Source organism: Lagenorhynchus albirostris, chromosome 7 (assembly GCF_949774975.1).
Source record: "Lagenorhynchus albirostris chromosome 7, mLagAlb1.1, whole genome shotgun sequence".
NCBI lineage: Eukaryota > Metazoa > Chordata > Mammalia > Artiodactyla > Delphinidae > Lagenorhynchus > Lagenorhynchus albirostris.
Window position 1 is genome coordinate 27,154,102 of NC_083101.1, and position 1,153,433 is coordinate 28,307,534.

The window sequence follows — 1,153,433 nt, forward strand, 5'->3', positions numbered from 1 at the left end:
GTAACAGGATAAATTGAGAACCAACAGGACAATATTCAAGAGAGGTTGACTCTAGAGTGACCAAGATGGCAAGCGTGCTTAAAACTGAATTTAAAAACTTAAAATAATAACAAGGATAATAATGACTGACATAAAGAGAGGAGGTGGGGTTATTAATCAATGAGGAGCTGGACCTGAATCGGCAGAGTAATGTGTCCACCACGAGAGTTGACGTGACCCTCAGCTGCACAGACACACGTGCACCCAGAAGAAGGGAAAAACAGCCCTGTCCCTCTCTGCACTCGTCAGGCCACACCTTGAGTGTGAGTGGTGGCTGCTCTCAGCTCTGGACCCTACACCGTAAGAAGAGAATAGAAAACTCAGATGTGTTCAGTTGAAAGCATCCATAAGATAAGAAGACTCGAACTCATGGCACGAGAGGACCTGTCAAAGAAACCAACTGGCTTGGAGGTGACTGGAAGTGATCAGTATCAAAAGGCCTGTTAGACTAGAAACTGAGGCTCAAGGATGTTCAGTTCCTGGATCCAAATCACAATGACTTGGTGGTAGAGCTGAGAATCAAACTCTAGTCTTACCGTTCTAAATCCGAAAGTCATTATGCTTGAAATGGACAGGACTTGATGTCTTAGAAAAAGCCCTTTGGGTCTCAAGTCCCCAACAATATGAGGATGAAGCTACCTCACTTCAGCCAGTGGTGCCTGGCAGCTTTCGGCGTTGTACGTACATTAAGCAGAGGAAGGGAAATCGGAATGCCCTTAGCAACTTGGGTACACTTTCTCCCAGTGCCAGCGAGCTGACACCTACTTACAGTGACATATATGTATTTTAGCCATCCTAGTCTGAAATATGCAATAATGGAGATTGGATCATAGTGACAGTTCTCAAAGTCTGATCAGGGTGATGGCTGGAACCTCTGTATTCATTCAACAAATATTTTTGAGCACCTCCTCAAACCAAGCACCATGTGCAGTGCCGAGTACACAGTGGCTAACAAAATAGTAATGTAGTGGAAGAGACAAGCAGTAATCAATAAACCACAAATAAATTGTATATAATGAACAACCGTGATAAATATAATGAAGGCAAGTAACTGGATTTTATAAGAGAAAATAACAGGAGGGTGGGGGTTATTAAACAGTGTAAGCTCTACGTTACCCCCCCACACACACCCCACACCCCCGTGTTGTTCTCTCTGGGAAAAGCTGTGTTTTAGAACCAGGCTTGCCCTAAGGCCAAAATTGAGGACTTGCAAGTTCAGGCATACCTCCAGAGAACACTCTGGAGCTTCAACGAAAAAGTCCATCGTAGGTCAAACAGAGAGGGCGATGAGCATTGCCATAAAGGAGAGACACTCCCTGAGAATGTGTTACCACCTGGGAATAAGAAATACAAGAGGAACCCTCTTAGCTCTGCTAAGTTAGTTGAAAGGTAAAAGGAAGCAGGAAGTAGGCAGGAAGAGATATAGCACATGAGCAGTAGGTAATCTTCAACACATGACACCACCCACTAGTCACGGTAGTAGCAGAAATGACATGTGTCCACACAAACACTTGTACGTGGATGTTCACAGAAGCTTCATTCATAATGTCCCAGCACTGAAAACAACCATAATGTTCGTCAACAGGTGAATGGATAAAGAAATTGTGGTATATTTGTGAAATGGAATAGTAGTCAACAGTAAGAAGGAATGCACTACTGATATCTACAAGGATACTGATGAATCTCACAGACATTATGTAAAGTGAAAGAAACGAGACACAAAAGAAGAACCCACATTATATAATTCCATTCATATGAAACACTAGCCAGACAACTAATCAGCAGTGATATAAGTCAAGTCAGCATCTACCTGGGGTGGGGGACAGGGAGGGGAGACAGGAGGCAGAGATTAACTGAAAAGAGAGAGACATTAAGAGAACCGTCGGAGGAGATGGAAATGTTCTGTGTCTTCACTGGGGTGGGAGTTTCATGGGTCAGCAGCCTGTACACTAGAATGAATAAATTTTATTGGATGCAAATTACGCCTCAGTGAAGTGGATTTTTTTTTTAATTTCCTCATTCTTTCAGTCCAGTGCAATATTCTTTCAGAAAATGAAACAAGTTCCTTAGAGGGAAGGAGGCCGACAAAATTATAGTGCTATATCTTAAATCACTCTACCGTCCTGGCATTTAATTAATGGGGGGTGAATGCCAACCCTCACCAGTGTCCAGTCCGCTGCCTGAGACACTGAGGACATCCTCTTCTCCCCTGACAGGTAGCAGCCAGCCTCAGCACCTACGGTGACCGTTTCTTTCAGGAGGCCTGCCAACCTGTTATTCATGTAGAAAAGGCAAAGCTATGAGCACAGTAAAAATATTGCCACATTGCCAGGCCAGAACGCCCCAGGTGATCACTGAGACTAGAGGACCCCTTTGGGGAAACTGCATTATAAGGCCAAGGCCTCTGCCTGTGAAACCCTTTGCTTTAATTCCATAGCAAATGTCGTGGAGGACATTGTTCACTACTTCATCCTGTCCCCAGTACAGAGAGACATGAGAGAAATTCTTCTCTGGTCTCAGTCCCAGGATTAACTGTGCTAAGTTGTTTGTCACTTACGAATACTAATGCGTACTAATACGATTCCTCTTTTGGAATCATCTGCTCAGAAGTTAAATATGTGCCCCACATCTAGAAAGCGTGCAAAAATTTAAGGCACACATTTTAGCCATTAACCTCACCCAGGTTTCACATTTATTTCCCTGTCATTATTTTCCTTTTGCTTTAATTTCCTCAATTACACTTTTTAATAAACTTTATTTTCTAGAGCAGTTTTAGGTTCACAGCAAAACTAAGCAGAAAGCAGAGGATGCCTATATACTCCCTTCCCCGGCTCATGCACAATCTCCCCCATTAGAAGCATCACTCGCCAGACTGCTACTGTTATCCTCTATGAACCGACATTGACACCAGTTGACCTCAGCATCACCCAAAATCCAGTTTCACCTTGGGGTTCACTCTTAGTGTCGATATTGGACGAGTGTGGATAAATGTGTAATGCCACGTATCCACCATTATAGTAGCATACAGAATAGTTTCAGTGACCTGTGCTCCACTTGTGTTCCATCTTTTAGTCCCTTCCCCCAGTCCCAGCCCTTAGTAACCACTGATATTTTTACTGTGCTCATAGTTTTGCCTTTTCCAGAATGTCGTATGGTTGGAGTCATATAGTATGTAGCCTTTCTGATTGGCTTCTTTCACTTAGTGATAGGCATTTAAGGCCCTTTCATGGCCTGATAGCGCATTTCTTTTTAGCACTGAATAATATTTCATTGCCTGGGTGTACCATAGTTTATCCGTTCACCTACTGAAGGATATCTTGGTTGCTTCCAAGTTTTGGAAATTATGAATAAAGCTGCTATCTGTGTGCAGGTTTTTTGTGGACGTGAGGTTTCAACTCCTTTTGGTAAATACCAAGGAGTGCAATTGCTGGACTATATGGTAAGAGACTATTCACTTTTGTAAGAAATCTCCAAACTGTCTTCTAAAAGGACTGCACCATTTTGCATTCCCACCAGCAATAAACGAGAGTTCCTGTTGCTCTACGTCTTATCCAGCTTTTGATGTTGTCAGTCGTTTGGGTTTTAGCCATTCTAATGGGTGTGTAGTGGTATCACATCGTTGTTTTAATTTGCATTTCCCTAATGACATGTGATGCTCAGCATCTTTTCATACAGTGTTTGCCGTCTGTGTAGCTTCTCTGGTGAGGTGTCTGTTCAGATCGCTTGCCCATTTTTTAATTGGGTTGTTTTAGTTTTAAGAGTTCTTTGTATATTTTTGGCTAACAGTCTTTTAATGATATGTCTTTTGCATATATTTTCTCCCAATCTGTGGCTTGTCTTCTCATTCTCAATTACTTTATAGAAATCTTTTTGTAGAGTATATTTTTAAAAGTCACCCTGATCCTTTTGGGGACAAATTAGTACATTGATAGTTTTTACACAGATTTTAAATATGAACAGAATAGTGAAGGTTGTACCGGGGCGATTTTTTCTTTCTCTTGTTGTCTATCTTTTGCTGCTTTGTTTTGGCTCACTTACTGACCGCAAAGGCTTCAACAAATCCCTTCCTCTTTCAGGGCCTCAGTTTCTTCTTCTGCAGGATGCAAGAGCTGAATTAGACGATGCCTGGGGTTCCTTAACTATCTCACACTATACACCCTGCCGGCACAGCCAGTGGAGGGCAGAACTCCAACTCATACCATAGCAACAGAGAGGCCCCTACCCTAAGCAATCTGAAAAATGGATTTAACATGCTGACATAAGGTGAGATGCCTAGTGACTGTCTCCAATCTTCACTAACATCTCTTTGAAGAGATACACCAAAATTGGGTATTATTTGATATACTACTTGGAGAAGGATCTGGGATAGAAATCTCTCCAGTGCTGAACCGTTGACTGATAAAGTGGAAGAAACACCAATACTCTGGGTTAAAAATGAATGTAGGGGAGATTGGAAAAATGGAAGTGAAAATGCTTTATAAATCTAAACCTGGAAATGCTTTGGGAAAAAAGCAAATGAATAAGAAGAGGCATTTCAAGCCCATGGAATCCTAGCACCTCTGGGTGCTCTCGTAGCCATTAGCACCACTTCAACGATGGTAAAGAGTCCTTAGAACCTCAAACTTTTTCCTATGATTCCCATCCCTTACCATTATTAAACTAATAGTTTTGGGTTTCTTTTTTTTTCTTTTCTTTTTTTTAACAGATGAAGAAACTGAGGTTTAGAGAGATTAAATGATCCACCTAAGACTACACCAGAAGTGACAGAAAGGAGCTGAGGTTCCAAGTCTTCCACCTTCAGGTCCAGGATTCTTTCCACCCCACATTCCGACCCCGCTGCGATTGGCTCAATTTCATCACTTTCCTGGGCAAATCTCTCCCTTCCTATGTCCATTGCCATTCTTCCTCTTCAGTCCCAGCTGCTGACCAATTTTATAGGGCTTTATGGACACATTTCAGATGATTCTAAGCCAGGAGAGATGATTAATATCACAGATGTTGGGTGAAGAACTGAAAACAATCCTAACAGGTTGGAATGCAGAGCAGAAACCAATATGATGAAATTTTACGGGTTTAATATAAAAACTTGAACAAGGTATGCCTCGACGCAGCTGGGCGCTGCTTTGTGTCTCCACATTTCATGCTGGTTCCCTGCCTAGAATGCCTTCCACCCTAGCCTACCTACCCAGAATCTGCTCTTCATCCTGCAAATCCCACCCGAATTATCTTCTCCTCTTGGAAGCCTTACCTGGGACATCCAGGCAGAATTGTCAAATCTTTCTTTGGTGTCACAACTATACCTAGAACACTTCTATTGATGCATTGACCTCAGAGTACTGTGTAATTGTGTGTATATGTCTGTTTCCTCTCTGGAAGCCAAAAGTCAATCGAATCATCGCAAGAATCCTGTGCACATCGTCATTATTTGTTTACATGTCTGCAAACTCCTGGAGAGCAGGATCTGGGTCTCATTCATGCCGTATCCCCAGCCAGCACCAGACCAAAGCATATAAACTTTGATGCCAGCCGGTATGCTAGTGAACAAGACAGACAAAGGTCCTATCCCTGCAGTCTTATATTGTGGTAGAGGGAAGTCGATAACACACAACAAGTCAAAGCAAAAGAACAGCAACATTTCAGATAGTGGCAAGTGCTATGAAAAAATAAACAGGATTATTAGAAAGGAACCAACTGAGGGCTATCTTAGTCAGGTCAAGACAGGGCTTTGAAATTTGAGCTAAGGTTTGAATGATGCATAGGAACGAGCCGTGGGAAGATCTGGGGAAAGACCATTGCGGTCAGAAGAGCAGCGGGGTCAAATAAATCCCTGAGCCATGAAGAAGCAGAGCACATTCGAGGGGCAGAATCAAGCTATGTATGAAGTTTAGAATCATACTTCAATCTTCCATGGGGGCAGGAGTAAAGGACTAGCATTAGAAGGGCATGACTAATATGTCTTGAACGCCTTCCAGATCCCTGGAACTCTACATACGTGATCTCATATCATCCACACAACCAGAGAGTAGACTATCCCCATTCTACAGGCAAGGAAACTGAGGCCCAGAGCTAGGAGGTGTGGCAGAAGGCAGATATGGCTGACCCCTGCCCTGGCTTTTCCCATCACACCACCCTGTCACCCTGCACCAGCTGCCTCCTGATATGGTAGAAAAAATGAAAGAAGAGACAACTCAGGTTTATGCCGGGTAAAAAGCAGTCAGTACCACAGAGGTGTGCAGACCAAAAGCTGTCTGCTTTTGGTATTTCAGGACATGAATGAGCAGAACCCATCTCTCCTGTCCCTGCCCCTCTGTCATTGCCGCGGCATACCACCGGCACCCAGACAAGTCCTTCAAATACATTTTCTGAGTGTTGTGGTAAAGCTTCAGTTTGAAAAGAAACCTGGCTGTGAGAGCTGAGCTGCAGATAATTCCCTGAGCTCTCTCCCCCTAATTATGGTGCACGCAGACAGCCAGAGAAACAAAGACTTGGGCCTTCTGTTGATTCAATGTCGTCTCATCTGATGTCTAGGTATTTATTTTAATTCAGGACTTGGTTCCTTTAAAGGAAAAATCAAAGAGTCCCTGAAGAGATTCTCCTGCTAAGATTTCAATCTCCATTTCCTCCAAAAGGGATGTCAAAGGCAGAAACCCCGGGGTCCTTGTGACAGTCCACTTTGGGTTTCTAATTTTGACAAGGAAACCATAATCTGGTGGTCTAAGCCCTGACAAAGAATGCAAGGAGAAAAAAATGAAAATCAAATTGAGGAATCGATCAAAAAACAAAAATGGGGCCTGAGCACAATGACATTCAGAGAAATAAAATCTCCTGAGGTTCTCAGCTAATAAGAGCAGCTGGTGAAGACCACCAAAGACAAGAGAGTGAGAAAGGGCTTCCAGTGAGAGAAAGCAGAGTGGCTTCCGAGGGACAATGGGGCAGAAATTAGCATTCCAATGAGCCAGCACAAAGGGACCCTGGCCAAGCCTGGGAAGGAGGCCCCTCTCGTCCTGGACCCTTCTTAAGGTCCATTTGTATCTCTCTGCAGCCTCCCCGCAAAATAGGCTGGCTTCCTACATGTTATCTTCTTGTGTATTTTTTAATAGAAGTGTGTTTGGGGGTTTCATTTAGCTAAAAATAAATCGCTCCTCTGCTTGGTATTTGGGCAGAACATGGCCCAGACATCCAAACACACACTTGTTGTCAGAACTTTGCTGTCTCCATTTCCCATTCTTTTAATAAAAGTTTCGATTCCACTGAGCGTTCTTCCACTCGTAAGCTCCAAACATTTCAAACAGCACAAAAGATAGGACAAGATGAAAGGAAAAGTATCCACAAATAGACAGCTAGACAACTAGTTAGCAGCTGTCTGCTTTTCTTCGGGGGTTTTTAAAATTTTTTTTTCTGCAGGGGGGAAAAGTGTATTTTTCATTCTTGAAGGAGGCTGACGACAGTCTCTCTCTCTCTCTCTCTCTCTCTCTCTCTCTCTCACTGGCCCTTTTCCAAGCCTGTTTAGTGTTAGAAGGAGAAAAACACTTACCATGCCATATGTAACCCTGACCTTTAGAACGCATTGTCCTTCTGGGGCAACGTGTGGAGAGCTGCAGCGTTTAAGTGGAATTGCTCATTCTCCATCTTTTATAGTCCAGTGTTTGCAATTTAATGAGGTTTTGGTGTTCCATCAAGTAAGGGCATTTCTTTAACAAAAGGAACCCCGAAGGCTGGGTTTTGATTTAAAGACCTGCCCTGGCTTCGTGGAGCTGCTTTCAATCTATTTCGGACCCAGATCAAGTGAGGTTTAATTTGAACTTACTCCTCTTCCCCGCTGACAGTCCTGGCAAGGGCCTGATTCTTTAATTCCTGATTTTAATTGCAGCTGCACTGCAAGCGTCTGCCCTCTTTTGTCTCCCCTCGTTGCCTGAGCACACCTTAACTCGTGAGATGAGGGTTCGGCGGCATGAGGACACACATTTGGAGCGTAGCTGAGAACACCTCCTCCCTCGGGGCTGGTCCAGACCCATTCTCAGCGCTGCAGGTGATGCTGCAGGAGGGGAAGACAGTCAACGAGAGCTTCTCTGCCAGAGTTCCTTCAGGGCTTGAAAGGCGCACCTTTGCTCACACCTCGCTCTGCAACACTGCACTGGCATCCCCTCCTGCCTGGCAAACACTGCCACGGGGCCCTGTCACTCACCTGGCCGGACCAGCTTCATCCCCTACCCCTCATTCTCGTGAGCAGCAATGTCATCCTTGTCTAGGAAGGGTTGTCGGCCCAGAGGGTCTGTCGACTACCTCTCAGATGTATCCACACCCTCTTTCCCAGCCTCTGATGGTGCCTGGGTGTAGGCCTTCTTCATTCCTAACTGATGTTACAGCCTGAAGTCTCATTTCCCTCTAATTCATCCTCCATGCTGCAGCACGAAAGTGTGTTGGGTTTTGTTATTATTATTACTATTCTGATCACCTTCATCACCATCCCCCAGTGATTCTCACCTGCCTCAGCATACAGTCCCGAGCTGGCCTGGGCTCTAGGGCCCCTCACCATCTCATCTCTGCCCACCTCCACAGCCTCTTCTCCCATCACTCACCCCCAAGCTCAACACCAGTCATATCACCTACCAACTCTCAGGTGTCCATGACTTTCTTCAAGCTGACCTCTCGCCCAGTGTCCTTGCCCCACCCCAACCTGGCCAGCATCTCTGCCCACTACGTGAAAGCTTTCCCTGCCCCTGGTTTTGGTTAAGGGTCACCTCTCTCCTGCCCCACAGCACTGCCGTCGGCCACTCGGTGGCACTAAGACTCGTTCCCCCTTCCTCAACCTTCTGCATCCTAGCCAGACAGGAAACAACTCACTTACCTCTCTCCCCTCAGCCTAGCCCAGGACGAGCCATCAGTAAATAAAAACTGATGGGTGGATTAACTAATTCATTAAACATCTAAGAAACAAGTCAGAGGATTCGGCAGTCCTGGCAGCCATGGTAGGAAAAGAGGCCAAGAGGTCTTTCGTGAAATCTCCCCTAGGTCAGCTTGTCTGTCTAAGGCTGACTTTCCATAGGATGGAGGGATGGCATGTAAGATGCTGGGTGGGAAAACATCTTGTCCCGGCCCTGTAGGCACCTCCTGGGCAGAGATACCTCAGTGCCACGGTTAGCCCTTCATATCCTGGAGCGGCAGCCTGAGGGTGCAGAACAAGACATGGACTGAAGTCCAAAGGTGTGCATCCTCTGCCACTTACTTGCTTTGGACGCTGTGGAAGTCACATGACCTACCTACGCCTTCATCTGTTAATCCTGCCTGTTTCATAATCTGGGCATGAGGATAACATCACATGTAAGAGCACTCTGCCAACCAAGGGTGACAAGCATCGTCCTTATTTGACTTTTTCAAGGGTCTACCGTCTGGTCAGCTCAGCAATTGCGCCTAAATTCTTTAAAAGTCGAATCCCTAGAAATGTTCTCCCATTAAAATCTTGAACATGTATTTACAAGCACGTAGGATATAAGGCACACCTATGTGGTACAAAATAATATTTTGGAGGAGCAATCAGTGTGTTCTTCCTTCATGACTGATTTTCTTCACTGCTCCTCCAAGGACGTCTGCGTCCTCATATGTGAGTCACCTAATGCTTGGAGGTAAGGGGGACACCAAGGAACCAGAAAACCAAGAGGGCATATTCTTAGATATTGAGTTCAACATCACTGGTCCAGGTGTCAGATGGAAAGACCTAGAGCATACTCTCAGAGTGGGTTCTTCTTGCCACTAGACTGGACTAAAGACTCGGGTTGAGAGAGGAAAAGGTGGGGGGACCCCATGGACAGAAACAGAGTGAGATGGAATGACCCCTGGCATCTGCCTGAGCAGGTGCCATCCGTCACCACGGTCAACCCGGGAGCTGAGTTGAAGCCTGGCTCCCTCACTGTCATCTGCTGATGACAACCAATCAATAGCAACCCTCACTTCACCCAGGAGAGGAGGTGTTCATCTCATCGCTGTCGCAAGAGTTTGCCCAGTTCCTCATCCAACCCACTCCATGTCAAAAATGGTCCAGGGCACTTGAAGGGCCCCCTCTACCTACACCTACACCTACACCTACACCTACACCTACACACACACACACACACACCAAGTAGAAAATAGTGCCCTGCAGACACAGGTGTTGGGATTGGGGGTGGGGGGTATCCCCATACTTGTCCAAGGTGAGACTAGATGGAACCAGCATAAGGTCTCCCACCAAGCTAGCACTGGGACACACACGCACACGCACACACACACAACTCCATCTGCTCCCCTTACATGTGTTTAAAGTACCCCTCAGAAACTAAACAGATAAGTCAAAGGTAAACTTTCAGGGAGAAAAAAACTCAGCCTCTTAAGAAATACAATAGAATATTTACTCTGAAGAGCTGACTTAGAATAACATCAAGGTCTTACCTAAAGTAGTTACTATAATCAAATTTCTCTCTGTGTGCGTCATCCTTCCTCATCAAGTGTCTGGCGCATTTTGCTCATATCAAGGAGCGCTCCTGGAGCCAGACGATGCCGGGTACAGAAGGGTTAAACACTGACACCCACTGAGTTGGTAGGGGAGGGAGGGATGTTGGATGGTGTTACACAGTCTCTGAGCATCCGTGTTTCTGCCCAAGAAGGGATCTGTTTTTTATTTATTCATACTCCGATCTTTCTGGCAAGAAGCAAGCAGGATTAAACCCCTCTGCCATCTCTGTAGCAAGGGCTGAGCACAGTAACGGCTGACCGAAGCCCGAAGCATAAAGATGAGGAAAAGGCAGAGGGGGCAGAATCCTGCAAATAAATGAACAGCCCAAGCCCTAAGGGAGCAGCGAAAAAGTGGGCTCACAGCTAACGCATGCTGGAGGATACAAACGTCACTCGTTCATTTGACCATACATTTTTAGGTACCCTTATGCTCCGGGTATACTGCACAGTGGGAACGGCAGTCACACCATCAACAGAGCTGCTGCCCTCATGGAGGTTACTATCGACTACAAGAGAAACAATCACCGAGGCAATAACAATACTGTGGAAGGGAAAAGCTATGGTAGGGAAAGCAGGCTTCCCTGGAGGGTCCCTGTCATGGAAATACCCTGGAGAGGGACAGGAAAGGTACTGTCAGAAGTAACTTTTAAGCTGAGACCTAAAGGATGAGTAAGAGTTTTCCAGGTAAAGAGGAGGTGATGAGTGAATCAAGCAGTTGGAACGATCAGAGTTCTGACGCTACAGGACCAAGAGAAAAAGCAAACCCACGGATATATTTTGTGCGGCCCACACAGTTTTGCGGATTTGACCTTGTTGCTGTTATTGCTGTTGCTGTTCATTACTGGCCAACAATGAAGCTTTCACATGAACATTCAGATTTCTGATTCCTCTTGAAATTCCCTCATAGTGAAGATCGGCTGGAATTGAGTAGTGATTGGCCCCTTTAAACAGGGCCCGATTTGCCCCAGTGCCCACCACTCCTTCTTGTGCCCCTAGCAGTGAGGCTTAGGTCAGTTGCCATTCATCATGGAGCTTGTGATGGTGTCTTCCTAATAGGAGAGTTCAAGAAAAAGCAAAATGTTTCTTACATCCGTGTTTCTACCAAAATGGACAAGATAGGCTAGAGCAAGGAAACCGTGCATCACCCGGCTCTCTGCCCTCAGTAGTATGGTTGGCCCAGCCCGGTTCACATTTGAATATTGAGACCCTGGTCTAGGTCTACATGAGGGTAGGAACCATGTCTTCTTCACCTCTGTGGATTCGGTGCCACGCACAGTGCCTGGCACTTAGTAGAGGAGAAATAAATGTTTTTTGAATGAATTACAAATGTGTACAATGGCTACAATGCAAGAAAGAGCATAATATTTTTTCAGGGAGTTGGGGGGAAAAATCAGGATGAATGTAAAGGAGGAGCCTGACAGAGGGTGGAGAGGTGGGCAGAGGCCGTCACAGGAAGGTCTGACCAGAACTTTCTAGAGTTTAGTCTTTATCCTAAGGGCAATGGGAACTTTGTAAAGAATTTTAAGCAGAGGAGTGAACTTGACTAGCTTGGTGGTAGGAAAGCTCTCTCAGCAGCATCGCAAAAGATGGGTCAGAAGAGAACACATTAGAGTCTGGTCTAAGGAGACATCACAATGGTCAAGGTGATCAACGATGAAGGCCTGAACGAACAGTGATGGGGGGATGGTGGTAAAGAGTTTTTAGGTGACAGAATCACCGGGACTGGGTAACAGTTTGAGGGTAGAGAGAGGAGGGAAAGGGTCTGACTTAGGTCTTGGGGGTGGAACCATCCAGTACTGGAAACAAACAGGGCTCCCACGAATCCACTGAATCAGAATTAATCCATATTCCCTGGTCTCTTCTTTTATTTTTCAATCTCTTGCCTTTCTAGAGGTTCAGCTACTGTTTCAGTGAGGCCTTGCCGGATAAAATACAGAACGCCCAGTTAAACTTGAATTTCAGAAAAACAATAATTTCTTTTTTTTAATCTAAGTATGTCCCATGAAACATCTGGGCATCCTGTATTTTTATTTGCTAAATCTGATGACCCTAGTTTCCGCCCACATCTTCACCCAGGGATCCCCGCTGTGACCCTCCCCATGGCCCAGAGTGGGAATTTGAGGAAGCGTTATTTCCCTGCAGAGCAGGAGTCTGCAAACGCTGTTCTAGATTGCTCCTCTCTTGGCAAATAAATGGGGTCGTTTTTCTGTAATGTATTCCTGTGGCTCATCAAGTTTTGGCATAAAGAAACTACCGCCATCCTCCACCAGAGTCGTATCTGAAAGAACCCAGGGATTAGCCATAAAGCAGAGCTAATGAAACAAGATCACAGACACAAAGAGGGGCAGGAGAAGAGAAAGGGCAAATACGAGAAGAGGAAGAGGGGCAGGACAAAGGAAACCACCTCTATCATGGTTCAGACCCGAGACTCCAAGTCCTCGGGGAGTCTTACCATGTACACACATGGGCGATGGAATTACTATTTTATTCCTCAATATTCATAGTTTTCCCAATTTTCAAAAGTGGTACATCGACTGTGTGCTACTTTTGAATCAGATTTTTAAAACTCAGTGAACGTCATTTTTAAATGGAAAAGTGGACAGGCTATTTGAAATTTTTGCCATGAAAGTTTTAGGATTTATCCTCAGACCTTTGATAGCAGTTAGCGCCCTTTGAGTTCATGGGGCGGATGCATTTGTAGCAAAATCGGTGGAAGAGACAAGGCTGTCTGATGACTCTGCATAAACGGTCATAAGCCAGAAACACCTGAATTTAGGAGTGCCACTTACTGATGAAGAAGCTACTGGTCCAAAAATGTCTAAAATGTTAGAAGAACCCTATCCACATGCCACATCTTTTTAGCAGAACCTTTACAATCTGATGCCATCGTGCACCCAAAGTGTCGACCCAGAAAGGAAAAAGATAAAATATGTTTTCTTTGGTACAATGCCAATTTGCATATTTTTTTAACCCACACGTGAATTCCACTTGGTGCAAACTCTTCTCTCTAGGCGGGAGGGGGAAAGAGGTAATCATGACAAATTATCCTTTTTCCAAGTTATCATCATCTTGCTCTGTCTCTGTCAAATTGTTCCTCCAACACAGCAGCCTGCAAGCCCGGCTCGCCCTCCCCCCTCGCATGCTATTTATACCTTTTGGATCAAACCAGCACTTTTGCATATCTCAGCCATTTCAGGGGCTGAGATGAACTGCACTGCTTTCAGTCTTTTCCATCAGAGTTGCTCGTGGTCACGTCCCTGAATATCTTTAAGGACAATGCATTCCACAATCACTTCAATCTAAATCTGTCCATAATTATGATAGAAGGGGATAGACTAAGTTTCACCCAGGAAGGAAGGATTCATTTTTCAAGCCCACGTGTTGCTTCCACAGTATCTATCTGTAAGCAGTAACACAACCTTGACCTGCAATCCTACAAAGAGGTGGGTGTGAGCTTCTTTTTTTTTTCAATTCTCCCAAGGAAACGAATCCCTGTTTCTCCTAAGAAAAGACGGTCCTTTTTCTTCTTAAGCCATTTTCTTTCACAGCTGTTTGTTAGGTCTTGGTTTCTTTTGTTCCAGTGGGGACCCATGGAAAAGAAACACAGTATCCAAGGTGGTGGAGGACTAAGGAGAGGGGTAAAGGACTGGAAGAAAAGCAAAGGGAAGAGTGTTGCAAAGAAGAGAGAGAGGAGATGGATGGGAAGTAGGAAGTTAAAGAGATGATGATGCTTTGTCTTGGAACAATCAGCTCAGCAGGACATTGCAGCTGGTTCTTTCCAACTATTTTTTTCTGGATGCAAAGTAAGCGGGGCGCCTGCAGAATTTTTAAGCCTCCCCATGACGGTTGACAAGCTTCCCTTAGCACAGTCTCCTTTCTTACGCTGAGACTCCCCCCTTTCTTTAGTCAGCATCCCAGGAGTTTATGTCCAAAGTATTTAAAATTATGAGATGTGGTTATATTCAAAACAAATTATTGATGCTCCAAAATCAGGAGGCTTAAACATGAAAACAATACTTTTGTAAAACTTAGAGTAAAGGATGAGAAATTGAAGGAGAGGAGAAAAAATGTTTAAGAACTCTAAGTCCACTTTTTCCAACCCACTAGGAGTCCACACATTTGGAAAATTCAAGGAAGCTTATGGTGTTTACTGGAAGCTTGTTGGACACTAGACAGTAAATTAGGCTGTGTTTCACCCATCTTCCCACTCAGGTTTAGGAAAATCTATAGGAAGGAGCTTCACGCTGGCCAGAGTTTCCCTTAACCCTCAAACAAGGAATGCAGTGAGTAGACAGCCTGAACCTCCATGACCTCAAAGGAAAAATTAGCTTTTCCACTTAATTTCTACCTGATGTGGGAGAGCGAAAAGAATACAAGATGTGGAATCAGGGGACCTGGATCAAGTCCTGGCCATTTAGGGATATGGATTAAGTCTCAGTTTTCTTGCCCTTAAAATCAGAATAATAACTAAAAATCTATCAGCATCATTAAGTGGATGGATTTACATATGGATGTAAAACACACCAGGTAAATGGGAAAGCTCTCGGTGTGTTGGTTATGGCCACCTTGTGTCCTGGCTCAAGGGGAGGGTCAGCCCCCATATCATCCTCATTGTTTGACTGTGGCATTTGCTTCCAAAAACATCAGCCTCAGGATTTCAGGGTTCTCCTTGCATGGCCCTGTAATCAACCTTTCTCTGCTCCAAAAAAAAAAAGAAAGAAAAGAAACACTGCCTCAGAGATTTCTGTTTACCCTCTGAGTGTATTCAAGCTCTTTAAAAGGGCAAAGTGAAAGTTAAAGAGATGACTCTTCCCTCCATGATTAAAATATGTCTCTAGACCAAAACGCTCACAACTAAAACGAAATTTGAAGTGTTTCCTGCAGGTTTCTTACAATGGGAACATGCTGGTTTAAGAAGCAGAAAGGAAAACAGGACAGAAACAAATTAACGTGCCCTAATAATAATAAGAGAAAACTTATAAACCCTTTTCCATGTTAGGAAGTAACTCACTTAACCCTCACTCTAGCCCTATGAGGTATGTACCATTAAAACCCCACTGTACAGATGACGAAATTGAGGCCCAAGGCATGTGAATGACATACGCCCAGAGTCTCATAGCTAGTAAATGACAGTGTGGCGGAATTCTGGTTAATTTGAGCATGCAGTCTAGAATCAGTGGGGGTAAAGTGTTGGCAATGCAGGTGACAGACAACGTCGTTCAGTGTTTCTACTTTGCCTTCAGAATAAAGTTCAAGCCTTTTAGCAATACCCATGAGGCCGTCCATGGGCTGGCCTTGGACGACCCCGCCACCTTCATATCCATCCTGCCATGTCCTCACATACTCCAGCCATACTCACCTCTCTGCAGCTCCTTTAGGTGTCATGCCTTGCTCTTCACTCTTTCCTTTTTTGTTTTCACTGGAGTGTAGTTGCTTTACAATATTGTGTTAGTTTCTTGCTGTACAGCAAAGTGAATCAGTTACACGTATACATATATCCCCTCTTTTTTAGACCTCCTTCTCATTGTCACCACAGAGCGTTGAATAGAGTTCCCTGGGCTATACAGTAGGCTCTCATTAGTTATCTATTTTATACATAGTAGTGTATGTATGTCAATCCCTATCTCCCAATTCACTCCCTTCCCCCCCTTGGTGTCCATAAGTTTTTCCTCTACATCGTGTCTCTATTTCTGCTTTGCAAATAAGTTCATCCGTACCATTTTTCTAGATTCCACATATAAGCGATATTTTACAATATTCGTTTTTCTCTTTCTTACTTCACTCTGTATGACAGTCTCTAGGTCCATCCATGTCTCTGCAGATGGCACTATTTCATTCCTTTTTATGGCTGCGTAATATTCCATTGTATATATGTACCACATCTTCTTTATCCATTCCTCTGTTGACAGACATTTAGGTTGCCTCCATCCTGGCTATTATAACTTTTCACTCTTTCTTAATCCACATATATACTTTCCATAACCACTCCTTGTCTACACACTGCAGCTTACGCATCTGGGAAACCTCAACTCAACCAAACCCAGTTAGTTCCATCTACTCCTCCTTCCCATCCTTCTTGCCCCTCACAGTATGCCTAATGCACATCCACTGTATCCACTGGTAAATAAAACACAGGACCAAGTTCCTTGACTGATTCCACAACTAGACCCTGACGTCCTTGAAGAGAGACAGCATCTTCTAACGGAATATGTCTACAAGGTATTAGTTGCCAATTAATATTGTGGACTGAATGAACGACCAGGAACACAAAAGAGCAGAAAAAAATAATCAATAATAATGCTTATACGCCACAGAAGTGGGTATCTTCAGCATTTTAAAAACATGTTCACAAATTTTCTTGTTTCACCCTCAGAGGGTTTTATAAAGTCAAATGTTTTGCCATAAAAATACAGATTTTCAAATTATTTTCCCACCCCCAAACGAAAAAAGATCTACATAATTTCTGCGTCAATTTGTACAAATTCCCTACTTTAAAATCTCCATGTTTTCCTTACCTCTCCTTTCTTCCTCTCGTCCATAATAAGCTTCATTTGGGCCACATTTTTACACATTTATAGGTTTGTCTGATGTCCTAGAGAGTTCATATCTTCCACTTAGGGGCCTTTGTTCTTCTTCCCCTTTCTTTCTAATAAAATTCCACAAGCTCTCTTTGTGACACTAACTAGCCACTCTTTTTTCTTTCTGCCTCATAATTAGTCCTCTGGCTCTAAAGCCCTTTGCTATGGGGCATGAAGAAGCCAGGAACTTTCTGTCTTTCACCAGCAGTCTGAAATGCATAATATTCTGATAACTATCTCTTTTGTTCCTATTCTGTTCTTTTCTGCACCCTCTCACAGTTTAGCCTCCTTAGCTTCTATTCACTGATTTTTCAGACGGTTCTCTGAGGATCAGTGGGAACGCCTGAGAAGCCCAGCAGGGGGCACAGAGGGGGCAGCAGGCAGGACGCCCCTCCCCCAACCTCCAAGCAAAACCACTGCATCTGGCACTTACTGGGCTTTGGCTAAACCACCACGTGAAGAAAGCATTCTGAGTCTGAAGCTTCAGGCAGTATGAAAGTCACTGCTCCACCCGCTGGACTGTGTTGGAGACTTCCTCTGCTCTTAATTTTTATAATACAACACTTGCCTCTGTTTTCTTTTTGGGCTCTAGTCTTCTTTTCCTCAGCATTCCCAACGTACATGCAGTCCCTAACCTTTGGAGTTGGCCTGGACTCCACCCTTTTTCTCATCCTAAATCACCCAGAATTCCTGGTTCTACCTCAGAAAAGATCCTTACATCTGGCTCCTCTTCAATATTCCCCCTGCCTTGTTTTGGCTTGGAGTTCATCATCTCTCAAGAAAGCTCTTATACCTTACACTCTTCCACTGGGTCTCTCTCCTTCTCTCTCCCTCAAGAATAACCTTCCTGGACTTCCCTGGTGGCACAGTGGTTAAGAATCTGCCTGCCAAGGCAGGGGACATGGATTCGAGCCCTGGTCCGGGAAGATCCCACATTGCCGCCGAGCGACTAAGCCTGTGCGCCACAACTACTGAGCCCGTGGGCCACAACTACTAAAGCCCATGCACCTAAAGCCCGTGCTCCACAACAAGAGAAGCCACCGCAATAAGAAGCCTGTGCACCGCTAAAAAGAGCAGTCCTCACTCGCCGCAACTAGAGAAAGCCCGTGCACAGCAACAAAGACCCAACACAGCCAAAAATTAAAAAATAAATTTATACCCAAAAAAAACAAAAAAATAAGCTTCCTAACACACAAGTGTCCCCAAGGTACTCTGTCCCCTGCATCTCCAGTTCTTCACTCCCATGCATGCTATCTCTATCAACTCAAATCAACCCAAATGCAGAGCTGAACCCTCTTCGAGGTCCTTCCAATGACAACCAATGAGCAAGGTCACCTTGACTGAAGTTTTTTGGAGAAGATGGAGGAGGAGACTGCCAATTTCCTCCCCATGCAAAGCATGTGAGAATTCAGATTAAATTCTTGTCTCCTCCATGTCTCTTCTGGACCAGGCCACCCCTAGGGCTTTCTCTCCCTGAACTTTCCCCTAAGCAGTGCCTAACGTCTCTGGCTTCTCCCCCCTGTAACCACAGATACACCTCTAAACTTCTCATTCCTCCTACAGGTGTAGAGCTTAGGCGTGAGACTCCATGGGACCAGGCAGATCCAACTAGACTCCCAATTCTTCCCCTTGCTCTGTGACCTTAGATAAGTTACTTTATCTCTCAGAGCCTCGGTTTTTTTTTTACATCTGTGAAATGGGATGATAATATTCCTCTCCACAAGGTTTATATAAGGATTAGGGATAATCCATGTAAATCATAGAACACAAAATACCCACCTAATAAATGGAACTAAAAATAATTTGGTGTTATTGCTCCTCCTGCTACCGCATCTCCATCACCTTTGCTCTAAGGAAACAAGTTCCTCATCCATGAATCTTGTTCTATGACCGTGGAGGTTACTCTGCTATAGGTTGTCATTGTTGCCTGACTGAGCCCTAAGAAAAGGTCTTCCCTCTCTGGATGTAACATCAAGATATAGAAATGGCTGTAGCTATTCTCCTGAAAGGTGTGTGGTAGAAGGTGTCCCCTCTGTGACAGGGAAGAGAAGCTAGGAAGGGAGGGAGCCCTCTGGGAGCCTCAAGGTAGTAATATGGAACTGAAAGTTCTAGATTCACAACATCCTACCTTTACTTTCGACCGCACAAGGTCAGCACAACTAACACCTGCATTATTCAAGGGTCAACTTGCTGTTTCAGCCTAGGTATCCTTGGACGTCATCGAAGATGGAGTTCAGGAAGGTGGCACTGCTCTTCAGATTGGTGCCTGGAGAGCTTCAGGCTCTCTGGTAACAGCTGAGCCCTCAGCTGTGCTTTAACTAGCATTGCTTTTAGTTGTCTGGGACCAGTTCCCTCTCTATGCCCTTCAGTGACTGCTCCGAACCTCACCACTCACTTCAGGTCTCCCATGTCTTCCCTGTATCCCTCTCCCTTAGATGATCTCACAGAAAATTATTTCACAGACAAAACAGGTGACCCAGCCTGGATTCCCTTATCCCCTGCCCTCTATACCAACAACCATCCTATACCATGTTATCCTGACCTTCTGCCTCCAATATCCAAGGAAGAAATGTTCCTCCTTCTGCTCTAAGCACAGTCCTCTCTATTGTTCTTGTCTTATCCTTTCCCATCAATTGTCCTTTAAATTTGGATGATCCAAATCCTCCCTCTCTACTGAATCCTTCCCCCACCCCTGAGAAACGTGAACAAGTGTCTCCTAACCTTAATGTCCTCTCCCATTTCTATACCCTTATCTAGCAGCTACTCCCCTCATTTCCCTCTTTTTAAAGCCAAGTATCTAGAAAGTTGTCCACTTTCAGTGTATTTGGACTCCATCATTCACTTCTCAATTCAACCCCCAAATGCTCTCACCAAGAATACCTGTGAGCTCCACATCACACAACCCAGTGAACACTCTTTCATCTTCACCCCGTGACCCCTCACCTCTTGCCTCAGCACTATCACTAGCTCAATTATCTATTTATTTTACTTCTATAGTAAATTATTAATAATAGTAGGCAACTACCGAGCAGGAATTATAGTTGAAATTTCTCTAGATCTTAAACATATAAAGAAACAAGTAATCTATTCTACTCAGACAAGAGTAGGTTTTCTTGTATTCACCTGTCAAAGATACCAGATCTGAAATCTGTAAGAGCCATCGAGACTCACCATAACCACTGTCAGAAGGATCGTTTTACAAAGGTTACACTGACATGTGAAATATATCCAAATTGTGTTAGTAATTAAAAAAATAACAATAATAGTATTCATGATGCACTTTAGAGTTTATAAAACACTTGTGTTTTACTCGTGATGATACTGAGTCTCAGAGAGGTTAAGTAATTTGCCTAATGCTCCACAGTCCAATAAGCCAGGGATGCTGAGGTCAGATTTGGGTAACTAGATCTCCTAGTTTCCCATGGAATTAGTAAGAAAATTTCTGAAACACATATATAAATGCATAGACAAACCAATGCATGTGATAAATAAAACTGAAACCCTCCATGCTACATAGCTCATGAAAATGATTAGTGTCTGTAAGTAAAATCTTCATTGCTTTAGAAGGAAAAACCAGAGAAATGTGGCCCGAGGCAAACAGCAGTATCTGAAAACTCACTGAGTCCAACTCTGCAGTCAGGAAGTTTACTCCCAGGCAGATGACAAACAAGGTTTCACTCTCCAAAGTCACAGCGGCCAAGTGGACACCGGGAGAACAGGATACACACACACACACAGACACCCAGGGAAGCCACCCACCAAACCTTCAGGCCCTAATTGTACAAGCACACCAATCAAAGGAAGTACCTTCTGGAGGTATTTCCTGCCTTTTATTTCACCAATACACCACTGTGTAAAATTACAGCATTCATGATATTCCTAACCCTATGCGTCCAAAAGCTCACGAGAGGGTGGGAACCTCTCAGCTGCCGCCTTTCATAAACTGATGAGGTCTACGGTGACAAGGGGGTGTACTGGAAGCTGCAGCTACGAGGAGCATTCAAAGGAAGACACTTGCTGACTTCCCCTTGATCCGTGGGTAGATGTGAGGAGATCTGCACTGGGAATATAGCATCTACTCTGTCACTTTAATCAAGAATCTCACTTTTTGATTTCCTAAACCATTATAGTCACATCCTAACTGGAATCTGAGCCCCTAATCTCAGTTCTCTCCAATCCATCTCTTAAATGATAACCAGAGTGATCTTAGTAAAATGCCAATCTGACTATGTCACACCTCTTCATGTATATTTAAACAAACAAACAAACAAACACCTCCGATACATCACAGCTGCCTTCAGGATAGAGGCTGAATCCCAAGTTCCTCATCCTTTGGCCCCATTCTGTGTCTTACCCTCAGTCCCACGTTTTGCCACGCCAGGTTAATTTCAGGCCATATTCCCATGGGTACGATATTATCTCATGCCCCATGCTTATATTGAAGCCAGACTTTTTGCTTGAAATGCCCTTTCCCTTTGTCCATTAGGCAAACTCTTACAATGCTCCAAAGCTTCAGCTCAAATGCCACCGGGTCTAGACCACTCCACCTCCAACCCCAAGAAAATTAACTGCTGTCTGCAACGTGCTCCTACAGCCCCCAGGCTGACCTTCATTCTGCATTATCCTCCCTATGTTACAACTGCCTCTTTTTTAACCTGTTACCCCAACTAAACTGTGGTGACAGGGATGGTGTCTTACACACCTGTACCTTCCCGGTTTTGTGAGGAATACAGAATGGATGTTCAGTGCAGGTCTGCTGAAAAAAGCCCACGGAGCATTTATGGAACTTCCTAAGTACACTGTAAAATGTATTGGAAAATGCATGTGTAATGTATAGGGATCTCTTTCCAACTATGTTAATACCAGGAGAACAAATCACTGGAGTGGTAAAGTGATCTCACTTGTCTGCTTCCAAACATTGGCCTAGAGACCACATCCAATCTCGGAGAAAGTTTTTACTAGGTCACAATAAAATAAGAATAAAGTAACATAGTGAGATTTTCTACAATTATTCCTTTCCTCCTAATGTTTTTGGTGTTAAGAGACCTTTATTTTAGTGAGATAAGTGAAGCAGTAGTAAACAGCAGTTTTGTTCAGATTTCGCTTGTTCATGCCTTTACTTGGCAATCTAAAAAGAAGCAAGTCAATATTGGTCTTTGTAACAGTCAGGGTCTCAGCAGGAAACAGAATTCACACCAGACGGTTCAAATAAGGAGACTTTAATGAAGGGACCACTCACAGAGCTGGGAGAGTTGGGAGAATAAACAGTGGGGGTGAGAGGCCCAGAAGGGTCAAGGGGAGGAGACAGTGTCACGGGAGCCTGGTGGGAGCTAGAGCCCTGGAAAAAAGGCCACCCAGCAGAAGCCATAGCTTTGAGTGGACATCACTACTCCTGACATGCAGAACTGAAGCAACGTTTCTCTCCGGTCACCCCTCAGTCTTCTGCCAGGGACTCCCATTGGCCACACCCAACTGGAAGCCAGCCAGCAAAGGTGGTCAAAGGGCAGAGCCCATTAGGGTCAGCCTCCTGGGCACAGAGAAGGTCAGAGTTGGGCACAGAATGGATTGGGGGAAGGAGAGAAATTAGTAATAACCTGCATTGTTCCCCTCCATTTTTAAAAAAATTTTATTGAAGTATAGTTGATTAACAATGTTGTGTTAAGTTCTGCTGTACAGCAAAGTGATTCGGTTATACATATATATTCTTTTTCATATTCCTTTCCATTATGGTTCATCACAGGGTATTGAATACAGTTCCCTGTGCTATACGGTAGGACCTTGTTGTTTATTCATTCTATATATAATAGTTTGCATCTGCTAATCCCAAACTCCCAATCCATCCCTCCCCACCCCCCTCCCCCTTGACAACCACAAGTCTATTCTCTATGTCTGTGAGTCTGTTTCTGTTTTGTAGATAAGTTCATTTGTGTCGTAGTTTAGATTCCACATTTAAGTGATATCATATGGCATTTGTCTTTCTCTTTCTGACCTACTTTGCTTTGTATGATAATCTCTAGGTCCATCCATGTTGCTGCCAACGGCATTATTTCATTCTTTTTTGTGGCTAACATTCCATTGTATATATGTATCACATCTTCTGCATCCATTCATCTGTCGATGAACATTTAGGTTGCTTCCACATCTTGGCTATTGTGAATAGTGCTGCTATGAACATAGGGGTTCATGTATCCATTCCCTTCAATTTTTTAACTAGTCCATGAAAACTAAATCTTGGCCATCCCTGATCTAGTGGCCTGAGCACCCAAAAGAAAAACAGATTCCTGGATTCTAGATTAATCCCTTCTAGTTATTAGCTGGATGACCTAAGCAAATTCGTTAACCTGTCTGGATGACATTTTCTTCATCTGTAAAGTGGGAGTAATAATCCCTGTCCTACCAAGCTCCAAGGTTGCTGCAAGAGAGATCGTTGTCAAAAGAGGCAACGCATATGAAAGGGCTTAAAAGCTGCAAAGTCCTGTACGGTTGAATTTAACCAGCTCTTACTTAGGCCCTACTGTGGGCCAGACTCTGTTCTAAGGCCTTAACAAATAACATTCCCAGCCATCCTTCCTGCAGGTTTTCTCCGTATATGGTGGGGCGTATCTTTTCCTCACAGGAGCAGAAAATGTTAAAGGATGAACGTTGGCCTCATCTTTACCATCAGTGTTATAACAGGAATCAACTTCATTTACTCTGAAACAAGAATGCTAAGCTAACCTTATACACCATGTTAAGAGCTTTCGAGGTAACTTGATACTTTTATTAAAAATAAGATTGACTGATGAGTGAATAAAGAAAACATGGTATATATACATCACACACACACACACACACACACACACACACACACACACACTCAATAGAACATTATTCAGCCTTTAAAAAAGAAGGAAACCTGCCATTTGTGACCACATGGATGGGCCCGGAGGACATTATGCTAAGTGAAACAAGCCAAACACAGGAAGACAAATATTGCATGATCTCACTTATATGTGGAATATTTTTTTAAACAGCCAAACTGCAGTTGCCAGGGGCTGGGAGGAGTGTCCACGGGAGTTATTATTTGAGGGGTTCAGAGTTTCAGTTTTACAAGATGAAAAGAGTTCTGGAGATGGATGGTCATGATGGCTGCATAACGAAACGATGACGCTTAACATGACTGAACTTTGCACTTAGAAATGGCCACAGTAAGTTGTATGTTATATGTATTTTACCACAACATAAAAATAAATTATAAAAATAAACAAAATAAGACTTCATTTACCTTGTTTTCATGTATTTCACTACTTGAGGAAAATAAGAACTAGTGGCAGACTGTGGACATTTAGTACTGCCATTATTGTTATTACTGTTGTATTAGTCAACCGAAACTGAGACTCTGTGATGGCCTAGGGCTAAACACAGAACATTCTCCTGGGAACATAACCCATTTTTATGGCATTCCTTCAGTTTGTTTTTCCAAACACTCCAAAATGAATAATAACAATAATCATGGATACCATAATTGTTTCCATCAACAACCAGTAACCCACGTGTTCCATAACCCATTCTCTGCTTTGCCAGTTGGCTGACCATGACCACCTACATTTTGCCCTATGAGACATGCTACAAGAGTGGGTTGCTCCAAGCCTGCTCTGAACACCCTTCCTTGTGCCTGAAGCCCCCATAAAACATGACCACAAATCATCACAGACAGAATTTCCAGGGAGGTTTTGGAGGCCATGACTGAAGGTCAAAGCCTTTTGAATTTAGTGACATATTGTCATTAGAGACTTTCTTTCATCCTAGAGATGCACAGGTCTCAAGCAGCAGTAGGGGAGCAGAAGAAGACAGGCACTGAAGTCAGAGAGACTGGAAATCAAATCCCCACTCCCCCACTCACTAGGTGTGAGGCTTTGGGGAAGTCACTTAATGTGTCTGGGCCTCAATAAAGTAGCAAAATAATTTCTGCCTCAAGGGATTGTTGTAGAAATCAGTGAGATGGTGTGAATAAAGATGGTCTGGTGCCTTGCACGTAGCAGGTGCTCACTAAATGAGTATGATGAGTAGAGATCAGACTTGGGGTTGCCAAGGGGGAGGGAGGGAGGGAGGGTGTGGGGGAGAGGGATGGACTGGGAGTTTCGGGTTGGTAGATGCAAACTATTACATTTAGAATGGATAAGTAACAAGGTCCTACTGTATAGCACAGGGAACTATATTCAATCTCCTGGGATAAACCGTAATGGAAAAGAATATTGAAAAAAGAATGTCTCTACGTGTATAACCAAGTCACTTTGCTGCACAGCAGAGATTGACACAACTTTGTAAATCAACTATACTTCAATTAAAAAATAAGTATGAAGAGGAGGAGGAGGAAGAAAGCCTATGATGTCCCTAAACCGAAGGGGTGGCTGAGGATGAAAACATCTCAAGTGGATGAGTCTAAGACTTGGCTTTCTCATCAGACAGGAATCAATGTTGATCAGTGCTCCTTAGCTGTAGCAGAGCTACTCCTTGTCTGCCAGGCACACCTCTTTCTTTCTGAGAACAGCACTCCCCTTTCTAATAAGTATGGTGCCTCTCCTTTCTCCAGCCAACTACTCAAGGGAGTTGGCCAGTCATACTTCCCATCACACTACAGGCCACACAAGGGAACACATGACCCAGCCTGGCTAATCAAAGTCCTTCCCCAGGATTTCCCAAATTGCAACTAAGATGAGAGAGTCTTTTCTACCCTGGAGTCCAAGCTAAAAAAATATGGCCTAGGACTTGCCCATGCCCTGGAATACATAAAGATAATTTAGACCTGCCTTCAAAGCAATATGACCTCTACAGAAAGTATCTGAAAGTGTTTGGTACCCTAGTTGCCCTGAAAACTTCAGCTGTTTGCTTACCCGTTTCTCTTCCAGTAGCCCAGGAGCTCCTCAAAATTGTGGATCTCATTTTATCTACATTTACCACATGCTAAGGGCTCAATGAATGTTTGCTGAAATAAAATTAAATAAACATCTGGAATGGATAAAGAAGATGTGGCATACATATACAATGGAATATTACTCAGCCATAAAAAGAAACGAAATTGAGTTATTTGTAGTGAGGTGGATGGACCTAGAGTCTGTCATACAGAGTGAAGACAGAAAGAGAAAAACAAATACCATATCCTAACACATATATATAGAATCTAAACAAAACAATGGTTCTGAAGAACCTAGGGGCAAGATGGGAATAAAGACACAGACCTACTAGAGAATGGACTTGAGGACACGGGGAGGGGGAAGGGTAAGCTGGGACAAAGTGAGAGAGTGGCATGGACATATACACACTACCAAATGTAAAACAGATAGCTAGTGGAAAGCAACCGCATAGCACAGGGAGATCAGCTCGGTGCTTTGTGTCCACCTAGAGGGGTGGGATAGGGAGTGTGGGAGGGAGATGCAAGAGGGAGGAGATATGGGGATATATGTATATGTATAGCTGATTCACTTTGTTATAAACTAACACACCATTGTAAAGTAATTATACTCCAATAAAGATGTTTAAAAAAATTAAATAAACATCTGGAACAAAAGAAAACTATGAAACATGTAATATAAAACTCACACACTCTTCACAGACACAGGATGGTTTGATTTAGCGTTACCCCCCCCCCACTTAACTGAGTCTAAAACATGTGGAAATCACACTATTTACCCACAGAATAGTTACACTACGCCCCTCCCCCAAAGGGCTCAATGAGTGTATAAACCAATAAAAGGGCATTTTTATTTTTTCCTCTTCTCCTTTGTAAGAGTGTCTCCTGGCTTGGAAGGGAGAAGGAAGATAAACAGCAGTCTCTGAGTGCTTTTGAAGCTGGGCTATCAACAAAGGATCTTCTAAATCAATTCACCACCAGAAACGGAATGCAGGCGCTTCTCGGAAATGTCTCACAAAGAAGCACAGAGAAAGGCTCTCTGAAGGCGGAAGCAGGACATGTTTCCATCCTGGAGATGGAAATTGAGGACGGCGGGAAAGCCTGTGCCCCCAAACCTTTCCCAGGGTCCGCAGTGCCTTGTAGCTCCATGGCCAGTTCAACGCAAACCATGCAAAAAGGGTCAGAGAGCTTTCTCCAGGCCGCACGGGTGAGTTGCCATTTCAAGCATGAAAGTCAGATTTCCCAGGTCCCCTCCCCTGGACTCCCTACCCGTTCTGCCAGCACCAGGCCCACCGCGCAGTTAACGCCAGCAGAGGAACAAGAAGCATTGAGAGGCACCAAGTTGAGCATCTGCCAGCACCATCTGCAGATTCCACAGACCGAGGGGACAGAGGCAGCCTCAAACCCCACTGAATCTAAAGAGTGGGGCTGTCAGAGGGAGACTGACAACGTCAGCTGGCTCTCCCCAGGGCCAGTGCCTAAGGGGGCTGGCTCAGTGTATCCACTAAGCTTTTCAGATCCAAAAATATGATTCTGCCCATTCTACCTTGAGCAGATCAAGCTCTTAAGAACTCATGTTCTGGGACTTCCCTGATGGCGCAGTGGTTAAGAATCCACCTGCCAATGCAGGGGACACAGGTTTGAGCCCTGATCCGGGAAGATCCCGCACGTCGCGGAGCAGCTAAGCTCATGTGCCACAACTACTGAGCCTGCGCTCTAGAGCCCACGAGCCACAACTCCTGAGCCGGGTGCTGCAACTACTGAAGCCCGCGCGCCTAGAGCCTCTGCTCTGCAACAAGAGAAGCCACCACAGTGAGAAGTCCGCCCACCACGATGAAGAGTAGCCCCCGCTCGCCGCAACCAGAGAAAGCCCGCACACAGCAACGAAGACCCAACGCAGCCAAAACTTTAATTAATTAATTAATTTTAAAAAAAACCCTCATATTCCACCTAATCTCATGAGACTGATGTACAAAGCAAAATGGCTTTTTTTTTTCCACTGGCCTATTTTTAGGGCAGTTTTAGGTTCACAGCAAAATTGAGTGGAAAAAGATGGCTATTTTTAAATTTATAACTGGGATCGATAAACATGCTTTGAGTTTCTACTATGAGTCATGTGCTATTTGGAAATGTAGCAAATACGATTGCACTGCCCTGACACCAAGTTGCTCACAGTGGGTGAAAGGGAAGATAAACAGATGATTACAAGACAGGGTAATAAGCATTAAGAAAAAGGTGAGCAGACAATGTTACAGTAACACAGAAGACAGGCTCCTAGAGCACGCTGAGGGATCAGGGAAGTTATCGGGGAGACGAAATACCTGTGTTGGGTTCTGAAGAATGCATAGGAGTTTTCCAGGTGAGTGAGCAGCCCATGGGACACTCATTGATGCCTGGTGTCGTTATGAACACCACTTGCCCAAGCTCAAGGCCAAAGGAACTTTAACAAAAAGTCCCTGCGTTTACTTCTCTGAATCCAGGAAGTCCTCCACGTCCTTCTTTAAAGTTCTGCCCCTTAGGCGCTTGGGATGAACATACACACACTACTATATATAAAATAGATAACCAACAAGGACCTACTGTACAGCACAGGGAACTCTACTCAATATTCTGTAAGAAGCTATATGGGAAAATAATCTGAAAAAGAATGACTATATGTTATTCATATGAATCACTGTGTAGTACACTTGAAACTAACACAACACTGTAAACCAACTAAACTCCAATAAAATTTTAAATATATATATAAAATAAAGTTCTGCCGTAATTTTTTACTTTCTTCCTTTTTCTCCTGTTTCCGTTGTAAATTCAACCTCTTTTCAGCCCTCTCAGATCGATGACCCATTGGATGGTTTCCAAACTTTGATTCAGTTTCTGCCTCATATGCTGCCTCTCTTGTCACCCCTTTCTGTCCTACCCACTGGAACATTTGGATGTGCTGTGCTACATCTCAGGGCAATATGCCTGAGTTCCAGGCTTCACGACCTTCGCTAGCCTAGCAACAGGGAGACTGGACCATTGCAGGCAGTGGGAGCAATGCGTAATGTCAAAATAGCCTCTATCAAGAGTCCTCTGCTCACCCAGACTCCCCAGTCAGGTATAATCAGATGCCTAGAGGACACCAGCTCCAAGCCCACAGAATTTAAGATCCTAAGAGTGAGTTCTCCAGCTCGTAGCCAAAGCCCCACGAAGTATAACATCATCCCAAACAGGAAGGTCACAGGAGAGAGCATTCTCAACACACTTAAGGATGCACGCTGATCTTAATTCAATTTGAACATCTCTGATGATCATTAAGTGAACAGATCTCAGGACCGTCCCTCAAGCTCTTTTCTTATGAAGACAGCCAAGCTCAGCCATTCTGCACCTAGTTGCGTATAACTGTTCCCCTCAGAAGGGGACCGTTTTACAAATTTTGAGGACCTCCTACCATCATGTCCTATACCCCCTTCAACACAATTAAAATGAGGCATTTTACCAACAATCTCTGGAGCTTCCTCCCATTCCTTCTCATTTTCCCAGAGTGAGGTCCTTTCTCAAAGCCAGCCTTTGCCTCAGCCCACCCTTATGCCCATCTGTAAACACAAACTGACTTGTTCCATGAGTTAGAGGCTTCTTTCTCCTTATGGACCGCGAGCTCCAAAGGGGCAGGAACCACATCTTCAGACTTCTTGTGTGTGCTGTGCAATGTGGGGAGAGTCACTTAGCCTCTCTGTAAAACTGGGGGAAATAATAGAACCAACCTCAGAAGGTCCCAGAGAACATTACATGAAATGATGTACAGAAAAGCCTCAGCATGGCATATAATAAGTATTCAAAACATGTTTGCTATTATTATTAATATTATAATTAATTATCTCTGGATGTTAGATCCTTCATCAATTAAATAGTAAAAAAGCAGGTACCCCACTGGGTTATAGTAAATAAATGAGATGATGCGTGTAAGGACCTAGTATGGTGCCTGGCACACACTAGGCTTTTTATCAATGGAGGCAATTAATACCAATGCCCTGAGTAATTGCTTCTTGGCTTGAACTCTGAAAGAAGTGAGTCTATACTTTGAAGTGGAAGATCTGAAACAAAGCATCAATCTTTTATTTCATGAAAATTCACTCCGCAGAATACTCGGGGGCAGAGGGGGAGATAGAAAGCGACGCCCTGTAAGTTGAATCAGTCTCTTTCTTTGACTCAATAGACGTTAATGAGCACTTACTAAGCGTCAAGGTGTAACATGGTGATGTGATATATTTCTTTGTGGCAACAGCGTGAAATATCAAACTCCTTTTCTCTCCAGCTTATTTCTCACCCACATTATCAAAGGCTAGATCCAGTGAGGACTTTACAGGGTGGTACAGACGTGGGTAAAAGTACCAGAAGAAGTGGCATCCTAAGATAAAAACCAAGTTGGGAGGAGAAACTAGAAGGGGGCATGTCAGTTTCCTAGTGCTGCCATAACAAATTACCACAAACTGGGTGACTTAAAACAACAGAACGCATTCCCTCCTAGTTCTCAAGGATAGAAGTCCAAAATCAAGGTATGAGGAGGGCCATGTTCCCTCTGAAGGCATTAGGGGAGAATCTTTCCTTGGTTCTCCAAGCTTCTGGGAGCTGCACTGGATTTAGGTCCCACCCTAATCCAATATACCCTCATCTTAACTAATTACATATGCAAAGACCCTGTTTCCAAATAAAGTCACATTCACAGGTACCAGGGTAACGTTAGGACTTTGAACATATCTTTGGGCGGCACAATTCAACTCATGACAGAGGGTGTCTTCAAAGTTAAGCAGAAAAATAAAATGAGATACAAATTTTAAAAATAAAATAAACAAAGCTAAATCAGAGTGTGGTGATTTGGGCGATCAGACTTTGGCACCTGGTCCTACCCCTCCCTTCCTGTCCCCCTCTCCACGCACAGAGAGGAGGCTTGATCTGGGTCCTCTGAATTTGGGTGCTGCCAAGAGGCGTGAGGCGGGGCTTTGGTCCATGAGGTGAGGACACCCTTTTCTCTAGAATTTCTGGGGGCTCTCAGAGGATGTTTGCCATAGCCCACCCCCCGGGGTTCTGAGGATTTTGAAGTCAGGGCAAAGGGAACACTGCTGGAGAGCCTACTGGAAAGTCAGGTATTCATCTGTCTATCTTTCCCTCCGTTCATCCAGCCACCTATTCATCTACAGCACAGAGGCTCTGGGAGACAGGCTTCCTGCGTGGAACCCTGACTCCATGACTTACTGTTGTGTGACTTAAACAAAGCACTTAATTCCTTAAGTCTCAATTTCCCCCTTCTGTAAAATAGAAATAATAATAGTGATGACCTCATAGGCTTGCTTTGTGGGAAAAAACGATCCCTGCGTATCGTGCCTGGCACAGAATGAGCATCACCACATGTTAGCTGCTACCACGAGGAAGGTGACAATAGCGATGATAGACTGTAGGAAACCTGCACAAAGGTGGGGGATAGAGATGTATAAAGCAAACTGCACATGGAGCGCACCAGGCGATACAGTCAGAGCCAGCCCTGAATGATCTGGGCAAGGGCTGTTGCTTCTGCCATGGGGCTATGCGAAGGTCTGTCGGGTTCGCAAAGGGAAGAAGTTATGCTGCCACATCCCTTCCAGCTCCCAGTTTACGTGGGTCACCGGCACACCTGCAATTACATCTTGAAGGGACCTGGGGAGCCCTCATTTCAGCAGCCTTTTTTTTTTTTACCATCCTTCCCCAGGTTTGTTCCCTCAGTCACTTGTCAATGTGTCACTTCCCTTCAACCTTCCCTCTAATGCATTTGCTAAAAAACAATTTCTAAACTCTCCTTGTTACCAAAAGAGATGCTGAGACAGAAAGGAGAGAAAGCTAGAAAAGCTATAGACTCTCTTGCATTTCCCTCTCTTGATGCTCTGCCTTTGACTGACATCAGGGCCTGTTTATAAATCTTTAACGTGAGCCAGTGATCGTTTTCCAAAACCTCCACCTGCAGACCAGAATCAACCTCCGAATTGATTACAGTGGGTTTGTTTTGGTTGCACCTTCTCGGGAGTTTTAATGAGCAACCTTTCAAGGGTTGCCCCTGGGAGGAGGCATGTCAGGAGAGGGAGGGTGAGAGGGAATAATGGCTTCCCAGACCCCCGCACCCACGCCCACTTTCCTGTTTGGATTATTTCCTTCTTCCTGCTACTTTTTGAAGCTACCAATTCACTCTCATCTCCATCCTCTGCCCAGGCCAAGTACTGTTTCTCCTCATGCCAAGTGACAGCATTAAGGAAGAGCAGTGGGAAGAAAGACAGACTGAAAATCCTTAAGTGAGTTTTGACAATTACGTTTTCTCAAATTACCAGAACGTCAAGACACTATGCACATGGAAAAAAATACAGAAAAGCAAATTATTTCTATAGAAGATCAATGCACGTTGATGTATACACGTCTGATGACCCCTCGTGTCTCATCGGAAACCACTGATGACATCAGATGCTAAATTATTTAAGTAACAGAAACTCAAGGTGGCCACAGCCCTTGCCAATGACTGAGGACAAACACCTGCATCTCTAATAAGATACATCCTCAGGCATCAGGCCTTCAACCTGCTGAGCTCTCAGCAGCCTATCCTGCTCAGCGAGGCCTCTGCAGCTTGAAGGTGACAGAGTCTACAACTGCAAGGGCAGGGTCACCTCCAGCGGTCACCCTGGTCCCTCCAATTGGCTGAGCTCACACGTGGCCTCTTTCCGTGGAGACAAGAAACTACATGGATCTTTCCACTTGGTCACACCCCGGGGATGGAGCCTGCAACACAAACGTGCTCGGAGCCATGCCAGCCAGACAAATTAACTAACAGGCAGGGAGAGCAAAGGCCATGGCCACCTGTGCGGGCAACCTGCCATTAGGCAGGCTCCTGACACATCAGAGCAGAGGGACCATGTCACGAGGGGCAGGCCCGTGTGCCCAGTCAGGCCCGAATCTACCCTGTCAGCCCACAGCCTGGGCATGGCCTCTGCTCCCACCAGCTTAAGCACAGCTTGAGGAATTACAGGCACCTTCGTCACTGCCGGGAGTAACTGAGCAATAGCCTCTCAGCAGGCTGAATCGCGATGTGCTCCTGCGGAAATTATATACTTTTAACCTCTAAAACAATACAATTTGAAGGTGAATGTATTTTTCCTTAATAGTTACAGGGCCTCTTATTTCCTCCAAAGATGTGGGGTGGGAGGTTATTTTGCTGCCCCTCCATTCTATATTTAAAGAGATGCCTACAATGAATTCACCTCCAAATGTAAGCTTTGGCAGAGGAGTATTTAGAATGCCTCTCAAAGTCATGTTTCTGTAAAGGATTTCATTTCTAATTAATCCAGTTTTGCAGCCAAAGTATATCTGCCCACCATGATCCCCCTACACTAATTTTTTTTTTAATAACAACAGATTCCTCTCAGACACCAAGACTGGAAAAGTTATACTTGTCTTTGACTCACTACTCTCCTTCATGCCTCATATCATCTCATTCAATCAATCCATCACTGAGCTAGTCAAGGATCCTGTATTAGGGCTCTCCACAGAAACAAAATCAATAGGATACATCATATATATATATAATTATCATATGTGTGTATATATAGAGAGAGAGAGACAGAGAGACAGACAGAGAGAGACAGAGGCAGAGAGACAGAGACAGAGGCAGAGACAGACAGAGGCAGAGACAGACAGAGAAACAGAGAGACTTATTATGAGGAATTAGCTCATGTGATTATGGATGCGAGAAATTCTGAAATTTGCCATCTGCAAGCTAGAGACCCACCCAAGAAAGCCCATGGTGTAGGTTCCAGTCCAAGTCTGAAGGCCTGAGATCCAGGAGGGCCGGTGGTCCAAAGGCAGAAGACTGACGTTCCAGCTCAATTGGTCAAGCAGAGAGAGAATTCCCCCCTTCTCTGCCGTTTTGGTTCTATTCAGGCCCTCAGTGGACTGGATGATGCCCACCCACCTTGGGGAGGGCAATCTGAACTGGGTCCACAGATTCAAATGCTCATCTTCTATAAACACCCTCATAGACACATCCAGAAATAATGTTTAACTAGATATTTAGGCATCTGATGGCCCAATTAAGTTGACACTTAAAATTAACCATCACACATTCAATCTGACTTATTTCCCATTGAAATGGCTCTAATGTCCATTCCTATCCAGTTCCAATAACCCTACAGTAAGCAAGACTCTTCCATCCTCATCCTGGGATGACTGTGTCAATTCCAATTAAACCTCCCGGATTCCAGCAGCTCTTCCATATTATGCATTCCTGAACACAGGATCATCCTCTTTCCATGCTGCTATTGCCAGATCACTCCTCTGCTCAAAACTCTCCAATGCCTTTTATCCTACCACAACACTCAGAGCCGACATTCTCTCCATCACCTTCAAGACTGTCCTACAAGCAAGCCCCACCCTGCCTGTCCCACTGCAATCTTGCTAATCCCCAGCATGTACTCACCCACTGCAGCCAAACCAATGCTTTCTGGGCCCACAAACACACCAAATTCGTTCATAGCTTAGACCTCATACCTTTGCTCAAACTATTCCCATCATTTGGAATTCTCTTTCATCTTCTCCCATTGTGACTCAAGTCTAACCATCCTCCAAAGTCCAACTCCTTAATGAAGACTTTCTTGATTACTTCATGCCCTTCTGCTCTCCCATAAGTACATACGCTCTATGGCAAACAAGGTGCCTCATTATGGACTGTTTGTAACCAGGTCACTGTCACATGTTCTTTTATAAAGTGTCCCAATTTTTCAAAATTGCAAGAATTTGGATGTCACCAGTCATCTGTATCATTTGGGGACAAATTTTAGAACAAATTAGCAAAATAGGCAGCTTTTGCAGACTTGGAAAGAAATTGAAAGATGTCATGATGCCAACCTGAGCTCAGCAAGAACAAGTCACATCAGACGACTTATTTCCTGCTGTTTGGAAATCTTACAAAGGTAAAATGGAATAAATGCAATGCTTCTGCATTGCATTAAGTATTTAACAAAGTCTCTCCATACCATAAATTCAAGAGCAATAATAAGCTTGATGAACTTTCTAGATAATCCAATGACCACACCTAACAGATGCCAATCATTGCATAGTTGTCACCTCACAAAGAGAGCTCCACTAGTGTGCTCACAGGTCCATCCTTAGGACATTTTTGTTAATGGCAGGATCATAATAAGTATAGTACTCTGATAAAAATATATAACTCAGATAAAAAAATAATATTAAATGACAAAATAAAGTTATAACATTTTCTGAACTAGTTATAACATTTTCTGAACGAGTGTTGGAAAAAGAGCCAACACTGGCAATAAGGCACAAGATAGAGACAAATTTAAGGTGCTTTACCCGGGTTCATTCATCCAACATGACAGGTAGGGAATCTCTGTCACTGAAGGTTTTCTAATAGAAGCTGTTTTTTTCATTCTTAAAATATTATACAGAATATTCAGTATCCAGGAGAGGGTTGAACTATACGATGTCAAAAAACCCTTCTAACTTCAAGATTGTAATATTTTATGATTCTATATATCCCTATCTTGCACTGCAAGTAAATTATGAATCTGTTGGCATGTACATCATGGCGTAATGAAAAGAATATGGAATTTGGAGTCAATTAGACACGGGTTCAGTTCTTCCACTGACTAGGCGGATAACTTCGAGGTCTGTTCCTTTATCTACAAACAAGAAATTGTGTAAGATGTAAGAGTTGACTCAGATAATGCTCCACGCAAATGGCCTTGTCCAGTGCCTGGCATAGAGCGGGTGCTAAATAAATGTTAATTATAAATCTTTTTCTATAGCCTACACAGCTAACAGAATGTTAGGAACATAGTAGGATCTCAGTAAGAAATCATTTAGTTCTTTGATTTTTTGTTTGTTTGTTTGTTTTTTGCGGTACGCGGGCCTCTCATTGTTGTGGCCTCTCCCGTTGCGGAGCCCAGGCTCTGGACGCGCAGGCTCAGCGGCCACGGCTCACGGGCACAGCCGCTCCGCGGCATGTGGGATCTTCCCAGACTGGGGCACGAACCTGTGTCCCCTGCATTGGCAGGCAGACTCTTAACCACTGCGCCACCAGGGAAGCCCTAGTTCTTTGATTTTGAGGGATAGCATGGAGAGGTTACTTGCTCATCGGAAAAGCTTTAAAGACAGAAAAGAACAAAAGCGTGCCAGGTAGGAGGAAAGGCATGGAGGTGACAATGAGCAGAACGTGGCTTGCTGAGGATGGTGAGGTCTCTGACCCACTGGGATTGGAGGCTGGCGACAAGGCTGGATGAGTAGAATGAACCAGATAGTATGAAACTTGAGGTACCCCTCAGCCAAATGATAAGGAATGGATGGCTTGTGATGCTAACACAATAACCCAGGCCTCACACCCTCTCTTTGGCCTATGTTAAGAACATTAAACAATGATTGGAATCCAGAATTTTTCTCATTGTCTGAGAGCAATGGCATGCCAAATAGAGTTCACAAAAGGTGCCTCTTCGAGCATCAACCGAACAATTTCATTCTCATTTTTCTGGTTTTCTTTCAATAGTCAAGGTTTACTACCTTGAACCAGGGTGCCCTACTGTACCCATGCAGCCTCTCTAGCTGGCAGAGGGTTTGAAGGCCTATTTTACCAGTTCTATTTTAACAGGAATAGGAGTGGGTGTAAAACATAACATTTCCAGTTGACGTTCACTAACAAGCCTCTAGTAGAGTCATTTTAGAGATTAAAGAAAGGATCATTTGGACACCTGAATTTGAAGATAATTTATAGATTACTTACAGAGACTTTACAGTTATTTATCTCTCAGACAGCTGTGAGAATAGACAGAAGTCATGCAGGAAGTAGGCAGCCCGTAGAATGGGGAAAAACATTAAATCTGAAAGTGCCTGATACAGCAATTAATATTTCAACCTTCCTTGCACAAGAAAGAAAAATATAAGATTACAGAGATGTTGGACTCCATGAATATGTGAAATCAGATTTGTGAGGGAATGGGGGAAAGGGGAAAGGGGAAATGGGAAAGGAGAGGGACCCCCTAAATATGTATTATAAACCTAACCCCTCGGGCATTAATGGGCTATTTTTAAGTGTTAAAAATATCATTGAAACTAAAAAACTTTGTTTTTATCAAGGTTTCAGTAGCACAGTTCTAGCACGATCAGAATATAAGAAAAAATGCCTGGAAATTAATTAATTATGATTACCAAAATATTTTAAAAAGCAATGTATGGAATAAATAATTACAATGGATAAGGTTAAAGGCTGGATAGATGAAGAAAATTTCCCATTAAAAAGAGCAAATATTAAAAGAGATAGAAAATACGAGATTACAGAAGACAGAGCCAGGAAGTCAGTGTATATCTAATATGACCCCTAGAAGCAAAAATTGAGACAACAGAGAGAAGAAAATAATCAAAGAAATAATGCGGATAAGGGGGAGAGAGGAAGTCCCAGAGGTAAATAAAAAGATAACTCTTTATAATGAAAAGACCTACCAAGATAAAAGCAAAGTGAATAGAAACAGAAAACATCTAAACAAATTTTGGTGAAATCTCAGAACTCCAAAGGCAAAGACAAAAATCCTAAAAATCATGCTAGGGAAGGGAGGTTACCTACAAAGTAACAAGATCAGAATGACAGCATACGTCTCAATAGCAATTCCTTCAAAGTTCTCAGGGAAATGTCTGAAATTAGAAATCTATACCCAGCCAAACTATCCATCAAAAGTGAAATCAAAATAAAGACATTCTCAGACATACAAAGATATTTAAATGCTACCCTTTAAACTCCATATGAAAAAAAAAGTTCGGGTGAAGTGCTCCAGTAAAACAAAAATGCAATACAAGAAGAAAACAAAATAAGAGAAATACGTGAATAAAAATTATAGCTAAGCATGACCCAGGAGGAAAGAGAATGCCAAAGAAATCAAGAGAGAAATCCCTGGGCCCTGTGACCCAACATCTCTTGTGAGTAACTTATGATTACTTTCCTTCTCTTTGGATCCAGTCCCCTCACTTGGCTGAGTTCTATCATTCTTTGCTTAATATTTAGAATAAACCTGTGAAAAAGCACTACTAAATACAATTAGAGTGACAGAGAGTAAATGCTGTAAAATTTGACAACATAAAAATAAATATAACAGGGGCTTCCCTGGTGGCACAATGGTTGAGAATCTGCCTGCCAATGCAGGGGACACGGGGTCAAGCCCTGGTCTGGGAAGATCCCACATGCCGCGGAGCAACTAGGCCCGTGAGCCACAACTACTGAGCCTGCGCGTCTGGAGCTTGTGCTCCGCAACAAGAGAGGCCCACGCACCGCGATGAAGAGTGGCCCCCGCTTGCCACAACTAGAGAAAGCCCTCTAACAGAAATGAAGACCAAAAATATAAATAAATAAATAAATTTAAAATAAATAAATATAACAAAAATCAGGAGCAGAGGAGACTTGTAGACATAAATGTAAGTGGAGTGTATAGTGGGAATATTCCATAGATAATGACTAAATATAAATCAACAAACAGAGAAGGGAGAATTTGTAAAGGCATAAAGCTGACCCTTAGAATTACTGTGTCTCAGGAGGTAGAGAAGGAAAGGAAGATGGACAATGCTGAAAATGACCAATATTTCAACTTCCATGACAGGGTGTCAAAATACACCCTCAAATTCTGATATACCAAAAACATACAGTTCTTTTATTTAGAATTTCAATTGTAGCCACTGAAAAAACTAAAAGCAGAAACTTTAATTTCAGAGGAATGAAATGGGGATACGGGAGGACATTGACAAGACAGATACTTTTCATTTTAGATCATGTGTAGTTTGAATGATTTGTTTTCTATTTGCCGTATGTAGGTTTTACTTTTCATTTTAAAATGCATCTTTAAAAATTTTAAGAAAAAATAAGTTATATTCTCCCACTTTATCAAACAATGAGTGGTACCCCCAAGGTGAGCTGGGTCATTTTTAGTATTAGGAATTTGTTATGGCAGCTAAGGCTAAGAAAAAGGACTTGGGATCCAGGATTTGAAGTTTAAAAATTCTTGACATGAGATACACAACAGGGCCAGACTAAAAAGGCACGTATGTTTTTAATTAACACAGAAAAATCATTAATTTATTCATGCATTTATTCACTCCCTCATGCCCCATTTATTCCCTTTGACTCATTTCCTCACTTATAAATCATTCATTCTCTCATTTATTCATTCATTCAGTGAATACTCAGAAAATATAAGGCAGGCTGTCTGGCTTCAAGGAGTTTAAAAATATACTTGGAGGTAAAGCAATAACCTAACACATTATCCCCTAAAAGCACAGCTCATGCTGAGGAGAGAGATCTCATGAGTAAAGGCTCACGAATGGGGTAACAAATGTACTGGGTCTTGAAGAATGAATAAGCTCCAACTCAGACGAAGGAATTTCTGCTCGCTTCATTTTAAACATTTGCGAACTTTTGTTTTAAAGTTTCACACCACCCCTTGAGACACTGAGGGGAGAGACGGTGAGTAAGCCTTCTCCAAACCAGCGGATCAGTCCACTGATCCAAAATAGAGCAGGCAGTTAGTCCACATAAAACAAACAAACAAACAAACAAACAAAAACAAGATTTCCTTCAACCATGGAGAAAGTTCCATTACCCACTGGAATCATTGTTTAAGCTGGGCTCTGAGTAGGATGACCAACCATCCCAGTTTTTCCAGTTTTAGCACTGAAAGTCCTGTGCCCCAAGCAATCCTCCACTCTTAGGTGAACTGGGACAGCTGGTCACCCTTGAGATAGCACTAAGTTTCCAACATGCTCACAGGCTTACTTCATCTGATTCATACAATAAACTACTGAGATTCAAGAAGTTGGTATCCCCACTTTCCAGAAGGTAAAACTGAGGCACCAAGAGGTCCAATGACTGCTAAAGCTCACATACATAAAGAAAGTGGCAGGGCCAGGATTCAATCCCAGAACTGTCTGCTTTGATCTAGAGCCACCTCCAATGACCCCACTACATGCCCTGTACTTCTAGGCATAGATGGGCACAAAAACAAAGGTAGTGGAGCAGGCATCCTGGGAATTCAGGCTGTCTCTGTACAGTGACTGAAAAGAAAACAGCCAACCTTGAGTTTATTGATGCCCTGCTCCAACCCAATGAGCCAGGCAGCCCAATTATGAGGAGAAAGATGAAGTAACATCTACATGGTGTATTCAAGGTCTCATGGAACGGTTTGCAGGTTATGATGAAATTTCCATTTAATTACATAGGAGATTATAGATATAGATGTAGATACAGATACACATATAGGTACACAGTCACTATAGACTTTTAACAAAACCTTTGCAATTCCTTACCGAGGATACTAAAGATTATTTACATATCGAGTACAAAGTAGAAACTTCTGAGGCCCCTTCCAACCCTGGAAGATGACACTTTTCAGACTCTGAAGAAATGACCCCTATTCCTAGAAAAATCTTTGAATACATGTGCCCTTCTAGGGTTTCGTTTGGTTTGGTTTTTTGTTTTTTTATGCACAGAGTCTATAAAAGAGAGAGAAAAACATGCCGAGACACATAGTAATCAAATTGGCAAAAATTAAAGACAGAGAGATTATTGAAAGCAGCAAGGGAAAAACGACAAATAACATACAAGGGAACTCCCATAAGGTTAACAGCTGATTTCTCAGCAGAGACTCTAGAAGCCAGAAGGGAGTGGCATGATATACTTAAAGTGATGAAAGGAAAGAACCTACAGCCAAGATTACTCTACCCAGCAAGGATCTCATTCAGATTCGATGGAGAGATCAAAAGCTTTACAGACAAGCAAAAGATAAGAGAATTCAGCACCACCAAACCAGCTCTACAACAAATGCTAAAGGAACTTCTCTAAGTGGGAAGCACAAGAGAAAAAAAGGAACTATAAAAACTAACCCAAAACAATTAAGAAAATGGTCATAGGAACATACATATCGATAATTACCTTAAACGTGAATGGATCATATGCTCCAGCCAAAAGACACAGGCTTGCTGAATGGATACAAAAACAAGACCTATATATATATATGCTGTCTACAAGAGACCCACTTCAGACCTAGGGACACATACAGACTGAAAGTAAGGGGATGGAAAAAGATATTCCATGAAAATGGAAATCAAAAGAAAGCTGGAGTAACAATACTCATATCACATAAAACAGACTTTAAAATAAAGAATGTTGCAAGAGACAGGAAGGGCGCTACATAATGATCAAGCAATCAATCCAAGAAGAAGATAGAACAATTATAAATATATATGCACCAAACATAGGAGCACCTCAATACATAAGGCAACTGCTAACAGCTCTAAAAGAGGAAATCGACAGTAACACAATAATAGTGGGGGACTTTAACACCTCACTTACACCAATGGACAGATCATCTAAACAGAAAATTAATAAGGAAACATAAGCTTTAAATGACACAATAGACCAGATAGATTTAACTGATATTTATAGGGCATTCCATCCAAAAACAGCAGATTACACTTTCTTCTCAAGTGTGCATGGAACATTCTCCAGGATAGATCACATCTTGGGTCACAAATCAAGCCTCAGTAAATTTAAGAAAATTGAAATCATATCAAGCATCTTTTCTAACCACAATACTATGAGATTAGAAATCAATTACAGGGAAAAGAAACGTAAAAACACAAACACATGGAGGCTAAATAATACATTACTAAATAACCAAGCGATCACTGAAGAAATCAAAGAGGAAATCAACAAACACCTATAGACAAATGACAATGAAAACACAACAATCCAAAACCTATGGGATGTGGCAAAAACAGTTCTAAGAAGAAAGATTATAGCTACACAAGCCTACCTCAAGAAATAAGAAAAATCTCAAATAAGCAATCTAACCTTACACCTAAAGGAACTAGAGAAAGAAGAACAAACAAAACCCAGAGTTAACAGAAGGAAAGAAATCATAAAGATCAGAGCAAAAATAAATGAAATAGAAACAAAGAAAACAATAGCAAAGATCAATAAAACTAAAAGCTGGTTCTTTCAGAAGATAAAAAAAAATTGATAAACCATTAGCCAGACTCATCAAGAAAAAGAGGGAGAGGACTCAAATCAATAAATTTAGAAATGAAAAAGGAGAAGTTACAACAGACACCGCAGAAATACAAAGCATCCTAAGAGACTACTACAAGCAACCTTATGCCAATAAAATGGACAACCTGGAAGAAATGGACAAATTCTTAGAAAGGAATAACCTTCCAAGACTGAACCAGGAAGAAATAGAAAATATGAACAGACCAATCACAAGGAATGAAATTGAAACTGTGATTAAAAATCTTCCAACAAACAAAAGACCAGGAACAGATGGCTTCACAGGTGAATTCTATCAAACATTTAGAGGAGAGCTACACCCATCCTTCTCAAACTCTTCCCAAAAAATGCAGAGGAAGGAACACTCCCAAACTCATTCTATGAGGCCACCATCACCTTGATACCAAAACCAGACAAAGATACTACAGAAACAGAAAATTACAGACCAATATCACTGATGAATATAGATGCAAAACTCCTCAACAAAATACTACCAAACAGAACCCAACAACACATTAAAAGGATCATACACCATGATCTAGTGGGATTGATCCCAGGGATGCAAGGATTCTTCAATATATGCAAATCAACCAATGTGAGACACCATATTAACAAATCGAAGAATAAAAACCATATGATCATCTCAATAGATGCAGGAAAAGCTCTTGACAAAACTCAACACCCATTTATGATAAAAACTCTCTAGAAAGTGGGCATAGAGGGAACCTACCTCAACATAATAAAGGCCATATATGACAAACCCACAGCAAACATCATTCTCAATGGTGAAAAAGAGAAAGCATTTCCTCTAAGATCAGGAACAAGACAAGGATGTCCACTCTCACTACTATTATTCAACATAGTTTTGGAAGTCTTAGCCATGGCAATCAGAGAAGAAAAAAGAATAAAAGTAATATAAATTGGAAAAGAAGAAGTAAAACTGTCACTGCTTGCAGATGACATGATACTATACATAGAGAGTGCTAAAGATGCCACCAGAAAACTACTGGAGCTAATCAATGAATTTGGTAAAGTAGCAGGATACAAAATTAATGCACAGAAATCTCTTGCATTCTTATATACACTGATGATGAAAAATCTGAAAGAGAAGTTAAGGAAACACTCCATTTACCATTGCAACAAAAAGAATAAAATACCTAGGAATAAACCTACCTAGGGAGACAAAAGACCTGTATGCAGAAAACTCTAAGACACTGATGAAAGAAATTAAAGATGATACCAACAGATGGAGAGATATACAATTTCTTGGATTGGAAGAATCAATATTGTGAAAATGACTATACTAGCCAAAGCAGTCTACAGATTCAATGCAATCCCTAACAAATTACCAATGGCATTTTTTATGGAACTAGAACAAAACGTCTTAAAATTTGTATGGAGACACAAAAGACCCCGAAAAGCCACAGCAGTCTTGAGGGAAAAAAACGGACCTGGAGGAATCAGACTCCCTGACTTCAGAGTATACTACAAAGCTACAGTAATAAAGACAATATGCTACTGACACAAAAACAGAAACATAAATCAATGGAACAAGATAGAAAGTCCAGAGATCAACCCACGCACCTATGGTCAACTATCTATGACAAAGGAGGGAAGGATATACAATGGAGAAAAGACAGTCTCTTCGATAAGTGGTGCTGGGAAAACTGGACAGCTACATGTAAAAGAATAAAGTTAGATCATTCCCTAACACCATACACAAAAATAAATTCAAAATGGATTAGAGACCTAAATGTAAGAGCAGACACTGTAAAACTCTTAGAGGAAAACATAGGAAGAACACTCTTTGACATAAATCACAGTAAGATCCTTTTTGACTCACCTCCTAGAGAAATGGAAATAAAAACAAAAATAAACAAATGGGACCTAATGAAACTTCAAAGCTTTTGCACAGCAAAGGAAACCATAAACAAGATGAAAAGACAACCCTCAGAATGGGAGAAAATATTTGCAAATGAATTAACAGACAAAGGATTAATCTTCAAAATATATAAACAGCTCATGCAGCTCAATATTAAAGAAAGAGACAACCCAATCCAAAAATGGGCAGAAGACCTAAATAGACATTTCTCCAAAGAAGACAAACAGATGGCCAAGAAGCACATGAAAAGCTGCTCAACATCACTAATTATTAGAGAAATGCAAATCAAAACTACAATGAGGTATCAACTCACACCAGTTAGAATGGGCATCGTCAGAAAATCTACAAACAACAAATGCTGGAGCGGCTGTGGATAAAAGGGAACCCTCTTGCACTGTTAGTGGGAATGCAAATTGATACAGCCACTATGGAGAACAGTATGGAGGTTCCTTAAAAAACTAAAAATAGAATTACCATATGACTCAGCAATCCCACTACTGGGCATATACCCAGAGAAAACCATAATTCAAAAAGACACATGCACCTAATGTTCATTGCAGCACTATTTACAATAGCCAGGACATGGAAGCAACCTAAATGCCCATCGACAGACGAATGGATAAAGAAGATGTGGTACATATATACAATGGAATATTATTCAGCCATAAAAAGGAATGAAATTGGGTCATTCATTGAGACGTGGATTCATCTAGAGACTGTCATACAGAGTGAAGTAAGTCAGAAAGAGAAAAACAAATATCATATATTAACGCATATATGTGGAACCTAGAAAAATGGTACAGATGAACCAGTTTGCAGGGCAGAAATTGAGACTCAGATGTAGAGAACAAACGTATGGACACCATGGGGGGAAAGTGGCGGGGCGGGGGGGGGTGGCGGTGGTGGGATGAATTGGGAGATTGGGACTGATATATATATACACTAATATGTATAAAATACATAACTAATAAGAACCTGCTGTATAAAAAAATAAATAAAATTCAAAACTTCAATTAAAAAAGAGAGAGAAAAAGAGCTGGGAGAGAATGAAGCAAGAGGGAAATATGGGAGTGACAGACATAATGAAAGGGGGAAAGAAAGGAAGGAAAGAATAAAAAAGGAGAGCTAGACCTGCCTGTTGAGAAACAAGAACAGATAAATGAAGAACGACAGCACGGAAAGTCCTGGAGAGTCAATTAATTAGTTATTGCCCATTTCCTTGAGAGACCGCTAACAAATCTGTCCTTGTCAGTGACAGGAAATCCTTCTGAATTCTTTGTAGAAAGATATTAATGGCAGCGGTGCTTCAGCACCCCTACACGGTGACACGGGGAAGTGGTAGGGGTTTCTGGAGGTCATCCCAGCGGCCAGCCTGGGTACACAAGCCACCCCTCTGCCTTGCACACAAAGAGTACTTCCCCAGCCACAGATTGCCCACCCTCTCTCCTTGACTGGTACATCAGGAAGCTGACATTTAATACCCTAAGGATATAGATGTTTGAAAGCTGGTTATTGTAACAAAGGAAGCCATCCAAACTCTGCAAGACCAAATGGATCAGATAAAGCTGACACAGAGATAAATCTGTTTTACATCCATTCTTGCTCGAGTTTTGCTAATCTATGTAGTTATAGCTTTCCCACTGAAGAGAAAGAAATAACCCACCACATGTCGGCAAGTCCACATTACATTCCTATTTTTAATCTCCGAGGTATAACATTTTAGGCAAAGACCATTTTTATGCTGACTTTTGCGTGAACTCCATTAACATAGGATGACACAGGAAGAAAATGAGAAAGGAGGATAAGAGAGGGAGGGAGGGGAAAAAAAGAGAGAAGGAGAGAGGATTTCTTCCTGAATGGCTGTAGAAATGCGGAATATGTTTTTTAAATGAATGAATTCTGCCCCATCATTGACACAGGATCCCTTCTCTCCAGTCAGTCAGACACCTACTCTTCATTAGCCAGTATTTATGCGCCAGATTGGACTTTCATATGGGAGCCTGGAGACGAATGGTACAGATGGCAGGAAAGCTCTCATGAGATTGATAACGATGAAGAAAGATGCCACATTAAGTCAGAAGGTGCCACTGTTAACATCCCAGCTCAAAGGAGAATATTTCTAGCGAGCACTCCCCTCCAAGGACTGCTTTTCTTCTGGTTTCAAGTAAAATTCATTCCCCTCCCCAGAAGCTCTCCGCCCCACCGAATTGTTGGCAAGTGAGTGATACATTCGCTTTAGTCTCTTTTGTGTGTCAACTGATTTTGCCTCAGACACTTAACCTTTGCTTTCCAAAGGTGGTGGAGATCTTAGCAGTGAAAGGGGGCTGGGGGGAGAAGGGAGGGAGGGGGAAGGCATTTTAGTCCGCGTTTCCTTCAACAAAGGCACCACTATAAGAAGTTCTGTAAGGGAAATCTGAATGGTATTTATTGTTTCCATTCGGGCCCTCATTGCATCTGTTGTCTTTCAGAGACAGACACAGTGTTCATAAAACCAGGGCCCTCAAAAACCTTGGAGAAAGGGTAATCTCCAGGGTGTAGGATTGAGGTTTAATGGGAAAGTCAACACCACTGGAAGATCACAGTGCCAGGCATTTGTTGCTGGGATGGAAGAGAGCCTTCTAACAACCCATTGTCAAAGGAGGCACCATGATTCATTTGGACCTTCAGCTGCTAGCTAAGCCAGTTGGCTCCTCACTCAAAGAAAACACAGGTCCTCATCCATGAAGTTTGAGCCTTTCCACTGCAAAGGTTTAAAAAATCCACTTTTCAGAAAAAAAACAACAACGACATCTTGTCCCAGTTTTTCATCTCCAAGGTCCTAGTCACCGATTTTATTTTGCCAGAAATGTATCTTTGGCATCAAAGCTGGGAATGAGTTTTCTGGTTCCTCCAGACATCCCATCCTCCCTGGATGGCAAGCCAACACCAGACCAGGAAAGGAGAGTGGGGAGGAGTTCTCTAGCCTGCAGCGCAATCAGATCGGGGAAGCTTCTCCCTTGTTCAGAGTCACCCAGCAACCCAACCAACAGAGAGAATGGGATGTAATGGGACTTGCAAACTTAGCAAGTTCAGGAAATTGGGCAGCTCTTGCCCAACCTGAGTGATATATTACCAGAGTCCGTTCTAGAAAATGCAGGCTGGGAAACAAAGGGAGGCCACACCAAGGGCCCCAGTGCAGCAATCACAAATTCGCGTTGGTGTGTAAGCATTTAATTAGTTTCCCGGATTTACAGGAACTCCAGTCAATTTAAGACACTCTAGGCAGCTCCTTCCAGACTCCACCAACCCTCCTGGAAGCTTGGACCTAGAATGCCTACCTCCCGGGAAGGGCATTTGGAGAGTCTTAATTGAAGGGAATTCCTATTTTTATTTCCATTTGATGTACCACCAGCATTTCCTCCTGTACAAAAATACACAGAGGGGCAACTAGTCCAAATAGCTGGTTTAAATCTGTAAAGTACAGCACTGCTTCAAGGAACTTTTAAGGTCATTTTGTGTCTACAGAAAAGTTAGATGGCATCATAAAATTTTTAGAGCTAATGGAATCTTCATACAGTGGTCGCAACTGAACTGATGAGATGGGTTTGAGGCACTACCCTTCTCCCCCTTTCTTTTGACCGTCCTGGAGTCCTAAGACAGAATTACCGCTCTGGAAGCCTTCATGCCATGACTACACAAAACACCTCCCTCCACCCAGGTCTCAGAACCTAGGTCTTCATTTCACTCCCCTCCACCAAGAGAAGAGGGGTTGCTAAATATGGTTAATTTTCTGAGTTGGTTGCACTTCTGCCCTGGAGTCTAATCCTCTTTTACATCTCCTGTGTGTATTTCTTCTTGGTCTTCGGTGACCTTCTCATACCATTTCATTAAATGCCCTCCGCCTCGGTAAATTACAGTACTTTGAAGCCTTGGAGTTTAGCATATAAAAAAGCAAGAGCCTCTGTATACTGCCCTGGGATAAGGTGTGATGAAAACCCCATACAAGCTGAACTGTACTTCCTAATCAAATGGGTGTAACAGATGGCTGCTGGAGCGAACCATCACAATGGAAATATCTGCAGTTCTCATGGTAACAGAATCTGCCAGGTCTGAGGGATTTGCTGTTTTTCAGGACATCTGAGCTGCAATCTCTTTCCAGCTGTCTAGCAGTCTCCGTCTCGCTCTCTCTCACTCTCTCAGCATGATGGAGATAGAGTTGAAAGGTGGAGCCCGATTTTGCATTCCAGCTGTGATTAAAGACACAGGCACACATCCTGGGAGATAATGCGCTGCATATTCATCACGCTATCTAGAACCTCTATAGGTACTGGGACATGACTGTCATGCAATTACAATATGCCTGCTTCAGGAGCAAGGGGGGGCGGGGTTGGGATGAAGAAGATCAGAGAACAACAGAGAGGGAGAATATGAGGAATTAAGATGCATGGGATATACCTTGCAATAAAGATATGGAGTGATATTAAGACTAGCAGTTGTTTCCACTTTGTGGCAGCATGTCATGATGACTTAACGTACCAGGATAAAACATCTGGCCCGGGGGAAAAAAATACATGATGTCGAACTTCCAAATCACAGACTTTGTGGAAGAAAAACAACAGATAAGCAACCGTGTACCTTACCAATAAGTGAAAGCATGTGGAAGATTTCCTTACGCTCTGCAATCAGAAAGGAGATCCACCTCATAAGGTGGAGGTTAGTGTATAGACACTGAGCTTTCATTATAAATCGAAGGTTTGGGTTTAAAACCACAGGACTACATTAGAAATGGGTTTTTTATTATTTTTTCCCTCATGCTATTCATAACCTTCTGATTTTACAGCAGTGCTCGGAAAGGGGGGAAATAATCAGTCACAATTCTATTTTATTAAAGTCTTTTCCTCCAAATCCCTATCGATTTAAAGAAATAAGGAAAAGTATACTGTCTTCTTTGCTATAGTACCTGCTAGCTCACACACACACACACACACACACACACACACACACAGGGTTGATTCACAGCTGCCTGGTCCCTTGGGTATTTGAGCTTGAAGATCAGACAACATATAAGAATTCAGCCATGACTCAAAATGGAAACAAAGAAGACCATTCTTAGCAAAGCCTGCAATGTGAAATGAAAAACTACAGGCTGGAGGCTGGAGCCCCCTAGCACACTTCCCCACCCCATTGTCCTTGAGGGCACTACTGTTAAATACATATGACAGCCAAAGAGATGAGGAGAATAGTTTCCAGAAAGCAATGATTGGATCTCCCTTTTCATGAGGTAGAATAGGCAGGACTATGTAAGCCTCTAAGCAGCACTTGAGAACAGGTCCTGTAAGGCAGCATTGTCTCCCCCTCATATGGCGCCTGAAGAACATATTATATTATATAACCTTCCTCCAAGCCCGCCCTGCTCTGCCTGAAACCCTCTTCCTTTAGAAGCCTGCTAATAACAACTTGTGGATGACAATCTCCATCTTAACAAGCCGGATTAGTTAGTTTAAAGCAATGGACTGAGGCCATTTTGCAGATGCTAATCAAAAAAGAAAAAGGAAAAAAATTAGAAAAGACCCATGTGTCTCCATCTCTTGTAAGTACAATATAGATAAAGAGGAGGGTGTCCCAGGGCCGCATCTGTGAGCTGACCCCTAAGGCACACAAAGGTCTTCAGGGCTGTGGGGTTAGAAAAGGAGGGAAGAGGGTTTGTATCAGGCCAGTAGCAGACAACAGAGGCTCTGAAAGGGCAGTGATCGGGGAACCATCTGAAGCTTTTTTTCTTGGAAACTGTTCTTTCGTTGTCTTCTATGGGGGCTTTGCTTTTTGACAAACACTTCCCAGCTCCTAGCTCAGGGCCTGGCACTGAGTAGGGGTACACATTAAATGTTTGCTGGATGGAGGGATGGGGGATGGAGGAATAGATGTATAAGAAAAGACTCCCAAATGTCAAAATGTCAAAGACAAACAAATCGCATCAGTATATATTTGTCCTCTCTTTCCTCTCCACACCAAGAACATAAAATTGTATGAAACGCCATAGTCAGCACATTTGGAAAGATACTCTGTGTCTTCAGAGATCAATGGCCGGACTATTAACATTCAACCACAACGAGCACTTTTAAAACATACACACAAAAAGGAATGCTACTCAGCTGATGCTTCAGACTTAGAATATCACAGAACGTTTAAGCCCATTAACAAAAAAATAATCTGTCATCTCATCAGCTTCTCTGCCAGGTTGCCTTTTTCTACACCACAACTAGGAGACTGACTCATGAAGGAAGGAATGTTTAGCTTCCTTTAAAATAGTCTGAGAGGGCTTCCCTGGTGGCGCAGTGGTTGAGAATCTGCCTGCCAATGCAGGGGACACGGGTTCGAGTCCTGGTCTGGGAGGATCCCACATGCCGCGGAGCAACGAGGCCCGTGAGCCACAACTACTGAGCCTGCGCATCTGGAGCCTGTGCTCTTCAACAAGAGAGGCCGCGACAGTGAGAGGCCCGCGCACCGTGATGAAGAGTGGCCCCCGCTCGCCGCAATTGGAGAAAGCCCTCGCACAGAAACGAAGACCCAACACAGCCAAAAATAAATAAATAAATTTATAAAAAAAAAAATAGTCTGAGAATAACATAATATACACTCTGTTACATATGGGATCTGAGTGTGTAATCAGGGTGAGAGGAAAAAAAAAAATTGTGAGGGAGAACACTAGCTCTCACATTCCAGAGAGTGCAACACGTGCGCACGCGCTCTCTCTCACACTCACTCACACACACACACACACACACACACACACACACAGCTTCCACTAACTTCTTGAATTTTAACTGCCGTTCAGAGTACATGTTTCTGTTTTAGGAATTCTCTAAGCCAAACATTTGCTGGAATGCTAACGTCCTCAGAAGCCCAGGACGTCCTGCCAAGACCATTCAGTTAGAAGACACCCAACTGCCCTACAAGTTAGAAGAGGGTAACTTTGAGAACTGGAATTATTCTTTAAGAGTAAAACATAAAAGATGCCTCTCTGGGCAAGACTCATCTCTAACACTCATCACAAAGAATATTTTTGTACAAGAAGGTTGTAGTCAACCTCAAAAAGATCCCACTATAACTCCAAAATGTTCCTTCTACAATTTATAGATATTTCTAATCCAAAAAATTAAGCCCTTTATATATATTCAGCTCATATCACCTCTCAGTCACAGAGATTTTTTTGTTTTACTGCCAAAGGATTGTCTCACTGTCTCATTTTCTCACGTCTCTGTCACAAAGAGTGGAGGAAGGGAATTTTGTGGTATTGCTACTTCCAATAAGTTTTAGGATCAAGTTTGTTTCAGGCCTCGCCTACTTCCCTGGAGTGTTCAAAGCCCTGGTAGGACAGCTCTGTTCTTTCAGAGGACCATCTTTGTTACCAGCCTTCTCTGCAGTAGATCCTCCAGAACTGAACTGGAATATTTTGTTGCAATTGAGTTCAATGAGCCTAAGTAGGAAACTACTACACACAACACCCTGCAAAGCACTCGGGGCGGGGGGGGGGGGCGGGGGGGGGTAGACTACAAAAATGAATCAGCACCTTCTTGTTCAAGGAGTTCACAATCGAGCTGGGACAGTTAAGACCAGATTACTAATGGTTACGACATCCAGCCAGACAGCATAACGCCACAAAAAGAAGCATAATCCAAGTACCCAAGCAGAGTCAAAGGAGGGTTTATAAAAGGCTCTTTGCAAAAATGGAAAGTTTGATGAGGCTTGAAGAGTCATATGTAAGATTTCAACAGACTGGGGCATGGACGAGGATATTCCAAATGCAGGAAAAGACACGAGCACTGATACAGAAAAATGCTGTGACTAGTTTGGGCACACTGAAGGGACTTGCTTGTCTGAGAAGGCAAAAGTACAGGGAAATTTAGGGCTTCCCTGGTGGCGCAGTGGTTGAGAGTCCACCTGCCAATGCAGGGGACACGGGTTCGTGCCCCGGTCCGGGAAGATCCCACATGCCGCGGAGCGGCTGGGCCCGTGAGCCATGGCCGCCGAGCCTGTGCGTCCGGAGCCTGTGCTCCGCAATGGGAGAGGCTGCAACAGTGAGAGGCCCGCATACCGCAAGAAACAAAAAACAAAAACAACAACAACCAAAAAAAAGTACAGGGAAATTTAGATGGAAGTCATATTAGAGGAGGTGGTATGTGATCCCAGGAGCATTTGGGAGCCAATGACCTTCACTAGGCTCACAAAACACCTTGCTTTGTGAGAAGGCCAAGAATGCTCCGAGCAAGGAACACTCCCAAGGGTCTGTTATGAACGGGAAATCCGGGCGGGGGGCACTCAGTTTGCATAAAGCACCCCAATTTTCATGAAGCATACTCTCTGAAAGTATGAACCTTTAAGAGTCAAAAACAGCAAGTTGTAAAACCTGTCCCTTCTGGATGTCTTTGGAAATAACTAAACCTTTCTATTTCAGTATTTGGCATCATGACAACACCTAAGAGGAACTAGAGAGATAATTAATAAGGGCATGAGGGGAAAGTGCAATTAAAAATGGCAAAGACTACTCCATAAATAAGTGCTTCATACTGAGAAAGATTATTACTGCGATCTCCAGCTTCAAACCTGAAATCAAGTCACTATGAATGGATAATTTGAGCATTATTAGCGGGGAAAAAAGGCATTATGGTTCCTAGCCTCTACATTACAGCAGAAAGAAGATTTTATTCTGACCTCACCTTTCTGTCAGTTTAAATCAACAAAATAATCACAGCTTAGTCCCAGTTGGCATTACTCTCCATTACCTCAAGTTTTAATGTTGTACACCTTCAGGTTCGTAACCAGAAGAGGAAGTTAGATTGAGAATGCCTCTAGAAGAGGCTTTTCCAGGGAACTTAAAAAAAAAAAAAGTTTCCTAGGAAACGAGGAAGGCAAACTCCCTTTATCTGAATAAGTGTCTTTGTCAGAAATAAATACTAGCTGGAGCAAATCTGAAAGCTCAAGCCCCACCAGGCCTGGAGACGTCTGAACCTCTGGCCCAGTTTACAGAGGCTGCTTGAAGACATTTCCCATCTAAAAAAGCAGTCCACGTGTCTGTCACTCCTAGGAGAACTTTTGGCTTCTGCCTTGTTGAATGGAATGGTTCAAAACTGAATCATTTCCTGCAATTTAATTTCAGAGCTGAATGCAAAGTATAAGAAGATAAGGTCACAAGGACATAGATCTTTCTCCAGAAAGCGATCACGCTACCTGGGCTGCTGAAAGTGGCGATTTAATTGGACACAGTAGGTTTTGTTGTTGCAACGTGGAAATACATTATGTTAAAAACGGCCAATGACAAGTATGGCCATCAGCGGCACAGCGGTCAGAAAAAAATTTGACTTCCAATTATTGTTTGAGATGGAAACAACTGCTTATGCCAATTTCAGATGGTTGTGAGTAGCTTCATGATTTCATAACTGTCATCATCCTTGTCATCCTGCCTTATATTTGTCTAGTAATCTTAAAAAAGGACAACGTCTAGAGAGGAAAACTATCGGCCACGCTCTTTTGACCTTGGGTTAAGGCAGCCCACTGAAATGAAAACAGGATGAACAACTCTTGACTATCACTTCTACTCAAAATATTGGAGTCACCTTCCTTGTAGTCAGGGGTTGGCAAATTACACCCACAGTCCAAATCTAGATCACTGCCTGTATTTGTAAAAAAGCTTTATTGGAACCCAGCCACACTCATTCACTGATGTATCAATGTCACCTATGGCTGCATTGGCACTATAATGACAAAGTTCAGTACTTAATGACAGAACCCTGCGGCCTACAAAGCTTAAAGTATTTACTAGCTGGCCCCTCACCTTGCCAACCCCTGCTATAAAGCATCATCATCCCTTCCATCTGCAGAGAGCAGGGCTGTTGGAGGGTTCTAGAGCACTTCATTTGATAACACCTTTCCTATACATAAAGATGGAGACAAGCGCAGTGACCAGAGACATCTCAGACCAGTTTCACCTCTCCGTGGGAGATTCAGACTTGGCACCGCCCTCATCATGGGACACTTGGGGTAAGAATGCCACTTTATGTGTGAGAGTGAGGGCCAGTACTCCTGGTTTTCATCAGGAATGAGAGAGGCACTGGGCCTGACCCATAGACTGGGGCGGTTCATCGTGAAATGACAGCGAGGTTTGTTAAACTTGGAAATTGGTTATTAAACCACCATGTATTAATACGTTTATAACTGTACATATTCTCATCCATCTAAAGTGGAAATATGTAAATGGACAAACATAAAAGTTGAGAACATAGGGCTTCCCTGGTGGTGCAGTGGTTAAGAATCCACCTGCCAATGCAGTGGACACAGGTTCAAGCCCTGGTCCAGGAAGATCCCACATGCCACGGAGCAACTAAGCCCGTGTGCCACAACTACTGAAGCTCACGCGCCTAGAGCCCATGCTCCACAACAAGAGAAGCCACCGCAATGAGAAGCCCGCACACTGCAACAAAGAGTAGCCCTCGCTCAGGGCAAGTAGAGAAAGCCGCGTGCAGCAACAAAGACCCAACGCAGTCAAAAAAAATAAAAAATAAAGAAGTTGAGAACATAAACCTGATTGGACTGTTGGAAATTGCAGCAGCAGGATGATATACTAGAAATAATTTAGAGTTTAAGCTACAGAGTTTAAACTCAAACCTGAGTTCAAATCCAGACCCCCATTAGCTGTCTATCTTTGAGCTCACCCTCTCTGAGCTTCAATTTCTTCATCTTCAAAATAGAAGTGTTAATAGATAACACTTCTCAGCATTGTTGTAAGAATAGAACGCGATAATTCCTGAATAATGTCTAGCACAGCACAGTAAATGCTCAAGAAATGGCAAAGGTAATGACTATTACAGTATTTGGCTTCAATTAAGGCGGCAGGAAAGTTCCTAAGAAAGGCTTATTTAAATGTTCTTAGTAAATAGGACTAATACTCCCCAAATGACATAGTTCTGTACTCAACTTGCTCTGAATATTATGCTTCAAAATGTTACAGCTTGTATTTTCACATTGCTTCTACTCTCAAAGCTTCTTCAAATGAACTCAACATCGCTGTGTGTGAAGTATGGCATAAGGTTCATTATCTGCCCATTTAACAGATGAAGAAATTAACGTTATACCTATAGTCCTATAGTTAATGAGTTAAGCTGAGACCCTGTCTCTTCTCCTCATGGCCCAGAGCACTTAGTACTACCCTGGACTTTACGTAATGGTCTTTTAAAAGTCAACTCTAACATCCTGGGGAAGGAAGAGTCCCAATTAGAAAGCTACAGTGGAAGGAATGAGAGCAAGGGCAAAAGATGCTGGGGAAGAAAACAGGAATCTAACAGAAGGATGACGTTTCAGAGTGCATACAAATGCGGTGTGCCTTTAAAAAGGACCATGTCTATACCTCTATATTGCTTACTACCTGAAGCTAAGCCAGAGGGATGTACATAGTGAGATTTTTGTCTCATTTCAGGAAGGATACAGGATAAAGATTCTGTGCCAGTAATCTTCCTTGGATTAATGGTTTCTCTTTTATCTGCTGTATTTCTGCTCAGATGTCTCTTCTCTGAATGAGTCAGAGGAATGCAAATGCTGGGCGCAGTCCGCCTGAAATATTTAAATCCAGTTTTGCAATGTTTTGCAGGTTTGGAGGGAAAAATTATACACACACACACACACACACACACACACACACACACACGATGGAGAGATGGCAGATGAGAATTACAGATATATCAGCCAGCAATACAAAACTGTGGTATTGCAATTTGACAACAAACTCATTTTTCTTTTTCCATTTCTTTGTTTCTCCTGATCAATGTTTAGATGCTTGATGTGAGTGGAAGGAATCTGCAACATTCTTTTGTGAGACTCAAAATCCCATCAAGAATGTATCTGACTACATGGAAAACTGATTTTATTTTGGCTCCCAAATGACAAGACTTCATTATGCAATGAGTACCTCCCCGGTGAAAGCGTTCTCTACACACTGATAGAGAGAAGGGTGGACAGGGTGGACAGTTGGACATGACTTGTGTGCATCTTCTTGATCCCTCCTTTTATTGATACACTCTGAACTCTTTATTCTCACGTTCCGTCATAGACTTGCAGGCAATGTCTCACTATTGTGACTAAGAGGGCTTCTTCTAAAAGGAAACTCGAAGGGCATTAATATTCAAATCCTCTGGCTGGGTCTGCAGTGGCCTGACGGAGCTTGCACAGAGCTTCTGTGCTGCCAGGGAACAAATCTTGGAAAATACAGCTGAGTAAATTGGGATTTAGCATCGACCCCATGTGCAATACTTAACATGAAACACTCATAATGAAAGGTCTCCTCCAAAGGCTTTTATTGCTGCCAGAAAGAGTTTCTACCATGTGAACCCAAGGACAGAGGGAGGCTTTCTTATTTTCCTTTCCACCTCATGTGAAAGAATAATCTCATGCCTTCAGGACAAAGCCTTCTTTAAACAACAAAGTGAAATGCTTTCAACATCCATGAACATCTCCCAACATCAATGAGATTGCTATTCACAGATGAAAAGTGGGGGGGGGGGGAAACATTGGGCATGAACAATTGGTCAATACAGCATTACCCTCGAAAACCAGAAAGCCAGAATTTGAAATGTGAAACACCTCCCACTCCTAGTAAATTAGGATTGATGAGTTCCCAGGGACGTTCAACTTCCTTTGACTTTACTTGAGTGATTTATAATCCTTCTCCATGCCATGGTTTCTGCACTTTCTCCAAGCATGTACCTGAACTAAGGCTGGGAAAGGCTTGGCACAAGGGCACGAAATCATACTTCTTTTTCTCAAAACGGTTTCATAAATCGGTCAGCGGAATTCATTTCAACATTCACCAAGCACCTAGAATGTGCAGGTGTTACACTAGGTCCTGGGCCACAGAGATCAGCACAACCGGGCCCTTGCCCTCAGAGAGAAAAAAAAACAAATTGTTTTAAGTCACTCGAGTGGAGGCTTAAAGATATTGTATGAACCGTTGGAGACAAGGACAAAAGCAAAAGAGGCCTGGTGAGGCCCCAGTCTCTAGACAAGCAAATAAATACACCTATACCTCCAGGAAGACAAAAATATGTTGACTTTGCCAAATTAGATTTGTTGGGCTTCTACTACCCATGCTCCCTATTGATCAAGAATTGATTTATGTCACCCAAGGGTCTACTTTAGAAGTTGACACGTTGTGAGAATGGTCAGACTTCAGTCTCTCCAAGCGATATGTTTGTGGCCCTGGCCTCTGCCCAGCAGTCAACTCTTCAGTTCATTCCCTCCTCAGAAAATCACTGAAAGAATCCAATTCTCTGAGGTCTCTGGCAGCTGCAGACATGATACGGGTCCTCTGTGGACCTCACTGAGCCCATCAGTAGACTATCAATTGTAGGGTCTAAATGAGAAGAGAGAAGCAGGGCAAGGACCCTTTCTCAAAGAGGTTCAGCAAAGTCTTCTCCTCGCGGGGAGCTACATGTTGCCTGGTACAAAAGTGCAAACCACACTGTGAAACAACTAGCAATTTATATTCCCTTGGAAGGACGCCAAGTGTTTCTGTCATCCTATGTGTGTTCTCCGGAACTGAATGATGATCAAGGTACATATTAGATACCTCTAATAAATAAATAAATAGATAAATAAATAAATACACACACACACACGTATGTATGTATATATATAATGAATATATTATATATTAGAATATATGGATATAGTTACTATGTATTAGAATAGAATATATGAATATATTTGAATATTTTTATACATATATATATATATATATATACACACACTAAAATCCCAATTTCACTCATTCCAAATTACCCGCGGTGTCCTCTTAGAGACCCAAAAGTAGTTCACCAAAATGCCTTTGCTCTCTTGACAGCAGAATTCAAACCATCATCTGTGCTACAGAGAGAGAGATTTTATATCCAAAGACACATCTCAGCCCACCAAATTAACCTTCTCTGGCTAAGGGAGCATGTTGCTGAGAAGGGTTTTTACAGGGCTCCTTTAAACGAGATGGAAGCTAATTTACTCTCTTAAATGATACGGAGGCCCTGGGTGGCACAATGTGAAAAATGACTTAAGTCCACTCATGCATCAGACAGGATAATTCTGGCAAAGTTGGTGCTGACAGCATTAAAAAACAATGATGGAAGAGTCTGGCCTTGTTGTTGTCATTTTAATTGTCACTGGGAGTGACGAAAAATGCATTTCCCGCTCCTGCATCCTTACCACTCAGCTTTGTAATGCCTTAACTGGGCCCGTGTCACTTGAAAGTGTGATTATAAAAAAAAAAAAAAAAGGAAAAGAAGTATGTGTGTGAACACATGAGAGATAGTGGAAGTGGGAAGAGAGAGAGAGAGAGACAGAGACAGAAAAAGAGAGAGAAAGGGACAAGAGAGCACTTGGATCAGAGAAAGATAATGAGACAAAGAGAAAAAAAATGATAACCAAACAAGGATTATTTCAGATGACTCTTCCTGAATATCAAACACCGAGTGCTGTTAGTAATCTCATGGAAAAGGCAAGTTTTTGCAAATCAAGGAACCTGCAGTGTTTCCAAGATCCACTCTGAGTTTTCGGGCAAGACAGCCCAGCATTTCTTGTTAAAAGCTTAAGGGCTCAATTTATGCTAAGCATTCAAGGAAATGTCTCATCCAAACAGGATATCGTTTTTCATACTAAAGAAGCAAACCGATCTCAGAGCATAAATGTTATTATTCACAGTGGCAAAGCAACATGACATTTACTTTCTCTTTCTTCATAGGGAGGGAAGGAGGAGTCTCTCCCTTCTTTGGGGCCAGAAGAGGGCTCAGAAATTCTGTTTCTACTCCTGAAAGAAATACATTTATTTCTCCCAACCCCAGTAGGTGAGTCCACAAACTTCCTCCACAGCACCGATTGCTTTGATGGGTCAGTGTACAGTATGTGCATGTTGCTTTTCAACATATGTTCAGGGGAAAGAATCAAAGCTAATTTCAGTGTGTGAAAAGCTAGCAGATTCCATTAGTGATTGTGACTTCCCTTCAAAGCGATAAGGCTGACTGGATGCAGGTTCTCAGAACTGAATGTCCAAATGGGAACCTATGATGTAGAACTTCAGTTTTATCAACCATAGGCTTCAACACACATACAAAGGGAGAAAGACATATTTTTCTCCCTAGCAGAAATGTTAAAGTTACCCCAGAGAACCACTTGTGCATGTTTTCCTCATCCCTCACCTCCCCCGCCCACCCAGCCCACATCATTTCTTCCTCTTCAAACAGGTGAGGGTGGAGAAGGGGGTCACTGCGATCATCGTATCTGGTTTTCACATTGATGGATCTGAAGGAATGCACATTGCATGAACTCACAATGCCTCTTGTATAGACGACCACAGCAAATCCCGGAAGCAATTCAGATGGGACTAGACCACAGCCTGAACCTCTGAATTGTCCTTATAACATCTATATCGGGTAGTATTCTTAATTATCTTGGTCCCAAAGCCCACGAAGTCATTTCTCATCTTTATGGAGAGCAAGCCCAACTAGAGCTTTGAAAAAGATTTGGTCAGTGATACTTCATGGTTGTCATTACATTCAAGATGCACCTGATTCATAAATGTACATAAATAGACGACTCATGTGGCCAAAGGAAAAGAAAAATGGCATGCGCTGCTACATTCTATCAGGATGGAGCACAGTTTATAAGAAAGTTTGCTATAAAACAGCATGTGGTGTTTCCACCTATAAAACTGGGTGGTCTCCATTTAATGATATGTGATTGTATTTTCAAGACAAGATTTACATTACTCCAAATATGAAGAGTTCATAGCTGGGCCCACCAGTTTCACATATTAAAAAAAAAAAAAAAAAAACAAGCTGGGATTCATGCCAGTTTAACATGATCTCAGGCAGAGTAATAATACCCTTCCCTGTTCCAGGTCCAGGAGGAGAAAAACAGAGTCCCTGAGAGTGATACTGGAGCCCCTCCTTGTTTGATTTGGCCACAAATTCCTCTGCAGCTATAGTTTGCTGTGTGTTCAGGCACGAGATGCTATGGGCAGTGGAAGACATGAAGACACAGAGTGAAGCAAAAGATAACCAATGTTTACTGAGTGCTTACTATGTGCCAGGCACAACTGATTATCTCTTTCAGTCCTCGGAGTTACCCTATGAGGTAAATATCCCAATACCCACTTTACAAATGATATAATGGAAGCACTAAGTCTTACTCACAATCTTAGAGCTGGGAGATTGTGGAGCTGAGAATAAACTCAGACCCCATCCCATGTGATTCCAAAGTCTATGTTCCAGAAGACTCTAGAGCAATGGTTTTCAAACTGTGACCCGGTATTTTAGGTGTTCCTCGAATGTCTGAGTTGAATTTTTAAATATCTTTTGAAATATCTTAAAACTATGATTAAAAGATAAAACAAGCGGTACATTCAAGTATTATATACTCAATGATAACCTTTTGGAGACTACCAGGATATTAACTCGTTTAATCGCTAGCTGACGTTACGATAGAACATGTTTATATAATTTAACATTTAAAGTACACATATACTACTAAAATGATACTTTCATCAATTTCATATATTGAATTTGCATAGAATTTGTATAGGCTAAAAAAAAACAGTTTTCAAAATTCCAGCTCTAGGGTATACGTTCTCAAGGAGGGGATGGCAATATAACACCCAAAGGGATAAAACTTGGTTCTTGAGGGCCCAAAATCTTAGCTACTGCAATCGTTTTCCCCGCCTTCCCAAGGGTCACAGCACATAAACAAGCATCCAATATTTTTGCGGTATTAAAATTTCATGGTGGGAAGGGGACTAGGAAAAAAGTCTCAAAAGTGCTTTATGGGGCTTCCCTGGTGGCGCACGTGGTTGTGAGTCCGCCTGCCGATGCAGGGGACACGGGTTCGTGCCCCGGTCCGCGAGGATCCCACATGCCGCGGAGCGGCTGGGCCCGTGAGCCATGGCCGCTGAGCCTGCGCGTCCGGAGCCTGTGCTCCGCAGCGGGAGGGGCCACAACAGTGAGAGGCCCGTGTACCGCCAAAAAAAAAAAAAAAAAAAAGTGGAGGAGATAATGAAAAAAAGGTTGAGAAATATTGCTCTATGGTATTAAGAATTTCAGAGAATCTGCAACAGAAAAGAGGAAGCGCTTAGTCCTCATTCAGCTTGAGCAGCCTACTTATCTCACCACCTAAATTTGCCCGGTGGCTGGAGACCTCAAGGAGAAATGTCCCACCTCTCAGCCCCAGCTGAAGTGGAACAGTGTCAGGAGCCAATGCAAGTGAGTTCTTCCTCTAGCTGACCCAACCACACATCTTTCCTTGGTTTGTTTGTTTTCTTTTTTTAAAGCTCTTACAGTGCTCCTAGGGTAGAGCCATCTGCTGAAGCGGGATGAACAGGTAGCTTTAAAATGGTGATAGCTCTGGGAAATGATAATCACTAGGTCATAGAAAGTGGCACTGCAGTGTATAAATAAGATAAGTAAAAGTGCTGAGGACGGCATGTTTGCTTTAATAAAATGTGGTTTCCCTCTGTGTGGAGAATGCCTTTCTCGAATGCCTGGGGAGAGAGGCTGAACTACAGACCAGAAACACGCAGACGGTTCCAGAATCTGGCAATGGGGGTGGGATCAGAGGGGAGAGGGATGAAATATGACTTATTGAGACACAAAAGGAAAGGAGTTGGACCAGAGCCTTTGTGTTGAATTGCTGAAGCAATGGAATGAGATCAGAACTTCCAGGTCTGATTCCAATGCTCCCTTTGGTAGAGGCAATAACGCTGCAGTAAAAAGAGCAAGGGCTTGGGTTACAGCACAGCTCTCCCCTAACTCTGTGACCTTGGGAAACTCAATCTCTCTGAATCTTGATTTTCTCTTATATGAGAAGGGGATCATTTCTCACAGGGTTATCGTAAGGTTTAAGTTAGAGATTTTATGCAAAGCACCAACCATAATACCGATATACCTTTGGCATTTAATAAATAAATAGTAGTAATGATGATGAGGATGTAGATGTCTGAGGTGATGCTAGTGGTGATGATGATGATAATGATCATGATGAACCACAGGCCTTTTCTAGAAAGTAGCTGTACATACGCACTGAGTCCCGAAGGTCACAAGGAGCTTAGAAGTTACCATGCCCTGTGAGATACGCCATTGGAAAATATAACTCACAGAGCAAGAATTCCCTTTGCGAAGCATTTCAATGAGCAAGAATTAAGTCTTGAAAACATGAGCAGCTCCTGAATTTTTGCAAATATATCATCTTACTTGGGCTTTCTGCAAATGCAAAGCGTTTTCACTGATATTCTCTCATTTTATCCCCATACCAGCAATGTGAGGTTGCCGGGGCAAGTACAAGATACCCATTTAACAGATGAGAAAACCCGAGACCTCAGGAGGTTTTAGTCATTTAGTTACTAGCTCAGTGTTGCACAGAGAGGTGGCACTTAGACCAAAAGCCTGGTTGTCTGCTTCCTGTCCCCATGGTACACTGAGCCAACTACTTAAACATTTCCACCTGGCAACAAGCATGGAACTCACACAGGTCAGGTGCAGTTGAGCCCTTTCTGCTCTCCGCATCCTAATGTGTAGTCATCTATCCTCCACCTGACTCTTTCCATCTGAGTCAGCACGGCACTCTCCTTAGTCATCTACTTACTTCTGTGTCCTCCACTCCTGACCCAAAGTAGAAAATCCAGGAGAGACTCATGAAAGAATCTTTCCCTTTGGAAACCAATGAAGTGAGATGTCTATCAATCCTGGCACATAAATGGCATCATCTGACCATGTGTGATGGCTAGAGAAGCAAGCCTGAGAAAGCTCTGGAAGGCTTTGCTATACCCCAGTGGACAGAAGAGAGCTGACTTCGGTCTGCAAGGTATCATCCCTTGCTGGGCTACTCTCTTTCCCTCAACTGCAACTCTGATCTTATAAATGATGTATCCTCCTCAAAGCAATCCTGTGATGAAGATGAGGCAGTGTCCTTTCTTCAATCGGGAAAACTGAAGAATCACAAATAGGGCATCATATGCAGAAACACACAAACTTCTTACTTGGAAAACTATGTGTTAAACACAGTTTGCCTCACTCCAGCCCCATGTTCTTTGAACTATACCAAAGTATATTATCACCTGCATCAATTGGAAATCTTTTGATGGCAAGAGCAGAAAATCCAATCCAAATCTTCTTAGACAAAAAGGTGAATTTCTTCTTCTCTCTCTCTCTCCCTCTTTTTTGTCTTTTTGTTTGTTTGTTTCAATAACTAAATAGTTCAGGGCTAAGTCTGGTTTCAGATCTCAGGTTAAAGTCTGAGTTAGCCCCTTCCACATAGTGTGGTGCCCTAACAGCTACAAGTTCTCTTCCCATCGAAGAGGCAGTTCCATTCCTCAAATCCCCACGGCACCATCCTCCCTGGGAATTGTCTCTGCAGTTCCATAGGCTGGTCACCTCCACTCGGATTGGACTAGCTTAAGTCGTGTCCGTCCCTGAACCAACCGTAATAGGCAGAAGGAAGGGATACTTTGGTTAGTTTAGGCTAATCAGAGCCCACCACTCGAGTCAGGGGTGAGGTCAATCCCACTGAGTCCACATGAATGACTGGTGGAAAGGTACTTTCTTAAAGGAAATTCAAGGTGCTCTTATCACGAAAGAGACTTAACAAAATCTGGGCAGAAACCCCACAATGACATCCAATCCTTTATTCTACAAATACCCTTTGAATTCCTATTGTGTGCCAATTTCAGGGAAGAGGTAAATTTTAATAAAGGAAAAACCAATGGCTAAGCAGAATTCAGTCTAGCGTATCTGGACCCAATCTTCAGCCGCTTCTCCATTTTAGCCTCTAACTCACCCAAAATGCTCTTCCATCCAGAGCCTGAGCCAGGCTGTTGAAAGGCACAGCAGAGAGGTGAGTTCAAATTGTTTTCTATTTGCAAGGCAACTAGAATCCTAGAATCATGTCGTATACAACAGGAAGGGCAGTTACAGTGTACCAGTTAAGAGCACAAATTCTAGAGTCTGATTGCTTGTGTTTGAACCTTGAGTCAGCCACTCCCTAACTGTATGACCTTGCAAGTTGTTTGACCTATCTGGACTTCAGGTTCTTCATCTGTAAAATGGGGATAATTATCGTCACCTAAGGATATTTGGAGATCCCAAATGAATACAGAGGTCAGCTAACTTTTTCTACAAAGGGCCAGATAGTAAACATTGTAGGCATTGTGGCCCATGTAGTCCTGTGTCAACCACTCTACTCTGCTGTTACCGTGTGAAAACAGCAATGATGATACATGAACAAATGGGCATGACTGTGTCAGTATAACTATTTACAAAAACAGGTAGTACCTAGAATCACCTGACACCAAGTTAAGAGCTCAATAAAAGCTCAACAGATTTACAGCAAATAACATTGAACTGTTTATTATTCTCTTTCACACACTGTCACTCTCTCTCAATGGACTCTACCCACCGTTCCTTGACTATGCTGATTGTAGATTTATTATTTCTCATATGTATGCATTAGTTGCTTATCTTTATTTATTGACTTAGTAACATAGAAGATCAAGAAAACTCTCCACTCCTCTCACTGAATGACTCATCACATGTTTAAATTGTCTTGTCCCTGTGACTTAAAGAGGAAACATTCAGCAAAAACCTTGGCATGTTGCACGTGACCCAGTGCTGGGGTGAGTTATAGCAAGTAAAGAATAATAACTGTTATTATTTGCTGTAAATAAGCTCTCAGCCTCATTAGTGAAAGCTCACTTGCAGACATTCACTCCCATCAAAATGATTCCTTATGTTACAAGTCACCCCTCAAGTTTCCTCTTCTACAGCCTCACTCCAGGTCCAGAAATCACTGCTCAGACTTCATGGTGCTCAGCCACGCTGAGAGGTCTCAAGAGACACAAAAACAATACCGGAGTTAAAAAGGAGAGATGACAAGGAAACTCATTCAGGAGCCTTCACTTATAAACAGCAAGGAATCCCCAAATTCAGACTCAGATCCCTGTCTGTGAGAAGGCTTTTTAGCTAATCCAAATAAATAACACTGCTGTTTATTGATGAGACAGAGACAATGACTTAAAACTTGATAAATTATAAAATGCCTCCCCCGCTTAGTACCTCTGCTGGCAGCCTAACTCACTTTATTTTATACCAAGGCATCTTTCCCTTAATTCAGCATCTTCCCCCAAATTTGTCTGATAAAAGAAAAACTCTACATCTCACTTGTACATTTTGTTAGGATGGCTGCAACGCCCAGTCAATACACACCAATCTATATGCACGTTACCCAGAATGCCAAGTGACAACTCTGAGAAAAACAAGAAGGAAAAGAAAAGCTGATGATTCTCTGCCTATTGGCACAAAAACACACTGCCATACTTTATGTCTTTCAAGAAAAAGGTACATAGGTGAGCCCATTTATGACCCATGATTTTGTTACCAGGAAAGGAATCAGTGGAGGTGGAAATATTCCACATATTTGAGCAAAACTATACCAACATCATTCAGAATAAAGAAGCTCCCATCCACTGTACTGCCCTGTACAGACCTAGACAAATACCCCAAGGCACTTAGTGTAGTTAGTTGGAAATATACCAAGGCCAAGATTAAGTTTGTAAAGGGTGAAATGCCACAGATTCATTGGTCATGCTGCTGGTGCAGCCTACAGCCAGTCAACATAGGAGATGCACACTCAATTAGCCACAAAACCCACAGCCCTTCTCTGTACTTTTTCTGCAAGAAGAGCTCCTGGCATCTTCCAAATACATACAGCCTCTCCCGTCCGCCCACTTCCCCAGGACTAGGGTTGAGATTTTAGTGGAAGCTGCTAAGACATCACAAAAGTCCCAATAGCCTAGAGAAAATTGCATGGGTTTTAAAGTAAGATAGGGTCAAGTATGCTTTTCAGTGCTGCCCTTACTAACTGTAGGACTCTGGGCAAGTTACGACTCTTTGTTTCTTCACCTGTAAAATAGTGATAATGATAGCTACCTTCCAGTATAGCTGTAAGAATTAGAGAAATGCTTGTTAAGTATTTAACGTACATTAAGGATTCAATAGATACTTTTTTTCTGGAAATACAAGTTATATGGGCCTGAAGTGTAATTCCTCCAGCCTTGCTGTCTGCTCCTCCCGACGTTGGCACATCTTTTGGTCATCTCAGGAACCACAGGAAAGGCCAGGATCCAAAAGACATAAGAAGAAGAAAGAGAAGGACAAATAAAAGGAGAAGAGAGGGAGAATCAACAGCAGCAACTGATAATTACAGTGCTTACAGAGTACCAGGAATTGTTCTAAGCTGTTCATATTTATTAACTCGTTTCGTATTCACAGCAACTCTGTAGAGTGGTACCATAATTATCCCCATTGTACAGATCAGAGAAATGAGACACGGAGCAAGGAGTATGTGATTTGCTCAAGGCTACACGGCTAGTAAGTGCCAGAGCCAGGATGCAAACCCGGACAGAATGGCTCCAGGGTGTGCACTAGTGACTATGGCTCTAGGACCCAAAGAAGCAAATGGAACCTACCCAACGAAAGACATCAGAGAGCTTTAAGCCGTAGGCACTCCTTTTTTTCCCAGAGGCACCAGGATGTAATTTTGAATATAAAACAGGTATCCAAAGGGCTTAAAAATACTCTGACATGAAGAATTCAGAAAGGGCTGTGTTGGTACATCCACTAGTTCAAAAAGGTGTCCAAGTAAGCTTGTGCATGCTGCCACCTGTGTCTTTTCAGACCAACCAATTCCAAAGCATTGGGGAAAGTGAGGAAGCTTAGCAGCACATTGGTTCTTGCCTTTCCTTCCATGTCCTCTTTTGTCTTTAAAATCAATTAGACATATGGTTGAGTGTTCTTATTGCTTGAGTGGTACCTTTGAATACTGAAGATGTATGGAAGTGACAGGTGAAGGCACCCTCATTGTCTAATCCTTGAGGGTGGAAATATAGGCAGACACACTGGCCAAAACCAAGAGGGAGACTTGATTCAGATGTCAGGTCCTCCAAGGTTCCCTCCCAGAGAGGATTTGTTGTTGATGTTACAGGTGTAAGAGGTGGAAAGCAAGCATATTTCCATGTGTTCAACAATCTCCCAAACTAAAAAGCCCCACAGAATTTAAATACACTCTAAGGTTCACAACTACAACCAAAATATTAGCTTCTGTCCCATTTCTATGGTACAAATAATATGGATTTAAAAAGCACAAAGAGATTGAGAAGGGGAAACTCCAGAGGTGGCACAAAAGAAATGTCCCACAGCTGGGGACAGCCAGGGAAACCTACAGGAGTTAACTATTAAGGTTCAACTCTCCCTGCCCAGGAATAAGAATAGAATGATGGAATAGTGTTAGCTACAGTGTGGGAAAAACCAGGATACATGCCTTCCTACTGCAGTACTGATGGGTATTACTCAGGAAGGGGGTTTGAAGGAGGGAAAGGGGTTCTATTAAATGACAGAAGGACCAGAATCAGCCTGGTTATTCTCCTCTTAACTCTGCATGCTCCCATGCCCTCTGTGGTCTTCAAAAGTTCAAAGTGGACTCTCAGGACATCAGTGAGTCAAAGTTTGATACCTGGGATTCTTGTGTATCTCCAAATTCATCTCAGAACTATAAGATTGCCCCAGGTTAAAGGTTTTGGTAATGTCACTGAGGCATCTCTACAGCTTCAATATGACCAAGAGCTGTGAAAGCCATGATAAGCAAACCGGCCACCTAGCAGTTTAGATTCCAAGCAGTTCAAAGCCAATTGCTAAGGGCAGACTAAGAAAGGAGGCTTATTTATATGGACGAAGTGCTAACCACTCTCTCCCTCCCCCTCCCCCCTCTCCCTCCCCCTCCCCCCTCTCCCTCCCCCTCCCCCTCTCCCTCTCCTCCCTTTTCTACTTCCTCCCTCTTTTTCTCCCTCTCTCTCCACTTGCTCTAGGAGGAGTCATGTCGTCAGCAGCCCTTTAAAGGCCCATGTGGCAAAGAACAGAAGCCTCCTGCCAAACGCCTCCTGCCAACACTGAGTGAGCTTAGAAATAGATTTTCCAGCCCCAGTCAAGTCTGTACCACTGCAGCCTTGTCTGACAACTTGATTGCAACCCCACAGGAGACTCTGAGCCAGAGCCATCCATCTAAGTAGCTCCCAAATTCCTGACCCTCAGAATTTGTGTGAGATAATAAGTGTTTCTGGTTTTAAGTTACTAAGTGTTCGGGTAATTTGTTATACAATAGATAACGAATACAAATACTTGCTTAAGTTCTATAGCTGAAATTATAGTGCGATCTCTGTTTCCCAAACCTATGTCCTTGCCATTGCCCCACTCTGCCAAGTCTATAGCAGTTCTGCACTCCATAATTAATGGCTTCTGTTACGGTTTTGAAAGAAAGAGAAATCCAGTCAAGCTGACTCAAGTAAAGTAGGGATTAATGAAGGAAGAACTAAGCAAATCATAGACCAAGGATAGAAACCAAAGTACAGAGTTTTGCTTTTAACAAGAAGGAGTGAGTGTCTAATGACTTATCCTCCCATAAATAACATTTATAAATGTTGGAAGGAAAAAATAAACCCTAGAGGGCTCCAGGAGCTCAAAAAAAGCAGGTATATTTTGGAAGGCAGTCAAAACTTGTAGCAAGAAACCAACATGAAGTGAATTCCCGTTTTGTCAGGTATGTTCTGAAGGCAGCTAGAATCATGGCCAAGGTAGCATGTCTGAAATTTAAACAACAACAACAACATCACAAAAGTCTGCTATTATTCTGGCTAGAAGAACCTGAATAAAAGCCTGAAAAGAACCTGAAAAGAAGCTGAAAAAAAAAGCCCAGGGAAACTGGACAACCAATGAGTGAGGGGAGAAGAAAGCCAGGAAAGAATACTAAATTTTGTGCTTAAATTCAGCCTAAGTCTCTGCCTGACCCCTGAACCACATATTAGTGGGTCAAATGGAAATCAGCTAGCAGTTAAGGCTTAAAGAACTGATCTCAGGCCTGAAATTCCACTCACCATAGGCATTACAGTTTTCAGTTTAAGTCAAACCAAGTTAGTTGCCTGCTAAGATAAAACATCAACACTCTTTAGAGCAATATAACAAAATCCAGAGTCTCTAAAAGATAACATTCACGATGTCCAGGACATAATGTAAAAATACACAACATATGACTCAGTCTAAAAGGAGAATGTAAATAATAGATGCCAACCTCAAGATGGTTCCTATTTTGGTTTATGAGAAAAGTACTTTATAATAGCTATTATAAGTACATTCAGTGAGGTCAAGGAAAATACACTCATAACGAATGATAGAGACTTCAGCAGAGAAATAGAAAATATAAAAATGTAACAAATGGAAATTTTCGAACTAAAAAAATAGAACATCTGAAATTTAAAATTCAATTGATGGGCCTACTGGCAAAACAAAGATGAAAGGCAAAAGTGAATTTGAAAATGGTTCAATAGAAATCACACAATTGGATTGAGAGACGAAAAAAATTGAAAAGAATTAACAAAATCTCAGGGATTTGTGAAATAACTTCAAAATGCCTCATTGAGAGAGAGAATGGGGCAGGAATAAAATTTTGAAGGAGAAAAGTACCAGAAACCACCTTAAATTTTTTGAAAGATATAAATTCATAGATTCGGGAAGCTCAAAAAATTTCAAACAAGATTAAGTTGAAGAAACCCATGCCTCAATGTATTATAGTCAAACTGTTGACCAGCAGAGATAAAGAGAAAATTTTGAAAGCAATCAGAGAAAAACACTGCATGATATATATGCGAACAAGAGAGAAATTATCATAGGCTTTTCACCAGAAACCATGGAGGCTAGGAAACAGTGGAACATCCTTAAGTGTTAAAGAGCTAGCTGCCAACACAGAATTTCAAATTCATCAAAATATCCTTCAAGAATAAAAGTGAAATAAAGACAGCTTCAGATCATGAAACACCAGGAAATTTGTCACCACCAGAGTTGTACTAAAAGTACACCACAAAAAAAATTTTTTTAATAAATAAATAAAAGTACATCAGATTGAGAAAAATGATATCAAAGGGAATCTTAGACTTTCAGGAATGACTGAAGAGTATAACAAATAAATGATAAATATATGGGTAAATGTAAAATACCTTTTATTTTTATTTCTGTACAATACATGTGACTAATCACAGCAAAAAGTATAACACTGTCTTGTGAGTTTTATAATGTAGGTAGGTATAATACATATAACAACTATAACTTAAAGTATGGTAAATGGACCTATACATTACAATATTTCTTCTTTTTATTATTTAATACTACATACGCTGTGAAAAGTTAAGAATGGATAGAGCAAACTTAAAAAAAATGAACAGGAGTATAACTTTAAACCAATAAGTATACTAAAATGGAAATTAAAATATTAAAATAATCTAAATTGTGCTGAAACAACTAATTATGCCTAAGTGGGGAAAAGAACATTGACCCTTACCTTACACCATAAACAAAAACTAATCAAAATTGTCCATACACCTAAATGTGATGCAAACAAAAGAAAAAGAAGACAATATGTGCAGCCCTGGGGTTAGGAATAGTTTCTTAGATAAAACGCAAAAACCACAAACTGTTACAAGAAACTGGCACCTTGGATCTCATCAAAATGTCAAACTTCTGCTCACCAACAGACAGCTTTAAGAATATGAAAAGATAAGCCACAAAAGGGGAGAAAATACTTGCAATCTGATAAAGGACTAGTATTTGAAATACGTAAAGAACTATAACAATGCAGTAAGAAGAAGAAAATGACAAAATTAAACTGTGGATAAAAGACTTGAATAGACACTTCACAAAAGAATATAAACAAATACACACATGGGGGAAAACATTGCTCAAGTCACAAGTAATCAGGGAAATCCAAATTAAAACCAGTAAGTATTATCCAGTTTCTGGAGGCAATAATGACAGAGGTGGAAGCTATGGCATCAGTGTTTGGCCAAGACAGCAGGGAATGTCCCCGGATCAGTTCTGTGGTGTGATTTTGACAAGATTCTGGCCATGTCACCTCCAGGTCCAATTCTCCAGTGCACACCCTCCATCCCAGCATTCCATACACTACCCAGTATCTCTTTAATAAATTGTTTTCTACTTAAATCAGCCAAAGTCAGGTTCTTTTACATCAAACTAAGAACGCTGACTGATTCAAACAGCTGCTTTCTGAAAATTATTTATATAGAAGACTAAAGAAATGTAGAAAACATCCATCTTAGTTTTCAATTAGATTGAAGAAATTAAGGACACCATTAGGCAAATAAAAGTTGAGAATATCAGGTGTCAGGTGCAATAAAGAAAAAAACAGGTGAATGAAATACAGGCAGAAACATAAAAATACACTGGCTGGGAGGCGAAGGAAACTAAAAATGAAATAACAGAACTAAAATCTACATTAGAATCAGAAAATATAATGTAGAAAATCAAATTCATGGCATAAAAACAAATTTGAAAAGTAAAGGACAGAGAAGAGAGGAAAATATAAATTAAAAACAATAAAACACCTTTTTTAAAATCATCATTTTTCTTTATTAATTCCTTCCTAGCCCTTACTGCAATCTATGATGACTTGTTGGTTTATCATCTCTCTCTGCCTACTAAAGAGTCAACTCCTTGAGGGCACTGTCTGTCTTTTTTTGCGGTATGCGGGCCTCTCTGTTGTGGCCTCTCCCGTTGTGGAGCACAGGCTCTGGACGCGCAGGCTCAGCGGCCATGGCTCACTGGCCCAGCCGCTCTGCGGCATGTGGGATCTTCCCGGACCGGGGCACGAACCCGTGTCCTCTGCATCGGCAGACGGACTCCCAACCACTGCGCCACCAGGGAAGCCCCCTGTCTGTCGTTTTACAATTGTGTCCTTAGCACCAAACCCAATGTCTGGCATGCAGCTGTACCCAGTGAATGTTTATTCAATAAGTAAATTAACAGATTTTTCCCCATTATTTATTTATTAATAAACACTTGTAACGCTAATTGCCTGGCATAGTTCTAAGTGCTATACAAATGTCAACACATCATTCTAAGACCAACTTAACTGAAGTCTATTTTCATCACCAGTTTACAGACTAAGAAACTATGACACAGATTCATGAAATAACTAACCAGGGTCATCCAGCTGGTAAATAATAGAATCAGGGTTTAAGCTGAGGCATTCTGATTCCAGTCTGTACACTCTTCAGCACTGTACTTTCAATCCAATATAATCAGCATGTGATCCTTTTCAGCAACTTCATCTGCGATCTCCGGTTATTTCAAGAAAACGTTAAAGACCACAAATGAGTCATGCTATTTGGTACAGACCAGTAATGAGCAATTTTTTTAAAATGTATTAATAGTTACCTTTTTAACACTTCATTTGTTGTATCTGTGTTGTGTGTGTGCTTCACTTATTTTTTACTTTTTAATAAACTTATTTTAGAACAGCTTCGAATTTAGAGAAAATTGTGAAGATATACCACACACCACTAATATGGCAAATTTGATACAACTGGTTACTAATGATACATTATTATTAACTAAAGTTCATACTTCAGTCACATTTCCTTAGTTTTCTTTAATGGCTTTTTCCTTTTCCAGGGTCCCATGCAGGACACTACACTACATTTAATCATCATGTCTCCTTAGTCTCCTCTTAGCCATGACAGTTTCTCGGGCTTTCCTTGTTTTTGATGACTTTGACAGTTTTCAGAAGTACTGGTCAGGTATTTTGTAAAATGTCCTTCTACTGGGATCTGCCTAATGAATGATTATACTGGGTTTATGGGTTTAGAATAACACTTATTTTTAATGATTACGCTCAAGACTGACAAAGGTGCATTAAGAGAAGCATTCTCATATTGTGAGAGTAACAATTGCTACACCTTTCCTAGAAAAAATTTTAATAATATGATGATCTTTAATACAACAAAGTGATTTCATTTCTAAGACTCCTAAAAAAAATTATCAGAGATGAAGGCAAGGACTGAGCTATCTTCTGTTCCACATGTAACAGGAACTGGATGAATACATCTATGTAAGACACATAACTAGGAAAAAAAATCTAGAGGAAGTTCTTCAAAGGGTTCACAATGCTTTTCTATGGGTAGTATATTATCTTTTAAAAATTCTTTTCTATATTTTTAAAATTTCCTACAATGAACACATATTACATTTATTATTAGAGAAAACAATGTGACTTTTTTTTTTTTTTTTGCGGTACGTGGGCCTCTCACTGTTGTGGCCTCTCCCGTCGCGGAGCACAGGCTCCAGACGCGCAGGCTCAGCGGCCATGGCTCACGGGCCCAGCCGCTCCGCAGCATGTGGCATCTTCCCGGACCGGGGCACGAACCCGTGTCCCCTGCATCAGCAGGCGGACTCTCAACCACTGCGCCACCAGGGAAGCCCACAATGTGACTTTTTTAAAGAAAGTCACATAAATGCATTTTAACTCTGATTACCCTCTGTAGGCCAGGGTACAGGATGGTGCTGAAGATCTGATTTAAACCCTCCTCAGGACACACAGGCCAGAGGTCTTTGTACCAGAGTTTCTATTTAATAGTTGACATTAGGACTCTCTCCTCTCTACATCTGTGACCTGGCTCATGGAATCCTTGCGTTGTTATATCCATGGTTCTTTCTTTATCCCCAACAGAATCAAGCCCAGGATCCTCACCCTGACAATTCTCCTAATATTTGGTCCACCAGAACTGCCCCAATCTCAGATTCCACTACTTTCCTTGTGGTTGTTTGTCTGTTGAGTCTTCTGAGGACCAAGTTGTATCTAATTCATCTTTTCACCTGCTGCACCTAAGTCCTCACTATGTTGAATTAAATTTTTTAAAGTAATTGTCCAGGGACTCCCCTGGTAGTCCAACAGTTAAGACTCTGCGCTCCCAATGCAGGGGGTCCAGGTTCGATCCCTGGTCGGGGAACTAGGCCCCGCATGCATACCGCAACTAAAAGAGCCCTCATGCCTCAACTAAAGTATCTCACATGCCACAACAAAGATCCCGAGTGCCGCAACTAAGACCTGGTGCAGCCAAATAAATTAATAATTTTTTTTAAAAAGCTAATTGTCCAATATAATCAGACTAATTTTTTTCACTATTGCCCTAAACATGCCCCACTCACGTCTGCCTCTGCACCTGTCTTTGTACCATTCCCCCCGCCTAGTCTAGCTCTCTGGCCTTCACTTCCCATTCACATCTTTGCCAGCCCTTCAGGTTCCAGCTAACTCTGTGTCCCTCCATTAACTTTCCCCTCCTAATCTGGCTAGTCCCTGCTTCTGATTTCCTAAAGGCTCTATTTGTAAATGGTTACACAGTATCTTACAGTGTCCTCTATTAATATCAAGTCTACCTGAGTCTCAGCCAGCATCAATTAGTGTAAAGTCCTAGAGTTTTAAAAAAGAGAGAGACCTAGAGTTGCAAACCAACATTGCTACTGCCATCTGGGATATCCCAGTCAAGTTATTTGTGCTCTTTGAGCCTGTTTACCATCTGCAAAATGGGGATAATAGCTCAAAGGGACTGTGCAGCAAAGATCAAAAGAAATAATACGCAAAAAAAAAAGAAGTCAAAAGAAAAATAACCTTTATTACTATTGTTACCATTATTAAATCTTTTCTCCCCCAAAGAGTTCATAGTTTTCTGCTACCAAGGCACTACTCTGTATCTTCCAAGGCATCTCACCCAATATTTCCCATAGAGCACACTGACTTGAAAGTCAGAAGACATGCCTTATTTACTATATGACCTTGAACAACTCACTTGAACTCTCTGAGTTTCCCTGTCTGATAAATAAGAGTCATATTACCATATCTCCCCTACTTATTTCACGCTATTGTGGGAGACAACAAATAGATGATGATGTACAGTACTTCATAATCTATAAAGCACCTGCAACCTGTAAAATGTGACTGTTAGCCTTAGTTATCATCAAATATTCGCAATACATAGGTATTGACTTCAATTACTCTTAGCCTCTTTTCAAATTTTTCTTAGTACATTCTACCCCCTTAGTCTGCCCATGAGAAATTTTTAACAAGTTCCCTCCCTGAACCATACACATACCAAATCTGACCTATCAGACCCAACGTCAGACACTAGCTTCCTTCTCTTATGGGCACCATGGTTCACAAAACTGATCATGTTCACCTCTGCACCTTGGCTACTAGGAACCCAGATTCCAACATGCCCACCTCTAGCAACTATACAGGACTTCTAAGCATGCATTCTTACACTAACTGTGCCCCTGGCTTCATCTTTTTCTAGTATTTTGATTTTCCCCATACTTTCCATTTTCTCTTTTACCTTGTTACTTGTAACACTAAAAGCCACCCCTCCCAAATTCCTTCTGACGTGAAAAAGAACAAAAACCTGCAATCAAAGCTCCATTCAGTTGCTAAAGACATCCCTCTTTTCTTATTGCAGGGTGCTATGATTCCATAGCAACTGTGACAATCTCCATGGTCATTCATCAGCTCAGGGCCAACAGGAATGGCTGTGGTAGACTGTTCACAAAAATTGACACAATGGTTTCCTTCCCTGTGTGAATGCAACTTTGCAATGTGACTCTGCAGAGAGTCTCATCAAAAGGTGGAAGCTATTTCCCTATTCCTTGAATCTGGGTGGGTTTTGCTACTTGTTTGAATAAATAGAATGCAGCAGAAGTTACAACAGTTCTGAGATTCAAGAGAACTTGAGAAGTTCCCCCCTCTCTCTTGGAATCCCATCCAGCCATCAAGTGAACAAGCCAGGTTATCCTGCTGGATAATGAAAGACATGAGACCTAGTTGCTCCCATTTCCCACACCAACTCCCCAAAAGACAGCCATCTAGCTAACTGGAAGTTGATGCAAGACGAAGGCCATCCAATACCAGAAGAACCACTCAGCTGAGCCTAGCCCCAGCTGCTGATCCACAGAATCATAATCTAAATATATGTTTGATGTTTTAAATCCCCATATTTTAGGAGAATTTGTAAACAGTGAAAGCTAACTGAAACAGCAGGAATATTCACAGGGCTGGAAAACGATAATTCAGCCAAAGGAAAATAATCATTTGACAGTTGTGAATACTATGTAGATATGCAACATAATCAGAATCTTTTTAGGACCATTAGTAAGTTGGAGATTAGAGGACTAGAGATTTATCAAGACACATTGTCTCCTTTTTTTTTTTTTTTTGAGCAAGTTACTTAGCCTATCTGACCTTCAGTGTTCTAACCTTTAAAATGGTTTTAATAAAACTCATCCCACGGCATTGCTCTGTATGTAAAGCACAAAGCACAGTGCAGACACATATTAGACGCACAATAAACAGCAGCTAGTTGGAAAAATATCTGACTTCGCTGTTCAGACCATATTTTTTCTGCTAGAATCCTATTGACAGCTTATTATTGAGAATTCTTGAATTTTCTACTACTCTAATGAGTCCTTTTTATTGAGAGTATCTAGAACTCAGGAAACTTTCTTTTTTATTGTATGTAAGCCACCAAATTAAAAAAGCACAGAATGTGAAAAAAGAAAAAAGAAGAAAAAGAAATAGAATGTACCTTAGTATAAACCTCTAGTCTCAAAACTACTAATTTTCAAGACTGCAAAGAACAAAGCTCCTCATTTTGCAAATGATGAGAATGAGGCTCAGTGAATAAGTGGAAACTCTAGAAATAAACCCAGGTTTCCTAACTCCAAGTCCACTTCTCTTGCCACAGTTCAGAACATTACTATCTTTACCACAGGAAACTTTACAAATAGTTGACCATGGTAATAGCAAAAAGTATATATATTTAGGGACTTCTCTGGTGGTGCAGTGGTTAAGAATCCTCCTGCCAATGCAGGGAACATGGGTTCGAGCCCCGGTCCGGGAAGACCCCACATCCCTCAGAGCAACTAAGCCCGTGCGCCACAATCACTGAGCTTGCGCTCTAGAGCCCACGAGCCACAACTACTGAGCCCACGTGACACAACTACTGAAGCCCGTGCACCTAGAGCCCGTGCTCCGCAGCAAGAGAAGCCACCACAATGAGAACTCCACACACTGCAATGAAGAGTAGCCCCTGCTCACCACAACTACAGAAAGCCTGCGAGCAGCAATGAAGACCCAACACAGCCAAAATAAATAAATAATTTTTCTTTTAAAGTATGTATATTTATACATACACACACACATATCTCCTGGAGGAAACATTCCTAAGTCATTTGTCATTTCTCATCCATCCTTTTGGCCAGAAATCTGGATTACCTTTTGCCACTGCCATATCATCAGGCCGGCTTCACTCAAGACCCACTTATTGTCTGCAAATGTTGCTATAATTAAATCCAAGTGGCCGCTGTGAGTTCATCACGTACCCTCTCCAGCCATTAGTCAGATTTCCAGGGCTGCAGTTCTTTCTAAAGAGATCACTCACTCTTCTCTTTCCCCTTGGCTATCCCAGCAGGTTTTTGTTTCCTTTTCTTGGGCAAGGAACTTGTAAGCCAAACTCATTTTCAGGCAACGGGCCAACCTTCGCATTTATCCCAGTGACCTTAGAGCAGCCAGAGAGCCTCTCACCAGCATCGCTGCTGAGCTGGGGGTGGCGGTGGTGGAGAGGAATGATGGGAGAGCTCTGAAGCAGTGTCTGTGAGAGCAGAGGACTGGGGGCTGTTTCTAATAGACAGCAAGACTGCCTTCATCATCACCATTGACATCAGAATCAGAACCCCCTGGTATTTATGTAGCACAAGACCATACTTCAGCTCTCTGGATGCTTCCATTAATCCTTCCAGCTAGGGAAAAGAAAACTGTAGAACGTTTGAGCTGGATGGGATCATCAGAATCACTGGATCCAAACTCCTCCCCTTACAAATGAGGAATCTGAGACCCCCATGAGGGAACGTGACCAGCCCACGGTCATTTAGTGAGTGAATGACAGACTGAGTCTAGACTCAGGCCTCTCTCCCACCTGAATCTCAGTTCAGGAAGCATCTCACTCTTTGCTCCTAGGATCCCAGAAGACTAATAAGCAACTGTAAAGGAATATATCTTGAGGCTCTCCTCTAAGAAACCACACTGCCACCGTTTCTAGTCAACATGACTCACCAGGGGTTGACCTTACTTCCCAGTTCCAGGGAAAAGCACATGGCCCAGACCTGGATATTTCAGAACACACCCTCCTTGTGGCCACAGTTACTGGTTCAGGGATAATTATACAACCTAAATAGGACCAAGGAGAATCATCCGCAGGATTTTTGCTAGAGCTTTTTGAAAAGAATCTATGTTCTCCGGGATTGTAAGTTGTAAGGACTATAAAAGCCTTGAGTTGCCAGAGGCCGTCTTTGCCACTAACTCAAAAAAGCCTTCCTTAGAATAAATCCAACACAGTAACATTACTTGAGCTCCTGGGTTCAACCATGTCTGAAGACCTAGACTTTTCAAGTACGGGTCAATATATTTTACCTTTTTCTGTAAAGACCTTTGTCTGAGTTGTGTTGTCATTTGTAAGCAAATGAATCCTGACTAACACACCAACTTTTCTCCATTAGTTTCAATCATGAATGAAATCTGAAGCCTCCTTTGGTGCAACACAGGTTTTAATATGATCACTGACAGCATGAGCACCCCTTCCCCTACCCGCTTACACACCTGTACCCAACAGACGCACTAAATGGAATTGCTCCCTGAGTCTCCCATAGTACTAATCACATTAATGAATTACTACTAGGCAGTACTTTTTGCATTATTGCTGACTATGCTGCCATTAAATTCTTTCAAATTCCCATCCGGAAAAAATAAATATAAATGGAGCAAGTGGGCTTTTAGGACTCTGGTTTACCTAATAGAAAATGGCCCCATTGTGAGAGAGTAATAAGCATCAGTGCACCGTCCAATTGTCTTGGTACACAGCCACCTCCCAGCCAAAGGGTATCAATGATGGGCATTCAGACGGGACAACCCGTTTAAAACAAAGCCTGCTACAGGGAACTCTGCTCAATATTCTCTAAGAACCTAAATGGGGAAAGAAGTTGAAAAAGAATGGAGAGAGATAGATAGATAGATAGATAGATAGATAGATAGATAGATAGATGTATAACTGAATCACTTTGCTGTGCACCTGAAACTAACACAACATTGTAAATCAACTATAGTCCAATATAATATAAAATATTTTTAAAAGCCTGCTAAAAAGTCATGACAGCATTTTTTTTATTCACTATAAAGAGCTTCTCTGAAGAAAGCAAAATGATATTAGTAAAACCACCTTGGCAGTCACATCACCTTGGCCCTTTCCAAAAGCCCTATCTTCTAGGTGATGGAAAAGATTCTCAGAGAAAGTTAATAAAGGTGCTTTAAGAGTCTTCTTATGGGGCTTCCCTGGTGGCGCAGTGGTTAAAAATCCACCTGCCATTGCAGGGGACACGGGTTTGAGCCCTGGTCCGGGAAGATCCCACATGCCGCAGAGCAACTAAGCCCACACGCCACAACTACTGAGCCTGCATGCCTGGAGCCTGTGCTCCGCAACAAGAGAAGCCACCGCAAGGAGAAGCCCGTGCACCGCAACGAAGAGTAGCCCTGCTTGCCGCAACTAGAGAAAGCCCGCGCACAGCAACGGAGACCCAACAAAGCCAAATAAATAAATAACTCTATTTTTTTTAAAAAAGTCACCTTATGTTTGCCACATACTGTGGTGTGGAAAGTGAAATTGCAACCAAACAAAATAACAATTATAAAAGTAATAATAATAATTAGAATTGCTGGTACAGAAACAGAACTGTGTGTTGAAGAGACAAAGCTCCCAGTGCCGGCATACCACTTTTTTAATGAAAGCCTTACTAACAGCTGTGATTTGTGGACACTAAGAAAGAAGAAGCTTGGCTATCAAAGCAAATCACGCAAAGAAGGCAAAGAAGCTGTCCTTCCTATTATAAACATACCTGTTTCCCTGTGTACAGTGTGGTATCAAACGCTAGTAAGTCCAAGGATTATTGTTCCAGTTTTGTATTAGAGCCAAAATTATGCTGGATAGATAGATAGATAAATAGATAGATAGGGAGGGAGGGAGAAAAAGAAAGAAAAAGAGAGAGAGAGGTACTGCTTCTTAGTTCATTTCAGACCGAGATGATGCTCAGCCTTTTGCCATCACCTCTCTGAGAAAATTGGGCATGGGATGGGTTCTAGTAAAAATATATATCCCTAACTTAAGGCACATAGAATCTTTATCCTCAAAATGCATTGCATGCAAACAAGCAGAAGAATTTTATTATCAGGACACAGACGCATGTTGGAGGAAAATGAAGGCGTGAACAAGAGAGTACACAAATCATTCAGGAGTCTGAGTAGAAGATCCACATTTGTTTTAGGCTAACTGTCCTCTGTTCAACTTCAGTCACGGACCGTTCATTATTTAAATAAATATTTATTAAGTGCCTACTGTGCCTCCGTACTGGGCTAAGTGAGCACACAGTGTGAACAACAGGCATGGCCCCTGTGGTCCTCACGATGCTTACAGTCTAAAGGAGAAAATAGGTATTAATAAGTAAACTTTAATCAGTATTATTCCAGTCGTCTATTACTGCAAAACAAGCTACTCCAAAGTGTAATGGCTTAAAGCATCAACCACTGTATTATATCTCACAATACTGAGTGTCAGGAATTCAGGCAGGGTTCAACTAGGCAGTATATTCCACATGGTAGCAATGGAGGTCACATGACAGTATTCATGAGGCACATATGGTACAGTCTGCAGGGTCCAAAGCAGTTCACTCACGTCAGATGCCTTGGCAGGAATGGCTGGAAAACTGGGCTCAGCTAGGACAGTTGACCAAGTGCCTCTGTGGGGACCCTCTGGCCTGGCAGTGTCAGAGTAACCAGGCATCTTTCTTAGTGACTTGTGGCTCCCAGAAAGTGCTCCAAGAGACAGGAAACAGAAGCTCCCAGTTTATTAAGGTCTGAGTCTAGAAACTCTCACATCATAATGTCTGCCATGTCCTACTGGCCTCATTGTCAGGGAACCTGCCCAGATTCAACAAAAGGACACATGATCCCACCTCTTCCTGATGGAAGAAGAAAGAATCTGCAGCTGTAGTTAATCTACCACAAATATATAATTCACAATTGTGAAAAATACTGTGAAGGATGAGAACAGGGTGCCACGAAGGGGACTGAAGGGGGAAACCTAATTTAGATTGGGTGAGCCAGCAGCTCTGGGCCCTCGCCAGCTCTGAAGGAAAAGTACGTATAAGCTCTAAAGGGAAGCCCATATTCATCACACAACAAATACATCCCATCTTCAACATTATCTTCCCCCTCCCGCCCCAAAAACGAAAGCTATCTTTACATGCGGTAAAAAAAATTCAGTAGGGTGCTTCGTGTTTCTCTAACTCCCTGGAAGACAGGCACATGTTTCAAAACTACTGAATTCCTTCTATTCTCTGAGGAGTGAAATCAATTATATCCCTGAGAATCTGTTTGATGATATGGAACAGCAAATTCCACTCTAAACTCAAACACAACATCTGTAATAGTACAACAAAATAATAAGCAATCGAGTAGAAAACTTTGTTACTAAATATGAATGTTTGGAAAGAACAATCTGTGATCTTAACACAGAGAACATCAGATGCTTCGCAACTGCCGTAATTCGCATTTACTTTCTGTAATGCGAGTAAATACTTTAACTTAAATTTTCCAGGTGTGCGTATTTATTATAAAAATTACATAGCTGGTATAGGTTAAGTGTGCATCTATATATAAATATCTAACTATATATGTAATACAATTCATCTGTATACTCAGCTTTCTTGAACACATTAAGCATCTACTTTGTACCAGGACGTTTCCTTACACCATCTTTTTTTTTAATTGAAGTGTAGTTGACTTGCAATGTTTCAGGTGTACAGAAAAGTGATTCAGATATATATAAACATTTTTTCAAGTCCTTTTCCATTACAGGTTGTTACAAGATACTGAATATAGTTCCCTGTGCTAGACAGTAGAACCTGGTCGTTTATCTATTTTATAGAGAGTAGTGTATATCTGTTAATCCCAAATTTCTAATTTATCCCTCCACCTGTCCCTTTCCCCTTTGGTAACCATACGTTTGTTTTCTATGTCTGTGGGTCTATTTCTGTGTTGTAAATAAGTTCATTTGTATCATTTTTTTAGATTCCACATAAAAGTGATATCATACGGTATTTGTACTTCTCTGTCTGACTCACTTTATTTAGTATGATAATCTATAAGTTCATCCACGTTGCTGCAAATGGCATTATTTCATTCTTTTTTAGGGCTGAGTAGTATTCCATTGTGTATATAAACATACCACATTATACCATCTTAACATAAAAAATCTGCCAAGAGGGCTTCCCTGGTGGCGCAGTGGTTGAGTCCGCCTGCCGATGCAGGGGACACAGGTTCGTGCCCCGGTCCAGGAAGATCCCACATGCCGCGGAGCGACTGGGCCCGTGAGCCATGGCCGCTGAGCCTGCGTGTCCGGAGCCTGTGCTCTGCAACGGGAGAGGCCACAACAGTGAGAGGCCCGCGTACCACAAAAAAAAAAAAAAAAAAAAAATCTGCCAAGAGTAGAATTCCTTACATGATTGAGTCTCCTCTTCTTGCCTACACTGCCACTGCCCTAGTTCAAGACTGCATCAGTCTCACCTGAACTACCAGGACAACCTTCCTCTAGCCTGTTCTCTCTATAATATAGTCTCAGATGGCCCCTCAGACGGATCTTTCTAGGTGTCAGAACAGGATGACATCTACACTCCAAAGTTGTATATGGAGGGCCCTTCACAGTCAGGATGAATGGCTCTCTCCAGCCTCTTTCCTACTGCGCCCGACACTCTGTGTGTCCCATGGTTCTGTGGTTTTGCCCACACTGTCTCCCCCATTTTACTGGCTTATCCTTCAAGCCTCATTTCAAAATTTGCCTCCTCTAAGGAACTTTCTCTCCCCTGTTCCCAAAGACTCCTGTTCTCAGCTCTGCAACAGCCTGAATCACAGCGTATTTAATTGTCCACTAACCTGTCTGTCCCCGACCTGCACCCTAGCCTGATCTCTCAAGGGCAGTGCTGCATCTTCTTCACTTTTTTATCTTCAGCGAGCAGCAGAGCCTGGCCCAATGTCACCGTTCTATAAACACTGTTGAATAACTTCTGTTTCAACCCCAAATAACTTTATAGAAGGTTGATTTGCTGGCTCAAGAAAAATTTAGCTTTCCTGAAGTACTCAAAAGCCATGATACCAATAGGCATATAAAGAAAAATACACACTTCTTAAAGTTCACATCAATGCTTTAATTTTTTTCCCGCTTAAGCAGAGGATTTGTCTCCACAATTATTTGTCTCCACATGGACAGCTGATGCAATTTGCCTAATTTTATTTTTCAAGTTACGAAGCTCAGTTGCTGGGACTTTGTTTGCCAGATCTAACCCCACACACTTGATCTACCACGGTGGCTTTTCAAACAGTCCCTGAAAACGGCTCCTTCTGTGGAGTTCAGGGTTCTCTGCGACACCAGAAACTGACCAATGACCTGAGAGAGGAGTAGAGATCACAAAGAGCACTCCAGAACACTGCCCCTTCCTAACACTGAGGCTTCAAGCAAGTTACTCAATCTCTCTCTGTGCCTCAGTGTCCCCAACTGGAAAATGGGAATAGTGTGGAAATAATAACTGCCTCACAGCGTTTGGTGACGCAATGAATGTAGAGCACTTAGCACAGCAAACAGCACCCATCTTGCTCTCTCCCTCCATCCCCAGATCAACACTGCAGGAGAAAGCAGGTTCCCACAAGCAGGAGACACAGGACAGGCAGCCAACCCAGTGCAGATCCAGTTCACATGCAGGAACTCTCTCTGGCCTCAAGCCGCCTTTACAGACCGGGATTCCTGGAAAGGACCTCAAGCTCTTGAGACGATGAGGTTGAGACACCACAGACACTAGATACTATTAATACCTGTTTCTCTGTGCTTGTTCAGCCGGGTTGAGGTGTTACAAAACACAATGTTTCTCCCCATCTTTGCAATGGCCGCCAGCAATAAATCCCATCTGCCTCTCTTGTGCAATGCTGCCCGGAAGGATCCCTTTTCCCTGGACATCATCACCTGACACCCCCCGTTAACACCACCCAAGAGTCTCCAAACAGAGGGAAAACACTGGGTCCACCTAAATAAACTGCAGGCTGCGTCTCAACATAATGACTTAGTTAAAACCAAGTTGCTTCTATTAAGCTTGCTTCAGGGGGACAGTAGTAGCAAAATTGGAAACAATCCGGGGTCAGGGCTCAGAGAGGATTTAAAGATCACCTGGAGAAGGATAATGACTTGCTTAAGGTCATACAGCAAATTAATGGCTGCAATGGGATTACAGACCAGGGTTCTTAGGGTCAACTCCAATTTTTTTGCCCAGTGACACTGAAAAGATGATGGATTATTGAATAGACTTCGTGATTTGGGGTAGGGAGGGGTTTTAAGAGCAGAAGGACCACTCAAGTATGGATTAATTTCTGCATCAAAGGTTTGTTGAGTGCCTACCATGGGTCAGGAACTGAGGTAACAGCAAAGCATGTGATAGATGGGTTCCTGGTCGTATGTGACATAGTTTGAGCTGAGTGAGTAGCAGGGAAGGATAACAAACAAGTAAGTAAATACACCAAATATGTTAGTGAGAAGCACCATGAAGAAAGCAAGCAAGGCACTGTGATGGCAAAGAACATGGTGGAGGGAGCTTCTTTAATAGAGTGGTGAAAGAAGTTCTCACAGAGGAACTGGCCATTAAACCAAGACCTGAAGGGCACGACTCCAGTCATATGAAGAGCCAGGAGAAGAATATTCTAAGGAGAGAAAAAGAGCAAGAAGCAGGAAAGAGCTTGCTTTTTTCCAGAAATCGTCAAATGTGTATATGGGGGAGTGGAGCTTGGAGAGCAAAGCAGAGAGTGCAGGAGATGAGAGGAGAGAGAAAGGCTGGGGCCAGATTCCACCAGCTCTTACAAGCTAAGGTAGAAAATTCACATGTTATTCTAGGTACAGTAGGAAAGCTGCAGAGTTCCAAACAGAGAAGAGACACATTTTATCTTAATTTCTTGGAAGATGGTCTGGCTGCTCTGAATGATGATGACAGGGGAGCAAGCATGGAAGCAGGGAGCCACCCAGGAACCACGGACGGGGTCAGATGAGAGATGCTGGTGTCCGGGGCTCTGGTGATGATTGCAGTGACAACAGAAAGAAATACATGCACTTGTGGTCAGTTTAGGAGTACAACTGAGAGGATTCGTCAATGGATTCAATTTAACCGGAAGGGAGAATCAGATAATTTACCTAGCTTTGTCACTTACGAAACGGCTGGCCATGTTGGAATTTAGAGAAATTCTAAAGACCTAGAAGGATTCTGAGGTGATGAGTAACAAACCCTGGTTTAGTCCAGGCAATCTGAAGTCTGAGCAAGTTGGCAGACCTCTGCAGACCTTGGTTTTCTTATATGTAAAAAAAATGGGATAATAATACCTACATTGTCTAGTGATCAAAGGGATTTAATGAGCACAGTACCTGGCACATCTCGGCCCTTGATAAATAATTAGTTTCACTCTTCCTAACAGTAACAAACCTCATTTGGGATCAGATACAGGCCTGTGAAGACTTTTTTTTTAAATTTAGTCCACTTGAAAGCACAGAGCTTTTTAATATTCTAAGTAAATATTTCCTAATACAAATTAGTTAGGTACATCACTGTTTTATCATTAGGAAAAAAACATAAAGCCTTTAGAAGATCTACTTTCATTTCTTTGGAATTGTTTCTGACTCTCAAAGTTAATCTGTTTGGTTTTATTGTGATTTAGTCTAGATAAAGTCTTAAAATTCTTAAATCTGTTGCTTCATAAGTAGGTCAACTTGATTAAGCGAACTAAGGAGCAACCGTGCATTTCTCCACCACCCATCATGATAAGTTTCTATTCTGGGTCCTCCAAACAATATTTGCAGAGCTGCTCCGTTAACAGAAAGGAGAATAATGCTCCATTTGTGGATTCCTGGGGAGAAGTCACTTAGGAGGCAGAAGGGAGCTCAAGAGGGTAGGTATTACAACTTGCATCCACTTAGCCCACTGGGAAATTAGGCATCTTTTCCACACCAAACTCTGGAAGGGCAAGAAGCAGCTCTGGGGCTTCAGCTAAGACTCTAAGACAATGGGGAAGAGTCCTGCTTCTCATCCTGTTACAAAGGCTTTCAATGTTGAGACACAGAGATTGACTATTTAAAGCACAATAATCACTGTCACACTATCACCTAAGATTTTCTCCCAACACATACAAATATGTATGCGAAACATGCAGAAACTTCTATACAAAGTCTCTGCCCTGTGATTTTGTTGGCTTGTTTGCTGGAATAGCCAAATTTATATAAAAAGAGAGGATAATTACTGTGATTTCTGGCCTAACACATTCATTGGAGAATCACAATTACACCTTAGGGAGAAAAATTATTTTTCCCTCAAGATAAGTAATTTGGAGGCTATCATAAGGGTTTGTTTCAGCCTTCCTTGGATATCAATTTCTTATTCAATTTTCCTAAATAAAGGCGGAGAATATGCATACAATTTCTTGGGAAGTATGTAGTACAATACAGGGTGTACCCAGAAAATCTGCATCTACGTATTTGCTATTCTACTGAGCATTCCTATGAAAAAGAGGAATACTCAACCGCTGATAACCAAAGAACTTGCTATTCTAAGAAAAGGTGGCAATAGAATATGTTTCTAAGGCTAAATATCTCCTCTCACAGTGGCTGTCATTTAAATTCCTGCCTAGCAAAGGGATTTTTATGGAAGGTTAATGCCTCCTATAACATTTATCCTGGATGGTGGAGCTTTTCGCATAATTTTCTGGGTTTTATTCCTGCAGTGTTATAGAACCTTATCTTCCCTCTAATAGCTTGCCAGTAAAGAGTCAGTGCATATAAAGGCAGTCGTTATTTCTTAGCTCAAGCCCTGATTTAATGAAATTCCAAATCTCTAGTAAAAGGAGGTTTGGGGTTAAGCCATGAAGAAAGGAGGGCAGGCTGAAGGCAGGCTGGCATGGCCCTGCCTGGGACTGGGCTGTCGAAGGTTACTCAGGACACACAGCTCTGGCCAGTGGAGGTCACCTGAGGCTGCAAAAAAGACCGTAAGTCAGGCCAGTGTGCTAAGTCGAGGGCGGCGATCACTCTTTCTTAGAAGGGTCTTCAGATGGAGGAAGTGTTTTCAAATACTGCCCATTTGCATCTGAACTTCTTTGCCTTTCCATCATTTTCCTAATTCCCCTTCATAATTTTGCCATTTACTAGAGACCCTGACACTTCAGTAAAACATTTCCTTCCCAGTTACCTATCCACCTTCCTTCCTTCCAACACTGATAATGACAGTGGCAGACTGTATTTTCCAAGAATGGCCACAGAAATATCTGTGGGTCCACTTGCCCTGCTGGAACCTTGCCACGTCCCATCAAGAGGCAGAGTCTATTTCACCTCCCCTTGATACAAGACTCTGTGACTACCTTGTTGAATAAAATGCATGAAATGCGTGGTGCGTGACTTCCTGGGGCTAGGCAATGAGAAGCAGTGTGGCTCTCGGCTGGTTCTAGCCTTTAGAACCCAGCCGCCACGCTGTGAGGAAGGCAGAACCAATCCACACAGCGAGACAATGTGGAAAGGCCGCGTGGAGAGGTTTGAGGCATCTAGTTGACAGCCGACCTCAACCAGCAGGTCTTCGAATAAGCAAGTCTTTGGTTCTTTCCAGCCTTTAGCCTTCAAGTCTTCCAGCTGAGGCTGCACATGTCGCGGAGCAGAGATAAGCCAACTCCACTCTGCCCTGTCCAAATTCCTGACCCATGGAATTGCGAGCATATTAAGGGGTTGTTTTATGCCATTTTGAGGTAACTCGTTTCACAGCGATAGTGACTGGAACGCTGATACACTATAACCATAACTTTTGTAAGCAATCACAAATATTTGCTGCAAAGACCTCTTGCTCTCTAGCAAGGTCTCCAGGTACACGCCAGCTGGTCCCCTCAGCCAATCCTTAGCCACCGAGTATTCAAGGGCGGCCGTGAGACAATGGAAAGGGTAAGGCCGTTGGAGACCCTAGACGTGGGTTCTCTCCTATAACCTCTCTGAGTGTCACTATTTCACCTATAAAACAAGGATAATAATGTCTACCTCAGGAAACAAGGCATGTGAAGATCTTACACACAGTAGGACCTCAATAAATCTATTGCCACGAATTGAGAATTCTTCCCAGGAAGTCTGTACATGTGAGCTGGGCTACTGCCTGAGGCTCAGGTGCTACTGGCCACTGCGAGGCAATATCCATTCCCCATCATACCCTTGTGCACTTGGGTTACAGATTCCCACACATTCTTTGTATCCATAAATCCACACAGGAGAAGAGGAACCCCATGGAAGGATGAAAATAAAACTCTGAATCTCTTGCCCCCTTCTTATTGATGTTCAAGGATTAAAAACATTTTTCTCTGATAGTTTAGGGTGGCAGCAAAGTGGGAAAATAAGAGAGACTCCTGAAAGGGAATTCATTGTAAGGGAAACAGAGTCCAAATTGGCAAACCAGACACAATACTAGGTTAAAAAGAATAATTCTAGGCACTTGTAGTATATTGAATCCCCACAGACCCACCCAAGCTGGAGCCAGAAGTAGGTTTTAGGAAAAATAGTTGCACGTGGGTATCAAGACCAATGCTCCTGAAGAGTTGTACCACCTGGAGCCCAGGTGGCTTTGTTCTGGAACCGTGCTCTTCCATGTAATAGCCACTAGCCACATGTGGTTACTGAGCACTTAAAAGGTGGTCTAGTCCAACTTCAGATGTGCTGTCAGCATAAAATATACACCAGGTTTTAAGACTTCATATGATAAAAAAAATCATGTAAATTATTTCATTAATAATTTTATGTGTTTTATAGGTTCAAATAATAGATATACTGGGTTAAATAACACATATTATGGAAATTAATTTCGGACTTCCCTGGTGGCACAGTGGTTAACAATCCGCCTGCCAAGGCAGGGGACACGGGTTCGAGCCCTGGTCTGGGAAGATCCCACATGCGTGGAGCAATGAAGCCCGTGCACCACAACTACCGAGCCCATGTGCCACAGCTACTGAAGCCCGAGCGCCTAGAGCCCGTGCTCCACAAGAGAAGCCACTGCAATGAGAAGCCCGCGCACTGCAACAAAGAGTAGCCCCCACTCGCCACAACTAGAGAAAGCCCACGGGCAGCAACGAAGACCCAACACAGCCAAAAATAAATAAATAAATGTATTTTTTTAAAAAAGAAATTAACTTCATCTATTTCTTTATATATATTTTAATATGGCGGCTAGAAAATGTAAAATTATACATGTGGCTCACAATATATTTCTCTTGGGCAGTGCCACACTAAAATGTCTCTAAGAAAAAGAGCATCAGAAAACCAGGTTGGCTCAGTCCTAAAGGATACATGCACCCCAGTGTTCACTGCACCACTGTTTACAATAGCCAAGACATGGAAGCAACCTAAAAGTCCATCAACAGATGAATGGATAAAGAACATGTGGTACATATATACAATGGAATATTGCTCAGCCACTTAAAAGAATGAAATAATGCCATTTGCAGCTACATGGATGGACCTAGAGATTGTCATACTGAGTAAAGTTAAGTCAGACAGAGAAAGACAAATATCGTATGATATCCCTTATATGCAAAATCTTTAAAGAAAATGATACAAATAAACTTACAAAACAGAAACAGCCTCACACTCTTACAGAACAAACTTACGGTTACCAGCAGGGAGGGGTGGGGGAGAGGGACAGTTAGGGAGTTTGGGATTGTACACACCAATATATTTAAAATGGATAACCAACAAGGACCTACTGTATAGCACAGGGAACTCTGCTCATTATTATGTAACAACCTAAATGGGAAAAGAATTTTAAAAAGAATAGATACATGTGTATGTATAACTGAATCACTTTGCTGTACCCCTGAAACTAACACAACATTGTTAATCACCTAAAGCCTGATATAAAATAAAAAGTTTAAAACTAAAAAGAGCATCAGAAAATCAGGTTGGCTTGAGCAGATCTGTAGACATGTACTTGCAATGGCTAACAAGCAAGTCCTGGGATTCTTGGGGCCCTAGAGGAGCTTTATCAGATACTCCTGTGGAGAAGTGCCAAGGCTGGGGCCCAGCTCTTGTCAACAGCTGCCCTCCTCCACCAGCCACGTGCTAGAGGCATCTGGGGCACAGGCAGGGCAGCCGGGAGAGCCACGGCTGAGGAACTGTACCTTGAGGAATGCACCCTAGTCTCTGCTCTCCCTTTGCAGGCAGGGGATAGAAGGTGAGCATCAAGGGGAACCATTGATTCATGAACCTGGGAATTCTCAAGAATATTGAGAAAAAGGAAACCTCTATAAAGGCAAGAATTCTAGCTAATAGACTGAGCCGGGTTCCAAACCATGATAACTTGGGTATAAAGTCACAAAGCTTTATTTATAGTCCTAGATTATCAAAGCCTCCTCATTCTGGTTCCATTTATGTTTCCCTTCCACTTATGTATTCATCTCACGTAACAGTAATAATAATAGTTTCTATTGAATGGTTCTGCTAGACATTTGGTGTATATGTTGAATCATCGCCCGACCCCTAGAACGTAGGCATTATCATCCACTTCTTACAGAAAATAAAATGGAGGAGGCTTAGAGATGTTAAATTCTGCTCAAATTCTAGTAAATGGCAGAACGTGAATTCACACTCAGACCCACCTCATTCCAAATCTCATAGTCTTCAGTTTTTAGAACCAAAGAATTCTAACCGGGCTTCCCTGGTGGCGCAGTGGTTGAGAGTCCGCCTGCCGATGCAGGGGACGCGGGTTCGTGCCCTGGTCCGGGAAGATCCCACATGCCGAGGAGCGGCTGGGCCCGTGAGCCATGGCCACTGAGCCTGCGCGTCCGGAGCCTGTGCTCCACAACGGGAGAGGTCACAACAGGGAGAGGCCCGTGTACCGCAAAAAAAAAAAAAAAAGAATTCTAACCAACAAAAGAAACGTATTACAATTTCGTTGCATTGATTAAATATGTATTTAAACTTGTGTATGTATTCCTTTGCAAAGGTTATGATGCTAAAATAGATGATGCCATAGGCAGAAAGCTGAATAGGTTTCCACTTTAAATACTGAAGTCTTTGACCCTCAGTTTCCTCTTCTATAATAGTGATATCTACATTCCAGGACAACATGAGAGTGATGGCTTCATTTGTTTCTGAGCCTGCCGTGTCTTGTTTCCTCACTAGATTCTATGACCCTTGGACACAACGTCTTATCAAGCTAAAATAGACTTTCAGTTATTCAAAAGTCATGTAGCAGACACAGTTTTGTCTTACATAGTTTAGTCTTTTTATGAAGGCAGCAGAGATCACTTTTAAACTGGGCATGAGATAATCAGATTTGCATTTTAAAAGGATCCCCTGTGGGGTACTCTCACACACACTGGTGGGAGTGTAAATTGATACAATCCTTTTGGAAAGCAATTTGACAAAGTGTACTAAGAGCTCTAAAATGTTTGACACGGTAATATCACTTTTGCGACTACTCGGAGGAAGTAATCCTAAAACTAGAAAAAGCTTTATGCACAAAGCATCTATTGTAGCATGATTCATAATGGCAGAAAAATGGCAAAGACCTCACTCCCCAACAGTAGGGGAATGGTCATGCAAGGTGCAGCACTCCCACTGGGTGACACATTACTCAGCCATCTAAATTAGATTCATGACAAGCTACCAATAACATCAGAAATGATGATTTACCAGTGTTAATATTAGCAACACATGTGTGGTAGATTCTAAAAATGGCCACAGATTCTTCTCCCGCCTATATCCATACCCTTACTAAGAATGGCCACGAGTTCCTCTGCTGCTTATATCCACGCCCTTACAAAACGATGCTGCAGTTCCTCTGTCAAGAGGTAGAATCTATTTCTCCACCCCTTGAGCGTGGATTGACCCTGTGGCTTGCTTCGGCCAATAGAAATATTAGTAAGCTGCAACCAGAAGCTTGATAAAGCACCTATGCATTGGCACTTGCCTCTTGCTGCAGTTGGATGCCTTCCATCACCGTGTGAAGAAGCCCAGGGATAACCAGCTGGATGATGAGACAGACAGGGACCCAATCCCTCTTGTGGCCTCATGTGTCAGCCAGCCAATCCCAGAAGCAGAGCCATCTAGCTAAGTGGCAGCAAAACACAGATGCATGACTGAAGCCAGCCAAGACTAGTGAAAGAACTGCATAGCTGAGCCCAGCCCAAATCACTCCTCCAGAGAATTATGAATGAAATCAATGTTACTGTTTTAAACTACTAAATTTTGAGGCCATTTGTTACATATCAGAAGTTCACTGATGCAATGCTGATAATGTTTGAGACTAGGTGTTAGGTACACAGGATGAGTGGGTAGGTTCATTATAATACTGTCTTTGCTTTGTGACTATTTCATACTTTCCATAATAAAAGAGGTTTTAATACATATATTCATTTGGGCTAAAGGACAAATAAATGTTAAGTAAAGGATTTAATTTAAATATATTGATACATGTATACAGCTTGGTCACAACTATACAAAAGAAATTTTCCATAGAAAAATATCAGTACTAGAAAAAAATATATCTTTGGTTGCCTCTAGGTGCTGATACCATGGATTTTTTTTAACTTGCATGTATTTTCCAAAGTATCTATAATGAGCCCAATTTACTTTATTCTGAAAATAAATATTTACAATTTTATTCATTTTATTTCACTTTCACCCCCCAATAATTTTTATTTTCCATAGAATATGTGGAAAGCTGATTGGAGGGGTAAGAAACTAAAGGCAGAAAAAATTAAAATAGTTTAGGGGGAAATCAATAATGGTTCAAAATTGAGGTAGCAACAATACAGAAGGAAAGAAGGGATAGACGGTGGGGCAAGAAGGAAGGGGGGTAGATAATGAAAGGGATATTGAATGTCCATAACGTTGGACATTGCCTTGCACTGGAAGGACATTTAACCTGGAACAGTGGATGGGCTTCAGAGGCACCCACAAACTCAACCTAAAAATACACCCAAATTTGGGTTTAAGTGTGTAAATGCATGTCTCAAGTAGAAAATCCACAGATTTCATCAGATTCTCAAATGTGACTATGATCCCAAAAGCTGAAGACCCATGAAGGCTCATTTCCCTGTAGACAGGGAAGAATTTAGTTTTGTTTTTCAACCCTATTCAAATTTGACCAGCCATAAGACAACCTGAACAGGACACTGAAATCATCAGAACACCATCTGCGACTCTGGTCCCCAGAGCATGATCTAAGTGCAAGATGGCTCAGGTGATGTCAACAATTTTGAGCCATGACTCATCATATGCACTTTCCTAGTGTCCCTTAGGAGCTGTTTCTGCTGGGTTCCAGTCTGGAGAAAGGCAAATCCTTGTGGACAGCCCTTCAGGCTGTAAGAGCCATGGGTCTAACAGGGAACTCTGACTTCCAAGAGGCACATACAAAACCAGTTTTTCCAAATCTTAGGCTCGGGCAGAGCCCAGCACAGCCTGGTCCCTGCCCCACCTCCAACTTCCACTCTCTTCCTTTTTCTTCTTCTGCTCCACCTTGGCCTACTCTAAATTCCCAGAAATCTGTGCTTCTTCCCACCATAGGAACTTTGCATATGCCGTTCCCTGGAGTCTATTCCATTCTCCTTCAACTAGTGAACTTATCCTTCAGATCTTAACCTTAATCACTACTTCCCAGGCTGAGGAAATCCTCCTGATATATGCTCTCAGAGCACTAAGCACAACTGAAATGTTATATTTCTTTTTGTGATTATTGAATTAACATCTACCTACCCACCATAATAATTATAATAAAAGTCAACATCATTTGAATGTTCACTATGTGCCAGGCACTATAGGAATCTCTTGACATGTATTCATTTATTCTACTAGTACAACAATCCTATGAGGAAAATGAGGTACAGAAGAGAAACAACTGCACTAAGATTCTCTAGCAAGTAAGAGGTGGTATTGGGATATAATCCCAGGCAGCCTGCAGCTGGAACGGCTCCATGTCTGTTTTCACCGACTGTATCCCATGTCCAGCACAAGGTCTAGAAATTAATAGGAACTCCAGTAGCATTGACCAAATTGACGTGTCTTGCCCAGCCTGAAGCTGCTTTCACACATGAAATCCAGACTTGGGGACAACCTTACAAATCACCTTCACTAACTTGAACAGAAGAAGAATGGGAGACCCAAAGAGGGAATGTGGTTTTCTCAAGGTCACACAGAACCAGGACCAGAAGCCAGATCTCCCTACACAGCCCAGTGCTCTTACCACTTCACTAAATGAACACTTAAAATTAAAAATATTAAGTATATAATACTTAATAAATATTTTTAAACCAATAAAGAGGCATTACACTCCCTTCCCCTCTCCTAACTTTGCTACGGAATCAGATGGAAAGAAAGATGGGTGGGTAAGGAAAGAAAACTATTTCTTCAGAAATGTGTGTTTGGAGAAAAGCACAAGGATTATAGAAAATTGCTATTCATGTAAATTGCTCCTTAAAAAATGATTTTCTTTTTTTTTTTTTCAATTTACTAGTGTTAAGCATTTTTTAACTCAAAATAACCTTGATTTAGCAAGTCTGTGTCTTCAACTTACAATTAGTTCAACGTGGTCGTCTGTCATCAATTTCGTTTGTTAGTGCAATGGCAACCGAGCTTGTGCTGATACTGATTTATGCAGAGTTGCACCGTAATGGGGGTTCTGGGGGCCTGCAGTGATGCAGCCTGGCCATCAGAAGACCTTCATCGTGGCTGGGGAGGCACTTTGAATGTCTCTTTAGTTTGAATAGGGGAGGTCTGGGGATTGGGGTAAAGGATAGTGGGCTTTGAACTGTTTCTAGAGCCTCTCCTCTGTTCTTACAAAGACTTGAGTTGTAAGTCAAGTATAGTTGTTTTTAATTCCTCAAATAATTGGGTTGCCACCTGAATGCTATCCAGCTGCTGACCCAGCCATCCAACTACAGTATCCTCAACTCACTTTTATATTAAGGAGAAGATCTCCAGCTAAGATGTAAATCCAAAGATTCCCATGTTCTAGATGCAGAGCTGTGTTGCTTTAGAATGTTTTAGTAAATCTTTCCACAATGGCTTCCCAATGTTTTTCTTTCCCTCTGGGTACATAGTTTCATTTTAGCTTAGGGGAGAAGGCTTAAAAATTTTTTTTTTTCCTATCTGGCTCTGAATATCAGCCCCCAATTTGGCCAACTTCTGACCATAGAGATACTTAAAAAATCATTTCAAATATCTTATCAGGTTTCAGCCTGGACACACAATAAATATTCCTGCCAGTACTGAATAACTCCATAGACACCTAAGAGTATGCAAAAGATCTTACCCTCTCGAGATCCACAGCCAGTCTCAAAGATAACCCAAAGAAAGAGACACTTGCCCTAAGAGCTGGCTACAGTCAGTAGGAACCCTGCTGCAAATAGGGTGCAGCCCACATTTCTGTCCAGCCTTATTTTGGGGGCCCCCAACCTGATGGTTGCCAACCACGTTATTAGGACGCGACATGAGACAAACAAGAGGCTGTATCCATCTCTGGGAGAGAAACACTGGATCAACACCCAGTGTTCTTTTCCTGCCAATCAGAATTTAGAAAGGAAGGAACAACAAGACATTTTACCTTGACCAGGCACCACAGATGGAGATCTAGGAGAGCCAACTTTAGTAAGAATTCTCACCCTTTGCTGTTTTCCCGGGATGCTGTCTAGAGGCTCCAGAGTGAGTGGGGTATCCCAGCGGGTCGTATCCTGGTCACCAGAAACCATAAAGAAGGAAAAATAATTTTCAGTCTGCAGTTTATAGTGAGTACCTGGCTGAGACCCCCTTTTCTCTAGGGCACCTCCTAAATGGATAAGCTTATCTAGGTTAAAAGTTCTCCACTGCGGCCACCGTAATTCAAGATGATCTCTGGTAAGGTTAACCTACTTATTCAACCTCAAAATAAACTTTTATTCACCTGAGGCCTCACGCTGGCCCCAGTCCAGCATAAGTCAGACCCCGGACTCGCACCACGGACTCGGACCAGTTTCTACATTGGACCCAGTCCAACACCGGCCAGGTTCCAGACCCAGTCTGGAGAAAGAAATGCTCAAATGAAGTCTGAAAGCTGTGGACCTGGGATCCAGGACCGGAGAGGGACTCACCCACCACCTCCTGAAGACACAGGAAGGCAGCCACCTGGAGGGGCTATAATAGTACCCGCACCTGGTTGCTTGTTGCTCCTGGGGGCTCTCGGGGGCCTCCTTCGGTTCCTCTTCTGACACCAGCACTGTTAAAAGATAAACTGCAGGGCTTCCCTGGTGGCGCAGTGGTTGGGGGGGTCCGCCTGCCGACGCAGGGGGCGCCGGTTCGTGCCCCGGTCCGGGAGGATCCCACATGCCGCGGAGCGGCTGGGCCCGTGAGCCATGGCCGCTGGGCCTGCGCGTCCGGAGCCTGTGCTCCGCAGCGGGAGAGGCCACGGCGGTGAGAGGCTCGCGTACCGCAAAAAAAAAAAAAAAAAAAAAAAAAACACATAAATTGCAGCATACTGAAAATTTTAAGAGTTTACTTCAGTAAAAATTGATCCCAATCAGGCAGCACCAAACCCCACCAATGGGAACTGGGGAGAGACTTTCCTAGAGAAGACACAGAAGCAAAGTAAGGAAATTATTGATTGGCTGGAGCTTAGGGCCTGGCTGGCCTTTGTGATTGGTTGTCCTCGGTGTTTTGATTTCGTGGCTCTGAGGCAATTACAGGCTTAGATTTTGGTTTGCTGATGTAGGCACCGTGGTATCCGAGCTGCCTCAGTCTCATGTTCTCCTTGCTTAATTAATTTAACACTGTTAAGAAGACACTGATCTCTACTTTACTAAAGCCCAAAGAGGAAGAGGGATTTGCCCCAGGGCACACAGCAAGCCGGAGATTGCCTGATTCAGAGTCAGAACTCACTCCATGAGAAATTCAACTCCAGAGTGTCAACAACACGATCACCTTTCAGAAGCCGGGAGGCTAATGCAGAGGGTCACGGGGACCTGCCAGTGAGCTGCGGAGAGTCCAGGTCAGAGGCTGAGTTAGCCCCAAGGGCAGCTGCCTCCCCAGGACCCGGGAGGACCACTGCGAGCGCCCTGCACGAAGGCCCCAAGTCCTTCACTCTGACATTGCCTTTCCCACCAGCAATGACGTCGAAGCTCAGCCCTGGCTTATTTTAATACTCTGGATTTTTTAAATGCCTTCTCCCTGAAAAGAGCTATGGAAAAAGTTCACCTTGTGCTCTTTGGAAAGCCTCCCTCTGCACCCAGAATAGATGCCTTCGTGGATCCCTGTCGCCAACAAAGCCCACTGTCTCCTAATAGAAGAAGGCAACAATGATAAGGTCTCTTCAAAATGTTCCAAAGGGAAATGACACATGTTTTGAGAAGAGCATTGGTAAGCAGGAATGGGTCCAGAGGAACTCGCCAAACTGAGACAAAGGGCAGTGTTTGGCATGGAATAGAAAAAAAGGAAAGCTGGGAGGCAGGTTGAGGGACAGGAAGGCTGCCTCAAATGCTGGAAGGGCTAGTGTGTGCAGGATTGGCAAGGTGGATTCCAAGTGTCCCCAAGGGACAGAAAATAACAATGGGGGCTGCTGCTGATGGGACAGCCTGGGCCGAGGGGTGCAGGGGTTAAGAACACACACTCTTAAATCCTTCCTCTGCAACACACAAAGCCTCAGTTCCCCCATCTGTAAAGAGGTGACGCGATTAGTTCTCATAAGGGTGTTGTGAGCATTAAATAAGATCATGACTCTTCAGAGTGTATCACAAGCCTGACACATAGTAAGTCCTCCCTGTAATGTCACTGCTGTTGGTGCCAAAATCTTGGCCTCTCTGCACCAGTGCAGAATCAAATCTCAGAGACAGAGTTTTAGGTGAAGTAGAAAAGAAGAGATTTTTTGCTTTGCCAGGCAAAGGGGGACACAGTGGGCTCCTGCCCTTGAAAACTATGTGCCCCAACCCGGGAGGATTCAATGGACAGTGTTAGAGTAATAGTTCAAGGATGGAGTTGTTGATGAGATTCGGGTGTGTGCAGGGCTTGCACTCCCTTGATCTGGTCTCAGGTGGTTGGTCTTCTAATCTTGATGAGCTTCTCTGGTCCCTTTAATCTGGCCTCAGGTGGTTTCTTGCCTGTTCCCTTCTTGATGAGCAACTGTTCGAATCTGCCCTTTGGAACTCGGCGAGGGTCATGGAGACTGGAGTCTTGCCTACAAGAAACGGGGGACAAAAAGGCTTCCGTGACCAGAAGCCCCACGGGGTCCTTCTCGGTTTCACCGTCCTTGCTGTTTAGAGGAACTGAGTTCTTTGTCCTCAGAGGTATTCAAGCAGCAACTGATGACCAATGAGCTGCAAAGCTATGTTGGGAAAGAGACTCAGGCTTTAGACAAAGGGTAGGATTAGGTGACCTTAAATTTCCTTCCATTCTTGGCTTTCAAATTCTTTGTCTCATTGAAACGGAGGTTAATGTGAAGTCCTCTACTGCATTACCCTTGCGGGCTCCAGCTTTGGGGCTTTTGTTTTTCCACCTTTGTACTTTCAAATCCTTGCTGTGGAGCAGATTCTGGAGAGTCTCCGAGGGCACAACCCAGGAAGGAAAGCTTCTTTTGCCTGGAGGATGCATTCCTGGAATTCCCAAGATTCCAGTCCCTTTTCCTCCTCACATTGTAAACATTAGGTTCTGGTGGGGAGGACGGAAAGGTCACTCTCCAAACTGCAGTTGCTCCAGGCTCTGATCTGAATAATTCAACTCATCCTCCGTGAGAGCTCCAGTTGGGCTGATCTCAAGCCCGTTTGACAAGGACAGTGCTGATTTAGGCTAACAGGAGGTCATTGTTTGAGCAGGAGAATGACCTCTTCACTTCTTGGTGAGCAAAACCAGGTATGAGAACATAAAACAAATCCAAGGGACTCACTGCAGTGGAACCAGAGGCAGCCTTCCCCAAATTCCCTTCTTAGCAAGACCAAGCCCTAGAGGAGAAGGAGGCATTTATTGGGGATTGCTACAAATTCAGCTTTGCTGCCACTGCCTTTATAACCACAATGTAAAGTAACTCGCACGACACACTGAAGATAAGCTCTTTAAAGAAAATAGAAAAGCATTAGCTTGGCAATTCACCCAAACCTCATCATGCACCATAGACATTTTTGAAGTTTAACAAAGAAAAGCACATCATTAAAGAATACTGCTCTATCACCATTCTTATGCAAATCCTTCCAGATAGTTGGGTGGAAAATTCCATCTAACACGCAGCAAGAAATGAATGTTGCAGGGTGGAAATTTCAGCTATACTGAGTGCATCTATCACTTGTATAATCCAAACTACTGTATGTGCCCTGACTACAGAATTAGTATTGATCCATTCACCGTGTAAACATCAAGTACTTCCTATTATTACTTGAAATAGCATGCTATCACAATTTCTATTTCCTCCTTCTATCTTAAATAGAAGTATTGCACATTAGCCCCTTCCTTCATGTACTTTTTTGCACAGCTATCTAACTACAGTGTTCGGTGTGGTGCTGAGTTTCCTGCAGACATCTGCAGTATTAGCTTTAAAGCACTTTATTTTCAAGTCATCTCTGATGGAAGACAATACAACTTTCATTTACCCAGAAACCTGTTACCAGAGCTTCTCTCAGAAACAGGCACATTCTCTCTCTCATCATCATCATCATCATCCTTTGTTTGCTACTCATCCCCCTGCTGAGACCACCGTGATCATGATGCACCTCCAGCACCACCACCCCCAAGAGGACAAGCCCCCCCCAGGTTTCTCCCTGAGGTCGTGAAAAATATATTTGCCAAAGCTGAGAACGGTGTTTAATTTCAAGATAACTTGCTATGAAAGCTCAACACTCGACTTTGTTGCACCGTTCAGATGTCTGAATGCATGAAGACACATTACTTTGGAGAATCAGTTCTGATGTTTGAGAGTACCTAAAAGCATCGCAAGGGGTGAGCCTTCTCCCTTTCCTGCGTTGCCCAGCGTAACAGCAGGAGGAAATTTGGACTGGGTTCCAGACCTGGAGGGTCAATTTTAGCTCAAATAGCTTGGAGGCACCTATGGCATAATACACGTTCTCTGCTGCCTGTGGCATTGCCTGGGTATCACACACATCCTGACCGAGTGCATGGTGCTTCTCGTTACCCTCACATGCTCTGAAAGACACTCACTGTGTGTGACTTAACTAGATTTCCAGCGTCTTCCGAGCCCAGCAGCCGCTCCAGTCAGAACACATACAATCTCATTTCTGTCGATGGGAATCTATACATTGCAACCTTAACCTATAACAGAACCAACTTTCACAGACGCCCGTAATACCCCTTGAGTGCAACCCAAGTTGCACAGCCCCATTGTTCTCTTTAACCAACATGTGGAACCTGCACATTCTCACTGAAAAAAAAGAAAGCCGGGGCTTTGTTTCACAGAGAGAAAATATCCGGAACCAGCTGAGCACTATTTAGCCACCATCCTCATGTCCAAACCCCTTTCAACCAATCGAAAAAATAATAATAATTAACTAATTCATTGCAATTCTTCTTAATAAATGGCCGCTTTGTTGCCAAACTAGACTAATGCAAACTCAAACAGATAAAATTCTGAAATTGGATAGTGTGTGTTCAGTACATATTCAAAGAAGAGAGAGTGAGGGCATTATAAAGGAACCATACATGTAATTCTCTGCCTCCAATAAATTTCCAACTTTATTTCCTTTTTCTTTTTTTTTTTGACTTTATTTCTTGACACCAACCATTCAGTCTCTTAAATGCCCAGTTGTGTTCACAGCAAAAACGTTCTATTTGCCTCCCGACCAAGTGCCCCTTCCAGAAGTGGAACCAGATTTAAGACATGCGCATATGTACTGTCTTTCTTATGTATTTGAATAATCAGTTGAAGTGAACTGAAGAAAACCTCAAAAGAGTGGATCAGATTGTTCTAACAATAATAGTGCTAATGTTTTGGAAAAATTGAATTAATTAATTAATTAACTGATTAAAATAAAGGCAGTATCATAGCAACCACTCTTGATTGCCTCCTCATTCCTCCCTCCTTCTTAATGATACCCTCCCTGATTTTGACCAGGTAACCACCACTCAAGAGAAGGCGACCCTCTCCCCAGCTCAGGTTCAGTCAATTAGTGAACAGGTAGTAATTGATTGAACTTACCTTGACAGCGACTGGTCCAGGAGCAGGCTTGTGCTTCAGTTCTGACAAACTGACATGAGTCAGGCAGGGGCCTTCGGGAAAAGGTTTCCTCACTCTTGAAAAGAGATTTGATGAGTTCGCCAGTAGTAAAAACATTGTTCAGTGTTGGATCTGCACATGACCCCTGAACCCCAGTAGCCGTATTGGGCAAGATGCAACAATCTTGACCCTTGTTAAGCTGCTGACTTAACCAACCCCGAAGTAGCCCTACCTTGGACTTCCTTTTTTTTTTTCTTTTTGCAGTACGCGGGCCACTCACTGTTGTGGCCTCTCCCGTTGCGGAGCACAGGCTCCGGACGCGCAGGCTCAGCGGCCATGGCTCACGGGCCCAGCCGCTCCGCGGCATGTGGGATCTTCCCAGACCGGGGCATGAACCCGTGTCCCCTGCATCGGCAGGCGGACTCTCAACCACTGCGCCACCAGGGAAGCCCTGGACTTCCTATTTTAAAAGAGAGAGGAATTCCCGGCACTACAGTCCAAAGCATCCTAACTTCTGCAGGTAACTATCAGTCCTGATAAATTGATTGAGAAATGACCCTCCACTCACTTCCTGTCTTGCTATTCCCTTGCCCCAGATGAACTTCTGGGTTGAAATGGGAACATTCATCTATTCGAGCAGACACGGACTGATGTTATCTAAAAATAAGAGAGACAAATGAATCTTACCACTCAGTACCTTCACCAAGAAAGAATAACTCCACTATGGCCTATGAACCAAAATCTGCCCTGTACGCGCCCATGAGCACGCAGCCAGCGTGCTACTGCAGAACTTCAAGACGGCCTCATAGAAAGAGGGGAGGGAGCGATTAGAATATAAAAAGGATGCGCTCTGTGAAGCCCCTGGAGTTTCACGGCTTTTAGGAAATAAAAACCTCCCTGTACAGGAGCCGCTTCCAAGGTTGCTTAAACACAGAAACCACTGCTTTCATCAGAGGGAACCTCATGCAGAAGTACTTCAGGTTGAAGAGGGACAGGAGCCTCTACTCCGCCCACGCAGTCCACACCCACTGACAGCTCCTGAGTCATTTCCACCGAATCCCTAGGATGCCCTGGAGTAGTTTTAGAAATGACCATCTAAACAAGGCTGAGGGGCCAGGCCATGTTTTGGGCAATAGAGATTTTTAAGTAACACGAAGTCCTAAAAGTTTAAACAAACCAACAAAAGTGCTTTTGTTTGCAGGAAAACATGCAGATCGGTGATGAAGTACCCCAGCAATACAGGAGAAACAGCAACGCAAGGCCAGTGAAAGATTCTTCCTCACCTCTAGGTCAGGATTCAACTGTGGTCCCCCAGAGTGGGATCACCTGAGAATCCTGGCTGAACAGGGGAAAAACTACCTAAATATAGGTTGATACTGCTGCAGGAAAACATCAGAGAAATTTGGTCTCCATAGGAATTGCAGTGTTCTCCTCCATCAAAAAGGTGGGGTTAGGGCTTCCCTGGTGGCGCAGTGGTTGAGAGTCCGCCTGCCGATGCAGGGGACACGGGTTCGTGTCCCGGTCCGGGAAGATCCCACATGCCGCGGAGCGGCTGGGCCCGTGAGCCATGGCCACTGAGCCTGCGCGTCCGGAGCCTGTGCTCCGCAACGGGAGAGGCCACAGCAGTGAGAGGCCCGCGTACCGCAAAAAAAAAAAAAAAAAGGTGGGGTTATACCATAACCAATATTAAAAGACTAAAGACGGCCTGGTTGAAAATATTTGCAATTTAGAAATCAGCTTAAAGAGACAACTCAACATAAAAAATGAGGAAAGAATAGGGACAGACAATTCATAGAAGAAATACAGGTGACCAAGGAATATATGAAAAGATTCTCGGCTTTACTCCTAATTAGGGAAGTGCAAAATAAAACAATGAAACACCACTCTCAGCACTAGATGTTTGCAAAAATGCTAAAGACATAATATCCGGGGTTGCAAATAAAGTAGAGAAATGGGCCCTCTCACACATTTCACGGAGTGTGAATTGGAACACAGTTTTGGAGGACAATTTGGCAATGTCTATCAACTTAAAATGCAATTCTATTTTAGGAGTCTGTCCTACAGATATATTTGCACATGGCTGCAAAGATATAGCTACAGAGATATTCACTACAACATTGTTTGTAATTGCAAACACACAGGAACCAATGTAAATGTCTATCAATAAGGACCAGATTAAATATATTCTGGTATAGGCATAAAATAGAATAGTGAGCAAACATTAAAAAACAATGAGGTAAGCTGGGACAACGTGAGAGAGTGGCACTGACATATTTACACTACCAAACGTAAAATAGATAGCTACTGGGAAACAGCCGCATAGCACAGGGAGATCAGCTCGGTGCTTTGTGACCACCTAGAGGGGTGCAATAGGGAGGGTGGGAGGGAGATGCAAGAGGGAGGGGATATGGGGATATATGTCTACATATAGCTGATTCACTTTGTTATATAGCAGAAACTAACAGAACATTGTAAAGAAATTATACTCCAATGAAGATGTTAAAAAAAGAAAATGAGGTAGATATAGGTGCTGTTACAGGAGCATCTGCAATGTAAAAAACGAATAAAGGAAAGCACATCTTCCAAAAACATTTTTAATAAAAGATAATATGTATATATCCTCTTTTTAATATACCTAGTACAATGCCAGAAATATAGTAAATACTCAATAAATATTGGAAGAATAAGTGACTTGTAAATATTTGCTAGAAGAGTGAACTACTGATGAATAAGTGAATGTGTATGTAAACGTGAAAAATTTATGTGAAAATATGCAAGGTTAACTCAGTGTTATGGGAGGGAGAATCACCTTTCATTTAATATCTTTCTATAGATTGTTTTTAAATGATTACAGGTATACATGCTATTTTCACAGTAACAGAAAAAGTTAAGGATCCTCCTCTGTTTTTTTAAAAAGATGTTAATAGCTTAAACAATCTTGAAAGATAAAGGAAAGACAAAGAAAGAATATTTGCAACATACTTAACAAAGTTAACTCCACAAAACATAAAGAGCATTACTAATCAATAAGATAGAGATAAACAGCCAGAAAAAGTAATAGTAAATAGCCAAATGATATGTGGCCAACAGTGGTAATCATCTACCTGTTGTCTATTACAAGCAGAACTATATTAGGGAGAGGGGCCAGCACTGTGTTTATCACCCAAAAGGAAAGTGGAAATGACAAAAAAGCATGTGAAAAGATATTCAAGCTCACCTAATCAGGGAAAAACAAACCGAAACAAAATAAAACACTTGATTTTTGCTCATAACATAGGCCAAAAAGAAGAACAAGAATTCTATGATCCAGTGTTGACAAGGGCTTGGAAGAAGGCATTCTTTGATAAAGTCGGTGGGAGTGTAAATTGGTACAGTAGTTTGGGCAGTGATTTGACATACCTATCAAATTTTAAAATACATCACCTTGGACCTAGAAATCCCACTTCTAAAAATGTGTCCCACAGAATCCCTTCCACAGTTACATAAAGATGAATGTACAAGAATGTTCACTAGAGCCTTGCTCATTAGCAACAATCTGGAAACAATTTTATTTATCTATCAGTGGAGATGTGAACAAGAACATGAGTCACATCTCTGCCCTGATAGAGCCTGCATTCAGTCAGGGGCAGAGGAGACACGATAAACAAGGAAACAAACAAGCACGATGCCTTCCAATAACGTGAGTACCATAAAGGAAATAAAACAAGGTGACGGGATAGAGTGTGTTTGGGGGTGTAGAGAGGGTCAGAGCAGAAGGGAAACTATTGTACATGGAGCCATAGGAGATGCCTCCCTGGAGGCTGACACTAAGCTAAGATCAGAATGATGACAAAGAACTAGCCCAGCAAATGCAAGCCCTGAGACGCACAACAGGAGGGAGATGAAGGGTAATGAATAAGGAGGTGAAAGGGACACAGTGAGATTGGAGAGAAGGACCACAGCCCGATATCATTTAGTCCTTGAACCTCAGCCTCAGATGAAGAGTCTGGGAAGCCACTGGGGTATAAGCAAGGAGTGACATGACCAGGTTTACCAGTTTTAAAAGATCTCTCTGGCTGCTGGGTGAAGAACAAATTGTAGGAAATGACAATGGGAGGATGAAGAGCAGTTAGGAGGTCCTAGCGAGGTGTACTGGTGGCTTAGACCAGGTTGCTGACAGTGGAGAGTGTGACAGGTGTCCAGACAGGGGCATGTTTTGGAGGTAGAGCCTATAGGATTTGCTAGCAGACTGGAGCTGGGGTCCTACAGGGAAGCAGGAATCAAGGATGTCTCCCAGCCTCGGGGCCTGAACAGCTGGGTGGGATGGTGGTGTTATTTACAAAGAGGAGAAAGAAGTTTAGTGGAGAAAGTCCAAGTCCATTTTGGCCTTGTTAAGCTCGCATGTCCTATGACAGGGGTCCCCAACCCCCGGGCTGTGGACCAGTACCGGTCCGCAGCCTGTCAGTAACCGGGCCACGGGGCAGGAGATGAGCGCCAGGCGAGACAGCAAAGCTTCATCTGCCGCCCCGCATCACTCCCCATCGCTCACATTACCGCCTGAACCATCGCTCGCGTTACCGCCTGAACCATCCCCCGCAACCCCGTCCGTGGAAAAACTGTCTTCCACAAAACCTGTCCCTGGTACCAAAAAGGTTGGGGACCGCTGTCCTATGAGACAGGCAAGCAGAGATGAAGTTGGAAATTAACATATATATTTGCAGTTGCACAGAGAAAAATCTGGGAGGTTATCCACCTAACCGATAAAGGGATTCTCTCCAGAAAGTGGAATTGGGGGTGGGGGAGGGTAGATGAAGAGGAAAGAAGCTGCTTCTACATTTGACTTTATATACATCAATGAGGTTTGAAATTGTTACAATGAATATGTATTACCTTTGAAATTTAAATAAATGAATACAAATAAAAGACTGACTGAGGGATTTTCCAATTTTTCCACAGAGCTGCTCCTTCAAACAAAATCTTATCCAGAATGTTCGTCCCACTGTCATCATTCAGGCCTCAGCTCACATATCACCTCCTTGGAGAGGCCATCCTTCACCACAGGATCTCAGGTAGCTCCACCCGTCCTTCCCCCAAGCCCAACTATTGAACACCCTATTTTATTGACAGCACTTATAACCCCAAATTGACTTGTCTGTTTGTTTACTTGTCTTCCCTACTAGAATATAATGGTCAAGAGAGCAGGGAGGGTGAATGTCTTGTTCTCCAAATATCTGTAGAATCTAGAGCAGTTGCATACAGTAGGCACTCAATAAATACTCCCTTGACTAAAAATGAACTCCAAGTTGTCCTCAGGATCAAAAGCTGAGCTGCTTCAATTGAACTGAAGCCAGGGGTCCAGAGTCCTGTCACTGTCACTCTCCACTCCCTTCCCCCAACCACTGACTGCCCTAGGGTACCTCCAGGGCCTGGCAGGAAACAATGTGAAACGCAGATAGTCTGCAAGGGTCTGACCTGAGCCCTTCTTCTCAGGAAGCCTACTTCCCCCAGGTTCTAGTCAACACGACCAGAGCTGATCAGGTCCAGACTGAGCTTTAAGCTCTACCTATCTCTTTCCACATCACCTTCACCATCCGTACTGCGCCACCCAGGCAGCGTCCATTCCCTCTCCACCGCTCCTGCTCAGGGAGTCACCAGCAAGTGCCAGCCCCGGCCCAGCCCTGTACTGGGCACAGTGGGTCCAGAGACAAGCACACCGGGGCCCTATCCTGCAGAAGCAGCATGTGGAAGGTAAGCCAGGCCAGAGTCGATTCCAGCAGAGACCCTGGCATTCTGGTGGCTCTCACTGGCACATGTCAAGTCCAACTGGGTCCCTAGCTCTTTCTCGAGGCTTCCTGATTGTCCTGAGGCCGCACACTCAGGACTGGCTCTCTGTGCACGCAGTTGCTGCCTTCATGAGATACAGATGATGCTACGGCCCACTTCCAAGAAAGGGAACCAACATCTGTCTGCCTTGCTCGGCTTCAATGCCACTTCAAGAAGGGGTTAGCAGCCATCTCTGGGCATTGTTTTCTGCCCCTTCTGTGGCCTAGAGGGAGCAGCCCTTGTCCTCAGACCACACCCCTCCCCAGCCTCTGCCCAGGCCAGGGGGCTTGCCTATGAGCCTGCTGTCTGCCTAGGTCCAGGGCTAGCATCTCTCAGCAAGAGCCCAACACAGAACCAGGAGTGTGGCAGGTATTCAGCAACCCTACAGAAAGGTAAGCCCCTGCCACGGGTCAGAATCATCTTCCTGGGCCCAAAGTCTCCTTTGGCCTCTGCTTCTGTGTGGGCTGAGGGTAGAAGCTAGGGCTAAAGCCGGGAGGGACCAGAGCAGGGAGGAGGGCCCTTGCAGTCCTCACCACAGTGATTCAGGAAGGAGAAGGCCCGACAAACTCTGCGGGGCAGGGGGGCCCTTCCCCAGAGCCCAGCGCGTGGTGCTCAGGGGCCCCCTGCTGGCAGCTGGGGGCATGTGTGACTGGGGGGCAGGGCTGCTCAGGCCCAGGAGGGCTCCGTCCTGCAGGGACACACACACACACAGAGGCACCCCAGTCCATCGTGTGCACAGCCCCTGCACCCACACAGGAATCTACATCCCACATGTAGCCCAAGCAAGGATGTGCATACACAGAGAGCCATGCATGCACAGACGTGTACCTGCAGACCTGAGCCCCAGCGTGCAAGCACAGAGACGGAACACATTCACGCGTGTGCTCCTAAGCAGGTACCTGCACACCTCCACAGGCACACAGGTGCACGCACACAGGTGTGCATACACGTGAGCGTGGCCCGTGACTGAGCTCCCCCTCCCCCGTGGCCCCTTTTGCAACTCCCTCCCTCCCTCCCAGCCATCACCTGGGGAAAGACGCTGGCTGGCATGACTTCCGCCCCTCTGCTCTGCTGCTCTCAGCGGGCAGGCAGTGCTCACTCCATGGTTTAGGTACCCCGGGGCCCCCTCAGGAGCTCAGCTCCACCGCAGCACAGGATTCCCCTGCCTGCACACAGCCTCTCCTCACCTGTGGCCTGTGGGTCTGGACAGCAAGTACGTGGTGGCAGAGGTGTGCCTCCCCGGCAAAGACTCAAGGGCGGCAGTAATCTCCGTATGGAGGGCGGCTGCCCACTGGGTCCCATCACGAGGTAGGCAACAGCAGCCCGGGGATGGGGTCTAGAAGGTGGGAGCTGAGGCTCTTGAACTCTCCGAGAAGCTGAGGCTGTAGGCAGACATCCCTGAGGCTGGGCCAGGGGTCGGGGGGATCCAGGGCTGACAGAGCCTCAGAAACCCAGGTTCAAGGAGGAGGAAGGAAACAAATGTTCACCGAGTGCCTGTTGTACGCAGACACGGCCCCCACGTCGTCTGGCTCCATCCTTACTTCCCCAGAGGTGAGGAGCGCTACTAGTCTTCACAGGTCCCCGCGTAACAAGGCATCACCAAGGCCCATTCTTTTCCTGCTTAAATATCCCTCAGATTGTTTCCACTGATGCAGCAACAAGTCCAGGCTTCCCTCAGCTCCTGCCTGAGCCAGAAGCACAGCCTCCTAACTGGGCCCCTTCCCCGCTCTGTCCCATCCAGCCTGCTTCCATAAGTCAGAATGACCGGTTTTTAACAACATGCAGTTAAATTCTCTTAATGGCTTCGATGACTTCTTGTTCTAAGGACTGAGACCAAAATCTTAATCTCTGCTTTGCACCCTCACCTACCTGTCCAGTCTCACTGATCACTTCTCACCCCTGATTTCCTGCATTCCACACGGTTGTTGTCAATTTCTCCAGCGCCCCGTGCTTCCTCCCACCTCAGGGGCTTTGCACGTGCTCTTCCCTCCCCTGCCCCATTCCCATCCCCTGGCCTGATAAACTCCTTCTTCAAACAGCAATTCCTCTTGGACGCCTCTTTGCCCCCTGATCCTCTCTCCCTGTTAAACACTCATAACTCCCTGCAGTGTCCCATCATAACACACAGCAGTGCTGGTAATTACCTGTCTGTGCTTTTATGTGGTTTCCCTCCATCTGCTCCATCCCCTGGGCTCCCAGCTCTGTGACGATAGAGACCTTGCCTCTTACTTACTCTTTGAGGCTCACATTCCTAGAAAGTGTGCATCCTGGAGATGTTGTATTCAAAACAGGCCCCTCTGCCTCCAAACACCATCCCCTAATTCAACAAGTCTCTCTGTGTCCCAGACGGCAGTGTCAGGAAGAAGGACTAGTCCCTTCTGGATCCCGGGACTCGACCTTCTAGGTGAGTCCCTGCTTTGAATGATCCAATCCAGCCCATCCTTCCACTAGCCCCGGCGCTCAGCAGGCCAGACTGTGCACTTATTTCTACCTGGGCAAGCCACCTGCTCTATTACCTTTCTTTTTATTTATTTATTTATTTAATTTATTTACTTTTGGCTGCGTTGGGTCTTCTTTGCTGCACACGGGCTTTCTCTAGTTGCGGTGAGCGGGGGCTACTCTTCGTTGCAGTGTGCAGGCTTCTTATTGCAGTGGCTTCTCTTATTGCGGAGCACGGGCTCTAGGTGCACGGGCTTCAGTAGTTGCAGCACACAGGCTCAGTAGTTGTGGCTCGCGGGCTCTAGAGCGCAGGCTCAGTAGTTGTGGCACATGGGTTTAGTTTCTCCACGGCATGTGGCATCTTCCCAGACCAGGGCTCGAACCCGTGTCCCCTGCATTGGCAGGCGGATTCTTAACCACTGCGCCACCAGGGAAGTCCACTATTACCCTTCTTGAGCAAAATAATAACTGTCTGACTGGCAAAAGGCAGTGCTTACCTGCAATCTCTGGTTGGTGGATAAATGAAACTAAACCCAGTAATTGATGAGAAAGACCAGCAGACACATCATCTTGGGAAGGCAGGGGGAAGCTTTCCAATCATGAGGCCAAGAGCATACACAATGAAGAAAACAGCGACCAAGTAAAAATGTTCAACTTCTGTACATCTTTTTAGATATTCACCATCCAAAGGACAAACCAGGCTTTTGGAGCTCCTGAGGGCTTGTGGTTGGAGAACTCTGAAGTAAACAAGCCTCCTTCACAGGGATTCACACAATTCATGGGGGCCCTTATTCAAAAACGATTACGAATTTCAAGACAGGGACAGCGGAGAATTAAGCCAACCTCAGGGCCTTTCTAAACTGGGCAACTACAAGGTCACCCACCCACGAAGCTGGCTCTGCTCCTTCACACTGGAATTTCCCACACACAAGTCAGTTCTGGAAACATTCATTCACCAAACACCCCACCCAAGCCCAGCCCTTACAAAGCTTAGAGTCCAGTGATGGAAGAGCAATCAGTGCATAGCTGAGAAGATAACTGGGTGTATCTCTACTCCCCTGAGGCCACGCAAGATGCATGGGCTCCATTCCAGATCCCAGAATCTCAGGGACACACAGTGAGGTGTCAAGGCGCACGTGACCTGGGGATGGTCTCGCGCACAGTGTCCTGTAAATTACTTTACTCACACTCTGCAAAATCCTGGGTGCATTTTGGAGGAAGAAGTTAAAGAAAATCTGGCTGAAGAGAGCTAGCCCTGGTGCTACAAGGAGATGAGGGTCTTTGGAGAGACAGGTGTCCCCTGTGAGGTGCTCTGCAGTCCCATGCCAGCACACTACCCTCCTTTAACAGGAAGTGTGAGTGAGGCAAAGTTGCCTCCTTTAATATCACCCAAGACAACTCTGCCTCCCCGTGCAAACTGGGGTGAGAAATTTGAGGGCTTCCTTTCCTGGAGCCCTGAGCTGCAATGTTTTTGCCAAAGAAGGGCCAGAGGAGAGATCAAGGCAACCTTCAACTCCCCACATATAATAAAAATAATAGTCCCCATTTGTTGGTGAACCACTATGCTGAACCAAGCCCTGCATTGGGAGCTTTCACATTTAACATGAGTTCCCTAAGGTATGTCTTATCCCTGTCTTGAAACTCTAGGAATCTTGATGGGTTTTGTTTTCGTTTTAATTTAACACTCATACAGCACTCACCATGTACCAGGCACTGTCCTAAAATCTTTACAGATAATAACTCATTAAATCCACACAGTCACCCTATAAAGTAGGTACTATGATGGTCACTCCCATGTTACTAATGGGGAAACTGAGACCAGAGGGTGAAGTTACTTGCTCAATGTCACATAGACAGTAATTGGCAGAACAAGGATTCAGACCCAGACAGACTGCTCCAGCATCCGTGTCTTTAACTGTTGTTTGTGTTACTTCTCCAGACTCAAAAAGCAGACAGAATAGAGTGTAAGCTTACCTCAAGGAGAAGCCCGCGCAGCGCAACAAAAAGTAGCCCCTGCTCACCGCAACTAGAGAAAGCCCACGCACAGCAATGAAGACACAACACAGGCAAAACTAAATTAATTAATTAATTTTAAAAAATAAGTAAAATCAACAAGGAAAGTATATTTATTTTTTAAAAAATTAACCAAAAAAAAGTCTACAAACATTAAATGCTGAAGAGGGTGTGGAGAAAGGGAAATTTCCTACATTGTTGGTGGGAATGTAAATTGGTACAACCATTATGGGGAACAGTATGGAGGTTCCTTAATAAACTGAAAATACAACTACCATATGATCCAGCAATCCTACTCCTGGGCATATACCCAGAGAAAACCATAATTTGAAAAAATACACACACGCCAATGTTCATTGCAGCACTATTTACAATAGCCAAGACATGGAAGCAACCTAAATGTCCATCGACAGAGGAATGGATAAAGAAGATATGGTATATATATACAATGGAATATTACTCAGCCATAAAAAAGAACGAAATAATGCCATTTGCAGTCACATGGGTGGACCTAGAGATTATTATACTAAGTGATGTAAGTCAGACAGAGAAAGACAAATATCACATGATATCACTTATATGTGGAAGCTAAAAAAGAAGATACAAATGAACTTATTTACAAAACAGAAACAGACTCACAGACTTCGAAAACAAACTTACAGTTCCCAAAGGGGAAAGGTAGGGGGAGAGATAAATTAGGAGTTTGGGATTAACATATACACACTATTGTATATAAAATAGATAATCAACGAGGATCTACTGTATAGTAGTACCAGGAGCGCTACTCAATATTCTGTAAAAACCTATGTGGGAAAAGAATCTGAAAAAGAATGGATACATGTATATGTATAACTGAACCACTTTGCTGTACACCTGAAACTAACACAACATTCTAAATCAACTATACTCCAATACAAAATAAAAATTAAATTAAAAAAAGAAAACCACATGTCTCAATCCTGACCCCCAGAACATGTGAGCACATCCTTTATTGGAAAAAGGGTCTTTGCAGATGTAATTAAGTTATGGATTTCAAGCTGAGACTATCCTGGGTTATCTGGGTGGGCTCTAAATCCAATGACAAGCGGCAGGCAAAGACTCAGAGAGAAGAAGCAGAGATTTGAGGTATGCCGCCACAGCCTAGGAAGCCCTGGAGCCGCAAGAAGCAGGAAGCAGCAAGGAGGATTCCCCACCAGAAACACCCGAGGGAGTGTGACCCTGCCAACACCTTGATTTCGGACTTCTAGTTCCTGAAACTGTAAGAGAATACATTTCTGTTGCTTTAAGCCAGGAAGTGCATGGTAATTTGTTACGGTAGCCCTAGGAAACTAACTAATACACTGTCCCTGGGGAGAGAAAAGAAAGAAACCCCAGGAGGAGGCTGCATTAGTTTGCTTGAGCTGCCATAACAAAATACCACAGACTGAGCGGCTTAAACAGTAGACGTTTATTTCTCACAGTTCCGGAGGCTAGAAGTCCATGATCAAGGTGCAGCAGATTCGCTTTCTGGTGAGGACTCTCTTCCTGGCCTGTAGACAGCCGCCGCCACTGGGTCCTCGCACGGCCTTTCCTCTGTGCTTACACACAGAGAACTCTGGTGTGTCTTCCTCTTCTCATAAGGACACCAGTTCTATCAGATTACAGCCCACCTTTCTGGCCTCATTTAGCCTTCATTACCTCCATATAGGCCCTCTCTCAAAATACAGTCACACCGGGGGTTGGAGCTTCAACGTATGAATTTGGGGCGAACACAATTCAGTCCATAACAGAGGCTATGTGAACAGCGTGCGAACACCCAGAGCATGTAGATACGGCTCCTTCACAGCAAGTGGAGGCGCTCTGGAACGCAAGGCAATTTCCCAGAACGGGGCCCCAAGGCTTTCCTCAGTGATGGCCCAAGAACAGGTAGCAGCAAAGGGAGGGCCAAGAGGAAAACCTCCTACCCTCGACCACCTTCTCAAGTTGGCCTCGTGTGCAGTTTATGCCATTATTATTCCCCTTTGCTTTATTAGTGAAGTGGCTGGTCTCCCCATAGGCAACAACCACCAGATTTCATTTTCAAAAAGTGAATTCTTAGAGTTGAAGTACCTCCAAAGAGAATCTGGATCCCTTCACACTGTATGAGAGAGTGCGTCTATAAATAAATATCTGGGTGGATTTGGGTTTTGAACAGCAAAGATGGCTGGAGTCATTTTATCAAAGAATTATTTAAAAAGCGGTTTATCCCCAAGTGGACAGGAATACACATCAAATCCAAATGGCACAATTGTGAACAGGATTTGGGATTATATAGCAGACGCAGCCAAGGTAACTGCTCTGAAATCTCAAGCGTTTCAGCACATGTTAAATTAAGTCCTCTGGTACCTTTTAAAATCTAAGGAAATCAGTCTTATGTTGCTCTAACAGGTTAGCTTTTGGTAAAAATAAACAATACAAGCTATTTAAATCATCCTGGCTTTGAAAACAATTAACTGATCACCACCCATTCCTGTAACATCCTTTCCCTTGAATGTTTACAATTTATCTGTTCAATAAATATGTATTCAGCTCCTACTATGTGCCAGGCATAAGGCTGGGCCTCGGGGATTTAATCATTGGGTCCACTGTTGGCCCTGGAGTTCAGGCCAAGGGGACTGGAGCCGGGAAACAGGAAGGCAGCCTTACAAGCAGGGAGGCCTCCGCACAGGAACTTAGCAGGAGAACCAGAACACAGGCCAATTATAGGGAACCCATCCAGGTTTAGTGGGGCAGAGGCACATCTCAGGGAACAGTAGGGGGTCGCAGGGACCCAGCCTGGGTGCCCCTTCCCTACTCTAACAAGGAGGCTGACACAACACTGAGCCCACTCCCCTACCAGGAGGAGAGGCCCACTCCCTGCTTCAGCCGGGATGGGTGTGGGGCAGGGAGGACGTGTAGAGGGACATCAGTGCATCCCGTGAGGTGGGAACGGATTCAAATTCACCTGAGGAAAACTGGGTGGCAGGGACTCCCTTGAGCACTGGGATTTTTAAAAACTACTTATTTATTTATTTGGCTGCCCTGGGTCTTAGTTGTGGCACATGGGGTCCTCATTGCCACATGCAGGATCTTCAGTTGCAGCATGCGGGATCTAGTTCCCTGACCAGGGATCGAACCCAGGCCCCCTGCACTGGGAGCGTGGAGTCTTAACCGCTGGACCACCAGGGAAGTCCCAAGCGTTGGGATTTTAAAGCCCACAAAGTGAACGGACACCAAAGGGTCCAAGCGCACAGTGAGTTGGAGTGCCACCCCCTCATTTCCTGGACCTGCCGTTCTCTCACCAAGGAGGCCCCTCTGGGTCTCTGATCACTGTTCAGTGTGTCTCCTCGCCCTGTACCGTACATGAGAAAATCAAGGAGAAGGGGAGGAAGGAGAAAGTGCAGAGAGAGGAGGGATGGCTGCTCCCCGTTCATCACATAAAGTCCAATTCTGTTCTTTTTGGATTTGTTTCTACCTAGTCTTATCTTTTCTGGAAAGCTGCCATGGTTTCCAAACTTACATGGCGTCCAAAAAAACAAAAAAGTGGGGGGCAAATAGTCAGACTTATTTACCTGCCCTGTATGAAAGAGATCATGAAATCTTGATTTTGGAGAAGTCAGGGCCTCTGTAAGCCTCACTTTTCACCTCTGAAGAATGGGAATAAATGAGGATTAAAAGCCTAGCTCACAGAGGTAATGTGGAGATTAAGGAATTTTACATGACTTGCACACGCTTGTACCTTAGCAATTATCATTACAGACATGCCAATCCACAAGGTAGAAGAGACTGGAAGCTCCCTCAGTCGGGCCCTCTCCTCCCTCCCTGGTGCCTGTGTGTCCCCTACAATAGGCCCATGAGGTTGTCAGCCTGGATCTGTCACCACGGATAAGGAACCAGTCAAGCACACCAATACGCAGTGTTTATCGAGCACAAACTATGTATCGGGCCCTGTGCTAAATGTTGCCCCTGCAGGGGCTCCTTTTATCTTCAAAATCAGTCAGCGAGGTGGTGATGGTACAATTCTGTGAACATACTAAAACCATGGAACGGTTTGCCCTAAATAGTTGAATTGTGTGGTATGTGATCTGTATCTCAGTAAAGCTGTTATTTAGGGGGGGAAAATCCTTAGTGAGACAGGAACTGGTAGCATTCCCATTTTACAGATGCAGTACCCGAGGCTTAGACAGGTGCAGTAACTTGCCTGAAGTCACACAGCCAACAGGAAGCTGGGCCGAGACACCGTCTCCCAGACCCCAGGGCATGAACACCACTCCCCTGCCTCTAGAGGGAAGCTTCCACGTATGGAGGGCTTGCTCTGCGGGAGCGTCTGGGTCCAGCATCTGGCATCGTCGCACTGACCCTCTCACAGCCCGTGAGGCAGCCTGCTCCTGCGTTGCACCGCGTGGGGCTGTAGCGAGTTTCCGCGTGTGCTGAGCCAACTCTGCCGCTGTGGAGCTTCTACCCCTTCGTGCTGGTTCTCCCTTTGCAGCCGCATGGAGTAAGAATGCTCTTCACTCTCTGAGGTGCCCTCAGTATCAGAACGTAGCACTAGACCTCCCCTTTCTTCTTTTCCCCTGGGCCCAACAGATACATAGGCCCGGCAGAAGCTTGCAGACCGCAGAGCTGGGAGGCCAGGGATTCCCAAAGTCAGCCTGTGGATTCTGGCTACACAAACGTCACCCAGAGCCTTTAAAAAATTCCAGTTCCATTGGGAGAGCCCAAATCAGTGGATGTAAGCCTTTTTTTTAAAGCTACCAAGTGATTCCAGTCAGGAGGAAGGTAAAGAAACCTCACATTTTAAAGACAGGGAACTACTATCTCAAAACCATACAGCCATACTCATTTTCACCTTTGGACAAGCCCACTTCAGTGTTGATGACTCTAAACAACTGACATGAGTGTGTAGGTTATAATGCAAAGGGTAAAAGACAGGAAAATATAATCCGTACAAGAAGAGATGCTATTAATCAACAATTTTAATCCTAGTATCTATTTTTCAAACTGCAATCAAAACAGTGTAAGGTGTTTTACAGCCATTAAATTTAAAACCAATAATACGCAATTCTGATGAAGTTACTTGGTTCATTTGCACATTGCTTGTAACAATTTAAATTGATATAATACTTTGCAAACCAATGCAGCACAATCAATCAGGAGTGTCAGGCTCAGTCCTTTACTGAGTGCCTATGTCGTGCCAGGCACTCAGGTGTTGGAAATACAGGTGTGAATAAGACTTGCTCACTGGGACATCCCTGGTGGTGCAGTGGTTGAGAATCCACCTGCCAATGCAGGGGACACACGGGTTCGAGCCCTGGTCCGGGAGGATCCCACATGCTGCGGAGCAGCTAAGCCCGTGCACCACAACTACTGAACCTGTGCGCCACAACTACTAAAGCCCGCGTGCCTAGAGCCCGCGTTCCGCAACAAGGGAAGCCACCGCAATGAGAAGCCCATGCAGCGCAACGAAGAGTAGCCCCCGCTCACCGCAACTAGAGAAAGCCCGTGTGCAGCAACGAAGACCCAACACAGCCAAAAATAATTAAATAAAATAAATTTATCTTAAAAAAAAAGACTTGCTCGCTGCTTTCCAAGGACTCTCTGTTCATTGAATGAGACAGAGAAGTGAACACTCATTTCAATACTAAAGATAAGTGGTAAGCACCGGGGGTCACGAGACCTTCCGTGGAGGACCTCTTGGCCCTACCCGGAGGTTCAGAAAAAGGTTTACAACCGAGCTGAATCCAGAAGGATGAGCAACAGTTAACCAGGTGAAGAAGGCTGTACACAGCGTTCCAGGCAGAGGGAACAGACTGAGCAAAACTTGGAAGCTTGCAGGAGGGAAGCCAGGGCTACAGGTGCTCGGAGGCAGGTGGGTCCATGTCACAGAGCCTCTGGGGTTCACCTGAGAGTCTATGCTTTGTCCTATAAGGTTATAAAGAGGCACTGAAGGCTTTAAGCAAGGGAATGACACGCATATATGTGAGTTTTGGAATGCTCCCTCAGGCTGGGGTGTGGAAAAGCACATCAGAGGGACGAGAGCAGACAGGGAGGTCAGTTAGGGGAATGCGGCCACAGTCTAAGCAGGCAACAGACAATGGAGGCTCGTACAGGATAGCAGTGGGGGAGGAGAGGAAGGCATGGATGGGAGAGAAGGAAGGTTGGGAGCCTTGCTGCATATTCTAATCACCCAGTCACCAGAATTCTGTAATTCTTTGCAGAGGTTCAAGAGGGGAGAGAAGAGTTGAAAACAATCTTAGAGGAAGAGGTGGAAACTGACCTTATCAGGGGTCAGTGATGATGATCTGAGTGTAGCTCAGATCCCAGGCAGCGGCTCAGGGAAGGGGAGACAGGGGCCAGCTGCTGTGGGAAGGTGGAGCCCAGGCAGTAGTGACCAGGAGGTGTCACAGGGTGGATTCTTTAGGAAGCTGTCTCTGAGATGGAGATTAGCATAAGGTTTACTAGGGTGTGTTCTTGGGACCACCACCCATGGAAGGAAGGGGAGGGAAGGAAGCAGAACTGGGCAGAAGTTGGGCTATGATGGAGTCCCGATGGAGGCCTCAGCTCTGAGGCTGGATGGCCCTTCAGAGTTGCCGGGGTTGCAGGGAGCCGACAAGGCCTTTATAGGTCCCTGCCCCAATCATGGAGGAGGCCCAGGGAAGGGCCCGTGGCTTTGGCAAGGCCGCTGTCTGCGGTGGAGCATTGCAGTTGCTGCAAGGTCTGCAGGTAACGCTCCTGGCAGCCGGGGGACTATGTGCTGCATTGCTTAAAGGGGTCTGAGTGGCCCTCCCAGCATAGCCACCACAGCAGCATTAGTGAGGGTGATCACAGTGACTGGGGCCAGGCTCCCCGTCAGGGGACTGGAAACCAGTACAAAAGCCCAGGTGTAAGATAGAGCCACTCAACGAGGGTCTTGTGGGCATGAAGCAGCAGAGCCTTCCTCAAATTCTGTGGGTAGCAGGCTCTTTGCAGACCCCCTGCAAGGGGAGCGTTCAAAGCCCTTGGCTGCCGCTGCTGGCCCGTGGGCCTGGGAGGGGGTGGCGCTCAGTTGCACTCAATCCACAATCACCAGAAACCTGGGAGCAACTGCCTGTCCAACAGGAGGAAATAGATGAGTCAATCATCATGCTTCCACTCAAAGACCTGTCCTATAGCCACTGAAATAATTCCAGCAACTTTCAAATGACAGGAAAAATAGGATTCACTGGGCAGAGAAAAGCTCATGAAATATCCACCTTACCGCTGTAACTATAAAAATGAGCTCTGCATATGGACAGACGTTGGCAGCAAACACAGCAAATGAAACCATTGATTTTTATGACTGAGGGAGCATGGATGGTTTTTAATTCCTGTTACCATAGTTTGTAATAAATACTTTTTTCCAGCCTTGACCGTCTCCCACCAGACGAAGCTGCGGATGCGTTCGTGTTGGCGGGCGGCCGGCAGACTCTCTTGCGTTTCACACTCACAGTGACAGCTGTGCCCAGCCCACACTCAGGCAGACCTCCAAGCCCACGAGGAGACTGCTCACGGGCGGCCACCAGCAATGCCTCTGAGCAAAAGGGGTTCAAAGGTTGGCAATGAGAAAAATATTTTTAGGAGGGAAGAAAAGAGGGTTTTGTGCCTCCCTCACCCGACAGCTTGGAAGTGGGATGTTAAAGGAAGCAGGGTTTAGATCAATATTTAAGGAAAGTGTTTGTAATAGCAACTGATGGGCTGTTTCCAGAGTGGTGAGGCCACTAGCTTCAGACGCTAAAAGATCACCGGTCAAGAATGCCATAGAAGCGTTTAGGACGTCAACGATGCTGGCTTGATTTGTTTAATGAGAAGATTTTATAGATGGTGATTTAAATAATTCAATACTTAACTCAGGGGAAGTGGGGTAGGGAACAGCTAGGTCGGATCTTTGTAGGCTCCTGGAGGGACAGAGGTCCCCAGTAGCCCACGGAGAAAGGGGGTGGAGTGATTTCTCCGCCAGCGCCCTCTTGTGGTGACCCGCTCATCCGCATTTGGGCTGTAAAAGAGCCCACGCCTTTCAAGGCTGAGTCAGTCATTCAAGAAGCCACAAACTCCCATCACTTCCTCGTGCTCCGAAAGCCTTTCTAGAAGTATGGTGAAAAAAGTCCCACAGCTAAGCAAGTAACCCTTATTTCAATGTTTTTTTTTGGCCTAAAAGTACTTTTTATTTTTACACTGAATTTAACCTCACGGCCAAAGGCATTTGAACGCAGGTGTGCAACAGATTTTCATTACACATTGTCAAGTAGCCCTAAATACCATTTAGCACATCAAGTGGGCTTGGATTCTGCCCATAATTCCCAAAGATAATACTTCGTACCTTTCCTGGAGCCATTCGGCAAACATTTAGTAAACTCATTGTGTGCCAGGAACTGTGTCAGGCACTGAGGACGCAGAGATGAACTAAGCAACAATTGAGAGACAGAGAGACAGAGAGACAGAGAGACAGAGAGACAGAGAGACAGAGAGAGAGAGAGGTGCTCAAAGTAAAATTACGTATCAAATGTGAGAAGAGCCAAGAACGAAGCACAGAGCATAACCCGTGGGATTCCACAATCCTTCAGAAACAGGTGATATCTCACCTCGAAAAGGAAAGTCAGAATTGCTCCAGATGGAGAAGGTGACACAGGATGTGACAGGAGCTGACATTTGTAGGGAAAGATGAGAGAGGTGAGTTTACTAATGTGTCAGGAGGTTAAATTGAAAAGACAGGTCTCCTGGAGAGGTAAGGAGAGTTCTGAACGTGAAAGGTTGATCGTGCCAAGCCTAAGAGTTTGGGTTTTATCCTGAAAGTCACGGGGATCCATGGGGGTTTTCAAGCAAGGATCCACTGGGATTTGTGTTTTTTATTTTCATCTTTCTGGCGTAGTGAGAGGATGGACCAGAGGCAAGAGGGACAAGTGACAGGAAATTATAACCATCTCTTATAATTTAATCTGTCTCATTTAATTCTGGTATCATCACCATGATTACCTGTCCCTCATCTGACAGATAACCCGCTGTGATGCAGTTCTGATTCTGTACTGGAAAGATTCCCTGGTGTAGCTGAAAGAGTATAAGGGCTGGAAACAGAAGCCCCGGATTAGAATTATGGTTCCTTTACCAACCAGCTGTGTAACCTTGAAAAAGCCACTTAACAACACTGATTCCTGGCTTGCTCAACGATAAAGAAGGAACACCTCCCTCCCAGGGATGTTGTGACCATCCTGAGACACAGATGTGAAAGCTCTTGGGAAATCACAGAGCTCTGTGAAAATGCTAATACCACTGCCCTCTTGCTACACTGGGATAAAGAGGTTATCATTCCCCTTGGCATTAACTTTGCAATGGGGATCCACCCTGATTTGGATTTCATTTTCGCATCGTATGAAGAGAGTCTCAATAACGTGTCTTTTGACCAAACTCTACTACATGAAACAAAGTGCCTGTCTTTCTATATTTACCTGTTTCCCCAAGCAAATGAGGTTGTTCCAAACCACACTCTGCCACTAGAGGGAGCTCATCCTTTAGCATCAAAGAAGTCATTCAGCTTAAACTCAAAATAGAGATCATCTGTTAGGGGAGACAAAAACCTGGACAGGGTTGCTTGGCTTGGTGGTGGTGGCGGGGTGTGTGTGTGTATTCTAATCATTATTCATCATTAGTCCAAGAGTAAAATCTGTGCAGTTAGACAGACTAGAGTTCAGAATCCCAGGGCCACCATTTCTTAGCGTATGGACTTGGGCAACTGACTTAATTTCTCAGAGCCTAAGTTCCTTCATCATGCCTACCTGATGGTGATGATTATATGAGATATTAGACACAGTGTCCAGTGAGTACCGAGCACAGAATTGGAACTCCATAAATTTTAGAATCCTTTCCTTTTCCCGTTCTGTTACAAATAACAATACTTGAGAAATATATTTAAGTGACATTGAAAGGCAAACAGGAGAAAACAGAGTGGAGAGAGGCATGAAGGGATGGCAAACGCACTTGGTGTTAGACGTGGACGTCCCTCACCCTCACAGCTGCTGAGTGAAGGCATCCATAGATGTGGACACCGTTTTATAAGTCCCCTGGCTAGACCAGGCAGTCACAAACAGATGGGCAGCTCGGAGTAACTGCAAAATGAAGCAGGCATATGGACCGCAACTAGGGCTCCCTCTCCTCCTGTTGGAGCCATTTCCCTCAATCCTGTAGTCATTACCCCGAGCTGGGAGGGGGGAAATGCTACTTAATCGATTTCATGTCACCCTATCTTATGTTTCCAAAATCACCATATCAATTCTGCCTTGTATTTCCGCAGAGCCTCCTCTTTTAGTATTCTAGCAAATGGCTCTGACAAAGGTTAAGTCGAGACCCTGCCAACACAACTGGTGGAAAAAGAAGACTTCAGTCAAACAACCGGGTTCCCTTGACCGAATTCCAATTATTTGATAGGGCGATTTTTCTTGTCTGAATTCATTTTTTTTTTAAACTAAACCAACAGAATCCAATAGATCTTTTGGTTCCTCTTAGACAGAAGGAAGGGGAAACTCACATTTGTTAAGCACCTGCTGTGTGCCAGGCTCTGTGATAGGCATGTCACTAACACTGCCACGTAACACTCACAACCCTGTAAGGAAGAAATGCTTGTCTCTGCTTTCCTGGTGTGGCGCCTGAGCTTCAGAGAGGTTGAGTAACTTGCCTGAGGTCACACAGTTAAGTGTATGGGAAAACCAGGTCTGGAGCTTTTAGGTGCTAGACACAAAAGTCTGAGTTTTTCCAACAAGTACACACCAAATACGATAAAAGTCTCTCTGAAAGCTTCCACTTCCAAATGTTCCTGTGTGATGTGCCCCTTTTTAGATCTCAACCATCTCAATTCTAAGTCTTTCTTGAGTTTTCCTTGTTAAAAATTTTGCCATTTAACCCACCTCAAATGATCTTACCCTCTTTATTCTCTGTAACAATGCCCCACAAAAGATAATAGCCTGTTTCACAAGCAAAGAAACTGAGGCTAGGAGTGACTTAACCATCTAAGGCCACTCAGTTGGCATGCCTGGAACCATAGGAAAACAGCTTTCTCTCATGTAGAAACTGCCTCTAGGCTGGGCTGGAAGAGCTCCACAGTGTCCCGGACCTCTGAATACAGAATCCAGGAGTCTAGCTTGAAACTGGAGTGTCATCCTCAACGCTTTTCTGAACCCTCATCTCAATACCAATTAAACATATCTTGAAATAGCCTCTGTCTCCACTGCCAGTGCCCCATGTCAGGCTCTCATCTGGATCCCTGCACAAGTCCGCCACGTGCTGATCTAACCTCCAATCCTCCCTGGTCAACCCAACTCCTCACTGTCAAAGAGGACTCTTTAAAAAATTAACTCCAGGTTTCCCTGGTGGCGCAGTGGTTAAGAATCTGCCTGCCAATTCAGGGGACATGGGTTCGAGCCCTGGCCCGGGAGGATCCCACATGCCGCGGAGCAACTAAGCCCGTTCACCACAACTACTGAGCCTGCACTCTAGAGCCCGTGAGCCACAACTGCTGAGCCCGTGTGCCTAGAGCCTGTGCTCCACGACAAGAGAAGCCACCGCAGTGAGAAGCCCCCACTCGCCACAACTAGAGAAAACCCACGTGCAGCAACAAAGAACCAATGCAGCCAAAAATAAGTAAATAATTTTTTAAAAATTATATATATATATTTTTTATATAGCAGGTTCTTATTAGTCATCCATTTTATACACATCAGTGTATACATGTCAATCCCAATCTCCCAATTCATCATACCACCACCACCGCCACCCCGCCACTTTCCCCTCTTGGTGTCCATACGTTTGTTCTCTACATCTGTGTCTCTATTTCTGCCCTGCAAACAAGTTCATCTGTACCATTTTTCTAGGTTCCACATATATGCGTTAATATATGATATTTGTTTTTCTCTTTCTGACTTACTGCACTCTGTATGACAGTCTCTAGATCCATCCACGTCTCAACAAATGACCCAGTTTTCTTCCTTTTTATGGCTGAGTAATATTCCATTGTATATATGTACCACATCTTCTTTATCCATTCGTCTGTTGATGGGCATTTAGGTTGCTTCCATAACCTGGCTATTGTAAATAGTGCTGCAATGAATATTGGGGTGCATGTGTCTTTTTGAATTATGGTTTTCTCTGGGTATATGCCCAGTAGAGGGATTGCTAGTAATTCTATTTTTAGTTTTTTAAGGAACCTCCATACTGTTCTCCATAGTGGCTGTATCAATTTACATTCCCACCCACAGTGCAAGAGGGTTCCCTTTTCTCCACACCCTCTCCAGCATTTGTTGTTTGTAGATTTTCTGATGATGCCCATTCTAACTGGTGTGAGGTGATACCTCATTGTAGTTTTGATTTGCATTTCTCTAATAAAAAAATTAACTCCATCAAGTCACATGTCTGATGAAAACAATGACACCCCCATCATCACCAAGGAAAGCCATTATTCCATAACCTGAAGAATACCCTCCTTTATACTCTGACCCAGGCTGCCTCTCTAACCTCACCAGTTTCATCTAACACCACCAACTCTTCCCACTCAATTGCTTGATGAAGCAATATAGTATTGTGTCTATAGCTAACGCTAATCCATTCTCTACTTCTTCCTTTTAGTAATGGAACCCTTGAGTTTTCACTAAGTACAAGGTCTCCCTTGCAGATAGCTGTGACCAAGTGACCAGGCTGTGACCTGGATGTAAGGGAAAGTGATGTGTGCTACTTCTGGGTTATGTCATAAAAAGAAGATTCTTGCTCTTCACTTTTTATTTGTTCTCAGGGGTGAGAAAATGTATGTATTGGTAATAAACCAGCTTTGACCGTGTAGATGAGGACAATACCCTGGGGGTTGATGCAGCAATAAGACAGAAGGAACTTGGGTCCCTGAGGGTCAGCAGAGTATACCACCATTGTGCTTGGTTTGGGCTTCCCTGGAGATAAGGATTCCACTGCATTTATTTCAGAGGTGATTCCAAGAAACACCACTAGGGAGTGGGGAAGTGAAACAGAGAAGGGAAAGAAACCAATGAAGTGCACTCATTACCATACGGGCCACTGGAGCTCAGTCACGATGGGGAACACTGCGAGAATGAAGAATGTGACTCAGAGTCATCCTGCCCAAGGAGCGAGGGAGCTGGGGTATTTATACACCAGCACTTGTGGAAATTGATTGAGGGATACTGGAGGAAGGGAGCATTCATCCCCTGGTACCTTGAGCTGTCTCACTCCAGGCAGAGTGCTCTGGGGACAGAGAGAGCCCTCAGGCAGGCACAGGTATTAGAAGGTAGATGATCTGAGTGGACAGAAATGGTAAGTCTTGAGGGGACTTGGCTACCTCACCATACAGATGTGTCTGCTACACTCACCCACCTCTCCATCCCTTTGTCTTAGCTTGGAATTTTAGGAAAGAGAGAAATAAAACTATTTTCTTAAGTCACCATTATTTAGTTTCTGTTAACGCATACATCTCTGTTAATCAACAACGTACTTTACACAATAGCACGAGACCACCTGCGTTCAAAGCCCATCTCTGCCACTTATTAGACGCAAGGGACCGAACTTTTCTGGCCCTCAGTTTCTCCTTCTGGGAAATGGGTCTATGTGTACTACTCCCTCGTGGGGCTGTTTTTTAAGGGTACATGGGATGATACATGCAAAGCACCCAGCACACTGCCTGGCCCAGAGTGAGCCGGCTGCTCTTCTTGGTTCACTCCTGGAAGCCCTTTTCAAAAGCTGCTCTTGAATTTCCTTTGGTAGTCCACAGAGTCTCCAGGACTGGTCCCTCCAAAGACAGAACACAATAGGCTGTCCCAGACCAGTGCCAAAGAATGTTATCAGCAGAGGCTCAATCTGCCTAGACGCTGCTGCCCCAGAGTCAAAAAGAAACTGGGACCAAACGCCAGGGCCAAAGATTAAAGCCAGGAAATGATAGCCAATCTCGGAAGAAAATGACAGGAAAAGAGACCAGGCCACAGGGAAGCCAGGAGAGGAGGGAGGAGATACCAGCACTTCACATGGAGTTTACATCAGAGGTTCCCCAGGCTGCTGAGCTTCTCTGGCCCAAGCATCCAGCCAGGCAGCAGGGAGCCAGCTCCCCACAAGGGCTTGGCCTGGCCGGTTCCCAGCTCTGCTCGGTTAGTACCTCCCTCATCATGCACCCTGGACATCTGCAGAGGGATGGCCCTCACCCCCTCCTGTTTCCCCTCCCCATTCCCCCGGCACCCATGGGAGCAGAGAACAGACCCCTGAAGCCCAGAAGCAGCAACTCCTGCCTTGCAAAGACCAGTCAGTGGGGGCCAGGAATCATTTACAATTGCAGGGTTGCCCAGGGTAAATGTCTGATGCCTCCTGATAGCGTCGAGAGAGAAATCACTGCAAGCAAGGGCTCTGTCATTAAGATTAGTTGAAATTGAACCTAGGGGGTTATTGTTTTAACTGTTACTCTCCACGGGTGCTATCACAGACACAGAACTGGTCGTTAATATTAATTATTCAGTCCACTTCTACAGAGCCCTTCCCTGAGCCAGGCTCAGTATTAGCCCAGGGTCTCAGAGACTAGGAGACAGGCTCCATGACTTTGATTAAATCATGTCCAACTGGGGAGCAGCCAAGCAACCAAGTGTGTGATCAGCCCGGGATTTTTTAAACACTGACTGATAGTAAGTACCTGGATCTACAAAGTTGCGGCTTCCTGGGCCTCACTCCCATCGACTTAATCCAGGACCTGCATTTTTTTAAAATAGACTTTATTTTTTGGAACAGTTTTAAATCTACAAAAAAATTGGGAAGATAGTACAGGGAGTTCCTATACACCCTCTCCCCAGTTTCCTCTATCATTAACATCTTATGTTCCCATAATACATTTATTAAAATTTATGAACCAATGTTGATAACATTTTTATTTACCAAAGGCCAAAGTTTATTCAGATTTCCTCAATTTTTACCTAGTGTCTCTTTCTGTTCCAGAATTCCATCAGGATAGCACATCACATTTAGTCATCATGTCTCCTTAGCCTCCTCTTGGCTGTGATGATTTCCTAGATTTTCCTGGTTTTGATGACCTTGACAGTTGTGAGGAGAGCTGGTCAGCTGTTTTGTAGGTTGCCCCTCTACGGGAATGTATCTGATGTTTTTCTCATGATTAGACTGCGGCTACAGATGTGGGGAGGGAAACCACAGAGGTAAAGTGCCCTTCTCATCACATCATATCCAGAGTGCATACAGTCGACATGACTTATCACTGTTGATAATGACTCTGATCACCTGACAGAGGTAGTGTTTTTCAATTTTCTCCACTGTAAAGCTACTCTTTTTCAATCACTTCCCTACTTTACTGTTTGGAAGGAAGTCATTATGTGCAGCCCCCACTTTAAAAATGGGGAGTTTTTGGCCCTACTACCCAAAGCAATCTACAGATTTAATGCAATCCCTATCACATTACCCATGACATTTTTCACAGAACTAGAACAAATAATCCTAAAATTTATAAAGAACCATAAAAGACCCAGAACTGCCAAAGCAAACCTGAGGAAAAAGAACAAAGCAGGAGGCATAACCCTCCCAGAGTTCAGACAATACTAGAAAGCTACAGTAATCAAAACAGTGTGATATTGGCACAAAACCAGACATATGGATCAATGGAACAGAATGGAGAGCCCAGAAATAAACCCACACACTTATGGTCAATTACTCTTCCACAAAGGGAGCAAGAGTATACAATGGAGAAAAGGGGCAAGAATGTACACTGGAGAAAAGACAGTCTCTTCAGCAAGTGGTGCTGGGAAAGTTGGACAGCCTCATGTAAATCAATGAAGTTAGAACACACCCTCACACCATACACAAAAGTAAACTCAAAATGGCTTAAAGACTTAAATACAAGACATGACACCATAAAACTCCTAAAAGAGAGCATAGGCAAAACATTCTCTGGCATAAATTGTACCAATGCCTTCTTTCTCCCAAGGCAATAGAAATAAAAGCAAAAATAAGCAAGTGGGACCTAGTCAAACATACCAGTTTTTGTACAGCAAAGGAAACCATAAACAAAACGAGAAGATAACCTACAGACTGGGAGAAATATTTGCAAATGAAACAACTGACAAGGGCTTAATTTCCAAAATATACAAACAGCTCATACAACTCAACACCAACAACAAAAAACAAACAATCCAATCGAAAAATGGGTAGAAGACGCAAATAAACATTTCTCCAAAGAAGACATACAGATGGCCAACAGGCACGTGAAAAGATGTTCAACATCACTAATTATTAGAGAAATGCAAACCAAAACTACAATGAGCTATCACCTCACACCAGTCAGAATGGCCGTCATTAAAAAGTCTACAAATAACAAATGCTGGAGAGGGTGTGGAGAAAAGGGAACCCTCTTGCACTGTTGGTGGGAATGTAAGTTGGTGCAGCCACTATGGAGAACGGTGTAGAGATTCCTTAAAAAACTAAAAATAGAGTTGCCATATGACCCATCAATCCCGTTCCTAGGCATACATCCGGACAAAACTATAATTCAAAAAGATACATGCACCCCAATGTTCATTGTAGCACTTTAACAATAGCCAAGACATGAAAGCAACCTAAATGTCCATTGACAGATGAATGGATAAAGAAGATGTGGTACATACATATACAATGGAATATTACTCAGCCATTAAAAAGAATGAAATAATGCCATTTGCAGCAACATAGATGGACCTAGAGATTATCATACTAAGTGAAGTAAGTCAGACAAAGACAAATATCATATGATATCACTTATATGTGGAAGCTAAAAAAAGATACAAATAAACTTATTTACAAAACAGAAACAGACTCACAGTCTTCGAAAACAAACTTATGATTACCAAAGGAGAAAGGTGGGGGGGAGGGATAAATTAGGAGGTTGGGGTTAACATTTACACACTACTATATATAAAAAAGATAATTAACAAGGACCTACTGTATAGCACAGGGAACTCTGCTCAATACTCTGTAATAACCTATTTGGGAAGAGAATCTGGAAAAGAATAGATATATGTATATGTATAACTAAATCATATTGCTGTATACCTGAAACTAACACAACATTGTAAATCAGCTATAAAATATTTAAAAATTTTTATATACAATAAAAATAAATAAAATTTAAATTAAAATAAAAAATTAAATAAATAAATAGATAAATAAAATAAAAAGGCAAAAAAAAGAAATGGACACATTAACAAAAGTTGCTAAATTGAATTCACTCATTAATTCCATATGTGTATTGAGTTTCTCTTGCCATCAGCCAGGCATTGGGCAGGTACTAGGGATGAAACACTGATGAAAGAAACAGACATGGCCCTGCCCTCAAGGGGCTTACAGTCTGACGGATGCCCATCATGACCCACATGCTGCATCTGAGTCACAGCGGAAGAGAGTAACGTCTCCTTGCAAGAACACAGGTTTCAGGGTGAGGCAGGGGCAAGAGTCAAGCCTGGTCTTTACTCTTACTGGCAGTGTGAGCTCAAGAAAGTCAGTTCAGTCCATTTCCTCTTTTACAGGTGCTAATAATGCCTTCCTCACAAGCTTGTTCAGTCATTTCTTTTTTCAACAGACATGACTGGATGTCTGCTATGTGGAGGAACTGGGGTCATAAACACGAAAAATATAGTCTCTGGCTTTCCAGAGCTCATTGCAGGGGAGACAGACATATAATCTGCTGAGAAATTTCCTGCTCTATCTCCCCAGGGCCTGTTTGGTACATAACAGTATGCACAAGAAATATTTTCCAAATGGATAAATGTAAATAAAAACGCCATAAGGCTGTGTGGTAAGTGTATGCCAGCATAGATAGCCATTCATTCACTCAGTCAATGGTTCAAAATTATTTACTGAGCATCTACTCTGTGCCAGTCACTATACTAAACTAGACCATAGGAAGACAGGAGTGGACAAAACAAAGACCCATGGAATATTCTGCCCTGATGCAGTTTTCATTCCACTGGAGCTAGATGGATGATAAACAAATAAGTAAACCAATGCATAACTTTCTACCAGGTAGTATTGTGCTATGAAGAAAAATAGAGCAGGATAAGGAATCAGAGAATGGCAGGAGTGGAGGTGGTTGGACCAATCAGGATACATTGAGTTTGCACTGCAGAAACAAACAATGCCAACATCGCAGGGGCTTTGCATGACATAAGTTTATATTTTGTTCTCATGGGGTCTGCTGTGGGTGTGGACGAGGAGGCTCGAATGCTGGGTTCCTGCTCAGCCTCCTGGACTTGCTTCCTCTGACCTTCCCCGCTCCACCATCTGGGTTGGAGGCTCCCGCTGTGTGCTGCCCCACAGTCCCGCTCAGGGTCCACCAATTTCCAGTGCTGCCAGCCTCAGCGTGAGGATCCACGGCCCACCAGGGCAGGTGAGGCGAGAACCCAAGAGGCAAGCACCCACAGCCCAGGGTCACATGTGGCGCTTCTGCTCCAGGTTCACTGGCCGGAGCTAGCCAGCCGCCACACCGAAATTCCAGAACTCAGAGAAACGTAATCCTTTGAGCCCACAGAACTTGAGGAGAAACCAATATTCTTTTTTTCCCCTAGCATCATTGAGCTAAATTAATCAATATTTGTGAACATTAGTAATAGTCTAATGTCTGCGAAGGATTTCTTTTTAAACACACGGTCATGAAGGCCTCTCGGAGGAGGTGATTTTTTAGCAAAGTCTGAAATGAAATGATAAGTCATGCAGAAATCTGGGGAAAGAATGTTCCAACCTGAGAGAACAGCCAATGCAAAGGTCCTGAGCTGGGTATGCTTGGCATGTTCAAAGCTGTCAGAGTGGCAGAATGTTGGGAAGTTCAGAAGCCTCAAACAGAGGATCTTTGATCTAGGGCTTACAGAATGAACAGGAATTTGCCAGACCTAAAAGTGGTAGTGTGTTCCAGACAGAAGCAGAGTAGGGGCAATGACAGTGTGAGGACAAGATGAGATTATATGGTCAAGAGTGCTTTATAAAGCAGAAAGGGCTCCACTCACACCAGTTGCTCTTACTCACCAAGAAGCCAAACAGAAGAGGGAGCAAAGCTACTAGAACAAATGGTAAAGAAAGCTGAAGAATCTGGGAGGTAGCTTTGTCAGGGAAAATAAACTTATGAGAGATTAAAGGAAATTGGTGACAAACATTGGCATTAGTAATAGAGATGTAGCCTTCATCTGAGAGGTCCTTTTGGTGCTCTAGAATCTTTGGAGAAAGTTGTGGAACCTGTACATACTTGACCAAAAGCATTTTGTTGCTGGTTCTGCTGCCATTGCACCTGTTGCCACTTTACAAGAAAACTCGGGGAAAATCATAATAGGAGATTAAGCATCATACTAGAAACTAGTCTGATTAGATGCATATTAGTTCAGGTCTTCCAGAGACACAGAGCCAACGGGGGCGGGGGGAGAGGGGGGGGAGAGAGAGAGAGAGAGAGAGAGAGAGAGAGAGAGAGAGAGAGAGAGAGGGAGGGAGAGAGAGAGAGAGGGAGGGAGGGAGAGAGAGAGAGAGAGAGAGGTGATGAGGAATTGGTTCATGTGATTATGGAGGCTGAGAAGCCCCACAACCTGCCATCCGCAAACTGAAGACCAACCTAGCAAAGCCAATGGTGTAAGTTCCAATCCAATTCCAAAGGTCTGAGAACTAAGAACACAGATGATACAAGTCCCAGCCTGTAGGCAAAACACTGATGTCCCAGCTCAAGTAGTCAGGCAGAGGGAGAGAATTTCCCCCTTCTCCCACCTCTTTGCTCTGTTCAGGCTCTCAGTGGACTGGATGATGCCCGCCCAAGTTGGGGAAGGCAATCTGCCTTACTGAGTCCACTAATTCAATGCTCATCACATCCAGGAACACTCTCACCAGACACACCCAGAAATTAGCATCTATTCTGGACACCCCATGGTCTAGTCCAGTTGACACATAAGGTTAATCATCACAAGATGCCAGTTCCCAAAGAAAGACACGAACAAGTCAACCCATCCTTCAGAGCCGAAGTTGACAGTCCTGGGCTCAGGAAAACCAGAGAACCGATATTGACCCCCCAGGGACCTATCTCTCCAGACTAGGAAAAATTGGCAAGTGGTTACCTTTACTGAAGCAATAGAACATGGAGGTTAATAATACAAGGCAGATCTGGTTCCATCTCATCTCCGCCATTTACTACGTGTATGTCCTTGGACAATCACTTCCCTCTCTCAGCCTACTTCCTCATCTGTAAATTGAAAATGATAATAACAATACTATCTTCCTCAAAAAGCTGTGGTAAGAATTCAAAGATAATGCATGTAAAACACTCAATAAATATTAGTTATTATGGATACATTTAAATACTATTCTTGGGCTTCCCTGGTGGCAGAGTGGTTAAGAATCCGCCTGCCAATGCAGGGGACACGGGTTTGAGCCCTGGTCCAGGAAGATCCCACATGTTGTGGAACAACTAAGCCCGTGCACCACAACTACTGAGCCTGCGCTCTAGAGCCCGTGAGCCACAACTACTGAGCCCACGAGCCACAACTACTGAAGCCCGCGTGCCTAGAGCTGGTGCTCCACAACAAGAGAAGCCACCGCAATGAGAAGCCCGTGCACCGCAACGAAGAGTAGCCCCCGCTCTCCACAACTAGAGAAAGCCCGCACACAGCAATGAAGATGCAACGCAGCCAAAAATAAATAAATAAATAAATTAAATAAATTATAAATAAATAAACACTATTCTTAAGAATCCTATTACAGTTAGAAAAGGGTTCGTAGAAAGTTTGAGAAGAAAATGTATAATGACAGGATTTAATTGCAGATATTCAAATTGTGACAGAAGGAGGAAGGAAGAATTCAACTTTATTAAGCACTAACCATGTGACAGACACTCTTAGCCCCTTTAAATCCATAGTCTCATTCACTGCTCACAACTCTCTCTGAAGAGTGAATTAGGCACTTATTGTCTTCATTTTTCAGAGGCTAAGTTTCAGGAAAGTTCAGGAACTTGTTCAAGGTCACAAAACTCCTAAATGGTATTTTTTTTTTCTGACTGCTAAAACCTGTTCTCTTTCCGTTACAGCTAATATGTTCCTGTATGTTACCAATATTCTTGCTGTTATTCTCAATACTAAGGTTAATCATTAATCTCTCAAAAAACACATCCAAAGTCAACCCTTTGGCTCAAGAGCAATTCATTTCAAGGATAAGTGTGATTCTTGGTAATGAGGTTTTCAAGAAAATCATAGCCCTTACTAGCAATGTAACTTGGGGGTGAATTCCCTAAACTCTCAGAGCCTTTATTTGTTCACCTGCAAAATGGTGATCATAATACTTTGCAAAGTTACTATGTAGATTAAATGAGATTATACTGCGATATGGGAAAGCACCCAGCATAGTGCCTGGTTTTTTAAAAAATAAATTTATTTATTTTTGGCTGCCTTGGGTCTTCGTTGCTGCGCGTGGGCTTTCTCTAGTTGTGGTGTGCGGGGGCTACTCTTCGTTGTGGTGCATGGGCTTCTCATTGCAGTGGCTTCTCTTGTTGCGGAGCATAGGCTCCAGGCATGTGGGCTTCAGTAGTTGTGGCATGCAGGCGCTCCGCAGTTGTGGCTTGTGGGCTCTAGAGCGCAGGCTCAGTAGTTGTGGCACACGGGCTCAGCAGTTGTGGCACACAGGCTCTAGAGCGCAGGCTCAGTAGTTGTGGCGCACGGGCTTAGTTGCTCCATGGCACGTGGGATCTTGCCAGACCAGCACTCAAACCCGTGTCCCCTGCATTGGCAGGAGGATTCTTAAACACTGCACCGCCAGGGAACTCCCAGTGCCTGTTTTTTAATCTGAGTCTTCAAATCAGTCCTACTGAAATATTGGGCTGGCCAAAAAGTTCATTCGGGTTTTTCTGTTTGCAAATCCCTTACAGTGAGAAACGATTAAAATGATAACCTAACTTCTAATAGCCACGGTTACTTTTGCAGCTGTAAAAAAAATGTTTCCTTGAACAAATTCTTCTGGGGAATTAAGAAAGCAAGGGAGTTCATCTTTCCTTTTCCAAGTTAAGAATAAACAGAAAGAATAAACAGTAGAAACTAAACTAAGTTCATAACCGAATATTATAAATTTCTTATTTTTACCTACCAGGGCATGTGTTTCACTTTTGCTGTGTGTGAGTATGTAGGGGATATCCAAAAAAAAAAAAACAAAAAACATGTACACACTGGATTTGTTAAAATAATATCTATGTTGAATTGTTAGCTTTTAAAATTGACTATTATTTGGGATGAAGACAGGAATCCTAATACGGGTATCAACAATATCTCCCAGATGTACAAAATCAGTGGTTTCCAGCGTTGCCTGATGCTAAGAATCACCTGGAGAGCTGACTCATTCCCTGTAGTGTGGGAGCAAGAAATCCGTGCTTTCACGAGCTCTGCAGGTTATTCTTAAAACCAGGCAAGTTAGGAAAATACTATTCAAACCCAACTTGCGAATTTCAAGTTGTATCACCTCCCCCATGAGTCTACTAATTTTGTCCTCAAGTATTTTCGGCAATGCAGCTACCAAATCACTAAACAATTCCCTAATGTGACTAACAATTAACTTCTAATAAAGAAAAGTACTGCTATGATTAATTTCAGAAAAGAAAGTACAAAATGAAAACTGTCTGTTTCTCTGAGCGGTGAAGAAAATCTTCTGACCGCGTTGGAGTGGAGAAGCCCACTTCAAACAGAGAAAGTGATCCAGTGCGTCTCTTTGACCAGGTGGTTTCAATCAGGTCCTACCTGCCAGCCAGGTAAGTGTTTTGCAACATTAGTAACTTGTCATCGAGCCGGAAAGAAAGTATCACAAGAACAGGGCAGAAGGAGATGACTGAGGAGACGAAATTATGAACAACTGAACTAAATGAAGTTAATGAGGATTCACATGATATCCTAGGATTTATGGAGCCCTTTATACAAGCATCTCCTCATTTAACCTTTAGAAGGATTCTGTGAGGTAAGTGATCCTCACTCTACAGTCAAGGAAATCAAGGCTCAAGCTAGTGATCACATTGTCCCTGGACACTCGGTTCTTCAGATTCTAGTTTCCTGGCTCTTTCAACACTTGGAGCTGCTTTGACAGACAATATTGGACTAGAGGGAAGGGATTTCTAGGAAGGAATGCAATGAAGAGGGCAACTGGCATGAATCAAGCAGAATAAAATATAAGTAGAAGAAAAGGTTGAGGGCTTTTTAGCAGACATCAAGAGAGAGGGCATTAGAGGATTCAGAAAGCAAAAGTGACCAGTGACTGCAAGTCAACCTCATAAATGTTGAAGCTGTGCTAGGGCGAAAGCTTGTCAGGGCAGACCCAACACTGAAAGGTCCTCAGCAAGAGGGAGAACATTCCCATTATTCTCACCAGGTACCAGCCCCAAGAGCACAAGGGGTGCAGCCGACCTAGAGGGTCACCGAAGGGTCATCACTCTGAATGTGGTGCCCTGGGCCTGAAGACCGTAAATCAGAGACAGACGTGCAGGGCTGTGGGGCTGGAAGGTCCCCTCCGGGGTCTCTGCTCCAGCCCTCTGGCCACTGTCCTGACCCAGTCCTCCTCAACTCTGCCCTGGTCTCTTGACTGGTCTCCCTGCCTCCAGCCTCTCAAGCTGTCTGCGAGGTATCAGTATCATTTCAAACTGCAACCTGAGGACTCAACCGGATTCCTCCAGTAAAAGACATCCAGCCACTCACATGATGCTTGAGATATGGTTAAGTGTCGCAGTTAATAACTCTAGCACTAGAGTCGTCAGATGGCCTGGGTTCAAATCCCAGGTCCCCTCCCACTAGCCGTGGATCCTTAAGAATTTACTTATCCTCTCTGAGCTTCCTCTGTGAAAAGGGGATAATGGGGATACCAGTAGTACCTGCCTCACGGCCTGTAGTGAAGCACTTTGCACAATGCCTGGTAAGTGGTACGTGATCAGTAAATGGGTGCTGTCATTACTGCCATCAAAAACAGTAACCCCGGGCTTCCCTGGTGGCGCAGTGGCTGAGAGTCCGCCTGCCAATGCAGGGGACACGGGTTCGTGCCCCGGTCCGGGAAGATCCCACATGCCGCGGAGCGGCTGGGCCCATAAGCCATGGCCGCTGAGCCTGCGCGTCTGGAGCCTGTGCTCCGCAACGGGAGAGGCCACAGCAGTGAGAGGCCCGCGTACCGCAAAAAAAAAACAAAAAAACACTAACCCCAGGAAGATATATCTGGATTGTTTGCCCAGCACATCCTTAGCTAGCAATTGTCCCAGTACAGAATCAACTCCTGGCCACCACAAAATGACTCTGGGCCTCCATCTACCAGTCGTTCATTCATTCAGCAGTTTTTAAGGGCCTACTAGGAGCCCGAAACTGTTGTCAGTGCTAGGGAAGCTCTATTTTTTATTTTCTATAAAAATTGTATATGTTTAAAGTGTACAACATGATGTCTTGATATACACACACATTGTAAAATGATTACTACAGTCAAGCTAATTGACATATCGCCTCACAGTTACCCTTTTTTTGTAGTGAGAACAGTTAAGATCTACTCTGTTAAATCTCAAGTACATAATCCAGTATCCTAACCATAGTTACCGTGCTGTACCTTAGATCTCTATAACTTACTCATCCCGCAAAACTGAAATTTCGCGTGCCCTTTGACCGCCATCTCCTCTTTTTCTCCACCCTTCCCCACTCTGGTAACTGCCATTCTACTCTCTGCTTCTGTGAATTTGACTTTTTTGGATTCCACAGATAAGTGAGATCATGTGGTATTTTTCCTTCACTGCGTATTTCCTTTAGCGTAACGTCTTCTAGGTTCATCCATGTTGTTGCAAATGGCAAGATTCCTCCTTGTTTAAGGGTAAATAGTATTCCATTGTGTGTGTCGTGTGTGTTGTGTGTATGTATCACAATTTCTTTATCCATTCGTCTATCAACAGACAATTAGGTTGTTATCATATCTTGGCTGTTGTGAATAATGCTGCAGAGAACATGGGATCGTGGATATCTCTTCAAGATTCTGATTTTATTTCCTTTGGATATATGCATTGCTGGATCCTGAAATGCACTGCTGGATGATGTGGTAGTTTTATTTTTAATTTTTGAGGACTCTCCATACTGTTTTCCATAATGGCTGTACCAATTTACACTTCCATCAACAGTGTAAAGGGTTCCTTGTCTCCACAGGAGAAAGAGAGCCAAGAACATTACAGAGAAATTGTCATGGCCAGGCCTGGATGTGGCAATGTCATTTCCAACCATAGGGTTCCTAGGAAGAGCACATGCAATGGTAACCATGAAGCCAGGCCCTGCTAGAGAAGTAACTGGAAAAGTAGAAGGTGTTGCTTCCTAAGAGGTGAGTAGGGTGTGATTAAAAGAGTTAAGAGGAGGGCAGTTCCCTCCAGCCCAGCTGTCCGGGAGAAGCAGGGGTGGCACTTCTCTCTTCAGTGGTCAGTCCTGCATTTCCGAGCAGTGCAGTTCTCTACCCACAAGGGAGAGGGAAGGCTGGACAAGCTCAGCTTCAAGCAGAAGCCCGCCTTTGCCCAAAGGCTTCTGCCCATCATCAGACTGCTCTCCCGCAGGCAGGAGCCAAGCAACTACTACAGTGGAAGGTTCTGTGTCCCTCCTCGTCCTCGTGCTTTCAGTGCCCTGGCCTTCCTTCCACAGTGGTGGCTGCTACAGAACAGGGCTGTTAATCTTCAGGATGGGAGTAACAGGCAGAAGGGCCGCCTCGGTACAAAGGTTCCCGACTCTGATTCACAGCCAGGACTAATAGCAATAACTATAATGCCCAACACTTACAAAATAAGGCTTCGGTACTCACCTCTAATAAATGACTGACTGCCTCTCTCTTCCCACGCCCAGCTTCCATTGCTCACTCTTATCTCCTCTGTGGATTCCCAGCACCTGAGGGTTATATAACACCACAGAGCCCAACTTCCCAAACCTGACTGCTGACATGAATCATCTGGAATGCTTGCTAAATACACGATTACCAGGCCTCTCCCCTGGAAATACTAGTTCTGGGAAGAGGCCCAGCAATCTGTATTTCTAAGCAGAGTTCCAGGTAATTCTTCAGGAAACGTTGAAAAACTCCGATAGAACACATAAGGCCATGATAAATAATTGCTGAAAGTTCCTCAGCTGGAAAACACAATTCTATGTAGCGTTTAACGCCATTGCCTTAGAGTTTTGTTAAACAGCTGATACTTGTGCATTACTTAGCAGCGATTTCATTTGACTCCTTTAATCACCAGGGGGGTTAAGTGGACATTGGGAGCAAAGAAGGTAAGTGACTTACTTAAACTTGTCCAGGAGAAAATGGTGAAGTTGATGACAAAGCCAGGCTTTCGGACTCCAGAGTCAGCCGTGCTCTTGCCCCTTCGTTCTCCTGCATTCCTTCATTCAGTGAATCTTCATCAAAGGCCTTCTATCTCCCAGTGGTGCACTGGGTAGAGACTACAGAAAGGACGGGAAGGCAGGCCACGCTGTCTAAAGCAGCGGTGAAGGTTCTTCGCCGACTTCCCATCCTCCTGGGGCGGGGACGGGGCGGGGGTAGGAGAGGGGAGGACAAAGATGCAGCTGGGGTGGTGGCTGGGAGGCTGGGCAGAAGCTACCGGAGACTGTGACACCGGCCGCTGATCGGGAGGGGCTGGGGCCTGGACTCCAACCACACAGGGTGGCTTAGAAATTATTAAAGGTCGAAGAAGGCAAGCAATCAGGTTCACAGAGGTCAGCCAGAGTATTGGTGACCCCCAACCCCTCGACCAAACACTTGGCTTCTGTCCGGTCTACGCTCCTGCGGGGTGTGAGGGTGTCTGTTTCCCACCACCTGCCCCCCACCGCAGCTGCTGCCCCCTCCTCCTGAAAGCCTCCTTCCCCAGTCACCACCTTTCCCCGTTTTTCTTCATACCCCAGGCCGAATGCCTGCCCCTCCAGGAAGCCCCTGTCTGCATTTCCCTTGGAGTCGTTGGCATTGAACCCCTCATGTTAATGTTCTCTGCCACTTAGACTACGAGTCCCACGAGGGTGGGTGGGAGGCCAGATGCAGCCCTGCAGCTCAGGACCGAGCAGTCAGTGGAGTGGCAGCGTGCCCTCTTGACACCCGGGGCGAGGCCCCCTCAGCCCCGCGAGGCGGCCGGAGCGCAGGTGGTCTTTACCTACTCTCTGGATTGCTTGCTCTGGTTTGCATTCTCTTTCTCTCTCCCCACTCTCACGTGCTTTCTCTTCCTCCCACCTCCTCCTCTCTCCCTCCCCTCTCCCCTCCCCTCCTGACTCAAATCTCTTCCAGTGGGGTTTCTCTGAAGCACTCTAGGTCTCAGCACGCACTCTCTCTCTCCATCCCTCCCCTCCACAGGCTCACGGCCATCACAGGCTGAGGTTCCGGCAGGAGGTGAGGCCAATCCCACCACTGTCCCGTCTCCAGGTGGCACACGCGTTGCCAGTCACCACGACCAGCTTTCGTCAGGAGCCGGTTTCCTCTTTATCGTGGGTTTATGGACCACAGTGGACAGCGGGCATCACTTTAATCCACCCCACAACCTTTCCATTCGATCCCTGCTCTCCACTGGTTTCCCTCCAGATCCTATGGCTCAAAATGTGCGGATAGAGACTCAGCGCAGCTGCAGGAAGCAGCCCAGGACATACCAGCTGCAGCGACAGGAGCCTCCCCGAGGAGTGAGGCAGCCTCCGTTCATGAATCCAAACAGTTCAAGTTCACACAGATGGGCCTATTCCTGTCTGGTACGTTTTCTCAAATGAAACAGTCCACAGCGTGTCTCTGTTAAACGGGAATTTTGCTAGTGTCTCAGAATTTTCTTTGAAGCCTGAAGCTCGCAGGTGGCCACAAATGGGTGCTGGGTCCCTTTGTTCATCACGCACCTTCAGCCTAGATGAGCTTAGGAGAGTCAGAGTAAAAGGGTTTTTTGGACGAGAGTTGCCCATCTGGCAGGAAGTTGCCCATCCCCTCTGCGTGAAGGAAGAAGCGGGGGGTGTGCTCACCCCACCTCAACCCCCAGGGAGCTGCCTGTGGCTACAGAGTAGAGGGAGAGCCCCCTCCTCGGAAGGTGAGGCACAGGGGAGTGTAGGTTTCCCGTGGGTTATGTGGACTCCACCAAGAGTACGTAAGCAGGGGCCATCTTGGAAGGACCTCCGCAGGAGGACTGCCTGCAGGCTGAAGAGAGGCCCGCAGGAAGAGTCTGGAGGTGTTCCCTCTGAGCCAGAGACTACATCCTCCATGCCAGAAACCCCTGGGGGTTGGGGGGTCAGGGCTGGGTCTTCAGGGACTCACAGAATCTCTCCTTGAGCATTTGGGCATCTGCCACACCGAGAACATCAAGACCCAACTGGGCCAGCAGCTGTCAAACAAGAAATGATATTTCCCTCTACTTACTCCTCCCCAGAAGCAGTAGGTGAATGGAGAGGAGAGAGCAGGAGCTGGGAGTCAGGGTGAAAGAACAGACCTCCCCTCTCTTCTCCAAGGCAGGAGGCTGGGCCTGAGTCTGCCCTGAGCTGGGGACTGGAGGACAGAGAGAACTGGGTAAGAGAGTGAAATTTTAATTTAAATCAAAGTGAACTTTTTAATACTCTAAAAATGAGTCTGTTCTGATACCTGAAATTGCCAGAAAAGCTAATATCTCTTTTTGACGTATTATCCACAGATAGGAAAGGGGTTCCTCATAGAGCTGGTTTAAAGAGTACTGGCTGGGAAAGAATGATGTGGGGAATTTACTCTACCACATCCAGCCCATTCAACATATAGGCAAGTTATACTTGGAGTTCGGTTGTGCTCAGATGTAAGGTATGCTAGGACCCTGCAAGAGATGGGGGTTAAGTGCAGACTATGAGCGGGGAGGAGAACCCAGAAGATGGGGCCAAAGAGAAGGGGTCTGGGGAAGCTAACCTGGCTCAGGACCAGGCTGGTGTGGACTGGTAGGTGGGCCCCAGCCCAGCTCCCAAAGTCTGGTTCTTCACATATCTGTGTTGGGTAGTCTGACTGCTCGGGAAGATGAGGCAGCAATGGGAGCCCAAGGCTCAGAGGTCAAACACGCAGGAGGTAGCGAATCTGGCTCTGGAAGGTCCCAGGCAATGGGTGGGGCAGGCATGTTCCATCACCTGGAGGGGCGAGGAGAGCCAGTGGAAACTAAGCATGGTACCTGGGCTCTAACCAAATTCACTGAGCTTCAGGGAGGACTTCCAGCCAGAGGTGGGACTGGAGAACTAGAAAGGGCAACCAGTAAAGTACAAGACAGAGAGAGAACTGAGGCAGAAAAGAGTCCCATGGATGGTGGCAGAAGGGCTCCATCATGCAGATGGGTCCGTGAATTTGCTTCCAGGGAAATGTCTCCGTACAGCCCCCTCTCTGCTCTCTGCTCAGCCCCTGACTGGGTTAAAAATCTCTTCTTTGCTTCATGGCATTCTGTGCTTCCCTCTAATTTAGCCTTTATCATACTGTTGTGTAAATGTCCCATAACCTTCCTGTCTCCTTCACAGGGCCTGGGAGAGAGTCTATCTAGAGCAGGAATCCAGCAAATGTTTCATAAGTGAATGAGTGAATGAATGAATGAATGAATAAAGAGCTACCTTCATAGGTACCTTGAACTAGCTCCTGGTGGTGCATAGGTCTGAAATTTGGTTACCAGAGAGACTTTAGTAGGTGGGTTAGGGGGTGGGTCAAAGAAGAACCTGAGAGTGGTGGATAGCTGCTGGAGCCTGGATCTGGGGTAGAGGCTGAATTCCTTTTAAGGACCATGGTGTTAAGGGAAAGGAGTACAGGGGCTTTCTCAAGCATGGTGAGCTCAGGACTTGAGGAAGGGGAATCCTGTAGGTGGAAGATGTCAGGGAATCCCGTGGGAAATTGTTGAGGAAGGCAGAGGTCAGGGAAGCAAGATGACACCTAATATCGCGGTCTTTCTAGAGCGCTTCACAACTGACCCTTAAGTGTTTACAGCATAGGGGCCATAACAACGTGAGTATACCTTCTGTATTAAATAACACAAGGACCACCATTCGTCACTGATGCCCTGCACGGTGGCACTACATCTTGTAGGTAGAGGAACCACATCCAAGGGGCAATGATCCAGCTCCTACTGAATGTAGTTCCCACTGAATTACAGCTACAGAAGAATAATGTCATTTGGGAACATATGCTAAGAACACCTTCCCAATAAAATTCTTGAAATTAAAAGGCAGTATTTAAATCAGAGTTAGCATATCAATATCAATGAGATGCAATTGGTTCCAACTGCCGGAGGGACACATCAAAACCCATATCACCATGCGTGTCCATATTACCACGGAGAGTAAAGCTGGACAGACAGGGAGAGGATGGTCAGACATCACACCCAACATAATTTCAGATCTCTGAGCTCCATGCCAAGATTCTGCCAAACCTTATGGCATCCAAGAGATGGGAGTTAGATAGAAAAAGCATATGGCTAGGGTGGGAGGGGGCTGGGGATAAATTGCACAAGAAACAGACTTGCTTTTCCAGAGGAGGTCTGCTTCAGCATCAGACTGTTGAGACAAAAATATGCTGTTTGAAACCCCCCCAAAATGTCCTTAGTGTTGCCTTTTAACACCAGGAATTGTGTCCTGGTGGATGGGGGCTGCATCCAGCCTACACCTTACACACTCAAAAAGTACAGACATGTGGACGGGTACACACGGGGAATGTAATTCCCAGAAATCTAGACCTCCTTGGGTGCTGTCAGAGGCATCTGGCAGGAGTAACTTGATTACTTGATTCAAGACCCACACTACATGTTTTGCAAGTATAATTTTTTTTTTATTATTTCTTAGGGGGTAAAAAAAGTACGCACATAAAATTAAGGTTTGGCATATTTTTAGTGTCTTTGCCAACTGTTACATGGGGGAGGGGTGTTAGCTTCGGTTCTTTAAATTATGTATAAAAAAACAAGTGGTCATAAGTAATTTGAAAAGGAAAAAGGAAAAGTAAGCTATCACAGAAAGCCAAAAGGCTATTACTACTGAGTGAGGAAAAGCCACTGTAGAAATTTCCGAAGTGGATGAATATGGAGCTCAGAGAGAACTGGGTCAAGCATAGCACATCCAAGCAACAGCCTGTCTTTCCGTATTTAACATGAGACTAGGCCATAAATCTAACAACCGTTAGATGTGGTGCCCAAGGGCATTCCTTGGTCCAATAAGATATGTGGCATTGAGCAATCACTCTCTCAAAATTAATTAAGAGTTTTGGAGGACCTACAATACATCTGCTACTATGCTAAATTTTGTAATCATGCACTTTTTAAAATCCTCACTACAACTGGAATGTAAAATTGTTATTCCCAACTTCCAAGTGAGGACACTGGAAGAAAGAAAAGTGTCATAACGTTCCCAATGTCACACAGGGCCCTGACACATCAGGACTGGCCAGGGGATGGAGCGTCTGAGTTAGGGGAAGTAATCCCAAGCAGGAAACCAGCAGAGGGAAGAGAGGAACCAGGGCAGGACAGCAGCAGGGACATGTGATGTTCTGCCCAATCTGACCTCATTTCGTCTCATCCACCTAAGCTTCTGACCCTCAGAAAAGCTGACTGCGGATTCAAACACAGGTCATGATGATGACAAAGAAGATTGATGAGGATGGGGGTGATGGTAATGATAAGAGCATGTCAGTGACAATAAATAAAACAGTACTATTTATTGAGCCCTTTCTATGTGCTAGGCATTGTCAGGTATTTTAAATCCTTTATCTCATCTCATTCTCACTACGACCTTGTGAGGTAGAGATGATCATTCTACTCCATGTTACAGATGAAGAGACTGGGGCTCAGAGGGAAACGAGTTCCCCAAGGTAACTCAGCTAGTAGGTAGTCAAGCTGAAAAATCACACTCAGGCCTAGAGACTCCAAAGGCCATGCTCGTAACCAGTACACTTACCTGATGGCCTTCCCGTAGCAAGTTAGCCACAAGTCCGAATGGATCTACCATCCCACACTGCGCCTAGGGAGGAAGGTGACCAAAGTGATTCCAAAGGTTCCATGCAAATACGAAATGCTACGATCATGACTTTGTCATTATCAACACAAATACATTCAAAGTATGTTTGCCTTTTAAATTTTGGTTATTTTTGTTGATGGACAGAAGTTTTCATTTTGTGGACCCAAACTTGAAACTCTTTTATGATTATTTTTCTGTGACCTCAATGCTTGGAAAGGTATTCTGCTGCAGGGAAAAAATTGATAACAACTGTATTTTACTTTAGTCTGTTTTCTTACTATACAGTCTTAAAACTCTTGAATCCATCTGGAATGCATTTTGAGTATGCTAGTAATCAAATTTTAGATCTACTGGTCTATCTAGCCCTATTTCTGACAAAAGTCTTCTTATTGCTTCTTCCCGCAATTACTATCACAAGATAAGGCATTCTTCTCTCAACGTTGAAGTTTTCCAAATGCTCTTCCAATTATTTGAATTCCTACCAATACATCCATGACTCTCAATCTCTCTAAATTATGTAGAGGTAACTCAATATCAAACTTTTTAGCAGATAAATTTGACCAGAAAGGGAACTGGCTAATATAGCAGATATTTGATATCTTATGGCAGATATTTGATATCCCCACTCCCAAATTTCCATGAAAATGGCAACAAACTTTAGTTAACACTCCATTAGCAATCTGTAGACTGACCCCAGCAAAGACCACTAAGACTGGCATTACCCCAGGGGATGTACAACATTTAGCGAACAGCTAATTAGTGTTAATTGTGGAAGGACAGGCAGCGCTGAGTTTTGGAAATGGGATGCTCCACGTGGAAACAGTAAAATCACATCTATGACATAAATAATACTGAAGGTCAGAGGAAGAAAACATCTTTTTTTAAAAAATCCTTTTATGAAAGAGATTTACTCCAAGTAGCAGGAGAAATTTTTAAGCATTTATGTCATACTCTCAGCAAGATTCAAGAATGTATTGCATCTATGAAATTAAAGCGAAGAGTCATGAAGAAGTAATAATTTGACACCAAGAAAGACTGGATAGAGATAAAAACAAAACTGTGGAATGAAAGCTGTAATGGAAGCAAATAGATACTGCAGAAACTCAGATTGCCGAAGTGGAAGAGGAAAGTAGAAAAATAAACTTTTTTTAAACATAAGAAGACATGGAGGATATACTGAGGAGATTCAGACTATGTACGATCCTAATGTCTGCAATATTCTAACCTTTATAACAACTTTATTGAGATATAATTCACCTACCATGTAATTCACCAATTAAAGTGCACAACTCAATGGTTTTTAGTATATGTACAGAGATGTGCAGCCATTATCACAATCAATTTTAGACTATTTCATCAACCCAAGAAGAAGCACCATACTCCTTAGGAATCCCTAAGCGCCTCATCCCCCACCAGCCACTGGTATAGGCAACTAATAATACACTTTCTGTCTCTATGGATTTGCCTATCTGGATATTTTATATAAATGGAATCATAAAATATGTGGCATTTGTGGCTGGCTTCTTTCATATAGCATATTTTTGAGATTCATTTCATTCAATACTTTTCATGACCCAATAATGGACATTTGGATTGTTTCACCTTTTGGCTATTATGAATAATGCTGCTATGAACGGTCATGTACAAGTTTGGGTTTTTTTGTCTGTTTTTGGCAGAATTGCTGGGTCACATGGTAACTCTATGTTTAAATTTTGAGGAATTGACAGGCTGTTTTCCAAGGCAACTGCACCATTTTACGTTCCTACTAGCAGTATATGAGTGTTCTAATTTCTTTACATCCCTGTCAACACTTGTTATTATCTGTTTTTTAATTATAGCCATCCTAGTGGGTATAAAGTGGTGTCACACTGTGATTTTGATTTGCATTTTCTTTAATCAACTAATGATGTTGAGCATCTTTTCCTGTGCTTATTGGCCACTGGTATATATTGTTTGGAGAAATACCTATTCAGCTCCTTTGTCCATTGTTGATTATGTTGTCTTTTTATTATTGAATTGTAAGAATTCTTTAAATATTTTAGATATTAATCCTTTATAAAATATATAATTTGCAAATATTTTCTTTGACTCTGTGGATTATCTTTTCATTTTATTGATGGTGTTCTTTGAAAACTTTTGAAGGACAAAAGTTTTTAATTTTGATGAAGTCTAATTTACTATTTTTTCTTTTGATGCTTGTGCTTCTGTTTCCATATATAAGAAACTATTACCACATCTGAAATCATGAAGATTTATGCCTATGTTTTCTTTAAGAATCCTATAGTAGTTCCTCTTACATGTCGGTCATTAATACACTTTGAGTTAATTTTCCTATATTGAGTGCAACAGAGGTCAGCTTCATTATTTCGCATTTGGATATCAAGTTGTCCCAGCACCACTTCTAGTCTTTTGAGTCACTGTGTTCTTTAATAGCCAAGAGAAATAACTCAAAACCTCAACCCGTACAGCTGCAGGAAGTTCAGTACTATCACCACTATTTTTAAGGATTCCTGCATGGAGAAATGTGTCATGCTTCATCATCTCTCTTTCTAAACTCTTGCTCCTGGGTTTTTTCAATCATAGATGCTGTATGGCTCAGAAAGTAAACACCCATGAACTGCACACATTGCAAAAGAAAGCCAAAGAATGCCTTGCAGTTCACTTTCCTCCTGAGGAAAGGGATCCCAAGCAGGTCTCTCCCACAAGCATACCCTGGCTGGAACCATGTGTGTCACACATGCAACCTTGCCACTCCAGCCATAGCTGATGGCACCAGCGAGCAGTTGCAAAGGTATGAAGAAGGCCACGAACTTTTAAGATGGCTTGATACAGACACTGCTTTAGAGGTATATTCCACATGCGTGAGGGCAAACTGAACCCAACAAATACTCTATTTTGGCAAACGTATATGCTCCCACTAGTATTGTGAGATTAATAGGAACTCTTGATCACTACAACTGATCACACCAAGGATGATTTTGGCTTAGACAGATACTCTTAATAATGCTAAATTGTCTAGTAAATGGGTGTTAACATTTTATCTTTTTTTAGGGATCTCACTGTGACTCTGTGGATATGATGTCTTATTACAATAAAGTCCTAAAAGTAATCCTTTCCTATTTGGATGGAATAGGATGGAATAAACCCTATTTGGTTCTTTTATGTCATTTTCCACTCACTTTTTCTTTGTAAGATTTCAGATTCTTAAGAATGGTCTACAGGTTTCCTTTTAATCCATCTCTGTTGAGACTAGATTATGCTACTTTTTGATTGGCTTTAAACTCATCTGGTTCCATATTCTAGAACAGTACAGATGATATGGAAGTTTTCCAATTCTTGTCAACTGGGGAAGTATTATCCACAATTACCTATAACCTAGGGTGTGTTTTCTTTTGAGATTTAATAATTTCATTTCTGTTTTTTTCCTTGATTATCATGCATTCAGGCTTTCTATTTCTTAGAATCAATTTTGATCATTTACCCCTCCCCAGGAAACCATCCATTTCTAAGTTACTCTGTTCCAAATGTCCATATTATTGACTTTTAAGTTCTTAATATTCTGCATATCTGTTATTATATTACTGTTCTGAGCTATACTTTTTTTTTTTTTTTTTGCCTGCGTTGGGTCTTCGTTGCTGCGCGTGGGCTTTCTCTAGTTCCGACGAGCGGGGGATATTCTTCGTTGTGGTGTGCAGGCTTCTCACTGCGATGGCTTCTCTTGTTGCGGAGCACGGGCTCTAGGAGCGCGGGCTTTAGTAGTTGTGGCGTGTGGGCTAGTAGTTGTGGCTCACGGGATCTAGAGTGCAGGCTCAGTAGTTGTAGAGCACGGGCTTAGTTGCTCCACGGCATGTGGGATCTTCCCAGACCAGGGCTTGAACCCGTGTCCCCTGCATTGGCAGGCGGATTCTTAACCACTGCACCACCAGGGAAGTCCTGAGCTATACTTTTATTTACATATTTTCTCTATTTCTTCTATTGTGCTTAAAATTTTAAGAAGTTTGTCTTTTTTTAAAGAACCAGTTCTGATAATTATCGACAAATTCCACTGTCTTCTACTTTTAAGTGTATTTCTTTATAATTGCCCTATTTACGCTTTTTTTAAAAGTAGTTTTTGGGCTTCCCTGGTGGTGCAGTGGTTGAGAGTCCGCCTGCCGATGCAGGGGACACGGGTTCGTGCCCCGGTCCGGGAAGATCCCACATGCCGCGGAGCGGCTGGGCCCGTGAGCCATGGCCGCTGAGCCTGCGCGTCCGGAACCTGTGCTCTGCAACGGAAGAGGCCACAACAGTGAGAGGCCCACATACCACAAAAAAAAAAAAAAGTAGTTTTTGTCCTTTTTCTAGCTTCTATTAATTAAAAAATTAATACTCGGGCTTCCCTGGTGGCACAGTGGTTAAGAATCCGCCTGTCAATGCAGGGGACACGGGTTCGAGCCCTGATCCAGGAAGATCCCACATGCTGCAGAGCAACTAAGCCCGTGTGCCACAACTACTGAGCCTGTGCTCTAGAGCCCGCAAGCCACAACTACTGAGCCCACGTGCCACAGCTACTGAAGCCAGTGCGCCTAGAGCCCATGCTCTGCAACAAGAGAAGCCACCGCAATGAGAAGCCTGTGCACCACAGCAAAGAGTAGCCCCCGCTCACCGCAACTAGAGAAAGCCCAGGCACAGCAACAAAGACCCAACACAACCAAAAATAAATAAATAAAATAATTTTTTTAATTAATAATTTTTCCAAAAACCTTAATTATATATTTTTTGTACCTCAATCTTTATAAATGGATTATTTATAAAGCTCTAGAAGGGTACATTAATTTGTGGTTAAATCTAATATTCCATGGATCCTTGAAAGGACATGTTTTTTATTTGTATAGTACTAATATAATAATGTTAATTAAAATATTTAGATAACCTCATCCCTTTTTAAATTACTTCTGTTTAAAATTAATAATGTGTTGAAAGTTGTTATTTTTTCTTGTATTTCCAATGTTTTTGCTCCGTATATTTTGATGCTTCCTTAGCACATACATTCTCATTACTATTGAATCTCCACTCCCAGTCAGTGTTTCTCATCAACCGGCAGTACCAGCCTCACCTGGGAATTTGTCAGAAATGCAAATCCTCATGCCCCAACCCAAACTTAATGAATCAGAAACCCTGTGGGTGCAGCCCAGGGATCTGTTTATTAACAGACCCTCCAGGTGATTCTGATGCACCTTAGGCAGAGAAACACTGATCTATATCAGCTCTTCTAGCAGTATAAGATGATTCCAAATGACTCAGTTAATGATTACTATAACCACTCTGCTTTCTTTTTTGTTTCTGTTTTCCTGACCTATTTTTGCCTTTTATTTCATTGTTGAACATAGCAAACCATTGAATTTTATTTTGTGATCAAATTTCAGAAGTTTTAACTTTTTTTAAACAGGAAAGGTTAAACTATTTACATTTATTCTCATACTTACTATGTTTGGTCTATCAAATGCCATTTTATGCTTTTTGGTTTTTATTTCCTTTCTGTTCTAGTTTTCTATAGGTTAAACCTTATTTTACTCTTCTAAAAATATTTGAAATTCTAGTAGTAAAACTTCTAGCATGTAAAGCTTCCAAAAGCATTCTCAAATCTGTATTTATTTATCAAATACAAAGACTGTAATTTTTACTGTAATCTATTAAAAACATGAAAATTAGCAGTTGCATTTTCCTTTGGCCTCTATTCTTTCTTTTCTGCTTTATTTTAAATTCAGATAGTATTATTTTCTATATTTTCTATAATTTAATATACAGTCCTTTGCCTTCTGTGCAACTACTTTTATCACTATTATTTAAATTAATATATTCAATGTTCACCACAGTGAAATACCTGTCTCAACGATCTAGAACACCTTGTTACTAATTTGTTAAGCAATATTATGTGGGTGGTATATTTCTCCAGGTACAAAACATACCTGAAGTTGTCTTCCTATTCCCTTCATATGGGAGGCACAACCTTTCCCAGTAAGTTCTACATATCCTACTACGTTGTCTTCTGGCATTTAGTGTTGCCAATAATTCTAGCATCAACCTACTTTTTGCTCATTTGTCAGAATTGGGTTTTTTCCTTTCTTATCAGGATGCTTGCAGGATTATTTCTTTTTCTTTGAAATCCAATTTTTAAAATTTTTAAATTTTTTAAATCCAGAAATCCTTTTTTTCATATTTTCCTTAACCTCGTCTACTCCATTTAATCTGGATTCATTTTCTAGAACACCTATTAATCATGAAGTTAATTTCTGCTACTTTTGCTTATAGCTGTCATCTTCTTTGATACTGTTTTAATATCTTTGTCCCTTTCCTCTGCATTCTAAGAACATCTAAAGTTTATCTTCCACCTCACTTAATTGCTTTTTCTTTATAGTATACTCCGCTTTCTTGAGTCCTATATGGATATTATTTTAGCTACTTTATTTGTTCATCTGTAGGCATCCTTTTGTCTTCTTACTCCTTTCCTTCCCCATAACAGCCTGGTCAGTTAAATAGAAGCAAGTACCTTGTGTATCTTGTTAGGAATTGATATTTTTTAAATGTATTTTCAGCTTCTTGTACAAAATCTATTTCAGAGGAAAGTGAATTTTCTTAGTCAGAGTACATTACCATGCTTCTCTTGTTCTGAGAATTTTTCCATAAACCTTATATTGATTTTTCCTCTGTTCTCATCTTTATGAAGGAGGCATATACTTGTCCAGGATTGAAGCATTACCAAGAAAGAATTGCTTCGGGACTAGTCAGAGTTTGGGTAATGAGTAGTAAAAGAGGGTGCCCTTCCAACTCCTTCACTTTCCCAGGTTCAAATCCAAAGGAGAAAAAAGTTGCAACAGGTTATAAATGCATACATTAAACAACCTAGAGATTAAACAGGGCCACCTGTGGAATTAACATCTGTAACATTAAAGACAGGAAAAGACCTCATGCTGTGCCCTCATTAGGTACATTCCTGATCCCACAGTATTTCAGAACTAGAAGGAAACTAAGATCCAGAGAAGTCAAACCATCTCCCCAGCTGTGACATAGTCTACACTTGAATCTAGGTGCCTGACCTCCAAACTCAGCTTTTCTTCTTTCCCCTGAAGTATCCCTGTTTTCTCTGGGGTCAGTTCTGTTAGTTCGTTCTCATTTTTTGCTTCTAGTCTTCATGAGTCTGGCAATCAGTAGTTGTCCATTCATATTGCTGAAGAAAAGACTAGGTTGATTAATGGAGAGATGGGTGTATGTTTGCTCAGCTATGACCAGCATCGCCCCTGAGTGAGAGGAGTGAATGTGGGCTCTCAGTCTGCAGGTGGAGTGTGTTCACTAGGAAGCATCTCTTTAGGGTGTGAGCGTGGGGACAGGCAGGCGGCACCATCCCCAGTGCCCGCTTACCCCAATGTCTATATAAAGAAGACTGTATTCTGGGTTACAATAGTCCTTTTGTGGGGCCTGACCTCTTGCATAGAGATTTCTTGATTTCTTTAGAAAATATTCCTCTCTCTTCAGCTTTAGATGGAAAGGACACCCACCCTTCAGGGGAATTTGAGGAGGAGAATAATGAGGGAAGCTTGAAAAGTTAAGCAAGGCAGCCATCCCACAGGCAGTTTGTTCATTATCTCCATACTGTTGACGTTGGGAGATGGGGAGGCTCCCCTTCCAATGAAACCTGCCTATCCTCTGCTCTGCTGCTTTCTCCAGGGCAAGACTGAGTCCTGGCCCTCTCCACTCTGGCTTGCCCACGAGTTTAAACTCAATCTGCCGTCTATATTCTAGAAATTCTTCAAAATAGTTGATGTTCTAATGTGCCACACCACTTTCTCATTGTAACGAATCGATTTATTTTATTACTTCTTTACACTGAACTACCTTATTCATGTTGATACTCTAAAGGGTGAAAGAGGTTGAATGCTTGTGCTCAGTCTGCCGTCTTGAACTGAAAGCTAGGTAGAAAATTTCCAAAAATTAACGTAAGAGGTGGCGAGCTACAGAGAATATTAAGAATATTATTTTAATGTACCTTGGTGCAGCCACTATGGAGAACAGTATAGAGGTTCCTCAGAAAACTAAAAATAGTAGAGTTGTCATATGATCCAGCAATCCCACTCCTGGGCATATATCTAAAAAAAACTATAATTCAAAAAGATACATCCACCCCTATGTTCATGGCAGCACTAATTACGGTAGCCAAGACACAGAAACAACCTAAATGTCCATCGACAGAGGAATGGATAAAGAAGATGTGGTACATATTTACAATGGAATACTACTCAGCCACAAAAAAGAATGAAATAATGCCATTTGCAGCAACATGGATGGACCTAGAGATTATCATACTAAGTGAAGTAAGTCAGAAAGAGAAAGACAAATACCATATGATATCATTCATATGTGGAATCTAAAATATGACACAGATGAACTTATCCACAAACCAGAAACAGATTCACATAGAGAACAGACTTGTGGTTGCCAACAGGGAGGTGGGATGGTGGAGGAATGGGTTGGGAGTCTGGGATTAGCAGATGCAAACTATTATATATAGAATGGATAACCAACAAGGTCCTACTGTATAGTACAGGGAACTATATTCAATACCTGTAATAAACTATAATGGAAAAGAATATGAAAAAGAATGTATATATATATATATATGTATAATTGAATCACTTTGCTGTACAGCAGAAATTAACACAACATGGTAAATCAACTTCAATAAAATAAAGTTTTTAAAAAAATGAATCTTTTTTTAAGATACTTTCCTTAAGTGCCTTAAAATAATATATTTTATCCTAAAATTTAAAAATTTATATTTATGTGTCATAATCCTAGTCTATACAATTCTATATGCTTGTTCTATAAATTCTATAAGTTTTATAATTTATACATTTTATACATTTATAATTTATATTTATGTAAACTATTTAAAAGTCTATATTTTTAAAAGTACCATATATTTTTTCATAATGATAAAAGAATGTTTTAAGAGTGTGTTAGGAAAATATACTTATCAGAATAGTGATTTAAAACTCTGTCCCCAAAATTCTGTAACTATGTATGGTGACAGATGTCAACTGGACTTATCGTGATCATTTCATGATATATACAAATACTGAATCATTGTGTTGTACACTTGAAACTAATATAATGTTGTATGTCAATTAAACCTCAATAAAAAATAATTTTTTATGTCAGACAGAGAAACACAAATACTGTAATATCACTTACATGTAGAATCTAAAATAATACAACGAACTAGTGAATATAACACAAAAGAAGCAGACTCAAAGATATGGAAAACAAACCAGTGGTTACCAGTGGGGAGAGGGGAGGGGGGAAGGGGCAATATAGGGGTGGGGTAAAATAAGGGTTATTATAGAATATATTTAATAGATATAACCTGTAATTTATGCAAATAACCTGAGATATTCACTGATGAAATTTAAATGAAACTATTTTCTTATAAAGAACCATTTGGTAAAAAAAAATAATAAATATTTTAAATAATAATATAAAAAAATGAAAATCTGTCCCATGAAGCCCTGAGGTTCAACAGAGGTGGCTCAAGGATGAAAGAGGAGGATGAGGGAACAGATGCCCAGTGTCCCTGCTCTACTTCAGAAAGACTACCACTCTTTCTGTCACTCTCATTTATTTCATGTATTTGAGGTTTTGTATAAGATTTCATCTGAAAAATGATCACCGTTGCCTAAAAAACTGTTTGAAACACAGTTTTGTAAGCTTTATATTTGATTTATTCAGGGACACTGTGATTTATAAATAAGCATTTTTGTTTATTTAATTATCACCAAAGAGTTGGCTGGTCTTAACAATCACAATGTATTTCATTCTATCTCTTGGAATGTTTTTCCTCCTTGATTGCATCACAGGTTTCTCCTGCCACCTGGTGGCCACTCGTGTCTATTGCAGGGGCAATTTTTTAATTTAGCTGGTATCTGCTGAAGTTGCAAATACAACTCACAAAGCAATGAAGATTCGTAGAGGGCTTATTTAACACGCAGTTACAGGTTACAAGACAATTCTATTGTTCCTTAGGTTCCTTAGGCTCCTGGAACTCGAGCTGGATGGGCTTATGATAATTATTTGTCTTCCATTTCAGATGTAATCTCTGTGAGGACTCAATAAATATTTATTAAGCCTTTTATTAAATGATTTCTTAAATTAATTAATGAACAAATGGATGTGCAATGCTAACAAATGCACACACTTCTCACTGTATTCCCTGCCACCATCTCTACCATCTGGATTTTTGTGATAATTCTTAACTGTTCTCCTTATATCCGCCTCCTCTTCCATCTTTCCTCCTTTTAAAACTTAAGACATAGTATTTATCATTCCTCTGCTCAGAGCTCTCTGGAGTAAAGCCAGAGTTTTATAATGGTTTACAAACTCCTGTATGGTCAGGGCCTCTGATCTCATGCATCACACTTTGCCTCCATCACTCCACTCCAGCCACACTGGCCTCCTTGGTGTCCCGCAAACAAGCCCTAGCTCCAACTCTCTGGGACTTTGCCCCAGACACCTGCCTGGCTCACCCCCTCACAGCCTTCCACTCTTTGCTCCCATGACATTTTCTCATGGAGGGTTTCCCTGACCACCATATTTAAACATTTCAACATGGAATTCCCTATCTCCCTTTCCAGCTTTACAATAGATGATGTAATTTACATATTGTATTTACTTTCTATGTCTTCTAATAAGCTCCATGAGGAGGGGTTTTTGGTCCATTTCATCCATTGCTGTATCCCCAGTAGTCAGCACTCAATATTTATGGAATGAAGTCCCTGGTTCCCAAGTAGTTCGATTCCAGCGTGGTATCTCATTCAAGTAAGATACTACAGCAGCCAAAAATAATTTGAACCTTTTACTGTGGTCTTAAAAAACTCTAAAGAAGATTGCAGTCATAATCCAAGCAAAATGTCTTAAAATTTTCCTTTCCACCCTTAATTCTTACATTCCAGCAGCTGCTTCCTCTAAAACCTTCACTTCCACATCTCTCCCTGAAACTTCCCCAAGTGTCCTGTCCACGAGGTTCTTTATTTTCCTTCCTCATGGGCCAATTCACCCACATTCTCACCAGGACTCACTTCCAGGACTTCTGCTTCCACCACCTCTGAGGCACACTAGGATGGCTCCCTATGGAGAAGTGGACCAAGTCCGCTAAGAAGCAAGGTTCCCTCACTCTGAGTGCTCTTCCCAAGGTAATCGTAATAAAGAAGTTTTTTTGGTGATGATTTGTTACAAATGCAACCTCAGAGAGCAAACAGGCCAGGGACCCCAAAATTTTCCCAAGGAGTCACTATATGTGTTTGTTAGTTGAGGCACTTGTAATGCTGTTAACCTACCTATGACCAGTGGGGTAGAAGTTAGAGACTTCCCTTCCCTCTGCACTCTAGTCTGAGAATCATGACTGTTCTGGAGAGTTTGGAGGCTGGGGGACTGGAGCATCAGGGGTCACTAGAAGAGAACCTGAGTCAAGCCCTGACAGCCCCGCCCCCTTACTCAGGTGCTCAGCTCTCTGCTAGGAAAGTCTGGCTACCTAGAGAAGCATATTCCAGGGACACCCAGGCTACAAAGCTCTCAGTTCCAGGGACCTGGTTATCGCAGTTGGTGGCCAAGACTCTAGAGTTAAGAGAAAAGGCACTTATTTGGAGAAAAACCCCAGAGTGACAGGACCCCAGAGCTTCTGTCCTTGAATTAGGGGAACTAAAGAACGGGGACCAGAATTACCACCTGAGCCATCACCAGAAGGGAGAGGGAAGAGCTAGGACCAAAGGTGAGCCAAGCACCCAGGAATTCCCTTGGGAGCAAGTCTTATGCAGGAAAGGAGATGAGGGGAGCAATACTGGGATCAGTCAATGATTCATGATGGGGTCACTTGGTCCTAATCTGGCCTGAGGGTCCTGACTCTAAGCACATGAGGCCCCTACCGCAAAGCCGTCCTTGGTAGAAATGAGCACAAGATCTGGGGCAGAATGAAGCCTGCAAGTGGGGCCATCAGAGGACACAGAGTAGTCAGAAAATTCATTCATTCATTCCTCCCACAAATATTTATTGAGTGCCTACCATTGCCAGGTACTCTTGGGGCTGACATCCTAGTCAAGTGACAAATCTCTATTTGGGACAAGTCACAACCACAGAATGTCCCCAGTAGCCACTCAGCTGGCCCCCCCATACACGCTCGGTCCATGCCTGTGGTTAACTCTTACAACAAACTGCTTACACTAGGTATTTCTTTTAACCCTAGAAAAAGTTTAACAACCAAACCAAAATCATCGTGCCTTGAAAAATAAAACAGCGTCCATAGCTGATTTTATTATTGTTATTTCCTAGAGCTCTAGGCAGCCTACTCAGGATTCCAGGATTCCACAGAGCACAATTTAAAATCCTTTGTCCTCTGTCAGGCTGACCTTCCAAAAAACAGGTGGGCACACTCTCTATCCCCCAAGCAGCAATAGCAGGGAGATATATCAAAGTAGAGTGAGCCAGGCTTCATTACCGGAGCTCTGAGGCCTGAAGTGGGCCTCCCAGAGGGTCCATGTGGACTTATAAATAGATACAGTAAAAGACTAAGTAATGAATTTGTGCAATTGGAGGAAAAAGCTCTAAAGCAGTTCTGGCAATGCGGAGACAAACATTTAAAAAACAGTGCCTGTGCACGCACCTCACCTGGCAGATATAATGGCTTCATATACATTCATGAGCTTTGGTCTCCCAGCTCTTCCTCTTTCTCAATCACAATCATAAAAGACAAAGGAAAAGTGAGAGGGGAGAGAAAGATAAACTTTAAGGGTCCAAACTGCAAACACAACCTACAGTTTGTAAATTGCTTGGAGACCTTTGGAGGGAGAATCAAGGAAATGAAAAGTAGAACATACAGGAATATTGCTGTTTAGGGGAAAGTCTCTGCTCTGGGCATAAAAGTCTTGCCTGGAGAATGGTTGAGAGGCGCAGTACTGACTGAATGTGAGATTGCTTTGTATAAAGGACGGGCCTCGTTCTTTACTCTGCATTCTTCTGCCTGTCTCCTGTGGCCACCCTCAAGGTCATTTACTTGTGGAAGAACCAAGGCTCTATGGTTTTTACTATATTAAACAAGCAAGGGCCCAGGAGTCCTGGCTATGCTTGTTGGCCCCTGCTACCCGCACCTTCCCAGGTAGATCTTTTTCTTAAGTGAGGTATAGTTGATTTACAATATTACGTTAGTTTCAGGTGTACCAAGTAGATCTTCTGAGAGGCCCACCTGCCACAAAGTTGTGGGGGTCTCAGAGCTCAGACCATGGAGTCAGATTTCCTGAGTTTAAATTCCGGCTCGGCCACTTTTTGTTTAACCTGCACTTTCTTCCATAAAGGATTTAAGGTCATCTGCAAAAAGGCTTTTTTTTTTTTTTTTTTTTTGCAGTACGTGGGCCTCTCACTGTTGTGGCCTCTCCTGTTGCGGAGCACAGGCTCCGGACGCGCAGGCCCAGCGGCCATGGCTCATGGGCCCAGCCGCTCCGCGGCATGTGGGAGCTTCCCGGACCAGGGCACGAACCCCTGTCCCCTGCATCGGCAGGCAGACTCATAACCACTGCGCCACCAGAGAAGCCCAAGGCTTTTCAATTCTGTGCATTTGTGCACGTGTTGCCTGGTGATTTGGGTAGGGGAATTTGCTTTTAGAAATAACTATAAACACACACACACACACACACACATACACACACACACACACACACACACACACACACACACACACACACACACACACACACACACCACACCCACACCCACACCCACACAGTGAGGAACTCAGCTGCCAGTAACTTGAGGTCAATTTATTGTTATGTGCCGGGGTCTTGTGTCCTCAAAGCCAAGTGCATGTTCTAACTTAAGCTGGAAGGAATGCAGCAGTGCAGCCGAAAGGAATGAATGAGTGATCACAGGCCAGCTTCCGTTTCCACACCAGGCTCTGCTTAGACCAAAGGCAGCGGAGAGCCAAGCAGCCAGTTCAGCGGGGTCACGGGGCTTGGCTGCCCCATCCCTGTGAGTGAATCTGACCCCAGGCCCCGGCAAGCTGTTAGGGGGCTCGGGGCTGCCAGAGGAGCAGCTTTTCAGAAGGGATGTGAGATGAAGGTCGTACCCATTTGTGTTTAGCCCTGGCCTCGGCTGCAGCGCTGAGAAGCCTTGGCCCAGGGCCAACTTGGATAATTACATTTCACCTGCCCAAACTCCCCCATGGCTTCCCCCGAGAGGCGTATTCCTCTTCCACGGCTGCACTGATCCAGAACATAAATGCTCTCTCAAAGGCAGGAGTCTATGCCTGGGCAGCTGAGGTTTTGTTCCTTAAAAGGAAAATCCTCTTATAACGACGCATTTACTCTCATTCCTCCATTCCTTTGCCAAACATTTATTAAGCAGCTACTTAATAAGTGCTAAGCATGGTGCAGAGTGCTGGAGTGCAAAGATGAATAAGACAATCAATTCTCTGGCCCTGAGGAAGCTCACAGTCTAGTAGGAAAACCATCAGTATGAGTGGTAAACGGCTTTTAAAATGGAGTATAGCTGGAGAACCGAAAAGAAAGATTCCAGATCTCCTTAGAAGAGTCAAGGATGATTTCCAGGGTCGGCAATGTGGGAACTGAGCTGTTAAACAGAACCTCAGTAAGCAGATAAGGAAGAAGAACATGCAAAGTAGGGGACAAATACATATGCAGAGCAAGGGAGTAGGAAAGAGCTAGGAATCGACAGAATAGAAGGCAGAGCGGCAAAAGTAGATGGTACAAGACGGGTAGGAAGTGGAGGAGGCTGGAAATGTAGTCTCTGGTCAGACTGTGAAGAGCCTGGAATATCATGGTAAGGATGTCTCTGCAGTGTTTGAAGATTTTGAAACCTTGGAACAACCGGTCCATCCATTTTTTAGTAAAGTCACACTGTGGCAGCAGGGAGAGGAGAGTGGGGAAACTAAAGAGCAAAGGTCAGAAACAAAAATATGGCACGATCATCCTAAACCCAAAAAGAGGTAGTGGGAGAGAGGAGCAGAGAGATACGAGCATTCGGGAAGGGAAATCAACAGGTTCCTAGTGCCTGATTGGATGAAAACTGAGAGTAAAAGAATTGAGAAGAGTGGGCAACTGGGTGGATGATGGGACTATTAACCAGGATGCCACAGGAGGAGGCAGGGCAGGGGGTGAATGGCTAAGGCAGTGACCACAGAAGGCAGCTGCGAATGCAGGTCTGGGCTCATTAACTCTGGTAAGTTCTCTGCAAGCACCATCAGCCGCATTTTATCAACAAATTTATCCCTGGCGGCTCTACGCCTGGGTCCACAAACCTGTGCTTACAAATCCCCTAGAGGGCTTGTTAAAACACAGATTTCTGGGCCCCGCCCCCGAGTTTCAGAGTTAGTAGGTCTGGCGTCCCCAGCCCAAGAATTTGTATTTCTAGCAAATTTCCTGTGATGCGGATGTGACTGACCTGGAGCTCACACCACGAAAACCTCTGCTCTAGACTTTGGTTTGGGCTGTTTTCCCCACTTGATCTGAAATTTTCTCTGAGTGGGTAACTAAAAGGACTGATACAGGTGGAGATGATCAAAAATGTTCCCTTTTACCAGCAGAATTTCAAGGATTCAGTGCTAACCATTAAAAACAAGTGTTTGTATTTGGTGGCTGATTTATCTCCCATTTTTTTCTTACTCAAATGACAGGTTTTTTAAAAACCTTAGCCTATAATATATTTTTTGAAGGAACATGATTTTTGAAGGCCAACTATATACCAGGCGTCATGCTAAGCACTTTTCCATACACTGTCTCATTTACTTAGTCCTATCAATAACCCTGTGGAAGTCAGTACCATGAGAATTCTCATTTCTCAAGTGAGGATACTTAGGCACTGAAGTAGTTTAAATTAGCCCAAGGTCAGGTTGCCATTAAATGGCAGATTTACTAGAATCCACGCTCAATACTACAGTATACAGCATCCTTTCCCATCCCATATTTTGTAGGCCAGCTATTTCATAGAACAAGACCAGAATTTTCCACATCCTATTATGTCATTAGTCTACAGTGGTTTCCTGAATCTGTTTTCAAAAATCTGCCAGCACGTAGCTGGCAACCACGATGGAGTGTAATAATCATCTTTCAGCTTCTTAATAACCCTTGTGCATTGAACAATCAAGAGAACAGAAGGGTCAAGTGGAAGGCAACGCCCTGTAGTGCTATGAATGTGTTTGAGGATTTTCTGTGATGATGCCTGGGGGATACGTGGGTATTCTCAGCATATTAGAGTGTAAGAGCCTCTCACAACATCTGTTCCAACAACATCTCTAGACAGTACATGCAGTATCATCCTTAAAAGACAGTGTTCAGAAAGCCCTGAGCAAATGTTAAGATTTTCTGCCCACCTCCAAAGAGGATAGCAAACAAAGCAAGCAATTCATGTTCCAGCTCTCTATATACAATCATTTAGTATCTAGTAGTTACTTAGCCCCTAGTTTAAATGCCTAGTTCACATTTACAGAATGTGTCCTGTGAGACCACAGGACATCAGAAATTTATGACCTGTGTCCCAGGGTTATTTTAATGTAAATTCCTAAAAGCTGGGGACTACGAGTATGGCTGCTTGAGGAAGCCACATGTACCAGGACACCTTTCTTCTGAGGATATGAAGCTCTTTGAAGGGCATATGTGAGTGCCCTTCTGGAAAAGACGGTGCTAAAGAAAATCAGGAGGAGGACTCTCCCCAAACTATCCCAGAGCCAAGCCTGACCCAAACAGTCCAAAGCCCAATAGCAGGGGGTACCTGGAATTAAGTTTTGCTGTCATAGGCAAAGAATCTGCAAGGTAAGCCCTCACACGTAAGCCTTCTCCCAAATCTCTGTCCATATTACTGGACTTTAATATCACCACTAGAGCCTGGACTTGAATCTCAGTTCTTGCGGTTCAGGTCTGGGAATCTCACCCTACTTGATTCCTGGAGCCCCCTTTTTCCAGGGCCTGGACACTCGCATGCATAACCGTCCCAACACCAAAACCATCTCCGCACCTGCAGCTGGCTAACATCTTACTTCAAACTGGGCAGAACAGTGCAAACAGAATACTAGCTCCTGTCTAAATTCCAGCAAAATCTTGGCTTTAGCCCCTGCTGCCCTGCTCCAGACACCACAACACTGTCCCCTGGATACAGACGCTGTGTCCAACATTGCTAGTCCTCACCAAATTTATCTCTTCTTCCAGTCTCTCTTGCAGTTAGATGTGACTCTATGATTTAGTTTTACCAAAGGGAAGTAAGAAATGGTATTCCAAGTTTAGCCCATAAAAACCTCGTATGTGCCTCTTTCCCCTTCCAGGGCAACCTTGAAAGTTGTTTATTAAAAATGGCAAAGTGGGGCTTCCCTGGTGGTGCAGTGGTTAAGAATCCACCTGCCAACGCAGGGGACACAGGTTTGAGCCCTGGTCCGGGAAGATCCCACATGCCGCGGAGCAACTAAGCCCGGGCGCCACAACTACTGAGCCCACACGCCTAGAGCCCATGCTCCACAACAAGAGAAGCCTCCGCAATGAGCAGCCCGTGCACCACAACGAAAAGTAGCCCCCGCTCGCTGCAACTGGAGAACGCCTGCGTGCAGCAACGAAGACCCAATGTGGCCAAAAATAAATAATAAAATAAAATTTATTAATTAAAAAAAGGCAAAGTCGTGCTCACTTCAGCAGCACATATACTAAAATTGGACCGATACAGAGAAGATTAGCATGGACCCCTGCACAAAGATGCCATGCAAATTCATGAAGCATTCCATTTTTTAATAACCTATAATGGAATATAATATGAAAAGAATAACTGAATCACTTTGCTGTACACCTGAACCTAACACAATATTGTAAATCAACTCTACTTCAATTTTTTTTAATTGCAAAGCCTGTCAGCCTGGCTCCCTGAATGCCTGTGCAGGGCATAGTTCCCCACCAACTTGAAATGTCTTGAACTCTTCTTGTGAGTGAAAATAAACTTGAATGTATTTGAGCCATCATACATTATGGAGACTTTGGTTACTACAGTTGGCCTATCCAACTAATACAAGTGGAGCAAGCCCCAATCCACAACACCCTTTAGAGAATCATCCACGAGGACCCTCCTCATTGATGAGTTAACCTCCTTGGCCCTGTACTCAGTCTTAGCTTGCTGGTTTCTCCCACCCTGCATGGCTGAGATGCCAGCTTCTTATCTTCCAATTCCATCTAAATAAGCACAGCACTCTATGAACTCAGGGATGGAAAAAGCTGGATTTATGGCAAGGAGATGAGGGCATGTACACATGCACAGCCCTGAGCCTGTTTCTCTCAGTCTGCTCATCCAAGGGTGGCTTGAATGGCATCCCTCAGTGAGGGAATGTAAGCCTATAACTTCAGTGTCACTCTGTGAAGAGATGACAGGATCCAAAAGAATGCCAATCAATATATTACTCACTTTCCTTGCTTTTCTAGAGTAGATTTTTTTTCATTTGTTCTTGTGATAGTAGATGTGGAAATTGCCTTCTTTGGGGTAATTAAGAACTTCTGAAACCAAGTGGAACTTCCGTTAACCCAGTTTATAAACAATGTTAGGGGTGTTCTGGGTCCCTATCTGATGTGCTTTTCTTGCAATGCTTAAACGAAGCTTAGAACCTGAGCCCTTGAACCAGCAGAGGGCAGAGATGAGACACAAGAGAGAGGCTTGGGGAACATAGTAAGACCAGTGAATTATCATGAGCATGGGCCAACTGTTGAACTTTATTTGCTGTGAAGGGAATTCCTTTATCAGAAGAAATGCTATGTGGAATACTATGATGGTATATAAGGCATTCTGTAAACCCAAGGATGATAGTTTTAGCAGAAGCATTGCATTCAGGGAAATCAAATCCATGTCCAAAGTGTCTATTCCAATAAGGATAAAGTGCTGCCCCTTCCATGATGGAAGCAGTCCAGTGTAATCAAACCAGTGCCATACTGGAGGCTCAGTATCACTCTCTACTGCTGGCAGATTGGGCACTCAGCAGCAGTATAGCCAAGTTGGCCTTGGTGAGAAGTCCGTGTTGTTGAGCTCATACATAACCTCCATATGAATTTAGGACCAGCCTTTCCATTTTTTGCATAAAAAGATTATTGGAACTTCCATAGGGATTGCACTGAATTTGTAGGTTGCTTTGGGACATACTGCCATCTTAACATTAAGTCTTCTAATGCATGATATCTTTCCACTTATTTGGGTCTCCTTTCTTTCAGCAATGTTTTGTATCTTCTTAAACTTGTTGAGACTTGTTTTGTGGCCTACCATATGATCTATGATGGAGAATTTTCCATATGCCTTTGAGAAGGATGGTCTGCTGCTGTTAGATGGAATAGTCTGTATACATCTGTTAGGCCCATTTTGTCTATAATGTTGTCCAAATCCACTGTTTTCTTATTGATTTTCTGTCTTGATGATCTATGCATTGTTGAAAGTACAGGATTGAAGTTCCTACTATTACTGTAGTGTTTCTTACTCCCTTCAGATCTGTTAGTATTTGCTTCATATATCTAGGTGCTCTGATGTTGGGTGCATATACATTTACAACTGCTATAACCTCTTAATGAAGTGACCCCTTTATCATTAGTTAATGACCTTCTTTGTCTCTTGTTGCTGTTTTTGACTTAAAGCTTAAAGTCTATTTTGTCTGATATAAGTATAGTTACCCCTGCTCTCTTGGTTTCCACTTACATGAAATATTTTTTCCTATCTCTTCACTTTCAGCATACGTGTATCCTTAAAGTTTAAGTGAATCTCTTGTAGGCAGATACAGATGGGTCTTGTTTTCTTATCCACCTAGCCACTCTATGACTTTCCATTGGATAATTTAATCCATTTACAAGTAGAGTAATTTTTGATGACTTACTAATCAAGTGAGGACTTACTAATGACATCTTATTGTTTTCTGGCTGTTTTGTAGTTCCCTTATTCCTTTGATCTTCTCTTACTACCTTCCTTTGTGAACTGATGATTTTTCATTTTGATATGCTTTCTCTTCTCTTTACCTTTTGTGTATCTACTGTAGGTTTCTGTTTTATGGTTATCATGAGGTTCACATAAGACATTTTATAGATATAGCAGTTTATTTTACACTGATAATGACTTATCTTCAATCACATACAAAAATTCCACACTTTTACTTCCCCCCCTTTTGTTTCCGATATCACAATTTATCCCTTTTTATATTGTGTATTCATAAATTATTATAGCTACAATTATTTTTAATACTTTTGCCCTTTAACATTTATACTAGAGTTAAGTGGTTAGCACACCACTATATTACAGTATTAGAGTAATCTGATTTCGACTATATACTTACCTTTTCCTGTATATTTTCATGTTTTCATGCTACTAATTAACATCCTTTCATGTTTTCATGTTATTCATTAGCATATTTTCATTTCAGCTTGAATAACTTCTTTCAGCATTTCTTACAAGGCAGGTCTAGGGGTGATCAACTCCATCCAGCTTTTGTTTGTCTGGGAAAATGTTTATATCTCTTTGATTTGTGAAAGACAGCTTTGCCAGTTAGACATGATTGGTTGGAAGTTTTTTCTTTCAGTTGTATATATTTCACTTTGAATATATCATTCTACTCTCTCCTAGCCTGCAAGGTTTCTGCTGAGAATTCTCCTGGCAGGCTTATGGGAGTTCCCTTGTAAGTTACAACTTTCTTCCCTCTTGCTGCTTTTAAGATTCTCTTTTTGTCTTTAATTTTTGACAGTTTTATTATAATGTGTCTTAGAGAATAATCACTTTTAATTTGAGATCATTTGATGACCTATGAGCTTCATGAACTTGAATATCTATATTTCTCCCCAGATTTGGGACATTCTCATCCATTATCTCCTTAAATAAACTTTCTTCCCCCTTCTACCTTTCTTCTTCTTTTGGGACTCCAATAATTCACAGGTAGTTTCTTTTTATGGTTAATTTTGGTCAGTTTCAGCTCTTAGCACAGTAGTAGCTACCTATTCCCCCACCCCTAGCCCTCTGGCAAGCAGCTGTGCATGTATTGCAGGAACAACCTGCACATAACTTGCAGGAGCCAGGGTTGGCCAAAAAAAAAAAAAAGTCGGGGGGAGAGAGAGAGAGAGAGAGAGAGAGAGAGACCCTGTCCTCCAATTATCAGGGATCTGTGCTTTGACTGCTGATTGATGCTTTTGATCACAAAGGTGCAGACAAAGAAGTAGGGAGCCATTTTTGTTGCACCACACCCCATTGTTGGAAGTCCCTCCCCCTATGGACTAAATGTCTTCTAGGGGATATGAAGGTCCAGTGCCCTTTTTTCTAGGACATTCAAAAACAACTGCATCTGTGGAGGAAATGAGAAAGTGACTGTGCATGCCCAGGAAAGGGCACAGGCTGAAAATAGACATTAGAAGACATTACATTTATTCCTCAGGCTAATCCTTGACACAAAAATAATCTGCAACAAACAAAAGAAAAAACAAAGTAATAAAAACATTTTTTTTATAAACCAGCAAACCCTAGGGAAGGGGGAGAACCTGATTTGCATTTACAACGTTATTAGATTCAAATGTCCAGCTGTCAACAAAATTCACAAAATAAAAAGAAAAGTATGACTCATTCAAAGGAAAAAATAAATAAACAGAAACTGTCCCTGAAAAAGACCTGGTGGCAGATCTACTAGATGAAAACTTTAAAACAACAGTCTTAAAGATGCTCAAAAAACTAAAAGAAGATGTGGAGAAAGCCAAGTCAACAATGTGTGAAAAAAATGGAAATATCAATAAAGAGATGGAAAACCTAAAAAACAGAAAAGAAATACTGGAGCAGAAAAGTACAATAAATGAAATTTAAAATTTACTATAGAGGGTCAAAGACAAATTTGAGCAGGCAGAAGACATAATCAGCAAAACTGAAGATAGGACACTGAAATTATTAAACCAGAGGAACAAAAAGAAAAAAGATTGAAGAAAAGTGAATACTAACTTCAGGAAACAAGAAAAATCTCAAATAAAAACCTAACCTTACAACGAAAGCAACTAGAGAAAGAAGAACAAACAAAACCCAAAGTTAGTAGAAGGAAAGAAATCATAAAGATCAGAGCAGAAATAAATGAAATAGAGACAAAGAAAAGAGCAGAAAAGATCAATGAAATTAAAAGCTAGTTCATTGAAAAGATAAAGAAAATTGATAAACCTTTAGCTAGACCCATCAGGAAAAAATGGGAGAGAGCTCAAATCAATAAAACTAGAAATGAAAAAGAAGTTAGAACTCACACCACAGATATACAAAGGATCATAAGAGACTACTACAAGCAACTATACGCCAATAGAATGTACAACCTAGAAGAAATGGACAAATACTTAGAAAAGTACAATCTTCCAAGAATGATCCAGGAAGAAATAGAAAATATGAACAGACTGATTGCAAGTACTGAAATTGAAACTGTGATTTTAAAACTTCCAACAAACAAAAGTCCAGAAACAGATGGCCTCACAGGCAAATTCTATCAAACAGTTAGAGAAGAGTTCCTATCCTTCTGAAACTCTTCCAGGGACTTCCCTCTGGTGAAGTGGTTAAAAATCTTCCTGCCAATGCAGGGGACACGGGTTCAATCCCTGGTCCTGAGAGATCCCATTTGCCACAGAGCAACTAAGTCCCTGTGCCACAACTACTGAGCCTGAGCTCTAGAGCCCACGAACCACAACTACTGAGCCCGCATGCTCTAGGGCCTGTGTACCACAACTGCTGAGCCAACTGCTTCTCCTGCAACGAGAAGCCCATGTACCACAACGAACAGTAGGCCCTGCTCACCATAACTAGAGAAAGCCTGCACACAACAACGAAGACCCAACACAGCCAAAACAAACAAATAAAAAAACAAAAACAAAAAAAACTCTCCCAAAAAACTGCAGAGGAAGGAACACTCCCAAGCTCATTCTGAGACCACCATCACCCTGACACCAAAACCAGAGAAAGATATCATAAAAAAGGAAACTTACAGGCCAGTATCACTGATGAATATAGATGCAAAAATCCTCAACAAAATACTAGCAAACCGAATCCAACAACACTTTAAAAGGATCATACACCATGATCAAGTGGAATTTATCCCAGGGATGCAAGATTTCTTCAATATGTGCAAATCAATCACTGTGATACACATCAACAAACTGAGGAACAAAAAACACACGATCATCTCAGTAGATGCAAAAAAAGCTTTTGAAAAAATTCAACACCCATTTATGACCAAAGGAAAAAAAACTCTCCAGAAAGTGGGCATAGAGGAAACCTACCTCAACATAATAAAGGCCATATATGACAAACCCACAGCTAACATCATTCTCAACAGTGAAAAACTGAAAGCATTTCCTCCAAGATCAGGAACAAGACAAGAATGTCCAATCTCACCACTTTTATTCAACATAGTTTTGGAAGTTCTAGCCATGGCAATCAGAGAAGAAAAGGAAATAAAAGGAATGCAAATTGGAAAAGAAGAAGTAAAACTGTCACTGTTTGCAGATGACATGATACTATACATAGAAAATCCTAAAGATGCTACCAGAAAATTACTAGCGCTCATCAATGAATTTGGTACAGTTGCAGGATACAAAATTAATACACAAAAATCTCTTGCATTCCTATACAATAACAACAAAAGGTTAGAAAGAAAACGAAACAATCCCATTTACCATCACATCAAAAAGAATAAAATACCTAGGAATAAACGTACCTAAGGAGGCAAAAGATCTGTACTCAGAAAACTATAAGGTGCTGAAGAAAGAAATCAAAGATGACACAACAGATGGAGAGATATACCATATTCTTGGATTGGAAGAATCAATATTGTGAAAATGACTACACTACCCAAAGCAATCTACCCAAATTCAATGCAATACCTATCAAATTACAATGGCATTTTTCACAGAATATGAACAAAAAAATTTTACAACTTGTATGGAAACACAAAAGACCCCCAAATAGCCAAAGCAATCTTGTAAAGAAAAACGGAGCTGGAGGAATTGGGCTCCTTGACTTCAGACTATACTACAAAGCTACAGTAATCAAAACAGTTTGGTACTGGCACAAAAACAGAAATATAGATCAATGGAACAAGATAGAAAGTCCAGCGACAAACCCACACACCTATGGTCCGCTAATCTATGATGAAGAAGGCAAGAATATATAATGGAGAAAAGACAGTCTCTGAAATAAATGGTGCTGGGAAAACTGGATAGCTACATGTAAAAGAATGAAATTAGAACACTTTCTAACACCATACACAAAAATAAACTCAAAATGGATTAAAGACCTAAATGTAAGGCTGATACTATAAAACTCCTAGAGAAAAATATAGGTAGAACACTCTCTGACATAAATCACAGCAATATCATTTCTGATCCACCTTCTAGAGGAATGAAAATAAAAACAAAAATAAACAAATGGGACCTAATTAAACTTAAAACCCTTTGAACAGCAAAGGAAACCATAAACAAAGTAAAAAGACAACCTACAGAATGGGAGAAAGTATTTGCAAGTGAAGTGACTGACAAGGGATTAATCTCCAAAATATACAAACAGCTCATGCAGCTCAATATCAAAATAACAACCCAATCAAAAAATGGGCAGAATATCTGAATAGACACTTCTCCGAAGAAGATATACAGATGGACAAGAAGCACATGAAAAGATGCTCAACATCACTAATTATTAGATAAATGTAAATCAAAACCACAATGAGGTGTCACCTTGCACCAGTCAGAATGGCCATCATCAAAAATCTACACACAGTAAATGCTGGAGAAGGTATGAAGAAAAGGGGACCCTTCTAAACTGTTGGTGGGAATGTAAATTAGTACAGTCACTTTGGAGAACAGTATAGAGCTTCCTTAAAAACCTACAAATAGAGCTGCTATATGGTCCAGCAATTCCACTCCTGGGCATATACCTGCAGAAAACCATAATTCAAAAAGATACATGGACCCCAATGTTCATTGCAGCTCTATTTACAATAGCCAGGACATGGAAGCAACCTAAAGGTCCATTGACAGAGGAATGGATAAAGAACATGTGGTACATATACACAATACAATGGAATATTACTCAGCCATAAAAAAGAATGAAATAATGCCATTTGCAGCAACATGGATGGACTTAGAGATTGTCATACCAAGTGAAGTAAGTCAGACAGAGAAGGACAAATATTGTATGATATCACTTATACGTGGAATCTAAAAAAATGGTACAAATGAACTTATTTACAAAACAGAGAGTCACAGATATAGAAAACAATCTTATGGTTACTGGGGGAAAGTCGGGGGGGGGATAAATTGGGAGATTGGGATTGACATATACACACTACTATACATAAAATAGATAACTAATATGGACCTACTGTATAGCACAGGGAACTCTACTCAGTACTCTGTAATGACCTACATGGGAAAAGAATCTAAAAAAGAGTGGATATATGTATATGTATAACTGATTCACTTTATTGTGCAGCAAAAACTAACAAGAGCATTGAAGATCAACTATACTCTAATAAAAAAATTTTAAACAACATAAAATATATGCTCAAATAATTAATTAATTTACTAGAGAGATTCAAAGACAAATTTGAGCAGGCAGAAGAAATAATCAGGAAAATTGAAGATAGGACAATGAAATTATTAAGTCAGAGGAACAGAAAGAAAAAAGATTGAAGAAAAGTTAACAGAGCCTAAGGGATCTGAAGACTATCATGTAGCAGAACACCATCCACACTGTAGGAGTCCCTGAAGGAAAAGAGAGCAAGAAAGAAGAAGAGAGAATATTTGAGGAAAAAATGGCTGAAAACTTCCCAAGTTTGAGGAAAGATATAAATATAAACATCCAAGAAGCTTGATGAACTCCAAGTAAGATTAACTCAAAGAGACTCATACCAAGACACATTATAATCAAACTTTCAAAAGACAAAGAGAATCTTGAAAGCAGCAAGAGAGAAGTAACTCATCACATATAAGGGATACTCAATTATATTATCAGCAGATTTCTCATCAGAAATTTTGGAGGCCAGAAGGAAGTAGGCCAACATATTCCAACTACTAAAAGAAAAAACTGTCAACCAAGAATCTTACACCCAGCAAAACTGTCCTTCAAAAGTGAGGGAACCACTGGCATTTTTCACAGAACTAGAACAAAAAATTTCACAATTTGTATGGAAACACAAAAGACCCCAAATAGCCAAAGCAATCTTGAGAACGAAAAATGGAGCTGGAGGAATAAGGCTACCTGACTTCAGACTATACTACAAAGCTACAGTAATCAAAACAGTATGGTACTGGCACAAAAACAGAAATATAGATCAATGGAACAGGATAGAAAGCCCAGAGATAAACCCACACATGTATGATCACCTTATCTTTGATAAAGGAGCCAAGAATACACAGTGGAGAAAAGACAGCCTCTTCAATAAGTGGTGCTGGGAAAACTGGACAGGTATATGTAAAAGTATGAAATTAGAACACTCCCTAACACCATACACAAAAATAAGCTCAAAATGGATTAAAGACCTAAATGTAAGGCCAGACACTATAAAACTCTTAGAGGAAAACATAGGCAGAACACTCTATGACATAAATCACAGCAAGATCCTTTTTGACCCACATCCTAGAGAAATGGAAATAAAAACAAAAATAAACAAATGGGACCTAATGAAACTTAAAAGCTTTTACACAGCAAAGGAAACCATAAACAAGACCAAAAGACAACCCTCAGAGTGGGAGAAAATATTTGCAAATGAAGCAACTGACAAAGGCGTAATCTCCAAGATTTACAAGCAGCTCATGCAGCTCAATAACAAAAAAACAAACAACCCAATCCAAAAATGGGTAGAAGACCTAAATAGACATTTCTCCAAAGAAGATATACAGATTGTCAACAAACACATAAAGAATGCTCAACATCATTAATCATTAGAGAAATGCAAATCCAAACTACAATGAGATATCATCTCACACTGGTCAGAATGGCCATCATCAAAAAACCTATAAACAGGGCTTCCCTGGTGGTGCAGTGGTTGAGAGTCCGCCTGCCGATGCAGGGGACACGGGTTTGTGCCCTGGTCTGGGAAGATCCCACATGCCGCTGAGCGGCTAGGCCCGTGAGCCATGGCCGCTGAGCCTGCGTGTCCAGAGCCTGTGCTCCGCAACGGGAGAGGCCACAACAGTCAGAGGCCTGCATACCGCAAAAAAAAAAAAAAAAATCTACAAACAATAAATGCTGGAGAGGGTGTGGAGAAAAGGGAACATTCTTGCACTGTTGGTGGGAATGTCAATTGATACAGCCACTATGGAGAACAGTATGGAAGTTCCTTAAAAAACTAAAAATAGAACTACCATATGACCCAGCAATCCCCCTACTGGGCATATACCTTGAGAAAACCATAATTCAAAAAGAGTCATGTACCATAATGTTCATTGCAGCTCTATTTACAATAGCCAGGACATGGAAGCAACCTAAGTGCCCATCATCGGATGAATGGATAAAGAAGATGTGGCACATATATACAATGGAATATTACTCAGCCATAAAAAGAAATGAAATTGAGATATTTGTAATGAGGTGGATGGACCTAGAGTCTGTCATACAGAGTGAAGTAAGTCAGAAAGAGAAAAACAAATATCATATGCTAACACATATATATGGAATCTAAAAAAAAAAGGTCATGAAGAACCTAGGGGTAAGATGGCAATAAAGACACAGACCTACTAGAGAATGTACTTGAGGATATGGGGAGAGGGAAGGGTAAGCTGTGACAAACTGAGAGAGTGGCATGGACATGTATACACTACCAAATGTAAAATAGATAGCTAGTGCGAAGCAGCCGCATAGCACAGGGAGATCAGCTTGGTGGTTTGTGACCACCTAGAGGGGTGGGATAGGGAGGGTGGGAGGGAGACGGAAGAGGGAAGAGATATGGGAACATATGTATATGTATAACTGATTCACTTTGTTATAAAGCAGAAACGAACACACCATTGTAAAGCAATTATACTCCAATACAGATGTTAAAAAAAGAAAAAAAGTGAGGGAGAGGGACTTCCTGGGTGGTCCAGTGGTTGAAACCTCACCTTCCAAAGCAGGGGGTGCAGGTTCAATCCCTTGTCAGGGAGCTAGGACTCCACATGCCTTGTGGTCAAAAAAAGACCCCAAAACATAAAACAGAAGCAATATTGTAACAAATTCAATAAAGACTTTAAAAATGTTCCACATCAAAAAAAAGAATCTTAAAAAAAAATGTGAGGGAGAAATTAAGACATTCTCAAATAAACATAAGTTGAGAGAATTCAACACCACTAAATCTTCCTTAAAAGAAATCTCAAGGGAGTTGCTGTGTGAAATGAAAGGACACTAGACAGTAACTTGAAGCAATATAAAGAAATAAAGATTTAATAAAGGTAAATACATGTACAATTATAAAACCTGGTATTATTGTAACAATGGTTGATAACTCCACATTTTGTTTTCCACATGATTTAAGAGACTAATACATTTTTTAAAAACAATTATTAGTTTAAAAGCTAGTATTACTGTAACTATGGTTTGTAACTCCACATTTTGTTTTCTTACATAACTTAAGAAGCTAATGCATTTAAAATAATTATTAGTTTACGTTTTGGGGCACACAATGTATAAAGATATAATCTTGGGACATCAACAACCAAAAGGGGTGGGAACAGAACTGTTAAAAGAGCAGAATTTTTATGTCATTGAAGTTTAGATGGTATAAATTCAAATTAGAGTGTTATAACTTCAGGATGTTAAATGGAATACTCATGATATCCAGAAAGAAAACAGCTGTAGAATATATACAGAGGAAATGAGAAAGGAATTTAAATGCTTCACTATAAAAAATCAACTAAACACAAAAGAAGACAGTAATGCAGAAAATGAGGGACAAAAAAGCTATGTGGCATAGAGGAAACAGAAAGTGACAAGAGTAGGTCTCTTTATATCACTAAATACAAGCATACCTCATTTCATTGCACTTCACAGATATTGTATTTTTTTACAAATTGAAGTTTGGTGGTAACTCTGCATAAACAAGTCTGTCAGCACATTTTTCCAAGAGCATTTGCTCACTTTGTGTCTCTGTGTCACATTTTGGTAATTCTCACAATATTTCCAACTTTTTCATTTTTATGTTATGGCAATCTGTGATCAGTGATCTATGATGTTACTATTGCAAAAATATTACAATTTCCTGAAGGTTCAGATGATGGTTAGCATTTTTTAGCAATAAAGTATTTTTAAATTAAAGTATGTTCATTATTTTTTAGACATAATGCTGTTGTACTTAATAGACTACAGTATAATGTAAACATAACTTTTATGTGCACTGGGAAAACAAAAACTTCCTATGACTCACATTATTGTGATATTCACTTTATTGTGGTACTTTGGAACTGAACCCACAATATCTCTGAAGTATGCCTGTACTTTAAATGTAAATGGATTAAGTTTCCCAATCAAAAGACAGAGATTGGCAGAATGGATTTAAAAAATGATCCAACCATATGCTCTCTACAATAGAATCATTTTAGATCCAAAGACACAAACAGATTCAAAGTGAAAGGATGGAAAAATATATGTAATGCAAATAATAATCAAAACAGAGCCCAACAAAATAACTTTAAATCAAAAAGGTTACAAGAGACAAAGAAGGGCATTATACATTAATAATTACACATTAATGTAAGGTTCAATATAGCATGAAGATAAAACAATCATTACTGTGTTCATTATACTTACACACCTAATAACAGGCCATCAAAATACATAAAGTAAAAACTGACAAAATTGAAGGGAGAAATAGACAGTTCTACAATAATTGTTGGAGACTTCAATACCCCACTCATAATAATAGATAGAATAACCAAAAAGAAGGTAAGTAAGGAAATAGAAGACTTAAACAACACAATAAACCAACTAGATCTAACAGACAATACAGAATACTCTACCCAAAAATAGCATACACATTCTTCTCAAGTGCACATAGGACATTTTCCAGGATAGACCATATCTTAAGTCACAAATTAAGTCTCAATAGAGTGAAAAAGATAGATATGCAATGTATCTTTTCCAACTACAACAGGATGAAGTTAAAAATCTGTAACAGAATTAAACTGGAAAAACCATAAATTTGTGGAAATTAAACAACACATTCTTAAATAGCCAATGGATCAAAGACTAAACCACAAGAGAAATTAGAAAATACTTAGAAGTAAATGAGAACAAAATACAACATAGCAAAACTTATGGGACATAGTGAAAGTCATGCAAAGGGAAAATTTTATAGCTATAAATGCTTACATTCAAAACAAGAAAGATTTCAAATCAACAACCTAACTTTACAACTTAAGAAACTATAAAAAGAACAAACTAAATCCAAAGCTAGCAGAAGGAAGGAAATAATAAAGACTGTAGTAGCAATAAATGAAAGAGAACAGAAAAACAATAACAAAAAGCAATGAAAACAAATGGACAAGCCTTTAGCTAGATGAACTAAGAAAAAAAGAGAAGATTCAAATTACCAAAATCAGAAATGAAAGGGAGGACATTACCAATGATTCTAAAGGGATAAGAAAGAATTATAAGAGAGTACTATAAGCAACTGTATATCAACAAATTAGATAACCTAAATGAAATGGACTAATTCCTAGAAACACAAAACCTACCAAGACTAAATCACAAAAAATATAAAATCTGAGAACACCTGTAACTAGAAGTAAAAGAAAAAAAAAAAGAAAAAAATCTCCCAACAAAGAAAGCCCTAGATCCAATGACTTCATTGGTGAATTCTACCAAACATTAAAAAAGAACTATTACTAATCCTTTTCACACTTTTCCAAAAAACTAAAGAGGAGGGAACACTTCCTAACTCATTCTCTGAGGCCAGCATTATCCTGATACCAATGCTAGGCAACACTACAAGAAAAAAACAAAACTACAGACCAATATCCCTTATGAACACTAATGCAAAAATCTTCAATAAAATACTCCCAAACCAAATTCAACAGCATATTAAAATGATTATATACCATGACCAAGTGAGATTTATTCTTGGAATGCAAGGTGGTCGAACATATGTAACTGATCAATGTAATATACCATATTAACAGAACGAAGGGAAAAAAACCCACATGATTACCTCAACTGATGCAGAAAAAGCATGTGACAAAATTCAACACACTTTCATGATAAAAAATTCAATAAACTAGGAATAGGAGGAAACTACCTCAAAATAATAAAAGCCATATATGAAAAACATACAGAGAACATCATACTCAATGGTGAAAGACTGAAAGTTTTTCCACCAAAGATCAGAAACAAGACAAAGATGTTTGCTTTTGACACTTCTTTCAAACATAGTACTAGAAGTCCTAGCCAAAGGAATTAGGAAATAAAAAGAAATAAAAGGTATTCATAATGGAAAGAAGTAAAATTGTCTCTGTTTGCTGATGGTGTTATATGTAGAAAACCCTAAGTATTACAACAAAAAAGTGAAAAATAATCAATGAATTCATAAAAATAGCAGGATAAAATGTAAACACACAAAAATCAGTAGCATTTCTATACACTAAAAAGGAACAATCTGAAAAGGAAATCATGAAAACAATTTCATTTACTATAGTTAATATTTAGGAATCAGCTTAACCAGGAAGGTGAAAGACGTGCACAACAAAAACTATAATATATTGCTGAAAGGAGTTAAAGAAGACGTAAATAAATGGAAACACAATCTCCTGTTCATGGATTAGAAGTTTTAGTATTGATGTCAATACTACCCAGTGATCTGCAAATTCAATGCAACCCCTGCCAAAATCTTGATTTTTTTTTTTTTGAAAAAATAGAAAAACTCAGGACTTCCCTGGTGGCACAGTGGTTAAGACTCCACGCTCCCAATGCAGGGGGCCCAGGTTTGATCCCTGGTCAGGGAACTATATCCCACATGCATGATGCAACTAAGAGTTCACATGCCAAAACTAAGGAACCCACGTGCTGTAACTAAGAAGCTGGTGAGCCGCAACTAAGGAGTCCGCCTGTCACAACTAAGACCTGGCGCACCCAAACAAATAAATAAATATTAAAAAGAAAAAAGAAAAACTCATCCTAAAATTTATATGGAATCTCAAGCAACCCCAAATAGCCAAAACAATTTTGAAAAAGAACAAAGCTGGAGTACTCACACTTACTGATTTCAAAACTTGCTACAAAGCTACAGTAATCAAGAGTGTGATACTAGCAGAAAGACAGACATATACACCAACTGGATAGAAACGAGAGCCTAGAAATTAAAACTTACATATATGGTCAAATGATTTTTGACAAGGGTGCCAAGACCATTCAATGGTGAAGGAACAGTCTTCCCAACAAACAGTTCTGGGAAAACTGAATGGCCACATGCAATAGAAAAAAGCTGGAGCCTCCTAACCCTATATACAAATATTAACTCAAAGTGGATCCAAGGCCTAAATGTAACACCTAAAACTATAAAATTCTTAAAAGAAAACATAGGGCAAAAACTTCATGACATTGAATTTGGCAATTATTTAATAAGACACCAAAGGCAAAGGCAACAAAAGAAAAAATAAACAAACTGGACTTCATGATATTTTTTAAATGTGTGCATCAAAATATGAACAGAGTAAAAAGGCAACCCACAGAATGTGATAAAATACTTGCAAGTCATATATCTGATAAAGGATTAATACACCGAATATATAGAGAACTCCTAAAAACTCAATGACAGAAAAAAAGAACCACCAAATTAAAACATGAACAAATGCAAAAAAAAAATATTTCTGCAAAGACGACATACAAATGGCCAATAAGCTCAGGAAAAAGATGTTCAACATCACTAATCATTTGGGAAATGCAAATCAAACTACAATGAGGGGCTTCCCTAGTGGCGCAGTGGTTGAGAGTCTGCCTGCCGATGCAGGGGACACGGGTTCGTGCCCCGGTCCGGGAAGATCCCACATGCCGTGGAGCGGTTGGGCCCGTGAGCCATGGCCGCTGAGCCTGCGCGTCCGGAGCCTGTGCTCCACAACGGGAGAGGCCACAACAGTGAGAGGCCCGCGTACTGCAAAAAAAAACAAACAAAAAACAAAACTACAATGAGATGCTACATCACACTGATTAGGATGGCTACTATCAAAAAAATAAATAATCTGTTGATGAGGGTGTGGAGAAATTGGAACACTTATGGACCACTGTTGGGAGTGTAAGGTGGTACAGGCAGTGTGGAAAACATTACAGCAGATCCTCAAAAAATTAAAAATAGAATTACCATATGACCCAGAAATTCCACTTCTGGGTATATACCCAAAAGAACTGACAGCAGGATCTCAAAGAGATATTTGTGCATCCATGTTCATAGCAGCACTCTTCACAATAGCTAAGATGTGGAAGAAACCCAAGTACCCACTGAGAGATGAATGGATAAGCAAACTGTGGTATATACACACAATGGAATATTATTCAGCCTTAGAAAGACAGGAAATTCTGACATGTGCTTCAACATAGATGAACGTTGAGGACATTACACTAAGTGAAAGCAGCCAGTCACAAAAAGACAAATACTGTATGATTCCATTTATATAAGGTACTTAGAGTAATCAAAATCATAGAGACAGAAAGTAGAGTCATGGCTTCCAGGGGCTAGGAAAGAGGGGAATAGGGAGTTATTGTTTAACGGGTATAGAATTTCAGTTTTACAAGTTATGAAGATGGATGGTGGTGATAATTGCATATTATTAATGTATTTAATACCACTGAACTGTACAATTCAAAATGACTAAGATGGTAAATATTGTTTTGTGTACTTTGCCATAATTTTTAAAAATGAGGGAATTCCAATTTCCAGTTCCACATGTAAGGAGCTTGAAAGTCACCACTCTGTCCTAACAACAAGTAAAAAGCGGAATAGACTGAAAAATCAAAAACTCTTCTTGGATCCATGAGAAGGGAAGGCACAGGGTAAACCACTGCCCCCAAGAATGCAGAGACGAACAGGCGAATGGAGGGGCTTGCAGTATACAGGAGCAGAGACTCACCAGCGGAAAACACCAATTAAACCAGTGCCAGCTGGGAAATCCTGAACCGTAACTGATGAATTGCCGAAGGCTGAGTGCAGACAACACTAAGAGTTAAAAACTGCAGAGGGACCTAGTCATAAGTTGTCCCCCACAATATTGTGAGACTTAACCTGCAGAACCTCGATTAGGTTCCCACAGTAAATATTGGAGAAAAATCCCCTTACAGCAAGGGGCTTACAGCAAGGGGCTGGGGGGGTGGGGGGAGGAACCATTTTGAAATAAGAACACTCTTTCCTTAACAAGATCTGCCCTAAGAGGAATATAACCAGAGCCTAAACTTATAGGGTATCGTCAGAGCCTAACTGACCTGGGGAAGGGAAATACCCAATTTCAGCCCCCTCTAGCCATCCTATCAAACTGAGAAACACTTATGAAAGTTCACAGTCCTGAGGCACAGGCTCACTAAAAGACTGATACCTAATCATAAATCTACAAAATGCTTCCCCTCCCCCCGCCCCAACCTCACCACCACATTCCTAAAAGCCAATTTACAGCAGTTCCTTTTACTCAATACATGATGTCTGGCTCTCAAGAAAAAATTAGAAGGCATACGAAAAGTCAAAAAATACAATTTGAAGAAACAGAGCCAGCATAAAAACGAGACATGGAAGGGATGCAGGAATTATTAGACTGGGAATTTAAAGTAACTATGATTAACATGCTAAGGGCTATAATGGATAAAGTTGACAAAATGCCAGAACTGATGGGCAAGCAATGTAAGCAGAGATATAAAAATCCTAAGAAAGAACAACAACAAAAAATGCTACAGATCAAAAACACTATAACAGAAATGAAGACTGCCTTTGAAGAGCCTACTTAGAAGACTGGGCATGGCTGAGGAAGGAATCTTAGTGGATATATCAATAGAATCCTCAAAAACCAAAAAGCAAAGAGAATAAAGACTGAAAAAAAGGATCAGAATATCCAAGGACTGTGGGAAAACAACAAAAGCTATAACATACATGTAATGGGAATACTAGAAGGAGAAGAAAGAGAAAAAGGGACAGAAGAAATACTTGAAGTAATAATTACTGAGAATTTAGCCAGGTTAATGTCAGACACCAAACCATAGACTCAGGAAGCTCAGAGAATACCAGTTAAATGCAGGAAAAAAAAAAAAAAAAGCCCTCAAAAAAACAAACAAAAAAATCTGCAGAGTTAGACCTATCATTTTCAAAATAAAGAAAATCAAAGATAAAGAAAGAATCCTCAAAGAGGCCAGTGGGAAAAAACACTGTAACTATAGAGGAATAAAGATAAGAATTATATATGACTTCTTAGAAACCATGTATGCAAGAGAGATGGAGTGAAATATCTAAATGTTGAGAGAGGAAAAAAACCCAAAACACCAACCTGGACTTCTGTACCCTGAAAAATTTCCTTCAGAAGTAAAGGAAAATAATTTCTCAGATAAACAAAAATTGAGGAAATCTGTTGTCAGTAGATCTGCCTTGCAAGAAATGTTAAGATAACTTCTCTAGGGAGAAGGAAATAATACAGGTCAGAAACTCAATCCATATAAAGAAAGGAAGAGCATTCGAGAAGCAACAGGTGAAAGTAAAATTTAAATCTCAATAAATTTGTTTAAATCCTAATTTTAAAAATTTCAATAAAGATTCCAGCTAGTTATTTTTGTAGAAATTGACAAGATAATGCCAAAATTTATATGGAAGCAAATGGGGCCAAGGATAGATAAGAAAACTGTGAAAAAAGATCAAAGTGGAAGGATTTACTCTACTGGATATTAAGATTTATACAGCTACTGTAGTTAAGCCAATGCATGTATAGCACATATGCAGATAGAATAATATAACAAACAGGGTCCAAAGCATTTTAATGCACATATGGATCTCTGATTTATGACAAAGTGGCACTTTTCAATAAATGATGGTGGACCAACTTGATATCCATAGAGAAAAAGAAAAAAAAAAGAAAAATTGACCCCTTGCTCACATCATACAAAAAAATAAATTTTCAGGTGGAATACAGATCTTAGAATAAGCTAAATACAGCTTCTAGAGTATAGGAAAATATCTTTATGACCTTAGGATAGGGAAAGGTTTCTTAAATAAGATAAAAAAGGCATTAATCAATCATAAAGGGAACATTGTTAAATTGGACTACATTAAAATTCATAATTTATGTTCGTGGTACTAAACTATTAAGAGAGTAAAAATGCAAGCTGACAGAGTGGAAGAACATATTTGCAATCCAAGGAACCGCCAAGGAGTTCATATCCAAAGTACCCATTTACACACACACACAAGCACATACACACGACCCTATACCCAAACACAAGGACAGACAACCCAACAGAAAAAAATGGGCAAGAAACTGGAAGACACTTTGCAAAAGAGTATATCCAAATGGCCAATAAGCTTATTCAAAAAGTGTTCAACTTCATTAGTTATCAGGGAAAAACAAATTTTAAAACACAAGATACTATTATACCCTCACCAGAATTGTTAAATTTAAAAGATAGAGAATACCTCACATTGGTAAGGAAGTGGGGGAACTGGAACTCTCACACACTGCTGGTGGGAGTGCAAATTAAGCCAACTATCTTGGAAAACTTTTTGGATCTACAAAAGGTGAGTGTGTTCATACCCCATGACCCAGCACTTGAACTCCTAAGAATGTAAGGAACAAAAATATGTGTACCTGGGCACCAAGACATGCAAAATAATATTTTCATAGCCTCAAACTAAGAACAATCTAAATCTCTATCAACACAATGGATTGGTTACACAAATTGAGTATATATAGTCATACAATGCAATATTGGCAATGAAAATGAGTGAATTATAAGTTATACAAAGTACCTTGGATGAATCTCACAAACATAATATGTACAAAATAAGCCAGACACCAGGATAAACAGTCTAATTCCAATTACATAAAATTCAAAAACAGTCAAAACCAACAACTAGTATTAGAAGTCAGGATATTGGTTACCTTTGAGAAGGGAAGAATAGTGATTAGAAAAGGAAAAATGCTAATGTTTCATTTCTTGAGCTGGGTTGTGGTTGCATGGCTATGTTCTCTTTGTGATCATTTAACAAGACAAACGCATGATTTGTGCACTTTTCTAAATGGTATATATCAATTAAAAAATTTAAATGCAAACCTGAGGTTATTTTGAAGAAATATTAGTTTCTAGCAAAGGTTACTTGCCTTGCTAGTTCGCTTTCATCCCTGACTGAACTTCTGTCTCCTTTAGGTAATGGAGCTCCTTCTGAGGGAATCATCCAGTCAGAGTTTAAATGTGTGTTTTCATTTCTCTTCTACAGTGGGCATCAGCTGCATTTTGATACAGTCAAGGACTAAAAGTCACCTTGAAGCAAATCTTCCTCTTTCTGCAAGGAATCCCTTCAGTGGGCTCCTGTCCTTGGATAGAGGCTTAGCAAAACTACCAGTATTTTGAATGACATTAAATATGATCTCTTGTGGAGGTAGTCAGTCACCAAGAAGGAAGCAGGAATAAGGGGTTCCAGGTTTGTGTGCTACAAGGTAGTATTAAGTGAAACAAAGAGAATCGATTGCTAAGAGGTCTGTTAGAAATTAAAACACCTCAGTGGCACATGAAACAGGATGACTGTCCCTCTCTAAACAACTGCCGTGAAAGCACTTCACATTGGCAGTCCTGCTGGCAGCTAAAGATGTGGCCTCTCCACCTTGCTTCAGACCTGATTCTTGGGGGTAACCGTGCCAGCACAAAAAGCGCTGTTCCCCCTGGAGGCTTTTTTGAGGAGTCTCATCTTCCAAGGAAACACTCAGCCTTATTCCTGCTGCCCCAGCGTCTTGCCCCAACCTACCACCCGTTGACTCAGATCATGGCCACCTCCGAGGTGCGACTATCAACTCAACTTGTGCCATTGCCACTGCCCTGGGCTGGTCTAGAATCCCATGGATTTGGTTTGGACAGGGATTGGAAATGAAAGATTCTGGACAGTTTTGGCTTCAAGTCTCCTTTACAAAGAGCAACACATTGCTCAAGATAAGGAGGCAGGACCAAACCTGAAGCCTCTTGAACACATAACCACTTTAGAGGGAGAGAGAAGGGTTTTAAAAGATGGTGTTCAAATGGATTTAATTACCACAAAACTTATCATAATACATACTCTCAATCAGAGGGAAATATAATGTGAGCTTCTGAAAACTTGTATTCAACTGAAAACTTGTATTCAACTGAGAACATGAAAGATCAGACACAGAAGGTGAATGCGATCATCGGCATAATAGTGCGGTGATAGCAATGATACAATTACTTAAGTGCATGAGTCAGAATGCCACACAGAGTGACTCAGCTCCTCCATAATAATACCATTATATCACCACAGCATAACAATAAAATAAAACACAGTAACGGTGTAATGAGGAGAGCAGACTTCTGAACTTCCTGTCTTACTGGCTTGTGGTATTTAAATATTATACATAAAAAATGACTAGGGCACATTATTCTTCACTCCAAACTGCAGAACTCTGGTTTTATCTGTAAATTAACTAGACTCTTCTCTGTAAAATAATGTTTCAAACACATTGTCATATACATTATCTTATTTTCAAAACAGTCCTTTAAGGTCATGGCAAAGACAGCAATGTGTCCTCTAACATGAATTGCTCTTTCCTCAGTAATATAACCCCCAAAACATCAGCTGCTCAAAATAAAGACTATAACATGCTGTTTCATTAATTTTTGTTATTCATATTTTTACAAAATGCATGCATTTTTCCTTAGGTTTGAGCCTTATATAATTCTCCCCAGCTGTATAATTCAACATTTTTTAACTGAATAAGTTGAATCATTTTCCAAGCATACCATTAGTCCTTTGAATTTTTCCTGTCACTTACACAGGCTTTCATTATACCGAATATCCTTTGCAAATTTAATCAAGATATTATGTACTTCTTCTCACATCTCATTAAGATGTCAATATAACAACGTTGCTTATCAGCCACTGTACCCTATTCCTTTCACTTCATATTATTCTCAAGAAAGGTTTCAGTCTACAGTCTACTTTTACTGAGATTAGGCTGAATTTTTAAGTCAAACTTTATATTACATAAAATATTTATAAAAATACAAATATTCATTATCAACTTTATTCTCTTTACTAATACAACTCTACAGGGGTAAAAATACATCTGAAGTTACTTTGTCTGGCAGGAGTCTCCCCCACTTCCTCTTCCCCATAGCAAACCATAATCCCACCATACAAATTGCTTATTTTTTTATCCCAATTAAATCTTAATTCTCTTTATCAAATGTAGGAAGAACGCAATAGTTTTCAACTTCAATTCAGTGTGCCACTTTGTACTGTCATGGAATATCAGATAGTCAGCCATGTAAATTAAGCTGTACTCATTTTCATACCCGATCACTGGTCCACATTTTGTCACCACAAAGATGCAGTTGGATTATATATTTCAATATGGACCACTACCTTCCCAACCAATCCCACACCTAGACTGAGCTTAGAAGATATTTTATTTCGTTCTAAATATATTTTGTTGTCACATTCTTATTCACCATCTCTTTTAAACATCAGAGTTGTGATAAACCAAGGACAAGCCTACATACAGAAACTCCCTAAATAGACATACAGGAAAAAAAGTCTTCAATTCCTATAATGTATTACCTTTAGCACAAGCACAGAAAAAGTGACCACATATATACGATGTGCAGTGACCTTTTGAGAAGCAGAACAAAAAATTAGGCCTGAGCGACTTGCTGAGTAACATAATCATTACTTTACATAGTAGCATAAGGTGTTTCTCTCTTAAGTGTTTCTCAGAATAAAACTAGGCACTCCTATATTATTTGGGGTTCCTTGATGGGCAAATATATTTATGACTTGGAGGTAGGAAAAAGTTTCTTAAGACACAGAAAACAATAACTGTAAAATAAAATCCTGGGAAATTAGACTTCTTTGAAATTAAAAATGTGTGCTCATTAAACGACATTATAAAAATGAAGAGGTAATCCACAGTCCAGAAAGACAATATGTACAAAACACCTATTTAACAAAGAATGGCTATCCAAGATACATGAAGAACTGCTACTACTTAATAATAAAAAGACAAATCCAAGATAATATGGGCACTGGTCTGAAGAGACACTTTACTGAGGGAGATACACAAATGGCCAATAAGAACACACTCAAAAAAGTGCTCTACACCACTAATCATTAGGGAAATGCAAATTAAAACCTTAAAAACTACAAACCACCCATTGGAAATGGACAAAATTTAAATGTTTGACAACAATAATCCTTGATAAGAATGTAGAGCAACTGGAACTCTCATACATTGTTGTGAAGTATAAAATGGTACAACCACTTTGGAAAAGAGGTCTAGTGGTTTTTTTACAACTAAACATAATTCTACTCCTAGGTATTTGCTCAAGAGAAATAAAAAAACATGTTCCCCAAAAGAACTGTACAAAAATGTTCATAGTAGCTTATTCAGAATATCCCAAACTAGAAACAGCCCTGATGTGCATCAATAGGATAAACACACTGCAACATATTCATATAGTACAATGCTACCAAGGAATTAAAAAGGAATGAACTCATGATAAATACAACAAGAAATTTCAAAAACATTATGTTGTTTGAAAGAAGTCTTATACCGAAGAGAATATATTGCATGATTTTATTTCTATTCAGTTGCGGGGGAGGGTGTGAATTAACTAGAAAGGAACTTCCTGAGGCACTGGCAATCTTCTACCTCTTGATAGGATTTTAGGCTGTACAGTTGTATGTATTTGCCAACTCTTTAAATATACACTTACAACTTATGCATTTCATTGTATGTGAATTTTACCTTAAAAAAAGAACAAACTGTGGAAACAAAAATAAATTCTATCAAAGAAATATGTCTGTTAAAAACTACAAGTGTGAAACTGTACTAAATAAGAAAAATAAATTAAGTAATTTTTGGAAAAAAGTACATAATCTAAGTCAAGTATATGAAGAAACAGAATGACCCTTGCACTTAACACAGATGTCTGCCCGGCCTGCCCCACCCACTTCCTTCAGGTCTCTGGTAAAATACAATTTTAACAGAAAGGCCTTTTCTAACTCCTAATTAACAAGTACCCCCAATTCTCCCTTTCTATCCTTGTGTCCTGCTTAATATATATGCATAACCTGTAGTATTACCACAAGAACACATCTCTTTGCTTACCGTATGTCTCACCACCAGTAAAATGTAAACACCAAGAAAGCAGTGGGGGAAAGAGGGTATTCTTGTATACGTTATTCCATTTCTAACATATCACTCAATTGCAATCAACTTGTGATCTGAGGTAGATTTTAATGGAATGATGTAGGCCTTATAGGAATAAGACCAAAAAATACACTACAGAGGGAACGTCTCCCCTATTCTCTCCACTTTTTGGTCTCTGCCTACAAGAAACCTGGAATTTCCACTGAAATCCACTCACTCTACATTATCTGGTCCCTCTCCAGCCCTTGCACACTCAGCAAGGAAGTGTGACTAATCTGATAAATCAGAGTTTGATATTAATTTGGCCATATTTTACTTGAGGCTGAGATCACTGAGTTAGCCAGCCCATGTTCTTGCCACCTTCTTGTCTCCTTTTATTTATTTATTTTTACATCTTTATTGGAGTACAATTGCTTTACAATGGTGTGTTAGCTTCTGCTTTATAACAAAGTGAAGCAGTTATACATATACATATGTTCCCATATCTCTTCCCTCTTGCGTCTCCCTCCCTCCCACCCTCCCTATCCCACCCTCCCTATCCCACCCCTCCAGGCAGTCACAAAGCACCGAGCTGATCTCCCTATGCTATGCGGGTGCTTCCCACTAGCTATCTACCTTACGTTTGGTAGTGTATATATGTCCATGCCTCTCTCTCGCTTTGTCACAGTTCACCCTTCCCCCTCCCTATATCAAGTCCATTCTCTAGTATTTAACGAGACCTACCAGATCTTGACTTTCTCAGTGCCACCTATGACTGTGTGAAGCAGGCCCACAGGCTTCATTCATGCTACACTGTTGGGTAAGGAGTCTAACAATCTGCTTCGCGAATCCAGTCAGGTCTCTGCAGGCAGCATGAATATATTAAGGGTGGGCGGTTTCAAACCTAAGCCATGTCCTCCAGTACAGCTTTTTCCTAAAAACCTTGAATTAAAGGTTATAGGATACTTGCACAGATTAATAAAAGTTTGTTCCATAAAGGTTGTACATCTCATTTGGACAGTAATCACTGAATATATATCATATATCAGTCGAAAGGCCAAAGGAGTTATAAACTCCTAAATCAAGAAAAACAGAAAAAACATAAAAATGATAAAATATTCCATTGGTGCTAAATAACTTAGTTTAATAAATCTGTCTTTAATACAAGTGTAAAATAAGATTCGTAACATTTCAACTACAGTTAAACCCAAATTCAAAACTAAGTCAGTAATTAGCAACATGTTAACTGTGAAAAGTTTTTAACTACAAGAGTGTCAAATGCAATACAGAACTCTTAAATATTTAATGCCTTCTGTCAGAATATTAAAAATAAACTTCTTAGCATCCCAAGGCTATCACAGGTCCTCCCCCCAAAAAACATTTTTTTAACAAAAGTATAATCCCTGCTGGTGTTTATATTTGTTAAAATTTTTAAAAATCAAGACTTCTAACTTGAATATGATTTGAGTAGTTCTATACCATCCAAAGATGCCTGATACATACTAACTTTTTGCAGGCTCATGGTCTCAGTAGAAGAAATCATGTCAGTCACAAAGTTTTAAAATTATAACTGGGCTTTTAAACTACAAAATAAAATAAGAAAATCTAACATGATTTTAGTACCTTTTCTTCTTTTAATTATTTTTGCCAATAAGGTATCAAATTTCACTTCATCATTCTTCATTCAAATAGACTACTACCATACAAGGTTTTAGTTTGTTTCTTCTTAATTAGGTGGTTGTTATCAAATGCCCGAGGACAATTCTCATTAGAGCTGAGCATTTTTACATAAGGGTAACTAGTTTTAATTTAAAATAAAACTAAAAATATATGTACATGTACATTAAAATATAACCTACGTAAACTAGTAAGAGACATTCAACTAGAAAACTGAAAAGTACCCATTAAAAAGAAGACAAAGGTGAAATTTTTAAATTGAAATAATACTTAAGAATATATGAAATGCTGAGAAGAATAATTTCTCCTACAGTTAAAACAAATGTGTTTCAAGGAGAGAGAAAAAAATAAGCTCCTCAAAACTTGCAAAGCAAAACATGGACTTAGTAACTTATTAAAAACTATACCCCTGATTTTCTTTTGAGAAAAAAGAAATAGTTTAAACAAGGGCATGAAACACACTTAAGATTAAGACTAATAATACTCTGCTCTCACTGAAAAATACTACTAGAAAAAAATTAAATAGAATTTCAGGTATTTCCAATTAATGCGGGCAAAATATACAATGTTTATTTCTGAAATATAAGCTAATAATTTATTTTCATTCATAATATAAAGTGATTTAGGTAAAGTTTACTTTTCTTAGTACTCAAAATTAAACAGGAATTGTTTTTCATATCTAAGAATTATAATGGTAATGTGTAATAAAAGTTTAATTTTGCTAAACTAAAGCTCAAATAGATTCAAATAAAAAACATGTATGAAAATATCTAGATTAAACAATAAAACTTTAATTTTTGTTATTTTGCAATGACAGTAGATTTACTTTTTCTAACATTCAAAAACACTAGGCTTTTATCAAGATAAAATTGTTTTAAAAATCACAATAGAATCTTTTACATATAACTTAGAAAAACCATTTCACATGATACACTCATAACACTCAGGAAATTACAATCCAGAAAGGGAGAGTCTCCCTGAAACAGAAAGAAGTTCTTTCTTTTTGTCACCTCCAATCCTTATATATAATCTTTATTTTACATCATTTACATAGAAATATTTATCACAATCTGACAGGTAGATAAGACAAAGAAAATTTTTTGCCTTCTGAAGTTCATCAAGTAAATTTACTTAGTCTTTTTAGTATGCTTCTTATGAACTTTATCTGAAGCATCAGCTATAGGTTTTGAGGTCGATGAACCAGTACCACTGAGAGACGAGTTTGTTTCACTTCTCTTTTCACATGATGAAAACAGCTGCTGCCAGCCAAACAGCATCCAACTCAATGTATCCTCAAAAAAAGCAAAAGGCATAAAAGCAGTCTCTGTAAGCATCATGGTTATCTGAAAAAAAAAGTTCAATTTTGAATTTAAATACAAATGTTTTCTGTTTCCTAAAAATGAGAGGGGAAAGTGAAAAAGAAGAAAATATTCAAAACGCTTTTTTTTTTAATTGAGGTATAACTGACATATAACATTAACTAGTTTCAGGTGTACAAAATGATTCGGTATCTGCATATATTATGAAATAACCACCACAATAAGTCTAGTTAACATCCATCACCATACACAGCACACAAAAATTTTTTTATGTGATGAGAATTTTTAAGATCTACTCTCTTAGCAACTTTCAAATATGCAATACAGTATTACAATAGTTACCATGCTATACGTTACACACTGATGACTTATTTGTTTATAACTGGAAGTTTGAACTTTTTGACTCCTTTTAACCCATGTCACCAAGCCTCGTCACCACCCCCCCAATCCACTTCTGGCAACCACTCATCTGTTCTCTGTATCTATGAGCTTGCGTTTTTTTAAATTTTAGATTCCACACATAAATGAGATCATACTGTATTTGTCTTTGTCTCATTTTTTTCACCAGGCATAATGCCCTGGTTATGATGTTAGCTGTGGGCTTGTCATATATAGCCTCTATTATGTTGAGGTACATTCCCTCTACACCCACTTTGTTAAGAGTTTTTATTGTAAATGGATGCTGAATTCTGTCAAATGCTTTTTCTGCATCTATTGAGATTATATGATTTTTATCCTTCATTTTGTTAATGTGATATATGACATTGATTGATTTGCAGATGATGAACCATCCTTGCATCCCTGGAATCAATCCCACTTGATCACGATGTATAATCTTTTTAATGTATTGTTGAATTTAGTTTGCTAATACTTTGTTGGGGGTTTTTGCATCTATGCCCATCAGGGATATTGCCCTATAATTTTCTTTTCTTGTGGCATCCTTGTCTGGTTTTGGTTTCATGGTAATGTTGGCCTTGTAAAATGAGTTTGGAAGCATTCCCTCATCTTTAATTTTTGAAAGAGTTTGAGAAGGATTGGTATTAATTCTTGTAATGTTTGGTAGAATTCACCAGCAAAACTGTCTGGTCCTGCATTTTTATTTGTTGGGAGGTTTCTGATCACTGATACAATCTCCTTACTGGTAACTGGTCTGTTCAGATTTTCTATTTCTTTGTGATTCAGTCTTGACACGTTGTATGTTTCTAGAAGTATGTCCATTTCTTCTAGGTTGTCCACGTTGTTGGCATATAACAGTCTCAATCCCTTGCATTTTCGTGGTATCAGTTGTAACGTCTCTTCTTTCATTTCTGATTTTATCCACCTGAGTTCTCTTGTTTTCTTTCTTGGTGAGTCTAACTGAAGGTTTGTTAATTTTGTTTATCTTTTCAAAGAACCAACTCTTAGTTTGGTCTTTTCTATTGTCCTTTTAGTCTGTATTTCATTTATTTCTGCTCTATGTTATTTCCTTCCTTCCATTAACTTTGGGCTTCATTTGTTCTTTTTCTAGTTCTTTAAGGTATAAAGTTAAGTTATTTGAGATTTTTCTCATTTCTTGAGGTAGGCATTTATTGCTATGAACTTCCCTCTTAAAACTACGTCTGCTGCATCCCATAAGATTGCAATGTTGTATTTCCATTTTTGTCTCAAGGTATTTTTTTGATTTCTCTGTTATTTCTTCACTGACCCACTGGTTGTTCTATAGCATTATGTTTAATTCCCACATGTTTGTGATTTTTCCAGTTTTCTTCCTAGTAAACAATTTCCAGTTTCATACTATTCTAGCTAAGATTCTTGATATGATTTTCATCTTCTTAAATTTATTAATACTTGTTTTATGACCTAACATATGATGAATCCTGGAGAATATTCCATGTGTGCTTTAGAAGAATATGTATTCTGTTGCTTTTGGATGGAATGTCCTGTCTATATCTTTAGTTAAGTCTATCTAGTCTAATATGTCCTTTGGGGCAATGTTTCCTTCTTGATTCTTTGTCTAGTGATCTATCCATTGTTGTAAGTGAGGGGACTTCAATAAGTCCCCTACTATTATTGTTTTGCTCTCTATTTCTCTCTTTATGTCTGTTAATATTTGCTTTATATATGTATGTTGGTACATAAATATTTGCAAATGTCATATATCCTCTTATTAGAAATGACCGCTTTATCATTATGTAACGCCCTTCTAATTAGTCTTTGTTTTAAAGTCTGTTTTGTTTGATATAAGTATAGCTATCCCAACTTTCTTTGGGCTTCCATTTGCATGGAATATATTTTTCCATCCCTTCACTTTCAGTCTATTTCTCTCTTCACATCTGCAGTGAGTCTCTTGCAGACAGCATATAGATGGGTCTTATTTTTTTTTTATCCATTCAGCTACTCTTCTGAATAGAGAATTCAGTCAATTTACATTTAAAGTAATTAATAAGTATGCACTTATTTTCATTTTGTTAATTGTTTTCTGGCTGTTTTGTAGTTCCTCTCTGATCCTTTCTTCTTCCCTTGCTCACTTCCATTATGGCTTGATGACTTTCTCTAGTGCAATGCTTAGATTACTTTCTTGTTTTCTTTTGTGTATATACTACAGGTTTTTGCTCTGTAGTTATCATATTTTCATATAACAACTTATGTTAGTGACAGTCTATTTTAAGTTGATAATAATTTAAGTATAAATGCATTTTAATGTTCTATATTTTTACTCTCCCCCTCAATGTTTTTTTGTTTTTGATGTTACATTTTACATCTTTTTATCTTGTGTGTATCCCTTAATTATTGTAGTTACAGTTATTTTTACTACTTTTGTCTTTTACCATTCATACTGACTTTATAAGTGATTAATCCACTACCTTTACTATATATTAACCCTTACCAGTGAGATTTATATTTTCATATTTTTTCTTGTTACTAATTAGCATCCTTTCCTTTAAGACTAAAGAAGTCCTTTTAACATTTTGTGTTAAGATCAATTTAGTGGTGATAAGCTCTAGCTTTTGCTTGTCTGGAAAAATTCTTTCTCTCTCCTCTAATTCTGGATGTAACTGCCGGGTAGAGTAACTTAGGTTGGGAGTTTTTTTCCTTCAGTGCTTTGCATATATCATGCCACTCCATTCTGGCCTGCAAAGTTTCTACTGGAAGTATCTGCTCATAGTCTTATGGGGGTTCCTTTATACATAACACACTGTTTTTCCATTGCTACTTTTAAGAATCTCTCTTTGTCTTAAACTTTTGACATTTTAACTATAATGTGTCTTGGTGGGATTTCTTTGGGGGTCCCTGTATGTGGAACTCTCTGGGCTTCCTGGATCTGCAGGTTTGTTTCCTTCCCCCAGATTAGGGAAGTTTTCAGCCATTCTTTCTTCAAATAATTTTTCTGCCCCTTTCTCTCTCTTCTTTCCTTCTGGGAGCCCTGTTATGTGAATGTCAGTCCTCCTGATGTTGTCCCATAAGTTCCTTAAGCTATCTCCACTTTCTTTCATTCTTTTTCCTTTTTGCAGCTCTGATTGGGTGAGTTCCACTGCCTGGTCTTCAAGTTCACTGATCCTTTTTGCTGCTTCTAGTCTGCTGTTGAACCGCCCCTAGTAAATTTTTTAGTTCAGTTATTCTATTCTTCAGCTCTGTGACTTCTATCTAGTACTTTCTTATATTTCCTATTTTCTTTGTTGGAGTTCTCACTGTGTTCAATATGCATTCTTAATTTAATCTTCAGCAGAAGCAAATTAAGTTAGGTTCTGGAAAAAAAATCTGTTCTCTATAAGTTTACACTTAATTAATGGAAAAGAACATAACTCGTTAACAATAATACAAAATACCACATTTTTGAGTGTCAAATGAGCAGCATAAGCAAAAAAATACATTTAGTATTGAAAGGAAATAAGAAGATAAAATATCATTTACAGTCTCCACCAAATGACCAAGAATACCTATTAATACTATGCACTTACCACGTGCCAGAACTGTGGTAGGTGTCTTGTATTACCTTATTCTCTTTAAATGTAATCCAAAAACTACTCATAATATTACTCTCATCATAGAGATGTGGAACTGAGGTTCTGACAGGTTAAGTAACTTGCTCAAAGTCACAGAGCTAATAAGTGGTTAAGCACTTAGGAACACTCAGATTTTGAGTCTGATCACTAAATACACTGCAGTCTATCATTATCTAAAGTCACAGACTTCCAGTAAATTGTAGAATCCTGCCAGTATGAGGGACTGTAGTAAGTCTCTAGCCATCCAATTTTTTCCATATATATTTTTATATATAAGCAACTGAGACACTGAGAGATAGAATGGAGTGCTACCAATCTTTTATCTGGCAAAATGTATAGTGTTCAGAGATGTTTAGGTTTGCTCAAGAAATTATACTGGTGCCAAAATGAATCTGGGACAATGTTATGGACTAGAATGGTTCCCAAAAGCCCATGAATTTCCAAGAGGCAATTCCTCCAGCAGGTCGCAGATAATGAATCAAACTAGATATTTTTGGAATTAAATTTCATAAGAGGTCCCTACATAATCAGCTTTCCTGAGGACAATGGAAACAAGAGTAAATTCGTATTATCTGCAATATAGTCTAGGTAGTGGGGAGTTGGAGACAAAGTGGGTGTCCATCACAAGAGGAATGGATAAGTGAAATGTATACTGTGTAATTGTTAAAAATAATAAATCGTAAAGTTATACGGAAGAATTCTTAAAATATACTGTTAGGTGAAAATGAGACAAAGAACAAAAGCTATAACGTACTATCATTTATTTAAATTTAAAAATGTATGCACACAGCATTGTGAATGTACTAAACATCACTGAATTGTATAAACAGCTGATTTTGTTATGCCAATTTGACCACAATAAAAATAAACAAATAAACCTTTTTTTTTTTTTAATGCATGCACATAAACTACAGGCCAGCCATGACTAAATAGCTTATATCAGACTCAGTATCTCAACAAAATCAACATAAAAGACACAAATACATAAAACAACTGTAAAAAGACACTGGAGAACAACCAATACAGGTATAACCTGGTGGGGTTATGATCCCTAAAAGAAAGGAAGTTGAACAAAGTGAACTCCACATTTACCCTGGCTTTTTCTTTTAAGGACATGTGTCAATTCACAGCATAGGGAAATGAAATGCAGAAGTCCCAAATGGGTTAAAGGGACAGAGGCTGGAGTCTGAGAAGGCCAAAGCGTCTAGCACTTGAGAGCAATAACAGCTCAAAGAGGAGTGAACCACATTAAGTAAGCCCCCAAGTCCATGCGTAGTCTGTGCTGGAGGAGTTTACCAACGCTAAACTGTGCAAACATAGAAACAGATTTCAAAAACCTAGCAGAGAACAACAGCTGGGAGGCCAAAGAGCTGAGCAGCCCACTGCTTGGTTCTGGGAAGACAGGTAGGAGTTCAAAGCCAGGCAAGGTGGACCTGCCCAGGGGTACACCTCGGGCTTAAAGTGAGACCCCAAAAGGGTCACATTCTAGAAGGGCAAATCTGAAACAGAACAGCACTAACAAAGCCTAAAATCCACAGGATTAAAATAATCTGCTTGGGCTTCCCGGGTGGCGCAGTGGTTGAGAATCTGCCTGCTAATGCAGGGGACACGGGTTCGAGCCCTGGTCTGGGAGGATCCCACATGCCGCGGAGCGACTAGGCCCGTGAGCCACAACTACTGAGCCTGCGCGTCTGGAGTCTGTGCTCCGCAACAAGAGAGGCCGTGATAGTGAGAGGCCCGCGTACCGCGATGAACAGTGGCGCCGGCTTGCCACAACTAGAGAAAGCCCTCGCACAGAAACGAAGACCCAACACAGCAAAAATAAATAAATAAACTCCTACCCCCAACATCTTCAAAAAAAAAAAAAAAATAATCTGCTTGTGTGTTACCCCTGGCTGCCAAAAGAATGTTGAATGTGATCCCTGCCCTCAAAAATCTTACAGACTAGCCAGAGACAGGCAAGTAAATCTGTAATTACAAAACCATAAAGAGTAAGTGCAGTAATGGAGGTTTGCCCAGAAACGTTAAGTAAGGGATATGGATTTAGAAGTCATTACCATACAAGTAAAACGTAAAGGCATGACTTAGAATGTAATCACCTGGAGAAAATATAGAGTGAGAAGAGTCCAAATATAATGTTAACCTCCAAGTTTATACCATTACTGGTTAATATCTAAGAAGAATTTCTTTAGATTAAATTATTCTTTAGAATAAATAGTTACAATGAGATGTATTAGCATAATTATCCTGGTCATAGCTTGACTTCATGGACGGCCAACAAAATTCAAAAGAATTCAGGTCAAACAATGGTCCACTGTCAGGAAAACAGCAATGTCTTTTTACAAAATCCAAAAGAGATGAGTGTCAGGATCTAAAGTACTTCCTGAGAACATGAACTATACTAAGTATTTTTCAAGTCGAGTTTTAATAGAATCTCCACTCCCAGTAGACTCATCACTCAGCTAAGGAGTACGGCTGGCATCATAAATTACTGCTGAGATAGACTTACGAGGTCCATGGATGGATTTCTGTGAATTCAGCCTCTTCTTAGGGTTTATTCAATAAGGTGACACAAATATAATGGTGACAAATGGAATGAACCCTTATTCTTCTATAAATAAAATATAAAACTGTCTCCCTATTCAGCAAACTATTAAAAGAAAAAGCATATTACCTAAATTAAACAGCATTTGACTTCATAGTCTCTTGCTTAAAAAGGGAGGTAAACCAAAGAATGTAGAAGCCCTAATCTGACATTTAAACATATCTTAAAATAAAAATTAATTCCAATAAAGAAATTGTTTGAGCTCTGCCACATTTTTTTTTAACATCTTGCAGTATAATTGCTTTACATTGTTGTGTTAGTTTCTGCTGTATAACAAAGTGAATCAGCTATACACATACTTATATCCCCATATCCCCTCCCTCTTGTGTCTCCCTCCCATCCTCCTTATCCCACCTCTCTAGGTGGTCACAAAGCACCGAGCTGATCTCTCTGTGCAATGCTGCTGCTTCCCACTAGCTATCTATTTTATATTTGGTAGTATATATATGTCCATGCCACTCTCTCACTTCGTCCCAGCTTACCCCTTCCCATCCCCGTGTCCTTAAGTCCATTCTCTATGTCTGGGTCTTTATTCCTGTCCTGCCCCTAGGTTCTTCATAACCATTTTTTTTAGATTCCGTATATATGTGTTAGCATGCAGTATTTGTTCTCTTCCTGACTTACTTCACTTTATATGACAGACTCTAGGTCCATCCACCTCACTACAAATAACTCAATTTCATTTCATTTTATGGCTGAGTAATATTCCTTTGTATATATGTGCCACATCTTCTTTATCCATTCATCTGTCGATGGACACTTAGGTTGCTTCCATGTCCTGGCTACTGTAAATAGTGCTGCAATGAACATTGTGGTACATGTTTCTTTTTGAATTATGGTTTTCTCAAGGTATATGCCCAGTAGAGGGATTGCTGGGTCATATGATAGTTCTATCCTTAGTTTTTTAAGGAACCTCCATACTGTTCTCCATAGTGGCTGTATCAATTTACATTCCCACCAACAGTGCAAGAGGGTTCCCTTTTCTCCACACCCTCTCCAGCATTTATTGTTTGTACATTTTTTGATGATGGCCATTCTGACCCATGTGAGGTGAAACCTCATTGTAGTTTTGATTAGCATTTCTCTAATGATTAGTGATGTTGAGCATCCTTTCATGTGTTTGCTGGCAATCTGTATACCTTCTTTGGAGAAATGTCTATTTAGGTCTTCCGCTCATTTTTGGATTGGGTTGTTTGTTTTTTTGATATTGAGCTGCATGAGCTGCTTGTATATTTTGGAGATTAATCCTTTGTCAGTTGCTTCATTTGCAAATATTTTCTCTCATTCTGAGGGTTGTCTTTGCATCTTGTTTATGGTTTCCTTTGCTGTGCAAAAGCTTTTAAGTTTCATTAGGTCCCATTTGTTTATTTTTGTTTTTATTTCCATTTCTCTAGGAGGTGAGTCAAAAAAGGATCTTGCTGTGATTTATGTCATAGAGTGTTCTGCCTATGTTTTCCTCTAAGAGTTTTAGAGTGTCTGGCCTTACATTTAGGTTTAAGCCCAGGTTTATCTCTGGGCTTTCTATCCTGTTCCATTGATCTATATTTCTGTTTTTGTGTCAGTACCATACTGTCTTGATTACTGTAGCTTTGTAGTATAGTCTGAAGTCAGGGAGCCTGATTCCTCCAGCTCCGTTTTTCTTTCTCAAGATTGCTTTGGCACATTATTTTTATAATATCTCATGTTATATCATTTCAGAATATTCCCAGAAAAATGTGACCTAAACTATAAGTTCCTCAAGGCACAAACAGTACTCATGTACTTTTATATCCTCTATAGTGCATAGCAATGAAAGTATAATGAATGAACATAACTTCTACCTCATATGAATAATTCAAAGACTATTACAATGTATCTATATAAGCAAAATTTGCATAATTAATCTTTCTCTCCACCCAGAACATACTTCTTCCTGCCTCCATCTGCCTAAATCCAAACAATCCTTTGCAGGGCAACTGCGAAGTGTCTACTCCATTAAGCCTCCCCCAGTGCCCTCCAATAATTAACTTCTGGTACATGGCATATTCAGCCTGGTTTTCTGGTTACTCTATGCTTTCTTCATTGGTGATATCACACACTCAGACATTAATAATTATTAACCTAAATGACTGTCAAACAAATCTTCAGATGCTCATTTTTATAAATGTCTTCAATAAGTTGGTTAAATCAACTGTTCATCTGGTAGTATAGTCTTAGATAAATAAGTATGAGAGAATTAAATACAGAGAGACCTATGAAAGAGCATTTTAGTCATTTATCAGTTAGTCAACAAATATATATTAAAAATCTACTACATGCACCAGACAGAATGCTAGGGATACAGTGCTGAATAAAACAAACTTAGTCCGTATCCTCATAAAGTTTAAAAGTACAATGCCTCATATTTCTTTTTAGACAATAACTTTTTTTTTTTTTTTTTCGGTACGTTGGCCTCTCACCGTTGTGGCCTCTCCCGTTGTGGAGCACAGGCTCCGGACACGCAGGCTCAGCGGCCATGGTTCACGGGCCCAGCCGCTCCGCGGCATGCGGATCCTCCCAGACCGGGGCACAAACCCATGTCCCCTGCATCAGCAGGCGGATTCCCAACCACTGCGCCACCAGGGAAGGCCTAGACAATAACATATTGAAGACAGAGTCTGTGTCTTATTCAAAGTTTACATGTCCAACTGTATCCCCCGAAACGGCCTAATACCATTGTCCCTCATTCATGTATTCAACAAAATACTATCTGAATACACCTCTCAACAGCATGCAGCATAACTGACCAGTCCATCCTTCTTAACACCATCTCCTGGTTTTTAACAGCTTCTTTCCCATTTCTCATTCTGGATCTTCCCTATCTAAATATTAGAAAATCTCACGACTCTGTACTCTCTCCTGTCTCACTCTATGCTTTTGTCCCTATGTAATATAACTGCCACCCTAAGTTAATTTATAAACTGAATATAATCTCAATAAAAATACCAACAAATTTTATTATGGAGTTAGACAAACTGCCAATAAAGTTCATATCAATATGCAAAAAAAGCTGGGAAAAAACCTGAAAATAAACAAACATGCCAGAATATCCAGATAAGACTGAAAAAGTGCCCAGTTCTCTCTCCATACAGGATACGCAGCCAGACTTTAATTTTTGCCAATCTGATGAGAAATGATATCTGAGTGTAATTTTCATTAATATATTCCCAAGTGAGCGTCACATGTTTTCATATGTTTAAGGGACATCATATCTTTGTTGTGTGAACTGTCTGTTGATAAACTTCTTTCAATTTTTTATTAGGTTTTTAATCCTTTATCCCTTAATTTTTCTTAACAGTTCAAGAATGTTTATGAACTGCTGAATGAATATTCAGGGTTCTACTAGAGATATTTTTTTACTTTTTAAGGCTAAAATCTTATTATGAAATATTTCTTAGAGATAAAAAGTATTTGGAATAGAGGAGTTTTTTTCAATTTTTTTTATGGAAGTATAGTTGATTTCTTATGTCGTGTTAGCTTCAGGTGTATAGTTCCCTGTTCCATACAGTAGGTCCTTCATGGTTATCTTATTTATATATAGCAGTGTGTATATGTTAAACGTAAAAGCTTTTGTGCAGCAAAGGAAACCATAAACAAAACAAAAAGACAACCTAAGGACTTGAGAGAAACTATTTGCAAATGAGGCATTAACAAGGGATTCATCTTCAAAATATACAAACACCTCATACAGCTCAATATCAGAAAAACAAACCAATCAAAAAATGGGCAGAAGTCTACAAAGACATTTCTCCAAAGGAAACATACAGATGGCCAACAGGCATATGAAAAAATGCTCCATATTGCTAATTATCAGAGAAATGCAAATCAAAACTAAAATGAGGTATCATCTCACACCATTCAGAATGGCCATCATCAAAAAGTCTACAAATAATAAATGCTAGAGAGGGTGTGGCAAAAAAGGAACCGTCCTACACTGCTGGTGGGAATGTAAATTGGTACAGCCACAATGGAGAGCAGTATGGAGGTGCCTTAAAAACTAAAAATAGAGAGGAGCTTCAAGATGGCAGAAGAGTAAGACACGGAGATCACCTTCCTCCCCACAAATACATCAGAAATATATCTACATGTGGAACAACTCCTACAGAACACCTACTGAACGCTGGCAGAAGACCTCAGACCTCCCAAAAGGCAAGAAACTCCCCACATACCTGGGTAGGATAAAAGAAAAAAAAGAGACAAAGAATAGGGACAGGACCTGCACCAGTGGGAGGGAGCTGTGAAGGAGGAAAGGTTTCCACACACTAGGAAGCCCCTTCGCGGGCGGAGACTGCCAGTGGCAGAGGGGGGGAGCTTCAGAGCCACGGAGGAGAGCGCAGCAACAGGGCTTCGGAGGGCAAAGCGGAGAGATTCCTTTAGAGAGGATCGGTGCCGACCAGCACTCACCAGCCTGAGAAGTTTGTCTACTCACCCGCCGGGACGGGTTGGGGCTGGGAGCTGAGGCTCGGGCTTCAGAGGTCAGATCCCAGAGAGAGGACTGGGGTTGGCAGCTTGAACACAGCCTGAAGGGGATAGTGTGCCACAGCTAGCCGGGAGGGGGAGGGAGTCTGGGAAAAAGTCTGGAGCTGCCGAAGAGGCAAGAGACTTTTTCTTGCATCTTTTGTTTCCTGGTGCGCGAGGAGAGGGGATTAAGAGCGCTGCTTAAAGGAGCTCCAGAGATGGGCGCGAGCCGCGGCTATCAGCATGGACCCCAGAGACGGGCATGAGACTCTAAGGCTGCTGCTGCCGCCACCAAGAAGCCTGTGTGCAAGCACAGGTCACTATCCACACAACCTCCTCCGCCCCGGGAGCCTGCGCAGCCCGCCACTGCCAGGGTCCCGGGATCCAGGGACAACTTCCCCAGGAGAACGCACGGCGCGCCTCAGGCTGGTGCAATATCCTGCTGGCCTCTGCCGCCACAGGCTCGCTCCGTATACCGCACCGTTACTAACCCCCTCCCCCCACACCACCTGAGTGAGCCAGAGCCCCCGAATCAGCTGCTCTTTAACCCTGTCCTGTCTGAGTGAAGGACAGACGCCCTCAGGCAACCTACACGCAGAGACGGGTCCAAATCGAAAGCTGAACCCCAGGAGCTGTGCAAAAAAAGAAGAGTAAGGGAAATCTCTCCCAGCAGCCTCAGGAGCAGCGGATTAAATCTCCACAATCAACTTAATGTACCCTGCATCTCTGGAATACCTGAATAGACAACGAATCATCCCAAACTGAGGAGGTGGACTTTGAGAGCAACGATATATATATATATTTTCCCTTTTTCTCTTTTTGTGTGTGTGTGTGTGTGTGTATGCTTCTGTGTGTGAGTTTGTCTGTATAGCTTTGCTTTTACCATTTGTCCTAGGGTTCTGTCTGTCGGGTTTTTTTTTTTTTATTACTTAAAAAATTTTCTTTTTTTTTTTTTTTGGCGGTACGCGGGCCTCTCACTGTTGTGGGCTCTCCCGTTGCAGAGCACAGGCTCCAGACACGCAGGCTCAGCGGCCACGGCTCAGGGGCCCAGCCACTTGCGGCATGTGGGATCTTCCTGGACCGGGGCACTAACCCGTGTCCCCTACATTGGCAGGCGGACTCTCAACCACTGCACCACCAGGGAGGTCCAAAAAATTTCTATTCTTCATAACTATTTTTTATTGTAATAACTTTATTTCATTTTATTTTATTTTATTTTAACTTCTTTCTTTCTTTTCTCCCTTTTATTCTGAGCCGTGTGGAGGACAGGCTCTTGGTGCTCCAGCCAGGCATCAGGGCTGTGCCACTGAGGTGGGAGAGCCAACTTCAGGACACTGGTCCACAAGAGACCTCCCAGCTGCACGTAATATCAAACAGCGAAAATTTCCCAGAGATCTCCATCTCAACGCCAAGACCCAGCTCCACTCAACGACCAGCAAGCTACAGTGCTGGACACCCCATGCCAAACAACTAGCAAGACAGGAACACAACCCCATCCATCAGCACAGAGGCTGCGTAAAATCATAATAAGGTCACAGACACCCCAAAACACAACACCAGACGTGGACCTGCCCACCAGAAAGACAAGATCCAGCCTCATCCACCAGAACACAGGCACTAGTCCCCTCCACCAGGAAGCCTACACAACCCACTGAACCAACCTTAGCCACTGGGGACAGACACCAAAAACAACGGAAACTATGAACCAGCAGCTGCGAAAAGGAGACCCCAAACACAGTAAGTTAAGCAAACTGAGAAGACAGAGAAACACAGAGCAGATGAAGGAGCAAGATAAAAACCCACCAGACCTAACAAATGAAGAGGAAATAGGCAGTCTACCTGAAAAAGAATTCAGAATAATGATAGTAAAGATGATCCAAAATCTTGGAAATGGAATGGAGAAAATACAAGAAACGTTTAACAAGGATCTAAAAGAACTAAACAGCAAACAAACAGAGATGAACAACACAATAAATGAAATTAAAAATACTCTAGAAGGGATCAATAGCAGAATATCTGAGGCAGAAGAACGGATAAGAGACCTGGAAGATGAAATACTGGAAACAACTACTGCAGAGCAAAATAAAGAAAAAAGAATGAAAAGAATTGAGGACAGTCTCAGAGACCTCTGGGACAACAATAAACACACAACATTCGAATTATAGGGGTCCCAGAAGAAGAAGAGAAAAAGAAAGGGACTGAGAAAATATCTCAAGAGATTATAGTTGATAACTTCCCTAATATGGGAAAGGAAATAGTTAATCAAGTCCAGGAAGCACAGAGAGTCCCATACAGGAAAAATCCAAGGAAAAACACGCCAAGAAACATATCAATCAAACTATCGAAAATTAAATACAAAGAACAAATATTAAAAGCAGCAAGGGAAAAACAACAAGTAACACATAAGGGAATCCCCATAAGGCTTACAGCTGATCTTTCAGCAGAAACTCTCCAAGCCAGAAGGGAGTGGCAGGACATATTTAAAGTGATGAAGGAGAAAAACCTACAACCAAGATTACTCTGCCCAGCAAGAATCTCATTCAGATTTGACGGAAAAATTGAAAGCTTTACAGACGAGCAAAAGTTAAGAGAATTCAGCACCACCAAACCAGCTTTACAACAAATGCTAAAAGAACTTCTCTAGGCAGGAAACACAAGAGAAGGAAAAGACCTACAATAACAAACCCAAAACAATTACAAAAATGGGAATAGGAACATACATATTGATAATTATCTTAAATGTAAATGGATTAAATGCTCCAACCAAAAGACACAAACTAGCTGAATGGATACAGAAACAAGACCCGTATATATGCTGTCTACAAGAGACCCACTTCAGACCTAGGGACACATACAGACTGAAAGTGAGGGGATGGAAAAAGCTATTCCATGCAAATGGAAATCAAAAGAAAGCAGGAATAGCAATTCTCATATCAGACAAAATAGACTTTAAAACAAAGGCTATTACAAGAGACAAAGAAGGACACTACATAATGATCAAGGGATCAGTCCAAGAAGATATAACAATTGTAAATATTTACGCACACAACATAGGAGCACCTCAATACATAAGGCAAATACTAACAGCCATAAAAGGGGAAATCGACAGTAACACAATCATAGTAGGGGACTTTAACACCCCACTTTCACCAATGCACAGATCATCCAAAATGAAAATAAATAAGGAAACACAAGCTTTAAATGATACATTAAACAAGATGGACTTAATTGATATTTATAGGACATTCCATCCAAAAACAACAGAATACACATTCTTCTCAAGTGCTCCTGGAAGATTCTCCAGGATAGAGCATATCTTGGGTCACAAATCAAGCCTTGGTAAATTTAAGAAAATTGAAAGTTTATCAAGTATCTTTTCCAACCACGACGCTATGAGACTAGATATCAATTACAGGAAAAAATCTGTAAGGAATACAAACACATGGAGGCTAAACAACACACTTCTTAATAACCAAGAGATCACTGAAGAAATCAAAGAGGAAATCAGAAAATACCTAGAAACAAACGACAATGAAAACGCAACGACCCAAAACCTATGGGATGCAGCAAAAGCAGTTCTAAGAGGGAACTTTATAGCTATAAAAGCCCACCTTAAGAAACAAGAAACATCTCAAATAAACAACCTAATCTTACACCTAATGCAATTAGAGAAGGAAGAACAAAGAAAACCCAAAGTTAGCAGAAGGAAAGAAATCATACAGATCAGAAATAAATGAAAAAGAAATGAAGGAAACGATAGCAAAGATCAATAAAACTAAAAGCTGGTTCTTTGAGAAGATAGACAAAATTGATAAACCATTAGCCAGACTCATCAAGAAAAAAGGGAAAAGACTCAAATCAATAGAATTAGAAATGAAAAAGGAGATGTAACAATTGACACTGCAGAAATACAAAGCATCATGAGAGATTACTACAAGCAACTATATGCCAATAAAATGGATAACCTGGAAGAAATGGACAAAATCTTAGAAAAGCACAACCTTCCAAGACTGAACCAGGAAGAAATAGAAAATATGAACAGACCAATCACAAACATTGAAATTGAAACTGTGATTAAAAATCTTCCAACAAACAAAAGCCCAGGACCAGATGGCTTCACAGGCAAATTCTACCAAACATTTAGAGAAGAGCTAACACCTAACCTGCTCAAACTCTTCCAAAATATAGCAGAGCGAGGAACACTCCCAAACTCATTCTACGAGGCCACCATCACCCTGATACCAAAACCAGACAAAGATGTCAGAAAGAAAGAAAACTACAGGCCAATATCACTGATGAACATAGATGCAAAAATCCTCAACAAAAAACTAGCAATCAGAATCCAACAGCACATTAAAAGGATCATACACCATGATCAAGTGGGGTTTATCCCAGGAATGCCAAGATTCTTCAATATATGCAAATCAATCAATGTGATACACCATATTAACAAATTGAGGAGGAAAACCATATGATCATCTCAACAGATGCAGAGAAAGCTTTTGACAAAATTCAACACCCATTTATGATAAAACCCCTCCAGAAAGTAGGCATAGAGGGAACTTTCCTCAACATAATAAAGGCCATATATGACAAACCCAGAGCCAACATCATCCTCCATGGTGAAAAACTGCAACCATTTCCACTAAGATCAGGAACAAGACAACGTTGCCCACTCTCACCACTCTTATTCAACATAGTTTTGGAAGTTTTAGCCACAGCAGTCAGAGAAGAAAAAGAAATAAAAGGAATCCAAATCGGAAAAGAAGAAGTAAAGCTGTCACTGTTTGCAGATAACATGATACTGTACAAAGAGAATCCTAAAGATGCTACCAGAAAACTACTAAAGCTAATCAATGAATTTGGTAAAGTAGCAGGATACAAAATTAACGCACAAAAATCTCTTGCTTTCCTATACACAAATGATGAAAAATCTGAAAGTGAAATTAAGAAAACACTCTCATTTAGCACTGCAACAAAAAGAATAAAATATCTAGGCATAAACCTACCTAAGGAGACAAAAGACCTGTATGTAGAAAATTATAAGACACTGATGAAAGAAATTAAAGATGATACCAAGAGATGGAGAGATATACCATGTTCTTGGATTGGAAGAATCAACATTGTAAAAATGACTGTACTACCCAAAGCAATCTACAGATTCAATGCAATCCCTGTCAAACTACCACTGGCATTTTTCACAGAACTAGAAAAAAAATTTCACAATTTGTATGGAAACACAAAAGACCCCGAATAGCCAAAGCAATCTTGAGAAAGAAAAACGGAGCTGGAGGAATCAGGCTCCCTGACCTCAGACTATACTACAAAGCTACAGTAATCAAGACAGTATGGTACTGACACAAAAACAGATACATAGATCAATGGAATAGGATAGAAAGCCCAGAGCTAAACCCACGCACATATGGTCACCTTATCTTTGATAAAGGAGGCAAGAATATACTGTGGTGAAAAGACAGCCTCTTCAATAAGTGGTGCTGGGGAAACTGGACAGCTACATGTAAAAGAATGAAATTAGAACACTCTCTAACACCATACACAAAAAAACACTCAAAATGGATTCAAGACCTAAACGTAAGTCCAGACACCATCAAACTCTGAGAGGAAAACACAGGCAGAACACTCTATGACATAAATCACAGCAAGATCCTTTTTGACCCGCTTCCTAGAGAAATGGAAATAAAAACAAAAATAAATAAATGGGACCTAATGAAACTTAACTTGTGCACAGCAAAGGAAACCATAAACAAGATGAAAAGACAACCCTCAGAATGGGAGAAAATATTTGCAAATGAAGCAACTGACAAAGGATTAATGTCCAAAACATACAAGCAAATCATGCAGCTCAATATGAAAAAAACAAACAACCCAATGCAAAAATGAGCAGAAGACCCAAATAGACATTTCTCCAAAGAAGATATACAGATTGCCAACAAACACATGAAAGAATGCTCAACATCATTAATCATTAGAGATAGGCTAATCTAAACTACAATGAGATATCATCTCCCACTGGTCAGAATGGCCATCATCAAAAAATCTACAAACAATAAATGCTGGAGAGGGTGTGCAGAAAAGTGAACCCTCTTGCACTGTTGGTGGGAATGTAAATTGATACAGCCACTATGGAGGTTCCTTAAAAAACTAAAAATAGAACTACCATATGACCCAGCAATCCCACTACTGGGCATATACCCTGAGAAAACCATAATTCAAAAAGAGTCATATACCAAAATGTTCATTGCAGCTCTATTTACAAGAGCTAGGACATGGAAGCAAACTAAGTGTCCATCAACAGACGAATGGATAAAGAAGATGTGGCACATGTATACAGTGGAATATTAGTCAGCCGTAAAAAGGAACGAAACTGAGTTATCTGTAGTGAGGTGGATGGACCTAGAGACTGCCATACAGAGTGAAGTAAGTCAGAAAGAGAAAAACAAATACCGTATCCTAACACATATATATGGAATCTAAAAAAAAAAAAAGAAAATAGAAAATGGTCAGAAGAACCTAGGGGCAAGACGGTAATAAAGATGCAGACCTACTAGAGAATGGACTTAAGGATACGGGGAGCGGGGGAAGGGTAAGCTGGGACAAAGTGACAGAGTGGCATGGACATATATACACTACCAAACGTAAAACAGATAGCTAGTGGGAAGCAGCCACAAAGCACAGGGAGATCAGCTCGGTGCTCTGTGACCACCTAGAGGGGTGAGATAGGGAGGGTGGGAGGGAGGGAGATGCAAGAGGGAAGAGATATGGGGACATATGTATATGTATAACTGATTCACTTTGTTATAAAGCGGAAACTGGCACACCATTGTAAAGCAATTATACTCTAATAAAGATGTTTAAAAAAAACAAAACTAAAAATAGAGCTACCATATGATCCTGCAATCCCACTCCAAGGCATACATCCAGAGAAACCATAATTTGAAAAGATACATGCACCCCAATGTTCACTGCAGCACTATTTACAATAGCCAAGACATGGAAGCAACCTAAATGTCCGTCAACAGATGAATCTATAAAGAAGATGTTGTATGTGTGTGTGCATACACACACACACACACACACACACACACACACAATGTAATATTATTCAGCCATAAAAAAGAATGAAATAGTGCTATTTGCAGCAACATGGATGGACCTAGAGATTAATATATTAAGTGAAACAAGAGAAAGACAAATATCAGGTGACATCGCTTATATGTGGAATCTAAAAAAAAATGATACAAATGAATTTATATACAAAACAGAAACAGACCCACTTCTTTGTATCATTTTCAAATTTCTTCATCATTGTTATATGAGTCTTTCACCTGCTTGGTTAAGTTATTCTTAGGTATTTTATTCTTTTTGATGAGATTTTAAATGGGATTGATTTCTTACTTTCTCTTCCTGATAGTTCATTATTAGTGTATAGAAAAGCAATAGATTTCTGTATATTAAGCTTGTATCACGTAACATAAGCTTTCCACGTGACCCAACAATTCCACTCCTATATATCCAAGAGAAATGAAAATATATGTGCACACAAAGTAAACATGTTTATAGCAGCTTTATGCATAATAACCATATTCAAATAATCAAAAGCTGGTAATAATCCAAAATCCATCAACAGGTAATTACATAAACAAATTGTGGTATATAATGCTACTTAGCAATAAAAAGGAATATGCGACAACATGGATAAATCTCAAAAACATGCTGAGCAAAAGAAGCCAGACAGAAAAAATATATACTATATGATCCCACTTACATGGAAATGGGTGTTCCACCCTGGGGCCATGGGTGGTGGTTGGGATGTACTTGATTAGAGCACAAGGGACTTTTTCAAGTAATGGAAATATTCCATATCTTGGTTGTAGTGGTGGTTACATAGGTACACAAATTTACCGAAACTCTAGAAAGGCTATATTTTATTATGTGCAAATTATACTTCAGTAAAGTTGATTTTTTTGTTAATTTTAAAGGAGCTCATTCCTAAGTTTTTAGTAAATGAATATTAAACACTACTTAAATGCTAAAACATTTTTTAAGAGATCCTGATGAAGCTGGGTTCTGTATTACACCTTGGGAGACTGATGTAGGTTATACCTAGAAATGGAATTACTAGTTCACAAGATACATAAATCTTTTTTTTTAATATAAATTTATTTTATTTATTTATTTTTGGCTGAGTTGGGTCTTCGTTGCTGTGCACAAGCTTTCTCTAGTTACGGAGAGCAGGGGCTACACTTTCGTTGCGGTGCGCGGGCTTTTCACTGTGGTGGCTTCTCTTCTTGTGGAGCACGGGCTCTAGGCGTGTGGGCTTCAGTAGTTGTGGCACGCCGGCTCTAGAGCGCAGGCTCAGTAGTTGTGGCGCACGGGCTTAGTTGCTCCACGGCATGTGGAATCTTCCTGGACCAGGGCTTGAACCCGTGTCCCCTGCACTGGCAGGTGGATTCTTAACCACTGAGCCACCAGGGAAGTCCAAGATACATAAATCTTCAACTTTATCGGATACTGCCAAACTCCCCTCCCAAGTTGTTTTTGTTTAGACTCTAAATCCCTTTAAAGTAGTTTATACTCCTCTTCTTTACTTCCTCTTATTCACCTCTGTCTATCAAAAACTTTTTTCTATTCTCTAACAGTCCATTTGAAACTACTTTTACCAAGGTCACCAAATACCTCAATTTCAAAATCCAACAGCCTCTTTTCGGTTTTAATCATTCTTGACCACTCAAGTCTCCCTTTGCTTTATCTATTTCACAATAACTTCTTACACTGAGGAGCCAAAAGATATTCCATGCTTCTGAAACTTTTCTCAAATCATCTCCAATGGGAGAGACTGACATTAGGTGCAGCTAAACTAACTGGAATCCTCAGGCAGGGTGTCAAGAGGAAGATAGGCAGGCGTGGGGCAGGGAGGAGACTTCATGTCTACATGGGATGGTGCCACAAGTCCATAGCTAGGCTGCACATTTCAAGGGTGAGAATACCCGAGTTTTACCACAGAGCAGCTTCTAGTGGGTGAGATGACAACAGAGATTCTAGAGGTCGAGGAATACTGGTGGCACTTACTTTCTGTTACTCTTTTTATACTTGTATTATGGATACCTGTGCCCTTGTCTTACTTGTGGGAGATATTCTCTTTGAAAAGAGGAATCATATTTATTAGCATCCTTTGTATATGTCAAAACACTGGATTATTATCCAAAACAAACACACAATGCAAATTTCCTAACTATATAAATAATACAAGAAAAGCAAGGTAAAGAAAAATAATTAGTGCCGATTTTTTCTCTGTATATTCTGTCAATTCATTATTTTATACCTAAGAAATGAAAAACTATAGTAGCTACTCAAACAAATCACAAGCTATTTAAAAATCAGTATAAATCTAAAGGGAATCTGGGCAAAAGGATGAGCTAAAAATGAATATTCTGCTTAGAAGTTGGTGGATATTTAGTAAAATGTTGGGGAATATTATTCTAAATTATTAGAATATTATTAGAATATTATTCTAAAATGTTAGGGGAATAATATTCTAATTAGGAAGATTTGAGGAATACTATGAGAAAAGTTCAATACTGTATGTTATTATACTTTAAAATATCTTTTTATTATCACTTTGTGATATGGTATTTAAATTTAGGTGCTATAATAAACAACTATATGTCTGGCAGTAATTGTAAGAAAAGCTATCATTTTTATGCTACAAATTAGGCCTTCAACAAAAACTGATCCTTGCAATTCAAAAAATTTAACAGATACCAGTACCAGTTAATCTAACTAAGCCCACAACACACATTCATTTTCTTTAAAGTTAGAAACTCTCAAAATTTATATAGCTCCCAACACTACTTCATGATAAAAAAAACTCAACAAACGATGAGAAGGGAACTAACTTAATCTGATAAAGGGCACCTATAAAACACCCTCAGCTAATATCATACTTGTTAGTAAAAGACTGAATGCTTTCTCCCTAGGATCAAAAAGAAGATAAGGATGTTCATTCCCTCTATTTCTATTCAACATTGTGCTGGAAGTTCTAGACAGGGCAACTGGGCAAGAAAATGAGATAAGAAGACATGGAGATTGAAAAGGAAGAAGGAAAATTATTTCTATGCAAATGACATGATCTTGTAGAAAACCCTAAGGAATCCATTAAAAAAAAAAACTATTAGAGCTAATAAATAAATTCAGCTAGGTTACAATATACAAGATCATATAAAAAATCAATTTTATTTCTACACATTTTCAAGGTACAATCTGAAAATAAAACATTTAAAAAACAATCTCATTTACTATAGCATCAAAAAGAACAAAATACTTAGGAATAAAGTTAACAACTGAAGTGTAAGGCTTATATACTGAAAACATCATTGAAAAAAATTAAAGAAGACCTAAATAAATTTTTAAAATCTATGTTGATGGATTATAAGACTTAACATTGTTAAGATGACAGTACTCCCCAAACTGATTTGCAGATTCAATGTAATCCCTATGAAGACATAAGCTGGCCGCCTTTGCAGAAACTGTCAAGTTAATTCTAAAATTCATATGGAAATTCAAGTGATCTAGAGTGGTCAAAACAATCCTGAGAAAGAAGAACAAACCTGGAAGACTCACAGTTCCCAATTTCAAAACTTACTGCAAAGCTGAAATAATTAAGATAGCATGGTACAAATATAAAAATAGGCATAGAGATGAATGGGATAAAAGTGAGAGTCCAGAAGTAAACTCTTACATTTACAGTCAACTGATTTTCTACAAGGGTGCCAAGACAATTCAATGAGGGAAAGAACAGTCTTTTCAATAAATGGTGCTTAAACAACTAGATATCCCATATACAAAAATTAACTCAAAACAGGTCACAGAACTAAATATAAGAGCTAAAACTATAAATCTCTTAGGAAAAAACACAGAGGTAAATCTTTCTGACCTTAGATTTGGCAATGGGTTCTTAGATATGACACCAGAAGCATACACAACAAAAGAGAAAATATGCAAATTGGACTTTATCAAAATTTAAAAATTTTGTGCTTCCAAGGACACTATGAAGAAAGTGAAAAGACAACTCACAGAATAGGAGAAAACATTTACAAACCAGAAATCTAATAAGGCTCCAGTATCCAGAATACATAAAGAAATCTTACAACTCAACATTAAAAAGACAAATGCCATGATTAAAAAAGGGCAAATGATCTGAATAGATATTTTTCCAAAGAAAATATACAAATGGCCAACAAGCACATAAAAAATGCTCAACATCATTAGTCCTCAGGGAAATATAAATCAAAATCACAATGAATTGCTTCTTCACACCCACTAGGATGGCTATAAAAAAGATATGCATTGGTTAAGGATGTGGTGAAATTAGAACTCTCACATACATTGCTGGTGGGAACGTAAAATGATGAAGCCACTTTAGAAAACAGTCCGTTAGTTCCTCAAAAGATTAAACGTTGAATTACTATATGATCTAATAATTCAATTCCTATATGATACACCCAAGAGGAATGTAATATATGTCCACACAAAAACGTGTACATGAATGTTCATAGCTCATTATTCATATTACCCAAAAGGTAAAACAGCCCAAAATCCATCAACTGATAGGGAAATAAAATGTGGTATACCCACACAATGGAATATTATTTGGCAATTAAAAGGAATAACGTACTGATACATACTACAACATGGATGAACATCAAAAACATCATGCAAGTGAAAGAAACCAGTCACAAGCCACATATTGCATGATTCCACTTACATGAAATGTCAGAATAGGCAAATTTATAGACAGAAAGTAGATCAGTGGTCGTCTACAGTTGAGGGGATTGAGGGAAAATGTGAAGTGACTGCTAACAGGTATGAGGTTTATTTTGGGGTGATGAAAGTGTTCTAATACCAATTGTGGTAACAGCTGCACATCTCTGTGAATATACTAAAGACCACTGAATTGTATACTTTCAATGGATGGATTGTATGGTGTGTAAACTATATCTCAGTAAAAATGTTACCAAAAAATGCAGCTCAAAATTTGATGACTGGGCTTCCCTGGTGGCGCAGTGGTTGAGAGTCTGTCTGCTGATGCAGGGGACATGGGTTCGTGTCCCGGTCCGGGAAGATCCCACATGCCGCGGAGCGGCCGGGCCCGTGAACCATGGCCGCTGAGCCTGCGCGTCCGGAGCCTGTGCTCCGCAACGGGAGAGGCCACAGCAGTGAGAGGCCCGCATACCGCAAAAAAACAAAACAAAACAAAACAAAAAATCTGATGACTGTTAGAAGAACGCACATATGAAGAGATTTTGCCTCAGATATCTGAAGTACAACAACCACAGATCACCTCCACTGCAGAGACTACTGGAATAAAAATAAATGATCCCTACAGTGATTTGGTTCTTTCAAAGACATAAATTTATATAATACATACTGTTTTCCTTCTAAGCATCTCATAGGTAAGTTTTTAGTCAGAAACATCTAGGCTGAGATACAGATATCTATAAAATTTCTCTAGGCTTAAATAATAATATTTTAAAATCAATTGTCTACTCGTGAATAGTGAATATATAAAAATATATATATAATAGTGAATATATAGTGAATATATAAAATACATAAATTTATATAATACATACTGTTTTCCTTCTAAGCATCTCATAGGTAAGTTTTTAGTCAGAAACATCTAGGCTGAGATACAGATATCTATAAAATTTCTCTAGGCTTAAATAATAATATTTTAAAATCAATTGTCTACTCGTGAATAGTGAATATATAAAAATTTTAAGAAGAAGAATAATCAATCAGAATTAGTCTCATCATACAGCTGAAATAAAATTCATAAGATGTGTCAGAGGGCTTCCCTGGTGGTGCAGTGGTTAAGAATCCACCTGCCAGTGCAAGGGAGCCCTGGTCCAGGAAGATCCCACATGCCGCAGAGCAACTAAGCCTCTGCACCACAACTACTGAGCCTGTGCTCTACAGCCCGCGAGCCACACTACTGAAGCCCACGCTCCACAAGAGAAGCCACCCCAATGAGAAGCCCGTGCACCACAACGAAGTGCAGCCCCCGCTCACCGCAACTACCGAAAGCCCACGTGCTGCAACGAAGACCCAACACAGCCAAAAATAAATAAATATAAATAAATAAATAAATAAATAAGATGTGTCGGACACAGTCATAGAATGGTATATGTCATCTCGAACCATATCAACAATCGGTACAATGAAGACGAGGAAATCAGGATTCAGAGACATTAAGTAACTTGCCTATTCAGGGATTAGACAGCGAAGCTAGGATTTGAATTTAAGACTGCCTGTCTCTGAAACCTATGGTCTTATACCATCTTATACTATTTCCTAACTTCAAGAAGGGATAAAGCATCCAACCAGACAACAGTAATTAAAGAGACTGACCACAAATATGTCCTAATATAAACATATAAAAGTTTTAAAGTTTAAAGGAACCTCAGAGAACATCTACTCCGAGAACCTCATTTTACAAACGACACAACACTTTGCAGTCTCTGATCAGCCTTGGCTATTTCCACTACTCTCTGGCCTCCAATGTAAATACTACAAGGTTATCTGCAGATCCTTCCTGATAGCCTCAGCATAAATCAAATGAGGAATCATAGAAGAGCTATGTTTCAGTAAGTCATGGATGTGCTGAATAACTCCCCAAAATTGATATTTTTAGACTATAATAAAAAATAAATTTTTCCATTACTTGCCTTATGCAGAATTTTGGTTACACAGAATCTGTAATACTGCTTTATTGCTACTTTGAACTCTTACCTTTGTGGCCACAAGAAACATAGTATAGAGGAACATAAGATTATGCCTTGATATTGCCAGATGATTGGTTTGCTGGAATGTGAAGATAACTGACCCCAGCAGGGTTACCTTGGCAGGGCTGAAAATAAAACACATTTTAACTCAATAAGTAATAAATATTATTTATCTTTATATTTCTCAAACAGTATTCTCAAAATATTAATTTAATGAGTTATTAATAGATGTAACACAAAAATGAGTTCTGTAAATATAAAGTTTTGGAAATGCTGAGTTACATAAAGTTAAATACCTTTCTTCACAGCATAAAGTATCAAAGTTTAGAATGTTCATACATACTGTGACTTTCTGATAAAGAGAGTACATTTCTATATGTAATATTTCCGAATTGACCACATAACACTTTTACACAAAGGATTTGAAAGTCCCACGTTCCACAGCATGATTTGGGAAAAGTACGTTAGCCCTGAAAAACTTTATAGTGCTAACCAAGTTCCTTGGGTGGGATGGGGGATGGAAAAGAAAGCCCTGATTTGCAGCATTTCCTCATTTCCACAGTGTACATACAGTCGCCCCATGGTATTCGCAGGGAATTTGTTCCAGGAGCCCCCACATTTACCAAAATCCACTGATGCCCAGGTCCGTGATATAAGATGATGTAGTATTTGCATATAACCTATGCACATCCTCCCACATACTTTAAACCATCTCTAGATTATTTACAATACCTAATATAATGTAAATGCTATGTAAACAGTTGTAATTACAGTATAAGTACTATGTAAACAGTTATCAGTACATGGCAAATTCAAGGTTTGCTTTCTGGAACTTTCTGGAATTTTTTTTCTAATAGTTTTGATCCACAGTTGGTTAATCCACTGATGCAGAAACCATGGATACAGAGGCCCAACTGTACTCCCACAGCCCACTTCAGGCTGCAGTGTGGAACGGCTCTCATAAAACAGTATGAGCCAGCTCCAGCACATCACTTAGCTAACTCCAGCACAAAATATTAGCGTGAGCCAATACATTACCCAATACATTAAAATTTAAAGTCTATAATATGTTTATCTATTAACATATAACAAGCACTACTTTCATGTCATATATTTGCCACATAAAGTATATCTCAGTAACAGATCATTTTCTAGCTCTTTATGCTTAAAACTAGAAAAAGATAAATAATAAACTCTTAGAATGCCACAGTATAAAATATGACAAATTTAAAAGCCCCTATAAACCACTTTATGAAAAATAAGTAGTTTGTTTAATCAGTACAAGCTAAGGATTGAGTTCAAAACAGTTAGGTTTGGGTAACAGGGGTTTGGATCTTGCCTACCAATAACTGGGCAGCATTCCTGTTTTAGAACAGCGGTCCACAAACTTTTTGAGTGTGCATCTCTAGTGGTAAAAGTGTTTTAAGACACTCCTTAATATATATCAATTAATTTATAAATTATGTACATGTACAACTGTATCATAAAATGTACACCAAACTGACTTTTAAAAGGATGAGATAAAAAATAAATAGTTAATTCCATTAAGACATTGTCTTAATGTCCTTTTGCTACTCTGTTTCTAATAGTTTGGTTTCTGAACCATAGTGCCTCATCATGGGCATCTTAGCGTACACATATTCTACTCTGCATTGTGTTCTCTTAGAGCATAAATTCAGAAGCAATGAATCTGAGGAGCAAGGATTCTGTAAACGATAAATTGAAGCAGGGGATTGGAGCAGGGCTGGGATTTAGGAAAAAGTCAATGAGATTGATTACACAGATCAGAATGCATTCAGAAAATTCTTCTACTTATTATATTAGTTTCCTGTGAACCTAGTAAATAAGCTATCTGCTTCCAAAATACAATGGTGGAATAAGCATAGGTAGCAGCTATAAGCACTCCCATGCCAAAAGAGAGAAAATGGAAGGAAGAAAGTGATCACAGTCCTATGCAATTTCAAAATCCAGCAGGGCAAATTCCATTAGGTTTCAAGACCCAGGAATAATCTTCTGTGGCCTGAGGCTCCATCCTCTCAGTTTACAGCTCTAATTTCTGCATTCATGGCTCTGGCTTTTGCACCTGTGACTCCAGTCTATGGGTCTGGCCTCAGGTTTCTAGGCCCGCAGGTCCCACCTTAAAGCCATTCTTCCTTTTCCCTGAATGGTAGCACATACGACAGCTAAAAATTTTATCAGCCTGTTTCTACCTGTAGAATTTTGGGAGTCTGACTTCTTTTATTTCATCTTGTCTCTGTCCCTTTCGGTCCAACCTGGCAGTGTTTCTGCTGATACAACACTTTCAAAAATCTTTTGGGTTTCCTATGCATGACGCAGGGGATCCACGCCATCAGTCAAGATGGTCCTTCACAGATCTTGCCTGGATAATCTCATCTCTGTTCCAGGCTTCTGCTATGATAGCTGAATGGATCCATGAATCACACGCCTAATCTCTTTTAACACTAGCAAATGTTGTCCAGCCACACCCTTAACTTTCTCTCCACAGCAAGATTTTCCTAAGAATGACTCTCCTAATTTTATCATCTTTTGCAATCTGTATAGGCTGAGAATTTCCCAAATCATCAAGTCTTGGTTTCTTTGTTTACCAGTTATTCCCTCAATTCAACTCTTTCCTCTCACACTTCACTGTAAGAAGCAAGAAGAAAACAGCTCAGACTGCCAACACTTTGCTTCTGAAACTCAACTAAATATCCAAGTTCAATGCTTACAGATTATGCTTTCCACACAACTGCAGCCATACAACTAAATCACCTTTCTTCCAGTTTCCAGTATCATGTTCCTCAATTCCTCTAAGACCTCGCCAGCACCTCTAACATTCATATTTTTACCAACATCCTGTTTATTACAATGTATGTATTCCCTAAGACCATACAGGCTTTTTCCACTGTGCAAAAGTATTTGGTAATAAATATATGAAAACATATATATATGCATACACAAAATATCATAATGGACCCCTATGATTTCACTTGACAAATTGTTAATCATTCATTCATTCACATAATATTTACTGTCTACTATGTGATAGGTGTTTAGGATATAAGAGCAATCAAAAAAGACAAAATCCCTATACTTCACCTCTTGTATTCTTTGAAGCATGGAGGAAAGCCAAAGGGAGAGAAAAATAAACATAATGAATAAGTAAATTATAAAATATGATAAATGCTGTGGGAGAAATAGAGGGAAGTGTTGCAATTTTAAGCAGGGTAGTCCTCATTGAGAAGGTAAGCTCTGAGAAAATCCTTTGAGCAAAGCAGATAAGGGAGTTGGCCACCTGAGGAAGAAGATTCTAGGCAGAGAGAGAAGTTAGTTTTAAACCAGACAACACCTGGCTTGCTCAAGGACAGAGTGCAGTGAGCAAGGCAGAGAACAGTAAGAGCTGAAGTCAGAGCAAATTAGGTGCGGGAGAGACACAGATCTTGGAGGGTCTCACAGGCCATCTGGGGAGTCACTGCAAGGTTCTGAACACAGGAGAATCACAATTTGATTTCAGTTTTACAGTCCCAAGAAATGTTTCATGGAAGACGTTTCAAAGCACATACTCAAAATGAGAAAAATTTCCCCTGAATAACACCAATGCTTTATTTATAACTTATTATCAATCAAAGCTCCTTTGTTCTATTTCTAAACTACATCATTTAAGCTTTAAGGGTACATTCCAAGGTAAACATCCTGAAATCTACCGGTTCACTCAAACATATACTTCATCATTCATACTGCTTCTCAACCTTCATTTTTAATCCATTCTAACGAGCTTATTTTCACATGAAGACTTCCTCACCTTGCTTATTATGGCCACTAAATTCTAAGGCTTTCCTTATTGAATTGTGGGAATAGTAACTGTATTTCTCTATTTCATTTTCAGGTGCATCAGGGATATATTTGTGACTTATTTAAGATTGGGTCAGTGTCTTTAGAGAACACCTAATGATTAGATTCTCTTAAATAGGTGCAAAAGGTAGTCTGCATCGTACAAGCATAGAATGGGTTATTTCCTCTAATCTTTTTCTTATTTTTATATGTATTGCGTTGGCCAAAAGGTTTGTTCAGTTTCTTCCGCAGATGGCTCTAGCAGCACTTAATTGTCTTTAACTTTATTCGAAACAATGTTGTTAGATTGTATGTGACAGCTGTCACATCAGTGTGCAGTTAAAAAAAGACTTATCAAAATTAGTGAATTTTTGTGTAGCCATTTTAACATTGAAGGTGGAAGGAAAAAAGCAACGTTTTTGGCATATTATGCTTTATTATTTCAAGAAAGGTAAAACACAACTGAAACACAAAAAAATATTTGTGCAGTATATGGAGAAGGTGCTGTGACTGACTGAACATGTCAAAAGTGGACCGTGAAGTTTCGTGCTGGAGATTTCTCGCTGCATGATGCTCCACGGTTGGGCAGGCCAGTTGAAGTGGATAGAGACCAAATCGAAATATTAACTGAGAACAATCAACATTATACCATGCCGGAGATAGCCGACATACTCAAAATATCCAAATCAAGTGTTGAAAATCATTTGCACCAGCTTGGTTATGTTAATTGCTTTGGTGTTTGGGTTCCACATAAGTTAAGTGAAAAAAATCTTTTTGACCGTATTTCCGCATGCAATTCTCTACTAAACGTAATGAAAATGTTCCATTTTTAAAACATATTGTGATGGACGATGAAAAGTGGATACTGTACAATAATGTGGAACGGAAGAGATCGTGGGGCAAGTGAAATAAACTACCACCAACCACACCACAGGCCAGTCTTCATCCAAAGAGGCTGATGTTGTGTATGTGGTGGGATTGGAAGGGAGTCCTCTATGATGAGCTCCTTCCGGGAACCCAAAAGATTAATTCCAAGAAGTACTGCTCCCAATTAGACCAAATGAAAGCAGCACTAGATGAAAAGTGTCCAGAATTAATCAACAGAAGATGCATAATCTTCCATCAGGATAACGCAAGACCGCATGTTTCTTTGATGACCAGGCAAAAACTGTTACAGCTTGGCTGGGAAGTTCTGATTCATCTGCCATGTTCACCAGACATTGCACCTTCGAATTTCCATTTACTTTGGTCTTTACAAAATTCTTTTAATGGAAAAAAAATTCAATTCCCTGGAAGACTGTAAAAGGCACCTGGAACAGTTCTTTGCTCAAAAACATAAAAAGTTTTGGGAAGATGTAATTATGAAGTTGCCTGAAAAATGGCAGAAGGTAGTGGAACAAAAGGTGAATACATTGTTCAATAAAGTTCTTGGTAAAAATGAAAAAAGTGTCTTTTTTTTTTACTTAAAAACCGAAGGCACTTTTTGGCCAACTCAATAGTTAAATTCACCTCTCACTTTTAAAGCAACTAACAGGGCTTTACGATAATGTATTGACTGTTACCATAAGCTTGACATTTTACTACCAGGAACTATGAATAATTTGAAATCTGGGTGAAAATTAATGAAAATGCCAAGAGCCTGCAATTGATTCCAGAGAATTCTCTTCCTATGTAGTTCTTGCTACATAAATACACACTCTTCCCACAGTTCTACAATAATCCAAGAGTTTTTGTTTGGTTTTATTTTCTAAGAGGAGGAACCCACAGAAAAAGGAATCAATATTTAGTTTAAAAGCTACATTTAAGAGAGCAGACTTCTTGAAAAACTTAGGTTTCCTGGTTTTCTTCCCATTATCCTTTTATTTATTTGTTTGTTTGTTTCATCCACATTCAGAGATCCCAAAATGTGTTTTTAAATAAACTGGTAAGATCTAAGGATAAAAGGCTAAGTCTCAGTACAGTCTCTACCAACTCACTAGGACATCTTCAGCCATTCATCAGCTTCTGGTTTCCAACAGCCTTTTACCAACTGCTCAAAATTCGTGATAATGCTACCACCTGCACCTAAAAAGAACAAGATAAAACAAGAATACTTAACCAATTTTCTTGAGAAAATATATGAAATAAAGCCATAATTCTATCTTTTGACTTAAAATTCCAAAATCAACTCCAAAATATGATTCTTGGGAGGGAGAAAAAAGTTGTCTTGTACATTTATGATACAGAGACAATTACAATTCTTTCATGGCAACTGTCTATTGTACTACAAATAAGGTTAAAATTGGGGCCTCAGACAGAGATGTGGCTAGAGGTTTGTTTCTGACCTGAAAAAATAATCTTCTCTGCTTTATCACTTCCTTCCCTAATTTTAGTTTTAGGGGCAGTACACTATAACAACAGATTGAGAAATTTATTCAGTTCCAACATACAATAAAGGTAGGTAATGCAGAGTGAACATGAACCCATAATCAATCACATTTACTATTTCAGGTTATTCAGGATGAAAAAAGCGAGAAAAAAAAACAACAGAGCAAAGTTTTTTAATCACACGTGCCACATAATTTCTTATGTAAACTTGTTTTATTTATGGTGGTGGCTACACATTAACTACAAATCCCTCTGGTTATGGCTTCTAATCAAACCAATAATAAATATTCTATTTTTAAGACAATCAGGCTCAAAAGAATGGCTGATGACTAGTACTAGTGAATAGTGCCAGTTTTGAATTAACTTTACCAGCCAACAGAAACAAGGCTTCCATCTTCCAAAAAAGACTGTTATTAAAGTATGTGGTTCCCATTAATTTAACTAGAGAATTGTTCAGTAGTTGTAGTACACCAATAACAGAATATTTATGAACACATATTGTTAATATTACCTCGGGCCCATCCAATAGCTATCATGACTATCCAGCCATTTTTGTAATAGCTATTAGCATGGGTGACTCCACCTACTATTTTCCAAGTTCTGGTCACTTCCTTCATTCCCACAGCCAAGAGTTGAACAGGTAGGAATGAATATCCCTGGGAAACAAGGTCACGGGGGCAAAAAAATACAATATACCTGAAATTAAAATTTAAATATTTTAATACATGAGTGGAATCAGAAGAACAAAAATTAAAATCCAGAATATCAGCAATAACAATTTGATAAAACACAACAAATGGAATTATCCATATAAACATGGAATTTGACTGCAAGAAGACCACAGATTGGGTAAAGTCAATCTTTTTTTTTTTTTTTTTTTTTGGCTACTCCGTGCAGCATGTGGGATCTTAGTTCTCTGACCACAGATCAAACCCGTGCCCCCTGCAGTGGAAGCACAGAATCTTAACCACTAGACCATCAGGGAAGTCCCAAAGTCAATTTTTTAAAATCACATGAAGCACATAAAATAATCTGCCAAAAAGTCATAATCAAAGGGGAATATAAATTTTGTACTTCTGAGTACTCTATAAATGCAAAAAGTATTCACTGAGTTCCTAATTTGTGACTACACTAGTCTAGAAGCTAAGTGCTGAATTCACCAACAAAATTAAGCAAGTGTATAATCACTTCTGGTTTTGGGCTTCTCTAGGTAGAGTGCCTTTGTCTTTGGAAAAGGAATTAGAAAAGGGACCTTAGTAGCTGAGCAAGGGACACCATTTCAATCCCACTTACATCTTCACCTGTGGCCCTTTGTGCATAAACTGCAACCTATACAGAGAAAGGTCATTGCTCTCAAGGAGACAGATTCACTCGTGTTAAGGAAAAACTTATTTTCATACAGCTAAAAGAATATGAAGCTTGTTCTTCAATTTAGTTGAGTAAGTTTAAGTTTTAACCAATTAAATTGTGATGTTAGTTTAAGAATAATTCATTCCTCCTCAGGTGAATTATTTTTTTGAAGCCTCATTTGTTCCAAACACCTGTTCAACAATTTAACAGTAGTGTTGATTGGAAAACACAGCACTTTTTCCCCCCATTCCTAAAATATTCTCTGGCAGACAATTTTGTGCTTAAAGCAGAACATTTATCTTGATACAGAATACACTGCAAGAAAGAAGTACTCTATCTCTGCTAAAAGAAGTTGTTAACCTTATTGTAATTCATGGCTCATAAAGTCTGAATTCCTAAAAGTATTTGTGGAATATGAAATCCTGTTTGCCAAAACACTGCTTCAGGGACCCAATGTAAGATGAAATGGTTTGTTCAGCCTGAAGCACCCTCTCTTTCTTCAACTCCATTTACCAATTCCTTCCTGTTCTTCAAGGTGCACTTAAATACTACCATATACATTGACTTTGGGAGTTTTGTTTTATTTAATATTCTCAGTTCAGACTAAATTCTGATGGTTCTGTACAACTAAAACAACTGGTTCCTATACTTCAACATAGCTCTTTAGACATTTTTCTTTATAATATATAAAGGCTATAATATTCAAATTGTAACAGTCCTTAGATGGCAGGAATCATTCATCTTGTTACCCCCTGACACTCAGCATAATAAAAAGTAGCCCTGGACTTCCCTGGTGGCACAGTGGTTAAGAATCCGCCTGCCAATGCAGGGGACACAGGTTCGAGCCCTGGTCCGGGAAGATCCCACATGCCATGGAGAAACTAAGCCCGTGTGCCACAACTACTGAGCCTGCACTGTAGAGCCCATGAGCCACAACTACTGAGCCCAAATGCCGCAACTACTGAAGCCCGCGGGCCTAGAGGCTGTGCTCCGCAACAAGAGAAGCCACCACAATGAGAAGCCCACGTACCACAACGAAGAGTAGCCACTGCTCGCCACAACTAGAGAAAGCCCGTGCACAGCAATGAAGACCCAATGCAGCCAAAAATAAATAAATAAATTTATTAACAAAAAAACAGTAGGCCTGAGTTAAATCATTTATTAACAGTTAAAAAATTAGCAGGAGGCAAACCACAAAATATATCAAATCAAAGAATCATCTGATAATTAAAGAGTTTGAGACAAAGGAATAAATTATCTAAAATTAGTAAAAAGCTTTTTAAAATGACTGGTATTATATAAAATCTTTAAAGTTCATATAACATTTTGAAAGCCTGTATACAAGTCTCTCTTTAAATATAGAACAAATTTCCAGGAAGTTGGCTAGGTGCCGGGGGAAAAAAACAAAGCTACACCTAAGCAATTTTTAAATGTATTTTTAAATAAAATAAAAATATTTTGGTATCCACTCTAGATTAGATTAAGACAGGGAGATTTGGTTTCACTTTAGCAGTAATGAATGCTCAAAATACTCAAACAAAAAATCAACAAAACAAAAATAATACACACGACCCCATTTTCATTCTCTACACCAAGACTATCTTCAACATGAGTTAAAAGGCTACACTATCACAAGAGCAATCTTGGACTTCTTTTTTTTTTTTTGGCTGTGTCACGGGGCATGCGGGATCTTAGTTCTCCAACTAGGGATAAAACCTGTGCCCCCTGCAGTGGAAGCACGGAGTCTTAACCACTGGATCACCAGGGAAGTCCCAATCTTGGACTTTTTATATTCAACTATGTGACATTATGGCATATGGTCTAAAATTTGTAATTACTGCTATTTCTAATAAATAAGTCTTTATTGCATCAATCAGATACATAAGTCCCCTATATCTGAACCTTCAAGTTGCGAACTTTCAAAGATGTGAACGTGCGTTCCCATGTCCAATCACATAAGTTAGTTCACGTGTCTGGCATACATTATCACACGCATACGTCCTCTACAAGTGGTTGTGTTCTGTGTACTTTTCTGCACAGTACTGTATAGAGTACAGTAGTACAGTATCTTTATTTCAAGCCCCAGATATCTGGGAGCAAGCGTTAAAAGCAGCAGTGATGTAGCTGGTACTGCTAAGAAGAGCCAAGCGATAAGGACGGAAACAAAAGTAAAATAATTGAGTGGAGTGAGGCGAAAAGATGGTAGATGTCGCTCGTTCTTATAACACGAATCGTTCAACCATTGGCACGATTCTAAAGAACAAGGACAAGATCATGTTAACACGAAGTCTGCTATGCTGGTGATGTCAACAATAATATTGAAGAAGTGTGGAGAAGTGATGGAGGAGATGGAGAAACCTCTCAGTGTGTGGATGCAGGATCAGCATCAGCGCTGAGTCCTGCTCAGCTTAATGCTGATTCAAGAGAAAGCTAAAAGCCTTTATGAAGACTTGAAGAAGAAACACGGCGAAGAATCAGAGGGCACACCTTTTAATGCCAGCCATGGCTGGTTTCATCAGTTTCAGGCAGAGCCAACCTTCACAACGTAAAACTAAGTGGCGAGGCAGCAAGTGCAGATACGGTAGCCGCTCGAGAATTTCCTGAAACACTTCAAGAAATTATTGATGAAGATGCATATTTACCCAAGCAGGTTTTTTATTGTGGATGAGACAGAACTGTACTGGAAGAGGATGCCAGACTGAAGTTACATCAGTAAGGAGGAAAAGCTGATGTCAGGCTATAAAGCAGCAAAGTATAGGCTAACTCTGTTGTTTGGTGGCAGTGCTTCCGGCGATATGCAGCTGAAGCCTCTCTTAGTTTATCATTCAGAGAACCCAAGAATCCTTAAACACAGAGCCAAAGGCTCTCTTCCTGTTGTGTGGAAGAGTAATAACCCCAAGCCTGAGTTACACAGGCCATTTTCCAGGACTGGTTTTTCTAGCACCTTATCCCAGAGGTAGAGAAATATTGCTTGGCAAAGGACATCCCATTCAACATTCTTTTGCTACTCCGGGCCACCCCCCATTCATGGATGACTTTCATCTCAACCTCAAAGTAGTGCATCTGTCACCAAATACTATGTTGCTCATCCAACCTATGGACCAGGGAGTTATACCAACTTTCAAGAAATATTATTTACATCATACTTTTCATCAGGCAGTAAAAGCAAGTGACGGATCAGGAACAACCCTGCAGCAATTTTGGAAGGACTGTAACATCTACAAGGTCATAAAAAATATCAACTTTGATTGGCATGAGGTTATGGCCATCACCACGACTGGGGTTTGGAAGAACCTTTGCCCACAGTTTGTTCATGATTTTCGTGGATTTGAGAAGGTGGATGAGGAGTCCAAAGAGGTCTTCAGCAACTTAGTGACCCTCAGCGAATAGCTGGCGCTAGATCTGCAAGAGGACGACTTCAATGTACTCCTTGCTGTGCAACACGAGGAGCTTAGTATTGAAGACCTGATGCAATTGGAGGCCCAGAGAAAAGACGAAGAGACAAGAGGAAGAAGAAGTAACCGAAGAACTGAAGAGATTCATGATACAGGAAATGGCAAGGGGATTTTCTTTATTTGAGGAGGCACTGTTAGTTTTTGAGGCACAGGACCCGAATATAGAACGGTACGCAAAGGTTGCAGCAGCCATTCAGAATGCAATCCAGGGCTACACTGTCATCTACGATGAGAAAAAAAAAAGAGCGACTACCCAGACACCACTGGATCGTTTTTTCAAGAGGGTAGATAGAATTAAATCAAGCAAGGAACCAGAACCTCTGCCATCAACGTCAGGCCTGAGTGGAATTGCGGCTTGCCCTCCACCTCCTGTTGCTGACGATCCTTCAGCTCTGCCATCTCCCACCTCCTCTCCCTCTTCCAGTCAGTAACGCTTCTTCGCGGTTCACTTGATGCCAGCCCCTGTATGCCAGCTGTTGTACTGTACAACTGTACTTTTCAAGGTACTGTACTGTAAGATTTTAAATGTTTTCTTTATTTTTGTGTGTTTTTTATGTATTATTTGTGGAAAAGTATTATACACCTATTACAGTACCGTACTACATAGCCAATTGTTAGTTAGGTACCTAGGCTAACTTTGTTGGACTTACAAACAAGTTGCATTTAAGAACGAGCTCTCAGAACTGAACTCGTTTGTACGTAGGGGACTTACTGTATTCCTAAAGTATATCTACAATATGCTAATACTTTAAACAGAAAACAGTTCTTGTTTCAATTGTTAAATAGCCACAGGGCAAAAGAACAACTGTTTATTGTGCTCAGTAGACTTACAAGTAAGCAGATCAGACCAGTGGTGCCCTAAGTAGCCATTCCTGCTCTATAACACAAGTCACCTTTTAAAAATTCCATCAATGACTCACTCAACAAACACTCATTAAGAAATCATCATGTCCCTCCTATAAAGATTATAATTTCACCTTTAACTAAAATTGTAACATCTATGGAACTTTTAACTTGAAAAGTGCTTAAAGAAAACATATCAAAAATGAAGGACTAGAACATATCAGACATGAAATAGAACGAGAAGGCAATTTATTTCTCATACATTTTTAAGTCTAAGTGACTTAATCTAAGTAATTAACATAGAGAAAAAAATGACAAAGAAGAGTGCTAAATAACAGAAGTTAGTCTAACACAGGATACAGGAATTCAGCTTGGTGATTTGACAGAGAATGCACAGTCCCAGCTATGCCTCTTCCTCCTGCCGTTTTCTTGTAAACAAGGTACCCTCGGGAAGGTCTGTGGGAGGCTTGCTTTAGGGTCTTGGTGCTCCAGCCATGTGTGAGGCCTAAGCCTCTTAGGTGTAAGAGCCAAGTTTAGGACACTGGACCACCAGAGACCTTCCAGACCCATGTAATAACAATCAGCAAAAGCTCTCCAAGAGATCTCCACCTAAACACAAAGACCTGGCTCCACTCAACAACCAGCAAGCTCCAGTGCTGGACGCCCCATGCCAAACAACTAGCAAGACAGGAACACAACCCCACCCATCAGCACAGAGGCTGCCTAAGATCAAAATAAGTTCACAGACACCCCAAAACACAACACTGGACATGGTCTTACACACAAGAAACACAAACTCCAGCCACAACCACCAGAACACAGGTACCAGCCCCCTCCACCAGGAAGCCTACACAACCCACTGAACCAACCTTAGCCACTGGAGGCAGACACCAAAAACAACAGCAACTACAAACACGCAGCCTGCTAAACGGAGACCCTAAACACAGTAAGTTAAGCAAAATGAGAAGACAGAGAAATACTCAGCAGATGAAGGAGCAAAGTAAAAATCCACCAGACCAAACAAATGAAGAGGAAATAGGCAGTCTACCTGAAAAAGAATTCAGAGTAACGGTAGTAAAGATGATCCAAAATCTTGGAAATAGAATGGAAAAAATACAAGAAACGTTTAACAAGAAACTAGAAGAACTAAAGAGCAAACAAACAGGGATGAACAACACAATAAATGAAATTTAAAATTCTCTAGAAGGAATCAATAGCAGAATAACTGACGCAGAAGAACGGTTAAGTGACCTAGAAGATAAAATAGTGGAAATAACTACCACAGAGCAGAATAAAGAAAAAAGAATGAAAAGAATTGAGGACAGTCTCAGAGACCTCTGCGACAACATTAAACGCACGAACATTCAAATTATAGGGCTCCCAGAAGAAGAAGAGAAAAAGAAAGGGTCTGAGAAAATATTTCAAGAGATTATAGTTGAAAACTTCCCTAATATAGGAAAGGAAATAGTCAATCAAGTCCAGGAAGCGCAGAAAGGATAAATCCAAGGAGAAAGACGCCAAAACACATATTAATCAAACTATCAAAAATTAAATACAAAGAAAAAATATTAAAAGCAGCAAGAGAAAAGCAACAAAAACCATACAAGGGAATCCCCATAAGGTTAACAGCTGATCTTTCAGCAGAAACTCTGCAAGCCAGAAGGGAGTGGCAAGACATATTTAAAGTGATGAAAGGGAAAAACCTAAAACCAAGATTACTCTACCAGGCAAGAATCTCATTCAGATTCAATGGAGAAGTTAAAAACTTTACAGACAAGCAAACGCTAACAGAATTAAGTACCACCAAACCAGTTTTACAGCAAATGCTAAAGGAACTTCTCTAGGCAGAAAACACAAGAGACGGAAAAGACCTACAATACCAAACCCAAAACATTTAAGAAAATGGTAATAGGAACACACATAGATAATTACCTTAAATGTACATGGATTAAATGCTCCAAACAAGACACAGACTGGCTGAATGGATACTAAAACAAGACGCATATATATGCTGTCTACAAAAGACCCGCTTCAGACCTAGGGACACATACAGACTGAAAGTGAGGGGATGGAAAAAGATATTCCATGCAAATGGAAATCAAAAGAAAGCTGGAATAACGATATTCATATCAGATAAAATAGACTTTAAAATAAAGACTATTAAAACAGACAAAGAAGGACACTACATAACGATCAAGGGATCAATCCAAGAAGAAGATATAACAATTGTAAATGTGTATGAACCCAGAACAGGAGCACCTCAATACATAAGGGAAATGCTAACAGCCACAAAAGGGGAAATCGACAGTAGCACAATAATAGTAGGGGACTTTAACACCCCACTTTCACCAATGGACAGATCATCCAAAATGAAAATAAATAAGGAAATGCAAGCTTTAAGTGACACATTAAACAAGATGGACTTAATTGATATTTAAAGGACATTCCATCCAAAAACAACAGAATACGCTTTCTTCTCAAGTGCTCATGGAACATTCTCCAGGATAGATCATATCTTGGGTCACAAATTAAGCCTTGGTAAACTTATGAAAACTGAAATCATATTAAGTATCTTTTCTGACCACAACGCTATGAGACTAGATATCAATTACAGGAAAAATCCTGTAAAAAAATAAAAACACATGGAAGCTAAACAATACACTACTAAATAACCAAGAGATCACTGAAGAAATCAGAGGAAATCAAAAAAAACCTAAAAACAAGTGACAGTGAAAACACAACAACCCAAAACCTATGGGATGCAGCAAAAGCAGTTCTAAGAGGGAGCTTAGAGCAATACAATCCTACCTCAAGAAGCAAGAAACATCTTAAATAAACAACCTAACCTTACACCTAAAGCAATTAGAGCAAGAAGAACAAAAAAACCAAAAAAACGAAGTTAGCAGAAGGAAAGAAATCATAAAAATGAGATCAGAAATAAATCAAAAAGAAATGAAGGACATAAGAGCAAAGATCAGTAAAACTGAAAGCTGGTTCTTTGAGAAGATAAAATTGATAAACTATTAGCCAGACTCTTCAAGAAAGAAGGGAAAAGACTCAAATCAACAAAATTACACATGAAAAAGGAGAAGTAACAACTGACACTGCAGAAATACAAAGGACCATGAGAGGTTACTACAAGCAACTGTATGCCAATAAAATGGACAACCTGGAAGAAATGGACAAACTCTTGGAAAAGCACAACCTTCCGAGACTGAACCAGGAAGAAATAGAAAATATAAAGAGACCAGTCACAAGCACTGAAATTGAAACTGTGATTAAAAATCTTCCAACAAACAAAAGCCCAGGACCAGATGGCTTCACATGCAAATTCTATCAAACATTGAGAGAAGAGCTAACACCTATCCTGCTCAAACTCTTCCAAAATACTGCAGATGGAGGAACACTCCCAAACTCATTCTACAAGGCCACCATCACCTGATACCAAAACCAAAGATGTCACAAAGGAAGAAAACTACAGGCCAATATCACTGATGAACATAGATGCAAAAATCCTCAACAAAAAACTAGCAATCAGAATCCAACAGCACAGTAAAAGGATCATACACCATGATCAAGTGGGGTTTATCCCAGGAATGCAAGGATTCTTCAATATATGCAAATCAATCAACATGATACACCATATTAACAAACTGCAGGAGAAAAACCATATGATCATCTCAACAGATGCAGAAAAAGCTTTCAACAAAATTCAACACCCATTTATGATAAAAACCCTCCAGAAGGTAGGCATAGAGGGAACTTACCTCAACATAATGAAGGCCATATATGACAAACCCACAGCCAACACGGATCTCAATGGTGAAAAACTAAAACCATTTCCACTAAGATCAGGAACAAGACAACGTTGCCCACTCTCACCACTATTATTCAACATAGTTTTGGAAGTTTTAGCCACAGCAATCAGAGAAGAAAAAGAAATAAAAGGAATCCAAATTGGAAAAGAAGAAGTAAAACTGTCACTGTGTGCAGATGACATGATACTATACATACAGAATCATAATGATACCACCAGAAAACTACTAGAGCTAACCATGAAGTTCGTAAAGTAGCAGGATACAAAATTAATGCACAGAAATCTCTTGCATTCCTATACACTAATGACAAAAAATCTGAAATTGAAATTAAGGAAACACTCCCATTTACTGCTGCAATAAAAAGAACAAAATACCTAGGAATAAACCTACCTAAGGAGACAAAAAAACCTGTATATAGAAAACTATAAGACACTGATGAAAGAAACAGATGGAGAGACATACCATGTTCTTGGAATGGAAGAATCAACATTGTGAAAATGACTCTACTACCCAAAGCAATCTACAGATTCAATGCAATCCCTATCAAACTACTAATGGCATTTTTTACAGAACTATAACAAAAAAAACTTCACAATTTGTATGGAAACACAAAAGACCCTGAATAGCCAAAGCAGTGTTGAGAAAGAAAAACGGAGCTGGAGGAATCAGGCTCCCTGACTTCAGAGTATACTACAAACCTACAGTACCTTCAGTAATGGTACTGGCATAAAAACAAAAATATAGATCAATGGAACAGGACAGAAAGCCCAGAGATAAACCCATGCACATATGGTTACCTTATCTTTGATACAGGAGGCAAGAATATACAATGGAAAAAAGACAATCTCTTCAATAAGTGGTGCTGGGAAAACTGGACAGCTATATATAAGAGAATGAAATTAGAACACTCCCTAACACCATACACAAAAATAAACTCAAAATGGATTCAAGACCTAAATGTAAGGCCAGACACTAAAAAACTCTGAGAGGAAAACATAGGCAGAACACTCTATGACATAAATCACAGCAAGATCCTTTTTTGGCCCACGTCCTAGAAAAATGGAAATAAAAACAAAAATAAACAAATGGGACCTAATGAAACTTAAAAGCTTTTGCACAGAAAAGGAAAACATAAACAAGATGAAAAGACAACCCTCAGAATGGGAAAAAATATTTGCAAACGAAGCAACTGACAAAGGATTAATCTCCAAAATTTACAAGCAGCTCATGCAGCTCAATATCAAAAAAAAACAAGCAACCTGGGGGCTTCCCCGGTGGCGCAGTGGTTGAGAGTCCGCCTGTCGATGCAGGGGACATGGGTTCGTGCCCCGGTCCAGGAAGATCTCACATGCCGCAGAGCGGTTGGGCCCATGAGCCATGGCCGCTGAGCCTGCGCGTCCGGAGCCTGTGCTCTGCAACGGGAGAGGCCACAGCAGTGAGAGGGCCGCGTACCGCAAAAAAAAAAAAATAATAAATAAAAATAAAGTTTAAAGAAAAAAACAACAAGCAACCCAACCCAAAAATGGGCAGAAGACCTAAATAGACATTTCTCCAAAGATGATATACAGATTGCCAACAAACACATGAAATGATGCTCAACATCACTAATCATTAGAGAAATGCAAATCAAAACTACAATGAGGGGCTTCCCTGGTGGCGCAGTGGTTGACAATCTGCCTGCTAATGCAGGGGACATGGGTTCGAGCCCTGGTCTGGGAGGATCCCACATGCCATGGAGCAACTAGGCCCGTGAGCCACAACTACTGAGCCTGCGCGTCTGGAGCCTGTGCTCCGCAACAAGAGAGGCCACGATAGTGAGAGGCCCGCGCAAGGGAATGAAGAGCGGCCCCCGCTTGCCACAACTGGAGAAAGCCCTCGCACAGAAACGAAGACCCAACACAGCAAAAATAAATAAATAAAATTAATTTTTAAAAAACAAAAAAACAACTACAATGAGGTATCACCTCACACCTGTCAGAATGGCCATCATCAAAAAATCTACAAACAATAAATGCTGGAGAGGGTGTGGAGAAAAGGGAACCCTCTTGCACTGTTGGTGGGAATGTAAATTGATACAGCCACTATGGAGAACAGTATGCAGGTTCCTTAAGAAACTAAAAATAGAACTACCATACAACCCAGCAATCCTACTACTGGGCATATACCTTGAGAAAACCATAATTCAAAAAGAGACACGTACCACAACGTTCACTGCAGCACTTTTTACAACAGCCAGGACATGGAAGCAATCTACGTGCCCATCAACAGATAAATGGATAAAGAAGATGTGGCAATATATAAATAGAATATTACTCAGCCATAAAAAGAAGCGAAATTGAGGTATTTGTAGTGAGGTGGATGGACCTAGAGTCTGTCATACAGAGTGAAGTAAGTCAGAAAGAGAAAAACAAATACCATATGCTTACACATATATATGGAATCTAAAAAAAAATGGTTCTGAAGAACCTGGGGGCAGGACAAGAATAAAGACGCAGACATAGAGAATGGACTTGAGGACATGGCGAGTGGTTAGGGTAAGCTGGGACGAAGTGAGAGAGTAGCACTGACATATATGCACTACCAAATGTAAAAGAGATAGCCTGTGGGAAGCAGCCGCATAGCACAGGGAGATCAGCTTGGTGCTTTGTGACCACCTAGAGGGGTCCGATAGGGAGGGTGGGAGGAAGATGCAAGAGTGAGGAGATATGGGGATATATGTATACGTACAGCTGATTCACTTTGTCATACAGCAGCAACTAACACAACATTGTAAATCAATTATACTCCAATAAAGATGTTAAAAATAAAATAAAATAAAACAGGATACAAGCAGGATGCGAGTTCACTGACAAATGAAAGCTAACCCAGTTTAAGTAGGAAAGACGAAATTAGAATTTAGGTTAATACCAAGAGCTGAGCTTCCCACGGTTAGTCTCTGAGAACTGTTTTCACCCTTCCTTAATTTTCCTCCTCTGACTACCAAAACAGTATGACTTAACTCGGCCAAAACAGAACAGTAAGTTAAATACAGTTCATATTAGTCCAATACAAGAGCTTTGCTCTTGCTCTTACTACTCTAACAAATTAATAATTTTATGTATATGCTTTGAAAAAGACTATTACAGAATGACAGACCTATAAAACTATACCTTTTGTTGTACTCTTCCTCATAAAAATGCAGTCTCAGTTATGCAAATGTGCAATATATAACTGATACTTGGAAATTAAAGGAAAACAAAATGGGGCATAAAAATCAATACACAGAGAAATTATAAAATATTTATTCCCCCCCAGAAACAGTTTTCAAAAAAAAAATCCTATGAAAGGGTACACTGTCTTCCAAACTATTAAACATACTAGGACATACCAAGTTATTGTTTCCCTTTGCCAGTAGATGGTGCTAATCTCCAAATGTGAGCACTATGAGCTACTGTTCTAAAGATGACCTTGCCAATAAGTACATTCACGTACTCCCTTACTTTAGCTTGCTAGAGTTTAAAGTACATTACAAACATCATTTTAATTTCCCAAATTAAAATCAAATGAAGCAAAGATTACACATTTGTTCTCAACATTAAAACCTTGAAAAAGAAAACAGTAAAATATACTATGCCTTTAAGCAAGCATCATTTTTTATATTTAAGGGTCTGTGAGCACAAAGACAATGCCAGTATTTCCCAAGTCCAAAACAATACACTGTATAAGTGCAGACTAAAGCACTAGGTAGTCTAGGTTTGAATGCTGGCTCCAGCTACTAGACACCTGTGATTCCTTGGGCAAGTTATTTAACCCTTCTTGCCTCAGATTCCTCATTTATTAAATGAAAATAATAGAGAGCCTACCTCACCAGTTTCTTGTGAGGTTAAATGAGATAATAAATGTAAAGCACTTAGAAAAGTGTCTGTACTACATCAGTGGCTGCTCTTGTTGTTTTGTAATGCCCAACAACTAGAATCAATAAAAATGCTCATCAGAAGAATAAATAAAATACAGTTATTAATATTAATAGATTCTACAACAGTGAGAAGGAATGAATGTACTATAGCTACTAGCAAAACACAGATGAATCTTAGTAACATAATGTTGAATGAAAAAAAGTCCTAGAGAACTATACAGAGCATAATACCCCATTTTAAAATAGGGCCAAAAACAAATAAAACTAAAAAAATCTATTGTTTATATATTCATATATAAAATATACACCTTTTTAAAAAATACAAACACAAAGATAAACACAGGGTAGAGGTTAACTGTGGAAAAAGTACAGAGAGATGGGATTTGGGAGAGAAATATAAGTATATATATAAGTTATTGGTAAAGTCCAGTTCTTAGATTAAGTGCAATACAGTGGAGATGTAAATTATTACAACCATTTTGGGAAATGATTTCTCATTATCTAGTAGAGCTTAAAAATCACTTTCCCTGGGGCTTCCCTGGTTGCACAGTGGTTGAGAGTCCGCCTGCCGATGCAGGGGACACGGGTTCGTGCCCCGGTCCGGGAAGATCCCACATGCCGCGGAGCGGCTGGGCCCATGAGCCATGGCCGCTGAGCCTGCGCATCTGGAGCCTGTGCTCTGCAACGGGGGAGGCCACAGCAGTGAGAGGCCCGCGTACCGCAAAAAAAATAAAAAATAAAATAAAATAAAATAAATCACTTTCTCTATAACTCAGTAAATCTACTCTTAAGCTATATCAAGAGAAAATCTTACCCATGTACATCATGTTCTTAGCAATACTGTAACAGAAAAAATACTAGAAACAACTCTATGTCAACAGAGAAATGGATGAATATACGATGACAATTCATTCTGATAAGCTATACAGAAGTGAAAAGTAATAAATTACAAGCATACACAATAGACTGAATCTCAGGAACAGAGGCTGAACAAAAAAAGCAAGTCACTGAAAAATACATACATATGATTCCATTTATAAAATTTTCAAAAACTATATTATTTAGAAAAATGTATGTCAGAACTGCATAGAAAACTAAAGGAATGAAAGGTACAAAATTAAGGGTAATTGTTACCTATGAGTAAGGAAGAGAGAAGATGGGATCGGGCTGAGGGTGGAGGGTCACATGGGGACATCAAAACTAACGGCAACTGTTCTGGGAAGATGGTGGCAGCAGTAGTTGCCTAGATTTTGATCTCTTCAAATCCCCTCATAAAAACAGGGCAACTAGATAGCAAAGCCAAAATCCCATCCATAGCACTTACAACAAAACTATGTGACAAGGTATCCCTTTAAATCCCAAAATGCAAATGGGTAAAGGCAAATCACCAGCATACATAGAACTAAACTGCTTGGCAGGAAGAAGAAAGCAGCAAGGTGGCAACTAATGGACCTAAGAACAAAACAGCTTCAAAATAGCTAATGGGAATTCACTAGAAGGCACAGCAGGCCAATCTGGAAAACAACAACAACAGCTGAAACTGGAAGGATTCTTACATTTCCAATACCAGGTGAGACAAAGGGTCCATGATAACGTCTGAAGGGGTTGGACCAATGTAGTCCCTGTGAACTCTGAAAACTGATCCACCCAGGCTCCCTTCTAGAACAAGCCCAATAATAAGAAGAAACTGCTGATGTAGAATCAAAACTGAGCAGGATAGAACAAAAGAAGGGGAAGGTCCAGACCAAACTGGGGAAGGGGAAAAGACCCAGGAAATCTCAGAAAGCAGGTCATCATCTTTTAATAAAATATTTTTGTAAGTGGCAATTCTTTTCTTAATCTAAATGATGGATATACAAGTTTTTATTATATCATAATTCTTTATACTCTGCATATTTTTATAAATGTTCCTTTGTACCTACTCAATATTAATTAAAACTTTTAAAAAACACATATTGTTCATAATGAAAACTCTTCTTGGTTAAGATCATGCTAAGTTGAAATCCAGACCCTGTCATTTACCAACTCTTCAGGCCTCCATTTCCTCTTATGTAAAATGGGCATAATAAAAGATCTCAAGTTAACAAATAATTAAATACTATACTATTAATTCACTACATAAAAATGCATTTCTTATTTTCCATTTCTAACATATCTTTTTGTTTCAGCCAAGGAAGTATATATTTACAGACAAGCACTTTTATTTCATTTAGTGTATCACTAACCAAGATCTGTAATTTCTTGCTACTAATTATAGAACTCCCATATAACAGAACACAAGCTGTCCGTTCCTTTAGCAATGTACTTACTGAACTTAGAACAATACTTGGCACACAGTTAACAAAACAAAGTCCCTTCTCTGATAGGCTGTTATTCTAGTGGAGTGAGACAAACCAACGTGAGAAGAAATAAACAGACAACACATCATACAGTAATAAATCTAGGGGAAAAAAAAGAAGTATGATGTGATAGTCATGGGAGAGGAGGTGTTTTTTTCAGAGAAGATCTCTCCAAGAAAAGAAAATATGAGCCTTCTGGGAAAAGAACATCACAGAGAAAAGAGAGCAAGCACAAAGGCGCTGAGGCAGAAGAACATCTTTGTGTTCAAGAAATGGCAAAGCCAACGTGGCTAGCACAGACTGAGCAGGCGTACAGGAGAAAGATATTACAACAAAGAGAGTGGAAGGGGAAGATTTTATAGGGTCTTATAGGCTACGTTAAGAATTTTGAATTTTACTCGTAGTAAGATAAGAAACTATTGAGCATAGGAGTAATATGTTCCAACATTTTAAAATAATCACTTTATCTACTATGTGAAGAAAAGACTCAGGGGGATAATGAAAGAAGCAGCTAGAACACTTAGGAAGCTACTGCAACTGTCCAAGCAATAGTGGTAATTAGTATACAGGAGCAGAAGTGGAAGTGATGAAAAGTGTCAGATTCTGGATATCCTACTTTTCATATAGTTTAAGCATCTACACACATAAAAAGAATTCTCCAAAATGTTAATATCCTTTTAAAATATTGCTATAGAAATAAAAGTCCTTGAGAAAGTGTTTTAAAACACATAGCAACTGGAAGACTATACTTTAAGGGATGGTTAAACAAATCAATGAGAGACAGTGGCTGTTAAGTGGCAAGGCTCCAAAGTCAAACTTCCTGGTTTTGGATCCTAGCTCAATCACTTACTAAATACGAAAATTTCAGCAAAGTTCCTCTATGCCTCAGATTTCTCATTTTTCAAATGGAAATAATAATAGCTACTTCATTGGACTCTGGAGATTAAACATGACAACGAATATAAAGAATTTAGCTGACATATGGTAATAACTCAATAAATATTAGCTATCAAATTTATTGTTCTACTCTTAATAGTTTCTACTGCCACTAGTTCCCACTATGTGTCCCATTGCTACTACTATTTATAATATTCCCTTTTATGACTGGTTACATATTCATTTAAAATCATCACAATAAAAATTAACTTCAAGTGCTCCTAATGTTACGTATTTCATTGCTATGGTTTCTAATCAAAAGCACGGTTTTTGCTTTAGGTATAACAAAGCTCTCTGATTTGTATTACACTTTTTTTCTTTAACTTGATGTATCATTCCTCTTAAAGATAACTGAAGCTGAATTTGCAAGAATCCAAAGCAATTCCTACTAACATTTTTTTTTCACTTCAAAACTAAATTCAAAATAAAATTAATGTTAAATTTCATAAGGCTCTGAAAAATCGAACAAAGAGTATGACAATTACCAAAAACAATTACCATAAATATCATGATCACTTGGACTTTTTGTGTAGTTGGTCACATTCTTGATTATCATGTTGTATAACTGTGTGTATAGGTTAGGTTCACAAGATCAACTGTTGGGGGTCAAATATTTGATGCCCTTTCATATTTGAAATGCTTCCACTAAAGTAACATAAGACAACAATACCTACCTCTGGGAGAGGATAAGGGAGAAGGGTGAGAAAGAGACATACTTTGCACTTAAAACCTTTGGCATTATTTGGGTTCCTTCCTTTGCACATGCATTAACTTTTAAGAATATAAAATATTTTTTAAAGAAAAAAATTCCATTTACTAACAATTTACAGATTTTTTTAAATGTCTCATAGTTCACCACAATGGCAGCTTACCAGATTGAAGATGCCAGTAATATATTAGTGCTGTTTGCAAGAAACCTCAATGGAGGCTCCCCAAGGAGTACACAAGATAGAATTCCTCCACCAAAGCAGTGGAGCATAGCAGTAAACCAGCTTGACAGAGGATTCTTCCATGCCACCGCCACTGCTCCTGAAATGATAAAGTAAATATGCCATCTGAGATACTGTATATTAAACAAGTCCTGAGGTACCAGTGGCACTAAACACACTTCTTAATTTCATAATTTTCTAGAACATACTCATAAGTGTGACAATCATGATCATCATAAAACATATCTTTTGTTCTTTAAATCAACACTGGAAATATTTTGTTAAGACATGGGTGACTTGGCAACTTTAAAATACTCTGTTCAGGATCTTATTGCCAGTTTCCTAGTAGTACATTATTAAACACAATCTCCCCAACCACTGTCTCCTTTCATTCCCAACCCTACTGTAAGTATGCCGGTTAATATGTCAAAGTGATACATTAAGAAAAATTTATAATCTTAAGTACGTAAGAAAATAAAGCCTGAAATAAATAAACTAAAATTTCAATATGACAGGCTTGAAATAGAATAACAAAATAAACCCAGAGGTGAAAGGCTGATGAGGAACAGGTATTTACATCATCTCAAATGTCTCCTAACAAATTATTTATTAATTACAGAGGGAAGTAATAACTTTACAGTGGACAAACCTTGCAGACATCACTGTAAACTAACAATATCAGGTGATTCCTGATATTATGCACTAAGACCACATCATCACTTCCATAGTATTTCTACCAAAAATGTATAACCTGAACTAATTTAATTATACACACTCAAATTGAGCATTATTCTGAAAAAAAACAACAACAGGGCTTCCCTGGTGGCGCAGTGGTTGAGAGTCCACCGGCCGATGCCGGGGACACGGGTTAGTGCCCCGGTCCAGGAAGATCCCACATGCCGCGGAGGGGCTGGGCCCATGAGTCATGGCCGTTGAGCCTGCGTGTCCGGAGCCTGTGCTCCGCAATGGGAGAGGGCACAACAGTGAGTGGCCCGCGTACGGCATAAAACAACAACAACAACAAACACCTAGCCTATATTTTAACAATGTCAAGGTCAAGGAACACACACAAAAAAGGCTGATGGAAAGTTCCAGATTAAATGACATTAAAGAGACAACTAAATGCAACGCATTTCCTAGATCATATCCCCAAGTGAGAAAGAACATCTATAAGAGACCTTTTTGGACAACTGATGAAATCTAAATATGGATTGTGGCTTTGATTACAGTATTGTATCACTGTTAAACTTCCTGATTTTGATAACTATAATGTGGTTCTTAAAATTAACACACTTAAGTAATCAGAAGTAACTGGGCAAAATGTCTCCAATTCACACTCAAGTGGTTCTGAAAAAATACTATGCACAGACAAAAACATCCAGAGAAGTGGTAAAGTACAAACTTCTAGTTATAAGATGAATAAGTTCTTGGGATCTGATGTACAGCATAATGACTGCAGTTAATAATACTGTATAGGGCTTCCCTGGTGGCGCAGTGGTTGAGAGTCCGCCTGCCGATGCAGGGGACACGGGTTCGTGCCCCGGTCCGGGAGGATCCCACATGCCGCGGAGCGGCTGGGCCCGTGAGCCATGGCCGCTGAGCCTGCGCGTCCGGAGCCTGTGCTCCGCAACGGGAGAGGCCACAACAGTGAGAGGCCCGTGTACCGCAAAAAAAACCCAAAAACAAACAAACAAAAAAATAATAATACTGTATAATAATATCTTATATACTTAAAATTTGCTGAGAGTAGATTTTTAAGTGTTGTCACCACACATACGCACACACACACGTGCACACACACACAAAAGGTAACTGTGAGGTGATGAATGTGCTAATTAACTTGACTGTGGTAATCACAATGTATTTGTATATCAAATCATCACATTGCACACTTCAAATATATATAATTTTGTCAACTATATGTCAATAAAGCTGGGAAAAAAATAAAATAAATGGGGCAAAATGTCAGTAGTTGCTGATTCTGAGTAAAGTATATAGAAGTTCCTTGACCTACTCTGGCAACTCTTCTGTAAGTGAAATTATTAAAGGAAAAAGTACAAGAAAAAATATTTTTTTAACCCAGCCAGAGAAATAGAAGCAAACTATAAAAATGAAAGTAGAAACTAATTAGATGCTAAAACAGGCAGATAGAGATAGGCAATCAATAAAGCCAACCCAAAGCTTTTCTTGGAAAAGACCAATAAAACAGAACATTGTTCAGCAAGTCTGAAAAATGGAGGGAAGAGGGGAAGGAATGAATATTAGAAGCAAAAAAAAAAAAAAAAAAAGGAAATAATTTTAGAGAGTTTTTTTATTATAAGAAAACATGCATTTAATCTAATAAATGTGAAGATATAGTTGAAATGGACAATTTTCCTAAAAAATGATATATTAGCAAAATTCCCTTACGAACAGGTAGAAACTTGAACATACAAATAACTACGGACAAAAGTTAGAGGGTAATCCAAGATCTATCTATCCTAAGAAAGGTGCTAGACCCAGATAAATTTATGCAAAACATTTATCAAATATTTTTTGATTACTCATTTTTATGTTATATAACCATTATAGAGTTTAGAAAAACTTTAATCAGTCTATAAACAATATAACTGCAGCATAAAAAATTATAGAGAAAAGAAAGAAGAGAGAAGGAGAGGGGAAGGAGGAAGGGAAAGAGTCAGGGAGGAAGGGAGGAGGGAAAGGAGGGAGGGAAGAAAAAAGAGAGGAAGAAGATACATTATAATTCTAACTTATGAGTATAGTGCACAAATACATCAATAATAAATTGAAACCTAGTTTTTCAAAAGAATAATATATCATAACCAAGTAGATTTTATCCAAAGAATTTAAGGAAGATTCAATAGTTAGAAATTCATTAAAATCATTCATTATAGGGCTTCCCTGGTGGCACAGTGGTTAAGGGTCCGCCTGCCAGTGCAGGGGACATGGGTTCAAGCCCTGGTCCGGGAAGATCCCACATGTCGCGGAGTAACTAAGCCCGTGCGCCACAACTACTGAGCCTGCGCTCTAGAGCCTGTGAGCCACAACAACTGAGCCCATGCTCCACAAGAGAAGCCACCACAATGAGAAGCCTGCGCACCACAACGAAGAGTGGTCCCCGCTCATGGCAACTGTCGAAAGCCCATGCAGCAATGAGGACCCAACACAGCCAAAAATAAATAAATTAAATAAATACATTTTTTTAAAAAAGACATTTTTTCCAAATAAAGTCACGTTAAAAAAAAAAAGTGCCTACCTCGGAATACAAGTTTGTTACCTTTAAAAAAAAATTATGCACTATACTAACAAATTATTATGATCACTCCTTTAGACAGAAAGTAAAAGGTCATTTGATAAAAATTCAACATTCCCCTTTAAAAAATCTAGCAATCTAAGAACAGAAAAAAGCCATAAAGGAAAAGATTTACAAGTTTGACATCATCAAAATTTAAAACTTCTACATAACAAAAGACTGGGATAAAATTTTTTTAACCAATAAGGCAAATTCCAACAAATCAATAGAAAAAGACAACAAACACAACAGAAAAATGGGCAAGTCACAAAGCAGAAACTATGAATGACTAATAAATATACCAAAAAACTAAACAAAGGAAAGTCCTCAACTCATCAGTAATTAAGGAAAAAGAAATTTAAAAAATATGTTATTTCATACACCTTCAATTGGCAAAAAAATTTACAGCTTAATATTAACAAATTATCAAAGGTGTGAAGAAATTCACATACTCTTGTGAGAATAAAAACAAGTAAAGCCATTTTGAAAAACAATTTGGCAGTTATCAATTAAAATTTTAAATTTAAAATTGACTCAAGTGCCCAAGGAGTGTCATACAAGAATATTAAAGCAGTGTTGTTCATAATGCTGTGAAAAAAATGAAAACAATCTAAATGACCATCATCAGAGGAAGAGTTAAACCATGATCATTTGCACTATGGAATACTATACAAGAGCAATTCAAGAGTGTGGTAGATCAACGTCAACATGGGAAGATCCCCAAGACATGCTGTTGAGTAAAAACAAGAAACCAAACACAATCATGTTGAAAAAAATTACAGCATGTAATTATTTATGGGCAAAAATGCAAACACTATTCATTTCTATAGGTACATACATTTACATGGAATGCACAGAAAAGGGTCTGCAATACACCAAAATGTTAACTGTTATTATCTCCTGAGAGAAGCTTAGGAGTAGGGAAGATGGTCAAAGGGGCTTTAAATTTATTTAATTATATTGATTATATTATTTAATTATATCTGAATTCTTTAAAATAAAGTGTTTGTTAATTGTATAATTAAATTAAAATTTAGCAAATTATGTCATAACCAATCTGAGGAATATAATGCATCGATTCAAAACAATGTAGCAGCTTTACATGCACTGACGTGACAAGAAGAAAATCATATTTATATGAATATGTACAGTAAGAAATCATTTACAGGGGGAAAACAGAAAACTATACATTTCTATAGGTATGTACACATGCAGCTAATGCATAAAAGAAGGTCTGCAAGAATACCCAACCAAACTATTAACTGTTATTACCTCTTAGGGAGAGGCCCTTTTATGCAAAAACAAACAACAAAACAAACTATAGAAATGTATGTGTGAATTCAGTAGGGTAATATCGTCATACTTGTACTAACATGGGAATTCATCTCTATGTGCTCATGGGAAAAAAAAAAAAGAGGGAGATAAAAATTTAAATACTGCAAACCACCATTCCACACAATAAAATGTGCCCAGGAGTGAACATGAGTTGGAAGATGTAAATTTTCGATGGTGTGTATATATCGTCAAATGAAGTGATGCCAAGGTTTAATGATATGCATCTGGTGATAACTCAAGAAATGGTGACTTGTATCAATTTGGAAGAAAAACTAGTTTTGAGAAACTTACTAAAAACCAGGATGTCTATCTCCAGTGCAGCAATTTCCCCTAAACTTAAGAATTATTCAAGAGTTATTTTGATGATACATGGCCATGCTATCTTTATAGAGCCAAACCCCTATGTAAGATGTGACACCACTATGTCTCTCTACACATATATATTGCTATCCATCAAAATACGTATACGGGCACTGTTCAGTATTGCCCTGTACAATGATGACTGTTTAGAACATTGGCTAGTCAGCATAATATATGAATATGATCTTTTCTTTTAGTCAGTGGACACTAGCTGCCTTACTGAGCCATTCTCACATTGAGAGGCAATACAGAGTGCTTAAGAATCCAGACTCTGGAGCTTAATTGCCGAGGTATAAATCCTGGCTCCAGCACTTACTCTCTGTGTAAAGTGAACAAGGTAACTGCTTTCCCACATCTTAAAAAAAAACAAACAAAACAGTAAGCAACAACTATTAGCTATCACTATTATTATAGAAGTAAATAGAAAAAAAAAGAAAATTACCCTTTCCTCTCTACTTCTACCCTTCAGTCACACTCATTTTCTGTAGGGTGGCAACTTCCAGACTTCTTTTTCTGTGCTTATTTATACATGCACACCCCTTTTCCCCCTCAAGACCTTCTTCTCCCCCAACCTTGTCCTCGTGTGTGTTTGTCTGTGTGGGTGTGGGTGTGTCCCTCTCTCTCTCTCAGGCCATACCCTGGTTAGCTCTGCACACACATTCTGGAAATGGGAGCTCTAAGTGAATGAGAGTTACAATGGGCCCATCATTACACAGTTACTATGAAGACACATTCCAAAGTAACTGATTACTTCTGGTAAATATACAATTAGGGAATATGTCTGTATCCTCTGTATCCCTTAGGGTTGTTCTAATGGAAGATTTAGCATTACTATCATCCATCTGACACAACAATTAGGCTTAGGCAAATTCAAATATGCCAAAAAAGTTTTCCTTTGACCACTAAAACAATCCAAATCAAATTTACTAAATTTGATGCTTTCACACAAATTATTCACTCATGTAATATGCATTTCCAATTAAGTCTGTCAAAATAACTTTCCTTTTCCCTCAACTTTCACGGTATTTTATCCTTTCCTCTTAAAATATATCATGTTCTAGTTTTTGTTCATAAGTGTTAGCTCCACTATAAGACTGATATACCCCTTGAGACTCTAAGAAACTTTAGTATAAAGTAGATGCTCAACAAATGTTTATTGTACAACAGAAAAATATATGTGCAATATTTCAAGAGTGTAAGCATGATAATTTTACTACCATTAATTTCCCTTAGTTTTATCACAAGTCACAGAGATAACTGTGATTACGTACCAGTTTTCTGACTCTTTGTAGGACCTCTAACCTCTCTTGGCTTAAACTTCAAGTTTCATAAAATGAGAATAACACATAACTTATAAGAACTTAAAATAAGAGAATATACATAAAAATACATATTTACTACCTAGTACATGTCAGACACTCCGTTGATTTGTGTGCTGAATGGATTGATCACTGACAAGAGAGAAAAGAGGCAAGGAGAATGCAACCCTTGGGCTGCTTCTGACTCAATTATCTGAGCCCAAGATATAATACTTTTGAGTTCTTACTGCAAAGCTGGGATGAGAATGACACATTATGGCACTGAAAAGGTACTCATAACCCCAACAGTCTTAAATCAATGAAACTAAGATTTTATTAGACCAAAAAAGAAAGGAAAAGAACAGAGTTACAGGGAGGGTCTCTCTCATACCAGTCTTTTTTGCCTGATTTTCAAAATTATGTCAGCCAGAAATATTTCTCTAACTCAAACAGACCTTTCTTTAAAGCTTTCTTCAGTACACACACTACCATAACACATTTTTCAGCATGAGGCAATCTTATGACAAAGTTCTTTGGGTATGATGTTCCTTTGTATATATCGTACTAGCACCAGTCAGTTTAATGTGAAGTTAAATTATGAAAACACAGGACTCCCCTGGCAGTCCAGTGGTTAAGACTCTGTGCTTCTACCGCAGGGGGTGCGGGTTTAATCCCTGGTCAGGGAACTAAGATCCGGCATGCCATGAGACAGGGCCAAATAAATAAAAGTATGATGCTTTCAAAATTTATATTAAAAAAAATACAGAAAGTTAACCAGAAACAGCTGTATATCTTTAGGGCATATAAATAATTTTCAGTAGAAAAAAATAGTTAATATGATATCTTTAATTTTTTCTCAGTTTTAAACAAACGTGAGAGGCCCGTGTACAAAAAAAAAAAGTATAAGATATCTGAAGTACATATAATCACCTGGGGACTTTAACATCAAAATATTTTCATTATGAAATGAAAGCTGAGAAATAAAGTCACACTCTACTCCCTTAAATTCATTTAAAATCACATCCACAAAATAATCCCATTCTCTAGCCAAATGAAGTATTAGACTATGTTTTTGTTTTTGTTTTTTGTGGTACGCGGGCCTCTCACCGCTGTGGCCTCTCCCGCGGCGGAGCAACAGGTTCCGGACGCGCAGGCTCAGCGGCCATGGCTCACGGGCCCAGCCGCTCCACGGCATGTGGGATCCTCCCAGACCGGGGCATGAACCCGTATCCCCTGCATCGGCAGGCGGGCTCTCAACCACTGTGCCACCAGGGAAGCCCTATTAGACTATGTTTAACATACTTTTACTGACTTAGTTAAAACAAAGACTAGAAAGATATTCTTTAATGTACTGCACACATGACTTCTTTATTTTGATATACTCAGTCTACTTTAGTTCCGCAGTGTGTCTCCGTTTTTAAGAAATAGTTACACTGTAGCTATTTCCAAACAGTCAGCATTCAGCTTGCTGGTGGTTAATATGACTTCCGGAAAGAAGCAGGGGAATGCTCTAGCCTTCTTAAAGCCTCATCTCCAGAGGTTAAGTATTTTTAAATTGCATATTAGTAAACTTTTGCCCTAGTCTTTCCCATTTATAGATTTATCTCTTTAAGAAGAAAAATTAACAACATAATCTAGCTCATATGCCTCAAGTATGCTTTTTCATCAAAATATTTTAAAATAATCATGTAGGCAACAATGGCTTAGAGATTACCTGTGACACAATTCAAGGAGTTTTATATCAAGTATGAATCATAGTGGGCCAAGTAAATGCACGGCTGTGGTTATTTCCCCAGCTCCTTAATGTATAACTAGACTAGACATACTTAGCAACTGGCACACTCTGCATATTGATTCTCTGATCCTTGGAATAAGGATCATTATGATAGGAATGATCAGGTAGAAGCCCCTAGAGTTTCTTCTCCTCACCAAGATATTTTTACAAAGCAGTATTACAGAGATGAGTACCATAACCAAAAACATGAAAGATGAAAGACGAGGATAGCTATCACATTCCACTTAACTTGCTTGCTTGGGCTATATGTAAAGCAGATGGATCTTGAAAAATAATTGTGAACTATTTTAAATGTAGACTGGTAATGACTCCAACTGCAGCTGGTATTCAAAATACAGTATTTTTACTAGAACAAATCAGCATTAACCTCTGTAACCTAGTAAAGAAATGCTTTTTTCTCCATATTAATTTGCAAAGAATCCCAGAAACACTTTGCTTTTACCTGACAGGTTTAACAGTACACTATCACAGTCTTGCCTCAGATCTATGTCAACTCTCCTGCTCTCTAAACAAGTCCACAGAAATTATGATCATATTGACAGTCCACAAAACATCACATTGGCCTGCCACACTGAAGGCATTATACTGACTAGATCTATGGACAGGAAATAGCCAGCACTTTAGATATCTTAATATTACATATGGAAACCAGAAAGCATGTAGTTAAACCCCACTCCTAGGTTTCTGTACCAGAGTCCAGTCAGGAAACAGAAAATACAAAGTTTTATTAACAGAAAGGATTTAATATAAATAAGTAAGTAGGTATAAAATTGTTAACTAGATTATTGAAAAAGTAAAAAGTAAATACTATGGTGTCACAGAAGTATCAACTGTAGAAAGCTGTTACCACTCCTGGGGGAACAAAGGATAGGCTGAAATTATTAAAACTTAGAAGCTTGGAGGAAGAGCTCTTTAGACTCAAAACTGAAGACTCCTGGAGAGGGGACACTGCTCAGCTGGTGCTCTGGTCCACCTCACTCACTGAGTTTTAAGTTCTGAGTTTTAAATACTGAGTTTTAAGTTCTTATCCCAAGCTACCTAGTTAGTGGTAGAGTTTGAACTAAACACTGGTCTTCCGACTTCTGACTTTATGAATGCTTTCTACTACAGCACACTCCCTGATCAATGTTTTGTCAGGTCACTCAAATATTCTAAGTTTCCTTTAGCTTAAAAAATATTAAAGAGAGGACCTTCATGATGGTGGAGGAGTAAGACGTGGAGATCACATTCCTCCCAACAAATACATTAAAAATACATGTACGTGTGGAACAACTCCTACAGAACACCTACTGAACGCTGGCAGAAGACCTCAGACTTCCCAAAAGGCAAGAAACTCTCCACCTGCCTGGGTAGGGGAAAGGAAAAAAGAAAAAACAGAGACAAAAGAATAGAGATAGGACCTGCAACTTGGGGAGGGAGCTGTAAAGGAGGAAACGTTTCCACACACTAGGAAGCCACTTCACTGGTGGAGGTGAGGAGTGGGTGGGAGAGGGAAGCCTCAGAGCCACGGAGGACAGCGCAGCAACAGGGGTGCGGAGGGCAAAGCGGAGAGACTCCCACACAGAGGTCAGTGCTGACCAGCACTCAACAGCGTGAGAGGCTTGTCTGCTCACCCAGCAGGGTGGATGGGGGCTGGGAGCTGAGGATCGGGCTTCGGAGGTGAGATCCCAGGGAGACGACTGGGGTTGGCTGAGTGAACACAGCCTGAAGGGGGCTAATGCTCCACAGCTAACCAGGAGGGAGTCCGGGAAAAAGTCTGGAACTGCCTAAGAGGCAAGAGACCATTGTTTCGGGGTGTGCGAGGAGAGGAGATTCAGAACACCACCTAAACAAGCTTCAGAAACAGGCACAAGCCGCAGCTATCAGCACGGACACCAGAGACAGGCATGAAATGCTAAGCCTGCTTCTGCAGCCACCAAGAAGCCTTTGTGCGAGCACAGGTCACTCTCCACACCTCCCCTCCTGGGAGCCTGTGCGGCGCGCCACTGCCAGGGTCCCGTGATCCAGAGGCAACTTCCCCAGGAGAACGCATGGCGCCCCAGGCTGTTACAACGTCATGCCAGCCTCTGCTGTCGCAGGCTCACCCCGCATTCTGTACCCCTCCCGACCACCGGCCTGAGTGAGCCAGAGCCCCCTAATCAGCTGCTCCTTTAACCCCGTCCTGTCTGGGCGAAGAACAGACGCCAGAGGGCGACCTACACACAGAGGCAGGGCCAAATCCAAAGCTGAACCCCAGGAGCTGTGGGAACAAAGAAGAGAAAGAGAAATTTCTCCCAGCAGCCTCAGGAGCAGCAGATTAAATCTCCACAATCAACTAGATGTTCCCTGCATTGTGGAATACCTGAATAGACAACGAATCATCCCAACATTGAGGCAGTGGGCTTTGGGATCAACTGTAGACTTCGGGTTTGCAGAATGCAACACCCTGGTTACTGATTTCTATGTTTATCATAGCATAGTTTTTAGTGATTCTTACCATTGGTGGATTTGTTTACTGGTTTGCTTGCTTTCTTTTATTTTATTATTTATTCTTATTTTTTATTTTAATAACTACATTTATTTTATTTATTTATTTTTCTTTCTTTCTTTTTTTCTCCCTTCTCTTCTGAGCCGGGTAGCAGACAGGGTCTTGGTGCTCCAGCCAGGTGTCAGGCCTGAGCCTCTGAGGTGGGAGAGTTCAGGACATTAGACCACCAAGACCTCCTGGCCCCATGTAATATCAATCAGCGAGAGCTCTCCAAGAGATCTCCATCTCAACACTAAGACCCTGCTCCTCTCAACGACCAGCAAGCTCCAGTGCTGGACACCCCATGACAAACAACTAACAAGAACACAGCCCCACTCATTAGCAGAGAGGCTGCCTAAACTCATAAGTTCACAGACACCCCAAAACACAACACTGGATACGGTCCTGCCCACCAGAAAGACAAGATCCAGCCTCATCCACCAGAACACAGGCACCAGTGCCCTCCACCAGGAAACCTACACAACCCACTGAACCAACCTTACCCACTGGCAGCAGACACCAAAAACAACGGGAACTACGAACCTGCAGCCTGCAAAAGGGAGACTCTAAATACAGTAAGTTAAGCAAACTGAGAAGACAGAGAAATACTCAGCAGATGAAGGAGCAAAATAAAAACCAACCAGACCAAACAAATGAAGACGACATAGGCAGTCTACCTGAAAAAGAATTCAAAGTAATGATAGTAAATATGATCCAAAATCTTGGAAATAGAATGGAGAAAATATAAGATACGTTTGACAAAGAACTAGAAGAACTAAAGCGCAAACACACAATGATGAACAACACAATAAATGAAATTTAAACTGCTCTAGAAGGAATCAATAGCAGAATAACTGAGGCAGAAGAACGGGTAAGTGACCTGGAAGATAAAATAGTGGAAATAATTACCAGAGAGCAGAATAAAGAAAAAAGAATGAAAATAATTGAGGACAGTCTCAGAGACCTCTAGGACATTAAATGCACCAACATTTTAATTATAGGGCTCCCAGAAGAAGAAAAGAAAAAGAGTCTGAGAAAGTATTTGAAGAGATTATAGTTGAAAACTTCCCTAATATAGGAAAGGAAATAGTCAATCAAGTCCAGGAAGCATAGAGTCTCCTAGAGGACAAATCCAAGGTGAAACATGCCAAGATACATATTAATCAAACTATCAAAAATTACATACAAAGAAAAAATATTAAAAGCAGCAAGGGAAAAGCAACAAATAACATACAAGGGAATCCCCACAAGGTTAACAGCTGATCTTTCAGCAGAAACTCTGCAAGCCAGAAGGGAGTGGCAAGACATATTTAAAGTGATGAAAGGGAAAAACCTAAAACCAAGATTACTCTACCAGGCAAGAATCTCATTCAGATTCAATGGAGAAGTTAAAAACTTTACAGATAAGCAAAAGCTAAGAGAATTCAGCACCACCAAACCAGCTTTACAACAAATGCTAAAGTAAGTTCTCTAGGCAGGAAACACAAAAGAAGGAAAAGACCTAAAATAACAAACCTGAAACAATTAAGAAAACAGTAATAGGAACATACGTATCGATAATTACCTTAAATGTAAACGGATTAAACACTCCAACCAAAAGACACAGACTGGCTGAATGGATACAAAAACAAGACCCATATATATGATGTTTACAAGAGACTCACTTCAGACCTAGGGACACATACAGACTGAAAGTGAGAGGATGAAGAAATTTATTCAATACAAATGGAAATCAAAAGAAAGCTGGAGTAGCAATACTCATATCAGATAAAATAGACTTTAAAATAAAGACTACTACAACAAACAAAGAAAGACACTACATAACGACCAAGGGATCAATCCAAGAAGAACATGTAACAATTGTAAATGCTTATGCACCCAACATAGGAGCACCTCAATACATAAGGCAAATATTAACAACCATAAAAGGGGAAATCAACAGTAACACAATAATAGCAGGGGACTTTAACACCCCACTTTCACCAATGGACAGATCATCCAAAATGAAAATAAATAAGGAAATGCAAGCTTTAAATGACACATTAACGATATGGACTTAATTGATATTTATAGGACATTCCATCCAAAAACAACAAAATACACTTTCTTCTCAAGTGGTCATGGAACATTCTGCAGAATAGATCATATCTTGGGTCACAAATCAAGCCTTGGTAAATTTAAGAAAACTGAAATCATATCAAGTATGTTTTGCGACCACAACACTATGAGACTAGATACCAATTACAGGAAAAAACCTGTAAAAATACAAACACATGGAAGCTAAACAATACACTACTTAATAACCAAGAGACCAACGAAGAAACCAAAGAGGAAATCAAAAAATACCTAGAAAAAAATGACAATGAAAATACAATGACCCAAGGCCTATGGGATGCAGCAAAAGCAGTTTTAAAAGGAAAGATTATAGTAAAACAATCTTACCTCAAGAAACAAGAAATATCTCAAATGAACAATCAAACCTTACACCTAAAGCAATCAGAGAAAGAAGAAGAAGAACAACAAAAATATTAGCAGAAGGAAAGAAATCATAAAAACCAGATCAGATATAAATGAAAAAGAAATGAAGGACACAATAGCAAAGACCAATAAGACTAAAAGCTGGTTTTTTGAGAAGATAAACAAAATTGATAAACCATTAGCCACACTCATCAAGAATAAAAGGGAAAAGGCTCAAATCAACAGAATTACAAATGAAAAAGGAGAAGTACCAACTGACACTGCAGAAATACAAACGACCATGAGAGATTACTACAAGCAACTTATATGCCAATAAAATGGACAACCTGGAAGAAATGGACAAACTCTAAGAAGGGCACAACCTTCTGAAACTCAATCAGGAAGAAACAGAAAATATAAACAGACCAATCACAAGCACTGAAATTGAAACTGATTAAAAATCTTCCAACAAACAAAAGCACAGGACTAGATGGCTTCACAGATGAATTCTATCAACATTTAGAGAAGAGCTAACACCTATCCTTCTCAAACTCTTCCAAAATATAGCAGATGGAGGAACACTCCCAAATGCATTCTACGAGGCCACCATTATCTGATACCAAAACCAGACAAAGATGTCACAAAGAAAGAAAACTACAGGCCAATATCACTGATTAACATAGATGCAAAAATCCTCAATAAAATACTAGCAAACAGAATTCAACAGCACATTAAAAGGATCATACACCATGATCTAGTGGGGTTTATCCCAGGAATGCAAGGATTCTTCAATATATGCAAATCAATCAACATGATACACCATATTAACAAACTGAAGGAGAAAATCAAATCATCTTCTCAATAGATGCAGAAAAAGCTTTCAACAAAATTCAACACCCATTTATGATAAAAACCCTCCAGAAAGTAGGCATAGAGGGAACTTACCTCAACAAAATAAAGGCTATATATGACAAACCCACAGCCAACATCATTCTCAATGGTGAAAAACTAAAACCATTTCCACTAATATCAGGAACAAGACAAGGTTGCCCACTCTCTGGAAGTTTTAGCCACAGCAATCAGAGAAGAAAAAGAAAGAAAAGGAATCCAAATTGGAAAAGAAGAAGTAAAACTGTCACTGTTTGCAGCTGACAAGATACAATACATAGATGCTACCAGAAAACTACTAGAGCTAACCAATGAATTTGTTAAAGTAGCAGGACACAAAATTAATGCACACAAATCTCTTGCATTCCTATACACTAATGACGAAAAATCTGAGAGAGAAATTAAGGAAACATTCCCATTTACCACTGCAACAAAAAGAGTAAAATACCTAAGAATAAACCTACCTAAGGAGACAAAAGACCTGTATGCAGAAAACTATATGACACTGATGAAAGGAATTAAAGATGATAAAAACAGGACAGATATACCATATTCTTGGATTGGAAGAATCAACATTGTGAAAATGACCATACTACCCAAAGCAATCTATAGATTCAATGCAATCCCTATCAAACTACCTGTGGCATTTTTCAAAACAAAACAAAAAATTTCACAATTTGTATGGAAACAAAAAGACCCTGAATAGCCAAAGCAATCTTGAGAAAGATAAACAAAGCTGGAGGAACTGGGCTCCCTGACTTCAGACTACACTACATAGCTACAGTAATCAAGACAGTATGGTACTGGCACCAAAACAGAAATATAGATCAATGGAACAGGACAGAAAGCCCAGAGATAAACCCACACACATGTGGTCACCTTGTCTTTGATAAAGGAGGCAAGAATATACAATGGAGAAAAGACAGCCTCTTCAATACATGGTGCTGGGAAAACTGGACAGCTACATGTGCAAGAATAAAATTAGAACACTCCCTAACACCATACACAAAAATAAACTCTAAATGGATTAAAGACCTAAATGTAAGGCCAGACACTGTCAAACTCTTAGAGGAAAACATAGGTAGAACACTCTATGACATAAATCATAGCAACATCCTTTTTGTCCCACCTCCTAGAGAAATGGAAATAAAAACAAAAATAAACAAATGGGACCTAATGAAACTTAAAAGCTTTTGCACTGCAAAGGAAACCATAAACAAGACGAAAAGACAACCCTCAGAATAGGAGAAAATATTTGCAAATGAAGCAACTGACAAAGGATTAGTCTCCAAAATATACAAGCAGCTCATGCAGCTCATTATCAAAAAAACAAACAATCCAATCCAAAAATGAAAAGAAGACCTACACAGATATTTCTCCAAAGATGATATACAGACTGCCAACAAACACATGAAATGATGCTCAACATCACTAATCATTAGAGAAATGCAAATCAAAACTACAATGAGGTATCACTTCACACCTGTCAGAATGGCCATCATCAAAAAATCTACAAACAGTAAATGCTGGAGAGGGTGTGGAGAAAGGGAACCCTCCTGCACTGTTGGTGGGAATGTAAATTGATACAGCCACTATGGAGAACAGTATGGAGGTTCCTTAAAAAACTAAAAATAGAACTACCATATGACCCAGCAGTCCCACCCCTGGGCATATACCCTGAGAAAACCATAATTCAAAAAGAGTCATGTACCATAATGTTCATTGTAGCATTATTTACAATAGCCAGGACATGGAAGCAACCTAAGTGTCCATCGACAGATGAATGGATAAAGAAGATTTGGCACATGTATACAATGGAATATTACTCAGCCATAAACAGAAACTAAATTGAGGTATTTATAGTGAGGTGGATGGCCCTAGAGACTGTCATCCAGAGTGAAGTATGTCAGAAAGATAAAAACAAATATTGTACGCTAACACATATATATGGAATCTAAAATAAAATAAATGGTTCTGAAGAACCTAGGGGCAGGACAGGAATAAAGATGCAGACGTAGAGAATGGACTTGAGGACACGGGCAGGTGGAAGGGTAAACTGGGACGAAGTGAGAGAGTGGCATGGCCATACATACACTACCAAATGTAAAATAGGTAGCTAGTGGGAAGCAGCCACATAGCACAGGGAGCTCAGCTTGGTGCTTTGTGACCACCTAGAGGGGTGAGATAGGGAGGATGAGAGGGAGGCTCAAGAGGGAGGGCATATGCGAATACATGTATAATATATGTATATGTATAGCTGATTCACTTTGTTATACAGCAGAAACTAACACAACATTGTAAAGCAATTATACTCCAATAAAGATGTTAAAAAATATATATTAAAGATATTTAAGTAAGATTCTCTGTACTCACATAAGTAAATTATGGACTGTCATTTCTGAGACATCCTTTTCCACCCCACAATGGGCAGAATCTGCTCTTTTAAAAGCATGCTATAACAGGCCTTTGGGGGGATCATAGTTGTTCTATTTTTACCTGGATGTTGATTAACATAGTTGTGCTCATTCTGAAAATTCACTGAACTATACATTTACGATTACTTTTGCACTTTTCTGTATGTGTTTACGTCGGAATTCATAAAGATAGCAAAAGTATGCTGCCACCTTCCCAGAATCCCCAGAACTGATAAATTCTTGTTTTGTTAATCTTTTCATCTCCCACAGATTAGAGGAAGGAACAATGACAAACTTTATTCCTGGATTTAATTCCTGAAAACAAATGAGAAACTGAATGGTGATGTGGAAATGACTGAAATCATGGGAGAAAATAACGATGCCAAATGACAACTTATTGAGAAATTGCTAAATACTGAGAAACCTGGAACATTAAATGTATCTGCAAAGAGAGAGCACAGAATAGTTGAGAACTTTGAAATTAGCCCAAGAACTAGCTCCATAATTTACTAAACTATGTGACTTAAGTAAGGTTATTTTATTCCTGTAAGACTACTCATCTGTAAAATGTGTTCAATAATACCTACCTAAAGAGATGTATGAGGATTAGAATGAAGACACTGAAATGTTTTTTATGTATCTGAAATGAATGAATATTATTAATGTATAAGAAAGGTAATGCAACCTTATGTGACACTGCAAGGAAAGAGAAGGAGGAGGAGGAGGAGGGGGAGGCAGAGGAGATTACAGCGACAACAGCACAGTTGAATTCTTTCAGAGCTATAACAGTAACTTTCATCTTGGTATCCTCAACATCTAATATAGTACCTACTACAGTGAATATTTGCTTAATTGAACTACATATGATTTGAGGGAAGTTAGCAAAATAGTGGTCAGAGAATTAAGAGTAAAATAATAGATTTTGTGTGTAAAAATCAAGTGGAGATCATTGTAGGTTAAATTTTCAGGACGTCTTACAGAAAATAGCAATCGGATATGAATGTAGGATTAAAGAAATGTGTTTATTTTAATGAACATTTAAATAGGAAAAAAACAGAGAACACAGATTTAAAATGTAAGAGAGATTACAACTGATGACATAAACATTCCGTTAAAATGGTTTCTGACCAACAATTCCCAAAGCAGCATTTTCCAACTTCCTAATAAAATGCCCAGGAAAATAGAAAAAACAAACAAAAAAAACCCCTACACTACTAGCCAAAACTAAAAGCTATAGACAATCAGATGCCAGAGTTCAAGAGGAACTAAGGTTAAGTATGAGGCAAATGGAAGTAAACTAAGAAATAAAAAAGAATCCAACATATTAAATACCCCCTGATGCTGTGGTAATCTGAATGGGAGGGGATATCTGTATGTGTATGGCTGATTCACTTTGTTGTGCAGTGGAGGCTAACACAACATTATAAAGCAACCATACTCCAATAAAAATTTTAAAATAAATAAAAAAATTTAAAAATACCCCCTGATGGTTTCACTTGTGAAGTGCAAGTCACATGGAAAAGGAAGGGTGTAGGGGGGATAATCATCTTTCCTTGGATTTGAAGGCCTACAACCTAAACCAAACAAAAAAAAAAAGATGCCATCCTTATCAACACCACAGATAGAAAGAGTTAATCCCCTTTACCCACTTGCCCTCAGTAGTCTAGATCTAGGCATAGTCTGTAAGCCATAAGATGTAAACTATAGAAAGTGGGGAGTGAGGTACTGGCAGTGATAGAGTACATTCCAGAAGTCAAGAGTCTCAAGGAGTAACATGCTTGAGGAGATAAGGATAAGAAGAACCCGGTAGCAGTACATAGATGAATTGCGGTTTTATTGTACTACAGGTCTGTGTTCTAAAGAATCAGTCCCTGGGGAACAGAAAAAAGTTGCCAATTAAGTAAAGTTTTATATAAGGATTGGCAAATGAAAATCCCTAATGAATTAAACTAATACATCAAACAGTTTATTCCAAAAATGTAAGGATAATTCATTTTTTAAAATGTATTACATTTTAAACAGGAAAAACAATATGATCAACTCAATAGATTTATATAAGTATAAATACAAATGGCCAGCAAACATTAGTAACTATGACAGATGCAAATGAAAACTATGTTTTCTGATCATCAGAATGACAAGATATTTAGGACTGATAACAGCCAATACTGTGAAAGGACAGTCTAACACAATTCTAGTAAAAGCAGGTTCACTCTTTTGTGTGAATTCTATAATTTTTACATGTTTACAAGTACTGGTACTGGAATATATTTTTACACCATGTGTAACACTGTACTAGCGTCCAATTAGTCCAATGGTTCTCAAGGTTTTTGGTCTCAGGACTCCTCTGCACCCCCCAAAATTAGTGAGTAGATGAATGGTTACCAGGGGCTTGGGGAGGGCTGACTACAAAGGGGCAGGAGGGAATCTGGGGTGGGTGATGAAACTGTTCTCTATCTTGATTGTGGTGGTAGTTACATGACTGTATGTGTTTGTCCAAAATCATAGAACTTTATATTTAAAAGGGTGAATATAATACAGGTAAATTAAACCTTTAAAAAGGCTGACTCCAAAACAAAATTCTTGAAGACCCCCTAAAAAGCTTTTCTTTATGTGGGTTATCAATATTTATTAGCTTATTAGAAATCATAAATGAGACAATTTTTGAATAGTTCCTTAGGTATTCATTTTTTAAATAATAAATGCACTAAATGTTAAAAAATAATATATTTTTCATGAAAAATAACTATTTTCCAAAGTAAAAAATATTTGGTGAGAAAACTCACACTTTTTTAGTAAATCTCTTTCATGTCTGCTTCAAATTGAAAACAGATGGATTCTCATATCTGCTTCTGCATTCAACCTGTTACAGTACGGCAGGTCATGTGGCCTCTGGAAAACTCCACTGTATATTTGTGAGAAAATGAGTGTGAAAAAGATGACATCTGCATATTATTATGAAAATAATTTTGAGTTGGAAGTGTCAGGAACCCCAGGGGCTCCTGGACCACACTTTGAGAACCTCTGATTTAAGCTATACAAGAAAATACCAGGGCCTCCCTGGTGGCGCAGTGGTTGAGAGTCCACCTGCCGGTGCAGGGGACATGGGTTCGTGCCCCGGTCCAGGAAGATCCCACATGCCGCGGAGCGGCTGGGCCCGTGAGCCACGGCCGCTGAGCCTGTGCGTCCGGAGCCTGTGCTCCACGACGGGAGAGGCCACAACAGTGAGAGGCCCGTGTACCACAAAAAAAAAAAAAAAAAAAGAAAATACCAAATACTGAATATGGCATAATAATAAAATGTACTTATTTTCAAATCAAGGAAGCAGTCTCTTATGCAGATTATCTGTCCCGATTTAATACACTAATATTCCCCTTATCCAGGTCAAAACTGCTACCAAACAATGATTTAGGCTGAACTACAAATTTCAATTTAAATGAAAAATATTTCTGAGGTCCAAGGGTTTTAAAGAAAACAAAAAAACCGCAAAAAACAGACCATAAGAGGTACAGCATCATCCTCAATCCCTCACTCACTGACTGTAGGACGAGGCAGATTAAAAGCAGCATGAACACAGAGAAAGTAAGGCAAAGAAAATGCCTGATCTCAAAAAAAGAAGAAAGCATAAAATGAAAAGGCAGGTAGAATAAGGGCAAAAGTAAATCAATACAGGAGCAAATATATCCTGAATGTAAAATACAAGAAAAAACAAATATTGCTCCTTGTGTGCATGCTTGAAAGAACTCAAAACTCTGTATTAAGACCACATCCCCACTGTACAGAGAAGGGAAGCTACGGCAAATGGCTTTTCTTGTACAACGTCACTCATATGACCCAAAATGGGAAGCCACTCCTCTCAGCAATCATTGTCTAACATGCTAAACAAGGTGGGAGACCTCTCCGTTAAGGGGAACTTGGGGGTGCCTACTTAAGGCTCTTTATTTCAGTGTTTACCCAACTTTCAAAACCGGAGAGCCGTCCAGAACCATTCACTACCCCAAGCGACGAAGTCAGACGTGCTGTCTCCGGGAGCTTTGTTCCCAGGTCATTTTAAAATACTTTCCAAGGAACTGGTGGCACCGCCGGGAGACGGCGCAACCCCTGGGCGGACGCGGGCAGTCCTGGGCTCCCAACTGCGGCTGCGGCCGCCCTGTCACCTGTCCCGGGAGTCCCGCCCGCGGCGGTGGGGCGCCCCCGCACTCCCCCCAACCCAGCGCCTCCTTTGGCGAGGACCGCCCGGGCCTCATTTTCCCCACCTGTACTCGAGGGGTCGGACGGGCCACCTCTCGGCGCCCCTCTAGCTCGACTATAGGACTCCGGGCGGGGGGGCAGCTCGGCCGCTACCCCGCTCAGGTCGTACTCGCTGTGAGGGGGATCCCGAGGGGGCCGGTCCTCGGCGCCCCGCACTCACCCGGCTGATGCTTCAGTGCCATCACCGACACCAGGTAGTGGGCGATGTCAAAAAAGGGAAACATGGAAGTACGAGAAAAGGCAAGGGACAGCTCATTCCACGGACAGTCCATCACGACGACCGACCGCCGCAGCCGAAGCAGCCGCGGCGACGGGTTCCCGGCGTGCGCGACGAGGGGAGGGGTAAGTTACGGCCGCGGCCGCCCGCTCTTCGGCTGGGCCTCTCGGAGCTCTGCGCGTGCGCCTTGACACCCGGCGCCGGCGCGCGGAGGGGGCGGGCCGCGTGTCCCAGGAGCCTCGGATGCGCTGGTGGTTGGCCGCTGGGCGGGGTGAGGAGGGCCGGGGCTTGCTCTAATAAGAGTCCAGCGTCTTCTGCGTGCTGCGAGTTGTGTAAGACGCGGAGAGTGGTCAGATGAATACAACATAAATAATAAATATGCATTATTTCTCTTAACATTTAGTGCATTTATTATTTTTAGAACGAATACATAAAGAACTATTTTAAATGTTTCTCAGTTATTTCTAATATGCTAAGTATTGATACATGAAACCCATAAACGTCTTCAGGACTTTTTGGGATCCTCAAGAAAAATTTTTAAGTCGGCTTTTTTAAAGGTTTAATTTAAATACATTTTATTCACCGTTTTTAGTGTAAAGTTTTATGATTTTGGATAAACGCAGTCCACAAGGGGAGACGCTCAGAATCGGATTTATTTCTGTGAATTGATTTCATTCAACTAACATTTCTCGAGGAACCACAGTATGCAAATCACACCATGACTTATTGGAGATAAAAAAAATAATATGATAATATCCTGCCCTCAAGAAACGTGTTTTCCCAAGGGAGATTACAAAGCGGGTAATAATAAGTATAGGTGCCATGATAGGGCAAGTTCCAAGGAGAGGAAGGCTATTTCAGGTTAGTGGTAAGGCAAACTAGCCTCTAAAAGCTAAGGGAAAGATGGAGGGGAGTACTTTGGCTGGACTACGAAGTGAGAAATTAGCTCAGAAAAGAAGTCCTTGAATGGCAGACCATAACCAAGTGGTTTGGCCCCAGAGCCTAAGCTCTTTCTTGATCACTACATTTTATGCTCAGACAAATCCGAGCCAGACTCCAGTCTCTCAACCATTATGCTAAACTGCGTTTTTCTTTTTTTGCGGGGGTGGGGGGTGGGGGTGGTGAGGTGGGAGGGAGGGTTGCAATCAAGCAACAAAATTAGGAAAGTTTGGTAAAAAGAGACTAAAGACAGGCGAAAATGGAGGATATTCACAGTTCCAAACAAAATGTAGTGGAGGCTGAGGACACTAGGAGCAGGGAACTGGATGGGGAAAGATGCAGTAGAACCAGAACAGGCTGGGTGTCACCTCAACCTGTCAAAAAAGGATGTGGGGAATGGGTGAGTAGGAGAATTATGGTTACATTCAGAGAAATAGGAAACAAGAATGAGGAACAGACTTGGGTAGAAAAAAACAAGTTTAGTTTGGCACATTTTTTATTTGATGTGTCAACAGATCATGCAGACACCAGGAAACTGGAAATAACATAATGAGCTGCTAGATAAGTAAGAGCCGCATGGGAGTAAGAACTGCAGACTTGCATTGATTTTTTTTAATCTGAATATTTGTCTGTTCGTTTTAATTCGTTTAACAAGGGCCTTTTGCTATGTACCAGGCATTTTGCTGGATGTCAGAGGCCCTGCCCTAAATACTAAGTGTTCAAAATGTGGGGGAAATTGTAGTAAATCTCTACATTTCACTACTTATCAAGAAAGAATAGAGTTGCTAAGATACTTTTCATATGTGGTTTTCTAAGCAAGCACCTCTTGTTAGAGAAAGGCTTTTAGACCTCTAGCCAAACTAAAGAAAAAAAAGCAACCGCTGTGAATATTTATACTTTGATGTTTCAGTTTGTTCTTTCATAATTTTTATACATTTCTTTAGCTTTATGAATTTAGGGGCAGAACTTGGATGTTATTTCCCAAAAGATTTTACAGTTTTAAAAGTCTTTAATTAGACTCCACAAAATATGTGTTTTGTCCTTGAACTTAAAAAAAAATACTATAACATCTCTAAATCATATGTCTATGCCAGTATCATTCTGGGGTATAATTAAGTTCATTATTAACACCAATATGGCAATAGTGAAAAGCATCAGAATTTTTTTAAAAAAGATAAATCAAATATTTTGCTTTCCCTAAACATATTAATTCCAACAGAAGAGAATTAATCATCTCAGACTCTACGAGTAATCTGAAATTTGTTTCATTTCCAAACTGTGAAAATAAGCTGGGTCCCCATCTGCCTAGAGCCTAAAGAATACTTTTTTTTTAATCTAAGGGAAATGATATCACCTCACAAAAAGACAAGTTCTATCTAAACGTTAACTGTGCTCACTATATTTGCTTCTGGTCAGTGCTTCAGTTATTTAATGAAATGGGCCAAACAGAAGCAAGTGGGCAATAAAATGAGGGAAGGCTTTGAATTGATAACAGGGAGAGGCAAGATTTGGGGAAATTATGTGCGAAAATTAAAACCTGCCCTGACTTTTGGGAGCAGTTTACAAAGTTACATAATTATTGCAGATAAAACAAATCAAATTATAAAGTACTGCTTATCTATTAGAAAGCAAAAGTGGTCTAACTGTATGAATATCTGGAAAAGAGGGGTTTTTTGTTTTTCGTTTGGATATCATTACTTTATTATAAAAGAAACAGGGAAATTATTTACATGATGAAAGATTTCAGAACTTCAGTGGCAGCTTCACGTGATGCCATTTCAATAGTGACTTATTTTGGTCGACGTAGTTTCCAAGAATGTCACCATCTATAAGTAAGAAATAATCCTTGTCGTCTAGAACTACTTTGGTGCCTCCATATTCTGGGAGAAGAACTTTCACTATCTGGTTGAACCTCTCCACCCTTTCCTTTAGAGCCTGATCTAACAGCTACTACCGTTGCTTGCAATACTTTTCCTTGTGATTTTTCTGGAAGCATAATGCCTCCTTTGGTTACAATTTCGGCTGCACTTCTTTCAACTAATACTCGGTCAAATACGGGAAGAAACTTTCTAAATGCCTGTCCTGCCATGACTCTGGTTGCCACAGTTTGTACTGTTGCTCTTTGGCCGCCGCCACAAAAGGGAGATCCGAAGTCTGACCCTCCGGCCACGTGAACTCGAGAAAAGACCTCCCAGCGCCCTCGCCCCCGGCCCCTCCCCGCGAAAGGGGGCGGCTGCACCAGCGCGCGCCATGGTTCGTTTCCTGGGCTCTGCTCAGGGCTCTGACTCGCGGACCGGTAGGCGGAAGAAAAGAGGAGGTTTTTCTAGGCTTTTCTAGGCCGCGGGCCAAGGTGAAAATACTTACCCTTAGCCCCCCTTCCGGAAATGGAAAAGAATTTTGACTAAACATATTTGAAGCATTTTGAGTACGAAAACATGTGAAACTAATTGTTATAAACCAGGTTTTTCAACCTCAATGCTATTGACATTTTGGGCTGAACAATTCTTAGCTCTCTTATGGGGTGTGTTATGGGATGTTTAACAGCATCCCTGGCCTCTACCCACTAGATGCCAGTAGCACGCATGCACACACCAATTGTGACAACCAAAAATGTCTCTAGACATTTTTGTCTTGGCGGGGCGGGAATCGCCTCTAGTTCATAACTACTTTATAAATTTTTTGGCAGCATGTTCCTCTATTTGTACAAACATTATGGTTATGCATCTAATATTAATCATCAAGTTAATTCTACATAACCCTTCTTGGTCTCAGCTTGATCATCCATCCCCCGGATCAAGTTGGCAACATCCCAAAACCCAGTACCATAAAGGTAATCCTAGCTATTTCTTCTCTGCAATACTGCTTTCTATCCACTGATTGGCATGCCTTTCACTTTGGGAAGTCAAAAACGTTTTAAAAACCATGAAGAGTCCATGATGAGGAAGTTTCATATTAGAGGAGCCAACTACACTTCTATACTTTAGTATTCTGGTTAGGGATTTTCATTCTGAAGTTATTCTCATAGGGATTTGATAACTATGCCCTTTCCAGTTATAGTGTAGTAAAATATGACGTTTAAGACAAAATGTTAAATTTAATTTCTATTTTTTTAACGGTCAGCATTATCAAGGAGGATTAACTAAAGAGCACAAATTGTCCTGAATTCAGTCAGTACAGTGAGATCCTGGCACATGAGATTTAAGTGATAAACCAATTCAATTATAAACTCAACTCTTTAGACTCTGTGTATCTAATAATACACACTGACATGGTGACTTGAAAAATATAACTTGGCTCACTTATTACTTGCACTTGAAACTAAAATCTTTTTCTGTGAACATCACTTATACCTCTAATATGAACTATTAAACTAAAAATATTCTCCATGTGTAACAAGTACAAATTTACCTACTTAAAATAGCTGATGTTATGAAAAGGAATATCTCTAGTGTTCATCAGTATAAAGACTTCCAAAACTGCAGTCACCCACTGGTGTCACAGTTGCCAGGTGTCTGTGGTTACTAGCACTCAAAGTTATAATTCATCTCTGTTCAAGAGTAACAGGTACCATTAAATCAAAGAATAAAAGAATTTTGGAAGTTGAATGGACCCTTTAAAAAAAGTAGCATGGATTGCAAGTCATATAAAACAGTTCAGGGCAGCTTAAGCAAAATGACGGATTTACTGAAAGGCTACCAGGGAATCAGCCATCAATCCCCAAAAAGAGCAAGAAGTTGGGCATTTCTGAGGCCAGCAGCAGTAGGTAGATGTGGAATACCCTCAGTTACTAATGATAGTCAATGTTAATATTGTTCAGTCTCTGTGTCCCCCTATTCGGTACTGCCAGGAAAGAGCCTGCCCTGGCCTGGGACAGATGTCCTCTTCTTGTTGATCAGCTCTGGAGGGATGCTAGGTCACATCCCTAGGTATCAGAGGCAATGTCTGAGAATGGAGGGAGCCACGCAGCCATCACAAGAAGTATCTATTACAATCATTTTCTTTAGACCATTTATTTCAGAGTAGGAAACTCAGAGCTAGAGAGAGATCACAAAGGCAGGCAGTGACAGACAAGGATTTGTTATTATCCTGTTACAGTCTCCCTACTGGGCTTTCTCTGGTCCCACACAACCCAAAATGTTCTCTAAAGTTGCCTTTTACTGACAGATCCAGCATCCCCACAGCAATGAAAAGGCTACTGGATGAGAGCCAGAAAGACCTATTAGGAGTAAGGACTGTGGGTCAACAGCTAGGATTAAAGGAGTTTGTAGTTTCCAGCATAACCAGTTTGTTGAAGAGGCTGAAATCAGTGGGGCACAGTCAGGAAGTGGATCTAACATCCACCAGACAAAGCCCCCAACTATGATCCTACGTCAGATCTCCCCTTCCCATCCTTTAACTTTATCTCAGCAGATCCCATTACTTCCTCATCATTTAAGATACTAAAATATTAAGAGTCCAATCCAATTAAAATGTCAGTGTTGCATCTAATTCAGAGCTTTTCCCACTCCATCAGCTCAGGTCTGCCTGGCTCAGAGCCTTGCAGTGGGGGAAAGAGGCATGGGGTGGTCTTTCAACCTTTCCTCCTCTTCTGCTCCTTCCACCATCTGTGTCCTCCAGGGTCAAGGTAGTAGGTAGGGGAATTATAGAAAAGGAACAAAAGGCCTTCTAGTTCACAGGGGTTTGTTATGGCTTTTGTTTTTCTTTTTGCTATCGATATTCTTCTTTATAGCAGGCTCCCAGTGCTGACTCATTCATGGGGTACATTTGCGGGCTCCACAATGATGCCATGGACCTCTGCATAGCAAGGTTTCCTGACACCTGCAGTTGTCAGGAACTGCGGATACCATCAGATGGCTAACCAAAAAGGTATATCCAACTCTGCATGTTGAGTTAAAACATTAAATATGTTTTTTTCCAGCCACTCAGCAAGCGGTTGGCCATGTGTTAGAATATGGGCAAATGAAAATGAAGAAATCTGTTTGACATGCTTCTGAAAACTAAATGAAGAAGAACAAAGTTGAAGGACTGATGCTACTCAGTCTTAAGACTTACTGTACATCTACAGTAATGAAAGTGTGGTATTGGTAAAAGAATAGACAAACAGAAGGATGAAAACAATGTGGCTTCTCTTATTAAAGTGACTATGCCCTTGAGATGGGCCCTTCTTTTTTTCTGCCTTGAGCTGGGGCATGCCCTGTGACCATGGGAGAAGGGTCAAGAAAATAGCAAATAACTGAAGGTATCAGCTCTCTCAGACTTACTGCTATGTGAGAAAAAAATAATCCTTTATCTATTCAAATAGAGTCTGAATTGGCTTGGGGAAGAGAAGCACCGCTTTCCTCATACAGAGAGGAGTAGAAAAATCACTCTAACCTTTTGAATTCCCTTCTATGAATTTCCTTTAAAATTTTTAATTTCTTGGGCTGTTGGGAGTGAAGTTCTCTGGACTAGTTGTTATCTTTAATTAAGTCCCACTTAGGCAGCCTAGCTCCTCTCTTTACAGTGTGAAGGTAACATCTTTTGTCTTTGGAGCTCTACCTGGAATTCCAGGATAATCCCAACTAACATCTTGTTACACCAAAAGACAGGCAAAGGAAAGAAATTTAAAAAACAATGTCGATGAGTGAGGTTTAAAAGAAAGTTCATGGGCTTCCCTGGTGGCGCAGTGGTTGAGAGTCTGCCTGCCGATGCAGGGGACACGGGTTCGTGCCCCGGTCCGGGAGGATCCCGCATGCCGCGGAGCGGCTGGGCCCGTGAGCCACGGCCGCTGAGCCTGCGCGTCCAGAGCCTGTGCTCCGCAACGGGAGAGGCCACAGCAGTGAGAGGCCTGCGTACCGCAAAGAAGTAAATAAATAAATAATAAAAATAAAAGAAAATTCATGTAGCTAAGGCTAGGAACTCACAAAATATCAGTGATCTATGTAGATGAGTTGATTAAACCAAAACATTAGCAGCAAGAAGACAATGTGCACCTGATGTTTGGGCAAACAAAAGGAATCTTACCTACCTAGAGATTCATAAATATGTCCAAATAACAGTGAGCTCCATAAGTACAAATAGAGAGGTCAAATGCAGTTGCAGGTGGGTTCTGACCCATAACAATCACAGAGGGAAATCATTGCAATGTAAAGTTGTCCATATATGACAACTGACAATAATTACATACTCCATTGCTTGAGCCCTAAGTTGTCCAGACTTCATACAGAATGTATCTACATTACCTATCTCCTGGGTCTATTTTTTTAAAGTCAGTGTTCAATTAGTGGAATTGTATGTGTATCTATAGATAAAACATATATTCCAGGGACTGCATCAATCACTGTATGTTCCTTCAGTGTCTATAAATCTGTGTAAGTCGTGGAAGATGTAAAATCTCTAAAATGTAAAAATCTCTTAGTATTTATTATCTATGAAGCCAATTATTCTTACAGTTTTGCATACAAAAATTGTAATATTTCTTTAGTTTAAAAGAGCTAAAGATGGGCTTCCCTGGTGGTGCAGTGGTTGAGAGTCCGCCTGCCGATGCAGGGGACACGGGTTCATGCCCCGGTCCAGGAGGATCCCGCATGCCGCGGGGCAGCTGGGCCCGTGAGCCATGGCCGCTGAGCCTGCGCATCCAGAGCCTGTGCTCTACGGCGGGAGAGGCCACAGCAGTGACAGGCCCGCATACAGAAAAAAAAAAAAAAAAAAAAGCTAAAGAGAATATTTTTAATATTAGTCCAACTTCTTATAGGCATTATAATTATTTTAGAATGGGATAATTTCTCAAAGTGCTTAACCATGGAAATCTAATTTTTCCCCTCCAAACAGTTCACCAAACTGGAAATCCAGCTTGAGAACCCTGTAGAAAGCTTTTCCTATCTCCACTATAATCAGCTGCACCATCAGGTTATTTATAATGTTCATTCACTCAATAAATATGTATCTCATCTTTCAGACGGGGCCCATCAGATCATAACAGCAAAGTCTTTCCCTCCACCTCTTCAGCTACCTCTCTGTTAGGCTTAGCCAGCCAGAGCAACATATCAAATTATATTCTTGACTTTATACCAAGGAGTTCATTTGAGAAACTTTCTCATCTTGGGAGGTGGTGTACACTAGTGGTAACACAGAATGCACAGTCTTTAGTCAGACATTCTACTTATTGTGTCACCTTATAGAAAGCAGCTGCTAAATCTCTATAAGCCTGTGTCTTCCTCTTTAACCTAGGAAGAATAGTACTTATTTCACAGTGTCGTTTTCAAAGTTAAAAGAGCGTATCACAGATATAGAGAACAAACTAGTGGTTACCAGTTGGGGGAGGGGCAATATAAGAGTGAGGAAGTGGGAGGTACAAACTACTGGGTGTAAGATAGGCTGCTAGGATATATTGTACAACACAGGGAATATGACCAATATTTTGTAATAAGTATAAGTGCAGTGTAACCTTTAAAAATTGTAAAAAAAATTTTTAAAGGAAAAAACCAAAAAAACCTGACCTGACAGGTAAGCAGGACCTGAGGAAAAAACAATTCAGAGAGCATACATATGAATTGCTTAGCACAGTACCTGACACATGGTGCCTACTTGATAAATTTTAGTTATGACTCTTCTCCTGTGATATTCAGATCTCTTAAAAGGAACTTAGAAGTTCCTTTCCTACTGCTTTCTTAACTTCTAAAGTTTAGAGATTACACTAATTTTAGAGACATAGTGGTTAAGAGTGCCGTTGCTAAAGCCAGATGTCCTGCATCAAATCCTGGCTCTGGCCCTTGCTCCATGAATTACCTTCTGCAAGTTTCTCCATGCCTCAGTTTTCTCATCTCTAAAATGGTGAAAATAATACACTGGACCTCATGGAGTTTTGTGAGGATTAAATATGTTAAGATATGTAAAGAACAGTGCCTAGCACATAGAAATCCCATCAATGTCAGTTATTATTACTCAGAATTTACTTACCCAACGTAAGTACTTTAATTTTCTCTTATGAATAGAATTCAACCTGGACCTAATTTCATGGAAAATACCTACCACATAAAAGCATTCAAATTTGTGTTCTAGTGCATTGACCTAAATAATGAACAGAATGATCAGTGTGCAATAGAAAAAGGATGCAGAAGATGGCGCTGTGGGAAGTTAGCGTCTCCCCACCACTAGGGCACCTGCTGGCTGCTGGTGGACCCTGACACCCAAAGAGACGGGAGGAACCCCCAAGTGAACCGGTAGGACGTGGGGGGACACAGCGGGGAGAAGTGGAGGCCAGACAGGATCAGCGCCCCTGAGGCCGGGGAGATCACGAGAGGAAGGCAGGAGGGGCCCTCTGGGAGGAGAGGAGAGGAGCGGAGGAAGTTTGCCCCGACGACTCGGGCCCAGGGAATCTGCTGAGCTCCCAGGCCAGTGGCCTGCCCTCCAAGGCTCGCCCTCCCCCTGGTCGCATTGGTCCTGGGGGCATAGGAAGGAGGCCAAGGGGAGTTCAGGAGAGGCAGGCGGGAGGGGCTCTCCGGGAGGAGGGGGAGAGAAGAGGCGGGCGATTGCTCCACCCACTCTGGCACGGGGAGCCTGCTGAGCTCCCAGGCTGGTGCACTGCCCTCCAAAGCCCCCTCCGGGCCTTGTGGGTCCTTGGAGGAATAGGGGGGAGACCAGGGAGATCAGGAGAGGCAGGAGGGAGGAGCCAACTGGGGGGAGTGGGAGAGAAGAGGAGGGCGTTTGCCCCACCCACTCGGGCCTGGGGAGCCTGCTGAGCTCCCAGGCCAGTCCCCTGCCCTCCAAGGTCACACCCCCACACACACACATGGGTCCTGGGGGCATAGGAAGGAGGCTGAGGGGAGTTCAGGAGAGGCAGGCGAGAGGAGCCCTCCAGACCAGAGTAGCAGGAGAGGAGAGGAGGGCGTTTGCCCACCCACATGAGCTCGGGAAGCCGGCTGGGCGACCAGGGGTGGGGGGCACGCCTGGGCCCCTTCTGTTCCTTGAGCCTAAGCCCCACCCCCCACGGCCCCAGGACTTTTTGCAGTCCTGTGGGTCTTAAGCATTGGCGCCACCCACAGCCCAAACCTCATCCTTGCTTAGGCCCTGCCCTCCACAGCCAAGGCCTTTCCCCTCATCTTCTTTTTACTATTGTGGTACTATTGTACCTTCAGGTTGTTGATTCATCTATATTTTTATTTTTATATTCTTTCTAACATATCTGTTAGTTTCCTTGTCTAATTTTATTTTTTACTTTGTTATTCTCTTTTCTTTCTTTTTGTCACCCCACGTGGCTTGTGAGATCTTGGTTCACAAGCGGGGAGTTGAGCCAAAGCTACTGTGGTGGGAGCTCTGTATCAGAACCACTGGACTAACAGAAAACCTCAGACCCCAGGGAATATTTATCAGAGTGAGTTCTCACAGAGGTCCACATCTCAGCACCAAGAGCCAGCTCTACCCAACAGCCTACAAACTCCAGTGTTGGAAGCCTCAGGCCAAACAAGCAGTAAGACAGGAACACAACCCCACTCATTAAAAAAAAAAAAAATGAGATGGCAAAAAAAATATGTCACAGATGAAGGAGCAAGGTAAAAACCTACAAGACCAAATAAATGGAGAGGAAATAGGCAATCTACCTGAAAAAGAATTCAGAATAATGATAGTAAAGATGATCCAGAATCTTGGAAATAGAATGGAGGCATGGATTGAGAAAATACAAGAAATGTTTAACAAAGATCTAGAAGAACTAAAGAACAAACAAACAGAGATGAACAACAGAATAACTGAAATGAAAAATTCACTAGAAGCAATCAATAACAGAATAATTGAGGCAGAAAAATGAATAAGTGAGCTGGAAGACAAAATGGTGGAAATAAATGCCAAGGAGCAGGATAAAGAAAAAAGAATGAAAAGAATTGAAGACAATCTCAGAGACCTCTGGGACAACACTAAACACACCAACATTCAAATTATAGGGGTCCCAAAAGAAGAAGAGAAAAAGAAAGGGTCTGAAGAAATATTTGAAGAGATTATAGTTGAAAACTTCCCTAACATGGGAAAGGAAATAGTCACCCAAGTCCAGGAAGCACAGAGAGTCCCATACAGGATAAACCCAAGGAAAAACACACCAAGACATATATTTATCAAACTAACAAAAATTAAATTCAAAGAAAAAATATTAAAAGCAGCAAGGGAAAAACAAAAAATAACATACAAAGGAATCCCCATGAGGTTATCAGCTGATTTTTCAGCAGAAACTCTGCAGGCCAGAAGGGAGTGGCAGGATATACTTAAAGTGATGAAAGAGAAAAACCTACAACCAAGATCACTGTACCCAGCAAGGATCTCATTCAGATTCAATGGAGAAATTAAAACCTTTACAGACAAGCAAAAGCTAAGAGAATTCAGCACCACCAAACCAGCTTTCCAACAAATGCTAAAGAAACTTCTCTAGACAGGAAACACAAGAGAACAAAAAGACCTAGAAAAACAAACCCTAAACAATTAAGAAAATGGTAATAGGAACACACATATGGATAATAACCTTGAATGTAAGTGCATTAAATGCCCCAACCAAAAGACAGAGACTGGCTGAATGGATACAAAAACAAGACCCATATATATGCTGTCTACAAGAGACCAACTTCAGACCTAGGGACACATACAGACTGAAGGTGAAGGGATGGAAAAAGATATTCCATGCAAATGGAAATAAAAAGAAAGCTGGGATAGCAATACTCATATCCGATAAAATAGACTTTAAAATAAAGACTGTTACAAGAGATAAGGAGGGACACTACCTAATGATCAAAGGATCAATCCAAGAAGATATAACAATTATAAATGTTTATGCACCCAACATAGGAGCACCTCAATACATAAGGCAAATGCTAACAACCATGAAAGGACAAATCAACAGTAACACAATAATAGTAGCAGACTTTTAACATGCCACTTACACCAACAGACAGATCATCCAAACAGAAAATAAGGAAACACAAGCTTTAAATGACACAATAAACCAGATAGATTTAATTGATATTTATAGAACATTCCACCCCAAAGTGGCAGAATACACTTTCTTCTCAAGTGCACATGGAACATTCTCCAGGATAGATCACATCTTGGGTCACAAATGAAGCCTCAGAAAACTTAAGAAAATTGAAATTAAATCAAGCATCTTTTCTGACCACAATGCTATGAGATTGGAAATCAATTACAGGAAAAAAAAAAACTGTAAAAAACACAGATACATGAAGGCTAAACAGTGCACTACTAAATAACCAAGAGATCACTGAAGAAATCAAAGAAAAAATACATAGAAACAAATGACAACAAAAACACGACAACCCAAAACCTATGGGACACAGCAAAAGCAGTTCTAAGAGGGAATTTTATAGCAATTCAATCTCACCTCAAGAAACAAGAAAAATCTCAAATAAAGAATCTAACCCTACACTTAAAACAACTAGAGAAAGAAGTAAAAAAAACCCAAAGTCAGTAGAAGGAAAGAAATCATAAAAATCAGAGCAGAAATAAATGAAATAGAAACGAAGAAAACGATAGCAAAGATCAATAAAACTAAAAGCTCATTCTTTGAGAAGATAAACAAAATTGATAAACCCTTAGCCAGACTCATTAAGAAAAAAGAGGAGAGGATGCAAATCAATAAAATTAGAAATGAAAAAGGAGAAATCACAACTGACACCACAGAAATACAAAGGATTATAGGAGACTACTACAAATAACTATATGCCAGTAAAATGGACAACCACGAAGAAATGGACCAATTCTTGGAAAGGTACAATTTTCCAAGACTGAACCAGGAAGAATTAGAAAATATAAACAGACCTATCACAAGTAATGAAATTGAAACTGTAATGAAAAATCTTCCAACAAACAAAAGTCCAGGACCAGATGGCTTCACAGGCGAATTCTATCAAACATGTAGAGAAGAGCTAACACTGATCCTTCTCAAACTCTTCCAAACAACTGCAGAGGGAGAAACACTCCCAAATTCATTCTACAAAGCCACCATCACCCTGATACCAAAACCAGAAAAAGATACCACAAAAAAAGAAAATTATAGACCAATATCACTGATGAACGTAGATACAAAAATCCTGAACAAAATACTAGCAAACAGAATCCAACAACACATTAAAAGGATCATACACCATGATCAAGTGGGATTTATTCCAGGGATGCAAGGATTCTTCAATGTAGGCAAATCAATGTGATACACCACATTAACAAATTAAGGAATAAAACCCATATGATCATCTCAATAGATGCAGAAAAAACTTTTGACAAAATTCAACACCGATTTATGATAAAAACTCTCCAGAAAATGGGCATAGAGGGAAACTACCTCAACATGATAAATGCCATATATGACAAACCCACAACAAGCATCATACTCAATGGTGAAAAACTGAAAGCCTTTCCACTAAGATCAGGAAAAAGACAAGGATGTCCACTCTCACCACTCTTATTCAAGAAGTTTTGGAAGTCCTAGCTATGGCAGTCAAAGAAAAAGAAATAAAAGGACTACAAATTGGAAAAGAAGAAGTAAAACTGTCAGTGTTTGCAGATGACATGATACTACACATAGAATATCCTAAAGAGGCCACCAGAAAACTACTAGAACTAATCAATTACTTTAGTAAGGTTGCAGGATACAAAATTAATGCACAGAAATTTCTGGCATTCCTATACACCAACAACAAAAAATCAGAAAGAGAAATTAAGGAAACAATCCAATTTACCACTGCAACAAAAAGAATAAAATACCTAGGAATAAACCTGCCTAAGGAGGCGAAAGACTTGTACTCAGCAAACTATAAAACACTGATGAAAGAAATCAAAGATGACATAAACAAATGGAGACATATACCATGTTCTTGGATTGGAAGAATCAATATTATGAAAATGAATATATTACCCAAAGCAATCTACAGATTCAATGCAATCCCTATCAAACTACCAATGGCATTCTTCACAGAATTAGAACAAAAAATTTTACAATTCATATTCATATTACAAACACAAAAGACCCTGAATAGCCAAAACAATCTTGAGAAAGAAAAATGGAGTTGGAGGAATCACGCTCCCTGACTTCAAAGCTACAGTAATCAAGACAATAGGGTACTGGCACAAAAACAGAAATATAGATCAGTGGTACAGGATAGAAAGCCCAGAGATAAACCCACGCACCTATGGTCACCTAATTTACAACCAGGGAGGCAAGAACATGCAATGGAGAAAGGACAGCCTCTTCAACAAGTGGTGCTGGGAAAACTGGACAGCTCCATATAAAAGAATGAGATTAGGACACTACCTGACACCATACACAAAAATAAACTCCAACTGGATTAAAAACCTAAATGTAAGACCAAACACTATAAAACCCTTTGACATAAACCACAGCAAGATCTTTTTTGACCCACCTCCTAGAGTAACAGAAATAAAAACAAAAATAAACAAATGGGACTTAAAAGCTTTTGCACAGCAAAGGAAACCACAAACAAGACAAAAAGACAACCCTCAGAATGGGAGAAATATTTGCAAATGAAACAGCAGCCAAAGGATTAATCTCCAAAATATACAAACAGCTCATGGAGCTCAATATCAAAAAAACAAACAATCCAATTAAAAAATAGGTGGAAGACCTAAATAGACATTTCACCAAGGAAGACATATAGATGGGCAAGAGGCACATGAAAGATGCTCAACATCACTATTTATTAGAGAAATACAAATCAAAACTACAATGAGGTATCACCCTCATGCTGGTCAGAATGGCTATTGTCAAAAAATCTAGAAACTATGCTGGAAAGTGTGTGGTGAAAAGAGAACCCTCCTGCACTGTTGGTGGGAATGTCAATTGATACAGCCACTATGGAGAACAGTACGGAGGTTCCTTAGAAAACTAAAAATAGAACTACCATATGACCCAGCAATCCCACTACTGGGCATATACCCTGAGAAAACCATAATTCAAAAAGAGACATGTACCACAATGTTCATTGCAGCTCTATTTACAATAGCCAGGAGATGGAAGCAACCTAAGTGTCCATCAACAGATGAATGGATAAAGAAGATGTGGCACATATATACAATGGAATATTACTCAGCCATAGAAAGAAACGAAACTGAGTTATTTGTAGTGAGGTGGATGGACCTAGAGTCCTTCATACAGAGTGAAGTAAGTCAGAAAGAGAAAAACAAATACCGTATGCTAACACATGTATATGGAATCTAAAAAAAAAAATGTACTGATGAACCTAGTTGCAGGGCAGGGATAAAGATGTAGACATAGGGAATGGACCTGAGGACATGAAGTGGGAGGGGTAAGCTGGGGCGAAGTGAGAGTAGCATCGACATATATACACTACTGAATGTAAAATAGATAGCTAGCGGGAAGCAGCAGCATCGCACAGGGAGGTCAGCTCAGTGCTTTGTGATGACCTAGAGGGTTGGGATAGGGAGGATGGGAGGGAGGCTCAAGAGGGAGGGGATATGGGGACATGTGTATGCATATGGCTGATTCACTTTGGTGTACAACAGAATCTAACACAGTATTGTGAAGCAATTATACTCCAATAAAGATCTATTTAAAAAAAAAGGATGAAGACTTACTAAAGTTCAGTAAAATTGTCTTTAGCATTCCAACTGCCTATTCCAGTTATAGGCATTTCTCCTTTATTTTTCTCCCTTTTGGTTTTGTGTTCTGTTTTTTCTTCTTATTTCCTTCTCTTTAGCACTATACCTGGTAATAATGTGTGCCCAAATAAAAATAACAATAATGCTTCCCTGAATACATGAAGGTGATGCTATTGCTTTGACGAAAGGTGTGTTCTTGTGGTCTTCTAGGAGACCCCTTATCACATTCTCTCAGCCAGAAATCATCTACATTGAAATCTACTAGTTCAGTTCAGAAAAGTCTTTGGCAGGGCCTCCAGTCCTCTAAATTCACCTTTGACATCCCAAAGTGAAAAAATAGAAGAAGAAGGGTTGGCCAGGACATATTCTAAAGAAGAGCTGGGAACATTCCCTACCAGACGGAGGTTAGGACAACTGGGCCAACAGTTGTTGCAAATCCATAACCAGGAGAGAGGCTGAGGATAAAATTAGATGCAGGGATATTGAGACTAGCTAATTAGAGTAATTGGCAAGTTTGGTCAGTCAGACTGTAACTGAGACTAAGAAATCCAACCTGAGGACCGGATGAGGTTTAGTCAGCAGGCTTAAGCAGGAACAAAGTCAAACATTACCAGAGCAAAAATGTCAGGAGAAAAAAGTCAAGCCAAGGAAGCAAGGAACACCTGGGTGACAAGGTATGGCTGACTAACACTGGGTGTTAACCAAGTGTTAACACTTGGCAGGAGCCACACAAAAATTTCTCCCAGATGGGTGAAGAGTTGCGCCAAAAAGGACTTGCTATTCAAAAGACACCTTCTCGGAAAAAGTTCTAACTATAAAAGAAAAAAATAGATAAATAGGATCACACTAAAATTAAGAACTTCCAATTATCAAAGGCACTATTAAGAGAATAAAAAGGCAAGCACAAAGTGGAAGATACTTGCTATTTGGGTTTATCTCCAACACAGGACTCTTACCCAGAAAATATAAAGAACTCGTATAAATTGATAAGTAAAAGACAACTAGTATTTTTTAAGTTCAGTACAAAACTGAGCAAAAACTTGAACAGGTAATTTACAAAAGAGGATATCCAAATAACCAATAAACATATGCAGACTGCGCAACTTCAATAGCCATCACAGAAATGCAAATTACAACTACAACAAGATACTACCATCTGCTCATTAAAATGGCTAAAGTGAAAAAAAAGAAATAATACCAACTGCTGCTGAAGATGTTAAGCAGCTTGAACTCTCTTACACTGCTGGTAAGAATATAAATTGACACAACCCCTTTGGACAACTGGTGGTATGTGCTAAAAGTGAACACAGATAGCCTCAGACCCAGCAATTCCATTCCTAAGAGATCATATGTTTACCAAAAGACATGTACAGAAATGTTCATAGAGGCATTATTTAAAATAGCCCAAACTGAAAATAACCCAAATGTTCATCAGAAGTAATATTAATGAATACAATTAATAAATTGTGTTATATACTTACAATATATATACATATATAATAATATATTTGCAATGAGAAGTATGAAATACTGCTACCTGCATCAACATCAACAAATCTCAAATATAATGTTGAGAGAAAGAAACCAGAGATTAAAAAAAGAAGACATTCTGCATGATTCCATGTATATGGTGTTTAAAAACAGGTAAAACTAATCTACAGAGTTAGAAGTCAGGACTGTGGATGCTCTTTGAGGCGGGGGATAGGGCTTCTGGAGTTTTGGTTCTGTTTTACGATGTTGGTGTGTTCACTGTGAAAATACATAGAGTTGCACTGGTATGATTTGTGCACTTTTTATACATGTTTTATACTTCAAAAAATTTCAGTTAAAGAGGAGTAATGACATCTTCTAACAAATTTACTAGGTAGCTTAGGGCTTGGTAGGCAGTCTGGCCCTGACTAGGTTTTCTGTCTCTCCAGAAGAAGCCCAATCTCTGTGGGAGTAGCATGGTAAGCCAAGGTATAAAAGCCTATCCTAATTCATGTTAAGTTTTTGGAGTCCAGTCAAAGGCATTGTTATGTCATCAGCTCCATCAGAGGTTTCTTCTGGAATCCTGAGACACAAAAGTTAAGCTCTATGCAATTCTCTTAGTTCCATACTCTTCTTTTTCTAAAGAATTCCTTCCAGAGCAGATGAGGTTAATAACAATCATCCTGGAGTTAATCATTAGGTGCCAGTAATTTCAGGCCTTAAGAATGATCTGGGGCTTCCCTGGTGGCTCAGATGGTTAAGAATCCGCCTGTCAATGCAGGGGACACGGGTTCAAGCCCTGGTCCGGGAAGATCCCACATGCTGCGGAGCAACTAAGTCCGTGCGCCACAACTACTGAGCCTGTGCTCTAACGCCTGCAGGCCACAACTACTGAGCCCACGTACCACACCTACTGAAGCCCGCGCACCTAGAGCCCATGCTCTGCAATAAGAGAAGCCACTGCAATGAGAGGCCTGCGCACCGCAACAAAGAGTAGCCCCAGCTCGCTGCAACTACAGAAAACCCATGTGCAGCAACGAAGACCCAAGAAAGGAAGAAAGAAGGAAAGAAAGAAAGAAGAAAAGAAAGAATGACCAGCTCCTTGAATCATTTACTTTTTTTTTTTTTACACTGGGACAGAGCTGCTTAAAAAGTGGGAGTTGGGGTGAGGGGTGGGGATGGTCGCCAGACACCAAGTCTGCTGTGGGGCCCCTCAACTGTGTGCCTCTGCATGTTATAAGGGATCTCTTCTCCTCCCTGAAATGGAAGTAATTTTAGCTAAGTAGGGGTAAGAGTCTTGTCTTGTTGCCTGAAAAAATGTAATTTGGGCTCCAGGCATGCACATTTTGTTGGGTACTTCCAATTCAGGGCTGGGTGGCGAGGGAACCTGAAGTCAGGCTCAAAATTCATTAAACGGTTATTCTTCACCAGGCTGCTAGGTCATGAGAGCCAGTGAGGGTGGGGATGAGAAAACAGCAACTTGCCCGAAGGTTGCCATTCAGAAGGGGAATGGTGAATGGTTCAATAGTGATATGAAAAATGACCATCATCACCACTCTCTACATTGGGCTCTTGTGAGATATTTGTGAGGAAATTCCAACAGGCTGATTCATGCATCTATGTAGGTGAACTCCTTTATGTGTAGATGAAGAACACCTCCAGGCTCTCAGGAGCTTTGCTCTAATGGCACACGGACCAATGAACAAAGATTACGTGGCTTGGTAAGTACTATAACAGCAGGAAGCACAAGGTACTGTGAGAGCTCTTGGAGGATGAGCCTCTAATCCAGACTCAGAAGGTTGAGAAAGTCTGGGAAATAGCTGTTTAGCAAATGCACTAGAGTCCTAACCCCATCTTGTACACCACAGTGTTTTGCCTGCCATCCCTGGCTATGAAGCAGGCTTCAGGAGGCTCCTAGCCAATCACATGGCAGCAAATTAGGCCACTGAATAGTAGATATTCTCCCAGATCTTAATTCCCAGATCTTAACAGTAGATATTCTCCCAGATCTAGCTTCCAGCTAGAAGAAGAGATTTGGAACTTGATCAGGACTCTGGGCTACAAGCTATTTGTAACAGCTGTCTCCTAGAAACCCAAGTGCAAGTCCATGAACTGATGCAACAGTTTCTGTTTAAAGTAGGTGGAAGAACAGTCGTCTTGCAGGCAAGTCACCATTATTTAATGCCTGTTTTTTTGTAGAGCAATCTAATTCCCATGCTCCTGTTTATCCATCCATGGGCCAAGCACTCTACACATGCTCCCCCCACCTATCCCCAGCCTCATATTAAGAGCTCTGTAAGGCCCACTGCTATGTCTATTGGTACCGCATATGGCCCTTGTTCCATGACATAGTCATCTACCAAAGACTAGGCTCAGAAAGCAGATATCTTTTACATCCTACAGAATAGTGAAGAGCTCAAGGACTCCCACTAGTAGCAGAGCAATTGCAGCATTTAGTGGATGGGAATTGGGAGTTGGAAAATGGCCAAAGAGTGAAACTGAAAATTTGCTGCCAACTTCTACAATACCTCAAATGTATGAGATTCTTCTACTAACACCTTCCCACAAGTCCAAAGCCTAGCCACTACTTAGGCTGAAGAACTGGCATAGAGCTGCAGGAAAGAACACCATGGTCGGAAGCCAGTGTCACATACCAGTCCAGAGAGTTGGGTCTTACGCACAGTAAAAGACAGTCACAGGGCTGGGACTTCATAGCTTTATAAGAAGCCCAAATACACTGAACCACTAGATCTGACAACTATTGGATCTTTCCTATTTAAAAAAAATATAAGGTATGATTGACATACAAAAGCTGTGCATATGTAATGAATACAACTTGATGAGCTTGGAGGTAAGTATACATCCATGAAATCATCACCACAATCTATGCCATAAATACATCCATCACCTCCAAAAGTTTCCTCTCATCCTATTTATTAATATTTGTGTGTGTGAGAGATAAGAACGCTTAATTAACATTTACCCTCTTAGCAAATTTTTAAGTATAGTACAATAAGTATTATTATTATAGGCTCTAAATTGTACAGTAGATCTCTAGGAGTTATTCACTTGTATAAATGAAACTTTGTTCTCTTTGACTAATACCTCCGTTTCCCCCTCCCCACCCCCCCAGCCCCCAGAAACCACCATTCTACTCTCTGCTTCTATGAGTGATTATTTTAGCCTCCTTATGTTAGCAATATTATGTAGTATTTGTCCTCTATGTCTGGCTTATTTTACATGGCATAATGTCCTCAATGTTCATCCATGTTGTTGCAGGAAATGGCGGGATTTCTTTCTTTTTTAAAGCTGAATAATATTCCGTTGTACATATATACACCACCTCTTCTTTATCCATTCATCAATGGATTCTCAGACATTATTCTTTAAGTAAGTTTTCTACCCCTTTCTCTTTCTTCTCCTTCTGAGACTTCCACCATGCATACATTGGTTCTCTTAAAGATATGCCATAAGCTCTGTAGGCTCTCCTCACTCTTTTCCTTTCTTTTTTCTTGCTGTTTCTCTAACTGGATAATTTCAAATGACATGTCTTTGAGTTTTCTGATTCTTATTGAGTCTACTGTTGAAGCTCTCTGTTGAAATTTTCAGTTCAGTCATATTCTTCAGCTCTAGAATTTCTGTTTGGTTCTTTTTTATGATTTCTCTTAGTTTAACTTTTTGTTTTGTTCATGTATTGATTTCCAGATTTCATTTAGTTGTCTATCTGTGTTCTCTTGTGCTCACTGAGCTTCTTTAAGATGACTGTTTTGAATTCTTTGTCAGATCATTCATAGATCTCCTTTTCTTTAGGGTCAGTTACTGGAGCTTTATTTTGTTCCTTTGGTGGTGTTTGTTCATGATCCTTGTAGCCTTTCATTGGTGTCTGCACATATAAAGAAACCGTCACCTTTTCCAAATTTTACAGACTGGCTTTGTCAGGGAAAGCCCTCCACCGGTTAGCCCGCCCAGAGATTCTGTGTGGGCTGGCTAGTGGTGTCTGCAGGTGGGCCAGCTGGCGGGCTCCACAGGCAGATAGGCCTGGTCCCAGGGATCAAGTGTGGTCTGCTACTGGGAGTTGCAAGCCAGCTGTTGAGATCTGTGCACTGGTTGATGAGACCCTTCTACCCCTTTTCTTTGTTCTTAGCTACTTCCCAGAGATCTAGCCTTGCCAGTTCTCTCAGGGTTCTGGGTGAGGTGCAACAGAAGAGGGCCTCCCAAGTAGAAGCCTGAAAGGCAGGGGAGATCAGGCTGTCACTTTGCCCTCTCTTTCCCTCATGGTGGACAAGGGATCTCTTTCAGTGTTGTGCTGTGCTGGCCTGGGGGAGGGGTGACATGCATGAAGTGAAACTGTTATTCTTACCCTTTCACTGCATCTTTTCTATTGTCTGTGTTCCACTGGGATGCTGTGACCTCTCACTGGATCCCACAGCTCTGATAAAGGTATTCACCGATGGTTGTAAATTGATGTTTCTGTTGGGGAGGAGGACAAGGTCTGGAACCTCCTGTCTACCCTCTTGCTGATGTTACTCCTCTGATCTTTCCTATTCGTTAACTTTCTCTGGCTTTAATCCCAGATGTGACAATGGACTTTGATTCTTATGTTGCATCTGCATTTGGTAATTTCCATGGTGACCTTAGAAACTTGGATCCTAGGCAAAACACTCAAAGGTATTTGGATTTTGTTTTGGTATCCTGTGTATTCTAACCTGATATAAAACTCCCTTCCCATTTTTGGCATTAGCATCTCTTAGACAGTGCACTCTGCCATGTAGCTGGAGTGGAGAGGCTCGTTCACTTGGTATTCTACACTCAGAGATTTGCTGGGTTCTGGCTTTAGGAAATTCTGAGGGCTACACAAAACAGGGAAAAAACTGCCAGCATGAATTTAGAAATAATCTTCTACCATAATAATAATAACGTATATTAGTATATCCTGTGAAATATCCAACTTTAAGCGTTTCCTATTCATTGTTTTCTTAATGTTAGCCAAATTTTTGCATCTTCTAGGTTTAAAAAAAAAATCTATTATCCCTACAACGTTTATAAAGAAGTCATCTTTTTCACAAAGCTATGTCTGTGATACTTGATTTGAATGAGATCAAGGCAGTTGGCTTGGCAAAGTCCCAAGACTTCAGCCCACATCTACCCTAACCCCTAACCCTTAGCTCATTATAAGAATTTGATGAAAGAATATGGATGGAGCACTAAAAATCCAATAGGGCATTATTACAGTGGCAAAAGAAGGCCATTTGCAGCTAACTTAACACCAAGGTTAAGATGTTTAAATATTCATTACTGTTTAGGTTGCTGACTATTAGACTGCTAGCAAAAGGAAGTCTGAAATTGGCCTATAATATTCAACTGCATAAGAAAATTAATTCAAAACTACTGGTGGACACTTTTCAGACAAAAAAGATCTTAAAGCAATTGTAAGTTGAGTAAGAAAAACATTTTGGGGGTAAGAAATGATTTATTTAAACACACCTGAAATTTTCCACCTCTAACCCTCTGCCCTTCCACATTCCATCCTAACCAGGATCTGAGGCTATGAGATTATAAGAAAAATTTTTTAGCTTTTAAAAAACAGCAAAGAGAGACTTCCCTGGTGGCACAGTGGTTAAGAATCCGCCTGCCAATGCAGGAGACACGGGTTCGGCCCTGGTCCGGGAAGATCCCACATGCCGTGGAGCAACTAAGCCCGTGCACCACAACGACTGAGCCTGTGCTCTAGAGCCCATGAGCCACAACTACTGAGCCTGTGTTCCATAACTACTGAAACCCACGTGCCTAGAGCCCGTGCTCCGCAACAAGAGAAGCCACTGCAATGAGAAGACCGTGCACCACAATGAAGAGTTGCCCCCGTTCACCGCAACTAGAGAAAACCCGCGTGCATCAATGAAGACCCAAAGCAACCAAAAATAAATATAAAATAATAAATAAATTTATTAAAAAAATAAAACACAGAAAAGAGTGGGGGCGGAGGGAAGGAGGGAGGGGACAGCAGAGATGAAATATGTCTTGCTTTTCTTCTCTTGACAGAAACATTACTGCTGCATATTTAGGCTATCTTAGGGGTGATGGAGATGGAGGTGTTAAGTGAATATGTGAACTGAGAAGGCCTCAATCATTCATTAATTTCAGGACAGTCCATCTTTTCATCTCTGTAAATGAATGTGAATTACAAGCATTTCTCGGGGACTTCCCTGGTGGTCCAGTGGTAAAAATTCCGCCTTCCAGTGCAGGGGATCCCTGCATTGTTCAATCCCTGGTCGGGGAACTAAGATCCTACATGCCGCCAAGCAATTAAGCCCCAGTGCCACAACTACTGAGCTCACATGCCTCAATGAGAGAGCCCGCATGCCACAAACTACAGAGCCTATGTGCCCTGGAGCCCGTGCGCCACAACTACACAGCCCACATGCTCTGGAGTCCCCGCACCACAACTAGAGAGAGAAAACCCACAGAACTAGAGAGAAGCCCATGCGCCACAACAAAAGATCCCGCATGCCTCAAGGAAGATCCCACATGCTGCAACTATGACCTGACACAGATTAAAAAAATAAAAACAAAACCCCAAGCACTTCTCAGATCAGATACAGGAACTCAATGTGAGACCCCAGAGGGAATGAGGGCTTTGGAATAAGAGAAAGTTGTGACAGAGACAGGTATGTGGCAATCTCCAGGGAAGATATCTGCAACTGCTGGGGCTTTATCACCCAAGGGTGTAACCAGTTTAGGAACTAACTAGCACAAGAGCTGAGTGCTAACCACCTAGGGCAGCAAGAACCTGATGAGTGAAAGGGTCAGACTCCAGAATGGATGGAAGAGACCAATTCAGGGAGCATTTGTCTATGTCTTGACCAAGAAAGGAGGAAAGTGAATGGTATAAATATACAAGAACAGTGGCAGGAAATTTAAGGGCTAAAAATGAGCTGAAGTTTACCGAAAACACTTGTCTAGATTATTCTAGAACAATTTCACTTACCTATTTGAAAATTCAAATTGGCTTTTCCAATTTCACAATGCATGAAACCTTTTTTTTTAAACATCTTTTTTGGAGTATAATTGCTTTACAATGGTGTGTTAGTTTCTGCTTTATAACAAAGTGAATCAGCTATACATATACATCTATCCCCGTATCTCCTCCCTCTTGCATCTCCCTCCCACCCTCCCTATCCCACCACTCTAGGTGGTCACAAAGCACCCAGCTGATCTCCCTGTGCTATGCGGCTGCTTCCCACTAGCTATCTATTTTACATTTGGTAGTGTATATATGTCCATGCCACTCTCTCACTTCGTCCCAGCCTACACTTCTCTCTCCCCACGCCCTCAAGTCCATTCTCTACATCTGCGTCTTTATTCCTGTCCTGCCCGTAGGTTCTTCAGAACCATTTTTTCCTTAGATTCCATATATATGTGTTAGCATACAGTATTTGTTTTTCTCTTTCTGACTTACTTCACTCTGTATGACAGACTCTAGGTCCATCCACCTCACTACAAATAACTCAATTTCATTTCTTTTTATGGCTGAGTAATATTCCATTGTATATATGTGCCACATCTTCTTTACCCATTCATCTGTTGATGGACACTTAGGTTGCTTCCATGTCCTGGCTATTGTAGATAGAGCTGCAATGAACATTTTGGTAGATGACTCTTTTTGAATTATGGTTTTCTCAGGGTATATGCCCAGTAGTGGGATTGCTGGGTCATATGGTAGTTCTATTTTTAGTTTTCTAAGGAACCTCCATACTGTTCTCCATAGTGGCTGTATCAATTGACATTCCCACCAACAGCGCAAGAGGGTTCCCTTTTCTCCACACCCTCCCCAGCATTTATTGTTTGTAGATTTTTTGATGATGGCCATTCTGACTGGTGTGAGGTGATACCTCATTGTAGTTTTGATTTGCATTTCTCTAATGATTAGTAATGTTGAGCATTCTTTCATGTGTTTGTTGGCAATCTGTATATCTTCTTTGGAGAAATGTCTATTTAGGTCTTCTGCCCATTTTTGGATTGGGTTGTTTGTTTTTTTGATATTGAGCTGCGTGAGCTGCTTATAAATTTTGGAGATTAATCCTTTGTCAGTTGCTTCGTTTGCAAATATTTTCTCCCATTCTGAGGGCTGTCTTTTCGTCTTCTTTATGGTTTCTTTTGTTGTGAAGAAGATTTTAAGTTTCATTAGGTCCCATTTGTTTATTTTTGGTTTTATTTCCATTTCTCTAGGAGGTGGGTCAAAAAGGATCTTGCCGTGATTTATGTCAGAGTGTTCTGCATGAAGGCTTTTTTGAAGCCATTAGCATAAAATGTTAACATTTTGTGTACAGTCTTATTCACAGAATGGAGAAGTTGGCCTCCTAAGGTCCTGTCCACTCCATGTGAGGCAGCATGCAGTGGGTGGGGGCAGGGAACATTGGATTTGCAATCAGAAGCTCAGTCATTAACTGGAGGATTCTTCTTGGATGAGCCCTTTAACATTTCTTAAGCCTCAGTTTTGACACATGAAAATGGGCTTGAAAATACCAGTTTGGTTGATCTCACTGTCCATTATGAAGATTAAGTTATACCTTACATATTCTGAGTAAACATAAAGCTTTATATGAACATAAATTATTTAAAAAATCATGTGTGGAAGATTTTGGAAGATGCCCCGGAGCAGAGTCAGCAAACACGAGGCAGAGAACAAATAGAGGAACTGCAATCGCCTCATTGAGGTGTTTTCTAATTTCTGTACCTAGAATATCTTTCCCTACCAGAGTGCAAATTCTGAAGGGCAAGAATTAAGTTTTAGACACTTTTGCACCACCCGTACCCCCAACTGTCATCCTTAATGGGTAGTAGGCGCCAATGAACGTTTGTTGAACTGTACCACCTGGCTTCAGCTTCCAGCCTTATATATTGAGAAGCCAAGAGGGTAAATGTGACCAAGTTGGGAAGGAGGGCAAAGAGAAACCCTACTTTACAATGGGGAAAACAGCCTTGTCGTTGTGGTCCTTATTGTGCCTTCACTGTGCTGCCTTTTTTATTCTGAACGCAGCCGGCTTCTGGACACTCTAAGTTGTCAAGAGCTTGGTGGGCTTTCCCGGACTAGCAGCTTTGTGTAGCCGAACACAGGACGTACTTTCTTTTGGTACTTTTGGGGGATAGGTTTACTGACAAAGTTGTTGTCCCTCTCTTCCTGGCCCTAGCTCTCTGTGGATCTAGTCATGCTGTTTAGGTTCATGAAGTACAAATTAGCATAATCCGATTAGATGAGCTGCTGAGGGGCGGGCTTTTTTTTTTTTTGGTCTGAAAAGCAGAGAAAAGAAAAGTGTCTCACAAAGAGGGGAGCCTGGAGCTTGGAAGGGGAGGGGCGACAATTGCTCCTGGGCTGCTGGCCTGAAAGCTTGCACCTGCACAAGCCCTCTTATAAATAAGGACTCTTAGATGGTATTAAACAGGGGACTGAGGAGTCCGGGGGAGCTTGGGGAGGTAAGCATGGGGAAGAGAAAGGCAAGGCAGCGGCTCTGCATCCATTAATTGATTTATCTGGATCGCAAAGCGGGGCTTGCTGACAGAAGAGAAAGCCCGTTTGATTCCTACTCAGCATTGCGAGTGGGTCAGCCCCATAATCAGGTCTATTGAGATAAGCGTTTTAGAATCTCTGCAAGAGACTGATAAGGGGTTTACTTGTAGGGAACAAAGTTCACTGGATGTCTGATTTCAGTACTTTCTGAATTGGACTTCTGTTTCTTTCCTTTATTTCCAGAAAAGAAAACAAACAAACAAACAAAAAAGCTGGGAGGTGGTAGTTGCTTTAGGCCTGTGGGTGATGTGTGCTTAGAAACCACGAGAGAAAAACTCAACTATCAACTTGTTAAAATAGGGGAAGCCAGGGAATTTTCTGACTGAGTGCACCTTTCTCTGCTATAGACAGTTGATGGGTATAACTGACATTTTCATTATTTTGAAAACTAAGAAGGACTCTAATCTATGTGTGTGGTAAATGTTGAGTTTCAAGCAAGTGATTACTTCTATCCTTCTTACCTGGAAGAAAGATATTTTTACCCTTAAAGATGAAGGAGTACTGAAATGATGTCCATGTACTTGCTGGGGACCAACCATCATTTGCACCAGTTTACGCGATGCTCAGAGAACATCTAAATGTGTCTGACTCTATGGAAGTAAAAGGAAACCTTGTTTAAGCCTGACTTACAACATGATGAACATCGAAGGCCAATTAGTGAAGGCTCATTTCTATTGATACATTTTCTGCAGTGCTGTTCAACATAATTTAAATGCTGAGAGGGATGGAACCCCCATCACGTCCTTTGGATAATTTATGGTCTATCAAAGAATTCTTCTGGATAGAAAACCTAGATCACCAATCAAATTACTCTGTGCTTTAAAAAGAAAAAATCCATGGGCTTCCCTGGTGGCGCAGTGGTTGAGAGTCCGCCTGCCGATGCAGGGGACACGGGTTCGTGCCCCGGTCCGGGAAGATCCCACATGCCGCGGAGCGGCTGGGCCCGTGAGCCATGGCCACTGAGCCTGCGCATCCAGAGCCTGTGCTCCGCAACGGGAGAGGCCACAATCGTGAGAGGCCCGCATTCCGCAAAAAAAAAAAGAAAAAGAAAAAATCCATTTCAATCATTGCCTACATGCAGTGAGCATTTCCTTCATGGGAGGTTTCTATTTTTCAAGATAGAAGAACACAGAGAGATTTGGCCTGTGCTGAATTCAGAGCCTAGCCTTGCTGCTTGCTCACTGCGTGAATCTCAGGTTGGTCTCCTAGACTCTTCTAAGCCACAATTGCCCTGACTGTAAACTAAAGCAAATACCTCCATTAAAAGATTAGAAGTATCAAAGATGGCATTTATAAAATGCCTGGCATGTAATAGGCACTCAGTGAATAATAATAACCCTTCCTTGAGGCGTTTATATTTCCCATCCCATCCCCAACTTGCTGTATTCAGTTCTCTTTATATGTCCAAGTAGATGTATCCTGATACCCAAGCACAGTGTAGTTTTCTATTCCCAAGAGCTGTCTTTTCTCTGCTTTATCTCCTCTGTCTTTTCACCAGTACATCCATCCTTCTCAGTTCCTGTGATGGAGCATCTTTCCTCCTGGAGCCTAGAGTCATACAGCCTCTCAGAGAAGGACAAAGGAGACAGTGCAAGGCTGTTTTCAGAAGCTCTGGAGCTTAGGGAGGAAATTTAGTCTAGGAAGGCAGATAAGAAAAGAATTTCTATCTGCCAGAAGCCAAAGTGAACATGCAAAATACCTTAAGTGTGATCTGGGTATCTGGAGGCCTGATATCCAGAGAAAGGGGTAGGAAGCAGATCAAGGAAGCCTGAGAAACTGATTAGCTCTGACAGCCCCTGTCTCTCTTGGGCTGTGGGTTGAAACAGTTGCATTTCACACATCCTCTTACATAGAGTGATGGAGTGGCAGAAAAGGCAATGGCACAAGGTGTCCTTAGACAAGGTGCTCTGCATACCCACTTAGGTTTTAGTAAAGGCTCCTTTTGAAAAAGTCTGACTTTTTCAGAGATGCCTTATATCACGGTCAAGATATAGATGGGGCACACAATTTGACAGTATATGAAAATACAATTATACCATGACCACGTAAATATTTATTCCAGCAAGGCAAGGCAATGTATTAATATCATATATCTCATATCAATCTCAATAGATTTCAAAAAACCTTTCATTAGGGCTTCCCTGGTGGCACAGTGGTTGAGAGTCCGCCTGCCGATGCAGGGGACACGGGTTCATGCCCCGGTCCGGGAGGATCCCACTTGCCGTGGAGTGGCTGGGCCCGTGAGCCATGGCCGCTGAGCCTGCGCGTCCGGAGCCTGTGCTCCACAACAGGAGAGGCTGCAGCAGCGAGAGGCCCGTGTACCGCAAAAAAAAAAACAACAAAAAAAAAACAAAACTTTCATTAAAATGTATTGCCTGGTCCTTCTTTTGGGGAGGGGGCAGTAGAGGTTTTGCCCTGCTCTGTGCCCCAGGAAGCACACATCTTGGCCTGTACCACTCTGGCCTGTCAGGCATCCCCTCTGCATGGCCACATCTGAGCTGGGTTCCCGTTACACCGGGGAGACCAGGGGTCACAGGAGATGTTGCTTCCTCGTTGCAGTGCGAGGGTTTCTCATTGCAGTGGCTTCTCTTGTTGCGAAGCACAGGCCCTAGGTGCGCAGACTTCAGTAGTTGTGGCACACGGGCTTAGTTGCTCCATGGCATGTGGGATCTTCCTGGACCGGGGCTCGAACCCGTGTCCCCTGCATTGGCAGGCAGATTCTTAACCCCTGCGCCACCAGGGAAGCCCTGGGGCCCCCATTTTTGAGAAAGTTGCCCTTCTGAACTTCTATTATGTGTTTTTTCCTTCCTGCCTTTTGGATGTTTTTCTTCCAGCCCAAGATTGTGTGTGTCCTCTTAGCTCTGCCAGGTCAGGATAGTGGTGCTAATCTGTCTCAGACCTGGTGGGCCCTGAGTTCCTCCCATCCTCTTGTCAGAGTTCCAGGGAGTGAGTTTTTGAAATTTCTCTTTATTAGAGGAAAATTTAGAATTTGGTGAAGGAGCGATTTTTATCCAATTTAATTTATTTGAAATATGTAACATTAAACTTCTTAATAAATCATTCTTATTAAAAAGGAGGGAATATTCAGCACCCCTCCCATTTCTTACCCCAGAAACTTCAGAGATGAGGTCTCATGGCAAGGTTTTAAAGAGAACCTAGGAGGATAAAACCTCAGAGTCAAGGAGGCTTTTCTAGCTGTGACTCAAAAACCCAGAACCATAAAATTGATAAACTGCACAGCATAAAATTAAAATTCTTATTACATGGCAAATAAGCACCATAAATAAAGTCATAAGACAAATGAAAAAATTTGGGGGAAATACTTGTAATTCACATCATAGACAAAAGGTTGATCTCCTGTATATAAACAGAACTTTTGAAAATTGGGAAGAAAAAAGCCTAACAACCCAATGGAAAAAAAGAAAATCTACAGACAGTTCACAGAAATACAAATGACCCATAAACATGTGATGTCAGCCTCACTCATAAAAGAAAAACACAGGGACATCCCTGGTGACACAGTGGTTAAGAATCTGCCTGCCAATGCAGGGGATATGGGTTTGATACCTGGTCCAGGAACATCCTACATGCCGCGGAGCCACTAAGCTGGTGCGCCACAACTACTGAGCCTGCGCTCTATAGCCCATGAGCCACAACTACTGAGCCCACGTGCCACAGCTACCGAAGTCTGTGTACCTAGAGCCCGTGCTCTGCAACAAGAGAAGCCACTGCAATGAGAATCCCACGCACTGCAACAAAGAGTAGCCCCTGCTCACCGCAGCTAGAGAAAGCCTGTGCACAGCAACAAAGACCCAAGGCAGCCAAAAATAAATACATTAAATAAAGAAAGAAAAATGCAAATTAAAACCACATTGAAATAGCATTTTCACCTATCAGACTGGCAAATATCCCAGCAATTGTCAGCATACTCTGCAGGTGAATCCATGGGGAAACAAGAATTCCCATACAGATTGGGATTGACATATATACACTAATATGTATAAAATGGATAACTAATAAGAACCTGCTGTATAAAAAAAATAAATAAAAATTAAAAAAAAAAGAATTCCCATACATTGCTGCTGAGAATGCATTTATCCTACAGATATACCTGCAAAATTGGGAAATCATGTATGTTGAAGGCTATTCATCATGGGATTGTTAGTATTGGCAAAAGACTGGAAAAAGCCTGTGTCCCTCATAAGGTACTGGTTAACTAAGGTATATCTACATGATATAATACATTCAGATATTAAAAAGAATGAGAAAGTTCTCTGGTGTGGGAAGAACTCCGGAATATAGTGTTAAGAGAAAAAAGCAAGGTGATATAAGAAAGGAGGAAATAAGAATATATTTGCACAAAGACCCATTGAAAAACAATTAGAATTTACTCTTGGTGGTGTACATTTTAAGGGTTTCTATAAATGTATAGTGACATGTATCCGTCATCATAGTATCACACAGGGTATTTTCACTGTTCTCTGTGCTCTGCCTATTCATCCCTCCCCCTCCCACCCCTGGCAATGCTGATCTTTTTATTGTCTCCATAGTTTTGCCTTTTTCCAGAATGTCATATTGTTGGAATCATACAGTATGTAGCCTTTTCAGATTGGTTTCTTTCACTTAGTAATATGCATTTAAGGTTCCTCTATATCTTTTCATGGCTTGATAACTCATTTCTTTTTAGTGCTGAATAATATTCCATAGTCTGGATGTACCACAATTTATTTACCCATTCACCTACTGAAAGGACATCTTGGTTACTTTCAGATTTTGGCAATTACTAATAAAGCTGCTGTGAACGTCCATGTAAAGGTCTTCGTGTGGACACAAGTTTTCATCTCCTCTGGGTAAATGCTAAAAAGCACAATTGCTGGATCATATGGAAGAATATATTTAGTTTTGTTAGACGCTGCCAAATGCCTTCCAAAGTGGCTGCACCACTTTGCACTTCCATCAGCAACAGATGAGAGTTCTTGTTGCTCCCCTTCCTCTCCAGCATTTAGTGTTCCAGATATCAGCCATTCTAATAAGTGTGTTGTGGTATTTCATTGTTTCAAGTTCCATTTCCCTGATGCCATATGATGCGGAGCATCTTTTCATAGGTGTATTTTCCATCTGCATATCTTCTTTGGTGAGGTATCTGTTAAAGTCTTTGGTCCATTTTTTAATCAGGTTGTTTGTTTTCTTCTTGTTGCGTGTTAAGAGTTCTTTGTATATTTTGGATAACAGTCCTATATCAGATGTGTCTTTTGCAAATATGTTCTCCCAGCCTGTGGCTTGCTTTCTCCTTCTCTTGACACTGTCTTTTGCAGAGCTCAAAAATATTTTTAAAAGAATAAATACTACTGTTACTAACCCCACTTCCACTCTCCATTTTTTTCATTAAAGATAGCTTTGGAAAATAACTTTTTGATAACAATTTTCTGAGCATATTACCATATCCCCCCATTATATCAATCATATCTTTAAAAGCATCACTTCTGGAATACAAAAACTATAGATTTTAGAATACTTTATCAATTTATAAAAGCATGGCAGCTGAATTGAGTCCATTTAAATTTAGTATACTTATAACCACAAATGATAAAACATATAGCTTTTAAAATTTATACATATTTAGCACATTCACTTAAACATTTTATCTGACCATGTAACACTTACACATTTATTCTTTAAATCAAAGTGCTTAGGAAAAGAAAGAAGATGTGTATTTTTAACCTTTTGCTTAGAAAGTTCTCTTTGCAAGTATATAGGTGACTGTCTTCTAAAAACTAATTTTTACACCCAAGCATTTTACAATATATGGTGGAGGTGGGAAGGAGATGAGATGGGCTTTTGAATTGGCCTGAACTGGTCTTTTTATTCCTGAAAGACTGGAAAGGCATGGGCTCTGCCGAAACGCCATTATAGCATGGAAAAGGAAGATCAGGCAGAGCATGGTTGAAGGCAGTGTCAGCTGAAAAAAAACCAAAAAATGCACACTGTGAGAGCTGTGACTTCAGTTTTACTGGGCAGCTTAATGAAGACTATAGCCCGGAAACAGCCTCTCAGATAGCTCTGAGGGACTTCTCCAAAGAGAAGGGTCGGGGGAGGTCAATATATATGTGATTTTGGTGAAGCGGGTATGTGCAATCAGGCACACATCTCAGTAGAAGGTTGCTGCTGGGCTAAGCATATGTCTCCATTAATGATTTTAGTGCTTTTCTAGGTAAAAGAAAATGAAAGAAATTGGGTCCATAAAATTTTCTCCTGCAAATATCGAACTATCTGAAGGCCTGTTCTCCCAGTTCTTACCAAAGCACAGAGTGCCTCATTCCTGATCTCCACGCTGAACTCCTTTCAGGCTGTATTAAAGGTCAGTGACTGCCGTGGCTAGTGACTTCATTCTTGTAGAACCAGATGGTGAGCAACATTCTTTAGTTTGCCACAGTGACTGAGAAAAAATGAAGCCAGCTCATGTTGGCACCCCATCAAGTCCAGACTGTGGCACAGTCCAGTTGCACTGTGGGCTCACATTCAATCCTGCCTCTATAGAACAGTCTACCTGCCGGGGACTTATTGTATTACCCCCCAGCCTGGTGCTTCTGAACAGGAAGCTTGGTTTTTTTGGAGTTGTGTTTGTTTACCCAATAATGTTACTGGATAATATGCCTGGTCTGTGAGGGTCTATTAAGGTAGTTAGGCTCAAAAAGAATCAAGAACTCTGATGGAAAAAAAAAAATGTCTGTGTAAAGCAGTGATTTTGAGTAAAAATGACAAGGGTTGAATTCTGGCTCCAACAGTGGAAACTTGGGCAAGTTAAATAATCTCCTAAAGAGAAATTAAAGAAACAATCCCATTTACCATCGCATCAAAGAGAATAAAATACCTAGGAATAAACCTACCTAAGGAGACAAAAGACCTGTACTACAAAAACCATAAGATGCTGATGAAAGAAATCGAAGATTACACAAACAGATGGAAAGATATACCATGTTCTTGGATTGGGAGACTCAATATTGTCAAAATGACTATACTACCCAAGGCAGTCTACAGATTCAATGCAATCCCTGTCAAACTACCAATGGTATTTTTCACAGAACCAGAACAAAAAAATCTTAAAATTTATATGGAGACACAAAAGACCCTGAATAGCTAAAGCAATCTTGAGAAAGAAAAACATAGCTGTAGGAATCAGGCTCCCTGACTTCAGACTATACTACAAAGCTACAGTAATCAAAACAGTATGGTACTGGCACAAAAACAGAAATATAGATCAATGGAACAGGATAGAAAGCCCAGACATGTGCCTATGGTCAATTAATCTACTACAAAGAAGGCAAGATTATACAATGGAGAAAAGACAAAGACAGTCTCTTCAATAAATGCTGCTGGGAAAACTGGACAGCTACATGTAAAACAAATGAAATTAGAATTTTCTTTAACACTATACACAAAAATAAACTCAAAATAGGTTAAAGACCTAAATGTAAGACCAGATACTATAAAACTCTTAGAGGAAAACATAGGCAGAACGCTCTTTGACATAAATCTCAGCAATATCTTTTCCGAGCCATCTCCTAGAGTAATGGAAATAAAAACAAAAGTAAACAAATGGCAACTAATTAAACTCAAAAGCACAGCAAAGGAAACCATAAACAAAACAAAATGACAACCCACAGTATGGGACAAAATATTTGCAAACAATGTGACCGACAAGAGATTAATCTCCAAAATTTACAAACAGCTCATGTAGCTCAAAATCAAAAAAACAAACAACCCAATCAAAAAATGAGCAGAAGACTTAAATAGACATTTCTCCAAAGAAGGCATACAGATGGCCAACAGGCACATGAAAAAATGCTCCACATTGTTAATTATTAGAGAAATGCAAATCAAAATTGCAATGAGATATCACCTCACACCAGTCAGAATGGCCACCATCAAAAAATCTACAAAAAAATAAGTGCTGGAGAGGGTGTGGAGAAAAGGGAACACTCCTACCCTGTTGATGGAAATGTAAATTGGTATAGCCACTATGGAGAACAGCATGGAGGTTCCTTAAGAAACTAAAAATAGAGCTACCATATGATCCAACAATCCCACTCCTGGGCATATATTCTGAGAAAAACACAGTTTGAGAGGATACATGCACCCCAATGTTCATTGCAGCACTGTTTACAATAACCAAGACATGGAAGCAACCTAAATGTCCATCAACAGATAAATGGATAAAGGAGATGTGGTACATATATACAATGGAATAATCCTCAGCCATTAAAAAGAATAAAACAATGCCATTTGCAGCAACATGGATGGACATAGAGATGATCATATTAAGTGAAGTAAGCCAGACAAAGACAAATATCATATGATATTGCTTATATGTGGAATCTTAAAAAAATGATACAAATGAACTTATTTACAAAACAGAAACAGACTCACAGACTTGGAGAATGAACTTATGGTTACCAGGGGGAAGTGGGGAGCGAGAAGGGATGGATTGGGAGTTTGGGATTGACATGTACACACTGCTATATTTAAAATAGATAACCAACAAGGACCTACTGTATAGCACAGGAAACTCTACTCAGTACTCTGTAATAACCTAAATGGGAGAAGAATTTGAAAAAGAATAGATACATGTCCATGTACAACTGATCACTTTGCTGTACACCTGAAACTAACAGAACATTATTAATCAAATATACTCCAATATAAAATTTAAAAACAATTTTTTTAATTCACCCATTAAAAAAAAATCTCCTAAATTTCAGTTTCATCATCTGTGAAGTGAGAACAATACATATAATTGATATTATATTAGCAATATAATATTGTTATGAAGATTAGGTGAGCTGATATGCAGGAAGCTCTTGTCACAGTGCCTGGCATATCGTAAGCACTCAGCAAATCTTGGCTCTGACTTTTATTACCATAAATTTACTTTAGTTTTACTTACATTGTATTGTAAACAATTCTGAAATAGATACCCATATATATAATCCTTTGACCATAATTCTGATTATTTCTTTATGATAGCTTCCTCGAAGAAGAGTTACTAAGGTCCAAGTGTATGAACATATTGGATAACCCTGATTTTTAAAATTATCCAGAAAAGGCAAGTCTACAGCTTGCCTCATTCGACTACCCCCTTGAGCTCTGGAAATTAAATTCTTAGAGTAAACATTATTTGGTAGATTACAAACCTAACTAAGGTTTATGTAAAAATCTAGTGCTTTTTAAAATCTAGATTAAAAATCTTTTAAACCTAGTGATTTTTAATGCTAATGATAGGTCATTAGCAATAAAGAGAAAATAGAACAGAAATTTCCCTGTTTATAGTAAACTCCAATAGTCATAGAAGGGAGGGTGTGTTTAGGAGCCCATGCCCTGGCTTCTTATAATCCTGAACCACACTCTCCCCTTGGCATTCCTTCCTAACACCTGCCACTTTAAATCCCCCACTTTGCATTGCCATTAAGCTTTTAGATTCCCTCCTTATCTTTGACCTTTTTATTTAAGGATATGACTTTTAGCTAACCTTTGGCCTGCAGGTCAGCAGTTAAGCTGTCCATTCTCCTGACCCCTTTCATCCTTTGGCCTTTTAAGGACAAAGCCTGTTGTGTGTAACTTATACATATTTGGGTCATCTCAAGCCATTCTTAGCTGGTGAAACCTCATCAGGCAGGTGCTGCAAGAGACTTGGTGAATGGATATTTTGAGAAACAAACTTTTAAGAAGAGCTTTAGGGATAGACACATACACACTACTATATATAAAATAAATAACTGATGAGGACCTACTGTATAGCACAGGAAACTCTACTCAATGCTCTGTAATGGCCCAGATGGGAAAAGAATCTAAAAAAGAGTGGATATATGTATACGTATAACTGATTCACTTTGCTGTACACCTGAAACTAACACAACATTGTAAATCAACTATACGCCAATAAAAATTAAAAAAAAAAAAGAAGAGCTTTAGACTTGGGATTTCTCACGAAAGTTCAGCCTGTTCAAGTTGCATTTCAGTGTCGTCTTTCAGGGGAGGCTAGAGGAGTATTCTTAATGGAGCTAGTCTCGGTATAGTTTTCTCATTTTAAAAGTGAGGTCACTGGCAGGGCTGTTGTGAAGACTCAATGTTATAAACTGTCACTGCCCTCAAGGAGATCTTAACTTGTTGCTGGGGACAGAATATGCACAAGATGTATATAACACAGGGGAGAGGAAGTAAGGGTCTTGAAGCATATAAGAGGATTCTACAAAAGGAGAAATTAGACTGAGTCGTGGAAATCTAGGAGGACTTCATGTAAGGTGGTGTTTAAGATGAGTCAAGCTTCCTGAAGGAGTGGTATTTAAGATCAGTCATGAAGGATTTTAGCAAGTGGAATTTAGTGCAAGCAGATGGACTCACAAGAGGAAAGTCAGAGGTATTAGAGTGTGGCCTGTTGGACCACCAAGTGAAGTGGTTTCATTAGCAGGTATAAAATACTTAGGCAATTGTGGAAAGTAAAGGGAATAGTACATTGAGCCAGGCTGCAGAGGGCTTGGTTTGCTGGGGTATGGCATCTGTCTCAGTCTGGTGGACAAGACACTAAAGGTTTGATAGCAGGGGACGACCTGACCATAGCTGTGATTTGAGAAGGACAGTTAGGAAGCTGTGTGAAAAATGAAGTGAAGGGAGGGACTAATTAGGGGATGCTAGATATTTTTTTTTAATAAATGTATTTATTTTTGGCTGTGTTGGGTCTTCATTGCTGTGCGCGGGCTTTCTCTAGTTGCAGTGAGTGGGGGCTACTCTCCGTTGCAGTGTGCAGGCTTCTCACTGTGGTGGCTTCTCTTGTTGCGGTGCACAGGCTTCAGTAGTTGTGGCACGTGGACTCAGTAGTTGTGGCTTGTGGGCTCTAGAGCTCAGGCTCAGTAGTTGTGGTGCACAGGCTTAGTTGCTCCGCGGCACGTGGGATCTTCCCAGGCCAGGGCTCGAACCCGTGTCCCTTGCATTGGCAGGCAGATTCTTAACCACTGCACCACCAGGGAAGCCCTAGATTTTTTTTTTAGACTCAAGATAACAGGGGGAGTGGGGTTCAAAGGATGGACAGAATGGGTGGATGTGCTTAGTAAATTTGTGAAATACTTTCTAAAAAAAAAAAAACAATTTCTTTTCTTAAATAATTTATTTTCAATAAGTTAATAGTTAAATAGCAATTTAGAATCAATGATTACAAACTCACAAAACACATCACCAAATAAAATCTTTGGTTGGTACCTCTAATCACATTCTACAAAGCACAATAATTCAATTTCAATTAAAAGGCATATGAAGATCACTGAACACTATTGAAAAGAGATGAGTCTAATAATGAGGTGCTTGGCCATTTTCAATCCTAAAATCCTTAGTGGCTGAACAGGGCTGTAGACAGGCTGGACGTGCTGGCTCAGAAGATCTCACACTATGTCCTGGGCTGCACTAACTGTCCATGTGACCTCTGGAAAGTTACTTCAAAACCTTCTGGACTGTTTTCTCCTCTGTAAAAGGAGGAGTAGAATTAGCCAATCTAATGATCTGTATAAATAAATGGGCCTGTTTATACTTGGCTTCCGGAAGTTTCCAGTGGTGCCCATAGCAGAACAAACACTTGTTTTCAAGTAACAGAGTAGCATAAATGATATAATCTGTCTAAAGTTTTCTTTTGGGTGCAAATGGTCCATAAAGAGATGTACCATCAGTGAACTAGAATTCATTTGAACCATAAATTCTTACTACTGCAATCACCAAGCCGTAAGTACAGGACACCAAGGAAGGCTGTGGAGTGATTTTAGAATTAGCTTCCAGTCTCACAGATACCTTGGCAAGGTTTTGGTCCATATAACTACAATTCCTTTTGACAGTCACTTTAACCTAACACAACTTGATAGGCCAAAATCCAACTTGCAAAAGAAATCATTTAAGAGATGAATTACATTAAGTAATATTTTAAATGTTTATTCATTTATTGTAGGAATTTCCTATAGGGTTTCTTTAAATAACTGTTCCCTCATTTAGTTTAACGATACTCAATCTCCTCACGACTTTTTGGCGGTACTCGGTTACTTTTCAGTGGAAAGGCCTTCTGTGCACAACTGACATGGCCCCAGCAGCAGAGAAGTGCACTCATTCTGAGAAGAGCAGTAAAATCCCGTGTTCAGGCAAAGAGGTCTTCTCTGCCTTCCTCAGCAACATGAGGCTAATATAAAAATGCTGTCAAAAGTGTTACTTTGAGTTAATTAGACTTGGTCAAAAGTGTTGTCAAAAGTGTTACTTTGAGTTAATGCCAGATGAGAGAATAAGCAATATTACTCAATTGACAAACTGTCATTAAAGCTTTGAGATGTACTATCACCTGGTAGTTTGGGGACAAATTTAAGTCCACATAAGCTCATGAGAAAGAAATGCAAATTCAGGGGAAATCCCCTGGTCTCTGTGCTTATGTGTTTCCCAGGACTATTCTGGGTCTGTGGGGACATTTACTGAATGCAGTTTAAAGAAAGGATCTACACGGAAAATGCATTGTTTCTGATAAATGCGTTGTTCTACAAGCGTCAACGCTGTGCAGAGTTTAAAGACATGATGACCTTGCTGTTTTGGGAGAATGAGATTTTGAGGGCGCCTCATCCAGATTTCTTCTAAGCACCAAACCAAAGAGGCTCATTTCAGCCTTTCGTAAATCAAATACCTTCTTTCTAGAGTGGCAGAAAATTTAAATTCCTCTACTGTGTATACATGATCTCAAATCCATCTATTTCCTACCTGTAGTTCAGACGGTTTTAAAACCAATGCACCACCAAGAACTCTGGGGAAATAAAATGTCCCATAGACAATCAAATGACATTATTTGTATTCTGGGCTCAACTATGGGATTCATTTTTGAATCTAAGCATCATCAGGGTGGCACAAGGGGGTGAGTTCTGCCAGATCCACGCTGTTTCACTCATCGTGGGTACCACCTCTCCCAGCGTAAGATTGAGCTAATGCTCCACAGCAGGGAAAACAGATCACAGGTTCATTAATTCATTAAAGTCTGGTATCAACATTCCTATTGTCTACTCTACATCTTTTGTTAAGCTCTCTATTAAATGGTAATATTTAGATTTTCATCATTATATTTGAATTTTACAGGTCTTAAGTCAGCAGAAACTCAGCTGTGTGAAAGATGGGAAACTAAGGGGTTAGAAAACCTATTTTAGCTAGCTGGTTTTCATAAGAAAACTATGAACTCTCGTAAATTATCAGGTCCTTTCCTCTCACAGGTATAATCCACCATTTGGCTTTAGAGATGACATATACATACACAGCCCTATGCAAGTGACACCTCACATGTCCATAGAGATAAAGGATGCAGAGCTCTTCCACAGGTATCTGCTGCCTTCCTGTGGTCCTCACATGTCAGGAGGGTCTTTTCTTCACAGATGTTCCTGCAAGTCTCCAGGTTGGTTTCTGCAAGGGCTATCTTTTCATTTGTCTTACATTGTTCACCCTTGATCAAATATGCCTCATTTTTCAAAACAAACTTTAAAATATGTTCAGAGGGAAGCATTTTCTACTCAACCATCTGAGATCCATTTTGAGAAAACTTTCTTATAACTGAAAACATACGGAGTAAAACAGTGATTTTCAAACCAGTTTTTAACCTAAGGGTCTTTTTTTTTTTTTCAAACAACAGCTTATGCAGAACCCAGATTTATAACATAGACAGAGACAGGCTGATCTGACTGAAGCCCTGGGGGTGGGGGGTGACAGACGCCCAAGCCACGTTCCTCATGGTCCCTTTCAGCATCCTGAAGCCGACCCTGAGCCATCTCCTATGAAGCTTAAATTCATGCCTCACAAATTGTTCATCAGGTTGACTCTGGAACATGCAAAAGGCTGTTGACAGCTAGTTACTTCTGAACCAGTGCTGCCTGGGGTGACGACAGCCAGAGCCCCACTACGGAATGTGGTGGCTTGGGCCGGATGATGGAACCTGGTAATCACCAAGGAGAGTCCTGTCCGGCAGGTGGGGTCCTTGGGGGAAGAGGCCCAGAATATTTCCCGGAGCAGCCACTCCCGTTTGCTGTAGGCTTTGCTCCCCCAAGACCTTCACCAGGAAGTTGATGTACCTCATCGCCAGGCGAAGCGTTTCGTTTTTGCTCAGCTTCTTGTCGGGAGGGTGAGTGGGGATGAGCTTCCTCAGCTTGGCAAAGGCACTGTTGACGTTCTGCTGCCTCCACCGCTCCCTGGTGTTTGTGAAGATCTTTCTGGTCATGTTGGAGCTCCTGAGACGAGAAAGAGAAAGGGCCCTGAGGGCCAATACCTTGTCAGAGGCCTGCTGGGTAGCACATGTCCTTCCAGGAACTTGAGATGTTAGTCTTCTCCACTCAGATCTTAGGAAATGCATTGCCTCATTTCCAGGTGCTTTGAATCTTCCTTTGACAAGGGAAGAAAACATGGCAGAAGAAAGGGCAGGATAAGAACACCTTCCTTCAGCGTTTCTCTCCCTGGGTGTTTTGAAGCCTCCAGTTAAAAGGTGGTTTTATCTTAATACCCCTATTACTACTGTTATAACCAACTCTTCCTAATTGTTCAGAATCAGGCACAGTGTAGGATTGAGTACGTGTGTGAATAAAACATATATTTGCTAATAGAGAGTTGAATATAGATTCTTTAAAAAGGGGGGTGCTGAGATCCTAGGTTTCATTAATGAGATAATATTTGGAGTGAAGAAGGTGACAGCACAACTCTCCTCTTAGCTGGCCGACCTCATCTGCAGGATTGGGCCCGCTGTGTAAGAGCTAAAATATCTAGACTGGACCACATTTAGAGGGGAATGAACAGGATGATGAAGAGCCTTGAAACCCAGCTGCGTGAGGAGCAGAAGTGGGGTTGTTTAGCGTGACAAAAGAAGAAAAGGGGTGGGGGGGGTGACGATTTGGCGTGGATGCTGTGGAAGATATCCAGGCTCTCCAAGGTTGAATTTGGATGACCTTTCCAACCCTGGGAGAGGTGATTATTATCGCATATTGCCAATTCTTAACTGTGCCCTTTTTAACATTTAGAGGCATAGGCCCCTTTGTTCAGGTGGCTTGGATTAACCTACGTTAATGGGAACCTTTATGACGCATCAGCAAACGAGCCACAGCCCAGCACCCAACGTTTGGTGCTCTCGGTTTATGGCTATCAGTTTGCCGCCTGCTCCAGTCTCAGCAACCTGGGCAGAGGGCCCCTTCCTGTGCCCACAAAGAGTAGTAAATATTCCTAACTCCACACCTTCACACATGCCATCTTTCTGTCCCTTTAATTCCCTCCTTGCTGTCTTCTTGCCTATTTCTACACATTCTTTAAAGAGCAGATCCAATCCTCCTTTTCATTCCTATAAAGGCTTCCAGGCCATCCCAGAGCCCCCCATGCCCACAGCCACTGGTGGAAGACAAAGGCTATTAGGAGAATTAAATAAGTTAATATTTGTAAATCACTATAACAGTGCCTGACACATAGTAATGGCTATAAAAGTGTTGGGGAATAAATACAACAAAATAATAAATATATTTATAAAGAAAAATGACTTGTGAGGTACTGAATATTCCTGGGGGTGATCCCTTGTTTTCCTGTAACCAAGTCTCTACTGTAATCTCTTGACTCTTGCTGCCTTTGTTGCTTTATTTTAACCCTTCCTGTAGACCTGTTCTGTTCCATGGGTTTGTGGACATGGTAGGACTGGGTACTGGTGCTCAAGGAGCTTATTGGATGGTCTGGTGGAGGAGGCAGCACATACATAAGCACTTAAAAATCACAGCAGAAGGTCCCACACACCAAGGGCCAAGTCCAGAGCTGCACTTGCTGACGAGAGAAAGGTGTAAAAGAACCATGTCAAGACCAAAATGATTGGGTCAATGCTATTGAACTTCTCCCTAAGTTCTACCTTTTTTCTATTTCTTTTCTTGAATTTTATTTTATGTATGTTTTTATACAGCAGGTTCTTATTAGTAATCTATTTTATACATATTAGTGGATATATGTCAATCCCAATCTCCTAGTGTTATTTGGGCTTTCCTGAGGATATGAGTTTGTAGGTAAACATCCCGAATATCTGAGAAAAGTTATACAAAGCGCCATGTAGGATGTCAGGCACTTGGTAGGTGCCGCTCAAAGTCCCAGTTTCCTCCCACACCTGTTGTTTGTGTTAACAGCCCACGTTGCAGGAAGGAGTTGGAGGGTTAAAAACCGGCACATATGGTACAAGAGGGTAGGCTGTGATGCAGACCTGTTAAAAGGGCAGTCAACCCAACAGGGAGCTCTAGGGCAAAGAGTGACTGTAGAGGAGACCCCACTGGGCAGAAATCACCAGATCCTGGCAGCGCTGCCATGCTCACTCATAGGCTGGGGGCTGCCGGAAGAACGGAGGCCCCCTCCTGAGGGCACTGCCACTGAAGGCTGTCGGCTAACTGCACTCCCTGCAGCTGAACTGCAAGTTTTTGCTTGAAGTGAGATCCAAGCAGCGCACCCCTGTGTGATCTCCGCGTGTACCCAATGCTGAGAACACTGCTCTACTCTCCAAACAGGAGTTCTGAGACCTAGCAAAACTATGTTTGAGAAGGAAGCAGTATCTAAGGGATTAAGAGGTACAAACTATTATGTATAAAATAAGCTACAAGGATATATGCCCCCCAGGATATTTCCCCATGCAGGTTCTTGATGCCTTTCCTGCTTCTGCCTGGGTTGGAGAGGCCAGTGCTGTGCTGAGAAGCCAGTGGTGAGCAGAATCATAGCGGCTCAAGTTCGCCGGCTGGCCTCAGGCTCCCTCCATCAGCCACTTAAGTCTATTTCCTCTCTCTGTGGAGACACTCCTAGTTGGACCCATGATCCAAGACAGTCACATGCACTCTAAGCTTTACTATCAACACTTACTGACTCTACGTGCCAGACACTGTGCTCACTGCTGGACACTGAGGAGCCCACTGTCCTGTGACACAGAGAGGGAAGCACAGGGGCTATAGGAGCAGAGAAACAGCACCGAACTCAGGCATTCTAGGGGGCTTTCAAACTGAACGGAGTGATCCCCAAGGCCTCTTTCTACGCTGAAATGCCACAATGCCCTGCCCTTGCCTTTTATCTACCTAAGTTATTTCTAAATAACCTAGCCTTTGGATCTACAATGAAAATATGAGCTTTGTCAGACCTGTATCCAACTATACCTAAAATATGAAGGTTTGAACCTAAATCAAGGGGATTTAAAAAACTATTCAGTTTTGCTCACACCAAGGCTGGTTGCTTTGCAGCCAGGACTGTTGGAAGCAAAGTCACTTTTAAGCTTCTCTTGTCAAAAGAGGCTTTAGCTCATTCACTAGTCCCATGGGGGGTCTTTTTCAAGCTGGGAAGAAAAGATTAGGCAGGATAAACTAACTGGTGTTCTCTTCTGAGAGGGCTCCATCCTATTGTGAGAAGCAGACAGAGGAAATGGGGAGAAGAGAAGGCTTCTGAAACGTACGTAGCCTTGCCATCCTAGGACATGCTTAATAATTACTTGTTGACTTATCCTCAAGTGTGTTACTCTCCTTCTCCACAGGGGGAAATAGAAATCAGTGATTTAACAAGCTGGAAAAACTCAAAGTAGAGGTCACTGGAAAATTGCTAAGGACTTAATAAATCAAAGGAAAGTGGCATTTAGTGTTTTTCCTGTTGCAAGGACTGATGGCTGCTAATCTTGATTCAGAGTAATTTAAGAACTTAAAAAGTACCCCAGATGCCGCAGAATCAGAGAACATCTGACAGATGTTGAAACAGGCGTGAAGTTTTTTTGTCCCAAGTCACACATCCCTGTGTGGCAGAGCCTGTGTCCCAAGCCTGAGTATTTATGCATCTATGTCACCACTGACTCCTGCTGAGTCAGGGTCCATAACCTTTTTTGTGCCATGGACCTTTTTGGCAGTCTGGGGAAGCCTAGGGACGGATTTCATCTCAGAACAATGATTTCAAATACATGAAGGAAAAAGCCTTTGGTTCCCTTCTCAGAATAAGAGTTTTAAATGTATGAATTAAAATAGACACATAAAATAACCAATTATACTTCACAGGTATTAAAATAATTCTAAAAAGCAAGACAGTAATACCTGTGCTTCACTCTTAACACATTAAACAGATTTGTTATCATGTAGTGATACTTAAATGATTTTTTCAGAAGATCTGCAACATGAGTTGAAAGTATGATTTTTATTGGTGACAAAGTCATCAGCACGACTAGTGCCAAAGTAGTTTTTACTCACATTCATAAATAAAGGAAATGCTAAATTTAAACTAAAGGTCAGTAGACATAAAGATGTAATTTTTTCCCACCTAAATATATAGAACGCCTGAATTCTATCCATACACCCGAGTGGGTGTGTGTCATGGGCCCCAGACTAAGAATGCCTGGACAGGAGGAATGTCACAGTAAACTGAATAGGAATACAGGTGTGCACAAACTTCTACTTATACTGTCACCACAGAAGGTAACAGGTTACTGGAGAAAAGAACAATTATGCCCCCAGAAAAGGTGCTGCTTTTTCGTGTGGGTGTTTCCTGGACACAGAGCCCAGGTCAGCTAGAAAGGTTGCAGCACAGAAGTACAGCTAACATTTCTATGGTGGCCTGTCCCAGGCATTCAGACTCACACTGCTCTTTTTTCATAAAACTTTAAATTTCTCTTTCTGGCCTTTGGTCCTGTGTATTTGTCTCTTTCATCTTTCTTTTAAAAGTAAGCGGAAACACTGTCCAGAAAGAGGGCAGTGAAGTGTGGTTTATACAAGTTCGTTAGGGGAAGGTGCCTAACCTCCAACACTAGGCACAGCTTTGCCTTTTGAAGTTACTATAGAAGTAACACATGATAACTTTAGAAAAAAAAATTCAAGCAGTACACAAGTGATAAAGCAAAAAATAAAAGACCATCCTTATCCATCTACCTATTCAAACTCATTCCCCAGCAGTAGCCAGTTTGGTGTGTGTATATATAATATATGTGTGTGTGTGTGTGTGTGTATATATATATATATATATATATACACACACACACACATATATATTTTATATAAAATATATGTATCCTTTAAAAATCAGAATACATACTATTATGCAATTACTTTTCTCGGTAGACAACTCTTCTAAATAAGTACATTTGCTATGAATGCGGGTCTTTGGGTGCGCTCCCGGCGCACTGGGAGCGCCACCTGTTCCAAAACGCACTCAGCACCCGCGCCTCGCCGCCCACCCCGCCCAACCTGCTGCCCTTGACCGCTTCATTCCCGGCTTTTCCCTTTTTCTTTGTATAACTTTTGCTCCCCTTCGCCGGCAGCGCCTGCCTTGCGATGAAGTTCAGGCGTCCGGGAAAGCATCTCGGCTAAAGTTTCGCACCTGCCAGGTGTCCAGGAGTCGCTCATCCCGACGCAGAAGCTGCCTAAGCGGCCCTCGGAGACACATCAAGGGGTGCCCGGGCATCGGACACCAAGGCGCAGCAGCCCCGCCAACACGCGCTAGAGGACCCGCCAGGCTCCCCCGGAGCCGCACCACCGCCCCTGCTCCGCGAAAAGCCCCCAGGTTCTCTCACCGAGTCGCCTTGGTGGCTGCCACCAAGTCAACTCCACACCCCTGCCCTCCGCAGCGAGTGCGGCTCGGACTCGGGGAGCTGCGCCGGAGACCCGCTGGCCCACCAGCCCCGGCAGTGCCCACGTCCCTCTCGGAGTCCACGCACCTCCTCTCCAAGATCGAGGAGCCCGCGCGCGCCGTAGCTGTCGCCCTCGCCTGGGCGCCGCGCCTCCGCTACCGCCTTTATAGGACACCGCCCTTTGTCTCGGGGACCCAGGGGGCCCCTTTCTGACCCGGACTCCGCAGGTCCCTCCCTCCCCCCTCCCCCCACGGCGCGCCCGCTTCCCAGGACCAGCCTCCCTGTGTTCTAGAAACGGAGCAGAGGCGGAAAGAGAACCCTGCTTTGCCTAAGGCTTGGGGACGGGAGGGGTCGTGCCACCTACCCGGCCACGGCGAAGCCGGGCGTGTGACCTACCCACCCTCTTCCACGTCTACAAACCTCGGAAGGTCCATGCCACGTGGTTAACTCATCAGATGTCAATCATTTAAGGCCCAGTAAGTCTCCAACTGTAGTTCGAGAACCACTTGCTTCAGAATCATGGGTGAGGGGAGGCAGATCTCAATATCCACAACCCAGACCACCAGATCAGGTTTTCTGGGGATGGGGTCCGAAATCTGCGTTTTTACTAAGTATCCCAGCAGATGAAGATGCACAAAGAAATTTAACAATCACTGCACTGGACAGATCCCCAGATTTATTCATCCCAGCTTCCAGAGTGCCCCGGGGACTTGGTATTTCAGGGCCTCCTCATTGGTCTTCCTGATTCTGTACTTTCCTCTTTCCGTCCATTCTCCAACATCACCCAGAATGATCCTATGAAAACCCAAGCCAGGTTCCTGTCACTTCTCACTCAAAGCCTTCCCCTGGCTCCCCATTTCACTCAGAGTTAAGCTGAAGTCTTAACAATGGCTCCCAGATTTTACCAGACCCCGTGTGTTCCTTCTCTCCTTGGGGTGTACTCAGCTCTGGAACACTCCAGGCACCCTCCTGCCTCAGGGCCTTTGCACTGTCTGTTTCTACAGCCTGAAACACTCTTCCCCCTCAAGTTATCCAAATAGTTCCTTCCCTCACCTCCTTTCATTCATTCAGAAATTATTATTGAGTGTCTGCTATGGGCCAGTGCCTGTTACAGGAACTGGGGATACAACTTCAAACAAAACAGACACAAATTCTGCCCTCAAGGAGCAGACATTCTTCAGGTCTTTGCTCAAATGTCACCTTCTCCATGAGGATTCTCTGACCACAGTATCTAAAATTGTACGTTCACACACACAGGACTCTCCATCCTCCTGCCCTGCTTTATTCTTCTCCTTAGCACTCACCCCCATTTAGTAATATTTTACCCATTTATCTCGTCTGTCTCCTCCTCAAACCCAGTGAACAGGCATTCTTCAAATGTTGGTTGATAAATGAATGGGTAAGTAACAAAGTTCTAGGCATCACACTCTCTGAAGGTACCAGCATAGGATTTGGCACAATAAATTCACAAATGCATTAAAGCTTAGTGGATAAGAGCAAAGGACTCTGGATTTGCATTAGCCAGGTTGAAATCCCTGATGTACCCAGTTATGTGACCCTAGGTAAATGATGTAATTCTCCCTACCTCAATTTCCTCATCTGTAAAATTTAGCACTGTACCTAGTACACAGTCAGACTACTATAAATTTTACTGTGGTAAATTGTATTATTGTTACAACTACTGGCTCCCTTCCTTGTGAGAGGATTATATAACCCCTCCCATTGTCATGTGACTGGCAATGCCTCCATGTAGGTGAACGGAGAGCAATTCCTCACTCCCTTCCAGGCTTGGCCATGTGACTTGCATCAGCCAATGGAATGTGAGCAAACTTGACATGGTGGTGACAGAACAGAAGCTCTAACAGCCAAATGTAAAATAGATAGCTATTGGGAAGCAGCCGCAGCCGCATAGCACAGGGAGATCAGCTCAGTGCTTTGTGGCCACCTAGAGGGGTGGGATAGGGAGGGTGGGAGGGAGGGAGATGCAAGAGGGAGGGGATATGGGGATATATGTATACATAGAGCTGATTCACTTTGTTATACAGCAGAAACTAATACAACATTGTAAAGCAATTATACTCTAATAAAGATGTTTAAAAAAAAAGAGTGATTGCTGGTTGGGCTTAGACATGAGAAAGTAATGTCTGGGGTTGCTTTCTCAGCCTGGAAGCCATAAAGCAAACCCATAGGCAACCACAGCCTTCACATCACAGGAGTGAGGAATAAATCTTTGCTGTTGTAAGCCACTGAGATTTGGGGGTTGTCTGTCCCCCTCCTCAAAATAAAGGCATACAGTTCTTATTATAAATAAAAAAGTTGTTGCATAAACTGCTAGTTCTCAGAGGGCAGGAAAGTGAAGAAAATTCTGTATCTGCCTTTAAGGAGTTCACAGTCTTTGGGAGGAAGAGGACATGACAAAAATGACTAAATACAAGACAGACAGTCCTGAGTGCCAGAGAGTATGAAATTGGAGTTAAGGAGGCAAAGATTCTAGCTGGAGGATCAGCAATTGCTCGTGGGAGGGATGCCATTTAAACTAGGCCTTGAGGCAGGGCTGCCTCTGACATATGTGGGGCTCAGGACAAGGGTACAAATGGAGACTCCTGACCCATCCGCATTCCCATTCTTTTCCCACCCCCTTCTCTGTGAAGGGTCTTGTGTATATGATGTGGAATCCCAGCCCACACGGACCTAAGGAAGAGCCCTGTGAAGGTTCTGAAAATAGACTCAGGGCCATTTGAGCAGAAATGCAGGGGTTCTGGATATACAGAGTGTGGTATAAATTCAGGGGTCCCTGATACCCTGGGTGTGGTCTAGAATGTGGGAAATGGGCACCCGGTGGGCATTGGAGGAGGACCAGAGCAGGTCCATCTAAAGCACAGAATCCAAGGCAGGGTCCCCGATCACCTGGGTGCAAAGTGGGAAATGCTGGATAGGAACTACACACGTATGAGTGGAGGAGAGGGCAGTCCCTATGAAGGCAACTGTGTGCCTTGAACATGGGAGTGATGTGTTTTGATTTACAGTTACAGGCCTCATTCTGGTGGCAGTCAGCGGATGGATTAGAGGGCGGGTTGGAGAGAATGAATGGGTCAATTATGCATAGGCACAAAAGGGGCCTTTGGGAACATACTCTAATATTTGCAGTGAGCAGCCCTGATTTGTCCTTTCTGCTGTCTGTCTCTGTGTGCCACTGAGGGGAACTGCTGCCTCATGGTGCCTCATGGTGCCCAGGTCTCCCACCCGACCTGTTGTACCTCAATCCTGATAGAGGGCATGTTGGAATTTAAACCAAGAACCTACATTACCCTTCCTCTCGGCCAAAAGCCTGTGAGGTAATATATTCTTAACGGCACGTTCTACAGTTGTAAAAAAGAAGCGTAGCAACTAGGAAGCAAGACTGGAAATGTGTGAGGCTAAGGTAAGCAACAGTAAGTGTAAAATAGGACCTGTGTACAAGCGGACGAGGACTGAGAGACAGGACGAGGGGAAAGATGAGGACTGTGGAGAAGGGAGCACAGATGTGTTGGCACAGTGCAACCGGGGTTGACATTTGTTTTCTCCTCTGAAGTTCCTTCCATGTTACTGTTGGTTTTATAATTTCTGAAATGGGGGAAGCCGTCTTGGTGCAGCACGACATTTGTTTTCTCCTCTGAAGTTTCTTCCATGTTACTGTTGGTTTTATAATTTCTGAAATGGGGGAAGCCGTCTTGGTGCAGCACTCCACTGGCAGTGATGCTTCAGCATGATGGGCCCTCTCCCATCCTGTCTCCCAGTGTGGAGAGTTTAGGGGCGAGGTCTTGCAGGGGAAGGGGTTGAAGTAGGAATTTACATAATCCGATTATTGAGGGATTAGGTTTGGGCAGCTAAACGCCTCTGTGTGCTTGAGCTAAAACCCTTACTATTCATGGCTCTCACCGCCCCCTGGAGAGACTGCACCTGCGGGCTCCTGGGGAGGGACGAGAGGGTTGGGGAGAGAAGAGCAGGTCCCTAGGAGGGCTGGGGCATTGTCAGCCTCTCTGGTTCTGCTGTCTTAATTGATCTGTCTGGATTAGCCTGTGAATGCTGGATCTCTAGTCCTGTGTGCTGGGGCTGTTAGCTTCAGAAAAGACGAACCTGAGGTTTTCAGAAGGGACTCCTGTGAGCCCAGGTGGTTGTGGACCAAAGTCATTTTGGCTGGAGGTCAAGCGTCAGCTCCATCCAGTCTTAAAACTCCCTTCTTCCCCGCTCATTTTCAACCCCCTTCCCAATCCCCAATTCTGCATATCCAGGCTCCAAAGCATCCATCTATTTCTCCATTTATCCAGTCATACATTCAGCCCCCCTTCCATCCATCTATTGTTAAGCTTCCATCAATTTGTTCATCACATGAATTAGCTGGTTCTTGATAGTTAATAAAATTTACTAGTAAATCCTAGATAGATTTTGTTCCTTCAAGTGTGCTAACTTGCAAGTCAGTTTTGGTATTTTGACATATGAACTTTGACATTTTCACATTCATTAATAAAGTGTTATATACAGTTACTCAAAGTGAGACAGGCTGGGACCTGGGCCCCTTTGCTGCAGTGCTGCAATGCTTGCACCTGGGCACACCTCTCCTCCAGCAGCAAAATACAAAGAAACTGTCTGGGACTAAAAATAACTGTGTGCATGCGCAGTTGGGACAAATTCTGGACAAAAGATACAAAGAGACCAAAAAACCCAACTGCCACTTTTGAAGAGCCTGGGGCAAAAGCAGGGTAGTGCTCATGCCCTCTGCACACTAATATGTATAAAATAGATAAATAATGAGAACCTGCTGTATAGCACAGGGAACTCCACTTTGCTGTACAGTAGAAACTAACACAATGTTGTAAAACAACTATACCTCAATAATAAATAAATAAATTTAAAAAATAATAAAAAAAATAAAGAAAACCCCACCACCTAAGGGGTGGGCAAAGCACCTAAGCCACCCCAGCCACCCCTCTGGCGAGACCCCTGGACACACCCCTGTCCTTGCCCCATATAAGGAACAAGCTCACCGCCCCCTCAGGGAGCAAGCAAACAAAGGAACCTGTGGTTTGTTCTCGCTTCCGGCTGCTGCAACAGGGGCCCCAGTAAAGCCTTGCCTGAATTCCTTCTATGGCCTCTAGTCAATTTTCATTGATTGGGGAAGGCCAAGAACCCTGGTCGGTAACAAATGCTTTCAAAAATATCTCTGTATTTACATTATCAACTTTCTCATTCCTCATGTTATGTGTCTAGGACTTCTCTCTCCTTTATTAGCTTTGCAGAGCTTGTCCATTTTATTTTTCTCTTAAAAAACTACCTCTGTGGTTCACCATTTTTCTGATTTTCTAATGTATTAATTTCTACTATATATTTATTTATTTTGACTTTCTAGGTTTCATCTTTTTTAATTGAGGTAACTGGTTTATAACACTATATAAGTTTCCTGTGTACAACATTCTATTTCAACTTCTGTATACACTACAGCGTGCTTACCACCGAAAGTTTAGTTTCCACCGTCACCATAGAGTTGACCCCCTTTTAGCTATTTCGCCCCCTCCCCTTCCCCTCTGGTAACCACTATTCCATTTTCTTCATCTAAGTTTTAGTTTTTGCTTGTTTAATATTTCACATATGAGTGAAATCATACTGTATTTGTCTTTCTCTGTCTGACTTATTTCACTTTCTACCATACCTTTATTAAATCTGCTTTTTCATTTGCCTATGTTTATTTTGTTCTTTCTCCATCTCCCATTCTTAGATTGTTTATTAATTTTCATTCTTTCTTGTTTAATAAGAAAAGCATTTCAGGCTATGAATTTTCTTCTGATATACCTTTGGTGTCATCCGTCACTTCCATTTGCAGTATCTTTGCCATTAGCCTCTAACATCTGTTGTTTATTTTTTCTTTTTGAAACTTTTAAAAAATTTCCTTATCGTTGTATTTTTTGGTAACCATGTGCTATTAACTTCTAATTTTATTGCAGTGTAGTCAAAGGTATGCTCCATATTGTTTTTGCTTTGGGATATTTATAAAGAGTTTCTCTAGGTAAAACTTCTATAAATCATCCGTAGGTAATAGAAAAGGAGATATAGCCTTTGTTTGAAAAATAAAAATTTTTTTATATACATCCATTAAATTGATCCTCTATATTCATGGGAGTTTGGGTCTATTTGATCTGTTAGAGAGAGTTATGTGAAAATCTCCCTCTACTGTTTTGTGTCTGTTCCTTCCTTTTGGTTTTTCCAAGTGTTTGCTTTAAATATTTATATCTTGAGATACAATGCATTTTGCACATAAAGACTCTTGGAAGTTTTATTGACTTAAGAGAATTGTGCCCTGTGTCAACATAAAATGATCTTCTTTGCCTTGCTTCTTCTCATGAATTCCATTTTGTTTTGTGATATTACAACTCCTGTTTATAAATTTGCTTTTTCCAAATAAAACTGTGCCAATTCTTTTACAACTAAATTTGTCAGTATGTGGGTGTTACTTTTGGTCATAGGTTTTATCTTTCTGTGATATTTTATTTGGGAAATTTAAACTCCTTTGAATCCTCTGGGGTTTTTTTTGCGGTACGCGGGCCTCCCACTGTTGTGGCCTCTCCCGTTGCGGAGCACAGGCTCTGGACGCGCAGGCTCAGCGGCCATGGCTCACGGGCCTAGCAGCTCCGCGGCATGTGGGATCTTCCCGGACCGGGGCACGAACCCGTGTCCCCTGCATCGGCAGGCGGACTCTCAACCACTGCGCCACCAGGGAAGCCCTCCTCTTTTTTAAAAGCGCCCCCATCTCCATTTTGAATTCTTTAAAGCAAGTCTCATTCTAGTTTACTTGCTTTTGATGAATGAATGCAAGACAGCACTGACTCATTTCTCCAAACAGCTGCCTTCAGCTTGCCCTGCTTTCTGTCAGAAGTCACATAGCTTGTTTCTGTGAAATGAATGCTTCTAAGGCCATGGAAGGAGTTTTTGGTGATTGCTTAATTAGTTTTTTAAGGAGATGAGAAGAACATTCTGGCTGCTGTATGGAGGGGGCCAAGAAATGATGTGGGGAGACCAGGAAGCTGTGACAGGAATACAGACGAGAGAGGATGATGGCTTGACCTAGGGGGTGGCATCGAGCACCAACTCTGGGCCACACACTGAATTCTCTACCGCTATTATGTAGCACTAAGTGTCACACTAGGCATTTCACCCAATTTTCTCATTTAATATGAGAAATTATATATTTTCATTATAAAGTTACATAACAAGGTGTTATCCTAGACAAAACAAAATACCACTCCCCCACAATTTAGCTCCCAAATAAATTGAGTATTTAACTAAATTCTAAAATGTATGCCCAAAGAAACAAGCCTTCAAACACAGCTGACTGTTTTACTAGCAATTTTTACACAAACATCTTTTCAGAGCCAGCAGGGGCTATAAATTCTCATGGATGTTAATGTCACTCCATTCATAGGACTCACAGGGCAAACTGATTAGCTAACCTCCTCTTCCCGCCTCCCCTACTCTAACCTCCCCTGAATGAAAAAAATAACAGAGCAAGTAGCTGCTCTATGATGAAAGCGGGTGATGTGGGAAACCAGGGTACGTGGAAGGAAGAAATACACTGATGTGGCCCACATCTTTACCCGAGCGTTGGGAGGGATGAGAGCTTTGATCTTCTCTCCTAAGGAAAGAGAGATCTGGCTGTTTCATCATCATTTGGGGACTTCCCTGCGGTCATTCCCTAATCATGACAGAAAAGTAAAGCTGCTAGAATCTTTAGACCAGAGTCCCTGAGGCACACAGGTTTTGTGGCCCTGGACACACTCATAGATAGGAACAACAACGGAAAAAAATTATACCGATTTAGGAGGAAGCACATCTGCTGTCCACTGGGTTTTTCCCCCCTGCAGCACACTGTGACTTTCAGTGACAAAAGAGGAGAAACAATATTACTCTGTAAATAAGTTATCCTTACTTGGAAGCTTGCCACAGCCTGTTACCAAACATCCTCCATCTAAGAAGGAGTGAACGAACGTTGAATCTCAGGGATGGTCCTCAACTGGATCCACATGTGAGGAGCCCTGTTTGAATAAAGAAGGTGGAGGTGAGGAGAGTGATCCAACCACAATCCGGAATCAGATTTGCAAAGGTTCCCTGTACTGTTGTTCATCTGCCCCGTTGATGCCCTTTCTTCCTGTCTCCCCTCTTTTCTGTCTGCTAACCCAGTGCATTGCCTGGGATAAGCACAATGATGAGGCTACTGGTTTGCATTTAAGTAGAGGAATTTGTTAATTGGTCTAGAGGCTCACTGCTGCATTGTAACTTTCTCAAACTGGCCACTTATTTAAGAAATAAAAAGCTGGTCAAATTGCAAAAAAAAATTACTCTTCTGAGCCTGTTTTCTATAAACCGGGAGTAATAAATACTCATTGATATGCTGTGGACTAAGTGGGAAAAGGTACTGAGAAATACCAAATGGAAAGCAGCTTTGTATAGAAGCTGAGAGGCCTTTCATTAGGCTTTGGAGGCAGACTGGTGTTTGAATTCCTGCTCTGACACCAGCTGCCATCCTGGGCAGGTTACTTAACTTCTTCCAGTCTCAATTTTCTCAGCTGTAAACTGGAAATAATATCAACTTCATGGATTATTGTAAAGAATCAGTGCATTAATGTACATGAAGTTAGTGACTAGGAGTAAATGCTTTAAAACAGTGGTAATAGGCATCTAATAAAATCATAGTTGCTCAATAAATACTCATTTTATTACCAGAAAACTCTACCCAAAAACTAGATGGGGAATATGAACACATGCCTCTAATTTTCTCCAAAGGGTACTTTGATATTTTTCTTTCATTTGTCCAACTCAGTATCCTGGCTCTCACCTCTCTCCTTCCAGTTGCTTTGGGTCCTGTGCTACTAAGAAGCATTTATTTCCTTCCACTAATTGAAGCCAACATCCCAGGGCTGGATGGATTAAGGAGATGTCAGAGAGGGGGGAAAGAAAAGCTTCCCTTGAGCATCAGGCTCTCTCTTCCAGTTAATTTTCACTCTCCAGCTCCCCAGACCCAGTACCCCTTGGTAACTGCCCCCCACCACACACACACATTTCTCCACCAAGACACCTGGTGTTGAGGCCAGGCGGGTATTTCTGTCCAGAGCAAATGTTGACCATCGCAGCAAAAACCAGGACACGTAACTGCCTCAAGTGAGTGGGCTTTTCTTCCCTTAGTTACCAAGTAGCGGGATGCACAGCCCTGGGTGTGCCCAGCTGCTGACACTCTCAAGACCAGGCTGGCTTGGCCTCAACTTTGTAGGCCTGGAGCTGTGAGTGCTTCTATTTCCAGCCAATAAACTGAAGTGCAGTGGGAAAGCAAGGGTGGTGAGGGTGGGCAGAACCAGGTACTGGAGAAAAGAAAGGGGTGGGGTGCGATTCCCCTCTTCCACTTTACATTCTCTGCTCTTTGTATAAGAGACATGATTCATCAACGGGTCCCCTAGATGAGGATTTAGATGCTCTGTGGGCAGCAGATAAGAGTGCAGCCTTCTTGCAGAAAGTAAATTCATTGAATACTCCCCATAAAGTCAATAATGTCAGGCTTATCAGCTGTCCTCATTCCCCATGCAGCCCCGGGGGACCAGGACTGGAAATAAAGGCCACAGCTCCAGGGGCTGGAGCGTGAAGGTGCAGAATTGGGCTGGGGAGGGTCCTCTGTCTCCCTGGGCTGAGTTTTAGGCAGGTGGGGGGAAATCTGCCAGGCCTGAGCTGCCCAGAGCCCTCAGCTTCCCAGACTGACAAATCCCAAACCAAACACATATACTGAGGGGATGAGGGAGGCACTCCCTGACCCCTCAAATCCAGCAGATGTTTTCAGGAGGCTCCCCTGGGGCATCTTAGGAAGATTAAAGGATGTTACTTTAAATCTAACCAATAAAAAACCTTCAGAGGAAACCCTGACTTCTCACCACAATTCTCACCTGTTTTTCATAACACAGATACTTCTGCACTACCCAAGAGCACATCCATCTCTTCTAGCTGGTGGAGATTTGGTTTCTTTGCAAATTGTCTGAAACAAGTGGGTTTATCAGCTGAGGTTTCAGACCCGATTTTGAGATTTACGCTGTAGCTGAAGCAGACTGTTTAACAAGATATACCTGTGCTTGGCTCCCCTCCATTCACCACCCCTATGATCCCAGCAGATGGGGTCCCAAGCTTTCCTGGGGGGATAGGAGGTAGGGTGGAGAGAGTGATGTCAGTTGTTAGCAAAGCTGTACTTCTAGTACAACTAGAATACCTCTTCTTCACCCTTTGGAGACCAGAGTCTTCAGAGATGAACAGACAATAGGGAAATGAGGACCAGGTTAAGACCCTGAATTGAACACCTCTACTGGGCCCATCTCCTCTCCTGGCTTCAGTTCCCCCAGATCCCAGAGCTAGGCCTTGTGATGTCCCCACAGGGACAGCCCATCCTGTCCTGGCTTCTGACTGAAGCAGCAGGTGTAGAAATAGCTCCAGCCTCTTCCCCACAGCTCTCACATTGCCTGCACTGTGGGGCCCAGGCCTAACGCTGACTTCCCCAGAGCCTAGGACCTCACTACCGACTCTCCTGCCCCAATTCATCTAACTGAGCCTTGGCCCTCAAATGCCTGTTCTAATTCCTGGAGCCCCCTGGATAAGACCCTACCCTGGTCCCAGCGTGCTTTTCTGAGGCCGGCAGCACTGATCTTGAGCCCCACTTCCCAGAGCAACACCAAGTAGCCCTCAGTCTCAAGCACTTCCTGCCCCTGGACTCCCTGTGTCCGTGCCTGGAACTGGCTGGGAATTCCTAGGATTGACCTTACCTGAGTCACCTGAGTGGCTTATGACCACCTGGCTAAGTCTCTGTCCTCTGTCCTGCAACTGTACGGATCCCAGGGTTTTGGGGATGAGTCTGTGTGAACCTAAATTTCCCCAAATCCCTACTCCGCCCTTGAAAGAGCTTCATGAATGTTTGTTGTGTCAGTGAATGAACCTCAGCCCTTAGCACTGTGGCTGTGAGTAGTAATCTAGTCAGAAGTGTTTATTAAAGGCATCATGCTCTGATTCAAATAAACCTTCTCTATTTTCTCTCACCCGTATGTTACAGCAGGATATTTACCGCCCCCACAGTCTGCTCCTTGCCCACCTTTCTATTTGTATTTTTTACTACTTATCCATATATAGACAGATGGTCTTTTTCACTGCTCCATAAAGCCCATTCTGGGACTGTACTGATTCCTTCTCTTCAAGAATGCTTTCTTCCCTTTCTTCATTTATTCAAATTTTCTTTTCATTAAGTCTTAGGATCCAGCTGAACTTCACTGTCCCGCTCCCTGTCCTCCTTCCCGGAGCTTTTTTTAGCCTCAGACCACCTTCTACAAAGTGTGGGATCTTTGGTTCCCCTACCTAAGCCTGGTCTTTGAAATTCAATTCTTTTAAGTGTTATGTTGTTTGTTTGTTTGTTTTTTGCGATACGCGGGCCTTTCACTGTTGTGGCCTCTCCCGTTGCCGAGCACGGGCTCCGGACGCGCAGGCTCAGTGGCCATGGCTCACGGGCCCAGCCGCTCCGCGGCATGTGGGATCTTACCGGACCGGGGCCCGAACCCGCGTCCCTTGCATCGGCAAGTGGACTGTCAACCACTGCGCCACCAGGGAAGCCCCTGTTGTTTTTTTAACATCTTTATTGGAGTCTAATTACTTTACAATGGTGTGTTAGTTTCTGCTTTATAAAAAAATGAATCAGCTATATATATATATACACATGTCCCCCATCTCCTCCCTTCCACCCTCCTTTCCCACTCCTCTAGGTGGTAACAAACCACCAAGCTGATCTCCCTGTGCTATGTGGCTGCTTCCCACTAGGTATCTATTTTAGGTTTGGTAGTGTATATATGTCCATGCCACTCTCTCACTTTGTCCCATCTTACCCTTCCCCTCCCCATATCCTCAAGTCCATTCTCTATGACATCTGCGTCTTTATTTCCCATCTTGCCCCTAGGTTCTTCATGACCATTTTTTTTTTTTTTTAGATTCCATATACATGTGTTAGCATACGGTATTTGTTTTTCTCTTTCTGACTTACTTCACTCTGTATGAAGGACTCTAGGTCCATCCACCTCACTACAAATAACTCAATTTTGTTTCTTTTTATGGCTGAGTAATATTCCATTGTGTATATGTGCCACATCTTCTTTATCCATTCATCTGTTGATGGACACTTAGGTTGCTTCCATGTCCCGGCTATTGTAAATAGAGCTGCAATGAACATTGTGGCACATGACTCTTTTTGAATTATGGTTTTCACAGGGTATATTCCCAGTAGTGGGACTGTTGGGTCATATGGTAGTTCTATTTCTAGTTTTTTAAGGAACCTCCATACTGTTCTCCATAGTGGCTATATCAATATACATTCCCCGCAACAGTGCCAGAGGGTTCCCTTTTCTCCACACCCTTTCCAGCATTTATTGTTTATAGATTTTTTGATGAGTGCCATTCTGACTGGTGTGAGATGATATCTCATTGTAGTTTTGATTTGCATTTCTCTATTGATTAGTGATGTTGAGCATCCTTTCACGTGTTTGTTGGCAATCTGTATATCTTCTTTGGAGAAATGTCTATTTAGGTCTTCTGCCCATTGTTGGATTGGGTTGTTTTGTTTGTTTGCTATTGAGCTGCATGAGCTGCTTGTAAATGTTGGAGATTAATCCTTTGTCAGTTGCTTCATTTGCAAATATTTTCTCCCATTCTGAGGGTTGTCTTTTCACCTGGTTTATGGTTTCCTTTGCAGTGCAAAAGCTTTTAAGTTTCATTATGTCCCAGTTGTTTATTTTTGTTTTTATTTCCATTTCTCTAGGAGGTGGGTCAAAACGGATCTTGCTGTGATTTATGTCATAGAGTGTTCTGCCTATGTTTTCTTCTAAGAGTTTGATAGTGTCTGGCCTTACATTTAGGTCTTTAATCCAGTTTGACTTTATTTTTGCGTATGGTGTTAGGGAGTGTTCTAATTTCATTCTTTTACATGTAGCTGTCCAGTTTTCCCAGCACCACTTTGAAGAGGCCATCTTTTCTCCACTGTATATTCTTGCCTCCTTTATCAAAGATAAGGTGACCATATATGCATGGGTTTATCTCTGAGATTTCTATCCTGTTCCACTGATCTATATTTCTGTTTTTGTGTCAGTACCATACTGTCTTGATTACTGTAGCTTTGTAGTAGTATACTCTGAAGTCAGGGAGCCTGATTTCTCCAACTCCGTTTTTCTTTTTTAAGACTGATTTGGCTATTCGGGGTCATTTGTGTTTCCACACAAATTGTGAAAATATTTGTTCTAGTCTGTGAAAAATGACAGTGGTAATTTGATAGGGATTGCATTGAATCTGTAGATTGCTTTGGGTAGTATAGTCATTTTCACAATGTGGATTCTTCCAATCCAAGAATATGGTATATCTCTCCATCTGTTTGTATCATCTTTAATTTCTTTCATCAGTGTCTTATAATTTTCTGCATACAGGACTTTGTCTCCTTAGGTAGGTTTATGCCTAGATATTTTATTCTTTCTGTTCCAATGGTAAATGGGAGTGTTTTCTTAATTTCACTTTCATTTTCAGATTTTTCATCATTAGTGTATAAGAATGCAAGAGGTTTCTGTGCATTAATTTTGTATCCTGCTACTTTACCAAATTCATTGATTAGCTTTAGTAGTTTTCTGGTAGCATCTTTAGGATTCTGTATGTATAGTATCATGTCATCTGCAAACAGTGACAGCTTTACTTCTTCTTTTCCGATTTGGATTCCTTTTATTTCTTTTTCTTCTCTGACTGCTGTGGCTAAAACTTCCAAAACTATGTTGAATAATAGTGGTGAGAGTGGGAAACCTTGTCTTGTTCCTGATCTTAGTGGAAATGGTTTCAGTTTTTCACCACTGAGAACGATGTTGGCTGTGGGTTTATCATATATGGCCTTTATTATATTGAGGTAAGTTCCCCTATGCCTACTTTCTGGAGCGTTTTTATCATAAATGGGTGTTGAATTTTGTCAAAAGCTTTCTCTGCATCTATTGAGATGATTATATAGTTTTTCTCCTTCAATTTGTTAATATGGTGTATCACACTGATTGATTTGCATATATTGAAGAATCTTTGCATTCCTGGGATAAACCCCACTTGATCAGAGTGTATGATCCTTTTAATGTGCTGTTGGATTCTGTTTGCTAGTATTTTGTTGAGGATTTTTGCATCTGTGTTCATCAGTGATATTGGCCTATAGTTTTCTTTCTTTGTGACGTCTTTGTCTGGTTTTGGTATCAGGGTGATGGTGTCCTCATAGAATGAGTTTGGGAGTGTTCCTCTCTCTGCTATATTTTGGAAGAGTTTGAGAAGGATAGGTGTTAGCTCTTCTCTAAATGTTTGATAGAATTCACCTGTGAAGCCATCTGGAACTGGGCTTTTGTTTGTTGGAAGATTTTTAATCACGGTTTCAATTTCTGTGCCTGTGATTGATCTGTTCATATTTTCTATTTCTTCCTGGTTCAGTCTTGGAACGTTGTGTGTTTCTAAGAATTTGTCCATTTCTTCCAGGTTGTCCATTTTATTGGCATATAGTTGCTTGTAGTAATCTCTCATGATCCTTTGTATTTCTGCAGTGTCAGTTGTTACTTCTCCTTTTTCATTTCTAATTCTATTGATTTGAGTCTTCTCCCTTTTTTTCTTGGTAAGTCTGGCTAATGGTTTATCAGTTTTGTCTATCTTCTCAAAGAACAAGCTTTTAGTTTTATTGATCTTTGCTATCATTTCCCTCATTTCTTTTTCATTTATTTCTGTTCCTATCTTTATGATTTCTTTCCTTCTGCTACCTTTGGGGATTTTTTGTTCTTCTTTGTATAATTGCTTTAGGTGTAAGGTTAGCTTGTTTATTTGAGATGTTTCCTGTTTCTTAAGATAGGATTGTATTGCTATAAACTTCCTTCTTAGAAGTGCTTTTGGTGCATCCCATAGGTTTTGGGTCATCGTGTCTCCATTGTCATTTGTTTCTAGGTATTTTTTTATTTCCTCTTCAATTTCTTCAGTGATCTCTTGGTTATTAAGTAGTGTATTGTTTAGCCACCATGTGTTTGTAGTTTATACAGATTTTTTCCTGTAATTGATATCTAGTCTCATAGCGTTGTGGTCATCAAAGATAGTTGATACATTTCAATCTTCTTAAATTTACGAAGGCTTGATTTGTGACCCAAGTTATGATCTATCCTGGAGAATGTTCCATGAGCACTTGAGAAGAGTGTGTATTCTGTTGTTTTTGGATGGAATGTCCTTTAAATATCAATTAAGTCCATCTTGTTTAATGTATCATTTAAAGCTTGCGTTTCCTTATTTATTTTCATTTTGGATGATCTGTCCATTGGTGAAAGTGGGGTGTTAAAGTCCCCTACTATGATTGTGTTACTGTCGATTTCCCCTTTTATGGCTGTTAGCATTTGCCTTATGTATTGAGGTGCTCCTATGTTGGGTGTATAAATATTTACAATTGTTATACCTTCTTCTTGGACTGATCCCTTGATCATTATGTAGTTTCCTTCTTTTTCTCTTGTAATAGTCTTTGTTTTTTCTTTTTTTTTTTTTTTTTTTGTGGTACGCGGGCCTCTCACTGTTGTGGCCTCTCCTGTTGCGAAGCACCGGCTCTGGACGTGCAGGCCCAGTGGCCATGGCTCACAGGCCCAGCCGCTCCATGGCATGTGGGATCTTCCCAGACCGGGACACAAACCTGTGTCCCCTGCATTGGCAGGCGGACTCTCAACCACTGCACCACCAGGGAAGTCCTAGTCTTTGTTTTAAAGTCTATTTTGTCTGATATGAGAATTGCTACTCCAGCTTTCTTTTGATTTCCATTTGCATGGAATATCTTTTTCCATCCCCTCACTGTCAGTCTGTATGTGTCCCTAGGTCTGAAGTGGGTCTCTTGTAGACAGCATATATACAGATCTTGTTTTAGTATTCATTCAGCCAGTCTATGTCTTTTGGTTGGAGCATTTAATCCATTTATGTTTAAGGTAATTATCGATATGTATATTCCTATTACCATTTTCTTAATTGTTTCGGGTTTGTTATTGTAGGTCTTTTCCTTCTTTTGTGTTTCCTGCCTAGAGAAGTTTCTTTAGCATTTGTTGTAAAGCTGGTTTGGTGGTACTGAATTGTCTTAGTTTTTGCTTGTCTGTAAACCTTTTATTTCTCCATCAAATCAGAATGAGATCCTTGCTGGGTAGAGTAATCTTTGTTGTAGGTTTTTCTCTTTCATCACTTTAAATATGTCCCGCCACTCCCTTCTGGTTTGCAGAGTTTCTGCTGAAAGATAGCTATTAACCTTTTGGGGATTCCCTTGTGTGTTACTTGTTGTTTTTCCCTTGCTGCTTTTAATATTTTTTCTTTGTATTTAATTTTTGATAGTTTGATTAATATGTGTCTTGGTGTCTTTCTCCTTGGATTCGTCCTGTACGGGACTGTCTGCGCTTCCTGGACCTGACTGACTATTTCCTTTCCTATATTAGGGAAGTTTTCAACTATAATCTCTTCAAATATTTTCTCAGACCCTTTCCTTTTCTCTTCTTCTTCTGGGACCCCTATAATTCGAATGTTGGTGCGTTTAATGTTGTCCCAGAGGTTTCTGAGACTGTCCTCAATTCTTTTTTCTTTATTCTGCTCTGTGGTAGTTATTTCCACTATTTTATCTTCCAGGTCACTTATCCATTCTTCTGCCTCAGTTATTCTTCTATTGATCCCGTCTAGAGAATTTTTAATTTCATTTAGTGTGTTGTTCATCACTGTTTGTTTGCTCTTTAGTTCTTCTAGGTCCTTGTTAAATGTTTCTTGTATTTTCTCCATTGTTTTTCCAAGATTTTGGATCATCTTTACTATCATTATTCTGAATTCTTTTTCAGGTAGACTGCCTATTTCCTCTTCATTTGTTAGGTCTGGTGGGTTTTTGCCTTACTCTTTCATCTGCTGTGTGTTTCTCTGTCTTCTCAGTTTGCTTAACTTACTGTGTTTGGGGTCTCCTTTTCGCAGGCTGCATGTTTGTAGTTCCCTTTGTTTTTGCTGTCTGCCCACAGTGGCTAAGGGTGGTTCAGTGGATTGTGTAGACTTCCTGGTGGAGGGGACTAGGTCCTGTGTTCTGGTGGATGAGGCCAGATCTTGTCTTTCTGATGGGCAGGTCCACGTCTGGTGGTGTGTTTTGGGGTGCCTGTGGCCTTATTATGATTTTAGGCTGCCTCTCTGCTAATGGATGGGACTGTGTTCCTGTCTTGCTAGTTGTTTGGCATAGGGTGTCCAGCACTGTAGCTTGCTGGTCGTTGAGTGAAGCTGGGTGCTGGTGTTGAGGTGGAGATCTCTGGGAGATTTTTGCCATTTGATATTACGTGGAGCTGGGAGGTCTCTTGCGGACCAGTGTCCTGAAGTTGGCTCTCCCACCTCAGAGGCACAGCCCTGACGCCTGGCTTTTGGGAGGTCTGAGGTTTTCTTCCAGCATTCAGTAGGAGTTGTTCCACGTGTAGATGTATTTCTGATGTATTTGTGGGGAGAAAGGTGATCTCCACATCTTACTCTTCCGCTGTCTTGAAGCCGTATCCAAGTGTTATGTTTTAATCCTACCATCTGTCTCCCCAAAGGACAGGCCTTGTACCTGTGCCCTTGAGGCCACTCTCACTTCTCATCACCAGTCCTCAGGACAGGGCCCTCTCACCAGGAATACTCTGAAATACAGAAAGGCTCTTATCTTACAGAAATATTACTTGGGATTATTAGGAAAATACAAGTTCAGAGATTAATGCCAAAGGTTGAAATAAAAGTAAAGATAATAATATTAATAGCTATCATTTATTGAACTTCTACTCTGTACTAAGCAATATACCAGGGTTCCTATAATTCTTATAATAACTCTTATGGGCAGGTATTAATTTTAGCCTCATTAGTTGAAAAAAAAATTGGAACTCAGAAGTTAAATAACCAGCCTGAGATCACAAAGCTAGGAAGTGACACCCCTGGATCTGAGTCTAGAGCTCTACAACTCCAAAGCTCTTGCTGGTCCCATCAAATCCTCTGGCCCTGCATTGTCCAGTATGCTAGCTACTAGCTATATGATGCTACTTAATTTAATTAAAATCAAAGTAAACAGTGGAGAAAAGACAGCCTCTTCAATAAGTGGTGCTGGGAAAACTGGACAGCATGTAAAAGAATGAAATTCGAACACTCCTTAACACCATGTACAAAAATAAACTCAAAATGGATTAAAGGGGTTTCCCTGGTGGTGCAGTGGTTGAGAGTCTGCCTGCCAATGCAGGGATACGGGTCCGTGCCCCAGTCCAGGAAGATCTCACATGCTGTGGAGCGGCTGGGCCCGTGAGCCATGGCCACTGAGCCTGCGCGTCCGGGGCCTGTGTTCCGCAACGGGAGAGGCCACAACAGTGAGAGGCCCGCGTACCGCAAAAAAAAAAAAAGGATTAAAGACCTAAATGTAAGGCCAGACACTGTAAAACTCTTAGAGGAAAACATAGGCAGAACACCGCATGACATAAATCACAGTAAGATCCTTTTTCACTCCCCTCCTAGAGAAATAGAAATAAAAACAAATGGGACCTAATGAACCTGAAAATCTTTTACACAGCAAAAGAAACCATAAACAATACAAAAAGACAACCCTCATAATGGGAGAAAATATTTGCAAACAAAGCAACTGACAAAGGATTAATCTCCAAAATATACAAGCAGCTCATGCAGCTCAATATCAAAAAAACAAACAACCCAATCCAAAAATGGGCAGAAGACCTAAACAGACATTTATCCAAACAAGATATACAGATTGCCAACAAACACATGAAAGGATGCTCAACATCACTAATCATTAGAGAAATGCAAATCAAAAACCCAGCAAGGTATCACCTCACACTGGTCAGAATGGCCATTATCAAAACCTTTATAAGCAGTAAATGCTGAAGAGGGTGTAGAGAAAAGGGAACCCTCCTGCACTGTTGGTGGGAATGTCAATTGATACAGCCACTATGGAGAACAGTATGGAGGTTCCTTAAAAAACTAAAAATAGAACTACCATATGACCCAGCAGTCCCACTGCTGGGCATACACCCTGCAAAGACCATAATTCAAAAAGAGTCATGTACCACAATGTTCATTGCAGCTCTATTTACAATAGCCAGGACATGGAAGCAACCTAAGTGTCCATCAACAGATGAATGGATAAAGAAGATGTGGCACATATATACAATGGAATATTACTCAGCCATAAAAAGGAACAAAACTGAGTATTTGTAGTGAGGTGGATGGACCTAGAGACTGTCACACAGAGTGAAGTAAGTCAGAAAGAGAAAAACTAATACCGTATGCTAACACATACATATGGAATCTAAAAAAAAAAAAAGAAAGAAATGGTCAGAAGAACCTAGGGGCAAGACGGGAATAAAGATGCAGACCTACTAGAGAATGGACTTGAGGATACGGGGAGGGGGAAGGGTAAGTTGGGACAAAGTGACAGAGTGGCATGGACATATATACACTACCAAAGGTAAAATAGATCGCTAGTGGGAAGCAGCCGCATAGCACACGGAGATCAGCTCGGTGCTTTGTGACCACCTATAGGGGTGGGATACGGAGGCGGGGAGGGAGGGAGACGCAAGAGGGAAGAGATATGGGGACATATGTATATGTATAACTGATTCACTTTGTTATAAAGCAGAAACTGACACACCATTGTAAAGCAATTATACTCTAATAAAGATGTTTTAAAAAAAATCAAAGTAAACATTTAGTTCCCCATTTGCACTTGCCACATTTCAAGTGCTCAAGATCACATGTGGCTCGTGGCTACTGTCTTGGACAGTGCAGTCAGAGTCATTTCTAGTATCAGAGAATGCTCTGTTTGACAGCACTGTTGTAGATATTCTCTGGTCTTCCACTAGGATATAGGGGAAACCTGGTTCCTAGCAAATTGTGACCGCATGACATGAGGAGAGGACAGCTTCTTAAAAGCTAAGCCTTTTGCTTTGTGAGCTCACCCTTCAGTTTTTCTAAGCAGGATCTGGCTGGATTAAACAGTTGCACAGTTTAGGCTCCAAAACAAACTCATACACACTCCAACTATGCGATGATCGTTCTTCTAAGACACCTGAAAGACATTTGGTGGTAATACATTTTCAGAAAATTAGTGAACCAGTCACCTTTCCTGCAGTATTCTCTAGAAAATATTCTCCAAAGTATTGAGACTAACTAGAAAAAAAAAAAAAGAATTTAAATAAAAAAAAACTGGTGATAAATATGAAATTAGTTAAAGTTAGAGAACTAAGAACAATGACACCAGCTGCTAAAGGGCTTTTGCTGATAAATATTCTTGGGGAAAAGTCAACTATAAAGGACACAAAAGAATGCGAAAATAAATTTTAAAGAGGGTTATTAAATTTACAGAGTAAATCAATAAAGAATTGGAGGAGAAAAAGAGAAAAACAAAACAAAAAGCTAAAAATCTGTCTTCCAAAGACTGAGACAAGATTATTCCTTTTAATTTTATTATGAAGAGTGTTACATATTATGAACGTTTATAAAATGTTTAAGGACACTCTAGTAAAATCATAGTCAAACAATGGCGCAAAGAACACATTTAAAAAGAAACCATAAGAGAGACAACTACAGTATTTGGTGTTTTCACTATTTAAAATTTTAGCCATCCTAATAGCTGTGCAGTGGTATCTCGTTGTGGTTGTAATTTGCATTTTCCTGATGGTTAACAATGTTGAACATTTTTTTTAAGTTTATTAGTTATCAGTACTGTCGTCCTCTATCTTTACTTCTCTATCATTGACAACTTTAACTCCTTCCAGAAAATGTTTTTACACTTACCACCTTTACTTAGAAGTTTATATATAGTTTTGGTATTTGTTACAGGGGGACTAGTAAGGGAAACTTTATTAAAGAGGAACTGGGAAGATACCAATTTAGATTAGAAATAAAAGGAGTAGGGAATTCCCTGGCAGCCCAGTGGTTAGATTCTGTGCTTTCACTGCTGGGGCTCGGGTTCAATCCCTGGTTGGGGAACTAAGATCCCACAAGCTGCATGGCATGGCCCAAAAAAAAAAAAAAAAAAGAAAAGAAAAAGAAGAGTAGTAGTAATTTTCAGTAAAGGTGGACATTTTCACAAAATATCTAGAAAATGATTTATTAAGGAAGAGGAATATGCTGAAATTCAGCAGATTTTGTATTTTTGTGTCCAAGGAAAAAAAATAAGATCCCAAAACACAAAGTATGATGTGGCAGAGCTGGCACCAGCTGAACACCTGTAAGCTCATACCAGTGACAACACAGAAAATGGTTTCTAATTATTAGCTGAGCAAGATCTGGTTTATTAATATTTACTTCAGGAAGATCACATGATGTGTTCATGGGAGAAATTATGACAAAGAAAAATTGTAACTTCTTCCCCTTCCCCATTTTATTGAGATATAACTGACATATCACATTGTATAAGTTTAAGGTGTACAACGATGATTTGATATATGTACATATTGTGAAATGATTACCACCAAAAGTCAACATCCATTACCTCAGTTAGAAATTTTTGTTTTCTTGTGATGAGAACTTTTAAGATCTACTCTCTTAGCAGCTTTCAAATATACAATATAGTATTGCTAACTACAGTTATCATGCTGTACATTACATCCCCAGAACTTACTTATATCTGGAAGTTTGTATCTTTTGACCACCTTCAACTAATTACCCCAGCCCCTACCCCCTGCTTATGGCAACCACCAATCTGTTCTCTGAGTTTGTTTATTAGAGTCTACATATGCAATCATACAGCATGTCTTTTTCTGACTTTTTTTCCTTAACATAATGACCTTAAGGTCCACCTATGTTGTCACAAATGGCAGGACTTCCTCTTTCTTGTGGCTGAATAATATTCCATTCTATATATACATCACATCTTCTTATCCATTCATCTGTTGATAGACACTTAGGTTATTTCCATACCTTGGCTATTGTAAATAAAGCTGCAGTGAACAGGGGGTGCAGATATTCCTTCAGGATAGTAATGTCACTTCCTTCGAATATATACCCAGAAGTGGAATTGCTGGATCGTATCGTTCTATTTTTAATTTTTTGAGGAAACTCCAAACTGTTTTCCAGAGTGGCTGTACCAGTTTACAGTCCCACCAACAGTATACAAGGTTTTCTTTTCTCCACATCCTCACATGCCCTTGTTAGCTCTTGTCTTCTTTGACAATAGCCATTCTAACAGGTGTAAGGTGATATCTATCTCACTGTGGTTTTGATCTCCATCTTCCTGATGATTAGTGATGTTGAGCAATTTTTCATGTATCTGTTAGCCATTAGAATTTCTTCTTAGAAAAATGTTTCAGTTCCTTTGCCCACTTTAAAAATTGGATGTTTTTTTGCTATTGAGTTGTATCCTTATATATTTTGGATATTAACCCCTTATTATATATATGATTTGTAAATATTTATTTCCAACTCATAGGTTGCCTTTCATTTTGTTGTTTTCTGCTCAGAAGCTTTTTGGTTTGATGTAGTCCCACTTGTTTATTTTTGTTTTTGTTGACTATGCTTTTGGTGTCATATCACTGACAAGACCAATGTCAAGGAACTTTTCCCCTATGTGTTCTTCTAGGAGTTCATGGTTTCAGGTCTCATATCTAGGTTTTCAATCCATGTTGAGTTAATTTTGACTGGTGTGATATAGGGATCTAGTTTCATTCTTTTGCATGTGATTATCCAAATTTTCCCAGCCCCACTTATTTAAGAGACTATATTTTCTCTATTGAGTATTCTTGGCTCCTCTGTCAAATATTAGTTGATTGTATATGCATGGGTTTATTTCTGGGCTCTCAATTCTATTCCATTGGTCTATGTGTCTTTTTAAATGCCAGTACCATACTGTTTTGATTACTACAGCATTGTATATGGTAATAATATAGCTTGAAATCAGGAAGTGTGATGCTTCCAGCTTTTTTCTTCTTTCCCAGGATTGCTTTGGCTATTGATTTTGGCTATTTGGCTAACGATGCTGAACATCTTTTTAATGTGCTTATTTGCCATCTGTATAGCCTCTCCAGTGAAATGTCTGTTCATATCTCTTGCTCATTTTCTAATCGGATTTTTAAAAAACTGTTGAGTGTTTTCTTTAATACATTTTAGATACTAGTCTTCTTTCAGATATGTAATTTGCAAATATTTCCTACTAGTCTGTAGCTTGACTTTTCATCCTCTTCTTGTAAGCTTTTGCAAAGCAGCAGTTTTCAGTTTTGATGAAGTACAATTTATCAATTTCTCCTTTTACTGATTGTGCTTTTGGTATGAAGTCTAAGAAAGAACTCTTTGTCTAGCCCTAGATCATGAAAATTTTCTATTTTCCCCCTTAGAGTTTCATTGTTTTATATTTTACATTTAAGTACATGATACATTTTGAGTTCATTTTTATATAAAGTATGAGGTTTTTTGTTTGTTTTTTTTTTGCCTATGGCTGTCCAATTGCTCTCGTACCAATTGTTCAGAAGACTATCCTTCCTCCATTGAATTGCTTTTGCACTTTTGTCAAAAATCAGTTGAGCATATTTGTATGCCAGTTTCTAGGTTCTTTGTTTCTGTTCCATTGATCTATGTGTCTATGCCTCTACCAATACCATTCTGCCTTGATTACTGCATTAGTTTGCTAGGGCTGCCTAACGTAGTATGACAGACCAGATGGCTTAAAACAACTTTCTTTTCTCACAGTTCTGGAGGCTAGAAGTCCAAGATCAAGGTGTTGGCAGAACTGGTTTCTTCTGAGGGCCTCTTTCCTTGGCTTGTAGATGGCCATCTTCTCCCTAAATCTTCACTTGATCGTCCCTCTGTGTTTGTCTGTATCTTAATCTCTTCTTATAAGGATACCAATCATATTGGATTAGGGTCCACCCATACGACTTACCTATCTCACCTTAATTTAGAAGTACTGTACTGGTGGCAAGATTACTATTTTACTAGATTGCTTAAGAATGTTAGTGGCTATTATTTCTACTGCAAGCTGCAAAAATAAACACAAAATATCTCAAGTGATTAGAAAAATTTTATTCATCGTCCCAAACTGGATTATATATTACAAATTCTGATCAAAATAATAATATTAAAGGCATTTTCAGTAGTACCACAAACTATCTGTACCTGAAGATAAAGTCAAAGTAAACTGGTAAGCATACACTGAAATTTACTCATGTTTAAAATATCACTTTGTTTAGAAAATTCACAAACACGTTTTCTGGTTATGATGAGGGATACATAAATAGCTACATATGATTTTCATTTAACAAACACATGAACTATTCCCCATGCTCTGAATGAGTCATCGTAAGTCTGCATACTCTTGTAATTCTCTTAATGGTACATGAGACAGTAGTTTATTGTTTTATAGAACAAAATACAGCACTTCTAATTCTCCTCATACTGCCTTTCAACCCCACTGTGAGAGCTGTGCATAAGAACACAGCAGCTTGGGTGGCTCATGGGTTCCGACATAATCTCTGCATTGGTTGGGTTGGAGGAAGGCAAGGAAGGCATTCTAAGATATAAGTTCTGAGAATATAGAAACAGATTTCTCATAGAAAAATGTATACTTGTCTACTTTAGCACAGGTACCGTACAAAAAGCATCATTATTGAATTGGTCTGTTTGACTTACAAACTATAATTAGGATTTCAGTCTGATGTGGAGCAGCTTAAAATAGTATCACATACCCTGTTGATTCTTGCCTAGTTGAGACAGAAACACAAATGTGGGGGAAGAAGGTAGAAAAGAGTATTTTCAATTCCCGTTTATTAATACTGACATAAGCATTCATCAGCACAGATAATTAAGTGAAACTAAGTATTCCAAATTCTTTCCCTCTCCAAATCATGGCTTATATCTGATTTTGGCTGGCAGAGATTTACTAACAAGAAGGTGAGGGTTCACCTCCATGAAAAGCTAGATTACTGAAACAGAAGTCCAGGGCAGACCAGGCACCAAATCTAGGGAGGTACGGAGAGTGACCTGCTTGGGACCCGGGAACTAGGTAGCATATGGGGATAGCATAAGGAGACCCTAGAGGACAACAGCTTCACCAATAAAATGAAAATATTTGTTCTATTTAGAGAAGGAGGCAATTTGGTCATGTCTCTGAATTCATCAACCATACAATTTGTCCTTTAATGCCTTGTTACAATGAAATGATTTTTTTTTTCCCTAAGCAAATTCAGTCATGCAACCTTCTGAGTAAGGTTTGTGTCCTACCAGTTTCTTTAATCCCATTTGAAGAATAATTAGAAAAAGGATTTGGAAACAAGAAATGGAACATTTCTTGAGTATCACCTAATTCTAGGCCTGATACTAAGCACTTTATATTTCATTTAATCCTAACTAAAACCCCTTAGAAGTATTCTTCATTTTGCCAATTCACTCATGTGGAAATTGAGGCTAAGAGGTCCCCACCATAAATCCCACACAATGAAGCGGGGATTCAAACTCAGGCCTAATTCAAAACTTTGTGCCCTTTTATGCTAACATGGCACTTTCCCTAAGTGACATGTTAGAAGTGACTTAGCCCGGGTCTTAGTGACAGAGGAGGAGGAAAGAGAAGTAGCTGCTGGGGCATTTCTTCAGAGAAATCCTTTTGAATTGGTCAAGAAATAGAGTTTTTCCCGTGCTTTAAAGTTGTTACAAATGATGGCTATGTTTTAGAAGGTGGGAATGTGGCACTTTCTCTGATCGTGTTTTGAGGGGAAGTTTCCCCAGGGGATTTATAATACTAAGAATGAAGGAACTGTTCATTTTTCAGAAGGTGAAACTAGGGAGAGACTTAGAAACATCTGCAGCCTTAGGACTGTGACATTGGGTGAGCATTTATTGGACTGTGGGAATTCATTCCAAGTGTGTTTCCCATATGCAGCTCTGGTCCCCAGTCTACCCCTGCTTTCCTGTGTAACACCTTGCTGTCCTATGTGCCATTTGAAGCTTTGTAGCCTGTAAGGCTAGAAACAATGGTTTAGGGTCACAAAAAAAAAAAAAAAAGAGAAATGAGCATCATCTATTCTCAATTTCTTGGATCCTCCATAAGAGACTATCAGTAAAGAGGAAGAGGAGGGAATCTTCAGAAATGGGCACTTACTAGACTGATGCTAATGGTTTCCTGGGGAAGTAGAGAGGTAAGCAGAAATGGGACACATCGTGAGCCTAAGGGAATCAGGTACTCCTGGATATTAGAAATATAATGACCAAAGGCTGATGCCTCCAAATATGAACTATTTCACCTTTTGGAGATAAGGCATGTTTTAGATAAAGGTATGAAGACAGTGTAAGCATTTTGGACAAAACACTCTTCCTTCGTCACCTCAGGCTCTAAATTTGAGCAGAAAGATATTAAGTGGGTGATGGCAAAAACATCCTGAAAACTTCTCCGTCAAGCATGTCAAGCAGGGCTAAAGATGTTGTGCTGTGATCAGTGAAACAGGCATGTGCTGGGAGTCATGGCATCCTTAGAGCCTCAACTCTTTCTTGCTCAAATCACTCCTTTCTGTGCTTATTTATTTAGCTATACAATAAAAGGGTTAGAATGAGTGTTGCAGTGAGGGCCCCTCTGGCCCTTAAGACTCAAGAGCAAGATGATTTTCACTTGAGTGTTAACTTGTCTGGGGGGAATGGTGGCACACATTCTGCCACCTAGTGGTCATATTTCAGGGTTTGCCCCACTGCCCAGCTTCTCAGGGATGCTCAATTTGGAGAACTGAGGTTTTATTCCAGGATCCAGATGTCAGCAGCTGCAGCAGAGGAGAGAGGGACAAGTGCTCCCTGCTTAGAGAAGGACTGAGTGGTCACCTGGTTGTCAAGTGAGAGGTTGTCAGTCTTGACTCTCAGGACCTCTCTGGGGACATCCATGGGTGCTAAACAAGTTACTATAAGAGGTTTTCTCCTGGTAAGCCAGGCAAACTGTACCTGGAAGTGGACAGGTTAGGAGAATTATTATTGGAATACTCAGGTGAGGAAAGAAAAGTGATCTGATAAGGTGTTGATGGTAGATCCAAGGTCTCTGGACACTCAGCAGAGTGCAACAATTAAGAAGTATAGGATGAAGTGTAGCTGAATCTGTAACAGAGCAAGCCTGGCCTTCAGAGTTTGGGGAAGGGCTTTCATTCTCCCAAGTTAGGGTAGGACCCAATGTCTGAACTCTGTGAAACCAGAAGGCAGTCAAAAAAGGTATTCTAGCAGCCAGTGGTCTACAGAGGGATGTATATGGAACCTCTGTCCACGCGGCCAAGTTAGCTTAGATATTTGAATGCTTCAAGACCTTGAACTCCGGGGACAGATAAAAAGAAATAACCTAAACAGGGGGTGGGTAAGACGCCCCCTGGCAAACAGTGGGAGTCCCAATTTGAAATGGGCAGAAATGTGTAGTGTATGCACTTTTAGACGCTAAGTACGAGCAAATGGTCCTCAATAAACAGGGTAGATTTTGCCCGGGAACACTATTATTACCTGTTACATTTTTTCAACCATAAAAAAAAAATTAGGTTCAACTATTTAGAATTTGGGTATGATTTCCATGGGCTGATTTTCTAGCAAAAAGAAAGCTGATTACAATGGCCTGTCATTTGGGGACAAGTTTACTGGTAATCTATAAAGGTTACCTGAAAACCTAAATTATGTTAGGTTTTTATAAGAAGACTCAGTGACTATGCACTGAAAGCTCATCCTAAGAGAGGAAGGTCATTGCTTACCATTTATCAAAAAAAAGTTTTTGCTGTTTTTAAAATTTGGAGTGGGGTGGTTGTAGCTTGTAGGTTTCCCCAACTTTGTTTTAGGAAAACTATCAGCCCATTCTCTCAGACCTTCTGGTTTCCATTTCTGACATTCCTATTATTCTCTAGTTTTCACGAAAATCTGCCAATCTGGTCCAGAAAGTAGTCCTAAGCAACCTACATAAAATGTAAGACTTAGCTTCCTATCCTGGGCAAAGAAAAAGATAGCAATGCTCTGTGCCTAATATCCCTTTACCTGTCACTTACAATGCATAATTAAAGTGACTCGTGAAGAGATAGGGAGACACAGCCATCCCAGTCCACTCAGGGACATATCTTGAGGGGAAAAAGGAAACTGGAGGGTTTCAGAGTAGGTGCTACTTTACAAAGTAGGGATGTCTGAGTTCTTGCCCCATTGATATTCAATAGATAGGACAACTAGGAACCAATACAAACTTTGCAAATACTATGATCTGGGGTGGGAAACAGCTGCCAGGTTTGCCACTTATCTGTATTTCGGAGTCCTGATGTAGTGCTGGAAGAGGAGAGTGAACAGGCAGGTTTACATACCATGGAAATTGGTTTATAGGCTATAAGTGAAAGATATGGAACTATGATTGATGAATGAATACACTGAGGAGTACCTTTAGAAAAAGTGGAGGTATTGCTATTAACACTTTAGGGTTAACATTAGAATTGGAGTACAAGGGTTATAAACTCAGAAAATATTAAATGACCATGAATTGCTCATAGTTTACCTATTGATTGAGAATGAAGTAAGGAAAATATGTTTTATGAAATCACCACCCTTTCAATATCATGTCTGGTAGCATGGTCTCACTTGAGTGATTTGTCAAACAAGTATTATCAGGTCAGTGAAAATATTCTCACAATGGCTGGAAATTTAAGCATCACACAAGCATAAGCTTTCTTTTCACTTCAGATATGAAAACAGAAGGTGTATGGAAATTTACGTACCTTTGACAAGGCTAGAAATAAGCTGTCATTCTCTTATATAATGCTCTGTGCTCTAAATCAATTCCACATCAGGGTGCTTGTAACAGGAATCTGCTAGCATCTTTTCTTGATGTCACCTAAAGTCTGATCACTTGAATATTAACTCAGCCTCCACACCTTAAAAGTAGCCCTAACATACAAGCTTACACAGGTTATTGTTTTTACTAGTATATCCTTCCTTAGCTGCACCTGGTAAGCCCATCTTCCAAAATGTTAATTATTTAACATTTTGAAAGCACTTACAGAGCATTTCATATTCTATATAAGCTCTTCAAAGGGTGAGGGTGTTTCCCTCAAAGGAAAACTGGGGTGCTTACCAAAGGTAGGGGGAAAAGAGGCAGGCATCTGTCTCACTCATCTCTGCTTCTCCACTGTTACCTAGCATTGTACCTGGTACATGGAGACTTTAATAAATGTAAAATGAGAGAATTAAATCAGTTGGCTCAGGAGTTAGGACTCTCTCTGTATCTTCAAACTTGTCATTTTTCTTTGGCTCCTACTTATGTTTGACAACTAGACACGTATCTTTTTAAACAGTCATCTCCCTTTTGTGCAGGAGGGGAATTCCACCATTTCAACCTACTGTGTCAGTACAACTGGATAACCTCATCCCACTCAGAAATGGGCCAGACTCCATTGGGCTGCACATTGTGGGGAGAGCGTTTCCAGTCCCATGTCCTCACAGGAACCTTCCAGGTCTTACCATAGTTGGCTTCGATGTACTCGATGGTTTCACAGGGCACACGAACCTTCATGTCTACAAACTCGGTCCAGCACAGTGTAAACTTGGGAAACAGGTATCTGTGGCAAAACAGGCAATGTGGAGAGGCGTTAGGCTCCAACAGCAGAAGTTTTAGCTAAAGAACCCACAACTACTGTACTCTTGGCTAAAGGACAGTCCTCTTCCACTAAATAGCTTTGGGGATAGACACAGGGGACCTTTTGCTGTTTCTGACTGTCCAATATCTCTTTCTTCTTCTAATGGCAATAGCACCCCAATTTATCTCCCCTATTCCCAGTCCATATGGGTCAGGAGGGGCTGACCTGACCCCTAGGCCCCAGAGATGGGTAAAAAAGACTCAGGCCTAACCAGAAAATTATAGTGATTGGGTCAGGGATGGAAATTTACACAAATTAGGCAAATGAAAATCAGCCTTGGAATTTCTTTTGGAACTATCAGGGGAAGAAGTGTTCTTCTGCTGAGGTTTCTAAGCTGTAGGATGGAAACTGAGCACTGCTAGTGGCCATCTTTGGTGTTAGCAGGGAGAGCCGGTCTGAGAATGAAGTCAAAGCAAAAAGTTGTCAAAAGATGGAGGAAAATGATAGAGGTCAGAAAACCCTGGGGAAGTGCTTGGATTTGGTTGTGGCCATTCCTTAAATACTGATAAATATATAAATATTCTTTTTGACTACATTTCTAATACTTGGAATTCGTAGTACATGGAGGGAGGCACATAGCAGTGAGAGAGGAAACAAAACCCTCCTAGTTAGCCAGAGAACCTGAATCAATCCTGGCAATGTATGACATTCTCCAGCAATAGCATCATAAATGCTTGTGTGTTTGTGAGAGGACATGTTAATTCCTGTCTCCTGGGTTTCACTGTGGTCCCAGATGGCTTTTGATGACCTTAGATAGCTGAAGGAGAAATTCCCAGGATCAGTCAGGATATTTCTCAAACTCCTTTCCTAACTCGCACAGTAATAAGAATTTCATACCACAATACGTGAACATGGTAAGACCCACTATATGTTGGCTTTTTGAGCAAAGCTTCACACCCCACCCCCTCCTCAGATGCAGGAATAGAGATCTAATGCTTGGATCTACTGTACTTCAACAATACTTCTCTTAAAGGAAACAGTTATACAAACCACCTTCTTCCTGCTCTGCCTTTTATTTTATCACCTCCCCTTTTTAATTTCTGTTCTCAGCCTCAAACTTACTTCTTTCTTGCTTATTTTTAATAGGTTACACATCATTAAATCTCCATCAAATCCAAACTGCTACTAAAAGAACCTAACTAAAGAAAACCAAAATAAGCATCACATGTGTAAGGTGAATCTTCTTTTCCTTCACAGCATGGATTTTCCAGGGAAACAGAGCAAGCACAACTCCAAGATGCTCTCCCAGGCTCCTCCCTTGCTTCCATCCCTCACGTGAACCCACCTTTTTGTTTTTTTGGCCTTTCTTTCTTTTTTTCATCTCAAATGTAAAAGAATATCTCTAAGCCAGCCCACTAGTTATAATGAATTTAACTCAACTTATAGCAGAATTATTTCAATTAGTAAGTTTCAGAAATTATACTAAAAAAACCCCATGTTTCTTAAAGGTACTTTGGATCAGTAAATGAAATTCTATATATTACAAAGGAAAGTTAAAACTAGCAGGTTCGTTAGATTTAAGTTCATATTTTAATGATATATTCTGTGTTGTTGCTTTCTGAGAAATGTTTCTTCTCTTCACAACATGGCAAGAACCTTCAGTAATGAGATTTAAAGTGGCAATAGCAGAGATTAAAGAAATTTAAAATATCAGAGGATTAAAGAAAAAAGGAACAGAGAAAAACCAGATGTCAAAGAGTAATCAGATTACAGAAATGGGATCTAACTGGGATGTTCTCCAAGGAAAGGTTAGTTCTCAGATATTTTGCTTTTGAATATTATTTTACCACCAGATGAACATAAAGCCACAGATGGAAATGAGAGGCTGAACATTTCTAAAGAAAGCAACAAGTCCCTTCTACACAAACCAATAGGTGCTGGCAGTTAACAGACAATACCAGCTGGCTTCTGTGAAAAGAAGGCCACAGCAAACCTCAAAGCTGAGGGAGAAATAGGATACAGCACAGCTCCACCATCTGCTGGTCCCAATTTTACTCCGCACACTCATATTCATGGACTTGCTTATTTTGTCGTGAGACATATCCATCCATCATCAGCCTCCACCCTCCCCGATCAAGATGCTGGTCAGCAGAATGTCCACCTGTCCCATCCTATCAAGTTGACACACTGAAGCTGAAATGAGGCAGAAATCATGGTCCATCTAGTAACATAGGCCAAGAAATGCCCCTCTTAAATATAATCCTCTACAGTCTCATCAAAGAGATGAAAGAAAGAAAAACCGTAAGTCCAGGATGATACAATGGATGAGAATACTACAAATTTTATAAAAGCTTTTATAAAATGAAACGTTCAAAGCTTTCATTGAACAATGAAAGATTTATGAACAAAAACAAAACAGTTAAAATATATAAGCAATCTTAAAATTACTCAAAGACAATTTAACTCAAATGTTAATTTTTGTCCCTAAATAAAAACATCCCTAAACTATCTTTGTGCTTTTATTTTCACCAAATAATTTTCAAGCCTTTCAGCAAAAAGAAAATTCCAGCTTCCTAGAAGAGGGAAGATAAACAATAAAATGTGAAAACTGATTGTAAAACGGGATTGTGGAGAGGAAAAGGGGGGGTGAGTGACTCAGAACAGCACATGCCATGTACCCTGTCCAGGTTACCAGTAAATAATGACTAAGACTATAATTAGAGTCAATGTTACCTTAGCTTTTAAAGCCCACATTAAGTTCTCCTAAGTAGTTTGTACTTTAAAGCTCTGAGATAGGATCCAAAATGTGAACAGATTTAAATTCAGACTAAACAACCCCAAATCAGAATATAAATTCAAGGGATCTTATCACACACACACAAAATCCTTCCATTCATTTTCTAGTTCATACCACTTTTACTTCTTTTTATTTTTGCAAAAAGCAGTAGTTAGAATTAAGAGTTAGTTGGAGAAGACCACTTTTTCCCTCACAGACATCCTTAAAATCTGTAAAACTACTTATTGGTGGTTGGATAAAGTAATTTCATCAGTTTAACTGTACCACCTAAAAACATAATTGCTAAATGAAAAGCGCTGTTTTTACTGTTAATTAGTTAGCTAGGCTAAGTGAGAGAGAGACATCATCAATGACAACTGAATCTGACCTTTTTAAACATAAGTTTGCATTAAACTCTAGAGTTGGAGCAGCAGAGCTTTTTTAAACAAGAATTTCCTGCAAAACAACACAATAATTTATTCTCATTACCAATTTTGTCTCTTCTTTTAACTCTTAATTTCTTTTTCTTGTGTTATTCCAGTGCCTAAGCCCTCCAGCACACTGCTTAATTAAAGCAGGGACAGCATGCATTCTTATGTTTTTTCCTGATTTTAACAGAAAGGCTTCTAAAGTTTTACCATTAAATACGATTGCTCACTCTAGATTTTTGGCATATTCCCTTTATTAGGTTAAAAAAATTTCAGATCCCCTTTAGTCCAAGTTTACTAAAAGGCCTTTTGCTGTTGTTGTTAATTATGAAATGTATCAAAAGTTTTTAATGTCATCTATTGAAACAATCACGTACTTTTTTCTCCCTTTAATCTTTCAAGTGTTGAGAATTACACTAATATACACACATACTACAAAATTCTATTCATTTGTTTTTCATTCAGGATATCTTCATTTGTGTTCACTAAGACAGTAATTTCCCTTAAAATTTTTTTTTTGGTACTGTCCGAGTCCAGTTTTGCTATCAGTCATAAAATGAATTGCTTAAAGCAGTTTTCTTTTTTTTCCCCCAAAATAAGGGAATAATCTATCCTGTGAAGGCATGGTAAAACTTTCCTGTAAACTTTCTAGGTCTTTTGGTAGGGGAAAAAAGGGGAAAGGAGGATTTGTGATTAGTAATTCAATTTCTTTAATAAGTTATTTAGAACTTCTTGAGTTAAAATTTTGTCATTTTCACATTTTCTCTAATATCGCATTTTAGACTGTTGTCTTAGTTGTCCATAGCATTTTCTTTTGAGTCAGTGTAACACAGTTGTTTTGGATCAATCTTGCTAGATGTCTACTTAGTTTACTACTTTTATAATTTGTTATCTTAAGAACTAGCATTTGGATTTGTTCATCTTTGAGAGTTTTTCTTTCTTTTTCTTCTTTTTTTGGCAGAGCCACATGTCTTGCAGGATCTAAGTTCCCCCACTCAGGATCGAACCCAGGCCCTTGGCAGCAAAAGCACGGAGTCCTAACCACTGGACTGCCAGGGAATTCCCATGATACTGTTTGTTTTTTATTTTATTAATTTCTTGTCTTGGTTTCCTTCCTTCACTTTCCTTAGACTGACTGTGCTGTTCTTTTCATCTCTTCAGTTGGTAGCTTAATTTTTTCAAACCTATTCTTTCATACTTGTTTTTTTTTTTCTCCTAGTCTCAGACCTTCCCAAGGGACATGGGATGGAGTGACTAAACGCACTCAGCTTGTGCCCCACTGATGGGCTTCCCTCCGCCCTACTTTTTAGACGATGGGGTGGGGGGTGTGGGTGAGTCTGAATTAGATTACGAGGCCCCCATACGGGGTACCTCACAACAGCCATTGAAATACTTATTGTTTTAAAGGCTACAAGTTTACCTCTATCCTCTTAACTGCATCCTATTTGAATCCTAAAACTTTTGTAATTTCCACTATGATCTCCTTTTTAATTCATTAGTTATTAAAGAGGGCATTTTAAAGCTTCCACACTTTTTAAAGATGTCTTTTAATTCTTGATTTCTAATTCAATTCCACTGTGGTCATACAATGCCATCTACTGAAATAATCATATTTTTTTCCCCTTTAATCTGTTAATGTGGAGAATTACACTCATACACACACACCTCACAAGAATTTTATTAATGCTTTCAAATGTATTGAGATTGCCTTCATGTTGTAGTACATGATCAACTTTTATAAATGCTCCATTTATAGTGGATAAGAAAGTACATGCAGCATTTGCTGGATGAATACTTTCATATATATATATAAATAATACTTTTATATATATATATATATATATATATATGTCAAATAGATCAAGCCTGTTGATTTTGTCCATATCTTGCATATTTTTACTAGTTTCTTCTTTGCTTGACCCAGCAGTTTTTAAAATAAAAGTATACCAAAATCTCCCACCAAAATTGTGACATGTCAAATATTCATCAGAATTTCATCAGTTTTCGATTTATACATTTCAAGACTATATTGTTAGAGTCATAAAGGTCATGAATATTATTTCTTCTTGGTGAGCTGTTCCTTTGTAAAATTATGTAGTGGGCCTTTTAATCCTTTAACAGTCTCCCCCACCACAACCCAATAAAATTCTATTTTGTCTGATAGTAAAATTACAGTAGAATTTTCTTTGGCTAATAATATTGGGGTATATTTTTTCTATTCCTGTAATTTTCAACCTTCCCATGTGATTTTGCTTCAGGTGTGCCTCTTCCAAGTATTTTATAGTTAAATGTTGTTTTCTATCTCATTTGATACTGTTTATCTTTTTGTAGGTTAGCTTAATCTGTGAATATTTATTGCAATAAATTATGTATTTGGACATATTTTGAACTCTAGAGCCAGACTATCTGGCTCAAATCCTGGCTTCACCAATTACTGTCGTGTGTGACCTTGGTCAATGTTTTTGCGCCTTAACCTCATGTATAAAATGAGGGTACTAGCAGTACCTCAGAGAGATGTTAGCATAGAATGAAAAATATTATAAATGTAAAGTGCTCAGAATAGTATCTAACACACATAGTAAGTGCTATAACAATGCTGACTAGTTTTATGATTATTTTTACATGTTTTCAGTTTACCATACTTTTTCTTTGCTCTACCTTTCCTACTTTCATTTAGAATGATAAAGGTTTATAAATTATCTTTTGTTCTGCTTGTTTGGAAGTTATAAATAATATTTCTATCCAGTAGTAATTACTGTTTGTAATATTTACTGTTTATTTTTCAAAAAACATATTTCATTACAACATTTTCTAATAAAGACTTAATGTATACAGAATCTCTATCCTCTTCCTAAACATGGGACTTAGTATACTTTATTCCTTGAACACTTAACAAATCGCCTCCTCCTCAACTTATTTTTGACACGTCTTTTTTTTGGTAAACAGGTAATGGCTAACAAATGTACTGACATATTTTATCCATTTGTGTGTCCACCATTTTTTCACATATATCATATCTTCCTTCTGTGTTCTTTAATACAGTTTTAAGTGTGGATCTGTGAGACATAAATTTTCTTAGTCTTTGTACATATGCAAATGCTTTTATCTTGACCTCCCTCTTGAGTATTAGTTTTAATTGTACGTAACATTCTTAGTTGACAGTTATTTCTCCTCAGCTTTTGGAAGATGTTACTCCATTATCTTCTGTCCTCTATTATAGCCAAGGTATATTTGCTGTTCCTTTATGAGCAATCTATTTTCTCTGGTAGCCTATAAAATTTTTTTGGTTTTGGTATTACTGTTTCCTTAAGAAGTATCTAGATGTAGATTTATTATTTATCCTGCTTGCCTGTCTTTAATTTGGAAATTCTCTTTATATACTCCTTCTTCATCGTTTACTTCATTCTCTTTTAGCTCAGCTATGCCTTTTAGACATTATTCATCAGTGATTTGTGTTTGGAGCAAAGGGAATATGGCAAGGTGAGGAATTATTGTGCCACATTAATTATATGTCATCAGCATCAATTTTGCCCATAGTTTTCTAAGCATTTCTAAGAAATCAACTCTTTGTTTTCTTTTCTTTTCTTTTTTTTTTGGTACGCAGGCCTCTCACTGTTGTGGCCTATCCCGTTGCGGAGCACAGGCTCCGGACGCGCAGGCTCAACAGCCATGGCTCACGGGCCCAGCCGCTCCACAGCACGTGGGATCTTCCCGGACTGGGGCACAAATCCGTGTCCCCTGCATCGGCAGGCGGACTCTCAACCACTGCGCCACCAGGGAAGCCCCTCTTTGTTTTCTTTTGTTTTTGATTTTTTTTTTTTTTTGGCCGCCCCATGTGGCTTGCAGGGTCTTAGTTGCCGGACCAGAGATTCAACCTGGACCCCCTGCAGTGGAAGCGTGGAGTCCTAACCACTGGATCTTCCCTAAAAACCAACACTTGAAAACCAAAGTTACAGCATGCTGACTAGTATTTTTTTAACCATCTCTTCCACTAAACCTCTCACAATCCTACCACTGATTATACAGAAGCAAAGGGGTAATAGAGGAATGGCTAACACTTTTCAGAGACGGGACTGGAATATAGTCTCTCTGAGGTCTTTGTAGATCCCATATGCCAATCCTGTCCCAAACTTCTAACATATAATCAGTATACATATAGCATATACATGTTTTGTAAGATAAAATTCTACCCATTGAACCTTGTTTTTCTGCTGACTTCCACTGTAAGTTGAGTGATTCCATCTATCGTATTGACAAACTCTCCTATGCAATCTCCATAGGACAGAACTAGTGAAGTAGAAGAAATTTATATCACCAATGAGTAGACAAATTAAAGCTTGTATGGATAGTTATCATTTAACACCTGAATGCACATACTTAATGACCATATCAAAGACTACTCATTTAAAGCATGCACAAGACTTTTCTTTAAGGCCAGAGGGAAAAACCTCAAGGCATTTTTATTTCTACTGCGTAACTTCCAAAAACTATATCTATAGCTCATCAACAAGTAATTAGACTCCAGCTGTGCTTGCTTGTCTCAGACAATTTTTATAGGATTCCTTTTTGGATATAATAGATAATGAAAAAAGGAGATTAAATTACGATTTCAAATTTCATACTAAATACAAAAGGCTTCGTTTATTTTGATCTCAGATTATCTAATTTGTCCAAGCAGATGCAAACGGCTCCAAGTTTATCACTACAATTAGGTCTGCCTTGATCAAATTCATGGCTTCTGGTCCCAGATATCCTTCTGTTTCTACTTGTGATCTTGAGCTCTTTTCTCTTAGTATCAATTTTCTAAGTCACAGAATTTTTTTCTCTGTCAAACTCTTAAATCAGTTTTTCAAGCTGCAATTTACACATAATGAAATGCACCCATTTTGAGTTTTGATAGGTGCATATACCTGGGTAACCACTAAAATCAAGATACAGAACATTTCTACCACCCTGCTTCCCAAAGCTCCCTGTGCTTTTTGGCAGGCATGCAGTCAGTCCACCCTGGCCCCTGGTGATCAATGACCTTTTCACATTCTTGATTGGTTTTGCCTGCTTTACAATTTCAAATAAATGCAGTTACATAGTACCTACTCTTCCTATTTGAATTCTTCCACGTAACATAACTTTTGGAAATTTACCCACGTTATTGCATATATTAGTAGTTGGTTCCTCTCTGTTGCTAAGTAAAATTCCACTGTTTGAACATACCATAATTTGTTTATTTGGTCACCAAAAGATGGGCATTTGGGTTGTTTCCATTTTTTGGCTACCATGAATAAAACTGCTGTGAACATTTGTGTAGAAGTCATTTAGTGAAAATTTGCTTTTATTTCTCTCAGAATACTACCATATAGAATCTCTTACAGAATTATATTCAAACAACAAAACATACCACAGTCTTAAAAAACCAAATTTACTTCATATAAGTGAAAGGCCCGCTATTTATTCATTCTGAGGTAATCTTCTCTTAAAAAAACAAATAAAGCTCACTATACAAAGAACTGCCACTTCTATATATTGTATAAGAATACAATTACCATATAACATGCATTCAATGTTCTTCCCTCCATGGTTTGGAGGTGTTACTAAGGAGACCCAAGACATAATCTAAATGTTGTAAAATATGAAGGTATAAACAAAGTAGGAAATATAACATCATTTTTAGAAAAGCTAATGTTTTAAATGCACTCATTTAAAGAAATTATTCAAATTTGCCTTTTAGCTTCACAGCTGTAAGTACTTAAAAGACAAATGTGTTTTTTGAGAGCTAGAACTATGGAAGCATAGTATCAATCTATGGAGCGAGAGAGTCTATGAGTGGGGATTCAACAACCAACACCAGTCTTTAACTTCTTTTGAAGCAGTGACTGAAAACAACTGGGGTGACTTAACTTTATGGCTTTGATTCTCCAAAGGTGCTCCGTTGGATCAAGTCATCAATCTGGTGTCACCCTTTCATCTTAACGAGACACTGTAAACTGTGCTTAAGAGGAACTGGTTTTAATTTCAAGTAGGGTTCAGGTCTCACTCAGCCTGACAGATTTATCAGGACTGATTCTACCTATAACTCAGAAAGGACAGAAAAATCAGCAGAAGTACCCAAATACAGCATAAAAGAGGTAAAGGGAAAAGAAAAATCTATGGAAATTCAGAGGAAGGGGAGATTATTTCCATTTAGAGGTACTGAGGAGCAACCTCAAAATGGAGGCAACTCAATGGCAGATGCCCTCGAATGGCAGAACTGGGACATGAGATGACGTCTAATAAATAACCTGGCACTACTAGTGACACACTTAAAATCGTGGACTGAAATCAAGTTTCGAAAGGCTGGGGTCTAAATACACTGTGGTGTCTAGGATTTGATCCTAGAGCAGAGAAAGGACGTTAGATAAACTGGTGAAGTACAGATAATATTTAGAGTTTAGTTAACTGTAATGCACCGAGGCTGGTCTCTTGGTTTTGACAAATGTACCACAGTAACAATACATTAACATTAGGGGAAACTGGGTGACTGTATCCAGAAACTCATCTGTATTATCTTCTGTGAATCTAAAATTATCACAAAACTAGAAATTTATTTTTAAAAAATAGGGGGGAAAAAGGCAGGTAAAATAAAGCAAGCTGACAAAGATGACTGAGGAGACCTGTACAGCTGCAAAGAGACTTAAGGAGTCAAAGGAAAAACAAGACACTGAGCAGTAAAATCTTGTACTTTTATCAGAACATTGACCAATTACTCCTCTTTTTCTCAAATAGCACAATCAAGCAATAATAATAATTCCAGTTCTGGGAATCTGTTCAAAGAAACAACCCCTAATAAAGCTTTCACTTTATATATAAAGATGTTCACAGAATTTTTTAATAATAAAAAAATGGGAATAATCTAAATAGAATAATAGTTATATAAACCTATTATTAGACCTTTCTCCATATTCCTCCTAAGTCTCCCTAAGAAACTTCTCTATTTTTTATGCCACACTTCCTTGTCGCTGCTTCTAGATAGTTGATTTGTATCACAACTATACATGACACCTATTTAAATCACACCCTGCTGACAGAGTACTTTAATATTTGTTTCATGGTCTAGATTATGAGATCCTTGAGAGCAGAAACTAAGTTATATTCACATCAGAATCCTTAGCACATAGCGGTTAGTAAATAAATTTTGCAGAAATGAAATGTTAAATTATATAGGAGTCACACCTGGATGAGTCTAGTCTCACAGAGGACAAATCCAAATTTTTTGAAGATCTATACACTAAGCAGAAGCTGCATATATCAGAAGGCCTAAGTAAGCCACAGGTAGCCCCAGGGGTAGCAGATTTCCTATCAGAGGATACAGAGGTAGCTGTAATATTCTGACAATGTCAATAAATAGAAGGGCTACTTTCATGGAGGGAGTATTAACAATATGATAGAGATTGTGGTAACACTAACACTCTGTATGGGTAAGAATACGAGCTCTGAAGTGATATGGCCCTAGGTCTGAGGCTTAGCTCTGCCTTAATTTCCTCATCCCTATCATGAGGTGACAGTAAATCTCCCTTATAAACTTGTGATGAGGGTTAAATGAGATGATGCATATAAAAGCTTGGCATAGTGCCAAGCACAAAGTAAATATTCAATAAAAGTTAATTTTTATTATTACCATTATTATTGCCTCTTAAACTTCTGGCCTCTACTTATATCAGTTGATTCAGATGTGAAGGAAAGAAATAACCCAAAGGAATCTGGGCAGCATCTGTAAGAACTCTGAAGTTCTGGAATGACAATTTCACATCTGGAGGCATAGTTAATATATTCATCACTTTTTATTATTGGCGATTGGAACTTGAAGAAGAAAAATAAATATTAAAAATCCAGACAAGATTTAAGAATGGAATTTAGATTTTAGTTGAAAGTATAGATTTAGAGTAAGAATTGAAGATGGAAGAAATATGGGACCTGGGAAGAAAATGCTTGCCCAAAGAGTAACTAATCCAAGTTACCACTGTGTTGAAGGTCCAGTGTTTTGTATCAGTGCAACATATGAGTAGTAATAGTAATAGAATAATAATATGGTAATGATAGTTGCAGCCGTAGCTAATACTTACACAGTACTATGTGGCAGGTACTGTTCTAAATGCATTACTACATACATTAACTCATTTAACCTATTAATTCTTAGACGGAAGCATTTAGGCTTAAGAATCCAACAGGTCTGAAGTTAAATCTTGGCCCTACCTTAATGGCCAGGGGACCTTGGACAAGTTACTTCCCTTCTCTGGGCTTTAGTTTCCTCATAACTAACTGGGAGTGAGAACACCTAACCCACAGGGATAATGTGAGGATGATATGAGATTAAATAATAAATTACCTATCATAGTGCCTGATATCTAGCTGATACCTGGTAGCTATAGCTTTACATTGCTATCAATATTGTAATTATTATTAAATCTTATGACCAAAAACATCATTCTGAAGGCATGCAGAATAAAGTTTTGAAAGGGGAAACTTTTTTCTTCCTTCCTCATTCCTCTTCACCTTTTCAAAAAATGGTAAGCATCCTAAATTATTATTAAGCTTTTTCTCAGAATAAACTACACATGAATAAAAAGTAGAATATTATAAAGATAAAAAGACCCTTAGACTAGCTTTAAAGATTTTTCCCTCTAGGAACAATAGTGGTGAAAATTCTATAGTTCCTTAAATAGTAGTGAAAAGAATGAAAATGGCATACGGCTGGGGGAATCTTCCAAAGAAACTACTCCACACAACCATCCCCTTTTCTCTTCTCTGCCTTTTAAGGTTACGGTAACATGATAGAAAATCTGAGACTCACACCATCTGTTCAGGCAGTTCTATCACTGCTCATTTCTCTCGTTAAATAATCAGAACACTTTCCACTTCCCAAACACTGCTACCATAAAAAGCAGTTAAAGCACAATGAAAGAAGACTTTTCTAGCCAGAGATGTAGTAGTTAGAAGTGCATAGTTCTTTTGAGGTCTGACATGGGATCATGTCAGTGAGAAGAAAGAAATCCTTCTAAGAAAGCCTTAGAAGAAAAATTAAGACTAACATGATTATAATACAAGCTTCAGAAATTACTTTTCTTAGAACAAAGGTGACATTCTCATATGAGTTCTTGAAGAATAGGTGTGGCAGTTTAATATTGAGATAATTATATAGGTTTCTGATCTGTAAATTCCTTGTAAGACTAAGAAGAGAAATACTACTGCTACAGAGAGTATTAATAATAGCAGCTTATAATTACTTAGCACTCAGGACATGCTTAATTATCTTCAAAACCCTTTTTGTGTATTGACTCACTTAGTTCTTAAAACCATTCTATGTAGGAATTTCTATTATTGTTCCCATTTTACATTTGAGGAAACTTAGGTACAGATAATATAGCTGATAAAACAGAGAGCTGGGATTCAAAAGCAAGCAGACTGGCTCCATGCCTTTAATTTCTATGCTACACTATTTCCTAGTTTAAAAAAAAGCCTCTAAATTATGTGTTAAATTTGGCATCTTTATCATATTTGAATAAACAAACTATAGCTAAATGTCAAAAACACTTAGCTCCCTATTCACCTAGCCATAGTGAGAGTGTCAATTACAAATTCATTAACTTACTAATTTCTATCTTATAATCTGAGCTTACTCAGCATGAAGGTGTTTGTTGTCATAAAGCAAAATAATTTTTTATAATAAATGAGTTTCGGGAATATGCTCCAGGATCAGGGTCAATTGGGATACTTTATTACTTTGAGAAAAAGGTTTGGATTACTCTCAAACCTCCAGAACCAGTTCAACCTTACACGGAGACTCCCTGCCTTCAAACAGATTCAGTGATCCCAGTAGGGTATGTCTAAGTACCCAGGAGAAACCAGTCCAAGTTTGGAATTCTTCTTCTATGCTATGTAGAACATTCCCCAATGCTCCCAATGGCTCAAATTTATTCAATGATAGGAGCCCCAATCTCCGCTAGCTGGTGAGGGAAATTTATGCTACTGGTTATATAACAACCATAAGAATGACAACAATGATAGCAATCACATTAGCAATCATAATATTAATAATATTAAATAATAATAACAATGGTAACCACCACTTACTGATAATAAGTGCTAAGCATTCCGCTAAGTACCTCATACTGTCAGGTGTATTACAGAGGCAGTAGGGGGTAGTGATTAAAAGTATGAACTCTAGAGACAGGCTGCTGTCTGACTTATTCGCTGTGATGTTGAACAAACGACTTAAATTCTCAGTGTCTCATAGACTATCTGTGGTTGTTATGAGGATTAGATGTGTTAATACATGAAAAATGTTCATAGTAGTGCCTGATACACAGTAGTACTACTCAAATTTAATGGATGAGGAGCTTAATGTTCAGAAAAGCTAAAGGCCACAATTAGGGTGAAGCTGAGGCTTCCGGGGTCTGCCTGATTCCAGAGCCCTTGCTCTCTGGGTTCTCTTTCACATTCGTTCTCTCTCTCTCAGAACTGTGAACAGGCCAACTGCATCATAAAGGGCACTCAGTTACTCTAACTTCATTTTTGTCTTTCGTCATCAAGGAGTTTGACTATGGCAGTATTAAAAAAAAAAATGTTCAAAATGCCAATCTAACATATTGCAGTCCATCAATTAATTCAGAATTGAGACACTCTCCCCCCGCAATTTTCTATCTGAATCATGTGTCTTAAGATTATAATTGGCAGTGTCTTTCCTTTCTTGGTAGCACATAAAATAATGGTACATCTTACAATGCATATCACCTTACATTTGACAAAATATGGTAGCTGTTAAGCCCGATCACTATCCTTTAAGGATTAGCCCTCAGTCTATGTGTTAAAGGCACATTCCAGAGCTTGCCCAGCATTCATGACCTCAGCTCCAGCCAATCCCAATCTCCTCACTTAAACTTCATGTGACCTTAACAATCTCCTTCTTACTGACCCTTACCCATTCTCATCAAATTATCAAGCTCCTACAGCTCTAACAGCCAATCAGTTTTTTGGCTCAGGCTCTGGGCCTGATTTTTCTGTTCCTTATTTTGGCTTTCCGTTTCTGATGACTCAAGGGCTTCCAAATCACAATGACTCTATGGACTGACAAGCCCAGGGGCACTTCCTCCTCAGGGACTGTCCTTATAGGTAGTCCTCACTTCTCAAGCATAACTGGGCTCTCTGGCAAAGCTGAGAAAGTATCAGCTAACAGTGAGACTTGACAGTCTTTTTTCCCCCCCATTTTCAGTTACTTCCTTATTTCTATCTTCTGCAGTTATTACTATAGCCCCTTTTGTAAGTACTTATCTGATTCATACTTAAATTTTTTTCCTGTTTTGGCCTGAGTGCCTCCATTCCACATATAGTCAGTCTCTTCATAGAAGAAAAAAATGTCAAGTTTTACATCATCTTTTCCCTGGAAAGATAGTTCCAAGCTGTCTTCTACCTAGGGAGAAGATGAACATCTTCACAGACTGAAACAAAGGAAGTACATTTTTTAAAATTAAAAAAACAAAAGATTCTTATGTTTTATACAGAGAGAGTATAGGTTTCAAGATACTGTTTTTCAAGTTGGAGCACTTCTGAAATTGGGATGCATCAGTAGCACACCATTGTTTGATTTCTTTTTTTTTTTAACATCTTTATTGGAGTATAATTGCTTTACATTGTTGTGTTAGTTGCTGCTATATAATAAAGTGAATCAGCTATACGTATACATATATCCCCATATCCCCTCATTCTTAAGTCTCCCTCTCACCCTCCCTATCCTACCCCTCTAGGTGGACACAAAACACTGAGCTGATCTCCCTGTGCTATGCGGCTGCTTCCCACTAGCTATCTGTTTTACATTTGGTAGTGTATGTATGTCCATGCCACTCGCGCACTTCATCCTAGCTTACCCTTCCCCCTCCCCATGTCCTCAAGTCCATTCTCTACGTCTGCGTCTTTATTCCTGTCCTGCCCCTGGGTTCTTCAGAACCATTTTTTTTTTTAAGATTCCATATATATGTGTTAGCATACAGTATTTGTTTTTCTCTTTCTGTCTTACTTCACTCTGTATGACAGACTCTAGGTCCAACCACCTCACCACAAATAACTCAATTTCATTTCTTTTTATGGCTGAGTAATATTCCATTGTATATATGTGCCACATCTTCTTTATCCATTCATCTGTCAATGGACACTTAGGTTGCAAAAATATGGAACGCTTCACGAATTTGCGCGTCATCCTTGCACAGGGGCCATGCTAATCTTCTCTGTATCATTCCACTTTTAGTATATGTGCTGCCAAAGCGAGCACTGATTTCTTTCTTAAATGCACATAAAACAATGTTGCTTTTTACAACTGATGACAACTCAGAGTAAATGACTTATAGTAGTTAAATGGTCACTCTGCAAAACATCCTGTTCCTGAGCCCCTTTCTGACTAAAGAAGGAAAGTAAGCAAAGAACAATTATTCCCTTTAATAACCAAGTAAAACTATCAGGAAGTAAGTCTCTCATCACAATCAATAAATGAGTACTTATGGAACTGTGGCACAGAAACCCATATATCAATACATTATATACATGCAAAAAAGAAAAAAGAAGTTAAAAAGTACAAAGAATTCTGAGAGCATTTCCCTAAGAAACTTATCCTACAAATAATCATGTTCCCATTGGACTTGGTGCATCTGTCTGTGGCAGCACTAATCACTTAGTTGTTTATGAATTTGTTTTCTCCCAATTAGACAGTGGACTCCTCAAGGATAAAGACTGTACCTTATTCACCTTTGTGTCCTGGGTGCAGAGCTCAGCGCCAGGCAGAGACTGAGTGTTAAGGAAACAATTGCTGAATGACTAGAGTTCTATTGCTTTGCCTTTCACCTCAGGAAGATATTTTATTAAATTTTTAAATAAACTAGAATGATTATGATGAGAGAAGTAATTTTCCAGGAACTAAACATACTTCTACTTGCTTTCCAGGACAACACCTCCCTGGGAACAACCAAATTAAGAGTAAGGTCATTGTCGGGATCATAGGCTTAGGGCATAGGAATCAAATTGTCTAAAAGGAGATTTCATCTAAGCCACAATGACCTATTCCTAGTTGACCTGTGAGAAAACTGCTATGGCCTAGGACATGTGAAATAAACAAGAAACCCAAGTACTGTTTGAAATGATTTCATATTTTTTTTAAGCTTTTTTTTTTTTTTTTTTGACGTGGACCATTTTTTAAAGTCTTTACTGAATTTGTTACAACATTGCTTCTGTTTTGTGTTTTGGTTTTTTTTGGCCGAGAGGCATGTGGGATCTTAGCTCCCCGACCAGGGATCAAACCACACCACCTGCATTAGAAGGCAATGGGAAGGGAAGACCACCAGGGAAGTCCCTGTATTTCTAATTCTTAGCAATCAATGGAATGTTTCAAGTTGATAATAATATGATGCCTACGTGAACATAAAATTAAATGACTCATGGGAAAAAACATAACTTCAGGTAAGGTAGATGAGATTCTTACTTATTATATCAATCATATATTATATTAATTATGTTATATTATTGCCTAATATAATGGCAATAAATTCTTCAGCAAGAGTCCAAGCTCCTTTTTGCCTTCTCATGGTCAATAGAAAGCCAGATTTTCTAGTTTTCCTTAAATAGTGCAGAAGTCACAAGTGGTAATAATCTTCGGCTGAACTCATCCTGGCCGATAATGAGTGATAAAATGCTACATACAGTGCTTTTAAACATCTCTGAGTTGCTTAATATAAACTTTACTTTTGAGACATGTTACTAATGAAGTAAATCAGATTTTTATTACTGACCTTCCCAAATTTGTGTTTGAGTGGGAGTCCTGCATCTTGAAATGCTGAAATAATATCAGATTTGTAATCTTGTATAAAAATTCCTAGGTCAACATCTTTACTATAAGGAATAATGCCGCACTGCCGATACCATCCTAAAAAAAAGGAATGAGAAAACTTTTTTAAAAACTTAAGTTTGGAAAAAATTAGTCATTATTATAATGGATAGTCTTTGTAACAGTGTATTTTATTTCACAGGATTAGACTTGGTGTGCTTTACCAAAATTAAAAAAAAATTAGATCCCAACTTAATATCTGTGATTATAGGAGCCACTTGTTGAAGAACACTTCTTTTATTCCTTCCTTCCTTCATTTTTACTGGTTTGAGCACTCAGCAGCCTCAAAAACTTTCATGATGTACTGTAATTTCTGAATAAACTATTAGCTTTAATAATGTTAACTGGGCCATCCATTTAAAACATTAAGTTACTTTTTAAAATGTTTAATCATAAATCTCTTATAATGAAGGTTGCTTTTAAGATATGCTAAAAAATATAATTTAATTCTTTTGCTTAAGCTATATCCCTTTCCTGAGCAGTAATTTGTAGAACTTAACAGCTCTGAACAGCTCATGTCTGATGGATCACATAAAAAAGAAGAGCAGTACCAGCCTCAATTTTCAGCATACTGTCAAAAGATATTCCTACATATTTACTATGTATCTACTTCTAAATTGGGGCTACAATAATGTTCTAAAAAGGCAAACTTTATACCTTAATATTACTAAGGGCTCTGAGTTTCTCTTATTATCCTTCTAATCCTTCCATTCAAAGTATTCAAAAAGTAAATAAATGTCTATGATTATCTTTGAGAAATACTGTTTGGAATTCTAGACTTTAACTCCATTTTAACATAGATCTTTAGAAGCCTAGCATGGGATCTCATCTCTAGTTTAAGAAAAATCTACAATCCACATCTATCAAAGAATCATGAACTACTAAAAATGGAAGACTCCTTAAGTATCATCTAATCCAACTCCCTCATTTTATAAATGCCCTTAAATTAAAACCATGGGGCTAAGAACTCAAAAGATATCATGATAAATGATCAAGAAAACCATGGGGCTAAGAACTCAAAAGATATCATGATAAATGATGACAGTCTATAAAACAATCTTACTCCAGAAAGTTAAACCTTAAAGCATGTATCACATAAATGAGATGTACTTTTTTTGCGGGGGGGGGGTTACTCTAGCTGGAAGCTCCTTGACAGGAAGAACCATGGGAATTTTCCTCAAAGCCTAATTGACAGGATAACCATACAACCCTGTTTACATCTGTTGTACCAACATAATTACTAATGGCACTCCTTTCACTCTCAAAAAGTCTCCTGAATTGGACAATAAATTATATGGTAACCCTATAAAAGCAGGAACAAAATTAATTTTTGTACAAATATAGTTATAATTAAGATAGAACAAATACAGATATAATCAACTACAGTTATAAACAAGAGGGAATAAAAACAAAAAAATGTTAAATTCTAAATAATTCTAAAATTCAAAGGAGTTTGAGCTAATGCACAATAGAAGGAGATCCAGAAATCTTTCTTGGATTCTACATTTCCCCATCTCAGAATGAACAGAATGTGGTAAGACAGTGATGTCCAATCATGATCTGGAAAAGATTCGTGGAAGACCTTATGACATTCCCTTTCCTCTTAGAAACTTTTGGTGCAATGCAAGTTATTTGTATTGTGTGTAAGTAAAGAAACAGAACACAGTTTTTTTTTTTTTAAGGTCATAACAACCTTTGGGATAGAAATAATAAAATGCTTAAGATTATCTGAGAATCACATGTAGTCTACATGTTCTGATATAAATTTTATACAAATTACTTATAATTTTGGGACACACAACATGGCCTTAATTCTGTTTTATGCTTCTGAAGTTATTTCTTTAAAAAAAATCAATAAATCCTTGCTCCATGCACTATGTTTATTCTTTCTATAAATATGATGCTTCGAATACCACTGATGTTTTGTCATCTCAAGCAGTCATCCTTAGAGCCAAAGAGGATGAAATGTCAAAAAGACAAATGTAAAGTAACAAGAATTTTACCTAGACAAGTTCCACTGCTCAGCCAGAACCGTACTCCCAATTTCTTTAATGTTTTGGCTGCTAGTTGCAACAATTCCTTTGCACTCTTCTGAAAGGCCATAGCTTCCACAGTGTTATCATCAAGGTATTGCTACAGATATAATAAACAGTCAGCTATTATAGCCATTTCTAAGTTGCCAGAAATATTTCTGTGACATCCAAATTAAACTTGAAAATTAATCCCATATTATATATTTTTTGATTATAAAAATCAAGTTTCAGAATTCCTTGTTAGTCACACATTAAAATAAGACTATAAGAGTGGATTCTAGGAGAGACAAGTTAAATGGGAAGGACTATACCCAGGATTCTCAAAGGATGAGATTTATACCTTTATCAACTCCCTCCTCTACATCACGATTTAGCAGATTGGGTAGTTAGGGGAAAAGAAGGTTAATTAAGAGAGCTACAGGCGTATCTGAAGCACAAGGCCTTCAGTGACGTTTTCATCATTCACTGGTGCAAATGGTCTTTAGGACAGAACAGTATAGTACAAAGAATGTGGGATTTTTGAATCAGATTGTGTTCAAGTCTAAACTCACTTCATTTTAGCTATGACTCTGGGCATAGCGCCTCAGAAGAACCTAAGCTCTATGAGGAAAGTGACTTCATTTTGTTTATCACTATATCTCCAATGTCTAAAACAGTACTTGAATGAATGAGAGAATCAAAGAACAAACCTCTCTCAGATATAATTTTCTCATCAATAATTAAAGAATAATAATTATACTTTGCAGGACTGCTGTGAAGATTTAAAGAGATAATGACAGAAAAATGTCTCACAAATTTTGAAATTCTATACAAATATTACTGTCATTTACTTATAGTCTTTTTGCTTTTCTTCATTTTTAGGGTGTTCTGGAACTGAAGAAAGCACTGAAAATTCTTCATTGATGCTTCACTACCTATGGGACAAAATCTAAACTTCTTGGCATGGCAGACAAGGACACTGTGTTTAGGGCCAGAGTACTGGTCCAGCCTTATCTCCACCCTTCTCATATTTCACTCCCCAAATATATCACAACTTTTCATGCCTCTGTGTCAACATGTTTCCTCTGTCTGAAATGCCCTTGACTAACAAAATCTTTCAGGTCTCAGTTCCACCCTCTGAAAAGCATTCCCTGATTTTCCCAGGAACACAAATGTATTTATTCTCCCAGGGCTCCTCTTCAGCTCAACATTTAAAGAGCAAGAAATTACGTTTGGTACTAGATATAGACAGAGACAAATAAAATAATCTGTTCAGTGACCTTATAACAGTTACCATTTATATATACTTTTATTATAATTCTTATCATATTTAATTCTTTTTGTTCCAGAACAAAAGATCAAAGTCTTTTTTTAAAATTGAATTGTAATTGACATACAATATCATATTACTTTCAGGTGTACAACATAGTGATTCAATATTTTTATACATTACAAAATGATCACCATGATAACTCTAGCTACCATCTGTCGTCATACAGAGTTATTACAATATTACTGACTATATTCCCTAGTGTGTATATTACATCCCCATGACATATTCGTTTTATACCTGGAAGTTTATATCTCTTAATCCCCTTCACCTATTTCACCCATCCCCCTTATCATATTTCATTCTAATTGCTGACTCTATTTATATTTCCTCCAATAGGCTGTAAACATGAATCCTTTAAGGCAAGTACTGAATCTCTCCATCACTGTACGTACAAATTGAAAATGGTGCCTGGTATATAATATGTGAGCAACACATATTGATAAATGCGTAAATGAGTAAATAACTGACTAATCCCCTCCCATCCCACAATATCTTAAAATATCCTGGCATTCTTTTACAATATAGCAGGAGGAAATATAGTTCCTAGAAGGACCATATATCTCAAGCAAAAAGTATCCCTAGGAAAAAAGACGGATTCCTGAAGATAAGTTACATTCTCCAGAATACACAAAGTATGTGGGATCTTTTCAATATGAAAACATCCTCAGAGCCACAATTCTCTTAGAACATATGATTGGCACGAGAGATGCATGTTCATATCCCTGTTGTAGGGGGGAAAGCCTGGAGCTAGAAATTTGGAGACCCAGAATTTACTCCATGCTCAGCCAATAATGACTATGTAACTTACATCTTGAAACCTCAGTTTTCTTATCAGTTAATGGTGAATCCTTGGCTTATTTCACAGAGTAACTGAAAGGATCAAATTAAGTAACAGAAATGAAAACTTTGTGTTATACAAAAATATTACTCTGACAATTATGTCCAACTGAGGCTGCCCCTGCATAGACACACTCCCAGCTCTGACATACCTTTAATAAATAACATGACACTCCCAGAAATTCCATTTCTTAGAATTGACCCTCATATGCGTTAAAGTATAAACACGTATATACCTATACACCTTATACATCTGTTATGGACTTTAAAAGTTATAGTTATACATACTTCTTTTCATTTAAAAATGTCTCATATAAATCTTGGGATTACCATGCCTCTTAGAAAAAGACTAAATCCTAATTTAAATACCAGTCCATATGATCTTTCCTGTTCAGACAACCTTTCCCCAAATCTTTCCCCAAAATATAGATGAAAAACAATAAAATGACAGAAGGTGTCCACTCATTTCACAGATGAGGAAACTAAGGCTCAGAAATTTGCCCCAGGTCTCAGAGCAACTTAGTAGAAGAAAGAGGATATGAATGTGGCTTTCTAGATATTTCTGGGCCAGGGGTCCAGATATTTCCATACTCCCCTCTAGTTTTTTTACTGGAACTCAACAAACTGAAGCTCATCAATTATTTTTTGATGGTTACTGCCGAAACAAAATCAAGTGCAGGAAAATGTGTATTATCCTAGTCCTAAACTTCTTGGTAGATTGGGAAAATAATTAAAGTAAATAAAGTAAGCCAGGAGAGCACTTCCCCTCTGTTCTCCTTCCCTCCCTGGACTCTTCTAAACTAGAGCCATTAGATGAGGCAGAGCAAGAAAGCGCACAGTGGTGGCCTGGCATGGGTATCGGAGCCTGAGAAGGCGTCGAGGGCATCCACATGGAGAAGAGTCCAGTGTGGGGAGTCAGAGCCTGAGCAAGATGAGAAGTGTGTCTATATATGGGAGTAGCCCAGTGGGGGAGAGCAACACCTAAGCAGGATGAGGATAGCATCCATGTGGGAGAGCGAACAGCAGAAACAATGGGAGACTGAACAAATAAGTAAATATATTAAGGGTAATATAAGTCAGGTTTCTCACTGTTTGAGAAGGGAGTCACAAAAATGGAAATGAACCCTATGTTATTTAATTGAAATATAAATTAGACTGAAGACATCAATGTGGATTCATGGATCGTGATAGACAGACAGATACAGAAGTAAATACACACACACTCTACTCCTGTCACTGAGAGGTCCTGCAGGCAAGCAAATCTGGCCTCCAGGCTTGGCTTCTAAAAGGAATCAGTATCCAGAGAGATGGCTGATTCCAGGATTGTAGCAGGGAAATTACAAGATGAACCTAGAATATCTTGAGCCAAAAAGCAAGAAGGTGCTCAAAAGATGATGGAGACATGTCAAAAAGACACAGAAGTCACGTGAAGGGGCTTCCACTGGCCAAATATGGAACAGTTTGAGGATCAAAATAAATGAAGAAAATAGTGCACTATAACTCATTGAAGAAAATAGGAAATCATGAGTTCATATTGATATAAACAAAGAAACTTGAAAGTTTGAGGAAGATATTGACAATATTTACAGACTTTTAAAGTACCTTCATGCCAAATACCTATTAATTACAAAGGGAAAAATAGAAACTTCACCAGGGCGAAGCCAGCAGACAGCACTTTAATCACGTAATCAATGTAAAAGTCAATAGTAATGGGACTAATCAAAATCATGCAGCGCCCAACAGGATGAAGTGAAAGCACAGAATCACTTCTGTGTTATTCCTACTAAAGGTATATAACCTAAATCTAACTTGAGGAAAAACCAAACAAACCCCAAACAAGGGACAATGTACAAAATATCTGGCCTGTAATCTTCAAAAGTATCAAAGTCATAAAAGTTAAAAAGTGATTGTGAAACTGTTCCAGACTGAAGGAAACTAAAGAGACAGAAAAATTAAATGCAACATGTGATTCTGAACAGAATCCTTTTATTATAATAGTCATTATTGGGATAATTAGCAAAACTTGAATGAGGATTAAATGGTAATAATCTTTATATTAATTTCCTGATTTTTGTACTAAGACATGTAGGACAATGTTCTTGTTTTCAAGAAATACTAAATTATTTGAAGTTGTGGGGCAGATGTTGACAACTTACTTGCAAATGATTCAGGAAAAAGAATTATTTGTATTGCATCTGTAACTTTTCTGAAAGTTTGAAAACGTTTCCAAAAATTATTATAAAAAAAAAAGGAAGAAAGTTAGGAGGCTGCTTTGTGAGATCTAGTAGATTCATTGATTTTTTTTCCCCAACACCAGGCATTGTATTTAAGACTGTTTGGCGCCATCAAGTGTTCAAAGTTATGTATGTTCACCTTAATTTGAAAACTGACCTTCCTGTGGTTATAACGTAAGAAATGATGAAGAATGAAACATTTACAAGGGTAAGGATTAAAAAAAGTTATCAATCCCATTAGGTACTCTATATCAGTAATAACAGTACATTAGCAGAAGAGGAAAACAAATCAGTAATCACGAGTCTGTCTTGCTACTAGTGAAGGACACAAATAACATGATGAAGAATGAAGACAAAGTTTGGGACTTCCCTGGTGGCGCAGTAGTTGAGAATCCACCTGCCAATGCAGGGGACACAGGTTCAAGCCCTGGTCCGGGAAGATCCCACATGCCGCGGAGAAACTAAGCCCGTGTGCCACAACGACTGAGCCTGCGTGCCACAACTACTGAAGCCTACAGCCCGTGCTCCGTAACAAGAGAAGCCACCGCAATAAGACCGCACACCGCAACCAAGAGTAGCCCCTGCTCGCCGCAACCAGAGAAAGCCTGCACACAGCAACGAACACCCAATACAGCCAAAAATAAAATTAAAAAATAAATAAAATTAAAAAAAAAGATTCAGCATAAAAAAAAAAGAGAATGAATACAAAGTTCAACTTGATCCTGTTATGAAGAGAAACCTGTCAATAGCATTATAGCCTTGCTATGTGATGGTACTTTAAACACCAATAGTATGAGGCTATGATAAGCTGATTAGCCCTCTGAGCAACTGTCATCCACATTCTTTACTCTAATGCTGACTGAATGGTTGCCCTTAAAATCTAAAAAGCAAAAGTGAAAATATGCAATTAAAAAAATATAACACTATTCTCATGATTTCTCAATATCTTGAAACATTTTACATCTTACACTGCCTTCTCACAAAGTTCAATAAAATGAGTTTGGGCAAATGCTTACTAGGTAATCGAGTAGCTCTAATAAGTGTCCTGGAAAGAAACCATTTGATTCGGATGAGCACCTTATTCTTCATGCATTTTTCCATCACTAGAGGAGCTTTTCTTTGCACCAGCTACTGTGCTAGATACTGGGGCTACAGAGGTGAGTAAAATAAGATGCCTGCCATCAAGAAGTTCACACAATCTTGTAGGGGGACAAGACTGACATTCACAATTAATTGTGGTAATTGCTATGACAGAGGTGGCAACCAGAAAAAAACTCTCCTGAGGCAGGAACAGTGAATGCGTGGTCAAGTGCAAGCACCAGTCTGCATCTCTTCTGCTTCCTACTGCTCTGTGGTGGGGATATGATGGGCAGCACTTGCCTAATACTGCTGGCCCAGCCACACATGCGGTTTTCCAGCTTTTCATCCACGAGGCTGACTGGGTATGCTTCACAGTCACATAACTACAGATTTAAGGGAACAGGGCTAGGAAGGCCCACCCAGGCTGTCAGGTCTAGGCCCTGGGTGCCAGTACAGCCTACCAGAAAAAACCTTGTATTTGTGGGTGCTGGGCATTTGGCCAGCGATGATACAGCTGGTACTTCATTTTCCTATTCCACTCCTATCCTTGTGTACACAGCTTTCTCGGAAGGGAACCCCAGAAAATAAAGGGCAAGTGGAAAAATTAGGGTACCAAAACCCCACCATATATTTGACTGATTTCACTGTATCTCTCTTTCATGTCATTTCTTACAGCTGAACTTTCATGTCCTTTAAAATCATCTTTATATCCCCCGGGGTCAGGAGAGTTCCTGGGAAGCTAGCTTTTAATAAATGTTTATTGAGTAGAAAGCTAAAGCAGCAGAATAAGGTAGAGTTCAAAAGCACTTGGTCTTTGTGTAGCATTTATCTTCAAAAACCTTCAAAAACACAAAAAATTCATATTCAGTGCCAACCCTCTGAGAAAAACTGTATTTTCTATGAAGTCCTCTCTAAATCTGCATGGTCCATATTCTACATGACTTCATCCTACTCAGATTGCTTCAAGAACAGAATATACCATCTTTATAAAGTTCATGGGCTATCCTAACTAAAAGCGGAGGCCAGTGCTGAACCTGTCAAAGTCTCCAAATAAAACAAGGTCTCCATAGATATCAAACCATTCAACTGGGGAAGAAATTGTTCCTTAAGGTTAATGTTTAATCTACTTAAAAAAAATTGAAACCATCTAGAAGAAAATAGACAAATCAGAAAAGATGTTTTCTTACTTACTTTCCATAGTTCCTTCATTCCCACCCCAAGAAATATTATACATATACTTCCTTTAATTTGAAAAGTACAATATTTGGTTATCTCTAACCTGAAAGAATGCTCGAGCTTCTTTATACCTACACTCAATAAATCTAGAGTGTGGTATTTCTTCCAGAAAGTGCATTGGATCTTTTGGAATGAGAACTTCTAATCCATCAATAGTAACTTGTTGTAACTCTGGCCTGAAAACAAAAGTTAAGACTTATTATAAGGATTTAACTCAGAATATTGGCAGCCTCTTCAAAATATACAATATAAGCAAATAGTTAAACTCAAGCATATTTTCTTCAATTACCTCAGGTATCATTTTTAAAGATCTACTCTCTTTTTTTTTTTTTTTTTTTTTTTTTGTGGTACGTGGGCCTCTCACTGTTGTGGCCTCTCCCGTTGCGGAGCACAGGCTCCGGAAGCGCAGGCTCAGCGGCCATGGCTCACGGGCCCAGCCGCTCCACGGCATGTGGGATCTTCCCGGACCGGGGCACGAACCCGTGTCCCCTGCATCAGCAGGCGGACTCTCAACCACTGCGCCACCAGGGAAGCCCCAAGATCTACTCTCTTAGCAACTATCAAATATACAACATAGCAGTGTTAACTATAGTCACCATGCTGTACATCAGATTTCCAGAACTTATTTATCTCATAATAATTGGAAGTTTGTACATTTTGAACACTTTTACTTGTAAGTATGTAAATCCACAAACATACTTTATCCTGTGTTTGAACTCTTTATATATATAGAAAGATTTGTATTCTTTTATGCCTTATTTTTGTCACTCAACATTGTAGGATTCATCTCTGTTGTTGCACAGAGCGCGAGTTCAGAGTTCCTTGTTTCCCTGCCCTACGATTCTTCTCGTTATGCGCGCATACATTTTGTGTGGGGCATTAAGAACAATGTTGCTATGAACATTCAGATATATATTATATTTCCTGGGGCACATGTGCATGAGTTGCTTCCTGTTGAATATTTACATTTCAAAACTGATTTACATGAATTACATTTTAGATTTAATTACTAAATGTAAAAGAAAGAATAAGAATTCATGACTGAACAAGACAGGTTTCACATCTCCCCTTTAGACCCTGAATTTACCTGTCAAAAGCTCCAGGATAACGACCAAACTGTAACTTTCGAAAAGGAACAAACTTCCTGTCAATGTGTCCTTTGAGCCGTAGATGGCCATGCCAAAGGTAGTTGCCGCTCCTTTCATGGAAGACCACCAAGTGGACAGCATGACTGGCCAATGTGCAGATGTAGTGCAGGGGGATTTCAGTTCCAGAAAGTGAGTCTATCCCATCTAGCCGGGGGTCCTTGCTCTCGAACTTTAGGCACTGAAATCCCATATTTTCAGCTATCCGAAACCAGCTTTCCTAAAACCAAAGAAACATCAAACTTGAATATTTAAAACCAAATACTAGTAGTGAAACTAAAATGATTCTTACACTGAATTAAGTCATACATATTTTTGTCCTAATCTGCTCTTTGCCTGAAGATTAAAAAATGAAGGTGGGGAAGGAAAGGTGGTAGTGGGAGAATAAAGGAAAGTACCAAAAAGAGAAACCACATAGCATGGAAGACATGTTCAAAGACTCTCTTTATGAAAATTAATACAAATTTCTTCCTTGGAATGAGAATGCCCACTCATTATAGTGTTCTTTGGTTAGTATCTATAAAGTAAACGTTAATATAAGGATAGCACTTAAAATTAAACCTGTAATTCTCAATTTCACTTCTAATAACCTTCAAAAGTGCTTCATAAAAGCAGGGTTTTCATCTCATAGTTATATCCCAACACCTTAAACTGCTACTAAAATAGAAGCCTATCATAATGCAAATTATTAGAAAATAGACTGAGATATACTATAAAACAAGGTGCATTTTCCAACAGCATTAGTTATAGTATAACTCTCACATAACCAGATTAATCTATAGGGTAGATTTTTAATCCTAATCTGGACACCAGTGCTTTAGATGATTAACCAGTATTAATTATTAAGAACACCTTATGTTTGAATAGAAATGTACAGTTTCCAAAGAATTTTTATAAACATTACTGCATTTACATATGACATCTATCTTATAGAGCACAGATATTATAGATAAAGAAACAGACTCACAGAAGTCCAAAGAAACAAAATTAATAAGAGGCAAAACCACTGCCAGCATTTAGGTCTTATCTAACCAAATACAAGGTTCTTTCTACTCTACAATACTATTTCTTTAAGTCTATATTTATATAATGTGTACAAAGCTCATTCACATTAATTATCTCATCTGATGTCCATAGAAATTATGTGAGGTCAGCAAGGAAGATATTATACCTAGTCTACAGTTAAGGAAAATAAAGTGGTAATACCAGACATTAAAGTTATTAAAGGATGGAAGTGCATCTGAAGGTCTTACGAGCCACAGCATTCATAAACACCTTTCAAGAGTACTTTATTTGCATCACTTATTGTCTTTGAATGTTGTCATTTGGATTAGCTGTGTCCTCATTTATGCTCTTATAATACACACAAACCGTTATCATAGTACTGATTGTACTGTTTTTTAGTTGTTTAAACTCCATTAATAGACTGAAAGTTCCTCAACCTTAAGAATCAACAAAGTGGCTAGTACCAGCAGGTGCTCAATAGATACCTGTTGTTGTTGTTTATATTGTTAAACAAGAGAAAGTGACCATTCTGGTAAAGAATGCTAACCAGTATCAATAACAACTGTCTTCTCCTTTCTGGATATAGAGTGAAATCGTGTTTTGGTCAAAGGAATGTGGATGGAAGTATCAGATACCACTTCCAGGCCTGGCCTTACAATGTCCCATAAGACCTTCCCTGCTTTCCCTCCTCCATCTGTATGTAGGGAAGCAAAGAACTACAAGATGGGGAAGCCATACAAATGAAACAGCCTGCATCCCTAAGTCACTGCTTAGAGAAAAGTCATCCAGGAATATCGCTGACCAAGAATAACCACACTGGATTTTGTCTAGAGACAATTATTCCTTTTTTGCCCTGAACCAATGAGATTTTAGGGTTGTTTTTAGTAGCAACTAATGTAACTTAGTCTGGCTAATACAATTTCACCTTGGTACCTCCTTATACTAGAATTATCAACTGTAGGATTCCCCTTTTCCATAAACCGAAGAGGTGGAAAGTACTGATTGAGTGTAAGAGTGGCCAACTCAGAGAAGGAATCTACTGTACAGGATGAAAGAAAAGCATTATAATTTGGTAAATTTGGGAAAAATTTAAAAGGCCAGACAGAACTTGAAGAGGGATCAGACCTTGGGTTGTGGGAAGAAAGACTGACAGACAAAATAGGCAGAACTATGAAATGGCTTGCTTTTTTTTTTTTTTTTTTTTTTTGCGGTACGCGGGCCTCTCACTGCTGGGCCTCTCCCGTTGCGGAGCACAGGCTCCGGTCGCACAGGCCCAGCAGCCATGGCTCACGGGCCCAGCCACTAAGCAGCATGTGGGATCTTCCCAAACCGGGGCACGAACCCGTGTCCCCTGCATCGGCAGGCGGACTCTCAACCACTGCGCCACCAGGGAAGCCCATGGCTTGCTTTTTTATAATCATGGCAGAGGAAAGTCAAGAACAAAGTAGTTGCTCTAATCAAACGGAGCAAAGGCCTAGGTCAAGACTGTACTGCACATATCTACTCCCAGTTACCTTGGCAGTAGTTTGCTCACTTCATGGTAATGATATGAACAAAGAAAAATCACAGGTAAATTAAGTCTATAGTAATTAGATCTGGTGATCTAATGAATTAGCTCTACCTTGGGAGAAGGTGTTGGGAGGACTACCCAAGGGCTCTGTATGATGTCATTTATGTAAAATGATAAACATGACCCTGTGTGCTTATTCTGGGTGTTGCTGACCTTTTGCTTCTGACTCTGGTCTTTCTGGTTTTGCCAATTATGGCATATTCTCTTTCTTCTAAAGTACTGGTTCTCAAGGCAAGTGGTACTGTAACCAAGAGACATTTTAGAAATTCGTGGAGATATTTTCAGTTATCATAATGATTGAGGACACAACTGGCATTTAGAGGTCTAGGCCAGGTACATGAGACATCCTAAAATCCAAAATATGGAAATCTATCCTGTGTCCTGCATAATTTCAAATGTTCTATCAGATAGTCACGTAGTGAAAAACGTATTTGTAATTATGTGAGCCTCCATTTCCAAGGAATACAATCGCCATGTTAAAGGAGAGACAATTTTACTTTTCTGCTGTTGGAAACTTGTTTACTGTTTTGGAAAACTATATTACTAAAAACAATATCATTCATAATAGAGTCTATATTGGAAGTTATCACATTCAGTGGTCTTACTAAATAAGAAGGATAAGTGCAAGCATCTGAATTACTTCCTTATGTCTTCCAGTGTAGTCATGCCTGGGCATTTACACACTGAAATATACATTTCATTTCTACTTTAAACTATAGTTGAGACATTACAGGATTTGGGAGATTATGTATGTAGGTAAGTTATAATTTCTATAGACTTCGTTTTGGGAAAATAAAGGAATGATAAAATACTTGTTGTAAAAAAGGTTTATAAGCTTTGTAGGCTTTTTCTATGAGGAACTCAAACAGTCCAATAGGAATGACCTACAAATACTGACATTTAGGAGTCTTTGCAGTGAAAAAGCTGGCATACTCTTATTACCCTATAGTGAAGTCCACCAGTTAATGAGGCCTAACCAGAAAAAAAAACTTCCAATTGGTATTCAGTGCTTCATTCTTAAATATGAACAAAGATCAATGAACACTATAGAAAACCTGTATCATGAAAAACAGACAAAATAAAATAACCATACCAAAACCCAAACACCCACAAAGAAGGGAATTTCAAAAACAAAATGCGGTAGAAAGCAAAAGACTTTCTTTTAAAAACACCAAACCTTGGGGCTTCCCTGGTGGCGCAGTGGTTGAAAATCCGCCTGCCAATGCAAGGGACACGGGTTCGAGCCCTGGTCCGGGAAGATCCCACATGCCGTGGAGCAACGAAGCCCGTGCACCACAACTACTGAGCCTGCGATCTAAGGGCCCGCGTGCCACAACTACTGAGCCCGTGTGCCACAACTACTGAAGCCCATGCACCTAGAGCCTGTTCTCCACAACAAGAAGCCACCACAACGAGAAGCCTGCACACTGCAATGAAGAGTTGGCCCCCTCTTGATGCAACTAGAGAGAGCCCACATGCAGCGACAAAGACCCAATGCAGCCAAAAATAAATAAATAAATAAATTTATTTATTTAAAAAAAAAGTTAAAAAAAAGAAAAACAACAAACTTTTAAAATCTGAAGAGGGAAAAAGACAAAACTGCACCCATAAAATAAGAATGCTACTATAAGAAACAGAGTACACAGAGCTTTTAGAAAATAAAGATATTAAATTTTAAGCAAAATATGAAAAAAATCAATGGCATTGTTAAAGATTTTGTTTAAAAGTAGAACAGTTAACAAAAGAGATGAAAAAAATCACAGAGCAAAGAAGAAAATGAAACTTTGGAAGTCCAACATCCAAGTAATAAGTTCAGAAAGAAAGACACTTTTATTCAACATTATCCTGGGGGTCCTACCTAAACCAGTAAGACAAGAAAAAGAAATTAGGCATAAGAGTTGGAAAGGAAGAGATCAAATTTTCTTTTTGTGCAGAGAATACAATGACCTACACTCAAAGAGGGAGAAAATGAAAGAGAGGGAGGAAAAGGAAGTAGGGGATTGAGGGAGGAGAGAGAAACTATTGGAGTTTACCTATAGAGTTCAGAGTTCAGTACAGTTGCTGGAAAACAAGATCAAAACACAAAAGACAACAGCATTCTAATTCACCCATAATAATGAACTGGCAAAAGAAGAGGAAAAGTATCTACATTAACACCCCCCTATGCACACAAAACTATAAGGTAGCAAGAAATAAATCTTACAAAGATGCACAAAATCTGTAAGAAAAATATACTCTATTAAAGGACACCAAAGGACACCTAAATTAAAGGAGATATATTTCATGTTCATGGATAAGAACTCTTCATATTTTAACAATGTAAAGAGACCTTGCATGCTTTTGCTTTCTCTGACTAGCCTAGACTAACCTAGATAATGAAAGACACATGGCCCAGGCACCTCCACTGCCTCATCTGACAGCCAGCCATCCTGAAGAAGCAGAGCTGCCTAGCTGACTGGCAGCTGTATAAGTGAACTTGGCTGAGACCAGAAGAACTGCCCAGCTGAATCCTACGCAAATTGCTAAGTCACAGAATCATAACCTACATAAATGGTTGTTGTTTAAGCCACTAAATTTGGGGACAACTGTTACACAGCAGAAGCAAATTAGAAATCAAACGTGCAGGTAATAAGAAACATCTTCAGATATGCAAGGTTTCAACCTCCCATTCAACCTTTCTCCAAAGAGAATTCCTAAAATGTTGTGAAGAGGAGTTATACAACAGTATCTGCAGAGCAGATCAGACTGTATTAGGGCAGAAAGACCACGAGATCTAGGAGGGATGTCTCCAGAAAAAAAAAAAGGAACTGAGAAATGATCTGATGTATTTGATCCTACTGAGAGTTTTATGTTTCTGCTGCAGAGTTCATATATGGATTATTGATAAATATATAGAAAACTAGCAAAAAAAGAGAAAGAGAGTCATATAAGAAAAGGAAAATATTCAGAGTAAACTAGGTAGCATTCATGTCATTATCTATATATTCATAGTAAGATAAACACTGACTGTTGATTTAACTACAAAATATGATACAGTCATGGTAATGGGAGAAGAGTGTGTGTGTGTGTGTGTCTACATGAGACAAAATAGATATGACAGCTAAATTCTCATAATTCATAATCTAAATATGAAATATTTTAAAAATAGAAGCATAAACATTTCATTTATAAAGGAGAAGATAAACAAGGTAGAGAGAGTTGAAGGTGGTTGGCTCTAAGAGTGGGAATAAGGGGTGGGGAGGAGAGAAGAGTCAGATACTGATCTTTTTCATTATGAGCTTTGCCTTACTATCTGACTTTTTAAACCTAGTACTAGTATTCTTTTGATTAAAATGCCATGTCCTAACTTTTCTATAAGTTTAAATATTTTCAAAATATCAATATAAAATTGGGAGGAACGAAAAAACAAGCAAACAGGGCTTCCCTGGTGGCGCAGTGGTTGAGAGTCTGCCTGCTGATGCAGGGGACATGGGTTAGTGCCCTGGTCCGGGAAGATCCCACATGCCGCAGAGTGGCTAGGCCCATGAGCCATGGCCGCTGAGCCTGCACATCCGGAGCCTGTGTTCCGCAACGGGAGAGGCCACAACAGTGAGAGGCCTGCGTACCACAAAAAAAAACAACAAAAAAAACCAAAAAAAAAACCAAGCAAACAAACATCATGTTATATAAACATGTTATCTGTTTCATCACCTGCATCACTGCCTGGGAAGAACCATAGGCAGAAAAAAGTCAAAACTCACTCTCTTGAGACCTTGTCTAAGAGTCTGGGCAATCAAGGAAACATGCAGCTTATAGTGCTCTGCCAGACCATACCATCACCCTGGAACATAAGCCCCACCTATCAGGGGTCAACACAACTAAAACAGATCCACTGCAGAGCTAGTGCACATCTATCATGGGTGGCTGACTAAATAGTTGAGCTCATTTAATCTGATGCTAATTTTCTTACTCTTATTTGAATAACTCCTCAGAATGAAAAACAGTGAAACTGAAAAGTCAGAGGTATTCCAAATAAAGGAGTAAGCAAATTTTTGACATGTTTGGTTGAGACCTTTTTTTTTTTTTTTTGACCACTATCTAACCTTTGCTTTGTAACCATTTAAAAAGGATGAAAATATAAGTTTGAATTTTTGGATACACCTAAGAAGCACTCCACTCGAGTATCAAACAAGTCCTATGCACTTACAAACCGTCAAGAATAGTGCTATAGACGAGGAATACTACCCTCATGTATACCTTATGTGGCAGATACCGAAAATTCAACACCAAATCCCTTCCTACCTGCCTGCCTACACTGATGAAAATGTTAAATACCTGTTTTTTTAGCCACCTTCACAACACGGAGACATATGAATATAGTTCTAGACAGTGAGCTATAAGCAGTTTACCAGAAGCTCCTGAGAAAAATCTTCCATCAAAAGATAGATTGTGACAATCCTGAAGCCCGTGGAACAAAAACCACATTCACAGAAAGATAGACAAGATGAAAAGGCAGAGGGCTATGTACCCGAAGAAGGAACAAGATAAAACTCCAGAAAAACAACTAAATGAAGTGGAGATAGGCAACCTTCCAGAAAAACAATTCAGGATAATGAGAGTGAAGATGATCCATGACCTCGGAAAAAGAAGGGAGGCAAAGATCGAGAAGATGCAAGAAATGTTTAACAAAGACCTAGAAGAATTAAAGAACAAACAAACAGAGATGAACAATACAATAACTGAAATGAAAACTACACTAGAAGGAATCAATAGCAGGATAACTGAGGCAGAAGAACGGATAAGTGACCTGGAAGACAGAATGGTGGAATTCACTGCTGCGGAACAGAACAAAGAAAAAAGAATGAAAAGAAATGAAGACGGCCTAAGAGACCTCTGGGACAACATTAAACGCAACAACATTCACATTATAGGGGTCCCAGAAGGAGAAGAGAGAGAGAAAGGACCAGAGAAAATATTTGAAGAGATTATAGTCGAAAACTTCCCTAACATGGGAAAGGAAATAGCCACCCAAGTCCAGGAAGCGCAGAGTTCCATACAGGATAAACCCAAGGAGAAACACGCCAAGACACACAGTAATCAAACTGGCAAAAATTAAAGACAAAGAAAAATTATTAAAATCAGCAAGGGAGGGCTTCCGTAGTGGCACAGTGGTTGAGAGTCCGCCTGCTGATGCAGGGGACACAGGTTCGTACCCCAGTCTGGGAAGATCCCACATGCCGTGGAGCGGCTGGGCCTGTGAGCCATGGCCACTAGGCCTGCGCGTCCGGAGCCTGTGTTCCGCAACGGGAGAGGCCACAAAAGTGAGAGGCCCGCGTATCACAAAAAAAAAAAAAGCAGCAAGGGAAAAACGACAAATAACATACAAGGGAACTCCCATAAGGTTAACAGCTGATTTCTCAGCAGAAACTCTACAAGCCAGAGGGGAGTGGCATGATATACTTAAAGTGATGAAAGGGAAGAAACTACAACCAAGATTACTCTATCTGGCAAGGATCTCATTCACGTTCGATGGAGAAATCAAAAGCTTTACAGACAAGCAAAAGCTAAGAGAATTCAGCACCACCAAACCAGCTCTACAACAAATGCTAAAGGAACTGCTCTGAGTGGGAAACACAGGAGAAGAAAAGGACCTACAAAAACAAACCCCAAACAATTAAGAAAATGGTAATAGGAACATACATATCGATAATTACCCTAAACGTGAATGGATTAAATGCTCCAACCAAAAGACACAGGCCTGCTACATGGATATGAAAACAAGACCCATATATATGCTCTCTACAAGAGACCCACTTAAGACCTAGGGACACATTCAGACTGAAAGTGAGGGGATGGAAAAAGATATTCCATGCAAATGGAAATCAAAAGAAAGCTGGAGTAGCAATACTCATATCAGATAAAATAGGCTTTAAAATAAAGAATGTTACAAGAGACGAGGAAGGACACTACATAACAACCAGGAGATCACTCCAAGAAGAAGATATAACAATTATAAATATATATGCACCCAACATAGGAGCACCTCAATACATAAGGCAACTGCTAACAGCTATACAAGAGGAAATCGACAGTAACACAATAATAGTGGGGGACTTTAACACCACACTTACACCAATGGACAGATCATCCAAAATGAAAATAAATAAGGAAACAGAAGCTTTATGACACAACAGACCAGACAGATTTAATTGATATTTATAGGACATTCCATCCAAAAACAGCAGATTACACTTTCTTCTCAAGTGTGCACAGAACATTCTCCAGGATAGATCACATCTTGGGTCACAAATCAAGCCTCAGTAACTTTAAGAAAACTGAAATCATATCAAGTATCTTTTCTGACCACAACGCTATGAAATTAGAAATGAATTACAGGGAAAAAAACATAAAAAACACAAACACATGGAGGCTAAACAATACGTTACTAAATAACCAAGAGATCACTGAAGAAATCAAAGAGGAAATCAAAAAATACCTAGAGACAAATGACAATGAACACACAACGATCCAAAACCTATGGGATGCAGCAAAAGCAGTTCTAAAAGGGAAGTTTATAGCTATACAAGCTATAAGAAACAAGAAACAAGAAAAATCTCAAATAAACAATCTAACCTTACTCCTAAAGGAACTAGAGAAAGAAGAACAAACAAAACCCAAAGTTAGCAGAAGGAAAGAAATCATAAAGATCAGAGCAGAAAGAAATCATAAAGATCAGAGCAGAAAGAAATCATAAAGATCAGAGCAGAAATAAATAAAGAAAACAACAGCAAAGATCAATAAAACTAAAAGCTGGTTCTTTGAGAAGACAAACAAAATTGATAAACCATTAGCCAGACTCATCAAGAAAAAGAGGGAGAGGACTCAAATCAATAAAATTAGAAATGAAAAAGGAGAAGTTACAACAGACACCGCAGAAATACAAAGCACCCTAAGAGACTACTATAGGCAACTCTATGCCAATAAAATGGACAACCTGGAAGAAATGGACAAATTCTTAGAAAGGTATAACCTTCCAAGACTGAACCAAGAAGAAGTAGAAAATATGAACAGACTAATCACAAGCAATGAAATTGAAACTGTGATTAAAAATCTTCCAAAAAACAAAAGTCCAGGATCAGACGGCTTCACAGGTGAATTCTATCAAACATTTAGAGAAGAGCTAACACCCATTCTTCTCAAACTCTTCCCAAAAATTGCAGAGGAAGGAACACTCCCAAACTCATTCTATGAGGCCACCATTACCCTGATACCAAATCAGACAAAGATACTACAAAAAAAGAAAATTACAGACCAATATCACTGATGAATATAGATGCAAAAATCCTCAACAAAATACTAGCAAACAGAATCCAACAGCACATTAAAAGGATCATACACCATGATCAAGTGGGGTTTATCCAAGGGATGCAAGGATTCTTCAATATACACAAATCAATCAATGTGATACACCATATTAACAAACTGAAGAATAAAAACCATATGATCATCTCAATAGATGCAGGAAAAGCTTTTGACAAAATTCAACACCGATTTATGATAAAAACTCTCCAGAAAGTGGGCACAGAGGGAACCTACTTCAACATAATAAAGGCCATATATGACAAACCCACAGCCAACATCATTCTCAATGGTGAAAAACTGAAACCATTTCCTCTAAGATGAGGAACAAGATAAGGATGTCCACTCTCACCACTATTATTCAACATAGTTCTGGAAGTCCTAGCCACAGCAATCAGAGATGAAAAAGAAATAAAAGGAATACAAATTAGAAATGAACAAGTAAAACTGTCACTGTTTGCAGATGACATGAGACTATAAATAGAGAATCCTAAAGATGCTACCAGAAAACTACTAGAGCTAATCAATGAATTTGGTAAAGTTGCAGGTTACAAAATTAATGCACAGAAATCTGTTGCATTCCTATACGCTAATGATGAAAAATCTGAAATAGAAATTAAGGAAACACTCCCATTTACCATTGCAACAAAAAGAATAAAATACCTAGGAATACACCTACCTAGGGAGACAAAAGACCTGTATGCAGACAACTATAAGACACTGATGAAACAAATTAAAGATGATACCAACAGACGGAGAGATAGACCACGTTCTTGGATTGGAAGAATCAATATTGTGAAAATGACTATACTACCCAAAGCAACTACAGATTCAATGCAATCCCTATCAAATTACCAATGGCATTTTTTATGGAACTAGAACAAAAGATCTTAAAATTTGTATGGAGACACAAAAGACCCCGAATAGCCAAAGCAGTCTTGAGGGAAAAAAAAGGAGCTGGAGGAATCAGACTCCCTGACTTCAGACTATACTATAAAGCTACAGTCATCAAGACAATACGGTACTGGCACAAAAAAAGAAACACAGATTAATGGAACAAGATAGAAAGCACAGAGATAAACCCACGCACCTATGGTCAAGTAATCTATGATAAAGGAGGCAAGGATATACAATGCAGAAAAGACAGTCCTTCAATAAGTGGTGCTGGGAAAACTGGACAGCTACATGTAAAAGAATGAAATTAGAACACTCCCTAACATCATACACAAAAATAAACTCAAAATGGATTAGAGACCTAAATGTAGGGCCAGACACTATAAAACTCTTAGAGGAAAACATAGGAAGAACACTCTTTGACATAAATCACAGCAAGATCTTTTTTGATCCACCTCCTAGAGTAATGGAAATAAAAACAAAAATAAACAAATGGGACCTAATCAAACTTCAAAGCTTTTGCACAGCAAAGGAAACCATAAACAAGACGAAAGGACAGCCCTCAGAATGGGAGAAGATATTTGCAAACAAATCAACGGACAAAGGATTAATCTCCAAAATACAAAAACAGCTCATGCAGCTCAATAGTAAAAAAAAAAAAAAAAACCCAATCCAAAAATGGGCAGAAGACCTAAATAGACATATCTCCAAAGAAGACATACAGATTGCCAAGAAGCACATGAAAAGCTGCTCAACATCACTAATCATTAGAGAAATGCAAATCAAAACTACAATGAGATATCACCTCACACCAGTTAGAATGGGCATTATCAGAAAATCTACAAACAACAAATGCTGGAGAGGGTGTGGAGAAAAGGGAACCCTCTTGCACAGTTGGTGAGAATGTCAATTGATACAGACGCTATGGAGAACAGTATGGAGGTTCCTTAAAAAACTAAAAATAGAATTACCATATGATCCAGCAATCCCACTACTGGGCCTATACCCAGAGAAAACCATAATTCAAAAAGACACATGCACGCCAATGTTCCTTGCAGCACTATTTACAATAGCCAGGTCAAGGAAGCAACCTACATGCCCATCGACAGAGGAATGGATAAAGAAGATGTGGTACATATATACAATGGAATATTACTCAGCCATAAAAAGGAACAAAATTGGGTCATTTGTTGAGACGTGGATGGATCTAGAGACTGTCATATAAAGTGAAGTAAGTCAGAAAAAGAAAAACAAATATCGTATATTAACACATATATGTGGAACCTAGAGAAACAGTACAGATGAACCAGTTTGCAGGGCAGAAATTGAGACACAGATGTAGAGAACAAACGTATGGACACCAAGTGGGGAAAGCGGCGGGGTGGTGTGGGTGGTGGTGTGATGAATTGGGTGATTGGGATTGACATGTATACACTGACGTGTATAACACTGATGACTAATAAGAAATTAAAAAAAAAGAATGATTAGATATCCAAATTTTGGACAAAGTTTGGATGAGACACAGTTGGCCTATTCATGTATATAACTTGACATAAAAGATGGCTCTTCATGCAATGGCTGAAAAAAGTCAGTTTTTAAAAAGGTACAAAAAAATGGAACTCTCATCTTGTTTGTGGTGATAATAAACACCAGTATTAGTAATTAAAAAAAAATAAGATAGATAGTGTCACTATGATACCCTGGCGCTACAACAGCTACCTTGTGAGGATGAGAGAAATGCAGGAAGAATTTCAGTGATGCACATGCTGACTTCAGTGGACAGCTCCACTAATACCAACAGCCACCAACATTTTAACCTCTTGTTATATCAGAAAAATAAGTCCCCTATTTGCTTAAGCCACTATTGTGTTTTGTTACTTATTGCTTAAGGTATTCCTGATACAATATATAAAAGTCTTTATGAAAATTTTAAAATGTTTTACAGTTTAAATTGGTTTAATCCCATACTGTTTTGTAAAAGACACTCCATTATCTGAAAGCAAATCATCTTACCTCATTCTTCCATAGGTGATACTGTAGTGCAAATGCAGTAAAGTCTCTTGGAACACAGAAAAACTTGCATTCTGAAGCGGAGCCATGAGAAGCATTCTTGACTTGTTCAAAGTTTTTATTAATCAATTCCAGAATCAAAGGATCAATAAGGAACACAGGTACATTTTGACTGGATGTTAGCATAATAAATTTTTTAACTGTGCGCTGTTTGAGAGGAAAAGAATCCCCTTAGTTCTTCTAAACCAATACAATAATTTATCTTATTAAATTTTTATTCATTAATTTTATAAGGATATCTAGACTGCTTACTCAGTAGATTGCATGCTTATTAGTTTGCTAAAAAAATAAAACCCACAAATAAATAATACATTGTCCCTGTTCTCAAGAAGTACACAGTCTACTGAGAAAGACGAACAAATATTTACAATACAACGTAAAATATGCTATAGTAGAAATATATGCAACCTATTATAAAGTACAGAACAATAGCTACTAATTAACTGTACATCAAAAGGATAACAAAATCTTCATAGAGGAAGTAGTATCTGAAATAAGAACTTTGGGCTTACAAATTATTCCCTTGGTAGTAGCTAAATCTTTTCAAGCAAAAGTGGGACAGGAAATACCAGCCTTTTCAGTTTTCAAAAATCAGTCATGTCAACCTTTCTGAAACCAAAAATCAGTTGTATGTGCCACTTTTCTTCATATTTGAAATACTGCTTAATAATCTTGCCAGTCAAAAGACAAACTAAAATACATCGCCTGCCTGACCATTCCTATCTACAGTTTGATTTTCTAATAATACTGTAATATTTAAAAATATAATTCTGTTGAGTGGTAAACAGAACATCCTACTGGAAAAAATAAATTTCAAAATTAGAATTGAAACAACAATCACACTTAGGAGTAAATAATACCTAAGTGTAGTCAAGTTAAATAGAATAACTGAAATACATTATTGCTTAAAAGTCTACTTTAGTGAAAGCAATAATGATTTCAAAGGGACATATGCCATCAAAAAAAGATGTTTCAGGGAATTAAGGATAAATTCTTATTTACAAAATCTGAGGAAACTTATAAAAACATATACAAGATAAATAAATAGAGTATCAAGAGTTATAAAAATTTAAAAAATGAGATAAAGGCAGGAATCAGTCTCTTATCCTTTGTTTTTACTGTAGAGTATTATGCAAATACCAAGAATATAATAATCTCTATTCTAGAAGAGTTTATCATCTCTTAGTGGGAAAGCCAACTAAGTAAAAAGTTAGAATAAACAATTATGTCCCCAAATTCAATAACAGATGAAATGGACAAATTTCTTTAAAAACATGATTAAGAAAACTACCACAAGATGAAACAGGAAATCTGACTTGCCCTATAACTATTAACAGAATTGAATTTGTTATGTATTAAAAAAAAAAAAACCTGCCATCAAAACAACAAGAAAAAACTCTAGACTCAGATGGTTCACTGGTGAATTCTATCAAAGCTTTAAGAAGAAATAATACCAGTGTACAAAAACTCTTTCAGAAAACTGAGCAGGAGGAAATCCTTCCAAACTCATTTTATGAGGCCAGTGTAATCCTAATAGCAAAACCTGACAAAGACATTACAAAAAAAGAAAATTATATACCACCATCCCTCATGAACACAGATGCAATAATACTTAACAAGATACTAAAAAATCAATTCCTGTAGTTTTTAAAAAAAGGACCAAAAAAAGAAAAAAAAGGAAATATCATGCATGACCAAGTAGGGTTTATCCCAGGAATGAAAGGCAGCATTTGAAAATCAATCAATAAAATTCACTGTATCAACAGAGTAAAGGGGAAAAACTCTATGATAATTTCAACACAAAAAAATATTTGACAAAATTCAATATCTATTTATGATTAAAACCTCTTAGCAAATCAGGAATACAACACTTGTTGAATTTGATAAAGATTATGAACAAAAAAGTCTATTACTGAATTGCAGTTCTTCATTTATCCTTGATACCAATCTTTCATCAGATACATGTTTTGCAAATATTTTGTAATCTGTGGCATTAGCTATTCATTTTCTTAATGGTGGCTTTTGATGAGCAGAAGTTTTAAATTTTGAGAGCCTAATTTATCAAAATTTTTTTCTTTCATGGCTATTACTTTCTGTGCTTTACACTAGGAGAATAAAAGAGGAAGGAAGATGATGAGATGACAGATACTAGTACATATAAGGTGCTTAATAAATGTCTGTTGAATGAATCTCTTTCAGCTTAGTGTTTGTTGAATGAATCTCTTTCAACTTGATGAACACACAGCTTCATTATGATTATTGATATAAATATAGATTAGGGCAGGGTCAAGGAGAGATTCTACAACTCACCTTCTAAATATGCCTTCCAGGTTGTTATCAATGCAATCATCAAGGTTCCCTGGACATAGATGTCCAATTGACTCTAAATCCAATTAATTCTTAATCAACATGACTATTATCATCTGACCTTCAGTAATTCATTTTGTTTACAGGAAAGAAAAACGTCTTGTTGAAAAAAGGATACAATGAGACTGTAACAGTCCATTCTTCTACAAGGGCTTGGCAGGACATGTTCTTAGTGAACACCTAGTTCCTAATAATCATCATATTTTCTCTTCTAAGCCCCTCAAATTATCTGTTTAATAACTCATTCTAGGATTTTATCAGGGTTCAGTATCACATCTATTGATGACATTTCATTTTTTCGTTCCTTCTAAAATATTAGAACAAAAGTATTTTAGTACTACTTCTCCCTTCCCTATGACTTTGCAAATATTATACGGAGGGATTTTCAGTACCATGCAATGTAATTAACAAAGAGAACTCACTGAATGTAGTAAGCTGCTCCGTAATTTTTTGCTCATTTATCTTGGAAGTCAACCCTTTTAAAACAATCTGTTATTTTCTCCCACCTCAAGGGTCATTCCCTGAATGAAAGAGATAGGGCTTCCCTTTCCCCTCAGACTACCCTAAGTTCACAAAGCAGAACTGCTACTTTTAATAAATTAAAAGTTTACATTGATACTTCTAGACCTGATAGTTGAGGAGTCTGATATAGGATATCTCAGACTTTACTTTTTAAACATAGTTCAAATCCAATTGGTATCAGCAATGACCTAAAATTATCACTACTTTATAGCTGCTTGGTGATTTGAAAACTCACTTCTAATCTAAAGCCTCTCATGTCTCTGGTTAAAGAAAAGCCAAAGATTGAAGTGTATCCACAAGAAATAACTAGTCATATCCAATATGTATGCTAACAGGATAAATGTAATTTTTTAGCATTGTTTTTCATTCTAAATTTGATTAGAAAAAAGAAAATATATTTTATAAATTGTATAAATGTACAGGCTGTGAAACAGGGATTTATTGTACATATTGCTAATTTTCCTTATCTTAAAAAGAAAACATGGGATTCCCTGGTGGTCCAGTGGTTAGGACTCTGTGCTTCCACTGCCGGGGGACCCGGGTTTGATACCTGGTTGGGGAACTAAGATCCCATAAGCCCTGCGGCACAGCCAAAAAAAAAGAAAACATGTTGAATAGATTTTTACTCCTAAACTCCTATTTACTAGGTAAATTTACTAGGTAAATAGGTACTCCTATTTACCTTTATTCTTGGTTCAATTCTGATTCACATATTTATTCACTTGGGGAAGCACCACAGCTCAGTGAATGAGGATTTTGGAGGCAAGCAGTTAGAATCTGGACTCAGCCACTTATTAGCCAACCAACCTTAATCTTTCTAAGTGAACTGAGGATAAACATATGTACTGACTTCTTAAAGTTTGCACAAGGACTAAATGAGATACTGCATGTAAAGCACTTGGCACAGGGTCTGCCTCTTCCTTTCTATCACCTACTACCTGTTTTCACAAAGCTAGCTATTATCATTGTCATCATTCAACAAATACTTATTAAGTATATAAATGAATGAACTAAATGAACATGGCAATTGAGGAAGTTCTTGATTATCATACATACCCACTGTGTGCCATCAAATCCAATTCGGCTTCCTTTGGATTTTGATAAACCAGCTCCATTCTAGGAAGATTAAAAAAAAAATTGTAGTAAATTCAAAGCCCAGCATGCAATATTCCATTTAGGGTAGGTATGATTCAATCTATATAACTGGTTCATAATCATTAAAAAGCATTATCTAAATACCTATTTTCATACAGTCATGAGCTAAGTATTCTACAAGTACATAATACAACTACCCAAGACGGAAAACACTTACAGATTGCTATAATTTAATTAAGTGTCATCACTTAATTAAATAAATACGGTCAACATCTCTGAACCAATTAATTTCCATCAATGAACAGTAAACTCTTTGCTATCTCTTTAGAATTAGTGTTTATCCATTTAGCTCCATATCCCTAACTTCAGCTTACCTCCACACACTGACTTAGTGTTTGCAGACCTTGGCAAAGTGATAAGAAAGTATAATAATTATTGAGCAGCTTCTAAGTGTACTTCCACATATGAATTATGTATTCTCATCTATCTTGCATAACTATCCTGCAAAGTAGGCATTATTATTTCTGTTCCACAGAGAGCTCCAATGCCCACACTTTTCATAACATATATCATACTTGCAAATGTTGAGTTATTTTTTAAAGAATATTTTTAAAAACATTCAGGTCTAGAGAATCAGAAGGAAAAAAGTATTATCAGTTCTTCACGTGTTAATCACCAAAACACTTTGAAAGTCACAGGAGAAAGAATGTCTGATGGTCTAGAGACAAGAGGAAGAATGTTTCAAGCTCAAAGAAGTTTCTTATGCCTTGAATGTGCTCTTTATCTGTTAGATGGAAGGATTTTGAAAAGCAGTAAGATTATTCTCACCCCGCAAATGAAATGTGCTCCAAGTTCCTAAACAGGAGACTCATTTCCCCATTAAACTGTAAACTCAAGGGCAGGGACCAAATCCAATCCACCTTTGTATCACCAGTATCTAGCATAGTGCTTGACAACTAGTAAAATGCTTAATAACAGTTTGCTAATTGGAGGGAAGGAAGGAAGAAAGGTATACTGAGTGATTAAGGTAGAACCAGAACTGGTCTCTCCTCACAAGCTCTGCAACTCAAACAGTAACATTTTAACACCAAGGAATATTTCTCTAGGATTCAGCAAGAGCACTCCTGGTTATATGTCCGAAGAAAATGAAAACACTTATTCGAAAAGATACATACATCCCAATGTTCATAGCAGCATTACTTACAATAGCCAAGATTTGGAAGCAACCTAAGTGCCCATCAACAGACGAATGGAAAAAGATGATGTGGCGCATACACACACACACACACACACACACACACACACACACACACACACACACACACACACACACACACACACACACACAGGAATACTACTCAGTCATAAAAAGGAAATCCTGCCATTTGCAATATGGATGAACCTAGAGGATATTATGCTTAGTGAAATAAGTCAGACAGAGAAAGTCAAATACTATATGATATCATTTATATGTGGAATCTAAAAAATAATGAATGAATATGACAAAACATAAACAGACTCATAAAGAACAAACTAGTGGTTAGCAGTGGGGAGAGGGAAGTGGGGAGGGGCAAGATACGGGTAGAGGATTAAGAAGCACAAACTACTATGTATAAAATAAATGAGTTATGAAGATATATTGTACAGCACAGGGAAATACTGCCAATATTTTATAACAACTTTAAATGGAGTATAATCTATAAAAATATTGAATCACTATGTTGTACACCTGAAACAAATATAATACTGTAAATCAACAATATTTGAATAATAAATTAATTTTTTACAAAGAAAATATACCAAGGATATTTACAAAACATCAGAGGCAGCTTTGCGATCCTCATCCTTGAAAAAAGATTGCAAATTCTATAATATAGCCACTTGTTGCTCACCATAGCCCTACATTAGTAGATAAAACTAAATTTCTGAGTTGTTTAATTTGTTTTCTCTATTGGATCACTCCCATCAGTATACAAATATGATATTATTTCTCCTATCTTAAATAATTAAAACAGAAAACCCGTCTTGACTTCTCTTTTCCCAACTAACAATTTTCTGTCCCCCTTTACAGCAAAACTCTTAATGGGTAGTCCATTCTCACTCCCTCCAATTTCTCTCCTGTCATGTACTTACTTGAGCTTAAGTTCACTCTGCCAAGTATTCATCAAGTTCACCAGTAACCTCCATATTGCTAAATCCAATGGTCAACTATGAGTTCTTGTCTTATTTGATCTATCAAGAATTATTTATCACCTCTGCCTCACCTAAACACTTCATTCACTTGGCTCTCAGGATCCCCATACTTCTGGTTTCCTGCTATTTCTCTCCAACTACTCCTTGGTCCCATTTGCTACTTCTTCTCAGCTCCATGACATGTTGGAGGGTCCCAAAGCTCAGACCATGAGATTTTTCTCCTCCTCTTTTTACTCTATGTTTACTTCCTTGGTAACTCATCCACTCACAGCTTTAAATACAATCTATATGCTTACAACCCCCAGTTTATATTCTCAACCACATCAGTCCTTTGTACTCCAGACTTATATATTCAAATGTCTATTCACCTTCTTCATTTGGACGTCAGATAGGCATCTCAAACTTAGTATGTACAAAAAAACTCCTGATCTTCACCATTCTTCAAACTTGCTTCCTCTAGTCTTTCCCATCTCGTTAAACAGCAACTTCTCCCTTCCAATTATCTAGGTCAAAAATACTAGCATTGGGGCTTCCCTGGTGGCGCAGTGGTTAAGGATCCACCTGCCAATGCAGAGGACACGGGTTTGATCCCTGGCCCGGGAAGATCCCACATGCCGCAGAGCAACTAAGCCCGTGCGCCACAACTACTGAGCCTGCGCTCTAGAGCCCACAAGCCACAGTTACTGAGCCCACGTGCCACAACTACTGAAGCCCGCGTGCCTAGAGCCCGTGCTCTGCAACAAGAGAAGCCACAACAATGAGATGCCTGCGCACCGCAAAGAAGAGTAGCCCCCCGCTCACCACAACCAGAGAAAGCCCACACACAGCAACAAAAACCCAGCACAGCCACACACACACAGAAAAAAACCTAGCATTATCCCTGACTCTTTTCTGTCTTTCATACCCCACATCTAGCCCATCAACAAATCCTGATAACTCTACTTTCCATTTCTCACAAACTCCACCACTAGCTCCTGTGTCCAAGCCATCATCATCTCATGTAAATTACTAGAACACCTTCTAACTGGTCTGTTTCAGCCCATGCCCCTACAATCTGTTCTCAACGGAGCATCCGCACTACTTCTTTTTATTAAAAAATGTCAGGTCGTGTCACATTTCAGCTCAAAACCTTCCTAGAGTCCCCAGTCTCATTCAGAATAAAAGCCAAAGCCTTTATAGTGGCTTACAAGGCCATAAAAAATATAGAACTCTCTGACCTTACTTACTATTCTCCTCTCTCACTCCTCTACAGCCACAGTGATCTCTTTGCTGTTTCAAAACTGCCAGGCGAGTTCCTGCCTCAGGACCTTTGTGTTTCCTTCGGTCTCTACTTAGTGTACTCCTCTTCTAAACATACACATAGCTCATTCCCTTTACATAGGCTGTTTCCTCTATTTGTAATGGCTCTCCCATCCTTCTTTACATGGAGAACTCCTACTCATCCTATAAGACCAATCCAAACTATTACTTTATCCATGAAATATTTAATCATATCCTTCCCAAATAGGTTACTCAGCAGTTCCTCATTCCCTGAAAACTTTGCACTTATCTAAGCTCAGAGAGTCAAGGATAGGGACATAAGAGGATCCACTTTTATAGAGCTTGAAGATTATACAATTTTGGTGGTCCTTTTTCAGAAAAAAAAATGCAATAAATTATCTATTGCAAACTTTACAAAAATACACAGTTTTGTAACATATTCCTAAGGCTCCTCCGAGAGCCTTGGAAGTGAGGGGAGCTGCAGTTTAAATTTCATTATCTTAATGGTTAATCCACCTCGGTAGGAACAGTTAATGGTATGCAGTGGCTACAACTTTGCTGTACAGGAGGAACGCAGTCACTATCAACCAATGGCCCTACAAATGGAGAACCAAGAGAATAAATAACCTGGCCTCTTTCCTCCTGGTCTCCAGTCTCCAGCTGATGCTTCCCATTGACTAAACCCAAATGGCAAACAAAGAGCAAGGGAGCTCAGCTAATGTAGTCCACAGAGGTCAGCCTCCCAAGGCACAGAGTATGGCGAGGAGAGGACCTGGAGAGGCAAACAGAGACTATCTACCGCACCATGGTAAGAAGTTGGGATCTTATTCCATAGGTATTTTATGCAGAGAATAACTTGATCAGAGCTGTATTTAAGAAAAATAACTCTGACGGCTGTTATTTTTGCCTGAAGAGCATTACAAAGGGTAGAGGTAAAGAAGAGCTCTTAAGCTATAAGTAGTAAAGTAGGCAGAACAGTGTTTTATGATGTGTGATTTGAAGAAGTAACATATCATATTGATATCATTTGTTTATATGTCTCTATATATTTCTTTTCCCCTTTCCCCTTCAACCCCAAACTCCCCCAATTTGTGGGTTCCTAGGCAGCAAGGACTGCACTTGATTCATTTTGTCTCATAGCCTAGTACTGTGCTTAGCACATAGTAAACTCTCAACAAATACTTGACAAATGAATGAATGTTCTAAAAGAAAAGAATGTTCTAAAAGAAAAGCCATAAGGTAAAAGTCAAGAGGTTAAAAACGTCTAAAGATATTCTGAAACACTATCTATGAGATATTTGTGTTGAAAACTTAAGTGAAATGAATAAACGAATGGAGAGATAGAATCAGATCCCAAACAGTCTGGTGGCTACTGAATTCCACTGATAAATGATAAATTAAGATATGCCATCAAAGAAAAAGCATTCAGGAAACAGAAGTAAAGATTTAAATGATCCTGTCATTTTTTAAAGATAGTAGCCAACAATCAGTTTCTTACAGACACCAAAAAACAATTCTTAATTCAGCATGATAATTGATCATGCCTATTGGACCTAATGGTAGTACTTTAAAGAAATTTTTTTAAGTCTTCAATAACTGGTGGGAAAGCTATGTTTATTAATAATCAAAGCTGCTTGGCCAGAAACTTATACAGCTTAAAGTCTGGGAATAAACGGAAAAAGATTTTAAATACCCTTTAATTCTAATGAAAGAAATTCTTTCACATTTCTCCTGGATAATGGCAGGAGTGGCGGGGGCGGGGGAAGGATGGGAAGGGGGAACAGTAGCATTTATCAAAGTTTACCATACTAGATGAGACTATCAAGCATGATATTCTTTCTCAGCAATGACCTAGACATTAGCCTTCAGAACAAAACGGAACTAGCCAGAAGTCAAAGAAGATCTAAGAAAAATCATGCTTCAGTAACTGACCAACTGAAAACACTTCAAAAACCTGTTACACATGATCTAAATGCTTATAAGATTAATTTCCATTTCTAATAATGGATTATGAAATTGTTCACTGTGAATGACTACTGCCAAATTTGAAATCCAAATTCCCCTTTCAACTCCCTCCCCTGCCTTCTAACCAAACACACACAGGTTACTAAATATAATGCAAAGAACGATATCCTAGCACAGAACACTGTAAGTGGCCTTCTAGGTAATAAGAATAACTGATTACTACAGGCAGCGGTGCAGCTTACGGTTGTAAGTCAAGAACATCATCAAGGTTTGGTTCACTCAGTGCTTTACACAAACATGGTTCACTGGCTTTGTCTTCTTTCCACTGAGGCATCAATATTTTATGACTTTCAATTGGGATGCAGAACTCCTTAAAGCTATCTCATTTCATATCTTCTTATCAATGTTATAGTGTTTTGTTTGAACATACTTGTATTTACATGTTGGAATAGCCCTATGAGTGAAGACACAAGCTTTAGGAACTGAACTTAGCAATCTTTTTTTAAAATGTATTCTTTTATTTATTTTATTTTTATTTTATTTTTTAAAAATTTTTGGCCACGTTGGGTCTTTGTTGCTGTGCGCGGGCTTTCTCTAGTTGCGGTGAGCGGGGGCTACTCTTTCATTGCAGTGCGTGGGCTTCTCACTGTGGTGGCTTCTCTTGTGCAGCGCAGGCTCTAGGCATGCTGGCTTCAGTAGTTGTGGCACACGGGCTCAGTAGTTGTGGCTCATGGGCTCTAGAGAGCAGGCTCAGCCAAACAACTGAATGAGGGTTCAAACTCAGGACTATCTAGGCCCAAAACTCAAGAATTACTGCTGCTACCACTTCTATCAAATTTTGAGTTCCTTGAGATTTAGGACCTATGTTCTACTTATCTCTGTATTCCTACCAAGTGCCCTTTATGTAACATATAGTCAAGAAATACAGACTGAATGAGCAACACAGAATCATAATCACACTATCCTGTTAAATGCAGTAAAAAACAATGAACAACTGACATTCCCTAGAGGGTGCTAGAGACAAGTCCTTCCCTTTGAAGGCCTGGAAGAGTTTGTATTTCAAAGACTTGGATGGTTGTTATGGAATCTGAAGAGTGAACTGTATCCATCAGTGGAATTTTACCAGACCCAACAGATATAATCTGCTAGTTCCTATCTTCAATGCTATCAGATAACTGGATTATTCAGACCTCATTTAGGAGGACACTGAAAGACTAAACTTGCATAACCAGCTAGGGTCAAAAGGAATTCCATGGTGAGGCCCAAGAAATAGATAGACAGAAGTAGCCCTCCTTAACTCCAAGAAAGAAAATAGCCCTTCTTCCCTAACCAATGATAGATATTGTATTTCTCTCCATTGAAGAGCCTGAAAAACTCTGTAGTCCTAAACATTTACTACACTAGATATGGGTTGGGGACCAAAGATAAAACCCATTTTTCATGCCTCCCCTAGTTCTAATACATAATCTCAAGGGTCTCTCTAAATCACCTCAAAGTTCAAGGATGACCTAGAATCAAGGTTTCTCTGTTGATGACGCTGACCTATTATTTAGTATTGATCAAGGCTGCTATTATGTACTCTTTTGCCAAATCAAACAAATTTGACTGAACTAAAAATCATTTTCATGTGAACTTTCTTTATTTATCTAAGATTATCCCCCCAAAATATTGTTCACTGAACAAATGAGGAAGACAATTCAGATACGATGAATAAGCAAAGTTCACAAAATTCTGGGTTCTCCTCCTCTGTCAGGAGAATCTGTATTAGATTACAGAGGATGCATCTGTACTTCCCTAAAGTTTGTATGTAAGTAAAATCTTGAAGTTTAATAAAAAGCCAAAAGTTAAAAGTTTTTCCACAACAAAACTAAAAAATTTTTAAAAGTTGGTAGCTTCAGCAGTTAGTCTAACCCTATTTTTAAATAAAGCTTTTTTTTTCTGTTAGTATAGAGAAACTACTTGTATTTGTTACAAAGTATCTTACCGTCATATTAATAATATATAGGAAACATTTATTGTCCCATTAACATCTGTCCCCAATTAAATTATAAATATAGAGAGGAAAGAGACTACTTCCCAATCACTGTTTATCACCTTAGCAAAATGCCCAACACATGACTTTTACATAAAAGTTTCTGAATTAATAAGTTTTAAAATTCTATCTTAAAGAATGCAAAATTACTTGGCTAGGAATAGTTTAATATAATTTCCATATTCTTCAATAAAATAAAAATAACCTTTGGTATTTAGAACTTAGATGTTGTAACTTCCACCTATTATTAAAATTAAACATAAAAAACAAGAACTCTAGTACAGATAATGCAAATTTCACAAATTTAATAGTATACAAAGGTTAACTGAACTTTATTTAATTTAATGCTTTATTTTGTTCAAAATATTCTATTTTGTTTAAAGAATATGGCACTTATTACTAAAGCAGTTTGTATGTCATGGACTCAATAAAACAAATACTATTTTTCATTATAAAATTGACGATAATAATAATAAAAATAATAGCTAATATGTACTGATCTCTTTCTATGTGACTTGTACTGTTCCAAACGCTTTATGTATATTAATTCATATAAGTTTCACAAGTCTCATAGGTGGTACTGTTACTGTTCCAATTCCATAGATGAGGAAGTAGAGGTCAAGTAACAGAAGTCAAGTAATTTACCCAAGATCCCACAGCTAATAAGCAGGATAGATGAGGTTTAATCCTAGGCTGGAGATCATGCTCTTAACAACTATGCCACATCGCTTACCAAGAAAGAAGGTCTGGACAGGAGTTATTTACATGAATTTAACATATAATTAAGATTGGATTTTTAAATTAATGAAGTCATTCAATAAGTGACATTGGGACAGCTGACTAACCATTTGGGTAAAACTGTAAATTAAATATCTAACTCATACCTCATACTAAAATAAATTATATTTTGTATAAAAATTTAAACATAAAATAGTATCTGATGAAAATACAGGTGAATATTTCCATAATCTTGGGCTACTTACGACATAAAAACCAGATGCCCTAAGGGAGAAAGATCTTGATACCTGTCTACCTAGAAATTAAATAGAACACTAGTGTATTAAGGGGGTACATCGTGAATATAAAGGTAAAAGGCAAATTAATAAACTGGGGAAGATATTTGAAATATATATGGTAAACGCTTAATATCCTTAAAACTATAAAGAACAGCTACAGAAAAAGACAACAACATCAGAAAAATATGCAGATAGGAATAAAAAGAAATTATAATAAAGAAATAAAAAGAATCAAAAAGCATATGGAAAGATGTTTAACCTCATTAGAAAGAAATGGCCTCTAATGGAGTTTAATATCTCTCGGTTCTTGAACATCAAAAATACCAGAAATATAAAGAACAAGCGCTCTTGGGGTAGACTCCTCAGGTTTAAATTCTATCTCCCTCACTTAATAATTGTGTGACACTGGACAAATTTAGTAAGTTTCTCTAAACCTCAGTTTTTTCTGCTGGGAAAATGAGGACAACAGGACCTACTCAATTTGTTGTTATAAGAATTAAATATATGTGAAGTGCTTAGCATAGTGCCTAGCCTATGAGCACACCAAAAAACGTGAACTGCTATGGCAGACACGATAGGTAAGTTGACCTGACACCCACTCCCAAAACCCTTCTTCTTTGCGATCTCTAATATAAAGTCTGGAAAACCTAACTAACAACAGCATTAACACTAATAGTAAAATCTTGCTTTCCCAGATTTTCTTACAGCTGGGAATCTGCTGGCCGTGTCACAAAAGAAGAAGCCTCCTAGAATGCACTATTTCCTCCTCCAGCCTGGACTGTAGCACCAGGGAAATGTCAAGAGAATTTTGGAAGCTCTGGACTGAAAGGTATGAGACAAATAACCCTCTATTTGTTTAAGCTACTATTAGCCAAAAGCATCTCAAAAGCATGACACGGATGCCATAATTATTGTTATTGTTGTTATTATTCCCATATTTGGAAAGTGTATAGGAAATCAGGCACACTGCTTATCCTTAGGAAAGGTGACTTTGCAATATGTAACAAAATCTAGAATGTACATCCTAGACCCAGAAATTCCACTCTAGGACTTTATCCTAAGAAAATAATCAGCAAAGGGTTGAAGATGAAACACAAAGACATTCACTGGGTCAACAGCCAAGACAGCTGGTAGCCTCAGTACTTGTCAGTTATTTTTAAAATAATATAGCCTGGAAAGAATGGAGTTAGGTACACCTGTCAGGCTTGCATGTTAGAAACTGGGTAATTGGGGTAGGTTATCTAACATCTCTGTCAGAGTTTTGGTTTTCATATTTGTAAAATGAGGTCTAGGAACCTCATGTAATAATGCTGCATAATAAACCTCTCTCAATCTTAAAGGCTTAAGCATTTGTTTTCTCCCTCATAGATGTATGAGTCAGCTGGGCAGCTACGTTTGGTCTGCTCCATACACCTAATTCAGGTCTCAGGCTGGAGGTCAGCATCTACCCAGGGCACACTCTTCTCCTGGCAGGTCAGGGGAGCACAAAGGGCAAGCCACATCATACGAGCCCATTTGAAATCTCTGAAAATGTCTATAACATTCCACAAGCGAAAGTAAGTCTCATGGTCAAGCTTAACTAGGGCAGGGAAGTATCATCCCCTTTGGGAGGGAAAGGGAAGTAAATGACGATACAAACAAAAACATATTTCCCCCCCAAAATGGTTTTAGGGTTAAATTAAGCATAGACAGTATCTAGCACAATTCTCAATAATGTTAGCTATTATTATAATTAATCCCAGTTGAAGTGTTTGGCAACTTTTCACAATTCAGCAATACCTTCTCAACTTTGGAATTTCTTATCTGGACTTCTGTATGATCTTCAGAAGCTACCAGATTCCAAATTATTGTCTCTACATCTTTATACCTATAGATTTATAATAAAGGTAAGTTATAACACTACACTTCCCTGTTAGACACTATATTAAAATATACTCTGTACTAAAATAAACTAATTCTAATATTTTATCAAAATTATTTATCATTGAATTCTTTCCAATGAGTGATGATCTGTTTGGAAGAATAACAATTTTCACATAACTCGATCAGAAAATTTCAACATCACTGAAACTTGGCACCTCTGACTTTTAGCATGTTATTAATAACATTTAACTGTAATTTTGAAGTGCTTGCCACACTCACGAGGATGAGAATCTCAAAGAACTATTTCTGCACGGATTTTAAAAACTGTGATTAATTTTATGTACTGCAAAAGGGAAGTATGTTAGGAAAATATACAGCTAAAATGAAGTCTAATAATGAGAAAGGAGGAAAAAAATTACCTTTGCTGATAAATAGTGCTTGTAGTAGTACAACTGAAACAGCAGAAATGCAGAACTTGTCAAAGTTAAAAGCGCCAAAATCACGTTCTTATTGATCCTACTCATTAGTCTGCGGTGCTCACTTGGTTGTCTTTTGAAAGTAACCCAGTTGGTTTCATCTTTTTGGGTAAGAAGATAATCTTGTTTTCTGTGAACAAAAAGATATTTCTAAAGAGACAAAAACCTGTATTTAATTTTCACCTTTATTAACCAAGAAAAAGTTATCTAAAGTTCAACAGAACCTTCTTTGACTTGGTAATTTCCTATCCTAAAGAAATAATCAGATATGAGACCACATTTGAAAGAACAAAAAAGTTTATCATAGCATTCTTTACAGTTGCAAATAACAAAAAACATAAATGGGATATCTATAAAAACTGACCAAAAGAGACTGGGGGGCCTCTCCCCCAGGGTTTCTGATTCAACAGAACTGGGGTAAGTCCTCTGAATTTGCATTTCTAATGAGTTCCCAGGCAATGCTGCTGCTGCTGAACATACTAAGAACCACTTCCATAGAAAAAAATTAAGTTTTTGGTCAAGGAACATCATCTGTATAATAGCTCTTTGTGTTTTGTTATGTAGGATGTGGTCAGTTTTTATAAATATCCCATATACATTTTCATTTTCTGCAAGTGTAAAAAAAGCCACGATAAAAATTTTTGTTCTTTCATCTTTGGTCCCATCTGACTATTTCTTTAGAAGAAGAAATTTAATATAGTTCTACTTCTTCTTACCTCCTCTCCACTGTTTGATTTTGGTCAAACATATTCAATTCAGTTCAAATGTTTATATTTATTCCTTTAAATATACTAACACCTCTATTACTTGATGTCTAAACTTTGTATGTCTTTAGTTCTCCAGCTAAAAAATAAGAGAAAATCTACCTTCTGCATCTCTCCTCTTTCAATCCTGACTTTTATTAGTTTACTTTGCTATCGTTCTATCGCATTCTGCAATACAAATCTCACAGCTTTTTTAGTCTTATTCCTACTATATTCCCTGCCAATCCTTTTGCTGTATCATCTCTGTTCAGCTACTGGATGGCTGGTATTTATCTTCTCCTTAGGACTTGTGGGCACTATTTACCTTGAGTTCCTACATTGTTCAAAAATGGGTGTCAGGCTTCCCTGGTGGCGCAGTGGTTAAGAATCCACCTGCCAGTGCAGGGGACACGGGTTCGAGCCCTGGTCCAGGAAGATTCCACATGCCGTGGAACAACTAAGCCCATGTGCCACAACTACTGAGCCTGAGCTCTAGAGCCCCTGAGCCACAACTACTGAGCCCGTATGCCTAGAGCCTGTGCTCTGCAACAAGAGAAGCCACTACAATGAGAAGCCTGTACGCCACAAGGAAGAGTATCCCCCGCTGGTTGCAACTAGAGAAAGCCTGTGCACAGCAATGAAGACCCAATGGAGCCAAAAATAAATAAATAAATTTTTGGAAAAAAAGAACAAAAAACGGGTGTCAACTAATAGTTTGGCTTTGAGGTCACACTTTCTTTCCTCTGATGACTTATAGAATTTGTACCACTGTCCTGCAATGCTAAATACTCCCTTGACAATATCTGATCCTTCCCCTGGCACGCCCCTGTAGATAAGCTGATCTTTTTAATGGGATGAGCAAAGAACACATTCCTTATCTTTGCAATCCAATTTTTTAAAAACTAGGTTATGTAATGATGTTAATGACTATATATTAGTTTTTCTTCACTATGTGCACTTTCAATCTGTAGAATCAAGATTTCTTCCTCTGCGGCAAGTTTTCTTAAGTTATATGTTTGAATACTTTTCTGTTCTAATGTTGTTCTCTATTTCCAGAACTACAATTAAGCATTTGTTTCATCTCCTTTCACTCCCATTTCACTTTGCTCAACTTTCAAAAGCCTGTCGTCATACCCCTTACTGAGCTTTCAACAGTGTTAATTCTCCTTTTTGCTTCGTATGTGGCGTTTTATTATTATTATTTTTTATAAGGGACCACTCCTCGATGTTCTCATTGACTCTTTATTTATTTTTATGTTTGGCTGTGTTGGGTCTTTGTTGCTGAGCGCGGGCTTTCTCTAGTTGCAGCGAGCAGGGGCTACTCTTCATTGCGGTGCATGGGCTTCTCATTGTCGTGGCTTCTCTTGTTGCAGAGCACAGGCTCTAGGCATGTGGGCTTCAGTAGTTGTGGCACACGGGTCTCAGTAGTTGTGGCTTGTGGGCTCTAGAGCGCAGGCTCAGTAGTTGTGGTGCACGGGCTTAGTTGCTCCACAGCATGTGGGATCTTCCCAGACCAGGGCTTGAACCTGTGTGCCCTGCATTGGCAGGCAGATTCTTAACCCACTGTGCCACAAGGGAAGTCCTGGCCTTTTATTTCTGATTTTTTTTTTCTTTCTTGAGTTCTGCCAAATTATTACTCACCATTTACTGTTGTCTTACTATTTCTTTCTAGCCAATTAACTTTCTCTATTACTTTAAAGAAGTGATTGTCTCCTTAAATTTGTTAGGCCAATACAGTTTTCTCATGGGTTCTTTGTCACTTGTTTTTCCGTTTCTTTTCGCTTTTCTTCTTGTAACATTTTTGTGTAGATGCTGTGCTAATTTCCTTTTTATTATTATTAATCTTTGAATGACATGAATGCCACTCAGGCCAACTATTTGCAAGAGGACTGTGGAAGGAAGAAGCAAGGCTGTGTTGTGGACTAGAAGGTAGTCTCTTTTTTTTTTTGCGGTACGCGGGCCTCTCACTGTTGTGGCCTCTCCCGTTGCGGAGCACAGGCTCCGGACGCGCAGGCTCAGTGGCCATGGCTCACGGGCCCAGTCGCTCCGCGGCATGTGGGATCTTCCTGGACCGGGGCACGAACCCGTGTCCCCTGCATCGGCAGGCAGACTCTCAACCACTGCGCCACCAGGGAAGCCCCGGTAGTCTCTTTAGTATACAAGAAAGCTCTTTATGATACAGGGTGTTCTGTGCATGTGTGTGCGTGAGAGAGACAGAGAGAATGTATGTGAGAACAAGCAAGAGAAAGTTGTTTAGCCATTACTTCTTGCCTCACCAAGAGAGTGCTTCCTGCAAAGATTGTGTATCTGTATGCTTTCTCATTTGCTCTTCCTTTCCTGCTAGTTCATGTTGCCAAACATTCCAAGGAAGCTTCTCCCACTGCTTTTCTATGCATCCTGACACCACTGTAAACAGAAGATCTATTTCTCGTTGCTCTATCAGTTCTACCTGAGATCTCTTTCTGCCAGAATGCTCTTTTAATCTCTTTCTGCTTACATTTGACAAATATTTCTCAAATATTTCAATTTGGGATACAGGACTCTAGTCCCATCAAAGATGTAATTAAAGTTGAACAATGCAGGGGTTGGGGCACCAACCCTCTGCAGTTAAAAACCTGCATATAACGTATAGTTGGCCCTCCATATACATATGTGGTTCCTCTATATCTGCGGTTCCTTCATATATGCGGTTTTGCATCTGTGGATTCAACCACCCAGGGGTCATATAGTACTGCAGTATTTACTATTTTAAAAAATCTACATATAGCAGTTCAAACTCATGTTGTTCAAGGGTCAACTGTACATCTCTGTCTCTCATTCTCCTTGCTGTTTCAGGGTAATTTCAGATAGAAGAAGGCACTCTGTCGTCTTTAAATCAGAAGTCTTAGAGTTTTAAAACAATGCAAACGAGCTTCCAGTGCAGAAGCCTATATAAAGCAAACACTACATGATATTATATAAAGTCAACAAACTACTTAAGAGAAATATCACCAGTGACGTGAGTAATCTACTTGATTTACAGATAATGCATAAAGCAAAGATAACTGAATAAATCATGATCATGTTCTATCTCCTAAAACTGTAAAAACTAGCAACATAAAACAATATTGATGATGGTATTAGTTTTGCTGTCAGCTAAACCTTGCTAAAATAAAACAGTCAAATATGTACTCTGATAAGGACAGCTCACCAGATAACAAAAAGAATATCCTTCATTTTCAGTATTTCGGCTCAGTTTCCTGTAGTTGTAGTAAATGGTGCATCAACGTATTGTACACTGATTCCTGGTGAAATGTAAAGTAGCATTTGGAGTGTGCTATATAACCCAGGCTCTTCTGTGCCAGAATTAACAGGTGGAAAGAAAGGCCTATATAAACCACTACAGAAACATAAAGTCCAAATTAGTATCTTGTTCTTTCTTTGGATATAACTCTAACCTACAGTTAATTCTTAAATGAAATAAACCTCCAGAATATATCAATCACAACTATATTTTTATTATCAAGATGATATCCAATTAACTTTACTTCATTACTTATTTTCTATAAATGCCAAGGCAGTTATTGCAAAGGAAGAATACTAGTCTGTCAAAACATTCCTATTTGCTAGCACCATCTCTTCATTAGGAATGGAGTTACCACTTTAAAATGAATAATGTGATACTTTAAAAAAGAGAGGCCAAGGCTTGTTGAGTTTACCTCTAAAATCCCTCTGGCACCAACTCCCTCTTCTTTCTTCACTGTCATTCTAATTTGAACTCTAATTGTACAAATGTCTTAACTGTAACTGATGTCCCAGGTTCCACTTTCTGCCTACCCATAATCTTACCTATACGTTGACAGATATACCAAGTTGCTGATAAATGAATCAAATTACACCATAATCAAAATATTTCAGTGGTTCTCTACCACCTACAAATAAAGCTCAAATTCCACGTACATTTGACCCTTGAACAACACGGGTCTGAACTACGCAGGTCCACTTATATGCAGACTTTTTGCAATAATAAATAGTATTACACAATCTGTTGTTGACTGAATCTTTTGGTGTGGAACTGCAGATACGGAGGGCTGACTCTGCTACCTGCAGATTTTTGACTGCAGAGAGGTGTAAAATAAAGAATGGTGCCCACCATCCAGTTCTACAAGAATCAAGTCATTAGCCACTGCAGTTGCTGACCTACAACACATCTGAAAGGAATTCAGGGTGAAGATCAGGATGAGGCACTCTGTGCTCTGGGGAAACAGGCAAAACAGGCCCTTAGATACTTAGAAATATTTCAGGAGAAACAGTTTATGAACCTGGACCCTTCCATCTTCCCATACTTAGAAAAGTACTAAAATCATTAACTGAGATATGTGTTCCTCGTGACTAGCAGCAACTTTCTACAGACATGTGTGCTTGAGTGCACGTACCCCTTTGCCAAAATCATGTATCTACTGACCTCCCCCACTACCTCTTCTTACTCAGAGCTATCTGAGAGACTGTCTCCCAGACTATAGTCCTCAGTAAGTCCCCAAATAAAACTGAAACTCACAGCTCTCATGTTGTGTGTTTTTATTTCAGTCAACAGAGGGTTGGCACCTGCACTGTTCAAGGGTCAACTGTAATGGCATTCAAGGGTATTCACAATCTGACTGAACACACGCAAATTTTCTAGGCTTTCTCCCACTTCACACACTCTTTGGTTTTTGCCCAGGTATTCCTGGAATACACATGACCTTTCTTGCCTCTTTGCTTTATACTCATTCCCTCTTGTCTGAAATGTTCTCATCCATTTCCACAGAACAAGTTCTACACCTCTTTTCATCACTCCTCTCAAGTGACCCTTCTTTTATGAAATCTTTCATGCTCTTCAAAGTCAGAAGTGAACTCTCCTAGCTCTAAATTCCTAGTCTTACCTTCTTGAAGGGAATAAATATTTACTGTCTACCTTAACAGGCAGAGATGCCAATAAAATGCTAAGCTGGAGAGAAAATGATTCAGTTCCCTATCTTCTAAGATGTTAGAGATGAGTATGTAAGAGTTTTCAAAAGAAGAATGGTGATGGTAATGGTGGTAGAGGGTATGATGTGCTAAAGAACAGCATGGGAAGTTTTTTCCAAAATGCACAAGCACCATCCTTACCACCCTCACATCTATTAAGAACCACTGTTCTAAATTGTGATAGACTCTATCAGAGATAAATATAGAGACAATTTCAAGTGTAATGGTCATGGAGTAAATACAGGTTACTATGGAGCACAAGGAGAGGAAACTAACCCTAAGGCTTTCATTACTTTCTATTTTGAATTATAGCTATTAGAATGCATGAATCATCTCCCCTACCAGCCTAAAAGTGGTTGAATTATTATCAAGAAATAAGTATGCTAAGTATACTCAAAGACACTGCACAATGCTCAAGAGAACACAAAACTACTTTTAAAAAGTTTTTATTTTAAGAAGTTCTCTGTCCTACAGAAACTTTCATAATAAAACAGAATATGAAATACGAAAAAGTGATTTTTTTAGAGCTTAAAGCCTATACTTGGTTCCAACTCCTGAACAATAAACATTTTAAAATAACATATGGAGAAATATAGCATAGAACCAAAATAAAAACATTATTTGTGTATACATTTCTCTTTATATGTGACATTTTAGCTATCATAATAAAAATGCTAGAGAAGACAAGTAATGTATTTTCTTACATATACTTAGGTAAAGCTTCCTAAAGAAAACAGTAATAATGGCAAAGGAGTACCGCAGAGATGTAAATTTAAATGAGGGGGGCGGGGAGATGTAATGGGGACTCTAAGGGGAGTTACCAGGTTTAAGTTCCCAAGTATCTTCCAAGTTCTAATGCAAATATGAGAAGGTTAATATAAGTATGGTATATTACAGCATAGAATTAGTCTTAGATGACTTGGAAACAGGCTCTCACTAGTGCGTGAACTAGGATCTGGCAATGAAGAAGACAGGAATGGGCAGATCTGCTTCCCAGCTGAACCTTTAACGGGTTGTGGGTGTCGGAGCTATCAATCCTCTCAGTCTTTTGAGCCTGGGGTAGCTAGAGTCCAAGACTGTCACCTCCAGCCAAGAACAAACACATTCTTTTACCCTTTCTTTCGCCCTCTATTATCAATTTTGCTTTGTGTCAAGGCATGAGAAAGGTTGGAAGAAAACAGCGGTAGATAAAAGCCATATACAAATTTGAAGGAAAAATATACAGGATGGGAAGTTCAAGATAGCTCTCAGGTTCTTGCTACAGCCAAGAGCAGTATTTCATATTCTTTCAGCTTCCCATTTCCCTTTCACATTATCATTTGTTCTTTGATGGTAAAGGCACAAAAAACTTTGGCACCTGGCTTAACCTGACATCCCCTCTCCAACTACTTTTTTGAGAATCATCTTGGTAGGGATCAGTTTGAAAGAATGTCAAACGGCCTTACTTTCTTATCCCACTTCTCCCCACTACTGCCTTCTGGATCACCTCTCGATATCAGAGGCCCTTGGACAAGAAATAATCAGCCCTGACACTGAACTTAGGTTCATAAGATGATGTGTGCTAGCCTGGTCCCCTCAATGCTGCTAGATCCAATTTATTCAGGAACACTGGGGAGTGAGAGGAAGGTATAGGTGGTATGAATCAGACAGAACTGAGATTCAAATATGCCCTGCACTGCAAAATAAAACAGGAGGCTAAACTACACAGAAGAAACAGGGTAGTCTAAATAGGCAAAGGCATGTTTTGAGATAAGGCAGCAGACTGGAAAGCGTAAAGAGAAAATGCTTCTGAAGAGGTATTCAGAGTTAAGATGAAAAAAAAAAATCAACATTTGCAGCTGCTCTAAGCCAAAAAAAAAAGCCCAGTAGCAACAGATGCTATCCATCTTCCTTAAATACTGCTGCTCCTTTTCCTTTCCTTTCATTGCTAAATTTGCAAAAGAGCGTCAGTAGCCTGGAAGCAAAGGTTAGACTGTAAGGGTTTAAAAAGTCTCTTTATCTGCTTACCACTCATTCACTTCTTAACCCTTTGCAATGTAACCTCTCTCAATATGCTGATGCTTGAAGATTAAAAAATTAATCTCTCCATTTGATACTCCAGAAAAATCATAAATATATAGTGACTCCTTTTGAAATGGCTATGGAGTACTGAGTTTTTAGAGAGTGTCTGAAATGAAAGACCTAGATAAGAAAGGAAGTGAAGATAGGAAGGGACTGATATTACAGGGGCAAAGTAAAAGGGTGAAGGAAGTGGCATTGCCTAATATACCTACTATTCTGTGTTTGATATGAAATCTGGATGGATGTTCTCTTTACATTCTCTTGCTCCTAATCACTTTATTAGGTATACCTCCCATATCTACTGGCTACTTACTACTTATAAATATTTCACCAGACTGTTGGTGATGTCCTCTTGAACATTCCACCAGCACCTAAAACAAATCACTGTCCACCTTCAAACCAGATTTCTTTCATGACTTGCCCCTCTATTCTGTTAATGGTATCCCTAAATATTTATGTTCAAAACAAAATAGTTTTTGTGGTTCTAATTCCACATCTGAGTCACCAAACTTACATTCTTCGTAGTGCCTCTACAAGCTGTTATTTCCTTCCCATTTCCAGTATAGTTAGCCTAATTTAAAGGCTTATTAACTCTGCCTAAATAGAAAGCCTCCTACATGAGTACAGATAGTCCCTAACTTATGATGGTTTGACTTATGGTTTTTGACTTTACAATGGTGCAAAAGTGACAAGCATTCAGTAGAAACCACACTTGAATTTTGATCTTTTCCTGGGCTAGCAATAAATGCCACGTAATCCCTCATGATGCTGGGCAGTGGCAGCGAGGCACAGCTCCCAGCCAACCATGTGATCACAAGAGGAAACAACTGGCCCTTATAACCATTCCGCTTTTAATTTGCAGTATTCAATAAATTATATGAGATAGTCAATACTTTATTATAAAGTAGGCTTTGTGTTAGATGATTTTGCCTACCTGTAGGCTAATGTAAGTGTCCTGAAGATGTTTAAGGTAAGCTAGGCTAAACTCTAATGATGTTTGGTAGGTTAGGTGTATTAACAGCATTTTCAACTTACGATGGCTTTATCAAATTGAGGAAGATCTGTACTCTACCACCAGGCTTTCCTCAAATTACCCATCTTAGGGACCAAAATCCAGTCATTTCTATAGTACCACTTTGTGTCACTTTCCCCTGCTTTCAGAACTTCTATGGCTTATTTAGTACTAATCCCCTAAATGAACCCATCAATACAGTGCTTGCTCACCTCGGTGCATTTGTCTATGCTATTCCTTCTCTCTACAGTGCTTTCTCCCCCACATCTTGCCCCCTCACTGTCTTTTGAGTAGTTCAGAGCATGGGCTCTGAAGACAGACTGCTATGTTCAAATCCTGCTCTGCCACTTGCAGCCTATATGTACGTCCTTAGGCAGGTTACTTAATCTTTCTATGCCCCATCTTTAAAGTGCATCTATAAATTGTACTTGACTCACAGGGCTGTTCTGACAGACTAATACATGTAAAGCACTGAACAGTACCTAGAACATGATAACTATACAATAAATGCCAGGAATAATTAATAACTGTCACCTTAAAAGCCTACTAGTAATTCCCTCTGCTCTCAGACAACTAAAGTCTCCCTCTTTTATATCCACACAGCATTGTGTATTTGTACTATTTTTGCAGTCAGTCTTAACTAGTTATAGTTCCTTGAGACAGGAGGCTATCATATGTTTCCATATTCCCCAGTATTCCATATTCTGTAGTCTTCCACAGCAGAATTCAAGCACAGACATAGATTTTAAAAGATTTATGATGGACCTCTGTTGCCCCAAGAGCTCTGTGTGCCCAGAAGAGTATACAAAAGTATTTGAGGTAAGTGGTGAATGCGAGCAACTGCAGGTGAAGAGTGACAGCCAGAGTTTATGTCACACAGGTCAGTTTGGTTTGTTCCCTCATTCATTCATTTTTCCATTAAGTTCACAAATATCACTGAGCCCTATGTACATCCTATAGACACCAGTCAACCTGCTAGCTGTTCCCTGTCACAAGACTCTACAGTAGAAACAATAGATTATGTTTATTTCAAAGGCAGCAGAAAGTTGAGGAACCAAGGATTTCTTTTGACCTAAACATTATTTACATACATTATTTCATGGGTCATTTAAGAGCTACCTTAGTAGCATACATACCAGTGTAAAAACAGTGGCTGTCTTTGGGTTGGAAGGACTGTAGGTGCTTCTCTTTTTCCTTTTTATTTATCCTATGTGAATATCGATTGATTTTGTAATGAGAGAAAAAAAGTACTAAGTTTCAAAAAAACTTTAAAAAAATTCTCTCATTCTGTGGCTCAATTAACAAATACTACAGCCCACACACATTATAAGCTTTAATTATCTTACTATCTTCCAATTTTTGGAGTAACAGAATAGTGTTAAACCAAGCCATTTTTAACTGAGTAAAGTCTTCCCCTCAAGAATGCAAGTACTTAACTGCTTGGTTGAGGATATCTGGGTGTTGATCTTAGTAAAACTATAAAGCGAATCAAACACACAGAATCAAACATAGGGCTCAGCAAGCATCAAGTACTTAGTACAAAATATAAAGTGTGAATATATGTACATACATAAAATCTGGATGGATGTTCACCAATATATCAATAATGGTCATCTCGGGGCTTCCCTGGTGGCGCAGTGGTTGAGAGCCCGCCTGCCGATTCAGGGGATATGGGTTCGTGCCCCGGTCCGGGAAGATCCCACATGCCGCGGAGCGGCTGGGCCCGTGAGCCATGGCCTCTGAGCCTGCGCGTCCAGAGCCGGTGCTCCGCAATGGGAGAGGCCACAACAGTGAGAGGCCCACGTACCGCAAAAAATAAAAATACAAAAAAATAATGGTCATCTCTAGGTGTGGGGATTGGCATGATTTTTACATTGTTCTTTATGCTTTTTTTATATTGTCCCAAAATTTTTATAATGAGCATATATTATTTTCATAAAGACAATAAAATTATTAATAAAAACAGCTGGTAAGTAGTAGTAGTGGCTTAATACCTGCTAGACAGGATCTAGATCTTTGCTACTTAAAAGTATGGTCCTCAGACGAGCAACCTCAGCATCATGTTGAAGCGTGTCAAAATGCAGAATTTTCAGGCCATACTGCAGACCTACTGATTCAGAATCTATATTTAATCTACATTTTAAGATCCTCAGGTGATTCATATTTGCATTAAAATTTGAAAAGCACTGATTTGGACACTACAGCCTTTACATGCAGGGACGATAGGAACAACATCTGCCTTCTTCATTGTACATCCCTAGCACACAGCAGTGCCTAAAACACACAAGTATTTGTTGAATAAATAAGCATGTAAATGATATTACTTCTGAATAGACAATCAGAACGACAGTGGAGACAGTATCTGTTTGAATTATTTTCTGCTAGAGTTCCCAAAAATGATTGCTTAATATTAATATTTACTGTAAATACTGTTAAATTATTTTAATAAAAATGCTGGCCCCCAAAATGTAATCCTTTTTGAAAAGGAGTCCTAGCTCATAGCCCTGAGATCTACATGTCTCCTTCAATCATTTCTCTAGTCTCCTATCCATGCGCACACCCTATACTCTTTACAATCTCTCCCTAAAAGCAAACTCATTTTCAAGATTTTAAATACCACCTCTGAGAGAAAACTCACTACTTAAGTTTCAGTCTATAACCCCATCTGTCTATATAACCAACTCTATTTCCTACACCTCAGAGTTAACAGTTTTATTCTCCATCTACTATCTCCCTGCCCCCTTCAAAGAGAATAGTTCTCCATCCTCACAGACTCCTGTTTTACAGGTTTTAGAGAAGAGAGACCACCTAATCCAAGAACATCATTTTACAGAGGAGAATAGCATCTGAAAGAAATAAATGACAGCCCAAGAGGCTAGTTATTGGCAACGCAAAGCTACAATCTGCATCACCTTACTCCCAATACATTATCACATGCTAAAATTCTGATAGAATTCTCATTTTTATCAACAGCAGTTAAATTCACTTTTGAGAAACACAGGTTCAAAATAACAATCGCCTAGATCCAAGAAATGAAGTACTGTATATTGTTGACATTTCTCTCATTCCTCTTTTCTTCCTTTTCAGAATGTACTGCATTTTCTTTCCACTTGGGGTTCCTTCAATCTCTAGTGCCATACTTCCCAAATCCTCCATCCTCTCAAAGCCTACCTCCGCAAATATACTCTAAAATGCCTATTCCTGTCTTCTGTATCTTTATCTATGGTGCTCAGCAGAGATAGCTCCTGATGACTCAAACCCTATCCATCCTCAAAGTACAGCTCAATCCCAGCCTTTTTTACTTTTCCCAATTCCTAATGCACTGCTCCATCACTCACTTTCATATGTGTTCATAGGCTGATGTTTATTCTTTGGAAACCTGCTATCTTCAAAAGTAGAAAGAACCTGTTGTTATCTAGGTCCTCCGTTTACATCTGAGAAAACTGAGGCCCAGAGAGAAGCGACTTCTCTCGTTACTTGTGAAATTGGTGATGGTGATGAAATCTTAACTCAGTTCCCCAGATTCCTATCCAAAGCTTCGGTCATCTCTCTCTCTCTCTCTCATATGAAACTTTATTTAGCATGGCTAGCTGTGTCCACCCCATTATTAGGCACACAAAAGGGACGCTTCAGTAAATACTCCTCCAACTGAACTTAAAGCTGAACCCAGGGGGAAAGCATAAAAGAAAGGGATGGTTAATTAAATTACCCTCACTCTAGAAAACTGCTGTAGCTCCCCCACTACCCAAGGAAGCACTCCACACTCCCTCATGGGGCATCAAGGTTCGTCCCAGTTGAGACCCAACGGTAGCTCCCGCCACATTTCTGGCCCTCCCGTCTCCGCACCCATTCCTCCAGCCATTACCCTAACACGCAGTGCTGCCCAAACCTGGTAGTCCCTTTCATGCTTCTGCACCTTTGCACACACGGGCCCCACAGCCTGCAATGCTCTCCTCCCTCCCGCCGACCCCTGCCCCCGAGATCCTCTTGCAAATCCCGAGACAGCTCTCAGGACCCTATTCAAACGTCACTACCCCAGCCGGGTCCTACAAGGGTCTCGATCGGCCTCCAACACCGGACCTGTCCCGGGATGAGGATTTTACTTGCTGACAAGCCCAAGAGCGTGGGAGGGACGCCGAAGCGCACATCCACCCCGAGGTGCTCGTGGACTGCCTCACTGAGTATCCCCCGCCCGGAGCGCGCTCGACCTATGGCCTGCCTGGGCCGAGGCAAGTGCCCATTAGGCTGGCGGAATGCCCAGTGACGGTACCCGAGCCACCGGCGACACCCGCCTGAGGCGCCCACCCGTCCCCAGAGGCCAAGCCGCGCCTCTCACACCTTACCTCCGCCAACACCAGCGGCAACGCCGCTTTACGGCACTCACAGCAACCGCTGCAAAAGGGACCGTCAAGCGCGGAGCCTTTACGTACCGGTTGGTTTGGTGTCGCAGCCGTTAACCCTGGCCTTCGCCTGGTCTACTACCAACGCTGCTTCCTCACCGAAGTTTACGGAGCCCGGTGATTTCCTGGCTTTGGGGATTTAGACACGTAGCCAAAGCTCTTTTTATCTGTTGCCTAGGTAACAACTACAGCAGGGCACTGAGGCGATCTGAGATTTTAGGAATTGCTCCTAGAATTGGAGAGGCACCAGCTGAGCTGTGTTTCCCAAAGTGTGTGAGTTTGCCAGATAAAATATAGGATGCCAGTTAAATATGAATTTCAGATAAACAACGAATAATTTTTGAGTGTGCTTTGCAGAGGGATTCAGAATAACTCCCTGAACTCTGGTTTGGGTACCATCAGGTGAGATGGGAGATAGATTGGGAAACAGTAGCCGAGTTAATATTGCTCTTGTGGTTGAGGTGTCTGTGGGACGTGCAAGCTCCCGCGGACTGTTATACTCCTGTTAAGGACTAGAAATATACACATTCAATTCCGGACCTGGTTGTTTAACTGTGTAATCCAAAGAATTATTGTTAAGGATCACAGATGAATCAATTTTGACATAATCTTGAAAACTATAAAGCACTAAACAAATTACTGTAATTTGAAGTTCTTTCTACAAAAATTACTATTACCAGCCCATGGTGAAAACTGATAATACTCCCCTCATATATTTGAGTTGTTTTCTAAACTTTTTTTTTTGCATTTTGAAATCATTTTATCATAATAGTAGAGAATGCTGGTATACATAACATACATTTATTGTAGTAGTACATATGTTGTATATACATTTTCTTACACCCTGAATTATTTTTAGTGGGCTAACTTGGTTTCCAACTTGCAAGATATATACATTTTTGTGCCCTCTAGCACAACGCCACGTACCATTATGTATGTTCAATAAAGCACATGGAATCTAAACTGTTTTTTTGAAAAGTGTAAAATGAAAAGTCCTTTTCCTTCTCATTTCCCAGGGGTTATGATCCTTATCAGTTTCTTGCTTTTCCTTCCAGAAGGAACAAACTGTGTACATACAAGTTTATGCTGTATGTAACCAGATGAGGCCAGTACTCCAGAGACAAGTGTTAGTGGAAAAGGAAAAGTTGCTTTATTCAGGAGTCCAGCAACATGGGAAGATGGTGGACTGATGTCCTAAGACCATCTCCAAACTGCTAGTTAGGAGACAGAGGTTTTAAAGGCAGTGTGAGGGAGGGGGCAGTGCACGTGATCAGCTCGTGCACAGTTCTTGGATTGGTTGGCATCAAGGTGAAGTTTCCAGCATCACCAATCTTCTGGTTTCGACCAGTATGTTGTCTACGTGCTTGTGGTCAGCAGTTTTCATCTGGTGGGGGTCTGCTTCCTGTTAAAATAACTTAGGACTGTGTGTCAGACCTTCATTTATCTCTTTCAGGGAAACGGGAGTTTGATGATTCTATGTGGCTGGTTTATAGTCTGAATTGTTGCCAGTTTCCCAGCTCAACAGCTATTCTTTGTTTCTACATCTTCCTATTTCCTAATCATTCACTCTTGAGCCAGCCTTCTGAGAATCAGGGGAGGCCTGGGAGACTAAAGCTTTTCTACAATCAAGAGGCAGGTGGAGGACATGGGGGTGGGGGGGAGTGTCTGTCCCAGGAACGCCCCATAGGGTCCTGCTTGGTTACAATCCCCCTTTTTCTTTGATACTCCTCAATCCTGAGGTGTGGAACAAGAAAGGAAGTAAGGTTTGGGATAGAGAGGTTAATCATAAACTCGACAGAGGAACTCAGTTTTAGGGAACTCAGTTTTATGTAGAGTCCTCTGATTACTTAAAACTGGTAGTTGGTAGGTTAATTTAAAAAGTAGGTAGAGAGTGGCACAGACTAATATATACTACCAAGTGTAAAATAGATAGCTAGTGGGAAGCAGCCGCATAGCACAGGGAGATCAGCTCGGTGCTTTGTGACCACCTAGAGGGGTGGGATAGGGAGGGTGGGAGGGAGACGCAAGAGGGAGGAGATACGGGGATATATGTATATGTATAGCTGATTCACTTTGTTATAAAGCAGAAACTAACACACCACTGTAAAGCAATTATACACCAATAAAGATGTTTTTTTTTTAAAAAAAAAAGAAGACATAGAAGAAGGAAAAGAAAAAAGTAGGTAGCACCCAGAGGAAGGAAATTACCAAAGATTAACAGGATCATTGGACACAGGTGCTAACCTGAGGGACCAAAGATGGTAAATTTTGAACATCAAAATGAATAACTGCTATTGATTAAACACATCAAATATATGAAAATTCTTGACTTCATGGTTCCTTAAAAATGAAACTCATTAGTCATGATTGAAGATTGCCAGGGCACCACCTCACTATCCTGAAACTTGATAAAAATATCAAGTATTTATCTGGCCTTTCTTATTGGAAGAGGATTTCAGTGTAACCAAAATACTAATGAGAATTCTAGCTAATAAATGATGAATGATAGAACAATCATTGCTACTCCTAATGCAGTATGAAGGACAGCCCTCATCAGTAGAGGCTAAAATTAAGTTGAAACGTTGATGGGGAACTTTTCAATAGACGGATTAGGCTGGCACCACCTGAACCCACTGATCAATCTTTTTAAGTGGGACAACCTGCCATTATGCACTTACGGATGTGATGCAACAGAAAGTACACAGCACCACCTGTGAAGGATTCTTGCCTTGCGGGCTTCCCTGGTGGCGCAGTGGTTGAGAGTCCACCTGCCCATGCAGGGGACACGGGTTCGTGCCCCGGTCCGGGAAGATCCCATATGCCGCGGAGCGGCTGGGCCCGTGAGCCATGGCCGCTGAGCCTGCGCGTCCGGAGCCTGTGCTCCGCAACGGGAAAGGCCACAACAGTGAGAGGCCCGCATACCTCACAAAAAAAAAAAAAAAAAAAAAAATGGAACCTGCATTTAACCATAACTCTAGATTTAACAAAGGCTATAGAGAATAGATCAGAATGTGGGACATTCTACAAGACAGATGCCCCAGTTTCTTTATCAATGGCATTTAAAAGGTGGTGAGGGAACTAATACAAAATCAGAGACTTAAGAGACATAACCAAATGCAAGGCATGGACCTTGTCTGGATCCTGATTTGAAAAAAGCAACCATAAAAAGATATTTTTGAGACAGCTGAAATTTTAATATGGGCTGGGCCATTAGACAATATTAATTTTGCTAAGAATGTTAATGGAATGTGGCTGTGTTTAAAAGAAAAAGTCATCATTGATGCATATTACAGTACTACTTATGAGTGAAACTTTTTAAAACAAAAAAATGACACAAACATGGCAAAATGTTAACTGATAAATCTAGGTGATGAGCATAAAGGTGTTCATTATAAATAGCCTCTCTACTCTTCTGTATGTTTGAAAATTGTCATGATAACAAGAAAAGGGAAAAATTATCAGGTTCATAAAGGGCATAACAAATCTTATTCCATGTACAGCTTTAAAAAATGCAGTAATAGCAGAGGATTACATTAGCCAATCTTTTTTTTTTTTTTTTTTTTTTTTTTTTGGCTGCACTGCGTGTCATGCGAGATCTTAGTTCCCTGACTAGGGATCGAACCTGTACCCCCTGCAGTGGAAGCACAGAGCCCTCACCACTGGACAGCCAGGGAATTCCCAACATTAGCCAATCTTTTGATTTGAACTATGGCCTTTTTAAGTGTGGATCAACTGATTAGTTTTTCTTACATAAGCCACAGTCATAATAGATCACCTGTAGTTTCTGGTATGTTTCTTTAAAGTGGACCAGGAACTTACAGATACAAGTGAAGGAAATCTCAACTCAGAGTCCTAGATGTGGATTTTTCTTTTTTGCAATCCTCTGTAATTTACAATTATCTTGGACACAACTAACTTGTCAGCCACTTGCTCTTCCTCGCTAAAGTTCCCTCCACTTGAATTTCATTGGTTTACGTAATATTTAAATTATATAATTACAACAATGCCACTGGCATAACAAGTTTGGGAACAAACAGCTAACTAGAGGTATACATACCATGCAACTGGTGGGAGCAGTACTTCTCCAGCATACAAGGGGGAGCCCAGCTGTGAGCCTTCAACTCACTGTGAATCCTAGTCAGTATGCTTTAACCTGGTTAGCCAGTCCAGTTGGAGAAGGGGTACAAGGATTGGTAAAAACAGCCTCTAGTATAAGCAAACATCCATCTTTTAAAAATTATTCAGATGCTGAAGCACATACACATCCTGGCCCACCCTAACACTGTGGGGCCCGGGGCAAGAGCAGAAATGGAGGCCCAACTTGACATATATTTTAAGTGTCTAAATAGGTAAGAGTCAATCATATACACATACATATATACATACACACACTTCTATCTTGACAAATATTTCTTCTCAAGGGACAGAAATCTAGGTTCAAAACCGAATTCTCAGACATGTGCTGGAAGGTGATAACACGAGAACCAGTTTGGCCTGTTCTCCCCACAAGTCCCTGGGTCTTTTTCCTTTTAACGTCTAGTTACAGCTTGCCACAAGGGTCCTGGTAAGCATGAAGGTGGACACCCCAGTCTGCACATCCAAGCCCCATCCACACTCCTCCCAAACTGCCTCCCCTTGAGTCTAGGGGTATACACCTGTAGTGCAGTGCAGGATGGATTTGGGGAAGAGGCCTGCATGTGCTGTGTAAGCAAGCTTTGGGCTGGTGGGACAGGGAATTATGGGGTCCTAGTTATCTGGCTCATAGCCAGGAACACAGACTGCAAGTGGGCGTGATTTCTTAGCTCCTTCACTTTTTCATTCCATAGAGAGGCACAGCCAGAGAGTGAGGATCATGGCAGGGAACCCCTCTTGCCCAAGTCGAAGTATACACCACCCCCCATGGTATCATGCTATATATACTGTTGGACTTGCTTTTTCTATTTCATAGTATCATGAAAACCCTTCCATTAATAGTATATTCTGTATCAGCTGTGTAGGGTTGCCTGAAAGCATCACGATCTAATCCCATGACCTTGTGCAAAATGGGCATAAACATACTACTAGTACCACGGAGTATAAATGTAAAATGAGGTGTAGTAATGGAAACACTTGGACAGAAAAGTAGAAGGCACAAAATTTCCTGAGCTCTCACCCGAGATCCAGTGAGGCACAGTAGGACTGGTATACCAAAGAAAATGTTCTCTAATTGAGGAAGCCAATCCCCATAATGGTCTACATATTTATAACATTTTGGGAGGGAGGCATGCAGAATGTATGTAGACAAGTATATAACAACTTGTGTAGCAACTTAGAAAAGGGGAGCCTTCAGAATCTTGGTAAGCCCATTGTTCAGTTAACAATTAGGTTGTTTGTATTTTGCTATCAAAATGCTGCAATGAGTACTTATTTGTGAGTATATATGTAAGAGAAATACCTAGAAATGGAATTAAACTTTTCAAAGGTATGTATATTTAATACCTTGATATTACTTAATTGTTCTCCAGAAATGTTGCACCCATTCACACACTCCATCTTCTATATGAGGGTACTGGCTTCTCAATATCTTTTGTCACATTCCTCTCCCTGTGACTCAAGACTATCCAGTATCTCTTCATTCTTCTCTTGGTGAAAATGATCTTAGTTGCAGGAGATCCAGCCTCATCTGGTCATAGATTGGTTTTCTTTTTTCTCCTAAACTGGTTTCAAGTTAGAATATAAATTTAAAAAAAATCTTAGGTTCTGGTTCTCTCCTAGCTACCATCTACCAAAATGTAATGCAAGATGTGACAAGCTCCAAAGACAGAAACTAAGTTCCTGGTTTATGTTATAGTTACTTATAGCATGTCTCATCTTCCATCTATAGCTGCACTGTACCAAACAGCAGCTATTAGCAAGATGTGGCTCTTTACATTTAAATTACAATAAAAATTTTAGTTCCTTAGCTGAACTAGCCACATACATGGAAAGTGCTCAACAGCTGCCTATGCCTAGTGGCTACTGTGTTGGACAGCCCAGATACAGAACCTTCCATCATTGCATACAATTGTGTTGAACAGCACTACTCTAAAATAAAAATCTTTGGGGTCAAAAGATTATCTTCTCATGCTCAACAGCACATTGTAGATATCTAATGAGAGTGGATAAAAATGCAAGCACTGAAGCAAAAGATAGCAGGAAAAAAAGTTTAATTTTTAGATGAGATATTCCAGGTGCTTTTTAAAGAACTTAACTTGGTCATTCTATACACAACATACAATCATTTCAACATACAAGTTACTCCACTTTGAATACTCTATTTTAAAGTTTAAAAAAACATTTTAAAAGCTTTGTCTTGTTTCCAAGGAAAATGAGGCAAAATGCTTATTATAAAACACTAGTTTGCAGCACTGCGTACTGCTTAATTATAAGTAGTCCATTAATGTTCGTCATCCTTAACTTAAAGGTTAAACCTGAGGAATTAGAATTTTTATTATCAGAACTGCATAGCAAAACCATGTCCAGATGATAGAAACACCAAACAATCTGTGGATCAAGACAACCTCTAAACCATTTAATCCAATTCAAAGCAAAACAAGTAGGTTAGGAGAGATACTAAATGATATCCAGTTTGACAGTTTTGAAATGCCTCATCATGTTTTAAAAAAATGACAATGCAACAAAAGTTGTCAAATGTTTTAAGTGGGCATATTCACCTTATATCATTTATCTGATGACAGCAAACTGCTGAACCATTCCAAAACTGTTGTTTTGGAAAGAATTATTTAGGCCAAATTCAGTCTTTGCATGTGGCACTGAGCAGTCATAAATTGAAAGTGCAAATGCCGGGATGGAAACATAGCTTAAATCATTTATTTATGCTACTATTCTACTCTGACACACTTTAATGCTGTGGGAACATTTTTACAGTTCTGTAAGTCTTAATAGAGTAACAGGCTTGATGAGAAAATACAAAAAGGCCACAAGTCATGCATAAACTAAAAATGCTAAAGGATATTTTAATTAGGCTTTCTTCTTTTTAAAAAAAATCATGTTTCATGTCCTGGTGATACCACTTTAAACACATGCTTTGTCAAAGTAAATGGCATCTAGAGGTATCCAAACACTTAAGTCCATTATTAACTGAAAGTAATACCTTACATTTACATAGCATTTTACTGTTGTTGAAGCAATTTCACACACTCCATTTCATTTTATTCCTCACAACAGCCCTGTGAGGTAGGCTGAACAAGTTACAATATTTTATGTAAGGCAATGGAAGCCCAAAGATGATAAATGATTTAGGTAGAGATAACAGATCTAGTATATGGTAGAGCTAAGGTGATTCATTTTAAATACTTTAAAAGAAATTAAGCCAAAATATTTTTTGTTACATCCAGAAAATTTAGACTAATGGTTTTTAATATAAATTACTCCAACTTTAGCTACTATTATCTTACAGTATGAATTAGTTATAAATTTGATTTTAAAGAGTCTTCCTTAAAAGGTAAATTAGACTCAATGCTTTGGTACCTTAGAGATACTGGAAATGTTTAAAAAAAAAAAGCATTTTCATAACCCTTAGACTCTCCAAAAAGTTCCAATACTAATAAAAATGCCTTTTACCAATCACTTACAATTTGACTTATTTTAAAACTGGCCCAAACTTAAGAAGCTCCAAGCCAAAGCAAACACATTCACCTACCTGCTGTCCTACATACTGTGAAATCCTCTATATGTCCCTTCCCAAGGACCAACTTACATTGAACGGGTAACATTAAGAAAATATATCAAAAAAAAAAAAAAAAAGAAAGAAAATATATCAATTTAACATAGCTCAAATGATTACAAATCAAAAGTCAGGACCTTATATTGACCCAGAACTAACAAATACTGTTTTAATTTAATAAGTGAGTAGTCTGGGGAAAAAAGTACTATGACAATCTCTGATATCTATTGAATATTTATAAGCCAATACTAACCTTTATATGGCATACCCAACAATATCTTTTCAACAAAAACATATACCAAATATAATCCACTTAACCTCCAAATTACTCAAAAAACGTAAAGTATTTACATTAATCAAATATTCCAGGTAACAAAGCTATCATATGTGACATATCAAGATCACAAATATTTGCATAATATGAATACTGTAAGATATGCACAAAACTAAAACTATGCTGAATATGAGATAATCTTTCTGCAATGATTAAGGAAACATTCATGATCTCTTATAAGTGCTCTAGTACTGGCATTATGAAATGTAAATTAAAAATAACAAATAACTTTATGGTTATTTGGATGTTGAGTAAATTTATGCTGACCATACACTTCCCTAAGAGAATATATCCGGTGTAAAAATAAAATCAAGGAAGAAAATTCTCCAGACACATTTTATGTGACTACATATAAGTGAACCATTTTATATGCAGTTAATAAGAATTTTTTTTACAAACTCTAACATTTACTTTTTAAAATTTCTGACTTATTAGCAAAAACATTGTTTTTAAGATGCAAACTATGTCTTACCACGCAAAAGCAGCAAAACTACTATACGCACAGAAAATCACACTTCACTAATTTGGGAAATCCAAATACAAAGTATGACTGTCATATCCCAGACACTTAAATATTTGTTGTATGAATTAGCCAATGAATGAACACTGACCTTACAAATATGGGGTTTTTTAAAAAGAATTATCATGATGATTTTTACATATAGTCTGTAGTTTATTTAGCCTAGATTCACATATTTTATAGAAGTCTACACTGTCTCTTTAAAATTAATACTCTGAAACAATCATTTTCCATAGATATCCTTTTCCAATTTTTTCCCATGTTTCCAAAAGACACTATCTAAGTAACTTAATAATTTTATGGGAAAAGTATATATAAAAAAACTAATCATTCTAGGTAAGTCATGGAATAGAGTATCTTAGCCTAATTAAAAGATTTCATTACAAATTATTTATTCTTTATACCACCAAGGATCAGTCTCAAAAATTTAAATTATACACGATACTGTACACACCTTAATTTCATAAATGAGCAAATAAAGCCAAGCCAGTATGTCTCTTTAGATGAAAACATGGGGAAAAAATGATTGCAGAACAAATTCGGTCAAGTCTAGCTGTACAGCAGCAGTTCATGGTTTGTCAAAATGGTACAGGTGCCATCAGTTAAAGCCATGTACAGACAGGCACGCCTTTAATACTTTCAATTTGTTTACCTACACCTGGAACATTCAAAGAATTACTGTATATTAAATGTGTATGTATATTCAGTTAGTAAATGCTTGGTATATACATATTTAAGAAAAGTTAAAGATGTATGTGACAGTCAGTCCGAAGAGTCAAAATGAATTGTAAAAGAATTCTTTTTCTAAAGTGCTTAAGGCAATTCCTTCATTTCTTCATCCAGTTTACTAAGACTGCTTTGGGATTCAACTGCTAAAAGAGAAAGGCAATACTAAATGTATGTTTTTTATAAAACAATTTTTTTTACACCTGTGATAACATACATTACCGTCAACCTCTCATGCATTCTTTTACAGAAATCAATCATGTTTGACCTGTCAAAACGAAGAGTAAAAAAAAAAAAAAAAAAAAGAATATTTGAAAAGCTATACCAACTTTCCATAATGTCTTCAATTGAGCGCAAAAAAATCTCAATATTTTTTAATTCAAATGTCAAAGAGAATGTTATATACTGTGTGTCAAGTTAATAGTTACCTTAATTTGAGACTATGTAAATAGGCACTACAGTTAGACTATTTTCTAGTTTGAAAATAAGGGTGGCAAACTTCCTCCAGTTTAACTTAACACAAATAAACGTAAATCAACTAAGCTAAAACCCCACACATTTTGTTCTTTTTTTTTAGAGACTTTTAAGAAGAAGCACAGTAAAAGGAAAACCTCAGATTCTTATTCTGAGGTATAACAGTATTACTTCAAATGAATTTTCCAAATGAATATTAGAAAACTTTATATGAAGGGTTTCAAATGATGACACATGCACAGGAAGAATAATATGCATTCCTCCAGGCCCCTGATTAATATTTCCTTTTCCTTATGCCCCTGCAGTAGAAGCCCCTTACCAGTATAACATAATGGTCTCTGGTTTAAATATCAGTTGACACTGCATGGGGAATGGAGCAAGAGCATGCTTAGAGGAAGAAGGCACTTAAAATTAAAGAGAGGATACAATTATATAGACGTAACAGTGAAAGTTTTTAATACAAGAACTTCTGGCTTTTTCTGTGTCATTTTGTTAAAATATACGTAACTGTTCACAGAAAGCAGTTCACATAAAGCTCCACCACTAACTTACTGTTTTCAGGTTTAACTCTACGAAAAAGAATTATAACTTCCTGTTTCCTTAGGTCCTAGAACGACCCTGCTGTAGGGACATCCAAAAATTTCTTTCAAAATCTCTAGGAGAAACAAAGACCAAAATTATATTTATTTGGAGAATCAAAAGGGTATCTACTGACAATGTCATTCTCTAAACTTCATTATAGTCTTTAAAATATGTCATGAGACAATGGTATAGATATGAATGTCCTCTGAAAAAATAATACCCAGTTCAAATGAAATTCCTTATTTAGATTTGTTTTACAATGAACAAAACACCCTATCAGTAAACTATGAGAGAGAATGAGCTGTTCCTATTCCACAGGGCTTTCTGTAGAAAGCAATTCAAATGTAATAAGCAGCAATGGTCACTTCTAGGGAGGTTGTCACAACACAATATACTTAAAATGTGAACGAAAGAAAGTCAACATGAGAAAGTAAAAGTTTCAAAAATTAAGGAATATACAAATCCAGACCTCTTTAAAATGCTCAATGGATTCTTAAATACTGTAATTACAACTTTCAGTTTGGCTCAAAGGACTTGTTACAAATTTTAATCAACTTTAAAAATATAAATACTCTTCTCAATAACCATGTTTAACACATTGTTTAACACATTTTTCCTAAGTTTGGTAAAGATTACTCTATGTTGATTTTTGGAAGAATTACAACCCTTTAGAAAGCAAATGCATGTAGCAAAAAGATTGAGAGAAAAACCACCTCTGAATAGTTATATCTGAAAAACTCATGTGCCAAATATGTCAGAGATTTGTAGTTTTTCAAAACAGTTGTTTAAACCATTCCATCCTATTAAAAAGCAGATTTAAATGACTTCAGTAAAGAATAGTTTTAGGCACCTCCCTTTATAACCTATTCCTCGTAGATAAAGCTTGAATAGGTAGCTTTCTCTACTTACTATACAGCTTTAATAAACTTTCATCTTCCTAGAAATGTTAAAAATCAGTTATTACCAAATTCAAGTGGGAATTTACCAAAGGTAACTACTGAAGGTAGTATTAAACTAGACAAAAAATCAGAAAATATAAAGCATTAAAAAATCTTACCCATCATCCAAAACGATGGAAAGAAAAGTCTGATTAAACAGGGTAACATATAAAGAATATCCCTTTGCAGCAGGTAAAAAACTGAAATTTGGGTGATTTTAAGCTATTTTGTCTAGAAACTTCCTATCCACTTTCTTTTTTGAGTTATAACCATAAGAGAAATATCACAATATTTGGAAAAGAGAAAATGATATTCAATCCAGTCAATAAACAAAAGAGGATAATTTAGCAAACCTCAGCTTGTTTATAAAAGGGGAAAAATAAACTATTGTAAGAAAACCTTTCTAGCACCCCCAATTATTTCCATTTTTAGAAAACCACAGAGGACTGTATAGTTTTCAAGCTTCAGTGTAAGAACTAAATAACAGGTAGTGATGACATTAAAAAAGAGACAGTACAGAGGAAAGAAGACAAGATTTAAATGCTTTTCCCTCAGGTCCTAGGGCTACCATATGTAACTAAACATATTAGAAGAACCAAAGTAATCCAAGAAACACAAAAATGAGTTTCTATGTAACTACTTAAACACTGCCTTTTTCTCCCATTTACTCTTCAAAACACCAGTTTCTTGCTCGATGTCTGCTTGCTTCTCTGATATTGCTCAGCAGGTTCCTGTGAATGCTTCGTACTAGATGCTTGATGCTAACAGATTCCACACCTTAAAGCAGAATGTAGCAAACCTGATTTCCACCACTCAAAAATTTCTGTGATTAGTAACTGCACAGAAAAGGCCACCCATTCAAGAAGGGGTGAGGGAAGGTAAACATATTCTGAATAGGCATTACTGAGTAATATTGTTTAGGCTGCTAGCCGAACCAGTCATTCCATTTTCACTTTTCTGAAGTGTTCTCACAGCACTTGGAACCTGCATCCCAGTATTCAAAGAAAGTCCACCGCACCAAACCTAAGAAAGGACAAAAACAAAGCTTCAGTCAGATTTCAAATCAAATGAAAACTTAAATGATCCTTATATTTCTATTTGAAAGGCAAAATGCCACATAAGTGAACATTATCAAATTCCAAACTGATAACCTTTGTATGTGAACTGAGGGGAAGTGGAAAGGCTAACTCAAGAGTCTTCTAGAACCAAAGAAGTCTTTTAGACTTTCCAAGAGACCAAAGGAAGTCTTTATGATAGCAGAACCCACTGGAGCTGCACACAAGAAAGGGAAGTAAGGGCTGTAGAAATTTAGAGACTAAATTGGATTAATCTAGGCAAAAGACATTATCATTATTGATGCTAATGTTCACAACCAAGAGAAGTGCACAAAGAGTCAACTTCTTTACCCCAATTACTGCTTTAGATTTTGATAACGAGGTGTGGCCTGACACTATAGGAATTTAACACCCCTCTGTTAACAGAGTAATTCCATGAGTTTCTTCCCTAGCTTGTTAACAATAAGAACTCTTTTATAATTCTTTAAGGTTGTCAGAGGAAAATGCAAATGACAATATCCAGATACACTTGCTATATTCTATTATAAATGTGAATGAGTTTATGAAACATAAAACTGCTTCACTTGTGAACAGAGCAGCTGTCATTCAGTAAACTATAACTTATTTGGAATACAGTCAAGAGAATTAAAATGTGAAAATATGAATCAGTTAAGCTATCATCAACTGCCATTTATGTAGCAGACATAAGCATAAATCGAGGGAGAGTCTAGAAATTTTTTAAGTATTCCCAACTTCAACTATATCCTAAAGTACTGAATATTTACTAAGTAACTACAGCATAGTTACAAAGAATTTCCTGACCTGTGAAATGTATAAGTATATAATTAACATTCTAAAATATTAATGACAGAAGGTAATGATAACTCTTAAAATACAAAAACAATACAAAAACATGGGACTTCCCTGGCGGTCCAGTGGTTAGGACTCTGTGCTTCCAATGCCGGGGGCACGGGTTCGATCCCTGGTTGGGGAACTAAGATCCCGCATGCCACGTGGCATAGCCAAAAAACAAAAAAAAATATGGCACAAATGAACCTATCTACGAAACAGGAACAGACTCACAGACATAAAGAACAGACTTGTGGTTGCTGTTCTTTATGTCTGAGGGATGGCGGGGTAGGGGAGGGATGGACTGGGAGTTTTGGGTTAGTAGATGCAAACTATTATGTATAGAATGGGTAAACAACAAGATCCTACTGTACAGCACAGGGAACTATATTCAGTATCCTGGGATAAGCCATAATGGAAAATAATATAAAAACGAATGTATAGGGGAGTTCCCTGACAGTCCAATGGTTAGGATTAGGCACTTTCACTGCCGAGGCCTGGGTTCAATCCCTGGTTGGTGAACTAAGATCCCGCAAGCTGTGTGGCCAAAACAAAAAGGAATGTATATATGTGTATACCTGACTCATTTTGCTGTACAGCAGAAATTAATACAACATTGTAAATCAACTATACTTCAATAAAAAATAAATTAAAAAATATAAAAGCAACTGATTATAAAACTACTATTTTATTGAAAATTATTTGATTTTAAAAAATATTTACTCAAAATATCTATCACAAAGGTGGAAGGGAAAATCAATGGAGAAAGCTTAGTCTTTTTCAGTAAGTGGCACTGGAACATGTGGACATTCATATGCAAAAAGGGATAGGGAGGGTGGGAGGGAGACACAAGAGGGAGGAGATATGGGGATATATGTATATGTATAGCTGATTCACTTTGTTATAAAGCAGAAACTAACACACCATCGTAAAGCAATTATACTCCAATAAAGATGTTAAAAAAAAATAGATCTCAAACCATGCTCTATACCATATATAAAAGTTAACTCAAAATGGATCCCAGACCTAAATGTAAAACCTAAAATTATAAAACTACAAGGAGAAAACAAAAGAAAATATCTTTGTGGCCTTGAGTTGGGCAAAGCATGAGCCATAAAAGAAAAAAAATCGATAAACTAGACTTAATCAAAATGAAAAACTTCTCTTTGAAATGTCAAGAAAATGGAAAAAAATCAGAGACTGGGAGAAAATATTTGCAAAACATTTATCTGATAAAGGATTTATCCAGAATATATAGATATCTTAAAACTCAATAATAAGAAAACAAGTAACCCAATTGTAAAAAATGAGCAAAATATTTTAAGATACTTCACCAAAGAAGTACATACAAATGGCAAATAAGCACATGAAAAAAGCATGACATTCACTAATGTAATTATAGTTTCATCATTTGGAATGAAAAAACAATGAATAAACTCACTACCTACTTTCCTGAGATAGACTCAAATTAAACATGAAATCTACCCTTTTAAAAAGCATATCTGAGGGCTTCCCTGGTGGCGCAGTGGTTGAGAGTCCGCCTGCCGATGCAGGGGACACGGGTTCGTGCCCCGGTCCGGGAAGATCCCACATGCCGCGGAGTGGCTGGGCCCGTGAGCCATGGCCGCTAAGCCTGCACATCCGGAACCTGTGCTCCGCAACGGGAGAGGCCACAACAGTGAGAGGCCCACATACCGCAAAAAAAAAAAAAAAAAAAAAAAAAAGCATATCTGAGACTTAGGGGAAAAATAACTTTGAATTCTACATGGTAAAAATACTGTCCTTGAGTGACCAATTTGGAAAAACAGCCAAAAACAAATCATATGCAGAGGTTAAAAAGAAAATAACCTTTCCAATATTCCTAAGTATGGTACTACAAACAATAACTTTATTCACTAATCATTTTTACTTTTTAAGGGAAATCTAGGAGTCTTCATTATTAGCATTCTTTTAAACTTATTTTATGACTTTATGGTATCTAGGGTAAATAATCATTATCAATTGTGAGATTTAAAAGTACTGTATTTTAAACCCACATATAACCTGAATACTTTTATCCTTACAGTTTAGGAGTTACAGTTGGGGGTGATTGTCGAAGAACACACATATAAACATTCCACCAAGTCTGCAATGGAAATACACCATCCTGATCTGTAGAAGCAGCCCCCAAATTAAGGAAAGTTCTAGCCAGAATAATGATGATCTTAACTGGATTGCAGAACTCCCCACAGTGGCCTAATCTTATAGGGAAATGCAACAGATAAAGGAATTAGGAGAAGCAGTAATATTTCCTTAATAAAAATATAAATTCAAAACCAAGTTTCATTTTGTGTGGAGAATCATGACTTTTTCTCAAATTGAGTAGTCCTGAAATTATACACGTGTATATAGACATACATATATTCAGTCTACCACACATAGATAGTCATCTAATATTTTACAAAGATTGTACTGCAGTGGAAAAAGGATGATCTCAGTAAATGGTCCTGGAATAAGCAGCTATCCATATGGAATTAAAGAACATATTTCAACCCTAACATCATACCAAACATATCATTTCTATATTGTACTTGTATTGTAAATGCAGTCTATGTCTAAATGTATAAGGAAAATTTTGCTTTTAGAAGAAAACACAGTATTTTCATGACGTTGGGAGTGAATAAAAATTTTTTAGACTGAACACAAAAAGTGCTAACCATAAATGAAAAAACTGATAAACTGAGCAACATTAAAATTAACAACTTTTGTTCACCAAAAGACACCAATAAGAGAGGGGAAAGGAAAGCCAGAGTGGAAAAGATAACTGCAATACATATATCCGGCAAAAGACCCAGACTATAGAAATAACTCCAAAACAATCAATAAGAAAGACGAAGAAAATCCAACAGAAATACAGGCAAAAGACTTGAGCAAGCATTTCACAAAAGAATATATCCAAACAGTCAATAAACATATTAAAAGGTGTTCAACAGCACTAATCACCAAGGAAATGCACATGAAAACCACAATGTAATATATCATACCCATTAGAAGGATAAAAATTTTTAAAAAAACAGTATCAAGTGTTGATAAAGATGTGGAGGAATTCAAACTCTCATATATTGCTGCTGGTAAATTAGTATAACCAACGTCTTTGGAAAACTCTACTACAGTTGGTTACACACATACCATATGATCTAGTAACCTCAATCCTAATTATATACCCATTGGAAATACATATACATATCTACCAAAAAACATTAACAAGAATATTTATAGAAGTTCTATTTGTAAATGTCTCCAATGGGAAACCACCCAAGTATCCAACTAAATTAGAATGGGTAAATAAATTATGATATAGTCATATAATGGAAAACTATACATATACATACAATAGAAAACTATGTGAACTACCACCACATAGAAAAACATGGATAAATCTCAGAAACATAATATTGAGCCAAAAAGATACTGTATGATTCCATTTATACAAAGTTGAAAAGAAGGCAAATGAATTTATGGTACTAAAACTCAAGACAGTAACCACTTTGGAGGAGGGCCATTAGGGGCTGGAAATGGGCACAATGCTGCATTTTTTGACCTAGATGCTGGTTACAAAAATGAGTGCGGTCCTATGAATATTGATCAAACTACACGCTTATGGTTTGCAGACTTTTGTGTCTTAACACTTATTTCAATAAAATATACCAAAAATATACAGACAAACACAGATTTGGGAGAGGTGGACTGGGGAAAGGGAGAGGAATATAAAGAAAAAATAAGGTATTGTGCTTCCCCAAATATACAGCATAGATTGTTCTCCTTAAAGTTGCCGAACCAAATAAAATATAAATTACGTACTAACCATGAAACCAGGTAGTACTGGCTGAGTAAATTTTGTCTTAAAGGAATACAACAACTGTTTTGAGTTTGCATCATAGAAAGAAAGTTGACCTAAAAGGAAGGAGAAAAAAAAGTCTGATTTATTATTGAAAAAAATAATAATATCTAATTAAGTCTAACATAAAATCATGCATAAAAAGTAATAACCAAATGCACATTTTGGCATTAATTTTTTTGTCACTATGAGGACTGGACTTAGTAATTCTCACTTGCAATCAGTAGTAAACATGCTTAAGAAAAAGCCCAAATCCAGTTTTCTTTCCCTGGTTTTCAAGATCTCCATAGTGCTTGCATAATCTGGCACTATTCTACTTACTCAACTATAGACTATTTATTTTATCATTATTTAACAAATGGCTTCCTTAGCCCAGTAAAAGCCATGGTTATTTCTTCTTCATTTTTATTATATAATCAGCCTTTCCACCCAAATCCTATCACCATTTAAGGTTTACTCTATGAAACTTTGTCTTCTAACTACTTGAAGCCATGCTTATACCTGAGTTTCTGAAATCATGGTATAGTTATCACCGCTTCAACTTTGTTAATTCTTAAAATCTCCTCACAGTCCATCTTTCAACAATGATCATGCAACTAAATCACTCTTTCTGACCACCTAACTGTCCAACCTGATGGCATCCTCACAACTGTTATCACTTCTTCAAACTCTTCTCTCATGACTATTCTCTTGGTTTGTTTCCTAATCCTGAGGATATCTTCTGTCTCTTTTTCTCCTATTCTAAATGTAGATGCTTAAAGCCAGAAACAGGGGTATCAACAGTGGTTAGACTCCCAGGGAGGAAACAGATCACCTCATTGCTCTTTCAAACCCATCTTTCTAGATGCTTCTCACTTAACCTCTCTGAGCCTCAGTTTCCTCATCTGTTACATGAGATTAATAATTCTAACCTTTTAGGATAGTTGTAAGGATTAAGTGAGAACAATATGCAAAAGGGGCTTAAATCCATACCCAACATGTAATATGGACAACTATTTCTATTAGTGGGAACTCTTAGTGATGCTATCAAAATAGTCATATGTTAATTAAAAAAAAATAAGTGTAGATGCTTGTCCAGGCTCTTTCTCTCTACAATGCTCCCACTGCTGCCATTAAACAGAGAAGAAGAGAAAAGAAACTAACATTTATGCCTACTATTAAAGAACTGGGTGATTTATACACATTACCTCAAAATATCAAGCAACCTATATATGGTCACAAAGTTAGTACACAGCAGAGCAATAATGCTTAATTGTTCTGTGCAATATTCACTGGCCATTCGTGATGCCATTTCTAATATTTAGCTTCAGCTAAATAATGCCACATGGCTGTCCTGCTGGCATCTCATCTTTCCCCAGGACTCTATGCTCCCTATCCTGTTGATGATACCATCACCCTGTTGATCACACTGGACGGAACCTCAGTCATCTTCAGTTCTTCTTTGTCTCTCCCTCCAATCCATATTTAGTTATCAAGTCCTATGAATTCTACTTTCACACCATCAAATTCATTCTTCTTGATTCCTCACTGCTCAGATCCCTCTTACCACTGATCACTCAACAAATACTTATTAAGGGCTCACTATGTGAAGCACTTGCCAGGCAATAAGAACATAATACTTAACAAAACAGACATGGTCCTGTCTATATAAAGACCACCTCCTTGAAAAGTCTTCCCCTATCAATGTTTGCAGTCTCTTCTACATTCAACCATTTACTCTCTAATATTTCTAAAACTATATTACAATCATATGACTACAGTTTTCTAAAATGAACAGAAGCCCCCCCACCAACTACTAAAAAAAAGACTAGCCTATTATTATTTTTCAAGGCCCTCAGAATCTGATCCCATCCTACATTACAATTTCTTCCTATACCCTATGCTCTAGGTTAACAATTATACTTCTTACTACTATCTTTAAGGAACCACCAAGTATGGGAAAAGAGAAGATAAGCAAATGCTATCTTGGTAGCTGAAAAAGAAAAAAAAAATGTACGCCAATAAATTTACTAGTTATCCTGAGGAAAATATTTATCTGATTCAAAAGGACTAAATAAAAAAGATGCAGCAAAACTGACATGTCACCACTATCACTAAAAATAAACCAAAATCAATTTGTTTACTTTTTTGTTTGAGTAACCAGGTTGATGCCTCATGGAATCATCTGGACACAATGTTAACTAAAATGGTAAAATTTGGTTTTATTAGCTCTAAGTGTCAACTTGGAGAGAAGCATTTAGGGAATTACTTTTGTTCCCTAGTTCAACAGTACCTCATCTTCAAAAGTTTTATAAATATTTAGATGACAGTAGAGAAGATACTTATCAAATACCTAACTCAAAAAGCTTAAAGAAATTTTGCAAAAAATAACCCCACCAAGTTAATTTTTAGATGATCTTAACAGGAGGGAAAGATTGGCCAAATCTATTAAGATGAAACTTAAGGACAAATATAATATTCTTCATTTGAGTTATAAACAACAAAAAAACACCCCAACACTGACAATATCAGAGAAAAAAAGATAATCTGACAGAACTGCATGGAAAAAGATCTAGTGGATTAGCTGGCTACAAGCTCAATATTGATCTACAGTGCTGGTAAGTCATATTACTAGAAATTATGCGGCCAAATCACTAACCTATTAAGGTCAGAAGTTGTGTGTTCTACTTTGAGAACCAATCTTTAAAATATATAGACATAGCATACAACCACAGGAGATAATAAGGGTTTGGAAAAATTAAATTATAAAAGGAACAGTTAATGGTATAGGGAATGTACAGTCTGGAAAAAGAGGGCAAGAGAAGCAATGTTAGTAGTTTTTAAACAAATAAGGATTATACAGTAAGTCCCTTACATATGAATGAGTTCCATCCTGTGAGCGTGTCCGTAAGTCCAATTTGTTCCTAAGTCCAACAAAATTAGCCTAGGTACCAAACTAACACAATTGGCTATATAATACTGTACTGTAACAGGTTTATAATACTTTTCACACAAATAATACATAAAAAACAAACACAAAAGAAAACATTTAAAATCTTACAGTACAGTACCTTGAAACGTACAGTTGTACAATACAACAGCTGGCATACAGGGGCTGGCATCAAGTGAACAGGCAAGAAGTGTTACTGACTGGAAGAGGGAGAGGAGGTGGGAGATGACAGAGCTGAAGGATCGTCAGCAACAGGAGACGGAGGGCAAGCCGCAATTCCACTCAGGCCTGATGTTGATGGCAGAGGTTCTGGTTCCTTGCTTGATTTAATTCTATCTACCCTCGTGAAAAAACGATCCAGTGATGTCTGGGTAGTAACTCTTTTTTTCTCATTATAGATGACACGGTAGCACTGGACTGCATTCTGAATTCTGCTGCAACCTTTGTATACCGTTCTACGTTCCGGTCCTGTGCCTCCAAAACTAACAGTGCCTCCTCAAATAAAGAAAATCCCCTTGCCATTTCCTGCGTCATGAATCTCTTCAGTTTTTCGGTTACTTCTTCCTCCTCTTTTCTCGTTGTCCTTTCTCTGGGCCTCCAGTTCAATCAAGTCTTCATTAGTAAGCTTCTTGTGTTGCACAGCAAGGAATTCATTGAAGTCGTCCTCTTGCAGATCTAGCGCCAGCTACTCGCTGAGGGTCACTAAGTTGCTGAAGACCTCTTTGGACTCCTCATCCACCTTCTCAAATCCACGAAAATCATGAACAAACCGTGGGCAAAGGTTCTTCCAAACCTCATTCATGGCGACGGCCATAACCTCACGCCAAGCAAAGTCCGTATTTTTTATGACCTTGTAGATGTTACAGTCCTTCCAAAATTGCTGCAAGGTTGTTCCTGATCCGTCACTTAACTTTACTGCCTGATGGAAAGTGTGATGTAAATAATATTTCTTAAAAGTTGGTATAACTCCCTGGTCCATAGGTTGGATGAGCAACATAGTATTTGGTGGCAGATGCACTACTTTGAGGTTGGGATGAAAGTTGTCCATGAATAGGGAGCGGCCCAGAGCACCCTCAAGCAGCAAAAGAATGTTGAATGGGATGTCCTTTGCCAAGCAATATTTCTCTACCTCCGGGATAAAGTGGTGGGAAAACCAGTCCTGGAAAATGGTCTGTGTAACTCAGGCTTGGGGTTATTACTCTTCCACAAAACAGGAAGAGAGAGCCCTTGGCTGTGTGTTTAAGCGTTCTTGGGTTCTCTCAGTGATTAAACTAAGAGAGGCTTCAGCTGCATATCGCCGGAAGCACTGCCACCAAACAACAGAGTTAGCCTATTCTTTGCTGCTTTATAGCCTGACATCAGCTTTTCCTCCTTACTGATGTAACTTCAGTCTGGCATCCTCTTCCAGTACAGTTCTGTCTCATCCACATTAAAAACCTGCTTGGGTAAATATGTGCTTTCATCAATAATTTCTCGAAGCGTTTCAGGAAATTCCCAAGCAGCTATCATATCTGCACTTGCTGCCTCGCCACTTTCTTCTACGTTTTGAAGGTTGGCTCTAGCCTTGAACCGATGAAACCAGCCATGGCTGGCATTAAAAGGTGTGCCCTCTGATTCTTCGCCACGTTTCTTCTTCAAGTCTTCATAAAGGCTTTTAGCTTTCTCTTGAATCAGCATTAAGCTGAGCAGGACTCAGCGCTGATGTTGATCCTGCAACCGCACACTGAGAAGTTTCTCCATCTCCTCCATCACTTTTCCATTCTTTTTCAATATTATTGTTGACATCTTCAGCACAGCAGACTTCATATGTCCGATCTTGTCCTTGTTCTTTAGAATTGTGCTGATGGTTGAACGATTCGTGTTATAAGAATGAGCGATGTCTACCATCTTTTCACCTTGCTCCACTCTCTCAATTATTTTCACTTTTGTTTCCATCCTTATCGCTTGGCTCTTCTTAGTAGTACCAGCTACATCACCGCTGCTTTTAGGCTTGCTTCCTGACATTCTGGGCTTGAAATAAAGATACCGTACTACTGTACCCTATATAGTACTGTACAGTAGAGTACACAAAAGCACAACCACTTGTAGAGGACGTATACACGTGACAATGTACACTAGACACTTGAACTAACTTACATGATTGGACATGCGAACGCACATTCACATCTTTGAGAGTTCACAACTTGAAGATTCATATGTAGGGGACTTACTGCAAGGTAAGTATGAATTAGGGAACATAATTCTGTATTTCTTCAGATGTCAAAATTTAAGAGCAACAGTCTCAGAAGTTACTGAGAAGACAAAGTGAGTTGATTTAAGAAAAACCTTCTAACCAAGTGTTATCGTACAGCGAAACAGGCTGCCTTCTAAGACAATTAGCTTCACACAGAAAAGTTCCAGCATAGGAGTTGGCAACTACTTGCAGATATAATGTAATAAGGATTTTATACTATGTGGCAAATGGATTGGGTAATTTCTAAGGTCTATTCCAACTCAAAAAATCTGACTCTACCACTCTTAACAAGTAATAAAACAAGGTAAAGGAGAAATTAAAACGGGCATGAGAAATTTTAAGGCTCAAGACTAAAATTAGCAACATCTCTTTTTCAAACTTACTTAGTATATTATAGATGAGTGCTTTTGCAGGCCTGCAAGCAGACATCGTGTGCCCTTTCAGTCAATTACAGAGCTGAAATTATGTTTGTGATCAAATCCCAGAAGGTCAAAATACCCTTACCACAATACTAATGGAAATTCTGTAGAGATGATTACTAATGAAAAGTACCGAAACACAAGCAACGATGACGAAACAACTTAGGAGAAAATCAGTAAACTTACCCCCATCAAAATCACAAAATACACCTATTCTTTCAGGAACTGTAACATCCAAGGCTTTGACTTTATTATTATGCTTTGCTGCAAATGTGTTTTGTAGCCAGTTGTTGACATGGATACACCAACTAGTGTTTGTCTTTCCTAATTGGTCAAATTTCCCCAAAGTCTTGTATGCTACTCCCACGCTGTAGGATTTACAATCCTTCTGGGCCTTGACCTCCCAGTAATGTTGTCCACTTTCAATAGCAGTGTCTCCTACGAAAGATCAGAAGGTAAATTTGACTCTTACCTCTTCCTTATGAGTCACAGAGTTTTACCTATATCTAGTCCCACAAAATGGCACAAAAAATCTGATTCAGGAGAAAAATCATGCTAACACACAGACACTAAATGCAGAGTATCTGCTATAATGACTTGTACATTTACTGCTAACTTTTCTGAATATAAAAGGCTTCAGAACTTTTCTTCCTTACTATCCCCTCAAGAGTTATAAATGTGGAGCACTATGTAAACTGAAGCAGAATTTAAAATATATCAATAAAAAGACAATTTGAAAACCCACCAAAGTAATTAAGCTTCAAGAGGGAGAAACTTTGGCAACAATTCATTCAATACACAGGCAGCCACTCCGCCACTGAGTGTAAAGTCCACCAATGTGACTATGATGCCTTTAATCTGAGATAACGAAGAACTATTATGTTTATCCTACCCAGCACTGTATATGATTCCCCAGTAAAACGATCTCTGCTGCCTCTTACTGCTGGTGGCCTGGAGCCTATGGATGTCCGTTTAGGGGATGGTGTACCACTTCTAGATAAACAGGAACAAAAAGAAAAACAAATATTCTATGTTGCACATGTTTCACAAACTAAAATTACAAATCAAGAAATGAATCTTTCTAAAGATTTCTAATCACGCTCCACAAATAGCAACATTTAATTTTATTTGAATTATTTATTATTAAACAGATTTGTCAATTATAACACTTAAATGTAAGAAGTCATCAACATAAAGCATGCTAAAAACACTAATACCATGCAGACTGAGCAAGGCTTGTACAAAGAACATACAGTTGAAATATGAGACAATACAAAAAGGGAAAAAAAGAACTCAAGGGAAAAAAAAAGAACTCAAGAAAGATAATGGATTATAGCTTACATTTCTTGCAGTTAAATTTAGATGAAAAGCAAGACTTATTTTGGTAGGAGAAATGCTTTATAATACTTGTTATTATCCTGTGCATGGATTTGGGTAATTGCTATTTTTCTTTTTAAGACTTATGAGAATCAAAACTAAATAACCTTTTTTATAAGCAGTAGGTATTGGGGTGGCCAAAAGGTTCGAGCAGCTTTTTTCCGTAAGATGGCTCTACTAGCGCTTAGTTGTCTTTAACTTCATTCGAAACAGTTTTGTTAGACTATATTGTGACAGCTATCATATCAGTGTGCATTTAAAAAAAAAAATCAAAACCGGTGAATTTTTGTGTAGTCATTTTAATACTGAAGATGGAAGAAAAAGAGCAACATTTTCAGCATATTATGCCTTATTATTTCAAGAAAGATAAAAACGCAACTGAGCAAAAAAAGATTTGTGCAGTGTATGGAGAAGGTGCTGTGACTGATCAAACGTGTCAAAAGTCGTTTGCAAAGTTTCGTGCTAGAGATTTCTCACTGGATAACATGCCACGGTTGGGTAGGCCAGTTGAAGTTGATAGCAATCAAATCGAGACATTAATTGAGAACAATCAACGACATGGGAGATAGCCGACCTACTCAAAATATCCAAATCAAGCACTGAAAATCATTTGCATGAGCTCAGTTACGTTAATCGCTTTGATGTTTGGGTTCCACATAAGTTAAGTGAAAAAAACCTTCTTGACCATATTTCTGCGTGCGATTATCTACTGAAACATAATGATAATGCTTCGTTTTTAAAAGAAATTGTGACAGGCAATTAAAAGTGGATACTGTTCAATAATGTGGAAGGGAAGAGATCATGGGGCAAGTGAAATGAACCACCACCAACCACACCACAGGCCAGTCTTCATCCAAAGAGGGTGATGTTGTGTATATGGTGGGATTGGAAGGGAGTTCTCTATGATGAGCTCCTTCCAGAAAACCAAACAATTAATTCCAACAAGTACTGCTCCCAGTTAGACCAACTGAAAGCGGCACTCGATGAAAAGCGTCCAGAATTAGTCAACAGAAAATGCATAATCTTCCATAAGTGTAACGCAAGACTACATGTTTCTTTGATGACCAGGCAAAAACTGCTACAGCTTGGCTGGGAAGTTCTGATTCATCCACCGTATTCACCAGACACTGAACCTTTGGATTTCCATTTATTTCGGTCTTTACAAAATTCTCTTAATGGAAAAAATGTCAATTCCTTGGAAGACTGTAAAAGGCACCTGGAACAGTTCTTTGCTCAAAAAGATAAAAAGTTTTGGGAAGATAGAATTATGACATTGCCTGAAAGATGGCAGAAGGTAGTGGAACAAAATGGTGAATACATTGTTCAATAAAGTTCTGGGCGAAAATGAAAAATAGGTATTTTATTTTTACTTAAATACTGAAAGAAATTTTTGGCCGACCCAGTGTTTTTGTTCTGTATCTTTTCTTCTTAAAAAGAAAAACAGCAATTACCCAAATCCAGGCACAGGATAATATCAAGTATTATAAAGCACTTCTTCTACTAAAATGGACAAGATGCAACCTGACCTCCCTTTATCAAATTATATGATACGGTAAACTGGACAGTATTAAGGCCTCTCTCTAACTCCCCAAAACTCAAAATAGATCAAATCCCGAAGATGTTTAAAAAAATAAGATTTCAATTATATCAAATCACTGCATTCATAAAACAAAAAAAATTTATAACTTACCAGTAGTAAAGAAATAAAGGGAAAGCATGGCAAAAAGAAAAACAGATGTAACTACTAAGAATGGCAGCTTAAATTTAAGAGAAAAATTAAATAAGGAGATGTCTTCCTTTGCAGCATTCTAGACTTCCAACCCTAAGTACATTTTTGCAAGAAGTGCAACAGCTGTTATTGTTTTAAAGCAGCGGTCCCCAACCTTTCTGGCATCAGGGACCGGTTTCGTGGAAGACAATTTTTCCATGGACCGGGGGAGGGATGGTTCAGGTGGTAAGGCGAGAGCGATGGGGAGCGATGGGGAGCGGCAGATGAAGCTTCGCTTGTTCACCTGCCGCTTACCTCCTGCTGTGCGCCCTCCCTCCCAAGACGACGGTTATCGGTCACGGCCAGGACCGGGGCTTGGGGACCCCCTGTCTTAAAGCAAACATGATCCCATCCTTTAAAGACACCTCAGTCACTCAACTATCTGAATTAAGCCTCTTTGTTACCTCTACTCTGGATTGTTTTACCAGCTTCCCAGATGATCTCTCTGCTACCCAATTTATTTGTTCACTGTTACGAGATAAACCTAACTGATTCTCCTACTTTAAAATCTTCGAGCACTTTCTTACTGTCTACAAATGACTTAGCTTGGCTTTTCAGGTTCTTCTTGATTTGGGCCCACTCTGCTTTTCCAGCCTTCTCACCTCTGGAGAGCACTATCCAGCTAAATATAGTCACTCAAGTGTCCCTTAAACTCAGGCAATCTGCTTCAGTGCCTTTTCCTTTCCTTGCTCCTTCTCTCACTGCAAGTCCAAACGCTACACATTCTTCCACTTATTTGAGAACCAACCTAAATACCATTTCACTAATGAAGGTTTCCCAGATCCTACCAGGCTAAATAACTTTTCTGAAGAGTCCAGCTCCAGGCCAAAATCCTATGTATGATCTTTCAGGCCCAACAAGAAGCGATTATAAATGCTTGCCTTCTCTACCCCAGACTTGGTACAGAGCTAGTTCACTGCAGTTTCTAGAAGCAGTTGCAATACCCCCTGCAACCCCAAGCTCATATGAATGTCTGCATTCCTAGATTGGGCGCCTGTATTCAGAGGCCCCCTTACAGCAGGGGGCCCCCGGCTGAGACCCTTTCCAGCTGCCTCTTCAGAGACCTCCTTAAAGAGGGCAGGGGTCAGGAAGCAGTCTGAAGACACTTTTCTCCACTCTGTCTCAATACTTTTCTACTCCTAACCGTTCCCCCTCTCTCATTTCCTTGGCCTCAGGTCCATAAAACAATAGGAGAAGCCTTTTGTTTGGGCCTTCCTGGGCAGTGAGATGACCCTCAGATATTCACCATCTGCCATCTGCTCTCACTTACCTAACCCTCACCCTGAGCCATTCTGTTGTGAAAAGTGGAACCCTGGGGGGAGCTAACACCCTTTCCTTTGTGGCCTCTAGCTTATACTATCACAGCAAGTACATGAAGTCTTGATTGTTACTTTCAGTTTGGCTTATTGTCCTAACTGACCACTTCAACATGCGGCAGCTCAGGAAATCTTTCTTCCTCTAAACTCCCTGATTCACACATACTATTACACATAATCTCTATCTTGTATTATTTTTATTTATATAGAGAGATATATCTCATCTACATAAGTCAGGGCAAATTCCTTGAAGGCAGGGACAGTGTTTATCCCTATAAACTCCAAAATATCCAGCTGACATCCTGCAGTGAACAAATATTTATGGAAAGAATAAATGTATGTAACATTCCAGAAGTAGCCTACATAATAAAATACTCTTAAAAGGAGGGAAGAGAGAAAGAGAAATAATATGATGAAATTCTACATATAAGTATCCTAAAAATCTCCAAATGACCAAATGCAACTTCACTGATTCTATTAAATCCAGCAGCACTTTACAATTTATAATACACTAACTATGAAATCACTTTCACCAATAATAAGCAAATAAACTAGAAAAAAGAAAAGATAATTTTGAAAAGAGAACACATTCTGGTTTCTGGGAAAGATACGCAGTATCTTCAAATTAGCACATTATTACTTGTGCAATTTGAAGTGATTCATCTTTCTGGCACTGTCCTAATAACTTCAGTAATGACCTTTATTTTTTATCCTTGATGCTTCTGAAACTGCATGATTATTATAAAACATAGGACACTTCACACCTGCCTCATGTCAAATATATATAAATGCAAAGCTGTAATGTTAGATATATTGAATACAGCACAACAAGAAAGGTGCCAAGTATAAGTAAATGCAGAAGAAAATCAGATAAAGGAAAATAATTCAAGAAAGACTTTAAAGCAGAGCTTATTGTTTTGTTATCGTATACAACATAATCCAAATAATATACAGCACATTATAATGCCGTAAATTCAAAACATAAGCCACCAATACAGACAGTCTACACAGACCAATATTTTAGCTTATGAAGGCTGCTGCAATGGCTTCTGCTTATTGGTTAAAGAAAAATAAAAGTTATTCAGCCAAGCTAGATATACTAAGTCCTAGAACTATACAGACATAGATCATCACCTTGTATGTTTCTTCAGTGAAGTAACATGGGCACTGTCAGATAAAAATAGGCAACTGTTAAGAGACTGCTTTACAACTTAAATTTAACAGTTTATAGTAAAATTAGATCAAAAGCCTGCTAAGGAATTTCTTTTGATTCACTGTTTAACTCACAGTGATTACCTTATTTTAGTTTGAGCAAAATTTATCTCTGTTTAAAGAGGCCCCCATACTTTGAGACTACCTAAATACGTCCTACAATAATAAAAGGTCCCAAGCCTGCCTCTTTGTTCATAAGGCTGCTGATCAGGGGCCAGACACTGGGACTGTACATGGTAATAGCTGTCATTCGCTGCAGATCTTCGGGTAAGACAGGTGATCTATAAGTCTAAAATTCAGGAACTATTGCTAGGAATTTCTCTCTAAGCAGTTCAAAGTGCTGTAGATATAACGTTAAAGTAATGGAATACTGAAATAAAAGGTGTAAGAAGAGGATTAGGAAAGAAACAAAAAAAAGTAATGAAAAATGTTAATGACAAATTCAAGTACTGATAATATTATATTCTTCACTTTGGTGTTACTAATAAGAATTTTTTTAACATCTTTATTGGAGTATAATTGCTTTACAATGGTGTGTTAGTTTCTGCTTTATAACAAAGTGAATCAGCTATACATATACATATATCCCCATATCTCCTCCCTCTTGCGTCTCCCTCCCACCCTCCCTATCCCACCCCTCTAGGTGGTCATAAAGCACTGAGCTGATCTCCCTGTGCTATGCGGCTGCTTCCCACTAGCTATCTATTTTACATTTGGTAGTGTATATATGTCCATGCCACTCTCTCACTTCGTCCCAGCTTACCCTTCCCAAGAATTTCATTTTAAGTTATTGTCAAGTAACAATCAATGTACAAGCATTTTATTCAGATAACAGATTTAATAAACTAGCTTACCTGCCCTTGTTCTCTTTTCCTTTAATTTTGCTTTCTTGACCTTTTCCTCCAGTAGGATCCCACTCTACACAGGTATCTTCAACTCTCAGGTTTAAATGGGAGGATGAGTTATCCAAACTGAAGTTAAGTGCTAACCAAAACAATATTTCAATTTTTTTTAATGTAGCATATCTCTAGTTTCTGAAGCACAACCGTCACCACATTGTTTTCCTACTCAATGGATTTAACACTGTATATAGAGAATAAAGTTCCAATTCCTAATCCTAAAATTTAAAGTCTACAACGATAAAGCCGTAATCTACAAATTCCTACTCTATTTCCCATTATTCTCCTCTATATATCTATCCTGTACTCCGACCAAATACAACGTACTTTCATGGCCACTGGTCTTTCTGCCATTCCTTCTGCTGGAATCAATAGCCTCAATTTCCTATTATTAGAGCATCAGCTGATTGTTATGACTAAATAGGAAGAGGAACTGGTAGAATTAAGGATGAGGAGAAAGTGATGTGGTGTAAAAAATTATAGAGCCTGGCACACACACATTTTCTCTTATGCCCTAACACTTAATAATTTCATATTTAAACTCTTAGTAGTTTCAAAATAAGGCAAGCACAGAGAAACAGGCCATGATGGCAGAAGCAAGGGAACTAACCCAGCTGATAGAGCTAAAGATGACATACATGGCAAAGAACAGACTGGGGAGAGGGGCTACTTAAATCAAATTTTAAAAATCCAAAACAAAACTATGCTTTTCAAATTATTTGGTATCGGGGAACTATCTGTACTATTCACAAGACTTACTCAGAACTGCTAATTTAGGAAATCAGTGTAACACAGTATCACCTTCTGCCTTGGATACTGAGCATTAATCATTGAAATGTATTGATTCACAGCTGAGTAATGCACAGTTCTTCCTATTTAATATCCTAAGACCCTAACTGGGTCTTAGGCAAGGTATTATCTACTACATAGTTACCAATAAATCTGCTTATTAGTTATACTTCCCTCCAAAAATTTAAATTTCTGGTAAGTACTCAGCGAAGAAATATTCCTTTACAAAACCCCATTTCACTTAAGGATAATACGTGATTTAGCTAAGGTTTCAGTGTGTCTGTGAAATATACATCATCAAACAACAAAATATTCATATAGAGAACCTAGTGCTTACCTAGTGAATCAAGAATCCTTTTATACTCTACTGTTTCGTAAAGAGCACTTTAATTTTATCTATGCATCTGACCCATTGCTCAGTGTATTTTAAATATTCTAAATACAAATCTACTGACCATACCCACTTTTAGAAAATGTCATACTATATGCAAAAAAGTTAATAGCTTTCAAACTCTGCATGTAAACAGATAAGAGCTTACTGAAAGACGAAATAATGCAGCTTTTCAGTAAAAATGGAAACAGAATTCCTCAACAGGTGGGTTACTAAAAAGTTAGGATTAAGCAAAACTGAGACCCTGTATTACCAAGAATGAACTGCCTTAAGAAAACAGGGTTAACCTCTATATTAGTTATTAGTTAATATATGTGAGGGCATCTGCATTTTTGAGAGAAAGAAAAATTGGATATAACTCTAAGGTGCCATCACTCCCAGTTGCCTGTTAAAATCCTAAGGGAAGAAACAAATCCTAAAGCTATTCCCTGTGTTTCATGATGGAGAGATGAGTAGAGTCAAGGGTAGCAAAAACAGGTATCACCCCCAAGCCGCTTGAGACCAAATTTATCAAATACCACAGCACCCAAACAGTAAAGCATGGGTTCCAGTCCCAGGGGTGCAACCTTTTATCTCTTCTTTTTTGGACACTGTCTCTTTATGAGGCCTCAACTAAATCATAGAGGCTCTCTAAGGTAAGAGGGTTAATACCATGCAGTTTAAAAGCAAATAAAAGACCGGCCTCAAAAGTGAGGGCTCAAATTTTAGTCCTGTCTCTCATATAAGCCCTGTAATATAGCCAGATATTAGTTTCCACATCTTTAAAAGTGTGAAAACAAAGTACCAAAAAAATTAGAACACAGACACAGATATGTTTCATGTGTTTAGTTTGTGTTGGTGGCTGCTTTCTAGGCACTGTAAAATTATATCATAGACACTAACATTTGAGGCTAGAAAGTAATTGGTGATTAATATCACATCATTTACCTTTACAAGGAAGTAAGGGATAATGTACTTTAAAAATTCTGGTCATAAGAAATATTATTCATCACTTTTGACAATTCCAATAACAGAAGAAATAGAGTTACATACAACTGGAGAGACAGATATTAACAATGTTCACTATTTTCCACACCAAGCACCACAAGTGGCAGGATATGAAGTTTGGGTAGGCCTCAACTATTAAATCTCCATCTCCTTCCCTTTGCCTCCAGTTCTTTGCTCATACACTTATTTCTACTGTTTGGTCAAAAAGGGCTGCAACAAGTCAAAAAATTAGTAAATAACTGTTTAACACAGCATTTAAAAAATCTGACTTTTCTCTGGAGCTCCTGTTGTCATTAGTGGCCACTCCAGTGGTATGGAATAACCCTAGAAAACCTGTGACCCATAGTTTCTTAAGAGATACTTTTACTGAGTCTCCCAGAAGGTCCCAGAAGATTCAGTGGGCCGCAGCGTTTAGTATCAGTCTAACCCAACCCCAGGGGGTTTACCCCGCAGAGAGAACTGCTCAAAAGGACTAGAATCAACTTAGTCTTTCCCTACAAACCCTAAGACCAAGAATTTGACTGGTAAAATCTAGACATTGCTAACAGGAGCAGACAGCCCAGCTCCAAGGAAGCTACAAGCCAGTTATTCATTTTCCTGAATCTACGGAATTTGAATGGAAATGTACAATTCACCACATTTAGGCCCAAGTTTGGTCACTAAACATAAAAAGTAAATGAGAACAAAAGAAATAAAAAACATATAATATTCTTGAGGGAGGATATTAATAATAATGCAATTTTACCTGACAAGGGCTAAAATCAGGTCAAGTTATGTAGGAAGGATTATCTGCCTGTAAATATGACTATTTATGAAATGGTAAAAATCTCTATAAAGAAACCACAGTATCATCTCAGTTTGTTAACAAGTAATTCTAAGTAATTGCATTTCTTGGCTAAGTTATCTGTAGTTCTCAAATAAAAACATTTGCTAATCCAAATTACTTCGACTTAGTTTTGTTTCTTTTAATCTTTCTGATGCAAACATATTCTTATGAGTTTGTCTTGTCAATAACTTATGAACCTCATATCTTGTTTTATTCTAATATGATATTTTTATATCAGCCTCCAAATCACATCAAACTTCTGGCATTCAAACCCTATTTAAATGCTATATGCACTAGAGGTCAGTGGAACACTCTAAGGCCCAACTATCTAACAACAATGTGTAGAATCTGATTCTGGAAGTAAACTGAGTCAATTATCACCTCACGATTGGAAAGACCTCTAGCATTGTGGCCTTCAAATTGGTAAATACCTGAAAAATCTTCTGTGTTTAAATATGTTATTCTACAATAAATCCAAACTGTTCTCAGAGACTAGAAGCACTTACATTCCAGGTCCACAATAAGGGCTGGCACAGAACTTGTAAATCGATTCTTATTCACAACTTTCCAAGCTAGTTCTAGGAACAGACTTTAACTAACTTCACTTTCTTCACCTGCAAAATGGTTATCAATAATATCTATTCTACTGATCTCTCAAGATGGTTTCAATGATCAAATGAAGACTTGTGAGCTTTGTAAACATTATATAAATGTTAATTTCTACAATAAGATTTTAGAAAACAAAAAGAACCTGAACTAAACTGAATACGTACTTCCCCATTATTGAGTCACAATCCATTCTCTGGGAAAACTCTGGGCAAACTCCAGTCATGCGAATGTATTTATACTAGACTGAAATTTGTAAAGTAAGTATGCATGAGAGAACATAACACCATCATCAGTCTATTCTACCCATCTGAATACCACGGTAAAAGAAAAACTAATGAAAACCACTACTGTAGTCCTAATTTTCCCATCTTAAAATTCCTCCTGCTGAGAATTCCTTTGCGGGGTGGTGGGGGAAGTGGGGGTGAATCAAGGTGGGGAAGGAAGGCAACTATACATGAAATGTTTCCTGTCACGAAGTCTGGAATAATTACTGATGTCAAGTTCTGTTTCATGCTGTACAAGTAGCTACTGATCTTACCTTTGGTCTCTAGAGTCACTGGATCAGAACACTCTCCAGCCACAGCCTTGTTACAAGCCCGCACTCTGAAGTTCATATACTTTGAATCAAACTTTAGGCCTGAAAAAATGAAAAATGGCTTTCAGATATGAAAAGTAAAGGAATCTACTCCAAAAGTACGAGTATGAACCTTCAAACAGACATTTTTCCCTCCCTAGAACTATCTTTTTACTCAGGAAGGGTACAGATTTATGTTAAAAGGGTGATAATGCCTGAAATAAGAGAAATCATGATTTATCTATGATTTTCTTCAAAATAAATTATACAGTTTATCACTGGGCTTTTTAAACCTAGCAATAAAAAGATACTCTCAAGCCTCATTATAAGTAAGGTTTCATTCATGGAGAGACACTACAGTTTAAAATAACATATTCAATTTCTGGGAAGTAGACACTATAGAATTTTTATATTTATGACACATTGTTTCATATGTGAAAAATGAATTTAAAGAGAAAGTGAAGCATAAGGATTAACAGAAAAACTTTGAAGTCTGTCAGGTCTAGATTAAAATCTCAATCCAAAAATTACTAGCTACGGGACCTTCAACAACTTGACGGAGCCACAGTTTTGTATCTGTTAAAATAGAAAAGAGAAAACCAACCTCTTCACCGTAAAGACTAAATGAGATGTATTGTACTGATTAAATGAGATGTACTGTGTAATACACTTCAGCCCAGCTCCTGACAAATGGTAAGTGCTCAGTAATGGTAGTGTTACTGTTACTGCTCACATAAAACAAATATTGAACAACTCAGGCAACATTTGGCCATTTCAAATACCCAAAGTCCCCTATACATGCAGATATGTTTTTAAAGACTATCAAAAGGCCAACACACAAATTTCTAATACCAAGTCACAGCTTAACTTTAAGTATTATCGTGAAGGTTATCAGAAAAGGGTAAAGGCAAGTCTTTACAGTATCACGGAAATGCAGGGTAGTGTATACATCTAGAAAATTGACAGCTTTTTTTATTGTTAGAAAACCAAGGTAAAAATTAAATGTCACTCTGAAATACAGTTTCCAGAACATCCTTTCATGTTTGTTTTAAATACACTGTTTTACCAGATTGCAAATATCCAGAAGTAATGAAAATGAAGGTTTTCTTGATATTTTAAGAGAAATTCATTTCCATAATAAATATACAAAAAGTCAGCTTGGCTAAAGAAACTTAATAACTTCATCTTTTAATGTAATTCAAAATATTTTTCACAATTACATCTATCTTCCGAGAATGAGATTCATGAGATGCAGTCATCTTACCTGATAGTGTATATTCAGTACCCTTAATATTATCAATTATCTCCCAGCATCGCTCATCCTTTACACGTGGAAGTCCATCAAAATTAGTTTTCCTATATTCCAGTATAAAATGATCAATCTTATTATCTTCTTCTGGCATTCTCCAAGCTACTGTTACAGAATTGTCAGCCACCAAACACTCTACTGGATCTATCTCTGGAGCTTTGGGGACTGAAGAAAAAAAAAAAGCTCGTTTCTCACTATAGTACTAATCCAGTATTTATGTTTGTCGTTCAAATTATGCTTTTCATGTCGCTTTTAAACTGTTCAATTGAATCAGGCTAAGAGAAGGGATACCTTATAAATGCAAAATAACCATTTTTCTAGCTCTGTTTTAAAATTCATATTTCAAAGTTTTTCATAGACTTATTCAAAGTATATTAAAACCCTAGTTAGCAAAAAGCAATTCAAACATGCTAAGAATAAAGAATCAAGAATGATTTGTTACTTCTCAACACGTTTTTAATCTGTTATTTCAAACAGCTGGAGAATATAAATTAAATCACTATTGACAAAATAAAATAACTTGCTTTGAATCCAAAGATTAAAATAATTCAAGGTATTTTCAATGTATTTAAAAAACCTAGTTTATAAAATAACTGTAATTTCTCAACACTGAAAATGAACTCCACAACCCCACAAAATATTTAAGCATTTTTAAATGTTTCTCCAAAGAGTTCTATGATTCATTAAAACAAACTGAGGTAAATGAATCACAATTAACATGAATGAACATTAATCAATTTCTTTTCCATGAAAGAGGTTTTCCATAGCTCCTCAACATTAACAGATGTTCCACTTAAATAGCAGGCTAACTGGAGAATGTGGTCCTCCAGTGATACAGATGGGTCTGAAATGTGTGAAACTGTGCAAGTACTGTATTTAAACCTTTTGTTGCTAAAAAAAGGTTTTAAAAGATTTACTCCAAGTATGTAAGGTTGGTTCAACATTCTAAACTAGTTAATGTAAACTATCACATCAGTAGAAGAAAAATCAGATGATCAGAAGAAAAATTATATGATCATATCAATAGATGGAGAAAAAAATATTTTACAAAATCCAACATTCACTCATGACAAAAGCTCTCAGTAAACTAGGGAACTTTACTTGATAAAGAACATCTACCAAAAAAACTACAGTTAACATTAATGTTGAGAAACTAGATACTTTTCCCCTAAGGCAATGACATCCCCTCTCTCCACTCCTACTCAACACTGTACTGGAAGTTCTAGCTAAATGCTGTAAGACAAGGAAAAGAAGTAAAACATACACAAATTAGGAAGGAAGAAATAAAACTGTCTTTGTTTGCTGATGACATGATTGTCTATGTAGAAAATCTCAAAGAATCAACAGAAAAATTCCTGGAACTAACAAGCTTATAGCAAGACTGCAGGATACAAGGGATGAACAGGCAGAGTACAAGGGAATTTTAGGGCAGTGAAACTATTCTGTATGATAAGGTAGTGGTGGATACATGACATGATCCATTTATCAAAAGTCGTAGAACTGTATAACACAGAGTGAACCCTAATGTAAACTGTGGACTTTAGCTAATAATAATTTATCAATTACTACAAAAGTACTACACTAATGCAAGACATTAATAACCGTGGAAACTGTATGTGGGGGAGGAGGGGAAGTATATGGTAACTCTGTATTACCTGTTCAATTTTCCATAAACCTAAACGTGTTCTAAAAAACAAAGTATTAATTTTTAAAAAAACTATAATAACAAAGGAATTCTACATGAAAATTCAAAGCAATGTGAGACCTAACAAAGAACAAAGTAAACCAAATATCTTAGATACAATAATCAAGACCAAGATGAAAGGAATTTGATATACATTTTAAATCTTCAAGCCTAACTAGTAAGAAAGGGAGGAAAGGAGAGAGGTGGGACAATTGATCTCCATTAGCTATAGTCTTCAAAGTTGAACTACTGCATGTGTGTAATTGTACAATAAATACTTGGAATCTGATATATCTTATCAGTAAGACAACAGACAAAGAAATACTTATCATTTCTCATTATGATTAATTTCCTTCATCTGTCTGTAGGGGTTTCGTCCCTATAATACATTACAGATGTTAGTCTCTTGTTACCGGAATATAAGCAATACAGACTACTATTCATTGCTATGGGAAGAGATACAGGCATTCATAAATTTAATATGCTGTGCAGTGCCTACATGTGAGGAACTGTAACGGCCTATGGCATGTAGTAATTTTATAGTTTTGCTGAGTTAAAACCTGTACTGAATGTCCCAAGAGGCTTATATACAGACAGAATCACTTAATTTGTAAGTGGGTCCAGCTAACTCCCCACTATCTATCTCCCAAATTCAGCTACCATTCCAGTAAGAATGTACTAGCAAGAAGATTCTTCTTTCTTGTGAATAATGGCCCCAGAAGAAAGCAAACTTGGGAGGGAAAAAAAATTTAGATAATTTAAGTCAAATATTCTGTAATAACCTATATGGGAAAAGAATCTGAAAAAATGGATATATGCGTATGGATAACTGAATCACTTTGCTTTACACCTGAAACTAACACAACACTGTAAATCAACCATACTCCAAAATAAAATAAAAATTAAATTAAAAAAAAAAGAGTGGTAGGTCAAATTAAGAGTGACTTGGGGGCTTCCCTGGTGACGCAGCGGTTGAGAGTCTGTCTGCCGATGCAGGGGACACGGGTTCATGCCCCAGTCCGGGAAGATCCCACAAGCCGCGGAGCGGCTGGGCCCATGAGCCATGGCCGCTGAGCCTGCGCGTCCAGAGCCTGTGCTCCGCAACGGGAGAGGCCACAACAGTGAGAGGCCCGTGTACCGCAAAAAAAAAAAAGAGTGACTTGGATCTGATATGTAGGAAGTTCACCCAATATTCTAAACAGAAGTAAGAGAAGAGTTTCAACAAATGTGGGATAAAAGTTCAGGGGAAGATGAATGTTCGTAAACTTGTAATATAAAAATATTAGGAAAGGCAGAACTCTCTTTAGAAATGAGAATGGAAAGCAATTCACAGCAACTTTCATAAAGCAACAGTTAAATTGTGTGGACATTGGTGTAAGAATTCTGCTAATGTTTTTCTCTGCATGTGAATGTAAAAGGACAACTGACATCAATACTGCCACAAACATGTTTCTCTTCTTGGCTGCAGAGGCTCAGAAAGGATATAAACTCTAAGTTTCAATGTATAAATAATGCTTACAGCAGAAGAAAATGACTGTAATTATTATCATCCATCATCATCACTTACAATGTGCAGGCTCAGATACGTCCAAAACTCATTACTATACATAATTCAGTATAGAGTTGATTTTTGCAGTGTTTATAGAAGGAATTATTAAGGGATGAAGGTATTCATTTTTAAGTTAATCTGATTGGACCTTATAGGAAATTTTTATGCTCTAGCAGAATACAAAAAATTAGTAATATGAATTCACCTTTCATAAATTTTAACAACCTATTATACCTTCCTTCAGGATGAAACTCCTCCACAAAAGGATTTCTTGCTTTTCATTATACCTCATTCCTTCAGACTGTCTTAACAGTTTGCAAAAGAGGAAATCCTAACTGTGCATGCAATCTACTTGACTGTACGGCAGACATGGCCTTGGTTTGTTAAGCCATCACTGAAAATCAAGGAAAGTAATGGTGAGAAGACTTCTTTTTTAGTAGTTTTTAAAAAAAATCCAACTACTACTACTCATGTGTATATTCACAATCTACCACTCCTGACTCTCCTTCTGAATTGAGTAGTAGTGTGAATGAAAATATAATGGTTAGGAATTCTGAAAGGCCAATTTACAGATAGGTATCCACTGACAAGTATGTATACTTCCTTCCTCTACAACTATGATTCCTTCTCTCATCTTTTCCTTCTCTAAACTCCTCTAGAACTTCTGATCTATACCACACAAGTTAATACTTCACTTGTACTACCATTACTAGTTCCATTATAGTTTCATGACTACTAACTTTGTCTTTCCAATCATCTTCTAAAGTCCTGGACTAAATCTTCAGAGAAGAAAATAATGGTTTCATATGATCAACATTCTCTACTCAAAAACAGCTAACCTCCAAAAACCATAAACCTGTAAGTAAAACACTTTGCTTTCAAGAGATTTCCTGATCCCCCAAATCACCAAGTCCAAATTGTTTTAGCTATCAACTTAACCACATTACTTGATGTTAGTAAAAAGAGAATAATAACCGAAAGGTCCTTAACTGGCTCTTTCACACCTGTGGACAATAACTTGGGACTCAATTTCAAATGGTTCTGACTGCTGGAATACCCTCATACTAATACTCTAATAAACCAATGTTAACACATTACTACTGGAAATAAAATTCCATCTGAACCAGCAACCACCACAATAATGGTAATAATAACCGTTAACTTTCACTGCGTGTTAACTATGTGCCAGGTACTATTTCAAGTGCTTTAGAGGTCTCAGTTCATTTAATCCTTATAAAAACCCCAGAAGGATAACATCACATTTTAAAGATGAAGAGAATGAGGGAGAGTTAAATAACTTGTTAAGGCTACACAGCAAGTAAGCGGTAGCCAGGATGCAAATCTAGAAGTCTGGCCCCACGACTCACTGTGAACCACCATGGCATATTGCTTCTCTCTGCCAAACTAGCAACAAAAGGTATCCCTTTCTTGGGTTCTTAAAATGGAATCTTTACTATCAGTAAAATAATTATCTAAAAATAAAGACTAGCAAATTCAGTTATTCCTTAGCTGAATGAAGAAAAAAAAGTCACACTATACTTCCTTAATATTTACATTCTAATGTTCATTACAGAAAAATCTTGAAGGAAAAAAAAGGTTTTTTAAATAACTTTACATGTAATATATGTACTAACTTACCTGGCAAAAACTTCAAAGTTTGCAATATCTGTCTTTCCTGAGAAAAATCCACCATTAAATGAGTCATGCTGTCACTGACCTTTGGTTTCAAAGAAAGGCGAAAAGCTGAAGCCATTGTCACTCTACAGAAAACACAAACATAAACATTTTTTTAAAAATAAAAGAATGGGAAGTATCGTATCATATTTAACTTATAAAACGAACAGATAGAACTTACTTCACTCTAGTGACTTCAGAAGCTATTGCTTTTAGATCTTTTGAAAATTAACTTAATAAAAAACTGTAAAATGTTTTTAAATTTAAAGACATTTAAGATAACCCTTAAAGAACTTTCCTCCAGCCAGTTTTACAAAATTGCATAAAATTACAAATAACTCAAGAGACAAATATCCAAGATAAATCATCTTTAACAGACCCAACAATCATCTGAACCTCTGTACACTCAATCTGATTTCCTGATGCCAGCCTCACCCCTTTTCATATGCCAAATAATGAACTGTAAATATACCCTGATTCAAACATTCTGCCTAGTTGTCACAGCCATTCCATGTGTCCTTAAATAAAAGTAGAGGTACACTGACCAAATACTGCATAGCTTGGTAGCTGCTATAGGCCATGGATGAGAAAGGAGAGAAGTAAAATTACAATTTTGAATACCATGCTAGTAGGTGTCACTCTGATCTAGCAACATCAACTGAATGGGAGGAGACAAGAAGAAACAGCCCTGTGAAACCATATGCCATGGAAATAACAGAAACTCAATAAATATATTTTAGATGAATGTGGTATACAAAACAAAGAAAGGAAGAAGCCATACCAGACATCATTTTACCCAAAGCAGGGGGAAATTGTTCTGTCAATTAAAACTAGAGATTAAAAGAAATTCTCATATTCTATTCATTTGTTATTTTATCTCAAATTTCAGTTTTTCATATTACAGTAGATTTCCACATGTATCACAAAGTAACTCTCCTTATTATCTTTGGTCAAAAAATGACACAAAAATGCTATTCATGAATGTTGCCCTCCTAGTACAGAATTTGGCAGAGGAAGTAAATAGAGCTGCAGGAACAAAGGGAATACCAGGCCTAGTCATTCAGATCTACCAAACTACCCTAAAGATCAATGGTATGAAAGGTATCAAACATATTGCTGTATTCAGTTACTTGGGGATGAAAAATGTCACACTGTTGCTGTATTCAGTCATTTTCTTTCATCTTAAAACTAGGAAAGTAGTCACTTTAGTACTAACAAAGAGTGAACAGCAGCTGATCTATTTATCAAGAAGAAAGTGCTATGAAAAAATGCTCATCATCGCTAATAATTAGAGAAATGCAAATCAAAACTACAATGAGGCACCACCTCACACTGGTCAGAAGAGCCATCATTAAAAGTCTACAAATAACAAGTGCTGGAGAGGGTGTGGAGAAAAGGGAACCCTCCTACGCTGCTGGTGGGAATGTAAATTGGTGCAGCCACTATGGAGAACAGTATAGAGGTTCCTCAAAAAACCAGAGTTGCCAGATGATTCAGCAATTTTGCTCCTGGGCATGTATCTGGACAAAACTATAATTCAAAAAGATACGTGCACCTCTATGTTCATGGCAGCACTATTCACAATAGCCAAGTCTTGGAAACAACCTAAACGTCCACTGACCAATGAAAGGATAAAGACGATATGGTACATATATGCAATGGAATACTACTCAGACATAAAAAAGAACGAAATAATGCCATTTGCAGCAACATGGATGGAACTAGAGATTATCGTACTAAGCGAAGTCAGAGAGAAAAAAATACCATATGATACCACTTATATGTGGAATCTAAAATATGACACAAATGAACTTACCTTCAACACAGAAATGGACACACAGACAGAGAGAACAGACTTGTGGTTGTCAAGGGGGGAGAAGGAGTTGTGGAGCGATGGAGTGGGAATTCGGAGTTAGCAGATACAAACTATTATATATATCAATAGAATGGATAAACAACAAGGTCCTACTGTATAGCACAGGAACTACCTTCAATATCCTGTGATAAACCATAACAGAAAAGAATATAGAAAAAGAATGTATATATATGTATAACTGAATCACTTTGCTGTACAGCAGAAATTAACACATTGTAAATCAACAACACTTTAATTTTAAAAAAAAAGGAAGTGCTATACTAAAAAACAATTTATGGAGAAGGGAACTCACACTTAACTGAATGGCAAGTATAATGCTGCGCATTTCACACATTATTACTTTAAGCTCTTGGTTCTCAATAATAAAATTTCAGATTACATCAATAAGAAGTTAGGAACAAAGGCTAAATCATACATATGTTGTTCTTGACAGTCCCAAGTATCTCTCGATTTAAAGACTACTTAAAGAGCTATATTCAGATAGGTACTTGGTAAATGCCCACTGAATCAATGAACAGGTTTGAACTTACTTGGTTGCTTCTAAACCTGATGATTTAAAAGTTTGTTGAGAACTGTTGAGAAAAATATCTGAAAGTATTTTAAGGAATTTAAACCTGAAACTTTATCTGTAAAACTTGATTTAACCATTATGGCCTCTCCTGTGATAAACCATAATGGAAAATAATATTTTAAAACGTATACGTCTATGTATACCTGAATTACTTTGCTGCACAGCAGAAATTAACACAACATTGTAAATCAACTATACTTCAATTAAAAAAAAAAACCAACAAATAAAAGCATAGTATGTACACTCTTCAAGATAAACCTGGGGGAAAAATATCACTATGGCCTCAAAGAAAAATTATATCCCCTAAAGATATATCAGAAAGGCCTATCAAAGCCTAAAAAAAGAATAATGACCTTTATTTTCTAGACAATGAAAATTTCAGTCTCCATAAATCAAGTTAGATGTACAACAACGCTATAATTTTCCAAAAGACTGGACTTTTTATTTTTAAACTGAATATATTTAGACAACTGTGCCTCAAAGCCCAAACTAACAATCTAAAATCCACAGATACGTCTCTACATTACAGGTTCCATGTGGTTAGGAATGTTTTAATTCACCTTGCCCATTTTTTTTTACTGGAGTATAACTGCTTCACAATGTTGTGTTAGTTTCTGCTGTACAATGAAGTGAATCAGCTGTATGTATACATATATCCCCTCCCTCTTGGACCCCCCTCACCCGACCATTCCACCCATCTAGGTCATCACAGAGCACCAAGCTGAACTCCTTGTGCTTTATAGCAAGTTCCCACCTGCTATCTATTTTACAGATGGTAGTGTATTTATGTCAAACCTAATCTCCCAATTCATCCCACCCTACCCTTCACCCGTGTCCACACGTCCATTCTCTACATCTGCGTTTCTCTTCCTGCCCTGCAAATAGGCTCGTTCATATTACCATTTTTCTAGACTCCACATATATGCGTTATATACGATATTTGTTTTTCTCTTTCTGACTTACTTCACTCTGTATGAAAGACTCTAGGTCCATCCACATCTCTACAAATGACCAGATTTTGTTCCTTTTTATGGCTGAGTAATATTCCATCGTATATATGTACCATTTGGTTCATTTCTAATAGTAAATAGTTCAGTAAAGCTGAACACAAGGATCTCTTCCTCCTAGTTTTATTTTTGCAAAGAGAAAATAACTGCAAGGTTTCTTTCAAAGTCTTTGGACGGCCCAAAGCCTGATTAGGAAGTGACTTCTAATCCAGAAAATCATGGACCAGAGCAGGATTTTGTGCAGTAGGTGGCTAAACAGAAGAATACTCTAGCCAGGGTGGAAGATGGATTACTTACGGCAAATTCCAGCACACATAACCCAAATATACCTTATCCAGAAAACTGACCTACCTAGCATCCATTCCTCATACAGCCAATACTTTTCACTTTCAAACTCTCATAATCTCCTTTCTACATCCAGGATTTATAAGAATAATCCAAGTCTTTAAACACTCCCTGATACAAAATATACGAAAAATACTGTATAGCACAGGGAACTCTACTCAATACTCTGTAATGACCTACATGGGAATAGAACCTAAAAAAGAGTGGATGTATGTATATGTATAACTGATTCACTCTGCTGTACACCAGAAACTAACACAACATTGTAAATCAACTATACACCAATAAAAATTAATTTTTAAAAAATATGCAAAAAATAGAAAAATTAATATTTGTGCTAAGAATGCTATGACTGCCATGTGAATCTTGCCTCTAGTCAAATAAAAGGCCACTAGAAAAACACAAGAGTTGAAGTCTTCAGCCAAGATTAACAATACAACACTGGTTTTCACATAATACATACAGAATAATTTTGTGAATTATCTGATGAATAATTTAATCTAGGACTCAGAGTGGTGCTTTGAAGAGCTGTGCCTTTCAGAGAATTTCATTTTCCTCAAATGAAGAAATCTTAAGTGATAATTTCACTACAGTCAATGCTCAGTGACTAGCCAAGCAGATCAAAACCATCCGTTCTGTGATAACCCAATCCAAAATTGCCAACAGCTCTTTTAGCCCTTTCGTACATTCATTACAGCAAATACTAAATTACCTGTGCTAATCCTGGCTCTACCAATGGTAAAGACCTTTAAGCCAAAGCCTATCATCATTTTCTTTAATCTTCTCCTCCCACAAACTAGACAGTAGTGGCATTAGAAATAGAGATGGCACCAGGAACAAGATGGAATGAGAATACAAAGGTGTTAAACAGGAGAGCAGTGAAGTAGGAGAGCAATAGCTCTTGTTTTGTGTGTGTGGCTTTTAAGGACTTTATTGACCCAGTGGGTCCAGTAGGTTGAGTCCAAGTAGTACATCTGAGACACAGATCACAAACATAACGAGTTATCATCAGGCTGGCTTTTGTTGCTGTGCTTGTGATACCGACCAGGGTTCTTGGCCTTCCCCCGATTAACAGAAATTGACTAGAGGCCAGACAAGAAATTCAGGCAAGGCTTTATTGGGGCTGCGTCAGCTGCAGGAGGGAGCGAAAAAGGAGAGCTTTAGCTCCTGAGGAACGAAATAAGGCTGTAACTTCTCATAAAATAAGACACGCTTATATTGGTAAAATTTAAGAACAACAAAAAATACATTCAGGAATATATATGTTTTTAATTATTCAAAATGGTTCCCCATCTACTAGCATAGCTAATTAAGAACTGTACTAAAACTATATTATACCAGAAATGAAATTCTTTTGGAAGTACATAATTGTCAATAACTATGTTTTTTAAAAATCTTGCTGATATACTGTTTATTCCGGAATATATGCAGAAGACTTTTTCTCTTTTTTTTTGCACTTCGCCATTTGTATTTATTTTAACTAACGAGATTCTAATAAGAAACTTCTTGAATTTCATTTCTGACTTCACTGTTGATACTTAAATAAAAACGTAGGTTTTATACCATACCTATCCTTGATCTGTCTGGCAGCCTTGGAGCAAATCAGGGAGAAGAGAAAGAAGGCAGTTAGTGCTTTTCATGCAAGTTTCAATGGCAGTGACATGCAAGAAAAGTTAGGATTAAAAACCCTGAAATAGATTAGTTCATATTCACCAAAACATAAATTACAAGAAATCTGTACAGTTCACATCAGCTTGCATAATGTGATGTTAGAACTATAGTTGGAAATCCAGTCCCGATATAAATCACCTTAAAATAAGGAGGAAAATTTAACACTTCAAACTAATTCCAGATGACTATAAATGTTTTTTCTTACCTTAAGATTATCAACACACACCTCCACTTTCATTCAGTCTGACACTCTTCAACTAGAACAATCAACCTCCTTCATGGGGCACACATTTCTATGCATTCTGATGGTTTTCTTATACATTTCAAATCTGCTCTTCAATTTTTCTTCAGAGATCTCTTTCACCACTTCATAAATGGTTCTTCCAAGTTTTCTCTACTTGCCTTCACTGGGCAAGGACTTTGTATTCTGAGAGCTTGCCTGCTAACATATAAAACTAGGCTGCAGTTCTACAATCCTTTACCCCAAAAAATGAAGTTGTAATGGCAAAAATTCAGACAAGGAGAAACCAAAGAAACACTTCTAGCAATAGGGTCTTTCCCTCAGATGACTTCAGAGAAGCTGCCAACTTAAACCTACGCTACTTAAGCTATCTTTTTTTTTTTTTTTTGAGAATGCTAGCACAAGTTTAGGAAGAGGGCACAGCTATTACTCAGTGCTGTATGTCACAGAAAATTGATGAAAAATACATGCAGAAACTGCTGTCCCCTTTAAATTTACATACCATATAATAGGTCCAACAAAAGGTTTTTTCCCCACATTGACCATCATAATTAACAACACATGGCTATTATGCTTGATATTCTAATCCCAGTGTCTAGGATAAAGCTCGGCACATAGTAATATTTAATAACTACTAAATTTAATTGAACATTAGATGTATTCAGCAATGTTTCTGTTGTCTCTCTTCTTCAGTTCTAATATTGTTCTTACTTGGTATTGGTCATTTTTATACCCATCCTAAAATATTCTGGTCTGCATACCTGTCTACACAAAAAGAACAGAATTGAGATTTAGAAAATGAGCACATCCCAGCACTATCATAATCAACTCCGTGACCTTGTATAGTAATCATTCTATTTGGTCCTTAATGCTTCTAAAGACGCATTCCAAGCTCCAGGTACTACAGCAAACAACCCAATTCTGTGGCATCTATAATACGTGCCATGAGTCATACATAAAAGTACAAAGTACCTACTTTGGTACTAGGAATAAGAAATGTTAAAAAAAGTCAATTACATATACATCAGAAACTAATATTGTATGTCGAATTTACCTTTAAAAAGTTAATTACACTGATTTTTTAAAAATTATTGTCATTATAGCTAGAATTATAACCAAAGATTTTTATACAAGTGTGAAAGGAGGGGAAGAGGAGACTCAACTCTGCACTTGATGTTTCTTTACACATGGAGAAAAGTGCCACTAGCCTTGCTCTCTATTCCCTCATTTTCTCCTGGGAAGATGATATGACTTAATCTGATTATGAGTTTGGAAGGACAAACTAGAAATAAGTAGCTCAGCACCTTTCCCTCTTTCTGGCAGCTTGCTTGCCCACAGAGAACATATATTCTATATTTGGTTCTTTCCCTCTATTCAGCAAGTTTCATTGAAACAGGCTCCCCTCACACACAAGGACCTGAGGTAGCCCTGTACTTACATCCCTGGGTGGGGTAAGTCTGTCTACTTCTAGGATTCAATATTAGGAAGTGTGCCCATTGATATAAGCCAAATTCTCCAATATCATTTTATTTGGCCTCTTATCAACTTTATTGTTTTGTCTTATTTCCCAATTGGTTTAGAACTTGGTTAAAGGAATGTTACTTACCAGTTACTCCCAAATAACCCAACAATATAAAGACCATTACTGTTTTTAAAACTGACCATAATGATTCAATTTTGTGTCTAGTATTAATTTAGTAAGGTGCCATTTTTTAGTGCATCTGTGTGCAAGTGTGCACATGTACACACGCATGTAAAGCTTTCATGTTATTGTTTAATATACTAGGCTGTTCATGACAAACCAGAAAATAGATGAAAAGCCAGATAATCTAGGAAAAATTGTTCCCATGTATTTATATATGTATCCCATGTATTTATATATATAAATACACCCAGTTGGTAAAACTGGAGACCCTCCATGGTTCCTCTTTCATTTAGGTTCAAATTTTATAGTATATACACTGTATAAATGCAGGAGAGGTTGAAGAAGTTATACTGTGCAATGAGAAAAGGATAGAAAGTCTCAAATTATGCAGGTATTTCAATATAAGGGCCCAACTTCAAGAAATGTCTTAAATTGGAAAATAGATTGTTTACTTTTTTCCTGGAATTTCTTCTCCCAAAGCAGAAAGCTATCCAAAAGATATACATTAATATGTTGCTTGATTCCTCTAAGTTTCAGTTCCAAGAGTGATGCATTTTTGTCAATTAAACATCTCTACTTAATGAGTACCACCTGATCCCAGGATTTACCACTGCTCTGTCTCCAATACATTTATTTGTATCTACATAATACCACTTTGTGAATTATGAAGAGGTCTCAGTGAATACTTAGATTTTTAGGTTATGACAGTGTACACTATTGGAAAGCCTTCAAGAAACATTAGTCATATTACTTTGCTCAACATCACTATTTTCAATTTCAATCACTATTTCGATTTCAATATTCTACTGAAATCCTGTTTGCCAACAATTCATTTCTCTCTCTTATCATCAGAGATGGCTCCTTTCTCTCTCTCTCTGAGATTCCCTTCCTCCATCTCTCAAATGTTATTTAAAATAAATCCTACAATTTTGACCCTTTATTTTACCAGTTATGTGAATCTGTCACCTGAGACCAAACTTCCTTAAATAAAACTGTAATAATAATGGAGAAGTAATCACAAATGGTTTTTTATCACTACCAATTAAATATAAAGTATTTAAACCAGATCTTTTCCCAATCTGCAATGAGCAGATATAGAAACTACGTTCCTCCATGATTTATTGCAGCCCTCTGAAGATTAAGATCTTATTGTTTCTATATTTCTTCTTAATATCTTCATTTTTCTCCTTTTATAGAAAGACATTAGAAGCAAAGTACTCTAAAATAGTTCCATATATGGAGGAGCTAATTAAATAGTGTTTCCTAAACACAATTAAAATAGGAATAATAAAGAAGTTTTAGACCTTGCTTACTGTACTCAATGAATCATTTACCCAAACAGAACAAAATTTGAGATTTCCAAATTTCTTCCCAACCAGCAGAAATTTTTTAACTTTTTAAAAATAAGGAGCATTAGACCAAGTTTTAAGAGCTCTGAGTTTCAGCCCATCACATTAACCAGCAAGTCACTTAACTCTTTTAGGACTCAATTATCTCATCTATAAAATGATGAGCACAATGATATCTTTGAACCCTAAACTCCATCCTAAACCGTCTTATGTGTAGATAATGACTTTTTAAAATTATCTAAAATAAATTAAACATTTTAACAATCTAATTCTCCAAAATACAGGCTGAAATAGAGAAAGGTAGCAAGGGAAAAGTTAGTTAAAATCAGAGCACTGAAACAGCAACAAAAATAAGAATATATTTGCTTCTGAATGATAACTGCTGAGAGAAAAATATACTAACATTGTCAAAACAATGAATGTAACAAAGGCTAGATGTCACATTTTCAGGAGAAGATTTATCTTGATTTTGATTTGCAGTAAAGTCCAAGAGAGTTCCTAGTAAAAACGTGAATGCCACGCAACATTGAGGAAACTTTTCAAGTTATGTCTATATGTTCACATTGTTTCATACTTCAGATTATCCTGTTAGATTTGGGACAGATAATTTTGCAATGTTTCTTTCAGACAATCTGAAAATGACTAGGGGGCAAATATTTAATACTTTTTACAATATATTACTAAGACTTCTACCTTCACCCCAAAAATACCATATTAAGGATTAACTAGGGAAATGGAGGGGACTCAGTCAAAGAGAGTAAATAAGAGACTGTTTCAAAGTGCAATTTTCCCTTAGGCAAAAAATACTAGATTTCAAAAAAAACTACTGCATACTAGTTGATTCCAAACATTAGAAGTTTTATATTTCCTATACATATATTTATGTTTATAAAAAGCACTATTTTTCCAAAAACATGATCATTTAAAAGTCTTCTTCACAAAACCCTAGTAAATAACTTGAAATAAACATGGAATACAGGGCTTCCCTGGTGGCGCAGTGGTTGAGAGTCTGCCTGCCGATGCAGGGGACATGGGTTGGTGCCCCGGTCCGGGAAGATCCCACATGCCGCGGAGCAGCTGGGCCCGTAAGCCATGGCCGCTAAGCCTGCACGTCTGGAGCCTGTGCTCCGCAGTGGGAGAGGCCACAACAGTGAGAAGCCCATGTACCCCCCGCCAAAAAAAAAACAACCATGGAATACAGTACCACATACATCTGTACTCTATGACTAAGTACATTTATATAATAGGAAACTGCATTTCTGTAAGACATAAACACCTACAAATGAAGTAAAGGTGAAAAGTTATAGTTTGAGCTATTCTTAAATATTTAGACTTGTTTTTAAACTGCCTTCATAACTGAAACATTCATGCTTTTTTTTTTTTGGCCACACCGAGCAGCTTGCAGGATCTTAGTTCCCCGACTAGGGATCGAACCCGTGCCCCGTGAAGTGGAAGCACAGAGTCCTAACCACTGGACCGCCAGGGAATTCCCTTCATGCTTTTGTTGGTGGTCCTCTCCTCTCCCAGAATTCCTGACTGCAGCCACAAAAGGAGTTTCTGCCAGTACTACCTCTGCTCCCTTGAAAATACTGAGTGAGCTTCCACCCCTCTCCTTATTTTCTCCTTCCAGTGGTCAGAGATTGACACCTGCTGAATAATATTCTAATGGTGAGTTACTGTGAGTCAGAAGTTGGAAATACACAAAATCCTTTCTCCCTTTTCATCTGTGATCTAATCTAGAAGACTGTTTCCCTTCACCTTATTCCTGTACTTTTTTCTCCAGTGTAAGCACCTGTGGGCAGGTAACCATTCCCTCCCTCCTTGTCTGACAACTGAGTTACGTGTGGCAAGATTGGGATGAAGTGGCTGGTTAGTTATATTGACTTGGAAAATGTCCCATAAACTCAGCTCTTTTCATAGGTAAAATTCAAGTTCTAAATTCGGAGGAGAGGGAGAGTTGGTAGGAGTATTAATTTTGCTAAGGGATCCATGCAGTGTTCTGCAAGCCAGTTATTAGCAGAAAAACCAAGTCTGCTGGGGCTTTGGCTACTTGTTCAACCAGAAATAAAGCTAATGATCCAGAACTCATTTGCTGGTGATCTTTCTGCATATATTTACTATCAACCAAACTCCTAACAGTTAAAAAAAATTAGTGAAAATTTGTTCTAAAATCCTTTTCCACTTGTGCTATTTTTACTTGTTCACTTTCAGACTGTCTAATGCTGGTAAATAATTAACATAGCTTTGTGTTCAATTCTCACGCTGATGTACTGCAACATGATCACTTAAATATTAGTATTTAAAATACTCTTTTTGAAGATAATGAAGTCTAAAAGGACTCATGGCCTAGATTTCAGCCTACAATATTTTTTGTCCCCATGAGTTATTCATATTAATCTGCTTTAATCACTTTAATATGAGATATTTGCAAATAATATACATTAAAAGAATTGTTTCCAAATATCTAACAACATACTCCTAGTCCAATAATTAATCTTCCAAGTCATCTTTCCCTACTCTGTCAGCAGTTAGGTATCTGAGGCAAGCCTGGAGTTCATGCAGCTGGTTAGGAAAGTACATTTAGTTTTTGACTTGGAATCAAACCATAATCTGGATACTATTTGGATATACTAAGAAAATAATTGCAAGTAACTCTCAGTTAAGCATTTTTCTTGAACAATAAACTCAGATTTCTGGCTAGGAAACACTGACAAATAATTCGTTTCAACACATCTCCAAAGGGATCAAGCTACTAGGCAGTACTGCAAAATGCTGGAAGACAAGACCAAAATAGTAAGATAAGAAGCAAAGTGGCACATGAAGAAAATATATTTAAACCACAAGGTGATTTATTTTATCAGAACCTTTCCAATTTACAGTATACTGGAAACACATTTTAACAAAGCTGGAAAGAACAAAGGAGAGAGAAAGAGAGAACAGAGTCTTTTGAGAGGAAGAAGAAAGGACTCTGAAAATGTCAATGGAAAGAGAAACTTGGGAGAAACAAACTTTTATCAGTTTTTCCAAGCATCAGGTCCTATTTAAATTCAACTGGATCCAAGCTATTTTTGAGTACTATGTCCACATTTTATAGTTTTCCTGTCTTCTTCCGCTCTCAGGTGCTCAGCTGTTAATTCTTGCTGCTATGATTATGCCTGTCATTAACAGCTGCCCTACTCCACTAGAAGGGGAATCTGTTGACAACCAGGAAACAAAAAGGAAAAAAACCTAAAAACTTAGTAGTACCATGTACATATTAATAGTCAACAGATTCTGAGACACTATCATGAACAGAAGATATTAACTGCCATTCACGAACTGTGCGACACTGATTCTGCTGACTCAGACATCTTTTGCTTTCTGCATGGTTTTTTTTGCTATGTTCCAGATATTTGAGGTTATCACATAAATGCCCTCTGAATAGGTGATATATCTATACTTTTAGAATAATTTAAAGTATGATACTATTCCCTCATAATTCCTTTATATAATAAGTCTTACAAAGTGCAAAGATGAATTTTCTTACAACCGACATCCAAATTCAAGAATTAATTGGTTAACTCGTTTACAGCAAAAGAAATTTCCATTCATTTAGTCAAAAGGAATTAATTTTTAAAGTTCATGTTCAAGATGCAGGGATTTAAGTCAGCAAATGTTATCTTCTCAAGGAAGTTTCTTCTACCCTCAAGTTCATAGAAAAATCATAAAATGAAATCACTGGTGGGCACACATGGATTATAAAGCTACCTTTCAAGCAGCTCACTACGCAGTCCACAAAGACCAAGAAAATATCAAACTCAAATATCTTATCTTGATAAGACTACTTCACAGTATATATTTTACTAATTATATAGCTTTATTTCACACTCTTTCATGCCATTTTCTATATAGTCTACATACTTATTCTATATCACATATCAAATGATTTGATAAATTGGTAATCATTTAAAAATGACTCTACTTAAAATAAGAATAAGAATCTAGAATTCAGTATCTCTTAAACACCAGGATCTAGGTTAAAACATTAGCAGTCTTCTTGCTCTACTATTTGTATCTTCACACCAAATATACCCCTTAGGGACCTACATTTTCATATTTTAATAAAGCATTCAAACAATTACTTAAGCTGAACACTGGGACATTTAATAACAAATTTAGTAAGTTTCACAATGCTTTCATATGCATCAAGTCATGATGTTTTCCCAATCAGCTCATTGAAAGGCACACCAACTTAGATTTTTATGAATGTTAATAGCAATATCAATCTTCTTTCCTTAGTTATAAAATGTTTATAACAAAGGTATGACTCAGCTAAAGTATACAAGTACCTTTAAAATAAATGACCAAGGGGGAAGTAACTGAAAAAAAGAGTAACGTCATTCATCTGAATTGAGCATTAAACAAATAATTAATTTGTTCGTGACCCCAATGACACACAAAGTATATGCTTTGGAATAAATGAACAGCTAGCATTTTACTTAACAAGAACTGCCAAGCCTTTTCTAGTATCAGAAATGACTGAATGAATCCAAAATCAAATGGGAAAACACCACTTTCTTTTAAACAAAACTTTCCTTTTTAAGTGGATTAGTCTCATTTTTTTGGTTGGTTTTTTGGTACCTTTGAAAATTCTTCAGGTTCCTTTATATCTAATGACCTTGTTGCAAATTCTAGTAGTTCTTCCGAGTTCTCCAGGGCATTATTACATTGACTAAGCTGACTCTAAAAATAATAATAACAAAAAATCATTAAAATAGAATTTCCTATTGTCATCAGAATCTTAAATATATACTGTTACAATGAGCGTTACAATCTTAATAGCAATAATTGAACAAACATTTTAGAGAGGTACTGAAGCAAGGTAATCACTAGTCATATATATAACAAATTTTAATTATCTTAAACTGTCCATAATTTGTCCAGAACAGCTTAATTGCATACGGATAAAGATATACTCATCATTTAAAAACAAAAAAGAAAACAAAGCAATTATAAATGGTTGGGGTCAAATTTATTTAAAGATTCTTCTCAATCAGGTAGTCAGAAAATTTAAAGTAAAATATCAAAATAATCCATCTGCAGGCAACATCCTCTATAATGAAGACAAAATTTCTTGATGATATGTAATTAAGCTAAAGTTCATGAATCAAGTTACAGGTACATTCAGTTGAGCACAATCTTAGTACTCCACTTATCACATTACTCAAGTAATACATACTCCTATAAATGCTAATTTACAGTTTCCAAAACTGGATAACATAGGAAGTGCCTAGATTTCAAAAAAATCAAACAGGAACAAAAAATGGTAACTGTTACAGTGATACGCTCTGTTATAGTAATGTGTTAATTTCACCTAACACAATCTTTCCTATTCAGTTCTTTCTCTCCCCTCCCCTCCCCGCTTCTCTCATATTATCATTTGTAGATTTAAAACTAAGCCCAGTTATGTGAAAATACTGTTAGTGATACCTTTAAACAAAGAAACTGACCCATTTCTAAGCTTTTAAATGTATCCAAGATTCTTCTTCAGAATATTTATTAATATCTATTCCATATTCAAATCTACTTAATTTTCCCTTCCAATACAAACTAAAGATAAACTACATTTGGTTTTATTGGTTTCTGATGTGCCCTGTTTTACTTTGGAAAAGTAGAATAGTTCAGTCATAGTTTGGATTAGAATTGGTTTTCATGTGTCATTCTAAGAACCTAACTACAATTTCATAAAAATACTGCTCTTCCTATGAGTAAGCGTCTTATGAGTTTCAAAGAATTAACAAACCAGCATTGGAAATAGAGCTTTATAAAAGCAAAATCACTGAGAATAAGATGGTAGGTATAAATGGTCCATACAGGATCACTAGGGCAGAGTAAGTCAATGTAGTATAAAAGTAAAAAATACCAAGAAGAGGGCTTCCCTGGTGGTGCAGTGGTTGAGAGTCCACCTGCCGATGCAGGGGACACGGGTTCATGCCCCGGTCCGGGAAGATCCCACATGCCATGGAGCGGCTGGGCCTGTGAGCCATGGCCGCTGAGCCTGTACGTCCGGAGCCCGTGCTCCGCAGCGGGAGAGGCCACAACAGTGAGAGGCCCGCGTACCGTAAAAAAAAATACCAAGAAGAATAAAGAATATATCTCAAGGAACTACTAAAGTAAAAAAAAAAAATCTGAAGTCAAAGTTGGAAAAAAATATATCTTATTCTAAGAAAATGCTGTAAATTTGCTTCCAAGTCAAGAGGAAAAGCAAAAAGAAAGAGAGAACAAAGGATTACAACTTAAAGAGCACTTAGTTATTCAGAGGAATTATTAAAATACCTTAATAAAAACAACATGCTATTGAGTTTGTGAACCCAAAGAAAGAACAGAGATGCTCTATTAACTCCAAATAAAGAAAGAAATGGCATCAGTAGCCAAGTTGTGATTCTTTTTAATACTTGGTTTTTAAACTACCCCAAGAAAGCGTTATGGTTTGAGACCACCATAGGTTTTCCTTTGAACCATAACACAAGAACATCCTGAAGAATGAAGTTATGTTCACTAAGCTTACATCTCAATAACTTAGAGTCTTATTTTACAACCTACTGTCCCCTCAATATCCCGTGCTCTCCCCTAGATCACCATTTCTATTAAAATACTGTGAAAGGGGCTTCCCTGGTGGCGCAGTGGTTAAGAATCCGCCTGCCAATGCATGGGACACGGGTTCGAGCCCTGGTCCAGGAAGATTCCACATGCCATGGAGCAACTAAGCCCGTGAGCCACAACTACTGAGCCTGCACTCCAGAGCCCGTGAGCCACAACTACTAAGCCTGTGTGCTGCAACTACTGAAGCCCACGTGCCTAGAGCCTGTGCTCCGTAACAAGAGAAGACACCACAATGAGAAACCCACGCACTGCAACGAAGAGTAGCCCCTGCTCACCTCAACTAGAGCAAGCCCACGCACAGCAACGAAGACACAGTGTAGCCAAAAATAAATATAAATAAATAAATTTATTTTTAAAAATACATTAAAAAAACTGTGAAAGTTTTTCTGCCACTGAGAAGAAAAGTCAAGTACTAAGAATCAAGTACTGAGGATAATAAAAGGATGGAAAAAATGGAATCACTATAAAAAATGAAGATCTGTAGTGATGATAAGAAAAGATGGTGCTAACATCTCTGCAGTCACCACTTCCAAAGAGTATTTAGAACTCTGTTTCTCTCATTTTCTGCAACATTTTGAATCCCCCATCAATATTCAGCAGCTAATGATGAATCTGATAGAATACTTGATCAAAAAATGAGAGTAACATCATCTCATTTAAAAAGAGCCCAAATGCAGTTTGCATGGAAGACTTCCATGAATCAGATCAGTTGCAAAAATAATAATTATGTTCATTATCATTTTAATTAAGAGTCACAAAACCCAAAGTGGACAAAGTTCATCTAAGACTCCATGAGAAAAAAAGGTTAAATAAATTTATATGACCCAATTATTCACTCCTGGAAATTTAGCCAATAACTAGAAATATACATTCAATAGTTTACAAGAGCAATAAATGGAGCCTGTTGTAAGATGAGCACTATAGATTTTACGTGTACACACACATACCTAGCTCTGTATAGGGCTGCCAGAAAGTAAGCTCTGATATGAAAATGTCACACTTCTTCTAGAAGTCTAAGGACATATTTTAAACCAAAAATCCACAATGGATAAAGATTACCTAATTCTGAAAAATCTCAAACATCTTGACTTAAGGACAGCACACCTAAATATCAAAATCCACATGCCATGACATGAATATTAGATCTCTCCTCCAAATCAGCAGTGACTTGACTTAAAGATGATTCTAAGACTCTTCTAGACTTTTAATCTTTGATTATCTTAACAACTGAACTGCCTCTTACCTGGAATACCCTCTCTTCCCTTTATTAAGTAAGCTTTTCCCTCCCTCAAAGTGCTTCAAATCGGTTTCTAATTGTTCCTGAACTCAATTCCCTTCATGATCACTCTGCATTACATACAGCTGTACAGTGTTTACATTAACATTATTCTTAAATCGGTTATATCTTACAGACATTTTTGCTTATTCTTATAAATTCTAATCTCTTTGGCAAAAGGATTTGATTTTCCTTTCTCTTGCATTTCTTGCAAATTACCCTCCATGAGAATGTGAAATGCATAAGGGCAGAAACTGTTTTGCTCACTACTACTAACTCTAAATCCAGCATAGCCGTAACTCAAATTTTACTGAATGAGTGCATAAAATCTTGATACTGGCAATCAAATATTATCACTGACTTCCCCATAAATTATTAAAGTAGCTTCTCAAATATGAATTTTGAACATTAAAGAGGTGGAACATTCCAAGGTTTTTCAAATTCTTTTGTGACTCTATCTTTAGTATAAGCATAACAGGACATAATGAAGATGATAAAATAATTTTTAAAAATCCAATGATAATTATGACTTCAATGTCTAATAATGCATTTCTAAAGCTATTATCATATGAGCTTTGTTTCCAGTGTATGTGAATTTTGAGGAGAGGAAGAAAGGGAAAAGTAGAGAAAAGGACCTAAGAGAAGCTAGTCAACTGCCATTATTTAAAACCTAGCAATATAATAAGATAGGTGAATAATATGGGACAAGGAGAAAGTATTTTTCCTCCCTGGAAAAATTTCTACACTAATGAAGGGTATTAACAGTTCAATTTTATTTAGCTAATTGCAAGGTTTTTTGTTTTGTTTTGTTTTATTTTTTGGCCACGCAGCATGGCTTGCAGGATCTCAATGCCCCGACCAGGGATTGAACCCAGGCCATGGCAGTGAAAGCCTGGAATACTAACCACTAAGCCACTAGGGAACTCCCCAATTGCAAGTTTTTAAAACTGTGTCTATTGGCTGCTCCTAGCTTCCCTATTAACAATGACAGAAAAATAAACTGCATGCACAGTTAAGCAGAAAGAAGATGCCAACAAAACAAGGCACCAACCAGGTATCTGAAACTTCCAGGTAAGAGAGAAGAAAAATAATAGCAGCAGCACTGGAACATCACTCACTTCAGGGATGGTTAAAGGTGGCAGATAAAAATTGATAATGTACATTCAATATGCATGAGATTTGTCACTTGATGGGAAGAGGAAAATGTAGGAGAAAAAATATGACTCATGGCCATTTCGGTAGCAAATTTAATATGTGGTATAGGCCAGGCTGACAGAAATGGTGTCTGGTGAATACAATGAAGATAATTAGAGCTGCTCTGACAGAGAAAAAGTATGGGGAGGGAGAAGGGAAGGTTAGAGATTAAGCAACTGAACGCTTAAAGGGTATTCCAAACTGGTGCTATGAAGAAGGATTTGGGCCCAAGACAGAACAGAAATCTCCACAGGATGAGCCATGGGTGAGATCTTCAGAAGATGCTGAGTTTTCCTTTATTCTCCAATCTTGCTTTTTTAAATGAATGAATTTCTTATTTATTGAAATTTATGGATACTTTATGACTAAACTAATTACCTTTAAATGATTTAAGTACAGTTGGCTCTTGAACAACGGGGGGGTTAATCCATATATAACTTAGAGCTGACCCTCCATATCTGTGGTTCTTCTGCATCCACGATTCAACCAACCACAGACCGTATGGTACTGTAGTGTTTACTACTGAAAAATATCAGTGTATAAGCGGACCCTCACAGTTCAAACCCACGTTGTTCAACTGCAGTACAACTCCCACCTCCTAAATATAAACAACAAATCTGAACCTGGGAAGAATGGACAGACTTGAAAGGGTATTTAATACTGGGAAATTGTGTGTGTACAGCATGTTTGTAATTAAAAGAGAACATTTGTATTCTTCCATAGCTTTCAGATTCTCAAAGACATCTGTGACCAAAATCAGCACACAAAAATCTGTTGCATTTATATATATGAACAATGAACAATCCAAAAAGGAAATTAAGAAAACAATCCCATTTAGGGACCTAATGAAACTTAAAAGCTTTTGCATAGCAAAGGAAACTATAAACACGATGAAAAGACAACCCTCAGAATGGGAGAAAATATTTGCAAATGAATCAACCGACAAAGGATTAATCTCCAAAATATATATAAACAGCTCATGCAGCTCAATATTAAAAAAACAAACCCAATCAAAAAATGGGCAGAAGACCTAAGTAGACATTTCTCCAAAGAAGACATACAGATGGCCAAGAGGCACATGCAAAGCTGCTCAACATCACTAATTATTAGAGAAATGCAAATCAAAACTACAATGAGGTATCACCTCACACCAGTTAGAATGGGCATCATCAAAAAATCTACAAACAACAAATGCTGGAGAGGGTGTGGAGAAAAGGGAACCCTGTTGCACTGTTGGTGGGAATGTAAATTGATACAGCCACTATGGAGAACAGTATGGAGGGTCGTTAAAAAGCTAAAAATAGAATTACCATATGACCCAGCAATCCCACTACTGGGCAGGTACCCAGAGAAAACCATAATTCAAAAAGACACATGCACCCCAATGCTCACTGCAGCACTATTTACAATAGCCAGGTCGTGGAAGCAACCTAAGTGTTCATCTACAGACGAATGGATAAAGAAGATGTGGTACATATATACAGTGGAATATTAGCCATAAAAAGGAACGAAATTGGGTCATTTGTAGAGACGTGGATGGACCTAGAGACTGTCATACAGAGTGAAGTAAGTCAGAAAGAGAAAAACAAATATCATCTATTAACGCATATATGTGGAATCTAGAAAAATGGTACAGATGAACTGGTGTGCAAGACACAGATGTAGAGAACAAACACATGGACAACCAAGGGGGGAAAGGGGGGGGTAGTGGTGGTGGTGGTGATGGGATGAACTGGGAGATTGGGATTGACATATATACACTAATATATATAAAATAGATAACTAATAAGAATCTGCTGTATAAAAAATAAAATAAAATTCAAAATTTGGAAAAAATAAATAAATAAAATCAACAAGTCAAGCATACCAATACCAAAAAAGGGAAAGAACATAAAAGATAATTCATGAATGGCAAAAATATCAAGAAGCATGTTAAAATATTCAACCTAACATGCTTCAAATAATAACTTCATTATTAGGAACTTCAAATAATAACATGCTTTCCTCCCTCCATTTAGTTGGTAGAAATTAAAAATATATATATATATCCTTACCCAGCAGTGAAAAGATCGTTTTTGCATCTTGTTCATGGAGGGTAAAGGAATACAACCATTTTGGGAGACAATATGGCAGTATAAAGAACACGAAAAATGTTGTTTAATCTTGATGAAATCATCAGAGATGTCCACAAAAATACAGAATACTTGTACAACATGGAGCTACTTACAGTAGCAAAAAACAGAATAACTAGGGGCTTCCCTGGTGGCGCAGTGGTTGAGAGTCTGCCTGCCGATGCAGGGGACACGGGTTCATGCCCCGGTCCGGGAAGATCCCACGTGCCGTGGAGCGGCTGGGCCCGTGAGCCATGGCTGCTGAGCCTGCGCGTCTGGAGCCTGTGCTCCGCAACGGGAGAGGCCACAACAGTGAGAGGCCCGCGTACCACAACAACAACAACAACAACAAAAAGAATGAAATACTTTGCAGTAAATTTAACCAAGGAGGCAAAAGACCTATTCACTGAACACTACATAACACTGCTGAAAGAAATTAAAGACACAGATAAATGGAAAGACATCCTATGGTCATGGATTGGAAGACAATATTGTTAAAACAACCATAGTACCAAAAGCAATCTACAAATTCAATGCAATCACCATCAAAATTTCAATATACACCCACGTATACTGCAGCATTACTCACTACAGCCAAGAGACAGAAGCAGCCCAAATGTCCATAGACAGATAAATGGACATACCACATAAAGAAAATGTGGTAAATACATGCAATGGACTATTATTCAGCCATAAAAAGAAGGAAATCCTGACACATGCTACAAGATGGATGAACTTTGAAGACATTATGCTGAGTGAAATAAGCCAGTCACAAAGGGACAAATACTGTATGATTCCACTTATATGAGATATCTAGAGTAGACAATACAATGGTGGTTGCCAGGCAGTGGGGGCAAAGGGCAAATGGGGCGTTGTTCAATGAGTACAGAGTTTCAGTCCTGCAAGATGAAAAAGTCCTAGAGATCTGTTACACAACAATGTGAATATAGTTAATACTACTGTTCATATAAAAATGGTTAAGATGGTAAATCTTAGGTTTTTATCACAATTTTTAAAAAACGGTATCTATGACCAAAACAAAGTTAAGAATCATTCTTCTACAAGATATCAGTACAGTTATACAAAAAATTCACTAATTTTTGCTTTCAATAAATCAAGCATTATACAGATTAAAATTCATATTTAAATAGTTGCACAATCTCACCTGTAACTCCTGTGATTTACGAGCTTGTTCCTGCTTGATACTGTTAATCATACTTTCTTTTACCTCATCCAATATGGAGTATAAACTATCAAATTCTTCATCTAACTCTGAAAGTATGTTAGAAGAATTTTCCTGTTTAATAAACAAAGATTTTACTTAAGAGCTGTCAAACATTAAAAACTAAAAGATATAGTACTTACCAAAGAATAGATTCATATTATGAATCTAATATCAGCCTCATATCATAAAATAATTAAAATTCTAATATTTGACATACACCTTTAAAAACAGATAAATCCAAGAAGCTGGCTGCTAATGCTGATAGTTCTACTTCAGCAATGCTATGAGTTAAGTAGCCTTTTATGAACTAGCCCATACTCTCCTCACCTTTTATAAGACTGTTTCCACAGGACAATGTGAAAGTTTGTTTTAAGGTTGTCAACTTTGTCCAGACCTTCAGGCTCTAAGGCAGACCCTAAGCCAGTGGTTCTCAACTTTTGGTGTGTATCAGAATCATCAGTGAAGCAGATTTTAATAAAATATTCCAGAGATTTTGATTCTGTAACTCTGAGAAATAGTCTGGGCATTATAGGGATGGGGCTGATTTTGCGCAAATTTTTAAATCTTTCAGGTTGCCTAAAACACTGCATTTACATAAGATAAGCAGAATTAAAGCACTAAGCAATTCCTTACTGGGTCCTAAGAGATTTATCAAACACTGAATTTCGGTGCTAGAAGGAACCTCAGAAATCATCTACTGACTAGAATCTGTAGTCAAACTTCTAAATTTTATAAACTAAAATCTGTTTATAAAGTCTGTTGACCTCCAAGAGTTCCTCACTGCCTCATTAAGCAAGATGATGCTATTTCAACAAGAAATAACAAAATATCTGTGAAATCCCTAGATAAGTGATATTCACACTTGCAACAATTATGAGATAGAAGAAATCATCTTAAGGCATTTTTCAACATAGATGAATCATTCAACTAAGAGAAGCAAAATTGGCACTGGTTTACAAAACTAATACACAAAATCTACTGTAATATTACAATCCAAACTTTTGCTTAAAATGTTTATAAAAACCAGACATCATCTCACTGGAGTCTTGCCAAAAGTGGTGTTAATCATTTTACTAGTTTCTTTACAGTAGTAAGAACATGATGTGGAGGAAGAAATGTGCAGTCTGGAAGGCAGAAGCCCTAAGTCAAATTCCACATTAACAACTCAGTAACAGTGCGACCTTGGACAAGCCACTTGAATTCCTGGACCTCAATTTTTTCATCTGTAAAAAGGAATTGGACTGCTCTTTCCCCTCAATAACCAACCGGCACATTCTTATGGTCTCTCGTCCACTACAGCTTATGCTCCCATCTTCAGTGACGAGGGTGTAGTTCAATTCCCCCTCTATTTTCTTTATGGATGCTAAGGTAATGTCCTAATAATCTGTCAATCAGAAAAACAGTGTGAGCTAGCTCTATCTAAAGGTACCCTTTTACAGATTTCAAATGCGATGATTCTCTTGTCCATAGACCAAGAGTTTTAGAACCACTAGCTTTGCTTATTTAAAGAAACTGGATTAGTGGATTCACCAAATTTTCCAATAAAATAGTTTGAGAAAGACAGTTAAACTGGTGAAGATTATAATTAACTAACTTCAATTACAGCAAATTCAGAAGTAAAGAAAATACAAGACCATAAGGTTTAACAGGCCAGGCAATTACCTAGGCTGAACCAAACAAAAATCACAGGAAAGGATTCACTGTCTACAAGTATCCTGGAAATCGTCTATGTTTATTTCACAAAGAAATGACCCTTAAATTAATTAAAGCACATTCATGGGAAAGCATCACCAGCTTATCTTAAGGTCTCTTCCACAATCAACATTTGATTATTTACAGTATGGATTATCCACCTATACCTGGGACCATTTCCTTAAGTATTCCCCTCTCTCCTCAATGGGCACTTTACCTTTTACTTTTATATCTTAATTTCATCGAGTTCTGCAAGTGGACCTCTCACCATCTACATTTTCCTTCTACTATTTACAGTAAAAGAAATGTTTAGCTTCCCAGTACTTTTGGAAAGGTACAATTTGCTCTTAATTGGAATTAGAAAAGACAAACATGAAACGGAAAGGAAGAAAAGGGAGCATTATAATATTCCTAGCAATATTCCAGAGTTTTCTTTTTCCCTTACTATTTGATCTTTCCATGGAGAATGTGGGAATAGCAAATAAAGCATTTTTATTTATCTGCCATTTAAAAACCCTGCTCTCACCTCCATTAGTTTATAATCTATAGTTGACAGTGTATATTTATACTTCTGATTTGACCCAACAATCATTAATTGTGACATATTCACACAATTTTTTTTTAAAACAGATTCATACCTGAACTCCTTTTAGTGTTTGATTTAGTGTATCAATAAAGTTCTGAATTTCATCATTTTTATTTGCCAGAGTTGAAATGATCCTTTGTAGAGCTTCCTAGGATAAAAAAAATTTTTTTAACACTATGATATTTTATTAAAAGAGAACTATAAACTTTATAACAACAACTCTCTAAACAAACTCTGTAAGAGTATATTACATAATAAACAGGAGCAACGTACAACTGTTCATTGTTCAAACCTCTTATTCCTAGTGTACAACTTAATTACCACCATATCTTTCACACTGAAGGTGATCAATATTATTTAACATAAAGACTGTTACTTTAGGTCATAAGGCCATGGCAAACGAACAGAACCAAATCCTTAAACGTTGCAAAAATAAATGGAAACTTCTAATCAACATCAGGAAATGAGGAATAAAAGCAGAGACACTGAAATTTGACATTTATTTATAAGATTTGACATTTATTTATAAAATTTGACGTTTATTTATAAAAATTAAAAACATATTTTAGAAATACGAAAGTAGATAATAAATTTGCAGTTAAAATTACAACATTCATTGCAATATTTACAGATGCTATAGAACCATAATAAATAAGGTAATTTTAGTAGCAAATACCTCAGACTTTTTGATAATGCTTCCTATTTAAATAAAACACTTGATTATTTAACTTTCTCATACTCTCTACTTCAGTGTTGTCCAATAAAATTTCCTGCTATAACGGAAATATCCTACATATGTGCTGTTCTATATGGTAGTAACTAGCCACATGAAGCTAATGAGCTCTTGAAATGTGGATAGAGCAACTGAGGAACTAAATTTATTTTAACTTGAATTAATTTCACTTTTTATTACACATGTGACAAGTGCTGTCATATTGTACATCACAGGTCTAGTTGTTTAATAACTCTTCATGGGCAGTAAAAGCAAAATCCAAACAAGGTACTTGTATTCTCAGTAAAAATCAAAAGCAAGTACTTTCACTTTATAATTTTTCCCAGAAGTACAAGCCTTATTTCCGTAAGCACCTACAAACATAAATATTTTAGTAATTTCCTATAAGATTTTGTGTAATAAAGGTTCTCCTCAAAATATTATCAAAAACTGATAAAAGGCTAAATATAGGGCTTCCCTGGTGGCGCAGTGGTTGAGAGTCCGCCTGCGAATGCAGGGGACGCGGGTTTGCGCCCTGGTCCGGGAAGATCCCACATGCCGCGGAGCGGCTGGGCCCGTGAGCCATGGCCACTGGGCCTGCGCGTCCGGAGCCTGTGCTCCGCAACGGGAGAGGCCACAAAAGTGAGAGGCCCACGTACCGCAAAGAAAAAAAAGGCTAAATATAAAGAGCTCAGGAAATAATCTGATAAAGGGATGACATTTCATATAAATGCTCATAAAGCATTATAGTACAAAAATTAAAATAATTACAGCTCTCATTTCATTCTCCCAACAATCCCTGGAGATAAGTAGGTATTATCATCCCTGGGCCAGACTAAGGCTCTCTGCTTCACTTACCAATACTGTTTCTTCCCATCCTCACCACTGTTGTTATTTTAGTATAATAACACAGTGAAGTTATGCTATGAAAGAGTTAGCTGTTTATCCTCTTGGTGTTCCCTCCAGAAACAGGTACATGGAGATTTGAATACAAAGACAACGCAGAATGCAGCCAGTACCTGGGGGAGGGGTGGGCACAGCTGGAGGGACGAGAGTGGTAGTACAGAGATGTAGAAAAGGAGGGTAGAAGACTTAAGAGTCTTTCGAGTATTCATCCAAGACAGACTCTCTATATACTTTAAAAAACACAATGGAACAGTAAAAATGGTTCTGCCAGTCCTCGGCCTGTGTACAGTAAGCTTCAATCAAGATTGGGCTTTTCAGGTTAATAGACTGACTCTCTGCATCCTCTTCTAACCCTCCCAATGGTAGGGTTACATCCATATTATATAGATGAGAAAACGGAGATTCAATCAGTTGCCCAAAGTGACACTGCTTGTAAAGTAATGATTATGCTCAGTCTATCTCGAAAGCCCATGCTCTTTACCACTTTAGAATACTGCCTCTAAACCTAACCAATTTGCCCATTATATGAAACACCCATACAATAAATTACATATTGTTTTAATATTTTGGTTTGCTAAGACTCTTCAATGACATATAAAATCACTGGAATTTTCTTGGAGAATCACAGCTTGAGCTTAAGCTTTGTCCACTGAAATTAGTGAAATTCTGGTAAAGGAACTTGATTGTAACATTTTAACTTCTATCCACATACAACTATTATAATTCAAGCATCTGGGACTTCCCTCGTGGTCCAGTGGCTAAGTAAGATTCTGCACTCCCAATGCAGGGGGTCAGGATTCGATCCCTGGTCAGGGAACTAGATCCCACATGCCACAACTAAAAGATCCCACATGCCACAACTAAAAGATCCTGTGTGCCGCAACTAAGACCCAGAGCAGCCAAATAAATAAATAAATGTTTAAAAAAAAGAAAGGAGTATCATTTTAAAAAAATAATTCAAGAATCTGACATAATATAAACACATATAGAAATTCTGGTATTCCAAGAAAAAAGTTTTGAAAGCAGGACTACATAAGCTGAGTTCTTAAACTTTACCCTAGCCTGTGTATGTGACATGAGGTTAAAGTTTTCTCTAGGTGGTAAGACCCAGGGAAGAGATCTATACAGGGATACTGTGTTCCCAATATAGGAGGTATGCAAGGGGAGGCAAGTCCAGTAGAGCTTTTTTTTAAGTATTTTCTAAATATGGCAAGCAACATACCAGGGCAGGATAAGAAACTTTGAGAAAGAGGCAAAAAAGAACTAAAAGATACCATAATGCACGGAGTTTTCTACCCTACTCTACCCCTCCAGGGCCTCCAAATTTAATCACTAGCTTTTATAATGGAGACACAAGTAATTGATAAAGAAGCTGAGGAGGAAGTACAAAGAAAGTGATGTAAGCTGTGTACAGCACCTATTCTCTGAGCTCCAGACCATTTTAATCCAACTGCTTACTTGAAATCTCCACTCGGATGTCTCAAAAGCACTTCAAAACTCAACATGTCATAATGTCCTCCACTAAACCTGAGCCCTCCTCTAGCGTTCTATCTCTGCCAATGGCACTACCAGCTGTAAAACCAGAAACCTAGCAACTCAAAATCAAAAACAGAAAAAAAAAAATTAAAAAATCAGCAGAGGACCTGAACAGACATTTTTCCAAAGACGACATACAGATGGCCAACAGACACATGAAAAGATGCTCAACATCACTAATCATCAGGGAAATGCAAATCAAAACCACAATGAAATATTACCTCACACCTGTCAGAATGGCTATTATCAAAAAGACAACAAATAACAAGCTCTTGAGAGGATGCAGAGAAAAAGCAACCCTTGTACACTGTTGGTAGGAAGGTAAATTGGTACAGCCACTACGGAAAACAGTAGGGAGTTTCCTTAAAAATGAAAATAGAACTACCATACCATCCAGCAATTCTATTTCTGGGTATTTATCTGAAAACAAAAATACTAATCTGAAAATACTAATTCAAAAAGATAAATGCACTCCTATGTTCACTGCAGCATTATTCACAATAGCCAAAATGAGAAAGCAACCTAAGTGCCCATTGATAGATGAATGGATAGTGAAGATGAGAGCTATATACACTGGAATATTACTCAGCCATAAAAAAGAATGAAATCTTGCCATTTGCAACAACATGGATAGACCTAGAGGGTATTATGTTAAGTGAAGTATGTCAGACAGTGAAAGATAAATACCATATAATTTCACTTATACGTGGAATCTAAAACACAAAACAAATGAACAAACATATTAAAACAGAAAGAGTCATAGTTACAGAGAACAAACAGGTGGTTGCCAGAGGGGAGAGGGGAGAGGGGGAGGGGGATGGGTGAGGTAGGTGAGAGAGATTAAAAGGTAAAAACTTCCAGTTACAAAATAAATGAGTCTCAGAGATAAAATGTACAGTGTGGTAAAAATAGTCAATAATAATGTAATATCATTGTATGGTGACAGATAGTAATTAGATTTATTGGGGTGATCATTTGTAATGCACAGCAATATTAAATCACTATGTTGTGTGATTAGCATAGTTAATTCTTACAGGAATTAACACAGTAGGTCAATTATACTTCAAAAACAAACTCACAGAAAAAGAGATCAGATTTGTGGTTACCAGAGGCAGAGGGTGGCGGGACTCAGAAGTAGATGAAGGTAGTCGAAAGATACAAGTACTAGGGGTATAATGCACAACATGATAAATATAATTAACACTGCTATATGTTATATGTAATTAACGCTGTTGCCTAGTATATATGAAAGTTGTTGAGAGTAAATCCTGAGTTCTCGTCAAAGAAAAAATACTTTTCTCTTTTTCTTTTATTTTTTATCTACATGAAATGATGGATGTTCACTAATCTTACTGTGATAATCATTTCATGATGTATGTAAGTCAAATCATTATACTGTACACCTTAAACTTATATAGTGATATATGTCAATAAAACTGGAAGGAAAAAAACCCCAGAAACCTAGGCCACCATCATTACATCCTTTCCTTTCATTTGTATTCTACACGCAGTCACCAATTCTGTAGATTTTACCTCCTAAATAACTCTGTAATCACTATTACCACAAGTCAGTATCATATCTCAACTTATACTCTTGCAAAACGTAACAGGCCTCTGATCCATTCTTTCTCCCCAGTAATCAGCTCTCTATATTGCAGCTAGAGTAATATGTTAGCATCACTCTTCCTGCTTAATTGTCTTGCCACAAGGCCTTGGATAAAACTGAAAATCTTTTAACATGAGCTGTTAACATGACCTTAAACATGACATTACATAATCTGTAAGACCCTGCATGATCTTCCTTCCCCCTGCCTACCTCACCTGTTTCAACTCACACCAGACTTCTGTCTTGCTGTATTCCAGCTGCAGTAGCCTGCTGTGAGTTTCTCTAATATGCTTTGCTTCCCACCTGGGAACCCTCACAGTTATCAATTCTTCCTGTTCTAAAACATATACACAATTTTTTGTTAAAACAAGTTCCAAAAACTTGTTTTTGGAATGAGCCCATTCTATATATTTAAGTATACCCACACACGCGCGCGCGCGCACACATGCACACTTGCTTCATTTCTTTTATTATCAAAGCCTGACGGTGAAGAAAGGCAAAGACAACTTTGAACTGGGACTCTATCAACCTGAAAGAATGCCTACCAGGGTCTCTCAGACTTCATCTCAGATCTCAAGTCTCCCATTACCCTCCAAATACTGATGGATAAAGTGACAGATAAACATAGATGGATAAAGGCAATATAAATCATCTGAAGTTTATCTAGATAATATAACTGATTTTGCAAGACTTCAGGTGGCCATGACTAAAAGCTTTAGGTGATACAGGTCTGAAGATATGCTTTGGCAAATACGAATTCTGCTGGATCACAGTAAAATATGTAGAATGTATGTCTCCAGAGGCAGTATGCATAGGCAATCTCAGCCATTGTCCTTTGGTCATGCACCTCAGTCACCAGGAGCTCAAGAAAACCTACACTATCAAAATTAAGCCTCTCAATTACTTGACCATGGAATTCGTCTAAGGTAACTGCTATGTTAACAAAGGGGAGGGGGGCGGGAATGACACGCCCCAGCCAAGCACAACTGCAGTCATTCCTATGGAATGGTTCAAAGTAATCTGGGATGTACAAGGCATGAGGTACCCTCTTCAAAGAAGCATAGCTTAAAGTTATGCTTATAGTCCCTATAAATCATAATAAGTAAAAGCACAATCAATTGACTCTAAGCAAAATAATAATAACTAACACTTTTATACTCTTAAGGGCCAAGCACTATCTTAAGCTCTTTACATACATTAATTTGTTTAATCCTCTCAAGAATCCTATGAAGTAGGATACTTGGTTATCTCTGTTTTCCAATTTGGAAGCTGAGGTATAAAGAGGTTAAGTAACTTGCCCGGGACCTCAGAGTTAGTATGTGGCAGAACCAGAATTCAAATTAAGACAGTCTGACTCCTGAGTCTATGCTCTTAACAATTAGCACTGTACTACCTGAAAACAAAGATCAGAGGTCCATGAAAAGAAAGTCAGAACATCTAAGAGCATCAAAAGGACTTAAGATTTTCTTTAAGACTGGAAAAAACTAGGAATGAGCAACAGGCTGTAACATGTACCACCCTGCCAAACACAAGGGCAACAGTAACAGCTCTTCTTACCGCAGGCATATGATCATTAACTCTGAGAACATGATGACGGTCACCATCTGAAATGGCATGGTTCTACTGGTTTTAGCTTAATATATGTGAATATGACAAATTCAAATGTGAGTCTTAATTCTGCATTCAACAAAAAACTCTGCCAACTGGGCTACTTAACTGGAAACTATCCAGTGCAATAAGTGCCTGAAGTTATGATGCAGAAACTTCCTGTTCTTAGAACCAGTGGCAAAAAACCATTATACCCGTGTTTATATGCTACTCTGAATCCAAAGGCATCAATAACCAAGTGGCCATAATTAGACACTGTGATATATGGGTTTCCCACCAGCATCTACTCAGACAAGGAGAAAATTTCTGATTCAAATTCTACATTAGTATTCCAGACAGTTGAGATACACGAATCTAGAACCACTGCAAATATCACTAATCAATCTACAATTTAAAGGGGCCAAACTATGACTATAGTCATTTCAGTTAGTATTCATTAAGCACTTTCTATGTGCCAGGCACTATACTAAGCTTCTAACATGGACTATCTTTTTAATTATCACAATAGACAGCAATATGTCTTTGTATTTTATGGTTGAAGAAAGAGAGGTTAAAGAAGTTATGAAACTTCCTTTGATCACGCAGCTGTCAAATGGCAGTCACAATTCAAATCCAGGAAGCTGCCTCCAGAGTCTGTGCTCTTACACCACTCTAGGCTGCATACACTGCAGAGGACTGTACAAAACAGTCATAGGGTTCCTGCAACCAGAGAAAAGGGATCAGTGAAAAATCCTAATGCCACCAGGAATTATGCCACTTGTATCACTCCACACCAAAGACCTCTCCTTTGAATCAGGAAATGAGTAGAAATCCAGAATGCTCTATCCAGCTGGTAAGTTAGACAACCAGAATCTTACCAGCTGACCATAGTTATGGCAACACATAACAAGAGTATTGTGCTCAAAAGTGATGCAACGAGCTAGAAAAGGAGAATTATATATTGTTGAGGAATTCAGGAATCTGATAATCATAAATAGTTAACTGGTAGAAAGCTACGCCCTCTGTAACAGTGAAACAGCTGGGATTACTACCTCTGTACACAGATGCCACTGAGGTGATCCACAGAAAAAAAATCTAGTAAAAGACCTGGTAGGGAATACTGTCTTTTCACCCTGAGCCCAGTTGCAGGTATCAGGGCAGAAGAAGAGGTTCTTTCCCAACTAGGATTTGAGGAAATACAGTGTATCAGAGGCTGAGGAAGCCTCATCCATTTTTGCAGCCTCTGAACTGTCTGTTCCATCCAATGAAGTCTAAGAGGCTCACATTCGGCCATGGAAACCAGAGGACTCATCATCTAATTAAGGGAGGTGGAATGGAAGTAGAGATGGGGGTACTCTCAGGTACCACTAGTAGCAGTATAAACTGACAAAACCTTTCTGAAGGGCGACTTGGCAATACACATCAAAAGATATTTAAAAGCATATACACAATGACTCAGTAATTCCATTTCTACTAATTTATTCTAAGTAAATAATTAAAGAGTATAAGCCGAGACTTGACGACAAAGATTTCATCTTACTATTATTTATAATATTAAAAGGTTAGGACCAACATAAAAGCATGAGAAAAGGATACTAACTAAAAATCAAGTAGGGCTTCCCTGGTGGCGCAGTGGTTAAGAATCCTCCTGCCAATGCAGGGGACACAGCTTCAACCCCTGGTCCAGGAAGATCCCACATGCCGTGGAGCAACTAAGCCTGTGCACCACAACTACTGAGCCTGCGCTCTAGAGCCTGTGAGCCACAACTACTAAGGCCCACGTGCCACAACTACTGAAGCCCGTGTGCCTAGAGCCTGTGCTCTGCAACAAGAGAAGCCACCGCAGTGAGAAGCCCGCACACTGCAACAAAGAGTAGCCCCCACTCACCACAACTAGAGAAAGCGCGCGTGAAGCAACAAAGACCCAACGCAGCCAAAAAAAATTAAAATTTTTTAAAAAAATCACGTAATATATATCCATATTAAAGAATTCTGCTAAATCATTAAAAGTGTTGTAGAATGATATTAACATGGAAAAAGATATCCTTACATATTAAGTGAGAGGCAAATTATAAATCACTATACATAGTGTGATACCATAGTTTTTTTAAGTTTCTATATGCATTAAAAAAGACTGGAATGTAATATATACAAATGTTAAAAGAAGTTATCTCTGGGTGGCAGGATTATGGGTGATTTTTATTTTATTTTCATTTATCTATATTTCCTAATTTCCTACAATAAACTTGTGTTACTTGTATTTATAATGCAACAGGAGTGCACAGGCTGGCTGTGCTAACACTATTATAAATTAGTTCAAAATATAATTAGCTATCATCAGCAAATATCAATAACTGAGACCATATTAATCAGAACCTTGTGGCCGGGAAGCAGTGCCAACTGAGGATATAAAACATAGAAAAAGAAAGCTGTAGAAAAAATCCACTAACTTCAAAGTATTGTCCACCCTACACTGGAGTGGAATATCTATCACTATGGCATTCAATATGTGTTTGCTGCATGAATAATCCTGCTTACATTCAGCCAGGCACTGCAAAGAACCATTGTCTTTAAAAAAATTTTTTTAAGTTAGGTCTGTTTCACTATATTTCTAGTTTTTTTTTAAACTGTCAAGTTCAATAAAAATGAAGGTGTCTGTATTTAAACACAGTGATACAAGTATGTCAGCATGGTCCTTTGAAGAGGGTACCTCGTACCTTGTACATCCCAAATTACTCTGATCCGCTCCACGGGAATGACTGCAGTTGTGCTTGGCTGGGGTGTATAAAAACCCCAGTTATACTTTCCTGGTCACACCTCTATTTTAGAAAGCAAAGACCTTCCCTCAAAAAAGAAAGAGAGCTGGAGAGAAGGGAGATACATGTACTACAGAAAAATGATTTGTAGCAGCAAGGGAGACCAAATTCCAGAGTTTTATCTAAATCATGTTCTATACTTTCTATCAACGATTTTTACTAGACTAAACTAGTTTCTTAATAACAACAACAACAAAAAAACTACTTTATAGGGGTTTATATCTTAAGTTTTATCTTAAGATCTAAGACATATCTGAAGATAAAGATATATCTTAAGTTTATATTTTAAGGTATATCTTAAGTTTATGTCTTAAGTTAATATCTTAAGTTTTAATGACATTAATCATGCCATCATTTAAAGGCAAAGGAGCAAGGCAGGAAGGGTGGTAATGAAAGAAGCTTGAGCTGGGAAGAAAGACCTGGTATGAATCCAGTCTACCACTTGCTAGCTGTGTGACTCTGAACAAGTTATTTAACCTCTCTCAATTCCATCTTCCATATCTTTACAACAGGAATAACAGCTGTTGTGAGAATTTAAAGCAGTCTAATACAATACTGGATACAGAACAATAGTCAAATTTCATTTCTCTTTCCTTTCCTCAGGACTGAGAAAAAGGCATAATTTTAGAACATGAGAGACGGTTGGCTATCTGGATATGGTGGAGGCCTCCGAACTGTTAGGGTACAACAAGAAGGCAAAGGATAGCAAATACCAGGGCAGAGGAAGAAACTGGGATGAGGAAGCCAAGTCTAGACATGCTACTGGTTGCAGGTCGTGTTGTGCTTTAAAACTCTCCCTACTCAGTTCAATCTCCTCAGTCTAGGTTTGTTCAGTCTTGCACATCAAGCCTTGCCTGACTGTCACTATTCCTCTCTAAGCAGAAAGTAGAATATGCGGGGGGAAAGGGAGGAAAAGCAAACAACTGACAATGTATGCTCTTGATGACATCTTCCCTCAGGGATCCCTTCCCCTTTCCTCTCCACCTTTATTATCCCTACAGCACAAACCCTTCCTAGAAACAGCAACCCCTATGAATATGAATGATCTCCTGCGCAAGAATTTAACTGAAACTATCAAATTCTAAGCACCAAGATTCTAGAAAGGTGCAAATGTCTTATTTGTTTCAATGGTTTCTTTGAACATACACATTTTATCAGGTAAAGAAACCTTTGGGATTTTATCTTAAAACCACTTAAGGACATAATCAAAAGGTTTGAGTATCAAATAAAGCCACCTATCCATAACACATCCTGTTCACAAGTGTCCCAGAAACTCGATATAAACAAAATCCCTCTGTTTATTTCTAGAAGATAATACTGTGGTTTTCTGTATCCAACAGTACACCTTACATACCCAAGGTAATTATGTTTTCTTCCTCTACTCAAACAGAGCATCTGTTGCTAACACAAGTCCAAGTTATTTTCACAGACAAAAAAGCAGCTGGTCAAGCTAATCCATTTGCTGACTAGCCACCATCAAGCTTCTGTAAGACTGTCCAGTTAACTTAACCTCTATTGTCAGATTGCATGAGTCAGAACTTCCAATCCTCTTTCAATTAGGATTTAACAACTCTTCTTTGGCACCATCATTTGAAACATTTATTACAGACATAAACACAGAAAACATGCTTTAAACTTCAGGACAAAGGTAAGAAATGGTTAGACTGGATTAGAAAAATAGTTATACAAATTATCAACAAAGGGATGAAGTTACTTTGAAGTTGAGATTATGATTACTAATAGCTAACGGATAGTACTTATGTGTGCTAGGCACCAAGTGATTTTTAAAAATTAACACGATCTTCATAACCCTTTGAGGTAAGGAGACTTTAAAGATGAGGAAATGGAGACTGCAAACTGCCCAACCTCATTCAGTTCATAAATAGAAGGACTGGAGACGACTCTGAAGCCATCCTCTTAATAATTTAAAGCCCAAATCCCAAATACCTTACAAATGGATATATATTCAAGCCACTCTCACCCTCTGCCACTTGCAGTAACTATGTTTCCTTATGCTGACTAAGGTATCATCCCTGCTATTATTTTCGTTGTAACATTCTATAATAGAAAAGAAAAATCATGCCAGGGGTGTACTACTACTGTTTTATTTCAAGAGAAATACATAACCAGCTCAGTTCATTATTAGTTGAGGTATATAATTGAATCTGCAGTAATTCATGAGAAAAGAATGCTCAAATTCAGAGCACTGAATTGGTTATAAGCATCAACACATGATGCTTATTTTAAGCTACAAAACAAAGCGTTTTTTATTAGAAATATTATTTAATACTATCAATGAAATTCAACATATTTTCTAATATTGAGAAGTTGATTCTCTAACTTATCTAAGATACATTAGTACCAGTAAGAAAGAACAGCTAATTCTTCTCTACCTCTGGTAAAACTGTACACAGTACGTGTAGGTACTCAAATACAACATTTGGAATGAAACCAAGTTCAGATCTTAGCCTTATGCATGGCTAGTGGTATGACCTTGCAGGACTCACTCCAACTGGAGTCATTAAAATGAGAGACAATGCATGCCCTGGCAAAATAAGAGGAGCCACATTAAAATACTTTTTAAAATTATGTTTTACAGCACACAGAGTATTTTAGTACTTATTCTTTGTAAACTTTAAAGCACTGTAAAGTACATAATTCATACTTAATTATATTACCTGCTTTTTACAGTAACTGTAAAATATTCTCATTTCCACTGTATAAATGAGGAAATTGATTAATCACAGTTAAGTGATTTGCTCCATATCACAAAGCTACATATAGCAGCATGGAACCCGAGTCTCTGGACTCCAAGTCTTTGCCCTTCCGTTTGCTCTGAACTAATGTCCACTCAGATATCACATGACTTTTATTTAAAAAGTTAAATAAGCTTTGAAATGTTTTACAAATTCAAAACACACAAAATGTAATTTTTAAAAAATGTCTTACTAATAGTCATGAAAATTAAAAAATTGAATATACCTGAGTTTCAAGATGCACACATACAATGAAATCATATGACTTTTGTTAAATACTGTAATAGCTAACGCTAAACACATCACTACACTATTCTCTCATGCCCCCAGTGCTCAAGGAAGTGAATCCAGGCAAAATTATAGAAAACAAGGTTCTAACGTTTTTTCCAGTACTTTCTATCTAATAATAGAAAAGAATGGCCTCTTGGACATGCCCTTGTTTTTCCCTGCTACATTATTAGTAACACTGTGTTCCTTCTTATTATACTGCACTATATTTCAATTACTATAATCTAACAAAGAGAGCACCGTGGTTGATTTTTATATAGGGATTATAACTAAATATTAATAACACTTCTAATTGTATTCAAACGTTGGCTATGTTCTCTAAATATATATATATTTTGGTTAATAAAAACGGCTAGTTCTGTATACCCTTTCTTTAACTTGTTCAGAAAGTATAAAACATGCCAAAACAACCATTAAGGTAACTGACCGGCAGCACTGAACTGGTCAGAGGGTGGGACCGCTGCTCTGACAACTGTCAGTCTTTTCTCTCAATTCAACCAACACTAAACACCAAGACGTGCTAGTGAACTAGTCCCGAGGAGGGCTGGGGCGGTGGACAAGGCTGGGCGGGGGGCGGTACTAAGGAGATCTGGTTCCCGACCTAAAGAGGCACAGATTTTGCCAAGACAGGAGAAGACTGGGTCGAGGAGAGGGGCCAGCTTCGGCGTCAGCCGGTAGACCCCCATGTGCCTTGACTTCCTCTTCTGCTAAGGATGGATAAACCCTCACTAGCTCACCGTGAGGCTGCGAGAATCAAAGAGGGCCCAGACCGTTGCAAAAACTGATGAAAACCTGGGGGCGGCTCCCGCTATCCCCTCAGGAGCCAGGGACCAGGACCCAGGACCAAGTACAGGGCAGAAGCTGTCCAGGGTCACGGGGCGCGGTCCCCGCAGCCCGGCGGGCGCCGCTTTGCTCCTAGTAAAGAGCAAAGCGGCCTGGCGGCCTCGCCCTCCGCGGCCATAGCCCAGCCTCAGGCTGGCCTGGCCAGCCCCGCTCGCCCACCGCCCACCCGGCCGGGGAGCTCTGCCCAGCCTCGGCGGCCCAGCGCCCGCGCTTACTTTCTGAGAGTCCATGGCCAGGGGCTGTGTCCGCTAGACCCAAAACCGCGTCGAAGAACCTTGCGAGGAGACGGAGGGAGGTCGGACACGCCAACACGGCTACCCGGGGCCGCTGCTCTGCTGAGCCACCGCCGCCTCTGCCTCAGCCTCAGATCTCACCGGCGCCGCCCGGCCGCGCCCCGTCCGCGCCCAGCCCCGCGCGCGCCGCAGTCGCGCCGCCGTTGCCAGGGTGAAAGGGCGGCCCGCGGAAGGGAGGGGGCGAGGAGCGCCTTGCGCACGCGCCCTGCTGCGAGAAGAGATGGGGAGGGGTGGAAGGGGGGTGCTGGTTATCCGGTGCAGCGACGGAGCGGCAGAGAGAGAGGAGTGCTCGCCCCTCGGTCCCGCCGGTCGTTTGAAGAAGCCTCGCCCTCCTTCCCCCATCCTTTTTCCTCCAGCGCGCGCGATTGCTGCTGGCTTTGGAATGGACCACTGGGCATCCAGCAGCCGGGTCCGTGGGGAGGGCAGGGGAAGGAAAGCTCCAGCCCTGGAGATAGATCAGCCTCTTCTCCATCCTGCAAGCATCTGAAGCACCTCCTTATGCTAGCCCTTGGAGAAGCAGCCAGGCTGACAGGCCCAGCGGTCCAGTGGGAAGGAAATGGCTGGGAGGGCGATGTAGTGGAAACATGGGGAAAGCCTGTAGGAACGAGACAGAAACTTGGGTAGACTGTGGAGTCTGGTAGACCTTTACCAGAGAGCCCCCTGGGAACCTTGCTCGCTGTGACTTTGAGCAACTACTCTCCCAGAGCCTGTTTCATCTTTGGTAAAATAAATAATTCTGACTTTGCAGAGCATTATGAAGATTAAATAACGTATTGGGGGCTTCCCTGGTGGCGTAGTGGTTGAGGGTCCGCCTGTCGATGCAGAGGACACGGGTTCGCGCCCCGGTCCGGGAAGATCCCACGTGCCGCGGAGCGGCTGGGCCCGTGACCCATGACCGCTTGGTCCTGCGCGTCCGGAGCCTGTGCTCCGCAATGGGAGAGGCCGCAACAGTGAGAGGCCCGCGTACCGCAAAAAATAAAAAATTAAAGAAAAAAATAACGTTTTGGAAGTGCCCAGTACATAGTTAATGCTCAGTAATTATAGTTATTGGTGGGAAGCTAGAACCTGCTCAGTCTGGACTGAGGGGACAATAGAGACTAGAAAGCTTGGGAAGGTACGATTCAAAATGTTCTTCCCCAAGTGGACAGGCCTCATCTTCCATTTCGATGACTGCAGAGGTTCAGAAAAGTTCAACTGGGCAATCACTCATTGTGAATGAACAAAAGGGAAAAATATATTGAGTACCTATCAGGTACCAATTCCACAGACTGAGAATCAGCAGTGACAAGGCATTTTACATACATACATATATATATATGTATGTATGTAAAATGCCTTATATGTATATAAAATGCCTCCTTACATTACATCTCTAATGTAAGGAGTTTAGACGTTTTACAGGGAAAAATTACATGGGATAAATGGAATCAGAGAATTGTGTGGGCTTCATGCTCGGTAGGAGAGTCAGGGAAGGCCTCTCTCGGGTCACTCCTGAGAGTGAGAGAATAACTATACAAACATCTGGAGAAAAGCATTCTAGACAGAAGAAACAGCAAATACAAAGGTCCTGAGAGGGCATGGTCTCTATGTTTAAGAAACAGCATTTATCCTACAAGGCTGTAATTATCTCTGTAGATGTGTCTCCCTGACGATACTTGTGGGTCGAAATTTCTTTTACCCATATCTGTATCGCCAGCACAGGGCCTGCCATCTAGTATGCATTCAGTAAATCCTTTTTAAACTGGACAGACATGTACAAGAAAGGGGTTGAAGGGAACAAAAGGAAAAACTAGTTCAGGCCGGGTGGGTTGTTTTTGAAGGTCAGGGTCCAGGGCCTATGTGCACAATTTTCCTCCTGCGTCTGAAAGTAGTGGCATGCAGTCTTGCAGAGAGATGCTCCTTTTCTTGGTATCAAGGGAAAGGAGCCTCCTCTCCAAGCTGCCCCAGTTCCATGAGGAGAGATGAGAGCAGCCAGGCACTCAGCGACTAGCCTGCCGCTGCAGCCATGCAGGCCATTCTCCGCAGTGCACGCGCACTGCAGCTGAGTCAGTTTCCCTTGAGGGAGAAATGCAGCCTCGGGACTGGAGAACATCAGAAGTCAAACCACCCTGCTGTGAGCTCCCCAGCCCTGCACCTGCCTGCCACTGCACGACCCAGTGAAGAAGAAACAGCATTTAGCACTGTCCCCAGTTCTCTTGCTGCAAGGACTTTACCTCACTACTGTCAGGGGGTAACTCCTGGGCACTCTGTGACTGATGGGCTTAACCCCCGAAGGAGGCAGAAAGAGGCTTTGGAGACAGTGAGTCAACAGCTGAAATGCGATCTCCAGATTCTGTCCCAGGCCACATCCCAGGAGCTCACTCCTGGCCCCTTGCCTCCCCGCTCCCCTAGTTCTTTCCCTGCAGCCCAGCCAAGAACCTGCAGCTTTTGACAAGAGTGCTACCCCATTTGACTTCTGCTCTCGCCAGATCTCTGTCTCCTCTGGCCAGTCTGGCTCCCTGCCCAGCTTCCCGGGCCTTCTGGTTTCCCTCATTCTCATCTGTAAACAGCTAGTGTCTTCTAGCTGTGACTTCTGTCTTCCCCGGCCCACACAGCAGGCACTCACCTAGCTGGGCACTAAGTCTGCTGCCTGACCCACTCCCACTGCTTCTGGCCTATGGGCAAGTCCTTTGCCTCTTCACAGCCAAGTCAGTTTAGAAATTTTCAAAAATAGCTTTTCTAATAAACCAAAGCCCTTGTTCTCAAATGTAATCCCCAGACCAGCTGAATCAGCAGCACCTGGTAACTTGTTAGTAGTACAAATTCTCAGGCTTCATCCCCAGACTTACTAAATCAGAATCTCCAGGGGGTGGGAGGGGGGTACAGTAATCAATGTTTTTCCAAGTCCTCCAGGTGATTCTGACGCACACTAAAGTTTGGTCGCCATTGAACTGAGAGAAAGCAAATTGTTTTAAAAAAAAAAAAAAGGGAAAAGGGAACTACAGAAGCACAGAAACAGATGACTTTTCAACACAGGTTTCTGATTCTGAGATAGCATATCTGGTCATAGATATTTATTTGAATGAGGTTCCTCGGCCTTCAGGACTGCCTTTCTGACTAAATCCCAATTTAGGATAGCCTCAGGCTTGGCACTGCTGATTTAAAGAGTCTGGCAAAATTGTCTCTTCCAGAACCAGGTTTCCTGTTCTCTCTTGCCAGGCATCGCCTGCAGCCCTGAGTTCCCTCATAAGTTCTGGGATCCCCCATCTCTTGGGAGAGAAAATTTCTTCCCTTAAGTTTCTTGCCAACAGTCTTTCCCTTTGGTATAGGGCCATCGCCCTGGAGTCAGCCATCTGAATTTTTTTCTTTTTTTTTTTTTTTTGGTGGTACGCGGGCCTCTCACTGCCGTGGCCTCTCCCACTGCAGAGCACAGGCTCCGGACGCGCAGGCTCAGCGGCCATGGCTCACGGGCCCAGCCGCTCCACAGCATGCGGGATCCTCCCGGACTGGGTTACGAACCCGTGTCCGCTGCATCGGCAGGCGGCCTCCCAACCACTGCGCCACCAGGGAAGCCCCAGCCATCTGAATTTTAATCCTGCCACTGCTACTTACCAGCTGTGTAGACTTCAGTGAGTCATTTAACCTCAATAAGCCTCAATTTCCTTATCTGTAACATAGCGATCATAGTGGTAGTAATTCCCAGTTAGGGTTGTTGTGAGGATTAAAGGAGATTATGTATGCAAAATGCCTGATTTAGACACATTTAACAAATGGTAGCGGTTACTGTTATTACTGCCTTGTACATCATATCCTTCTGTGCCACCATGGCATGGCTTTCTGCTCCTTGATCTCTGAGGTCTTAGAAGTCCTATTCTCACCCCTAGCCAGTTTTCACTGTCATACCTGGCTTTTCTGAAACATAATCACTGGCCAGATGCAGCTCTTTGTTGAAGCCAAATCTTCACCCATTGCTCCCTGTTAATATCTGGCCTGAGTCTTGGCATACACTACATAGCCTCGGAAAACCCTGAGCTTCTCTAAGCCTCAGTTTCTTCAGCTGTGAAATGGGCATCATAACAGTACCACCTGTAAGGGTGGTTGAGTGGATTAAATGAGAGAATTCATATTAAGTGTTAAGCACAGTGTCTGGCATGTAATAAGCATTCAAAAAATATTATCTATTATCATCTCTTCCTAACCACAGAAATCTAACTCATTCTTTTTTTTCCTGCCCCCTTCTGACCAAAAATAAATTCACCCAAAATCCCTGGAACCCCTTGGAACTTGGAGTACTAATTTCTGATCCTATAAGTTCTCATAGGAGGGAAGGGATGGTTCTGGTCTGACGTGAGCTTGTGCTCTAACTCCATACTTGGAGAGCTCTAAGCAAAGCGGGAAGCAGTCAGGGGACACAAATCTGACAAAGGGCCTGGAAACCATGTGAGAAGAGACACAATTAAAGCACCTGTGAGTATTTAGCCTGGAGAGGAAAAACTCAGGGAGGACACAGTCATTTAGGCTTCAAATCTCTCTAGGGCTGTTGTGTGGAGGAGGAATCTGGCTTGTCCTCTAGCCTCCCCCAGATAAGAGTTAGACCTGATTTGGTGGAAGCTACAGGAAGATAGATTTCCACTCAACAAAAAGTCCAATTTTCTAAGAGAACCGTACCGAGCTGGGATGGATTTTTGTTTGGTTGGAAGGTCCCCATCAGTGGAGGTATCCAAACAGAGGGCTGGGCATTTCCTTGTCAGAGCTGTTTTAAGGGGATCAGGCACTGGAAAATAACTGGCAGAGATAACCTTTAACATCTTTCCAAACCCTGAGGTTCTCTCATTCTTCAAACTAGAGGCCAGTTACTATGCATTCCCTTTCTGACTCAGCTTTGCAATTGTACTCACCTTTGGAATGCACTCTGAATCTCTTCTCCCCACCCTCACTCTCATAAGATCCATCACAAGAGGTCCCACTTTTCCTGGGAGAGAGCATGAGAGGGGCAGTTAACTAAACTGTAGCCATTATGATGTTACTATGTCACAGTCCCTTCTCCATGAATGATGGCCTGCTTTTATGCTAGGTCCCTGGGACACTGAGATAAGTGAGGTCTGGAAGACACAGGTGTTTCCATCACATCCTACCTTGGCTCTGGAAATGCCCCTGGATTCATCATGTTCAGAGAATGACCAAGGACACAGCAAATTCATCTGCCTCTTGAGCTCCTCTGTGTGAAAGGATGCTGGCCCCCAGCCAGGTCTCTCCAACACAGAGGAACAGGCTCACTGTTCCTAGTAAGAACATTGCTCAGCAGCCCCTCTGAGGCCCTCTGCATATACTCTGAAGATGGTATGGGCCCGATTGAGGCTGCGTGGTTGAGACTAGGGAGAGGAAGGGCCGTTGTGAGTTCTATTTCACTGGCTAAGCTCCAGGACTCTGACACCAGACTGTCTGAATTCAAATGCCAAGTCTCCCACTTATCAGTGGTGTGGCCTTGGGTGATTTCTTAACCTCTCTGTACCTCAATATTCTCATTTGTACAATGAGAGTATTAACAGGACCCACTTGAAAGGGTTGTCGGGAAGATAAATGACAATGTATATACAGTGCTTACGATAATGCCTGACATATGGAAAGTACATAGTATGTGTCCGCTATCTATTATTCTTTTCTAAAATAAACCATTCTTGAGTACAGCACCAGGAAATAATGGTTTCTGAGCCCTTTGATACTGCAGTGCCACTGCAGTCAAGTTCAGATGGTACCATGTCAGCACCTTCTAGGGAAGTCTCTTGAAATCCGTCATTCTAAAGGTCAATCTGAACTCTCTCCTAGCAATCGGAGATTGAAGGGGGAAGGTGACAGGACTTAAGCAGACGGGAAAGGACAACAGGATCCTTCCCAAGCCAAGAAAACAGTCTGAGCAAAGGTGAAAAAGAAGGAGAAGAATAACTAGAGGCAATAGAGATAGGAGTTGAAACAAATGAAAACAGCAACCTTTAATGTCCAAATACCCGGGCAGTATTAGGAAAATTCTGGAACATATAGGAGATGAAATATTCTCAGCCATGAAAAATTATCTTTATGAAAAATACACAGCAACGTGGGAGAGAGCTTATGATAATACAATTTAAAAACAAAACAAAAACCTTAGCTGGAATAGTTTTTTTCTAAACACAATTGGAGAGTGATTTCTGGTAACGGAAACATTTATAAACTTCTCTTTTGTTTATAACTTTTTGTTTTTGTTGCGCTGCTGGGCATATGGGATCCTAGTTCCCCCACCAGGGATCGAACCTGGGTCCCCTGCAGTGGAAACACGGAGTCTTAACTACTGGACCGCCAGGGAAGTCCCTGTTTATATAACTTTTAGCTTAGGTGAAGAATCAATACATCATATATAAGAAAGCTCAGCCTGGTTTCCTATTATCGCCTACAACTATTATATGTTTACTTTTCTGCTTACATAAAAGTGAATCAAAGACAAGTACATTGGCTTTGAAATATAAACCCAAACTTGGCGTGACTTCCTCGTGATTAAAAAAAAGAATAAGACGGGTGGAGAGAGAGATTCATAGGGGTCAGATTGTTTTGGTCTCTATATTCCCAGCTGGGGTGTTGGAATTTGAGCATTTTGTAAGTGGGAAGCCACTTACAAGTTTATGAGCAGTTATTTTAGGAGACTTGATTTGGCAGGGGAAATCGGAAGGACATGAGTGGGATGCGTCTGGGGGGAGGAGCTGAGTGGGGACCCAGAGGCCCAGACTTCCCCCTTCTCCTCCCTGTCCCTTAACCTCCGCTGGTTGGATCCCTACAGCCCCACCCCCGTGCCCCACTCCACCACCACCAGTGACGGCCTTAGCAGTACGAATCTTTAAGTCGTTTTCTCAGTCAAATGAAAAAAATAATTAATTGGCCTTAATAAAAACTATTGGTTCTCTTCCTAAGTCATCTAAAACAGGTGTCAGCAAACTTTTTCTAGAAAGGCCCAGAGAGTCAATATTTTAGGCTTTGAGAGCCATATGGCCTCTGTCACAGCTATGCAACTCTGCCATTGTGGAGAGGAAGCAGCCTTAGGCAGTACATAAAGGACTGGGTGTGGCTGTGCTCCCGTAAAACTTAACTTACAGAAAGAGGTTGGGGGCTGATTTGACTCATAGGCCACAGTTTATCAACTTCTGATCTAAAAAAGCATTGTGTTATTTTTCTTAGAGACTAATTCTGTGATTTTTCAGTGCCTCTAAAGCTCCCTGACCCTCCCTTTCAGACACTTCCCATCACATACACTGCCATCCCCACCTCTATTTATGAGAGGAGTGCCAGTGATGATATGGTGGGCTAGTGATCTCTGGAGCAGTGATGGGCAAAGCGGCGTGTTAAAGTGGAGGGGCTTTGGACTTCATCTCAATTTGAGCCCTGACTCTGCCAACTGTGTGACCTTATACACAGCGCACAACCTCTCTGAGCCTCCATTTGCTCATGGGCAAAATGGAGATAATAGGTTCAACCTCACAGGGTTTTTGTGAGGATTAAATGTTTGTAAAGCACCCAGCCTAACAACTGGCATGGAACTGGCATTCAGTAAATAGTTACTAACCCACACGGGCTCTATAAATAGCTGTCAAACAGGACAGACCCAGCCTGCACGAAGAGAATTCCATTGTGGATCCAGCCTTCAGGTCAGTACTGGTACTGGAGTGAGAGGCAGTGGGATCATTAAACACACGCAAGGCTAGATAAGAAGGCAACATAAATTTGAAGAGGCTGCTGCCAGACACATTTGTATCAAATGCTTCTGATGAATCATTTATTAGGCAGCCCCACTGTACCACATCCTCTTGGTGGGCTGGTGGTTGGGGACATGGTCCCAGGCTTCCATTGAAGTAATAAGATCCTGCTCTTCATCCACAGACTCTCAACAGCTGGTGAGCGGGAGAACCTCGTGTAAACAGCCTCCTCTGAGTTCATTCTCCCGGGCTCATGGGACCAGTCACCTTCCCCTCAACTGAAAAATAAACACAACAAGAAAATGAATGCATCTCTCCTAGGGGAACACGACACAATGAGAAGCAATCAATAACAAGAAATAGTGTGGGATCATCTTTAGAGAAGACACTGTGAAATGTAAGAAGGCTAAACACACACACACACACACACACACACACACACACATATACACGGGTTAACAGACAAGAAAGATCTGAGAACCTGGGTTCATCCTGATTTTGCCTCCTTATCAGTTGTTCATTTCTGGGCAAGTTATTCAACTTCTATGCCTACATTTCCCCATTGTAAAATGAAGATAATCATGGTAAGTTCCTTTAAGGTTTTTGTGAGGATTAAATGCATTACTAAGTAGACAGTGCTTAGAACAGTGCCTGACACTTTGTAATGAATACTAGGTTAGTGTTTGCCATTATTTGGTATCAGTATTACTCATTCACAAAGATGTTTTCAGAATAGCTGAACAACTGAGTCAAACACATAATGAATCAAATTCAAAACTAATCTGAAAAATCTGATTCTGTGGTACAGTCAAAGACCCAAACCCAAAATTCAAATAAAACTTTGGATTTTTCACTCCCATGACTGAGAGGTGGGAGAGGTCAGACCAGGATGACAGGTGTTCCCGTAGTTCAGTTCAATTCAAGGAACAGAATATCCTAATTCTTAGGAAATATACAATGAAGTAGTTAGGAGTAAAGGGCCATGCTGTATGCAAATTGTTCTCAAGTAGTTAAAAAATATTAGATGTGCATACATATATATATGTATATAGAGAGAGAGAGAGACAGAGAGAGAGAGAGGGAGAAACGTTTAACAATAGGTGTAACAAGAGTCTATGGTGTTCAGTGTATCATTCTTTTTTTTTTTTTTTTTTTTTTGCGGTACGCGGGCCTCTCACTGTTGTGGCCTCTCCCGTTGCGGAGCACAGGCTCCGGACGCGCAGGCTCAACAGCCATGGCTCACGGGCCCAGCCGCTCCGGGGCATGTGGGATCTTCCCGGACCGGGCACGAACCCGTGTCCCCTGCATCGGCAGGCGGACTCTCAACCACTGCACCACCAGGGAAGCCCCAGTGTACCATTCTTATTCTTGCAGCTTTTCTGTAAGTTTGAAATCATTTCCAGATAAGTTTTAAAAAAACCCATTAGGATGGGTTAAAAATAAAAAGAAGCATTGACTCAAGTTTGACTATCAAACAAGCACTGGGCTGCTATAGGACAAGCAGAGGTGACAAGGTACAGTCTTGACAAGACACCAGGAGAGCCTGGACCTGGAACAAGGAAAGTGGTTCTATGACTCAAATATCTAATGGAAACAGGCAAACTAAGATCGTCTGATACAGCTGTCTCCACAGTAGGCTCTGCTTGTCCCCAGGTGCCTAAAACAGGTTGTATGTGGCACCAAGAATAACATTGCTTGAAACCTTTGCCATAAGCTCCATTTTAGGGCTTTAGTCTTAAGATTTTTGTTTACCATTCCAGTTGTCGCCTCTTTGCTGATCCCCCTGCCTCAACTTCTCCCCAACTTCAACCCATTTTGCAAACTGCTCATAGAATAAATCCCTCAACTGTCACTCTCACTACATCACCTCCTCACTCAGGAAATTACAATGGCTTCCTATTTTCCACAACCCAAATCTAAACTTTGCTGTCTTATCAGTTCCATATCTTCTGATTTTTATGTATCTTGGTTTGCAGTTTCAACTTTTTTCCCTGTCGCTGAAAATAACAGAACCTGGGATTCAACTGATACCCGATAGTGGTTGATGCTTAGCTGCAGTCATGTGGCCTGAGCACTAGGCTTATGCCAAAATTGTGATTTGTCTGAGATTGAGATAATAGTTCTTTCCTCCTATATATTTTTTAATTTAAATAAACTTAAATTTTAGAATAGATTTAGGTTTACAGAGAAGTTGCAAAGATAAAGAGTTTCCATATTCTCCACACCCAGTTTCCCCTATTTTTAACATCTTACATCACTATGGTACATTTATCACAATTAATGAAGCCACACTGGTACATAGTTATTAACTAAACTCCATACTTTATTCTTATGTCATTAATTTCCCCTAGTGTCCTTTTCTATTCCATGATTCCATCCAGGAGACCACATTACAGTTAGCTTTCCTCCTATTTTTAAATTTTAGAATATTATTTTAAAAGCCAAATGTAAACAAAGTGTATAGTCTAACTGAATAAGATTTTATATGACACTTTGATGCAATATCTTTCCTACTACCCTTGAACATGAAAAAACTCACAGCATCTAACTCATCTCCAGGCGTGATTAGAACGTTTATCCTGAGTTTTCTCTTTGTGTCAGATCCCTTGGGAACCCAGAACAGTCTTCTCAGATTTCATGTCCAAGACTACATCAAATTAGCTAGTCCAAGAAAGCTTTGCTTCCTATACAATATAAAGGAATTCTCTACACAGTAACTCACATGGAGATTCCTGAAATCTCTTGTTTGACACAAACACATGGTGGTAAAATGGGCTTTCACTACCACCTGTGGAAAGTACCTCAGAAACATCACCACTGTATTATTCCCGCATGGGCCAGGAATACTAGTGTCCTGTATGGAAAACTATAGTATCAACTGCCCTTAAACAGGCAGAGACTTTTCTCTCATCAGTTATAGGGAGTCTACCTACCCCACTCACAGAGCTCATTAGCTCATGGAGCTAATTAACAGACAATGTTTAATGGCTCTTTCTAGACACCGATTTAATCTGCATTCTTTCCAACACCCTCATCTTTCTCTGCATAGCTGGAGTAGAAAGAAAACTTTCATGATAACATTTAACCAAGTGGCTACGTTTTTCCCATCAGGAGTGGGTAATTTCCCATTCTCTCTCTTAAGGAAGAGAGATAATACCACTTCCTAGAAAAATTTCTTAGATGGAACCTGAATTTAAGTACAATATCCTTTAGCATCCTGCTAAGGGCTAATAGCTATAAAGATTTCAGATAACAAAAATATTTGAAAAGTAACAACAATGCTTTCCAAATGAAATACTTGGCATAGAATTTTAAATAGGCAACATAGGATTTTTATCATTTTTATTAAAAAAAATTTTTGATGTTTCCCTTGTCTGTTAAAAAACCCAATAAAAAATTAAAGGGAATTTTGAAAAAAGAAAAATTAATTTGTAATTCTGCCATCCTCACATACCTGTTTTCAGGTTTATTACTTCCCTTTTGTCTTCATCCACGGCATGTGTTCCTTTCACCTTGCATTATTTTATACACATTTCCTGTGTTTCTGGTATTCATGTAATTTTTCAATGGTTACATAACATTTCATTAAGCAGAGGTATAATTATTATTTAAACATTTCCCTAATGTGCTCTATGAGGGCAAAGACTTCTGTTATCGTCACCTCTGTACCCTCAGTGTTTAAAACAATGCTGGCAAAAAGTAGACACTCAGTACATATTTGTTGAATAAAAAGTAAATTCAAATCGTTTCAAATTTTTACTCATATTTATTATTATTTTTCAAATTTCATCATGCCTTCTTTGGACTTGTTAATTTTTCTCACTCTACCTCCATGAAATAAAAACAGTTTATTATGATGATTTTCTCTTTTGTATGTAGACAACATTGAGTGATCAGTTTTCTTTGATGATGATTGGTATGATTCCATGTAAATCCCTTGTGTATTTGAAATGTTTTTATTCTACCCTCACATTTATTTCATAGTTTGTATAGATTATAGAGTTCTACAGTGGAAATCATTTTCCCTCTGAATTTTGAAATTGTCTTTTCATTTTCTATTAGCTCTCAGTGCTCTCTTGAGAAAGCCAATGTTGTTCTGATTCTTGATCCTTTTTCTATATATAATGTTTCTCCCCTTCCCTTCTCTCTTTCTCTCCCTCTCTCCCGCCCTCTGTTCCTCCCCCAACCTCTTTTCCCTGAATCTTCCTCTTTTAAATAACCAAACTTTTTAATGAATATAGTCTTCTCTATCATGTACCTTAATTTAGTAATTTTTTAAAAAGTGTTCTTGCATCTTACAGTCTGTTTCCTCCAAGTCATTTAGTTGTTGTTTTCTCTTTGTTTTGGTCTCTGTCTTTCATGGTAGAGACTTGCCTCAGGGGTCTGGTAATTCTTATTTAAGAATGGGGCACTAACTATATTCAATATCTTGTAATAATCTATAATGGAAAAGAATCTGAAAAAGAATATACTATATATATATATAACTGAATCACCTTGCTGTACACCACAAACTAACACAACATTGTAAATCAACTATACTTCAATTAAAAAAAAAAGAATGGGGCACTAAAAACTAATCGGAAGCTTTTTATTTGTGGGTAGATTTTGGAATTCAAGAGCTCTACTACAGGGTCATCTCGCTGGGCCATTTAGTTGGAGAACTCTGGGTGTCAACATCTTTAGGTATTTTCCCTTGGCCTAGTCAGATTCCCCAGAGAATAATCTTCCAATCTCATGCTTGGTGGGTGAAGGCCTGGTTGCTAGATTTCTGGGAGCTCAGAGGGGGAAGGAGGCCTCAGGTCCTCTACTTTCAGTATGTAGACTTCCACTTAACCCCCTAATTTTACTATGGTTCCCTGCTTCTGATGCCACCCTACGTCCTGTTTTACCCTCTTCAGAGATTCCCTCCTAGTTGTCTGCTGGGGATGAAAAGGGGTCTGACTTCACAGAATAGAGGATGGTGTCTGGAAAAATTAATTTTTTTAGCATAACTTTAAAAATTTAATTATAACTTAAATACAATAAAGTGCACAAATCTTACATGACTAATGAATTTTTACACATGTATGTATCCATGTAACACCATCTAGATTGACATATAGACTATTTCCAGCACCCAAGAAGACTCCCTCATGACCCCTTCCAGTCAAAACACTCCCTAAAGTAACCACTATTCTGATATCTTTTACCATAGATTAGTTTTTCCTGTTCTTAATCTTGATTTAACCATTAAATCACACTGTGTGTATTCTTTTGTGTCTAGCTTTCTGCTCAACATTATATCTGTGAGATTTATTCATATTGTTTCAAGTTAGCTGTAGTTCATTATTTTTCGTTTCTGTGTAGTTTGCCATCATATGAATACACCACAATCTATTAATCCATTCAACTGTTGTGGAAACTTGAGGTGTTTCCAGTTTGAGGCTCTTAGAAATAATCCTTCCATGAACATCATTGAACTCATCTTTTGGTGCACATGTGCATGCATTTCTGTCGGGTACATAACCAGGAGTGGACTTGCCGTATCTTAGGACATATATTTATTTTTAGCATTTTTTTTTTTTTTTTTTTTTTTTGCGGTACACGGGCCTCTCACTGTTGTGGCCTCTCCCGTTGCGGAGCACAGGCTCCGGATGCGCAGGCTCAGCGGCCACAGCTCACGGGCCCAGCCGCTCCGCGGCATGTGGGATCTTCCCGGACCAGGGCACGAACCTGTGTCCCCTGCATCGGCAGGTGGACTCCCAACCACTGCGCCACCAGGGAAGCCCTATTTTTAGCTTTAATCCTACAGCCAAACAAGTTTCCAGTGTGCTTGTACTGATTTATTTTCCCACAAGCAGTGCACGAGAGTTCCAATTGCTCCACAACCGAGTCAATACCTTGAATTTTAGCCATTCTGGTGGGTGGGTAGTCGTATCCCATTGTGGTTTTAATCTGCATGTCCCCAATAACGAAAGATGTTAAGTATCATTTTATATGCTTGTTGGACATTGGACTATCCTCTTTTGTGATGTGCCTATTCAAGTCTTTTACCCATTTGGGTTACCTGTCTTTATCTTACTGATTTGCAGAAGTTCTTTATACATTTTAGGTGAGTCCATTTTTAAGTGCGTTTTGCAAATATTTTTCCAGTCTGTGGTTTACCTTTTCTCTTTTAATGCTGTCTTTTGACAAACAGAAGTTTTTGATTTTTATAATGTCCAATGGAAGGCTCAATTTTAAACAACTTAAAAAGGAATGATTTCATTTAAAAGTCTGGTCCGTCTTTCTGAGTTCACTTTAATTACTGTAATAAAACTTATGCTGAGCAGAAAACCATCTTTGCTCCAGGGTTCGGGATGATGATTCTTGTTCCAGCTGTCATCAAGATTAAACATTACCAGACACAAACTATATTATGCTACTACAGGATCTCTGGCAACAGCAAAGAGGAAGAGAGGGGTCAGTCTTTGGTTGTTCTAGCAGACCATACTGCAACAAAGCTTTGATCTCTAAAGACAGACGGACAAAGCTTCCAGGCCCAGGGAATCATTGTCTCTGCCCTTTTCTTTATACATCACTTGTTAATAATCTGATATCATTTTGGATGTTTTATGCAATCCTGAATATTCCTGTGCCCCCATCTTCAACAAAGTGGAACTGAAAGACAAGCATTTTATTATACACAAACGATAAGATTTTATTACCTTTAACAAGGAGTGGCCTGAACAGATACTGCAGTTGGCCTACTAGCTAATTATTGACAAAGAGAAGGGCTATAATCAATGGTTCACAAACTAGAGCCACCATTCAACTGTTTTTGACCAAAAAATGATAATCTCATACAGTCAACGTACTGTTTTTAGTAACTTTGCAAATAGTTTATGTTGGAGGTAGGCCAGAAATAAAAGGCCTCAAATCAAAGCTGCTTTATCGTACATGGTACAGAGGAGGGGCTCAATAAATATTTACCAGATGAATTTGAGGATGCTGAGATGAGTGTATGGAGTTATATTTGCCTAAAATTGACAAGGCTTCAAATCTTTTAACCACACTATATGGGCTGGAATTCGGGCCTAATTTGTCAGTTTGTCTCTAAGCAGACTAGAGTTCCACCGTCTTTTCAGGTGCGTGTCCCTCTTATGACCCTCATTCTTAGAGGTGATGTCAGTCTCTTACCCACGCCAGGCAACAGGTAAGAAGCATGGGCCAGTGTTCAACTATACTCCAGGTACTTGTTAGAGAACAAAATGTATTCATTTCACTCCGGTATTCATCGAAAACTCAGCAGAGACATGAATTCCAATGGAATAGAACTGCAAGTCCAGCAGGAAACCCATACATCCATAGTCAATTAATTTTGGCCTTGATAAGACTGCCAAGACCATTTCATGGGGAAAGAATCGTCTTTCAACAAAGAGTGACGGGACAACTGGATACCCACATACAAAAGAAGAAAGTTGAACACATACCCTACACCGTGCACAAAATTAACTAAAAATAGATGAAAGATCTAAATATATAAGCTAAAACTATAAAATTCTCAGAAGGAAAAGAAAACTAAATCTTTACAACCTAGGTAATGGTTTCTTATATATGACAAGAAAAGAACAAGCAACCAAAGAAAAAATACATAATTGGACTTCATCAAAATTAAACACTTTTATGCTTTAAAGGACACCATAAGAAAGAGAAGAAAACAACCCACAGAGTGGGAGGAAAATATTTGCAAATCAGATATCTGATAAGGATCTGGTATCCACAGTATGGAAAGAAATTTTATGCTCAACAACAAAAAGACAAACTAACCAATTAAAAAATGGGCAAAGCACCTGAATAGACATTTCTCTTAAGAAGATATACAAACGGCCGATAAATATATGGAAAGGTGCTTAAAATCATTAGTCATTAGGAAAATGCAAAGCAAAACCAAAATGAGATACCACTTCACACCCACTAGGATGGCTACAATCAAAAAGATGGAAAATAACACATATTGGCAAAGACGGAGAAACTGGAACTTTCGTACATAGCTGCCGGGAATGTAAAATGGTGTGGCTGCTGTGTAATATGGTTTGGCAGTTCCTCAAAAAGTTAAACACAGTTACCACATGACCTAGCAATTCCATTCCAAGGTATATACCTAAGATAATTGAAAACATATATCCACACAAAAACTCGTACACAAATGTTCATAGCAGCATTATTCATAAGAGTTACAAGGTGAGAACAACCTAACCATCCATCAACTGATGAATGAATAAACAATACATGGTATGTTATACAATGGAATGTTATTCAGTCATAAAAAGGAGTCAAGTACTGGTATGTGCTACAACTTGGTTAAACCTCTAAAACATTATGCTAAGTGAAAGTAGCCAGACAGAAGAGTCTACATATTGTATGAGTTCATTTACATGAAATATCCAGAACAGGCAAATCCATAGAGGAACAAAGTAGATTGGTGGTTGCCTGGTGCTGAGTGAGGGGAAGAGGTATTGACTGCGAAAAGGCACGGGGTTTCTTTTGTGGATGAGAAAAATGTTCTGGAGTTAGATCAGAGACATGGTTGCACAGCTTTGTGACTATGCTGAAACCATGAATAGTACACTAAAATGGTAAATTTTATGATATGTAAATTATATCTCAATAAAAAAGGAGAAAAGAACTATAAAAAACCTTAGTAAGAAATTATTTACGCCTACACGATAAGAACTGTGGTTAAAGCACACAAACACAGACACATAAAGAGACACGAAAGAAGATTTAAACAAAATTGAGATAAAATCAAAGTTCTGCATGGGAAGAATTATTTTAAAAATTATTTTCTCCAAATTAATTTATATACCTAATAGTCTTCTAGTTAAAATTGCAGAGGCCTTTTTGGCAGATGGTAAACAGTTGATAAGAGATTTTATGTCAAAGGATAAAAAGTATTATACAGAAAAATGATTAAAAATTTCCAACAAACAAAAGTCCAGGACCAGATGGCTTCACAGGTGAATTCTATCAAACATTTAGAGAAGAGCTAACACCCATCCTTCTCAAACTCTTCCAAAAAAATTGCCGAGGAAGGAACACTCCCAAATTCATTCTATGAGGCCACCATCACCCTGATACCAAAACCAGACAAAGATACTACAAAAAAAGAAAATTACAGACCACTATCACTGATGAATACAGACGCAAAAATCCTCAACAAAATACTAGCAAACAGAATCCAACAGCACATTAAAAGGATCATACACTATGATCAAGTGGGGTTTATCCAAGGGATGCAAGGATTCTTCAATATATGCAAATCAATCAATGTGATACACCATATTAACAAACTGAAGAATAAAAACCATATGATCATCTCAATAGATGTAGAAAAAGCTTTTGACAAAATTCAACACCCATTTATGATAAAAACTCTCCAGAAAGTAGGTATAGAGGGAACCTACCTGAACATAATAAAGGCCATATATGACAAACCCACAGCAATCATTCTCAATGGTGAAAAACTGAAAGCATTCCCTCTAAGATCAGGAACAAGACAAGGATGTCCACTCTCACCACTATTATTCAACATAGTTTTGGAAGTCCTAGCCATGGCAGAGAAGAAAAAGAAATAAAAGGAATACAAATTGGAAAGAAGAAGTAAAACTATCACTGATACTTAATAAAATTTCAATTTTCTTAAATTTACCAAGTCTTGATTTGTGACCCAAGATATGATCTGTCCTGGAGAATGTTCCATGAGCACTTGAGAAGGAAGTGTATTCTGCTGTTTTTGGATGGAATGTTCTATAAATATCAATTAAGTCCACCTCATTTAATGTATCATTTAAAACTTGTATTTCCTTATTTATTTTCATTTTGGATGATCTGTCCATTGGTGAAAGTGGGGTGTTAAAGTCCCCTACTATGATTGTGTTACTGTCGATTTCCCCTTTTATGGCTGTTAGCATTTGCCTTATATATTGAGGTGCTCCTATGTTGGGTGCATAAATATTTACAATTGTTATATCTTCTTCTTGGAGTGATCCCTTGATCATTATGTAGTATCCTTCCTTGTCTCTTGTAACATTCTTTATTTTAAAGTCTATTTTATCTGATATGAGTATTGCTACTGCAGCTTTCTTTTGTTTTCCATTTGCATGGAATCTTTTTCCATCCCCTCATTTTCAGTCTGAATGTGTCCCTAGGTCTGAAGTGGGTCTCTTGTACACAGCATACATATGGGTCTTGTTTTTGTATCCATTCAGCGAGCCTGTGCCTTTTGGTTGGAGCATTTAATCCATTCACATTTAAGGTAATTATCGATATGTATGCTCCTATTACCATTTTCTTAATTGTTTTGGGTTTATTTTTGTAGGTCCTTTTCTTCTCTTGTGTTTCCCATTTAGTGAAGTTCCTTTAGCATTTTTTTGTAGAGCTGGTTTAGTGGTGCTGAATTCTCTTAGCTTTTGCTTGTGTAAAGCTTTTGATTTCTCCATCAAATCTGAATGAGATCCTTGCTGGGCAAGTAATCTTGGTTATAGATTCTTCCCTTTCATCCCTTTAAATATATCATGCCACTCCCTTCTGGCTTACAGAGTTTCTGCTGAAAAATCAGCTGTTAACCTTATGGGAGTTCCCTTGTATATTATTTGTTGTTTTTGCCTAGTTGTTTTAATAATTTTTCTTTGTCTTTAATTTTTGTCAACTTGATTACTATGTGTCTCGGTGTGTTTCTCCTTGGGTTTATCCTGCCTGGGACTTTCTGCACTTCTTGGGCTTGGGTGGCTATTTCCTTTCCCATGTTAAAGAAGTTTTCAACTATAATCTCTTCAAATATTTTCTTGGGTCTTTTCTCTCTCCCTTCTCCTCTGGGACCCCTATAATGTGAATGTTGGTGTGTTTCATGTTGTCCCAGAGGTCTCTTAGGCTGTCTTCATTTCTTTTCATTCTTTTTTCTTTATTGTGTTCTGTGGCAGTGAATTCCACCATTCTGCCTTCCAGGTCACTTATCCATTCTTCTGCCTCAGTTATTCTGCTATTGATTCCTCCTAGTGTATTTTTCATTTCAATTATTGTTTTGTTCATCTCTGTTTGTTCTTTAATTCTTCTAGGTGTTTGTTCTTTAATTCTTCTAGGTCTTTGTTAAGCATTTCTTGCATCTTCTCAATCTTTGCCTCCATTGTTTTTCTGAGGTCTTGGATCATCTTCACTATCATTATTCTGAATTCTTTTTTGGAAGATTGCTTATCTCCACTTCATTTAGTTGTTTTTCTGGGGTTTTATCATGCTCCTTCATGTGGTACATAATCCTCTGCATTTTCATTTTGTATCTTTCTGTGAATGTGGTTTTCGTTCCTCAAGTTGCAGGATTGTAGTTGCTTCTGCTGTCTGCCCTCTGGTGGATGAGTCTATCTAAGAGGTTTGTGCAAGCTTCCTGCTGGGAGGGACTGGTGGTGGGTAGAGCTGGGTGTTGCTCTGGTAGACAGAGCTCAGTAAAACTTTAATCCACTTTTCTGCTGATGTGTGGGGGTGGGTTCCCTCCCTGTTGGTTGTTTGGCCTGAGGCAACCCAGTACTGGAGGCTCCAGGCATTTTGGTGGGGCTAATGGCAGACTCAGGGAGGTCTCATGCCAAGGAGTACTTCCCAGAACTTCTGCTCTCAGTGTCCTTGTCCCCATGGTGAGCCACATCCACCCCCCACCTCTGCAGGAGACCCTCTAACACCAGCAGGTAGGTCTGGTTCAGTCTCCTGTTGGGTCTCTGCTCTTTCCCCCTGGGTCCTGATGTGCACACTACTTTGTGTGTGCCCTCCAAGAGTGGAGTCTCTGTTTCCTCCGGTCCTGTCAAAGTCCTACAGTCAAAGCCCGCTAGCTTTCAAAGTCTGATTCTCTGGGAATTCCTCCTCCTGTTGCCGGACCTCCAGGTTGGGAAGCCTGATGTGGGGCTCAGAACCTTCACTCCAGTGGGTGGACTTCTGTGGTATAGTTGTTCTCCAGTTTGTGAGTCACCCACCCAGTGGTTATGGGATTTGATTTTATTGTGATTGCGCCCCTCCTACAATCTCACTGAGGCGTCTCCTTTGTCTTTGGTTGTGGGGTATCTTTTTTGAGTTCCAGTGTCTTCCTGTCTATGATTGTTCAGCAGTTAGTTATGATTCCTGTACTCTCGCAAGAGGGAGTGAATGCACACCCTTCTACTCCACCATTTTGAGCCCATCCACAGTCCTCACTTCATATAATATCCTAAAATTATTTACAGCTATTAGATATATAAAAGATAAAGACATAAAACTATTAAAAATAGAACATAAATTTTACCTTATTTTTAAGAAGAAAAAAATTGAAAAGATAGATAAGTATTTTACTGATTTAGGGGGTTAAGAGAAGACTTTTAACAGAAAAAAATGTAGGAGAAAATAACACAAAATTAGTTATCAATTTGTTTATCATGAAATTTAAATCATTTACAGGTAAAAATATCACTAACAATATTAAAAGACAAATTATACAGAAGGAAAAATATTTTCCATAAATGTGACTGAAAAAGTCCTAATATATAAAAATCTTTTATCCAACAGTAAGAAAAGTAGTATCTCAGTAGCAAAATTGGCAAAGGACATGAATAGAGAATTTACAGAAGAGGAAATAAAAGGGTTGATAAATAAATGCAAAATATTTAATTTGCTAATAAAGAAAGGCAAATGAAAACAACCAAGGACTGTCATCTTTTGCTTTACGTTGATCAAAGGTGAATGAGAATAATGTCATGAGTATCCACCAGGTATGGGAAGACAGGGACATTCATACACTTTAGTACAAATGCAAAGTGGTAGAACCTTTCTAGAGAGTGATTTGGCAAAATGTATCAACCTTCATAAAAAAGTACCCTCACCTCTTGATCTAGTACTATTATTTCCAGAAGTCTATTCTAAGGAAATAATCAGCAGTGTGACAAATATATCTCTACAGTAAAAGGGTTATAAGTAATCTAAAAATTTAGGGACTTCCCTGGTGGCACAGTGGTTAAGAACCTGGCTGCCAATGCAGGGGACATGGGTTCGATCCCTGGTCCAGGAAGATTCCACATTGCGGCGGAGCAACTAAGCCCATGCACCACAACTACTGAGCCTGTGCTCCAGAGCCTGTAAGCCACAACTACTGAGACTGAGAGGCACAACTACTGAAACCTGCATGCCTAGAGCCACGGGGGACAGACACCAAAAAGAACAGAAACCACAAACCTGCAGCCTGTGAAAAGGAGATTCCAAACAAAATAAGGTAAGCAAAATGAGAAGACAGAGAAACACAAGGCAGATGAATGAGCAAGGTAAGCACCCACCAGACCAAACAAATGAAGAGGAAATAGGCAGTCTACCTGAAAAAGAATTCAGAGTAATGACAATAAAGATGATCCAAAATCTTGGAAATAGAATGGAGAAAATACAAGAAACGTTTCACAAGGACCTAGAAGAACTAAAGAGCAAACAAACAATGGTGAACAACACAATAAATGAAATTAAAAATTCTCTACAAGGAATCAATAGCAGAATAACTGAGGCAGAAGAATGGATAAGTGACCTGGAAGATAAAATAGTGGAAATAACTACTGCAGAGCAGAATAAAGAAAAAAGAATGGAAAGAATTGAAGACAGTCTCAGAGACCTCTGGGAAAATATTAAACGCACCAACATTCGAATTATAGGGATCCCAGAAGAAGAAGAGAAAAAGAAAGGGACTGAGAAAATATTTGAAGAGATTATAGTTGAAAACTTCCTTAATATGGGAAAGGAAAGAGTCAATCAAGTCCAGGAAGCACAGAGAGTCCCATACAGGATAAATCCAAGGAGAAACATGCGAAGACACATATTAATCAAACTATGAAAAATTAAATACAAAGAAAACATATTACAAGCAGCAAGGGAAAAAAAAAAAACATACAAGGGAATCCCCATAAGGTTAACAGCTGATCTTTCAGCAGAAACTCTGCAAGCCAGAAGGGAGTGGCAGGACATATTTAAAGTGATGAAAGGGAAGAAACTACACCCAAGATTACTCTACCCAGCAAGTGTCTCATTCAGATTCGATGGAGAAATTAAAACCTTTACAGACAAGCAACAGCTAAGAGAATTCAGCATCACCAAAACAGCTTTACAACAAATGCTAAAGGAAATTCTCTAGGCAGGAAACACAAGAGAAGGAAAATACCTACAATAACAAACCCAAAGCAATTTAGAAAATGGTAATAGGAACATACATATCAATAACTACCTTAAATGTAAATGGATTAAATACTCCAACCAAAAGACATTGACAGGCTAAATGGATACAAAAACAAGACCTGTATACATGCAGTCTACAAGAGACCCACTTCAGACCTAGGGACAAATACAGACTGAAAATGAGGGGATGGAAAAAGATATTCCATGCAAATGGAAACGAAAAGAAAGCTGGAGTAGCAATTCTCATATCAGATAAAATAGACTTCAAAATAAAGACTATTACAAGAGACAAAGAGGACACTACATAATGATCACAGGATCAATCCAAGAAGAAGATATAACAATTGTAAATATTTATGCACCCAACATAGGAGCACCTCAATATATAAGGCAAATGCTAACAGCCATAAAAGGGGAAATCGACAGTAACACAATCATAGTAGGGGACTTTAACACTCCACTTTCACCAATGGACAAATCATCCAAAATGAAAATAAAAGAGGAAACACAAGTTTTAAATGATACATTAAACGAGATGGACTTAATTGATATTTATAGAACATTCCATCCATAAAACAAAAGAATACACTTCCTTCTCAAGTGCTCATGGAACATTCTCCAGGACAGATCATATCTTGGGTCACAAATCAAGCCTTGATAAATTTAAGAAAATTGAAATTTTAATCAAGTATCTTTTCTGACCACAATGCTATAAGACTAGATATCAATTACAGGAAAAAAATCTGTAAAAAATACAAACACATGGAAGCTAAACCATACACTACTTAATAACTGCAGAACTTAAAAACTGAAGAACTTAATAACTGAAGATACCTGAAGAAATCAAAGGAGGAAATCAAAAAATACCTAGAAACAAATGACAATGAAAACATGATGACCCAAAACCTATGGGATGCAGCAGAAGCAGTTCTAAGAGGGAAGTTTATAGCAAATACAATCCTACCTCAAGAAACAAGAAACATCTCAAATAAACAACCTAACCTTACATCTAAAGCAATTAGAGAAAGAAGAACAGAAAAGCCCCAAAGTTAGCAGAAGGAAAGAAATCATAAATATCAGATCAGAAATAAAAGAAAAAGAAATGAAGGAAACAATAGCAAAGACCAATAAAACTAAAAGTCGATTCTTTGAGAAGATAAACAAAATTGACAAACCATTAGCCAGACTCATCAAGAAAAAACGTGAGAAGACTCATATCAATATAATTTGAAATGAAAAAGGAGAAGTAACAACTGACACTGCAGAAATACAAAGGATCATGAAGATTACTACAAGCAACTATATGCCAATAAAATGGACAACCTGGAAGAAATGGACAAATTGTTAGAAATGCACAACCTGCCGAGACTGAACCAGGAGAAATAGAAAATATAAACAGACCAATCACAAGCACTGAAATTGAGACTGTGATTAAAAATCTTCCAACAAAAAAGCCCAGGAGCAGATGGCTTCACAGGCAAATTCTATCAAACATTTAGAGAAGAGCTAACACCTATCCTCAAATTCTTCCAAAATATAGCAGAAGGAGGAACACTCCCCACCTCATTCTACGAGGCCACCATCACCCTGACAAAAATGTCACAAAGAAAGAAAACTACAGTCCAATATCACTGATGAACATAGATGCAAAAATCCTCAACAAAATACTAGCAAACAGAATCCAACAGCACATTAAAAGGATCATACACTATGATCAAGTGGGGTTTATCCCAGGAATGCAAGGATTCTTCAATATATGCAAATCAATTAATGTGATAAACCATATTAACAAATTGAAGGAGAAAAGCCATATGATCATCTCAACAGATGCAGAAAAAGCTTTCTACACAATTCAACACCCATTTTTGATAAAAACCCTCCAGAAAGTAGGCATAGAGGGAACTTACCTCAACATAATAAAGGCCATATATGACAAACTCACAGCCAACATCCTTCTCAATGGTGAAAAACTGAAACCATTTCCACTAAGATCAGGAACAGGACAAGGTTGTCCACTCTCACCACTATTATTCAACATAGTTTTGGAAGTTTTAGCCACAGCAATCAGAGAAGAAAGGAATTCAAATCGGAAAAGAAGTAAAGCTGTCACTGTTTGCAGATGACAGGATATTATACATAGAGAATCCTAAAGATGCTACCAGAAAACTACTAGAGCTAATCAATGAATTTGGTAAAGTACCTGTATACAAAATTAATGCACAGAAATCTCTTGCATTCCTATACACCAGTGATGAAAAATCTGAAAGAGAAATTAAGGAAACACTCCCATTTACCACTGCAACAAAAAGAATAAAATACCTAGGAATAAAGCTACCTAAGGAGACAAAAGACCTATATGCAGAAAATTATAAGACACTGATGAAAGAAATTAAAGATGATAAAAACAGATGGAGTTTTATACCATGTTCTTGGATTGGAAGAATTAACATTGTGAAAATGCCTATACTACCCAAAGCAATCCAGAGATTCACTGCAATCCCTATCAAACTACCAATGGCATTTTTCACAGAACTAGAACAAAAAAATCTCACAATTTGTATGGAAACACAAAAGACCCCGAATCGCCAAAGCAATCTTGAGAAAGACAAATGCAGCTGGAGGAATCAGGCTCCCAGACTTCCGACCATACTACAAAGCTACAGTAATCAAGACACTATAGCACTGGCAGAAAAACAAAAATATAGATCAGTGGAACAAGATAGAAAGCCCAGAGATAAACCCACAGACATATGGTCACCTTATTTTTCATAAAGGAGGCAAGAATTTACAATGGAGAAAAGACAGGCTCTTCAATAAGTGGTGCTGGGAAAACTGGACAGCCACATGTAAAAGAATGAAATTAGAACACTCCCTAACACCATACACAAAAATAAACTCAAAATGGATAAAAGACCCAAATATAAGGCCAGATACTATCAAACTCTTAAGAGGAAAACATAGGCAGAACACTCTATGACATAAATCACAGCAAGATCCTTTTTTGACCAACCTCCTAGAGAAATGGAAATAAAACAAAAATAAACAAATAGGACCTAATGAAACTTCAAAGCTTTTGCAGAGCAAAGGAAACCATAAACAAGATTAAAAGACAACCCTTAGAATGGGAGAAAATATTTGCAAATGAAGCAAGTGACAAAGGATTAATCTGCAAATATACAAGCAGGTCATGCAGCTCAATATCAAAAAAACAACCCAATCCAAAAATGGCCAGCAGACCTAAATAGAGATTTCTCCAAAGAAGATATACAGATTGCCAACAAAGACATGAAAGAATGCTCAACATCATTAATCATTAGAGAAATGCAAATCAAAACTACAATGAGGTATCACCTCACACCAGTCAGAATGGCCATCATCAAAATATCTATAAACAATAAATGTTGCAGAGGATGTGGAGAAAAGGGCACCCTCTTTCACTGTTGGTGGGAATGTCAATTGATACAGCCACTATGGAGAACAGTATGGAGGTTCCTTAAAAAAATAAAAATAGAACTACCATACGACCCAGCCATCCCACTACTGGGCATATACCCTGAGAAAACCATAATTCAAAAGGAGTCATGTACCACAATGTTCATTGCAGCTCTATTTACAAATAGCCAAGACATGGAAGCAACCTAAGTGTCCACTGACAGATGAATGGATAAAGAAGATGTGGCACATATATACAATGGAATATTAGTCATAAAAAAGAAACAAAATTGAGTTATTTGCAGTGAGGTGGATGGACCTAGAGTCTGTCATACAGAATGAAGTAAGTCAGAAAGAGAAAAACAAATACCGTATGCTAACACATATATATGGAATCAAGAAAAAAAAAAAAGGTTCTGAAGAACCTAGGGGCAGGACAGGAATAAAGATGCAGATGTAGAGAATGGACTTGAGGACATGGGGTAGGCGAAGCGTAAGCTGGGATGAAGTGAGAGAGTGGCATGGACATATATACACTACCAAATATAAAATAGACAGCTAGTGGGAAGCAGCCACATAGCACAGGGAGATCAGCTCGGTGCTTTGTGACCACCTAGAGGGGTGAGATAGGGAGGATGGGTGGGAGACGCAAGAGGGAGGAGATATGGGGATATATGTATATGTATAACTGATTCACTTTGTTATAAAGCAGAAACTAACACACCATTGTAAAGCAATTATACTCCAATAAAGATGTTAAAAAAAAAAAGTTAATGGAGAAATGTATATAAAGACCCAACACGATGAGTCACTCATAAAAAGGCTTTCAGGAAATAGCAGTTGATATTATTTGATTGTTATTTTTTTAAATGGAAAAGATTTAGGAAGCAAAGTAGTAGTGAAGGCAGAGGAATTATTTCCCGGCCAAGGGAGTTATTTAATTTCTAATTTAAAAATCAAAAACATAAAAGATATTACAATCCTGGGACCTTAAAGGAATGTAAATGTCAATGTAAATCAAGATCAAACATGAGGAAAAATAATAGGAAGAATGCAATGCACGACGTAACCCCAGCAAATTCTCTAAAGCTTCTTAATAACTATGACATTGCCACCTTGTGGAATTAGTGATGCATTACACATCGGAGGAAATTTGAGTCTTTTTTTTTTTTTTTTACATAGTTGGTATAGAAAGACTAAATTACACAAATATTCTTACAAAAGAAAATAACATGTAACAAGGTGAGATCATACATAAATTGTTCAAGCACATACTTCCTTTAAAAATAAAAAAGTTAACTGTAGAAAGTGATGTTATAGGACATTTGGCGCACAAACAAAAAATCAGAGTTCTGTCACTTGGAAGCAATGACATCATTTAAAAATTATTTCTATTATTTCATCCCATTTTCTACTCACTTCTAAGTTAATATTATATAATTAGAATTTTCCATGCTGTGACATTCATCACAATGATTTTTAATGGCTGCCTAGCATTTTGTTGAACGGACATGCCATACCTGCTTCAACATTCCCTTAATGCTGGACATCTAGACGGCTTCCAGGTAAAACGTCAGTTTACTGCGATGGTTTCTTTACAGGTAGATATGGGGTATTTATTTATTTATAAAAATTAAAATATGTTCTTATGAAGGTAATACACAATTAGTATTTTAAAAGTTAAGCAAAATTAAGAAAATAAACTACAGTCACAATTTTCCAACCCAGATAACCACTGTTACACCTTGCAGAGTTTTTAAACACACACACACACATATAATATATACGTAAACGTACGTTAGCATACATTAACATTTATAAAAACAAAAACGGGATTATATTACTATATGACCTTTTTTCATTTAAAATTCCATCATGTTCAATTTTCTATGCCAGTAATACCCATAGAAAACATTATTTTTGTTGACTAAATAGTATTCCATTATATATTGATAGATTACTTAATTGCATAGATGTACTATGCAGTGCTAACTTCTGATATACACATTATGAACACGGTGCTTACAATTTGATGAGAGGGAAACAGGCATTAAACAAATAAACAAGAAAAAGAAATATAGAAGCCTGATTTGTGATGAAATGCCATGAAGGAAAATAATGGATACTAGGAGGCAAAAATAGGGGTACACAAGTTGGTTGCAGAAGGTCTGCCTGAGGGAAAAAAATTGGACTTGAAGGACGAAGAATCTGTCATGTGATAACTGAGAAAGAAAGTTCTAAGCAGAGAGAGCAGTGTATTTGAAGGCCCTGAGGTGGAAAAAAATTCTTAGGAAGCACTGGAAACTGAAAGGTGCTCACTGTGGCTCGCACTTAATGAGGCTGGGACAGATGCAGCTGGAGGGCTTCTCTGCCATGGCAGGGAGTAGGTACTGTACTTTCAGTCTGTGGCAGTAACATGGTCTGATTTCTATTTTAGAAAGCTCACTCTGCCTGTTCCGTGTTGAAGAATGGATTGCGGGGGAACAGTGGAAGATCGGAGACTAGTTAGGGGAGTACAGAAAGAACCCAAACAGGAGATGCTGGGGGCTTGGAGTAGTGTAGAGGTAATAGTTGGATAGGAGATATAATGGCATAGGGAGTTGGAAGTTGAAATTAATATCCCATCCAGTCCCGAGAGTCAGCGGTAAATATTGCATCCAGGGTGGCTGCTAACATTTTCAGGGCTGAGACAAGAGGACAAAAGAAGACCCTTCTCCCATTCTCTCCCCACCTCTTGCCCTAACACTTGCTTGTGGATACCTGAACCCACTAATCCAAGCTCCAACCACACCACCTGCCATAGCCAGGATCCACCCTTAGGAGGAACCACCTGGAGAAGAGAGCCATGCAGGCCTTGTTTGAGGAGGGAGTTCTGGGGTCCTTTGTGGTCTCAGGGGAAGGAAGTGGGCTTTGGGTTGACTTCTTGTCCTGTGGAAGGGGTCCAGAGGGAAGAGGGCAAGGGTGAGGACCCTGATGCTCAGGATCTTAAGGTGGTGCTGATCCCATCCCGTCAAAATTAACTTTGAAAAACCTCTTAAATTATCCATAAAGTACAGTACCGTATATATGTTTTATATGTAAAATCCTATATCACTATTTTCTAATTCTTCCTTTTCCGTGGCTCTCAAATTAATTTCATCTTCCATGATATTTGTAGAGTCATCAACTCCCACTTGCCTGGCTACTTAAACAATGCCTTTCATAGCTCTTTCGTTTTCCTAGTCATCTCCCAGGGATGTGCAGAGGATACATCTTCCTCTATTGGTGGTGAATAAACCCTTGAAAGCATTCAACCTTCCTTATATATTGGCTTTTAGGCTTGATGGCATCTATCACCTGCTTAAGTTACTAAATCTACAAGACAATACCCTGTATATTTTAGAAAACGGCAGGACTCGGAATGACAAGTTGAAAGAGAAGGAGGGAAATTTAAAAATGATTCTAGGTTTCCAGCTTGAGCAACTGGTTTAACAGTGGTGCTATTTTCTGAGAGGAGAAAGACCGGGGAAGAACAGGTGTAGGTGTAACGTAATTCGTTGACCTGATTCTCTATATTTGGATATTTAGGTTGGTTGCGATATCTTATAACTAGGAACAGTACTCTGGTTTATGGCAAAATCTTTTCACACATCCTTAATTTCTAAACACTCAATTTTTGGGTTAAAGGATGTGCACATTCTTTAGATTTTTAATACACATTGCCAAATAAGTTCTAAGAGAACTGTTTCCTCACACTGTTAATATTAGGGTCTATTTTGAATACTGAGGTTCTCAGTATGCTCCCTCTTTTTCTTTCCTTTTCTCCTTACCACTTTTCCTTTGTCCATTCAATAACTAAACTTTTATCAAGTACCTACTATATCCCACACAGGGTCTGAGATAAATCTAGCTTTGTTCCTTGTTGGGGGCTGTGAGGTGACTGGGAGAGGAAGAGCTACAGAAGACGTTAGAGTTTTGAATTGGATGACTTGGATATCCCACCCACAAAATTTTTTCTCTCTGGATAGCAGTCCAAATTAGTTAAAATTCCTTCTTCATTTAGGTTGGTGATGCCACTCTAAGAATTTGGAAGAAAAAATGTTTACCTTTGAGCAGACTGCGAATAGGACACTGAGACCAGGCTTTCCCCCAAAGAACTGTAACTTAGAGGGTATCATTTTCCAATGAGCTTTTAAAATATTATGCAAATTTTACACTTTAGCCAATGGCCACATCACTTCTCCAGGCTTTGAGGCAGGGTTGCCCTAGCCAGGGATCTGTCTCCTGGGAGCTGACAGAGGATGGAGGAGACCAGATGTCAGGGCGGGAGTTCCCAGCATGAGGCCTCTTTGTGCACACTAGGGCCTACCCCCAATGTCTTGATCTGAGAGTATATCCCATACTACTTGGTTTGAACACCTGAGTGGCTAGATTTAACTATGACCTTGCGTTAAAACAGGCACCGGTGGACTTCCTTATCGCTGTAATTCAGATAGGAGTGTCCAACCCAACAACAATATCTTTTCTCAACGGGCACTTAGTGAAAGACTTCATTCAGCACACATAACACCATATTTATTACCAGTCATTGGAGACTTAGGCCCCTTGAAAGGCTGGAAAATAATGACAGTGTACCTATGTGTCCAAGGAATTAAAAGGAGATTCCTGGAGTATTGTGAACCTAACACAAGCCTTGATCATGAGTACCACTGTTCTCTTTTTAAACATGGGCTATTAGAAAATCCCTGTAATCCAGAGTTCTAACACTTACTTATTTAAGTAACTTGCTAGAGGCTCTTTGACCTCTAGTAAGCTACCTAAGTCTCTGAGTCACTCTGTTCACATCTTTAAAATGGAAACAACATTCCAGTCTCATGATTCTTGCAAGCATTTAAGGAGCTAATGCACCTAAAGCCCATAGTAGCTTTCACTTAGTGAAAGTGTTTAGTGTTTAGTAAGTGGTGGCTGTTTCTGGAACAGTGTACACCATCATACCACATCTGAGTCATAAAATATTAATGCATTTTATTACTAAGACCATCTATTTGAAAGCTAGAGGAACCATTTCCAGGTATTGTTTTGTAATGAAGAATAGAGTTTTAAAAGAATTAACAACTGCCTTTTAAAAATATATGATGTGGTTAAATCTTTGGAACTCTAGATATTTATTAGTTTATTCCACATTTGCTGAACACTTTTTATTTACCAAAATTATGCTATATATCTGTGTCTTTCTGAATGGGCTCTTGCAGTTCTTTTCTCAGTAGGATACTGAAGCAATACAACAGCAGATCAATCTAGACCATCCTACTCAAACATTGCACTGATTATGATCAACTCAACATTCTGGCACTTTGCAGACTTCCTCACTTTGAAAGAAAAGAAAGAGATGTCTAAAAAAGGAATATGTGCTCTTCAGGGGAAGGAAAGAGTCTTTCTAATTCGCTCTCTCATACGCCACTGTACACACTTGTCTCCAGGACAAATTAAAGAATGTTGTGATAACTTTAATTTTTGAATCCCAATAGGAGGCCAACATTTCTTAAACAATAAAAGTTACAGACAACCATGACTTTTATTTAACCAAGTGCTTTAACTTCTTCCCTCTTCCTAGGAATCTAACAAGGAGTAAAATAGGGCATTTAGTCTCTCCCCTCTCATCGTGCCAAAATGTTGGAGGTACTGCAGGCAACAGGGCATATTCCACCAGGATCAGGGGATCCTGGATGGGAAGGGCTCTGGTGAAGGCGGCATTTGTCCTAAATAATGGCAGACAAAAGAGACCTCTGATAAAATGATAGACAGGCTGTCAAATAACACAGGCACCAGCTGTTCCAGAAGACAGAGCAGGGAGCGTGTGGAGGGTTCAAGGCAGCAGACCCTGCTCTCTAACCATCAGGGCAGCCAGCATGGGAACACGATGCCTTCTAAGGGGATTCTGAACCAGTTAGAAGAATTACTAAATTAACTTCTAGTAATAATTAGCAGTTGACTGTACCTGCAAGTTAGGCGATCCAGAGCAATCAGGAAGTTTCCTGCAGTATAGGATGTTCAAGTCTTCTAAATCCCAGATTGGGACAGATCACCTGTCCAAAAGCTTTTTCTCCTGACTTGTGTATTTGCTGATATTCCCTTTGTAAAACTACAATGCAGATACAATTTTCTTTCCTACTCTTTGAGCTTATTAAAAGCAAAATAAAAATTACTTTGGGAAGAGCTTCAAGACGGCGGAAGAGTAAGACGTGGAGATCACCTTCCTCCCCACAAATACATCAGAAATGCATCTACATGTGGAACAACTCCTACAGAACACCTACTGAACGCTGGCAGAAGACCTCAGACCTCCCAAAAGGTAAGAAACTCCCCACGTACCTGAGTAGGGCAAAAGAAAAAAGAAAAAACAGAGACAAAGAATAGGGAGGGGACCTGCATCAGTGGCAGGGAGCTGTGAAGGAGGAAAGGTTTCCACACACTAGGAAGCCCCTTCGCGGGCGGAGACTGCGGGTGGCGGAGTGAGGAGCTTCGGAGCCGCGGAGGAGAGTGCAGCAACAGGGCTGCGGAGGGCAAAGCGAAGAGATTCCCGCACAGAGGATCGGGGCTGACCAGCACTCACCAGCCTGAGAGGCTTATCTGCTCACCCTCCGGGACGGGCGGGGGCTGGGAGCTGAGGCTCGGGCTTCGGTCGGATCCCAGGGAGAAGACTGGGGTTGGCGGCGCGAACACAGCCTGAAGGGGGCTAGTGCGCCACACCTAGCCGGGAGGGGGTCCGGGCAAAGTCTGGAGCTGCTGAAGAGACAGGAGACTTTTTCTTCCCTCTTTGTTTCCTGGTGCACGAGGAGAGGGGATTCAAAGCGCGGCTTAAAGGAGCTCCAGAGACGGGCGCGAGCCGCAGATATCAGCGCGCACCCCAGAGACGGGCAGGAGATGCTAAGGCTGCTGCTGCCGCCACCAAGAAGCCTATGCGAGCACAGGTCACTATCCACACCTCCCCTCCTGGGAGCCTGTGCAGCCCGCCACTGCCAGGGTCCTGTGATCCAGGGACAACTTCCCCGGGAGAACGCACGGCGCACCTCAGGCTGGTGCAACGTCACACTGGCCTCTGCCGTCACAGGCTCGCCCCACATTCTGTACCCCTCCCTCCCCCGGGCCTGAGTGAGCCAGAGCCCCCAAATCAGCTGTTCCTTTAACCCCGTCCTGTCTGAGCGAAGAACAAACGCACTCAGGCGACCTATACGCGGGGGGGGGGCAAATCCAAAGCTGAACCCCAGGAGCTGTGCAAACAAAGAAGAGAAAGAGAAATTTCTCCCAGCAGCCTCAGGAGCAGCAGATTAAACCTCCACAATCAACTTGATGTACCCTGCAACTGTGGAATACCTGAATAGACAACGAATCATCCCAAATTGAGGAGGTGGACTTTGGGAGCAAAGATGTATTATTTTTTCCCATTTTTCTCTTTTTGTGAGTGTGTATGTGTATGCTTCTGTGTGTGATTTTGTCTGTATAGCTTTGCTTTTACCATTTGTCCTAGGGTTCTGTCCGTCTGTTTTTTTTGTTTGTTTGTTTTTACCTAAAAAATTTTTTTCTTAATAATTATTTTTTATTTTAATAACTTTTATTTTACCCTCTTTCTTTCCATTTTTTTCTCCCTTTTATTCTGAGCCATGTGGATGAAAGGCTCTTGGTGCTCCAGCCAGGAGTCAGTGCTGTGCCTCTGAGGTGGGAGAGCCAAGTTCAGGACATTGGTCCACAAGAGACCTCCCAGCTCCACGTAATATCAAATGGTGAAAATCTCCCAGAGATCTCCATCTCAATACCAAGACCCAGCTCCACTCAACGACCAGCAAGCTACAGTGCTGGACACCCTATGCCAAACAACTAGCAAGACAGGAACACAGCCCCATCCATTAGCAGAGAGGCTGCCTAAAATCATAATAAGGACACAGACACCCCAAAACACACCACCACACGTGGACCTTCCCACCAGAAAGACAAGATCAGGCCTCATCCACCAGAACACAGGACCTAGTCCCCTCCAACAGGAAGCCTACACAACTCACTGAACCAACCTTAGCCACTGGGGACAGACACTAAAAAACACGGGAACTTCAAACCTGCAGGCTGCGAAAAGCAGACCCCAAACACAGTAAGTTAAGCAAAATGAAAAGACAGAAAAACACACAAGATGAAGGAGCAAGGTAAAAACCCACCAGACCTAATAAATGAAGAGGAAATAGGCAGTCTACCTGAAAAAGAATTCAGAATAGTGATAGCAAAGATGATCCAAAATCTTGGAAATAGAATGGCGAAAATACAAGAAACGTTTAACAAGGACCTAGAAGAACTAAAGAGCAAACAAACAATGATGAACACCACAATAAATGAAATTAAAAATTCTCTAGAAGGGGTCAATAGCGGAATAACTGAGGCAGAAGAATGGATAAGTGACCTGGAAGATAAAATAATGGAAATAACTACTGTAGAGCAGGATAAAGAAAAAAGATTGAAAAGAATTGAGGACAGTCTCAGAGACCTCTGGGGAAACATTAAATGCACCAACATTCGATTTATAGGGGTCCCAGAAGAAGAAGAGAAAAAGAAAGGGACTGAGAAAATATTTGAACAGATTATAGTTGAAAATTTCCCTGATATGGGAAAGGAAATAGTTAATCAAGTCCAGGAAGCACAGAGAGTCCCATACAGGATAAATCCAAGGAGAAACACACCAAGACACACATTAACCAAACTATCAAAAATTAAATACAAAGAAAACATATTAAAAGCAGCAAGGGAAAAACAACAAATAACACACAAGGGAATCCCCATAAGGTTAACAGCTGATCTTTCAGCAGAAACTCTGCAAGCCAGAAGGGAGTGGCAGGACATAATTAAAGTGATGAAGGAGAAAAACCTACAACCAAGATTACTTTACCCAGCAAGGATCTCATTCAGATTTGATGGAGAAATTAAAATCTTTACAGACAAGCAAAAGCTGAGAGAGTTCAGCACCACCAAACCAACTTTACAAAAAATGCTAAAGGAACTTCTCTAGGCAGGAAACACAAGAGAAGGAAAAGACCTACAATAACAAGCCCAAAACAATTAAGAAATTGGGAGTAGGAACATACATATCGATAATTACCTTAAATGCAAAAGGATTAAATGCACCAAAAGACACACACTTGCTGAATGGATACAAAAACAAGAGCCGTATATATGCTGTCTACAGGAGACCCGCTTCCGACCTAGGGACACATACAGACTGAAAGTGAGGGGATGGAAAAAGCTATTCCATGCAAATGGAAATCAAAAGAAAGCTGGAGTAGCAATTCTCATATCAGACAAAATAGACTTTAAAATAAAGACTATTAAAACAGACAAAGAAGGACACTACATAATGATCAAGGGATCAATCCAAGAAGAAGATATAACAATTGTAAATATTTATGCACCCAACATAGGAGCACCTCAATACATAAGGCAAATATTAACCATAAAAGGGGAAATCAACAGTAACACAATAATAGCAGGGGACTTTAACATCCCACTTTCACCAATGGACAGATCATCCAAAATGAAAATAAATAAGGAAACACAAGCTTTAAATGATACATTAAACAAGATGGACTTAATTGATATTTATAGGACATTCCATCCAAAAACAACAGAATACATATTCTTCTCAAGTGCTCATGGAACATTCTCCAGGATAGATCATATCTTGGGTCACAAATCAAGCCTTGGTAAATTTAAGAAAATTGAAATCGTATCAAGTATCTTTTCTGACCAAAATGCTATGAGACTATATATCAATTATAGGAAAAGATCTGTAAAAAATAGAAACACATGGAGGCTAAACAATACACTACTTAATAACCAAATGATCACTGAAGATCAAAGAGGAAATCAAAAAATACCTAGAAACAAATGACAATGGAGACACGACAACTCAAAACCTATGGGATGCAGCAAAAGCAGTTCTAAGAGGGAAGTTTATAGCAATACAATCCTACCTTAAGAAACAGGAAACATCTCAAATAAACAACCTAACCTTGCACCTAAAGCAATTAGAGAAAGAAGAACAAAAAAATCCCAAAGTTAGTAGAACGAAAGTAATCATAAAGATCAGATCAGAAATAAATGAAAAAGAAATGAAGGAAATTATAGCAAAGATCAGCAAAACTAAAAGCTGCTTCTTCGAGAAGATAAACAAAATTGATAAACCATTAGCCAGACTCATCAAGAAAAAAAGGGAAAAGACTCAAATCAATAGAATTAGAAATGAAAAAGGAGAAGTAACAACTGACACTGCAGAAATACAAAGGATCATGAGAGATTACTACAAGCAACTCTATGCCAATAAAATGGACAGCCTGGAAGAAATGCACAACCTGCCAAGACTGAACCAGGAAGAAATAGAAAATATGAACAGACCAATCACAAGCACTGAAATTGAAACTGTGATTAAATATCTTCCAACAAACAAAAACCCAGGACCAGATGGCTTCACAGGCGAATTCTATTAAACATTTAGAGAAGAGCTAACACCTATCCTTCTCAAACTCTTCCAAAATATAGCAGAGGGAGGAACACTCCCAACCTCATTCTATGAGGCCACCATCACCCTGACACCAAAACCAGACAAAGATGTCATAAAGAAAGAAAACTACAGGCCAATATCACTGATGAACATAGATGCAAAAATCCTCAACAAAATACTAGCAAACAGAATCCAACAGCACATTAAAAGGATCATACACTATGATCAAGTGGGGTTTATTCCAGTAATGCAAGCATCCTTCAATATATGCAAATCAATCAATGTGATACACCATATTAACAAATTGAAGGAGAAAAACTGTATGATCATCTCAATAGATGCAGAGAAAGCTTTCACAAAATTCAACACCCATTTATGATAAAAACCCTGCAGAAAGTAGGCATAGAGGGAACTTTCCTCAACATAATAAAGGCCATATATGACAAACCTACAGCCAACATCGTCCTCAATGGTGAAAAACTGAAAGCATTTCCACTAAGATCAGGAACAAGACAAGGTTGCTCACTCTCACCACTCATATTCAACATAGTTTTGGAAGTTCTGGCCACAGCAATCAGAGAAGAGAAAGAAATAAAAGGAATACAAATTGGAAAAGAAGAAGTAAAGTTGTCACTGTTTGCAGACGACATGATACTATACATAGAGAATCCAAAAGATGCTACCAGAAAACTACTAGAGCTAATCAATGAATTTGGAAAAGTAGCAGGATACAAAATTAATGCACAGAAATCTCTGGCATTCCTATACACTAATGATGAAAAATCTGACAGTGAACTTAAGAAAACACTCCCATTTACCATTGCAACAAGAAGAATAAAATATTTAGGAATATACCTACCTAAGGAGACAAAAGATCTGTATGCAGAAAATTATAAGACACTGATGAAAGAAATTAAAGATGATATAAATAGATGGAGAGGTACACCATGTTCTTGGATTGGAAGAATCAACATTATGAAAATGACTGTACTACCCAAAGCAATCTACAGATTCAATGCAATCCCTATCAAACTACCACTGGCATTTTTCACAGACATAAAAGAAAAAATTTCTCAATTTGTATGGAAACACAAAAGACCCCGAATAGCCAAAGCAATCTTGAGAAAGAAAAATGGAACTGGAGAAATCAGGCTCCCTGACTTCAGAGTATACTACAAAGCTACAGTAATCAAGACAGTATGGGACTGACACAAAGACAGAAATATAGATCAATGGAACAGGATAGAAAGCCCAGAGATAAACCCACGCACATATAGTCACCTTATCATTGATAAAGGAGGCAAGAATATACAGTGGAGAAAAGACAGCCTCTTCAATAAGTGCTGCTGGGTAAACTGGACAGGTACATGTAAAAGTATGAAATTAGAACACTCCCTAACACCATACACAAAAATAAACTCAAAATGGATTAAAGACCTAAATGTAAGGCCAGATACTATCAAACTCTTAGAGGAAAACATAGGCAGAACACTCTGACATAAATCACAGCAAGATCCGTTTTGATCCACCTCCTAGAGAAATGAAAAACAAAAATAAACAAATAGGACCTAATGAAACTTAAAAGCTTTTGCAGAGCAAAGGAAACCATAAACAAGATGAAAAGACAACCCTCAGAATGGGAGAAAATATTTGCAAATGAAGCAACTGACAAAGGATTAATCTCCAAAATTTACAAGCAGCTCATGCAGCTCAATATCAAAAAAAAAAACAACCCAATCCAAAAATTGGCAGAAGACCTAAACAGACATTTCTCCAAAGAAGATATACAGATTGCCAACAAACACATGAAAGAATGCTCAATATCATTAATCATTAGAGAAATGCAAATCAAAACTACAATGAGATATCATCTCACACCAGTCAGAATGGCCATCATCAAAAAATCTAGAAACACTAAATGCTGGAAAGGGTGTGGAGAAAAGGTAACCCTGTTGCACTGTTGGTGGGAATGTAAATTGATACAGCCACTATGGAGAACAGTATGGAGGCTTCTTAAAAAACTAAAAATAGAACTACCATACGACCCAGCCATCCCACTACTGGGCATATACCCTGAGAAAACCATAATTCAAAAAGAGTCATGTAGCAAAATGTTCATTGCAGCTCTATTTACAATAGGCAGGACATGGAAGAAATCTAAGTGTCCATCCACAGATGAATGGATAAAGAAGATGTGGTACATATACACAGTGGAATATTACTCAGCCATAAAAAGAAACGAAATTGAGTTATTTGTAGTGAGTTGGATGGACCTAGAGTCTGACATACAGAGTGAAGTAAGTCAGAAAGAGAAAAAGAAATACTGTATGCTAACACATATATATGGAGTCTAAGAAAAAAAAAAAAGGTCATGAAGAACCTAGAGGCAAGACGAGAATAAAGACACAGACCTACTAGAGCATGGACTTGAGGATATGGGGAGGGGGAAGGGTAAGCTGTGACAAAGTGAGAGAGTGGCATGGACATATATACACTACCAAACGTAAAATAGATAGCTAGTGCGGAGCAGCCGCATAGCACAGGGAGTTCAGCTCGGTGCTTTGTGACCACCTAGAGGGATGGGATAGGGAGGATGTGAGGGAGGGAGACGCAAGAGGGAAGAGATATGGGAACATATGTATATGTACAACTGATTCACTTTGTTATAAAGCAGAAACTAACACACCACTCTAAAGCAATTATACTCCAATAAAGATGTTAAAAAAATTACTTTGAACATACTTTAAAATCCTTCAAGTACACCCAACTGAAAAATGGACAAAAGACTTAAACAGACATTTCTCCAAAGAAGTCATACGGATGGCCAACAGGCACATGAAAAGATGCTCAACATCACTAATAATTAGAGAAATGCAAATCAAAACTACAATGAGGTACCACTTCAAACCGATCAGAATGACCAACATTAAAAAGTCTACAAATAATAAATGGTGGAAAGGGTGTGGAGAAAAGAGAACCCTCTTACTTGGGTTAGAGGGTTGGTGGGAATGTAAGTTCGTGTAGCCATTATGGAAAACAGTGTAGAGGTTCGTCAAAAAACTAAAAATAGAGTTGCCATATGATTCAGCAATTCCACTCCTGACCATATACCCAGACAAAACTATAATTCAAAAAGGTACACACATCCCAATATTCAGAGCAGCACTATTTACAATAGCCAAGCCATGGAAACAACCTAAATGTCCATCGACAGAGGAATGGATAAAGAAGATGTGGTACATATATACAATAGAATACTACTCAGCCATAAAGAAGAATGAAATAATGCCATTTGCAGCAACATAGATGCACCTGGAGATCATCATACTAAACGAAGTAAGTCAGAAAGAGAAAGACAAATACCATATGATATTACTTATAACTGGAATCTAAAATACAACACAAATGAACATATCTACGAAACAGAAACAGACTCGCAGACATAGAGAATAGATTTGTGGTTGCCAAGGGGAAGAGGAGATAGGGAAGGGAAGGACTGGGAGTTGGGATTAACAGATGCAAACTATTATGTATAGGATGGATAAACAACAAGGCCTTACTGTATAGCACAGGTAACTATATTCGATATCCTGTGATAAACCATAATGGAAAAGAATATGAAGGACATATTGAAGCGACAATATGAGTCGCTTTGCTGTACAGCAGAAATTAACACATTATAAATCAACTATGCTTCAATAAAATTTTTTTAGAAATCACATTTAAAAACTTCTTCAACTACAAATAAAGCAGGGTAATGTTTCAGCATCATCATTATCTCCCCACATCAGTCACTGTCTTGCAGCCACCCTTGGACATACATTTATACCAGCGCTACTCAAAGTACAAAAGCTGTGCAAACTAGCATGTTTCTCACCAAAAGTTTCTATGCTAACACAAGGGTTCTTCAGCTTGTGAGTCTTTTTCTTTGGTAGCTTTTCAATCTTTTGTCACTTGGCTCTATTTTGACTGTCATGTTCACTGCCATACTGTGTTTATTCACAATTTGCCAATTTCTCGGCATTTCCAGGACATTAAGAGTAGATGAGTACAACAGAACAGAATATGCGCGATGGGAACTGTCCCTGAAATACTGTCCCTTTAAGTCAAAGATTACCTTTGGACCAGATCTTTGAGGGTAATGTTCTTTAGGCTGTTGACTTGGCCGATGAGTAAGAAACCTTGGTCTGTTATGTAATATCTACCAGTAGGAAAGTCATCCTTCAGCATGAGTGGCTAAGAGACTCTCTCCTGATTTGGGGTCGGGCCAGTCAGGCACCAGTCTGCTTATCTGTGCAGATGGGGGCAGCCCCGCCCACAGGTCAGGAGAGCCTGTCTTCGGGCATCACATCAGGGTTGTGGTCCATGTCCTGTGGTGAGCAAATATTGACAGAACTGGATTCCTCTTGGAACTGCAAGGAGGGTGGGTGGCTGGTTAATGACCGTCAGACTCCATACTTGAAAGAGCTCAAAATCTTTTTGTTTTGTTTTTGTTTTTAATTTTGGCCACCCCGTGCAGCTTTGCAGGATCTCAGTTCCATGAACCCGGGCGATGGCAGTGAACGCGCCGAGTCCTAACCTCTAAACAGAGAGATTGGGACAGAAAATCTGTAAGCTAAGAAAAGGTCTCTAATTTAATTAACCCGTTTCAGAGGTAAACTCCATAGAACAGCACAGAACAGCAGGAACTAATGGTCACTTACCACTGTTGCAGTCTGAAGGCTGTGTGCTTCCTGGTCTTTTGATGACTCACTGGTATCAAGGGAAGGATAGAAAAAAAAGGGGAAAAGCTAACATTTACTAAGGTCCTGCTGTGTGTTGGGCACTGCTCTCAGGTATTCTATACATATTTTTTCTCACTCAATCCTCAAGAGAAGATATTATTAGCTCCCTTTGCCAGATAAAGAGGAAAAGTTAAGTGACTTGCCAACATAATGGGGTGGGAGGTGGGGCAGGGAAGGACAAGATTCAAATTCAAGTCCTTTGGATTTCAAATTCCATGCTTTTTTCCTCTAGACTATGCCAAGTGGGTAAGGCTATGCATGGCGTGGCTGAAGACCAAGCAGAAGGGAGGCGGAAGAAACAAAGAGATTGTGTTTGTCCATCTTTCCTGATTGTGTAGCAGGGCCCCACGGTAAGCACCTCCTCCTGTTGTCAAAAGCAACATGCAAATATATCCATTATCACTTATTATATGTTCAAGGTGAAAAATTGTGCACGAAATAATGAATTGGTTTATTTCGTGCCTCAGGCTCTGAATATAAACCAGAGCTCAGCTTTTGGCCCTGTTAAGGACACCTGTGGGGGTTTCCCGGGGTCTGTGTGATGGGCACTGCTGCGTATGTGGCCCTGTTAGCACAGGAAGAGGAGGCAGTGCAGAAGCTCCAAAATAAAAGGCATGGAGAGCCTGCTCTGACTAATAGCTACAGTAAACAAACAAAGAAACAAACCAAAAACCGCCCCCCACCAAACCTCTGTTATAGTTCACAAGCCAAATCTAATTACCAGAATGCTAAAAGTCTTTTCAAATGGGCAGGGGCTTTTTTTTGTGTTGAATATGCATGAAATTCTCAACTACTAGATAAAATTTTTTTAAAAACAATTATTTATTTGGCTGCACTAGGTCTTAGTTGTGGCATGTGGGATCTAGTTCAATCCCTGACCAGGGATTGAACCCAGGGCCCTGCACTGGGAGTGCGGAGTCTTCACCACTGGACCACCAGGGAATTTTAATCAGGAATTTGGACTCAGTTAAATTTGTCGACCATCAGATAAAAAGGAGGTGCTCTGCTTTGTGTATTGCTATTCCAATGGAATAAACAATCTGATAAAAAGCACATCTTAAATTTAAGCTCTTCAGTGGTTAGTCACAACCTACAGGGTGAAATCTAACCTTGGCAAGTGGGGGAGGTTTGGCCTGACTCCTTGGCCCCATTACCTGTCACTGACTTCCAGCCTCACACTTTATAAGGGCAAATTATTTGGAGGTTACCCCTTTCCTGTGACATTCACCCCGAATGACATTTCACACCTCTGTGTTTCAGCACATACCAGTCTCTCTTCTGGGAGCTTGGGACCTGGTAATGTCCACGTAGGATCTGGAAGAACGAATCTTTCCCACATCTCACCTTCTTCCTTGACTCCGCCCCTTCGTCTCACTGCTTCTCCACATCACACACACTTCCACTGTAGGGACCACGCCTGCACCCTCTCCATCCCTGAGCCCCGAGTTCTCTGAGAGGATGGCTGGCATAAGTAGGTGCTCAGTAAAAAGAAGAAACCAAGATATCATGAAACAATTTTTTTTTTTTATCTTGCCTGGAGTCATCAATGAGAGATAAAAACTGGCTTCTCACTTTTCCTCTAAAACAACCACAAAGAATAATTTCCCCAGCCAAAGAGTTCAGTAAATCCTTTCAGAGGAAATCCAAGAGTTGGTAATGTTTCAAGTAAATGTGAAATAAGAATATTTGTTCTAAGAAACATGTAAGATAATTGAAGGATAATATTCAAATATATATTGATTCTACTTGAAGCTAGTGAAAAGAAGATACAAATATAAACGCATATCCCCCTAGATACCTGGGGCTCTGGGTATATTAAACATCGCTGTTAGAATTCAGACACTAAAATGCAGCACCTTCGGTATCTGGGCCCCTTAAGAGAAAACACCTGTGTATCAATAGTTTGCGGGGTTGAGCCTTTGCTAATTGTTACTCTCAACCAGGAGGTGTCGTCAGAGACAAGCGCGTTTGCTATGGCTGCCTTCTTGAGGCTGATCACCCAAATCCTGCTCCAGGTGGAATTCCTGCTGCCTCCTAAGATCCTATCCCTCTGTGGAAGCTTCAGCTGGAACAGCCAGTATACACACCTGCAGTTCTCAAAGTGTATTATACAGGAGAATCACTCGGGGGCGGCGGGGGGGCGGGGGGGATGCTAAAATGCAGATTCCTCAGCTGCAGCTGTGGAGATTCTGATTCAGTAGGTCTGGAGTGGGGCCCGGGGGTGATTTTCATCTTAAGCACCATCTTCTTCTCCCTCCAACCTCCCATTGTGAAGCGCTTCGAGAAACACTGATCTGCACCTACATAGACTGTACAATATCATCTCACAGCCTCAACTCAGACACAGGCTGGAAGGGGACTCATTTGTTCACTCATTCGTCAAACACCTGAGTCCTTACAGCCAGCCAGTCACCACTGGGTACCTTGACAAAGTCACGCAGCTCATCTTCCTCTCTCAGGCTTGAGATCCCCATCAAGGGATCAATCATAGAATCCAGTAAAGACTTAGCCTATCCTTTCTTATGTTCACCCCCATCAAAGAACCTGGCTTCCACCATGATAGGGGAAAAAGCCCCCCTTTCACATAAAGAACACTGCCATGTTTACAGAAATTCTGCCTCTAAATTGATCCCTAATGGTTATTTTACGGGATATCAACATTCCAATGATTTAGTTAGGAAGGAATCTTATTACCAAGATTCATTCTTTCAAACACAGACAAAAATAATAAATCCATGGCTTTAAAAACACAGACCAAAATAATAAATCCACATGTATCTGAAAATCAAAATGCTGCTGAGTATGTTTCACTGCCATGTTAACTTTGTAAGTCCAAGATAAATAAAAATCCTGGTAGTAAACAGTGGGATAAATTACATTACTATAAATAAAACATAAACTAAAATTCCATTAGAAATTTTAAATCACCATGATATGGTTACCCCGGGGGAGTTGAGGGAGAGCGCTTTCTTAGAAACTGTAATGAAAGTTGCATATCCCACTATAGTTTTTCAGGCTACAGCTGAAAAACACCATCTGTTCAGTGACCAAAACTTACTATGCAACAGTTCACCTATTTTTAACTTTCTGACCATCAGAAAAGTTTTTGTTCTAGAAAGGACTTTAAAGGTCATTAAATCCGACCTTTCACTCTACACTCAATACTGCTTTATAACATCGCAGCTGCAGAAGTGCCCTACAGCCTCTGCATGCATTCTATTCCTCTGTGGGTCAAGAGGGTCACTGCCTCCCTGCAGCTCAGCCCATCTTGGTACTGTTCCAGTTTTTAGCACTTTCTACCTCACATCCTGTCTGATAAGCAGAAAAAGCCAGTTTTGTTTTTTGGGTTTTTTTCCCACAAGAAAGGCTTTCCCCTCTTAGAACAGAGCAGGGTTCCTGGATTAGGATGGCATCTCGGCTGCATTGACCAGAAACCTGATTCAGTGCCTTCAGTGCCTGATTCTGTCACATAGCCACCTCAAACTTCAAGGAAGTATGGGACGGTGGGTATTTTAGCTGGTGACCAGAACAATATCTGGGTTATATCCACAAGGAAGAAGGTTGGGACAGATTTTGGGTAGGGCGATTAGCAGTCACTGCCACAGCCTGAGAGTAGTATCAGGTGACTAATATGCTAACTGACTGATGAAATCTGTCTTTCTAACCATTAGAACCCTTTAGGGGCTTAGGACAGGATTATAGAAACATTTTTTTTTTTCCTGTAACATCCCTTCAGCTGTTTGCACACAATGATCATTTGTTTTCCTTTTCCCCATCCCAAGATGTCTCTTTTCCAAGTGATGTCTTTTCCAGGCTTGTCTCTGAAAACACTCCCATTTGTTTATATTCCAGGTGCGGCCTGACCTATAAAAAGTAATGCAGAGTCATCTCCTTCCTCCTGCTGTACACCATACTATTATTAACAGAGCCTAAAATCCCCTGAACTGAAACAGCCTGCTGTCAATTCATGCAGAGCACGCCTTGAACTCAGATGCTTGTGGGGAAGGGGTAGGGCCAAGGAGGGCACACATCACTGAGTACTTACCTTGTGACAGGCAGCCCACCATCTCCATTATAAGGCATCCATTCAGAAGACCCCACCAGGCCATATCAACCTCACTTAGCCATTGCAAGGCTGCTTTTATGGACCCAAGGAAGCACTTTACATTATCACTGCTAACCTCCATCCTCCATGCTATCAGGTTTAGTCCACTGCTCCTGAGCTCTGATTATTACCCCATGGACTATATATCTAGCATTTTTAGCTCTAAGTCACCTTAATATATGATTATCTTTGGTATTAGTTAGGATTGTGTTCAGCTGTAATGAAAAAAAACCCAAATAATAGCTGCTAACATAAGACAGAAATTAATTCAAAAGTCTGGAAGTTGTTAGCCAAGTTGACATGATGTGCCGAAGTATCAGGGATGCAGGCACCTTCTGTCTCATTGTTCCATCATGCATGTCTTCCAGTGTCAAGGTCACCTTGCTGTCCAGAATGGCTGCTGAACCTCTAGCCACCACATCTGAATTCCAGCTGGCAGGGAAAAGGAAATTGAGGAAGGAGTAATGGCCCTTCCTTTTAAAGACATTTCCTGATGGTTACATGTCATTTGCACTTACATGCCACTGGCCAGAACTGAGCCACATGGTCACAATTTAGCTGCAAGGGGGAGCTGGGAAATGCAGTCTTTGTTCCGGATGGCTATATATCCATTTAAAAACCAGGTGACTGCTGTCATCAAAGATTAAGTAAAAAGATATTGGGAGACAACCTATAGTCTTGGCCACTCCTTCCATTCTTCATCCACGTCAGTGGTAAAAACATTAAACTATCCAAGACAAAGGCAAAAAACACCAACAATAGTAGGAGATAATATTTATTGAGCATTTACTATGTGCCAGCCACTGCCCTATGCATTTTATGTGTAATAATGTAGTTAATCATCACAAAAGCATTGTTAAGTTGGGCACTATTTTTTTTTTTTTTGTGGTACACGGGCCTCTCACTGTTGTGGCCTCTCCCGTTGCGGAGCACAGGCTCCGGATGCGCAGGCTCAGCGGCCATGGCTCACGGGCCCAGCCGCTCCACGGCATGTAGGATCCTCCCAGACCGGGGAACGAACCCGCATCCCCTGCATCGGCAGGCGGACTCTCAACCACTGCGCCACCAGGGAAGCCCTAAGTTGGGCGCTATTATATTATAACTCCACTGAACTGAAACAACCTGCTGTCAATTCATACAGAGCATGGCTTGAACTCAGATGCTTGTGGGGAAGTTGGGCACTATTATATTATTAATAATAATTATATATTATTATTAATAATATATATTATATAATTATATAGTATAATTATGTATAATTATACTATATTATACATAGGTGGGAAAACAGAGGCCTAGAGAGTCTGAAGCCCAAGGTCATATAGTTCATAAGGGATACAAGTGTGCTTGAATTGGAGCTCATGCTCCTAATTAATCACTATAATGCATTGCCTTTGGGCAATGTGTGAGAGATGTAAACTTCTGTCTTATTTTGGCAACTGTTGTTTTGGGATTTTTTGTTTACTCACATCTGGAGTTGGCCTCCTCTACTGGAACCTCCTTTGGGTTGAAATTAATCAGCAAGACTTGGGCTTGGTTCTTCAATTAATGACTATTCCACCAGTATACCTGCTCAGGTCTGCTTAGCTCCTAAGAGTCTTGTCCTTTGTAATTTGGATAAACAGGATCAGCTCCCAGAACCAGGCTTATGCTGAAGAAAAATGAGAGATATGACCTAAAAGACAGGAGAGCAAGTGTGGCAGCCCAGCAAACACATCATGGCAGTATGGAGGGCTGTATATAGGAGAGTTCAAGAGTTTTGGGTTGTTTATCTTTGCTGTTGAGTGTTAGAGTTCTTTATATATTCTGGATACTAGACCCTTATCAGATATATGATTCACAAATATTTTCTCCCATTCTGTGGGTTGACTTCTCATACTTTAAAAAATAGTATCCTTTGAAGCAAAAATTTTTTAATTTTGATGAAGTCCAATTTTCTTTTGTTGCTTGTGTTTTGGTGTCATACCCGAGAAGTTATTGCCAAATCCAAGGTCATGAAGATTCACCTCTATGTTTTCTTCTAAGAAGTTTATAGTTTTAGCTCTTGTATTTAGGTCTTTGATCCATTTTTAGTTAATTTTTGTATATGATGTGAGGTAGGGGTCCAACGTCTTTTTTTGCATGTAGATATCAAGTTGTACAAGCATCATTTATTGAAAAGACTATTCTTTCCTCGTTGAAAGAATCTTGGCAACCTTGTTGAAAAATCTGTTGACAACAGACACACACTTTTATTTCTGTCCTTTTAATTCTTTCTATTCTAATATTGATTTCGATATCTATCTGTATGTCATTATCCCATTGTTTTGATTGCCATAACTTTTTAGTAAGTTTTGATGTCAGGAAATGGTAGCTCTCCAATTTTTTCTTCTTTTGCACAATTGTTTTGGCTCTATGGGCTTCCTTGTAATTCCATATGAATTTTTGAATCACCATTTCCATTTCTACAAAAAAAAGGACGATTAGGATTTTGAAAGTGATTGCACTGAATCTGTAGATCACTTTGGGTAGTATTACCATTCTAACAATATTTGCTCTTCCAATCCATGAATGTGTGTCTTCTCATTTACTTATGTCTTCGCTCATTTCTTTCAATGGTATTTTGTAGCTTTCAATGTAAAGGTCTTGTACCTCCTTGGTTGAATTTATTTCTTGGTACTTTATTCTTTTTGATGCCCTTGTGAATGAAATTGTTTTCTTCATTTCCTTTTTGGATTGTTCATTGCTAGTGCATAGAAATAAAACTGATTTTTGTGTGTGGATCTTGTATCCCACAACAATGCTTAAATCGTTTATTAAGTCTACTTGTGTGTGTCTGTATGAACTGTTTATGATTTTCTACCTATAAGGTAATGTCATCTGAGGAGAGAGATTTTATTTCTTTCTGATTTGGGTGTCTTTCTTTTTCTTACCTAATTATCCTGGCTAGAACTCTCGGTACAATACTGAATAGCAATGGCAAGAGAGGCATGCTTGTCGTCTTATTGATCTTGGGGGAAAAGCTTTCAGTCTTTCACTATTGAGTACGATGTTAGCTGTGAGTTTTTGGTAAACACGCTTTATCAGGTTAAGTTTCCCCCACTGCTGTCACAGTGATTTTTTTCCTCCTAAAATGCAAATATCATAAAGCACTCCCTTGCTAAAAGTCCTACAGTGAGTCCCCATTTTCTTCAGCATGAAATCAAGTCCCTTAGTATGGCCCAAAGCCACTTCAAGAGTGTCTGATACCCGCTGACTTCTCCAGTTTCATGTCCCCACACCCTAGAGTCACAGACACATCATTTCCCCACACATGCCGTTCCCTCCACTGGGAACACTACCTCCCTTTTCCAAAAGGCTTCTTTGCCACAGCCCTGTGTCCCTGCCCCTCCCGCCTTCGGGCAGTCTCTGTGTTACTCCTGAGTTAACGCTCAGAGCAGCTGGTACACTAGAATACAATCATCTGCTTACCCCTTTGCCTTCCTAAACAGACTATGAGGTTTTGGAAGGCAAAGACTAGGTCTCTCATTTCTGTATCCTTAGTGAATATAAGACTTCATAAATGTCTTTGGAATAAAGACTACTTTTCTGTTTTATTTATATTTACGAACATATCCTATAAGTCCTAACAGAGGTGGATCTACATAAGGATGAGGTAACAAATTCAGTTAAAGAATCAGGAAGTTATATGCTTGGACTTTACCAGCTCAGCTCCCCAAGCCCCGTTCGAGAGCCATACGCAGATTATTTTTGTTTTCACAGTAACTTGAAGAATGCATATACCTTCTTCCATCAAAGGATAACATTCTATATAAATCTTAGTGTTCTTTCTCTTTAGGTTGCTAGGACACTCAAAGTATTTAATGCTTCATTGTCCTGTAACTATATTAGTCCTAGAGTCTAGCATATTTGTTTCTTCCTGTTTATGTCTTTGCTTTTCTATTTTTATTTTAATAATCTTACTGTACATAAGCCTTTTTGGAAAAAAGTGGAGCATAAATATGTAAATATATATGCTAAAAAAACATTGTATGTATTTCTTGTTAGCAGAGAAGCACACAGATTGTTAAGGTGACAATGCAGAAGAGCAGAGTTAGAGCCATTGAGAAAGTTTGTCTGCAGTGACTTTAGCTGTACAAGCCATTGTTAGGTTGGGGTCTCTTAAATGAAAACCAGCAATTAGGTAGATTTCCTTCATGAGGGAGTGGGAAAAAATTTTGTTGGCACAGAGAAATATTTTCAGGCCCTCAAACTCTTCTCCAAATGGCTCCTTCTTATCATTACAGAGATTTTGCATCCGACGGCACTGAGAAGAAAAGGTAAACATTTCCAATATTCAGTGAATTAGAGACTCCGAGCCTGGATGAACTTGACCATCTGGAGCAAGTCCCTATCTTTAAATGAAGAAATGGCATACCCCACACTGAGCGTACACCTCCGCGATTCCTCTTCCCTTCCCCCCAGATCTAATTAGTCACCAGGTCTGTAAATTTCCCACTGGGATCTTCCCCTTCCCCCTTCCCCCTCTGTCCCAAGTCTCCACAGGCTCTAGGTCTGACTGAACGTGCAAAACTCCCATATCCTCTCCGGGGTCACCTCTTGCTGCCCATCCATGCATTCTTGGCTTTGGATTTTCTAAATGACTGAGGTGTCCTCGTGCCGCTATATGATGGCCCGTGCTAATGGCCCGTGCTATTCCTCTGGGTAGAATCCTCTCCCTTCCTCCCTCCTGCCCTCTCATCATCTGGCTCATTCCCGCTCACCTTTCAGGACACAGCTCAGGCAGCGTCTCCTAATAACCCAGCACCTCCCTATGTGCTCCTGAAGCACCTTCACGGCTGCCTGTCTCCCTCATTAGGCCGTGAGCTACTTCAGATCAGGGAGGGAAGTTACCAGAGTCCCAGAATATAAATCCTACCGACCAGAGCAGGTCTCAGGAAATGATTGTTGATCGGACGTGGACACGCTTAGCACACTGCTGTAGACATACTTAGTGAACGTGCACGAAACGGGCCTCACTCATAACAGTTTCCAGAGTATGAGACGTGGACCTCACCAACTTCCACCAGCCTGATGTTTCCCCCTCTCCCACCCCAATTCTTCCACATTTATTAAGTCCTTCCCACTCCTTCCTCTGTCTAATTAAAAAAAAAAAAATTCCTTATTCCATTTGGATTTGACTTAGATTTGCTTTCAAACTGAAAGCCAATTGTCCTAAACACTGTTTATTAAATGAATTCTTTCCTTTCTTATTCATTTTGAGGTGTAGCCTTAGCTCTTATTAAATTCTTATAAATAATAGAATTTGTTTCGGGGAGTTTCTCTTCTACCCTATTGGCCTATTATCACTCGGGTTTAGTTGCTGTCATCTTATTATACTTACCTGGGTATTTGCTTTTCAACTTAACTATATTTTTTCATGTTAAAAAACTATAGAGCTTACTTCAAAAAAAAAAAAAAGAACAATACAGGAGTATTTTAAACATATAGATAAGCAAAGAAAAAATTAAATTACCCTAATGCCATGTCCCAGAGATAACTATAATTATCATTTTGATGTAACAAGAGTGGTAGCTGACTTCCACTTAACCATCTTGCCAGATTAACTGACACCTCTAGTCCTCCGTAGAATGTGCTGGCTGACGTCCATAGCAAGCTGAATGGTCCCGGAGGGCGGCCTATGCACTGTTCTCAGCATCAGCGGACTGTGCTTAGCAAGAGTCAGGTGTGTTTATTCCAACATGTTATGCCAGGTGCAGTGGTTATTCAAATGGTATGACTATTTAAATATTATGTACATTGGGCTTCCCTGGTGGCGCAGTGGTTGAGAGTCCGCCTGCCGATGCAGGGGACATGGGTTCGTGCCCCGGTCCGGGAAGATCCCACGTGCCGCGGAGCGGCTGGGCCCGTGAGCCATGGCCGCTGAGCCTGCGCGTCCAGAGCCTGTGCTCCGCAACGGGAGAGGCCACAACAGTGAGAGGCCCGCGAACCGCAAGAAAAAAAAAAGTTATGTATATTGATAAAAACAATGAGTATAAAGAGAGTAATTTCTAAGAAAAGTAAGTTGAATGCTTTGGAAAGACTCTATAAAGATAAGATACTAAAAATATTACTCAAATTATGTGTACATGAGAATTATAAACATTGGAAAGAAATAAAAATCTAGGAGTCTATACTCAGTTTGCTTCATTATTTAGCTTCTCTAAATTCTTGACCCATTTAAAGAAACCAGTATTTCACATTTTTACATTTTCTGGTGGTTACATTATTGGTATGTTTAATGCTGCCAAAAAAAAAAAAGACAATACACAACTTCAGAGGACTCAAAGAGTCATAAATAGAATACCTATGACAAAGTTTTGCCAATGATTATTTACTTGTTGTAGTTTTAAAAAACATTTCATTTATAAAGATTCTCCTCCTTAACCAAATTTTTCAATTAACCGATCAGCTACCAGTGCCCACAGACTTGGTTAAGAGAGCATGTATTATACCTTCAGTCATTTAAAAATGTATAAAGATATTGATTTTTACATAAATCAGATCATGCTATAAATACTGCTTTATCCCCCTTTTCACTGACTATATTGTAGACATTATTCCAAGTCATTAAAGATTACAACGTTTTTAATGCCTGCCCAGCTCCTCCTGCTGAAGTCCTATTTAACGTTTCCTTTTATTGGGCATTTAAAACTATGTACCAAAAATAAACAACCCAATCCAAAAATGGGCAGAAGACCTAAACAGACATTTCTGCAAAGAAGATATACAGATTGCCAACAAACACATGAAAGAATGCTCAATATCATTAATCATTAGAGAAATGCAAATCAAAACTACAATGAGATATCATCTCACACCAGTCAGAATGGCCATCATCAAAAAATCTAGAAACAATAAATGCTGGAGAGGGTGTGGAGAAAAGGGAACCCTCTTGCACTGTTGGTGGGAATGTAAACTGATACAGCCACTATGGAGAACAGTAGGGAGGTTCCTGAAAAAACTAAAAATAGAATTACCATATGACCCAGCAATCCCACTACTGCTCATATACCCTGAGAAAACCATAATTCAAAAAGAGTCATGTACCATAATGTTCATTGCAGCTCTGTTTACAATAGCCAGGACATGGAAGAAACCTAAGTGTCTATCAACAGATGAATGGATAAAGAAGATGTGGCACATATATACAATGGAATATTACTCAGCCATTAAAAAAGAACAAAATTGAGTTATTTGTAGTAAGGTGGATGGACCTAGAGCCTGTCATACAGAGTGAAGTAAGTCAGAAAGAGAAAAAGAAATACTGTATGCTAACACATATATATGGAATCTAAAAAAAAAAAAAAGGTCATGAAGAACCTAGGGGCAGGACGGGAATAAAGACGCAGACCTACTAGAGCATGGACTTGAGGACATGGGGAAGGGGAAGGGGAAGCTGGGACAAAGTGAGAGAGTGCCATGGACATATATACACTACCAAATGTAAAATAGATAGCTATTGGGAAGCAGCCGCATAGCACAGGGAGATCAGCTCAGTGCTTTGTGACCACCTAGATGGGTGGGATAGGGAGGGTGGGAGGGAGGGAGACGCAAGAGGGAAGAGATATGGGGATATATGTATATGTATAGCTGATTCACTTTGTTATAAAACAGAAACTAACACACCATTGTAAAGCAATTATACTCCAATAAAGATGTTAAAATAATAAATAAATAAAACTATGTACCTTTCTTGATTTCCTCTTCGTGGGACTCACAGAAAACTTGGAGTTTAGTTTTATGTGCAGCCTAGGGTTTCTTATACAGTTAATCTCCTTTTCTCAATTTTCACATGCCTGCTTTAAAAAAAATTTTTTTTTTAAATTTGTGTTAAAATTGTTTGTTATAAGTTGGGAGAATCCCTTCTGGCAGAGAGAATAGACCAAACACAAACCCCTAATATCCTGTCTCCAAGTGTGAGGTTATAGTATGAGTTTGGTTGACAGAAAGCCCTTTTGTTTTGCCTTGAAGGCAATCCCTTACTGTCGCCTCTCTGGTCTGACATAACCTGCCAGGGAGCTTATAACTACCTAGAGAGCTCTAAGACTTCTACTGAAATTGCTGATAAGCCCAGGAAGTGGTCTAATAGCTTAGCTTTGCTTTTTCTGGACTCCTGTATGTAACCTAGGTATATCTTCTAAAATTATTTTTCTCAGGATTTGGACAGTAAAGGAGGCACAATATCAAATTAAAGGCACGAAGTATTCCTTACCTTCACTGCTACTTGCAACAACTGAAAAAAATTACCAATAATGTGAAGAGGCCTGGCCTTGTGGGTTACTTCCACAACACCTGGTCAAAAATAGGAGGCCAGGGCTTTCCTGGTGGCGCAGTGGTTGAGGGTCCGCCTGCCGATGCAGGGGACACGGGTTCGTGCCCCAGTCTGGGAGGATCCCACATGCCGCGGAGCGGCTGGGCCTGTGAGCCATGGCTGCTGAGCCTGAGCGTCCGAAGCCTGTGCTCCGCAAGGGGAGGGGCCGCAGCAGTGAGAGGCCCACCTACCAGAAAAAAAAAAAAAGAAAAAAAAAAAAAAGGAGGCCAGAGGGCCTCATTAGGATGCTGGCTTCTTTCGGAAACTTTCGACACCTCTAGGAGCTTTGAGCACTATCTGAAGCTGAAATTTCAACCACAACTTATATATTATCCTAAAGTGCACAAGCAGTATGCCTCTTAAAAGAGACCCTGTGGAGGCTTCCGTGGTGGCGTAGTGGTTGAGGGTCGGCCTGCCGATGCAGGGGACGCGGGTTCGTACCCCAGTCCGCGAGGATCCCACGTGCGGCGGAGCGGCTGCGCCCGTGAGCCATGGCCGCTGGGCCTGCGCGTCCGAAGCCTGTGCTCCGCAAGGGGAGGGGCCGCAGCAGTGAGAGGCCCGCGTATCAAAAAAAAAAAAAAAAAAAAAAAAAGAGACTCTGGATTTTTCTTTATCGTCTAAAATTTGAGATTGAATACAGATTATACTTTTCATAGCCAAAGAGAAAAAGAATATCTGGGTACCTTTTAGGAGATGTGAGGCTTTTCACAGGCTCTTTCATCACTAGGTGGTCTATGGAACAAGAAATTGTGTACGTTGGCATCAGGACCACGCCTCCAAAAAGAATTAACAGTCCAGATTGGTTAACATTCTTTAGTATCTCAAACACCTGTAGTGTCTGAGGACTCCTCACAAATGTTCTCTAACAACTTCTTTTGGCAAGCGGGTATAGATAAATAACTAGGGCTACGATCTGGGCATTGCTCACATTTGCTAATGAAGAGCAGTCTGTACAGCAGCCTCTCAAGAAAAATCCAAAATTAAAAAACAAATTGGGAGAGATTTATTGGTATTGCAAAAGGTCTTCCACTTAAGAACACCCCTTTCTTAGTCCCCAATATCACTTAAAATAGGATTAGTTTTAAATAAGCTTGATTTTTCCAAACTTTTCAAGCTTGTTGAAAAATCAACAAGCTTGATTTTTCCATAATTTACTGCTTAAATTATGGCACACCACAGTTTCACCAACTCACCAACTTAGCACAGATCCAGGCTTCAATTTATGTGCAGGGCACTGTACCAAGCACAACGAGTGATTTCCATGGTAAACGTTATCTAACAGGCTTTTCGTCTCTGCCTGATGATTGAATTCAGTTGCAACCTTAGTATTCACAGAGTGACTCAGACTCCAGCTAGGAAGTCTGGCTGGGCAGTGGATGAACTTTGTACTTCGGAAATTAGGTTTTATTTAGTACATTTATGTTTCATACTTCAGGGATCCTAGAACATGCTGAGAGATGCTGGAAAGAAATAGCTGGTCAATTCCAGGGCACCCTTGCAGCATATTGAACTAATCTGAAAACAAGATGTTGCCCACAATCAGTTTCTATTGCAGCACAGCAGAATACGCCACCCCCAAATATGACTGCAGGAGTTCAGGACATGCCGCCTCAAAAAAATGCCACTTTGTTGTATTACTGTGAGCTGAAGGCACTTGAAAAACAGCAAATGTGGGTGAGGTATTCTCTGAACTCTCCTTATCTCACTAGACAGATTCTCCAAAAAGAACTCAGATATCATAAATCCCCTTCTCAGGAGTTTCATCAACCAGGGGAGATTGACTCTTATCACAGGAGAAGAGCCTAGAAGTCGACAACACACCCAGACACACTTTGCCATAAGCTATCATGCCGCCCAGCTATTCCTCTAAGGGCCCATTCATCTTTCCTAAAAATCATTTACTCTCCCCTAAGAGGCCTACATCCTCTCTCCCCTTTCCCTATTAAGATGGTATTTAAATTTGAATTCTAAGCCACTTAGAGGAGTTACTCATTTTTCCTGGGTATCTCACATGTATACCTGAGGTATACATGTTAATAAACTTCTGTGTGTTTTTCTCTTGTTAATGTGTCTTCTATTACAGAGTCTCAGCTAAGAACTCAGAAGGGTAGGGGAACAATTATTTTCCCTCCCCTACACTATTCATCACCACCCTGGGCATGGGAAAGTGCTACAACACAGTAGACAATGACATTCTTTCCTATAAAATTTTATTTATTACATAAAAAAATTCTATACATTTGTTAGACTAAAATACAGTTTTCGTTATAGTTCTGGTAACTGAGTCAGTACACAGAAAACTTAGCATTAGATCAGCACTGTTTTTTCTAGTTCATATTTCTGCACAAGGAAAACATTTCAAAGCTCCATTTCATATAGGCTCATTGTACTCTGAAGCCAGATGGAATTCCATCCAATTCAGAGCTCTTGGAAGTTAATTTCCCAGCAAGATTTGATAACTCCAGAAAGTTAATTGCTTCATATACATATTTTTAAAGTCCTCTGAGAGCACAACACTCTGTAAATTCTGCAGTGTCAATAATGACAGTCACAAATACTACAGGGCTATGACCATGTCTGTGGGGCATGTTCAAGCACCTACATGTTTGTTTCCCCACCTGAATACAGTGTAGTGACACTGTAATAAAGAAATAATAATAAGGAAAAAACTCAAAATAATGCTAAGGTACAAGATCCCGAACCAGGGAATTCATGGAAGACTTAACCATGATCCTACAGTTTGTAATGGACAAAGACCGGACATGATACAAAAATCCATTTTGACACTGTGAATAGGATGCAAATAGCAAAACAAAACAAAACCAAAAAGACAAAAAAGGCCTCAGATTGAGAAATATGTGGCACCACAACATACCTCTTATGCTGGATTTCACAGCAGTGAGATGTCGAAACACACTGATGGGCATTTTCTGTTCAAATCTCCCCATACACTGGATGGGATCTGACTGGACGGGATGTTAGGCTCAGAGCCTGAGAGATGAAGAGCAGGTCCCTCTGCATTGACTGATCTTTCAAACTTGGCTGCTTTATTCTAGGAGCCTATTCTAAACTCAGGAGCTCAGGAAGGCTGTGCCAGAAAGTACTTAAAGTTGGACTTTCGGTCTTCAGAAGATATGCTTTTGTCTTTGGTTGTTTTCCCAGAGCCCCTGTCATTTTGTTAGGTGCCCTCTACACTTTTCTCCCCACTCTTGTGTTAGTTGTAGCAAATCGGATCAGCTAACAACCTCCTGAAGTTATTTCACTGGGTACCACATCTTTAGAAGTGCATTCAATGGTCAAGAATATTCTGAGACAGTGTAACTGAAACTTCATTATGGAGCTCCCAGTACCCTTTTATAGGATGGACAAAATCAAGAGAACCTCAACAGCAACATAATCTAGTAGCACTAAGGCAATACAGTAGAAGAAAGGTAGCTTCCCCCCGTGATGTCTTTGAAAATCAAAACCAGCCAAAACAAGGGGGCCAAAGATTCTGGGAGAACACTGCTAGAACCCAGAGGAAGGGGAAAATTTACTCTGTAGTCTCTGTCTCCAATCATCAGTCCCAAAGCTGTCCTAGTATTGTTTCATTCCTATGAATCACCTCATACAATTTTGGAAAACAATCCTGGCTTAATGACCCATGTGGTAAATGAAGGAAGTGCTCACATTTTCTAGTGGCAGGTAGAATGGTCTGCAGGATGCTGGCAGGACGTTCACTCCAGTCCTGTGTCCATTCATTCCTCAAGTCTTTTCTCTTTTTTTGTTTTTTTCTTTTTATTTATTTTTGGCCGCATTGTGCAGCATGTGGGATCTTAGTTTCCTAACCAGGGATGGAACCCACGCGCCCCCTGCATTGGAAGGGTGGAATCTTAACCACTGGACCACCAGGGAAGTCCCTCAAGTCTTCTTTTCAATGCTTACTTTACTCACATAGAATGATTTAACACATTATTCCTCAAAAAATAACTAAAACTAATTTCCTAGCTGATGGGATGGGTGGATCAGATTCCTATGTGAAACTCAGGACATTTCCTTTAGGTCATACACTTCTATGACAAAAAGACATCAAATATAGATACTTACACTGGACTTAGGCCCTTTTCCACCCAATACGGGAACTTCCACCTGTGGTCTCTTCCTTTGCTACTGTGGAAGGTTCAATAGAGCTCTTCTGGGGTTGTGGGGTGGGGAGGAGAGCTGACTTTTCTATTTTCTTCACCAGCCAATTAGGACATTTCCACTGCTTTCTTCAGCTTGAAAATGTAGGTAATAGTTTGATGTCTGACTATAGGTCATGACCCCCTGGAATCAAATCTTAAAAAACCTCAAATTCCTCTAAGGATGTCTGCCTGCTTTTTCAAGGGCCCAGACGACACTCCATATAGTGCAGCAAGCTTACCTAATAGTAAGGTGTAAATGTGAAGAAACCCACATGCTCCCTAAAGAAGGAAGGTGATGTGGATGGGGGGAGTGGAGGCACAGTCCCATGGGCAGTGGTCCAAGGCTGCTCTAGTGGTGGCCGGAAAACACTCAAAACAGGAGGGAACATCTCACTGATTTACGAAGGAGAAAAAAATAACTTTTGAATTTGTCCCCTCAGCATCTGCTCCTCCAACTTTCCACTAAAATTTTTTTGTCAACTATGGACTACGGTAAGTTTGCTAATTTATCACCATCTTCAAATGTTCTTGGTCGTGTTGACAGAGATATATTTTTAGACAGTGATCTAACTGATAACACTATGCTACAGATGTCATAGCTGAGTGACAATAATAAAGAATCTAGTGTTTTGGTAGACGGATGATTACAGGGATTCCCTATTCATTTCTTCTTGGATTTTCTTGTCCACTGCAAATAATTTGGTACCTTGCCAACAATTCATCATAGGACACATACATCCTTACACCACCAAGGAAAGAAATCTTACTGTCTTGAAGATTCAGTGTTGACGTCCTGTTTTTCATTCAGATTAGTGTGGTTTTGATTTTCAAAGCTGGTACTAAAAGTTTTCAAGTTATAAAAAGGATTCCAGACAACAAGATCCTACTGTATAGCACAGAGCACTATATTCAGTATCCTATGATAAACCAAAATGGAAAAGAATATTTTAAAAAAGTATATATATATAACTGAATCACTTTACTGTACAGCAGAAATTAACACAACATTGTAAATCAACTATACTTCAATTAACAAAGAAAATGATTCCAGGTCCGAAATTGTTAAGTACCATCTTAAAAGAATCTTCAGTGGAGGCCTAATCACTACTTTATTTCAAAACACATTATCAAACCAACTTTAGAGCAGCCTCAGATTTGTGTTCCTTAGGCCCTGAGGGGATCGGGGCGAGGTGGAGGCGGGCAGTCTCAGGGTCCCGAAATTCTATTAGTATTTTAAATGTTCCTAAGTAGGCTATGTGACTTTGAGAGAAAGGTAGTTCATTGCTTTCATAAGCTTCTCAGAGGGGCCCTTGGTCCCCTCAAAAGATTAAGAACCTGCTTTTGAATATCAAATACTAAATTTGGGTCTTAGCAAATAAAAGTGAAAGATTTCTGAAACATTTGGAAATTACAACGTTTTCATGTTCAGCTAGATCTTGACTAGACCATGAGTAACCTGAAAGCTTTACTATTCTGAATTCCCTGGTCTAGAATGTTTATTCCTCAGGAAATCATTTATATTGTAAAACTGGTATCAAAACTGAAGAAAATAGCCTAATATTTGGGTCCCTAACAACTGCATATCTTTTCCACATGTTTACTAATGAATTTCTTTAAAAAATATCCAACTTAAATCCTGCTCATTTAATTTAGAAAAGTGATAGCTGTTCATGTGATACTGAAATGGAAGCATCATTTGTCTTTTTTTTACACATATAAAAATCAAGGAGATGGGGTGGAAGAAAGCGTACTATAGTATTTCCATAGAAAAGAAAGGTTTTCCACAGAAATTCTCAAGTTTAAAAACGCTGCATTGAAGTTTTTTATAAGAAAGATATCTTCAAAGATTTAAATCTTGGATTAAAAATTTCCCCTTAAATTGAAATTTGGAGAATAAGAATTTGACTCAAATTTATGAAACGTGAATGGAGGAAAGTGTGCTATTTAAAATTTTTTGGTGTGTACAACACGTTTAGCTTTTTATTTTGTTTTCTAAGTTTGCTAGCTTTATATTTTATCTTGGCACATTCAAGCATCCTGCTTTTTTCACAATTTGGGCTATATGTCATTAAAAAGATCAGCTTATTCTGAAAGTAGCCAGTGTATATGAAGAGTGCCTACTTTTCAAATGGGCTAACATGTATTCCTTAGTACACAAAGATACATGAATATGCATTTAAAGCAAAAGGCATTCTGCACTGTGATTATAGAATACACAAAGCCCTGCTTTATGCATTTACTTACGAACCCACAATTTTCCAATATATATTCACAGACCACATCTTAAAAACTCTAGGCAAGCCATTATAGTGCACTTTTATCTCTCAGATGGAATATATGAAAAGAATACAGAGATTAACTGTGGCAGGCGCATCGATAAGCCTCCAGATTCTGAGGATTTTGGTTTTTTTTTTTTTTTTAAGTAGCGGTTAAAATGCAGTAGAGAACTTATTGAAAGGTGAAAACTTTAAAAGACCTTTCTGAAGGAAACTTCTCAGAGGCTGTGTTAAAGGCTATTACTGGAAACTCCAAAAATTCAAGAGAGGTTACTGATGAAAAATAAAATAAAATGTTCAGGTCACCATAATTGGCAGCTCTGGTTTCAGAACTGACCCCAGAATTCTACTTTGAAGGCCAGGAGACCTCTTGAAATGGCCTTTATTAGCTATTAGTGGTGCTTGGTGGAAATGGTCGGGGTCTTGAGGGCACTAACATGGCCTCACAAATATTTGGTGCCTGTAGTTTCCGTAGCTGTTTTAAGGGAGAGGGTGGGAGGAACATTACTCTGGTTTCAAGGGGCTCAGGACCCCTATAAAAGGGGTCACCTCCTAACCACCCCCTACTGGGGTGAAATCCTGAAACTGCCCTGGGAAGATAAGGGAGCCCTTGGCAGATACCGAGGTCAGTGGTATTGGGAACTGGCAGCTTAACGCCCTTGGCTGAAAAAATGACAAAATTAGAGTAAGGGAGCATCTCTACAAAGGAAAAACTTATTTGCAGCTTAATTTTTAAATAGACTCAGTGAATGCCCCCTCCTCAACCATTATGCAAAAAGTTTAGGAACCAACACACAGTTAAGCTACTTATATTGCAGTAACTTAGGACTTAATTATGCTATAGGATAGGATAAAAGCTTTGATCCTTAAACGTTAAACATTGCATTAAATGGTTTAAAGGAAGAGCCTGCTTTGAGCTGTGCTAGTCCGTGCAGAGATAATACAATCTCAGCACTCTAGCTAAATTCCTAATGTTTACCTAACGTACTGGTAAGCCTCCCACAGAAGATGGGTCTCTTGGATTTATACTGAAATATAACCTTTTCCCTTCCATATCATATACAGCAGAGCTTACTCTTGAGGCAGGAGCCTAGAAAGTCTAAATCAGGCACCAGAACCTTAATTTTCCAATGGCAGCAATGATCACGATTCTCTTCTCACTGTGATCACCACTGACAACCGTGGATGCTAACTGTAACTCTGGAAGTAGGCGTCCTGAACACAATTTTGAAGATCCACCGCAGACAAAAGATAAAACCCACCACACAGAGCCAGTGGTTGATAAATGTATTCAGGTAACCACATTTCACAGACGATTTTTGTCCTTCATGTATTCTCACTTGGGCAGAGATGGAGGCAGTGAGCGAATAGCAAGAAGGCAGCCCAGGGCCAGCTGAAGAACGGATCACGAAGAATGACAGCGGCAGCAGGTCTATCCAAACATAGCCTCAAAACCTTCAAATATCGCTAAAAGCCTCTGTGAGGCTCTCTGAATTGCATCAACAAATGAAGCTCATGAGAGAGTGATAGTCTATAAGTCAAATATCTCTGTGTGTGTGTCTGTGTAATATATATGCATATCTGCATATATCTACCTATATGGCACACATATTCACTTAGGGGAAACAGCCTGGCAATTAATTTGGAACTCAAATGACATGGTTACACATAGAGCATAATTTCTAAACACAATGTTAGTAAAACAAAATTTATTTGTAAAACAGGACCTGTTATATAAAATGGCACACAATCAAGTTATACAAAAATACAAAATTTCTTTCTGATTACAGTTCTAGTTGCAAATGATAATTAGAAAGCATTCCTGGTGGCTTCCAAACAGCTGAGATTGCGAGCATATGGAACAGGGAGCAGCAAGAGTCCATGGTGCTGGGATGGCCAAGTGAGTAGAACCTAATTTCCAAATTCAAGAATTCCACCAGGTCACTTTGGAGGGACACCTCCTAAGATAAGTAGCTCCTGTAATGTCTTCTGTTTTGATACCCATCTTCTATACTTTTGCCAAGCCTAAATTTAGTTCCCAATGTTTCTTAATGCCCACAATCTGTGTGGCTATGAAACAGAAGGTAGACTGAATTTTCCTACATGATTTGCTCTCTCACCTATTTGGATAATTGTTAGTTACATAATTATATTTATTCCATTTCAAATGATATAAAAGAGTACAATGATATCGTTTAGTGACATCACATGTTAGAATGTTAACTTCTGGAGAATTATTGTTTCAAAATAGCTACTCTCACAATATTGTTTTCTGTGATCTTGCCAAGACGTGAGCTCCTGTTTCTTTAAAAAAAAAAATAAAAATAAAATTCCGGACTGTTATTGCAAATATTCTGAAAAATCAGAAATATTACATGAGCTTTGAAAAGAAACCGAGGCAGTTAGCAAATTTTAGCCTATCTAGAGTAAAGAACACGGATACTTAAAAAAAAATACAATTTACCTTTTGCAGCAATTTAAAGGTCCAACCCTTTGAAAGGAAGCACATTAGCAAACAGCTGCTTATTAAGCCCTAGTGACATTAATTGTACACATTTCCATAATACCGGTCTAATTCACTGTCTAATTCTGGTAGGAGGCAATGCTTTCTTTCAAAAGATTCTCCTTCCATGGAATGATAAAATGCTGAGGCTTTTTTTTTTTTTGTACAGAGCCTATATTTAGTGCAATAAGTTTAAAAAACCTGCTCTGAAATATTTACTTTACATTAACAAAAATAGCTTTTTTTAAAAAAATTGTAACAAAAAGGAGTTATCGCATAAACAGATCATGAATTATTCTTAGCAAATTACACTTTTTTTTCTTAAAGCATTCACCATTACAATAAGCAGAACAATGAAATATTAGCCATTCATATCTGGTAAGCTTCAGGAATTAAAAACCCCCCCAAAACCCAAAACCCATCCCCAAACACAAAGAACGTTCAACACTTGAGGATCAAAACATTAACCAATTCTTCAGTTAAACATTGTAGAATTCTGGATACTTAATGAATTGCCAAGGAGAGGAGCACCTGCCAGTATGTTTTCAGATTTATAGCAAGCATTTGAATAAAATGGCCATTTAGCCCTAAGCCATTGAAGTTCCTCTGAAGCAGAAGCCCAAGTACCGGAATTTTCAATGCTTTGTGTTTCATGTTTCTCTCCCTTTTTTATTCCTTCCAGCATTACTTAGTCTGCAAACCTATACACAGAAACTTAAAGGCTAAACTTGCTGGGTACCCCAGCTTCCTTTCAAATCAGGCACACAAATGTGTGGAGGATGCTACTAACGTCAAAATGAAAGAAAGACAAAATATAAGAGAAAAGTTTGCATAAGAAAGATTATCTACCCTTTCTTTTTTTACCTACTCTCTTATAGAAGCATTAGGGTAAACTACAAATACCTGAGGAGTTGGTTACTTTTTAATGTTGGCTGACAAATGCATGAACTATTACGAAAATTCCCACATTGGGTCCACTTGTATGTTTCTAAAAGGAAAATGACATGGCTTCTTTGATTGGGGAAAACTGAATGGAGTAACTCCTTATTTACCTGAAAGCATATGCCTAGTCTCATCCCACTAGGACTTATGCATCAGTAAAATAAGGTCTTGATTTTATGCACACATCAGGGAAATCACCCCGAATAAACTTTAGACAGAGAATTCGGTACAATAATTTTACCTAATTTAAATAACTAAAGTTAAAATCTCCTCTAAGTTATTAAAAATGTTAATCAGATATGAACCTTAACATTTCCATTAAGACAATTACAATTGAAAACATTAAATGACGGCAGTTGCCTTGTAAAAGCCACCCGTATGAAAGGAGTACATGTTTGACAAAAATAAGCATAAAAAAGGTATTAAATCCCTGTTCCTGTTCTCTGATTTTGGCTGATTATGTGTGTGTGTGTATATACATATACATATATATACACACATACATATACATATATACACACACCCACACACACAAATACATAGTTATGTGTATATATTGTTTTGGAATGTCAATGGGTTCCATAACGGTCGGCTAGGTTCAAGCAGAACTTGCTCCCGAAGCCTAGAAAACAAAGTCATACAGAGTATAATCTTAGACAATTACCATTAAAAGGAGATCATGAATGATGGTACAAATACACAGATGGTCACAAACAGCAATAAAGAAAAATGGATTGAGAATCCTTCTCCCCCAAACCTAAATTCCAGGGTCTGAAATTCCTGTGATTGTAGAAAGTCACACTTCCCTCTGGGTCATCTTTGAGATATGCAGAGAATTCATCTCTAGTCTATGTTGCTATAGTGCCCAGGTTTTTTCCTCCATTTTCTCTGTAAGTTTTTCCTGTATGATAGCGAGCAGATTGCCAGATGTCTCTTTCTTAAACCTCTACATCACATTTGGTAAATTTTTCTAAAATAATTTTCAAAGATTTATAGAAAGACCTTACAAACCTTCAAAGTTTCCTTAACTAGTGAGGCTCTCTCAAAAAAAAAAAAGTCTAAGAGGAAAGCTGGAAGTACTTATGTTTAGTTTAGTGATGCCCTGTCAAATGTAAAAATTTAAACCTCATTTTTCTGAACATTATTTTATAGACTTAAAAAAAACTCATATTAAACTATCTCATTAAGGAGACAGACAGTGAACTCGAACAGCAGTGTTTCTACAGATGCAGCAAAATAGTTATGACGCTCTGTTAACAGAACTTTCATCTATGGGAATAACACGTGAATTAAACCAAGCAAACACAAATAAGCAATCGTAAATTCTACCAATCCCCAAACTCTAGGAGGGAGTTTCTCAGGTACTTCTTTAGGGACACACACAAGATGGTGGTGGTATTACGGGTCAACTCTTAACATGCATACTTCGAAAGAGAGCAGATTTAGAGGTACTGATATGCTTGAAAGATTTAATTATCCTGTGAGCAACAATTCACACATCTCTCATGGGGACTTTCTGAACCACTTAAAACGTTGTTCTTAGAGATCAAATGCTACAATGTCCAAAGGACCAGAAAAACAATGCACACAGAAGATGTATTTTGGGACACGGCAGAGGGCTTTGCCATTAATCTGCAAGCAACGAACAACATAAAATAAAAGTAAAAGTGGAATGAAGATTTTAATGTGGTGTTTGAATTAAGGGACATTAATTTAAAGCTGAAAGTAATATTAGGGGGAAAAAATTTCTACATTTTTGGCTTCTGATAGAATGCCACATAACCTAGGCAATTCTCCTACTATTAATACCTATGAATCAGGGGTTTAGGTAAGAGAAGGTATATTTGCATTCTGGTCTACCACAATTCAGCTATCTTTCCCTCAAGAATAATACAGAAATACATGCCAATTCATGGTCGAAGTAGCTAGTCCTAAACCTCTAATTATTTCTCCCTTTCTTTAAATGCTTGTTACTGAAGAGTGATTTAATGTACGCTTCAACCACTGGAAAGACAGAAAAGGGGGGGAAGGGTGGTTTACATTTTAAGATTTTATATGTCTTTTAAAAGTTTTAGGTTTGAAACCTTATTTTCTGAACAATTAGGACAACCAAGCAGTGGCAAGAAGGAAACCTTCCTCATTTTTCCAGGCTATCTTAGGGTTGGCAGAATTTTCACTGTGGTCCCCCTCAGCCCACATGAAGTAAGAGGGATGCAGAAAGAAAGGGCAGGGAGGCGAGTAACCTGACAGGAGGGATTGGTGATTAGCATCCCTTCCCTGTTCATCCAGTGCTGTCTGATGCACACTTAAAAATAAGAGTTACATGGCCATTCTACAAGCTCTTACTTATGATTAGAGTGATCTGTGCCTTGGGAATATAAACATTGAAGTTTTGACTTTATCATCATCAATGCTATTAAGAGCAACACCAAAATAGGCACTGGATGGGGTTACAGAGAAGAGTTTATATCTAAACATTCTGTTGAGGCTTTAATGTAGGTTGAATATGCAGTTATTTTGCATATACATATACCATCCCCCCACCCCTGCAATGAAGCCATTTCCTTCATTCTTACATACTTAGATGGGCTTGTTTTATACTACATATTTCTTAAGTTGGACACCTATAAATCAAACCATTTATTAAAGTATAAAGGAGAAAGAAAAGAGAGTCTTCACCTCTCCTTTTTTTGGACATTATATGCAAATAGAAGGCACATTGTTTTAAAATTAAGTGCTTAAGGATGGAGGCAATTATATAATATTCTGAAATAAACATGCTATTTAAGAATAATACACTTGTAATACAAGCAGTAATTAGACCAATATAGCTAAAGACATCTGTCATTATGCAGTGGTGAGAATATATATGGGAAAAGCTACTCAGGATTTTCTTATACTGGTTAATTTTAAGTTGCTTTTTTCAAATGAAAGGAGAGTGGTTATATATATATCACTGACCAGAGGTAATTTATCTTTCTCACAATTAAACTGAGGCTGGAGAAGACCAGATTGTCTTATTGAGTGGGAATGTGGGTGTTGACGGAAATAGCCTTGTTTGCTACTGAAAAATAGCTTAAGAAACAAAGAAAGTACAATCCAAGCAACAGAAGAAAAAGTCAGCAAAGGGGAAAAGACAGCAACATAAACAAACCAATATTAAAAGAAGGGGGGAATATGAATTTCAGCAAGTTGAAAGGAATTGCTATCATCACTTCTAAAATAAGTATCAAACCGTCAGTTCAAGTGCACAACCAAATGTTCAGTCCCATGAAAACTAAACACTGACAGTTAAAAAGAAAAAAATGGAAACTGCAAGTTCACCTCGGGGACAAAAATATCCCCTGCCCCGCCATGAACACTGTTCCTTTCAGCTTACTTTTACAGAAGGTGGTCTCAGTTGTGACAAGAATTCTGCCATCCAAGTGATGGGTAAACACACAAACAGAAAGAGCAGCACGTCCTGCGTGACACAGATCACAAAAGCTTCTCCTGAAGAAGTGCAGTCAGTGAAGAGAGAGAGAGAGAGGAAGTGAAAGTGAAATTCTTGGAGGGCGGCCACCTCCTCATCTCCACCTACCATCGGTTTTAGCTCTCTGGCATCAGCAACACCTCCCTTCCCAGCTTCTTTCATTGCTTTCCTGCTGTTTTCCACAAACTCCTGCAAAACAGGGACCAGATTACATAAATTCTTAGGTCCTTTCAGACTTCAGTTGGTAGATGATTTCTAAAGAATATTTACATTTTTGACTCAGTAATGGTAAATGGATGGCCTAAAAACACAGCAATAAGTAATATTTGGTACCACACATAAGAGCAGCTAAATTTGTGGGGATGCAATCTTGATATAAAATCTTTTTTCCCACCATTCCTTGTGACAATCTCACTTAGGCTCAAAGAGATGTCAGTTCTATCTGAAAGAGAAAATACCTTTCGTGTTTTAGAAAACACTATTTTTCCACACTTAGAATATTGTTTTATTTGTTGTGTTACTTTTTCCATATCAAGGTTAAATGGAAAAGCAACAACATTTTACTCTATAAGCCTCCTCTTTAAAATAACCCTAGGAGGTAAAAGAAAGTGTTGATACCACTAAGTATAGTATACTGTTTTTACCAAGCCATAAATAAGCTATTTGAAAAAAAAAAGTCTATCTGGCCTTGAGATTACTCCATAAAGCAGGAAGACAGGGAGTAACAACCAGAACCAGTGGATAGAAGTAGTTAAAATGGGATTATGCCCTGAAGGAAACATTTCTATCCTGTCAAAGTTTATGGAGTACTTCCTCGTTCAATATCCTCATCATTCTTATAGAGAAAACTAAAATAATAAAAACTATATATTTTACTCTGCTTTTCTTCAGTGGCTTAAAAAACAAAAACAAACCTCTCCTCCTAAATGCCTTAATCACACAAGAGATGATGCTTCTAGGTCAAATTCCATTATGAAAATAACAGTTATGACGCTCTGTTAGCGTCATTATAGGATTGTAATTGAGTTAGGATTATAACTGAGATTATGAAAATGTCCAAAATGTAGCTGGTAATGTTCTTAGTAAAAGAGATAATGAGTACCAAATAGGTCAGTTGAATCACTTGGAATTTTCGAGATTGAAAAAAAAAAAGAATCTAGTTTATTTAGTAATACATTTATTTTAGATTTAACTAGATAAACCATGTTTCTGGAAGATGGTGTGTTATTTCAAGGTCTAATGTTTAATCTTAAATATTATCCATTCTTGAGATAGGAATATTTTATAGCTTTATTAAAACACATCTTTAATTGGGCAGCATTTGACATTGAAACTAGTATTTAAACCATTTTAGAATGGTTTCTAAATTTTTTAAAAAATTTAATTGAGGTTCTAATATAGGGAAGCTGCAGAGGTTACGTAACTATAAAGAATCTGAATATAATATCTGTGTAAAGGTTCAGATCTTGACTAATGGGAAACAATACCATCTACCAGTCATGGGTCTGATAATCTGTATTCATTACAAAACTCCTTCAGTTTGGCCTGGAATACTTAGGATAATGAGTTTTAACAGGGCTGACAGCAATAATACTTGGAAAGGTGGTGGATGGAGAAATACAGATAGGCACTACAACCTGGGAAATAAAACTTTTGTCTTTGAGTTCTGATTCAGGAAAAGGCACTTAGAAGACTAGCTGTCCAATGTTCCAGTTCAAGGGCTAAAAAAGTCGATTCAAGTGTATCTAACTGGAGAGATGGAGAGAGCAGTATGGAATAGTGTGAACTCAGGACTCTTAATGGGAAACTGCTCTAGCAAGGTAGATTTGAAATGGTCTCGTTCATGCCAAGAGGATCTTCTTCCCTGATTTCCCCAAGACTAACCTCATTCACGGGTGCTGAAGGTTTAATTCTGAATTACTCAGTTTCATATAATGGGAATTAAATACAGAGAATAGTCTACAAAATATTTATATTAGTATTTTTATCCTTAAAGCAGTAGAGGGCATTTGAGGTACTTACCATCAGCACTTTATCCATATAAAATTCTCTGCCTGGGCTCCCATCATTGTATTTTGTATCAATGGCAAAACACAAGAACAATACATCCACTACCATTTCGTAAATGGACAGGAAGCAATGAGCGACTAGGAAAGCAAAGAGGCAGACGATGATCAGAGGCAGCACCCATACTGTGTAATCTTGCTGGTAGTTGAGCAGCATAATCCCAGCCAGACCTGTGCTGCAGACTATCAGCACCTAAAGCAGAGAGAACAAAGATCACATTTAATAACCTCCTGCAGAAAACCACTATTTCTTCATCATTTGCAGACTTCTCCATTTATAAATGATGGTTGTATGAGTCCATGCCACCGCAAGTTAGAAAGCATAATCCATAAATACCCATATACATGTACATCATATAACATAAATATCATCCTTGTTGACACTAAAAATAATCAAGTTTTCCAAATGTTATGCTTGTTTCCTAAGACTTCACTTATTCAGCATCTGTGGCAATTTTTAAGATAAATGTATACATATCTTAGAAAAAAAATTATACACACTGTTAGCACTCAGAAGGAAATTATTGACATTTCAGGGTATTGCTATGTATTTTTTCTAAGCATTTTTACATATATGAAATAGTATTATATAAACATATCATTAAAAGCTCTTCATTAATATTTATATATCATAAATGTTTCATAAATATCTATTCAGCTACATATTTACATTTTATGGGTGATTTAAAATTTATTTAACCATTCTCCTATACTTGGAGACATATTGTTTTCAGATATAAATAATGCTGCAACAAACACCTCTAAGAGCTTTTTCTTTGTTCCATATTTTATTTCACATAGAATATGTGGTAAATTTAATATGATTTGCCATGAAGTGTTGATTTGGACTATTTGTGGAGAAAGAGGTTGCCAAACACACTCATGCTGTAAAAATAAAAGAAACAGCCATTTGCCTACTGTCAAGAACCACCTACTCTGATGCTTCAACACTGTACATGCAGCACTTTAAATTTTCTGTGTTCCTTTTAATACTTTTTATTTCAGTTTTTCAATAACTCTATGAATGGCTTATGGCAAACATTATCACCCTCATTTTATAGATTGGGAAACATGCTTAGAGGGGCTAGCTGATCTGCCCAAGGCCACAGAGTAGAATAAAGATAAGATACCATTCAAAAAATGGTCTTATGATGCCAACACCAGTACTCTTTCCAGGTAAAAATTCAGCAAATACTTGGATACTGATATATCACCGTAACAGATTACACTGAATCCTAGCCACACTCTTCCCCAGCCCTTTACCTGGCCTAGCGTCAAGCTTTAAATAACAAAAGAAAAGAAAGAGTTCTCTAGAACCACAGCAGCCTTTCCTTGCCCAGTGCTGAGGACAGGCAGACTGAGAATTCTTCTTTTGCCTTTCCCTCACTATTTATCAACACCAAAACATCTCTCATTCACCATTATCTTAACCAGGAATTATAATGCATCAGAAGATGTAGTGGTTAAGCTATAAATTGATCCCTCTCTCAGATGATTTTAGGGAGCAAATCTGGGTCTGCTCCCCTCTCATCATTTTTTGTGGCAATATACCTATGAATCTTCTCTCACAGTGACTTATTTTCTGGGGTGATGTCCACAAATAGCTAATTAGGTCCATTTTTTTTCCCCTCTTCTGTTTCAATTTTAGGATGAGTTATTTCTTACACTCTTCTTCAATGTTTTTACATCCACCCTATGGGAGAACTCAGCTGCTTTACACTCTCTCTATGGCACTAAAAGTTAAACCACATTTGAAATGTTAAAGTCAATTATAGGCAGAAGATGTGGCTCAGACAAGTAGATGCTGAGACAAAAACTGTTAAGGTAGAATACTGTCACATGAGAACCAACTTCAAAAACTAGTGACATTTAGCTTAAAAAGTCAATTTAATAATTTACTCCCCAATTTAATTTAATAATTTAATAATTACTCCCCAATATAATGAAAGGGTATCATGCACTCATTCAAGCAGAGGATACATTAGTGGTTCTCAAACTATTAGAGGGGCTGGAAATCCCTTGGGGAGTTTGTGAATAATGCAGATTCCTGGGTCCTGCCCCCAGAGAATCTGATTGGTTTGATTTAATATGAAGCTTAGCAATATTCATTTTCAAAGAAACCTCGGGTGATTCTTAGAAAGTCCACAGCCTATAAGGAGTACTGCTCTATATCCCTGATCTCCATGGTAGAGCACACATAGCCCAGAGAAGGTTTAAGAGAATCACCTGGGACTTTTATTTGTATTTCCCATACGTTTAAAATTTTACACGTTATAAAGCATATATTAGTGAAAGCTATACATACGTCATTAATAAATAAATGTAAATATATTGGGGAAATGTGCTCAAATCATTTTTTGGTAATAGGATGTTTGATTTTAAAGGTTTAGACATTCTTGTTATAAAGGATAAATTATTTGTGATGCAGTAGAAGAGATTCATACAGAGTAGGATGTGAGAAGCAGGAAGAAAAGGATGCTGGTTTTGGAGTCAGAAAGATGTAGGACTGAATCAGTTAGAACTTCTTAGTTTTGTGACTCTAAGCAAGTTCACTTAACTTTTCTGAGATTGTTTTTCCATCTTTAAGAGAGACACAATAGGACATACATCCCGTAATTGTTAAAATAAGCATTCTGAAAGCATTTAACATAGTGACTGGCAAACTTAGCTTCTTTCTTTCTTTTTTTCTTTTTGTCATCATAAATCTTGCATTTATGATGCCCTTTTCCCCCATGGAACCCCTGTTTTGAAAGATTTTGTTTACCAACAAAATAGCATCAACAAATAACTCATATTTTCATTTTCTAATAATTGAAGCCAGATTAAATTGTCAGCTAGAACATCTAATTGTCATAAAAAGTATGATCAAATTAGAGGTAAAATAATTTCAAACAGAAGCAAAGAAACAAGATTTGGGGGATTTTTTTGGTATAGTTTTATTGGCAATAAATGTGCAGTATGCAATATTTATTAGACTTAAAATGCAATACCTATTAGACTTAAAAATGTTTAAAAAGCTTCTAAATCACTATTCTTAATCTTTGAGGACCCTGTAGGCCAGTGATCATAGGTCACAAGCCACTAAACTAGAGGAGCTAAGGTCTCTTCCAAATCTAATTTACCATTCCATAAAATCATTGGGGCTTCATAGAAATGGAATACATGACACTGTCTTTTGTTTTCTTTCTAAAATCAAGATTTTGAAAATTAAATTTAAAATTTTGAGATATTATGAATTCACGTGCAGTTATAAAAAGTAACAGAACGATTCCATGTACCCATTACCCAGTTCCCTTCAATGGCAACACCTTGCAAAATTACAGTACAAAGTCACAACCCAGATATTCATACTGGTACGACAAAGATACAGAACATTTCCATCACCACAAGCATCCTTCGCTTTAACCTTTTATAGATATTCCTACTTCCCCCCTCCCCTATCACTAACTGGGTGACCACATATATGGTCTCCATTTCTACTGATATAATATTGTCATTTCAAGAATGTTATATAAATGGAATCATACAGCACTTAATCTTCTGGGATTGGCATTTTTCACTCAGCATAATTCCCTCAAGATTCACCCAAGTTGTTCCATGTACTAGTAGTTTGTTCCTGACCCTTTCATAATGTTTATTATGATCTACCTAGTTGAACTATCTGATCAAAAACTATTTCTGCATACTAGTAGCCATTAATTTCATTAATTGTAATGAAAGAAACTCTTTAAAAGATTTATTGTATTCTGTGATCAGAACTATATTTTTGGAAAAGGAAAACAAGAATTTATCTTAGTATGTTGGAAACCCAGAAGTTTTTTTTTTCCTCTTATCTTTCTCCTTTTTTGATTTCTCAATTTAAAAAGTGTTTACCTTTCATGGTTTTAAAAGTCTTGTTTTTACAACATTAGAAATATTATGTTATTCAAAATTATATTTTTCTGGAAAGCAACTTGGAAATATGTATCAAAAATCCTATTATGTATTTGAACTCATTAATTCTACTTCTAGGATTCTGGCCTCAGGAAGTAAGTATTAATGTGGGCAAGAACTGGTATGCAAAAGTTTCACTTTATAATAGTAAAAAATTGAGAAAAGTTCAACTGTAAAAAAACCAAAAGAACCCAGAGGCTTTGTTAAATAAATGATACAACAACTATATAGACATTTTTAATAAAATGAGAAATGCTCATAATATAACACGAAGTGAAAAAAGGGATACAAAACTTCCTTTTCTACCAGATTTTAAATTCTCTTTATTGACTAGTATATAAGCAGCACCCAGATTAGCCCCTAGTACATTACCAGTAGGCACTCTATAAATATTTGTTGAATGACTAAAAGGTTATGATAAACCTAAAGAAAAAATTTTGACAGGTCATTCGGTTGCTGAAAAACTCAAAGCCAATTTTAAAACACTGTATTTTATCCTGTATATATTTTTCCATTACAAGAGAAATGCATACTTAATATAGAAACTTTATCATATAAAGTTTATCAACTTTATCAAAGTTTCTATCATATCATAGAAACTTTACCATTATATGATAAAGTGGGGGGAGGTGCTTGGAATCACTCATATTTTCAATATTTCAAAGCAATCGTTATTAAAAATATTTTGAGATATTAATTTTCTTTCTCTTTCTTACGCACATTTTTATGCACATTTTAAAATGGTTCTGTGATGGTCTAGTAGTTTTATTCAGATTTTCCACTTATTATACACATTATCAACTCAATAAAAAACATGGTTTAGGGAATTCCTTGGTGGTCCAGTGGTTAGGACTTGGCGTTTTCACTGCCATGGGCCTGGGTTCAATCCCTGGTTGGGGAACTAAGATCCTACAAGCCACACGGCGTGGCCAAAAAAAATTTAAAAAGTTAAAAAAATAAAATAAAAAAACAGGGTTTAAGAGGTGAATAGTCTGTTGATTATTATTTCCAACCTTTACTGTCAGGCAGTAGATTGTTTACAATTAGTCACTACTATAAGTAATGCTGTATTTAGAATTATCTCCAGTAGTTTACAATCATCAGAATCAAAAGGCTTTAGGGGGAAAAAAAAAAGGCAGGCCCAGGGACAAAATTAATGTCAGTTGAGGCAATTATAGCACACAGTGATTAAAAACTTTGAAGTCAGACAGATCTGAGTCTGAACTCCAGCTCTGCCACATTCGAGTTTTCTAAATTTGGACAACCTACTTAGCTCTCTAAACTTTGGTTTCCTTTGCTGTAAAATGAAGATAATAGTAGTAGGTCTCCTTACAGGGGAGGACCAAATATAACACTTCACATAAAGCACTGCCCTCAGTACCTGGTACTCAGCAAGCGTCTCAATCAGAGTTACTAAAATTATCATCGTGATCAAATGTTGCCACTTGGTATAATTTTCTCCCTTATTCTCTATATGTCTTCTTATTTCTCTTTTATTTTAATTGCTCTGCATTATATATGTTTTTATTTGAAGTTGCTTCATATCTTTCTTAGCAGTAGGGGTCAATTATAAATACATGAAAAATGAACAAAAAAATCTGAAGCCTTCCTGAGTTAGTCATATAGCACATAAATAATAGCAATGGTTACTGACAGGGTCAGACCTGTACTCATTTGTTAACATGAATTAACTCATTCAATTTTTACTATAAAAATTATCCTCTTATTGTTAAAACATGACAAAAACAAATCCAGGAGTCATAATGTACGTTTAATTACAAATTTTCAAAATAACTATCTGTATGGTTTTATAATTCTTTTTAGATGACAATTGCCTGAGAACTTAAAACTACATTACACAGTGCTAATCAATGCCTTTCTACATCAAATATTTAATTCCCTTTCAAAAACATTTTAAAGGCACAGTGGTTGGAGTAACTTAAGTGTTCAGCAGTAAGAGAACAGCATTTCATGGAACAGTGGCCATCATGATAATGAGTAATTATGAAGATTATCAAAGTAATGCAAAAAATGTATATGACAGAATATGAAGTGAAAATAGCAGAAGAAATAGCTATGTATACTAGGATTGTTATACTATAGAAATATAAGCCTGTGAAAAAACACTGGGAGGGAATATAAAAATAAGTTATTAGGTTATAGTGGTGGTGCCGTTTTCTTAACTCAATTTTTCAAGTTTTCTGAGTATTTTATGGTTTGAAATATAGATACAAAGATAAAGTGAGTCCTCAATTATAATGTTATCTAATATTTTGCAGATTTTAATAGCACAGAATAGAAAAACACTTTTGAGGACAGTTAGGTCTCATTCCCTAACAGCTCTATTTTAAGGGGTTTATATATAGTAACGATGACGGCTAATATTCATCAAGAACTTGCAATGTATCAAGCACTATCTTAGGTACCCTACAAGTATTAATCAGTCTAACCCTCACAGTTCTAGGGGTTTGGCACTATTATTACCCCAATTTCACAAATGGACAAACCGAGGCACAGAGTGGTTATATACCCTGCCTCAGGTCACACAGCTAGTCAGGCCAGGATTTAAATCCAGGCAGTCAGGCTCCAGATGCAGTGCCCCTAACCATTACATGGACTGTTTCTTAATTCAAAATATGTAATGGGCAAATTACTTAACTGTTCCGTGCCTCAGTTTCCCCATCTATAACATGAAGATAATAACAGTACTTCCTTTACAAATTTATTACGAGGATTAAATGAGCACAATACATGTAAAGTACTTAGAACAGTGCTTGACACATATTAAGGGTTTTGTAAGTGCTTGCTGTATATTATGTGACTTTTACGTTTTTTGTGGGCTACATATATTTTTGAAATTAAAGAGCAACTATACGCATATGCAAAAATTTACTGTCTGTCTCAGATAATATACTTGGTCTCCTTACCTTGCCTAGGAATAACATGAAATCCCCCACTGTGTTGATGGCAGCTACTCGCAAAGCATTCTCCACGAGAATGACAAAGGCGTCCTTCGCTGAGGTGCAGAAGTTGGTGCTGTTGATAGCTGTGGCTGTGTATGCGTTCTGGACAAAAGCAAAAACAGTTTTTCATCAGTACATGTAACCTTTAAGATTTAAACCAAACATAGTTAAAGCATAGCTTGTAAAACTAGTTCACAGTTAAACCCATGGCTTTGGTGAGGTACAGATTTAGATTAAGCACAAGGAAATATGAGACATTAAAAAAAAAAACCTGATATGGTAACGAGAGCTTCTCATTTAGCCTAGCTTAGGTCCTTTAAAAACACTGATATTTATTAAAACACACATAAACTTTTCCAATATCCATTAACTTCTTCCATGTATTAGTAAATCAAACCATAATTTAAACTTTCCTAGATATCTTGGGTTCATTACCATGCATATCAGTGATGCATTATTACCACTTCAGTGATGCTTTAAAAGCTGCACACACACACACACACACACACACAAAGCCATCAGATTGCTGTGCTGCTTTATCTGGAACCCTTCCTCCTTGGTACTTTCTTCTATGCTGTCTTATCTCATAGTTCTTGCAATAGACAGCTGTTTGCTGCCGATCTTATACCCCTCCCTCCTGGGGCAGGATCCTAAATTCCCTTTAAGAAAACAGACCTTCCCCATTCTCTTGGAGTCTGAGTGAGACTGACACTACCTCCAGCTCTTGGGGTGGGCCTTGGTTGATGTAAGCCAATCAACGTGTTCTACCTACAACGATTCAGGGATTCGTACATAAACTAATCAGAGCCTATGAAAGTAAAAGATGTTCCCTGGGGCTTCCAGGGGGAAAAAAAGAAGTTTCCTTTCTCTTCCATAGGTGCTCCTGACAGAGCAGCTCTCTCATTTTTCTGGACAGCAAGGTGTGAGGGTACGAATTGCCATGGCTGTTTTGCCAACATAATGGAAGTCAGAACAGGGAGAGGAACCAGGTACTCGCATTGGGTGACAATGTTTGCAAGATCAGGAACTAGCCAGATTCTGGACTTCTTAGTTATTGAAGCTAATAAATTGCTAAGAATCTCTCCCTTCTTCTCTCTCCCCCACCCCCTTCTCACTCTTGCTCTTTTTTAGGCCAGACTGAGTTGGTTTTCTGTCCCTTGTAGTACTGAGTCCCCAGCTGACATACTTTTATTAAATCATACCTGCTTCTGCTGCCCCATGTTTTCCTTGACCACTCAGACTTTTTCCTTCTTTTTTACATTGCATTCTAGAATAGCATTGGCATTTTCAGGGAAATGTGAATAAGTAACATAACATGAAATATGTCTGAGTCTTAGAAGGGAATGTATACGTACTCTGTAACTAAAACTTACGGTTCTAACCAAGAGGGAGGGAACCCAGCGCCCCCCCCCATCAACAGCCAAGAGGATTAAAGTTTTACTGAGCTCTGCCCACCAGAGCAACAGTCAGCTCTACCTACCACCAGTCCCTCCCATCAGAAAACTTACACAAGCCTCTTAAATAGCCTCATCCACGAGAGGGCAGACAGCAGAAGCAAGAAGAACTACAATCCTGTGGCCTGAGGAACAAAAACCACATTCACAGAAAGATAGACAAGATGAAAAGGCAGAGGGCTATGTACCAGATGAAGGAACAAGATAAAACTCCAGAAAAACAACTAAATGAAGTGGAGATAGGCAACCTTTCAGAAAAACAATTCAGGATAATGATAGTGAAGATGATCCATGACCTCGGAAAAAGAAGGGAGGCAAAGATTGAGAAGATGCAAGAAATGTTTAACAAAGACCTAGAAGAATGAAAGAACAAACAAACAGAGATGAACAATACAATAATTGAAATGAAAACTACACTACAAGGAATCAATAGCCGAATAACTGAGGCAGAAGAACGGATAAGTGACCTGGAAGACAGAATGGTGGAATTCACTGCCGTGGAACAGAATAGAGAAAAAAGAATGAAAAGAAATGTAGACAGCCTAAGAGACCTCTGGGACAACATTAAATGCAACAACATCCGCATTATAAGGGTCCCAGAAGGAGAAGAGAGAGAGAAAGGACCAGAGAAAATATTTGAAGAGATTATAGTCGAAAATTTCCCTAACATGGGAAAGGCAATAGCCACCAAGTCCAGGAAGCACAGCGAGTCCCATACAGGACAAACCCAAGGAGAAACACACTGAGACACATAGTAATCAAATTGGCAAAAATTAAAGACAAAGAAAGATTATTGAAAACAACAAGGGAAAAACAACAAATAATATACAAGGGAACTCCCATAAGGTTAACAGCTGATTTCTCAGCAGAAACACTACAAGCCAGAAGGGAGTGGCATGATATACTTAAAGTGATGAAAGGGAAGAACCTACAACCAAGATTACTCTACCCAGCAAGGATCTCATTCAGATTCGATGGAGAAATCAAAAGCTTCACACAAGCAAAAGCTAAGAGAATTCAGCACCACCAAACCAGCTCTATAATAAATGCCAAAGGAACTTCTCTAAGTGGGAAACACAAGAGAAGAAAAGGACCTACAAAAACAAACCCAAAACAACTAAGAAAATGATCACAGGAACATACATATCGATAATTACCTTAAACATGAATGGATTAAATGCTCCAACCAAAAGACACAGGCTTGCTGAATGGATATGAAAACAAGACCCATATATATGCTGTGTACAAAAGAACCACTTCAGACCTAGGGACACATACAGACTGAAAGTGAGGGGATGGAAAAAGATATTCCATGCAAATGGAAATCAAAAGAAAGCTAGAGTAACAATACTCATATCAGATAAAATAGACTTTAAAATAAAGAATGTTACAAGAGACAAGGAAGGACACTACATAATGATCAAGGATCAATCCAAGAAGAAGATATAACAATTATAAATAAGTATGCACCCAACATAGGAGCACCTCAATACATAAGGCAACTGGTAACTGCTCTAAAAGAGGAAATAGACAGTCACACAATAGTGGGGGACTTTAACACCACACTTACACCAATGGACAGATCATCCAAACAGAAAATTAATAAGGAAACACAAGCCTTAAATGACACAATAGACCAGAAGATTTAATTGATATTTATAGGACATTCCTTCAGAAAACAGCAGATTACACTTTCTTCTCAAGTGCACACGGAACATTCTCCAGGATCGATCACATCTTGGGTCACAAATCAAGTCTCAGTAAATTAAAAAAAACTGAAATCATTTCAAGATCTTTTCTGACCACAACGCTATGAGATTAGAAATTAATTACGGGGAAAAAAACGTAAAAAACACAAACACATGGAGGCTAAACAATACGTTACTAAATAACCAAGAGATCACTGAAGAAATCAGAAAGGAAATCAAAAAATACTTAGAGGCAAATGACAATGAAAACACGATGATCCAAAACCTATGGGATGCAGCAAAAGCAGTGCTAAGAGGGAAGTTTATAGCTATACTAGCCTACCTCAAGAAAAAAGAAAAATCTCAAATAAACAATCGAACCTTACACCTAAAGGAACTAGAGAAAGAAGAACAAACAAAACCCAAAGTTAGCAGAAGGAAAGAAATCATAAAGATCAGAGCAGAAATAAATGAAATAGAAACAAAGAAAACAATAGCAAAGATCAATAAAACCAAAAGCTGGTTCTTTGAGAAGATAAACAAAATTGATAAACCATTAGCCAGACTCATCAAGAAAAAGAGGGAGAGGACTCAAATCAATAAAATTAGAAATGAAAATGGAGAAGTTACAACAGACATGGCAGAAATACAAAGCATCCTAAGAGAATACTATAAGCAACTCTATGCCAACAAAATGGACAACCTGGAAGAAATGGACAAATTCTTAGAATGGTATAACCTTCCAAGACTGAACCAGGAAGATATAGGAAATATGAACAGACCAATCACAAGCAATGAAATTGAAACTGTGATTAAAAATCTTCCAACAAACAGAAGTCCAGGACCAGATGGCTTCACAGGTGAATTCTATCAAACATTTAGAGAAGAGCTAACACCCATCCTTCTCAAACTCTTCCAAAAAATTACAGAGGAAGGAACGCTCCCAAACTCATTCTATGAGGCCACCATCACCCTGACACCAAAACCAAAGATACTACAAAAAGAAAAAGAAAATTACAGACCAATATCACTGATGAATATAGATGCAAAAATCCTCAACAAAATACTAGCAAACAGAATCCAACAACACATTAAAAGGATCATACACCATGATCAAGTGGGATTTATCCCAGGGATGCAAGGATTCTTCAATATATGAAAATCAATCAATGTGATACACCACATTAACAAATTGAAGAATAAAAACCATATGATCATCTCAAGAGATGCCGAAAAAGCTTTTGACAAAATTCAACACCCATTTATAATAAAAACTCTCCAGAAAGTGGGCATAGAGGGAACCTACCTCAAGATAATAAGGGCCATATATGACAAACCCACAGCCAACATCATTCTCAATGGTGAAAAACTGAAAGTATTTCCTCTAAGATCAGGAACAAGACAAGGATGTCCACTCTCACCACTACTATTCAACATAGTTTTGGAAGTCCTAGTCATGGCAATCAGAAGAGAAAAAGAAATAAAAGGAATACAAATTGGAAAAGAAGAAGTAAAACTGTCACTGTTTGCAGACTTGATACTATACATAGAGAATCCTAAAGATGCCACCAGAAAACTACTAGAGCTAATCAATGAATTTGGTAAAGTTGCAGATACAAAATTAATGCACAGGAATCTCCTGCATTCCTATACACTAATGATGAAAAATCTGAAAGAGAAATTAAGGAAACACTCCCATTTACCACTGCAACAAAAAGAATAAAATACCTAGGAATAAACCTACCTATGGAGACAAAATACTTGTATGCAGAAAACTATAAGACACTGATGAAAGAAATTAAAGATGATACCAACAGATGGAGAGATAGACCATGTTCTTGGATTGGAAGAATCAATATTGTGAAAATGACTATACTCCCCAAAGCAATCTACAGATTCAATGCAATCCCTATCAAATTACCAATGGCATATTTTTATGGAACTAGAACAAAAAATCTTAAAATTTGTATGGAGACACAAAGGACCCCAAATAGCCAAAGCAGTCTTGAGGGAAAAAAACGGAGCTGGAGGAATCAGACTCCCTGACTTCAGACTATACTACAAAGCTACAGTCATCAAGACAATATGGTACTGGCACCAAAACAGAAACATAGATCAATGGAACAAGATAGAAAGCCCAGAGATAAACCCACACAACTATGGTCAACTAATCTATGACAAAGGAGGCAAGGATATACAAAGACAGTCTCTTCAATAAGTGGTGCTGGGAAAACTGGACAGCTACATGTAAAAGAATGAAATTAGAACACTCCCTAACACCATACACATAAATAAACTCAAAATGGATTCGATACCTAAATGTAAGGCCAGACACTATAAAACTCTTAGAGGAAAACATAGGCAGAACACTCTATGACATAAATCACAGCAAGATCCTTTTTTGGCCCACCTCCTAGAGAAATGGAAATAAAAACAAAAATAAACAAATGGGACCTAATGAAACTTAAAAGCTTTTGCACAGCAAAGGAAAACATAAACAAGACCAAAAGACAACCCTCAAAATGGGAGAAAATATTTGCAAATGAATCAACTGACAAAGGATTAATCTCCAAAATATATAAACAGCTCATGCAGCTCAATATTAAAGAAACAAACAACCCAATCCAAAAATGGGCAGAAGACCTAAATAGACATTTCTCCAAAGAAGACATACAGATTGCCAAGAAGCACATGAAAAGCTACTCAACATCACTAATTATTAGAGAAATGCAAATCAAAACTTCAGTGAGGTATCAACTCACACCAGTTAGAATGGGCATCATCAGAAAATCTACAAATAACAAATGCTGGAGAGGGTGTGGAGAAAAGGGAACCCTCTTGCACTGTTGGTGGGAATGTAAATTGATACAGCCACTATGGAGAACAGTATCGAGGTTCCTTAAAAAACTAAAAATACAATTACCATATGATCCAGCAATCCCACTACTGGGCATATACCCAGAGAAAACCATAATTCAAAAAGACACATGCACACCAATGTTCATTGCAGCACTATTTACAATAGCCAGGTCATGGAAGCAACCTACATGCCCATCGACAGACGAATGGATAAAGAAGTTGTGATACATATATACAATGGAATATTACTCAGCCATAAAAAGGAACGAAACTGGGTCATTTGTTGAGACGTGGATGGATCTAGAGACTGTCATACAGAGTGAAGTAAGTCAGAAAGAGAAAAAAAAATATCGTATATTAACGCATGTATGTGGAACCTAGAAAAATGGTACAGATGAACCAGTTTGCAGGGCAGAGTTGAGACACAGATGTAGAGAACAAATGTATGGACACCAAGGGGGTAAAGCCACGGGGGGGTGGGGGTGGGGGGGTGATGAATTGGATGATTGGGATTGACATGTATACACTGATGTGTATAAAACTGATGACTAATATAAACCTGCTGTATAGAAAAATAAATAAAATTCAAAAATTCAAAAAAACCCCAAAAAACTAATACTAAACTTTCTTTGGGTTATTTGTATGGAAATATGTTAATATAAATGTTTCAGACATTACATGAGATTCCTAGAAATCTTATATGTTCTGGTATAATGTTATAAGTCATAATTCTAGTTATTGCTTTAAAATGTATATCTCAGAAATAACTAAATTTCCTTGTCAATTGCATTATTACGAACTTTCATTAAACCTTTAACTGTGGTCATTTTTAAGTCTTTTGTCATTTACACACAATTCTAGGTGCACTCTGATGGTTTTGCAAAAATGTTGCTATAAAAGGGTTTCATCTTCAAGGAATGCATGGAAAAGACTCTGACAAGTACAGGTTTCTGGTAACTGACTGTACTGCTGAACTGAATGAATAAGCATTTTCAGAAATCTAATGGAAAACTGATGCATTCATAAAGGTGCTAACAAAAGATCAAGATGAAAAAAAATTACATGGGACTGAGTGAACTGATGAGGATGATTATAATTTTTGTGACTTTCTGCTTGAATAAAAAAATGTGAAAAAAATACAATGATGTATATATTCATGTATACACATTTAGTGATTTATGGATTTGGTGTTTTTCATCATTTTAATAATTTCCTTTTGACAAAAAAAACCCCAAAAAACTTACGGTCCTGAGAAATTTTTGGTTTTGTGCTGACTTAAGAAATTGTTGGTGAGTCCAAAATATGGAAGTTGTTGGAAAACTGCAGGACACGAAGGGCTTACTTTACACTGTGTTGTCTGAAAAGTTTTAAACATTGAGCCCAGGAGAGATGGTCTTTAATTTATGAATGTTCCAACTGTACGCGTGTTAGTTATTAAGAACCTGGTATGAAGATGAGGTTTGAGTTATCAAAAATTTAGCTTGCCATTATATGCTTAATTTTATTGGTTAAAAATGCAGAACTTTTCAGGGCCAAGGAGAGAGTACTGTACTGAGTAGGTCACTACTTGTGGTTCATAAACTTTTTACAGTAATGGAGCAGCAAGAAATTATGTTGCTCTTTGAGAAATATAGTATGATTTTGATATATGAAATTCCATCATACAAATTGGCATAACATCACAATATATTACTATATCAGGTTTGTAGGTCTTCTTATCTTGAAAGTTAATATATACAACATTTTAAGGAAATCATACTATTAAATTGTCCTGGTGACATTCATTTGCTGCTTGCTCACTTATACTGTCACCTGCCAGTGTTTCCTATCAGTTAAAAGGCAGCAGGCACCTAACTGCAGTGGTTCACATTTTTTCATCTTCTACAAAGCTTCTTTTGAAACATTCTGCCAAAGGCCTCATGACATCGAAATAAACTATACTTTTGATCTTGTATAACAGTAACTCGGCTGAAAACTGATAAAGAACTTCCCAAGCCTGATCTATTCTCGAAGAACCCAGATTAGTTCCCACTTCTCACCAGTTCCCTATGTACTCAAGAAAAAACCCTATTTAACAATTTATTCTAGAGAAGAGGTTTTCAAACTACCACCTGTGGGCTAAATCTGTACTTCTGTACATAAGTTTTATTGGAAAACAGCCATGTTCATTTGTTTACAAACTGTTTTGGCTGTTTCCATGTTATGATGGCAGAACTGAGCAATTGTGGCAGGGACTATATGGCCCACAAAGCCAAAAATATTCACTGTCTGGTCCTTTGCAGAAAAACTTTGCTGACCCTGGCTCTAGAGTAATGCCAAGAATCAATACCAACCTCACTTACAGTCTAGGGAACCCACCTTCTCATCCCTTTCGAAATACAAACCACATTTGCTCATTTCCGGTCTATTAGTACCTTTTCCCACAACTTCCAGACTTGTAGCATTTTTTACTATAATTCTTCAGTTCAACAATTGACAAATGTCCTTGGTGATCTGAGATACAATTTCCCTGAAGAGAAAAACCTTATTTCCCCTATTCTAAGATATGATCCAGGGGCTAATAAGCCAGTTATTTAATAAAAGGTTTTCAGAGGGAAATACCCTACCATATTAACTATATACATACTATATATATGTATACACACACACACACACACATATATATAATTAATGCTGATGTAAAAAAGCATCATTATAATGTCTAGAATCAAGGGTATTGGATGACCCATTTAAATCAACTAGGTGTTGTCTTAAATCCCACCCCCTCAGTGAGGACGGAACAACTCTTAACTATGTTGCTCTCCACTTTCCAGTTTGAACATAACTTTCCTTGAAAGAAGAGACAGAAGCAAGAGAGGATCCACACACCTCCAATCTCTCTTCTCTGTTATCAGACCAGCTGAGTCTAGGAGCAGACCCAACACTTCCAAACTAAACTACAAAAGTTTTTGTTTGCTCTCATTAATTTTCAGAAGCTTCAGTTCATTTGACAATTATTATTCTTCCTCTGCTGCTTCTTTCTTCTCTCCCCCACCCAGCTCCACCCATTCCATCTACTTTTAGAGCAAAAGGCTATTTGTAGACATGAAAGGAGGCAATAATGATTTCTTTTCTCCACTCCTCAGTTCCAGGGTTGGATATTCTCATAGAAATTTAGCCTTCTTGGCAATATTCCTACAGATCTATGCAACTCCTTTATATTCAACCTAACTGAAAAAAGTAGGTGGGTATTTTATAAACGTTTTCCCTCTCTCAAGGCAGGAAGATGAGCTGCATGTGATACACAAAGGTCAAGATGACCTCTTCAGGAAGAACAATGTGCTAAAGATCATAGCAGGCCATTGAAATTTCCCTCTGCTTCTATACCTCTTAGTCTAAAGGATTCATGCTAAGGTTCTCAAGAGATTCTGAGTCCTTTGTAGCTTTCCCTAACTGTTCTCTGAGCTTTCTGCAGACCACTTAGTTAAGATTTTTAGAGCCCACCCACCTGCTTCCCAGACCGCCTTCCTGATCTTGAGCTAAACTGCCCACAGACAGGCATAATGATTAACATTTAGCCTGTGCACAACATCTGCTCAGGCAGGGCACAGGCTTAGAGACTATTCAATTCTCAGAAGCAAGATAAAAGATGATCACCATCCAGGAATCTTTTTAAAAGGATGCCTGTTAGTCCAAGTGGTCCCTGGTGTGTGCATTTTTGTGAAAAAGTACTGGTCATGTGGAAGAAAATACGTTAGGGCAGAGGATCGCCAGGCAGGTAACCCAGGCCTGCCTGGCCACCAGTCAGAGAACAGCTTCTACATTTTTACACACTTTCTTTTGTTCACTAAAGGACCTAGAAATTCTCTTAAAGTTTAAAATCTTTACATAATAACTCAATTAATATGGGCAAGCTAGACAGCAATGGTAGGAAAAGGGGAACAGTTATGTACAACTTTGTGGATCATTATACATTAAATAAAGGAAATGGTAAGTAAAATGATCCCTTTCTTATTTTGAGTGAGGGAATGGAAGGGGCACAAAGTCCAATCTATACCATATATTTCATTCAGTTTGGTTGCAAATATTATTTTAAGGGGCATAAGAATTAAAAGTATGTTGCAAATCTTAATTTAAATAGATTGTCTTTAAAACCATCACTTACCTTAGTTTATAGCATGAAACATGAAAGTTTGAGATGTTTGCATATTCTCTATAATAAACTATAGTTTTCTTTAAGTTTCACAAAAATCTATATACAGTTGACCCTTGATCAACGCAGGGGCTGGGGTGCCAACTCCCCCTCACAGTCGAAGATCCGCATATAACTTTATACTCTATGTTTTCTGTGATTCCAGCATCCGTGGATTCAACCAACAGTGGATTGTGCAGTACTGTAGTATTTATTTTAAAAAATTTGCGCATAAGTGGACCCGCACAATTTGTTTTTCATTCTATGTTGATTTCACTACATTAGCATATTAAACGACACACCTACCCATGCCAGTACTGTACATTAAGGACCAAAACAGGATAAAAAGGGGGTGGCACCCCACCCCCTCGAAAAAGCTCTGCCCCTTGCTTGGTAGACTAATGCATGTGCCTCCCCATCATCAGCCTCACTCCTCCTCCCTTTAAAATTAAACCCCTCTCGCCTGGTGGGCGAGAAGTTCATCTGTGATGGACCCACACAATTTAAAACTATGTTGTTCAAGGGTCAACTGTAGGACACTGTGCATTGTCATGGTAAGATCTAGGTAAACTTAGACTAGAAAACTTCCTCCACCTCTAGGTCATGTGATCTGCCACAAGGTACCAGGCTCAATTTTCTCATGTATAACAGAGGAAATGTGCCTTCCTTTCAGAGTTGTGTAGAGAAAGTGATAATATATATGAAGTGCTTTGTATACTATCAAGGATTTAAGTAGATGCTCAAAAAATAACTCCCACTCATACTATGTAGAGAAAAGCTTTATAATCTTAAGAGCTTATCGGCCAGAGAGCAGATACCCTCCAGTGTTAAATGTACTATCTTCAAGTGGAGTCATAGTAAATCAAGGCCTGAGTAATCCAATGCCCAAATGTAACAGATTCTAGTTGTAACAATCTTTCTACCTAAGTGAATTCTATAGGTTAGATTAGATGTACCATAACTTTCCTGTCACATTAAGATAAGCACCTGCAGAAACAAAGAACAGTTCACAGTTCACTCTGTTTATCTGCAAAACTCTTAGCACCTATACTGTAAATATTTAATAGCTTATTTTAAAAATCTAAAGCTCTTTTTCTGAAGTCAGCTATATTTTCCACATTGTTTAGCATTGAAGTATGGTTTGGGATTATGGAATTTCATAGTGTGCTGCACAATGACTTTGGTCTACCCTGCCTCCATGTAAACACTCCTCTCTATTATCCTCTACATTCTCTAAGGCAGTGGCAACAAACTGGTGGCCTATGGGCAACTGACATTGTGGGGTCCAAAGACAACACAGTGTTTGCTTTGGCTCACTCAGAGTTATTCTTTTCTTTATTAGTTGTCAACATTTTAATAGCAGGAGATAAAATGCAAACATCCAGAATTCTGGCTTCTCTTAGAAAACTGGAAGAGTTAGAAACTGTCTATAAATTCTCACATGGCAAACAGTATCCCAGAGCTAAGTAGTGATGGCCCTCTTTGGATGGAAAGTGACCATCCAGTTGATCACTCTCTACTGCTCCCTATTGCTTTAGACCCTGGCTGCTGCACTCACTCACAGAAGTGATGTAACGGACTTCAACCGGCCCTGCAGGGGTTTGTGTTGTCCAGTCCTGCTCCAGGATTTTGACTGTGGGTTGCATGCTGACATCAGGAGTTGACAGCAGAAGAAAGGATAGGAGGAAAATGATGCAAAGGGACCTTAACTAACTCACTGTTAACCATTTCCAGAGAGTACTACACAAAACAGAACTCCAACTGAGAGACTCTGCATGTGAAGTGTGAGCCACAGTGCACGGCACATGGTAAGTGCTCAGTAAGTGTTACCTGGCATTATAATTAGTATTACGTTTTCAATGTACTCTATTGAATACTCTAAAGATAACTTCAGAGAATAAACAGGTGACTTGACAAGAAATCTTTGAAAAATAAGAATGAGAGATTTGCATCACAGGATACTTGAGATATATAATGAAGTATAATTAAATATTCTAGTACTGTACACCTGTAACTTACATAATACTGCACATCAACTATACTTCAAAAAAATTTTTAAATTAAAAACAAACAGTGCCAGTAGAAGAACAGATCAGAAAAGAAAGCCCAAAGACAGACTCAAGTATGATATGTAAGAGTTTAATACACGATCAAATTGACACTTCACAGCAGAAGAAAGGATAGATTAATCACTAACTGGTCCTGGGACAACTGATTAAATCCCAGATAAACTAAAAAATTTTTTTTTCCCTTTTAAAAAGGGGGAATCTCTAAAGGACTATATGAAAAAATGCTAGAATAATTATTTGATCCTGAGGTGGGGAAAACTTTTCTAAGTATAAAAGCCAAGTAAGCAACCATGAAAGAAAAGCTGAACAGAACTGACAAGAGAAAATAAAAAATATAACTGCTGCACATTATAAAAATGTAAAAGAAATTAACTGTGGACAGTACTATAGAATAAGATTCACCACTCACTGAGCACACGCTTAGAGCACTGTAGACTCTCTTCATCCTCACGGTAACTGGCACTACAGATACTCTTGTTTTTTAAATTTAATTAATTAATTAATTAATTTCTGGGGCTGTGTTGGGTCTTCGTTGCTGCGCACAGGCTTTCTGTAGTTGCAGTGAGTGGGGGCTACTCTTCGTTGCGGTGTGCGGGCTTCTCACTGCGGTGGCTTCTCCTGCTGCGGAGCATGGGCTCTAGGCGCGCAGGCTTCAGTAGTTGCAGCATGCGGGCTCAGTAGTTGTGGCTCGTGGGCTCTAGAGCACAGGCTCTGTAGTTGTGGTGCATGGGCTTAGTTGCTCCGTGGCCTGTGGGATCTTCCCAGAACAGGGCTCAAACCCGTGTCCCCTGCATTGGCAGGTGGATTCTTAACCACTGTGCCACCAGGGAAGTCCCACTACAGATATTCTTATTAGCCCCATTTTACATATGAGGTTTAGAGCTTATCAGACATTAACTGAAGTGAAATACTGCAAACTTTTTCTCAAAGCTAATGATAAGTATTTTAATGAAAGTGGTAGGTAGTTAGACATGAGCGGCTCCTCGCCCTGTCCTGGACGGGGTCATCTTTCCCTCCCCGACCTGGACACGGGTGATCAGAACATGCCCAGAGATCTTCCCTTTTTGCGGTCAAGGACCGCTACGATTCCAGCCTTATGAAGACCAAACAAGACGAACCCGCCAGCACAGGTTGACGTAGGCTCACCAAGACCTAAAAGGTGCCTCAGAGTAAAACCCGCGGTTCATTATGCCGTATTTATAATAAATTAGCATTGCGGTTTTTGCCCATGTCCCCCGGCGTTTCGCTTGGGTGCTTGTGGGTAAGCGCCTGCGCACAAAGAGAAAAGTCATATAACCTAAAGCTGTCAATCACCTCGGCAGTCAAATGACGCAAGACACAAGGAGGGACTTTCCACCACTCTGAAAAACCAGCCCTACGCCCGTTGCGGGCTGCTTCTGATTTCTGGACGGCCTGCTCCCCTTCTCTCTCTTGGGAGGATATTCTCGCTTTGCTTCATAAAACTGCTGCTGCTTAAAACTGCTCTATGTCTCTCGACTGAGTTCTCTCCTTCGGAAGGTCCAGGACAGAGGAATTGCCGTTTGGCCGGTAACAAAAGTGTTACGTTAGCATGGTGAGATCATGGGTGATGTTTTGTTCTTGTCTTGGTTTTCCAAACTCTTAAGTATCTTACATTACATTTATTTTTACAGAAAATAGATTCATTTGTAGAACTACCTTTTGAATTTTCTTTGTCATAGCTCTGTTATCTTAGAGTAAAACAGGGAGTTCTTTATAAAAAAATAGAATGCGGTGGAGGGAGAGCGATAACAACACTTACTAGGTATCTACCAAGAGTTAGACACTGTAAGAGCTGATTTATCTGCATTATATTTCATCCTAACCTAAAGCCTGTGAGGACAGGTATATTTTTCTCCACTTACTGAAGAAGAAAACTGAGACTCAGAGCTTTCACGGAGCTTGCCAGTTACACTGCTGGGGATTGAAACACGTCTTCAACATCTGGGCTCTCTTTATTGGGCCTCCCCCCAATTATCCACTGTACCTTCTCCAACAAGGCTATAAAAGTGTGGGCTCAATCCTATGTGTATGGGAAAAGGAACTTCATTTTCAGAAAGCAATGATAAATAAAATACAGGAGACAAAACGAAAGGTGTGCGTCGACTCCATCATCCTGGTGCCAGCTGTGGCTTCATCTCTAGCAGAGCACTAAGCGCACAACTGCCGAATGTGTGTGACAGCACTAAAAATGTCCCTTCTTGCACTAGTAGATCATACTCTTATCCTGTTTTCTCAAAGTTTAGGAAAGTCTCTGGAGCTCGTTTATGCAGTACCACCATGACCCCTATCATCTTAAACACTTCAAACAGATGGGTGCCTATCCAGCTCTGAAACATTTCACAGGAACAAGGGTTAAGAAATTCCACTGGTAACTGGTACTTATGCTTAACCTGTCATGGCAGGAAGTATGCTAATGTCTTCAATATGTTGACCTCATTTCAAATAAAATTCCTATGAAAACAAGAGACATGAAGCTCCAGTGGTAACCAGTTCCCATATCGCAACGCTTCATATTCCCAAAGAGAGCTACCAGGTATGAGTTCAGAATCACTCTCCCTAAACCTTTGCTCCCATATTTGATTTACTACTATTTTGATGCCTCCCTTGAATCTTCAGACATCATGCCTACCTAATGAGGATGCAAAATGGACAAAACCTATAAAAGAAAGACCAACTTGTAATTTGTTTATACATCTCAGGACTGCTGGGACTAAACTGCTGACTAATGTTTAGTTTGGAATGAGCTGAAAACTTTGGATGTTTGCACCTGGTTACTGACCATCTTGACATGATGTGATTTGTTTTCTTCCTGTAGTATAACTGCACATATCCTTTTTGAGATTCTTAGAGTTTTATATCACTGTCTCAGTCTTTTTTAGTCCAAATATTCATTGATTAATCATTCATTCAGAAAACAGTTAAAGACCACCTACTGTATACCAGGCACTGTGATAGTTTCTGGAGAGACAAAAATAAGTCTTGCCTTTAAGGACGTAAAAGTCTAAAGGATGAGATGAAGTGAACAGACAACTCCCATAGAGTGTCCTTAGTGTTTTCACAGAGGTATGAACTGGTGTTGTAGAAAGTCAGAGGAGGGGCTGGGGTAATGAGGGAAAGTTCCTTAGAGGTGATGCTCAGGAAGAATCATTAAGGATCAGTAAGAGTCAGTCAAGCATTGGAAGCAAGTTATTCCCTGAACATTCTGGAAACTGCGAGAGCAAAAGGTGCCTGTGGGAACTGAAAACAGAGAGCTGAGGTTATCCCATATGTCTGAGAATAAGCTATTTAGTGACAGATACAAATGTAATGATGATTATCTTTAGTGCATCCATCAACTTTTTTGATGAAGATGACTTGGTCCCAAACCAAATTTTAAAGGACATAATTTTTCAGAATGTTGTGGTTGTTACTAATTATTTTAATAATAACCTTCCAAATGCTTTACATCCATAGAGTATGATGAGCTACAAGAATGTATTTTGCTAATAAAATGTCATATCTACTTTATCATATTAACCATAAAACTCCAATAAAGCAAACTCCAGGCAAGCTCGACACCATCACCATTGGACTCCTACCCTTTGACTACCCGTGAGTGAATGGAAAGTGCAATGCTACCCTGCAATCACTTAAAGGTAAATGGTGAGAAAGTCAATTTTTATCTTTGGTCCATTAGATGAGGGCATCAGTACATCAGAATTGATTTTCAGCGACTGGAGAAAAGTGGTTTAAAAAAAAAAAAAAAAAAACCAACCCAGATGAACAGAGTATTTCACAGCGAGAGTCCTACATGCTCAGATACAGAAAGACCCACTCCGCTAAGAACTGTTACCCCATAAGTATCAATCCCTCCATTTGACCTTAGAAATAGCACTTCCTTTGATAATATTTTCCAGGCCAGTATCATAGTCTTCAGCAGTTAGACAAAAAACAAAAACAAAAAAAACCCCACGGCCTACAGAGCATGCTAGTTTTGAACAATAGTAGACAGTTGCAAAAAGGAGCAAGTGTCACAACAGCTTTTCACTAAAGCTTTCAAAAAGCATTAAAAGAATTAAAGAACTGTGGCTAGCGTAGACAGACTCTCAGAGAAAATCAAAGATGAAAGGATGTGAATTAAGGGGTAAGAGATAAATGTCTTTCCTGAAAGATGGACACTAATAATATTTTATCAATGTACTACAATTAATTAATAATAAGCCTTGGTAAGAACATATATTACGTTTAAAAACAAGAATATGATTGAAACAGTTATATGTGATCAAGGTACAATGTATAACACCATGAGAAAAACAAAACATCTTTCACTTAAGCTCAATAACTTTATCTTGGAAGAAGAAACAATGAACCTATCTTTGAAAGTGAATGTTAAATGTATTTTTAAAACATTTTACCTTGGCACCAGGTGGGGGATGAATTGGGAGATTGGGACTGGCATATATACACTAATATGTATAAAACAGATAACTAATAAGAACCTGCTGTATAGCACAGGGAACTCCGCTGTACAGTAGAAATTAACACAACATTGTAAAAAAACTATAACCCAATTAAAAAAAAAAGAAACATAGAAAGGATATGACAATTAAAAACAAACAAACAAAAAAATAAAAAACCAAAAAAACATTTTACCTGATTTAAATAATTTAGGCACTTTTCAAGACACCAAAGGCAACAAATGCAAGATTTCAGCACACATCGAGCACAAGCATTTTCCTGGAAAGAATGAAAAATGGAAATAATTAAAGACCAAAGAATCAAACCATATCATATAGAATATTCTAAATTTTAGAAAAATAAAAATTAAGAAAAATCACAACCTATGCTTCAAAGCCTCCACACTCACCCTTTTTCTCCTCAAAATGTAATGGCTGAATTATTTTTAATCAGTTCAATTCAACATTTACTTAGTACCTATTGCATACAAGATATAAGGTATATAAGACCAACAAGGAACTTATAATCTAGTAGGAGAAAAAAAAAGCGCTAAACATAACAACAATTAGAATCAGAATATGATATAGATACTAGTGCTATGAGAGTGGAGAAGAGAGAGAGAAGACATCACTTGGGAGGTGAGAGGACTCGGGGGAGGCTTCTAGGAAGAGGGGGCATTTGAGCTAAGCTATGTAGAAATGCATGGTATTTCTGCAGTCAAGGACAGAAAGGAGGTTCCAAGGAAGAAAGCGTGTTGAGTCCACACAGAGGAAGAGAAGCACAGGACATTTGGGGAAACTACAGAGGGCAAGAGTGGGAGACAAAAGGGAAGAATTAGATTCTATTAGGCAAGGACTTTGAAAAAAACATTTGCCCTTGGACTTAATATCGCTGGGAACTTTGCTACATGCAGAACTGAAGTTCTGGAATTTGCCCACAGAAAGTCCAGAAAAGGGTTTTTCCTTACCTTTCCTTTGAGCTGACTGTGAATGTACATAAGGATCATTCGTGGAATTTTGACTAATGTGATAATGAAAGATCCTTTCGCCACAGTACCAAGGTGATAACGAATAAGGCGATTCACCGATGCCAAAATAGGTGTAAATGGCAAATTCCTTTTATCTCTATATAAAAGACCAAGATGGAAACACAGAGATGGTTTAGAGTCCAAAAGAGTGAAAAATTAGTTCATTTTTCTTATTCTAGCTCTATGACAAAATGGCAAAGTAATATAAACGCTAAAATTAATGTTTCATTTCTTTATGGTAGTTTCATGGGGTTCTTATGCTGTAACACTTTAAGTTAAATAAAACTGTGCTTTGAAAGCTCTTATTAGCAAATAGTTATGGGGTTAATTGTAGAATCAGATAATGGAACTTAAAAAGATGTTAGGCCTGGCACCTCATTATAATAGAAAACTATAAGGCCTATTGTAGTGTACGCTCAGCTATGAAGTTAGGAAAGGAAGTCACAATACTTGTTCTGATCCATACAAATTAAAAAGACTTGTTATCCTTTGATGGACGTTTATATAAAGCAAAAGTACATAAGACACTACTACAAGATTCGTTCTTCTGCTAAATGTAATTTAAGTGTAGCATGACCTGAGGTTCTAATTAATTTTTTGAGAAAGCTACAGAAGAGTATAAAGAATAAAATAATAACCTCCCATTTTCCTACCTCACAGAATGATCAACTACACATTTTGTTATATTCACTTCCAATTACTTTTTAAAGAAATGGAACTCTTGCCGGTCTCAGTTCCATTTTCTTTAGACAAAACCACTTAGATGATCTTAAGTTTTCTTTCTTTCTTTCTTTCTTTAATTAACCTACAACACTATGTTAGTTCTGGGTGTACAACATAGTGATTCAATATTTCTATACATTACAAAATGATCACCACAATAAGTCTAGTTATCATCGGTCACTATACAAAGTTACTATCTTTCTCTTCCTGACTTATTTCACTTAGCATAATACCCTCTAGGTCCATCCATGTAGTTACAAGTTAAGTTATTATCTTTCTCTGTCTGACTTATTTCACTTAGCATAATACCCTCTAGGTCCATCCATGTAGTTACAAGTTAAGTTTTCTGACAAGTATAAATTCTCACCTAGTAAAATAGTATGTTACCACAGCTCCTGCCACAGTCATCTGTTGACAGGCTAGAATAAATTCACTGATCCATATCAGACCCACCACATGGTACCACCACATGTATTGTAGAGGCCCAGAAACTTTGAACTCCACAAAGCCTTGGTCATTCTGAACAGCGCTGCCTAGGAAAATATCAAAGAAGGAAAGAAGGAGCACATAAAGCATAAACCAATAAGTATGGCTATTAAATCTAAGAGATTAATCTAATTTCCAACAATATGTCCCTATCCCCAAACCACTGACTTCATGATCACAGAGCTATTACATTAAGGGACCCTCAAAGCCATCATATATAGCTTTTAAAAGTTGTTCTATTTGAATATAGATTTTTGTTTTAATATTTATTTATCTATTTGGCTGCACTGGGTCTTAACTGCGGCACATAGGATCTTCGTTGCCACGTGCGGGATCTTTAGTTGAGGTATGTGGGATCTAGTTCTCTGACCAGGGATCGAACCTGGGCCCCCTGCATTGGGAGCTCAGAGTCTTAGCCACTGGACCACCAGGGAAGTCCCTGAATATAGTTCCTACCACATTATCAGTTATTTAGTGTAGGCATGAATTTTCAAACACTTCAATTTTTTTCCAGAGGTACTACTTGTCCAATAATTATAGACCTAAATTATTAGCAAAGTACAGAAATTAATATTATTTTCAATTGGTGATGGTGTGCTGAATGGCCAAAGAAGTTACATATAAGCTTACTATCCTTATACCACTCCTCATAACTAATTCCATTTAGACATACATAACCTTTGATATTAAGTATGGCTACAAGCAAGTCTGGGAGTCTACCTGTGAACTGTATCACTACTAGCTCTACATAGGTTCAGGTCATTTCCAAACTAGAAAGTCCCAAGGAAGCAAGTTGATCTTTGGCTATAACTGGAGTTTGAGGCAATTCCAGAGCAGCACTGCATTCATTAGTTCATCTTAGAATGAATCCAAATGTCTGAGTCAGTACAGGAACTTACTTCAAATCCATAACCATCTTGAAACTGGATATGATTTCAGGCCCTACCTGGTTTAGACTCACTTTGCTGGGATTTTCTAAAAATCATGAACGGGGAATATGTTATTGAAGAGCCATAACCATTGCTAATTCTGATGGTTGTTAGACCTTAGTCCATAAATGTCTTAAGAATTATACCTCTCTGATGTTTTAAAATATTTTAATGCAAATCAGTTTCATTACTAAAAGAAAGAAGTAACATGTCTTCTTACCGGTAGTGCCGAGAAAGAGAAGTGTCATGATCCAATACACCCAAAACAGGACGAGAGCAAGGAAAGTCCAAAAGGGTTGGAAGACTAGCAGTGGCAAGTGAATGAAAACCTTGCCAGCCACGTGGAACAAGGCGATGGTGAGAGCAACCCGCTTGCGCATGACTAACATTATGAGGAACAAGATAACCTGTAGGAGAGAACAGATGGAAAGATTCCAGCTACTGTTTTAAGCAGTAAAAACAGAAACTGAACAATGGTGGAAAATTTTTAACATAACCGTTCATTCCAAAATGGAGATGTATCATTCTCTGAACCCCAATAACGCTTTAACAGTCTGTATCTCTCTTGCAGCCCTTATTTTTCATTATATATTGAAAATGTCTTTTAAAGCTAAACATAAAAGAGTTTCTCAACTTATTAATATATCCTAGATGTATTAATTCTTCTACTTTCCCTTTTTCCACTCGTTATGAATCAAAACGTGTTGTTTGTCATCAGGATGAGACTCTTAATTTACTTAAATAGATACATGCTTGCCACTCTGAAAATGGGGGAAAAGACGATATGCTATGACCACAAAAGCACAGAGAACTTATACCTCATCTCCCTTGTTGGAACAAAAGCACCTTACAAGCAGGGTCCATGTCAAATTTATCCTTTGTCACTCCCCACTCTGCCCTGGCACCTGGCGCAGAGAACTGTACTTAAAAGATGATTAATAAATATTTGTACAACGATAGCAAACAAAAATCTTTTGGCACCAATGGTTTTACAATGGCTTTATTTTTAGTTTCTAATGCTCAATGAAAAGCTTGGGATTGCTCCAAGAAATGGACTGAGATTTTTTTCCCCTTTTTTCAGGGAGGAGAAGGAGATGAACCAAAGATATGAATATAGATTATTGAACCACATGTTAATGAATAATTTTACTGCAATTCTTATAATAATTATACTAGTTAGTGAAGCTCACCTCTCTTTTTAAAATAATGTTGTTAAAAGTTTAAAAGGGAAAAATGGGAAATACTTAGTGAATACGTAGATGGAATGACACTAGGTAGCCTATTTCTTAATAGACTTTTCTATAATTACACTATCTCATGACAATAAGATGTATGTTCTTACTAGAAAATGATAATTAATACTCTAGGTGAAAATTCCCTCTCAAAAAGCAGGCAGCACAGAATAAAATGTCACATAAAATAGCACTCATCATTTAGGGGAGCCTTCTGAAGCCTTCTGAGTATGTCATACACTGTGGGGCAGAGATTTCATCCAATAGGGATCATGGTTAGGCATGCAATGGCTAAGCATGAGTTTCTGCTTCATTAATGATCTAGAAATTAAAACATAAACCTGAAAGATACACCAAGGCCTGTACTCACTGTGAACACTGTAGCTGAAATGGCATAGATGAGGAGGGCCCGAAGATTGTCTTCAGCTACCTGAAGCTGTTCAGGGATAACTGTTTCTTTGGGAGACTTTCTTTGCTTTGCATATAGCCACCATAGTACACCTGTGCCACCTGGAGACAAAAAAAAACAATTGTTTTTGCAATAACTGGCACAAGAAAATGTGTAACATAAATCCTCAATTTTCTGGCCCCTTCCTATACATCAACGTGGACTAACACAGCAACAATCCATTTGGCTGGGAGGTGCGTGGCCGTAACTTTTTGCCAGCATAAGGGGAACGCCAATGACTCCACTTACATCTTCCACATTAGGCACTTACAAATCTCTCACTGTATCAAATAAACTTCCTTTAACTGTATTTATTATCAGCTCTGAAGCTAAGAGAGAGCCAGCAAGGACAGACACCCCTGAGAGGAACTGGTCACGAAGAGAGCCTCAGCACCTGCTTAAACTAGGGAGCCTATGGGAAGCAAGTAAGGGTTACAGAAATCAGCAATGAAGCTGAGGAAGGCAAAGATCTTCTCTGTTGTACAGTAACCCTAGTGCCTAGTGAGGATACACTCATGCAGTTGATGAAATATTTGTACAATGAATAAATGAAGATCAAATGAGTAGTTCCCACCAAAGGTAGGAACAAAGATAGGAAATCTTTTAGCTAGTGGGAAGCAGCCGCATAGCACAGGGAGATCAGCTTGGTGCTTTGTGACCGCCTGGAGGGGTGGGATAGGGAGGGTGGGAGGGAGGGAGACGCAAGAGGGAAGAGATATGGCAACATATGTATATGTATAACTGATTCACTGTGTTATAAAGCAGAAACTAACACACCATTGTAAAGCAATTATACTCCAATAAAGATGTAAAAAAAAAATAGGAAATCTTTGATAGCTGGAGAGCGGTGGGCACTAGAGATGGGAATTTTTATCTCCATGACTGGTTCAGAGATTCTGAGATCTAGACTGAAGAGGGAGGCAGACCTGCCTCCATATAAGAGAGCTGCTTTGGACACCTTCATTCAACCCATTCGACAAACACTTTGAGTGCCTACAGCACCTACTGTTCTAGGGGCTGGGGATAGAGCGGTGAAAAACCAACATCAACTCTCAAGCAGTGTACAGACTAATGGGGAAACAAAAAAACAAGGAAACAAGTGAAAATAGAGTATATTAAATCTAAGAAAAAAGCTGCCAGTAAGGGATAGAAAGTGCTAGTGCTGGGAAAGCATTACAATTTTATATAAGCAAGGCCTCACTGGGGTGAGACGATATTGGAGCAAAAGAATCAAAGACAGGGAGAAAGCCATCTACGAACCTATCTAAGAGTGTTCCAGGCAAGAGGAAACAGCAAGTTCTAAGATGCTGATACGGGCCATGCCTGGCAGGCAAGAAAAGAGGAGGCCGCTAGAGCTACAGCAACGAGCAATGGGGAAAGCAGTAAGAGATGTGTGCAGAGAGGGAGCTGGGCACCAGGTCATACTGCAAGGCCTCGTAGGCCACGGTAAGGAAACGGAAGATTCAGAGTAGAGATGTGTATGTATCGGTGGATGAGATGAATGCCTGGGAGAGAAGCAACTGGGCTGAGATCTATGCAAATCAACCAGACCTCCATGTGCACTCAGGTCAAGAGTGAATAGTGTCAAAGGGAAATTCCAACTACCTGTCGGCAAATATTAAGCATGAATTTTTCTTCTATGGAAGATGATTAAACAAACCAAAACAACCATGAGTCTACGAAGAATATTTCAGAGAAAGGGAAAGGCTACTTCCATTTTGGAATCATGAAGGTACAAGAAAACTGTTTGGAAAACTGTTTAATATCCTCAAAAAATGGGATAAAATACGTTCTCTACAAACAGAAATAAAAAGTTGAGAGAAAGCCTGAAGTTCAGGAAGATAGAATGAGATAATAATGATGACATCAAGGGCATTGTTCATAACATCCACAGTAGATATCATTAATTAAACATTTAAACTTGTGCCAGGAATTAGCACAAAGAGTTGCAACCACATTTAAACACAATGCCATTAAGTGGGTATTATTAGCTCCACTTTGCAAATGATGAAATTGAAATTTAGGAAATTTCAGCAGCATGCCAAATGTCACATACTTGGTAAGTGGGAGAGCTGGGATTCAAATCTACTTTTATTGTAAAAGCTATCCATCTGTTATGAACTGAATGCTGTGTCTCCCCAAAACCCATCTACTGAAATCCTAATCCCCAATATGGTATATTTGGAGGTGGGGCCTTTAAAAGATGATGAAACCATAAATGTGGAGCCCTCATGAATGGGATTAGTGCCCTTATAAAAGAGACCCCAGAAAGCTCCTTCCCTCTTCTGCTACGTGAGGACACAGCAATCAGATGGCCGGAAACAGGAAGACGGCCCTCACCAGATGCCGAATCTGCTGGTGCCTTGATCTTAGACTCCCCAGCCTCCAGAACGGTGAGAAATAAATGTTTGTTGTTTATAAGGCATCCAGTCTTGTGGTACTTTGTTACAGCAGCCCAAACTGACTAAGACATCATCTAAACACAGAATTAGATTTGAAGGCTACAAACTGAAATGAAAGGGAAGATGGCTGAGAGAAGGAAGACCTACAAATAAGATGAAATTGGGATAACAAAATTAAGTAGTCAAGTACAGACTGACACCAAGGAAAACAAAATCAGTGATATGGTAGATAAACTTGAAGAGTTCTTCCTCAATGTAAAGAAAATGACAAAAGGATTAAAATGATAATTTAGGAGATGATAGCAGGAGAGTAAGAAGGATCTTAAAGAGAAAACCACCAGGATGGAAACAAGAAACAAGTATAGAAATAAAGTAAACTTTTCAAAGTTGAAAAAGATTCCCCCAAAAAAGAGATCATAGGCAAACTGAGTTAAGATTCTGAACTAGACAAAAATTTTAAGTTGTAAGGATAAGTTAAAAATTATATAAACATCTAGGTAAGTGAGATAGGTTATGGGCACAGGAACAAAATTTAGACTGGTCTCAAAGTTCTTCTCTGAAATGAAGTACAGACATAAGGCAATATACTGTATCTTAAGACTTTTATATGCAACAAATTCAATATTCACATGTGAAGGCAAAGGCAATCTTAGATAACCAAGAATTCAGAATATTACCACCCATAAGTCTTTCATGAATAAGTTACTTGAACTCAGATTCCAGTCAAAACAAATATGAACTGAAATTTAGAACTCAAGAATGAACTTTTATAGAAACAGGACCAGTATAACTGAATCACTTTGCTGTACACCTGAAACTAACACAATACTGTAAATCAACTATACTCCAATATAAAATAAAAATTAAAAAAAAATAAAAATAAAAACAGGACCAGTAGTTCTCACTAAAATCAGGACAGGAGAACTTAAATAAATATAATTATGAAACTCCTCAAGGCAAAGGTAAGCAAAATTCTTTGAAAAGGTATAGTACAACAAATAATATTTTAAGTTTAATAATAACCTGAATAACGAACACTCAGAATATTTAACAAGAGCTAAAAAGTGCGAGTGGGCAGAAGAGAGTAGGATTAGACAGGAAGGAAAGTTTATGCCAAATTTAAAGGGGGGGGGAACCTCAACAAGTATTGTTTCATTTCAGCCTTTAATAATTATAGAATTCTAGACTGAAGAATATTTTATGAAAATGTATGCGTTACCAACTGAAGAAGTGAAAATAAAATTATACCATCCAAAGCCAGGGTGAAAATAACCAAAGAAAACACAATTCCATACAGCAAAGATAGGGAAAACAAAATAAGGAAGCATAAATTTAAGGAAAACATAAAACAGATGACATCAGTAAGACCAAACATACCAGGTAAACGTAATGGTGGCAAATTCTCCTACTGAAAGAGTTTCATATTGGGTTAAAACGTTTTTATACTATATACAAACATACACACACACACACACACACACACACACACACACACACACGCATACATATATATATGAATATCAAGGTCTGGATTCCAAATGCTAACACTGGTGAACTGAAGGTGGGTCCCTATGACATTTTTAAAGGCAAAAGTAAATACTCTTTAAAGAGAAGATGTAGCATGTGAAATAAAACTTTTATTTTCTCTCCTATATTTCTATTTTCTACCATGGAAGTAGTTAGATACCATGAGTAGGTATGACATTTATAATTGGGAGGGGGAAATTTTTTTTAAGACAATAAACACAGAAAACCCAGAAGGTTTCATTAGAAACACTAAAATGAAAACAAAATAGAATGTCAATAGACAGAAAAATGAGTAACAAAATTTTAAACACACGCCCACCCCGACAGAGTTATCCTGCCAGGAACACTTTTCAACCAGAAAGAATTTCAACACCTTAGAATGGCTGATTTAGGCCTTAAAAAAGTGCAAGATAAAAAGAAAGGGTCCCTTCATTTGCCAGGCAGGGAGCACTGGAAGAATCAAGTGAAAATTCAAAAGCAGGAGCAGAACAGAGGCTCAATTCCTTTCTTTTCAGTTGTACTCTCCCCCTCCAACTGATATTGACAGAAAAACGTTAGTCCCCTTTTAAAAATATCACTTGCTCTCATTCCAAAAGCCACTGACCTTCCCATTTTATTTGATTTAGTGATCTCACAGTGAACTAACTTAAATGTAATCCACTTACCTGTCTTTACATTTTATCAATGAATTCACAGGCCTTACAAGAGGAAAATTATTTAAAATAACCAAAACAGTTCTGAATTGAGGGATTGTTAAAGGCAAACTTGAACTCTCAATTCTAATTACTAAAACACAAAGGAATAAGCAGCTTACCAAGTGAACCCAGGATGAGCAGAATTGTTAAGATCCACACAAGTATTCTTGATATATACCTGATTATCACCATCAAAATCATGGACAGAACTGCAGGGAAGATAAAGAACACACAGAATATCATTTGAAAACTTTAGAAAATATAAAGAGAAACTCTTTCAATTGTTTTCTCCTAGGGAAATAATTTGTTGCTCTTGACAAGTTCATGACTCCAATTTAGGTAAGAAAGGAAACTGGCTGCTTTTGTACTTTGACTTTGGTACTTGTACCACTTGAACAGCATCACTTAAAACCAAAGGCACCTAACTGGGTTTATAAATGACAGAAAAGAATATATGCAAATGTATATGGTGACTCAAAAACAGCACAGAACTGTTGTGGATTTGCCACAGGAAGACATCAGAACTCACATGCAAACATAGATGCCGACACACAAAGTGTAGAGAATGACATGCCGTGTTGGTGACCGGAAAAATTACCACATGTAGACAGACATCAGTTAAATTAGGTGCTACACTTCCTTGAGTCACCTATGCGTTTCAGGACCAACTTCTCTGATGTTCGGTCAACAAGCCAGATGGTATATTATCTTTTTCTGGTTGTTTCTCCTCTAAAACTCCAAGAAATGGTCTGACTCTATAGAATAATATCCTGAAAACTACTGAAGCCAAAATTCCTCTGACGTTACTTCTCAACTGAGGTCAGGGGTCCTGACTAAGAAGCTCTTCAAAAAAGGAGCAAAGCTTAGTTTGAGTTATTTAACCAACTCCTCTACCCACCCCAGGCTAAATTCCAACATGCCAAAATCTTGAGTGAAAATCTCAAAAGAAACTGAGAAGATTTAACCCTTGCACGGGGAAATTCATTTCTGAAATCATAATTTGTTCATCTTTAATTATCTAAAGTCCCATTTCACAAATAAATGAATAAAGATCTTAAACCTCAAAAGTAAACCATTCTAATAAAAAATGGAATTCCAATGGCTTAACAACATTATTAACACTATTTTAGGTTTGGATTTTTTTTTCTTGGTTCAAGTATTCAACTATTTCAGAAATCAAAAAATTTTTAAATAAAGCTAGACTAATAATCAAGTTTCCTTGGACCATTTGCAAAGCCAAATAAATGGTTGGGATCTGTGACTAGGTAACATTATTAAGGTACTCACATTTGCAATAAATGTACAGGAACCAAAAACAGATGGGAGCGTTTCAAATATCACAGAAATAGTTTTTCATATGGACAGCATTATTTCAACTGAGTCAAGTACTACCTAAGCAAAAAGAAAATACTCTCTAATGACAAGACAGAAATATAGCTAGACTTCTCAATGACTATAATTGGTGTTAACAGGCATAAACACTCATTTTACTTATATAACAAAATAGTTGTTTGGTTCCTACTACAGTTTACTTCTCCCAACTAAAAAAGTCTATAAATTCTGATATGGCTACATATAGTTCTAGGATAATATAGGGAATTTACATGTTGAAAATAAAATTTATTTGCTTTTATTTATTTTATTATCTATTTACTGACCAAAAAACTAAATGGCTAACAAGTGGAGATTTCCTACTTTTTCAAGCAATACAGATATTAATTGCAGCAATGAAAAAAATTACATAATCCAAACATAATATATCAGAAATCTTGCTCTTTGATGGAAATATAAAAGAGAATATGTAGCCTCTTTTTATAAGCAAGTAAGCCTTTTGGAATCAAAACTAAAAACAAAGGGGTACTGATATTAGAAACCTCCTATTATCATATTAAAGGTTATTATAGGCTTTGTAATCAAAGTTTGGGAATACACCAGTTTTCTCCAATGAGAGAAAAAGAAGGGAAATGAGTTTCAGATATATTATATTCTTTTAAAAATATGTATCTATTTATAACTATATATATTCTGAAACAATTATTTTGGCTATGGGAAGTTAAACAATTTACAAGTATCCCCAGCAGTATTCATATTTTGGTTAAAAGAACAGTCTTCTACTGCAGTACTATGCAATAGCTAATAATGAGAAAAACAATTACCTAGTGATAACAAGCAAAGTCCCAATATAATTTCTTTGCTGGTCATTACTCCACTAATCAGCCTGTGTAAGACACTATTGTCACTGACAAAGGTGATCAGGGCCTCTGCAAACTTGGCATAGCAGGAAATGTTCACAGGAGCACAGCGATGGAAGAATGGAATAGGTGCACTGGTGACACAAGAAAAAAAAATCAGAAAAAAAATTACTCCTACTTAATATAAATGCCACATCAAACACACAAATGAAAGGTGAATATGACTGCAATACAGTCCACCCTCCACACATCATATGGGAGCTAAGAGCTGTGAGCTTAATGCTATGAAGATGACCGTCATGGGGCATGATGCACATCTTACCACAAGCCTTATCAGAGGGTGGAGTGCATATTCCAACAGAAGACATTACCCTCCCCTTCTGAAAAGAAACACACACACATATACACACACATACACACATACTAAAAGCAAAACCAAACACTTAAACTCCTCAGTCTACACATCTATCAATCAAGGGGCAGATGGCAAAACTTACAAACATATACTTCATTGAACTGAAAATGAATTTTTGCCATAAGCTATCTAAAAATAAAAACAAACATACTTTTGCTCGAAACATGCCACCATTAATAGAGTATTTCTTCTCTCAGAACAGCATACAAAACCTTAGATTAAAAAAGGTATTTGGGGCACAAGCTTAATAACTCATACAAAGTAGTCATACCAAGACATCAACATACAGCATAATATGCAGCTATTTGAAACAATAACTTTGAATACTAATGTATGGAAGAACTTATGATTTAACAGTACAAGGGAAAAAACCCAAAAATTGATATCTAATGTGATGATTACATCTCTGTATAAAAGATATATATATAAGAATGAGAACAGGAAAAAATATAAAGAAATGAAAAATCTCTGATTTGTTAGGGTCATGGGATTCTGGGCCATTTTCTTTTCTTTTTGTATGTTATTATTATTATGAGATTATTTGTGTCCAAAAAAGAGGGAATCAATTATATCAGGTTTATACTGACTGCAGCTTTCAGTTGTGAAGGAACATAGCTATGTATAAACCATGACATAAATATAGCTTGTTATAACATGGTTCTATTTTAGCTTCTGAGAACATGTATGCACTAATCAGTGAGAGATTTTAAGCAAAGCTCTATGAACATGCCCTCAGTTGTGACTTATTTGGATTCTAAAAGAGCCCATACATGCGCCTATGCACAAACACACATTTATGTGTGCATTAAGTTAAAATTTAGTCATTACTAACACGAATCCCACATTGTCAGAATTATCTGTAGGACTATCAGTCACAGTGTAACATAACACTTTTGACTGGACTGAAATAAGTGTGTTCTCATTCTTGATTGGCACTGTATTTTGGTCAAATTAGTGAATAAGATTACGTGGTTGAACACCAAATAAAATCCCAAGGTTTCTAATCTCAGCAAAGCAACTTTGTATAACCCAAAGCAAAACACTACCTTTGTTTCCTTCCTCAAAAAACAATTAGAATATTTCTTTTCAAGTAAGAATATAAGTGAACTATATATTGATTTTCCTTAAATGTTGGTACGTGAGCACCGTTGGGAGTAAGAATAAGCAACATCTTCCGTGATGTTAAACTTCATGGAGCAAAATAAAATAATATAGTTTTAAAGATCTAGCCTTACCTTAGTTATGCTCTAAAGTAAAATGTATCCAAAAATGATGATGACATGCATGTTCATTTTTTAAAAATTGCCTCTTGTGATGTGTGGGTGTATTTGTATACACCTCCAAAATGGTGTTGGTGAGAGATAATACCAAAGATTTGATATTTTGTCACAAAGTGCAGAAAGCCAGAGCATTCTGAGTAATGCTTGAATTACAGGTATGTAAGTCACCATTTTTTGACCAAAAGCTGTTTTACTAATGATTTAAAAAGACATTAAATTACAGAATACTTTTAGGTGATATGGATTTAGTTAGAAATATTACAGGAAAGAATGAAAAAAGATTAACTAGAAGTTCCTAGTCAATGGAGGCTAACTTGGGACAGAAACCTCTAAACTTGACAAATGTGTTATGACCTACAACTATTTTTTTCCTGATACTGTCTAGATACTGTCCCTGCCAGGTTAATGTCCCTGTCTAAGGACTTTTAACCGTATTTTAACTAAAAGGCTGGTTCTCTGTCCTTCAAAACCAAAGTCCTCTCTGCTCCATGACTGTCTACATCTTCATTTGCTTTATTACCCTACATCTCTGATGTCATCTCAGTTTAACTCACTTGCCTCCAACCTTGAACATAAAATACATCCACCTTAAGGATACTGATGTTCTGTTTTTAAAACCCACCAATTTTTTTGGTCCTGCTCCCCTGTTTCCTTTTTCCTGTCATATAACCGTAAACTTTATCCTCTGTCCAGAGGTGGCTCCACTTAAATCTCCCATATCCTAACAGGATGTTGATGTATTTTTATACTCAAATATACATCATTTCCAAAAGAGAGTGGAAATTGTGATAAAGAAAAACTGGACTTGGGTTCAAAAGCCCTGGGTGATTCTCCTTACATTACACAGGTCACTTCATCTCTCTTTCTCAGTCCCTCCTTCTGTTAGCTGAAAGAGTAGAAGTCAGTCCTCTACTGTGAAAAGAAGTAAGTCTTTTCACATCTTAATAATAATAATAATGTCCACCCATAAATCAATGATTCTAAATTAGTAGAAGCAGGATGCCCAGTAGCTTTCGTATTTTTCTGCTTTTCATACTTATAATGAGGATAGCTGATTTGAAAAGGGAAAGATTATAGTCTTACAATTCTAATCCTTCATTTGTATTTATGAGGAAAAGCTGAGTAATATCAGTTTTGAACTTACGCTTTCAAGTCATTTGTCTACTGTATATAAACACTTGACCAATTAGAAAGAGTACTTGTACAAGTATCTTTCAAAGAACTGGAATAAAATAACAGTCCCTTGCCTTATAATTCAATCTATGTCAGTTAAAAAAAACCTGACAGCTCTAAATTTAAAGGTATAAAAATAGCACACGCTGATTACACTGTTTAGCTGATGGTCAAAATGGTCAAAAGCTGCTCTTAGTGGTAAGGAATAACAGAAATAGAAGGCAAACAAGACCGAAGATAATATCTGGACACAACAGCAAAAATGAAATTAAATACTTAGCTTTAAAGTGAAAAGTACTAGATTCCCTTGTCATTCTTTTTCTCAACTCTTTCCCAAACAGAAACAACTTGACTAGTCATGAATTATTTTGTTTGAATTATTTTATTTTATTATTTTAAAAAATTTTAGTAATCATGGCATTGAAATGGTTTGTCTTATATTTTACCATTTAAATCCCATGTGATATGATGAATTTAAGATGTTACCTGATTTCATATACCTCTCAGAAAATAACCCTTCTGAGAACCTAGTATATGAGATCACTTCTACTTTAGTGTCTAACCTAAATGACACACTCTGTGCTTCTTAATTAAGAGAACGAGCATAAAGTATTCTATTTACAGTAAGTTTTTCTACCTTTTGAAGCCTACAGAATATTGAATCTTTAAGAAGTCAGTGTTGTTTCATTAGGAACCGATGCTGTTTCACTTTATTGAAACATTAGTCAACAAGAACAAAATGAATTTATAATGAGTCTTTTAAAGATTTTTTTAAAATTAGCCACTCATAGGAAAATTGTATCTTACCTTGGCAAACATATTGCCCATTTGCCTTTAAGTCCAGACTATCACAGTTAATGAGCTCCCTCAAAGTATGATGACAAACAATGCCTAATATCTTGTCCATATGCCTTTGTAAGAGAAGATAGGAGTTTGCACTTCACACAATTATCTTAAAACTTCAGGTTATAAATACGCAATTACACAAGACTTCTCATTAAAAGTTTTATTTAAGAAAGAATAAAAATAAAGGGTTTTGGCAATATCTCTATAGCACAGCAAAGGCAGGAAATAAGTAATCAAGAATCTAATGGCAATGTGCAATGATTTTCACACATTTCATTTTATTTCTTTTCTCTCCTCTTTCATTCCTATACTCCCTTTTTTCCCTTCAAACTAACTGTGGTATAGACTTTACAAGACCTTAGATTCAAATTCTGATTCCCAACAATTAGTTGTGTGGCCTTGGGCAACCCATTTAACCTCTTATTTTCTATTTCCTCATCTATAAATTAGGGACAGTATCCTTATAGGCTTTTGTGAGGGTTAAGTGAGATAGTACATATGAGAAACATAATATTGTACTTGGCATCCAATAGATGATTTATAAATGTTAATTCACCTTGAATCCTTCACTTAAAAATATAGATAATATTTTTTTCTTGGCTATTATTTTCTTATTTCCATATCATGTTAATTCCTCAACACCAAGTACCCTTTCTGGCATCTGGAAGTACCAAAATAAATGTTTGATGAATAAACTGAACTTATGAAATCTGTTTCTAGTATTGCAACTTTTTCTAGCTATACCCAAACCTTTAAGCACTGTAAGTATAAGGGCTGGCTAGACTCCCTGTTGCTACTATGTTTAGCATGTCACCAGTAGAGTTCTGAATTTGGATACAATATGGCCCTTTCTAGGCATTTGCTTTTAAAATTCAAAAGCTCTTAGGAATAGTAACCATTTGGAAATTATGTGGCACTAATGTTTTATTGCAAATTAGTTTACAACTGTTTTTCTTTAAAACAGGAACCTTCAGCTCCAGAAGGTTCCTTGGGTACCCAGGAAGGTTGGAAGGCTCTAGAATACTTCCTAAGCCAAATGCCAAGCACAATAATGAATATTTAACACATATTATCTTACTTAATCCTTATGACAATTCCATGGGAGAGGTATTGATAGTCCCATTTTACATATGAGAAAACTTGGTTTACTGAGGGCTTAACAGACTTGCTTAAGCTGACAAATAGAAAGTGGTCGAACAGATTTCAGCCCCAGGCCTATCTGGACTCAAAGTTCAGTTCTTTCTGTCCCACTGCTGTGCTCCCAGGGAGACAGCAAAGGAGACATAAAAGATGCTGAGGGCCATTTGCCTGCATCACAGGTTTGCCTAGTGCTGGTCTTCTGGTGCATATAGAAAAGTCAATCAAAGCATAGTCCCTACTCTTTTTAAGGACAGAGTTTCTTAAGGACAGAGACTAGGTCTTACTCATCTTTGGAGATTTGGTATCTAACACTGTGTGTGAAACAGGGTAGTGCCCTAAGTTTTTTATTAAAACAAATTTATTCTTGTTTTTTGATCCTTTCACTTTGCCAAATACCAGATGATGATATTTACAAGACCTTGATTTGCCTTCCTTCTATCAACTGTTGCTTCTCTTTTACCTTCCAACAACGTGAGTTCAGACAAAAGTGACAGACGGTGAACGACTAAGTAAGATGTGAGGATCTTTAAATACAATATAAATATAGTACATAGCCGGTTTTCACACGGTTTAGGTTCATCATTGCATCTTGGATTACTAAAACATTAGTGGATAACCTTGTTAGAAGCCAAGCCTGTCCATCTCTAAAACCCAAGCCCCTAATACTACGTTTTGTCTCCTAGTGAATGCCCTTAGGATGCTGTATGTGAGACGTCCATGAGTGTGCAGCCAAGGCTGGATCACCCAGTATAACCAGGAACAGGCAGTCCTCAACATGGTAGAGTCAGAGGTCAGAGGTGCCGGAGGATTTGAAGTATGAACTGCCCACCCATATTATACTAGAGCAGAGCAACCTCATTCTCATACCACGGCTTTCTGGTTATCCTTTTATAATATACTTATGCCTTAAAATAGTGACTCTATACTCAAAGTATGCATTTAAAATAGGCTTTAGCAGTTGAATAGAGAACAGAGCTTTTCTTGTTTTTACATTGATAATTTTCTCTATTCAAAGAACCTCCTTTCTTTACTGTCTCAGCCTCCCTAATATTCTCAATTTTCATGAATGGAGTTTCCCTACCTACTGGTCTAAGCCCATAATTTGTAGGTCCCTCCTACTTAGAACCTTTTAAAACAGTCCCATTATTTTTATGTCTGTAGGCTTTAAATTTTAATTTCAATAGCAACTTGACAGTACTAAAAGAGCTGGAAATCAATTAAACTGATATATTCTTTGTCGTCTTTTCAACAGAAAATTTCAAATTCAAGTTAATAAAGCGCAAGTAACACCCATAAGCAAGTTGAAGGAAAGGAGACATAAGAATTTTAACTAATAGCTTTCTATAACATACTGAGATACAGTAAAAAGTGGTTTTGATTCAATATTCCTGGGAAATACTCATGTCATACATGGTTAGTGATATATGCTAAGGTTCTCAAGATCAGACATGCTCCAAAAACTATATACCTAATTCTGAGGATATATTCCACAATGCTTGAGAATTTATTTCCTTTTTAAAAAAAATCAATTTATAATTTTAAAATTTGCTTTACTTAAAACTACTGTGAGATCCTTCCAAACAAAGAACATTTCTTGTTTCATCTTTGCATCCATTACACGCAGTAGGTACTTAACAATAAATGTTTGTTGATTAAGACAAACAGCTTACTATAGAGAATGTACCTAAAGGATAGAGCTTAAAATAAACTATGGAGAATAATCATTGGCATATTTTTTAAACTTACAAAGAATTTTAAAATAATACCAGTAAGTATGGCCAACTTCAAAGAATCTTCGGAGAGTGTGAGACTTGGCTTCCAATTTTGTTGTGGGTTTTATAATGATTCAGCAGCTTTGTATACTTAAAAACTATGGCATTAAAAAAAAAAAAAGTGAGCCCCCAAAAGAAATTTAAAATAGCTGAGAATGAGAAAAGTAGTTTGCCTGTGTGTGTGTGTGTGTTTTAAAATGATGTGAAATTCACAATGTCATTTCTATTACTACTTTTAAAATTTTGTTGTAAAAGCACTGAAACTGGGCAACAGGTATCATCAAGTGACTCTTTTCTCAGAAAAACATATACAGTTTAAAATCTACCTACAAAAACAGAAGTCACAAGTTAACAAAATACAATAAAATTTACCTCGCTGGAACAGGCAGTTTGGGGCAAAGAACAGAAGCTTTTGATGATGTAGTATATTCAGAAGGCTTTAGGTCGTAGCTGCATAGGGCTGAGCCTGTTGAAAGAAAAGCTATATGTTAGCTAGCAGAACAGAGTCCGAATAAATTCTTCTATTAATTCACTTTAACTTTATTTTATTGGTTAATATTAACTCAACATATACAACTTTCAAACATTATAGAATTAATAAAAGTCTGATTTGGTCTATAGTATCAATTCTCAATCATTTGAAACAAATTTTTCTCTGGTAACTTATATATAAATTTTAATTAATAATATTAAGGGTAATAACAATAAGTACTAGAGCTAATTTTATTGAGTGCCATATATCAGGCCCTATACAAAATGACATACAAATACACATTTTTTTTTTAATAAAGAGTCAACTTTTCATTGTAACTGACCAAACTGTGTTTAGGAATGTCTTCAAACAACAGAACCAAAGAAACATGATAAAAATATCCTCTTGAAGAAACCAAGAGTTTTTGCCAGCCCCAGTGCTTCTGAGGGTTAGACTGAAAGCAGCCCATTCCTGAGGCTGGTTCTCTTCCCCACGCCAAGAGCAGGGCTGGGATAGATAGAGGACCTGGCCTTTCCTCCTATTCCTCCTATGCAGTGGGGTGAGCCTCTCCTCTCAACATATATAAAAATTATATTATTTACTATAACTCCATTAGGCAGGCCTTTTTAAGCCCACTCGATGGAGGAGAAAATAGAGGCTAAGAGACAAGGTAAATAACTTGTCCAGGGTGACACAGCTGCTAAGCCAGTAATGCTGGGGTTAAACCCTAGATCTCTTTGACTACGAAACCCATCTTCAGCTACATATGCCATCTCTCCTTCTGATGCTCTCCATTACTAAATATTTAAAATTATTGCATATAGCACATATGCATTCAGATAATATATTACTTTTTCCTTTTTTAAAAGGCAGGAAACAGTAACTGTAAATAAACTGAATTAATTGATAAAATCAATAAATTGATCAAAGGATTCCCTATTTTCAGATAGTTTAAAACAGCTTAAATTCAGTCCTAGATTGGTTATTCTCTGACTATATGGCTAATATATATCTAAATAATACATAAAATTCAAGTGGATACAGTACACCCTATCTTTGATAAGTCTTATTTAACTGACCTGCTAATTTTATAACACAGCAACTAGAATACTGTAAGATTCATTGTACAACAGATACTGTTAAATAAGGAGGTCTAGGCTTTAGTTCTAATTTTGCTGAGACCTACTACATTATATCATGTAAACTGTTTGTATTTCATTAATTGAAGTGCTTACGAGGTTACTAATTTGGTCAAATACTTCATTACTAAATACAAACAGAATAGCTTTGCATTTATATCATAGCAATAATGAGATTTTGCAGTGTATCACCATGGAAAATGTTTAAATTATAATGTGAAGGCAGACTTTAACATTGGATTAATTATGGAAACATCATGTGAGGATGTGAGAAGGAACTAGAAGGGAATATAGAAAAAAAGATTTGTTGGGACAACAAAATTGGGAGATTTGTTTCATTTATATCTGGTCCTTTCAATCAAAAGCACTTTTAGAAAGCTACAAACCTGCATTTAATTCAGTAATGCTGCCCCTAAACCAGCAACCAACTTGCTAAGTGTTTGAATACGTGGGCCTTAATAGCACATTTACATAAATACATGTAGCATCTATTTTATATAAAAATAATTCAAGTAACTTGACAGTGTAAAATATTTTTAAAGAGATACTTGAAAGTTACATGGCACTGTTCTTCAAGTTTCTTCAGCTCTTAAGATAGACTCAATAGAAAACTAAGTTTCTAAAATTGTTTTCAATCATTCTCTTCCATTTTAATAACTTTCTTTTTTTTAAGTTAAACATGAATATTAAGCATCTAACTCTTCTAAAATTAGGCTTTTGTGTTTAAAGATAATGGAACTAGATACTATTTATAGCAATTTTAGAGAAAATATGACAGCAATGGCAAGCAAACATCTTAGATTAATTCTAAAATAACTGGGAGTCCTATTATAGAATTGCTCATGAAAAAATACCAACTGTGCCAATAACTGCAGAGCACCCAACGTGGTCATCAACTTCCTGATCTGAATTGTCACCTTACTTCTTTTAGAGTCCAAGGTAGAATCGATTTGCACAATATAAAAGGCCCTAACTAAAGCATATTGTGTCAGTGCTGTCAAACACACTGCTCCATCTGAATTCAGTGAACATAATCTCCGTCCCCACCCTTTTTTCATTTAAAAAAGGAGGTCAGCAGGTGCAACAGAGTTCAATTTTATAAAGACTTTCCCAGGATAATGCTCAATGAAAGGATAATAGCCGTATCTCTGATGGTATTCTGGGACAGAGGCCAGTACTAAATAGATCCTGTACTAAATAGATTAAAGAAAAAAGATCTTTACAATGTGTTAGTAGTAACAATCAGAAGAAACCTTATATTGCTTCCTGCTCAAAGGGTTCATGGACAGAGAAGCCTCAGTGAAGAACATTAAAACAACCCAGAAATGACCAATGTTTTACAATTGTTTTTCTTTTCATGTTTATTAGCTAATGCATTTTTAGTGAACTCTTTTAAGGTAGTATTTATTTTATTATTTTTTAATAGTAGAAGTATAAACATATGATGTTTGGTTATAAACAGCAAGACAACATTTTTCTTCTAATGCAAAAAGCAGGGAAAAACCATGCTAGAGTAATGAAAAGTCTAAAACAAAAAACAAAAGCTTATCTAAACCACACCAGAGGCAATCCATGCAATTCAGCCAGTGTTATTCAAAGGCCTTCAGAATGAGTGATCTTAGGAACCTAACTTGGGTATATAAACATTTATCTTGGTAAACAGTTGCTATAGTCCCCAGAATGTTTAACTACTACAATATATCAAATGCCTTTTAATAGTCAATTATTTATTCTTTAGCTCACTATCACGTATAACAACACCCCTAAGAGGTATGTTTCCATCGCCATGCTCCAAACATTACAGATGAAAAAAATGAGTCATACTTCCAAGGCCTTTTAAGCAATCACTGGCAAACTACTAAGAAACAGAGTTCTTCACTCCTAGGCTACAATGCTTCTTCTGTGTCTTTTCTAATAATCATAATCAGATATGTATTCAATAAGCTCCTGGGCAAAAAGCATATGGTCCACAGATACTGCAAAGATAACATGTTTGAAAACATTTTTTTCCATCACCCACTCTCTAAAATCTGCTGTCTCCTCCCGTGTTAATTCTACCCTGGTTAATGGCTCCAGCACCCATAAAATCTCCAAGATGAAGTGTGGAAGTCATCCTATATCTTCTTAATCTACATCTTCCATCTACATCTTCCCACACTATTCAAAACATTCAAGATACCAAGTCCCAACAATCAGATCTTTCTGTGTTTATTTCAGACCATCACGATCTCTTATTGGGTCAGTTAAACTATTCTCTCAGAGGGTTTCTTAACTCCATCCTGTGTACAACCTTCAGAATGATTTCTGTAAACTGGGCATTAGTTGTATTACATCCCTGCCCTCAGGAAAATTCCAAACCCCTTGGCTTCAAGGCCCTCCTAAGGCAGGCCTCTTCCTAAAACTCCAGCCTCATTTAAGCATAATAAACTACTTATAATTCTTGCTGTTTCACAAACTTCCAGGCTTTTCCACATGCTGTTCTCTCTGCTTGGGCTGTCCTTTCCTAACTAGCATCTTAATGAGTGTTCCAAGTTTGAGCAGAATTTCTACAAACTACTCAAGCTTTACCTCCTCTGTCAAGTCTTCTCTGATGCACCCAAACAAAGCTATTTACTTCTTAGCTCTATTATAAAACTTAGCATATTATTTTATAATTTTTTAGTTTACATATCATCTCTATCTTTAGAATGTGAGCTCTTTGAGAACTGGGACCTTATGCCTTCAAAATATGTGGAACTCCTATCTCCTGGCATACAGACAGCACTCAAAAGCCATCTGGTAAATAAAACAGACAGAAATAACTACTTTTAGTCTCTTATAGTTTGGTGTTACATGTTATATATAATGATATATGCTTTTCAACATTGACTACAAAGTACACTATCTGAAACAGGATTTCTAAACCATGGTATTAATGCAATTCTTGGGCAATTCTTGGTTGTATGGGGCTGTCATGTGCATTTGCAGGATGTTTTAGCAGCATCCCTGGTCTCTATCCACTAGATGCCAGCAGCCTCCCTGTAACCTCTCACCCAGCTGTGACAACCAAAAATGTCTCCTGACACTACTAAAGGTCCTTGTGGGGTGGGGGGGTGGGGGTGGGCAGCAATGGCAGGTGCAAAATCACCCTTAGTTAAGATCTACTGCTCTAAAACATCAAATTATTTGAAACAAAGAATTGGCAAGTTGGAGGCTAATTCTTGTTTAAAAATTTTGTTTGATTTGCTATCTCAGTAATATTTGTAGGCTATACAAAGAGAAAAAAACAGTCCTTAAAAAACGTGCTTTAGGACTTCACTGGTGGCGCAGTGGTTAAGAATCCACCTGCCAATGCAGGGGACACGGGTTCGAGCCCTGGTCCGGGAAGATCCCACATGCCGCAGAGCAACTAAGCCTGTGTGCCACAACTACTGAGCCCACGTGTCACAACTACTGAAGCCCGTGCGCTTAGAGTCCGTGCTCCACAACGGGAGAAGCCACTGCAATGAGAAGCCCATGCACCGCAACAAAGAGCAGCCCCCGCTTGCCTCAACTAGAGAAAGCCTGCACGCAGCAACAAAGACCCAATACAGCCAACAATCAATCAATCAATAAATAAAATTAAAAAGAAAGAAAGAAAAAAGAAAATCTTTTGAGGCAGAACAGTTTTCATTATGAAAAACAAATTACATTGCTATGAGAAGTTTAATTAATTTAACCCCTTTCTCTCTAATTAGGAAAGCATTATATATTTACATGCCAGAAGAAAGCAAGACAATTTTCCAATTTCAGTTTCTAGTAACCAGTGAAAAGGATGGACATATTTACAATTCCCAAGAAGCACCATTAACCAGCTGTAGATATGACATCACCTGTCAATCACTATTGGCACATAGTAGGCACACAAGAAATATTTGCTGAGTGAATTAACTTTGGCCATCTATGTACAAGACTTCTACTAGGTATTGTGGAGGACAAAGAGAAGTTTGACTGCCTACTCTAATGCAAGCTCCTTAAAGATGGAGAGGACTGTACCTTGTTTTTGTCTCTCTGGCACATAATTAGTTATTTGTTGAATAAAGGAATTAGTTAAAATTGCATTACTAAATTTAAGGATTTTTTCCTCCCCTTTTTAACAATCAAGTTTCCCTTGCTGGTCTCTGACTTGGAGGCAATTAAATCAGTTGCTACGGTTGTATGTTTCATTCATTTATAAATTGTATCAAGACCAATCTTTTGATTCACTGTGGCCAAAAAGAATACATACTCTCTGTGGTTTAAGTTATAGTGTTACTGCCAGGTAAAAAAAGAGGGTAATAATCTGGTCGTCCATTCATACTAACTCTACACTTACCAACCAGATAATGATAATCAAAAGGCTTGTTAGTATTCATAAATCTTATACGAATGGATCACATAATCTTTCATGATTTTCAGCAGTGATCACTGAGAAAGCACCAAGCTGCATGGCTCTACTCAAAATGTGAACATGGTCCAATTGGCAGGTCATAAAGCTCTCAGAATTTATACAAAATACAGTACACTGAAGAAGCACTCTTAAATAGGAGTGCTATAAATGGGACACAAACAAAAGGAAAATAAGAATTCTGTCATCTTACTACTGTGTTAGGGAAAACAAAATAAATATTGATACAATAGTTTGATAAGAGTAATACAAAAGAAAATAAGGAATTCCATGTAAAATATTAGCACCAACTGAGAACGTGCAGCCAGCCCCCAACCTACAGGTTATTCTCATTTCTAAACTTTGGTTTAGAATTTAGACTGCATGTGGAAAGAATCAAATGACATGTAAAGCATCTGCCACAGTGCATGACACAAAGTAGGTACCAATAAATGGTATGTTGAAACAAAACGCAGGGCTTAAGTCTGATTTACCTATTCAGACTCAGATGCCCATGCTCAACAATGGGGACAGTGGAATAAAGTGAAGGGTGGACTACAGGCCAGAGGTGGTGGTAGGGCCAGAATCAGGGAAGGGGGAGAGGAAGGGGAAGAACATCTGAGCAGGCATTATGTTCCCTTCCCTTCACCACCTGTCATGGTCTGGCTGGGCTGAGATGAAAGTTTCATGTAAAGCTGAAGTTAGTTTCAGAGGGAGGGTGATTCTTTTCCCCCCTACAATGTATACATTATTGAGTTTTCAAAAATAATGATAATAAAGGAGGAAAGAAACTTCTTCATCAGAAACCGGAGGGAAGAAACATTGCTGGGTTCATGCTCTGCTGAAAATAAGAACTCAGATGGGAGCTCTCACCAGATGGTTTTAGTTTCCTCTGTAGGGCATAAGGTTAGGAAAGAGGAAGAACAAGAGAGCTTAAGAGAATAAAAGGCATGAATAATCCTTGGAGAGTATGTATAAGAGAGATAAATGAATGAATAAGATGAATTATTTAGAGATGAATAAAAAGAACTGATTTCACAGCAATTCTAGTTAGACTGAAGCTAAACAATTTGCCTGTTGGTGGCAACTCACACGGATACAGAATTGAGCAAAGGATAGTATGTTAAGAGAATGAGAAATTATTAAGTGGCAATAGAGATGAAGAGGGAAATTCAGTCTATTATGCTTTCAAAAAACATGAATAATTGCTATGTGAGGTCCTATATTAGGGCTTCGATATTCAGAGATGAATAGAGCATGATCCTGCCCCCAGGAAACTCATGCACCACTGCAGCAAGGTGATAAACAAAGAACCAAAGAAGTTTAATACTGAGTCCTTATGGTATTTGGCAACTCTAATTTTTTAAAGGCAATTGTTACATTGTTTTATTCTCTAGCATCATATATTTATGATTTGTGTCTATATAAACTATGAACCAAAATAATAAAATGCACATTTATACACCTACCACTCAATTCATGTACTAAAGCTTATACTTTTACATTCATCTGAAATCTTCGGCCTGTCTTTTAAAGCTCCTTGTAATATGGCAGCATCTTCACATAACTAATCTAATTTCCAGCTATTTCTTCCAAGCTTTCTATTCTAGTCAGACATATTTGACAGAAGCATTACACGAACTTAAGTGTCCAAGAAAACATCTCCTCTTTCTTGTCCAAAAGAAACAAAGAATTGTGGAAATATTATTTGCCTAATAAATGCATTTCTTATATTACTACAGGAACTAAGAGCTTTTCCTTATAAAGATTTTAAATAGTTTGTAAAGGTAATAAAAGTTCACATGAATGGATGGTTAAGTGCTAAAAAGTACCTTCAAACGTTGTCATGGAAACTTAAAACTCTGAAAAGGATTTATATTATCTTTTCATTCTGGCAAGAAAAATGTTATTTTACCTTGCATTTTAAAATAAGGTTTAAAATTATCATTAAAAAAGTTACTACCCCAGGGAGTTCCCTGGTGGCGCAGTGGTTGAGAATCTGCCTGCCAATGCAGGGGACACAGGTTCGAGCCCTGGTCGGTGAAGTTCCCACATGTCACGGAGCACTAAGCCCATGCGCCACAACTACTGAGCATACGCTCTAGAGCCTGCAAGCCATAACTACTGAGCCCGCATGCCACAACTACTGAAGTCTGTGTGCTCTAGGGCCTGCGTGCTGCAACTACTGAAGCCTGCACACCTAGAACCCGTGCTCCGCAACAAGAGAAGCCACCGCAATGTGAAGCTCTCGCACCACCACAACGAAGAGTAGCTCCTGCTCACCGCAACTAGAGAAAGCCCACGCACAGCAGCGAAGACCCAATGCAGCCAAAAATTAATTAATTAATTAAAAAAAAAAAAGTTACTACCCTAAACAGGATCCTTCTCTTTCATGAACTTTTAAATTGTGGTACAATACACATAACAAAAAATTTACTATCTTAACCATTTCTAAGTGTACAGTTCAGTTGCACTAAGTACATTCACACTGTTGTGCAACCATCACCATCGTCCATCTCCAGAACTTTTCATTTTGCAAAATTGAAACTCTTTATATATAAAACAGTAACTTCCCATTCGTCTCTCCCCATGGCCCCTGGAAATTACCATTCCACTTTCCGTCTCTGTGAATTTGACTACTCTAAGTATCTCATATAAGGGGAATCATACATTTGTCCTTCTGTGTCTGGCTTATTTCATTTAACATAATATCTTCAAAGTCCATCCATATTGTAGCATGGGTCAGGATTTCCTTCTTTTTTAAAAAAAATTGTGGTAAAAACACATAACATAAAATGTACCATCTTAAGCATTTTTTAAAGTGTATGGCAGTCTTACCTATATGTATATTGTTGTGCAACAGATCTCCAGAAATTTTTTACCTTGCAACACTGAAACTCTATACCCATTGAACACCATCTTCCCATTTCCCCTTCCCACCCAGCCCCTGGCAACCACATTTCTACCTTTAAAGAATCTGACTACTTTAGATACCTCATTTAAGTGTAATCATGCAGTGTTTGTCTTTTTGTGACTGGCTTACTTCACCTAGCATAATATCCTCAAGGTTCATCCTGTTATAGTACATGACAAGATTTCCTTTTTTTTTTTTTTTTTTTTTTTTTGCAGTATGCGGGCCTCTCACTGTTGTGGCCTCTCCCGTTGTGGAGCATAGGCTCCGGACATGCAGGCTCAGCGGCCATGGCTTACGGGCCCAGCCGCTCCGTGGCATGTGGGATCTTCCCAGACCTGGACATGAACCCGTGTCCCCTGCATCAGCTGGTGGACTCTCAACCACTGCGCCACCAGGGAAGCCCGAGATTTCCTTATTTTTTAAGGCTGACTAATATTCCATTGTGTGTATTGATATATACCACATTTTCTTTATCCATTCATCCGTCAATGGACATTTAGGTTGCTTCTACCTCTTGGCAGAATAATGCTGCAATGAACATGAGTGTGCAAATATCTCTTTGAAATCCTATTGTCAATTCTTCTAAAAGTGGGATTTCTGGGTCATATAGCAATCTATTTTTTTCTAAGACTTAATTTTTTTTTTTGATTAGTTTTAGGTTCACAGCAAAACTGAGAAAAAGGTACAAGATTTCCCGTATAGGGCTTTCCCTGGTGGCGCAGTGGTTGAGAATCTGCCTGCCAATGCAGGGGACACGGGTTCCAGCCCTGGTCTGGGAGGATCCCACATGCCGTGGAGCAACTAAGCCCGTGAGGCACAACTACTGAGCCTGCGCGTCTGGAGCCTGTGCTCCGCAACGGGAAAGGCCGTGACAGTGAGAGGCCCGCGCACCGCGATGAAGAGTGGCCCTCGCTCGCCACAACTGGAGAAAGCCCTCGCACAGAAACAAAGACCCAACACAGCCAAAAATAAATAAAATAAATTAAAAAAAAAAAAAAAGATTTCCCGTATACCTCATACCCCCCACATATGCACAGCCTCCACCATTATCAACATTCTCACCCTGGAGTGGTATGTTTGCTACAACTGATAAAACTACAATGACCAATGATAATCACCCAAAGTCCACAGTTTACATTAGAGGTCATTCTTGGTGCTGTACATTCTATGGGCAGACTCTCAACCACTATGCCACCAGGGAAGCCCTGCCCATTTTTTAATTAGGTTGTAAGTTTCTACTTGCTGTTGAGTTGCGGAGTTTTTTATATGTTCTGGATATTAACCCCTTACCAGATACAAAGATTTGCAAACATTTTCTCTCATTCCATGGGTTGCCTTTTACTCTGTTGATTGTGTTTGACTGACAGAAGTTCTAAATTTTGATGAGTTCAATTTATCTACATTTTCTTTTGTTGCCTGTGCTTTTGGTTCACATCCAAGAAATTATTGCCACATCCAATATAAGGAAGCTTTCCCTTATGTTCTCGTTTAGGAGCTTTGCAGTTTTCTCATGCATTAGGGTTCTTTCATGGATGTTTAACAATTCTCTTACAGATTTGGAAAGTTCCCACTTAAACCTAAATTATCTTTTAAAGATATACCTCTCTGAAATTAATGACTGAGAGCTATATATTTGAGGTCAAAGACCTGTGTATTTTCTAATAGAAATATAGCTGCAACAACAAATGGACACAGATAATAATAAAAATTATCTGCTCCTTCCAAATCAATTTGTACCTCCAGTTTTAAGTCACCAATCCAAAAAACAATATAGATTATTTTGAGAAATTCAGAAATTTCAACTTAGGGTTGCTGTTAAAATTAAAGTGTTTAGGCCCCTACACCAAAGGCTCTCTCTCTATTACAATTTTATAGTTTTCTATTTGCTTTTTTAAATTATTATCTTCTCCATCCTCCATCGCCATGCCTTTTGATGCTGCCATTATTATTACCTTTGAAAATGCCTCATCTAACTTATTTTGCAAACAGCTGCCTCAAAAGCCTAAGGGTGCCTTTATCACTAGGCACCAATCTAAGACGTCTGTTTTCTGAAATAATGTTTATTCATTAATACTCCTGAACACCCACTTTGTGCAAGATACTATGGGTAATACAAAGCTGCAAAACTCACCAGAAGGGGCTTCTTATCAGGGCCTATTAAGGCCATACTCGGTATCATATTCACCCAGGATAGGGGCCTGGAAACAAAGCATAAAAGCAGGGCAGCATGGAGCATTTCTCCCCAGTGGATCATCAGAGCAGGCAATACAGCCAACAAGGAACTAGCTCTTTTCTGGCCCTCCAGATGATATGTCAGGTTCAAGGGACCAAGACACATCTGGTACATCCAAGAGAACTTGTTAGACGTTAGTTCAATACTAGATCATAGTTTTGAATGCCAGGGTAAGACATAGAGACTTTTATTTTATCTTCTTACCACTGATTTCTGAATAAGAGATTAACATGATTGAAGCTCTAGGAATATTAATATGGCAGCACTAGAAGTTAGAGACTGGAGACAGGAAGAGTATTACATTTCATTGGTAGAATAATAATAATAATGATGATGATGATGATGATATAACAACAGTAGCCAACACTTTTTTTTTAAACAACTTATATTAGCCAAACATTGTTCTAATGATTTTTCATGTATTAACTCCTCATAACAACTCTATGAGATACTTTAGGTAAAAATATTATCCCTATTTCATAGATGGGGAAATTGGGGCATGGAGAGATTAAGTAACTTGCCCAGGGTCTCACAGATATTAAGTAGCAGGACCAACATTTGAACCCAGATAATCTAGTTCCAGAGTCTCTACTATTAACCACTCCATGATACCACTTCTCAGAGTACACTACATATGCTCACATTGTCTAATATTTTAGGAAAACGCTTAAGGAATAACTCATCCATCCCTGAAACCTGATAATGACAGAGCTGATAGTTCTGGTATTAGACTCAGCAAATCAACACATGTGAGGATATCATGTGGGACTAGAAAATGAGAACTTAAAGAATAGTTGGTACCTCTTTATTCAATGCCCACCAAGTGCCCAGTATTCTTCATGCATCATCTCATTTAATCCTCACACCAACCTAAGAGAGGGGCATTATTTTAAATCTACCTTTTTTCAGTTGAGGAAATCTAGGCTCAGAGAGGCTATACCTTCTGTCCCTCATTATACAGCCCATCAGTGACAGAAGCAGAAGTAGAATCCAGATCCCAATCAATCCCGTGTTCTTCCTACTCTCTTATGTGGAGGGCATGCAGCAACGGGACAGGAATACTGCCAGTCTGGAAGGCTGCAGTCCTTCTGCCCTCAGAAGGCTAGCGCCCCCATCTGAAACACTCTGGAGCCATGCCTGTATGTGTATAGTTATGTCCCCCAGGTGCTTGTCCACCCAGCCAGAAGTCACACCAGGTGGATGCCTGAGTCAGCCCTTGTTCCAAGGCTAGAACTAGCCTGTGAGTTTGGGCAGGACTGAGGCGGCTCTGAGGATTCTTATACACAAAATACAAACGTGAAACCCCATGGAAAAATACAGGCTTGAAGGACTATCACTATGCAGCCCTCCACGAAGAGAGGTAAAAATGAAAAAATTCTCTGAAGGGAAATGCTCTGAGTCATATGGAGCTGAGGATAGCACCTGGAGATTAGCAACCCAAGAGAAGAGAGCTAGAGTTCAGGAAATTGTCTATGCTTGTTTTCTCAGGGAATTCCCATATGTTTAACCTCAGTTTCTCAAAACTTATTTCTTCAAAAAATGGTTAAGACATAATGTGTAATTAAAAAAGCAAAACACAAAATTTGAAAAATGCTGGAATTTTCCTTTTTACTTCATTTTTTTTTTCTGAACTTTTCAAATTTCCTATCATAGACATATGTTACATCCAGGGGTAAAAATAAAATAAACTAATTGAAATACTGTTAACCTATACTTAGGAAGAGGGGGAAAAACCCCACAAATTTCCCATAGAGTAGTCTAATAATTCCCGAATACTCAAACAGGCAACATCAAAATCACCTGAAACATTTGTAAAAAATACAAATTTCCAGAGCCCAAAGACCTACACAGTCAGAATTTCCCTGGGTGGGGCCTAGGAATTTAGAGTTTCAACAAGCTCCCTAGGTGACTATAATAATTTATATCAAGGAAGTCCAAAAGCACCTTCACTTCTCTTTTTCTTTCTGAGGTTCTTTGATGATTTATTTAATGCTAGGACAAACTTATATTGAAAGACAAACACAATATTTAACAGTGACTGGACTGTAGACTTGGATGGCCTACTGTCTCACCATTTATCTCTGCAAACTTCTGAACATCACTTAGGGTTTTCAGTTCTTGTCTTGGACATGCTGCTACACACAGTGCTACAGACTTGATCTTCCGGTTTATCAAGTCCAGATTGCATGGATCCAAAAAGAACACGTACCTAAAGCATGAAGAAAAATATTGAGATATTATTTCACAAAATACAGTCTGGTTCACTGCATATTTGAATAAACCTAAGAGCAAAGAACATCTCATTTCCCCTTCACAAATTTAATCATAGATGAACAAACATTTCACAAATCTAATCAAACACGAATTTTTTTTTAAATAATTGCTTATAAACATACTGTTAACAGTGGGGATGGAGGAAATACGGGACTCATATTTTTCATGATCTATTTTTCTAATATTTAAAATTTTGCAATGTGTATTTTATAATCAAAATTGTCTATTTTAGTATTTTTAAAACAACTAACTTTAGTTTTATATTTTTGACAAAGTTGTATCCCCCAAATTACTGAAATACTGTTATATAACATGAATTATAATTTAAACATAAACTTTAATGAATATATAATCATATATAAAGTGTATCATTATAAAAATGAACATATATTGATATATACAAGGTATAGCCAAGAAGGCTGAGTAAGAAGACCCTGAGATTATCTCCTCCTATGGGCACACCAAAATTACAACAGCAACTATTGATGAGAATGATCTGAAGACTAGCAGAAAAGATTTCCCACAACTAAAGATATAAAGAGGGAATCACAGTCAGATGAACAGTGGGGTGGAGACGTGGTACAGGAAAGATCCACACCTCTCAGTAGGCAACCCACAAATGGGAGGATAATCACAATTGCAGAGGTTCTCCCCAGGGAGAGAGGGACCCGTGCCTCATATGGGCGCCCAGCCCTCCACCCTGAACCAGGAAAACAAGCCTCCAGAACATCTGACTTTGAGGGTCAGCAGGGTTTGCACACTGGAGAGTCAGAGGGCAGTAGGAAACAGAGACTCCACTCTTAAAGGACACACACAAAATCTCACATGCTCCAAAACCCAGCACAGATATAGTAATTTGAAATGAGTCTAGGTCAGACTCACTTGCTGATCTTGGGAGAGCCTCCTGGACAGGTAGGAGGCAATTTCAACCCACCTAGGGACATGATTGCTGGTCACAGCCATTTTGGGGAACTTGTTCTACCATAAGGACATTGGTGCTGACAAGCACCATTTTGGAGTCCTCCCTCTAGCCTATCAGCACCAGGGGCTTACCTGCCCACAAGCTGGTTACCCCAGGCCCAGGACGCCCCCCCACCCAGGACAAGCAGCCAGCCATGCAGGGACCCAACCTCACCATCCGATGGGCCAACACCAGCCCCAGGCACCATAGAGAGCTACCCCAGGACCTACTCCCACCCACCAGAGGGCCAAGACCTACTGTAAGCTATGCTGGGACACAGGCCTATCCACCAGCAGGCTAGCACCCGCCCCAAGACTCACCAAACTTTGCAGCCACCCATGCTGGGAACCAGCCCTGCCCACCAGCAGACTGACATTAGCCCCGGACCCCCTGGAACCCACTGTCAGCCATGCCAGGACCCATGTCCATCCACCAAAAACATTAAACACTGCAGGGGGAAGAGGGTGTTAAAATTGCACCTTCCTTGTTAGAATGTCTTTGAACTTAAGAGACTATCAACTTAAAATAATCATGCATAAATATGTTGTTAAATATGAACCTCATAATAACCACAAATCAATAATCTATAATAGATACACAAAAAAGAGAAAGGAATCCAAACGTAACACTAAAGAGAGTCACCAAATCACAAGGGAAGAGAGCAAACGAAGAAGAAAGGAACAAAACAGAACTACAAAAACAACCAGAAAACAATTAACAAAATGGGAATAAGTACACACATATTAGTAATTGTTTAAATGTGAATGGACTAAATTCTCTAATCAAAAGACATAGAGTGGCTGAATTGATAAAAAAATGAAACCCATCTATATGCTGCCTACAGGAGACACACTTCAGATCTAAAGACAGATACAGACTGAAAGTGGGGGGGGATGGAAAAAGGTATCCCATACAAGTGGAAACCAAACGAAAGCTGGGGTAGCAATACTTAGAACAGAGAAAATATACTTTAAAACAAAGACTGTAACAAGAAACAAAGAAGCATATCATATAATGATCAAGGGATTGATCCAAGAAGCAGATATAACAATTGTAAATACATACGTACCCAACACAGGAGCATTAAAATACATAAAGCAAATATTAGCAGACAAAGGGAGAAATTGACACAGTTTCTTGTATTATTAATTGTTAATTGCTGATTGTATTATTAACACAAGAATAGTAGGGGACTTTAACAGCCCACTTACATTAATGGACAGAAAATCAATAAGGAAACACTGGCCTTAAATGACACATTAAATCAGATGGACTTAACTGATATATAAAGAACATCCCATCCAAAAGTAGCAGAATACACATTCTTTTCAAGTGCTCATAGAACACTGTCCAGGATAGATCACATGCTAGGCCACAAAACAAATCTCAATAAATTTAAGAATACTGAAATCATATCAAGCATCTTTTCTGGCCTCAATGATATGAGACCATAGTTGGTAGAAATCAACTATAAGAAACAAAACTGTAAAAGCCACAAACATGTGAAGGGTAAACAATATGCTACTAAACAAGCAATGGGTCACTAAAGAAATCACAGAGGAAATAAAAAAATACCTGGCGACAAATGAGAACAGAAATACAACAATCCAAAATCTATGACACGCAGCAAAAGCAGTTCTAGGAGGAAAGTTTATAGTGATCAAGTTTACTGCAGGAAACAAGAAAAATCTCAAATAAAAAACCTAACCATACATCTAAAGGAACTGGGAAAAGAAGAACAAACAAAACCCAAAGTTAATAAAAGGAAAGAAATAATAAAGACCAGAGCAAAAATAAAATGAAATAGTGACTAAAAAATGATAAAAAGGATCAATGAAACTAAGAGTGGGTTCTTTGAAAAGACAAACAAAATTGGTAAGCCTTTAGCCAGACTCATCAAGAGAAAAAGAGAAGGCCCAAATAAAGAAAATCAGAAATGAAAGAGAAGTTGCAACTAACACCACAGAAATTCAAAGCATCACAAGAGATTACTATGAACAATTATATGCCAACAAAATGGACAACTTAGAAGAAATTGAATAAATTCCTAGAAACATATGATCTTCCAAGACTGAATCAGGAAGAAACAGAAAATATCTATACACTGATTACCAGGAAAGAAATTGATTCAGTAATCAAAAAACTCCCAACAAACCAAAGTCCAGAACCAGAGAGCTTCACAGGTGAATTCTACCAAACACTTAAAGAAGAAGTAAAACCTATCCTTCTCAAACTATACCAAAAAATTGAAATGGAAGGAATGCTTCCAAACTCATTCTATGAGGCCAGCAACACCCTGATACCAAAACTAGACAAAGACGTCACAGAAAAAGAAAATTACAGGCCAATATCACTGATGAACATAGATGCAAAAATTCTCAACAAAATATCAGCAAACCAAATTCAAGACGTTAAAAGGATCATACACTATGATCAAATGGCATTTATCCCAGGGATGCAAGGATGATTTAACATCTCTCAATCAATCAATGTGATACACTACATTAACAAACTGAAAAATAAAAATCACATGGTCATCTCAATAGATGTGTTTAGCAAAAACTTTTGGCAAAATTCACCATCCATTTGCGATAAAAACTGTTAACAAAGTGGGCATAGAAGGAACATACCTCAATATAATAAAGGCCATAAATGACAAGCCCACAGTTAACATCATACTCACAGTTGAAATGCTGAAAGCATTTCCTCTAAAATCAGGAACAAGACAAGGGTGCCCACTCTTGCCACTTTATTCAACATGGGAGGCCTAGCTACAGAAATCAGACAAGAAAAAGAAATAAAAGGAATCTAAACTGGAAAGGAAGAGTTAAAACTATCACTGATATCAGATGACGATACTATATACAGAAAATCCTAAAGACACCACCAAAAACTATCAATATTAGAACTCATCAATGAATTCAGTAAAGTTGCAGGATAAGAAAATTAATATACAGAAATCTGTTATGTTTCTATATACTAACAACAAACTATCACAATGAGAAATTAAGAAAACATCTCATTTACAATTGCATAAAAAAAAAAAAGCCCTAGGAATAAATCTAACCCAAGGAGGTTAGAAACCTACACTCAGAAAACTCTAAGACACTGATGAAAGAAACTGAAGATGACATAAATGGAAAGATACACCATACTCATGGACTGGAAGAATTAATACTGTTAAAATTACCATACTCCCCAACACAATCCACAGAGTCAATGCAATCCCTATCAAAATATCAATGGCATTTTTCATAGAATTACAACAAATAATTCTAAAATTTGTATGGAAACACAGAAGGCCACAAATAGGCAAAACAATCTGAGAAAGAAGAACAAGCTGGAGGTATCATGCTCCCTCATTGCAAACTGTACTACAAAGCTACAGTAGTCAAAACAGTGTGGTACTTGCACAAAAACAGACAAATAGAAAAATGGAACAAAACAGAGGGCCCAGAAATTAACTCATGCACTTATGATCAGTTAATCTATGACAAAGAAGACAAGGATATACACTGGGGAAAAGACAGCCTCTTCAATAAACGGTGTTAGGAAAACCAGCCAGCCACATGCTAAAGAATCAAACTGGACTACTTTCTCATACCATATACAAAAATAAACTCAAAATGGATTAAAGATTAAATGTAAGATCTGACTGTAAAACTCCTAGAAGATAACACAGGTAAAGTGAGAGAGTGGCATGGACATATATACACTACCAAATGTAAAATAGATAGCTAATGGGAAGCAGCTGCATAGCACAGGGAGATCAGCTTGGTGGTTTGTGACCACCTAGAGGGGTGGGATAGGGAGGGTGGGAGGGAGGGAGACACAAGAGGGAAGAGATATGGGAACATATGTATATGTATAACTGATTCACTCTGTTATAAAGCAGAAACTAACACACCATTGTAAAGCAATTATACTCCAATAAAGATGTTTAAAAAAATGCTATTAGACATTGGTCTTAGCAAATTTTTTGGATCTGTCTCCTCAAGCAAGGGAAACAAAAGAAAAATAAACAAATGGGACTACATCAAACTAAAAAGCTTTTACATGGCAAAGGAACTATCAAAAAAATGAAAAGGCTGCCTACTGAATGGCAGAAGATATTTGCAAATGATATGTCCAATAAGGGGGTAATATCCAAAATATAGAAAAAACTCATATAACTCAACATCAGAAAAACAAACAACCCAATTAAAAAATAGGAAGAGGACCTGAACAGACAATTTCCCAAGAAGACATACAGATGGCCAACAGGGATATGAAAAGATGCTCAACATCACTAAACATCAGTGAAATGCAAACCAAAACCATAAGATATCACCTCACACCTGTCAAAATGGCTATCCTCAAAATGACAACAAGTAGCAAGTGTTGGCGAGGATGTGGAGAAAAGGGAACCCTCGTGTACAGTTACTGGGAATATAAATTGGTACAGCCACAATGGAAAATAGTACTGATGTTCCTAAAAAAATTAAAAATAGAACTACCATACGATCCTGCAATTCCACTTCTGGGTATTTTTCCAAAGAAAACTAATAAAACACTTAATTCGAAAAGGTATATGCACCCCTATGTTCATTTGCAGCATTATTCACAATAGCCAAGATATGAAAGCAACCTAAGTGCCCATTGATGGATAAATGGATAAAGAAGATGTGTTACATACATGTATGTATAATGGAATATTACTCAACCATAAAAAAGAATGAAATCTTGCCAGCTGTGACAACATAGATGGACCTAGAGAGTATTATGCTAAGTGAAATAAGTCAGAGAGTGAAAGACAAATACACATATGATTCCATATGTGGAATCTAAGAAACAAAACAATTGAACAAACATGACAAAACAGAAACAGACTCATAGATACAGGGAACAAACAGGTGCTTTCCAGATGGGTTGGGGGAGGTGGGGGATGGGTGAGATAGGTGAGGGAGATTAAAAGGTACAAACTTGCAGTTACAAAATAAATGAGTCACAGTTACAAAACGTACAGCATGGGGAACAGAGTTAATATTATTGTAATATCTTTGTACAGGTGATAGATGGTAACTACTTATCATGGTGTTCATTTTGTAATATATAGAAATATCAAGTCACTATGCTGTGCACCTGGAATTAATATCATGTTGTATGTCAATTACACTTCAATTAAGAAAAGTAAAAAAAAGGGAATTCCATGGTAGTCCAGTGGTTAGGACACTGCACTTTCACTGCCGAGAGCCCAGGTTCAATCCCTGGTCGAGGAACTAAGATCCCACAAGGTATGCAGCAGGGCCAAAAAAAAAAAAAAAAAAAATTTAATGGGTAAAAAATATCTTACTGTTTTAGTTGCATTTTTGATGAATTTGAACATTACTTCATATATTGTTCATTTGTATTTTCAATTTTTTTTGTATCTTTTGCTTGTTTTTAAAATTGAGGTGTTCTGCTACTCGCTGAATCATAAAAACTTTGTATATTAAGGGTATTAAATTTATGTTAAGGCTGATACAAGTATTTTCATGATTTGCCAACTGTCACTTTGAAATAGTTTTCTATTTTTGCCATCAAATCTTTTCTGTTTTATTTTTGTAATTAGTTCACTAAATTTTTATGGTTCAAAAAGTAGCTCTCCATTCTCATATCAAATGTTTCACAGATACAATTTGGTGTACAGAAAAGAGAGAAAAGATGTTACTTTAATTTTCTAAGTAATTAACCAATTATCCTAGTGCTTTTTTTTTTCTTTTTTTCGGTACGCGGGCCTCTCACTGTTGTGGCCTCTCCCATTGCGGAGCACAGGCTCCGGACACACAGGCTCAGCAGCCATGGCTCACGCGCCCAGCCGCTCCGCGGCATGTGGGATCTTCCCGGACCGGGGCACGAACCCGTGTCCCCTGCATCGGCAGGCGGACTCTCAACCACTGCGCCACCAGGGAAGCCCCCTAGTGCTGTTTTTAAAATATTATTTCCTGTTCATAGCATGTTGTCACTCTTCTACACTAGAGGATATGGGTTTATGTTCTCTATTTTGTTTCATTGATTCATCTGAATGTTCTGGTGTTAGTAAAAAAAAAAAATTTTTTAAAGGACATATAAACTTGAGCTAATGAATATATAATTATAAAAATGCATTATAAAATTTAATATATAAAGTTGAATATAGACTAGAGGAAAATACACCACCAGTTCAACTACAGTCATCTCTGGATATTAGAATAAAGTGATTTTAATTTTTTTCTTCTACTTTTAGGGGCAGGACAGGAATAAAGACACAGACGTAGAGAATGGACTTGAGGACACAGGGAGCGGGAAGGGTAAGCTGGGACGAAGTGAGAGAGTAGCACTGACACATATACAGTACCAAATGTAAAATAGATAGCTAGTGGGAAGCAGCTGCATAGCACAGGGAGGTCAGCTCTGTGCTTTGCGACCACCTAGAGGGTGGGATAAGGAGGGTGGGAGGGAGATGCAAGAGGGAGGGGATGTGGGGATATACGTATTCATATATCTGATTCATTTTGTTATACAGCAGAAATTAACACAACACTGTAAAGCAATTATACTCCAATAAAGATGTTAAAAAAAAAAGAATTCTTATTTTCTAGAATGAGTGCCAATTACTTTTGAGTTGAGATGACTGTAATAATAAATGTTGTTTTCTAAAAATGTCCATTTCATATAAGCAAAATACTCCCCAAGGGGCTTCCCTGGTGGCCCCGTGGTTAAGAATCTGCCTACCAATGCAGGGGACATGGGTTCGATCCCTGGTCCGGGAAGATCCCACATGCTGCAGAGCAACTAAGCCCGTGTGCCACAACTACTGAGCCTGCGCTCTAGAGCCCACGAGCCACAACTACTGAGCCCATGCGCCACAACTACTGAAGCCTGCACGCCTAGAGCCTGTGCTCCACAACAAGAGAATTCACTGCAGTGAGAAGCCCATGTACCGCAACGAAGACTAGCCCCCGCTCACCGCAACTAGAGAAAGCCCACGCACAGCAACGAAGACCCAACGCAGCCAAAAATAAATAAATAAAATTAAAAAAAAAATACTCCCCAAATCCTAAATTATGTTTGGTTTCCTGTACGTTTATATTTTAGGAAAGAGAAAATTAATTAGAAATTACACTAAAACACTTTTTTAATGTTATAAAGGTAGAAGAGATGACAAAGATTGCAGATGTTATCATTTGTCCAAAGAGAAGGTAAGAGCCAAACACTCTTAACTGAGATAAACAAAGTCTAATATTATTGATCCAGGGAGAGAGTACAAGTAGGGATACTTTCTCCCAAGATAAGAGTTAAAGAACCTCCAGCCCTGGGTTCTACTCTACTGGGTCCATGGAAAGTTTTATAAAATAACGTATCTTCCAATACCTTTCTCACGCTGTTAAACTCTGTTGCTTTACAAAATATGATTCAAACCAGGAAATATAACTGAATACAAGAATTAGGTGAGAAAACTGAAAAGCAAAAAGATAAAGTCAATATATGTGCTCAGATGGATCATATAAAGGGATATCAGGGAAAAAATTAAACAGAAAAAAAAAAGTTGGGAGTGGTGGCTATGACAGACCAGGAAGGCCTTTGCAGGTGGAGTAACCACTGAACACTTCAATGGAGCTGGAGACCAGGAACCCAGCATGCAGGCCAAGTATAAGCTACAAACCACCAAACTAAAAAAAATGAATTTTTTGCAACTCTGTCAGTGATTCCAATACCATTAATGTTCTACATAGATAAAAGGAAAGGAAAGAAGTCAGGCAGGAAGATGTGGTTTGGAAGTGGATTCACTGATAACAAAGGATCCAGGGCACAGAGAAAACTTTCTGGCACCCTTTGTGTGGAAACAATCATTCCCTTACTAACTCTCCCTCCATCTATCCTGTGCATCTTATTGGGCATGCCCATGCCTGGGACCTTGTGTAATGAACTGCTCAAGCCAGCCACTAGGCACGGAACATGCTGGTCTTTGAGGAAGGTGTCCTAGAACCACTAAATCATTTACCACCACCACTAATAATAATACTATTAACAATGAAAATAATGGTAGCCAACATTTACTGAGTACTTACTATGTACCAGAAACTGTATTAAACCCTTTATACATATTAACTCATTTATCCTCGCAACAATCCTGTTGTGTGTTTCTAGGTATGTGCTTGGGGTGGGAAGGGTGTGGACAGCAGAACTGGGGTGGGGTACAGGAGTTAACTGTGATGAGCAATGCCTTGAGAAATATCTGGAGAACCTCCTGACAGTTTAAAAAAAACAAAAAACATGCTTGGGAAAAAGGAGAGAAAGCCAGAGGTTTCCAGGGTCTCGCAGATAGCTATATTTATCCTTCTGAGCCCCAGTTTCCTTACCTGTAAAACTGCATACCACCTACTTTATTTGTTGTAATGCTATTGACAACGTACATAAAGCATCTAACAGGCAGTATATACTCAGTGATTCATATCATTAAGAAACTGACTTGCCTTTCACAAAATTTACATTTCATAGTAAGGCACTAAATTCAACACCTTCTGATATGGACATAAAACAGGGCTACAATATTAGTATTTAGCTTTCATTTGGAGGAAAAATCTGTGTAGGTGTAGCCATGACTGTTAGGGCATTAGCCTTGATAAGAGCTAAGCAGGTCTCCAGAACTGATCTAGCACAAGGCAAACAATATTAAGAGGGAAAGAAGAATTCTACAATGACTATAATACTGTAAAACACTGCACATTTTTTTATCCTGTGTATATGGTTCAGAAGAATCTGCTTCAATAGAACTACAAAAATAACTTTAAATGGTATCCTCAGGAATTACACTCATATACATACACGTCATTAAACTCAAAAGTCACCCAACTCCACAGTCTAAGAACACAATAAACTTAATTCCCTACACATTTCCCATATTCAAATGCATATACCCATAACACATGTGGACACACACAATGTTTAAAATAATTTGTAGGCGTTAGATTTAGATTCTATCAACATTTACTGAATGTCTGGGTGCTGGGAACTGTCACGCTAATGACTTTATTTGATCCTCACAACAACTTTATGAGATGGAGGTCTTAACCTTCCACAGAGGACAAAACAGAGATGAACTCAGTTTTGTAGTAGGGACTAACCACATGGCCCAAGACAGCTAGTAGGTAGGTGTCAGCGTTATGAAATCAAACCTAGTCCTCCTGATTCTGAGTTTCACTCTATTTCCAATCTGCTCTATCCTTCAAATATTTCCCACAAATACAATTAATAATTTTAACTGTTCTATATTAACTCTGAATATTGTTTCCAGCATTCTGAAGTTCATCCAATCCATGGCAGCATGTCTATAAGTAATTATATTTTAACTAATTGGTATTTAACTGAATATTTACAGAGTAGGAAAAATGCTTCTATTAAACAGACAAATTTAGGCTTCATTAAAACTGCACTTTCTTGCCTTTTGATTTGAAAATGCCCTTAGCCTAGTAAATAAATCCTTAGATTAGTTTCAGTTTTCACTTCAAACAAAACGAACTTTATGGGGCAATTTTATTTTTTTGAAATGAAACAACCAACTCTCAAATAATCACGGCATTGGCAGATTTTAATAACAAATCAACAGATGAGTGTTTTTTAACTGAGAGGAGGCAAGAGATACTGGGTAAAAAGCTATAAAATATTCTAGAAAGATTTCTTAAAACATCCTACTTCCGCTCTGCCACCAGGCAAATGGATGGGAAAGGGATGGGGCATACGAATTTTGAGAAAGCATCTTAGGCAACTCTAATTACACGCCTTGGTTCCTATGCCCCAACCTTTCAGGGCAGAGAACCGCTGTCACAGATAATTTAGAAACCTAAGTTCAAAGCAAATTTTCATTGCTATCCTCAGTGAATCTTTTACTAGACCTAGTAATAACTTAAAAACAGCTTGATATAAGCTTCCCATTCTTTAGAGGAACTAGAATGACTAAAATAGCAAAAGTGGGAATGAGAGAAGAGAAGCACCAAGAGAAAAATACCCCACAAATGAAACAGCCCAGACACCTGCAGGCACTGGCCTATACAACACGCACACAGCATGATCCCGAGAAGAACACATTTGCAAAGAGAATTGTAAAGCAGCCGAAGCGAGCTTTGAACTTAAAACTTAGGGGAAGGGAGAAAAACATTCAAACCAAACTGTAATGCAAACATTAGAGAGGACAGCAGTTAAGACAGATAAATATATATTACGGTCGAAGTGGTTTCTGGGAATTATCGAAGGAGAGAAAAAGATGAATTCAGTTAAAACTGAAATTCTTGAAATGCAATAGCAAGGTATCCCCAAAAGGGGAGGAAAGGAGAGATATCTAAATGAAATATCTGTCTACACAGTGAGCTCAAGGGGACAGATGCACCAAAGATGAAAACAGGGCTATGAGGCAAAGGGAGGGGCACTAACACAGGGAAGCACAAGAAAAGTGACAAGAGGCACAGAAAGGGGTGACTTTCAAAGCCGTGCTCAGAGCCAAAAAGATGAACAGTGAACAATCTGATGCAGATAAAGGTGCCAGAGAAGGTTCAAATCTAGATTAAACTTCTATTTTGCTGTCACTTTCCTCATGAAAGATAGGGCAAGGTAAAAACAGTAAGATTTACCAAGAATTTACTTTGTGCCACAAAGCATGTGGGCGCTGTCCTCACACGTCCTATTTCAACAAGAGAGAACTGAGACTTACAAGCTGGGCAACTAACCAAAGGCTACACAGACACGAGCCCTGGGGAGATTGACTCCCAAGGGTTGCTCTTTCCACCACTGCTATTCCAATTCAAATTGGAAAGTGAGAGGCTTCCCTGGTGGCGCAGTGGTTGAGAGTCCGCCTGCCGATGCAGGGGACACGGGTTCGTGCCCCGGTCCGGGAAGATCCCACATGCTGCGGAGCAGCTGGGCCCGTGAGCCATGGCCGCTGAGCCTGCGCGTCCGGAGCCTGTGCTCCACAACGGGAGAGGCCACAACAGTGAGAGGTCCGCGTACCGCAAAAAAAAAAAAAAAAAAAAAAAAAAAAAAATTGGAAAGTGAGAATAAATGCAATGGAAAGTGAGTTACAGAGCAATCAAATCAGTGAATTAAGATGGGTCAATCCTCTGGAATCCCAGAACAGATGAACCCCTACTTGGACATGACAGTGTTGTCCGCTACGGGGTATGCAACACCCCCATGACAAGGATTAAATAGGTCGATATGAAAACACTTCATTCATTCAACTAACATTGTAAGTGTTGACTATGTGCCCACTCCTGGGCTAGGTCCTAGGGATATGAAATTCACAAAAAAACAGGGACTTCCCTGGTGGTACGGTGGTTAAGAATCTGCCTGCCAATGCAGGGGACACAGGTTCAAGCCCTGGTACAGGAAGATCCCACATGCCGCGGAGCAACTAAGCCCAGCGCCGGAACTACTGAGCCTGCGCTCTAGAGCCCACGTACCACAACTACTGAGCTCCCGTGCCACAACTACTGAAGCCCGCACACCTAGAGCCTGTGCTCCACAACAAGAGAAGCCGCCTCAACAAGAAGCTCGCACCCCGTAACGAAGAGTGGCCCCCACTCACTGCAACTAGAGAAAGCCTGCTCTCAGCCCGGAAGACCCAATGCAGCCAAAAAAATAAATAAATAAATTTTTTTTTTTAATTCACACACACAAAATAAACCCCCAAAAAACAATTCTTGAATGCAAGTAACTAGAGAAGAAAAGAAAACTACGGAGTCATCTCAAAATCACGTGATATGAGGCAGGGTTTGGATGGCAGAGGAACCGGTGTAATTCCGCAGGGGATAAGGGGTTAGAGGAAGCATTACAGAGCAGGAGGCAGTAGCTAAGCCACGTTTTGAAAGTGAGTAGGAATTTTCCAGACAGATGGGGAAGGGAGCATTCTAGGCAGAAGAAACTGCATATGGAAAAGCACAGAAGCATGAAAGAGCATATTTAAGGAATTGCAAATAACTTGAGAAAGTGGACTACAGGATGGGACATCAAAGGGCTATGCACCAAGGAGAGGCAGGAGCTGGAAGAAATAGCCATCCCTCGACTTGGGAGCATCTTTCAATTCTACTCCATTAGACAACTTGCTTTCAAATGGCCACGACACAGTGATGCCCTCGTATAACCAGCCTCTTGGATTGAAGGCCAGAGAGGGGAAGGCTACAGTACCAGCAGCGCGCTGCCCCAGAGATGAGCCTTTGCCATTAAATTGCCTCTCGCTGCCATGGCAACTCTCTGCAGCAAGGCTTTTTGGAGCAAAAGGTGGCAAGCAGATACTGGGTCTGCTGGCCGCCTCCTGCCAAATTTGGCTTCTCTCCTCTCTAATCAGGATGGAAGCCCTGCAGCACTAAAACTGGAAAGCCGGCTGAAAAATCCCTCCGCCGCCTTCTGCTTTAGTGATTCCTGACACGTGTTTTCCCCAGAGGGGAATAAAAATGGAGTCTGATCATTTTCCCAATTATTACCTCATATCAATTTACAATGTATAGCCCCTTTCCACAGAGTATGCTGCCATTAGTGAGTCACACCAAAAGGAAAACAGGACAGCCTAGCAGAGGCTTCTGCTACTGCTAAATACAGACTGCAGAGAACCCCGGGTCTGTACTCCACTCACAGAGGAATTCTGCCCAGAGGAGGTTTCCTACTTCCTGTGTGGGGTGCCAGCACGGCAAATCCGGTCATCCCAGCCGGGGTGGGACCCAATTACCCCACGAAGAGCTGTGCTACACAAGAATAGCGCTACGGGGCCAGCACACTAATGTCGGTGAAACCCCACCTAACCCAACACAACTAAATGCAACATAATTAACTACAGCTTTACTGGGACAAAGCTAAGGGAAGAGAGAGAAACAAGCTGAGAGCAGCCATTGGACTTCAAATTTGTAACTCCCGATAGCGGCTGACAGAGTTGTACAATTTTTATAAAGGCCCCGAGACTCCACGAAGACAGACCAGAGAACAGAAAAGGACTGAGGTGAACTGTGGGGAGCCCAACACGTGAGGCTGATGACAGCGGTGTCCCACTTTCCCACTGCCCCCCCAATCCCAATGAGAAAATGGTGAAACCGACCTGAGAAAGAGGTAGTTCTTGTTAAAGCAATGCCTAAGCATGCACCTCACCAACCTCCAAAGAAGCAACTGAACCCTCACCAGCACAGCAGGTTTCTACGCCAGCACCGCCACGGCCCTTGATTCACAGGTCACTGCTAAGAAGAGAAATTTTCAGAGTCCTTCTTGGGAAACTCATAGCACTGAGAGCTGGGAAAAACTTAAAACTATGGAGGAAGACCAGGGATTGGATTGAAGCAGCAACTGATATTCAGAGAATAAATACCTCCCTGACCTCACTCCCCCCGGGTCTCCAGTCTGTCCTCAAACAGCCCAGCACACTCTCACATGAGGCCTTTGCACCTCTGTCTGCCTGGAATGTTCTTTCCTCAGATAGCAGCATGGCTATTGTTAGCTCCTCCACTTGCTTCAAGCCTTCACTTAAAAGTCACCTTCTCAAAGAAGCCTTCCCTGACCACCCTATCTAAAATGCCATCTCTCTACTCTGATGCACCTTATCCATCTTTCTTGCCTTGTTTCTCCTCAGCACTTACACTCAATAAGACAATGTATATTTTACTTATTTATCTGTTTATTACCTTTCTCCATTGGTAGGGTATTAGCTCCCAGAAGGCAGAGTTATTCAACTGTTTAATTCATCGCTATATGCTCACTGCCTACAATAGTGCCTGGAATAAGAAAAGAGCTTCATTCTTATTTGTTGACTTAATAAATGGGTGGCAAGTGTGTAAGATTTTACCAAGTGTGGCAAGAGTAGAGGGGAAGGGAAAGAAGAAGATATTTTAGGTAAAAAGAGACAACTCTCATTCATTCAACAGAAATTGACTGAACACTTTGCCAGGTGCAGGGCTAAATAAGCACTAGCGATACAGTGAAAAATAAGACCAACGCAAGCCAGTGTCTCCCTTCCCAGCGTTTATAGCCCAGAGAGTAGGGAGGCAATGACAAAACTGTGTGTAAATGCTTTAACAGAGAAAGGAGGATAGCAGAGGATGCATCAAAAGGGCCCTATGAATGGAGAGTCAGGATAGGAGTCCAGAAGAAAGAAAATCTACAGCCAGAACCTAAAGAGTGAGTAAGAGTTAGCAAGGTGTGGAGGAAGAGGGGTGGGAGCAGGGGGGAAGAGAGCAGCAAAGGCTTATGAAGTGACAGACAGCATGGCATTACTGAGAAAATGGAAAAGGTCGGGATGGTTGATATGGACAGTGATGCAAGAGACAGATGGCTGGACAGCCCGGCTGGAACTAGATCACGTAGGGCCTTGCAAGCGGTATTAAAGATGTCAGAAAGTTTGGAGTTCATTCTAAAGACACTAGGAAGTCACTGAGAGTTCATCAGCTGCCATGGGGAGACTGAATTAAAGATGAGCAAGAGAGAAAGTAAGGAGACTGGGCAGGAGGCTACTGAATCCCTACCAAGAAAGGATGACTTGGACTAGGGTGAGAAAGGGAATGAAAAGGAGACTTCAAGAGCACATAGGCATAATTAAGAAAACCCGATGACTATATAGAGAGAGGGGAAGGAAGAAACTAAGAAGGACGCTTAGCATCTGATTTAGGCCAGGGCGGCTAAGGCATCCTTGGTTTGGGCTCTTGTTCCGTTCAATAAGACAGAGAACTCAGGAGGAGGAGGACAGTAAGGAGGGATAAAGACCATGTTCCAACTTCAGACAATTTGAGTCAGGGGTGTCTGTGGGGTGTCCAAGTGGACCTAGACAGTTGGCTGTAGTGTTCTAGCACAGAAATCTGGACAAGAGACAGAGATTTTGGAATTATCAGCATATAAATGATAACCTCACCCCTAGGAGTGCATGAGATCACTAAAGTGAGTGTATGGGGTAAAGATTCTTATCCTGGGCTTCCCTGGTGGAGCAGTGGTTGAGAGTCCGCCTGCTGATGCAGGGGACACGGGTTCGTGCCCTGGTCTGGGAAGATCCCACATGCCGCGGAGCGGCTGGGCCCGTGAGCCATGGCCACTGAGCCTGCGCGTCCGGAGCCTGTGCTCTGCAACGGGAGAGGCCACAACAGTGAGAGGCCTACGTACCGCAAAAAAAAAAAAAAGATTCTTATCCTAAGTGAAATCTGTGACCCTCCTGAAATTGTAAGCAAAATTTGGTACAAATTCACGTGTAGTTTTCTGAAGAGAGACTTCATAGTTCATAGTTTTGAACAGATTGTCAAAAGCCCCCAAAGAGATTAAAACTAAGAGTAAAGTAAGATGAGCAAAGAGCCAAAAGAGGTACCAACATTGCAAAACAAAGGCATGGAACTGGAAACCATGGGGAGAAAATGATTCTCCCGTTTAGCTAGTGTCTGTCTCCTCCTTATACTTGTCCATTAAAGGGAGAAACAATTGCAAGAATGGTAAACAAGAGTCAGATATCGTATTGTGTTCCTTATACTAAACTAAGACAGAAAGCAAATTAAAACAGCCTTTTCAAAATATTTCATAAGAGCTACAAGAAAAAGTTTTCTATTTAATCTAGCTAACTAGAAGAATACCCCTAAACCCAAGTTCATGGTCAACACTACACAAAGGGATGATTCTCAAAATCATCTTGTTCCAGTACTCAAAATAAATCCTATCTGCTAAGAGCCAAAGGCCAGAAATTTATTTTCCTTTTTAGTTTTAAGCTTTACTGAGATATAATTTGCTTACCATAAAATTCACCTGTAAACTGTATAATTCAATTCAATGTTTTTAAGTGCATTTTACCAAGTTGTTCAGCCATCAACACAATCTAATTTTAGAACATTGTCACCCCCAAAAGAAACCTTATATCTATTAGCAGTCACTTCCAATCCCCCCACACTCCCTAACCCCCAGCCCTAGGCAACCACTAATCTATTTTCATTCCATAGATTTGCCTATTCTGAACATTTCATATGAATGTAATCATGTAATATGTGGTCTTTTGTGATTGGCTTCTTTGACTTAGCACAGTGTTTTTGAGGTTTGTCCATGTTGTAGCATATAGCTGTACTTCATGCCTTTTGATGGCTAAATAACATTCCTTTGTATGGATATACCACATTTTATTTATCCATTCATCAGCTGGTGCACATTTGTGTTGTTTTCCCCTTTTGGCTATTATGAATAATGCTGCTGCGGACATCTGTATACAAGTTTTTGTGTGGACATATGTTTTTATTTCTTTTGGGTAGATACCAAGGAGTGGAATTGCTAGGTCATATGGTAACTCCATGTTTAATATTTTGAGGAACTGCCAGACTATTTCCCAGAGTAGCTGTACCTTTTTTGTTCCCACCAGCAATGTAAAAGGGATCCAATTTTTCCACATTCTTGCCAACATTTAACTGTATGTCTTTTTTATTATAACTATTCTAGTGGATGTGAAGTGGTAACTCAATGTGGTTTTGATTTGCATCTCCTTGATGACAAATGATGTTGAGCATCTTTTCATGTGCTTATTGGTCACTGATCTCTCCTCTTTGGAGACATATCCATTCAAACCCTTTGCCCATCACAGATCTCTTTTTAATCTTTGAGAAAGACAGAGTAAGGCAGAGAAAGGTACTAGATACTATCACACATTATAAAAAAATTATATTAGAAGAAAAAATAAGGATAAAAGTAGTGAAGGAAGAGTGTTTAGAAAGTACAGGAGTCAAAGGACTAGAAGTGAAAGAATGACTTCAGTGGGCAAAGAAGAACACCCAAGCCGGAAGGAGAGAGAAGGCTGTGGTCAGAATGGGGAATTCTTGAATCAGGTTGAATTGATTTAAGGGTGATGATGAAGATGAAGCTGGACTACAGAACAGTGAATCCTGAAAACCCCCACTGGGAAGAAATTAAAACAGTTCCCGCGTCTAGGGTGAGAATCAATGAGACAGAAGATGTGAAAGTGCTTTGTAAACTACATAAATGTAAGGTTGGTTAAAATAGCTGTTTTCCCCAACTGGGTTAAAAGCTTTGATAAGTAACTTTGAAACTTGTTTTAGAAGATGGTAATAATGAAGATGATTATAATAAATAGCAGTTAACGTTTATGGTTCCAGGCAATGTGCTAAAGAGTAGACATCATTTATCATACTCATTTCTCCAAAACACCCTAGGAAGTAGGTACTACTATTATCTTCACTTTACAAATGAAGATCTTTAAGCCAAACATATTCATGTTTTTCTCTCTAGTGCAAACCATCCTTGGTTACAGTGTAAACCATAACTGGTTACCTGCCTACTTATAGATACATCCCAATTTCAGAGAAAATCTTACCTATCAGAGAAAAACAACAAATACTATTCTCACTGCATTGCTTTTTTCTTTATATCAGAGAATCGAAGTTTTTGATAATCAAACATGCCTACCTTGGTCCTATTTTATTTCTTTATTGCTTCAACAATGTATAAATGATCTCTCCATAACAAAGGTTAAGTACATAATGTTTGTTTAAAAATATTTAACTCATCTTGGGGCTTCCCTGGTGGCACAGTGGTTGAGAGTCCACCTGCTGATGCAGGGGACATGGGTTCGTGCCCCGGTCCGGGAAAATCCCACATGCCGTGGAGCGGCTAGGCCCGTGAGCCATGGCCGCTGAGCCTGTGCGTCCGGAGCCTGTGCTCCGCAACGGGAGAGGCCACAGCAGTGAGAGGCCCGCATACAGCAAAAAAAAAAAAAAATTTAACTCATCTGGGATTTATTCCACATGGTATGAGATTAAGATAGAGCTAAATGCAGTTTTCTTCATATTATCATTCAACAATGTTTTTTATTAAACACTGATCACTTTTCTCATATACTGAACTACTATGAGTTTATTTCTGATATTTCTATTTTGTTTCCATCAGTATTATTAACACACATTCAGGTAGTCTTGTTAATATACTTTGGAATAGATTTTGGTCTTGAATGGCAAAACTCCCTTTGTTCCTCTCTAAGCTACACAATCCTTAATTAGATAATGACAACTATACACACATAACTCTTACTTAGACAATGAGTAACCCCTCCCCCCTACACGTTTTGTCTGGCCAGTACACTAATTGCCAGTATTTAAAGATCACTAGGGCTTCCCTGGCAGTGCAATGGTTAAGAATCCACCTGCCAATGCAGGGGACATGGGTTCAAGCCCTGGTCCGGGAAGATCCCACGTGCTGCAGAGCAACTAAGCCCATGTGCCACAACTACTGAGCCTGCACTCTATAGCCCGTGAGCCACAACTACTGAGGCCATGTGCCACACCTACTGAAGCCCGCGCGCCTAGAGCCTGTGCTCCACGACAAGAGAAGCCACTGCAAGGAGAAGCCCGCACACCGCAACGAAGAGTAGCCCCCGCTTGCTGCAGCTAGAGAAAGCCCACGCTCAGCAACAAAAACCCAATGCAGCCAAAAATAAATAAATAAATATAAAATAAATAAAATAAAAATCAGTAGATGATAGGTGCTATGGTCTGAATGTGTCTCCCCAAAATTCACATGTTGAATTCTAACCCCCAAAGGTGATGGTATTAGGAGGTATAGGGGCCTTTGGGAAGTGATTAGGTCATAAGCGTGCCTATAAATTTCTGGCTTCTCTTGAAAAATTAGTATCACTGGGACCATGTACCCACATGCCAAGAATCAGCTAGAACCAATCAGCCACCACCTCCCCTCCTTCATATGGGCACACACATATAAAGTTCAAAGTGTCCAACACTCCCTGTTGTCTTATTCCCAGGCCACCTAAGTGACGAACAGTGTCTGCCTAAAGGCCTTTGAATTGCAACTTCTGGTTCCCTTTTCTGCCTTCAAAGACAGGAAGTTCACAGATAATTGGATGATCAACTTCAGTAACCACACCTAAGCTAGATTTCTGGTCTAATCTTTTCTCTACTTCCATGGTATGGTTCCTGATCTTTATCTTCATTTAATTATCTTAAAATATATGCACCTAATTCTAGCCCTCTCAAATAATTTTATGAACAAGAACAATTTTTAAAAACATTTGCCCCCTGAAGTTCTTGCCTGCTCCTTTACTGTGTGATTTATACTATCACTCAAATTCAATTCAACATCCTATTGGTATCTTAACTGGTATTATATTAAATCTATAAATTAACTTTGTTAGTATTGTCATCTTTATCATATTAAGACCACTCAGCCAGGAGTAGACTATATTTCTCTTACTATTTGTTTTCTTTTTTTCTACTGAAGTATTATAATTCTCTGTATTTGGCCCTATATCTTGTTAGATTTTTTAATAAAACAAGTATTATCTTTTTCATTACATTTTGTCTACTGACAAAATAAATGACTGAATTCAGTTAGGCATATTTTTATAACCCATGATTTAAGCATCTCATTGCAAGACATGTTTTTGTTGAATCTCCTAAACATTCAGGATACAGTCCCTTGTCATTGACAAATAGCATTATTTTTCTCTCTATTGATTTACACACATTTCACTTATCTCTTTTATATGATTTGTTGCAACTATTTACTTAAAATAATACTATAAAAAAGGTGACATCCTTATTATGTTTAATTTTAAACAGACTATTTCTCCATAATATTGGTACCTGCCACTACTATAAACTCCATAAACTTCCCTCATGCCCTCAGACTTAAAATGAAATTGTTTTCTGACAGAAGTGCCAAGGTAATTCAATGGGGAAGATAACATTTTCAATAAATGCTGCGGAAATAGCTAGATTTTTATATGGGAAAAACAAACAAACCTTGACCTCTCCGCACTGTACACAAACATTAAACATAAGTGCTAAATAAAAAAACTTCCGGAAGAAAACAAAAAAATCTTTGTGACTTTGGGGTACAGCAATGATTTCTTAGAAAACAAAAGGCATGAACCATTAAAAAGACACATTTTTGTGTGATGTTTTTAAAATTTATCTCATGGATAAATTAGACTTCATCAAAATTAAAAACTTTCATTTGTCAAAAGATACCATCAAGAAAATGAAAAGGAAAACCTCATATTAGAGAAATATTTACAGAACATGCCTGACAAAGGTCTTTTATCTAGTATACATAAAGAACTCATAACTTATTAAAACAAACAAACCAATTTATTTTAAAATGTGTAAATGACTTAAATACTTTGCAAAAGAAGATATATGGATGGTCAACTAGCACTTAAGATGCTCAACATCATCAGTCACTAGACATATGAAAATTAAAACCACAGTAAGATACCACTACACATGTACTAGAATAGTTAAGATTAAAAAGCCTGATAATATGAAATGTTAGTGAGGAGATGGAGCAGCTGTAACTCTCCTCCTTTCCTAGTGGGAATGTAAAACAGTTTGGTAATATCTTATAAAGTTAAACATAGCCTCACCATATGACTTGGCAATCTCAATCTTACGTTATCTACCCAAGAGTAATGAAACAGACCTTCATACAACATCATATACACACATTTTCAAAGCAGTGTTATTCACAATAAAAAAAAATGTTAAGCGTGGAAAACACACACACACACACATCCAAAAACTGGTGAACAGATAAACAAAACGTTATATATCCACACAATGAAATACTACTCAGGAATTTAAAAGGAACAAACTACTGATATATTCAACATGGATGAATCTCACATTATTACGCTATGTGAAAAAAAGTGAGAAAATACTACACACTGTATGATTCCATGTATATATATGAAATTCTAGAAAAGGCAAAACTATACTGACAGAAAGCAGATCGGTGGTTATTTGCGGACAAGGATGGGGCATGGATTGACTGCAAATGAGCATGAGGTAATTTTCTGGGGGTAAAAGAAGTATGGATTATGATGGGGAGCACATGACTGTATAGTTACCAAAACTGTACACTTAAAATGGACAAATTATTATACGTAAGTTATACCTCAATAAGACTATAAGATATTTTAAATTTCATCTTGAAAATGCATTTTACAAAATGCAACTTAAAGAGTCCCAGTGGGTAGCAACAAATTTAACCTACTCAGAAAGAGGTCTGGACTTTGCCCTGGGCTTTGGGGAGTTAATCTCTAAGCTTTGTAGGAGTGTCTTTATTTGCCTGGGGATTTAGGTTAAGGCAGGTAGTCAACAATGTGAAGGCTGGAGGTGGGCCTCACCAGATAGGATTTAGGGTGGAAGTTGACCACTCTTAGAAAGATCAGCAATGTCATATAGACCAGGAGTTTTATCAGCCTGACCAGAAGGGGCTGAGACTGAGTCAGCCACATGGGTAATGAATCATGCTTGCATAATGGAGCCCTATAACAATTCTGAATGCTGAAGCCTGGCTGAGCTTCCCAGGTGGCAATACTCCATGCATATTATCACACATCAATGCCAAGCAAGAAACATGCCCTGACTCCAGGGAGAGAGAACAACAGTACAGCTTCTCTTGTTAGCATCTCCTTACAACTGTTTGCTTTTCCTTGTAATAAACTGTAACTGTGAGTGTAACAGACTTCAGTAAGTTCTGTCAGGGCTTCTGGAAAATTATCTAAACTAAAGGTGGTCTTGTGGACCCCTGAACTTGCATTTGGTGTCAGAAGTGAGTGTGGTCATGTGTGGACTGTATACCCTCTAACTTCTCAGTTGCCCTCAACTCTCACATCCAGATAAACATAATAAGTAGGTTGCAAATTCATGACTATAAAATTCATAGTTGAAGTGGTTCATAATAACCTAAAGTATATGACAAAGGTCATATCCATAAGCTTATGTACAATGACAAAATAACAAAGAACTTTTACAGCTGTCTGGTTAACCTGGAACCAACCCAAGTAGTAAGACTCTAGGTTGAGGATGTGCAATCAGTTGTTTAACTTAGACATGTCAAGTATATAACCTAGGCAGGTAACACAGAGAAACCAATCATCCCTCCCTTGTCTAGGTGTATGCCTACCATCTAATTCTGTTGAGTGTCTTTTTACTTCCTTATTTAGAATCTGCTCAACATTTTGACTTTCAAGTCCTGAATTTCCTATGGCATGCAGTTGGATCTCTTCTTTCAAATTGCTAGCAGTATTATCCAGAGTAAGTATTTTCCTAAAGGAAGAATTTCACTAGCAATACAGACGTTACTTTGTAAAAAGTGTTTTAAAAACTCAGGATAAAGAGGGTGTAATCATGAAATGACAAAAACTATTTTCCAAAGATGCCATCATAAATCTGCTTTCTGAAAGTTTAACTATCATTTTTACAACTTTCATGAGAAAAAAATGAAAAATTAGGAAAAAATTGCATAAATAATACAGTAAGTTTCCATAGAACACCATAAATGTTACTGTTTCCAAATGCTTGTAAATTTGTGGGCAAATGAGTCCACAAATGCAAGTTCAAGTGAAGTATCTATCTAGGCTGCTCTTTTTTGTGTCAAGCCAAACTAGGACAGGTGGTAGGTTCATGTTGCAGTCAGAGAGTATTTGACAGGAGGGCACAGAGGAAAGTGCTTTCCCTCAAAGCAAAGGCAAACTCAACAAAGGCTCAAAGTATCTCCATTTGTTCAAACTTATCCCTAAGTGTGGGAATGAGCAGATGTCTACTGGGCTGCTCTGAAGAATACCCGGGACACTCCATAAAACCCAGCACAACGGATAAATGTGCTACCTCTGTTCTCCTAAGTTTCTACAACTCCACAAGACAGAGCTGGGAGCTCCTTACTGTGTGCACCAGTTTTCATCAGGCTTTAGGTTGGCCTGCAGAACTCCAACCTGTAGACGATGTTCTTCAGCCAACAAGAACCAAGCTTAGCATTCTAATCGGAATCTCATCCTCACTATAGGTGGGCTCTTGGAGCTGCCTCTTGGGCCAAGAACCCACATGACCATCCATCATCAGCTCCCTCCTGCACCATCATCACTATGTGTGCCCTCCTTCCACAGATCTACTTTATTTGATTTTTCCCCTGCTAGAAGGCAAGTTCTGCTCTGAACCCCCAACTCACCTAACTGGGGCTCTAAAAAAATCCTACTTTGAATGACTCTGTTCCTGAACCCCGAGTCACTGGCTGAGAGATTCTCTAACCCACATGGACAATCTAGAACTAAGAGGCAACCCTAAAGAAGGGGAAGTCAAAAACATTGAAGCCTGAGAAGGATCTGACCCACTGTTGTTGAAGGAAAGGGACCATAAGCCACAGAATATACAGGCTACAGAATACACAGGTTACCTCTAGAAGCTGAGAATGACCCCTGGCTGACAGCCAGCAAGGAAATGGAAGTTCGTCCTACAGGCACATGGAACTGAACTCTGCCAACAGCCTGAATGAACTTGGAAGAAGGTTCATTCCCCAGAGCCTCTAGTAAGGAACACAGCCCTGCCAACCCTCTGATGTCAGCCTTGTGAAACCTGGGGCAGGGAACCAGCTGAGCTGTGCTGTGCACAGAATTCTGATTTACAAAACTTTGTTGTTTTAAGGCACTTAGTTTGTGGCAATTTGTTACAGAAGCAGTAGGACTGAACACAATAGTGCTCTCAGTGCTACCACCAAATTGCCTTGTTTTCCTGTCCCCACCTGCCTGCAGTTAGGAACCCAGGAAACTGGAGTCACCCAGCTTTCAATATACAACACTTTTATAGGATGCCCCACACTGCACTGTCATAGTTTATCTGTGTATTTTGTCTTCCTCACTAGAACGCAAGCTCTTCAAGGACAGGGACTGTGAATTCCTTTTTTTTAACTCTAATTTTTTTTTCATTGCCCAAATAATATACACTGATGGTAGAAAACTTAGGAAAAAAAGAAGCATAAAAGAAAATTTAAATGACCCATAATTCAACAGTTAATCACACTTAATATTTTCATGTCATTCTATACTTTATTATGTACATGTATTTTTCATATATATAAATAAAAATCACACTATATATACTGATTTATAACTTTATTTTCCCCTTAATAATGTTATGTGGATATTCCACGTCAATGGACATAATTCTATACCATCATTTTTACCGTTCCATAGTATTCAGACTGCGCCAGGTCCTCCTGTTATAACCACTCTGGTGCCCTTATATCTCGCCCTTCATAACACTTTTGACAGCTGTAATAACATTTGTGATTATATGATGATATTATTAAGTTCTGTTTGCTCTACTAGATGGTAATTTCCATGAGATAAGAGTGTGCCTATTTTTCTCAGGAGTATAATCTCCAATGCCTAAACCAAAGAAGATGGCCAAGAAATATAATTCATGAATGAATGAATGAATTAAAGCAAACCTCTCTTTTCAGCCATTTAGGTTGTTTCCTATTTTGTTATTCTTAATAGAGGTTTTTAGCACACAGTAGATTTTCAATAAATGTTTCCTGACGACTAAAATAATAAACAGAATTTTAAAGCATGGTGAAGGATAGTCATTCAGTAGGCAGTAATTTGATTTAAGTCATTGGGAGGAAGAGAAATAAGCCCTAGCGACGTAAACAGAAAGAACTGTACATAGCTGATAAAAGGATCCTCAAAGTGAATATTCTAGCAAATTGTATCTTTACTTTTCTAGCCTTTCTTTTTTTCAAACAGAGACAGGTATGCATAGTCAACAAGAGTTGATAACTCTTTAAAAAGTCTTCAAAACAGGTCTATGTTTTATATGATAACTAATTTTTTTTTTAAGTTCTTCCTAAAATATATGGTTATACGGCATAGTATAGGCCCAGAAAGCTTGGCAGTCTGGTCATGAGTAGTTTAAAATGTGAACACATTCTTCATATGGGTATAATATCACTACCAACCCCCGAAATAATAAATAAGACATCATGAAAGTTAATAAGCTTTATATAGTATTATATATCAATTATACTTCAATTAAAAAAAAAAGAAACCAGGGGGAAAAAGTTAATAAGGTAATTAGCAATCATGGGATAGACTGAACCAGACACTAAACCTACAGAATTCTGAGATTCAGTGGCCACTAAAGTCCCATTCTTTTTTTTGTTTTTTTTAATATTTTATTTATTTATTTATTTGGCTATGCCAGGTCTTAGCTGCAGCATGCGGGATCTAGCTCCCTGACCAGTGATCGAACCGGGGCCCCTGCACTGCAAGTGTGGAGTCTTAACCACTGGACCACCAGGGAAGTCCCTGAAGTCCTACTCTGTATCCATGTAGAGATTATAAAAATAGACAGTTTCTTTAAAATAAGACTATTGCCTATTAAACAATCAATGATCTTACTAAGAAAGTAACATTGCCAGTTTTAAGCTACATGTTTTTCAATGAATATTTAACACATACAAATGGTAAAAATATACAAATGTGAAATGAGAAAAATGCATTTCATCATTAAAATTCATATTCTTTATCTTACAGAGAAAGAAACACACAAGATTGCCTCCAAATTATTCAAAGCCTTCAGAGATTGTATAGGTGCTTTGGTTCCTTACGAAGTTTCTTTAGTTATAACTTTATTGATTTATATAACCTGCCCTTTCTTCTTTGCATGTTCTACTAAGTTTCTTTCATCTTTAAATGTTGGAAGGGAGGGGCCCCAAAAGCGGAAAGGGTGAGAAAGTAGAATCACTGTGTAGCTTACCAGAGACAGTATAGCATATAATGCAAAGAGCACTATACTAAGCATGGAGAGTGGAGAGCTAGTCCTGGTATTACTGTCTTTGTCAAGTCACTGATGTTTCCTAGACCCCAGTTTCTTCACCTATAAAATGAAGGGGCTCGGGGCTTCCCTGGTGGCACAGTGGTTGGGAGTATGCCTGCCGATGCAGGGGACGCGGGTTCGTGCCCCGGTCCGGGAAGATCCCACATGCCGCGGAGCAGCTGGGCCCGTGAGCCATGGCCGCTGAGCCTGTGCCTCCGGAGCCCGTGCTCTGCAATGGGAGAGGCCACAACAGCGAGAGGCCCGCATACCACAAAAAATAATAATAATAAAAAAAAAATGAAGGGGCTCAGTGATCTCAAGGGCCCTTCCAGCACAAACATTCTAAGCTGTGGATTTCTGGGGAATGAGACAGTTAAAGAAAAGAAGTAAAACTCACACTAGATACCCTGCTAAATATTATGAAGGTAACTGAAAAAGGTCTCAAATAAAATGCCCCCTATGGATTTTACTCACACATACATGCCATCAACCTCCTCAGACCTCTACTTCCTGTACATCTTGTTGACACTGATTCATGTGAAATCTGAGAGGCATTTTAGGGCCACAGAGCTTTTATCAGTGATTGGGACTTTAATGGCTTCCTTAGAGAAAAGCCAAAAAGATAAAGAAGAACATTAGATTTGTGCAAAAAAAAAAGTACACACAAAACATTTGTGTATTAGAGGTATCTTCAGAACCTCTGCAGAAAGATCAATATTGATAAGTGAGATAAGCTGAGAAAACTTCTTAGAGCAACAGAGAAAGTGGACACTAAGCTGTATGTTAGGATTGTTTGCAGAATGGAGAGCAGAGTTCTATTAATCATATAATGCCTATATCAAAATGATTAAAAGCAGTTCCCTACATACCCTCACCCGGCTTTATGATAGCCTATGTATACTAAGAGCCACTGCCACCTTGCCTTAGCCTCTCCCATCCCAAGCAACCAGAAAAGGGGACTATCCATGGAGGAAACACAGTACCTCCCCTCCTCCAGTCGTCTTACCAGGGGTCAACAGAGCTAGATGCTTTGCCCCCATATAGTTCTCATATACACTAATTCAGGTATCTTAGAACTAGAAGCATTTCTGCTTTATCCAAATTGATAAGGATAAAGCAGAGATTTGATTGATGATTTGCAAATCAAAACTATCATGGTATCACCTCACACCAGTCAGGATGGCCATCATCAAAAAATCTACAAACAATAAATGCTGGAGAGGGTGTGGAGAAAAGGGAACCTTCTACACTGTTGGTGGGAATGTAAATTGGTACAGTCACTATGGAGGACAGTATGGAGGTTCCTTAAAAAACTAAAAATACGGGCTTCCCTGGTGGCGCAGTGGTTGGGAGTCCGCCTGCCGATGCAGGGGACACAAGTTCGTGCCCTGGTCTGGGAAGATCCCACATGCCGCGGAGCGGCTGGGCCCGTGAGCCATGGCCGCTGAGCCTGCGTGTCCGGAGACTGTGCTCTGCAATGGAAGAGGCCACAACAGTGAGAGGCCCGCGTACGGCAAAAAAAAAAAAAAAAAAAAAAAAAAAAACTAAAAATAGAGTTGCCATATGATCCAGCAATCCCACTCCTGGGCATATATCTAGAGAAAAACATGGTTCAAAAGGATACATGTGCCCCAATGTTCATTGCTGTTTACAATAGCTGAGACATGGAAGCAACCTAAATGTCCATCAACAGATGAATGGATAAAGAAGATGTGGTACATATATACAATGGAATACTACTCAGCCATAAAAAGAATGAAATAATGCCATTTGCAGCAACATGGATGGACTTGGAGATTATCATACTAAGTGAAGTAAGTCAGACAGAGAAAGACAAATGTCATATGATATCACTTATATGCAGAATCTAAAAAAAAACCTTATACAAATGAACTTATTTACAAAACAGAAACAGATTCACAGACGTAGAGAATGAACTTATGGTTACCAGGGGGGAAGGAAGGAGGGAGGGATAGATTAGGAGTTTGGGATTGACATGTACACACTGCTATATTTAAAAGATAACCAACAAGGACCTACTGTAAAAATAAATAAATAAATATGAATTTTAAATAAGATAAAAATAGATGGGGCTTCCTTTCTGGGAACAATTTCTATAATAATAATGATTCTCTGTCTAAAAATTGACACATACACTCTAAGACTAACTTTATTTTACTTTTTTGTTTTTTTAAAAATTTATTTATTTTTGGCTGTGTTGGGTCTTCATTGCTGCATGCTGGCTTTCTCTAGTTGCAGTGAGCGGGGCCTACTCTTCGTTGGGGTGCGCAGGCTTCTCATTGCAGTATCTTCTCTTGCTGTGGAGTATGGGCTCTAGGCACGTGGGCTTCAGTAGTTGTGGCACACGGGTTCAGTAGTTGTGGCTCGCGGGCTCTAGAGCACAGGCTCAGTAATTGTGGCGCACGGGCTTAGTTGCTCCCCGGCATGTGGGATCTTCCCGGACCAGGGCTCAAACCCATGTCCCCTGCATTGGCAGGCAGATTCTTAACCACTGTGCCACCAGGGAAGCCCTAAGACTAGCTTTATGGTTTTGAAAATGATAGGCAATCTAGAATGTGGCAGAAGAGATATGTTTTTGGAATTGCCAATCAGAGTTCAAAATATATTATTACCATCCCAATCCCCACTACCAAATACCAAAAAAAATAGCTATAAGCCACACCCATGCTCTATAGTAACATTAATACCATAGCTCAGCTATAAATACAAGTCATTTTCTTCTCCGGGCCTTAGCTGGCACTCACAAATATTTGATGCAATGCTTTAAGGTTACCTATTAGATAATCTTAAGGATCCCTTTCATCTCTGGCACTTTATGGTTCTAAGATAAATGAGCTTTTCTACGTTGACCCAGCGTCAGAACTTATTTATAGCATTGTTTCTAGGCAGAAAAGTTTTATACATCTCAAGCAACTGACTTAAAAATCAACTTTGGGAATATAATCCATTTGAAGTTGAGGCCTTCCAGTATCTCATAAAATATTGTCTGCCATGTTCCTATACATCTTTATTACTACAGTAAATATTATTTGGAGAAAAAGAACACATTATAATTAGAATGATTAAAAAAATAAACACAGACTTTTCTTTACTACTATAGAATTCTTACAGTCGTCTTGGTATCTTAAATTTTCTGGTTAGAACAGGTCAAAGACATTTCCCTTCCCATGACTCTCTTGACTTACCTCCTTCCTATTTTATTGCAATTCAATAAGCCCTTATGAAACAATTCTTGGTTTTTGAAATTTAGGAGTCATACAAAACATGGTGCTCCAGGGAGACAGAGCTGGGCAGTGTGGCACTGAGACTCTAAGATGCCCTAATTATCCCTACCTCCTATAATTCAGACCCCTCCCCTGAAGTTTGGGTGGGACCTGTGACTTGTTTCTAACCAGTAGAATATGGCAAAGGTGAGGGGATCTTACTTGCATAGTTACATTACGTAAGACTGTAACTTCCATCTTGCTAGCAGACTCTCTGTATTGACTCCCTCCCCGTTGGCTTTGAAGTAAGCTGCCATGTGGAGAGGCCCACGTAGCATGCAACGAAGGTGGCCTCTGGCTGACAGCCAGTAAAGAGCTAAGGCTCTCAGTCTAACAATCCTCAAGGGGTATGTGCTGCCAACAACCACCTGAGCTTGGCAGGGGAACTTCCCCAGTAGAACGCCGGCTCTGACCAACACCTTGAGTGCAGCCTTCTGAGAGACTCTGAAGCAGGAGTCCAGCTAAGGCAAATCCAGATTCCTGACCCACAGGAACTGTGACATAATAAATGCCACTAAGTTTATGGAAATATTGTTACCTAACAACTGATCATTAATACAAGCAGAGAAGAAGCACAGCATAATTAGAGAACAACTTAAAGGAAATAGAAATCCAAGTATAAAGTTCTGGGATAAAGTTAGTTTTGAAATAGTCCATAGAGAGGGTATGAGACCCACATTTTTTCAAGAATTCAGATTGGCAGAGAGGTAGAGGGACAGCACAGAGGTAGAATAAACTGAATACCATGGACAATAGTATCATTACACTGAGAAACGTGGCTAAGACTGAAGAGGTACATTGGGTCTAGGTCACGGTAGGGCTAAGTGGGCTCATTTTCAATACCGTAGATAATCACACAAAAGGAAAGGCTCTAGAGCAGGGAAATGACAGTAAAAAGTGCTTCAAAGAACTTAATCCTATCACAGTATAAAGGATGGAGAAGATTAGAGATAAGAAGACCAAGAATAGATATGCTGGCACAACAGTCTTCCTGAGAGGCCAGCAAACACTGGTGGGGGGGCGGGGCGGCAGCGCTGGGCAGGGGGCTCACGTTCATGAATAATCAAAGGAATGCAAATTAAAACTATAAAACACCACTTTGTGATTGATCAGATTAGTACAAAAACTAATAATACTAGCAAAGATAAAACAATCTCAGACACTTTGTTGGTGGGAATGTAAATGAAACAGACTGTATGGAAAGGCACTTAGTGATATGCATTAATAATCTTTAAATATTCAGATCCTTAGACTCAGTAATTCACTTTGAGAACATATTCAAAAAAATAAATCATTTTTTTTTTTGCGGTACGTGGGCCTCTCACTGTTGTGGCCTCTCCCGTTGCGGAGCACAGGCTCCGGACGCGCAGGCTCAGCGGCCATGGCTCACGGGCCCAGCCGCTCCGCGGCATGTGGGATCTTCCCGGACCGGGGCACGAACCCGTGTCCCCTGCATCGGCAGGCGGACCCTCAACCACTGCGCCACCAGGGAAACCCAAAAAATAAATAAATTTATTTACTCATTCAATAAACGTTTAATTGAGTGCCTACTACATTCCAGGTACTGAGGATACAGCAGTGAACAAAACAGACCTCACCTCTGCTTTCATAGAACTTAGAAGAGACCAACATTTAACAAAGAATCACAAAATAAATGTATAATTACACATTTTACAGGATAAAATGAGACAAATTATGAGCTTAAAAAAGACCTTTCTGGAAAGTAACATTTATACTGAGAGCTGAAGGATGAATAGAATTTAGCCACATGAAGAATAAGAGGATTTTTTTTTTTCTGATAGAGGAAACAATATTCATGAAGGCAAAAAAGAGCTGTATTCAAGATTTTAGAGGATTCATTCATTAACTTATTCAACAACTATGTATGGAGGTTCTAGTAAGTACCAGGAACTAGGGGCTGAGGATAAGGGATGGGAGAAAATGATCAAGGTCAAGTTGAGGTAACAGCAGACAAAACAGATATAAAAATTTCTATAGGAATGGAAGGGCATGGTATTCACAATAAAGCCAAAGATGTGTGAAAAAGGAGGAAACCAATGCATTTGGCAGGAAAAAAAAAACAAAGGATGGAGTATAGGTAACAAACACAAAGATTTTCTACCTCCTCTCAAATCCAAATAGGATAGACTTACCTGAGAAAGATATGTTCAAAACAGTACCATTCATTTATTTAAAAAATTACTACTTATAGATAGAAATACTTAGATGGCTCAGAGCTAAAAATGTTCATATGCAGAGAAGAAGAAGTAGAGATCAAAAATAAATTTTAGGGCTTCCCTGGTGGCGCAGTGGTTGAGAGTCCGCCTGCCGATGCAGGGGACACGGGTTCGTGCCCCGGTCCGGGAAGATCCCACATGCCGCGGAGCGGCTGGGCCTGTGAGCCACGGCCGCTGAGCCTGCGCGTCCAGAGCCTGTTACTCCGCAACGGGAGAGACCACAACAGTGAGAGGCCCGCGTACCGCAAAAAAAAAAAAAATTTAAAAATTAAAAAAATAAATTTTAAACATATATACATGAGTTAAGGCATAGCTATACTTGGGACACTACCCTACAAGCTATCCATGAATGTGTCTCAACTGTGCTAAGCATGCAAGGAAAGGGAACCACTTTTTCAGAAAAATAAGCAGGCTTTCTTTTCAAGAGGCCAAAATGTACATAGAATAATCTGAGGATTTGAAATTAAAAACTGATCAAATGAACCTAATAAGCTTAAGGATGAAGTGACAGTTACACAAACTTTATGGTAAGAATATGCTTGGAGTTACCAGCAAGTTAAAAAGGGAGCCATAAGAAAGATCACGACCTCATCTCAGCAGTAGACCTGAGGAAGTAGAGCCCTTTTCCTCCTGTCTCCTCAGTTATCTAAATGGTAATATTTTATGTTTGGTACATATCAACAGCATTAAAGAGTTACAAATATTTGACACTACCTTCAAAAATATATATATATGCAGAACTCTGTACTATTTTTGCAACTTCTCTATGAGTCTAAAATTATTTCAAAATAAGAAGTTTGGGTAGATTTGCTACAACAAATAACACAAAGCCTAAAATTTGTGTTAATTTCATGAAGCAATCAAAAAGAAGGACAAATGAAACAATTCTCCAAATTATGCTCTGAGAGTCCAATTTTCACTTCTTCTGTTAAGGGATGCAGGTACCTATCAAGAGAAAAGCCCATGGTCTGTCTTGGACATCCACTGCCCACCAGACTTTTGGGGAAGTCATTCAATCTCTCTAAGCCTCTGCTACACCTACCCCACAGGTTGGTATTATATACTTTTTGACTATGGCATACTATGCAAGTATTCATGATCATTATTTAGAATTATTTATTTGAACTGCATTATTCCTTCATTAAATGGAGGAATATCTCTAAGATATGATGAACTATTTGGATTTTTTTCAAGTTTTTGCATTTATCAAATGAATCTTCTACTTAATTAGGGGCTCAGATTTAACCAACACATTTATCTAACAGTAAATATAGTTATTATATCCCCCCAAATATAATAGAACTACAGTCTAAAAAATGTTTTTATCTGCTTTAGCCTTTTCCTATAAAGTTCATTAATGTAATTGGTTAACCTGTTACCTTAAAATTAATTTGGTTAATTCTGAAGACCTGTATTTATTTATTAGAGCTGTCTAATAAAGTTTGATGGGGCATAAATACACAGTTTGAACAAACATACTATCATACATAAAATGTTTGATGAAATATATTTACCCCACAGACATTAAAAATGAAAAAATAGCTCTTTTGAAGAAAAGAGGCGATTAAGTCAGGAATTTCATGAAATCCAAACGCTGAACCTTGAGAACCCAAAAGAAATTTCAAAGTCTGACAAAGAAAATATATCTCTTATAAAATTGGAAATCAATGTGTACTTATAAATGATGCAGCACAAAATGCTTTATTATAACTTTAATGTGTCAGAATCCACTATCCCTCTGCCTTCCATCAAGTACACTCTCAGGAAGAAAAATATTATATTATTTTCTGTGTTAAAATTTAGTGTACAGCCTAAAGGTGAGTCGGAAAACAGAGTACAAGAGTAACCCTCTCAAATCATGCATTTACTCATTAAAACCTCAAGGTAGCCCATTTTAACATGGCACCAAATTTTGTTTCCTGGAAAATGTATTTATAGACCAAAACTAGAAATGATTCAAGTGGACAGTTAAAAAGAAAATTAAAAAACATCATCAGGAAGCATATAAAAATAATATTCCATAAGATATTATCTTTATAACAGTAAGAAAAGCAGGAGGCCCCCTCCCCTTCAAAGTTTCCAGTGTTCACCATTCAGCCAGTCTACTCACTTCCGGTGGGTGTGGTCCATGCCACTGTTTGGTATTGCTTCCAACTTTGCATTTTTCTGCCCACAGATATTTCCATAGCTGTCGTATCCTGACACTAGTCTTGCTGCTGCACCTGTTGCTACTGAAAAGCCACAAATAAATCCCTAGGGGAAAAAAAAACAGAAAAAAACATACAAATAAACCATTTCAATAGCAACAGTCACTACTTGATAAAATAATGAGCTGCTTTTGTCCCTTGAAGGGAACAAAGAGCTATCTTTCCTTTTGCAAACACTATTTCACTGTTTTCCTTGGATTTCACATAAGCGATATACAAAGCAGTCCACAGGGCAACACTATTTGCTACAATAACAAATCTCAAGCTTTTACATCATAAGGTTGTCTTTGCATTTTACAATAATAATAGCAGCTTCTCTGTATTGAACATCTGCTCAGTGCCTGGATCTGTACCAGATGCTTCCCATACATTTTCTCTAATCCTGATGATGGGGAAACTGAGGCCCAGAGAGCATAAATAAGTTGCCCAAGGCCATAGAAGCTAGTAAAGATCAGAGCATAGACTCAGACCCAGCTTTCTTCATTCTTTAGTTTTATTTGGTTGTAAAAGAGTTCTGTTAAATGAACAACAGCAACAGATGAAAGACAAAAATTCAAAGAACAATAGGTATGTGGGTTTTGAATCACTATCACTTCAGTACACACAACACTTCTGTTCCCTTCCTGCAGTAAAGTTGTATACAAGCCAAAGAATTATACCATGAAGCACCGCCACGCTCTGAATATTGGAGACTCGAGGAGAGTGAGGCACTGGGTCCGTGTGCCGCAAAGGTCACTTCATTTCATGGGAATATGCTTCGCCACAGTGCCAAAGGCAAATGGTACTTCCTTCAGAACTGCATCATGCTTGCTAAATTGAGGATGCACTGACCAAAGCAAAGCAATAAAACCCTACACTCAACTGCAGGCTACTGGGCATTAAGAACAGGAAATAAGGTGAGTCACTACTAATAAACTGAGTGAATTGGGAGAACGGACGGGGGTTAAGAAATATTCTTGCAACACGGTCATTAAAAAGGCTGAGTTTTTTGTTATCTTTATTAAACTGACGAATAAAGATAGAGATTATCACTGTTTCACTCATCACAGCCAAGTATCATGAATAGTACTTACCTAAGCAGTCCTGCTAGTGCTCAGGTCTACACTGGTAAATACTGTACTCATATGCAATGCCTCAAAAGGATTTCCCCCTTAAACCTACTTTCCTAAAAAGGCAAACAAACTCTTTTTTCTAAATAGCTCCTCTATGTTTATAGTGCAGGTAAGGAAAATGAAGGGGGAAGCGTAGAGAGTGTTGGTCTACCTAGTGAAAACGTCTTGAAACTACGCTTTGTAAGAAAGTGGACTTGGAGCAGAGACTATGCCTGATTCGCTACCCTCTCACCCTCTGATCCTTTTGCCAAGTTATTTTACTTCCCTGTGCCTCAATCTACTCACCTGTAAAATGAAGATAATGAGTGTCGCTCTTAAGGCTGCTGTAAGGATTAAATGAAACAATCCAGTAAGGGGTTAAGAATCCTGTTTGGCACATAGTAAAAGCTCAATAAATGTTGGCTCTTACAGTCGCTAGAAATGAGAACATGTTGTAAGGGAAAGACCAAGGGCTTTGGAGTCAGATAAACCTGCGCTGATTAGTGGAATACTGATGAGTCCATTTTCTACTCAGGTGACCTTGGACAAATTTGCTTAATTCTCCATGCCTCACTTTACCCATCTCTAAGTTGGGGCTAAAACCACTTACCACTAAGGCTGCTGTGACAAATACCTAAGATAATAATGTAATGTGTCTGTCTCAGTACATGTTAGTACCCTTCTGCCTCAAAGCACAGCTAACTGCTAGCACTGGAGTTAGGCATAAGCTGGTCAGTATTCACTCATTCACCCTCACCCTGGTTTCCCTCTCCCTCTCTCCTGACTCCTCCAAGGAGACTGCAGGGCAATTAGTCCCACCTCAGAACTTCAAGCCAATATTAAGACATGAGAAAAATATGTATACTCCCCAACATACATATGCATGTGCAAATCAGCATGCCATTTTTTAAAAATTTAAGACCTTTAGTAACAGGTGCTTGCAGTTTGTTGACTTTTTTGAAAAAATCAACCTGTAAACTTTTATTACAAATTAAAAATGAGGTTCTTAAAAATCTCAACTTGACCAGATATGAAACAATTTAAAAACCTTTAAAGGTGTATTGAGAAAAACCAGGCTTTTTTAAAAAAAACAAAACAAAAAACACGTTTGTCATTACCAAAAAGATACATCTTTAGGTAAAAATAATAAAAACCTCATGCTGCATAGATAATGCAGATAGCTCTAGTTATCTGGTCAGCAGGCCAAAAAGCAAGCACTTAAGGTCTTCAGCTCCAATCTTTTGTTCATTGCTTATTGCTGGAATTTCGTATTCATTTCTTCTTGTTGGATGACTAAACCGGATGATGGTAGAGATGGTAAACTGGCATTTACTCAGCCCCGCCCTGCTCAGCCTCGGGAGCAGACAAGCGGACAAATTCTCAGCTGGTGGATCATCGGCTGCTTTTGTCTCTTCGCCACCTTGTGGTTTAGGGTTTTCTGGGCGTCTGCGTCTGTAATTGAAGGTGCGGCTGTACCGACGTTGAGGTGGCTGCTGACCTTGGGTCTCATCTCCTTGATTTTCCTTATCTTCTTCATTGCCGTCCTCTCCGGGCTGTCTCTAGCGAGGAGGGCCCCTGCGGAATCGTGGTCTATAACCCCGATACATATTCTGTCTCACTGGTCTACCTTGTTGTCCTGCGCCCTGGTTGTCAGCACCCTACATTACCTCTCCCTGCACAGGAGGGTTGGAATACTGTGGTCGACGCCCATAGGGTCTCCGCACGCAGTAAGGTGGGCACCTTCGCCTGCGGTAGGGCCGCCGCTATTGGGCCTGGCCTTCAGGAGCGCTCTCCGATCCCCCATCCTTTTCCCTGCTCTCACTGATTTGGTAATTCTGCTGGTAATTGCGGGGAGGACCCCTGCGACGTGGAGAGCGTCTATAATGGTTATGGTCTGCTGCACATTTATTGCCTTGCGCTGGAACTCCACCAGGGCCTGTAACATTTGCTGCCTCCGCGTCCTTTTCTCCTTCAACGACATCAAACTCCAGTCTCTCCATCTCCTACGCTGCGAAGGTACTTCCTGGGGTTCTTTACGGCAGTCTGGTGTGCAAATACATCTTCCTTGGTGTCATTCCCGTTGATGAAGCCCTACCCGTTTCTTACAATGAACCATTTTACTGTTCCCAAAACCTTTGTTGCGATGACCTTGTGGTCTCCGCCGGCAGGCGCTGCTGATATGAGGCTGCCTGCGCCGCCGCTGCCCGTCGTGCAGGGCGTGGTGTTGGCAGCGCTGAGGGCGGCGGGCGGCTGCCGGGTCTCGGCCTCGCTGCTCCTGGTTGCGGCGACGGTGACTGGGGCCCCCTGCAGCAGCTGCGGCTCCTCCCAGGCTGTGATGGTAACTAGGTCGGCGGAAGCGGTGGCGCTGCTCGGGGCTCTCTGGGGTCCACTCTCCCAGCATGCCATTTTAAGCATATCCTTGAACTTCAAATTAGGAAGCCCTACACTAAACAAAACTGGAGGTGGAGGTAAATATTGGAGGTTTCATGGCTAACTTTTCCAATACAGCTCTTTAACAAGAAGGATCACAGAGTAATAGAAAGGGAATCCAGAAAGTTCTGGATTCAAACCCTCATTCTACCACTTACTACCTGTATAACTTTGATCCAGTTACCTACTTAGATGTTTCCTCCTCATCTCTGACACAAAGTAATATCAACTGTTTCACAGCCTAATGATGAGGACTAAATGAGATAATGCATCTCTAACTTCTAGCTGGTCTGGTACATGGCAGGTGATCAATGTATGGTGCCTGTTAGTGAGAAAGTCAGACTAAAGAGGTTGACAACAGTAATTGGGGACAAACCAAAAACCCCTTCAGTTCTCTATTTTAGACAAGACTTTCTAAGGGGTCAGGGAAAGTGAGAACTAGTGTCAGTCATTTTGTTATGACACAGAAACATTCAGACCACAATTACAATCTTCTTTCACTACTAGTCTAAAATAGGAAAGCCCTTGCATAATTAAAAGGTTATGTTCTTCTTTCACTTTTTATACAAATATTCTTATGTTTATAAGTACTTTGTGTTACAGATTGCCTTAAATGGTTTCTGATTTCCCTTTATGACTATTTTTAACAATACTGTGGGACATGTGGTTTTTGTGCATGTGTTTGTGTTGTTTTTTTAAAAAATCATAAGCCACCTAATATCCCTCTGGGATGTAGGCAGAGTATAAATTATAAATGTTACATATATATTGGTAAAATGGGACACTGACATATTTTCACAGAGGCCATTTAAACTTCTTAGTAGCTTCCCAAAGTGTTAGGGTGGAGAGGGTAAAAAGCTGCAGCAGAGAAGGAAGGAGAATAGGAAGCTAATAAGATAGAAAGAAACCAAGACTGTTATTCCAGAGACTTCCCATATGGTACAAGTAGTGACAATGGAGAACTAGGCCAAATATAATTAAAAAGACAATCTCCTTTTTTAAAAAAAATGTGAAATCCAAATGCAGGAAGCAATACAGTTTCAAATGAGAAAAAATGTGGTACATGAAATTAAAATAGGCTGAGAGAAATTTTACAGAACGCACTCAATAATTTAATGGCTCCGTGAGGCGGATGGGGGCCGTACTCAACAGAAGGAAATCACATTAACTAAGCAAATGATAAGGGGGACGAGGAAAGCTTTTATACACCTAGAGCAGGGAGCAATCACTAGAGAGAAAGTAAGTCTATTAGTAAGGAAGAGAATCCTGGCTAAAATCTTAAAATGACTAAGCTATTGAAGTGCTTTCAGAACTGCTATTTGAAGAGAGAGAGAAGGAGCAGACAAATCTAATAACAAACAGGAGGTGACTCAAATCAGATAAAGGGATGCAGGGATGGTAGATCACAGGCAAGATCTGGCAACTAATAAGTACCTACTGCCTACGTCAGAGAAAAGACAATTTGCTAATTAATGAACTGTGCTCATTTCCCCTTCACATCACAGGGTTTATTAGTTCAACTTAAGTAAGAGTTTTGGCTTAGTTTCATTCACTGTCAGTCAAAAAAAGGGACATATTTTATTTCACAAGCTGTTCGAATTTCACACGTGGAGCATTTGCCGTGCAACTGAGCAAGGCAGAGGCCTTAGTTTCTCTCTGAAGAAAAAAAAAGTCAACAAAACATGCATGAGGGGTGGGGATGGGGCATGAATATGGCATTATGAAGCATACTTCAAGATAAAAAGATGGGGGAAAAAGACTCAGGCTTACAGCCTTCTCCCGGGGATTAATGAAAATATATCCAGGCTTTTTTCTCAAAGACTTCCTCTCTTATCTCAATCAACACTTGGAGTCAGTCTGCTAATAACTAATTTGTCAGACTTCAGAGTAACACTTGGCTTCTCTTCCTCCTGTTCTGAGAACCCTGAGACAAGGGGGCTATTAGGACCCAGCAGACGGGATAGAATTAGAATGCCTGATGCAGAACTAATACTTATGCAAGCAAATTTCAAAAACAAAGTTAAAAGCTTTGCCAATCTGCCAGATTTCTGGATTTCTTTAAAGTTTAATAGGATACATTACTCTAAGAAAGAGGAAAGAGGAAAAAAACAAGAATGGTTGGAAGTCTAGGAAATATCCACTCAATAGGCATTTATTGAGCACATAAAAACGCAAGATGCCGGTGCAAGGTACAAAGGGTTATAATACGTAAAGTTCACCCTGAAAGAACGGAAGTGTTCTCAAAAGAGAAAAATAATGGGGCATGAGGGAGCAAAATCAGAGAGAGGTTCAGTTTCATGGGCAGCTCGAGCAATGAAAAAGAAAACACAGACAAAGAATATGTACTGAGAACTGAACCCAGCTCTTTTGCAAATACTCATGATCCCAGACAAGTCACTTTAAATTCTCTGAGCCTCAGTCTCCTTACCTGTCATTAAGAATGGACTAGATTAATCTCAAAAGCCCTTTCCACTTCCAAAATGTTATGATTCTAAGGGAAAGTACATACAGAGTAAATTTTTTCAGTGTATACTTCCAGGGAGAAGTATAGGCCCTTTTGATCCACTATAATGACTGAGTGGGGAAGGGGCGGGAGGGGATGTAGATTAAAAGTCAATGGATTTAACTGAACTGTACATTTAAAAATAGTTAAAATAGTAAATTTTAAGTTATGTATATTTTACCAGAATGATAAAAAAAAAAAAGAAAAACCAGAAGATTTAACAGAAAGTAGGTAGCCACTTGGATCAGGTGACCTTAAGGTGATTTTTGGCATGCTGTTCTTCCTATTCTATCATCCTGCCAAAGCACAGCCCATCACACAGGTGACGAAACACTGCAGTGAGTCTTTGAGTCTTTCACTTTGTGCTGCATACTCCACAATGGTTAATGAGGTAGAAACACTATGCTCTAAGAACTAGACTACGGCTATAAAATAAAAAAGGTCCTTGAAAGCAGTCTGCAGGGACGACCTATGCAGACCTATAATGGCTCCTAAATCCAGCTCTAGTCCAGATCGTTCTCCAAAATTCCAGCTCTGTATTTTCAACTGCTTATCCCTACCCACACACTGTACATGTCCACAACTCACCTCCTTCCACATTTCCCCAAACCACTTCCCCTTCCTGCATATACCGTATCTCCGTTAGCAGCACCATTCCTGACTGCACAGCTAGGATATGGAGTGAGAGGACTCTAGCGTCCTAACTCTGCACTAGAGGAAGCAGGAATGCTAAACTCTTTGCTCAGAGTCTGAAATATTGACTAGACCACATTTAACTGGCAGGTGAGGTTACTGTGTCCTACAGGTCCATGTTCTTAACAGCAACTTCTTTCGTTGTTCCCAATTCCGGGCAACAAAGAAGGGACTGACTATCTCTTGAGGCCTTGCCTTCTAACTCTTCTACCCTGGGTTCAATACTGCCGCCACTGTGTAATCTTAGACAAGTTATTCAACATACCACTGTGCCTCCTTATCTGTAAAGTGGGAATGATGATAACAGTAGTATCTACTTCACTGAGCAGTTGTGAAAATTAAATCTGTATTGAGTGCAGAGAACAGTACCTAGTCCATAAGTAAGCAGCAATAATGATCAGGGGTAAGTTGTAGGAGGTATCTGTGTCTTCTATTTTCCAAAGTACGTACTCCTGTTAGGACCATCCAGACTCCTCTTTTTCCTGACTTTTGAGGTAAGATGATCTGGGCAGATTGGGTCCAGGTGGATCTCTTTCCTTTCCTCTTCTCACATCTACCTCTACTTGGGACAGAATGAAGTCAGACTATCCAAGGTGGGAAGAACCTTGAGTCCATGTGGGCCAAGCTTCATTCCACAGGTCATGTTTACCAAGGAATTCTTTACTGGGCATAATCAAGTGACTGCTTGGCTACTAACAAAGTAGTACTTTGTTTATCCATCCCACTCTTATTCCTTCATGTGCACAGAAACTGTGGTTTGGAACCTACAAGGAGCTGGAGTAGGATCTGAGCTGAAAAAGCTTACGCAGAACCCATAACACAAGAATCTCTTAGTCATCCTTTATCTGTTTCCCACTTGCCCGCAACATTGGTGACACCAAATATTATTGATCCCGCTCCTTCACTCTCTCTCCTCTCCTTTACTATTTCCTTATTTCAGGTTTTTCACCTCTTATCTAGACTCATCTGAACTGTTGCATCAGCCTCTGAACTGGTGGCCTGAAATCTCTTCCCTCTTTACAATGACTTTACATTTATTTTGGCTACCAGGGCCATGTTTCTAAACCCAGCCATATCATTTCTTGCTTAAAACTCTTCAGTAGTTTATCAGTGCCTACAACAGTGGGTCTCAACACTGGCTGAACATTAGAACCATAGAGATTAAATCAGATTCACTGGGGTGGGGCTCAGGAACGAGTATTTTTATTCTAATACCAGCTAATTCCAATATGCAGCTAGTGTTAAGAACCACTTGTTTACTATCTTAATGGAAAATAAAAATTTAGAAGTACAATGCTACATGTAATTTTTTAGAACAGGGTAAGCATATGTCCAATAATTTCAAAATATTGAATAAGTTCGAATGTGGAAGACGATAGCTCTCAGAAAGGCTGATAGCAATTTACTTTGAAAAATACTCTAAGTTCTAGACAAGCATGGAAAAACCTTAAAAGTAAGGGAAGAAATAAAAGAGAAGTACAAGTATTTATGACGAGATGAACATGTATAAATAAAAAGATTTAATGGTGAAAATGAGTAAAAGATGACAAGATCTTAAAATATTTCAGAACTACAGAATAGATACCAAGGAGTGAGCAAAGAACTGCAAGTAAGGGCAGTGAGTAAAGATATAGTTTGAGTAATGGGCTGCAAAGATTGACTATAAAAGCAGAAGCAACTGGGCCACTAGCTGAAAAGAATATAGGCAGAAAGTTCCGGTTCCTATTCTATTTTTGCCTTTCATGGGCAGCAGTATATTCTTAGATAAGCTAATACTTAATCTCACTACACTTTGCCTGTAAACTGGGGATAAAACCCATTTCATAGTGTAACTGGGAGAATTTAGTGAGATAAATACATATATGAAAGCATCAAGCCCATGATAATCCTCAAAAAATATTTGTTGAATGTTTCTCTGAAAGGTACTATGGAATGAAATCCAAAGGCAAAAACAAAATACAACTTTTAAAAAACATACAAAACACATACTCAGAAGACCAAAAAAAAACTCTGGTCTATTGTTGTTCCAGTAAGGTGTGCAACAGAACTTTGAGATTTCTCCAGTTTCCACATGGCAAAATTTGATGTTAGCTCAGTTCCAAGATGGTAATCCATAAAAAGAATCATTCCAAAACAAATAATGCTATGCCTGCATTTAAAAGTACACACAGGGGGTCTTAATTACCATCACACTGAAATTAACAGTATATTAATTACCATTGCATTACAACGTTTCAGTAAACAAATGGCTCCTTACTCTCTGGTCACTCCCAAATCAGCCTATTAACATTAATGATTGCACTTTCCTGAGCTATTTTAGCACAGAAAATCAAAAGCACCTCGGGTGGCAGGTACATATTTTTATAAACATAATTTTGAAAGGTCAGCTGCTATTTATCCCAGGGTGAAATTCAGGGGTGGGGAGAGGCTGTGCACTAGTTCTGTTAGCAAAGAATGTTCTCCACACTCTGATGCTGCATTTCAGTTGCTACTCCATTAAACTAAGTAGACTCTTGAACAACATCTTACAAGTCCTAAGTTAGGAAATGGGTATTCTGATGTTTTCTAAATATCCTAGATTTGATGAAACTGAGCTGTCTATTATCTTTAAAACTAACACTCTCTATTTTACTGGATTTATTATATCTCATCAGAGTTCACTGCTTTCTTTTCCTTGATTCAGGAGCTGGACTGGTGCCTACACTTATGCCCATTAGCCATGAATAGGGTTGTTCTGTGCTTCTCAAATGACATTTTCGAGGTGGGCAGCCGCAGAGAGACACAGAATAGGATTACCTAAAAAGTAGTAATAAATAAAAAATAACAAGATTCCTAAAAAAAAAAGGTATGGGAAAAAGGAGGTTAAATACACTCACACTTGAGTGAAAAAAAAAAGGGTGCCTGAGGTAGCATGATTGTGTTTCCAGCTGCAAAGCCTAAGGAAAGAGAGAACAATACTGTCTGCGTGATCCCCTGATCCCCTCGAGGGAGAGGAAACTAAGTGGCAGAAAAGAGCACTGGCCTGGAAGGTAAAGAGTCCTGGGCTCTGTTCCCAACTCTGCCATTCACTAACAGTGTGGCCTTGGGATGTTCATTATCATCTCTGGGGTCTGATGTTCTTAACGTATATAATGAGGGTGATGCACCAGATGAGGATTTCTAAGTCCTTGCTAGCTCGAAATATCGGCTAGCTCTAAAACAGCTGCTTTCTACCTTTTTTCCAGCCCAGCACACTGGTGGCAGTGACACTAAAGTCCCTGAACCCTGTGTGGAAACCCCTGCAGGGTAGAGCGGGGATGCAATCTGAGTAAGCACAGCCCCAGCACTTTGCACTCTGTTCCTCCATCCTCCGCACCCACTGGAAAATCACCAGCTCCCGTGACCTCTGACTGAGAGATGCCACTTATTACAGTAGACACAGCAGGCAGCAGGAGCCTAGTATGGGTCGAAGGAGGAAGAAGCAGGGAGAAACCAGCCTCCTTCTAGGAAGAACTAAAAGATGTCAGAACTGGAAGCCCTGTAGATATCATCTAGCAAAACCTCTAATTTTATGCAAAAGAACACCAAGTCCCTGAAAGGAAACTGAATGGCACAAAAATAACCATCAGGTTTGTGTGACTGGGTTGGATGAATACTCAGGACTTGACCCCATGACCATTGCTCTGCTCACCATCCCATCAAGATCATAGTTCACGGATATTTTGGTCAAATGACCTGGCTTTCTGAAATGGGCTAGTCAAAGACATAGAGTTTCAATTATTCCTTAATTTTGATCACAGTTTTCATGCAAACCAAAAAAAAAAAAAAAAAAAAAGTCAAGGGGTACCAAATACCACTTAACTGTATGGGGAAAAATAACCTGCTTCAATGGTATCCTAGGACTTCCAGATGTAAGCAATTCAAGAGGGGTTATTTATTTATTTACAGATATGAATAAATAAATAACAAGTTCCCTCTTTAAACTAACTCCCCGTCAGCCCCTCGGATCATGAGTTCAGGCTCCGAGGCTCTGTGAGTTTCTTACCATCCCAATGCAGAACAGGATAAAAAGCAGCAGCCACGGTATGTCTGTGCAACAACGGTCCTCCAGTGGCTTCCATTCTCGTTTGGAGCTCTAATTGAAAACACAAAGAGAGTGGTAAACGTGAATTTCAGTTAAAGTTAGGAAGGTGCAAACATGCCATCGATACCTAGATCCCTTCTTTTCCTGACAAATTCCTATTGAACCTTTCAGTTCAATAGGAACCTCAAATATCTGTCACCTTTCTGTGAATTTTACCCTAACACCCACCTCTCTTCCTGGCCAGGATTGATTCCAATGCTGTTTTGGTACCTCTATTAGAGCAGTTAGCATGCTGAATTGTTATTGATTGAGCTGTGCCCCTAGCAGAGCATGAACTTTGCAAGGGAAGAGACCTCTTCTCATTTCCCAGCATCCAACATGATGCTTGAGGGTTCATGGTATATACTTAGTAAGGGCTTTTTTAAATTAATAAACAAACAAATTCTTCCAACATCAATCTTGGTGGTAGCTTTTTCTTTGTATGTCCAGAGGCTAGACTTAAAAATGTAGAACGTGCTTTCTACATGTTCTCATCTAGGAAGGAAGCTCTTTAATTATGAATTCCTATTGAGGGGTAGACTCTTCTAAGTCTAATAAAATTCAGGAACAAAAAACTAAATTAAAACACTTTTACAGACAGATCTGGGCAACTCCTAAACCACCATCCACAGATTTTCATTCTGTTTTTAGAAAGTGTAAAGAGTTTTTAGATCAAACACAAAGATTCCCTAACTAAAAAGCTAAAGGCATTCTAAAAGTTAACTTGCAAAGTATTGATTGGAATTGAATGCATTTTTTTTTCATACAGCGATAGTCTTAGGTTCTCAAATCAGCTCACAAATTCCCTTTAACCAGAATGTAACTGAAATAACACTCTTGCGCTTTCTAATGAACAAAAATCCCTGAGTCTCACACCTTTTCCTGGAAACAGTAAGCAGAGAAGGGAGAGAGAAGGTAGCCTTGGGAAACTTATGGGAAAAGTTCCTGCAAAAAGAAGGCCAGGGCCTCCAGTGGCTTCCATGACAAGGTCCAGGAAGCTATCCGGAGAAGGCCTGTCAGTAGGAAAGGACAGCAGCACAAGGTGTGGTAAGAAGATAAGAGAGCCCTCTAGTATAATTAGTACGTAGAGTTCAAGAGTGGGGACCCAGTTCTTAATCAGGTTTGCTTAGCTTTCTCTCCTTCTAAAACAGTTTTTAACTTTGACAACCTGATGAAAGCTACAGATTCTTTTCTTAGGAGATAAGCATAACTAAGTTGCATAATTTTCTTAAAAGTTTAGGGAATTCAGACCCCAGGTTATGAAACCCAACTTTAAAATACCTGCCTATGGACACTGAGGGCAAAGCGCTGGAGCTACAAACACTCCTTCCTGACCCCTAAATGCTAACCAGACAAATGCCTTTCCCTTCCTCAGTGTCTTATACACTGTTAGTTTTTCACAAACAACAACAAAAACCACCACCCTTGATAGCTTGTTCCCAGACACCCACACAAGAAAACAAAAGAGCACTAGTTAGTCATGGAGAAAAACCTCACGCCAAGGCTCTAACTAGCATTAAAAACCAAGAGCAAGTAGGCAGTGTTTTCCAGAGGAATATAACACTATGGCAACTGGATAAAGGACTCTGTCCTCTCCTTGGCTCTGTCATTAGTTAGCTACATGACTTTAGATAAAACGCTTCATCTCCCTGGGTGGCAGGAAGAAGTGAGATTAAATCTCTTAGGTTCCTTCCAACTCTAAAAATCTATGGTCAGGAATGCAGTTTTGTGAAAATTTGTGCAATGACAAAAAAACTGCAAAAATAATTTGACATTATTCCCTGTGTTATTCAAATAAGAATGCACGCATTGTGGTCTGTGTTTTGGAAGACAGTTGTTCATAGTATGAATAAAGAATGTTTCTTTGTATTAAATAATTTCAAGCTTGAATAATACCCATTATAGTAAAATTACTTACAAACACAGAACTTGGACACATCTTTGAAATTCATTACATTTACTCTAAGGTGATTTCCAGAGCAATGGCTACTTTGAAATACTATATTTGTTTATCTTAACAAACAGTATGTATTAGGGGAAGGCAGCGGAGGGGGGTGCGGACAAGTCTCAGACTGATTGAGCATTTTCTTTATCCACAACTATTTTCTTCGTATTTTTACTTCAGACCAACATTCAGCTTTTAATGCTTAAATTTTTACCTATAACATAAAGAAGGTAGAATTTCATTTTGACCAGAAAAACACAAAGATTCAATATCTCAACAGTCAACTTACTGTGGGCCACTTCTGGGCCAAATACATAGAAAACCTTTCACTGGGGATGAGAAATGGAGAAGGGGTAGGGGTTACATTTATAAAACATAGTCAGAGTACAACACGGAGTAGAAGAATACAAAAAAAGGAGGTAGTCACCTCACTCAGATAAAGAAAGGCTTCTCCAGGAGGGGCAGCTTACCTCATAGGCTATTCTGAGGATTAAATGTGAGCATCTGTCACACAGTAAGCACTAATTCTTGGTTATAATTCTTATTTGTCAATACTCACTTTTCAGTTAACCTTCTCGCTATTGTAAAAATATCCCTTTACCAGGTGGACCTTTCCACTAAAAGGACAGAAAGAATATTAAATTCACCTTTTCCCCTTCTATTACTAAAATTCTGACTTAATGGTGGCATCTTTCATTTTAGCTACTGTTTTTAATGCTTTCAGTTATTGATTACTATTAAGTAGGCACTATACCCAAAGCTTTATACACATTACTTTCAAAATAGCTCTCTGATGTATGTATCATCCCTATTTCACAGCTAAGGAAACTCAGGCTCAAAAGTTAAGTAATCAGGGGCTTCCCTGGTGGCGCAGTGGTTGAGAGTCTGCCTGCTAATGCAGGGGACACGGGTTCAAGCCCTGGTCTGGAAAGATCCCACATGCCGCGGAGCAACTAGGCCCGTGAGCCACAACTACTGAGCCTGCGCGTCTGGAGCCTGTGCTCCGCAACAAGAGAGGCCGCGATAGCGAGAGACCTGTGCACCGTGATGAAGAGTGGCCCCCGCTTGCCACAACTAGAGAAAGCCCTCACACAGAAACGAAGACCCAACACAGCCAAAAATAAATAAATAAATTTTAAAAAGCAAAAAAAAAAAAAGTAATCAGACCAAGGTTCCACAACTGTGCAACCAGGATTTGAACCCAGGTCTGTGGCCACAAAACCAAATCTGATGAAAATATCATTCATTTTGCACTAGTCAGTAAAGAGCAAAAACACCTCCATTAGTTTTTCCTCACACAGCAAAATTTGGGAGCCAACCCAATAATTTAAAATCCTATAGGCACAGCGAAAAAGAGAGATGTTTTATGAGCCATGAAATTTTTCAAGCAAGTCAGGAAACCCAACAGTTGAAAGAATTTAATGATTCTTTAACAGACTTAACCAAGTGGTAACTGGATTTAATGCTGTCTGTTTCTTCCAATTAAAATCCACATAGACTTAGCAAAAGTAAAATGTTTTGCAAAAGCACTTTTTAAATGTGATTTTTATCCCTTTCTCAAATTCTACATGAGGTTAATAAAGGCTGTCAATCAATGTTAGGTCCCTTTCCATTCACAGAATCTTACAATTCAGGAACTAAGTAGGACCAAAGTAATCATATAGTCTATGCCTTTAAGTGACCTAGGGAAAGGAAAGGAAGGGACTTGCCTGACTTGCCCAAGATCAATTGTTTTGATCTTCAAAACAATTCTGTTAGTTGTTATTATATATTCCCAGTTTTGCTGCTCTGTAAAAGAGAAAACCAAGGTTCAAAGAAAATAAGTGGAAAATTCATTACTGAAACCTGAGTCCTCAAACCCTAGCAGAGAGATGGAAACTATAAGAAAGAGTTAAGAAAATGCTAAAAATAAAAAACCATGGTAGGGCTTCCCTGGTGGCGCAGTGGTTGAGAGTCCGCCTGCTGATGCAGGGGACGCGGGTTCGTGCCCCGGTCCGGGAGGATCCCACATGCTGCGGAGCGGCTGGGCCCGTGAGCCATGGCCGCTGAGCCTGCGCGTCCGGAGCCTGTGCTCCGCAACGGGAGAGGCCACGGCATTGGGAGACCCGTGTACCGCAAAAAAAAAAAAAAAAAAAAAACCATGGTAACAGAGATGAAGAATGCCTTTGTCTGGCTCATCAGTAGACTAGACACTGCCAAGGAAAGAATTGATAAATTCAAGGATAGGTCAATAGAAATTACCCAAAGTGAAACACAAAGAAAAAGAGAATGAAAATTAACCCAGAACGGAACATCCAAGAACTACAGGATAATAGCAAACGGTCTAACATATGTGTAATTGGAATCCCAAAAGAAGATTAAAGGGAGCATAGGGAATGAATAAAGAAATAATGACTGAGAATTTTCCAAAAATAACAAAAGAAATCAAAGCACAGATCCAAGAAGCTAAGAGAATCCCAAGCAGAATAAATACAACACACACATGCCTGCATACACACACACAAACACATCCTACAAAAACTATATCCAAAATGTTGAAAACCAAGTATAAAGACATAATCTTGATGGCAGCAAGAGGGAGGAAAAGGCACACTATAATCAGAGAAGCAACGATGACGCAAACTTCTTATCAGAAACTATGCAAAGCAAAAAACCATGGAATGACATCTTTAAATTACTGAAAAAATTAAAAAGAAAAACAAAAACATTATTAACTCAGAATTCTATACCCAGAGAAAATGTCTCTCAGAAATGAAGACTTTTTCAATGAAAACCTAAGAGAATTTATCAGCAGCAAACCCGAAGTACAAAAAATGTTAATGCTCTTCAGGCCGAAAGAATATGATACGACACAAACTTGGATATACACAAAGAAATAAAGACTTGTAAAATGAAGTTTTGAAATTTTCCATAATAAAGTATTTTAAAAATAAGCGTGTGAATATATGTGTATAACAACATTCTCATTACAGTCTTCTTGCACACTCTACAAGATTAATAACCTAGAAAGCAGAATTACAATTTTTAATGTTAGTATTAGACCATAAAAAATAAATCTAAGTCAGACACAGCTGATGTATGCCTTATGTTTGTATTATATTCATATCCTTAAAGTTAGGGAGGAACAATATTTAACATCTTCACATTCCTTCCTACATTTTCTACATCATAGATTTAAAAAATTTTTTTTTCCCATAGTATCTTACAGAAGTCATAGTACAGGCAACTATATATATCCTAGACTTCACATTCACTATGAACCCTAATAGCTAAAACCAAGACCTTCTGGTGAATTTGATACGAAAGAGGTGTGTATTTTTTTAGGAAATAAACCTATAAAACGTTTTGTCTTAAATTTCCATGTTGGGAATTCCCAGGTGGTGCAGTGGTTGGGAATCGGCCTGCCAATGCAAGGGACACGGGTTTGGTCCCTGGTCCGGGAGGATCCCACATGCCGCGGAGCACCTGAGCCTGTGAGCCACAACTGCTGAGCCTGCGCTCTGGAGCCCGCGAGCCACGGCTGCTGAGCCCACATGCCACAACTACAGAAGGCCGGGCGCCTAGAGCCCGCGCTCCGCAACGGGGGTGGACACTGCAATGGGAGGCCCACGCACCGCAGCAAAGAGCAGCCCCGCTCACCACAGCTGGAGAAAGCCAGCGCGCAGCGGCAAGGAGCCAACGCAGCCAAAAATAAAATAATAAATAAATAAATTAATTAAATAAAATAAAATTTCCATGTTGTTCCTAATGAAGACACAGTTGTTGAGTAACTGTTTTTTTAGATAATAGTCACACACAAAGATTTTGACAAGTGATATGTTACAATCAGTTAGTCAAATCAGGCATCACTGGAGGGCATCAGCAGTAATAGGGCTGGCAGTGTGGGCCAAGCCAGGGAACAAATCAGGTAGGAAAAGGTCTGGCAGATGTGAATCTAGTTCACAGAAGTAGGCAGGGCTGGCTGGATCAGGAAGATATAAAAGGATCAGAGAGGCAACAGCAACAATCCAGAGTTAAGACAGAAAGAGTCAGCTAGGTCTCAAATATGGAAACAAGTAGGGTCCAAAATCCAGGAAGTCAGAAGATCTAGGCAATACCTAATGGCAAAGATTAAATGCTCCCTGCCCTCTTTCTATGCTCTGCATACTGTCTGTATGACTCTCTCCTAATTAAGACAGATGTACAAAGATTCCCAAAAGATTCTTATCGTAATCTAGTAACAGTATTACCTAATGCTATGAGTCTTTCCTTGATACACCAGATTTTTGTAAACATGGTTTGAAAATAATGAAAAATGTGCTTAAAAAAATGGTATTGTCAGTTATACTAAGAAGTTACTTAATTTGTCAGGTAATACTCTTAAGCATTCTGTTGGTTTTTCAAATAAATACTGAGCACCACACAAAGAACCTGAGATCCAAAGCCATGTACAATAGCCCCTACCCTTACAGAGCTCTAGTTTAGCAAGACAGGCAAACTAAGGACTGATAATGTGAGTGATGCCAAAATAGAGATGTATAAAAAGTACTGCAGGAATAGAGATAGGGAACCATTAAGCAAACATTTGCAAGATTTATTGAAATTACCTCATAAACTTCTGAAGCAAACACTAAAAAATGATCCTCTGTTGTCTAAAATAGAATGTGTTTTTGTGCCCAAAACATACTAAAAGTTCTCGCTACCTATGATGGGGAAATATTGACTGCCAAATAAGAATTATTCCACTCAGAAATGTTTAGTAGTAAACAAACAGAACATTAAGTTGGTTTAAAAAAACAAAAATGAGCCATTTTCCTCACTTTGTACCCATTAGATTTCTCTGTACTACATTTTATGGCTGTTCCAGTTAGAAAGGAGCCTTTCAGTTTTGGAAAAGAGAAAACGTATCTTCCTTTGTTTTCTGGAACAATTAGTGCAGGGCTATATTCAACTAAGCTACTAGAATAATATTTTCATGTTGATGTCATTGGTGAGATTCCTACTAATACTGAGTTAAGTACTATCTTGTCGCATACATCCAGAGTTGCTATAAATTGGAATTTCTGATGGGCTAAAGAACTACAGGCTCCCTGTCATTTACCTAGTACAACTGTCTTTACCTAGTACCCTGTCCAGCGGCTCTACTTTAGTTTTCATTTCCCAGCTACTCCGTGGCACAACTAGAAAGCCTCTAAAGCAGTCACTGGATGCATCTCCAAGGTCACCGCTACAGACATTTGCGATCTAAGTAAGTACATATGTCGCAAGCACTGGGCTATCTGTGAGGACGTCATTTTGTTCATGCCCATCTGTTTTACACAAAAACCTCCAATATTCAAGACAAACAGTCATACACTCCAAATCTTCAAAGCTCCCTCCAAGGACATACTGGTACATTAAATTCCCCAAAATGCTTTTATTTGTGCAGAGTAGTAACAAAAGAATAAAAGAGCTGATGTGTATCATATTTGCCACACTCCTGAATAGAGTGAGCAGACCTGATGAAGTTGGGTAGCAGTAAAACATGGAGGCTTTCAACTTTCTGTTCATAGCACCTGAAACTAAAATCTTGTAATAGGATTCTGAAAGACGTTGCCCGTCCTTGGGAAAGCTCTCTCAAGGATTTGGAGTGCATAACTCCTTACAGTTGCCGCAAGTAGCCCATTTCATTCGCTAAGCTTGGCGATGGCAATTCATATTTGCAAGGTAAAAATAAGAGCTGTGATTTTAACAGGCAGTTAAAGGTAATAAGATACATTGAGTGGAAAGATACAGGCATCTGTGTCCAACTGTTTCTCTTAGTTCATGAACTTTATGCTAAATCACAAACATTCATCTATTTAAGGAAAAAGGGGGAAATGGCAACTAGAGCTGCTCTGAGTTATGTATTTACACAGTGACAGAAAGATCATGGGAGATATGTTGCCTATGACTTCATTCTTTCCCTGAATGCCCTAAAAAAAATAACTGTGGGTCTGTTAGAGTTGTCCTTCTTCCATCAGACTTCTCAGGGGCTGTCTTTCTTGCACGCAAGCACATGATAATTACTGGGCAGAGGCCACGTTCCTCCTGTCCTGCAACATAGCTAATAGCATCTTTTACCTCCATGACCAATGAAACATGATCAAAGTTATACAGATAAGCCTTATCTGTAATCCTCTAATAGTATTTCTAACGTGCCTTTCTTCTGAATCATTTGTAAGCAATGTTTTTAATTTAAAATTACTATTTGGTTTTATTCTAATTATACAGTTTTCATGGGCTTCATTCCCCCCCATCACATCCTACAAGTGTCAGAACATCTTCAGTACTTGGTGACACCAAGGGCAGACTGAAAGGACCAGAATTGTACTTTGCACCTCCAACCTGCTACAGTACAGCCAGTTTCCATATAGCTAACGGATTTACTGACTTTTCTTGCTATACTGTAACCCTTTCTTTTAAAGCAGGAATTCATAGGTACTCAAAAGAGAACTGTCATTCCAATCTTGCTTCCTTTCCTTGATGGAATGGCTAAGAACTGACTTATGAAGACAATGATGACTTATGGAGAAGAAACATGAAGACTACACTGATCATATACATAGCTAAGAGGTGAGCGGAAATGAGTAAGTTTATGTCTTAAATCAAAATTAGATCTCATCTTTGCCAATGAAGAGTTTTTAGTCCATAGCAATTGTGCACAGAAATAAATATATGTTCAGTTCTGTGGCAGTGCCTAAGAACTCTCAAGGAAACAAATACTTATCACAGTTAAATAATTTACAAAAATATAGATTACATTCCTTTGTACACACTGTGTACACACCACCATCACCGTAATTATTATTTCACATTATAATTATTTGCTTCCCCAGTAGATTACGAACTTTTTGAGGGTAAGGATAATGTTTCTATTTTTTGTTTAAATCAGGGATCAGTAAGTACTTAATATTCTTCAAGTGAAAGCCTATTCCACATGAAAGTAGAATCTTACCCTAAGTGGCTGAACATATAATGGCCATTCTTCCTACCTTACTGCCTACTTCGGGCAGGGACTTGTTGGGTTTTATTCACTGCTATATCCCCAGTAGATGAACAGTGTCTAGCCCATAATAGGCTCTCAGCAAATTTATTTAATGGATGAACGAACAAGGTGAGGTCTTTTACCATTCAAGTAGCATAATGTTAGAGCAAACATCCTCACTGCCTCTCCTGCATGAGACCATTTCCTTAAAAAGCATTCTATTGCATCACAGGCTGGCTCCTTTTCCCACAGATATTATAAAGTATAACATTTCCCAAAGATGTTGGTCAGTAGGTTCTGTAAGAAAAATAAATTCCAGATTTAACTACGTTTTGGAAATGCTAGTTAATGAAATCTAGTCTTTTGAGCAGGACTTCTCTGAGACCTTACTGTGAGACTCTCCAAAATGTATCTGGTCACACAGTGGCTGGGAGACGTGAATACAGACAGTGCCAACCTCTCTCACAATACATTTCTGGAAACCAGAGCGTAAGGGTTCATGGTTAGGATTGATGCTCCCACTGAAAAACACTTTCAGAAGTAAAGGCTGGTAGCACTGTTTAAGACTATGCTGAAACTCATAAAAAAGAATGAAACCTTGCCATTTGCAAAAACATGGATGGACGTGGAGGGTATTAATGCTAAATGAAATATATCAGACAGATACTGATATCACTTATATGTGGAATCTAAAAAAATACAACAAACTAGTAAATGTAACAAAAAAGAAGCAGACTCACAGATATAGAGAACAAACTAGTGGTTACCCGTGGGGAGAGGGATGGGGGAGGGGTAATATAGGGGTAGGGGATTAAGAGGAACCAACCATTAGGTATAAAATAAGCTACAAGTATATATTGTACAACACAGGGAATACAGCCAACATTTTACAATAACTATAAATGGAGTACAACCTTTAAAAATTGTGAATCACTATATTATACACCTGTAACTTATTTAATATTGTACATCAACTACACTTCAATTAAAAAAAAAAGACTATGCTGAAACTGAACGCAATGTACATTGGTTTGACACTTTGGAAAGTAATTTGGTGATACATTTAAAAAACCCAAAGAAATCATCTAAAACATTAAAATAGCTGCACGTGAGATGTCCAATATAGTGATATTATGAGAAAAAATTAGAAATTAACTATCTATAATAGAAAATAATTAAAAATGAGAATGGAATATTAAGCAATCATAAGGGTAATTATGAAGACTTTGCACAGTAACATATAAAATGATAATGATAAAAAGCTGTGTTCAAAAACATGGTATGAAATTATGCCACGCTCCAGTGACACAATTTGTAAAATAGTATATGCAAATGTAAAAGCATTAGAAGAGGATAGTGCAGATTTTAAATAGTTAGACTTATAATGCATTTTTCTCATTTTGATTTCTATTAATGCTATTTAATTATGGAAGAAATATCAAAAAAAGAGGAATATTAGCTCCCATTTCTTCAGATCATGCTTTTTCTACTTCCTCAGTATAGTGTCAGCTATAAATAGATGCACAATGAAAACTACCAGAATATATTCAGGTCATTCTATCTGACACTTATTGACAGGAGATCAGAACATTTCAAACTTCACTAGAAAGCCATATGCTGATAATCACCTAGGCAAGAGCAAGATTTCTCCTGAAAAATGCAGAACTGGCAACGTCAGAGAGGTAATACACTCTAATAAACATTAGAGAGGAAATCACCAGTGTAGTGGGAGGGAGGAACACATACCTGGGTGTGAATCATAGCTCCTCTTCCAAATAGGAGTATGATCAGCTGACACGATCTTCCCAATTCTAAGGTAAAGATGATTCTCCCTACACCATCCACTGTTGTTTTCAGGATTAAAGTAAAGCTGCTGGCTAGACCAGGTCCTAAACCATTTGTTAACATCCTTTCCCAAAGGGCTATGAGAAAAATCTCCCTAGGAATCATCTTAAAAAGTGAATTCTCACAAACAATCATCTCAAACATTTTAAAACTGCTCCCATATTGTATACATTCTAAAATGTGTGCTTGGAAAGTGAAAAATGAGTTGTAAAGGAAATACAACTGGGAGAAATTGAGTGCACAGTTTTATAGATAATCGAGGTAAATATAAGAAACATATAGTAACTTTCAAATGATAACACAATAAGAGCGACTGAAATGACTTCTTATATCATAAATTTTTAAGGGAGTTGAAGAAAACATCAATCCTAAAACCACAGTTAACCAAATTATAAAAAAAAAAAGTCCACTCATTCAATAAATAATTGTTCCACCTGAGAAGAACTAGGCTGGGACTCCGAGAGCCCATTAGTTTACTTTCACCTTTCTACTGTTCTCTTGCTAATTTACCTTCCTCATCTCTAGGTTTTACCTTGTCTCTCCTCCCTTCTATAAATAACAATTCATTTGAGTTCACATGTGAGGGTTGCTGAAATGATAGACAAAAATGTATGTTTATTGAAGGTAGAAAAAGGTCATGGATCAACCTTAAGAAGATTACCAAAATAATCTGTTTCATCTGGAGTACTTAATGACTGTAACACTAAATGCAGACTATGGCTAGTATCAGTGAGCATAAGCCATGTGCCAGACACTTTATCCATATTAACTCATTTAATTTTCACAAGCCAGTAAGGTCGATCCTATTATATTATTCCCAGTTTTCTGCTGATAAAACTAGACAAAGAGGGGTTAAGTAAATTGCCCAAGTCATACAGCCAATAAGCACTAAAAAAGCAGGGATGTGAAGCAGGTAGTTGGGCCCTAAGGCCCATGATCACCCCACTCGGCCTTGCTTACTATGGTTAACATATCTTGTGTGGACATAAGGAACAGATTTGTGGTTGCCAAGGGTGGGGAGGGGTGGAATGGACTGGGAGTTCGGGATTAGCAGATGCAAACTATTACATATAGAATGGATAAACAACAAGGTCCTACTGTATAGCACAGGGAACTATATTCAGTATCCTGTGATAAACCATAATGGAAAAGAATATAAAAAAGAATACGTATATGTATAACTGAGTCACTCTGCTGTACAGCAGAAATTAAGACAGCATTGTAAATTAACTACATGTTAATAAAAAAAATTAAAGATTTTTAAAAATTAAAAAAATATATATCCTGTATGGACACTGTGGATAGATGGGTATTGGAAGGGAGGAGGAAAAGAGGAAAATGAGAGGCATAAGAATTACTGTTGACCCTTGAACAATGCAAAGGTTAGGGACACCTATCCCCATGCAGTCAAAAATCTGCATATAACTTTATAGTCAGCCCCCCCATATTTGTGGTTACGTGGATCCATATTTGAGGTTATGTGGATCCCTATCCGAGGTTCTATATCTGAGAATTCAACCACCCACGGATCATGTAGAACTGTGGTATTTACTGTTGAAAAATATCTGCAAATAAGTGGACCCACGCAGTTCAAACCCATGTTGTTTCAAGGGTCAAACGCACAGCAAAAATACTATAGTAAATTCTGTGGCTTATTTTATCTAAACTGATGTTTTGCATGGTTAATATTTCTTCTTACAGGAAAATTATAGGACATAACCAAGAATAAGATATTATTAACATATTTTGTATTTTGATTTCAAAAATAATGTCCAAATATTACTGTTGATATTTGAAGAAAACACCTGCAGTGGTGTTTAACCGGTGGAAACAAACTGTTGTTTCCTCCTAGCCTTCTGTAACTTCCATCTATATTTTGCATAACACTTGTTTGGATTTCAAGAGTAACAGTACTTAAAATGCTACTTTGCTATTAGGAAAGCACATACAAATGCCCATCAACTGATGAACAGATACATACAATGTGGTAGATCCATAGCATGGAATATACATTTTGGAATAAAAAGGAATGAAATAGTGATACAATACTACAACATGGATGAACCTTGAAAACTTTATAAGTGAAAGAAGCCAAAGTGGACATATTATATAATTCTATTTATATGAAATGTCCAGAATAGGTAAATCTGTAGAAACAGAAAATAGATTAGTGTTTGCCTAGGATTGGATGGGAGTTAAGGGGAAATGGGGAATGACTGCTAATGGCTATGGGGTTTCTTTGGGGGATGATGAAAATGTTCTAAAATTGACTGTAGTCATGATCAAACCTCGGTGAACATACTCAAAACCATTGAATAGTACACTTTAGATGGGTAAATTGTATGGTGTATGAATTACATCAATAAAGTTGTTATATGTATAAGAAAAATCATGTGAAAAGGGGGTCATTCTGGCCACTCACATATGGAGTTCTACTGATTTCATTATAGACTCCATGCGAACACTTTTAATACAGTTCCATTAGGTAGACAAGATAAAAGCAGAACAATTTAACTAAGGTAAAGAGTTGGGTAACAATGAAATCTGATGAAAGCAAACATTTTTCTGAGAAATCAGAAGTTACAAGAATTACTAGATAAAGTGCTGATTTTCATGTAATAGTTCAATTCCTCTGTAGGTAGCATAAGGGGAAAAGAGAAACAAGGTTGCAGAAAACTGAAATAAAAGGTAAAATAGACCAAGTAGAGAGAGAAAAGTCATCTTTTGAAGAGACCAAAGAACACACACACCAAGGCAAAAACTAGACTGTGGTATAAATACAGCTACAGAAAGAATGTACTTGTCAGAAAAAAGGGACCAGACAGGGAAGGTACACACACAGCTACTATTTATTTAGCACCTCTTAGGTGCCACGATCTGTAATCGGCCAGTTACACTGAGAAATAACGGTCTAAAAGATACACTTTGACACTGCCCTTCCAAACTGTCTTGGGGAAGGGGTACCAGGGCAGCAGACTCTAGAATGCTGAATAGACAATTCAGGATACTGAGCTGCTGTGCCGTGAGTCATCCAGCCTACTCCCCTTCATCTGATTCCATGACGTTAGGCGACCTTCTCACTGTCCTCTGGCTTCCCACAAGTTGACAAGCAGTGTGCATAACATAACTAAAGAGCTATAGAAAATAAAGCAGTGGAGCAACAGAGGTTATTGTATATGCAGAGAGTCTGGAAGAATATATATAGACTAAGCTGTGAACAATTGTTATCTCATGAGGTGGGGTCAGAAAGGACTCTCTACTTATACATGTTCATTGGATTTTTTAATAACCACACTACTTTTCTATTAGGAATAAATATGATACTTCTTAAATAATAATTTGGCTTTACCTTAATACTAGCTAAGCTGACAAAAATCCTCTGATTTGTATGTCAGTTTAATAAATTAGCCTCCTGAGTCGATCCACGTGTCTTAAGACTTTGGTTTACATGAGTCTACTATCAACGAAAGGATCTACTCTTAACATACTAGCAAAATCAAGTTTCTGAACCTCCAAAGCCCCAGGGCTTGGTGAATTCTAAAAACAATACTTGGCCAAGCTTCCAGGTTCAGCCTGGTAAAACCTGAACCACACCAAGGACCCTGCATTCAAATTCTATAAGCAGAAAATATTAAAGAGCTATAATTTAGAATCCTTCTAGAGAATGTTTCCCAGCATTTCAGCATAATTTACAAATAGGCAGCTCCTTGAACTGCAGACTGGCCTTAGCCAACTAACTTTGAAAGAAAAGAGGCTGGGTCTATCCTACCACCAACCAACACCCTCTCCCTGTGCGTGAATAGATCAGAATCATGGAGAAAGCCCTAGGAGCGTGAGTCCTAGGTTTAGTCTGGCCCTAGACTCTGGATCCTAAATCCAACTACATTCCCATCCCCAGCCGGGGGTTTAAAATTAAAGGTCGGAGTACCCTGTAGTAGTAGCCACTGGATGGTTCCAATATTTCATCATCAGATAACCAGCTGGCCCTCAGCCACCCGAAAGAATGGCCAATTGGTTATCTCCAAATGACTACTGGGTCTATTAATGCTATGCTGTCACGAAGCCCCCAAATCCTACTTCTAGGTAAATCCAGCTACTCAAAATCAAGATATCAGTTATTTAAGTCTGAAATGGAAAAGAACAATACAAGGGAATCAAGCATTAAATTAACTGTTGGATTAGAAAACTATTGCAGTCCCTTCCAATCCTGAGATACAATGGTTTCACAATCAGCAAAGGTTTCCAGGAGAAGCAGAATTAAGGAAAACCAGTTAAAGACCTAAAGTGATTAAAGAAAACTCACACAAAGACTAGAAACCGCCAAATAAGTGAGAAGGAACACGGAATCATCAAATTAATAGCCCTATAAATGACAGATACTAAACTTGCTGTTTAAAAAAAAAAATCAACCAAGAATAATGAATGTTAATGGACCAACCTTGAATAAATAAATGCTCTGAAAACATGAGCATCTGTAAATCTCCATGCCCAATGAGTCATTAAAATATCCCACTCAGAAGAAACCATTTTTGTCCAACCCCAAAGCCAAGTCTCAAGCTCAGGCAGATGTCATTTGTATCTTAACTGGTTTGTATCCAGTTCTGGCAAACTATCTTTCCCATCAGTCAGTCCTCTATGTGGTTGTTAAAGCTACTTTTCTCTTAAGATTAATTATTTATTAACCCCTTAAGGGTAACTACTTTTTTTTCCTCTCTCTCCACACCTTTATTCCCATCTCTATGTCAATTGTTTCTTTCTGTACTGCCCAAAACAATGATTCTCAATCACAGGCTTCAAACAACTATACAACTTCTAACAACACTGCTCCCATCTTCAGTACATATCCACTTCTCTGAAATCCAGTTAAATCCTGCTTCTTTACACAAAGTCGACCTTATAATAAACCAATCTTCTATTAGAACTACAGATATGATCACAAAGAAACAACCTATTCTAAGACGGTACATTTAAGACTGGGTTACAAAATGACCAGCTAGTAATCCATTGTGGAATAAAAGTGCAAGCCCCTGATAGAATCCCTCCATCCAACATGAGATAGGACTCCAAGGCTCCATACTTTGCCGCTTCCAATCCTGACAATACCATGGCTCCTTGGCCACAATGAGACCCATCTGTGGCCTGCTGGTGTACTATAAATATCACTTAGGTCACCTTATCACTGTCTAGACACAAGCTTTTGTGCTTTCACTTACGAAAACTGTCATAGTAATTGAACAGTATCAAAGGGAGAAGAAAAAACAGAGATGAGAATATAAATATGCAGAGACAGAAAAACACATGCACCACTGCCAAGAATATCATGGGCTTTAGAAGGAGAAGAAATCAAGGGGAAAACACCCTCTGCTCTACTCCAACTCTTTTTCTGCTAAGCGTTTGGCTAGTAACACCTCTCCCCTTAGTCCTCTGCCATTGTATGATTTGGCCCCAAAGGGGCTACTTCTAGAGTAGGTCCCAACCACCCCACCGGGATCTTTCCACCCCAGGGATCCTTTGCAGGTCCAGCACCCCGTGCTGGTGCAAGTCCAGCTCAAGAAACCCTCCACGGTCCAATACAGTGGCTGTTTATTCCCAACTGTCTCTATTGTGTGCTTCCTGGGGAAGGCAGCTTCAAGCAGAAATGTGCTCTGGCCCGGGGTTGTTCTCCAGGTGGTTTCTCAGCACGCTCTGGCACGTCTGTGTATAGGCTGCTGCAGCCGGCGTGCACCAGCTCCCGAGCACCAGCAAAGCACATCTCTTCCCAACTCCTGCTCACCGACTTCATGTTGGTAGCCTGGTGGGAGTATTTATACGGTGGAAATCAGCAAATGTGACAAATCTGGGCATTTTCTTTCTTCCCTTGCAGAGCTGATTGTTAAACATTAACCAGTACACCACTACTTGTGCCTCAGTTCGTCATCTAATTTGAGTTTTTCTTTCATATAGAAATAAGTTTTTGCATAGCCAAATAAATTTGACTTTGGACCTTTTCTCACTGCTTTTAAACTCTTCAATTATTTGATAAATACTGTTTTCTTCTACTTGTTGATGGTTTCATGAAATTAACTGATGTATGAGTTATCCAAAACCTTTTAACTGAATATCATAGCTAAGCAATGGTTGATTCAAAATGGCTCCTTTAACAAATAATAAATTCTTGTTTACACTACGGTCTTACATTTACACTCTTCAATTGACCTATTTTGCTCTTGTGTCAACAACTAAACAATAGTAGCTATTTTGAGTACTTCCATGTACCAGAATTTGCTCAGTTCTTTAATTACATTATCTCATTTAATCGCACACTTTACAGGTGAGGAAACTCACGCCTGGAGAGATTAAGTCACTGAGCTATGGTCACGTCTGTAAGCTGCAAACCTAAAATCCAAATACTTTCCCTCCAACACCTAAACTCGCTGCCACTCTGCTAAACTGTAACACATTACTGATTGCTACAGCGTTTTTATCTGATAGTGGTCTCTCCTTTATGTTTACTGCTTTGCCAAGCCCCTCTAAAAATATATGTATTTTTAACCCAGACCATGTTAACTTTATAAATTAATTGGGAAGAAAATGACATCATGTCAATATTCCATTTTTTGCCTCCAGGAACAAAGTACATTCCTCCAGTTCAAGTTTTATCTTATAAATCTCAAGAAAAGTTTTACAGTTTTCTTCATTTTGATCACACATATTTCTTGTTAGGATTATTTCAAAGTATTTTGTATTGGTTGTTACTAAGGTGAATGGGATATTTTGCCCGTTATATGTTTCCAACTGGTTATTGTTGACACTTGGGAAAGCTACTGATTTTTGTATACTTACCAAATATAGCTCTTACTAATAATTTTTAGTTGATTTTCTTGGTTTTTGTATGTTGTCTCCTTTCTGATCATTATACTTATTTTTGTTTTGTGGTTTATTGCATCAGTCAGAACTTCTAGAACAATGCTAACAGTGATAGAAGACTTGCTTGTGTGCTCCCAAAGTAAAGAGAAAATACTCTAGTGTGTCACTGTCAAGTATAATATTGGCTGTTGGTTCAAGGCAGTGGATCTTATTAAAGATGTAGTTTTTACCTTCTAGCTTTAAAATAGCTTTATAAAGGAGGAGACTTTGAACTTTCACATGTGTTTTGAGTATACCACTGAGATAATTTTAGGGTTTTTCTTACCAACTTCCTATTTGAAACAGAAAAATTCTAGACTATCCAATAGGGAGGTAGGTCTGAGTTTGGTCCTGGTGTGTATGTCAGCTAAAAGGCATCCTAGGTCCGTAGTACGGTCTGTTCTGCAAAAAATGTGTTTCTTTGACACGCATTACCTCACACACAACAGGCAAATAGATGAATGATGTCAGTATAATGGAGAAGTCACTTTGGCTCACGTGCAGTTTTCCCCAGCACGTTAATGTTTCCAAGTAGTGAGAATCAAGTTTCCTCATGATTATTAAGAGAAAGCTTTAGCAATATAAGACCTTCAGCAGGGGAAAAAAGCTAAAAAAATCTACAGAAGTGACTTACTTTTAAATGATGGCTGATTTAGTGGCTTTGAAAAAACCATTACACTTTCCTTCTTTTAAGCTACCTGTCAAAGGTGCAAATGCAGCTGAAAAAGCTGCAGAGACATTGCTCCCTGTATTAAAACAATGGATTATTTAAGAAGGCTCTGTCCTGGACCAGATATTTAATTCTGATGAAAAGGTCTCTGATAGAAGGAAATATCCTATAAGACCTACTTCTCAAAGAAGAGAGCATTAAGCTCCAGGGTTGAAGGCTACAAGATTTTTCTGACTGTGATACCGGATGCGAACACCAGTAAACTGTGCTGGGCTTTTTGTTTGTTTGTTTGTTTCCCTTTGTACTTCTTTTAGGACTATACTTGGTTACAAAATTCCTTAGTTTTAAGTGTTCTGTCCCAGCTCTATTTCTCCATCAGCCCTGTTGTTTTTAGCACCTGAATTTGCACAACATGAGTTTATTTTATTTTTAAATTGTTGTTGAGGTTTTAATCTTGCTGTTTTTATTTTCTCGTATTTTCCAGGTTCACCTGTATGGGGTGGCAGAGAAACATCTGCATTCCTCCTAGAACCATCGGGTCTAATGCAACCTGCTTATCACAGTGCAGCCCACTTGAGATTTGAGATTTTTTTTTTTTTAACCCAGGCAGCTAACGGACACGAAGTACCTGCCATCAAGGAATCTACGATAATTGAGTTAAATATTAAAAAGTTTAAATCATTTTTCATAGATGGAGTACCTGCAGTGAAGAGAGGGGGTGTGCAAATTTCTGAAGTATATTCATTCACGTGAAGAGGCTGGCCACACTCGGGCTCCACTGTCTCATTTACAATACACATCTGTCACCAAACTCCTGATAGTCTCCTGCACAACCTGCTCCACCAACAGCCTTCCCCCTTCTCTGTAAACAGTAATTCCACCTTCTCAGGCGTTCAGACTAAAAGCCTTATTATGGCCTTTCTTCCTCATGCCATATGCCCCATTCATCACGAAATGCTGCTGTCTCAACCTTCCAACCATGTCCAGAATCTGACCACGTGTCCTCACTTCTCCACGGCTACCACCACTATCTCTCACCTGAGTCACTGCAATAGATTTCTCTCTGCTTCTATCCTTGTCCCCTCAACACCAGGTTCAATAAGATGAAGCCCTTTTCCTCAGAAAGCCAGATCACGTTATTCCTCTGCTCAAAAGCCCGCAATGTCTTCCAACCTCACTCAGATCAAAAACCAAAGTTTTCATAATGGCCTACAAGACCCAAGTCGCTCTGGCACCAGCCACCTCTGACCTGTTCCCTTCCCTCCACACACTGCTCCAACCACTCTGGCCTTGTAGCCTCTCCAGCCTCTCAGGCCTGCTTTCATCTCCTGACTTACGCACTTGCTGTTCCCTCTGCCTAGAATGCTCCTCTCCTAGGTAATCAAGGTGGCTTGCCCCCTCACTTCCTTTAGGTTTTTGCTCAATCATCACCACAGAGAGGCTTTTCTTGACCACCATATTGTAAATTGCAAATACACACACACTCCCTATCCCCCTTCCCTAACTTACTTTTCTCCATAGCAGAATGCACCTTCATCTGCTAAACTATGTATTTTACTTATTTCTGTACCTGCCCTGTCCACTAGAAAAGAAGCTTGATGTTCTCTGCGCCATCCCCAGTACCTAGAATAGTTCTCGCTCAATAACTACTTGCGGAGTGACTGAATAAGGTTCACTGCATCGTGTGATGAAGGAGGTGACAAAGATGGCTCCAGGTTATGGCCTTCACCATCACAAATTCAAGGAATACTTGGAAGAAGGTGAGCAGTGCACAGAAGTTTATTTTAATGCAGTCATATGGCTAGGTTGTGAAAAATTGTTCAAGAGGTTTACTGAGCCCCTTCCTCAGATCAAGGACACTTGAAATGAAAGGGTTTTGAGTGGTTCGACTTGTCAGACACCCAGCGACTCACAAGATTGTTCTTCTGTAATGTGGCAAGACTTCTGAACACAGCAAATCTGAGACTGCAGGGGGGAAAAAAAAAACCCAGAAGCACTGCTGACATGACCAAGGAAATACGAGCATTCTGACTAAAACTGGACATGTGAATCAAGCAGCTGGAGAATGCATTCACTGTCCACAGCAGATCAGCCCCACACTCAACGAAATCATTGCATTTAAAAAGTGAAGAATCTTATAAATCAATTTCAAAAGAAATTCACACATTTTAAAAAGAAATCAGGCTGTCAGTATCTGCGGTTGCCTTTGAAGGTCATCCCTTGGGGATAGGCTGGAATCATCACACATTTGTCCCACTGGCATGGCTCACATTTTCATGAACAAAATGCAAGAGCTGAAAGCAAAATCCGACCAACAAAAAGTCAATATTCATGACATTCTGAAGATGAATTCACAAAGCTTAGAACAATCCTAAAACTTCTCACATGTGCTCAACTCGGTTTTCTATCCCTGATGCTGTGAAAACCTATTCTTTTTCATGAAAGTGTTGAAATCAACCCTGGAGCTACCATCTGTGATGTAAACCTAGAGTCATAATAAATTGAAATATGCCTCACTACCCACCTAGAGTTGCAGAATATGGTTGTTTCTTAAGCGTCACTTTCCTCTTATTAGATCAAGAACACTATACGAGTAGCTCCAGGCCTGTAACTGCACTTTCGGGATTAACACGTTTATTCAATTGTTTTTCAAACTGACTTTGATTAATTTTGAAATCATATTATAGATCTGTTTTATTTCATTACTGTTAAGAATTTAAACTTCACATGGACCCACACATGTATGGATTTCAAATTATGTAATTCATTACTTTAAAAACATAGGCACTTACTTTTCAGTAGGGACAAGGGAATGAAATATAAGGACTGCCTGAGAAACTGTCAGAGACTGAAGGAGTTAACTAAGGAAACATGATGGCTAAATGCAATATGGGATCTGGAATTAAATCCTAGGATAGAAAAAAAAAAAAGGACAATTGTGGAAAAATTAGGAGAACCTGAATAAAGGCTGTAGTTTAGTTAGTGGTATTGTACCAATGTTAATTTCTTAGTTCTGATAAATGTACTATATCATGTAAGATGTTAACATTAGGAGAAGCTGGATGAAGGGAATACAGGAACATTTCATACTCTTTGCAACTCTTCTGTAAATCTAAAATTATTTCAAGGGAGTTCCCTGGTGGCCTAGTGGTTAGGATTCTGTGCTTTCACTACTGTGGTCCGGGTTCAATCCCTGGTCGGGGAATAGAGACTGAGATCCTGCAAGCCATGTGGTGTGGCCATAAATAAATAAATAAAATTACTTCAAAATTAAAATTAATTCTAGATTTAAAAACTCTAGAAACACAACAAAAATTTTTAGCCATTTTAGGGTGATCTATTAAAAAAAAAGCCAATGCCACAAAGATGGTTTCATTTAGTTATTGATACAGAATCAAGGAAAGTTACAGAAATTTGGAATTTCAGCTACTCTCAATATGCAAGTTGTCAAAAATAGATTTGACAACAACAACAAAAGGTCTTCCATTGCTCTGTCACAACAAAATATAAAAGACACATAAAAGAAAACCACCTCAAAATAACAAAAATGATCACATTTATATAGACTTGAAGTGACAACAAAGATTAGAATAAACCATTATTTCAACTAACGTGGGATATGAAGGGCATTGTAAATTTGGAAGGGAACTAAAGCATATAGTGGTTGTTTCTATGTGCTGGAATTATAAAGGACTATCTTATCCTTTAAGCTTTTCTTTACAATGGCCGTATAAAGATTTAAAATCTGGGCTTCCCTGGTGGCGCAGTGGATGAGAGTCCGCCTGCCGATGCAGGGGACATGGGTTCGTGCCCCGGTCCAGGAAGATCCCACATGCCACGGAGCGGCTGGGCCCGTGAGCCATGGCCGTTGAGCCTGCGCGTCCGGAGCCTGTGCTCCGCAACGGGAGAGGCCACAACAGTGAGAGGCCCACATACCCCCCCCCAAAAAAAAAGATTTAAAATCTGAACAATAAGCATAATACATTTTGGTATTAGTCCACGTGATACTGAGATAAAATAACAGGAAGCTATTTCTGATCCTGCAAGCTCTCACACTCTTGCTCCGCTTTTGTCCCCTCTCACCTGCAATGGTTTAGACTCTGACCAGTTCTCCCCTTGTCTACTGCATCAACAGTCTCCCTACACTCCTCCACTGCACTTCAGTCTATTTTTCCATTCTTATTAAGCTATCTTCCTAAAATTCAGGTTACAACACATCACTTCTCTGTCGAAACAAAACCACAGAAACTCTAATGGCTCTACCTACTGACTAAAGAAGAAAAAACCCTTCCACAAACTCAATACCCACCATCAAGCTTCCTCCAAGCCTCTGTTCATGCCCTTCTCATTAATAAAATTACCTACTTTAACTAACATTTGCTGAGTGCTTATTTTATGCTAAGCAAAATGCTAAGAGATTTACATGTCATTTTTTCCCTATAGTCTTCTCACCAACCCCTAGGGGTAAGTGCTACTACTAAATGAAAAAAAGAGCTTTAGTTAATTTTCCTAAGGTTACCTGGCTAGAAGGTGGTGGTGTAAGAACTTGGACCCCAATCTCTAAGTTTCAAAGTCCAAACTCTGAACACAATCTTCTTGCCAACTTCTATCATTCCATCAAGTCCCAGAACAAATGCTAACTTCTACTACCATCCCTAATTCCTCCAGGTGGAAGCGATAAGCTTTTCCATGGACCCACACGCCTGTTTAATTTCCTTTTATAGATCTTATTTCATCCTGCCTTATATGTAGGAAACAATATACATGTCTAAATTACCCATTAGATTCAAGAGCTTTGAGAACAGGAACAGCTAAATTATTATCCTTCACAACTTGGACTCATGATAATGCCATGGGGTAGCAGAACTGAGTAAATGTCTATCGAAGGAAATCGTGTTCAGAGAAACTTAGACTTCTACTTAATTCTCCTAGTTGTTCACATACACACACGTTTGAACTATAGACACCAAGAATTTCACAGAATACAAAGAACACAGATTTTGAAGCTCGACAAACCTGTTTACAAATCCCGGCTCTACTAAAAAGAAACTACTCTCTGACCTTGGGGACAACTCACTTAACCAATGTGTCCTTAATTCCTCATCTATAACACTGAGACTAATGATAATATGTGTAAAACACATAACACTATATAGCAAGGTAAACTTTTGATAGGTGTTTCTTATGAGAACTTGTTTCATGCCCAGAATGACAGGACCCTCTTTAAAAAGGGTCAATATTTCTATAGATAGATGACATGAAACACCTAGATAACAAGATCCAGGATGGTGTATGATTAAGTGCTAAGTGTTCAGGGATGGGAATGATCAGTGTTGACCAAAAAGAAGGCTTCTTGGGGACTTCCCTGGTGGTCCAGTGGCTAAGGCTCCACACTCCCAATGCAGGGGGTCCGGGCTCAATCCCTAGTCAGGGAACTAGATCCCACATGTCGCAACTAAGAGTTCACATGCTGCAACTAAACTTCCTGCATGCAGCAAGGATGATCCCGGGTGCCACAACTAAGACCTGGTGCAGTCAAATAAAAAAATTTTTAAAAATTAAAAAAAAAAACTAGCATTGTAGTTCGTAACCTTTAAAAGAAAGAAAGGAGGGAAGGAGGGAGGGAGGGAGAGAGGAAAGAAAGAGAGAGAGAAAGGAAGGAAGGAAGGAAGGAAGGAAGGAAGGAAGGAAGGAAGGAAGGAAGGAAGAAAGAAAGAAAAGAAAAGAAGAAAGAAGGAAAGAAAGGAAGAAAGAAGGAAAGAAAGAAAGGTTCCTTGAAAGGAAATAATATGAGCTGGCTCATCAGGATAGGACTTGGACAGAAAGGAGAAAAATTCCAAAAAGGAGACAATCATAAGTAAAAGCAGGGAGGCCAGAGTAAAGATGCTCATTCAAAAAGTATGCCTCCAGTACAGTTCTTGCTCAGTGGACAAATGCCAGATGAATAAACAGAGGGCAGAGTCCAGAGAAAACTATGAATCTAATGCTGGTATAAAGGATATTGTGCTAAACAGAATAAAAGCGGGAAAGGAGAACCTTCATACTGCTTATAGGAAAATGAAAATTAGTGGTTTATCTAATGAATGCATGAATACGAGTTTGCTATAATAAGCATAAGCAAAGTCTTACCAGTGGATAGATCCTTTGTTTTTTATTAGCTTTATTCACTACTTTTAACTCTAACATCAATGTCGGTATTCCCACCCAATCCTGTCTTCTAGCTGTGTGAAATGTATTTGTATGCACAGAGAAATAATAACTTGGAAAACTATTGTATACGTTCCCATGTGACTGAGGGTGTAGATAAAATGCAGAAGACATAGGGCTGAGGGTTCCTTACAAGTTAAAAATGCTGTTTGATTCTGAAGACCATCAGAACCAGGAAAAGTATTTTATTATTAATATTTTACTCAGAACAAAAAATGTAGGCACATTCTGTTGAGGGAAAAACAAAGCAATGCCAAACTGCTTAATGAACTATGATATTGATATATACAATCGTATGAACTATCACTGCTCTGTGATGGCTGGTAAGGAATCAGACAATATACACAGAACATAAGGCTTTTTCAAAATGGACTCACACCTTCAAAACTCCTATTACTTGAATGAAATTCACTCAGTTGCAATTTTACACAAATCATCCACCATGAAATGGTATAAGAGCCCAGCATCCTGAGTTTACATATGGATTTTTCAAATCAGTGGGCACCTGTTCAATCAGAACTGAAAAAACAAAAAACACCTAGCTGACAAGTGTTTTTTTTTTTTTTGGTCTCACTGTGCAGCTTGAAGGATCTTAGTCCCAGACCAGGGATTGAACCCGTGCCCTCAGCAGTGAAAAAGCGGAGTCCTAACAACTGGACTTGTCAGGGAATTCCCTGACAAGTATTAATAAAGCAAAATGTAATCCACTCATCTCTGCAGTCCATATTAACCACAGTGACAATAAGGAATAACACCCCTACCTCTAATTCATCAACATTATATGTCCTAGAAATAAATTTGGGGTAACTCTTACTCTAATCAAAATTACCAGCCAACAGGAATAATTTATGCCAAATGGAGGAGGCCCTTTTGAGAATTACCATGTTAATGGTGAAAATATCAGAAAGAAAATTAAAAACTAAATATGTTGAATGGAATTACTGTATTTTAACATAATATTTAATGTGGTATAAAATAATGTTTATTTTTCTTTTTATTACCTATTTTCATTCATATGTCACGAGAAAGGCCAGAGGCTTTGAATTTGCCTGTATCCCTTAGCAGATGGGGAAGGCATACTTTCAGCATAGGTACTAGCCAATGCTGCATAAATTGCATTGTTTTTCAATTGGCCCACAGGCCATTAATGGAATTTGAGACACCTAAAAAATAGAGGAAAGGAAATAACATAAGACCTGTGTTCTAATTCCCAATCTGCTTACCAGCTAAATCTTTTTAGACTTTTAACTTCAACTTGTTTTCTCATCTGTAAATAGGATAGTTATATCTAACACAGGACAGTTAATGGTGGCTCATTTTCTTCTTTGAAGGACACAAAGTGTCCCCACAAAAATCAGAGGCAGTTCTCTGACTGGAAGGGGGTGCATGAAGATGCCTCTGCACAGTACTGCACTGAAAATTATGAAAGTATTAGCTGTCTTATCAAGAACGGGGACTTAGAGATACCGAGGAAACCAAATATTCCACAGGCCCCTCCTTGATGCCAGCACTGCCAGGTATAGGGATCACAAATTATACATGGCAACAATGATGTGGGAGATGCAAAGAAGACAAAAAATGAATATCCACAGTGCAAACTCATATAAGGTATGCAATAAAAAAATTATACAAGTCTTTTTCTTAGATTAATTGAATAGAAAAAGTCTGATTGGGATTGACATATATACACTAATATGTATAAAATGGATAACTAATAAGAACCTGCTGTATAAAAAATAAAATAAAATTCAAAAAGAAAAAAAAGTCTGGCCATCTAGATTCTTGGAAAAATTAAATCTTCTTATCAGAATTCAACTCAACATTGAACACCTATTATGTGCAAGCTACTATATAGGGGCTATTGAAGACAGGAGAAAAAATTAAAAGTCCCTTACCTCCAACTAACCAATACATAAAAAGAAAAAAAAATAATTCCTACAGTAGAAATACAAAAGTATCATGAGACTAGAGTACAGACTCTCCATAATCCTGAGCCTAACATTTAAGGTCACAATCTACCTTTCAGCCAGATCTCACACTATAGATAGACAATGCTCCAGTCATTCCAAACCACTTTTGCCAAACATATGAAGCATTGTATGCTTCTGTGCTTTTGCTCACGCCATTCCTTCAGGCTAGAGTTCCTTTACTCCTACTGAGGTTATTATTCATCCTCAAGATCAAATTCCATTCCATTTGCTTCACAAAGCCTTTCTCACACCAAGCTGGAATTAAGGGAGGTGACTAAAACAACAACAAATGATACCAGGAAACAAACAGAAAGAAGGAAAGGAATGCAAAATCTGTACCAGAGGAGCTAGAAGGTAACTATAAGACTAAAAATTCGTCAGAATCTTCTAGAAAAACATCATCCCATGCTACAAGAGAAAATGAACAAGTCTAACAAGGTCTGGAATGACGAATCCAAGAGGTAAGAGAAAGCTCTCAAGATTATGGGATAATAAAAGTGACAAAAAACCCAGCAGCAGAAATCTGAGAAATGTATCTAGGGATTATGAAACCTAAGGCCTTAAAGCCACAGTTGGTATTTTCATCTATTATTCCAACAGGACTAAGAAGTATATGGAAAGTTAACCATTGGTTACACGGATGGCATCAAAGAACAGAATTTAGGACTTCCCTGGTGGCGCAGTGGTTAAGAATCCACCTGCCAATGCAGGGGACACGGGTTCAATCCCTGGTCCGGGAAGATCCCACATGCCACGGAGCAACTAAGCCACAACTGAGCCTGTGCTCTACAGCACGTGAGCCACAACTACTGAGCCCACATGCCGCAACTACTGAAGCCCACGCACCTAGAGCCCGTGCTCCGCAACAAGAAGCCATTGCAATGAGAAGCCCACGCACCACAACAAACAGTAGCCCCCGCTCACTGCAACTAGAGAAAGCCCGCGCACAGCAACGAAGACCCAATGCAGTCAAAAAAGAAAAAAAGAACAGAATTTAGTTTTTTACAATCTTAAGACACTGCAAAGATTAAGCACTTTACCAGAGGGCACCTGATTAAGTCTGGAAGAATGCCTTTGCCCAGAAACTGGCTTATGTCATCAGAAGTTCTCAATAGAAGGGTCCTGAACTAAAAATGGAAGGGTAGAAGAAACAATGTAAACTGATACTATAACACATCATTCATTCAACAAACACTGACTGACCATCTATTTCCTAGGTGCCAGGCCGAAGTATAACACTGGGGATACAGCAATCAACAAAATACACAAATCCCTGCTCATGGAGATTATGGAATGAGAAAGCCAATAAAAACATTAATGGGGGCTTCCCTGGTGGCGCAGTGGTTGGGAGTCCGCCTGCCGATGCAGGGGACGCGGGTTCGTGCCCTGGTCCGGGAGGATCCCGCATGCCGCGGAGCGGCTGGGCCTGTGGGCCATGGGCGCTGGAGCCTGTGCTCCGCGGCGGGAGGGGCCACAGCAGTGAGAGGCCCGCATACCGCAAAAAAAATACATTAATGATTTCAGGTGATGATCAGCTTAAAGAAAAATAGAGCCAAGTAAAGAAAAAAAATGACACAGCTGGGCTGGAAGGACTGTTTCCGAACCAAGGGAGCAAGTCTGGCAGATCTGAGGGTAGAGCCAGAGAAGAGGGAGGGCCTGACAAGGACAAGCCTGCAAACAAGGAACTGGGCCAAAACATAATGAATTAAAACAATGGTAAGAAGGGAGGAGAAGAGGTAGGCAGAACCAGATAAAGGTAGAGAGGAAGTCTGGATATCATATTTAAGTGTGCTGGAAGTTACTGGAGGGCTCCAAGCTCAGAGAGATGGGATCTGAGTTGCTTTTTGATCACTGAGGCTGCTGTGTGGAGAAAGGACTACAGGCACCAAGCACAAGATGCTAACTCGGAAAGGGTGGTGGCAGCAAAGTTGGCACATGTCTGATACGATATGTAAATAAAGAGCCTAGGTGAGAAAAGCCAAGCAGCAAACCAATTTATGCCACAAAACGCCCCCAAACTTCAGGAATTAGTGGTATGTGATATCTCTGGAACTAGAGGTGACAGTGGAACTACAGATGGGAGGATTCATGAAAGGCTGTTTAAGAGCTGTGAGACTCTCTGTGCAGGTAGGCAACTAACTGTCCCTCCTGTACCCAGAAAAGTTGCAGACAGGGGGGCAGAAAACAAAAGGAATAAGTGCAAGTGTACACAGTAAATACTGAGACCAACTTCCACTCCAGTGTTCTTTCCCTGCTTGGGTCCCAGAACTCTGGCAGCCAGATTAATACCCACCAGGAGGCTAGATGAGACTTCTCTGGGGAAACCTGACCAGTCTAAGAGAAAAGACCAAAAGATAGCTACCCTGGGTGTTTCCCAAGGAAACTGGCCAGCCAGACCACCCTACAGTGAACCCCATAGTCAACAATCCCATCCCCAAATGAATACAGTGCTTTTTAGCAACATTTTGAAGCCCAACACTTAAATAATGAGCAGATAGCTAAGGATCACCAGACATTTAGGAAAATCTTTAACATGAATGCAGAGACAAACAGAAGAAACTAAGTTGGAAGAAACAGATGATGCAGACACGGAGAGAAGAGAACTTAAAACAAATGCACACATATAGCACAGAGAGAGAAGAACAGATGGTGCAAAAATAAAAAAAGAATATTGAAGAGAACAATGTAAAATACCATACGAAATTAAGAACCCAGCAGAAATAAAAATGTAATAGAAGGACGAAGATAAATTGAGGAAATCTGATTGAATATGGATTAGAAGACAGGAGTTCAGAAATGAAAGAAAAGATAAGAAAATTAAGGAACAGGGGAAACATTGGAAGGAATAAAAGAAGAATTCAGGAAGAAATTTCCCAACTGCAAAACGTAAATTTCCAGATTGAAAGACCCCACAGTGTCCAGCATAATGGATTAAAACAGATCCACAAAAGGCACGTCACTGAAAAATGTCAGAACATGGGTCACAAGGAAGATCCTAAATGGTTCCAGAGAGAATTAAACATGTTTAATACAAAAAAAAAAGGCAAGAATCAGAATGGCATCAGACTTCAACTGCCACCCTAGCAGAAAGAAGACAAAGGAAAAACTCATTTTAAATTCTAAGAGGAAATAATTTCCAATCTAGAATTCTAAAACCAGCCAAATATTAAATATGTATGAAGTAAGAATAAAAATATGCAAGGTATCAAAAAAATTGCATGTATCCTTTCTCAGGAACCTACTAAAGGAGGTATTTTACCAAATTAAGGGAATAAACCAAGAAAGAAAACACCAGGACAGGAACACTGATGAAAGAAATCAAAGGCTAAATAAATGGAGAAGGACACCACATTCACAGATTGGAAGACTCAATATTATTTGACAAATTCTTTCCTAATTGATCTACAGTTTCAACGCAAGCCAAATCAAAATCCCAGCAGGATTTTTTGGGGTAGATATTGATAAATTTATTTTAAAATGTATTAAGGAAAGGCAGAAGAACTAGAATAGCCAAAATAGTTTTTTAAAAAGATAAAAGTTAGATTCACACCACCTGATTTCAATATATACTATAAAGCTACCATAATCAAGACCATGTGGTATTAGTTAAGACAAACAGATCAATGAAAGTTCAGAAATAGGGACTTCCTTGGCAGTCCAGTGGTTAAGACTCCTTGATCCCAATGTAGGGGGCACGGGTTCAATCCCTGGTCAGAAAACTAAGATCCCACATGACACACGGCACAGCCAAAAAAAAAAAAAAGAGAGACCCACACATATATGGTTGATATTTAGAAAAGGTACAAAGGCAATTCAATGTAAAAAGTATAACCTTTTCACCAAACTGTGAAACTGGAATAATTAGACAACCATATGCAGACAAAAAACAAGATCCCAACCTATACCTCAAACCTTATCCAAAAATGAACTCATAATGGATTCTATACCTAAGTGTCAAATGTGAAAATAGAATATTGTAGGGCAGTGTGTCACCTTGCTGCTTAGCTGGGGAAGTAATCTGAGGGTCTGCTTACTCCAGTTACAGACTATCAGTCAGTTCTGCGGTTTTTCAGCCTCTCTTCTTACCCATGCCCTCAGAGATCCCTGGGCCTTAGATTCCTGGTGTTCTGGGTCTGTATTTATGCTCTGCCAAGGAGTTTGGGGAAGGAGCAGAGATAAGTGCCTGTGTTCAATCCACCAAGTTGACTAGATTCATTGGTCTCATTCCAAACACATGTTTTGAACTTGCAAGACCTTCGAGTTTGAAGGCAGAATACAAGTTTTCTTCCTCCAATTCTATTTCACCGTTTTTTCTTCCTTCCTTTCCTTCATTTTCCTTACACAGAGTTGTAAAATAAAGAAAGCTACATAGCCATTTTTTTTAAAAAAATAGTTTTCTAGGGGCTTCCCTGGTGGCACAGTGGTTAAGAATGTGCCTGCCATTGCAGGGGACACGGGTTCGATCCCTGGTCTGGGAAGATCCCACATGCCGCTGCCACAAAGCAACTAAGCACATGCGCCACAACTACTGAGCCTGCACTCTAGAGCCCGCAAGCCATAACTACTGAGCCCACATGCCACAACTACTGAAGCCTGTGCGCTCTAGGGCCCACATGCCACAACTACTGAGCCCACGTGCCACTACTGCTGCAGCCCGCACACCTAGAGCCTGGGCTCCGCAACAGAAGCCACCGCAATGAGAAGCCCGTGCAACAACAAAGAGTAGCCCCCACTCGCCGCAACTCAAGAAAGCCTGCGTGCAGCAACAAAGACCCAACGCAGCCAAAAATAAAAGTTTTTTTAAGTACATGGGTTCCAGATAATCAGGACACCAGCACAAGAAAGACAAAGGAAATCCTTGGTATGATGTGAAGAGAGATCTCAAACTGATAACTTTGAAGCAGGTCTGAGAAGTGGCCAGCCCAGATTGGAGCTATAGGAAAGGTCTCATCAGGAAACTGAAATTGAAAGATTATCTAAAGCATCTGTGCTGACTCAAAGAAATTCACACAACCCGGCAAGAATGTAGAGGTCAATTAGTCCTCAATAAGTACACAGAAAACTAGGTAAACAGCAACACAAGACAATTATCATCTCCAAGAGCAACACAGGATTATGGAGGAATGATGAAATACTACATGACTCAGCTGTGAAGAGCATTTACATAGTCATAATGGAAAGACTGAACATCAATCCAAACAAAACTGTGATTATCTCTGCAGTAGGAAAAGGGAGACTGAAAACATGTACATGGAATCAGGGCAAAGAATCATTTGGAAGAGAGCACAATCTTCATCTTCCATAGTGGAGGCCAAAATTAATGCTGAAAACTGAAGAATCAGGTGGTAGCAATATAAGCATGTTAGAGATACAGAGGGAAATAGCAAAAGATTTAGTTCAAAGAGTTAAAAATGATAGCCTCAGGACAGCAGAAAATGGGGGAAAGGCTTTAAAAAAAAAATAACAATCCTGCTACTAATGTTTGACTCTTTAAAAATATATGCATGGGGGGCAACCCTGGTGGCGCAGTGGTTGAGGGTCCGCCTGCCGATGCAGGGGACACGGGTTCGTGCCGCGGTCCGGGAAGATCCCACATGCCGCAGAGCGGCTGGGCCCGTGAGCCATGGCCGCTGAGCCTGCGCGTCCGGAGCCTGTGCTCCGCCACGGGAGAGGTCACAACAGTGAGAGGCCCGCGTACCGGACAAGAAAAGAAAAGGAAAAAAAAAAAAAAAAATATATATATATATATATATATATGCATGGGGTTTCCCTGGTGGCGCAGTGGTTGAGAATCTGCCTGCCAATGCAGGGTACACGGGTTCGAGCCCTGGTCTGGGAAGATCCCACATGCCGCGGAGCAACTGGGCCCGTGAGCCACAATTGCTGAGCCTGCGCATCTGGAGCCTGTGCTCCGCAACAAGAGAGGCCGCGATAGTGAGAGGCCCGCGCACCGCAATGAAGAGTGGCCCCCGCTTGCCGCAACTAGAGAAAGCCCTCGCACAGAAACAAAGACGCAACACTGCCAAAAATAAATAAATAAATAAAATTAAAATAAATAAAAATATATGCATGTACAGCTTTGATAAAAATAAAAATTAAATAAACTTTAAAAAATTAAAGCCTAAGAAGAAAAATAAGGGGAGGGGCAGAATAGTACAGGATCTGGAATCATGACGCTTAGAAATGGTTATATAAACTAAGGGTTTTTAAGTTTAAATGTACACACACACACACGCAACTTGGCACACATTAAGGCTGATTTCAGTTGTTTTACCTTCAGTTGTTCAGTTATTCTATATATCTAGTGGGTGCAGAATCAGAACCAACAATAAAGTTACATGGACAGTGAGGTCAGCTGTGCAAAGAAGAAATTTCTCATAACTACCTCAAAGTAGAGTTAACTGTCTCAGGAAGCAGTGAGTTCTCTGCTGACGGAGGTATTTAAGCAGAGCCTGAACAAAACCACTCAGTGGACGTCATACCCTCGTAGGCTGGAATATAGGCCTCTAAGTCCCCACCAGCTGGGGGATTCTGTAAAAGGATTCCAGGTAATCATCTCCTTTGAATTAGTACCTTCTGAAGTGGGACTAGAAACACTGGTAGGTGAAGCAGCTGAGGTACTTAGGACACATTACAAATCAGGGACTTCCCTGGTGGTGCAGTGGTTAAGAATCTGCCTGCCAATGCAGGGGACAGGGGAACGAGCCCTGATCCGGGAAGATCCCAAATGCCATGGAGCAACTAAGCCCGTGCGTCACAACTACTGAGCCCGTGCTCAAGAGCCCGCCAGTCGCAACTACTGAGCCCGCATGCTGCAACTACTGAAGCCGGCGTGCCTAGAGCCCATGCTCCGCAACAAGAGAAGCCACCGCAATGAGAAGCCCGCGCACCGCAATGAAGTACAGTCTCCGCTCGCCACAACTGGAGAAAGCCCATACACAGCAACAAAGACCCAATGCAGCCAACGATAAATAATAAATAAGTTAATTAATTAAAAATATATTTTGGAGCAGATGAGATATAAAAAAAAGAGTAGAAGAGAAAATGCATGTCTGAGTGGGAGAAAGCTGGAAGAGAAACAAGCCATGGTGTGATGGGTGTTAAGAAATGAAGAATCCACTCTGGGTCCTGTGGTTTGATGGCGGTGGGACATTAAACAGGTCACAGTGCCCAGTTAGGTAAGAGACCTTAGGGCCATGGCAAGAGCACCTGGGCTTCCTGGCAGAGTGAAAGGGCAGAGACCTGCGGTTCAGTCACTAGATGCAGACGAGCTGCAAGAGAGCCACCTGAGATTAGAGAACAACAGCAAAGGGACACTTGATTTGTTCTACTTTAAATAAAGTTCCTAGAACCTAGTGCTATCAAAGAAAAAAAAAATCACACCTCAGCTTCAACGTTGGTCATTTCAACGTGGAAATTAAAATATTAAACACATTATAGGTCCCATTTTTTTACGGGACCACCTCAAGAGTGTGACTTGTCCCAGGCTTCAGGGAAGCTTTATGTTATTTTCTACTCAAGGCCAGTATTTTTTCTTTCACTCTGTCTAATAAAATACTGTCATGACTACAGAGACAATAAATTTATCCCAAAGTTTACTAAACTCCATCCTTACCAGTTAAGAGCTGACATGGATCATACTTTAAAAAATGTCTACGTTCCCTCAGGACACTTTTGTAGTTCTAGTTCTTAGTTTTAAAACTTAGTTTGGAATCTACCAAGAAATTGTCAGTTATCAATTAAATACTGAAATTATCAGTATTTAATTAAGAAATTTAATTAAGAAATTATCAGTATTATGGGGTATTACTGTGTACCCCGTAAACTGTGTGACTTTGGCTACTTAGGAAACAGACCCAGGTGAGCCCCAACACTCTGTGGATGCCCCTCCACCTTCCCTCCGTTAACTGACTGCACACTTCTAGACGGAAAGTCTCCTTCTTGGTTGAATCCAGTACTTAGCACCCTAAGCAGCGTACTGGTCAATAAATGCTGAACCGAACCAAAGCATGTGAGTAGCCTGGAATTTCCTCTTTATTCTACTAACATTCTTGATTCTCTTACTTTTTTTCTTTTCAGTGCCTTCCCCTCACCCTGAGTACCAGTCACAGGCACGGGTCACTGCTGCAGGCTGCTCTTCACCCTTCTGGCCGCACTTTGAACAAAATAAGCAGGATTTGTAGCTCTACCCACACTGCTCCCAGGCAGGCATGAGAAGATGGGCCAGAAGAGCTTTCACTGTACATCCTGTACTGTGGGCCAGTAAAAAAAAAAAAAAGAAGGGGGGCACAGGTGGCAGCAGGAAATGTAAGCCTCTGTTCTTACAAATCTATTGACCAGGTCTGATGAGGCCCACTGGTCTCTAGCTTATGATGTGCTCTTTTTTTTCCTGACTGGCTAGTATTAATGTCTTACCAAGACTTCATTATAATGTGGGAACCCATGCTAACAAGTTCAGGTTCAAAATCACCAGAATTAACTTAAAACATTTCAAATAGTGGCTTAATTTTCAGGTTCATTCCCATTTCCTTCCATTGACAGGTCACCTTTGTTTTAATAGTAATTTTGACAAGAATCATTAGCATCATCAACTAAAATTCTAGTCTCTGAATACCCCATGCCCCCACCACATATATTCAATAAACATTTATTTGGGATCTATTATTTGAGTAGCCCCTGTAATATCACCTCTGTCCTGGATTCTTCCTCTAACAAGACAGTCAGCCTTTGATGCGCAGGTGCCATCTGCAGATGTCCATGTGGAATGCTGAGCAATAACTACAACTACGCCTGTAGTCTCTACCGCAGACCCCAGGCAAAAGGAGAAGAAGACCCCAAGCGCAGATGGCTGGTTCCCTCTCTAGCTGTTGGCCCAGCTGGCCTCACAGCAGTTCTATTCTGAAGTTCCAAAGTTGAAGGATCCTTTTGTAAACCCTTAACCTTCCCAACTTCTTGGAAATCTCGAACTACAAATCTGAGAAATTATTCACATGAAACGCTTTTACATTTTCCTAATATACTTGAGGGACTTGATACTCATCTACATTATTTTGCCAGTACTGGAAAGAACATGTTGAAGTTTGTGATGTGCTCAAACTCAGCTTCAAATCTGCTAATCGCTTCCGACTAAGGGTTACCTGATGAACAACATTCTTGCTACCACACTCACTTTTGTTCTCACTTGAGGAAATTGAGAAGGAATGTTTCAAGCACTGTTTCTCAAAGTGTGTCCTGTAGGAGAACAGTTCCTCAAGATGCAATGAAAAACAATAAATTTTAAGGACAAATGAATTGACTGAAGGTCAATTAAGCCAAGTTAAACTGGTTTCAGGTGTGGGGATGTAGAGCTTTTAAACAGGCTGATAAGCACTGTGGCTCCACAAACTGGGGGAGTGGGGTGGGTATGGAATGCGCAGGAACTTCCCAAACTTTTCTGACCTCAGATCTCCTTCTTGGAGTACCGTCTTGTAGCCCTGGTGCTACAGGAGCACATACTTGGGGAAACCCTGCTTACAGTATTCTTATATAAATGGGATGGCATGTGGAGCACCACCTACAGAGCAGAGAGCCTAGTGAGCAGTAGGTTATGGGGAAATGTTCCTTCCCCCCAGGAGGCTCCCTACCCTGTCTGCTTGTCACTACCACAACAGAAACGTGTGTTTACACTTGGTCTTGGTTTACTTTCTCAGATTAAACTATAAACCTTTAAAAATTATCACCAAAACTAGAATTGCATCTAATTTTAAAATGAAGTATCTTATTAAAATATTATTTCCATACCTTCATAACTGAAATCTACTTCTACCACCAATGTCCATTCCGAAATGTTTTTCTTGATGTAAAAGTAGGGCTAGTTTCAAAATATATTTAATATGCTAGACTTTAAAACTTGATGTTTTCAGAACTGTCTTCCAACACTTGAAGTTTTTAGAATTTATGAAAATACAAAATCACATGCAAAATCAGTTTGAAAACAACTGAGGTTTTAAAGTGCAGTTTGGTTGAAACAAACAAAAAAAAAACTCCAGCTTTGCTCCAGTGGTAAAAATCTCTGCCTTTGTAATTTGATCCCCATGTGCATGCAAATCATTTGTGCCACAGTCTTCCAACTTCACCATGGCCATATTCTTCACCCTTTCCTTTCTTACTGCTCTCCTGAGCCTTACTGATACTATTAAATAACGTTAGTATCAATTACATTAACCCTTTCAGAGGCCATGGGTCTCCAAAGACTAAATATATAAATATATATTCCTTATTAAAACTGTATTCTTGAGAATCTGAGTTATGGGGAAAGGACAGAATTGTGGTCACTTTTAGCAAACTTACTGCCATGATAGACTTGTTCAGACTTAAGTTCTTAGAAGAAAATGCAGAAGGGCCCAGGAGGAAATGCACAGCAGTTAAGGGTCCCAGGAGTCTTCAGTTTATAACCACCGCTTATACAGACCCTGCTGCAAATTCTTACATTCTTACCTCTGGTTTAGGGTGCACTGACTGAAAACCAACACCCACCCCACCCAAACACACATACACTTTAAAGCCAGAGTAAATAGTACACACAGTCTCTGAATTTCAGTGACAGAAACGTGGTATCTAGGCTACATTTAATATACTATTTAAATATAGCTCTCAGTACAGCAGAAGGAAGGGAATGCAGTGCAGCAGGAAACGCACATTTTGAACTACCCCAGGCTTTACACTACTTTGGGGGCCTTGGGGCAAGCTGCCCAAGCTTCTGCGCCTCAGATTCTCTTTTTTTTTTTTCAACTGAAGTATAGTTGATTTACAATGTTATGTCAGTTTCAGGTGTACAGCAAAGTGATGCAGAACACATATATATATTCTTTTTCAGATCCTTTTCCATTATAGGTTACAAGATATTAAATATAGTTCACTGTGCTATACAATAGGTCCTTGTTAATATATCTTATTTATAGTCGTGTGTATATGTTAATACCATACTCCTAATTTATCCCCTCCCCCTTCTCCCTTTGGTAACCATAAATTTATTTTCTATGTCTGTGAGTTTATTTCTGGTTTGTAAATAAGTTCATTTGTATCACTTTTTTTCTAGATTCCACATATAAGTGATATAATGATATTTGTCTTTCTGTCTGATTACTTCACCTAATATGATAATCTCTAGGTCCATCCATGTTGCAGCAAATAGAGCCTCAGTTTTTTTGTTTTTTGTTTTTTTTTCTTTTTTGGCCACACTGTGGAATCTTAGGGATTCCACAGGGATTGAACCCGGGCTCCAGGCAGTGGAAGCACCGAGTCCTAACCACTGGACTGCCAGGGAATTCCCAAGCCTTAGTTTTTTAATCAGTAAAATGGGGCTAACACTGATACCCATCTCAGAGTTGCAAGAATCAAATGAAATTTATTCTATGAGGGCAGACAACTAGGGAATGAAAGCAGGGAAAACCCAGTGGTCTGCTCTTATATTCCATGCCCTTTCCTTCCCCTGGGAGACCACCCATCCTTACAGCATCTCCTTTATGCATATGACTTAGAACATTTTCTGAAATCCAGTTCTGGATCTTCAACTGCCTATGGGAAATTGCTACATGGAGTATTAATATCATCTCAAACTCAGTTCACACAAAATTAAATTCATCTTCCCCTCCCCATATTCTAGTCTCCATCTCAACTCCCATGTCTGTCAATTATAATACCCTTCTTCCATTATACAGTATTCTAAACCGGTTTTATCCCTCTCCATTATCCCACATATCCAGATTAAGTCAGGAGAATCCGTCCTATTTCAATTCCATAATGTCTCTTCTGTTTCCCATTTACACTGTTGGTTCAAGTTACTGAACGGTTTCCAGGGTGGCCTGTTTCCCTTTCTCTCGCTTCAGGCATAGGCAAGGCTCCGATTACTCCTTACACAGCTCTGAAAAACTCTCCATGGCTGCCCATTTCTCTCCCCTTGGAATAGTAGTCTTCCCTACATGTTACATTTCTCTTTATTCTGGCCAGGTCTCCTTTCCAAATGGACACGCAGTCAGTTAAAGGCTTCCTTGCCTTTGTTCGAGCTGTTCCTTTCACTGGAATGTCCTCTCTTGTCCCTGCTTTATACTAAAATCTGTCTCTCCTCCCACATTTTCTAAACCCATCCTTCAAAGCCAAATCAAGGATGATTTTCAGGAAGCCCACTCTCCAACTAGTCCATCCTTTCTTAACTTCTCCAGTGAACTCCTAACCATCCAATTTAGCCTCTCCTTACTGCTGTTCATTTCACCCTTAACACTCATATCCCAGACACAGTTTAAAATTTTTGGAAGTCGAGGTCCCTTTTCCAAAACCCAAACACAGGATGTTTTTAGGGGGGTATTAATGCGTAGGAGAACATCTAAGAGCCTTAGTTTACATTAATATCATAATGTCTAAGATATTTTCATGGGGTGTGCAGTTTGCTACAAGCCTGTGAGATAGGTGTTATTATTGTTCCCATTTTACAGCTGGGGAAAATGAGGCACAAGATGTTAAAGAATTTGAAACCCACAGCCAACATCATCCTCAATGGTGAAAAACTCAAAGCATTTCCACTAAGATCAGGAACAAGACAAGGTTGCCCACTCTCACCACTCTTATTCAACATAGTTTTGGAAGTTTTAGCCACAGCAATCAGAGAAGAAAAGGAAATAAAAGGGATCCAAATCGGAAAAGAAGAAGTAAAGCTGTCATTGTTTGCAGATGACATGATACTATACACAGAGAAACCTAAAGATGCTACCAGAAAACTACTAGAGCTAATCAATGAATTTGGTAAAGCAGCAGGATACAAAATTAGAAATCTCTGGCATTCCTATACACTAATGATGAAAAACCTGAAAGTGAAATCAAGAAAACACTCCCATTTACCACTGCAACAAAAAGAATAAAATATCTAGGAACAAACCTAAGGAGACAAAAGACCTGTAGGCAGAAAATTATAAGACACTGATGAAAGAAATTAAAGATGATACAAAGAGATGGAGACATGTAACATGTTCTTGGATTGGAAGAATCAACATTGTGAAAATGACTCTACAACCCAAAGCAATCTACAGATTCAATGCAATCCCCATCAACTACCACTGGCATTTTTCACAGAACTAGAACAAAAAATTTCACAATTTGTATGGAAACACAAAAGACCCCGAATAGCCAAAGCAATCTTGAGAACGAAAAACGGAGCTGGAGGAATCAAGCTCCCTGACTTCAGACTATACTACAAAGCTACAGTAATCAAGACAGTATGGTACTGGCACAGAAACAGAAATATAGATCAATGGAACAGGATAGAAAGCCCAGAGATAAACCCACGCACATATGGTCACCTTATCTTTGATAAAGGAGGCAGGAATGTACAGTGGAGAAAGGACAGCCTCTTCAATAAGTGGTGCGGGGAAAACTGGACGGCTACATGTAAAAGTATGAGATTAGACCACTCCCTAACACCATACACAAAAATAAGCTCAGGGCTTCCCTGGTGGTGCAGTGGTTGAGAGTCCGCCTGCCGATGCAGGGGACACGGGTTCGTGCCCCGGTCCGGGAAGATCCCACATGTTGCAGAGCGGCTGGGCCCGTGAGCCATGGCCGCTGAGCCTGCGCATCCGGAGCCTGTGCTCTGCAGTGGGAGAGGCCACAACAGTGAGAGGCCCGCATACTGCAAAAAAAATAATAATAATAAAAATAAAATAAAATAAAAAAAATAAGCTCAAAATGGATTAAAGACCTAAATGTAAGGCCAGACACTATCAAACTCTTAGAGGAAAACATAGGCAGAACACTCTATGACATAAATCACAGCAAGATCCTTTTTGACCCACCTCCTAGAGTAATGGAAATAAAAACAAAAATAAACAAATGGGACCTAATGAAACCTCAAAGCTTTTGCACAGCAAAGGAAACCATAAACAAGACAAAAAGACAACCCTCAGAATGGGAGAAAATATTTGCAAATGAAGCAACTGACAAAGGATTAATCTCCAAAATTTACAAGCAGATCATGCAGCTCAATAACAAAAAAACAAACAACCCAATCCAAAAATGGGCAGAAGACCTAAATAAACATTTCTCCAAAGAAGATATACAGACTGCCAACAAACACATGAAAGAATGCTCAACATCATTAATCATTAGAGAAATGCAAATCAAAACTACAATGAGATATCATCTCACACCAGTCAGAATGGCCATCACCAAAAAATCTAGAAACAATAAATGCTGGAGAGGGTGTGGAGAAAAGGGAACACTCTTGCACTGCTGGTGGGAATGTGAATTGGTACAGCCACTATGGAGAACAGTATGAAGGTTCCTTAAAAAACTAAAAACAGAACTACCATATGACCCAGCAATCCCACTACTGGGCATATATCCTGAGAAAACCATAATTCAAAAAGAGTCATGTACCAAAATGTTCATTGCAGCTCTATTTACAATAGCCAGGAGATGGAAACAACCTAAGTGTCCATCACCGGATGAATGGATAAAGATGTGGCACATATATACAACGGAATATTACTCAGCCATAAAAAGAAACGAAATTGAGCTATCTGTAATGAGGTGGATGGACCTAGAGTCTGTCATACAGAGTGAAGTAAGTCAAAAAGAGAAAGACAAATACCGTATGCTAACACATATATATGAAATTTAAGAGAAAAATAATGTCATGAAGAACCTAGGGGTAAGACAGGAATAAAGACACAGACCTACTAGAGAATGTACTTGAGGATATGGGGAGGGGGAAGGGTAAGCTGGGACAAAGAGAGAGAGTGGCATGGACATATATACACTACCAAACATAAAATAGATAGCTAGTGGGAAGCAGCCGCATAGCACAGGGAGATCAGCTCAGTGCTTTGTGACCACCTAGAGGGGTGGGATAGGGAGGGTGGGAGGGAGGGAGATGCAAGCGGGAAGAGATATGGGAACATATGTATATGTATAACTGATTCACTTTGTTATAAAGCAGAAACTAACACACCATTGTAAAGCAATTATACTCCAATAAAGATGTAAACACACACACACACACACAAACACACACACACACACACAAAATGCTAAAGAATTTGGCCCAAATAACCCAGCTGGTGACAGAGCCATACGGTCTGTCTATACAGCCCACACTCCTGCCAGTACAAGATGGTGTTTAATTCTCAGATTCTAATATCCTTTTAGAGCAGCAGAAAGGATTTCTTTAAAGGATGGCAGAAGGCTACTTACCCATTAAGGGAGGATCATTTAGTTGGGTATGGTGAAGTGAGACACATATAGCAGACTAAATTCAACTGAATTTTATATTAAGAAAATTTTACATCAGCAATATTATGTTTAAACTATTTTGCTACTACAAATAATGCCACATGTAATGTCATCTAGCATTTAGTATACTTTTGGATTACTAAAGGGTGGCAACTTTTTTATGGCTTTCAATGTATGTCATCAAACAGTGTCCCAAGAGGGTCATACCATTTATTCAGCAAATCAATAAAGTATACTTGAGTTGAAACCACATGAGCAATTAATATTATTCTGTTAACTACCAAAGTTACAGACGAAAGTGCTGTCTATGTACCCTTAATTTGATTTGATTATTAGCAAGACTGAACATATTTACATATTAGTTTACTAATTCTCCTTCTGTAAAGAAGCAATTTTTATACTGTGAGAGCTCTTTACATCATAGAGGTATTCTAAATAATGATGTGAATCTTCAGTTTTACTATTGCTATACCAAAAAACAAAAACAACCAAAATTAAACAGGAGGAAAAAAGACACTCTCCTTCTCCTCTTCTATGCTAGTATATTCCACTCAGTATTACGGCCCCTTAAGTGCATCAGGTAGGGGTAGAAAGAAAAGGGACGAAAAAGAAAACTTTAGGGGAACGGAGGGAAAAAGAAAGAAAAAATGAGTACCAATCGGACAGAGATAAACACACAAAGAAGTGAGAAGAGGTAGAAAAGGAAATTGAGAGCTTGAAAGGGAAGAGGTTATAGTAACCCCCAAGTTTCTCTTGGGTCTCACTGGTTGTGGGAAAACTGATTACCTACTTAACCATTATTCCAACCTTAAATGCTCTTCTTTATCCAGAAGCTATGCTTGCCTCAGAATGGGAAAGAAGCAGTGGGGGTGGGGAAGAGAGAAAGACGGGATTCAGCAGTGGCTAGAGCAGTAGCACTGGGGAAATAGGAAGATAACTGTGTGACTTTCAACTATGAACTGTGAGGTTTTATAATGGAGCTATAAACAAAATGTTAGGAAACACCATACAAGTGTGATCTTATAGGCAGAAGAAAATGACAAAACTATGTAAGCAGATACCATTGGCCGCCTACTCAGTCACCACTCTCCCCAACACCCCCAAGCCTTAGTGGCGGAGTCCTAATTTCGCTCTGGTATTGCTCCACCCCTCCACTTGACTCAGAGGGAAATCCTGGTTAGTCTAAGCCAATTAGAGTGCCCTTGCCTCCCCCTTGCTAGAGACTGTTTAGGGATGAGTATGCAGCCCTCCCTAACTCCTACTGAAAGAAAAAGCACTGGAGATTGGCAGATCGGCCTGAGTCTGTCAGTCACATCCATCTTGGGATCACAAGGGGAGCTAAGTGAGGGAAAAACTAACTTCCTTAAATGACAAAAAGAGACAACTCAGGTCCTTGTTGACATCATCAAGCCACTGAATTAACCAAGCTGGAAGCCACCCTACCACGCAACTTATAAGAGATAGTAAGTTTTCCTTAATGTATTAGCTATTTAGATTTAAGGTTTTTCATTTCTTAAAGCTGAATCATCCTTAAGTGATTCATAATGAAAAATCTTACTAGATCATTATCATTACCATTATCATAATGCTACCAAAAAAAAAAGCAAACTTTAATACCTTCCCTGCTACTTGAACATCTTGAAGTAAACATATATTTTCAATTTTTCCATCTTTTTGCTGTTTTCCTTATTTTACATTATACAAATGTATCCAGAAATCAAACATGTCTGTTCAGCAATCTTCAGCGTATCTCGCAACCTTAAAAATTAGGATAAAAATAGCTTTTAATAGTTTCCTTACTAAATAAATGTCTAAATATTTGATTGCAGGATGTTATAGAGAGCAGCTAAAAAAAAGTAATATTATTAAAAAAAAATTCCAGTAGTTTATCAACCAAATTTTTTTTAAGTAAATCTTACTATACAGCTGATATGAAATCAGAGAGGAGTCCATCAGGGGAAAAAAAAACACCCCCTAACTTACACCTCTACAAGTACACCTGCTTCACACAGGAGACGTATACCTGCAACAGACAAGCTGCTTAAGACAGCTGCTAAAACTTCTGTTGAGAATCTTCTTCGAAAGTATTTGTCCTTTTATGGAATTCCCTGGCGGTCCAGTGGTTAGGGCTCAGTGCTTTCACTGCCTGGGCCTGGGTTCAATCCCTGGTGGAGGAACTAGGATCCTGCAAGCCGCCAGGCACCGTCAAAAAAAAAAAAGTATTTGTCCCTTAAAAAAAATTTTTTTACACTGAAGCCCTTAGCTTCTTTTTTTTCTTTTTAATTAATTTATTTATTTTTGGCTGTGTTGGGTCTTCGTTTCTGCACGCGGGCTTTCTCTAGTTGCGGCAAGTGGGGGCTACTCTTCGTTGCGGTGCGTGGGCTTCTCATTGCAGTGGCTTCTCTTTGTTGCAGAGCAGTCTCTAGGTGCACAGGCTTCAGTAGTTGTGGCATGTGGCTCGCAGGTTCTAGAGCGCAGGCTCAGTAGTTGTGGCACATGGGCTTAGTTGCTCCGTGGCATGTGGGATCTTCTGGGACCAGGGCTCAAACCCGTGTCCCCTGCATTGGCAGGCGGATTCTTAACCACTGCGCCACCAGGGAAGTCCCTAAAATTTTTTTATATTGAATTTTATTTATTTTTTTATAAGTACTTTTCGTTTTTTAAAAATTTCTTGCTTTTATTTTTTTGGCTGGGTCGGGTCTTAGTTGTGGCACACAGGGTCTTTGTCAGTGTGCGGGCTTCCCTCTAGTTGCGGCGCGCGGGTTCTCTCTCTAGTTGTGGCGCACGGGCTCCAGAGCGCGTAGGCTCTGTAGTTTGCGGCACGTGGGCTCTCTCCTTAAGGCGCTCAAGCTCAGTAGTTGTGGCATGTGGGTTTAGTTGCCCCCCGGCATGTGGAATCTTAGTTCCCTGCAGGGATCGAACCCATGTCCCCTGCATTGGAAGGTGGATTCTTTACCACTGAACCACCAGAGAAGTCCCTATATTGAATTTTAAAACGTCAGAGTCACTACAGTTGGAGTTTATCCACATCCATCCATGAAAGGAAAGAGATTTGAACAAATTCACTAATTTGTTCCAATATTTCAAGAGCACCAACCAGGTACCAGGTACCAACTAAGCACAGAGAATAACAGCAATGAACAAAGCAGTCATGGTCCCTCTCCTCATCAACTCAGTCTAGACCAGGGGTTAGTAAACATTTCCCCTAAGAGCCACAGAATAAATATTTACACTTGCAGGCCATAAGATCTCTGTCACAACTAACCACTCAACTCTGCCACTGTAGCATAAAAGCAGCTATAGACAATGTATAAATGAATGCATGTGGTTTTATCAATAAAGCTTTATTTGCAGACAATGAAATTCAAATTTATATAATTTTTATGAAATAAATTTCTCATGTAAAATTCTTCTTTTGATTTTTTCCCCCCATTTAAATATATAGATACCATTTTTAGCATTCTTAGCTTGCAAGCCATACAAAAACAGGTAGCTGGTCAGATCTGGCCCATGGGCTGTAGTTTTGCCAACTCCTAGTCTAGACATTAACTGCATATTGCTTTAGGTGTTCATAGGGAAAATACAAAAGGCTGTGAGAACTTAATGAGGAGACATGGCCTGGTTTGAAGGATCAAGGAAGCCTTTTCCAAACAAGTGACTCTGAGGCTAAAACTTAAAGGATGAGTATCAGGCAGCCAAAGGCCAGGGAGAAAAGCAAAGAGCCTTCCCAAAAAGTGAAAAACATGTGCAAAAGCTCTAAAAGAAGAATACAGTCTCCTGAAAAATCTGTGAGGTTGGAGCGAGCACAGAGAGTAAGGAGAAGCATGGTATGAGAAGACAATGATGCTGAAGAGAGATGGAGACCAGCCCATGCAGCACTGTTGGCTAGGGTCAGTGATTCTGGTCTTTGTCCTAAGAGCAATCAGAAACCATTAAAGGGTTTCAAGTAGGTGGGGGACACAATCCCCACACAGCTTTGGATTTTTTTAAAGAGATCACTAAGACTGCGGTGTGGAGAAAAATTAGAAGGAAGCATGAATGAATATGGGGAGATATGGAAGCAAGGTTCTGGCCAGAGATGACAGAAGCTTAAACTAGGGGGCTGGTAGTGGAGTTTAGAAGGCAAAAGAGGCAAGATATGGTGGCCAGGTATGGAATAATGAGAGGCAGGTTTCCTATGTGCCTCGGTTTTCCAGTTTCCACACCAGGATACTGGTATCATTCAGTGAACCAAAGATACTGAAAAAGATGTGTGTGTATGTGCCTACAAATTTTGAGTTCAGTTTTGACACGCTGAGTTTGAGTTGCCTACAAGACATTCTAGTGGAAGTGCTAAGTATAGCTCAGAGGCCAGGACAAAATTGGTTTCAGTTCAGTAGTTCAGTTTGGGAATTGTCAGCATATGTACTGTAACTGAAACCAGAGAAGGAGATGGAATTATCTAAAGAAAGGGTGTGTAAGAGTGGGTTTTAACCTTGGCAGAACATGAAAATCACCAGGGGAACTTTAAAAAATACCCCTGGACCAAAGACATCAGAACCTCTGAAAGGAGGACCCAGGAATCCGTGTTTTTACAAGTTCTCTAAGTGTTTCCTATGTGGAGCCAAGGTTACAAAGATAAGAAGACTTAAGACATTAAGAATTAATACTAACTATAGAAAGCTCAAGAGATTAAGTGACTAAGTAGGTTTCTAGTCCTAGCTACCTCATAATGTATCTCTCTGACCTTAGACTACTTCTTATCTCTACATTCTAGTTTAGCTCAATAGAAAAGAGAGATAGTAGGCCTAGTTTATCTCTAATAAAGATAAACTAGAGCTCCCCAAATCTGAGCCAAATTATGAAATTGAAATATTTACTTCTTCTTTTTTTGGGGGAGGGAGGGTTGGGGAGGAAGGAGACAGTAAAATAGCTACTAACCAATTACCTGTAATAGAATAGAGAATATATTTCTATAAATAAATGTCCTTCAACCAAATAACATTTCTAAATGATAGGATTAACACATCAGATAGTATTTGGTAGTATTTGTTAAGCCTGGGAACTTTTTAACTGGACTAGTTTTGCTGTACCACATTATGTCGTTCTCCAGCTAGTAACTGCAGCAAGTTCAAAAAGGCATGACTTTAACTTGGACATTTCTTAATTCAAAATGTTATTGAGTGGACCTTTTCTAAAGATAAAATGAAAGCAATTTATGATATGGGAAGCATGTATGTGAACGCAGAAAGAAAAGCAAAGGACTCACATTCAAAAGACCTGGGGTAAAGTTTGGATGGATCCCTTAGTAGCTCTGAGACTTCAGCCAAGTCTCAACTAATGTCCAAGTCTCAACTGCCTCCCCTGTAAAACGGAAGTAAAGTCAACTTCAGAGTTACTAGAGGAATTAAAACATGAAAATGGCTGTGAAAAATAGGTATACAAAAAGTCTCACCATTTTTACATTACTTTCCAGCCAATTTTAATATTAACTTTGACTTACATTATTTGGAGGAATGGATCTTCTATGCTAATAGTATAGTATTCAGAAGAAGAAAAAAATAAATTATCTTCATGCTGTGTTTTTTTTATTCCAGTTAGAGCAGGTCTACTTCGCTGGACAGTCTTCAAATTTCATTTTTACCCTCTGACTTCAAAGTTCACAAAGCAGAAGGAGACTACAGTACTAATAAAATTCTGTTAAAGAACAGTTAACATTCTCAAAAGTTAACCAGTATTTGTGAACCACTTGATTGTTTTTCATTACTCCTGAGACAAGATATGAGAGCCAGGAAAACACTGTTAAATACTTAGCTCTCAATTTGAAGACATGGGACGAGACCAGAGACAAGACCAATCTCTCCTAAAGTCAGAGAGATTTGAGGGGCAGTTTGTTCAATTAGAAAGATTCCCCTCCATCCCTCTCACAATTTCTAAGGTTAGAACCAAAGGACACAGAACTTCAGAGCACTTGCGAAATCTCCTGCCCTCCAAAGCGCTGCTGTGAGAAATGATGATCTAGCCATTAACGACAAAGACTTTTGGCAATTTGCTACGTAATCCTTCAAAAGCCTCCTTCATTCAAACTGGTTTGTCAATGGGAAAGAACATTTCATAAATCTGAAGATTTACAACTGAACTTTGAAGTTTAACATTACAAGAATAGAAATTATGTCAGGTTATAACAGAATAAACGAATTATGGAGAGTTGGGAATAAATTTTAAGAATCTTAGGGAGGATTAGTGCTGTAAAAAGAAACTCATGACTATCTCACTTTTATGTTCTCTTCAAAGAGAGTTTTAGGCAAAGGCTATCATGTATTGGCTTGTGTTGAGCAATTACTAATATTAGCAAGTAACTTGTAGTGGCCACAAATAAAAAAAATAAGAGTTCTATAAGAGTTCTATAAATATATCTAAGAGTTCTTAAGATTCTTAGAAACACATATCTGATACTGCATAAATAATTTTGCCAATAATTTCCTCCTTCAACAGTAAAATACAAGTAAGTATAGAATGTGATGCTTTTCTTTTATCTAAATCCAAAAACAGGATAATTATTTTGATGGCAAATTATGATAACCAGACACTGACAAGAAAATGAAAATAATACCAGAACAGACTACAAGAGATGAAGCAGTATGGAAGTCAATAAACTCTTTTATGAGAGTCTACAACATAGCAAGAGACTATGAGGGAAAATAAATTATATGTATTTCAAAAGTGAATTCCTACTACAAAGAGGAAACACACTATATTTACATTGATAAAACCTGCCAGGGCTTGAAAGTTGCTGATGATACCACTGAGAAAAGCTAAACTGAACTGCAGATTACCTCAAAGCGCATTGTTTTGATGTGCTGTGCAGGTTATCATCAGAGTTTGCAGACAAGCTCTTTTAAGATGTTATAGCCACTGCTCCAACTAAAAAATAAGCACTGAGCAGAGCACCAGGAGAAAAGAAAAAACCTGCTCAATTTTGCAAACTGATGGTACCACTGACAGAATAGGAAGGAATGTGGGAAAAGCAGGTGAATTTTAACTTAGTTGAAATTTGAGCTTTGAAGAGGGTGGCGTGGTGGCATTACTCAACCAGCTCATGGAAGTAAAACAGCACATAGTTCGGGGCTGGATTCATATTAAATGTTACTCGCCAGCCAAATGTTCAAATGTTCCAATCTGTGTATCTATATTCTCTTCATTGACTACTGCTGAGCAACTTATTATGTACAAGGTATAGTGAGGCACTGCAATGGATACAAACATGTGGAAAATAAAAACAGTTCCTATACTCAAGAAGTTTACAATTCAGTAGAAGGGATGAAAGAAACATTCTGCCTGAAAATACAATTGAGGCCTCTAAGAGAGGTTCAAAGTGATGTAGAGGTTCACATTTAGAGAAGATGTGCAGCTGCATCCCTATTTTGTTTCAACACAACTCATACAGATACTATATTATCCTAACTGGTGATGCTACTGAAAGGAGCATTAAAATGCAGCAGATTGGTAACATTTCACAAATTAAGAATGATGCCAAAATCTCAAATAAGGAAAAAAAAAAATGATGACCAGCTCTTTGGCACGAAACCTCAATGCTCCACTTACACTACAAGTCCCTAAAGCTGCTGTTGATTGGTTATAGGAATCCACAGAAAAAAAAATGCACCCTTCGGAGTGCATGACATGCATCTTGTCTGTAGAGCACAGCATGAAGGAAACAGTGGCTGCAAGAGGAGGAAGAAGAAAGGAAAAGATATGGGACAGCATTCTGAAAAGTAAGATGTGGAGCTAGTCAAATGCAAGACCTGTTAAGTAGAGTTTTGGTCCAGCATCCATCCCTTCCAAATTTAATTGATTAAACACTGAACAAGCCATCCATAAACTATCCAATACCGTCTTAAAGGCATTTCATCTCCAAAAGAGGATGCAAAATAACCCAATTTCTTAAAAGAAAGGCGACAGGAAAGATATCTTTTTGGTGAAAATAATATTTAAGTAAATATTAGACGAATAGCACCCAAGTAGATTCCTCCCTCTCCCCCAAAATCTCTGACCAGTTGAAAGGTACTGTGTGATTCCACACCTTTATCTGTTAATATGAAAACTGTGGTCTATCGACCTCTCCTTCCTAACACCACTACATATAGTTTTTCTCTGTTATTCTAACTGAACAGGAAGGTTTAACTAACTAAACCAGTCAGCCTGACTATGATCCTAATAGGAAAAGAAAAAAAAAAATCAAAAAAAGAGTAAGCAAACACCCAAAAAAGAAGTAGACAAATAGGATGGATACTTAATAAAACATAAATGTCCTCCATTCATCTGCAATTCTAGTCATTTTCTAACAGATCTCAGATTTTCAGAACAAGTATGCAGGTTATTTAAAACTGAGTTATATATAGTCATTTAGAAGCAGCAAAACACTTCTGGCATTATCACAGATGCTAGATCTCTGAAGGAATTTTTTTTTCCAAACTAGCATTTTTCTTCACCAAGAACGGACCAGCCTTTATTTCTAAAAACAAGAGCCCTTGTATCCCCCCAAAACAAACAAATCAAAGACCACAGTTACATTCTACACTAATGAAACTGTGAGATTACATCCCAGGCGTTGTCAGAGCCTATTTTTCATACACCACCACCAGACAGTTTGATGCAGTATTCCTGATTGCTTTTTATCGTATTTGTAAATACACTCACTAATCCACTAAATTAGGTAATTTACAAACAGGTCCTCTTAGTTATTAGTGGCCAGCAGTCAAGTCCTATTACGTTTGATCCTTATACAGTTGTCTAAACATTTCTATCCAGGTTAAGGGCTCGGATCGGCAAAAGAGAGGGAGGTTAGCGAAATCTGGATGGGGGCAGGGTAGAAGCTGGGAGAAATCTCTGCATCTCAGCCCTCAGCGACAACACTCAGCCAGTGCACACAGAAAAACTAAATTCGGCACCTCTTCCTCCTGTTACACTGGCAACAAAGAGGGAGTCTCCGTAACGATCCCGTCACCCACCAGGTGCCCAATCTCCTTCTCAGCCCAATCCCCGCGCTCCCGCAGGGGCCTCGGGGTGCGAAGAGGCCGCGGTGCCCGGCGTCAAGGCACAAAGGGGGGATGGGATGGGGTGGGAAGCGAGCGGCTAGAATCGGGGAAGCGGGTCGTAGAAGGGCTCCGGGATCCGCTTAAACACTTGAACCCGGACGGGGGGCGGCGGGCAAGAGAAAAGGGACAGAATATCTAAGAGCAGAAACTGTAATAAGGTGGGAGAGGGGTGAACAGCCCATACTGGGGGTACTCCTCCAGGGAGCACAAAAAATAGTCTGTGGATGGGGAGGGGGAAGACTCCAAGGAGGTAGGAAGAGAGGAACCAGGCCCGGAAGACGAGGGAAGGGGGTGCCACCAGGGGCAGAGAGCAGACGCCCTTATTGCCTCTACCTGCGGGCTGGCGGGACGGGCCGCTCAGGTGTTACTGGGAGGAGGCGGCCAAGTCGGCAAGGGGCTGGGCAGAGCTAGCGGCGCCCTGGGGGCCGCGCAGAGGCGCCTGCGAATAGGCAGCCCTGGGAGCCAGCGCGGGGGCATCTTCGGGACAGGGGGAGGCGGGAGAGGGAGGCGGGAGTGGGGGTCTCTGGAGTGCACGGTGGGCTGAGGGGACGCTCGCAGGTAGTGGGAGGCTGCGGGCGCCCGCGGCACGCGCGGGGAGGCATCCGGGCGGGCGGCCGGGAGGCGGGAGCCCCTCACCTGCGCGGCTGAGGAGGCGGAGTTGCAGCAGCCCATGGCGGGGCCGGAGGAGCCCGGAGGCGGCGCCGGGCGCGCAGCTACGCCCCGGAGCCCCTCGGCATGCGAGCCGGCGGGCGCCCGGGGAGGGCGCGGCCTGGCTCCGCACGGCTCGGCGGCGGCGGCGGCGGCGGCGGCGGCTCGGGCGGCGGCGGGTACTCAGGAGGCGGCGCGGCTCGGGGCGGGCGCCGACCACATCCCCCGGCGGCGGCGGTAGTGGCTGCGCGGCTCCCGCTCCGCTCCTGCTGCTGCAGCTGCTCCCCAGCGGAAAGGGGCGGGCGGCGGCGGCGGCGCCTCCCCCTGTCCCCCGCCTCCGGCCTCCCGCGCCCAGTCCCTCTCCGGCTCCCTCTCCCCGGCCGCCGCCTTCTCAGCGCCGCGCGCTTCTCCCATCAGACTCCCCGCCCCCAGTGCAGCGCCGCGCGGGCGGCCGGGCGAATGCGGCCAAAACGAGGCCGGGCCCTTCGGCGCGCGTCGGAACCTGCGCGGTGCCGAGCCAATTTAGCGGTGGCACCGAGGCAGAGCGCTACCTCGGTGCGAGAGGGCGCCTGAGGCTGGGGCGCCGGAGGGCTGGACAGGCTCGCAGCCGAAATGGGGTCGGGTTGCTTCCGGACCCGGGAGGCACGGGCGAGGCTTGCGGAGCTGCTAGCCATCCCCAGTAGGCGCGCAACCCGAGGACCCCGCTGGTTTCTTACCTCTCAGGTGGCTGATTTTATCCAGGGGAAAGCGTACGCAATAAACCCCTGCAGAAGCAGTTGGTGATTGAAGACAAGGAGAAACAAGCAACTGTTGCTACTCGCCCCATTTTCCTGATGTGGAAACTGAGCCTTGAAGGGCACCAAGAGCTTAATGGAATGCGCCCAAGGTCGAAATTGTTATAAAGGGCCGAAAATAGGGAAAAGGCAAAAAAATTCTACAGTTCTGACAATTCAGAGCCATATTGGATCTAAACGAAACTTTTTATACAGAATAGTCCACAAAAAACAATAAGCGAGTATTAATTTATCATGTTAAAACATATGTATACTGAGGGCACACTAAGTTCCAGTAATTTACAGGCACTGGGAACAAAGAGGTGAACAAAAGAACCAAAGTTTCTGCTCTCTTACAAGTCCCTGTTGTTACATGAATACGCTATGCGGTATCAACAAGTTACAGTAGGTGCGGTCACCACCTTCAAGAAGTCTACAACCCAAGTCCTTGAGAAATCGTGTGAGATGAGAACAGTTAAAATGTGGCAGGAATAAAACTGAAGATCCTGCTTAATATTAAGAGAACCACTTATGAGGCACCTTTTTATGTTTCTTTTCATCCTGTCAAAGAATGTCTTAAAGACAGAATCAGTTAGAAAAGAAGAAAAAACGAAAGAGTATTTGCAAAGGAGACTCTAGAAGGCCTGACTTGCCAAATGAAAGACAGCAAGTTTTAAAGACTATTCAGAGACAAAGAGGAAAAAAATAGCACAGAAGTAAATTAACTTCACATGCCTTGAAAGGGAATCTAAGCAAAGGAAATTCAAGATGGGAACCTAGGGACAGCCAAAGAAAAGGCCAAAGAAGAATTCCCAGTTGGTGTGTTTCAATACCATTTCCTAGGTCTGTGACCAGGGATGCATCACTTCTGCCTCTTTCTCCTGGTCTGTGAAAAACGGGTAATAAGGATGACCAGGAAGGGTTGTTGTCAAGATTAAATACTATCTGAAAGTAGCTAGTAGGACGGTAAGGACTTAATAAGTACTGCTTGAGATTATTCTTCCTCTGCATTCTCCTTATGTTCCCTTCAAATTTGATCAGAGGGTCCACCGTACCACTGGGCTGGTGAATCCTAAGTGTGTTACTAGTAACCATTAGGCCATTAAATAGAAGTGAAAAAAATAAAACTTTAATGGCTCTGGTCCCAATTCTGACTGTAAACTCCACAATTAGATTGTAAACTCCCTGAGAACAAGGGAAAACATTTTCTCCTTTGTATCTTTCTCAGCTCTCTCAAATGTGTGTTGAATTATTCAATGCAGCCAGGAATAAAAAACTTTCCCTTGAGATTTTCCCTCAAAGCCTCAAAGTACATCTTGTTTTTAACTGAGGGAGGAGGCTGAAAGTAAAATTACAGTCTTGAACAAGAAGCCATCTGTCTTCCTTCTTTATAATCAAGGAAAGGGCAGTTGTTTCTCTTAGCAGAGTCAATATGGAAGCATTTCTCTCAGATTATAAAAATCTTTTTGGCTAGTGTAGTTATTCTACGTAGTAGCTAGTGCTTATTTTGTAATTAGAACTGCAAAAACTGATAAATACATAACAGACTGTGACAGTGCTTCAGAAAAAAAAAATGCATTTCACTTTTTTGGGAGGTCTCTTTCCTCGACAAGGATGATGGGTGTATATAATTGAAAGGGAGCACATTCCACTGTGCTTGATCTGAATCCCAGTTTTCCCTTTAAGGGTTAATGGAACTAAGAGTTCTAAGGTTCTGCTAGGTGCTTTGTCAATATACTAATTATGTATATATGCACCATATATGCATATGAATGTTATGTTTTTAAGTTATACCTTGTCATTAGCATGAAAGAAACTAACAGCTCCCAAATTGATGTTCTGTACCTTCTAAGAATGAGTCTCTTTCCCACCCCTCCCCCTACCCAAAGAAGCCTCATAAAAGGAATGATTTAGAGGGGGGCAAATTACTGCTTCTTTTCGTTCTTTCTCACAAACAAGCACACACAGCATTCAATGAAATTAAATTACAGCAAATTCAGAAATCCTGAAAGGGAATTTTTTTTCCACTAGCTAGTGATCAGGGTACTGATCTTAACCACCATGAGGTGTCATCAAGCCAAACCACTTGGGAAAAACTTGGGTTTGTTTTTCTTTTAAGAAAAAGGGATGTTAAAAAAAAAAAAACTTATGTAAGAACAGCATCTGCACTAACCAGGATAAAATTATAAGGTCTATCAATCTTGATGCTGCAGGGTAAAATCAGATCACCAGCTGAGCCAGCCAGAAATGCTTCCCAGTGGTCTAGTATTGCATAATTGGCCATGTGAATTCCAGGGTTTCCAGCTTCAGATGGGGGGTTTGGTGCCGGTCACTCACCGAGGGAAAACACTGAACTAATGGTCTTTCCGGAGATTTTAATAAAGCCCGACTCATCGTTCACATGATTTCAGGTTTGGGGGTAAAAGAAATATAAATGCATCCATATGTGTGTATGTCTATAACTGCTCAGAAAAGTCCTCTATTAAAAACAAAATTTTTAAGCATGGCATTTGGTGCTTTGGCTGTGTTATTTACATTTTAGCACATACTGTGTTCACAGCCGCATCCCACACGAGCACATTTGCCTCGGCAGAGCCCTGGCTACCGTGTCCGCCTCACAACCTCCTCCTTCAAGCTATTCGCATATCACCCCTGGGAAATGCTCCAAAAGTGAAAGCTAATTGTAACCAAGGGCTGGAACTGTTCATTCATTACCAGAGATGCAAGAGCAGGTCTCTCTTTGAGAAGACTGAAATGTATCCCAGCGTCCTAGTTAAACCCTGAAGTTAGGAACCCCTGAAAAGAGCTTCCGTGAACTCAGGCATGTGGCAGAAAAAAGACAACATTGTTCCCAGAAAGACTCCAGTGAGAATCATAATTCCTTAGCTGTGCAACTTTGCTCCTGCCCACACTTGTAAGTTGATGTTTCTCCAGTGTTAATTAATAAATCTGGCTTTTATTTATTTTTACTGGGATTTCCTTTGCAAGATCAGACAACATATAAGTTCTCTAAAAATACTTGCTGTGAACTTGTGTTCACAGGGGTGTGGCACTTCCCTATTACTTTTCTGAAAGACATTTCTTTTAAATCTGTAGTTATTCATTCATTCAATTTTTTTGTTGAGTCCCTCTTATGAGCTTAGCATGTTTAAGTATCATGTATGCAAACATGAGTCCCAGGGATCTGACCTAACATATAACTAGTGTTCATTTTTATTTTGGGGTGATGGGTGAGGAAGGAGGGGAAGGAAGGCAGGATTATGAATATTCATTTGAGAAGGAAAGAGGCAATTTGTAAAATAGGGAAATCCATTTATTTAACAGTATAGTTCTTGAGCCATTATAATGAGCCAGATACTAGCTAGATGCCAAGGATTCAAAGATGAATGAAGGACATTCCTCACACCCTTAAGTCGTTTTACATTTTAGTGAGGTGGAAAGACATTTAAGCCAAGAATGAGAGTATGTTATGTTTAAATATAATGAGAAAAATGAGTCCACATGCTATATAAGCTCAGAAGCCACAGATTATTTTGTTTGTAAAAAAAAAAAAAAATTGCTGCATTATGTTTTTTCCCGTTCCCCTTTTTTTCTTACCTCCACTAGACAAGTTCCCACTGTGTACCGTAAACCTAGAAAAGAGCTCGGTACCCAGGAATGTGTCATAAATATCTCTTCAATGAATGAATGAATTTTCTCAGTATGAGTTCCTGGAAATTTAGATTTGTAAATTAAATGCCTACTAGAATGTCTCAAAGAAAAGTTTATCTGAAACATTAAACAATTACTTTTTTTAAATGTTTGGCTTTTTTTTTCTATAAAGCAATTGGAATAAAAAATATTTCCTTCTATAACACTAGAAGTATGAAAGTGTCTTTCTTTGGAAGACACTTTAGCCTAACACCTTAGTAAAAGACAGATAGGATCAATTACATAACCTTTTTAAAATTCCTAGATGCAAAATATTCTGTAAATAAACACAACCAACAAACAGATAAGTAATACTTGCAAAGCAATATGTAAATGGTTTACTGCTGTAGTCTGAATGTGTCCCCCAAAAATCATGTGTTGAAATCCTAACCCCAAAGATGATAGTAGGAGGTATAGGCCTTTGGGATGTGCTTGGGTTCATGAGGATGGAACCCTCATGAATGGAATTAGTGCCTTATAAAAGAGGTTCCAGAAAGCTCTCTAGCTCTTCCACCATGTGAGGACACAGTTATGATCTGTAACACAGAAGAGAACCTTTGCCAAAACTTGATATGCCAGCACCCTGCTTTTGCACTTGCACACTCCAGAACTGTGAGAAACGAATTTCTGTTTCTCAAAGAAATTTTTTATAAGCCACCCAGTCTATGGTATTTTGTTAGAGCAGCCTGAATGGATTAAGACATTTATTATCCATAATACTAAACAACTCCTACAAAAAAAAAAAAGAAAAAAAAAATGGGCAAAGGGCATAGCAGACAAAATCTACAATGAAAGAAATACAGGGACTAATAAAATGTGAAATGCTGCTAAACTTCACTAATAATAAAACTGTAGGTTAAAAAAATTAGGAGCTATTATTCCTTACCTAAAACACTGGCAAAGATTTAAAAACTTGATAATATCCAGTGTCAGAGAAAGTCACAGTACTCTCATATACTATTCATGGGAATATACTTACCTCTTTCTGAAGAAGAATTTAAGAATTTATACCAAACTTAAAAGGTGCTTTTATTTATTTATTTATTTTCATTTTATTTTATTTATTTATTTTTTTGTGGTACGCGGGCCTCTCACTGTTGTGGCCTCTCCCGTTGCAGAGCACAGGCTCCAGATACGCAGGCTCAGTGGCCATGGCTCACGGGCCCAGCCGCTCCGCTGCATGTGGGATCTTCCCAGACTAGAGCACGAACCCGTGTCCCCTGCATCGGCAGGCGGACTCTCAACCACTGCGCCACCAGGGAAGCCCAGGTGCTTTTTTTTTAAATCTCAGCAATTCTCCCAGGAATGTATCCAACAGCAATATACTCTTGTTTTTAATAAGGAAAAGTTTGGGAAAACCTAAATTTCTACAAAGAGAATATTAGTTAAACAATTGGTTAAATAATAGGAAATACTATACAGCTGTTAAAAAGCATGAGATAGATTGGTATTTACTGACAGAAAGATAACTAAAATATGTCATCAACTGAAAAAGCAGTTTATAAAACAGTATTGTGATGGAATCCTGTTTATGTGAATAGTTTGTACGTGTGAGTGTATGTGTTTGCAGAAGAGGTTGTGAGGAATATGTACCACTCTGTTAAAGCTGTTACCTTTGGAGAGGGGATGGGGGTAAACTGGAGTGAGATAGGGCAAGACAGAATAACTTTCTGAATTATTGTTTATTGTTTGTAGTTTTGACAAAAGCAGGTATTGTTTTTTAAACTATATTAGAATATTTTAATAAAATAACTGCAGGGGAATGGGGTCCTCACAAATGACCTGTTAATCATGGAGAAAATATGGAGAAAGAACAGATCGCTATTAATCAATGTTTAGGAAAGGTATTGAGCTGGTCCCTGAACAGTAGGTAGGTTCAAAGGCACAAAATGACTTAAGCGAAAGTGCAGGTTTAGAAATAAGATCTGGGAATTCCCTGGTGGTCCAGTGGTTAGGACTCTGAGCTGTCACTGCTGAGGGTCTGGGTTTGATCCCTGGTCAGGGAACTAAAGTCCCACAAGTCACATGGCACGGCCAAAAAATAAATAAATGAATAAATAAGTAAGATCTGTTGGCTGTTCCAGCTATCCATTGTTGCATCACAAACCAAACTAAAACTTGGTGACTTAAAACAACAATTATTTATGATCACCTCTCATAGTTCTGGGGACTGAGTGGGCTCAGCTAGGCAGTTCTCTCTTGGGCGGCTCTTGTGATTGCAATCAGACAGTGGACAGGGCAGGAGTCATTTCAAAGTCTTCTCACTCACATGTCTGGTATAGCTGATGCTGGCTGTTGGCTGTCAGCCAGAATACTTACCGTGTGACCTGGGTTGCCTTGCAGCATGTAGCTGGGTTCCAAGAGTGAGCATCCCAAGAGAACGAGGCTGACACTGCATTCCCTTTTATAACCTAACCTCAGACAGCAGATAGCATGACTTTTGCTGTAGTCACAGGTCCATTAAGATTCAAGGGAAGAAACTACAGATGCCACCACCGCCCTAACCCCAACTGAAGAAATGTCCGTGTCACATTGTAAGGAGAGCATGTGGGATGGGAAGTTGGGAAGCAGTGCCAGGAGCTCTCCAATTTGCTATGGTTCCCAACACTCTTTCAAGTCTCTTCTGACAGGAGTCAGCTTCTCCCATCTACTTTACCCACTGGCATCCATAAGCCTTGGAGTCTGTACTTCCTACAGACAAAAGGAGCAGGAAATTTGGAGCAAAAAGGTAATAAAGGGAGCTTTTTGCTTTAAAAAGATCACTATGATGATATCTTACAAGGAGGTCTAGAGGAAGGAGAGATTAAATAAAAACAGTGGGTGCTAAAGCTGTTGCCCCTACTCATCAACTCCCTGCTCAATCAGCAAAATGATGCCTAAGTATGATTGACAGGAGTCCTCCATATTCTTACCAAAGCCTTCAGTCTTCAGCATGCTCTCAATGGGCCTCAATTCTTATAGAACCAGATCCTCCTATGCCTGGCAGGAAATTACTAGGCCATGGGAAGTAATTGAACTTTTTGAGAATACCAAGATACCACTTTGGGGATACTAATTGGTATTTCTCCCACTGAGCAAAGGACATATACTACCTGGGAATGAAGCCTGATTTGACCACCGACTCGCTCACTTCCCAAGTGTTCCAGTAGTTTGTCTCCTAGTGTGGAGCTGAAGAACAAAATGAAAGAAAAGGGGAGGGGGCAGGCTGTGAGGTCTGGCTGGACTAGCAATTGGAAGCTCAGCTACCATCATTCCCAGCTTCCCTCAAGTCATGTTAAGAGATTTGTGTCAGGCAATGAAAATTGTAGCATTAGTCTGGTTTTTAAAGTTTTTTTCCCCCAACTATTATTATTTTATTGGACAAACTGTCAAAATCCACCTGTTCTTTTTCTCAGAGCTCCTTTCTTCCTTTCTCATTGGCATTAGACAGAGTCATTTTCCCTAATACTATGTAATTTAGAAGAGACTGTGTCAATTGCATAAAATATTTCTAATCTCCATAATTAAGATGCTGCTGGTCTGACAGCTTTGCTCTCTTACTCCCCCTCAGCTAGTTGCAGGGATGTAGAAAGACATTTAAAGAGAGTACTAAAGCAAAAATGACATGCAGTTCCCCTCCCGAAGGGCCGCCGTCTTATAGCTAGCACAGTCTCCCCAGGCTCACTTCTGGAGCGTTTCATTTATGGCTTTTTCATAAGTAGGAAAGAGAGACTCTGCTAAGGTTCTCCAGATCATCTCCAGAAAGTGTATGTCCTGTCCTCAGTTTGGATTTAGAGAAAATCCACATTGCCCCTTCTCAAGATCTGCTCCTGAGGCCAGCTCCTAGCACAGCATTTGACAACAGAATAGGCACCAACAAATTTGGGTCAAACAATTGAATGACTGAATTCTGAGGTCAGAGAGAAATTTGGATGTGAGAGATAGCAGAACATCCTAGTTGGTGGCAAGGAAAGTCTGGAGATCATGCAGTCTATTTTCCTTTACTTTTGGAAAAAACAGAGAGACAGTGATTCACCAAGATTGCCACACATCCCATTCTTTCCTCCTGCCTCTTGCTAGTTTGACAATGTATCCAGGTGTAGCCTGAAAAGTCTCATTTCATCCTCACAATAATTCTATTAAGTCAAAATTGTTATCACTATTTTAGAGTTTAGGAAAATGAGGTACGAAAAAATTAGTCTTGATAGACTGGGTTATGCTGCTACAATAAATTTACCCTCAAATCTAAGTGGTTTCATAGAACAAGGGTTTATTTCTCCTTCACAGTTTGTATGGCACAAAAATTAGCCTGGCTGGAGAGAGATGAGTGGTAGCGTCTATTCCATATAGTCAGTCAGGTACCCAGGCTTATAGAGGCTCCAAGATATTGTAACTGCAACCTGTTTAACTTGAAGTCTTTCAATCTCTCAGAGATAAGAAAGAACTGGATAATTATCTATGGATGTTTCACTGCTTCTGCCCAGAAATGGCATACATTGCATTGGGTATTTTTCGTTAACTAGTACTAGTCATATGTCTCACATAACAGAAAGAGGGAGCAACTGGAGAAGCAATGGAATATTTGGTAAGCACTACTGTCACTGCTTTATAAGGTAATAATTTGTCCACCATCCCACAACTATTAGATGGCAGCATTGTCATCCAGATCTAAGCTGTTTGACCCCAAAGCCCATGCTCTTAACCATTGTATTTTCTTTTCTTTTCTTTTTAATATTTACTTATTTAGGCCACACCAGGTCTTAGTTGCTGCATGCAGGATCTTCGTTGTGACATGTGGACTCTTAGTTGCAGCATGCATGCAGGATCTAGTTCCCCGACCAGGGATTGAACCTGGGCCCCCTCCACTGGGAGGTGGAGTCTTACCCACCGGACCACCAGGGGAGTCTCAACCATTGTATTTTCATCACTTCAAAATGCCATTTGGGGGATAGAAGTAGCCATTGCATAGGAAACAAATATAGCATAGTAGAAAGATCCCTGGACTCGTGACAGGTGGGTCTGCCTAACCATTTTGCCACTTCCTAGTTGTGAGGTCCTGGGCAAGCCCCTTAGCCTCTGTGCTAAGAGCAGGTTTCCCATCTATAAAATAGAAGCGACTAAAACTCATTAAATCACTGTGAACTTAAAAGCATGAGACCTTTGTAACCTGTAACACTCTCTCAACGGTCTTCTTGTCCCTCTTTCTGTCACGCAAGTGCCTTCCTAGGATGTAAGTCCTTCCACAGTAAGAGCTTTCGCTGAAAGTTGTAGTTGAAATTTTGCCAGAGGAAAGCCTTCAGTAACCTGATCTAAAACACTTCCAGCATTAAAGTTCTGATTCTATTACCAGTCCTTTTCCTGACATCAGCAATTTCCTTCATGTGTTGCCAAGCACAACTCATTCATGACTTCAGGTAAAAGGAAAGGATAATGTCACAGTAAAATTAAAAGTTGTGGCTTGAGAGCAGTTTCACATTTAAAAACAGTGGAAATGTTGGAGCCTCTCTAGGAAGTAAATGTCAAGGCGTATTAATGTAGAGTGAGCACCAATGCCTTCAGGTATTAACCTACTGAGAAAACTCATTTGGTTCACCATTGTAGCCTCTCCTAAACTCTGAAAATAGGTCCTCTGTATTATTTTAATGTTACTTAGAAAAAAGAATTAAACAAACATCTATTAAAGCAACCAGGTGTTAGGAAAAATGTCTTTTTTAGAAACCTACTGAACCCTTTCCTCCTGGGAAAGGAAAGTAAATTGTTTCCTTCGGAAAGGCGCATTAACTCAGGCCCCTGGATGATTGTTTAGGAGAGTATTGGTAGAGATAATTAATAACTTTTGGTTCCAAGGTTCATGGCAAAAGTAATGAACTTCCCAAAGCAAGTTTCTTTTTCAAAAAGAGGCTGAAGCATAACAACTTTTATTTCTTACTTTCCCTTTCTTGTTAGCAACTCAAACATCCTGACACACTGCTTGCCATATTGGGCTCTGTAGTCAGGACAAATGTGGATTTGATAACCAGCATAGCATATTACTAGCTATGGAACCTTGTGCAAGTTACATAAGCTCTCTGAGAGCCCATGTCCTCATCTGTGACATCACATCGTGATTATTAAATGAGGAAAATCTAACTTTGCAAGTTTACAGTGGTATACCTGGCATGTTTGACACCGGCAACAGATAATCTTTCATTCACTCTTGTAGATGCGAAAATTATTATCAGTAATACTCACTTTCTTAATTTATTCCTTAGTTTCAAAACAATTTACAATTACAAAGAGCAAATTTAATTTTTAAGAACTAAAAATATGTGTTTTGTGTGAACTAAAATACACAGTTACTAAACAAGGTATTACACTTTGCAGTTCACCATTTTACTGTTTACAGTTTTAAACTTTAATTAAAAAATCAAATTGTCAGAATGATTGAATTAAATTAATCCAGTTTTGTTTCTTTGTCTTTAGAACCAATGTGCTATCATTGTTTATTCATATTTACTGTTTAAATGTAGGGATATATTGTACCACAGGGCTTGGAGACATGAACAGTGCCCTAAGCGAGCTTGAACAATTCCTAGCTATTATGAACTTGCTCTCAAAGCAAACCCGTGAAGCTGCGTCCACGTGTCAGGGTGGCCTGTGTAACTGGGGGTTTTCTGAATTATCTTCCACATAGAGTACAATGCGGATTAAGAGACAATTTGAATGATGAATGAATAAATGAATTTGATTCATAGAACATAAACAAAATTACATGGTAGTGCTTCAAGATACTAATATTCGTTATACAAATAGAAACTACTCATGTCTAAAAAAAAAAAGAGAATTTGAAGTTTACATACATACACAGACACATATACATATTATATAATACATATTATATACACATATTATATAATAAATTTATAAGTATATGTTTATTATACATACACATATATACATATTATATAATATATATACATATTGTTAAAACTCAGCAGTTTAGGAGATAGACCAACCAGAGATGTTTTAGGGAAGAGCATTTTATCACCAGCATTGTTTAAAATTGTAAACACATGATGATAATAAAAAGCAGACAGACTAGGCTTGAGTGGTTTTTAAAATTCTCTCCAGACAGTGCATGCTCTATTGTTGCAACAGGGCCAGCCACTCCCCCTGCCCCACCCTTGGCACACCACTGCAAAGTTTCCAGTGTATACTTAGCACGCAAGTCTTTTTACAATATTATACTTTTTAAAATTTTTTATTTGTTTATTTATTTTTTGGCTGCGTTGGGTCTTCATTGCTGTGCACGGGCTTTCTATAGTTGCAGCAAGCAGGGGCTACTCTTCGTTGCGGTGCGCAGGCTTCTCATTGCGGTGGCTTCTCTTATTGAAGAGCATGGGCTCTAGGCGCACAGGCTTCAGTAGTGTGGCATGTGGGCTCAGTAGTTGTGGCTCGTGGGCTCTAGAGCTCAGGCTCAGTAGTTGTGGCACCCAGGCTTAGTTGCTCCACGGCTTGTGGGATCTTCCCGGACCAGGGATTGAACCCGTGTTCCTGTGCTGGCAGGCAGATTCTTAACCACTGCGCCACCAGGGAAGTCCCAGCATGCAAGTCTTTTGAAACCAGAAAGATTTCTAGGGTCTTACTTTTGTGTTGCAGAGAGAGAAAGACAAAGACATGGAAATATGACTTCAAGAAGTGGCATTATCTTTTAAAAAGATAATATAATAACAGCAATAGATGCATTTTAATTTAGAAAATATACAAAAGTATTTTTAAAGTACACAAAAAGCAATAAAATCCCCTGTAGTCATGTTATACAACAACAACAACAATCATTTATTGATTCCCTTACTGTATCCCAGGAGCTGTACATTCATTCCATTATTCAAATCCTTACTATGAATTTAGGCAGTAGATTCATTTTTCACTTTTTTTTTGTTTTTTCAAATTTCCTTCTTTCTTTTCTTTTCTTTCCTTTCTTTTTCTTTTTCTTTCTTTTTTTTTTTAACAGAAGCGATAGTTGAGACCTAGAGAAGTGAAGTTGTACAAGTAGCCCAAGCTCAAGCTCATAAGTGGCAAAACTGGGATTGAAATACAGATCTGTTTGACTAAAAGCCCAATCTCTTAACAACTCTGTTATTTTATACCTTTATAACCTCTCTTCTAGGGATTCATTCAAATGAAAGAAACAAAATTGTTTTCAAAGATTTATGAGTGAGGACATTTATCAGAGTGATAGCTGTAAAAACACATATTTATGTACATGGGAGAAAGATGAGAAGGAAACAATAATATGTCATCAATGGTTAATTCTTTGTTACTGAACTATTGGTGATTCTTATTTTATTGTACATATATTTCAATATTTTCTGAAAGTTCTATAATAAGAATGTGTAACTTCCAAAAAGTTGAAAAAATGTTGCTTTAGAAAATGCTGATAAATTTTTGGTGAATTTTCAACTGATCAATCATTGAATCCTGATCTTTTATACCAAGTTTGATTAACATGTTCTGTACAGCTCACACTCTCCAACAACATCTGTACTAGGCTGGAATTAAATGTCACTTTGTTGTCTTCCCTCATATCTCCTTTAATCCTCAGCTGTTAGTGGCTTTTATTCTACCAATTCTTTATTGCTCCTAACCTTCCCAGGGGGATGGCATTCATTTACTTCTTTGACTGCTTTTTATTTTTTTATAATTTTATTTATTTACTGCAAGGCTAAATAATGATTTATGCTTTCTAAAATGCTTTCTTCGTACATAGTAATCCTCATTTAAGTAATATGTGCCCACCAATGAAACAGGCGGGAAGGGGGCAGGGCACAACCTCTGAAAGAATGACATAGCCCAAGGACATGACATAAACTGATTAGAACAAAGCGGGTCCAAGATGGTGGACAAGTCAACTTCCACTAGACCTTGAGCCTCAGTATATGCTCATTGTAATGCATCAGCAAGCTAAATGACACACCCACAGGTGCCATGACGGTTCTTAGACCGACCATAAGGATCAAAACGTGGGCGGTGGCCCAATTCCTGGAAATCCCCACCCCTTCCTGAAATAGCTGGAATACTACCCCCACTCATTAGCCTATGAAATTACCCACCCCTATAAAACTTGACAACCCCATACCCTCATGCCTTTCTCACCTTCTGAGATGGCCCACACTCTGTTTGTGGAGTGTGTTTCTCTCTAAACAAATCCACTTCTTACCTATCACTTTGTCTCTCACTGAATTCTTTCTTCGATGAGATATCAAGAACCTGAGCCTCATTAAGTCCTGAAACCAGGTGTGTGATCTCATTTGGAAGACCGTGGGTTTTGGCCGGGTTCGAGTCCCAATCTGAGGTACATAGTTTCACACTCACTCCACCCCAAATAGTACCCAGTTACCCATTTACTTTCTAATTCCCAGGATTTTTCTTTCCTCCACACTTTCTTTGGGCCAGTTATCTCATGGCTTTTGCATCAAATCAAGCTTGTTCCTTTTTTTTTTCTACAGTGTCAACTGTTTTTTAAAAAAGACATCCAATTCCTTTCTCTCATTAAGAAATTAAAGAAAGAAATATTTACACAGCCTAACTTTCTCCAAACAGATGGAATAATTTTTTCCCATCTTTTAAAAATTTCTTCCTCATAGCTAAGCTCTCTCCAGAAATTTTGGACATGGTTAGCAGTTTTCATTACAAGCATAAGCTTCCTGGATATCCAGGCATAATATGTTAGCTGTGGGATCCTCAGTGTATTTCTTCACTGTAGACTCACTTTTCTCTTCTATAAATGAAGACAGAAAGTCATTGAGCTCTAAAATCTCTGCCTAGTCTTAATCCTTAAATAAAAACAGACCAGTGAAGACTGGGTATTAGTTCTTCTGGTCCCAGTGCTGAAGGAGGATGTAACGTATCAACTCTCTGAATGGTGACTGAGCAAGGGGCTTAGAGTATAGAAGCTTAAGGTAGTATTGAGGAAAGATGCTGAATTTAGAACTAAAGGAGGCTATATGGCTTTGAGAAAGTTATGTAATCCCTGGGTTGCTTTTCAGGGTTTGTCTTTGTCTTTATCTTCTGTAACTTCTGTACAAAGTGTTCAGATGTGGATTTCTTTTTGTTTATCCTGCTTCAGAATGGTAGAAATTTTTGAATCTCTGTGGATGGTATCTTTTATTGGTTTTGGAAGATTCTCAGCCACTCAGTATTCAAATACTGCCTCTAGGGGTAAAATTACATGAACTCTGGGAATTGCCTTAAAATGTACCAACAAAGAGAGACATAAAGAGAAAGAAAGAAAATGAAGAAATGTGTTAAAATCTTGATAATTGTGGAATCTGGATGATGGGCATATGGGGTTTATAGTACTATTCCCTCTATTTTCTTTCTTTCTTGTATGTTTAAATAATTTTCTAATAAAAAATAAAGAGATATAAGAGGCATATCAACCATTCTGTCTCTTCAGGAGCTTCAATGGAACATGCATCAGACCTTTCATTTCTATCCTCCATGTCTCTTAATGCTCATATTTTTCATATTTTTACCTTTCATGTGACATTCTGGGTAATTTCTTCTGGCTTATTTCCAGTTCATTTATGCTGTATTCAAATATATTTAATTTATTAGTGAGTACTTAATTTTGGTTATTGCAATTTTTATTCATAGACATTCTTTTTGTTTTTTCTTCAAATATATTAGGTGCCTTTTTATACTTTCCTGTTCCTTATTTTTCCTTTTCTCCAATCAGAAGTGAGCTTTCTCAGGCTTCCCTGATGGTGCAGTGGTTAAGAATCCGCCTGCCAATGCAAGGGACACAGTTTCGAGCCCTGGTATGGGAAGATCCCACATGCCGCGGAGCAACTAAGCCCGTGCGCCACAAGTACTGAGCCTGGGCTCTAGAACCTGCGAGCCACAACTACTGAAGCCCGTGAGCCACAACTACTGAAGCCCGTGAGCCACAACTACTGAGCCTGTGAGCCACAACTACTGAAGCTCGCATGCCTAGAGCCTGTGCTCCGCAACAAGAGAAGCCACCACAATGAAAAGCCCGCGTACCACAACGAAGAGTAGTCCCCGCTTAACACAACTAGAGAAAGCCTGAGTGCAGCGACAAAGACCCAACATAGCCAAAAATAAATAAATAAAATAAATTAATTTTTAAAAAAAAAGAAAGTGAGCTTTCTCCAGGAATTATTTTTTTAATACCTCTACCCCAGCTATTAAAACAACAACAACAATATGGTAGGCATAATTGTTTTATAGCCTGGGTCTCATAATTCAGACATCAGAAATCTGTGAAAGTCTTTTTATGTTGTCTATTTGTTCTATTGTTTTAAAAGGTTCTTGCTCATGGTGCGTTGTTTGTGTGCTTGATTATATTTAACTGTGTGCCGCTCACCATTTGACAAATTATATGTGGGATCCCTTGTGGTCTAGGATGGAGGTATTTTCCTCTAGGGAGAATATACATTTGATTTTGCCAGGTGCTCAAAGGCATTGACAATTTGGAACCATTTAAAAATAAATTCGGGGGTGGGGGGGAGGGATAAATTAGGAACATGGGATTAACATATATGCACTACTATATGTAAATAGATAAACAACGAGGACCTACTGTATAGCACAGGGAACTGAACCCAATATTTTGTAATAACCTATATGGGAAAAGAATCTGAAAAAGAATAGATATATGTGTATGAATATATATAAAACTGAGTCACTTTGGTGTACACCTGAAGGTAACAACATTGTAAATCAACTATACTTCAATAAATAAATTAATTTTAAAAATAAAATAAAATGAATTTAGAAGCTGCAGCTTTTTGGACCAACCAAATTCAATGATGTGAATGTAGGCTGCAAATCTGAGTGTAACTTGTTACAACTTTTAGGTCTTTCCCTCCCTGACCTGGGGTTCAGCAACAACACAATTTTCTTACAGCCCCTGAAGTCGGGGAGAGGTGTAACACTTTGAGGCCCCATTTTCTTTGAGATGAAGAGGCTTCTCCTTAGAGTCCATCTTGGACAGGACCTGGGCTTTGATTTCGCCCGCCCTTGCCATCAACACTCTGGGGAAAAAAGCAGCCTCAGTGCTTTCTTTTACCTTCTTGGAAAAAGATGAGTAGTCAACTCCTCTAAGGTCCAATTTCTTTATATGTAAGATGGGGCTGAGACTGCTTCACTCACAGAGTTATAAGTGATAAACAGGATTTTAAAATGCCTTTTGCAAATTGTGTTGGGAGGAAGAAATTTTCCTCTACCCATCTAAGTTCTGGCTTGTCTAAGAATTAAATTGACATGAGACAATTAAAAGGAGAAAAAATCAAATAAAAGTTTACCAAATTTGCCAAGAGTTGCTTAAATCCAAGCAACTTGCTGCACAAATATTTTCTCCTGCTTATCTAATTTTAGAAACAAGAGAAAGGATTCTTACCACTCTCATTTCCAACAGACCCTGCGGGCAGAGATCTGGGAGACTGACTAACATGGTAAGAATTCTTATCTTCTGCTGGCTTTTGTCAGTTTTCTCAGGATCTCTTAGTGGCAGCTGTCTTGATGTGAATAGTGTCCAGTAAAGCTGAATCCTGCTGGCTATGCAAACTGTGGGGAGGGGAATATTCCCCTCTTTACCCTCTAAGTTCTTTCTGCTGGCAATGAAAATGACATAAGGCAGATCAACAGGAGAAAATCAAACTTATCACATACGTAAAGGGAAATTCACGTAAATATGAATTCCAAAGACAGTAAGGTAAGATTAGGTATGTATGTCATTCTGGACTAAGGAGAATGAGGTAGGGGTCTTCCCTTTCCTTACTTCAAAGGGAAATAAGGTAATTCACGGGAGGATGAAAATAATATTTGATAAATAAATGTTTGCTGGGCCATGTAGAGACAATGGGACAGAGAGGACTTTGATCAGTAGGCCTTGCTAGGTTCCTCCCTGTCGGCCACACCTACTTCATACTTTATTATAGTTACCTATGGTGATAGCTCCTTCCAGGAATAGGCCTTCTCTCTTAAATTCTTTTAGGCAGTTAGGGGGGAGTTCAAAGGTTCTTCCTGAGTCTTTGGGTCTTGCTTGATTTCAGTTCTGTGCGCCAGAGTGGTATATCTTGAGACAGCCTGCCCTGTACCTCATCAATTGCCAAGTCACAACATAATCTCACTCAGGAAACCTGGGCCCTTAGGGTGTGGGGAACCTTCTCAAGTTGCATTCATTACTTTGTAGATAAGTGCATTTTGCTATGTGTGTGTCAGAGGGTGCCCACAAATTTCCTAAGATTTTCAAAGGATTCATTGACTTCCAAAACATGTTTAAAAAGCAGTCGAGGGCTTCCCTGGTGGCACAGTGGTTAAGAATCCGCCTGCCAATGCAGGGGACACGGGTTCGAGCCCTGGCCCAGGAAGATTCCCACATGCCACGGAGCAACTAAGCCTGTGCGCCACGACTACTGAGCCCGCGTGCCTAGAGTCCATGTTCTGCAACAAGAGAAGCCACCACAGTGAGAAGCCGGTGCACTGCAACAAAGAGTAGCCCCCACTCGCCACAACTAGAGAAAGCCCGCGTGCAGCAATGAAGACCCAAAGCAGCCAAAAATAAATAAATTAAATAAATAAATTTTTTTTTAAAAAAAAGCAATTGAAAGTGCAAATTATTATTAGAAAGTTAACAAGTACAGGAAGAGGGCAGTAGATCTGGCTAGTGTTTATTCATTTAGATGTTGCTGAATTTTTAAAATCCTTGCCAATGACCAAAATAATGATGATTTGCTCAATAAAACCATATTTCCCCTGTTCTCTTCTATACTAAAGTTCCACGTGTGTGAAGTTCAAGGGTAAGATGGAAACAACATATGTATATTCCAAATAAATGCATTGGTCCTAGTTCAAGTTTAGTATCTGGTAGGAAGAGCATTTTTTCCCCTTCATAATTTATTCCTTGCAGATTTCCATTCATGGGTGCGTATAGACTCTTAGAATGTTGGAACTGGCTGGATCTGTGCAGATCAGATCACTTACCTCCTTAATTCACATTTAAGGACAGTGAGGAAATGACAAAGATAAGTTTACTAGGATTATAAATTCTAGAGCCTTTGGGCTCCAATATTCCAGAGGCTTTCTGCTACTTAAAATGATTCCTTCCTCTAAAAAAAAAGTAGTCAGCAGAGTCTGAGATTTCCCCCGTTCCCTCTATAGCATCGCCAGTGTTACTCTTCAAGGCCCTGATCAAATGTCCTCTCTTCTGTGAAGTTTTGCAGGCTCAGATGAGATGAGCCATCTGAGTGTTGCAGGAAAGAAAGTGGGGCCGGAGAGGATGGTCACATCCCAGGTCACAGGCAAGTCCCTGGGACAGCCACTAAGTGTGGATTCTTGGCTTCACGCAGGAAAGACTTCAAGAGGGAGCCATAGTAAAGTGAAAGAAGGTTTATTCAGGGAGAAACACACTCCACAGACAGTGTGGGCCATCTCAGAAGGCAAGAGGCACCAGGGCATGGGGTTGTCAGCTTTAATAGGGGAGGGTAGTTTCATAGGCTAATGAGTGGAGTTTTTTTTTTAATTGGAGTATAATTGATTAACAATGTTCTGTTAGTTTCAGGTGTACAGCAACCTGATCCAGTTATACACATACATTTTTTTCAAATTCTTTTCCCATTTAGGCTGTTACATAATATTGAGCAGAGTTCCCTGTACTATACAGTAGGTCCTTGTTGGTTATCCATTTTATTTATTTACTTTTTTGTTTTTCAATTTTTGAATTTTACTTTATTTTTTTATACAGCAGGTTCTTATTAGTCATCCATTTTATACACAGCAGTGTATACACGTCAATCCCAATCTCCCAATTCATCACACCAGCACCCCCACCCCCCACTTTCCCCCCTTAGTGTCCATACGTTTGTTCTCTACATCTGTATCTCAATTTCTGCCTTGCAAACTGGTTCATCTGTACCATTTTCTAGGTTCCACATACATGCGTTAATATACGATATTTGTTTTTCTCTTTCCGACTTACTTCACTCTGTATGACAGTCTCTGGATGCATCCACGTCTCTACAAATGACCCAATTTCGTTCCTTTTTATGGCTGAGTAATATTCCATTGTATATATGTACCACATCTTCTTTATCCATTCATCTGTCAATGGGCATTTAGGTTGCTTCCCTGACCTGGCTATTGTAAATAGTGCTGCAATGAACATTGATGTGCATGTACCTTTTTGAATTATGGTTTTCTCTGGGTGTATGCCCAGTAGTGGGATTGCTGGGTCATATGGTAATTCTATTTTTAGTTTTTTAAGGAACCTCCACAGTGGCTGCATCAATTTACCTTCCCACCAACAGTGCAAGAGGGTTCCCTTTTCTCCACACCCTCTCCAGCATTTGTTATTTGTAGATTTTCTGATGATGCCCATTCTAACTGGTGTGAGTTGATACCTCATTGTAGTTTTGATTTGCATTTCTCTAATAATTAGTGACGTTGAGCAGCTTTTTATGTGCCTATTGGCCATCTGTATGTCTTCATTGGAGAAATGTCTATTTAGGCCTTTGGCCTATTTTTGGATTGGGTTGTTTGTTTCTTTAATATTGAGCTGCATGAGCTGTTTATATATTTTGGAGATTAATCCTTTGTCCATTGATTCGTTTGCAAATATTTTCTCCCATTCTGAGGGTTGTCTTTTGGTCTTGTTTATGGTTTCCTTTGCTGTGCAAAAGCTTTTAAGTTTCATTAGGTCCCATTTGTTTTTTGTTTTTTGTTTTTTTTTGCAGAACACGGGCCTCTCACTGCTGTGGCGTCTTCCATTGTGGAGCACAAGCTCCGGACGCGCAGGCTCAGCAGCCATGGCTCACAGGCCCAGCCGCTCTGCCGCATGTGGGATCCTCCCGGACCGGGGCATGAACCCACGTCCCCTGCATCGGCAGGCAGACTCTCAACCACTGCACCACCAGGGAAGCCCCCATTCGTTTATTTTTGTTTTTATTTCCATTACTCTAGGAGGTGGATCAAAAAAGATCTTGCTGTGATTTATGTCAAAGAGTGTTCTTCCTATGTTTTCCTCTAAGAGTTTTATAGTGTCTGGTCTTACATTTAGGTCTCTAATCCATTTTGAGTTTATTTTTCTCTATGGCATTAGGGACTGTTCTAATTTCATTCTTTTACATGTAGCTGTCCAGTTTGCCCAGCACCACTTATTGAAGAGGCTGCCTTTTCTCCATTGTATATCCTTGCCTCCTTTGTCATAGATTAGTTGACCATAGGTACGTGGGTTTATCTCTGGGCTTTCTATCTTGTTCCATTGATCTGTATTTCTGTTTTTGTGCCAGTACCATATTGTCTTGATGACTGTTGCTTTGTAGTATAGTCTGAAGTCAGGGAGTCTGATTCTTCCAGCTCCATTTTTTTCCCTCAAGACTGCTTTGGCTATTCAGGGTCTTTTGTGTCTCCATACAAATTTTAAGATTTTTTGTTCTAGTTCTGTAAAAAATGCCATTGGTAATTTGATAGGCATTGCATTGAATCTGTAGATTGCTTTGGGGAGTATAGTCATTTTCACAATATTGATTCTTCCAATCCAAGAACATGGTCTATCTCTCCATCTGTTGGTATCATCTTTAATTTCTTTCATCAGTGTCTTATAGTTTTCTGCATACAGGTCTTTGGTCTCCCTAGGTAGGTTTATTCCTAGGTATTTTATTCTTTTTGTTGCAATGGTAAATGGGAGTGTTTCCTTTATTTCTCTTTCAGATTTTTCATCATTTGTGTATAGGAATGCAAGAGATTTCTATGCATTAATTTTGTAACCTGCAACTTTAACAAATTCATTGATTAGCTCTAGTAGTTTTCTGGTGGCATTTTTAGGATTCTCTATGTATAGTATCATGTCAGCAAACAGTGACAGTTTTACTTCTCCTTTTCCAATTTGTATTCCTTTTATTTCTTTTTCTCTTCTGATTGCCATGGCTAGGACTTCCAAAACTGTGTTGAATAATAGGGGTGAGAGTGGACATCCTTGTTTTGTTCCTGATCTTAGAGGAAATACTTTCAGTTTTTCACCATCGAGAATGATGTTTGCTGTGGGTTTGTCGTATATGGCCTTCATTATGTTGAAGTAGATTCCCTCTATGACCACGTTCTGGAGAGTTTTTTAACATAAATTGGTGTTGAATTTGGTCAAAAGCTTTTTCTTCATCTACTGAGATGATCATATGGTTTTTCCTCTTCAGTTTGTTATATGGTGTATCACATTGATTGATTTGCGTATATTGAAGAATCCTTGCATTTCTGGGATAAATCCCACTTGATCATGGTGTATGATCCTTTTAATGTGTTGTTGGATTCTGTTTGCTAGTATTTTGTTGAGGATTTTTGCATCTATATTCATCAGTGATATTGGTCTGTAATTTTCTTTTTTTGTAGTATCTTTGTCTGGTTTTGGTATCAGAGTGTTGGTGGCCTCATGGAATGAGTTTGGGAGTTCCTTCCTCTGCAATTTTTTGGAAGAGTTTGAGAAGGATGGGTGTTAGCTCTTCTCTAAATGTTTGATGGAATTCACCTCTGAAGCCATCTTGTCCTGGACTTTTGTTTGTTGGAAGATTTTTAATCACAGTTTCAATTTCATTCCTTGTGATTGGCCTGTTCATATTTTCTACTTCTTTCTGGTCCAGTCTTGGAAGATTATACCTTTCTAAGAGTTTGTCCATTTCTTCCAGGTTGTCCATTTTATTGGCATAGAGTTGCTTGTAGTAGTCTCTTAGGATGCTTTGTATTTCTGTGGTGTCTGATGTAACTTCTCCTTTTTCATTTCTAATTTTATTGATTTGAGTCCTCTCCCTCTTTTTCTTGTTGAGTCTAGCTAATGGTTTATCAATTTTGTTTACCTTCTCATAGAATCAGCTTTTAGTTTTATTGATCTTTGCTATTGTTTTCTTTGTTGCTATTTCATTTATTTCTGCTCTGATCTTTATGATTTCTTTCTTTGTGCTAACATTGGGTTTTGTTTGTTCTTCTTTCTGTAGTTCCTTTAGGTGTAAGGTTAGATTGTTTATTTGAGATTTTTCTTGTTTCTTGAGGTAGGCTTGTATAGCTATAAACTTCCCTCTTAGCACTGCTTTTGCTGCATCCCATAAGTTTTGGATCGTGTTTTCATTGTCATTTGTCTCTAGGTATTTTTTGATTTCCTCTTTGATTTCTTCAATGATCTCTTGGTTATTTAGTAACATATTGTTTAGCCTCCATGTGTTTGTGTTTTTTACATTTCTTCCCCCCGTAATTCATTTCTAATCTCATAGCATTGTGGTCAGAAAAGATGCTTGATATGATTTCAATTTTTTAAAATTTACCGAGGCTTGATTTGTGACCCAAGATGTGATCTATCCTGGAGAATGTTCCATGTGCACTTGAGAAGAAAGTGTAATCTGCTGTTTTTGGATGGAATGTTCTATAAATATCAATTAACTCAATCTGGTCTATTGTTTCATTTAAGGCTTGTGTTTCCTTATTAATTTTCTGTTTGGATGATCTGTCCATTGGTGTAAGTGAGGTGTTAAAGACCCCCACTATTATTTTGTTACTGTCAATTTCCTCTTTTAGAGCTGTTAGCAGTTGCCTTATGTATTCAGGTGCTCCTATTTTGGGTGCATATTTATTTATAATTGTTATATCTTCTTCTTGATCCTTTGATCATTATGTAGTGTCCATCCTGTCTCTAGCAACATTCTTTATTTTAACGTCTATTTTTTGTGATATGAGTATTGCTACTCCAGCTTTCTTTTGATTTCCATTTGCATAAATATCTTTTTCCATCCCCTCACTTTCAGTCTGTATGTGTCCCTAGGTCTGAAGTGGGTCTTTTGTACACAGCATATATATAGGTCTTGTTTTTGTATCCATTCAGCAAGCCTGTGTCTTTTGGTTGGAGCATTTAATCCATTCACGTTTAAGGTAATTATCGATATGTATGTTCCTATGACCATTTTCTTAATTGTTTTGGGTTTGTTTGTGTAGGTCCTTTTCTTCTCTTGTGTTTCCCACTTAGAGAAGTTCCTTTAGCATTTGTTGTAGAGCTGGTTTGGTGGTGCTGAATTCTCTTACCTTTTGCTTGTGTAAAGCTTTTGATTTCTCCATTGAATCTGAATGAGATCCTTGCTGGGTACAGTAATGTTGGTTGTAGGTTCTTCCCTTTCATCACTTTAAGTATATCATGCCACTCCCTTCTGGCTTGTAGAGTTTCTGCTGAGAAATTAGCTGTTAACCTTATGGGAGTTCCCTCGTATGTTATTTATCATTTTTCTCTTGCTGCTTTCAATAATTTTTCTTTGTCTTTATTTTTTGCCAATTTGATTACTATGTGTCTCAGCCTGTTTCTCCTTGGGTTTATCCTGTATGAGACTCTCTGTTCTTCCTGGACTTGGGTGGCTGTTTCCTTTCCTATGTTAGGGAAGTTTTCAACTATAATCTCTTCAAATATTTTCTCTGGTCCTTTCTCTCTCTCTTCTCCTTCTGGGACCCCTATGATGTGAATGTTGTTGTGCTTAATGTTGTCCCAGAGGTCTCTTCTGCTGTCTTCATTTCTTTTCATTCTTTTTTCTTTATTCTGTTCCGCAGCAGTGAATTCCTCCATTCTGTCTTCTAGGTCACTTATCCGTTCTTCTGCCTCAGTTATCCTGCTATTGATTCCTTCTAGTGTATTTTTCATTTCAGTTATTATATTGTTCATCTCTGTTTGTTTGTTCTTTCATTCTTCTAGATCTTTGTTAAACATTTCTTGCATCTTCTCGATCTTTGCCTCCATTCTTTTTCTGAGGTCGTAGATCATCTTCACTCTCATTATTCTGCATTCTTTTTCTGGAAGGTTGCCTGTCTCCACTTCATTTAGTTGTTTTTCTGGGGTTTTATCTTGTTCCTTCATCTGGTGTATAGCTCCTGCCTTTTCATCTTGTCTGTCTTTCTGTGAATGTGGTTTTTGTCCCACAGGCTGCAGGATCGTAGTTCTCCTTGCTTCTGCTGTTTGCCCTCCAAGTAGGAGGAGTATTCCAACTATTTTGCGTAATGGGCAGGAATTTCCAGGAATTGAGCCATCACCCACTTTTTGACCTTTTATGGAATGACCTCAGAACTGTCGTGGTGCCTGGGGGTGTGCATTTAGCTTGCTGATGTATTACAATGAGCGTATGCTGAGGCTGAAGGTCATGTGGAAGTCAATCATCTGCCTTCTTGGACCTAGTTGGTTTTAACCAGTTTATGTCATGTCCTCAATGGCTGTTATTCTTTTAAAGGTTGTGCCCTGCCCCCTTCTTGTCTCATGAGTATAAACAAAAGCTTTGTGATAGACCAGAATTGCTACTTTAACTTTTCAACCGTTTTTACAAAACATGTCTTGCCATATTCCAGAATCAGAGTAAAAGAGAAGTCAGGGGTGGCACTTTGAAAATGTATAAATTTAATTCCAAAGCTGTAAATTGGGAGTACTCATTCATTCTCTCATTTAACAAATATTTACTGAGTATGTGCTAGTGTACTAGGTACTTGGGTTACAATGATGAAGAAAAGATAGATATGGTCCCTGTCCATTTCACCATGTCCACATCACCACGTGTCTCTTTTGGGCAACTCTGTTTATCTGCTCACTGACGTGTCTGCTTACATTCTGATCTCTCTTTGATCCAGGCAGAAGAACCTTTCTGTTACTAATTTGGCCACCTGGAATCTGTGCCTGGGTCCTAGCCTGAGCCAGAGACTCCTTGTCTTGGCCAGGGAGGTTCTTTTTCTGCTCAGATTTGCATAGCCAATAATGATAGTGATGCTGAGACTGAAACGGTGCAAGCTTCATAATGGCCAAAGAATGGAGAAGCAGGAACTTGTTTGTAAATTAACTTCTTAATTTGATTCTGGTGGAGACACCACTTATATAGGAGGATGGAGGTAAAAAGGAGGGAATTGAAGAGAGTGGGAGGAATATTCCTGACTTATCCAAGAACAGGGGTATGCTTCAGACCTGGAACTGAGGCAACACTCCTTTTCAGTCTTTGTATGGGCTTTTCAGTCTGTTGTCATGGCAACTGTCAACTGTCATGGCGCTGATGGGTGTGTCATTTAGCATGCTAATGTATTACAATAAGCGTATAATGAGGCTCAAGGTCCACTAGAAGTCAAATCTTCTGCCATCTTGGACCTAGTTGGTTCTAACCAGTTCTTGTTTTTCTCTTTGCAGCTTCCTCCTGAAACTCAGATAAGAGTAATTGGTTTCCATTTGAGGGAGGGAGAGGTGCATGATCCTGGGGCAACAGCCTTAGAAACGTTTGATAATGCTTAAAACTCCTCTTTAAAACCTGTAGGAGCTCCATTTATGGAACAGTGACCCACTCCTCAGAAACAACCATAACTAGTGACCTTTTTATTATATATATGTATACATAAACCAACCATTAAAATCTCTGGAGATTGTCCTAAGGCCATGTAGTAAAGTGTTGCAGGAGAGGGAGATGTCATGTCCTGGGACCCACAGGAGACCTTAGGATGGACCACCAAGTGAGGGTCCTTGGCTTTTTGTAGGAAAACATTGAAGAGCGAGCCTTAGTAAAGGGAAAGCAAGTTTATTTAGAGAAACACATTCCGCTGGCCAAAGGTGGTTCAGTCTCAGAAGGCTCAGAATGTGAGTGGCCCCAGGGCATGTGGTCATCTCAGAATATGAGAGCTGCCCCCAGGCATGGGGGAGTAGGTTTTTATGGGCTAAGTAATTTCATAGGCTAAGAGTGGGAGGAATAATCTTGCTATTTTGGGAAAGGGTGGGGATTGGGCCACTGCCCACTTTTTGGCCTTTTATGGTCTGCCTTGGAACTGCCATGGCCTAAGGGGGAGTGATTTTTACTATTACAATGAAGGTCTAATGAGTTAAATGTCAATGAGCAGACTATTCTCAAAGCCACCTTGGTTTCAGCCAGTTCCAGCCAGGCTTTATCGAATCCCAACAGCTGAGTCCCTTCTCCATTATCTAGCATTTGTGTCCTGCCCCTTTCTGTCCTGTCTCCAAATGAAGAAACCTTTATTAAAGAAATTCTCTTAGTAGATCTTGGTCGGAACGGCAAAAGTCTGTGGCACAAGCTGCTCCCTCCCGGCTTCCCATCACAGCTTGATGACAGAAGCTCAGGTCTGGGAAGGTATCACCGAGGAAAATGAAGCTCCTTCTCCTCTCAGCTCCCAGTCAAGGCATGCGGAGGAGCAGGCCAGCAGCATCTCTCATGCCGCGGCTCTGGGGAGTGTGGCTGAGAGGTGAGGGGCTTCCTTCCTCCACCCAGTGAGGCCGAAAGCTCTGCACTGGTGCCCAATCAAATCTCGAATCTCGGAGACAAGAGTTTTGAGTGAAGTAGAAAAGAATAGCTTTATTGCTTTGCCAGGCAAAGGGGGCAACAGTGGGCTCCTGCCCTCGGGAAAACTAAAACTACGTGTCCCAAGCCAAGCGGGAGGATTTGATGAAGAGATTCATAGTAATAGTTCAAGGGTAGGGTTGCTGACAAGATTAGGGTGTGGGCAGGGCTTGCACTCCCTTGATCTTATCTCAGGTGGTCTCCTAATCTTGAGGAGCTTTTTTGTTCCCTTTAGTCTTGCCTCAGGTGGTTTCTTGGCTGGTCCTTCCTTGACTAGGAACAGTTTGAATCTGCCCTTTGGAACTCAGGGAAGGTCATGGAGGCTCTAGTCTTGCTTACAAGAAACAGGGGACAAAAAGGCCTCCATGCCCAGGAGCCCTACAGGGCCCCGCTCAATTTCACCAAAACCCATGTATAGGTGGAGTCTCTATCCAAGGCATGGCAGGCCAAGAACACTGGAGATCCGATAACTCTTTCTCCAGGTTGCTTGCAGGGTGGAGGTTTCGCAGAAATCTTAGGTAAGCAGTTGGATATAGGATTCTGGAACTCAGAGAACTTGAGACTGTAGATACACAAAACCAACCTGGGAAAGTGTTGTCACCTCTGGGGAACCAGTCCTCCTTCACTCCCAGGCCTGAGGCTCTAGAGGGACAAATGATCATTACTACTGCTGTCAGCCTCTGGCTCCAGTCCTGCCTTGCCCCACTGGACTGTCAAAGGCCTGGAGTGTCCTTCACTATGCCTCTCCAACTGTCAAATTCCTGCTCATTCTGCAAGACCCTTCTTTCTCTGAACCCCACTTTGCAGGAGGGGTGCGCCCTGGCTCCTAAGGATTCTTTTGTAATGAGCTGGTCCCAAGGAGAGAAACAATTTCTAAGAGTTAATGAAAAGCTCCTTTTGTGTCTCCTACTTTAATTTGATCCCCTTAGCTTGAATCCCAGCAGAGGTGTGTGTGCTGAATTCTGAGGGTGAAGGAAGTATTTTTCTTTTAGCTCTCAAAGGTCAGGCAGCAAGCCTTAGTCATGCTAATGGAGATCTAACCTTTCAGGGCCTCTGAGAGTTTTCCAGCTCAAGGGATTTTCCAAAGTCTCTCAAATGAGGCCTTTGTCTCCAAATCACAGTGATAATTGCTAGCAAAGTCAGAGCTTGAACTGAGGTCTTCTGACGTGAAGGCTAGTGCTTTCTTCACCGGCAACTCTTGTAATATTTGACTTTTTAATGGCTGTTTCAGCACGAAGTACCATTCCTAGCACATAGTAGTGTCACAATAAATATGATGAATAAATAAACCAATAACAGCTACTCTACTCCCTGATTCTTCCTTTTCTCCCTAGCATAGCGGGAAGTAAAGAAAGCAAACTGGCAGAATGTGTTTGGGGTTTCCAAGAAGCAGTATCAGTATGAATGAATGAACTTTGGGATCCCTGCCACTCAAATAATTCAATCAAGTGGAAATTGAATCTCTGAAGAACTACTGTTCATTCTTAGCACAATCCCTAAAGGATACAAAATCCTAGAACACAGCCAGTAGAAAATACTAACTCTGATCTGTTGTATAAGCGATATCATGTATAAAGATGGAAGACCAGATACATTTCCAAAATGGCTGAAATACATTTTCATGGCTATCACAGGCATGGGTTTAGAAGCAGAGGGCTCCCAGGTAGTCTTAGGGTGTGTTTGTTGAAATGAGTCAAATTTAATTGAATTGGATTGATTTCTTCTGTGATTACTCAAGGGGTCAGAGTTTTGTCTTTCAAGGTCCTGGGAACAAGACTCTAGAGGACGTCTGTTGTTTTCTGCCCTTGTGAATCAATTCACCCTCCCTCTAGAAGTACCCTGAGAAGCTCTCCCTCCTCCATTCTTAGCCCCTGTGGCTTGGGCAAGTTTAAGCCAGTGCCAAGCTCCAGAGGGGACCATGGACTTTAGACATGGCTAGTTAGTTGTTGCAGAGTCAATGAGCCATAATGAAGGATTTTTATAAGACACATAAGGCGGAGACTCTCACTCTTTACACTGAAGGTAGATTTGAGAGTTTATAGGGAGTTGGCCTGCTGCTGCCATATTGCTACCATATAAAGCCCAAGGCTGAAACCAGATGGCGGAAGGCAGAGTCAAGAGATTGGAGAGAAACTAAATCTAGATGATTTCAATTGAAACCTGAATCCACTTACCTGAAGCCAGCCCTAGGTCTGGATTTCTCAGAAAAGATGTGGACCCATAGTATCCCTTTTTGCTTAAGGTAGGTTTAGGTTGGGTTTTTCTGCCACTTGTAGTCAAGAGGCTCCTAATTTGTGTAAGAACAGTTCCTGTCTCACTTCTTCAATGTTCTCTCCTGAACAGTCTTCTCTAGTACAGACCGTACACATCCAGTAACAGGAAAACAAGCTGGCTCACCGTGATCTTCTATGATTTCTTTCCAATCTCCACCCTACCATCAGCACGCTACCTTTAAAAGGTAACTTGTGCTAGGAAACAAGTGTTTTATTGGAGAACATATAGCTAAGAGGTGGTGAAGCCAAAACCATGGCCTGGGATTTTGGATTCAAATACTTTGCTGTCCACTTTTCACATTTAAAAAAATCATATTAGGAGCCATTGTTGATCCCATTTTCTGGCTGTAGCCATATACTTGAGAGCTGCACTGTATAATATGGAAGGTGCTAGCCTTATGTAGCTACTTAAATTGAAATTAATTGAAAATAAATAAAATTTAAAATCAGTTCCTCAGTCATTCTAGTCTCATTCCAAGCACACTCTAGCCACATATGGGTAGTGACTGCCAGATTGGACAACACAGATAAAGTACATTTATATCACCACAGAAAGTTCTGATGGACAGCATTGCTCTAGAGACAGATTTCCTTCTTTAGCTAAAGTTGCTAGGGTCAGAATCCCTGATAGAATCCTTCTACTCTTCAAATGGCAAATGAGGCTAATAGACAGATGCTGAAATATGAGCTGTTCAGTCGTCTATTCCATACTTTTTAAACACTTAGATGGGATGAATAGGTCCTAGCCCCTTACCTCTGGGATGGGTAAATCTGAAACATGCTACTTAGTAAGGGATGATTAATCTGTTGTTATATCAAGCATTTTGAAATTATATAAATAAATATAAATTAAAACATGCATTTCTCTACCCTGCTCTGATCTAGTATGTGATTATACGTTTCTTGGGAGTTTGAAGAACATGATATTTCATTCTCAAGCTGGTGATTCATTAAGAATACATTTCTCAATGACATTTCCACAGATCATCATTCTCCAAGCAGGAACTCTCTTCCTAGGTCTGGGCCCATTTCCCTTTCAGATTAAAACCCTCTGGGAAAAAAGATCTAATCATTTCCATTCAAACAAACAGTAAGGCTCTCCAACTGAAAATTTGTAGCAGATATTCAAGTTGGGAAATGGTAACTATGGCATAAAATAAACCTTCTTTATTGGACAGAATATTCAAATAAATGATTGCATTGTCACCTAGATACCACTAGTGAGTTATTCTTCCAGGGAAAGAAAAAAGCTAGTTTGGCTTTGTTGTCTGTCAAATGGAAAAAAAAATGATGAACAGATACACATAGGACCCAGGATGACCATTTCTTTTTGGTTTGACATGAATAGTGTGTATTTGCAAACATTCCCCATTCACTTGTATGAAGTAATTAGAAAAAAAGCACACAATTTTCACAAAATGGGAGGGGGTGTGGTCAGATTTCAGCCCAAGGGCTCCCTTGTTGGGTGGATAATTTAGTATCAGAAGGTAGCCATGGAGAACATGAAAGTTACTCATGTGAGTAAAGATGCAACTAGTGATGCCCACAGTTACTTAATCGCAGGCATGCTTCAACTGCTTTTGCCATTTTTGGAGCCTGCTTATGGCTAATTGTGGCTGCAAGTGAGTAACTACAGGTGCAATCAGTAACTACAGGTGCAATTTTACATTTGTGCTGACAGCAGGAGAATAAACTGCCCCTTCTAAAAAGGGGAGTTGTAAAAGGAGGGCTGAAATTAGTTCTTTCAAGTTCAGGGAGGATGGAACAGCCTCCAACACGGAAAAAAAACCACAAGTCATTTAATGTTTAAACAGAGGAAAATTCTAGATCATCCACCGACCTTCAGCCAGGTTCCAGGCCCATCTGTGCATCTTCCCCTTTCCCTGAGGTCCTCCCACTCGGATTCCTGCTACTGCCCCTACCAAAAGGGGCCTTTTACATTCTCCTTATAACTCTACAACTCCTGTCCCATCATGGAATAGACACTATTTTTTAATGTTATCTTCTGCATGGTCACTTTTACTCTACAAATACTTTTTACACATGTTGTAATACATATGTGCACAAATGAACTCTCATATATACCCTTGGGACAGGCGGTTAGCTTTTGAAGTTCTCTTACCAGGAATTAACACTCCAGAGATGGCTACGGAACACTTCCAATATCCTTATCAAAATCTCACTTGGTTTTTAATTCCTATAAGGAATGTTAGAAATATTTTTGAACAGGTAAAATGAGTGCTGGAACAGGGCATTTGGTTGACTAGGAAATAGAAGCCCCACTGCTCTTGCATGGCTGAGTATACAGCTCCAGCAAGCTCAGGGGACAGACTCCACCTGAGAAGTGATTGTGGTTGCATTGCCTGTAGTGCCTGCTGCTTGTGGTAAACGGATCCCCAAAGCCTCAAGAACCAGTCACAGGACTGTTCTTGTACCTGCTGGTGAGTAAAACATTTGCAGTTTTGGCAGAATTAGGTCTGAGTCCTCACCTGGTGTGGAAGTTGTAAGGTAGAGGATGTATGCCTCAACCCACCTGTGAGCACTAGAGCTACTGACATTTACCCCAAGAGCCTGGCAGTTGCTGACTGGCCAAATTAGTTTGGGTCAGTTCAGAACATTTTGATTTTCTCCTAAAATAGTTCTCACGGGTTTATATTCCCAAAACAAATGAAATAAAAAACAAAGGATATATATAATTATAATACAGATAACGAAATAAACAACAAGAGTATAGAGGAAATATGTAGTTACAGAAGGCACCAAATGCGGAGAAATGGACACATTATTTTAGGTTCAGGAAATCACCTTCTACCCAAAGGAGGGAATGTAAATGACTCCCTTTGTGTACATCTTGCCTGGCCTCTGGCCCTCCTAGGCCCTGCTTTTTTCCAAGCGCTGTGAATCATCTTTTCCCTGCCTCAGAAGAGTTGCTGGTGAATCACTCAAACTACTCTCCATTCCACAAACAGTATCAGATATCCATCTGCGTGTTCTGGGCTCTGTGGTGACTCATTGGGATAAATTGGACAGGCTCCCTGCCCAAGGGATGCTTTCCTATAAGTAAGCCCTCTGCTCCATAAATCATGCACTCTTCTGGTTTGAGGCCTGAGATACAAGCTTTATCCATAGCCAATGGCAGAACTGTGAGGACTGGTGAGTAATGAGGTAGAGAAAATGTTGGTCACCAGAACCCTCTTAGGGAGAGCTCTCTGTTTGATTAGAAGAAATACTTTGCAATGACATTCGGGGTGGAAGGTGAAGTCCCAAGGGCCTTGTCCATCAAGGAAAGATGTCTGCTAAACTGCTTTGCATGACACAAGGAGACGGATTGTGTTGCTCCTAAGAGAGGGCAGAGAACAGGTAGGGCAGCGAAGGGGGAGGCCAGGGAGGTGGAGGGAGGAGTGTGCAGCCACAATGCAACAGCGGAGGTGTCTGCTGCATGATGGAACCCTTTGTGGGGATCTCTTGGGTCAAATATGCTAAACGAATGAGATGTTTAGCATGTGTGATTATCTTGTGGAGATTGGTGAAGAGGTTGAGTTTGGCGTCTGGACTGATGCTGAACACTACCTCTGGGTTTTTTAGTTTCATAAACCCAGGTATTCCTTTTTTTTGCTTAAGCCAGTCTGGTTCTCTCTGTCTGGCTCTCTCTCTCTCACTCACAGACACACACACACAGACACACACACACACACACACACACACGAGCATACACATACACTGTCCTACACTTCCCCATGGTGATAGAGAAGGAGCAATGGGTAGAAGCAGGTAAAAGGAGGATTATTCTATCATACTGTAACATGACAGGCTGAGGGCATGAGTGGGCTTGGAGAAATGGGCATGGTGCCCAGGGCTTGGGCAGCCACAAGTCAGAGGATGATTAGACAATAGCAATCAACGACTTATAAAGTCTAGGGGTCAAGGCCACAGAGATTTTTCAAAATCCAGGCAAATAATCACCACTCAGGGGTCTGCCGGTGCTGTGGGATTTGAGTGTGGCTGAGGATCAAATGGTCAAACATTTCCTCAGCACGGTGATATGCCAGGCCCAGTGTTAGAGATTCTACAGGGATGGCGACACGGCCCACTTTCTCCAGATGAGAGACCTTTAGGTCCAGTAGCAAAACTACAGCATTAGGAAGCTCAGAAGAATCTGGCAGGGTAGGGAAGCCTTCCACAAGGAGGTGGTTCTTGCTGTCAGCTTTGGAAGGTAAATAGGAGTTAGGCAGATGTGTGAGGAAAGGTCTTCCAGGCAGAGAGGTTGGCCTGTGCAAAGGGCAGAGGCCTGAGAGTCAGGGGGACTGAGGCAGGAGATGAGGTTCTCCAAGATCAAAAAGGCCTTACCTGGAAAGGAGAGAAGCCTGGAACAGACCCTCCCCTCATGGCCCTTGGAAAGAATCAATGCTGCTGACACCTTGCTTTCAGACTTCTAGCCTCCAGAACTGTGAGAAAATTACTTTCTGTTGTTTAAGTCACTGAGTCTGTGACACTTTGTTATGGCAGCTCTAACAAACTAATATAGCAGGTTTGAATTCTGTCTCAGCTGCATCTCAGCTATGCAAACTTGGGTGAGTTACATAATCTCTCTGTCTCACTTTCTTTACCTGTGAAATTAAGAGAGTCATCAGAGCTATGTCGTGATAAATGATACACATAATGTGTTTAGCTTAGTGCCTAGCCTGAAGTCAGCTTTCAATCAATGCCAGCTGCCATTATTATTTTGGTTATTATTATAATATTAGTTTCTTGGGAATTTTTTTAGCTTCATTCTGTAGTGCTACTGTGATGAAACTTAAATGGCTCTAAACTTTTTTATGAGTTCCTCTTTACACTCATAATCAAGAATGTAGTCAGGGGAGTTCCCTGGCGGACTAGTGCTCAGGATCCCGGGCTTTCACTGCTGTGGCCCATGTTCAGTCCCTGCTCGGGGAACTGAGATCCCACAAGCTGCCCAGCATGACAAAAAAAAACAAAGAATGTAGTCAGGCCTGCAGGAGTAACTCCTGACACTCTCACATGTCTGAAGCAGAAAACTTATTTTAATGAAAAACCCCAGGAAGGTCTCCTCAGAAGGCCACCTGGCGGGGGGCTGGATCCCCTAAATCACCTGGATCTCCTAAGATCACGGGTCAATCTGAGGAGTTGCATCGTCCCTTCACTCTGGACCTCACCCTGATCCTTTTCCGAGCTGAAAAACCAAAGCTTCCTCACAAGCAGAACACATGCCCAGATCTAAAATACACTTCCTGCCGAAGTGGTCATGCCTGAAGGAACCCTACTTCCCTGCTGGGTTTTGTTGTTGTTTTGTTTTATATTTTTATCATTTTATTGTGGAGAATCTCAAACATACCCAGAAGTAGACAAAAATAGCTTAAAAACCCCAGGTGTCCATCATCAACTCATGACCAAGCCCGCCCATCCACTCTCAATCCCTCTCAATTTTTTTAAAAAAATTTAATTTTATTTATTTATTTTTTATACAGCAGGTTCTTATGTTATCTATTTTATACATACCCTCTCAATATTTTTAAAGAATATTCCAGACCTTATATAATTTCACCATTAATGTTTGATTATGTATCTTTAAAAGATGAGAAGTTTTAAAATTTTAAAATACCATTATTACATGACTTAATTAACAATAATATTATTCATAATATAATATTCAGTCAATATTCAAATTTCCTTTCTCATAACCTCATAACTTTTAAAATAGTTTGTTTGAATGAAGATTAAAATCATCCTTATTATTTAAATATGATTTGCACATTGCAATTAATTAATACAGTTGACCCTAGAAAAGATGGGTTTGAAGTATGCAGGGCCACTTTTAGGCAGATATTTTCAATAGTAAGTACTATAATGCTACATAATCCTAGGTTTGTTGAATCTGCGGATGGAGAGCAGCAGATACAGAAGAAACACGTACAAGCAGGGCCGACTGTGGATTTTTGACTCTGTAAGGGTCAGCGCCTCTAACCTGTAACTCTCACATTGGTCAAGGGTCACCTGTATACCTTTCAAGTTTCTTTTAATCTATAGGTTTCTCTTTATTTGTTGAAACCTGGTTGTTTGTTCTATAGAGTTTCTCACAGTCTGGATTTTGCATTCATCCCTGTGGTGGCATTTACCATGTTGCTCCATCTTATGCCTTTCTTGTACATTGGTGGTTAAAACTAGGGTCTTGATCAAACCCAGGCTCAATTTTTTTAGCCAGACTACTTTGTAAGTGGGGTTGTATTCTTCCACCAGGAGGCATATAATGTCTGGTTGTCTCTCTCCTGCTTGTTTTTCCCTCTTTCTTTTTTTTTTTAAAATTAATTAATTAATTTATTTTTGGCTGTGTTGGGTCTTTGTTTCTGTGCGCAGGCTTTCTCTAGTTGCGGCAAGCGGGGGCTACTCTTCATCGCGGTGCGCGGGCTTCTCATTGTCGTGGCTTCTCTTGTTGTGGAGCACAGGCTCTACACGCGCAGACTCAGTAGTTGTGGCTCACAGGCTTAGTTGCTCCGCGGCATGTGGGATCTTCCCAGACCAGGGCTCGAACCCGTGTCCTCTGCATTGGCAGGCAGATTCTTAACCACTGCACCACCAGGGAAGCCCCTTCCCTCCTTCTTGACTTCCTTCCTTCTTTCCTTTCCGTATCTCATCTTGCTGCTTCCTGGCAATGGATCTGGACGTTGCGGGTCTGGGGGAGGGGATTGCCAGCCTTTCTGTCCCCACCTGGGGCATTGCCCTGCCTTATCCCCTTGCTTTCTGTCAATGCTGCCAACATGGCTTTCCATTTCTGCGGGACATCATGGTGCTGCTGAAGATATTCTCAGGTCTGGGTGGGGAAAAAACATGCTGAGAAAACTTCGGAGGATGACATTGAACTTCTTTTGTTCTTCCACGTTAGGGAGTGCCAAATTTGAGCGCTGCTTGACTTGCTAATGATCTGGATGGCAAACCGCTGTCAGTCAGGGGATGGACTGCTGGAGGTAGGGAAGTAATTGCAGTACTTTCTTCCTGACCCATGCAGAGTAGGAATATAATTTCCAAATATAACTTGGTGCCTAAAGTTCAAATTTAATGTTTGAAGCCTGAAGTCCAGCCATAGTTGAACCCCATAAGAATGTTCCAGATCCCCTAGACCTTGGTCAACAAAGGAATGCCGTATATAAAGGATTTGCTCAACCATTTATTGCCCACATGAATATGGAACCCTTGCCCAAGTTCCAGGCTATTTTGTGTCTAGAAAAAAGAAAAAAGTGTCATCAGTTGTCACAGCCAGGCTTTCTGCAAAATAAACTTTCGCTAGATTTAGCAACATTTACAGAGTATCTGTTTTTATTTTACGGCAGTTTCTTCATCAGTTAACCTTACCTTGTTGAACCCTAAGTGTAGCAGATTCTGTCGATGCTCCACCCCACTGGCCCACCTCTGAGTTCATAGGCAGCTGGAAGGGGATTGTTCTAGGAACTGGCTGGTTCCTACTTCACGTGCCTGCAGCTCCCAGCTTCTCTTCCTGAAGGTTTTTTCTCGTTCCACCAGAAATTACCAGACTGCTCAGGGCATTACGGGGGTGCTGGTTATTTAAAGCTCCCGGGAGCAGCCCTCAACCACTGAAAGATGAAAGTCAATGGATAAATACCTCGACTTCCCCTCGCCCTCAGCGGGAGAATTTTGAGATGCGTTCTACATGGTCCTTCAGAGGGTTCCCAGCAATTGTTATTGATACCCCATTTTCCAGTTGATGAAACTGAGAATAAATCATTAAGAGAATTTTCCAAGGGAATTCCCTGGCGGTCCAGTGAGTTTTCTCACTCCCGGGGGCCCCAGGTTTGATCCCTGGTCAGGGGACTAAAATCCTGCAAGCCCCGCAGCAAGGCCAAAAAAAAAAAAAAAGAATTGCCCAAGATCATATAACTGGTATGAGCTGAGATGCAAGTCCATCACTGCCATCAATATTGTCCTGCCTCTTGTTCTCCATTTTGTTTCAGGTGAAAGATTTTCTCTGACAGCTAGTAGATCTGTCTTTCTTGTATTGTTCTGTTTGCTTACCTGTATTTTGAATGGAAGAATTTCCTGCCAGTTGAACTTCAACTTGTAAGTGAAAAGGCCCATCTTGATATGGTTTCCTAGCAACAATTTATGAAACACTTTAAAGCAATTATTCTTCTCAAGCACCTTTCCAAACGTTGAAGCATGTTCATTCACTTCGATCATTAAAATCCCCAAGAGCATTCATTGTGCAGCACACGGTTCTGGTAATTATAAGCTCCTCAACAGGTTGCTTAGTGAGCTGAGAGCAAAGACGGACCACATTCCTCCCAGGAGCTGAGCACTGTGTTTCCAGCCTAGCAGGGCTGGGCAGACCCACTGTTCTCTGAAGAAATCTTAATTGACTTGTGGGGCGGGGGTAGGAGGAAGAATATTTAACCCCCAAATAGCCATCTGTAAAATGTTGAGCCCATGGCAACACACACAGCTTTAGGGAGGATTTGAATAGCTAAGGCCCAAGTCCACTAAGCAAGCAGCTTTCTGCTGCTCCTCTGGGCCCTCACCTTTACCCAGCCTAGATTTGGACAAAGTCAGGCAAAAGACCCATTTTCTCCCCTGGTCCCTTAAAAATGCAGTTCTGCCCTAAATTAGCCTCTTGCCCTTCAATTTGTGCTTCCTTCCTTTGTCTTTTTCTAAGAATTTTTTTTTTAATCTTTTTTTTTTTGCGGTACGCAGGCCTCTCACTGTTGTGGCCTCTCCCGCTGCGGAGCACAGGCTCTGGATGCGCGGGCCCAGTGGCCATGGCTCATGGGCCCAGCCGCTCCGCAGCATGTGGGATCTTCCCGGACCAGGGCACAAACCCGTGTCCCCTGCATCAGCAGGCGGACTCCCAACCACTGCGCCACCAGGAAGCCCTATTTTTATCTTTTTAAAGAAAATATATTTATTTATTTTGGGCTGCATCGGGTCTTAGTTGTGGCATCTTTCATTGTGGCACGTGGGCTCTTCATTGCAGCACACAGGCTTAGTTGCCCCACGGCATGTGGAATCTTAGTTCCCCAACCAGGGATGGACCCCATGTCCCCTGTATTGGAAGGCAGATTCTTAACCACTGGACCACCAGGAAAGTCCCTATTTTTGTCTTTTAAATGTTTTAGTATACAAGTCTAGAAGGGAATCTAGATGGTTGGTGATCACTCTGCAGGCGTAGCAAATAGGAATGACAATTTGGCAAGCTAGAGAGTTGTTGGTCTGGGCTGTGGTTGTGTACACATCATGCCTGACTCTACTCCACTGGTGAGGATGTCACAACCAGGTCGGTGCATTGGACAAAAGATAAGTGCCCCTGGGAAGTTTTAGACCTAAGGAAGAGGGGAAGATTAAATTTCCTGCTAATCCAGGCAATAGCTTCTAAACATTTTAGATTTACAGAAGCGTTCCTCTATATCCTGCTGCATACACTTTATCCAGCCTCACCTAATGCCAACATCTTACACAACTATGGTACACTTATCAAAAGCAAGCCTCTGTTGTATTTTAGGTGTTCTGTGGAAGGAAGTTGTATGAATCCTAAGCTGGTGAAGCTGGATGTGTGCACAAGCACATACACCTATCATACATACATACATGCACACAACAGAGAGGTACACACACAAAACATACAGATACGAAGAACACACATGTACACTTAACATACATACAAACACAGCATGTACACACAAAGCACACATGCAGATATACACACATACAGATACACACATGTGTATAGACACACAAAAAACACACAGCACGCATACAGTATACACACACAGAGATATACAGATACATGCCCCATACATACAGACACACGTACACATCATACATACAGATATACACACATGCTGTGTCTTAGAATTAGGGGTTCATACTATACATCCTGAGATTGTTTCTTGGTGAAACTTGAGCTTGTTGATAGAGGCAGAAAGGTGCTAAGAGAGAACTAAGAACACTAGTGATGAAACAGGGCAAGTGGGAAAGACTGACCCTCTTGGCCTGGAGATGATGATGATGATTATTTTTAATAAATTTATTTATTTTATTTTTGTCTGTATTGGGTCTTTGTTGCGGCGTGCAGGCTTTCTCTAGTTGAGGTGAGCAGGGGATATTCTTCGCTGCAGTGTGCGGGCTTCTCATTGCGGTGGCTTCTCTTGTTGCGGAGCATGGGCTCTAGGCATGCGGGCTTCGATAGTTGTGGCCCGTGGGCTCAGTAGTTGTGGCACACGAGCTTCGTTGCTCTGTGGCATGGGGATCTTCCCGGACCAGGGCTCAAACCCCTGTCCCCTGCATTGGTAGGCGATTCTTAACCACTGCACCACGAGGGAAGCCCCTGGAAATTATTTCTCCATGGAGATGCGGCTGTCATCTCTCACAGCAGTATTTTGGGTTGCAAAATCTGACCCACCCAGCAGTTTGAGGGAGCCTCATTCAGATAAGCTTCTTACATAAATGGTTCCATCCTCTTCCGCAGGAAGGGCTGGGTACGTGTGGCCAGCCTCAGTTGTCTGAATCCTGAGGTAAGGGTGGGGGGCAGAAATGAGAAATGTCTCCACCCCCAGACTTTAGGTTGAGGTTCTGGGTGGAGAGTAACAGAATTATGGGAGAGGGTGGAGGCTGAAATCTGCCCCAAACCTGCTGTAAGAGGATAATAGTCTTGAGGTGGGTGTCATTCACTGAGATGTAGAGACAGGTGGGCTTTAGAGACACAGGGAAGTAGGAACAGCAAGGAAGAGAGGACCAGAAGTGTAGAATGGTACTTTGGATGAGTTCCAGGGGCAGTGGTTTACTTTGCCTGAGTTTGTGTTGGTTTATGTAGGTCGGTGGGCGGGGTGGGGGGGTTACTTGAAGGAATTAGAGCCATATAGATTAAAAGAGCTTAAGAGTTAGGTTAGTGAGTGTATTAATTATCATTTCTGTGTAACAAACTACCCCCAACACTTAGTGGATTAAACAACAATAAAGATTTTTTTTAATCCCTCATAGTATCTGTGGGTCAGGAAATCAGGAGCACCTTAGCTGGGTAGCTCTGGCTCAAGGTCATTCATGAAATTATAGTCAAGATGTTGGCCAGGACTGCAGTCATATGAGGGCTTGACTGGGGCTGGACAATCTGCTTCCAAGGTGGCTTACACACACACACACAGCCTGCTGGCTGTTGGCAGCAGGTCTCAGGTCCTCACTATGTGGGTCTCCCTGTCTGGCTCCTTGCATGTCCTCATGGCATGGTGGCTGGCTTCCTCCAGAGCAGGTGAGCCAAGAGAGTAACACAGAAGTCTCAATGTCTCTTATGACTAGCCTTGGAAGCCCCCCTCTCGTGTCTGCAGCATCCTAATGGTCACACAGGTCAGCCTTATTCAGTGTGGGAGGGGACTTTCCAAAGGTGTGACTACCAGGACGCCGTCTTGGGAGCTGACTTGCACAGTGGTTTATCATTTTTTTTTATCTTTTTTTTTTATCATTTTTATGATAAATTTATTCAGGTTTCATAAAGCATATTTGATTAGACCTGAAACCAAGTCAGTGGAGTTGGTGAAGGCCAAAGTCAGGTGTCCCTGGTAAGCTGAAATTTGAGAAGGAACCTGAAGGAAATGTAAGAGAGACAGAGAGAGTGAAGGATGAGATCAGAGCAGTGTGAGTTTGCGGGGAGGTTGGTTGTGGGGAGGCAGGTCACATGTGCCTTGTTTGCCACAGTAAGGGCTTGGGTATTTTAGCCTTTGCATAGTGTCAGGAGCCTTGCCTAAGTGCTTGGGTCCTTCTCCTCCTTTCTGTCTCACCTGTGGAGTTCAAGCGACATACAAGATTTTGGGGAATTGTGTGGGAAGGAGGCCAGGAAGTGTGAAACACAAACGAAGGACCTGGTAGAGTTTAATAATAGAAGTCATTACTACTGTCAGGAATTACTGGGCGCACCGTTTGTGTGTGTGTGTGTGTGAGAGAGAGAGAGAGACAGAGACAGAGACAGAGACACAGAGAAATAAAGGGATTCAAGAGTCTAGGGATATGGATTGGTAACAGCTATAATAGTATTCTTTTCCTTTAAAAAGTTATTTTAACAAATTCTTACTTTACAATTTTTTTCCTGATTATCCAAGTAATATATGTTCATTGTAGAAAGATCGGGGTGAAAGAGATAAGTATAAAAAGATAAGGCAAGAATCATCCACGTTACCTCATCCAGAAGCAACACTTAATATTTTGACATTTTCTTGGTACATTTTATTCTTGTCTGCATTTTATTCCTAAACTTGAGATCATATTTTCTCTGTAATTTTGTATTCAGCTTTCCATAACATTTAACTAGGTCATTTAAAAACTTTTAGTAAGTATTATTTTTAAAGATGGATGTATATACATATATAATTTCTTCTCTTGTTATACATGCTCAGAAAAAAATTAAATACTCTAGAATTGTATTAGGAAGGAAGAAAAATATCCTCCCACCTATCACTTCCTAAATCACTGTTGATGGTATAGTTTATACTTTTCAGACATTTTTCTATATATCTATAAGTGTATATAGATAATGTTGATAGATATATATATTTTTTTTTGTACGCGGGCCTCTCACTGCTGTGGCCTCTTCCGTTGCGGAGCACAGGCTCCGGACGTGCAGGCTCAGCGGCCATGGCTCACGGGCCAAGCCGCTCCGCAGCATGTGGGATCTTCCCGGACCGGGGCACGAACCCGTGTTCCCTGCATTGGCAGGCAGACCCCCAACCACTGCGCCACCGGGGAAGCCTGATAGATATTTTTAAATGTTCTATAATTTATTTTACTTCATTGTCACTGTCATGAACATTTTCCATCATCAGTGAATAACACCTCAACTTTTAAAAAATATTATATTATTTTTTCTGATTTTGAAATAATAAATTCTTTAAAAAAAGTATATTTTATGAGTGTGTAATATTCCATCATGTAGACACCATCATTTATTTAATAGTTACCCTATTATTTTCACTATTTTATTATTATGAACAATCTTGTGAGAATTATCTTGGTAATTTCCTCCTGTATTTCTGATTATTTTCTTTGGCTCAACTCTAAGGGTTAGAATTTTCATGTCAGACTTTAATAACTATGTGATATGTATTGCTATTTGCTTCCCTATCACAATTTCATGCATTGTAAAAACAGTAATGTCTCATTCAATTATTTTTTCTTAAAAATATTTATTTAATGAACAAACTGCATTGTAACAAATATTTAAAATTATTAAATATGAATAAAAATCACAATAATACCTCCACCATAATAAATCAGCTTTATTTTTCCATATTCTTATTTAATCCTTTTTCATATAGTACATATATACTTTTAGACCAGGGCTTGGCAAACTTTTTCATAAAGCACCAGGTAGTGGTATTTTAGGCTTTGCACACCACACCGTTTCTGTTGAAACCACTCACCTTTGCCATTGCATCATTAAAGCAGCCATAGACAATACATTAATGAATAAGCATGGCTTTGTTCCAATAAAACTTTATTTACAAAGACAGGTGGCCAGCTTGTGTTTGTTGACCCCTGTTTTATGGACAGTTGTTCTTATAATATAGATGAAACTGTTTATTCAGTCATTCATGAACCAAACTTCTAACTTTCTGAAGCTACTTTGCATTTTTAATTATTTAATTTTCACTTATGATTAGTTTCCCCAAATCTTCTTAACCATGCTAGAATTATGGAGCTGGAGCTCCCACAATGATTTGTTTTTAGTAATGCAGTAAACTAATGCATTTACCAATTATAAAAATACAGAATACACTTTTACAAAGGGCTTCAAGTATGATTCTTAAAAGAAAAATATTCATCAGTAACCCCACACCATAGCAAACAGCCGTGACTTTTCTCTATCCTGGTCTGTGGGCTTAATTTTCGTTAATTATGTTAATAGAAAAGGTGACACAGCAAGAGTAATTTCGAAAAAAAAAAAAAGATCACCTCTAGTTCCATTAACCCAACAGATACATTTCTAATTCTTGTCTACCTGCAAACGCATTTTTACATGGCTGCAATTATGTACCTATCCTTTAAAAAATATTCTTTACATTTATTATAAGCAACACACAGGTATATATTTTTTGGCCGCACCACACAGGATGCAGGATCTTCCTTCCTCGACCGGGGATCGATCCTATGCCCCCTGCAGTGGAAGCATGGAGTCTTAACCACTGGACTGCCAGTGAAGTCCCATGAACACATAATCTAAGCTATGTAAGTTTGTCCACAGTTTTGATCTTCTAAAGGAATTTCAAACTGCTTTTACCCTTGTCAGAGCAGCTCCCTCTCCATTATTCTGAGGCAGCTTAATCCAATCCAGTTTTTTTATTTGTATATTTTCACTTAATACTATGAAAAAACTTAAATGTACAGAAAAGTTGAAAGAATAGTGTAATAAATACCTACATACTCACTACCTAGCTTCGGCAATTGACAATATTTTACTCACACATAACTTTTCTCTCAATCATTTGAACTAAAAGGGCAGACATCATGTCACTTCACTCCTAAACACTTCAGCACATATCTGAACCTAAGAACAAGGTTGTTTTCCTCCATAACCGCAATACAATATCACACTTAAGACAACTAATAATAATCTCTAATATCATCTACCATCTAGTCCATACTCACATTTCCTCAGTTGTTCCCAAAATATCTCATATAGTTCCATTTGGAACTAGCATCCAATTAAGTTTACATATTGCATTTGTTAATTTGCCTTTCAGTCTCTCTTAGTCCAGAAGAGTACCCAGACATTTTTCACTATGAGATTGACTTTTTGAAGTGACTGGGATGATTGCCTTTATTCCACAGTCTGGGTTTGTCTTATTTGTTTCCTCATGATGTCATCTAGATTGTTTGTCTCTGGACTCCCCATACACTGTAGACTAAATCTAAAAGCGAAAAAATGGAGGTAAAAATGATAAAAAAATATTTCACCGTTTATGCCTATCAACTTTGATTCATTAGACATCCTCTTATACATAAAAATATGTTCTGTGTGGATAGTGGACAAGATCTGCTTTGGAATCAGAGAGGTTTTACAGGTAGAGAGCTTGGGAAAATTATTTCATTTCTTTGCGCCTCAGTCTCCCATATGTGAAAAGGGGAGTGACAGACATTTAACAAATGTTTGCTTCCTTCCCCTGGTTTACTTCTGGATCTCACAAGGCTCCCCCAGAATAGATATCTCAAAGCACATTTGAAGAGCTCACGTTTCTTAAGTAAGACAGCAGCAGCAGATGGCAATCATTTCTGCGGAGACAGTATCATCATAATGCAATATTAGCTACTGTGATCTTCTATCATTTCCTTCCTGGAGAGTTATGACTGTGGCATTGAGGATTTAAGACCTACAGCCTGAACACTACTTACTACAAATCTCTCACAAAGCTGCTGCAATAAATCTCATAGAGGAAAGTCATTGCATAAAAAATCCCCAACTCCAGGGAGCTGGCCATCTATTTTCCTAGAAAAGAAGGGCTGTGACGAGAGACCCTCCATGGTCCTTAAACTCCATGGAACAGAAACCAACAAAGCATTCATCATGGAAAGTTGAGTGATGGGCCCAATGAGACCAGCTGGGGAAGGAAGATGGAAAGAGAAATGCCCCCACCCAAGGCCTGCTCAGGGATTTCCTGTAGCCTAGCGATTGGCTCTGCATAGAATCAGCACAACTCAAGGTGTAGTTCCTGGAGACAAATTACCTTCAGAGGCACTAAGTCAGTGGTCTTAATCTGGGCCCAATTGACTCCACAGATTTATTTAGTCTTCATAGTGTTTAAAAATGTTTTTATGGGCTTCCCTGGTGGCGCAGTGGTTGAGAGTCCGCCTGTCGATGCAGGGGGCACGGGTTCGTGCCCCGGTCCGGGAAGATCCCACATGCCGCGGAGCGGCTGGGCCCGTGAGCCATGGCCGCTGAGCCTGTGCGTCCGGAGCCTGTGCTCCGCAGCGGGAGAGGCCACAACAGTGAGAGGCCCGCGTACCACAAAAAAAAAAAAAATTTTTTTTTTAGTTCCTAATATTTAAAAATGGAAAATTGGGACTTCCCTGGTGGTACAGTGGTTAAGAATCCACCTGCCAATGCAGGGGACATGGGTTTGATCCCTGGTCTGGGAAGATCCTGCATACCATGAGCAACTAAGCCCATGTGCCACAACTACTGAGCCTGTGCTCTAGAGCCCGTGCTCCCAACAAGAGAAGCCACCGCAATGAGAAGCCTGCACACCGCAATGAAGAGTAGACCCTGCTCACCGCAATTAGAGAAAGCCCACGCACAGCAACGAAGACCCAACGCAGCCAAAATTAAATAAATTAAAAAAATAATTTTTTTTTAAAAAAGGAAAATTACACAGAAAAAGATAAAATGCAGATTTGTGGCTCCTCTAAAGAAACTGAAATATCTGACAACTGTGGGTCATATTCCTGCCTCCTCTAGACAGTGTGTACATTCTCCCATTTGCCACATGGCTTTTGCTTCTACCTTACCTGTCCTGTAGGCAATGGAGTTTGCGATCCCCATGATAATCCATCGCCTGGGAGTCCATTCACTCACCCTCTACTCCTACCTCTGTCTTTGAATCAGAAGTGTAAACCTATTGCACACAGAATAGAAGATACAACTGACTGATCCCTCTTAAACCATGACTGATGCCAAAATCTTGGCTTTCTGTACACCGATGCCAAAATGTGATATGGAGACAAAGTTTTGGAGGAGAAAGAGAGAGTAACTTTATTCTTTGCCAGGCAAAGAGGGGACATAGCAGGCTAGTGCCTCAAGAACTGTGCCCCCCTCGCTGGGAAATAGGGAGAGGTCTTACAGACAGGGCTCCGGGTCGGAGGTAGGTGATAAAGATCAAGGCAGTGACAGGCTTGCATTCTTCTGATGGGTTGGTAGTGAGGTAAGTAGGAGTCAGCATCATCAACCTTCAGGCTTCAACTGGGCTGGGGTCTATGTGCTTGTGGGCAGCATACCATCATTCATCGTTAACTTCTCCCATCTGGAGGGGGTTTTAGTATCTGCAAAACAGCTCAAAGATATCTTTGTGTGTGTCCGTTGATGGGGAGCAAGGACCTTGCTCCAAGGCTGCACTATTGTTTCTCTTGACTGTTTGTTTCTCCCTTGTCTTGCATCCCTCCCCCGCCTTCCCTAATAAACAACTGCTTGAATCTGCCCATTGGAACTCAGGGAAGGTGATGGAGGCTGAATGAAAGCTGTTTCCTGTAATCAAAGAAATGGGGGACACAGGAGATATTTCTAAAAGGGTAGGGAGGCAGCTTGTTGTAAAGCAGAGAGCATCGGCTTTGCTTAAGGAGAGACCTCAGCTCAAATCCCATCTTGCCTTTACAGTGGGGTGTTGTCCAACTTGCTAAGTTCCTCTTGAAACTTTGCTCAAAGTATGCTCATAGCAAAAGAGCTATAGTGGGATCTTCCACTTTGGGTGAGGACTAAGTAGAGTAATGGATATAAAATGCCTGACACCTTGGATGTGCCCTCTTCTCCTAGCTTCTGTGACCTCAAGCTCTCTTTGGTTCATTCTTTTTCATGGTTTCTTTGCTTCACTTTTTCTGTCTCCTTTGAAGGCACCCCTTCCTGGAACATGCCATAGATGGCAGTGTTCTTCAGGGTTCTATCCTTGACCTGACTCCCCTGCATCCTGAAACCAGCAGGACTCTGTGGGGCTCCCAGGTACAAAACCTTTCCATGTCCCCCGTTTTCTTGTTTGTAGGAAATAGGCATCATTCAGCCTCCTTGACCTTTCCTGAGTTCCAAAGGGCAGTTTCAAACAGTTGTTAATCCTGGAAGGAAGGGAATACAGAAACAAGGGAGGAGCCGTCAAGAAACAATAGTGCAGCCTTGAGGGAGGGTCCTGGTTTCTCCTCAAGGAATATACATGACCGTACCTTTGAGCTCTTCTGCAGAACTAAGGCCCCCAGCCAGGTGGGGGATGGCAACTTCAGGTTGAGCACAAGATTCCTGGAGCATTGCCGTGTTACCTCACCACCAGCCAGTCAGAAGAAAGTCACATACATTTCAGCCCTCACCCAGATTTTGCCTATAAAATCTTTTACCCCCAAAGGACTGGGGAGTTTGGGGGTTTTGAGCATGAGTCACCCATTCTCCTTACTTTGCCCTACAATAAACATTTCTCTGATCCAAACTCTGATGTTTTGGTTTGTTGGCCTCACCGTGCATCCGGCACACAAACTTTGCCCTTCCCTCTGTTTAATGCTGGTATAGACACACAATTTGATAAGTAGATTACAGTACAAAATTTCTGTTTTGCTTGTTTTCACTTATCATTACATAAACTTTTTTTCTTTGCTGCAATACATCCTTCAAGATAAACATTAAATGTCTATACAATATTCCATTGCATTTCAGTTCTCTCCATTGCAGATCATAATTTAACTGATCATTCCTTTAGTATTGGACATTTAGGTTGTTCTAATTATGAAAGGCAAGAATGCCAAGGATGTTTTCTTATACCTGGCATTTTTCTGTTTGGGGATTATTTCTCAGCCTGGAAAAGAGAATAGTTAAAAAGCAGCCTCAAGGAGGTTTAGACAACAGAAGAAAGTTCTAGAATCAGGAGTGTTTTGTTTTTGTTTTTTTCCTTTTTGAGACTTAGAAAAAATTCAGTGTGCTGACAAATTGGACACAATCCCAACTATCTGGTCACAGGAAATGAAACTTTGATCTAAAGTCAGATTTCAGGAACACCCAGGAGAGTTTGTAAACCTAGTGAAATCCCAACTGAGCTGCTCTCTTAGGCTCTTCACAAGCACTATGAATCCTGTCCTTTTCTTTTCCTTGATTGAAGTGGCTGTAACATGAGAGAGTTCACTAACCAAGTTTATGACTCCAATGGAAATGGCCTAGTTTCCTGGATCACTCCTCCTAGCCAGCCACTGCACTGTTGCCTCTGATCCATGATTGAGAAAGCAATCAACTTCTGACCTACAGAACTGTGAGCTAACAAATGGGTGTTGCTTTAAGCTACTGAGTTTGGGTTAATTTGTTACACAGCAATAGAAAATGAATACACCTACCTTCCTCTTTCATTACTCAGGAAAATACTATAAGACCCATTACTCAGCTGGGCACCCGTGGAAAAAAGGGGTTCTCCAGAACAGAGCACCCATACTGCCCTCTGGTGTAGATCTCAGGTAAAACAGGCATGTGTAGGTACAACTTCCCTTTCTGAGAAAGAATCTGGTTGTCCCAATCCTGATTAATATAACCATGGAAACATTGATGCCAACCTAGCACAGGAGTCTTCTCTTGAGAGTAAAGCAGATCCAGCTGAACAGTTCTACCACCTCCAAAGTTCCCTAATGAGAAACCTAATGCACACAATAACATGTTAATAATAACAGGATAAGGAAACGGGACAGCTTATCAAAGATTCACATCTTCCCCCTGCCCAGTCTGTGGTCCAGAGAGGCATGCCTGGGAGCTCCCAAGCTTTACGCAGCAGCCTGCTCCCTGGAACTCCAGACCCATGTGTGCTGTTTGACACTCCTCCCACCCTGGAGGAAGAAGCTTGGTTGTCTCCCTAGTTAATCACCTTCCAAATCCCTTCAGGCTTATTCTAAGTGAGGACAGCCCTCTCCTCCCATAACCCACCCAGGCTTTGCTCTTCTCTGTAAGCCAGCCTAGCTCAACCACATTTTGACCTTCTTAGTAGACCGAGAAACTCAGAGACTGAGAGGGCACTAGAGCTGTATTCTGTGAATTGCTGAGGTTTCACTTATTCAGCTTTGTGCTGGGTGATGACGCCGAAAATTCGGCCTCTGTGCACCAGTGTCAAATTGAATCTCAGAGACAGAGTTTTGGGTGAAATAGAAAAGAATAGCTTTATTGTTTTGCCAGTCAAAGGAAGACACAGTGGGCTCGTGCCCCTCAAAACTGTGTGTCCCAACCTGGGAGGATTTGGCGAGGAGTTTTATAGCAATGGTTCAAGAGCAGAGTTGCTGATAAGGGTCAGGGTGTGTGCAGGGCCTGCACTGCTTTAATCTGCTTCAGGTGGGCTCCTGATGAGTTTCTGTGGTTCCTTTAATGTGGCGTCAGGACGTCTCCTGATGAGCTTCTGGAGGTTATCAAATGGTGACCTTCTCTGGAATGAAGAATGCTAACATCTTCCATTTTGGGGGGGGTTTAGTTCTGTAAAAGAGCTCAAAGAGGGACTTCCCTGGTGGCACAGTGGTTAAGAATCCGTCTGCCAGTAGGGGACAGGGGTTCCAGCCCTGGTCTTGGAAGATCCCACATGCCATGGAGCAACTAAGCCTGTGTGCCACAACTACTGAAGCCTGCGCGTCTAGAGCCCGTGCTCTGCAGAAAGAGAAGCCACTGCAATGAGAAGCCCACCACTGCAACGAAGACCCAACACAGCCATAAATAAATAAATAACTTTATTAAAAAAAAAAAAAGAGCTCAAAGATCTTGTTATGTGCATCCCTTGAAGGGGAACCAGGACCCTGCCCCAAGGCTGCACTGTTGTTTCTTGGCTGCTCCTCCTTTGTCTCTGCATCCCCTCCCTTCCCTGATTAGCAACTCTTTGAAAGGCTTCCATGCCCAGGAGCCCCACAGGGTCCTGCTTGGTTTCAGTGGGCCCTGCATCTGGCATTGCTAAAGAGGGTTTCAGGAAGGTGCAAAGGTGATATGCTTCCAGGCCAATGATAGTGCATTTCTGCTCCAGGTTCATTCAAGTGCATTTTAATAGAACCTAAAGTCAAGGTGGATGCAACCAGGTTCTTTTGCATTTCAGCCTCACAACAATCTTGTGAGGTAGATAGTATTATCTTTTTATATATGAGACTTGAAAGGTTAAGTGACTTATCCAAGGTCACAGTCAATAAGCTGTGGGAATTGGGATTCAATTTGATTTAAAAAAAAAAACCCGTATGTGGTATTATGATTTATTTTTAAATAAACTTCTAATTTTAGCATAGTTTTAGATTTACAGAAACACTGTGAAGATAATACAGTTTCCATATACCCCACATCCAGAATTTCCTATAATCAATATCATCTATTCGTATGATACATTTGTCACATTAATAAACCAGTATTGATACACTATTATGAACTAAAGTCCATGGTTTGTTCAGATTTCCTCAGTTTTTCCATAAGCACCTTTTACCTGTTTCGGGTTCCCATCCAGGATACCACACTACATTTAATAGGTCTACTTAAGATCCTCTTGGCTGTGGCAGTGTCTCAGACTTTTCTTGTTTTTGATCAACTTTAAAGTTTTGAGGAGTACTGTTCAGGTATTTTAATTCTTTTTTCTTTTTTTTTGTGGTATGCGGGCCTCTCACTGTTGTGGCCTCTCCCGTTGCGGAGCACAGGCTCCGGACGCGCAGGTTCAGCGGCCATGGCTCACGGGCCCAGACTCTCCGCGGCATGTGGGATCTTCCCCGACCGGGGCACGAACCCGTGTCCCCTGCATCGGCAGGCAGACTCTCAACCACTGAGCCACCAGGGAAGCCCTGTTCACGTATTTTATAGAATGTGTCTCAACTGGGAGTTACCTGATGTTTTCTCATGATTAGACTGGGGTTACGTGTTTTGGGGAGGAAGACCACAGAGGTAAAGCGGGCTTTTCATTACATCATATCAAGTCTGCATGCTCTCACGGTTGATGTTAATCCAGATCACCTGGCTCAGTTAGTGTTTGCCAGGTTTCTCCATTATACAGTTACTCTTTATTGACTCTTTTTATATCGTACTTATTTGGAATTCTGCACAGGAGATTTGTCTTTTCTCTCCATTCATTTATTTATTCAATCGTTATTAATATCAATATGAACTCATGAATATTTATTCTATGTTTTAGGTTATTATCTAAATTTTGTTGTACATAATTTGATTTTAACCTTATGTATTTTGTTTTGTTTTTACAATATATTGCTTGTGGTCTTGATTCTATGACCTGGGGGTGGGGGGGTGGTATTTGGCCAGGAGCTGGAATCCTTTCCTGCCACAGCCATACCCCTTTGAGGTTGCCAAGGGACATAAATGCCAGAGGATAAGGCCAGGTAAATGAATTCTCCCTATCACTGGACTGATCTTTGGCCTCTATCAAATTATAAATTTCAAAAGTTGAAAACATGAATTGATACAGCCACTATGGAAAACAGTATGGAGTTTCCTCAAAAAACTAAAAATAGAACTACCATATGACCATAAGATCCAGCAATTCCACTCCTGGTATATATCTGAAGAAAATGAAAACACTAATTTGAAAAGATACATGCACCCCAGTGTTCATAGCAATGTTATTTAAAATAGCAACCTAAGTGTCCATCAACAGATGAATAGGAAAAGAAGATGTAGTGTATATATATCCAATGAAATACTACTCAGCCATAAAAAGGAATAAAATCTTGCCATTTGTGACAACATGGATGGACCTAGAGGGTACTATGCTTAACGAAATAAGTCAAACAGAGGTGGACAAATACTGTATGTTATCACTTATATGTAGAATCTAAAAAATTAAACAAATGCATGAATATAACAAAACAGACTCACAGATATAGAGAACAAACTAGTAGTTGCCCATGGAGAGAGGGAAGTGAGGAGGGAGCAAGACAGGGGTAGGGGATCAAGAGGTACAAACTACCATGTATAAAATAAATAAGCTACAAGGATATATTGTACAGCACAAGGAATATAGCCAATATTTTATAATTTTAAATAGAGTATAATCTATAAAAATTTTGAGTCACTCTGTTGTATACCCAAAACTAATACAATATTGTAAATCAATTATATATTAATTTAAAAAGTTGAAAACATGACTCTTAAAAATATGGAATAAATACATATCAGAGATTTTATTTAAATTATTCATTAGTGAGGGAACAAGTAAGATGGTAAAACTGGTTTTAAAGAGTATTTGAGGAACAGGATAATTGTAGGCAATTTTAAAAAGGAACATTAGAATAAGATCACTGGCTTACATACAAAACTGATTTAATGCCCTACGGGGCAACAAAAACCACAACTTTTAGGGTTATTGTAGCTACTAGTCAGAAATCATTTGCATTTCTGCTAGCCACAAATCTACAAGTCAACTGCAATGTCACTGAACCTGAGCCTTAATTAATAGTAATAGCAATGTCATAGAATGGTACCTTCTCATGAGAAATTAAATAATTGTTGGATGGGTCTGTTAAACAGTATTCAGTATGACATTAAAAGGACAGGTGCACTTTCTTACACTTACCATGTTTTGGATAATTTTTCTTAACAATCATACCCCAGTGTCCTCTCCTGTGGAACTGTAGGAAACAACAGGAAAGCATTTTTGCCAGCCTACATAGGCCTAGTGGCTTCCCTATAGGCTCCGCTCTGGTTTCACTCCAGGAAACAGAAGGTCCTTCCTGCAGGGGAGGTAGCCTCCAGTCTAGGGAGACAGAAGATTGCAAAGGGAGGCCAGAAAGAGCCCTGAGGGGCTTAACACTTTATTTCCTTCTTACAGCACCACTTCCTGGCACTGTGGTCCACAAAATATTAAACCTGATCAATTCATAGCAAGACCTCTTTCCTTGATTGTGGGGAGACAATGAGGCTTGGCAAAGTGGACAGAACTGGATTTCACTCTAGAAAGTAAAATACCCTACACGGCTTCCAAAATTTAACATCACATAATAGTACTAATTTTTATTTAATGCCTTTTAGGTTGAGTGCTAAGGGCAGGACTATGCCTTGTATAGCTCTGCATTCTTCACAGCATCTGGCATTGGGCCTGGCATAGTGCAGGTGCTCTGTAAAAGACAGCTGTGTGAAGAAGAAGGTATTATAATTTGGGGGTTGGTGTTTTGAGAAGCCTGCACCAATGACTCGCTATTTGTGAGGCCATGCTGTGAGGGGTTGTCTTGAGGACACAGTATTCCAGAAGGAGTAGTTTCTAGAAACACAAGAAATCCTTTTATTTTTTTTTAAAATGCCACCCAGATGGCAATACCAAATAATAATAATTATGATGATACTTTTTTTTTTTAAAGAGCCCAGGCCTGACAATGTCTGGCTTTAGATTGTAAATTGGCTCATTATCAGGAAAAAAATATTTATTGAAACACAGTAACGATCAATGGCTCCACATAACCCTGTTGCAAAAATCAGGCAGTTATTTGTACATGTGGTATTTGGTGCATAGCTTCTCAATAGGGATAATTTTGTTCCAAGATGAGCACCAGGGACAGGAATAGGACAGGGGTCCTGGACTGATCATCTGGAAAATAGGGCTAATTGGGATGCCTCCCTTGGAGGTTTGCTTTATTAAGGTTTGGTTGAGCTCTCAGGAAGCGTTGAATCAAAGACTCCTTAGCACTTATTATTTAAATACAAAACATCTAGGTGCTTAGACAGTTTGTTTTTCAAGCCTCTCTGTTTTTCTGTGACATTAAGGCTTTCCTAGGAACTTGTCAGCATTCAGCTCACTGCCCCTCTACTTCCTTCTCCAGAAGCATCTTAAATATTATTGAGCATAGAACATACTGAAAGACTCCGATACCTTCAAAGTCACAAATGATGGGAGAATGCAACAGAAGGCCAGCTGGAGCAGTGCTGGCTACAACAAGCAGCCTGTAGGAAATAAGCCAGGCTTTAGTGTCAGATGGCTCTGAAGTAGAATCAGGAGCCTAAAGCATAGTAGATATGTGACCTTAGACACCTTATTTAGTGTTACTGAGCTTCAGTTTCCTCCTGAAGAAGAATGGGAATTACACCTGCTTTGTAGTATGGCTTTAAGAATTAGAAATCATATTTGTATAGTTGTTAGAACATAGAAAATATTTAATAAATGATAGCAATTATTATCATCATCCCCCCCAAACAAAACAAAACAAAACAAAACACCTGGCAGAAAACCTGGCAGGGAGAAGTGGAGGTTTGGGAATTCTCTCCTTCAGGGTGTCCTGAGCTGGGAACATAGAGAGGATCTCTGGTTATAAACCTGATGGGAACATCAGTAGCAACTCTGAACTCCCCAGTTCCCTTGAACCTAACCAGCATCAGCTGTAAAATACACATGCCTAACATGTTTAAAGCTGAAAAGAAAGCAGCCAATGGAATGAATGAGACTGAAACAGCATTCATTGTCTTCAACTAGGGTGCAGATTGCCCCACCTCATAAACCAGGAATTGGGGTTCCTGGAGGTAATATAAAATAGTGATTAGGAGCTCAGACTCTGGAGCCAGACCGCCAGACTCACTCTAATTGCTTCAGTTTCCTTAACCTGAAGATGGGAAATTGTCAGTCAGGATAGGCTAGGTTATGCTGCAATAACAAATGACTCCAAAAAATCTCAATGACCGAGAACAACAAATGGTTCCTTCTTGTTCTCACTACATGTCCTTCATGAGTCGGCTATGGCTCTGCTCCATGCCACTTTCATCCTCAGACCCAGGCTGACAGAGCAGCCACTATTTGGGGACACTGCCAGTCATCATGCCACAGTGAAAAGAGAACAGGGCAAAGCACACACTGGCTTTCAAAGCTTCTTCCTGGAAATGACACATGGCACTTCTGCCCTAACTTCATTGACCAAAGAAAATCCTGTATATGGTCACATCCTAGTCCAGCAGGGCTGGGATATTTAAGTCTGCTATAAGCCAGAGCCCTGCAGAGAGGGAAACCAAAATATTTGGTGGATAGTAATCTAATTTACCACAGATGAAGATAAAAAAGTCCCTACCTCATGGGTTGCCCTGACAATTTATGAGTTAATTTTATACATATAGCACTTAGAAGAGTGAATGACACCCATTAAGCATAATATGTGTTTGCTATTATTATTGCTGAACATCATACAGTGGGTTAGTGACAGAGCTGGAATAGATCCCAGGTGCTGTAACTGAATGGAAAAACAAAATTGCGTATATTGGGAACTACAGATCCACAGACAACCAAGGACCAAACACACCAAAAACCAATACAAAGCACGTTTTCACTTTTGTTTGTTTGTTGTTGTTTTGGCTCAAACAACACAATTCTATGTTCTCACAGTTCTGGAGGCTGGAAGTCCAAAACAAAGTTGCAAGCAGGGTTGGTTTCTGGTTTCTGTTGAGACCTTTCTTCCTGGCTTGTAGACGGTCGCCTTCTCATTGGCCTAACGTCGCCTTCTCATTGGCCTAACTGTAAACAGATAACGTAGGGGGTTCCCGGAGAAAGAAAACCAGGCGTGGCTTTCTTGACATAAGAGAAGCCATTTTTGGCCTAAGCCACTTTGTGATCTAAGCCTGGCCACAATGCTTGTCCTTGAACAGATCTCAATAATTAAGTATCTTAAGCAGACAAAAGAATGCAGGAACAAGCAAGAGAAGTTAATAGCAAAGGTAATATATCAGTTGTAAAGACTCCCAGTTCCCTTCCAATGATGAAGATTAGCCTGAAGCCTTCACCACCAGATAACTGGAACCTAAGGGATGATGATGACCTTTTCTGGTGACCTCAGTCAGCTAAAGCCTGGACTCTGCCTACCGCCCAAGCCCCTTCGTGAATATGCGTGTACCTTAGCTTAAAACTTCCCCAAATTTGCTATTGTGGGAGACATTTCTTTGGGAAAGATCCCCGATGTTCTCCTTACTGGCTGCAAGTAGTAACAGATCCTTCCTTCTCCTGACCTTTGGTTGTGTCTTTTGGCTCAACGCCCACCAGAAGGTGAATCCAGTTTTTGGGTAACATTACCTCTGTGCACACACACCCCTGATGTCTCTTCCTCTTCTTATAAGGACCTAGTCTTATTGGATTAGGGAAGCAGGTTTTAAAAAGGGAGAGAGAGGGAGCTGAGGGAGAAGGGATAGAGGGAAAGGTGAAGGAGAAAGAATGAGTGAGAGAGACAGGGAGGGGAGAGACCCCAGCCTGCAAAAGTACAGTGCTAGCATCTCTTTCTCAGTCCTCTAATTGTTCTCCTCAACCTTGAGTCAGCAGCTGTATGGGATGGTCGGAGCTCTCACGGAGAAAGGAAATTTCCCCTGGGTTCCAGCCTTAGGTGATGAGTGCATTTCTAGCTCAGAGGGGCTCAGCGCTGGGCTGAAATCAAGGTGAGAGTTAGGCTCCCATTAGAAGCAGGAAAGCTCTACCCCAGGCTCCCACCTGTGACGCAGGGTGGAGTGGCAGAAGGTAGGGATGCTGTTGGGATCTGGGGCAGGGGATGGTTCCTGAGTGTGCCAATAATAAAAAGAGTTAATCGTCCAATTGCACAAACTACGTGCCCAACACTTGAGTAAGCGCTCACATCTATAAACTCATTACATTCACAACAGCTCTAGGCTGTCTGATTATCACCTCCATTTCACAGATGGAGAAACTGAGACACAGAATCAGGTAGCTTGTCCTTGTCCAGGTTCACAGTTGGAGCAAGCAGCTGAGCTGGGCTTTGAATCCAGGCAGCTTGCTCCAGAGTCCATGCTCTGAATTACTACAACCTGCCTTTCTAGGGCTGGCTTGGGGCACTACTTCAATTTTTGTGTGCAGTGAGTTTTGTCTAATAAAGCAAGTGTGCCCTGATTTGAAACTCTGGACATAGAACATCTAGAACTTAGATTGAGGGACTCATTTTATTCCCCCTCCCAATACTAAGGATTCTTTACTTATAAAATAACACAGCTATTGTATTTAGAAAATGGCTGTCAATTGTTATTATTATTACATTGGCTCCATTAGCCATTAATTTGTCTCCAGAAACATAACCGGCACAAACATTCAGAGCTTTCTATGTTCCACCAGGGGAGTGCGGGTCAGCCCCAGTAAAAGGTGCCCTTTTGGGAGGTGTCTCCCTGGAGCCCTTGGACACAGAGCCTCTTCTCTGGTCCTTTCAAGAATCAGTCTCCACACTGATTGCCTGATCTCACCTGCCACCAGCAACTGGCCTCCCCTTGACTATCATTATCTGTCCTAGCCTAATTATTTTGCTGAGTCAGACAATCAGTCTTAATTGCCCATTTCCACCTCCAGCTGTGCCTCTGTCTCGTGGGAGGGAAAACCTCTTTCTTAGGGCTTGGTGCCTGCTCATCCCCCTGGATCAGATGCCCAGGGTGGCAGTGCAGGGTAGCAGAGGACCTCCTACAACTTCTGAGCCCCCAGATTCCTCATTTTCCTGGGCTGTACTGGGGGAAGATGAGGGTTTTGTTCATGTGCAGAGCGTCTCCCACTAGCCTCCCCACGACCTTCACTGTGTCCTCTTTTAGAAGCGGCCAGTGCTGTGCACAGATCCCCTTTTTGTCCCTCCAGACTCACTCTCACTCTTCCTCACACTCCTCCCTGCCCTGGGAGGTGGGCCTGTTTGGAGCCCATCGAAGGGCTCCTTTGCTTCCTGGCTTCCAGCTGGTTCAGCAGTGAGAAGCCTGGGCAGGAGACCTGGGGAGGTCAGTATGTTTATTCCCCTGGTGCCCTCCCTGTGGGATTCCTCAGGTTCTCTCTGATGGAAGGTAGGAGCCTCTCCCAAGGGGGCCCTCTTCTCATGATTCTTTCTGAGTTCTGCTAAGTACTCCCTTCCTCGACCCTAGCTATATGATTGATTAAATGATTGATTAAATTATATATAATGATTGATTAAATTATCTTTGTCCCTCCTGGTATCCACGCTCTTTGCCAGGATGTGACTTTGCAGTTACTCTCGTAAAAGGAGGGGTGTATTTCTCCCTGCCCCTGGGCTTGGCTTTGTGACTTGCTTTGGTCAATGGAATGTGAGTGGAACCAATTGTTTATGCCAGTTTCAAGCCCATGCCTTTAGAAGCATCTTGTGTTTCTATGTGCCTTTTTTGGGCCTCTGCCATCTCCATGAGAAGACCTTCCCCTCTGCACTGCTGCCTCCTCAGTCTGGGCCCTAGAATGAACCCATGTGGAACAGCCCAGAGCTTGATCTGCAGAAAAGCCCGGCCCAGCTGGACACCAGCTTGAGGCAGAGCTCCCAGCTGAGCCAGCTGATCTCCAGTCAACCCACAGCCTGGGAGAAGTACATGCCAACTGCTGCTTTCCACCAAGATTGTGTGATGAAGGGTGGCAACACCCTACTGGTACTAGAACCAGGGTTACTGCCGTATTCCTCGAGCTTTCCCTGTACCCTGCTCTTACACCATAAATACTCCCTGTATTAAGCCCTTGGGGAGCCACCCTATTTTGAGTGTCATCTGTTTCCTGTAGTGACACTGAGTGAATGATATAGGCACCAGGCCCAGCTCTTCCGTAACATTATATCACATTGCCAGCAAAGCTCAAAATATGACATTCGATACCAGCTGCACTTTTGTGTTTCTCATTTGCTACTCAATATTCAACTGAAAACCAGTTCTTAGAAGCTGATAATGACATCTTATTTTATTCTTTTTATGTATCTTTTAAATCTTCCATCTTTTATTAGGAAAAATTTTCAAACATATACACACGTAGAGATATTATAATGAACACCCAGGTACTCATGACCCAGCTTTAACAATGATTGACATTTTGCCAATCTTATTTCATCTCTTCCTCTCCTATTTATTTTCTAAACCTAATGATCTTTCAATTTCCAGAGAGAATCCAGGGGTCCCATCTCAGCTCTAATCTTCTATGACCTCTGTGTAACATTCACTGCTATGGCTCACCCTTCCTTCTCTGCCCTTTCTATCTATCTCCTGGGTCTCCTTGTATCTCCTGTGTCTGGTCTTGGGTTCCTGTTTTTGATTTCTGACTTGGCTTTCAAATGTTGGGATTCCCAAGGGGCTTGTCCTCTGTTTCACCTGTTTTCCTTCTCTCTGCACTCTCTTCCTGGTGCGGGGGGGGGGGGGTCCTTCTGCACTCCCATGGCTTAATCTGTGAGCCTGCTCTGTGTTTCTGGGCTGTACTTTCTGTCTGTCCACTAAGTGTCTTCACTTGGATGTGGTATGTACTTCACAAACCAAACTCAGCGATTTCTTCTCAAAACTTCTCCTTCTCCACCTCTTCTTCTGGGTTCCCCATCTCTGTTTAGACCTTCCATAATTGACCCATCACATAACTAGACACCTTATTTCTCTCTTTGGCCCAGTTCTGACCAGTGTGTTTCTCTAAGTGCTAGCATTGCTATTCTAAATCATATCATGCTAACCCCATCCCAACTTAGAAATCTTCTATGGCTCCATTCAGAATATATTCTAAGTATTTTGGTGTGATACTGAAGCCTCTTCACCCCTCTCCTTCTAATCTCACCTTCTGTACCCTGTCCTCCAAACAAATGGCCCTGCTTGTTTCTCCCCTAATGTACCACATGCTCCCCTAATGTACCACATGCTTTCAAGTAGCCTTGTCTCATGCTGATCACTCTCTTATTTTAATAAGATGAAAAAAATGTGGTTCTGGTTCTCAAACACTAATTTCAAAGTGCCCCTTCCATCATTCTTGAATCCCCCTTGCCCTTCTGAGATTCTTGCTGACATCTGAATTTGTTGTTCTTGCCAAAGGAAACAGTCAACATGGTATCTAATTTTTTGAGCAGTCTTATTAGAGTTTCTCTTTCAAAAGAAATGCGGCAATGAGTATTTTCTCCATAGAAATGCTGGCCATGTAAATTTACTGACACTTCTGTAGCACTTTGAGTGCCCCCAAGGCAGGAATGGTGTGCTACTCATCTTTTTATGTATCCCCAGTACCTGGCATATAGGAAATACTCAGTAAATGTTTGTTTGAATTGCATCTAAATTAGCATTGGGACGAGGACGTAAGATCTGGAGAGGGCACACATGTTGCCAGCCAATTGCAGAGAAAGCTGCCAAACACATAATCTATGAGCTGAGAGGCTGGGGTCACCCCATTCCCTGCAGTGAGGGCCTCCAGGCTTGTCAGATGTCAGTTGCATTTGCAAAGCTAGGAGTTCAGGTGGAAGGTTGAATTTTTCTTCATTAAACTTGTCACTCCCCAAGGTGTGGCTCTGACAGGAACCCAGTGAGATGTCAAGCTGAGACAGCTGTTGCCAAACCTGGTGGAGGCATTTCTGACAGCTGGGGATACAGCTGCTGCCTTGGGCTTCATGGGCAACATCCTTTTCTTCTTAAAGGACATCAAGATGCTTAACAAATAAATAGCAACGGTATGATGGAGGCAGAATTGCATCAGAGATCATGTGGATTTGAGTCTCGACTTTGGTTCTTATTAGCTGTGTGACTTCAAGCAAATTGTGTCACCCTTCTGAGCCTCATTCTCCTCACTCATGATACTGGTTGCTGTGAAGACTTAATGAGATAATGTGTATGTAAATGTTTTATAAGTTGTAGATCACGCTTCAAATAATAGGTAAAATTAGAATATATTAAAATTACGTTTAGTCTTCAAAACATGCACACACATTGAATATAGAATGGTTAAGTTGATACATATTTGCTCACTGTCTATTATATGTCCAGCTCTCTGCTTGGAACTGTGATAGACACAGAAGTTTATATAAGGTCAATTTTCTGACTTTAAGAAATATATAATCTAGTTGGGAGAAAACACCAATTTATTTCTCCCCATGTTTCTACACAGGGGAAGAAATTTCTACTCTACAACCAAGGTAGAACATTTCTCTCTATTTCTTTTCTCATCCTTCCTGAGAGAGGGAGAGTAACCTATGTGGTTGGTAAGCTTGGGCAAAGGTACTAAGCATGGTGGTTTAGCACATTTTTTGCTTCTCTCTTCTGAACTAGTAGATCACTGGGTATGCATGCTTTCTCTACTCTTTGCCACAATGTAAGGTTTTAGGCGGCAGGTGTTGGGTGAGAGTAGAGGTTGTCCAGATTTCTCTGTGATTGGATGGGTAGGTTAAGTTCTGGGGGAAGAGTAGTAGAAAGTGCATTGTATCTTGACATGTAATACCAGTTCTTAGCCTTGATTCCATCCGAAGGTATGTTTCTTTATTTAAACCTTTGACATCTAAATCTCCTCCCTTGTGGGGGGAAGCACCTGCCACCGACTCTCAGGACTTGAACCTATCTCAGGATCTAACTACCTCTAGAGATTTAGACTATTTAAATTAGACCAGTGCCTTAGGACTTCTGCAAGTCTCTCCAGGTGGGCTCGCCACTCCAAGTCCTACAGACAGGACAGTTCAGAATGCACTCCAAATCTGATTCTCTTCTGTATGTCCTAGCAATGTGAGTTGATAAGGCGCTTCTGTATCGTTGGCTTTGAACTCTGTTAGGTGTGGTTTTCTTTTTGTTTACCCTACTTGGGTTTTGTTGAGATTCTTGGATCTGTCACTTAATGTTTTTCACCAAATTTGGGAAGTTTTTGGCCATTATCTTCCAATATTTTTTCTGTCCTGTGACAGTCATGGTTCCACCAGAGAAACAGACCAGTGGGATATATAGCAGGATATGTGTCCAGGAAGATATGAGTGTGTAGAAAATTTTATTGCAAGGAATATTGGCTTACATGAGTGAGGGGGCTTGCTAGGCAAGTTTGAGACTTGCAGGGCGGGCTGTCAGGAAAGGCAGGCTTGGACTTCTGCCACAGGAACTGATGCTGAAGTCCACGGGTGAAATATCTATTCTTTTTCTCAGGGAAACCTCAGCTCTGTTCTTAAATCTTTTTAACTGATTGGGTAAGACTCACCCAGATTATTCAGGATAATGTCCTTTATGTAAAGTCAACCGATTATAGATGGTAATCACATCTAAAGAATACCTTCCCAGCAACACTAGATTAGTGTTTGATTGAATAACTGGGTATAATTTTTAATAGTACAATATTATTAATATTAATGCTAATTAAAAACATTTAAAAGCATTATAGATATAAAATTCCAAATGCAAATGCATTTGCAGTTCAAAGAGTGACAAGGAAATGAACACATACAGTCACTATCTGGTTTGAAATAGAATATTAGTAGTTTGAAGCCCTATGAGCCTTTTTTTTTTCAGGTACATCCACCTCCCTACCACATGGAAAGTTTAAAATATGTAAAACAATATCATATGTTATATAAAAGTATAAAAACATGCATACAATGATAAACACCAATTGAAGACAGTGGTTACCTCTGGAAGGAAGGAGAATGGGATTGGGTAGGGATACAAGGGTTTCTAATATATTTGTAATGCTTCATTTTTAAAAAACGACGTCAAGCAAATGGGGCAAAATGTTAAGATCTGGCTAAGTGTTTGCTACGTTATTCTCAGAGGGCATAAAGGCAAAATAGCACAAGGGGTTGAGTGCACAAATTCTGGGGCCAAACTGGTTTAGATTCATTTTTGGCTGCTTAAATTACTAACTGTAGAAGTTGTACAAATGACTTAGCCTCTCTGCAACTCAGTTTTTCTTATCTGTAAAATGGAGATCATAATAATACTTACTTTATAGTATTGTTGTGAAGATCGCATTAATTAGTTTAGGGAAAACATTGGAACAGTGTATGGTATATAATGAGCATGCAATAAATGTTAATTAGCAGCAGTAGTAAGTTTTACATAGTTCATAAACTCTTTTAAGAAACTGCAAACACACACACATACATACACACACACGGACCCAAACCCCTAAACTATAGGATCACAATCATTTATTTGAAACTCTTAGGGTAGATGTTTCATATGTCAGAACTATTTGTTATTTATTATGCAACATCACTAGTGGGGTCTGGGGCAACATGCCCTAATGAAACACATTATTATTTCTGCAATAAAAATTATGAATATTCATTAAGTAAGATACATAAAGACTCTAAAAAGCTTCATGTTGGTTCAGGTCATTACCACCAAATGAATTTGCTGCCAACTTTCCAAAAACTTTCAGTTTTCAGAATGTTTTGGAATCTGGAACTGCATTTAAAGGATTGTGGACCTTTACCATACTGTATCTACCTTATGAGCACCAGTTGTCTTTAAAAAGAACGAGGAAGCTATACATATTGAAATGGAAAGGTAAGGCATATGTTAAGTAATAATAGCATATGTGTTAGAGTATTTGGCAACTGGCCAAACAATACATATTACATAATTCCTGTTATATTTATAGAACGAGACTTCCATATTTTCTTACATATATAGGATAAATGCATCGAAGGGAGATTGGAAAACACCCTCTGTTACCGAAAGTCAGTCGCCTGCTTGCCATTTGAAAGCCAATACGAGGCGAGGTTGGTGGAAAGGAAAGTTTGCTTTATTTCGGAGCTCAGCAACCGGGGGAGGGGGGAGAGGGCAAACTTTTCTCCAAAGGCCAACTCCTCACTGACAGTCATTGAGCAAGAGCTTTTAAAGGGGAGTTTCAGGGGTGCACAGGCGTAGGGAGGGGGCCACAAGAAGAACAGCACAGTCCGTTCTGACAATAACCTTGCAGTTAGTCATGAGGTGGTCTGATCAACATCATCTTGATTGTTTTAAGTACAGTTAACCTTCAGTTCCAGGGTCGGTTTGTTCCTATTTCTCTGAGGCCAGTTCTCGGAATTGTGCAAGATGGAGCAGATTATGTCATGGCTACAGTCTGGTCATCGTGTAGTTAACTTCTTCCATATGGTGTAGGTTTGTGTATCTATATAACAGCTCAAAGAATATGGCTCAGGATATTATCTATAGTCCTTGAGGAGGAACTAAAGGTCCTTGACTTTCTTAATGACTAAAATATTATTTTGTCCTGTTTGACTGCTTTTTCTTTGTTTCTGCATTTTCTCATTTCTCTGATTAAATTTATTCTTTGACTGAAGTTTTTCTACAGACAAAAGGCAGGCAGAGGACATGGCGGGTGGGGGAGAGGACCATAGGGTTCTGCTTCATTTCACTGCCAAACTGGCTAGAGGGGGGCTACCACATTTTCCTCTGTACACATCTGATACTTTGTATTCTGTGAAAAGGAGTTCACCTATATTTGGGTAGTAAAAATGGAAAAAAAACTGCTTGGAAAAGTAAATTGAGGCAGTATTGTGGAGAACCTGAGAAGTTTTTATTTAAATAAATGAATGTTAAGAAGCAGTGGATGTTTTTGAGCAAATTAGTAACAGCAGGTTCAGCAGAGAAGCACGTTGTAACTATAAGGTTAGGATTTAAGTATGGAAAGGAGAAATACCCCAGGATCAGTCTGTGAAATTTTTCCATTTGAGGTCCGGCCTCAGGCTCAGAATAGTAATATGCTGGATTACTGTCCCCAATGTTTGTAGTTCATGAAAAACCCAAGAGATGATCTGTGATAAGAACAGAAATGAAACTAAAGGGCTTCTTAGCCTCTGCAAGAGACCCATAATGTTTCTGTGTCACAGATATCAAGGGAAAAGAGAATTTCATTAAGGAATTGGACAGCAAGGTCATGTGGTGCTTGAATTTTTGCTTCTGTCCAGCCGATTCTCCAAATAGCAGCCAGAGTAATTTTTGAAAATCACAAACTTGGCTGTGCACAACTTCAGTGGTTTCCCTAGGATCTTTCTAAGTAGAGCTGGTGAGGAGAAGCCCCCAGTTCCTTTCTGGTTGTAAGCCTAGAGCTCCCTAGGGTCATATTTCCCTTCCATCCCCCTGCTTGGAGAAGCTGGCTCGCGAAAGAGATGCTGACACAGCAGAGAGCATCAGAGATGAAAAACAGAGCGAAGAAGGACTAACAGTATTTAAGTCCCCAAATCCAGTCTCACTTTGAGGCCTGGTATGCACCACACGGCATATGGGATCTTAATTCCCCCACCAGGGATTGAACCTGCACCCTCTGCACTGGAAGCGTGGAGTCTTAACCACTGGACCACCAGGGAAGTCCGCCATTAGCTCTTTTTGAATTTGGTTAACGTTTTTGCCCATGCTCATTTGAGTTGGATTTCTATCTCTTGGAGCCCAAAGAAATCCTGAGTAATACCCTCCATTTTGTGTTGGATTTCCTAGAACATTTAACTGGGGCCCAATTTGAATTGCTCTCCTGGTAAGGTTTATTAGGATTTATGGGATCTAAAGTCTTTATGTCTGCCTTATACAAACACAGAATTCTACACAGCTGAAGGGGGAAGTAGTAGGAGGTGACTCAAAGAGTCATGACATTTATATCCTAAAATACATCTTGTCACTGTGGTAGTCATTAGGGCTGCTTTCCATCATTCCAGTTCCCCTTTCACTCATCACTCCCCTTGACATTGGATGCAGCCATGTGATTTGCTTTGATGAATGGAATGGAAGTGACATGGGACATTTCTAGACAGAATCTGCGAGAGCTTTGTGCAATTTGCATGATCTCTTTCTGCTACTCTGGAGATGGTAGAAATACACGTTGAGATGAAATGTCTACCATCTAAGTGATTATGGTGGCTGAGACCTCCTACCAACCCACTTTTGGTCATGTGGGTGAGAAAGAAATGTTAAGTCACTGAAATTTTGGGGTTATCTCCATAAAACCTATCCTCTCCTGATTGATACAATCATTCAAAAAATTGAGTATTATAAATTCTGTAAGACTCTGACTTTGGACTTGAGAATCTATAATGAACATAATTATGAGGAGAGTGGAAGTAAAGATCTCAACTGATGTCTAGAATTATTCCTCACAACTACCTCAGATTTTGTAGACCTTGCACTACATTTTTGGTAGAGTCTGCTAATTACTCCTCTCAAATCCATTTTAAAGCTCTAGATAAAGGTTTTATTTTGCTGTATTTTTTTCAAAGTCTGTTATTCTTTGTGGCCTCTGATCCTTATTAAACATTTTTCATTAACTCCTCAAGTACAATTCAATCTCGGTACACTCAAAAGAGAAGCCGTTTGATTTTTACAAACAGAAAACTTCTAGTCCTCAAAATTCCATTTTTACTTATGTGGTTTCTTGTATTTTCCTTTAGTCTTTGTGCTAGCCTCATTTTTTTTTTTTTTTTTTCGGTACGCGGGCCTCTCACTGTTGTGACCTCTCCCGTTGCGGAGCACAGGCTCCGGACGTGCAGGTCGGCGGCCATGGCTCACGGGCCTAGCCGCTCCACGGCATGTGGGATCTTCCCGGACCAGGGCACGAACCTGTGTCCCCTACATCAGCAGGCGGACTCTCAACCACTGCGCCACCAGGGAAGCCCCTGTGCTAGCCTCATTTTAAAGAAAATTCTTGTTTGGGTTTCCAGGACATAATTTTATATGCAGAGCAAATGGGCTTTAGGCATATTTACTACATTATTTGTTAGAGATAAGCTATTCAAAGGATATTTCCAATGGATTTGAGGTGAGTTATACTCACCCAGCTTAAGGGGCATTTGCAATCATATCCTAACCTACAGTGCACTTATAGTTCTTACATCTTATGTGTGTATGTAAAATCACTGTAAAAGGTCACCTTATGATAATTAGAATTTCTCAGTGTTTTGCAGTTGTATTTTCTAATTCAAGTGGGATTCTTCAGTTTTCCCAAACTTGATGTATAGATTTTGGCATTTATCTTATTTATTGTTGCTCTCTATTGGAGAAGATACAAATACTTAAGTAATATCTAGAGGCGAAGATGTTGGGAGCACCTAAATCTACCTGGATACTTTTTTTTTTTTTTTTTTTGCGGTACGCGGGCCTCTCACCGCTGGGGCCCCTCCCGCCGCGGAGCACAGGCTCCGGACGCGCAGGCTCAGCGGCCACGGCCCACGGGCCCAGCCGCTACGCGGCACGTGGGATCCTCCCGGACCGGGGCACGAACCCGTGTCCCCTGCATCGGCAGGCGGACTCCCAACCACTGCGCCACCAGGGAAGCCCTACCTGGATACTTTTTGATGCTTGTCAGCAGATGTTAACAATATGTCACAAGAGGCCAAGATCCCACAAGAAGGTGAAACAATCAGATGAGACCCTTGAAAAGCAGTAGCTTCAGCCTGGAGGTGAAATTCAAATTTGTAGATGGTTCAATGTGTGTGGTGTGTGTATATGTGTGCGTGCACATGCATCTTGAATTTAGAGATGTGTCTGATCAGTCACACTGTCAATCACATGATACTAGGGGCTATCACAAAGTTGACAAAAGTCTTATGATTCTGTGAGCCAAATTGCTCTTGGTCTCTTTAATCATCCAGGGAACCCAGGGAGGCCACAGCTAGGAAGGTGAAACGAAATTGCAGAGGTGGTAACTGATCATTGTGCAGAAATCTGGCGAGAATAATATTATTGACTTCGACTGGTCTGTCACTCTAAGTATCACGAACTTAATACAGACACTACATTATAGCTGATTCTACAAAATCTGTATGTTAATACCCCTAACGAATTCAGAATTGATAGGAATAGTCTTATATCCTAATGAGTCTCAAACCATAGATAAATATGGATGCCTATCCTCCCAGAACAGGAGGGTAAGTGCCTTCCTGGGTGCTGATGATATGCTTTAATGTCATGGCCAAAGAGTGACCTCAGTAATTGGTTCTGAATAATTAACCATTGTCAGTGCTTTTGATGCAAGTTATTCCAAAGCTAATGTCACTACCATTAGCAGATATTTCCCAAAATCGATTTAAATAAATAACAAAACAAAAACAACAATCACAATAAAACTGGACCCATGTCCATATAACGAGTCCAGCTATTCAGTTTTCTTGGGGCTAATTCATTCAGCCAAATCCACTAGGAAGTCACATGATTCACTGATATATTATTGAGAGTTTCTAATAAGCATTGGGGTGACAGTTAACATCTGCTTTTGATATTTTCTCTTTCAAAATAATCTCAACCATGCTTTGTGGGACATAACTTTGTGTGGCGGGATCCAGGCCACTTTATGAAGAAAAAAATAATTTTGCCAGTAGATCCATCTCTGTGGGAAAGGGGTAACTTTTTTTTTTTTTTTTTTTTTTTTTTTTTTTTGCGGTACGCGGGCCTCTCACTGCTGTGGCCTCTCCCGTTGCGGAGCACAGGCTCCGGACGCGCAGGCTCAGCGGCCATGGCTCACTGGTCCAGCCGCTCCGCGGCATGTGGGATCTTCCTGGACCGGGGCACGAACCCGCGTCCCCTGAATTAGCAGGCAGACTCCCAACCACTGCACCACCAGGGAAGCCCGGAAAGGGGTAACTTTTGATTCAGGTAGAGATCCTGGCTAGGTACCTCAATTTTTTAAATAAGGCAAGGACATTACTACCTGTGCAAGTATGTTCTCACGCAGTTGTATGCTGGAGACGGTTCTTGCTGGCTTGTGAGACTGTACACATCTCTTCTCATATCCATGGTCAGTGATGTCAAATTGGTAGCTTGAATTTGATCAGAGCAGGAGTAATTACACCAGTGGTTCTCAATGAGGGTGATTTTGCCCCCTAGGGGACACTTGGCAATCTCTAGAGACATTTTTTGTTGTCACAGCTGGGGGGTTGATACTGACATCTAGTGGGTAGAAGCCAGGGATGCTGTTCAACATCCTGCTATGCAAGACACCCCCCAACCCCAAAGAATTATCTAGCCCAAAATGTCAATAGTGCTGAGGTTGAGGTGTGATTTATACCATGGAAATTGGAAAACATAACAAGTGTGTAATTTTTTTTGAGTGTCAGTTTATCAACGACCAAAATGAATTCTTATGCTTTCATTACTGTACAATCTCTAATTCCTATCAGAAGCCGCCTAGGAGAAGTGATGTTCTTGGGAAGACTGAAAGCTGTGTTCTCCCCGGGGTAAGCATATAGAGCACAACGTGGCAACCTTTTTTCTGTAAACGGCAGGTAGTAAATATTTTAGGCTTTGCGGACCATATGGTCTCTGTTGCAAATGCTTATCTCCTCCATTATAGTGTAAAAGCATTCATAGACAATATGTAAATTGAATGAGGATGGCTGTGCTCCAATAAAACTATTTATAAGGCAGGTCACAAAGTTTGCTGACCTCTGACTTAAGACTACTAGCTTAGCCCCATTTTAGAACTGCCTTCACTGAGGCTTTATTTTGATACTATACCTTCAGGTTTATTAATTTATAAGACATAACCAAATTCTGTTTGTTGCAACAATAGGTACAAAAAAAAGACACTGAGAACATTTTCCACTGGGTCGTTATGTACTTTATTCTTAAAGTCTCACAGGAAAAACTCTTAAAATGCTTGGCTTCCCATTGAAGAACTAATTATGCTTACTTTTTTTCTGATTTTACTTTGTATACTAGGAAGTTCAAAACTATATTTGATATTCACCTATAGCAATAACTCCCACCTTGCCTAATGAGCCTAATGAGAATCAGCTGTGGGTGCTTTAAAACATACAGGCGCCTAAACTCTACTCCAGGTCTCCTGAATCTCAGTCTTTATGGGGGGACCCTAGATCAGTGCTTCACAAACTTTACATACATATACCTGGGAATCCTGTTAAAAGACAGATTCTGATCCAACAGGTTTGGGGTAGGGCCTGAGATTCTGCATTTCTGAAAAGCTCCCAGGTGACACTGATGCTGTTGGTCTTGGGACCACAATTTGAGCAGCAAGGTCTTGGAGTATCAATAGTATTTTGGTAATAAATTCTCCCCAGATGATTCTTACCACGGAATTGTATCTCAGCTATGTTTCTCCTTTTGTGTTCTGGTTTCTGCTTTAATTTATAATTTGAAATTTCATTATGTATGTTCTTACTTTAAGTCCTTTAAATCTTTTGGAGGGGGTGAGATGGGGGACAAAAATAAATCTAAGATGAATAACTTTGGATGCACTATTTTTTTTTTACAAGTTTAGTCTGATACTAATTAGTTGTACAATGAATCCATACATAACAAACAACAAGATTAATTTTATGTTATTTCTTCAGGACTGGGGCTTTTTGATGTTTTCAAATTTGGGATCTTCAGATTTGAAGTTAGGGAACATATTCGTGTCTACTTTACCTTAAACATGTTAAAGCTGAGAAAAGCTCCCTCTCCAGCTTTTGCTGATCCTCTGGGCCAAGAAGGTCCTCAAGATGCTGCTTGCATAGATTTATAGTCTCTAATCCTGTCCACGAAAAGTTTCGGTACAGGATCAAGCTCCTTATTAAATGCTACTGCTTTAACACCAATGGTCTTCCGCAAATGGACTGAGACGGCCAATGGAATGGCAGCAGAACCTGAAGACCTCTGAGAAAACATTGAGATTCTGTTACTTGCACAGACACCCTATGGTCCCAGAGCCAGCCAGAGGGGCCACACTTCTACTTCCTGCCCTGGACCCGCCCCCACCCGGCTGCCTGCCATGCAGTGCATTATGGGGCGGCTCTTCTGAGGGACGGAGCTCGCTGGACAAGAAGCTTCCCAGAAGCCGCGTGGACAGCCGTGTGCTGAATGTCCTTTTAAAACATACACTCCTTGGGCTTTCCTGGTGGCGCAGTGGTTGGGAGTCTGCCTGCCGATGCCGGGGACGCGGTTTCGTGCCCCGGTCCGGGAAGATCCCACATTCCGCGGAGCGGCTGGGCCCGTGAGCCATGGCCGCTGAGCCTGCGCGTCCGGAACCTGTGCTCCGCAATGGGAGAGGCCACAGCAGTGAGAGGCCCGCGTACCGCAAAAAACCAAAAACATACACTCCTTCAATTTACATTCCGGAATTAATGGGAGTTTTTGTGCCCACATCTTGTATGAGCACAGAGATTTGTGAGTAAAAGTTATGCAATTCATGGGAAGGAGATAACAGTATTTCCACTTCTTCTGACGGTAGAACTTCAGGATGAAAATGGCCAGTTTCAGCGTGCCTTTTCAGTCTTCTGCTGTTTTCCCTTGAAACCTTTGGCAACTGTCAAGAGGTAGCAAAGGGGCCAGTGGACCATGTTGAATGGCAGAGGGTGGACCTTTGGGCTCTATGTGAAGTCTGTCAGCCTCAGATTGAACAGCACCCTTGGCTGTTGACGTATTTGCAAGTGTCTCCTGGAGCTGTGAGCCCAAGCCGAGAGGATTCCGTGCACCAGACTCTTGTGGGACACCATGCTGTGGCCTCCAGGTGGTGGAGGTCGGTTCTCTCTTCTCTTGGAGCCTGGCTAAGCAAGTATGTTAAATTTCCTTGGTCACTAGGGGGCAGAATATAATTAAGATGTCAGGTTTTCATAATTCAAAAAGAGTCATGTACCACAACATTCACTGTGGCTCTATTTACAATAGCCAGATCATGGAAGCAACCTAAGTGTCCATCGACAGATGAATGGATAAAGAAGATGTGGCACATATATACAATGGAATATTACTCAGCCATAAAAAGAAAGGAAATTGAGTTGTTTGTAGTGAGGTGGATGGACCTAGAGTCTGTCATACAGAGTGAAGTAAGTCAGAAACAGAAAAACAAATACCGTAATGCTAACACATATACATGGAATTAAAAAAAAAAAAGGTTCTGAAGAACTAGGGGCAGGACAGGAATAAAGATGCAGATGTATAGAATGGACTTGAGGACATGGGGAGGGCGAAGGGTCAGCTGGGACGAAGTGAGAGAGTGGCACTGACATACACTACCAAATGTAAAATAGATAGCTAGTGGGAAGTAGCTACATAGCGCAGGGAGATCAGCTCGGTGCTTTGTGACCACCTAGAGGGGTGGGATAGGGAGGGTGGGAGGGAGACGCAAGAGGGAGGAGATATGGGGATAGATGTATATGTATAGCTGATTCACTTTGTTATAAAGCAGAAACTAACACACCATTGTAAAGCAATTATACTCCAATAAAGATGTTAAGGTTTTTTCCCCCATAACATTGAAAGGTGTTTCTAGTTCCTTCCTAATGACCTCTTTCATTACTTTGCAGTATTTGCTAATACCAGTTAGGGCTGAAGCAATGAAATAAAATTTCTTCTGCGAACATTTCCTGTACTTAGGAAGGAGTTTACTTTTTCATTTAACTGGTTTGCCTTTTAAGGGGAAGCATCCGTAGCATAACACACATTCTCTTCCTAAAAGGCTACTGTTTGGACAGTGCAAGCTTCTTATTTTACAAATTATTTTGTTATTTTTTTGAAGCAAATTGCAGACATTGTTTCCCTTCACTTCTACCTTTTCCAGTGCCTATATCTAAAATAAGGACTATTGGGAATTACCTGGCGGTTCAGTGGTTAGAATTTGACGCTTTCATTGCCAGGGCTGGGTTCAGTCCCTGGTCGGGGAACTAAGATCCTGCAAGCCACGGGGTGTGGCCAGAAAAAAAAAAAAAAAAAAAGACTATTGAATCTGTGCAGTTTTGATGATTAACACAATCAAATAATGAAATATTTATGTGGATCATAGTATCAGGGTATGCACAGTTATCCACAGAAGCCCAGTTTTGCAGGGGTGGGAATGGTCTGACTGCAGTGGGAATCTGGGATTTATTCCACTGGGGAGAATACATCCATGACTCAATCCCTGAATCTCTCTTCAACCCTCAGGTAAGTATATGCAGAATTTAAATGAACAGAAAGCAACAGATCAAATGTGTGGTTGGCATATACAAATTGAGAGTCTCCTCCAGTCTCCTCAATCTTTCAGGTGTTCTCTGCCCTCTTTTCAGTTATCAGAGGGGTAGGGAGTCTTCAGCTGAACCTCCTGTGGTTGAGAGTACTCGCTTCTGGGTCTCTGTCTTGTTCTCTGTTCCCTGCCCTTCCAGGGCCAGCCTCAGCTCTCATCTCTTCCTTAGTTGGATTCACCTTCTTCATTCTCCCCTGATTAGCACTGGCCCAAAGTACCCTTTTTACCCCTTTGCCTTAGTTGGGTTGGCTACACCTTTTCTGCAAGGGTTGCTGTATTTTCCTCTCTCCTCACTTCCTCTTCAAATTCCCAGTTTTACATGAAGGCCCCCGTTGATTCCCCTTTCCAGAGTGCTAATGCCACAAAGTTGTCTGGTCTGCCTGCCCCCCTTCTTCTCTTTTCCCACTCTCACTTCCCCATGTACTGGATGCTTGCCACACATCAGGGGCTGCACTATGTGCTGGGGATACAAGAATGAAAGAAACAGAGCCTTGCCTTCGAAGAGCTCAGAGCTTGAGGGGGCTAGGTGAGCAGGGAAGTGGAGCATAAATGAGGGCAGTGCAACATGATGTGTGTCAGAAAAAAATGTAGGCACAGGTGATAGAGGAACATGGAAGAGGGGTGGACTTACTGTGTTTGGAAAAGGGTCTGAAAAGGTTTGCCCAGGGTGAGCATTTTCATTCTGTTTTTGTATTTTAATTTTGAATCAGGTTATACATTCATATAGTTCAAATATATATGCATATATTTTAAAATAAACTGATAAATATATATACCTCTCCTAACCCCCATTTCTCTTCTGCCCATCCCCATGCTCTCCAAATGTAACTATGGCTATTAGTTTCTCATGTCCTTCCAGAATTTTGAATGCATACACAAGCAAACATAAATAATTTTTTCTCTTTCTCCCTTCCTTTTTACCCCAAAGGTAGCATATTATATTTACTTGTCTGAACTTTGCTTTTTAAACTTAATATTATTGTTTAGCGGTTAATAAAATGGACTCTGGAATCAGAATGGCTTCATTCAATCCCAGTTGTGTAATTTACTAGCTGTGGGAACTTGGCAAGTTACTTAACGTCTCATTGCTTTAGTTTATACATCTGTATCTGAGGTTTTCAAAATTTTGCATATTTATCATATACTAAACTTTATCATACACTTTATGCACATACATATGCAACTTTATCATATACTAATCTCACATGCATTCTGTTTTGTTCTATTGGTCTGTCTATTCGTGTACCAGTACCACGCTGTTTTACTTTTTGAGGTTTTACGTTATGTTTACTATCTAGTAGAGCTAGTCTCTACTTGGGAGTTGAAGGATGACTGGAACCCCGCAGGCAGAGATAATGACAGCAGCAATGACGGCTAACATAATTAGTACAGACTGTTACCACCAACACCAATGTTTTATTTTATGCCTCACTGTGTGCAAGCAGGCACATTCCTACTTTTACTGTTTTTTACTATATTTGTTTTCCCTTTGCTCTGAAATTTTTACTGCATTATTTTATTTTACTTATTTATTTATTTTAACATCTTTATTGTAGTATAATTGCTTTACGATGGTGTGTTAGTTTCTGCTTTATAACAAAGTGAATCAGCTATACATATACATCTATCCCCATATCTCCTCCCTCTGGCGTCTCCCTCCCACCCTCCCTATCCCACCCCTCTAGGTGGTCACAAAGCACCGAGCTGATCTCCCTGTGCTATGCAGCTGCTTCCCACAAGCTATCGGTTTTACATTGGTAGTGTATATATGTATATGCCAGTCTCTCACTTTGTCCCAGCTAACCATTACCCCTCCCTGTGTCCTCAAGTCCATTCTCTAGTAGGTCCGTGTCTTTATTCCCATCCTGTCCCTAGGTTCTTCATGACCATTTTTTTTTAATAGATTACATATATATGGGTTAGCATACGGTATTTGTTTTTCTCTTTCTGACTTACTTCACTCTGTATGACAGACTCTAGGTCCATCCACCTCACTACAGATAACTCAATTTCGTTTCTTTTTATGGCTGTGTAATATTCCATTATATATATGTGGCACATTTTCTTTATCCATTCATCTGTCGATGGACACTTAGGTTGCTTCCATATCCTGGCTATTGTAAATAGAGCTGCAATGAACATTGTGGTACATGACTCTTTTTGAATTATGGTTTTCTCAGGGTATATGCCCAGTAGTGGGATTGCTGGGTCGTATGGTAGCTCTATTTTTAGTTTTTTAAGAAGCCTCCATACTGTTCTCCATAGTGGCTGTATCAATTTACATTCCCACCAACAGTGCAAGAGGGTTGCCTTTTCTCCACACCCTCTCCAGCATTTATTCTTTGTAGATTTTTTGATGATGGACATTCTGACAGGTATGAGGTGATATCTCATTGTAGTTTTGATTTACATTTCTCTAATGATTAATGATGTTGACCATTCTTTCATGAGTTTGTTGGCAATCTGTATATCTTCTTTGGAGAAATGTTTATTTAGGTCTTCTGCCCATTTTTGGATTGGGTTGTTTGTTTTTTTGATATTGAGCTGCATGAGCTGCTTGCATATTTTAGAGATTAATCCTTTGTCAGTTGCTTCATTTGCAAATATTTTCTCCCATTCTGAGGGTTGTCTTTTTGTCTTGTTTATGGTTTCCTTTGCTGTGCAAAAGGTTTTCAGGTTCATTAGGTCCCATTTGTTTATTTTTGTTTTTGTTTCCATTTCTCTAGGAAGTAGGTCAAAAAGGATCTTGCTGTGATTTATGTCATAAAGTGTTCTGCCTGTGTTTTCCTCTGAGAGTTTGATAGTGTCTGGCCTTACATTTAGGTCTTTAATCCATTTTGAGCTTATTTTTGTGTATGGTGTTAGGGAGTGTTCTAATTTCCTTCTTTTACATGTAGCTGTCCAGTTTTCCCGGCACCACTTATTGAAGAGGCTGTCTTTTCTCCACTGTATATTCTTGCTTCCTTTATCAAAAATAAGATGACCATATGTGCGTGGGTTTATCTCTGGGCTTTCTATCCTGTTCCATTGATCTATATTTCTTTTTTTGTGCCATACTGTCTTCATTACTGTAGCTTTGTAGTATAGTCTGAAGTCAGGGAGCCTGATTCCTCCAGCTCCGATTTTCTTTCTCAAGATTCTTTTTGCTATTTGGGGTCTTTTGTGTTTCCATACAAATTGTGAAATTTTTTGTTCTAGTTCTATGAACACTATCAGTGGTAGTAGTGATAGGGATTGCATTGAATCTGTAGATTGCTTTGGGTAGTATAGTCATTTTCACAATGTTGATTCTTCCAATCCAAGAACATGTTACATCTCTCCATCTCTTTGTATCAACTTTAATTTCTTTCATCAGTGTCTCATAGTTTTCTGCATACAGGTCTTTTGTCTCCTTACGTAGGTTTATTCCTAGATATTTTATTCTTTTTGTTGCAATGGTAAATGGGAGTGTTTCCTTAATTTCTATTTCAGATTTTTCATCATTAGTGTGTAGGAATGCAACAGATTTCTGTGCATTAATTTTGTATCCTGCTACTTTACCAAATTCATTGATTAGCTCCAGTAGTTTTCCGGTAGCATTTTTGGGATTCTCTATGTATAGTATCATGTCATCTGCAGTGACAGCTTTACTTCTTCTTTTCCAATTTGGATTCCTTTTATTTCTTTTTCTTCTCTGATTACTGTGTCTAAAACTTCCAGAACAATGCTGAATAATAGTGGTGAGAGTGGGCAACCTTGTCTTGTTCCTGATCTTAGTGGAAATGGTTTCAGTTTCTCACCATTGAGAATGATGTTGGTTGTGGGTTTGTCATACATGACCTTTATTATGTTGAGGTAAGTTCCCTCTATGCCTATTTTCTGGAGGGTTTTTTAACATAAATGTATGTTGAATTTTGTCAAAGCTTTTTCTGCATCTATTGAGATGATCATATGATTTTATTGTTCTGTTTGTTAATATGGTGTATCACATTGATTGATTTGCATACATTGCATAATTCTTGCATTCCTGGGATAAACCCCACTTGATCATGGTATATGATCCTTTTAATGTGCTGTTGGATTCTATTTGCTAGTATTTTGTTGAGGATTTTTGCATCTATATTCATCAGTGATATTGGACTGTAGTTTTCTTTCTTTGTGACATCTTTGTCTGGTTTTGGTATCAGGGTGATGGTGGCCTTGTAGAATGAGTTTGGGAGTGTTCCTCTCTCTGCTATATTTTTGAAGAGTTTGAGAAGGATAGGTGCCAGCTCTTCTCTAAATGTTTGATAGAATTCGCCTGTGAAGGCATCTGGTCCTGGATTCCTATTTGTTGGAAGGTTTTTAATCACAGTTTCAATTTCAGTGCTTGTGATTGGTCTGTTTATATTGTCAATTTCTTCCTGGTTCAGTCTTGGAAGGTTGTGCTTTTCTAAGAATTTGTCCATTTCTTCCAGGTTGTCCATTTTATTGGCATATAGTTGCTTGTAGTAATCTCTCATGATCCTTTGTATTTCTGCAGTGTCAGCTGTTACTTCTCCTTTTTTATTTCTAATTCTATTGATTTGAGTCTTCTTCCTTTTTTTCTTGTTGAGTCTGGCTAATGGTGTATCAATTTTGTTTATCTTCTCAAAGAACCGGTTTTTAGTATTATTGATCTTTGCTATTGTTTCCATCATTTCTTTTTTATTTATTTCTGATTTGATATTTATGTTTTCTTTCCTTCTGCTACCTGTGGGGTTTTTTTGTTCTTCTTTCTCTAATTGCTTTAGGTGTAAGGTTAGGTTGTTTATATGAGATGTTTCTTGTTCCTTAAGGTAGGATTTTATTGCTATAAACTTCCCTCTTAGAACTGCTTTTGCTGCATCCCATAGGTTTTGGGTTATCGTGTTTTCATTGTCATTTGTTTCTAGGTATTTTTTGATTTCCTCTCTGATTTCTTCAGTGATCTCTTGTTTATTAAGTAGTGTATTGTTTAGACTCCATGTGTTTGTATTTTCTACAGATTTTTTCCTGTAATTGATATCTAGTCTCATAGCATTGTGGTCAGAATAGATACTTGATATGATTTCAATTTTCTTAAATTTACCAAGGCTTGATTTGTGACCCAAGATATGATCTATCCTGGAGAATGTTCCATGAGCACTTGAGAAGAAAGTGTAATCTGCTTTTTTTGGACGGAATGTCCTATAAATATCAATTAAGTCCATCTTGTTTAATATATCGTTTAAAGCTTGTGTTTCCTTATTTATTTTAATTTTGATGAGCTGTCCATTGGTGAAAGTGGGGTGTTAAATTCCCCTGCTATGATTGTGTTACTGTCAATTTCCCCTTTTATGGCTGTTAGCCTTTGCCTTATGTATTGAGGTGCTCCTGTAAATATTTACAATTGTTATATCTTCTTTTTGGATTGATTCCTTGATCATTATGTAGTGTCCTTCTTTGTCTCTTGTAATAATCTTTATTTTAAAGTCTATTTTTTCTGATATGAGAATTGCTGCTCCAGCTTTCTTTTCATTTCCATTTGCATGGGATATCTTTTTCCATCCCCTCACTTTCAGTCTGTCTGTTTCCCTAGGTCTCAAGTGCGTCTCTTGTAGACAGCATATATACGGGTCTTGTTTTTGCATCCATTCAGGCAGTCTAAGTCTTTTGGTTGGAGCATTTAATCCATTTTCATTTAAGGTAATTATTGATATGTATGTTCCTATTACCATTTTCTTAATTGTTTTGGGTTTGTTATCGTAGGTATTTTCCTTCTCTTGTGTTTCCTTCCTAGAGAAGTCCCTTTAGCATTTGTTGTAAAGCTGTTTGGTGATGATGAATTCTGTTAGCTTTTGCTTTTCTGTAAAGGTTTTTATTTCTCTGTCGAATCTCAATGAGATCCTTGCTGGGTAGAGTAATCTTGGTTGTAGGTTTTTCCCTTTCATCACTTTAAACTCTGGCTTGCAGAGTTTCTGCTGAAAGATCCGCTGTTAACCGTATGTGGATTCCCTTGTATGTTATTTGTGGGTTTTCCCTTGCTGCTTTTAATATTTTTCTTTGTATTTAATTTTTGATAGTCTGATTAATATGTCTTGGCATGTTTCTCCTTGGATTTATCCTGTATGGGAGTCTGCACTTCCTGGACTTGATTGACTATTTCTTTTCCTATACTTGGGAAGTTTTCAACTATAATCTCTTCAAATAATTTCTCAGTCCCTTATGTTTCTCTTCTTCTTCTGGGACCCTTATAATTCTAATGTTGGTGCATTTAATGTTGTCCCAGAGGTCTCTGAGTCTGTCCTCAATTCTTTTCATTCTTTTTTCTTTATTCTTCTCTGCAGTAGTTATTTCCACTATTCTATCTTCCAGGTCACTTATCCGTTCTTCTGCCTCAGTTATTCTGCTATTGATTCCTTCTGGAGAAGTTTTAATTTCATGAGTTGTGTTGTTCATCATTGTTTATTTGCTCTTCAGTTCTTCTAGGTCCTTGTTAAACATGTCTTGTATTTTCTCTATTCTATTTCCAAGATTTTGGGTCATCTTTACTATCATTATTCTGAATTCTTTTTCAGGTAGACTGCCTATTTCCTCTTCATTTGTTTGGTCTGATGGGTTTTTACCTTGCTCTTCATCTGCTGTGTGTTTCTCTGTCTTCTCATTTTGCGTAACTTACTGTGTTTTGGGTCTTCTTTTCACAACCTGCAGGTTCGTAGTTCCCGTTGTTTCTGGTGTCTGCCCCCAGTGGCTTAGGTTGGTTCAGTGGGTTATGTAGGCTTCCTGGTGGAGGAGACTAGTGCCTGTTTTCTGGTGGAGCAGGCTGGATATTGTCTTTCTGGTGGGCAGGTCTGCGTCTGGTGGTGTGTTTTGGGGTGTCTGTGACCTTATTATGATTTTAGGCAGCCTCTCTACCCTCTCTGTTGTATTCCTGTCTTGCTAGTTGTTTGGCATGGGGTGTGTAGCACTGTAGCTTGCTTGTTGTTGAGTGGAGCTGGGTCTTGGTATTGAGATGGAGATCTCTGGGAGTGCTTTCGCAGTTTGATATTACGTGCAGCCAGGAGGTGTCTGATGGACCAGTGTCCTGAATTTGGCTCTCCCACCTCAGAGGCACAGTCCTGATGCCCGGCCGGAGCATCAAGACCCTGTCATCCACACAGCTCAGAATAAAAGGGAGAAAAAAAGAAAGAAAGAAAGAAGGAAAAAATAAAATACAATAAAATAAAGTTATTAAAATAAAAAATAATTATTAAAAACAACCAAAAACATTTTAAAGTAATAAAAAAAAAGAAAGAAGGAGCAACCAAACCAAAAAACAAATCCACCAATGATAACAAGCACTAAAAACTATACTAAAAGAATAAAAACCAAAAAAACGTACTGACAGAACCCTAGGACAACTGGTAAAAGCAAAGCAGTACAGACAAAATCACACACAGAAGCATACACATACACACTCACAAAAAGAGAAAAAGGAAAAACGTATATATATCATTGCTCCCAAAGTCCACTGCCTCCATTTCTGTTTAGGTATTCCACAGATGCAGGGTACAAGTTGATGTGGAGATTTAATCTGCTGCTCCTGAGGCTCACGGAGAGATTTCCCTTTCTCTTCTTTGCTTATACAGCTCCTGGGGTTCAGCTTTGGATTATGCCCCACCTCTGCATGTAGGTCGCCTGAGGGCATCTGTTCTTCTCTCAGACACGACAGGGTTAAAGGAGCAGCTGATTAGGCAGCTCTGGCTCTCTCAGGCTGGGGGGAGGGAGGGGTACGGATGCACGGTGAGCCTGCAGCGGCAGAGGCCGGTGTGACATTGTACCAGCCTGAGGCGCGCCGTGCGTTCTCCCGGGGAAGTTGTGGCAGTGGCAGGCTGCACAGGCTCCTGAGAGGGATGGTGTGGAGAGTGACCTGTGCTTGCACACAGGCCTGTTGGTGGCTGCAGTAGCAGCCTTAGCGTCTCATGTCCGTCTCCAGAGTCCACGCTGATATCCGCGGCTCGCGCCCATCTCTGGAGCTCCTTTAGGCGGCGCTCTTAATCCCCTCTCCTCGCGCACCACGAAACAAAGAGGCAAGAAAAATCTCTTGCCTCTTAGGCCGTTCCAGACTTTTTCCCGGACTCCCTCCTGGCTAGCTGTAGTGCACTAGCCCCCTCAGGCTGTGTTCACGCAGCCACCTCAAGTCCTCTCCCTGGGATCTGACCGAAGGCCGAGCCTCAGCTCCCACCCCCTGCCCACCCTGGCGGCTGAGCAGACAAGCCTCTCGGGCTGGTGAGTGCTGGTCGGCACCGATACCCTGTTCGGGAGTCTCTCTGCTTTGCCCTCTGCACCCCTGTTGCTGTGCTCTCCTCCGTGGCTCTGAAGCTTCCCCCCACCACCTGTCCCCGCCAGTGAAGGGGCTTCCTAGTGTGTGGAAACCTTTCCTCCTTCACAACTCCCTCCCACTGGTGTAGGTCCCATCCCTATTCTTTTGTGTCTGTTTTTTCTTTTTTCTTTTGCACTACCCAGGTACGTGGGGAGTTTCTTGCCTTTTGGGAGGTCTGAGGTCTTCTGCCAGCATTCAGTAGGTGTTCTGTAGGAGTTGTTCCACATGTAGATGTATTTCTGATGTATTTGTGGGGAGGAAGGTGATCTCCACTTCTTACTCTTCCGCCATCTTGAACAGCCTCACCACCACTTTATTTTAAATTTATTTACTTCATCATAGGTAACTTTTTTAGGTAATCTTTTTTTTTGAATATTTGAATTTTATTTATTGTTTTATACAGCAGGTTCTTATTATCTATTTTTTTTTCAGTTGCTATTTGCTTTTTTTTGAAGTGTTGAATTTTATTTTATTTATTTTTTTATACAGCAGGGTCTTATTAATTATCCATTTTATACATATTAGTGTATACATGTCAATACCAATCTCTCAATTCATCACACCATCCCCCCACCACCACTTTCCCCCCTTGGTGTCCATATGTTTGTTCTCTACGTCTGTGTCTCTATTCCTGCCCTGCAAACCAGTTCATCTGTACCATGTTTCTAGGTTCCACATATATGCGTTAATATACGATATTTGTTTTTCTCTTTCTGACTTATTTCACTCTGTATGACAGAATGAAGAGGATGTGGTATATATATACAATGGAATATTACTCATCCATAAGAAGGAACGAAATTGGGTCATTTGTAGAGACGTGGATGGATCTAGAGACTGTCATACAGAGTGAAGTAAGTCAGAAATAGGTAACTTTTTAAACCACTTTAAATCCTTTTGGAAACAAGGACAGGCGTAAATAGAAAAAGATCCAGGAACTGTATTAGGTGCTTTGCATAATAAATCCCTAATTCTCATAACAACACTACAAGGTAGTTATTATTATCCTCTTTTTACAATTGAAGACACTGAGGCTTGGAGAGGTCAAGTAATTTTCTCAAGGTTATATAGCAAATAAATGTAGATTCAGAATTCAAACCAAGGTCTGTTGGTGTTATAATCTTTGTGGTTTCTGGTGCTTCTTTAAACCATACTGGATGAGGTTCTTTATCCGGGTCCTTTTAAGGATAGCAGAAAGAGTAGCTGAGAAAGAAACTGGACCCATAATAGGGGAACAATTATATACATTGTTCCTAATGGCCAATATACAAATATAGTAACTACAGACTATGTAAAACCATCACTATCATGTGATTTTGGTGTTAACCCATTGATTCACCAAACGTAGAGAGAGTCTACCATGTCAGGCAGTGCACTAGGTGCTGAGGGTACAATGACAAATGGGATCTGGTCCCTGGCCCTTAACACCTCCTGTGGGAGTTAGCTAGCAAGTCTTCCTGGTCTGCAGCCTGGACATCTGTTGCAGCCGGAAGAATATCTAGTCCATTTCTTCATCTCATGCTGGTTAATGCCCGACTGTTTTGTTTCAAAGCTGATCATTTATGATTAACTAGTAGTAACTTCTTGGAGTGTTGTTTTAAAGATTATGGGGCTATATCTGGAATCAGTGGCAGAGTGCAGTGACTAATTAGCCATGCTTGCCATGGGGGCAGGAGGGAGAAATGAAGGCAAACAAGCCATGTACTTGTCATACCTGAACTAGTTGTCCAGAATGATCTGTTTCTCTCTGCAGTTGTTATAAATGACACCGACAGTGTTTTATTGCTTGAGTTCACCATATCTTAAATTGCTGCATAAGTTATTTTCCTCCTGGGAAGTCCTGGAGTAAAGAAATCCACTTAACTTGGTTGAGACATAGTTTCTGAAACATATTTTTTGTCCAAGGGATCTTGTGTTTTCATCATTGCTAATTGCACAATCCATATTAATGCTGGATGTATCACTTTGCCCCTGTCCACCATCACTGCCCATGAGTGCCTTTAATTTCCCAGTGTTGTTGTAGTGACTTTTGTTGGGAAAGAAAAGTCCTGGGCTGAATGCTACTCTGTTCTATGGAAGCCCTTTATTCAATATTTTCTTCTTCTGTCTTGCTACCTAAAATTCCTCTTGCTGCCACACTGGAGTTAAAAATGGTCACTTGTTGTCTGTCTGGAGTTTTACTGTTTAACTTTTTCAAGACCACACACAAATGAGTCCTTGTATCTCTGGGGTAGCTCTGTTCAATCTGTTTGTTGGATGAAAGCATGCTAATTAATGAAAAACTTCCCCTAAGAAGTTAATCCTCAAATGGATGTTGCCTCATGGGAAATGCAGGTTTCTCTCTGTCCACCTGTGGTTACATCTCTGGCCATGGAGGGTAAGGAGGTGATGGTAGTTGTGCTACAGGATGGTATAGTCACGGAAAGGGTATTGCCTTTCGAGTCACTAGCTCTATGTGAAGTTCTGGTACCATTGCTTGGTTGCTATGTAAACTTAAGTGAATCACTTAAACTCTGAACGCCAGTTGACTCAATTATAAATGATGATTATAATAATAATTCTGACTTTCCTTCTATAGAGAGTTGTTGAGAGGACTAAATGGGATGATATATGGAAAGCACCTTTGCAAAGATAATTTTTTACTATGGTTTTCCCATTGCTCTTGTCTTAACCAGATGCAATATGTGAAATACAGTCTTTCTTGCAGCTTTTCCAGGTATGCTTTTTATGAAAAGCTCATAGACAAAACCCCTGATACTAAGTCCACCTTGGTTTTGGTGGTAGACTTCCTCTTGTTTTTTCTTTCACCACTTCCTTTTTTAATCATTATTCATAGATTTTAAGCATAGTGTTGACCCTAATTCATAAATTGTACCGCAGTGTTAATGACTTTTAACAAGTCTGTGGAGAGAAGGAAAAAAGAGATGCTCTTCTGTCCTACAAAACTTTAAACAAATTTTAGTTAAATAAATGCTTCAGATAACTGAGGCTCTGGAAGAAATGAGAATATAAGAGCAAAAAGTAGAGTGTTAGAATACAATTATTTATTTGGCAAAATGTTAAGGGTCTATACTCTGTGCCTTATCTTAAGTGAAGATGTGAGGAGTTATAAGGTGGGATCCCATTGCATAGTGCATAGCTTTCTGCCATCTCACTGACTCTGTCTCACTTGCTCCTTTTTTTCCTGTCAACTTCTCTTTCCTTTCTGGAACAAGGGTCTAATTCCTTGTTTACACTCAGACCTCCTCCTAAGAAAGACTTGTTGCTCAACGCCAGTGAGTGAGTCAGCAGACAGCCTCCCCCTGTCAGCTCCTTCAGGGTCTGCTTCAGCAGCAGGATGGCACCTCACCTGAGGCCACACCCTTCCCAGGGTGACCCACATCCAGTGACTGAGTGAGGTGGAAGTATAAAAGCTGGGCTGTCTCAGCCTCATGTGAGACACTCTGATGGGCACCACTCACTCCAGAGCTCCCAGCCTGGTTAGCTGAGGCTTTGTTGGGCCTGCATCACAGGTCAGGTTCTTCCTCTGCCCAATCCTGCTTCCTTCTCCTTCCTTTCACAGATATTGATCCCTAACAGTTACTTTAAAAATTTTTTTAACTTTATTGATGTATAACTTACATATTATATATATTCACCCTTTTAAAGTGTACAACTCAGTGGTTTTTAGTATATTCAAAAAGTTGTGCAACCATCATTACTATCTAATTCCAGAACATTTTCATGATCCCCAAAAGAAACTCCATACATGTTAGCAGTCACTCTGCGTTACCCCCTCCCCCAACCTCTGGCAACCCTTAATGTACTTTCTGCCTCTATAGACTTGTCTATTCTGGATCTTTCATCTGAATGGAATCATATGTGGCCTTTTGTGATTGGCTTCTTTCACTTAGCATAATTGTTTCAAGGTTTATCCATGTTATACCACGTATCAGTACTTCATTCCTTTTCATGGGTGAATAATATTCCACAGTGTAGTATATAGATCTACTACCTTTTGTTTATTCATTCATCAGTTGATGTACATTGGGTTGTCCTAATAAACATCTTGGGCCCCAAACTCTATATCATCATCTACTTCTGAAGAGCATAACCTGCAAACTACCCTCACTTGGGGCCCTAGGACCTCATCTTCTGCACCAGTGGGGGTTATCAAGGAATTCTTCCAATAGAGATGGTTCTTCCCAAAGAGAAATTTTAGTACCAGATGCCAAGATAATTAAAAGTTCTCCATCTTGTTAGAATAAGTACTGTAGGCCAACCTGTTGGCTACTTGATCTTAGAGTAGGCACGTTTGGGGAAGAGGTTAAGTGTAGTTGAAATCTGGTGAAAAAAGAAGATAGAAGGGCCAGGTGAGAGGGGAGGGCAGCAGGACCAGTAGGGGCTACATTGTAAATGGCATTTATGCCATGATGAGATATTTGGACCCTTCCTGTAGCAGTGGGGACTCATGGAAGGCAGGTGAGGTGTGAGCAGGTATGCCCTCACTTCATTTGTGGATTACAAGTGGTGGGCAGCTCTTCTATCTTAGAAGATTATTACAAGAAGATTGTGAGTTGGCCAAAGTCTGAGTGAGGGAAGTTGTTGGAGTTTAAGAGATGAATTGTGGGTTGAAGAAGGAGTCAGAATGAATATCACAGGTAGGGAAGATGCATATGAGACTCCAGGAAAAGTGGAAAGGAAGCATGCATGTGTGGCATGTTGGAAAGAATATGGGCTTGGAGTCTGATACACCTGGGTTTTTATTCCTCTTTCATCCTTTATTAGCTCTGTGACTTTTGGCAGATTACCTAACTTCATCTTAAAGAGGAGGCTAATAATCCTTACCTCTCAGCATTTTGTTGTGAATTTGAAATGATGTCGCCTATATAAGGTAACCAGCTCCTCTTAGCTCACTTCCTCTGTCCTCCTAACCAGGGAAGGTGTGAGAGGCAGGACCCAGGGTGGAGGTGCAGAGTCAGGTCATCAGGTAACCAAGGGCAGAGGGCAGTGATGGTTAGGGGAGCTGGGGACCAAGGAATAGGAAGTGGGTATGAGAAGATGCCCAGAATCCAGGGAATCGCAGGGCTGGACCCAGGCAGGAGCACGTCTGTATGGATAACATTTCTCTGGAGCTTTGTCCTTTTTGAAAGTTCAGAACAATCTCTCTGTGACCCACCAACTCAGGCCTCTGTGCAACTTCAAATGGTGGCCACTGGGGTCCATTTGGATGGGGGAGCCTGACACACCTCACAATTTTAGACCTCTTAGAGCAGGATGAGGTGAAGACAAAGGCTGCGTTTGGCAGGTACAACTGCCTAGTGCTAAAGAGTTTGTATCAGCTATCTCCTTCCTTTCTTGCTTTACTTTTACTTTTTCAAACTCTCTTTCACTGACACGTCTTGTTTTTTAAAACAGTTATTTTGCATCTGCTACTTTTCAGTTCCAAGTGATATATGGTTGGATTCCGTGACCTCCGAAGCTCCTTGCCATCCCGTGATGCTGGGACTGAAAATCAGGCAGAGTTTAGCAGCTGCTTCCTGAGCCATTTTGGACACTTGCCATCTCAGAAGTTAATCTCATCCATCTCAGAGTCTGCCACTTAGCTGTATGGAGATACTGCCAGCCTCCGAAAACACTAAAACGGTACAGAAAACTGTATTTGACCACTTGGGGAATCACTAATCTTCTGTGTGGAGACACTGCCAGGCTCTAGAAACCTGAAAATGGTACAAAACCTGTGTGTTTGACCTTTTGGGTTTACTCACTGGCACCTCCACATTCAAGAGTATAAAGATAATTGAGTATGTAATAAGGACCCGGAGGCCACACAAAAACATCAAGTATAATACTTTCTTTCTTTGATACTTAACCAGAATTTGTGGGTATGTGGTTGTCTTGTATTCACTTATTTGGTAAACATTTGCCCAGTGCTTCTGAATACCCTGAACCATGCCAGGAGCTGCACATAAAAAGAGATGAAGCACAGCTTCTGGCCTGAAGGGGCTTACAGAGTCCAGGGAGGAGGTGGACACAATAGTTGGAGCACAAATGACACAGGTTCTATTACAGAGGTGTAATAGAGTCAGAATGGACTAAGAGCTTTTTGGTGAAGTTCTCAAAATTGACCATAGGAATACACAGTGTGGTGGCTTTGTACTATTTAGCTTAAGGTCTAACAGCTGTAATGAATCTTATTCTATATCACTCGTTCTGGAGCTGCTTCTCTGATGGTCCCCTGACTGATGTACATAGTAAGCCTCAGTTCACCCTGTGTTTGATTGATTAGCATTCCATATTTGGTGATCATGTTAGCTAGCAAAGAATAATGTATTTGCAAATGCCAGCATCTATGAAGGTGGCCCCTTGGGTTGAATTGGAGAATGTTTCAGAATGAAAGAGAGAGATTGCTCAAGACTTCTCATTTTTCCAGCTTTTCATTTGGAAATAGAGATCCTGATCTGCATCACTTTAACTGCTGGCTCTCTCCTCTGCCTTCCCCCATCAGAGACTGAGTTGCATAAACCAGAGACACAGGACTCTCACTCTTCAAAAGTCCCCAGAGAGAAGAGCTTGAACCTGAATGCAGCTCTTGGGGACGGTCTTCCTGGGCCTGCTGCCCCCTCTCAGCTAGCAGTGTAGGAGTCCAGCTACTACCAGAATAGCTCAGGGGGAGGGAGGGGCTATAGCTTTTAGAAAATAAAACAGAATTGAATAGCTGAGCCTTGAGAGAGAACAGGGAAGATACAGGGCTACTCAGTCTTATGTTCAAGGGCTTCCACAGTCTCTCCCCAGTTTGCCTTCCAGGTTATGTACCATCCTTCACCCCCAGAAACAACAAATGACTCCTGGTGAATGAACACGTTGCCATCTTCTGTGCCTTTGTTTGCTGATGCCTCTGCTCCCTCCCTCTGCCGACTCACTCCTACTGACTTAAAGACCAAGCTAAAAGTCACCCTCCGAGACTGGCCTTTAGGCCAGTGCACCTCAGACTTTAAGGTGCATGGGGCTATTGTACAAGGTCTCACTTGGAGGCCTTGCTAAATTGCAGATCTTAATTCAGTAGGTTTGAGGTGGGGCCTGAGACTGTACTTCTAACAAGCTTTGGGGGATAGAGATGCTATTGGTCTGTGGACCACGCTTTGAGTAGCAAGGCTCTAGATCTCATTTTTCTATTAGGTTTTTTTTGGGTTTTTTTCTTTCTTTTTTTTTTTTTCGTTGGGGGGAACTTAGGTCTTTAGAAGCTATTTTAAGGGAAGCAAGATATTTTGCCTTGACTCAAGCTAATTTGGCATTGGTAAATTAGTAAATTATTTTGGTAGATATGTAGGGTGACCAATGTCCTGGTTTGCCTAGAATTGTGGGGTTTCCTGGGACATGGGACTTTCAGTGTCTTGGGCAAACAAGGATGAATTGGTCTTCATAGCTCTGATAGTTTCAGGTGGGTGGGGACCATACATCCCCCTCTTTACAACCTCTACACCAGGTGAGGTCTTAGACAAAATTCTGCTAAGGCTACAAATGTTTATTAGCCAGAAGGTACAAGAACAGTCCTATAACTCATTCTTGAGGCTTTGGGGGCCCATTCTCTGCCTTAGGCACTGTAAGCAGCACTAGCATGATGGGTTCTCTTTAAAGTGAACATAAGGATATTATAGTGATGGAACCAGCCAACCTGGCAGTAGTTCAAGTGACAGGCCTCTGTGGAAAGAGACACAGGACCGAAGGAACACTAGACCTCAGGCACGACACCCAAAATACCAGACTGCTTGGTTAAATTTGTATATTTTATTCAAGCATGGGCGATGGGCTTAGTTCTGCACCCAGTGAGGAGCCATGATGGTTTTAGAGCTTCCTCAGGGGTGTTGCGTTCAGCCAGGCAATCAGCTCTGTGCCTCTCTCAGACTTAATTAGATTCAGGTTTTGTTGGTCTTTTTTGATATTTTGCCTGGAAGATGAGTGGAAGTTCACCTCAAGAAAGGGCCACCACTCAAAGCTATTTTATTCCACACTGCAAAATATCCCAGACAAAATCCCCTTGAGCTTCCTGTATTCTTGTTCAACACCAGGAAGAAAGAGTGGCACAGAATTGGTTTCTTTGGGCTCTGAGGAGCACACAGAACAGCAAGACACGCCCCCCCCACCACCATTAGGGTTCAGAGAAGCCAAATCCTGTGGGGCCCTAGGGCTGCATTGGGACAGCTGAAAGTTTTTTTCCTAAGGATCTCTTTCTGATTGAACCTCAGTCTCTTAAAAAACATTTTAAAAAACCACTTCTATTTGTATTCCTGGGAAAAAAAGAGAGAGAGAGAAAAAAACTAGACTATGCTTGCCTCTAGACTTTTCAGAAGGAACCAGCTGGGGGACGGGAGGCTGGGCTGCTGGGATGGAAGTTCTGTGAACAGATTTTTCAGAGCAAGCGTTAGCCTTAGTGAAGCTCTCATCCTCCCTGTGGATTTGTTCGCCAACCTCTGACACCCATTCAGCAAAACAACTTCACCTTTCACCTACTTTCTTTGTTTTCCGGCTGTTTAGTGTATGCTCTGTGTGCACATGTGAGCAACTCTTGAGGATATTGTTTGCTCATACCATTTCTTCCTCAACAAAGAGAAAGAATAGACATCCTCAGTGAGAATATAAAAGTTAGGAGACCAGGGGGGTGTGAGTATGTTATAGTTGGAAGGGGCACCGAGGGAATGCAGATTGTGGCCCAGTCAGATGGCAGCTCTGGTTTCACACAAAGATCCTTCATTTTATTGATGACGAAACTGAGACTTGGAGAGGAGAAATGGCTGGCAAATGAGTGAGTGGATCTGAAAGAAGCTTTTCTAATGCTCTCAAAAATCATAGAGTCTCGGCGTTGAAAGAGACCTTAAGAATTCCATATGTAGTCTCAAGTAGATGCTTGAATTCTGGTGTCTAAGTCCTTGTGAAGTGGCCCTATGACCACTGCTGGCCTCATTGAGTAATGGGGCAATCACCACTATTGCAGAAAGTGGGCCTTCTTTCGATGATTTCCTTGGGTGTAGGATATTTTGACTAGGACCATGTTTTGAACTCTCTTTCTGAATACATTAATTTCAATTAGAATTATAGCAATACTGATGAATTTTCATTGAGAAGGTATTTCCTGGATCAAACTTCATTTAACTTTCATCAATTCATTGTAGAACACCTAAGAACCTTTAATTTCCACAAGGGATGAAGCCTCTCCTAAACATAACCCTGTTACTTGGGGCAGAATATCTTGTAGCTCTAACTGTTCTGTAGAACGAATTTAGGACAATGTTGATCTGAGCTATGGAGTAAAATTATAAAAAAGGTACATGTAAATTTTTTTTTGAATCAGGTAATATTTTAAATATAATAGAGGAATTTACCACTCAAAGCAACCAATGGAATACATATTGCTAAGTGAGAAAAGCCATATTTATATAACATAAATCAATTTTTAATTAATACATATTATAAATTATTCTGGGAGGATGTATATAAATATCTTAATGCTTATTTTGTACATGAAGTTTTGGGAGACTTTCATTTTTTATTTTGTTTGTCTGTATTTTCTAAATTATTATATTGAACAATACCCTAACAATGAAAAGTCTCCAAATGAGCAATGATAAATCCTTTAGAAAAATGAAGAATGTTTTTGGTAGGGAGAATAAGCATTATCCCCCCTTTTATCTTCTTTGTAATTCAGGGAGATTCTCATCCTCTGTGAGAAATACATAGCTAAACCATTATTTTCCTTCTTTCTCTGATCAAAATACCTGCCTGCATATCAAGTCTAATCTCCTCTGCCTTATTGTTAAGACCCTGTATAATCTGACCCCATTTTGTCTCTCAGATTTACCTAATGTTGGTCCCCTTCTTTTTGCTTTATAAATTTATTTGTTTATTTTTGGCTGTGTTGGGTCTTCGTTGCTGTGCGTGGGCTTTCTCTAGTTGTGGCGAGTGGGGGCTACTCTTCGTTGCGGTGCACGGGCTTCTCGTCACGGTGGCTTCTCTTGCTGTGGTGCACGGGCTCTAGGTGCTCAGGCTTCAGTAGTTGCAGCACGCAGGCTCAGTAGGTGTGGCACACGGGCTTAGTTGCTCTGCGGCATGTGGGATCTTCCCAGACCAGGGCTTGAACCCGTGTCCCCTGCATTGGCAGGTGGATTCTTAACCACTGTTCCACCAGGGAAGCCCCCCCATTCTTTTTTTTTAATTTAATTTTTTATTTTATATTGGAATATAGTTGATTTACAGTGTTATGTTAGTTTCAGGTGTACAGCAGAGTGATTCAGTTATACGTTATACATATATCCATTCTTTCTCAGATTCTTTTCCTATATGGGTTTCTACAGAATATTGAATAGGGTTCCCTGTGCTACACAGTAGGTCCTTGTTGATTATCTATTTTAAAGATAGTAGTGTGTACATGTTAATCCCAAACTCCTAATTTCTCTCTCCCTGCCACATTTCCCCTTTGGCAACTGTAAGTTTGTTTTTGAAGTCTGTGAGTCTGTTTTGTAAATGAGTTTATTTGTATCATTTTATTTTTGTAGATTCCACATATAAGTGATGTCATATGATATTTGTCTTTCTCTGACTTACTCCACTTAGTATGATAATCTCTAGGTCCATCCATGTTGCTTCAAATGGCATTATGGTCCCATTCTTATAGCACTCACTCCAGTCAGGTTCATTTCTTATCTCCAGGCCTCTGGTCCTCAAGCTCTTTTCTACTTCAGTGTCTTTATTTTTTTCCAGATTGGAATGTCCTTTCTATCTTTCCAAATTCTAAACTATCTGTTCTACAAGACTCTGTGCTGATTTTTCCCTTTTCTGACTTCCTGGGCGCATTTCTAGTCTATACTTTACCGTTTAATATTTACTGATTTACACTGCTTACCTAGGCTCAGCCCTTGATGCTGAATAGCAGAGGCTAACTTAGCTTGCTGGTTGGAGGGTTTGAATACCTTGAGGACATGCTGAGAGGGAACAAATATCCAGGAATGATGCAGTGAGTTAGAATCCAGAGAAACAGACCAAGTAGACCTCAGTTGGAGTGGCTGAGCAAATGAGCAGTTAGAAAGATGCTAGAGCAAGCAGAGGGGCATGCAGTGTGGATAAGCATAGAGAAGGTGGTAACTTCTTATTCCTCTCACACTGGACTTGGTGTGGTCTGACTGGGCTGGGGACTATTCACCACTGCACACTGATACATTCTTTAAGAGAGCAAAGTAGGGAGTTCTCTGGGGGCCTTCTGGACAACTCTCCTTTTCCATACTACCACATAGTTCGTGCCACTAGAAGTCCAGCTTGATTTAGACTGTTATAACCAATTAGAAGGAACTCAAGCTGGAAGTAACTGAGGCAAAAAAATGCAAATTTAGTTCTTCATGGACTCTAATAACCAAACTTCAGGAAGCATGGCTGTAACTTGGCCTCAGGAATAACTGGGTGCTTAGAGTTGGATGCTACCAAGAATTTTTTTTAATCTTCCTAATCTCTGCTTCTTTCTGCATTTTAATATTCTCTTCTGCAGGCAGCATTCCTCCACATGGTTGTAAATGTAGCCACTAAAGTGTCCTAAAGTTTATATCTTTTAACTTCTACCACCAAAGAGAGACCGATTCTCTTATTCCAGTTAGGAGAATCTCAAAGAAGGGCTCTGGTTAACTCACCTAGGGTCAAGCGCTTCACCTCTAACTAGTCAAATGTGTCAGGGAAGACAAGACCACATAGGAATTTGCCATGTGGATAGGGGTGGGGTGAGTAGTTCCCATGAGGAGGGGGTTTTGGCCAAACAGTCCCACGGATGTCTAATATAATAGCACAGCAGCAACTGCATGCACGGTAATGCCCAGTACAGGTGTGTCAGTCAGTATGCTGGAAATCAGGAAGGAAGAGCTATGGTGTAGCTTACCACCCTTCCTATTGTTAGAACAGAGTCAACAAGCCTTTATTGAGACTTGCTCCCTGGGGACTTGATAATTGTTGGACTAGCCTTCAACTCTGTACACTGTCATTTTTTTTTCTGTTACGTTAACCCCAGGACCTGCAGCTCCATTCAGACACCCAACAGCCCTGACATTTCTCTGCTCTGCAAAGAACCACTGAAGACTTACACTGTTTTCTTGGTCTTAATTATGACTGCTAAGTCACTTCATTTCCCAGAGGGAGAATGTGAATGGCACCGACACTGCCAGGTCACTGACAGCCTTAAGCTCTAGATGGAATGTTTCTGGGGAGGAATGTGAGTGAGAAAAGGAGTTGAACACTTCCTTTTAGAGGAAGGCTATTGGCTTATCCTGGATGGTAGGAAAGAGTATAGGAGGAATATTAGCATAAAATGCTTAACTCTGGATAGGTCTTCCCCAGCACTGGGGGCACCAAAGTCAGTAAGTTCCCAATTCATAAGGCTGGTGGCGACTCAGCTGTTAGGAAATAAGATGAGGGATAAAGCTGTGAGGTAGGGAAGGTGGCATGGCATGAAGACTCAGACATGTGTAGGTCCCCTTGTTCCATCTCTCCTTCCTCCGATCTGGCTTCTGCTGGTTGATCTGGGCTCCCCGGCTGCCTACCTACCACCACACCCCTGTTTCTAATAGGTGCTAGGCTTTCGACTCACCACTTTCTTCAGGATTTATGCCTTTGCTTTGTTCTTCTGGCACATGGATTTTTGTTGGACTCTGCAGTGGTCCTTTGAACCTTGTCATTTTGTGACATATTCTGGAGGTGGTTCATCCAGGTGACCCTTGGCAGCCCAAGCTCCACATCCCCCTGGCACCTGGCTCCAAGCTTACTGGTACAGCTTCCAAATATACTGGGTGGAGCTTCTTTCTTTGCTGGGCCCCCACAGTGCTATACAGGGCTTAATCCAGACTGTATTAGCATTGCCTGTTAACTCATGACTGTGTCCCCTCTAGCTCAAGTCAGACTCATCTCTGTACCCTCAGCATCTGGCACAGAGTCTGGCACAGAGCAGGATCAGCCATGACTGGGAAGTGATTGGGAAAATGCTCACTGTCACCTCTGACTGTGGCCTGGACTTGCTTTACCCTGTTTGTCCTTTGGATTCAGATGTGACTAATCACCACACTCTTTCCTGTTCTCCTCTTCCACCTGCTCTCTTTCCTTTTCCTGCCAGTCTGTCTGAGAGAGAGTGCAGTGTAGTGGTTAAGAACATAGATCCTCAGAGACCTTCAAGATGACGGAGGAGTAAGATGTGGAGATCACCTTCCTCCCCACAAATACATCAGAAATACATCTACATGTGGAACAACTCTTACACAACACTGACTGAAGGCTAGCAGAAGACCTCAGACTTCCCAAAAGATATATATATATATTTTGTTCCTTTTTCTCTTTTTGTAAGAGTGTATGTGTATGCTTCTTTGTATGATTTTGTCTGTATAGCTTTGCTTTTACCATTTATACTAGGGTTCTGTCTGTCCATTTTTGGTTTTTTTTTTTTGTATAGGATTTAGCACTTGTTGTCATTGGTGGATTTGTTTTTTGGTTTGGTTGCTCTCTTCTTTTTCAAATTTCTTTTTATTACTTTTCAAGTTTTTAAATTTTTAATAATTATTTTTATTTTAATAAATATATTTTATATTTTCTTCCTTCCGTCCTTCCTCCCTCACTCCCTCCCTTCTTCTTTCCCTCCCTCCCTTCTTCTTTCCCTCCCTCTCTCTCTCTTTCTCTTTCTTTCCTCCTTTCTTTCTTTTTTCTTTTTCTTTCTTTCTTTCTTTCTTCCTTCCTTCCTTTCTTTCTTCCTATCTTCCTTCCTTCCTTTCTTCCTTTCTTTATTTCCTTCTTTCCTTCTTTCCTTTTCTTTCCTTCTTCCTTCCTTTCTCTCTCTCTCTCTCCCTCTCTCTCTCTCTCTCTCTCTCTCTCTCTCTCTCTCTCTCTCTCTCTCTGTCTTTCTCTCTTTCTTTCATTTCTTTCTTTCTTTTCTTTCCTCCCTTTTCTTCTGAGCCGTGTGGCTGACAGGGTCTTAGTGCTCCAGCCGGGTGTCAGGCCTCTGCCTCTGAGGTGGGAGAGCCAAATTCAGGGCATTGGTCCACCAGAAACCTCCTGGCTCCACATAATGTCAAACTGCAAAAGCGCTCCCACAGATCTCCATCTCAATGCTAAGACCCACCTCCACTCAACAACCAGCAAGCTACAGTGCTGGACACCCTATGCCAAAAAACTATCAAGACAGGAACACAACTCCACCCATTAGCAGAGAGCCTGTCTAAAATCATAATAAGGTCACAGACACCCCGAAACACACCACCAGACGCAGTCCTGCCCACAAGAAAGACAATATCCAGCCTCATCCACCAGAACACAGGCACCAGTACCCTCCACCAGGAAGACTACACAACCCACTGAACCAACCTTAGCCACTGGGGGCAGACACCAAAAACAACAGGAAATATGAACCTGCAGCCTGCAAAAAGGAGACCCCAAACACAGTAAGCTAAGAAAAATGAGAGGACAGAGAACTATGCAGCAGATAAAGGATAAGGTAAAAACCCACCAGACCAAACAAATGAAGAGGAAATAGGCAGTCTACCTGAAAAAGAATACAGAGTAATGGTAGTAAAGATGATCCAAAATCTTGGAAATAGAATGGAGAAAATACAAGAAATGTTTAACAAGGACCTAGAAGAGCTAAAGAGCAAACAAACAATGATGAACAACACAATAAATGAAATTAAAAATTCTCTAGAAGGAATCAATAGCAGAATAACTGAGGCAGAAGAACGAATAAGTGACCTGGAAGATAAAATAGTGGAAAAAACTGTCGCAGAGCAGTATAAAGAAAAAAGAATAGAAAAAATTGAGGACAGTCTCAGAGACCTCTGGGACAACATTAAATACACCAACATTTGAATTATAGGGGTCCCAGAAGAAGAAGAGGAAGAAAAAAGGGACTGAGAAAATATTTGAAGAGATTATAATTGAAAACTTCCCTAATATGGGGAAGGAAATAGTTGATTAAGTCCAGGAAGAACAGAGAGTCCCATATAGGATAAATCCAAGGAGAAACACACCAAGACACATATTAATAAAACTATCAAAAATTAAATACAAAGAAAAAATATTAAAAGCAACAAGGGAAAAACAACAAATAAATACAAGAGAATCCCCATAAGGTTAACAGCTGATCTTTCAGCAGAAACTCTGCAAGCCAGAAGGGAGTCACAGGACATATTTAGAGTGATGAAAGGGAAAAACCTACAACCAAGATTACTCTACCTAGCAAGGATCTCATTAAGATTTGACAGAGAAATTAAAACCTTTATAGAAAAGCAAAAACTAAGAGAATTCAGCACCACCAAACCAGCTTTACAACAAATGCTAAAGGAACTTTTCTAGGCAGGAAACACAAGAGAAGAAAAAGACTAACAATAACAAACCCAAAACAATTAAGAAAATGGTAATAGGAACATACATATCGATAACTACCTTAAATGTAAATGTATTAAATGCTCCAACCAAAAGACATAGACTGGCTAAATGGATACAAAAACAAGACCCATATATATGCTGTCTACAAGAGACCCACTTCAGACCTATGGACACATACAGACTGAAAGTGAGGGGATGAAAAAGATATTCGATGCAAAAGGAAATCAAAAGAAAGCTGGAGGGCTTCCCTGGTGGCGGAGTGGTTGACAGTCTGCCTGCCGATGCAGGGGACATGGGTTCGTGCCCCGGTCTGGGATGATCCCACATGCTGTGGAGCGGCTAGGCCCGTGAGCCATGGCTGCTGGGCCTGCGCGTCCGGAGCCTGTGCTCCACAACAGGAGAGGCCACAACAGTGAGAGGTCTGCGTACCACAAAAAAAAAAAAAAAAAAGAAAGCTGGAGTAGCAATTCTCATATAAGACAAAATAGACTTTAAAATAGGCTATTACAAGAGACAAAGAAGGACACTATATAATGATCAAGGGATCAATCAAAGAAGAAGATGTAACAATTGTAAATATTTATGCACCCAATATAGGAGCACCTCAATACATAAGGCTAATGCTAACAGCCATAAAAGGGGAAATCTACAGTAACACAATCATAGTAGCGGACTTTAACACCCCACTTTCACCAATAGACAGATCATCAAAATGAAAATAAATAAGGAAACACAAGCTTTAAATGATACATTAAGCAAGATGGATGTAATTGATATTTATAGGACATTCTGCCCAAAAAAAGCAGATTACACTTTCTTCTCAAGTGCTCATGGAAAATTCTCTAGGATAGATAATATCTTGGGTCACAAATCAAGCCTTGGTAAATTTAAGAAAATTAAAATCCAATCAAGTATCTTTTCCGACCACAACGCTATGAGACTAGATATCAATTACAGGAAAAAAAATCTGTAAAAAATATAAACACATGGAGGCTAAACAATACACACTAAATAACCAAGAGATAACTGAAGAAATCAAAGAGGAAATCAAAAAATACCTAGAAACAAATGACAATGAAAACACTATGGGGCTTCCCTGGTGGTGCAGTGGTTGAGAGTCCGCCTGCCGATGCAGGGGACGCAGGTTTGTGCCCCGGTCTGGGAAGATCCCACATGCCGCGGAGCAGCTAGGCCCATGAGCCATGGGTGCTGAGCCTGCGCGTCTGGAGCCTGTGCTCCACAACGGGAGAGGCCACAACAGTGAGAGGCCCACGTACAGCAGAAAAAAAAAAAGAAAACACGATGACCCAAAACCTATGGGATGCAGCCAAAGAAGTTCTAAGAGGGAAATTTATAGCAGTACAATCCTATCTCAAGAAACAACCTAACCTTACACCTAAAGCAATTAGAGAAAGAAGAACAAAAAAACACCCAAAGTTAGCAGAAGGAAAGAAATGATAAAGATCAGATCAGAAATAAATGAAAAAGAAATGAAGGAAACAATAGCAAAGATCAATAAAACTAAAAGCTGGTTCTTTGAGAAGATAATCAAAATTGTTAAACGAGTAGCCAGATTCATCAAGAAAAAAAGGGAGAAGACTCAAATCAATAGACGTAGAAATAGAAAAGGAGGAGTAACAACTGACACTGCAGAAATACAAAGGATCATGAGAGATTACTACAAGCAACTATATGCCAATAAAATGGACAACCTGGAAGAAATGGACAAATTATTAAAAAGTACAACCTTCTGAGACTGAACCATGAAGAAATAGACAATATAAACAGACCAATCACAAGCACTGAGATTGAGACTGTGATTAAAAATCTTCCAACAAACAAAAGCTCAGCACCAGATGGCTTCACAGACGAATTCTATCAAACATTTAGAGAAGAGCTAACACCTGTCCTGCTCAAATTCTTCCAAAATATTGCAGAGGGAGGAATACTCCCAAACTCATTCTACAAGGCTGCTATCACCCTGATACCAAAACCAGACAAAGATGTCACAAAGAAAGAAAACTACAGGTCAATATTACTGATGAACATAGATGCAAAAATCCTCCACAAAATACTAGCAAACAGAACGCAACAGCACATCAAGAGGATCATATACCATGATCAAGTGGGGTTTATCCCAGGAATGCAAGCATTCTTCAATATACGCAAGTCAGTCAATGTGATACACCACATTAACAAATTGAAGGAGAAAAACCATACGATCATCTCAACAGATGCAGAAAAAGCTTTCAACAAAATTCAACACCGATTTATGAGAAAAACCCTCCAGAAAGTGGGCATAGAGGGAACTTACCTCAACTTAATAAAGGCCATATATGACAAACCCACAGCCAACGTTGTTCTCAATGGTGAAAAACTGAAACCATTTCCTCTAAGATCAGGAGCAAGACAAGGTTGTCCACTCTCACAACTGTTATTCAACATAGGTTTGGAATTTTTAGCCACAGCAATTGGAGAAGAAAAAGAATTAAACAGAATCCAAATCAGAAAAGAAGAAGTAAAGCTGCCACTGTTTGCAGATGACATAATACTATACATAGAGAATCCTAAAAATGCTATCAGAAAACTAGTAGAGCTAATCAATGAATTTGGTAAAGTAGCAGGATACAAAATTAATGCACAGAAATCTCTTGCATTCTTATACACTAAAGATGAAAAATCTGAAAGAGAAATTAAGGAAACACTCCCATTTACCTTTGCAACAAAAAGAATAAAATACCAAAAAAAAAATACCTAGGAATAAACCTAAGGAGACATAAGACCTGTATGTCGAAAACTATAAGACATTGAAGAAAGAAATTATAGATGATATAAACAGATGGAGAGCTATACCATGTTCTTGGATTCGAAGAATCAACATTGTGAAAATGACTATACTACCCAAAGCAATTTACAGATTCAATGCAATGCCTATCAAACTACCACTAGCATTTTTCAAAGAACTAGAACAAAAAATTTCACAATTTGTATGGAAACACAAAAGACCCTGAATATCCAAAGCAATCTTGAGAAAGAAAAATGGAGCTGGAGGAATCAGGCTCCCAGACTTAAGACTACAAAGCTACAGTAATCAAGACCGTATGGTATTGGCACCAAAACAGAAATATAGATCAATGGAACAAGATAGAAAGCCCAGAGATAAACCCACACACATATGATCACCTTATTTTTGATAAAGGAGGCAAGAATATACAATGGATAAAAGACACTCTTCAGTAAGTGGTGCTGGGAAAACTGGACGACTACATGTAAAAGAATGAAATTAGAACACTCCCTAACACTGTACACAAAAAGAAACTCAAAATGGATTAAAGGCCGAAATGTAAGGCCAGACACTGTAAAACTCTTAGAGGAAATCATAGGCAGAGCACTCTATGACATAAATCACAGCCAGATCCTTTTTGACCCACCTCTTAGAAAAATTGAAATAAAAACAAAAATAAACAAATGGGACCTAATGAACCTGAAAAGGTTTTGCACACCAAGGAAACCATAAACAAGACGAAAAGACAGCCCTCAGAATGGGAGAAAATATTTGCAAATGAAGCAAGTGACAAAGGATTAATCTCCAAAATTTACAAGCAGCTCATGCAGCTGAATATCAACAAAACAAACAACCCAATCCAAAAATGAGCAGAAGACCTAAATAGACATTTCTCCAAACAAGACATACAGCTTGCCAACAAACACATGAAAGGATGATCAACATCATTAATCATTAGAGAAACGCAAATCAAAACTACAGTGAGGTATCATCTCACACCAGTCAGAATGGCCATCATGAAAAACTCTACAAACAATAATTGCTGGAGAGGGTGTGGAGAAAAAGGAAACTTCTTGCACTGTTGGTAGGAAGATAAATTGATACAGCCACTATGTAAAATAGTATGGAGGGTCCATAAAATGTAAAAGTAGAACTACCATATGACCCAGCAATCCCACTACTGGGCATATACCCTGAAAAAACCATAATTCAAAAAGAGTCATGTACCACAATGTTCATTGAAGCTCTATTTACAATAGTTAGGACACGGAAGCAACCTAAGTGTCCATTGACAGATGAATGGATAAAGAAGATGTGGCACATATATACAATGGAATATTACTCAGCCATAAAAAGAAATGGAATTGAGTTATTTGTAGTGAGGTTGATGGACCTAGAGTCTGTCATACAGAATGAAGTAAGTCACAAAGAGAAAAACAAATACTGTATGCTAACACATATATATGGAATCTAAAAAAAATATATATTGGTTTCGAAGAACCTAGGGGCAGGACAGGAATAAAGATGCAGACGTGGAGAATGGACTTGAGGATATGGGGAGGGTTAAGGGTAAGCTGGCATGAAGTGAGAGAATGGCATGGACATACATACACTACCAAATGTAAAATAGATAGCTAGTGGGAAGCAGCCACATAGCACAGGGAGATCAGCTCAGTGCTTTGTGACCACCTAGAGGGGTGGGATGGGGGGGGAGATACAAAAGGGAGAAGATATGGGGATATATGTATAGCTGACTCGCTTTGTTATAAAGCAGAAACTAACACACCATTGTAAAGCAATTATACTCCAATAAAGATGTTAAAAAAAACCCAAACAAACAAAGATCCTGGAATAGGATATCTAGTTTTAAACCCTGGCTTTATTAATTATAAGCTGTGCTGTGCAACTGGTGGCAGTTACTTTGCCTCTCTGTACCTCAGTTTCTTCATCTGTCAAGTGGGAATAATAATAATAGGGTCAATCTCATAGGCCTTTGGGAAGATTAAATGTGTTACTATGAGTAATGTAAATGCTTGGAACAATGTGTGGTATACAGCAGGCATTCTAGAAGTATTAGCTGTCGTTATTGTTCTCTACCTTCACTGCTCAGCTCAGTAAAGGTCATCTGACTTTGTTCCCTCTTGAGTTCTTGGGCTAATCCCCAACCTGCTTTCTCCTTGCACTGAACTTGTGTACCTCAGTCTCATCCTCTGGTCCAGCCAGCCAAATATTTACAAATATTTACCCATGTCTAATCAGCTGGCACTGAGCTACAGCTACAGCCCAGGAGATATCTAGACTCATTCCTTATAAGTGTCAGCATCACCTCCTCTACTCACAGTTCTTTCTTCAGGCCAAGTCCTCATTCAGACCTTGGCCTTTTAATGGCTGATTAGGGGAGCTATGAAAGAGTAAGGTTTATCTCAGCTGCTAGACCAAAATTTGGCAAACTGTTTTGTAAAGGGCTAGACAGTAAATTTTTTTTTTGATTGAAGTATAGTTGATTTACAATGTTGTGTTAGTTTCTGGTGTACAGCAAAGTGATTCAGAAATATATATATATGTATATATGTATTATTTTTCATATTCTTTTCCACTATAATTTATTACAATATAGTGAATATAGTTCCCTGCGCTATACAATAGGACCTTGTTGTTTATCTGTTAATCCCAAACTTCTAATTTATCCCTTCCTCTCTTTCCCCTTTGGTAACCATAAGTTTGTTTTCTATGTCTGTGAGTCTGTTTCTGTTTAGTAAATAAGTTCATTTGTATCATATTTTAGATTTAACATATAAATGAATGATATCATGTGATATTTGTCTTTCTGTGTCTGACTTCACTTAATATGATAATCTCTAGGTGCATCCATGTTGCTGCAAATGACATTATTTCATTCTTTTTTATGACTAAGTAGTATTCCATTGTGTGTGTGTGTTTATATATATATATATATATATATATATATATCTCACATCTTCTTTATGCATTCCTTTGTGGATGGACATTTAGGTTGCTTCCATGTCTTGGTTATTGTAAATAGTGCAGTGAACATTGGATTGCATGTATCTTTTTGAATTAGAGTTTTCTCTGGATATGTGCCCAGGAATGGGATTGCTGTATCATATGGTAATTCCACTTTTAGATTTTTAAGGAACCTCCATACTATTCTCCACAGCGGCTGTACCAATTTACATTCCCACCAACAGTGTAGATGGGTTTCCTTTTCTCCACACCCTGTCTATCATTTATTATTTGTACACTTTTTTGTGTGTGTGTGGCATGCGGGCCTCTCACTGTTGTGGCCTCTCCCGTTGCAGAGCACAGGCTCCGGATGCGCAGGCCCAGCGGCCATGGCTCACGGGCCCAGCCGCTCCGCGGCATGTGGGATCTTCCCGGACCGGGGTACGAACCCATGTGCCCTGCATTGGCAGGCGGACTCTCAACCACTGCGCCACCAGGGAAGCCCTGTACACTTTTTAAAGGTGGCCATTCCAACTGGTGTGAAGTGATATCTCATTGTAGTTTTGATTGGCATTTCTCTAATAATTAGCAATGATGAACATCTTTTCATGTGCCTATTGGCCATCTGTATGTCTTCTTTGGAGAAATGTCTATGTAGGTCTTCTGCCCACTTTTTGATTGGGTTGTTTGTTTTTTTTGGTATTGAGTTGTATGTGCTCTTTGTATATTTTAGAAATTAAGCCCTTATTGGTTGCATAATTTTCAAATATTTTCTCCAGTATTTAGGTTGTCTTACCTTTTTGTTTATGGTTTCCTTTGCTGTGCAAAGGCTTATAAGTTTGATTAGGTCCCATTTGTTTATTTTTGCTTTTATTTCTATTGCTTTGGGAGACTGACCTAAGAAAACATAAGTACGATTTATGTCAGAGAATGTTTTGCCTATGTTCTCTTCTAGGAGTTTTATGGTGTCATATCTTATAGTTAAGTCTTTAAGACATTTTGAGTTTATTTTTGTATATGGTATGAGGGTGTGTTCTAACTTCATTGATTTACATGCAGCTGTCCAGCTTTCCCAACACCACTTGCTAAAGAGACTATCTTTTCTCCATTTTATATTCTTGTCTCCTTTGTTGAAGATTAATTGACTGTAGGTGAGTGGGTTTATTTCTGGGTTCTCTATTCTGTTTCATTGATCCATTTGTCTGTTTTTGTGCCAGTTTTTGACCACTGTAGCTTTGTAGTATTGTCTGGAGGGTTATGCCTCCAGCTTTGTAAATATTTTAGGCTTTGCAGGCCACACATGGTCTCTGTCTCCTCTCCTCCTCTTCCTCTTCCTTCTTCTTTATATTTTATTTCTTTATTTATTTTTGGCTGCATTGGGTCTTCGTTGCTACGTGTGAGCTTTCTCTAGTTGTGGTGAGCAGGGGCTACTCTTCGTTGTAGTGCATGGGTTTCTCAGTGTGGTGGCTTCTCTTGTTGTGGAGCATGGGCTCTAGGCATGCAGGCTTCAGTAGTTGCAGCACGTGGGCTCAGTAGTTGTGGCTTGTGGGCTCTAGAGTGCAGGCTCAGTAGTTGTGGCGCACAGGCTTAGTTGCTCTGTGGCATGTGGGATCTTCCCAGACCAGGGCTCAAACCTGTGTCCCCTGTATCGGCAGGCGGATTCTTAACCACTGTGCCACCAGGGAAGTCCCCTCTTCCTTCTTCTATACAACTCTTTAAAAATGCAAAAACCATCCCTAACTTGAAGGCTGTATTAAATGAGGTTACAAGCCACATTTTGTCGTCAGCTCATAATTTGTGGACTCCTGTGCTAGGTAGTAAGTTCCATGAGGGCAGGAACAAATCTGTCTCATTATCCTTACGGTCTAGTGCTAGCCTGGCACATGATAGGTCCTTGATTAGTACTTCTTGAATGAATGAATAAACGAATAAATGGGTTCAAACAAGTCTCTCTCTTCCAAAGTTAAGAGACAGAATTCCTGTGTAAGCTCTATAGTGAATAGGAGAACCCCGGGGAAGCTTGCTATTAAGTTGGCTCCTTGCTCTATCTGCAGTTGCCAAAGGGCACAGGTGCTTTCCATGGAGTATGCCTTAGCCTAAGTATTGATACCTACCTGCAATTCCACCCCTATCTTCTAGCTGAGAACCGAGCCTCCCTGCAGCCTCAGTTCCATACTAAACTGTACTAGTAGTGTGCTGGTAAATGTTTAACAACCAGCTACACAACAAAGTAAACAATTCCTGATTTATAGCATTTGCCAATTTCCATGGTGTCAGTACTTCCACCCTGGCCAATTTCATGCTATAAATGTGAAGCCACTAAACTTGAAGCTGGGAAGAGATATGCACAATCAGCTGTCTGTAGCTGTAGCATGCCATTAAACCATACCCCCCGCCCTGCTCACTCCTGCATTCCTAAGGACCACACGCCTCCTGGGAGAAAACTTGAAAGAAACCTTAGTTCCCACAATTCCTGCCTCAGGATTGGGCTCTTCTCTGTGTTTTGGTGGATGGGTACCATTATCTTGCCTTCCAAGATTTCCTGGATTTAGGCCTTTGCCTGCTTTGATCCCCAACCCCTGACTGCTTATCTGACCCCCTGGCTCCCTGGTTCTTGCAGAACACAGATGGCTGTACACTTCCTGATCCACCCTGGCTTCCTGGCTGTCAGATTTCTGACATGCTTTTGAGCACAGAGAAGCATAGCCACTCTACCTCCTGCAGGGTCTTCTGGTTTTCAGGCTGCGATCTACTTTGGCCGCTCACTTCAGTTCTTACAGCACACCTCTCTTGTCTGCCGGGAGGTTAACTCTCATCCTTCCAATTGGGAGCTTAGTTCCCAGCTCCATTCTTCTTGCTCTGTCTTGGCTTCTGTCTAATTAGTACCATTTGCCTCTAAATCTGTACATAATTTTCACCTTCACTGATTCACACAAAAAGTAATTACTGGGTACTTTCTGTGTACCAGGCTCTGTCTAGGTACTGGGGATACCTCAGTGAACAAAACAGGTAGGATTCTCTGTCCTTGGGGAACTTATAAGAAAGTGTGAGGAAACTCATATTAAACAATAAGAGTAATAAATAAATAAAATATTACAAAAGAAGGTGATCAGTAGGATGGAAAAAGTGAGCAGGGAAAGATGGGTTGACAGTGCTGATAGGAGGCACATGGTTAGAGTGGCCTCTTTGAGAAGGTAACATTTGAGCAAAGCCTTAAAAAGCATTCCATGTATCCTCTACTCTCATACACAACATCTACTCATCATCAACATCTGGTCATACAGGTATGTAGCTCACCTCAGGCTGAAAACTTCCGGGACTTTGTTTCTCACAGAGGGACTACTTCCTATAAGAGAGAAGCAGAAAATATTGTAATTATATGCTTGGGCTTTGGTATAGGAAACGTGGCTTTGAATCCTTGCTCTGCGGCCAATTAGGGCGGCTGTTGAGGTTTACGTAATCTCCTGGACAATGGGTTTCTTGAGGGCAGGGACTGGATCTGTCTTGTTTACCCTATAGCCCCCATGCCTAGTAGTATCTGGCCTCTGTCAATACTAACTGATGAGTTCAGAGCTAAGTCTCTGGTTTGCTTATTAGCCCTATTGTCCTGGGAAAATTCCTTGCTGAGATTTCAATTCCTCATATGTAAAATGGGGATGTTAATAATGATAATAGCAGTATCTAGCCCATACCAGTATCCACCTAATAGGGTTGCTGGGTGAGTTAAATTGTAACAATTTATAATGCATGTAGAGCACTTGGCACAGTGCCCAGTACATGGTGAGCACTTACTAAACAAACATTAGGAATGGTCACTGTGTTAGAGTCAACATCAAGAGTTAGTGTTCTCCAATTTAAGAGACATTATTATGGAAAGATTCCTTGCTTCCCTCATAACTTGGTGCCATCAACCAAGCCTGCACAGTGCCTGTTATAACCTCTGAGGAAGTATGAGAGGTGTGCATGGGGTAGACAGTGGGTAGGGGCTGCTGAGGAGACTTGGGGAAGAGGAGAGAGCCCAGGTAGCAGGACTTAGGGGGTCCCTGGAGCACCGTGGCCAGGACAGAGGCTGTTGTATAAACAGGCAGGCACTCAGCCAGAATTGGGAAGTGGAGTTGCAGTGTCCAGATAATAACACAGAGCGAGGGGATTAATGGAATGTTAGCTGAGATTAAAGAGAGTAATTTTCTTTAGGGCATGGGCATCACTGGTGGGGTCTGGAAACAAGGCCTAGACCATGTGTCCTATGCCAGGGTCTTTCTTCCTCTTAAAGTGTACTCTCAGCCCCAGTTTCCGGGCTTTCCCAGCAGCTCCGAGCATTTGCTGAAGTGACTCTCGTCTCTTTGATTGCTTCCGTCTGGTCTCCTAGGTTTGTTTCTCATGAAGACATCAGTCTGGATGAGGACCCCTGCTGTCTCTATGGGCACAGCCAGGGGCACCACTTGCTAACTCATTAGGAATGTAACCACCACTGCAGTGGTTCCCAGTGAGTGTAGACAGTCGTTAACACTGTTATACAGAAGGCAGCATCCTGACCAAACAGGCCCAAGCAGAAGAGGCTTCTCTTCCTACTAGGCTCCTGGCTGGAAGCAGATGTTTTATGGAAGTCAGTTGCCATCCAGATAGTTGGCAGCATTTGTTTAGAAGCCGCTGCACGTCTGTCCCTGTGATGAGGGAGATAGCATTTCAATGCAGAAAAGATAACGAACCTCATCAAAATCTCTGATTACTTCCTGAGGATTGATTCCTAGAAGTGGCTTTAAGGGTAAAAACACTTTTAAGGCTCTTGATACATATTGCTATATTGCCTTCCAAAAAGAACATACTGATTCACGTGCCCTTTTATTGCATTTGATTGTGCCCATTTTATCATACCAGTACTATTATTAAAAGTTTTAAAATATGTGTAACGGAGAGGCAAAGTGACATTTCTTTGATTAAATCTTTATGTTTTTTAATTAACAGGGGCATGAACATGTTGAAATGTTTGTTTGCTATGGAGATAGTACTTGGTATCCTCTCCAGGGTAGGTCTGGAGGTATATTGACTAGATATATTTCTGGCTGAATTTTATTTATGTTATTTATTTTTAAAATACCCATACAGTAAAATTTACTTTTGTTGTTATATAGTTTTGTGATTTTGACAAGTACACAGAGTCATGTAGCTAAGACAATCAGAATATGAACAGTTTTCTCCCTCATCCTTTATGCTGCCTCTTTGTAGCAAAACCCTCCACCAACTCTTAGCCCCGGGCAACTACTGATCTCTTCTATGCCCCTATATTTTTGCTTTTTCCAGAATGATATGACAGTACATTTAATAGAGCAAAAATTTAAAAATTTAAGTCCAACTTATCAATATTTTTCTTTTATATATTGTGCTTTGTTGTCCTGCTAAGAACTCTTTGCTTAACCCAAGGTCACAAATATTTTCTTCTAAAAGTTTTCTAATTTTACATTTATGTCTATAATCCATTTTGTTAAATTTTGTGCAAGGTGTGAGGTGTTGGCCAAGATTCATGTTTTTGTTGTATATTGATGTCCATTTGTTCTGTCTCTGTTACTAAAAAATCTAACTTTTTCTATTTAATTGCCTTTGTACCTCTGTCAAAAATCAGTTGGCCTTATATGGTTTTTTCCTGGCCTCTCTATTCTGTTTCATTGATCTTTCTTATCTTCATTATCACCTGGTCTTGATTATAGTAAGTTGCTATCTTTTATCTCTTCCAGAATGACATACAAACAGCATCATGTAGTATATAAAATTTAAGTCTGGCTTGTTTCACTTAGAATAAAGAATGAATGTCTTCGAGATTCATTCAAGTTGTTGTGTATGTTAATCTTTCATTTGTTTTATTGTTCAATAGTATTTCATTATATGGATGTACTAGAGATTGTTTAACCATTCAATTGCTGTTCCTTTTCAAAGTTGGTCTGGCTATTCTAGTTCCTTTGCCTTTTGTAAAATCAGCTTGTAAATAGCTGTAAAACTTGATTGTGATAATGTTGGGATTTCCATAAGTCTAGAGATAAATATGGGGAGAATCGACATATTAACAGTATTGAGTCTTCCAATCTATGAATATGGTGTATCTTTCCATGTATTTAACTCTTTTAAAATTTCTTTCATCAGTGTTTTATAGTTTGTAGCTTATACCTAAGTATTTCATGTTTTGGAATTGTCAGTGGTACTGTTTTTAAAATTTAAAATTCAGTTTCAAATTGTTATTGCTAGTATAAAGAAATACAATTGATTCTTTGTGTCTTGACCTATTTCTGATGTTGCCCTCTTGGAAGCCACCTGCTATGTAAAGAAGTCCAGTGTATTCTGGTGGAGAGAGGCCCTGGTGGACAAGAGGCCATGTGACAAAGAACTGGGGTGTCCCAGCTGACAGCCAGCCCCCATCGCCAGATGTGTGAGTGAAGCCATTTTCGATATTCTAGCCCCAGCCAAGCTCCTAGCTGAACGTAGCCACCCAGCTGACACAGCATGGAGCTGAAGAACTGCCCATCTGAGCCCAGCCAACCCACAAAATTGTGAGAAATAATACATCTCTGTTGTTTTAAATCATTAAGTTTCGGGGCAGTTTTTCCTTGAGTAGTAGATAACTGATATGGGGCTTAATAGCAGTTCACTTACTTAGCCCTGGGCTCCATGGCCTGGCCATGAGTGCTGGGCTCTGGTATTTCTTCCTGAGCTTCCTTGTTGCCAGTCAGACTCAGGTCTGTGTCTAGAAATAGCAGCTGGCTGCCAAGTCACAGCTCTCCCTCTAGCCCACTCACTCCACAGTGATGCAGTCCAAATAGCCTGTATCTTTGCTTGAACTCAAGGCCACTGTGAGGCCTCTGCCAGCCTTGCTGTGTTGACCCTTACTGCTGACTGCTTGTTCACTTGGTTGACAACACACCTGTCTGCCTGGCTCTCCCTGGGTCCCCATCACAATGTCCTCTCTCTGGCCTGATTGAAAGCCCCAGGGCTTTTATTTGTAGTGCCTCCTTCCCACCTCCTGATACAAGATTCTTTCTCTGTGGGGCCTATTTCATGTTGCTACAAGTGGATCAGTATTCCTCAGGCCTGAAACCCCAACTATAGTTCCAAGAACTGGCAGCTGTTTAAACCTGACCTAGAACTTTCCGAGTGGTTGGATTTTATTAACTGTTCAGTAAAAAGACTTGGAACCCTGGAGATAAGTTAGTTTAAAAAAGTAAGTCAGGGCAAACACTTCCTGGCCTGTCCTTACTAGCTGTGCAATCTGGGACAAGTTCCCAGGCTCTTGTAAACCACATTTTCTTCACTTGTAAAATTGGGATAATAATACGTGATAAGATAATGCATGTACATTGCTGAGCAACACGCCTGGCACATAGCAACTGTTTAATAGTGGTAGTTATCATAATTAATATTGAAAGTCAGTGATAGAAGGGCCCTTAGGGATTATTTAATCCAAGAGCCAATTTTTCAGCAGGATAAAGTAAGGTCCAGAGAGACTGAGTGACTTGCCCAGCGTCACCACAGCTCATAGTTGATCAAGGGCTAGAACACTAGTTTCCCAACCTCTAATCTCATGCCTTTCCCACTGTGTCACAGTTTTTTGGCTTAGGAGGCCCTGAAGAAAAAAAAGGGAAAAGGAAGAAACTACCAATTACTAAGTGCCTACTTTGTTTGTGCTTTTATATATATCATGTCATTTTATCCCCATAATAACTTTATAAATTATTATCTCCACTTCACTACATGAAAACACCAGGGCTTGGAAAAATTAAAATCTTGCCTAAAGGTCCCACAGGTGGCAGACTGGGGACTCCAACCCATGTCTGTCTGACTCCAAAACCAGCCCACGCTCCTGTACCATCTCATGCCCTTTCTGGGTCAGGCTGGGGAGCCTGAGAACCACAGGAAAGAAGAGTTTCTGCAGGGCCTGGCACCACCCTGGCTGCATTTCTTCTCAATCCTCAGTTGCAGTAGCTGGTCTGCACGCAAGAGCCTTTCATCCTTCCTTCTACACAATCTTTTTAACTGAAACCCAGTGGCCAAAACTTAACTGTAATTCTGCAGAACTGGCAGCGAGAGGCCTGGCTGGGCCTTGGGCTGCTCACCCCAAACGTGATGTGCACAAAGAGTGGGGCTGACATTGTTTAGCTCTCTGCTCAGCAGTGCCCAGCCAAGCCTCCCGGTCTAAATTGAGCCCTTAATCGTTTTCCTGGCATTTGCTCAGACAGGATTTTATTTTCTAGTAATAAAAGCTCCTACATTGTAGGAAAAAAAAAAAAAAAAACGTTCTGCCTCTTTTCTAGCTTTAGTGAATGCTTCACCACCTGTCCTTCCCTCCTCTGCTTGTTTTCATGCTTGGGGCAGAGCCAGGTTGTTTTGTGCCCGCTATCAAGTTTGGGGGAGCTCTGCGTGGGCAGAGAAATGCACTTGCATTGACTGTGCCTCTGCTCATTACCAAAGGCCTCCCATCTCTTGGACTAAGAGGTTTAATCCTGCAGGCTTGACTTCTGGGTCTGCAGGTGGCACAGGGAAGCCAGTCCCAAGGAAGGAGGAACAAAGTGAGTAACCAAGGGCCTCCCACCTGAGCAGCTCTTGATGGCTCACACCTGGTTAGCTCAGTTTTTCCCTTAAGAATTTTCAGTGGCTCCCCAGTGCCTGCAGAATCAAGTGCACACTTCCTAAGACTGTATTCAGACCCACCTCCTCAGCCTCTTTTTTTTTTTTTTTGGTGAAAAATAAAATAAGATACAATATAGATACCTAAAAAAGTAAAATTCAAACTCACCAGAATCTTTACCACTATAACCAATGTTAATATATTGGCATATATCATTCCACACCTATGTGTAAATATATGTGTGTGTATATATATATATATATTTTTTTTTTTAAAGATTTTGAGGCCTTTTCTAACCTTATCTTGTGACAATTCCCACAATGCACTAAGCATTATCTAGACCGAGTTCACCTTCTGTAAATGTATCATTCACTTTCACATTTCTAAGACTTTGTATCTGCTAGCTAATCTCTCTGCCCAAAATGCTCTTTATACATTGCCTGGCACATAGTAAGCTCTAACAAAGTTAGTTACTCCTCTTCACTTCCTTTCTTGCCTGGTGAGCTCCTACTTACTATTTAAAATTCTGCTGAAATAGCTCCCCCTCTGTGAAATCCCACACTCTCCCAAACGCACACTTGTCCACTCACCAGTTAGCCACTCATTGTGCATTTTGGGACCCATGGGTCTGCTGCCTCCCACCCTAGCCTGTTCTAATACTGAGTTCTTCCAAGACAGTCAGGGGCCGTGTCTCCTTTACTCAGAACCCAGTATGGGCTGGAGAAATGGGCATCAGCTCTATCAGAGGCAGCGATTTGCTGCTGAAGCTGAGCCGAGGCACACTGCTAGGGGCCAGGCACTGCTGGACTGGTCAGGGTGGCCTGTGAGCTGCTGTTTGGACAGAGATCCCGAAGTGCTAAGTAGACCCCTGTTGTTTACTCCTCCTTGTCTGGCAACAGCCAACCTTCAACCTCAGCATTATAGTGCCAGGGAGCTGTCTTGGCAGACCTTGGATGAATTATTTACTCTCTTCTTGCTGAGTGAATGCAGGCGTCTGTGTGGTGTGTCCAATTCTGGGCACATCTAAGGCGCTTCTCAAGATGCTTGGGCCAGAATTCTAGACTTAATGATGCTGTATCTTGAGAGGGGGTACATTTTGTTCTCTCCGGCTCACCTTTGCCCCCAGCTCCCTGCACTGCCCTCCCACCCCCATCTACACTTAAAATGGAAATTTTACATTTTCTTGCTGGCGTACAGTCCTTGCTCCTCTCCCTTCTTTTGCCACCCACCACAAAGCTCCTATGTCATAATCTTACACATCCTTCTACCTGGTCTTACCTCTTCTTCCAGACTTGAAAACACTGATAGGAACCAGGGGGAATGGTTTACTGGATGCTGTAGCTGATTTGAGCAGCATAAGTTGAAAGCATGAGCTGGGTGCTTTCCAATGCCTCAGATCACTCTTGGGCAGTCATCCTCAAGAGAAGGGGTTTCTAGTCTTCCTGGGTAACACACCTCCATTCCCCAAATCCCTGAGAATGAAAAACGAAGCAATAGAAGTGACTGGGAACAGCATCTAATGGTACCTGAACTCACATTGTATCAAACACTCAGCCTGACTCAATGATAAAGTGACTTGAGTTTCTCCAGGCCTCACCAACCTGTGAGTATCAATGATGGGATCTTATTAGGGGCAATGACCTATATTTTGCTTTCTCTTGCTCCTGCAACTTTGTTCCCTAGAAGCATTTCACAGCTGCTCACAAGTACCCCTCTCATTCTTCCTCTCACACCCATGTTGGCAGTGTTTCTAGATCACCTGGCAGCTTTGGGGGTGGGTTGTGGTGGGTGCCTTATGTGCTTTTGTCTGCACTAAGAACACTTTCTTCTCATATGGAAACTCTTCAGGTGACTAAGCAGCATCAAATGGAGTTCTTGCCACGCTGGGAAGAGCACTCCCCCTTCCACTCCTCCCCACTTGTACCCCCAAAGCCCGACTCTGCCCCATTTTGCATCTTAGTTTGTCCCTAGGCCCTAACGTGGTAATGTCCTTTGTGAAAACAGCCCCCTCGGCTCCTGCATGAAGCCCCTCTCTGCTGAGTTCTGACTCCCGCCATGGTGTCGGCCAGGCACAGATGTCTGAAGCTTCCCGCCCATCTGTGTTTCTTTTTCTGGCTTGTGATCAAACCACTTCCTCATCCTCACGTGGAGTGACTCCCAGACACGCTACATACCAGTTCCTCAAACACACCACCCAGGGCTGAAACCAGTTTAGGCTCAAGTTGGGACCTCATTAAAATGAGAAATGTTTTTCCAATTCTTTCCAGTTTATAAAACTCTTTCACATACATTATTTCACTTAATACTGGAAGCAGCCTTTTGAAGTACGTGTTGTCTTTATTCTCACTTTCTGGGGAGTAAAGCTGAAGGTCACGCAGGTCAGGGAATGTGGACATGGCTACTTTTTAAAAAAAATTGAAGTATAGTTGATTTACAATGTTGTGTTAGTTTCTGGTGTACAACAAAGTGAGTCAGTTATACGTATACATACATATATATATACACAAACACACATATATATATACACAAACACATATATATTCTTTTTCATATAATTTTACATTATGGTTTATTACAGAATATTGAATATAGTTCCCTGTGCTATGCAGTACCACCTTGTCGTTTATTTTATATATAGTAGTTTGTATTTGCTAATCCCAAACTCCTAATTTATCCCTCCCTCACCCCTTTTATACTTTGTTAACTGTAAGTTTGTTTTCTGACATGGCTACTTATTTTGTAAATAACAGAGCTGGGAATTTTCAGTCCTGCTATTCAGAATCCTAAGTTCCCTTTGTTGTAGGACCACAATGCCTGACATTTAGAGAATTGAAAGGGATGTGGAAAAAGTCAAAATGGCCGTGACTGCAGACCTGATGTTAGATGCAGCTGGCACCACCCAGAGGTGATTGAAATATCTGATAGAGTAACGCCTAGAATTGTGTAGTCCAGGCAAAAATGGCTATGATCTCTTCTCAAAAGTTTGTGAGACTTTTCTGTTCATTTGGCTGGTCTTCATTTTTTATCTGTGCTCCTAGTATTTGGCTAAGACTTATTGTATAGTTATTTCTGTGGGTCTCTTACTATGTTTGCTCTACTTTAGGATACTTGAGCACAGGCACCATGTTTTTGGCATCTTTGCATGTTCCAAAGCAAGAGCTATGAATATAGTAGGCGCTATAATAAATGTTGTTGGAGTGTTTTTGGAATGAATGACTATTTCTTAATGTCACCCTCTTAGATTTCCAAGTGGATAATTCAACTGTAGCCATTTCTTCCCCATTAGCACCTCTATCAGAGGGTGAGCATGGTGCATGATCAAGCAAAATAATTCAAACCTCTTGGTCTCCTGCCTCAATTTCCAAGTCTTTATGTTGCCCAGCTGCTCCCTTTTGGGCCCATTGATGCACTTCACTTTCAGTTGCCCTCCCTCCCTGTCCCCCACTTTCCATTTCTGAGTCCAAACCAATTCAGGTAGGAAGTAGATCAACAACCTCAATGCCATTGGTAGGGCTTGGTGGTCAGTCATCTGATTGAACTTGGGGTTTGATGGTCTAATGACATGTTTTCCCAAGTGACATTTGTTCTCTTCCCTGTTCATTGTTGTTCCAAGCCATAGATCTGGCTTATACTGGTCTCTAGTTCTCCTGCACAAAGGCACTATTCCCTTTTAGGAGTGGACAATGGCCCTGAACTCAGCCTGGGACTGGGTCCTGATATCCTATCAGTGCCAACCTTCTCCCTGGACAGGAATCTGGATCTTTATATCAGCCTATGGCTGCCCATGGACAATTTGTCTAGAAATAACTTCCCACCTTGCTGTCTGCCTGACTGGGGAGGGCAGACAGGATGTTTGGATTCCTCTCCATTGTGCTCCACCCATTTGATTGGAAGAGTTGCTTCAATCATGCTTGGGCTTGCTATGTCCTTTGGCCACTGTGCCTCACCCATCTGGCTGCCAGTCTGGTATTTGCCTTTGCAGCTGGGCCTATTTCTCCTACTAAAGATCTGACTGTATACTTCTAGGGCCAGGATTTTGCTTTGTCCTCTCTGCCTGCTCTGCATGTCTGTGAGATACCCGTAGTGTCCTGTGCATACCCTAGCTAAAAATCCCTTTGTCTTCATCTTAATGTGCTCTTTGAGAGGTTTGGTGTGAAGGAAAGTTTGAAACTAATTGGATAAATTTAGGGTTAATGTTTGGGGTGGATCTTATTGGTTTATTCTGTCTCTATTATTACCAATTTTTGTAACGCACATTCAGTCAGATACTGAATATTGCTTCCTAGTGTTCCTGAACTCAGGTTTGGCTGCTTGACGCTTGAAAGTCAATACTCGAGAGACAAGTGCTGGTAGGAATGGAAAGGTTGCTTTAATCAGAAGGCCAGTAATCAAGAGAAAAGGCAGATTCATGTCCCAGAACCAACTCTGAAGATTCTGCTCAGCCATGAAAGTTTTAAAGGGAAAAAGGGGACGTAATCTCAGTTAATCATTGAGGTAGGGGGTCAGATTTGTTGCCATCTCCCACTGGGTGCAGGCTTGTAGACTCATGATCTTTCTTTAGATGCTGTCTTGTTCACACCGTTTGCTCTTGAGGTTACTGAAGGGGAAGATGAGGAAAAGATCTAGTCATCCGTTGATTACTTATTCTTCATTTGTATTTCTTTGATCTAAGTGAAGAACCAAGAAGTTAGGTGAGGCACTGTGTGATCAAAAGATCTGAAAGGTGTGCTTGAGCTGCAGGTTAGTTAAAATATGGCTTTGCTAAAGTGACAAGACAAAAGGGTCTCCTGCAGAGAGTTGCTTCCCGCAGTAGTGCTGCCTGCAAAAAGCTGCTTACAAATCCATTGCTATGGGATTATGAGCCAAGGACCATCTTCTGTAACTTTTTTTTTTTAACATCTTTATTGGCGTATAATTGCTTTACAATGGTGTGTTAGTTTCTGCTGTATAACAAAGTGAATCAGCTATATGTATGCATACATCCCCATATCTCCTCCCTCTTGTGTCTCCCTTCCACCCTCCCTATCCCACCCCTCTAGGTGGTCACAAAGCACCGAGCTGATCTCCCTGTGCTAAGCGGCTGCCTCCCACAAGCTATCTATTTTACATTTGTTAGTGTATATATGTCCATGCCACTCTCTCACTTCGTCCCAGCTTATGCTTCCCCCTCCCTGTGTCCTCAAGTCCATTCTCTACATTTGCCTTTTTATTCCTGTCCAGCCCCTAGGTTCTTCAGAACCTTTTTTTTTTTTTTGATTCCATATATATGTGTTAGCATACAGTATTTGTCTTTCTCTTTCTGACTTACTTCACTCTGTATGACAGTCTCTAGGTCCATCCACCTCTCTACAAATGACTCAATTCCATTTCTTTTTATGGCTGAGTAATATTTCATTATATATATGTGCCACATCTTCTTTATCTGTTCATCTGTCAATGAACACTTAGGTTGCTTCCATATCCTGGCTATTGTAAATAGAGCTGCAATGAACATTGTGGTACATGACTCTTTTTGAATTATGGTTTTCTCAGGGCATATGCCCAGTAGTGGGACTGCTGGGTCCTATGGTAGTTCTATTTTTAATTTTTTAAGGGACCTCCATACAATTCTCCATAGTGACTGTATCAATTTACATTCCCACCAACAGTGCAGGAGGGTTCCCTTTTCTCTACACCCCCTCCAGCATTTACTGTTTGTAAAGTTTTTGATAATGGCCATTCTGACCAGTGTGAAGTGATACCTTGCTGTGTTTTTGATTTGCATTTCTCTAATGATTAGTGATGTTGAGCATCCTTTCATGTGTTTGTTGGCAATCTGTATATCTTGTTTGGAGAAATAGGAGAAAGACCTATTTAGGTCTTCTGCCCATTTTTGGATTGGGTTGTTTATTTCTTTGATATTGAGCTGGATGAGCTGCTTGTACATTTTGGAGATTAGTCCTTTGTCAGTTGCTTGGTTTGCAAATATTTTCTCCCATTCTGAGGGCTGTCTTTTCATCTTGTTTATGGTTTCCTTTCCTGTGCAGAAGCTTTTCAGGTTCATTAGCTCCCATTTGTTTATTTTATTTTTTTATTTCCATTTCTCTAGGAGGTGGGTCAAAAAGGATCTTTCTGTGATTTATTTCATGGGGTGTTCTGCCTATGTTTTCCTCTAAGAGTTTTACAGTGTCTAGCCTTACATTTAGGTCTTTAATCCATTTTGAGTTTATTTTTGTGTATGGTGTTAAGGAGTGTTCTAATTTCATTCTTTTACATGTAGCTGTCCAGTTTTCCCAGCACCACTTATTGAAGAGGCTGTCTTTTCTCCATTGTATATTCTTGCCTCTTTTATCAAAAATAAAGTGACCATATGTGCATGGGTTTATCTCTAGGCTTTCTATCTTGTTCCATTGATCTATATTTCTGTTTTGGTGCCAGTACCATACTGTCTTGATTTCTGTAGCTTTGTAGTATAGTCTGAAGTCTCCAGCTCCATTTTTCTTTCTCAAGATTGCTTTGGCTATTCAGGGTCTTTTGTGTTTCCATACAAATTGTGAAATTTTTTGTTCTAGTTCTGTGAAAAATGCCAGTGGTAGTTTGATAGGGATTGCATTGAATCTGTAAATTGCTTTGAGTAGTATAGTCATTTTCACAATGTTGATTCTTCCAATCCAAGAACATGGCATATCTCTCCATCTGTTTGTATCATCTTTAATTTCTTTCTTTCATTAGTGTCTTATAGTTTTCTGCATACAGGTCTTTTGTCTCCTTAGGTAGGTTTATTCCTAGGTATTTTACTCTTTTTGTTGTAATGGTAAATGGGAGTGTTTCCTTAATTTCTCTTTCAGATTTTTCATCATTAGTGTATACGAATGCAAGAGATTTCTGTGCATTAATTTTGTATCCTGCTACTTTACCAAATTTATTGATTAGCTCTAGTCGTTTTCTGGAAACATCTTTAGGATTCTCTATATATAGTATCATGTCACCTGCAAGCAGTGACAGCTTTACTTCTTCTTTTCTGATTTGGATTCCTTTTATTTCTTTTTCTTCTCTGATTGCTGTGGCTAAAACTTCCAAAACTATGTTGAATAAGAGTGGTGAGAGTGGGCAACCTTGTCTTGTTCCTGATCTTAGTGGAAATGGTTTCAGTTTTTCACCATTGAGAATGATGTTGGCTGTGGGTTTGTCATATATGGCCTTCATTATGTTGAGGTAAGTTCCCTCTATGCCTACTTTCTGGAGGGTTTTTTATCATAAATAGGTGTTGAATTCTGTCAAAAGCTTTCTCTGCATCTGTTGAGTTGATCATATGGTTTTTCTCCTTCAGTTTGTTAATATGGTTTATCACATTGATTGATTTGCATATATTGAAGAGTCCTTGCATTCCTGAGATAAACCCCACTTGATCATGGTGTATGATCCTTTTAATGTGCTGTTGGATTCTGTTTGTTAGTGTTTTGTTGAGTATTTTTGCATCTATGTTCATCAGTGATATTGGCCTGTAGTTTTCTTTCTTTGTGACATCTTTGTCTGGTTTTGGTATCAGGGTGATGGTGGCCTCGTAGAATGAGTTTGGGAGTGTTCCTCCCTCTGCTATATTTTGGAAGAGTTTGAAAAGGATAGGTGTTAGCTCTTCTCTAAATGTTTGATAGAATTCGCCTGTGAAGCCATCTGGTCCTGGGCTTTTGCTTGTTGGAAGATTTTTTTAAAATTTATTTATTTTATTTTTGGCTGTGTTCAGTCTTCGTTGCTGCACGTGGGCTCTTCTCTGGTTGTGGTGAGCATGGGGCTACTCTTTATTGCGATGCGCAGCCTTCTCATTGCAGTGGCTTCTCTTGTTGCAGAGCACGGGCCCTAGATGCACAGGCTTCAGTAGTTGTGGCACACAGGCTCAGTAGTTGTGGATTGCAGGCTCTAGAGCGTAAGCACAGTAGTTGTGGTGCATGGACTTAGTTGCTCCGCGGCATGTGTGATCTTCCCGGTCCAGGGTTCGAAACCATGTCCCCTGAATTGGCAGGCAGATTCTTAACCACTGTGCCACCAGGGAAGTCCTGTTAGAAGACTTTTAAACACAGTTTCAATTTCAGTGCTTGTGATTGGTCTGTTTACATTTTCTATTTCTTCCTGGCTTAGTCTTGGAAGGTTGTGCTTTCCTAAGAATTTGTCCATTTCTTCCAGGTTGTCCATTTTATTGGCATAGAGTTGCTTGTAGTAATCTCTCATGATCTTTTGTATTTCTGCAGTGTCAGTTGTTACTTCTCCTTTTTCATTTCTAGTTTTATTGATTTGAGTCTTCTCCCTTTTTTTCTTGATGAGTCTCACTAATGGTTTATCAATTATGATTATCTTCTCAAAGAACCAGGTTTTAGTTTTATTGATCTTTGCTATTGTTTCCTTCATTTCTTTTTCATTTATTTCTGATCTGATCTTTATCATTTCTTTCCTTCTCCTAACTTTGGGGGTTTTTTTTGTTCTTCTTTCTCTAATTGCTTTAGGTGTAAGTTTAGGTTGTTTATTTGAGATGTTTCTTGTTTCTTAACATAGGATTGTGTTGCTATAAACTTCCCTCTTAGAACTGTTTTTGCTGCATCCCATAGGATTTGGGTCATTGTGTTTTCATTGTTATTTGTTTCTAGGTATTTTTTGATTTCCTCTTTGATTTGTTTCGTTATCTCTTGGTTATTAAGTAGTGTATTGTTTAGCCTCCATGTGTTTCTATTTTTTACAGATTTTTTCCTGTAATTGATATCTAGTCTCATAGCATTGTGGTCAGAAAAGATACTTCATACGATTTCAATTTTCTTAAATTTACCTGGGCTAGGTTTGTGACCCCAAATATAATCTATCCTGGAGAATGTTCAGTGAGCACTTGAGAAGAAAGTGTAATCTGCTGTTTTTGGATGGAATGTCCTATAAATATCAATTAACTCAATCTGGTCTATTGTTTCATTTAAGGTTTGTGTTTCTTTATTAATTTTCTGTTTGGATGATCTGTCCATTGGTGAAAGTGGGGTGTTAAAGTCCTCTACTATGATTGTGTTACTGTCGATTTCCTCTTTTATGGCTGTTAGCATTTGCCTTATGTATTGAGGTGCTCCTATGTTGGGTGCATAAATATTTACAATTGTTATATCTTCTTCTTGGATTGATTCCTTGATCATTATGTAGTGTCCTTCTTTGTCTTTTATAATAGTCTTTATTTTAAAGTCTATTTTGTCTGATAGGAGAATTGCTACTCCAGCTTTCTTTTGATTTCCATTTGCATGGAATATCTTTTTCCATTCCCTCACTTTCGGTCTGAATGTGTCCCTAGGTCTGAAGTGAGTCTCTTTTAGACAGTGTATGTTTGGGTCTTATTTTTGTATCCATTCAGCTAGTCTATGTCTTTTGGTTGGAGCATTTAATCCACATACATTTAAGGCAATTATCCATATGTATGTTCCTATTACCATTTTCTTAATTGTTTTGGGGTTGTTTTTGTAGGTCTTTCCCTTCTCTTATGTTTCCTCTCTAGAAAAGTTCCTTTAGCATTTGTTGTAAAGCTGGTTCAGTGGTGCTGAATTGTCTTTGATTTTGCTTGTCTGTAAAGGTTTTAATTTCTCTGTCCAATCTGAATGAGATCCTCACTGGGCAGAGTAATCTTGGTTGTAGATTTTTCCCTTTCATCACTTTAAATATGTCTTTCCACTCCCTTCTGGCTTGCAGAATATCTGCTGAAAGATCCACTGTTAACCTTATGGGGATTCCCTTGTATGTTATTTGGTTTTTTTCCCTTGCTGCTTTTAATATTTTTCTTTGTATTTAATTTTTGGTAGTTTGATTAATATGTGTCTTGACGTGTTTCTCCTTGGATTTATCCTCTATGGGACTCTGCGCTTCCTGGACTTGATTGACTATTTCCGTCTACATATTAGGGAAGTTTTCAATTATAATGTCTTCAAATATTTTCTCAGTCCCATTTTTTTTTCTCTTTTTCTTCTGTGACCCATATAATTAGGAATGTTGGTGTGTTTAACGTTATCCCAGAGGTCTCTGAGTTTGTCCTCCATTCTTTTCATTCTTTTTTCTTTATTCTGCTCTGCGGTAGTTGTTTCTACTATTTTGTCTTCCAAGCCGCTTATCCTTTCTTCTGCCTCAGTTTTTCTGCTATTGATTCCTTCTAGAGAATGTTTTATTTCATTTATTGTGTTGTTCATCATTAGTTGTTTGCTCTTTAGTTCTTCTAGGTCCTTGTGAAACGTTTCTTGTATTTTCTCCATTCTTTTTTCAAGATTTTGGATCATCTTTAGCGTCATTATTCTGAATTCTTTTTCAGGTAGACTGCCTATTTCCTCTTCATTTGTTTGGTCTGGTGGGGTTTTACCTTCCTCCTTCATCTGCTGTGTATTTCTCTGTCTTCTTATTTTGCTTACCTTACTGTGTTTGGGGTTCTCCGTTTCACAGGCTGCAGGTTCGTTATTCCCATTGTTCTTGGTGTCTGCTCCCTGTGGGTAAGGTTGGTTCAGTGGGTTGTGTAGGCTTCGTGGTGGAGGGGACTGGTGCCTGTGTTCTGGTGGATGAGGCTGGATCTTGTCTTTCTGGTGGGAAGGATTGCATCCAGTATTGTGTTTTGGGGTTTCTGTGACCTTATTATGATTTTAGGCAGCCTGTCTGCTAATGGGTGGAGCTGTGTTCCTATCTTGCTAGTTTTTTGGCATAGAGTGTCCAGCAGTGTAGCTTGCTGGTTTTTGAGTGGAGCTTGGTCTTAGTGTTGAGACAGAGATCTCTCAGAGAGCCTTCGCCGTTTGTTATTTTGTGTGGCTGGGAGGTCTCTGGTGGACCAATGTCCTGAACTTGGCTCTCCCACCTCAGAGGCTCAGGCCTGACACCCGGTCAGAGCACCAAGACCCTGTCAGACACACAGCTCAGAAGAAAAGGGAGAGAAAAAGAGAAAGAAAGAAAGAAAAAGAATAATAAAATAAAGTTATTAAGATAGAAAAAAATTATTACAAATAAAAAATTAGTAAAAAGAAAAGAAAGAGAGAACAAAAGAAGAGAGCAACCAAACCAAAAAACAAATCCATGAATAACAAGTGCTAAAAACTATACAAAAAAAAAAAAAAAAAAAGGACAGTCAGAACCCTGGGGCAAATGGCAAAACCAAAGCTATACATTCAGAATCACACAAAGAAGCATACACATACACACTCACAAAAAGAGAAAAAGTAAAGAAATATATATATATATATAAAATTTTAAAAGAAAGCAACCAAACCAATAAATATATCTACCAATTATAATAAGCTCTAATTACTAAACTAAGATAAGCATAAAACCAGAAAAAAATTAGATGCAGAAAGCAAACCCCAAGTCTACAGTTGCTCCCAAAGTCCACGCCCTCAATTTTGGGATGATTCATTGTCTATTCATGTATTCCACAGATGCAGGGTACATCAAGTTGATTGTGGAGATTTAATCCGCTGCTCCTGAGGCTGCTGGGAGAAATTTCCCTTTCTCTTCTTTGTTCACACAGCTCCTGGGGTTCAGCTTTGGATTTGGGCCCGCCTCTGCATGTAGGTTACCTGAGGGCGTCTTTTGGGAAGTCTGAGGTCTTCTGCTAGTGTTCCGTAGGTGTTCTGTAGGAGTTGTTCCACATGTAGATATAGTTTTGATGTATTCGTGGGGAGGAAGGTGCTTTCCACGTCTTACTCCTCTGCCATCTTGAAGGCACCGCCTCTCTCCGTTGGTTTGTTGGGTGGTGACGGCCAAACTGAGGATTTGGTTAATGTACGTCACAGGACCTTGAGCGGTTGGAGTCGCACTACCCTTCTGTTACTTCTTCATGCTGATGTAGGGCACCGTATTCTTAGAGTGGAAGTTGTTGACATGGGTCTATAGCATCCCTTTGCTGACAATTTTAGTTGCCTGTTTACATACACGGGCAGAGCAAGCTACCATTATTTTGATACCCACAAAGATACAGATGATTATGAGAAATAGTGTTAATCCCATTCTCTTGAGGCTAGTTCTTGGACTTGTGCTAGCCATAGATGCAGTACTGCTCAAGATGGAGCAGCTTATGTCATGGCTACAGGAATGTGCATCAGACACTAAAAGATTCTGTGACTCTGTTGTGCTAATCATTAACTGAGCCTTCTCTTTTAATGACTCAGGGAGGCCTGGGAGACTTCAGTTTTTCTATAAACAAGAGGCAGGGGACATGGAAGGGCCTTTGTACTTGGGGGTTCCGGCAGGATTCTTCTTGGTTTCACTACGGAATTAATATATTTGGTCTAACTCATGTCAGATATATCCCAGTTATAAGGGTCCAGGTTCCTTTTGGGTGTCACACTTCACTGGGCTAGATGTCCTACACAGTCTGGGAAAATAAACCTTGGCAGTCACTATTTGCAGACTCTTTTAACATAATTGGTGTAAAAGATTTAGTCATAGCTTTCTTAAAATAGCAGTAAGTTGCATTAGTACCTTTTAAAGAAGAGTGATACACATTGGCTCAAATAAATTAATGTTTCCACCTAGAAAAGCATGTGAGGGGATGCACAGTGAAGAGAAGTATGGAAGAACTATGTTACAATTTGTTGATAGATCAGGTCAGGACCTCACTCTTTAGGGAAAAAGAAAACATTGGGTTTGACAGACATAACTAAATATTATTGCTTTGTAAGGAGGCTGAGGGACTGCATAGCTCCAGACTTCCAAAAGCCACCTCAATTCCGAGATATCTCCACTTGGCTTTCTAATAGACGTTTCAAATCCACCTTGTCCCAAACTGAATTTCTGATTGTCATTTCTGCCCCCTGCCCTCCCACTTCCTGTGCCTCTTTTACAACCTTCTTCACTCAAAGCATCTTCACTTTAGTGCATGGCAGCTCTATTCTTTCAGTTGTTCAAGTCCCAAACCTTGAACTCATTCTTGATGCTTCTCTTTCTTTCACACCTCATATCCACCCTATCAAAAATTCTATGAGTTCCATTTTCAAAATAACTTGAGAATCTGACCATTTTCTACCTTCTCTTACTTCCCTGGTCATAGCGATCAATGTCTTTCACTTGAGGTACAGAAATAGCCTCCTAATAAAGGTCTCTTTGATTCTACTATTGCTCCCTCTTCTTCTCCCCACTTCATTCTCTACACAGTCTTTGGTTTCAGCCATGACTCCTAAAGTCTGCTATGGCTCCTTAATTTACCCAGAGTAAAAACCAAAGCCCTCATCATGGCCTCCAAAGGCTTCAGGCCCTCAGTTACCTCTGATCTCCTCTCCCATTACTTTCCCCTTTGTTTACTCCATTCTGGCCAGGCTGCCCTTGCTGTCAGACATGTCTTTGCCTCAGGGCATTTTCCCTGGATGTTTCCTTTTCTTGAATATTCTTCCCCCAGAAATCTGATATCTTTTCTTTTCTTTCCTTTTTTTTTTTTTTGGCCATGCTGCATGGCATGCAGGATCTCAGTTAGTTCCCCAACCAGGGATCGAACCCATGACCCCTGCAGTGGAAGCGTGGAGTCTTAACCACTGACTGCCAGGAAGTCCCAATTTGATATCTTCTTGACCAACTTTTTTTCATTCTTTGAGTCTTTTCTTAAATGTTACCTTCTCAATGAGGCCTACTAGGACTACCATTTTTAATACTGTCCTCTGCCCCTCTGTCTATTCTAATTATTATTACTCTATTCTACTTCTTTCCTCATAGTACCCATCACCTTCTAACATACTGTAATAATTTACTTATTATGTCTGCTGTTTATGGGAAAGCTTTAAGCACAGAGTCTTTCCCAGAGTAGGTTCTCAACAAAGGTTAGTTCTTGCATTGTCAGAGATGTTGAGTTTAATAAAGCTTTTAATTTAGGTTTGCTTTACAAAATGTAGAACTTTCTTGAACACTGTCTTTTTTTTTTTAATTGAAGTGAGATTCACATAATAGAAAGTTAGCCATTTTAAAGTGAACAATTCAATGGCATTTGGTACATCCACAATGTTGTGCAGCATCTATTTTTGGTCATACTTTTATATATTGTGTAGCTGCTTCCAAAATATATCTGAATCAGCAGTACCTTTAAATACGGTCTTCCAACAATTTCTTTTGCCCCTCAAATTTAAAGACAAAAAAATGAAACCACAGCGACAACACAGATTGTCTGACCTCTTAACTATTTTGCAGGAGGGAAATCTCAATTCAGGCAGCATAGATAATAGAGTTAAAAATAAATCTCTCTGTGTTTATAGGCCTTAAAAAAACAAACCAATTTTCCCTGAAGTTCAGTGGTTTTGTTAATTGTTTCAAGATGTTGGGTGTTTTAAAGTATGTTGTAAAAGCCTGACATGATGACAAAACAAAACTCATTAGCTAGTACTCCCCTGTTGGGATTTTACCTAAAAATGTAAAAATGTAAAAGTTCATGGTAAGACAATCTTACAACTGCAAATTTAAGTGCATTAAATCAGAAAAGGGAAAAATAGAGATAATATTGATACATCTCTGCTTATTGAGCTAGATCTGGGAACCACACATCTCATTCCCTTCATTCTCTCCTTGTCCCATTAGAGTGCTGTAAAGTTGTAAAGTGAGTTCAAGAAAATACCTAGAAGGATACACAAGAAATTGCTAACAGCTTTTGCCTCTGCAGAGGGGCTCTAAAGGTGGTAGAAGGAAGATTTATTTTATAATTACATAATATACTTTTGTGTACTGTTTGAATTTTTACCCTGGACATGTATTACAGTTTCAGTAAAATAAAAAATAACACCAACAAAAAACTAAACTTCTGTTTAGTTATTTCTCCAAGTACCACGTGGTTCTGGGCATTTATTAGTCAGGACTCTTTAGGGTGATGGAAGCCCATTTAAACGAGCCTCCGCAGACAAGGGCGGGTGGTTTATTGGATCACAAGCAGAGATGAAGTAGTTCACAGAATTTAAGGAAAAACTGCAAGAATCAGGCCCTCAGGGATTAGAACTAAGGCCTCCATAAACCCAGAATTCTTTCTCTTGCTCTCATTATCATCTCTACTTGCATTTTTGCATGTTGGTGTCATTCTTTCCTACTTTTCCATATGAACATGGCTGCTGGTAGTCCTAGCTTAGGGATCTGAGAGAAAAGAAAAAACTACCTTTCTTCCAGAGTCTCTTTTTCAATCCTGATGAAGGATTTTAATTGGTTTTACTTGTGTCACATACTACATCTTGAACCACTGCTATTGCCAGGGGAATTGCCATATCTGGATCATCTGTCAGCACATGGTCAGGGTAGTAGAATCTCTTAACAGAAGGAACATATGAAAGCTTCCTGGGAGGGAAAATAACTTAACACAGTCTCCTACAATCTACCCCTTACTGTGCAGTCTAACACAAACTCTCCTTCCATAAAATAGTATTCCAAGAATGTTCTAGGCCAAAATAACACAGCTATGATACAGATCCCTAAAATAGACTCACCTCCTCCCCAAATCAAAAACAATTTGTAGTCTTTACCAGCTGAATTAACACCAAGTCCAAATCTCTGGGAGATCTTCCTTCTTCTCAGGTGACTTTGAATGCTACTTCTCTTGGTTCAGCAACCCATGTCTAATTGAGGAATATAATACCCACAATGAAAAGCTACAGTTTAGAAAAGAAAAAAAGGAAACACAATATGCAACAGTAATTTTTCTATGCTAAATATTACCTCCTACTGATCAGGGATAGCAAAGATTCACCTCTGTGGCAAAGTAACGAGTTTCTTAGACAAAGTATGGCGACTTCAGGTTCTCCCAACTAGAAGGAATCTTACCAAAGTGAAGTATAGTGGACTCTTGAAGAATACAGGGGTTAGGGGAGCTGACCTTCCAGTGGGAAATCTTCATGTAATTTATAGCTGGTCTTCCATATCCATGTTCCTCTGCATCCGTGCTTCCGGATTCATGGGTTCAACCAACTGGGGATCACGTAGTACTGCAGTAATTACTATTGAAAAAAATCTGTGTATAAGTGGAACCATTTAGTTCAAACCCGTGTTGTTCAAGAGTCAACTCTACTTACCCAGGGCCTAGAGGTCAGGCTTTCTCAGTCCCTCTGGTTCCCCTCAGGTAGCCCCATTCCAATACCTAGAAGTCCCCTGTCTTTTAAAATAAAAACATTTATGTTAGTGGAACTTAAGTCATTATCTGCAGGCAGAAAAGGCTTTGCAATAGGTTATAGTTTATATATATTTATTTGTTTAATGTTTAATTTGTATTAAAATGGAAACCCAAATTTTCTTGTCTTTACTATTTTGAATTAGAAGGAGTTGCACTCGTTTTCTTTTTTTAAAAAAAATAATTTTTTTTATTTTGGCTGCATTGGGTCTTAGTTGCAGCACGTGGGATCTTTGTTGCGGCAAGCAGGATATTTCATTGCGGCACGTGGGCTCTTCGTTGAGGTGTGCGGGCTTCTCTATAGTTGTGGCGTGTGGGCTCCAGAGCACACGGGCTCAGTATTTGCAGCATGTGGGCTTAGTTGCCCCATGGCATGTGTGGCATGTGGTATCTTAGTTCCCTGACCAGGAATTGAACCCATGTCCCCTGCATTGGAAGGTGGATTCTTAACCACTGGACCACCAGGGAAGTCCCAATAACTCTTTTTTGAGTGGTGGTCACCTTCCTCCAGGTAGTTTGTGTGTGTGTGTGTGTGTGTGTGTGTGTGTGTGTGTGTGTGTGTGTGTGTGTGTGTGTATGTGTGAGAGAGAGAGAGAGAGAGAGAGAGAGAGAGTATATTCATTCCTCTCCAGGAAATAGGCAGTATTAGGCAATGTTAGGCAATAATATTAGGGAATATTATTTTGTAGATTATTGTTTCAAAAGTACTTTCATGCTCTTGAGGAAGGTGGGGAGGGTACTGTTTGTTATTGGTTTCTTACCTTTCTTACCCTGCTTTGATTTTTCATTCGCTATAAAAGTTCTTTCTGATGATCCTGAGTCTAGTCATTAAGGACTTTAGTGAAGGAGGTGGGGAAAGAGGGAATAAAACTTCAGGTGTGAAGGATGAAAGAAACATGGTGAGAAAGTTAGAAGGGTCACTGACTCAGAGTCACAAAAGTAATTCAAGAGTGGCCACCACCTGAAAACTCTGGATGAATAAGTTGAGAAGACTTCTGTGATGGGCCTTGTCTTTGTGCCCTGGAGTCATATTGTATCAGAAACATTGCCAGCTGACTATGCAGTTTTCATAGGATTGAAAATATTACATTACCTATTCCCAGGATGTCTGAAGATCAAGTGTTCACTCTTCATGAAACCTTGATTATTTTATATTTTACATCAGACATCCTCAGAAGCTTTCCTTCTAGCAGAAGCAATGCCCAGCTTACCAGCTTATACCGTCTACTTCTGCCACTGGGTAGCTACCCCTTATGGTGTTCCTACTAAAATTATGAGACTAAAGGGAACCCCTAGACCCTCAGAGAAATGATGGAAGGAGTTTCCACACCAGAACCCCAAGCTGGGACAGTAATAAGTGGATCTTTTCCTCAGTCTATTTCCAGTCAGGCAAACTGGAAATGAGTTTTTTCTTTCCTCTTTTTAATGATGCTTTGCTTAAGGTTGCCTGGAGACTCAAGGTAAAAGTTTAACCAGCTGATTCTCCACTGTATATCTTAGACCTCAGCTCCTCATCTAATGTGGAGAATGGTGATGGAAAGGGAGGAAAGTGTCATAGTTCTTCTACGCTAATTATCCTTAATTTCTTCTGAGTGTTTATTGTTTGCATTTCCTCTTCCTGGGACCAAATTATTCTCAGTTAGGGACTATTTGGTTGCAAGGAAGAGAAACACTCAAATTAGCTCGAGTACAACGTTATGTTTATTGTGTGGTTATAACATCCCATGTCCTGGACAGTGAGGCAATGCTATGGATGTTTATGGAGAAGAAATGAAGTATAGCTGGGCCTTAGAGGGTCTGCAGAAGGGAAATAGAGAGTAAGGACATAAACCTGTTCTTTTTAAGAAACGCTTTGGTCTCTTTTTCCTGTTTCTGTCCACTCTGGTCTTCTCTCTGCAGAGCATGCATTTCTCCTTATTCCTGGTGTCTTTGACCCTATAGTTTCAGCTTGGTTCAGTGTCTCATAACGGAGGAAAGGTAGTTACCCAAAAGGAAACTGGAGTGCTACTAAGAAGGGAGGATGAATTCTGGGCTAAAAAATGAAAAAAACTTCCATGATAATGACCAACATATTCAAGTCAGTTCAAGTTGGCTGAATAGTTTTCCATGTCTGAAGTGAAAGTTTCCATGACACCAAACCCAGGTACATGGCCCCATCCCTGGAACTGGAAGACATCTAACAATTGTTTGCTGACTAGATGAATAGGTGAATGAATGACCAGAGGTTAAGCAGGATCCATGTCTGATTTATTTTGATTCATCTTTGTAATACTCAAACAGCACCTGATATGCTGGAATATTTTGTACCTAGGAGGTCCTCAGTAAGTATTAACAGAATAACTTTCACTTCCCTTCTTCTGAATATTGTACTCTTTTATTTTATTTACAAATTTATTTATTTATTTATTTTTGGCTGCATTGTGTCTTCGTTGCTGTGCGCGGGCTTTCTCTAGTTGTGGTGAGTGGGGGCTACTCTTCATTGCGGTGCACAGGCTTCTCATTGCAGTAGCTTCTCTTGTTGTGGAGCACGGGCTCTGCACACGGGCTTCAGTAGTTGTGGTTCATGGGCTCTAGAGTGCAGGCTCAGTAGTTGTGGCACACGGGCTTAGTTGGTCCGCAGCATGTGGGATCTTCCCAGACCAGGGCCTGAACCTGTGTCCCCAGCTTTGGCAGGTGGATTCTTAACCACTGCGCCACCAGGGAAGTCCCGTGAATATTGTACTCTTTTAAATGGCAGAATCATTGTGTAGTACAGTGGTCTCTGAAGAGGACTGCACAAAACAATCCACTGGGGTATGAAAAAAAATCATGGCTTCTATGCATGTTTACCTAAAATATAAAGTATTACTAACATGTAACATAGGGATTGACATTGGCGCCTTCAAATAGGTCTAATGTCAAGTGTGGTTCACAGAGTGCTCTGATGCAAGAGTGAGGCTTCTGCAACATGGAAGGCTTGACTAGGTTGTTTTCTCGTGGGTGTTGGCTTTCAGCATACTTTCATCACAGTGGATCCATGAACAACATGGGTTTGAACTGAGATGGCTCCACTTGTACATGAATTTTCTTCACTAAATATGTACTATAGTACTCATGATCCATGGTTGGTTGAATCTGCAATGCAGAACCATGGATATACAGAGGGCCTGGCCTACTGTACAGTTATACATGGATTTTTGACTGCATGGGGGTCAGTGCCCCTAACCCTCATGTTGCTCAAGAATCAACTGTATATTGCAGTTTATGTGGACCTATGTAGATTACAAAAGTAGTATATTATCTCGTTTTAACTAAAGTAATTCTCACAAAGTGGACAAAAGACTTAAAAAGATATTTGTAAAGAAATTGTGAATTGAAGATACTACCTATAATGGGAACACAAGGAAACGAGAAAATAGTGAAGTATACACTTCTGCTCCTGTTACAAGTTCTTTGTCAGCTATGTTAAGAGATAAAACAAATAATGATCTAGTCAGATCTGACAAGAAGTAGTCCAAAAAATTAGAAATTTCATGGAGCCTTGAACTATGGATTTGAATCTAATACTGTTAACAATAGACAGTGACCCAAAGTAAACACTGTGCTTGAGTTTTATCCATGAAGCTGTCATGATTATCATGACATTTAGAAACAAAGCATCCAGAACATGTAGGTCAAATTTCTACACCTTTTTTACAGTGATGTTATAGTCAGGCAATGCTCAAATTCACTTAACGTAATTTTACTAACTTTACAGTTTTTGCTTAAGAACAGAAGTTAAAAAGCTACATACATGCCATGGTAAGAATTGGCTGAAATAATAAAGAAAAATGTGTTCCTTTGTTGGCAAATATCACTGGAAGATGCATAGAAAACATTGCTGAACATCTGAAAAACAAACATTAGGAGAGATTTGACAGTGTGGGAAATTTGTAATATGGCTGGATGAAAGTACAGATGTTTCTAACTTGTCTTAGTTATGATATTTGTTAGATTCTGTTCCAGTAATGAAATACATGAAAAACTATTTTCTCTCTCTGTCTTCACTGAGGGAAAGATAGCCTGGAAGGAATATATTAATTATAAATATATTAATAACTTCTTTAATAAAAGAAGGGATAAGGCTAGAGGGACAGAACCACAAGAGAAATTTAATCACTGCATCATTCATAGGCAGCTATTGCAGCAAAGAACTCAAAGCCATAGTATTTAAAATTCCAGGAATGTAGGTGTGGTGAATCTTGTGAAACAGAGCCTTTAATAGTAAACTTTTTTTTTTTTTTTTTTGCTGTACGCGGGCCTCTCACTGTTGTGGCCTCTCCCGTTGCGGAGCACAGGCTCCGAACGCGCAGGCCCAGAGACCATGGCTCACGGGCCCAGCCGCTCCGCGGCATGTGGGATCCTCCCGGACCGGGGCACGAACCCGTGTCCCCTGCATCGGCAGGTGGACTTTCAACTACTGCGCCACCAGGAAAGCCCCTAATAGTAAAACTTTTATAATGATCTATAGCAGGGGTTGGCAAGTTTTTTCTGTAAAGAGGAAGATAGTCAGTGTTTGCAGGCCACATGGTCTCTGTCACAACTATTCAACTCTGCCTTTGTAGGGTAAAAACAGCCATAGACAATATGTAAATGAGTGATTGTGACTGTGTTCCAATAAAACTTTATTTATAAAAATAGGGACAGGCTCTATCTGATCCAAGGGCTGTAGTTTGCTGACTCCTGCTTTGTAAAGAGCGAGGAATAGCCATGAACATAGAGGTTCACTGTTTATCTTTTGTCAGACACTTAAAAATGTTGTTGAAGTTAAAGAGAAGACTTCAATTTATTGACCTTTTATGTGATGACAGGTAGTTGTTGGTAGTGTGTAACCCAGCAGATAAATTAAAAGAAAAATAAGCACAGGTTAAATAGCTTGCCTCTTCATGGTAAAAATGACATTTAATAATGAGAAACAAACTGCGTTTAAAAAGAACCCAGAGGGCATTTTTGAAAATAGCTCTTGGGGAATGTTTCTATTGTTATATTGTTCAGTTGTAGAAATTATATATGTTTGTCACCTGCATGCTTAATAAAATTGTAAACAGAATTTTCTAATATGTTTAATAATCTCCCAGAGAGTTTTAGTGAGTTTTGAGTATGTTTGTTAAAAATATCAATATTCAGTTCCTTCTAATTTGTTTGCAGGAATAATTTTTTGGCATCAAGAATGATGGAAATTTATTAGCCAAATTTAAACAATAATCTCTGTGTAAATGGTGACTAGAACTGAAAAAAGAGTATTATGATTTAATAAGTGCAGTCAGTGAGAGACTTCTATTTGGTTCCATTTGGAACTTCCACGTGAAGTTCTTTTTCCAGCTATGACAACCATTAAAACTAAGTGTTGATATAAGCTGAACTTAGATGCATGCCTTCAAACTGCTGTAACACAAAATATTAAACCAAGATTCTAAAAATAACAAAACATATTCAAATGCATTGCTTACAGGTATTTTTGGTTCCAGAGATTAATAAAATAAAGGCTATTTAAAGGCATTTTTTTCATACTTTACTGGCTTTTTAAATGTTTATCTTGTGTAAGGTTTAACATGTAAAGTAGCGCAGGTATATTATATAAATAAATACACATGTATTGAAGTATGTATGCTAACATTAAAAAAAATTATAGTGTGATATATGATGCAAAAAGTCCAGAGACCATTGTGTTCGTAGGGAGGCAGTGTGACACAGCAAAACAGACATAGAGTTTGGTACCACGTAGATCAGCTGTGTTTAATAATAGTAATTACCAATTAATAAGTCACTCCTAGGGCTAGGCATCATGTCAGATGCATTGCAGAAATCATCTCATTATATCTTGTCCAAAATCGTATGTGGGATCACATGGCTATATCTCCTTTCATCTCTACCAAACACATTTCCCAAGGTGCTTGGAAGGCTGGGTCTTCTGCTTGTGAGTGAGGGCCTTGGGCCTCAGATTCTTTTCAACTCTAAAATTGCTGGTTGAGCTCTAGTCTCCCAGGCACTAAAAATCATTAAAGTGTATTTCTGTGGCATCCATTGAACAAAAGTAAAATAACCTATAAAATCACCTCTTAACATGTGATTATAGTCAACTCTCAATTCATTGAGGGTATTAGCAGGTAGGGATGGAATGGCAGCTTCAAAAAAACCTACAACCACAGTTAAAACAATACTATAGTCAACTATGATCTAGAGATGATTAACAGTAATGTTGGCTGGACCTAGGAGGGGTTCATTTTCCTAGTGGAGCTGGGCTTTCTGATGGGCCAGAGTAAGTCCATTCTTCTAGGGAAGCTCAGAAGGCAACTGGTGCCCTCTCATCGTGCTTTTTGTTGGAGTAGAGTCTGGTAATACAAACTCATTATTTGCTGCCTAATTACTAACCCTGAAGTCTGGGAAAGCCTGCCACTCTCAGAGCTCTGCTGTACTTTGACCATCATTGATCTACCCTGGATCATCAAGTGTGGACTGGGCATTACCATTTCACAGATGAGAAAACAGAGGCTACTTTTTCACTGACAGAAAACTGGTGTCAGAGTTGGGATTGGAGCCCAGGTGTGGCTGATTTCAAATCCTCTTGTGTCTTTCACTGCTTCCCTACTGCTGACCTTGTGGGGTTTGGTCCTACTTGGACAGATATTTTTGGATCGAGGTTCTTTCTTTTTGACTCTCAAAACATGTCATCTTGGCAGATGCCAATTCTGCTTATTCTAAATGACACCCTTGCTTCTCCTTTTCTGTGACTTTGCTGAGAGTCATAAGAGACTTTGAAAATGATCCATTCCAATGCTCTCATTTTGTAGTGAACAAAATTAATACCCAGAAAGATAAAGTAACTTACCCATGTCCCCACGGTAATTAGTGATGGCTATAAACCTGCTCTGTTCAAACTTTTGAACTCCTCACATTTTGGGAAAATAGATCCCAGAGTATAAATAAATATGTGTGTACAGCTTAAGTTTTCAAATATCCATAATTGAGCAATGGAGTTATAATTTTCTTAAAAAATAGGCCAAATCATAGTTTTCAATCAAACTTGTTTGCCTTGACTTAAAAAGATGAGCCATGTGATTCCCAAGAGTTTGGAAGGTTTTCTGATGTTTTCAATGAAACAGCATGTAGAGTAGGAACTATTCTATGTTAGAATTATTTTTCTGGTCACGAGGCAGTGAGTAACCATCACTAAACTCTTTCCTATTTCTTTTTGAGACTGAATTTCTAAAAAACTGATTAATTTTTTTTTAGCTTGCACCTGAGCCTGTAGAGTTACACAAGGCCTCAAACTTACCCTTTCTTCTTGTTATAAATAATGAGTGAATTTACTAAATAGCAGCTAAAAGCAGAAGAATTATTTGTTCTTATTCATTCATTCAAACAATTAAAAAATATAGTGAGCACCTACCGGGAGCCAGGCCTTGTGCTCATTCTTATCCTTGCAAAGACATTCATGGTCTAGTAGAGGAGACCTAAACATAAAGAAATGTGGTATTTGAAATGACACATGGTGATGGTTGTCATAGAACTATGTGGCACTGGGAAGCTTCTGTTTGCCCAGAGGGGGTGGGGAAAACACTGGAGGAAATGACATTTGATCTGGGCATTAAAAGATGGCTAGAATTTCATCAAGTGAAAAAGAAGAGAAGCTTATTTCAGAAAAAAGAGTAATACAAACAAAGATAGAGAGTAGTGGATTACCATTGGGTGGTACCTTTTTGGTGGCTGATAATGTAAATGTGAATGACTGGTATTTCAACATATTGGGTCCATGAAGACTGATTTCAAGTTTTTTAAATCCATTTAAAATTAATTTAAAGCTAAATTGTAATTATTGTTGGTATTGCTGGCTACCCTTGTGCTTTACTGTGTTAGGTGCTTTAAAAAATATTTAATCCTCACAGCAATTCTATGATGTAGTTACTTAGGAGGAAATTGAGCCAGAGGGGGCATGATTTGCCAGGGTTGCAAAGCTGGTAAGAAGCCTACCAAGAATTTTGCCCTTCAAATATACTTGCACTCAGTAAAGTTTTAATTTTTAACCAAAATGATAGTCTCTACTATGAAGTGTAAAACCTTTATAAAAGACCTTTAAGGATGGTTTATTACGTGGACTTTAAGGTATTATATAAGTGAATTTAAAAAGAGCTCATCTTGTCTGAGGCTTTGAGGTATACATCAAGAACTAATCGCCCAGGAGACCTTCAAGATGGCGGAAGAGTAAGACGTGGAGATCACCTTACCCCCACAAATACATCAGAAATACATCTACATGTGGAACAACTCCTACAGAACACCTACTGAATGCTGGCAGAAGACCTCAGACCTCCCAAAAGGCAAGAAACTCCCCACGTACCTGGGTAGGGCAAAAGAAAAAACAGAGACAAAAGAATGGGGATGGGACCTGCACCAGTGGCAGGGAGCTGTGAAGGAGGAAAGGTTTGCACACACTAGGAAGCCCCTTCATGGGCGGAGACTGCGAGTGGTGGAGCGGGGAAGCTTCGGAGCCACGGAGGAGAGCGCATCAACAGGGGTGCAGAGAGCAAAGCAGAGAAATTCCCGCATGAGGATCGGTGCTGACCAGCACTCGCAGCTCGAGAGGCTTGTCTGCTCACCCACCGGGACGGGTGGGGGCTGGGAGCTGAGGCTCGGGCTTTGGAGGCCAGATCCCAGGGAAAGGACTGGGGTTGGCAGCGTGAACACAGCCTGAAGGGGACTGGTGCACCACAGCTAGCTGGGAGGGACTCCGGGAAAAAGTCGGGAACTACCTAAGACGCAAGAGACCATTGTTTCGGGGTGCACGAGGAGAGGGGATTAAGAGTGCCGACTAAACGAGCTCCAGAGACGGCCATAAGCCACAGCTATCAGCGCAGACACCAGAGACAGGCATGAGACGCTAAGGCTGCTGCTGCCGCCACCAAGAAGCCTGTGAGCTTCTTGGTCACTATCCACACCTCCCGTCTCAGAAACCTGTGCAGCCCACCACTGACAGGGTCCCATGATCCAGGGACAACTTCCCCAGGAGAACATATGGGGCGCCTCAGGCTGGTGCGACGTCACGTCGGCCTCTGCCCGCCGCAGGCTCACTGGGCATCCGTACCCCTCCCTCCCCCCAGCCTGAGTGAGCCAGAGCCCCCGAATCAGCTGTTACTTTAACCCCATCCTGCCTGAGCAGGGAACAGACGCCCTCAGGTGACCTACAAACAGAGGCAGGGTCAAATCCAAAGCTGAACCCCAGGAGCTGTGTGAACAAAGAAGAGAAAGGGAAATCTCTCCCAGCAGCCTCAGGAGCAGCAGATTCAATTTCCACAATCAACTTGATGTACCCTGCATCTGTGGAATACCTGAATAGACAACAAATCATCCCAAACTGAGGCGGTGGAATTTGGGAGCAACGATATATATGTATTTTTCCTTTTACACTTTTTGTGAGCGTGTATGTGTATGCTTCTGTGTGTGATTTTGTCTGTATAGCTTTGATTTTACCATTTGTCCTAGGGTTCCATCTGTACTTTTTAGTATAGTTTTTAGTGCTTGTTATCATTGGTGGCTTTGTTTTTTGGTTTGGTTGCTCTCAATTTCCTTTCTTTTTTTAAAATTTTTAAACTTTATTATTTTTAATAATTATTTTTATGTTAATAACTTTATTTTATTTTATTTATTTATTTATTCTCCCTTTTATTCTGAGCCTTGTGGATGACAGGGTCTTGGTGCTCTGGCCGGGCATCAGACCAGTGCCTCTGAGGTGGGAGAGCTGAGTTCAGGACATTGGTCCACCAGAGGCCTCCCAGCTCCATGTAATATCAAATGGTGAAGGCTCTTCCAGAGATCTCCATCTCAACACTAACACCCAGCTCCTCTCAAAGACCAGCAAGCTACAGTGCTGGACACCCTATGCCAAAGAACTAGCAAGACAGCAACACAACACCACCCACCAGCAGAAAGGTTCCCTAAAATAATAAGTTCACAGACGCCCCAAAACACACCACCGGACACAGACCTGCCCACCAGAAAGACAAGATCCAGCCTCATCCACCAGAACACAGGCACTAGTCCCCATCACCAGGAAGCCTACATGACCCACTGAACCAACCTTAGCCACTGGGGGCAGACACCAAAAACAATGGGAACTACAAACATGCAGCCTGTGAAAAGGAGACCCCAAACACAGTAAGGTAAGCAAAATGAGAAGACAGAGAAATTTACAGCAGTTGAAGGAGGAAGGTAAAAACCCACCAGACCTAACAAATGAAGAGGAAATAGGCAGTCCACCTGAAAAAGAATTCAGAATAATTATAGTAAAGATGACCCCAAATTTTGGAAATAGAATGGAGAAAATATAAGACATGTTGTTAACAAGGACCTAGAAGAACTAAAGAGCAAACAAACAATGATGAACAACACAATAAATGAAATTAAAAATTCTCTAGAAGGAATCAATAGCAGAATAACTGAGGCAGAAGAACGGATAAGTGACCTGGAAGATAAAATAGTAGAAAAAACTACTGCAGAGCAGAATAAAGAAAAAAAGAATGAAAAGAATTCAAGCGAGTCTCAGAGACTTCTGGGACAACATTGAATGCACCAACATTCTAATTATAGGGGACCCAGAAGAAGAAGAGGAAAAGAAAGAAAATATTTGAAGAGATTATAATTGAAAACTTCCCTATATGGGAAAGGAAATAGTTACTCAAGTCCAGGAAGTGCAGAGAGTCCCATACAGGATAAATCCAGCAAGAAACACACCAAGACACATATTAATCAAACTATCAAAAATTAAATACAAAGAACAAATATTAAAAGCAGCAAAGGAAAACCAACAATTAACATACAAGGGAATCCCCATAAGGTTAACAGCGGATCTTTCAGCAGAAACTCTGCAAGCCAGAAGGGACTGGCAGGACATATTTAGAGTGATGAAAGGGAAAAAACTACAACCAAGATTACTCTACCCAGCAGGATCTCATTCAGATTTGGCAGAGAAATTAAAACCTCTACAGACAAGCAAAAGCGAAGAGAATTCAGCATCACAAAACCAGCTTTACAACAAATGCTAAAGGAACTTCTCTAGGCAGGAAACCCAAGAGAAGGAAATGACTTACAATAATAAACACAAAACAATTAAGAAAATGGTAATAGGAACATACATATTGATAATTACCTTAAATGTAAATGGATTAAATGCTCCAACCAAAAGACATAGACTGGCTGAATGGATGCAAAAATAAGACCCTTATATATGCTGTCTACAAGAGACCCACTTCAGACCTAGGGACACATACACACTGAAAAGGAGGTGATGGAAAAAGATACTCCATGCAAATGAAAATCAAAAGAGAGCTAGAGTAGCAATTCTCAATTCAGACAAAATAGGCTTTAAAACAAAGACTATTACAAGAGACAAAGAAGGACACTACATAATGATCAAGGGATCAATCCAAGAAGAAGACATAACAATTGTAAATATTTATGCACCCAACATAGGAGCACCTCAATACAAGGCAAATGCTAACAGCCATAAAAGGGGAAATCGACAGTAACACAATCATAGTAGAGGACTTTAACACCCCACTTTCACCAATGGATAGATCATCCAAAATGAAAATAAATAAGGAAACACAAGCTTTAAATGATACATTAAACAAGATGGACTTAACTGATATTTCTGGGACATTCCATCCAAAACCAACAGAATACACTTTCTTATCAATTGCTCATGGAACATTCTCCAGGATAGATCATATTGTGGCTCACAAACCAAGCCTTGATAAATTTAAGAAAATTGAAATTGTATCAAGTATCTTTTCTGACCACAATGCTATGAGACTAGATATCAATTACAGGGAAAAAAATCTGTAAAAAATAGAAACACATGGAGACTAAACAATACACTACTTAATAACCAGGAGATCACGAAAGAAATCAAAGAGGAAATCAAAAAATACCCAGAAACAAAGAACAATGAAAGCACAATGACCCAAATCCTATGGGATGCCGCAAAAACAGTTCTAAGAGGGAACTTTATACTAATACAATCCTACCTTAAGAAACAAGAAACATCTCAAATAAAGAACCTAAACTTACACCTAAAGCATTTAGAGAAAGAAGAACAAAAGAACCCCAAAATTAGCAGAAGGAAAGAAATGATAAAGATCAGATCAGAAATAAATGAAAGAGAAATGAAGGAAATGAGAGCAAAGATCAATAAAACTAAAACCTGGTTCTTTGAGAAGATAAACAAAATTGATAAACCATTAGCCAGATTCATCAAGAAGAAAAGGGAGAAGACTCAAATCAGTAAAACTAGAAATGAAAAAGGAGAAGTAACAACTGACACTGCAGAAATACAAAGGATCATGAGAAATTACTACAAGCAACTCTATGCCAATAAAATGGACAACCTGGAAGAAATGGACAAATTCTTAGAAAAGCACAACCTTCTGAGACTGAACCATGAAGAAATAGAAAATATAAACAGACCAATCACAAGCACTGAAATTGAAACTGTGATTAGAAACCTTCCAACAAACAGGAACCCAGGACCAGATGGCTTCACCGGCAAATTGTATCAAACATTTAGAGAAGAGCTAACATATCCTTCTCAAACTCTTCCAAAATATAGCAGAGGGAGGCACACTCCCAAACTCATCCTACGAGGCCACCATCACCCTGATACCAAAACCAGACAAAGATGTCACAAAGGAAGAAAACTACAGGCCAATATCACTGATGAACATAGATGCAAAAATACTCAACAAAATACTAGCAAACTGAATCCAACAGCACAGTAAAAGGATCATACACCATGATCAAGTGGGGTTTATCCCAGGAATGCAAGGATTCTCCAATATATGCAAATCAATCAATGTGCTACACCATATTAACAAATTGAAAATTAAAACCATATGATCATCTAAATAGATGCAGAGAAACTTTTGACAAAATTCAACACCCATTTATGATAAAAACCCTCCAAAAAACCGGCATAGAGTGAACTTACCTCAATGTTATGAAGGCCATATATGACAAACCCACAGCCAACATCTTCCTCAGTGGTGAAAAACTGAAACCATTTCCAGTAAGATCAGGAACAAGACAAGGTTTCCCACTCTCACCACTATTATTCAACATCGTTTTGGAAGTTTTAGCCACAGCAATCAGAGAAGAAAAAGAAATAAAAGGAATCCAAATTGGAAAAGAAGAAGTAAAGCTGTCACTGTTTGCAGATGACATGATACTACACATAGAGAATCCTAAAGATGCTACCAGAAAACTACTAGAGCTAATCAATGAATTTGGTAAAGTAGCAGGATACCAAATTAATGCACAGAAATCTCTTGCATTCCTATATACTAATGATGAAAATCTGTAAGAGAAATTAAGGAAACACTCCAATTTACCATTGCAATGAAAAGAGTAAAATACCTAGGAATAAACTTACCTAAGGAGACAAAGACCTGTATGCAGAAAGCTATAAGACACTGGTGAAAGAAATTAAAGACAATACAAACAGATGGAGAGATGTAACATGTTCTTGGTTTGGAAGACTCAACATTGTGAAAATGAATATAATACCCAAAGCAATCTAGAGATTCAATGCAATCCCTATCAACTACCACTGGCATATTTCACAGAACTAGAACAAAAAAATTTCACAATTTGTATGGAAACACAAAAGACCCCGAATAGCCAAAGCAATCTTGAGAAAGAAAAGTGGAGTTGGAGGAATAAGGCTCCCAGACTTTAGACTATACTACAAAACTACAGTAATCAAGACAGTATGTTACTGGCACCAAAACAGAAATATGGCTCAATGGAACAGGATAGAAAGCCCAGAGATAAACCCACGCACATATGGTCACCTTATTTTTGATAAAGGAGGCAAGAATATATAATGGGGAAAAGACAGCCTCTTCAATAAGTGGTGATGGGAAAACTGGACAGCTACATGTAAAAGAATGAAATTCGAACACTCCCTAACACCATACATGAAAATAAACTCAAAATGGATTAAAGACCTAAATGTAAGGCCAGACACTATCAAACTCTTAGAGGAAAACATAGGCAGAACACTCTATGACATGAATCACAGCAAGATCATTTTTGACCCACCTCTTAGAGAAATGGAAATAAAAAAAAATAAACAAATGGGACCTAATGAAACTCAAAAGCTTTTGCACAGCAAAGGAAATGATAAGACAAAAAGGCAACTCTCAGAATGGGAGAAAATGTTTGCAAATGAAGCAACTGACAAATGATTAATCTCCAAAATTTACAAGCAGATCATGCAGCTCAATAACAAAAAAACAAACAACCCAATCCAAAAATGGGCAGAAGACCTAAATAAACATTTCTCCAAAGAAGATATACAGACTGCCAACAAACACATGAAAGAATGCTCAACATCATTAATCATTAGAGAGATGCAAATCAAAACTATAATGAGGTATCACCTCACACCAGTCAAAATGACCATCATGAAAGAATCTACAAAAATACATGCCTGAGAGGTTGCAGAGAAAAGGGAACCCTCTTGTACTGTTGGTGGGAATGTAAATTGATACAGCCACTATGGAGAACAGTTTGGAGGTTCCTTAAAGACTAAAAATAGAAGTACCATACGACTCAGCAATCCCAGTGCTGGGCATATGCCCTGAGAAAACCATAATTCAAAAAAGTCATGTACCACAATGTTCACTGCAGCTCTGTTTACAATAGCCGGGACGTGGAAGCAACCTAAGTGTCTATCAACAGATGAATGGATTAAGAATATGTGGCACATGTATACAATGGAATATTACTCAACCATAAAAAGAAACGAAATTGTGTCATTTGTAGTGAGGTGGGTGGACCTAGAGTCTGTCATGCAGAGTGAAGTAAGTCAGAAAGAGAAAAACAAATACCATATGCTAACACATATATATGGAATCTAAAAAAGAAAAAAGTGTTCATGAAGAACCTAGGTGCATGGCGGGAATAAAGACACAGACCTACTAGAGAATGGACTTGAGGACACGGGGGTGGGGGGAAGGGTAAGCTGGGACAAAGTGAGAGAGTGGCATGAACATATATACACTACCAAATGTAAAACCGATAGCTAGTGGGAAGCAGCTGCGTGGCAAAGGGAGATCAGTTCGGTGCTTTGTGACCACCTAGAAGGGTGGGATAGGAAGGGTGGGATAGGGAGGGTGGGAGGGAGGGAGATGCAAGAGGGAAGAGATATGGGGATATATGTATATGTATAACTGATTTGCCCGGGACCTGGCAAGTTGGGGTAGCAACTGGTCCTCTGCTTCCTTAGACACTGCTCTTGTCCTTTGACGCTGGATGCCAGTTATGCACCTGCTAGATGTAAAAGTTAATAAGAAGTAGTGCCTGCAGAATAGTTCAATAACTTGCCCAAAGCCCATAGAACCCAAGCAGTCTTCCTCCAGAGCCCATGCTCTTAACTTTGCTCTTACAGAGGAATGGAGATTGGAATAAGATGGGTAGCCTCACTTTAATTCTGCTCAGAGACCTACTAAAGAAGTTTCTTAAATATATTTAGTGCCTCAATGTCCCCATTTGTAGTCACATTTGCCTAACATGTCACAGTTTATAAGGTAAATGAATAAGTTTGACTTTGATGGGATTTCACAACAACCCCAAGAGGTACAGGCAGAGAAGGTTTTCTTATGCTTATTTTACAGATGAGGAACCAGGCTCAGAGATGCTAAAAGAATTGTTCACCTTTATGCAGCTCTATGCAGAGATGGGATTAGAACCCACAAAAGAGTAATCACTGTCCCTAAGATGCTTATAATATAGACTGAGGCAAAATTGTGTCTGCAGATGAAAACCAGAATGTGGAATGTTTTCTAAGAGGTACAGGGCAAGGTGACTAAATGTTCAGAGGAGAATTAAATTATGTCCTGTTGGCTTTCTGTTAGAGAGGAATAAGAGCTGGGTTATATATGTGGGAAAGATATGGACAGGCATTCCACGGAGAGCATGAATAGAGACCTAGTGTGTGAGCTTCTTTTTCATCCTCAACTCCTGACAGCTGAGGAGCTTGCCCATTTACCTATTGAAGGACATCTTGGATGTTTCCAAGTTTTGACAGTTATGAATATGGCTACTATAAACATCCCTGTGCAGGTTTTTGTGTGGACATAAGTTTTCAGTTCCTTTGGGTAAATAACCAAGGAGAATGATTGCTGGATCCTTGGTAAGAGTAGGTTTAGTTTTGTAAGAAACCCCCAAACTGTTTTCCAAAATGGCTGCACCAATTTGCACTCTAACTGGCAGTGAATGAGAGTCCTTGTTGCTCCACATCCTCAGCATCATTTGGTATTGTCAGTGTTCCAGATTTTGGTCATTATAATAGGTAGTATTGCATTTTTGTTTTAGTTTGCATTTTCCTGAAGATATATGACATGGAGCATATTTTCATATGCTTATTTGTCATCTGTGTATCTTCTATGGTGGTGTGTGTCTTAAGGTTTTTGGCCCATTTTAAAAAATCAGGTTGTTAAATGTCCATCGACAGATGAATGGATAAAGAAGGTGTGGTACCTATACACAATGGAATACTACTCAGCCATTAAAAAATGAAATAATGCCATTTGCAGCAATATGGTTGCCTCTAGAGATTATGATACTAAGTGAAGTAAGTCAGAAAGAGAAAGACAAGTACTATATGGTATCACTTATATGTGGAATCTAAAATATGGCACAAATGAACCTATCTACAAAACAGAAACAGACTCATAGACATAGAGAACAGACTTGTGGTTGCCAAGGGTGTGGGGAGGGAGAGGGATGGACTGGGAGTTTGGGGTTGGTAGATGCAAACTATTACGTTTAGAATGACTAAACAACAGGGTCCTAATGATAGCACTGTATAGCACAGGGAGCTATACTCAATATCCTGTGATAAACCATAATGGAAAAGAATATAGAAAAAGAATGTATACATGTGTATAACAGTCATTTTGCTGTACAGCAGAGACTGGCACAACACTGTAAATCAACTATACTTCAATAAAAAGAAATCAGGTTGTTTGTTTTACTGTTGTTGAGTTTTAAGAGTCCTTTGCATATTTTAGATAACAGTCCTTTATCAGATGTGTCTTTCGCAAATATTTTCTTCCATTTGGTAGCTTGTCTTATCATCTTTTTAAAATTTACTGAAGTAGAGGTGACTTACAATATTATATTAGTTTCAGGTATACAACATAGTGATTCAATATTTTTATAGATTACAGACCATACAAAGTTATTATAAAATAGTGACTATATTCCCTGTGCTGTGCATTATATCCCTTTGACTTATTTATTTTATAACTGGTAGTTTATACCTCTTAATCCCCTTCACCTAGTTTGTCCCTCCCCTTATCCCTCTCCCCTCTGGTAAACACTAGTTTGTTCTTTGTATCTGTGTGTCTGTTTTGTTGTTTTTCATTTGTTTTGCTTTTTAGATTCCACATATAAGTGAAAACATACAGAATTTGTCTTTCTATCTGACTTATCTCACTAAGCATAATATCCTCCAAGTCCATCCATGTTGTTGCAAATGGCAAGATTTCATTCTTTTTTTAATGGCTGAGTAGTATTCCACTGTGAGTATATGTGTGTGTGTGTGTGTGTGTGTGTGTGTGTGTCTCATCTTCTTTATCCCTTCATCTGTTTATGGACACTTAGGTTACTTCCATATCTTGACTATTGTAAATAATGCTGCTATGAACATTGGGGTGCATATATCTTTTTGAATTTGTGTTTTTGTTTTCTTTGGATAAATACCCAGGAGTGGAATTACTGGATCATATGGTAGTTCTTTTTTTTATTTATTTTTTAAGGAACCTCCATACTGTTTCCTATAGTGGCTTTACCAACTTACATTCCCAGCAACAGTGTACTAAGGGTTGCCTTTTCTCCACATCCTCTCCAATACTTGCTATTTCTTGTCTTTTTGATTATAGTCATTCTGACAGGTGTGAGGTGATATTTTATTGTGGTTTTTATTTGCATTTCCCTGATGACTAGTGATGTTGAGCATCTTTTCATGTGACTGTGGGCCATCCATATGTCTTCTTTGGAAAAATGCCTACTCAGGTCCTCTGCCCAATTTTTAATCGGGTTGTTTGTTTTTTTGATATTGAGTTTAATGTGTTCTTTATGTTTTGGATATTAAACCCTTATTGGACATGTTGTTTGCAAATATCTTATCTCATTCAGTAGGTTGCCTTTTCATTTTGTTGATGGTTTCCTCCACTGTGCAGAAGCTTTTTAGTTTGATTAGGTTCCATTTGGTTATTTTTGCTTTTGTTGTCCTTACCTGAGGAGACACGTCCAAAATTATTGCTAAGGGAATTCCCTGGCAGTCCAGTGATTAGGACTCAGCGCTTTCACTGCCATGGCCAGGGTTCAATCCCTGGTTGGGGAATTAAGATCCTGCAAGCTGCACGGTGTGGGCAAAAGAAAAAAAAAATTATTGCTAAGACCAATGTCAAGAGCATATTGCCTATGTTTTCTCCTAGGAGTTTTATAGTTTCAGGTCTTTCATTTAAATCTTTAATGCATTTGAGTTCCTTTTTGCATACGGAGTGAGAAAATGTTCTAATTCCATTCTTCTACATGCAGCTGTCCAGTTTTTCCAAAACCACTTATTGAAGAGACTTTTTCCCATTGTATATTCTTGCCTCCTTTGTCATAGATTAAGTAAACATAGGTGCATGTGTTTGTTTCTGGGCTCTCTATTCTGTTCCGTTGATCTATGTGTCTGTTGTTGTGCCAGTACCATACTGTTTTGAATTTTATAGCTTTGTGGTATAGTTTGAACTCAGGGACCATGATACTTCCAGTTTTGTTCTTCTTTCTTAAGATTCTTTGGCTATTTGTGATCTTTTGTGGTTCCATACAATTTTAGGATTATTTTTTCTAGTTCTATGAAAAATGCCATGTCTATTTTGATAGGGACTGCATTGAATCTGTAGATTGCTTTGGGTAGGATGGACATTTTAACAATATTAATTCATCTTGTCCAAGATCATCAAATATCTTTCTTTTTTTTCCCCACTTATTCTTTTTTTAAAATATTTATTTATTTGGCTGCGCCTGGGTCTTAGTTGCAGCACGTGGGATCTTCGTTGCTGGTGTGGGATCTTCATTGCGACATGCAAGATTTTTAGTTGCAGCATGCGAACTCTTAGTTGTGGCATGTGGGATCTAGTTCCCTGATCCCTGACAGGGATCAAACCCAGGCCTCCTGCATTGGGAGCATTGAGTCTTAGCCACTGGACCACTAGGGAAGTCCCTTCAAATATATTTCTGTTTATTTTATTGTCTTCAATTTTTTTCATCAGTGTCTTACAGTTTTCAGAGTACAGGTCTTTCACCTCCTTGGTTAAATTTATTCTGAGGTATTTTATTCTTTTTTATTCAGTATTAAATGGAATTTCTTGATTTCTTTTTCTGATAGTTCATTATTAGTGTAAAGAAATGCTACAGATTTCTGTATATTAATTTTGTATCCTGCAACTTTACTGAATTCATTTATTCTAATAATTTTTTGTTGGAGTCTTTAGGGTATTCTACATATAGTATTTTGTCATCTGCCAATAGTGACAGTTTTCCTTCTTTCCTTCCAATTTGGATGCCTTTTATTTCTTTTTCTTGTCTGATTACTGTATTAAATACAACTGTCAAGAGTGGGCATCATTGTCTTTTTTCTGCTTTCAGCTTTTTACCATTGAGTTTGATGTTAACTGTGGGTTTTTCATAAATGGCCTTTATGTTTAGGTACGTACACTCTACACCCATTTTGTTGAGAGTTTTTATCATGAATGGGTGTTGAACTTTGGCAAATGCTTTTCCCGCATCTATTGATGTTCCCTCCTCTTCTATCTTTTGGAATAATTTGTGATGGATGGGTATTAACTCTTCTCTAAATATTTAGTAGAATTCCCCTGTGACACTGTCTGGTCCTGAACTTTTATTTGTTGGGAGTTTTTTGATTACTGATTCAATTTCATTACTAGTAATTGGTCTATTCAGATTTTCTATTTCTTCCTGACTTAGTCTTGGAAGATTTTATGTTTCTAGGAATTTGTCTATTTCTCTAGGTTGTCCAATTTGTTGGCATATAAATGTTTGTGGTATTCTTTCATGATTATTTGTATTTCTGTGATATCAGTAGAACTTCTTTTTCATTTCTAATTTTATTTATTTGGGCCGTCTCTCTTTTTTTCTTGATAAGTCTAGTTAAAGGTTTGTAAATTTTGTTTACCTTTAAAAATCCAGCTCTTAGTTTCATTGTTCTTTTCTATTGATTTTTTCTTTGGTCTCTTTCATTTATTTTTGCTCTGATTTTTATTATTCCCCTCCTTCTACTAACTTTGGACTTCATATGTTCTTCTTTTTCTAATTCACTTAGGTGGAAAGTTGGGTTATTTGAGATTTTTCTTGTTTCTTGATGTAGGCCTGTAATCCTATAAACTTTCCTCTTAGAACTGCTTTTGCTGTGTTCCAAATATTTTGGAAAGTTATATTTCTATTTTCAGTCATCTGAAAGGTATTTTTAAATTTCCATTTTGATTTCTTCATTGACCCATTGGTTTTTTAGTAGCATGTTGTTTAGTCTCCACATATGTGTGATTTTTCCTGTAATTGATTTCTAGTTTCCTACCATTGTGGTTGGAAAAGATGCTTGATATGACTTCACTCTTCTTAAATTTACTGAAACTTGTTTTGTGGCCTAGTATGTGATCTACCCTGGAGAATTTTTTTTTTTTTTGCAGTACGCAGGCCTCTCACTGTTGTGGCCTCTCCCATTGTGGAGCACAGGCTCCAGACACGCAGGCCCAGTGGCCATGGCTCGCGGGACCAGCCGCTCCGCGGCACATAGGATCTTCCCAGACTGGGGCATGAACCCACGTCCCCTGCATCGGCAGGCAGACTCCCAACCACTGCACCACCAAGGAAGCCCATACCCTGGAGAATTTTTTTTGTGCTTGAAAAGAATGTGTATTCTGCTGCTTTTGGATGGAATGTTCTGTAGATGTCTATTCAGTCCATCTACTATTATGTATCATTTAAGGCCACTCTTTCCTTATTGATTTCCTGTCTGGATGATCTGTTAAAGTCCCCTATACTTATTGTACTATTGTCGATTTCCCCCTTAATATCTGTTAATATTTGCTTTATATATTTAGGTGCTCCTGTGATGGTTGCATGTATGTTTACGAATGTTATACCTTCTTCTTAGATTGATCCCATTATAATTATATAATGCCTCCTTTGTCTTTTGTTACAGACTTTGTTTTAAAGTCTATTTTGTCTGACATGAGTACTGCTACCCCAGCTTTCTTTTCGTTTCCATTTGCACAGAGTATGTTTTTTCATCCTTTCACTTTCAGTCTGTGTGTGTCTTAAGCTCTGAAATAAGTCTTTTGTAGACAGATATAGATGGTGCCTTGCTTTTTTCACCCTGTGTTTTTTGATTGGAGCATTTAGTCTATTATATTTAAAGTGATTATTGATAGGTATGTACTTAATGCTATTTTGTTACTTGTTTTCTGGTTATTTTTGTAGTTTTTCTCTATTCTTCTTTCAGTCTCTTCCCTTGTGGTTTGATGATTTTCTTTAGTATTATATTTAAGTTCCTTTGTCTTTAATTTCTGTGTACCTATTGAAGTTTTTGGTTTGTGGTTACCATGAGGTGTGTGTGTGTATATATGTGTATGTGTATATATATGCACACTGATAGTCATTTAAGTTCAAATACATTCTAAAAGTTCTACCTTTTTTACTCTCCTCCCCATGTTTTATGGTTTTGATGTCATATTTTACATCTTTATGTGTATCCCTTAATTGTTTATTGTAGCCATAGTTGATTTTACGACTTTTGTCTTTTAACATTCATACTAGCTTTTTAAAATGGTTTATTCACTGCCTTTACTATATTTTTGACTTTACCAGTGAGATTTTTTTCCCCTTCATACACTTATTTATTTCTTTTGTGGCCTTTTCTTTTCTGCTTAAAGAGGACCCTTTAACATTTCTTTTATATATATATATACAACAGGTTCTTATTAGTTATCTATTTTATACATATTAGTGTACATAAGTGAATCCCAATCTCCCAATTCATCCCACCACCACCACCCCACTAGCATTTCTTGTAAGGCTAGTTTAGCGGTGATGAACTCTTCTAGTTTTTGCTTATCTGTGAAACTGTCTCTCTCCTTCAATTATGAATGATAACCTTGCTGGGAAGAGTTTCCTTGGTTATAGGGTTTTTCATTGCAGAACTATAATATGTCATACCACTCCATTCTGGCTTGAAAAATTTCTACAGAAAAATCAGCTGATAGCCTTATGGGGATCCCCTTGTGTGTGACTCTTTGTTTTTCTCTTGCTGCCTTAAAAATTTTCTCTTTATCTTTAACTTTTGCCATTTTAATTATGATATGTCTTTAGGTTCATCTTGCTTGGGACTCTGTGCTTCCTGAACCTGGATACCTGTTTCCTTTTTAAGGTTAGGGAAGTTTTCAGCCATTATTTTATCAAATAAAATTTCTTCCCCTTTCTCTCTCTCTTATGCTTCTAGGACCTCAATGATGCAAATGTTACTATGCTTGATGTTGTCCCAGAGGTCCCTTAAACTATTCTCATTAATTTTTTTTTTCTCTTCTGGTTGGGTAATTTCCACTACTTTGTCTTCCAGGTCACTTGTGCATTCTTTTGTATCACTGGATCTGCTATTGATTCCTTCTAGTATATTTTTCATTTTAGTTATTGTATTTTTCAGCTCTGATTGGTTCTTTTTAATATTTTCTAATTCTTTGCTGAAGTTCTCACTGTGTTCCTCTATTCTTTTGCTGAGTTTGGTGAGTATTTTTATGACCATTGCTTTAAATTCTTTATCAGGTAAATTACTATCTCCATTTAATTAGTTATTTTTTCTGAGGTTTTATCTTGTTTTTTCATTTAGAAAAATATTCCTCTGTCTCCTCATTTTGCTTGACTTTCTCTGTTTGTCTCTATGAAATAGGTGAAATAGTTTCCTACCCTGGTCTTGAAGATGTGTCTTTGTGTGGGAGCATCCCTATGCAGTCTGCATGTGCCCATTGGCTTTGGTGGGAGAGTTCTATCTGAGGTTAGACCAGGCTGGAGTTTTTCCCCTAGTGTGCCAGGTCTGTTGTCTTGGCAGGGGCAGGCTGGAGCAGTGGGTAGGGTGGCTAGAGCTGGAGTCTGGTGCAAGCCATGGCTTCTCTTGGGGCATGCTGGTGGATGTCACCTTGGCAGGGGCTGGGGCTGGAGCCAGAGGGCCTAGAGCAGAACTCTGTGTGAGCTGGGGCTCTGTTGGGGCATGCTGGAGCTGCCACCTTGGTGGAAGGTGAGGCCAGAATAAGAAGGGCTAGAGCTGGAGCTTAGTGTGAGCTGCAGCTTCTCTTGGGGTGTGCTGGTGGCTCTGCCTTGATGGAGGATGGGGCTGGAGCCACAGGTCCTGGAGCCAGAGCCCAGTGTAGGCTGGGAGTGTGTGCTGGGGTGGTCTCCTTGCAGGTCTTCCAGGGCACCAGACACTTTTCAATCTGCTGCCTATGCACTGGGACTGGGAGTGAGCAAGTGTGTATACCCTTAAGAGCAGTCTTGATTTCCTACAGCCCTCCAGTTCTCCTGGTTGTAAGCCCCATTGGCTTTCAAAGCCAGATAAGGGGGCTCATCTACCTGGTGCTGGACCCCATGGCTGGGGTGCCCAATGTGGAGCTTGATCCCCTCACTTCTTAAGGAGGATCCCCAAGCTTGTGATACTCCCCTCCTCTTCTGAGTCTCCCACTGGCAGTGTGGATCTTGACTAGATTGCTTCTTTTCCCCTCCTATCCATCTTGGTGTGGTTTTCCCTTTATATTCTTGGTTGTAGAAGAGCCATTATGCTAGTCTTCAGGTCATTCTCAGAAAGAGTTGTTCTATATGTAGTTGTAGTTTTGGTGCATTAGTGGGAGGAGGTGAGCTCAGGGTCTTTGTACCCCACTGTCTTGACCCTGCCTTTTTTCTTCTCATCATCTTGACATTGTCCTTCTCAGAGCAGAATCTAATTTAATTTTAATGAAGTCAGCTTATCAAGTATTTTTTTCATGGATTGTACTTTTGCTGTTGTATCTAAAAGGTCATCAACATACCCAGGTAGTCTGGTTTTCTCCTATGTTATCTTCTAGAAGTTTTATAATTTTGTGTTGTTTTACATTTAGATATGCGACCCATTTTGAGTTAATTTTTGTGAAGGGTTTAAAGTCTGTGTCTAAATTTATTTTTTGCATGTGGATGTCCAATTGTTCAAGCACCATTTGTTGAAAAGACTATCCTTGCTCCATTATATTTTCTGTGCTCCTTTGTTAAAGATCAGTTGACTATATCTATGGGGTTCTATTTTGGGGCTCTCTACAGACAATCCCTGATGTATGATGGTTCAACTTACAACTTTTCAACTTTACAGTGGTGTGAAAGCAATACACATTCAGTAGGAACTGTACTTCAATTTTTGGATTTTGATCTTCCCTGGGCTAGCAATATGTGGTCTGATATCCTCTTGTGATGCTGGGTAGTGGCAGTGAGTCACAGCTCCTAGTCAGCCAGGTGATCATGAGGGTAAACAACCAAAACACTTACATCCATTCTGTACCCATACAACCATTCTGTATTTCACTTTCAGTACAGTATTCAATAGGTTATGTGAGATATTCAACACTTTATTATAAAATTGAGTCGGTATTAGATGATTTTGCCCAACTCTAGACTAATGTAAGTGTTCTGAGCATGTGTAAAGTAGGCTAGGCTAAGCTATGATGTTTGGTAGGTTAGGTGTATAAATGCATTAAGTTAAATTTCGACTTACAATGTTTTCAACTTCTGATGGGCTTATTGGGTTATAATCCCATCATAAGTCAAGGAAGATCTGTGTTCTGTTTCACTGGTCTACTGTCTATTCTTTTGTCAATACTATACAGTCTTAATTACAATAGTAATTAATTAATTACATGTAGCTTTATATTATTTCTCAAAGCTGGGCACTGTCGGACCTCTAAGTTTGTTCTTCAATACTGTGTTGGCCATTCTGGGTCTTTTGACTTGCCATACAAATGTTAGAATCAGTTTGTCAATATCCACAATATTGCATGCTGGGATTTTTATTGAAATTGCATTGAATCTATAGAACAAGTTGTGAAGAACTGACATCTTGACAATATTGAGTCTTTCTGTCCATGAACACAGAATATCTCTCCACTTATTTAGCTGTTCTTTGATTTTGCTCATTAGAGTGTTGCAGTTTTCCTGTTACAGATCTTGTACATATTTTGTTAGATTTATACTTAAGTATTTCAATTTTTTGGGTGCTAATGTAAGTGGTATTGTGTTTTAAATTTCAAATTCTACTTGTTCATTGCTGGTATGCGGGAACAAGATTGACTTTTGTATATTAACTTTGTATTCTGTAATCTTGCTCTAATCACTTACTAGTTTCAGATTTTTCGTTGTTGTTGATTTGCTCAGATTTCCACATTGTCAATTATGTCACCTGCAAACAAAGACAATTTTTTTTCCTTCCTTTCAATCTTTACACCTTCTATTTCCTCTTCTTATTTTATTGCATTAGCTAGAACATCCAGTATATGTTGAAAATGAGTGGTGAGAGGGGATATCATTGTTTTGTACCTGATCTTAGTGGAAAAGTTTCAAGTTTCTTACACTTAAATATTATGTTAGCTCTAGGGTTTTTGTAGATATTCTTTTATCAAGTTGAAGAAACTTCCCTCTATTTCAAGTTTACAGAGAATTTTTATCATGAATCGTTGTTAGATTTTGTCAAATACTTTTTCTGCATCTACTGGTAAGATCATGTGATTTTACTTGTTTAGCCTAATGATGTGATTGATTACATTAATCAATTTTCAAATGTTGAACCAGCTTTGCATACCTTTGTAGGATAAATCCCACTTCTTAATGGTGTACAATTCTTTTTATACATTCAATTTACTAATACTTTGTTGAGGATTTTTATATCTATATTCATGAGAGATATTGGTTTGTAGTTTTCTTATAATATCTTTGTTTTTGGTATTAGGGTAATGGTGGCCTCCTAGAATGAGTTAGGAAGTATTCCCTCTGTTTCTATCCTCTGAAAGAGATTGTACAGTATTGGGATAATTTTTTTCCTTAAGTGTTTGGTAGAATTTACGAGTGAACCCATATGGGCCTGGTGCTTTTTGTCTTGGGAGGTTATTAATTACTGATTCAATTTGAAAAAATAAATATAAGCCTATTTAGCTTATTTTTTTTTCTTATGTGAGTTTTGCAAGTTGTATCTTTTCAAGAAATTAGTCCATTTCATCTAGTTTATCAAGTTTTTGTGTATAGAGTTTTTTACACTATTTCTTTACTTTTTTCCTTAGTTAGCCTAGCTAAAGGCTTATTGATTTTCTTGATCCTTTTAAAGAACCAGCTTTTGGTTGCATTGATTTTCTCTATTGATTTCCTGTTTTCAGTTTCATCGATTTCTGCTCTAGTTGTTATTAATTCTTTTCTTCTGTTTACTTTGGATTTAATTTGCTTTTCTTTTTCTAGTTTCCTGAGGTAGAAACTTAGATGATTGATTTTAGATCATTATTCTTTTCTAACATATGCATTCAATACTATAAATTTCTCTGGAAGTGCTGCTTTTCACTGCATCCCAAACATTTTGATAAGTTGTGTTTTCATTTTTTTAGTTCAAAATATTTTAAAATTTCTCTTGAGATTTCTTGTTTGATTCATGTGCTGTTTAGAAGTGTGTGTGTGGGGTTGTTTCGTTTTGTTTTTGTTTTTGCTGTGCCATGCAGCATGCGGGATCTTAGTTCTCCTATGAAGGATTGAACCTGCGCCCCCTGCATTGGAAGCATGGAATCTTAACCACTGGACCACCAGGGAAATCCCATAAGTGTGTTGTTTAATCTCCACATAGTTTGAGATTTTCCAGTTATCTTTCTGTTATTAGTTTCTAGTTTAATTCCATTGCGATCTGAGAGCAGACATTGTATGATTTCTATTCTTTTAAATTTGTTAAGGTGTGTTTTCTGGCCTAGAATGTGTTTTATTTTGGTGAATGTTCCATGTAAACTTGAGAAAGAATGTGTATTCTGCTGTTGTGGGATGAAGTAGTCTATGGATGTCAATTATATTCAGTCCATTGATGGTGTTGTTGAGTTCAACTATGTCCTGATTGATTTTCTCCCTGCTGGATCTGTGAATTTCTGATAGAGGGGTGTTAAAGCCTCCAACTATGAAAATGGAGTAATCTATTTCTCTTTGTAATTCTATTAGTTTTTGCCTCATAATTTGATGCCAACAAACTGGATAGCTTAGAAGTGAAATATATGACAACAGTAGCAGAAAGTCCAGGAAAAGAGAAATGGAAATATATTATTTTAAGGTCCTTATGTTTGAAATGATATAATACCACTTGAAGGTAGACTTTGGTAAATTAAAGATATACACTAGAGGACTTCCCTGGTGGTTCAGTGGTTAAGAATCCACCTGCCAATGCAGGGGACACGGGTTTGAGCCTTGGTCTGGGAAGATCCCACATGCTGCAGAGCAACTAAGCCCTTGTACCACAACTACTGAGCCTGTGCTCTAGAGCCCATGAGCCACAACTACTGAGCCCATGTGCCACAACTGCTAAAGCCTGAGTGCCTAGAGCCTGTGCTCTGCAACAAGAGGAGCCTCCGCTTGCCACAACTAGAGAAAGCCTGTGCACAGCAGCAGAGACCCAACACAGCCAAAATAAAATCAATAAATATTTTAAAAATTTTCTTAAAAAGATATGCACTAGAGACCATAAGATAACCAACAAAATTACACAGCAAAGTGGTAATAAGCCACTTATTATAATAAGGTAATAAGCTAATAAGCCAACAAAAGAAATACAAGGGAATCAAAAAAAATCTATGAATGCAAATGAAGGAAGAAAGGAGGAAAAGTAAAGAACCAAGGAGAGGGACTTCCTTGGTGGTGCAGTGGTTAACACTCTGTGCTTCCAACGCAGGGGGTGTGGGTTCAATCCCTGGTCAGGAAACTAAGATCCCACATGCCACACAGCATGGCCAAAAAAAAAACCACACACACAAAAAACAAAAAAACCAAGGAGGAAAATTGAGAACAAATAGCAAGATGGTAGATTTAAATTAAATCATATCAATAATCACATTAAATGTAAATGATCTAAACACTGAGTTAAAAGACCAAGACTATCAGATTTGATTTTTTTAAATTTCAACTATATGCCATCTAAAAGAAACCCACTTTAAATATGAAAACATAAATATGTTACAAGTAAAAGCATGGAAAAAGATATCTCATTTTAACACTATCAAGAGAAAGCTCAGTAGCTAAATTAATATCAAAAAAAGTAGATTTTAGAGCAAAGAATATTACTAAGGATAAAGAGAGTCATTTACTAATAATAAAGTAGTCATCCCATCAAGAGGACATAGCAATCCTAAAAGTTTATGCATCTAATAACAAAGCTGCTCTGGGTACCCTTGGGAACCTCAGCCCTAGGAGGTGCCCTAAGGGATTCCTGTCCTGGTCTCCCAGGAAGTCTCTGGTTAAGGAAAGTGGGGAGCATAGTTATCTATAACCTATTAATACATTTTCACTTGGTGTTTACTTTGACATAGTGTAGCGAGAGTCCCAGAAGGGTCATATTCTCTGCACTCTCCTCAGGCTCCTATATCTTATCTGAGTGATAAGCTCCTGGGCTTCCCTCAGAAAAAACCTGAAGGGGTCTTGGTGATTGATACCAGCTTTCCCAGGACACTAGCTTGGTCTTGATTAAAATACTTCAGTGTTACCCCACTGCCTTTAGAATAAAGACAAAATTTCTTAACCTGGTTTTACAAGGCCTTTCATGTTCTTCCATTAATAGCCAAATGTGGAGAACTTAATAAATGTTTATTGAATAAATAAATATATGAAAGCATCCAAATAAAGAGGAGAAACAGAGACTGGTCTTTGCTTACCTGTACAGTTCAACAATTCTTACCGTGTCCATCTCTACCTCACATGCTATATTCCAGCAATATTCAACCCTTCTGATTTCTTAAAATCTCTGTACTTTCTTGATGTTGTCTTCACATATGTCACTTTCTCTTCCCCCACCCTCAACACACACACACACACACACACACACACACACACACACACTTGCCTAAATAACCTTCATTTTTCTTCAGGACTCATCTTAAAAGACATTTCCTCTGGGAAACTTTTCCATCCTTTTAGAGTTGGTGGTCCTCATTTCCTATATTTCTCATTTATAACAATTATCCTTTTGTGTTCTAGTTATTAATTGTCTGTCTTCTCTGTTAGACTAAAAATACACATACAGGGCTTCCCTGGTGGCGCAGTGGTTGAGAGTCTGCCTGCCGATGCAGGGGACACGGGTTCGTGTCCCGGTCCGGGAAGATCCCACATGCTGTGGAGCGGCTGGGCCCGTGAGCCATGGCCGCTGAGCCTGCGCATCCGGAGCCTGTGCTCCGCAACGGGAGAGGCCACAACAGTGAGAGGCCCGCGTACCGCAAAAAAAAAAAACCACAAAAATACACATACGTATATTTTAAAAACTTTTTTTAGTTAGTAAATAAATTAATGAAAGCTTCTAAACAGAAAATGGAAACAAAGAGCAAAGGCTGTCCCATTCCTGTAGACAGGATGTCCCAGTTGAACAGAAAGAAAAGAAGGAGGAGCTGAGCCCTGATCTAGAGCCTGGCTTGGCATCACTAGAGAGGGACATTTATGTGTGTAGCATCAGGTAGTTCTTCTCCAATGACTCAACACCTTCCAGGAATGCAAAGAGAGGGGCTGTACACTATAATGGGCTACCTGCCTTTGAAGGAACTAATACAGTGACCCTTCAATGTCTGGCAGTCCAGGGTTTGGCTGAAAGAGATGGGCTCCTGTCTCTTTACTCTGCAACAACTTTTGAGGGTCTGAGAGTGGAACAGCCTTTGTGAGGCTGCAGTTTTGTAATGGCATTGATCAGGAAAGCATCAATGGCCAATGAATTGGGTCTATGAAGAATAGATGGCTTCCAGTAGAGTCATAGGCAAAGGAAATTTCTTGAAGCTAAATTATTTATGTTCATTGCTTTTCCTTTTTAATTGAAAGACATTCCACTGGAAAGAAGCTCTTGAAGACCGAGAGGGGATTTTTTAAGAAAAGGGGTTAAGAAGGTAATTGTGGCTTGGAGTATCAGGTTTGCTGAGCCAGGTGTCACTCTTATACCACTTTTAGAGGAGGTGGCACTTCCCTGACCTTGGCATTTCCCTTTGGCCGTCCTGATCTTGCCTCCTTGCTCTGCCCTTCTTCAGAGCCACAGGAATTATAGTAGTGGTCTGCTTTTCCTTGTTTCTGGTCTTGAAGTTCTCAGAGCTCAGTGCCTGTCCCTGGTCTCTGTTCTAGAACTATGAAACCTCATGTCTGCAGGTATACAGAGGTCAGTAGTGGGCCTTGGCTGTCATTTCTTCCTGTATTTTTTGGAAGAAATGATTTTGTTTGCATGATTAAAGAAGGTGTGATGTAGTACAAAGTACATTAAACTTGAATCCAGAACCTTGAAGTCAAATCTGAGACTTTATTGTGACTTTGGGCAAATTACTTAAAGATGAAGAGGAGGAGAAGAAGAAAAATATCACTGTACACTTGCTGTGTGCTCAGTAGTGAATTATCCATTATCTCATTTAATTCTCTTCTATGAGACAGATGTTATTATTTTCATTTTACTTTAATTATAAAAAGTAACTCCAGGTTATGGCAATTTTTTTTAAACAGAACAGAAAAAGTGACAGTTAGAAGTTCTTATCTACCCCAGACCTACTGTAACCACAATAATTATTTTCTTGGATAGCCTTCCAGAAATGTTCTGTGCTTAAAGTTTTTTTGGAGAAAGTATCAGGGAGAGAGAAGTGATTGAAGCCTTAAAATTGCTGGAGAGTGGAGTGGACAAACTTGTATAAGGAACCCAGGGGCCTTTAGGGAGAGAAAGGATTCAGAACTTTTCTTATCTAAGAGCCAAAATTATTGAAAGGTGATGGGTTTCATCTGATTGGCAGGGAGTGACATTGAGATTCCTAGGATAAAATCTCCATTAGGAGAGAAAGAGATGGACTGTTGGGCTGAAGGTGTTAGGTAATGATGGATCCAGGTCTACATGCCAGATACCTTCCTTTGTCCTTTCTCATCCTGATCTAAGCTCCAGGAGGCTGACCTGTATAGACTAATAAAATATACCAATGGACTTCCTCGACTTCCAACTTCTGCTTGATTTTGGCAGTGAAAATCTCCAGCAGGAAATCAGAGGGAGGGCATGGGAAGGAGCTCTAGATATTTATTCCTCTGGCTCATTTTCTAAAATGTTACCTAGGGCTGGCTACATCTCTAGACTGAAATACATAGTTCCTCTCAAAGTGGCCTTCTCTGCATGACTCTTTTCAGGTTCCACTAACTACTCCTTTCTCTCATCCTTATGGGCATAGAGGTAGTAACATTCCACTGAGGTTGCTAGTTTGGGATTACCCCACTATTCCTTGTGGGTCCTCTATACCCACTCTCTGTAAATAGTCCTTTATTTTTCTAATTTGAAAATACCATATATATTTTTTGTTGGGACCTTGCTTGATACAGTCAGTTTAGCAGTGGATCCTAGAACCTGCTCCAACTGAGTCATCTTGGTGGCAGGCTTATGACCTGGAGAAGGAGTTGGAGAAATGGCTTGAAGCAATCTTGTCATGGGGCAGCCTTGTTCAAGTATGATGCAGAGAGAAGAGTCATCCTCCCTCACCTTTTGAGGAACAGTGTCTTCTGGGCAGGAATTTCCACCAGCAATGCTGGCAGCAACCAGAAGCAGAAGCTGTGTGGCTTCAGATGTACCAGTCAACAATGGTCTGTACAATCTTGTACTCACTATCTATTGCTGCATATCAAATCTCCTACAAACAGAGTAGCTTAAAACAACAGCCAGTTTGTTAGTTCTCATTGTTCTGGGTTCAGTAAGAAAGCTCTTGCTGTGGTCTGTCATGCAGTAGCAATCAGGTGGTGGCTGGAGCTAGGGTCATCTGTAGGCTTGAGTGAGTTGGACATCCAAATGTCTTCTTCATTCTCTGTCTGGCAAGTTGGTGCTGACTGTTGATAAGAGGATATCTGCAGCTGTCCATCAGGGGTTTGATTTTTTCCACAGGACATATTCACATGGGTAGCTTGGAATTCCTCACAGTATGGCTGTCCCAGAATAGTTAGAATTCTAACACGAAGGCTGGCTTCTCCCAGAACACATTTTCCAAGGGAGTCAGATAGAAGCTGTATCATTTTTTATGACAGCCTTGGAAGACATGCAGCATTACTTTGGCCACATCTATTGGTCAAAAGTTAGTTCCAGGTCTGCCCAGATTTAAGAGAATAAATATTCAGAGTGATGGATCACTGGGGGCCGTCTTTGAGGACTAACTACCATAAGCTCCAGGGATAGTTATTCGGGCACCAGTGATGACAGCAGCAAGGATTAGAGACATCTCTTTGGAATGCTGAGGTTTCTGTTACAGACAAGACTACAGCACTGAGAGCAAACAGAAATAGCTTTTCATTTCCTTCATTTACATGCAGGCTGGGGTCGCTTTGGAAAATCAGGAAAGGGACTGGACTGGAAGCCTTGCAAACTGGGGGCTTAAGCCCTAACCTAATGCTAATACCTAATACCTTAGGACATGTAGCATTAGGGAGGCAAAATATCCCAGTGTCATATAAATGGAAAAACTGAAGCTCAGAGAGATTAAATAAATGGTAGTATCAAGATTCAAACCTAGGTTTGACTGCTGCCCAAAATTCTTTATACTAAGCCAGGGGGATAGAACTCAAAATGTCCACAGGGGCCAGACAAGTTCAGTAAATGCATCAATCTAGAGTAAGACAACTGGCAAGAAGCAGCTTATATTGCAGCCAAGCTGAACACCTGCCTAAAGTAAAGAAACGGCCTTTTAACCTACTTGTAGACAAAACCATACTAAGCAGCCAAACAAAACTCAGCCCGAGGGCAGTGGCATAGGTGGTGTAAATGATGGCTGTGGACAATTGTGATGTGTTTGTGCCTTTTCTTCCTGTGGATGGGGTTAGAATTTGCAGACTGGTGTTTTTCGTCACTTTCCTGTAGAATGGCACATAAAGATGCAAGTACTCTGTGAAAAGCCCTTTCCCACACTCCTGCCCAAGGGCTGTCAATTAAATTCTACTACTATTTCCCCAAATATACTATTTCATTTAACCTGCACATAGCCTTGTAAGGCAAGTATTACTATCTTCATTTCACTGATAAGAACTGATTGCAGAGAAGTTACACAACTTATGCAGGATCATGCAGTGTTAGAGCCAGAATTCAAAGCCAGGTCTATATGATCCAGAGTCCCTGATTTTTCTTCTTTTGTATTGCTGTCTTCATTGCTTAACCTCTCTTCTTTATTTGCAAAATCAAGATAATAGTTAGTACCTGCTTTGCCTACCTGAGAGGGTCGTTGTGAAGACTAAACAAAAATGAATATTAAAATGTGTATCAAAGACTTGTCACTTGTAAAGTGCTAAACACAAGCATGCTATTGTGTTGATTTATTTAACAAAAATGTATTGAGAATTTACTGTGGGTCAAGCACGCACGCTGGAATACTGCAGTGAGCACACCAGATGAAAGAAAGATCCTGCATGCGTGAAGTTTACATTCTATTGAAGCATCTGTACAATAAACTAAATAAATATGTAAATTATCTATAACATTTTGGAAGTGATAAATGCTAAAGAGAAAAATCAAGCAAGAAGGGAGATTGGGAAGGGCGAGGGGCAGGTGCACTCATAACTAAGGTAGTCAGGGAAGTCCTCTCTATTAGGACAGGAAAGACCCCACATCTTCTTGGCTAGGGGGTAGCAAAGTGCAGTCCACTGGTCAGATCTGCCATGGCCTGTCCTCATAAGGCACACAAACTAAGAATTTTCTTAAAACATTTTAAAAAGTATTATAAAATAGCAAAGAGGAATATGTGACTGAAAAGCTTAAAGTATTTATTATCTGGCCTTTTACAGAAAAAGTTTGCTGATTTGGCCCACTTTTTCATCCCACTGCTGTGACAGCCATCTTTGCACAGATGTAACTTGACAACATCTGGCCTCAGCTGCATTGAGCATCCCTTGCTTTCTGCCTCCTTCCGCTTCCCATTCCCGATGGAAATCTGCCTGGCCCTCACACATGTGCAGCCTGGAGGTGTGAAGTCCTTAACACCCTATGGGGCAGTCCGTGACAACGGGGAATGGGGGCTGATGGATAAATGCATCCCCCCATCTCTCTCTCAGGCAATTCCTCTCTTCTGTGTCACATTCTATACACCTCCCCAGAAGGTCCTGGATTAAGCTCCGGTTGCTCAAGGTAGTGACGAACTCGGTAACACTTTGACTTTTCCTTTCTCTGTTTCTTTCCCTCTGGTTCCTCTCTCTTGCTTCCTAACAGGTCTGTCTCAGGCTCTGCTTTTGAGGGGAAACCCAGTCCAAGACAATTGGTATCAAGAGTGGCCCTAGAAAGCTGGCGCTCAGGCTGAGACTCTGGGACTGGGCTTTGGTTAATCTTCTGTGTGAAATGATGAACCACTGAAATGTTTTGAGCAGAGGAGTAACCTGATCTGAATAATATTTTAAAATAATCATTCTAGCTGTTATACTGGAAATGGACCTTAGGGAAGATGTTTGCCCTGGCAGTGATGGTCACAGTGAAGGTAGTGAGGAATGATTGCATTCAGGATATAATTTGAGTCAACTAGATTTGCTGATGGTTGGATATAAATTATTAGAGAAAGAGAGGCATCAGAATAATTGTATGTTTGGCCTGAACAACTTGAAAGACTGAGTTGCTATTAATTGTGATAGGAAATACTATGGGAAGAACAGGTTTAGAGAATCAGTGTGATGCATCATTATTTTTTTCATTTATTCTTTCTTTCAATTTGTCAAATATTAAATGAGTAGCTACTCTATAACAGACACTGTGCTTGGCTCTGGGAATTAAATGGTGAATAAGAAAAATACAACTCAGTCCTCCTAGGCACTCAAAGTCCAGTAAATTTGGTGTTTATAATTTAGTGTGATAAATGATGTGGTGATTAGAGGAAGGGTCCTAAGATCAGAATGAAGGAAGAGGAGGAGGATGGAGGGAGGAGGAGAACAAGGAAGAGGACAAAGAAAAATTTCCTTGATACTGAGCTTCTACTATACACCTGGCTCTGAATGAGCTGCTTTATCCCATTTAGTTTCACTTAGTCCTCTCTATACCTCTGTGATGTAGACACTGGAAGGAGTAGTGGTGGGGCTCAGTGTGATGACATTATCTCAAGTTTTGTAAGAGCTTTTTTCCTCTTCCTAAATTTAAACCTAAATCTTAGGATGTCACCAATTTGTAACCAGCTATATCACAGGAAATCACAGGAACGGGTACAAGATGGCTGTGCCTCCTTCCTTATGGGAGAAGGCTCTGCTCCTCTGATCACTCTTTCCCCAGAGAAGGAGGAGCTGGAGCAGGAGAGCTACCCATCTACATGAGCTTTGAACCCACCTAGACACTGTTTACAATTCAGATTAGTGTTTGGTCCTCTTGGGAGAAGAGGAAGGTAAGTGGGCAGAAAAGTGGAGAATTTCTTCTCCTCCTGAAGGTAGGATTACCTCCCTTTTATTGATGAGAGGTTTAGTAACTGGTCCAAGCTCAGCTAAGTAGCAGAGCCCATGTCCAACCTAGGTCTGTCTGACGTTTTTGGCTCTGCAAAACCAGTGTCTGTAGCCTTTGAAAAGAGAACCTGTAGCCAAATGGAGAAAAAACGTGGCATATTAGAAGCTGCTTTTAAAGGTCTAGAGGGCACAGGAGTTCTTAGGGGACTAGAGAGTATCAGGACAAATGAAATTTATGGGCCATGTGGCTGAACATGCCATGAAACTATTGGGCTTGCCAGATTTCAGTTCTTTCTGAGAAGAGCTTAGATATAGAAAACAAGCTGAGATTGGCTAATTGTTACCCAGATTTCTGACCCTGCTGAAATGTCTCATGTGATTCTGCCTGGATTTCAACCTGCCATGCTCCTGTTTCTTTCTTTTAATAATTTAAAAAATATGAAAATAACTTCATTTTTCTGATTATAAAAGTAATCCATGCTCATTGTAACAAACAATAAAATCAAAAATTTATAGAGAATACTTTAAAAATTATCCATAATACCACAACTCAGAGATATCACAGTGAACTTGTTGTTACACATCCTTCCAGATTTCTAAACTATATCTACATTTGCAAGCGTGACATGATGTCCTTTCCCCAACTTGTTAGTACATTCCAAATTTGGAGTAACTGAGGAAGGTCTTGAACAATGTAACTCCAGGAAGAGAATGAATCAGATCTACCATACATCTGATTATGGTAGGAGCCTCTTCCCTTTGTCTTCTTTGTCTCCTTCACCTATCAGGTCCAGGGTAGCCTCCTGGGGTATCCTGAGACTCTAGAATGAAGGCTTGGCACCTGTTGAGAAGTTGGAGAACAACTGAATAGGGAAAAGATGCCAACTCTGGAATCTCCAGGCCTGTGGACTCTGTTTCATTTGAAATATAGGACTTGAAACCCACACTAAAGTTTTGATCATTCTTCTGGCCTCCATATGTATTCTCAATGCACTGAAGCAGGAGTCAGCAATCTTCTTCTGTTAAGGGCCAGATAGTAAATATTTTAGGACTTCTGGACAATACTATCTCTGTACTCAACTCTGCCACTGTAGCACAAAAGCCGCCATAGATATGTAAATGATAGGCATGACTGTATTCTGACAAAACTTTATTTATAAAAATAGATCGGAGGCTGGATTTGGCTGGAGGGCCATAGTTTGCTAATCCTTGCACTAGCTAAGGAAGAACATTTCGGAAGAAATTGTAGCATTTTCTCTGCATTACCAGAGGCAAAGCACTAGGCCTACACACACACATACACACACACACTCTCAACACATTCACTCACACATTTCACTTTTTAAAATTGTGGTAAAATATACATAAAATTTACCATTTTAATCATTTTTAAGAGTACAGTTCAGTGGTATTAAGTACAGTCACATTGTTGTGCAACCATCATAACTGTTTATCTTCAGAACTTTTCTCATTTTGCAAAACTGAAACTCTGGACCCAGAGTTAAATAATAACTCATCACCCCTTACCCCCAGCTCATGGCAACTACCATTTTACTTTCTGTCTTTGTGAAGTTGACCACTATAGGTCTCATATAGTTGAATTTTACATAATTTGTCCTTTTGTGACTGGCTTATTTCACTTGGAAAACCTACTTGGGAAAGTACAATTGCAGGACAAACAAAATTAAAGCAGGTCACACTGTGACCTACAGTGACAGGGAAGCTTCCCATTAACCCCATCACAGTAAGTGATCTGAGTTCGTCTTTTTCTTTTTTTTTTTACCCTGATGAACTTGGCAGGCTAAACCAGTACATCTATCAGTGGATGATTGGTATTTATAAATAGTCCCCTTTGCTAGGCATTTAGGTTATTCCCAATGTTTTGTTATTACAAACAGTGCTTCAATAAGCACCTTTGTACATAACTTTTTTCTGCATATCTGATCACTTTTTGGTGATAGCTGAGTGATTATATCTTCAGCAGTAACATTGTTGTGACAGTGAATTGTTTGGCCCCAAAAAAGTTTAGTATCCAAGATTACTTCACTGCTAAAAACATTGCTTTACTGGTCTTAAAGAGAACTGGCAAGAGCTAGACAAGACATCAAGACTTCAGCCCTACAGATTTCTTCTCAGGGTAGAGATCAAGCTTGGTGGTGGAGGACAGAAAATCAGGCAGGACAATAGAGCAAGGCTGACCAGGAAGAAACTCCCTGGACTTAAGCCCAAGCTGGCGAACTGAGCCTGTTCATTGTGAATGCCATAGAGGGTGAGGGAGAAGTGGGGATGGAGTCCTCTGATGAGTAGTTACATAAGCTAGAGGGATTTCCAATTTCCCCTAGCTTAATGAATCCTTGGTCTGTTGGATTTATAGGAACCTTGAAGGAAGAAAGTAATCACACAGTACTGTCACATACTGTTAAACTGGCTGTAGTAGAATTATTCAGTCATATCCAATTTTCTCCACTTTCTGGGCATAGAGAAGGGTATGTGTTCTTATCTCTTGCAGGTAGTCAGGGCCATGTGACTTGTTCTAGCCAATGGACAGCAAACAGAAGTACCATTGTGTCATCTCCAGGATGAGATGTTGAAAAATTCAAGCTTGATCCTTTTAGCCTTCCACCATCTTAGAATACCTGAAGATGTTCTGTTGTGATGGTGACATTACAAGATAGAACCTCCTGGGCTTCCCTGGTGGCGCAGTGGTTGAGAGTCCACCTGCCAATTCAGGGGACGTGGGTTCATGCCCCGGTCCGGGAGGATCCCATATGCTGCAGAGTGGCTGGGCCCATGAGCCATGGCTGCTGGGCCTGCGCGTCCGGAGCCTGTGGTCCACAACAGAAGAGGCCACAGCAGTGAGAGGCCCGCGTACCGCAAAAACAAAACAAAACAAAACAAAAACAGAGAAAGATAGAACCTCCTTTAGCTTGATTGACTGTGTGGAGTGCTGATTCCCATGTATTGTGATGAGAAATAAATTTTCTTATTTTAAGTTGCTGAGTTTTTAGCACTGTTGCCTATTCTATCCTGACTGCTATACTGTCCCTGTGCAAGGTCAAGTGGTAGAGTTGGCATCTAACTCTAAGTCTCTCTAACCTTAAAGCCTACATTATTATCCCTAAATCTTGAAGGTCTCTGGTTGGTGGGATCTTGGGAACACAGTGGTTTTGAGGCTAGGATACCAGATCTTGAATCTAGGAGTATGACTAATCCCTAAGCTCATAGGATTGAGAGAAAGAGAACACATGCTACTGATAATACCTCCTGCTCCTATTAGAAGTAGGAACTGGTTTGGGAGACTGACCCCACAGGCAGAGACATCCGTGGATTCAATGTTAGGTAGATGAGTAAAGCAAAAAGAAGAAAAATGAGAGGAGGGTGAGAGTTGGTGACGCTCCTTGTTACCACTGAAAATCAAGTAATCTCATTTCCAGAAGGACAATGCAGATTCATTGAATTTTTTCCCCCAAACTTCCATCCTGGCTTATATTGCTGTACGTGGGCAGGCAAGGCATCAGAAGTCACAGGTATCTTAATGTCAAAGAGTTATTCATCTGGTGCAGAATAGAGTGACAGCTCACTGATAAATAGTATTCTTTTTGATTGAGTCACCTTGTCTGTATGTCTTGCAGTCTCAGCATCAAATCATCCCTCCCAGGCTTAGGCTTCAAATGGGCCCTGGGTGATAGGTCCCTGTACTCTGCAAAATCTCTGGAGAACTTCTCAGCTCTCCTTAGCTTCGTCAGGCCAAATTCATTGACAGCTTTAGTCTCTCCTAGGTTCCTAGAGACTAGAAGAGGGAAAAATGTTGTGGAGGATTTCCCTATATTTTCTCTTTCATATTGGAGCTTGGGATAAAAACTGGAACTCCAGGAAGAGAGACACAGTGGAATTTCAGGGTTCCCAATGGGAAAGAAGAAATACAAAAGTCACTTTTTTGGAAGTTCCATTTTATCACCTCAACCATGGGCATAATACCTACCTTACAAGGTTGCAGCAAAAATTAAGTGACATACACTTAATATAGTGCCTGGAAGGCAGCTAAATAAGTATTCATTCTCTTTTCTTCTATTCTATCCCCAACCATTTTATTCTTTGTTCAGATCTTGTAAGAAAAGTGTATTAAACAGGGCCATCTCATTTCTGAGCCATACATCATCGAGAGATCAACAATTACAGGATTACACAAGTCACTGACACAAGTTTGTAGAATGTACAACTCAACCAAGCATACCCAGTCTGTGGGGCTTGCCCTCCATCATTTCACTGGGTTCGTTTGGTTGCAACACATAGAGATTCAGTCAGGCTAGTACAAGAAATGTCTGTGGGGCAAAGGAGAGAAAATCTCATGGAAATCCAAGAACAGCAGGCAAAACAGGGCCAAGCTGCATGGCACTGGAGGTGGACAGTGGACCAGTGCCTTGAAGGATCTCAGCAGCAGACTTTAGGGATTTTCTCTAAAGTGTTCCCCAAGGAATGCCACACATATTGTCCCTTAGGTCTGCTTCTCTGTGTCTACCCACTTCTCTTCTTGCTAAAAACGGACTTCTTCTCTGTATACTCTGTGTCTTTTCTCTACCTCATGATTTTTTTCTGACTTCTAACTTGGTTCATTTATCACTAGTTGTGGCCTCTCCAGCTCCTCACAAACTTGTGACCTTTAAGCATCTGTATGATGCCCGATTCCATCTATATTTCCCAATTTAAATTCTTAAGAGTAGAATTGAGTTGGTCCAGTCTTCCCTATCTGGCAGATATTTCTCCTGGGCCACATAATAAACCTCTGTCTGCCTTGGGGTCAGGTGTTCATGCTAGTATGGCAGGAGGGAGACTTTGAAGGTTTGAAGGAAGCCAGATGGCTGCATGGTGGAATTTGGGTATAGCTGCCTGGAGCTGGGAGCTGCAGAAAGACAGTTTCCTGTAGAAATGGCCGTGCATATGGCACACATGCCTTGATTGGCATGTAGAGCAAAGATTCATTAAATTTTGAATTTTTCATTGTCCAATTTAGAGGTAGCCTTGTCCAAATCCTGTGGTTTACATATGAGGACTGGAAACTCAAAGAGGTACACTGATCTGCCCAGGGTTACAAAGTAAGTAGTAGAGCAGAAATTAGAATTTGATTCAGTGTGTTTTCTAGTATGTTAGGTGTAAATATTTTAAAAAATCTTGATGGCCTAGTATGTGTGAGGCACTGGAACAAACCAAAGGAAAATCCTTGCCCTTGGGGGCTTATATTCTAGAGGGGGAAGAAAGACAGTAAATCCAATCATGCAAAATAAGTAAATTATATAGTGTTAGAAAGTGACAAGTGTTTTGGCGAAAAAAGAGTTACGAGGATTAGGAGTGCCAGGGGAGGAGAGCTATAATTTAAAATAGGGAGTTTGTACTTTACTATATACCTGAAACAAACACAACATTGTAAATCAACTATACGCCAATAAAAATAAAAAATAAAATAAAATAGGGAGTTCAGTGTAGGCCTCAATGGGATGATGAGAGAGAGCAAGTTCCTGAGAAATAAGGCTATGTGTATTCCTTCCTCTCCCCTTGGCCTAATACCTTGACAGTGGTGAGTATGGAGTAACTGTTTATTGAACTGAACACTTGTAGAAACGTCCTGAAGGTTAAGGAGGACAAGAAAAGGTTCTAAGATTATATTCTTGTTTTGGTGTCTTCCTGCATAACTTCATTCCAGCAGCACACTTCATGAAGCCCCCTCATTATCATATGAGTCATTGCAGAAATGTGCCCTTTCAGTACTCCTGGGACTATTAGACTCATGAAATGCCTTGTAAGCACTCTTAATACAAAGTTGTGGGAAGAGATTTAATTAACATAGAAAACACAACCAGAGCATTAAACACAACACGACCCAAAGTCTCACAGAATCCCATTCCCTTGGAGGCATTGGAACAGTGGGGAGGCTCTTTGTCAGTGGTGTGCTGGTAAATGTCTGACAACTGGCTCTCTAGGGCAGGGAGGAGATCATGATTTGTAGATTTGCCCATTTCTGTGGTGTAAATACTCTGTGGTTGATTTAAAGTTAAGTTAAAATGTGACATCATTGAACATGGGCTTGGGAAGAGATGAGCAGTAGCACACTGTGATATAGTATTTCCTTCATACAGATAGCGTTGATTAAGTAACCTTAACAGCATATCTAAATACAGTAAAATAATTAGGAAGTGATGAGTTTTGAGTATTTATTATCATTGCATTTAATATAATTTACTTAACTGAAAGTTTACATAATGTTTAACAACCATGTTAAACAACCAGTTAGCAAAAGTTCTGGAAACTTAACAATTGGCTCTTGTGAGCAGTTGCAGTACACCACTGTTACTGGGTCCTTCCCAGTGCATGCTGGTTCCTTGACAAGGACCAGTTCATTCCATGAATACTTGGGGATCAAATGTAAGGACAGCTCCATTGCTTCCTTGTCACCTCACTGCTCACATCTCCCCATGACTGCCGTCTGTGCCTTCTGCCACATGACAGGAGTAAAGGGGTTTTGTAAAGTCTTAGGAGAGTGTCCTTTTCCAGGTCAGAGCCACCTGCGTTGGGCACATGCTTTTATTCTTCAGTGGAGGTTGATGTCTCACATCCCCACATTCTCCACCCCATGGTGCTCATGCGCCCTTTACTGTGTTCCACTGCTGTGCTCTGGGCTGTCAGATTTCAGCTGTTCAGCGAGCATTTGTGGAGTGCACACTGTGTGCTAACTCCCCTCCTGCTTGTGTTACTGGGTGCCAGGCCCTGTGCTCTGACACCTATGCTCTCATGCGGTCCTTAGAGCAACCCAACTAGATGGGTCTTAGTATTTCAGTATTACAGATGAGGGAACTGTGGCCTAGAAAGGGGAAGTGACTTGCCCACAGTCCAGAAGTCATGTCTTCAGTGAAACATTGCCTTTGAGATGTAATATGTAGGCAAACACCTGTCACCCCTCAGCTGGCTGCTGCCAGTGTGGACTTGTTTTGTTCAATTTAGGGGGACTCAGGGCTCTTTTCTGGTGTGCTCTACCACAGAATATCAGGCGGGGGATGTTTGGGTAGAAGGGCAGAGTTAGATTTTGGGTCAGGTCTGCTTCCTGGGAATGTCCATGACCCCATCGCATTCACTCACACGCACCTGTGGCCGCCGGAGACTGGCTCCTGGCTCCTGGCTCCTGAAGGAGAATAGCCATTAGGAGGCCAGCGCAGCCTGTCCCAGTGCAAGCGCTGAGAGCAGCTGTGTGCAGAGCAGCCCAGGTGCCTTTCAACTGAGCAGCAGATGTGTCCTGTGGCAGCTTTCTTGAAGGCAAGCCAGTGTTAGCTACAGAGCAAATGTTGAGGACCAAGCAGGAGGAGGTGAGAGTTGTATGATGGTAAGGATTTATCTCCCAGAAAACCTGCATTCAAGTCAAAGTGCTCCTACTTACTAGCTTTGTAGCCCTGGCTAAAAGTTTCCCCTTCTGTGGAATGGGGAAAAGATGAGTATGAGAGTGGCTACCATTTATTGAGGGCTCTCTATGTGTAAGGTGCTGCACTCAGCATGTGCTCAACGTTACCATACAAGGTAGTTCCTAGAAAAGACGGCCCAGTGCCAGACACATGGTTAGTATGCAGCAAATGCCAGCTATTATTTTATTAATCCTAACAATCCTGTGATCAATAATAGTGACAGGAAGAATAATTGTTGCTAGCATTTCCCGTGCACTTTCTATGTAGTCAGCTATTGTTTTAACTTATTAACTGAATTAACTTATTTAATTTTCCCAACTGTCCCATGAGGTTGGTTCTATTTTTAACTCCATTTGACAAATGAGAAAAATTGGAGTACAGTTAAGTTAAATACATTGCCAAGGACACATAACTAGAAAGTGATAGAGGTGATTTTATTGTCCCCACTTTACAAAGACAGTTACTGAGGCACGGAGGGGCTGCATGGCATGGCGAGGGCCAGAGTCAGCAGAATCCTTCTCGGGGTTGTTAGGCAGGTGAAATGACATAATGGAATGAAAACTGCTTATTGAACTGTTGTTCTGCTTCAGCCAGGGGTGAGTAAGCTTCACATGTTCTGCTTTTTCTAGTGTAGATATACCGTCTGGCTTGAGACCCTGGAGCCTTTAGGAAGTCCTGTTTGGACCTAGCTGATTACCTTGGTGGGTATTGGAAACCAGTTTGGTATGTAGGTCCTGGACTTACCATCCCTTGGGAAAGCCCAGGAGTAACTGCTTGTCTGACTTCAGAGGTGCTACCAGCTGGAAGCCTCCAGGAGGGAGCTGACTGACAACTGACCACCATCACATGTAGCTGGGTTACCAGCGGTTACCCTGTGGGTCTCCTTCAGCCACAGTGACCATCTCCAGGTGCCTGAGCCCTTACTGGTACCCAGGACATCAGGCAGCTAGGCAGGGGGAGGGGACCTGAGGCCCCCAGTGAAGTGGAGATAATCAGGGCGTCAGGGAGACTCTCTCAGCTCCCTCTCCCCACTGGTGCCCCCCACATAACTTCTCTGCCACCTGGGAACATTCCCTCTTCCCAGGTTCCCTCTTCCCAGGATGGAGTGGGGAGGAGAGTTGGGTTTTTGTGGAGTGGTCCCAGAACCCCAGAACTGAGATGTTCTTTGAGAGCAGGTCAGTGTCACATGCCTCTAGGACTGTCTCCTTACTATATTGAGAGCTCCTCTGGGCAGGAGCAGCTTGGGGTCCCCCACTATCCTGAGTCAGCTCAAGACCAGGGATGGTGTTGGGGACAGTCATGTTTCCTGAGGGAAGGCATCTTGTGGTTATTGGGTTGGAACTTGGTGTTGTGGGTGGAGGTGGCAGTGGCAGCATGGCGTGTGTGTGTGTGTGTGTGTGTGTGTGTGTGTGTGTATGTAAGGAGTTTTAGGGGAAGGGGAACCAGAGTCAACCTAGTCTGGAAAGGAGCAACTGTGCCAGGCTGGTTGTCCTGTTTAGCACATGTGTACACTGCTGGTGTAGCAGGAAGGCTTTGAATACAGCTGCACGTGGCCTTGACTGCTTGCTCCTGTGTGGATGAGAGGGTGGTCATGCACACTCTTCCTCTGAGCCTGTTCATCCCCAAAGGGAAGGAATCGTTTCCCCGTGTGCTGGTCTGTCCTGGGTAGAAAGGGTGAGAGCCTTCCTGTCTGTCCCACTGTGAGTGTCTTTTACCAGACGAGGGAACAAGGAGGTAGGGGAACAAGGAGACTGGCTCAGCGTCTCCTGCTGGGACGGGCATTTGCTGCTCCTTAATCCTCTGTGCCTGGAAACCCACAGGGGCAGCAGGGGAGCTTCTGACAGGAGAGGCCCAGCTTCCTAAAAATAGAGTCCTCACCAAGTTCTGCTGGAGGTTTGAGCTGTTCTCTTACTAAAGGGCATATATATCCCTGCAAAGAGCACCAGGATGGAGGACAGAGATTTGGGACTCTGGCTTACATCATCCCTTGAATTGCACCAGGGGGTGGGGACAAGTTTCACTGTTTAGGCATTAAAAAAAAACTAATTAATTAATTTACTTTTGGCTGCACTGGGTCTTCGTTGCTGCGCGTGGGCTTTGCTCTAGTTGCAGTGAGCGGGGGCTACTGTTCGTTGTGGTGTGCGGGCTTCTCAATGCAGTGGCTTCTTTTGTTGCAGAGTATGTGCTCTAGGCACATGGGCTTCAGTAGTTGTGGCGCGTGGGCTCAGTAGTTGTGGCTTGCGACCTCTAGAGCGCAGGCTCAGTAGTTGTGGCGCACGGGCTTAGTTGCTCTGTGGCATGTGGGATCTTCCCGGACAAGGCTCGAACCCGTGTCTCCTGCACTGGCAGGCAGATTCACCACTGCGCCACCAGGGAAGCTCTCACTGTTTAGGCATTTGAAGGAGGTCCCACCTGGGTGCTCCCTTGTTGCCCCACCTTCCTGTCTCCAATCATTACTTGTCCTCCTCCCATAACCCCCTTTTTGAGACTCCGCTTTGTCTTCTTCTTCAGATGCTCTGATCCTCCTCCCCACACGACAGAGTTCCCAGACCTTGTCCCTCATATCTTGTAGACCCTGCACTGCAGGCTGCAGCTGGATGTGAATAGAGGTTTCCTCTGCCCAGGCTCCTGCTAAAGACAAGGGAGTAGGTAGCATGGGCAGGCGATAGACTAAGCTTCCTGGGGGTGGGCTCAGGGGGAGGGTGAGAACTGGACTTCAGTTTGGTGTCCCTCTGTCAGTAATGACTGAGCCCTCTTTCTTCCTGATTAATCTTAAGGCAAATGTCTGTACCAGAATTATTTTCTTATGAAGATCATACAGTCCAGTATAACATAAAATTCCTCCACTTAAAGTGATTTGACTCTAGACGTGAAATATTAACCTTGACGTTACTGTGCTAATGCTATGTTCTCCTCCTCCCAGGGCCTATTTTCACTGCAAAGGGACTCTGAGTCAATGAAAATGAATTGAAACTTCCACAAAACCTGTCTTTGTCCCCCCTAGATCTTCCTTGAGAGGAATTGGTGGTGGTTCATATATCCACAAATATTAGTTCCCTTCACCCCCCCCTTATAGGATTTTACACTTTACAGAATCACTTCCATATGCTTTATGTGAATCCTTAAAACACAAGTCTAGAGTAAGTACTCTCCCCCATCACCAAGTTATAGATAGAAAATCTAAGACTCAGAGGGGTGACTGAGTTGCCTAAGGTCACACAGCTATCAAGCAGCTCAGAGTTTCTCGAATTGCCTCCTGTGCCCTCTTGCCTCTGCTCAGCTGGTCCAGCCTCCTCTTTCTGTGGGGAGGCCACACACCACCAGCTAAGAGAGGAAGTGCTCAAAAGATGCCCAGCTGCAGCTGGTGCAGAGCTCAGGGTGCTTGCCGTTCCTCCTGAAGCTGACAGCAATGGGGTGGGGGTTAGGGGGAGCAGATGTCCTGTAGGCTGGGAGTTCAAGTCACCATGGGCAGCACGGGAAAACTGGAGGGAATGGATCTATCACCTGCCTTCAAACTTGTGTGTGGTTGTTTTTGTGCCCCACCTCCCAGTGGATGGCTGCACCATCTACCAGCTGCCCAGCTGGAAACCTGCTGTGATCCTAATATCCTCAAATTCTCACATCCTCTTGACTTACTGCCCAGTCAGTCACTAGGTTGTGTCCCGTCTACCTCTTCCATAGCTCTTCTGCAGTCCCCTCTTCTGAATCTCCACGGCCAGCACTCTGGCACTGTGTCTCCCTTCCCCAGTCCATGGCACTCTGCCTCCAGGCTCTTTCCCTTCCTCCAATCTATCTATCTTCAAAGGAGTCTTTGCAGTGATTTTTAGAAAGAAAAAAAAAAAAGTACAAATCTATTTGTGTTATCCTTTAAAATCTTCCACTGGCTCGACATTACTTTTTGAATGCAATGAAAACCCTTTAGCTGAGGCATTAAACTTCTTTTATTTTTATTTGACATCTTTATTGGAGTATAATTGCTTTACAATGGTGTGTTAGTTTCTGCTTTATAACAAAATGAATCAGCTATACATACACATATATCCCCATATCTCCTCCCTTTTGCATCTCCCTCCCACCATCCCTATCCCACCCCTCTAGGTGGACACAAAGATCTCCCTGTGCTATGCAGCTGCTTCCCACTAGCTATCTATTTTACATTTGGTAGTGCATATATGTCAGTGCTACTCTCTCACTTCGTCCCAGCTTACCCTTCCCCCTCCCCGTGTCCTCAAGTCCATTCTCTATGTCTGCATCTTTATTCCTGTCCTGCCCCTAGGTTCTTCAGAACCATTTTTTTCTTTTTTTAAGATTCCATATATATGTGTTAGCATAAGGTATTTGTTTTTCTCTTTCTGACTTACTTCAGTCTGTATGACAGACTCTAGGTCCATCCACCTCACTACAAATAACTCAATTCCATTTCTTTTTATGGCTGAGTAAGATTCCATTTTATATATGTGCCACATCTTATTTTATCTTATTTATCCATTCATCTGTTGATGGACACTTAGGTTGCTTCCCTGTCCTGGCTATTGTAAATAGAGCTGCAATGAACATTGTGGTACGTGACTCTTTTTGAATTATGGTTTTCTCAGGGTATATAAACTTCTTATGTTGGCCCCTGCTTGCTTCTCTAGCTTCACCTCCCCATGTGCATGTTCTGCTCTATCACATGCTGAGTTTGCCAAGCTCCGTGCATTGTGTCATCTCCCTTCCTGCCCTGCTCACTCCTATTCCCCCTTTTGTTGTTACCTCTTCTGCAATGCCTTCCTCTCAACACCTCCACCGAGACTGGCTTGAGTGCCCCTCCTCAGTACCCTTCCGTGTTTATCCCCACAGGAGGGAGGGACTGAGAGAAGCTGGGAAGGTGGTTGAGAGTCTCCTACAATGGGGTGCCCAAAAGGCATTTTAAGTAGAGAGGCTACACATTTATTGTCAAGTTAGTTTGTTCATTTTTAAGTGAGGCAAACCACTTCAATGTCCTCTCCCTCCATCCTCTCAACTGTCAGTAAAGTGTGTCAGTATTCAGGAATATTTGTGTGAGTGGGTTTGTGTGTGTGCCTGTGGGGAGGGCAGCACTGAGGAAAGGGCTTTGAAGTTGAACACCTGGATCACCCTGGAGACAAGTGTGAAATAAGACCCAGGGGAGACCTTGGAATGTTGGGAGCCCCTGGGGAGCCACGAAATCTCAAGGAGGCCTTTGAACTGCCTTAGGACATTGAGTGGGGATTTTGAGACCAACAATCGGAGGAGCATCAACCTCCCCCTGATATCTGAATTACATTAGAAATTAAAGCAAATCTCCAAGGGGCGCTGTGGAAGTAAGAATAAGATGCACTTTTGTGTCTTAATAATTTAGCTGCTAGGGAAGCAGTTGGGGTGGGGGGAAGAGGTGGGGGCTGGACACTCATCTTCCAGATACTTGTGGCTCCCTCCCCGACATCATTCAGGTCTCTGCTCATAGGTACCCTCCTCAGAGAGGCCTTCTATGACCAGCAGAACTAATGTTTGCCAAAAAACAGTAGTTTCAAAAACCTCTATCTTAGGGGCTTCCCTGGTGGCACAGTGGTTGGGAGTCCGCCTGCTGATTCAGGGGACACGGGTTCGTGCCCCGGTCTGGGAGGATCCCACATGCCGCGGAGCGGCTGGGCCCGTGAGCCATGGCCGCTGAGGCTGCCCGTCCGGAGCCTGTGCTCTGCAACGGGAGAGGCCACAACGGTGAGAGGCCCGCGTATCGCAAAAAAAAAAAAAAAAAAAAACCTCTATCTTAAAACTAGAATACTCTGAAAGGTATCATGTTATTTATCTATCAATCATCTATCTGTAATGGGTCATTTTTTTATGCTTTCATTTTATTTATTTTTTATACAGCAGGTTCTTATTAGTCATCCATTTTATACACATCAGTGTATACATGTCAATCCCAATCGCCCAGTTCATCACACCGCCACCCTGACCCCCCGCCGCTTTCCCTGCTTGGTGTCCATACGTTTGTTTTCTACATCTGTGTCTCAATTTCTGCCCTGCAAACCGGTTCATCTGTACCTGTAATGGGTCATTTGATTCAAGTAATATCAAACCTAGCTAATTAAATTCGTTTAATACAATTAAACTCTGCTCAACCCTGCTCCCCCCACCCAAGAGAAACCTAGAATACTCTATGAAGGAAGGTCAGATCAAATCCAAAGTGCTAACTGTTTCGTTATGTACTACAACCATCATCCATTCAGTCAGTCAGTAGGAGCTCAGTGGATGCCGAAATCAGACCCTTGTCCTTAAGATGCTCATAACCTAGAGAAGGAACACCCATGGAATCAAGCCAGAAGCACACCACAAGATGGATGTTCCAGGAGACTTAGATGGAAAATGCTACAGATGCATAAAGAAAGGAATCCCAAATTCTCTCTAGGAACACAGGAAATGACACTTAACCAGGTCATAAGTGAACAGGAGGATTTCATAGGTAGAGATGGGGCAGAACTTCAGGCAAAGAAAACAAAAAGAAAGTCATGTGAGCAAAAACCATCATAATGGATTCTGGTAAGTTCCCTGTGACTGGGGTGCATGTCCTCTACACTAGGGTGTATATGAGTGTGACAGGAGACGAAGCTGGAAAGATGGGCAGGATCAGGTAATGAAGGGCTTTGCCTGCTATCCTGTGAGAAATGGGAACCACTAAATTCTTTAAGTAGGGGAGTGACATGATCAGATTTCTGTTTCACAAACATCGTTCTTGGAGCAATGTGAGGAATTAGACTAGAGATGGGGAGACCTGTTCGGTGGCTGTCCAGGTAAGAATTGATAAGATCCTAAACCAGGGCAGGGGATGGAGAGAGGGATCTGACACTAGAGAGAGTTCAAGGGTAAAACTTGTAAGACTTAAGATAAGCGGGATAAGGTGGCAAGGAGGTTTCTTGCTTGAGTAACTGTGTAAGTGAGTAAATTACATCTCCCTTTCCCTTACTTCTTCGTGACAACATCAGGATGACGATTAAACTAATTTTATTCTTTAAAAGTGTAGCCATCCTTAAGTTAAATCCTTACCGGTTTTGGTGAATTCTCTGCCTTTTAGGTCCATACCAATCCAAGGGAAAGGCCAGAAACTTGCCTTCTCAGCCTCTTTTGCAGCCAGGATCCACACACAGGAATCCAACTCTACTTATCAGAGATACTAGAATTTTTTTGGAGGCTAGTGACATGAAGAAGGGGTGCCACAAAATCCACTTTGGTCTCTGGTAGATGCAGTCCCTGGACGGGTCAGAGGCAGAGGTGTTAGAGACGACCTCCAGACCCTGCCTTTTCCATGAGGTGAGCTGGTGTCTCTACCCAGTGGTGCAACAGTTGTGTCTCCTCAGGGCAGCTCTGTGGTGTGTTTGGGGGGTTATTCCTGGAGACATAACCTTCAGCCCTTCCAGGCATTCTATGAGTTTTCTAATAGCCTTTCATAAATCTCTTTTCTGCCTAAACTAGGTAAAATGGTTTTGTTTGCAACTAAAATCGCTAAGTGATACACTTCTCCCTGGTAGTTTGGCTGCAAGCAACAGAAACCTCCTCCTTCTGATTAAAATAGGTAACTGGTTACCTCAAAGTAAAAGTTACATGATGGCAGCACAATCATTATTACAAATATAGAGTAAGCCTTTACTTTGTGCCAGGCACTCTCATAAGTGCTTTATGCAGGTACTTCATTTATTTCTTGCACAAATTATCTCAAATTTACCAATGAGGAACAGAAGCTGAAATATTCCAGTATCACACAGCTAGTAAGGTTTAGAAAAGCCACTTGAACCCTGGCAGTCTGACTCCAAATCTGACACTCTTATAACTACCCTAAACTATTTTGGTATTAGAGAAGCTCATCGTTTATGCAGCCTTATAGTTCATCCAGTCCAAGTTGTATCTCATACCTGATTTCCTTTATTGCACCCCCAAGTGGAGAGTGATTTACTCTCACTAGGGAAAGTGGGGGTATGGGATGGTATTAAGAGGTGGGGAGGGGGTCTTTGAGAGTTGATTAAATCACGAGGGTAGAGCCCTCATGAATGGGATTAATGCCCTTAGAGACCACAGAGAGATCCCCTGCCCCTTCTGCCATGTGAAGAAACAGTGAGAAGACAGCTATCTATGAACCAGGAAGTGGACCCTCACCAGACCCTGGATCTGCTAGTACCTTGATCTTGGAATTCCCAACCTCCAGAACTGTGAGAAAAATAAATGTTGTTTAAGCCAAAGAGAGAGAGAGAGAGAGAGAGAGAGAGAGAGAGAGAGAGGGATTAAATGGAGCAAGAAGACATCCTTGAAATCCCTCCATTTCTAGGAAGCAGGTACCAGGCTGTACTGGTTAGAATGTGTTTGGCTGCAAGCAACAGAAGCCCCAATAAGTAGTGTCTTAAATCTTACAGATATTTATGTCATTTATCAAGAAAACAGGGTGTAAGCAGTTCCAAGTCTGGTTAAGTAACTCCAGGTTATCTTAGATCCAGGCTTTTGTATCTTTCTATTCTGCATTCACAGAGGATTAGATTTTTAGCTTCAGGCTGACAAAATGGCTGCCCTAGATAGCTGCAGGCGTTGTGGTTTTTCAAGACTGCTTTCAAAGTGGAAAGTTGGGTGTGACAGCAAAACCTCCTTTCCAAAAAGGTACTCAACTCCTAAAAGTTGCACTGGCCATACCTAAGTTTTGAGTCCTCCCCTAAACCCAGTCACCAACAAATAGGAATGAGATTATCATGAATGGCTTAGATGACTCATCACCTGGAGAAGGGTTACTCCTACTTTCCCTGAGTACTTTGCTATCTGCCTAAGACCTGAACAAAATCTGGGTTCTGGATCAAGGAAGGGTGTGTGTGGAAGTTTGGCTGTTGGGTAGGCAGTAGATAGGGTTTGCCACAATAGACTGTGGCATCAGGACACTGGGCTTCTGGTCTAGGCTGATTTGTTTATTTGCTTAAGAAATATATTTTTTAATTAGTGTTAAGTGCCATGTGATCTTTGGACCTGCCTATTACTTGCTGTGTATTTTGGCAAGTCATTTGACCTCTCTGGGCTTCAACTTCCTTCTCTCTAAAATGAAATGGCCAAAGTAGATGATTTTGACAAAAAACAACTGAATCCAAAAGTGGGCGGAAGACCTAAAGAGACATTTCTCCAAAGAAAACATACAGATTGCCAACAAACACATGAAAAGATGCTCAACATCACTAATCACTAGAGAAATGCAAATCAAAAACACAATGAGGTATCACCTCACACTGGTCAGAATGGCCATCATCAAAATACCTACAAACAATAAATGCTGGAGAGGGTGTGGAGAAAAGGGAACCCTCTTGCATTGTTGGTGGGAATGTAAATTGATACAGCCACTATGGAGAACAGTATGGATGTTCCTTAGAAAACTAAAAATAGAACTACCATACAACCCAGCAATCCCACTACTGGGCATATACCCTGAGAAAACCATAATTCAAGAAGAGTCATGTACCACAATGTTCATTGCAGCTCTATTTACAATAGCCAGGACAGGGAAGCAACCTAAATGTCCATCGACAGATGAATGGATAAAGAAGATGTGGCACACATATACAATGGGCTATTACTCAGCCATAAAAAGGAATGAAATTGAGTTATTTGTAGTGAGGTAGATGGACCTAGAGTCTGTCATACAGAGTGAAGTAAGTCAGAAAGAGAAAAACAAATACCGTATGTTAACACGTATGTATGGAATCTAAAAAAAAAATGGTTCTGAAGAACCTAGTGGCAGGACAGGAATAAAGACGCAGACGTAGAGAATGGACTTAAGGACATGGGGATGGGGAAGGGTAAGCTGGGACAAAGTGAGAGAGTAACACTGACATATACACACTACCAAATGTAAAATGGATGGCTAGTGGGAAGCTGCTGCATAGCACAGGGAGATCAGCTCGATGCTTTGTGACGACCTAGCGGGTAGGATAGGGAAGGTGGGAGGGAGGCTCAAGAGGGAGGGGAAATGGAGATATATGTATACATATAGCTGATTCACTTTGTAGTACAGCAGAAACTAACACAACATTTTAAAGCAATTATACTCCAATAACGATATAAAATATAGTAGATGATTTTGAGGTCTTTCCTCATATGCCACTCATATCTCTTCTGTCTTTTATAACAGGTTTACATTAAGAACTATAATTTTTGCTTTAGACTAGTGAATATGACAAGCAATAGGATAAGCATGGTGTGTCTTCCAGGGTTTTACCCAAAGATTTGGAAGGAAAGCCTTTGAAATTTTTGTCTTCTGTTATGTAATTGTGGGCCTATTATGGAATATGGTGCAAAATTCTCATACTTGGACAATGGCCACGTCTCTTTTGGGGATATGTGTTTGTTCTTCTCTGTAGCTAGAAAACTGTGTGTAGCAACGACTAATGTTTTCTTAATTCAAAAAGTGACTTAGATTATTTACTTACCACTTGGGTCTGCAGATTATTTACTTACCACTTGGGTCTGCTTTCTAGATTAGAGGTTCTCAACCTCAGCACATTGATATTTCAGGCCAAGGAATTCCTTGTTGTGGGGGGCTGTTTATGCATTGTAGGGTGTTTGGCAGCATCTCTGGCCTGTACCCACTAGATGCCAGTGACAGTCCCCTAGGTGTGACTACCAAAAATGTCTCCAGACATTACAAAATGTTCCCGGGGGGTCAGGGCAATTGCTCCAGTTGAGAACCAATGATGTAGATGGATTAATATTTGAATTCTTACTCTGCCTCTTATTCAGGATTAATAGTTCTGTGACCTTGGGCAAGGTGCCTGATAAATTTCAGCTCCCTTATCTGCCAAATAGGGCCAGTTCATAAGATTGTTGTCTGCATTAAATGAGGTCACAGGTATTGAGTTTAGTATGATACATAGTCTTAATAGGTCTTCTATGAATTTTAGTTCTCTTTCTCTTCGGTTTTCTGGGGATGTAGAACTTTCCAATTGGAAGGGATCTTAGAAGTTATCTTACCAAAATTCTTCATTTTATAAATTAATGAAGGCCATATAGGTAATCTGTCTTCTCAACCCTAAATCTATCTTTATACTCAACTAATGCAAAAGAGACATATCAAAGTGGAATTGTACAGAGTAGATAAGTTCAAAGGCTTGCCAAGGTTGATTTACAAGATTCTTGCCCCTGTAGATTTCCGAGAGAATTCCTGAAGCACTAAATTCCACTTGTGACTCAGACTGAGTTCAAATGTTTGGTTTCAGGGACCATCAATTGTCTCTTTGGAAGCACTTGTCCTGTGCACTTTGAATGTTGGGGAATGTTAAACATTGAAACAAAACATATGGAAAATGAGAGTTAATGCTCTGAGCCAGACAAACTTAAAAAAAAATTTACAGTCATCAAGAACATATAACAGGGGCTTCCCTGGTGGTGCAGTGGTTAAGAATCTGACTGCCAATTCAGGGGACGCGGGTTCGTGCCCCGGTCCGGGAAGATCCCACGTGCTGCAGAGCGGCTGGGCCTGTGAGCCATGGCCGCTGAGCCTGCGCGTCCGGAGCCTGTGCTCCACAACGGGAGAGGCCACAACAGTGATAGGCCTGCGTACCGCAAAAAAAAAAAAAAAAAAGAACATACAACAGCTGTTCAAGAAACAGAACAGAAAAAAAGAATCAGAAAGATTAATGGGTAACTCCAGTTTTGCTCTTTCTTCTCTGTCAAGGACAGGGCTATTCTGATGAAAAAGACTGGGACAAACTGATAAAAGGGACTAAATCCCTTGAGAGGGGAGATACGGGGTAAAAGCTGTCCTAAAAGAGTTTGTCATCTGGACTAAGCAAATCACTGCACGAGCTATTGGGAGATTTGCTGGTGAGACCATACAACCACTGTTGATAATCTGAGGGACTCATAGAAAATAGGAATCATACTGAAGGACTAAGTATGGGCAAGTATCTTGATTTTTAGGAAATACAATTAATTTTCCCTCCCCACACTCACGAACTATGAATTCATGATTTTGGCACCAATCCTAGGCAAAATTCCATAAAAGATTATTCTATTAATGCCTTATGAGTGCTTACAAATTAAGCAGAAATGCTTCTAAGTCAGTAGCATTTCAGTAGAACAAGTCATGCCAGAGTAATCTAATTTCCTTTTTTGATTAGGGCCGTTAGAATGGCTGAGCAGGGTTGTAGAGTGAGCACAGAATATCCAGATGACAGCAAGGCATTTCTCTTGTGGCATCATTGAAGGCAAGATGAGGAAAGATGGGCAGGATACAGATATCATGTGGTGGCTGCATAATTGTGTCCTGTGAATAACAATTAATGGTTGGATAGTGATAAGGAAGCAGATACCCAGTGGCTACTGCAGGACATTGGCCCTGGGCCTGGGCCTGTACACACTTTATTAGCGTATTAACCAGATCAGACAATGAATGTGCCATACCCTCGGGCTCTCTGGGAGATCTACTTGGTCCATAGGCTTTAATGAAGTGATAGATGTGGGTAGCCATGGTTTGTGCCAAGTGACCCCAAGTTCCAGGGTACAGCTTATTGAACTCATTGCTCTAGGGATATGTGATCCATGGTATTGATCCTTGTAGATCTGGCCCCTGACTACCTCTCTAGTCTCATTTTTGCTGCTCCCTTCCCCATGCTCCCAAGGTTTAGCCATACCAACCTGTAGTAGCCTGCACACACCAGGTTGTTTTATGCCCCCTTTATTTTGTACATTTTCCTCTATCTGACTTTAGTGCCTTTCTTTTCTGCCTACTTCATCTGCCTGACAAGTTCTTACTCATATTCAAGACTCAGCTAAATCTTCCTGTCCTCTGTAAAGCCTTTCCTTTCCTTCCTACCCTTTTCTGGCACCATTCCTAATAAATTCTTCTTCATCTGAATTTTGGTACTTGTACCCACGGCTGTTTAATAATTATCACAATATATCAATAACTTATTTACTTATCTATTTCCCCTGCCCTCTGTTCTCTACCCCCACCAATTATTGCCCATACTAACACTTCCAGCTCATTGAAGACAGGGATTGGCTCCCATCCAGAGCCTGGTATATAACAGAGGCACTCAGTAAAGGAATTAATGAATAAAAAATGAATAAATAGCTTGTGTAAAATCTGTTATTCTGGCTCTCTATTACTGAGTTTCAGCCTGCTGAGCATCACAATTACATTTCTATGTATCCTGGGTGCTTAGATGCAGCTTTCCAAAGGATTTTAAAAACATACACCAAAGAGGATTCCTTTCCCCTCTAGTCACCTGCTGTCTTAATAAGGGCTTGTAAATGCATTGAAGCAGCAACAGAATCCTTTATTAAGGTGCACACAAACCATACTACCGCAACCTTACAGAGCCTCACAGGGCTGTTAGTGCCTTGATTCACTGGGAAGCGCACACCAAAAGCCCAATTTTTCAAGTCTCCCCTCCTGTGGCACCCAAGAAAGCACATCTATGCGACCTAGATATCAGGAAGAATTTTTAGGAGTGTTGTCTGCACTTTTGAAAAGGGAGTTTAGCCTTACTCATCTTATCTCTTTCCTTGACTCAGAAAGTAAGTACCACCTTATTTAAATGCAACCAGACCAGGGAGGCGTGAAGAAGAATTCAGCCTTCCTGGTAGTTTAGGAAGAGTCTAATTATTATGGGAAGATCTGGACCTTTTAAAAGGATGCTCTGTGGTATAATGAAAGAATTAAAATTCAAATGGGGGCAGCAAATGCAAGTCAGCAGGCATTTATGTCTGTGCCAATTATTCAGTTCTAAGTAGCTAGACCAGGCAGCGTTTGTTGCAGGTTGGCATAGTTGCTCGACTGGAAGACTGGCAGCCTGGCTTGCTACCAACGTCCCTGAGTCCATTCTGGTCCCCATGTAATGGGAGTTGGCATTTAGCACCCTCCAAAATGCAAGGGATGATACTCCACTTGTGATCCTTCACGCTCAGAGCCAGGACTAGCCTTACACGTAAATTCCTGCCAAGTCAAGGGGCAAAAAGCCTGGGGTTCTGGAACAGGCAGAGCAGGGTGTGAATCTGCAATGAATCACAGCATCTGAAGGAAACTCAGACCCAATTAATCACCTCTAAAGGGGCATCTGAATTGATTAATAGTGTATATATACAGACTTTTCTGTTTTGATCACAAAGCAAGTGTGAAACACTTACAAGCTTATAATCCTTATTATATGACACTCTGGCCTGTTTGTAAAACCTTCATCTGAAGCTCTCATAGTGCTTAATGGCTAGTGCTTATTAATGATAATAATGTCGTATGTTTAGGTAGAACTTTCCACTGTGGCCTCCATGTTCTCATAATGCCATGGCTAGGAAGCTCTAGAGCAGTTGGATCCTGCTTTGTAGTTGAGAAACGATGGTTAGAGGGCTCAACAGAGTGTGAAGATAAGTAGAAACTTAACATGCTTATGGCTGTTTCTACAGGGGAAGTGTCATGGGCGAAGATCCCTGCAGATATCAGGATGGGGCATGCCTTTTATTTGCTGTGGTTCAAGCTCCCCACTTGTGGAGACAAGAAGACACTGGATCACACTCACTGCTCTTCTCTATTTGTCATTTGAGGTCTCGGGGCCTGAAAAGACATCTGCAGGACCTAGAGAAGGTAAGGCTGGGCTCAGAGAGAGAAAAAAATGTGTTCAACACCTGCTTTTAGCCTCCTCAGAAAAACAAGAGCATATGAAGTAATCAGGGCTTTGTGGGGTCCACTTTCAGAAAGAATAGGGCGAAGATAAAGTTAGATCCATGACTTACACTGTGATAGTACATTTTATGTGTCAACTTGGCTGGACCACAGTACCCAGATATTTGGTCAACCACCAGTCTAGATGTCTCTTTGAAGGTATTTTTTAGATGAGATTAACATTTAAATCAATAGATTTGGAGTAAAGCAGATTACAGATGGTCTCTGATTTAGGATGATTCAATTTACAATTTTTCGACTTTATAATGGTGCGAAAGCAATACTCATTCAGTAGAAACCGTACATAGAACTTAGAATTTTGATCTTTTCTCAGCCTAGTGATATGCAGTAGGATACTCTCTCGTGATGTTGGGCAGGGCAGGGGGCCGCAGCTCCTAGTCAGCCATGCAATCACGAGTGGAAACCACGGATATGCTTACAACCATCCTGTACCCACACAACCATTCTGTTTTTCACTTTCATATAGTATTTAATAAATTACGTGAGATATTCAACCCTTTATTATAAAATAAACTTTATGTGAGATGCTTCTGCCCAACTGTAGGCTAATGTAAGTGTTCTGAGCATGTTTGTGGTAGGCTAGGCTAAGCTATGGTGTTTGGTAGGTGTATTAAATACATCTTTGACTTATAATATTTTCATCGACAAAGTAATCCCATCATAAGTCAAGGATGATCAGTACCCTCCATAATGTGGGTGGACCTCATTAATCAGTTGATGGCCTTAAGAGGAAAAAAGACTGAGGTCATCTGACAAAGACGGAATTTGGCCAGCAGGCAGTCTTGGGACTCAAGCTGCAACATCACCTCTCCCCTGGGTCTCCATGTGCTGGCCTGCACTGCAGACCTTGGACTTGCCAGCCCTCACAATCACATAAGCCAATTTCTTAAAATCAATATCTCTCCCCCCACCCTGGCCCCACCCCCCCTACAGTTCTGGAGAACCCTAACTAATACACATACCATGTACTAGAGTAAATTCAGTTGAATTAAAGAGTTAAATATAAACAAACAAAAAGGTAAAAGTACTAGAAGGAAATATTGATAAATATTTTGGCAGGAGTGGGAGGGAATGAAAGCCTTTTTTCTTTTCTTTTTTTTGGCATGCTGCACGGCATGCAGGACCTTAGTTCCCCGACCAGGGATCGAACCCGTGCTCCCTGCAGTGGAAGCACAGAGTCCTAACCTAACCACTGGACCACCACAGAAGTCCTGAAGGCCTTTTTAAAGCATGCACACCACAGGCAGAAATCATAAAGGGGAAGATGTACAGATTTGATGAGGAAAAGTCTATATCTTCTAACTGTCCAAAAGTATCATGTAAAAAAGTATCATATAAAAAGGTAAATGATGAACTGAGAAAAATTCACAATATATGTTTCAGACTAAAAGTATATTTAATACACAAAAAACTGCCATAAAGGAATAAATAAACTATCCTAATAGAAAAATGGGTAACAAAATGCAAGTCACAAAGAAAAACAAATGACCAGTAAACATAGAAACGTATTCAATATCAAAGAAATGCAAATACAAATAAAATGTAATTTTTGCCTATCAGGTGATCAAAAACTTAAAAGGATGCTCATATGCAGTGTTATCAATGTTGCAACAAAAGGGACCACTATTGGTGGAATGTAAATTAGAACACCTTATCTTAGACTTCCTTAGATTTCCATGCCTAAGATTTACAACAGACAAATGTGCAGACATTTATGGAAGTATAATAATCCCTGCAATATTTATAATAGCACACACTTGAAAACAGCCTAAATGTCCATCAATGTGGTCTAAGTTAAATAAATTATGATAAATCTACATAATTAAAATGGACTTGTGAGTTATATTTATTTAACTAGGCAGATGCCCATTATTTATTAAGTAAAAGGAGTTACAGAAAAATATGTACAGTACAATCCCAGTTTTGCAAAAATATGTATCATATATGTATATAAACCAACATTCTTGAATAGAAGAAAGACTGGAAAGAAATACACCAAAGTGTTAACAGTTGTAGATGGAGGAATTATGGATGACTTAAATTTCTGTTTGTGTGTATGTGGTGGAAAATGGGGAATGTTATCTATACAATTTTCTACTATAACTCTATATTACTTGTATAATAAGAAAAAAGGTTATTATTATTATTTTTATTTTTACAGTACAATATGAACGGGGTGGAAGAGGTGACAAGGTGGGGGTGGGGCCAGTAGAATTAGGAACTAAAAATCAGGGGCAACAATTTCCAGAACTTTGTAAGAGTTCAAAAACTGCTGTCCTAGTGTCACATTTGTTATTTTTGTCATTCTTCTGTTTCCCTCACTTGATTTGGAGTATACTTATGAAAAATGGGGCATATTTTGGGGAAGCAGAGAATGGGGGAGGCAAAGAGACTGTGTCCTGTTCATAACCTATGTGATAGGGGTGAGAGTGGGAGGCAACCCTAGAGAGGGGGCATACAGCCTGGAAAGAGAGTAGAGGGTAGACAACCCCTAGGGCCACAAGAAGGAGACAGGGGTGGAATGGCTACCCTGAAGGAAGCAGGAGAGTTCTACCTACCAGGAGGTAGGAGTCTGGGGGCAGACACATATGGGGTAGGCCCATCCCAAATATTTGCTGGCCTCGCAGCAAGAGGCCCATATACATATCTCCAGATGTGCACTAAAGTTTGAAAACCACTTCATACTCTATTCACAAAAATCCAGCAGCCCTGCATGTACTTCATAAGGGGAAAATTAAAGGATTCTTCTCTGGAGAAACTGTTCAAAGGTGGAAAGCTTATATATATATATAAGCTGACACCCCCTGTGAAGAAAGCCAGCTTGCCCAACAGTCAAGCCCACCACTTATCAAGCCTTAGCCATGCAAAATCAGCCTCCGTCAGCATTTTAGTTCCTCATGATTAACCATGAATGGACAATCAAGTATCGCGAAATATTTAGGGAAAGCCTCCAACATTAAAAAGAGAGACCGAACCAAGTAGACGGGAAAAAAATACAATATATGGAGCAATACCTAAAAAGTTTAGAATTAAAATTCTCTAAAAGGGAAGAGAAGATACTGCATCCCTTAAACAAGAGCAGAGTGCCATGGTTTAACAAAAGAGGTACAATCAGAGAACAAAACAGAACATATAGAAATAAAAAAATATGGTACCTGAAAGTTTTAGGGATTCCCATGACTACCCACACATTCAGTGATTCTCTAGAAGGACTCAGAGATGGTTGTAAACATGGCTATTATTTATTACAGCAGAAGATACACAGCAGGATCATAAAGGGGAAGACACATCAGGCAGAGTCTGAAGGAGTCCAGCTCAGGCTTCCAAAGTTTTTCCTCTGGGCAGCATGGGGTTGCCGTAGAGAACATGCTTTGGCTTACAGCAGTGAAATATAGAAACCTGTACAGTGTTTTTCCCAGATAAGCCCTCTTAAGACTCACAGTTCACAGCTTTTATTGCTAGTCATTCAAGTATTCTCTGCCTGTGCAACCAGCCACAATTACCAAAGTTCCATACTCTCAGGAGAAAAGCAGGTGTTCATCCTAAATCACATTGTTTGCACAAACAATCTAAGGCTGATAGGACAGAATTCAGTGCCCCAGGCACTCAAAACGCTTTTATCACTTAGTAGCATGGAGTGCATACCAGAGACCAAGTTCCCAGGAGCCATCTTAAAACCTCCTAGAGATAGCGCCATCAGATTTGCTATGTTTACTCTTTCCTGAAGACTGAAACTGAAAATTCCATAGAAAAAAATGAAAGACAAAATTGAAAAATATCTTTTGAGAATAAGATGGGAAGAAAGATAAAGCAACAGAAAATAGAAAAATGATAAAACTAGGGAATCAGTCCAGGAAGTTTGACATCTAAGATGGGCAAACAGAAAAAAATAGATGGAATAAAAGTCATAATAGAAGAAAAATTTCCAGACCTGAAGAACCAGAGTTTCCAGATTGAAAGAGTCCATTACCAACACAACCCAGTAGAGGCCCATGAAGAACAGATTGTGAGCTGTACTAACTGCCTTAGTGTCTGGGACCTCCAGCTACACCAAGCTGACATGTTGCCCATCGTTTGCTCTTCAACAGTTCATGAACATTTCAGTTGATTTCTTTTTACCTGCTTATCTGACAACCACCACTTTTTTCCATTCTCTGCCAAAAGCAAATGTTTATGTGTCTTATTTCTCCTTGGAGGAGTTTGTTTGGAATTTGTGTTACTCAGTTGCCTCGTGAACTGAGCTCTTTGGTGTTCTCAAAAAGAGTTATCATTTTTAAAAGATTTTTAAAAGGGTTGGAAATCTTTTTTTTTTTTTTGTAGTTTTATACATCCTAAGGGGAAGTGGGAGTTGCATACAGATTTAGGACCAATACCTGCTGCCATGCCTGGTGTTTCCAAGCCCTAAGATTTTTCTGGGAAAATTATTTTAAAAATTAGTTCACATGTTATCAACATCTCCATCTTTAGCAACTTTGTTCGCAGTTTCCCCTGGTTTGCTAAGTCACTGAGGAAAAAGCATCTCTCTTTGTTTTTTATCTTCCAAAAATTCAATGGTCTCATTTATCCTTACTTTTTCCATAGTCTTTATTCTTGTGAGTTTTTTTAATTAATTTTTGTTGGAGTATAGTTGATTTACAATGTTGTGTTAGTTTCTGTTGTACAGCAAAGTGAATCAGTTATACACATACATATGTCCACTCTTTTTAGATTCTATTCCCATATAGGTCATTACAGAGTATTGAGTAGAGTTCCTTGTGCCATACAGTAGGTTCTCGTTAGTTATCTATTTTATATATAATAGCATGTATATGTCAGTCCCAATCTCCCAGTTTATCCCCCCTCTTTTCCCCCTTCATAGCCATAAATGTGTTTTCTACATCTGTGACTCTACTTCTGTTTTGTAAATAGTTTCATTTGTACCATTTTTTTTAGATTCCACATATAAGAGATATCATATGATATTTGTCTTTCTATCTGACTTACTTCAGTCAGTATGACAATCTCTAGGTCCATCTTGTGAGTTTTTAAAAAACTTTTTTATTCCTTTATTATCAGTTTATTTGGGTTTGGGGAGAGACTGAAACTAAATATACATTTTCATTCTGTCATGTTTATATTGGATAGCTGAACGCAACTTATGTGGAGACTGAATCATGACGTGACTTAGCTTTATGTAGCTAAGCTACATAAAGCTTTTTTAAAAAAAATAAATTTATTTATTTATTTTTGGCTGCATTGGGTCTTCATTGCTGTGCGTGGGCTTTCTCTAGTTGCGGCGAGCAGGGGCTATTCTTCGTCGCAATGTGCAGGCATCTCCCTGCAGTGGCTTATCTTGTTGCAGAGTACGGGCTCTAGGCACACAGTCTTCAGTAGTTGTGGCATGCAGGCTCAGTAGTTGTGGCTTGTGGGCTCTAGAGCACAGGCTCAGTAGTTGTGGCTCACGGGTTTAGTTGCTCTGTGGCATGTGGGATCTTCCCGGACCAGGGATCGAACCTGTGTCCCCTGCACTGACAGGCAGATTCTTAACCACTGTGCCATCAGGGAAGTCCCTTTTTTTTTTCTTTTACAGAACATGGATTTTTAATGAATTTCATACTGCAGTGAAGACACTGAACACTTAAAAACAATTACATCAACACAATAAAAACACCTGCTCCTACACAACACTTATAAATGCACACTTTTCCCCCCAAAGAAACTTTTTTTCACAGATTTAAGCAACAGATGATTTACATACATTATTTACTTTATTTTTTTAAGAAAAGAAATTATTTTAAAACACTGATATTTTAATTTTTAATAACAATGAGACATCTCTCAGTGAACCTCTACACCTAAGTATACTGGGACACTACTGTTGGGAATTACTGAGCCAGTCAAACAGCTTAGGAATTTTTGCTAAACTTTCCATTTTATTTTCCTATGTAACTGTTTCTTTTTTCTTTTTTAGCTTGAATTATTGAGGACATTTTCTCAGCTCTTCATTTGGCTCATAAGCTCTCTATTTTCTGACTAGCCATTGGTATGTAAGTTGTCATGGGGTGTGATTGGCCTCTTTTTGGTCAACACCATTTGGAGACTAGTGATACTCATCTAACAAAGGATAGAAGGCCAAAGACCTCAGGGTTCTTCGGTGAAGGCCCTAAAAAGAGGGTGTCAGTCTGTAAGTGGACATGTTTCCTCTCTTCTTAGGGAACTACAATTTCTCTCCTTTGTCTTAGAGTTCAAGTGGTCTTACAGCTTATTAGTAAAGAGAAGTTATTCAGATATTTCTCATTTAAGACATCTTCCAGCAGTCTGGAGGTCAAGAAAAGCTTAATAAGTCAGTCATATTTTATAGTTTTATTCACTAAGATTTATTAAGATGAAGTGGATTTCTATGAGTCTCTCTATTACAAATACAAAATGAAATATTTTTTTATCATGGTAGAAGACACATAATACAAAACTAAAATGAACTAGTTTTTAACATGAAAAACGTGTACAACCTTTGTAGAGTCCCTTCCCCTCTCTGGGCCTCAATGTCTTCAATTATAAAATGAGCTTCTAGGACTAAATAATTTCTGAGGTTCCATTTGTTATTTTTTTAGCAGTTTTACTGAGATGTAATTCACATACTATGTAATTCACCTCGTTAAAGTGTACAGTTTGGTGGTTTTGGGTGTATTGCATTGTTAATTTTTTTAGTTGTGGTAAATACATAAATATAAAACACAAAACATAATATACATATACAAAAAATATAAAACATAAAATTTCTCTTTTAACCATTTTTAACAATGTAAGTGTATAATTCAATGGCATTAATTGCATCCACAGTGTTGTGCAACCATCATAACTATTTCAAAAACTTTTTTTATTATTCCCAAATAGATAATTCTATTCTAGATAAAACTCTACAAAGACCCTCAAACCCAAACTGGAAAAAGACTAATTTAAATTCCCAATCCCAGTGTTATTAGGTCTGTTATGTTCTATTACGCATTTATGTACACTCTGAGTGTTTTCTAAGCCCCATCACAGGCACATTAATGACTCTAAAGAAAGTCAGAGCAAAAGGGGAGAATGAAATGTGGGTTTTAGTTGGATCTTGTAATTGTGAGCCACCAGAGAGTCTTCATACTCCCGTCAGCAGGTTTCAGTTAACTTTCAAATTAAGCCAGATGGCTTTCAAAAATATCCACTACCAATTGGTGAATTTGGGAGCTTTTGGAGGCTGTATCCATACATTCTCTCCAGGAAGTGACTGGAAAGCTGTTATGGATACCCCTGCTGAGAGAGACTCCACATGTCCCTGAATATTCCTTCAGGGTTTGTGAGTTGTTCATCGCACAAGAACTGGCTGAAATTTTCCTTACACATTGCAGTACCTTCTTTGGATTGTTGCTGGATTAATATCTTCATGAGATGAGAGAGAAATAAAACTAGAGAAGTTGCATCTGTTTGCACATTGACCACATAAATTAAACTTACTGTGTTTGTGACCTCAGCCTGCCTTTTGTCTGTGAAGAAACTTCAGCCAAAGAATAAGTTTAATCAGAGAAATGAGAAAATGCAGAAACAAAGGAAAACAGTCAAAGGAGACCAAATAATAATAATAATGTAGTCATTAAGCATAGTCAAAGACCTATAGTTCCTCCTCAAGTGCTACAGATAATATTCTGAGCCATATACTGTGAGCTGTCTTATAGATACTGAAACCCCCACTGGGTGGAAGAAGTTAACTACATGATGACTAGACTGCAGCCATGACATAAGCTGCCACAATTCCGAGAATTTGCCTCAAAGAAATGGAAACAAACTGACCCTGGAACTGAAGACTAACTGTACCTAACACAATCAAGATTTCGCTGGTCAGACCACCGATGACCAATTTCAAGATGACTGTCAGAGCTGACTGTGCTGTTTCTGCATGTAGCCCCCTCCTTCTGTCTATAAAAGCTCTTGTCCACTGGTTGTTGGGGGGGAGGGGAAAGGGGAAGTTGGCCTTTGGACAGGAGTCTGCATGCGCTCTCCCCCCACAACCCCCATGGCCGGCATCCAAAATAAAGCAAACTTTCCTTTCCACCAGCTTGCCTCTTTATTGGCTTTTGAGCGGCAAGCAGCCAGACCCCACTTTCAGGTACACTTGGAGTTTGCCATCTCCTTCCTTCCTTGTTCTTTCTAAAGTCTTTCAGGGACACTGCTCCATCCATTATTATCCAGAAATTGCACCAGTGAGTAGAAGGCTTAGGGAAGTTAGTTCAGCTGCCCTAAAATAACACGAGGTGCCTTTTTAGACAGTAAATTCTCCACCACTGGGTGTTTAAGAAAAGGTTGGATCATTAGGTATCAAAGATATGGAGGGTTGTTCATGGAGGTGGTAGGGCATTGAGAAGGATGATCAGTAAGGTTTCTTCAAATTCTGGAATTGTAAGATATTGTGGGTAGCGTTGCATAGTGGTAAAGAATTTGGGCTTAATCATACAGACCTAGATTCAAATTCTGGATCCTTTACTTAATTAGCTATGTAACCTTTTTTTTTTCTTAATATTTATTTATTTGGCTGTATCGGGTCTTAGTTGCAGCACACAGGATCTTCATTGCGGCGTGAGGGATCTTTCACTGCAGCGTGCAGTCTTCTTTCTAGCTGTGGCACACAGGCTTCTGAGCGCGGGCTCAGTAGTTGCAGCATGTGGGCTCTCTAGTTGTGGTGTGCGGGGTCTAGAGCACGTGGGCTTAGTTGCCCCCGAGGCATGTGGGATCTTAGTTCCCTGACCAGGGATCGAATCCGTGTCCTCTGCATTAGAAGGCGGATTCTTAACCACTGGACCACCAGGGAAGTCCCCACTATGTAGCTTTAAGCAAATTATTTTACCTATTTTTATACTATCTTCATCAGTCAAATGAGTATAATCATAAGATTAAATAAATTCATGCAGGGGAATGCTTAGAACAAGTGTTTGGCAGTTTAATGCATACTTAGTAGATGTTAAGCATTATTGTAATTTTTATAAAAATAGTAAGAGCCACAGCGTTTGAAGAATGAATTAAAAGTTCTGTTCTTATAACCTAGCCCTGCTTCTCAATATCCATATGACTCTGGGCAAATCACTTCACATGTCTGGGCCTTGGTTTCCTAGTCATAGATGTTTCGATACCGTTTCTTTTAAGACTCCTGAAGGGTCTTTCTTTCTTTCTTCCTTCCTTCCTTTCTTCCTTTCTTCCTTCTTTTCTTTCTTTCTCCTTCTTTCTTCTAGTCAAAAGACTAAGATGATTTTTATGGGATAGTAGTTTCTTAGGAACGTTAAAAGACTGAAAGCCAGCCTGGCCTTATGGGCAAAGTACTGAACCAGGTGTTCAGCCTCTGCTCTGAGTATTGAGAAATTAATTTTGTGCTGTCATGATATGTAACCTTAGACCACTGTTCGATAACTCTGTGGCTAGGTTTATCCAACAAAATTGGAGGTAACCACCTCTGCCTTCTCTTTGCCAGCAAGGAATGGTTTGAGGTACAGTGGGATAAATTTATTAAAGCAGTTTGGGGACTTCCCTGATGGTCCAGTGGTTAAAACTTTGCGCTCCCAATGCAGGGGGCCTGGGTTCGATTCCTTGGTAGGGGAACTAGATCCTGCATGCCTCAATTAAAAGATCCCACATGCCGCAACTAAAAGATCCCGCATGCCGCAACGAAGATCCCACATGCGACAACAAAGATCCTGCATGCCCCAACTAAGACCAAGCGCGGCCAAATAAATAAATATTTTAAAAAATAAAGCAGTTTGATTTTCGTTGAAATAAAGTGGCCTTTGCTAAATATAAGGTCATATTATTTTTATGAGCTAAAGAATCACTTGGGGATCTATAATTGAAAAGGTTAAATCATCTCACTTTTTATATCAAAACTGAGATCTCTGAGAGTGGTTGAAGAGGGATGCTAATTTTTTATTTCACAAGGAGAGTGGAGCCATCGATGATCTATTACCCTTTCATTGTTGTTGCCATTAAACATCAGTTTTCCTGCCTCTGTATAGGAATTCTTAGAGTGTATGGTTTGCTTTTTGGACAAGTTTTGATTCTACTCTTGTGAAACTGGGCTTCTCAGTTCTCGTTCTTAGGTTACCCCTTGTGAGATTCCTAATCCACTGGAAAGCTGTGGGAGTGCTAAGGATGGAGAGAATGGTGGGGGTGGTGGTTAAGTCTTCTATTTTATCTAGACTTTATAATGATTGGGTCATGAGCAAGAAGAGGGAGTTATCCAAGTCTTACAGGATCAACTGGGGTGTTTCTCCTGGGATTCATGTGGGGAATTTGAGTAAGCTGACATCCAAGAGGGTTGAGCTTGTACCCAGATGAGGGGAGGGGGAAGAGCACAGGTAGGTAATAAAAGAAGAGGAGAGCTTGAAGAGTCTATGTAGAGAGGCTCAAATTTCCATCTATGCATGGGAGATCTGATGTCTCTGCCTCATTACCCGGGTATCTCTCTCTCCCATAATTCCAAAACCAATTTTCTAATCCATACTTCTCTATGGGGCCCCAACCCAAGATATCCAACTGTGGGATGTCCCACGATTACCTCATACATGTCCCATACTGGACTTCAGAACTTTCTCTACCTCAAGCTGTTCTTCCTCTTGTATTTTAATCTCTTAGTTCAATCAGCCATCCAAATATCCAAGCTAAAAAATCTGCAACCATCCTCAACAATGCCTTCTCCTTGACCCTGCACCACTCATTCAGTAGATATTTACTTACCATTTACTATGTACCATTGCTAGATACTGTGCTGTAACAGGAGAGACAAAGATGATTAAGACATGACCCTGAATATAAGCAGCTCAGTTCAGCAAAAGAAGCCAACAGACAAACACAATACAGTCAGATACAAATCCTTTTTTTCTGTCTCTTAAATGATTCTTGAATCCATTTCCCCTCTCCATTCCCACTGCCAATACTTAAGTTCAGAGCTTTTATTTGGCCCAGATTACTGTAATTATCTGGCATAGTTCCTTCTTTCCGTTCCTGTTCTGGAAATACCCTACTCCCAGAGTAATTGTTTTAAAGGCACACTCTGCCTCAACCAAACACCTTTCCAGTTTTGCCTCCCAGCATTCCACATGTCACTCTCTATACTACCCCTCACCTAATTTTAGTCATGAGACCTTTTGTGGCCTTGAGCATACTATTTCTCTGCCTAGAATTCCCTTCTCTATATAGTGGATTTTTATCTCTCCAGTTTATGTCCCTTCCTCCATGAGTCTTTTCTCAAGTACTTAGACAGGACTTAATGCTCCCAGAGGACTCTTTATACCTCCATTTATACCATCAATTATGCTGCATGTTTTTGGATTCATGTTGTTATTATTATCTTTTACTTTGTTTTTGTTTTTTTAGTGTTTTCTCACTGGCCTGTACCCTCATTAAAGGAATATATCTTACTCCTATTTCAGTCTCAGGATGCTAGACTCAGCAGAACCTTATGGATCATCTAGTCCAATCCTTTCATTTTACAAAATGAGGCTGAGAGAGCGAGGCAGGGACCCACCTAAGGTAAAGTAGCCACCTAATGCCAGACCCAGGATGAGAGAAACCAGGCCTTGATTGTTAGAATAATGCTTATATTACTCAAGCTCCCTTTGTAGATCTGAAGGTAGTTCACAGCCAATCTGGACATATCAGTACAAAAGTGTACTTGTTTTCTTAAAGTAAATTCACTTTTTAAAAAATTGTTCAGGTTCCTCTTTTCCTATGCCTTGGTGATTTCATCTATAGATGTCAAAAACTAATAGTTTTTATACCCCAATCTATGTAGGAACACAATTCCATTGTATGGATGTACTAGACTTATTTACCTATTCTCCTATTGATTGACATTTAAGTTGTGTTCAGTTTTTAAAATTGTAAACAATGCACATGGTGCACAAATTTTATAATTTTATTTATTTATTTTTGGCTGCGTTGGGTCTTCGTTGCTGCGCTTGCGGTGAGCTGGGGCTACTCTTCGTTGTGGTGTGCGGGCTTCTCATTGTGGTGGCTTCTCTTGTTGCAGAGCACGGACTCTAGGCACACGGGCTTCAATAGTGTAGCTCACGGGCTCTAGAGTGCAGGCTAGTAGTTGTGGCGCACGGGCTTAGTTGCTCTGCGGCATGTGGGATCTTCCCCGACCAGGGCACGAACCTGTGTCCCCTGCATCGGCAGGCAGACTCTCAACCACTGCGCCACCAGGGAAGCCCTGGCAGGCAGATTCTTAACCACTGAACCACCAGGGAAGCCCTTAAATTTTAGAATGTTAAATTTTTTAGCTTATAGTTGATTCATTGATCAGACATTTATCAAGCTTCCATTCTGTGCCTGACACTGTACCTTTTTTTCTTTTAACATCACCAGTTAGAAGAACAAGCTCTGCCTGTCAGTTCACAAGATGAAAATGGGATTTCTTGATTAACCTTCCAGCCCATAATAAACTTCATCATGAGAGCTATAATTTTAAGAGAGCCTGGTCTGTACAGCTACTGTGCCAGACATTTTACAAGCATTTATCCATAGATATGTAACTAGTATTCTCATTGTACACATGAAGAAACTGAGTCCTAGAGAGGTTAAATAAGCTCTGCAAGGATACATAATGAATAAGCAATAGAAATGAGTTCATTCATTCAACAAGTTTTGTTTTGTTCTGTTTTTCTTGGAGGACCTACTAAGTGCCAGCCATTATTCTAGAATCACATTGGGAAGTAATACAATGGTAAGTAAACCAGATATGGGGCTTACACTCTGACAGGCAGACAATAAATAAGTAAATAAATTTAGATATTCATAATGTGTCAAATTGTGACAAGTGCTATGAAGGAAATGATTGGGTGCAATGGCAGAGAGTATTGGGGGGCAGGGTGAGGAAGACAGCTGCTTAGATTGGGTGGTCAGAGAGGCCTTTCAAAGGAGCTGACATTTAGCTGAAAGCATGAAAAGAGTAGGCAGAGTTCTTCCAGCAGAGGCCACAGCTGGTTTGAAGGCCTGTAATGGGAAAAATCTTGGCAAATTCTGATGTGGCTGCAGGGAAGCTGGTGAGGTCAGGGTGGCCCAGGATGAGGGTGGAGAGAAGGCAGCTTTGATGATACAGAATTTCCTAGAACGTGGGTAGGAATATGCATTCTATTTGCCATGGAATGGGACAGCCATCAAAGGTTTAAGGAGGAGTTGAAATGGTCTTATTTATATTTTTAAATAATCACTTTGACTTTTCTGTGAAGAAAAGTTTAGAGAGAGGAAAGAGTGGAAGTCCTGAGACAAGTAAGGAGGACATGGAATCCAGGTAGGAGATGACCAGAGCTTGGGCTTGGGTGGTTGTATTAAGGAGGGAGGGAAGGTGGTAGACCTGCCTGTTTCTCGGTGGTGTAAATGGCAGGGCTGTGTGACCTTAGTATCCGTCTCTTCCAGTGCCACAGTAATTGCAACTCGCTGTCTGAGAAGGGAGAGGTCTTACAGAAGATTCCTTTTTCTGGAATCTTTTAAACTCTCTCTGTTGGCTTCTGAAAATTGAATACTCTTTTCTTTCAAAAGACTTGAAAATGTCTTTGTACTCAGTTCCACCACCCACATTTGCGATGCGCTGGTAAAACATTTCTGCAAACCAGGGCTAGTGCTCACACTGACTCCTGACTTCATGCATTTTGCAAATGCACAGCTCAGTGAATGTGACTTCCTGCTGTTTGTGGTTTACAATGCTGCAAGGGATGACTTTCTATGAGGCAAAAACTGATAATGGTCTCTTATTTTAAGTTACAAAGAATCGGGTGGTAAAAGGAGCAGAGGAAGGAAACCCTAAATGCTTTGAATGAATTATTGGATTTATAGCATCTAAAGTGACATTTCTTTTTTCTTCTTTTTAATTTTTAAATATGTTTTAAAAATTATTTCCCCTTTTCTCAAAAACAATGAATATTTATTACCAGAAAATAGGAAACTACAAAAAAGAAGACCCACAATTCCACTTATCCAGAGATATCCCCTGTAATGCTTTAGTGTACATGAAGTTAACTTTTAAACAATCAATTTGCTTTATTTTATTTTTTCACATCTTTATTGGGGTATAATTGTTTTACAATGGTGTGTTAGTTTCTGCTTTATGACAAAGTGAATCAGTTATACATATACATATGTTTCCATATCTCTTCTTTCTTGCGTCTCCCTCCCTCCAACCCTCCTTATCCCACCCCTCCAGGCGGTCACAAAGCACCGAGCCGATATCCTTGTGCCATGCGGCTGCTTCCCACTAGCTATCTACCTTACGTTTGTTAGTGTATATATGTCCATGCCTCTCTCTCGCCCTGTCACAGCTCACCCTTCCCCCTCCCCATATCCTCAAGTCCGTTCTCCAGTACTCAGCCATAAAAAGAAATGAAATTGAGCTATTTGTAATGAGGTGGATAGACCTAGAGTCTGTCATACAGAGTGAAGTAAGTCAGAAAGAGAAAGACAAATACCGTATGCTAACACATATATATGGAATTTAAGAAAAAAAAAATGTCATGAAGAACCTAGGGGTAAGACAGGAATTTGCTTTATTTTTACTAATATTAAAAATCAGTCATGCTCATTATATACAGTCTAAAGAATATAGAAAATTACAAGTAAGGTAATTTGTCATCCAAATACAGACATTGGTAACATTTTAATATGCTGTCAAGTCTTTTTACTGTGCATATTTTGTGTAATTGATATACCATCTATTTATTTTTCCACTCAATATTGCAACCAAATAATTTTTCTGTGCTATTACAAGCTCTTCATAATTATTGCATTTAACCACTACATAAAACTGCAATCTGTGTTTGCTACAATGTGCCTTGAATTCCTAACTGTAAAACAATAAATACGTAAAATAAAAATAATACCAACCTCACTGGATTGTTGTGAGAATTAAATGGGTTAAGTGAGTTGATGAGCACAGAGCCTGATGCACTGTTAGCGTTTAATCAGTGTTAGCAGCTATCATCAATTTCTTCCTATGAATTTAGTCTACTTCATTTTTCATTGTTTTATGTAAATCCTTAGTGAAAATCTTGTCTACAAAGCTCTTTCTGTATGAATTATTTCCATTTCTTTTAGAGTTAATCCCCAGAAGTGAACTTACTGGGTCAGAGGTTGGGCATAATGTTAAGAAGTTTAACACTGTCTTTGCAAGTGTCCCCACAGGATACGTTGGACGTATTGAGATTTGGATTTTGTTACAAGGGGCTGCCTTGTAACAATTGCTGTGTGTAGGTGGGTGGTATCACAGGAGATGACCTACAGGGTTAATATTCTGGATTTAGAATAATATTGATTCTCAGTTGCAATATAGAGAGGGAGGCATGCCTTCCTAACTGGGTGTAGCAGAATCACCTAGGGAGCTTTTTAAAAATTTTTTCCCTCTTCCCTCTTTTCAGCATCCTTATGCACCTGCTACGGCAGCATGGGACATGCCTTTTCCTTCTGAAAAAAATCTCACCATCTTCTCTCTTCCACATCACTGATAAAATAAGCACTTTACAGATAGAAGCGTATCATTTCCTTTACCTGTGTTAGACGGGAGAATTTTGAGAAGCAATCAGTGGTTTAGGTGATGGCGAGTAGTGGTTAGGACTTGGTCTGAAGCAAAAGAGAAGATTGTGTCTGTCAACTTGGAGAAAGATGGCTGGTGCATGCCTGTGGCTGCCTGTAGTGGTCCACAGCTTTGTTCTGGGCCCCACTAGGAGACTATCTGCTGAATTTGAAGTGTGTGGTGCTTAAGGCTGCTATGGAACCACAATTATCTTTTTGTTCAGCTCTGAGATCAACTTTCAGGCCCTGGGCTGTTGCCTTTTAATTCCTACACCTCCACCGTGGTGGACTCCTTATCAAAGCTGCTGTTACTCATCTTCCTCAGCCAGCCTGACTATTGATGGCACACAGATTTTTGGTTTCCCCTTGCCACGCTGTTCAGTTGGGGCTTAGCTCACCCCAGCCCCAAGTCTGGCCAGACTCTTTCATCTCCTTGGCCACAATGATTGGTTCAGAGGTGGGCACATGACCCAAACTGGAGGTTTTTTCTTGGAGCTATGAGGAAAAACAGAAAAGTCTTCCTCTGAGGTGCAGGCTATATGGATGATGTAAGCGCCAGCTGCTGGAAGCCACTGTGAAACCTTCTGCCCTAGGAGAGAATGAGGCCATATGCAAAGAGAGCAGAGGGAGAGGTGGAAGGAGAAATCGGGAGCTCAAGGACACTGCTTGAACTCCTGGTTTTAGTTGTAGAAACTACAGTCTCTTTTAATACCTTTGACCCTTTTTTTACATTTCATCCACTCCCCACCCCCCACCTCTGGCAACCACCAATCTGTTCTCTGTATCTATGAGCTTGAGATTTTGTTTTGTTTTGATTTTACATATAGGTGAGATCATACAGTATTTGTCTTTCTCTGTCTGACTTATTTCATTTACCATAATGCCCTCAAGGTCCATACATGTTGTCTCAAATGGCAAGATTTAATTCTTTTTTTATGGCTGAATGGTATTCCATTGTATATATTACATACCACATTTTCTTTATCCATTCATTCATTGATGGACACTTAGGTTGTTTCTATACCTTAGCTATTATAAATAATGCTGCAATGGACATGGGTGCATATATCTTTTCCAGTTAATGATTTCATTTTCTCTGGATAAATACCTAGAAGTGGAATTGCTGAATTGTATGGTACTTCTATTTTAAATTTTTTGAGGAGCGTCCATACTATATTTTATAGTGGTTATACCAATTTGCATTCCCACCAACATTGCACAATGGTTTCCTTTTCTCCACATACTTGACAACACTTGCTGTTTCTTGTCTTTTTGATAATTGCATTCTAACAGGTGTGAGGTTAATAGCTCATTGTGGTTTTGATTTATATTTCCCTGCTGATTAGTCATGTTGAGCATCTTTTCATGTACCTGTTGGCCATCTGTATGTCTACATTATTTTACATCTTGATGAGTAGATAATATTATTCACACTTATAATTCCTTGCAGGCATGGACACAGGTAGCACAAAAATTGTAAGTGCTCAAGAAATATTTGAGTATTAAGTATTAAATAAATGAGTGAATGAGTCAATGGCATAGTATCCTTAACCAATTTGGTTTCAGAGCCAGAGTTTTTTTTTTTTTTTTGCGGTACGCAGGCCTCTCACTGCTGTGGCCTCTCCCGTTGCGGAGCACAGGCTCCGGACGCGCAGGCTCAGCGGCCATGGCTCACGGGCCCAGCCGCTCCGTGGCATGTGGGATCTTCCCGGACCGGGGTACGAACCCGTGTCCCCTGCATCAGCAGGCGGACTTTCAACCACTGCGCCACCAGGGAAGCCCGAGAGCCAGAGTTTTAAAGATTAAATCATTAACCAAGAATGGGCAGGATAGGTTGATCCATGGCATTTAGTAAGATTGCCTGTTAAGAGTTCTAGATAAATTCAGGTGAATTGAAATAAAAAGTTCCAGCTAGTACCAGAATGGCTCAGAGCTGCTTCTACCATGCATCAAAGTAGCATTTCCAGAAACCTGGCACTGCCCTCATTGTCAGGACTGAATCTTAGGAGCATTCTTATTTATACCACCAGCACACAGTCTCTGTCCCTTTTTTGGTTTCCCAACTTTCCTAGACAGGAACTTCTTCATACGTGATACCACCTGACAGAAATGAGAGTCCCAGGACATTCAAACCATAAAGCTCTTCAGAGATCACAGCTAGTAAAAAGATACGGACATATACTAATGAGTGTATGAAGGCCCAGAAAGGTGGATTAACTTGCCCAAGGTTACACAGTCTGGGCAAGAACTGGGTGTGAACCTACATTCCATGACTAACTGTGTAAGACTCCTTCCATACTACTAGTGGTTTCGAGATCTGGATGCACACTCACATGACCTGCAGGAGCAGCTGTACTGCAGACCCATTAATATGAAATTCTGGGGGACATAAAGCTCTCCATTTGATTTCAATATATAGCAAGTTTTGGAACCACTGCAGGATCCTGTGTTTTGCTCTTAAACTTCTAAGACCCTTTGTGACATCAACCCAAAGTGTGAGACTCAGTTCCAGTCTGAGTAATGCCCTGATTTAGGGACATCTCGTTTTTCCCATGCTTTAGATGAATACTTAGACAAACAGACCATGGAAACACTTTATTACTTATAAGCAATCGTATATCCAATATCTCAAGTGTCCTCCCAACAATATTATATTATCCGTGTATTTCCCCAAAGAAACGAACACTCAGAGAGGGAAAATCACTTGTTTGAGATCATCCAGGCAGTAAATAGCAGTTTGAACCTAGCTCTCTCACTTCAAATTATACATTGTTCCACACTTCCTTTTTTTAAAATATTACTTATTTTTTTAATAGGTACATCATGCACAAGGTAAAAATCCAAGAGGTACAGTGAGTGAAAAGCAAAGTAAGACCCCCACCCTACCCTACCCTAGTCTGCTATCTGTCCAGTTTTTCTCTCTGAAGACACCGCTGTTACATGTTTCTGATGTGTGCTTTCAGAGATTGTCTATGCATTTTGAAATGCACACATATGTATTTGTCCAGCCTCACCCTCATAAACGGTAGCTTAAAATGCATGCACAGCACCTTGATTGTTTTTTAACAATATATCTCACCTTGGTATACACAGAGCTGCCTTGTTGTTAAATGTTGCATAGAATCCACTGTCTGTGTGTCATATGTTATTTGACCAGTTTCAGTTTGAATAACATATATGTTGTTTGTAAGCTTTTAGTATCACAAACAATTCTGCAATAAATATCCTTATACACATATCATTTCAACATGTGGGAGTACATCTGTGAGCTTAATTACTAGAAATAAGTTTGCCAGTAAAAGGATATATGTATATTTAAAATTTTGACAGATCTTGTCAAATTACCCTACCCAGAGGTTGTGCTGTTTTGTACTGCCTACAGCAATATATGACAGTGCGTATTTTTCCACACTCTTGTCTACAACGAGTTATTAGTCTTTCAGTCTTTGCCAATCTGATGGGTGAAAAAATAGTAACTCATTGGAATTTTAATTTGCACAAAGGTACTTTTAAATTTAAAAAGTTTTAGGGGATTGAACTACAGAGTGAGATTGCAAAATTCCAGAGTACTTGAGCTATGGTTTACTTCCATTTTGAGGAAGCAGTTAATATAGCCCTTCTCCTTAAGCTTTAGAATGATCTCTGAAATTTGGAATTTTGCAACCTTAACAGTTCCCTGGTGTGGGTTTATTCTAAAGGGAGTTATAATTATTGAATAGCTATTATGCGTCAGTTCCTCTATAGGTGCTTTCATGTATGTAATCTCATTCACATTAAGAACACCTAACAGCCTTTTGTGGTAGATATTATGATTCCCAGTTGAAGAAAGATAGCTCCAAATACTTACCCAAGGTCACAGGGCTAGCAAGAGGAAGAGGTACTTACAGCCTGTAAACCTGATTTAGAGCCTGCACTTTTCCCCCATTATACTATGTTAATTATAAGAAAAGGACAAAACATGTATAACCCTAATAAGTCCCTTAAGTCCATGCAGCTCATTCTATCCAGTTACATTTAAAGCAGAAACAAGAGTCCTTCTAAAGAGAGTTATTAAAAATGAATTCTATTCTTTATTCAAGTCTGTTAAGGAATATTGAAGGGGCTCCAATTTCTAGCCCTGAACTGCGCTTCTCAAAAACTTCCTCAATCCAGATTCTTTTCCACCCTGAATCTGCTCTGGAGTGTCTCACATCCCAACCTCCCATATTCCTCCTCTATCCCCAGCTCCATCTTCTTCTCTTCCTCCTTCTCCTTCTAGTTGTGATTAAAAAAAGACCCCTCAGGGCTTCCCTGGTGGCACAGTGGTTGAGAATCCGCCTGCTGATGCAGGGGACACGGGGCTCATGCCCCGGTCAGGGGAGATCCCACATGCCGCGGAGCAGCTGGGCCCATGAGCCATGGCCGCTGAGCCTGCGCGTCCGGAGCCTGTGCTCGCAACGGGAGAGGCCACAACAGTGAGAGGCCCGTGTACGGCAAAAAAAAAAAAAAAAAAAAAAACCACTCATACACACAACATGAGATCTACCCTCTTAACAACTTTTAAGTGTATAGTTCATTATTAACTAATTAATAACATTAATTATTAACATTAAGCATAATGTTGTACAGCAGACCTCTAGAGCTTTTTCACCTTGTGTAATTCAAACTTTACACATATTGAATAGCAACTCCCCACTTCCCCCTACCCCAGTCCGTGTCAATCACTGTTCTACTCTCTTCTATGAATCTGACTACTTTAGATACTTCATATAAGTGGAATCATGCAGTATTTGTCCTTCTGTGACTGACTTATTTCACTTAACATGATGCCCTCGAGGTCTGTTTTCTTCTATGTCCCCTCTTTCCACTATATCCCAGCTCTTATGTAATTCAACTTGATATCTTGTTAGGTTCTTTCTCTGCTTCTTAATCATATATATCTACCCATTCTACAGATTCTGCATCTCAAAACACAGGAACTGGCCCAGCCAAGAGAGAGGGAGAAACCAAATGGAAAAGAACACGCATTCATTTATACAGAGAAAATTATAAAGCTCACGTGCTTATTGAATTTTGTTAGAGCCATTAATAGATGTCTTAGACAGAAGACTTAAAACTAGAGTTTTAACTGGGAAGATGAGAGAAAAAGTCAGATTGAAACAGAGAAAGGAGGTACAATTGGAATATGTTGGGTCCTAGCACTGCAGTATCCATTGTGGTAGCCGTTAGTCATATGTGGCTATTGAGCATTTGAAATGCAGCTAGGTCAAATTGACATGTACTGTAAATATAAAATGTAGATTGGATTTTGAATGAAGACTTAGAATGAGAAAAGAATGGAAATATTTCATTAACAATTTTTAATGTTGATTGCGTGTTGAATTGACAATATTTTGAATACATTGGGTTAAATAAAATATATTATTAAAATTAATTTTACCTGTTTCTTTTCACTTTTTAAAATGTGGGACAGAGAGAATGAAAATTATATATGTGGCTCACATAATTGGACAGAGCTGTTATAGAAGGACTCTCTGTAATCAAAGGGCAAGGTGAGGGCAAGGTGCTAGGGCTAGAAAAAGTTGAGGGACTAGGAAGAGGAAGAAGGACAAATTGGGGGAAGCAAGAGGGTCCTGAGGTCAGACTTTTCCAATTTCTCCATTGTCTAAAAGCTGTCCTAACTGTATTACATGCACATTACAAACATAAGCACAGTCATATGCATATTTCATTATATTTTATAATTAATTCCATAATTTGGCTTTTTTGGGTGATTTCTCTCTTTTCTTCCTTTGACTTCTTTATGATGAGATAGAAGGGTACTGTCTTGCTAATAATATAAACTTCATCAAAAGACAATGTTCCAGAGCCTCATTTTCCTTAACTGTAAAATGGGAACAAAAATCTCGTCCCATATATTTAATTAGGTTTTGTGAGGGTCATTTATAAATTAGAAACTGTTTGACAAATAAAAGTGGTTTTTCTGTGTTGTCATTTGAGAGAGCCAGGGGTCCTCCTCCATTCCATCAAATCTGAGAACATTATCTGAATCAAAAGAAACTTGAAAAGAATCTGCATAAAATTTGGAAGATTTGGGAAATTATACTGCTTTCCTTTCTATGTTCAACTACCTATTTCTGATAAATTGGAGTTGGTGATGGGTGGAGAGGTAGATTAACTGAAGGTGAGATTGCACGATGCATGGTGGGCTACTGAGGGGGAATTCACTCAGCAGCGGCAATGTGGCCTAGAATGGGTATGAAAGGTGGTTCTAAGTTCAGCATGTCGTAGACAGAATAATGGCCTTCCAAGGATATCCACATATCAGTTCTCAGCACCTGCAAATGTGTTACATTACATGGAAAAACGAGACTTTGCAGATGTGACTAAGTTAAGGATATTGACATGGGAAGGCTATTGGGGTGGAGGAGGATGGGACAGTGAAATCACAAGAGTCCCTATAAGAGAGAGGCACGAAAGTCCAAGTCAGAGAGAGAAGATGTGACAACAGAAGCAGAGATTGGAGTGATGTGCTTTGAAAATAGAGGAAGGAGTCATGAGCCAAGGAATCAGGGCAACCTCTAGAAGGTGGAAAAGGAGAGAAATATTCTCCCCTAGAGCCTCTAGAAAGGAACACAGCCCTGTGGACACCTTGATTTTAGTTCCTAAGACCCATTTCAAACTCTGACCTTTACAAGTGTTAGATAATGTTTGTGTTGTTTTAAGCCACGATGTTTGTGGTTGTGGTTATTACAGCAACTATAGGAAAAGAATACACTGAACAATCCTGAACCATGAGTACAGCTTGTAGAGGAAAAGAATTGTGAAGACAAAATGGAAGAGTTCTTTCGATAAATTCTGTAGTACTTTAGAAGCCACATGTGGGAAAACCTCTAACTGAACTTATCACAGGAAGGGGTCACATATTCCTTCTTATTTCACAGAAGCATTGTTGGTTGGAATATATTGCCAGGGATAGGGACCAAGGAAACAGGGGGGATGATGGTGATGGGAATGGGCTCTGGCTCCAGGGACATAGAACAGCTGCATATTGGGACAGCAGGAGGTCATCTCAGAGAAGGGCCTCTTCATGCAGATTCTCAGCTGCAGATTCCTGCCTCAGTTTCTATACTAACAAGGGTCTAGAATGATATTGTAAGTACTCCCTGTCCACTCTGGGAGCTTCTAGAAGTACCTGAGGAGTACTAGAATTAATACTAATTAATTAGTATTAAGTACCTGAGGAGTATTAGTATTTCTAATGTATTAGAAATCCTACTTGAGTAGAAATGTCTTTGAAACTGGTGAATATTAGGTATGAATGATAATGTAACCACATTTGTTCTCATAAGTTGATGCAGTTGGACCATTTGCTCTATACTACTACAGTGGGTGGCTTTTTGACTTGGACTTTTAACACTGGCACCTGAAAATGGGCTCAAATTTAGGCCCAACGTTCTGAAAACTAAAAAAGTTATTTTTATTTGGTGGCAAGTATAGACATGAAATGACATGAAACTATTGTCTTTATTTCTCTCACTTGGTATGAAATGCATACACTTCACTGCAGAAATAGTAATGTGTTTGATTATGAGGTGCTGCTCCAAACTTAAGGGTGGAGTGTTAGGTAATATATAGTAAATATCTGCTATCTCCTTAAGTCTAAATCTAAAAGCATTTAATCTTAAGAGTTCAGATAAGGGATTACGGAGCTGCAAATGGGACCAGCCATTTACTGGGCATACTGGACTGGATGGTGTCCCCCCAGAATTCATGTCCACCTAGAACCTCACAGTGTGACTTTATTGAGAAATAGGGTCTTTGCAGATGTAATTAGTTAAATTAAGATAAGGTCATACTGGATTTGGGTTGGCCCTAAATCCAATGACTTTGTGTCCTTGTAAGTGAAGAAACACAGAGAAAAAGGCCATGGGACAGTGGAATTAGAGACTGGAGTGATGCAGCTACAAGCCAAGGAATGCCAAGGATTGCCAGCAACTATCAGATGCTAGGAGAGAAGGATGGGTGGTTTCTCCCTCAGCTTCTGGGGGAACCAACCCTGCTAACACCTTAATTTTGGACTTCTGACTTCCTCAACTGTGAGAAAATAAATTTCTAATTTTTTTAGCCACCTAGTTTGTGGTAATTTGATATAGTGGTCCTAGAATATTAATACACTGGGCTAGAACAAATTTAGTTGTAGGAATAACAATTGGAGTTAGAATTTTGAAAGTTTGACTAATTTATTCAACAGAATATCTCATTCAGTAAAAGAATAGTAGCATAAGTATAACTTACACAGTGATATTACACTCTCTTTTTAACAATGTTAATAGGATATTCACTGCAACACTGCTTTTAATAGAAAACATTGAAAACTAATTATATAATTATAACGAATAGCAAAAGCAATTACAATACATCCATACTATAGAATAATAACCAGCTAAAAAAATTCATGCCTTTGAAAAGCCTTTAATGGCATGAGAAATTGCTTGTGTTGGATTGAAAATAGGATACGGGAGTTGTCAGAACTCATCCCATTGTACATGCTATATTTATGCATTTCAGTGTCTATGTCACACGCTGAATGTATCTCAAAAAAAAAGAACTATAAACAGATATTGAATTCTAGTCAATAGATTTGTTTTTTGTAGTGGCATGAGTTTCATGAGTGGCATGAAACTACTTTCAGTGTATCTTAGGCTTAAGCAAGTAAGTAGATATATTGAGGATAATGGAAGCCAGTTTTTTCACTGTTGAGGAAGGGAGTTACAAGTGTGCATAGCTGGAATTTGAGAGTATTCTCTGAAGTGTTGGACTGGAACTGGAGCTGTTAGTTTGGATTCATGATTTTTTAGTATATATATTTAAAATATATTATGTATAGATAGATGGATATAGAAAAATTATAATTATATAGGTATAGAAATAATTATATGTAGATAGATAGATAATTTCTAGCTCTGTCTGCTGAGAGGGCCTAGAAGAAATGACCAAGTAGTAAAAATGAGCACACCTAGCACTCAGAACTTGGCTTCTAAATACCACTTTCCAGTAAAAGGAACTAAGACTCCTTGGAAAAATAGCTGATTTCAGGACAGGGTTGGGGAAAGCACAAGATAAATCTGGATCATCTTGTACAAGAAAGAAAGGAATTTCTTAAAGAACAGTAAGAACATATCAAAAGGGCACAGAAGCCAACTTGAAGAGTTCCCACTGGCTAAATATGGGACAATTTGTGCATCAGAATAGATAATGATAGTAATGGATAATAACCCATTAAATAAAATTAAAATCTATGAGGCCATACTTATATCAATAAATGAATAAATGAGTAAATAAAAAATGAGAAGGGAGGCGAGTTCTTTCAGTAGGATACCAACTGCCAAATATAGGAGGAATGATGGAGATAGAAAACCATTAATGGATGCTAAAACTAGTGGATGAATGAGGTTCACTAGCGGGTTTAATGAGGAATGGAATGTTTATATAGTCTCAAATCATCTCCTTATAAATCACGTATTAATTTTAAAGGAAAATAGTCATGTTAGGGTGGAGAGAACTAGCCGAGTCTACTAAGTGATCAAAGTTAACAAACCAATATTATTTGTCTCCTGGTGAGATGCACTGAGAAGGATATAGCATTACTTTGGTAGAATTCCTGCCAAAATGGCAAAACCTGAATCTGATCAGACAAATCCAAATTAAAGGACATTGTACAAAATAACTGGCTTGTACTCTTCAAAAATATCAAGGTCAAGAAACACACACAAAAACAGTGAGGAACTGTTCTAAGTTAAAGGAGATTGAAAATTGTGAGAATTAAATGCACCTAAGATTTGATTTTAGACCAAGAAAAAACTATCTATAGAGGACATTTATGGGACAACTGATGAAATTTGAATAAAGATTGTGGACTGTGAATTGCAGCAATGTTAAATTTCTGGATTTTGGTAGTTGTACTGTGGTTATATAAGAGAATCAATATCCTTATTCTTAGGGAGTACACACACTGATTTCTCCAACTTACTCTCAAATGGTTCATACCAAATAACATGCATAAATTTAAATTCACATACATACATAGGATGATAAAACAGATGAATCAGCTGATTGATGAATCTGGGTAAAGGGCATATGAGGGTACTTTGTACTATTCTTGCAACTTTTCTGTAGGAAACATTTGAAATTATGTTAAAATGTTATAAAAATAAGGTACAAACCTCTTGTAGTATGATCATAAGTTTGAAAGGTTAAAACGTTAAAATATATTTATTTACCTTATTTATATACATAGGAAAAAACTGGAAGGAAATACAATAAAATACTTTCAATGATTATGTCCCTGTTTAAGTTTTAGGGGTTATTGTAAAGTTTCTTATTTATATTTTTAAAATGTTCTGTTTTCCTACTACACTTGGAATAACGTCCAACGGCTTTAAATGTCCATTGACCTCTTCAGAGGGAGATATTGTTTATCACTACATCTAAATAGCCACTCTCCTCTTCCGCATCACATCCTGTCCCCTTTTTCTGGGTTTGCGGTGTCAGCTCCTTTTAATGGCAGAATGTTGGAAACAAACAAACATCCAATCTCAAGGAAGGATTATATATATTATGATACAGCTATATTTTGAACTATCAGGCAGTCTACACTCTGGAAAATCTGTATTATGTGTTATTTCCCAAAAAGAGCTTGGCTCTCCTGTTTCCTGGCTTGCCGTCAAGCTATTAGAATAAATTCCTTTCTTTAGCTTTCTTCCCTTTCCTTTTGGGCAACTGGAGATAGCCAACAGAACCCAGACTTCAATTTCCATTGCTTCTTTGCTTACTAGCTGTACAACTTTAGTCAACTTTCAAGTAATTGAAACTCTGAACTGTAGTTTTTCCATCCATAAAGTGGGAAAAGTAGTAGTGCCTCGAGGGGTTATTGCAGGATCAAGGGGATGAAGCACTTACGGCCTTAAGCAAAGCACCCACTTCACTGTGAGGGTCAAAGGTCGGTTCTCTTGAGAACTCTTATTTACCCCTTTTTGTGACATCCACGTGGTCCCCAGGCACAACTAGCTGCTTAATCCTCTGTGCTCCAGTGGCTTTTTCTTCTTTTTCCTACAAGAGCATTTGCCAGGGTGGATTGAGATTTTTCTTTTTATAAGTTTCTCTTCCCTAGCTGGGCTGAGAGCTTTTCCATGAGCACAAATGTGCCACTTTTATCTCTGTATCCCCAGTGCCTAGCACAGAGTCTGGCGAACAGCAGAGCTCAATAAAAGCCTATAGAAAGTGGGGAATTCCAGTTCTAACGACATTTCTCCCATGAAATCTTTTGATACTCTAACTAGGAATAATTTTTCCCTCTGGTGAGAACTGAGTGCTCTGATCACATTCTGCCTTGAACTGTAGTTATTTGTGAGTGTTTTTTCTTTTTAATTTACCCTTGCACCCCCTCATGCAGCGCCCCAGTCATATGATTGCGGGAACTGCATCTTATTCATCTCTGAAACCCCAACAGTGTCTGGCCCATGCATTCTATCACTTGTTTAAGATACAATTCTTGAGCAAGGAGCAAGGGATATGACTCAAGCATTTAATATACAATACAGTTCTTGCCTTTTTTATGTAGGCCTGTTCAGCAAACCACTTCCCCATTGCACAATGAATCCGAGGGTGGGGTTGCTTTCAATGTTAAAATCAGTCAGGGTTACCAGAAGTCATTCACCTACCTCTGAATAAAAAACATTAATTCACAACTTACCTCAAATCCAGCCCTCTCTGTTTTACCAAGAATGTCAGGATAAGAATCTGAATCATTATACATATGCAAAATAAAATGCAAACACTGAGCAGGACAAGGGTTATTGGAACTGATGGGAAGATAAAATCTGGAATAAATGATAGGATTATAGTTCCCAAGGTCACAAAAATTTTTAGAAAATTGTCCGAGCTTAGCGGCAATTACGTTACACTACTACTTATGGCTATTTAAGATTAATTGCATTGGTTGGCATTACGTTATATTAAACTGACACTGTGGATATAGGACAGCTGAATAGAGATTTGCCAAAGTCCAGGAGCACCTTGGTGAATTTTTTTATCCATTGAACAAATGTTTACTGAGCTTCTATCATGTGCCAGCTCTATGGTAGAAATGGCTGATAAGAGGTAAATATGACAGACCCTGCCCTTGCTCTCATTTTTTTCTTTCTTGCTATTAAGTAATCCAAGTTGATTGTATTTATCCTGGTCACTAAACTTGCAGATTTGCCGTGGGGAATGAAGAGAATATTTATATAGCATTCCGATGTTTTGATAGGCACTATGTAAGAACTCTGTATGATTAGTCTCCAGCACAATATTAATGTGTTAAAATCAACCATGAAATTGCATTTCTAAGGCCCTTTTGCTTTTGGCTTTAATATTTCTTAATAGACAAGTCCACCAACTCTCATTTGATTATCAGTTTTAAAAATTAAACTTGTTTTCACCATTTAACAGAGAAATAGTGTTTTGATTCCTCTTAGAATATAAATGCTCCACTCCAAGTGATATTTCATAGAGTTGTTTTTCTTTAATATCCATATTTCCTCCTCAATCTCACAGAACATTAGAACTAGAAGGGTACTTGGGTATCATCTAACCTAATGCTGGTCAAACATTTCCATTCTTTGCATAACATTTGAATGTGCCTAGGGACTTCCCTGGTGGTCCAGGGGCTAAGACTCTGCGCTCCCAATGCAAGGGGCCTGGGTTCAATCCCTGGTCAGGGAACTAGACCTCACATGCCGCAACTAAAGGTCCCGCATGCCGCAACTAAATATCCCGCACACCACAACGAGTATCTCGTGTGCCACAACTAAGACCTGGAGCAGCCAAAAAAAAAAAAAACAACTTTCCCAATTAAAAACAACAAGTGCCTCTTTTCTGAAGACCCAAGGTTCTGGAAAATTTTTGCATACCAAACTGTATTTCATTATTAATTACTAATATTTCATTTTTCTCATTTTCATTAAAGACGTTACTGCTAATCATGGCTTCCAATTATTATGAGGCAATTAGAATTATGGCAGTGTGGCTATTGATTCTGGAACCCAAATTACTTGGGTTTGAATCTTCCCTCCACCATTCACTAGCTGAGCAACGTTGACCAAATTTCTTAACTCTCTGTGCCTCAGTTTCCTCATCTGTACATGAATGATAACAATAGTACGTATCTCATAGAGTTGTGAGGATTCCTACATTATTGCAGCCCCCCAAAAGAAAAGGGCCCCTTTATTATCTTGTCAAACCTAAAGAGCCTTCTATATAATATTAGGTTTCTAATAAAATATTAGAAATACTTTAGCTTGTGAATATTCATTACTACATTTCAAGACTCCAACGAGTTTCTAGGAAATTGCTATTTGAGGATAAACTTCTCTTTAAAGATGAGGAACTTGAAACTCAGAGACGTGAGCTGCTTGAGGACTCCCAGCTTGTTAGGGCCAGACTGGCACTGGAACCTGGAACTTCAGATTGGAGGATTGTGCATCTGTCAGGCTAATTAGAAGCCTGTTCATAAAGGTCACAAATACACCCAGATCACGTGGTGTGAAACAGACATAGGATGGGAACATTAGAAGCACTTACTGTCATGGGTTCTGTGCCCACCGAAAGCAACCAAGTATTGAAATTCCATTTCATTTGGAATAACAGAAGCCCCTTGACATCTATAAGGAATATCTCCAGAATTTGGAGATTCCAAATTATCAAATATCACTGCAGAATATAACTTCCTCCAGAAAATGCATTAAAGGATAACCGAGGAGTTGAAGTAACCCCATAAAAACCCTTATTAAAGTCTATAAATATTAGACTTTTAAAATAGATACTGCCACAGAAATAAAGTTGACACTATATGCTAATATTATTACTGAAGCAAAGCAAACCATGAGCTTACCTGAATGTACAAAACTTCAGGGAGGACGATGGGTGCCAATGACTGCTGCTGCCCAGTGAAGGGCTGACGGATGGAGCAGTGATCAGGAGTGGCCACATGGCAGGATGAAGTCAGCAAGGCCCTGTACAGAGCTGCCCCACTAACTGCAGACTCTGGGCCCTCAACTAGACTTACTCACTGGGTGCTGAGTGGCCTTCTCAGCTGGTCCCGACGGTTTCCCAGTCCTGTCTCAACCTACTACCCATAACTACCTCTCATGAGCCATCTGGGAAGCTCCTGAGGAGTGGAGATTTGAGAATGGTAAACCCAAGAATGCCAGTGGACTGTTGTACTCAGTGCTGCTTAATATTCGTATATAATGCTGAAGGGGCTGTAAATGGATACACTCTTTGGGAGGACAATTTAATATTTCATTATTATAAGTTTTAAAAAATATCCATTTCCTTTAATCAGTAAATCCATATCTAGAAACCTACTCTATGGGAATAATTAGAGACATGTGGACAAAGAGATATTCAGAGCTGTCTAGCAGCAGTATACTATAGCAAAATATAGGAAACAATCTCAATGCCCATCAACAGAGAACTGATGTAAAAAATTATTGTATGTTTATACAGTGGAAAACTGCATAGCCATTACAAATGATATTTTCGGGTAAAATATATTTATGTGGGAAAATACTTACAACACCAAGTCAAAAATTCAGAATACAAATCTATACATGCACATTATGATCCCATTTATATGAAAAACTTTATGTCTTCAAATAGAAGATTGAAAGGGAATACACCAAAATATAAACAGTGGTATATTTAGAGGTGGGATTATAAGTGATTTTTATTTTTCTGTGTATTAATTATATCGTTTCTACACTAAGTATGTAGTACCTTTATTTATTTATTATTTTTAAATTGTATTTATTTATTTAGTTTTGGCTGCATTTGGGGCTTTGCTGCTGTGTGTGGGCTTTCTCTAGTTGTGGCGAGCGGGGGCTACTCTTGGTTGCCGTGTGCGGGCTTCTCATTGCGGTGGCTTCTCTTGTTGCAGAGCATGGTCCCTAGAGCACAGGCTCAGTAGTTGTGGCTCACGGGCTCTAGAGTGCAGGCTCAGTAGTTGTGGCGCACGGGCTTAGTTAGTTGCTCCGCCGCACGTGGGATCTTCCTGGACCAGGGCTCGAACCCATGTCCCCTGCATTGGCAGGCATATTCTTAACCACTGCACCATCAGGGGAGCCCTGTAGTACCTTTTAAATCAACTACCTTTATTAAATAATACATGTACATATTTACAAAATTAAATATGGAATGAAAAGAAATCCAGACACTTAGTTCCTATTCACATAAACAACACTATTAACAGCTTCTTGTGTATCATTCCAGAGATTCTATGCTGTAGGAGTGGGGTGTCATGTGTGGGTATAAATATGTGTGTGTATTACATTCATTCCTTAACAAATGGAAGAATACTGCAAATACTATTTTATATTTCACTTTTTTCACTTAGCAGTACAGTTTGGAGATCATTCCACACTAGTAAATATACAGCTACTCAGTTGGCTGCCTAATATTCCCTAGAATGAATGGAAACATAGTTGGTTTAATCAGTCCTCTATTGATGGAGGATTTAAGTTGTTTACTATCTTTTGTTATTACAAACAATGCTACCATAAACAGCCTTGTCTATGTGTCTTTAAGCACAGGTACAGGCATATCTGTACAGTGAATTCCTTGATATAGAATCATTGAGTCAAAGGCTTATACAGAAAAGATACATACTCAAATTTTAAACATTTATTTAATGATCATAGCACATGATCCAGAAACAGTTTATTAAAAAAAATTATAATAAAAATATAATAATCCTAAATATCTTGTTTATTTAAAAATATGATTATTTTGTTTCATTTATCATGATGTGTCTTTCCACTATAAAATAAAGAGCAATTTGTTGCTGTTTACTGCAGAGGCTATGTCTATCTTGCCCGTTATAAGTATCTCCAGTATCTGAAATGGTGTCTGACCCATCCTAAGTAATTCAACAAATACTGATGGGATAAATGAATGAATGAAAAAATTTAAACGCAGTTTTCATTACTGGTCACTCATAATAATATCACATCCTTATCTTAAGTCAAGTGTTCTAGAAGCAGAGCCTGAGACAGGGTTTTTGGTGTGAGGGACTTATTGAGGGCATGCTCACCACCCTGTCTGTAAGGGAATGAGGAAGCAGGATGGGACAAGCAAGCAGTCAGGTAAAGATGTCACTTCAGGTAAAGTCTAGCCTTGGCCTGACCCAAGGGGAGCTCTGGAGCATAAATCGCACCAGAGTTGGTCCCATCCTGAGGTGAGGTGCTGGATATTTTAACCCCTCATCAATCAGTTTTGGGGCTGCAGGCTGAGGGTGAGGGGAACATAACCTCCTAGGAGAGTCAGCTCCTGTGCTGCAGAGGGCAATTTCTAGAGACAGGAACCGTAGTGAGTCATTAGCAGTGAACATGCACCGCAGTTGGGGGATAGCCAGGCACCAACAGGGCACCAACAGTGTCCAATACACCAACTCAACCACTTCCTAGTTTTATTCACATAAAAGAATTAATTTGTAAATATACTCATTGTTCTTCCTAGCTATTGATTCTAAAATTCCTTACTCCTTATCTAATATACATATATGTGCAGGAAGGTAAGCAAATAAATTCATTGTTTCCCCTAAATAATAAAGGTTGGCACAGTATTATCTTCTAATAAAATGTGCTTGCTTCCTTTAAAAAATATACTCAACACACAGCAAAATAAATAAAATAAATTTAGCAAAAGAAAAAACGAGTTAAATTTAGTTCAACTTTTGGCAAAGAACTAAGTAACACTTTCATTGTGCTCAAGTACATATTTTCCTGATTTGGACTTTGTTAATGGATTGCGGTTGGTGATTGTGCTTGAATTTTGACAAATGTCAGTGTTTTTTAAAAAAATTTATTTTATTTTGAGGTAACGTTGGTTTATAACATTATGTTTCATGTGTACAACCTTCTATTTCTACTTCTGTGTACACTACAATGTGCTCACCACCAAAAATTTAGTTTCCATCTGTCACCATTCAGTTGATTCCCTTTACCCATTCCCTGTCCCCACACACCTTCCCCTCTGGTAACCACTACTCTGTTCTTTGTATCTGTGTGTTTTTGTTTGGTTTGGTTTGTTCATTTATTTTGGATATGTTTGTTTTTTATATTCCACATATGGGTGAAATCATATGGTATTTGTCTTTCTCCATCTGACTTATTTCACTAAGCATAATACCCTCTAGTTTCATCCATATTGCAAATGGCAAGTTTTCATCTCTGTTTATGACTTAGTAGTATTCTTTTGTAGATATGTATCATATCTTCTTTATCCGTTCAACTGTTGATGGGCACTTAGGTTGTTTCCATTTCTTCGCTTTGGTAAATAATGCTGTGATGAACATAGGGGTGAATATATCTTTTCAAATTAGTGTTTTTGTACTCTTTGGATAAATACCTAGAAGTGGGTAGTTCTATTCTTAATTTTTTGAGGCATCTCCATACTGTTTTCCATAATGGCTGCACCAATTTACATTTCTACTAACAGTGTATAAGGGTTCCCCTTTGTCCACAAACTCACCAACACTTGTTATTTTTTGCCTTTTTGAAAACAGCCATTCTGACAGGTGTGAGGTGATATTTCATTGTGGTTTTGATTTGAATTTCCCTAATAATTAGTGACATTGAGTACCTTTACATGCATCTCTTGGCAATCTGTGTGTTGTCTTTGGAAAAATGCCTCTTCATCTCCTCTGCCCCAAATGTCATTGTTTTACAGGTTTTCTTTTTCTGAGGTTTCTGAAATATTGGCTTCTAGTTTCAAAACGCTCCCTGTTTTGGCAGCAGTTAGCGTAACTCCAAACACATACCAGAGGTGACTGATAATTAGAAAGAAACCTAAAGATTGATTAATCCAAAACTCTAAGTTTACAGGTATAGAAACTGAGGCTCAGAGAAAGGAAATGACTTAGCTAAGGCTGCATGTTGTGTTAGAGGTAGAAACAGGGTTGGACCCCAGTCATCTAGTTTCCCTTCTAAGCTCTCAAAATGACTGACTACTGGTTCCCACAAAGGTACATTAAGCCACAGAGATGGGTTTAGCTTGGATTAAAACTTCCTGTTTCTTTTTTATAGCCTTGACAGTTTTTTCCCAGTGACAATCAACTCTGGAAAGAAACCAACAACTTTGGGAATGAAAATTTTCTGTGTACCCACTACAGTGTATTCAAGTGTGAAATGGGACAAAGACCAGAACAGGTTAGACTTGGATGCTGTGTGGGGAAATTCCTTGACACCTGAGCATTTTGGATTATTCAGGAAATGACTTAGAGACTTGGCTTTCCTCTGTATTGTTGCTCTTGGAATTGCCATGAGGCCAGGGAAAGAAATGGGGCTCACACTAATTATTTACAACAGCTTTCCAAGGGGATCAGAGTTTGTTCTCCGTGAACAGATTTTAAGATCCCAGCCCTTCTGCATCTTCATCCTAAGGAGGCTGGGCTCTGACAGGTTACTCTGTCTCAAGGGAGCAGTGGAAGTCTCAAGGCGAGACATCGACACAGAAGGGTAATTACAGTCTTTAGACAGAATAGGGTTATACATAATTAACAGAGTTGCTTGGTTCCCAAGGGGTCAACACTTGCACAACATTTTCGGTGGATAAGAAGGAAGAAAGCAGACATTTCTAAGTCTAAGAGGATGTTTGGAAATCTTGCTTGGGCCTATAATTTTAAGAGGGCTGTGTGGCTAAATGCAAATATATGAGCTCAGCCCTCTTGAGCTCTGACCTTCCAGGAAGGAGAAAGAAACTCATTTTATAGACAAGGAAACAGGCATAGAGGGGAGGTGACTAGCCAAGGCCACAGAGCTGGTAAACAAGTCAAACCTGAGCCATAAAACCTTAGCTGCTACTCTACTTCCAAGATGACCAAGATGCATTTCCTAGTGTTTCCTTCCTTTCTAATCCTCTAGATAATAATAATCTAGATAAATCAAAGAAAGCATTTGGTATGAGCAAAGTAGGAGTCTACCTTGGTTTCTTTAGTTTGTTTCATTGGTTTTTTTTTGCCAAAAGGTATAAAACCATTTTGTTTTTTCCTATCCAGGCAAAATAGGCTCCATCCCTCACATCTTTGCCAAAGGCCACCTCCTTGGGAATTTCTCATTCCACTGTATGCTAGGATTCTCCCCTTTTAAACATTCAGGTCATTTCTATGTTTATAAACTCCATATTTGTGTCAGGCCTGCTCTGAATTTTCAGGGTCTGGCATCTAGTAAAGGCTCAATAAATGCTGGCTGTAATGAATTCAGGCTGACCTGAGCAGGGCAGTGGCACAGTGAGCACCGTGAGACAGCAGTGTTCTCATGGGTTCAGCTGCTCTGGGAGGCTTCTTCCTCCTACAGCCCCTGGATCCAAGTGACATATCCATAGCTCAGTAGGGAAGAGATAGGCCCAAGTCTCAGGCACAATACACAGGAGGCACTTGCCTAGCTCCTCTACTATTTCTGGGCAGGACAACTCTGCTCCTCCATGCTCTGTGCTGCCTGGAAACCCTCCAGCCAGTAATCATTCTTAGGTTTCAAGTGTATAGCTCTCGATTCCCCTTCCCTTGAGAGGGTTAGGCTTGGTGCCTGGGACGACATGCCCCGTATTCTCTCTGAATAAAATAAAATTAATACCCTTTGCCCAATAGCATTTGCCATTTATCCATCCCTCCTTTTAAAATATATATTATTACATTTTTTTGCTATCTTTAAAATTACCCTGTGAGCTAATTTTGCACCCATTTTACATATGGGAAAACCAAGGATTGCTGAGGTTAAATAATGTGCTGAAATACACACCCCAGTAAGAGGGAGGACTCAAACCTGGGACGTTTGACTCCAAATCTCATGTTTTCCCCACTTGGGAACAAGGACCATATCTCATGCACTTTGTAACGCTTCATAAAGAGTCCTATCCCTTACTGAATGGAATGAAAGGACTTTCCTATTGATAGAAGCCAGCTGCACAAATCACACCCAAGAAGCACCATGAGAGGCGATTCAATAGGAAGGGGGTTGTGGACCAGGGCTTGACTGTATCCATTTTCTGTATGCCTACTGCTAACCTTCTGGGGCCAGTAAACCTTTCACCAATGATTCAAAACGAAGAATTTCCAATTCCAACGGGACTATAAACCTCATCTGTGTGCTTAAGGCTGGGAAATCCTTTTCCTAAAATATTTGCACCTCACATTGAAATTCTTCCATTCCTTATACTTTATTTTTCCTCCTTTATTAATTCATTTTGTAGATATTTATTGTCTACCATGTGCCAGGTACAATTCTAGGCACTTCATCCCATCTCATCCTCCACCTTCCTTCATCCATTCATTCATTCCTTGAAGTCACTTATTATTAACTGAATATAAGGCATGAATTTTCATTTGTTCTACATTTTTATTGAACTATCTCTGGGATAATTAGGGAAGAAAATGAGAAATTTAGCGGCAGTTTTCCCAACCAGCTCCAAGTACCTGCCCCATGGAGATGGCAGTGGGGAGAGGGGGGTGGTTAGGTCCAAATGCACACAGTAGTGAAAGGAGTTGAGTTTCAGCCATGCCTTTTACTGACTGTATGATGTGGGGAAACCACTTACCGTCTCAATAGTCTTGGTTTTATCCTCTGCAAAATGAGGATTACACCACTTACTGCATAGGGCTGTGGAGGATCATATGGGAATTCAAGCAGAAGTGTCTATTCTGGCAAAGGGCTCACTGTGGCCAAAGTTCTCAGCACATGAGATGATGATGTCAGTCCCCAAGCAGCTTTCTTCCTGCCAACACCACCAAGCAGGCGGCTCGGAGGCATCTTGACAACATCGGGCAGCACATGATCTCCCCTAGTCACCTCAGAGAGGCTGTGAGGCAGGGTTATGTTAGGGCAAAAGACAGTCCAGTCACAGCCTTTGTCTTTATCAGCCTGAGCAGCAACACAGTCTTGGAGCACAAGGCAGTGACATTCCAATTCCCTGACTGAGCACTCAAGGAAGGGGGTTCTTGGAAAGAGATGAGTGTGGGAGGGGGCTGACTGGCAGATCTGCAGCCTTTTCTGCTCCCTTTGCATTTCCCTTTCGGTAGTTGCCTGTTTCCCAGACCTCTTCAGGAGAAGAGCTGAGCTGCTTTTGTTTTTGTGATTCTGAGGAACAGTTGGGGCACTGAGGGGCAGGTAGGGACAGGAGGAGTGTATTTGGTCCCCTGCCCCTCCCTGGGAGATGCACTTTTTGCCTCACAGGAAACCCTATGCCTTCCACATGCATGGAGGTGGGCCAACTCCCCGATATCTAGGACTCAGAATGGAATTTTCAGGAAAGCAAGGCATTCCTGCCCTTTGAAGCTCCCATCCTGTTTTCCATCTGTGTGCACCGCAGTGTGGGTGCTCAGTGTGTGTGCCTTATGAATGGAAGTGTCCTCATCTGGGAAAAGTCACAAGAAAGAAGTCACTTCACCTACTGGCAGACACAATTGCAGCTTCCTTCTGGGCTAGTCTGGGATTGAAAATGTCTTCATTCAGTTATAAACTCACCCAGTAAACACCATATTTAACAAACCATGAGCAGTGCACTCTGTCCTTGCCCTCAGTGAGCTAACAAGACAACTATCTCCTAGAAGGGGTTGTCACTTTGTACTTCTGTAATGGAAACCTGCAATCAATGGAAACTTCCAGTGATGAGAACATCTTTCTCTTCCTCATGCCTGGGCCACTCATCCCATAGAGCTTGAAGCTCTCACATAGGTCTGTGGGACAGGGGATGCGGGAACCTGACCTTGAGCTTTGAGCTTTTTATCCCTCAAAAATGGGGCACAAGATCTCAAATCTGCTGGTCTCTCTGTGATCACAGTACAACTTTCTTGAGTCTCAGTTTCCCCATCTGCAAAAGGGAAATAGTAACGCTAGTTTCACAGGTTTCAGGTAAGGATGGAACCAGGAGGGTGCCTTGTAAAATGCTCCACACATGTGGGTTATTAGCACTACGGCCAAAAAACCCCCACCTCAAACCAGGGACCATTTGTAGAAACTGCCCTCTATTGATTGGATGACCTTGAGCAAATTATAATACATGAACTCGCTGTGGCTCAGTTTCCTCTTTTGTAAATGGGAGGCCACCTTGTCTGTTTGAATGCAAGATTGAAAATAACGCCGTGGCATGCCCAGCACCGTGTCGGGTACATAAATGGCGCTCAGGAGGTGGTTCTCTCCCCCGCACCATTCCTTGACCTCATTTCCCCACGGAGGACTGAGTGACAAGCATTTTCCAAGTCTGCTTGACGCCCCCGCCGCCCCATCGACTCCTGCCCTGCCCCCTGCCACATCCGCAGCTCGAAGAAATGCAGACTTGAGAAACTTGCAAAGAAGGGAACCAGCCCCCGAGCCCGCGCACGCGCGCCTGGGCCGCCGCCAGGATCAGCGCCTGCTAGTTACCTTTCACCTAGTTCGGCCGGCGAGCTGCGCGGGGTAACTCGAGGGCAGACGCGGAGCCCAGTGCGCCTGCGCGCAGCTCGCTCCCAGCCGCCGCTGGGCGGCCAGAATGTCTATTTTTTGGTGGTTTCGGTTCCCCTCTGAAATGAAGGGTGTGGGCTTTGTGGATGTGCCCTAATTTCGAGGTCTGTCGGGGCTGGGCACAATCTCAGGCCGGCGGTGCGACCGAGGCCCCCTGAGCCGTCACCCCCGGGCATCCCTTTGCCTCGGACACCACATAACTTCTCATCCCTTCTATCTGTTGTCTTCACGTTCCGCCTTCTTCCACAGCTGGCGGCGATTCAGCTCTGGCCTCTGGGCACATCGTTTTCCACAAAACGCGGTTAGGAAAGGAGCCCCGGGCTTTGAATGGAGCACACACCCGCGGAAAAGCCACGTGGGCACAAAGTTAAAGTTCCCATTTCTGCCAGGGAGGGGCACGGACCTAACGACAGGTTTGAAGTGAAAAGGAGCACATTCTCGGGGTTTTTTTGTTTGTTTGTTTTTTCTTCGCTTTTCAAATGGCTACGTTGAAGATAGCCGAGGCTGCCGCGCGCCTCGGGGTTACTGTCGGGCACCGGGCGGGGCGTGAGCAGCGCTGGGGGAGGGAAAGACTTCCTCGCCTTCAGACGCAGCAGTCGCAGAAACGCTTTCAATCATCTGGCGAGGTTTTCAGTTCCCAGTCACACAATCCCAACGAGTTCTTGTTATCTCTTCTGCTTTAGGGTCCTTCCCTCTCCTGACATGCCACAGATTTAGGGGCAGGGAACACGATCTAAGATACGGAATAAGAACCAGATGCGTGCAAAAAACATCCCTCTTCTTCCTGTGGCCTGTTCCCGTCTTCCTTCCTCTGGTTCCTGCAGTACAGCCACAAACCCAACCATCGACCAGAGTGATTTAGGATAAGCCCGGTTCCCTCTCCAGGATGGGTATCTTCACGTGTAAGATGTAGGAGTTAGTACGGATGATCCCCCAGGCCCTTCAACATTAAAGTTTAGGTGACGAATCCTAAGATTTTCAATTTCATAATGTTATGTCTTCTCCATTTCAGACAGGGCTAGCAGGCAATGCTGTTAAAGAGAATTACCATCAGAGTTACAACGTTGTTCCGTGACTGGACATTTCGAGGTTTTCTAGGTTTCCTTGAAAGGTTGTGTAACTGTCTCAACACATTACATTTAAGGTTAAGTATACTAGATCATTTTCCCAATGTACTAATAGACATGAGGGCACCTACCCCAAATTATATTTCTTTGACTCTGCCATTGCCTCCAGCATGGTGTATAATGCAGCCAGTTTATTCTCTTAATGAGTAAAAGAAAATTCGTGACTTGCAGGGATAGGGGTCTTATGCTTTCATTTTAATATGAATAGATTTTTAAATAAAACTCATGAGCAGATAAATATATCACGTGAGGAAAAAATGTGAAGGCTGAACATAGAGAAACCATTTAGAACAATGTTAATCTGATAAATCCTAAATGAGTGTATACATTTTAACAGAGAGCATAAAGTCCAGCACTTAGTTAAAACATTTACTGACATACTTTATGTGGAGGATGGAAATAAAGTAGCAATAAATACAGAGCTTCTTTACATTTCTACCATATGTAATCCCTATGAAAATGCTGTGAGTTGAGTACAAAATAATGGTTTCCATTTTGCAAAGGAAGAAATGGGGGCTAAGAGAGGTTGAACATCTGGCCCAAGGTCACACAACTAGCATGTGATAAAACGAAATCTAGGGTTTCTAAGACCAGGCCTTCTGTTTGAGGAGAGTGCCTTCCAATAATGGGTTGGGGTGTGTGTGTGTGTGTGTATATGTGTGTGTGTGTGTGTGTGTGTGTGTGTGTGTGTGTGTGTGTGTACTCAGGCGATCATGGAGGTGGGAGCATGCAGAAGTGGAGAGAACAGATTTGTCTGGAGGTGGGCAGAAGATGGGCATTTATAATTATAATTATTATTATAGATGATATTTATTGAACTTTACAATGTTCCAGGTATTGCATTAGCACCTTCATGCATGAATTCATTTAATTCTTTTAACATCCTTATAAGGTAAATAATATTATTTTTTTCAAATTGATAAGATTTTATTCTGAAGACAAAATATAAAATAAGGTTCCATATAATGGTAATATTCATGTGTCCTTGTATTGGATTTTTTTTTATACAGCAGGTTCTTATTAGTTATCTATTTTATACATATTAGTGTATATATGTGAATCTCAATCTCGCAATTCATCCCACACCCCCACCCAACTTTCCCCCCTTGGTGTCCATACATTTGTTCTCTACATCTGTGTCTCTATTTCTGCCTTGCAAACCAGTTCATCTGTACGATTTTTCTAGATTCCACATATATGCATTAATATACGATATTTGTTTTTCTCTTTCTGACTTACTTCACTCTATGTGACAGTCTCTAGGTCCATCCACATCTCTACAAATGACCCAATTTTGTTCCTTTTATGGCTGAGTAATATTCCATTGTATATATGTACCACATCTTCTTTATCCATTTGTCTGTCCATGGGCATTTATGTTGCTTCCATGACCTGGCTATTGTAAATAGTGCTGCAATGAACATTGGGGTGCATGTACCTTTTTGAATTATGGTTTTCTCTGGATATATGCCCGGTAGTGGGATTGCTGGATCATATGCTAATTCTATTTTTAGTTTTTTAAGGAACCTCCATACTGTTCTCCATAGTGGCTGTGTCAATTTACATTCCCACCAACGTGCAAGAGGTTCCCTTTTCTCCACACCCTCTCCAGCATTTGTTGTTTGTAGATTTTCTGATGATGCCCATCCTGACTGGTGTGAGGTGATACCTCATTGTAGTTTTGATTTGCATTTCTCCAATAATTAGTGATGTTGAGCAGCTTTTCATGTGCCTCTTGACTATCTGTATGTCTTCTTTGGAGGAATGTCTGTTTAGGTCTTCTGCCCATTTTTTGATAGGCTTGTTTGTTTTTTTAATATTGAGCTGCATGAGCTGTTTATATATTTTGGAGATTAATCCTTTGTCCTTTGATTCATTTGCAAATATTTTCTCCCATTCTGAGGGTTGTCTTTTCATTTTGTTTATAGTTTCCTTTGCTGTGCAAAAGCTTGCAAGTTTAATTAGGTCCCATTTGTTTATTTTTGTTTTTATTTCCATTACTCTAGGAGGTGGATCAAAAAAGATCTTGCTGTGATTTATGTCAAAGAGTGTTCTTCCTATGTTTTTTTTTTTTTTAGTTTATTTAGTTATTTATTTTTGCTGTGTTGCGTCTTCGTTTCTGTGCGAGGGCTTTCTCTAGTTGTGGCAAGCGGGGGCCACTCTTCATCGCGGTGCACGGGCCTCTCACTGTCGTGGCCTCTCTTGCTGCGGAGCACAGGCTCCAGACGTGCAGGCTCAGTAGTTGTGGCTCACGGGCCTAGTTGCTCCGCGGCGTGTGGGATCCTCCCAGACCAGGGCTCGAACCCGTGTTCCCTGCATTAGCAGGCAGATTCTCAACCACTGCGCCACCAGGGAAGCCCTGTTCTTCCTATGTTTTACTCTAAGAGTTTTATACTGCCCAGTCTTACATTTAGGTCTTTAATCCACTTTGAGTTTATTTTTGTGTATGGTGTTAGGGACTGTTCTAATTTCATTCTTTTACACATAGCTGTCCAGTTTTCCCAGTACCGCTTACTGAAGAGACTGTCTTTTCTCCATTGTATATCCTTGCCTCCTTTGTCATAGATTAGTAGACCATAGGTGTGTGGGTTTATCTCTGGGCTTTCTATTCTGTTACATTGATCTATATTTCTTTTTCTGTGCCAGTATCATATTGTCTTGATGACTGTAGCTTTGTAGTATGATCTGAAGTCAGGGCGTCTGATTCCTCCAGCTCCATTTTTTTCCTTCAAGACTGCTTTGGCTATTCGGGGTCTTTTGTGTCTCCATACAAATTTTAAGATTTCTTGTTCTAGTACTGTAAAAAATGCCATTGGTAATTTGATAGGGATTGCATTGAATCTGTAGATTGCTTTGGTTAGAATAGTCATTTTCACAATATTGATTCTTCCAATCCAAGAACATGGTGTATCTCTCCATCTGTTTGTGTCATCTTTGATTTCTTTCATCAGTGTCTGATAGTTTTCTGAGTACAGGTCTTTTACCTCCTTAGGTAGGTTTATTCCTAGGTATTTTATTCTTTTGTTACAATGGTGAATGGGATTGTTTCCTTAATTTCTTTTTCTGATCTTTCATTGTTAGTGTTTAGGAATGCAACAGATTTCTGTACATTAATTTTGTATCCTGCAGCTTTACCAAATTCATTGATTAGCTCTAGTAGTTTTCTGGTGGCATCGTTAGGATTCTCTATGTATAGTATCATGTCATCTGCAAACAGGGACCGTTTTACTTCTTCTTTTCCAGTTTCTATTCCTTTTATCTCTTTTTCTTCTCTGATTGCCGTGGCTAGGACTTCCAAAACTCTGTTGAATTACTGTGGCGAGAGTGGACATCTTTGTCTTGTTCCTGATCATAGAGGAAATGTTTTCAGTTTTTCACCATTGAGAATGATGTTTGCTGTGGGTTTGTCATATATGGCCTTTATTATGTTGAGGTAGGTTCCCTCTGTGCCCACTTTCTAGAGAGTTTTTATCATAAATGGGTGTTGAATTTTGTCAAAAGCTTTTTCTGCATCTATTGAGATGATCATATGGTTTTTATCCTTCAATTTGTTAATATGGTGTATCACCTTGATTGATTTGCGTATATTGAAGAATCCTTGCATTCCTGGGATAGATCCCACTTGAACGTGGTGATCCTTTTAATGTGTTGTTGGATTCTGTTTGCTAGTATTTTGTTGAGGATTTCTGCATCTATATTCATCAGTGATATTGGTCTGTAATTTTCTTTTTTTGTAGTATATCTGTCTGGTTTTGGTATCAGGGTGATAGTGGCCTCATAGAATGAGTTTGGGAGTGTTCCTTCCTCTGCCATTTTTTGGCAAAGTTTGAGAAGGATGGGTGTTAGCTCTTGTCTAAATGTTTGGTAGAATTCACCTGTGAAGCCATCTGGTCCTGGACTTTTGTTTGTTGGAAGATTTTTAACCACAGTTTCAATTTCATTACTTGTGATTGGTCTGTTCATATATTCTATTTCTTCCTGGTTCAGTCTTGGAAGATTATACCTTTCTAAGAATTTGTCCATTTCTTCCAGGTTGTCCATTTTATTGGCATAAAGCTGTTTGTAGTAGTCTCTTATGATGCTTTTTATTTCTGTGGTGTCCGTTGTAACTTCTCCGTTTTCATATCTAATTTTACTGATTTGAGTCCTCTCCCTCTTTTACTTGATGAGGTTTATCAATTTTGTTTAAAGAACCAGCTTCTAGTTTTATTGATCTTTGCTATTGTTTTCTTTGTTTCTATTTCATTTATTTCTGCTCTGATCTTTATGATTTCATTCCTTCTACTAACTTTGGGTTTTGTTTTTTCTTTCTCTAGTTCCTTTAGGTTTAAGATTAGATTGTTTATGTGAGATTTTTCTTGTTTCTTTGGTAGGATTGTATTGCTATAAGCTTCCCTCTTAGAACTGCTTTTGCTGCATCCCATAAATTTTGGATCGTCGTGTTTTCATTGTCATTTGTCTCTAGGTATTTTTTTATTTCCTCTTTGATTTCTTCAGTGATCTCTTGGTTATTTAGTAACGTATTGTTTAGCCTCCATGTGTTTGTGTTTTTTACATTTTTTTCCATGTAATTGATTTCTAATCTCATAGCGTCATGATCGGAAAAGACGTTTGATATGATTTCAGTTTTCTTAAATTTACTGAGGCTTGATTAGTGACCGAAGATGTGATCTATCCTGGAGAATGTTCCGTGTGCACTTGAGAAGAAAGTGTAGTCTGCTGTTTTTGGATGGAATGTCCTATAAATATCAATTAAATCTATGTGGTCTATTGTATCATTTAAAGCTCGTGTTTCCTTATTAATTTTCTGTCTGGATAATCTGTCTATTGGTAGAGGTGTTATTACTATTATGTAATAATAACACTAGTATTGTGTTACTGTTGATTTTCTCTTTTATGGCTGTTAGCAGTTGCCTTATGTATTGAGGTGCTCCTATGTTGGTGCATATATATTTATAATTGTTCTATCTTCTTCTTGGATTGATCCCTTGATCATTTTTTTAGTGTCCTTCCTTATCTCTTGTAACATTCTTTATTTTAAAGTCTATTTTATCTGATATCAGTATTGCTACTCCAGCTTTCTTCTGATTTCCATTTGCATTGAATATCTTTTTCCCTCCCCTCACTTTCAGTCTGTATGTGTCCCTAGGCCTGAAGTGGGTCTCTTGTAGATCCCATATATATGGGTCTTGTTTTTGTATCCATTCAGCAAGCCTGTGTCTTTTGATTGGAGCATTTAATCCATTCACGTTTATGGTAGTTATCAATATGTATGTTCCTATTACCATTTTCTTAATTGTTTTGGCTTTGTTTTTGTAGGTCCTTTTCTTCTCTTGTGCTTTCCACTTAGAGAAGTTCCTTTAGCATTTGTTGTAGAGCTGGTTTGGTGGTGCTGAATTCTCTTAGCTTTTGCTTGTCTGTAAAGCTTTTGATTTCTCCATTGAATCTGAATGAGATCCTTGCTGGGTAGAGTAATTTTGGTTGTACGTTCTTCCCTTTCATCAGTTTAAGTATATCATGCCACTCCCTTCTGGCTTGTAGAGTTTCTGCTGAGAAATCAGCTGTTAACCTTATGGGAGTTCCCTTGTATGTTTTTTGTCATTTTTCCCTTGTTGCTTTCAATAATCTTTCTTTGTCTTTAATTTTTGTCAAGTTGATTACTGTGTGTCTCAGCGTGTTTCTCCTTGGGTTTATCCTGCCTGGGACTCTCTGCGCTTCCTGGACTTGGGTGGCTATTTCCTTTCCCATGTGAGGGAAGTTTTTGACTATAATCTCTTCAAATATTTTCTCGGGTCCTTTCTCTCTTCCTTCTCCTTCTGGGACCCCTATAATGCGAACGTTGTTGCGTTTAATGTTGTCCCAGAGGTCTCTTAGGCTGTCTTCATTTCTTTTCATTCTTTTTTCTTTATTCTGTTCTGTGGCAGTGAATTCCACCATTCTGTCTTCCAGGTCACTTATCCGTTCTTCTGCCTCAGTTATTCTGCTCTTGTTTCCTTCTAGTGTATTTTTCATTTCAATTATTGTATTGTTCATCTCTGTTTCCTTTTTCTTTAATTCTTCTAGGTCTTTGGTAAACATTTCTTGCATCTTCTTGATCTTTGCCTACATTCTTTTCCCAAGGTCCTGGATCATCTTCACTATCAGTATTCTGAATTCTTTTTTTTTTTTTTTTTTTTTTGCCGTATGCGGGCCTCTCACAGCTGTGGCCTCTCCTGCCACGGAGCACAGGCTCTGGACGCACAGGCCCAGCGGCCATGGCCCACGGGCCCAGCCGCTCTGTGGCATATGTGATCCTTCTGGACCAGGGCACGAACCCGTGTCCCCTGCATCAGCAGGCGGACTCTCAACCACTGTGCCACAAGGGAAGCCCTCTGAATTCTTTTTCTGGAAGGTTGTCTATCTCCACTTCATTTAGTTGTTTGTCTTGGGTTTTATCTTGTTCCTTCATTTGGTACATAGTCCTCTGCCTTTTCATTTTGTCTATCTTTCTGTGAATATGGTTTTTGTTCCACAGGCTGCAGAATTGTTGTTCTTCTTACTTCTGCTGTCTGCCCCCTGTTGGATGAGGCTATCTAAGAGGCTTGTGTAAGCTTCCTGTTGGGAGGGACTGGTGGTGGGTAGAGCTGGGTGTTCCTCTGGTGGGCAGAGCTCAGTAAAACTTTTATCTGCTTGTCTGCTGATGGATGGGGTTGGGTTCCCACTCTTTTGGTTGTTTGGCCTGAGGTGACTGAGCATTGGAGTCTACCCGGCTCTTTGGTGGGGCTAATGGCAGACTCTGGGAGGGCTCACGCCAAGGAGTACTTCCCAGAACTTCTGCTGCCTGTGTCCCTGTCCTCATGGTGAGCCACAGCCACCCTACCTCTGCAGAAGACCCTCCAACACTAGCAGGTAGATCTGGTTCAGTCTCCTATTGGGTCACTGCTCCTTCCTCTGGGTTCTGATGTGCACACTACTTTGTGTGTGCCCTTCAAGAGTGGAGTCTCTGTTTCCCCCAGTCCTGTCAAAGTCCTGCAATCAAATCCCCCTAGCCTTCAAAGTCTGATTCTCTGGGGATTCCTCCTCCTGTTGCCAGAACCCCAGGTTGGGAAGACTGATGTGGGGCTCAGAACCTTCACTCCAGTGGGTGGACTTCTGTGGTATAATTTTTCTCCAGTTTATGAGTCACCCACCCAGTGTTTATGGGATTTGATTTTATTGTGATTGTGCACCTCCTACTGTCTCACTGCAGCTTCTCTTTTGTCTTTGGATGTGGGGTATCTTTTTTGGTGAGTTCCAGTGTCTTCCTGTTGATGATTGTTCAGCAGTTAGTTGTGATTCCGGTGGTCTCACAAGAGGGAGTCTCTCTTTCACCAGGGTAAAATTTCTTCTGGACTCTGCTGTGTACCTTCCACTCTCTCCTCTTCAGAAATAGGACCTAAATAGTATTATTGGCTCTTTTTGAGCAGCCAAGGAAACTGGGGCCTAGAAAAGAGAGGTGAGTTGTCCAAGTTCTCACAGGAAGCAGTAAAGCAAGGATTCACCTGGGACTGATTCCAGAGCTCAAGGAGGACCTTTCTTCTAGGGGTTTCCCTTGGCTGAAAACTCAGGATGAATTAGCAATGAATGTGAACTCAAAGGGACCTCAGGTTGTGTGACTAGAAATACAGGGTAAAGGATGAAGTGAAGTGTCCTGCTCTCCTATATGATGGTCAGAGGCCACCTGGGAGGCTGAGCTTAGATCTGGGCATCATCTATGAAGACATGGACACTTACCATAAGATGACAGCCAGGAGCTGGGGGTTATCCAAGAAGAAGGGCCCATGGAGGAGCTCTATTTGTCTCCTCTGACCTCTGCCACCGCCTTGGGACACTTTACATTCCCAAGGCCAAGCACAGTATATGAGGCGATGTGCTGTAGTGATAACAGCAAGGGATTCTGAGCCAGATCCACAGAGTTTTGACTCTGCTCATCCCTTCCCAGCTAGATCATGTATGGTATATTTCTTAACTTCTCTGAACCTCAGTTTTCCCATTTATAAAGTGAGGAGAATCAGACCTACCTTGCAGCATTGCTGTGAGAATTTATTGAGATAATGTATGTTTAGTAACCATCCTCTCCCTGTTTCCCACCCCCATGCAAACACCGAGCAAGGATGATTTTAATCTTTGGCCAAATAGTTTAATGAAGTCCTTAAAAAGGATCATTTCACATCTTCAGCAAGGTATTTATGAGGCTGAAGTGGTGGTCTTTAAGGGTTTAGCCAGTTTTTTTTTTTTTTTTAAGTAGTGGACTGGAAAGAACTTAATGGATTTGTCTGTGTAATGGAACAAGAAGAATTTGGAGTCTCAGGCAATCTGAGGCAAGGATTGAGGAGGAGAGATAGTATGGAAAGGGAAGAGAGAGGAGGATTTAGGATCCTGGAAGAAGGCTGAATCCTAAAATGTGGATGTGGTCAAAGACGTTATAAAGAATAGGGATGACTGATACTGAATTTAAAATTGATTGGGTGTTGTAACATAACCCTCCCTTTTCCCAAAAGTTCAGCAAAGTTTGCTACATATAGGAACACCTTGATAAACTTTGTGTGGATATTAATTTGAGTTAAACATTTGGGGACACAATGTATAGAACAAAAGAGTCCTCAAACAGAATAATTCTGAAGAAGCTGATATTTAGAGCCTGAGCTAATGAAGAAATATAAGGTACCCTTGGGAATTCAAGGAACTATCAAAGTCTCTCTAGCTGTAATTGGCTTTACTTTGCACTGTCAAACTGAGGCAAGGCTGCTCCCTCTCCTCTGCGTGTAAGCACAATTCTAATCTCATTGACCACTGGTGATAGAAGAGATTCCCTCAGACCAGGAAGTTAACAGACAAGAAAGTGGAGAAGTAGCTTCAAGTTTGGAGGCTTTCTGCCCACGGATGAAGGAGCATGTATTGGTATGGTTAAGGAAGACCCCCTATCCCCAGGCTGTTTGTTCCCCATGTTGGAAATTCTCTCAAGGAGATGGTAATTTGCAATAAGTGAGTGGTCTCCAAACACTGCTGAAATGTCCCAAAGGCAGTAGAAGTAAGAGAGCCTTTTGAGGGATGGGATGCTTAGGATGGGTGGAGGGCAGCGCAGGGCCTCTAGGGGAACATGTGAGAGGGTGCTGTAGGAGGTGTGAGCTGCAGAGGAACTGGGGGGCACCAAGGACACAGGGTCCTCCAAAGTCCAGGAAAGCTGTAGCTTAGCTGCTGGTAGGACTGCACTACTCTGTCCCACTCCTAGCACCCGCCCTCATTGCAGGTCCCCCAAAGCAACCTCAAGTGGGCTCTTAAGGCCTTTGAGAATTGTCGAGGGCCATGGAATGGACTTGGAGGGAAAAACATTATTGAGACCTAGGGAATGCCTACCCCCACCACCCCGCCCCACACAAAGCCCTGGTGGCAACTGTAGCCGTAGACTGACACTTATTGGAGAGGTCAGAGAAGGGTAGTATGGTAAGACAGATCCGGGTGTGGATACTGCTATTAATTACTTTCTCTAAACCTCAGTTTTCTCAAGTATAAAATGAAGATAATGACACTTAACTCACAGGGTTATTTGTAAGATAAAATGAGACATTGCAGGTGAGCATGTTTTGAAATAAATACACTACAGAAATGTTATTTCTATTGCTGAGAAACCATTTGGGGGGCATTGTTTATGATCAGTCATCCCAATTTCCAGCTATATTTTGGTAGTGAATATCTAACGTCACCCCAAAAGAGAAATCAGTAGCATCAGCTGGTTCACTATCTTATATATATTCCATAATTTGTTACACTGAATCTTTCCACTGTGCTACAAGCCAAAAAGAGAGATGAGGTGAGTCAGCTGGCCACTGGGGAAAGTGCTTTCTCATCTATTAAAGTATGTTCCTCATCCATCAAAAGGCTTACCTGCGATTGGATGCTTTTTACATTTGCTCCCCCTTTTCTTCCTCTGACAAGTCTCTCTGCCCTTCATTCAAATTGTAAATAATTTCCCAGATACAGACTACCATCTCTTGAGTCCTTCTCCACCCACCCCATCAACTCTTCTTTTAGCAGCGATGCATTTTTTTCCCTCTCACATTCTGGCACCTCCAGCTCGCAAATAGAGATATTTAATAGCCATTCCTGCTCTATAACAAGAAATCAATATACTAAAGGAAAATATAGATTTCTGGGGTGGAACAAAAAGGTTCTAGGAAGCAGAACATCTGTCACCTTCATAAGCTGTGCCAAAGCTTCTCATAATGAGACAATCAAAGTTCGTTGGCATTTTCCCTTGACTGCTTTCGCTTCGTGAACATTTAAGGTAAAGAGCTGTGATGATTTGTTTTATATTCATTTGCTAGATTCAGAATTACCAAATACATTTCTGGGAAATACGGGAATTTAACAATACGCAACTTGGAATCATCAGTCATGAATGCAGCATCATCAGAAGGCAAATTAATTGTACTCAGTGTGTAAAGACTGTGGGCCTGAGGAAGAGAGAGTATACTTTTTTAAAATTAAAGTCGATATGAAGTCTATAAACTGATAAACACTCAAAACAGTTAAGGTAGTTTATTTTATTCCTCACTTTAGTACCACTCGAACCTGCTATTGCTTTAACTTCCACCTCATTCGAATCTTCCATCCATAAACAGACCTAATAATAGCTCTAGTTATTGAATATTTGTTTTCTTCTTGAGTATTGGGCTTATTTACTTACTGTATCTCATTTAATCCTCATACCATTATGCACATAAAGTATTATTTCTCTCAATCTTGAAAATGAGGAAGTGGAAGCAAGGGGATGTTTAGTAATTTGTCCAACGACACCATTCTTATGAGTAGCAGGGATGGCAAGTGGACTTGGCTTGTCCGGCTCCAGAGTCCTTGCTCTGTAGCACTATTTAGAATTCCTTCCCTTGTTGCTGACACAAGATCTTCAATTTCCCCCTCCATATCTGGGTCTGTACTCCTCATTCCAATAAACTACTTTTGTAATACTGCTTTCCTCTTGAACAAACCCAATCGTTATAATAATAACAATATTAGTTACATTAAAAGGTCTACTATATGCCTATCATGGGGCCAAACTCTCACACAGTTAAAATCAGGTCTGGTGAACCCCCTCACTCCCATACCTTCTTCATTAGAATTATGTGTAAGAAAATCAGGAAACAAAAATGAAAAAAAAAAAAAAAGGACCGAGAAAGTACTGGAGTCCCTGAGCTGCAAAATTAAAATAAAAACCACTTTCTGTGTTCTTCACAGAGTCATTGTGAGGATTAAATTAGATAATGCATATAACAGTGCTTTGGAAACTGGCCAGATCTCTACAAAGTATTCTTGTAAGCCATGTAAGTGTCTAGCTGTATGACCTTGGCAAGTCAGCAGCTCTAAACCTCCATTTCATCACCTCCAACGGGAATCGAAGTTCCTACCACTCAGGGGTGTTATGAGGATTAAGAGCTGCCTAGTGCACAATACAGGGTAGTTGAATCTGTATTTCACTGAGACTCTTTTTTTTTTTTGTTTTTGTGGTATGCGGGCCTCTCACTGTTGTGGCCTCTCGCGTTGCGGAGCACAGGCTCCGGACGCGCAGGCTCAGCGGCCATGGCTCACGGGCCCAGCCGCTCCGCGGCATGCGGGATCCTCCTAGACCGGGGCACGAACCCGTGTCCCCCGCATTGGCAGGCGGACTCCCAACCACTTGCGCCACCAGGGAAGCCCTGAGACTCTTTTAAAGTGTGTTTTCAAGGCCACATTCCCCTTTGCTGGCAGTCTCTTCCACTCACATCCCTGAGTCAAGTCTGAGCCCTCAGTTCTCTGGCCTGCCTCTGCATTCACTTCCGTAACAGGCTTGCCACGCATAGGAGCTCAGCCACCACTCTACCGAGAACATTCTCCCCTCTAGTTCCTGTCTTGTGCTCCAAGTCTCCCCAGTTTCCGACCTTTCTCTTCTCTGAGATCTTCTAGCGCAATGCTGGGGAGCATGTTAAAATGCAGATTCTGGTTCAGTAGGGCTGGAGTGGGGCCTGAATGTGTATTTCTGACAGGCTCCCAGGTGATGTTGATGCTGCTAGCCCAAGGACCAAGCTTTGAAAAGCGAGAATCTACCTTATGAGCTACCCCAGAAACCACCTGACCAGCACGGCTCTGATCCTGCAGCCTTCGCAGCAGCTTCCTGAGTCTTTTCAGCTGGGCCTTAGGCCCCCAGCCCTGGCGCTCTCTGATGGAGGCTCTCCTATGTCCATTCTACCCCTTTCTCCCTGTGACAGAGCCTCCCCTCCCCACCTTTAGTGGGTATCTGGCCCCGTGGAATGAAGACATGTCCTAGTCCCCCTTCCAGCCGCGTATGCCCATGAGACTACATTCTGGAGGTGAGCAGAAGAGGTTTGTGTTACTTTCAGGAAGATTCCTTAAAGGGAGGGCATATACCCTTTTTCTCCCTTTCCTCCTTGTTGGTTGCAGTGTAGTCATCGTGGCTAAAGCTCAACAGTCACCTCAGGCCACGAGGCAGGTGTGACATGCTGAGCGTGGCAGAGCAACAGCAGAGAACCAGCCTGAGTTCCTGGTGCCATGGAGAGCTACACCCGCTCTGCGCTGACTGCCCCCGGACTTCTTCCACATGAGTGGGAAATGCAAGGCATGCTTGTTTAAGCCACTGATAATTGGCTTCTTCATTTCTCACAGTTTAACCCGAACTATTTGGTCTTGCTCACCGCTAAACTCCCCTCCTTGCTTGTGTCGAGGGGCGGCAGCTGATGTGTTCCACCTCAACCTCTGAGAAGTATGGTGGTTTCAGCCCCACTGCAGGCTCTACATTGGTCACGTCTCCGGAGGTCTTCTCCATTTCTGTTTTCCACTAAACTTGTTTCCCCTCCCGAACCCTGTGTCACTGGTCCTCTAAGAACCATGTGGTGTCCTTCTTTGAAATACAGACTGCCGGGCCCACGCCTGGAGTTTCTGGTACTAGGCCTGGGAGGGGGCCCCCAGGAATCTGCATTTTAACATATACCTTCAGGGATTTTGGTGCAGGGCATTTGTGGACCACATATTGAGAAACACTGCCCAAGTTTCGTTTTACTTTGCTAATTGATAAAACTATGAAATATTTCAATCCCATACAGAAAAACAAAATGAATAATATAACAAATACTTACAACGGAGCTTTGTCAAATTTTATTTATTTTAACTGTTGTAAAGTATTTCACACTTTTATAAACCAAAATTTATTCTTCTGTTGATGGACATTTAGGTTTTTTCCAAATTTTTGGCTGTTACAAATAATTCTGGAATGAACCTTCTTGAATATAGCTCCTTGTGCACACTTGGGGGAATTTAAAATACACTGTACATAAAGTTTACCACCTTCATCACAATTATAAAGGGGACTTTACATACATGGTTCTACCTTGAAATCTTATAACAACCCCAAGAGGCTGCCTGAAGGGGTAGTAACCTCCACGAAACCCTTCTAGCATCTTCCTCCAATTGTTCTTATCACCACTCGGCATGTTCCTTCTCTGCATCATACACTCAAGTGTCTCTGTAATTCACACTGAAAACAACTGGCATGGTGGATATTGCTAGTTCCTGTCTCATATCCATTCGTCCTTCTTTCGTTATTACCAGAACATCAGTTTTGTTTGGGATGGCAGCATGCCCAGTTTTTTTTAAAAAAAAACAAACACATTACTCTCTATCTCCCATGCAGCTGCGCAGGGGGCAGGGTTGGGGTTGTGGGGGGGACTCTGGCCAGTGAGGCTACTTGGGAATCTGCAGGGGAGTCTTCTGGGCAGCCACTGGAAAGTCTTGCTTTCTTGATACCTGTGCTGTGCCTTTTCTCTTCTTTCTCCTCCTCTTCCTCCTCCTTCTTTTTATCTGAAACAAGGGTGAGAGGCTGGAGGTAGGGTCCCTGCACAGACCCATGAAACCGAGGCCATGTGTGGATTCTGGTGAAGCAAACAGACGGGGAGCCTGAGTACTTGATGGCATTGTGGTGCCTGCATACAATTCCGAGCGCCCACAAGAGAAAGAGACCTGTATTTGATTAAGCCTTCACAGTCAGCTTTCTGTTCCATGCAGGCAAATACAATCCCTAACTGCTACTTAGAATTTCACTTCACTTACTCACGTTTGCCCTATCTTTCTTTCAGTCTATTGTGGACTGGAGATCTCCCTTCCATTAGAACAGATTCTTGGAGTGTGCTGGTCTGAATATAGGTGATGATAGGTGAATGGTTTTGGCTAATTAACTAAAATTTGATCTTCAGGATGGTAAATTCCAGGCCATTTGAGGCTATCCCCAAACCATTTAATTGAATAATCCTTACTTTTCTAATTTTTACTTTAATCTCTTAGAAAATAGCTCTGGTAAAGAATGCAAATGATTTCTTACACCTGAAATACTGATTTAAACATTGTCTTCATAAACTTAGACTTCTGTGCATTTAAGTTTTAAATAGTAACATAAACCCTAACACTTAGAGTAAAGATCTAATATAATAATCTTATATAGATTATTTCCTTCAAAATTAGGATTCACTTCTAGGGTTGGAAATTCAAGTAATTTGGAGAGAGCTTTTGATAGTTCTGCTGAAATGTATCCAGGCAAACTGTGCCATTTGGAATAGTGTGCATTAGTGTCCACTGACCTTTCATTTGGATCCTATCTTCCCGATAAGTGCACACTTATTTTTCTGCTTGGCTTCAGTAATGCCGAGCTACCTCATAGGAGGGCTGTGCAGAAATACTAATGAATATGATTGTCATGCACTTTACAAATATAAAGAGCTACCACAATGCACAAAACAATGAGGTGGCACCAAGTGTCTGAAATACGCCGTTCGATGCAACTCTGGAAGAGGCACTGAAGTCTTGTAAAATAGTCATTTAGCTGTGTTCAACGGACACCCAAAGCCAAAAATCTGCATTGTGTTTTGGAAAACTTTAATTTTTCATTTTTAATTGTTACTCTTTAGTGGTGTTTGGTATCATCTTACCTCTGATTTAAACAATAATTCACTTGAGAATATCAGGTTCATACTTATAGTAAGTCATTTATACAGAATGAAATATACTTTTATATAATTCATTAATTATATAAACTATAAATGAATTAATTTAAACTATATTAATTTAAACTATAATTATACTATAATTATACTATAATTTATGACTATAAACTATAATTAATTTAAACTATAAATGAATTAATAGTTTAAAATTAGTAATAAATTACAGATGAGCTGTTATTCATGAAAATTTAAAAAACATTAAAATTCATCTCAAAAAACAGAAATTAGGGCCTGATCTCCCTCCAGATAAGGCATTCTTTGCTTTTCCAGTAACACAGTTCATTCATTAATCCGACAAATAGTTAGATGACTACCATCAGCCAGACATGGGGACAGGAACTAAGGAGAACAGTGCTGGGAATTAAATGGCACAACATATATGAAAACATCTGGTACACTCTTGGTTGCTACTCAAGAGAACCAATAACAGAGGGGCCTCAGAGAATAGAGGAGGCAGTCTAGACTGAGGAGAAGATGGAGATAACGCCATAGTCTGTTCTGATAAGGGCTTTGGAATGGAATGTGAGAACCTGGGGATTGCTCCCTGTAACAGTGGTCAAGTCACTGCGGTGCCGGAGGAACAGAAGTGAGGCCAGGGAGGACTAGAACTGTAACGCTCAATGAGATAGAGGATTTGGAACAATGAATCAAAGGTGAACTTCCACCATGTTCGGTTTGCAAACATGATTGCCCAGTGACCACCTGCCCTGATCAAGAGCACTTTAAACTGACCCTGGTCGGGGAGGGGGAAAGGCCTAGATCAACCTGTTAAGCAAGTTACCATGGAGTAGACACAGTATTGAGAGAAGAAAAAAGGTGTAGGAGTTTCCCAATGAGTCACATGAGAAAATAATTGGGGAGGGAGTTGGAAACAATACAATTCTTAGAGCTTCGGATATCCATATGCCAATAGGATGTGCATAGGTAATAAACAGCATGCAATTGACATGATAACAGAGGACAGTAAGTACAGTCTCTTAAGGTGCTTTGAGCTGTGGTAGTATGGGAATCAACCCACTTGCTGCCAGTCCCTACTGACAGATAAAAGGACTTCTGTGATACTGAATGTGAATCATTTAGCACGGTGCCTAACACAGGGCAGTTATTATTTGGAATAGAAAAAAATAGCTATAAAACCCTTGTAAATTCCTGATCTTCTCTTCACCCCTACTCCCATCTCTGTAAATGCACCATAAGCTATCCAGTTTTGCAAGCCTAGAAACCCAGCACCCTCCTAACTTTTTGAAGCACACACCAAATCTTGTTGACTTTAACGCATAAATATGGCATCAGTGCATTTCTCTGTCTCTCCACTTTAGTACATCACCATCATTTCTGGGTCTATTCCAATAGTTTCCCAGCGAGTCTCCCCAGTTACACTCTTACTCCACTCCCATCTATTCTTTACCATGCGGTCAGGGCCTTCAATTTAAAACAAAATCCATTCATGTCTTCTCCTATGTAAAACCCATCCCCTGTTCCTCATCATTCAGGGTAAAGACAAAGACCACACTTTAACAGAGCCGGCAGTGCCCATGTGTTCTAGCCTCTACCTGCCTCTCCAGCCCCATCTCTCTGTCCTTGTCCACCAACTTTCAGCTCCTAAAATATGCCAGGCTCCTTCTTTCCTTAAGATCTTTGAAGACGTTACTTTGTTTGCATAAGACGCTTTCCTCTGTCATCTTTGCCCAGTCCACTCCTACTTATGCTTCAGATATAAGTTTACCTGTTGATTTTCTCTGAGAAAGCCTTCCCTGACCACCGGGTAAGGGAGTTCTCCTAGAACACATACTTGTAGCATCCTCTGCTTTTCCTCACCACAGTTTGTAACTAGTTTTTATAAAATTATTTCTTTAATGGCTCTTTCTCCCACTAGACTATGGACAACATAAGGGCAGGGGCTATGTCTGTTTTGCTCACTGTTATAACCCTAAGACCTAGCAAAATGCCAAGCAAATGGTGAAATACTATGTATTTGATAAATAAACAAAGCATCTATGATATACATCAGATTTAAATATTAGATTAAAAACTATGGTACAGGATGTTGATAGTGGGAGAGGCTCTGTGTTTGGGGGCCGGTAAATAAGGAGTATATAAGAACTCCCTGGGCTTCCCTTGTGGCACAGTGGTTGAGGGTCCGCCTGCCGATGCAGGAGACACGGGTTCGTGCCCCGGTCCGGGAGGATCCCACATGCCACGGAGCGGCTGGGCCCGTGAGCCATGGCCGCTGAGCCTGCACGTCTGGAGCCTGTGCTCCGCAACAGGAGAGGCCACAACAGTGAGAGGCCCGTGTACTGCAAAAAAAAAAAAAAAAAAGGAAAAAAAAGAACTCCCTACCCTGAACTCAGTTTTGCTGTGAACATAAAACTGCTCTAAAAAATAGTCTATTAAAAATTTTAAGCTATTATGCAAAATTTCAACTGTATACAAAATTAGAGAGAATAGTGTAATGAATGGATCTCCATGGACCCACCACCTTAGATCTTAGTATCATTTGAATGTTCAGGGTGACCAGTGAAATAATTTCTTTTTAAATTGACTTCAGATTTTACAACTGACATAAGAAATAAAATCATTGACATTTATATATTCTGTGGAAATTATAAATGATAATTTTTTAAAAAGCATAATAAATATGTCTTCACATTTGGGAATTTTTAGTCCCTAAAGGGTCCTAGTGCACTGTCACAGCTATCTGATTTCATAGTGCACATAAGCATTGGCCACTTCACTGTCATTTGGACATCAGAATGCACTGGTCCTCTCAAGAGCATTTGAAATCAGCATGAAAACCCTAATTCATTCCAATGACCACTCACCCTCACACTTCAGCACTTTTAGACAAAAGCAAAGACAATTAGCCACTGTGAGTTACACACACACACACACACACACACACACACACACACAGCTTTGAAAACAGAATGACTAAGATGTTTACCCAAAGAAATACATACAGTTTCTTGAATGTTCTGGGCTGCTTCCCACCCCTTAGGTCTTTTCACTTGCTGTATCTCTGATGCCCCTGGCTTGATCCAGTGGACTCCCACTCATCCTTCAGCTCTCCATTCATGACCCCTCCCCTGAGGAGCCATCGCTGATCTTCCTACTCTCCCCCTGACACAGATGGCCTTCTTAGTGTTCGAGTATTATCCTTTGCTAACCTCTGACCCTATACTTGATTTACATTTTCTGTCTTCCAGTTGTCTGTAAGCTATGTGAGAACAGAACCATTGAACTGTATAGAGAAGCATTATAATGTAGGAATTAAGCAACAACATATAAGCTTCAGAGTTTATGAAACCTGGCTTCAGATTATGATCCCAGCACCTGGGAAGCCTTCTGCAACTGGCTGTGAAGCCTCAGGCAACTAAGCTGAGCCTCTGTGAGCCTGCGAGCTTTTGTCACATTTTAAGTGACGATACTAATACCTACATCGCAGAGTTGTCATAGGGTTATAAGAGATTATGAACATAAAGCATTTAGAAGAATTAGTATCAAGGACATAGTTACTTCTCAATAAAAATATGTTGAAAGAAAGAAAAAGAAGGAAAGGAAAAAGAAAAGGAAAGAGGAAGGAAGAGGAGTGAAGGCCCATGCAAAAAACAAATGGATGAAAAATCCCCACATTTGTTAACCATTTTTAATCTTGAGGATTGCTCTCCTCTATTTAGTTATGGCGAAATTAGAGGGACTTTTACATATTGAAGCTGAAATTCTTCCAGTGCACTCTTCCTTTTATGAAGAAAAACATGCTTTTTAATTCTTTTTAAGCCATTACTCTGAGGGGGAATGCACGGATTTGCCTTTCCATCGGCTGATGTGATTTCCATCTTTCAACTGCTCGTTTGTATCATTGGGCTCATTCATTTTTGATGGGCTTCATAGCCTTTTTTAATCTGAAAATTATATTTACTGGGCACCTACTAGTACAGAGAATTACAGCTAACACAATATTGAAACAACATGGTCTTTTCAACTTTGCTTTCTTATCACCCAGGAGTTGGCAACACTAAGTGTGTGTGAGGTGAAGTGGTGGGTTAGATGACCCAATGTGTGTAGCTCATGTACTTGGGCATCTTGTTTCTGGAACAGGGGCTCTGAATAACAGGTACTTTTATCTTTCTCAGAAAAGCTCAACTTTGAGCTCCTACTATATGCCTGGCACTGCTGTAGACATGGCAGGGAACAACAAGGGAAGTAAGACTCAACTCCTGCCCTCAAGGAGCTGACTACAGAGTAGGGGAAATTAGACACGGAGATAAGAACAAGCTAAAGAAAATGTCACAGGAGAAACACAAGAAAGTGCTTGAGGTTTCAAAGGAGGGAAAGGGTATATCAGGTTGGAGATATTACAAAAGACTTTACTTGCTCATCCATTCATCCATGAAAGATATTTATTAGGTGCCTATTATAAGCCAGGCACTAAGGTAGCTATTAAGAATAAGAGATAAATGACCCAGTATTCCTAACCTCAAAGACTTAATAATAAAGTGGGAGGGACACATATGTAAACAAACGATAACATTCCTCCATTCGTTCATTTATTTAACATTTATTATCTGTTAAGTTCCGGGCTCAGGGATGAAATAAACATGGTCCTTCTGGTAAAAAGAACCCATAATATAGTTCAGGTGATAGGTGGATAAACAAAAAAATTCAATCCAGTGTGTTAGGTGCCAATGTTAATTGTGAAATCAGAAGGTGGAGGGTGAAGGGACAGTTAATTCTTTCTGGGGTTAGGGAAGTCTGAGGGGAACACAGTGGAGGGGATATTAGAGGATGAAGGACTTTGCCAGGTAGTTGTAAAGAGGAAGAAGGGTATTTGAGGCAGGCTGTACGACCCAGCTGGAATGAGAAGCAAGAGTCCAGATGTACTGGAGATGGAGGCTAGATGTGGAGGGCTTTGAAGCCCTGCAGCTAGAAGAATGGAATGTCAAGGAACTTGTTAGGAGACCAGAAAGATAAAAGCATTCAATTAGGAAGAAACAGCATTCCTCCAGAAGAAGTTTCCTCTTCTTGGATTTTGATAGGTGCAAATAATGGAGAGAAGGAATTCCAAGAAGAGAAAACAGCTTGAGCCAAAAGCAGAAGGCTCACACGTACATACGACTGGAGAGAGTAGTGAAAGCCTGTGGGAACAGCTTTTCCTGTGTGTCTAATTCCAGACATGCCATGTGTCTGGCCCTGACTCTGACCACCGTACAAATTAACACAGCAGGGATAGCCCCTATTCACTCCTCTCTCTTCTTCAAGGTTCAGTCTTGGGGATTCAGACTTTTTTGAAGTTAGGAGACCAAACTTGTTTCTAAGGCGGCCAGATCACATGGCTTTAGAGCCCTGTGACAGAGAGGGTCCTGAGGCTCCAATGCAGACTGACCTATACCAAAGCCTCTGCCCGGCGTTGGCGGCTGGGGAGGCCAAAAAGGAACATGCCTGTTTTCTCCTTCTGAGTTTGGAAGTGACTGAGAAATAAGACTAGGAGGCAGACCACTGGAGATCAAAATATCAGCTTTATTTATTGATAAAGCTGACCTGCAGCCAGCTGGGTTCCTGAAATGCCCCTCAGCTCATCTTCGCTAACCCTTCAAAGCTGGCTTAGCCACGCTCACATGGCAGAACAGAATGCAGGTGTCCTGTGGACAGGCTTTCTCTAAAAGGATTCACAGAGAGAGAAAAGGCAGGGGCAGGTTCACCCGTCGGGTAAGTCACCCCTTCCCTTGGGGCAGGGAGAAGCCGGAGAGTTCCTTCATACTTTTCCATTTTGGGGAAGTGACTTGGAAATTCTCTTCCTTCTGTGGAATGTGAGAAGCAGGGAATAACTATGGATGCCCCCCCTGCCCCCCACATCCCACCAGACACACTCACACTAACTTCACCTTTTTTGCCTTGTAGGATTTTTATTTTCTACTGTCCGACTAAGCACTTAGCTATTTACTCCGAAGTGGGAAATCTTTCTCTCAAGTCTGCAAGCTCCTTAAAGTCAGAAAGCATCATCTGGTGTTTTTTAAAAAAATCTCTTCCCTCTCATAGAGACTAGGAAGAAAGAAGGGAAGGAAGGAGGGAGCAAGGGAGGGAGAGAGGGAGTGAAGGCAGGAGGGAAGAGTAGCCCTAGGCTGTGCTGACTCTGACTCGCTCCTCAGCTTTCCCAGCTCCAGCTACCCCCCAGGCTCTCTGCTCCCACAGCTGGAGTCAGTCTTTTTTTTTTTTTTTTTTTTTTTTGCGGTACGCGGGCCTCTCACTGCTGTGGCCTCTCCCGCTGCGGAGCAACAGGCTCCGGACGCGCAGGCTCAGCGGCCATGGCTCACGGGCGCAGCCGCTCCGCCGCACGTGGGATCTTCCCAGACCGGGACACGAACCCGTGTCCCCTGCATTGGCAGGCGGACTCTCAACCACGGCGCCACCAGGGAAGCCCGAGTCAGAGTCTTTAGCGCAGGCTTTGGGACCAATCCTGAGGGCCATGACTCCTAACCTAGTCTCAGGTCACCCTGTTCATAGAATGGGGGTCCTGCTGCCTGCAGCTCAGTCCCTGCCAAATAAATGTCTTGCTTACATTCTGCTTATTCCAAGTGGCCCTTCTGGAGGTTGAGTTCTCTACCAGAACCTTCACTCTTAAGGCAGAATCCTTGTTTCTGGCCTCCTGTGCTGCCTATCAGGGCTGATTGTGCCCCTGATAGGGTGATGCTCCAGCACCCTCTTCCCTCTTCTCAGGCTCCCCCTTCTTCTTCTTCTTCTTTTTTTTAATATATTGTATTCTTATTATGTAACTGCTACACTTCCACTTTTTATTTATTTATTTATTTATTTATGGCTGTGTTGGGTCTTCGTTTCTGTGCGAGGGCTTTCTCCAGTTGCAGCGAGCAGGGGCCACTCTTCATGGCGGTGCGCAGGCCTCTTACTGTCGCGGCCTCTCCCATTCCGGAGCACAGGCTCCAGACGCGCAGGCTCGGTAGTTGTGGCTCACGGGCTTAGTTGCTCCGCAGCATGTGGGATCTTCCCAGACCAGGGCTCGAACCCGTGTTCCCTGCATTGGCAGGCAAATTCTTAACCACTGCGCCACCAGGGAAGCCCAGGCTCCCCCTTCTTGATGAGCCCTTCCCTGACCATTTGTACTATCCTCAGCAAGTCTTGCTGGGTTTTGAGCCCCCAACTTCCCTCTCTGATTTGGCCTGTTTGTTGTCGCTAGATCCCTGGTTCTGACATCAGGAGGATGATTCCCTTGAACAAGCACAACAGTAACAGCAGTAACACACATCCAAGTCAGGGCTGTCATTTGAAGGAGTCACCTGGGAAGTTTGCATGACATGTCTAGTCCAGGGATGCTGCTACTGTTCCACTTTGTATGTGGGGACACTAAAGCTCCGGGAGCTTTGCAACCCACTGAGACCACACATCGAATGACAGGAGCAGCTGAAACGTCCCCCTCTGCTCTCCTTCCATGTGATTCTCCTTCCGAGGAGCTTACAGGCCACAGAAGTGATCTTATAACTCTATAGCAGTAGTTGTTCATCTTTTTTAAATCATGGAGTCCTTGGAGAATCTGATAAAAGCTAAAGACATGATCCCTCAGGAAAATACACATACACTCAAAACTTCCACACACACCAGGATGAGAACTCCTATAAACAAACAAACACCTTCCCCCAAATTTCAGCAACTATTATGCAGCATGATTGTCTTCCTCATCCTCTAGACTCTCATCCCAAATAACTGCTGGCTGTTCCCAAATATCAAATCCCTGAAGGAACGAGATGTTCCTTCCAGTGCTGAGGAGGTCCAAAAGAATGTGCTGTAAAACTCAAAAGGCATTTCCACAAAGAGCATTCCAAAGATGTCTGAAGAAAGCCAGGGTCCCTGGAAAGCACAGCTTCTCCAGATGACCACCTGGAAGAGGGTAGCATCTGTGTTCCTGTCCTGGTTGGCTCTTAAACAATCAGTCCCTTTCCCTGTCAGGCAAAGCTCACAGAGAGGCTTTGGTGTGATAACTTCCCATCTGCTAAGTCAATGAGGGGCAATTCCAAAGCTTAGAGGATACTTCCTCCATGCAGCCTCAGGGGCCTCTCCAGGCAGTTACATGCTTCTTCCTTCCTGTCCCAAAAGCTTTGTGTAAATCTGCGTCTCTACTCACATCTCTACCTCTGCCAACAGACTTTGAGCACAGACCTGAATGGCAGACACTGGATTCATGCATGTAATCACTGGACATTTACCAAGAGACCACCATGTGTTAGCACTGCAGACACCATGGTGAACAGAACAGTGCTGCAGACTCTCAAGAAAGGCAGACAAACAAGACGTAGCATGCCTAATGCTATCCTCTGGGAAATACAGGGTGCTTTATGGTTCAACCTGTCTTTGGGGAAGGGCACCTTTTAAGCTAAAACGTGATGTGTATCTTTCCAGAGCCCAGCACAAAGTATGTGTTTAATCTTAAACATTTCCCTCAGCAAAATCCTATGTTTGCTGGAGGGTTCACTCGCGGAGGGCAACTGCTCGCTAATTTAAGAGAGGCTGTGGTGAACCCGAGCTTGACCATACGGAAAGGCAACTTGCATCAGGTTCAGCTGGTTACCTCCTTTAGCTGTTTGTGAGACATTTGTGAAGTGGTGGAAAAAGCAGTGGATTTAGAACTCCTGGAGGCTGTGGTCCTGAGGCTTTGTCACCAACTACATTCGTGAGTTCTTGGGTCACTCGGTGTCTTTTCGTATACTGATGTCACCTTCCAGAGCAAAGGAAGCTATGAAAGCCCTGTTCAGACTTAAAAGCGTAATCTATCTATCCATCTATCTAATCTATCACCTAGCTGGTTCCAGTTTTGCAGGAGGAGGACGGGGTGACTGTAAATTTCAGAGACCTGCTGAGGGCATTGCTTTGTGGGGCCTGGGCCGCAAGCCTTTTGCTGCCTCACATGACATGGATTTGGCAGGGAGGGGGCAGTTTGAATTCCAGGCGGGCTAAAAGGCCTTGGCTGAGAGGCTCTAACAGATTTCACAACACAGCAGGGAAAGGCTTCCCAAGGAGAGATGGGAGAGGGCGGGTGTGCCTGTGGCTGCAATTCTGCACATTGGACAAGGGCAGGAGATGGGAGAGTCCCGAAAGGCAGGATGAGGTAGGGTGAGAAGACAATCGGACACCTCCCCTTATCTCCCTGCAGACAACCGCGCTCCTGCAAGACGTACCACCTCAAACTGGCCTAGGGCCCTACCTCTGTCCGCCGACCCCCAACGCGCCCGGAGAAGTGCGGGTGGAGCAGGCCGGCTTGCGCATGCGCGCCGCTGCGGCCAAACACTGAACAGAGCCCATCGCTTCTCCTTTTATCTCCTGTTGGGCCTCGGGCTAAATCCACAGCCGCTTCAGAAGTCCGTAGGCGGCGGGACGCGGTGGAGGTAAGAAGAAAAGAGTCAAGAAACGCTTGGGCCTAGAACTACAACTCCCAACAGACACCGGGTCGGCCACGCCTTCTTGTGGGCGGGCCCGAGGGTCCCCCGCGGCTTAAAGCGGCGAGATCTCCTCGCCGAAACTGCTGGGCGCTGAGCGCGCGCTTTCTATCCTGAGCTGGACAGAGTGGGGAAGTGGTGGTGTCTTTCCGTTTTTGCCACTTTGTACCCGAACTAGCAAACACCACAAAACAAATAAACTACAGCCAAGCGCGTTTAGAGGCTTCTCTCAGGTTCGGCAGCTTATTGCTCCTGCTTCACAAATTCTGAATTGCCGATTTAGCAAATGAGAACCTAAAAAATAGCTCGTTTGTTAAATTTCTGTAAGATGAATTATTTTCCCAACCATGTAGGAGCAACTTTATTCTCTAGTTTGCAGGTGGCAGTGGATGATGTTTAGTCTCACTTTTTTTGTGTAAAGACAATAAATAAGAGGGGAGTCTTAAATCTTGCAGTAAATCATCCTGAAAAAGTAAAAGCTTATTTGTTGATTTGATAAATGTTCTACTTTAATTTTCCAAGTTTTAACTTTTGTAATGAAGTGTCTTTAAAATGCAGCATACTTGAAATTATGTTTTAAGGTGTAGATTTTAAAATGTACTTTTAATTGTAACCTAATCTTTGAATAGGATGTAGAGGGGTGAGGTTTAAAACTGCTACTCTTTGCTTCTTGCTGTAGGGAAGAGAAAAGTGATGACCCTTAGCATGAGGAATAGCTACCAGAATAGTGCTATTGGGGTCCTAGGTCCTCGTGACTATACTGGGTTTCTTGAACAAAGTAGTTTCTTGTATTAAGAACTGACAGTTTTACTGGGTTAAGGCACTAAAATTTAAGAACTTTCCTTTTCTCTTCCTACCTCAAGTTCTAACCCTGATTTCTCACAGCCACTAATAAGCCACCTCCAAATGCCAACAATGAACTTTTGTTTTTTGCAAACAAATACATTTTAAAGGCCTCAAAGGGAATCAATTCAGAACTTGAATGCAGAATAGTTTTAGAGTTTCTGGGGGGTAGGGGCATGTCTCAACTTCAGCCTGCTGAGATTTACGATTATGTATCCTTTCAGTCTGTGTAGTGTGGCATTTGAGGATAATATGAAATTGGCCAACTTTGCCAAAAATTAACAATCTGTGTAATTTTTATTTGTTCTTTGTGTGGGGGGAGCTCAGCAATAGGCATATTGAAAACTGGTAATAATAGTTGGTGTATAGCGATTTTTGAGAAGACTAGAGTGTAGCTATTGTGCTCTAAACAAACCCTCCATACATTCTGAAACATTAAATAGGGGAGAAAGCAATACTCGTGATATTTGGTAATATTTAAAATTTCCCCAGATCTCAAATGTTCTCTTTATAGTCACGAACAGAACATGTTTTCTGGCTATCAGCTCTTCTATTAAACATTCAGTTTATCAAGGCTTAGCCAGCAGAGTAAGAAAAGAAAGCATAAGATATAAGACAATGTTATTGTGTACAAGAAAATTTCAAGAGAACATACAGAGTATTAACACTTCTAAGAGAAGGCAGCTGGAAATAAGGGCAATATATAGTAATCAAATTTATTCCCATTGCCACCAACAAAGGACAAACATCAATTTGACAAAAGATGCCACTTACAGTAGCAACAAAAACATTAGGAACCTAGAATAAATCTAAAAAAAAAGATGCACAGAATTTTAATGAAGGGAAGTATAATACTTTGTTGAAAAACATTAAGAAAACATTTATAAATGGATGGATACATTGTGTTCATGGATGAAAGGACTCTATATTCTTAAAGCTGTCAATTCTCCACAAATCTATACATTTAATGTAACCCAAATCAAATTCTTATTGCATTTTTAGTGTATGTATGTTTACATAAACTAAATATTTAGTGTATTGAGAATTCTGTGTGTGACTTGACAAGCTTATTCTAAAATTTATTTGGAAGATCAATGGTTCATGAATAACAAACTTTTAAAGAATAAGGTGGGGGCCCTACTACATATCAAGACTCCTTATAAAACTGTAGTAATAAGACAATGTGGTATTGTTGCTGGAATAGGCAAATAGAGAACAGGTCAGGGCCTGTGCATATAGGAGGACTTATGTGATATGTCACTGGGGGAAGATGGACTCTTCAGTAAATGGTGCTTAGAACATTTAGTTAACCACATGAAAAAAGAAAAACTCTCTCAACATACTAACTAAATAAACAAATAAATACATTCTGATGGATTAGAGACAAATTTGAAAAGCAAAACTTTAAAAATTTTAGATGTTCTGCTATATATCTTTATGAACTTGGTCTAAGAAGGGATTTCTTAAACAAGCTACATAAAGTTTAAACCATGAAGGAAAAGATAGGTAAATCTGAGTATATTAAAAACAAGTAAGTGGGAATTCCCTGGTGGTACAGTGGTTAAAACTTGGGCATTCACTGCTGTGGACCTGGTTTTGATCGCTGGTCGGGGAACTAAGATCCCACAAGTCACACAGTGTGGCCAAAAAAAATAAAATAAAAAATAAAAGCAAGTAAGCAAACAAAACTTTTGTACATTAGAAAACACAAGTGAAATGGCAAGGCACACACTGGGAAGACATTTACAACTCAGAGAGACAAAAGATTAGTATTCAGAACATTTAACTACTAAAAATCACTTAAAGACAAATGTTACAGTGTAATGATACAATATAATAGTGAACTAAGATATGACTTGGCAATTCCCAGCAGAGGAAAACTGAATGACTGATAGAAGATGTTCAACCTCCCTGGTAATCAGGGAAATACTAACTAAAACAACAAAAAGACATCGTTTCACATTTATCTGATTGGAAAAATTAGTAAGACCAATAATATCCAATGTTGTCAAAAATGTCAAGCAACAGGAACTCTCATTTACTGCTGATGTTAGTGTAAATTGGTTGAGTTTGACAGTATCATGAAAAGTCAAGATTACAAAGCAATTCCACTTTGGACATACATTCTAGAGAAACTCTTGTGTGTATGCATAAAATGATATGTTGGAAAATATTCATAGCAACAGCAATGATGATAATCCAAAATAGAAAACAATGAAAGTGTCCCTCAAGAGAAGAATGGATGAGTAACCCAAGTCATTCAATGGAATACTATAAAGCAGTGAAAATGAATGAATTACAACTGCATTATCAACATGTATAAATCTCAGAAAACATAATTTGTGCAAGAACAAGTTATAGAATGATGTATACAATGTCAGCATGTTACCATTTACAAAAAGTTTGGAACATATGAAACAATACTAGTTATTGATTATGGACACTTTCATATGTAGAGAAAGTATAAAAAAATACATAAGATTAATAAACACCAAATGCAAGGGGAAGGAAGTAAAATTGGAAGGAGCTTCAAATGTGTCTATAACATATTATTCCCTTATTTCTTGAAATTGTCCATTAAGAAAAGGAAAGAAAAAGATGGACTGACCTGTCTGGTGAACTGAAGTTACACTTACATTTTCAAATAACTTTCTGAGTTTCCTTTATAATTCAATCCAATGAACCATCACTCTCTCTCTGTAGGATCCCTTGGCATAGAGGGCTAAGGCATGGTGGGGTCTTGCTGACAGCCATCTTCCCAGCTTTCTATCTCCACATTTCTACAACGCAGTGGGACTAGTGGAGATAACATGCTTAGCTGGCATTGAGGAGTTTAAATCTGGCTGAGAATCCTTATTCTAGGAGCAGGATGGGTGCAGCCTGAGAGCATGGCTCTCTACAGCTGATCTCTGGTGGATGCCAATAAAAGCTGCCGTTTTAAGCACTTAAACACCTCATCTCTCTGTAGGCATCTTCCAGTCAAAATGGGCAAATTAATCTGTTGAATTCCAGATGCTAGTGGGATGGCAGCTGAGCCAAATTCTTGAATGAGGGTCTCTTCCCCCTTCTTTAATTGGTTTTCAGTTTTAGCAAAGGTGCTTTTGGGGGTAGGCAAAATGGGTGAAGGTGGTCAAAAGGTACAAACTTCCAGTTATAAAATAAATAAGTCCTGGGGATGCAATGTACAGCATTAAGTAGTGCCAGTTGTACAGGCTGTTGGCTCTTCATCTTTGACCACACTGTCACTGCTCACCCCTTCCTAACCTCCAGATCGCTGGAGATGTTTGAGCCCAGGACTGTAGGGTCTCCACCACCTCCCTGAGCCATGAAGCAGGCATTCACTACATACTTTGGCTGAAGGTGGTAGGAAAGAGCTTCTCTGTCTTTAGGAAGAGTCTACTAAGCCTTTGCCATGGACAATTGGCTTTTTACCATCTCAGCTGTTTTTTTGTTTGTTTTTCTTTTTAATTTTTTTTACTTTTTTCCTTTTATTTATTTATTTTTTTTGCGGTACGTGGGCCTCTCACTGCTGTGGCCTCTCCCGCTGCGGAGCACAGGCTCCGGACGCGCAGGCTCAGCGGCCATGGCTCACGGGCCCAGCCACCCCGCGGCACGTGGGATCCTCCCGGACCGGGGGCACGAACCCGCGTCCCCTGCATCGGCAGGCAGACTCCCAACCACTGCGCCACCAGGGAAGCCCTCCTTTTAATTTTTAAAGTATAGGTGACAGACAATATATTAGTTTCAGGTGTACAACGTAGTGATTTAACATTTACATACATTACAAATAGATCACCAAAAGTCTAGTAGCCATCTGTCATCATACAAAGTTAGTACAATATTATTGACTACATGCCCTATGCTGTGCATTACATCCCCATGATTTATTTATTTCATAGCTGGAAGTTTGTACCTCCTAATCCCCTTCACTTAGTTTGCTCAACACCCCTCCCACCTTCTCAGCTGGTTTTCTATGGGCAAAAAGCCAGTTATAGCTTGTTTCCATAGAGTTGCACCCAGGGAAGGGGAAGTAGTCCATTTTAGACCACAGTATAGAGCTCCACCAAGCAAAAGTCACAAAGGCAGGACCCGGAGCTAATAACCCCCCCCCACCACCACCACATACACACTTGAATTCATTTTATGGGGCTTTTTCCTGTAAGTAATAAAACCACAAAGCATCCACCTGTGTAAACATGATTACGCTCTAGTATCATACAACTGAAATAAATACCAGCAGGTTAGAGAAAAAAAGTTCTTGGTTAACAGAGATATGATAAACACAGTTTAATATGAGGATCCGATTTCCACCAAAAAAGGAGAGTGATGGTCTTAAGAGTGGGTTTCTATCTTCCAGCTTGTTACTTTAGTTAATCAATGTATAGCCCAGGCTGCCTCTCTCTTGGTGAGCCTGACTTCCATGGTTTCAGACTCCCAGGCAAGTGAGGAGAAGGACTTAGCTCTCTTGAGGAGTTGATGTGGTGGGCCTTTCTAGTTTGAAAGAACAGGCAGTCAGGCAACTGTTACTGATGGTCATGGTGACGTGTGCAGCTGTGTGTGGGGTTAGAGGGGGCCTGTCAGCAAAAGGCACTGGATGCCTCGTCATCTTCCCAGGAAGTTGTGAGAATTCGGTTTTATTTCTCTATTTTTTGCTGGTGGAATGTAAAGTATTATTAGTCATCAGATGCCAACGCTCCACATGCATAGTGGACTCCATGGTGAATGGGGGAGGGGAGAATTTATGTCTTTGGTTTCATTCTCCCATTTAGAGAGCTAGGAAATTAAATGGGCTTCACAGCATGGTCACTTCTGATTTGCAAACACCCTATTCATGTGATATAAAAAAGAACAATTTCCTTCTTTCTTTTCTTCTTCCCATTTTTTCTCTCCCCCGCTTCCTTCACATTCACCTAATCATCCATCCATCCACCCAACCGTCCACCCAATATTGACTGAGTACTTTCTATGCACCAAGCTCCTTAGACCAGTAGTTATGGTCCAGGAATAGAGAGGGTGGAGGCCTATTCAAGGGCAGGAGCAGTGGGGTTAGAGGGTATGGCAGAGAAATGAGGGAGCTGACAAGACATGACACCCAGTAGTAGGTGAAGGGTGGTGATGGAGTCAAAGATAACTTCTGACTGGAAGCCTTCTCCCCCCATTTTGCAGAGTTCTACAGTCTCTGCCAGTAACTCTGGAACTTGGGTACCACCTGAAACAAACAAAATGTGGTAAGTACTGCAATCTTTCTACATGTAATTTATAATGCATAGACGTGCCGCCCCAAGGTTCTGCTGGGCAAAGTGTCACTTGATATCTATAGTCAACCAATATGCTACCACACAATGATTGTGTATCAGTTTACATAATTAAAAGCTATAAGAAGCTTAAATGGCTGAAAAGTATAAATTTTAGCTAAATTTTTGAACCCCCAAAATCATATAAGAAAAACTAGCAAAACACAGAACAATCAGATAGTCCAGGAGACCAACTCTAAAGACAGAGAACATTGATGAAAGAGAGAAGGTATTGGAAATGAGACACATAAAAATGCCCTGAGACCAATCATATAGAAATGCTGAGAGCAAATCATTAGCAAACCTGGAAAAGCATTGCAATAAATATTTGTTATTACAAAGAGCACCTCAATGCAGGGGTTAAAAGTGTACACTAAAGATTGTCACAGTACGAGGATTTCTCTGGACCATCTGTTTGAGGCACCTACTCTATCATAAGTGCTTTTACAGGAGACACAGACAGAGCTCAGAGCTGCAGAGAATATGCACAGGAAGACAGCTCAGTACAGACATCTCTATGTGGCTGAATCTAATCACAAACAACCATGGGTTGCTCTCTCAAGAGCCTGATTATTGAACTCATTCAGTGCATCTAAGAACATAACTGCTAATTTTGCTTATAATGAAATGCATGAATAAATAAATGCATTAATACTCTAGTAAAATCTATTAAAGTATGATGGCTGGTGGAGGTGCAAAGCACCAGAGGAGGACAGGGAAGGGAGAGTATTCAGCTGGGAAGGGCTGTGGTACCACACTGGTTGTTACCCTCCGTGTCCTGGGATGTGGCACAGATATTTACACCGGCCAAGGAAGGCTGAAATTCTCCCCCTGCGTGTTCTACTTCCTAGGGCAGGCACATCTAGTAATTTCAGAACAATTTCTAGTAATGAGAATGAAATTAAAAATAACAAGAGAGGGGAATGCAGCTAGCCGAAGTGGAAGGTAAATCACCGGAATCCCAATCCAGCAGTCTTCCTTCTACCTCACACAGCAACTTAAACTCTTGCTTCATTTATTTTTATATACCTCAGAATTCACTCTTTTTAGTGTTCAGTTCTATAGATTCTGAAAAACACACAGAGTCATGCAACCATCACCAAAATTACGATGCAGAACCGATCCATCACCCCCCAGAGTACCCTGTGCTGCCCCTCTGTAGTCAACCCCTCCTCCCACCTTTAACCCTGGAAACCAGTGCTCTCGTCTCTGCTCTTTAGTCTTTTCCAGAATGACATGCAAGTGGAATTATATAGTAGCATAGCAGCTTTTTAATTAGGGGATTTAAAACAAAGCGAGCCAACAAGAACAAAGCCAGAGCCTATTCCCTGAATATTCTAGTCAAGCAAAATTTACTGTGCCAGACTCCTCACATCTTCCTAATGCTTCTCAAAATATTTTTCCTGATTGAAGCAACTTTTGTTTCTCTTTCTCCCGGTCCCAACCCTCAGTTTGCTTAAGAATTTGGGGGCAGCTTTGCAGTTGTTTCCTGTGTGGCGATGATTGTGTGTTTGACTCTACAGAGGAGACCGGCTTTGCAATATTCTGTCTGGAAAAGAGGCAGTGTTGTGTTTTTCTAGAAATGTTATAAATTAAGTCTGAACTAAAGAAGAGAGCTCATTTCATGGAGTTCCATTAGGATTTTCTTGAAAGAGCGCAGACAAGAAGGGTGTGGGAAGCACAGCGAAGCGCGTAAAAATTATTAAAACTCTAAGGGTCCTCTTTTATGAAGGCCAACTTCATACGTAGAGGTACATAAAATTCCCGAAACATAAAACTGTGAGGCATGCAAAGGAAAGCCAACACCTATGGGTTTGTTGGGGTGCACACAAACGCCATGAGGCAGACAGGCCAGCTCTAGGCACAGCATGAGTTCATCACCTAACTCTCCATCACCCTCTCTACTCTGGTTCTTCATGATCCAGAACACTATAAACTATATATCCAGAACTATAAAAACAAATGGTACGAAAGCTGGATTTTACCTTAAATTTCCTTTGGCTATTATTGGCTATTACTGGTAATAATAAATATTATTATTATTTATTAAAAATGGGTTCAGGGATATGGATTTGTTTTGTTCCATTCCATGAAGTATGGAAATAATAACACTACCTACTGGGGATAAGGATGGAGTGAAACATAGGCTGCTTCCTGTCTCCTCCATCTTCACTGGCAGTATTTATTGTGCATCCTCTCTGGACTAGGATAGTTGCTGTTTGGCTGGTGCTGTCTTAGTATAGTTAACTTCTTTCCATTATGTCACCTTGCTTTCCCAGCCTATTGTTAAATTATTTGCATCAAACCGCTATGTATGCCTGCTGACTGGGGCTCCGCCATTGTGCTTATCACCAGTATCAGACAGAGGAGCAGTGAAGGGCACCAAGGGAAACACTATATAAACACAGTGATGGAGATAGTGGCCTGGTGACCCATGGGGACAACATATGCATAAGATCCCTGTATTTTCTCAACTCTCAATTTGTGACAAAATCAAGGTCCCGACAAGACATTAATATATATTTTTATTTGTGAATGTATTATATACAAAATCTTACTCAAATATCTTATGATTTATTAATAAAAGTAAAATAAAATTCAGTTCTGCATGGAATAAATCTAACTTTTAATATAGAAAAAAGTAAATTCATGAAAACGATGATGGGTTTGATATACAATCTCTGGCATCGGGTGGTGAAACAGATGGTTTGTAAGCACATAGCAAAGAAAACAGCATGGGTTTACTAAGAGCAAACCATGCTAAACCAACCTTTTTTCCGATTATGATAGGATTGACACTGATAGAAAGGAGAAATTCCTTAAAATCAGTGTATCTTGATTTCAGTAAGGTTAAAATGTTTCCTTGAGGACAAGATGGAGAAAAGTCACCTAGATGGTAATGCAGTAGAGCTGTTGCTGGTTAAACAAGTGGTTAATGAACCAGGGCACCCTCGAGGAAGGTATATAGTGGTATGTCATAGGACTCTAATTGTTCCCTGATTTTATCAATAACTTGAATGAAATCTGTACATACCTTTACTCAACGTTTTCAGAGATATTGAGTACAATGAATATCAAAATCAAGGTTTTTTTAAGAAGAAAAAAGCAGACTGGAACAACTCCCCAAACTAATAAAAGATTTTTAATAAAGACAAATGTAAAGTCCTAAACCTGTGCTTTAAAAAATGCACAAGTATAGAATGGGGGTAATTTACTTCTTGTTAGTTCATGAAAAGAAGACATGTATATTTAAGTCAGTTTCAAAAGTAATGTGAGTCAACTGTATAAAATGGTTGCTGAATAATAGAATAGTATTGGTATCAGATGGAAATGGCCATCCTGCTGTACTTTCTTTTTTTTTTTAAAGGATTGGATTTTTTTTATTAATTAATTTATTTGTTTATTTTTGGCTGCATTGGGTCTTCCTTGCTGTGCATGGGTTTTGTCTAGTTGCAGCGAGCAGGGGCTACTCTTCATTGCAGCGCACGGGCTTCTCATTGTGGTGGCTTCTCTTGTTGCAAAGCATGGACTCTAGGTGCGCCTGCTTCAGTAGTTGTGGCACGCGGGCTCAGTAGTTGTGGCTCGTGAGCTCTAGAGCGTGGGCTCAGTAGTTGTGGTGCAAGGTCTTGATTGCTCCACAGCATGTGGGATCTTCCCGGACTAGGGCTCAAACCCATTCCTCCTGCATTGGCAGGCAGATTCTTAACCACTGCGCCACCAGGGAAGTCTCCCACTGTGCTTTCTCATAGTCACACGCATCAGTAGAATTGTTTCTAGAACCATGTGTCTGATTTCAGGAAAGACATTAACAAACTAGAGCAGATTCTGAGGATCTGACTGTGCTGATTTGAGTCTGAAGATCCCATCATGGGACAAATAGGGGGAAAGAAGCAACATGTACTGAATGTCTACTTAGAGCATAAGAGAGAAGGCAAAAAGGCTGGAGGTCAAAAGGAGGATGGAATAAGAATAGGTGAGCTTCCTACGGGTTTAAACATAATAATAAGTAACTGTGTAGGAAGTGGCTCCAGAACACAAGTCGTCTGGGACAGGGAAAGGGTCAAGTAGGACATTCTGCTCCTCTCTTGCCCTGAATAAGGGTGAGGAGTGTGTGTGTGTGTGCTCATGTGTGTGCACACGTGTGTATGTGTGCAGATAAGTAGGTAGCTAGGTGGTGATGAGAGTGTATGTCTTAGGCAATTTGAGCTGCTGTAACAAAATAACACAGACTGGGTGGCTTATAAACAACAGAAATGTATTTCTCACAGTTTTGGAGGCTAGAAGTTGCAGTCCGGGTGCCAGCATGATTAAGTTTTGGTGAGGGCCTCTGCCAGGTTGCAGACTGCTGTCCTTTTGGTGTACCCTCCCGTGGCAGAAAGAGGGTGACAGAGCTCTCTGGGGTCCTTTGTATAAGGACAGTATTCCCATTCAGGAGAACTCCACCCTCATGACCTAATTACCTCCCAGAGGCCCCACCTCCTAATACCATGACCTCGAGGTTTAGGATTTCAACCTGTGAATTAGGGTGGGGTTGGACACAGACATCCAGTCCATAGCAGCATGTGCTCCTCGTCCCCTGCTCCAATAATGGCTTCCCTCAGGACACTCCAAGTTGTCCTCATCATTCAGTGTTCACTCTTGTCACTAATTTAGTGCCAAGCCTCATGGTAGGAATTGGAGATACAAGGTTGAATAAATCAACTTTCTACATAAAATGAGCTCACAGTCTGGAGGGGCAAATGGGCGTGGTGCCTGCAAGTTGGCACACTGAGCTGAGAAGCCAAGTTAGGAGTCTAGGGTCACTCAGTCCTCAGGGCAGTGACTAAGAGTCATCTGCACAGACGTTCAGAGCTGGAGAGGATTTTGGACACTTGCTCAGTGCATGGTTCTCAGACACTGCCTGGTGGAATCCTTGGCCTTTTGCAAAGCTTTCTTACGGGTTGCTGTGTGTGAGAGGGAGATCGAATCGGAAGATGTCTGGCTTCCTCCTTTACTCACACTTCAAGTGGAGAAGCTCTACTTCTGTTTTATTTGTTCATTATCCATAGATGAACTAACTTGCAGAAAGGGTACTGCTACTGCTAAGAATTGAACCACACCCTAAGGCCACACAGGAGGAGAGTGAACAGAGGCCAAAAGAGATTGTGATTTGCTTGATGTGATTACAGAAATGTTTTTGTTGTATACCTACTATGTGCTTATAAATACTATTCATTCAGTGGTTTATTGAAATACCTAATAAGCCAAGATCCTGTGTGCTTCCAAAATTGTCCTAAGATTTTTCCTCAGAAGTTTAGCTTTTTCGTAAAACGCCACATTCCCTAAGGGCAAGAATTTTGCCCTACTCATTTTTGTTTCTCAGATGGATAACACTGTGCCTGATACCTTTGGGCATTCCAAATGTTTGCTGAATATATGAGGAAGGAATTAAAATAATATATTAATTGGACCCAGAACAGATCTTCTAACTGATTATGGAAAAATAAAATAAAATTCTGAAAACTTGATTCAATTTTCATGAACCTAATAAGCTGAAAAAATATATATAGATACATTACACTGCATTAGCAGTAACTATAGCAATCAAACTACATATTGATTGGTGTTGGGACGACTGAACATTTGGCTCTGAAGCAGTGTCGTTTCTTTCATCTGTGTGTACCCAGTCTCCCGTCCCTTCTTAGTGAATCCTGGAATCTAAGTCATAAATAATAATAGAATTCTGCCAAGGATACTTCTCACAGGAGGGATATGTAACTTCCTTTCCTGTGATGCACTGACTCACTAAACAGCGACCCTGGTGAATTCCAATTAGCAACAGCTTTTGTTCTTTCTGGTCAGACTTTTTGGCAAATATAAAATCTTCAGGATTCCTTTAGCCATTTCTAAGCGTAGGCCGGAGGCATTCAGACACGCCCAGAGGTACTCAGTAACCAACTGATCCATGAAGGTCTGGCTTGGGCTTGGCCAGACTGAAGCCTTGACATTGCGGTTCTCCTCCGAGAAGGTGCCTGTTGGGTGTGCCGTAAAGACAGCATGACTAGATAGTGCATGGAGAGGGTGCTTTTCCTAGTTTTACCAAAAGTGTTAACCTGTAAAGCTGCGACCAGTGCTTGCATGCATATGCACACACACACACACACACACACACACACACAACCACTGACATATTCATGAAAAGAATCTTTAGTAAAGAACAGAAGCCAAGATTTTATAGACCAAGAAGGGGAGGGGTGATGTTCTTGGAAGGAAGTTGACAAGCAGTAGCTATGAGTTGTCCCGAGAAAGCAACAAAAGGCCCCCAAAGCTATGGGAGCTATTAAGGGCCCTGCTTTTGCTTAGCAGTTCATAACTCTTAAATTTTATGCGGTCTTTTAAGGCTGCCCCTCTTATCTAGAGTAAATAGATTATTTTACAAATTGTTCCTCAGACTCACATTCATATATTCTGAGACCATGACTTTATAGGAGAATGTAACTTTCCTCATTCTGGGCAACTGAGTTCTATAGCTAAAGACAATGAGACAAACCTTTAGTCAAGTGTAGCTTGGGCATGTTGCTTCTTCTCCCATGAATGTGAAATGGTGCTGGAAGAAACCCACTTTTTGCCATGAGACATGTCAATGGTACTTATTTTCTTCAAAATAAATCCCAAGACTCAGAGATAGCCTCCATCTCTTCAGTGAAGTTCATCCTCTGAAACTGCTTTTCAGAAGCTGGAACCATATTTTATTCTTTCAACCACATTCATTACATACGGAGCAGCTATCATATGCCAGGTTCTGCAGATACATTAGTTAACTGACCACTGTCCTTATCTTCAAGAGGGTACTGGGAAAATGAACAAGTGTTTCTAGTATGTATTGCTGCCTAAGAAGCCACCCAAAATTAATGCTGAAAACAAAACCAGTAATTTATTTTGCTCACAAATCTCTAATTTTGGCAAGGATCAGAGCAGGAGCTCATCTCTGTTCCACATCTTCTGGGGAAGTTCAAAGGCCAGGGCCTGGAATCACCTGAAGACTTCTTCATTAACCTGTATGGAGGTTGATGCTGGCTGTATGCTGACATCCTAGCTGGGGCAGTAGCTATAGCACCACAATATGGCCCATCTGTATAGTCCTTCCACTTCTTCACTGCCTGGTGATCAGGCTCCAAGAATGAGCCCAGCAGAAACCAGCAGAAATTGCATGGCCTTTTCTGACCTTGCTTCAGAAGTCATACAGCATCACAACAGCATGCATTCTGTTCCTCCAGGCAGTGACAAAAGCTCACTCATGTTCAAGGGGGAGGGGAATTAGACTCCACCTCTTCATTGGACAAGTGTCAATATATAGACATGTTTTGAAACTGCCACAAGAAAATAGACAATTACCATGAGATGGAAAAGTGGAAAGAGTAAGCACTGGGCTTGGGCAGAACCTAGAATTAACACCTAATTCAATGGTGGGGGGGCAGGAAGGACTTCCTAAAATAAATTATATTTAATCTAATTCCTGAGAAGTCAGTTGAGATTAGTCAGGAGAATGGGGTAGCATGGTGGGAAGAGTGGTACATGTAGAGAAGAGTAATGAAAAACTGAGCAAGTTTACATAATTACAAGTAATTTTGGAGAGCCAGATGTAAAGTTTGAGAAAGAGTGACAAGGTATGAAGCTGGAGAGGTGGCTATGAAAGGCCTTGTAAATCATTTTATGTGTCTGGACTTTATCCTGCAGGCCATGGAAGAGTCATTGAAGTTTTTCAAGCAGAAATAACATGATCAGATTTGTATTTTATAAAAAAAACCTCAGCCGTAGTGTAGAAAACTTATCATAGAGGAGGGATGGGGGAAAGACTGACAGTAGACAACCAATTCAAAGGCTGTTGGAGTATCCAAATAAGAGATGATGATGGAGTGGGTTAAGGTCATATTGATGGGGGTGGAAAAAAAGTGACAAAGTCCGGAGATCTGAAGAGTTAGAACTGATAGGACTTGGTGATTAATGGTTGGTTGTTGGGAGAGAGAGAAAGGAGTCAAGGGTAAGAACAAGATTTTTGCCTTGAGTAAGCAAGTGATATCATTCATTCTTATATGGGACACAAAAAGAGGAACAGTTTTGGGGGGATGGGAACATGGGATGCTCATGAATTTGGGATTATGGGATACTCATGTATTTGGAATTATGGGATGCTATTTTGAATTTGGAGTGATTGTAGGACATTCAAGTGGAACTATTCAGTAGGCTGTTGGATATGTGAATATAACTTATATAGGAAGACTGGGCTTTGAAAAAAAGATTTGAGAGTCATCAGCGTATAGAATTTATAAATGGCAATTTCAGACTTGGATGAACAGAATAAAAAGAAAGAAAAGAAGAAACCTTGAGGTTCACCAATATTTAAAGAATGGGGAAGAGGAAGAGAACCCCACAAAATGGATGGTAAAATAAGTCAAGAAAGTAGCCAGATAGCCAGGAAGTGGGGCATCATGGAAGCCATGGGAAGATTGTTTCAGTAATAGAGGCTATAGAGAAGTCAAATAACTTGAGAATTGAAACAGCTCCTGGGTAACTAAGACCACTGGGCCCCTGACGTTCTCTGTTTTCTCCTACACATTTTATGAGGTTAATCTCAGGGCAATGGGGTATCCCATAACTGTCAAAATCAACTCCAATATCATCAATAAGTAATATGGAATTTAACTGAAGATTTTGTGGGGAGGCGGAGGTGTAGTTACATACTACCTAGCAAAACTTGATGAAAATCTTCTTTATCCAGCTCTGTTCTTTCTCCAAAATTTCTCTTCCTTTACCTCTTCTCTCTTCTCTATGCACAAACCTCTCCAGTTTCTTCAGTACCACCATCCTCCAATATTTTATATCTTTTCTTATCTTGTCCACTCTCCCCTTTGCACTTTGTTTTGTAGGGCCATTAGTAATAAACAATTTTTAAAGTATAATGGTTATATTTAGCAACCTGGAGTTACAAAACAAATTAGGCCAAGAACAATTTTAGTGTAGTGGGATGGAGGGCACATTACAGGTATTAAAAATAAGTTAGACTTCTTGTTAAACATGTTAGACTAACCGTATACATTTAACTCCATTCCCTTTTCAAACATCACTAAAATGACAGCTGTGGCTTCCATGAAAATGTACTCTTCAGATTCCCTGCTCTTAGGAGCATAACTCACCAGTGGCCTTAGCTGCTACCCCTCTAGATCCACCACTGCCTTGATGCCAAGGCCACACTTCCTGTGAGCTGTTCCTGATGGTACATGGTAGGGATACTAATGCAAGCTCATTACCATGAGACTCCTCCAGTAGCAGACATGGGCTTGAAGGCTCTCCCTGCCCTGATCAAATCTTTCTTGGAACCACAATGTAGTTCTGGACTCTTCCTACTCAATCCTCAATTCCTTCCCTCGTTCCCCTTGCAGGCATCCAAACGACATGGCAGTTGGAAGCCTCGGCTGCTCCCCTTTCCCCCAAATAAATTTCTTGTATATATAATCCAATCTTGACATCTACTCCTCAAAGGACCCAAACCAACACGACTGTAAAATTAAAAAGGCAGAAATTCACGAGGAAAAAGAGATAAGGTGACAGTAGGAGAGAAATGTCAACAAAATTCTGAAAGAAAGTTGGTAGATGAAAGGTAACTTACAGACTTACAGAGGAGAAAGATGAAACCTAGGTGCCAACAGAGGGGCTAGCCAACAAGAAGGAAGCTGACTTGAGTTGCAGAGTCTTCCAAAGGCTCAAGAATTAGAGGCAGAAAGCACTGGGGTGAGGCTGAAAATATGAAGAAATTGGCTGAAAAGTCTTCATGAAGAGGAATAGATCACCAGATTCCTTCTTTCATGACAAGAATCCAAGTGAACTACCTCTCTTATTACCCCTGTAAGGAGACTGGAGATGCCAATCTTGGGATTACCAGACACAGTGGAAGGGTGATTAATTGCAGATCTACAAGCTGGTGAGAACTCCCCCAATCCCTAGCAACTAGCAGCTCTCTCCTTAAGAAAGACTCTCTGAATGTTGATAGCCAGGTTTATATATCCCAGATAGGAGATTCAAGAATTCTTCTCTGGAGACACTGGTCTACCCCAAAGAAAATAACTAGTGGTACTGTCTTTTGGAGTCCCCCAAACACAATCCCTGTGGCCAGGTACAATCATCATATAGCAAAATCCACCATTCCATATGCTGAATCTCCAAAAGGCATAGACAAACAAACAGAAAAAGATAAAAGCAACTCAAAGGAAAAGAGAAACAACACAGCGGCAGGAGAAACATTTACGTATAAACCTTTTAGTTACTAGCTTCAGAGAAATAAGAGTAATTTTGTAACCATGAAACAAAAATAAAATTCTTTAAAAAAAGGGAGACAGAAAATAAAAATATTTTGGAAATTAAAAATATGAAGGCAGAAATAAAAAATTAAGTGGACTGTTTGATGAATAAAATTGTGGAAATATCTATTAAAGTAAAATAAAAAGTCAGTGAGATAAAAATAGGAGGAAAAAATAAGCAAAAAAAAAAAAAAAAAAAGGGAAGATCAATCCAGACAGTCAAAATTTGAGTAAAAGCAACTTCCAGAAAAAGAACCAAAAAGAAGGAGGAGGAGGAGAAGAAGGGCATTATCAAATAGAAGAAAATATCCCAGAATTGAAGTCTATGTCTCCAGGATAAAAGGGCCCACTGAATGTCCAACATAATGAATGAAAAAAGACCTATACCAAGGCACATTTTGGTGAAATTTCAGAACATTGGCTCAAAGAGAAGCTCCTAAAATCTTCCAGTGAGAGAGGGAGAGGAGAAAGAATAAGAAACTGATCACATACAAAGCATTAGGAACCAGAATGCCAACTAACATCTGAGCAGCAGCCCTAGACTTTAGAAAACCATGCAGCAATGTTTTCAACATTCTTAGGAAAAATGTTTTCCAACCTTAAATGCTATAGTCAATCAAACTACCAATAAAATATGAGGCTGGAATAAAGATATACAAGATCTTTAAAAATTTACTTCCAAAGCAACCTTTCTCAAGAAGCTACTGAAGGATATACTCCACCAAAAAGAGAGTAAACCAAGAAAGAGCTAAGTGGAGTGACCCAATACAGGAGAGATGTGAGTCTTTCTATTTAGGGGCCTCCAATCAACTCACACCATCAGTTTAGACTCTCCTGTGTCCAGTTCCAGCATTGCAAATTTGAGACCCTAATCCTTACACAATTCTTTTATTAATGTCTAAATCCCTTCTTACTGTCAATCCACTATTATAATGACCTGGTCCAATAATTTCCTTAGTTAATTTATTAACTCACTCACTTACTGAGTGCCCACTGTAGTATAGCTGAATTTGAAGAGAAAATACAGGGAAAAATAGGCATGAACGATTTTTTTTTTCTTTCTCTTTGTATTTTTGTTAAGCCTTCCTTTCCCTGAGGTCAAGGTCTGATTTGAAAGAGGAACAGAAAGAATGTAGATAAAGGAATTTCTCCACTTTGAATTTTGTATAAGATAGGTATATGCATACATATCATTTGAGATGCATATGGAACCCATTGCATGTGCCAAAGTCCTGGAGAGTAGGACTTTAAAAATGGCCTCTTTTGGGAGATGCAAGAGGGAAGAGATATGGGAACATATGTATATGTATAACTGATTCACTTTGTTATAAAGCAGAAACTAACACACCATTGTAAAGCGATTATACTCCAATAAAGATGTTTAAAAAAAAAAATGGGGCTTCCCTGGTGGCGCAGTGGTTGAGAGTCCGCCTGCCGTTTCAGGGGGCACAGGTTCGTGCCCCGGTCCAGGAAGATCCCACATGCTGCGGAGCGGCTGGGCCCGTGAGCCATGGCTGCTGAGCCTGCGCGTCCGGATCCTGTGCTCCTCAATGGGAGAGGCCACAGCAGTGAGAGGCCCGTGTACAAAAAAAAAAAAAAAAAAAATGGCCTCTTTCTTCCAAGGAAACTATTAAGACCCAAGTGATGCTGCAAATTGTATTAATTTTCTAAAGTTCATATATTTGAAATGTTAGATTTAGCATACCTCTAAGTGCAGAATTTTTTTTGCCTTCAACCTGCTTTGGGTTTGAGAGATTGTCTGGGTTATAGGAGGCCCAAATATTTAGCAATATTGGGGTCTGCACATGAGCTTCATAGTTTTGATGTGTATTCAAGAAACTGCTGGTACTTGTAAGGCATGTTGCAGATGCAGTTGATGCCATGCTTCTAACCCCTCTGTCTACCTATGCTCACTGGCACCTGCTGTAGAGAGTTTCCAGAGCATAGACAGATTCCCACCCCGAGCACCTGCTTCCCTTTTCTCTGCATAGGGGCTTTCTTGGCACCATGAAGAGCTTGCAGAACCTCAAACTGGCTCAGCCCAGAAGTGCAGGGACATCAGCACCCCTGGGGCAGAGGGCAGTTCTCAACCAATGGGAGATGGAAGTCAGTGGATATACTCTCCAGTCTTTCCCTCCACCAGTGGACTGATTCTGGGCAGGGCTGACTCTGCTTTTGCATGACTTGAAGTTGGCTGACCTTGGGTGTAGGGGAGCAAAATTTGCCACTCCAAAATGTGTCTCCTCGGCATGAGGATTATTTTAGGCTATTGTTTTTTTTTTTGACATCTTTATTGAAGTATAATTGCTTTACAATATTGTGTTAGTTTCTGCTGTATAACAAAGTGAATCAGCTATATGTATACATATAACCCCATATCCCCTCCCTCTTGCATCTCCCTCCCACCCTCCCTATCTCACCTCTCTAGGTGGTCACAAAGCACAGAGCTGATCTCCCTGTGCTATGCACATGCTTCCCACTAGCTATCTATTTTACATTTGGTAGTGTATATATGTCAATGCTACTCTCTCACTTCGTCCCAGCTTACCCTTCCCCCTCCCTGTGTCCTCAAGTCCATTCTCTATGTCTGCATCTTTATTCCTGTCCTGCCCCCAGGTTCATCAGAACCATTTTTTTTTTTTTAGATTCCATATATATGTGTTATGGTATTTGTTCTTCTCCTCCTGACTTACTCCACTTTGTATAACAGACTCTAGGTCCATCCACCTCACTACAAATAACTCAATTTCGTTTCTTTTTATGGCTGAGTAATATTCCATTGTATATATGTGCCACATCTTCTTTATCCATTCATCTGTCAATGGACACTTAGGTTGCTTCCATGTCCTGGCTATTGTAAATAGTGCTGCAATGAACATTGTGGTACATGTCTCTTTTTGAATTATGGTTTTCTCAGGGTATACGCCCAGTACTGGGATTGCTGGGTCATATGGTAGTTCTAGTTTTAGTTTTTTAAGGAACCTCCATACTGTTCTCCATAGTGGCTGTACCAATTTACATTCCCACCAACAGTGCAAGAGGGTTCCATTTTCTCCACGCCCTCTCCTTGTAGATTTTTTGATGATGGCCATTCTGACTGGTGTGAGGTGATACCTCATTGTGGTTTTGATTTGCATTTCTCTAATGATTAGTGATGTTGGGCATCCTTTCATGTGTTTGTTGGCAATCTGTATATCTTCTTTGGAGAAATGTCTATTTAGGTCCACTGCCCATTTTTGGATTGGGTTGTTTGTTTTTTTGATATTGAGTTGCATGAGGTGCTGTATATTTTGGAGATTAATCCTTTGTCAGTTGCTTAATTTGCAAATATTTTCTCCCATTCTGAGGGTCGTATTTTCATCTTGTTTATGGTTTCCTTTGCTGTGCAAAAGCTTTTAAGTTTCATTAGGTCCCATTTGTTTATTTTTGTTTTTATTTCCATTTCTCTAGGAGGTGGGTCAAAAAGGATCTTGCTGTGATTTATGTCATAGAGTGTTCTTCCTATGTTTTCCTCTAAGGGTTATATAGAGTCTGGCCTTACATTTAGGTCTTTAATCTCTTTTGAGTTTATTTTTGTGTGTGGTGTTAGGAAGTGTTCTAATTTCATTCTTTTACATGTAGCTGTCCAGTTTTCCCAGCACCACTTGCTGAAGAGACTGTCTTTTCTCCATTGTATATTCTTGCCTCCTTTATCAAAGATAAGGTGACCATATGTGCGTGGGTTTATCTCTGGGATTCCTATCCTGTTCCACTGATCTATATTTCTGTTTTTGTGCCAGTACCATACTGTCTTGATTACTGTAGCCTGGTTGTTTTAAGAAACAGGAGACTCAGGAAATTTTTATTGTTGTTGTTGTTTGGTTTACCTCCCCCTTAACTGACTAAAAGAATTTAGATAAAGGGCCTGGTCCAGGAAGAGCACTAGCACCAGAGATATTTACAAAGAATATGGGCTAAATATGGCAGAGCTTGGGGACCAAAGTCCTCTCCATGTCCCATTGTTTCTGTGAGGCATAACAAGCATATATTTACCAAACATTTGTTTTTCCCATCTTCCTTTAAAATTGTTCTTATCTCTTTTGAGGTCCCAACATCCTACCCCCTTCTCCTTCTCTCAGATGGCATGTAAATCCAATTGCCTAACTTGTCCTTGGGCCTCGTATTCTCATGGAGTTCCCATTTGTACATAAATTTGTTTTATCTCCTGTAATCTGTCTGTGTCAATTTAGTTATTAGGCCAGCCAGAAGGACCTAGAAGGGTAGAGGAAAAATTTTCCCCCTGCAAGAGTTGGCATATCTGGCAGGCTTAACTTCACTGGCTGACACTACTTGCTCTGAGGCTACTACTGCTAAAAGATCCAGCCAGCAGAATGTAAGAGTTTTTACCATGTCAGTCTCCCAGATCTCTGCCTACAGGATCTGTTGGAAGCCAGAATGGTAAGAGTGCTTTATTTCCTTTTTCTAAGTTTAGATTAGCAGGAGAAAATACTTGTCGAACTAGTTCCTTAGGTCACAGTGACTCTGGTAAAAGTTTGGTTAATGGCTACTCTTGATTTTTATTGATCCTTTTCCTCCCAAAGATGGTCACTGATTTTCTTTGTCTCTGTCTGTTGTGTTGTTTGTCTTGTTCTATATATTGAGATCTTAGCTTTATGATCAGTGAGAACTCTCTCTGATCTCTACCAGCTGGAAGGCGCAGGTACCAGCATGTGTTTGGTGGTCAGTCTAGTAGACTGGGATTCCAAACAGCTGTAGCCAGTTTGTCAGAACAGGTAGCAACCTGGGCTTGCAACTGGTGTCTCTTTTGTTCGACAGTGCTAGCTCTCAGGGGGAATTTGTCATAAGTCCAAAAGGGGACCTGTCTTCTCAACCTTTGTTGTCTTGTTAATGCTGGAAAAGTCTTATTCCAACAGTGCCTGCCTGCTGTCACAGATTAGTGGGTCTATGACTCATATTCTTGTGGGAAACCAAAGATACCATTTGCACTGCACCGTTCTTAGCTCATGTGACAACAAGGTCTTTGCTTTCTTAGACTAATTCTGGGAGTAAACTTCCTAGATCTTATAAGGGCTGCATCTTTTGCACTCTCTTGTGGGATGCCTCTTGCATCTTCGGTTAAACCATAAAAAGGTTTATTGGTTTGAGTCGCTATTTCAGATTAATATAAGATCCTACTCATCAATGGCCAGATAATGGATCCTTTGAACTGGCTATATTTTAAAGAAGAAAATAATGTTTTAGAGACCTCCCATCCTAAACAATTTTCTTATTGATATAACAGCTAGCCTTAGGGACATCCTTAATAAGGTAGAAGGACAGAAATTAGAACAAAAATAAAAGTTTACTTAGACCCCTTCAGATTTGCCTTCAGATATTTGCAGATACTGTGAAAAATCAGAACATTGGAATTATAATTGTCCTGTACTTAAGAAAAAGGAGAAAAAAGAACAAGAGGAACTATTTGGAAATTTGGGCAAATAAAAATAATTTTAAACGTCTAAGAACTATGGTTTTAGAAGCTATAAATATCTGCCAAAAGAAAAAAAAAAAAAAGATGACCAGACAAAAATGTGTGTCCCACCCCATTTGCAGCTAGATATAGATGAAGAGAAAATGTGGGTTAAACCCCAGTTGTAACTAAGGTCCTACCAAACTGCAGCCAGCCCTCAAGGAAATTACAACCTAGAATTATAATGGCCATTATGAGGAACATTCCAATTAGATAAGATCATTTAAAGGGTTCACTTAAAAGCAAGGGCTCCCAAATCAGACAAAGAGAATGGGATACATATTTTAATTGGTATGCAGGAAACTTCAAAAGGCTTCTAAATTCCAAAATTGCTTTGTTGAAAGATTTCTTATAACAGGCAGAAAATAAGCTAGCAGTCCACTGGTCTGACTGAACTCATGACCATAGCTGATATTCAGAGCTAATAAAAAAAATTTAGGCCTCATCCCCTGAGTTAAATGCACCCAGAGAGAAAGAAGAATATTCCAACATAAGTGGATAGTTATGTCAGTCCTTTGATAAGCAACTCACCTCACAGATTTGTCTCAAAAGACTTTTAAGTATCCCGGTTTTAGGAAACCAAATTCTTTCTTGGAGGAACTTGCATTCCTTTCCTGTGCCTCTGAGATGTAAACATTCCACAAACTTCAGGGAGGTAATTCTTATGAGAAGAAAAACGAAAGGGGGGAAATTGTCATTTGAAAAATTAAATGAATGAAAATTCATATGTCTTCTTCACCAATATTAGTAGTAAATAGTTTTAGCCATCTGAGCAGATAAACTTAGCTTTTTCCAGTTGCCAAAAAAATTTGCATCCAACTGTTCTTTTGTAAACCAGTAAGTTTTGTACTGTTGTGCCTGTCTCATGATTAAAATTCTTTTTAAACAAAAGCTATAAGATCTATGTTTGTGTCTATCTATATGTTTATATATGTGTCTATATATGTATGTTTTAGAGGTGTGATAGTTTTCTAACTCTGGATGGTATTACTAAAATTAATTTGTAAAAGAGCTCTTTTAATTGGTTTAAGCAAACAAGTGCTCATAAAAAATTCTGAAAAATGTAATGAAAACTAACCCAAATGTTTTTCAAGTTCATGTGATCTAGGATTAATCTTTAGAAGATAAAAGTAAGTTTAAATTTATTGGTTTCATTAAAACAAGCATGTCTTTAGCATTATCAGCATTAAGTATGTTATTTTTATTCTACCTAGTTTTTCTAAAAGGCAAATAAGCTATGTTATCTCTATCACAAAATTTGTCAGCCAGGAAAAAAAAAAAAAAAAGATGCTTGAGTTGACAGTTGACTTTGTTTAATGTCTCATGAAGTTTTTTTTTTCCATAGGTAATCTAAACATAATTGTTTAGAATAAATAAAATTAAATAGATGTAAGTAGGATCAATGTTTTTAGGTAAATTTTAAACAATAATCATTTGTTATGGTATATATACTTAAAAACAACTTCCAGGGGCTTCCCTCGTGGTGCAGTGGTTGAGAGTCCACCTGCCGATGCAGGGGACATGGGTTCGTGCCCCGGTCCGGGAAGATCCCTCATGCTGCGGAGCAGCTAGGCCCGTGAGCCATGGCTGCTGAGCCTGTGCGTCTGGAGCCTGTGCTCCACGATGGGAGAGGCCACAACAGTGAGAGGCCCACGTACCGCAAAAAAAAAAAAAAAAAAAACAGCTTCCAAAATCTTTTTGGTTACTAGAAACCTTAGTGTTCTGCTAAGTTGAGTTAAATGATGAGTTAAGTTAAATTCCTTGAATATCTAAATCACTTCCAAATAAGATAAAATAATGAAACATTAATTGCTAAACAAGTCTAAATTTACCTACTTTTGACCTCTTATTAAAGAGGAACTAAAGATGTTTGTAAACCTGTTTTGTGCCAAATTGAAACAATTGTGTTATGAGGAAACATATGTTTCTAGAAATTATTAAATGTATTCATACATTTGTCAATCAAAAGAATGCTGGTATAACAGTTCACAGTTGCTTACTTCTTAGTTTTCACTAGAAACTAAGGTTTCTAAGGGTTAAGTATTCTAATTAATATACATGATTAAAGCTACTAGAAATAATAAGGGAAACAATTTTGCATGCAAGGAAAGTAGAATATATTTTGGGGTAAGAAAAGGTGTGAGGTATGGAGATACTTTCTTTGTTGAGGGAAATGCAAGCGATTTTGTCCTAAAACTGATTATGTCCAAAGAAAAGAAAGGAAAGAAAAGGAAAGGAAAGAAAACAAGGGACAAACTAAAATGGCCATATAGAAAGTTGTAGAAGGTTTGTGGAAAAAGGAATATCTGGAAAGAAATTGTATGTGTGATCAGGTCTGGCTAAGATTGGAATGAATTTACTGAAGTAAATGAGATTTAATATCAAAAGTAATCTGTTACAAAATTAGAATTTGGTTTTCTCTGTTAAAAGAACAAAGTTTTATCGGACTATTGGTCTACTCTTGATAAGAAATTGTAAAATTCTTTATTTTTTAAAATAACCTGCCTAGAAAACAAGGATTCTATGTTTTGTCAAAATAATATCCTGTGTTTTTTGTCTTCATCAGGTCTTTGATTACTTAAGTAAACCAAATCTTCCTAATATTAAAAGAGTTAAATTTTGCTCAGAACTATGTAACTTTCTATATTTGCCTATAAAATCTTTGTCACTATGGTTAAGTGGATAACTAACATTTTTCACAGTGATCTGTGATCCTATTTGAACAACTGTTTTAAAACTTTTGGTATTCTTGACAAACTTTCCAAAACCAAATTCTAAATGAAGTCTTTTTGACCTCAAACTAACTTTGAAATTTTCCAGAGGGTCCCTGGAATATTTCAAAAGATGTGTTCTCTCTCCTTATAAAAAGGGACATGTTAAACTAATTAGTCTTATTTGGTATGTTAAACCATTGTCAAATAAGAAGCAATACTAAGCCTTCTGTATGTTTTGTCTCTATGAGTATACGTTATGTGTTCCAGAAATTATGTGAAATTCCTAAAAATCTGATATGTCCTGGTATAATGTTGTCATCATAATTTCAGGTATCTTATAATGTTGTACATCACAAAAATAATGACACTTCCTTATCAAATGAACTCTAACAATAGGCATTTTAAGTCTTTTATTATTTATAGGCAGTTATTATTTTACTCTGTCTTGCAAATATGTTTCATCTTCAAAGAGATTCATGGAAGGGACTCTTAACACATATTCCAGAATACAAGTTTCTGATGAACTTTCAGATTGTATCACTGAACTGGGTAAGAATTTACAGAACCCTAATGGAGAAACTGACAGCTTCATAAAACTGCTAACAAAAGATCAGGATCAACAAGAATTAATTACATGGGACTGAAGGAACTGATGAGGATGATTATAATTTTTTTTTGTGATTTCTTTTTGTTTGAAATATTGCGGATTTTTAAAAATATTTTGTTTTCCAGATACAAGGAAGCCTTCCCTCTTAAGCTAACTATGACTTAGATCAGTTTGGTAAATTATATCTTTATAAGTAGAATTGAGACATTTATCTTTTTCTCCCTACCTGATTCCTCCAGAATTCAGAAATTCTCCACGAGTATTCTTATTTTCATGGCAATGTAGTTACTGGCATAAGTTCAGTAAGAATCTGTTCTTCTTGAAACAGGACACAGTTGGAAACATTGGTTATATTACCAGGGCTTTGACTGGAATATCATATTTGAGAGAGCATTCATAGACTCAGATATGACCACACAGCTTTAAGGAACTAAGGTTGACTTTATGGAGCCAATAAAGCCCCTTGAAAAAATAGCCTAGTACCTTGCTTAGGGTTCCCAGCAGTCTTACCAGGTGAGTAAGGAAGGTTACTCCCTAGCAGGTGAAGGAACCTCAAGCTATTTTGGGGACCTCAAGAAGAGAGTAATCCAGCCAAATCTATAGGTATTGCTGGCAAGTCTAGTGGTGAATTCTTGGCTTGGCTTCCTGGCCTCAAGAGGCATTTAAAAGTGCAAAGTGAAATTCCTTATGAAGAAGTCCAGCAAAGCAGATATAAAAGAGTCTATATGATCAATTACTATTCTTGCTGCACTTTTGTAAATGACCAGGTCAAGTTTATTGAAACTAAACCTATTTTTGCCAACAAATTAGTCTTAATTTGGCTGTCTTTGGTAAAAATGAGGGTGATTATAGAGAGAAAAATTAAGTTTCAGTGATAAGCTTGTAGATATTAGATACTAATATTGTCTATCGTCTTTGAGGTTCGTTTTCTACACGTAAGCTGTTCTGGATCCTGAATTCTTCTAGTTGCCTCATATCTGGCTACAGCCCTCTCAGCTAACATTTCCAATTTCTCCCATCCTTTTAACTTGAAATCATTGAGAACTAAAACTGCCCTTTTTTCTGAAGTCCTGCAAACTGAAGCTAGATGATGATAAAAACTTTGGAGAAATCATCCCAACACTTCATGTTTAGACAATCTTCTTCATGCCTGTCGCTGTGTGGGCCAGTCAGAAAGTTTACCAGTACACTTGATGACATCATCAGAGACAATCTATAAACCAGGAAAATCTGATTGCCACTGCCTGCCCTCATTCCATCTAAAATGCTTCAAGCTGGACATTTAGAAATCTTCTCAACTGGCTTCCTTCAGAAGTCTGAAAATGGGATTATGGTCAGCTCCAATCACTAACCATTGTTTTTCTTTTGTTTCCATAGAAATGCCTCTAATTAACCTGATTACTTCTACCATAGACCTAACTTGGGGAGCCTCACTACATCAATGTCTCCTGAAATGAGTTTAACTGAACTAATCTATTGTCAGAACTAAGAGACTGATTCAGTAAGATGAAACAATCTACCAATTCAACTTTTAGACTGTGAAACTTCTTGGGGAACTTTCAGTGGCGGGACTGTAGGGGAACAAAATATCCCCTCCGCCCCCAAGATGTGTCTCCTTGGCAGGAGGATTATTTTAGGCTGGTTGTTTTAAGAAACAGAAGACTTGAAAAGTCTTTCTTTTTACCTCCCCCTTAACTGCCTAAAAGAATTTAGATAAAGGGCCTGGTCCAGGAAGGGCATTATCAATAGAGATATCTACAGAGAATATGGGCTCAGTGTGGCAGGGGGACCTTGGCAGGGCCTGGAGATCAAAGTCCTCTCTGTGTCCTATTGTCTCTGCACAGCATAGCAAACATTTGTTCACCAAACATTTGTTTTTCCCATCTTCCTGTAAATCGTTTTCCTTCCCTTAGAAGCCCCAAACCCCGAACCCCTTCTCCTTCTCTCAGATGACATGTCAGTCCCAATTGCCTAACTTGTCCTTGGGCCTTATATTCTTAAGGAGTCCCTGTGCATACATAAATTCGGGTTTTCTCCTGTTAATTTGTCTTGTGTCAATTTAATCATTAGGTCAGCCAGAGGAACCTAGAAGGGTGGAGGGAAAATACTCCTCTTCAACAATAGTGAGTGCCCCCCTTAAATTTTGCACCCTGGCTGCCTTTTTCACTCCTCCCTGGTCCTGGCTCTGATTCTGAGGCAAATTCCTCACAGTTTCTGAGAGGGTTTCCAGCAGGACTGAGCCCCAGTAGCTCACAGTTAATAACCTACTTATTAACATACCTTTTACTGATTTTTCTCTTTTCCTTGTCACACTTTCTCACTGGTGCATCCTGGGATTGCCTTTCAAACCAGTACCTCCACCCATTTCCTTTTCAGCTCCCACTCCTGAAGGAACTTAAACTAAGGAGGCGTTGCTTGGAAATGGTGTTTCCTCTCCCCACCCCCACCCCACATACGATTTATTTAAGCTTATGATCAGCTTATGATATGATTCCATTAGCTGTAAAGGTTTGTCTTCTCTGAGTCAGATCTGGGACTCAGATGTCCTGGTGCTCAGGGTTAGACAGTTACATCCTTCCAAAGACTTCTTTGTACAAGTTCAAACACATACACGCGGGCACTTTTTGTTTGGGGTGATTTGAGGAAAGAGGTGTTGGATGTTGTTGCTCCTGTTTTGTTGTGTTTTGTTTTGTTTTGTTTTTGGTGGAGAGGCATTTGGGGAGGTGTGAGGGAAGATAAAAACCATGGAAGGATAGGAAGGCAAGAATTGGCTGGATAATTTTCTCAGACTTTCCCTTCACTTGGGCCTATGGCTAAGGGCCTGGCTGCGAGCCCCTGTGGGAATGGTGCCAGGGCAAGTAACAGAGTCTGTGTTCAGACAGACTGGGAAGGTTGGAGTACACACAGTCCTGCTTCAGGACAAAGGTGGCCAAAGGCAGCACCCAATGAGCAACACATGCCCTGTGCCCTCCTTTCCCATCTCAGCCCCAGCCCCGGTCCCCAGACCACAGTACTTGTTCTGGCTCAGAGACCAGCCTGCAGAAATGCACAGAACTTGGTGGAGCATCAGGGAAGACCCAGGGCAGGACATAGCAGCTGGACTAACAGAGAGTCTGCATCTCCCATAAGGGGCTGGTGGGCTGCAGCCTGTCTCTGAGCAGGACAAAGCACAGGACCCTGGGTAGGGAAGCCTTTGGGAGGGGGATAAATTCCTGAATGAGCAGGTAGAGGCACAAGACTGACAAAGTTTAGGAGATTTCAGCCATGTGACCTAGTTTGTACTCACAGGTAGGTGAAACCTGGGCTATTTAGCTAAGTGATGTTTGCTCTAAACTTGCTGGCATCCACGTGATTTAATCAAACTGTCCAGCAAAAAGCCTGAGAGTCAATTATCCTGGGCTCTAGCTCTGTCACTAATAATAATCTTGGGCATGTCACTTGACTTCTCTGTGCTTCAGTTTCCTTCATCTTATAATGACCTAATTGGGCAAGATGAATGCTTAGGTTCTTTTTGAATATTAAGACAACCAGAGTTCTTTCTCCAGAAATTGCTGCTGGACACACGGAGTCCTAGAGAATGTCCCACCATGTGGCTCCTGCCTTGGAGTTCAGAAGTGGCCTGTGGGCTTGGGATCCTCTTTCTCTTACAGTGCTCTTGGGTAAAATGTCAGGTTATGGCCAGACACAGTGGAATTGAAAAGGAGTGTCAGCTGCAGCTTCTGTGAATGTCTACTTTGGAACTTTATCTTAAATGTTTGAGAGACAACTCTTTTTTTTTTTTAATTTAATTTAATTTATTTTTTTATACAGCAGGTTCTTATTAGTCATCAGTTTTATACACATTAGTGTATACATGTCAATCCCAATCACCCAATTCATCACACTACCACACCCACCCCGCCTCCGCTTTCCCCCCTTGGTGTCCATACGTTTGTTCTCTACGTCTGTGGAGAGACAACTCTTAAATTGATGTTTTATTGTCCTTGAGACACCATACCTTTGTTGAGTTCATTGTAAATCATAAATTTGAGCATGAAACATAGGTTGCCAAACTGGCAACTAACTGTACCCATTTGTGTTTAGTTTGGAAAACTTGAAAATGCCATTATTGATACTATGTATAAAATAGATAACTAATGAGAACCTACTGTGTAGCACAGGGAACTCTACTCAATGCTCTGTGGTAACCTAAATGGGAAGGAAATCCAAAAAAGGGGGATATATGTATACATATTGCTGATTCACTTTGCTGTACAGTAGAAACTAACATAATATTGTAAAGCAACTATACTCCAACAAAAATAAATAGATAGATAGATAGATAGGTAAATAAATAGAAAATGCCTCTTGCAGCTGTCTGCTTATTCCCTGTCCAGCCTCTGATTGATTTCTGCCCCATGCTTATGTGACACCTTTTTATTATGTTTACTCCGCACAGAGTTGGCCGATTGTTGTTTCAGAAAGTTAAATGGCGTGCCTCCAGTGGAGGTGTGACGTCATGGTGTCCCTGCTTCCGAGAGCGGAAAGTCCACCTCCACAGTGCCATAGTCTGGGGGCCCTAGGCTGAGACTTCTCCAAGTGAGCTGCCTCGCCCGGCCCAGGTTGTGATCTGGTGGCACGGCTGGACTGACTGTGAACTGTCCATTTATTTCTGATTGGCAGCCGGGCTGGACAGTGATCAAACAGGACCATTCTGACAATACAACATGCTGCTCTGTTTCAGAAGTATTTTTAAGGAAGGATGTTGTCCTGGGGGTGCCCAGCAGGGCTGTTGAAAGCAAACAGAAATCACACGTGGTCTAATCAGAGGGTCAGTGAGTGGGAAAGTATACTTTTAAAAGTATACTACTAATTTCTGAATATGCCAATACAATCTAATAACAATACTCTCTAATATTTATTGAATGCTGCGTATCAGCTATGTTCTGAGTATTTCTACATATATTAACTCACTGATCCTTACCACAAACCGGGGCAGGTCCTATTGTTATCCTCACTCTATAAATGACAAAACCAAGGCACAGAGATGTTAAATGACCACACAGCTACTGAAGAGTCAAGACCTGAATTTGAAACCAGACCATTTAGTTTCAGTGTTCACACTTAATTGCTCTACTTTTTTAAGAGTAAGGATGTTTTCATCTATGTGGCAAATATAGAAAGGAATGTTGTTAATTATATTTCAGGCCAAATTAGAAGTGGAGGAGACATAAGGAACAAAACATGTTTTTTCTTTTTTTGTATTTATATGAGATGATGGCAGTAAACTAAACTTATTGTGATAATCATTTCACAATACATGTAAGTCAAGTCTTTATGTTGTACACCTTAAACTTAGTGCTATATGTCAATTATATTTCAATAAGACTGAAAGAAAAAAGAAAAAAAAAATAAGAGCAAGAGAGGCCACAGTGAATCCAAGCCCTCTGATATGGCTTCTCAGCCCTCATGAGCTAGCCTTGGCCAGCCTCTGCACCTTGTATGCTGCCACCCCAACTGGGTGACTTTCCTGGGCCCCAGCCACAATAGGAGACTTTGCACCTATCTTGATTTGTTCAACTCCTTGTGCTTTTATGCTTTTACGCACCCTTCCTGGAAAGCTCTTCTTCCAAGTCTGGAGAAATCTTCAGCTTTTTAGACTCGACTCAAATGTTAACTCCTCCATGAAACTTTCTCAGACTTTTCATGCTGGGTTTTTGCTTGTTTGTGCTTTCTCAACACCTGGCTTATCCCTTCGCCATAGCTTGTTAAAAAACAAAAATTCAACCAAGTAAATGTGAAAATCTAATTGGCTTTATTGGGCAATTCATGAGTGGGGCAACATCCTGTCTAGCAAGTAGATGGATGCTCTGAGGGGTTGTACAAAATGGAAGGTTTTTATAAGAAGAAGGGTGGGTTGAGGGAGCTATTAGCAAAAGAAAAGAAAGAATTGTTTTTAGGCCAGGACATCTTTTTGAGGGTGGGAGGGAACAGCAAGTGTTTTATCACGCAGACTGATTCTCCTTCCTCTTGGGTGTGGAGAGGGCCGAAGTGGTAGATTACTTCATTGGTGCTGAATAGAAAATTCCAGACCAGTTGATTGATTACATTTCTGGTGTAAGTTGAAACTGCAATTACGTTAGGTATGAAATCTAGTTTTGGTATCATGGGCTTTAGCACAAGGGATGCCATTTTGGGCCTGAGTTTTTTGTTTTAATTTTTTCATTAACAGCTTGCTTCAGGTAATATTGAAACTGTTTTCTCTCTCCTCACTAAGCTGTGAGCTCCTTCAAAGCGTGGTAGCATCTAGCAGAGTGTGTGCTTCATAAATGTTTCTTGAAATATTATTGAAACTGTTTTCTCTCTCCTCACTAAGCTGTGAGCTCCTTCAAAGCATGGTAGCATCTAGCAGAGTGTGTGCTTCATAAATGCTTCTTGAAAAAACTGCGTAAAGCAAGTATTCCTGTAAACAGATAGAGTAGGGGATCCCTGGAGAAAGAGAATCAGGCATGGCTTTCTTTACATAAGAGAAGCCATTTTTGGCCTAAGCTGTTTTGTGATCTAAGCCTGGCCACAGTGCTTGCCCTTGAACAGGTCTCAGTAATGAATGATAGTAAGGGAAGTGAGGGAAAGCAGGGACAAAGGAAAAACAGTAAAGAAACCAGAGTTCAGCAGTAAGACAGAGTCCTAGTTCCTCCTCAAGGTATATACATCATAATCTGATACAGATCTTTGAGTTCTGCAGGAACTAAGGCGCCCACGGAGGTGGAGAATGGTAACTACATGCTGAGGTCCGAGACTGGTCAGAACCTGAGGAATAATGATGTTGACCTTTTCTGACCCTCCTGACTTCAGTCAACTAAAACTTGGACTCTGTCAACCTTTGCCCCAATTCTATGCTGAATTCTCCTCTGCTCCAGCCCCTTCATGAATGTGCATGTACCCTTAGTTTAAAACTTAGCTAATTTTGCTATTCAGAGACATACTGCTTTGGGAAAGATCCCTGGTGTTCTCCTTACTTGCTGCAAGTAATAAATCCATCCTTCTCCCTATCTTTGGCTTGACACCCACCAAGAGGTGAACCCACTTTTTGGGTAACATTCCCATCATTAGGTAATAATGGGCACTCAGAGATTCTGTCTTCAGGCTTATGTAAAGAACTTTATTTTGGGTTCTAATTATCCTGATAATTTTTCAATCCTTTCACTTATTTTGCCTTGTTTGCATAAATTATTGACTTTATAAACACTTGACTCTTTGATAATGAGAGTATACTAACATATGAATTAAGCAACCACTCTGATGATGGTGATGATGATAATGTATATATATATACATGTGTTTATATGTATATATATACACACAAGTAACACCCTTATTTTCAGGGCCAACCGTGACACCCTCCCTTTTCATTCTACCAGGTAGGCAGGTATTCAGGTAGAAACTGTTGGAAGATATGTTGTTCTTATCCTGGACATGACAGGAGTTTGGAATTTTTGACACAACTAATGAGAATTGGAGGTTCTAAAACAGAGTCTTTCAAAGTGGGATTTGTTTGAGAATAATTTATAAAATATAGAGAAATCACTACTTGATTTTACTAAAGAGTGAAAATCACAACTGATTATAATTTCTGCCTTTGCTGAAAGTATAGCTCTGCTTCTTCCCTAAACGGTCGCTGACCTGGTCAAGGACGCCTGGATCCTTGTGGCTCAGGTCCCTCAACTTCTTTTATCTTTCCTCCTCCTTCGTCATAGAGCTTACCATCTCCTGCTGCAACGCTTTCATATTCGGTCATTTGTTTTGCTGCAGATCCTTCCAGACTCCTTCCTTTTCCACTCATAGTTTTTCTTTACTATGTTCTTTTCCCTTGTTCAGTTTACTCTCTTGCATATTAATTTTTTTCCCTTCTGTGGTTTGTTTCCTTGATTCTCCCCAACACTGGACCCCCAGCATTGGAGCCCTCTTCCTCTATGGTTATCCTTCAGATCACCTTTAAGGCCATTTCTGCTTAGCTCAGTGTAATCCTATTTACTCACTAAAACTGTTCTTTGGGGTGTGCGGCATCTAAATCAGGACTTCTAGTAATTAACTCTTGATTTTTAGAAAGGTCATTTTCTTGCTCTCTGGGCTTGGGTGAGAAGGGGAAGAGATGGAATTTTTAGCAAAGTTTCACGAGGGAGAGCCTGTCTTCACACTCACTTCTATCCTTCCCCAATCAGAACAATCTCCTTAGCCATGAAATATCTTGGCCGTTTTATTTTAACTCTCAGCAGAATATTTTACATAATGTTTTGATGTGGTTGTAGAAAACTGATTCCTGCTGATAGAGAAACACTTTGAAAAAAAGTTTTAATTTTCAAACAATGAGTGTAAGCTGGCTGCTCTTAACCTTACCCCACTTCTGAGACTCTCCCCATGGGCTGGGGTGAAGGCGACTGGTAAAAATAAAATTGAATGTTTACTAATGTATGCAAGTGTTTGAAGAAATTTTTTTGCACATTTCTATAATCTTGAAATGGAGAAGGAATCTGTAAACATCAAAGCCAGAAACCCTAAAGGAAAAGACTTATAGATTTAACAAAGTAAAAAAAAATGATGGCAATCTGGGGAAAATATTTGCAACATATGTAACATTTGAGGAGTTAAAACTCTTGGTTTACAAGAGTTTAACAAAGAAAAAGCTGAACGCTTGGATTAAAAAGGTCAATAGACGTATGAAAAGATGTTCAATCTTACTAGTAATCAAAGAAAATATAAATCAAAACAATAGTAAGTTAGATTGGACATAATTTTAACACTGATAAGAATATTGATAGAAAGATGAAAAACTAGACATATTCATACCAATATACACTTATTAGAAAGGCTAAAGTAATGCTGACAATACCTAGTGCTGACAAAGATGTGCAGCAGTTGGAATCCTCATACACTGATGGTGAGAATGCAGAATAGAACAGCCACCATGGAAAACAATTTGGAAGTTTCCTGTAAAGTTAAACATACACCTACCGTATGACCTAGTACTCTCACTCCTGGTTATTCATGCTAGAGAAATGAAAACTTATATTCAAACAAAAAAACTGTATAGCAGTTTTATCCACAACTGCCAAAACCTGGGAAGCAATGTCCTTCAGTGGCTGAATGAATGAGCAAACTGTGGTATATCCATGTAATGAAATACTACTTAGCAATAAACCACCACCACCCCCAGAGCAATGAATGGAATCATCTTTGGATGAATCTCCAAAGCATTACGCTGAGTGAAAGAAGCCAGTCTCAAGATGTTTTAGATGATTCCATCTGTATGACATTCTTGAAAAGACAAAAAATTGTAGGGACAGAGACTAGATCAGTGGTGCCAAGGGTTTAGATGTAGGGGAGGGGAGTGTGCCTATAAAGAAACAGGACAAGGGAGTTTTTGGGGAGATGAAACATTTTTGTGTCCTGATTATGGTGGTGGTAACACAAATCTGTATATGTGTTAAGATTTGTAGAACTGTGTACCAAAAGAAAGAAATGTAAATGTTACTCTATGATAATTGAAAAAAAAAAAATGTAGGCATTCTCACACCCTGTTCATGAGAGTGCATTGTGCCAACTTTATGGAGGATAATTTAGCTATATATATCAAAATATAAAATATGTCTATTCTATTACTTAGCAATCTCACTTTTGCTGAAATATTCTAAGGAAAAGTGCAGCCATGAACATTCTTGTACTATCTTTGCACACAGGCATTTTTTATGACTGCAAAAAAGAGATACAAACTATAAGTCTATCTCTGGGGATTTGATTTCAAGTTATAATAATACATACGGTGGACTATCACACATTTAAAATGGTATAATCTATACTTGTTTACATGGGAAAAGTCTATAACATATCATGTAGTGAAAATAATTTACAAATTATTAGTGATATGCAAATATGTGTATTTATGTAAAGTATGTTTATGCAAATATGTAAAAATAGTTTACAAATAATGTGTATGGCATGAACTTATTTTTTATTTTTTATTATTTTATTTTTTTGCGGTACGCGGGCCTCTCACTGTTGTGGCCTCTCCCGTTGTGGAGCACAGGCTCCGGACGTGCAGGCCCAGCGGCCATGGCTCACGGGACCAGCTGCTCTGCGGCATGCGGGATCTTCCCGGACCGGGGCACAAACCCGCGTCCCCTGCATCGGCAGGCGGACTCTCAACCACTGCGCCACCAGGGAAGCCCTGAACTTGTTTTTTAAAATGAGAAGTATATGTCCAAATTTATTCACTGAAAAAAAATCTGGAAGAATGTGCACCAGACACATTGACAGAAGTCATCTCTGGGTAGTGGGCTTATAGTGATTCTCACTTTCCTCTTTGTACCTTTTTCATAGTCTTTTTACCTTTATACTTTTGTTATAGTCTGAACGTTTGACTAGGAGCATGTATTACCTATGCATTTTTAACATTTATTTTGATTTTTACAAAAACCCATGTAAAGTTTGAAGGTTTGCGTTTTAGACCATGATAAAAATTTCCCAAGTCAAAACAGATGTATTCAAACATTATGTACTCCACAAAAATATCCTGCCCAAATCTACTATAAAAGAGAGCATTTAGCTGTTTATTGCTAGGACTGCAGACACCAGCAATATTATTTCCACTGTTGAACTTTTCACCCGCCAATATGTGTGGGCTACTAACACACTTCCTCATTTTGGGGGATTTGTCTTTGATATTTAAAATGTAATTCTTGGACTCAAGGAACATAACCTCAAGGTATTTATATCGTTAAAAATCAAATAATGCACCTTCTTTAGTATAAAGTATGATCCTATGCATATGGTGATTGGGAGGATAAAATGGAAAGGTTATCTATTACTAAATTTAGAAATTATGTCCTGATTGATGGTTGATTTAAATATAACTTCTTGTCAAGCATCTGTTTTTAGAATCAAATTACTATGACTCTACAGTTTCCTTGAAGTCTCAGAGTCTCAAATTTCTGTCTGCCTTTGTATGGTTTTAAGAAAATGAAGAGTGTGAAACTGCAAATTTAGTTTTCATTGTATCATATTTTATATGACACACTGGTCATTTCATAGAAATATAAGGTGGCAAACACATTGTCTGCAGAAGAAATCATTGTCATTATCTCACTGAATCCCAAGTCATTCAAAACCATCTCCCACACACTGAAGATTCATTTGAGAATGCTTTTGTCTCCCCAGCTGCCCACATGTTTTCCTGATCCACCTCTTCTCCAACTTTGCCTTATTGACCACCCCCAGTGGAATGCTGACTGTTTTTCATCTTGCTTCCTTTGTTTATCTCTAGGGTTTAATTCAATAAACAAAGTGGCTTGGATCAAACTTTGGGCTCTTATGGGTTTGGATGTGTTCTTTGGTCTCAATTTTAGTTACCAGAAGGGAGTGTTGCTTCTGACCTCTTTGACTCTTCCCTGCTGATTTTACTAGGCCTTTGATACTAGTAAAGGGTGAGATTTTTGAGGAAGTGGTCTTGCTTTTGTTAGAGGTGGTAATGCCTTTTGTTGCTTTGTGAATCAAGTTGCATTCAGTTACAATCACAAAGATGTGCCTTAAAAAAATCTAATTCAAACTAGCAGAAGTAGAAACCCAGGGTTTTGATCTTGGAGGAACAATGTGACTCTTATTATTGATGCAAAAATAGCAAATAAGAACCCTCATCTAGGTTCGATTTCGCAAGATTTAGGTAATTCATTGCCTACTACACTCACACTCTCAGTCACTTCTCCTAACACATTCTCAGGATGTATAATGGACTAGTGTGTCCACTCCCCCACACTCCTCCAAGAACTTCCAGGCCAAGGGCCCACAAACTCAGAAGCCTTTACAGGCTGAGCAAGTGGAACAGAAGAGTAAATAAATCAGGCTGTTTAAGAAAAACGGATTAGTGGGGACTTGGCCAAGGTAGAGACAGCATGTCCCACCTAGAGAGAGCCTCTTTCCAGCATCGGCCAATTGTTGCTCTGTGGGAATGGGCCTCGGGTGGTCAGAGCTTCCACCCTTCCAATAGAAGCAAGAAATAAAGATTTTTATTGTGACATTTCCAATCTCATCAACTATTTCCAATGAAATACCAACACACTTTAGCCCAAACCACGTGTCAGAGAGCTGGATGTGGCTATGGGCCGCCAGTGTGCAACTTCTGATTAAAAACTAAACTGCAGGGGCTTCCCTGGTGGCGCAGTGGTCGAGAGTCCGCCTGCCGATGCAGGGGACACGGGTTCGTGCCCCGGTCCGGGAGGATCCCACATGCCGCGGAGCGGCTGGGCCCGTGAGCCATGGCCGCTGAGCCTGCGCGTCCCGAGCCTGTGCTCCGCAATGGGAGAGGCCACAACAGTGAGAGGCCCGCGTACCGCAAAAAAACAAAAACAAAAACAAAAAACTGAAGTGCATAAATTTTGGGAGTCCAAAAGCAGGGTGCTGATGGAGGCTGTTCCGGGGTCAGGACCACCATGGACACAATCCCAGCAGTGAACAAGGGTATGTGGGACTTTGAGGCACCAATCAGTGGTACTTCAGTGGTACTGCTGTGTGCTAGTGACAGGGCAATTGGCTGCTGAAAATTAGAGGCTGACTGGCTTCTCTAGATCTCTGTGGAAGCCCCCAGGGCTCTTAGGCAGTTCAGGGGGAGGGAGGGGAGGAAGGAAATCTCAAGAAAGAGATATTGGATTTCCTGCTAATAGGTAGGCAAGTGGGGATTTGAGTAATTAAATAAAAGATGAAAAAGAGATATGACCATATTTGAACTCTAGGCTGGCAAAGTAGTTTATACTGGTTAATCTAATTGAAAATATCAATTTAAAAATCCACAGATTGGAATTTTTGAAAAAAGTCATATTTATTAAGTTATTATTGGACATTGAGGAAAGGTTATATTGTTGTTTGGAATAAGAGTATAGTAACATAATAAATGGCATTAATAATAACAACAGCAGTCTTTTATTTATTAATTTATTTTGGCCACGCCTCGGGGCATGCGGGATTGGACCCGTGCCCCCTGCAGTGGAAGCATGGAGTCCTAACCACTGGACCACCAGGGAATTCCCAACAACATCTGTCTTCTTTTTTTTTTTTTTTTTGCGGTACGCGGGCCTCTCACTGTTGTGGCCTCTCCCGCTGCGGAGCACAGGCTCTGGACGCGCAGGCCCAGCAGCCATGGCTCACGGGCCCAGCTGCTCCGCGGCATGTGGGATTTTCCCGGACCGGGGCACAAACCCGTGTCCCCTGCATCGGCAGGTGGACTCTCAACCACTGCGCCACCAGGGAAGCCCCAACAGCTGTCTTTTATTGAGCACTTACCACATGCCAGGCACAGTACAAGCACTTCACATGTACTAGCTCATTTAATACCCATAGATACCCTATAAGGTAGTTTCTACTATTACTTCCATTTGATAGATGAGTAAACTGAGGCACAGAGAGGTGAAGTAACATGCCCAAGGACACACAGACGTGTTGTACAAATAAGGAGTTTTCACTTAGCAATGGCCTCCTAGGATTGGTTTTAAATCCTCTCACTTTTTAAAAAAATTTATAAACCTACTCACCAAAAAGTTCTAGCTGTCTTAACAATTTCATCTCTCCATATTCTCTTCTGTTCTTTGTTACTGTGTATGCATTCTTCTAAAATATGTCAGGTTTTACTGTTTCCATGTGGTGATTTATGGTTTGCTTTTCTGCAGTTGTGAACTATCCCCTCTCACTACTAATCTACGAACTCTCTTCTTAATGCCATTTTTCTTAGGTAAAAAGTACCATATGCTTATCCTAGAAATTTTGTAAAATACAGACATGTATGAAAAAATTAATCCTAATCCCACCATCCACAGAAAATAGCTGTTAACTTTTAGGTGGCATTCTTTCCATTCTTTTCTATACACATATAGTCAATGAAAAAGACTACAAATACACTGCTATTTTTACGGAATATAAATCATATATACACATAGCTATAGCTTTGCTTTTTTCAGTTAACATTTATCATGAGTTGTTTCCCATATCACTACCTTTGACAACATTATTTTTATTTTTGATGACTACACATAGAATTCAATCATATGAGTCTACCAGAATTTATTTTAGAATCTTAGATGATTAATAACCATTAACCATTAGATGATTTACTATTTTAAAAATGTTCACTCCTGGAGATAACATAGTACAAACATTTTGAATATAAGTCTTTGACCATATTTTTGGATATTTCCTTAGGGTAAATTCCTCCAAGTAAAATTAGTGGGTCAATAGCTCTTAACACATGTTGCTACGTTGCCTGTCAGAATGTTGGGGCCATTCACACGCCACTAACGCCCTCAGTTTTTTTTTTTTTTTTTGCGGTATGCGGGCCTCTCACTGTTGTGGCCTCTCCCGTTGCGGAGCACAGGCTCCGGACGCGCAGGCCCAGCAGCCATGGCTCATGGGCCCAGCCGCTCCGCGGCACGCGGGATCCTCCCGGACCAGGGCACGAACCCGTGTCCCCTGCATCGGCAGGCGGACTCTCAACCACTGCGCCACCAGGGAAGCCCCACCCTCAGTTTTTATGATCTTCACTTTTACATCACTCTCCATTTTCCTTAACCTCTCTGTTTATTTCCTTATATGTCAGGACCGGGCCCTCCATTGAGGTGTCTTTTCTCATTCTAGTAGTGTGTTGAGGGCCTCCCATCCCCAGCAGTAAGCAGCCAGATGTGGGGACTTCCTGCTGAGCTTTGTTGGGTAACGGAGCCAATCCAGAGGAACCAGCTTTAGGGTCAGCTAAACTGACCTGTGGGAAGCCCCAGGCCTCTGGGAATGGAGCCCATCCCCACTAATTTACATACCGTGGATGTTTCTTCACGGGTAGGTTTCCAGGACAAGTAACCAAGCTAAGAAATTGCTCAGATTTCACTGGACAGCATCAGTCACTGGAAGCATGGCAATGAAGAAGGGAAATGAAGGCCTGCTTCCATGGCCTGGTCACAGCACAACAGCTAGACAGTGTTGTCTTTGAGGGGGCACAAACATTCATTCTAGAAGCTATGAAGGGCACTGGTGCAGAGACGAGTCAAACCAACACCAGAACACCAAGGGGACAACAACAAAGGGAAGACCATGCACTACAGAAGGAATCATCTCCAAAATGCTGAAGAGGAAAAAGAGAGGCTTGCCTCTGTAGCGGCCCCAAAGAAAAGGGAAATCTGGAACATTTCCTAGGCTTTCTTTGTTTTTTAATGACTTATCCTCTTATTAATATGTCAGAGAGAAGGAAAGCTCCTGGCTAAGAAATAACAGTCCCTCATCCCAGAAATCACAGCCAGGAATATGGATTCTTAACAAGTGTCAAAAAAGCACTCTGAGTAAGGAGAGAAAAATGCAGATACATCACTTCTGTTATAATAAATGCTTGATTTCTTTTAATCCCGAGTCCAATTATTTTCTTTTCAAACTTAAGGGTACTGTCTGCCCTATTAATTAAGGGTATTTGCCTATTAATTTGAGTACTTAAAAAATATCTGCCTATAATATTTCTCTCTCTCTCTCTCTCTCATCTACCCTCTACCCCATTTCTTTTTATCTAATGAATTCTAATCCTCTCTCTTCTCTGTCCCTCCTGCTTCTTGAATAATAGCACAGCAGAGTTAGTCATTTAATCCCATCCCTCTCCTTCAATAATCTTACACAGGAGGACAGGGGTGGAGATGAGAAGGATTTCCAAGTAGGGAAACTACATGAGCAGAGATGCAGAAAGTTTGTGGAAGGGGGAGTGGGTAGATAGGGATGGGGGGATGGAGGAGGCTTCAAAGGCCTTTTGTGTCATGTTTGCAAAGATCTTTGTAGGTTTTCTTAACGGACTTTGAGGGATTGTTTCTTTGGAAGCAATGGAGAACCATAGGAAGTTTTGAAGGGGAGAAAGATATGATTAGATGCTTTTTGTTTTTGTGTTGGCTTGCTTAGCTTTTTTCCCTTCAAGCAAAAATCACTCCATTGTGGTAGGAAAGATAAATAGGAAGAGGAAGAAACTAAAGACAGGAATAGCAATTTGGAGGTTTCCCAGTCCTTTGGCTTGGATTTAGACAAGTGGGGATGGAGAGTAAGGGACAGATTTAAGAGATATTTAGGAGATTCAATTGGCCTGACTTGGGTGCTTTTTAGGATGAGAAGAGAAAGATGAGGTCAGAGAGATGAAAAGTCAAACAAGTATGACTCTGATTTCCCACAATGTGTGGATGAGGATGTCATTAAATGAAATTAAATCATAAGATGCATATGTGGGGTGGAGATTTAAAGGGAAGATAAAAAAAATAAGTATGGGGTTTAGTTGCAGAATGTCCTATTCAGTGTTGTGGTGGTAAATGTTAAAATTGGCTTTCCAAAAGAAGAGAAAGAAAGAGAGAGAGAGAAGAGAAGAAAGAGAAAGAGAGAAAGAAAAGAAAGGAAGAAAGAAAGAAAGGAAGGAAGACAGAAAGGAAGGAAGGAAGAAAGGAAGAAAGAAAGAAAGTAAGAAAGAATAAACTAAAGGAAGAAAAGAAAGCCCTGACTGTATCAGATTTCAATGGTGTTAATATTCCAAACCATGGGCTGATTTTAAGCTCACCCTGTGGAAGTCACTTAGTGCAGAATCGGGAAGAGATATACATACACAGTCAGCAGTTCTGAGCTGGAGCGAGCACACCACTGGTCCCACTGGATGCCCCACCATGTATGGGGGGCGTACCCTCCCGGAGCCCAGCAAGGAGATGACAGCTGGCAACACAGGGTTTACGTGAAGCCAAGGGGAGTGGATCATGTAAAAGTAAAAAGAGAAAACCAGTATTAGGAGACATTATACAAGGACAGAGGAGTCAGGAAAAGAGTCGTTAAGGAGGCAGGAGGGTCAGAAGAGAACCAGATTCAGGAAATAAAAGAGATGAACTTGTTTCAGGAAGGAAGGTGTGGTGGGTAGTGTCAAATATCAGAGATCAGGTAGCCCAGGGACTTAAAGGAGGTCATCAGCATTACCATTCAGCAGTCTTTCTGCACTTGAGGTATTTTTCTGTTTTTCTACATGAAAATATTTTATAATGATAAGAAAGAAAGCACATATACCCCTCTCTCTCTCTTTTTAAGGAGGTCATTAATGAATCTGGAGAGTGGTGGGGGCCAGAGTTTGCCTGAAATGGGCTGGAGAACAAATAAAAGGGAGGGATAACAGATGAAATCTTTTCAGCAGTTTGGCTGTTAAAGGCAGGAGAGTTTGAAGGGAGGCAGGTTGGATGGCTGGCTTTTAAAAAGAATTATAGCTCATTGATCAACTAGTAATTCAGGGGAATATGTCTGTCTATAATCCAGACTAACTTGCTGATCCCAATGAGAAGCAGAACAAACATCCTACTCAAGTCCAGAAGCAGTAATGTTTTTGAATGTTGCTACATGTCGATAGGAGTCACAATAAAGAAGGGGATTGCATTGGTCCAATTATATTGAATTTGTAGGTACTGAAAGCCTATGCAATACATGGTTTACTCCACAAATAATGGTGATTCCTTGTATGTTTTGTTTGTTTGTTTGAATATCTATAGCTTGAGAATTTGTTTCTAACCATGAATTGGAATTAAACTGACTCAAATATGAACTGTAGGTCCTTTTATTCCACTTTACATGAAAGAAGGATTACCTATTTTTTTTCTTTAATTTCGAGAATTCTCCAGGAATTCTCAAAAAGTCCAGCTATTAGGTCTTAATTGTAACAAATTCTGCTTGAGAAGTTATTTTTAGAATACTTTCTGTTTTATTCTTCACTGACTTCCTGTAATACTCTATTTTTTTTCAGAGTTTCCAGGAATCAAACAGTATGCTATACACATGTGTGGTGAAAATCATTTATATTTAAATAATGTGTGCATGTACATTTATGTAGACAAGTTAACAGATATATATCAAAGCAATTTCCAAGCAAAACCTTTTAGGTAATCCCTAATTTAAAAGTCTCAACAGAATGAAAATCTGTAGCTTCATGACCTCTAGCAGGGTCTCCAAGGCCACAGCTGCCTGAATTCTGTAGTGAAAAGATTCCAGGGTCATCTCAGAATAGAACTTCAAGACACCCAGGCTACATTGACAGAATCAGCTTCTCCGGAGCCACAGCAACAAAGAAGGGCCATTCCACTTGTTTGGAAAGGGTCAGCTAGGGTAGGGACCTAGAGTGTTGGTGTTGGTGTTGGTGTTAGCAGGAATTGAAGGACTTGGAGGAAAGCTCGCTGAAGCATACTCTGGAACAAATTGACCTGTGACATTCAAGGGAGAGAATTCATGCTTTTACACTTTCTCAAGGGACACATTCTCTTAACCTCTATACTTTTGGAATTCAGTATTTTTGTCATGTGAGCCCGTCGTACTTGCAAAGTTGTGGGCTTGGTGTCAGCAGACTTAGGTCCTTGTGTCCCTTGGCCAAATCACTTAGACTTTTTGGGGATTTGGGCTCTTTTACTGGTAGAAATCAACACGACTAATAAGCATATTTCAGACATTATGGTGTGTTCATGTATTCATTGCAGAGGTGAGCAGATTCTTGATACCATAGGTTGTTCTTAGTTAAAAATGATCACATTTGGCATTGGGGCCATAGACCTGTGTATTCAGAATCAATGGCTGTCCTCTCTGGGGCTTTCATCTCCTTCTTGGCCTCATCTCCTTTCTCCAACAGTCTATCTTTGTCTCATTTGTACAGAACTTACTGTCACCCATTCCCCAAGAGAACAATCTGAGGGATTACTTTAGTAGGGGGTGCTCTTGAGAACTATAGCCTTCAGTTCCAGAAAGAATGCTTTTGGTGGTGGGATTTCAAGCACTGTGATAGGTGGATGGTGGGGTGGGTGGGCAGGGAGTCGAGAGTCAGATAGACATAAGCACTTCCATAAGTCACACTTGGAATGGTAACACCTCCTCCAGGAGCTTTCCTTTATATCCAGAGGGTCAGAACAATTACTTTGAGCTCTTGGCTAGACCTGGAGTTTTAAAATTTTGGCATGGGACAATCTTTATTGGCCATTTTCTGGTACCAGAAAATGACATCAATAGTAAGCTACCAACACCCTCTTTGTTTGCAGTGCCATTCTTCCCAGGAGCTCAAATGAACAAAATGCGCTTTCAGAAAACCCCTGTGAGGCAGGGAGAGCATATATATTCTGTTTTATGGACAAAGAAATGGAGGCAGAAAGTTGTGGATCATGTGGTTCAGTCAAATTTGACCCCAGAACCCATTCTCTTGACCAGGGTTGTCCTTTGACCCAGGCAAGAGAGACTCCTTTGTGGGCCCTGGGCTGCAGAAGGCTTGGCTGTGGCCCGCCTCAAACCTCATCCCTTCCTAAGCGTGAAGAGTCCACAGGACCTAGGGGCCAGGCCACCACAGTTATGAGTTGCCGGGACCCCAGAATTCCTTGCAGTAAGGCCCCTAAGTGCACTTCCAGGGCTTGCATGGGCCCCCTCCCTGGATCCGTCCTGAGTGTTGACAGAACCACTGACATGTGGACCTGGGTTCAAATCATAGCCTGGACTGTAGCATGGAGGGGCTTGTGCAGCTAGGGGCCCACGTGCACACCTGGAGGTTCTTCTGGAATATGATGGAGCTGGGGGTGGGAAGAGAAGTTGGCTGGGGGCCAGCTCTCCCACTCCACTACTTTCTTGACAAAACTTAAGTCAAAGGGTGAGGAGCCTGAATGTGAATCCTCCCTTCCAGTTTGCTCCAAAGGTATCTTTGTCAGGTAGGAGAAACTTGTTTTACAGTTGGTTGGCTTGATTTATGAGTTAAATATTTGGACTTGAAGTATGTGGGCCTCCATTTGTACTCTTGCTTCTGTTCCTCAAATGTGATGGGCCGTCTTGCTCCTGATTGTCAAAGCCAAGGCCAGAGGAAGAAGGTGGAGGACTGGAATGGTTATGTAATTTTACAAGACTGCGATTCTCTAGCTGCACTTTGCGAATCTGTAGAAACCTAAATACAAGCCATGTGTATCTATCACTGGGACGCTGACCAATATGATGAAAATAAAAAGGGGGCTGGTCCACATTGCTCGGTTTTTTGTGGCCTTTCTCCTCCACCCAGTTTGCTAAGAGAAGGAGCAAGACGCTTTTCAGGGGTCCTCCCGGGGATCTGGGAGGCCCAGGCTGGGAACCCCAAAGGCAGTAAGTTGCCTCTTGAATTCCAAAGTCAGGGTTTGTCGTGGAAAACAACACCAGCCAAGTCCAGAGGACTATCCACCCTCTCCCACACCCTGGGCACTTGAAAGGAAAAAAATACTAAAGGGTTGGCATCCCGAGGGGTTGCAGCCTCGCGGTCTCTTCCCCTTCCTCCTCCTCCCTCAGCCCCCTAAGTCCCTCTGACTGAGTAAATGAACAAAGGAAACACAAATTGCTGAAAGCAAGAGTTTAGAGGAAGCGATGTCCACTCGTGCTGTTCGCTGCCCTGAACCTGGATAAGAGTCTCTGTTAGGCGCAGCCCCAAGCCCTGCGTTTGCCGCTGGTCCTGTGCGGGCCGTCCCGGCAGGGGCGAGGGGCGCGGACCCCCACCAGCACCCTCCGCCCGCAACCCCGCGCGCTGCAGGACGTCGCCCGTTTAAGGGGCGGGGCGCGGCTCCACGTGCTTTCTGCTGAGTGACTGAACTACATAAACAGAGGCCGGGAAAGGGGGCGGGGAAGGAGGGAGAGAACAGGCTTTGACCGATAGTAACCCCTGCGCTCAGCGCAGCGGAATCTATAAAAGGAACTAGTCGCGGCAAAACCCCGGTAATTCTGAGGAAGAGTGAGTGCGGCCGGGGCCGGAGGAGCGGCGCCGACACCTCTCTCCGCGGGCGCAGGTGGGCAGAACAGGGGGCGCCGCGTGACCAGCGCCGCCACAGCCCATTTCTCGCGGCGCTTTGCTCCCTTTCCCCCACTTCTTTCCCAGAAGGGTTTTTCAAGGGGTGGGGGAAAGAGCCGGAAACAAAAAGTGGAAAACAGGTAAGAGGCTCTCCAGAAACTTGGGCTGGGGTTATTGTTTTGTTTCAGGGCCGAGGAGACTTTGAGAAGCGCTGGGTTTCGGGGACTTTAGTCCGAACCCCCCCACGTCCCCACCTCCTGCAGCGCAAATGGGGGGGCGTAAAGTGGGGGGGACGTCCTAGGACGAGCTCTGGCGACCTAAAGACGCGGCGCCGCTGTGCTCAGGGTTCGCCCGGCGGTGGAGCCCGGGGAGCATCTTTGGGCGCGGAGACCCGAGCGCAGTACCTGGGGCGCAGTGGAATCGGGGGCTCCTGGTGGTGCTGGGGGCGCTGCAGCCGGAGTGGGGAGAGTGGCAGGTCTGGCACTGAGCTCTTCCCTTTGTTTGGAAGCGCCTGAGCCGGCTGGAATCCTCTCTGGCTGCGGGTCGGCCGGCGCCCACCCGGACAAATGCTAGTCCTCAGTCTCCACTCCGTTCTTGCTAGTTGGACTCTGGTCTGAGGATCGGTCCCCTGCGCCCCCGGACTGGAGCGGCGCGTTCTTGTTCTCCAAGAACGCGACTAGGAGGTGCACCAAACCGGGTCCATAGCGCTAGTGCTCATTTGAGGCCTCGGGGGCTTTGTTTGGGTCCTTTCTAAGCTCTCCGTACGCTCCCCGGAGCTGGTTTCCTGACTCAGCTGGGGCGACGAGAGTTCTGTTTCTTTAAAAAACGTTAGACTTAGAAGGAGGGCCTGAGGAAACCTGGAGCTGAGGTGCCCATTCCCCTGTCCCCCATCTTCCTGCCCTTTGCTGCTTGTCTCTTGGGGCAGCCTCAGGCCGGGCACGGATGGGGAAGCTGGGGCGAGATGGTGTAGCAGAATGACCGAGAGTAACCCCGGCGGGCGGTGCAGAGCTCGCAGCTCCGCTGGCGGGCTGCGCTCCGCGGTGGGGGGAGGGATGGCTGGGCGCCGGCTACGGGTGGCCACGGGGGAACTGATCCACAGCGCCTCCTGGCCGGGTGGCCTGGGAATCGGCTCCTTGGCCGGAGTGAGGCCGGGCTGTACGAGGCGTTGTCGCTCGAGGGTTCCTGACCGAGATGCAGTGAAGACGGGTGTTTGCATACTGGGAGGAAACCTGGGGAACAGGCGAAAGAAAGCGCGTCTGGTTCTGTTTTGTTACAATGGTTCCCAACTCCCAGAGCGTTGCTAAATGGAAGGTTCTTGGGGCGTGGGCCAGTGCCAGGGTTGTGTGTAGGTGCCTCTTTTTCAACACTTATCAAAAAGAAGGGAATAAACAAGATGAAAGAAAATAAGGAGACAGAAAGAAAAAGGGAGAGAGAAAGAAATGCAGCACTACAAAAGCGATACCATCAGCTTTTAAAACCAACACTTTTCAGTGACACAACAAACTGAGCGAGTAGTATATACATTAATATAATAGAGGACAAATTTGATATTTAAAAAATTCTTTGATGATGAAAATCAGCAAGTCACTTTCTAAGGCCCGGTCCCCACCTCCCCACAAAGAACACCTCACAAAATTTTGCAAGTTCAAAAGCAGAGTTTTACTGGTTCTTTTAACAATAGTTTGGGACCCAAACCCAAGTTTTGATCTGCTTTTCAGACAAAATTTAAATCCCAACTAAAAAAGTACTTAGTTTCTCATTTCCCCTTTTATTAATATTTCAGCCCATCTTCCTCATACCTACCACAAATTAACGGAGGCTTTCTTTTGTTCATATCGTTCTCTTGAGGCATTTCTCCCAAATGCAAGAAAGTGTGAAAGCATGGAGAAGTTTCCGGAGTAGAACCTCTTCTGATGGTATAATAATTTTCAAGTACAAAGTTTTCATTGTCAGCTTGTTCCCCAAGTGCTCCTTTTATAGGCGCTTTAATGCTTTATGCATTAATTTATGATAGAGTTTTGGGAAAACACTGGATACACAGAACACATTAGTATTTACTCGAGAAAAAGCAGTAGAATCAGAGTGACCAGGCTTCGATGACCACAGTTTATTTAAGGGGTAAGAATTTCTACTGTACTCAGAGTATTAGCCGCCTTGCAGGGACCAGCCTGGTGTTCAAATCTCAACCCTCAGTTTACATCTAAATAGAGGCCTGTAAGGGACCCTGGACATCTTTTGACTTAGGGCATATTTACAGTTCATGTGAGACAGTGTAAGACAGTAGCTTAGGATTGGAAAAGGGTGATTAAGGATTGCTTGTTTTCAACCTCTGCTCTAGGAAACCTTAATGCTTACGTTATTAAAAATGAATGAAACCAAATGAAACTCAGCAACACAGCTTTTTATTATCTTCTGTAGTATTTACCTTATATGGAGAGAAGTTGGAATATTTTTCCATCAAAAATTTTTTTAGGGGATCTTCCTTCCCATAAACCAAGTTGCTTATGCTGTATTCAGAGTGATTGTAAATATCTTTGCTATTTTAATTTTTAGCTCCTAAGATAAATGGACATTATCTTAGACTCCTTAATTATGAACTTTTTTTAGAATCTAGAAAACACCAATAGATGTGTGATTTTTACATTTCTAAAATACTCTCGAATCCAAATACATTTTTATTTACTATCTGGATGTTAAAGGAATAATGAAAAGTATAATGCTCCTTATGGTCAATTACCTCAGTATCAAATTTTAAAGATCTTGCTGAAAATTTGTTTTAATTTAACTATTCTGGGAGAGGGGCTACACTGAAACTGAAACCTTCTTCATATTTGCATGTGGAAATAATCATAAGTGCCAAAGTTATTGCAATATTTATTTAATAGACACTGTTAAATAGCACCAGGTGCCAAGTACTGATACAAATGTTTTTCAAATACTATTTTAATTTTTACAACAAATCCACTTATTATCCCTATTTTGCAGACTGAGAAACAGAGAGGGTAACTAACATGTCCCCAGCCACACAGCTTGCAAGTGGCAGAGCTAAGTTTTGAACCCAGCCAGTGAGCCCCAGATTTCTTTGACTCCCACACTAAGCAGTGAGGTGGTACAATTTCAGTTGTCACGGGCAGAGCACTTTGTGAGGATGCTCGCTGAGTTCCGGTATATTCATCTGCTCTAGTCTTTATCAGAATCTGCAGCCTGTGTTGTATTTCCCTTGTTGCTATGAGTGGGCCAGCCAAGTTCTTTTCAGCTTGTTGGGACCTTGGTTGTGTAGGGATTGCAACACCATGGAAAGGATAGACAATAAAATTTGCTCGACTCTAATTCTTTACTTGGTTTAAAATGAAAAATTTACTCTCGTTTTAGCCAAGTATTTGTGAGTAGGTCTACGATGATCTCGAAATCTTTTCCTGTGTGATGCATAGAAAATGGATAGACAGAGGATTTGGCTGTAAAAGGATAAGGAACAAAAGAAAAAGGGAAGGGATTTCCCTGTGGCCCACTGGCTAAAACTCCGAGCTCCCAATGCAGGCGGCCCGGGTTTGATCCCCTGTCAGGGAACTAGATCCCATATGCTACAATTAAAGATCCCACATGCTGCAACTAAGACCTGGCACAGCCAAATAAATAAATAAATAAATAAAAGGAGAGAAAAAGGGAAGAGAACTATTAGTTAGCCGTCAGTCTTAATTTTGGTGAATTTTTAAAATTGTTTATTGTACAATATGACTTCTGCTTGTTTTACCCCTAATTATGTCTTGGACCTTCTGAAATAAACCGTTTTTCTGTTACTGCCATTACAGTCTAGGAATCAAATTTAGCCTTTTCTTAAGGCATCTTTCTCTGAAAGTACATACAGTTTCAAAGTCAGCTTAATAAAAGTGAAATAGGATGGGAAACTCTTTTTCTTATTAAATTGGTGTAGCACCTTAGAAATAAACTCTTAGGAAAGATTTCTTCTCGATAAAAAGTTACATTGTTGTTGATTTACCTTATGCTGGGTGTTGTTTCAAGCGTTTCACATGTAATAATTTAGTTCATTCTCATGAGAACCACATGAGGTGGGTTCTGTTATTATCTTCATTTTACAGATGGGGAAACTGAAGTATAGACAGGGTAAGTAGCCTGATCATCGAGTTTGTAAGTTAGTAGTGGAGCTGAGGCTGCATCCCAGGCAGTCTGGTTTCCATGAATTTACTAATAGCAGGGTAAGAACTTCATTAAAATATCAAAGTTTTGACAAATGAAATACTAGCAAAAGGCAAAAAGTGAGTCTCACTTTTTGTTTGGATATTTCCGACCGCAAATAGTTCCCTGGGTAGGTAACCAGCATAGGTGTTGTTAAAGACGCACATTTTGGAAATATCTGAAGCCAGAGGAAGGAAATCTCACCTGTAAAATTGCTTTCAGGTAGAGCCTTTGGTTGTTCTGCATTCTGTTGAGACGATAGGCTGTATTAAAGCAAAGATCATTTACTCTGAGGAGCAAAAGACTTGGTTCCTAAAACAAAGGAAAATTTGAAATCCTGTCTTTTTCCATTTTGAAAATCTACTCTAAGACCTGATTTAAATGCCATCCTTCTCATAAGCTCTCCTGAATTCACACCTTCCTGCCAACACAGTTAAAATTAATTATCCCCTTCTTTTTTGCTCCCGTAGGATTGGATCACAGCACTATTCATGTCATGGGTTTAATTGTGTTTTTGTTTTCGTTGTTGTTGTTATAGTTCACATTTGTTTGTCTTCTTCTTGAGTGTATGCTTCTCCAGGAGGGCTTTGATTCATTCTCCTAGTCCTTAATTCACCCTCCTTGATATGGAAGGGGATTCAATAAATGCTGACTTAAACAAGTCAGAGAGAATGCGGAACTAATGTTGGTTTTCTGTATTCTAAAGATGAATTAAAATGTTGGGATAATCACAGAAAAGCTAGGAGTTCATTCTTTCCTTAGTGGAGTAAAGTGGAATGAGCCTGATGAAACATGGGACAGCAAAACTGTGGATTATTTTGCTTCAAGAGTAAGTAATAAAACAGTTTCTTGTGAGTTTTTGAAAAAGCATGAACGGAAATTGGAAGTAAATATAATTTGTGATGAAAAATGTGTCATTAATCAACTATCTAAATGGACAGCATGTTCGAAACTACAGAAAACAGTATTGCAAATGCCTAAGGTCTCTCAAAAGGTGAGCCCTATTGATAAAGAAATGAAGAAAGGACGACCAAATGGTATGAAGGTTCTATGCTCCTTCAACCATCCTACCAACAGCTGGTTAATAAATATTCCTTTTGAAGAGTTAAAATCTGGACAACTTGAAAAGGCTGAAATACTTTATGTTTCAAAATGTGGGACATTTTATGTGAAGTTATCTAAAACTAAAAAGATTTTATCAGATTTAACAGTATTAATTACTAAAGAAGTAAAAAAACCCTCTTTTTTATCAATGGAAAATATTGAAAAAGGCTTAGAATGCTTGGTAAAATCAAAAAAAACTCTGAAGTGGTATTGATCCAAAGTAGAAAAAAGTGTGTTGATGAGAAAGTGCTTGTTTTTTTAGTAGATCATAGTAGGTATGAAATAGTGCCTTTATGTAATACCAAGGTGCTTACTAAGGAAATCAGAAATATTCCAAGACAAGCTGTGCCTTGTAAATGGATTTGGTTTGAAAATTTTAGGAACATGCCATTTGAGTCCATTGTGTGTTTAGTTGCTCATTTGGAAATAAAGATTCTTTTTCTGAAAAAACAAAAAACATTTTATAAAATGTTTTAAATTCATGTAATCTAGAAATAGAATTATATGAGGAAAAATTCTAGTTAAGTTTAGGTTTATGGCAGACTGAGAAATATTAGTATGTACCTAGGCCAGTTTACTTGTTGTAGAACAAACAATTCTGACTCCATTCAGCTTCATTTCTTTTCTTGAGGCAGCTGTGATTTGAGAAAGTGCTGTAGTCTGTGACACTTCACATTAAACTACTTCTATTTGCACATTAATTAATTAATTAATTAATTAATTTATTTATTTATTTTTTTTTTTTTGCGGTACACGGGCCTCTCACTGTTGTGGCCTCTCCCGTTGTGGAGCAACAGGCTCCAGACGCTCAGGCTCAGCGGCCATGGCTCACGGACACAGCCGCTCCGCGGCATGTGGGATCTTCCCCGGACCGGGTCACGAACCCGCGTCCCCTGCATCGGCAGGCGGACTCTCAACCCCTGCGCCACTAGGGAAGCCCTAATTTATTTTTTAAAAATAAGAATGAGATAATTCACTAAGTAGTTTAGAATTTAATTACTTAAAAATAGCATTTAGTTTAAAAAAAAACCCAAAATAACCTTTTATGTATAGGATCTTTTCTTTTATTCTTTTTTTTCGTGTGTGTGTGTATTTGTTAAGAACTGCAACATTTTCTATGCCAAATCCAACTTCCAAGAAGCATTTGGAAGTCAGAACATTTTATTTGGCTAGTCTTGAAGTCAAGATGTTTTATGATAACTGGTGTTTAGTCCGGGACACTTCCTAGGAAGAATTTTGTATATAAAAAACTAATCAGGGGCTTCCCTGGTGGCGCAGTGGTTGAGAGTCCGCCTGCCGATGCAGGGGACACGGGTTCGTGCCCCGGTCCGGGAAGATCCCACATGCCGCGGAGCGGCTGGGCCCGTGAGCCATGGCCGCTGAGCCTGTGTGTCCGGAGCCTGTGCTCCGCAACGGGAGAGGCCACAACAGTGAGAGGCCCGCCTACCGCAAAAAAAAACAAAAAAAACTAATCAGTGGCTATCAATTATTGGGAGAGGATTTTTGACTACATAGAGAATATGAAGAAAGCTGTGATTCTCTCCAAAGAAAAAATATACACAGGCATGTACACTCCAAATTTTACATATAATTACATACAATTTGACATAATTATATTCCACATGTAATTTGAGAAACAGACTAAGGAGTCATGTGACCCTGGGCAAGTCATTTTACTTTTCTGAGATATAGTTTCTTGGTTGATGAGATGAAAGAGGCTGAGTACATGACTTTTAAAGAGCCATTCAAGCTTTTACGTCCTCTAACTCTATGTCTGTAGTCAGGAAAAAGGATGATTCTTTGATTGGAGCTGCCCAGAGAAGTGTCCTGAGGGACAGGCTCAGCATTAGTGTTACAGATCGTGTGGGTTTTGAGAGGTGGAGTGGAAATACCCAGGGGAATGCATAAAGAGCGTTTTTGTTTGTTTTGTTCTGTTTCTGGGTTTTTTTTTAATGAGTGTTTTGATGAGAGTGATGATGGAAGAAAAGAAGATGGTGGGAGGAGAGGAAGGTAGAAGCCTGAGCGTGTTGGAATTGCCTATTTACTCTGCATTAGGTGGTTGAAGACTTGAATCATGGAACCAAAAGGGGAGTTTCATCCAAAATGCAAGGGAAGGAGGGGTTGGTTGATCTCAATAAATTTCAGTGGAACAAACATGATGTAGTGAGACACAGTGAGACATTTGTCTCATTTCTGACTCAGCATCTGGAGAATCTCTCTGAAACAAAATGTTCATTTGGACTCTCCATTCTGGACATCTCCATTTTGAGTATAGGTTTTGCTTCTTATATTGCAGTCTTGTTAAGCCAATACATGATAGGAAAAAAAAAGCTGACTTTTAAGACTCATTCATCCTCCAAGAAAGGATGAGAATTGGACTAACCTTATGAAAATATTTCTAAATATCTCAGAAGACTTTCACTGGGGGTAGATGGGCAAGACACAAAGTTTTCTAAAGCATTGCTCTGAATTAGTTGTTTCATAGATCATAGTAGATTAGGACTAGAAGGAAGAAGAAGGGGAAGAAAAAGAAGCAAGAGTTTTCAGGATTGGGGCAGGCATGGGAGGAGAGAAGGAACTGCTAAGAAGTTGTTTGGGTTTCATATCCCTATTTACACTTGCTTTGCAAAATTTCTGTGGGATGCCAGGTTGGGAATAGTTTTTGCCAAGAGTCAAGCCAAGCTTGTTTTCTTGAAGAAGCAAGTCCCCAAGGGGATGACAGCTTGAATTCAGTTGGATCTGGTATTTAGATGATCCAAGTTTGACATAAAAGGTAGCATTGATGGAAGCAGCAGCTTTCCTTGGAAAGGCAGAGAGAATGTAAAGGCCCAGACTGATGGCTTTATTTTTTAAATCTCTCTATCTATCTATCTCTATTTATTTATTTTGGCTGCGCCAGGTCTTAGTTGTGGCATGTGGGATCTTTTAGTTGCAGCATGCACGCAGGATCTGCAGTCTTACCAACTGGACCACCAAGGAAGTCCCACAGACTGATGGCTTTAGATTGATCTATAGACTCTTCTCCACTCCCAGATGCAGGGTCTTCGGATGGAAGGGGCAGTTTACCTTAGCTGGGGTGAGGTGTGATTTCTGGTACTGGACGAAGGAAGGAAGAGGACGACATAATATTTTAAAAATGTGTGTGTGTGTGTGTGTATCTGTCTATGGCTAATGTACAAAAAATACCGTTAAACTGAAATTCATTTCTTCAGCAAATATTTTTCAAACACCATGTAAATACTAGGTGCCGAACAAATGTCAGAAGAAGACTTTAAGGATCTGCCACCATGATGATCTTTAGCTTGGCATTCAAGGTTCTTCGACATAAGCCTGACCATTTTGACAGCTTTGTCCTGGACTTTAAGAGGCATCCACTGCTCTGGATTTTCTCACCAGTGATGAGCATGTAGTCTGACTCCGTAACTATCTGTTAACTGACTCTCCCTCTATGGGTTTTCCTCTTTTCTCTGATTTCTACTTTAAGAACCCCTTCCTGCTATTTTTTGGCTTCTCATCGTTCTGGAATCTCACAGCCATGCTTCGTGGTCGGCTTTTGTTTGCACCGTACCCTCTACTCTGATTCCTCACTGACGGAAATTTTGCCCCTCGACCGTGGGTAGGTGAGCTCGACGTGGGCTAGGCCTTGCCCCGCATTACCATATTTTCTCCTCACTGGATCCTGCGGTAGGCAGCGTGTAAGCCCCTCAAATTATTTCAATGGACTCACACTTTTGTAATCATCAATACATATATTTTTTAAAGTTAACTTTATATTGGTTCTCTAAATTGAAAACTGGTATCAGTTGTCTCAAATAAAAGGTAATTTTTAAAATAATTAGAATGAAAGCAAATTATTTCTTAAACAGTCTGTCTATAAAATAAACTTGCTTTCTAAAGGCACTGACTCTGAGACTTGCTCTCACTTTGTTAAAAAAGGGAAATTAAGCACGTGTTAAAGAGACATTGAAGAGAAGATCAAACAGAAACTTTCTCCTTAGTGTAATACAGTTTTTACAAAGGCTAAAGAAGTGCTGAAAAGAGTGTTTTCTCTTTGTGTGATTGAGTGTTTAATACTGTGCCAGTCCATCCCCTAAAATCCTCTACGTGGAGTTTAAGTACTGCTTAAATTCATCTTGTGTCGCTTTCCTGCTTGGGGAAATGTTGAGGTTGCCCCATTTTTCAGATGGTGCACCTGATACAGAGACTAGTTAAATAATTTGTTCCTGGTTCACATGCTTCGATCATGGCAGAGCCGGGGGTTCAAACTCGTGTCTGAAACCCAAGCTCCAGGCAGTTTTCTTAGACTCAGAAGATCTTCTACTCCACTCTATTTATCATAAAGGCTTGTTTTCTGTTCTGTGGCTCAGAGTGGTAGAATGTCTTACCTAAATTGACTCCCCAGCAGTCAGTAACTGGAACTTAAAATCTTAGCTTCTTGCCTCTTTAATCCAGGCTTCTCGCTACTGTACCAGAATTTAGGGTAGTATTTGCAGTGTCCTTTTAGGAGAGAAAAAAGAAATTGGGTCTATAAGTCTGTCCTTTCAGCTTACAATGGGCACTGAATCTTTGAATATTGAACTGACCTCATTTATTCTGTCTGTTGGTCCAATTTGAATCTTAATAGGTTTTTCAACTGGATTTTTTTTTCTCACTCTCTTAAATAAACATTGCTCTTTGCTTGTAATTTCCTTCTGATTTCCTTTCAAATCAGAAGGAAACCTCCACAGAAGTCCTAAAGGTTGAGTCTTTCCTGGGGACCGTTTCCTTTATGTAAAAGTACAAAAACCCTATGCTAATTTTGGCCATTTAGGATTAATTGTGATTAAAGGCAGTTTATCAGGTCTTTTTTCTTTATTTTTAACTTTAATGATTGTGTTAATTATAGTAAGGACCTTGAGTTCAAGGTAAAGAAAGCCTTTGGTCAAGTGGTGTTTATTGAGTTGTCAGTCCTGTTGCCGGATTTGCAAATTTAGTGGAATTAATGCCATTTTCCAGTTTCCAACTCCAATCGCGTTTCACATGATCACAGTGTGGCTTTCTCCTTGGCTGTCTGACGCTAGGTTCCAGTGGCCTCCATTGAGGGGAGTGGATATGCCCCTGGAGGCTGCAGAGACCAGCAAGGCACTCTGTCCTCAGGTGGAGCTCCACCGGGGACTCTCTGCTCACCTGATGTAGACACTTAGCACACGGTCGCTTGGGAAATGAGAGTGTGTGCATTTTTAAATGCCAGTGTCAACCGCAGTTGAAAAAAGAGGCTAGCAAGAGTTCCACTCAATAGTTTAGTTTCATCTTTCCTCAAGCACTTTTTTATCTGGCACGTAAAATATTTGATTTGTGAAGATCTTAATGACAGTAGCACTTTCTAGAAGGAATACTCAAAATTATGATAATATTGGAATAATAGAGATCACTTTCCTCTGGGAGCATCCTCCCAGACCTCAAATAATGGAGTTCATGTTGCCATTATTTGTTTTTAAGAGGCTAACATCCTTCATTTTTTGTTTGTCAGAATCACAGGTAGGTGAGTTTAAACTTGTGATCTTATTCCTCTTTAATTCAGCGAGGCAGCCAGCAAAGTGGTGTGTTTTGGTGGTTATAGAGAAGGAGTTCATTTATGAAGCTGGAAGGGTGGGGCTTAGACCCTGTACCTCTCTGTGCCTGCCGTGGAGTCCTGACTACATCCTCACCCTCCTGGTCAGCTGGTCCCCGCTGGGCTGCAGGGACAGAGGCATCTCGGACACATGACCTGTGCCTGCACTGTCTCAAGAGCTGGCTGGTGAAAGAGGAGGTTCTGGAGAAGGTTGCTGGGTTTGGTCACATACTCTACGAGCTAGAACTGGAAAAGAGCCTGGAGATAAGATAACTTGTTTTGGCAAGAGTAAAAGGAATAAAGTGTTGAGGTGGAAAAATTATATCCAGGTGTTGATATGCTTCATTGAGTGAGTTCTTGACTTGAGCCTCTGGGTTTAGAGTTCAAGGCACCTGAACAATGCTGACAGTCCTGTATTAGTGGCTGAGCCCCTAGGGGAGGTATTTTGTTAGCTGGCATGTTTACTTGTTTGCTGCCATGTTTACAGGGGTTCTAGCGCCTCAGTCTGGCAAATTACAGATTCTCCTTTGCTCACATGAAGTCCATGAAAATGAATGTCCTTCCCAACAAATTAGAGTGGCTTTGGGGAAAACCAAACTAAATGTACTCCTATTTAACCTGTGTTTCTTTGAACACAGCTGGAAATTTTGTCATGGTTTTGGGCTACCTGAACCTGTATTTCAATGACATTTCTGACATGTTAGCATGGTGAACCTGCTTTAACTAATTTTTCTCATCCCTGAAGTCTGACTTCAGAGGCTTTCAAATTCCACAAGTGTTTCCGAGCACCGAGTGGTCCTGGGCTCTGGGCTCAGTGTGGCAGAGGATGGTAAGATGTTCAGACACCGTAGCTTGCTGCACATGGCTTGCAGTTTAGCACGGACCACCTGAGAAGTTGGTACACTGGAGGACGTGGTAGGGAGAGCTGAAGAGATGGAGGAATTAGAAGGCCCAGATTGCAAATAGGTAATTGACCTAGAGGCTGGAGGAAGTGGGCTGGAGAAGAAAACTAACTGTGCTGGGTGCTAAAGATGTGGAGGACGGCGGCCTGCATGGAACAGAGGAGCTGACCGCCCCCAGAGTGGGAGAATAGTGTAACTGGGTGGTGGGGTCCCCAAACAGGGGTTTATGGTACAACAATGGCAGAAGTGGCATGAGGATACCAGCGTAACCCTTTCACATCTCCCACTGAGCTGGGCACTGCAGAGAGTTCCAGTGTGTTCTGGAAAAGCCCTTGGGGGAAATCATGCCGTCTGTGGACAAAGAAGGGAGAAGAGAGATTCCTTTAATAAACTGCCCGTTTTGTGCCCCATCCTTGATGAATGCTTTACCCTGTGAAGTCAGCAGCACTCATCATTGTAAATAGCTGCCGTTTGCTGGTTACTTGCTTTGTTCCAGGAACTGGCTAAATATTTTATATACATTATTTGTTCTATTTAATGGAGAGGATACAGGGACTCAGAATCCCTAGGGTCCCAGAGCAGGTGAGGAGCAGAGTCAGGATTCAAAACCTGCTTTCTCTGACTCCAAAACCTCCCTTCTGTCTACCGGGCCAGTTAATTCAAGAAAATAAGAGTTAAGGACATCTGGGGAAGTTTGCTGCACAGCGGCATTGGCCTGCAGGAAGTAGAAGGCGGTGAAGGGATTTGGGTTTGTCTGTCCCCAAGTCCTTTGAGCACTGTTATGGGAGATTGGGACTGACATATATATACTAATATGTATAAAATAGATATAACTAATAAGAACCTGCTGTATAAAAAAATAAATAAAATCAAATTCAAAAATTCAAAAAAAAAAAAAACTTTTTAGCCTGGGAGAAGGTTGAACATCTGAAGATGTTGACCCTTCCGAGATGTAAACCAAACAAAGTGGTTGTTTTGTTGATACAGTCACCAAGCCTTTTATCATAAAATTCTCTTGGAAAATCCTCCTCCAACAACAGGGAATATTATCCCGTCAAGTTTTTCCGCAAATAAAGGATTGCTCGTGGAGGTGGGCTTGCTTGTGTTTCTGTATCACTCAGGGTGTTTGTGACTTTGACAGTTCCTTCCCTGCAGGGCCCTCTTGCTTTGGCATTATGATTATGGTTGAGAAAATTTTTTTTTCTATGACATGTAATGTTGACAGGTATTTCATTTCTAGGAGAAAGGTTCATTTTTCCTATATGCTACACATCCCCAACCAGGGAAAAAGCAAATAGTTGTATTGATTGCTGAAGTCTTCCTTTGAAGGTTGCTCTGTATTTGTTTAGTGGAAATCAGCAGGGGAAGAAGGGTTATCTCTAACATTTTATCAGAATTCCTCCATAATTCTACAACAATGAAACAAGAACTTGGGGACAGGACAGATTTGCTTTCAGAAACCCTGGATCTTGTCAGTTTTAGAAGTCCTGAGATGGTTTAGCTGGTAACAACTGGACTGTTGAGAGTGATAAATAGGATCTTTGGTTGTCCAAATATCAGTGACATGATAGAAATAGATTTACCCTTTTTGAATCTCCTTTAAAATAGAATTGTTGACAGCATGAGGAATTATGCTTCTCAAAGGCTCGTTACAGATTTGTACAGTATTCACGTATCTCTTCTAGCTGTACGTCTTTATGTATTCATGTCATAACTCTCATTTTGAAAATTAGCTATTAGCAAATACTTTTGTTCAGGAAATTGAATATCTATTTCAGGGTGAAACAAGAATGTGCAGTTATCTATAAACTTATTGTTACTAATAATCAAGTAAGTATGATACATTTGGTACTTAAAAAAATATCCCCTTGAGTTACAGATTGTTAGAATTGATAAAATTCATTGGATCTGTATTTTTTAAACAGGTATTGTGATAGCAGAGCCTCTTCTAGAATGACAGGAATCTTCGAGAATGATAGAATGGCTTCCTTTTATCCTTGACTTTTATCTTGGAGGATTTCTTACATCTTTCTTTCTCCTTAAATTTGAGTATTAAAATGTTATGGTTTAAGTAGGAACACAGTTTCAGGGGTCACTGAGTACCAGCCCACGGCCTTTCTGCAGGCCTTTAAGGGTCTAGTGGCAACTAAGGACAGTTTCACTGAGTTTGTGGGTCTGCAATATGGTTGGGGAATGCGAGGGGGTAGAATTTCAGGATTAGCATGAACGACCTTACAGGTAGAGAGCTCACTGGCAACTGGAGACCAGGAAAGAAACTGAGGCAGTCAAATTAACTTCAGCCTTAATAAAACTGACGGCTCAGCCTGGGAGAGATCACAGGGTGACTCCATGGGGCGACTCCCCTCCTTCCACCACGGCAGCCGTGTCCTGTCTTCAGTCATGGGTGCAATGAGCCTGTTCTAGCCTGGTTTTCTGACTGTCAGTAACTTCACTAGCCTTTTCCCTGAATGTGGCTACTGATCCAGAGACATATACTCAGAGAGGCAATTAAAGAACAGACCTTTTCCAAGCAAGCATGCTCTGGTGGGCTTACAGGTTTCATAGCTTCATTCTTCAGGACCCTCTACATCTCTCTGGAGACGAGATGCAGCAACACCTGTGATCCTTGCATTTGCATCAGCATCTCATGAAGAGGCCATTCATTGAGCTTTACTGCCAACATGTTTACTACAATTCGTATGTGATATAGTTAAATCCTGCCATAAATCCACCTCCTGCTTTTGTTAACGGCTAGTTATTTATTGAGATAAGACATCTAGAAACAGTTTTGTCAGGAGAGATGCTGATCGCCGTTGTCACAGATTTCAACTTCTATCTCACTTCTGGTGACTGTGGGGAAATTTGTCTAACAAAGAAGAACACACACACAAATTTATCTATTTATCTATCTACTTATTTATTTGTTTAAAATTTAGAGAAATAGCTGTCATAAAACCACTGGCTTTGGAAGACGAAAATTAGTTGCTGAATGCATATTTGCGGTGTATGAACTCTTTGGGTAGAACTGATAGGAAAAATGTGTTCAGAAGAAGAAGCAGAATTGTAGGAGGAATATAGTAGTGGGAAAGTGGGAACAGTTGTTGACAAGTTATTTCTTGAGAAACCTGGGGGCCAGCTCTAACTCTAGGGGGTGAGTCTGGGCAGGCCACTTGCTTTCGGGGGCCTTGGCTTCTCTATAAGATTGGGGTGTGGTGGAAGCGGGTCTCCAAAGCCACAGTGAACTCTTTCTATCAGCTGGGGGTTGGCCTTGCACAAGGTTGTCCTCTTCTGCCTTGTGGAGCCGACTTCTCTGCTCCAGTGAGAAACGGCGGCTGTGTGGTCCCCACTGGAGACCGTCCTCTCCGGGAGCAAGCAGGCTAGAGGGTTGGCTCCCACCCTTTGACAGAACCTCAGTCTCATGTGCTCACAGCGTTCTTGCAGGAAGGAAAAAGACCAACCAACCCTTGGTTACTGCACAAACTAAGAGTTTCGGGTAGCAGTGTAAGCACGTGCAGTTTTTTTTCCTGACTACGTTTCTGTAGACAGATTTCATGCTCTAGGAGGGTAGAAGGCAGTCATGGGATGTAGTTCCTGTTTTCCATTTGACTTCACTAAGTGGGAAAAAACCCTCCCACCTTGTCTTTCTAGCATGTCTGCCTCTTCCTCTTTCCTCCTTTCTTCTTTATATTTCTCATGCTCTGTGAAACTTACATGTGAAGTTCAAAAGGGCCAAATGTTTTGGTGAGGAAGGGGGTTGGGGGAGCAGCGCAGTAGGTGCTGATTGGGGTCGTCATTTCCCCCACGGCGCCAGGCTTCCTGTGAACCTATATTTTTTCTTTCGCCAGCATCACTGAGTCTGTCTGACATTTCAGGTTTTGGTTTAGGGAAAAGTTAAAAGAATTCACGATCCCAGCTGTCACTTGGTGACCCTTTTGCCAGTAGCATATGGCACACTCTCATTTCACTGAAGAAAGGAGTTACCCAGCCCTCGTTACTTTCTGCCTGCTTACTCTGCTTTATTTTCCTTCATTACTCCTATCACCCACTGCCTTAACAACACTGTTATTTGTCTGTTTTATACGTCCTTGCTAGAATAGAAGGTCCATGAGAGCAGGAACTTTGCCACTTTTGTTCACTGCTGAATCTCCAATGTCTGGAACAGCACCTGCACATATAGGCATTCAGTAAATATTTGCTGTGGCTAATGGCAGCCTTGCAGAGTTAAGGCTGCAGTTGTTTGTGGAATGAACAGGGGGTGAAGATTTTATTCACTATTTACCTTCCTAGGGAATCACACAATAGTCAAGCTTTACACTATGCAGTACTTAGGTCTTGCAAGGCATGATTTGACTTGTGGACTATGTTATTATTGTCATAGAATACAAGTTTTTTGGGGGGAGGGAGATCAAATTATTGACATATAATTTACATACAGTTAAATTTCGCCTTTTTGCATGTACAGTTAGATGAGTTTTGATAAATGTATATAGTATATGTATAACCACTACCACAGTCATGGTGTATAATATTTCCGTCACTCAATGTTCTTTGAGGTCTGTCCTCTCCCCCACCCCCTGGCAACCACTGATAGGATTTCTGTCCCCATTGTTTCACCTTTCCAGAAAGTCATACACATAGACTCATACGGTATGTAGTCTATTGCGTCTGGCTCTTTTCTCTCAGCATAAGGCTTTTGAGATTCACCCATGCTGTTGCATGTATTAGTGGTGTAGTCCTTTTTTTTATTGCTGAGTAGTACTCCATTTTAATTTATTCACTAATTGATGGACATTTGCATTGTTTCCAGTTTTGGCTATTCTATATAAGACTTCTATGGATGTTCCCATACAGGTCTTTGTGTGAACGTATGCTCTCATTTCTTTTGGGTAAATACCTGGGGTGGGATGGCTGGGTTATAAGTCTGTGCATGACTTTACAAGAAACTACCAGAGTATTTTACGAAGGGCCTGTTCCATTTTTCTTTGCCACAAGCAATGTATGCGAGCGCCCGTTGCTCCACATACTAACACTTTTCAATTTTAAAAATTGCAGTAGTTCTAGTGGGTATGCAGTGGTATCTCATTGTGGTTTTAGTTTGCATTTCTCTGCAACTAATGATCTTTGCTTATTTGAGAAGGTCATGGTTCAGCAGGCTGTGGTATTCTCTAGGTATTAATAATTTTAGAATATCAGTGGCACTTGAAGTGAAATTTTTTTTTTTAATTGGCCAAAGATTTGAACAGTGGCTTCCTCAAGGTCGTGCTGTACAAAAAAGGTTAGAGTATGGAACTATGTTGAATTTTGGCAAAGCGTGATCCACCTGGGTGACTGATGCAAAGACCTAGAGAGGGAGCGCCTCGGACTTGGCATGAAGGTGGGGAGAAAGCAGATTTCATGGTTCCTCTGGCCTTGGGAGGGCCTTAGCTAAACCTGTTAGTGGGAAGCCTAGCTAGATTGAGTTACACTTTCCCAGATGTCCCAGGAGTCACCTGGGAAGCTCAGCAGTCCTTGTGGCCGTCACAAGTGTGTGGTGAACATAGAGCCCCCTCCCTGGGGACAATTTGCCTGAATCAGTTAATCAGGCTTGAAAAACTGGTTATCACGGGCCCAGGAATGCCACCACCCTTCCATCCTGAATCCCTATTTCTCATGCCCATCTGTAGCTAATTAATTGAGCAAATATTCCCTGAGGGCTTACTCTATGCCTGATACTGTCTTGCATGCTGGGGAATACTGCTATGAAGAAAGAGGTCCTGTGGACTCAGAAAGTGGCAGAAACGATGCAAGCGAAAACAGAGGCTGCCCTGGGTGCACCTAGGAGGGGCTCCTAACTGAGTGTCGTCAGGACAGGATCCTAAAGTTGAGGAGGAGTTGGCCAGGCTGACAGTGCTGGGAGCAGCAGCTTCAGGACCGGGAGTGCACAGGAGTCCCCGTGGTAGGAGAGAGGGCCGTCCATTTGGAGCCGTGGGTAGTTTTGCGGGACCTGGTTTAGGAGGTGGGGAGTGGTGAGAGAGGAGGCTGGAGTCATCGGGGAGACCAGCTAAACCAAGGTGAGGACTGGACTTTATCCTCAGGGCGGTGGGGTGCTGGCAGACGTTTTAAGTGGGCGAGTGGCATACCTGGAACTTGGGTTTAGTGGAATAACTTTGGTTGCTCTGTGATAAACGGATGGAGGGGGCAAGACTGGAGGCAGGGAACCCAGGGAAGTGGCTGTTTTGGTCACGCAGGAGCCAGAAGAGGGTGCCCTATTGACGGGCCGTGATTGTGAAGTAGGACCCTTTCCAGCCAGTAACTGGAAATGTGCATAAGGGCAGAAGCGAGTGTGCTACTAGCTTTGAAACATTGAGAAATCTAGTACATAGTACGGCCTTCTTTTTGGTTTTGGTTTGTTTGTTTGCTTCCTTGGAAAACTGATGTAGAAATGTCCCTTGGGCTTCAGTTACCTGAGCAGAGGAGTTCGGGCATTGCCAAACCCTCCTCTTTGGGCAAAATCGCTCCCAGCAGTGGTCACCAAGTCCTGAGGTGGGAGGAGGGGATTATGCGGGAGGCCGAGGGCTGTGTCAAGGTGGGCAGGGGAAGTGGGGCAAGAAGCCTGCCTGTTGGTATCCAGCGAAGCCAGAGCAGGACCTTCTACTGCTGCTCCAGGCTACTTCTCGCTGACTTCTCTGCGTGTCTCCTGGAGGGTCTCTGAGGCCAGAATCCATATCTGGAGACCCAGAAACTCTGCTTTAGGAAAATATTCTCCAAAAAACCTCCTCCTGGCCGTTCTCTTCTCGTGAACATTCCATAGAGGCGTGTCTTCTTTTCCTCTGAGATTCTCCACTGAGATTGAGGGGATCCTGTGTCCTGGTTTGGGCCTGGGGGTCTCTAACACTAGGCCATTCTGATTTCATCCTTCCTACTTTGCCGGAAACCCACATTGGACTTGCTAGAAATAATGGAGTAGAAAAGATTGTTTAGACAGGATATAACCATTTCTCTGTTAGAGGGTACTGATAGACCAGAGAAAGAAAAGTGGGGAGAAGGGAACTCATTTCTTTGGCACTTACAGCGTGCCATGTACTTTGTTGGGGACTTACTTATATTGTCTCATTGAATCCATTGAATAGCATGCAAGGTAGGTGTTGTCACCCCCATTCTATAATGAGGAAATTGATGCTCAGAGAGCGTAAAGATTTGGCCAAGGGCACATAGTTGGGAAGCTGGACATAATTCCTGTCTAGGCTCTCTTTCTGCTAAGTTAATTTTCCTTTTTTAATTACAAACTTGTGTTTCAACCTCCTCATTGTTACCTTGGGGATCTGAAAAGATTCTTGTAGCTTCTAAATTAACTAAGTGATTCCTGGAGAGCAGCTTTTGCATGAGAAAAATCTAGCTAATTATTTATTTCTGTGTTTCTGGAATGCAAGCCCTGTCCTAGGCCACTTTCAAAATAATTTGGGATTGCAAGCACGCAGCTCACAATCGAATTCTGGCTCTCAGTGCTTGGAGGCCAGTTGCCATCTTTAAACAACAAATTGTGGATGGACACAGTGCTGATTTAATTCTTCTTTTTGGAGTGAGAATTTTTTTCGGGGGGGTGGCATCTGTGTCCATTTAGAGTTTTGCTGAGCAAACAATAAAGAAAAGAAATAGGGGAACTTCTCCGATGGCGCAGTGGTTAAGACTCCACGCTCCCAATGCAGGGGGCCCAGGTTTAATCCCTGGTCAGGGAACTAGATCCCACAGGCATGCCACAACTAAGAGTTCACATGCCACAACTAGGGAGCCGGTGAGTTGCGACTAAGGAGCCTCCAAGCCGCAATGAAGGAGCCCGCCTGCTGCAACTAAGGAGCCCACGTGCCCAAACTAAAGAGCCCAAGAGCCACAACTAAGGAGCCCACCTGCTGCAACTAAGACCCAGTGCAACCGAATAAATAAATACATCAATAAATAAAAAGAAAAAAGAAGTAGGTCCTAAGACTTGACTATTTCAGAGGAATCCCTGATTCGTTGGCTTGTCAATGAATGAATTAAAATACATAATAGTAGAGTCAGTCCTTCTTCTCAGACACTGCAGACTCCTTCCATTCCCTCTTCTTTTGTAGAAGTTTTTAATCCAGGTCCTTGTGGGGTAGGGACCAAGACGGTAAAATCCTGCTATAGATCACCCTTTGCACTGAGGTCTGTTTGGACCCACAGACGTTTAGTGCAATACTTGGTTTTGTATGCACAAGTGGTCACTACATTCTTAGCTGTTTTTGCTGTTTGTTCCTCAGGCCTAATATCCCACCTCTACTCCACCAGAGGCCACAGTGATTAAATGAGCCATTTTAGAGGTAAAGCCGGTTTCTGATTTCTGCTAAGCGTTCATGACTGTGAAGTGGCATCAGGGCCTAGCTTTGACCTGTGCATCCCTCCCTTCTTCCAGTTTTCATTTTTCACCCTTTCCCCAACTTTAATTTTAGTATGACTACCTGGGATTATTCCAGTATTAAATGAATACCATTGTTGAGGGGGCAGCAGGGACACACAGAAGGTTGTATCCCCTGTTTATGAGAACCCCCCCCACCCCAGGATGGCAAAACAGTCCTCCAAGGAGGCACCTGTGACACCTGACAAGGAGTAGGCGGGTCCTGTGTGCAGGTGCAGGTGTAGCAAGGCCAAAAGTGTGCATATGTCCGGACAATGGGAGCTTGTCAGTTTCACAGGTGATGCTCTCCATCTGCCTTGGCTGCCTTGTTTTTCTCAATGAGATATTGTTTTCTTTCCACACACACACAGCACTGGCGTGGTCCTCATCACCTGGGAGCCAGGTGTCCGTGGCCTTTCCTTGGTGTTTACGCACACCATCTAAGACATCATCACATCTAAGACACGCTGTGACTTTTTCCAGATTAGGAAACTGCTTTATCGATGGTGCCATTTATCGCCAGAAGGACTCAACTTTGGAACTAGATGAAAACGTAGTTTGCAGCAAATTTCAGGGAATAGCATAAGTCACTCCAGCTTCAAGGCAAAATTTATAAATGCTGCTGACATTTTCTGAGAGGGGAGGCATTTTCTTAGAGAAGGGAGGCAGGTCTCTGGGATTCCAATATGCCCTTTGCAATCTCAGGGTTTTGGCCACCTAAGGTTGCTCACGTAGGTCTGCCTTCATAAGTGCATTTTTCATTCCCAAATGATGACACCCGTGGAGCTCAATTGATTGGGATAATAATGGCTCACTTCCAGGCTACTGCCAGAAAGCCTGCAGAATCCCTGTTTACCAGAGACCCCAAGGCTAGACGTTGGGGACTCATGCCTTATGCAGAAGTAGTCATGAGGCAGAGCTGGGTTTGAGGGCTCAGGTGAGAGGGCTGGTGCAACAGCCCTCACTGGCGTATAGCTTTGCAGCAAAAACTGACGGCGCTCTCCTCTCTTGCTTTATCTTTCAGTTAATGACCAGCCACAGCGTCCCCACTGTGAGCTCCGGCCACTTCCTCCACGGGCTCCCGAGCCTTACGCAGGCTCTGTGGTGTCGGCTGAGGTAACATGGCTTGTTGGCCTCAGCTGAGGTTGCTGCTGTGGAAGAACCTCACTTTCAGAAGAAGACAAACAGTAAGCCTGGGTTTCTCTGGGGGTCCTCCCATGCTTTTCTTCCTGATTTTGAGTTGGGAGGGGAGGAGGGGGGAAAGGGAGTCTTCTTGGTTTTCTCAAAGTGATTGAATGAATCTGGCCCCGGTGGACACGGGACTGTGTGTAGGGTCCTGATCGAGCCCCGTCGCTTATCATAGGGGGCAGATTGGCAGCCAGGCAGGAATGATAGCTTTGGTTTGTGCTAGCACCCAGGCCTGAGTTCTGACCCCCGGAATCTGGCACAGAATTGCCCCTTTGCCATCTTCCTCTTAACTTTTGCTGCAGCCCTGGGGGCCACCTGGCTCTCCAACAGCATCTTATGGTTTCTGGGCAGTGGAAATGAAGTGAGTTCGTGGCCCAGCTCTTAGAGATCAGAGGCTGGATCTGTTAGTGTCAGTGTGGACTCTTTCCTGTCAGCTTTGACTGCAAGCCTGGAGGAATATAAAACTGAGATTTGTTTTATGTCTGTGGAGGGTTCTAAGCCATTCACTTCTGGGTGGGACAGTGATCCTTTCAGTAATCCCGAGAAGGCCATCTTTAACTCTCAGGTGAATGGTGTTTTTCCGTGAGAAGATAAAGGCTATAAGGCCCGGTGATCTCTCTGAAGCTCCGACATCAGCTCTTGGCTTCTCCCTCTCTGAACACTCCTAGAGATCCCGTCCAGTCTCCTGGGTTTAGCCGCACCTCTCTGTAGTAGGCTTCTAAATGTCTGTTTCCTGCCCTGCCTTTTTTCCTGAATTCTAAACCTACATCCCCATTTGGCTGTCCTCACGAAGCTTAACACATCTGCAGCCGAAATGCTCATCTTTCTTAGACTCAAAGAGCTATGAGGGATCTTGGATATAACTTAATTCAGTGTTTCTGAAACTAGACTAATGCTTGGCCGGCCCTTCTTTAAAAGAACAAAAATGTCAAGGTCCTCCTTCGTTCACTAAATTTATTTTTTTATTATAATGTTACTTAAATATGAACGTATGTGAAACTAGATATAAACCCCTTATTCTTACAGGCCATATGACCCATACAAACTTAAAAATTAAATGCAAACAAAATTGCAAAGCCAGTACTGTTAATGTAGTAAGGCAGCTGACACTGTTTAGCTGAAGCCATATTATAGGTAACAATGTGACTATGGTAGTGAATGCTTATTCGTTTGAGTTTGGACAGTCTATAATCCTAAGTGGTAATGATTCACTTTTCCAATCATTTTTTCCAGTGACCTTCATTTGATATCATTTGGCTTTCATTTGGTCCAATCTCATCATTCACAAGTTGCGTTTGCATCTGTGCCTTTCTCATCGGTCTGCTACAATTATATTGGTGCTAACACAGTCACAAACAAATATAAACTTAGGCTTGAAATCTTGTGCCAGAACTTTGTTATGAAGTAGGCCTTCAGAAAAACCCAGATACGTTTATTCACATTTGCTTAGATGACCATTGAAATGAAAACACAAAATTCTAAAATCCTGACATAGAACTCATATATAATCCCTCACGGATATGTGTGTATATGTGTGACTCTAGAGTCGGTTCTCTAAACCACTATGTCAGGTTGCTCTTCAGTGGTATTATTGGTTTTTCTATCTTCAGTCTTGAAGTTTCTAACCTCTTTCTTGCCTTTGCCTCTGCCTCCTATGGCTCTGCCCAGGTCCTGGTGTTCCAAAGACCTATACGTTCACCTCCTAATCTCATTTCTTAGCTACTGTGTGGTCCAGGTCCCCTGCCTCTTCTCCTCATGGTGGCAGCAGCCCATGTGATGGGCAACTGTCTCTGCTGTGCTGTGTCCATTAGCCGGTGAGTAGGGGAAAGAACTATATCATCTTAGTGATGCAAGGTCTCAAGGGCAGTCCAACCCAAACCTGTCATTTTACAGATAAGAACACTGAGGCACAAAGCAGGGAAGGGATTTCCTCAAGGTCAACCAAGAATCAGGAGCACAGTGTCCTGGAACAGGATTTGGGATTGGGCCATCCAGGCGGGGCCAGTCTCTGCTAGTCTTGCTGCTTCTTGCTCAATATTGCTTATCAGTTTAAAAAGCATTACGAGTAGAGATAGGCGTGCTTAGTCAAAGGCAATTTTTGGCCTTGCGGCAGAGTTCTTCTTGGAAGAGTAAGAAGGAGACAGTATCCTGACACAAAAGGGCTTTTCTAGGTGTTACATCTACTGCCTGTTAGCTTGTCCTCCCTTCCTGATTTCGACAGGAAATCTATTTTGCCAAACCAGAAACAAAGGGTGGTTTATTTCAGGTTGCACATGCTTAGGTTGTCACAGCTGGAAAGATCTGACCTGCTTCTTGTACAGCTGATGGGATTGGGGTTTGGGGTAGGGGACAGGGGTCCAGAGTGGGTGGGTCATGGAAGTAGCACCAGAACCAATTTCCTGGTGGCCCTACAGGCACAGGCCCTTTTTTTTAGCAGGCTTTGCCTTATCTGCATGAAAGATTTAGTGCCCATGGATCTCAAGTGCTGGCTGTAGCTACTTCCCAATCCACCTGGCTTGGATCTCTAGATACATTGTTTTATAGACAGTGGAACCTGTTTAGGGTTTTGGTAACACTTTGTTAGCTCACATAGTCAGAATGAGCTCTGCCCAGTAGGCAGGGGAAGAAGTTAGCAGCTCCAAATAGTTCTTGCCCACAGGGTATGGAAAACCATTGCTTGATTTCCTCCTTCTGAGATCCTGGGTGTACACACTTGGCCCCAGAGCCTGGCACCGGGGATATGCTTAATAAGTATTTGCTGAACAGGGGTAAATGCATTAAATGGGCCATTAGTTTACAGGTCTCAAAGAGGCTCCCCTGCTATAGGGGCCTTGTGTGCAGGGAGATGGGAAGAAAGATGTAAAAGCTGGGTGCTGAACAGTAAACCCTGAGCAACCTTCCTGAAAGGCGGCCGTTTGCCCTTTCACTCTGTGTCCTTGTTTGCTAATGAATCCTGGGGACCTCTCTCTTGTGCTCCCATTATGCAGACTTATGGGGACCATCAGCCAGGGGTAGATTTCAGCTGTTCCTGTTGGGCAAAGAATACATTGAAATTGAGTTGCATAAGTTGGGTGCAAAGCTCAGTTTGGGTCCAAAGTAACGGTTAACTTGTGTGGGTGGCAGTCACTGAGCACAAACAGGGCTTGGGACAGGAAGGGCGAGGGGCTTCAGAGTTCTCCGGGTCCTCATCTGGTTTTAGGCCGAGCCAGAGGCCAAGGTCCCCATGGAACAGATGGGACAGATTACGGCCATATGCCTCTCCTTTTTGCCTTTGCCATTAATTTTCTCATTTAGATCTGTTTAGCTGTGTGTCTGGGAAAATAGATAATTCTAATTTCTGCATATATCAATATTAAGAGTATCAATATTTGGGGATTGTTTAATGATAAGGAATAAGCTATCAAATAAATAAAAATTAAGACTCCTCATTTAAGAGCCACTAGAGAATTTTATAGCATAGACACAAACTTTCTGCACCTCCTCCCGGCTTCCAATTTCACCTGATACATTTCTTTCCTGTCCTTAGTCCTGGCCTGGCATTGCTGGTTCAAATCCAGATAAGAATTCTAATTATTATCTAATTCTAATTCAATTCTAATTCCAGCTTGGCCACTATATGTCTCAATGGCTCAGGGAAACTCATTTTTCCTGAGTTTTAGTTTCCACTTCTTTGGAATGAGGAAAGTTAGAACAAATAGCCATTTATTGTTTCCTTTGGATAGATATTTATTGAACATCTACTGCACGTAAGATAGTGTGCTGGGTATACGGGCAGGATCCCTGCCCTCATAGAGCTTACAGTTCAGTGAGGGAAGCAGATATGAAGCACATTATCACATAAGTAGAAATCTCATAACAAACTGTGATACGTGCTATGAAGGAAAAAAACCAAACTGTCCTACTATGTTAGGTACTACCAGGCTGAGGATAGGGAGTTAATTTAGAATAGAAGGTCATGACATTTAAGCTGAGAGCCTTGAAGTTCGAGCAGCAGTTAGCCAGGGGAAAATCGGGAGCTCAGCCGTCAGGCCACTGGATTCCAGGCAGAGAGACAGAGGGTGGCCATGGGCCTAACGCACGTCCTGGAGTCAAAGAACAGGAAAGCCAGTGGCACTGAAGGAAGACTGGCTGGGGGTGAGTTGGGAGTCAGCAGGGGCAGATCATGCAGCCATGGAGCTGAGCAAGGGCAGCTGAATTTTATTTTATGTGCAGAAGGAGTCCCTGAGGTAGATAGGTCATGATGACGAGGGTCAGATGGTGTGGTCCTTGGCACTGAGGGGACTTGAAGGACGATAGCCCAAGGAGACAATTATAATCATTACTTACGTACATACATACATACATACATACCTACATACCTACATACCATTTTGTGCTGTTTTCCTCTTTCATTTAACATCATTTGGCATATATGTTGCCATGTTTCCAAATAATTTACATATTTATAATAATGATTCTTGATGTGTAGGCTGTGTTTTGTACTTTTGAAAGTACTTTTGTATCCGTTATCTTCTTGATTTTCACAGCAATTCTGAGAGGTATGCATTACAATTTCTGTTGCACAGGTGAAGAAAGTGTTATAAGTTAGTAAATTAGTAAGAGGAGGGGTTGGATCTTTTGGGCCCAAATCTGCCATGGGATAATGCCACTGACATTCCTGGTAGCGTTACAGTAATCCATCAATGCAGTTTTTATTTTGTAAGTTCACACCCTATTGCCAACATTCAGATGTTTCCCGTGTTTGCTGTTATACATAAACTACTATAAAGACTTTATACATATAGCCTTTTCTTATTTTTAGATTATTTCCTTAGGCCAAAATCTCAGAAGTACGATTCCTAGGTCCAAGGAAATGGCCCTTGACATATACGATCGGATGTCCTTCCGAAGGATCAAACCAATTTAAAAATCCACCATCACCACATGAGGCTTTACAGTTCTGGGAGGGCAGGCGTGGTTTTCAGATTTCTTTTTCCCTCCAGCATTTCTCTGATTTGATCTTTAAGATTTCACTTTAATTTTTCCAGACTTAATTGAGGTATATATCGATAAGTATTTTTCATCGTGATGCTGATATAGCCTGGAGTGTGCTATTGCTTTGATGAACATCCTGTTAACTGGGAAAATTCATTGTCTCCCATTTTACTTTTTTAACCTCTCAGAATAGTCTCTCATATTTTTATCTGTTTCTTTTCCCCATTGAATCGTATTACCTTATCAAGTTCTAAAAGTAGCCTAGCACTATTTTAATGTCCCAAGGACATTGGGTAATGTCTAGAGATATTGTTTGGCAGTTACAGTCCTGGGCCAGGGGTGGTTGGTACTGTTGGTTCTGGCGGGCGGAGGCCAGGGATGGGGGAAACATTCTTCCATTCACAGGAGGGCTCCTTACAACGCTTATTTGGCCCCAAATGTCAATAGTGCTGTTGAGAGAAACCCTGCTCTAGAAACACTCGCTCGCATTATCCCCATGTTGTTGCTGAGGAATAACGAGGTGGAAAGTCCCCAGAGCAGCTCAGTGTAGCAATTTACTGAAACATCAGAATTTTTGTTTTAATACCCAACCTAAAAGAAGGCTTCTGAGTTTCTAACTTTGGTAAGAAGCATCTTTTGAACACGGTGTTCCTCTCCATCTCCTCTGCCTCGTGGTGGGGGCAGGTGTGGAGGGAAGTGGGTAGGTAGCATCAGACTAAGATTTAGAAGAGTTTTCTAGTTTTCTATAGGAGTGTGTAGCAGTAAAGCATCAGTCTTATTTCCAAGCTATTGGGTTGGCCAAAAAGTTCGTTTGGGTTTTCCATCTGGTATGGAAGACCCAAACGAACTTTTTGGCCAACCCAAATATTTATGAGGGCCTATTCTGAAGGAAAAATGCTAAGCTTAGAGATGGGGGAGAAATCTGATTTTGACAATGAGTGGAGCCAGAATGGCATTCCTGGCAGAAGTCAAATTGGGTTTCTAGAGGGAGGCTATTAGAAAAAGAAGTACCTAGAACAGCCCCCTGAGTTTGGAAGGCAAATTCTATGTTCAATGACAGAAATAATTTTAGAGGTTCAGAGTAAAAGTGCACGGAGAGAATTGTGTGTCACGAGCTCTCTGGTTTGAGTGCTGGCTCTTGGAGACGGTCTCTTCATTCATTCATACATGTTAGTATCTCAGCTCAGCATGGCTTATAAAGATCAAGATCTAGATACTCTGGTAATGGGGCAGGGGGTAAGGAGACTGGGTGCATAGTGGCTAAGAACACACCCTTGAGTTGGACTGGCTTTGAATTCTGGCTCTGCCGTTTACCAGGCTTGTATCTTTGGGCAATTTATTTACTCTTTCAGCCTCAGTTCCCTCATCTGTGAACTGGGTATTATAATAGTGCTAATGGGGTTATTTGAAGATTAAATGAGTTCATCTATGTTAAGCACTTAGAACACTGATACATGGTAAGACCTATTTAAGTGTTAGCTGTCATTATGGTTGTCAGTCTTTTCCTTACCTCTTTCCCTAATCTGCTTACACCCACTGGCTTCAGTTGCTAAAAATGAGTTGCAAGATTTTCTTCGTACTCTTTGCTATCAGTGCCATGGGAAAGATCCATTCATTTTTTTTTTTCAATCAATCAGCGTATTTTGAGCATCTGCTCCCCTATTGGATCCTAGATGTGGGGCTACAGAGATGTCCAGGAACATAAACTTTGATTTATTGGGTCAGATCAGTGCCCAGGAGGGCTGGTGAGTGCCAGACTCCTCTTAAGTGGCCATCTTGTAAGGTATATATCTCAAACACGGCTCTGTGAGAGGCAGGATGATGGGTGCAAAAGCACGTCGGGGTCAGCAGATCTGGGTTCAAACGCTGGCGCACTCTTTTACCAGGCTATGTATGGCTCATAACCTGCCCCAATCTTACTTTCTTCACTATCTAACCATACCAGCTACCTCACAAAGTTCTTGTGAAAATATTAGAGATGAGTTATATAAATCCCTGGTACACAGTAGGTGCTCAGGATTGGCTGTAACTATCATAAGCTTTTGGGCCATGAGCTCATTTTACCTCTGTGGAACCTGTTGGTATTTTTTGACTGTGCCACCTAGTGGGGTCATTTCCTACCTGGGCCACATGAGTTGGACAAAACTAGCTGCTAATCTCAACCCTGCCACTGACTTTCTCTGTGACTTACCCTTCCTTGAGCTTTAGCCTTGCCGCATATAAAATACAGACAATAATGGTTCCTACATCTCAGGGTTGTTTGCAGGCTTAAATGAAATAATCCATATATAATGTGCCTGCTACACACTTGACTCTAAAAAAGTAAATGGTAGCTACTGTTTATCGCAAAAGTATACATAGTAGCTTCAGAGCTTCAAGGTTGATGGCTACCTTACTCATACTCTTCAGTTAATTTTGGTTTTGTTGGGTTTTTTTTTTTTTACTTCATTATTCTTTTCTGAATTTATTCACAGTTAAACTGTTTTTTGGAAGTTTTACTCCCGTCTGTTAATATTTGTGAGTGATTTTATTTAGCTGTAAGCTTGGAATGCATACAATTTTGTGTTCCACTTTTTTCACTTAATATTATATGGTTAATAGTGTCTGTGTTTCATAAACCTTGCTGTAGTGACTGCATAATGTATTGTTGAGTAGATGTGACATATTTAATCATTTCTCTATTGCTGTGCAATTAAGTTGTTTCCAATATTTTGCAATTATAGTGTTTGAGTGAATGAGTAACAGTGTATATAGCTTTTTGATATTTTAAACTTAGTTCTGTGGGATGAATTTCTAGGAATATTGTTTGGTCAAGGGGAATAAACATATCTTTTGAATACATATGGCCAAGTTGCTTTCCCAAAGGGCTCAACTGACTTACATTTCCATCTTTATTATTTTGTAAACTTCAGTTCATTCTCTCACTCAACACACATCCTTAAAGCCCTTATCGTGCGGCAGGCTCAGTGAGAAGAAAGGGACACTGGAGGAGGAGCCCCTGCTATGCCCAGTGCTGGTAGAGGCTCAGGATACTTGGGGAGCCCAAGGAGGGACTTGCAGCTCAGCTGGTAGAGGAGGCTGAATGTCATTTGAAAGCTTGGAGATTTCACTGTGTGTTGCCTCTTGGGGATTATTTACAGAAATATTTAGCAAGACCAGCCCCATCTTTGGTCTCGGAGACCCCATTGACAGCATGCTTTCTTCCAAAGGACCCATTTGTCTTTTTTTTTCCTGGTGTGCTATCTAGAGCAAACTGTTCTTCATAGTTATGTGGTAACAGTGGTTTTTTGTTTGTTTGTTTGTTCTACTAGAGAAGTAATACATGCTCATTATGGAAAATTTAGAAAACACAGAAAGATGTTTAAAAAAATCACCCATGTTCTTATCATCCAAGGACATCCACTGTCCCCATCCATGTATTTCCTTCTAAAAAGAAGATTTAAAAAAGAGTTTAATGTGGAACCATATCAAAGTTCTTTGGAATGTAAAATACCAGAAATCCAACGACAAATAATAAACAAAAGCTAAAACCAATCTGAAGCAGAAAGGTTAAATTAATTATGATCTATTCACAGCGTGGAGTATCAAGTGGCCATTAAAATCCATATTTTAAGAGAGTATTTTGTCATGGAAAACACTCCCAGTATGATGTTCAATGAAAAAGCAAAATACAAAATTATATATGCTGTATAATCTCAATTTTGTAGAGAAAAATCTATTATTTATGTATGAATAGGAAAAAAAGACAAAAAATATTAATGGAGAACCATTGTTAGCTTAATTTACTAGGGATTATCTCCAGGAAGTAGGATTAATGGTGATTTATGTTTATTTTTTTCTACTTTTCTGTATATATATTTTTAATTTCAAAATTTCCACAATAAAAATATATGGACTTGGGGATCAAAAAAAATTCTGTTTAAATAAAAGGAGGGATTTCATATCAGTGTTCTCTTGGCTCTGAAGCCAACAGTTGTAGCTACTCTCAACCACAAGGGCCCGTGACTATTCTGGGCTCTTTGGTCTTCATCCTAATTAGAACATCTGAGTCCAGAACTGAAAGGAATGAAAGAGGTGAGGCTTCAGGCCGTGGAACTAGTTGTCCAAACACCACAGGTTCAGTTAGATTATGTCTCATGATTTCCATCCTGTTCCTGTGCTTATTTATCCCCTGATAACTCACTGAGGCAGGTTTTTCCTTTAGAGAAACCCCATTGCTTTAACTGGTGGATCACAGTTACATATGTTTAATGATCTTCTAACCCACTGGAGAAGGTGGTGACCAGATCTTGATGGATGGGGAAGGACTTTGCACTCTTCCCAGATCTTTCCAGTCCTGGGGGCACACAGGTCACTATGGAACTGCATGTGAATTTCCATTGTCCTTTGGAGCCCTATTCTCAGCCCTGCAGGGGGCAACTCTGTGTGTTCCTTTAGAGGCAAGGTGCTGTGTATTTAGCACAGCAGGTTGCCCTGGCCCTCTTCTTTTCACAAATGGTCATAACGTACCTGACACTATGCTAAGGCTGGAGATGCAAAGATGACTTGATCCAGTGCTCGCCTTCAGGGTACTCATATTGTAGTGAGGAAGCCAGTGATAAAAACATGATTTCAGGGGCTCAGGGAAACTGTTATGGGAGGAGGATGCATGGGTTACTCTGGGAGCACAGCCGAAGGGCTTCCAGCTCAGCCTGAGATTTTAGTAAAGGAAATTGTGCCTGGTGGAATCTTGAAGGATGAGTGGAAGTGAGCCAGATGAAGCAGGGTGGGAAGCATCTTCCCTTTCGTAGGGAAAACACAGAGGTATGGAATAGTAAGTTATAAGGTGAGAACTGCAAACAATTCAGTATTATCAAAGCTTAGAGAGTGGTAAGAGAGGCTGGAGAAGTTGATCAATTGTTTATTTATTTGTTTATTTATTTTTATGGCTGCGTTGGGTCTTTGTTGCTGGGCGCGGGCTTTCTCCAGTTGTGGCGAGCGGGGGCTGCTGTTCGTTGCGGTGCACGGGCTTCTCATTGCGGTGGCTTCTCTTGTTGTGGAGCACGGGCTCCAGGTGCACGGGCTTCAGTAGTTGTGGGCTTCAGTAGTTGTGGCTCATGGGCTCTAGAGCACAGGCTCAGTAGTTGTGGTGCATGGGCTTAGTTGCTCTGTGGCATGTGGGATCTTCCCGGACCAGGGCTCGAACCCATGACCCCTGCATTGGCAGGTGGGTTCTTAACCACTGTGCCACCAGGGAAGCTCTGATCAATTGTTTAATTAACTTTTTTTGTGGATTTCCCAAAGCTCAATAGCATTAGGCTTCCATGTTGTTTTGTTTGTTTAATTCACAGTGCTCTGTTTTATTTCCCACTCAGTGTCAGCTGTTGCTGGAAGTGGCCTGGCCTCTGTTTATCTTCCTGATCCTGATCTCCGTGCGGCTGAGCTACCCACCCTATGAACAACATGAATGTGAGTATATGAGCATCCCACCTGAGACTTACTGCTGGCAAGTGGAATCCAGGCAATGGGCATGGGCTAAATGTGACCTCTCCCAAGATGCTATCTTTAGGAAACAGTGCAAATGGCTTGGAACAGAAAAGCTAGGCTTCCGATTGTTTGATAAGGCATGAGCTCAGGAAACCATTTTCAGTCCTAGTAGATGGTGATAATAGTAATTATAATAATAGCCAACATCTGTTTCATGCATTTTCAATCATGAAAGTAAAATAACCTTACTGATAGCTCAGAAAGGGGTAATTAAAAAAGCCCGCCTGCGTGTCTGGAGCCTGTGCTCCGCAACAAGAGAGGCTGCGATAGTGAGAGGCCCACGCACCATGATGAAGAGTGGAGTGGCCCCCGCTCGCCGCAACTAGAGAAAGCCCTCGCACAGAAACGAAGACCCAACACAGCCAAAAATAAATAATAAAAAAAAAAGCCCCCTAAGGCAATACCTTAATACCACTATCATCTGGTACCTGCCGGGCTTTTTCATATGCATTATGTCTTTATCACACAGTTGCAAATCGTGGAACATTACAATTTTAAGTAGCATTTGTGTAGACCATCTCAGATTGACTAATATTATTTCATTTGATTCTTATAACAACCTTGTATAATGGACTTTATAATTGCTATCATTTGCTTTAATTTCTTGATAAGTAAATTGGGGCTCAGAGAAGTGCAGGGAATTGCCCGAGGTCACATATGTATCAAGTGACAGTGATGAAATAAAGCTCAGGTCATCTGACTCCCAATCATGTGTTTGGATGACGGCCTTTTCAGTGAGCATAGAGAATACAGTAGTGGCTGAGAACACAAGCTCTAGGTGTCAGGTTACCTAGGTTTGAATCCCGGCTTCAACACAGGTATGTCACCTTGGGGCAAATGGCTTGGCTTCTCTGTACCTGGGTTTCCTCATCTCTATAAAAAGGGAATAATAAGACCTACCCCATATGGTTGTTGTGTTATCCCACAGTCACGGTCTTTCTCTCCTGGCTGGGCTTGCTGGATGGATTAATACTGCAAAAGTGTCCCGGTCTAAAAGATCAGCATTTGTGGGGGAAGTTTGGCTGGGACCTCTTTTCCACGGCTCCAGTGACTTTTCCTGTCATTAACCAGCTCTACCCACATCCCACCAGCCCTATAGGTGTGTAGGATACAGTTCTTCAGGGAAGAGGTAGGGCCGGGGTCACCTTTGAAAGGTGTTCTCGGTCTGGTTCCGTGTCTCTCAGGGCACGTAGTGACAGTTATTTACCTGCTAATTTGCTAGTACACATTATACATATTCAAGTTTTAAAAAACCCCGTGAAACCTCAAAACATTCTACCAGATGTGATTTTCTGATTTCACCAAAAAGAAAAAGAGCTTACAATGAAATAATACACACTCAGTTTGTGGGCCTGGAAGGTAACACTGCTTTCTTGTTTGGAACCTCAAAGATCGATGAACAAGTGTGTGTTGGATTTTGTATAAGCATTACCCTAAGCCCCACTGAAGTATACATTTTAGGGAAAACTCAGCTTTTTCATCTGATAAGCTATTCTTTCTCAGGAATTATCACAAGCAGACGAGACAGTGTAAGGGAAATAGTGCAGGCCTTGGTATCAGACAGACGGGTTTGTTTCGATCCTGGCTCTGCCACTTGCTGAGGTTGTGATCTTGTGCAAGTTGTTGAATTTTGACCCAAATCTCTCTGAATCCAGAGCATCAATTCTCAGAAATGTTGTGAAATTCCTATGCCTATGGAAGATAGATAAGACTATCTATGTACTTACTGCAACCTTACTTCCTGTTCTCACCACCTTCTAGGGACCTAGCTGGAAGGGCAGAGAGTTAAGGTGAGGCTTACAGAGGTGTCTTGTCTCTAGGAACAAAGGATTGGTATATAATTCTTCCCCATAAATCTTTCCCAGTTTGACCCAGACCCATCAAGGTCCTAATCACTTCCCTGGGTCATGAGACTCCATTAAGCTACTTGATTGTCATCCTGTGCACCAATGCCAAGTCCTTACCCTGCTTTTATTTGCAAATCAGGTGGGACACGACACATGAGGAAGGGTCTTTGCTTCACTCACCAAGGTTTAGACTGAAGCACGTTGTTGGTGTGCTGGACCAACATCACCCTGCCTTTGGTGCCAGTATTTCCTGGAGGTTAAAGGGGAGAATCCCTTGGTCCTTTGAGTATTTGGTTGGTTTACATAAATCTCCCCTGAATGAGGAGCAGCTGACTTAGGCAAGGGACCTTGTTTGGTTTTCCTTGAACTATTAACAGGGAGATAAGGGGATTACAGAGTAAACGTTCAACAGGCCAGAGTTCCTGCAGAGGGTGGCCACAGGGTCCAGATCTTGGTTCATCCTTGCTTTGGATGTTGCCTCTCTGGTTGGAATGTGGATAGAATAAAAAGATAGAAGGACCCCAATATTGAAATGCAAAGTGTAGCAAGTCCTGGCTGTGGGTGAACTTCTGGGGAGACTCTGTTAGCCCATTTGCATGAAAATAGTAAGCTGAATAAAACTGGGTTTCTGCCTGGGGGAGAGGGGGACTGTGTGATGGAAGGAGTGTTCCTGGCTGGGCGAGAGCTAAGGAAGTACTGTTGTAGGCTGGCCACCACAGCGCCTCAGTACCCCTAACGGGCCCATCCACTGAGCCTTAATCTCTGCCAGGCACTTTGCGGCATGCTTTGCTTGTAAAATCTCACTACAGCTCTGCGAAATCGATTGTACTGTTACCACCATTTTATAGATGAGGGAACTGAGGGTTAAGGGGTCCGTGACTTGGCCAAAGTCACTGCTTAGCAAGTTGCAGAGACTGGATGTGAATCCCAGTTGGTTTGACCCTAAAGCCTGAGAAGCTATACGGCTCTCCACTACTCAGAGCCATGGTTCTTAATGGTTGTTAACTCTTTTGGGGTCACAGATAACCCTGAGAATAGGATGAGCGTGGAGCCTCAGCCTTTCTGTCACAGGAATCCACACGTGCTTGGTCTCAGGTTAAGAGCCCCTGGTTCCAGGGCACATTTATCTTGATCCCCGTAAGCAGCCCCATGGCCTTTGACGCAGCACACCAGCCCCTGTACACGCAGTCCTGCTGTCTGTAAGACGGTCCTCCGTAATGAAGGGAAGGGGACAGAGAGGGGATGGCCTGTTGGATGGGGCTCGGTGCTCTGATGGGAGGAGAAGCAGCAACAGCAGCTAGCATAGCTTCAGAGATGGCATCTGACCCCAAGTCAGCACGTTCATTAGGTGCCTTTGAGGAGCTTGGGAGCTAGTGGAGAAGGTGAACAGAGGTCACAGAGGACAGTACCAGGGGGACTGAGGAAAGCTAGCAGATAAAGGAGGCCACAGGTGGAAGGGAAGGAGCATGACTGGGATCACAGGAATGTGGGTTCTACCCCCGGTCCTGCCCACTGACTCCCTGAGTATTCATCATCCACTTTATCTTGCTGTGGTTTCCTCCTTCAAGTGTGAAGGAATTGGATTAGGTCCGCGCCAGGGCCCCTCTGTGTCTCTGAAAGGCGAGGTGAGTGGTAGAAGATGAAGGAATGAGGAGCCAGTACTTGCTGCCCTCCAGGCACCTTCTGTATATGGTCACTTCCCCAAGGCTGCTGTCATGAATCCCACTCAACAGACTATAGCAAGTAGATTAAGAACCGCTATCTGATGCCACATTTCCAGCTCAGGGTCAGATTAGTCCAGGGTGGCAGGTCTCAGGGATGTGGGGAATGGGACAGACAGCAATGTTTGGTGGAACCAAAAGAGATAAAGGTTCCTATCAAGTCCCAAATCCTTCAAAGATTTAATGTTTCTCCTTCTGTTTTTCTTCTCCTCTATTTCAACAGGCCACTTTCCAAACAAAGCCATGCCCTCTGCAGGAACACTTCCTTGGGTTCAGGGGATTATCTGTAATGCCAATAACCCCTGTTTCCGTTATCCGACTCCTGGTGAGGCTCCCGGGGTTGTTGGAAACTTTAACAAGTCCATGTAAGTACCGGATCAGGTTTTCATTCCGAAACTTGTCAGTTAATACTTTTCCTTTCCCTTCTCAACCTCCGGGGAATTTTGAATGGTTGGGTTTGAGTGAAGCTTCTTTTGTGACGGTTTGGGTGATAAAGTCCAAAGAATGAGACCAGAGAAAGCCGCCACCAGGATTTAAGACTGTGTGACCTCACTTTGGTGCATTTTAGGAGTAACGTTATGTGGATGAAAGTCCTGTGGTTGGGGGGCTTTTCCTCCAAAAACTGGTTGGTAAGTAGAGAAGGGAGATATAGCACATCAGCTTCATCCGTTAATGAGCAAACACTCAGTAAGCAAACACTTATTGTGTGTGGGAAACGGCTGGTCCAGGAGCTGGGGATACAGAGCTGTGCAGAGGGAGGGGCCTGTCCTCAAGGAGCTCACAGCCAAGGCTGGGAGAGTTTGGTCCTCTCTGCTCTCAGATCACCTCTCTGCCTCCATTGCTGCCCTGTCACACTGCATCGGTCTTTCATCTGCAAGTTTTTCTCAGCCCTGGGTGTGAGCTCCCTGAGGGCCAGGATACTGCTTTCTTCACTTTTGTATTCCTGGCTCCTGGCTTCAACAACAGACATTAGGGCTGAGTAAGTGTTTCCCAAATAAGCCGTTGAAGATTCTTGGAAGGCACAGAACCATGGCATGAGTTAGAAAGGACTAAGAACTGCAGGAGATGTAGCAGGACAGTTTAGAGGAAGCTGCCGCCAGGCAGTCAGGGCCACGTTATAATGTTCATGGACCTTAGGCTTTGTGGCTTTCATGAACCCCTTCTTCCTTGCAACAATATTAAAAATTTTATTTTATAACTGTGTTGGTATAAAGATGAGTATAATCCAGGCTGGATTCATTATCATATGCATTCATTCTGAATTTCTGAATTTTTTTTTTGCTGATTTTAAAAGAAATTTAAACATTTTGTGGACCCATAAGAGTATCCTGGGCCCTAGGCACTGTGTCTGCTGTGTCTTTTGGATAAGTCGGTCCTGGGGACCTGTGTGCATGTGTGTGTGTGTGAGAGAGAGAGAGCTTCCTGGAGAGGCGGCAACATGGGCTGGCCCTTGATGGCTGGTAAGCTTTGGTTGTATGGACACATGAGGACGAGCATTTGGGGCAGGGTTGCTGGTTGGGTGGCTGTGAGCATAGGGTCTCAGTGAAGTTGGAGGAGGGGGCAGCAGGAGTGGGTCAGGGTTGGCCCACGGAGGACCCTGCAGCCAGGCTGCGTCTTCCTGGCAGGTACTTTGTTCAAGCTGGAGAGACAGCTGGCCTAACCAGGGCTTTTCTACTTTTCTTGCACCGCCTGCAGTGTGTCTCGCCTGTTCTCAGATGCTCGGCGACTTCTTTTGTACAGCCACAGAGACACCAGCATGAAGAACATACGCCAAGTTCTAAGGACATTATACCAGATCGAGCGTTCCAGCTCAGGTAAGCAAAAGCCTTCTGTGGATTGGTTCGTAATTGGAAGTTAACCTGCACCAGGGAGAGACAGCAGCCCAGGCGGCCTGGCGCTTGTTCCTTTTAGCTCTTCCCTACGGGGTTTTCCTCCTCAGTGGCTGGGCTGTAAGGCCTCTCTGCAGGATGTATTTGAGAAGAAACTAGGGACTCAGTGAGTGTGCTGGCCTCTTCTGGGGACACAGAAGAAAACCTCCCAGAGAGGAATGGCACCAGCCCGGCGTTAGGACTGTTAGGGGGGCGGCAGGTTGCTGCCAACCTCATTTTTTTGGAGTTGGCCATATGGTTGCCATGAATAAGAAGATTTACAGACGGGATACTTCCGTGCATATAAGAGCAGTTAAAGTTGCAACTTGATTTGGAGAAGTGAAAGTTAAGCATTCATTTCTAAAAGGAAAGTGCAATTCATCTTCCCCCAGGTCATTTGATTTAGTCTGGTGGGTACTTGAACTCTGAGCTTTAAAAAGTGACACCTTTATCTCCTATCCGGGGTGTGCCCCGGGCAGTTTACTGCATGCCATCTAGGAAGCGGCTGAGAGCAGGCAGCTTGCTGGCTGAGGGACTGGTTGCAGAAGTCACCACGGAGCAGCCTCCCGGGCCGTGGCCTACCACGGGGGGCAGGGGGCGGTGGGAGCAGACCCCTGGGTGCAGGCCGTGATGACCTGCGTGGTCTGTAGAGACTTTAAAAGCAGTAACGAAGCTGACTGAGAGTCAGTCTGCTTTTTATCGTCTCCATGCACCGGCGGTTCTAAACAGCATGAGTGATAAATTGCAGCCGTCAGGAGCTAGCTGCTGCCACTGCTCCAGGAAAGTACTTTCTTCCTCGGTTTGGTGTTTGGGAGGAATGGGAGGAATGGGGTGGGCCAGCATTTGCTGAGAGACCTCCCAAGAGGACTCGCCATCCTCTTGGCGAAAGAAGAAATGGTGTAAAGTGCTGGAGTTTAAACCAGGCTTGGATTGGAGCTTTCTCTTGGGAAGCCAGACTGTGCTTTCCCTGGGCAGGAAAAGAGGCAGTGAGCAGGGTGGGATCTACCAACAAAGGGAGGCCAAGCAGTGTGGGGTGGTGCGGGGGAGGTGTCATTTCACATCAGAGACAGGTGTGACTGTGCTTGGGCTCCTGGGTCAGCTTCGAGGAGCTCCCAGCTGGACCACTCCTGGATGCACAGTCAGGCCGGATGCTGTTTTCTTGCCCTATAGGCCCCCATCCTGCACACCTGTCTGTCTCAGCACAGGACACAGAGGGGTAGCAATCACCAATCAAAGCATTAGTCCTTCCTTATCCGCTGGGGGCCCCCTGCCTGGTGGACCAGAGACAGAGTCACGGTTATCTCTTCCACTGCAGAGACAGTGTGACGAAGAGAAAAGAGTGCTACGATGTATTACTTTGTAGCTTGGTGACTTTGTGAATAAGTCCTTTAGACCCCTTTGGGGCCACTCTTCTCATCTGTAAAATGGAGACAATAGGAGAACCTAGCTCATAGGATTGTTCTGAGGAGTAAGGGAGATGAACCATTTAACTGCTGAAAGACCACATCTGGCACGTAGGAGGCACTTAGTGAATATGAGCTATGACTATTTTGGAGTGGTGCCATCTCGGCCAAGCCATTTAACCTCTCTGAGCCTTAATTTCTTCAGCTGTAAATAATAAGTAACCTGCAGTGTGAAATGTAAACCCTAACACAGTTTCTGGCACATAGTAGGTGTTCAATAAATGGGAGCCAATATTACTCCTGTGTGTCAGTGATGCATTTCTGAGAACCTGGCCTTGCTCTTCTGCCTCTGCACTGCACGGCCAGAGAAACAGACTATGGATGGGGGCGGGTGTTGTTTCAGATCTCAGTGGGTGCTTCCTTAGACGCAGAGCCACTAGAGACATGAGTCAGGGTAGAGAAGAGAAACCAAACCTGCATTCAAACAACTTTCTCTGCACAGCTCTGAAGAGAGATCTCTGAGTATGATTGTCTCCCATCAAGGCTTATCTCTCCATTCACCCAGTATGGTCTCTTATCTGCCCTGCAGCTACTTCTTAAGTGCTTCCACCTTTCTTTGCCTGTCTTGCAGCACTGAGCCAGGCCTCAGTCCAGAGGGAAGTGCAGCAGAAATGGTGCTTCTTCCGAGGTGAAATCAGTAACTTTTTGCTGAATTTGAATAGCACTCTAGATTTCAGAGAGCATCTGAGGCTGGGGTATGTTGGTGTAGATCCTGACTTGGAGACCTCTGTTTCTCTGCCCTGACACCCCTACTTACAGCATGATGGGCTCAGCTCTCTTGCACTGTCACTCTGTGGATGGGAAGGTTCCTTGGTTCAGAGTCCTGCCCTCATCAACCTTCTCTACCTAGCTGAGGAGGGAGCCTGCCTCTCCCACGGCAGCTCATTTCAGGTATTGGCAGGATACCCAATATTAGAATACTGGTATTCTAATTATCAGAATCTATTCACTGGTCTGCTTATCTCCCAGAGAAAGAGGCTAATCTATTTCTCTTGAAGTGTTAAAAGACAGCTCTTTTTCTTCCCCCTCTCTCTTCCTGAAATCTTTTGTTTTTTCTAGGCTAAATTGGCCTCCATTCCTCTTCTGGAATGTCACCTCCCCCCACCCCCAGTTTCTGCCTCTTCTCTGGTAGGTTGTGTTTCAGTGTGTCTGCGTCTTTGTTAAAGTTTATCAGAAATTACAGCAGTCTTCCAACACAGAGTAGAAAGAGCTTTGTCTCCTTTGCTCTGAGCACCATATTTCTGTTAATGCAGTGAGCTTCTTTGCATCCACGTCACACTGCTGACTCATATTCCATGCGCAGTCAACCCAAACCACAGAGCCTTTTAAACATTCAGTATTGCAAGTCACTTGTTCTCCATTTCTGAATTGTGCTGTTGGCTTCTTGAACCTAAAGGGAGAATATCTATCTCTTTTCTAGTTTACATTTTTAGATCCCCTGTGTCATCTCCTCCTACCCAAACCGTTTTAGATTTTGGTTTTGCCATATGTTCTATTTGCTGCTGCTGCTTGTTGCCTGTCATGTAGGAATTTGATAAATAGCTCTCTTTGTTCTCATCCAAGTCATTGGTGACTGTGGGACCAGGGCTGGAGGCTTGGATCAGTCCAAGGCTGGAGACTGACAGCCCCTTTGGACAGTGCCATTCAGGCTCTTATAGACCTACCAACCCATGTTGTCATCTGTGCTGGGCTACCGGTCTCCTGTGATCTGGTTAGAGGACTCACCTTGTTTTTTCCTTCCACTTCACCTGCTAAATCCATTGGCCTATCCACTGATAATCTGTGGATAGGGGAGTGTCTGCTCAAATACTCTTTTCTAGTCCCATAGTTTTCTGGCCTAGGGCATTGTTTTATTTCCACTTATTGGATGAGACCTTAGAGGCCAGTTAGTTCATTTATAGACAAATGGGTTCATTGATTCAAACGTTCAGCCAGTATTTATTGAACATGTAATATGTCCCAACCACTGTTCTAGGTGCTGGGACACAGAGGTGTACAAAACAAATATGGCCTCTGTCCATACGGAACTTCTGTTCTAGAAAAGACTCTGATCCAGCAGCGGGGAGGGACTTTCCCAAGTTTGCACAGCCACCAGAGGAATATTGTGGGAACTGCACACAGCTAAACCTCTGCCACCCCGTGCAGTGCTCTTTCTACAGAGGTCTCTTGTGCTGTTCTATTAATCTCCCAACTGGGAAGACCACCAGTTTTAAGAGTTAAGTCATAGACAAGTCTAATTATCCTTGAAACCATCCTCATAAGAAATGCATGTAGGAAGCCCCTCACTCAGTTTTCTCATCACTGGAACTTTTTGGACATTTTATTATCTTCTTCCTAAACCGACAACCACCCAGTTGAGTAGGGGTTAAATTAATGTTTGGGAGTCCAGGTGAGGAGCGTTGCTTCTTCTTAAGTCCCTGTCATGACTACGGTCCAATGGAAGTGTACAAAAAGTTGCACAAATTCTCAAAAACTCCAGAAAAAGTGACAGGTCTAGATTCTGCCTCTGTGAGATGCAGTCTGGCAAGAAGGAGTGTTTCTCTGAGTGAGTCTTGTGTGGTATCTGAGATGATTTTGATCAGTACACAGATGAAAACTTTTCATTTTAACCCATCTCAAATTGCAATTTCATGGGTATTATTGCATAGGAGGCTGTTAAATAGGAAAAAATTACTTGAAGTTAATTTAAAGAAGGCATCGTTTTATGTGGATGTGGTGAAACTTGTGAGAGTAGTTTGTAAATGCTGGAAGAGGGCTTCCCTGGTGGCGCAGTGGTTGAGAGTCCGCCTGCCGAGGCAGGGGACATGGGTTCGTGCCCCAGTCCAGGAAGATCCCACATGCTGCGGAGCGGCTGGGCCCATGAGCCATGGCCGCTGAGCCTGCGCGTCCGGAGCCTGTGCTCCGCAACGGGAGAGGCCACAACAGTGAGAGGCCTGCGTACCGAAAAGTGCTGGAAGATTGGAAAATGCTGCTGTAAGAGAAAGCGTTTGGGGCTTTGTATTAAGATTTGTTTTGGGGGAGTGATGTCACCAAGATGGTGAAATAGGTCTTTGCTGACTTTGCTCCCCCCTCACAAGAAGATTCCTTTGGAGAACAAGTTCAGGCTCTGTTCCTCATTAAGTGTGAACCTTGGGCATGTTTTGATTCTTTCTGACCCTCAGTTTACCTGAAAAGTGGAGATTAGCTGCTCTGCGGGTTGTTGAGCATTAAATCAGATGACATTGTAGATGACTGATAGCGCACAGCACATAGTTGACGCGCAATTAATCTGAGTTAGTTTACCTCCCCATCTGCTCCTGGCGGCCTTTTGGCTTTGCCAATTTGTTCATCCTCTCTGGGCCTCAGCTTTCCTTGCCTCAAAATGGGACTTTGGCAAAACAACCTGAACATGTTTCGTCTTGGAAACTTGGTTGGTACTTGGGCGAGGGATCACCTGAGACTGACTGGCGATGTGGGCCGTCCCCTGCCTGTAGCTCCTGGAGGGCAGGGCTGGGCCTTGCTTGTGGCTCTGTCACAAGCATCAGCATGATAGCAGTACAATCAGGCACATGGTAAGCAACCAGTGAATCTTTGTAGAATGAAGGTTAGAGATAATACCTGCCCTTTCTGCTTCACAGTGTATTCTGAGGGCCAAATGAAAGCACCTTGAAAAGTATAAAATCCCAGCACATGTCATTTTCAAGTTGATCCACTGTGTGAACACAAGTCACCAGGGGTCTCAATTACTAATAATGACAAAAGTTCTTAAGCACAGCCTTGGCTTTCTTTCGTCTACAAGGTTTACCTTCCAGAACTTTACTGGAAGGGCTGCCGTGAACCCAGAGGCTTGAAGTGGATTTACTGAGAAGCTAAAGAAGTTTCACTTTCATAGCCCCCTTCCAAGGCGCTGGTAGGGATCTCAGCAATCAAAAAATTGCCAAAGTAGGATGTTAAAAAAAAGTATTCTTTTTCTTAAAGAGAGTCCTCCAAACTGTGTCAGCCTCAGGCCTCACACAGCTGCAACTGCCCCTGCCAGAGGCTTGGGGACACAGGAAGGACTGCCTACTTGCTTGGCCTCCTCTTCCACCCGGGCCTCCAGGTTTGCTCACCACTGCAGCCCACTGCATCCTGTTTGGGGAATCTGGCATTTTCCAGTGGGGTGACCAGCAGGCTGGCCAGAGCTAAGGCCTTCCCAGTAGGGCCGGTGCTGCTCAGATCAGGACTGGGCTAGGGAAGGAGGTATCCCTTTGCTTTCTTACGGTTTATTTCCTGTAGAGCTACTTAAACGTGTTGTTTAGTGATACCTAATGGGCTCATTAGCCTGCTTTCTGCTGGACATTTCAGCTCAAACATCCTCTCTGCCCCAGTGCCTTGCTCCTTCCCCAAATCCTGGAATCCAGACTACAGCTCTCCTTCATCTCTAGGTGGCATCATGGGCCCAGGCCCCTCTCGAGTTTGTATCACGTGTAGTGGTTGAAGACATCCCACATCGCTGAGGTCACGGGTTGGAAGGGGAAGGACTGGAGGAGAGATCTGGGGCAGCACTGCCTGCATCCTGACACCCTGACTTGGGTCTTGAGTTTTTCCATCCCTGTGACATTTTTGCATGTCAGTGGAATGGCTGTCATTTTCTATATATTCATGGTACAAATCTGGCTCGTTTGACCTCTTTGATGTGGCTCTGACCAAGACTTTTATGAAATAAGTCCCAAGGGTTATGCTGGACTTTACTTAGGGAAATGGATCATAACTTTCTGGCTGTTGCGTTTACTGGTAATACTGAGAACTCACTGCATGGACCTTTGATTCTGCTTTGATCTTTCAAAGTCAGAAAGACCTGATCCCCTCAGGGCAGGGCAGGCTTTGGAGACTGGCTGTGGCAGGGAGTTGAGGGAAAGGGTTGTAAAGTTAGCATCTTGTAAACATCCACTGGGGCAGTACAGTTTAGTATTAAGAGACTCAGCATACCTGGCAGCCAGACTGCCTTGGTTCAGATCTTGGCTCTGTTACTTACCGGCTGTGTGACCTTAGATAATTCTGAAGCATCTTTGTGTGTCAGTTTCCTCAAAATGGGGATAACAGTCCTCTCTTAGGGCTGTTGTGGGGAATCATGAGATAAGCACAAAGCATTTAGTACAGTATCTGGCACATCAGGAGCACCAGGCTTAGACTTTACTTCATTGCAGGACCATCATGTGAGGTAGGGAATTTTGTTCCTTTTTGTGCACACGAAGGAGCTGAAGTTCAGAGAGGTTAAGTAACTTGCCTAAGGAAGCACAGCTGGCAAAGGGGAGGAATAGGACTAGAACTTCAGACTTCCATACTCTGCTAGTATGTTATTACAGCCTCAAGAGAGCAGCCCAGGCTAGCCAGAAAAGTTCCCAGGTCACAAGATACTGGGCATGGATGGACTGGGATCAGAGCAGAGACAAGAGGGCTTCTGAGGGAAATGCCAGGCTTCCTCCACGTCCCGGCTTCGTGGTAACAGACATGGGCGGAACGTTTCCCAAAGCCCGTGTACAAAGAACATCCTGTGACTCACAGCCACTTCTTCCCTGCCTAAACCCCTTCCTTCCATTTGGGCCGCTGCTGAAATTGAGGCTGCAGCCTCGAACTTTGTTTTCTGTCCTTGTGGGGCCCCCGGGGGTCATCTTGGGCGATCAGTTGACCTATGTGTCAACCTTATGTCACCAAACTGGAAATTCCTTGAAATCTTTGGATGATTGCAATTCACATCCGTATGCACTTATCAAAAGTTCTAATTTGAAGCCTTAGAGTTTCATAGTTTGAAAGTTTCCCAGACCTGTCAAAACCAGGCAGCGTCTCAGAGCCTAGGCTGTTGGTTTCCATCCAGGGTAGGGCTTGGCCCCAGCTTGGTCTGCCATCAGGGGGATTCAGTGCTGCACTGCTGTGTTGAAGTATTGCTTGAACTAAAGCAAATCAAAGGTCAGCTTTACCCAGACAAGAATAGAAAACACAGTTGTACTTGATTCCAGGAAGGCATGTGCCACATAATGTCAGGCTGCCTTTAAAGAGTTTGGGTTGTTAACCTCAACAGCAGTGTTTCATGTCTCTTGCTTTTCCAGTATGAGATTTATTTACCTTGTGGGTGGCAAAGAGCAGTTTGGAAGTCCAGTTTGTTTCTCCTTAAAATCTTCGCATTTCTAGCCCTCTCATCACTGTTGCATTGAGGCACAGAAAGGCAATCTTAGAGTGACACTTTGTCCAACAGACTAAGCTGTACCAGGTTATGATGCTGTTTTACATTTAAATATGTTGTGACTTTCAAGTCTTACGACAGCACCAACTTGGTGTTATCATCCCCATTTTATTGATGAGGAAACTGAGGCTCACAGGGTTACATCTTTTGCCCAAGGTCACAGAGTAAGGCTGTGAATTTAATCAGGGTCTGTTTGACCTCAAGGCTCAGCATCTTTGCACCATCCCATGCTGCCACTTTGCCTTATTCCAGTACCAGGACGCATGTGTGGAGTCACCAGCTTTTGATGCCAAAATCATTATGAAGCATTTTAAAAGAATAAAATGATTCATTTAATTCCTATAGAGCGAAAAGAGCCAAAACTTTGTAAGCCAGAGCTCATTGGGTTCAGATTTACCACTTGCTTGCTCTGTGACCTTGAGCAGGATATTAACATCTCTGGGTCTGTTTCCTCATCTGAAAAATGGGAAAAATAATACCTTTCTCATAAGCTTGTTTTAAGGATTGTAGACAATAATACAGGGACTTCCCTGGCAGTCCAGTGGTTAAGACTCCGGGCAACAAATGCAGGGGTCATGGGTTTGATCCCTGGTCACGCAACTAAGATCCTACATGCCGCACGGCACGGCCAAATAAAGTACAATGGCTGTGTATTAAGAAAGAAAGAAAGAAAGAAAATAATACATCTAATGTATCTGACGCTCGGTACATGTTAATCCCCTTCCTCTGCTGACAAAGCACTACCATGTCCCTTAATATACGTTTTATTAATTTTAAAAGTAAGAAAAACTAAGTAATTTATACCTTATATATATGAACAATTCTTTCTTTACAACCCTGGAAAGAACCCCTTCTCAGCCCCTAATTGATAAATTCATCTTCCCTTCCTTTCCCATGTTCCTGGGCTTCTCAGGGCCCTGCATGCTGATTCTAATCCCTAACTTGTTGTGTTAGGAGCCTCTGCCAATGCTACCTCCCCAGTGTTATCTTTCTTTTCCATCTGGGCTTCCCAAGCCAGCCCGACTGTGTCCACCACCTGCATTGCATTAGCAGAGCTCCTGGCCAGTGTGAACAGGTCACCTCACCCTCTGGGGCCACGGACTCCACTGGCTCTTTGGGGGCCTGGTTACCATTCAGCTTCTTATCAGCTGATGTTAGTCCTCATTCCAGGGGCTCCTGACCACCTCTCCCACCTTGCCCACTTCTCAGTAAGACACAGGTATGCTGTTGCCTTAGCAGATGGATCTGGGAAAGATGTGTCGTGTCTCTTCCCATCTCCCGATTTCAAGGTTGACTGATTCTGGAGTGGCAGAGTGGGCTGGAGGCTCACGGCTCTGCTCACCTGACCCTCTGTCCACCTTCTCTTGGAAGGCAAGGGCAGGGATCCTGTCTTTATACAGCATCTCTTTTATTACAGGCTCCTGCCTTCAAGGAGCGCCAAGAAATATTGCTACTTGGAACCATGGCTCTAGTGTTTTGGGTTCAGTAGCCATTTAGAAGTTTGTTGAACTTATGCAAGTTCCATTCTATGTAGAATAAGGAATATGTGGTTGCTGAAGTTGTGATACTCCCATTGGTCTCAGGAGAAGACTCTGGCTTTCCCGGGACTTGCCACAAAGGGTTCAGGAAGCGTGACCCTAAATATTCTGGTTTCTCTGTGGAACCCTTCACATAAGTGTCATCCAAGACTTTATCAACATTTGTTTTGAACTTGTTTAATTTTTCAGCTTGTATTTTCTCTTGCAGTGTGTGTGAGTCAGTGTTCACTCAGTGTCGTTAGTGTTTACTTAACCCACCCCCTAGTATGGCCGATCTCCATTTATAGAAAAATGCAGGTTCAGAGAGTCTAAGTGACTTCTCCAAGGCCACATAACTGGAAAATTCTGGAACTGAGAAATGAACCAGGTTAGCCAGACTCCAGAACCTGGGATCTTTCAGGGGTGTCTTGGTGTCCGTCAGCAAGCCCTCACTGTAGAGAAGGACACTTCTCCTGGGTAGGGAACCCTGGGCCCAGATGACCAGCGGGGAGGTCCTGAGGCTGTGTGTACCCCAGGCTCTCGGCCTCCTCTCATGAGCCCTAAGGAGTCACCCCAGGAAGCAGCCAGGTTATCCTGCCTTACCCCCCTCTCCAGAGCCCTGAACTTCCCAGAGAAGCCCTGGTTTTCCCGGGGAGGGTCCAGCCGTCTCAGTGAAGCAGGTGGGAGCTATCCCTGAAGAAGAAAGTAGAGCCCTAGCATCAGGAAAACAAACCAAAACAACAAAAAATACCCCAGAAGACACCTGAGTATGTTTGTTCCCAGCCCTTTTCTGGCAGAGAAATGTTTCGCAGTCCTGTTTAGAAGGCCTGGCGTAGGCTGAGTCAAGCCAGGGGCGAGAATCTGGCCGTGGCCCCTCCAGGCCATTGACAGGGTCAGGGCTGGGAGACCCTCCTGGGGTCCTTTAAAGAAGAGTATTTGGGCCTGGGAAGCTGATGTGATCTCTTTCTCGACTTCTTTTTTTTTTTTCATTTGCCTCCTCCACCCACTTCTCAAGCAGCTGATCCTGTGGTTTCTTTTCATGTTGAACAAAAGAGACTACAGCGATCTTGAAACCGGAGCTGGGGACTGGAGGGCACTGACCGGGAGTAACCCCGCCGCCAGCTCTGCTGAGGGCTTCCCTCCTCCGCCTTCCGGGGCCGCTGCCCTCCCTCTTCCCTGCTCCCCTCCTTCTCCGCGGCACGCAGGCAGGCTGGGAAGAAGCAGAAGGAACACTACGTGGCCATGAAGGTATCCCCCCCACGCCCCACGGTGCAGTGCCCCTCCCCTCCACACCCCTCTCTCTCCTGCCGTGGAAGCGTTTCCTTGGCCTGCCTGGCCCAGAGGACTGGCAAGGAACTGAGGATTCTGTCCTGTTTGTCCTCAGCCCACAAACACACACTTCACTTGTTTTGTTCTTTGGACTCCAAGCTCCTGAATTGTTTTGGTTTTTTTTTTCTCCTTTTCTTTGCCCTACCTCCCTGCACCCAAAGCAAAGCTCTCTGGAAAAGGACAGGCCGCCGCTGGCTCCTCAAGTATTTTGGTCCATATCAGAGACACGGCAGCAGGAAGGCAGCAGGAAAGCTCTAGGCGCCTTTTGCTGGATGGGGACTTTTGGTCTTCTCTGCAGGCAGCAAGGACTCATGTTTAGTTTAGTGACCTGTCCAGCTCCCTGATGACCATATTCTGTGACAGCATTTATATCCTCTCAGTTACCCTTGTAAACTCTTGAGGCCCTTTCCCTCCAGAAGAGTACTTTCACTTTCTTGATCTTGGTGTTCACAACAAGCTGTGAATATTATTAACCCTTCTTACATCTAAGGAAACTGAGGCCCAGAGAGATTCAGAAAAGTGAGGTTCATGATTACACACTTAGGAAACAGCTGAACTGGGACCTGAATTCACATTTTCTGATGCCATGTCCAGTGCTGATTTAGTTTTACCCCAAGTGTACCTTTCAGTACCAAGTTTAAGAAGACCTCTGAGATCATCTTCTACAACTTACACATTACAGATAAGAAAATCAAGGTCATGTCAGCTCACGTGGGCAGTTATATGGCCAAGTAAGTGACTGTCTCTTGCATTGTGTTCTGTGTCTTGTTTCCAATGACTGGTTTTTCTTACTGGTCATCTTGCATCTATGCCCATCCTTGCAGTGATCCTGTAGAGGCGATCATTTCCATTGATTCTCTGCAAAATGCTAGATTTATTTATTCTTTTCTAAAGCTTTGAATAGGCAAATTGGTTAGCTTCAACCTTTTCTTCACCTTATAGACAGTGTCAGCAGAAAGAATTCAGTAGTTCTGTCTGACTCAGGAGCTCAGCCAGGCAAATACATAACACACACATACACACACACACGTGCATATACCTTAGATCATAAATTCAGTATTGACTTAGTTGGCAAAGTCACTTCTGTGTTCTTATCTATTCTGAAAGCATATGCTTTAGGATCAAACTAGCAATGAAGCTAATGAGGTGTCTTTCCTGAAAGTGATGATGGTATTAGCCGTCCTTATTGAGAGCTTTTCTTGGTTTCAGGCATTATGCTGGGACTTCAGGTGCATTTTCTCATTTAACCCCCAGCTCAGTGCAGTGACGTAGATGCTGCTGTCATCCCCATTTATCCTGTTATTGACACTTCCAACACTCTGCTTCCAGCTCCCACTCACCTGACTGTCTTCCTGACCTGGGCTGGCGCAGCTGAGGGGGCTTAGAGAAACTCTAACGCTATCTTGACCTGGTTTGTTTCACACTCAAGTCCTGTTTCACCCTTCCCTATCTGCAGCAATCACCTCAGTTCATCACTTGATTCACTTATTTGTGTTCATCCATTCCTCCATCATCCACCATCTCCAGGGTGCCTTCTCTGTGCCAGACACTGCTGTGCTTTCGAGTTCCAAAGTCCTGGCCCTCAGGCACTTCTGTTCTTCTGGGGAAAAAGATGTGGTCTCAGACAACTGCAGATTGGGGGAAGCACACTTAGGAGGCTGTTAGGGCACAGAGGATGGCCACCTGACCCAGCTTGAGGGTGGAACGTCAGGGCAGGCTTCCTGGAGGAGATGACTTATGGCCCAAGTCATAAGGAAGGGTAGGAGTTAGCTAGGCCAAGAAGAGAAGGGCCATTTCAGACATCAGGCTTTCTCGATATTCTTGGCCTCTCCACTCATTTTCCTGCCAACAACAAAATGGAGAAAACTGAGACCAGAGGTACGAAGCCACCCAACTCTGGCCTCATACTATACCTCGTCCTCTTCCTTCTCCCATTCTACTCCCCAAATCTTAGGTTTTGAGGAATCTCCTCTAATCTCCTTTATCTGCTTGTACATTTATTTATTCTTTCAGAAACATTGAGAACCTGGTGTACACAGCACTATGACTACAGGGCATCCTGGTCCCTGCCATCACGGGAGGCCTTCCTTACCCTCTCCTCACCAGCCACAGCCTCTGGAGACTTCTGGCTCTCTGTCCTTTTCCACAATTCAGCTTCAGCCTGTTCAGCCTGACTACCCCCTTGAAACACTTGCAGATAATAAGCCTCATCTGGGTCAGATGCTTCCATGAGCTGCCTTCCTCTGGCTCTCTCATCCCTTCTGCTTTCTCTGTTGATTTGCCTCTTCATCTCCCTATCATCCTTGGAAGTTCCTTGAGGGCAGTGCCTGTGTCCTTACCTTTTCTCTACACTTCATGGTGGTACACTAGTAAAGGTGAGTGAAGTAAACCCTTCTCAATAATCACAAAATTATCATCATTTTTTGAGCACCTACAATGAGCCCGTTGCTTACTATTCTTGCATTACACGTAAATATCTCTAATCCTCATATCTTCATAAAGTGGGTACTGTTAACCCTTACCTCTTAGGTAAGAAATCTTGGGCTCAGGAAGGCAAAATGAACTTCTCAGAGCCTCACGGTTCATAAACAGCAGAGCCCAGCATCCAAGTTAGGTTATTCTGGTCCCATACCCCTGATCTTTTCACTGAACTATTGTTTCCCAAACTTGGCTGGAATCACCCTGGGGAGTGTTAGAAAATTCTGATGCCTGCGTCTCAGCCCCAGAAGTTCTGATCGCGTCTCCCGGGAGCCAAGGTTGAGAACCAGTGCGCCCCACGGCCCTGCTTTCCTGCGCACACACTGGCTGCAGCTTGCTGGTGGTGGTGTGTGAACCTGCGTCCACGTGTGTGGTATCCATGTGACCAGAATTCCAGTTCTCTGTAGCCAGGGATCTTTGGCCCGCGCTGCTGCCTTGCCGCATGGCGGCCTCGCCACCACGTGCATGTGCACTGTCAGAGGCTGTTGACTGTTTAATCAGCCTCTCGGTTCTTCTTTCTCATTCGGAGGATTCACTGAGAGGCAGTAGGAGTTTGATCACATCCAGCTGTTCTCATCTGCAGAGCCAGTTGACTTACCAGAAACGTCTTGTAAATGCACTGCGCATGCTCCCTGGTCTCAAGAGTGTTGCTTGTGACCTAGACCCATCGCAAGTGCAGCGGGGTCGGCCTCCCACGCTTCAGCAGCCCTGCTCCGGAGGGGGAGGCTCTTCTGGACTTGGCTCAGCCCAGTGTCGAGTGCTGTTCCGGCTTTTCACTCTCAGGAGGGGTGTGTGACCCGCCTGGTCACTGAGGCTCAGCTCGTGTGTATATTCTGTTCTGTCTGGAGCTCGGAGAGCTTTCTTCGTCCCTCACTTGACAGGTGAGGCAGTGGAGACACAGCTAGGTGAAATAATCTGGCAAATAAATGGATACAGAGCCCAGGTTTTCTGACCCCCATTGTTCCACAGTGGTTAGTGTCAGGCTTTCCATGCCAGACCTCAGTTGAAGCCACCAGCTTTCCTACCTTCTTCCCATTTACATTAGGGATACTGGGACACTCAGGATGTCACTTTGCGTCTCTGGGAATATAGTTCTAGTGACTAGGAGTCCTGCTTACTGTTGGGGTGCAGCCTGGAGATCATCCTAATACCTCTGGGCCCTTCTCGGACCTGTAGAGCTGAAAGGAAATCTCCTGTGATGTTGCTCAGTTACTTCCGGAATCTTCCCAGCCCTGATCCCATCTCCTAGTATTTATTATCCAGCCATCATTCACTGATCAGTAATTCTTTGCTTGATCTGGACACCCTGATACAAGGATAAAAAACACAGTCTGTGTCCCAGAGGCATAGTCTGGTGGACAGAATATGCAAATAAAACAACATTCCTAAAAGGATGGTCCCCAGACCCCCTGCATTAGAAATACGAGATGATTATTAACATGTAGATTCTTAGGCCCCACTCTAGAGCCACTGTTTCAGAATCTCTGGGAATTGGGCCCAAGAAACTGCATTTTAGCATGTCCCTAAGTGAATCTTTGATGCTCTGAGGTTTGGCAGCTATAGAAGCGAACACGATGGTGAGAACGCAGTATCATGTGTGTTAGGGAGAACCAGGCAGGTGACAGCCTGCAGGAGCACCTGTTCTCACAAGGGGTGCTGGGCCAGGACCAGCACCTCTTCTCACAAGGGGTGCTGACTGGGCCAGGACCAGCTTCTTGAATGTGTCCTGAGGAATAACTAGGAGTTAGTCAAATAAGGTGTAGCCAGAGAATCATTTCTCTAGAGACGCGAATCATGCTTAGTGTATCCCTTCTATAACTCTGTATTATTAAAGTTTGCTTTAGCAGAATATGTCTGGATCAGGAAGCACTGATGCGAGTCTGGTTGGATTCTGAGCCCTCCTTCTACTTTATCTCTGCACATCACCCCCATAGCTCCCAGGATTAATTCCTGTCCTCTTTAAGCCTCACCTCACAGCCCCATTTTCAGGTCAAACATCTGTTTCTCATCAGTTAAGTGATTTAGGTTTGCCCCCCGAGAGGTGGGTTCGTTCCTGGACCTGTGGGCTAGTCTCTCAATGATGTCTGCCTGGTCATGAGGTCATGATGAGCCGGTTTTCTCTTTATTGAAAGAAGTTGGGTTATTAAGAGGGAGGGGCAGAAGGAGAAGTGGACACTCAAATGAAATATGGCAGGGAAAATGAGAGCATTTCAGTAAGGGGGAGGGCCTGCTGAGCATCTGGCTGGAAACCTCATGTTTTGAGATGAAGAAGCTGAAATTCAGAAAGATGTGAAATACCCAAGCGATGCCACTAGGCACAGCCTCCAACTCTGGGGACTAAAATTGGATTTCTGGCTACTGCTTTTTCTGCTTCACTGCACTGGATTGGAACCTTTTCTAAATGTACCTGAAGGGCTAATTATTTAAAGAGAGTCTGTATGACACCCTGCAACAATCCAATCATTTGGTAGCGTTGATTTTTTAAAATATCTGCATATGTGTTTTCTTAAAGGACGGCAGACCTGGGTGTTGGAGGTCTGTATCACGTGTTCCACGTTTAGAACTGAAATGAGACCAAGTCTGTGAAAGCGCTTTGATACGCATAATGCTCTACCTCCTTGGTTCTCAAAGGGTGGGCCCCAGACCAGCCACATCAGCACCGCCTGGCGGCTTGTTAGAAATGCAGATTCTCCAGCCTCATCCCAGGCCGATGAATCAGAAACTCTGGGGGTAGGGGACCAGTCTGTTTTCACAAGTCCTGCAGGTGATTCTAATGCCTGCTCAAGTTTGAGAACCACTGCTCTGCATCAAGAGGAAACCAGCCCCCGAGGCTTGTGGGAATAAAGGCTTTAAATATCTCTGAGTTTAGCTGTCTGAGATGGCACTGGGGAGACGGGAGCTGTGGGGTCAGGGTCACAAATCTCAGGTGGGTTGATTTTTTTCTTTGAAAAGCAAAGAAAAGCTGTGTGTGTGTGTGTGTGTGTGTGTGTGTGTGTGTGTGTGTGTGTGTGTGTGTGTGTGTGTGTGTGTGTGTGTGTACAGCAGTGCCGCATTCCATGGCTTCAGAAAGCAGTCTTTTCTTGTCTCTGCTGTTAAGGCGAAGCTCCCTGAACTTTTGTTTCTGTGTGGGCTTAAGCCAGAGGCCTGTGGTTATCAATCGGTTTACAACGAGGCAGTCAATATTATGATAGTTTGCTCCGTCGTGCTTTTTATTTATTTATTTTTTGAGTTACGTATGAAATGAAAATAAAACGCTATTTCTCCAGCAGGCTTGAAGTTTCAGGACTTCCTGGTAGACAATGAAACCTTCTCTGGATTCCTGCATCACAACCTCTCTCTGCCAAGGCCAACTGTGGACAAGATACTGGGGGCTGATGTCAGTCTCCGCAAGGTAAGCTGCGACCGTCACTTTCCCTGGTGGGGCTGATGGCAGTGACATTGTTGGAGAGCGCCTGGAGGGAAGTGAATAAAATCCTGTCTGTAATGGCGCTGAAGGAGGTTGTTGGCTCCAATGCAGCTTCACCTGTCTTTACCTCCCTGCTCAGGCTGGCGTTGCCAAACCATCCAGAGAGTGGAATGTACAACCTGGCGTCACGGACCTGCTGGTTGAAATAAAACTGATTTCCTGCCCATCAGTTGGCATTTGTTGATAATGACTCCCTAAAGGGGAGATGAATTTAAGATGAATTAAGCATTTTCTTTAAAATTTCACAGTTCTGAAACAATAACCAGGGTTGAGGATTATTACCTAGAGTATCTCTGTCTATAAAATCCAAGACAGGGGCTTCCCTGGTGGCGCAGTGGTTGGGAGTCCGCCTGCCGATGCAAGGGACACGGGTTCGTGCCCCGGTCCGAGAGGATCCCACGTGCCGCGGAGCGGCTGGGCCTGTGAGCCATGGCCGCTGGGCCTGCACGTCTGGAACCTGTGATCCTCAATGGGAGAGACCACGGCAGTGAGAGGCCCGTGTACCGCAAAAAAAAAAAAAAAAGAAAAGAAAATCCAAGACAGGAGATTTTCAAAATGTAATGCTTCCTTTAAAGATAGACGTGAAAGATATACAAGGAGAAAATGCTTAATTTTTTTTCTTAAAATTATAAAACCAGGAAGTAATGTTAGTGTTTATGTAGAATTTTAACCTTAGATTTTCAGAAACTTCCACTGGCATCATTAGATAATCACACTGCTCTTGTGTGGTGGACAGCAGGCCCAGATTGCACAGTTATTGATTTTCAGAGAGGTGTCTCAAATTTATTCTCTGGCAGAAAGGGGAACTGCTTCCTTACTGTGTCTCATGTCTACATACCAGCTTGTCTTTGCAGTAAGCAGAAGTAGTGGAAATGTTTATGACTGAAAATAAGATCTTTGCTTCACATGATCTAGAATTTTAAAAATTCGAAAAATGTGCTTACTGCTTTCCCTTATGAAACTGGGAAAATATGCCTTGAGTTTACCAATTGTGTGGTTGGGAGATGGGCCAAAGGCAGCAGGCTTATGAAAATCGTTAGCATGATTTCCATTGCCCTCTACCAATTTCTTTTTTTTTTTTTTTAGTTTCTTTTTTACTACATAACTTGACTGATTTCCTTTATTACTAGAATTTTACAACTATGTATTACAACAATGGTATATTTACAACTATGTATTTGTCTACAATAGACAAAATATCCTGTATTACACACTATAATGAATAGGCTTTACTTTTTTAGTGTATACATATCTAGGCACAGCTAAACTTTTTTTTAATACTAATAAATTTAAAAACACATACTGAAAAGAACGGAGTTCCTGTGTGACCATTATTGCCTAGGAATCACATCAAGATATCTTTATTCCTCCTTTTCCTTTACCTTTACATCTTGGTTCCCAGGACAGTAACAAATATTAATTTTGTAAGGTTATTTAGACTACTTTGATAACGTATCAAATGCAGCTCGTTAGTTGATATATTCTAAGCAGAGTATCAACTCACACCTTGATAATCCTCCTATCCCCAGAAACATGTGGAATGGCCATAAACAATTCCCCTGGAATTAGTGTTTATTTAGTGTATTTTACCAATACTATATATTCTCTTTTATCTGTTTGGCCACTCCAAAGAACCTGATAACTGAGTACATATATAACTTTATACATTCTTTAAAAAAAAAGTATCTTTTTAGGTTTTATTAAACTTATGTATTATCACAGTATTGAGAGCTATTATGCAATATTTAAACCATGCCCTTTTGGTTGAAATTATACTATTCAATAAAATAAAACGGTTACATCCTTAAACAGATTAAAATATTTCTTAATTTGTATTCAGAGAATCACTGTCCCAATTATTTCCTTTACCCTGCCACATTATAATTGTATTCTCTTATTAATAAGGATCATTGCAATTTTAAAAAATTCAAGTCTTTATTGAGCACTTAATATATGTCTAGAACTGTATAAGACACTGTGGAGACTAAGGAAGACATAAGATAGGGTCTCTGACCTCAAAGAGCTAGAAATTTAAAGGAAAAGACTGCATTTCTGAAACAAGAGAAAAATATAGGGAGGATGAAACTGAGTGAAAAATTGTGTGAGACAAACTCTGAAGTATCAAGAACAGAGAAGCCAATGTAGGCTAAAGTAGTTTTAAGAGAATTTGTTCTGGACTATCTGTCACATCCGATCAGTTTAAAGTAAGGGACATCCTAAATATGGAGGTGGTCCTTGCATGGTAATTAGTCTCTGTGTAGTCAGTGTTCTTAAACCAAATACTAAAGGTAGGCTGGCAGCAAGGGCCAGTTAGAGAAAGGAGGAAAAGTGAAGTGTACTTGAGTATCTGGCAGTAGGTGGAAACTGACTTAATGGAAGCCATGGCCAAGCAAGTGCTCTGCAGGGTTAGAAAACTGCATGGGTCTTGAAAGGCTTTTGGTCCATCACTCCCACTAGGTTGTACTACAAGCAGGTCAGGTTGCACTAATTGAAACAGAGGAAATAGTAACGGAGTAATAAAGAGTCTGAATCATCCATTCATTCATTCAACAAATATTTACTGTCCATATGTTCCAGCACTGTGGACACAAAGAGAGCAAGAAAAACAAAGATGCTCATCTTACTGAACTTATTGTCTAATGGACAGTAAGGACCATATATGAAGAAGTGCAGTTTATTTAGGTCCAGTAAAACTAATTAAATAAGATATGGCCAAGGAAAAGTTCTTTGCTGAAATGAATAGATAAGAATGACTTAGGGAAGATTGGTTCAAGATGGCGGAGTAGACAGACATGCTCTCACTCTCTCTTTCGAGAATACCGGAATCACAACTAACTGCTGAACAGTCATCGACAGGAAAACACTGGAACTCATCAGAAAAGATACCCCACATGCAAAGACAAAGGAGAAGCCGCAATGAGATGGCAGGAGGGGCGCTATCACGATAAAATCAAACCCCATAACTGCTGGGTGGGTGACTCACAGACTGGAGAACACTTATACCACAGAAGTCCACCCACTGGAGTGAAGGTTCTGAGCCACACGTCAGGATTCCCAACCTGGGGGCCTGGCAACGGGAGGGGGAATTCCTAGAGAGTCAGACTTGGAAGGCTAGCGGGATTTGATTGTAGGACTTCGGCAGGACTGGGGGAAACAGAGACTCCACTCTTGGAGGGCACACACAAAGTAGTGTGTGCATTGGGACCCAGGGGAAGGAGCAGTGACGCCATAGGAGACTGAACCAGACATACCTGCTTGTGTTGGAGGGTCCCTGCAGAGGCGGGAGGCAGCTGTGGCTCACCAAGGGACAAGGACACTGGCAGCAGAAGTTCTGGGAAGTACTCCTTGGTGTGAGCCTGCCCAGAGTCTGCCATTAGCCCCACCAAAGAGCCCAGGCAGGCTCCAGTATTGGGTTGCCTCAGGCCAAACAACCAACAGGGAGGGAACCCAGCCCCACCCATCAGCAGACAAGTGGATTAAAGTTTTACTGAGCTCTGCCCACCAGGGCAACAGCCAGCTCTACCCTCCACCAGTCCCTCCCATCAGGAAACTTGCACAAGCCTCTTAGATAGCCTCATCCACCAGAGGGCAGACAGCAGAAGCAAGAAGAACTACAGTCCTGCAGCCTGTGGAACAAAAACCACATTCACAGAAAGATAGACAAATGAAAAGGCAGAGAACCATGTACCAGATGAAGGAACAAGATAAAACCCCAGAAAAACAACTAAATGAAATGGAGATAGGCAACCTTACAGAAAAAGAATTCGGAATAATGATAGTGAAGATGATCCAGGACGTTGGAAAAAGAATGGAGGCAAAGATTGAGAAGATGCAAGAAATGTTTAACAAAGATCTAGAAGAATTAAAGAACAAACAGAGATGAACAATACAATAACTGAAATGAAAACTACACTAAAAGGAATCAATAGCAAAATAACTGAAGCAGAAGAACGGATATGTGACCTGGAAGACAGAATGGTGGAATTCACTGCTATGGAACAGAATAAAGAAAAAAGAATGAAAAGAAATGAAGACAGCCTAAGAGACCTCTGGGACAACATTAAATGCAACAACATTCGCATTATAGGGGTCCCAGAAGGAGTAGAGAGAGAGAAAGGACCCAAGAAAATATTTTAAGAGATGATAGTCGAAAACTTCCCTAACACGGGAAAGGAAATAGCCACTCAAGTACAGGAAGTGCAGAGAGTCCCATACAGGATAAACCCAAGGAGAAACACGCCGAGACACATAGTAATCAAATTGGCAAAAATTAAAGACAAAGAAAAATTATTGAAAGCAGCAAGGGAAAAATGACAAATAACATACAAGGGAACTCCCATAAGGGTAACAGCTGATTTCTCAGCAGAAACTCTACAAGCCAGAAGGGAGTGGCATGATATACTTAAACTGATGAAAGGGAAGAACCTACAATCAAGATTACTCTACCCAGCAAGGATCTCATTCAGAATTGATGGAGAAATCAAAAGCTTTACAGACAAGCAAAAGCTAAGAGAATTCAGCACCACCAAACCAGCTTTACAACAAATGCTAAAGGAACTTCTCTAAGTGGGAGACACAAGAGAAGAAAAGGACCTACACAAACAAACCCAAAACAATTAAGAAAATGGTCATAGGAACACTGTCTACAAGAAACAAGGAATGCTGTCTACAAGAAACCCACTTCAGACCTAGGGACACATACAGACTGAAAGTGAGGGGATGGAAAAAGATATTCCATGCAAATGGAAATCAAAAGAAAGCTGGAGTAGCAATACTCATATCAGATAAAATAGACTTTAAAATAAAGAATGTTACAAGGGATAAGGAAGGACACTAAAAAATGATCAAGGGATCAATCCAAGAAGAAGATAGAACAATTATAAATATATATGCACCCAACATAGGAGCATCTTAATACATAAGGCAACTGCTAACAGCCATAAAAGAGGAAATTGACAGTTACACAATACTAGTGTTATTGTTATATGATAATAATAACACCTCACACCAATGGACAGATCATCCAGACAGAAAATTAATAAGGAAACACGAGCTATAAATGACACAATAGACCAGATAGATTTAACTGATATTTATAGGACATTCCATCCAAAAACAGCAGATTACACTTTCTTCTCAAGTGCGCACAGAACATTCTCCAGGATAGATCACATCTTGGGTCACAAGTCAAGCCTCAGTAAATTTAAGAAAATTGAAATCATATCAAGAAACTTTTCTGACCACAATGCTGTGAGATTAGAAATGAATTACAGGGAAAAAAACCATAAAAGACACAAACACATGGAGGCTAAACAATACGTTACTAAATAACAGAGATCACTAAAGAAATCAAAGAGGAAATCAAAAAATACCTAGAGACAAATGACAATGAAAACACGACGATCCAAAACCTATGGGATCCAGCAAAAGCAGTTCTAAGAGGGAAGTTTATAGCTATACAAACCTACCTCAAGAAACAAGAGAAATTTCAAAACAATCTAACCTTACACCTAAAGGAACTAGAGAAAGAAGAACAAACAAAACTCAAAGTTAGCAGAAGGAAAGAAATCATAAAGATAAGAGCAGAAATAAATGAAATAGAAACAAAGAAAACAATAGCAAAGATCAATAAAACTAAAAGCTGGTTCTTTGAGAAGATAAACAAAATTGATGAACCATTAGCCAGACTCATCAAGAAAAAGAGGGAAAGGACTCAAATCAATAGAATTAGAAATGAAAAAGGAGAAGTAACAACTGACACCACAGAAATACAAAGCATCCTAAGAGACTACTACAAGCAACTCTATGCCAATAAAATGGACAAATTCTTAGAAAGGTATAATCTTCCAAGACTGAACCAAGAAGAAATAGAATATATGAACAGACCAATCACAAGTAATGAAATTGAAACTGTGATTAAAAATCTTCCAGTGAGGGTTTCCCTGGTTGCGCAGTGGTTGAGAGTCCGCCTGCTGATGCAGGGGACACGGGTTCGTGCCCTGGTCCGGGAAGATCCCACATGCCGCGGAGGAGCTAGGCCCGTGAGCCATGGCCGCTGAGCCTGTGTGTCCGGAGCCTGTGCTCCACAACGGGAGAGGCCAGAACAGTGAGAGGCCCGTGTATCGCAAAAAAAAAAAACCCCAAAAAACCCAAAAAATCTTCCAGTGAACAAAAGTCCAGGACCAGATGGCTTCACAGGTGAATTCTATCAAACATTTAGAGAAGAGCTAACACCCATCCTTCTCAAACTCTTCCAAAAAATTGCAGAGGAAGAAAAACTCTGAAACTCATTCTATGAGGCTGCCATCACCCTGATACCCAAACCAGACAAAGATACTACAAAAAAAGAAAATTACAGACCAATACCACTGATGAATATGGATGCAAAAATCCTCAACAAAATTCTAGCAAACAGAATCCAACAACACATTAAAAGGATCATACACCATGATCAAGTGGGGTTTATCCCAGAGATGAAAGGATTCTTCAATATACTCAATCAGTGAGATACACCATATTAACAAATTAAAGAATAAAAACCATATGGTCATCTCAATAGATGCAGAAAAAGCTTTTGAAAAAATTCAACACCCATTTATGATAAAAACTCTCCAGAAAGTGGGCATAGAGGGAACCTACTTCAACATAATAAAGGCCGTATATGACAAACCCACAGCAAACATCATTCTCAATGGTGAAAAACTGAAAGCTTTTCCTCTAAGATCAGGAATGAGACAAGGGTGTCCACTCTCACTACTATTATTCAACATATTTTTGGAAGTCCTAGCCATGGCAATCAGAGAAGAAAAAGAGATAAAAGGAATATAAACTGGAAAAGAAGAAGTAAAACTGTCCCTGTTTGCAGATGACATGATACTATACATAGAAAATCCTAAAGATGCCAACTAGAAAACTACTGGAGCTAATCAATGAATTTGGTAAAGTTGCAGGATACAAAATGAATGCACAGAGGGGCTTCGCTGGTGGCACAGTGGTTGAGAGTCTGCCTGCCGATGCAGGGGACACGGGTTCGTGCCCCGGTCCGGGAATATCCCACGTACCACGGAGCGGCTAGGCCCATGAGCCATGGCCGCTGAGCCTGTGCGTCTGGAGCCTGTGCTCCACAACGGAAGAGGCCACAACAGTGAGAGGCCCGTGTACTCCAAAAAGAAAAAAAAAAAGAAGAAGCACAGAAATCTCTTGCATTCTTATACACTAATGATGAAAAATCTGAAAGAGAAACTAAGGAAACGCTCCCATTTACCATTGCAACCAAAAGAATTAAATACCTAGGAATAAATCTACCTAGGGAGACAAAAGACCTGTATGCAGAAAACTGTAAGACACTGATGAAAGAAATTAAAGATGATACCAACAGATGGAGAGATATACCATGTTCTTGGATCAGAAGAATCAATATTGTGAAAATGACTATACTACCGAAAGCAATCTACAGGTTCAATGCAATCCCTATCAAATTACCAATGGCATTTTTTACGGAACTAGAACAGAAAATCTTAAAATTTGTATGGAGACACAAAAGACCCCGAATAACCAAAGCAGTCTTGAGGGGGAAAAACGGAGCTGGAGGAATCAGACTCCCTGACTTCAGACTATACTATAAAGCTACAGTCATGAAGACAATACGGTACTGGCAGAAAAACAGAAACATAGATCAATGGAACAAGATAGAAAGCCCAGAGATAAACCCATGCACATATGGTCAACTAATCTATGACAAAGGACGCAAGGATATACAATGCAGAAAAGACAGTCTCTTCAAAAAGTGGTGCTGGGAAAACTGGACAGCTACATGTAAAAGAATGAAATTAGAACACTCCTTAACACCATACACAAAAATAAACTCAAAATGGATTAGAGACCAAATGTAAGACCAGACACTATAAAACTCTTAGAGGAAAACATAGGAAGAACACTCTGTCATAAGTCACAGCAAGATATTTTTTGATCTACCTCCTAGGGTAATGGAAATAAAAAGAAAAATAAACAAATGGAATCTAATGAAACTTAAAAGCTTTTGCATAGTAAGGGAAACCATAAAGAAGAGGAAAAGACAACCCTCAGAATGGGAGAAAATATTTGCAAATGAATCATCGGACAAACGATTAATCTCTGAAATATATAAACAGCTCATGCAGCTCAATATGAAAAAAAACAACCCAATCCAAAAATGGGCAGAAGACCTAAATAGACATTTCTTCAAAGAAGACATAAGAAGCAGATGAAAAGCTGCTCAACATCACTGATTATTAGAGAAATGCAAATCAAAGCTACAATGAGGTATCACCTCACACCAATTAGAATGGGCATCATCAGAAAATCTATAAACAACAAATGCTGGAGAGGATGTGGAGAAAAGGGAACCCTCTTGCACTGTTGGTGGGAATGTAAATTGATACAGCCACTATGGAGAACAGTATGGAGGTTCCTTAAAGAACTACAAATAGAACTACCATATGACCCAGCAATCCCACTACTGGGCATATACCCAGAGAAAGCCATAATTCAAAAAGACACATGTACCCCAATGTTCATTGCAGCACTGTTTACAATAGCCAAGACATGGAAGCAACCTAAATGCCCATCGACAGACGAATGGATAAAGAAGATGTGGTACATATATATAATGGAATATTACTCAGCCATAAAAAGGAATGAAATTGGGTCATTTGTAGAGATGTGGATGGACCTAGAGACTGTCACATAGAGTGAAGTAAGTCAGAAAGAGAATAACAAATATCGTATATTAATGCATATATGTGGAACCTAGAAAATGGTACAGATGAATTGGTTTGCAGAGCAGAAATTGAGACACAGAGTAGAGAACAAACGTATGGACCCCAAGGGGGGAAAGCAGCATGGGGTGGTGGTTGTGGTGTGATGAACTGGCAGAGTGGGATTGACATGTATACACTGATGTGTATAAAATGGATGACTAATAAGAAAATAAATAAAGATTAAAAAAAACCCAAAAAGACTTAGAACTGGCCTATCAGTGAGGTAAGGGGCTTGACTTTCTAGTACTCTGCTCTGATACAAGTAAAAGGAAGAGTTCCACATTCTGAAATTGTTTGAACATAGTTCTTTGCATCAGCTAAATATCTGTATCTACAAATAAATAGTATAAATGCCATTTTTCATAATTCAGCCCAACCCCAGGTTAAGATATCATGCATTCCAAAATAATGAGAATTTTCTATTTTCTTTAATAAAAGTGGTTTTAGGAGTTCAGACTCTAGATTCCTACTGGGTGAATCACGTGTCCCACTTTTGAGAAAAAGAGTTGGACTCAGGATTTCCCCTCACAAGGAATAGAGTGTGGAGGTGATAAGTCAAATGCCACATTCCGGTTTTAATGTCCTGTAGGATCATGCCTTGACCCATCCTAAAGTTCAGTAGAGACCCTGTGCACTAGATACAGTCCAACAGTGTCCATTCTTCAAAACTGTATTGATGTGAAGTCCCCCAAAAGGCTTCAAGGACCCTGCTTCCCATCTTTGTAATCCAGTTTTGCTTCTCTCTCTTTGCATGAAATGCTTCCAGGTATTTTTGCAAGGCTACCAGTTACATTTGACCAATCTGTGCAACGGATCAAAATTAGGAGAGCTGATTCAACTTGGTGACCAAGAAGTCTCCATGCTTTGCAGCCTGCCAAAGGAGAAACTGGATGCAGCAGAGCAAATACTTCATTCCAACCTGGACATTCTGAAGCCGATCTTGGTGAGTAGGATTGCTGTGTGGAGAAGCTTCAAGCACTAATACTTTTGGAATGTGACATTTTTCCTTGGGCAGCGTGACTTTGTTTTTGTAGAAATATAGTGCTGGCTGGGAGTTGGAGACATAATTTGGCTCAGTGGTATTCTAACTGTCCTTTCAAACTTTTGGGCCACCTCTCCAAGAGTAAATGGGGGAAGAGTAAGTAGGGTGTGGCTCTGAGTCCAAGTCTAAGGTCCCTTGTGCCTGTTTCAATCAGAGAAAACCTCCTTTTTTATGGTTTTTAATATTGAAAGGGTTCATGTGAAGAAGGAACTCCACAGATTTTTAAAAAAAATTCTCAAAACCATTGATGGGAAGATGGATATCTATTCATTTTTAAAAGCCTATCAGAAAGGAGACATCGAGATGTCTCAGTGGGAAAACCCTGGAATTGGATGGGAGCACACTCAATAATTAGCTTAATCAATGAGAAAATTGCATTCACAGAAAAAAATAATCCCAAGAAAGCCCAGTCCATCAGCTGGGAATCACTAGTTCAGAGAAGCAGTCCATGAGAATCCATCCAACAATAGGGATGAGCCTGAGCATTCTGGTCGTCTGTGTGTTATGTCTTGTTCCAGAACAGGTATCTTTCTTTGGGTTTCCTTGGAGCTCTGGTGAAATGCCCCTTGGAACAACATCCTTTAGCATTCAGTGTTCAGGTTTCCTATTCACCACAGGGCTCTCTGATTTGTCAGTAGTTTCTTTTAAAACCAGGGAAAAAGCCCTAGAAGAAGGATGCGCCTGGAAAGAGATGTTCCTCATTATAATAGAAAGAAATTGGAATCCTCTGAGCCTTTGCACACCATGATTTCTCTAGAGAAAGATGGGCCCTCCTGTGGAACTAAGAAGGTTCTGTTTCTGGACCCTGTACCTGGATGATACCCTAGAATATTCCTTAGAAACACATGCCAGGGTTTACACTCTTGACTGACCATCAGGGAGTCCTTGTGTCCAGCTTGACGCTCTGATGCTATAGCTTCTGCCTGAGGTGAAGGTCGTAGTCAAACTGTGACTTTCGGATGCTTCTGTGGCAGGGTTGATGGTAATCCGGTCAGTGTGAAGGGTTTAGGCCTAATGCTTAAGATCTGTTTTTGTTTTATTCCAGAAATAGTATTTTCTGCTTCAGTGGTTGAAAATGTACTGAGTTATTTTCATTGCTCTGTGATTCCACTGGTAATGTTTCTAGAGTATAATTTTAGTAAGATATGTTTCTGCATGGAGATGTCTGCAGCCCCAGATAACTGGTCTAAATAACCAGATAAGCTCATCTGTGAAGACACTTGCAGCCTGTTGGCACTTTTTGCATCGTGAGACAGAGGGTCAAAGGTTGTTACAAATGGTAGACCGTTTCCTTGGACTGTTTTGGCTGTTTTGCTTTATTTCACAACAAGATCGAAATGTTCACCTTTTCAGCTGGGATGATTCAGACTTTGGAAAGATGAGTGCTTTTAGAAGACATAGTAATTTATTCTGGTGCCCATTCATTGTTTCACTTCTGTTTACTCATTAAACACCTATTGTGTGCACAACCCAGTAAAATCCCTCTAATTATATAATGTCTGAATTATGCTCTAAGTAGAATGATAGTACAGCCTTCATAATCTGACAGTCAGCAGCTTAGGGTTCAACTTGAAAATCTCTTCCTAGTTGGAAAAATTAGCGTGATCGAGGACATGGAAATGCACTGTCAAAACTGTCAGCTACATCACAGCCCATCCTGTCATGCTGTGTTTGTGCCTTGTAGACCAGTTGGTTCACGGTGGGTGTTGATTAGGGTAGCTGCCATATGCTTCCTGCCCATCTCTCGGGCATAGGAGCATCTCAGGTTCTGCTCCTGCCTGTCAGCTGTTGCTGTGAGATCTTCCTAAAATCAGAAAATGGGGCTCTTGAATTAGAACATAATGAGCGGCCAGGATGGCTCTGTGTAAAGATGTTTTAGGGGATACCTCTGGGATGAAGTGACTTCCAAACATTTTGAAATGTGACTCTTATAGCAGTGCCTTACTTGGAGCACTGGGGTTGATACTTGATTTACATTAAGCAGCCTTTTGCTTCTGCCACTCGGGTGGAATTTTGACATGGGTGATGGTGGATGGATGTTCCGTGACACCTCGTTGCACATGGGCAGTTAATTGCGCCAAGATATACAACAGGAGCAGCAACCAACATTGCGGGGGAGGGGAGAGAAACTGTTCTGTCCGCACGCGTTTCTGTACTAAAAGTGGATTTTGAGGAGAGACATGTTTTGAAACATTTCTCCTCTCTTTCTTTCTTTCTTTCTTTTTTCTTTTTTTGATGTGGCTATTTCTCTCTTTTTCAGCCAAAGTATTCTAACACTTTCTCCTGGGTCTCCTTCAGTTCCCTGATGACCACTTGGACCTCAGTATTTTGACAGAAGTGGGGAAGTGTGGCAGAGTAGAAAGGGTGTAGGCCTGGGGTCATCTGCATCTGGGTTCAAATTCTGCCTCAGCATTTTACCAGCTGTGGGACCTTGGATACATTAGATTCTGTAAGCCTCAGATAACGAGGCTTTTACCTACAGGTAACGTAGTTTACCCTTGGTTGTGACTATTGCTCAGGTATATGAAGAGCCTGGCATAAGGCCTGGCACACATTAGATGCTCAATAAATAGAAGTTAATAATTTAATTGATATGAGTAATATAAATTATATGCTGAAAGCCGTGGCTGGTAAGGAAGAAATTTTCTTTTATAAATCAGTGTTAGAAATCAGTCATATACCAAGCAAAGTAATCCTGAAGAATATTTCAATGAAAAATTGCATTCTTTGCTTAGGTATTGCCAAGGCTTCTTATCCTGTAGATTATTTGTTTATGCCTTGGTTATACCTTGCATAAAATGAAGGTATGAATTTTGCATATCAAGGTGTTCACAGGGCTGTATTCCTTTTTGGAGGCTCTGAACATGAATCTGTTTCTGAGCTCATTCGGATTGGTAGCTGATTTCAGTTCCTTGAAGTTGTAGGACTGAGGTCCCTGTTTTCTTCCTGGATGTCAGCTGGGGGCTGGTCTTTACTCATAGAGGCTGCCAGCATTCCTTCTCGTGCTTTTCATGTGGTCCCTCCCCAGCCACAGTGGTTTGAGCCCCTCTCATGCTTTAAATCTGATTTTTCCTTCTGCTACATCTCTCTGCTTCCAGCCTGAAAGTTTTTTGCTTTTAAGGGCTCATGTGATTAGACTGAACCCATCCAGATAATCTAGGATAATCTCCCTATTTTAACATTCATTACTTTTTACATCTGTAAAGTACTTTTTACCAGGTGAAGTAACTGATTGACAGGTTCCAGAGATTAGGGTGTGGACTGCTTTGGGGAGGGCATTTGTTCTGCCATAACTGCCTTTGGATTGGAACATATATTGGAACAATATTTCATCCTGTCTTTGAGGTGTTTTTCCAGTGCCCTTGGCTTTTTTTTATCAGTCCCGTTTCAGCCCTGTGTACTTTTTTGCTCATATTCTGAGAGTGATTCTAAAGTACAGTAGACACTACTCATTAAGGTTTGTAATGCACAAACCAAAGAGCAGTGGCTTTGGGAAGCGGAGCATCTCTGAACAAGGCGTGAGACATTCGTCAACAGAACCAACGCATATTTACTGTCTGTCTACTTTGTACCAGGTACTGTTCTAAGGCACTGAAGGTTCAGCCATGAACAAGGCAGACAAGGTCCACGTGGAGCTTTCATTCCATTGGGCACTGAGAACCAGCTTTAAGGCTGAGACTGGAAACTTGAGGAATTCTTCCTAAGTTCTGGGTTCTGTAAAGTGAGGGCTGCCCTTCCAGCAGCTGCCTGACAACAGTCTTGTTTCATATGGGACACTGTGAGGCCTAGTGAAAGTCTGTGTGGTTAAGTAGGCTTGGGCTCTAGTCCTGTCTGTGATGTGAAGATGGTGTCTGGTTTTTTTGTTTGTTTTGTTTTTTTGCGGTACGCGGGCCTCTCACCGTTGTGGCCTCTCCCGTTGTGGAGCACAGGCTCCGGAAGTGCAGGCTCAGCGGCCATGGCTCACGGGCCCAGCCGCTCCGCGGCATGTGGGATCTTCCTGGACCGGGGCATAAACCCATGTCCCCTGCATCGGCAGGCAGACTCTCAACCACTGCGCCACCAGGGAAGCCCGGTGTCTGGTTTTTGAGGTGAGGAAAACGGTGTCTGATTCGAGTTAGCAAGGACAGGCATGCAGATTGACCTCCATCTTGCTAAGACACTGCACGACCATGTGGCTAGACTGCCTTGACTTATACTTTCATCCAAAAAAGAGAAGTTCTATCTCCATGGAACAAAGTGTTCTGTTCTGTGTCTTCCGATGTGTGTAACACATTCTTGCAGAGGCGGAACTCAGTTCATAGGGCAAAGGAGTTAAGGTGAGTGGTGCTCTGAGGTGCCCAAAAGACTAGTGGGCTCACAGCTGGACTGCACAAGGATCGAAGGAGCAGGTGGAGGAGGAGTGAAGAGTTACCCTTGTCTTGAAGGGTCTTTGACTTGATGAGGTGAATATGAAACAGAGTATATCTGAATTTGAATGACCTTTGAAGCAGCACTCACACCAGTCCATCCCCCACCCTCCTAATGTGCTCTTCCCTTTGCTTTTCATTTTTCTTCCATATTTATTGGACACCTAGTTATTATGTGCCAGGAACTGTGCTGGACACTGAGTTGAAATAAAACACCAGCTCAGAAATTAAAGTCAAATTGACTTTGCTAGGTTATTGCATTTTTTATTTTAAGTTTCAGTCTATTACAACTTAGTTAAACTAAGTTTTTGGTGGGGCACATGCTGCAGCATATATAGAAATATAATGTGTATTATAGAATGCAGGAATATAATGTTGTACATGTGAAATTTATATAATGTTATAAACCATTGTTACCTCAATTTAAAAAAGAAAAAAATAAAATTCATGTGGAAGGAAAAACCTAGTGAGGATAGAAAGAATATAATGAAGTCATTTCTAATTAGGCCCAGAAAAGATGGCACAGTGGACTTGATCATTCTCAGGCCAGTGCCCCAGACTGTCATGCTTTTAGGAAATGTTTCAATGTTGTGATTAACACATTTTGCAGAAATGGGTAGGAGCTTTTGAGTAATACTCACTTGTCTATTCTTCCATTAATGATAGTACAGTATCTAGCTGTGATCTAAAAATATTGAATAATACATGAATTCCTGTTAGCTTAACACAGAACATACAGTCTTCACCAAAGGTTTTATTTTCCCTCTTTTTCCCCATTTGCCTTCGTACAAGAAAATCTTGCCCCTGTGATCAATGGGGACCTGTATGAATTCATAGCCAAGGGAATGTTTTTGGTTAAGGAAAATAGGAGGAGGAATTCCAAACTGTGAATGGCTTACCAGAGCTCTTTGGAAATACTATTGGCAAGTTTTGTCTGCCTTTGTCAAGTAAGTATGAGCCGGAGACCTCAGTTAACAGTAGGTACAGGCACATGGTTCTCCGACTTCATCGTGTGGCCTCATTTTAAGGCATATTGGCTGGGATTAATTTTGTTCAAGGAAGTTAGACATCTTTCAGATCTGATAAGTACTCAAGCCAACTTATATTCTTACCCTTCCTTCATTCCTGCCAATCTCCTTTCCTCTTCCCTCTCTCTCTTATCTTTCATCGAATTAAAAAGAAAGTTATGAAATAGTTCAAATATATAAAAAGGTACAGAAATAACATAAAGAACACTCATGTACCAACATCCATCATTTTATTATGCCTGCTTTAGATTCTTTTCAAGAAAGAAAACACTACAGATACAGTTTATGTCACCTGTGTATCCCCCTCTTTCCTCAAAGATAACCGTTATCCTGGAGTGGCATATTTTTATGCAACCATATATATATTTGCATTCTGTTAATAACAATATAGGGTATTGGTTTGCATGTGTTCATATTGTATAGGTGTGCATGTTGATTTGCAACTTGTCTTTTTCACTCAACGTTATGTTCTTGAGATTTATCAGTGTTGATAAATGTGGCATCTGGTTCGTTTTAACTGCTGCATGGTATTCCATTTTTATTCTAAAAAAATGTTTTTAAATTTCTTCTTCCAGTCTTTGGCTTGTTTTTTCCCATTGCTGATGGTATCTTTTTGCGCAAAGTTTTTACTTTCAGAAGTTGAAGTCGTTAGTTCCCATTTTTGGTTTGGACTTCTGTATTTTAAGAAGGCCTTCCCTACCTTAGGTTCATAAGTACATTTTCTCCTCTGTATCTTTTAAACTTTCATTTTTAGTTTTAGCTTTTCAATATACCAAGAATTTAATTTTGTATAGTGGTATGAGATGGAAAAATTACTGTCTTTTTTTTTTAACATCTTTATTGGAGTATAATTACTTTACAGTGTTGTTAGTTTCTGTTCTATAACAAAGTGAATCAGCTATATGTATATATATATCCCCATATCCCCTCCCTCTTGCACCTCCCTCCCCCCCTTGCTATCCCAGGCTGATCTCCCTGTGCTATGTGGCTGCTTCCCACTAGCTATCTGTTTTACATTTGGTAGTATATATATGTCAGTGCTACTCTCTCACTTCATCCCAGCTTACCCTTCCCCCTCCCCCATCCTCAAGTCCATTCTCTATGTCTGCATCTTTATTCCTGTACTGCCCCTAGGTTCATCAGAACCATTTTTTTTTCAGATTCCATATATATGTGTTAGCATACGGTATTTGTTTTTCTCTTTCTGACTTACTTCAGTCTGTATGACAGACTCTAGGTCCATCCACCTCACTACAAATAACTCAATTTTGTTTCTTTTCATGGCTAATATTCCATTGTATATATGTGCCACATCTTCTTTATCCATTCATCTGTTGATGGACACTTAGGTTGCTTCCATTTCCTGGCTATTGTAAATAGTGCTACAGTGAACGTTGTGGTTCATGTTTCTTTTTGAATTATGGTTTTCTCAGGGTATATGCCCTGTAGTGGGATTGCTGGGTCATATGGTAGTTCTATTTTTAGTTTTTGAAGGAACCTGTGTACTGTTCTCCATAGTGGTTGATCTGATCTTTATGATTTCTTTCCTTCTGCTAACTTTGGGTTTTTTTGTTCTTCTTTCTCTAATTGCTTTAGGTGTAAGTTTAGGTTGTTTATTTGAGACTTTTCTTGTTTCTTGAGGTAGGATTGTATTGCTATAAAATTCCCTCTTAGAACTGCTTTTGCTGCATCCCATAGGTTTTGGGTTGTCATGTTTTCATTGTCATTCATTTCTAGGTATTTTTTGATTTCCTTTTGATTTCTTCAGTAATCTCCTGGTTATTTAGTAGCATATTGTTTAGCTTCCATGTGCTTGTGTTTTTTACAGTTTTTTTCCTGTAATTGATATCTAGTCTCATAGCGTTGTGGTCAGAAAAGATACTTGATACGATTTCAATTTTCTTAAATTTACCAAGGCTTGATTTGTAATCCAAGATACGATCTATCCTGGAGAATGTTCCATGTGCACTTGAGAAGAAAGTGTATTCTGTTGTTTTTGGATGGAATGTCCTAAAAATATCAGTTAAGTCTATCTGGTCTCATGTGTCATTTAAAGCTTGTGTTTCCTTATTTATTTTCATTTTGGGTGATCTGTCCATTGGTGAAAGTGGGGTGTTAAAGTCCCCTACTATGATTGTGTTAGTGTTGATTTCCCCTTTTATGGCTGTTAGCATTTGCCTTATGTATTGAGGTGCTCCTATGTTGGGTGCATAAATGTTTACAATTGTTATATCTTCTTCTTGGATTGATCCCTTGATCATTATGTAGTGTCCTTCTTTGTCTCTTGTAACAGTCTTTGTTTTAAAATCTATTTTGTCTGATATGAGAATTGCTACTGCAGCTTTCTTTTGATTTCCATTTGCATGGAATATCTTTTTCCATCCCCTCACTTTCAGTCTGTATGTGTCCCTAGGTCTGAAGTGGGTCTCTTGTAGACAGCATATATATGGGTCTTGTTTTTGTATCCATTCAGCCAGACTTTGTCTTTTGTTTGGAACATTTAATCCATTTACATTTAAGGTAGGTGATTATCGATATGTATGTTCCTATTACCGTTTTCTTAATTGTTTTGCATTTGTTTTTGTAGGTCTTTTCCTTCCCTTGTGTTTCCTGCCTAGAGAAGTTCCTTTAGCATTTGTTTCAAAGCTGGTTTGGTGGTGCTGAATTCTTAGCTTTTGCTTGTCTGTAAAGGTTTTGATTTCTCCGTCAAATCTGAATGAGATCCTTGCTGTGTAGAGTAATCTTGGTTGTAGGTTTTCCCCTTTGATCACTTTAAATATGTCCTGCCACTCCCTTCTGGCTTGCAGAGTTTCTGCTGAAAGATCAGCTGTTAACCTTATGGGGATTCCCTTGTATGTTATTTGTTGCTTTTCCCTTGCTGCTTTTAATATTTTTTCTTTGTATTTAATTTTTGATAGTTTGACTAATATGTGTCTTGGCATGTTTCCTCTTGGATTTATCCTGTAGGGGACTCTCTGTGCTTCCTGGGCTTGATTGACTGTTTCCTTTCCCATGTTAGGGAAGCTTTCAACTATCATCTCTTCAGATATTTTCTCAGACCCTTTTTTTTTTCTCTTCTTCTTCTGGGACCCCTATAATTCGAATGTTGATGCATATAATGTTGTCCCAGACGTCTCTGAGACTGTCCTCAATTCCTTTCATTCTTTATTCTGCTCTGTGGCAGTTATTTCCACTATTTTATCTTGCAGGTCGTTTATCCGTTCTTCTGTCTCAGTTATTCTACTATTGATTCCTTCTAGAGAATTTTTAAATTTCATTTATTGTGTTGTTTATCATTGTTTGTTTGCTCTTCAGTTCTTCTAGGTCCTTGTTAAACATTTCTTGTATTTTCTCCATTCTATTTCCAAGATTTTGGATCATCTTTATTATCATTACTCCGAATTCTTTTTCAGGTAGACTGCCTATTTCCTCTTCATTTGTTTGGTCTGGTGGGTTTTTACCTTGCTCCTTCATCTGTTGTGTATTTCTCTGTCCTCTCATTTTGTTTAACTTACTGTGTTTGGGGTCTCTTTTTTGCAGGCTGCAGGTTCATAGTTCCTGTTATTTTTGGTGTCTGCCCCCAGTGGGTGAGGTTGGTTCAGTGGCTTGTGGAGGGGACTGGTGCCTGTGCTCTGGTGGGTGGTGCTGGATCTTGTCTTTCTGGTGGGCAGGGCCGCATTTGGTGGTGTTTTTTGGGGTGTCTGTGAATTTAGTATGACTTTAGGCAGCTTCTCTGCTAATGGGTGGAGTTGTGTTCCTGTCTTTCTAGTTGTTTGGCATGGGGCGTCTAGCACTGGAGTTTGCTGGCCATTGGGTGGACTGGGTCTTAGTGTTAAGATGGAGATCTCTGGGAGAGCTCTCATCGATTGATATTACATGGAGCTGGGAGGTCTCTGTTCCAGTGTCCTGGACTCAGCCCTCCCACCTCGGAGGCTCAGGCCCGACACCCGGCTGGAGCACCAAGACCCTGCCAGCCACATGGCTAGGAAGAAAAGGAAGAAAAAAAAAAAAAAAAAGAACAGCTAGAACCCCAAGCCAAATGGTAAAAGCAAAACTAAACAGAGAAAATCACACAAAGAAACATACATACTCACAAAAAGAGAAAAAAGGCTAAAACAAAATAAAAAAATAATAAAAATAGAAAAAATAATAAAAAAGATAAAAAATTTTTAAAAGTAAAAAAAAAGAAAAAGGAAGAGAGCAATCAAACCAATAAACAAATCCACTAATGATAACAAGCACTAAAAAGTAAACTAAGATAAACATAAAACCAAAAACGAATCAGACAGAGAAAGCAAACCCCAAGTCTACAGTTGCTCCCAAACTCCACTGCCTCTATTTTGGGAGCATTCATTGTCTTTTCAGGTATTACAGAGATGCAGGGTTTATCAAGTCGATTGGGGGGATTTAATCCGCTGCTCCTGAGGCTGCACGGAGAAATTTCCCTTTCTCTTTTTTGTTCAGCGCAGCTCCTGGGGTTCAGCTTTGGTTTTGGCCCTGCCTTTGCATATAGGCCACCCTCAGGCGTCTGTTCTCTGCCCAGACAGGAGGGGATTAAAGCAGCAGCTGATTAGGGTTCTCTTGCTCACTCAGGCCAGGGAAAGGGAGGGGTACGGTAGTCATAATTGGAATGGAGGGTGAGCCTGTGGCAGCAGAGGCCGGCGTGATGTTGCAGCAGCCTGAGGTGCACCATGTGTTCTCCCCGGGACTTTGCCCCTGGGTCACGGGACCCTGGCAGTGGTGTGCTGCGCAGGCTCCTAGGGGGGTGTGGGTAGTGACCTGTGCTTGCACACAGGATTCTGAGTGGCAGTGGCGGCAGCGTTAGCGGTTCATGTCCATTTCTGGGGTCTGAGCTGATAGCCGTGGCTTGTGCCTGTCTCTGGAGCTCGCTTAGGTGGTGCCCTGCCTTCTGTGGGCACACGGAGCAGGAATCCCCTCTCCTCACACACCTGGAAACAATGCTGTGTTGCCTCTCCAGCAGGTCCAGACTTTTCCCCAGACTCCCTCCTGGCTATCTGTGGCACACTAGCCCCCTTCAGGCTGTCTTCACATAGCCAACCTCAGTCCTCTCCCTGGGGTCTGACCTCCAAAGCCTGAGCCTCAGCTCCCAGCCCCTACCCGCCCCAGGGGGTGAGCAAACCAAAAAATTTCTATCTTATATGAGTAACTACTTGTCTCAGCAGCACTGGTTGAATAGCCCATCCTTTTCCCATTAATTTGTAATATTAAATCTGATTTACATCAGTCTCCTCTCTGTATTTTATAGTGTCCAAGCACAAAAAAGTGAAATGAAGTCTTGAGCAAAATACCTGGATAATGTAAGATTTAAACTTGATGTTGAATTTGAATTGTGTGTGTTTTTAACCCTGTGATGTCAACCCACACCTATATGTGTAACTCCAATCAGCACTCCTTTGAAAATGGAAATTAGTTTGTACTGATTACAGGTTGCCAATACTTATGTTAATGATTCTGAGCATTTAATCTCAAACAATGATTAGTATAAAAAGGATCCAAAAAAATGGAATTGACTATTCTAGTTATGACTTATGGATGGGTTTAGCCAGTGTTTTTCTTTTTGAGACCAAAACCTGAATCAGTCAATTAAACAAACAAACCAAAGTTCAGTCTATTGACAACAAGTTCGTGTAGTAAGATACGGTATTGTGTGGAGTTTGAATATCTAAAGGTCTGAAATCCACAGTAAATGTAATGAGGTCTTTATGTTTATGTCCATGGTTAACTATATTCATGGGTGAGACAGCCATTGCGGTAAGGCCTGCTGTGTGTGTGGAGTTTTGCTGAATTGTGTAGCTTCTAAAACAAGAAGAATAAGCTTGCTCCAAAGTTAAGACACTTAAATGGAAAAAGCCGAAGGAAAAATCATTACCCAATGAAGATTTAAATTCATTCAGATGGGGAAGACATATTCTCAAAACAACATGAACTGCTCGTTGATTTGTCTCCTTCAGGGGAAAGCTTGCTAGTGGGGACAACCGGCCAGTGTTGGGTCTGGGGGTTTAGAGAGCTAGCCTTTTGCACTTGGTGACTTGTGTAAACAATTGGTGTGACGTACCTGGCCGCAGATGCGTTTGGCACTATCTTGGATCCCACGCAAGGCCAGGTAAACTGATTGGCTTCTTGTCACTGCTTCACAGTCTGAAGTAGACAGCATCGTGTGGACCAGATATAGAATGCACAAACAGCCACACTCGTGCAAAGAATACTGTGAAAAAGAGGTGTGAATATTGTCCAGGTGCTGTGCCTCAGTGGTTCTCAAACTTCAGTGTGCAAAAAATTTCCTAAGGATTTGTGGGTCTTAACGTCTAGCTTTTCACTCAGGTCTCGGGGGCTGGGCATCGGCACGCCTGACAAGCACCTCAGGTGGTTCTGATGAGAGTTCCTGAAACCACACTGTGTTGGTGAAACCTGGTTATTCTCAATCCTCTGTCATGATTTAGGTTGTATTCAAGTGCAATTGGTTTTTAATTTAATATTTTCTTTTAATCAACTCATTTGTTTTGTATAAAGAAAAGGAAACTGAATTACTCCTATAAAAGTAAAATCAGTATCACTTACTGTACATAGAGGGTACACATGAATATACATTAAGGTAAAGGTGTGTGTATGTGTATATATATACATAATCATAGGTAATGATTTTGCTTTAGGTTTTTCCATTTAAATGTCAAGTTTGGGGAAAGTTCTGTGTATATGGTATAAATATATACCAATATAAGTATATCTGTCATCCACTTAATATTATCTTTTGTTTCTCAGTTTGGCAAACACTAAGAAAAAGGGTTATAGGGGAGAGAGAAGCATTTGCCCCAGGCCGTCAGGAATTAAGGATGAGGATGTCTTGGTTTTGTGCTGAGGGCCATTTATAATTTTAGAAATAGCACACCTGAGTGTGGCTGGTATTCTTGCCTCAAGCTGACAACTCTAGCTGTCTGCCTCGTGGAGAAGGGCACCTCGACAAGAGGAAAAGTTCACCCAGAGACAGACAGAAAGGAGGGTGCACGTCCCTTCAAGAACTGGAAAACCCTGTGTGCAGAGGACTAGCCCTTCTGTTTTGGTAGTAAACTTTGGAGGAAGGGAAGAGAAAGGCAAGGATGGAATTGTTTATAATTATAAGGACCTGCGGTGTGCCAGGCACTGTGCAGGGGCTTGCACATGGCCTCGGGTTTAATGTTTTGAAGGCGCTGTGACACGTGCACATTATCGTTTATTCTGCTGTGGAGTTGAGGAAGTGGAGGCATGGGGAGTTGAAGCCACTTGCCCAGGGTTCTGTAGTCACTCCGGGTCACCCTAGAGTGATACGAATCTTATTTCAATGCAGACTTGAAAAAGAAATGCATTAACTACCACATTTTAAGTTTTAAATGTTTAAATTAATGTAATTTAGCATTTTTTGTTTTGCTGTGCAATCCTGAACATGTATCCTCTTGTGAGCCTCATAGTAAGCACAGAAACGGTTTTTACCTCCTATGTCTTCCAATTATGACCTCTCGTTATGTAAAAACTTTTCCTTATCAAGGTCTCTGTAAGTTCAACTTTTAGTGTGGTAGCCTTCAGGTGGTAATGTGAACCTGAAGAGAGAAAGAAAAAGCAAACAAAAAGCCCCCCACCTGTTTTCGCTCATAATTACTTCATGGAAGGAATGATCATTAACACAGCCTGCGAGTTGTGTCACAGAGACCTACCTGAGTGTAGCATTTCAAGGAAAGCATGGGCCCATCAGAGGACTGGGAGTGTGGGAAGGCTGGTCTCTGGGAGTGAGCCATTCTAGAAGAGCTCATGAATCAGGCTGGATGAAATCTTCCAGAGAACCTTTAGACAGATTTTATCAGAAATGTACATTTGGGATTATGCTAGGATATTATGATGAGATCATGATACTAACTTAACCTTCTGCATTTGGAGTTCTTTTTAAAGGGAAACATCCCAGGCTGCTCTTTCCCAGAGATAATGATGAGCTCCGTCTACTTTCAGCCATCTTCCATGCAGGCTGCCTTATGATTTCACAGCAATCTCTGATATATGACAAATATCAAAATGGTTCAGCCTTCTCTAGATTTCTGAGGGTCTGATATTGAATAAAATGATGCCCGTAGAAGCAACAAGGAAAGATGGGTTTTCCCCTGGAGATTTTTTTCCCCCTATTTGACAAATAGGAGTGATGAGACTGACCCTGTGTCTTTTTTTCTTTGGAAGCCTGAAAACTCAGAAGCAGTTCTGGCCTCAGAGCCTGTGCATCATTGCTCTATTTCTCCTCTAGCTTAGGCTTTCTGCCCTAACCTAGCTTTTCCTTGGGCCTCAATTATTTGCTTATATTTGCCATGCAGCTAGGTGGCATATTACCATTTGACTCAAACTAGACATAAAAACAAGTATTTTTAAATTATTTTAAATTAATTTTAATATATTAAAATAAGTAAATTTCCAGTGTTAGAAACAGTGCTGACTTGAGTGGAATGAAAGAGAATTCCTTCTTTCCATGCTTTTGGCAACTTTATACTGTCTTCGTTTTTTGTGAGCCATCACACACTTGTTTCTCAAGGCCATTCCCATGTTGTCTTTCTTGCAGAATCATAGACAGAGTTGGGAATTTATGGTCAACTTTGCCTTGGTCACACACACACACACACACACACACACACGAGATATTTTTATCTCTTGCATATCAACTAGTTTAAAATACCCTTTAAAAGCATCCATCAAAGAATTAGTAATTCTTATCTGAGATGAACAACCTGCAAACATACAGTTAGAATAATTTTAGTGTCTTATTTTGATTAGGAGTGGGTTTCTTGTGTTTTAAACTCAAGATTGTGAATAGTTTTAATTAACTTGTTTATTTTTAAATACAGATTTCAGGTTTACATTGAGTTTAGAAACAAAGGATTTTTTTTTCTCATTGCAGACAGAACTAAACTCCACGTCTCCCTTCCCCAGCAAGGAGCTGGCTGAAGCCACAAAAGCTTTGCTGGATAGTCTTGGGATTGTGGCTCAAGAGGTAAGTCGTTTCTTTTTCAGCCCCAGAAGGCAGATCATCCGCTATCACTTTTTTCCACCCTGAGTTTGGCTCAGAGGGTCTTTTTGATTTGAATATCATAGGAAATATAAAATCAGCTTTATACCTGTGATCTTAAAATTACCTGATTTGATCTCCTTACTTTAGAGATGAAGAAACCAAGACTCATAGATGTCTCAAGGTTAATTAGCTAGGGGCTGAAGTCCTGATATCTAGCCTAGAACTTTCTCTCATAATTACTCTTGGCCTCTAGTTAATGACCCATTTGTAAAGAGGGTGATTCCTCCTCATCTTCCGTGTACTGTATTTGTCTTACCAGCAACTTCTCAGTATTTATTTATTTTTTAAAATAAATTTATGTATTTATTTGTGGCCGAGTTGGGTCTTCGTTGCTGTGTGCAGGCTTTCTCTAGTTGCGGCGAGCGGGGGCTACTCTCCATTGCAGCGCGTGGGCTTCTCATTGCAGTGGCTTCTCTTGTTGCGGAGCACGGGCTCCCCATTGCAGTGGCTTCTCTTGTTGTGGAGCACAGACTCGGGATGCGGGCCTCAGCAATTGTGGCTTGCGGGCTCTAGAGCGCAGGCTCAGTAGTTGTGGCTCACAGGCTCAGTTGCTCCGTGGCATGTGGGATCTTCCCGGACCGGGGCTCAAACCCGTGTCCCCCGCATTGGCAGGCGGACTCTCAACCACTGCGCCATCAGGGAAGCCCATCCTTATTTCTTTTTCAGTAGCAAAGCAAGACAGTCTTTTTACCAAAACATTTGTTTGCTGTCTGAAGGGAAGAACATGGTACCCCTAATTCAGATCTTTCCCTTGTCAATATCTGGGCCCTGAGTTCAACTATGGGAATGTAGTCTCCTGATAAAAGTTGAGCTTACCTTTCGGGTCCACATGTTTACAAGCGTATTAGAATAACCTTTGTCACAGGATCAGGGGGCCTAACTTACAAAAAGCAATTAGCCATTCCTCTGCCTCCCAGTCAGCATGTGCTCACCTTTCTGACACCCAGCCTTGTTTCACATTAGACTTAGAAAGGGGGAACCATTTGGAGCCAGGTGTGTAAAGAGCTAAGCTTGAGGGATGGTGGTCAGAAACCATGCAGGCCTTAATGTTTAAGACACTGGGTAGGAATAATTCATGGTGAAATTCTCTCAGACTTGGTCCAGTCTTATTATGAGTTGCTTCTCTAAGTCATTTTTTGGGGTTTGTATCATTTTTCTCAAATATCAAAGCTCACTTTATGTCTCCTAAGAATAAAGGCTTGCATGGTCACTATGGGAAACGCAGAACGTTTGGAAAATAGAGAAAACACCGAGATTCAATGCTGTTGATTTATTAGTGTTTTGCTTTGGGGTCTGTTCTGTTTTTCAATTCTGCTCATGTGTGTCTGACTGGAGAGGCGTGGCTTTTGGGTCACTTTCAGGAGGAGAAGCCCTGTTCCAGGCTGCCATCTGTTCTTCCGGTTATGAACTCTGGTGACTGCTCTGTAGGCGGAGAAGCTGGGTCTCCCAGGGTTCTTCCAGGAGGCAGAATGAGAAACAGAACCTGCCCTGCAAGTCATTTCTCCTGGGCCCCGTTAGCTGACACTGATATGCCCCGTACTGCTCTGCAGGTCCCTGCCAGCCTTAGGGAAAGCAAAGCAGGGACTCTAACATGGGAGGCTGCCTCTAAGCTTGCGGTCTGGTTGCAGCTGTTTCCTCTTACGTCACTGGCCTGCCTTTTGTCTGGGGTAAAAAGAAAAATTGAAAGCATGTGATGCTCATGTGGTAGAACCTCTCCAACTGAACAATATACATTTTTCCTGGCAGCTGCTTCCTTGTGCCCTGCTTGTTCCCTGGTCCTGGACGGCAAGGGCCACCCGCTCCTCTCAATGGAACACTAAGTCAAGTCACTTTTGCCACGAGTGACTCATTATCTAACTTGCCGTTTCCCTGGGACAAATGGGAGGAGATAAATAAATAAGTGCACTTGTTGATCTGCTCCATGTTTGGAAAGAAAGTTGGTTGGTTGACCAAAGCACAACCCTTAAAAGGAAGCTAAGGGAGAAGGGAGCTAAGCTGCCCTGGTTCATGCAGTTTCACCCAATTTCCCTGTGTAATCCACATGACAGATGTGAGTGGGTCCTACTGTGCCCATTTTACAGGTGACACTGAGGCTCAGAAGAGCTAGACAACTTGCCCACAGTCACCTAGTAAGTTAATTGGCAAAACTGGGATTCGAACCCAGGACCGTTGGCCTCGAAAGCCCATGTTCGTGCTACTTAAGCCCACTTTTTGTCTGAACCCTGATGGTAACTGGAATAAATAAAATAATAGATAAATAAATAGATAATAAATAAACAAATAAATATAATAAAAAGGAGACTCTTCAAAGAAAGAAAGTATGGATTAACAGGGCCGGCAGTTGGCTGGGAATGGGGACTTCTGGAGCCAGATGAGTGAGAGCGGACATGAGCATCACATCTCAGTGACGGGAAGGTGAGCCTGGGGAGGCAGGGCAGGAAACAGTGTCTCCGTTATCTGCTCGGCACCCACCAGGTGCCTGCCACAGCCGGGTGCTGGGGACTCAGCAGCGAGTGCACTAACTTCCCTGTTCTCGTGGGACTGACATGGGACGCGAGACAGGAATAAACAGGTCTGTATATCATGCGACAGCAGGGATGCCTGCCATGAAGAAAAATAAAGCCGGGTAAGAGGCTGGAGGGTGATGAGGTGGTGTCTTAAAGGGGGCTGATCGGTGAAGTCCTCTCTGGTCAGGTGACATCTGAGCCTGAAGGGAATGACACTAGGGCCTCCACTCCAAGCAGGAGGAACCGTAAATCCAAAGACACTGATGTAAGGCATGATGAAGAGATGTATGTAAAGACCAAGGAGAAGCTGGGACGAAGTGAGAGAGTGGCATGGACATATATACACTACCAAACGTAAAATAGATAGCTAGTGGGAAGCAGCCGCATAGCACAGGGAGATCAGCTCGGTGATTTGTGACCACCTAGAGGGATGGGATAGGGAGGGGGGGGAGGGAGATGCAAGAGGGAGGAGATATGGGGATATATGTCTATGTATAGCCGATTCACTTTGTTATAAAGCAGAAACTAACACACCATTGTAAAGCAATTATACTCCAATAAAGATGTTAAAAAAATAAAGATCAGGGAGGAGCCCAGCCGTGGCCAGAGCAAAGAGAGCAAGTGAGAGGGGAGTCGGAGGTAAGGTCACAGCTGGAGGTGAGTGTGGTGCAGGGCTGCCAAGGCTGGGTTTACACTGAGTAAGATGGGAGGCCAGTGGAGGGTCTGGAGCAGGGGCGCCTGGTGTGACCTAGAGGATGAGGGTCGTTTATGGTTCGGCTGTTATGCTAGGAGACTGTGATGGGGGCGAGGGCAGGAGGAGGCCATCGCAGTGGATTGAGAAAGTGAGTCAGCGGTTCTTCACTCCACGGATGTCGATCAAACGCCACCTTCCGTGGGCTGGAGGATGAGTGGCCCCCTTCCCTGTGAGGGGGAGGGCTTCACGGAGGAGGTGTGGAGCGGGATTTGAGGTGCAGAAGAACGAGTAGGAGTTTGCCCCGAGACAGGTTCCGGGAAGAGCCCAGAGCTTGGAATAACTCAGTCATTTATGGTGCTTCTGTCCAAAGATGTGCTGGCTTTAGGTGGGGAGCAATTTGTCCTTTTGATTGGGGGATGGTGGTGGTGAGAAAGAGAAGTGAGTGGCTTGTGCTGTCGTTTAAAAATCTCTAGGGGGCTTCCCTGGTGGCGCGGTGGTTGGGAGTCCGCCTGCTGATGCAGGGGACACGGGTTCGTGCCCCGGTCCGGGAAGATCCCACATGCCGCGGAGCGGTTGGGCCCGTGAGCCATGGCCACTGAGCCTGCGTGTCCGGAGCCTGTACTCTGCAACGGGAGAGGCCACAACAGTGAGAGGCCCGCGTACCGCAAAAAACAGAAAATACAAACAAATAAAAAAATCTCTAGGGCTGTTGCACCCACCAAGGAAAGGAGAGGTGGTCTGACTACTTCTCCCCTCCCCGTCTGTATACCTCATACAGGTGATGAGAAGATAAAGTCAGGAAAAGCGGGCCGCCTAACTGTGTTCTCCCGGTGTTAGATGCTCCCTCTGGAGGAAGGAATCTTTGTGACCTCTGACCGCCTCTGGGGCTCCTGGTTCCCCTTGCAGGCAGAAGGCAAATGTGGGCTCTGTGGTGCCCAGGACCTTGTCACTCACCGGAGCCAGCAGGCTCTGTGAGATGGAAAACTGGGCCCGGGGGCAAGTGCAGGGTTCCGCAGCCACTCCCCTCTGCTCACCACGCCTCAGGCCTCCAGGCGGTGAGGACAAGCAGTGACATGTCAAGGAATATAGGGATTTTTTAATGATTTATTGTGAAATGTGTGGAAATACAAAGTGCTCTATAAATATTGAATTATAAGAGCCACTGGGCCAAGAAGTCCGCACAGTGCTGGAGTACGTTGGTGTGTGAGACAAAGAGCTGGTCAAGTGTGAGTCCCAGACTCAGCCCCCCCCCCCCCCCCCCCCCCCCCGCTGCCTGGGGCATCTGGGTCTTCCGGCAGGGACTGTTCTGTGTTGGGCCCTCTCTGGGACGTCAGATATCGTGTGATTTTCTCCTCATCTCACTGTTTTAGCTTCATCATCTTGCTGGGAAGTTGGGCCCTCAGAGAAGTGACTTTCTGAAAGCTGTGAGCTAATGAGAGACATAAGTGGGATTCAAACTCGGTCCCCCACCATGCACTCTTTCCATTGCCCGACACTCAGCTGAGATGAGGATGGGGACTTCACACACAGCACCTCTTCTGCCCCGGGGCAGAGGGCCCCTCAGTTTCCACACTGAGGTTTGAGGTGTTTTAGAAATGAGGCAGTGACCGAGGGTGTGAGCAGTTCCTGACGTTCGCCTATGAACACATAGTCATTCAGAGAAAGCATCCTCTTCTGTAAACTCAGTGATCATCCGAATGAGATAAAGCCCGTCACCGGGGGCTCCCCTAACTGCTAAGTGGTGCTTCTCAGTCTCTAATGTGTCTAGGAGTCACCTGGGCACCACGTGAAAATGCAGATTTGAACTGTAGATAGATAGACCAGAATCTGCACCTCAAACGGCCTCTCCGATGACGCCGATGCCCCTGGTGTCTGGACCACAGAGGAGGAGCAAGGCTCTGACAATCCCATCACAGAGCGATGCCCCTCTGAGAGGTGACATCAGACAAGATATGTTCTGGGCTGAGGCTTTGGCGAGGTCAAGACATTAACCTGTTCATTCCTATTCTGTGTCTTCAACCTGCCCCGCGCTTCCCTCTGCTTTTCCTCCTGATCTGTCCACCAGCTCTTCAGCATGAGGAGCTGGACTGACATGCGGCAGGAGGTGATGTTTCTGACCAACGCGAACAGCTCCAGCTCCCCCACCCAGATCTACCAGGCCGTGTCCCGCATCGTCTGCGGCCATCCCGAGGGTGGGGGCCTGAAGATAAAGTCCCTTAACTGGTATGAGGACAACAACTACAAAGCCCTCTTTGGAGGCAACGGCACTGAGGACGACGCTGGCCCCTTCTATGACAATTCTACCAGTGAGTGTCCGTGCAGACCCAAGCCCCGGGCCAGCCCACCTCGGTCCCAGGCTCAGCCCCGCGGCCCCTGTGGCACCTGCTTCCTCGTGCTTATCCTCACCCTACGTAGCAGTGGTGGGTGTTTGTTTACCCCCAGACTGAGCTCCTAGAGGAGGGAATCTTAATCAGGGAACTGTCCCCACTTGTGTGAATGGGGCCTGGCACATCCCAGGCGTACAGTGTGTTTATCAGGTGAATGGATGACTGAAAGCCAATCTCCTCAGTTTTCTGGGGGATGTCGGAGGGTGGTTCCCAAAGTGATCAAGTATCTTCTCCTTCTTCTCCCCCTCTCCCTTGCCCCTCCCCTCTCCCCTCCCTCTCCTTGAGGTATGCTTTACAATAAAGACTTAACAACAACAACAGCAATAATAAAAGGTAACATTTAGGGAACATTTCCTATGTACTATGCATTTTATTTAACTTACCTCATTTAACCCTTACAATAACCCTGCGAGGAAGGTTTTATAACCCCACCTTTTATAGTCTCAGAGAGGTTCAGCGACTTGGTCAAAGCCACACCATAGCTATTCGGCAAGAGCCAGGATTAAGCCAGATCTGCCTGGCTCCAAGCTTTTTTTCGGTAAACCACGTGGCCTCCAAAATACCTGTTCATGGTGGTGTGTGTGCCATCAGACTGGGACATGTGATCTGCTGTTTGCGGTTCTTAGCTGCAAGGTGGCATTGAAGAACCTTGTAACTCCATATCTGTTCCCCACACTTGGGCAATTTTGTGGGGATGTGTGTCCTGTGCCTGGTGGCAGCCAGGAGCCAGTGTTATAGTTTTAGACAGTGGCATCGTTTTCATTGAAAATATGATGCAAGTGAGCCTTTCTCCATTTCTAACTGCAGGTGTGCCTTTCAGACACTGAGTGAGGTGGCTTTTTGTGCGTTATTGTGACGCAAGAACGTTTTGTTCTTGTCTGGAGTGAAGCACTCCAGACATGGCAGGTTGCTTTGCGAGCCTGAAGGGAAGGGCACTGTAGGCGGTTTTCTGAAATGCCGTCCCCTCCGCTCCCTCACTTTGTAAGTCAACCCAAGGGAACCTTCATTTTCACAACAGATACAACTGTGAGAAAATTCTCTTGAAAACAAAAATTATCTTTGTAGCATGTAGAGGATACTTAGTATCTAAAAGAACCCAGAATGAAATTTTTTTAAAAATCAGGAATCCTTCTGGATAATCAAACGATACTGTTTCTTATAAATTTGGACTTTTCAGTTTGGGATGTTTATTACATCCTATTAATTAAAGGGAAATTTAAAATTTCTGCTTGAAAACTAAAGTCTGAATTCGGCTCTTTGTTTCCAACAAAAACAGAGTGGTGAGGACTGGTGCAAGCTATTTAGAGTTATAAAGGATTGTGCATAATAAAAAACATTTTTCCATATTGTCTCAGTTGTGAGTTATCCATCATCAGTGTTACAATAAGCTCTGATTATTTATCAAACATCGTTCTAGGGGCTGCACAGATAGCATCTCAGTTAATCCTCTCCACATCTCTGCCAAGTAGATGTCATTAACTTTATTTTTACAGAGGAGCCAACTGAGGCTCAGACAAGTGATGTTGTTACATAGCCATTAAGTGGCAGAGCTGAGATTTGAACCCATGACTGACCAGCTGGCTCCAAAGCTCTTGTTAGTTCCTGCAAGTACATGAGCATGCATACAAATATTTGCCTTTCATCCTCTTCATAGCTCCTTATTGCAATGATTTGATGAAGAATCTGGAGTCCAGTCCTCTTTCCCGCATCATATGGAAAGCTCTCAAGCCCCTGCTTGTTGGGAAGATCCTGTATACACCTGACACTCCAGTCACAAAGCAGGTTATGGCTGAGGTAAGCTGCCTGGGCCCAAGAGGCCCTCTACAGAATCCTCCTAGAATTATGGACAAAAATATAAAGGTGGCTTCGGATGGTGTGTGTTGAGTATACTCATGGCTCTTCTGGGATTTCCAGAGTGAGAACCTCCAGTTTGACTCAGGCCCAAGCTGACTGTTGAGGGCCAGCTCTCCAGCCTTGGGTATTTGAATCACTGCTGCAGGCAGACACTTCTTGGGAATGAGAAGGACTGGAAAAGGGCTTCTATGATGGAACATCTTTTCAGGGAGCAGCTGAGTTCTCATGTCTCTGCCTCCCTCTCTCTCTCTCTCTTTTTTTTTTTTTTTTTTTTTGCTTCCCCTGGCTCCCCGTTTGACTCCAGGTGAATAAGACCTTCCAGGAACTGGCTGTGTTTCATGATCTGGAAGGCATGTGGCAAGAGCTCAGCCCCAAGATCTGGACCTTCATGGAGAGCAGCCCAGAAATGGACCTTGTCCGGGTGAGTGTCCCTCTGATTACCGGGTACCTGATTGATGCTCCTTACTTTCCCAGAAGTGACTGAGATGAGGATTCTTTACATTGAACCAGTGCAGACGTACTGAGCGTCGCTCAAGCCACAGGCCCATCACTTGGCAGAGCTACAGGTGACGGTGCACAAATCACACCATTTCATGCACATCAGCATCAATGCGTCTGATAGTCAAAATCAGATTTCCAAGAAACCTAGGGCTGGTATTTGGAGCAAGAGTTTGGTGATTACAGGACCTTGATTATTTTCATGTCTGGCTCTAGAGCCACAGCATCTAACTTAGCCCTACTATGTCCTAGTGGGTCTTGGACAGAGGTGTGTGTGAGCAAAGGTCTGGTCTGACCTGAGATACTCATTCCCCGAGGCACCGTGTGAGTGTTACTGCAGTGTTACTGAGTGTTACTGTTACTGCATGGAGGGGAATTGCACTTAGTGCTTCAGAACCACTTGAAAAGGGATAAATGCTCTAGAGACAATTGGATTCAAAAGCGGAGGAGTCTGAGCATGGAATGTCTCCTTTGCTTGAGCCTGAGTGCCATTTAATCGCATCATCCTGCCTTGGGCTGAGTCAGAGAATCATTAGACTATTTCCTCTCTCCATGGTGAGAGAGGCCCTCTTCCTTTTTTCCTGCTGCTATTAAGAAGCACGAATGGATTTTGCCAGGTTTCTTTTCTTGACACCTGATTGATCGGAGGGGCAGCTGGGTGTTAGAGGAGGTATCTACCGTGGGAGGTGCTCTCCCAGGCTGAGGACTGTCCCTTGATGTCCCTGGGAGGGATGATATGCAGGTGGTCTTCCAATGAGGGGAAAGCTGGAGTCATCTTTATTGCACTAGTCTTGCAATTTAATTCTTAAATTGGGAGCCTTTAAAAACCAAGGGACTTCAGTCAGAAAAACATGACCAATAATTTGTATGGATTGACTGAATACTTCTGACTAATAATGATAATAACAACAACTTATGCCCTTCAAGGATGGATCTCTGTTGGACTCCAGTCTCTCTTCCAAAAGGGATTCAAGTGGTCCAGCCACAGACAGTGCCATAGACTTAGGTGTGGTCTCATGTGTCTTCTTCCTGGTCCTCTCCTTAGAATGTACATTTCTACTTGTTGGACTTCTCTCCTTCTGCGTCTCAGAGGATGGTGAGGGTCCCTGTCGAAGGAACTCCATGAGTTTTAGTCTGTAGGCAGAACGATGCTTCCCCTTCTCTTAAGTAGACGGTTTGGCTTGGGTGCTCCAGCAGCTCACAGGCTCTCAGTTCTTCTGGGACAAGGTGCTTGCCAACATGGCCATGGCATTCATTAGCACTCCTGCTGGAGAACACAGAATGTGTGGTAGGAAATGGAGGAGCTGTGGCTGGGGAGAAAAGCATGGCATGTGGTTTGGAGAGCCTTGGGCGTCAAGCCGAGGACCTTTACTTTAAGCTCTGGAGCACCATGAAAGGGTGCTAGGCAAGGGGAGCTATTACTCTGGTTTGACAGGTGGATTGAAGAGGGGAAGGGTGGAAGGCAGAGTCCAGGGCGGAGGCTATCCAAGTAGGTGGCCAAGGCATTGGCTGGAGGCAAAGCCTGGTGACTGCTTGATTGTGGAGGGGTGAAAGAGAGGGCAGCTTCAGGATGATTCTTGATTTCTAGCTGGTGGACGGTGGGGTTGTCCAACAGGCCAGTGGGTATTGGGGCCTGGAGTGTAGGGGGCTGGTTAGGCTGAGACACCAAATGCGGACTCATCAGCCTGCGGGCGGAGGTCGAAGGAGCCTCCTCCAGCTGCTTTCTCTTCTCTACTGTTCACTCCACAAGCTTGGGCCACTCAGTCCTCTGTACCCCCTGCAGCCTTGCGTCTGGTACACAAGGCAATGCTTGAGACTTCTGCATCTGTTGGGGTAGCTCTTTCTTTTTTTTTTTTTTTTTAGCTTTATTGAGGTATAATTGACAAATTAAAAGTGTATGTATTTAAGGTGTACAACTTGGTGTTTTGATATACGTATGCGTTGTGAAATGATCTCCACAATGGAGCTAAGTAACATGTCCCTCACTTCACATAGTTACCTCTCAGCAAGTGTCAAGTATACAGGACAGTATCATTAACTATAGTTACCACACTGTACATTAGGGCCTCAGAACTCTTTGTACTGCAAAACTGAAACTTCATACCCTTTGACCTCCCTGTTTCCCCCAGCCCACGACAGCTACCGTTCTACTCTGTGGTAGCTCTTATCTTCTGCTGTCTCTGGCTCTGTCTACACCCGTCACGTCACCCCACATATCTGGAGGTGCTTCTCCGTTGAGTCATGTAACCCACTGATACTAAACTGTTCTCCTTTCTGAGCTGCTGTTTGTCTCCTTCATCTCAAGCCTCTGCTTTCTCCCTGGCCACTGCTCCTGAGGGGGATCTTTGGTCTCCTGGCCCCTCTCGTGGTCTAGAACGGCCACGTGATCAGTGATCTCACTGGGCATGTCTCTCCAGCCTTGCTGCCCTCCTTGGCCATATTGCTGAGAAGCCACACTGGCCAGGGAGGGCCTCACCCCAAATGCCACGTGTCTTCACTCAGGTCTTATTTGCTCAGTTCAAGTCCCAAACAAGTCATTTCAGAATCACTAACCCATACACCTGTGAACCTTTGTGAGGTACAATTTTGTACCTATTTTGTTAACAAAAACACATATCTTAACTGTTGACGGTATAAATTGTTATTCCCTATAGGAAAACAATTTGGAATGAAAATTGTAAGAGCCATAAAAAATGTGCTATCCTGTGTATCTGCATTTTCACACACCCTCAGGGATGTATCCCATACAGAAATAATTTTAAAGAAAAAAGTCACCATATGAGAGAGAATGTTATTGCTATAATAATTGTTATTGTGAGAAATTAGACTAAATGCTGCAGTATGGGAATAGTTAATGAAATTATAGTTTATATACTCTATAAAAACTATTATGCTCCCTTTGTAATAAAAAATATGAAGCCACACGGGGAAAAAACTTATATGTTAGTAGAAATAAGACTGATTTAAAAAATAGCAGAGTTTGGCCCCTTAGGGATTCCATTTCAGTAGAGCCAGAGCTTCATGTATGTTCTCAAAGGTGTGAAAGGAGTTGCAGCTGATTCTCCTTTCCATGAGCTGAGGTTGAAACAGACCCATTTTTCTGGCAGCACATCTGTGCAGGCCTCTGCCCTGGTCCTCTGCACCTGCTGGTTGAGCACCAGATTGGTTTTCCTTCTCTTCCATGTTGACCCACGTGGAGAGCCAGCCAGCTAGGGAATAAGAAATGGAAGACAGGCCTCCTTTGCATCGTGACCCATGCATCCCGCAACTGGAAAAGATCATATTGGTTTAACAGCAGAATTCTTTTCCCAAACTAAACAGCAGAAGTAGGTGTGGCTTAATTCAATCTAGAGATTAGGGTCTTTATGAGGAATCATCAGCCTGGGTCTCAAAAGAGGAAGAAGATATAATGTAGTGGGAAGGTGCAGTAGAATCCGAGAGCTCAGTAAAATGGAAACATTGGGTTACCTATCTCACAGTTTTCTATGAAGATTTTAAAGAAAGACAATGTATGTGAAAGGATTTTGTAAACCATATAGTGCTCATCAAGACTTAGTTGGTGTTTACTACTTGTACTTTGTCATGGGAATGGCAGACGCTTTTGGACAGCAGAGGCAATGACCACTTTTGGGAACAGCGATTGGAAGGCTTAGATTGGACAGCCAAAGATATCGTGGCATTTCTGGCCAAGCACCCAGAGGAAGTGCAGTCCACTAATGGCTCTGTGTACACCTGGAGAGAAGCCTTCAATGAGACCAACCAGGCAATCCAGACCATCTCTCGCTTCATGGAGGTGAGGATCTATTCTGCGGACCACTTAGAAAAGGCTTTGGCTTCTTTCTCTGAGATGGTGCAATAAGGTTTGGATTGGAGTAAAGTTTAGAAATAATGTGTCATCTTATTTACAGTAGTATCCCTCCACCTAACACAGGGTGTAATGTACAAAAAGGTACTCAATGAATGTTAGTTAAATGACTGAATGAGTAAATCAACAGACCTAACTTCTAGCTTTATTCTATCTGACTCAAGAATGTCTCTATCCATCGTTTTCTAGGTTTTCCTGTGTTTTGATATCCCAATACCTAATGGCAACAAAGCATTCCCTTAAAAAAGCATTACTTATGAAACTTATCTAAAATCTAATAGGACCGATTACACTTTAAAAATTGAGTCCTAAAAATGATGTGACTTAATAGGGACAAATGAAAGGTTTTTTTGTTCTGTTTGGTTAGTTGTTATGACTCAAAATTAACTAAGAAAACAGAAGCGAAAATGAGGTTTAAACCTCTTTCCCTCCACAAAAATCAGTATAGGTAACTTACCTCTAAATACTTCCAACATTTCCCTTAAATTGCAGTTGAAAACCAAAACAACCCATTTTTAATTGAATATTGGAGAATGACTTGAGAGAGGAGTAGAGAGGGAGGATAAAAAAAGTCATGCACTTAGCGCTTCTCTCTTAGCGTGGATTCTGCCTTGGCCACTGCTTGTTTTCCTGGCCATCGGCATTCTCGTGTCGGCTGTTCTTCCTTCAGTGTGTGAACCTGAACAAGCTGGAACCAGTGGCAACAGAGGTTCTGCTCATCAACAAGTCCATGGAGCTACTGGATGAGCGGAAGTTCTGGGCTGGGATCGTGTTCACTGGAATAGCTCCTGGCAGTGTTGAGCTGCCCCATCACGTCAAGTACAAGATCCGGATGGATATTGACAATGTGGAGAGGACGAATAAGATCAAGGATGGGTAAGTTGAGTCCCCCCATCGTACCAGCCAGTCTTGGGAAAGTCAAGAGCAGCTAATGTGAGTGGAGGTACTTTATTTTAACTAATAATTTGGTAAAAATTTCCAACAAAGTATAACTCAAATTGGTGGCATGATTTTGGTGTAACTGGCTCATTCATTGTGGAGACAACTATTTCAAAGGTCTTAAAATATCATTATCTTTTGGTTCAGCATTTCCATTCAAGGGAATTAGTCCTGAGGAATTAAATCAACAGGAAAAAAAGACATTAGATTCTCTGTGCTAGCACTATCCCTTTCTATAAAAGGGAGCAAATAAGCAAGATAAAAGGGAATGGTTAAGTAAATTTTGGCCCGTGTACTTGTTGCAATGTTAGGGAACTAAGGGAGGGGGGGAAAACCCAAACCAACAAGTGGTTTGCTCATTCTGATTATATTTATTTAAAAACATGTGTACGTGTCAGCTGAGACCAGAAAGTAAGATACAGAAATAAGAAGAGTGGCTCTTTAATGGTGGTAGGATTGTGGGTGACTGAATTTTTTTTATTGTATGATTCTAAGGAATGTTTGATCGCCTGTGGTTTGATTTAAGGTACTGGGACCCCGGTCCTCGGGCTGACCCCTTTGAGGATATGCGGTACGTCTGGGGGGGCTTCGCGTACTTGCAGGATGTGGTGGAGCAGGCAATCATCCGGGTGCTGACGGGCACAGAGAAGAAAACTGGCATCTACATGCAGCAGATGCCTTACCCCTGTTACGTTGATGACATGTAAGTTACCAGAGAGCCACCACCTTTGCTTAACTGGTTAACACTGTCCCCAGGCGGTGTGTACACACACAGGCACACACACACACGTCAAGGGAGGAAACAGAATGATTATATTTATTTTATGTGTGTATTGACACGGGTCAAAAAATTGGTTAAAGCAAGATTACAGCTACTGCAAAAAAAAAAAAAATTGTTTTTGGAATTCTGTGGGAATTTCAGGAAATAAGATGCCAGATGTAGGTAGCTGACAGTTTGAGCCACGTCACCAGTAATCCTCACTCCTTTCTAGTCCATGGTTACCAGAACTTTTATTTTTTTATACTCTATCCTTTCAGTCAAAATCAGCCCAATCTGCAAGTTTAAGATGTGTCATGACGAGCACATGCCAAGCACATCCACACATCCTCACGTCCCCCAAACACAGAGGCACAGCGTTCTAGACCTATAAAAGCAGACTTTGTGTCAGTTTTTCTTCTTCCTCTCTATAAGTGGTAAACCACATTTTCAAACAATGCAAATAAAACCGAACAAGGCCTTTTTATCTTAGACATTTTAGATAATCTTTTAGTGCTTAGTCACTGTGCTGCCAGGTTCTCACTGTGGGGACTGTGCCTTTGGAGCCAGTGATTTCTTGTGAGAGAGGGAGAATAGGCAGAGGTGTAGTTATTGCAAGCATCTGAAATATGTCATGTCTCTTCTGAATTCTGGAAACTCTCTTATTCTCTGTTGTGTAAGGGAGAGTGTGTGTGTAGAGATCAGAGTGCAGAAGGAGCAGGGTTCCTCTCCTTGTATTTCTCCCTCTTTGCATTGAACAACCCATTTCCTTGCAGGGCTCACTCTAGCTTCTCTAGGTCACCTGGATTTATCTTGTTTTTCACCTTCAGAAAGATTAGCCAGTATTTTCCAAAGGAAGACTTTTCCAAAGACCCCCCTAAGCCAAGATTTACTCTAGAAAGGATGTATTAAGATGGGAACACGATGAGAGGTCAGAGGCATCCAGAGCCTTTGCCTGTGGTCACGTAGCCAGTAAGTGCGTAAGTGGTAAAGCTGGGACTTGAACCTTGAGTTTCAGAGTCCAGATTCTGTGTTCCCTTTACTTCACTGCATTTCCTGTTCTACTTTGGAAATCTGAAGTATTACTGACAAGAGCTGCCTGAAGTGTATTTCTGCACCACCTGTCGTTAACAGTTATGCAAGGCAAGCTGATAGTGAGATGACCTTGAAGCTGTTGAACTTTCATGACAGAATGAGTCGGTGTTTTGGTTTTGTTGGTTTTGTTTTAGTACCTTAAAATCACCCCCACTTAGCTTAATGACATCTGAGAGCTATCTGGTTACTAAAGCAAAAGCCCTCAAAGAAGTTTTCTTTGGCATCACTTTGTTAGTAGTGTCATCACTGCGTTACCCCACTCACGAAGCGTAACTGTCAGGGTGCACAGGTCTGCCCGTCTCGGGCTCAGTACTGGTGCTTTCTCTTGTGTGCAGACCCAGAGGTGTTGGCCCAGGAGCCTGGCTTACACTCACCTTTGCTCCTCCCCCCGCCCTTCCAGCTTCCTGCGGGTCATGAGCCGGTCAATGCCCCTCTTCATGACGTTGGCCTGGATTTACTCTGTGGCTGTGATCATCAAGGGCATCGTGTACGAGAAGGAGGCGCGGCTGAAGGAGACCATGCGCATCATGGGCCTGGACAACAGCATCCTGTGGTTCAGCTGGTTCATCAGCAGCCTCATCCCCCTGCTCGTGAGCGCCGGCCTGCTGGTGGTCATCCTGAAAGTAAGGCTGCCTCACCGGCCCCTCCCTGCCCCCATGGGCCATGTGAGCAGAAGAAAGGCACGGATTCTTCGGAAGGGAAGGGGTCCTATGTGCTGTTCCCTGCAATTCCCTCATTTTATAGTTGGGGAAGGGGAGACCGAGAGAAGGGCAGCAACTTGTCCAGAGTCAACCCATCTGGTTAGCAGCTAAGCAGGACTGAACCTAGGGGTCTTGTGTCCCAGGTGAGCACGAGCGTAACTATGCATGCTGTTTGGCAATGGTTCATGGCAGTATCAGAGAGTTACTCATTTTCCTAGATGTATTGGGTGGTAATTCTGCCAGAATTTCTAAAAACCATACTCAGAAGCATGGATATTGTTGCACGTTAGGATTTTCTGGAAGCAGAGGCTGAGGCAGAGTTTGGGTATGGGTATTTCTTAGGGATCCACACCTCTAGAGGGGATGGGGAGGATACAGGATTGAGCAGAGGGAGGAGTTGAACTGTGACGTACGGCCAACCCCCCGGGCACTCTTGCCGCGGAGCTGAAATGTCCAGCCCTTTAGGTTACCCCAAGGCCTCCCTCCCTGACACCCCATAGACCCAGGCCCTTCCATTAGTCACTGGAAGGGTGTGCCCCAGGGCCAGGCAGCTGTCCGCAGCTGGGACAAACCTAGAGGGGTTGACACCTGAGGCTGTCTGCTGACAGCCAGACAACAAGTCCTTCCTCGAAGGGGACTCTGTACAGTGCAGTTCTGTGTCCACCCCTTACATTAATAGGTTTATATGCCATTTTTTCACAATCATTTCATTTAAGGATGCATTGTTTAAAAAAATAAATGTTTTTAAAAGTGGAGGGGTGCAAAGGGAAAGGAAGTAACATTTAATTTAATACCAGCTACTATTCATTACAAATGAGCGCTTACTGATTGCCAAGCACTGTTTAAAGCACATATGTGTGCTGTCTTGTGATATCCTCACTAAATAACCCATTTAACATACAAGGAAATGAGGCCAAGGAAGGTTAAGGACTTCACTGGGGTTACCCGACACTGTGGCAGAGCAGTTCTTGCTAAAGTCAAGGCCCCCTCATGCTCTGATGTCTGACTGCCAGGGCTGAGCTATGTGGCCGGGGTGGAGGTCCTGTGGCTGGTGGGTGAGAGCCACTCTGTGACAGCTGAGTGCTGGTGGGTCCTGCTGAATGAAATAGAACCAACTGCTAGAGAGACACTTGAAGAGTCCACAGAGTTTGGATAATTGCGGGGATCCAGAGTCCATAGCAGGTTCTCATGGGGGATGTTAACATGGCCTGACCCTTTTCCTTGGCTTTCGGAGGGAGAAGCCACGTGGGATGTTGTCTCCCACAATTCTTTCTTGGTGCCAAGAGTCATAGTCCTTATAGAAGAAGGAGAATCCAAGTGATACTATTTCTTGGAAAAACAAAGAACAAAATTGTCTGTTGAGATGAACCTTGGTGAATATCAAGCCTGGACTTTGTTTTGTTTCTGGCTCTACCATGACTTTGTTGTGTGGTCTTGGGCTAGTCATTTCCCTTCAGTAGATTTCAGTTCACTCGTCAGAAAAATGAACAGCACTGTTCCTCTGTATTGTCTTTAAGATGAGCAGGAATAAGCCCTGGCTTCTTCCCATATATCACTGATTATTGACAGTCTTATTGGGTCTCTTCCTTCCCAGTTAGGAAACCTGCTGCCCTACAGCGACCCCAGTGTGGTGTTTGTCTTTCTGTCCGTGTTCGCCGTGGTGACCATCCTGCAGTGCTTTCTGATCAGCACGCTCTTCTCCAGAGCCAACCTGGCGGCAGCCTGTGGAGGCATCATTTACTTCATGCTGTACCTGCCCTACGTCCTGTGCGTGGCGTGGCAAGACTACGTGGGCTTCACACTCAAGATCTTTGCGGTGAGTAACTCTGGCCCTTCTGCAGTAGCTGCAGTCACAGCCGCACCTGGTATTTCACTTCTGCTTTATAGTCCAAGCTGAGAACAGAAGATAAGAGATTCTCTTTCCAACGGGACTTGAACCTCAGTTCTAGATTCTATGCTCCTTGAAGGCAGGGACTGTGTCTTATTCAATTGCTTATTTTTAGTCCTTTGAGTGAACGCTGGTTGAATTGAATCCAATGGTATTTTGTAGGGAGCCAGACTGCACTGCATGCGGTAAATGGCACTGGGGGATGCCTTTAGACAATAGAGGCCAGCTCTACCTTTTGTCTCCCAGCTCTGCTGGCCGTGTTAAGCTCACCACAGTCATAGCCACAGATAGAACTGAAAGCTCTTGAGATCAGAAATGGCTCCTTCTGGACTCTTGTCTCCCTTGTGTCCAGTATGGGGTTTCACTTGAGTAATATTTTCTGAACTTCAAGACTGAGGAGCAGGTACTCGATCTCCCTGCAAATCCCGGACTTCACTCCCCTCCCTTGTACAGAGGAGAGGCCTCCGAGGGGGTGCAAGTCCCTATAAGACTGAGTTGTCCTGAGTTTTTTGCAGGACGCTCCAGATGCCTCTGTCTGGACCCGTTAGACATCAGCAGCCCCAGACAGGCTCCTATGACACTGAGCCATCACTGGCCGAGCAGGGAGCTTGAGAGGACCGTGTGTGTGTGTGTAAGGGACAGGATTGCTGAGCCCTTGAGGCACCTTCGGAAGCATAGAATTCTAAAAGTTTTACATTCCATCATACATGCATTTCTGAAATGTGTGAGCATAATGAGTGCTTATAAATAGAATCACTTTATGTGCTGCCAGGGAGCCCACTCCCCTAAAGGGACTCTGTAGATAAATATTTCCATATCTTGCAATTGATCCACTTGGCAAATTCACCTTTCTCCAGGTGACATTTGCATTAGCAGTGGTAGGAGAATGAGAAACAAGGAGATGGATGAGTGACTTCTGCATCTTTCTCACAGAGCCTGCTGTCTCCTGTGGCTTTTGGCTTTGGCTGTGAGTACTTTGCCCTTTTTGAGGAGCAGGGCATTGGGGTGCAATGGGACAACCTTTTTGAGAGCCCCATGGAGGAAGATGGCTTCAACCTCACCACCTCGGTCTCCATGATGCTGTTTGACGCCTTCCTCTACGGGGTGATGACGTGGTACACCGAGGCTGTGTTTCCAGGTACACTGAGCTTCCACACTGCTTTAGACATCAGCCAGGGAAATGAAATTTCTAGCTGTAGGGCTTTCCTTCCTTTGTGCTGGAATTTCTGCAGGGCCTGGGTCTCCTTGGAAAGTGGTTAGGGCTTTGGACCTATGGCAAACAAATAGTCTCCAAGGAGAAGCAGCTGATGCTAAAAGTACAGCTCTTAGTACTGACATAGCTCTTGTTTCTTGAGCACCGTGTGCCAGGCACTGTGCAAAGTGTTTTACATACTTTGGTTCATTTAATCCTCATAAGACTACTCTGAGGGAGTTATCGTTCTAGCCAGTTTTTGCAAATGAGAGAACTATGACCCGAAGAAGTTAAATAACTTGCCTGTGGCCACAAAGCTGGTAAGAGCAGGTGCTTGGAGGTGAACCCAGGTGGGTCACACTGGGTCGGCTAGCCCAGGAGAGTCCTCCCAATGCTGACCCAGGTCTCTAATTCTGTATCCCCTGAATTACCACCAGCAAATGTTCTGTTTCCTGAGTACAGCTTGTGAATAATAAGATACATTGGCTCTCAGCCCTTGCCTGTGCTTTAATCGAATTAGTATTCATAAAAATTCATTTTTATACTTCCCTTAATAAATCTCCTTGACCAAGACCTGCCTTGGATACATTTTCATAGAAGATCAAATTCTGAGAGAGTGAGATTTAACTGTTTCTCATTTCACCTACTGATTTTTCTCTAAGGGAGTGTATGTGAAATGTTTTTTACGTACCCTACCTGAACTTCCCACATTGGATATGCAACTTTGTATCATACGGATCTGGATTCAAATTCTGAGTCCTCCACTTTACTGGCTAAGTGACCTTGAGTAGGCTACTTAACCCTCAGTTTCCTCATCTCTAAAGCGGGGATGATACCTGCCTCATGGAGTTGCTGGAAAGATTCTGCAAGATGTTTGTCATACACAGGAGATCTCAGTAAATGTTATTGCCTCTCCTCCCCCACCTCCAGTCCATTTTGTCCTGTCTCCAAAGGCTGTGTCAAGGAGAGAGTCAAGGAGGCTGTGTCTGGCTGGGACACCTTGGGGATGCCGGGACGTTGCTGAGCTTTGCTCACACCTGTGCTTTGCTTTCAGGCCAATATGGAATCCCCAGGCCCTGGTATTTCCCTTGTACTAAGTCCTACTGGTTTGGCGAGGAAGGCAATGAGAAGAGCCAGCCTGGTTTCAGCCAGAAGGGAACATCAGAAAGTAAGTTCTGCTGACCCACCCTCCCCTTAACTGCAGTGCAGCTGCCCCTACTGGCTGTGGGGGGCAAGGGGTGGCTCTCGGCCTGAAGAGCCTAAAACCACCTTAGGGGCGGAGAAATCCCCTGAAGTGACCCTTTCCACATCCTCCCATGCATTTGTGTCCAGTGCTGTTGACTTACCGGGGAGTCACTATCTGGGCTTCTGAGGGACATTTCCTTTTGTTCTCTTGGCTTCTAAATAAAGTGGCTCTTGATCTCTGCCTTCACCTCCGCCCACCCCATCCCCCCAAACACATATACACATACTTTTCCTACTATCCTGACAGCTAGAAAGAAGAGGTAAAGACAGCCGTGGTTATGGAGCCATAACCTCTCTGCCTGCCTTGTCCTGATGACAGACGCATGCGCCTGTGCAGGCTGACGCCAGGTGGCTGCCACAGAGCTCGTTCTGTGCTTCGTAATGTGCTCAGCCTGCATTACCCAGAGCGCACATACCCTCCTGGCTTCTGACTGTAGGTAGTGATGCCCACAGTTCAGCAAAGGCGCTGCCTTCTGGGCTTTTTTGCTCAGGTTCTTGGAGGGGAGCTCTTTGTGTTCGGTATAGCTTCCTAAGTCATTCATAAGTCGCTCCCCTGCTGATCTCTTCCGTGCCCTTCCCCCAGTCGCCAGTGGTGAAGTATGATGTTCCTTAGCATGGCTCATGAGTTTCCTTACCACCCGCCATTGCCCGCTGTGTCAGCTGCTTCACCTGCTGTTCCTTCTCTTCTTCCCCAGCCTCCTCTCTGCACCTTTATCACTGTATTCCCATCACCAACACTAGTGCCCAGATAGGCCCTAGATAAATATTTGTTGCCCGTCTGCCTGAGAAACCAGAACTAGCCGTGGAGAGAGGACAGTTGTAAAAGTGCAAGCACAGCCCCCTGCGTCTTGACACTCCACTCGTCAGTGTCTTCTGTGGGCTCATTTCCATCCTGTGTCTTCTCACAGTCTGCATGGAGGAGGAACCCACCCACCTGAAGCTGGGCGTGTCCATTCAGAACCTGATGAAGGTTTACCGAGATGGCATGAAGGTGGCAGTTGACGGCCTGGCCTTGAATTTCTATGAGGGCCAGATCACCTCCTTCCTGGGCCACAATGGAGCTGGGAAGACCACCACCATGTAAGAAGAGGGTGTGGCTTTCTCAGAATCAGCCACAGGAAGGTTCTGTCCTACAGTTAGAAAGTCATACCTAAGAACATTGCCTTGGTTACCGGGCCGAGGGCAGAGCATATGAGGAATTGGTGAATGTAAAAGTATTATCTAATCACGAGAGTGCTTTCCAAATGCTGGTTTTTCTCTAGATATTATTTCTTCAGGTTAAAATAGGCTGGAGGCCTTTAGATGACCTTTCCCCTTCGGTTCTCAGAATTGTGCAGTATTTTTGGAACCTGAGACTGTGACAAGTCTGAGAAAAGGTCTCCTTTGGAGTTGGTTGGGTCAGAACTGTGAGGCAAGAATGTGGAAAGAGAGATTGGCTGTACTGGTGGGAGGAAGTAATTTCCAGGAACTCTGTCTCTAAGCAGATGTGAGAAACAGCTGGGCAGCTGGCTGGCTGTATGATTGCCTTCTCTGGGACCTATAAGGACCTTATAATGGACAGCTTCAGAAGGGAGCACAGGCTATAAACACACCAGAGTTACCTCAGTGGCTTTCAGTGTAGTCCATCAGCCATTGCAGAGGGCATTTTGGTGGGGGAAGAGGTAATCTCTTCCTCCTGTTTTTCTTTTATGTATTTTTAGCACGCAAAATCAATATATTATGAACATTGCAGAAACTCTTTAAAAGGTGCGCAAAAATCCTAACTGCCAAACACAAAAATTACTTTTATCTTTGAATCATTTGTTCTGCTTTGTCCCTTTTACTTGGACATGATTTTAAGCATAAAAAGAATACATGCTTTAAAGTGTACTTCCCATTGTAAATTGGAATCTTCATTTAAAAAATGCTTGTGCTGAAACTGCCATTTCCAACACATAGGCCCACTCCTAGCTGTTCACTGAAGCAGAGACTCCTTCGCTGTGTCGGGGTCTGTTGGAGTCCATTAGGAAGGAACGGGGCTGGAGGGTTGCTGCCTCTGCCGTCTGCCCGGACGCTGCCGCCTGGAGTGGAGCTTCAGGGCAGGAGGGCCAATGCTGACTCCTGTACTTTAACGTTTTTGTCCTTAGGTCAATCCTGACCGGGTTGTTCCCCCCCACCTCGGGCACTGCCTACATCCTGGGGAAAGACATTCGCTCCGAGATGAGCACCATCCGGCAGAACCTGGGGGTCTGTCCCCAGCATAACGTGCTGTTTGACATGTGAGTACCAGCACAGCCTCTTTGGAGGTGTGTCGTGAGTCACGGGTAAGCATTTTACCACCTTTGGGGGTAGCAGGCCTCACCTTCCTGGATGTGTTGAGGGCAGGTCGTCCTTTGATGTTGGAAAGTAACAGAATTGTGGGATGGGGGATGTTATATCAGTCCAGCTGGTGGATGTAGGCCTGGGAAACGGTGCTCTCCGTTCCTGTCCTTCTGGAGTAAGGACATCCTCTCTCCCCACACACCCTCCCTGAGACCACCACCACTCTCACCTGGCAGTAGCTCAGGGCCCTTGATACATGGGTCCCGTGTTTCCTGCTCAGAACTTTTGCTACCGTTCAGCCTGCCCATCACCAAGCAGGGAGCCGCCATGGTGAGCAGAGAGAGACCTGAGCTCTGTGACCTTGGGCGAGGGCATTCCCCCTTCTGGGCCCCGGTTTCCTCACATCTACAGTGAGCAGCCCGGGCTTGTGTCCTCCACAGGGGCCCCCCTTCTCTCAGGGCTGAAGTCCTTCGAGGTTCGGGAGGGCTGCTCCAGGCTAAGGCCGAGGCAGCTCCTTGGTTGGTGGGGCCTTGGGGAGGGCCCTTTGAGGATCTGCCACTGCCTGACGCGCGGGGGCCAGGCCAGCGGGGAATCGGGTGGACGTGACCCGTCACCCTGCTGCTTTGGCTTCTCAAGTAGCTCACGTGACTGCTCACTGCTGGTCTACCTTGAATCCTTCCTGGAGATTATTTTTCAGAAATTGATAAAGTTAAAAAAAAAAGTGGGGAAAGAAAAATGTGCCTGTCGTGTTCTGGGGGAGGAGGCACTGTGTTCTGTGCGTCCTGGGGGCCCGGAGCCGACCTGCCCCTCTGTCCCCAGGCTGACTGTTGAAGAGCACATCTGGTTTTACGCCCGCCTGAAAGGGCTCTCGGAGAAGCACGTGAAAGCAGAGATGGAGCAGATGGCCCTGGATGTTGGTTTGCCGCCAAGCAAACTGAAAAGCAAAACAAGTCAGCTGTCAGGTGAGGCCCAGAGCTGCCTTCCTCATCCAGCACACCCCCCCGCCCCTGACTACACACACGCAGGAAATACAGCTGCCGCCGTGTCCCCGGCTTCCCCGGGGAGTGGGAGGGTGGGTCAGAAACGTGTTCCGGGCTTGTCCCCAGGTGGGCACCTCCATCCCTCTTTCGCCACCTCTGCTGTCACTCACTGGAGCTGGCCCTGGATCCTGTCTCCTCTGTCCCATAGGTGGAATGCAGAGAAAGCTGTCTGTGGCCTTGGCCTTTGTTGGAGGATCCAAGGTTGTCATTCTGGATGAGCCCACAGCCGGCGTGGACCCTTACTCCCGCAGGGGAATATGGGAGCTGCTGCTGAAATATCGACATGGTAACTGATGTGTATTTACTCTGCCTTCTGGGCTGGGAGGGGGAGGGAGGGAGGGCCGGCCTCTGGAAGAGTCTCTCGTGGCTGTTCCTGCTAGAGCAACAGAATTGCTTTCAAGGAAAATGTGGAGCTGAGCTCTGAGCTCCGCCCTGGTGTGCAAGTGGGAGGCCTGGTATCCAAGACCCTTCAAGTTTACACTTCATTCCCTAGGGGCCTGCAAGGAGAAGAGAAATGGGGATAAAGGGCATCCTCTGTGGGCCCCCAGGGCTCCCTCCAGCCTAGAGCTTTCACATGTACAGTATAATTATGGTCTCCTATAGACTGAGATTCCCAAGAGCCGAGGCTGTGTTGTCCTTCATCTCTGTCCCCACGTGGGGCACTAAACTTGTGTGCTGACAGAGTGGATGAATGGATGGGAGAGGTGCAGTCAGCTTAGAGGGGTAGAAGGTACACAAGGTGGTACAGTATGAGGGGCACAGCTTTGGAGTCAGCTCAAGCTGGCCCGAGACCTTGGAAGAGTCATTTAACTTGCCTAAGCTTCTTTATCTATAATGGTGGGAGTGCCCACCTTACAGAGGATTAAGTTAAATGAGAATGCACCTAGACCACGTAGCACATTGCTGGCATGTAGCAAGTTCCCAAATAAACATTCCCGTCCTTCATTCTGTGAGGGTGCAGCAGCCGTCCTCACAGCACTGCCATCCTGGGGGTCATGAGCACACAGGCCTCGGGGTCTTTCTCCCAGGCTTTCCCCTGCTCGTATTTCTGTAGTTCTGGCCACTGCGATGAGTGAGGACAGCAGGCCTCACCTGTGCCTCGTCCTTGTGTTTGTTCCCGGCAGGCCGCACCATTATCCTCTCCACACACCACATGGATGAAGCGGACATCCTGGGGGACAGGATTGCTATCATTTCCCATGGGAAGCTGTGCTGCGTGGGCTCCTCCCTGTTCCTGAAGAACCAGCTGGGGACAGGTTACTACCTGACCCTGGTCAAGAAGGATGTGGAGTCCTCCCTCAGCTCGTGCAGAAATAGCAGTAGCACTGTGTCGTACCTGAAAAAGGTGAGTTGCAGCCTCAGTGCTGGGCTGGTGCCGGGTCCGGGGAGTCGGGACTCATTGGCTGTGAGTGGCTTGTCCACATCTGCCCCATTCTGCCACCTTGACGCCACCATCTCCCTGCTCTGTGTCCCTTTGGAGTCACATCGTACCTCCTACATGGAAATCTCTGGAGACTTCTGTTCCCATCGTGCTAGCTCTGTTGAATCCCATTTCCTTTTTCCTATGGAGACACAATGAGTGATGGAGAAGGCCCTTAGAGGACTTAATTTTGTTGAAGAAGAAAGACTTACCAAGAGTTACGAGCCTTAGCTGAAGAATGCCCTGCTGTGCCTGCTCATTTCCTTTAAATCTCATTGACCTTAACTTTTAAACTACAAAACGGCAAATATATATTGAGCACCGATTTCATGCCAGACACTCAGTCTGGCAGACTCTGGCCATAAAGGAAAATCATGATAATAGTTGCAGCATTGTTATCATTTGCAAACTTTTTTTTTTTTTATCTATCATCTCAAAGTACAGAGCAACCCTGGGAAGAAGGTATTGCAATTATTATCCCAGATGAGAGAAGGGAGGCTTGTAGGGATTTAGTTTATTCAAGGTCACCCAGCAAGTGAATAACAGAGGTGGGACCAGAGCACAATAACCAGGTACATTTTCCCCTGCACTGCAGTACATGCCTGAGATTTATTTGTGTGTGCAAACACTGGCACCCAAAACACTTACATCCCAACCTTGACCTCCTGTCCACTTATTTATCTTTTAACTAATGTCTTGTGAGTCAAAGTGCAGTCTGAGACAAGCAGTATCAGGATCACTTGGGAGCTCATTAGAAATGCGGAAACTTGGGCCCAACTCAGACTTACTAAATTAGAATCTGCATTTTAACAGGGTCCTCTGGTGAGGAAACACAAATTAAAGCTTGAGAAGCACTGAGCTAGATAACCAGGCAGGTAAATCCCACGCCCAAGACAGTCGATGAGGGCCTGGTTACGGCACTCACTGGCAGGCCACAGTTCTTTTGAGAGCTCTGCTTCCCGTGCACACAGCCCATGTGTCAGATCAGACAGTGGCCTCAGAAGCCAAGGCAGCCCAGTTGCATGCCTCCCAGGAGAAGCCCTTTGCTCCGGTTCTCACACGAGAGAGCTTCTCGGAAGCCCCCAGGTGAAGGTGGTGGGGCTGCACCTTGCTTGGTCCCTGACCCATTCTTACCTCCTTCTTTGCCATCAGGAGGACAGTGTTTCTCAGAGCAGTTCTGATGCTGGCCTGGGCAGTGACCATGAAAGTGACACGCTGACCATCGGTAAGGACTCTGGGGTTTCTTATTCAGGTGGTGCCTGAGCTTCCCCCAGCTGGGCAGAGTGGAGGCAGAGGAGGAGAGGTGCAGAGGCTGGTGGCGCTGACTCAAGGTTTGCTGCTGGGCTAGGGCTGGGCGGCTGCGGGAGAGGGTGCAGCTTGGTGGCGGATCGGCCTGACGCTTGCTGGGGAGCCTGGGGCTTGGTCTGGGAGCTGGCAGGGCAGTGTCCCAGAGCGCTGAGATGATTGGGGGTGGGGAGATCCCTTAGGGGAGTGGGTCTGGCTGCACACTGGACACTGGAGACCAGGGATGTGGAGCTGAGTAGCCAAGCTGATAGTGGAGGGATTGAGGTTCAGTGCCTAGGGAGGGTGAGTGCCCAGGAGAGGAGCAGCCCGCTGGATTTCCCTCAGGAGGTGTGTATAGGAGGCCAGTGTCACCAATAACACATATGGAACAGAAGCCTTTACCCTGGCCATGTCTTCCCCATCCTAACAGCTGGCTGTTCCCAGGAAGGCTCTGGCTCTCCTTCCGTGCCCTGTTTGATTAACCCTCTATTGAGGGACATAGAAGGAGCCTCCTTTAAAAGGTTAGAGAAAGGTGAAGACTCTTTTACAGTTCCTTTAGTCAAGCTTTCCATTGAAGAATCCTAGCACTTAGGCAATAGCCACCAGGCTTTCCGCCTCAGAAGGCCGGCCAGCCAGCCAGCCACCCACCATGCACTGAGGACCTATACTGTGCCCGGCTTTGGTGGTACAAAGGTGAATAAGACCCAGCCCCCGCCCCCAGGAACTCTCAGGCCAGAGATGAACACGTGGAATGACTTCAGTGTCTGGACCATGTGTGCTGTGTGGGCAAGCGGGCTCCTAAGGAGTGAGCAAGGGAGAAGGTGGAGAGCGGCCGGCCCCTAACGGGGGGCCTCGGAGTTGGCTGAGCCGCGTCTGTTCTTTGGTCCCTACAGATGTCTCCGCGATCTCCAACCTCATCAGGAAGCACGTGGCCGAGGCCCGGCTGGTGGAAGACATTGGGCATGAGCTGACCTACGTGCTGCCCTATGAAGCCGCCAAAGAGGGAGCCTTTGTGGAACTCTTCCATGAGATTGATGACCGGCTCTCAGACCTGGGCATCTCCAGTTACGGAATCTCAGAGACTACCCTGGAAGAAGTAAGTTCGGTGGCTGGCTGTCAGAATAGAGCAGGGCCAACGATCCCGGCGCCAGACAGGCAGCCTGCGTGCCCACTGGCAATAGGATCACCATGGACCTAGGCATTGAGTGCTTAGGTCGTTGGCATCTGGGTTGTGTTGGTTCCAGTTAACCCTTTAAGGTTGTAGTGGGAGATACAGGAAAGAAGTATTAGGATTGCTCCCTGGTATGACTGTGTCATGACCATGCATCGGTCATGGCCAACATTTATGGAAAATCTACTTGTGCCATGTGCTAACCTTGGTGTGTTTTGCTTTTTTCAATCATTGTAACTTCATTTAATCCTCATAACAAGATGAGAAAGTTGACATTCAGGGAAACCAAGCAAGGATTCAGAATCAGGGGTTTTGGGCTTCAAAGCTCATACTCTATTACTGTGTAAGCAGTGCCTCTCTTTAGAGAGACCTCAAGGGCTGGAAGGGGTATAAAATTGTCTGGCCCAGTAGTCTCCAGGTTTGACTGTGCAGCAGAATCATATGAGAATATTATTGACAATAAAAATTCCAAGGCTCAGCTCCAGGGTCTTTGAATCAGAATTTCTGGAGGTAAGGCCTTAATGTCTGTGCTTTTATTGCATGCTTCCTGGGCAGCGTCTGGGCAGATCAGAGTTTGGGAATCATTGGTCTAGTTCAGATTGTTTTCTGATGTTGGAATCCCTGCCATAACATTTCTAGTGATGGGAACCCCTCCTCTCTTGATATCCTGTCTCGGATAACCTATCACGGTGTGCTAGCCTACTCAAAGATTTGGGGCCATAGACTTGGAAGAAGCCACTTGGCTCATTCCCTGTAGGTTCAGAACAAATTCCTCCTTCCGCAGTGTCCTCATGTCACAGCTTTAATTTGAAAATGATTGTCTGGATGGATAGCTCTCACCATTGGGGAAATGTTCTCTGGTAAAAACGGCTTCTCTCCCAAGTGACTCTGACAAAGTGTTATCAATAAATGAGTCTTCTACGTTTTGTCTTTAGGGGCTAGCATACCATTCAGTCATGTAATAATCATGGCAGTTGCTCTCACAATGTGGTGCTTATGACACTCTCACTCACTCTTATTTTTCAGATATTTCTCAAAGTGGCTGAAGAGAGTGGGGTGGATGCTGAGACCTCAGGTAACCCTCCAGGGGGGCTGCACATTCTCTGGGCTGTGCCCCCTGTAGGCAGTCTTAGCTCACCAGGCTTGTGCCTTTCCCTTCAAATTGTTTTATGACATTCTTACTTTTAGTGGATAGATTTGTTACAGATTCAGAGTTTGTTTTGCTACAAATAAAGTGAAACATGGGGTTCCTTCCTTTTGCCTTCAGATGGCACCCTACCGGCAAGACGAAACAGACGGGTCTTCGGGGACAAGCAGAGCTGTCTTCGCCCATTTACTGAAGATGATGCTGTTGATCCAAATGATTCCGACATAGATCCAGGTCCGTTTGGGCAAGATCTTCATTCCGTTGCTAGAAAGTGAATTTCTCTCTTATGTTCTTCTCCGGTGTTATCTTTCGAGGTCCTTGAACCAGGATGACAGATGCCTACAGGGTCCAAAGGGAAGAGAGAGAATGAGAAAAGCCACTTTCCCCTTTTCAGGGTTGTGTATACCGTCAAACCTGAAAGAGCCTGTCCTCACCACTTCCTTCACTGCACTGAGATCGCTCTCTCAAGATACACACACATCAAAAGATGGCCCCTCAATCCTCTGAATCCATTTCTTATCTTTCCTCGCGTTCATTAGGTGTTTAATTGTTGAATAAATGTTCTCTGAAAGGACGGAAGATTTTGAAAGAGCGAGGTGCATTTGCTTTTAGAGTTAATTGGACCCTTAGACTTAGCTGTTTTGGATGAGTGTGTCCCTGCCTATTTGACTGGGATGGAGAAGCGGGAGGCAGGAAATGAAAGAACTATTGGTAAGATGTCAAGCCACCGCAGTTAGAAATGGTTTGTTTAAGACAAGGATTTCTATAAAAATTTTTTGGAACAGAAACCTTCCTGACTCTCCCATGCCTGTGCCACGTGAGTGTGTGACTCTCATGTTCTCCCTAACTTCATACATCGTTAGTGCTTAGATCACTGGAATGTGTCCACCTTTTAACAAAAATACAATAAATGGGAGACAGATTGCTATTGTGTGTTCTCAAGTATGTCAGCCTACTTACATGGCCTGTTTTGTAGAATGTTCTGTAAGAAATTGAGGATGACTTGATTCATCTGAATGGCGTGATGTAGCACCATTATGTGTGAACATCTCTCTTCAGCTGTCTCAAAGCACCTTCATTTTTCTGTGCTCATCAGATAAGAACCCAAAGGCAGGGACTGCTGCTGTCATACGTTTGGGGTCATCCCTCTTCCTTGGATGTGAATTTGTCACCAAGGCCCTTTACTCCTTTACTTTTACCTTCAAACGCAAGCCTCCAAGGTGGTTGCTGAAGATGCTGGAGGGAGGAGCGTGGGGATGTCAAAAATGCCTGATATAATAGGTGACCTTCAGTGTTGGCTTTCTGCAGAATCCAGAGAAACAGACCTGCTCAGCGGGATGGACGGCAAAGGCTCCTACCAGGTGAAGGGCTGGAAACTCACACAGCAGCAGTTTGGGGCCCTTTTGTGGAAGAGGCTGCTGATTGCCAAACGGAGTCGGAAGGGATTCTTTGCTCAGGTGAGAAGTGCTGTTCCAGGCCAAGGACTCAGCCTTCCTTGATGGGCTGCAGGCTCCCTGACCAGTGAAGGCAGGGTAGCATCATTGTTATAAGATGGACACTGGAGCCAGATGATCTGTATTTCAATCCCAGTTCTGCTTCTTGCACTCATGTATCTGTTGCAGGTTACTTTTCTGAGCCTCAGTGTCCTTATCTGTAAAATGGGGATAATAATAGTATCTATGATATAATTGTTATGAAGATTAAAATGAGTAAGTGATTAGAATGGACCTCACATTAGTAATTACCGTGTGTTAGTTTTATCATAAAGGAGAGTATAACAAGGACAAAGGTTGGAAAAACTGGCTGGGCAAATTAAACTTTCATAACTTCAGAGATGATATGCCCAGATGCACTCAACATATGAACTTATTGGAAACTTTATTTTTCTCTAAGTTGATGTTTATCTGAAAACTGATAGAAAAGATAATCAGAGGTCAGACCAAAAAAAAAAGATAAACAGAGAAGACTCATAACACTCTTGCCTGCATGTCAGTGTTTGCACGCTAACTTGCTGGGTTAGGAGGGATGAAATTATTCTACTCTATAAAATCAAGAAGTATAAAGAAGTTGCAGAGATTCTTCTCTACAGACTATGTGAGTAATGCACAGAATATGAGTTTGGAGCGCATAGACTTAGGTTTGAATTCTGGTTCTGCTACTTATTGTCTCTTTGGCCTTGGGCAAGTTACTTAGTCTCCCTGAGCCCCAGTTACCTTGTTTGTTGATTGGTGATAATGATATTACTACTTAGGGTTGTAATGATAATTAAATGAGATAATGCTCATACAGTTTTTTCCCATGGAATTAATCACCTAGTGATTACTTTTCTGCATTGAAACGCGAGAACATTAGAACCAGGGGCATCATTTGGATCTTTTTTTTTTTTAACGGATAAATTTCTCAGGGATAAATGGAAGGAGCTTAGAGTTTGCTTATAAAGTATGTACAAGTCATTGTTTTCAGAGAAGGTACAGGTGTAAAGTTTAAGGTGGTTTAGTAAGGATTTAGATTAATCATGCTTTTTGAGGCCATCAGGGGAAGAAATAGCTGCTATTCCCTTTCCATGGAGACAGTGCTGTAGAGGGGTTTTATCAAAGTATGGGATCTGAATGGGTCACCTAGTCTGTCTGCAGATTACAAATGAGAAGACTGAGGCCATAGGGGATGTGACTTTACATGGATACGCTTATAGTAGAGAAAGAACAAAACTGCAGGTCTTCTGGCTTCTGGTCCAGGCTTCAGCTCTCAGCTTTTGTCTGAGCTGAGCTCATGGCCAGTGTGGTCTTTCTCAGGTTTTCAGGAAGGAGAGGGACCTGGTGTTCTAAGTCACCCTGACATGTGACCACTGTTTACTCTGTGAAGTTCTCAGCTTGGTGCCCCTGTCAGGGGACCACAGCCTCTGGCCTTGTGTTGCCAGCTTCCAGAAATGCCCCGGAGGGAAGAGGTTTAGATTTCAGTCTCCATTGCTTCCAGCCTGCCAAGAATGCCTTGGTGGAGCTGCGCCCTGTGCACACTCGAGTGATGGCTGGTCGGAGAGGCTGGCTGGACTCACGAGGCCTTGCCCTGTGGCCTTCTTTCTAACCCTTGTCCTTCTCCTGCGATTTCTCTTCCCTCCTACCCCCTGGTTATAGATTGTCCTGCCGGCTGTGTTTGTCTGCATCGCCCTGGTGTTCAGCTTGATCGTGCCACCCTTTGGCAAGTACCCCAGCCTGGAACTTCAGCCCTGGATGTACAACGAACAGTACACATTTGTCAGGTATGTGTTTGCCTTCTGCGCCCAAGGTGGGAGGAGACCTCAGGCCGACCAGGGTGTTTACTGTGCTGAGGGCCAAGGGGAGGGGGACTCGACAGTTACACAGGGGCATGGATTTATCAGCTGTGGCTACAGCCCTCACACAAACTCACGTTAGATGCAGCGGACAGCGGTGAACAAAACCTGAACTAACAGGCCAGTCCTGTTACCGCATTTAAACTCCATTCCTCTTTATACGCTGTTGTGAGGAACATATGTGTTTTATGTAAGTAATCTGCCCTTGCAAAAAAATCTATGATTGAGCTATAATATATTTGGATTTTCATAGCTATGTCTTTATTCTGTAGTTGAACACACGGCTTCCATACACTCAGAGCATCGCACCTCCAGGTTCCTGTTTTCTGCATGATGCAATTCGTGTATTTATTATTTAGTCTTTTAGCTTATAGATAATAGCTAGCTAGTGTTTGTTTTTTAGACCAAAATGCCAGCTACTCTGTAACAATCCAATGCTTCAAACAAAAGGAAAAAGGAATTTCTGCATCACGTTATACAGGAGTTTTCCTCAGTCCCATAGTATTTGTAGATCTTTTGATTGGGGAAGCGTGTCAGTGATGTCAAAGGGAAGCTTTAAAGAAAAAAAAAATATATATATATATATATAATATAACGTGTGACTCAGTCTCTTTTTGTCTAATCCCATGCTTCCTTCCTATTTAGTGAAGGTTTACTTTCTTCTTTCCAAGCTGCTGACCCTGTATTGCCCGGGGCTGTGGAACACATGGGCTTGTTTTGTGTTTGTAACCTGTACTCATTGTTGTTTGTGTTTTCCAGTTGTCCGTGCAAACATTCAGCCCATAAAATCAGCCTGCCCTTTCCTAGAAAATCCCTGTGGTCTATGCCTAATGGATAATTGTGAAAGTACTTTTGAAATACTGATCTTTAATGAATTCATGTACTTCACGTTAAAATATATACGTACATGTGTGTATATATGTGGGTGGGTGTGTACACATGCGTGTGCACATCTCTATACATATAACTTACTTACACGAGCTCCGCTTTGGAGTGCTGTATGTTACCTTGATAACAAATATATGGCCAGAGGCTGAGTTCCTTGTGGGTGGGTTCTGTGTTTTATTCATTTCTGTTTCAAGAGTTTGGCACACAGGAAGTACTTAATAAAGTGTTTAATTAAAAAACAATCGCCTTCCTCCTCCCGATTCATGGTTTTAATGAATTGCTGAGCTGGCTGCCTCTCATGTACCTACAGTAATGATGCTCCTGAGGACGTGAGCACGCAGGAACTCTTGAGCGCTCTCACCGGAAAGCCTGGCTTCGGGACCCGATGTATGGAAGGAAACCCAATCCCGTGAGTGCCACTTGAGCTGTGAGCCCCACCACGGCTGGCTTCTTGTGCTTGTCACCTGCTTTGATCTCTACACTGCTTTTATCATTTGTATGCCACATGGTGACTACCATCATTTGCCCTTTGAAACATTTTTTATTTTAAAAAAGTTAATATAGAGATTTAATCAGACCACCTAGGAACAAACATAACAAGCTAGGAGAGTCTTCTAGCATCTTGCCAGGCAAATGACTATAGACGTTTGTTTACTGCTTTAGAAATGAATATTTAATTTAAATAGTACTTTATACTGATCCCTTTTCTCCAGCTCCTATACCTAAGTGCAGAGACAGGCTCCCATTATGTATAATTTGCAGTTTTGTTTATCAGCTTCTTCACTCTAAGAGCCTGAAAAGATGGCATCGTTTTTATAAAAATGGACATTTTCTTCTTTCAGAGTTGCGTATTTTTATCATATTCTCCTTCAAAGTCCTTTAAAAAAAAGTAGGCAGTGTATAAATAAATTCAGTGAAATACCCATACGACTCTAAATGTACATGGGAGGAAGGCATGGCCAGAGATCTTTGTGAGTAAAGACAGTGAAGAGAGGTGAGGTGCTTCTGAGAGAACCCAGTGACGGTAGAGGCAGGTTCAAATTTCCAGGCTCAGGTAGGTTGTTAACCACAGACTGAGGAATTATGGAGAGTGTGGGAAGGTGTGGATAGATTGTAGAAGGCCTAACTTGAATTCCAGGTTTTAAAGGGAAGATAGTGAGCCTGCAGGAGACAGACACCGCCTGTGTGTGCAAGGTTTCAGAACAGATTGCTAAATGGATAGCCATTATGTGCTTGTCAGCTCTTATCAATTGAGTGCTTACTGAACATTTGTTAGTGCTTAATACTTGCTAAGTGATCAATCCTGACAGTATCAGTTCCTAAAACACAAGGTGACCAAGGTGGAGACGGTCAGAGATTTCACAGGACTTTTGATGAGATTCCACTTGGAAGTTCTCTGTAGGCGAGAGAGGAGAGTGAGATGAGGTAATAACGCAGGTAGGTGGACTCATCACATGCCAGCTCAACAGTATGGACTCATAGATGGACACCAGCCAAGGAAGGATCTGTAGGCGCCAGGCCTGCATTGAGAGGTGCAGGCCTGACCTCACAGGCTCGCAGCCTGGGGGCAGAGCACCCACTGACATGTACTGGGGTCCATCTGATGTAAGGGCCCCACTGTGGAGACTTCTAGGTTTTTCAGAAAGTAGTGGAACTGATCTCAGCCAGTGATCTGTGAAGGTTTTAGAGCATGAGCTTCAGGACGGCACCATCTTAGTCTGACTTTTCCATTTAGTCCAGGTGCTTTAAAGAGAGAACTAGAGGGCAATCCACAAAACTGTTCATTTGATAGAAGAATCATCTAAAGACTGTGGCTCTGCTTCAAATTGTAGAGTTTTGAAAGGGAAGGGATGTTAGAAATGCCTTGTTGAAATGTGACTTATTGAGACAAGTCATTTCATACTTTTGTTTCACTAGTGGAGAAAATAGGCCCTGAGAGGGCAAGTGACTCACTGATGGTATCACAGTAATTCAGAGCTCAAGTCAGACATAAAGGCCTGTCTTTAGTTACCTGGGATGCTTGCAAACAGCCTAGCTCTTCATGTACCAACAACTCTGACCCCTACTCACTGTGCCCCTCCCAATTCTCTACTCGTTTTGAAACATAAAGTGCATCCTGACACTCTCCACCAGGTTTCAGCACGTTGAACATAAAATGCAGACTCCTCGCAGGCCTGTGTCCTGTGGCTCCCGCCTCCCTCTCCTCATCTCCCATCACTCTCCCTCGCAGCTCATCACATTCCAGCCCCACTGCATTCCTGTTGTTCCTTCAACGTAGAACACTCGGGACCTTTTCACCTGTGCTCTGTTGCTTCTGCTTGTAATATTTTTCCCCTGAATCCCTGCCTAGCTTGTTCTCTCCCAACATTTAGGTTTTGGCTGAAGTGTTTAATTGTTTGTTATCGAACTCTTTCCTGGGAATACAACCTCCATGAAGGTTGTATTTGTCTTTGTCTTCTCACCCCAAATTCTCAAATATGCAGGACAGTGTCTGGCACATAGTAGATGCTCAGTGAGTGTCTGTTGAGTGAACACATGGGTGAGTGATTGAATGCTGGTGATTGGATTGACTTGAGTTCAGTATATGAGCATTTAGGCCCTCTTTGTGTTCCATCATCCTTCACTGTAAATGAGTTTGTACCTTACAAGTCTGGGGCGGATCAAATAACCAATTGATGAGGGGATACATGCATGATTGCAGTTGTTATTGTTTGGTCCTGTGCTCTGAGGCAATAGGAGGGGCCAGGCCCTCTTGGGTGTTCCTACCTTTGACGTCCCTTTGCAGAGACATGCCCTGCTCGGTGGGGGAGGAGGAGTGGAGCACCACCCCCGTGCCCCAGACCATCACGGAGCTCTTCCGAAACGGGAACTGGACGATGGAGAACCCCTCCCCCGCCTGCCAGTGTAGCAGCGACAGAATCAAGAAGATGCTGCCCGTGTGTCCCCTGGGGGCTGGGGGGCTGCCTCCTCCACAGGTGAGTCACTTTCAGGGTGTGACCGTTCAGGTGGGGTGCAGGGTGGGCTTGGGGAGAAGGAATGGGTGACCTGCCGTGTCAGGAGGGTCTCTTTCAGTCATGATTCTTGTCATAGGGAAAAGCATGTGAGTTTTGAGAGGAGGGGCCTTGGAGCACATTGTTCCTGTATCTGAGGGAGCTTAGCCTGCTTCTCTCTTTTGAAGTCAGCCTAGTTTCCTTACTGGTTCGAGGTCCAACCAGAATACGACACTCTGGATCAATGAGCTGTGGAAGGCACACTGTGGACTCTCCCCCAGTGGTGGTGTCACGGGACAGACTGTGACAAGCCCAGCTTCATCTCTGCCTCTGCCACAGATGAGCTGGTGACCTTGGACAGGTCACGCTGAGTCCCTGGGCCTGTTTCCTCACCGCTGAATTAGGGAGGCTCGCCCATAAAACTTCTGTGGGTCTTACAACTCTGACATCCTCTGAAACTCTGGTGTGGGAAACAGTTGTGAGCCATTTTTTCTGAGAATGATTTCAGGAAGAGGCTTGCTTTTGATGTCTCTCTGCTGCCTTATCAGCGTCCAGGTTGCAGGGTGAGGAGAAGGAATTTCAAATGGTGTTGAAAACTTAAAGCAGTCCTTCCTGATTGCGTTTCTTCAAAATAAGAGCTCATCTCTTCATCAGTATAACTCCAATGAACAAAAGAATTTGCTAGGCATAGTCAATGGTGCTGCTCCCTGAAAACCTTTTGTAACCATAAAGAATGATACTTCACGGTCTAACGCTTAGTTGTTCAGAATAATTTTCTAGGGCTCTCCTTGGCTTGCCATAATGGCCCTGCTGAGAGCAGAATGGATCAGACCTTGGTGGCTGGCTGATGGCAGAGCCTGGGCCCTGTGGGCAGAGTCTGGTCACACTGTGGTACATGTTTGAGGGACATGTGTCATTGTTGTCCTTGATTTGTTTTCTATTCCAATTCTGGTCCATAAAGACACATGCACTTGGTTTTTCTGTGATAACAGAGAAAACAGAACACTGCGGACATCCTTCAGAACCTGACGGGAAGAAACATTTCGGATTATCTGGTGAAGACATATGTGCAGATCATAGCCAAAAGGTCATTATTTACTCAACTTGGCGCCTGCTTAATCATTACTGCTCAGAGGAAGGAAAAGCCAAAAAAAATAGTAGATTGAGTAGTGGGGGGAACATCACATTTTGACCTGATGTTGTCTTTTGGAAGTTTAGGATATTCTTTCAAACTAGGAAAGATGATGGGAAGTATTATGAACATTCAGCTTCAAGACTGAGGTTGCATGGTTCCAGGATGAAAATAAATCTGGATTCAAATTCTAACTGCTGCTTATTAGCGTTTTTGACCACGGGCAGCCAGTTATCCTATTAAAGCCTTAGGTTGTATAAAATGTGATAATAATGTTGCTCTTATTAGTTTGTCATGAGGATTACATGAAACGATACATGTGAAGTACCTCTCATGGATGGAATGAATGATAATACACGCATTATAAAGAGAGCCCTGGCCCAACTTAACGGCCTGTCTTGGCTGTAGAGCCTTGCAAGAGCCATATAGCTTCCTGGGGCCTGGGATGGGAATCGTCCCTTTGTCCAGCATATCCGTGCCACAAATGCTACCTACACACGCCCTCTTGGTTATCAGATTGACTGACACTGTATTACAGTTCTTGTGTTCATGTAACCCATATTCTACATAATAGTGGCCCTATTGACCTTCAAAGAAATTAACAGGAGACATAGGAAAAAACATAGTATATGTAGGGGTTGGTATTATCCATGGTTTCAGGCATCCGCTGGGGGTCTTGGAATGTATCCCCTCCAGATAAATGGGGACTGCTGTATTTAGTTGATGCTCAGAAAATGTTTGTTCTAGCTCCCTTCCTATCAGCTTGGTTAGTTGGGCCCCTAAGTTAGGAGTTCTAGTGACTTTTAATGACAAGGGTATGCTTGAATGACAGTTACTGTGAGTTTTCAAGAAAGAGGCATAACCTCTCCATATGTCATCCATAATTGACCTATTATTTTGAATTTTAAAAAGTTTCTAGTTTGATCACCTCTGTTGATTTTTGAGTTTTTTTTGTTTTTTTTTTTTGTGTGTGGTACGCGGGCCTCTCACTATTGTGGCCTCTCCCGTTGCGGAGTACAGGCGCCGGACGCCCAGGCTCAGCGGCCATGGCTCACGGGCCCAGCTGCTCCGCGGCATGTGGGATCTTCCCAGACCGGGGCACGAACCCGCGTCCCCTGCATCGGCAGGTGGACTCTCAACCACTGCGCCACCAGGGAAGCCCTGAGTTGTTTTTAATATAAGGCATGACCTTCATATAAATCATAAGGTTTTAATATGGGGAGAAGAAAAGACATGCTGATTAGGACTTCTTTCCATTGGCAAGGCCCTACAGCAGCAGCCCGACTGTAGGGTTATTTCTGTCCCTTTGTTGTATCCTCAAGTAGATATTTACTCCTTTCGCATCATCAGGAATAGGGTCAATGTTTCTTTGGACTGATTTCTGGTTTCTTTGTCTTTGGCCTTCTGCAGCTTAAAGAACAAGATTTGGGTGAATGAGTTTAGGTAAGTTGACCTCGCTGTGCCTTCTTTTCATTTTCTTTGACTCCTAAAGTTCAGGAGGATGAATTTGATGCAGTTTTCTTGGATCCCGGGAAGATGTTAGTTTAGGGATTGCTTTTCCGTTAGCATTTCTGCTCAGTGCCCAGCTGCCACTTCAGAGGCCTTTGGAATATTTGGCACACTGATGTCCTTGAGGAGATTTTAGAAGTTCCTTGTGGGTCTCTAGGGACTTGACAGGAAGCACGATGTTTTGAGGGAAAACCTATGCTAGTTAAACTTACCAAATCAAATTCCTAGGAGTCCTAGTGACTCAAGGACAATTTTTCAGGTCATTGGCATAACCAAGGAGGTCTTAGATGAAATAAGAGGCATCAAAACCATCTATGTTCATTGTATTTCAACTCATTTATCCCTCTGAGTTTTTTTTTTTTTTTTTTTTTTTTTTTTTTTTTTTTGCGGTACGCGTGACTCTCACTGTTGTGGCCTCTCCCATTGCGGAGCACAGGCTCCAGACGCGCAGGCTCAGTGGCCATGGCTCATGGGCTTAGCCGCTCCGCGGTGTGTGGGATCCTCCCGGACCGGGGCACGAACCCGCGTCCCCTGCATCGGCAGGCGGACTCTCAACCACTGCGCCACCAGGGAATCCCCTTCTGAGTTTTTTTTTTAAATAACAATGTTTCTATTAGAAAATAAAACCAGAGTCCCATCAGCATAGCAAGAATCATTCTCTCCTCTGCTGCAGTCAGGCTGTCTCCGACCCACCCTCCACCTCCACCCCTGCCCATATCCCTCTAAGTTTTGAAGGAGCAGATGGGACTGGGGAAGAAAAGAAGGAAGGATCCTTGAAGTCCATCAGTTCTCATGAGAAATGAGATACCTTACATGGCTGCCTCAAAACTTGGCTTTGTCCCTGCCTCCCATCTTCCTTCTTTGCCTTTTCTCCAAGAGCCAGGACTTACTGAGTAACTGAGCAGGGCGGAATCAGGACCCTTCGTGGTTCTCCTGCTATGGAAGAGCCATGGCCTGTCTCTAAACCCTTTCAGGCCTCTCTGGTCAGTGTCTTCACTGCTCATCCTAACTTCCCATCTGCTTGCCTGGAGACCCAAGTTCAGGCCTGAGCCACCAGGGGTGGGAGGAGCATCTGTGAGATGAGCATTCTTTCCTCAACATCTCAGATGTCTCACTTAATGTATAATCAGACCCAGGTCCCTCCCACTTGGGCAGGAGATAGAAGAGTTAAGAGATTACCAGAGTCCATTAGAGGAGGCCAAGGTGAAACTTTCTCTGAGTCTTACTTGGGTCCTACTTTGAACAGGCAGTTCATCTAAATGAAGCATTACATACTTCGGTGGCGTCTGCTGCTGAATGTTATTGGACCCCACACCGCCTGTGTTTTAATATCAGGCTGTTCTTTTAGGTACGGTGGATTTTCCCTGGGTGCCAGTAATTCTCAAACACTTCCTCCGAGTGAAGCAGTTAATGATGCCATCAAGCAAATGAAGAAACACTTGAAGGTGGCCAAGGTACAGTATCCATCCCAAGACATGTCAGAGAGAAAATGAGTTGCTAGTACATGGGAGTAGTTGGCAGGTAGATGATCACCTTTCAGCTTATTGTTTAAGACTTTCAAATACAAAGCCATCACTGGGCATTTAGTGATCTTGGGCCAGCCAAGACTGAGCTACTCAGTATGTTATTTACTATCTGAAAGTGCAGATCAAAAACAAATGCAGAGATTTTAAATCTCTCAGTAACTTAAGCATAGCCAGTGGATAAATAAACTGGGCATCAAACATACTTTTCTGAAACAATCTCTGGCTAAACAGGAAATGAATCATTTTCTTTAAGCTGGCAGCTAGTTTTAGCACCTAATAAGCATTCACTTCATTTATCTGTATCTCAGGTTCCCCATTTCTAAGTTTGAATTGGCGGGGGGGGGGGGCGGGGGGTGTCAGGTGATATGGCCTCTAGGGTCACAGACGGCAGGGATTGTCTTAGAGTCTGAATCTCTGCCCTTGAGGCACAGACCCCACGTCTGATGCATCTGCATATTGAGTGTAGTTCTGGGTCTTAGGAGGATGTCAGGGGAGCGCGGTGAAGAATCCTCAGCCAGACATCTACATCTTGGGACTTTGAGTCACAGCGTTTCCCTCTGGTTCCTTTAAGACCTGTGGCTCATGGCAACAGCGCTGCTTTAGAAATCTGGTCCCTTGTTTCTCAGGAGCCAGTTACTCAGTGGCTTCAAGGTTCATTTCAATGAACAACGCAGGGGCAGTGTTGCCCTTCCCAAGGTTGTCCCATTGTGCACAGACCCCAGACCTCCTGTTGCCCTCCCCTGTGGACCATCCCACTGAGGCAGCTTTCTGTCATTCACAGGACAGTTCTGCAGATCGATTTCTCAGCAGCTTGGGAAGGTTCATGACAGGACTGGACACGAAAAATACCGTCAAGGTAAAGCCTTTGTTCCAATAGCTTTTTTTTTGGTTTTTTTTTGGCCGCTCATTGGTGCTTGAGGGATCTTAGTTACCCAACCAGGGATTGACCCCGGTCCCAGGGCAGTGATAGCACCGAATCCTAACCACTGGACCAGGGAATTCCCTCCAATAGCTTTTTGATGAACAGTAATCCCTATGTTCCCCCGAAGTACTTTCAGCTCATGATAACATTGATTCATGACAGAAATATCTCTGAATTTTACAATATGATGATGAAGAGAACTTGCTTTGCCACCATTCACACCAGGGGAACCAGTATGAACCTGACCGAGTTACTTAACCTATTTAAGCCTCAGTTTCCTAATCTATAAAATGCGGGCAGTAATCGTGGCTACCTCAAAGCTATGGTGAGGGTTAAATGAGTTAAAGATAACACAGTGCCTGGCCACACGGTCAGGGCTGAGCACACCCTGGCTGCTGTTACCTCTTTGCCATGTTCTCTGATCATGTTTTGTCTCGTGGTATGACTGGAATTTCTGGAGTGCACATGCCTGTTTTGTGTGTGTGCACCTACCTCCGGGAGCAGGGTTTGGGAGCAGTACCTTGCACCTGGTGTGTTTTATTTCAGGTGTGGTTCAACAACAAGGGCTGGCACGCCATCAGCTCTTTCTTGAATGTCATCAACAATGCTATTCTCCGGGCCAACCTGCAGAAGGGAGAGAACCCTAGCGAGTATGGGATTACTGCCTTCAATCACCCCCTGAACCTCACCAAGCAGCAACTCTCGGAAGTGGCTCTGTAAGTACCACTGTGTCTGAATCGGGAGAGGGAGAGGGTGTTTGGGGGAATCATGGAGCAGGGGAAGGAAGTACAAAGCTGGTTGTAGAGTAACAGCTGGGGAAACAGGTTCATTATGGTGTGTTTGGGTTGGTCCAGGCTCTGGACAGAAAATGATCAGTTTATGAATTGGCTGGGCAGGGATTAAATTGCAGAAGATACATGACTCTGATATATTAAAGACATTATTACATTTAGTGAATTCACATAAAGTAAGTTAAATTGTTAATATAATTCTAAAATATTTTAACTCACCCTTAACACAGTGTTTAATAAAAAAATCAGTTTCGTTTGTTTTGAAATCACTATTTTTAAACTTGGCGAAACATGCTTTTGTCGGCTTGTGTTTAATTCCTTGAGTGTGTGTGTGTGTGTGTGTGTGTGTGTGTGTGTGTGTGTGTGTGTGAGTGCGAAGTTAAAACCAGTATAATCTAGTTCAGAGTGTATAGCCTTTGAAATCATAGAGATCTGGGTTTGAATCTGGTTTCTAAACTTTCCAGATGTATGGTATTAAGTGAGGCAATTCATGTAAATTGCCAAGTCCGGCCTTCAACACATGGTTGATATTCAACACACGTTAGGTTCCTTTTCTGTATGTGGAGCATGGCACAGTTATTACTTCTGCTTCACTCATATAGAATATCAATATATGTCACTACAATCTTTATACCAAGCTTATATAACATTTATGCAGAGAAATAGTTGATATTATACCCCATTTAATGGACTTACAAGACTATTCTTATAATAAGGATCTGATGGAATTTTTGTACGTGTTAGGTTGATATGCCACGAGCTTTTGTTGTCAAACTTATTTACAGCCAGAAATTGTTGTTTGAATAGTTTCACACTAATATTTCTCCTTTATTAAGTTTTCAAGCTACACTACTCCCTTATGTGTGAAAATTTACAACTTGTTGCTCATAGAAGGTCAAGAATAGTGGAACAAAGTGAATGCCGTTAGGCCACTCTTAGACTTCCTTTAATAGTTTCATTTTGGCAGTAGACCCTTTTGACCTCAGTAGAATCAGTTTTGCATCTGAATTATCGAGTTTTGGTTTTTTTTCTTGACAATAATCATCTTTAACCCTGAATAAAATGTATGTGGTGAAGAGATTTTTTTCCCCTGGGCTATGCTTCAAATATTTGTGTGTGTATGTGTCCCTGATTGAGTCCTCAGCTGCACTGTCTCTCTTTTTCAGGATGACCACATCAGTGGACGTCCTTGTGTCCATCTGTGTCATCTTTGCGATGTCCTTCGTCCCGGCCAGCTTTGTCGTGTTCCTGATCCAGGAGCGGGTCAGCAAAGCGAAGCACCTGCAGTTCATCAGTGGAGTGAAGCCTGTCATCTACTGGCTTTCCAATTTTGTCTGGGACATGGTAAGAATGCCGGTCTGCTGCTGCTATATAAACCTCCATCAGGGCTCTGGATTGGGTGGATGAAAGAGCTCCTGGCCATCAGCAGGAGATGTTCTAGCTAGTCCAAAATGTACAAAAGAGGAAAAGGCGGGCACAGTTGTACACTTTCATGTGACCAAACACAGCCTTAAGCCCAGGGCTGATCTCACACCAGAGGAAATCTGTCCACATGGACTGCAGTTCATACCACCACCACCTCATTCCCTAAGTGACAACTTTTCAAAGAAACTGAGGTGGAAGACTTAGTCAAAACTCAAAGCCAGTGCCTCTAACTTGTCTGATAGAGCTTTAACCTCCAGAGTCAGGGTGTGCTTTGTCTTACTAGGAACTCAATCTGTCATTTGAAAACTTTATATGTTTTACTGGAAGCTTATCCATCCATTGCAAATCTGTTTTCATGCCAGCTGTAATATAGTGCTTCTATTTGGACCAATATGGAGGACTTCAAAGAATTCTGAAGTTCTAATTTTTATAAAGTAGAGTTGAAATGTATCTCCCTGTGAGGTCCATTAATCTGTAGGCCACACAGATGAAACTTAATTCTTCTCCCACTGGACAGCCCCTCAGATATTTGAAGACACCTGTCATTTATCCTAAGCCTTCCGGATAAGATGATATATGAGAACATACTTTGTAATCTCTAAATCACTGTACAAATGTGAGTAATGATGATGATGTCTGTGTTGATTATAGCAAGCCTCTCAGACTTGTCATTGTTCTGACCTGATTGCCTCTCTGTGGCCATGCTCCATATTGTTAATGAGCCATTCGAAAAGCAAAGCCCAGAATTAACATTATATTCAGGCTGTGGTCTGAATGTTTATGAGTCTAGAGGGAGTTGATCTTTATCCCATATTCCTATTACTCAGCCCAAGGGTATTTCATCTTGGAAGCAGCACTGTCTTGTTGGCAACTTGGCAGTGAACTGTTTCACAGGTATTTTTTATGGGGTCTCTTTCACTGTATACTAATGCAATTGACTTTTTTGAACCTTTATATTTATATATGAATCTAAAACTTGATATATATATATATCAAACTTTATATATAGCTTTGTATATAAATATAAAGGTTGTTAAAAACATATATAAAATTTTATATTAATCCCCGTTAAACTGAATTTTATGTAGTGTCCATTTGTTTTGGTTTTATCTTGATCCAGTAATTGCTTTATTGAGTGAGCACGTACATACTGACTGCTCACTACGTGTCTGACTCTGCCAGGCATTGCAGATTCAGAGATGAAAAGATCAAGTCCCTGACTCAGGAATACCACTTATCTTCCTGTGTATTATCTGTCCCTCACTGCTTTAGAACCTCTGAAATTTGCTATAAGCATGTCTTCATCTAAGTTGTTTGAAAAGCACATTTGAGTAGGATGGGACTGAGATGGAGAGCCCTGTGGTCTGAGGCTACAAATACTTGTAACAGCTGACAAGCCCACTACCACCTCCCTGCCTCTGCTCTGCTCTGCCAGCTATGAATTCCCGTAACTGTCCTGTGGTCAAGTCTTTATTTCTGCATTTTAATGCTTGAGACACTGTCAGGACACACTTTAAAATTAGTCTCAGTGTGATGAAACAGTTCTGACATTCATGTTATGAGTGCTTACCTCATAAATAGATCACAAGTGAGCTTGAACTTGGGCAGACTATAATACAGCATTAATGATGAAACAGACACAGTCGTCTTCGGGAAGAATAACGGCAGCTTACTTGCTACCTGTGAAATTGAAACTACTCTGACTGGGAACCCATCGTTCAGTAAGTTTACTGAGCGTGGCACCTTGGCTTATCTGTTGGAAAGACAGAAAGGACGTGCAGTTTATAAAATCAGCCGGGGGTAAAATGCTTGTCAACACGTATCGTCCAGTATTTTGATTAATAGTTCTTGTGGCTTCATTAATTCAAAGTTCTTCTTCAATATGTTTATCTGCCCTTTCTTGTCTGATGATGATGAAGACTTGAGACGTGTTGTATCTTTGACTTAGGGGTGACCTTGATTTCCTCGTTTCACTTTTAGTGCAACTATGTGGTCCCTGCCACGCTGGTCATCATCATCTTCATCTGCTTCCAGCAGAAGTCCTATGTGTCCTCCACCAACCTGCCTGTGCTCGCCCTTCTACTGTTGCTGTATGGGTAAGGCACCTCTGGATGGGGCATATGGTATCAGATGTCAGGGGGAAGGCAGGGGACACCCAGTGGACATGTGTTTTTGTTCCTCACCAGGTGGTCCATCACACCTCTCATGTACCCAGCCTCCTTCGTGTTCAAGATCCCCAGCACAGCCTACGTGGTCCTCACCAGCGTGAACCTCTTCATCGGCATCAATGGCAGCGTGGCCACTTTTGTGCTGGAGCTCTTCACCAACAATGTGAGTTCTGCAGAAAGAGATGCTGGGATGAGCATAGTGTTTAGTCATGATCTTATTCTGCCTGCCTGCCGTGTTGACACCATGGACCATTCTGTCCTTTTGCAGAGTCTGTCTGTCTTTCCTGGGTTTGCATACCGTCTCTCGCTTACCCTTTTCCTTATATGTCTCTGATCACATTTTTCTGTTTCCTTTGACAAGTTCTTGTATACTCCTTTCTGTTTAAGTGTTGCTTTCCCCAGTATTCAGTTCTCTGGCATCTTGTTTCCCACTTCAGATGCTCTCTCTGGGTGATGGCATTCATGCTGGAAGATTTCACCACCACCTCTCAGTGCCTCGTGTTGTTCTCTCTCACGTCCATGCGTACCTTTAGCCCCGACTCCCCTTTTGAACTCTATTCTCATGTTCTCTCTTGCCCAGTGGATGGCTCCGTTTAGATTAACTGAAGGACACCCCAGACTGGCCATGTCCTAAATCATCTTCCCCTCAGAACCCAGTATTTCTCTTGCCGTTCCTGTCATGCTGGATGGCATTACCATACACCCAGTCACCCCTGCTGGGGCAATATTAGAGCCATTTTATATGCTTTGCTTTTGCTTATTTCCCACATTTAGTTGGTTACCTTGCCAGTTCCTCCCATTACAGATCTCTTAAACAAGCTTCCTTGTCCATTCTTGTTGTCATTGCCTTCATCCAGACATCTTAACTTAGCCCACAAAGCCTTTCAGAGGTGTACAACCCTTCCTTGACAGTTCCCACCACACTCTTTCCCAAGACATGGTAAGCTTTGGCTGAGTGGTCCCTTCAACCCTCCATACTCCTGTAGGCCTGGTTCAAGATCCCCAGCACAGCCGACATGGTCTTTATTCGCGTGAACCTCTTCATGGGCGTCCATGGCAGTGTGGCACTTTGGCGCTGGAGCTCCTCACCAACAATGTGCGATACTACCCAATTCTGTGACTCCTCTGTCGCAGGATCGGGTAGTATCTCACTAACCCTTCATGACTGAGCTTGAATGTGAAGCTTTCCTTACCTACCTTATGGGAGGTGCTCTGTCTTCCCTGTGCTCCCAAAGCCCACACAGTTCATGCCTCCAGTACAACACATCCAAGTATGTAGTAATTTCCCGTTTCCATGTTTCTTTTCCTCGGAGTAGAGACTAGACTGTTTCTTATTAATCTCTGCCTCTCCTGTGCCCTGCCACAGTGCATCCAGCACATAGCAACTTACTCAGTTGTTGGGTGTTTGGCCACTGCTGGATTGATGTATTCGAGAAGAATTTTTTAAACTCCAACAAAATCCTGAAACTGAAGTATTGACCCAGACATGAGCAATTTGCTTTCAAAATGCTAAGCAGATACCTTATGATGGATTAGCTTCTGATTAAATATAATCATGTTTCTAAGCTTTGCTCATATTGCTCCCATACTCATAGCATTGTTCCAGCTTTTCTAAAGAGCAGAATTTTATTACATTATATGTCATCCTCTGTGGCTACTGCTGTTTATTGGTATCTGAATTCAAAGGTTCAGTTTGACCTCAGGGAATCAAATTTTTTTTTCACTTCCATATTTTAGACTTCGGTAAATTTTTAGCCTGAATCACGAAAGACAGTCTCTCTCTGTCTTATTTTTTTAGAAGCTGAATAACATCAATGATATCCTGAAGTCGGTGTTCTTGATCTTCCCACATTTTTGCCTGGGACGGGGGCTCATTGACATGGTGAAAAACCAGGCAATGGCGGATGCCTTGGAAAGGTTTGGTGAGTGACAGTAGTGGCTGTCGGATGTTTTAATAGAGATGGCAGTCTGCATGGGCCTTGGTACTTTGGCCTTTGTTTTGGAAAGAGGGTGGTGACTGGGCACAGGACTTCACTGATAGGGCTCATGTCGGTACAGCTGGTTGTGTCATGGGTCATGTGACACAACCATTTGTCTGAAAGATAAGACAGTAATTTTGGAGGTGAGGAAAGTATTGGCTTTAAGCTTGGACCCAGTGCCTGATACCACTGGTGGTGTTTGCCAGAGTCATTGGAAAAGTCAGACCACAGCTTTGAGAATTAGATACAGGCCAGAGAATCAGAAGGAAAGATGCAAACTTGGGCTCTATTGGGAAAATCATGGACCTGCAGATGGGGTCATATATTACCTTTTACACAGTCTATAAAAAGGTAATTTACTGCAGCTCTTTCTACATTTAGAGTCTTTAAATTTATTTCTCCTGTGGCTACATTACTATTCTTTATTGACTGACTCATATAGTTAGATGGGCCATGTTATTTAATGGGCATAGAAGAGGGACTTTTTTTAAACTTGGAGGTACAAGGAGATATATAAGGATTTTAAGGGATATTTACATAAAACCAGATGAGTTGAGTCACCAGGTTACATCATATGCTATTGAAAGGGGCATCTTTTAAACGTGCTTTCTAATCTTTCTTAGTGAAGCTTATAATTTGTTAAAATACTGACCCTAAAAATTACCCTGGATTGTTTGCCTTTTTACAAAGGATTTTTGGCATGTCTCATTAAAATGGAAACATTAGGGACTTCCCTGGTGGTGCAGTGGTTAAGAATCCAGCTGCCAGTGCAGGGGACACGGGTTCAATCCCTGGTCCAGGAAGATCCCACATGCTGTGGGGCAACTAAGCCTGGGCACCACAGCTACTGAGCCTGCGTGCTGCAACTACTGAAGCCCACGCGCCTAGAGCACGTGCTCCGCAACGAGAAGCCACTGCAATGAGAAGCCCGTGCACTGCAACAAAGAGTAGCCCCTGCTCGCCACAACTAGAGATAGCCTGTGCATAGCAATGAAGACCCAACGCAGCCAAAAAAATAAAAATAATAATAATAAATAAGTAAATAAATAAATCTTAAGAAAATGGAAACATTAGATTTCTTAGATGAAGTTACAGTTCAAATACATGTTATCTCTGAAATTCTGATTGATACTGTTTCACAGTATGTGTCCCCAAAACCTTACCCTAAATCAGATTTGGAAAGTGGTGACTCCCTTATTTTTTCCTCCTGGTCACGGGCCATAAACATTGGTATTTCTAGGAATGTAGGCCTGAATTTGAGGAAGGGCCATGGTCTCTGGTGCCTCCATTCTGACTGGATCTCTGCATTGTGTCTACCAGGGGAGAATCGCTTTGTCTCGCCGCTGTCTTGGGACTTGGTGGGACGAAACCTCTTCGCCATGGCCGTGGAAGGGGTGGTGTTCTTCCTCATCACTGTGTTGATCCAGTACCGATTCTTCATCAGGCCCAGGTGAGCTTTCTCTCAGAACTCACAGAGCGCCTGGTTGATGGTCACGGAGGAGGAACACAGGGAAATACTCACCGGTGGTGGTTGGATTGACTTGAACTCAAAGCAGATAATCAAACTGATTTTCCTAATGTGGGCATCTCCCGGCCCCCAACACTGCCGACAACTCTGGAGTATGGATTTTACAGGACTGCTTTAGAAACTGGGTCTTTGACTTAGAAAATAACTTGAAAAGTTGATTTGGTTTTGTTTCTTAATTTTTCCCCCTAAGACCTGTAAAGGCAAAGCTTCTTCCTCTGAATGATGAGGATGAAGATGTGAGGAGGGAGAGACAGAGAATTCTTGATGGTGGAGGACAGAATGACATCTTGGAAGTCAAGGAGCTGACTAAGGTGAGGCAATGAGGACAGGCTATAACAACTTGTCTTCAATTTTTTCAGCTTTATATGTTGGAAACTAGCATTTTGCTGACTCAGTAAAAAGAGCATGCTTCCTAAAATGTGCATCTATACCAAGTTTCTGTCAATTTAATTTTATTTAAAATACACCATGGGTACTTCTTAATTAAAGAAATCGTACTGAAAATAATTATACTGTGAATTCTCATTCTTGAGTATATTTGTTTTTCACACATTTATGCATTAGTTATTAAAACATCTAATATTGTGTATCGAGGCAAAGCTGAAGTTGATAGAATAATGATTGATTTTGAGTTTCATGGTCCAAAAAGCTGGTAAATCTCCATTGCTGGGCTTCCCTGGTGGCGCAGTGGTTGAGAGTCCACCTGCCGATGCAGGGGACACGGGTTCGAGCCCCGGTCCGGGAAGATCCCACATGCCGCGGAGCGGCTGGGCCCGTGAGCCATGGCCGCTGGGCCTGCGCGTCCGGAGCCTGTGCTCTGCAACGGGAGAGGCCACAACAGTGAGAGGCCCGCGTAACGCAAAAAAAAAAAAAAAAAAAAAATCTCCGTTGCTTAAGAAGAGGGTCTGTTTCAGCCCTTTCTAGGTGCCAGAATCCCAACAAATTCACTTTTTTGTAATCTGTTCAATATTTGCAATGTTTTGATAACAAATTATTACCCTGTAAAATTTAGTTTTTAAAATATCTACAGTGTCTTTACATATTAAATGAAAATTATATAAATATTAATGACCAATATATTTTTTAAAAGTCTGACGTTAGATTAAAAAATAAAAAGAAATTCACTTGTATTTTGAGCTTCAGGGTCATTCAGAAGCCAGTTGCCACAGAGACAGACCAAGGCTTTAGCACATCACATGTGTGACTTAGTCTTATCGACGAGTCTTATTTTGTGGTGTGTTTAGGTCATAGTTCCCTCTTCCACAGTTGCCTGGGACAGCTGTGAGTCACTGCAGCTCATGAATTTTTGCATTTTGTTTGTTGCAGGTATATAGAAGGAAGAGGAAACCTGCTGTCGACAGGATTTGCATTGGCATTCCTCCTGGTGAGGTAAAGACACTTTGTCTACCTTGTGTTTGCCCCTATTAATTCAGACTGTCTCTACTGCAATCAAACAATAATGTCTGTAAGGGGTTAAAAGTGGTTTTAAAAGGCTTCTCCATTTATGTCTGTGTGGAGCAATCCGTCATTGAAAGGATGGGGGCCCCATATATCAGCAATTTTGGATAATCTCAGACAATGTAAGAAAAGTATGCAATCCAAAATGTGATTTTGTGATCCATTCCAGGTGATAATGAAATTCAAATAGATTTTAAAAGATAGATTTTCTCCTTTCTCGTTTATGTGTATATCCTTGTATGCCCTTTAGCCAGATTAGATGGTGAAATTTGACTTGTTGGCTTTCATTACTGTTTTTCACACATTAACTTTGGTCTTAACCTGACGACTCAAATGATATTTACAAATACACCCACACTTTCATTATAAAACATATGTTTAAATATCTATATGATTTCTTAAAACCAAGAAAATAGTTGACTCTTCATTAAGAATGATGTTTTAGGATCATGTTACATGAAAATGAAGCGGAGGTGACTATTTTATAAGGGTCATTTATATTCAGAGTTTTAGTAGTTTACTTATACAACTTACCCAATCTTTTTCAGTGCTTTGGACTTCTAGGTGTCAATGGGGCTGGGAAATCATCAACTTTCAAGATGTTAACAGGAGATACCAGTGTTACCAGAGGAGATGCTTTTCTTAACAAAAACAGGTGAGAAAAGAAGTCTGTGTTTTGCCACAGACTATTTTTAAATTTTATTTAAATGAATATGTTGTTATTTTTCTGATTATAACAGTACTCTGTAGTTTCTAAAGATGTTGAAATATAGTAAAACTGTAAAGAAGAAAATAAAAGTCATCTATAATCCCAGTACCTAGAGATAACTACTATTTACATTTCATTTTAGTCTCACTCTTTTTTTATAACAGCTTTATTCAGGTATGATTTACGTGCCGTACAATTTACTTGTTTTAAGAGTACAACAAATGACTTTTAGGCAATTTACAGAATTGTGCAACCATTATCACAATACAATTTTAGGACATTCCCATCACCCCAAATCTCTCTACTTTATATACACATATAAATATATTATAAAATTGACATCATACTACATCTAGATTTTTAAATTAGTTCTTTTGTTGTTAATGACTGTATTATTGTATATAATACAATATATACTGGTTACGTATTCTAAGATGTAGAAATTTTGCTGCATAAAATGCATCTGTGTACATGTACCTATAGTTTATTTCACCAATTCCTTATTGTTAGACATTTGTTTCTGTTTTTCATTAAATGTGTCCTCGTATTCATCTTGATTGTTTCCTCAGGGAAAATTCCTACAAGATAAAAGGTTATCTATATACTTGCTAAGTTGCCCTCGCTAAAGGGTGTGCCAACTGTTGGTGTCACCGTGGGCTATTATCCGAGAGTGCACAGATCACTAAGCAGGCTGATCGTAAGGGGTGCAGTACCCTTTAGAGTCCTGTTAGGCAATGTTACACTCGAGCACTCGAAATATGTGGGACTTCTCTGGGCTTTTTCTATTGGAGAGACGGTACAAGGCAGTGGCTTTCAAACTCTTTGATCATGACCCACAATACCAAAGTCAATACATTTTACCTCTCAACCGAGTAAATACACAAAAACACATAAACAGGCATATAGCTTAAATAAAAGTTTTGTAAAACATTACCTACTCTTCCTGCTTGCAGTGCACTCTGATATTTCTTATTCTACTATCTACCACACCATTTAAAAAATACTGGCTGTGACCCGCTAAATTTATTTCACAACGTACTAATGGGTGGTTAACTCACAATTTGGACAAGAGGCTGCTAGCCAATAAAATTGAAAAGAGCAAGGAACTTAATGTACTCATGGCTCTCCTCTGCCTCTTACACGTTTTTTCAGTAGCAGTGTAAAGGAGGTTTAAGAGAACAGAATTTCTAGAATAGTTGGCCTAAGGCTACAGGCTATACACCTGCTTTCCCCGTCTTGTTCCTAGTACCAGGCTCCTGGGGCACACAGCAATGGCAGCAATAACTGGCCCAAACTAAGGTTCGTCACAGTGCCTGGTTCTGAGAGCTGGTGTGGGCAGTGTAGCTGTGAGGTCCAGGCACGGGGTCTGTGAGTGCCTCAATCATAGTTCTGGAAAAGGCTGGATCTGGGAGTACTAATTTATATGCAGAGAGGAATGAATACTGCTGATGGGCCAAACTCGTGGTTGTCCAGAGGTGGCTAAAGTGCAGCTATCAGCCCGGATGTGACACTGAGCTTTCTCCTACATTAGGGATCCTTAACCCGAGAATGGCTTCATAGGGCCTAAAAACTGCCCCCACCAATATATGTCAAATTGTGTCTGTAGGTATATTTTTTGTTGTCATCAGATTCTCAGAGGGTCTGTGATCAAAAAAACCTTCAAAACCAGGAGGATTCCTGGGTTGAGTATTTAGTGGGACCAGGGGGTCTGGATCATGTTATGTGCGAGTCAATGTATGGGCAGCAAAAAGCAGAGGAAGTCACAGTGAGTTGCTGAGCCTCCTCTGACGTGAATGGAGCAACAGAGCATATGGTGCATATGACTGGGCCACAGAATCAAGTCAGGGATGGACACTTAGTGTTAAAGTTCCGGGATAGTGTGACTCAGGCTGTTGATAAAGATGGTGCCACAGCTGGGATGGACTTGGGAATTCTGAAATGGGACTGAGCCTGCAGATTGAGGTGCTGGGGGAGCCAGGTGCAAGGACTGGGCAGGGTATAGGCCAGAACCCTGACTTCCAGGAGGGGCTGGCATCCTGGGGGCAGAAAGGCTGTCCCTTCACGCTATAGCAGGTGTGCTCACTGGTGTGTTGGTCATGCGCAAGCACTCTTTATAGGAATATTAGGCAAGATGGTCTGATCAGAGTATCTAAATGCTTAAAAACCTGACCAGTTTTGTTTTTCTTTGCAGTATCTTATCGAACATCCACGAAGTACATCAGAACATGGGCTATTGCCCTCAGTTCGATGCCATCACAGAGCTGCTGACTGGAAGAGAGCACGTGGAGTTCTTTGCGCTCTTGAGAGGCGTCCCGGAGAGAGAAGTCGGCAAGGTACCGTGGGCACCGGAAAGCCAGCCTGTCTCCCTTGGCGTCCTAACAGTGTACTTTACGGCTGTGACCTTCACACATGACCATCGGCTTCAGGCTGTTCTTCCTTGTGGATGCAGCAATGTGAAGTGCTGGCTCTTTGCAGCTCCTTTCAGGGTGGGAGGCCGTGGTGGCGGTGGGACAGGGATAGTTGAACTGCCTCACACCGGCGGACAGAGAGGGAGTGCTGCTCCCACCCACGCGAGTCCCTGCCCCCTGCTGCTGGTTCCTCCACACTTGCCAGGTCGTGATTGTATAGAATCTGGTCCTACTCAGTGAAAGAGTTTTCATATGCAAGTGTAAGAAAGCATGATCAAATTCCCAAACCCAACAAAGGTCAAGACACTTTTTATCACCCTTAGGTTGGTGAGTGGGCAATTCGGAAACTGGGCCTCGTGAAGTATGGAGAAAAATATGCTGGGGACTATAGCGGAGGCAACAAGCGCAAGCTCTCGACGGCCATGGCTTTGATTGGCGGGCCTCCTGTGGTGTTTCTGGTGAGTGTGACTGTGAATGGGAAACTTTGTCCTGGCCTGAATGGACGACACCTCTTTTCTAAAGTCCTCGATGTCCAGGCCGTGCATGGCTGGCTTGGCAATGGCAAGCCCCCCTCCCCCGATGAGGAACAGCAGGGCAGCCTCAGAGAACCAGAGGGAAGCTCTGTCGCCCCTCTCCTTGACACACATTGGGGTGGCTCTGACATGCCCTCAGATGCTCCAAAGGAGGAGATACTCCAGAGACCTTGTTTCTCTAGCATGGAGAAGCCCAACAGGTGCAGCTGAGGCTGGGTGTGTGATTTGACCTTTCTCTGGACCATACTATATGCCATCTATGTGTTCATCCCCTGAAGACTGAGAGTGTGGATACAGCTTCAGGATCCCCAAGGTAGCACCTGGGTCATAGTTCCTTACATACAGATAAATGGAAAACAGAAGGTCAGACTGACAGTGGCCCTTGACCCTTTTTCTTCTGTAGAGGAGAAGAGCACTAAAGTTATTACAGGAAGAAGCCTTGGGCTGAGGCTTTAAAGTTATCCAGACTACTTGGATTTGTTTCTCTAAAACTAGCAAGTACAGTATAACAGGCTAAGCCAGAGTGAACTAGAATTAGAAAAAAAGAAAAGAAAAGGAATTTTACCCAAACCTTAAACTGACTTCAGTATCAGACAAAAATAATTTTTAGTATATACTTGTCAGTCATGAAAAGATGGTTGAAACTAAAAGACTTTTCCCCTTCCCTTTCTGTTTATTTGGAGAAATTTCTTTTCATAAAAAATTAGAGTTTTCTACTTCAGTGATGCATGTAAAAGTGAACTGGTTGCAAACAGTATGAAATATTCTTGTATGTAAGGTCTGGTTCTTTGGTCCATCAGGAAATAAATAGAATGGTAAGTTAAAACTTAGGCTATTTCAGAGATGCTTCTGAATTTAAAACCAAACCTATCTTTGATTTTTTTTTTCCCAGCACATAATAGGGCTTATTTTATTCTAATTACAGGATGAACCGACCACAGGCATGGACCCCAAAGCCCGGCGATTCTTGTGGAATTGTGCCTTAAGTATCATCAAAGAAGGGAGATCAGTAGTGCTTACATCTCATAGGTCTGTAGTGAAGACTTAGCTTGGCTTTTTTGTTGCATAACTTTTAAGTTTTCCAAGTACTATATATGATCATTGTATAAAAAAATAGAAAACACAAAAAGGCAAATAGAAAAAAAAAATTATGATCACCTGACATTGCATCACTAGGAGACAACTATTACTGTCATCAGGCCATATGTCTTTGCAGAGTTTCCCTATGCAAATCTATATACAGTGTATATGTTTTTTACAAACAAAAATGCAAGCTTTAGCATATATACTAAGTTCTTTTTCCCTTAACAATACTGAGAACATTATTCCAAGTCAGTTAATTTAGATGTGTCATCATTTCTCATAGCTATTAGTGAATAGTATTCCATTAGGATATAAGCTAATTTATTTAACCATTCCTCTTTTGTGTAGACATTTGGATCATTTCCAACTTTTTTCACGATTATAAACGGCATGGCAGTGAACAGCATTTTCCCTCCATCTTCATGTATTTGTAACAGGATGCAATTACACCCCAGGAAGCTGGGGATCTGTTTCTTTGAAATGCCAAATGACATGGTGATGTTCTGATGGTTATAGGAGCACCTCTCTAAAACTAAGCCTCATTCTGTTTTCCCACAGTATGGAAGAATGTGAAGCTCTTTGCACTAGGATGGCAATTATGGTCAATGGGCGGTTCAGGTGTCTTGGCAGTGTCCAACATCTGAAAAATAGGTAACAAAGATAGTTTCTTTGGGATCCCATATACTGAGAAGTCGTGTATTTATTCTTTTGTGAGTGTATACATGGTGGATCTAAAATAAAGGGAAATAAACTGAACAAGATGGTATAGTGGAAAGAATGAGGACTTTGAAGTCAAACAGAGCTGCGTGCAAATTCTGTCTTTACCTTTTATGGGTTGTATGCACTTCGGCAAGTTATTTAACCTCTCTGAGGGGCAGTGTTCTAGGAATATCTACTTTCTAGCTTTGTTATAGAGTTGTAATGGGAAGATTTATATGTGCCAGTAAGGTTAGAGCATAGGCTTCAGAGTCAAGCACAGTTGGGTCCACACCATGGCCCTACCATTTCTGAGCTGCGTACCATGAGCAAGTGACTAACACTCTCAGTTTCAATTTCTCTGTAACATCTGACAGACCTCACAGGTCTAGGTGAGGATTAAGTGAAGTCATGTCTAAAGCCCTCGGCAAGGCAGCTCACATAGAATAGGTATTCAGTACGTGACCACTGGTTCCTGCTCGCTGAAACTTATTTCTGGGTCTGGCAGGGACCTCTCTCTTTCATGGCCCAAGTGGGGTTCTCAGAGTTAAATATTCTTTTGAGAAGTTTCCCGAGGGTCTTCCATTTGGACTTTCTTTTTCCTGCTTTCAGGTTTGGAGATGGTTATACAATAGTCGTACGAATAGCAGGGTCCAACCCTGACCTGAAGCCTGTCCAGGAGTTCTTTGAACTCGCCTTCCCGGGAAGCGTGCTGAAGGAGAAGCACCGGAACATGCTGCAGTACCAGCTTCCCTCTTCACTGTCTTCCCTGGCCAGGATTTTCAGCATCCTTTCCCAGAGCAAAAAGCGACTCCACATAGAAGACTACTCTGTCTCTCAGACAACACTTGACCAAGTAAGCTTAGAGTGTCAGAAACAGGTTTCCTTTTCAGGGTGAGGCTTCCTGCCGCTTCTCCACCCACTGCCCATTGTGGGCCCTATAGCACAGTATAGATGAGCTGAGCATGAACTCCTGGTCTACTACTGCTAGTTATGCTTTTTACCTAACCTCCCTGAATCTGCAGAGGGAGATGATACTACCAACTTCATAGGGTTCATGTGAGAATAAATTGTCATAATAATCATAAAAACTGCAGTTTTTTATTGAGTATCTGCCATGGGCAGGTATTATGCCAGGTGCCTTATCCCATTTAAATTAGATAACATCAGGTACCAGATAGATCCTGGCACTTAGTAGGTGTTCAGTAAATGTTAGTTTTCAACCCTCTTCCCTTTAATCAGGCCTGTATGAGTCAAAGTAAATAGATGATTGAGCAGTTGGTGATTTGGGGGGCAATAATAGAAGGTGAGTTTTTTAGGTTAATGCTTTGTCAAGTATTCCCCTCTCCCTCCCACACAAAATTTTCTAGTTAATCTATTTATTCAATCTCGTATTCTCTAATTTTCACGTGGGGAAAAATGTAACTAGAATAAAGAGAGCAAGTTAGAGCTATTCATAAAGTCCACCTTTATTTTGACAGGTATTTGTAAACTTTGCCAAGGACCAAAGTGATGATGACCACTTAAAGGACCTGTCATTACACAAAAACCAGACAGTAGTGGATGTTGCACTTCTCACATCTTTTCTGCAGGACGAGAAAGTGAAAGAAAGTTATGTATGAAGAATCCTGTTCATACAGGGTGGCTAGAAGAAAGGAGGAACTAGACCTTCCTTTGCACTATGTGAAGTGTTCCAGAGGGAAGAGCTGGAAGATTTTGTGGGAAGAGGTAAACTGGATACTGTACTGATACTATTCAATGCAATGCAATTCAATGCAATGAAAACAAAATTCCATTACAAGGGCAGTGCCTTTGTAGCCTATGTCTCGTATGGCTCTCGAGTGAGAAAGACTTGAATTTAGTTTATTACCTTATACTTATGTGAAACTCTAGTATGGAACCCAGTGGACATATGGGTTTGACATACTTTTTTGTTCCTTTGTATTCTAACTGGGGTTGCAACAATAATTCATCAAGTAATCATGGCCAGTGATTGTTTATCAAAATCAAAAGGCATCCTCATTCATTAAGCCATGCCAAGCCAGGAGACTGGTTTCCCGGTGACACAGCCAGTGCCGGCAATGAGTGCGCCGGAATTACTAATGCCAAGTTGCTCAGAAAGCCCGAAGCACCATGGTGTGTCATACACACTTTTGTGAAAGCTGCTCTACTCAGAGTCTGTTGACATCATCAAATATCGGGTGACAAAATGGTTCCATGTGTGGGGAAAGTCCTGCTTTGATTCCCTCTTTGATGAGCTGCTCTGATGGTGGTGACATGCAAATTGCAACATGCAAATTGCATGGTAACATGCAAGAGTGAGACTTGGTTTCGTTGTTATCCTTGCTTGGAACCATGAGTCTCCGAGGCTATCTTTCTGGGACTCTTTAAGTATACTTAGATCCTGGTTAAGAAGCAAAGAATCAGCAACCGCATTGTTGGGGCCGCAGGCTGTGGAAGCCAGGGCATGGGATGAAGAGGATGATGCGTTCCAACCAAGGGAGGCCTGTGTCCATTTGTCCTGATTGTCTGCTAACACGGTACAGTGCATCTCAAGATCTTGTTGCTTGATACAAGCATAGTATTATTTCTGGCTTTTTGGATTAATCTAGAATATGAAAAGATGGAGTTGTATTTTGAGAAAAATCTTTGTACTTTTAATGTTATTTGGAATTGTAAGTTCTGTCAGTGACTTCTGAAACCTTAGAATGGCCTCTTTGTAGAACCCTGTGGCACAGAGGAGTATGGCCACACTGCCGCGCTAGCTTTATTTTTTCATGTAAGTTTGCGAATGGATCATCTAATGCCTAGTGACTAGAAAACAGTGTGATGGCCAAGATCTCATGACAACATTGTATTTAAGTTTCTTTAAGATCATTTAGAATACTTTTAGTATCAGTGCATTAATCAAGTATTTTTTGAGTGTATGTCATAACTGAGTATGGATGGATGCGGTGAGGAGATATTAAGTCTCAGTAGATTTCCTGTGCCATGTTTGTCAGCTAACTGGTTTACAACTACAGGTTTTGTTGTGGTTGTGGGAACCCACTGAAAGAATATTGGGCAGCCCACTTTTTGAAAATAGCAACAATGCAAAAGCCAAGAAAGTTTAAATGTCATAAGGATCACAAGACTATATAACGAATACTTTCACAGAGAAGACGGCTGGCTTCAAAGCTTGTTGAATAACATAAAACTGTGCTTATGGCATTTAGTACCTTCGAATAATTGACTTTGAAAATCTCAGATACCCCATTCTGACAATCTCAGATTTGTCATCTCTTCAATCACTAACCTATCATGAAAAAAACAAAAAAAAACCAGAAAACAGCAAATGCCCCCACGTGAAGATTATCTCAGACTTTTCTAACCCAGTTTAATTTTTTTAGTCAGTAAATACTTGTTAAAAATAATATTGCACTAATGCTTAATGTCATCTGTCTTGAGGCAACAAAATTATGAGAGAAATACTATTTGGTAAAGTCATCTTTCAATATCATTACTAATGTCTTCTCCTTTAAAAAAATTTAGATATTAACTCTAAAGGTACAAGATTTCAGATCTATCCAAATCTGTATTTTTTCTTTTAAAATTTACTGTATGTTATCATGCAACTTGTTGCTTGGAAAAAGAAAATGACCTTTAGGGGACTTCCCTGGTGGTCCAGTGGTTAAGACTTTACCTTCCAATGCAGGGGGTGCAGGTTCGATCCCTGGTTGGGGAGCCAAGATCCCACAGGCCTCACGGACAAAAAACCAAAACATAAAACAGAAGCAATATTGTAACAAATTCAATAAAGACTTTAAAAATGGCCCACATCAAAAAATCTTAAAAAAAAAAAAAAAAGAAATGAATGCCGATATTTTCTAAAATGATAAGCAAGCAATGGAGGCATTTTTCCAATAACTATTGGCATGAGCTCATATTTTATGCTATCTTTAATGATATAAAATTTACAGAATAATTGTTTCTCCTTGTTCAATATTTTTCAAAATCAAGCTTCTGTTTTCCCATTTCACTAGAATCATGTTCTAATTCTGTATTATATTAAAACCATGAGTAGCTCCTTTATTTGATTACTTCAAGGCCATGTTTTAAAATATCAAAAGACACTGTGAACTACTTTTAAAAAAATGCAACATTTCAATATAGATTTAAAGGTTCTCTTAAGCTAGAAAAAGTCTACAGCTACCCATCTACTTCATTAATATTGTTACCTTTTAGACTATCCAAACAGCAGTCTTTTAAATTTTTCTGTGTAAGCCTAATTATAGTAGAAATTTTTACAACTCTCTGCTCAGTCAGGTAAAATTTCTATATAATCCCTGTGGAAATGTAACCATGTGAGTTTCAGAAATTTTCAAAAGTGTTTAAAGATTTCGGCTTTTGCTTCTTTTGGACAGCTTAAACCTTATTAACTGTGAATATGAAAAATACAAAAGAAAACAATAACAAAGCCCTCTATAGGTAAACGCCCAGCATAGGTCATTGTTAAAAAACAAATAACCAAACCTCAAACTACTGTATTTCTATATCTGTACTGAAGGCATATGCATTGTGACTATTAAATGTTGCACAGCATTCACTGTATACTAATCATTGACTAAAGGGATGTGTCTGTTTTCTTCTCGTGGTTGTATATATCAGGTAAAAATTTTTTCCAAAGAGCCATGTGTCATATTATCTTGAACCACTTTGACGCTGAGATATTAATTTCTACCCTTGTTACTATTTACTAGTAATAATATAGTGCTATAGTCATATTGTTCTAATTCTCTTCAGAATTGTTGCATCCCTTTTTATAGAATGTTTAACCTTCCATAAGGTTTAAGTATTCTGTTCTCCCGTCTTGTACCCTACGATGAAGCTATGTTTTTGTGCTTTTTCTTTATCATTGGCCCTTCATTCCAAGCACTTTATGCTGTCTGTAATGGGATCTATTTTTGCACTGGAATATCTGAGAATTGCAAAACTAGACAAAAGTTTCACAATAGATTTCTAAGTTAAATCATTTTCATTAAAAGAAAAAAAAGAAAAAAATTTTGTATTGTCAATAACTTTATATGAAGTATTAAAAAGGCATATTTCTATGTTGTAATAAGTCACGAAATAAACCTGTGACAGTTCTGTTGTGGTCTGTACTTATTTATTTTCGTGCATTCATAGCACCACCTACTGTTGGAGCTTATAAAGTCATTACAGAAGTAAGAAATGTCTGCTCATAGAAGGGAAGACGCTTGGACCAAAAGTAGAAATTTAGAAAAAACTAAATGTCCTGTTAATCACAAAAGAAAATCGAGGGGACTACTTGAAAATAAAGGGTGTTTCGCACTTTCATGGTTCAGTTTTGGTAGTAACTGATACTAAGTTTATGAGGTTTTAGATAAACTTATTTTGCTTAATGATGATGAAGCTGTAGAGATCTCTGCAAATACTCTGTAGCTAAGCCATTTCATAAAAACCTCATTACTTCATTTGGCACTGAGGAAGCTCAAAGGCAGCCTTCAGTGCTCTTTTGTTTATTCAACCAAAATACAAGGACACAGTATGGCAGGTGTGCCCGCAAGGTGCTGGCAAGAGTGAGCATGCAGGAAAATAGGCAAACGTGGGAGGAGAAACGATAGTAATGTTGGAGGGGCCTTCCCTTTCTTCTGTAAGAAGTGCTGTGCAGTCTGCGCCCAAGATTATGTAGTGCTATGATATGTGGGTGCATTTGTCATAGCTCACAAGCATTGTTTCTGAGACTGACTGCTAATCTCGGTCCTTGAAGAACCCCTGTCAAACAGGCCCTCTCAGGCAGCACAGTGGAGTCGTGGCTCTGCTTGTGACCTCTTGATGGCCGTGACGTGTAGCGAGCAGTCCTTTGCTAAGGCGTGGATCTGAACTTTGCGGGCGGGAGGATTGTGGCTTTGCGACTGAGCCTGCTTGACTGCCCAGCGTCAGCATCACAATTATGTCTCTCCCCCTTGAAGTTCACATTATAGCCACTTTAAGGAAATGACAGAAAATTGTGTTTGTGAAAAACGACAATTGAGAGAGAGAAAAAAAAATACGGAAAAATAAAAGGCAGTTAGTTAAGATAATATGTTACTCATGAGTCTTGACCAAAACATTCTTCTATCTAGGAAAAAAGCCTGTATAAACATTTACAGGTTCAAAAAAACTCTGGAAACTTTGGAATGCTAATGCATACATTGAATAAGAAAAAGCTTGAGAAGATTAGCTACCTTTTTCAAGGGTTTAACTGTGTTGTCAGGTATTTTATTTAATCCTCAGAACCTGCCATATGAGGTAAGTAGTACCATTTGGCATATGAGTAAACTGACTCAGAGAATAAGGAACTGTTCAAAGAGACACAGCTAGTAACTAGCAGAGGGTTCTTTCGGTGAAGTTGGGTATCAGTTAAAATCGTCCTTATAAAATCAGTTTGGCATCATTATGCAATAATGTAACAAATACTTCTTGAACTCTCTCATGCACCAGATACTCTTCTAGGTTCTGGGGATACAGTGTTGAAGAAGGCAGAATTCCTGCTCTAATGAACTTGAATTTCAATGGAGAAGTTATATTCATATTCACAACAGATGTGTGGGTAAAGAAATGTAATAAATTCAGACAGCACTAAGTGCTAAGAAGAAAATACAACACAGTAACAATAAGCACGGAGAGGTGTCAGGCCTCTGCGGAGTGACATATGAGCTCAGATGTGAATAAAATGAACAGGAGCCAACATTTGAAGGTGGGTAGGAAGAATGTTCCTGGAAGAAAGAACACTCGGTGCCAAAGCCCCAAGTGGGAAAATCTTGGCAAGTTGGGGAGCAAGGAGAGAATTCCAGTGTCTCTGGAGTTGTAGGCAATGGAATCAGAGGTGGCAGGAACCAGAACTTGTGGAGCCTTGTAGTCCAGTGTAAGGTACCTGGATTTTATTCTTAGTGCAATAAGGAGCTGCTGGAGAGTTTTAAACAAGGAAGTGGCTTGATCTATGCTTCAGAAAGAACTTTGCTGGTTATATGGGGAGAACGGACTGTAGCGGGGCTAAGTAGGAGAGGATGGTAGATTGGGCCAGGATGGTAGCAACAGACATAGGAAGGAATTGTAACGCTGAGGATCTATTTTAGAGATACAGCCAACAGGACTTACTGATGGGCTGCAAAGGGGATGAGGGAAAGAGAGATATCAAGGTGACTTCTAATTTGTGACCCAGACTAGGTAGATGGTTGTGTTCAAAAGGCAGTTAGTATTTCAGTCTGCAGCTCAGAGGCAAGGACGGGAAAAAAGATAAAAATGGGTGAATCATCGGCATATATATGGTACTTAAGCCTTTGGACTGAATGAGCTTACCTAGAGAGAGGGAAGAGAGAGAATATTCTTGAGGCCTGAGATGCTACCCACATTTAGAAGACACACCAGCGAAGAAAAAAAAGGGACTGTCGGGAGGAGGGAAATCTAAGAGTAAGATGCCATATATTAAAGCTCAGAATCAAGTGTATTTGGGAAGGTAAGAAGTGGTCGATTGTGTCCAACATGGCTGAGAAGATGAGCAAGGTAAAGGTGGCGGAAGACCATTGATTTTGGTAACAAAGATCCTTGGTGACCTTCAGAAGAATCATTTCAGCAGACTGGCAAAGCTGCAGGCCTATCTGGATTGGTTTCAGGGAAGAATAAGAGGTAAGGAAGGGAAGATGGTGAGTATACACAACTCTACAGAGAGTTTTGCTTTGAAGGGAAACAGAAAACACAACAATAGCTGGATTACAAAACTTCTATTTGGATTCTTTTCTTGCCTGTTGATAGTATAGGCTGCACCTGAGCACCATCTCACCTTTCCTTTCTGACTTTTTGTTTGTTTGTTTTTTAATCCTTTAGACATTTCTTCTATCAGGAGCCTAACACACTGTACCTTGTTTTCCAAATTCCCTTTAGACAACTAATTCATAATTTACTATATGTTTTAGAAATGTAAAATAATATAACTATAAATATAGACTACAGTATGTTTTAGAAACGTAAAATAATACAGCTATAAATTTATAATATGTCTTAGAAACCTAAAATATAGACTATCAAAAGAGCTTGGAAATACCAAACCTAGTTTTAGAAAGCAGAGGTATACAACTAAAATGGAAATTAAAGGTGTTTCAAGGAAAACCCTAGCGTATCTGTGGTGGTACTGAAGAAACCTTCCTTCTGGGATTACTATCATGCTATTTTCTTGATATAACATAACGTTTACAATAAAGTTGGTAAATTATTACTGTGTCACCATCCTATAGTAACACAGTAAAAGCTCTAGATACGATAATATAAATATAAAATGCAAATTAAGAAAAAACCAAAATGGCTATGTAGGCTTTTATTAGGGCAAGCATTTCCATAAACATAAAGATTTCCTTAAAACAAATAGATGTCCCAAGGATCTTCGTTAAATAGTGATCCAAAATGAACAAAAATTAATAAAACTGTAAACACATTTCAGCATATAAAACAAGTCTTTTGAAGTTTTTTAAAAACTATTTTCCAAGTGAAAGTTACAAGTAATTAATGTGAAAACCATAATTAAAACAGGTGACACAGGTTATACTGTACTTTCCCAAGGTAAAGAAATATATTTGATATAATATTCTTCTGAATTCCATTTGATATCACAAAATAAACTTTACTGGGCAAAAATGTTTTAAAAATCTCAGATAACACAGACATGATTAAAAGATAGACACTGTGTATAAATAATGTAAAGATATTGTCAGTCACAGAAAGGTAAAATTATATGAATATAAGAAATGCTATAGAGCAAAATATTGTTAAAATAGAGAAGAAGAGATATTCTGAAACAAATGAAAAATCAAGATCAAGAAGTAGTGGCGACTACATATTTCTAAAGTATAATAGATACTGAAATGCCAAGGGGAAAATGAACAGAACTCTCCTGAGGTGGTAGTGACAATGGACAGAGCTGGCTTTTAAAATGCTAACCATTAGCAGACACATCTTATGGCAGTTCATGAGATGCTTCATATTTTCAGTGGAAAACTATTTCAACAGTGAAAATGATATAGGAATCAGAAGCATATTCTTCTGAGACACTAGGTAATTTACACTTTCTCGAACTGAAAAAAAATTCATAAGAAGGTATATAAAGTTATTGACTAAATCAGATTTGTTCTAAGAATAACTTGTGCTTAGTGAAATAGCCTACCAGCTGCCACAACTCTGGGATGCTCATGAGACTGATGTCTCCCAGCTGCTCGGCCATGTGCACTCTCGTTCCACCAAAGAACATGAACTGCAGAAATAAACCAGAAATAGATTCTGAAAACTGTGGCATTACTACAAATAAGAAAGACAGAAACATTAATCAGAAACTGAAAGTCCTAGTCTTTAAATCAAAATAGTGAGTATCAACAAGGTAACACTAAGTATGTTAGTGATAAGATTTCAGAGGGGTCAGAGATTTGGGAGAGAAAGTTATAAGATAATTAGCCAAACTGGTTTTATAGATGAAGAAACAGAAGGCTTTTATTTTAAAAAGCAAAACTATAAAAAAATTGTGTTTACTACTGAAAATTTGGCTGATACAAAGAATATAAAAAGTGCCATAATCTCAACCACCTAGAGAAAACCTCTTTTAATATTAATATTTAGTATATTTCATTCAAAAAATATGAGTAAAATAAAATTAGGGTCTTGCTGTATATTATGCTTAGAAATAGATTTTTAAAAATCAACAATGAGTATTTTCTTTGGCAGTGATATTAATTTTTAATGGCTCTGTGAATTCCTCCTTATAGATATAGCAACTTTTTGTCCCAACACCTTATTGTTGTTATATTCAAAATATATATTGTTGTTATATTCAAAATAGTGTGGTATTCTACAAAATACTCAAATAAGTGTTCTTGTACTTATTTAAATTTTTAAAAAATAATTATAAGTAATATGTGTTAGCTGTATAGATTTTGGAAAATGCAGATAAACAAAAACAGAAAACAATACTCATTTCTAATCCTACCAACCTGAAATAACTACTTTTCAATTTTGGTGTATCTTTTCCATATTTATGTATATATGTATTTGTTTTTATATATACACAGAATATATGTTTATATAAGATACATGATGTATATGATTTATGTGTGTCTATTTGTGTATTGCAAGTATATTATATACATAGGGTCATATCACATTGTCTCTAAAGTTTCCTTATCATAAACAACGCTGACAAAAACTTCCTTAGAGCAGCACCTATCATGTATATTTATAGAAATAACAATGTCAAAGACAAATCACTACTTACATTTATTGGGTGCGTCCTATGTGCTAGGCCTGGCTTTAAGCGTTTTGCATGTATTAACTCATTTAGTCTTCACAAGAATCCTAGGCGGTAGGTTATGATTATCATTATTTTATCAATGAGCAATGTAAGGCACAGAAAGGTTAAGTAACTCACTCCAAGTCACAAAGTTAGTAAGCGGTGGAGCTGGGATTCAAACCCAGGCAGTCTGGATCTCATTATTTCCTCAATATAATCTCTTAAAATGAAAATTGAGAGAACCAAAGGGAATATCTTATATATACTTACATATGTACAGTGTACATATTATAAATTGTCATCCAGAAACGATGCACTGATTTATACTCCACATATTACTCTTCCCTTTTCTCTTAAGATTAAAAAATGTGCCTACTCATTTTCAGTTTTTTCTTATAAAAGTTATATACGTCAATTATAAAAATTAAAATACTACTTAATATTAATTTCATCATTCAAATGACCACTGTATGTTTTACATCCTTTCAAATTTCCTTCCTGTGTAACTGAACACATCTATACAACTATGCATATTTCCTAGAATACTGGGAAAAATAATTTAAAAATTAAGGCTTTAATTTATATCGCCAAATTTTGTGGAGGGGAAAGGTTAAGCCAGTGTACCCTACACAGTAGGGGTACTTATTTTTTCCCAGCCTATTTAGTACTATATTTATAAAAGTATGTCTTTATTAGGTGAAAATGGCTCTCATTATTGTCTTAATCTACATCTTCTTTAATATATATTCAGTAGTCATCTGTACATCTACCTTTGCATAAGTTTTTATGTTTCTCTTTGCTTTTGAATTTCATTTACGGTGTTTTGGGGCATGCAGAAAGATTGAGCTTTTTTATAATAAAATCATCAACTCATTGTTTTTCCTTCATTGTTTCTTCATTTGTTATTTTGGCTTAAGACATATACTTGTCATTCATATTATTAAATAAATTCATCTGTATTTTATTTTAGTAATTCTATAACTTTTTTCTACATTGAAATCTATAACCCATTTGAATTTTATTTTTTAGCATATGGTATGAGATGGACATCTAATAATTTTCATAATTTTTCTCCTATTCATGTATTTTCCAATTTGAAAATAAATTTGTCTGTATATTCTGATAATTTTCTTAGGATGTATTATTAGAAGTTAAATTTCTTGGTAGAGATCAGAAGCTCAGCTTTGAATATGTTAGGTGTGAGATGTCCACTGGACATTCAAGTAAGGAAGTTGAGGAGGCAGATGGATATAATGTGTCTTTTAACTATTTTATTAGCTATTCTTAGTCACTTATCCTTCCAGGTAAACTTTACATACATTTTTTTAGTTTGCCACAAAAAATGCTCTGAAATTCTGACTGCAATCACTTTCAACTTTAAAAGTTAAATGGCCCAAATAAGTGTTTATTAAATAAGTTAAGTTATGTATAATTATCTGTTTGCTGTGTATACTTGACTAGAGTGTTAGCAAGTAATTGTTAATCATGCACATGCATTATTTCTAATATACATATACACACATATATGTACATGTACATACATATACATAAATATATGACATTTTGGTCTTTTTCTCATGTCATTCATACACACACACACGCACACACACACACAAATGGAAGGTTGATGGAAATATCCCTTAAGAACCATTAGTTCTTTTTGTATTAGAGGTATGGTCACTATATAAATTTTTGCTGTGTTTAATCTTCTGAGTCTTAGTGAACTTAACTTTAGGTAGGAAATTACCTGCCAGAAATTATGCCCTGTGAATGCAAATGTGTGTGTATGTAAATATGTATATGCACACGTGTATACACACACACTCATATGGCATTTGTGTTTACAATTTCATGTTATTGTAGTTTTGGATATCATGTGCTAATTCCTGAAGCTGATTAATCAAAATTATCTAATACAAATGTTGGTACAAACAAAGCTATGGACAAATTTGGGGCTTATGTTGACCAGCTGGTATGTCAAATGAAACCAGTAGGCTCCTTTCTCTGACATGTTTTTGGTTATAACACACAATTGCCTATGTATGTGATTTAATTGTGCATAATGTCATATTTATAATTAGCTACTTGAGTTCATTCCACTCATGTCCCCTCTGAGTTACATTCCTATTGCCCAAGTGTCTAAGCTTACAATGAAAGCAGGTATTCCCACCAAAAACAACTGCAGCTACGCCTACTTTTGGTGGACATGTTTTTTTGTGTCATTTTAACCAAATTCTAATAAGACAATATTACACAAATAAAAACTGCTTGGTGTAATAGTTTAATAAGTATTATAAATAAAATATATCAGAAAATGAGCCAGTGGGTATTTGTAACAGTTGCTTTTTTAGTTGATTTTTCAGGAATTTGTATTGATACTTGGAAACAAGTATGTGGTCAAGGCACATAATTTTGTTATCTTTCACAAGAGAAAGAAACAAGTAACAAAGGAAGCCCAGGGAAAGCTTAAACAGCAGTTCAGATAAGAATGTGTGTGCTGGGGGGAAGTGATTTTTGTTGCAGGGCAGAAACTTAGAACTGTGCTGGGAGAAGAATCATGAGTACTTCAAGCTCCCTTATATTCATGTCAGGGCTCATTTTCAGCAGCAATAACTTCCAAGTCACCTATAAGAGAGCATTTGATCGACATTTAGTAAAGTCAAAGTTCAGGATAAAGTAAGGAATAATTTTGGCCCTGCCCCGGTAGAGAGACTCAGGATAAAGGCTGTATCGCTAATCTTGAGTGATGGGGCCATTATGGCTCCTCTTTAGTCTTTACAGGAAGTCAGTCTCTATGTAAATCCCCTTCCTGTCCTATTGCTTGAGAAAGGAGTACAAACCTAAACCACAAAAGGAGAAAAATCTTTGGTTAGATGCGCGTATTAGACCAATTCCCGTCAGTTAAAGCTGTCTATTTTGTACATTTCTCATTAAGTTTAAATGAGGTTGTCATCCTATGTACTGTGAGGTTCCTTACCCTACCTGCCTGACTTGGGCACTGACCTCAGGAGACAGTAGCAGCTGGGAGGATGCTTCACCACTGGCACCCTGGGCCCCTCTTTAATGTTCTCTGTCTGCAAAATGCTGGGAGGTTGCATATTTCGTTAAAAAGGGGGAGGCCAGTTCTGTTGCTAGCTGCTGGTTGACCTTTTCTCCTTCCCCCTTCAGCCTGAAGGGGTTTGTCAAAGGACAAATCAAAGAGAAGCTGGACCACCGCCTGCCATAGGCCCCAATGCTGAGACAGCGATAGCGCGGGGCGGCAAGAACGCAGCAGCTGGCGCCTCGGGGGTGTCCTCACGGCCACCTGGCACCTAGGCTGCAAAAGCCCCCCCCGTCCATGGCTGTTCGCGAGCCGGCCGGAGGCAACCCTGGCAGTGGGTCTTCCCCTAACGGCACCCTTCCTCCCCAAGCTTGTCCCGGGGTCCTTGCCCTGCGGGTTCTAGGACTTGCACTAGAACTCAGGCGGCAGCAGCGAGCTCTCAGACCTGGGCTCTTCGGCCTGTAGGCGCATGCGCGGCCAGCGCGCTCCCAGCAGTCCCCTCCCCTCCCCTCCCCCAGGAGACATTTTGGGCACGTCCCGGCAGCAGGTACCCGAAGAGCCAGTGTACGAGCGGCCAGAGCCTAGTCAGGCTCCTTCGGATGGCAAGCATGGCCCGACTTCGAGCGCCGCGAAGGGCAGCGGCCGGTATTCTTCCTTAAATTCCTTCTGTGGCTTCTCTACTGGTAGGGAGCAGCTCCTGCGCAAGGGTAGATGCAGGCTCGGGGCGGCTCAGCTCCTCCTACTGCGGCGGGGCGGGGGGAGGGGGGAGAGGGGGCGGACAGCCCAGTCAGCGAGGCGCCCGCCACCAGCCCATGCCATGCGCGTTCGGTGTCAGCCCTGACCTTCCGGTGCACTTTTGTTCCCTCAAGAGATCCTACCCCCAGTGTCAGCTGTGACATTAGTTAATTTCACCTCATCTCCATGCACACCTGCGTACACTTCGTAAAAGTTCGTGTGTAGAATGCGAGTTTGTGTGACCATTGGGAAGGCAGTATGGATGCGTGCCTGTCATGCTTTGCATTTAACTCGTGGACGTGTTTGCCGGGGTTAATTTTTACTCGGGTGATTACATGTAGCTAAAGACCAGTGAGCCTTCACTCTTCTTTATTAAGTGCATTCTCTCTCCCTGTCGCCACCTCCAGCATGGCCTTGTTAGAGTATTTCTTAGTTGCTCAGAGGAATGGGGGCACTGAACTAGATAATGGAAATTCAAATTTAAACAAACAAATCAGCAGACTTCTGATCTTGGCTTCTTATTCTTGATATAGGTCCCAGAGTAACCGCTTTCAACATTTTCAGCTGTTTCTTCTAATGCTTGTTTCCCTTTTTCTGAATTATATACACTTTCTGGTGCTTCTTGATATTTTCAGTTACAGATAGTATCTATTGCTTGGAAATTGAGGATATAGGTCTGTTAACATACCATTCACCCAAAATACACTTCCTTTCCCTCATCTGATAAATCACATTAAAATAGTTAAAATTTACACTATATTGATCTTTATGCCTTTATCACTAATTATGTTACCTTCTTACACACATAACTACACACACAACACATAACTAAACCCAATTACACAATAGTTACATTCATGCACACACTGAAGTGATATTGCTTATACTATTAAGGCTCGGGAATTATTAGAGGGCTCTCATCTGTGGTTGTATTGGTTGTGCCTTTGCAAAGACTTTTGAATCATCTGTTCAGAGGAAGGGAGGCTTTTTAAAGTTAGTAATTCCAGAGGTAGTGAGTCAGTTTTTCAAATTGATGGGTGTCCATATCTAACCAAGCAAGACAAAAAACCATCATCTGTGCCTGGACTGGATCTTTATGTTTAAGTTTATTTTCTTAGACTTTTTCTCCCTAGAATTCACAGTTCATACCCTCATTCAACCCGTATTAATTAAACTCCTTTATGCTTCAGGCACTTTTACAAAAACTGGGGTGCAGAGGTGAACAAAAGACAAAGTATGTGTCCTCTTGGAACTTCCAGGTTAGGGGAAACAGGTAAACAAATGAAGGAAAAATATGTTAGGGATTAATAAATACAATGAGGAAAAACAAGTAGGATATGGAGAATAGAAAGTGCTGGAGGGAGGTAGCAGAGGCTGCTAGCTATTTCCCAATAGCCATTCTTCTCCCACCCCACCTTTTTTGAAAATTAGCAATAGAACCCTTGCAGCTTAGTGCAGCCATGTGACTAAGTCCTGGCCAGTGGGATGTGTTAATGCATTTATGACCTACTCTAAGTGGTCTTAAAGCAGTTTAGGTTGTTGCCCTCTTTGTTTCTTTCTTATTTCTGCCTGCTGGAATGTGGATGTAATGGCTTGAGTTCTTGGACTATGAGGTAGAAACCACATGCTGAAGATGGCAGAGCAAGAGAGAAGCAGCCAGGGTTCTGACACCATGGAGCACCATACTAGGAGCCCTGTATGAACTTTTTTACTTGAGAAATCATTTTTTAGTGGCTTAAACCTATGATCTTAATGAAAAGGAGAGTAACTTTTATTTCTCTTTTTCATTTCTGTTATTTTCATTATACCCATCACTTATTAATCACCAAATTCTTTGCCAAAAGAATAAATTTCCTCTCAGTATGATTAAACCCATTAATCAGCTTGTCAGTTTCATCTTCTGGCATTGTCTTTTGGGTGTCTTTTGTTTTCTTGCTCCAGTGTGGACTAATTGTTCTCTGAGATAGCATGGTAGTAATTCTGGGATCTCCTCTCACTGATATCTTGGGGGTCTCATTTACCTTGTGTTGGACCTCCTGTTGCCAGGATTTTATAGCTTTTTTTTTTTTTTTTTTTTTTTACTCCTACATTTTGGAGAGGGTGCATGGGAGTTAAACTTTTGAGACTTGCATCTCTAAAAATGTTTTATTTTGTCAACCCTCTTGATTCATATGTTGGTTGGGTATATAACCCAAATTCTACATTGGAAATAATTTTTCCTCATATTTTCAAAGGCAATTCTCCAGTGTATTATAGCTTCTAGTAAGAAATTCATAGCGTTCTGATTCCTGATTCTTTGTATGTGACTTGTTTTTCTTTCTCTTTTTGGAATCTTTTATGTTTTTTTCGTTTTCCCTAGGGCTCTGAAATTTCACAATTACATGCCTTGGAGTAGGCATTTTTTTCATCCATTGTTCCTCACTCAGTGACCCCTCTTAATCTGGACACTCTTCAATCCTGAAAAATGTTTGTGTTTCTTGGAGTTTTTTCCTTCTCTTGTCAATCTCTGGAACATCGGTTGTTCAAACATTCTGCCTCCACTTGATCTTCTCACTTTCTTTTTCTACTATTTTACATCTCTACTTTCTTGGTATAGGTTTTTCTGGGGTTAAGTACCACAGTTTTATCTTCTAACTTATCTACTGAATTTTAAACTCCTACTTTCACAGTATTTATTTACAAGAGCTCTTTTTTTAATCCCTTCCCCAGAATATTTTTATTATTTATTTATTTATTTATTTATTTATTTATTTATTTTTTGCGGTACGTGGGCCTCTCACTGTTGTGGCCTCTCCCGTTGCGGAGCACAGGCTCCGGACGCGCAGGCTCAGCGGCCATGGCTCACGGGCCCAGCCGCTCCGCGGCATGTGGGATCTTCCCGGACCGGGGCACGAACCCGTGTCCCCTGCATCCGCAGGCGGACTCTCAACCACTGCGCCACCAGGGAAGCCCTATTTATTTATTTTTTATTTTTTTTGCGGTACGCAGGCCTCTCACTGTTGTGGCCTCTCCCGTTGCGGAGCACAGGCTCCGGACGCGCAGGCTCAGAGGCCATGGCTCACGGGCCCAGCCGCTCCGTGGCATGTGGGATCTTCCCGGACCGGGGCACGAACCCCTGTCCCCTGCATCGGCAGGCGAACTCTCAACCACTGCGCCACCAGGGAAGCCCCAGGGAAGCCCTATTTTTATTTTTAAAAATAATATTCTCTTCTTTTTCATGGGTTAAGTATTTCTATATCTGTGGACATTAATTACAGGTATTTATTTTAGTCATTGCTTTAGGTCTTTTTCCTGCATTATTTATCTTTAACGTTTTATTACATTTTTTCTCGTTTGATTCCTTTTCTCTCTTGTTACTAGGGTTTTTCCTATAATATTTTTATATTTGTGATCCTTGACTATCAGTTCATATTTTGGAGAGACGAAAAAAAAAAAAAATTGAGAGCTCTTTGAGTACCTGGAGAGGCGGCTGTCAAACAGTGGGCTTCACTGTAGGGTTTTCTGACTGGGCTGTTTCATCACTGGGGAAATTGCCCCATTTGCCACCATGTGTAAGTCACTTCTCTTAGTTACCCCTCTGAGGAAACTTCCAGGATTCCACCTGTGAGTTATAAGCCTTACTGCCAGTTTCCTATGACTGAGGAGGGTAGAATACTGAATATCTCAGTGTTTGGTTGGTAGTCATTCACATAATTTGTTTAAGACTAGTTTTGACACTTTCCTCTGTATCTGGTATTCCTGAATGTGGTTCAGCCTTTCAAGAATGTATTAAATAGGAAAGGCTAAAGTGCTGTAACAAATCGACACCAAAATGTATGTCTCAAACACAGTAGGATTTTATTTCTTGTTCTTTAAGATCCAAAATGGGTTTTCCTAATTGGCAAGCAGCTCTTCTGTATGTGGTGAATTAAGGACCCAGGCTTCTCGACCCTGTGGCTCTGCCATCCTTAGAGCCCCATCATCAACTGCATCTAGTCAGCAGAAAGGGAAAGAGAATTTACAAGGGGAAAGTACTTACCAGATAGTGAAGAGTAAAATGCATGACTGTAACTTAGAGAGGGAAGACGTTGCTAAGTGCTGAGACAATTTCCTACTCACTTTCTCACAGGTTTTAATTATCCACCAAACGCTGTGAGTTAAGCTTTATCTCCAAGTGAGAAAGGTGAACTTCTGAGAGAGAAGTAATTTTCTCAGGTTCACTGCTGCTCAGTGGCACATCCAGGGTTTAAAGCCAGATTTTAAAACCAGTTCAGTTTACCATTTATTTTAAATCAGTTGAGAAATCAATTCACTTTTTAATCTCTTTTAGCTTTACTTGACCATCATGGATTGCTTTTACAGCGTCTTTATAATTTTTTATGCTTTATTTATTCTCAACATTGTATTGAGGGCCAGAGCGTTAATGCAAGGGGCTGATAGGCTGTGTCCAAACCCATGGGGCCTGCTGTCTCTTTTGCCCCTTGTTAGGTCCTTCAGGATATTGCCTAGGATTTTCCCATACACACTTTATGATTGAACCTCACATGCCCCTCTATCTCTTATGAAGGTTGACAGACACATGGTTTATAGCAAATCAACACTACACAGATTAAAATTCCTTCAGAAAATCATTCTGTGTTGTCTTTGCAAGATAGCTTAACGACATTAGTTGAAGTAGTCTTCATATTCAAGATGATTTTCTTCTTATATAGACACTGGATATTAAAAAATACAGTTCCCAATTTTCCCACTCTCTTGGAGTCATTGGAAGTTCGCACTCAGCACAAAATAAACATTGAAAATAGTTAGAGAAAAGTCATAATTTTACAGGCTGCCTTAGTATAAATTCTATTTCAAAGTATATTTCATTGAATAAGGGTCCTGAGCCTGTGAGTGTTCTGGAATGAGACCTCTTGGTAGATTCATGTTACTAGAGTCTCGTTTGTGATTACCTCTTCAATGAGAGCTAGGCCCTCATTTGGTTGGTTAATTCTTTCCTCTTTCCTGTCTCGCTGACCTTCTCCTTCTTAAGAGGTTCTAATAAACATTGATTATTCTCAAATCATATATCCTATTCCTGTCTCTTTCAGAGAACATCAGTGATACCTATTTTGCAGACAAGAGAATATCAGATTCTAATGTGCCTGATATCATGTAGGAGCTGTCATGTATATTAATGTCTTTTACTTAATATTTTCTTTCTTATTCTCTTTCATTTCACTTTGTGAGGTTCATATTTCCATTTTACAGATTAAAACAAAAACAGTAACCTAGAAGCTCGGAGAGACTAAGAGACAAAGGTAACAAAGTAAGTTGTTCAGATATGGTTCATTCATTTTAATACTCCCCAATAATCCAGTGTTTGAGTATACTGTTGGCCTGTATCTGCGGGTTCTGCTTTAGCGGGTTCTGCACCTGCGGATCAAAAACATTAAAAAAAAAATGCCAGACAGTTCAAAGAGGAAAAAACTTGTATTTGCTGCCCACAGGCTACTATTTACATGGCATTTACATTCTATGTACAGCTATTTCCATAGCATTTGCATTGTAGTAGGTATTATAAGTATTCTAGAGATGATGAAGTATAAGGAGGATGTGCATAGACTGTATGCAAATACTACACTGTTCTCTATAAGGGACTTGATCATGGCAGATTTTGGTATCTGCTGGGGTCTTGGAACCAATCCCCTGAAATACCAAGGGACATTTGTACTATAACTTTGTTATTTCTTCCCTATTGATTTTTAAGTGTTTCCATATGTTTATTTTATAAATAATGTTTCAGTGAGTAACTGGTACATGGGAGTAGCTGGCAGGTAAACATGGTCACCTAACAGTTTATTGTTTAAGACTTTTAAATACAAAGCCATCACTGGCACTTAGTGATCTTACATTAGGCAAGACCGAGCTCCAGTTAATACCTGAAAATGTAGATCCTATATGTGGAGCATGGCAATTATTGTTTCTGCTTATCTCCTACAGCGTATCAGTATAGGTCACTAGGAATTCTATATGGGTATAATGGGTGTATAAGACCGTTCTTATAACAAGAATCTGTTAGAATTTTTGTTTCTGTTAGATTAATATGCTATACATTGTTGTTTTCCAGTTTACTTACGGCCAGAAGAATTTAACGTATTTGAGTAATTTCACACTAATATTTCTGCATTTATTAAGTTTTCAAACCAAAGCAGTCCTTTGTGTGTGTGAGAATTTACAAGCTGCTGCTCTTATAATGTCAAAAACTGAACCAAAGTGAACCCTGTTAGGCTACTCTCAGACCTTTTTTAAATTAAATTAAATTGAATTAAATTAAATTAAATTCCATTTATTTATTTATTTCTGGGCCGGGCCTTCCCCGACCAGGGTTTGAACCGAGGCCCCCTGCAGCAGAAGTGCAGAGTCCTAACCACTGGACTGCCAGGAGATTCCTTCTCAGATCTCTTTCAATAGTTTCATTTTGGTACCAGACTTTTTCATGAACTCAGAGAAATCAGTTTTTCATTTGCATTGTCATTTTTTTACCTCAATGATGTTTTAACTCTGAATAAAATAATTTTATTTTATCTATTGAACAGGTATTTTCCCCTGGGCAATTCTTCAGATATTGCGTGTGTGCATGTGTGTGTCCGCCTTGATTGAGTCCTCAGTTGCATCAGTGAACTCTCAGATTCTCACTGACTTTCTCTTTGCAAGAAGAACACGTTAGTGGACATAATTACGTCCATCTGTGTCATCTCTGCGATGTCCTCTGTCCCGGCCAGCTTTGTCATGTTCCTGATCTAGGGGTGTGTCAGCAAATAGAAGCACCTGCAGTTCATCAGTGGAGTGAAGCCTATCATTCTACTGGCTCTCCAATTCTGTCTAGGACATGGTAAGAATGCTGGTCTGCTGCTGCTTTATAAACCTCCAATAGGGCTCTGGATTGGACGGATGAAAGGGCCCCTGGCCATCACCAGGAAATGTTCTAGCTAGTCCAAAGATGAATGAAAGAGGAAAAGGCAGACCCAGTTGTACACTTTGATGTGACCAAACATGGCCTTAAGCACACGGCTGATCTCACGCCAGAGGAAATCCGTCCACACACATTGCAATTCATACCACCACCACCTCATTCCCTAAGTGACAACTTTTCAAAAAACTGAGGTGGAAGACTCTTAGTCAAAACTTAAAGCCAATGCTTCTAACATTGTCTGATAGATTTTAGCCTTCAGAGTCAGGGTGTTCTTTGCCTTACTAGGAACTCATCTGTCCTTCAGATTCCTGAGGACCAGGTAAGTGAGAGGTGACCGTGCTTCCTGTTTTTCAGTTTTCCCATAGATAGCTAATTTGTAATTTATTGTTTTTGCAGTATGTTAGAAACATAAAATAACATAGCTGTAAGTACAAGCTACTAGGAGAGCTTAGAAGTGCGAAATCTAGTTTAAGAAGGCTGAGGCACTCAACTAAAATAAAAACTGAAGTTGTCAGTAAGAAAATCCTAGTATGTCTGGGATGGTACTGAAGAAATCCTTGTAAGGTTACTAGCAGGCTATTTACTTGAGGTGACAATATTTACAGTAAAGACAGTACATTATTACTGTCTCATTACCTTATGGCAACACAACAATAGCTCCAGAGATGAGGATAAAAATATAAAACACAGTAGAAAGAATCAGATTGTATATATAGGCTTTTATTAGGGCAGACATTTCCATAATTATAAACCTCATTAAAACAAATAGATGACCTAACACAACACTGAAAATCAACTATACTTCAATTTAAAAAAAACCAATTAGATGACCAAGTATCTTTATTAAACAGTGATCCAAAATGAAGTAAAAATTAGTAAAATTAACTGTAAATGAAGACACTGCAAGCACATAAACCAATGAGTTATCAATGTGCTTTAATCCCAGGACCTAATAACATTATTTTCCAAGTAATTGATTAATTATTATTGTAAAAACCATTATTAACATAAATGACACAGATGATACTGTACTTTTCTGTAGTAAAGAAACGTTTAATGGATTTTTTTATGGATCCCAATTGGTATTACATAGAAAACCTTACTGAACAAAAACTTTTATAATCTCAGAAAAAGACATGAAAAGGTTGATAGTTTATGCATATAATTTAACTATACTGTCACAGGTATGGAAATGTAACAATCATTTGTATGTCAGAAAATGGTATAACAGCAGAGGGTTGTCAAAATAGAGAACAAGAGATATTCTGAAACAAATGAAAAATCAAGATACTGTAGTAATGGCAACTATTTTTAATGTGTGACAGATACTGAAATACCAAGGGGAAAATGAACAGACTGTTTCCTGAAGTGGTGGTGACAGTGGATACAGAGTAGCTTTTAAAAAATGCAAGGGACGTAGCAAATTAGCTTACCACCTCCTTCAAATCAAAGTGAGAATCTCTTGGAAGAATTGAAGCACCATTAACAGACACATCTTATGGCAGTTCATGCAATGCTTTGTATTTCCGTGGAAAACTATTTCAATGGTGAATATGACGTAGGAATCAGAAGCATATTTTGCTGAGACACTAGGTAATTGACACTTTCCCGAACTGAAAAAAAAATTCATAAGAAGGTATATAAAGTTGTTGACTAAATGAAATTTGTTCTAAGAATAACTCGTACCTAGTGAAATAGCTTACCAGCTGCCACAACTCTGGGATCCTCGTGAGACTGGTGTCTCCCAGCTGCTCGGCTATCCGCACTCTCGTTCCACCAAAGAACATGGACTGCAGAAATAAATAAACCAGAAATAGATTGTAAAGACTGTGGCATTGCTCAAATAAGAAAGACAGAAACATTAATCAGAAACTAAAAGTCCTGTTCTTTAAATCAAAATAGTGATTATCAAAAAGGTAGCACTAAGTATGTTAGTGATAAGATTTCAGAGGAGTCAAAGATTTGGGAGAGAAATTTATAAATTAATTAGTCAAACTGGTTTTATAGAAGAAGAAACAGAAGGATTTTACTTTATTTTGAAAAAGCAAGATTATAAAAAAGTTACGCTGACTACTAAATATTAGGCTGATGCAAAGAAGAACATTGAAAGTAGCTGAAACTTAACCACCCAGAGAAAACCTTTATTAATATTTATTGTAGTTCTTTTAAAAGATGAGAAATATAAAATTAGGGTCTTACTGTATATTATACTTTGTAAATGATTTTAAAAAGTCAACAATGAGAAGTTTCTATGACAATGCTGTTAATCTTTAACATGTGAATTCTGCCCCATAGATGTAACAACATTTTATACCAGCCCCTTATTGTTGATTCTTTATATCATTCAAAATAGGTATTCTACAAAATACTGAAATAAATGTTCTTTTACTTAAATTATTTAAAAATTTTAAAATAATGACAATGTAATACATGTTGGCTGTATAGATTTTGGAAAATGCAAATAAATAAAAAGAGAAAGCAGGAATAATTTCTAATCCTACCACCCAGAATTCACCACTTTGCTATTTTGGTTTATCTTTTCCATATTTATGTATATATGTATGTATTTTTACATTTTTATGTATTTAAAGACACACAGCATATATGTTTATGCTTATATGAGACGCATGATGTGTATGATGTATATGTGTGTCTGTTTGTGTATTACAAATATATACATAGTGTCATACTACATTGTTTCTAAAGTTTCCTTATTGTAAACAATGCTGACAAAAACTTCCTTAGAGCAGCACCTATCATGTATATTTATAAAAATAACAATATCAAAGTCAAATCACTACTTACATTTATTGGGTGCTTCCTATGTGCTAGGCCTGGCTTTAAGCGTTTTGCATGTATTAACTCATTTAGTCTTCACAAGAATCCTAGGTGGTAGGTTATGATTATCATTATTTTATCAATGAGCAAAGTAAGGCACAGAAAGGTTAAGTAACTCACTCCAAGTCAGAAAGTTAGTAAGCGGTGGAGCTGGGATTCAAACCCAACCAGTCTGGATCTCATTATTTCCTCAATGTAAACTCCTAAAATTAAAATTGAGAGAACCAAAGGGAATATCTTATATAGGTACAGTGTACATACTATATGTTGTCCAGAAATGATGCACTGATTTATACTCAGCATATTACTCTTCCCTCTTCTCCACTGAGAATGAATTTAAGATTAAAAAGTGTGCCTACTCATTTTCAGTTTTTTCTTATAAAAGTTATATTATGTTCATTATAAAAATTAAAATACCACTTAAAAATTATTTTCATCATTCAAGTGACCACTATATATTCTTTCAAATTTCCTTCCTGTGTAACTGAACACACCTATACAGCTATGCATATTTCCTAGAATACTGGCAAAAATAATTTTAAAATTAAGGCTTTTCATTTATATTGCTGAATTTCATGGTGGGGAATTATTAAGCCAGTATATGCTACACAGTAGGGGTACTTATTTTTTCCCAGCTTCCCTGGTACTATATCTATATAAGTATGTCTTTATTTGGTGAAAATGGCATCTCCTCATAGTCTTAATCTACATCTTCCTAAATATATATTTAGTAGTCATCTTGAATATATATGTATACACATATATACATTCACCTACATATATATGAATGGCACAGGAATAGAAAGACCAAAATGTTAACAGTATTATCTCTAAGTAGTGGAAAATGGTTTTTTTCCACCTTTGGTCATGGCCATGATATTTAGTCTCTGTAAAAATATGTATTACTTTTTCATTCAGAGACAAACACTCTATCCCAAGTAATGTTATTTTTAAAAATCAATAAAAATATATTTAGAGGAAAAAAAAGATGAAGAACAGATTTTTCTTAGCCTCCTTGCAGTTTTTTAATTTTATCATTTTGATGTATCATGGAAAACAGCAGTTCAACATTTGGAAAAGCCTTCATAAGTGGTTAACATCCTAAATAAATATTACGTAAAACAGGTATTTTCAACCCTTAAAATGACAAAAAACCCTAAATATTTGGCAATAAAAATGAAATACATGGCATAATCAAAAACAGTGACAAAATACTGGAGGAACTTAGTAGGTCACCAGTACACTTTAAATTTCATAGAAGAAATGGACCACTGTACCTCTGTTGAGTGCTCCATATTCTGTATGGAAAACTCCAATTAGTTTTGAGTAGCCTAGCTCGACATGGGCATTAATTGCTCTTTTAAATGCGTCACCCCACAGAGCTGGCCCACCAGGTTTCATCTGAAAAGTTACCAGCTCGTAGACTCCTGGAATAGGGAGAAAATAAATTATAAAAGATATTCAAGAAATTTCTCATCAGGTTAGCATGGTTCCAGTGGAAGGCTAGTCTACATATACAGATTTGGAGGGTCAAACATAAAAATGTTTATGTACACATATTTATGATTTCTTTGCATTTCTTGCATTTTTCCTAGCTTTTATATTTAGAAAGTCTCCATGTTTAAGGGTGAGTTATTAAGCTTATCATAGAGAACAAAGAAAAAGGAAGCTATATTAAGCTATTATCAGAATGATTTTTAATCTATAAAATTAGTCATTTAAACAAATACTGAGAATTTATGATAGGATTAGGATTTTTGAGCTGCCTGAGTCTAATTCTAGGTAAGAAATGAATAAGAAAAGTATTTTCTGATCTCATATATTTCCTTCTTTCCAATTCTGAGAGGAAACACTTTTTTGTTTGTATAATTTCCCCCTACAGGTTTCCATTTCTAACAGGAACAGCCGGCAAACAAAGGACCCAAAGTGATATGTGAGATTTTTGACGGGAAAAAAGATGAAGAAGGTGGTTTTATTGTTCCTGAATATCCAGGTAAACACTTGAAAATCAGTCTACCTTCTGGTCAGAAGTATGGAGCAGGTAGAAAAAAAGAAACCAGGGAACAAGTAGATTTGAGAAGTAAAAGGAAAAAAAGTACAAAGCAACTAAAGAATTATAAACAACATAGAGGCAGATAACCAAGATGTGACACTGTTCTAGGAGCCACTAAGTTCATGTAGCCAGCGCTGAAGGCTGAGGGGAGGTCCAGGTGGATAGGATCCAAATAAGACATTTCAAATCTCTTGTCATCTAAGATACATTATGAAGTTGGGATTATGGGGGAAAGAAAACTTAAATTAGTTTATGCTTTCAAAAAGTCTGCCTTTGGTTTAAAATTGGGTTGAGGTAAATATTTCCCTTAAGTCAGTAAGAAAGTGAAATCAGCAAGAAGATAAATCTTTAATAATTATTTTCAAACTGAGGAATAAGAGGAAAACAAGTTAAACTACAGTAATTCAGCTTAACAGTTTAAATTAATCCATCCCCCCCAGTTTTACAAGCAAAGATGCACTTACTGTTTTTAGATTAACTGTAATTTGTGTAAAAAAAAATACTAAGTTATGAGAAAATATCATACCTTTCCCTTTACCTACCTATACATGTGTTCTGTGTTCTAGATCCCCAACTTCTCAACCTTTCTTCCCATGTAAACTTTTCATATTCATACCTAAACTTTAACAGTTTTTCCAAATTGGAAAAAAATTCATTATTTAATGCTCATTGTTTTAACTGTAAGCAAAGAGCTCAAATTCATTTTTATCTCTATAATCACAATATATTCCGATATAAAAACAAAGGATTACTTTCTCCTACAGAACTTTAGTTTTTATAGCTTAAAATCTTCAGTATGTTCTTCATTAAAATTCAGTGTAATTTAGAGAGACAAACTTACCTTCTTTGGGTGGTTTTTCTAATTTGCACCATGGCACCAGATAAGTAACTTCACTCTCTTGTTTATCAGTGAGACCCATAATTGGAATGAGTAATTGTTCTCGCCATTCCTTATCATTGGCCAAGGCTTTCCGAACTTCAGTTTGATGAGCAAAATTGTCTATGGGAATAACAGGAGTAAGAAAAATAAAACTTTTTGATTTAAAATCACCTGTACACCTTTAACATATATAATATTGTATATCAACTGTACATCAATAAAAAAATAAAATCACCTGTACTATTTCTGGGTTTCATTCAATTTAGCAAATGTTTATTGAGGCCACATAAGGACAATATGTTATATCACTAGAGATACCAACATAAGTAGTTAGTTGCTCATGGTCTGAAAGGGGAGTGGCAATGTAAACAACCAATGATGTCATATAGTAATGGGCTTCATAGGTGCTACCATTTAGTAGGTAGTTGTGAGACTTAGGTAAGTTATTGAATCATTCTGTGCCTGTCTCTTATTCTGTGAAATAGGGATAATGATATAGTATCTACCTCCAGGGCTGTTGTGAGGATTAAAAGAATTGGTACATGAAAGGAGCTTAGAACAATGTTTGGCACCAAGTGAGTACGCCATATATATTATTTATTCTTATTACTTGAGGCATTTAAGTTATAGTGTTAGTCTAGAGAAAGACTGTTTCTTCGGTAGTGCTGGTGGTGGGTAGTCAGGTCAAGGTACAACTGAATTAAATTTAACATAAATGAAATTAAGATTTGCTTTTTCAGCCTCTTGAACAAACAGCTTCCAAAGAAACAGTGCTAATTCTTACTTATTGACACCATTCTTTTTACCCAGTACTGTTTCTCTTCTGTTTGTTACCCAAACAGGTATATACATTTAATAACATATAGGCCTAGTACTATATTTATTATTAGGGCCTAAGGTTAATGGTAAAAGAGTTTTCTATGGTTTATGCTAGAGATAAGGAATAACATCTATCTTAGAGCTTAAGTAAGTTATATCACGATCTTACTAGTAATTTTCTTAATGGGACATAATTCTCCTTGTTGCACATTAAAGCATAAATTGTGTTTTAATGGGGTTTGTCCTATTACAACAGGGAAATCCTCTAAACTATGGCCATGTTAAATATAGAATGAGCACTTTTCACAATAATGTGATGAATATTAACTTTGGACACTATTATGACTCTTAACTTTGATGACCAGACACTAAATGAAATTATTAAAAGTTCTCTGGAAAAAAAAAAAAAGTTCTCTGGATATCATCAAGTCCTATGTGGACTTCAGAAAGATTAGACACTGGAGTAACAATCTGGGGATTCCTGTAACCTGTTCTTCGTTGTCTACTAAACCAGCAGTAAGTCAACTTCAATATGGGGAGAATTCTAATTCCTTTGCCTTTACTTCCCTAGAGCAGCATAATGATAGTGAATTCCCTGAAACCTTGGGGTATACTAACAAAAGTGGTTCCCTAAATTTAACAAATTATTCAGTCTGAGTTGGGTGAGGCCTGGAAGTTAACTATTATCCCCATGAACCTCAACTAACCTAAATTAGAAATATTG

General features: G+C 40.4%; 7 protein-coding genes, 2 long non-coding RNA genes, 2 other non-coding genes and 2 pseudogenes across 24 annotated transcripts in view; 4 read left to right on the forward strand and 9 right to left on the reverse strand.

Annotated features, from left to right (window-relative positions):
* The first annotated feature begins 161,107 nt into the window (after positions 1–161,107).
* On the forward strand, positions 161,108–161,215 carry LOC132523995 (U6 spliceosomal RNA). Its single transcript, XR_009541760.1, has one exon. It is a non-coding gene; the product is annotated as a U6 spliceosomal RNA (small nuclear RNA).
* Positions 161,216–185,901: 24,686 nt separating this feature from the next.
* Positions 185,902–298,029, reverse strand: TMEM38B (transmembrane protein 38B). Of its 3 annotated transcripts, XM_060154695.1 has the most exons (7): positions 257,163–257,407; positions 236,350–236,506; positions 219,353–219,537; positions 218,451–218,538; positions 212,651–212,768; positions 196,801–196,970; positions 187,691–187,798 (listed from the first exon to the last, which is right to left on the reverse strand). In XM_060154695.1, exons 1-6 carry the CDS (start codon positions 257,272–257,274, stop codon positions 196,848–196,850), a joined length of 783 nt encoding a protein of 260 aa, XP_060010678.1. In that variant the 5' UTR covers positions 257,275–257,407; the 3' UTR covers positions 187,691–187,798; positions 196,801–196,847. The 3 variants fall into 3 exon arrangements, with proteins under 3 accessions (XP_060010679.1, XP_060010677.1, XP_060010678.1); XM_060154696.1 differs by lacking the exons at positions 196,801–196,970; positions 257,163–257,407 and adding an exon at positions 297,921–298,029 and having other exon boundaries at positions 185,902–187,798; XM_060154694.1 differs by lacking the exon at positions 196,801–196,970 and having other exon boundaries at positions 185,902–187,798; positions 257,163–257,400.
* Positions 256,713–340,810, forward strand: LOC132523466 (uncharacterized). The gene is made up of 3 exons (XR_009541528.1): positions 256,713–257,344; positions 339,694–339,759; positions 339,884–340,810. It is a non-coding gene; the product is annotated as an uncharacterized LOC132523466 (long non-coding RNA).
* Positions 259,885–260,304, reverse strand: LOC132522809 (10 kDa heat shock protein, mitochondrial-like; annotated as a pseudogene).
* TAL2 (TAL bHLH transcription factor 2) lies at positions 294,940–303,622 on the reverse strand. 5 transcript variants are annotated; one of them, XM_060154699.1, is made up of 3 exons: positions 303,521–303,622; positions 297,113–298,100; positions 294,940–295,310 (listed from the first exon to the last, which is right to left on the reverse strand). In XM_060154699.1, exon 2 carries the CDS (start codon positions 298,064–298,066, stop codon positions 297,749–297,751), a length of 318 nt encoding a protein of 105 aa, XP_060010682.1. In that variant the 5' UTR covers positions 298,067–298,100; positions 303,521–303,622; the 3' UTR covers positions 294,940–295,310; positions 297,113–297,748. The 5 variants fall into 5 exon arrangements, with proteins under 5 accessions (XP_060010682.1, XP_060010683.1, XP_060010685.1 ...); XM_060154700.1 differs by having other exon boundaries at positions 297,113–298,076; positions 303,521–303,596; XM_060154702.1 differs by lacking the exon at positions 303,521–303,622 and adding an exon at positions 303,377–303,514.
* On the reverse strand, positions 331,955–387,781 carry FKTN (fukutin). Its single transcript, XM_060154693.1, has 9 exons — positions 387,663–387,781; positions 376,876–376,935; positions 372,874–373,077; positions 359,996–360,273; positions 358,952–359,084; positions 352,180–352,309; positions 350,082–350,215; positions 347,592–347,719; positions 331,955–333,057 (listed from the first exon to the last, which is right to left on the reverse strand). Exons 1-9 carry the CDS (start codon positions 387,765–387,767, stop codon positions 332,844–332,846), a joined length of 1,386 nt encoding a protein of 461 aa, XP_060010676.1. The 5' UTR covers positions 387,768–387,781; the 3' UTR covers positions 331,955–332,843.
* Positions 348,468–348,574, reverse strand: LOC132523980 (U6 spliceosomal RNA). The gene has a single exon (XR_009541745.1). It is a non-coding gene; the product is annotated as a U6 spliceosomal RNA (small nuclear RNA).
* Positions 387,782–407,089: 19,308 nt separating the features above from the next.
* Positions 407,090–477,374, reverse strand: FSD1L (fibronectin type III and SPRY domain containing 1 like). Of its 2 annotated transcripts, XM_060154703.1 has the most exons (15): positions 477,223–477,374; positions 464,010–464,105; positions 461,620–461,751; positions 453,852–453,953; positions 445,894–445,916; positions 440,491–440,612; positions 435,575–435,784; positions 434,275–434,373; positions 430,090–430,219; positions 429,158–429,190; positions 424,455–424,555; positions 423,749–424,000; positions 417,949–418,037; positions 413,105–413,223; positions 407,090–411,335 (listed from the first exon to the last, which is right to left on the reverse strand). In XM_060154703.1, the coding sequence occupies exons 1-15, from the start codon at positions 477,235–477,237 to the stop codon at positions 411,281–411,283; spliced, it is 1,578 nt and encodes a 525-aa protein (XP_060010686.1). In that variant the 5' UTR covers positions 477,238–477,374; the 3' UTR covers positions 407,090–411,280. The 2 variants fall into 2 exon arrangements, with proteins under 2 accessions (XP_060010686.1, XP_060010687.1); XM_060154704.1 differs by having other exon boundaries at positions 407,090–413,223.
* A 7,675-nt stretch (positions 477,375–485,049) lies between these two features.
* SLC44A1 (solute carrier family 44 member 1) lies at positions 485,050–697,827 on the reverse strand. 7 transcript variants are annotated; one of them, XR_009541530.1, is made up of 19 exons: positions 697,670–697,827; positions 646,111–646,200; positions 635,273–635,415; positions 600,869–601,005; positions 588,027–588,120; positions 580,993–581,162; positions 578,956–579,045; positions 574,135–574,274; positions 572,753–572,939; positions 571,485–571,650; positions 570,335–570,491; positions 569,563–569,646; positions 552,633–552,770; positions 545,729–545,965; positions 543,815–543,895; positions 535,281–535,430; positions 531,034–531,082; positions 529,728–529,838; positions 485,050–485,275 (listed from the first exon to the last, which is right to left on the reverse strand). XR_009541530.1 is itself a non-coding variant. In XM_060154708.1 (16 exons), exons 1-16 carry the CDS (start codon positions 697,703–697,705, stop codon positions 485,261–485,263), a joined length of 1,965 nt encoding a protein of 654 aa, XP_060010691.1. In that variant the 5' UTR covers positions 697,706–697,827; the 3' UTR covers positions 485,050–485,260. The 7 variants fall into 7 exon arrangements, 4 of the variants coding, with proteins under 4 accessions (XP_060010691.1, XP_060010690.1, XP_060010688.1 ...); XR_009541531.1 differs by lacking the exon at positions 529,728–529,838; XR_009541529.1 differs by lacking the exons at positions 529,728–529,838; positions 531,034–531,082.
* Positions 637,671–638,866, reverse strand: LOC132523080 (Y-box-binding protein 1-like; annotated as a pseudogene).
* A 294,031-nt stretch (positions 697,828–991,858) lies between the features above and the next one.
* On the forward strand, positions 991,859–1,130,228 carry ABCA1 (ATP binding cassette subfamily A member 1). Its single transcript, XM_060154710.1, has 50 exons — positions 991,859–992,054; positions 1,013,121–1,013,283; positions 1,023,613–1,023,706; positions 1,027,576–1,027,717; positions 1,029,048–1,029,166; positions 1,045,476–1,045,597; positions 1,055,237–1,055,413; positions 1,069,873–1,069,965; positions 1,075,310–1,075,550; positions 1,077,286–1,077,425; positions 1,077,790–1,077,906; positions 1,081,579–1,081,776; positions 1,082,519–1,082,724; positions 1,083,314–1,083,490; positions 1,085,040–1,085,262; positions 1,086,935–1,087,156; positions 1,088,162–1,088,366; positions 1,089,475–1,089,588; positions 1,090,574–1,090,745; positions 1,091,792–1,091,923; positions 1,092,786–1,092,928; positions 1,093,155–1,093,292; positions 1,094,131–1,094,351; positions 1,095,579–1,095,651; positions 1,096,604–1,096,806; positions 1,097,908–1,097,956; positions 1,098,149–1,098,262; positions 1,099,337–1,099,485; positions 1,101,160–1,101,284; positions 1,102,555–1,102,653; positions 1,105,030–1,105,219; positions 1,106,227–1,106,321; positions 1,107,777–1,107,809; positions 1,109,224–1,109,329; positions 1,110,183–1,110,257; positions 1,110,870–1,111,039; positions 1,112,281–1,112,458; positions 1,114,520–1,114,635; positions 1,114,726–1,114,870; positions 1,116,506–1,116,629; positions 1,118,007–1,118,136; positions 1,118,405–1,118,525; positions 1,119,541–1,119,603; positions 1,120,221–1,120,327; positions 1,122,573–1,122,714; positions 1,123,113–1,123,247; positions 1,124,248–1,124,351; positions 1,124,964–1,125,056; positions 1,125,714–1,125,957; positions 1,126,583–1,130,228. Exons 2-50 carry the CDS (start codon positions 1,013,218–1,013,220, stop codon positions 1,126,721–1,126,723), a joined length of 6,786 nt encoding a protein of 2,261 aa, XP_060010693.1. The 5' UTR covers positions 991,859–992,054; positions 1,013,121–1,013,217; the 3' UTR covers positions 1,126,724–1,130,228.
* An 8,730-nt stretch (positions 1,130,229–1,138,958) lies between these two features.
* LOC132523472 (uncharacterized) lies at positions 1,138,959–1,152,124 on the forward strand. Its single transcript, XR_009541532.1, has 4 exons — positions 1,138,959–1,139,095; positions 1,144,415–1,144,472; positions 1,145,743–1,146,038; positions 1,150,840–1,152,124. It is a non-coding gene; the product is annotated as an uncharacterized LOC132523472 (long non-coding RNA).
* LOC132523470 (protein NipSnap homolog 3A-like) overlaps positions 1,146,819–1,153,433 on the reverse strand; it is a 10,188-nt gene continuing 3,573 nt past the window's right edge. The window contains exons 3-6 of the mRNA XM_060154709.1: positions 1,151,852–1,152,010; positions 1,150,235–1,150,384; positions 1,147,823–1,147,909; positions 1,146,819–1,147,732 (exon numbers count right to left, since the gene is read on the reverse strand). Of these exons, the coding sequence (XP_060010692.1) occupies positions 1,147,656–1,147,732; positions 1,147,823–1,147,909; positions 1,150,235–1,150,384; positions 1,151,852–1,152,010 (473 nt within the window). The 3' untranslated portion in view covers positions 1,146,819–1,147,655. The remainder of the gene's footprint in view (positions 1,147,733–1,147,822; positions 1,147,910–1,150,234; positions 1,150,385–1,151,851; positions 1,152,011–1,153,433) is intronic.

What these genes read in the sequence shown, in the direction of transcription:
- SLC44A1 (XM_060154705.1), bottom strand. Translation starts at nt 697,705, where the DNA reads ATGGGCTGCTGCAACTCCGCCTCCTCAGCCGCGCAG. An exon ending in ATGGACCACACCCACCGGAA is followed by an intron (nt 601,006 to 635,272) that starts GTGAGTAGACTG and finishes TTCATGCTTTAG; the next exon opens with GTACGTGTTCTTTTTGGATC. An exon ending in ATATGGATAAAGTGCTGATG is followed by an intron (nt 543,896 to 545,728) that starts GTAAGTACCTCA and finishes CCTGTTTTGCAG; the next exon opens with GAGTTTGTGGAAAACAGCAG.
- TMEM38B (XM_060154694.1), bottom strand. Translation starts at nt 257,274, where the DNA reads ATGGACTGTCCGTGGAATGAGCTGTCCCTTGCCTTTTCTCGTACTTCC. An exon ending in AGCTATTGGATGGGCCCGAG is followed by an intron (nt 218,539 to 219,352) that starts GTAATATTAACA and finishes TGTTCTTTTTAG; the next exon opens with GTGCAGGTGGTAGCATTATC. An exon ending in GAATGGCTGAAGATGTCCTA is followed by an intron (nt 212,769 to 218,450) that starts GTGAGTTGGTAG and finishes TTTTATTTTCAG; the next exon opens with CCCTGCCAAGGTAACCCTGC.
- ABCA1 (XM_060154710.1), top strand. Translation starts at nt 1,013,218, where the DNA reads ATGGCTTGTTGGCCTCAGCTGAGGTTGCTGCTGTGGAAGAACCTCACT. An exon ending in CAAAGCAGGTTATGGCTGAG is followed by an intron (nt 1,077,426 to 1,077,789) that starts GTAAGCTGCCTG and finishes GTTTGACTCCAG; the next exon opens with GTGAATAAGACCTTCCAGGA. An exon ending in CAGAAATGGACCTTGTCCGG is followed by an intron (nt 1,077,907 to 1,081,578) that starts GTGAGTGTCCCT and finishes TGGGAATGGCAG; the next exon opens with ACGCTTTTGGACAGCAGAGG.
- FKTN (XM_060154693.1), bottom strand. Translation starts at nt 387,767, where the DNA reads ATGAGTAGGATCAATAAGAACGTGATTTTGGCGCTTTTAACTTTGACA. An exon ending in GATTTGATGGCACACAGTGG is followed by an intron (nt 373,078 to 376,875) that starts GTATGTATGATA and finishes CCTCTCAAACAG; the next exon opens with CGCACAGTTAAAAAATTTAT. An exon ending in AAAACAGGAAAAAAATTTAA is followed by an intron (nt 333,058 to 347,591) that starts GTATGAATCAGA and finishes GTTTTGCCACAG; the next exon opens with ATACCTGTTTCCCAAGTTTA.
- TAL2 (XM_060154698.1), bottom strand. Translation starts at nt 303,209, where the DNA reads ATGAGCGACTCCTGGACACCTGGCAG. An exon ending in GACTCCTGGACACCTGGCAG is followed by an intron (nt 298,101 to 303,183) that starts GTGCGAAACTTT and finishes ATTGGCCCTCAG; the next exon opens with GGCCCTTTCTCTTTCTCGTC.
- FSD1L (XM_060154703.1), bottom strand. An exon ending in GCCAGACAGATCAAGGATAG is followed by an intron (nt 440,613 to 445,893) that starts GTATGGTATAAA and finishes TGTTTTCTGTAG; the next exon opens with AGTGACAATGGCTTCAGCTT. An exon ending in GGAAAAGAGAACAAGGGCAG is followed by an intron (nt 429,191 to 430,089) that starts GTAAGCTAGTTT and finishes TTTATCTGACAG; the next exon opens with TGCCCATGTTACTTCACTGA.